The sequence below is a fragment of the Pongo pygmaeus genome, chromosome 3 (genome assembly GCF_028885625.2).
Source record: "Pongo pygmaeus isolate AG05252 chromosome 3, NHGRI_mPonPyg2-v2.0_pri, whole genome shotgun sequence".
NCBI classification, from domain to species: Eukaryota; Metazoa; Chordata; class Mammalia; order Primates; family Hominidae; genus Pongo; species Pongo pygmaeus.
The window spans coordinates 66,835,994-67,981,035 of NC_072376.2; the positions used below are offsets into that span (position 1 = coordinate 66,835,994).

The 1,145,042-nt window shown below is 40.3% G+C and overlaps 7 protein-coding genes, 6 long non-coding RNA genes, 3 other non-coding genes and 1 pseudogene across 68 annotated transcripts; 5 read left to right on the forward strand and 12 right to left on the reverse strand.

Annotated features, from left to right (window-relative positions):
• Window positions 1-4,145: 4,145 nt before the first annotated feature.
• LNX1 (ligand of numb-protein X 1) lies at window positions 4,146-223,621 on the forward strand. 3 transcript variants are annotated; one of them, XM_054486174.2, is made up of 12 exons: window positions 4,146-5,854; window positions 83,456-83,583; window positions 100,792-101,257; window positions 166,782-167,023; window positions 167,545-167,697; window positions 178,624-178,826; window positions 181,080-181,451; window positions 196,162-196,296; window positions 199,269-199,446; window positions 201,018-201,246; window positions 222,493-222,651; window positions 223,039-223,621. In XM_054486174.2, the coding sequence occupies exons 3-12, from the start codon at window positions 100,878-100,880 to the stop codon at window positions 223,172-223,174; spliced, it is 2,187 nt and encodes a 728-aa protein (XP_054342149.1). In that variant the 5' UTR covers window positions 4,146-5,854; window positions 83,456-83,583; window positions 100,792-100,877; the 3' UTR covers window positions 223,175-223,621. The 3 variants fall into 3 exon arrangements, with proteins under 3 accessions (XP_054342149.1, XP_054342150.1, XP_054342151.1); XM_054486175.2 differs by lacking the exon at window positions 83,456-83,583; XM_054486176.2 differs by lacking the exons at window positions 4,146-5,854; window positions 83,456-83,583; window positions 100,792-101,257 and adding an exon at window positions 110,658-111,040.
• On the reverse strand, window positions 21,560-54,034 carry LOC134739293 (uncharacterized). The gene is made up of 3 exons (XR_010125916.1): window positions 53,952-54,034; window positions 27,459-27,590; window positions 21,560-21,698 (listed from the first exon to the last, which is right to left on the reverse strand). It is a non-coding gene; the product is annotated as an uncharacterized LOC134739293 (long non-coding RNA).
• LOC129035629 (uncharacterized) lies at window positions 61,203-82,015 on the reverse strand. The gene is made up of 2 exons (XR_008502249.1): window positions 81,892-82,015; window positions 61,203-63,058 (listed from the first exon to the last, which is right to left on the reverse strand). It is a non-coding gene; the product is annotated as an uncharacterized LOC129035629 (long non-coding RNA).
• Window positions 98,613-99,431, reverse strand: LOC129034552 (COMM domain-containing protein 5-like; annotated as a pseudogene).
• Window positions 151,712-177,399, reverse strand: LOC129035630 (uncharacterized). Its single transcript, XR_008502250.1, has 4 exons — window positions 177,349-177,399; window positions 176,962-177,055; window positions 175,493-175,620; window positions 151,712-151,996 (listed from the first exon to the last, which is right to left on the reverse strand). It is a non-coding gene; the product is annotated as an uncharacterized LOC129035630 (long non-coding RNA).
• An 816-nt stretch (window positions 223,622-224,437) lies between the features above and the next one.
• Window positions 224,438-301,115, reverse strand: FIP1L1 (factor interacting with PAPOLA and CPSF1). Of its 39 annotated transcripts, none has more exons than XM_054486178.2 (19): window positions 300,718-301,087; window positions 299,526-299,570; window positions 299,383-299,422; window positions 295,648-295,705; window positions 294,101-294,204; window positions 287,923-287,987; window positions 287,173-287,280; window positions 286,663-286,793; window positions 286,304-286,372; window positions 277,944-278,053; window positions 269,220-269,327; window positions 258,006-258,099; window positions 255,794-255,950; window positions 243,441-243,467; window positions 241,351-241,405; window positions 239,954-240,009; window positions 230,907-231,120; window positions 225,264-225,401; window positions 224,438-224,757 (listed from the first exon to the last, which is right to left on the reverse strand). In XM_054486178.2, the coding sequence occupies exons 1-19, from the start codon at window positions 300,800-300,802 to the stop codon at window positions 224,610-224,612; spliced, it is 1,812 nt and encodes a 603-aa protein (XP_054342153.1). In that variant the 5' UTR covers window positions 300,803-301,087; the 3' UTR covers window positions 224,438-224,609. The 39 variants fall into 39 exon arrangements, with proteins under 39 accessions (XP_054342153.1, XP_054342152.1, XP_054342155.1 ...); XM_054486177.2 differs by having other exon boundaries at window positions 230,898-231,120; window positions 300,718-301,026; XM_054486180.2 differs by lacking the exon at window positions 243,441-243,467 and having other exon boundaries at window positions 300,718-301,115.
• Window positions 301,116-312,434: 11,319 nt separating this feature from the next.
• Window positions 312,435-826,192, forward strand: SCFD2 (sec1 family domain containing 2). 8 transcript variants are annotated; one of them, XR_010126050.1, is made up of 10 exons: window positions 312,486-313,493; window positions 325,572-325,740; window positions 382,762-382,889; window positions 425,867-426,042; window positions 546,309-546,558; window positions 778,953-779,098; window positions 792,198-792,332; window positions 813,789-814,976; window positions 815,061-815,146; window positions 819,859-820,093. XR_010126050.1 is itself a non-coding variant. In XM_054484286.2 (10 exons), the coding sequence occupies exons 1-10, from the start codon at window positions 312,656-312,658 to the stop codon at window positions 825,839-825,841; spliced, it is 2,115 nt and encodes a 704-aa protein (XP_054340261.2). In that variant the 5' UTR covers window positions 312,486-312,655; the 3' UTR covers window positions 825,842-826,192. The 8 variants fall into 8 exon arrangements, 6 of the variants coding, with proteins under 6 accessions (XP_054340262.2, XP_063519759.1, XP_063519758.1 ...); XR_010126051.1 differs by having other exon boundaries at window positions 819,862-820,093; XM_054484286.2 differs by lacking the exons at window positions 815,061-815,146; window positions 819,859-820,093 and adding exons at window positions 561,448-561,507; window positions 825,749-826,192 and having other exon boundaries at window positions 813,789-813,908.
• Window positions 434,319-434,424, forward strand: LOC129036038 (U6 spliceosomal RNA). The gene has a single exon (XR_008502487.2). It is a non-coding gene; the product is annotated as a U6 spliceosomal RNA (small nuclear RNA).
• A 6,796-nt stretch (window positions 826,193-832,988) lies between the features above and the next one.
• Window positions 832,989-837,511, reverse strand: RASL11B (RAS like family 11 member B). The gene is made up of 4 exons (XM_054484290.2): window positions 837,174-837,511; window positions 836,497-836,553; window positions 835,268-835,344; window positions 832,989-834,487 (listed from the first exon to the last, which is right to left on the reverse strand). Exons 1-4 carry the CDS (start codon window positions 837,313-837,315, stop codon window positions 834,017-834,019), a joined length of 747 nt encoding a protein of 248 aa, XP_054340265.1. The 5' UTR covers window positions 837,316-837,511; the 3' UTR covers window positions 832,989-834,016.
• Window positions 837,512-897,291: 59,780 nt separating this feature from the next.
• On the reverse strand, window positions 897,292-937,898 carry LOC129034716 (uncharacterized). Of its 2 annotated transcripts, none has more exons than XR_010126057.1 (4): window positions 937,838-937,898; window positions 915,647-915,820; window positions 901,274-901,419; window positions 897,292-900,280 (listed from the first exon to the last, which is right to left on the reverse strand). It is a non-coding gene; the product is annotated as an uncharacterized LOC129034716 (long non-coding RNA). The 2 variants fall into 2 exon arrangements; XR_010126056.1 differs by lacking the exon at window positions 937,838-937,898 and adding an exon at window positions 935,422-935,511.
• A 4,260-nt stretch (window positions 937,899-942,158) lies between these two features.
• LOC134739507 (uncharacterized) lies at window positions 942,159-948,973 on the reverse strand. Its single transcript, XM_063664400.1, has 3 exons — window positions 948,911-948,973; window positions 944,870-945,322; window positions 942,159-944,526 (listed from the first exon to the last, which is right to left on the reverse strand). The coding sequence occupies exons 1-3, from the start codon at window positions 948,971-948,973 to the stop codon at window positions 944,311-944,313; spliced, it is 732 nt and encodes a 243-aa protein (XP_063520470.1). The 3' UTR covers window positions 942,159-944,310.
• ERVMER34-1 (endogenous retrovirus group MER34 member 1, envelope) lies at window positions 945,230-953,012 on the forward strand. 3 transcript variants are annotated; one of them, XM_054484291.2, is made up of 2 exons: window positions 945,230-945,363; window positions 950,362-953,012. In XM_054484291.2, exon 2 carries the CDS (start codon window positions 950,791-950,793, stop codon window positions 952,480-952,482), a length of 1,692 nt encoding a protein of 563 aa, XP_054340266.2. In that variant the 5' UTR covers window positions 945,230-945,363; window positions 950,362-950,790; the 3' UTR covers window positions 952,483-953,012. The 3 variants fall into 3 exon arrangements, with proteins under 3 accessions (XP_054340266.2, XP_063519776.1, XP_063519777.1); XM_063663706.1 differs by having other exon boundaries at window positions 945,304-945,583; XM_063663707.1 differs by lacking the exon at window positions 945,230-945,363 and adding an exon at window positions 948,212-948,352.
• Window positions 948,048-948,169, reverse strand: LOC129035974 (small nucleolar RNA SNORA26). Its single transcript, XR_008502449.2, has one exon. It is a non-coding gene; the product is annotated as a small nucleolar RNA SNORA26 (small nucleolar RNA).
• Window positions 953,013-965,899: 12,887 nt separating the features above from the next.
• On the reverse strand, window positions 965,900-970,004 carry LOC134739421 (uncharacterized). Its single transcript, XR_010126058.1, has 2 exons — window positions 969,886-970,004; window positions 965,900-966,231 (listed from the first exon to the last, which is right to left on the reverse strand). It is a non-coding gene; the product is annotated as an uncharacterized LOC134739421 (long non-coding RNA).
• Window positions 970,005-979,675: 9,671 nt separating this feature from the next.
• On the reverse strand, window positions 979,676-984,505 carry LOC129034715 (uncharacterized). The gene is made up of 3 exons (XR_008501985.2): window positions 984,362-984,505; window positions 983,926-984,065; window positions 979,676-983,396 (listed from the first exon to the last, which is right to left on the reverse strand). It is a non-coding gene; the product is annotated as an uncharacterized LOC129034715 (long non-coding RNA).
• LOC129035973 (small nucleolar RNA SNORA26) lies at window positions 983,520-983,641 on the reverse strand. The gene has a single exon (XR_008502448.1). It is a non-coding gene; the product is annotated as a small nucleolar RNA SNORA26 (small nucleolar RNA).
• Window positions 984,506-1,037,583: 53,078 nt separating the features above from the next.
• USP46 (ubiquitin specific peptidase 46) lies at window positions 1,037,584-1,105,230 on the forward strand. 3 transcript variants are annotated; one of them, XM_054484795.2, is made up of 9 exons: window positions 1,037,584-1,037,811; window positions 1,065,615-1,065,695; window positions 1,068,576-1,068,789; window positions 1,070,491-1,070,720; window positions 1,086,113-1,086,189; window positions 1,094,837-1,094,920; window positions 1,097,366-1,097,563; window positions 1,100,705-1,100,783; window positions 1,101,672-1,105,230. In XM_054484795.2, the coding sequence occupies exons 1-9, from the start codon at window positions 1,037,776-1,037,778 to the stop codon at window positions 1,101,771-1,101,773; spliced, it is 1,101 nt and encodes a 366-aa protein (XP_054340770.1). In that variant the 5' UTR covers window positions 1,037,584-1,037,775; the 3' UTR covers window positions 1,101,774-1,105,230. The 3 variants fall into 3 exon arrangements, with proteins under 3 accessions (XP_054340770.1, XP_054340771.1, XP_054340772.1); XM_054484796.2 differs by lacking the exon at window positions 1,037,584-1,037,811 and adding an exon at window positions 1,039,092-1,039,159; XM_054484797.2 differs by lacking the exon at window positions 1,037,584-1,037,811 and adding an exon at window positions 1,040,333-1,040,616.
• The last annotated feature ends 39,812 nt before the right edge of the window (window positions 1,105,231-1,145,042 follow it).

The following is a 1,145,042-nucleotide window of genomic DNA, read 5'->3' on the forward strand; positions in this document are numbered from 1 at the left end:
GCAAACACTTGATCTATACACTTTCTAATACAAGCACTAGATTTATTTTCACAAGCATTTTATACATAGGTATAGCAAAGTTGTTTATGGAAAAAACATTTTAAAATACAATTCAAATGACTGAAAATTGGAGGTTGAGGATGGAGAGTTCCATTCTGGCTGAGGACAGAAATAAAGAACCAATAGGGGATATTGAAGATTGTATCAGCTTTCTGAGGAGCTGGATTAAAAATGACTCAAAGGTATATCCCGTCCTTTCTGAACTATGGTATGCAAGAGTCCGACTACATCAATCAAAAGAGTGACAGGAAAGAAGACGAAAGCAAGAGAGCAGAGACATGTCTCAGCTGGGCTGGCATCCCTGTGCATGCGCAGCCCGTTTAAAACAGGGTGATGGCCTGGAGCAGTGGCTCACGCCTGTAATTCCAACACTTTTGGAGGCCGAGGTGGGTGGATCACCTGAGGTCAGGAGTTTGAGACCAGCCTGGCCAACATGGTGAAACCCCGTCTCTATTAAAAATACAAAAAAATTAGCGAGTGTGGTAGCTAGGCGCCCGTAATCCCAGCTACTCGGGAGGCTGAGGCAGGAGAATCACTTGAACCCCGGAGGCAGAGGTTGCAGTGAGCCGAGATCGCGCCATTGCACTCCAGCCTGGGCAACAAGAGCAAAACTCCATCAAATAAATAAATAAACAAACGAACAAACAGGGTGACTGGAGGTTGAACAGCCACCCTCTCCATGTCCTCCAAGTCTCATCACACAGAATCCAGCAGGCGAGAGAAGGAGGCCCTTGCTTTTTCAATGCAATCCCCCATTGCTCAGGTGAGGGGCCTGGGAAAGGATGTCCTCCATCCTGTCTCACCAATCTGATTGGTCAGGGACTCCTGATCTCACCAATCAGATTAGTCAGGAGCTCCCAATCTCACCAATGGGATTGGTTTTTACTCCTAATAAGAGGATTAACTCTGGAGCTTGAGGGAGGCCAGGAGAATGGTTCAATATTGCACTTTCTTGGTTCATCGGAAGCTATTTCCTAATATGGACAAGAAAATAAGTGTTTCCTGGCTCTGCCTCAATGCAAATTAAAAAATCCCAGTGTGAAAAAATTATCTCGGAGGCATTCCCAATGTTGTCCAATGCATGCTAACCAGAACCCAAATTAAGATGAGAGCCGGGGAGGGTGTGGCTGGTGATGAGTCACAGTATTTTTACAAATTCATCTAAAACACAAAACAAGCAAACTCCCCACTTAGAGTTTTTGTTCCGAGTCATTTTTGGAGGATATGTTGGTTGTTAGAATTTGGAACACATTTCTTCCCATAAACTGATGTTCTAAATCTAAATGATGTTTGGTTTCCCAGAGCTGGCCACCAGAAACTTTTATAACAGTACAATTTCCACTTGGCCCTATCGTTTTCACGGAAAATGAATTACAAAATCTAACGTGGAAAGCCAGAAGCCTTTATTTTCTGGTTCTTCCCCATCTCTTCCCTGCGCTGTGGAACAGCACTCCCAGAGGCAACAGAAAGTGGTTCCTCTGAAAGGAGGACTCTGGTAGATTCTCTAGGCCACAATTATTTGCTAATTCGCTACATCTGCACAGGGAAAACTAGATCTGTATGTGAATAAAAACATGTGAGTACCTCTCAACCACTATTTTAGAAACTCAGGTTCCTTAACTAACCTGAATTGGGAGAAAAAAGATGATCTCATTCAATTACTCATGTCTTCATTCAGCATTTTGTTTTATTTAGAATGTATTGTGTAGCAGGCAGGTCTTGGACATATAGTTGTGGACAAAATAGACCTAGCTCCTGACTTCATGGAAGGAAACCTTGTTTTGGAGGGAGGGGTCTCTGTAAGTGGGTAAATTATAAGTTACATAAATATTAGGAAAAATAGGCAAATAAATAATAGACTTACATGTAGTATCAAGTACTCAAAGGAAATGAGGGCAAGGGGCAAGGTCGTGGGGAGTCCCTAGGAAATGACTTTTGAGCTGTGACCTGAAAGATGAGAAAGAGTGAGTTAGGCAGGAAGAGACAGAGTCTGTGTGTGAGAGAGAAAGGGTAAAGACGAGTCCAGGAACACGAAAGCCTATGAGATGGAGAAAAGCCGGGTGTGTTCAAGACGCTGCCATTAGTGGTGCATTCTGTGGTCCAAGTACACTGAGAAGGGAGCATGCTGAGATAATGCTGGAGAAGTGAGCAGGGAGCACTTTAAGCCAAACCTAGTGGCCACGCCAGGGGTTTTGTATTTCCTCCTGAGTGCCGTGGAGAACCTTGACGCCTCTAGATAGGCTAATGGCATGAGCTGACCTACTTTTTTAAAAGTCTAATTCAGCTGGAATGTGGAGGGCAGATTTGATAGAGGGACAAGGGGCAAGAAGGGAAGCAAGAAGATTCATGAAGAGATTACTGCAGAAATTCAGGTAAGAATGACAGAGGCTCAGACAGTTGTGGGAGTGGAAACAGAGGGCAATGATTGAAATGGATATAAATTTTGAAGGTGCAACTGATGGAATGTACTTCGTGGATTGGATGTGGGACTTGAGGAATGGGCCTTGTAGAGGTGACTCCCAGGCTGCAGCATTTAGATGGATGAGATGGGGAAACATGAGGCGAGGCAGGAAGAGAAGATGATGAGTTGGCTTTGGCTATGTGGAGTTTGTCATGGCTATGAGACACTGAGAATGCAGTTGGAAGCCCAGAAGAGAGTCTGAGCCAGAGACACAAATATGGGGATCGTTGGCAGAAAAACAGTATCTGAAGCCTTGGGGTGGGGCTTTGGGCTCCTCACTGCCTGCCCCACTTGTAGGTACATGTGAGTACACTAAGGTTTACCATTAGAGTAGAGAAAGGAGAGCAACCAGGTCATAATGGTTCAAAGAAACCATTTTCTCCCTCCTATTAACATAAATTCGTTTTCACCCTGAGCATCTCGTAAGAGTGAAAATGGACCTGAGAGAAAGCTAGCTCAGGTTCTGATTTCTTTATCACGGTTAGAAGATGGAAATGTCTCCACTGTCATTTCACATTTCTGAGATTTAATGTCCCTTTAATGCATTCTCAAAATGCACCAATAATGAGGAAGTTTTCTCTGCATGTAACTGGGTATGATACTTGTGACTTTTCTGGGACACTAAAAATGAGCTATTCTCCCCTCTACGATGAAGCTATGTTTGCTTCATAATGACAAGGATTTTAATTACAGCTGGACATTTCTGCTGAGTTGGAGCCTCTCTCCTGAAAATCCCACACCAAATGGAAGTGACACTCTAAATCCATGGCGTTTGAGCAGACTCAGGTCTCCATGCTGTAGGCTGCCAGGGAATGAGTAATCCTGGCTTTGGAAAGGGCACATTTGTAAAGCTAAATTAATACGCCCTGCTTTTCATTCATGACTTCTCTTTGTTTCCAGTTTTAAACTGTCAGCTGCCTTGGTTACATGACCATGCAAAAAAGCAGGTTTGGGAGGTATGTGTGTGTGTTGGCAATCTTGGAATGGACTCAATTCTTGGAACCAAATCAATCAGTGCTAATCCTGTTGCTTGCAGATGAGAAAGGAGAAATAAAATCCACCTACCTTACCTTTCTGAATGGAAAACCCCATGCTTATGACAGTCCCCAAATCTGCCATCATTGTTTCCTGTTGGTGAAAAGCCATGAAGCAGATGAGGAGCTTGAAAGTCTCTATTACATCAGCTCCTTTCCAACATTTTGGGTTTTTATTTCATGTGATAAGGTTGAAAAGGCCCATTTGACTGTTATAAATTACCCTTCCTCATCAAAGAACTCCAAGACCAGAGTCCATAAACATATCTAAAAACTGCACTTAGTTATAAACCTCTGGGAGAAAAAATGAAATGATAACTAAATGCCCAGACTTTTTTCTCTTTGTTACCATAACTCCAGTAAATAAGTCTTCAGTCTCTGTTAAGAACAAAAAGCTGACCAACCTCAAGTGTAAAGGCTCATGCAGCCTTAGGGCAAAATACCCCCAAAGTGTCGCCAAACAAATCCAAGGGTGACAAGAATGTGCAACTGCCCTGATGTCACAACTCGTTTATGAGAACAGACAACTTGGGCCCACTGGAGGGCATCCTTTTGTCTCCTAATTAACTGTTTTACTTTTGTTTGACCAGATGCCAGCTGCCCTGGGTAACCGCCATGACACAAGAGAGCTAACTGCTAGCAATTAAAAATAAAGATTAGGGGTAGAACCAAAAAGAGTCAGAAGTGTGACCTTAGGACTGAAAATACATGTGCTGACTTCATCTCACCAGGCAGAAGTTTCCAGGCTGGTAATTTTGCCTCATTCACTCCGTGGATTATTGATTAAAAGAAACTTGTAGCAGCTGACTCCAAAAGTCAAAAGGACAAAGTGGCAATCAGGCCACAACCAAAATGCACACAGAGGCCGAGGGATTTGCAGTGTACTTCCTTGTTTGTAAATCAGAGTCACAGTGGAGAGCTGAAGGCACCGCAGCCAGTGGCACCACCTGTGATTAGGGAGCCACAAGTACCTGGACTCTATGTGTCTTTCTTGCATGTTGCATATACATAAGATAACATCCAGCACCTGACTCACATCTCTGGAAAGAGACTACTTAATTCACTAATTATTCATGTTTCTACTTAGAATCTGATTCCCAGAGCTAATCGCTTATTTAAGTAAAATCTTTGGCCATCGCTGGAGCTGTCAGCCCACAGAAGTGCTTAAGCAAACCAGTGGGAAAAGCAAAACTCAGAAAAGCACCCTTCCAGAAGTGCAACATTTACATTTTTAACCAGCTGGGTCACTTTGCAGGAACGACTTAATCTCTCTAATCCTCAGTTTCTTTATCTATATAATGGGAGTGATAATTATAGGATTCTGTTGAGAATTAAATAAAATAATACAGGTCAGGTAATTACTACAGAACCCGGTAGACAGTAAGCACTTAATAAATGTTAGCAAAGATGCTGCAGCCGCTGACAATGATGATGATGGTGATGCTGAAGAATGAGCAGAAGAAATCCTTATTTAAACAATAATTCTATATCTTTAGAGTTAAGAGTCTTAAATAGTATCAGCCACAAACTTGCTAATTCTTTTTCTTCGTCTACAAACATTAGCCAATGTTCAGTTATGAGCAATACTGCCAATAGAAAATCTTTGAAAGTTTTGTCAAGGTATTGGAACAAGTCAGAAGTACTTATTTGCCTGATATAGATTTTGGTGGATGCCCCTTTTCATATTCAAAAATAAAAGATGCCCAGGATTCTAGGGCCTGTCCAGTCAGTAGCCCCTGCCTATTTAGGAGCTGGTCCCATCATGATAGTGTTCCAGATCTAATGATGGCCTGAAGGTGTGGTGACCCTGTGTTTATTTCCTTGTTGATTTCCCTTCTCTGGATCCAAGATCATTTTCCCATTGCCTGCAGGAAACAACATCTAGGGGCGAGGTAGGCCTGACTTGGCAACCCTAAAGGTGAACAAAAGGATCTTGGCTTTTGGCAAGAGCAGAAGGAAGTTCAGGGGCGTCTCAGCCCCATCCAAACCAGAACAGATTTGTCACTGATGCTAATGCATGCTGCTCTGCAGGGGACTACTCTCCCTCGAAGCTCCCCATAGCTGCTCTCAGTTTTATGGATCTGCTCTACCCAAAGCCTTGCAGAAGGGGCAGGGGATGCCCTGGTTAACCCCTGCACATAGCAAGGTGGAGAAGTTTTCATGCATAGCTGGGACAAAGAACACTGGAAAGAGAAAGAAAAACTTCCTGAGCTACTGCTAAGCCAGAAAAGCTCAGCTCTCAAATGGACTATCTCCTGAGACCTCACACAGCTGGGAACTGATCTGCAATACAGCAAAGGTAAGATGGCCCGGTTCCTCCACCAGGTAGAATCTCATACTATTTAAAAAAAACTCCACCTCTGCCCACTCAGCCTCCAGCTCTCACCCCTATCTCTTTCTCTCTCTCTCTCTCTCTCTCTCTCTCTCACACACACACACACACACACACACACACACACACACACATCAAATTGAGGAGAGTCTAAAAGATGGAAATATCTAAGTATGTCTTTTTCAAAACACTAGACAGGCCTCAGGACATTTGCTCTCTTTATACCCTATTTTTTTCTGCAGTGGCCTTCATTAAAAGCTTCTTTACTTTCACAAATGAAAACGACTTGCCAGACAGGTCAGTAAAAATATAAGTAATCCCACTAACAGTAACTGGGTTTATGCAACATTATTCTTTATCGGCATTTAAAACACATTCACACACAGACTTTGTTTCATTCCACAGTAGGAGTAAGTGTTGCATTGCAGTTTTACCCATGGATAAAGAGGTTGAGAGGAGCTGTGACCTGCTCACGGGTGTGTAGGGTTGTGGGTGACCAGCAGCACATCCTGTCTTCATTCCCATCTCTTTTCAGTAGAATGGTGACCCTACTCTTTAAACAAAATTCCAGACTACATTCTTGGCCATGTATTCTGACAAATGGTCTGATGAGAGGATGGAATTTTAGAAATTGGAACTCTCCTGGAAAATCCAGAAATAGATAGCCACAGTATCCTGTACGATATACCACCTTGTCATGTATTCCTGTTTACTTCCGTTCCTGGGCATTGAATTAAGTTCAACAAATGTCGATAAACTATGTTCTCTGCTCCAACACTGACTGGGTCATATGTCAGGGCGTGGTGCAAGTCCAGTGCCCAAGGAATGCTGAGGCAGTGCAGAGCAGGATGAGGGTGGGGCTCCCCTAAAGAGGTGAGCTTCAAACGAGCTCAACATAAAGTGTGGACTTGGATTGAGGGAAAGCACTCAGATACACAAGTCCCCCGGGAGAAATTTGTTGAGTGAATGTTTACTTACACCAAGTCCATGGTGGCAGAGCCGAGGGGAGAGGAGCATAGCCTGAGGAATTACACTGTCTGGCCTTGACTCTTGGTTCTACTTCCTACTAGCTCTGCATTTTGGGGTACCTCAGTAAACACCTCTAACCTCACCTTGCCAATATGTAAAATGAGAATGATGGTAATACATCCCTCATAGCGTTGTCTTCAGCTGTAAATGAGATTATGCGTGTGAAGTCTTTCCTGATGCATAACAACTGCACAATAAATATTAATACTAACTATTGTGATGACCATGTGCCTGGCTCCAAGGCAGATGCAGGGAATACAAATAAGAGGAGGCCTACCCTCAATGTAATGAAAACCTCATGAGTTAGTTGTGTGCAACTAATGACATGAGGTGTGATGCATGCTCTGGAACCATGAGGGTGGAATCTTTTAAGTCTGTGTGAGTTAGGGTTGGGATTCTTGGGGGGACACGGAAGGGGACAGAGATTTCACAGCAGAGACCTTATGTGTAGGGCGGTAGTATAGAACGGTGAAAAGAGCTAGACAGATCTAATTTTGAATCCCAGCTTCCTCCTCTATTTACATATCTATTTATTTCTATATTAATCTATATGTATTGAAAACCATAAATTCATACTTCCAATTCCAATCCAACACCACAGAGTTTTCTCCCTTTCTACATTTGTAACTCTCTTCTCTGACATTCATCAGAAGCCGGCTCCCATTATCCTTAATATATTACTTGCTTATTTGCTCAATCCCCCAAATGTCATCAACTGCCATCATGACACTGTCCCCTGCCCATGCAGATGCCCACCGCACCCTGCTTAGGCCCTGATGCTTTGTTCTGGGCTGCCCTGAGCTGGCTCCTGGAATTCTGGAGTTACCGTATGTCCTCCACACCCCGCACAGGTGCCTACTTTGCTCAGCCCTATGTAATGTATTTAAGGACTGTGACACTCGCTATGCATTTGTGTATGTACCTGTGTTGTCACTGTCTTTAACTGGGGACAAAGCTGTCTCCTCCATACAGGTAGGGCTTGTGTCCTCAGCATCAGGCCCAAAGAAGCCAGGCTCATTCCATTCATTCTATTCCACTCAGTCTGCTCATCTATATGGATGTGGGCTGCTCACTGCCTGCTCGGGGTAGTAACAACATTTCCAGGATGAAAACTACTATTTGGGCAGTCCCTGCTCCTTTTTCTTCTCTGTCAAGTCCTTGTCTAGGTTCTCCATTATTCATTTACTCAACAACAGATACGAAGTGCTTACGAGGTACCAGGTGCTTGGCTAGGGTGGGACATAGAGATTTAAAACCTTAGTCACCACCCTCAAGGAACTCCCAGTCCACTGTGGGAAGCAGACAAGGAATAAATTTCAATTCCATGTGGCCAAGTACAATGAGACCCTACACAGCCTGCCATCGGAGGGCACCTAGCCCAGACTGGGTGGGCACAGAGGAGATGCCCAAGGGGAATCCTAAATGGGCAGAGATTAACAAGGTAAAGACAGGCTAGGAGAGGGGTAAAGGGAGTGGTGTGCAGGAAGGATGAAATAGTGTAACTGATAGAGAATATCAGGAGCTACCTCAGGGTGGCTGGTACAGGGCCAGAAGCAAGAGGAGGAGCTGTCCAGACAGGTGCAGGCTGTGGAGATGAGCCAGTGGTGCTGGATTTTCGACTTTAGGACAAGAGCTCTGGAGCCAGACTTCCGGAGTTCAAATCCTGGTTCTGTGACCTAAGATTTGTTGACCTATAGCTGTTGAATCTTCTGCAAGTTACTATTCTCTGCCTTGGTTTCCTTCGCTGTAAACCTAGAGATTGTAATAGTAGTCACCTCATGGGATTGACATGATTAAATTGTTCTTTTACATAGTGTACACAAAAATGCATAGCATATGGAAAATAATAATAACAAAGCTGTTATTTTCCAGTAGGTGGATAAAAAGGGTTTAGGGCACTGGCGAAGCAGAAGCACCCCAAAATATAATGAATTAATTAAAAGACAGAAATTTAAAAGAATAGATTTTGGCATTGTAAAAGAAACTCTGAAGTTGTTATCTTGAGTAAAATCAGAATCTTTTGGATTCATTTTATGCCTTACTGTTGCTTATCTTTCGATATATTTTGGGTTAGAGGCACCATAATTTTTTTATCGTTTCAACCTCCAAAGGTCCCAGCATTGCCCGGCATGCTAAGGAGACCTCCTCTATTCTATTGGTTTTTCATTCACCATGATCTGTTAGGAGTGGCCATTATACACACTCAGTGGGCTTCAGGCCAAAAGTAATTGTCATGATTGTCCTGACAACCCCAAAGCTGGAGGGAAATTCAATTATCACTAAAGCAATTCTGCACCATGAATGTGTTCAGGGGGATGGAAGGGCAGGACTGAGGGAGTTTTTGAAACTGTTCTGAAAGTCTATTTGCCATAGGACTTAGTGGCCTTTCTCCAGTGGCCTTTCAGCCCCTGTTGTTGGAGCTGTGAGGCAGTTCTCCTTCCCCCACAGTCCACCTCCCTTAGAGCCAGAGGAGACAAAAGTGGAAGCCCAGAAATACCAATGATGTATCAAAATAAAAATGTCTGGGCACCAAAGGACACAAACAACAGAGAGAAAAGACAGGCCACAGAATGAGAGAAAACATTGGCAAATCATCTATCTGAGAAGGGGTTAATATCCAGAATATGTAAAGAACTCTACAGTTCAACAACAACAAAAAACAACCCAATTCAAAAATGGGCAAATGACTTGCATAGACATTTCTCCAAAGAAGATATATAAATGGCTAATAAGCACAGGAAAAGATCCTCATCACTAATGGTTAGGAAAATGCAAATCAAAAACCACAATGAGATACCACCTCCCACCCATTAGCATGGCTACTATCAAGTTAAAAAAAATTGCAAAATAACCAATGTTGTGAAGGCCATGGAGAAATTGGAATGCTTGTGCACTGTTGATGGAAATGTAGACTGATACAGCTATTGTGTAACAAGGTATGGTGGTTCACCAAAAAATGAAAAATAGAATTGTCGATGACCCAGCAATTCGATTTCTTGGTATATACCCAAAAGAATTGAAAGTAGGGACTCAAACAGATATTTGTACTCCCATATTTATGGCAGCATTATTCACAATAGCCCAAAGGTACATGCAACCCAAGTGTCCAGTGAATGGATAACAAAAATAGTATGCACATACAGTGGGATAAATTCAGCCGTAAAAAGGAAGGAAATTCCGGCACATGCCACATCATGGTTGAAACTTGAGGATGTTATATTGAATGAGTTAAAGCCAGTTTCAGAAGGACAAATACTGTATAATTCCACTTACATGCGGTACTTAACAGTAGTCAAATTCATAGAGACAGAAAGTTGAATGGCAGTTGCTGGGGGCTAAGGGAAAGAGAGAATGGAGAGTTACTGTTTAATGGGTGACGAGTTTCAGTTTTGCAAGATCTAGAGATGGATGGTGGTGATGGTTATGCAACAATGTGAATGTACTTAACACTACTGAACTATACTCTCAAAAATTGTTAAGCTGGCAAGTTTCATGTTATGTGTATTTTGCCATAAGTAAAAAATGCCAGTGAATCCTGGCTTTTTTTTCTTAGCAAGGTGGACCAATGATTCTTGGGAAAATAGCAGACTTCTTCTCCGAGAAAATAAATATATACAGAAAAATATCTCTTGTTTAGAAATTGGTCATATTCCCCATCATTGGCTGAGACATTGTTAAATCACAAAGAACTGACAACTCTAGCAATTATGGAGAAAGAGAGGGAGAAAAAGAGAGAGATTGCTTCCTAAAACAAATAAGATTAATATTATACTATGCAGAAATAAAAGAGACACTCTGAATTATGCTTAATTATTCATTGTGAGTGTGTTTGTGTGTGCACATTACTAAAACATTTAGGATTGCAGTTATTGACAGGTGGCAGGTGGGCCAAAGGTTGTATGTGAAAGGATTGTCAGAAACATGCACACTGATAGTCTAGTTCTGCACACAAAATTTATAGAAACAGACCCAGTGTGAGGCTGCATGTGAATTCAGGGTCACAGCCTCTGTCAGATGAAGCATCCGCCTAACCTCTGGTGCTGGGACAGGAAAAAGAGAAAAAATGGAGCATGGAGAAACTTTCCATCCTCTTTCCTGAACGCCTGACCAGGAGGCCAGCTCTGGCTGCAGGGACACTTCCTGCCTTTTACATCTTCCTCCACTTCTAAACATGCAGGTTCATTTCAACTCCCGGGCAAAGGGGTGGGAGTGGTTTATTTACTCATGTTAAATTGGAACAATAATGAAATAATAGTGAAAAATTAACAGTGGATGGCAATGCTTTGTAAAACGTGAAACAGATGTGTGTTTTCATTTATTTATATAACACTTTATTCTACAAAGAAATTGTGGTTGCTCCAACTGGAGAATAGAAAGTAGAACAATGGCCCCACATTAGCATGGCTCATTTCTGGCCAGCATAGTGTTTTTAATTTTTTATATTAGCTACTAAACATCTAACAATCAGTAGATTTCATATAAAAATTCAAATTTCAAGTTCTTTTAAAACATAGGAAACTCTGGCCACGTTGGTCCTATATTTGTTCATTCACTCAGCAAAAAATGTAGATTGGGTGACAATTCTGTGCCAGGCACTGTTCTGGATGCTGGGAATATAGCAGAGGTGAGACTGATAATAACCAAGTAGACAGATAAGTAAGATAATTACAGGAAATTGTAAGTGCTATGAATACAGCAGGGTTAGAGGATATGAATAAAGCAGAGTTAGAGGATAGAGACTGGGAATGGGGTGGGGGAGCCGTGTTAGTTTGGCAGAGTGGCCAGGGAAGAGCTCTCTCCATTTGCCACAGTCCCCACCATGCCCTATTACTCCACTCCAGTCATTTACCAATACCTGCCTGGCAATTGGAGGCATCTCAGAGTTGGAGCTCTGCCATAAAATCATGGGAAATATAAACAAGAATTTAAATCAAGAACAAGGGAAATATGAGAATAGGATGATAAGACCAATGGAAATACAAACCATGTATGGATGTCATAAGAGCCGTCATGATTGGTGTAGTTGAGCATCAGATTCAACTGAGCTTCCTGGCAACCAAAGCAAAGGAAATATCCCCAATTACATCATTCTCATTTTTCAGAAAGGAATAAATAAAGCAATTCCTTTATAAGTACCAAGATTTCCTCATCTGACTTGGAGTAGAAATTGAGTATATCAGCTTTATAAGGAAACTGAGTGAAATAGTAATCAGTATGAAATAGTAATCAATATCCTCACCAATGCATTCCCAGGAGTCTGGTATTTCACATGGTTTCAGATATTCATTCAAAACATCTTTACTGAGACACAGGTTCTACAGATGCCAACATGCCTGATATTTTTTTCTAGTGGCATACTTCATCTAAACTAAACTCAGGAAAGGCGGTCATGTGAGAGGCCAAGATACTGCAGTGTAGACCCCTTGTTCCTGCTGATCTCAATCCACAGAGTATTTAGGAGAATGAACGGAATGCCTCTCGTTCAAACTATATTCCTCCCATAAAGCTCTTTCTTAGCTGGTTAGAGAGAAAGTAAAGATTATAATTAACAGTTCTTTGCAACATGCCTCAATGTCTGCCAATCCTATTACTCGGAAGGCAATTTCAGTGGCCCTTACTCTTTGGGCTTGAGTAGGCAAATCCACCTTCCCTTTTCTGGAATAGCCCCCATTGGGTAACCCCAGTGGTAGTGCACACTGACAACTTAATGCGAGAACAGCCCACAGGAGGGAAGGCAATGACCAAATATCTTCATTCACCCTCTGCACAAGACGGCTCTGCCAAACTCCAGGCTGGTGACCAAAGGCCAGGAAATCTAGCCTGTCTTCTAGAATGTTCCTGGGGAGCTCTGTCATGGCTCCAGTCTCCTAAGCCTCCCAAGAGTTCCCTTGCCAAAGGAGCCCTTCCTCTGGATTCTTAATTTGTGTAAGGGCCACCGTGTATCTTGGAGTGTTTTTAGGTACACTCCTGCCCCAGGAGAAAAACACAGGCAAAAATAGAGTTAAGCCAAACTTTCTGTTCTTTTTTGGTGTGGATACTGCCTGGCTGTGCCCTTATCACCTGGATCATCTTTTAGCTCTCTGGAGATTTCCTGGACTCACTCTACTGCTGTTGGCAAGAATCGAGGAGTTAGGTCTCAGGGCTGGGACTAAGGTACTACTTCTCCCTCACTCCGTTGAAAACTGAGAAGTGCATTTTGACTGTGCTACTTGTAATCCTTACCCAGACTTCCTCCTCCCTGTTACCACACCTCTCCCTTACTCTGACTAAATATGCCCTTTGAGCCAACCTCACCGAACTGGTTCTCTGGGTTGGTAATAATGACCTTCCGGATATACTCTGAGCTCCCTCCAGCAGGAACCTCCCAGTCTCTGCCTGGCAATCTGGCAAGGAGGCCCTGCTGGTGCCGGGGTAACCTACCCAACCTGGGACACTATCCAAGTCACTTGACATGGAATCCCGCTCCCTCCTGGAACAGGACAGCCTATGAGTTCCCAGGTATTTGCTATGAGAGTCCCAGCTAGTGGTATGTTTTCTGATAAACTTCATTGTGTAAATTTCTTATCATGGACTGTAAACTAACATATAGGCATATGTCAACACAGGTACGTAAATACTTTAATATATAATACATCAGTCTAGCTTAAGTCACCTTACATTTATTTCTTGTTTTGGGGTTTTGTTTGTTTTGTTTTTGTTTGTTTGTTTGTTTTGTTTTGAGATAGACTCTCAATCTGTTGCCCAGGCTGGAGTGCAGTGGTGTAATCTCAGCTCACTGCAACCCTCCGCCTCGTGGGTTCAAGCAATTTTCGTGCCTCAGCCTCCCAAGTAGCTAGGGCTACAGGAGCATGCCACCATACCCATCTAGTTTTTGTGTTTTTAGTAGAGACAGAGTTTCATCATGCTGGCCAGGCTGGTCTCAAACTCCTGGCCTCAAGTGATTCACTCACCTCCCCATCCCAAAGTGCTGGGATGGATTACAGACATGAGCCACCGTGCCTGGCCTCCATTTACTTTTTTTTTTTTTTTATCACTAGAATGAAGTACAAAACATAGTATGTGCAATCTACCCACTGGGTTTTGCTTTTGAGAAGCAGGGGTTATTATTAATAAGACTTTTAGAGTAAATGATTTTGTAGACTAATAAAAATTTACACCAACTGTGGCTGAGTGGCTAGAGAACACAGCTGGCAAGGTGCTTTGTGTCAGGTCATGCTCCATTCATGGAATAATAATAATCACTGTCACTTACTGAATTCTTCCCATATGCTAGGCCCCAACAAACTTTTTACATGGTTTGACTTCTCTTGTTTAATTTTCATAATTCTGAAAAGTCCTATTGTTATTTCCATTTTTCAGCTGAAGAAACTGAGGTTCAAAGAGCTTTAGCAAGTTGCCCAGGGTTACCAGAAACCAGGTCTGTTACACTCCAAAGCTCTTAACAGGAGGGAGAAGGAAAATGAGGAGAAAGGGAAGAGAGAGGGTGAGAGGTCTTGGGCAGCCAGTTCTTCAGTCTCCTGAATTTTGTTACCCTATCTCTATGTCTATATCACAGCCTTCTTGGATTAATGAACAAAGAACCCCTTTCTCAGACTCTACATCAGCCACCCTCTGTCCACTCTGCTTGACACCTGATTAGATCATAAAGACCAAGGTTTCTTGACCAGGGGTGATGTCTCAACCCTGTAATCCCGGCACTTTGGAAGGCCGAGGTGGGAGGATCACTTGAGCCCAGGAGTTTGAGATCAGCCTGGGCAACAGAGGGAGACCCTGTCTCTACAAAAAACTTAAAAATTAGCTGGCATGGTGGCATGTGTCTGTGGTCCCAGCTGCCCAAGAGGCTGAGGTGGGAAGATTGCTTGAGCCTGAGAATTTGAGGCTGCAGTGAGCCATGATCGTGCCATTGCACTCCAGCTTCGGCAACAGAGCAAGATCCTGTCTTAGAAAAAAAAAAAAAGACCAAGGTTTCTTGACTCAACAATACTAGCATTTGCGACTGAATAATTCTTTATTGTGGGCAGCTGCCTTGTGCATTGTAGAATGTTCAGCAACACCCTAGGCTCAACCTATTAAATGCCCATAGCACTCCCCAAGTTGTAACAACCAAAAATGTCTCCAGTCAATGTTAAGTGGCCTCTGGAGGGCAAAATCACCCCACACAGAGAACCATTACACTAGACACACCCAAAGGCAAAAGGAGACTAAAGTTACACCCAGGCGATGGTAACGGTCATGGCACCATTCTGACCTCAAAGTCAGCAGAGACATCCAAGACTATAGTCAACCCAAAGGAAACCTCAGGCCCCACAGGCTTGCTGGTGTTGGTGAGTAGAGCAAGGGATCTCTCCAAAAGGCCAATGTTTGTGATTGGCCTTCCCAGTTCTGGCAGAAAATCTGTGTACACCCAGAAAATGCTCTTTCTTTCCAGAGCTATCTCTGTAGCATAGATTTGACCCCAAGCATATAAAGAATAACCATGCCAGATATGACTTTAGAGTGTACAGGGTATGTGGGAAGGGCCCCTAGCTGGTGCTGGCCCCTCAGGACCCATCAAAAAGTGGTCAATGGCCAGGGGATCCTTTGTCATAGGCCCCACATTGAGCTTCAAATTCAAAATCCTGATATCATTTCCAATGTTATCTACATGTTGAATTTTTAATATGTTCAAAAGTATATATACATTTTAAATATAGCGTATTTTATAGGTCTATTTTGGGATTCCTTCTTTCATTTTTAATATCCCAAGAACTTCAAAAAGCGGAAGTGACCTGGGCCTGCTTTGACCTTTTTTTTTTTTTGAGATAGGATTTTGCTCTGCATTGCCCGGGCTGGAGTGCAGTAATGTGATCATGGCTCACTGCAGCCTCAACCTTCTGAGCTCAAGCAATCCTCCCATCTTGGCCTCCCAAGTAGCTGGGATCACAGGCATATACCACCAAACCTGGCTGATGTTTTTATTTTTTGTAGAGATGAGGTCTCCCCTATGTTGCCCAGACTGGTCTCTAACTCCTGGCCTCAAGCAATCCTCCTGTCTTGGTTTCATGGCAGGTTTCTTGGTAATAGCCTCAAACTGGAAACAACCCAAATGCCCATCAACAGGTGAATGAATAAACAGACTGTGCTGTGTCCACACAATGAAATACTAAGCAGAAAAAAGGAATGAACTGTTGATACCTACAATATGAATAAATCCCGAAATTATCATACCGAGTGAAGTAAGCCACACACCAAAAAGAATACACAATGTTTGATTTCATTTGTATGGAATTCTGGAATGTGCAATCAGTCTAGTTATAGAAAGCAGATCAATACTTGTCTGGGGACCTGGTGAATGGGGAGTGAGACGGAGAGATTACAAAGAGAAAGAAGATGAATTTGTTCCTTGATTGCACTGATGATTTCATGGGCATATATGTATGCCAAAATTGATCAGATACACAAAATTAAATATGTGCATTAGGTTGAATCCCTGGGTATTGTGGGGTGGGGGGAAACAGAGGCGTGGTCGCTAGGTCCACCTAGGTATTTTGTCCATTTCTCTCGTCTTTGGCTGAGCACAGAGGTTGTAGCCATTACTCTTCAGCACTGCCTGGATAATGTTACTAGAGTGAAGTGTGAGAAACTCGTAAAAAATTCATCAGCTTATTGGTGGGTGAAAGCCCTGCTGTGGCACCCTCTCACTTTCTCTGAAGAGCACCTCTTATCTGGGTAAGTCCCCTCTTGGGGCCAGAAGAGATTAGATCAGAATACACTGGATATATTTGCATGGCTAGAAATTCCTCCTTCTTAGAGAGTAAAGAGGGTGCCCCCCCACCCCGCCCTTCCCCAGTACAGAGAAAGTGGCCAAGCAGCTTGGATCTCCTCCAGCATACCCAGGCCAAAAAACCATGCCACATTCCAGTGTTCATTGAGGAAATAAAATGCACACACACAGGCATACACACATAGAGCAGTAGCCTGTGCCGAGTCGCCTCCAAGGCTGGGGTCTGCAGGTGCAAGCTCCAATTAGCAGCCAGCCTTCCAATACCTTTTCATCCCAAACAACGGCCAGGCCTCAGCCCCGGCCAGGGATTGAGGAAGGGCCCGGAAGGACTGCCGACGAGACTGAGAAAAACAAAGACTGTCCAGATAAAAGTAGCTCATGTGAGTCGAACCTGAAACCCAGCTTCATTTTCAAAACCTCTTGTGAGAATTAGTCAATGCACAATTTTGTGAAAAATCAGTTACTGGCCACAGGAAATAAACTGCCTTCAAAGGCCCTCCAGACCTAAGGCATCAGAGGCAGTTTTCTCTTGCAAACCAGCTAGGCACAGTATTTCTATAACAACACAGTCTTAGTTGTTTCTACGGTTGACAACAATTTCCCTAAACTAACATATTTTGAGGGTTATGGATGTATTGTGGTTCTCCCACAACTGGTGGCTCTTTATTGTTAATATCACATCAAGGTTTAAACAAAAGCACTTTTGATTCTTTATTTTTAGCAATGAAATATATGTGTTTTCATCTGCTTGCCAGTGCTCTATCCTAAGCAGAGAAGCACTAAGGCCATAGACTCACTTTCTTCATTCCTTTTCTCCCCCCATTTTTTTCTGTTTACTTTTTACTGAGAAGGCTACAGAGCTTATACAGAGGTCCATGCTTCCTCTGTAAGCATCTCGGCCTGTTCCACAGCTAAGGATGTGCTCCCGAAGAAAGACTTCTCTATCGTTGTCTCCTTGTGGGCTCCCTGGTCTGCTTTTCCACCACTGCCATGCTCTGTTAGGCAGTGCTTCCTCGCCTTCCTGACAGTTGTTCTTGTTTTTAATATGTAAATCTACAAAGAAATGCCAACAATTAGAAATGCAAACAAAAGAAGGTTAAAAACCTATATTCCCACCACCACTGTCATTCTATTTTTCTGTTTCCTTCCAGATCGTCAGGCATGCTTTGTGTCTACTTAGTATATGTATATAAATAATTCTTTTTTATTTTTGTTTTTTTTTTTGAGACAGAGTCTCACTCTGTTGCCCAGGCTGGAGTGCTGTTCAGTGGTGCAGTCTCAGCTCACTGCAACCTCTGCCTCTGGGTTCAAGCAATTTTTGTGCCTCAGCCTCCCAAGTAGCTGGGATTATAGGCATGTGCCAACACACCTGGCTAATTTTTTTATTTTTAGTAGAGACAGGGTTTCACCATGTTGCTCAGGCAGGTCTCAAATCCCTGACCTCAGGTGATCCACCCGCCTCGGCCTCCCAAAGTGCTGGGATTACAGGCATGAGCCACCACACCCGACCTAAATAACTCTTGATTATGCCTCTGACTTGGCTTCTTCACTGGGTTTGCAGTCATGAGATATGAATGGCTGGTAAGTGGGCGACAGAAGACACAGCCCTTTTGATACTTTAGGACCCCAAAACAGTCCATTCTACTTAGCAAGAATGAAGTTAGGTTCCTGTGAGCCTCTGTTTGCACCATTTTCATCAGCCAATCAATAAATAACCTTGTTTAATGTACGTTTCTGTTTCAAGATGCCTTATTTTTTCTGGGATATTAACATTTTTAATTAAAGAAAATTTATTAGGAAGCAGATTTTAAATAAATATAAGGAAGAATTTTTTTTTAGGTTTGGGATACAAATGATCCTGTCACCCAGGTACTGAGCATAGCACCCAATAGTTTTTCAATCCTTACCCCCACTCACTCCTCCCTGCTGTAGTAGTACCCAGTGTCTATTGTTGCCATCTTTATGTCCATGAGCACCCAATGTTTAGCTCCCACTTACAAGTGAGAACATGCAGTATTTGGTTTTCTGTTCCTGTGATAATTCACTTAGAAGAATGGCCTCCAGCTGCGTGCATATTGCTGCAAAGGACATAATTTTGTTCTTTTTCATGGCTGCATAGTAATTCATGTTGTATATGTACCATATTTTCTTTATCCAATCACCATTGATAGGCACCTAGTTTGGTTCCATGTCTTTGTTATTGTGAATAGTGCTGCAGTGAACATGCAAGTATGTGTCTTTTTGGTAGAACAGTTTGTTTTCTTTTGGATATATTCCTGTAATAGAATTGCTGGGTCAAATGGTAGTTCTGTTTCAAGTTATCTGAGAAATCTCCAAACTGCTTTCCACAGTGGCTGAACTAATTTGCCTTCCCACCAATGGTGTATAAGTGTCCCCTTTTCTCTGCAACTTTGCTAACATCTGTTGTTTTTGGCTTTTTAGTAATAGCCATTCTGACTGGGGCACCTTATTTAATACATCAATTTTGAGCTCATGGCCAATAGCACTATAACTCATGCCTGAATGACGCCTCTCTAACATAGATACTTCCTCTGTAAGGTACATCACAGTTTTCTGGAGCTTAAGAACATTTGGCAGCAGTTCAGCATTGTGCTTCGGGGCCATTTTTACAGCAAAATCACCAATGAAGAGCACAAAAATGAGGAAAAACGGGGCACTAAGTAGTCTGCAAAGAGAACACTTGCTGATAGTATGAAAGCTGATGCAAGAAACCAGAGTGTCACTGTTTGACCTCAGCTGGGAACATGTGCATCCCATGACTTAAAGTTTCGCTGCTTTGAGCATGTCCACAAATAACCACAAAATCACCACGAGCATCGAGTTCGGTGTTACAATTCAATTTTATCAAGGAGGCAAATTCAAAACTATGCAATCTGCAAATAATAAGGTACTATACCTATATTGTACAGTCTTGCTAACTAGAATTGACTATTCTGCATCATTAAAGTATCAAAAGGTCTATTTCTTCTGCTGTCAACTTCCATTCATCTCTCATGACTGCAAATCCAGCAGAGAAGCCAAGTCAGAGAAATAATCAAAAGTTATATATATGTAAACATATTAATTAGACACAAAATATACCCAATGACAAGATCTGTACCTATATTGTATTCATGCAGTATATCATGATGACAGGAGGCAAGCAGTCATTCATATTTCCCTCTGAAACTAGTTTGTCGTTCTTGTTAAAATGCCACCATCGTGGCTGCCATCTATCAGTGATAAATCATTTCTTCTCAAGTGGTAGTTTCAGGAATACACAGTGGGAGCCTTCTCTCTTGCTTCCAAGATCAACTTCAAAATCACTAGGTCTGGTTGGGTGGAGTCCATTGGGTTGAAGTTAGAAGGTGAGACTTTGAGTGGTGGTCTAATCTCCATCAGCAGCCTACTCTTTAACACAGCAGAAATTTCCTCATCTGCAAAAGGGAAAGTCTATATTTCATTAATTCTGAGATAGTCCTTCTTTTACATTTTAATATCTCAGAAACTGGCTATGTTTTGTTTTATGCAATTGATGATGTGTTGTGGATTAATTGGCAGTATTCTGTTTTCTTTCTGGGTGGGCACATAAAATAAGGGTGCACATTCTACCCTTTGGCATCTTAGAAGTGATGAAATTCCGTAGTAATGAAACAAGCCTACCTTACAGTGTTGTGGGGATTGAGCAATGCTACAACTTCACAGGGTTGTGAAAAAGTAAATAACATGTGAAATGACAGGTGTAGTGCAAAGCATTTGGAATTAAGGAATTATTATCATGACTGTATTTTCTTACTCCTAAAATCAGTGAATCTTTTACTTTTGACATTACTAAGAAATATCATAAGAGCTGCACCAGGGACCCCTATGATCCTGATTAGATTTTTTTCAGGCAGTGATTGGTACAAAGAGATTCATTTAGTGGCTCATAAAATCTTGTGTCATTGAAAAGAGATCCCCAAGAGTTTGAGAACTACAGCTGTGAAGAAAGTAAAACACAAGTTTCTTAGGGTCCAAGGCAGTCCTTTCTTGACCATAATGCTGCAATCATGAGGTTGTGTTTTGGTCCGATTATTGGGATCCTCTTATACTTATGAGATTTTTTTGCCAGTGCAAGTTGGGTTTCCTCTCATCAAACTGCTTCTGTCTATGCTGCATGCTCTTAGCAGTAACAGGAGAGTGAAACAATTGAGGCGGTAATTCAGTCCTGAACTATTAATATAACCCAAGATTCTTCCATCTGCGTCATCCAGATCATCATCTCAGTTACCATTTTTGCTTTCTTGGGGAGGGAGGGAGGGAACCTGGGTTCTGTGTACAAAATAAGTTTATAACACCTTCACTCCAAACAGATGTTTTAAACTACAGAACATGACTCTGTATCCTTGTTCATATTTGTTTGCTTTTTGATATAAAGGGAGAATATGAATCCAAGAAATTTCACTGGAGTCTAAATACGGACATAGGATGGAATCAGTTAATTGGGTGTGTAAGATGAAAAGGGAGCTGAGGGTTTGCTCCCTGATAGGAAAATATGGAGGCTGCTTTATCTGCTGTCCTATGGTCAAATTACTATCAAAGTCAGTGAATAAATGGAAGCAGGTAGAAACCCAGGCTGCTTCTATGTGCTGGTCATTTTGTATAACTGTTTTGACACACCTCAATATGGGCATTATCATCTCCATTTTATAGTTCAAGGACCTGATACTTGAAGGTGAAATGATTTGCTTAAGGTCACTCAAGCCCTTCTGCCTCAGAGCCCTCCTTTTTCTACTCTAAGGGAAAAGAATGTCTCACCAGAGTCCCAAAGATGCCTCACAATTCCTCTGCTGGCATTTCTCCTGTGATCTCCTCTGAAAGGCTTTTCAACCCTGGCCACTTTATCCTCATTGTGTTCTTCTTACCACAGTGACGTGTAGAAGGAGGTGCATGCTAATTTTTTTGAGACAATGAAGTTTTGTTTTTGCTCAACCCAGGCAAGCATGCATCCACCCCTCTTTCTCCACCACTCCTTCTCCCCTGAAAAGGAAAAAAAAAAAGGAGTAATAGATGTGCAGTCTCTGAGATCCCTCTTTGATTTCCACTCTGAATAGCAGGCATTGTCCTCAGTAGTTATTATTTTTGGAGTGCCGACCAATAAAGTTCAGCATCTCCTTCATGTAAATGTAGCACTGCAACACAGAGATTTTAACTGACCTGCCCAAGGTCATACAGGAATTAGCAAAGGGGCCAGAAGTGGGGCCTAATGCTTCTAGTTCCCCATCATTGGCCGTATCAGCCCACACTGCCATTTTATGCACACTTGGTAAATATTTACAGCTTGAAATACCTTCCCAGCTGCAGTTAGGACAAGAAGTACTCTCATATATTTGTATGTGTTTGTAAAACAGATGTGAGAAAACATAAACTTGAATTACTGGGCACAGTCTCTCTGATATTAAAAGCACTAGGTTAAAACCTGGGAGAGCCAAGATTACAGGCTAATATTTTGTCCTTTTCAATCTCTTGGTTGTTTCTTCCTGTTTTGTATATAAGATGGCTTGTTTTTCATGAGTTGCATAGAATCATTAAACTGATTTAATTGATCAAATCATACCCCTACTTCCCAATAGACATTTTTTACATTAAAGCATAAAACAGGGCTAATAACAGATTAGTCCTATTTTTCTTTATAATAATATTAAAATAATTGCAATATATTAATACCAAATGGACTCATTCTATTCTAATTATAAATATTCATTAGTATAAAATACTTGAGGAAAAAGAACATCAATCTAAATGAAAATTTATATTTTTAAAATGTGATTCTTTTGAACTTTGTAGTGAGTTATGTGAGACAACCCTAATTCAAATTAATTAAAGAAAGAGGAATTTTGTTGGCTCACAAAACAGGCACATCCGGAAGAGGGGATCTAGTTCAAACAATGTCAGTGCTTTCCTTCTCTCTCCACATCTGGCCTCTGCACTATTCAGCTTTGGAGTCTAATGGTATCATTCTGCCCATCCTCACCCCATGTGACAAGAAAGATAAGAGGTGTGGGAGTGGGGGCTTATCTGAACTGCTTGTTTTCAAAAAGGCAGAGAAGGGCTGGGCACCACGGCTCATGCCTGCTATTTCAGCACTTTGGAAGACTGAGGCAGGAGGATTGCTTAAGCCCAGAAGTTTGAGACCAGCCTGGGCAACATAGTGAGACTTCATCCATACAAAAAATAAAACTAAAAATTAGCTGTCTGTGGTAGTGTGCACCTGTAGTCCCAACAACATGGGAAGCTGAGGCAGGAGGATCAATTAAGCCCATGCAGTGAGCTATGATCCCATGATTGCACTCCAGCCTGGATGACAGAGTGAGACCCTGTCTCTCTTAAAAATAATAATAATAATAATAAATTTAAAAAGAAAAAAAAACAGAGAGGGCTACTTCCTATGACAAACATGCCAGGGAAGAATCCTGATTGACATAGTAAACTGCCACCCCTTGGAGCAGTCCCTGTGATCAGAGAGAAATGGACTATAGTCAACTGTGAGGCTGGGTCATGTGCCCACCCTTCCTGCATGAGCGGTGGTAAGTAGGTTAGCCAATGCCCTACTATGATTGCAGCTCCACCAGTAGAGATGGTACTCCCAGAGGAAAGGGAGTACTCATGCAAGAAGAAGAATAGAAAACTGAGCTGAGGCTGTGGGTGGTGGCTCACACCTGTAATCCCAGCACTTTGGGAGGCTGAGGCGGGCAGATTGCCTGAGCTCAGGAGTTCGAGACCAGCCTGGCCAACATGGTGAAACCCTGTCTCTACTAAAATACAAAAAGTTAGCCAGGCCTGGCAGCGTGCACCTGTAGTCCCAGCTACTCAGGAGACTGAGGCAGGAGAATTGCTTGAACCCGGGAGGTGAAGGGTGCAATGAGCTGAGATCATGCCACTGTACTCCAGCCTGGGTGACAGAGACTCCATCTCAAAAAAAAAAAAAAAAAAAGCCAAGCTGGACAGATAACGACATGTTAATTATCTCAGCCCATTCCACTGGGCTTGTGAAAATCATAATTACAATAAAAATCCAATTGAGCAGGTGGTATTGGGTGCACAAAGCTGATGTGTGACTTTCAGATTTCCTGTCTTCTTCATTGTAGAGCGTTATTATGGAGTACATGATTTATCGCATACTTCCTGCCCTATTGAGCTGATTTGCAATGGTTTCAGAGTGTTATTAACAAGAATATTAGTAACAAAATACATTGTTTTCCATCAGCTTCTGCACTGGGTGGGGGTGCTTTCCAGATCATATTTTAGGAACTCTAGGAGGCCCTTTGTGAAGTAGCTGGCACACATTTCACTGTCGGGCTTTTTTGGTGATGCAGAATCAGGACCCTAAGGAGGTTATGCAATCTCCCCAAAGTCCCACAGCTGGTTTGTGGCTGAGCCTGTAAACTCTCATCTTAGGGCCTGACTGTGGCAATCAGCTCTCTTCTGGGCCACCACTTGGCCCAGAGGAGGAAGATGGATGAGGACGCTCATGTCAAGCACTAGCCTAATCCATTTTAATGGCCTTTATTTTCATCTCATGAGGAAAATAGCATAGCCTTCCCTGGCTAAACACTAGTTCAGGAAAAGCCACAAACCAGCCCCCTGAGTCTTGTTTACAAAAATGAACCCAACCTAACTCTGCCTAGCTGGCAAAAACTGATAAACTCATGGCAGCTTCCCTGGCCATAGCCCACGGAACAAGGACCAGTATTTCTGAGTATTGTCATGCAATTTTCTTAGTTTATCATGGCCAGAAGAAGTGAAAAGCACTGTAAAAAATGAGATGAAGAAATCCTGGGAAGAAGCGATAATATGAGGAAGACATAAAAAGGAGAAGAGAAAGAGAATAGAGACTAAGAAAATTATTGTGCATGGGGGACCAAAGAGGATAGTGCAGAACCATGCGTGGATGGGGGTGGTGGCCAAGTTCCAGCAGGCAAGGGAAGCTGCCATTACTGAATCCCTGTTATGTGCCATAGGTTTTCACATCCATTTTCTCATCAAATTTAATGTGATCATCACAATATCCTTGCAAGGGATGTGTGGCCATCCTACATTATATAGAGAGGGCAATAGAGGATCATAGAGTCCATATAACTTGATGGATTTATGCAGCTAAGAAGTGATGACGTTGGTGCTGAACCCAGACATTTCCGATCCCAAAGTTTATGTTCTTTCCACCCTGAACTCCCCACCACTCACACACTATCTAATGACGTCTTGTCTTAGGACAGGTTGTCTAGAAGTAGAACCTACAAAAGGATTCTTGTACATAGGATATATCTTGAGGAAGTGTTCTCAGGAGGAGGGGAGTAAGAAAGAAACCTACTAAAGAAGACCTGGAGAAACAAATGATTCCTGAAAATCTAGTTCCACTTTACATTTGATAGGAAATGTGACTAAGTTGCTGTTCCTTGTCTATTGTCCATAGAGGCCTCTTTTCCTCTTCCTAGGATACAGATCCCAATATAATTCCAAATCTCCCTAACCTGATATGGTTCCCCATGGCATAGTTTAAAAATCCTCAAGCCAGTGTTTTTCAAGCCAGGGAAGTGTTCTTAGGAGGAGGGCAGCAAGATAGAGCAGGGAAAATTCCAAGCAAAGATACAGCCTCAACTACCTAGCTTTAGCCTGATCCGACAGAGAACATGAATTGCACCCCAGAATTCATCCTGCCATGAGGCAAAGGAGCTGGACTTTTGTACCCTAGTCAGTCGATCATTGTCTGACTGACCCTCTTGGCTGAAGCAAGAGTGTAGGGGGTAACACCTCAAGGGAACAGCTATTTAGCAGAAGGCATGTGTCTGAGAAAGGAGGCAGCCATAAGCCATCAGCAGCCACACTCACAGAAGCTAGGAGATAGGAGTCTGGGCAAGGCAACAGCAGCCACTACACATTCTGCTGTCAGCTTCCCACTGTGAGAGAAAAGGGAGGATGGGAGCCCAGAAGAGAAAGTATCACTGTCCCGGTGGTCCCTGAAAACCCCACTCTCAGTGCTGATGTCAGTTCCAAAGGCCTGGCCACCACAGCGGCCAGCCTCAGGCAGTGGACCTCATGCTGGGGCAGGTCTCCTGATAATGCAGCCCTAGGTCTTGCCCTTAGTACCAGTCTGCTCCCCTCAATGACCCACCTCCCTCCACTCCAGGTCAAGATTCAATGGATTAGAAGAACCAGCGGACCCAGGAGCTTTGGCCTCTCCTTCTCCATATTCATACATTAATCCCCAACTCTCTCCACTCTCCTTTCTTTGCTTTACTTCAGCAGATTTTATTTAAAATTTTCAAACATCTAACAACTACGGAATTACACCGAGTCAAGGATTCTCAAGGACTTAAAAGAAAAATGGCTCAGGCTCCATCTCCAAAGAGACTCCGAATTGATTAGCTTGGGATTTCTTTCATGTCCCTGGGGTGACTCTGTTTGCAGCCAGGTTTGAGAATCACTGCACCAAGCTGTCCTCAGTCACTTTGGGCCTATGTATTAGAATCACCTAGGGCATTAAAAAAATATATCCATGGTTGGGTCTCATACCCTGGAAATTCTGATCGATCGTCTTAAGTTGTGGTCTGACATCAGGGACTTCTTAAGTCTCTCGGATACTTGTAATGTGTAGCCAACATGAAAAACCACTGGCTTGAGGATTTTTTAAACTATGCCATGGGGAGGCATATCAAGTTACGGAGATTTGGAATTATATTGGGATCAGCGTCCCAGGAAGAGGAAAAGAGGCCTCAATGGATAATAGGCAAGGAACAGCCAACTTGGTCACATTTCCTATCAAATGTAAAGTGGAACTAGATTTTCAGGAATCATTTGTTTCTTCAGGTCTTCTTTAGCAGGTTCCTTTCTGCTGAAGGCCCACAGGGAAGCTCCCTTCTTCTGCCGGAAATAGTGGGTGGAAAAGGGTATTTCGTTGTACCTGAAATTAAGCCCAGAATTAATTTACTCAGTCCAAAGAGTCCAGGCTCCTACATTATCCCACCCCACTCCCGATCCTTCACTCTCACCAGGTAGTGGGGAAGACAAACTGTCTCCCCCTGGGTACTAAAACTGTCTCCAAGTAGCTGCATCCCTTAACTCCATGGGCCACTGCCTCCTCCTCTATCCCTCACACCCACTTCTCTGTATTGACCCAGCGGTCCATAGAACTGTACTTCTGGCCCAGGAGCACTTACTGCAAGGTTCTGGCTCATTTTCCCTGTTGGTTTACCTGACTGGCTTGCCCAGGTTGACCTCTGCAACCAGGTAAGCCCTGATCCACCCTGGTGGATGGTTCCCATGTCCTATCCTAGTTCCCCTTCCCAAATTCTAAAAGCTGATGCAATCATTTCTTGATATTTGAGGTAATTCAGTTCTTTAATATCACTGCAAACACTGAATTAGCAAATTCTGAATCATTGCTCCTAGAGGAACTACCATGTTAGCTTCCTATGATCCTCTGGTGACAACATTTTTATCAGCCAATCAATACATAAGCTTGTTTTATATGTGTTCCTATTTAAACACACCGCATCTAATATATGTTGTTGGTTCACCAACATCAAACTCATAGCCAATAACACTGTGATGCGTGCCTGAAGGAAGTTTCTGTAATGCATGTATTTTCTCTGGAAGCTACATCACAGCCTTCTTGCACTTAGGAACACCAGGCGGCACTTCAGCACCATGCTTGGGGCCATTTTAAACAGCAAAATCACCAAGAAAAAGCACAAAAATAAGAAAAAAGTGGCACTAGTAGACCGCAAAAAGGACACTTACATACAGTATGAGGGCTGAAACAAGAAGGTCACCTTGTCTGAACTCTGCTGGGAATGTGTTTGTCCTTTCACTCCAATTTTTGCTGCTCTGAGTATGTCCACCAATGACTGTGAAAACACCATGAATCCTGATCTGGGGGTTACAAAAAAATTTTAGCAAGTAGCTAAATTCATAACCATGAAATCCACAAATAATAGGCTCAACTGTATAAATACCCAATTCTGAGTAACAAAACATTTTAATGACTTGCTGTTAATTTGAAAGTCTCTGTTTTAAGCAGGAGCTCCTGGAATACTCTCTAGCACAGGGTAAAGGGAAAACTTACATGGTTGTTATTCCCACCCCCATGCCCCCACCACCTTTTTTTAACCAAGAAACTATTTTCATGGGAAAATACTCATGTTTTCAACATGATTAAGTGTCTTCTTTTTTGCTGGACCAGTAAAACTTAGTAGAAAATATGAGTATAAGTACAAGGTGGAGATTTTGGCTTTTCAATGGAACAGTATTTTGGAGGAATGAGAAAACTTGATGTATTGTTGTCTTTACTGTGCATACATATAGAGGATAAAGCAGCATCACTTATTTTAAAAATCAAACCAAGGCGTACCTGCAATATTTTTTAAAAATAAAACCAAACAGAAGGGCTCTATCCAAGTCAGAGGTGTTGGCCTCCGCATTTTCCAGGTGACATCAGCTGGGAAGAGCTGCAGTCCATCCACCCTACCACCTCTGATTACCCTAAAAATTGAACAAACACAGAGCAGGAGTGTCTTTTTTCCCATCCTCCAGGTCTGAGCTTGTCCCTTACCTCCCATTCAACTCTGTTGCTTCATCCATGGCCAAATGGCTTTGCTGCTGGTTTCGAGCAGCTTTGGGCAGGGCTGCAGTTTGTGGTGCAGACAAGCCATTTGGAAGGCAGACTGCATCTTTTACAACACACTTTCTCTCCAGGTCTTGGGATGAACCCAAGCTTTGGCAGGGCCTGGGACATTTTGAAAAGAATGGGCCAAAGCAAGGACAGAAAGATCCAGAGTGAGCTCTTAGCACTGCAAGTCTGCCTCTTTGCCAGAGTCAGCCTAAACCTGGTCTGTTTCTTGGTGGTTGGGGCCTTGCAGCCATTATTCTGGTTTCTGCTGGAGACAGTTTCCAGTCCTGCTTCCAGTTCCTGGATGCACCCAGGGATGGCTGGAGATAGGGAGGAGGGACCTTTAGCCACCCCTCTATTTCAGTAGCCCCCTAATCAACCCAGACAAACATTCTAAACCTGTATATTTGCCGTGGATAGTGTCTCAAGAAGAGACTTTTTGTTTGTGGTCTGTTTTTCATATTTATTTCAATAGCTTTGGGGGTACAAGTGGTTTATGGTTACATGGATTAATTATGTAGTGATAAATTCTGAGATTTTAGTGCACCCATCACCCGGGTAGTGTATGTTGTACCTAATGTGTAGTTTTGAATCTCAAATCCACCTCTCAGCCTTTCCCTTCTGAGCCTCCATAGTCCATTATCTCGCTCTGTATGCCCTTGTGTATCCATAGCTTAGCTCCAACTTATAAGTGAGAACATACAGTATCTGGCTTTCCATTCCTTAGTTACTTCACTTAGAACAATGGCCTCCTGCTTCATCCAAGTCATTGTAAAAGACATTATTTCATTTCTTTTTATGGCTGAGTAGTATTTCAGGGTATACATGTACCACGGTTTTTTAATCCACTCATTGGTCAATGGGCACTTAAGTTGGTTCCATATCTCTGCAATTGTGAATTGTGCTGCTGTAAACATACAGGTACATGAGTCTTTTTCACATAATGACTTCTTTTCCTTTGGGTAGGTACCCAATAGTGGGACTGCTGGGTCAAATGGTAGGTCTACTTTTTGTATTTAAGGAATCACCATACTGTTTTCTATAGAGGTTGTGCTTTACATTCCAGCCAACATTCGCCTTTTGTCATATCCACAACGCTTCTACTGTTTTTTTGACCTTTTAATAATGGCCATTCTTGCAGGAGTAATATGGTATCTCATCATGGTTTTAATTTGCATTTCTCTGATGATTAGTGATGTTGAACATTTTTCCATGTTTCTTGGCTATTTGTATAACTTCTTTTGAGAAATGTCTATTCATGTCATTTGCCCACTTTTTGATGGGATTGTTTTTTCTTGCTAATTTGTTTAAGTTCCTTGTAGATTCTGAATACTAATACTTTGTTGGATGCATAGTTTGCAAATATTTTCTCCTATTCTGTGGGTTGTCTGTTTCTCCTGATGATTCTTTTCAAGAAGAGTCTTACCTGCCTCTACCCTTCCAACCAAATGTCTACTGCCAAACCCTGCCCAGTAGAAATTCTCCAGATGATTTGGTGTTCAGTGGATTTAATTTTCACTCCCACTTGAAAATTTGAAGAGGCACTAAAGAAAAATGCCTTCAAGTTGGAGTGCTGTAAACCGATACCCATGATTTCCTCCTTTGGTTCTTTCCTAAATGCACTTTTCCTCAGAGACTTGTGAAGTCAGAATGATGTAAATCCAGGGTCCACTTGACCCAGAGCTTAGCATTCATCCCATTGAAACCCTCATCCTCAAATCTCCCAAAGGGGGATGCAGAAGGAGGACTGGCTAATGAGGAGGGTTTCTGCTCTAACTCAAGCATGCTAGACCTTCTTTGAGGAGCAGTAAAATCAACAGAGGGTTAGCAGGTGCTGATTCAATGCACTGTGTTAGTTAAATCTGAACATCCATCCTCAGAGGTGTGCTGACTCAAGACTGGCCTATGTCTAAGCACATGTAAAGGAGAAAAATTACTCACCTCTGTGCATTTATTTAACAATTATTTTTCTAATTTGAATTTTCTTTTCTTTCATTTGACAGGATTCACTTTATTAGAGTTAGGGGGCATCAATTCAGAGTAGAAAATCTTGTTTTGTTGATCTGTGGTTGAGTTACTTTCAACATAAGAGCTCACCATTAGTAGGAATTCTCATTGAAATAATGTGAGAGTCAATCCAAGTTATTTGGAAGGGAATTAAACTTTCAAGATTGCTCGACCCTGTTAGAATCAGTTTACCAACATTTGACTGCACTTTTCTTACAAATGTTAATGAGTAGTTTACATTGGGAAGGATGATAAACACATACTGAGGACCACCCTGTACCTTCAAAGGCCGTGAAAAGAGATTAAGTGAACAGGGAACCTCCAAGGTCATCAAAAACTCTAAACTCTGTTCCCATTACACAATCTAGGGAAGACTCATTAAGCCAGCTACGCTTTCCTTCTCCCTGAAACCACCATAATCCTGTGAGACAAAGGCTGGCTACAAAGCTTGAAATGTTCTATGAAAACCCAGTAAGTGTACCTGGGGCAAAGGAAGCTGCAGAGGACAAGAGGAACTCCTGCAGAAGCGTGCGGTGCTCCCACATCCCACTCCTGTCCAACCAAACCAAACTGGGATCCCCGGCCAATCTTTCTAATACATTTTGTCAAAGGTGTATGATGAGTAAAGGTTCAGTCTTCCCAGGCTTCCCAGGCTAAACAGCAATGCTTCTAGCTTCAATTTCCATTTCAGACTCTTGGCACAGATGGGTGCATGGTATGGTTTTTATTAGACTTCAAAAGTAAACTTAATACTCAAGAATTTGGTTTTTATGATTATAAAGCTCTTTTCTGAAACCCCTAAGAAACCCTGGAGCTTTCCTTGGATCACAAAAGAGCTGAAGAAGAGCTCATTTCTTTCTTTTTTTTTTGGTTTGCCTATTTATGGAAAAAGAGCAACGTAAAGAAATAACTTTTGAATGAGAAGAGATGTAACTTTCTGTATTGGCTAGCTCCCAATTTTGTCAGCGTTCATAAGGCTTCTGATGCCCTGCTAAGCTGTTCTCTACACCGAAGCCAGGTGATCTTTTCAAAATGCTGTTATGCCTAACACTAGCACAGTCGCTCGCTCGATGCATGCTCAACAAAGACTTGGTAAATGAACAAATGAGGAAATGAACACCAGTTTGCAGAGAGCTAATTTCTACTTTTTAAGAGAGCTTTATTGAGTTATAATTCACATACCATAAAATTTACCCTTTTAAAGTGTACAATTCATTGTTTTGTAGTATATTTATTATACGAGGGTTATGCAACCATCACCACCATTAAGTTTCAGAACATTTTTATGACCCCAAAAAGAAACCCTGGACCAATTTGCGATCTTTTTCTATTCCCACCTCACCTGTGTTCAGTCTTTGAAAACTAATATAATTTCTATCTCCATAGATTTTCCTATTCTGGACTTTTCTTTTAAATGGAATCATGTGATATGTGGCCTTTTGTGTCAGACTTCTTTCACTTAGCATAATAGTCTCAAGGTTCATCCATGTCGCAACATATGTCAATATTCATTCCTTTTTACTGGTAAATATCATTCTGTTAACATGAATATTCAACATTTTATTTATTCATTCATCAGTTGGTGGAAATTTGGGCTGTTTCCATTTATTGCCTATTGTGAAGAATGTTGCTATGAATGTTTGTGTACACATCTTGTGTACACATGTGTAGACATGAATTTTCAGTTTTCTTGGATACACACACACACACACACACACACACACGGGGTGGAATTGCTGGGTCATATGGTAACTAACATTTTGAGACAGGACCTTGCTCTGTTACCTAGGCTGGAGTGCAGTGATGCAGTCATGGCTTACTACAGCCTCGACCTCTCATGCTCAAGCAATCCTCCAGCCTCAGCCTCCCAAGTTTCTGGGATGACAAGTGCATGCCATCATACCCAGCTATTTTTATTTTTTATTTTTTTATTTTGTAGAGACAGGATGTCATTATGTTGCCCAGTTTGGTGTCAAATTCCTGAGCCCAAGCAATCCTTCTGCTTTGGCCTCCCAAAGTGCTGGGATTACAGGCGTGAGCCACCACACCTAGCCTCATTTAGGTTTTAACCTACATTTCCCAAATTACTAATGATGTTGAACATCTTTTCATGTGCTTATTGACCCTTTGTGCACTTTCTTTGGATTAATATCTATTCAAATCCTTTGCTTATTTTTTAACTGGCTTGTCTTCTTATTGTTGAGTTACAAGAGTTCTGTATATATTGTGAACATAAGCCCCTCATCTTATATTGATTTGCAAATATGTTCTCACATTCCATGGGTTGTCTTTTTATTTTACTGATGGTGTCCTTGGAGGCTCAAAAATTTTTAATTATGATGAAAACCAATTTATTTTTTCTTTTGTTTGTGCTTTTCGTGTCATAGCTGAGAAACCATTGCCTAATCCAAGATCACAAAGATTTACTCTTATGTTTTTTCCCAAGAGTTTCACAGCTTTTGCTCTTACATTTAGGTCAATGATCCGTTTCAAGTTAATCTGTAAGTACGATGTGCCTACAAGTTTTAAAAATATCTATCACAAATATATAAATCTTTTTAAAACAATTGAATTTTTTCTTTACTCTGCAAAAGAGGATTATTGTTGCAATGTTGAGCATTTCCTTAACTGAAATCATTTTCTAATGAATTCTTTTAAAATGTATGAGGATGTTTACATGTAAAAAAATTCTGGGATCTTAAATATGATACATTCTATTGAATAATCCAGAAAATGTTTGGATATTTTAGTTAATAAATCATTGAATAAATTTTTGTGTGCCTACTGTGCACATGCAGTGCTCCAGGAGGTAGAGAGTCTGCAGGGCCAAATGCTGCAGAAAGGTCAAGGTGAAAGACCCCCAGGAAAAGGCCTTGGGTTTGGTGGTTGTAGATCCTGAGAACCCTAGGAGAGCATAATTTCAGCATGGTGGGAGGGTAGGCAGTGAGGGCCATGAAGTTGCACCAAAGAGACTGTTTTTTGTGAAAAGGAGATGTATTAGTCCATTTTCATGCTGCTGATAAAGACACACCTGAGACTGGGTAATTTATAAAGAAAAAGAGGTTTAATGGACTCACAGTTGCATGTGGCTGGGGAGGACTCACAATCATGGTGGATGGCAAAAGACATGTCTTACATGGTGTCAGGCAAGAGAGAAGATAAGAACCAAGTGAAAGGCGTTTCCCCTTATAAAACCATCAGATCTCATGAGACTTTTTCACTACCACTAGAACAGTATGGGGGAAATTGCCCCCATGATCCAATTATCTCCCACCAGGTGCCTCCCACTACATGTGGGAATTATGGGAGCTGCAATTCAAGGTGAGATTTGGGTGGGGACCACAGCCAAATCACATAAGAGAGAAATAGGCTAATGATTGGAAAGGTACAAAAGAGTCATGTAAAGAGTTACTCTAAATAAAGAAAGCCTATGCATGTAGGTGATGAGCAGAGGAAGGAAGTAAGGAGGACAGACGGAAAGAGCTCAAGAAAAGGAGTCGTTGAGGGCCCAGCTCTCAGAGGCAAGCAAAAGGATGGAGTTAAGAGCTTGGGTTACATGAAAACCCGGCATCACAAAAACCTATATTCTTTTGAGGAATAACTACCCTTATACAGATCTTTCAATGCAAGTTTGTATTCAAGCTAAAAGAGGTTCAAAACCTAGAACTTGAGCTCAGGTGCAGAGAGACCTGGGTTTAACTTCCAACTTTGCTACTCATTTACTATGCAACCTTGAGCAAGCTATTTAATTGTTCTAGGCTTCAATTTCCTCTTCTATAAAATAGCAGCAATAATAGACCTACCTCATCAGGTTGCCAGTGTGAGGGTTATATGAGGACTACATATAAATCTCTTGATAGTTATAAATTCTCGGTGGTTTTAACAAAAATAAAACATAGCCATATAACTTCAAATTGAGAATTCGATTGGCTAAAATTACATTTTATACCATCATAACCCTCTTTCTACCACTAAGTCACAATACTCTTAACAAAAATCTGTGAAGAACTTATGGTTTGTATAAAAATTGTTCTTGAGTCCAGGCGTGATGGCTCACACCTGTAATCCCAACACTTTGAGAGGCCAAGGCAGGTGGATCGCCTGAGCTCATGTGTTCAAGACCAGCCTGGGCAACATGGTGAAATCCCATCTCTACCAAAAAATACAAAAAAATTAGCCAGGCATGGTAGCATCCACCTGTGGTCCCAGCTACTTGGGAAGCTGAGGTGGGTCCCAGCTACTTGGTAAACTGAGGTGGGAGGATCACTTGAGCCTGGGAGGAGGAGGTTGCAGTGAGCCAAGATCATGCCACTGTACTCCAGCCTGGGTGACAGAGTGAGACTCCATCCTAAAAAAAAAAAAAAAAAAAAAAAGAATTGCTCTCAATTCAAATGCTCTCATCTTCAGGTATAACTAAGAAGATGGTAGCCCACATATAGTCCAGCTGTACAATGTATTCAAGTGATCAGTCTAGGATTATGAATCCTGAGTGATGACATCAGCCCACCATTTTGAAATTTCTTCCAGCCCCAAGCTAGGTTAAGTTATTAAAGCTCTTTATGACTCATTTTCCCTAATCTCTGGCTAATGTAAAAGACAAACTCTTTCCACCTTTCTTGTGCAACTGTATTCACTCATTAAAACTCTCCTCCAGAAGAATAATATTTTACTTCTAAGAGAAATAAAATTGTGAAAGAAAATGCTATTGGCTTCCAGTTACATAGGTCAGATTTCCAAGTCCTGTGGCAGACAATGATGTGCAATCTTTCTGGTAACAAATGGGTCAGCCTCCCTCTCTTATTCTCATCTTTCCAGCAGTGAGTGTTTTCCCAATAAACACAAGCAACTGTACTGTGTTAGGGCTATCCTGTTTTTCTCAGAAGTATTTTTCATTTACACTTTTAAACCTTTTCAATCTCATGAACTTCCTCCTTTGTTATATTTACTGTATCCTGTTGTAATAAGAGGATTTAGCGTTTTTTATACCAATTTGGAAAAACTTCCTTCCTGGCATCCAGATTTTCTCTTCAGATGTCAAAACTGGAGATAATGGTCCATTGCTAGCCCTCGGGTGAGAGAGTGAGGGAGGGAACAAGGGGAGCTGTGGTCTCGCCATGCCAATCAGGTTGACACACTTCATGTGTGCTGAGTGGCCCAGTGTGTGGCAACAGAGGTTTACTGTTCACTCCTGCGACACCGGGGCATTAAAATGCAAGGCTAGTGGTTTGAAAATTGTCAGTATTTCTAATCCACGCACTTTGAAAAGTCAATAGGTTTTCTAAAGAACTTAATCACTCAGAACAAAGTTGGATTTATTGCAAATGCCAAATTTCTTAATCAAAATCCACTCTTCCTGGCATATGACATACCTACATCTTTCCAAAGCAGATTCCATTCAACAGTTTCCTTCTTAGGAAACACTAATATATATGATAAATAATGTTTTTAAAAATATCTAGGGAAATAAGAGAAGTATATAACTTAGTGTAACTTGCCTATTAAAAAGGTCAAGAAAATTGCTTATTAACCTTCAGAGTCCTTTTTAAATAAAACCTTAATTTCCAAAGGGGCCTCTGTACCAACATATATGAGAATTGTTTGTGCTTAAAAAGACCTATTGGCAGGTGGTGGGGTGGGTAGTGGGGTAGAGCTACAGGATTGACTATTACAACTTCTTCACTTATTAATGAGGCAACAAATCCGGTGGGGATGAAATGAAAGGTCCAAAGCAATCTACCACTGGCTGGTACCAGACTTAGAATCCAACTCTCAAATCGGTGCCCATTTCATGTCCCTGCCTCTGTCATTTGAGGCAGGGTCTGAGAAGCCAAAACACAATGAGAGGCCATAATATAAACGTTTCAAAACTAGAAACTAGATTTTGACCCATAGCCACTTCCCAGTCTCCTCATACCTTAACTTTCTGTCTGATTGTATGATTTTGTCTAACTCTAGCAAACCAGACAACTGACTAGGGTTATATGAGTGTGAGAGTGGACTGTAAATCCTTAGGTACAATTCACTGCAGACGCAGTGTCCACATTGGGTATTTGGCACATCTCATTCATCCATCCATCCATTGTTTCATTAAATGAACATTGACCTCTGAAACTATTCTAATCAATAGAAAAAGAGGGAATCCTCCCTAACTCATTTTATGAGGCCAGCATCATCCTGATACCAAAGCCTGGCAGAGACACAACAAAAAAAGAGAATTTTAGACCAATATCCTTGATGAACATTGATGCGAAAATCCTCAATAAAATACTGGCAAACCGAATCCAGCAACACATCAAAAAGCTTATCCACCATGATCAAGTGGGCTTCATCCCTGGGATGCAAGGCTGGTTCAATATACACAAATCAATAAATGTAATCCAGCATATAAACAGAACCAAAGACAAAAACCACATGATTATGTCAATAGATGCAGAAAAGGCCTTTGACAAAATTCAACAACGCTTCATGCTAAAAACTCTCAATAAATTAGGTATTGATGCGACGTATCTCAAAACAATAAGAGCTGTCTATGACAAACCCACAGCCAATATCATACTGAATGGGCAAAAACTGGAAGCATCCCCTTTGAAAACTGGCACAAGACGGGGATGCCCTCTCTCACCACTCCTATTCAACATAGTGTTGGAAATTCTGGCCAGGGCAATTAGGCAGGAGAAGGAAATAAAGGGTATTCAATTAGGAAAAGAGGAAATCAAATTGTCCCTGTTTGCAGATGACATGATTGTATATCTAGAAAACCCCACTGTCTCAGTTCAAAATCTCCTGAAGCTGATAAACAACTTCAGCAAAGTCTCAGGATACAAAATCAATGTACAAAAATCACAAGCATTCTTATACATCAATAACAGACAAACAGAGAGCCAAATCATGAGTGAACTCCCATTCACAATTGCTTCAAAGAGAATAAAAGACTTAGGAATCCAACTTACAAGGGATGTGAAGAACCTCTTCAAGGAGAACTATAAACCACTGCTCAATGAAATAAAAGAGGACACAAACAAATGGAAGAACATTCCATGCTCATGGGTAGGAAGAATCAATATCGTGAAAATGGCCATACTGCCCAAGGTAATTTATAGATTCAATGCCATCCCCATCAAGCTACCAATGACTTTCTTCACAGATTTGGAAAAAACTACTTTAAAGTTCATATGGCACCAAAAAAGAGCCCGCATCACCAAGGCAATCCTAAGCCAAAAGAACAAAGCTGGAGGCATCACGCTACCTGACTTCAAACTATACTACAAGGCTACAGTAACCAAAACAGCATGGTACTAGTACCAAAACAGAGATATAGATCAATGGAACAGAACAGAGCCCTCAGAAATAACGCCGCATATCTACAACTATCTGATCTTTGACAAACCTGAGAAAAACAAGAAATGGGGAAAGGGTCCCATATTTAATAAATGGTGCTGGGAAAACTGGCTAGCCATGTGTAGAAAGCTGAAACTGGATCCCTTCCTTACACCTTATACAAAAATTAATTCAAGATGGATTAAAGACTTAAACGTTAGACCTAAAACCATAAAAACCCTAGAAGAAAACCTAGGTATTACCATTCAGGACATAGGCATGGGCAAGGACTTCATGTCTAAAACACCAAAAGCAATGGCAACAAAAGCCAAAATTGACAAATGGGATCTCATTAAACTCAAGAGCTTCTGCACAGCAAAAGAAACTACCATCAGAGTGAACAGGCAACCTACAAAATGGGAGAAAATTTTCACAACCTACTCATCTGACAAAGGGCTAATATCCAGAATCTACAATGAACTCAAACAAATTTACAAGAAAAAAAACAAACAACCCCATCAAAAAGTGGGCAAAGGATATGAACAGACACTTCTCAAAAGAAGACATTTATGCAGCCAAAAGACACATGAAAAAATGCTCATCATCACTGGCCATCAGAGAAATGCAAATCAAAACCACAATGAGATACCATCTCACACCAGTTAGAATGGCGATCATTAAAAAGTCAGGAAACAACAGGTGCTGGAGAGGATGTGGAGAAACAGGAACACTTTTACACTGTTGGTGGGACTGTAAACTAGTTCAACCATTGTGGAAGTCAGTGTGGCGATTCCTCAGGGATCTAGAACTAGAAACACCGCTTGACCCAGCCATCCCATTACTGGTTATATACCCAAAGGACTATAAATCATGCTGCTATAAAGACACATGCACACGTATGTTTATTGTGGCACTATTCACAATAGCAAAGACTTGGAACCAACCCAAACGTCCAACAATGGTAGACTGGATTAAGAAAATGTGGCACATATACGCCATGGAATACTATGCAGCCATAAAAAAGGATGAGTTCATGTCCTTTGTAGGGACATGGACGAAATTGGAAATCATCATTCTGAGTAAACTATCACAAGGACAAAAAACCAAACGCCACATGTTCTCACTCATAGATGGGAATTGAACAGTGAGAACACATGGACACAGGAAGGGGAACATCACACTCTGGGGACTGTTGTGGGGTGGGGGGAAGGGGGAGGGATAGCATTAGGAGATATACCTAATGCTAAATGGCGAGTTAATGGGTGCAGCACACCAGCATGGCACATGTATACATATGTAACTAACCTGCACATTGTGCACATGTACCCTAAAACTTAAAGTATAATAATAAAAAAAAAAATGAACATTGACCAAGCATCCATTATATGCAAGGCAGCAAGTAGGTTTTGAATCCTGCAAATTACAGAGAAAAATAAAACAGTTTCCCTGTCCTAGAGATGCTCACTTTCTAGTACTGAAGATGCCCAGGCAACTAGAACCCCGCAGTGAGCGTGATGCCGAAAAGGGACATGCAACTTCTCTGGGGTCCCAGAGGGCATCCCAGGCCTAGGGCGCTGCACAGGGAATATAATTTGACTTGGAGAACTGCAATTCCTTCACTGCAGCTAGGGGAGGTCTTCTGAAACTTGAATATGCATACAAGTCACCTGGGGATCTTGGTGAAATGTGGATGCCGTAGGTCAGGAGTGAGCTCTGAAATTCTGCTGCACTAACAAGCTCCCATGTGATGTCACCGTGCCCTGTGCACCACACTCTGAGTAATGCTCCCTGGGAGGTGAAGGTGGGAACCTCAGCAAGAGCCAGTTAACAAAGTGTTTGAACACCATGCTATCAAATTGGGATTCTCTTTGAAAGTAACAGGAGTAACAAATATAATTGAATTTCTTTAAACCGATGTTGGCTTTCTAAGTTTATTGGAAGCTCAAAAGTCATTTTTGCAGGGAAGCTTTCTCATCCTTCCCTGAGTGGCGAACACATGCATACCTTGATTTAGAGCATGCTGCACTGTGAGCTAACACTGATTCACACACTCATCAAATGCACTGGACTTTAAGCACTGGGAGGAAAGTTATGTCTTGTTTTTCCTTCATACATTTAATATAATTTTTCTTTTCTTATGATTTTTATTTTTATATATTCATGGGGTACAAGTGCAATTCCGCTACACTGAGGTATTGCATTATGGTGAAATCTGGGACTTCAGTGCATCCATCAGTGGAGCAATGCACGTTGTACCCATCAAGCAACTGCTTCTGGTCCACAGTCTTCAGTCATGCCTTTTAGTTTTGAATCCTCAACCCGAATGCACCCAACACCTAAGACTGTGTCTGACCCATAGTTTTTTCCATAAACTTTGGTCACATTATATGTTTGCTCTAGATTAGTGGTTCTCAAATGTTAGCCTGAATCAGAATCACCTGCAGGGCTTGCTAAAACACAGATTGGTGGATCCCACTCCCAGAGTTTGTAATTCACTACATCTGGGTTGGGGCTTGAGCATTTACATTTATAATATGTTCACAGGTTATAATGCAAAATTATAACCTGTGAACATATCAGAAATGCAAACTCTGCAGGTGTGGGGACCACATTTTGAAAGTAGATAGATAGATAGATAGGTAGATAGATAGACAGATAGATGACAGATAGATAAAACACCCAGTAACTGCAAATTAATATTAATTATTTGTAGTAAAGGAACTCACCTCACTTGCTGCTGGCACAGACAGGATAAAACAGTTGTTTAACAAAAGCCACAATGTGTTTCATTACAAACAGACCAGACAAATGTGAGTTCAACCCTTAATCTTTTAAATCTATAAGAATATTAAAACTGCTGTTGCATTTTTGTAATCACAGTTTTTATTTGTTCTTAATTGGTGAGAACACCAGCAGACTTGTCACACCCACTGGGATGGTTATAATTAAAAAGAGACATAATAACAAGCACTGGCAAGGATGTGGAGAAAACAGAAACTTCATGCATTGCTGCTGGGTGTGTAAAATGGTGCAACCACTTTGGAAAACAGTTTGACCGTTCATCAAAAAATTAAACATAGAATTACCATGTAACCCAGCACATTCACTCCTAAGTTTATGTACAGTAGAATTGAAAACATTGGTTCTTGTGAAAACTTTCACATGAATATCAGAAGCATTGTTCATAGTAGCCAAAAATTGGAGAGAACCCAAAGGCCCATCAAGTGATGAACAGCTAAACATGTGCTGTATACCCTTACAATGGACTGTCACTCAACCATAAAAAGGAAGGCAGTACTTTTTTCTCTAACATGGATAAGCATGCCCCAACACGCATGAAACTTGAAAATATGATGCTAAGAAAGAAGTCTGACACAAAGGCCACATATTGCATGATTCCATTTATATAAAATGTCCAAAATAGGCAAATTCACAAAACAGAGAGCAGGTTAGTGATTGCCAGGGCTGGGGAAAGAAAGGAATGAGGGAATGGGGTGTGACTGATAAAGGTATGGGATTTCTTTGGGGGATAATGAAAGTGTTCTGAAATGAAATAGTGTTTGTATATATTTTAGTATAGTCTTCTGAATAAACTAAAAACCACTGAAGTGTACATTTTAAAGCATGAATTTTACAGTACATAAATTATATCTCAATGTAAAAAAAATTAAGCCTGTCTAATCTTATTTGGTGGTGCTAACATTTTCATTTTAGAGTTACACTATCTGATAAGGTAGCCACTAGCCACATGTGGCTCTTGAGCTCTTGAAATGTGACTAGTCTAAAGTGAGGTCAAGTGCAGTGGCTCACACCTGTAATCCCAGCACTTTGGGAGCTGAGGCAGGAGGATCACTTGAGCCCAGGAGTTAGAGACCACCCTGCGTAACGTAGCAAGACCCTGTATCTATAAAAATAAAAAATATGTGTACATATAAAAAAAACAAAGGGAGCTGTGCTGTGCAGGTAAAACACACCCTGGAAATCAAAGACCTAATTTTTTTTAAAAGGGGCATAAATATGTGAATACATGTTTAATATTGAAATGACAGTATTTTAGATATATTTAGTTAGCTAAAATACAGTATTAAAATGAACTGATTTGTTGATTTTTACCTTTCAAATGTGGCTATTGGAAAATTTAAACCTCTGTATGTGGCTTGCATTGTCATCCTGTTGGCCAGCACTGCCTTCAAGGCCCTCCCCAATAGGGTGAGTGTCTTTGTAAAGAACATGAAAAGTGTGCACATCTGAGGGTTAGTGAGATGGGTGTTTTCCTTTACATACAGGGCTCTGTACCCAGGGCTTGATTAGCTCTGTTCTATTAGCAAGACTCAGCACATGTAAACAGGCCAATTCAATGGATATTTCCAGTTTTTGTTCTTTGAGTAGAAAGCCACCTGCAAAAACAGAGCTTTGTTATCTCAAAGAGCAAGGTTCTGGGCCATTATTATTTTAGAAAGTACTTTTTGTGTCTCTGCCTAATGAACTACACAGCAAGTCATCTGAAAAAGGAATTTTTAAGGCATAATTTTTGTCCTCTTTAGAATACTTTTTTCCCAAGGCTCAAGTCCTGCATCATAACATTCTTAACCTTGACACGTATTTCTAGATATCAGTGAAAGCTGATCATAAGAACTCTGCTGAAAGAAAAAATTCCTTTAAAATAAACCAAAGATAAGGATTTACTTCGTAGGCAAAGTAGTTAAGGGCAATTTGTTTAAATGGTGTAAGACTGTCTATCAGTAAGAAGATAGGTTGTTCACTTTTAAAAATCACAGTATCTTTTGATTATAAAAACTATAGATGTTATTTTGAAAAATTTCAAAAACACCAATAAGAAAAATAAATAATCAAACACCTAACCACACTACTAGAGAAAATAATTGTTAATATATACATATCTATCTTTCCAGGGAAAAAAGAGGTCTTGATAAGTCAAAAATTTTCTATATGGAGAAAACTGGCTCAATTTCTGCCATTGATTATTGGTCAACAAATAATACAGCATTTACTTATCATCCAATCAGAAATAATTCTATTGGTTCTCTAAATCTTGAGAAGACAAACCCAGTTGTTACAGGTTTAGTCAATAACATCTCTGTATTACAATTTAGTGGCTGGACTGAATGTAATCCTTTTGCCTTAACTTCAACAAAACAAGAGAGACATTTATGTTGCACACACAGATGATGTGGGTGGGCATGTCTCTACACATTTTTCTTTCCTCTTCACCAACAAGGTTGTATAAAAATATTTACTGCTTTCCTATAGATTCATGTATGTGGTGTAGTATCCATGTCATGAAGCAGAAGGATGGATTATTCACTGGAGTTTTTATGGCCGCACATTCAAGTGTTTCCCCAGCTGTGTTTACAGCTTTGGGTTTCTAAGCCTCTTGAGAAGTAATCAGTTTTGATCATCTTAAATCCCAAAGTAAATTTTCTTTTCTGGATATTATCCTAGTTGCTAACACAGGTTAGTCTGGCCTATTGAACCATCTTTTACTGCTGTGACCTTCAAAAATGAAAGCTATGGTTTTGCCCTGAGAAGAAGAAAAGGAGATTTGAAATATGACTCAGATTCTTCCCTGCAAAAGGTGAGGTCTCAAAACTCCTTTGCTCTCTTTTTTTAATTATTATTATTAGACTGGGTCTTATTTTTTGATCATTTTACTGTGTAAGTCTGGTCTCTTCAAAATAGTGTAAGCCCCTTTAGAGCCAAGATTCTTATATGCTGCTTTTGTATTCTAGTTTATATGTTTTATAACTTTCTATAGTAACTGGCACAAGCACAGACTTATATGACACACTCAGTAATACTTGTTTCTTGGCTAATGAGAAGTATAAATGATATTTAAAAGCTTTGACGATTGTAGCTTATGGGTGATTTGTAGTCAGGGAACTTTTATAAATGACTATGCTTAATACTTCTTAGTTTAAACATCAGTAACCACACAGTTAGCTACATTTCGAGCCAGGGTGTTTGCTAAAAGATGAGACTCTGCCATTTACCTATGTTATCTTGGGAGAATCAAGTAACCCATCATTGCCTCCATTTCCTTTATGGAAATTAAAATAACTAATTAACTAAATTAACTAATTAATTAAAGTGAATGACTGGCATATTGACAAGGTTTCAATAAATATTAGCTGCTGCTACTGCTGCTGCTGTTACTACTATTATTACTACAACTACAACTACAACACTCTTGACCAATAAGCTCAGTCCACCAACAACTGGAAAGATATTCTCTTCCTCCAGGCTGGGACCCTTGAAAACTATCTACATGGAAAAGTGAGAGAACAAGGGGACACAAATAGAGCTGGCCAGGTAGGCCAAATGAATCAGACCATTCATTCTGTGACAAATCTAAGTACTAAAAAAATGAGATAAAAGCAGCAGCAGGTGTCACATGAGATAATCTGGTCAACATATGCTGACTTCCCACCAATCGTATGCTGCTGACCCAGGCACAGGACACTGAAGAGTAGAAATTAGATGCAGTGACTGCCTTTGCACTTTTGTCTCCTATGAGCTTTTAACTGTATGGTATATAGGAGTTATTTGTGTCTATGTAGGGAAGGTGTCTTCCTAGGTTTCTAAGAAAAAAAGTAAAAAAGATGTCTCATTATATATAGAAAACTAGAAAAAAGATAGATATTGAATTAAAATATCCAAGCCCACAGAAATGCAAACATCACATGTTCTCACTTATTTGTGGGATCTAAAAATCAAAACAATTGAACTCATGAACACAGAGAGCAGAAGGATGGTTACAAGAGTCTTGGAAGGATGGGAGTGGTGAGGAGCAGGGGAGGTTAATGAATACAAAAAATAGAAAGAATTAGTAAGACCTGTTATTTGATAGCACAACAGGGTGACTGTAGTCAATAATAATTGTACATTTTAAAATAACTAAAAGAGTATGATTGGATTGTTTATAATAAAAAGGATAAATGCTTGAGGGGATGGATACCCCATTCTCCATGATAAGATTATTACGCATTGCATGCCTGTATCAAAACATCTCATGTACCCCATAAATATATGCACCTACTATATGCCCACTAAACATTTTTTAAATCTAAAAATAAATGAATAAATAATTTTATGTTAAGGTAGTAAAAAAAATATCCAAGGCTCTGTATTAACAAGGCATGGTTGTATTACCAACCACTTCAAAACTCAATACCTTAAACAACAACCTTTATTATTGTTCACAATTCTGTGGGTTGGCTAAGCTCTTCCTCTATGGGTTTTCATTTAGCTGCCTTTAGCTAGAATGTACAGAATTGCCTCACTCATGTCTGGGAGTTGGCTCTGGCCATTGGCTAGAGCCTCAGTCTTCTTCCTTAAGCCTCTCATACATGAGGGAGCTAGGCTAAGCTTTTCTATAGCATGGCAGTCTCAAGCTTCCAAGAGGGCAAGGGTGAAAGCTGCAAAGCCTCTTGAATGCCTAGGCTCTGGAACCCCCACAGTGCCCCAAAGCCAGCCCAGGTAGATTCACGGGAGTAAGAAATACTCCCTGCCTCCTGTTGGGAGAAGCAGCCTCACCTTGCTGAAGGAGTTACACACAGCATTCGCCAACTACTGCTGCATAAGAAACCACCCTAAAAGTGAATGGCTTACAATAACGACTTCTTGCTTCTCCATGATTTATCAGAGGCCATTATTATACTAAATCTCCCACAGCCTATTTTCTACTGTTTCAATCATGGCATTTTTCTCCTGTAGGGCATGTGTAATTATCTCTACTGTTTCTTGCAGCAATTAATTCATTTGAAGCATCATAACAAAACTAGGGTCAATGTTTTGAGGGAAAATGAAAAATATATTTTATTCTCATTCTCGGTGTTCAAAGACAGATGAACAAATTTCGGAATAGCTCCAAAAGTCAACTTGGGATAAGATGAAGAGAATACATGTTTTAGTAAAAGAAAAGGGAGCCAGATTCTGAGGTCGGGCCACACCTCTGGGGTCTTCCCTGCACCTGGAGCCTCCTTTGAAGTGAAGGAAATTGCTCCACCACAAGAAGGCTGAAGGAGGCAGACAGATGTGAGCATAGAATGTAAAACTAGCAAGCATTCAGTTAACATCAAGGAGGAGATGAATTCGTGAGCCATAAACAGCATAGGCTGACCAAAGGTATCTCAAATTAGCATCCTTGGCTGCTTATTACTTTTATTAGACCCTAAAGAATTTCACAACTTAGGCAAGTCTAAAATTCTAAGACCTATGACCTTAAGAGCAATTGGTCATTTTCCTGGGTACCTGTGATGGAACTCTTCACCTTCTGGCTTTTCTGGTGTGGGTGCAGAGGAACCTGACACCCCTAGAAAATCTGCCTAACAGGCCAATTTGCTTTGCCTAGAAAGGTTAGTGTGGGGGTCACTTCACAAAAGGAAGTATGGATGCGAAGGGATAAAGGGAGAGATCCCAAAGGGATATCCATTTCCAGAAGAATCTTGGAGCCTTTCAGAGTGCTGTTTGTGAGATGAAATGGTGTGTCATGGGAGGGGAAGTCTTAGAATAAGCCCCAGAGTCAGTAGTTCTGGAAGTAAATCTGGAAGCCCCAGAGTCAGTAATTCTTTCCTGGAGAATATATAGAGACAGGGTTGCAAATGGAACAGCAAACTTTCCTGAAAAAGCATCTACAAGGGACTTTCTCCCTTGTAGAACAAAAAACAACCCCATTAAAAAGTGAGCAAAGGACATGAACAGACACTTCTCAAAAGAAGACATGCATGCAGCCAACAATCGTGTGAAAAGAAGCTCATCATCACTGATCATTAGAGAAATGCAAATCAAAACCACAATAAGATACCATCTCACACCAGTCAGAATGGCTATTATCAAAAAGTCAAAAAATAACAGATGCTGGCAAGGTTGTGGATAAAAAGGAATGCTTTTACACCCCATTGGTGGGAATGTAAATTAGTTCAACCATTGTGGAAGACAGTGTGGCAATTGCTCAAAGACCTAGAGACAGAAATACCATTAAACCCAGCAATCCCATTACTGGGTATATACCCAAAGGAATATAAATCATTCTATTATAAAGACACATACACCCATATATTCAGTGCAGTGCTATTCACAATAGCAAAGACATGGAATCAACCTAGATACCCATCAATCACAGACTGGATAAAGAAAATGTGGTACATATATGCCATAGAATACTATGCAGCCATAAAAAAGAATGAGATCATGTCTTTTGTGGGAATATGGGTGGAGCTGGAGGCCATTATCCTTAGCAAGGTAACACAGGAACAGAAAACCAAATACCGCATTGGAACAATGCACACTGGGGCTTACTGGAGGGTGGGGGGTGGAGGAGGGAGAGGATCAGGAAAAATAACAAATATGGATACTAGGCTTAATACCTGGGTGTTGAAATAATCTGTACAACTAAACCCCATGACACGTGTTTACTATGTAACGAAACTGCACATCCTGCACAGGTACCCCTGAACTTAAAAGTTAAAAAAAAAAAAAATTGCTGGAAAGCAGGAGGTTATCTGTGAAACAGAAACCCTCAAACTGGCAAGGTTATTTCTTCATGTATGGAAACACACATTCATATATTTTCATAAATGCATAGGTGGGATCAATTTAAACATATGTTCATGTGTACAGTTATGTGTAGGGGGTCTTTTTATTCCTTTTCCTTTTTTGGCTTGGTGCTTCCTCTTCTCTTCCACATATATAAATTCTCCACCTACCCATTTATCCAGAAAGCCCATATTAATAATCTAGTATGTGTCTTTCATATTTTTACTCATGGCTATATAATCATAGGTAGATATATGCATGCACATACACACATAGGGGCTTTTGTTTTACAAAAATAAAACCATAGCATATACTTTTCACTGCATTGTGCTTTACTCATTCAACGATATCCTATAAAATTCTTCCTGTCAACTAGCACAACTAATTTCTTCTTTTTTATTTTTTTGAAATGGGGTCTCACTCTGTCAACCAAGCTGGAGTGCAGTGATGCGACCACAGATCACTGCAGCCTCAAACTCCTGGACTCAGGCAATCCTCCCAGCTCAACCTCCTGAGTAGCTGAGAGTACAGGCTAGCACTGCCATACCCAATATAGCAAGACCCCATCTCTACAAAAAATTACAAAAATTAGCTGGCGTACCATACCCAGCTGATTTTTGTACTTTTTTGTAGAGACGGGGGCTTGCTATATTGCCCAGGCCAGTTTCAAACTCCTAGGCTCAAGCAATTCTCCTGCCTCAGCCTCCCAAAGTACTGGGATTACAAGCGTTAATTTATTCTTTTTTTTTTTTTTTAAATTGCACTAATTTATTCCTAAATTCCACAATGTACTCTTTTTTTTATCTTTTTTATTATTATTATTATTATTATTATTATTATACTTTAGGTTTTATGGTACATGTGCGCAATGTGCAGGTAAGTTACATATGTATACATGTGCCATGCTAGTGCGCTGCACCCACCAACTCGTCATCTAGCATTAGGTATATCTCTCAATGCTATCCCTCCCTCCTCCCCCCACCCCACAACAGTCCCCGAAGTGTGATGTTCCCCTTCCTGTGTCCATGTGTTCTCATTGTTCAATTCCCACCTATGAGTGAGAATATGCGGTGTTTGGTTTTTTGTTCTTGCGATAGTTTACTGAGAATCATGATTTCCAATTTCATCCATGTCCCTACAAAGGACATGAACTCATCATTTTTTATGGCTGCATAGTATTCCATGGTGTATATGTGCCACATTTTCTTAATCCAGTCTATCATTGTTGGACATTTGGGTTGGTTCCAAGTCCTTGCTATTGTGAATAATGTGGCAATAAACATACGTGTGCATGTGTCTTTATAGCAGCATGATTTATAGTCCTTTGGGTATATACCCAGTAATGGGATGGCTGGGTCAAACGGAATTTCTAGTTCTAGATCCCTGAGGAATCGCCACACTGACTTCCACAATGGTTGAACTAGTTTACAATCCCACCAACAGTGTAAAAGTGTTCCTATTTCTCCACATCCTCTCCAGCACCTGTTGTTTCCTGACTTTTTAATGATTGCCATTCTAACTGGTGTGAGATGGTATCTCATTGTGGTTTTGATTTGCATTTCTCTGATGGCCAGTGATGGTGAGCACTTTTTCATGTGTTTTTTGGCTGCATAAATGTCTTCTTTTGAGAAGTGTCTGTTCATGTCCTTTGCCCACCTTTTGATGGGGTTGTTTGTTTTTTTCTTGTAAATTTGTTTGAGTTCATTGTAGATTCTGGATATTAGCCCTTTGTCAGATGAGTAGGTTGCGAAAATTTTCTCCCATTTTGTAGGTTGCCTGTTCATTCTGATGGTAGTTTCTTTTGCTGTGCAGAAGCTCTTGAGTTTAATTAGATCCCATTTGTCAATTTTGGCTTTTGTTGCCATTGCTTTTGGTGTTTTAGACATGAAGTCCTTGCCCATGCCTATGTCCTGAATGGTAATGCCTAGGTTTTCTTCTAGGGTTTTTATGGTTTCAGGTCTAACATTTAAGTCTTTAATCCACCTTGAATTGATTTTTGTATAAGGTGTAAGGAAGGGATCCAGTTTCAGCTTTCTACATATGGCTAGCCAGTTTTCCCAGCACCATTTATTAAATAGGGAATCCTTTCCCCATTTCTTGTTTTTGTCAGGTTTGTCAAAGATCAGATACTTGTAGATACGTGGCATTATTTCTGATGGCTCTGTTCTGTTCCATTGATCTATATCTCTGTTTTGGTACCAGTACCATGCTGTTTTGGTTACTGTAGCCTTGTAGTATAGTTTGAAGTCAGGTAGTGTGATGCCTCCAGCTTTGTTCTTTTGGCTTAGGATTGATCTGGCGATGCGGGCTCTTTTTTGGTTCCATATGAACTTTAAAGTAGTTTTTTCCAATTCTGTGAAGAAACTCATTGGTAGCTTGATGGGGATGGCATTGAATCTGTAAATTACCTTGGGAAGGATGGCCATTTTCATGATATTGATTCTTCCTACCCATGAGCATGGAATGTTCTTCCATTTGTTTGTATCCTCTTTTATTTCCTTGAGCAGTGGTTTGTAGTTCTCCTTGAAGAGGTCTTTCACATCCCTTGTAAGTTGGATTCCTAGGTATTTTATTCTCTTTGAAGCAATTGTGAATGGGAGTTCACTCATGATTTGGCTCTCTGTCTGTCTGTTATTGATGTATAAGAATGCTTGTGATTTTTGCACATTGATTTTGTATCCTGAGACTTTGCTGAAGTTGCTTATCAGCTTCAGGAGATTTTGGGCTGAGACAATGGGGTTTTCTAGATATACTATCATGTCATCTGCAAACAGGGACAATTTGACTTCCTCTTTTCCTAATTGAATACCCTTGATTTCCTTCTCCTGCCTAATTGCCCTGGCCAGAACTTCCAACACTATGTTGAATAGAAGTGGTGAGAGAGGGCATCCCTGTCTTGTGCCAGTTTTCAAAGGGAATGCTTCCAGTTTTTGCCCATTCAGTATGATATTGGCTGTGGGTTTGTCATAAATAGCTCTTATTATTTTGAGATACGTCCCATCAATTCCTAATTTATTGAGAGTTTTTAGCATGAAGGGTTGTTGAATTTTCTCAAAGGCCTTTTCTGCATCTATTGAGATAATCATGTGGTTTTTGTCTTTCCTTCTGTTTATATGCTGGATTACATTTATTGATTTGCGTATATTGAACCAGCCTTGCATCCCAGGGATGAAGCCCACTTGATCATGGTGGATAAGCTTTTTGATGTGCTGCTGGATTCTGTTTGCCAGTATTTTATTGAGGATTTTTGCATCAATGTTCAGCAAGGATATTGGTCTAAAATTCTCTTTTTTTGTTGTGTCTCTGCCAGGCTTTGGTATCAGGATGATGCTGGCCTCATAAAATGAGTTAGGGAGGATTCCCTCTTTTTCTGTTGATTGGAATAGTTTCAGAAGGAATGGTACCAGCTCCTCCTTGTACCTCTGGTAGAATTCGGCTGTGAACCCATCTGGTCCTGGACTTTTTTTGGTTGGTAAGCTATTGATTATTGCCACAATTTCAGCTCCTGTTATTGGTCTATTCAGAGATTCAACTTCTTCCTGGTTTAGTCTTCGGAGGGTGTATGTGTTGAGGAATTTATCCATTTCTTCTAGATTTTCTAGTTTATTTGCATAGAGGTGTTTGTAATATTCTCTGATGGTAGTTTGTATTTCTGTGGGATCGGTGGTGATATCCCCTTTATCATTTTTTATTCCATCTATTTGATTCTTCTCTCATTTTTCTTTATTAATCTTGCTAGCGGTCTATCAATTTTGTTGATCCTTTCAAAAAACCAGCTCCTGTATTCATTTATTTTTTGAAGGGTTTTTTGTGTCTCTATTTCCTTCAGTTCTGCTCTGATTTTAGTTATTTCTTGCCTTCTGCTAGCTTTTGAATGTGTTTGCTCTTGCTTTTCTAGTTCTTTTAATTGTGATGTTAGGGTGTCAATTTTGGATCTTTCCTGCTTTCTCTTGTGGGCATTTAGTGCTATAAATTTCCCTCTACACACTGCTTTGAATGCATCCCAGAGATTCTGGTATGTTGTGTCTTGGTTCTCATTGGTTTCAAAGAACATCTTTATTTCTGCCTTCATTTCGTTATGTACCCAGTAGTCATTCAGGAGCAGGTTGTTCAGTTTCCATGTAGTTGAGCGGTTTTGAGTGAGATTCTTAATCCTGAGTTCTAGCTTGATTGCACTGTGATCTGAGAGACAGTTTGTTACAATTTCTGTTCTTTTACATTTATTGAGGAGAGCTTTACTTCCAAGTATATGGTCAATTTTGGAATAGGTGTGGTGTGGTGCTGAAAAAAATGTATATTCTGTTGATTTGGGGTGGAGAGTTCTGTAGATGTCTATTAGGTCTGCTTGGTGGAGAGCTGAGTTCAATTCCTGGGTATCCTTGTTGACTTTCTGTCTCGTTGATCTGTCTAATGTTGACAGTGGGGTGTTAAAGTCTCCCATTATTAATGTGTGGGAGTCTAAGTCTCTTTGTAGGTCACTCAGGACTTGCTTTATGAATCTGGGTGCTCCTGTATTGGGTGCATATATATTTAGGATAGTTAGCTCTTCTTGTTGAATTAATCCCTTTACCATTATGTAATGGCCTTCTTTGTCTCTTTTGATCTTTGTTGGTTTAAAGTCTGTTTTATCAGAGACTAGGATTGCAACACCTCCCTTTTTTTGTTTTCCATTTGCTTGGTAGATCTTCCTCCATCCTTTTATTTTGAGCCTATGTGTGTCTCTGCACGTGAGATGGGTTTCCTGAATACAGCACACTGATGGGTCTTGAGTCTTTATCCAATTTGCCAGTCTGTGTCTTTTAATTGGAGCATTTAGTCCATTTACATTTAAAGTTAATATTGTTATGTGTGAATTTGATCCTGTCATTATGATGTTAGCTGGATATTTTGCTTGTTAGTTGATGCAGTCTCTTCCTAGTCTCAATGGTCTTTACATTTCTGTATGATTTTGCAGTGGCTGGTACCGGTTGTGCCTTTCCATGTTTAGCGCTTCCTTCAGGAGCTCTTTTAGGGCAGGCCTGGTGGTGACAAAATCTCTCAGCATTTGCTTGTCTGTAAAGTATTTTATTTCTCCTTCACTTATGAAGCTTAGTTTGGCAGGATATGAAATTCTGGGTTGAAAATTATTTTCTTTAAGAATGTTGAATGTTGGCCCCCACTCTTTTCTGACTTGTAGGGTTTCTGCCGAGAGATCTGCTGTTAGTCTGATGGGCTTCCCTTTGATGGTAACCCGACCTTTCTCTCTGGCTGCCCTTAACATTTTTTCCTTCATTTCAACTTTGGTGAATCTGACAATGATGTGTCTTGGAGTTGCTCTTCTCGAGGAGTATCTTTGTGGCGTTCTCTGTATTTCCTGAATCTGAATGTTGGCCTGCCTTGCTAGATTGGGGAAGTTCTCCTGGATAATATCCTGCAGAGTGTTTTCCAACTTGTTTCCATTCTCCCCGTCACTTTCAGGTACACCAATCAGACGTAGATTTGGTCTTTTCACATAGTCCCACATTTCTTGGAGGCTTTGCTCGTTTCTTTTCATTCTTTTTTCTCTATACTTCCCTTCTCACTTCATTTCATTCATTTCATCTTCCAGGGCTGATACCCTTTCTTCCATTTGATCGCATCGGCTCCTGAGGCTTCTGCATTCTTCACGTAGTTCTCGAGCCTTGGTTTCCAGCTCCATCAGCTCCTTTAAGCACTTCTCTGTATTGGTTATTCTAGTTACACATTCTTCTAAATTTTTTTCAAAGTTTTCAACTTCTTTGCCTTTGGTTTGAATATCCTCCCGTAGCTCGGAGTAATTTGATCGTCCGAAGCCTTCTTCTCTCAGCTCGTCAAAGTCATTCTCTGTCCAGCTTTGTTCCGTTGCTGGTGAGGAACTGCATTCCTTTGGAGGAGGAGAGGTACTCTGGTTTTTAGAGTTTCCAGTTTTTCTGCTCTGTTTTTTCCCCATCTTTGTGGTTTTATCTACTTTTGGTCTTTGATGATGGTGATGTACAGATGGGTTTTGGGTGTGGATGTCCTTTCTGTTAGTTTTCCTTGTAACAGACAAAACCCTCAGCTGCAGGTCTGTTGGAGTACCTGGCCGGCCGTGTGAGGTGTCAGTCTGCCCCTGCTGGGGGGTGCCTCCCAGTTAGGCTGCTCAGGGGTCAGGGGTCAGGGACCCACTTGAGGAGGCAGTCTGCCCATTCTCAGATCTCCAGCTGCGTGCTGGGAGAACCACTGCTCTCCTCACAGCTGTCAGACAGGGACATTTAAGTCTGCAGAGGTTACAGCTGTCTTTTTGTTTGTCTGTGCCCTGCCCCCAGAGGTGGAGCCTACAGAGGCAGGCAGGCCTCCTTGAGCTGTGGTGGGCTCCACCCAGTTCAAGCTTCCAGGCTGCTTTGTTTACCTAAGCGAGCCTGGGCAATGGCGGGCGCCCCTCCCCCAGCCTCGCTGCCCACTTGCTGTTTGATCTCAGACTGCTGTGCTAGCAATCAGCGAGACTCCGTGGGCGTAGGACCCTCTGAGCCAGGTGCGGGCTATACTCTCCTGGGGCACCGTTTCCTAAGCCCGTTGGAAAAGCACAGTATTCGGGTGGGAGTGGCCCGATTTTCCAGGTGCTGTCTGTCACCCCTGGAAAGGGAACTCCCTGACCCCTTGCGCTTCCCGAGTGAGGCAATGCCTCGCCCCTGCTTCGGCTGGCGCACGGTGCGCTCACCCACTGACCTGCGCCCAGTGTCTGGCACTCCCTAGTGAGATGAACACGGTACCTCAGATGGAAATGCAGAAATCACCCGTCTTCTGTGTCACTCGCGCTGGGAGCTGTAGACCGGAGCTGTTCCTATTCGGCCATCTTGGCTCCTCCCCAATTTATTCTTAATGACTGTATTTTTCCATCATATGGATATGCCATAATTTATTCAGCTATCCCCCATTACAGAAAACACTTAGCTTTTATAATTTGCAAAAACAAAACAAAGTAAAAGAAGCAAGCTAAAACACCTTGTGTATGAATCTTTATATTCTGGTGGCTTTGCTTCTATTAGAGTCTGAGGAAGGAACTGCTGGCCTGAAGACTCTGTATTTTAAATTGTAATAGATAATGCCATGCTGCTCCTGCAAGAGGCGTTTCCATTCTACCTAAGCTGTATGAAAGTTCTCCCTTACCTACAATGCTGCCAGCAATAAGTGTTACAAATCTTTACAATTTTAGACAATCTGGTGGGTATAAAGTCATATCTTATTGTTTTTTCAATTTGTACTCCCCTCACTTTTTGTAAATTTGAGGATATTTCCGAGTTTCTCAACCCTTTGGATGTGCTTTTCTGTATATTACCCATTCATATCTTTTGTCCATTTTCCTATTGGTTTGTTCTTGTTTTTCTTGCCAAATCAAAACAACTCTTTGTATATTATAAAAATGATAACTAGTGTTTACACTATATAGATTTCTTCAAATCTACCACGGTCTACTGCATTTTTATATTATCTTTGCCTGAAAAGTTATACTGTTTTCAGTCAAATACAGCTATCTTTACTCTCAGAGCTTTTGGCTTCTCAGTTTTTATTGGGAGGGTTTGTCCTGCCCCCATTATATAACAGTACATATAATCCACTAGATTTCTTGGTAAGAGCTTTGGTTTACTTTACCTTTTATATTTTTCATTCATGTATTTGTAGTGTATCCTTGAGTGTGCAATAAAATTGAGATCCAATAGGACACTGATTTGAACATTAGGTTGGTGCAAAAGTAGTTGCAGTTTTGCAATTTTAGTGGCAAAAATCACAATTACTTTTGCCCCAACCTAATACAATGGGTTTATAGAAGGTTCTAGTAACTAGCGAGGATGTCCCTTACTCCATCTCTACTTATTTTTTCTAAATTACTTGTATTTTCTTTTATATTTATTTTTCTTTAGAAACTTTAAGATCACTTTATCCAATTACCAAAAACAACAAACAAACCCGAAATACCCACTTTGTTGTGATTTTTAGTAAAACACACCACACACATAATCAATTTGTAGAATTTAATATCTTTATGACATTGAGTTTTCCTATCCAAGAAAATGGCACATCTTTCCATCTCTTCATTTCTCCTTTTGCATATTTTAGTATAACTTTGTTGCGCATTTTCTTTTTTTGTTATCCTAAGTATTTCATAGGGGTTAGTTTTTCACTATTTTAGACTTTTTTTTTTTCATTCCTATTCTTATTCCTAGAGTACAAAAAAGCTAATGGTATTTTTGCCTATTTGTAGATCCACCTATTTTACCAAATTCTATTCTTAATTCTAGAAGACTTTTATTAGATTCCTTTGGGTTTTCTAGGTTTACAATCATATCATTTGCAAAAATAGACAGTTTTACCTCTTTTTTCCCCCAATGTTTATTCCAGTTTTAAAATTTGCTACCATCAAGTTTGTATTCTCTTGTAATACTTTCAGTCACTTTAGTCTTCTTTCTGCTTTCTGATCTTTTATAATTTTGCATTTCCTCCTTTTTAAAAATCAAACTTGTTATAGACATGTATAGAGTTTAGATGTTTTTATATAACAAGTTTAAATTTATTTATATATCCTATTACTTATTTTGCCTTCTATTTCAGTAATTTAAGCTTTTGCCTTTATTTATCTCTCTTTATTCTTATTCTAATTTCTTAGAATGAAGATTTGGTTTATTTCCTTTTTTTTTTTTTTTTTTTCCTCTTTGAGAGGGGAGTCTTGCTCTATCGCCCAGGCTGGAGTACACTGGTGCGATCTCGGCTCACTACAAGCTCCGCCTCCTGGGTTCACGCCATTCTCCTGCCTCAGCCTCCTGAGCAGCTGGGACTACAGGCGCCCATCACCACGCCCAGCTAATTTTTTTGTATTTTTAGTAGAGACAGGGTTTCACCGTGTTAGCCAGGATGGTCTCGATCTCCTGACCTCGTGATCCACCCACCTCGGCCTCCCAAAGTGCTGAGATTACAGGCTTGAGCCACCGCAGCATTTTAACTACAAAATTTTTCATATATGGTTTTCACAGAATCCTAGAGTATGTTATAAAGTTCGACATTTCATGGCTTTTAAGATGGTCAATAATTTCCCTTTCAACTTTTGGAACCAATTATTTTCTAAGTATTTTTAAATTTTCAAGTAGTCAACTTTTTGTTACCTTTTGATAATTTTTTCTTATTTATTGAATTATGATCAGATAATGTTAACTATAAAATCATTACTCTGAATTTCCTCAAGTTTTCTTTGTAGTCAGGTACCTGATCAGTCTCTATAAATGTTCTACAGACATATGAAAAACAACAAAAATACTTTAGATCAGGAATAGGGAGGTTTATTTATTTACTGTGTTGGGAAGCAGCGTGACACAGAGGTTAAAAGTAAAGACTTTAGAGAAAATGTCCATTTTCAAATCTTGACTTTACCATTTCACCTTGAGCACACTTATAAAATGTGAACAATAACAGTGTCTAACTCATACAGTTGTGAGCATTAAATGATTTACTATTCATAAAGTATTTAGAATAAAAATTATATGCTATATATTTATAAATAATGCTATCTAAATTACATGATTTATATAGCATTATGTAGAAATTTTATATTGATGTTATTTATATTTTATATTTAAATAATGTATTATATATAATAATATATAGTAGCATATTATATATAATAATATATAGTAGCATATTATATATAATAATATATAATAGCATATTATATATTGTACTATATATTATAATAGTACTATAACAGTATAATAGTACTATAATAGTATTATAAATAGTATAATTATATATATACTATTTATAACATATAGTATAATATATAATTATATATACCATATATTATTTATATGTAAATTATAAATTTATGAATTTTAAATGCTATAAAATTTCCGTATAAATAAAAATATGTCAATTCCTTTTTTCTTTCTACAGAACTTTCCAATACAGTTCAAAGAGATATATTTAGCTAATATAAGTTTTTTGGTGTTTTTGGCAATGGTTTATGGGTTAAAACATATTGTTCTGGTACTATTTTCTTTTTAATTAAATTTTAAATTTTTAAAGTGATGTATTTTAAAACGTAGTTCTTAAACACTTTTTTCTCTTTAGATTTCCTTTTTTTTTACTTTTAGTTTAGGTTCAGGGGTACATGTGCATATTTGTTACATAGGTAAATTGCATGTCACAGGGGTTTTGTATACAGATTATTTTTCCAGCCAGGTAATAAACATAGGGAGTCCTTTCCCCATTGCTTGTTTTTGTCAACTTTCTTGAGCATCAGATAGTTGTAGGAGTGCAGCATTATTTCTGGCTCTCTATTCTGTTCTGTTGGTCTATGTGTCTGTTTTTGTACCAGTACCATGCTGTTTTGGCTATTGTAGCGTTGTAGTATAGTTTGAAGTTGGGTATTCTGATTCTCACCCTCCTCCCTTTCTCCACCCACACATAGGCCTTGATGTCTGTTGTTCCCTTCTTTGTGTACATGCGTACTCAATATTTAGCTTCCACTTATGAGTGAGAACGTGTGGTATTTGGTTTTCTGTTCTTGTATTAGTCACTTAGGATAATGGCCTCCAGCTCTCTCCATGTTGTTGCAAAGAACATGATCTCATTCTTTTTATGGCTGCATCGTATTCTGTGGTGAATATGCACCACATTTTCTTTATCCATTCTACCGTTGATGGGCATTTAGGTTGTTTCCATGTCTTTGCTACTGTGAACAGTACTGCAATTAACATACATGTGCATGTCTTTGTGGTAGAAAAATTTATATTCCTTCTGGTATGTACCCAAAAATGGGATTGTTGGGTCGAATGGTAATCCTGCTTTGAATTCTGTGAGACATCTCCACACTGCTTTCCACTGTGGCTGAACTAATTTACCTTTCCACCAGCATTGTATAAGCATTTACTTTTCTCCACAACTTCACCAGCTTCTGCTATTTTTGACTTTTTACTAATAGCCATTCTGACTGGTGTGAGATGGTATCACATTGTGGCTTTGATTTGCATTTCTCTGTAATCAGTGATGTTGAACAATTTTTCATGTGATTGTTGACTGCTTGTATGTCTTCTTTTAAAAAGTGCATGTTCATTTCTTTTGCCTACTTTTTAATGTGGTTGTTTTTTACTTGTTTTGTCAAAGTTCCTCATAGATTCTGGATATTAGACATTTGTAGGATGCACAGTTTACAAATATTTTCTCCCATACTGTAGGTTGTCTGTTTACTCTGTTGATCACTTCTTTTGCTGTGTAGGTGCTCATTAGTTTAACCAGGTCCCATGTGTCAATTTTTGTTTTTGTTGCAATTGCTTATGGCATCTTCTTAATGAAATCTTTGCCATGCCCTGTGTCCAGAATAGCATTTCCTAGGTTTTCTTCCAGGGTTTTTAAAGTTTTAGGTTTTATATTTAAGTTCTTAATTCATCTTGAGTTGATTTTTGTATATGGTGTAAGAAATGGGTACTGTTTCAATCTTCTCCATCTGGCTAGCCAGTTATCCCAGCACCATTTTTTGAATAGGGAGTCCTTTCCCCATTGCTTGTTTTTGTTGACTTTGTTGAAGATCAGATGGTTTTAAATGTGCAACATTACTTCTGGGCTCTCTGTTCTGTTGGTCTATGTGTTTGTTTTTGTACCAGTACCATGCTGTTTGGTTATTATGGCCTTGTACTATAGTTTGAAGTTGGGTAATATGATGCCTCCAGCTTTGTTCTTTTTGCTTAGGATTGCCTTGGCTATTTGGGCTCCTTTTTAGTTCCCTATGAATTTTAAAATAAATCACCATTAGCTTTTTCTAATGCTGTGAAGAATGTCATTAGTAGTTTGATAGGAATAACATTGAATCTGTAAACTGTTTTGGGCAGTATGGCCATTTTAACAATATTGATTCTTCCTATCTATGAACATGGAATGCTTTTCCATTTGTTTGTGTCATCTCTGATTTCTTTGAGCAACGTTTTGTAATTCTCATTGTAGAGATTGTTCCCCTCCCTGGTTAGCTATATTCCTAGGTATTTTCCCTTTTCGTGACCGTCGTGAATGAGATTGCATTCTCAATTTGGCTCTCAGCTTGGATATCATTGGTGTATAGAAAATGCCAGTGACTTTTGTACATTGATTTTGTACCCCGAAACTTTGCTAAGTTGTTTATCAGATCAGTGAGCTTTTACGCAAAGACTATGGAATTTTCTAGGTATAGAATCATATCATCTGCAAACAGGGATAGTTTGACTTCCTCTCTTTCTATTTGGATGCCTTTTTTTTCTTTCTCTTGCCTGACTGCTCTAGCCAGGACTTCCAGTACTGTGTTGAATAGGAGTGGTGAGAGAAGGCATCCTTGTCTTGTGCCGGTTTTCAAACGGAATGCTTCCAGTTTATGCCCTTTCAGTATGATGTTGACTGTGGGTTTGTAATAGGTGGCTATTACTATTTTGAAGTATGTTCCTTCAATGCCCAGTTTGTTGAGGGTTTTTAACATGAAGGGATGTTGAATTTTATCAGAAGCCTTTTCTGCACCTATTGAGATAATCATGTGGGTTTTGTCTTTAGTAATGTTTATGTGATGAATTACATTTATTGATTTGTGTATGTTGAAGCAACCTTGCATCCCAGGGATGAAGCCTTCTTGATCATGGTGGATAAGCTTTTTGATCTGCTGCTAGATTCAGTTTGCCAGTATTTTACTGAGGATTTTTGCATTGATGTTCATCAAAGATATTGGCCTGAAGTTTTCTTTTTTTATTGTATCTCTACCAGGTTTTGATATCAGGATGATACCAAATAGAATGAGTTAGGGAGTCCCTCCTTTAATTTTTTGGAATAGTTTCAGTAGGAGTGGTACCAGCTCTTCTTTATACATCCAGTAGAATTTGGCTGTGAATCTGTCTTGTTCCGCTTTTTTTGTTTTGTTTTGTTTTGTTTGTTTGTTTGTTTGTTTTTTCTGGATGGTAGGCTTTTTGTTACTGATTCAATTTCAGAACTCATTACTGGTCTGCTCAGGGATTCAATTTCTTCCTGGTTCAATCTTGAGAAGTTGTTTGTTTCCAGGGATTTAACCATTTCCTCTAGGTTTCCTAGCTCGTGTGCATAGAGGTGTTCATAATAATTTCTGAGGGTTTTTTATATTTCTGTGAGGTCAGTGATAATATCCCCTTTGTCATTTCTGATTGTGTTTATTTGGAACTTCTCCCTTTTTTTCTTTATTAGTCTACCTAGTGGTCTATCTGTCTTTCAAAAAACAAACTTCTGGATATGTTGGGTTTGTGTATGGTTTTTTCCAGTTTCCTTTGGTTCAGCTCTGATTTTGATTATTTCCTATCTTCTGCTAACTGTGGGTTGGTTTGCTCTTGTTTATCTAGTTCCTCCACTTGTGATAAAGACAAGGAATGATAAGAATTGGCAAGAGTATAATGGTTCCTTAAAAAAATAAAAATAGAACTACCACATGACCCAGCAATCCCTCTTCTGGGAAATGGAATCACCAGCTGATATCTGGTGATTGCTGCATTCCCATGTTGTTGATTGTAGCATGATTCATAATAGCCAAGCTATGAAAACAACCAAAGTGTCCATTGATAGATGATGGATAAAGAGATTATAGTTCATATGTACAATGGGATATTATTCAGCTATTAAAAAGGAGATCCTGTCATTTGTGACAACATTGATGAACCTAGAGGACATTATGCTAGGTAAAATAAGTCAGACAAGAAAAATACTGCATGATTTCACTTATATATGAAATTTTAAAAAACATGAATTCAGAGAAACAGAGTATAATGATGGTTACCAGGTGTGGGGGTGAGAGGACAGGGTTATGTAGGCCAAGGATACAAAGTTATAGTTATATAGAGTGGATAAGTCTAGAGATCTAAAGTACAGCATGCAGACTATAGTTACAAATATTGTATTGTATACTGGAAATTTACTGGGAACATATTTAGGTACTTTAACCCCCACCCTCATACACGCATACACAAGGTAGTTACCATGTAAGATGATGCATATGTTAATTTGCTTGACTAGTAATCACTTTGATAAAATATACATCAAAACATCACATTATACACCTTAAATTTGTACTATGTTTAAAGAAGATAATACATTAAAATTTCTTTTTAAGTATTTTAATCATCTGTTGCAGTAGATTGTATTTTCCAAAATGGCTACCATACAACACAATTCCCATTCCACATGCTCTTCAATGTGACCTTGCCAGTCCCCATCCAGAGGTAGAATCTATTTCTCCATCCCTTTTCATCTGGGTGGGCCTTGTAACTCTTTTGACCACTAGAATATGGGAGAAGTGGTGCTATGCCAGTTCTAGGCATAGCCCTTAACTGAGCTGGCAGCTTCCACTTCACTATGCTAATGGGGACTCCAAGTCTTGCTATAGTTTTGTAATCCAGGTGTCCTGTAATTCCCTGGTGACTTTGCAAATCACCCGGGTTGTGAGGAGTGATGTTGTTTCATCACTCGTTTACATTTTACTTGCCCTGGAATTCTATACATACATAGCATCATGTTTCCAGTTTTCTACCCCTGCAGCCTCTTTTCTTGAGAAAGATGGCCTGTGACCTGTCTTCCCCACCCAAGAGGCTCAGCTCCAATCCAAACACAAGCACACATACTTAGTCTTAGAAATATACCTTCTAGTTCATTATATGAGAGACAAATTAGTCTGTCTCTGACTTTGGACTGATACTCATAATTCATTTTTGGTTGCAAGAAACAAATGAAGAAACAAACACATTGAGCATAAGAATATTCCAAATATCAGATATCCCCTTGCACAGCCTTTGGACATCTAGTTAAACCTGGCCTGAATGCCAGTACCACAACCCATGAGAATTTGGAGTCCTCATTACAATTTCTGTAAGTTTCTGGGCTACTTCCTCTTGCTTCTTCCTGTATCCATAATCCCACATTGGCATAGGCTCTGCCAGTTCTGCTTTTTATCCACCTGGCTTTTAAATCTAGAGAATTCATCACTTTTCTCCAAACAATCCCTTTGCCCCAAGCATTTTGTCAGTATAAGGACTTGAATAACAGGTCACTTCTCTTTGGTCTCAGTTCATTTTTAACTCAAACATTCTCTATCCAGCTTAAGGAGAACATATTATGCTTGTGATAAATGAATACACAAGCTTTAGGTGCTAATATATTTCTAGTGGGGCAGCAGGAAAAGAGTAATACAAATTCTCTTCTATGAAGGGTAGAACAAAAATCAGCAGTTTGGCAACTTCAAATTGTCATCAATTTGATTAAATCACCCTCCATCCCACTACCATCTATAGGAATTATTAATAGATATGGTGACCTTATGTTGCGGTGGAATGACTATCAGAAATCAATTGCTTTCCATTTATGAAACCATCACCAAATATTCTAGGCAATATGATAGCCCATGTAACAGTAAGTGGTTTTCAAAATATTTAATAATTGGTATAGCATAAAATATTTAATAATCAGTAGAGGCACCAACCTATCAGAACGGACCCTGACCAGTCAGAACAGATGTTAGGAGTCAATTGCTGGTACAGCCCTGATACAGTCTGGATATTTGTCCCCACCCAAATCTCATGTTAAAATGTAATCTCCAGTGTCGGAGTTGGGGCCTGGTGGGGGGTGATTAGATCATGGGGGCAGATTTCTCATGAATGGTTTAGCACCATCCCCAAGGTACTGTCCTCGCAATAGTGAGTTCTTGCAAGACATGGCTTAAAAGGTGTGGCACCTCTCCCCGCGCCTCTCTTGTTCCTGCTCTTGCTATGTGATACATGGGTTCCCCTTTGTCTTCTGCCATGATTGGAAGCTTCCTGAGGCCTCATCAGAAGCTGAGCAGATGTCGGGCATCATCCTTTACAGCCTACAGAACCATGAAGCAATTAAACCTCTTTTATTAATTAAGCAGTTGCAGATATTTCCTTATACCAATGCAAGAACGGCCTAACACAAGCTCCATGGTGGACACCAGCTGCATATCCACCCTGCCTATAACCCAGCTCTGCTAATTCACATCACTTTTTACCCCAATCCTTTTCTCTTTCTCTTCCCAAATTGATTTTGTCCATTTGTGTGTTTATTTAATGAAGATGTTATTGAGTTTCCCCATGAGCTAGGAACCATGAATATGAAAATGAGTAGGTCCTCGAATGCAGTGAGGAGTCAGCTCCCAAGGAAGCCCTGCAGCCACCGTGGAGCCCTCCATGGCTCCACGGCCAGCACAACCAGGGCTAATTTATTTGCTGCCTTAATACAGTGACACTGTGGTGCTCTGGATCCTGGAAAACTGCTTTCCTTGATTGTTAGAAACTTTGCCAATCTGAGCATTATTTGATTTTAGAATTTTAGACTTGAAAGGGATCTTTTTAGGGATGAAGAAACTGAGGCCCAGAAAGGTCATAAGATGTCCACAAAACTCATTGTCTCTGTACTTTTGTCCTTGCCTTTTCTAGCTTCAAAAGTGGTCTCAGCTTCATATCTACTGTCAGTGCTAAGGCAAACTTGAAAACAGAAGAATTTTTTCAAGGCTTTGAAATTTCTATGCTTTCAGGTATATTTGGCTTGTTTTAAAATAGAGTAGAATAGTATGTCATGGATGTACAGACTTTCTGTTTCCTTCACACTGAGCCCAATCCAGGTGATCAGACTGAAGCCTTGTGAACTATCACCCAACACGTGTTTTTCATTCCTTGAAACAATATCCTGATCGCCTTCCCTTGACTTGGGTCCTGTGGACTCCATTCCCCATCTCCTCAGCTACTTCATTAGTTTAGTTACCACATGGAAAGGCCATTCGAGTGCCCTCACAGATCCCCCATTATAGGAGGTGTCACTGACAAAGGACTCAAGTGGCTACACTCTAAAAGCCACTCCTGCATTTGCAGCAAGCCACCCTTCCAGGTACAGCTCCTGGTCAGTGACGGAGTGACTGAGTGCTGCAGGACAGAGTGACTGAGTGCTGCAGGACCCTAAGACAGGCTTGTTCCTGAAAGTTGGGATTACTCTGACAGCTGATGTTGGCCCAGGTACAGTTCCACCTAACCTTTCCTCCTCTCCTTCACTGGTGTCAGATCGGATGGTGGTCTGACAGCTCTCCCAGCCTTTCTCAGCTCCACCCCCTGTTGCTCACACAGGTATTTTCCCTAATCAAGTCCCTGCATATTTAATTTAGTCTTGGCATCTGTTGCTTGCAGGACCTAGAATAGATGGTGATGTCAAGGTCACAGATTTGGATCCATCCTCTTATCGCTTCAGAGAGTAACTTCATTTTCATTACCTTGGGTTTCTGCACAGACAGATCCTAGTTTCTATTTCTCACTCTGTCCCTATTTCTATCACACCAGTAGAACCATAAGGCTATCTGACGAGAAGCCATTTTTGATGTTTTATGAAATTTCAAGGGATCATTTCCAGGGGTGGACAATTGTGCTGACTGGAGAAGTCAGCCACGTGAGCAGGGGTGAGGAGGGTTGGTGGTATAGATTCTACAGAATGGGGTGGTATGCAGGAGAGGGGATGCAGGGCAGGGAGAAACAGCAGTAACCAGTTTGGAGAGTTTGACTTTGAGATGACTGGCAGCTTCAGACTGACCTGCAGTGACCACTGGCTTGTGGTTCCCTATTCCTTTATCCTGGAGAAGATGCCATCTTGAGATGAGTTGAAAGTAGAGCCGGAGCCTCATGGAACTCCTAGCTTCGAATTCAGATGAGTTGGTGTGTGCAGCTGCCTCTAGGGGGCACAGATGAGGAGGGGACATACCTAGCACAGCTGCTGTCTCCTCTGCCAAACCCCCGCAGCCACATGGCATTGAGGAGTTAGCATCCCAGGGGACAATGGGCTTGCTGCCAGGCTCATACAGTCGTCACAGCTGCTGCGAGTTTATGGGCAGGTGGCCAGAATGCGAACAGTGTTGGTCCAGGTGCAGCCTAATCACTTAAAAGGACTGGCCATCCTGGCAAGACACTTAGTGAGAGTCACCCAATGTGGGGGTGAGAGTATACCCATGGCAGGACTTATCAAAGCTGCATTTCCTGTCCACCTCCTGGGCAGACTCAGCGAAAGTGGGAGACGGGTGGACCATGCCACTTTAGGGGGACAGCCACAACTGGAAGGACCAGTCTGGCCACCCCGGGCTGATGGCTGGCACTGATATGGACAAAGACTCAAATTAAGATATCACAAACAAGGAACTTAGGGATTCCCGGTCTGGTTAATAACACTTCTCCTAACTCCTAAACCTCCATATTCATACAACTAAGTGGAATAGATTTAAATACAAAATGCCAGCCTCTTCTCAGATATTTTCCTTCCCTCCCTCCCTCACTCCCTCTCTCCCTTTCTTTCTTTCTTTCTTTTTTTTTTTTTAAAGGGGGAAAGTTAATAATAAATGCTTTTAAAGCTCTATAGTAAATTTTGGCTAAACGGTGCAAATCGAATATTAGTAAACCTAATTGGAAGCCTCATGGAGGGGGAAGAAACCTCTTTTGTTCTTACTTTTTTTTTTTATTATTATACTTTAAGTTTTAGGGTACATGTGCACAATGTGCAGGTTAGTTACATATGTATACATGTGCCATGCTGTTGCACTGCACCCACTAACTCATCATCTAGTATTAGGTATATCTCCCAATGTTATCCCTCCCCCATCCCCCCACCCCACAACAGTCCCCAGAGTGTGATGTTCCCCTTCCTGTGTCCAGGTGTTCTCATTGTTCAATTCCCACCTATGAGTGAGAATATGCGGTGTTTGGTTTTTTGTTCTTGCGATAGTTTACTGAGAATGATGATTTCCAATTTCATCCATGTCCCTACAAAGGACATGAACTCATCACTTTTTATGGCTGCATAGTATTCCATGGTGTATATGTGCCACATTTTCTTAATCCAGTCTATCACTGTTGGACATTTGGGTTGGTTCCAAGTCTTTGCTATTGTGAATAGTGCCACAATAAACATACATGTGCATGTGTCTTTATAGTAGCATTATTTATAGTCCTTTGGGTATATACCCAGTAATGGGATGGCTGGGTCAAATGGTATTTCTAGTTCTAGATCCCTGAGGAATCGCCACACTGACTTCCACAAGGGTTGAACTAGTTTCCAGTCCCACCAACAGTGTCAAAGTGTTCCTATTTCTTCACATCCTCTCCAGCACCTGTTGTTTCCTGACTTTTTAATGATTACCATTCTAACTGGTGTGAGATGGTATCTCATTGTGGTTTTGATTTGCATTTCTCTGATGGCCAGTGATGGTGAGCACTTTTTCATGTGTGTTTTGGCTGCATAAATGTCTTCTTCTGAGAAGTGTCTGTTCACGTCCTTTGCCCACTTTTTGATGGGGTTGTTTGTTTTTTTCTTGTAAATTTGTTTGAGTTCATTGTAGATTCTGGATATTACCCCTTTGTCAGATGAGTAGGTTGTGAAAATTTTCTCCCATTTTGTAGGTTGCCTGTTCACTCTGATGGTAGTTTCTTTTGCTGTGCAGAAGCTCTTGAGTTTAATGAGATCCCATTTGTCAATTTTGGCTTTTGTTGCCATTGCTTTTGGTGTTTTAGACATGAAGTCCTTGCCCATGCCTATGTCCTGAACAGTAATGCCTAGGTTTTCTTCTAGGGTTTTTATGGTTTTAGGTCTACCGTTTAAGTCTTTAATCCATCTTGAATTGATTTTTCTATAAGGTGTAAGGAAGGGATCCAGTTTCAGCTTTCTACATATGGCTAGCCAGTTTTCCCAGCACCATTTATTAAACAGGGAATCCTTTCCCCATTGCTTGTTTTTGTCAGGTTTGTCAAAGATCAGATAGTTGTAGATATGCAGCGTTATTTCTGAGGGCTCTGTTCTGTTCCATTGATCTATATCTCTGTTTTGGTACCAGTACCATGCTGTTTTGGTTACTGTAGCCTTGTAGTATAGTTTGAAGTCAGGTAGCGTGATGCCTCCAGCTTTGTTCTTTTGGCTTAGGATTGACTTGGCGATGCGGGCTGTTTTTTGGTGCCATATGAACTTTAAAGTAGTTTTTTCCAATTCTGTGAAGAAAGTCATTGGTAGCTTGATGGGGATGGCAGTGAATCTACAAATTACCTTGGGCAGTATGGCCATTTTCATGATATTGATTCTTCCTACCCATGAGCATGGAATGTTCTTCCATTTGTTTGTATCCTCTTTTATTTCCTTGAGCAGTGGTTTGTAGTTCTCCTTGAAGAGGTCCTTCACGTCCCTTGTAAGTTGGATTCCTAGGCATTTTATTCTGTTTGAAGCAATTGTGAGTGGGAGTTCACTCATGATTTGGCTCTCTGTTTGTCTGTTATTGGTGTATAAGAATGCTTGAGATTGTTGTACATTGATTTTGTATCCTGAGACTTTGCTGAAGTTGCTTATCAGCTTCAGGAGATTTTGGGCTGAGACGATGGGGTTTTCTAGATAAACAATCATTTCATCTGCAAACAGGGACAATTTGACTTCCTCTTTTCCTAATTGAATACCCATTATTTCCTTATCCTGCCTGATTGCCCTGGCCAGAACTTCCAACACTATGTTAATAGGAGTGGTAAGAGAGGGCATCCCTGTCTTGTGCCAGTTTTCAAAGGGAATGCTTCCAGTTTTTGCCCATTCAGTATGATATTGTCTGTGGGTTTGTCATAGATAGCTCTTATTATTTTGAGATACGTCCCATCAATACCTAATTTATTGAGAGTTTTTAGCATGAAGGGTTGTTGAATTTTCTCAAAGGCCTTTTCTGCATCTATTGAGATAATCATGTGGTTTTTGTCTTTCCTTCTGTTTATATGCTGGATTACATTTATTGATTTGCGTATATTGAACCAGCCTTGCATCCCAGGGATGAAGCCCACTTGATCATAGTGGATAAGCTTTTTGATATGCTGCTGGATTCTGTTTGCCAGTATTTTATTGAGAATTTTTGGATCAATGTTCATCAAGGATATGGTCTAAAATTCTCTTTTTTGGTTGTGTCTCTGCCCGGCTTTGGTATCAGGATGATGCTGGCCTCATAAAATGAGTTAGGGAGGATTCCCTCTTTTTCTATTGATTGGAATAGTTTCAGAAGGAATGGCACCAGTTCCTCCTTGTACCTCTGGTAGAATTCAGCTGTGAATCCATCTGGTCCTGGACTCTTTTTGGTTGGTAAGCTATTGATTATTGCCACAATTTCAGCTCCTGTTATTGGTCTATTCAGAGATTCAACTTCTTCCTGGTTTAGTCTTGGGAGTGTGTATGTGTCGAGGAATTTATCCATTTCTTCTAGATTTTCTAGTTTATTTGCATAGAGGTGTTTGTAGTATTCTCTGATGGTAGTTTGTATTTCTGTGGGATCGGTGATGATATCCCCTTTATCATTTTTTATTGCATCTATTTGATTCTTCTTTTTTTCTTTATTAGTCTTGCTAGCGGTCTATCAATTTTGTTGATCCTTTCAAAAAACCAGCTCCTGGATTCATTAATTTTTTGGAGGGTCTTTTGTGTCTCTATTTCCTTCAGTTCTGCTCTGATTTTAGTTATTTGTTGCCTTCTGCTAGCTTTTGAATGTGTTTGCTCTTGCTTTTCTAGTTCTTTTAATTGTGATGTTAGGGTGTCAATTTTGGATCTTTCCTGCTTTCTCTTGTGGGCATTTAGTGCTATAAATTTCCCTCTACACACTGCTTTGAATGCATCCCAGAGATTCTGGTATGTTGTGTCTTGGTTCTCGTTGGTTTCAAAGAACATCTTTATTTCTGCTTTCATTTCGTTATGTACCCAGTAGCCATTCAGGAGCAGGTTGTTCAGTTTCCATGTAGCTGAGTGGTTTTGAGTGAGATTCTTAATCCTGAGTTCTAGTTTGATTGCACTGTGGTCTGAGAGACAGTTTGTTATCATTTCTCTTCTTTTACATTTATTGAGGAGAGCTTTACCTCCAACTATGTGGTCAATTTTGGAATTGGTGTGGTGTGGTGCTGAAAAAAATGTATATTCTGTTGATTTGGGGTGGAGAGTTCTGTAGATGTCTATTAGGTCCGCTTGGTGCAGAGCTGAGTTCAATTCCTGGGTATCCTTGTTGACTTTCTGTCTCGTTGATCTGTCTAATGTTGACAGTGGGGTGTTAAAGTCTCCCATTATTAATGTGTGGGAGTCTAAGTCTCTTTGTAGGTCACTCAGGACTTGCTTTATGAATCTGGGTGCTCCTGTATTGGGTGCATATATATTTAGGATAGTTAGCTCTTCTTGTTGAATTGATCGCTTTACCATTATGTAATGGCCTTCTTTGTCTCTTTTGATCTTCGCTGGTTTAAAGTCTGTTTTATCAGAGACTAGGATTGCAACCCCTGCCTTTTTTTGTTTTCCATTTGCTTGGTAGATCTTCCTCCATCCTTTTTTTTTGAGCCTATGTGTGTCTCTGCACGTGAGATGGGTTTCCTGAATACAGCACACTGATGGGTCTTGACTCTTTATCCAATTTGCCAGTCTGTGTCTTTTAATTGGAGCATTTAGTCCATTTACATTTAAAGTTAATATTGTTATGTGTGAATTTGATCCCGTCATTATGATGTTAGCTGGTTATTTTGCTCATTAGTTGATGCAGTCTCTTCCTAGTCTCGATGGTCTTTACATTTTGGCATGATTTTGCAGTGGCTGGTACCAGTTGTTCCTTTCCATGTTTAGCACTTCCTTAAGGAGCTCTTTTAGGGCAGGCCTGGTGGTGACAAAATCTCTCAGCATTGGCTTGTCTGTAAAGTATTTTATTTCTCCTTCACTGATGAAGCTTAGTTTGGCTGGATGTGAAATTCTGGGTTGAAAATTCTTTTCTTTAAGAATGTTGAATATTGGCCCCCACTCTCTTCTGGCTTGTAGAGTTTCTGCCGAGAGACCCGCTGTTAGTATGATGGGCTTCCCTTTGTGAGTAACCCGACCTTTCTCTCTGGCTGCCCTTAACATTTTTTCCTTCATTTCAACTTTGGTGAATCTGACAATGATGTGTCTTGGAGTTGCTCTTCTCGAGGAGTATCTTTGTGGCGTTCTCTGTATTTCCTGAATCTGAATGTTGGCCTCCCTTGCTAGATTGGGGAAGTTCTCCTGGATAATATCCTGCAGAGTGTTTTCCAACTTGGTTCCATTCTCCCCGTCACTTTCAGGTACACCAATCAGATGTAGATTTGGTCTTTTCACATAGTCCCATATTTCTTGGAGGCTTTGCTCATTTCTTTTTATTCTTTTTTCTCTAAACTTCCCTTCTCACTTCATTTCATTCATTTCATCTTCCATCGCTGATACCCTTTCTTCCAGTTGATCACATCGGCTCCTGAGGCTTCTGCATTCTTCACGTAGTTCTCGAGCCTTGGTTTTCAGCTCCATCAGTTCCTTAGAGCACTTCTCTGTATCAGTTATTCTAGTTATACATTCTTCTAAATTTTTTTCAAAGTTTTCAACTTCTTTGCCTTTGGTTTGAATATCCTCCCGTAGCTCGGAGTAATTTGATCGTCTGAAGCCTTCTTCTCTCAGCTCGTCAAAGTCATTCTCCGTCCAGCTTTGTTCCGTTGCTGGTGAGGAACTGCGTTCCTTTGGAGGAGGAGAGGTGCTCTGGTTTTTAGAGTTTCCAGTTTTTCTGCTCTGTTTTTTCCCCATCTTTGTGGTTTTATCTACTTTTGGTCTTTGATGATGGTGATGTACAGATGGGTTTTTGGTGTGGATGTCCTTTCTGTTTGTTAGTTTTCCTTCTAACAGACAGGATCCTCAGCTGCAGGTCTGTTGGAGTACCCAGCCGTGTGAGGTATCAGTCTGCCCCTGCTGGGGGGTGCCTCCCACTTAGGCTGCTCGGGGGTCAGGGGTCAGGGACCCACTTGAGGAGGCAGTCTGCCCTTTCTCAGATCTCCAGCTGCATGCTGGGAGAACCACTGCTCTCCCTTTCTTTCTTTCTTTCTTGCATAATCTTCCTCTGTCCCCCAGACTGGAGTGCAATGGTGCCATCTTGGCTCACTGCAACCTCGGCTTCCCGGGTTCAAGTGATTCTCCTGCTTCAGCCTCCTGAGTAGCTGGGATTACAGGCACCCACCGCCACGCCTGGCTAAATTTTGTATTTTTAGTAGAGATGGGGTTTTGCTATATTGGCCGGCTTTCCTCAAACTCCTGGCCTCAAGTAATCCACCTGCCTCAGCCTCCCAAACTGCTGGGATTACAGGCATGAGCCACTGTGCCAGCCTTCTCAGACATGATTATATCCCTTCTCCCTCAGGTTTACTTTGGTCCTGTGATTGCAGTTGAAGACAACATTTCCAAATCAGGATTAGTTGAGGTATTCAGAGACAGTGGACTCCAGAGATGGTTCATGATCATAACTCCCCACACTCTCATAATACTCAGAGAAGAGTAGCAGGGAAAGTATTCATTACTCTGTGATAATCTAAACTTTAGACAGGAAGTTTGGAGTCCACACTGACCCTGGCAGGAGACAGCTGCTTGTGGAGCCACAGTTACCTGCTGCGGACATGGACAAGCCCTCCCTCTACCTCAGCCGAATCCATATTTGCTGCTCCACCTCGTGATGGCTTGATGGCCACAAGTTTAATCTTGTTTATTCCAGGCAACTCATCAGAGATTAGTGACAAGTGTCCATGAGACAAGTGCCAACTTTTAAGAGCTGAATTCCAGCTCTAAAAAGAGAGGTCGGCCAGACACGGTGGCTCACACCTGTAATTTCAGCACTTTGGGAAGCCAAGGCGGGTGGGTCACGAGGTCAAGAGTTCGAGATCAGCCTGGCCAACATGGTGAAACCCCATCTCTACTAAAAATATAAAAATTAGCCAGGTGTGGTGGCGGGCACCTGTAATCCCAGCTACTCAGGAGGCTGAGGCAGGAAAATCGCTTGAACCCAGGAGCTGGAGGTTGCAGCGAGCCAAGATTGCACCACTGCACTCCAGCCTGGGCAACAGAGTGAGACTCTGTCTCAAAAATTAAAAAAAATAATAAAAATAAAAATAAAAAAACAGAGGCCACCCATCCAGGTTCATGTCCAAGTTAAAAAGGGGTGTCTTCACATGCTCTTGATTTGAGAAAAGTCAAATGAACTTCCCCTATTATTATATTGAGACCCTGTTAGTCGGAATCTGACCGAGAGTCCTTCTCTCTGGTAATAGTGAGTGGTTTTCATGATATTCTCTTTCTTGTATTCTTTAATTTAGGAGCAATAAAAGGGTAAGCTCCTTGGCCATAATCCGTGTTTTTGAGGGCCTGCACTTTCTTGGAAGCAAAAGTTCATGGGAAGGAAAACACTTCCCCACCTAGAAAATTGGCTTCTCCTGCGCTTCTCGTACCCGAGTAGGCCAGCAAAACAATTACCCTCTGGCTTTTGCCTTTCCCACTCCATTCCCTACTAGGACTTCTTTTCGTGTGCATGTGTCCTTGAGTCACTTTATGTTACTAATTATTATGAATTTTCAACCCCTTTGGGAAAAAGTTTGAAGAATTTGGGCTCCTAGAGGACAGAGTACTCTATTGGATAGCATAAAAAACAGCAAATGCGTGGAGGATTAATGTGAGGAAAATAGTAATTTGCTCCTATCCACTGAGCACTGACTATATAAAAATAGAATTAACAGGGATTTAAATAATACAACACTTAAAAAGTGTATGGTATTGGGGAGAGGGGCCTTTTTAAAAAGGTTACTGAGCTTCCAACTCTACCTTAAAGGAATTTTAAATTCATCCAAACAGCCACAGATGTTACTGTCACCTGCTGAGCACAGATCTTTTTCAAGTTCTTCCCAAGGTGTAATGCCAGCCAGCCCTGACTGTGGGCATGAAACTGAGACCATATCTGAAATATACATAGTCTTTCTACCCACTCAGAGCAGCTGCCTCTACATTGTGCAAATTCTAAAGCTATAAGAGGTATAGGTTTTCTCGGGTGACATACATAGAATCTGAAAATGTGCTTCAGTCTCAGTTCCCATGAGCCTCCTCTGCCTGGCCCTTCATGGATAAGAGCCAAGATAAGGCTGTAGGGGACCTGGGAAAATCACGGGCTCTATAGTCAACTGGCACTGTTACAGGAAAGGGGTCCCAATCCAGACCCCAAGAGAGGGTTCTTGGATCTTGTGCAAGAAAGAATTCAGGGTGAGTCCACAGAGTAAAGTGAAAGCAAGTTTATTAAGAAAGTAGAGGAATAAAAGAATGGCTACTCCATAGACAGAGCAGGCCCAAGGGCTGCTCGTTGCCCATTTTTATGGTTATTTCTTGATATATGCTAAATAAGGGGTGGATTATTCAGGCCTCCCCTTTTTTGACCATATAGGGTAACTTCCTGATGTTGCCATGGCATTTATAAACCATCATGGTGCTAATGGGAGTGTAGCAGTGAGGACAACCAGAGGTTACTCACATAGCCACCTTGGTTTTGGTGGGTTTTAGCTGGCTTCTTTACTGCAACCTGTTTTATCAGCAAAGTCTTTCTGACCTGTGTCTTGTGCCAATCTTTTATCTCATCCTGTGACTTAGAATGCCATAACTGTCTGGGAATGCAGCCCAATAGGTCTCAGCCTTATTTTACCCACCCCCTATTCAAGATGAATTGCCCTGGTTCACATGCCACTCAAATGTTAGCTCTACAAACTCAGGAAAGTACTTTATAATAACTTGGAGCCTTAAAATTAGAAGAAACAAGCTGGCCTGCTGTCTCATGTAACTGCATCGGTAACACTCCTCTGTTAAGCAATTTCTACCTTGCACTTTAATTGTTTGTCCTTAGCTCTGCTTCCTTATTGACTCTAAGTTCCTCAAATGCAGAGATTCTTTCCATCTTTGTCATATTGAAGGTGCTTAATAAATTTGGTGTATAAATGAATGAATGAATTAATGTCTTCATTATTGTGAATTATTGTGAAAATTAAATGTGATAAAGTTAGCTCCCTTCCCAAAGTGTACAGGCTTTGACTCTCAAGAAAACGAAGAGATGACTCAAGATGTAATTTAACAACGAGTAATCCCTCCTTTCCTCCATTCCTTCCTTTGACTTACATTCATCTTTATTTCTCTAAACTAATATTTATCAAAGGCCTCCTATGTTTCTTCCAGATACCAGGCTAAGTCCTGAGATTACGTGGAAAGTCACATTCCTTTCCTCGCTGTCTAGAGAGGAAACAGTCTTTAAAAATTACAGTCAGGGCTAGGTGCAGTGGCTCACACCTCTAGTCCTACCATTTTGGGAGGCCAAGGCAGGAGGATCACTTGGGCCCAGGAGTTCGAGACCAGCCTGGGCAACTAGGCAAGACCCCATCTCTACAAAAAATACAAAAAATTTGCTGGGCATGGTGGTGCATGCCTGTAGTCCTAAGTACTTGGGAGGCTGAGGTGGAGAATCCCTTGATCATAAGGAGGTCAAGGCTACAGTAAACAGTGATTGTGCCACTGCACTCCAGCCTGGGCAACACAGCAAGACCCTGTCTCAAAAAAAAAAATCACAGTCAGTAAAATAATTGCTGAAGTACAGTACGTCACGAGTGCAGAATAGGCATCAGTATCTGCTTGGGGAAGTCAGGAAGGTCCTATAAAGGAGATGGTATCTGAGCTGAGCCCTGCAGATGGAGGAATAATACTGCCTGGGACTGAGTCTCAAGTCTGCCCATAACCAACCAGGCATGTTGGACAAGTTACTTTACCTCTCAGAGACTCAGTCTCTTCACCTGTTTGTAGTTAGCTCATGGGATTTTTTTGCCAGGATTCAGAACATAGGCAAAGAGCCTAACACTGATCTAGGCAATGGTTCAACAAATGTTAGGATGGCGCAACAATGGTACAATAAATCTTAGAAATAACCATAAAAATGTCCAGCCTGGTTGTTATGGGAACCACAGAGAGTCAGGTTTGGGGAGTATCCAAGGAGGACCCCTTTTCCTCACCTAGGTTCAGGATAATTTGAGAAAATTTTAAAAGAATAATTTTGGAGGCCAAAATATCACCTTTGAAATGACAATGGCTAAATTGGAGAACAAGGTTAGAACAAGGGAAACAGAGCTAGAAGGCACTCAGACTGGGCAGATGTAGGCATGGCAGCCTCCTAGACAGGAGCCTGCCCTGGAGAGACTTAGAGTGTGGAGCCACAGATGAAAGCTCTGGCTCACTTTCAAGACAGGAAAGAGAGGTGAAAACCCAAGTTTGCCCTGCTGTTCATTTCCATTTTACCAGTCAAGGACTCCCAGGGACAGAGAGAATGAAGGGTGGAATATGGCCAGAATGTGCTTAGAAAACCAGTTCTCTATGGAAATGGGGGTGAGGGGAGTGCACCCCTCTAACACAGTGTTACTATGGCATGGGGGCTGGCAGGTGGTGGCATTCTGTGCTTGCAAAGGATCAGAGATATGGATAAAGTTTGAAGGCAGACAGGGGCCAGATCATAAAAAGCCTCACAGGCCAGGCAAGGCAAAGGAGCTGAGGCTGAATGACTACTGAAAAGATCAGGAATATCAATTGATAGTTTGCCAAGGAGAGTGACAAGTGCAGCTAGCATTGCAAAGCATACATAGGTAGAGGCACTCATCTCCAGGCTTGTAGAAAAAGAAGGCTGGCAACGTGGTTTTGCCAGGTCCTTAGGAAGCTGAAGATGCTGGCAAGGAAGTAGGAGCTGGGCTAGATGGACTTAAAGTGAAACTAGTAAGGAGTAGATATTCTTGGGCAGCCTCCCAGAGTCCAGGAACCAGACAGTACAGTCCATTCAGAAAGAATGTAAAATTTGAGGAAGGGAATGAAAAATCTGAATGAATAAGAAAATACAGTAGAGAGTTGCATTCTCAGATTTCTTTTGAAATGGGAGATTTTGGGGTGATAACAAGATCTAAGGGGTGATCCTGATAATGGGTGACTCAATAGAAGTAGAGGGGAATGTAATTGTCATTATAATAGAGGGAAGTCAGGGATGCTGGAGGGGTCATCTACAAGAATGTGGAAGCCTTCAGGATGAAGTCAAAGTTAACAAGGAGAAGAGACATTTTAAATCTGGTATGTGGAACTGGGTCAATTAAAGTAGCCATGTATGAAGGATCCAAGAAAGAACAAAGACATGGCAACCTTCAAAATAGCAACAGCCACCACCAAAAAATTCCCTGGGAATAATCCACCCTGTTTATGCAAGAATGGAGATCATAGAAACATAAAAATATGTGTAATTGTCATAAGATATAGGTCTTGTGACCATTATAAAGACAATAACAATGAAGTTCTTTTTTTTTTCCTACTAAAGAAGAACATGCTGACCACAAATCAGTGTGGTAAACTTTCACAAAACATGCGCCAACTTCAATAACTGATTTAATGCTAATTTCCCTGAGATACTCTCTCTCTCTCCCCAAAAGCACACAAACCAGAGAAGTGTTTCCTCCTAAACTGTAGGTCCACAGGTTACCCTAGAAACTCATCTGCAAACCAGGCAACACACAGGTTGTGAGTTTGTGAGAGAAATGGAATATCTTCCATATACACAGAACCAGATGGCATTCTATCACATCAGCTGATGTTTGTGATTATTACTCTTATTTCCCATAATTGCCCTTCTGAGATCTGCTCATCTGCGTTATGCTAAGCACATATAATTAGCCAATAAAAGATATGGAGCTGAGCCCATTTAAAAAAGTAATTACGGCCAATATGATGGTATGTAATGTAATAAGCAAGTCCAAATCATAATGTTAAATACCTTCAAAAGATAGCCAAAGAGGCTTTTTGTAGAGACGACTTTTATTAAAGTCAAATGGAATATGTCCATTTTAGTTATGGCATTCAATCATCATAGACAACTCTGAAAATATGTCATGGGAAAAAAAATAGGAAGCAAAACAGGGGCAAAGTAATTCTGCTGAATCACAAGGCATGGTCTTCGCTGTAGGTTCATTGCCAGGAGGAGTCCTTGAGGATGCCAAACTTCATTGTGGGGATCTACAAGAAAAGAGCTTTGAAGACAGACCTCCTTCCCCCCTTAGATTTCCCTGTCAAGATATATAAAGAAATTCAAACTAATCAAAAACCCAAGTGAGCCGGCTGGTTAACTAGGACAGGCCCAACTTTGAGTTCAGAAAGCTTTCTAATGTTTTCCACCTGCCTATCCAAAGAACAAAGTTTCCAGGATATGTTGACTGCAAAGGAGGCTTGCTCCTAAAGAGAAAGATCATGTGGTTGCCGAAATGGCGTATCCTGGAAGTTTAGCTCAATGCTGAAAACCATTGTCATGCGTAAGAAATTACCCCATGCCCAAGATACTGAGTTTCTTTTTCTTAAGCTGTTTAATCATCATGAGAAAAGTAGTCAACAGGCATGTGAGGACATGAAGCAGTTAGCCCTTGAGGTTCCCGAGGCTCTTTACAGTCTCAGCCCATCTAAATTTAGCAATCAGTGGATCCTCTTCGCCCTAACAAGGTGGATATTTCATTGTCTCGTATTCCTCTTCTCCCACACCACACACATGTTCCTCCCCAACAGATATCTGCTATGATCATTCCTGTTCCACCCATGCCACTGCCCTGTCTGGAATGATCTGTGCCCTCTCACCACCTCTCCAAATCCTTCAAGGCCCAATTCATGTTCCTTTCTTCATGAAATATTCCCCAATGGCACCAGCCAACACCAATATTTTTGCTTCCTGATCAGCCCTCTTCTCTGTCTCACTTACTGTCCAACTAGAGATAGAAAAGGGGACCAAGTGGCTCGCACCTGTAATCCCAGCACTTTGGGAGGCCGAGGTGGGAGGATCACTTGAGGTCAGGAGTTTGAGAACAGCCTGGGCAACATAGTGAGACCTCATCTCTAGAAAAAATGTAAAAACTAGCTGGGCATGGTGGCACGTGCCTGTGGTCCCAGCTACTTGGGAGGCTGAGGTGGGAGGATCACTTGAGCCCAGGAGGTTAGGGCTGCAGTGAGCCATGATGGCACCACTGCACTATAGCTTGGATGACAAAGGGAGAGTTGTCTCTAAAAAAAAATTTTAAAAAGAAAGAAAGAAAGAAAAGAAAGTAAGAAAGTAAAAGAAAAGGGTTTGATCTTGGGGGTTAAAACCAACTGCTAGTGTGCCCGGAGTAATATCTTCAAATTCCAAAGTTCCTTCTGAGTTGAAAAGTGTCATGGTCTTTAGCAATGACAGTGAGAATGGTATGGAAGGAGGGAATGGAGCACTATATGTCCAGGATTTGCCAAGCCTAGTCTAAACCACTCTTCCTGGTAGTGGTTTATAATGAAACTTAATTTTTCGTTGTCTCATATTATCCAAATGTACACAGTTCCATGTTCTTATGGCCACTCGGATTAAATTTTCAGATTTTAAAGTGATAGACTGCAGAAGTTACAGAGAAAAATGACCATAAAAGATGTCATAGAGAGTTACAACTGGTCATTCCTGAGGGGTCCCTCAAGCTGGCCTTCCATCTTGGGGTTGGTTTGATAAGCTCTCAAAAGATGATTTCAAGTGTGCACCCAGGGGTGATGGATTTCCTGGTATGATTTCTCATAAATATATGCATGAATTTATGAATATATACGTATTTATATATACATATATATATATATTATACACACACTTTCAATGTATAGACCAGATTACTAATTAATTTCCAAATGGAGACATCCTTTATCAGAAACGACACTCCCCAGGGCTACTTCTACAGGTTTCTACATCTCCTTCTGAATAATGGGTAAGAAGCTGAATATGTCCAGGAAGTGTCCCAATGAGCATGAAATCAGAACCTTCCCTCCTTTCTTTCCAGTGGTTAAAAAGTGGGCCTTGATTAAAAACTGCTCTGCCACTTGCTGATGAGCTTGTCCTTAGGCAGTTTCTCAGATTCACTATGTCTTGGTTCTCCCAGCTGTAGAATGCAAATAGCAATGATACCTGACACAGGGTTCTTTTTTTTTTTTAATTTAATTTTATTATTATTATACTTTAAGTTTTAGGGTACATGTGCACAATGTGCAGGTTAGTTACGTATGTATACATGTGCCATGCTGGTGTGCTGCACCTATTAACTCGTCATTTAGCATTAGGTATATCTCCTAAAGCTATCCCTCCCACCTCGCCCCACCCCACAACAGTCCCCAGAGTGTGATGTTCCCCTTCCTGTGTCCATGTGTTCTCATTGTTCAATTCCCACCTATGAGTGAGAACATGCGGTGTTTGGTTTTTTGTTCTTGAGATAGTTTACTGAGAATGATGATTTCCAATTTCATCCATGTCCCTACAAAGGACATGAACTCATCATTTTTTATGGCTGCATAGTATTCCATGCTGTATATGTGCCACAATTTTCTTAATCCAGTCTACCATCATTGGACATTTGGGTTGGTTCCCAGTCTTTGCTATTGTGAATAGTGTCGCAATAAACATACGTGTGCATGTGTCTTTATAGCAGCATGATTTATAGTCCTTTGAGTATATACCCAGTAATGGGATGGCTGGGTCAAATGGTATTTCTAGTTCTAGATCCCTGAGGAATCGCCACACTGACTTCCACAAGGGTTGAACTAGTTTCCAGTCCCACCAACAGTGTAAAAGTGTTCCTATTTCTCCATATCCTCTCCAGCACCTGTTGTTTCCTGACTTTTTAATGATTGCCATTCTAACTGGTGTGAGATGGTATCTCATTGTGGTTTTGATTTGCATTTCTCTGATGGCCAGTGACGGTGAGCATTTGTTCATATGTTTTTTGGCTGCATAAATGTCTTCTTTTGAGAAGTGTCTGTTCATGTCCTTTGCCCACTTTTTGATGGGGTTGTTTGTTTTTTTCTGTAAATTTGTTTGAGTTCATTGTAGATTCTGGATATTACCCCTTTGTCAGATGAGTAGGTTGCGAAAATTTTCTCCCATTTTGTAGGTTGCCTGTTCACTCTGATGGTAGTTTCTTTTGCTGTGCAGAAGCTCTTGAGTTTAATGAGATCCCATTTGTCAATTTTGGCTTTTGTTGCCATTGCTTTTGGTGTTTTAGACATGAAGTCCTTGCCCATGCCTATGTCCTGAACAGTAATGCCTAGGTTTTCTTCTAGGGTTTTTATGGTTTTAGGTCTAACGTTTAAGTCTTTAATCCATCTTGAATTAATTTTTGTATGAGGTGTAAGGAAGGGATCCAGTTTCAGCTTTCTACATATGGCTAGCCAGTTTTCCCAGCACCATTTATTAAATAGGGAATCCTTTCCCCATTGCTTGTTTTTCTCAGCTTTGTCAAAGATCAGATAGCTGTAGATATGTGGCATTATTTCTGAGGGCTCTGTTCTGTTCCATTGATCTATATCTCTGTTTTGGTACCAGTACCGTGCTGTTTTGGTTACTGTAGCCTTATAGTATAGTTTGAAGTCAGGTAGCGTGATGCCTCCAGCCTTGTTCTTTTGGCTTAGGATTGACTTGGCGATGCGGGCTCTTTTTTGGTTTCATATGAACTTTCAAGTAGTTTTTTCCAATTCTGTGAAGAAAGTCATTGGTAGCTTGACGGGGATGGCATTGAATCTATAAATTACCTTGGGCAGTATGGCCATTTTCATGATATTGATTCTTCCTACCCATGAGCATGGAATGTTCTTCCATTTGTTCGTATCCTCTTTTATTTCATTGAGCAGTGGTTTGTAGTTCTCCTTGAAGAGGTCCTTCACGTCCCTTGTAAGTTGGATTCCTAGGCATTTTATTCTGTTTGAAGCAATTGTGAATGGGAGTTCACTCATGATTTCGCTCTCTGTTTGTCTGTTATTGATGTATAAGAATGCTTGTGATTTTTGTACATTGATTTTGTATCCTGAGACTTTGCTGAAGTTGCTTATCAGCTTCAGGAGATTTTGGGCTGAGACAATGGGGTTTTCTAGATATACAATCATGTCATCTGCAAACAGGGACAATTTGATTTCCTCTTTTCCTAATTGAATACCCTTTATTTCCTTATCCTGCCTGATTGCCCTGGCCAGAACTTCCAACACTATGTTGAATAGGAGTGGTGAGAGAGGGCATCCCGAGACAGGTTTCTTGTATAAAGTGCTCAGAACAATAAGTAGCACCTGTTAAACACAATGTTCATTTTTATGATTACGTTTTTTTCTAGTAGTTTAGAAATATCATTTCCATGATAATGTAACAGCCCTAATGGCCAAAAAAAAGCCCATATTATTTTTTTTTAACTCATGCATATTATTCGAAATCCAGGAGTACCAAGAAAGATCTCAACTGAGAAGGCTAATTGCGTAGTTTTTTCTCTTCCTTTATACACTATACCTGGGAGTTAGCTCCACTCCTGGATTAACTCTTACTTCTCTATTTTCTTTCTGTTTTACAACAATTCATCACACCATATATGTAGATGACTGTGTGTATGTGAATATGGCAAGTGAAACCTCACAATCTCCAGGCTGTTCAGTGAAGCTTTATGCGAATTCATTTCACCTACACCCTTCCCCTGCCCACCCAAGGCCTTGAACCGGAGCCTGTGATCCCCTCCCAAGTTGGATCCTGTCCTTCGCCAAAGGCAAGACCGCTGAAGGCGTGGCCTTCTAGATGATGCATCAGGTTGGCGGGCTCGCCCTCCCCTCCCCCTTGCCCAGGGGACACCCTGTCCGCGTGAAGGGGGGGGCCTTTGTGTGAGTGATGTTTCTCAATTATCAAACTAGTGGCGTGAAACCTTTTCCTGAAACACCTGAGTGTAAAAGGTTTTGTTACCTCCCTTTTTTTCTTTTAAATAATAAAGGAATAGCCACACCTACCTGAGTTTCTATTGGATAAAAACGTGAATAGTTTTGTTCTTGTTGTTGTTGCTGTTGTTTTAAGCCTTCAACTCTCAAAAGGCACAGAGTTCCCAGATGCGAAGAGGTAGGTAGCTTAGATCTGTCTGGGGCGGATCGGGGACAGGAGCCAGCTCCCCTGAGGTCAAGCACCAGAGCCAGCCCCCAGACGCCGCCCTCGACTACAATTTCTCTTCCTTCCCCTCCCCCTCGCTTTGCGAGCTATTGACTGGCAGCAGCCAGCTGAGGCCCAGGCTGTGGGAATCCGGACTTCCTTTTCTTCCCTCTTCCATTTTTCCTTCTTCCTCCACCCTCCCCCAAACCAAACCCCAAAACCTCTAGGTAGTCCAATATTAAAACCGGTGGAACCAAAGCATTCCCAAAATCAGGAGGAGGGAAAGAAGAAGACGAGGGAGACAAAAGTAGGAGGAAAATAGGAATGTCAACATTTATTTTCCTGAAGGGGAAAAAAAATTCTCTCTGGGCAGGCAGGCCATCTTCCGTGAGGGGGAATCCACAGTTTCCTCAGGTAGTAAGTTCCAGGAATGCTGGATGCAGGTGGTAAAAATACACAGCGTTTCAATGGGATGATGGGAGATGTTTACAGCCCTCGTGGGAAGATGCCAGAGGGTTTAACAGTCCTGGGATACCTCCCAGCTGCCTGCTCTGGTGCTGGATGAGTTTACGCTTCCTTTCCTGCTGGAAAAGGTGAAGCAACCAGTGACTTGTCCAGGGTCACACACCACACTTGGGACAGAAATAACTCTGACGCCTCTTTCCTGGCTATATCAGCAGACAACATCGCCTAATGACTGTACTACCATTCCAATCTGAATCATTTAAATTGCTCCTAATTGCAGGCCTGCAGTGCACTGTAACTGCCGTATGACTCTAACTGCCAAGCCAGCCGAGATAGGAATGACTGAAGTTTTGCAAATTCCTGAATATGGAATTAAAAATTCTGGGCAGGGGAGGGGGTAGGGCAAAAGTATTTGAAAACCACTTTGAAACTGCTGACAGGTATCCTATTTAAAATTGTTTAAAAGATGAATTGGAAATGTCACCTTAAATTTGTCATTTTATTGGAATTAGAGAAACACTTGGTGTTCAAATGGATGCCGTTCAAAAAGGCACCTCAGATATTTCTAAGCAGTTGGGCTTCACACTCTTCCTTTTTGTGTCTGCTAAATTACTGTCTCATTTTGGTGTTTAAACTTCCCTTTTAACTCCTTTGTGGGCAGATATGGGGAAAGGGGAGGGCCTGGGAAACAACCAGGCATTTGACTTCAGATCTGAACACGGGGCTGGACACGTGCTGTGCTCAGGAAAGAAAGTAAATTCCACCTGGCAAATTGCTCTAACTGATTCATTTGTCCACAAAGAGACGCCACCTACCTGCTTGCAGGTATTCAGGTAAATGACAGGTGGGCGGGGCCTCCTGACTGTTTCAATCCCTAAGGTCTCAGCAATGCTTTATCTGTCGGGGCTTCCGTGATGTCACCCATTTCCTGGTCTGGAGCGACCAATGCCGTCCTCCTTCCTCCAGGCACCTGTTCACCGAAGTTGAGGCTGGTCACAACTCCGGCGGCCCAAGGAGCTGCTCGGTTCACCCACAGGGGATGAGAGCTGCCTGCCTGCTGCTGCTTGGAGAGCCCCAGACAGTCGCTTGAAGAGGTGAGTTGAAACCCTCCATTTTTCTCTCTTGGCATTTAGATCACTGGCCCCTGAGGGCTCTGAACACGGAATTTGAATGAAAAAATACAAGCTGAATGGCTTGTCGCTAGTGTTTGCCCCAGAGGGAGAAGCTTTTTTGAGAGAGAAGAGTAGAGAGATGCCTTTGACATTCTAGTTGCACAATAAACTTCTCCCAGGCCAGATATTTAATCTTTTTTGTTTCTCTGATCATTAATCCAGCCTGTGGTTGTCCTTGTACTTGATCTGATTAAAACAACAACAACAACTTAAAGAGAAGTAGAGTGAAGGCTTTTGTTTTGAAACTTAGCTCGAAGGTGCAGATCTGTTCAGCCCGTTTAACGGGGGCTAGGAGGCCAGTGCAGACTGGATTCAGAGTTCTTATTTTTCCTTTTTTTCCCCCCTGTATTTTGATCTAAACCTGTGAGGTGTCCCTAGTTTTTTTTTCTTTCCCCCTGAAAACCTGTTCCTCAGGGCAAATTCTGTTGCCCTATTCAGAAGCTGTCCGTTACAGTTTTCCTCTCTTCTCTGAAGAAGTTTACCATTTTCTTTGCTCTTTGTTGAACACTCTTTTAAATACGACTTTGCAGTGTGCATTTAGAATTTGTTTACATTTAGACCTGGACTGGCTGCCTGCTGACCTTTGGTTACAGTAAGGATTAATTCCCTCACTGCCGCAAGAATGTGACTTCAGGTCTGATTTTTAATTTTTTGGACCTCTTTGGCTTTTTCTGTCTCTTTTTCTTTTAATAGCAAATATACCGAGGAAATTGTTCTGCCAGGACCTGGCTTTTAAAGTAATTTTACCTCTAGGATCCATTTTTGTTTTCTTAATCCTGATCACACAGCCTCTACTACTTCTGTTCTTGACAGCCCAATAGTCAAACTCTTTAGCCAATATTGTTGTCAGAGAAAGGAAACCATTTTTAAGCTCAACTGTCTGCTGGGATGAGCTGGAAAAACTGGAAAAAGAAATAAATCTGCAAGACACTTCATTCTAGATTCCATCATGAGCTGTTTTTCTGAGATTTAAGTTAGCAGAAGTTTGCAAGGGAATAATCTGTTAGGAATTATGCTCCTGTTCATCCACCCAGAAATACAAAGTGCATGTAAATTCTCCAAAGGTATGAATTGAAACAAGCTGAGATCATTTTTGCCTTAGACAGACAGTTGTTCGTCACCACTAAGAATCTGCCCAGTTCTTGTTGACAATTTCTGTCTTACTGTTTGGAGGCCCGTATTGTTCTTTCTTAACTGACCTTCGTTTATTATTTTCCCCAAACTTGTGAGTTTAGGGGGTGGGGTTTGGCTACCACTTGTCTCTTAGTAAGGTTCTCACTTGATTCAAAGCTTGGATCTTCTGGATAAAAGTGCATCTAAACCTCTCCTCAAGATTACATTGCCTCTGGTTTACCATGGTTGATTAGTGCTTTTCACAGTAGTTAATTTATGATTAAATAAATCATTTCATCACTGTATGTCAGCATGTCTGAGTATTAAAGGAACAAAGCTGTAGACACTGTACCCCCAGGTAGAAGAAAGGAAAGAAGTGACAAAGACTGCAATTCAGAGTCAGATTGACTAGAATGCAGTTGGTCTGTTGGGTAATTTACACACAAGTCCTGTCCAGAGTTCCTGTGGTAACCCCACCCATTGGTTCAAGTGGACATAGGCCTGATGGAAAAATGTGCAATCTCCTTCATTTACATCCTTGAGCAAGTTACTTCTCTGACTTTCAGTTTCTTCATCGGTAAGATGGGAGATAATAATCCCCATGATCTAATGGGGTTGTGAGAAGTAAATGAGGTAGCTAATGTATGTTAGCATCCAGCGACCAGTGCCTGGTGCTAACTGGTGCTAAACTGAGGCTAGGTTCTTCCTTTGGAAGGAATTTTCCTAGGTTGCTTGGAGGAGAGTCTGACTCTATCAAGATAAAGATCATATGTGGTTGCAATTGTAGGAACCTTGATAGTTCTTGTTATTGTAATTAATTGTAGGTAATTAACTTCAACGTTAACAGTTTGGAAAAAGAAAACAGGCGGGAGAATGCTTAAACAATGTCATTAAACAAGGTGGGCAGATTTGTCTCCGCTAGCCTCCCAGGCAAAGCTTTTAGGAGTTGCTGGCCGGCTGTGATTTCTTCCTTTTCTCACTCTAAGGCTGTCATCCTGCAACAGACCCACAAAATGTGATTCTCCATGGACCTTTCGGGGGAAATGTCCAGTCATCATTGCTGTAATCTGACTTGGCAGAGAGTTCTTTTTGCTGTCAGTCGTGTTATCTCCAGGGCAGACCGGGTGTTTGGTCTCCTCCGGTCTCACAGATAAACACCCTTCTCCCTAACCAGAGTGAGGGTTCATGCCGAGCCTCTGGTGGGGGAAGCCCCTGGTTTGGAGCCTCATTGTACCATAGAAGGAGGTTCATGACCCATTGGATGTGATTGGCCTCGTCATGGAATACCCCGTGCCCTTGGATGAACTTGAGCCATTGCATACGACTAGTTGTGTGCCCAGGGCCCTGGTCACTTCTCTGGGTCTCGCCCTTCAGTGATACCACAAATATTCATCATTCAAGTGTAAGGGATTAGTGGATTGAGGTGAGTGGGTTCTACTGTTTTACTAGCTTGCCTACGGAGCCCTAAGGGAGAAACTCAACCCTCCTGCATGTCAGTTTCCTTAGCTACATTTTTCCCCAAAGGACGCTAAAATGGTGTACTTCACAGGCCCCCTCTGTCCTTACAACTGAAGCAAGGTGGGCTGCATGTCTAGGTGGGTAGGTCAGACTGACTGGGGGGACTGGGTGGTGCCTCACCAGAAAATATAAATCCTATTCATTCCATTCTAGGTGGGGCAATGCTACTGCTTTAGAATAGTGGTCTGGTCTCTGGCATCAGGCTGCCTACCTGGGTTTTCAAAACCCAGATCTACCATGTGCTACCTGTGTGACCTGGGACAGATTCTTTAACCTGCTTTCATCAGCTGTGTAATAGGGTTATCATGAAGATGAAATGGGTTGAAATGTGTAAAGTGCTTGGAATGGCACCTGCCACAGTGTTACTCGTTATTAGTATTATTTTCTTGAAAAGAAGGCATAGTTGATAGTATCAGACAGGTCTGTGTATCAGACCCAGTTCTACCATGTAGTTGCTAGCCTAAATAAGTTCCTTAATATTACTTTGCTTTGGTTTCATCACCTGGGAAATGAAATACTTCCCAGACTCAGTGCTGTTGGGAGGAATAATTGAAATAATTACATGGAAAGTGCTTGGTGTATTTTAAATGTTCAGTGAGTGTTAACTATTGTTATATTATTTTAAAACATTTTTATATTGCTTACAGTTAGACATCTTAGGTCATGCTACTATCTGGATATAATAATGGTGGAAACGGTAGTACGTTGAGGGCCAAAGACTGAGCAAAAAAGATTTCCCAAAAGGCTCCCAAAGGCAGAGGAGGAAAACCTGTTAGCAAAGATTGTGTTGTTTCTCTTGGAGTTCCAGGGTAGAGTGGCTGCCAGTGAAAATGCCTAGTCTTTCATAAACCTGTGGGGAGTGGGCTTCTGTGATGTGAGTAAACAGTGGGTCTTCCTGGAGCAGTGATTTCCTGGCTTCACCTGTCACTGTGTCCTTGTCTCCAAGACCTTGGCTAAGACTTCTTTTCTATATTTGAATTCTTCACTTAAAGTGGAGAAAATAGGGTCTGGTGGGATCTTGACTACTTTTTTTTTCCTTTCACTCTGTTGACCAGGATACGATCTTGACTACTCAAAATGCCATCTGTAAGATGCTGGCAAGGTGAGGACAGATAAGAGATGCTCTAAAGTGTGTCCTCCTCATTGCCTCAGTATTCATGGACTTCCCAGTAGCATATAACTACTCCTGATATTTATGTACTGGCATTACATAGACTCCGTTTTATGTAGTTGGCAAATTTATTGTCCTGACAATGCCTCCAAAGTATGAAAGGCTTTTCAAAACTGTTTGGAAGGAAGACTGTGTCACTGTTCCTGGGTTAATAGGATTTAATCGCTAACTATCCCCAAAGAATAAGGTTGACATGAAAACCATAAAAAAACATAAAATGTGGAAAACTACACTGAGCTGAAATCAGGAACAGAAAATGTTGGTTGTCTCCCGTAAACTTTCTATGTTTACCATTTCCTCCATTTTGTTCTGTGTGACATGAGGACACCACAGTGACCTATTTGGTTAGTTACACAGATACACACTTCAGATCAGTAAGAGGAAGAACTTTCTATGAATTAGAGTTGTCCGAAAATGTAGTAGGTTGCGTTTTGGGATACTGAGTTTCTTGTCACTAAAGGTGATTGTTTTTTTTTTTTGGCATATTTAGTGCATGGTGTATGTTTGCTGGATGAGTGAATGAATTAATAAATGAATGACAAAGAGGATTTGTGTTTTTCAGCTGCACATACACTCATCTGTAAAGTGAAGATTACCTTAATGATCTCATAGGATTATTTTAGATTAAATGAAAAAACATGTTGAATACCCAGCGCAGTATCTTGCATATTGCAAACTGCTCATTAAATAGTAATAATCATTATTTTTTATTTTATATTCTAAAAAGAATTTCTGCCTCAGGTAGAAGGTAGACAAGATGATCCACCAATTTGAGATTTGCAGTTTTTACAATCATCTGTTTACTCTTATTCTCTTTGCCTCTGCCCTTCTTCATCTACCCATCTGAAAGAACTTCTCTCTGCTCTAGAAAGCCAAGTTTCTTGGCATGGTAAGTTGACTAGTACACAAGTTCTATCCCAATTAACCGGGGACATTTTTGGTAACATCACTAATTTGTGACTTGGAATATGTGGACTTAGACTCCACGAGTTTTTTCAAGTGACTCTTATTTGCTTCTTGTGTTTGATGCATTTGTCACAGCCACACAAAAGACTTCACCAGCAGCAGAGTCGAAACTCTCCAAGAATTTTCTTTAATAGCCTCTTGGCACAACAGCACATGCATGATGGGGAGGTCTAAATATGTCATTGCTATCTGCTGAGATGATTTGCATAACGTGTTTATGACTGCTTTTGACAGTCACGTGGCCTTTTCTGAATAGAGCGCGGCATGTTTAAGTTCCTGCATACTAGCATTAATACGTGAGTCATCATGTGTTTTCAGACTCCTCATTAAATGTGATTGTCAGACTTATATTACATCTTCCACAACATACACACACTCAGCCATTCTATCTGTGGCCTTTTTTTTCCCCTTGAGGCCCTTTGCAAATTTAGTCTAACAGTCATCTCTGAAGGCATCTGTATTCTAACTTATTAATGAATTAAAGGGAAATTAATACATTTTCTAATAGGGTAGAGTTGCTATATATGTAGCAATCTAAGTGGCTGCCATCTCCAAATATTTTTGCCTATTTCTAAGCCCTATAGAGAAGTGTTGGAAAGGATCGCTGGGAGTGTTCACCCCATTCCTGCAGGAATACCCTTGGAAATATGTAGCCTCTGTATTTCTAGGGCTGCCATAACAAATACCCATAAACTTGGCGGCTTAAAACAACTCCCATTTATTGTCTCACAGTTCTGGAGGCTGGAAGTTTGAAATAAAGGTAACAGCAGGGCCACACTCCTCTGAAGGCTCCAGGAGAGGGTCTTCTCTGGTCTTTTTCAGTTTCTAGTGGCTCTAGACATTCCTTAGCTTGTGGGTGCATAATTCCAATCTCTGCCTCTCTCCTCACATCACCTTCTCCTCTGCATTTGTGTCTTCTCCTCCTGTCTTATAAGTGTCTAAGGACATCTGTCATTGGATTTAGGACCCACTCAGATAATCCAGGATGATCTCATCTCAAGATCCTAAACCTCATGACATCTTCTTTAGATCGTTTTCCTGTAAGGTCATAGTCACAGGTTCTGGGGTTAAGACATGGATATATCTTTTGCAGGGACCCTCATTCTACCAACTGTATCCCCAGCTGACAACCATATACACAAGCTCTTCCAATTACTTATGGAGAGATTTCTTGTCCGCTTGGAGGCTGAAATACTGAGCAAAGTACAGGCAAGGAGAGTCAGAATTGGCAGCCATCATCATTACCTTCATTTATTTCTATGTCCATGCCACAGTAGTAAGTGTTTTGTACTCTAAAGGCCTACTGAGTTCTTCCAGTCAACAGTGTGATATATCTAATAAGACAAAACAGTATATATTAGATTGCATTAGTAGACACATAGTATCCTGGTTAAGGAAGTGATCACTCCACTGAATCCTGAGTCCTCCAAACCAAAACAGGATAACTTCACTTCCAGGTACATGTTTTCAAAGGGATCTTAACAAACTAGAAGGCATCCTGGGTAGATCTTTTACCACCACCTGGACTACCCGGGAAGACAACTGAAAGAACCAAAGACAAAGAGAAAAACAAGGGAGAAACCACCCAATGCTGTCTTTAATTTGGGGATGTGTGTGTCATGTTTTGAGGAAGCAAATGTGATATATGTTACACTGAAAGGCAGAACAAGGCCAAAGGTCAAAGTAACATGGGAAGCATTTAGCTATTTGAAAAACTGACCAGTTCTCCCTCAGTGGAAGTGTTTCCAGTAGAAGCTGGTAGGTCCTGTAGGGATCTTGAAAAGAGGATTTTTCTACTTGGTGAAAATCTAAGTTCCTTACCCAATCAAAATCCTATGACTTCTAAATAAATCATTTTAAAACCTCACTTACAGGTCGTCATGTGGGTCACATCAAGAGATCACTACTCTTTCTTGATTGACACATTTGCTCAGGTTCTTCTCACCTGGATTACTTCCCACTTGTCCAGATCGCATTTATCATTCATGATCCTTCCCAAGGACCATCTATCCCATTAACTTTCCTTGATTGTTCTGGACCACACACACACTCTATTGTCTCTCCTCCAAAGCTTGTCCATGGCTCCTGTCTTGGGGCATTATACACATTGCCATGTATTGTGTATTCTCTTGCAGTGTTTTTACATTTTTTTCCTATGGATAAACTCTGTTTTCATAATTAGAGTTAAACGTATTGGAGATGAAATGGAATTCCCTACGGGAACTCCCACAGAGTTTAAGGCCAATCCCAGGCATGGATTAGGCAAAGCCATGACCCGTGTAGAATTGAAACACAGCAGGAAAATGTTGAGAATTCAAATCTTTCCTCATCTTGTCCTTCCCTCCGTAAAACTTCGTTATCTATTTAAAAAAACAAACAAACAAACAAACAACCACACACACATAAACACTTTTTGAAATTGTTTTTCAGCTTTGGATGAAAGAATGTCAGTTTGCTTCTTTTCCATACCCCTCTGATATCAGCTCTTCCCGGGATCCTTGGTGACTCCTAGGATGAACAGAGCTCCGAATCAATGCAAAAATACTTTGCCTTCATTTGTTGTTGTTGTTGTTGTTTGCAGGGGATCAGTTCTATTTCATCATGTTTATGGACTAGGAAATGGAAGGACATCTTTTCTGTTACAGAGTTTTTACAAACAAACCCAAGTATGGCACCCCAGGGGAAAGGTGGTAAAATCTTGTCAAGAGAAGGAACACTCTTCTCTAACCTGCTTATGAAAGGCATTCCCTGACTTCTAAAACTTGCGTCTAATTGGCTAGCCACTTGGGACTCTTTTCGCTTAACCACTTCCCTTGTTTTTCCCACATTCTGAACATCTATGTCCTCTTTTATTGACTCCAGATGTATTACATGGTCTCGCTTTAGTTCAATTCTCCTGTAATTTCTTGACATGTTTGTGACCTCTTTAAAGACCATTTAAAAGGGTTTTATTTTTTCTGTATTTTTGGGTGTTTGCAATGCTATACAGGCTAATGTCATTCACAGATTCATTAATGAGTGGCTTAGTCCCTCTTCGAGATCATTGATTTAGAAGTTAAGCAGAAGCAGAGCTAACCACGACCTTGGCAGCAGCCTGTAAGCACCTGCCTCCCCTCTCTTTCCTCTGCAGTGTATTTGCCCCCCATCACGCACACACAGACACATCACCCCCCACTTCCAACCCAGGTTCTTAGTTTGAAGATAATTTTATTCCATGTGTGACCATTTTTATCCAGGTCATTAATGCTCCTAATTCTTCCCTATTACATGAGAGTCTGTAAGCCAAGGAATAGCCCACAGAACACTGTCCATCCTCTGTGTATGTTCATTTACAATTGGCCTTTATAAAATTGCTGTAAGAGTTTGATGGCACATTATCGATACTGTCAAGTCTTACTAAATTTATCTAAAATTTAAAATGTAATTGTACATTTACTTTGTTTAATACAGAAAGATAGACTTTGCCCTAACTTTGGCAATTATTTTCCCCCCAGTAACCTGATTTAGGAGTTACAGCTAGGGCCAGGGCAGTAGTTGGGCAGACATGCCTGCTGGGTGAATTATTTTAGAAAGAGAGATGAGGCCACCATTTGAAGAATTGGCAGGCGCTGGTCCGTTTGGTTCCTCTGTGGGTATATTTCTGCTGTTCGTGGTCCAGGATGGTGTTTCTGACTGAGATTGTGATTTTTGCACTGAGCTGTCACCCCAGTGACCAGTTTGAAACTAAGCAACCATTCTGCCACATGGAGCTTAATCCAAATTTTAAAGCAACATCAACAATTAAAAAAACAAAAACAAAAACAAAAAACTTAAGCTCATTTTCTTGAAGCTAAAAGTAACCTCGGAAATAATCTGATATAGAGTTAGCCTTTGTGTGTTTGAAACATGCTGTAAAACAAGAGGTTGGCTGAAGGGAGTAAAAGATTTTGAACAACTTTTAAATGAGCAAAAATTCAAAGCAAACATGAATACAGTAGGGCAGAGCCTCACACTGTTTGTAAAATGTCACATTCCATGTAGTGTCCTTGCTGGAGAGAACTCTTTATTACTTGACTGGGCTCGCTTATGTACTCATGAAACAAAGCTCTTACAGGATCCAGTCATTTTGTGATCTTTTGTGAGACCTGGCTCTAGGTTACATTCTTTGCTTCTTTGAAGCAAGTCATTCCTCTTGCTTGTGAACCCTTCGGCAAACTGTTCACCTGTGTGTCTCTGTCAAGTGTAACAATCAGCTGAAGCAACAGTCAATTCTGACCTTGGGTGAAGTTTAGTGGCACACCTGGGAAGAGTTTGTAATTCTACTGTTTTGTCATTGTAGCTAGCTGGCCACCAGGTCAGGTAAAAGGAAAATATCAAGACTCAAAAAAGTAGTTGGTAGCAGAGCTGCATCCAAACCACAGTTTTGATATTCTACTCTCCCTACTTAGGTTTCTAAAAATAACAGTGACAAGTTCATAATTAAGGTGAGGCAAGTGAGACACTCACCTTCAGGTGCAAAATTTAAGGTGCAAAAAAAATTCAGTAATCCTAATGTGAATGCAATATTTGAAAAAATGCAAAATGAATGCAAACAATCCGTGATGAACAAAAGATCAAAATGTATTCAAATAAAGACAAGATCAGTAAGCTAAAGTTATTTAGAAATTGTTTAAGATCATCACTTAGTTAAGAGAAATGATCAAACATGGCAATTTCCTCAATCAAAAACAAGATGAGTGATATGGTTTGGCTGCGTCCCCACCCAAATCTCATCTTGTATTGTAGCTCCCATAATCCCCACATGTTGTGGGAGGGACATAATGGGAGGTAATTGAATCATGGGGGTGGGTTTTTCCCATGCTATTCTTGTGATAGTGAATAAGTCTCATGAGATATATTGGTTTTATAAAGGGCAGTTCCCCTGCACATGTTCTCTTGCCTGCCACCATGTAAGACATGATTTTGCTCCTCCTTCGCCTTCCGCCATGATTGTGAGGCCTCCTCAGCCATATGGAACTGTGAGTCCATTAAGCCTCTTTTTCTTTATAGATTACCCAGTCTTGGGTATTTCTTCATAGCAGTATGAAAATGGACTAATACAGTGAGCAAAGAGGAAGGTTTTTGGAAACAATGATGAGTGTGTTTCCTTTAAAGCCAGGAAAACAAAACTATTTCTAAAATTGTTTGGAGAATAAATAAAATATTTAAACTTAAATTGATATTTTCAGTTTTGATATACCTACTCTTCATGTTTTCCACATTTTTCAACTTCCTTAATGATCTGAAAAAAATTAGCCATTAAAAAATAAACAAAAATGTACATATCAGGACATACATTTTTCCTTTGGCCTCAGGCTGCAACTGATAAGGGGACAACTGCCATGGTCCCGGGTGACCAGTATACCTCCTTGGATACTTTCATTTTTCAAGTACTTGTGGATCTTTTGGGGGTGGGGTGGGGACACGGAGCACCTGGAGCTGCAGGCTTCATTTCCTCCCATTGCCTCTCCATCAGTTTTTTGTGGCCTGTCACTGTTTAAACTTTTTCATTTATTGTGAATGTCAGTGGAAGTTCTTCAGTATTTGTACTTCTGGGTGGGAAAAATTATGTCTGATTTATCATTTGTTTAAATGGTTTTTATTTCCCTTTTCTTGTGTTATGTACTATGTCGGTACATTTTGGAATGAGATTTATCAAAGTAAAGGAATGTTTACAAGCAAATAAGAGAGCCCCACATTCCCCAGATAGCAATGGTCCTAAGGATTGGATATACATTATGAGTTCCAGTACCGAACTGTTTAGCCACTGAAGACTGTCTTCTGTTTATATAAATCCACCTAATGCTACTACATATTTTTGCATTTTCTAAGCTGCATTCATAGCCATTGCTTTTGTTTTTAAAAGCTTCTACATTTCTACCTTTTTACTCTTAAGATAAATACCTCCTCCACCACCTCCAAGAATTATTTTCTCCAGGCCTCAGGGCAGTGTCTCCTCCTCTACCCACTCCAGTAATAGTAGTAGTGTGTGCTATTGCTACAAGAAAGTGGATGCAGTTTCAGGCTGTCTGGCAGTCACATCAAGGGAACAGATTCCCTCACTTCACTCTGGCCTGGAGTTTTGGAGTTCATTCTACCCATACATTGTAGGAGAGACACTGATAAATTGGGGAGCTTGCAGAAGAGATTTGGATGTGGAAGAAACACTGACTGAACCCGAGGCTACTCGCCCTGGGGGAGAACATGGGATCTATCTTCAAATAATTAAAGGACTTAAAAAGTTAGACATATTCTAAAGAGCTCCTAGGGTAACAGTGGCACTTGTGGAAAGGGCAGGTGAGGTATAGGAAAGGAAAATTTTGCTCATTATGTGGACTTTTTCCTCTATTAATCAAAGCTATCCAAAGGCAGAATCATCTATTTTATAAGGTAATAAAGGCCTTTCTCATCTGTCAGGCTTTCTTTTGACTCAGAGTCTGTGGCTATAGTGTTTCATCTTTGACAAGGTTAAAGTGCCAATGCAGGACACACCGCCATGTGACTATAAAGAAAGATTCTTTTTCATAATATGGAATCCTAATCCTCCTCCTATTACTAGAAAACTATGACTCAGGCAACAATTTCAGAGATGCTTTAGGGTCAAATCTTGTCCTTTCAATGGGAAGAACAGGTAAAATTATCGGTGCCGCATGCCAAATGTTATATTTATCCAATTGTCTTTCTAGTGGAGTATGTGGTTTATTCTGGCGACTACATCTGATAACCATTTTCTATAAAGCCAGGGTGTATTGAAAGGAGAATTAGCAGGACAATAGCACACCAAGGATCCCATTGTTCTGATGAGTTACCTGATGCAGAAATGTTTCCACTTCCAAACAGGCTGTATTCCAAAGGTTGTTCTTAAATCTGTCTAGTGCGGTGACAGTAGACATACGATCTCGAACGACCCTCTTGGTTGCGGGCAGCGCCGACTGGCTTTTGCTCTGGTATGTGTCTTTGTTGTCATCCAGGAAGTTCAAAATTTGAGAATTAGGCAGAGAAGCTTCTATACAGGTTTTAGGCTAGACAATAAAATGGTAGGAAAGGAAGCAGGGATTAGGAGCAAAGAGAGATGGGGGTTTTTATTTTTCTGGGTGCTTTTCAGCACTAGATTGGGGATTTTGGCTCCATATATCTCTAAAAATCACCTCTGGTTTCTGTCCTATTCCAGACCAGAAAGAAGAAGGAAAGGGTGATTCCTAAGGCACAACAGGGTTATACCAAAAAAGTGTAAGATTTCCACCCTACCCATCATACACGTATATAAGGAGGGAATCAGTCAACTCCACTACTCTTTCTTACTCTAAACTGCCAAAACGCTGTATCACAGCTCTGTCTACTTGCTTCAGTCACGGCCAGAGATGCTGATGGCTGATACATTCAGTAAATTTATATGGACACAAAGCTGACAGGCGCTCTCTCTTACTTTTGGTGGGAGAAACTAGCTTACCTTTTCAGGCTTAATGATTTTTGATAATTTCTTCTCCATTCAGCAGCAAGGCTCTGATATGTCTGAAAACGTGACACATCATACGTGTTTATAAGCTATACACTGCAAATAAGAACCTCCAGGGAGATATTAATCATATTTTTTAAGTCTACCTAGTTCTTTCCCTTAGAGCCAAAACTGCTTGTTCAGTCAATTATCTCATAATCTGTTTCTATTCATGTAGGCTTTATTTAGTCTAAAATAAAGTCAGAAAATACATACAGCAGTGTTTACATTAACATTATATTAAGAATTTGGTTTATCCACATGGGTAAGTGCCAGGGAATTCAAATTGCTCTCAGAAAGAAAAAGAAAGGAAGGGAAAAGATAAAAGAAAATTGGAGTTGGAGCTAAATCTGCCATTTTTGCTTACCCCATTCCATTCATTCTGCCTCAGCACTCAGTGAAATCAAGGAATCTTTTTCTTCAGAGACCTTTGACATATCTACAGTCATGGACCCCATAACGACATTTTGGTCAATGACAGACTCCACATATTATGGTAATCCCATAAGATTAAAATACTCTTTTTACTGTATCTTTTCTATGTTTAAATATATAAATACCATTGTGTTACAGTTGCCTACAGTATTCAGTACACTTACATGCTGTACAGGTTTGCAGCGTAAGAGCCACAGACTACACATCTATATGGTGTATAGTCAGCTATATCATGAAGGTGTGTGTAAGTGCACTCTATGATGTTCACCCAAGGACCGAATTGCCTAACAATGTACCTCTCAGAACATATCCCCATCATTAAGCGACACATGATTCTACTTGCAATTAGAGCCTGAAGAGATTTAAAGCCTTCTAATTTCCTGGGTCTCTTGTATTTAATGAGTTACATTATTGGGATTCTGACTAGCCATAATCAAGAAAGATGCTGGGAGACAAAGTAGGGAAGTAGGAGCAAAAACTTGGAGTCAGACAGCCCGTGCCCGTTTTGTTTCTTTTTTTGGTGTGATTGACAAGTTCTTTACCCTCTGCATTTCAGTTTCCTCATCTGCTAAAAAAAAAAAAAAAAAAAAAAAAAGACTAACTAAAACTATGCCATTTGTGAGGATTGAATAACGTAATATACTATAATATAAGGCCCCTAGCACAGTGCCTGGAGCATGGTAAATGTTCAAAGAACTGTTAGATGAAAAAAGGATTTTTCCCAAACATCTAATCATCAAAAACAAAACAAAACATAAAAACCCCACTTGATTAGCACAGAATCATAGAACTCTGTTTCTGGAAGGGACTGTTGTACACGATCTAGTCTGGTGGTTTGCAAGTTTTTTTAAAAGCTAGGATTCTTTGAACAGAATATTAAGAGGAACCTGATGCATTAAGGAATATGGCAGGCTGGGTGTGGTGGCTCACGTCTGTAACCCTAGAACTTTGGGAGGCTAAGATGGGAGGATTGCTTGAGGCCAGGAGTTCAAGACCAGCCTGGTCAACATAGCAAGACCCCATCTTTAATAAATAATAATAATAATAGTAATGGCAGAGCTGGAGGAGTGGGCAAAGCTCCCCCTTGGTTTCCTCCTATCTCCACTCCCTTGGAAGATCTGGAAGCATCTGATGCCTTCCACAGCACAGTTTGAAAAACGAAAATCTGGTCCAATGCCACCATTTCACCAATAAGGGAATGGCCCAGAAACATGAAGTTGTATTTTCAGTGGTATGGCCTCACTGCAGCCTGAATTTATCTTCCCCTACAGCATCATGAGAAAGAATAACCAAGACTGTAGCATGTGGGACTGTATGGCAGAACACTACAGAGAAGCTTTAAAAGACCTAGAGTTTTAGTTCATCCTGTGTGAACCATTTTTCCCCTATAGATTATAGATGATAATCTTTTGCGTGGCCCATTTCCATTTTCATGTTTGTTTTTCAACTGTTTCTGGTGTCACTTAAAGTATTTCCTGTGAGATTCCAGTACTTTCTAACAGCCTTGAGGACAATTAGCAGCTGCATAGATACAGATTTCCTTGAAACAACTTTGCCCCCTCCTGCACCCTCTATCTTTGCCTTCTGTGATCCTATCTGATGCTAAATAAAATGCTACAATTTCTAAATGTTTTTATATTAAGGGCATTTACCAGCAACCTCTTCACTAGAGTGGCCTCTCAGGCATATTACTGCAGTACAGAAATGTAAACAACAAAGCTGACTCAATGAAAGCCTGAAGTCAATGTATTTTCTTTTTGAGATAAGGCTATGTTTGTACAAACAACCTCCGACTTTATTTGGAAAAGAGATATAATACAGTTTATGACTGCTGGGCTGTTTCCAAACGTGGCTAACTTCCTGTTAGGTTATTCATGTGTCTTTATGTTCTTGTGGAAAGCATAAGGTCTTTTAATTTACTTTTGGAAAAGAGGAAAGTTGAGTTGGGGCTGAGGGAAGAGGCAGGATTCTTTTTTTAAAAATTTATTTTTATTATTTATTTTATAATGTTTCCCCTCCCCTCAGCCCCACTAGAATGTCAGCTCTGTGAGGTCAGGGATTTAAGGCAGAAGAATGAAAATGCCCAACCTAAAATACAAGATCTACAAAAGCACCTGGATGAAGAGCCTGCCTCATGGGAAGGGCAGGGCTGTCCTGGGAAGAGTCAGCTGCACTTTGGCACCATCTGAGGTGCCTGTCCAAGCCTTACCTGAATGGGACTGGTCATGTGAGGGGTCAGTCCTGCAGGCTGCACTCACACCTCTTCTCCAGATCTGCCATCTCCTTTAGGACCAGGGCCACGCTGTACCGCAGCTCCTGGAACTTGGCTGTGGGGACCTCAAAGCGGTATGCTAACCCATCTGAAAGCTTCAGCTGCATCAGGACCCTCAGCTGCAGGGAGCGAGCCAGGGCACTGGTGGAGATTGTCACATCCACCCACCACCGAAAGTCAGCAACAAGGGGCAGCCAGGCCCCCTGCTGCTGAGCTACAGAATGAAGGAGGGGCCACTGGCTCCCAAATACCACGCTGGCCAAGTCCCCGACCAGGTCTTGGGGGATGCAGAGCTCCTGGAGCTGGTCCCTGAAGGTGTTGGGCTTCAGGCTGGTGGGGGGCAGATGGAGGGCCTGCTGGAGCAGCATGTGCATGCCTGCCAGCAGGGCACCCAGCCACTCCTGTGGCAGGTTGGCGCTGACCCCAAGACACTGCACAGCCTCTCGGCAGTCCTCCCCTTTCAGGCTGCTGATCACAAACTTCATCAACTTTCTGACCATGCTCCTGTTTAGGTCCCCTAGTAGCTGGGCCATTGCTTCCACCTCTGGAGGAAGCTGGGCCCCCAAGAAACTCACTCAGCCACTGTGACTACCACCAGGATGATGCAAGACAGAGCTGTGGCCCCCACAGCAGACACTGCTGCTGTTTCCTCCTTGATTAGCCAGCCTAGGGGGTCGGTCCCAGATGCTGGGGTCGGTGCCACCGATCCCCAGCTGATGCAGCGAATGGGGACTCCCTGAGGGCAGAAGCATATCCTTTAAGTCTCTTTCAAAGGTCTGCATATCCAACTCATGACCTAGCTTAGAGTTGGTGCTTGAAAACTATTTATTGACTGTCTACCCAAGAGACTTCCTAGATGCAAAGCAAACATGTTGAAAAACTTGATTATTGTTGACTCCTATCTGTGTTAAAGGAAAATATGTATTGTGATAGTATTCTACTATTTAAAAGAAATATCTAGGCTGGGCGTGGGGGCTCACACCTATAATCCCAGCACTTTGGGAGGCCAAGGTGGGTGGACCTCTTGAGGCCAGGAGTTCAAGACCAGCCTGGCCAACATGGTGAAACCCTGTCTCTACTAAAAATACAAAAATTAGCCAAGCATGGTGGCGCGTGCCTGTAATCCCAGCTACTCAGGAAGCTGAGACAGGAGAATCACTTGAATCTGGGAGGTGGCGGTTGCAGTGAGCAGAGATCACACCACTGCACTCCAGCCTGGGCAACAGGCAAGACTCCGTCTAAAAAAATATATATATATCTAATGGAATAAAAGAGTCCTATTGGAACAAAGCTTAACAGCCCCTTATAGGAGCTCTAGCTTTCAGATTCTGGGCCAACAGAGCTAGACTAGAGACAATGAATTCAGTAACAAATACATGTAAAATTTATTGAGCACTTAGTATGTGGTAGATGCAAATCTAAGAGCTTTATGTATCATATCTCATTTCATCCTCACAAGAGTTCTATGAAGTAGCCTGTGATTATCCCCATTTTACAGATGTGAAAACAGAGTCTGAAATCATTGGCCCATAGTGGTGGGATTTGAACCCAGGCAATGTGTCCAGAGCCCACTTAGCCACTAATGACCAATAGAGTGAAATGCATACAGAAGACAACAGTGCATTTATCATAGTGAAAATATGAAAGGCTCAACGGCACTATTTTCTCTCAGATGACTTAGTTGAAAGCTCTGATCTCCTACTTTTTCTGAGTTTGGGAGAAAGATGGGGAAGAAAGACAAAAGAAAGCCATCACAGTGTTAACTGTTTTTTTTTGTTTTTCTTGTCCTGATCTGACAAAAAATTTACAAATCACTGGTCTATTTAATTTTCTTAACAAATTACATTTTTTAGAGTTACTTTAGGCATTTCCTAGATATTACCCAAATGATTCTTACCACACCAATGTGCAGATGTGAAAGGTGGACATCATTCCCACTGGCATGTGTGGAAAAACAGAGGCATGAGGAGGCCGTGGGGCTTGCCCAAGGTCCTGTCAGTCACTCCAGAGTGGACACTCAACCCTGGCTTTCTGAATCATAGCTCAATTCTCCATGCACTGGCAGCACTGTCTCATGTCTACCATAAGCATAAGACTTTCATGTGCTGGGAAGCAAAGTTGAGCCTTCTTGTTCTCTTTTAGGTGTGTGGATGGCTCCTAGATCTTGACTTGCTCCTGAGGAAATATTATGTGACTGAGTTTCCTGTTACACTGCTCTCCAATCCATCATGAACCAGCCAGAGTCTGCCAACAACCCTGAACCCCTGTGTGCAGTGTGTGGCCAAGCCCACTCCCTGGAGGAAAACCACTTCTACAGCTATCCAGAGGAAGTGGATGATGACCTCATCTGCCACATCTGCCTGCAGGCTTTGCTGGACCCCCTGGACACTCCATGTGGACACACCTACTGCACCCTCTGCCTCACCAACTTCCTGGTGGAGAAGGACTTCTGTCCCATGGACCGCAAGCCTCTGGTTCTGCAGCACTGCAACAAGTCCAGCATCCTGGTCAACAAACTCCTCAACAAGCTGCTGGTGACCTGCCCATTCAGGGAGCACTGCACCCAGGTGTTGCAGCGCTGCGACCTCGAGCATCACTTTCAAACCAGGTAGGTCCCCCATCAGCGAGCCAGGAAGTCCCGCCCCCAAGGGGGACAGCTGGACCCCTCCACCCCCCAGTCCCCCAGTCTCCTGAGGGCTTCCAACCAATGAAATGATCCATTCAAAATAAAAAAACAGCTAGGTGTTTATGATCATGAATTCAGTGTAAGGAAATAGCATTTGGTGGAGTTGTGTTGTATGTATGTGTTTATGGGATTTTTTAAAATTATAATAAAATGTAACATAAAGTTTACCATTTTTAACCACTATGAGTATATTGTTCAGTGGTATTAAGTACTTTCATGTATTGTGCAACTATCACTAGCATCCACCTCTAGAAATTTTTCATCTTCCATAATGGAAACTCCATATCCATTAAACACGAATTCCCCATTCCACCTTCCCCCAGTCCCTGGCAGCCACCATTCCACTTTTTGTCTCCATGGATATGACTGCTCTAAGTGCTTCATATCAACGACATCATATAGTATTTGTCCTTTTGCGACCAGCTCATCTCATGTGTGTATGTTTTGAAATGTGAAATATACCAGAGAGGGTGTATGAGCAGCTTTCTCTGAGGCTCATGGGCCTCAAAAGGATTTCCTGATGGGCACTGCTTGCTTTTTCACCTAAGAAAAAAAAGGTGCCCCAGTTTGACCCTTGATTATTAGAATTTCTTCTATATTGGAATTGACAAGGCATAACTGTCCTTCGAGAAGGTGTGAGGTGTTCTCAATTAAGTTTTAAAAGGAGAAATTTAGGAAACTTTTGTCCTCCAAGCAATTTGTTCTGCTAACTTTGTGGCTAAGTTACTAAGTTGCGCATGCACACACACACCCACACACACACACCCACACTGGTGGCAGAATTCTGGTGTGATTGCCGCTGCTGATGGCTGACATCACCTGTTCCATCTGGCTGCCTCTCATTTTGTCCACTTACATTGTCATGTTCCTGGGCATTGAGAACATTTAAGGTGCTTAATAAAGGGTGAACAATCATACCACAATTATTTTGTAAGAGGAAATTTGGAAGCTGGTGTTTATCCTGGTTCCTGTCATGACAAGGGCAAGAGGCAGGTGCAGGTATTTTTTTTTTAAAGGTCACATACCTTAGGTCATGAATCTGAGTCTTTGTCTTTTGGGACATGCATGGATACTCTAACGTGGAAGTTTGCATCAAAAGCAATGGCCTGGGTGTAATGCTTAGCACATGTTTTCCACGCTCATTATGTCAGTGAATTCATTTTTCTCCCCAAGATGTTGAGCCAGATGCTTCCACCTCAGGTTTTTGGGTTGCAGCTGTTATTGCTGGTGTTTAAACTAGGATGCCCTACCTCCCTCATTCCCCAGAAGTAGATGTGGTTAAAGGAGGAGTGGGTAGGGTAGTCTATTTGTGACCTTTGCTGAAAGTTTTGCCCAGGTATGAGAGACGTTGGTGGAAAAGGAGTAGGTCTGGAGTCAAAGGCGAGGTAGATGCCAACAGGAATTGGCACAGAGCCAGGTTTGAGAGTAGGAGCCATACTGGGCAAGGGGATGAGGGGCATGAGGAGGAGAAAGAGCCCCTCTACCCTCACCACAGTCCCATGTTCCTGATGTGTTGCAATTACACATTTGTGCTGGGGAGCTGTGTTCATTTCTTGTTGTTGCTGTAACAAATCACAAACTTAGTGACTTAAAACAATCCAAATTACTGGGCACAGTGGCTCACATCTGTAATCCCACTTTGAGAGGCTGAGGCAGGAGGATCACTTGAGCCCAGGAGCTTGAGACCAGCCTGGACAACATAGCAAGACCCCATCTCTATAAAAAATTTAAAAATTAGCCAGACCTGGTGATGTGTGCCTGCAGTCTTAGTGATTCAGGGAGCTAAGGTGGGAGGATTGCTTGAGCCTGGGAGTCGAGGGTGAAGTGAGCTGTGATGCACTACTGCACTCCAGCCTGTGACAAAGTGAGACTGTCTCAAAAAAAGAAAAAACAAATTTGTTATCATACAGTTTTGAGGGTCAGAAGTCTAACGTATGTCTCGGTGGACTAACATTGAGGTGTCAGCAGGGTAGCATTCCTGTTGGCTTCAGGGGAGAATCCCTTTCCTTGCCTCTTCCAGCTTCTGATGCTGCCTGTCTTCCTTGGCTCGTGGCCCCCTCTTCCATCTTCAGAGCCAGCCACGTAGTATCTTCCAGGCTCTCTCTGGCCTCTGCTTCCATCCTCACATCTCCTTCTGTGACTCTGAGCCTCCTGCCTCCCTCCTATAAGAACTCATGTGATTACCTTGGGCCCACCTGGATAATCCAAGATGGCTCCTTCATCTCAAGGTTCTTAATTTACGCGGGGCATGGAGGCTCACACCTGTAATTCCAGCACTTTGGGAGGTGGAGGCGGGCAGATCACTTGAGATCAGGAGTTTGAGACCAATTTGGCTAACATAGTGAAACCCTGTCTCTACTAAAAATATAAAAATTAGCTGGGCATGGTGGCCCAAGCCTGTAATCCCAGCTACTTGGGAGGCTGAGGCATGAGAATTACTTGAACCCGGGAGGCAAGAGGCTGCCGTAAGCCAAGATTGCACCACTGCACTCCAGCCTAGGTGACAGAGCGAGACTCCATCTCAAAAAAAAAAAAAAGATTCTTTTTTTTTTTTTTTAGACGGAGTCTGGCTCTGTTGCCCAGGTTGGAGTGCAGTGTCACGATCTCTGCTCACTGCAAGCTCTGCCTCCCAGGTTCATGCCTTTCTCCTGCCTCAGCCTCCAGAGTACTTGGGACTACAGGTGCCCGCCACCACGCCCGGCTAATTTTTGTGCTTTTAGTAGAGACGTGTTTTCACTGTGTTAGCCAGGATGGTCTCGATCTCTTGACCTCGTGATCCACCCGCCTCAGCCTCCCAAAGTGCTGGGATTACAGGCATGAGCAACCACGCCCGGCCAAAAGATTCTTAATTACATCTGCAAAGTCCCTTTTGCCATATGCAGTGACATACTCAGAGGTTCTGAGGATTAGGAGCTGGACATCTTTGGGGAATAATTATTCTGCCCACCCCAGGAGTAAGAGTGGGGAGACAGAAGACAGCACTGGAGTCATCCTCTGGGGAAAAAGTGAAAACCCAGCCAGTTCTCCTCATCCCCTCATCCAGGACTGTTTGGGGTCTGAGAGTGTTTCTAAAAATAGGGAGAAGATGGTGTGTGGATCTGATGGTGAGGCCAGAAGGGATGTGGGGAAGGGGAAGGGCTAGGAGGTGACTGTTGGAAATCTGTGAGGTCTTCAGGAGAAAGATGACACAGGTGCCCCTCAGCTGCCTGAAGCAAACTGGGAATTTCATTCACCCTTAGCCCATGCAGCCCGTGTGACCCACACACACCTCAAGGAAGCCCGAGATAGAGGCTTGATGAACACTCAGCTGATAATGAGATGAACATTTGGAAAACAGCAGTGAGGAGAGAACCCAAAACTGACTGAAAGTGAGTCACCTTTTTAAGCTGCACCCTCTGAGTGAGTCCTTCACAGGCGCCCACAGCAGCTCTCTGGAGAGGACGCCCCCACATCAGGGAGGCGTGGGCCTCAACACATGCTCTCAAGCCTCCACACTTCTGCTTCCTAAGTAGGTTGAAACCAACATTTCCAAAAATATGTTGTATGTATTAGTCACCATATGCCTAATATACATTCCTTCACCTCCCACCCCTTGACATTTTATTGGCAAGGATTAAGAATTTGAAGCTAACCTGGCCGGGTGCGGTGGCCCATGCCTGTAATCCCAGCCCTTTGGGAGGCTGAGGCGGGTGGATCACGAGGTCAGGAGTTCAAGACCAGCCTGAACAAAATGGTGAAACCCCATCTTTACCAAAAATTCAAAAATTAACCAGGCGTGGTGACAGATGCCTGTAATCCCAGCTACTCAGGAGGCTGAGGCAGGAGAATCGCTTGAACCTGGGAGGCAGAGGTTGCAGTGAGCTGAGATCACACCACCGTACTCCAGCCTGGGTGACAGAGCGAGACTCTGTCCCAAAAAAAAAAAAAAAAAAAAGAATTTGTGGATCTCTCTTGGCCTTTGGGTCTGTGATGAGCCAGTAGGCCCCCTCTTACTCCCCTTAGGAGGGATATTAAGAAGAATACTTAAGAAGTAGTTAATACCTCTGGAGACCCTTGAATTTAGAAAACTAAGAGGCAAGTGTTTACTTTTCTCTGTGGGGCCTCCAGGCTGGTGGCTGCTTGTATGGGAGTCTTGTCATAGCTTTTGTTTATAAATTTTGCATTGGTTTGCTTGATCTTTAACATCACTTTACTCAATAAATATGCATCTAAATAAAATTGTTTTAAATTTTATTACTTATTTATTTATTTTGAGTTGGAATCTCACTCTGTCGCCCAGGCTGGCGCGATCTCAGTTCACTGCAAGCTCTGCCTCGCCCAGGCTGGTGCGATCTCAGTTCACTGCAAGCTCTGCCTCCGGGGCTCATGCCATTCTCCTGCCTCAGCATCCCGAGTAGCTGAGAATACAGGTGCCCACCATCACGCCCGGCTAATTGTTTGTATTTTAAGTAGAGACAGGTTTTTACCATGTTAGCCAGGATGGTCTTGATCTCCTGACCTCGTGATCTGTCTCAGCCTCCCAAAGTTCTGGGATTACAGGCTTGAGCCATTGTGCCAGGCCCAAATTTTATTTTTTTAATTGACAAATATATATTGTATATATGTATGGTGTACAATATGATGTTTTAAAATATGTATATATTGTGAAATGGCTAAAGCAAGCCAATCAACATGCATTACCTCATATATGTACCATTTTTGTGATGAAAACACTTAAAATGTACTCAGTAATTTTCTACTGCACAATACATTGTTATTAACTATAATCACCTCATTGTACAATAATCTCCTGAATTTATGCCTCCTGTCTAACTGAAATTTCTGCACCTGTTGCCCAACAGGAGACTTAAGTCAGGGTACAGGCAGACAGCATCACATCTTTAAACAGCTGGTGCCTGTTTTCTCCAGAATGGGTTTCATTTGTAAACAATACTTGTCTACTAAATATAAATACTTGAGTAAAACATTTAGGACTGGCTGTAGATATGCATGACTGGCTAGATCATTGATTACTTGGACAACTGTTTCTGCTTTCAGACTAGAGAGCTCTTTTATGGGAATAAATCTGAGTTTGGAGCTAGCAGTTGGAAACTTCTGGCTAATTCTGTTGATTTCTGCCCTCTTAGATGCTTACAGACTCCCATCACATGGGTCTACTGTAGAGAATTCCCAGGGGGGTGATGGACTTATTGAGTTGAATGGCAGCTTTCCTAACTGGAGGCTATTACCAGTATGTAGTGGGGCCCCTGCAGAGGGCCCATCTGCTCATCTCTCCTGACCCAGAATTTCAATGAGAAGGTGTGTGGAAGCCAAGCTTTCACTTCTTGATCCTGAGCGAGACTTATTTTAGGCTCAAGACCACATTTCCATTTTGTAATCTCATCATCTGCATACACAGTATTTAGCAAGGATTCACAATAGGTCAGGCCCTGAATGAAAGAAAAATAAGTTGTGATTTCTGCCTCTAAGGAAATGACCTTTTAAAGGTAAAAGAGAGAAGTTGAAAACATACGTGAATTGTTTCATAGGACAAGTCACTTTGCCCTTTACTTTCTCTCCTTTTTCCTTTTTTCTTTTTTTTTTTTCACGTTCTGGGATACACGTACGGAACATTCAGGTTTGTTACATAGGTGTATGTGTGTGTCATGATGGTTTGCTGCACCTACTTTCTTATTTTCTAAAAATGGAAGATAATAAAACTGACCCTCCTCAAGTATTTACTAGTATGAATACAGAGTTCATTGTTCAATAATTTGAAATGAGCTGTGAATGAAAACGTGATGTAATTGGCCCAAGACACACGTGGCTGAAGGCTGGCTGGGAATATTTTCCTGATTAACTTTGCATCCAATGTCCTGGGAGTTTCTTCTCCAAAGGTCTACCCTGGATCTTCTTTGACCTTTACTTCCATCCAGGGTAGTGTATTCAGGACAGCACAGCTAACTGTCTACAAAGTGGGGAAGACTTTATTGAAAGAAAAAATACAGGGAGAGCCGGGCACAGTGGCTCAAGCTTGTAATCCCAGCACTTTGGGAGGCTGATATGGGCGGATCACGAGATCAAGAGATCAAGACCATCGTGGCCAACACAGTGAAACCCCATCTCTACTAAAAATACAAAAATTAGCTGGGCGTGGTGGTGCATGCATGTAGTCCCAGCTACTCAGGAGGCTGAGGCAGGAGAATCGTTTGAACCCAGGAGGCAGAGGTTGCAGTGAGCCAAGATCGCCCCATTGCTCTCCAGTCTGGTGACAGAGTGAGACTCCATCTCAAAAAAAAAAAAAAAGAAAAGAAAAGAAATACAGAGGACTATTACCTATGAAAAGTAGGCATGTACTAGTCTTGCTGGTCATTTTAGCTAGACTAAACATCTCATAATAATTGTGATTTGACATACGTCCTTACTGCGACCTTCTAACTCTGAACCCAACATTTTCCTGCCCCCTAAATAAACCTTGTTTAGTGAAGAGAAAAGAAGCAAGAAAATAGGAGTTGATCAGTGATATCTGAGATAAAATTTAAGATAAATAGGACAGCCAGGCAAAGAATAGGGCAAAGATTAGAGTTAGGGCTGTTTACTGGCAAGGAAGCCATGGAGCAATCTCTGTTCATTTGAGGTTGGGTTTTAGCCCCAAGGGATTGTATTAATTAGGATTACATCGGATGGCAGGTAATAGAAAATTATGTTATATTGGTTTAACCAGATAGAAGTTTTGTTTTTCTCATGTAATACAAAGTCTAGGGGTAGGAAGCCCAGGATTACTATGATTTTGCCATGACATGATGCCAGCAGGAATTAGTTTAGCTTTCATCCTCAGGTTTATCACCTCATGGTCTCAAAATGGCTGCATGCTTCAGTGTCATGTACAAGTTCCAGGCAGAAAGAATTAGGCAGGCAGGGAAAAATACAATGTGCCAATGGAGACACCTCCCTTTAAAGAGCCTTCTGAGATGTCTTACCTAGTAATTTCTACTCATACCTCATTAGTCACTATTGTGTTATACAGCTGCCCATCTGTGAGAGGGTCTACATGTAGTAACAGCATAAATAAAACCTGGGTTCTGTTATAAGGAAGAAGGGGAGATTAAATATTTGATAGGCAACCAGCAGTGGTTGCAATAGCGACATAAAAAAAACAACAGAAAACCTTACATTCATGTTTATATTGCAGTCACATTAATTAATTAATTTCATCCCCTTTAAATGCAAGGTGGTGAATGGGCAGTCATCCTTTTTTAATAAAAGATGTACCAAATGTCAGAAGCAATCTGACATGTCCAAGATCGTCCGAAATACAATCCAATACCAGTATGAAGTCCACAACCTTTATAATACATCATGCTACTTAAGAGTTCTGATCTATACAGGAGGTCGTGGACATCCAAGAAGAGCATGTTTCAGGACTTTGTGAAACTCCATATTTAGGATAAGACTATAACATGTCACTTCCCTAATAGTGTAGGAGGAAAGAAGAGATAAGAAAAGAATAACAAAACCTCTTGGAGATAGATGTTAAGCTTCCAAGTAGGTTCATTCGCTATCGCTAATAGTTATTAGTAACAGTAGACCCAGGTGCAGTGGCTTACACCTATAATCCTAGCTACTTGAAGGTTGAGGCAGGAATATTGCTTGAGGCAAAAAGTTCAAGACCAGCCTGGGCAACATAGAGGGACCCTCATCTCTGAAAAAGATTTTAATTTTTTTTTTTTTTTTTTTTTTTTTTTTTTTAGCCAGGCATGGTGGCATGCACCTGTAGTCCCAGCTACTTGGGAGGCTGAGGCAGGAGAATTGCTTGATCCCAGGAGTTCACCACTGCAGTGAGGTATAATTGTGGCACAGCACTACAGCCTGGGTGACAGAGCAAGACCCGCATCTCTGAAAAAAAATAAAATACGATAACATTAAGCTAATACTCGTTAAGCCCTTTGTTGTTTATGGGCATTGCCTCATTTCACCTTCTTACCAGCACTCTGAGTTAAGCACTATTACTATTGTCTTTCTTTTACAGGGGAGGACATGAAAGTTCAGAGAGGTTAACCAAACATGCCCACTGTCTTACAGCTAGTATGCAGCAGAGCTAGAACTCTAACCTCAAGCTTCTCTAACCCCAGCACCTAAATATCAAACCTAACTTCCTTTCTACTGCTTTCCATGAGCTCTGACTCACTCTTGCAGAGCAGCCTTACAGAGAATAGAATTCCAATTTGGACCTCAACAACATTATGAATTATTACATCCCATGTTTTATCAAGGTTGTTCATTGGCACTGTAAACTGTAGAAATTAAATCTGCACATTCTAAGAGTCTTCTGTATTTAAACTCTTTTAGCCCTGCCTCTGATGCCAAATTCCTAATGACTACACAGTTCATTGCAGTTGGTCTCATCCTGTAGACTTTTCTCTGGTCTACTTCCTGTGGAGTGGAGTTTGCTATCATGGCTTGGCTGTCATTAATGTGATGAATGTAATTATCCCTTTGAGCCATTTCTATTAAGATTCTGGTCTTGAGTTGGCAAAATGGAATTTAATCTTCTTGAATATGGGGTAAGGGAGAGTCCTGGGGGCTTCTGTGGCACTCCAGAGCTTAGGCCTGCAAAGAAGTCTTAGTATTGAGGCCAGTGACGCAGTCTGAAATCCCAGATCTTAAAGCTGGAAGAGGGGATGTGGCCCAGTCCCTGACAGACCAGGCAGGTAAGGCATAATTAGCTCCATTTCAAAGGTAAGGTGACTGAGGCTTGAGAGCTTAAATGAAACAAGGGTCATACAGCTGGTTTCAGAGCTCAATTCTATCCCCCCAGGGAGAAGGAAGAATGGAGTGACTCATTTCCTCACCAAACAGGAACCTGTACATTGTTTGGACAGAACTTTACGTCTATCCAGGCTCTGTTATTCTGACAGAGAATGACACAGCCTATTCTTCTCTGGAGCCAATTTTCAAAATTAGCAAGGAAGCTGTCACTGTCACATCTCTTTCATATGTCAGTGCAGTCAAGATGGTGATGGGTGAAATGTTTTAAATCGTACTCTAAATATACACACAGTGCTGGAGGAAGGTGGGGTTGGTTCATATTTCAGCCACTGAATATCTGAATGCTTGCTTTAAGCTCAGCTCTCCAGGCTGCTCCAAAGATGGGAATTTCTCACAGTGTCGCTATAGCAAACTGGAGGGCAGCTTTTCATTATTTAATTATTCACACCGTGGGGTCTTAATGTGTCATGCTCATGCCCTCTTCCAACACATTTTAACTCCCAGCCTGTCTGCTCCCAGCCAGTGATGTAAATGTACCAGCTGCTTCCCAAGAACCAGTCCGCATCCTGCAGGAGGGGCTGGTTCCTTTCCTGGGCATCAGCTTGCCTGCTCTTAGCCTAAGCTCTCTCGCCAACCGTGGTGGCTCCTTGCGTTCCTACATCCTCTCATCTGAGAATCAGAGAGCATAATCTTCTTACGGGCCCGTGATTTATTAACGTGGCTTAATCTAAAGGTTCTCAGTCAAATTCTTTGTGATCTACTGATTGTGGGGGCATGGCAAGGTTTGCTTAAAGGAGCTTGGCTGGTTTGGGCCCTTGTAGCTGACAGAAGGTGACCAGTGAGAAGGCAGCACACTGCTCGGAGAATGAAGGCGCTTCTGTTGCTGGTCTTGCCTTGGCTCAGTCCTGCTAACTACATTGACAATGTGGGCAACCTGCACTTCCTGTATTCAGAACTGTGAGTCCCCTCTCTGTCCGTGCCTGTGTGTTTATGTGCCTAGTATGTTGGGGGTGGGACCCGAGTCCATTCCCTAGCTGATATATCCATTTAGAGGAATAAATTCCACACACACTAGATGCACTTGGACAAAGCCAGCAGTTTAAAGCGGCATGCTTAGCTGTCTGTGACTTGACAAAAAAGCCCCATATTAACAGATGCAGTACTTTCTCAACAAGGCATTTTTTTTTCCTGCTTCAGTGCCAATGCTGCTTTTTTGGGGTACTCTTTTTCCTCAATAGATGTAACTTCTCTTCCTTCCATAAATAGAACTGAAGAGCAGTTAAGAATAGAATTTGTATGCATAGATCTGCTGCCTCTGTTGGGTATTTATAATTGTAAGCAGGCATCGTCCCTTTATTAAGACAGTCTCTATACCTGAAAACGGGTATAGTATCAGTAAAAAAAGAACCCTATGTATAAAATGTATATAGCCATGTTATTTTTATTTTTGATGCTTTTGAAACCTATGGGATACAAAGAAACATGCCTTGAGCACCCATATTTCCATTGCCTTGATTTAATGGGTTAACATTTTGCCACATTTGCTTCATATGTTTCTTGCTGCGATGGTCTGGAGCAAATTGTAGCCATCATGACATATCACTCCTAAATACATCATTGTGCATCTCTGAAAAATAAAGACAATTTCCTACATGACCCATGTCCATTTTATGCAAGGAAATGCCTCATGTCACCAACCTCTAGTTATATTTTTCCAGCTCCTTTTATTAGTAAGCTTTGAATAAGGATTACAGACTGATGTGAACGACTTCTAGCAATCATATGAAAAGTGTTGCTGTGTGTGCCTTGTGTTTGGAACATTTGCAAAAAATGTATTCCTCCTTACGAACCTAACCAGAGGGGAAAAATAGCAAGAGTTGGCTTATGTGTAAATTACAGTCAGTGGGCAAATGAAAACAGAGACTTTAAATAGAGTTCACAAATCCCAGATCAGAAAAGCTTGTCTGGTCACATTAGATAGTGCTACCACCCATGACTATGTGGTGGTAGCCTGTGCCTCCTTTGTAATTAGCTGGACCAGCCAATTTGTCTAACACAGCGGGTGCCCTTTGATAAATAGAGCTAGGTTCTTGGAAGCGATCATTTGTTCTGCATTTCAGGATTATCTGGTCCCATCTTATTGGAATGTAACTCCAGGATCCAAGAGAAAGTATCTAGCTTAAATCTGAATCATGAGCATCTCTGAGGAAATAATGACCTTGCAGAAGCTTTTCTAGACAAACAGGCAATGGCAGAGATTATGAAAAGGCTCATTCCTCTCTCAATGGATGCTGAGGTTGGGATCTTTGAAATCCGGTGCCATGATATTCTTCCCTGCCCACGCATTCCCATCCGCTATCCTTCTTCCTTGCTATGTTGGTTTCCTAGGGCTGCTGTCACGAATTAACCCAAGTTGGGTGTCTTAAAACAACAGAAATTTATTCTCCCACAATTCTGGCATCCAGAAGCTTGAAATCAAGGTGTCAGCAAGGTCATGCTCCCTATGAAGGCTATAGGGGAGAATGCTTTCTTGCATTCTCTAGTTTTGTGGAGGGGGTCTGCAGGTGTTCCTTGGCTTCTGGCTGCATAACTCTACCTCTGCCTCCACCAGTCTGTACATGGCCTTCTCCTCAGTGTCCTCTTCAATTCTCTTTGCCTTCTCCTCTTCTTATAAGGAAACTTATCACTGGATTTAGGGCCTACTTGGATACTCCATGGTAATCTTATCTTGAGATCCTTAATTGCATCTACAAGACCCTTGTTCCAAATATGGTCACATTCACAGGTTCTGGGTAGACATCTTTTGGGGGCCACCACTCCACTGACTACAGATTCCTGCTATTCCTACACAAAGATTCCTGCTATTGAGGAATCTTTCCATTTGTTTACTTTCAGTTTTATAGCCTAATTGAAGGAAGGTCCTTATACCACTTAATAATTTTCTCTTCTACAAGTACATGAATCAAAGGCAACATTTTTGCTGAATAACTGAACGGACACAAGCAATCTATGAAAGTACGATGCTAGGGAATTGCCAGGATGGTGTTTCCACATTTATCTGACTTTCTTAGAAGCTTCCAATTGCTGTGTATGCTTTGTGAGAAAAGTCTGTGCAGCTGTTCCCTGATGCTACTGGAGATAATTAATCAGTGAATTAGTGACACATTTCAGGTACTGTCATGTACTCTAAGGAATCCAGACAATAAGAATTGAGGTATGGTACCTCCTCTCTAGGAGCTGACAGTCTAATTGAGAAGCTGAAATTTATTCACATAAGAGATATAAGCAATGATTCAAGGCAGATGGAAATAAGTCATTTATAAGTAGAGTAGGTAGTAAGTTGAGAGGAGGTAGAGATTGTCCACATTGGTGAAATTGATCAGGGAAAGCTTCCAGAGGAGTTGGGGGTTTAAGCTGGATCTTGAAGTGCTTAGAGGAATGAGGCATAAATGGGTAGAAAGAGAAAGTATTTCAGGGATGGTAAGTGGCACCAGCAAAAAGGTTAGGGGCTGGCTGTGGTTGTCACCAAAGCTTGAAAAACTATCATTTGGAACACTAAATAGGGCTGCTGGGCCAGTTTAGCACCCTCGGGAGCAGGAATGATGGGTGATGGCTGCAAGTCCAAGATGGAGGCCTTCTCTTACCTATTCTGGGCCATAGGATCCCAAAAGCAGGCAGAGCTTGGGGGATCTGCTGGGCTTCCTCCACCCTTTATCTGAACTTTGGATTCCTGGCACTGGGGGAAGCTTGCTCTGTATTCCTTGTGCTTCCAGGTGCACAGACCCTCCTGGATTTTCCTTCCTCTCTAACACCAATGCACTCTTGTGTTCCTGAGTTCATGCCCAGCTCAGACACTGGAACTAATCCAGTACATGGATTCAAATTTAGCATGTGGCCCAGGTTTCTCAAAGTCAAATGCCTACAGGAGAAGGCAGGAATTTTTTTTTTTGAGACAGAGTCTCGCTCTGTTGCCTAGGCTGGAGTGCAGTGGTACAATCTCAGCTAGCTGCAACCTCCACTTCCCGGGTTCAAGTGATTCTCCTGCCTCAGCCTCCCAAGTAGCTGGGATTACAGGCGCCCACCACCACACCCGGCTAATTTTTGTATTTTTAGTAAAGATGGGGTTTCACCATATTGGCCAGGCTGGTCTTGAACTCCTGACCTTGTGATCCACCCGCCTTGGCCTCCCAAAGTGCTGGGATTACAGGCGTGAGCCACCGTGCCCAGCCAGGAATTATTTTAAAATGTGTATCATTCAGGCATAACACAAAGGGAGGTGGTGAGGCCTCTGGCCAACTGCAGAATGAATATATAATGCCTGAAAGCATTCAAATTCAATTTAAAACAAAACAAAAACCCTGCGTCCAATTTAGCAGATCACTTAGGCATGCCTGGTTTGGTCTTGAGGGCCAATAGTTTACAATGACTTGGCCAAACCAACTCGTAATGTTGAGCCAAACACCTATTGACTCCAGTGGGAAAGACACCAGGTTCAAAAGGATGAAGAGCAGACCCAGAACTGGCAAATGAGACACTGGGTTTTACTGGGGACTTACATATAGGGGAGAGAGTCCAGTGGCAGCCGGCTGGGCAGGAGAACCCCCTTGCATATAGTCCAATGGTGAGAGCTGGACAGAACTGCAAACGCTTGCAAAAGGCATGCATTTTATATTCACTTGGGACCCTCTCCCTAACAGTCTCCACCTAGCAACCTTCACCCAAAACAAAGGACGTCATCAGTCTCCTATAAAGCCCACGTTTCCTGGGACAGGCTAGGGGCTAAGCTGTTTCTCATAGATAAGGAATGACCCTCCGGGTTGGCCACTTCCGGATTCCTTAGCTTGGAACTCCGAGCCACATGCAGGTGTGTCTGCTACACAGGGTCAGTCTCAGGGTATGCATAAGTTATTGCTATCAGGTGTGTTTATACCAGGGCCTTTCCTTCTTTAAATATGTTTATTGTCACCTGATGCCTTGACCTAGAGGACAGTGAATATGACAGAATAACCCTAAAACCAGAGTATTTGGTGTGGAGTCCCAATCCATAGATCAGGGCACAGGGAATCTAGGACAGCCCTCAGGTCTACAAAGAGCATGCCCTAAGGATGAATGACAGCGCTTTCTTTCCCCACATGCCCTCACCCGCAGACCTCCATGAACATTCTTTTTGAATTTCCTAGACCCCAAAAGGAATCTGGGAAAATAACTTTCAGCATCATGGGCATGAACATGGAAACAGCCTTCTCGTCTTTCTGGGCCTATATTTACAGCCCTGCATGTGGAGAGACTTGTAGATGAAAACTTTAGAACAGTGTAGGTTCTGAGGACCACCCAATCAGAAGTAGGGGCGTAGTTTGTTTTCAAAACACAGATTTGGAGGGCTCTAAATCAAACCTACTAAAATTAAAATCTTTGGGAGAAGGGGCCCATCCATTTTCATGCTTAAGCCTTCCAGGTGATTCTCATGAGGCCACCCCCTTTTCATTCTTGACAAGCTCCCCAGGGGATCCGTATGGGCACTACAGTTTAAGAACTCTTCACTCCAGCTGGAAAGCCAACTTACCCTGACTTTCCCTGTTGAAAATTATCACTCCTCTCTGTGTCCCCACTCAGTGCTATATGCATCAGGAACTTCTACCCTGTAAGTTCTGAGGAGATCTTGGGATGTAGTAATGTTCATGTGCCCAGCTTCTGCACAGCTCAGGGCAGAATTAAGTTAAACCAAATTAAATGAATTTGCCTCATATCTTGGCCAACTCCTAAATGTTGCAAGCTGTGATAAAGAAGACCCTGGTTGGTTTCTACGGAAGGGAATATTGACCTTGCTCATAATGATACAAGCTAGGCTCATCTCAGATGTTTCAGGATGCAGCACTCTACTTGAATAACTGGGATTGTCATTGTGCTGGTCAGTCATCTCCTGTGGCTTTTGTAACATTCCTTTAAATATTTAAGTCTTTTTTTTTTTTTTTTTTTTGAGATGAAGTCTGGCTCTGTTGCCCAGGCTGGAATACAATACAGTGGCATCATCTTGGCTCACTGCAACCTCCATCTCCCGGGTTCAAGCAATTCTTCTGTCTCAGCCTCCAGAGTAGCTGGGACTACAGGCACCTGCCACTACGTCTGGCTAATTTTTTTATTTTTAGTAGAGATGGGGTTTCACCATATTGGTCAGGCTGGTCTCGAACTCCTGACCTCAGGTGATCCACCCACCTCGGCCTCCCAAAGTGCTGGGATTACAGGCGTGAGCCACTGCACCCAGCCTAAATATTTAAGTTTAACAAAAATCCAAGAAAAAAACTTAGAATTTGGTGGAGTGGTGCTAGTACTGGTGGTGCAATTCGTTCTCCACACACCAAACCCTCATGAGCTAGTTACAGAAAAGTGGAGTTTTTTCATCTCCTTCCCACTTTAAAAACTGTTAGTTCCTATCATCCTTGAAAATTATTCTCATGTTTGTGCCATATTCTGACGGTGTGACCTGCTCTTGCCTGTGGTACAAAGTCTGAGTGAGCTTTGAGTGGATGCACAGTTAGTTTGGGACTCGCTTTTCAAAGTACCTGCCCTTCATTTTAGGAAGACAGTTATCAACAAGACAGCTAGGCGGGGTCACTGGAGGATGACAAGTCCTGGAAACTAGTGCCACTAGCTGTGTGAGTGACTTCCCAGGAAGCCAGAAAATGCTGTGGTCTTTCTAGCTTAGAGTCAAATATTTTTGGCTTGTAAGTGGAATCACTAGGAACAATATTCACAATAGAATCTGGAGAGAAAATTATACTTTATTTTCTTATCTCTATAGAGATAGTAGTACTAAGTGGGGATAGTACAAAATTCCCACTGGAGTTTTGTACTCCAGAGATTAAAATGAGAAATTCCAATTTTGAAACCTAAATCATCTAAGGCTATGGAAGTGTTACTGGTGGCAAATCTGTAGCAACCTCAATTCTTAACACCTCAGAAGAAAGAATTTTTAACCAAGGGGCATAAGGCAGGGTGAGAGGCCAAGGCAAGTTTTTGAGCAGGAGTGAAAAGTGTATTAAAAAGCTTTAGAGCAGGAACAAAAGGAAATTCACTTAGAAGAGGGCCAAGCGGGTGACTTGAGATCAGCTGGGTGGTTTGACCTTTGACTTGGGGTTTCATATGTTGGCATGCTTCCAGGGGGGTTCATCTCTTCTCCCCTGATTCTTCCCTTGGAGTGGGCTGTCTGCATCCACAGTGGCATTCAGGCACTTGCGGGGTGAGCATGCGCAGTGTGTTTACTGAAGTTGTGTGTGTGCTCACTTGAGGGCTTTTTCTCCTTATCAGTCGAGGATTCATATACCAGTTAAACTCTGTCATTTTGCCTCTTAGTGCGCATGCTTAAGTCCACTCACCCAACTCCTGAGATCTTACTAGGAAGCTGATCACCAGTTTCAGGTGTTTTCTATTTATTGGGAAACTGCCTGGCCCTGGCTTCAACCAATGATTATTTTAGAGAGACAATTAACAACTGCCTGACCATCACCTGATGGTTGCCTGACATTCCATTCCTCATTGTGGGGAGGGTGGCCTTGCCTGCTCATGTGTGTCTAACTACCTACTGTAACAAAAGGATGAAGTCTCAGGGAGAAACTGCCAAGAGCGGTAGGAGTTATGGGCAGCTTTATGTATGCCCTTCCTGCAAAATGTGGTAGGCCCCAGGAGTCAGAGCCACAGAACACACCAAGCTCTTAGAACCAAGGATTCCAACCACCAACCACCTCCTAGGTTAACTGACTCTAACCTAACCTGCAACATACACTTCTGACAAACTGTACAGACTTCATGCAACAAGAACATTCATTTTTGGGCTCACAGGCCCAAAGAGAACTTTAAATCAAACCCAGCTGGGCGTTCCAGGCTTTCAAGTGGGGAGGTCGCTTGCCTCCATTTTCTGTATCTATTTCCATCTACCCATTAAGCCCTGGTCTGGCTTTTCAGTATCCCCTTCTCTAGGTCAAGGCTGTGTGGCAAGACCACCCTTAGTAGCTCCTTTTCCTGCCTACTGACTTCAGTCAGACCTGGGCCAGGTATTGGGCCATGAACTCCATGACCTACGGAAGTGCCTTTTTTAAAAAGCTTTTTACTAATGGAGATCCACACAGAAAGGTCCAGATGATTATGGTTGGATTTTTTCTGGGGTGAATGAGTCGGGGGTGAGTGGAATACAGTGGATTGCCTTAGCATCCATTTCCTCCCCACTTCATTTTCACTGTGTTAGCCATTCCCAACACTTTCAAAGTTCAAACCAACAGGGTGAGCTTTGTGGATTTGCCAGCAAATGTTTTCCAAATTGAGTCTCCGAGAATTTGTTTCTTTCTTATCGAAATTGAAAAGGGGAAAAAAAATGTTGCTGATCCCTGGATTTGTCTTGTCCTGTGTTTTGAGCATCTGAAGTAGAATTTGGATGAGGACCTGGAAGGAAGGAAGTAGAGTTTATAGAGGAAATGGGGTATGTTGGAGAAATCATATTCCAACAGGAACAAGATCCAGTCTTGGGGCAAAGCCAGGGCCCATTTGGGCTCAATGACTCTCGAAGCATTTCAGTTCAGCACATGTTTAACAGGGCATTTTTCCTTGAATTTTTAGACTTGTGTATTTTGAAGGAAATTGAAGCCTCATGGCCCTCATTCATTTACATTGAACTCACCAAAATCTTGTTTTGGAATGATTCTTTGATGTCCAAAGAGCATTGTGATCCTGTTTCATGGTCTTATTTTTCCCCCCTTTGAGAATTAGCAAATTCTTTTTTGCCAGCAGTAAAGCCACTCCAGTTCCAAGCTGTTCACTCCCTGGTCCAAAGTGTTCTCCTCCTAGGGAGGTTACCCTAAACAAAACCCAGCAGTTTCAAGATGCCACTCTGATGCTTGGCAAATTGTGCTTGTCTTTCTAGTTCCATGACTATGTCAGGCAGATAAGAGGCAAAGTTGGGATGTCTGTAAGAATCTCACTGACCGCTTCATGCTTGGTTGACTTATTTTCTTCATTTTAACTTATAATGGAAAACTACAAACAATATAAAAGGAGAGAAAAGATTATAATAAAACTCCATGTGCCCTATACCCATCTTCAGCAATTGTGAATTCAAGGCCATCTTATCGATATCTTCTTTAACTGTTTTTGAAGCACATCTCAGATGATAATGTCATTTCATCTGCAAGCATTTCAGCACCTATCTCTAAAGATGGATTCTTAAGAAATGTGACCACAATACTAATATCACACCAAAAACAACCATAATTCTTTAATAACAAATATCTAGTTTGTTTGAATCATGAGCTAAATACAATCTACACATTGCAATTAGTTGCCACATCTCTTACGTTTCTTTCATCCTCCTCCTCTTCTTCTCCGTTCTTCATCCTCTGCTGATACAAAGGAGCTCTTGAAGTAAATTCTGAGGAATATAGCTTTGGCAAATTCCAAATACTGGGCTAGTAACTGAAAAAGAGAAAAATAAAACAATGATTTTAATTTACTGTCCAAGTTGAAAGAAATGTAAGAAAGCAAAGGTCCAAAACATTGAGCATTGAAGTCTATGAATATAACTACAATTTTACCCAAGATGAGTGTCTTTTATGACCTTGTTGCCCAGAAGATTTAAGGGGAGAATATATTTTTTTTTTTTTACTTTTATTTTAGGTTTGGGGGGTACATGTCAAGGTTTGTTACATAGGTAAACACGTCATGGGGGTTTGTACATATTATTTCATCACATAGGTATTAAGCCCAGTACCCAATAGTTATCCTTTCTGTTCCTCCCCCTCCTCCTACCCTCCACCTTCAAGTAGACCCCAGTGTCGGTCATTTCCTTCTTTGTGTTCAGAAGTTCTTACCATTCAGTTCCCACTTAGCTATGCAGCATTTGGTTTTCTGTTCCTGCATTAGTCTGCTAAGGATAGTAGCCTCCAGCTCCATCCATGTTCCTGCAAAAGACATGATCTTGTTCTTTTTTATGGCTGCATAGTATTCTATGGTATATCTATACCACATTTTCATTACCCAGACTGTCATTGATGGGCATTTAGTTTGATTCCATATCTTTGCTATTGTGAATAGTGCTGCAAAGAACATTTGCGTGCATATGTCTTTATAGTAGAATGAATTATATTCCTCTGGGTTTATACCCAGTAATGGGATTGCTGGGTGGGATGGTAGTTCTTCTTTTAGCTCTTTGAGGAATTGCCATACTGCTTTCCAGAATGGTTGATTTAATATACACTCCTGCCAACAGTGTATAAGTGTTCTAACGGGAGAACTTTAAGAGACTGGAGAAATATCTCCACAGGGCAATAATCTTGCAACTTCTTGATCACAGACCTATATCAATCAATAAATTTCTCCATTGCTTGTCTTATGTATAGTTTCTATATAAAATTATACACATATACTACTACATTAATATGTCCATGATAAAACAGGCACAAAAACATTGTTAAAGAATAAAAAAATATACCTAAGAGTTCTATGACAATCTGCCCACTTTCAGGGCTCATTGGTAAAACAACATCTTCAAAGTAAATGGAGGAAAATTGCTTACTGCCAGTCTGTGGGGTTGGTCTTGGAAGGACTGGGGCAGGAAATGGTCTACTTCTGCAGGCCAAATAAAACTTGGCAGGCCAAGGAAGCAGACATCCTTTTCTCATAGTCATATTTCCCCCAACTTTTTTTTTTTTTTTAACCATCACTCCTTCTGTGTGCTCATGTGGCCCCACTCCCTTCCAGGTTTCTCTGAGGCCCACCACCCCCAAGCACACCTGCTTTCATTAACACCAAGATTGGAACTGGAGGATCCAGGTTTATGAAACTTGAAATGTTCAGAATTTGGGTCCTCTTTTTAAAAAGGAAGGTAAAATTGTGAATTCACAACTGGTAGGTCCCCGTCAGGTTCTTGGAAAGGCACATGCATGCCAGGACCCCCGAACCATACTCATCAGCCTTACAGTCATCATCTCTCCCATGGGAGCTCTGAGGTACCAAATTCACCTTCCTTTCTTTCTGACTCCTTCTTCTTATTCTCTCATATTTTCCGGTAGAGCCAGCTCTGGGAATTCTGGTACCCTTCTAAGCCCACTTCTCCCATGTTTAACTCTTGCATACCCAGAGCTGGAGCTGTCTTCCTGGTTGCCCCATGAGCCAAGAACGTACCTGTGAGCCCTTCCCCACTTTCTTCCTTTGTTAGCAGCTCTACCCAGAACAGTAGGGGAGGGAGAGGCCAGGGACCCCAGAAACAAGTCCACTTGTCATCCCAAGGACTGTAATCCAGTAGCTCTCTGCTGAAGGTGAGATGACCTAGTGATTCAAGGCACATGCTCTGGAGTCAGACTGACCCCAGTTCCTATATAGTCTCTGCTAGCTGGGCAAACTTGGGCAGGTTACTTAGCTTCTCTGAGCTTTTCTCACCTATAAATGGGAATAACACTTACCTCACAGGCTGTTGTGAGATTATGTAAAGCATTTAATATAGTGCCTGGTACATAGGAAACCCTTAACTTGTGGATTTTATCATGAATAATGGAGGGAGTTAGAATATATTTCATCAATTCTAAGACATACTTCTTAATGTCTCCTGAAAGCAGATTCCATCTTAGAATTGACAACACCATGCAAAGATAATTGGCAGTGTCTATCTTTCTTGGTTATCTGTAAAAATAATGGTGTGCCTTACAATAGACATAGTCTTCGATTTGATATAATTTGGTAACAACTAACTTTATCCACAGTGAGCACAGGTGACTGAGATCAAGAAACTGGAGTTGCTGCAACCATAGTCTCTTCCTCCCTCTCACTGCAGAGGCAGGGAAATGGCTGACTTGAGCTGAGAAAGGGGTAACTAGCTTAGGGGAAAGTCCATGGAGAGAGGCCTGAGCTACTTGTCAGTGGCTGAGACCTCGCCTCCCACACAGCTCTGCCTCCACAAGTGGCTTGGTCTTTACCACATCTGCCAGTCTCTTAACTCTGCCCCCGACTCCCTCCCCAGCAGTCATTCCTCAGCTATTTAGCTCCTTGCTGCCCTCACACTGCAGCTCCTCTTTCCTATTTTCCTCCTTCCCCCGTTTGAAGAGGAAGACTGAATCCAGCTTGTTGCTTGGCTGGTGGTGTCTGTGGCCCAGAACCATAAATTTTTGAGAGCTGAAGGAGAGCTTGGAGATGATTTAGTCTAATCCCCCTATTTTATAGATGAAGAAACTAAGGCCTAATAATTTACCCAAATGACTCAGCCCTGCCAGTGACAAGCTATGTGACCTTGAACAAGTTATGACTTTTTTTGGAAATAAGAGTAAAGCATTCATCATTTTATGAAATGTGTCCTGAGGAAGCAATAAAATTGGAGCTAGTGGTTAAAATTTTAAACTACCAGCTCTAGGCAAAGCAATGACATAGAGGTGACACAGTGTGGCAAGTGACCCTGCACAGCACCCATCATGAATGGAGCATCCTCTGATGGAGTCTGACCACCTGGGCCTGCTCAGAATGGTAACATGGGATTTCCTAGACCAATTTTGAACACGTGCCCCCTGGGTCCATTTGACAGCAATAAGGCTTTATGTTTGAATATGCTATTCCAGGGATTTTTTATCTAATTCTAAGAGTTTCATATACAAAGGATGGCAGCAGAGAGGCAGGGCAGAGTTCAGTCATGAAACATTAACAAGCTTTAGCTTGTATTGATTAAAAATGTGGCCTCTGGCCCAGTGCGGTAGCTCATGCCTGTAATCTCAGCAATTTGGGAGTCTGAGGTGGGTGGATCACTTGAGGTCAGGAGTTTGAGACCAGCCTGGCCAACATGGTGAAACCCTGTCTCTACTAAAAATACAAAAATTATCTGAGCATGGTGAGGTGCACCGTACTACCAGCTACTCGGGAGGTTGAGGCGGGAGAATTGCTTGAACCTGCGAGGCAGAGGTTGTAGTGAGCCGAGATAGCACCATCATACTCCAGCCTGGGCGACAGAGTAAGACCCTGTCTCAAAAACAAGAAAAAAAATATGGCCTCTGAAGTCATTCAAATCTGAGTACAAATCCTGGCTCATCACTGACTAGCTATGTAACCTCAGCTAAGCTTCAAGCCTCTCATCCTGAAATCAGGTTTTAATGATGGCACCTACCTCATGGGGGTAAGAATTAAATGCAATACACAGGAAGCATTAGATGCCTGGAACATTTTAAGTGCACTATAAACATCAGAGATGAGAAATTAATGGTGATGAGAAATAAATGATCTCCTGGGAACCTTGCAGCAAATTCAGTGGCTCCCCATCTCATTGATGAGAAAACTCTGATTTATTGAGGCTGAGGAAACTTCCCTAGGTAATCCAGCCAGCCTGGAATGCAGGCATCCTGATTCCAGGACTGCATCACTACTGTGTTGTCATGGAGATAGATTTGCTTGGATGTGTTAGGTTGTTTCACACCTTTATAATTCACTAGGGCCAGGTTGGGGGGCTGAGATGGATTCTGAAACAGAAAAGTAATTGATTTATAGATTAAACTTTTCTGGGTAATGATTGGGTAGTTTCTCTGGCCAGTTAAAATTATGCTGAAGATGGCAGTTCCTAGTTTGTACAATTATTTTCCCACTGAAGTAGGCATAAGAGAGCAGACTATAGGAGTTCTCAAAGTCATTCTTTAAAGTGATTAATCAGAAATATTTTTGGCTGCATGAGCTAATTGATGAAAGATTACAAAGGATCAAAGGGTTCTTATTGCAAACTCATCTGGAATAATCCTTCCCTCTTAGATGCTGGTGCAGTTTTTAATAGAAAAAAGCATCTGGGTACCACTCCCTCCACCTTCCTGCAATGCAAACTCTACATAGGGCTGAGGTGTCATCGGGGACGTGCTGGTCAAGTGCATTATGATCACAAGTGGGACTCCAGAGTTAGAGCCTGGCCCTGCCAATTGCTGGCAATGTGTCTTTGGGCAATTGCCTTAACTTCTCTCTGTTATGATGTCATTGCATCAACCTCATGGAGCTACTGTGAGGACTAACAGACTATATCATGCACATGCAGCCCCAGTACAGCGCCTGGCACATGGGCATTATTGATCAGTGTCAGCTACTTACGTGTCCATCTCTGCTACTGTACAAGCCAGCTTCCTTTCTTCGCTCCCTGTACACTTTTCTCTTTAGAAAAGATACTCGCATGGTACTGGGCAGCAGTGCTGGTGTCTTATCACTCCAGGGTCTTCCCTGAAGTACCCACCTTTTGGCTTCCTTGGGTTCTACTCAGATAGCAGCTCAACCTCATTAGGAAACTAATTCCTTTAACATCACAAAAGAAATCGGTACCTCTCGGGCCGGGCATGGTGGCTCACATCTGTAATCCCAGCACTTTGGGAGGCCGAGGGGGTGGATCACCTGAGTTCAGTAGTTTGAGACTAGCCTGACCAACACAGTGAAACCCTGTCTCTACTAAAAATACAGAAAATTAGCCAGGCATGGTGGCATGCACCTGTAGTCCCAGCTACTCAAAAGGCTGAGGCACGAAAATTGCTTGACCCGGAAGGCAGAGGCTGCAGTGAGCCGAGATGGCACCACTGCACTCCAGCCCGGGCAACAGAGTGAGACTGTCTTTAAAAAAAAAAAAAAAAAGAGAGAAAGAGAGAACTCAGCACCTCTCAGGTGCTTACTAATTTCCATGTACTGCTCTCAAACACCTATATAGTCTATTTCAGAGAATTTAAAAGCCCAGTGACAGCTAGGCAGGTGTGGTGTCTAGGGTTCAAAAATAGGACAGCGAAGGTGAAGAAGACTAAGATAAAGTGTTCCATGTAACTCAGGTGTTGTTTCTTCAGTTACAAAAGACCCAGAGATGAGGTCAATGTGTGTTTGGTTTTTTCTGTTTGTTTACTGTGGTGGTGTTTGTATTGTTTTGTTGTTTTGTTTGTTTGTTTTTGTTTTTTAATCCCCTATTCAGTTGCTTAGTGTCATCTAAAGAAAGCATCAGGGAGATTTGTTTTTTCTTTCCCAGTTTCTTTGGACATAAGCTGCTCTGCTCTTTCTTGGCATGGTTGACAGGGTTGAATTAAGGCATATGGATCTCAAAGGAGCCCAGTGATGTGATTCTCCTTCAAATTCTTAACATTTGTTTACTATTTAGCAAAGGCAGGGAATTTCTATTAATAAAAATAGTGGTTTATAGAAACAGATTTGCCTTGTCCAGTGAAAGTAAATTAATGTTCTGAAAAAAAAATTGAGCAAGACATTTCCTACTTCTTGGAAGTTCTCTGTTCAGCGTTTTCTTTAAATAAGTGTGATTTTTTTTCTTCTTTTCCAAGCTAGGTAGCCTCCTGGTAGATGAATTAAGAGTTTACACTTAGGTAGCAAAAAGAAAACATTCATTCCTGGGAAGAGTATAATTTAATAACAAATACTTATCAAATGCCTATGACGTATCAGGCATGTTCTAGGCTGTGGGGATTCTGCAGTAAACTTATATTCCAGTGAGAGGGCAGTAAATAAGCACACATGTAGTACATCAGATGGAAACAAGTGGCATGAAATAAATAAAGCAGGTAAGGAGATGCTGTTCTACATAAGCAGGCCTTGCCAAGAAAGCAGCAGAACCCAGAAAGAAGCGAGGGAGGGAGCCATGTGGGCAACTGACCTTCGGATAACAGCAGCAGACAGGACAGGTGTGGTGGCTCATTTCTGTAATTATAACGCTTCGGGAGGCTGAGGCAGGAGAATTGTTTGAGCTGAGGAGTTTGAGACAAGCCTGGGCAACATAGTGGACCCTCATCTCTATTTAAAAAAAAAAAAGTAGCAGACAGGACAATCTGACTCCAAATCCACACATATGAAGTGCTAATGATTCCTATAGCACAGGATTCCTGAGTAGCAAGTGAGAACCACACAAGAGGAGCTGGCACCTGTGTGGGCTCATGACCATCGGTTCCCTCTACTTCCACTTGCTTTCCCTCTGATTTATTCCTGATGGGAGAGGGGGGTTCTTACCTGGTTAAGCATCACTCTGGGCCACGTGCTCCGAATATAGATTTAAATGCAATTGCAAATGCCAATGGCCTTCTCCACCTTGACCCTTATTCTTACTCAGTGTAAATTCATGTTGAATTTTCTCATTCCGAAATTGTGTTGCCTTCTAAATTACTCCAGCCTGTTCATGTCTTTGTCATGGATTTTCTCTAATTGCAGATGTACCCTTGTCTGACCTATTTTTTCCCTCCTCTTGCCTCTGTCCTCTGTGGCATTCCCCACCTCAGTGTCATCCATAAATTTTGTGATACTTGCTCCTAGGTCATCAGTCGGAGTATTGATTCAGATCAATGTGATGGCGATTGTTAGGACACTCTTTGAAACACCTTCCCATGGCTGGGCTTAATGCCCCTTTAGTTTGTGATTTCTGATCATTTTCAGCTTTCTTTGGACTAACAGTGAATGTAAAATCCCAAGACACTGCGCATTCAGCTCAATCCACCCCCTACCCCATCCCTTTGTATTCTTCATTACAACAACAGTATCACAATCTTTAAGATAATCTCATGAACTTGTCTATGATCATTTAAATGCAAACTTTGTTTACTTACCCCTGATTTTCTGGAAACTCAATTTTACTTTCCTAATAGTTATTCCCGATTTTTCAAGCTGACAATTGCATATCTCATACACTCATTTTTCACTACCCTTTCCTTCTGTTTTCTCTCTACATCACTATCACATGTTGTTGGCCTTGTTCCAGTCTTCTGACATCCCCCTGAGTGCAAGGTAATTTTTCAGAAATAATTATTCATTTTTACTGCACCATTGTTCAGTAAGCATATTAGTCAAATTCTACTCCCCAGGGCCATGTGTCATCTGGAGCAGCTGATTTATGCATGCTCACATTTGCCAAATATTCCTTCACCTATTTTTTGTCCAAGCTTATCTGTGTGGGGTTTATATAATTCTCCAAATTTCACTTATTATAAAGCTATCTGAAAGTAGTTTAGCACTGCAGGGTTTAAACATTTTTATTTTAGTGTTTGCCTCTTTTACTTGTAAATCTGTGTTCCTTCAAGCTTCTTGGCCTACTTTTTTTTATGACTCAGATTGAGCTTACAGATTTTTAAGTGATTGCTAAGTATTAAGTCGTTCTGTTTTGGCTCATGTGTATTTTTTTCTGCTGAGCTTAATTGAAACAGTCCGTTTTCTTGGCCTTATATTGTTCTTGTCTCAAGTCAGAACTATTCAGTGATCCTAAGAATTTGACACACAACTGAATAGATCCCTGCTTTTTCCATTTGATATAAATGGTTAGAATCTACACTAAAAGAATCACGAACTCTAAGACTCTTTTAGAAAAAAAAAATATATATGAAATGTGCTGATTAGATCAGCTTCTTAGAAACTACCAAGTGTGTCATCTTCCAAAAGCATGGAACTTTCCACTATGTGAATAGTTTGGCACTAATTGTTCACACTTTTCCTTAGAGAAATAATTTTTTTCAGCCCAACCTCTTTTTTTTGACATGACCTTGCCAAGTCAGTGTAGTTTTAGAGAGCCATTTGCTGAAGTTGATTCAGTTGCTAATGGTATCCTAACTTGGTTGTTACCTCCACCCACTCACTAGAGAATCCTGAAATCACAGAACGCATTCCTGCCATTTCTTTCTTTCTTTTCTTTCTTTTTTTTTTGAGTTAGAGTCTCACTCTGTCACCCAGGCTGGAGTGCAGTGGTGTGGTCTCGGCTCACTGCAAGCTCCGCCACCCAGGTTCAAGGGATTCTCCTGCCTCAGCCTCCCAGGTAGCTGGGATTACAGGCAAGGACCACCATACCCAACTAATTTTTGTATTTTTAGAAGAGACAGGGTTTCACCATGTTGGCCAGGCTAGTCTTGAGCTCCTGACCTCAAGTGATCCGCCCGTCTCAGCCTCCTGAGGGATTACAGGCGTCAGCCACCATTCCCAGCTCTCCTGCCATTTATTTTTAAAATCAAATTCAGTGCCCTTATTTTACTAAAGACAAATGTTTGACCCGAATAAGTGAGTATACTTAAATCAGCACTGTGTCGATGTCTACAGAGTCTGTAGCTCTGTTTATAATAATAACAGGGGTTTTTTTTGTTTTTCTTGTTTTTTTGAGACAGAGCTTTGCTTGTTGCCCAGGCTGGAGTGCAGTGGCGCAATCTCGGCTCGCTGCAACCTCCCCCTCCTGGGTTCAAGCAATTCTTCTGTCTCAGCCTCCCGAGTAGCTGGGATTACAGGCACCCACCACCATGCCCAGCTAATTTTTTATATTTTCAGTAAAGACGGGGTTTCACCGTGTCAGCCAGGCTAATAACACTTATTTTTAACAAGCTTTTTTACAAGGTGGCATGGCACTTGGCTTTGAGGTTGAGTTGGAGCACACTCAAGTAAAGCCTCACTATCTTTTCTGGGGAGGCGGGGACGGGGTCTCACTCTCACTCGGGCTGGAGTGCAGTGGCGGAGTCACGACTCACTGCAGCCTCAACCACTCGGGCTCAAGCCATCTTCTCTCCTAAGCCTCCGAGTGGCTGGGACTACAGGTGCACGCCCCCATGCCTGGCTAATTTTTGTATTTTTTGTAGAGACAGGGTTTTGCCATGTTGTCTAGGCTGGTCTCAAACTCCTGAGCTCAAGCAATCTGCCAGCCTCAGACTCTCAAAGTGCTGGGATTGCAGATGTGAGCCACCGTGTTGTCATTTGGAGTTGTTAGCAAGAATGGGGTAGTTGCTATGCCATTTTATTTTATTCAGATAGCACTAGATTTGGTATTGATTAGTAGCCCGAGCAAAAACAACTGGAGCAACTGAAAATACTGAAAATACTGAATTTCCAGTTCTAACCACATGGCCAAGTCAACCTTTGCCATGGATGCAAGGACAGTAGAAATCCTAATTGCAGCTGGTTACAGAGAAGGAACAGCCTCGCTGGGGTCGACTCCCTCAGCAGATTACAAGAAACCGTTGTCCCTGTCCTCCAAAAGCTGACTTTGAAAATACGAAGCAAGCAATATCTTTGATAGTATGGGTTTTGGGTAACAGCAGTCCTGGTGTTTAGAGACTTGTGTATACATACATGTTAAGGAGATCACTTTAAGATCAGAGCAGGCATTAAACAAGTTAGAACAAAAACATTTTCTGCAACTGAATATTCATATGAATCATGTGCTCACGTTATACTAGAGAAATTTCAAAGCTCAAATCTTTTCAAAGTCCTATAATTCTTACACAAACAGTCATTTAAAGGAGAAACTAAAAAAATTAGCTGGGCATGGTGGCACATGCCTGTAGTCCCAGCTACTGGGAAGGCTGAGGTGGGAGGATTGCTTGAGCTCCAGGAGGTTGAGGCTGCAGTGAGCAGAGATTGCACCACTGCACTCCAAGCTGGGCGACAGAGTGAGACCCTCTCTCAAAAATTAAACTAATACAAAAAAGAGAAACTAAAGGACACCTGAGCATTTTTATCAGCCCAAACATAACTCAGTAGGTAAATATCTGTATACTTCACTATTTTTTTCATAGTGAGAAGGTCCAGACCCTGGCCTCGAGCATCCCTCAGCTCCACTTGGCAGGGGGCCCTTATGGCCCCCTTGGTGCCGGAGAGAGCCCTTGACTGGTGTGGTTGCCATAAAGCACACTGAGCCCCTTTTATTGTAGCAGGGTGATTACACGGCTGATCTGATTTTGTCCAGGAAGTTTAACCTAAAGGAAAAAACAAAAACCTTTAAAACACATTCAGCCCTTGGAACTGACTTCACTTTCAGTGGGACCAAGTTGATTTAGTCTTCTTTCTGGATCCCCTTCAACCCGTCAGATCTCCTGGACTTGGCCACGGAAGACAGTCTGTGCATGACTGTTAATCGGCCATTTGGCTTGTTCCCTCTGATTACTTCCAGAAGTTACAGAACATGTTGTCCCTATTGAGGGTCTTCAGTTACCTTTTATTTTTTTTCTCCCCGAAAGGGCTCTTGTTCCAGCATGTTCATGTTTAGCCTTTCCTGGCCATGAAAATAATGAGACTGGACACTAATGGCTGCTGCAGTTAGAATTTTTGTGCAGCATCCCCAGTGACCTGAACACCTGTGAGTTTGAAGGCTCTTTCAATCACAGCTTTTCAATAATAGATGAATCAAGTGAGACTCAGGCTACATGGGGAAGAGCTTTTAACCAAATGCATGCCATGATACTAGGTTTAAGCAATCTAACAGAGAAAGTGGATGGACTCTGACTTTTCCTATTGTAGGGCTCATTCAGATTAATTGTACTTGAAGTGCAATGGAGTGGTTTTTCAACGATGAACCCTCATGCATTCAAAAAAGCAGGGCTCCTAGTCTCATGCCACCCCTCATGTTATATGCCTGACTCCTCCACTAATTTTCCCTGGAGTTAGTGGGAGCCCCAAATACAGCAGAACTTCACAGGGAAAGCTGTTCTAGGTAGCAGAAGACCCTGCTGCCAGAAGGTGTTTTTCTATGGCTGCTGATCCTGACTCTTAGCCTGAAGGAAGAGGGTCTTGCCCAACTGTTCTGTAGGCAGTCTAGTGGAAAGGGGTGCAGATAAAACCTGGATGCCATGGTGTCCCATCCACAGGAGCAATCCACATGCCCATCCTTCAAGCCATGTGTGTTCCATGTGCTCCTTTCCTCTGGACTCTGTGCTTGGGAGTGAGTTTGTGATTTTTTTGTTTTGTTTTGTTTTAATGAAACATATCTAGCCAATGGTTGGTTGAAACCAATTGCTATGTAAACTTCATCACATACTTTATGTTCCCTAATCTTTGGTATTCAGAATGAGACAGAATAATTAGAGAAGCAATTATTGACAGTAGCCAAGGCTCTCTCCCCCAGCCTTAGGATATTCTGTCCTCAGAGAGGTACAGATGCAACTCACTCGGGTCACTGACCTCCCCACACTGTTTCCTGAAAGGAAGCAAACTGGCTGGACCAGAGTGTGTTTCATGAGGAAGGAGTGCTGCTCACTGAAAGCTGTTCTTTTGTTGTCAGTGACAAAGACATTCTCTTCCTTGACTGTATTACAGGGTGTGGTTTGGGTAGACTCCTGTGGAACTCAGGGCACAGCCTAATGACAGATGGGGAAATGGTACGAAGAAGGTGCCTGGGGCTGTCCACCTGTGTGGGGCTCCTGGCAGTACTGAGTCTCACAAGCCTGGCAGGAGAGCCCCGTGTTTGATGCAAAGTCACACTAACGTAAATGGAGAGATGGACAGAGTGAGAAAATACTAAAGGAACATAGAAAATGTCCACTTTCTGATCCTTTGAAACTACTCATTGTGTATTGCTATAAAAGGAATAAAACTAATCAATGTTTTCCAAGGAACCTGCATCTGGCCACCTGTTGGTACAAGAAACCCAATAGCCTTCCTCCCTTCTCCACCCATGAACTAGATTAGACAGAGGGAAGACTAGAACTTGACCCTCAGACAAAACATTGTCAATTAAGAAAGGGTAGACCCAAGGCTACATGTAGGACAAGTACACATAGGACTTCAAGGGTGTTGTTTACCATTTGAAAGCATTTACAGGAATGCTTTTACTTCCTTTATAATTTGTTTGGTGTTTGACTCCATGAGAAGTGTCAGATGTTTGTGCAAGTTAGGTGCCTTTTTTATTTATTAATACATGCACTTTTATTATATGTCTTACGGCAAATTAACTTTGACAGGAAAATCAGTACTCACACCACTACCGCTCTAAAATGCAAAGAAAACAAACCTAGAGGTGAGTCTTCTCACCTAATGGCATGCCTAGTGGCTCAGGTTAAAGCAGTAAACAGAAAGGTAGATTTTCCTAAGTAATTAGAAATCATCACTGTTAACACCAAGTCAGAGATATTTGGATTTTGCTAAAAACAGAAAATAAAGATCCTGGGGTTGGAGCAGAAATTCTACATCTATACTAAAATATTTATATCATAGTGTAATAAATGCAATCTACCATGTCTTTTGTGGTATTTAAATAACAACACAAGATGCATCGTTAGGTGTAGAATTGGGAAGAGGAAGAGAACCCAATTAATTATAGAAAAACAAACGAGTGGTTTGTCAAGAACATTTTCTGCTTCTTAGTGTAATCAAAGTCTCTTTAGAGGCATTTAAAGCATTCATTTAAGGAAGCTGTGTCACATCAGCATTTGCAAAAGTCTTTATGAAGAAGCAATATGGAAATGGAAGCACCAAACCAGGGACACAGAGGCCCTGAGATCTGGTCCAGAGCTGGTAAATCAAGACTGCCAAAATCATTTTTTTGTAATGTGCTTTTGTAGAACACACTGTGTTCTAGGACAAAAGTCGGGGAGGAAGAGGAAACTTTTTTAGGTCAGGAGTTGCTGGTGATCTAGGCACCATTCCTAGATACATTTCTAGATATTTTACTGGGACCATTTTTGTAAGAGTTCCTTAGGGAATGACTTTAACTGTGTGTGGCCTTTGTGTAAGAGTCCCCTCTTGAAGAAGATGTGGAGTGAGAATCTGTTCATTCGCACTGCGAGGTAGGTGGCTTTGGGCACTGGAAGAAATTGTTAGGTATTTCCCATGGGATTTCCACTAAGACACTGACCTGAGAATATGGGAAGTGTATTCACAGATGGAGAGCATTGTGTTTATGTAGAAATGGTTTTAGTGTCTACCCAGTTCTTCCTGGTTATGTAAGGAAAACCAGGCAACCTTGTTACATGGAATAATGAACAAAACAATGGCAAAGCAGCTACAGGGTACTGTAAAATGCTTATTAAAAATAGGTAGGAAGACTTGGGGGCAGGGTCAAGTAATTAACCCACAAGGCTTCTATCGATGAGGTCTCTGAATACCTCTCGGAAGTACTGACCTTGACTAAGTCCAATACTTTGGTATTTGAGCTTCACCATCGGTAAAATGGGGGTGATGGTGCTTTTGTCAACAGTTATCAGGGGTCATATCAAATGTAGACATACAGTTAGTCCCAGCCCAACATGCTCATGAACTGTGCCAATAGATGAATGAGAAGTAATTCATCTATTGAATTACTATGAATGAGGAAGTGAAAGAGAGATGGCATAAAGGCAGGGAATTGACTAGGAAGTACGTGGCATATGTAAGGCGCTGGCTATAGAGCAAGAAACTCAACTCATTTCCCTGGCTCTCATCCTTCCACATCTTATTCCCATCTGTATCAGTGAATTGCAATGATTTTTATAATTGATAGTAACATTTACCTCTGAGAACATTAATGCAGAGTTTTAAAGTATTCACTAACAGAATAGAATGATAAAATCTGGCCATAAAAAATAATTTATGTTCAACTTCATTACAACATAATGAGCCAATTTGTTTTGTTAGATTGATTTCTCATGTACCCTTGCAGGTAAGCAGAGTGAAATAAAGTTTGCTATTCTTGATGGAGGGGAGAGATTTCATTTGTGACAACATCAAAATGTATGTTTTGTGTCATGGAAATAATAACATTTCAAGGAGAAAGATAATGACTATGGTAAAATTTGCAAAAAGGACTAAAAGAGTCATGGCTTAAGCATCCAAAACAACAAAGCCTGGTCTCCATGGTTTACGGGGTCTACATAACCTAATTAAACAGACTTAGTTTGTAATGGAAACAGCAATATTGGTGAGTCTTATATGAATTTGATTACATCCTTTGTGTTCCTTAAAAAAGTCTAAACCTTTAAATTATGATGCAGAGGGAAAACATTGGTGCTATTTCTCCTCTCTTTCCTTATAGCAAGGAGGATTCATAATTATTCCCTGCAAAATGACAAACATCTCCCATCAGTTTCATGACTTAATAGAAAAACATTTTCATCTTAACAGATTAACACTACTGGTTTCTTTGTACCCATGAGCAGTCATTTCTTTCGTTGTAATTGTTTTACAGGTCCTCACTCAATGATTTTTACAAGGCTGTTAAGACAGGTCAACCATTACTATGGGCAAGGATGCCAAGGTCCCCCGACATAGCAGCCTGGACAATGTATATGGCTGAATAGAAATGAGAAAGAGCACAAATCATTGACTCTTGATTTGGTACTCTCTTAGTACAGAAGACAGTTGAGATATTTCTTGTGAAAATATTTACATCCTCCCCCAAAGACAAATAGGTTGTTTTACACCAAGTGACCAAAATATAGGGCCTAGAATTATTATGTTTTTTCAGAGACAGGGTATTGCTTTGTTACCCAGACTAGAGTACAGTAGTATGACCACAGCTCTTTGCAACCTCAAACTCCTGGGTTTAAGTGATCCTCACACCTCAGCCTTCTGAATAGCTGGGACTACAAGCATGCCCTCAATGCTTGCCTAATATTTTTTTTTCTTTTTTTTTTTACAGTGCACACACTCAAGCTTTTTTTATTATTATACTTTAAGTTCTGGGGTACATGTGCAGAACATGCAGATTTGTTTTTGTTTTTTTTTTCTTTTATTATTATTATTATTATTATTATTATTATACTTTAGGTTTTATGGTACATGTGCGCAATGTGCAGGTAAGTTACATATGTATACATGTGCCATGCTGGTGCGCTGCACTCACTAACTCGTCATCTAGCATTAGGTATATCTCCCAATGCTATCCCTCCCCCCTCCCCCGACCCCACAACAGTCCCCGAAGTGTGATGTTCCCCTTCCTGTGTCCATGTGTTCTCATTGTTCAATTCCCACCTATGAGTGAGAATATGCGGTGTTTGGTTTTTTGTTCTTGCGATAGTTTACTGAGAATCATGATTTCCAATTTCATCCATCTCCCTACAAAGGACATGAACTCATCATTTTTTATGGCTGCATAGTATTCCATGGTGTATATGTGCCACATTTTCTTAATCCAGTCTATCATTGTTGGACATTTGGGTTGGTTCCAAGTCTTTGCTATTGTGAATAATGCCGCAATAAACATACGTGTGCATGTGTCTTTATAGCAGCATGATTTATAGTCCTTTGGGTATATACCCAGTAATGGGATGGCTGGGTCAAATGGAATTTCTAGTTCTAGATCCCTGAGGAATCGCCACACTGACTTCCACAAGGGTTGAACTAGTTTACAGTCCCACCAACAGTGTAAAAGTGTTCCTATTTCTCCACATCCTCTCCAGCACCTGTTGTTTCCTGACTTTTTAATGATTGCCATTCTAACTGGTGTGAGATGGTATCTCATTGTGGTTTTGATTTGCATTTCTCTGATGGCCAGTGACGGTGAGCATTTTTTCATGTGTTTTTTGGCTGCATAAATGTCTTCTTTTGAGAAGTGTCTGTTCATGTCCTTCGCCCACTTTTTGATGGGGTTATTTGTTTTTTTCTTGTAAATTTGTTTGAGTTCATTGTAGATTCTGGATATTAGCCCTTTGTCAGATGAGTAGGTTGCGAAAATTTTCTCCCATTTTGTAGGTTGCCTGTTCACTCTGATGGTAGTTTCCTTTGCTGTGCAGAAGCTCTTGAGTTTAATGAGATCCCATTTGTCAATTTTGGCTTTTGTTGTCATTGCTTTTGGTGTTTTAGACATGAAGTCCTTGCCCATGCCTATGTCCTGAATGGTAATGCCTAGGTTTTCTTCTAGGGTTTTTATGGTTTTAGGTCTAACATTTAAGTCTTTAATCCATCTTGAATTGATTTTTGTATAAGGTGTAAGGAAGGGATCCAGTTTCAGCTTTCTACATATGGCTAGCCAGTTTTCCCAGCACCATTTATTAAATAGGGAATCCTTTCCCCATTTCTTATTTTTGTCAGGTTTGTCAAAGATCAGATAGTTGTAGATATGTGGCATTATTTCTGACGGCTCTGTTCTGTTCCATTGATCTATATCTCTGTTTTGGTACCAGTACCATGCTGTTTTGGTTACTGTAGCCTTGTAGTATAGTTTGAAGTCAGGTAATGTGATGCCTCCAGCTTTGTTCTTTTGGCTTAGGATTGACTTGGTGATGCGGGCTCTTTTTTGGTTCCATATGAACTTTAAAGTAGTTTTTTCCAATTCTGTGAAGAAAGTCATTGGTAGCTTGATGGGGATGGCATTGAATCTGTAAATTACCTTGGGAAGGATGGCCATTTTCATGATATTGATTCTTCCTACCCATGAGCATGGAATGTTCTTCCATTTGTTTGTATCCTCTTTTAATTCCTTGAGCAGTGGTTTGTAGTTCTCCTTGAAGAGGTCCTTCACATCCCTTGTAAGTTGGATTCCTAGGTATTTTATTCTCTTTGAAGCAATTGTGAATGGGAGTTCACTCATGATTTGGCTCTCTGCTTGTCTGTTATTGATGTATAAGAATGCTTGTGATTTTTGTACATTGATTTTGTATCCTGAGACTTTGCTGAAGTTGCTTATCAGCTTCAGGAGATTTTGGGCTGAGACAATGGGGTTTTCTAGATGTACTATCATGTCATCTGCAAACAGGGACAATTTGACTTCCTCTTTTCCTAATTGAATACCCTTGATTTCCTTCTCCTGCCTAATTGCCCTGGCCAGAACTTCCAACACTATGTTGAATAGAGGTGGTGAGAGAGGGCATCCCTGTCTTGTGCCAGTTTTCAAAGGGAATGCTTCCAGTTTTTGCCCATTCAGTATGATATTGGCTGTGGGTTTGTCATAGATAGCTCTTATTATTTTGAGATACGTCCCATCAATACCTAATTTATTGAGAGTTTTTAGCATGAAGCGTTGTTGAATTTTGTCAAAGGCCTTTTCTGCATCCATTGAGATAATCATGTGGTTTTTGTCTTTGGTTCTGTTTATATGCTGGATTACATTTATTGATTTGCGTATATTGAACCAGCCTTGCATCCCAGGGATGAAGCCCACTTGATCATGGTGGATAAGCTTTTTGATGTGCTGCTGGATTCTGTTTGCCAGTATTTTATTGAGGATTTTTGCATCAATGTTCAGCAAGGATATTGGTCTAAAATTCTCTTTTTTTGTTGTGTCTCTGCCAGGCTTTGGTATCAGGATGATGCTGGCCTCATAAAATGAGTTAGGGAGGATTCCCTCTTTTTCTATTGATTGGAATAGTTTCAGAAGGAATGGTACCAGCTCCTCCTTGTACCTCTGGTAGAATTCGGCTGTGAACCCATCTGGTCCTGGACTTTTTTTGGTTGGTAAGCTATTGATTATTGCCACAATTTCAGCTCCTGTTATTGGTCTATTCAGAGATTCAACTTCTTCCTGGTTTAGTCTTGGGAGGGTGTATGTGTTGAGGAATTTATCCATTTCTTCTAGATTTTCTAGTTTATTTGCGTAGAGGTGTTTGTAATATTCTCTGATGGTAGTTTGTATTTCTGTGGGATCGGTGGTGATATCCCCTTTATCATTTTTTATTGCATCTATTTGATTCTTCTCTCTTTTTTTCTTTATTAATCTTGCTAGCGGTCTATCAATTTTGTTGATCCTTTCAAAAAACCAGCTCCTGGATTCATTTATTTTTTGAAGGGTTTTTTGTGTCTCTATTTCCTTCAGTTCTGCTCTGATGTTATTTATTTCTTGCCTTCTGCTAGCTTTTGAATGTGTTTGCTCTTGCTTTTCTAGTTCTTTTAATTGTGATGTTAGGGTGTCAATTTTGGATCTTTCCTGCTTTCTCTTGTGGGCATTTAGTGCTATAAATTTCCCTCTACACACTGCTTTGAATGCATCCCAGAGATTCTGGTATGTTGTGTCTTGGTTCTCATTGGTTTCAAAGAACATCTTTATTTCTGCCTTCATTTCATTATGTACCCAGTAGTCATTCAGGAGCAGGTTGTTCAGTTTCCACGTAGTTGAGCGGTTTTGAGTGAGATTCTTAACCCTGAGTTCTAGCTTGATTGCACTGTGATCTGAGAGATAGTTTGTTATAATTTCTGTTCTTTTACATTTATTGAGGAGAGCTTTATTTCCAAGTATATGGTCAATTTTGGAATAGGTGTGGTGTGGTGCTGAAAAAAATGTATATTCTGTTGATTTGGGGTGGAGAGTTCTGTAGATGTCTATTAGGTCTGCTTGGTGCAGAGCTGAGTTCAATTCCTGGGTATCCTTGTTGACTTTCTGTCTCGTTGATCTGTCTAATGTTGACAGTGGGGTGTTAAAGTCTCCCATTATTAATGTGTGGGAGTCTAAGTCTCTTTGTAGGTCACTCAGGACTTCCTTTATGAATCTGGGTGCTCCTGTATTGGGTGCATACATATTTAGGTTAGCTCTTCTTGTTGAATTAATCCCTTTACCATTATGTAATGGCCTTCTTTGTCTCTTTTGATCTTTGTTGGTTTAAAGTCTGTTTTATCAGAGACTAGGATTGCAACCCCTGCCTTTTTTTGTTTTCCATTTGCTTGGTAGATCTTCCTCCATCCTTTTATTTTGAGCCTATGAATACAGCATACTGATGGGTCTTGAGTCTTTATCCAATTTGCCAGTCTGTGTCTTTTAATTGGAGCATTTAGTCCATTTACATTTAAAGTTAATATTGTTATGTGTGAATGTGATCCTGTCATTATGATGTTAGCTGGTTATTTTGCTTGTTAGTTGATGCAGTCTCTTCCTAGTCTCGATGGTCTTTACATTTCGGTATGATTTTGCAGTGGCTGGTACCGGTTGTGCCTTTCCATGTTTAGCGCTTCCTTCAGGAGCTCTTTTAGGGCAGGCCTGGTGGTGACAAAATCTCTCAGCATTTGCTTGTCTGTAAAGTATTTTATTTCTCCTTCACTTATGAAGCTTAGTTTGGCAGGATATGAAATTCTGGGTTGAAAATTCTTTTCTTTAAGAATGTTGAATATTGGCCCCCACTCTCTTCTGGCTTGTATGGTTTCTGCCGAGAGATCCGCTGTTAGTCTGATGGGCTTCCCTTTGATGGTAACCCGACCTTTCTCTCTGGCTGCCCTTAACATTTTTTCCTTCATTTCAACTTTGGTGAATCTGACAATGATGTGTCTTGGAGTTGCTCTTCTCGCGGAGTATCTTTGTGGTGTTCTCTGTATTTCCTGAATCTGAATGTTGGCCTCTCTTGCTAGATTGGGGAAGTTCTCCTGGATAATATCCTGCAGAGTGTTTTCCAACTTGGTTCCATTCTCCCCGTCACTTTCAGGTACACCAATCAGATGTAGATTTGGTCTTTTCACATAGTCCCACATTTCTTGGAGGCTTTGCTCGTTTCTTTTTATTCTTTTTTCTCTAAATTTCCCTTCTCGCTTCATTTCATTCATTTCATCTTCCAGGGCTGATACCCTTTCTTCCATTTGATCGCATCAGCTTCTGAGGCTTCTGCATTCTTCACGTAGTTCTCGAGCCTTGGTTTCCAGCTCCATCAGCTCCTTTAAGCACTTCTCTGTATTGGTTATTCTAGTTATACATTCTTCTAAATTTTTTTCAAAGTTTTCAACTTCTTTGCCTTTGGTTTGAATATCCTCCTGTAGCTCGGAGTAATTTGATCGTCTGAAGCCTTCTTCTCTCAGCTCGTCAAAGTCATTCTCCGTCCAGCTTTGTTCCGTTGCTGGTGAGGAACTGCGTTCCTTTGGAGGAGGAGAGGTACTCTGCTTTTTAGAGTTTCCAGTTTTTCTGCTCTGTTTTTTCCCCATCTTTGTGGTTTTATCTACTTTTGGTCTTTGATGATGGTGATGTACAGATGGGTTTTTGGTGTGGATGTCCTTTCTGTTAGTTTTCCTTCTAACAGACAGGACCCTCAGCTGCAGGTCTGTTGGAGTCCCTGGCCGGCCGTGTGAGGTGTCAGTCTGCCCCTGCTGGGGGGTGCCTCCCAGTTAGGCTGCTCGGGGGTCAGGGGTCAGGGACCCACTTGAGGAGGCAGTCAGCCCGTTCTCAGATCTCCAGCTGCGTGCTGGGAGAACCACTGCTCTCCTCAAAGCTGTCAGACAGGGACATTTAAGTCTGCAGAGGTTACTGCTGTCTTTCTGTTTGTCTGTGCCCTGCCCCCAGAGGTGGAGCCTACAGAGGCAGGCAGGCCTCCTTGAGCTGTGGTGGGTTCCACCCAGTTCAAGCTTCCAGGTTGCTTTGTTTACCTAAGCGAGCCTGGGCAATGGCGGGCGCCCCTCCCCCAGCCTCGCTGCCGACTTGCTGTTTGATCTCAGACTGCTGTGCTAGCAATCAGCGAGACTCCATGGGCGTAGGACCCTCTGAGCCAGGTGCGGGCTATAATCTCCTGGGGCACCATTTCCTAAGCCTGTCGGAAAAGCACAGTATTCGGGTGGGAGTGGCCCGATTTTCCAGGTGCCGTCTGTCACCCCTGGAAAGGGAACTCCCTTACCCCTTGTGTTTCCCGCGTGAGGCAATGCCTCGCCCCTGCTTCGGCTGGTGCACGGTGCACTCACCCACTGACCTGCGCCCACTGTCTGGCACTCCCTAGTGAGATGAACATGGTACCTCAGATGGAAATGCAGAAATCACCCGTCTTCTGCGTGGCTCGCGCTGGGAGCTGTAGACCGGAGCTGTTCCTATTCGGCCATCTTGGCTCCTCCCCCGCCTAATTTTTTGTTATTTTTTCTTTTTAGAGACAAGGTCTTGCTATGTTGCCCAGGCTGCTCTAGATCTCCTAAGCTCAAGAGATCCTCCTGCCTCAGCCTCCCAAAGTGTTGGGATTATAGGTGTGAACCACTGCACCCCACCACTAATTCCTGCTCTCCTCATATCAACTTATAACATTCAGGGTTGAAGATGGGCCCCTACCCAGAAACATATGCCCTTGAGAAGAGGATTCACAGAGACCCTTTAAGAGCCAAACCAACAAAGCCGTGAAGGCAATGGTGGAATAATTAGCAGTGAAGTTGATATTTCTGAGGTGCACTTGTTCAGCCTGCCCTGCCCCCTTCTCCATGGGGTAACTGGGCCCTAGGCTTCTCCTGAGAACCATCCTTTTCTGATAGGTCTTATTATGAGAGTCTTCCACAAGTCTTACTTGGATACACTCGTAAAGTAGGCTGTGACTGTCAGTGCTCATGCTTTTGGTGTGTCCACTCCTGTCTACCTCTGCCCACCCTCACTGCCCTGGCACCTTGATGTGTCAGTTGGCTGCCAGGGCGTGGGCAGAGGTTCTCAAACCTTAGCGTGCACTGGAATAGTCTGGAGAGTTTGTCAACAACACAGATGGTTGGCACCCCTCTCTCACATCAAGCAGTCATCCCTAGCACTACTGACATTTTGGACCAGATAATTCTTGGTTGTGGGGGCTGTCCTGGGCATTGTAGGATGTTTAGCAGCATCCCTGTCCTCTACCAACTACATGCCAGGAGCACCCTCCCAAATCATGGCAATCAAAAATGTCTCCAGGCTGGGTACGGTGTTTCATGCCTGTAATCCCAGCACTTTGGGAGGCCGAGGCAGGCAGATCACTCAAGGACAGGAGTTTGAGACCAGTCTGATCAACACAGTGAAACCCCGTCCCTACCAAAAAATACAAAAATTAGCCAGGTGTGATGGCACGTGCCTGTAGTCCCAGCTACTCAGGAGGCTGAGGCAGGAGAATTGCTTGAACCTGGGAGGCAGAGGTTGCAGTGAGCTGAGAACGCACCACTGCACTCCAGCCTGGGCAACAGAGGGAGACTCCATCTCAAATAAAAAAGTCTCCAGATATTGTCAGATGTCTCTTTGGGATAAAATTGCCCTGGATTAAGAATGACTGTCTTAGGGATTCTAATTCGTAGAGGGAGAATGGGGCCCAGGATTCTATTTTTAACAAGCTCCTCGGTCAAATCTGGTTCCTTTGTATGTTCTATTGGACCTCTCTTCATTTTCAAGTCTCCGTGTGCCTCAGCACCTGCTTCCATGGCTGCCTAGAGGATTTACAGCAGTCTTAAAAGGTAAAACTCAGTTAGTCTCAGGCCAGGCCCACTGTGCTGTCCAGAAGGCAATTAACTAACCAAATAAACAAAATTATGCTGTGTGTTGATATGTGGCCCTCTCTCTGCACCTAGGGAGCATATGCGCTTAATAACAGGGTCCTTTTGGAGGTAATGTCTGTGCTGTTGTGTAACCCCAGGAAAACAATACATGGGCTCCCCTGACAGGATCTTTGGACCCAAATGAGGACACAGCGTCAGCCTGGCAGGCTCCCAGAGGAGGAAATATTTGGAACAGATGGTGCTGGCAGCAACTTCCTGGGCAGCCTGCAGTGTTCCTTGAGGGAAGGGTGAACCTGAATTCACCCTCAGGTGAGGCAGCCTTTAGCGGAAACCCATCACCCTGTTGCCCCACAGGAGCTGAGCACTAGCAAAGTATGGTCTGATGTCTTTGTTTCTAGCATAATGATTTGAATGCTCTCAGGAATTCTGTTTAGTCTGTCTCCTGTGGTTGGAACTTCCTCTCCAAATGGTCACATAGGGAATGTTATTTTCCAACTGGCATGAGGAGAATTTCCTATGGGGACTATCAAAATGCAGTGCTGTGGATGAGCTGCTCCATTCAAGAGGGAATGGCCTTTTGCAGGGTCTTTATGGAAAGCAAACATTTTGTAGCTGATGGTTTTGTGTCACCAGATACTTTCTTTTTTTTATTTTATTTATTTATTTATTTATTTATTTATTTGAGATGGAGTCTATCTCGGCTCACTACAACCTCTGCCTCCCAGATTCAAGTGATTCTCCTGCCTCAGCCTCCCGAGTAGCCAGGACTACAGTGCGTGCCAACATGCCTGGCTAATTTTTGTATTTTTAGTAGAGATGGGGTTTCACCATATTGACCAAGCTGGTCTTGAACTCCTGACCTCAGGTGATCTGCCTGCCTCAGCCCCCCCAAGTGCTGGGATTATAGGCATGAGCCACTGTGCCCAGCCACGTGCTGCTTTCTTGAAGGGAACACTCAATATATTGTGATAGTATTTGTGTCCTTGGTCCATCATTTCTTAAGAACTCAAGCCATTGCATAGTTGTATTTAGAAATAACGTCATCCTTGTTTCTCATTGCAAGACTGAATAGATGCTTGGGGTGTCAGTTTTTGTCTTGTATATTTCTTACAGCTGCACCAGAGCCTGTTAACTCGTTTCTAGCCAAAAGAACAACTGAAGTAGCAAGTGGTTTCCAGTCCTCAAAGAGGACTCACTGTGTCCGTTACCAAAACATTCCTCTAGAGAGAGAAATAAGTATATTGCCAGGATGTTGTTGTGATAGAGCAAAGAGCAACAACACCCGAGCCTGGAAGAACTTGTCCTAAGATCTCTCTTAGAACTCTGGACAGCAATTATGATCTGATGTCAAGAAAAATGAAGTGCAGAAATTGTGGCTTACCAACAGCTTGGTTCAAACGTATTACAAATGTGGGGCATTTCACTCTCACATTTAATCCTGTTCACAGTTTACATGATTATGAGTTCATCCACCTCCCTTTACATTCACCCCAGGCTTATATGTTTACATGGTGGAGAAGCATCAGAGCAGGAAGAACCTAATAACTAGTTTCAAGCTAAAATCATTTATACCAAAAACATTTTGAAAACTAAGTATTGTACCAACTACTGTCTATTTCTGTGTATCTCATCCAGGGAGTTGTGGGTACAGAATGAGATGGATAATGGCTGAGCCATCGAATTTCAAGATTATTAAGGGTCTTAGAGATTGTCCAATCCAAGCATTTCACTTTATAGATGAGAGGAATGCGGCCCGGGAAAATAAAGTGGTTTACTTAAGAGAATGCAGTGAGCTGGTGCAGGAAAAGAACAGGTGGCCTCTTCTTTTCTGACCCAGTTTTCTGCTGATCACAGAATTCTGTTGTCCATAAAGTGTTCTTTCCCCACCTCATGTCCACAGCACTTCCTGCTAGACAAAGTAGTGGAGGGGGGAACCTCTCAGCTGAGTTTAACTTACTGGAAGCAAGAAAGTATGAGACTAAAGCAGTGTGTCTGTGTGTGTATTTGGCTCACTGCAACCTCTGCCTCCCCAGGCTCAAGCCATCCTCCCACCTCAGCCTCCTAAGTAGCTGGGATCATAGGCACACACCACCACACCGGCTAATTTTTTGTATTTTTTGTGGAGTCGGGGTTTTACCATGTTGGCCAGGCTGGTCTCAAACCCCTGAGCTCAAGCAATACCTCCTGCCTAAGCCTCCCAGGGTGCTGGGATTACAGGTGTGAGTCACTGTGCCTGGCCTCATTTTACAATTTTAATTCCCTGTCCCCCCTCCTTTTTTCTGGAGCATTTTAAAGCAAATTCTAGACACTATGTAATTTGACCCTGAAATACTTAAACAAAAAATATAGTTTTAACTGGCTGCATAGTCTTGTCTTTGGCATGCCATAGTCAATGAAACTATCCCCTAGACATAGGGACATTTACTTAGATACATACTTAAGTTCTCACTGTCCTAAATAATACTACTTTTTTTACTCTGAATTCTTAGATGTAAAATTACTGATTCAAAGTAGGAGATTTTAAAAATACTTGATACATATGCCAAATTGCTTTCTAAAAAGTTTATACTCCTACTATCAGCTTTTATGAAGTGTTTCACTTAAGATCTTTATATGCAATGGATGTTATCATTGCTGATTTGATACATGAAAATATAATCTCAGTATTCTTTAAGTATAATGTTGCACTTCTTTAATTATAAATGAGGATAAACAATTTTCTTATGTTTAATTTCCCATATACATTCCTTCAATATTAGTCATTTTTGGTGGCTTTTTTGGGTGACTTTTGTATACCTTTTATATGTTAAAGATGATCTTTGATTACATATCTTGCAATTATTTTTTCTATTATCATTAGTCTTTTTTACTTATGATTCTTTCTGTATATTTTAAAACATTACTTAAAAATAATCTTAAGGAATGTTTGGGAAAGTAGAGAGCACAACTCTATAACCAAATTGCTCTAACACAACTATTATTTGCTAGGCTTGTGTGTGAAGGCAAACATTTTTACATAATTGCAATAGCTTTAGAATACTTTTTGATGGAGAAAGTATTTAATTTTTACTTGATTAAACATATCAAACTTCTATTTCTTTAAATGGTAGAAAGTGTGAAAGCTTTTTTTCCATATTGAGGTCTGAAAAGTATTCGCCTACATTTTTTCTAGTCTCTGTAGCATTTTTGTCTGCAGGCCCCATGTTAATGTGTTCTCTGTACCTGTCTTGGAATAGAGAAGCTTCTTCAGGACTGGGTTTGCCCTTGGATGGTGTATGTTCATTTCCTGTGGCTCTGATTGTCATGCATTTAGGAACCAGGCAAATGCTGTCTCTGGCCCACAGATGCTGAGTAAGTTCAGCCCAGCCTTACCTGCACTGTGTAATAAGTTCTTTCCAATGTGGCTCTGTGCTACTATGGTGGTAGCTTGTACACCTCCTCCTGACTCTCTCACACTCTGGGAGCTCACAATGTACATGGAGCTGTCAGATGCCGTGCTTGCTCTGTTCCCAGGGTCTCCCTGCATCTGTCCCTGCTAACAGAGCTTCATGTTTTACTGGGTGGACTATTTCTTCCAGGATGCAATGTGCCACCAATGTCCCTTCTCTTCTAGACTTTTGTTCTCATTTCCTAGGCATTGCAGTCTCTACGTGAATGTAGAAATATGTGAATGTAAAGCAGTAGCTTGGTTGCCTTAAAAATCAGCACCCATGTTACCCAGTTTTTCTATTGCAATGGCCTCTAGGTCTCTGGACTAGGGTAATTTAGAAGTACCTTGTCTCCTCAACTATGCTGCCATCCCCACTGCCTGCTCCCAGGCAGACTCTGTTCTCCTGTCTCTGAAGTTAATGCCTGGGGGAAGGTAGCTATTGTGTTTCTCAGTCCAGCTCCAGCTCCAGTGCCCTTATCTCCTAGATTGTGTCAGTTCAGTGCCTAAGTTTTGGTTTTCTAAGTTTTCTCGTGTTGTTTTCTGTGTGTGCGTATGTGTGTGTGTATGTGTGTGTGTGTGTGTGTTGGTCAGGACTCTTAAGCTGTAATTGCCAATAAGCCAGCAAGACCAGAATGGTTCATAAACTGAAAACTCCAGACATCCCTGTATCTTGGAACTACATCAACATGCATTCTTTCTGTATTGGGCTATTCTGCTTTCCTCTGTGATGGCCTTTTTTTATGGGTAGCCTCTTCCCACCAACCAGACATGTGTCGTCTCAGCTCTGATTGATCTGATGTTTGAGTCACATGTCCATCCCAGAGCCAATACCTTTGGCTATAGATGTCCTGATTGGCTAGGTTTGATCACATGCTTCTCCCAGCTAGTCCCCACCTTCCAGGGAGGTGGTGCCAGGGTAGGTAAACTTAGCCAGTTTGTTTAGACCAGCTTTGGTCAATTATCTGTTCTCACTAGTTGCTGTCTAGGCTATACAGTAGTCCCCCCTTATCCACAGGTAATGTGTTCTAAGACCCTCAGTGGATACCTGAAACCACCACAGTATTGAACCCTGTATACACTGTTTTCTCCTACATGTACATAACTGTGATAAAGCTAAATTAATAAATTAGGCACAGGAAGAGATTAACAATGCTATAAAATAATTATAGCGATATATTGTAATAATTGTGCATACGTGGTCTATCTCAAAATGTCTTATTGTACAGTACCCATCCTTCTACATGTGATAATATGAGGTGATAAAATGCCCACATGAGATGAAATGAGGTGAATGACATAGCTATGACATAGCATTGTGACATAGCATATGGCTACTATTGAACTGTAACTTATGAATTGTTTCTGGAATTTTCTACTTAATAGTTTGAAGCTGCAGTTGACCACAGGTAACTGAAACTGCGGAAAGCAAAACTATGGATAAGGGAGGACTATGTATTTCTTAAATATTTTGGCTGTCATCTCTGGATGACCCCCCAGTGATTGATTGACAGTTCTTCCAACTGGCAAAAGAGCAGTTTTCAAAGGGAAAATACACTGAGTGGACACAAAGGGTTAGGCAACAACCTGCGCATGTTATTACAAAGAATTTTAGGAGACAGACTGGAAAACACTTAAACATGGGCAATCCTGAATTCTGAGTATTAAATAAACTTAGAAAATATTAACCTGGCACATAGTAAGCTCAAAAATATTAGTTTGTGGGTGAATGAAGAAAAAGAAACTTTATTAGACCATAAACATCACCTAATTGCTTGTGGCATTTTGCCTTTGTAATGGAACTAGAATCCCTGTAATTCTTCCCTTATTTGTTGGAGAAGATACTGAATCTGCCAGGGAGGAGGCAACTTTCATAAAGTCATTGTCCTCACGAAGTCCAGTAGCTGACAGCCCTGGTAGCCCCTTTTCCCCTGCTGAGGCTCACTGTTGCACTGTCCACCCTGTAATTTGGATGTGTGAGTATGAGCTTTACCACCAATCCAGTGAGGGTGCAAAGTTCAGGCTTTTGCTGAGCGAAGGTGACAATGCTGAAGAATGTAAAGAGAGACACTGGAAATGTACAGAAGAGTCAAAGCATTTCCTATGCATGAATGCAGTGCTTGAAAGGAGACTGGAGCCTGCCCTCCTCCAGAACCAGTGGAGCCAAGGAGTGCCCTGGGGCTAAGAACCTTTGCAATAACGGAGTCAGCACCAGGCTCGTAGAGACTAATTATGGGTGTGGGGGAATTCATGCAAACTCACTCTCAGAAGGATTTTGAAGCCATCATATAGGGAGCACCACACCACATTATGAAAGCGCTCTACATCTAAGTATATAAATTCCTAAAATAGAAGAAAGTCAGTTACAATGAATAAATAATCCTTGTCTTAGAAAAATAGCTTATACCTTGAATCTGCTAGTTCACTGAACATGTAGAAATAAAACAATATCTGTTCCTTGAAATTCGTATCTGTTTATAAATGTGAATTGAAGAAACTGACCTTGGTGCTGTGAATAGAAAACTGAATATTTTAGTTCCCAATAGTATATTTCAGTTGTAACTAATGTTTATACACACAAGCTTGGGTCAGGTTTTGTTCTTCTCGTTTTTTGTTTTTCTGTTTTTTTTTTAGGGGCGGGGAAGAGTCTAAAACCTTATTTGATCCAGCATACATTTAGCCTCTTATGTATTCCTCACCCTTCATTTAGGTTTCATTTCTATTGCTTTAGCATGATGATTGTGTCTCTTACAAAGAAGAATTAGCTCTATAATTTTATAAACATCGTGAGCCTTCTGTGGAGCCAGCTGCTGGAGATTCAAAGATTTTAAGACAGAGTTTCTACCATTAAGGTCCTCACAATATAACAGAAGAGTTCGAGGGAATTCACAACTGATAAGTTCCAGAGGTTACAAGAGTTCAAGAGAAAAGAGAGTAATTTTACCATGAGCCTGAAGGAAAGGCTTTTAAAAGATGCCTTTAAGCCAGATTGTGAAGGCAGAAAGACAGAACATGGTATTGTTGAGCAGAAAAAAGAGAATTTCAAGCAGATACTAGATTACATGGAAAGGCATTGAGATAGCGGCTATTTGCGTCCAGAGTAGCACAGGGGTCTAGAAGGAAAAGCCTCTCATCACTGTTGTGAAAAGCTGTGCCTTAGTTCTTACTTTGTCTTTACCAGCTGCTTGGCCAAGGGTTTTCATTGGGCTTTAAAATTTCTTCCAAAAAGTAGGCATTCTGATACTAAGTTGCATTTGTTGGTTTCCCCACTTTGTGCCAGGGTTTGGTGGTTTGAACAGTTGGTAATTCAGACATGAGAATTCAAGATTATGAAAATGATTCAGAAGTAGCTATTGTGTCTCACTAATAGAGTAACCAGTACTCATCATTTTACATCAACATTTATAAGCTCCTCAAATTGAATTTCTGATATCAACATGAGGATGGACACAGGAATGTGTTCAGGGAGCAGTGTGCTGTGCCCAGTGATGGGGTTTTGTTTGTTCATATCACTGTTGATTGGAAGAGGTTTCCTGCTGAACGTGGCGTATGTTATCTTTATTTAATATTTTTTTCTTTTCTAGAAGGTGCCAAAACATACTGTGACGCTTTTCCTTTAAGCAAAGTCTTCCACACAATGGCTTGCATTTTAAAAAATTGAATGTCAATAAACAAGTTATTTATTAAATAGTAATTAGATACTAGAAATTTGCAGAGTCCAATTTGCAAATTACCTCTTTGCCCATTTTGTTAAATTACAGGATGGTATTTCCTAAAGATGTGACTGACCTCACAAAGAATTTCATTATCTTAACCAGCCCAGCCTAGCTTGCCAGTGCCTCCCCACACCAACCCCCAACACAGCCCTTTCCTGGCTTTCAGAGTGCCCTCCCTGAAAGGAAGATACTGTTTTGGCCACAGGATAACAGGATTGCCTACCATGGCATTGATCCAAGAAGAACTTCCCCTAACTGAGGCTGCCTGTAAGCACTTTTGAACCCTCAAGTTACTAGGTTGGTGCAAAAGTAATTGTGGTTTTGCAATTAATGTTTTCATCCACTGGCCTGACAGTTCTCTCTTTATGGGGGATGATGGCCAGTGAACTTTGACTGAGGCACAGAAATATTTCTAAGCTCTGCTGAGGTCAAAATAGAGCTGGAATTCCAGGCAGGAAACCAAGAGTCTTTGAGCTGTTTGATTAGCTAGATACACACAGAATGCTGTCACCCACTCTGCAGTGAAGTAGTGTGATCTTGTCACTGTAACCTTCATCTCCCAAGTTCAAGTGATTCTCCTGCCTCAGCCTCCCAGGTAGCTGGGATTACAGGCGTGCACCACCACACTCGGCTAACTTCTGTATTTTCAGTAGAGTCCAGGTTTCACCGTGTTGGCCAGGCTGGTCTCAAACTCCTGACCTCAAATGATCTGTCCTCCTCACCCTCCCAATGTGCTGGGATGTGTGTGAGCCACCGCTCCCAGCCTGGCCAGAGCTTTTAGTTAATTTTATTTAATGTGTAACAAAAGGGGATTATAGCCCACCATGAGTAGTTTGGGGAGTTCTAAATGAGAGTGAAAGAGGAGCATGACACATGTGAGGCCCTGTCGTTGCCAAAGGCTATCCAATGTACACCACTACTGTTGTCCAATACACAGAGCTTTCTGAAAGCTTCCAAATCAACCACAAATCCCCATCTTTACCCTCTAAGACTCCCTCCACAAGGGGAAGTCTTAGATCATGTGTAAATTCACAGAAAGCACCCCCAGATCATGTGAAAATCAGAAGAAAACACCCCTTTGGGCAAGCAGACAGAGCTTTTTTGCAAAGAAAGGGTTCCTTCCTCTTGACAGATGCATCTTCTGCTAGCATGCCTCTTGGAAAGCAGAGCAGTAGCTGGATGCTCAATTCCTCAGTTCCTTCAATTCCTCAGCTGGGCATCTTTGTGCAGGACCCAAATGGCTCAACTATGTTTATTTCCCCTAAACCTTACTTGTAGTCTCTTCAGAAACCCAATTCACTTTCTAGGAATTGAGTCAGCCCTGGAGATAATATTGACTGGTTCTAGAAAGAGTGTAGGCTTAAAGCATTACAGGCCTGTTTTTCATTTCTTGATCTGTCATTTTACTGGTTGTGTTAGAATTGAATAAAGTTTAAGAAAAACCATCTGGGCCTTCTTGCTGTGTGAACTTGGGTGTGTGACTTAGCTTCTCTCAATCTATTTTCTTATCTGTAAAATGGAGAGAGTACCACCTTGGTCCTCAGATTTGGAGGTGAGTATTAAATGTGATAGATGCTATGTGTGAAATAGTAGTACAGGTCTCAACAAACATTTGTTACCTTAAGTGCCACTTTTTCTGCCACCTCCAAGCCTGGGCCTTTGGTTATTTCTAGGACAGGAAACCTCCATTCTTCATCACTAGCTCTTCAAATCCACCACAGTTTTGACAGGATAATGACCATAGTGCCATCAAGGTCTAGTGAAAGCTTTCACTATAATTTTAGAAGAGAAAAAAAAAAAACAATATAATTTAAACCGTAGGACTATTTCTTATCAAACCGTATCTCCTCGAAACATATTAATACTATTAACAGTAAGAGAGCAATGAACCAAATCTCCTGGTTTTCCAGAAGAACAAAGACCCTTATCTAAAATGTAAGTTTTATGTCATCCAATTGATGGTCAATTTAAGACTAGGCTGACCAGCCAGACTATAATTAAGTGAATAGAAAAGAAAGATGTCTTCTGAATGTAAGTTCTCAGTATCCTAATCAACTTATTCCATTACTATAAATAACCAAATCCTCTATCACTGCCAGGGGAAGCAGGAGGATGGTGGGACAGTGTGAATGGAGCCTTCATTGAGTATTTTAGGATAATTAGCAAAGTAAAGAGGGCCACTAATTGTTTCAAGTGTCTAAAACTACCTAAATGCAGAGTGAATTCTACAATGCATCTGGGTCTGTCTTCATTTGGAGATGCAAAAACTGTATTTCCAAATTTACCTAAGAAGCAGAAAAATCCCTAGTCTCCTAGTCTTCTACTAATAGGCCACTATCTGATTTCACATGAGATGTGCATATCATATAAAATCATAGAGCTTGAGGCCGGGTGCTTTGGCTCACGCATGTAATCCTAGCACTTTGGGAAGCCAAGGCAGGGGGATCACTTGAGGTCAGGAGTTCAAGACCACTCTGGCCAACATGGCAAAACCTCATCTCTACTAAAAATACAAAAATTAGCCAGGCGTGGTGGTGCACGCCAGTAGTCCCAACTACTCAGGAGGCTGAGGCAGGAGAATCACCTGAACCTGGGAGGCAGAGGTTGCAGTGAGCTGAGACCATGCCATATTACTTCAGCCTGGGTAACCTTGTCTTCAGAGTGAGACCTTGTCTCAAAACAAACAAACAAAAAAAATTGTACAGCTTTAAATAATTATTTTCACAATTCAAAATAGAACATTCTTTATAACAATCCTTATTCTTTGTCAGGAACATAAACCCATGCCTAGGTTGGTGTCTTCTTGGAAGCTCTCTGGAGGGTCCTGTTCTTCAATCTAGTTGGAGATCTATGCAGTCGTTTGTCTGTATCTGATGTTTAGCAGACCCACTGCCAGAGATTGATTGATCTGAGGTACCTCATAAGCTAGATTTTTAAAAATCTTCCCAAATGGGTCTATTGCTCAGCCAAGGTTAAGAACCACTGGATAGGAGGACAAGCATGTTAATAGATTGATAGCACAATCAATACAAAAACATAAACATACAGAAGTATATGTGTCTATGCATAGAAAAAAGATTGAAAGAATAAATAAAACACATTAGCAGCAGTTTTCTCTGGGAGTGGATTTACAGGGTTTTTGTTTGGTTTGGTTTGGTTTTGGTTTTGTGTTTTTGAGACAGGGCCCTGCTCTGTTGCCCAGGCTGGATAATATTTTCTTTATTTTCCATATTCTAAAAAGTTTCTTCTCTGAACCTCAATTACTTTTGAAATCAGAAAAAGAACAATTCCTATTTGATCCTAATAAAAGTAAAGAAGTATTTCATGAATGTCTGTTGTGTCTTCAACCCTGTATGTACAGTGGAGGATACAAAAGACAGGAGGCATGGCCTTAAGAAGTTTGCAGTCTAGTCAAACAGGCTCAACCAACATCCATGCAACTCTCTGTGTCAATATGTAATAAAACCCTAAGGTCCCGGCACTAAGCAAGTATAGACATATTGGACTTGTTTGCCTGTCTGCTTTATTTCTGTGTTGGATTGCTAACTGGCATAGAGTCATAGGAGCACCAAGCCTGGTGCCTTACATTTGGTAGACTTTAGTAATCACTTCAATATTTGTGGAATAAATTAATGCATTGAGAGGTGAGAGATCACTATGAAGCATCAGTGGAGAAAGTGAGATGAGAGTCAGGACTTAGGAAAAAAGAGTAGGATTCGTTTGAGTGGTGGCCACTCCAAGTGAGAAGCCAGATTGGACAAAGACCTGTGGTAGAGATGGGTTTGATGTGAAGAGGGACAGTTTGTCAATGTGTCTGACTGCAAGAAGCCTTGTCTAGCCCAAGAAGCCTTGTCTGCCAAACAAAAAGAACTGAGCAGAGTTGGGTGTGGTGGCTCTCGCTGGTAGTCCAGCTAGTTGGGAGATGGAGATGGAAGGATTGCTTGTGCCTAGAAATTCAAGACCAGCCTGGGCAACATAGTCTCTACAAAAAAATTAATGAAAAAGTTAGCCAGTTGTGGTGGTATACACCTGTAGCCCTAGCTACTCAGGAGGCTGAGGAGGGAGGATCCCTTGAGCCCAGGAGGTTGAGGCTGTGGTAAGCTATGATGATGCCACTGCTCTCCAGCCTGGGGTCAGAGGAATCCAGCAGAGCAGTAACCAAAGAGTAGGCCTGGCCCAAGGGTGATAGAAGAAGAAGGGCTTTCAGTTATCCAATAAGTGTTTTAATATAATAGCATTTCCTGCAAACAGGAAAAGCATCCACTCTATTCCCCCTTCATTTGCATAACACGATTTTGGGGAATATGTTTTATAGAAGGAGTAAGGTTATTTCTTTTAAATGTATTAGGAGGGAAGAGGAAGCTAATTTAGCAAATACAGAAACTGGCTGGAAAAATAGGATTTTTGTTTCATGTAAAAATATTTGGTATGAGGAACCAGCCATCTTTGCATGACATGTTTCCAAACACCGAGCAAGGAAGAACACAATTTTCCACTGAGTGTCATGCAGCACATCCAGGAGGGCCTGTGACACCCAGCCCAGAAGGGGCTTGGACAAACTCAGACATATCGTGGTTATTCTGAGAATGCGATGGAATGCACTTTGAGGAACAGAGGAAATGTTTTTAAAGGTCTGGGAATGATTTTCACCTTCCCCCACACCTCCATCTCCATATCAAGCTCTGACAACCTCTGCACAGCCCCTGGGGTTGCACAGACTTCACAAAAACACGAGGACTCAAAAAGGGCTCATCACAGGCAGCTGAAAACCTAGGCTGCTTTCAAAACTGATCAGAAAACCTCACTAGGCAGTCAGTTCTGACTTCTAGAAACCCTCACCACCATGAAACCCACCCTTTCCAGTTATTCTAAAAACACTTCCTAGTCAGTCCTGAAATAGAAAGCGCCGTTGATCCATAGCCCAGTTTCCCGAAAACCAAAAGCTAGACTTTGGTTGTCTCCAAGTGTTTTAAAAGTAAATAGAATAATTTGGGGTTTTTTTGTTTTGTTTTTGAGACAGTCTCGAACCATTGCCCAGGCTGGAGTGCAGTGGTATGATCTTGGCTCACTGCAGCCTCTGCCTCCTGGGTTCAAGTGATTCTCCTGCCTCAGCCTCCCAAGTAGCTGGGATTACAAGCACTCACCACCACACCTGACTAATTTTTGTATTTTTAGTAGAGATGGGGTTTCGCCATGTTGGCCAGGCTGGTCTCCAACTCCTGACTTCAAGTGATCCACCCACCTTAGCCTCCCAAAGTGTTGGGATTACAGGCATGAGCCTCTGTGCCCAGCCAAAAGTAAATAGAATAATTTTGAACCAAGAATTGCAGGGACCAAAAGTTAACCAAAAAGAACCTGACCCCCACCCCATCACATCACATACACACTTGAATGCATGGACAGATAACAGAAAACTCAAATCATCTGTCGCATGGGAATTGCCTGCTTCCCCTCCCCAAAGTGTGGAGGAAAAGAACTCGGTGACCCCAAAGATGCCAGAGACTCACAGAATGAATAAACGATTCTGGCGTCTCTGAAGAATTGACCTGGCATGTGGACTGTGCCCAAGCCCTCGACCATCCCTCATTAACTACTGTCAACTCCACATCTGGTTGTGGCTTTGGAATTCTGAGTTGTCACCCCAGGGAGCAGCACTGGTATTCATCAGGCACTCCAGGCTATCAGCTCAGCTCTTCTTAAACTAAACAATGGAATCAGTTCTTTCAGTCCCTGGGAAGCCCTGCAATTGCATAAAGTTTGGACTCTCAGGGGTTGCTGTTAGAGGCTGTGCCTTCAGCAGCAGTTTAGGGGTGACATTCTGGACACCCATCTTAGTACCAGATGAGCGCACAATGGGAGGTACCTGAAACCACAAAGCTCCTCCAAAACTAGCTTCTGTTTCTACTAAACTGGGGACAAAACATCCACAAAGGAAAAAGATGCAGTTTATGTCATGGTTATGAGCATTCACAACTCTTGACTTAAATTCTGTCTCTGTCACTTATAGGGTGACTACCAACACATCTGGTTTGCCTTGGGCTGAGCAGTTTTAAAACCGAAAATCCCACATCTCAAGAATCCAGTCAGTCCTGGGCAATCTGATATTGTTGGTCACCCTAGATGCAAACTGTGCAAACCTGGGCAAGTGAATCTTTGTATTAAGTTCCCGCATTTGCAAACTGGGGATAATAATCTTGCCCATCTCATGAGGTTGTTGTAAAGATTAAATGAATAAAGGGTAGAGTGCTCAGAACAGCCTGACGCCTGTTAAGGAGGGTGTGTGTGTGTGTGTGTGTGTGTGTGTGCATATGCGCGGTGTATGTGTGCGTCAGAGTGTGTCAGATACCTTGACAGACACAGGTCTGAAATCAACAAGATCCCAGACAGCTCTTTTGCTTTAATGTTTTGTCAGCTTGGATAAATTACTTAACCTCTTTGAGCCTCATTTTCCCCATCTATAAGATGGGCCTAATACAACCAGTCGGGGGAAGTTTTAATAAAATAAGTCCTGGTACCATGCCTTGTGATTAAAAAAAAAAAAGCACTGAACAAAACTGAACAAATGATAGCTCAGGTGGTTACTGTTATGACCACTGCTATTAACAGGAGAGAAGGGTACCTCCCCACCCAGTGGGGGATGGGTAAGTCGGCCTCCTGTTTCCCACTTCAAATGCTATGTGTTTAGACCATGAATATGAATATACGAGTGCCTGGACTAAGGTGCTTTCTCTAGAAAAGGATGAAATAAATCACCTGGAGGTGCCTGCACACTTAGACAAGATCCTTTTAGGCCTCTGCCTCTATGATGCTTGCTGCCTGTGCTTGGAGCTAATTATTTTTGGAGAGGAAGAGGAGCAGTGAGACAGCCAGCCTGAGGGCATGTGGGGACCACCACAACCACCTCCCCCATGCACTGACCTATGAGGCATGCAGCACTGACAAATGGCCCTGATGACAAGGCAGGACAGAGGCCTAGCAGTGTGATGCTCACCACTGCTGCCTGTCAACTGCAGGCTGAAGATGCCAACCCCGTTATGACAGACTTGCTTGCCAGCCTGTGCCATTTGTATTCCTCATGGCAGTTACTCAGTAGCTGGCATTTATAGATCTATAAAGAATATAAGGTTATGAAAAACCTGCTCCTAATTTTCCATGCTTTTCCCTACGTCCCATGTTGCAGTTGCCCCCCAAATAATCAGCCACCAGGGTGCGTGGCCTATTACAGTCCTGAGGTGCACACTTCAATTAAAGTTCTCTCTGCCTTCAGTTTAAATCCTAGCCCTTCCACTTACCAGCTGTGTGACTTTTGGAAAGTTCTTAATCTTTCTGTCCCTTAATTTCTAATTAGTAAAGTGGGGGTATAATAGGACCCTCCTCATAGGAATGATATGAGGATTGAATGAGTTAATAGGAAGCACGTAAAACAGTATGTGGTCTCTAGTGAGGGCACTGTAAGTGTTGGCTGTAATTATGTTACTATTTGTGAGTTGAGATTTGAAGGATAAAAAGATGCAGCCACAGATTCTTACAGACACTAACTCTGTAAACCAATAGGAAAAACATCAACATTAAAGGAGAGTCATTAACATCAAGTGGAATAATGTCCACTTCTTCCCTGCCTCCTTCCCACCCTGAAATTGGAACTGTGCAGAGACTAGCCAGTGTGTCTCATGCCTGTTCAGCACCAGGTGATCCATGCCATAGGAACATGTCAGCATCTTTGGTAAACCAAGTCAGTGTGCTTGCTTAGGTTGGGATTGGACCATTTGTCACCTGAGCAGACTCTACCTTGAGGGCACATCACGCCTCTCCTGGCCCCTGACAAGCCAAGACAGATTCCAGGTGCCCATGATGGTGGCCTGCATTTTCACATCACTTTCCAGCTTGTTTTGAATTTTTCCTGTCTGGTGTTCATTAACAAGTGAAACAGGGGTGGTTGGAAGGACTAGGGACATTTTCCCAGCAGTTTGGAGGCAGAAGAAAGGGGCTAATGAGGGGAAGCCGTGTGTGGTTGGTGGTAAATGATGTCAGAAATCCACCTGTCCTCTGGGGCAAGGGCCATTCAGCCTCAAGTTCATACTCGGATCTACACTGACTACCAGATGGTGGACTTGCCCAGCTGATGACCTCTTTTACTTCTCAACTGATACTCAGTTCACCTCTGACTACACAAAAATGCTCGTAACTTTTTTCCATGTGCAGTTTCTGGTAGCTATGTGAGCAGCCATATAATTCGGTGCCCGGCAACATGGGTTTTAACTTAAAGGGGGAGAAAAAGTAATCCAAACAAGGAAGAATGTCTTTACGTAATGTCTTTAGGCCAAAGAGCTATTATTTAAGAAGATGCAGGTATGGTGAGTTGAGGTGACATGTAGGACATAATTACCCAAACTGAACTCTGAAAGTTCCTTACAGGAGGTCTGTGCTGAGGACCAGGATGCCTGAGGACTAGAGGAATTCTATGAATAGAAGTTGTATTATTGTTACTTGAGTGTCCTCCAAGTCGCATGATCAGGACTCAGTTAGCAGCGATAGGACCTATTTGAGGGTGGGCTGAGGGAGTGCAAGTGGAACTGTTTTGGAAGGCGCTGACTGATGCATTTATTTTTATCTCACACAATAAAGACTTCTAGTGCTTTTCATTAAAGGAGTCATGAAATAATTAGTTATCATATATTTAAACTATCTATCTGCTTTCTTTCAAAAAAAAAAAAGATCAAGGTGGCCCATAACTATTAAAACATGTCTAGGCTAACACAATCAAAAGCATAAACAGACTCTAATAAAAGGAGCAAGAAAACAATTAGCTGCTTTTAGAATCTCTCAGGCTCCTTTAGGACACCCAACCACCCCCACCCTGCCAGACCCTGTCTGCCAGTGCTCTTTGCATAGTGCTGAGGATTTAGTGGCGAGTAAGAAAAGCAGGATTTTTACTCCCATGGAAGCTATCTGTATTCTGTTGGGAGAAAACAAACCAGCAATATAATTTCCAAAGAGTGTGACTGGCAGGCAGGGGCAGCAGTTCACTTTGGATTGATGGTCAGGGAGTCTCTGCAAGGAGCTGACTTCGAGCCCTCTGTTGTCAACTTCATTCCTTCTGAAACCTCCTCCCCTCTCCTGTCTTGGCATCAGACTTGGCAATGCCCACTTCTCTCTTACCCCCACGGGCATGGTTTAGGCTTACTGAACCCCAGAAGTAGGTAGATGGACTGGCCATCAGGTATCCTGGGTTTATCCCCAGCACCACCACCAACATGCTGTTCCTCTTGGATCTCACTTTAGGTCTGTTCTTTCCCCACTGGTGTCACATAGGACAAAGCCTGCCCTGAATCTACCATTCCTGGCACCTGCCATGCACCTGCATCCTTGGAGCTTTTGAATATACCATTCATACTTAGTCTGCTAGACCAATGTCACTTATTTTTCTAGACTCAGCTCAGATTTCATCTCTTCTAAGAAGCCTTCTCCAATTACCCCAAGCAGAATTAGTAGCCCCTTCCTCTGAGCTCTCCTGACACTTGGCTCTTACCTCCCTCTCTCTCTGATAATGTGGCATGGAGGTTTTTCTGTTTTCATGAACCAAGTGCATACACTGTCGTTTTCTTTGCATCCACAGTGTCTAACATTATGCCTTGATGTTAGACAATAATTATGCTAGTTACTGGTTACACAGTTACTATACATTCCAGGTACTGTTCAGCATTTTGCGTGATTCTTTTTTTAAAGGAGATAGATAGGGTGTTGCTCTGTTGCCCGGGCTGGAGTGCAGTGGCCCAGTCATGGCCTACTGCAGGCTTGAACTTCTGGGCTCAAGCAGTCCTCCTGCCTCCGCCTCCTGAGTAGCTGACACTACAAGCATGCACCACCATGCCCAGCTAATTTTTTAAATTGTTTTGTGGAATATGGGTCCTGCTATGGGTCTCTAACTCCTGGCTTCAAGTGATCTTTCCACCCCAGCCTATCAAAGCTCTAGGATTATAAGTGTGAGCCACCACACTCGGCCTTTTGTGTGAGTCTTTAAACCTCATGGTAAATAAACATTGTGCCTATTTTATGTATGAGAAACAAGGCTCAGAGGAATTAAGGAACTTGTCCAAAGTTGCAGAGCCAGTAGAGTTGCCTTCTTAGGAGACCCTTCCATAAGGCAGACCTAGGATTCACATCCAGATGCTTAAAAAGTGAAAGCATGTGCTTTTTCCTCCGTGCTGTGCCATCTTTCTTAGAAGACCCTTCCATGAGTGTCTATTGAAAAATGTATTTCAATATTATGATTAAAAACCCACTGTAGCAGCATAACCCATCAAAGGAAGGTTATGGTCATTACCCTTCAGTTTTATTACATGCATAATGCTTCTTAAACTCAAAGCAAATAAAATCATATCAAAATGACCAGGGAAATACATGAAAAAAATATCAGTTTCTTAAGTTGGTCTTTCCTTCTTGTCATTTTTTTTCATGGGGGCGCTTAAATTGAAGTGTGGGGAAATGGAAAGGGAACTCATGAGCTTGCTAGGAGAAAAGAGAGACTAGCATTGGTATCACAATCTACCACAAGTAATTATGCATTATCAGGGTGGTATGGGTGAATCCCACAATTCCCAATGCGGTAATTTCAATCAACAGAACACCAAAAGGGTGACAGTTGCTCAGATCAATTCAAGAAATGTTTCCTGTATAGCTCTGTGGCCACAACTTGCCTGCAGCTAACCAGCTAGCCAAGGCAGAGCTGATGTGTCTTGACTGGCGGCCCATAAGTGATGTGGGACTCCATGAGCCAACACTTCTCAGGCACTAATGTGAGGAAGCCATCTCAGTCCTGGAGACAGATCGCCTACATTTTCAAAGTTTGGTTCTACTGGTGTAATTGTGGAACTAGACTTTTTTCCCCCAACCAGTTAATTCCCATCTCTCTGTGAAATATCCTTGAATCATAGTTTTCTGGTATAGAAAATATTGCTGCATTTGGATTTAGATTCATTAAATATGTTGTTTGGATGGGGTATTTAGGTTTTAAAATATTGTCCCTCAATTAAATAATTTTTAAAATTAAAATGTTTAGCCTAATTGGTCAGTTAAATGTTCTCTTGAGGTCAGTATCCCAAAACTCATTAAACACATAGTTCTATGCCTTGTTCATGGTTCAGGGCCCTTAGCTTGAAAAGCCTGAGTACAGATATGGTATGGTGTTTACACTGAGATTCTATAGTCCAAGGGGGGTACTTTCCCTGAGCAGAAACACAGATGGCCTGAGTCATCTGATTAGTGCAGATAGCCAATTTAGATAATTCACCCCTGATATGGTTTGACTGTGTCCTCACCCAAATCTTGTGTTGAATTGTAGCTCTCCTAATTCCCACATGTTGTGGGAGGGACCCAGGTGGAGATCACTGAATCATGGGGGCAGTTCCCCCATACTGTTCTCATGGTAGTGAATAAGTCTCACAAGATCTGATGGTTTTATACAGGGGAGTTCCCCCACACAAGCCCTCTTGCCTGCCACCATGTGAGATGTCACTTTGCTCCTCCTCACTTTCCGCCATGATTGTGAGGCCTCCCCAGCCAGGTGGGACTGTGAGTCCATGAAACCTCTTTTTCTTTATAAATTACCCAGTCTTGGGTATGTCTTTATTGGCAGTGTAAAAATGGACTAATACAACCCCATGCTCTTTCATTAGCAGAAGTCGTTCTTTCATTTAAAAGTCATATACCGAGCACCTTCTATATGCCAGTCATTGTCTTTGGCACTGGAGATAAAACAATTAACAAAGCATAACCTTAATCCCTGCCCTTTGGAACTTGCATTCCATAGAGAGAAAATAAGCCGGGGAAGGATGTGCCAGAAAAGAAGCCGCTGTTTAAATCAGGTGGTCAGAGAAGAGGGATTTTAATCAGAGGCCTGAAGGAGATGCAGGAACAAACTGAATGGGAATCTGGGGAAGGCATATCTGAGGCAGCAGGGGCAGCAGCAAAGTGCAGAGGCCCTGAAGAAGAAGTAGGAATATGGTGGGCAAGTTTGAGGACTAGCAGGGGGGCTGTATGAGCAAGGGATGGAGAGGAAGTCAGAAGTCACAACAGACAGAAAATACAGGGCCGTGTAGATCATTGTAAGGACCTAATGCTTTAGTAAAGTGGAGAGCCATCAAGAAAAGATCACTGTGGCTGCTCTGCTGGAAATAGATGGGCAGGCAACACAAGTGTGGAAGCAAGACTCCTCTTGGGAGACTGTTGAGATCATCCAGGCACTGATGATGGTGGCTTGGACCAGTATGGTGGCAGTAGCCATGATGAAAAGTAGTTGGATTCCGAATATTTCATGCTGGATTGTATTTGGGTATCCAGAGAAAGAAATCAAGGATGAATCTGAGATTTTTGGCCTGAATGACAGATAAGGACATATTTAGTAACACAGGAACATGTGGGGAGAGCTGGTTTGGCAGGGAGGATGAAAGTGTTAAATTTGAGCTGCCCATTGGACTTGTAAGTGATGACATGGAATGGGCAGTTTGATATGAGTCTAGGGATCAGGGAAGCCATATAAGCGGAGAAAGCATGGAACCCACAGCCTGACTTCAGAGTCTAGCTCCACTCTGAACTCGGACAAGGCATTTCTCCCTTCTAGTGTCCATATCTTCATCTGTGAAGTGAGGTGGTATAACTAATAGGACAAGTGGGAGGCTTAAATGAGACCACATCCGTAAAGCATAATACATTAAAAGAGATCAATAGATATGAGCTGTCTGCTGCCAGACTGCCTTCTGGGCTGCCATAGATTTGTAGGCAAGAGACCATGATCGATAATATGGATCAGAGAAGGCCTGGAAGCAATGGGAACATTTCCCTGGGCAGTTTTTGAGTTAAAAACAAAATTGTTGGTATGGTTAAGATGCAGTGGGGTAGAGGCTGGAGGGCTAGACTAGGGGCAGAGGGATAGGCCGGCACTGGTTGCAAAGCCATGGAGATGTGGTGTCAGGAGGACCAGCTCCAGGGTTTGGCCATGGAGATGGATTTGGGGACTGAGCACACATTACTGAGGCCCATACTCACCCGAGTGCTCAGGGAGAGCCCATTTCAGTCTCCCAGTGACCATCTCCTTTCTGGCAGCACAGTCTCCCAGCCTGGCCACAGGAACCCCACCTCGAGCAAAGTTTCAGAATCACTCATCCCATTCAGTAGAGCAGCTAATGCCTAAAACCCAGCTGCTGGCAAGGAGACTTACTTCCCTACAGAGTCCCCTAATCTTGATTCTCGCTGCCTGAAAGAAAGAATACATAAATTAGGACTGAGTGTCTCCCTTTCTCATTAAATAATAGCTATGGGCCAGCCATTAGTGCTCTCATGAGTGAAAGAAATATAGTTGAAAAATTAGTCTCATTTTTGGACTTGGATCAGAAATGAGGCCAGGGCAAATAATTATAGGAAAGCCCTCTTTAGGGATCATCTCCCCTCCGCATGCACACACACATACACACACACACACACACACACACACACACAAACACTGGGTAGGCAGGAAGACTGGAGAAAGAGGAGAGGGTAGTGTTGCATTCTAGAGGACTGAGAAAAGAAAAATGGGTCCCATCTACTTGTGTCGACAGTTTTTTTTAATTACCAGAGATTAGAATGTGCCATCTCTGGAGCTAGAGCTGGCTTGCAGATGTGTTTTGTTTGGACCACACAGTGTTTTTAAGATTTTCGAATCTTAAAATCTTGCTACCATCTAAAAGATCAAGAGATTTTACATCGAAAACTAGATTTTTGCTTCCACATTTCTCCAACGACACTGGGCCAGCCTTTTTAACAGGGAAGGGTGGAGCAGCCACTGTGTCCTTAAGTCGAGCAGCACTGCTCACCATGGTCCCCAATGGCCTTCCTTCCCTCATTCTCTCACCTGACAAGCATATGAACTTGCAAGCTCTTGTTTGAAGTCAGATCAGACTGGGCAATTAATGAACCCAAAGTGAGAGTTGATGCAATGTTTGCTAATGCAACAGTGAACCGAGAGAAAGAATTTACAGAAAGTTGGAGAGATCAAAGGGAGGTCATATGGCTAGATGATGTTGGTGAGTATTGAGGTTCACTTTGTGAACAACTCTTATTCTATTATAAGTGGATAAGTTCAGCATCAGAAAGGAGCTCTTCATGGGAACCCATATCATGCTGCCCTGTTGGGTGATCTTTGCAGAGGATACCCTATCAGAACCTCTGTGAATCACATCTGAGTTCCCTCCTGTGTCTCGTCTCCAACTCTCATTAGCAGTGAACTCAGAAGTTTTGCAGGAAGGAGATTCATTTTCTTTTCTTATCCCCCTTCCAACCCCAAAAGAGACAAAAATTCTGGCATTGAGTATTAATGTTCTTATATTAAGACAGATTTACCTCTACTCACTTTGATAAAAGAGCTCAGGATCTCCCAAGAAAACTGACTTTTCAGAGTTGCTCATTTGAACAGACAGCACCTCCAAAGCTTGTGGTTTGGTTGAAAAGGGATTTTCTGTGTTCCTTGTAGTCATCCTTCAAGTTCATGGCCATCACCCATCACCACCTGAGAGTACTTAGTGCTTAGAGTAACTGAAAGGAAGCATAAATCCTCCTTGCTTTGAACACAACCCAGGATTCACCGTATGTTCTTGTCCTGGCCAATGCTAATCAGCTCTTCTCCACTTCTTCCATCTTTAATGCTTGTAAATCAAGCTGCCCCAGTATTAGTCACCACAAAAGAGATAATTAGTAAGTACAAGCTGCTACCTTCATAGATCACTCTGTCTCTGGCTCAAACTAAGCCAAGAGACTGGAGAAAGCTAACATTACACAGTATGAGTTGCATTAGCAGAATCTTCATTACACAAAGCACATGAGTCTGAATACTTAAATCAAGAATCTGCACCCTCCCCAGCTGTTGTAAGAACAGCTGTGATATGAGACCAAAGGAAAGGCTACTTACCTACCTTATGAGGTTTTCCTTTCCTGGATTCAAAAACGTATCTTTAGAACCCCAAGAATTTGAAAGTGCAATGGTTTCTTAATGGCATAATCTTGGGATTCAGATATTTTTAAAATACTGTAACCCTGCATTGATGGGGCAGCAGAGAAAGGTGCCACTTTCTTTTACTAGGACATGCTGTGTCCTCCCAACAAAGCCATGGCTTGTGCCTTTGCCAGCCATTTGTCCAGCTGGAAAATAACGTTATTACTCTGGCAGGGCACATGGTCAAGAGCATTGCTGCCTCCTCAGAAAAGACCATTTCCAGACCAGCTAGGAACTTCCTTTCCATGCACTGCTAATCAGATACTGCCAGCTTGCCTGGAAGTGTTTCATTCAAGTATTTGTTACTTTGGAGCTGCTCAAATGCAAGTTGGCTTTTATTTTTTCCATCACACAGTGTTTCAGCAATTTTTGAGTTTCCCAGATCAACCTCTTCACTATTTTTAAACAGAATGATTCCAAGCCAACGCAGCTAGTCAGTACAGTAAAACCTCACAAATTCAAGCCAGGAGTTTGAACTCTTCCAGCTGATGACAAGCACTAGCAGTGTAAGTTGGAGGCCTGTTTTCTCATCTAGAAGATGAGGACATAAGGTTGTATAACCAAACTCCTTTTCTACTACTATTAAAACCACATTTCATCTAATCTAAGATGCCACTGACTGTAAGAGATATCATGTTCATATAACAGCAAAGATGACATTTTAAAATGTGCCATCAGTTAAATAATCCCCAAACACCAAAGATATCCCCATGATGCATAGATTGGTGAACTAGACTCTTGTGGCTTTGAAATCCATTCAGATGAATTTGGCAGCTTCTCCTGCCCTTGGTTGTGTTGCTTGGCATGAAATAGGCAATCCTTTTTGAATGTTCTCTATAACAAAATGTAACACCACTTTTAATTCCCTTGGGTGCATCTTTCTAAGCAGATAAAACATTTGCTTGTCCCTTTGCAAGAAAACACGGAATTGTGATTCTGCTTCTAACAATGAATATGTACTTCATCAATATCCAATTGTTCTGTTTTTGAGGCTTTCTATAACTTTTCATTTTAGTACTGAATCATTACATTCAAATGGCAATTAAACTCAATGGTGTAATACCAAGCATGTAGGCAACTCGATGGAAGTGATAAGGGGTACTCGTGCAACTGGGTTTGCAGTGCTGGGATTGTGGCGTCTGCATCATGACTGCCACCTGGCAACAGAAACTTCACAACCCCATCAATCACACATGCATCCTGATTTTAGACATGTTAAAGCATGAAAAGAACATCTTAGGATGGACAAAATATGGAAATAGCTACAATCTCATGAGAACTGATTGTAGTCATGTAGATACCATGACGACTTTAATGAATTTGCATTCTAGTACTTTTCACAAAAAGTACTAAACCCTTGATAAGACTTAATGTCGATCAAACCTCACAGCAATCCAGAAAGTATATGCAAATTGGGAAGTTTAGCCAGGTAAATAAAATTTCCCTAGATCACCCAGCTATGTAAATTTCAGAGCAAGGATTTAGATCTAGACAATAGGACCTTCCATCTTGCCATTTCTGTGATTCTATGGGCAGTAAAAATCATGTGTGCATATCACTGTAGACTGACCTTTGATTTCATCTACTTTCAAAAACATGAAGCATCCCTGAAGTAGGATCTCAAAGGGCTATTTAAAATAGCTCAATCATATAGGGTTTTGAGTAATGAATTGATAAGAATTTATAATTAACACATCCATTATATGCAAATGGACACTTCTTAAAGAGGCTCATGATATGATTTCTGCCTTCACAGCTATGGAAACTGGAGTGGCTACCTGTAGCTACCCTCCCCACAGTGCAGTGAGATAGTTAAATCACCATTTTCTGACCAAAACCTAGCCTGTGCGCTGCAATGACTTGCCAAGTGGCAGTGTTCATGTTCATGGCAAAATATGGACCTAGATCAGCTCCAACCTTGGTCTTCTGAGCCTCAAGAATGTTCTTTTTCAACTTCTTTCTATTGCACCAAGAACTTGCCTTTCTCACAAAGTTTGGTTTTTGTGGAGTTTTTTGGATTTTTTTTTTTATAGCATGGACAGTGAATGGGTAGAGACAAATATGTTTTTGCTAAAAACCACAAAAGCTGTTTTACTCTCTTAATGCTAGACAACATGGCAATGAATGACACTTCTCAGATCATGGGAGCCCCCAGCACCAGGGATGCCCTCCCAGACCAGCCCAGAGAAAGAGAATGGAAGCCACCAAGCTGCCACTAGAGGATAGCAATGCTGAACTCACTCCTGTGGCTTTGTGGTGAGGGTGATTCTGTTTGCATGGACAGTTAAATACGGAATCTGGGAGGAGCTTTATATTTACGTTCAGTTCTGTGGGAACAAAATCCAAAAGAAGAGTGAGAGTGTGACTAAGGGCTTTCATGGTCAAAATAAACACCAGCAAGCAGGAATTACCAAATAGTTGAACATTGCCAGCCTCAAACCCTAGTCATGTAGACACCATGGCGACCTGAATAAATTTGCATTCCAGCAGCCAATGTAGAGATTGCTTTAAGAGAATGCAGTGGGCGTCTTTAAAAAATCTCAAATTATTAATTCACTTGGTTGGCAAATGTATATTGAGTACCGACGTGTGAAAAGGGAAGAGAGGATATAGCGGCAGGCAAATCAAATTCCAAGTTCAACAAGTCTATTATACATTCTTCAATTGTATTTGAAGAGGTCTGACTGAGGAATGGCAGCAGAGCCAAAGCTCTTCCTCACCTCCCCGCTGGTTCTGTTACAGCTGTAAAGGTGCCTCCCACTACGGCCTGACCAAAGACAGGAAGAGGCGCTCACAAGATGGCTGTCCAGACGGCTGTGCAAGCCTCACAGCCACGGTTCCCTCCCCAGAGGTTTCTGCAGCTGCCACCATCTCCTTAATGACAGACGAGCCTGGCCTAGACAACCCTGCCTACGTGTCCTCAGCGGAGGATGGGCAGCCAGCAATCAGCCCAGTGGACTCTGGCCGGAGCAACCGAACTAGGGGTGAGTCAAATGGGCGGTTGTCCGGGAATGGGCTCTTTGGCTTGGGATTGCCCTCTGTGGAATACTTACTGTGGAAAGTTCTAGAAATGTTTTTTAAGGGGAAATCGTTCTGGTAGTTTTGGCAGGAACCCAATGTCCAATTCGCCAAAGTGAAATGAAACCGCAAGTACCTCCAATCATTAAAACTGTGTGTAATCTGACTTGGTGAAAGGGGCTGAAACTAGACCTCTAATGATTCATCACTCCTGCAGTGTCAGTAATTTTTCAGCCATGCTGCTCAAGAAAAGTGCTATTATTGTATTCAGTTCAGCCCAGAAACAAAAAAGAAAAGCAGGATTTTAAGCACGTCGTACATATTTCACTGTAGAAAACTTAAAAAACACAGGTAAGCAAATTCTACAATCCTACCACCCAGAGGTAGTCACTGTTAATGTCTTATTGTATATATCTTATCAGATATGTACATAAATGATTATTTCTATTAAATCATAACTACTGTTCCTCCTGTCGCTATTCCTCAGCACGGCCCTTTGAGAGATCCACTATTAGAAGCAGATCGTTTAAAAAAATAAATCGAGCTTTGAGTGTTCTTCGAAGGACAAAGAGCGGGAGTGCAGTTGCCAACCATGCTGACCAGGGCAGGGAAAATTCTGAAAACACCACTGCCCCTGAAGGTAAATGAACTCCCCATAAGGCTGGATGGACATGGGCTGGGCTTCCAGGGGGACTTCAGGGATGATGCAATCTGATCACCTTCCACCTTCTGTGACCCCTCTCTTCCCAAGGGTATACAATATTTTTTACTTTGATTAGCCTACTTCTCACGTATGTAGCTAAAGGCAGAAAGTATTATCATCTTTTTACATAGATTGAAGAAAAAAGTGTTGAAACCCTTACCTTCAGGTGCTAGTACCATTATGCATATGAAGAAGAATAATTATAGTTAATGAGTGAAAAACATTTAAAACAATTACTGGCACATATAATAAATGCAATATATATATTTGCTCTCCTTACTCTTTCAACTACATTTGAGGTATGGTGCTGAGTGTTTTACATGCATTTCCTCATTTAAGCCTCACAAGAACCCTGTGAGGTAGCTACTATTATTCCTTTTTTTTAAAGACAGAGTTTTGCTCGTCGCCCAGGCTGGAGTGCAACGGCGGTGTGATCTTGGCTCACTGCAACCTCTGCCTCCTGGGTTCAAGCGATTCTCCTGTCTCAGCCTCCCAAGTAGGTGGGATTACAGGCACCCACCACCACAACCAGCTATTTTTTGTATTTTTTAGTAGATACGGGGTTTCTCCATGTTGGTCATGCTAGTCTCGAACTTCTGAACTCAGGTGATCCACCCACCTCGGCCTCTCAAAGTGTTGAGATTACAGGCATGAGCCACCGCAGCCGGCGCTACTACTATTCCTGTTTTACAGATGAGGAAACTGTGGCACAGAGAGGTTACTTAGGTTGCTCAAATTACCTTGCTAAACTTTGAATCCAGGTAACATGGCTGTAGAATTCATGCAAAGGAAGCTATTGAGTCTTAGATCCCATATGTTTTCCCCAATGTAAGTGGAGCTGAGGAAATACTGTCCTACTCTCTTTGCATTTTATGTTAGAACTTTAGAGTAGTAGTAACAGCTTTTTTAAAAAATTGAGCTCTTTCTGCATGTACATAGTGTTTTAAGTCATTTAGATGTGGCAATAATTTTAAGGGGATAGGACTATCATTCCCATTTTACAGATGAGAAAACGGAGACCCAGAGGGATTAGGGAACTAGCCCAGTCACCCAGCTAGAAAATAGCAGAACCAAGATTTTAAATCAGGTCCTCTGGTTCCAGAGCCTACTCTCTTAGCTCCTGGGTTATACTGCCCTCTACTCTTGGGAGTTGGGAGGCAGAACCCAAACCACTGTATGTATTATGCCCTCAAAATTCATGAGCAGCCTTATCAGACCTTTTCTTGTATACTTATTCATGATTGCCTCTCACCCTGCACGTACATGTTGCATGCTGTAACAGCTCTTAGCTTATTACAGTCCTATAAATGCTGTATATCTTTCTTTCACCTCCCTTCTGTTGTCCAGCCTGCACTCCCACTCTCCTTCCAGCTGGCATTCACATTCCTTCTTCCAGGTGTAGTGTAAGGCTTTGCCTCCTACTGGAAACCTCACTCCCTCAGCCTCCTTTTTAGGTGTTTTTGAAGCACCTGTATCAGCAATGATCATATTTCATGTAACTGTACCTCAAAGTGCAGGGATTATTTTTCTGAATCTTTGTTCTTAAGGCCTAGCACAGTGTCTGGCACATAAGTGTCCACTAAATGTCTGTGCAATGACTAAATGAAAAGATTAGAACTTCCTTTTCACCAGTCTCTTCCTGTTATTAAAGACTCCTCAATTCCACTCCATATAAAGTCCTCTACTACTTGGGCCAGACGTGCTGGCTTACTCCTGTAATCCCAGCACTTTGGGAGGCTGAGGCAGCCATATCACCTGAGGGTGGGAGTTTAAGACCAGCCTGGCCAACACAGTGAAACCCCATCTCTACTATAAACAGAACCAAAGACAAAAACCACACGATTATCTCAATAGATGCAGAAAAGGCCTTTGACAAAATTCAACAATGCTTCATGCTAAAAACTCTCAATAAATTAGGTATTGATGGGACGTATCTCAAAATAATAAGAGCTATCTATGACAAACCCACAGCCAATATCATACTGAATGGACAAAAACTGGAAGCATTCCCTTTGAAAACTGGCAGAAGACAGGGATGCCCTCTCTCACCACTCCTATTCAACATAGTGTTGGAAGTTCTGGCCAGGTCAATCAGGCAGGAGAAGGAAATAAAGGGTATTCAATTAGGAAAAGAGGAAGTCAAATTGTCCCTGTTTGCAGATGACATGATTGTATATCTAGAAAACCCCATCGTCTCAGCCCAAAATCTCCTGAAGCTGATAAGCAACTTCAGCAGTCTCAGGATACAAAATCAACGTACAAAAATCACAAGCATTCTTATACACCAATAACAGACAAACGGAGAGCCAAATCATGAGTGAACTCCCATTCACAATTCCTTCAAAGAGAATAAAATACCTAGGAATCCAGCTTACAAGGGATGTGAAGGACCTCTTCAAGGAGAACTACAAACTCAATGAAATGAGTTTCTATGCTCAATGAAATAAAAGAGGACACAAACAAATGGAAGAACATTCCATGCTCATGGGTAGAAAGAATCAATATCATGAAAATGGCCATACTGCCCAAGGTAATTTATAGATTCAATGCCATCCCCATCAAGCTACCAATGACTTTCTTCACAGAATTGGAAAAAACTACTTTAAAGTTCATATGGCACCAAAAAAGAGCCTGCGTCACCAAGTCAATGCTAAGCCAAAAGAACAAAGATGGAGGCATCATGCTACCTGACTTCAAACTATACTACAAGGCTACAGTAACCAAAACAGCATGGTACTGGTACCAAAACAGAGATATAGATCAGTGGAACAGAACATAGCCCTCAGAAATAATGCCGCATATCTACAACTATCTGATCTTTGACAAACCTGAGAAAAACAAGCAATGGGGAAAGGATTCCCTATTTAATAAATGGTGCTGGGAAAACTGGCTAGCCATATGTAGAAAGCTGAAACTGGATCCCTTCCTTACACCTTATACAAAAACTAATTCAAGATGGATTAAAGATGTAAATGTTAGACCTAAAACCATAAAAACCCTAGAAGAAAACCTAGGCATTACCATTCAGGACATAGGCATGGGCAAGGACTTCATGTCTAAAACACCAAAAGCAATGGCAACAAAAGCCAAAATTGACAAATGGGATCTAATTAAACTAAAGAGCTTCTGCACAGCAAAAGAAACTGCCATCAGAGTGAACAGGCAACCTACAAAATGGGAGAAAATTTTCGCAACCTACTCATCTGACAAAGGGCTAATATCCAGAATCTACAATGAACTCCAACAAATTTACAAGAAAAAAACAAACAACCCCATCAAAAAGTGGGCGAAGGACATGAACAGACACTTCTCAAAACAAGACATTTATGCAGCCAAAAAACATATGAACAAATGCTCACCATCACTGGCCATCAGAGAAATGCAAATCAAAACCACAATGAGATACCATCTCACACCAGTTAGAATGGCAATCATTAAAAAGTCAGGAAACAACAGGTGCTGGAGAGGATGTGGAGAAATAGGAACACTTTTACACTGTTGGTGGGACTGTAAACTAGTTCAACCCTTATGGAAGTCAGTGTGGCGATTCCTCAGGGATCTAGAACTAGAAATACCATTTGACCCAGCCATCCCATTACTGGGTATATACCCAAAGGACTATAAATCATGCTGCTATAAAGACACATGCACATGTATGTTTATTGTGGCACTATTCACAATAGCAAAGACTTGGAACCAACCCAAATGTCCAACAATGATAGACTGGATGAAGAAAATGTGGCATATATACACCATGGAATACTATTCAGCCATAAAAAAGGATGAGTTCATGTCCTTTGTAGGGACATGGATGAAATTGGAAATCATGATTCTCAGTAAACTATCGCAAGAACAAAAAACCAAACACCGCATATTCTCACTCATAGGTGGGAATTGAACAATGAGAACACATGGACACAGGAAGGGGAACATCACACTCTGGGGACTGTTGTGGGGTGGGGCAACGGGGGAGGGATAGCTTTAGGAGATATATCTAATGCTAAATGACGAGTTAATAGGTGCAGCATACCAGCATGGCACATGTATACATATGTAACTAACCTGCACATTGTGCACATGTACCCTAAAACTTAAAGTATAATGATAATAAAATAAAATTTAAAAAAATACAAAAATTAGCCAGGGCATGGTGGCGGGCACCTGTAATCCCAGCTACTTGGGAGGCTGAGGTGGGGGAATTGCTTGAACCTGGGAGGCAGAGTCTGTAGTGAGCTGAGATTGTGTCACTGCACTCCAGCCTGAGTGACTCCACCTCAAAAAACCAAAAAAGTTATCTTGAAAAAGATTTATTTTTATATTTATTACAAAAACATTTATGAAAGAGATTATTATATGTAAGGCACTGGCCTAGGTGCTGTTCTTTATATAAAGAATATATATTTTATATAAAGAATATATATATTTTATATAATATATATAATATATATATTTATATAAAGAATATATATTTCTTTATAAATAATATATATAAATAATATATATATTTTATATAAAGAATATATAAAGAATATATATTTTATATAAAGAATGTAAAATGTAGTTCTTGGCATCAAGGGATTTATTCAAGACTAAAATAAAATAAAATAAAATAAAATAAAAGCATATCTCGTTTTTATTTTTACAAATTGAAAGCTTGTGGTCACCCTGTAGCCAACAAGTCTGTTTGCTCCATTTTTCCAAAAGCATGTGCTCACTTCATGTCTCTGTGTCACATTTTAGTAATTCTTGCAGCATCTCAAAGTTTTTCATTATTATATCTGTTATGGTGACATGTGATCAGTGATCTTTGGCGTTACTATTGTAATTGTTTTAGCGTGCCACGAGCCACACCCTTATAGGTCAGTAAATTTAATAATTGTGTGTTCTGACTGCTTCACTGGCCATTTCCCCATGTCTCTCTTCTTGGGCCTCCCTATTCCCTGATAGATAACAGTATTGAAATTAAGCCAATTAGTAACCCTACAATAGCCTTTGAGTATTCAAGTGAAAGGAAGAGCCACATGTCTCTCACTTTAAATCAAAAACTAGAAATGAACCTTAGTAAGGAAGGCATATTGAAAGCTGAGGTAGGCTGAAAGCTAGGCCTCTTGTGCTGAACAGCCAAGTTATTAATGCAAAGGAAAAGTTCTTGAAGGAAATTAAAAGTGCTGCTTCCAGTGAACACATGACTTACAAAGCGAAACAGCCTTATTGCTGATATGGAGAAAGTTTGAGTAACCTGGATAGAAGAACAAAACAGCTGCAACATTCCCTTAAACCAAAGCCTAACCCAGAGGAAGGTCCTAACTCTCTTTGATTCTGTGAAGGCTGAGAGAGGTGAAGAAGCTAAAGGAGAAAAGTTGGAAGCTAGCAGAGATTGGTTCATGAGGTTTAAGGAAAGAAGCCATCTCCATAACGTAAAAGGGCAAGGCAAAGCAGCAAATGCAGATTGTAATGAAGCAGCAAATGCTGATTGTAGAAGCTGCAGCAGGTTTTCCAGAATATCTTGCTAAAATCATTGAAGGTGGCTCCACTAAGCAGATTTTCTTTCTTTCTTTATTTTTTTTGAGACGGAGTCTCGCTCGCTCTGTAGCCCAGGCTGGAGTGCAGTGGCATGATCTCGGCTCACTGCAACCTCTGCCTCCTGGGTTCAAGTGATTCTCCTGTCTCAGCCTCCCAAGTAGCTGGGATTACAGGCGTGCACCACCATGCCCGGCTAATTTTTTGTATTTTTAGTAGAGACAGGGTTTCGCCCTGTTGGCCAGGCTGATCTTGAACTCCTGACCGCAGGTCATCCGCCTGCCTCGGCCTCCCAAAGTGCTAGGATTACAGGTGTAAGCCACCGCGCTCAGCCAACAGATTTTCAGTGTAGATGATACAGCCTTATATTGGGAGAAGATGCCATCTAGGACTTTCTTAACGAGAGAGAAGTCAATGCCTGGCTTCAAAACTTCAAAGGACAGGCTGGCTCTCTTGTTCGGGGCTAATACTGCTGGTGATTTTAAGGTGGAGTCCAGTGCTCATTTATCATTTCAAAAATCCTAGGACCCTTAAGAATTACGCTAAATCTACTCTGCCTGTGCTCTCTCCACGGAACAACAAAGCCTGGATGGGAGCACGTCTTTTTACAGCATGGTTTACTCAATATTTTAAGCCCACTGTTGAGGCCTATTGCTCAGAAAGAAAGGTTCCTTTCAAAATATTACTACTGGTTGATAATGCATCCTAGTTACCCAAGTACTTCGATGGAGATGCAAGAGTAATGATGTTTTCATGCCTGATAACACAATATCCATTCTGCAGCCCGTGGATCAAAGAGTAATTTCTACTTTTAAATCTCATTATTTAAGAAATAAATTTCGAAAGGCTATAGCTGCCATACATAGTGATTCCTCTGATGGATCTGGGCAAGGAAAATTGAAAACCTTCTGGAAAGGATTTACCCTTCTACATGCCATTAAGAACATTAGTGATTCATGGGAGGAGGTCAAAATATCAACATTAACAGGAGTTTGGAGGAAGTTTATTCTAATTCTCGAGGATGACTTTGAGGGGTTCAAGACTTCAGTGGAGAAAAGTAACTATAGATGTGGTGGAAATAGCAAGAGAACTAGAATTAGAAGTGGAGCTTAAAGATATGACCAAATTCCGGGAGGCTGAGGCAGGAGAATGGCTTGAACTCGGGAGGCGGAGCTTGCAGTGAGCCAAGATTGCACCACTGCACTCCAGCCTGGGTGACAGAGCAAGACTCCATCTCAAAAAAAAAAAAAAAAAAGATATGACCAAATTGTTGCAATCTCATAATAAAACTTGAACGAGTGTACAGTTGCTTCTTACGGATAAGCAAATAAAGTGGTTTCTTGAGATGGAAACTACTTCTGCTGAAGATGCTGTGAACATTGTTGAAACGACAACAAAGGATTGAGAATATTACATAAACATAGTTGATAAAACAGCAAAGTTAGTAGAGGATTGACTCTAATTTTGAAAGAAGTTCTACTGAAGTTTAAATGCTATCAAACAGCATTGCATTCTACAGAGAATCTGCATAAAAATCTTTCACGAGTCAGTTGATGTGGCAAACTTCATTGTTGTCTTGTTTTAAGAAATTGCCAAGCCACTCCCAACCTTCAGCAACCACAACTGTGATCAGTCAGTAGCCATCAATATCAAGGCAAGACTCTCTACCAGCAAAAAGATTACAACTAGCTGAAGGCTCAGATGATCATTAAACAGCATGTTTTAGCAATAAATTATTTTTAAATTGAGGTATGTACATTTTTAAAAACATGGCTATTGTACACTTGATAGACTAGAGTACAGTGTAAACATAACTCTTATAACCACAGAGAAACCAAAAGACTCACTTTCTTATAGCAGTCTGGAACCAAACCCACAATATCTCAGAGGTATGCCTGTACTGTGAAGAATGAAGTATAAATTAATGACCATAGCAGCCGTAGGGGACAGTGTAATCCATGTGACTTGGATGGATGTTGGGATGCTGACTGTGTGTTGGAAAATGCATTCAAGTAGCTTAGCTCAATGCCAGCATATAGTAAACTCTCAGTTAATAATTATTATTATATCCTTTAGTCCTTGAGTGAGGACATAATATTGAACAAATTATTTTCTTTCCAGACCAATATAGAAGATGAGGTGAAGGTCAGATCATAGTGTGTCCTGATTATTATTTAGGAGTCTGTACTTGATTTGGGGGCAGTGAACACACCTGGGAGCTCTTGTGTAGAGTTATTGCAGGATTGGAGCCATGTTTCCAGAAGACAGAGATAGCAGCCATGTTCAATGAGTAGGCGGGCTGGAGTGGGAGAGATTGGATTTCCTCAGACACATTAGGAGCTGTAATTCCAGAATGGAGTGAGATGTTAAGACTCAGCTAGCCTGGAATCAATGTCATCACAGCATTTGTGCAGAAACAATGCTTTCAAAAATGGCCAGAGGGCCTCATTGCTTCAGCAACCTACAGTTAGCCTACTGGCATGGTTTATCCATCCTTTTAATGTCAGTAAAGGGACTGGCGCCACTGTTTATCAACTGTGTGACCCGGCTGGGTTGCTTAATGCTCTAAGCTTCAGCATTTCTTCATCTGAAAAGACAGAGGTGGGTCTGGGCATGGTGGCTCACACCGGTAATCCTAGCACTTGGAGGCCAAGGTGAGAGGATCTCTTGAGCCCAGGAGTTTGAGACCAGCCTGGGAAACATGGTGAGACTTTGACTCTACAAAAAATGAAATTAGTGGGACATGGTGGCACACACCTGTACTCCCAGCTTCTTGGGCTGAGATGGGAGGATTGCCTGAGCCCATGAGGTCAAGGCTGCTTTGAGCCAAGATTGTACCACTATACTCCAGCCTGGGTGACAGAGTGAGATCCTGTCTCCCCCCCAAAAAAAAAGATTATTATCGTCTATTTCATAGGGTTATTGTGAAGACTAAACAAAAAAATGCATTCAAATACCTTAACTCAATGTCAGCATATAACAAACTCTCAGCTAATAAGATTGTATCCTTTAGTCCTTGAGTAAGGACATAATATTGAGCAAATTCTTTACTTTCCAGACCAACACAAGTTTTGCAGTTTAAAAAGTCCTTTATCTCTTTAAGGTCACTAGGATCTCATTGGTGTTGCTCTAACATCATTTACAAGTGTGAATGGTATGTCCTTTCAAGCTATCATATCAAACATATCAAACATTCTCTAGCGGTTTAGGTTTGGTAGTGTGGTTTTTGTAAATCTGTTTGAAAAGATGGTAACAAGGGAAGGGGAATGAGGGAGGGAAAATTGGTTTTTGTGATTATTTCCAAATCTTTCTTTGCTCAGAATGAATTTTTTTTCATTCCCTTGTTATACCAGACATGTTCTAGCAAGTGCCTGTGGTATAGCCTACTTAATATAACCAAAGTAGTTTAAACATTAATTGAACTCAATCACCCGAGTACTGTTAGTACCAGGAGCTGACTGCTGAAGCTGGCTACCCTTGCCTTATGCAGTCACTTCGGTTCAATCAGTATAGAGATTAAGGACCCACATTTACAACATCTTGGGTTTCCTCTGAACACTAAGTTGCTTTGCCCTAACATACTTAGAAATAATTTTAATTCTTTATTGTTCTTAGAGAGTTGAGTACTTATTAATTCATTAGGTAAAATGGACTAAGGTCACGGGTTTTGAAAATGCTCACAAGGAACAGACTATCCAGAAGCAGGCCTGCCATGTGAGATCTTCCCAGATGCCATAATGAAAGGAGACTCTTAAGGTGAGGCAGCTGTCAGCACCTACGGAAAACAGAAGCATCTCAGCCCTTTACATTCAAACTTGAGCCTCTAGCTGCTTGGAGGAGCCACTTTTTCCACCAAGCTAGGTGTGGCTTGTTCCCATCACTTGTTGGTGTCTGTCCCCTCTGAACACTTCTATTCAAACTGAAGTGAAAAAAAAAACAATGCCAGTTGGTGCTGCTGGCTCATAGTTCCATAGAGCAAGTCCCTCATGGACTCTGGCCTGGCTGTGAACCCCTGGCTCCAGGGATACCTGACAGAGAGTACCGGTCACAAGAACTCTGGCTTCTGACCTGGCTCTCAGGGCCACCTAACTTTGGGATGTCCAGTCAGTTACTTCACTCCCCTTCTCTCAGCCTTAAACCTCCTCACTTGTAGGGTTTGACTATCACTGTCAAGCAGCAGGACAATTAGAGCAGCTGTTTTCTGTGTGGTCACGATGGGATGAAAGATGAGAAGAGAGCTAGGAGAGATTTCTTAGGGAAAGCAGATTCATCAATTTAAAAATACAGTTTGAAAACACCAGCCTAGATGATCTTTGAATCTCCTTGCTCTGAACTCAGTGATTTCGGGCAAACCAGGGATGAACTGCTGAAGGCCACCAATTAGGCCTTGGCCTCTTCTTGATCATGAATCAGGCCTCTTCCACTTGTTAACAACAATGTCTGGTAGAAAGAACTGATGTTCTCCCAAGCCTGAAAAGCAGAGTCTTTAAGGAAGAAATTTTCAAAATTATCTGAGAGGGCAAAATGGCAAATTGGTTCTGTTTTTTACCTCTCAATAAGCAAGCGATAAAACTGCAATTCATTCCATTAAAAATGATTCATTCACTTCTATTAACTCAATAACTTCAGCTGAAGGCCCCTGCATGCAGAGATATGTGTAGAGAACCATGGAACAGCCAGAGGTTATGCCCTCAGGTTTTATGGGCATGATATGAGGTATATAAGAAATGAGTATAAGCTGGGCGAGGTGACTCACACCTGTAATCCCAGCACTTTGGGAGGCCGAGGTGGGCAGAGCACCTGGGCTCAGGATTTCAAGACTGGCCTGGACAACATGACAAAACTCCGTCTCTACAAAAAATATAAAAATTTGCCAGGAATGGTGGCATGTGCCTGTAGTCTTAGCTACTTGGGAGGCTGAGGTGGGAAGATCACTTGAGCTCAGGAGGCGGAGGTTGTAGTGAGACACTACATTCCAGCCTGGGCAACAGAGTGAGACCCTGTCTCAAAAAAAAAAAAAAAAGGTAAAAATAACAATAATGGGTTGAGTGCCGTGAGAAATAGCTAGAAAGCTTTACAGGAAGTGGGCTGTTTAGAGCAAGGGAAGGAGGAATCAGGGTAGAGTTTAATTGGAAGGGCCTTGAAGGAAAAATTGGGTTTAAGCTCAGGATGAAAAACATTCCAAGCAGAGAAACTTACATTGACACAGAGGCAGGAAAATGGAAAACATGTATGAGGAAAAATGAATAGTTTAGTTTGGCTGACACCGAAGTTTGGCAAGAAGAGAAGTTGGAAAGGTCCATTGGGTGGGTGTCTTAAATAAACACTCTTTGTCCATTTCAGTCTTTCCAAGGTTGTACCACCTGATTCCAGATGGTGAAATTACCAGCATCAAGATCAATCGAGTAGATCCCAGTGAAAGCCTCTCCATTAGGCTGGTGGGAGGTAGCGAAACCCCACTGGTCCATATCATTATCCAACACATTTATCGTGATGGGGTGATCGCCAGAGACGGCCGGCTACTTCCAGGAGACATCATTCTAAAGGTAGAGACTGTGGCTGTGGGGCTGCAGCAAGAGGCTTGATATAAAAAAATACTTCTGAGCAAACAATTGGATAGATGGATGGATGAATGAGGGAAATGGTAAAATAAATGTGGATAGTGACTTTCTATCATTTTATGACTCTCTGAGATTTGTCATTTAATTGAGATCTTTGTTTCTCTCTGTCTTGCTCTTTCACTCTCTCCCCCCTTTCTCTCTGTACATAAATATTTATCTGTCTCTATATCATTTTGTCTGTCCACTCTTCTGCCTTCTCCCTTCTAGCTTTTTCCATCTTCCTCTTCGTTCCCTTTCTCCACCTCCTCTTTCTTCTTTTATCTCTTTTTTTAAAGAGCATTAATATAAAATAAAACTGGGACATATATTTTCTTAAATTGTTTTTAGAGTAGATTAATAGAACATTTTGTATTTTATTTAATCACAGTCATCTACTCTTTGAAAGTCAATTTCCTGTAGTCTTATGACCCTCCCTGAAAATAAAAGTAATCTCTATGCTAATTCCACCAACCCAGAGACATTCCAGGGGAGACAGGTGTTGGAATAGAATGCTTTGGGTGTTACTGTCCTCAGAAGCTTGGTTAAGGGGAAGGAGGAATTTTCAGAACAAAAAGGATAAAAAGAGCTGTTTACCAGACAGAAGCCCAATGTTTGCCAAAAGTGACAAGAAACCCCTCCCTGCTCGTATATTTTCTATCTGACACTCAGATAACAGTTCTATCCCATCCCTTCTAGGTTGCTGAGGGACCGGCTCCTGTCACATTATGAGCTGTTTCTTTGGCAAACTGATTGCAATACGAGGAGAAATAACCTAAAGCAGTTTTCACAGAAATGCTGAAATTCCTGCTGGCTTCCGAGGTGGAGCATAAGACAGGGCCCTCGGGGCAGGCCGCAGTACAATCAGCTACACTGTGCATGGCTGCCTCCCAGTTCTAGTGGAAACTATGCTGCCTGGGAGGGTTGCATAATAAAACATTTTGATTCTTGTGGCCTTCAACTGGCGCTTACAAACAAAAGGGCTGCCAGGACTATTTAGCAGGCAACCCTGACTCCCCTGACCTTCTCTGGGCCCAGAGGTGATGGGGGAACCCGGCCCTGCCACCTCAGGTGCTCTCCTCACCTGTGCTTGGACAAAGATGGTGAGCTTTGCCTTTGCATGAGGGAGCTTCTGGAGCTGCACCAGAGAACAGGTGATTATATCCTCAAGAAAGGCCTTTGTAAAGCCCATTCCAAGCCTTCTCTAACAAATGGCTGCAAATACAAGAAATCTTATCAAACTACAGAAATTCAAGAAAGTTATTTCTCTTCCATGGGGCCTCTTTCCTCAAACACAGAGTGCAGTGCTTGCTGCAAAATTGTTTTCTTCCAGCATAGGGGGCTACAGCCTGCAGGCTGGGCCTGTGTAGCCAGAGAAATTAAAACCAGAAAGCCTCGTGCAGTATCAGCCCTACACATCATTAGTGAGGCACAAATGGGAGGGCCGAGCTTAAGCTTGTTTAAGTAGCTTTATAAAGAGATCCAGCCTTTCAATAAAAGAGCCTGGAAACTTCCTTTCATATCAGTTTGTTGAAACTGTGCAAGGATTTCTTCCTTTTGCTGAGAACATGGGCAAAAAAACCTTGCAGGGGACCACCCTGAGACCTGACACATTCCCATGCGCACACACACAGTATCACACGCACATACACTCCATCATGCTCACACACTCAGACCCTCACTCACACACTATCACATCTACATACACACACAGTGGTGAGGACTGGAAGTTCTGGTATGAGCTGACCCAGGGAGAAAAATTCAGTTGGAGATTTTTGGGAAGAAAATGTCAACTCAGCTTGAACAGCTGTTTAATGCAATCATTTGACTGAGGCAAATGGGAAAAATGCTTTTCTTTTGCCTTTTCCTACCTTATCTTCCTTCCCTCTCTTCCTGCCAGCTAAAAAGTAATGACAACAGAAATGAAGGCCAGGATTCTGGGAATAAATATGTGGGCTTGGGTAAGAACAAAGTGGAGAAAGACAGTGTCTACTCACAGAGGCCTGGAGAGGTGCTGCAGGCCATGCTTGGAGAGAACAGGGTTAGAAACACTGTTGGAAGGTGCAGTTATTGGACGCAGGATGAGGCGGGAGAGCAGAGCAGTCTTTAAAGACAGGATCCTGGCTTTTCTGTGGGCCTGGATCTTTCAGGAAGGGTTGTGGCAGGTGGAGCTGACCGCACGATTGTTCCACCTGCCCCCAGGTCAACGGGATGGACATCAGCAATGTCCCTCACAACTACGCTGTGCGTCTCCTGCGGCAGCCCTGCCAGGTGCTGTGGCTGACTGTGCTGCGTGAACAGAAGTTCCGCAGCAGGAACAATGGACAGGTCCCGGATGCCTACGGACCCCGGGATGACAGCTTTCATGTGATTCTCAACAAAAGCAGCCCCGAGGAGCAGCTTGGAATAAAACTGGTGCGCAAGGTGGATGGGCCTGGGGTTTTCATCTTCAATGTGCTGGATGGCGGTGTGGCAGATCGACATGGTCAGCTCGAGGAGAACGACCGCGTGTTAGCCATCAACGGACATGACCTTCGATATGGCAGCCCAGAAAGTGCGGCTCATCTGATTCAGGTGAGTCAGAGGTCATTCCAAGATCCCAGTCAGAAACCCCGGACATGAGCAAGAACGCACATCCCCCTGAACCAGGCACCCTGTCACTACCACATGTGTCATGCAGTGCCTCCCTTTCAAGGAGTCAGGATGGAAAGACCAACATTTTCAAAGCTTCTGCCCAGGTAAGAACATTACTCGGCTGGGCGTGGTGGCCCAAGCCTGTAATCCCAGCACTTTGGGAGGCCGAGGCAGGTGTATCACATGAGGTCAGGAGTTCAAGGCCAGCCTGGCCAACAGGGTGAAACCCCATCTCTACTAAAAATACAAAAAATTAGCCAGGCATGGTGGCAGATGCCTGTAATCTCAGCTACTCAGGGGGCTGAGGCAGGAGAATTGCTTGAAACCAGGAGGCAGAGGTTGCGGTGAGCTGAGATCGCACCATTGCACTCCAGCCTGGGCAATAAGAGCGAGACCCGTCTCAAAAAAAAAACAAAAGAACATTACTTAAGCAAATGATGGGTTTCAAGACCGTGGACATTCCCTAGGTGTTGTGTTGTCAGCCATCCAGTCTGACTGCAGATAAACACGTTGGGTTGTATGCTACAATCTCACAGAATTAGGATCACTCAGCAGGATTGTGTCATCCCCGTACCCAGTATGTTCAGTGTAGACCCAGGGGTCATTTACATACATTCTGGGTACATCTAAGACATCTAGTTGTATTAACTCCCGTAAGAAGCTGTGCCATGTTGGATGTGGTAGCTCAGCCTGGTGCGGAGGCTCACACCTGTAATCCTAACATTTTGGGAAGCCAAAGCAGGAAGGTGGCTTGAGCTTAGGAGTTTGAGACCAGCCTGGGCAACATAGTGAGACCTCGTCTTTACAAAATTCAAGAAATTAGTCGGGCGCGATGGTGTGCACTTGTAGTCCCAGCTACTCTCGAGAGGCCAAGGTGGGTGGATCACCTGAGGTCAGGAATTCAAGGTCAGCCTGGCCAACATGGTGAAACCCCATCTCTACTAAAAATACAAAAAATTAGCCAGGTGTGGTGGCAGGTGCCTGAAATCCTAGCTACTTGAGAGGCTGAGGCAGGAGAATCACTTGAAACTGGGAGGCGGAGGTTGCAGTGAGCTGAGATTGTGCCACTGCACTCCAGCCTGAGCAATAGAGCAAGACCCATCTTAAAAAAAAAAAGCTATGCCATGCATTCTCCGGTGATTCTATGGACAGAGTAAGTCTTAGTCTCCATGGCTAAGTCCAGGTGACTTGGAAAGCACATGGAAATCCAAGTATGAACCTGAGAGCAAGCCCCCTAATAAGAGAGGGACACAAATTGTTGATCACTCAGGCAAGTAGAGTTCGTGACTGTTCAAACTAATCCACTTTTCTGACCAGTATAATGTCGTCAAGCATCTGTATGTATTTTGTTGACTTTGTCAGGGTCACTGTTGAAATTTTTTTTCTTTAACTTTTTTATTTTAAGATAATTATCAATTAATGTGCAATTGTAACTCATCTTTGTATTTTGAGATAATTATCAATTAATATGTAATTGTAAGAAATAATACAGAGAGATCCCATGTCTCGTTACTGTTTTTCCTAGTGTTAACATCTTGCAAAACCATAGTATGGCATCACAAGCATGCTATTGACATTAACAGTCATAACGGAATATTTCCATCACCACAAAGATCCCTGTAAAAGTTGCCTTCTATTGCCACATCTGTTTCCCTCCCACCCCACGTCCTCCTTAACCCTTGGAAATCACTAATCTGTTTTCTGTTTCTATAATTTTGAATTTCAAGAATGTTATATAAATGAAATCATATATGGACTTGGGGGACTGGCTTTTTTCACCCGGTATAATGTTCTGATAGTTTTGTGTCTCAGCGCCGTTTCATAAGCTGTGAGCTTTATTCTTGGACGAACAGACTTTGTTCTGGGCTCTTATGTTCTAACCCATTCATTCACTTCATCCAGCAAATATCTGTTAAGTTCTGCTGCTTACGTGCCCCTGGGTTAGATGCAGAAATTGGAGGGAGAAGCACTTAGATTATTCTTCCAAAGGATCCTCCAGTGTGGCAGGAAAACTGGACTTTATCTAAATGACTTCCCATGCAGTCTAACACTGCTGCAATGGAAAAATTAAGTATGATGCTGCTGCAGGTGCAGGTGAGATTTTTGCTTGGCCAGGCCTATGAATTCCTCAGAGGAGGAAGATCTTGAACTTGGGGCTTGAGGAATGAGCTGAAGTTCTCCAGTGTACAAGTCAGCAAGGGTCATCCTAAGGAGACACAAGACAAAAGAACATTTCCTTAATAGCCCATGTGTTAGTCCATTCTCTTGCTGCTGACAAAGACATACCCAAGGCTGGGGAATTTAAAAAGAAGAGGTTTAATGGAACCACAGTTCCACATGGCTCGGGAGGCCTCACAATCATGGCAGAAGGTAAAAGGCCAGTCTTACATGGCAGCAGGCAAGAGAGAATGAGGGTCGAGCAAAAGGGGAAACCTTTATAAAACCATCGGATCTCGTGAGACTTACTACCACAAGAACGGTATGGAGGAACCACCCCTGTGATTCAATTATCTCCCACCGGGTCCCTCCCACAACATATGGGAATGATGGGAGCTACAATTCAAGATGAGATTTGGGTGAGGACACAGCCAAACCGTATCAGCCTATTAGGGAAATGATAAATAGTACCTGGAGCCTGGGGTGTGTATTTTAAAAAGCAGCCATAGACAAGGCAAGAGACAGATCACGTGAAATATTGCGAGCCATGCTAAGGACCTCGGACTTTATCTGCAAAGCCATGGGGGCATTCTTGGAAGGGTTTAGGAAAGGAATTGGCATGATCTTCTAGAATGATCTCTCTAAAGTCAGTGGAGAGCTGAAAGGAGAACGGCAAGATCCAGAGGCCTTAAGAAGCATTCTCAGTTATCCAGCAAGTCTATGTCAACTTCCACTTAGTGACTGAAGTCTTCATACTTTGAGAATAGGCAGTAAGTCAGCAGCAGTAACTGACTGAGCCCTGCACCAAGTTCCACAGAGGGTGATCATCAAAAGACTGTTTGCTCTCAAGGACTTGGTTATCTAAACACAAGTAAATTTGCCTGCACCTGAGATCTGGTTATGTGATTCTTCCAGGTGCTGGCGACTCTCTTCACTGTCCTCTACAGTAGCTTATCCCTCTTCTTGGAAGAAGACCAAGTGTTGGATGGTATTACTGTCATTGTAGACCTGGGCAGCCTGAGGCAGAGGGTACAAGGGGACTTAGCCTTCTCCCTCTGCCCACCAGGGCAGAAAACACACGTGGTACCTTAGCTTCTGAGCTGTGCCACTTGGTGGTGTCCCAGTTCCAAGGTGGTTCTCAGCCCCCATGGATGCTCATCTGCCCTAGAGGGCCCGAGCTCATGCCCAGTAGAGCAGGTGGGGAACAAAACCAGAGTTAGAAGAGGCATTTTCTGGCTGGGTGTGGTGGCTCACGCCTTTAATTCCAGCACTTTGGGAGGCCGAGGCTGGCAGATCACGAGGTTAGTAGTTCGAGACCAGCCTGGCCAACATGGTAAAACCCCATCTCTACTAAAAATACAAAATTAGCCAGGTGTGGTGGCAGGCACCTGTAATTCCAGCTACTTGGGAGGCTGAGGTAGGAGAATTGCTTGAACCCGGGAGGCGGAGGTTTCAGTGAGCCAAGATCGCGCCACTGCACTCCAGCCTGGAGACAGAGCAAGACTCTGTCTCAAAAAATAAACAAACAAAAAAAGAGACATTTTCTTTCTGAGGCGTATGCCATCTATTCCCAAATTCATGTGCTCACCTCACCTTCTCCTCTGACCTCCAGATGCCTGCTTCGGATCTTCCTACGGATATGGCAAAGGCATCTCAAACTTAATGTCCAAAACTGAACCCTTGGCTCCTCCCATTCCACCCCTTGCCCAACGTGCTCTCCCCTAGGCCATTCCCAGTCAATAAAAATGGCACCTCTATTTACCCAGTGACTTGAGCCAAAAAGAACTTTGACTCACCTCAGCGTCTGCCTCCCCCAACCCATTTTGACCTGGTCTGAGTGACGGCCAGAGCCTCTTTGCTGGCCTTCTGCCTTCCACACTTAATCATCTCTCTCCTACTCTATGCACAGCAGAGAGAATGAGCTCTTTACCAAATCACTCCAGTCAGGATGCCGCTCTCTCTCTCTCTCTCTCTCACTCAGCCCTCTGAGGCCTCCTGAGACGCTTAGGTTAAAGTTGCAGATCCTTACTATGGCCTGCAGTGCCGTACGTCTCCTGGCCTTCTGTTCTCTCTCCAACCTCATTTCTTACAGAAGAGGATGTCTAGTATTCTCCCCATGTTTAGCCATGTGCCCCATTGCCTTCTTGGTGCTCTTCAAGCATTTCTGCCTCAGGCCTGGCATTCTTGCTGTTCCTCTGCCTGGAAGAATCTTCTAAATATCCATTTGCCACATTCCCACAGTTCATTCAGGTCTCCCCTCAACTGTCAGAGAGCTCTTCACTGTCAATTCTACTTAGGATTGTGTCCATTTCTGCTCATATACACTTTATCCTACAATACTCTTCAATTACTACCAACTAATATTACCTGCCAGACAGTACAGTAAAATATTGTATCCTCAGCCAAGCACAGTGGCTCATGCCTATAATCCCAGCATTTTGGGAGGCTGAGGCGGGTGGGTCACCTGAGGTCAGGAGTTCGAGACCAGCCTGGTCAACAGGGTGAAATCCTATCTCTACTAAAAATACAAAATTAGCCAGGGATGGTGGCGCACGCCTGTAATCCCAGTTACTTGGCAGAAGAATCACTTGAACCCAGGAGGTGAAGGTTGCAGTGAGCCAAGATTGTGCCATTGTACTCCAGCCTGGGTAAAAAGAGTGAAACTCTGTCTCAAAAAAAAAAAAAAAGTATCATATCCTCAGCACTTAAAGCAATGGCTGGCAATAGTAGGCACTCGATAAATATTTGCCAAATGAGTAAATGGAGTCAAATTATGAACATCTATGTGTATATAAAATATATTTTATACGTTAACTTTATCTCCTAGGGATTGGTTATCAAACCATTTACCAAAGAAGCACCAAATCTGCTTTCATGTGCCATTTGTCCCCAAGATACTGTATCTACTCTTTGTCCCCTTGAATTTGTTCAGTGATTATTGGCTGAGCAACTTCTTTGTGCCAAGAGGTGTGTGGTACCATGCTGAACTAGGTTGGTACAGTTCCTGGCCTGGTAGAGCTTGGAATGTATTCCTGCCTTTTATCTCAAAACAACCAAGTCAGAATTAGGCAGGTGGCATTAGCCGGCCAATGAATGAGAAGAGAAAATATGCTATGTTTATGAAAACCTTCACACATGGAAAAGGGAGAGTCCATTGTATTTCTTTATGAAGAAACTGCATTCTTAGCATGATTTTTTTTTTTTTCTCATTTTGAAAACTAGCCTTTTAGGTGACCACCAGTATTTTTTCATATTACACTTGTTAACTCCCTCTGTAGGTCAATCAGTGCAACTCACATTTTGGAGATAATGTTTGCCAACTATACTTGGCAATAAGCAAAAGAAAAACTCTTACTCATCATGTCATTTGGAAAAATCTTGACTACATATGGCATTTTGCTTTTGTAGATTAATAACAGAAGAGCAAAAGCAGTTTCTTCCCTGAGAAAGTTAATTTATGGAATAAAATCTTGCCTAACACTGGGACTTCCTAAAAGATTCTTTTGCTTACTAAACAAAGCCAACATGCTTTATAAGCAGGAAAAACCTTTTTAAAAAAATGGGAGCAAAGCTAGTTGAAAAAGAAATGGAAAACACGGAATGCTGGAAAAACCTAGCTAAGCAATCGCATGCCGTTTCTGAAGAGTGGATTTTGTTTATGTGATATTTGTAACACACACCAGGCTGAGGGGATTAAACTAAATACCCTTCAAAGGTTGAGACTCAAATTTCTAACCAATCCTTGGCTATGTTGCCTTTGTACGTATACTCCATGAATCACATTTGCCTTACAAAGAAATTCCCAGACAACATGTTTTTTGGTCATGTTCTCTCCCACAGTACCCCACATTCAGCTTTTTTTCTGCATTACTTCAGGGAAGAGTTATTACAGAGAGGCCACAAGCATTTTATATTTGACCAGCTTTACATATGTTGAGCTCTAACCTCAGCTTACTCAGCAGCAGCCTGGGTTTGCCAGGCCCTTTTAAGAAGAAAGTCCTTATAGAGATAGAAGCCTCAAATATGGTGCTGATGACTTATGTAGCTACTAAGTACAATTTTATTTTTCTCCATTGTCAATTTCTTAAGTGTTTGGTCATCGTGACTGGAATAACTGTATGAAAGAGGCAGCTTTCTGGAACTGTCTGATGTCATAGCTAAGATAACAGAACAAAGAAATAATGGACCAAAGATTCAAATTTGAATGTCCCTCTTAAGTCTTTTTTCCCTAGGCAATTCCAGACTTGATGCAGCAACTGAAAATACTCAAAGCTATTTGTAAAGCCGATGATAATAGGGGCTTTCATTAATACTGGCACATGTGTAATTGTTTCTTTCCTTATATGAATCAATATTTAAATGAGAATTCATTTAATCAAAGAAAATTTGACAACAGGCTCTTCAAACGTTTTTTTTTTTTAATGAGATAGACCTTCAGACAGAGCCACAAAGCCAATAATGGGCTACTTGCATTACCTACATGCATTTTAAATACATGATTCCAGCTCATGAATTCTGCTGTACACCTGCAAAAAAGGGTAGAACTTTTGTGGTACTGTAAACATTCAAGTCCCCTGGAGCCAGTAAGAATCGCCAGTGAAATAAAACCTGATAGATCTGTATTTTTTTTAACAGATCAGCACACTTAATCTGCAATTAAATCCCTACTTAAATAAATTGTCTTACCATGGTTTGTGGTAAATTTAATGCACATAGACTTGATTATAGAGTATTTTTTAATCTCCTTGAGCTGAATTCTCAAAGTCCAAGTGATTTTTATATGGGGCTCCAAATTTTATGCATTCTTGATAAAGTGTGTGACTTGGTAAACTGTACAGCTTTTCAACTTAGAATTTCATGAGTGAACATTATGTGCAGCTACACACTGCAAATATTAGGGGATCTTGAAACTTCACTACCTTTCCTCTAACCCACATATCCCCCCAAATATATATTTTTTATAGAACATAATCATGAGAGTAACTTCTAGATATCCTAAAAGAAATGGTGTCTGAGGCAAGGATGCTGAGTCATTTTACTGACTTAGCCACCAGCAGATTCAGGGACACAAGAACTAAATCCTTGTGTCTTGCCCTTGTCACTGACATCTGTATGACCCCATATAGGTCACCATCTGTATTATCATTAATGTCTTTGCATCTAAAGATATATGCTTCTGGGAACATAGGATGAACATGGAGCTATAGTCTACTGGAAAAAATAAACCATATTGCTGCCCTAATTCTCCTTTTCCACCCTGATCAAACCTTAAGATCCTATTTACTATGTTTCTTCAAAGCCTCCTTAATTTTCTCTCTCCTTGGCCAGACTGATTGCTTTTAGCTCATTGAAGAAGCTACCACCTCTTCAGCATGAGATACTCATAAACTTTTTAATAATGTATCAGGCATTTTTCTGGGGGTCCAAAGTTGCAATGGCAAACAAGTTAATACAGACCAGATTTGCTCTGACCAAACTCATTTTATAGGGAATATCAACTTAAAGTACACCATTAATTCATTCTAGAGTTATATTTCTGGAGCCTCCAACTCATTGCTCAGTGGGAGGATTTTTTTTCCCCGGAAGTTCTTTTGTTCACTGGAAGGAAGGGAAGGGGAAGGATTCTGTTTCCAAACTTGGTTGTGAAATATATTGACATATCAACAGGAATGATGGATGACTTTGATTTTTTTCTAGCATATCATTCAGTTCTGATGCTTCCAGTTGTCTGTATTGTCATGTAAGGTCTGTATGGCATCATGTGGCCTCGGGTGGGCTGCTCTGCTATAATTTGTCCTATAGTACAGTCCTGAATACTTCCTTGTCACCTTTCAATTAATCCATAGGTAAAGACAGGAATCGATTGAGTTTTTGGATTCATAGAGCATAGAGACAATCCCCTATGCTTGTATGAATGACAAAATTGAAACGCCATTAATGAGGTCCTCAGTGCAGCTGGTTCATCAACAAAAATACCGTACTCTATACTGGTCAGTCCAGAACTCATCTTCTGGGTTCTATTCTGCATGTGCACACACACAACTTTATTACAGCGAGTCCAGAACTTATTACATTTTTGAGATGACTTGAAAAGATATTTAATATGGAAAAAACTAGGAATAGTTGACCTGGAAAGGGAAAGAGCTAAGAGAGAGCAATGACAGTGATCCTCAAATAGGATTGTCACAGGGAAATTGATGTGGGGTTGCCCTACTGGGCATAACTAGACCAATAGGCAGGCAATAGGATGGCAAATTTAAGTTCAACCTAAGGACAAACATTCAAATTAGTGCTATCTAAAAATGGCCAATGTTGCCTTGGGACACAGTGAGCTCCCTGTCATTGGGGGTACTGAAGCATGAGCTGGGTGACAACATGGCAAGGAATTTGTAGGGAAATTGAATTATAGGCTATAGAGAAAATGTTGGATGAGATGATGTCTGACATTTCTTGTATGTCTGTGACTTTCTAATTTTATGGAACCAGTGCCTTCACAATTTCCCAGGGCTTTGTGAGCACAAGATGGATTTGCTGAGAATGATACTTGAACCGTTGCTGGAAGGGATTCTAAAATGGGGCAACCACAGACAGTGTAGAAAGAGCCATCCCCACAAGTATATGTTGAAAAATCTCACCTGTTTCTGTAACAAGGGGCCTACGCAATCAAGCATGAGTCTCCTGTGGACCAAGGCTATGCTATAAAGGGAGGTATGTACATGGTCTGCCTACTTTGAACAACATGGTCCTGATGCCCAGCAGTGGGTTTGGAGTCTCCTTTCAAGTGTGTGTATAGAATAATACCCTGGGGCATTGTGGGGAGAGGGTGGCAACTCTTAACCTTCTTAACTTGAAACTTTATAAAACTGATACAGGAAACACAATAACAAATGAACCCAGTGCATTTTATATAGTTTATCATACATTTTACTTAAGTATATACCTATAAGTCAAAAAGGCAGCAAATGTTATCATGCATTTGGCTTAACTCCAATCTGTCCCTGCCAATGAGCAGGTGAAGCCTTTGGCTGGGTGAGAACAGGTACTTGACCAGTTCTTACTCCGCCTGTATGTTATCACTGGCCCTCATAGTCACTGTATGGACTCATGCAATGCCAAGGCAGTAGAAAGATGCCCTGTGCTCCAGTGTACAGCTCTGCAAAATGCTGCTCCTTGTGTGGTGGCATGTTTGACTTCCATCTCTCTGCTCTGGGAAGTTGCAAATCTATGTTACGCCCTAACAGTATGAACAGTTTTCATCAGCCATAGTGGATTTTGGAAGGGAAAGAGTCAATTGCAGGCTGAACACAAAGGAAGATGCTTGCTTGGCAAGAGATCACAGTGCAACGCTCCCAGACTCCTTCCAGCTATAAGAGATAGGCTTTGTTATTTAAAGATGGGTACATATAAATGAGGCTTCTGGACTATGTTTTTCTTCTCTTAGTCACTGTATGCATTCATGCAATGCCAAGACAGTAGAAAGATGCCCTGTGCGCCAGTGTATAGCTCTGCAAAATGCTAAATTCCATCATATAAATATGATTGGCAATTTTGAGTCAAATCTCAACAGAGAAAAGCAGTCATTAAACAAAACGACAGAAAGCCAGTCCTTCCAAACAGACACTACTTCGTTTTAACCCTCTTCTTTTTCTCTGAATATTAGATGGTTCCTATTTCGTCAGCCAGAAGTAATTGGTCCCACCTCTGAAGACCCTTAAGTATATTCCCCATTTCTCTTTCATGGCACTCCCATCTGACTGTCCCTGCAGTAGGAAACATTCCAGGAGGGCAGGAACTATGTCCTCAAGGTTCCCAGTGTGGTGTCTGGCCTAGGGCAGGCATAGATCAGCCTTGGGGACAGAGTGCTTGTCAGGAGGCTGCCAATAAGCTGAAGTCCACAGGGGAGGATACGGATGGCATCAGAACCCCTTCCTCTCAGCCTGTAGAAAAGAGAGAGGGATGCTGGGTGAAGTGGCATGCCTGTAGCCCCAGCTACTCTGGATGCTGAGGCGGGAGGGTCATTTGAGCCTAGGAGCTCTGGGCTGTAGTGTGCTCTGCCGATTGGGTGTCTTCACTAAGTTTGGCATTAATATGGTGCCCTCCCAGGAGCGGAGGACCACCAAGTTTCCTAAGGAGGGGTGAACTGGCCCAGGGCGGAAAAGAGAGAGGGAGTCTAATGCTTGAGCTCTTGGGAGGGAAAGAATATGGTACAGCAGTCAAGCTATGCAGGTTGTAACCAGTGTGTCCAGAATTTGCCTGGATCACAATCTAGGATTCTTAAGGGAGAGAGGAGAGGAAACTTTAAGTCATGTCTTCTAATTAAGGTAGCCACCATTGTTAAACCATCCTTTTGCCCAAATTGCAACATCCCAAGAGATGCAAGAGAGAAGCTGTCTTACCTCTTTCTTGCAGTCAGCTATTCCTTGCTTGCTGGAATGACAGATCTGCTGTATCCACTTTCTTGGTACATATCATGTAGGTGTGAAATAAACAAGTTTCTGCCATTTTCTCATTCAGTCTTTCTGTGTCTCCCCTATACTCCCCCTCCTCACACTCACACCACATTGATACTAGTGGAAAGAAAAGATTTTCTGGTGCTAGGGGATGTTTCTCTACACTGAATCCAGCTCTTGATAGGAGTTAAAGCCAGGACAAGCATATTAGCCCGTTTTCTACCTTATATCTTCAAACACCACAAAAGTGCATCAAACAAAGTCTTCCTGTGAGCAATTTACAAGGTGGCTGGTAAGAGCCACAGATCCAGTCTTGCAGAGAATTTCTTTCCAAGTAAATTGATACCAGAATTATTTATTGTAGTGTTATTCCTGCCAACAACTTAATACCAAAGCCAGCATTTGAAAATCCAGTGAGAAATTTGTCCTTGAAAATGTGAATTAAATAGTTCTTGCAGGCTTCTCCTTGGCAATTTGGATTTTGCCTGGCAAGTTGATTCAATGTGTAAGTCTAAAATTTTCTCAGTTCTTATGAGGTGCTTAGATCATGTGGCTGCTCCTCATCCAAAATGAACATGATACAATTTGCAGGCCTACGGACACGCTGCTGGGATCCTTCAAAACATCAGAGTTTCCCCAAAGAGAGTAAATTCGAGCTCAGTAATTGGGGTTTTGACCTAAATGTTCACCACTTCTTATCTTTTAGTAAGTTTTTCTTTAGAGAGTTCCCAAAGATAATCTTATTTAGAAGAAGGCAGGCTTATAGTACAAAGAAAGACACAGCTATTACAAAATACTCTTCCAAGAATTGGATTTAGTTGGCTAATTCCATCGTTCTTCATGTCAGCTTTCTTCACGATTGTTTCCTGGGCGTTTTATTTTTGTTCTGTTCAGACACAAGCTTTATATGTGATGAGAAACACCAGGGAATTCAAGATAGGTAAACAAAGGAAGGGCACATTAGCCTTGGCTGGGGAGATCAGAAGTGATGGCCGGACTTTGTGTGAAGGACATGGGCAAAGGACTCCAACTTCTTTTTTGGGCCCTTTTCAGAAGGATTTTCTAATTTTTGTGAAATGAGTCAACTCACCTGGCCGATCGTCCATTTTGATGTTACAATAGAAACTCTTACTGTATGCTAGCACTTGTCTCTAAAAGTTCATTTAATTTACAGCCACCCAAATCATGACCCCTCAGTTTCAAGAGAGCCCTGAGAAGAAGTGTTATAAGAGTGCAAAGTCATGAAGATTTGGACTGGTTAGTGTCAGACAACCATAGGGATATGGTTTCATTGGTGGGCGGTTTTTACTAAAGATTTTTTTTTCTTTTTTTGAAATGGAGTCTTGCTTTGTCACCCAGGCTCGAGTGCAGTGCCACAGTCTCGGCTCACTGCAACCTCCACCCTCTGGGTTCAAGCAATTCTCCTGCTGCAGCCTCCCAAGTAGCTGGGATTACAGGTGCCTGTCACCACGACTGGCTGATTTTTGTATTTTTAATAGAGAAAGGGTTTCACCATGTTGGCCAGGCTGATCTTGGACTCCTGACCTCAAGTGATCTGCCTGCTTCAGCCCCCAAAGTGTTTACTTGAGATTTTTAAAACAAGGTCCTAGTTCCTGAGAGTGAGTGAGTTGTGTGCTCTGGGAAGGAAGATGCAGAAAAGGCAGTGTCTTAGTCCATTCATGCTGCTATAACAAAATACACTATCCTAGGTGACTTATAAACAACATAAATTTATTTCTCACAGTTCTGGAGGTCAAGAAGTCAAAGATCAAGACACTAGCAGGTTTGGTGTCTGGGGATGGCTACTTCCTCACAGATGGCACCATCTCACTTTGTCCTTACATGGTAGAGGGGCAAACAAGATTCCTCCAGCCCCTTTCATAAGGGCTCTGATCCCCTTAGGAGGGACCTGCCTTCATGACCTAATCACCTCCCAAAGGCCTTACCTCCAAATGCCACCATGTTGTGGGTTAGGATTTTAACATCTGAATTTTGGGGAAACATGTTCAGACCATAGCAGGCAGGAAGGAAATATCTCCACCCCCATTGTCTGAGTCAATGGAAAAGAGCATGGAATTTCAATGCCCTCATTTCATAACCTTTCTGCCCTAGCCCAATAACCATCCCTGTATAGGAAGAAAGCTGGCAGGTCACTGCCCCTTCTCTGCTGTGGTGGTGAGTGGGCAAGGGATGGGATGAAGAGAGGAACCACCAAACCTTACTCCTCTCTCTTCCGTCTCCCTTGTCCCTAAACCAGGTCTGTCTTGGGAATCTTTCTAATCAAATCTTCCATATCTCATTCATTTTCAACTTTTACTAAAGTGATAAATGAGGTCAGCTGGCTACTTCAGCCTAGGCCACCAGAGAGCTCTATTTATGTGAGTTTTTAGGCCTAAGATTTAGTCTGAATGACCTGCAGCTCTGAAATCTCAATGGTCAGCAATTCTGGAATAATGGCCCATACTACCTGACACATGTGAAACTAATCTGTGGCAGAAAGACAGTTTGTAAATGTATCATTTTATTAGTCTGCTCTCATGCTGCTAATAAAGACATACCCGAGAATGGGTAATTTATAAAGGTTTAATGAACTCACAGTTTTACATGGCTGGGGAGGCCTCACAATCATGGTGGAAGATGAAGGAAGAGCAAAGGGATGTCTTACATGGTGGCAGACAAGAGAGCCTGTGCAGGGGAACTCCCATTTATAAAATCATCAGATGTCGTGAGACTTACTATCTCGAGAACAGCATGGGAAAGACCCACCCCCATGAATCAGTTACCTCCTACCAGGTCCCGCCGATGACATGTGGGAATTATGGGAGCTACAATTCAAGGTGAAGTTTGACTGGGGACACAGCCAAACCATATCGATCATGTGGAGTGGACCTTTCCAATAAGTACTGTGTTTGCTATTCTGAATGCCTGTCCAAATATCAATGTATGTAGCAGAGAGAATTAGCAGTCAGAGTAAGTGGTAGTTCTATAAAAAATAAAGAAATCAAGGCAAATTACTCTTTTGCCGTTTTTTAAACATTTTGTATTTCAATAGCTTTAGGGATACATGTGGTTTTTGGTTACATGGATGCATTGTATGGTGGTGAAGTCTGAGATTTTAGTGCACCTGTCACCTGAATAGTGTACACTGTACCAAATAGGCAGTTTTTCATCCCTCACCCCACTCACCCTCCCCTTTTCTGAGTCTCGGAAGTCCATTATATTACTCTGCCTCTGCATCTCCAGAGCTAAGCTCCCACTTACAAGTGAGAACATGCAGTATTTGATTTTCCATTCCTGTGTTACTTCACTTAAAATAATGGCCTCCAGTTCCATCCTAGTTGCTGCAAAAGACATTATTTCATTATTTTTTGTGGCTGAGTAGTATTCCATGGTATATACATACCACGTTTTCTTTATCTACCCATCAGTTGATGGGCACTTAAGTTGATTCCATGTGTTTGTGATTGTAAATTGAAGGTAAAGGATTTTGATTAGGCTGTACATATTAATGTATGAAGTCATCCCCATATTTCTAAAGTGCTAAACCTCTCCTATGCCCAGATATTTGCAAGTGTCAGGCTCAGGATTTCTCTTCCTGCAGTGGCAGGTTACTGCCATTAACTCCATCTCTTTTTCTTTACTGTGTACCATTGATCTTAGACCTTTGCCTTGGGCTGCTACTTTACACAGTGCACCTAATTCTATCTGGGAAGAACTTAGAGCATGGCTTGTGTGTGGTACAACCATTAACTAAAAATGAATTAGCAATATCTGATGATGCCTTTTCAAAGATTGGAAGGAACCAAACCTTCCCTAGTTTTCCCTTGGAGCAACGTTCACTACCTGGTTTAAGGATAAAGGAAAGAGCTCTCATGCTCTTGCCAAATTACAAGATGGATATTAACAAAAAAACCAAACAAACTAGAAATCATGTTTTGCCATAAAAAAAATGGTATAATCAAAGTGACGTTTTTGTAAGCCCCTGGTGCTGAATGCAGTGGATGGAAACTGACAGTGGATAATGCCTGTGTCTTCTTGCCCAGGCCAGTGAAAGACGTGTTCACCTCATCGTGTCCCGCCAGGTTCGGCAGCGGAGCCCTGACATCTTTCAGGAAGCTGGCTGGAACAGCAATGGCAGCTGGTCCCCAGGGCCAGGGGAGAGGAGAAGCACTCCCAAGGTGAGGCCTCTAGGGCAGGTCCCCTGCTCCTGCAAGGGGCTAGTTCTTGGGAAGGCTGCTTGCTTTAACATTTCTAAGTGTCATCTCTGGGCTTTTTTACTTAAAGAAACACTATGACTTGTAAAACTAAAAGCCCAAAGTCTCATATTTAAGACTTGAAGAGATAACAGGTGTCTCCCATCCAAGCAGGAGAGAGGAAGGTGCAGGAAAGTTTTGAAACCTGATCATGCAGACCTCATACAGGGACCTGATTTGTAGCCTAAGCCAAATAAATTGCATGTTTTTACCAAGAGTCTTCTTGTTTGAAGACTGTATTTTATTCACTTTGAAATGAAGCAAGCAGTTTGCCTGGTTTCTGGCTTTTGAATTTTTCAGTCTGCCTAGAAATCAATGATTTCCCCGCTACTTTTAGTTTTTGTTTGTGTTTGCCGAAGGGCCCAGGAAGATAATTTAAACACTTGAAGCTCATGTAACATTAGGGAGTGGTGGGGTTTGGGGCAAACCAGAGAGCACATGTTATATGACTTTCAAATCCAGAAAACTCTAAAACACTGTGGATCTGTGGGTGGAATTCATTCTTCAGGCCACCAGTTTGCAGCCTCATTTTAAATGAAGTGACTCAGCCCAATTTGTACTTCTCTCTGGGCTTCTATTAGAGGTAATGCCTTAACCTCTTCATTTGGATGCGTGTTTAAGCAACACAAACCTTGTTTAGTCCAAATTAAGAGTCCTATAGCTTTGGCTTGGCATCCTGTTGTGATGCTGATGAGCTTCTTTCAGTCATTTCTCCTGAGATCTGGTTTCATGGCATCACTTGTAACTAAAAAAAATTCTTAAAGGTAGCTCATTCTTCTTGCAACAGAGAGTAGGGAATGCCCTTTTCTTTCTATGTCAATCTATATGTTGGTTGGAATAGCTTACAAATTGAGTTTTTGAGTAATATATACAGAAACAATATTCAAATTTTTTATTTTGGAACATCTCTGCTTTATACTGTGTTAATTACAGAGCCTACAAGGTTATACACCCCTCCAGGTTCTCCAGCCAGCCAAGCCTCATAAATCCATAAATTACCTGTTTCTTTACAATAAGGAGTCTAGACAGACCAGATATATCCTGCTAAAACATTTTATGGATAAGGACTCCCTGATGTCTTTTTGCTAGTAAATGCTTAATGTTTAAATTTAACTGATCATCTTTATTAATGAAAAACTAGTTTATTAGCTTAATTAACTAATTGAAGTTTTTATCCAATTAACTAATTTTAGTTGAATTAACTAGAATACATCATATTCTAAGTCATCAAATTATGGAGAAGGTAGCCTCCATCTGCCCTCTGGTTTTATAATTCCTTCCACCTCCTCATCATGAAAGAGCTGGGAGGATCTGATCACATTTCTGCTGCAACCCTCTGTCACCTGTCTTAATTCCTGGAAATGTACAAACTGACTTAGTGGGAATTGTAATTATTTCCGTTTTAACTTATATTCTAGCTGACTTCTGAAACATCCTCACAAAAAAGTAACATATTTAAAATAAAACTGAGACATATATGGCTCTTTGATTATTTCAGTTTTTATATTCTTACTAAAATCTTGTTTTGTTTAGGAAACCAGGTAGCTTTTTAAAAATAAGAGCTTAAACGATTCAAAGAAATACCAAAGAAGACAAAGCAGGATTTCTGGGACAGAAAACTTTTAGCCAATTAAAAAAGTTAAGGAATGATCAAATTTTGCATGGTTTACCTCTGTGGGGAGGAAAGGCCTATGAGCAGAAAGAGTCATAGAGCAACTAAGTGCACATGGAATGTTTATTTCTGATGTAGGGTTTTGAGGTACATGGGTAGGTCATTCTGTTATTCTTTATGCTTTTTTACTTGTCTAAAATGTTTTATTCTAAATATCCAAAGCAAATATTCTAAAATGAAAATACATCTTATAGTTTGAGAAATATTCAGGTACCCACTGTGTTTTTAATTAGCTTAAACTATTTTACCATAAATTATGTTTTTAAACATCAAGGAACATTGTAAGGTGTCCATAGTAGGGTGAGGGGAATGGCGAAAAAAGACAGATAGAAAAGTCATCTCTATCACACGTAACTCTCCTCCTCTCCAGCCAAAGTCAGGTAACCCTGGGTGTGAAGCTTTCACAGATGATTTTCTTTTTCCATTGCTGACATTGGTCTCTTTTCTGGTTGAGAAAGGAAATGGTCATGGACACTGGTTCATGAGACACAGGACACATGCACACGTCGTATTTGTGGTATTTCAGCCATTGCATCCAGCCCCTCAGTGCACAACTAAACATCTCTTGCTCACTGCAGGCAAGGCTGCCTGGTAAGCACTGAGCAGGTGTGAAAGAAGACTCTATAAAATATGGTTACTTTTTTTAACATAGAAAAGTTTCTGATATTTATAAATGACAGAGTGTTTTTGAAATGCTGACTCACTACTATCAGGAATAAATGACTCACTTGAGAAATTTTGGGTGCAGTTCACTCTGTGTGCTTAAGATTCCTCCGTGGCCAGGTGCAGTGGCTCATGCTTGTAATCCCAGCACTTTGGGAGGCCAAGGCACTTGGAGCCAGGAGTTCGAGACCAGCCTGAGCAACAAAGCAATACTTTGTCTCTATGAAAATATTTTAGAAATATATTTTTCTAATGGTCTGTAATCTGTTCCTTCCTCCATTTTTACTCTTTCCTTTTGAAATGTAAACTTTATCTGAGTTAACTTGTAGAATTTGGGACAACGTAACCGTATTATGGTTGGGAGTGGATAAGGTGAGGGTTCTTTCCAGGTGTCTTTCTCTGTGATTTCAAGAACCACCGTTGTATTTATGCACTTTGCATAATTTATGCAGCTTTGGTAATTTTTGCATTTAGAAAATGGAAACCCACTCTTCATTTTCTACATTCAAAAACGACCAGAGTTGTGAATTCATGTGCCATGTTTTTCCATCTGTGCCTTCAGCCCCTCCATCCTACAATTACTTGTCATGAGAAGGTGGTAAATATCCAAAAAGACCCCGGTGAATCTCTCGGCATGACCGTCGCAGGGGGAGCATCACATAGAGAATGGGATTTGCCTATCTATGTCATCAGTGTTGAGCCCGGAGGAGTCATAAGCAGAGATGGAAGAATAAAAACAGGTAAAAAGTAAAGGGATTTTAAAGGCACTGGGGTGGCAGAGTATTAAGAGAAATTAGTAGCTTGTTGTGTTAGGTGACTACTTTCAAAATTAATGAGAGAATGTGGGAGTGATCGGCCAGGACTTTTGTTACCCATTGACCATGATTGGTTTGAGTATAGATACTAGACCAGGTTCCACTTTTCTTAGTTGCAGGCCAACTTGCCTGCAAGTAAAGCTAGAATCTCCAAACTGTTCCAGGAATTAATAGAGAACTGCTACAGTTGTGAGCAAGTTGCCTCTATTAAATGGCATAATGTAGTTCCATTCATTCTAAGTGGTTCTTTGGTGGGTTGATCCGGTGGTGGAATTCATGAAATAATTCATGAATTATTCCATTATATGGGTTAGATAGAAAAAGTCATTTGATAAATTTGATTCAATGAATGCTCATTAAGTGAAAGTGTCATGCTGTATACTTTCCCAGGGTGAAAAGTATTTTACTACTTTAAGCTCATGTGTTCTGGGCTACTTTGAGTAAATAAAGGAAGATGATATCAAATTTGCCTCTACGAATATGTATCCTTAATAATATTGTCAATTCATACAAGAGGGTAGCTCAGATGGATGAGGAATTATGCCATTTAAAAGTCCAGATTCAAGAGATAAACTGTGAAGTTTCCCAAGTACAGCTGCTGAGCCTGAGGAGCCACAGGGGGATGGTATTTTAAGAGATTTAGTCAGCTGTCTGAAAGATGCTTCTTTCGGGTCAGAAAGGACTCAGGGCCTTTCTCTTTTTTCTCCTGCTGTCTTTTTGCTCTTGCTGTGGTTATTCTGTATAAGAAAGATAAGCAAAAGGGGACAGAAAAAAACAGGATGAAGATTAAAAAAATAGAAAATGGAAATGGGGGAGATGTATATTTTAATTTCTCTTTTCCACAAAACATCTGGGTGGAAAATGATGAGGCCAAACAAAGTGGCTTGTTAACAAATGACTTGTTAACAGAACATAAGCTAGAGGATTATATGATCTGTATGGAAATGATCCCGCACACAGTAGGCGCTTAACCAATAGTAGCTGTTTTCACCTTAGCAATGAAAATGTTGTTCTTTCTGCTTCTTTAAGAGTGCAGCTCAAGACTCCTCTGCCAGACACTCTCATGGGTAGTTATCTTTTCATTCAGTCCATGGATGCCTACTACATGCCTGGCTCTGTGCAAATGCTGGAGCTTTTGCCAAATCCTCCTACTTTATGCTAAAAACAAGAAACAAAAGAGTGAAAAAGTAGGTTTTCTTTGATTAAATAGTGAACAAGACTAATTTTCCTCTCTCACTCCCTTCCTTCCTTCCTTCAGCAAGAGCCAAACACCGATAGGTGTGCTTTAGAAAACCCCAAACAAGTCTTAACAGCACCTTGGAATGCACACACTGTTTACCATTTGCTATGTGAGCACCCAGCCTCTCGTCAACAAAGAAAACCTTTGCCCTCTCTGCATCACTGCAATCCCAGTCAGCCCCTACCCCCTTGCACTTTAAGCAGAAGTCCCTGTTTGTGCTCTCACTAAAGATAGCTTCTGCTTCTCTGGCCATCAGGTGACATTTTGTTGAATGTGGATGGGGTCGAATTGACAGAGGTCAGCCGGAGTGAGGCAGTGGCATTATTGAAAAGAACATCATCCTCGATAGTACTCAAAGCTTTGGAAGTCAAAGAGTATGAGCCCCAAGAAGACTGCAGCAGCCCAGCAGCCCTGGACTCCAACCACAACATGGCCCCACCCAGTGACTGGTCCCCATCCTGGGTCATGTGGCTGGAATTACCACGGTAAGTCCCAACACAACATCCCTGTAGGGGCGTGGGAGGAAACGATTACATTTCTTAAACCACTCTTTCACTCTCTAGGGCTGATTCATGGCACTAGCATCTTAATTAGACCCAGTCTTGGTTGTGGGACTGTGAAATAATTCTCTCTTCCCATTTGTAACTGAAAATGCATGCGGACACTCTAGGGCAAAGATGAAAGCCTGGATGTGGAAATACTGTTTGGCATTCAGGCTGAGGAGCTCACAGGACTGCCATGTACAGCTATGTAGGTTGTTCATGCAGCAGAGAGCTCCACAGACAGGCAGAGGGGGCAGAGACCCAGCCTGTGTTTACACCCCTTGGAGCTGAGCTGCACTGCCTAGGAGAAGGTTCACCTTTGCCTAATCTGCGAGTAGCAGCCCTGGGACCCTGGCAGGGAGGCTGACTGCCTTCTGTGGCTTTATTTTATTTTATTATTTTATTTTATTTTTATGTAGAGTCTTGCTCTGTCACCCAGGCTAGAGTGCAGTGGTGCAGTCTCGGCTCACTGCAACCTTGGCCTCCTGGGTTCAGATGATTCTCCTGCCTCAGCCTCCCCAAGTAGCTGGGATTGCAGGCACACACCACCACGCCCAGCTCATTTTTGTATTTCTAGTAGAGACAGGGTTTCACCATGTTGCCCAGGCTGGTCTCAAACTCCTGACTTCAATCAATTTGCCTGCCTCGGCGTGGCAAAGTGCTGGGATTACAGGTATGAGCCACCGTGTCCGGCCAGTTTTATCTTTTGAGTGGCCTTGGCTGCACATAAAACAATGCCCCAGAACACTTTGCCTTTGCGAAGATGTTTAAGCACCTTTTGTTTGGAGACATTTCTTAGATTGTCTCTCCTTAGTGCCTGCTCCTGAGGAGTTCTTGTGTAAAACTTCAGGAAGTAGCTGGGTTGTCATTTTAGTGACATTTTAGAGCCTTACAGTGACGTAATTACTTGTCTCACTTAATTACTTCAGGGAAGAATTTGGGGTCAGCCCTACAAAATGGCTAGTACAGAACTATTCAAAGAACAGACAAGTTGGTGTTTGCTCACCTGCATGAGAGCATAAACTGTCGGCCTTCAGATGATTATCTTGCTATTCTAATGTGTGAATAATGCTAAATATTAGCATCACTGAAGATATACTAGCATAGGACTAAATATGGAAAAATGAAAGTGAGACGTTTAGTTTTAGTACGTTTTCTTGAGGGTGGGGTAAGTCTCTCTCTCTTTTTACATTTCAAATGAGTTTTTTAAGAAAAACAAAACCCTGCCTCAAATACAAAATTAACGAGATTCCTTTTTGAGCCTTCACTAGTTGATAAATTCTTTTCTAAATCAGTACATTTTCAAAAGTCCTTAAACAGTTAAAATCTGAGCATTGAGTCAGTTTAAAACCCTTTAGACATTTTAGAACTGAACCTGGGTGAAAGTAGAGAGTATTAGTTTAAAGTTTTATTTTTAAAAATCTTTCTGAAACTAGGATCTATTAAAATCATTTTGTTTTTTGTGTTTGAAAGCTATTCTGTCATATAATCAAAGTCCCTCATTATTCATTTATATAAGAGAGGACAATGTGAGGTGCTTTTTGCTCCAAATACAACCAAGCGAATGTCTTTCTTCCCCTCTACCTTTTGTCATTTGCCCTTGGGCATGGCACTTCTTTGCTTTTGCTGGAAGTAGAGTCTGGGCTGGGTGTGGTGGCTCATGCCTGTAATCCCAGCAGTTTGGGAGGCTGAGGTGAGTGGATCACTTGAGACCAGGAGTTCGAGACCAGCCTGGCTAACATGGCAAAACCGCATCTCTACTAAAAATACAAAAAATTAGCCAGGCGTGGTGGCACACGCCTATAGTCCCAGCTACTCGGGAGGCTGAGGCACGAGAATTGCTTGAACCCAGGAGACGGAGGTTGCAGTGAGCTGAGATCGTGCCACTGCACTCCAGCCTGGGTGACAGAGAGAGACTCTGTCTCAAAAAAAAAAAGAAGAAGAAGAAGTAGAGTCTGCACTTTGCTCATTTCCTCTAAATAGACAGCGGTAAGGAAGCATGATATCCCGGCATAGACATCACTGATTTTCAGAACCCTGGAGATTCCTAGTTTCTTTCATTCCATCCTCTCCCTGTAGTAACAGAATAAACATGGTAGAAAATTCAGAGTGCACCAAAGAGTGTAAAGAGAACAAAAAGTAAGTCTCCCTCCCTTCAGATCCATTCAATAGAGGTGATCACCATTATCAATTTCTTGTGTATTCTATGTCAGAGGTTGGCAAACTTTTTCTAAAAAGGGCCTGATAGTTTAGGCTTTGAGGGCCACACAGTCTCTGTGGCAATTACTCATTTCTGCTGTTGCGGTGTGAGAGCAGCCACAGGCAATACATGAATGAATGAGGAAGGCTGTGTTCCAATAAAATTTTACTTATAAAACCAGGTGTTGGGTTGGGCTGTAATTTGCTCACCCCTGGCCTGTGTTTATATGTATACACACACATACACACAAACACAATGGTAGCATATACACTCCTATGTACCATGCATTTTATTTAAAAACAAATCTGATGTTCTTGGGTATCATGATAGGCACTGCACCATCGTTGTATCCACTGCCAATTAGGAACTGGTTAAATAAGTTATGGTACATCTAAACAGCCATGCACCAGGTTGCCTGGATATCAAATTATTGTATCGCACTTCATTCCTATAGGACTACATAGGCATTGCATCACTGCTAAGTAGCACTGAATGGTGTGGAGAAGTGGGAGGCTCATGTCATTTCTTTCCCTCCATATGTGGCTTGGTCTTTTTACTTAACATTCAAAATAACTGTTCTATTATTTTGTTGCTGCTTTTCAGGGACTCTAGAAATTTGTTTCTTTGATATATTTTATATTTCATATACTTAATGTTCTCTGATCCTTTTCAACTCTTTTTTCTCCATTTTGTTTTCTTGGCTTTTAACTTTTATTTTAGGATCAGGGGTACATGTGCAGGTTTGTTATATAGGTAAACTTATGTCACAGGGGTTCGTTGTACAGATGAGTTCAGCACCCAGGTCCTAAGCCTAGTACTCATTAGTTATATTTTCTGATCCTCTTCCTCCTTCCATCCTCCACCCTCAAGTAGGCCCTGGTGTCTGTTGTCACCCTCATTGTGTCCATGAGTTCTCATCATTTAGTTCCCACTTATAAGTGAGAACATGAAGTATTTGGTTTTCTGTTCCGGAGTCAGTTTGCTAAGGATAATGGCCTCCAGATCCATCCATAATCCCACAAAAGACATGACCTTGTTCTTCTTTATGACTGCATAGTATTCCATGGTGTATATGTACCACATTTTCTTTATCCAGTCTACCATTGATGGGCATTTAGGTTGATTCTGTATCTTTGCTATTGTAAATAGTGCTGCATGTTTTCCTGGCTTATTTGCATCTTTCCTTCAATGTTCACTGTGTTTTCAATATTATTTCTGTTCCTTTGCAACCACTTTCATTGCTGTGGTGTTTTTATTTTTCTCTTCCGCTTTTGTGTTCTGTTCCATTGGCTCATTTCTTCTGTTGTCTCATCTTCCTTGAAGTCTTATCTCTGCATTGAGCTCTTGTTCATGGAGCAGTTGCTTCAGAAATATTTTACATTCATAGTAATATGGTTGGTTATAATTTTTTTTTTTTTTTTTACCTCGCTAACCAACTTTATTTAGTTTTAAGAAATCACCTTCCTTATTTCATAGTCAAGGCCTGAGAGTCACAAAAAAATTTGAAATCACTCCAGAAGGTGCATTAAAAAGTTCTTTCTACTTGGCCAGCATTTAACTCAGAAACTAGCAAACTCAATTATTCTCTTCTTACTGGTAGGGTTATTTCACCTTAGCCTTTTCCAGCTTTACAACACAGCACAATATAACAACTCTCTGGAACACTCATTTCTCTCATTGCCATTAGCATCTCTTTTATCAGCCTTCCCCCTGCTTGGCCTCTATATCTGCTTTCATACACTTTTGGCGGCTTTCACGTTCATCAATTATATTGCAAAGAGTCCTTTACTTCTCCATTTTGTTGTTGTTGTTGTTGTTGTTGTTGAATAAATCATTGTTCAAATAAGTGCTTTAATACAGCAAATCAAAATTTGTACCTTTTTCAAATAAAAATAAAATAAAAATTTCCAGTATTTTCAGGCATGTTGTAAGATTTCACTTCCCACTTTTTTGTTGTTTTTTTTTTAATGTTAGGCTCCCTCGTGTCTTTCTTCTTATTATTATTTTTAATTATACTTTAAGTTTTAGGGTACATATGCACAACGTGCAGGTTAGTTACATATGTGTACGTGTGCCTTGTTGGTGTGCTGCACCCATTAACTTGTCATTTAACATTAGGTATATCTCCTAATGCTATCCCTCCCCCATGCCCCCACCCCACAACAGTCCCCGGTGTGCGATGTTCCCCTTCCTGTGTCCATGTGTTCTCATTGTTCAATTCCCACCTATAAGTGGGAATACGCAGTGTTTGGTTTTTTTGTCCTTGCGATAGTTTGCTGAGAATGATGGTTTCCAGCTTCATCCATATCCCTACAAAGGACATGAACTCATCCTTTTTTATGGCTGCATAGTATTCCATGGTGTATATGTGCCACATTTTCTTATTCCAGTCTATCATTGTTGGACATTTGGGTTGGTTCCAAGTCTTTGCTATTCACTATTGTGAATAGTGCCGCAATAAACATACGTGTGCATGTGTCTTTATAGTAGCATGATTTATAATCCTTTGGGTATATACCCAGTAATGGGATGGCTGGGTCAAATGGTATTTCTAGTTCTAGATCCCTGAGGAATCGCCACACCGAATTCCACAATGGTTGAACTAGTTTACAGTCCCATCAACAGTGTAAAAGTGTTCCTATTTCTCCACATCCTCTCCAGCACCTGTTGTTTCCTGACTTTTTAATGATTGCCATTCTAACTGGTGTGAGATGGTATCTCATTGTGGTTTTGATTTGCATTTCTCTGATGGCCAGTGATGATGAGCATTTTTTCATGTGTCTGTTGGCTGCATAAATGTCCTCTTTGAGAAGTGTCTGTTCATATACTTTGCCCACTTTTTGATGGGGTTGTTTTTTTCTTGTAAATTTGTTTGAGTTCATTATAGATTCTGGATATTAGCCCTTTGTCAGATTAGTAGATTGCAAAAATGTTGTCTCATTTTGTAGGTTGCCTGTTCACTCTGATGGTAGTTTCTTTTGCTGTGCAGAGGCTCTTTAGTTTAATGAGATCCCATTTGTCAATTTTGGCTTTTGTTGCCATTGCTTTTGATGTTTTAGACATGAAGTCCTTGCCCATGCCTATGTCCTAAATGGTATTGCCTAGGTTTTCTTCTAGGGTTTTTATGGTTTTAGGTCTAACATTTAAGTCTTTAATCCATCTTGAATTAATTTTTGGATAAGGTGTAAGGAAGGGATCCAGTTTCAGCTCTCTACATATGGCTAGCCAGTTTTCCCAACACCATTTATTAAATAGGGAATCCTTTCCTCATTTCTTGTTTGTGTCAGGTTTGTCAAAGATCAGATGGTTGTAGATATGCGGCATTATTTCTGAGGGCTCTGTTCTGTTCCATTGATCTATATCTCTGTTTTGGTAACAGTACCATGCTGTTTTGGTTACTGTAGCCTTATAGTATAGTTTGAAGTCAGGTAGCGTAATGCCTCCAGCTTTGTTCTTTTGGCTTAGGATTGACTTGGTGATGCGGGCTCTTTTTTGGTTACATATGAACTTGGTGGTATCTAGATACCAAGAGTGAGTGAGGAATTAGGAATTATTTTGCAATATTAAGGAAGAATGAAGCTATATTTGTTGTTCTGGACATGTTGAGTTTGAGATACCAGTGGGATGTCCAAGTTTAATAGACATGTCTGGGATAGCAATTCCCAAAGCCTTGCGTCTCAAGATTGTTATACACTTTTTAAAAGATACTGATAACCCCAAAGAGCTTTTGTTTATTTAGGTTATATCTAATAAAAGTACCCTATCATAAATTAATCTGAGAAATTTATTGTCATTTAAAATAAACCTATTTTATATTAACATAAATAATCTTTTATGAGAAAATGTTTAAAAATCTCAGAGGAATGGCATTATTTTACATTTTTTGTGAACCTTCTTAATGTTTGGCTTAAGAGAAGGTAACTAGATGCTCTTACTTGCTTCCGCATTCCATCTGTTGCTATATCACCTATCACATGGCCTCTGGAAAATGCCACTGTATGTTCATAAGAAAACAAGAATAAAAAAGGCCAATCACGTCTTAGTGTTATTACAAAAATGTTTTTTTACCTTCAGACACCCTGAAAGGCACACACTTTGGAAACCACACTTTGGAGAAAAGTGTAAGCTAAAGATCGATTTGGGGCTGGGTGCAGTTGCTCATGCCTGTAATCCCAGCACTTTGGGAGGCTGAAGTGGGAGAATTGTTTGAGCCCAGGAGTTTGAGACCAGTGCCTAGGCAACATAATGAGACCCTATATCAGATAAAACATATTTTATTTTAAAGGTAGATTTGGGAAGGATCAATATGTGGGTAGTACAGTGTAGGGGCTCAGTAAAATATTGGGGCCCATTGAGAAGAGGGCTGAGGAAAGGAGAGCCCTTGAAGGAAACCGAGAAGAAATGACCAATGAAAGAACAGAACAATATTCATTGGATTTGGCCTGAGGGGGTAGTCAGAGGCTTAAGCAGGAGAAGTTTTAAGAAATTATTGAGCAGTAAAGGAGTGGATGCAGATGGAACTTTTCAGAGAACAAGGGTAAGTCCTTAGTGTAGAGGGTGACACAGGAGCCAGGAAGGCAGAGAAGGGCACTGTTTTTAAAAGAGCCAGTATTTCAGTCACCCTCTTCCATGGCCTCCACCCAAACTTGTCGTCTTCTCGAACCACTCCCTCTTTGAAATCATAAAGTCAGATGTTGTGAATACAGACTTCTACCATCTAGTCCATAGATCCTTCGAGTTTATAGACCCCTCTACCTTTTCCCTCAACCTCTTTCTTCTGTCTTCACCTCCATCCCAGCACTGTTGGGATCCACAGGCAATCACGTCAACCATCTTTTTCTTTTTTTTGGAGTCATTATTTTCCACTTTCTTACTCCATTGCCCTTCTGGACTATCTGGCAAAATCACAACCCCCTGGATTGTCCAATTATGTACATCTTCTCCAAGCCTACAACTCAGTCTCAGAACACTGCTGGGGAAAATCAAACAACAGATACCCTTTAAACCTGTGGTCACCACCTTCAGGTGGGCCCACAGTGCTGCGCCCGTATCCTCTGACATTGCTCTTGTCAGCTGTCAGTTCTGTCATTCTCTACAGCAGTGGTGTCCCACGTACTCTGAGCAACTTAAACCTCCAGCAGCTCTACCAACCCCTTTCCCCCCAGCAAATACCTGCACTTCCTACTTCACAAACAAATCTAGCTCCTATGAATGGTGCCTTCATTACCTTTCTGCCTTCATACCTCTTGCTTTGCGTAAATCCACATCCAGCCTTTCCTGTTTGCCTCCTGGGACCGTGAAGGAGGATTCCCTTCTCTTGTCCGCTGCACTGCTCTGAAGTTTCCCCTCCCATGCCTTCTCAAAGATCGTGCCTCCTGCCTTTCTGTGCTCTTCCTTTCTGCTGGCTGTATTTTCTCACCAGTTCAATAGGTTCAAGTTTCTGATCTGTTAAAGAATCGTAAGCTCCTCTGAGTCCTCCAGCTTTTTCTTTCTTCTAACAGGTGAATGTCTTGAAGTGATTGTCACTGTATCCACTTCTCCCTTTATTCACTCAACTCACCACATCTCACTTCTCTCCCCTTCCCACTCTTGCCACAAAATCACACTCATTAATATCACCACAGGCCTGTTTATGGATTCATACAGTGGACATGTTACAGTCCTTCTCTTGCTCTGTTTCTTTGTGGTATTTTCCTGTCCTCCCAGTTCTTATCTGTATCATTACCCACAGTTACTACCCCAAAATCTCCTTTGCAAGACTTTTTATTCCGTCTGGACTAGATGTCCACTTTGGTCTAGGTGGTTGGGAAAGACTCTAAAGAGATGACATTTAGTTTGTGACCTGAATAACAGGAAGTAGCCAGTAGTGGAAGCACAGCAGAGTATTCTGGCAGAGCAGGTAAACAAAAGCCCACAGGTGGAAGCGAATGTGGCATGGTCCAGGAATAGCAAAAAAGACTTGTGTGTCCAGAACTTGTGGTGGGGGGAGAGGACTGAGAGATCAGAGAGGAACTCGGCTGGGTAGAGAGAGAAGCGTCTGGGGGAGGAAGCGGACAGGGGCCTCACAGTATTGCCAGGTGAAGCTGGACATTGCGACCGTGTAGCAGCATTGAACTTGATGGTTGTGTTACTTTGGAGTTCACTTTGGAATGTTTTCCGTGCCCTTGTTATGGTCTCTAGTTCTGTTTTATAAAATAATCAATTCTGGATCTTTCCTCTGATTGACTGACTGAAGAATAGCCAGCATGTCCTTGGGCACTGACTGGCTCAATCTTTTAAAACTATTAAGGCTCAGTTGTCACCTAGAATTAATACAATAGGAAAACTTGCCAAGGAAGTGTCAACTATAATTTCAGTAATACAGAATACACAACTGGAGATGTTTTCCATGCATGTTTCAAACACTGTAGCATAGGAGGGACAGCATAGCCAAGCTTGGGAGTGGATCCCAGGACATCTTGTCCTGGTTTCATCACTCACTGCTTTTCTGTCATGACTTAGGTTCAGTGGGACACCTGGCCCTTTCATCCCCCTGTAGTGCTGCTTCTTGTGATAAGTTCCTTGTAGTTAATATTCTGTTTTCTATTAAATTTCAAAAGTCCAGGCTCTCTCTGCTTGAAATACTCTGCTGTGCTTCACATTTTCTGGCTATCTCTTGTTATTCAGGTCATGGACTAAATGTTACTTCTTTAGAGGTCTTTCCCAGCCATCTAGGAAAAGTAGGCATCCAGTCCAGATGGAGTCAAAAATCTGTTGGAATGGGGCACTGAGTCCATGAGAGGTGAGGATCAGAGTGGAGTGCTTGAAAAGGAGACTTTGGGGGTAGTAACTCATGGTAATGATACAGATAAGGACCATACGGATGAGAAAAATGCTCAAATTTACCTGAGAGAATTTTTAATTTTTCTTTCTTCTTTCTTTTCTTCTCTTTTTTCTTTTTTCTCTTTTCTTTTCTTTTTTCTCCTTTTCCTTTCTTTTCCTTTTTCCTTTTTCCTTTCCTTTCCTTTCCTTGTTTTTCCCTTCCCTTCCGTCCCTTTCTCCTTCCCTTTCCTTCTTTTTTGAGATAGGATCTCACTCTGTCACCCACGCTGAAGTGCAGTGGCACAGTCTTGGTTCACTGCAGCCTCAACCTCCCAGGCTCAAGCCATCCTCCAGTCTCAGTCCCCAATGTAGCTGGGAATACAGGTGCCCACCACCACACCCAGCTAGTTTTTGTGTTTTTGGTAGAGATGGGGTTTCGCCATGTTGGTCAGGCTAGTCTGGAACTCCTAGGCTCAAGTGATCTGCCTGCCTCAGCCTCCCAAAGTGCTGGGATTAAATGTGTGAGCCACCTTGCCCGGACAAGAATTTTTAATTCTATACTCCTGTATAGGCAGCATCTTTTCTTCCTTAGTAACTTTTTAAAAAATAAATCTGTAATATTGCTTTTGTATATTTTACATCTTTAAAAATTATCCAGAACAATGGGCAGTAGACTAGTGCTAATCCACAAACTGTATTATTGGTCTGCAATAATGACAGAAAATGAAATTGTTTAGAAACTTTTATAGCAATTTGACGTTGCTACATCATTCAAATATGATCAGTAAACTCTTGTTGAAAGGGATGTTGTTGAACTTGCAAGGTGAGTTTTATGTTGTACAATATGCATCCCAGTCATGCACAGTAGGACCCCACATTAAAACCTATATTTTAAGGTTCCCTAGCTGCCATCAAAGTATGTATAAAAATCTGAGAGACTGTCAGGTTTTTTTTTTTCTTTTCTTTAATACTTTAAGTTTTAGGGTACATGTGCACAACATGCAGGTTTCTTACATATGTATACGTGTGCCATGTTGGTGTGCTGCACCCATTAACTCGTCATTTAGCATTAGGTATATCTCCTGATGCTATCCCTCCCCCCTCCCCGCACCCCACAACAAGCCCTGGTGTGTGATGTTCCCCTTCCTTTGTCCATGTGTTCTCATTGTTGAATTCCCACCTATGAGTGAGAACATGCGGTGTTTGGTTTTTTGTCCTTGTGATAATTTGCTGAGAATGATGATTTCCAGGTTCATCCATGTCCCTACACAGGACCCATTTTTTATGGCTGCATAGTATTCCATGGTGTATATGTGCCACATTTTCTTAATCCAGTCTATCATTGTTGGACATTTGGGTTGGTTCCAAGTCTTTGCTATTGTGAATAGTGCAGCAATAAACATACATGTGCATGTGTCTTTATAGCAGCATGATTTATAATCCTTTGGGTATATACCCAGTAATGGGATGACTGGGTCAATGGTACTTCTAGTTCTAGATCCCTGAGGAATCACCACACTGACTTCCACAATGGATGAACTAGTTTCCAGTCCCACCAACAGTGTAAAAGTGTTCCTATTTCTCCACATCCTCTCCAGCACCTGTTGTTTCCTGACTTTTTAATGATTGCCATTCTAACTGGGGTGAGATGGTATCTCATTGTGGTTTTGATTTGCATTTCTCTGATGGCCCGTGATGATGAGCATTTTTTCATGTGTTTTTTGGCTGCATAAATGTCTTATTTTGAGATGTGTCTATTCATATCCTTCGCCCACTTTTTGATGGGGTTGTTTGTTTTTTCCTTGTAAATTTGTTTGAGTTCATTGTAGATTCTGGATATTAGCCCTTTGTCAGATGAGTAGGTTGCAAAAATGTTGTCCCATTTTGTAGGTTGCCTGTTCACTCTGATGGTAGTTTCTTTTGCTGTGCAGAAACTCTTTAGTTTAATGAGATCCCATTTGTCAATTTTGGCTTTTGTTGCCATTGCTTTTGGTGTTTTAGATACGAAGTCCTTGACCTTGCCTATGTCCTGAATGGTATTGCCTAGGTTTTCTTCTAGGGTTTTTATGGTTTTAGGTCTAACATTTACATCTTTAATCCATCTTGAATAAATTTTTGTATAAGGTGTAAGGAAGGGATCCAGTTTCAGCTTTCTACATATGGCTAGCCAGTTTTCCCAGCACCATTTATTAAACAGGGAATCCTTTCCCTATTTCTTGTTTGTGTCAGGTTTGTCAAAGATCAGATGGTTGTAGATATGCAGCATTATTTCTGAGGGCTCTGTTCTGTTCCATTGGTCTATATCTTTGTTTTGGTACCAGTACCATGCTGTTTTGGTTACTGTAGCCTTATGGTATAGTTTGAAGTCAGGTAGCATGACGCCTCCAGCTTTGTTCTTTTGTCTTAGGATTGACTTGGCAATGCAGGCTCTTTTTTGGTTCCATATGAACTTTAAAGTAGTTTTTTCCAATTCTGTGAAGAAAATCATTGGTAGCTTGATGGGGATGGCATTGAATCTATAAATTACCTTGGGCAGTATGCCCATTTTCATGATAATTGATTCTTCCTACCCATGAGCATGGAATGTTCTTCCATTTGTTTGTATCCTCTTTTATTTCATTGAGCAGTGGTTTGTAGTTCTCCTTGAAGAGGTCCTTCACATCCCTTGTAAGTTGGATTCCTAGGTATTTTATTCTCTTTGAAGCAATTGTGAATGGGACTTCACTCATGATTTGGCTCTCTGTTTGTCTGTTATTGGTGTATAAGAATGCTTGTGATTTTTGCACATTGATTTTGTATCCTGAGACTTTGCTGAAGTTCCTTATCAGCTTAAGGAGATTTTGGGCTGAGACGATGGGGTTTTCTAGACATTCAATCATGTCATCTGCAAACAGGGACAATTTGACTTCCTCTTTTCCAAATTGAATGCCCTTTATTTCCTTCTCCTGCCTGATTGCCCTGGCCAGAACTTCCAACACTATGTTGAATAGGAGTGGTGAGAGAGGGCATCCCTGTCTTGTGCCAGTTTTCAAAGGGAATGCTTCCAGTTTTTGTCCATTCAGTATGATATTGGCTGTGGGTTTGTCATAGATAGCTCTTATTATTTTGAGATATGTCCCATCAATACGTCATTTATTGAGAGTTTTTAGCATGAAGGTTGTTGAATTTTGTCAAAAGCCTTTTCTGCATCTATTGAGACAATCATGTGATTTTTGTCTTTGGTTCTGTTTATATGCTGGATTACGTTTATTGATTTGCATATGTTGAACCAGCCTTGCATCCCAGGGATGAAGCCCATTTGATCATGGTGGATAAGCTTTTTGATGTGCTGCTGGATTTGGTTTGCCAGTATTTTATTGAGGATTTTTGCATTGATGTTCATCAAGGATATTGGCGTAAAATTCTCTTTTTTGGTTGTGTCTCTGCCAGGCTTTGGTATCAGGATGATGCTGGCCTCATAAAATGAGTTAGGGAGGATTCTCTCTTTTTCTATTGATTGGAATACTTTCAGAAGGAATGGTACCAGCTCCTCCTTGTACCTCTGGTAGAATTTGGCTGTGAATCCATCTGGTCCTGGGCTTTTTTTGGTTGGTAAGCTATTAATTATTGTGTCAATTTCAGAGACTGTTATTGGTCTATTCAGAGATTCAACTTCTTCCTGGTTTAGTCTTGGGAGAGTGTATGTGTTGAGGAATTTATCCATTTCTTCTAGATTTTCTAGTTTATTTGCGTAGAGGTGTTTATAGTATTCTCTGATGGTAGTTTGTATTTCTGTGAGATCGGTGGTGATATCCCCTTTGTCATTTGTTATTGCATCTGTTTGATTCTTCTCTCTTTTCTTCTTTATGAGTCTTGCTAGCGGTCTATCAATTTTGTTGATCTTTTCAAAAAACCAGCTCCTGGATTCATTGATTTTTTGAAGGGTTTTTTATGTCTCTATTTCCTTCAGTTCTGCTCTGATCTTAGTTATTTCTTGCCTTCTGCTAGCTTTTGAATGTGTTTCCTCTTGCTTTTCTAGTTCTTTTAATTGTGATGTTAGGGTGTCAATTTTAGATCTTTCCTGCTTTCTCTTGTGGGCATTTAGTGCTATAAATTTCCCTCTACACACTGCTTTGAATGTGTCCCAGAGATTCTGGTATGTTGTGTCTTTGTTCTCGTTGGTTTCAAAGAACATCTTTATTTCCGCCTTCATTTCATTATGTACCCAGTAGTCATTCAGGAGCAGTTTGTTCAGTTTCCATGTAGTTGAGCGGTTTTGAGTGAGTTTCTTAATCCTGAGTTCTAGTTTGATTGCACTGTGGTCTGAGAGACAGTTTGTTACAATTTCTGTTCTTTTACATTTGCTGAGGAGTGCTTTACTTCCAACTGTGTGGTCAGTTTTGGAATAGGTGTGGTGTGGTGATGAAAAGAATGTATATTCTGTTGATTTGGGGTGGAGAGTTCTGTAGATGTCTATTAGGTCCACTTGGTGCAGAGCTGTGTGCAATTCCTGGATATCCTTGTTAATTTTCTGTCTCTTTGATCTGTCTAATGTTGACAGTGGGGTGTTAAAGTCTCCTATTATTATTGTGTGGGAGTCTAAGTCTCTTTTTAGGTCACTAAGGACTTCCTTTATGAATCTGGGTGCTCCTGTATTGGGTGCATATATATTTAGGATAGTTAGCTCTTCTTGTTGAATTGATCCCTTTACCATTACGTAATGGCCTTGTCTCTTTTGATCTTTGTTGGTTTAAAGTCTGTTTTATCAGAGACTGGGATTGCAACCCCTGCCTTTTTTTGTTTTCCATTTGCTTGGTAGATCTTCCTCCATCCCTTTATTTTGAGCCTATGTGTGTCTCTGCACGTGAGATGGGTTTCCTGAGTACAGCACACTGATGGGTCTTGACTCTTTATCCAGTTTGCCAGTCTGTCTTTTAATTGGAGCATTTAGCCCATTTACATTTAAGGTTACTATTGTTATGTGTGAATTTGATCCTGTCATTATGATTTTAGCTGATTATTTTGCTTGTTAGTTGATGCAGTTTTTTCCTAGCCCCGATGGTCTTTACAATTTGGCATGTTTTTGTGGTGGCTGGTACCAGTTGTTCCTTTTCATGTTTAGTGCTTCCTTCAGGAGCTCTTTTAGGGCAGACCTGGTGGTGACAAAATCTCTCAGCATTTGCTTGTCTGTAAAGGATTTTATTTCTCCTTGACTTATGAAGCTTAGTTTGGCTGGATATGAAATTCTGGGTTGAAAATTCTTTTCTTTAAGGATGTTGAATATTGGCCCCCACTGTCTTCTGGCTTGTAGAGTTTCTGCCAAGAGATCCGCTGTTAGTCTGATGTGCTTCCCTTGGTGAGTAACCCGACCTTTCTCTTTGGCTGCCCTTAACATTTTTTCCTTCATTTCAACTTTGGTGAATCTGACAATTATGTGTCTTGAAGTTGCTCTTCTTGAGGAGTGTCTTTGTGGCGTTCTCTGTATTTCCTGAATTTGAATGTTGGCCTGCCTTGCTAGATTGGGGAACTTCTCCTGGATAATATCCTGCAGAGTGTTTTCCAACTTGGTTCCATTCTCCCCGTCACTTTCAGGTACACCAATCAGATGTAGATTTGGTCTTTTCACATAGTCCCATATTTCTTGGAGGCTTTGTTCATTTCTTTTTATTCTTTTTTCTCTAAACTTCTCTTCTCGCTTCATGTCATTCATTTTGTCTTCCATCGCTGATACCCTTTCTTCCAGTTGATCACATCGGCTACTGAGTCTTGTGCATTCGTCACGTAGTTCTCATGCTGTGGTTTTCAGCTCCATCAGGTCCTTTAAGGACTTCTCTGCATTGGTTACTCTAGTTAGCCATTCGTCTAATTTTTTTTCAAGGTTTTTAACTTCTTTGCCATGGGTTCGAACTTCCTCCTTTCGCTTGGAGTAGTTTGATCTTCTGAAGCCTTCCTCTCTCAACTTGTCAAAGTCATTCTCTGTCCAGCTTTTTTCCATTGCTGGTGAGGAGCTGCGTTCCTTTAGAGGAGGCGAGGTGCTCTGATTTTTAGAGTTTCCGGTTTTTCTGCTCTGTTTTTTCCCCATCTTTGTGGTTTTATCTACCTTTGGTCTTTGATGATGGTGACATACAGATGGGTTTTTGGTGTGGATGCCCTTTCTGTTAGTTTTCCTTCTAACAGTCAGGACCCTCAGCTGCAGGTCTGTTGGAGTTTGCTGTAGATCCACTCCAGACCCTGTTTGCCTGGGTATCAGCAGCAGTGGCTGCAGAACAATGGATATTGGTGAACCGCAAATGCTGCTGCCTGATCATTCCTCTGGAAGTTTAGTCTCAGAGGAGTACCTGGCCATGTGAGGTGTCAGTCTGCCCCTACTGGGGGGTGCTTCCCAGTTAGGCTACTCGGGGTCAGGCACCCACTTGAGGAGGCAGTCTGCCCGTTTTCAGATCTCAAGCTGCGTGCTGGGAGAACCACTACTCTCTTCAAAGCTGTCAGACAGGGACGTTTAAGTCTGCAGAGGTTACTGCTGCCTTTTGTTTGTCTGTGCCCTTCCCCCAGAGATGGAGCCTACAGAGGCAGGCAGGCCTCCGTGAGCTGTGGTGGGCTCCACCCAGTTCGAGCTTCCAGGCCGCTTTGTTTACCTACTCAAGTCTGGGCAATGGCGGGCACCCCTCCCCCTGCCTCGCTGCCACCTTGCAGTTTGATCTCAGACTGCTGTGCTAGCAATGAGCAAGGCTCCATGGCCGTAGGACCCTCCGAGCCAGATGCGGGATATAATCTCCTGGTGTGCCGTTTGTTAAGCCCATTGGAAAAGCACAGTATTATGGTGGGAGTGACCCAATTTTCCAGGTGCCATCATCTGTCACCCCTTTCTTTGATTAGGAAAGGGAATTCCCTGACCCCTCATGCTTCTCGGGTAAGGCGATGCCTTGCCCTGCTTCAGCTCATGCTCAGTGGGCTGCACCCACTGTCCTGCACCCACTGTCTGGCACTCCCCAGTGAGATGAATCCAGTACCGCAGTTGGAAATGCAGAAATCACCCGTCTTTTGCGTCACTCATGCTGGGAGCTGTAGACTGGAGCTGTTCCTATTTGGCCATCTTCAGGTTTCTTTATAAACGTACTTTTACGATCATTTAAATTTTAAGCTGCTTTAAGCATACTTAAAGCAAAGCTGCTTTAAGCATACTTAAAGCAAAGCTGCTTTAAGTATGTAGTTCAACATTATTGGCCAAATTAGAGAAGTAGACTATTTATAGATGGTGAATTAAACTTCACTGGATTTTTGTCAAGACAAGACATACCTTTTCTGAAAACAGTACAATAGAAGTGATTCCAAATAATATGTGATTTTTTTTTTCTTAAAACAAAAAGTTTATGCTGCTTTTACTCCTCTGTGGTGCTCGAGTTTGCAGCTGTCATTGCTGGTGAAGTAGTAAAACCATACTTTAAGCATACTTAAAGCAAAGCTGCTTTAAGTATGTAGTTCAACATTATTGGCCAAATTAGGGAAGTAGCCTATTTATAGATGGTGAATTAAACTTCACTGGATTTTTGTCAAGACAAGACATACCTTTTCTGAAAACAGTACAATAGAAGTGATTCCAAATAATATGTGATTTTTTTTTCTTAAAACAAACAGTTTATGCTGCTTTTACTCCTCTGTGGAGCTTGGGTTTGCAGCTGTCATTGTTGGTGAAGTAGTAAAACCACTTGTGGAGAGGTGTTGGCTAATAAAACAATGGAATCATAAATGCCTCTTACAAACAAAAAGCCAAAATAATTTTTTGAAAGAGTATTTAATTAAAAAGTCACCAGAAGTAGATGCCAATATACCATGCACAAAGTATATATTTTGTGGACTTCCTATAATAAAGTAGCATTTTAAGTTAGTAAGATTAAAAATGTATATACACATTGCCAAGGTATTTGTGAAAACTAAAATTTGCTTAGAAATATTGGGTGAATCTGTGGTAAAAAGGGTACTCTGTTTCATAACTAATGATATGAAAACCAACTTCAAAAAAAGCCAGCAACATATTTTTCATTTTAACTTGAATACACAGGCAAATCTTTTTAGTGTATGTACAATTTAAACATGTATCAGAATTTTTAAAAAGTTCTTTGGCAATAAACACAATTAGCTCTGAACCATACAAAACTAAGGAAGTTTACATTGTTGGTGAATTGGAAGTTTAAGTTTTAGGTAGGGGTATGTTATGCTGGTGCAGTTCATTGATTGTAAAACTTTCTAGAGTACTTGCTCCCCATATTAAAGAAGCTGCTGGAGCAGAATGTAACTTAATACAGTGCCTCCTTCAGAAAATTTTGCTGTGATGTCAGCCAAACTAAAGAATGTGTTTAGTGATATGGTAAAAATTGTGACTACATAAAGACTAATGCATTAGATACTAGTTTACTAGTTTATTCTCTTTATTATGTGATAATAAGGAAGCTAATCATAATGATCTATTCATGCTAACAAGTAAAGAGAAGTTCTGTCAAAAATGTTTGAACCATAGATCAAACCCTTATTTTTTCTGCAAGATAGGAAGCCAGTTTGGTCCCAACTTTTTAAAGATGTAAACTGGGTAGCCAAACTTGTTTATTTGCCAAATTATCTTCAATATTTTTACTGAGCTTAATATTTCCTGCAAGGAAAAAAATGCAAGATGTTTTTCAATGGCCAATAACATCAAAGGGCAAAATGCAAGACGCTTGGAAGAATAGCTTCCATAAATTGTTATGATGTAACTTGGTAACAATTATCAGTCAAGTAGGTGATAAATTTGATATTGCACAGCTGCAAAAAGTTATCATCAAACATCTTACAGATTTTATAGAATGTTCTGATTTTCAGAAAAAACCAACACAGAAGAAATTCATGAATTCAGAATTCATGTCATTGAGAGATAATTTAAATTTGACTCTATAGTATAAATTGTTGTAATTGGCTATCATTGAGGAATAAAGACAAATTCTGAAGTTAAATTATCCCTTGCCTGAGCTTACTAAAATTGCTTTAAAATCTTCTGTTCTCCTGAACATATCTATGTGAGATTGTCTTTTCTGCTAATAGTGTAGTAGAAAATGGTTTAGCTATCCCTTATCCTCTGCAAGTAGCAGTGTCAACTTATTGTAGTAAGCAACCTCACTTATATTAAACATTGCTATACCTGTTTGTTCAAAGTATGCATATAGACATTTAATATAGGGACTCGGCATTTCTCTCATAACTTTAAAAAAAAATTGAACACAGAATTATAACAGTGATTTTCCATATTAATCTCCCATAAACATCTTAAATGAACAATGCATAGTTTTTATAGTTCTTTTTCATGTTGATTATATTAAAACATTTTATATTTGTTAGGTACAATAAAAATTGGAGCTAAAGATTTCATTTTTCTAGAAATTCATTTTTTATTTAATGATAAAGTATTAGTGTACAATAAACCAGGTAAAAAAAAATGAAAGGTGGTCCCTTCACCACAGACTGAGAGGCACCTGATCCAGAAGAGGGAATAAATGCTAGTTTAATCAAAGTAGGAGGCTCTACGTTACTCACTGGAATCTATTAAGTGAATGGTCATAGTTCATATAAATTGGGGCCAAGAGGTTAAACCTTTCTGAATACAGGGCTAGCAAAATAATAAAGCAACATTTAGTGAAAGGACTGTTTCTATAGATTCAATTTCCAATTTTCTGCTCTCACAGAGCTCAAAACATCCTACATCCACTGTCTTTCCAACCTCTGCTATTCTAACACCACTTAGCAATGAAAAACTTAAAATAATTTAAATCAGGAAGAAATAAGATCTCACAACTGGCTTTGGGTGATGCACTTGGTTTATTTTCTAAACAGTGTTTTTCTTAGGAAAGAGGCTCTGCCTTAGTGTTCTTTGTAGTCTGCAGACTTAGTTCAAAGTCAGTGTTCTCAAATATGTATTGACTAAATTAGTAATATAAGGGGATATATAAAAATTTAGAAAAAAGCTTAGCTTCTTGAGCAGCTCAAGACTTCACCATAGTTACTAACTCGTTTCAGTGGAAATCAAATGAGCCACCATACTCATTAACTCATTTCATTAAATTTGTTCTTGAGGTAACCATAATTTTCTCATTGGGAAAAACTACCAAACTCCTTGCTATTCCTTATACTATGCCAAATCTTCAATAGGCCTAAATTTAGAGAATGAGTGCAGAATAGGAAAAAAGCCGACATTTACAATCAAAGTTTAAAGCCACCTAGTATCTGAGGTCACTGATAAAAAACAGCTGCCACATTTCCCAGTGGGGAGTGAAATAACCCAACTTAAGAAAAAAATGCCCACAAAGTCAGACCCAACTAACCAAGGTCTGACTTTGAAACAGGTTAACATATGGAGTTCTCGCTGTGGCAATAAAGTTAAATACTCAACACCACTAAAAGAAGGCTTTTACTTTTTAAAGAAATAAAACTAGTAACACTGATATCAACTTGAATGGATGCTTCAGGAGGGCAGGGGATTTTGTGTTTTGTTTAAACATCTGCAGAAAGATGATCAAAGCAGTTATGTTCTCTCCAGTATCAAGAGGTTAGAAAATGGACACACTATGACTTACTGGGTTCAAAGCTTTGAACTAGAACACGTAATGTTTTTGATGGTTGTTTACAGCTTCTCCATATGAAATAAAATATTCAGTAAAAGTATACTCATTTATATATTTTAAAGAATCAAACTGGACAATTAAAACTGATATTTGATCATGACCTTGGATAACAATCATCTAATTCTTACGTTTCTCCAAAAAACTGGGCACATATCCTCCCAGGTGGGAATGTAATGCTTTGGTATTTACAGAATAGCCAGTTACCTGCTTTGTACATGAGGAGTCAGTGAACCGTTATGTAAAATGTGTATCTGACACACCACAGCTCCCAAAGAATGAATTTACCACCGACATCAAGGTTTACTGTGAAATGCAGCAGATAAATATTTTACAAAATAGGAAATTTAATGAAATTCATAGTTTTAAGCAATCATTTCAGTAAAAGAAATTGTTATAGATGATGTATATGTATGACAATAGATTCAGAACCGGTTAGAGTTGAATTTCAGCATTACATTTTAAAGGTATTTGCCAAACCCTAAAGCTCATTTTATTTCAAGTGAAAACATCATCATGAAAAAAGTCACGTCACATTGACTAACAAGGTTGGTAACAAATGTAGTGATCAACTTTATCACTTGACATTTCACAAGACTTTTTATTGGTTTCTAAAAAGCAGTTAATATTTTAAGGTACGGTATATAAACAAAATAGCCATATCTTGATTTTTGGCAACATGAAAATGCCAATTTCCTTTCAAACCAATTCCCGGACTACAGCTACAAATGTGGTGAACAACGTCATCTTGGAGTAAAATTCAGCTCCTGACACACACTTCTATGGCAATTATAACATAGTTAACACTTGGCCTGTACCTATATGAACACTGACCCATTGGGGGCCACTGAATAAAAATTTCTTCAATCTTATTTGCTATTTTAGTTGAGGATTCTAATTTACAGAACTGGGCCTTTCCTTCTCCCATTCCTTTTATAACTTCCTATCCAGTTTCCTGCAGTTTGTTTTTCCTCCTATTTGAATTGTTCTTATAATCTTTAAACGTATCTGTTTCCATTCACTTTATGTGTGCATGCTTCTCTATGACTTATCAAACGCAGAACCGCGTGTAAAGTGGTATTTTTCCAAGGTCAAAAAAAGTATACGAATTCATTTATTAGGATTAGGTTTAAATTGCTTTCATTGAGATTATTCAAAGGATTTTTGCCTTCATTAAAATTATATCAAGTAAATAAAAATATGACATCCATAAGTATGTTTGTTCACCAATAAGGATTTTAGGTTTATCCAACTTTTTGCTAATACATATTCAAGCATTGTCTTAAGTTAAAAATATGATTATCGTTCCCAGTAGATGTGTAACAGAACACAATAGGCGTGTCAGTTTTTTAAGGATATTCAAAATTATGGAAAACAGGTTCAATTACAAAAAGCCAGCTAACAGCACAAAGGTCACCAAGGTACGATACAATTTTGAGTGGGACCTATGCAGTGCTACTTTGCCATTACAAATGCCAACAAAAGGAATGGGGGATGAGTCACAGTAAGTATTCCCTTAACTGTGAAACTTAAATGTGCATGTACACTGATTACATTCTATTTCAGGTGCTTGTATAACTGTAAAGATATTATATTACGAAGGAACACAGCTGGAAGTCTGGGCTTCTGCATTGTAGGAGGTTATGAAGAATACAATGGAAACAAACCTTTTTTCATCAAATCCATTGTTGAAGGAACACCAGCATACAATGATGGAAGAATTAGGTAATAATAATGACTAACCAAAAACACTTACATTAAATATTGTTTCATAAATGCCAAAGCTTGGCCCCATTTGAGATAAGGCATGTATTTATTATACTTTGTGGGGATTAAAAGTATTTACGTAGCATTCAACTTCTGAGAAATCCAAAATAATTACACGTATTCTTGGTCCCATACTACAACTCCCCATACTTTTAGCATTCCTTCTAACACAAGCTGAATGGATAGAGTTAGGAGAATGTAAATAAGAGGCAAGAAATATCTCAATTAGAAGTTAATATAATTAAAATGGTCAGATGTGGCAAAAACTAGGACCACTAAAATAAACTTGCATTAACTTCAGCAATGAATTAAAGTACTAATCATATCTTGTTTTGTTTTTTTTAGATGTGGTGATATTCTTCTTGCTGTCAATGGTAGAAGTACATCAGGAATGATACATGCTTGCTTGGCAAGACTGCTGAAAGAACTTAAAGGAAGAATTACTCTAACTATTGTTTCTTGGCCTGGCACTTTTTTATAGAATCAATGATGGGTCAGAGAAAAACAGAAAAATTACAAATAGGCTAAGTTGAAACACTATATTTATCTTGTCAGTTTTTATATTTAAAGAATACATTGTAAAAATGTCAGGAAAAGTATGATCTAATGAAAGCCAGTTACACCTCAGAAAATACGATTCCAAAAAAATTAAAACTACTAGTTTTTTTTCAGTGTGGAGGATTTCTCATTACTCTACAACATTGTTTATATTTTTTCTATTCAATAAAAAGCCCTAAAACAGCTAAAATGATTTGTATACCCCACTGAATTCAAGTTGATTTAAATTTAAAATTTGGTATATGCTGAAGCCTGCCAAGGGTATATTATGGCCATTTTTAATTTACAGCTAAAAGATTTTTTTAAAATGCACTGCTAAGAAACGTTGCTTTCATCAAACAAACAAGAAATAAATATTTTTCAGAAGTTATAGTTGTCTTTTAGTATGTGATACTAATTAAGATTACTTGTATTATCACCATTTAAAAGATCCTAGTAATTTATTCTTTCAAATACCATATTATTTGTTACCATCACCGATGAATACCTCCTAGGCTTATCCCTAAAAATGCTCAGAGAATTATAAACTTGTTTTGTTTTAGTAAGAAATGGCTAAAGCTCTTTTTTCCCCACAATCGTTAGTAACTGTATAAAAACTTGTGCTGCTTCACCAGTGGGCCTTGGAAAATGCATCAAGAAGGCCAAACCAGCTTGACCCTGGCTCACAGACATGGTCATGATGCGATTTAAATTTGTGCCACAATGAAGAGTGGTTTGTACACGTGCCTCCTAGAAACTACACTAAGGGTAATTCATTTCATAGAGGCCACCCAAATGACTTATAGGTTTTATTAATTTGGATATGAAAGTGTACCCCATTTGGTTTCACCAGGAACCCAAATTTAGAATATTGAAAAGCTATCAAAAAGTTGTGATATCAAAAATGTATGAATCTCTTAATATATTAAGCAAGAGTGTCACAGCAGTAATGATAAAGATTAGTTTTAATCTCAAGCCTTAGAGGGGCCCTTTGTTGCCTTTTGTGGTGCAGCCTCTTATGAGACTGGTGTTTGATTAACAAAAAAACTGTGGCCCAAGTGGAACCTTGACCTTTTCTCAGATAATCTGTGTATGTACACAGCTAACACAGCTCTTTAGATTCCCTGTTAAGTGACTCATTCACATTCCTTTCTTGGATATAAAGTCATTGCTGTCTTTTTATTTTTGAAATATTACAAGACAAAGATTTTTAACTTAACATGAAAAATTCACTCTTTTATTTTGGAAAAAAAGTTAACTTTTCATACTAACAAACAGAACAAGATTTAAGGTAAATTTCTTAAACATTATCCAGAAAAATAACAAGATTTATAGTATCTACTTCTGGTACTAATATACACAAAAGGCCAAAACCATGCCTATTCTGCAGGTGTAGCTTCGGTGCTCTCCTGTTCAGGGGCAGGCTCACTGCCCGCTTCTTTTCCTTCTTTGCTTCTTTTAGATTTTTTGTGTTTGTGTCTCCTGTGACTATCTCCTTCTTCACTTTCATGGCGACGTCTACTATTACTGGAAAAAAAAAAAAAAAAAGGTGTGTTCTGTTCAAATACACAATCAGTGACAAAAATCCAATCACTCTAAGGAAATTCTCAATATAACACTGGGTTTAAAATAATCTAATGCATTTTCTCATAAATATAATGTGGGGAATAATCAGTTTTATGTGACTTTTATGCAGAGATCGTATTTATTTTATAGGGCCATCTTCACTGATATTATCTCAGATTCCCAGTGCCCATACAGCTTCTGAAATGCATATTATAATATACAGTAACAAATTAGAAACAGGCATTAACTCAAAACCGGAAATACTGTATAGGGTTGATTTTTGGCAAACAACAGGTATTTTGTTTAATGCTTTTTTAAAAGAATTTGAGACAAGGCCCTGAATTTTTCTTTAATGAAACCAAGCAAGACTGGTTCATAGGCCAAAATTTCCCCTCTTCCAATGCGATAATGCAGTAAGTCAAAATCTCTCACATACTATTGGTTCACTATTTTATTAAAGAGCAAACCTTCGAGAAGACTTATGTCTGGTTTCCTCTTTCTCCCTGTGTCGTCTTTCTCTATGTCGTTCTTCTTTCTCTCGACTTGCTCTGTGACGCTCATAACCTCTTTCTGCATATTCCCTGTATCTGTATCGTTCTTCATCGCTGAAATTGAAATAGAAATGTTTTCTTGACAACTGGACCATTAATTCTGAATGGATTCAAACTGTAAGAGAGATGTGATCTGCAGTCCAAATCCAAAATCCTCACATTAGCATCTTTTATAACATTAGTGAGGAATAAATATTCGTTGAATTGAGAGGAAAATAATGCTTGTTCTCAAAATAGCACTAGAGCTAAGAATATAAATATATAATAATTACACATGTTAAATGACCAATTTTGTTCTGTGCTTTCATAGCTGTTAAAAAGATTTAATATAACAATGCTTCGGTTTTTTCATTTCTTGAAAAAGTGAGATCTGCAACTGATTTAAATTGTTATCAGCTTTTAAAATTTTTGCTCCTTTTAGAATTAAAATAATATTTGTATATCTCAGATTTCTAATCAATATTCTTGGAAAGTCCTGGACATACATTTAACATTATAAAAATAGACGACTCACAATTACTACAAAACAGAAAGCAAATAAGTTTTTAAACTTTAGTCTTATTATTAAATATTCATCAAATAGAGAAGTATAAAAATAAAGAACAGAGACATCAAAGCAACTTCTAAAGTATCCATACAAAACGCAGATTGGATATACCTGCATTCTGACATCCTAATTACGTGTGTGTGTGTGTGTGTGTGTGTGTGTGTGTGTGTTTGGGAGGGGGAACTACATGGCTAATAATTTCAACTGCATAAACAGAAGCTGCATCTCCATTTTCTGATTTTGGATTGAATTACACAGACTGGTGAAACTGAGACTAATGGCTAGAGTTAGAGGGTGGTCTTTCTTTACCTCCCTAGACCGCTTTTCCTTTCATGTCCTTTAACTGACATTCTCTTTCCATCTTTCTCTTTATCCTTCAAGTCTCTTATTTCTTCGTTTTTCTTTTTTTTGTTTAGCATAGAAGTCAACACTTTCTACAACTTAACATCAGTAAATTCACTTAGAATAATCTTTTAGAAGAGTATGGTGAAGAGCTTTGATTTCTAGAAATGTTTAATATGAATTATTAAAGTAGTAATTTGTATGAAACATCAAGATGGTAAGGAATCTCAGGGGTTAACATAGGTGACAACTATAAGCCATATTTTAAAAGACATGTCAGCCTGTGTTCTAGCAAAAGTAATGATTCATTAATGCTATGCTTAATGCCCAATTGTACTGCTGACCGTTATTATCTGTGATACATTAAAATTGTAGAATCTTATTTAAAAAACAGAAAATGTATTAATATACACATTTGCACATATTTGTATATGTATTTCCACTATTTTTTTCTACTCATAAATATGTACTTTTGTATTTGGAGTGTGGAGGCATGCCACCTGAAAAATAACATGCCATGCCAGTCAGTAGAGAGGAGCAGAAAGAGTACAAGTGGAGTACACACAGGATCACATCCTGATTTTGCCACTTACTAAATGAGTGACCCAGGCTGTTACTTAACCTCTCTAAACTTCGGTTTTCTCATCTGTAAAATTGCCAACAGTCTTTTTCAAGACTTCTTACAGAACTGACAACGTTTATAAAGTGCTTGGTATGAGAGTAGGCACTCAATAAATGACAGTCTTTGGTGAATTTAATGCTTAATTTTTTCAGAAGCAGAACTTTTTTAGTATCATGTCTTCAAGTAGAATAAACTAGCACCATAGGAAATAAACATAGTTAACTTCTCTCAAAAAATGAGGCTTTTCAATGACTCCAACTAGATTTACATAAAAATAATTAAAGTCAATTATCTCATAATGTGTCATTTGCAACTCTTTTCCCTCTTACCCTACAACCAACTCTTGTTGAACTTGGAGCCTTTAGATTCTGAAAGCAGCCCTGTGATGGGAACCTTCCAACAGATGGTAGAAGATTGGGTCCTACATACAAAATATAAGACCCACCTCCTTCCATCCCCTTTTCTGATAAGTGACTGAACCACAAAGGTTTCTCTGGACCTGGAAATCATTAGAGTTCATTTCAAACATCCTAGAATGACCAGCCTTCTTTCTGGCCCATAATTAAGCTCCCTAAAAAACAGAAGTTGAAACGGGCCTGTAATTTTCAAAACAATGGCCCTGTAATTTGTAAAGCAACATATACTACCTGCCATACTGCTAAAATACCAGCCTTTAGAAACCTTTACTTACACTTCACTTGGATTTTCCAGAGTATAATTTTTTCCTGGGATAATTCAGAACAACTCAAAATTCCTCCACTTTTTGCCTCTGTGGCCTTAAACATTTTAGTCAAATTTAGGTAAACATTGATTCCTAATGCCCTACAGTTCAGCAACCTGAATATCAAATGTGGTTTAAACATTAACACTTTTAAGTTTCAATAAAAACTCAGTAATATCTGTGCATGTATTTGAAGCAGAAGAATTAGAGGATTTAGCCAAATCTTCTATAAACAATGTGCTATTTATGCAAAGAAAATTTATGAGTCCTGCTTGGCAAAGCAATTTATTTTGCTCTTATTTCCTATCAAGTTTTGCATTAAGTTCCTTACTTATAAACATATACATTCTAGAGACAGCAATGCTATCTCAAATATATTCATTCCACATTAGAAACAATTTGACTTTCTGGAAAGTAATGCCCTTGAACTTAGAAGAATCATGCACTTAATTGGCTAAAGTCAACAGCACATTTCCCACCAAGCAAACACAAATCATATACTCATGCGCACACACACACATATCATAGTGTTTACTTATTTGGTCAATAAAATTTTATTAAGTGCCTACAATGTATAAGTCATATTAGCAGGAGCCAAAGGAAGGAAAAAAGATGAGTAAATCCTGATCAGTTCCTTCTTGTGCATTTTTTTTGGTAAAGTTTTAAGCTACCGACCAGTCCTAGACAGCTTGACAATATGAGAGGTCTTCAAAAAGTTCAGGAAAATGCATACTATGAAAAAATTATGCAAGGATATCAACATTTTTTTGCACCAAAATAAACTCAGTAATTTGTTATAATATCTCTGAACGGGATCTAGTTTGAGGCACTAGTGTAACTGTTTAGGGGTACCATAAGCTGCATCCATGTAAGTCAACAAACTTAATAAATGTACATGTTCTTGACCGATCCACTGTTCAGGTCATCTCTTTCCTCTCCTTGGGTCTCCCTATTCCCTGAGAAACAATAATGTTGAAATGAGGCCAATTAATAACCCTACAATGGCCTCTATGCATTCAAGTGAAAGGAAGAATTGCACATCTCTCATTTTAAATCAAAAACTAAAAATGATTAAGCTAAAAATGAGGAAGCTTGGAGAGGAAGGCATGTCAAAAGTAATGACAGGCTAAAGTCTAGCCCTCATGTGCCAAACAGACAAGTTGTCAAGCCAAAGAAAAAGCTGTTGAAGAAAATTAAAAGTGCTACTCCAGTGAACACATGAATGGTTAAGAAAATGAAAACAGCATTATTGCTGAGAGGGAGAAAGTTTTAGTGTCTGGATAGAAGAACAAACCAGCCACACAACATTCCCTTAAACCAAAGCCTAATCCAGAGCAAAGCCCAATTCTTTTCAATTCTATGAAGACAGCGATAAGTGAGGGAGCTGCAGAAGAAATGGAAGCTAGCAGAGGTTAGTTGGTTTGTAAGGATTAAGGAAAGACGCTATCTATATAACATGAAAGTACAAGGTGAAGCAGTAAGTGCTGATGTAGAAGCTACACCAAGTTATCCAGAAAATCTAGCTAAAATCACTGATGAAGGCAGCTCCACTAAGCAACACATTTTTAATGTAGATCAAAAGCCTTGTACTGGAAGAAGATGCCATCAAGACTTTCATAGCTAGAGAGGAGAAGGCAATGCCTGGCTTCAAAGTTTCAAAGAACAGGCTCACTCTCTTGTTTCCTAATGCATTGTTCCTTAATGTAGCTGGTGTTTTTAAGTTGAAGTTGGTGCCCATTTACCACCCTGAAAATCCTAGAGTCTTTAGAATTATGGTAAATCGACTTAGAATTATGGTAAATCGACTCTGCCTGTGCTCTATCAATGGAACACCAAAGCCTGAATGGCAGCACATCTGTTTACAGGATGGTTTACTGAATATTTTAAGCATTCTGAACAAACTCTGTTTTTTCCTAACAATAGTAATACTCACTGGGGATGGAGGAAAGCTCCTCCTTCTCGTTAAAGGATGCAGTTCCATTACATTATTTTCAAAATTTGCAGTATATGTATACAGTCAAGTGTCAGTTAATGACAGGGATATGTTCTGAGAAATGCATTATTAGGTGATTTCATTGTTGTGCAAATGCCACAGAGGGTATTTACACAAACTTTGATGGTACAGCCTATTTATACACTAGCTTATATATTATAGCCTATTGCTCCTGGGCTTCAAATCTGTACGGCATATTACTGCACTGAATTCTGTATAAAATTTTAACACAATGGTATTTGTGTATCTAAACAAAAGATACAGTAAAAACAGTATTGTAATCTTATGAGACCACTGTTGTACATGTGGTTTGCACTGACAGAATATAAAAATAATAACTAAAATCAGGATAAAAATTTTTTAAAATACATATAAGAAAAATTTCCTTAAACATTAAAACTTAACACATAAGTGTGTTGCAGGAAAGACTAATAGGAAAACCCATTTAAAAAGTTTTAAGATTATGAAACTTTTACATAAGAACAAAATTCTTTGAGGGAAGTGGTACAGAAATAAAAATTTCAATACAAAAAGAAATGTAAAATTTCCAATTCTTAAAGAGAGCCTATTTGTGCATTTTCTTTAAAAAATGGATAATTTTGGAAAATCACTATAATGTTTTTAATCCACTGGATATATTTTAAGAGAGTGCGCCTGGGCAACACAGCAAGACCCTGACTCTACAAAAAATTTTAAAAATGAGCCAAGCATGGTGATGCATGACTGTAGTCTTAGCTACTTGAGAAGCTAGGCCAGGAGGATCACTTGAGCCCAGGACTTCCTACGTTAGGGAGCAATGCATTGGGAAACAAGAGAGTCAGCCTGTCCTTTCAAACTCTGAAGCCAGGCATTGAGTTCTCTTCTCTAGCTCTGAAAGTCTTAGATGGCATCTTCTTCCAATGTAAGACTGCAGTGAGCTATGATCATGCCACTGAACTCCAGCCAGCCTGGGTGACAAAGCAAGACCCTGTCTCTAAAAATAGAATAATAATAAAAGTGGTGATAATTTTATTTTTAAATATTAATATTTATAATACACTGGAAATACCTATATGGTCAACTAATTTAAGCTTAAGATGAAAAATTTAGATGGCAAGATAAAAATAAATGAAGGGGTAGAAAATTCTTTTAAGAGATAAGTAAACAAACAAATTTAAGGACTACTGTTCAAGGTAATGGGAAGCCTCTAATCCTTTATCATTTTAAGATGGCTTTCCTAAGTACTCCCTGAGCATCTCTTTTCCAAGAGAACTGAAATTCACTTCCTCATAACAAAAATAAATTTGAAAGTGCTTATAAAATATATAGTATAAACTCCTGCACACCCAACAAACCTGTTGAAAACACTTGGTGTAGGACTGTGATCACGCTCCCTCTCTCTCTCTCTGGTGCGTTCTCTTTCTCTGTCCCGATCACGGTCTCGCTCTCTGTCTCTGTCTCTCTCTCTATCTCGGTCTTTCTCTCTTCTGGCATAATAGTCCCACTGCTTGCTGGTGTCCACAAGACTAGGCCATGAAGGAGCAGAACCAGGAAGATGGGGGAAGGCAACTAAAGAAAAAACACAATTAAAAACAAACATTATGGTACTTCAAAAAAACAAAATGCCCACCAAAAATGTGTCATTAGATTATAATAGAAATACAAATTCATTTTATAAATAGAAAAGAGAAATATCACATGGTGAATGAATACCCACAGTGTCAGGGGAAGATCCAGAAACAAATCTTAAAAACCTAACATATAAAGACCCTTCATTATACAAGGTGAACAGGAATCAGAATTAGGTTGACCACAAACTTCCCAATATAAAAAATGGAAACCAGAATACACTGGGACATCTTCAAAGTGTTGAGAGGGGGCCAGGCGCGATGGCTTACGCCTGTAATCCCAACACTTTGGGAATCCAAGGTGGGAAGATAACTTGAGGCCAGGAGTTTGAGACCAGCCTGGTCAACATGGTGAAACCTCATCTCCACTAAAAATATAAAAATTTGCCAGGCATGGTGGTGCATGCCTGTAATCCCAGCTATTTGGGAGGCTGAGGCAGGAGAATCACTTGAACCCTGGAGGCGGAGGTTACAGTGAGCAGAGATCGTGTCACTGCACTCCAGCCTGGGCAACAGAGTGAGACTCTATCTCAAAAAAAGAAAAAAAAAAGTGTTGAGAAAAAAATATCAACCTAGAAAAGTGTACTCAACAACATTTTATTTCAAGATTCAAACAGCCTTTGTAAACATCAACAAAAAAATAAGCAAAACTTACAACCAACAGACTTCACCAAAAGAATGTCTATCAGGCCAGGTGCAGTGGCTCACGCCTGTAATCCCAACACTTTGGGAGGCCGAGGTGGGTGGATCATGAGGTCAAGAGTTCAAGACCAGCCTGGCCAAGATGGTGAAACCCTGTCTCTACTAAAAATACAAAAATTAGCAGGGTGCGGTGGCAGGTGCCTGTAATCCCAGCTACTCGGGAGGCTGAGGCAGGAGAATGGCATGAACCTGGGAGGCGGAGCTTGCAGTGAGCCGAGATTGCACCACTGCACTCCAGCCTGGGCAACAGAGTGAGGCTCTATCTCAAAAAAAAAAAAAAAAAAAAAAAAAAAGAAGGGAATGTCTATCAGATATACTTAGAGAAAAAGAAAAATTATCCTAGAGGATCTAACATGAAAAGAAGTAATGGTTGAACAAATAAATGGTAATCATATATGCAAATCCAAACAAACAACATATGCTATTCAATAGGAGAGTTTTTTTTAAAAAAGAAGAAAACTAAAATAGTGAACCACAATAGGATATAAGTTAGAAGAGAAAGATTATTCTAAAGTCTCTGTATTGATAGAGAAAGATGTTCAAATTATATGTAACTACACATTGTTAAGTATGAATAATAAATTTCAAGAGTAACCACTAAAAAAAAAAAAAAGAAAATGCATAGTTTCAAAACAATGAAGAAAATAGGATTTTTTGAAAATCAATGAGAAAGAAACAGTCAATTCAAGAAGACTTGACAAAGATGTAGGTGGACAGTTAAGTTCAAATAGCTCAATATTCTCAGTAATAAAAAGGGACTGACTCATCAGTTACAAAACAAAGATTGTTGATTTGTATTTTTTAAAAACCTAACTATTGAATATAAACAACATAAAAACACACAGAAATTGAAAGAAAAAAGATGAGGAAAAAAAAACCCTCATCAAAAATGAGTAGCTTTAGGCTGGGCGCGGTGGTTCACGCCTGTAATCCCAGGACTTTGCGAGGTGGGCGGATTGCCTGAGGTCAGGAGTTCGAGAACAGTCTGGCCAACATGGTGAAACCCTGTCTCTACTAAAAATACAAAAAAAAAAAAATTAGCCAGGCATGGTGGCGCATGCCTGTAATCCCAGCTATTCGGAAGGCTGAGGCAGGGGAATTGCCTGAACCAGGAAGGTGGAGCTTGCAGTGAGCTGAGATGGCACTACTGCACTCCAGCATGACAATAGAGTGAGACTCCGTCTCAAAAAAAAAAAAAAAGAGTAGCTTTATTAATGACACAACAGACTCATACAAAAAGCATTACTTAGGAAAGAAAGGATGATCATATGAAGATGGATGATGTAATTTACCAAGGAAACAACAAATTTAAACTTCCAGGTAGCTAACATCACCTTACGTTTTAGAAAGTAAAAACTAATAGAAATACAGGTAGAAACAGGAAATTCACCATGATCATGGGAGATTAACATACTTCTCTCAATTACTGGTGGATTAAGCAGATGAAAAAATCAGTACAAATACAGAAGTGGTTTCTTTTTGTTTTAAGAGATGAGGTCTTGCTGTCACCCAGGCTACAGAACAGTGCTCACTGCAGCCTTGAACTCTCAGGCTCAAGTGATCTTCCCACCTCAGCCTCCCAAATAGCTAGGATTACAGGCGCAGGCCACCATGCAGATAAAGACTTGAGCTACATGTTCTTAGCATGGTTGATGTAATGGACATCATATAGGATACTGCCCATAACAAAGGATATTATTTTTCTCAAGCACATATGAAACATTTATGAAAATGTACATATACTTTCAAAGGATGAGTGTAACAGATTTGTTCTCTGACCACCATGCAATTTAAGTTAGAAGTCAAATTTATTATGAGAAAATAATCCCTAACCATTTCAAATTAAAAACGCATTTCTGATAATTCATGGGTCAACAATATCATAAATTTAAATCATTAGGAACTAAACATAGACAAAGATAAGATCTATCGAAAGTTTAGGGATACAAGTTGTTCCAGAGGAAAATTTAGTCTTAAAATACTACATTAGAAAAGAATAAAAATTAATGAGCTAAGTCTCCAATATAAGAACACAGAAAAACAGAATCATCCAACAAAAAAGGGATAACAAAGAATGGAAATCAAGTACATAGAAAACTACCATATAATGGAAAAAAACTGAAAGTTGGTTTTTGAAGACAACAAATAAAACATGACAATTTTATGACAAGATTAAGAAAAAAGAGAACACATAAACAGCATCAGAAGCAAAAAGGGATCACAACTACAGACAACACAGATTAAACAATAAAGAGAATATGCTGCACTTTGTATCAACACACTTAAAAACTTAGCTGAAATGGATTAACTCCTAAAAAAAAACCAAAAAAACAAAAAAACAAAAACTTACCAAACAAACTCAAAACAAAAAAGAAATCTTGAAGAGTCTAATAACTATTAAAGACATTAAATCAGTAATTTAAAATCTTCCTACAAGGCCAGATGCCTTTTATAGGTGAGTGAAGGTACAGATCATTCCAATATTACACAAACTCCCAGCAAATAGAAAAAAAAAAAAAAGATTATTCCCTGACTTATCCCACCTGTCTGGTATAATCTTGGTGTCAAAATCAGGTAAGGAAAATATAAATAAAGGGAAATCCTAAGCCAATTTTATTATACATATAAACTTAGATGTCAAAATCCTAAATAATTAGAAACACATTATCAGTGTTTATCTAGAAAAAAAGATAATCAATCATGGGCAAGTTAGGTTTATTTCAGCAAATCAACAGTAGCTTAATATTAGAAGAATGTAGAAATGTAATTTGTCACATTAACAGATTAGAGAAGAAAAACAATTATGATAATCTCAGAAAGCATTTGATACAACCCAGTACCTATTCATAGTTTTATAAGCCCTTGGAACATTAGGAGAGGAACAGAATTTCCTTAATCTGATGGTTCTACCAAAACTTAACAGTAAAAATCTAGAAGCATTTCCTTTATAAAGAAAAAAGGAATCATACAAGAACTCCACTTTGAGTACTTCAACATTATAATGTTGTTATAATTTAATTTGCTGTTATATAATATTATAATGGAGGTTCTTGCCAGAACAAATAAACAAAACAAAAAAAGGGACAAACAAGGATCTGAAAAGACAGGAGCAAAACTGTCATTATCTGCAAGAGTATTTCCTAAATAGACTTTACAAATTATAGTGAGAGTTCAGAAAGGTAAATGGCTATAAAAATAACCAACCAAACAACTATTTCTGAATACAAGCAAATATAAACAGAACACACTGTTCAAATGTATATACCACTTATAACAGCAACAAAAACATTAGGTACCTAAGGACTAAATCTAACCAAAGACATTCAAGAACTGTATGGAGATAACTATAGCAGTTTATTGAAAACAACACCTCTGTAAATGGAGAGAAAGTCCTTGATCACTGATAAACTCAATGCTGTAAAGGTATGAATTCCACACAGACTGATCTGGAGCATCAATGCAATTACAATACGGTATAGTAAATAAAAGCAAGGACTCTGAAGCCAGGCAACATAGGTTCAAATCCTGACTCTGCCACTTACTGTGTGATATGTGGAAATTAATATTTTGATTTCCTCATCTATAAAATGGAGATAGCAACAATATACCTACTTTAAAACTCTGTCAGGATTACATAAATTAACATAAATTGCTTCAAAGAGCATTATGTAGTAAGTACTATACAAATGTTATTAATCAAAATCTCAACAGTTTTTCATGGAACTTGCTAAGTTCAGTCTAAAATACATATGTAAAAGCAACAATTGATTTTGATGCACTAGACATCAGATTTACTATAAAACTCATAATTAAAGATACTATGGAATTTATTAGCACAGGGACAGCTAACCAACTGAATATCTAGAAAGCCCAAAAGCAGATTCATACACATAGATATGTAATAGATGACAGAGACGATAATCGTAGCTCCCTCAGGAAGGACAGACTATTCAATAAATGATTTGGGAACTATTAGATCTTTATACCTAAAAAATTAATTTCAGATGGCCAAATGACTTAAATGTGAAGAGCAAAACTTGAAAACTTTTTCTGGGAGGAAAAAAGTATTAAAGAATATCTTTATGTACTTGAGGTAGAGGAAGGCATGTTCCAAATATGAACCCCACTAAAATGTGTAAGACTTTACACAACTGATGACATACAAGGAAAAACAATGGTACAGGTTGAGATTTCCTAATCTGAAAATCCAAAATACTGCAAAATCCAGAGTTTTCTGAGAGCCAACACAATGCCACCAGTAGAAAATTCCATACCTGAACTCATGTGATGGTTATCAGTCAAAATACAGTCAAAACTTTGTTTCATGCACAAGAATATTTAAAATAGAGTAAAATTAACTTCAGGCTATAGATATAAGCTGTACATGAAACAAATGAATTTGATGTTTAGACTAGGTTTCCATCCCCAAGATATCTCATTATGTATATGCAAATATTCCAAAACAAACATCTAAAATCCAAAACACATCTCCTCCCAAGCATTTCTGATAAGGAATACTCAACTTGTAATTTGAATTATTTGTCATGTAACTTTCTCCCTTGTGGAGCTTAGGTGTACAATTATCTCTGCAGTGCACAATATTTAACATTCATAATAATGTAAATGTTGTTTATTGTTTAGCTTTTAGATTTAAAAATCTGTCAGACCACAAATTATTTTTGTTACAGGACAAAATGTAAACATTGTAACTATAGTTGAGCAAAGCTAGGTGGTGGGGAAAGAAGAAGAGTTCAGTGAAGGCTTAGAAAGACTAATATTCTCATTTTACCACAGTAGAATGGTACATCAAACAGATAAATGAGAAGAGGAGCAAAAATAGTAACATAAATGAGAAGAGGAGCAAAAATAGTAATATAATTTTATTGGTGGGAGAAAACAGAAGGGTATTAATGATAACTGAGCAAAATACACATCTATCATATTGAAAGATAACAGATGGTATGTAAGTTATACACTCAAGAAATAAGATGATAAACATATATAGAAATGCTGTAGAGACCACTGAAAGAACTAAAAACACATCAAAATACAAAGGTAAAAAAGAATCACCAACAAAGAAGCTGTATTTATCAAATGCATTATAAAACCTTGTTTTACTAGGAAACTTGTAACTTTCTTCTATTTAATTCTTACAATATGGTTTATAATTGTTATTACTAAAGAGGCTTTCCATTTAAAAAAAAAAAAACAAAAAAAAACCCTTGTCTCTGAGAGAAGAGTTGGGGACAGGAAAGAGTGGGCAGGAGACCCTCACTTTTTTATAAAAATGTGCATGTATTACCTTGAGAAAAAGTTAAATACCAAGTTAGCATTTTTAAAAAATAAAACCTTCCATAATGAAACTGAATGGGTAATTTCAAGAATTACTCTAATATGGAGTATTCCTCATGTTTATCTGTATTGAAACAAATATACATGGAACTGAATAACAAAATAGAAACTGGAAAGTCTCATTAAAATAGTAAAAAAATCAAACTTTAATAAGTCATGTTCACCAAATGCTTACATATTAAAGCCATCATGCCAAGTATTAATAGTCAAAATTTATTTTACAGATAAAAAAAAGATGTAGGTTATTATTCAAAGCTACTAAGATGAGATGAACCCAGGACCCAAACCTAGGCTGTCTAACTGCAGGGCCTATGCTTTAACAATGATGCTACACTGCCTCAGAGTGCAGAAAAGGGAGGGAACTTGGAGCTTGTTGGAGATTAGGGTGATAATTATAAAAAATAACAGGTAACATTTGATGGTTTACTAAATGGCAGGACTAAGGTGCTTCAATGTATTTCAACGAACTCCACGTTAAAAGGAAGAAATGAGCTGTCCATTTAATGGCTGAATATCTCTAAGTCACATAAATAGTAAGAGGGAGAATCACGATTACAACCCAAGGACTATGACTACTTAAATATCTAGCAAAAAAAAGGGGAGAAGAGGAAGAAACATAGTCACTGAAACAAGTAAGTCAACATAAATACCATCTTTTGTAGTGAATGAATGGCAAGTGCAGTTTGAACAGGTAGAGTTTGAAGGACAGTACAATACCCTGATAGAGATACCTAGAAGTGTATGACTGGTACCTATTTCTGATCTACCACTAAGACTTAGAGATTCTATCAAATAAATCCTTTGGAGTCTATTCAATTTTCTCCCTCTCCATCTTCAATGGTATTGAGTACATGACATCCTAATTTTTCCTCTGGATTACTTCTGTAGGAGACCAGAATATGTCACCCCAGAACATCCCTCTTTGACATAAGGATTATTTTGAGCTGAAGGTAGCTGAGCAGATGCAGATACAGGAAAAGCTTCCTGCCCTCCCTAATTTGCCTAAAAGCACGATGTAAGTTTACAAAGATAAAGGTGTCCCCCGTCCTCTCTCTACCAGAAAGGACAAAAGTTGATCACTGAAGACAAATTTAGACCCTTATCAGCATGGACAAGGCACCAGAGGAAACTGCATGAGAATGTTCACCAACTAGCCTTTATATAGTATATATTGCCTTTCCACAACTGGTTGCTCATGAAGACTCAAGGCCCTTTTCCTTTATCTTGTCACTTCTCTAAAAATTCATTGCTCCTTACTGAAGATGCTATATAATCTGGATTTCTAAGCCATCTATTAGAGAACTACTCATTCCCTGGCTATTTCCCATGGATATAGGAGGTATACATGTTAATAAACTTGTTCTTTTCTCTCTTGTTAATGTGCCTTTTAATACAGGGTCCATCCTAAGAACTAGGAAGAGTAGGGAGAAAATTATTTTTTACTCCCCCACATGTTCCACAACTTCTTATTGTTGTTCCAATCCAAGAAGGCCAACCCCACCTTTCTACTCACCCTATAAATTCAAAACTTCCTCATTGTAACTAGCCAGAATGGAGATTTTTCAAATGTAAATGTAGCAACTTCACAACTCAGCATAAAACTAACTGGTTCCACACAGCCCTCTGAATAAAGTCCAAACTCCACAGCATGGCTATAATGTCCTGCATAAGCACACAGTCTCTACATTCCAGCCACAACACACTTCTTCCAGCTCCTAATACCTACCATGTTCCCTCTCACTCCCTTATCTTTGAATAGCCTGGGAGTCAAATTATCTACCCTTCCACTTCTCTGGCGTAGGAGACCCCTCTGCTATGCTCCCATGACACCCTCTAACTCCCGTCACCCAGCTATCTCCCCATAAGCCTATAACTTTTATGAGGGCAAGCACTCTATACAGGTTACTCTATCCTTAAAACTTAGTATAGGTCAGGTGTGGTGGCTCACACCTGTAATCCCAGCACTTTGGGAGGCTGAGACAGGAGAATTGCTTGAGCCTAGGAGTTCCAAGACCAGCCTAGGCAACATGATGAGACCCTATCTCTACAAAATTAGCCTGGCATGGTGATGCACGCCTGTAGTCCTAGCTGCATGGGATGATCACTTTAGTTCAGGAGGTTGAAGCTACAGTGAGCCATGATCGCACCACTGCACGCCAGCCTAGGCAACAGACAAGACTCTGTCTCCAAAAAAAAAAAAAAAAAAATTACTACAATGCACAGCATTTTTAAAATAAATGACTGATCAAGAGATGCAGAAGAAAATGGGGTCAGAAGGCCTTGGAATGGATAAAGTTGTCAAGAATGAACATGAAAGGGGACCTACACATGATATAGAAAAAAATTAAACCAGCAAGGGAGAAAGATGGAAACAAGGTTAGGTGTGTGCCATGAGTGAAGAAACAGAAACGTTACAAACCATGAAGATTGAGACAAATTGGTGACAAATCCTAAATCCTTTTAGAAAAGGCAAAGTACAAATATCCCTGTTGTGTCACCATGAATTAATTTTAAAAGTATAGTTGATAAATACATTAAATTAATAAATACATTAAATTTTTTGCTAACCTGGCAGATACATAGACCACTCATTCCTGTAGTTAATATTTTTTAATTGCTCTGTAAGATGTTAAACCATGAACACGTTTTTATTGCTTTAAAAATATTCAAGTACTTTACTGATTCAAACTGAATCTAGGCATCTAAATAATACTACTTACCATTGCCATATGGAAATGCACGTGCAGAACGACTATCATAACCAGAGGAATGTCCACTGTTGAAGAAAAAGATATATTTTTATGTCTGGTACAAAGAAGTTCTGAATTTGAATAATGTAGTACAAAAGGAAAAACTTAAGGCAAAATTACAACTTTTATCCAACCACCAATTTAATGATAATTTAGTTCTACAATTTTATTAATAAAACATGGGTTTTTTTAACCTAAAAAATATTAAAATACCTAATTTTACAGAAAAATAGGATGTACTAATACTATTTAACATAAATAATCCAATCAACTTAGCTTGAGTTACAAGTAAAAGAAAATTTCAGGCTATCAGAATATTTCAGATTAAAAATTTAGTCTTAAATAATTGGTTTTTTGGTTATAAATCAGTAATTCAGCCCCACTAACAGGATTAACAAAGAATACTTTTTAACATTTTGACTGAGAAAATAAATGTGTCTAACAGACACTTAATAAAACTAAATCCTTATGTTCTTACAATTCATACTTTCTTGATTTTATAGTTTCCTCTGAAAATCATATGCAGGGTTTGATGCTACTGATGTAAAGTTCTCACATCTTTTGTCTTTTTACATTATTTGAATCATTTTTTTCAGAAACACACTATTTTTAACAGTTTATTTGCCACTTAAGAGGAAATAACAATAACCCTTATTAGTGATTTCTATCTGCCAAGAATTATACTTGCACTTTATATTCAGTAGCTTTTAAAATCTTCACAACTCTATCAACCCTTTTGGTAAAAAGGAAAACTGAGTCTCAAAGGGCTTATGAACCTTGCCTAGCAACACTGTTTGATTTCTATGTTGTTAAACACCATACTGCCACCCATGAAGGAAATATTCTTTGTACAGCGTTCTAGTTAGCATAAGCCTCAAGTACACGGTACAAAAAATAAGGCTACTGCCACACAGAATGGATCTAATCCTTCTTTGTGGAAGCTGAGGTGGAGTATCAAGGAATAAAACAGCTTTTCTTGACTATGGTCCCCTAATAGTTTTCCCTACTTTATCCCAAAACAGACATGTATTATTCATGATTTCCAGTAATTTATGTTTGTATTTCCCATAAAACTGACTTGCTGGGTTTTTAACAGTCTAGGAGCTTCTTTAATCAAGTGTGTCATAAATCAAAGCAAGATATTATTTCAAAATATTATGATTTTAGTTTTCTTTGCCCTGTTTTGATATCAGGCTACAGGTCCAACATCTTATATAAAAGTAACTAACATGGATCTAGATTTATAAATTAAAAGACAGGTGCTGTGTTTATAAAATTAAAAATTTGAAAATATTTCCAAGATAAGTATATGTTTCTTCTGTCAAAAGGCTATCAATGATCAAAAATCAGTATCCATACTGATTTACCTTTCTATTGTTGGTATAAGAGATGGAGGTGGAGCGCCTGGTGGAGGAGGAAAACCTGAAACATTCAATCATAAGATAAAAAATGTTAACAGAATGTACACGTAATGTCAAGAGTGAAACAAAGTTGCTGCATATCACTAAATTTCTCTGGGGATATGAATGTGCTTCTCTATGTTGTAATAATGGACAGAAAAAAATGGAGCTCAAACTTATAAACAGATTTTTAGCACAATAAAACTTTAAGTAAGCAGTCTGGTCTAATACACAGAAAACAAACTGGGAGTCAGGACACCGGTCTTATTTTCAGCACCACACACAGCCCATTTTGTAAGTATGAGAAAGTTAATCTCAATGCCTTACCTTCTCCATACATAAAACAGTAGCCACCAGATATATGTGAAATATTTTAGAAGAAAAGCAGATATACAACAATTACCTCTTTCAAAAAATATTTCGAGTTTTAGAAGTAAAGAAATTTCCTTAAAATGTGTAATTTATAAATAAAATCTTACCAGTAAATGTACAGTGCTCAAAGCTGAGAATATCCACCATAAAATATGTTCAAATAGCACAACCCTAACAAACTGTTTTACAAAGAAAAGCACATAATATAGTTTGTGGATTAGTTTGGAAGGAATATAATTTATACCTCTATATCATGGGGTCTGCATTCTCAATAATTCACAATACCTAAATGGAATACCACAGAATAATATGGCTAAAAAACTGTTAATCTACACTACACTTTCAAATTCAGATAGGCTATAAAGCATCCCAGCAGAAAAAGATTCCAAAACTTATGATGTCAATTCCTTATGACACCAATTCCTTCCAAGTGTTAACAATTAACAACTCTCACTACTAGGAAATGCACTAAATTATCTAACTTAAGTCTCCCACACTACAACTCAGACACTGTCCTAAATGAGAACAAGAGGTATTCCACTGTCATATTGTCTATCACCTTCTAGTTATGTGAAAACACTTCCACTAAGCCTCCGTTTTAGTAATTCTATGTAAAAATAAATCAGTTCTCTGAATCCTTCTCAAAGGTCCACTTAAATCCATTTTTAGCCCCACTTCAAATTGTTTTCATGTTTACCATGTTCTTCACTGTATCCAGTTTTAGGATCTATAACTCCTCTATTAAACATCTTAAAAGTACAAAAATTGGCAATTACCACATTAGTCCTAAAGTCCACAATCCTATTTCATACAGCCTTACAACCACATTGTTTTTTAAACTAAAAAGACACACAAATGATTCCTTTGACTTTTCCTGATGAGTCTTTTTCAGACACATTCACACATAATCAATGTCTCTATTCCACATCTAAATATGTATACTGTCCTATGCTACTTAAACTTCACTCTTTCTGTTTATCGAAGTCATTTTGAATTTAGACCCACCCTTGCAAGCATTATCACCTCTCATTCTCTTTATACACCTTGGCTTTTAACACCGAACTCAGTAAGACACACTTGCTACCAGGTGTGATATCACACTATAAAAAGAAACAACTGACAAAAATGTAAAAATAAACAAATAAATAAAACACTGGGCCACATATAAACTCCTATTGATTATACTATTACGACAATAAACAATCACCACTCTAAGAACAGCCACCTGACCAGCTGTCTAGTTGCTATGTGGGGTTTAGAACACATTTTCTCATGATACTAAGCCAGCAGGATTAAAATTAAAAAATCAGAAATAATGATAAAGTCAAAGTAAATTATCTTTCTCTTCTCTTATAGTCACTGTATTACATAAAAAATTCATTGGTCTGTAAAGACATTTTTAAGAAAAATTTTATTTTATATCCTATACTGTTTTCTTCACAAATTGAATAGGTAAGAATTTTCTCAGAATCTCTATTTCTACAGAAATGGGTAAGACAGGTATAAGAAAACTAAATATCTTAATCAAAACTGGAATGAAGCAAAGGCAGAGCTGAAAATAGGACCTTGAAATCCCCATAGCCTATTCCATATTCTAACCGCATCAACACCGTCTCTCCTGTAACTATAAGCTTGAAATTTCATGTTTATTAACAATGATGGAGAAAACATGAAAAAAGTTTTACCTGGAGGTGGTACAGTTATTGGAATACCTAAAAAACAAGTGATGAAATTTAATATAGTAATTGGATTTCAGAACCTGTTATGTATTTATGCCATCACCAAAACAAACTTTGAAATAAAACCCCTTGCCTCATTATCCTGGCTTATTCACTCAAGAGAACCATTCTGTTTTCTCGTAGAGGACTAACAATTCGAGTATAACATCCAACTTCCTTGATGAAAACCCAGTCTAACAACTTGATAACAAGGTTTCCCCCACTAGTAATCACAAAGTTAGACATCAGTTAAAAAGCACTTATGCACACACAATTATCAAATGCCATGAAGTGAATCCTAACTAAATATGATAATCAATGCCTGAGGTTGTTATTTTAACATTTTAATAGAAAAACTGATCTGTGGGTTCTTTCTCTAATACTGCAGGTAGTACAAGGATAACTCAAGATGATGGATATTACTGACTTTTGTAAAGCTCAATATGTTGTGGTTCATTCAAGTGTTGACTGTTCTAGTATTGTTGGCAGAAGTGAGAAAAGGCTAACATTTCCTTTGATTTGTAAGAGGAGAGAAAGGGGGAATAACCAGTTCATATATATACACCCCCAGGCACGTTAACATAAACGTGAATGATTTACTTCTACAGGTGCTAGCAAATACTAATTTGAGTGACTCTCATTCATTATTTGTATGCATTATAAACTCTGAGGAATAAACTATGTATATTTTCAATTTACAGGGACCAAATGTGCCCTTAAAGCCTAATGTAAAATGTATTTACTAAATACTAAAATTAAATTCAGCATTTTAAATTTAAGAGATACATGAAAGGCAATTTATGTGGCATGCAAATTTTAACTATTTTCAGTGGAGGAAAAATGAGAGATTTCTAAGCAGGAAAATAAAAAAAAATGTAAGACAATTTAAAGTAACTTTTTCATGAAAAGTTTTATACCATAAATAACTAAAACAGTTGGAACGGTTTCCTAAATCCTATCTTAAAAACTGCATCAAAATTAGTCCAAAAAATAATCTAACTTATTAGCTAAATGTATGCCAAAAAAAGAAACAGAATTGTTTTCAAATGTTTTCTTGTCAAAGGAAACATATTCTAACACTAAACATGTTCTGATGTGCATCTTCTATCAGGGTAAGAGATTTAGATTAAAAAGATCTTAAGGTAGCAAATGGCCTTAAAAAAGAGACCAAAGCACCTGATTTTAACCACCCATACAATAAAAACATATTCCAAACTTAAAAACCAACAAGATTAAAGATACATAAAGCAGCCATCAAGTTTCAAAAATCTTTATGAATCCACAAGTCTACTAAACTGACCCATAGCTAATGGCAATTCTCATTCATCCTGAGGTTACCTTCCTGTTTCCCAAATTACTAAACTAAAAGAATCCAACAAATCATACAAGCTAGTAGAGTCCCAGACTCCAAAGTAGATGAGAAAAGTAAGGAAGGCAGAGCATTAAATGTTTTTAATATATACTACAACCTAATTTTCTTTAGAACAATACGGACACAACTTCACTATTTGATCTAGTTTTCATAAGTAAATACATGATTATTTTCATAGATTTATAAGATACAGATTTGTAAGATAAGATTTATAAGATAAAGGAATATACCAAAATCATCCACCCATTCTATATACTATAATCCTAATAACTTTACCTAAATGATTATGTGAGCAGGATGTATTACTTTAGCTAAGGCTTACTACAGCTTATTAATATGTAAATTCATGCTAAAAACTAAAAAATTACTAGTCAGCCCCTTCAAACTTCAGTCCTCAAAAACATTTAAGTTGTTAAACTTCCACAAAATGTAGAGATAAAAGACATATGGCCAAAGAATTAAGTACATTACAAAGGTAGTTAAAATTACTGTCTGCCTTTAATGTTAATCTTACTACAGCAGTATCATAGGACAGAGAAAAATAATCTACTGGAATTAAAGACATAATCAAAGAAAAAACCATGTCATTTATAGGTCTTTCCAATCAATACCTACACATCAGAAAGTTGGCATGGCAACTAGGAAGGGCCCTTCTTGTGAGACCTCCATTTCATCTAAGGTGTTATTTCAATGCAAATCTTTATAAGTAAATGTTCATTAAAACAAGGCTATAAAGTTGATGAAACACTATATAACCAATTCTTTGACAATTACTGAATGTATTTTCAAACTGATACGTGATATCATGTAAGGCCAACATCATTCTCACTTAAAAATCACTATTTAATATTTGACTTTCTTAATAAAACAGAAACAGTGTAAGGGAAGAGAAAATCCATCTCAAACGTCCCTCTTCTTCCCCCTCCCAACACCTCCATCTTCCTGGCAAACACATGCTGCCTAACCTAGACAACAGACTTAAATAAGGAAAGTATTTTGTTTCTTTTCTATATCCTTTATCTGAAAAACAAGTTTAAAAAAATGTTGATTTTCCTGGAAAGCTATATGTAACAGTAGTAAAAGTAGATTTCTAGTGCCGGCCAAATCCTTTTGGAAAAGTAATACTCAAGCTCTAACAGACTGAACAGATTAGTGGTATTAAAACTTGAACATAGGCCGGGCGCGGTGGCTCACACCCGTAATCCCAGTACTTTCGGAGGCCAAGGCGGGTAGATCACAAAGTCAGGAGATGGAGACCATCTTGGCTAACATGGTGAAACACTGTCTCTACTAAAAATACCAAAAATTAGCCAGGCATGGTGGCATGCACCTGTAGTCTCAGCTACTCAGGAGGCTGAGGCTGGAGAATCACTTGAACCCAGGAGGTGGAGGTTGCAGTGAGCCGAGGTCGCACCACTGCACTCCAGCCTGGGTAACAGAGCGAGACTCCATCTCAAAAAATAAAATAAAATTAAAAATAAATAAATAAATAAATAAAAACCACCTTGAACATGCATGAGAATCACCTGGAGAGTCTCTTAAAACACATAGATTGCTGGGCCCTTCCCCTAGAATTTCTGATTCAGTAGTCTGGGGTGGGACCAGAAAACCTACATTCCCCTAAATTTCCCAGATGATGTTGCTGGCCCAGGACTATACTATGACGATCACTGGATCCGATTCTAAGCTTCCCTCCTAATTTCACTGCTGAGCAATTTAGTACAGACTACATAAATCCCATTCCGAATTTTTATGAAACAAAAACACCTACCTATGACACTTAAAAGTACTATGAGAGCCTACACCATCTGGCATTCTCAAAAGAGAAGATGATTTCTTTTTTTTTTTTTTTTTTTTTTTTGGTTGAGACAGGGTCTCACTCTGTTGCCTAGGGTGAGTGGCATGATCACGGCTCACTGCAACCTCTGCCTCCCGGGCTCAAAGCAATTCTCCCACCTCAGCCTCCCAAGTAGCTGGGACTACAGGTGTGTACCACCATGCTCAGCTAATTTTTTGCATTTTTTGTGGAGACAGGGTTTCGTTATGTTGCCCAGGCTGGTCTCAAACTTCTGGGCTCAAGCGATCCATCCGCTTCGGCCTCCCAAAGTGCTGTGATTACAGGTGTGAGCAACCATGCCTGGCCTTAATTTTTGCATTTTTTATAAAGATGGGGTTTCCTCATGTCGCCCAGGCTGGTCTCGAACTCCTGAACTCAAGCAATCTACCCGCCTTGGCCTCTCAAAGTGCTGGGATTACAGGAGTGAGCCACCACACCCAGCTTAATTTTTCCAGCATATAACACATACACTTAAATGTAAAAGTGGGTGGGAGTAAGACCTGAAATCCTATTTAGGAGATTGAAAGAACTGAGGCAAAGAAACAGAAAGGCAGCATTCCTGTTAAACATCATATTAAAAAGAATTTACCCATACTAAAAATTCCCACAAAATTAATAGTGGGCTTTGCACTCACAAAAAAACTAAACAAAGATTGTCTATAAACTCATTCTCAATGTAGTCTGTCATAATTTTATATAACTAAGGCAAAATAGCTTCTGACATGGCTCTCAATGATCCCTGTCTGCTGGTATTTATGTCCTGTGTGGGGGCTGGACATTGTGACTTATTTCTACCACACACACAAAAAATCAAAGGATGTTACTTCCATGACTAGGTTACAAAAGATAGTTATTTCTATTTCACTGGCACCCTGTCTGTTGCCTTCTTGGCTTACATGCTTTGATTAAGCAAGCTAACATATTAGACGCCTACACCAGTGAGGAACTGAAGCCCTGTCAATCTGACAGCCTGGAAAAAAACAAAATCCTTTTAACAAAGAGGCGAGTGAGCTTGAAGACAAATACTTTCTTAGTCAGGCTTTTGGAGAAGACTGTGAGGTCTGAGAGAGACCTTAAAGCAGAGGATCCAGCTAAGCTGTCCCAGATTCCTGACCCATGAAAACTGTTCAATAATAAATGTATGTTGTTTTAAGCCACTACATTCTGGAGTAACTTGTTATACAGCAGTAGAAAACCAATACATGCAATAACCATCTATCTTTTCTCTATTCAAATTCAAATGAAAGAAAAAAAATGGCAGAATATGTAAACTATGCTTCCTATTTCTCACTAGTAAATTCCAAATTCCATCGGCACTATTATTTAAGAAACAGATAAACTTGATCACTTTCCTTAAGTCTCATGACTTGTATTTCAAAGCCATCAAACTCAGAAGTTTTACTCAAAATGAACAGAAAAGATTTACAAAAATCTTTAAATATCACCTTCTACCAGAAATGCTTTTCTATGTATCAGGATTTTAAAAATTCAACACAAACAAAAACATATGCACACAAATGTGTATCATCGCATCTACCATCCACCCTTAAATACAAACCAGAATGTAGAAAGAATACGGCAAAACCATTATTTCATAATTAAAACAATTACAAGGTGCAAAAAAAGATTTAAGTTATTTTTAAGAAAAAAAGAGGGTTAAAAAGTGGTATGGTCACACAACAAAGTAACCAAAAATTTACCAGCATACTTCATGTCTGAAAGGTAAAAAAGATAATTTTACATACATTATAAAATGGACAAACTATGTTACCTGTATTAGGATCTGTTACTCTTCTATTTTATAAAATCTAAAGCCTACAGAAAATAAACTTCTACCTTACACAAAACATTTTTGATAGAAATACCTATGTTTTTTAATAGAGAACTTGTAAAGAAATTATCTCTACCAGCTTCCATATAATCATGAGACGATCAAAAGAGCAGTGTAAGCAGAAGGCACAAATTAAACTGTAATTAGATTCGACAAAATGTGGTGTCAATGATGTATTCAAAATGTAACTATTATAAAGGGTGCATCCTGGAGGAGAAAGCACATTCAAAAATCAACATCCTAAGAAAGCTTTTAATCTCTATTAAATTTACATTTAAATAAATTTTAATTGTGCCAGAAAATTCTATTTATTATAGATAATTAGCATTGCTCTCTGTTTTGAATTTACTGAAAACACTGATAGGCAGGCTTTTTAAATTGAATATAGAAAAATTCAAGAAGAAATACAGTTTTCAAAAACTTTAAGGAGTTCTTTTTTAATGGTAACTCTGGAAAATGCTTACATTTCTGGCAAACAGTGCCAGTTAATTTGAGGTAATCTGTTGAAAAAGACCAAAAATCCATGGTATTAAAAATTAGCTTAATAAACGTTATAGTCATAAAATAGTTTCTCAATTAAAAGGATAAAAGTGTACTTCCTCAAGGGCACTGATAGTATTCATCCAATACAGGCCAAGCTTCTGGCAAAGCAGTGTTCTCAACGTTTTGTCCAGGAATTCCTGGAGGTCCTTGAGACCCTACCGAATCTGCCAGGTCAAAACTACTTTCATAAATTTACTAAGCTGTGGCCAGGTGCAGCGGCTCACGCCTGTAATCCCAGCACTTTGGGAAGCCGAGGTGGGCAGATCACTTGAGGTGGGGAGTTCAAGACTAGCCTGACCAACATGGAGAAACCCCGTCTCTAAAATTACAAAATTGGCCAGGTGTGGCGGTACACGCCTGTAATCCCAGCTGCTCGGGAGGCTGAGGCAGGAGAATCGCTTGAATCTGGGAGGCAGAGGTTGCAGTGAGCTGAGATAGTGCCACTGTACTCCAGCCTGGACAACAAGAACAAAACTCATCTCAAAAAAAAAAAAAAAAATTTACTAAGGTGTTATTTGCCTTTTTCATGCTCATTCTCTTACAGTGGAGTTTCCATGGGCCACATAACTCGTGATATCACAATAGATTTAATGTGAAAACAAACAGGAGAAACCAGCTTTTTCTACTAAGCCACATAGTAAAGAGATTTCCAAAAGCGTAAAATAAGACCACTTCCCATTAAATTTTTAAAATTATTCTAGGAAAGTAAAGTTATTTTTCATAAGAAATTTAAAAATGTTAACATGTAATGAGTGTATTATACATATCTCTAATATTTTAATTTCTCAGTTTTAACTTCTAATATTAAAAAACAGATAAAACATACCTAAGTAGAAGCTCTATGGGATCTGCAGTAATTTTAAAGAGTTTAAAGAAGACATAACCAAAAAGTTCTGAGAACTGCTGTGCTAAAGAACCAGACTGCTAACAGAAAAATAATCTAATGAGAATGCAGGACTTAGAGGAAATGCAGAATGACCCTAGATATGAGCAACTCGCCACCTGCCCCCACCCCCCTGACCCGATTCCTATATATCATCCCTAACCCAAAATTAACATATTTAAGGAATAAATAAGATTTTAAAGTTCATGAAATTAGTAGTACTAGATGATTAGCCAGACACTGATACAAGACAACAGTCTTTTAGGAAGAAATCTACTTCTTTCTAAAATGCAGAATCCTACACATTTGGTATCTAGATAAACAGTTAAACTCCAGAGCTAACTTTAAAAGCAGGGATGCCTGGTTTGTGGTCCAGAGTAGTTGGGCTATATCTCAGTAAAGCAAAGACCCTTCTTCAACTCAGCAGAATTCCACTACTAGGCTACATTTCAATTGTTCCCAAGACCCACAAAACTAGTCATTTGAGGCTTATAAGAGTTCATACAAAAACAAATGAGTTTAACTGAATTTGCCTTCTATTCTTCAGTAAACTCCACTACAAAAAAAAAAAATGAACATCAAATATGATGACACTAAAGTAAATTAACATTTAAAAGCCTAAATTAAAAGCCTACCATAAAGTTAGCTCACAATCATTAATTAAATTCTATTATTTTAGAAACAAAGTAAGTCAGACACAGATAGACAAATGCATGATTCCACTTACATGAGGTACCTAGAATAAGGAAACTCATAGAGACAAAATTAGAATAGAGGTTACAGGGGCTATCCTTAGGAGGGAAGGAGTTTAGTGGGCACAGAGTTTTCACTGGAGATGATGAAAAAGTTTAAGGTACAGCTCATGGTGATGGTTACATAACATTGTGAATGTATTTAATGCCAATGAACTACATATTTATAAATGGCTAAAATGACGAATATATTGTATTTTACCACAACAAACAAACACACAAAATCACCTACCCTATAACATTAATACTTCCAGTTTTACAGTTTTTCTTCCAATAAACAAATGTTTCAAAACTGACTTCAGCTAAACACAGACTTCTTAACACAAGCCAGGCAAACAGTAAAAACCTTATTCAGATTTTCAAAAATTTGATGACTATTCCTTATAATCTCCCTAACTTCCCTACCCACAAATATGTATGCATGTACTTCAACATCAGAGAAATGCTTTAAAAAAAAAAAGTTTCTAGGACTGTGACAAATACACGTAATCCAATAATACAATTTTCTGGATATAGGTACTGATTCATTTCAACATAGTTAATAAAGAAAACAGGCTTTCAAGCAAAACTGCCTGGGTCAGAATTCTGGCTTTACTATTTTCTAGCTATTACTTAAATGACTTAGGTCCCCGCTTCCTCAGTGCAAAATTAGAATATCATCTACTTCAGATATTGTTCAAGAATCAAATGAGTTAATACATGGAATGTACTCAGAATAGTACCCTGAAAAGTGAGCATCCAATAAGTATTAGCTATTATATCTATTATTACTCAGAAAAAGCATGAAACCACTCTAATGTATTTCTGAAAAAACTTAATACAATGGAAACTATTTTCTGATTCACAAGAAAATGAAATAAGAGATTTTCTGGATATTATAGAAGAACTAAATTAGCCAGTATTTGTTTTCTTTTTTTTTGAGATGGAGTTTCGCTCTTGTCGCCCAGGCTGGAGTGCAATGGTGTGATCTCGGCTCACTGCAACCTCTGTCTCCTGGGTTCAAGTGATTCTCCTGCCTCAGCCTCTTAAGTAGCTAGGACTACAGGTGTATGCCACCACACCCAGCTAATTTTTTCGTATTTTTAGTAAAGATGGAGTTTCACCATGTTGGCCAGGCTGATCTTGAACTTCTGATCTCAGGTGATCCTCCTGCCTCAGCCTCCCAAAATGTTGAAATTACAGGTATGAGCCACCATGCCTGGCCCAGTATTTGTTTTCAAGCTACTGTTAGTATGGCTGCAGGGAACCACGATAAATACTTTTGCACTTCCAGACAGCTCTTCCTTCTTTGTTGTATTCTAATACATAAATCTCCTCTACTCTTCATACAAATCTATTATGGCCAGAAATACTTTGTCCTCTCTGTGTTACTAGCAAAGTTTCATATATGTTTGTGGGTGTGTGTTTAAGGGTGAGAGGAGGCAATACATTTCTCCTCTTCTGTGAACTATTTGACATTAAAAGTCCTTCAAATGAGAGTTATCTCTAACACCTTATAATTGTTAAACAGTAACTATCTACTTATGCAATAAGCCCTCTGTAAATTTCCAAGAGTCAATCAGAAATTGTATCATCTAAACCAGGGAATTTCTTTCTAAGAATGAACAATAATAATTATGCTGGGATAGAAGGTATAAAGTAGGACTCTTCCAGGCAAATCTGGATGTATTTATTTAAAAACAAAACAAAAAACTAGTAGCATCCTAAAATATGAGAATAAAATATCATTACTATACTTATATTTTAGACTTTACTTTTAAAAATATTAGAAGTCTAATGTTAAAAAGGCAACATTAAAATACACTTAAATTAATTCTTTAAAAAAAGTTTTTCCATTTTCTTTTGATTGTTTTTGAAGAAAGCAAAAAACAAGACAGTTCATCTAAGAAAAATGGAATATCATTTAAGGCAATACTTTAAAAAGAATCCTGAATCATAGCTTTCTTTCATTAGCTGCTTATGATTCTTAAGGTGATTTAAATTACAACAAACTACGGAACATAGTGTAATCATGTGGTTCTGTGGTAAATGGTAACTGAAAACTACAGCTTTAAGCATGGCAGCTGGCATATATCTATGCAGCCGTACTGTTATTCAGAGCCAGTGCCCATCCTAACTGAATGTACCAGGTATAAATCCGAAAATCATCTTTGGTGTTATGGATACATAAATATGTCGTTAACTCAATTAGCAAACACATTAGGGAATGCCAAGTACATACAAGACCACTGTGACTAAAACTGTAGGGAAACATAGATAGAAATACATAGCCTGTACGCTCCCCAACAGCTCACATTCTACTAAAAGTAAGGAGCAATTCAGAGAGTCTCAACTTCAAATATTTTGTTTTAATGAACTGGTATCCTGCTCAGCATATATACCAGTTAGGTACTGCTTAAACCAGCATTAGAATTCATTTGAATCTGTACTCATTAAATGTTGACAGAAGAGCACAGAAATGTAAACCAAGAATAAACATAAAAGGAAATCTCGATTTTAAAATATGGAAAGCATGTAGCTGAGAATTAAGTAGAAAAATAGATTAAGCAACAGAAAAATAATTAGCTGTACTCTATAGTATAATGTCATTAATAACCTAAACACTGTTCAAAGATTTGTTATACTTATGAACAAAGGTTACATGAAAAAGAAATGGTCAGGGGTAATGGTTCATGCCTGTAATGCCAGTACTTTGGGAGGCCGAGGAGGGCAGATTGCTTGAGGTCAGGAGTTCAAGACCAGCCTGGACATGGCGAAACACCATCTCTACAAAAAATACAAAAATGCCAGGTATGGTGGCACACGCCTGTAGTACCAGCTACTCTGAGGCAGAAGGATCGCTTGAGCCTGGGAGGTGGAGGATGCAGTGAGCCGAGACCGCACCACTGCACTCCAGCCTGGGCGAAAGAGTGAGACCCTGTCTCAAAAAAAAAAAAAAAAAAGTAATTTTATCATTTTGAAAAAAAAGTAAACTTCCAGATAATGCTACTGCCTATGTGTAGCAATTACCTCTGTAGCAATATTCTACGGAGTTTCGAATATTCTTATACCAGCTAAGTGTTTGTTGTCATTAATTCATACCAACTCTGTCCTACTTACTTTAATAATTAGTACTGAACATACAAAATGTTAGCCATCTGGGGATATACTACATTAGTAAATAAGGAAATCCTTTCATTCTGTCATTTGTGACAACATGCATGAACCTGGAGGACACTGTGCTAAGTGAAGTAAGCCAGGCACAGAAAGACAATTACTGCACAATCTCATTTATATGATCCAACTCATAGAAGCAGAGAATAAAATGGTGGTTACCAGAGGCTGGGGGCCATGGGTGAGGTAGGGGAGACGATTTTCAAAGGATACAAAAGTTTCAGTAAAATGAGAAAAACAAGTTTTGGAGCTCTACTGTACAGCATGGTGACTATAATTAATAACTGTATATTTCAAAACTGCTAGGAGATTTCAGAATGTTCTCTCCACAAAAAAATGGTAAGTATGTGAGGTGATGAATATGTTAACTTGATTTTCTACAATGTAGACATAATCAAAACATCACATCGTACCCCATAAACATATACAAGTATTACCGCCAATTAAAAATAAAATTTTAAAAAGTTTTAAGAATTAAAAAAAGAAAATTATTTCAAATCACTACCTAGTAAAGTAATGTTACAAAGGAATCCAACAAATTACCACAAACATTAATAATTTTTTTAGTATCATTAATCAAATATGTTAAAACATTAATTATTTCTACCTTTGATTTATCTAATTCTTTTTCAGAGGACAAAGGATTCATATAGAAATCACAGAAGTCCTCATTTTGAATCACCTAAGTCCTCTTTCATTTGGTTAATAGTCAGCATATTAAAGACACAAGAACCACAAGTCAATCCCAACTAATGAGTGGTTTCTGCTCAATCTCTTTGTTGGAACAAGAAATTCACTGAAATTAGAAATACTAATGTTGTCTGGAATAAGGACCTCTAACCTATATTCCAACCTCCTCCTTCCTCTATTTTTGAGACAACAGACCCTCTAAAGCCACAAGTCATTTTTTCATATTTTTCTCATACTTTTTGAGAGTGGAAGTGACAGTGGAAGGAAATCACAGGCACTGAGGATGAAAGACAGAAGCAATGGCTGACATTTAGAGGCCAAGGATGAATATGTTAGGGAAGGACTATTCAGACCCTGTATTTGGTTCTGTACTCGGATCACAACTGGCACCTTAAAACAAAGACAGCTCTCTTGCAAATAAAAGTGAGTGAGAGTACATGGCTCTCTAGTATAAACTGATTCTATTAATAGGAAGTAAAGCCTAACATATGTCTTTCATGTTGCCCTGATGAGGACAAGCAGCTATTTTTTCATCATTTACTACTAGCTTTCTCCCTGGGAAGAAGTAATTATTATCTCAATCAATCTTGCTAGTTTCATAAAAACTTGGTTAAGGCAGATAAAGATTAAAAATAAAGTAAGAAAGGTAACCCGATGAAAAATTCAAATAAAAATAAAATTTGGGAATTATTTGTGAGTTTCTTCTCTATCACCACTAACCTGGTTTTTAATTAGTAATCAAAAGTAGCTAAAAATATGATCAACATTTACTTTTGTTTAAAAGAAACAAATACCAGGTACCCAGTAGCAGTCTCCTAAAAGGAAACCGGTATACAGAAGAAGACCAGACTGAAATATTAATCAATCTCTTCACAAGATATAATTTTTTGATCTACTCCCATCCTAAAAGTATCTTTAATGTTTTTTTCAAAACAAATTAACACTGGTAAAGTTTGTAACTGAGTATGGATTTATACATAGTCTATTAGCAACTTAAGTTTGGGGATCATTATCATATTTCTGAATCACAAGATTGGTATCTGTATATTCTTCTTAATTTTAGAACATTGTCTCTTTCCTACATTGAAATAGCAATAAACATATATATATCTGTTTCAGTGTCAATCTGTTGAAGATAAGTATTATATCTATTACTTTTAATGTAATGTGATCAAGATATTATTTTAATTGTCAAAAATTTTAAAAAACACTCGCAAGCTATTTTTCTTTCAAAGTCAAATGTCTTATTTACTATTTACCCGGTGGTGGAATCAGAGGTGGAGCAGTGCTGACAGTCGGAGGAGGTGGAAGAAATGGAGGAGGTGGAAGGTGAGTGGGAGGAGCTCCTGGAGGGAAAAACGGAGGTGGTTTGCTAAAATTGTTGTCTACTTCAGTAGCAGATCTTTCAGAAAGGACCTAAAATTAGAGCACAGTTAATTAAACAGATGCATAAATATTATGTAAGATTAATCTTAGTAAATTCATTTAATCTAAGAAACAAAGTAAAAGGTAGTTTAATTCACATATATGTATTTTTGGGGGGAGAGTAATAGTTCTACATGTGTGATATGTGTATACATACGCCTATGTGAGTATACACACACATATACTTTTAAAAATGTGCATATTCAAATCTTAAGAAAAAACAACTGGATCATTACCAAAAATTTCTTAATAAAAAGTAATTAATACAAACACTCCACACAAGAAAAAAAGTACTTCATAAAGATCATTTAACAAGTATTATCTTTGTCACCCAACCAAAGTTAAAGTATTCAACTAAGGCAATGTAATCATTAATCACAGACACTAGCCTTAAGAAATTAACATGGCAGCAGGTCAGACATTCACTGTACAAGGGCCTGTCATCACCAGGTTGCAAAGTAAGACACTGTCAGGCATGTGTCAACCGACTGCAAGCAATAGGCAACAAGATATGTAAGTAACTTTATTATGTGATTCTTGTAACCTTAAGACCAGGGTTTATTCTTGAAAAATAAAGCAATGTTTGCAAAATGCTTATTTGTGTGAACAGGTTAAGGGACAGGCACCATAAGAAGCACCCCAAACCTACTGAAATAAAACAAGCAAAGTGGCACCTGAAAATCTGGATTTTTGAAAAGCTCCCCAAAGATGTGTAAATAAATTTGGGAAAGACAGCCAACATAATGTTGTATATTTAATTTATGCTTCTCAGATCCTTGCTGACTAAAGCAATCTTTTAAACATACAATCCCTCTTTCCACTAACACTTCCTACATTTAAGTGCAGTGTTTTTTGTAGGGCTTATGCTGATAAGCTATTTCTTAAAGTATTTATTTTGAGAAATCGTGGCATTTTAATGGTAAGGGGAAAGGAAAAATGGACTAACATCTTCCACTATAGAAATGATTTGCCTTTAAAGATGCAAAAAGGAACATTTTACATGATCAACTTAATAAAGGTAAGAATAAAGTGCTCTGGACATTTTTAAAAGGACTCAGAAAATAGAAATAAATAATGAAAAAAGTATGGCCAAACTGAATAGCTGGAAGTCTCAGTTACTAAAGTTCTAACATTAATTATCCAACTTACTGATAATTTATCTCCCCTCAATTTTTCACCTAAAAACAAAGGAGCTCTACATCTTCTCCAGAAATGTCACATTAAATAAATCATGGTATATTTATCCAATGAAGCTATCATGAAGATATTTTAATCATATTTTAAGAATATGAAAACATACAAATGATAATTTTAGATGGGGAAAAAAGTATACACAGAAATATAATTATAATAGTATCCCAATTTTGCTTAGTATCAAGAGATGTACCAGATGTGGTTATCTTCAGGTGGTAAAATCACTGGTGGTCTTTTATTTGTCATTCAGTAAACCTATATACAAGTTGAGTATTCCTAATACAAAAATCTGAAACCTGAAATGCTCTAAAATCCAAAACATTTTGAGCATCAACATTTTATCCTAAGTGGAAAGGTCCACACCCAACCTCATATGTGATGGATCACAATCAAAACTCAGGCCCACTACACAGTTTATTCAGGGTTGCCAAAGGAAAAAAGATTATCATAAATTAACAAATCATTATAATAAATTAAATAACTTATTTATGAAACATAAATTTCATGTTTAGACTTGGGTCTCATCCCTAAGATTACATACACAAAAACATTTCAAAATCCGAAAATTTCAAAATCTGATACACGTCTGGTCCCAAGCATTTTAGATAAGAGATACTCAACCTGTACTATGTTTCTATCAAGGAAAAGAAAAAAACCCTATTAAAAAAAGATTCAGAGATTATAAATTCCAACTGGAAATGCCTTTATAATAAATGACTGGTTCCACATTTTAAATCTCTTTGTATCACCTAAAACACAGCATAGCACTATGACTATCTATTGAATAAATTAAATTATAATGCTGATATCATCCCTCAGTTAAAGAAAATTATTTATTTTAAAATACTAAACCTGTATGTTGCTGTTCTCATTTGCCCGTCGCCTTCCTTCTACTCGGCTGATAGTTATAGTCTGACCGATAACATCAATTGCCCCAGGTAATCTCCTGTAACATAAAAATTGAATCAATTCAGTTTCACCTAATTAGATGCTTAAAAAATAATAAAAGCAGTGAGAAATAAAAACTTGTTTGCAATAAATTTTAAAATAAAATCAGATCACAATACACATTGAAAAATATCCCTGAGTTTAAGCTCACTACTTTGCATTGTCATAAAAATTTTTATTAATAAATAAGCTAGAATCAACATACCCAACAATGATCATAATGTTAAGTTTTAAGTCTCTGTAGAGCTCTTCTTCTACACTTACTAGTTTTAGTAGTCTCCAAATAAATTTATCTTTGTGAAATTAAATAAGACAGTAAATGCTAGACAAATGGAAATTTTGGGACCACTACAATTGTAACACATACTACAGCTCTATTACAGAAACTTTAAATATTCCCCAAAAAGGCCTGAAAATGCTTATTTTAACATACACAAGATATTTTCCTTGTGATATATTCCAAGTGTTAAAAAACATAAAAAAGGAACCAGTTTGCCATTTCTGATAACTTGCATTTAGATAGAAAAATTCAAATATTTAAATACTCGCCTCACCTCTACAATCTTTTTAAAGTTTATAAGGATATGGAAAAATAGTCTATCATAAAACAATGCTACAAATTTAAGAGAAAAACTTAGTAAGTTGTATTTTAAATAATTAAAATAATGTTAAAAGCTATTATGCAGATAATGGACTTTATAAAAGTATGCATGCCTAAGATGATACAGAAGTCATTGGAGAAACAGGCAATGAAAAGTGGATGCAAATTAGATGAATTTCTCTTCATCTATATTTCAGTTCTGAACAATACTGCCTTTAAAACTTTATAGAAGCAAAACAATTAAAATACCGTAGATCCTTCCACAGTCACTAGATTAGGCTCCTAAAATGACAAATAACAGCAGCTACCATAGGTTGGATGCCAAACCCATTATATCTAAACCTCACAAAAACTTAAAAATTACTGTATACCTGTTAGAGACAAGCCATGGTCCAAAGTGAAATCACTGACCTAAGCATGAATTAAATAGCAAAAGTAACTTTCAAACCTGAGTGTTTCTGATCCCAAAGACTATAGACCTCCCCTCCCCTTGAGCTAGGTTTCCTTCCAGCAAGATGATTCACCTTTGAGGAATTTAAGACGTTTCTGGAAATCATGAGTTAGTAACAGTTTATCTCAAGTAGACCTTGAAACACTCCACAAATTATTTTGTGCTAACAAAGACAGCCCTACAAAAAGCATATCATGACATCTGAAAGGTTTTCAAGTACATAGTCAGTTCCCACTTACCATCCCTTGCCCACTTAAGACTTCCCTTCTCTATAATTTTAGTACAATTTTAAAATGTTCAAGCCTTTCTAATTTTATGCCTGAGTCACTGACTTCCTAGATTTCCTCATGATCCCAAAGATCACGAATGATTTCATTGGAAGATTAACATATCCTCCAATACAGCTGGGGAAAGATCTTAATATTCACACGTTACAAAAATCCAAATATCTCTACAATAAAACAAATATTGCTTCAATTTCTTCCCTATAATTTAAATTGCAAAGTTATGCCCACCATGACAGCATTATCAAAGCACATACCATCAGCCCTCTGATACACAGACATTTCATATTCCAACATTCTACTAAATACAGGTGTGCATTCTGAGGCCATAATTTCCTCTCCGTTAATTGCTGCCCTCCATTGTCAAAATTTTTACTTTCACTCTATTTCCTTTTCTACTATTTTCTCTTGCCAATCACTGGACTCTCTCCTTTGCATTTTTAAATTTATTCCCATCAAGAACAAATTCTACCAAATTTGTTTGGACTTGCAAGTCAGATAGCAAATTCTCCAAATTGTTAAAAGTGGTAAAAATAAGATCTAGATATAATAATAACTTTCCTGTTGAGGGGAAAATTTTCTATAGCCTGTCTTTTACCATTTATTTCTGAGGATCTCTAGTTTTCAAAAAGTCTGGGACACATGGAAGAATTCACCTCTTAAAATGTACCTTAAATATGGTCAGAAGTCTAATTAGTTTCTTTCAACTTTAAATTGATTGTTTTTAATCACTAAAGATTCAAAATGGCAAATACTATGTTTCTAAAAACATATAACTGAGAAATCAGCCTTAACAAGTATATATCCCTAAAGGGAGTTCAGAAAATTACAATTCTCCACATTTTCAAAACATCTCCTTCTGCCTGTATTTTTTAACCACATAAACTGATTTACTTTAATCATATAAATGAAGCTTACCATTTTGTTCCAAAATGTTTTATGATGAGACACACAGTATGTACCACAGTAACAAAAAGCACATAATATCTAACACTGACAAATAATTTAAAAATCTAATATTATTCTGATGCCACATTATGAAAAAAATATTGAACCATATTATTCCACGAAAGTTCTTAATGGACAGCTTTTTCTTTCATTGCTTAAGAAGATTTAATAGAGTTTCCCTATGAGGAAATCTACTGTAACTTAAGAGTTCCACAAAGCGTAGGTTTGATTAGGCCAACAAACTTGTTCAGTAAGGTAGACAGCTAATGCTATTACCAAAATCCTCTTCTCCATATCGGACTCAATCATCTAGTAAAAAGCTAAGAAACTAACCACTCTGGGTGTCTGAGTTAATGTACAGTTTAAACAGGCAGTAAATGTTCCCAAGAGCCTCTACCTCCCCTTCTGGCACAGTAAATGAATATAAAAAAATCTCTGAAGTTACAATGGAATTAAATTATCATATTTTGATGATTCTGATATCCCAGAAAGAATCTGAAGGCTCCCTGCAGAGATGCAACAGAAAGTTTAAGATGACAAATCAGGGCTAACAGAAGATAGACAAAGGGCCACAAATTGATCTCTGAAGGTCAGGCTCACGCATGTAATCCCAACACTTCGGGAGCCTGAGGTGGGAGGATTACTTGAGCCCAGGAATTCAAGACCAGCCTGGGCAACATGGCGAGACTTTGTGTCTACAAATAATTTAAAATATTAGCCAGGTATAGCAGCACATGCTTGTGGTCCCAGCTATTCAGAGGGCTTAGGTGAGAGGATTGCTTGAGCCCAGGAGATGAAGGATGCAATAAACTGTGATTGTGCCACGGCACCCCAGACTGGGCAACAAAACAAGAGCCTGTCTCCAAAAAAAAAAAAAAAAAAAAAAAATCTCAGCTGCTTTTTCTTAGAAGCCAAAGCAAAGGACATCATTAATAACAAATGTCTTTAATGTACATAAGATTAAAACAAAGCATTTGCTCTAAGATTGTTTTCCCAGTAATGACAGCTAGTATTTATGGAGCACCTACTATGAGCAAGGTAAGCACTGTTCTAAATACTTTATATATATTTAGTCTTCATGATAAACCCATAAGGTAGCAACTCTCATTACTGTCATTTTACAAAGGAGAATAAACAGAAAAAAATTATCCTTTGAGTCTAAGAGAAAATATGAGTACAATAGTTTTTAAACTTTATTGACTACAAAACACAGTAAGTACATTTTACACAGCAATCCAGTACCCACAATACATTAAAAACTAAAAAAGATTCATGAAACAATACTTAAAAAAGGAAAAATGGTGACATTAAGATAAAATGTAATTTTATTAATATTTAAATATAGCATAGGAAAAAAGCAAAATAAACAATACAAAACCAAGAAATACTGGTTGGGACCACCAAATTGTTTCACAACCCACTAATGGATTGCAATCTCATGTTTTCAAAAATACGGAAATAAAGTCTCCAAAATTCCTACCAAAAAAAAAAAAATGAATTTTAAAGAGCTATTTCTCAAAATGCTCTTTAATGCTGAGTGAAGCACAACAATGCCCAATTCAATAAGAGCAATTTAATCAGGGGAAGCAAAACAACATGGTCTGCGTATCTAGCCCTCTTAATGGTCAGGCTTGATCTAATAATTTAACTGTGCTTTTGAGAACAGTTCAAGTTCTTAACTAGCAACATGGTTCTCTAAAGAAGAATCAGGATGTCCCTGATTTCTAAATAAACAGATATGTATAGATGCAATTTTCAGGCAAAAGCCCAGAGTTTATAGCAAATTTTCAAATTATTTTGCTTGAAATATTGCTTGAATTATTGCTTGAAAGTTTATAACCATATTCTAAAAGAATGGGTGAATCACTTATCAATGTAGACATCTACGAATGTTTTCTCACAGAAGGGCTTCTAATAAGAACTGGGCAGCAAACAGTTCAAAGGTCCATTTGCTAAGAAAAAGCCTAGAATGTGGCTATCTCATATTCCCAACTTGAAAAGAGATGCACTTGTTATGACATTTAATTCAGGTCACATATGTAAATAGATGGCTGTAAACAGTTCCGCATGGAAATTGTGTAGCATCTTTTAAGCTACTTTAGGAAAGAGATGAGCCTTAAAAGACATGTAGGATGGGAAGATAGAACATTTCAGATGGAGGGACAACTATGAGCATAGAGAAAAGATGGAGAGGGGCAGATATGTGCACAATTTCTACTTGGCAAATATATTACCTATCCATTTGCTTGCAACAGAAGTATCATGCACCTTTGATAGTGGTTACCAACCAAAAGACATTCAAAGAGGCAGAAAATGTAAATTAAATGAGAGGCACATAAAGAAAAAGACTGTGAGGCTGTAAAATGCTATACAAATATCAGCTCCCATTGTAACTACATCTATCATTTTACACTACATCTATCATTTTACTTCAAAACCGTAGGTGCCCAGCTATCATTTGATTTTAATCTTTATGCCAACCCAGAATCAAGACTCTAAATCAGTGGTTCTCAACCTTGCCTGCATATCAAAATCCTGATGCACAGGGTGTACACCAGACTATTTAAAATAACATTTCTGGGACCCAGCATCAATACTTTTTTGAAGCTTCCTAGGTAATTCCAATATAGTCAAAGTTGAAGACTACAAATCTAAGAGCATGTTCAAGAGACTGCTAGACATTTTGTTCCCTCCAGAAAGAACTTAAAGTAGCTCATAAAAAATTAATATTTATTTATTTCAAGAAAAATTTAAAGTCATATCCATCAACATAAGAATATCATTGATTACATATTTTTCTACTGATCTTTTAGTTTTGTGGTACTTGAGCCCAGGAATTCGAGATCAGCCTGGGCAACATGACTGGTCTGACATGGTACTGTTTCTATACCTGTGTGTGTGTACGTTTTACTTTCACAAGCACAAGAATAATTTTCTCTATAGTATATACACAATTTATAAAGAAAATATATTCTAATGTTCGAGTAACAATTTATTAATGAAAAATCCCATCCAGAAAAAGAACTTAGTCTAAAATAAAAATCACAGAATTCAAAACACTTTTCTGGACATACAATTTATTTTCTATCAGTACTACATTTAAAGAGACTGATAAAGCCCACGATGAAAGAGGAGATCCGACACTCACTGAGTGTCTGATTTATCTTTTTTTTTTTTTGAGATGGAGTTTCACTCTTGTTGCCCAGGTTGGAGTGCAATGGCACGATCTCGGCTCACCACAACCTCTGCCTCCTGGGTTCAAGCGATTCTCCTGCCTCAGCCTCCCGAGCTGGGATTACAGACACATGCTACCATGCCCAGCTATTTTTTTAAATTTTTTTTTAGTAGAGACGGGGTTTCTCCATGTTGGTCAGGCTGGTCCTTTTTTTTTTTTTTTGAGACGGAGTCTTGCTCTGTTGCCCAGGCTGGAGTACAGTGGCACGATCTCAGCTCTCTGCAAACTCCGCCTCCCGGGTTCACGCCATTCTCCTGCCTCAGCCTCCTGAGTAACTGGGACTACAGGCGCTCGCCACCGCACCTGGCTAATTTTTTTTGTATTTTTAGTAGACAGGGTTTCACCGTGGTCTCGATCTCCTGACCTCGTGATCCACCCGCCTCGGCCTCCCAAAGTGCTGGGATTACAGGCGTGAGCCACCGTGCCTGGCCTGGTCAGGCTGGTCTTGAACTCCCGACCTCAGGTGATCCGCCCGCCTCAGCCTCCCAAAGTTCTGGGATTATAGGCATTAGCCGTCACGCCTGGCTGATTTATCTTTCAAGCCCTGAAATAGGTGCTTTCACAGCTCAGAACTTATTTAATCCTTACAAGTACATCACATTTAAGGTATATGGGGCCGGCATAGTGGCTCACACCTGTAATCTCAGGTGTGATTTGGGAGTAGGCCGAGGCAGGAGAATCACTTGAGTTCAGGAGATCAAGATCAGCCTGAACAACATAGTGAGACCTCATCTCTACAAAAAATAAAAAATTAGCCGAGCATGGTGGGCATGCCTGTAGTCCCAGCTACTCGGGAGGCTGAGGTGGGAGGACTGCTTGAGCCTGGTAGTTCGAGTTTGCAGGAAGCCATGATCCCACCACTACACTCAACCTGGGAAACAGAGTGAGACTCTGTCTTGAAAAAAATAAAAAGTAAAGTAAGTACATGTCCAATTAGTTTCATTTTCACACAGGTGGAAAGAGGAGGCTCTTTTGCATTGTAAAGTGGCAGCACTAGGATTCAGGCTTAGCATAACCAACTTCAAACCCCTTCCCTTCTTCTTCAACAGTGTTTATCATACTAATTTTCTGGGGTCTGAATTTTTTAAATATCAATTTTTAAGCTCTATTTAAAACAAAACAAAAAAACCTTGAATGTGTAAAGGTGAAATAAACCCAAATTTCACTCACTGGAGGACATAAGTGTGTTCAAAAGTGCAAGCAAGTTTACTCACTTTTGTACAGAGCTTGGAATAAAGCTCTACCTTCCATATTTATGCTTAATTTCATGCTTTTAAATATATCAATGAAAGGAAAAGACACAGCTCTACAAGAAACTTAAAAAAACAAACAAAAAACCCCAAAGGCCTTCATATGTCCAACAACATAAAATCTTACAAACTACACACTATATAGCAATATGCATTCAGAGCACTTGATCAAATGCCCCAAGGTATAGGCACATCTTTTCAGTACAGTGTCTCATCAAGACATAAAAGGAGATAGTCAGAGGAAGAGGTCATTCTTAGATATAATGTTCATTTAACGTCCAGTTTTATTATAAGTATTGTGTTTAATATAAGAAATACATGCATGTTTAAATGTATTAGTGATTTAACATTGAAAAGCAATTTTTACTATTCATTGAAGAGTATGAATCAGTTAAAAAGCATTCTAATACAGGAACATAAGCTTAAGAAAAATAAACTATCACTTGAAAATTAAGAGGAACAGAACTTGGTAACATAAAATGGAAACAAAATAAAAAAATAAACTGTGCATTAGGATATGTTTACAGCAATCATCCATATTACCAGTTTCAATTTCCTGCACTCACTAAAACTGCTTCATTCTTCTAATTAGTTTCACAAGAGTTAAAATTTGAATTTATAAAGCAAACTTACACCATAAAATGCCATTGTTATACATATAGATTTAGCTTGAAGAATACTGTTAAAGTTTGAAAAACACTTATAGATTTGGCTTGAAGAATACTGTTAAAATTGGGAAAACACTATATTATACAAATTAATAGTAACTAGCATATGATAAGGCCACAACTTCAAATATAATAACTGTTATTTATGTATTTATTTATTTATTTAGAGACCAGGTTGGGCTCCATCACCCAGGCTGGAATGCAGTGGCACGATCACAGCTCACTGCAGCCTCACCTGTCCAGTGATCCACCCACCTCAGCCTCCCAAGTAGCTGGGGCCACAGGTGCACACCACCATGCCCAACTAATTTTTGTATTTTTGGTAGAGTTGGGGTTTTGCTATGTTGCCTATGCTGGTCTCGAACTCCTGAGCTCAAGTGATCCACCTACCTCAGCTTCCCAAAGTGCCAGGATTACAGGCAAGGAGCCACAGCGCCCAGCCCAAATATAATAACTTACGAAAAAGATCTTAATCATTATTTACTTGCTCTTTACAAACATTTAAGCAATGCCTCAAACTCCACACTTGTCAGTTACATTAACTACAAGAGCTGGAATCTAGTTTTTCTTACACTACTAGAGAGTAAGAGTGAGAAAGTGTGTGTTTTAAAAGAGAAAAAGTAGCCTGAGAGAGAGAGAGAGAGAGTGTGTGTGTGTGTGTGTGTGTGTGTGTGTGTTTAAAAAGAGAAAAAGTAGCTTTTATCCAGGGTATCTGTTTTGGAATTTTCTTTTCTTTTTTTTTTTTTTTTTTTTTTTTTTTTGAGATGGAGTTTCGCTGTTGTTGCCCAGGCTGGAGTGCAATGGCACAATCTCGGCTCACTGCAACCTCTGCCTCCCGGGTTCAAGCCATTCTCCTGCCTCAGCCTCCCAAGTAGCTGGGATTACAGGCATGCGCCACCAGGCCCAGCTAATTTTTGTATTTTTAGTAGAGACGGGGTTTCTCCATGTTGGTCAGGCTGGTCTCCAACTCCCGACCTCAGGTGATCCGCCTGCCTCGGCCTCCCAAAGTGCTGGGATTACAGGCATGAGCCACCACACCCAGCCTATTTTTGGAATTTTCTAAAGCACAAAACACATAATGAAAATACAGCTTCAAACTTCCTTCCACATATATTCTTGAGACTAATTACAAAGTTAAAGCGAAGAGTGTTTTTTTGTTTCCAAAGCATCTTCTTTAGAGAGAAGTAGGTGTAGATGGAGTTGCTATAGATAAAGCACTGAGATGTGTCTCTTTCAGGTATGGGAAACAATATTTTTGCTATAAATTAGCCATCTGGTGTCCAAAAATAAAATACTATATCTAAAGTAAAACAATTTTAAATAAAAAATTCTAAGTCAAATAGCTGATATAAAAAGAATTTCAGATGTTAAAACAACAAAGCCAAAGAAACAAATTTTAAAATTACATTGAAAATAACATATTTTAAGTATTTCTTTTTTTTTTTTTGAGACAGGGTCTCGCTCTGTCACCCAGGCTGGCGTGCAGTGGCGTGATCTTGGGTCACGCAACCTCCACCTCCCGGGTTCAAGTGATTCTCCCCCCTCAACCTCCTGAGTATCTGGGATTACAGGTGACTGTGACCATGCCTGGCTAATTTTTGTATTTTTAGTAGAGACAGGGTTTCACCATGTTGGACAGGCTGGTCTTGAACTCCTGACCTCAAGTATCCACCTGCCTAGGTCTCCCAAAGTGCTGGGATTACATGTGTGAGCCACCACGCCTGGCCTATTTTAAGTATTTCTATGCCTTTGTCTATGAAAGTTGACTTGCCTGAACTATTGGTACTACAAGTCAGAAAAGCAGGTATTCTAGTCCTGATTTTGCCTCTTAACTAGCTGTGAATTTGGGCAAATTCTCTAATTTCTCAAATCTCTAAGGACTAGTTTCCATTGTAAACCAGGGACTAGTCAGAAAATAAAAGAGTTTCAGGTTTGAAGAGGCTTTCCGAATTACACAGTCTAGCTCCACTGTTACAACTGTGGTAATGGAGGCATAGGCATGTTAGGAAACCTTCCTTAATTCACACAGGTAGTTACTGACAAAACTAAACCTAAAATCCAAGTCCAATACTTATGCAACAAAACAGTTATAAGTTTAAGTTTCTTTACCAATAGCATGATAAGTTTATAAGTTCTTGTTGTCTGGCCCTTTTAGGTTCAGTAAACAGACTGTCCATACTGCAAGGTTAAATACAAACCCAAGTGTTTCTCTATGCAATAATCGAGTTAGTTGTTACATAGAAGTCGTATTAGTACAATTACGAACTTTTAGGTTCCATGGAAACGTTGTATGTGAAAAGACTCATACACTTCATTCTACACTCGTCAGATCTAACTTTTCTTTATTTAAAATAACTCTTGAAATTTCTACTGGTTTTTCAAATAGAATTTTAGTGTTCAAAAACAAAGATAAATCAATATTATATAATACATAGATTAAAAAAATCAATGAGTACTTTCAAAATAATAAGATGAAAACTTTCCTCAACCTACTAAAGCAACACATGCAACTGACACTATTCTAAGAATGCAGGTAATATATTTTTATCTACATTAGTTACTAGACTTACAGTTTAGACATTCTTACTTTGAGATGTATATCCACTTTAAGAATGACTAAACTTCTTTACTAACAGGAAATACTTACAACTCATGTGGAATATATAATTAAGACTGTATAGAAAATGAAACATAAGAAAATCAAATTTTGATAGTGTTTCCTCCCTTTTCTTTTAGGTGCTATGATCAAAGGTATCTGATCATAATTTACATTTGTATTTTTTAAGTTTTTAAATTAAAATAATTGCAAACATATTTATATAGCATTGAGCTAACCAGGTAAATTGCTTAAAATTCTCTAACAAAAGCAAAAACAAAAAACAAAATTACCCCTTGCATATCATAATTATTTAAAACCTCAAATGATAAATTAGGAAAGTATCTTGGTCTGTATTTTGAAGTCAGGTTATCAAAGCACAATCTCTCAGACTGATCACTGCAGGTAATGTAGTTTCATATTGGAACATAGTTGTTTCTCATTGCATCCCTTAAAGATGAAGTTATTATTTCAATTTTCAGGCTCGGAGAAATTATAATATTCATTCAAGGTTGTATGCTGTGTAAATTTAAGATTCAGAACACAAACCAAAATTCAATGGAGGGTAGATCATTAACAAAAGCATAACAGCAATAAGGGAAATAGCATATTCCAGGGCAGCTACTATGTCCACTTAATGAAATCACAGGTTTTTGCACTGTAGTGGGTATAAGATTGGAAAGATTCAGTAGAGTCAAATTTTACGGGTCCTAAATACTGGCTCAGAATGTTAGGTTTTATTCGATAAGTAGTGAAAAGCACCTGGGAATTTTTTTTAAATGGGATGTGGTATGAGAAAGAATTAACCTGCAGCAAGAGAAGGAAAAAAAAAAATTACTGAGCATCCATTAGCATGGTTCAATGTAATTCATTAAATATTATAAACAGCCAGAAAGATGGGTGGCAAGACAAGTGCTGGGTTTTGATTTATAAGATAACTAAAAAACCTACAACTGTACCCTGAAAAAGCATAAGTTGGAGGGTAAAAATATGGTACAGTCAAAATTTATTATCTTACTAATAAGGCATAACAACATTGATGATCTAAACATCAGGGAGTATCCAATGTTTAAAAATAGCCTTACCTTAGATCAGGTGATTCGGCCCTCCCATATCGATCCTGCCACTTCCCAACGCTTGAATTGGCTTTTCTGGAGGCAGTACTTGTCTGAGACTGAGAAGAGGTGCTGTTTCTGGTGAGATAAATTTTCTATGTTTTTTCTTACATATTGTTGTCTCTGACCCCCCTTGTTCTGTTTTTTTTTCTTGACATGCTTTTTCTAAAGTCTTTTAGTATGTTCCTACAGTATCATTTTCAAGTCATATAAACTACTTGCTGTGGTACTAAGTATTTAAATATAGGTGTGCTATCAACACTTTATTAACTCTAGAATATTTTTAGAAATATTCTTCAACATAGTATGATGTCAATGCAGAAATGAGAAAAGAACTAAGGATTTACATCAGGTTACAATACATTATTTAAAAAATACATTTCTGTGCCTCTATGAATTCTTAATATTAATTTTTGCAGTTTTACAAAATCTTATTCAAAATTTTGGTATTTCTTTCTCTATATTCTTCAACAATGGATATAAGTATTGTTAGTGCAACCAGTTAACAGCAACACTCTGACGTGTTTCATAAAAACCTATACTATTTTATAAAAAATCCCTTTCAAAATAACTCTTTCAAAGTAAAGTTCCCAAAAAAGTTAATTTTATCCCAGTTGACATACTTCATAAAAAGTTCAGATATCTGCAATATTGCCAATACTTTACAGAACTAATAAGATGCTCTTTCAAAGCAACAGGATATATATACATGTTTATGCATCTGCTTGTTTATGTAAAAAGAAACACAGGAAAAACAAACCAGAAACGAAATGAAATCTGTTCTGACAGGAATGAAAGAAACACAGAAAGATGTGACAAGTTTCTATATACCTTTGGATACTCTTGCCTTTGGAACTGTTAGATGTTTTACATATGCAAAAAATAAATCAGTGAACATGGAAGGAAAAATAAATGCTAAAACTGCATACAAACAGATACAATAAACCAAATTACATATTTTAAATTATTAATATAACAACACTGTAGGAAACTTCTGAACCCAATATTTGAACTATATACCCTTAGCCTAAAAAGAGACAAAGAAAAAACTGTAAACAAATCCTAAACTCTACTGAATAGGTTTTCTCATAACAGTAAAAGTTCTGTATCTGTTATATGTGTATTTCAAGATTCTGGGAGCCAGGTTCTCATTGTGAAAAAAAAAGGAGATGCAATATGGAATAGGGAAAGAGAAATAGGAATAAGAATCCTGTGATGTTCAAATGGAAGTAAAAGAAACATGATGATTTCATGACTAAAATGTATTTCAAAAAACACACATGGAAATTTCATCTTGAAAATGCCAATTCTTTCCTAGCTCTGAGTGCTGAAAAGGCCTGGAAATAAGGATGCCCTAGTATAAGGAGCACAGCTAGCACCCTGATCTTGTTTTTTAATTACCATTCCCCACTAAAAGGAATCACAGTGCCTTTGAAAATGGCTGCTTCTAAGGAAGAAACAGGGAAACTACAAGATAAGCCCGGAACATCCTGGTAATGCCAAACTATAAAAACACCCTAAAAAAAAAAACATGATGGAGACATATCAAAGGTCACGGAGCAAGTTTGAAGAGGCACAATTTGATGTTCACATCAAAATGAATTACAGTTTATATAAATCATACATACGGTTTAAACACCATGTATACAAATAAGCTATATTTGTAAGTCACACATACACACTTTCTCGCACATAAAATAAGAATTTATGAGTCTAAGTGATAAGTGGAGGAGTGGGAAAGCTCATTTTTAAAGTAGAATGCCAACAAATAAATGTTAAGAGAAATAAGAGTTACATAATCACTATTTTGCAGCCATTACAGTAATAACTGACTAAAGAAAAAACTTATCACTGGCACTAAAATCCCTGAAAAGTTTGAAGAGGAACAGGATATTTAGTCTTTCCACAAATTACTTATTAAATACAAAGGAAAAAATAGCAACTTTGGAGTGCAGAAACCCAAAGGACACCATCACAACTAAGTCATTAGAATTATCATTACTAATAAAATAACATGACAAACTGACATCCTGTATTTCCAGGCCAATACACTGAGAAGGGTACATCATCACTTACATAGTATTCCTGCCAAAAAAAGCAAAACCTCAATCTAATCATGAGAAAATATCAGGCAAACCCAAGAACAATTAACTCAACAACTAGATTGTACTCTTCTAAAATTCAATGTTAAGAAATACAAAGAAAAGCTAAGAAGCTGATTCAGATTTAAGAAAAACAAAAAGATAAAATAGTTAAATTTAACGCGTGACACTGGATTAAGTCCTAAATCCATGAAGAAAGAAAAGATTGCCATAAAGAATATTGGGATAATTTGCAAATTTACAGCCTGCAATTAGATGAAAGTACTGATTCACTATTAGATTTTCTGACTTTGATAACTCTGCCGTATGATTATCTAACAGAATGTCCTGGTTCTGAGGAAATACATGCTTAAGTACTTAAGGGTAAAGGGGCATGATGCCTCCAATTAATATTCAAATGGCTCAGTAAGAAAAATGTTTTTGAGAAATTATAACGCAAATATGACAAAATGTTATTAACTGGAAAATCTGGATAACAGTATATGGAAGGTATTTGTACTTTTTTTTGCAATTCTTTGTAAGTTTAAATTTTTGTCAAAATAAAACTTTTTTTTTTTAATGACAACAAATGAAGGAGGCATAATGGGGCCTTTTGGGGGTAATGAAAACGTTCTATCAGTCTACATCCTGGTTTACAAAAGTATGTTTAGTTTGTAAAAATTTAACCAAGATGTACATTCCTGATATGCTACTTTTCTGTATGTATGTATTTCACAAAAAGTTAAGATGAAAACTTTTAAAGATTAAGCAAAGCATTCTGATAAATTAAATATAAAATTTTACCTAACAACGCCAATTTGATGGGTAGTACAGAAAGTTGGAAACCCAGCATTTCTATTGATAAAGTACGAAAAAATATTTTTAAAAGTTCTGTGCAAGCATATCAACACTTACCTATACATTAACAAGGCAATCTAAGATTGTAAACAATGGAAATACGGTGCTTAGGTCAGTAGCACAGCTCATTAGTCTTAAACATCTACTGTGCACCCTGTATTACGTCTTAATGAATAACACTTACTGTTTTCTCCCTAAGGTCAATACAATTTTACTTTCAAAGATGTCTGTCCAATCTCCATAAATATAATGAATAAAACAAAAAAACATTTTATGGGAAATATTTCACAATGACTGCAAAGTATCCTTTTTATCAAATGGAATCCAGAAAACAAACTTTCCTAATGAGTCGTGGCTACTGTCCTTTACGTACAAAAGTGACAGTATTGACAACTTAGGTAACTTCTATAGGTAGCAGTGGTAATTATTCATTTTTGGTTTTTTGGTAGTGATAGCCCTGCTAATTTTTCCATCCTTTCTTTACCTCCTTTCAGCTGTCCCTTACCTATATTTGCCCTCCATCTCGTCTTAGCCAATGGCCCATCATTACAATAACTCCCTCAAGTAAATGCTCACGTACCTGTCCCCTTTATCCCTTTTTTTTATAATTGCCTGATACATCAATCTCTGTTAAATCCAACTCTAGCTAACCTTCATAAACACTCATATACCTAACAAGAGTCAGAGAAACACCCAAAAAGCAGCTGACTTGTCTCATTTTAAACCCATGGCCATTAATCTCAAGAAAAGTTGAAAATATACAGCAGCCCCCCTACCTTATTCTTGGGGGATACATTCTAAGACCCTCAGTGGAGGATATATCCTAAGGTCTCCAGTGGATGCCTGAAACTGAGGATGGTACTGAACCCAGTATGTACAATGTTTTTTTCTGTACATACATGCCTATAAAATTTAATTTATAATTAAACACAGTAAGAAATTAACAACAATAATAAAAGAACAATTATATTAGGTAAGTGCAAAAGTAATTGCGGTTTTTGCACTGTTGGGATCTGCAGTTTGATACTGGAATACATTCTTAAACAAGTGGTTATGTTACACATCATTTTAATGGGCATTTCTCGTTTTATTTATTTTTTCTGCTAATGACTTTTTACTTGCTGTTTATGTTTATTTTAGACTATGGAAATGATGTTAGACAAAAAGCAAATTCGAGCAATTTTCTTATTCAAGTTCAAAATGGGTCATAAAGCAGCGGAGACAACTCGCAACATCAACAACACATTTGGCCCAGCAATTGCTAATGAACATACAGTGCAGTGGTAGTTCCAGAAGTTTTACAAAGGAAACAAGAACCTTGGCTGGTCGTTGGAAGTTGACAATGACCAACTGACAGCAATCATCGAAGCTGATCCTCTTACAACTACACAAGAAGCTGTCGAAGAACTCAACGACCATTCTACGGTTGTTAGGCAGTTGAAGCAAATCAGAAAGGTGAAAAAGCTCAGTAAGTGGGTGCCTCATAAGCTGACCGAAAATCAAAAAAATCATCCCCATGAAGTGTTGTCTTCTCTTACTCTATGCAACAATGAACCATTCCTCTATCGGATTGTGATGTGAGATGAAAAGTGGATTTTATACGATGACTGGAGATGACCAGCTCAGTGGCTGGACAGAGAAGCAGCTGCAAAGCACTTCCCAAAGCCAAACTTGCACCAGAAAAAGATCATGGTCACTGTTTGGTGGTCTGCTGCCAGTCTAATCCACTATGGCTTTCTGAATACCAGCACAATCACTTCATCTAAGAAGTATGCTCAGCAAATCGATGAGATGCACGAAAAACTGCAACACCTGCAGCCAGCACTGGTCAACAGAAAGAGCCCAATACTCCTCCACAACAATGCCCAACCGCATGTTGCACAACCAATGCTTCAAAAGTTGAATGAATTGGACAAAAAAGTTTTGCCTCATCCGCCATATTCATCTGATCTCCTGCCAACCAACTACCACTTCTTCAAGCATCTTAATAACTTTTTGCAGGGAAAACACTTCCACAATCAGCAGGATACAGAAAATGCTTTCCAAGAGTTTGTCAAATCCCAAGCATGGATTTTTACACTACAGGAATAAAGAAACTTATTTCTCATTGGCCAAAAATGTGATTGTAATGGTTCCTATTTTGATTAATAAAGATGTGTTTGAGCCTAGTTATGATTTAAATTTCACAGTCCAAAACCGCAATTACTTTTACACCAATCTAAAAACAATCTACTATAATAAAAGTTATATGAATGTCGTCTCTCTCAAAATATCTTATTGCAACATACTACAGGTAATTGAAACCAAGGAAAGCAAAACCTAGATAAGGAAGTAGTACTGTACAGTTTCTCTCCCTGTGTCATCAATTTTTTACTTTAACTCATTCCCATCAGTATATAAAAATACTGTAATTCCTCTCATCTTGAAAAAAAGGCTTCTCTTGACCCCACACTTCACTCCAGCTGCCCAGCTACTCCTTTCACCTAGTTTATTCACAGAGCTCCAAAAAACTATTTCAGACCTCTTTTCTTCTCAAACACTCAATGCTACCTTCCAATGGCCTCTTATTTCCAACAGCCTCACTCTCACCAGATAAGTCTGCATATTATTTTGCTGGGAAAAATGAAAGCAATCAGAAGAGAACTTTCAATTATTCCCATTCCATTATCCACCTACCCATCTGCACTGGTGCCCTGTATCCTGCCTTCGTTACTGTTCCTATGAATGAACGGTCCATGCTTCTACTTAAGGGCAACTCCTCCACTTCATGTTACATCTCATCCCTTTGGCTTTATTAAACGACATTGCTCTACAACTTCCCTTTCTTACATCATCAATTTCTCCTCTAGTAAATCATTCCCATAAATATACAAAATGCTGTAATTATTATTATTTTTTAGACAGTGTCTCACTCTGTCACCAAGGCTGGAGTGCAGTGGTGCGATCTTGGCTCACTGCAACCTCTACCTCCTGGGTTCAAGTGACTCTCCCGCCTCAGCCTCCTGAGTAGCTTGAACTACAGGTTTGCTTCGCAATGCCCAGCTAATTTTTGTATTTTTAGTAGAGATGGGGTTTCGCCATGTTGGCAAGGCTGGTCTCAAACTCCTGACCTCAACAGATCTGCCCATCTCAGCCCCCCAAAGTGCTCAGATTACAGGCATGAGCTACAGTGCCCAGCCAAAATGCTGTTTTTTTCTTTGTTTTGAAAAAAAACTTCTCCTGACCCCACATTTCCCTCCAGATACTGTCACATTTCTCCGGCCCCCACAGAAAGAAAATAGTCTTCCAAAAAGTGCCCATATTTTATCTTTCTGATTCTTTTCCTCCCACTCTTTCTTTAATCCATTCCAAAGTCTTTTATCTTCATTTTATACAAATGAAAATGATCCTGGTCAGGATCACCAATGACCATCAATAAAATCCAATGGTCATTCTTAGTCTTCATTTTCTTGCCCAATCAATTGGATTTAATATTTGATAGCTGACATTTCTCCTTCTTGAAACACATCGTTTTCAAGACATACAGTCGGTTTTTTTCCTACTTCATTCATCATTCCTCCTTATTAATGGTCTCCTCTTACTAGTTAATCCTTATTTTCCTGACATACAAGGGAGTGCCCCAAGGCTGTCTCTTACCACTTCTCTATCAATACTTACCTCTTTTATGGTCTAATTCCATTTCGTAGTTTCATTTAAGTAATATTAAACACTGATTATCCTAAATTCATTATCTCCAGCCCATACTCTTCCCTTCTACTCCAGATCCATATAGCCAACTCCTACTCAAATTTCCCACTTGCATGTCCAATAGGCATCTCATTTTTATTATGTTCTACACTGAACTCTTGGTCTTCCTCCTCCAATAACCACTCCTCCTTATGGTCTTTTCCATCTCTGTAAATGACAAAACCATCATTCTGGTTCAGTTGATCAGAACAAAAACCTTGGATTCATCCTTAACTGCTTTTTCCTCTACAATCTACATCCAATCCATCAAGATAGGCTATTGGCTTACCTTCTGAAATATAACTGGTATCTGACTACTTCACAACATCTCCACACCATTATCTTGGTCAAGTTACCATTATCTCTTGCCTAGACAATTGCTGCAACCTCCTAACTGGCCTCCCTGTTTTCACCCACCCTAAGTAACTCTGTAGTCTGTTTTTAGTAAAGCGACTAAATCAAAACTTTAAAAACCTAAATCAGATTATTTCATTGCTCTGCTCAAAATCTGCCAGTGAGTCCCCATTTATTTAATTTATAGGAAAAGCCAAAGCCTTTATAATGGCACACAGCCCTACATAATCTGGCCCAAATTTTGAAAAGCCAATCAACAATAAAAAAAACAAAAGGCAAAGTACAGAAAAACTATTGATTTAAATAGTTTAAGTATAATAGCAAACATCTAGAGTATTTTCTAGGTACCAGCACTGTTCTAAAACACTTTACATAAACGAATCCACTGAATATACATAACTACATTGTGAGGGAAGTACTATTACTACATTTTACAGATTAAGAAATCAAGGCATAAGAAGATTAGAGAATTTGCCCAATGACAGCACAGCTAGTAAGCTGCAGAGCCAGCATCTGAACTCCAGAAATCTGACTCCAGAGTCCAAGCTGTTACCATCACTCTATATTGCAGAATACCATAAACTCAATGAATGAAAGTTAACCTCTTCAAAAATGTATAAGCCAAAAGAATACTACATATTAAAATATTATATATTACTACATATTAAAAGCTTAGCTATCATAAATTCTTTAAAACTAAACATTTTGAGATTATATTTAGCTTAAATAATCACATTTCGTTATGTCTATGACAATTCACAAAAATCCTGGATCACTTTATGACATTTAATTTTGGCTGAAGGCTTCAAGAATCTTTATCTTACAGCTAGACTAGATGCCACTATAAAGTCTCTTCCTGCATTAGATTATTCTAAAATGTCTCTTATAACAATACAAAACTGCAGAATAACAAAAACAGAAAACTATATAAATTTAAACCAGTAACACAAAAGATAAGTGATCTGGCCGAGAACTAGTAATAGCTGGGTTATTAACTTGTTTCAGGCCCAGACTTTAGTCATCTTATCTAGTCCAAGATTAAACTACTGACCTCAAACTTCGCTAGTCTTAGCCTACTATCCTTTACCAGTTTCCTGGTAATGGCATAACAGGGTAACCATTTGTCACATTTAAGTAAAAAAGACATTTTCTAGCATATTTGCCTCTTACATCTGATACCTTCGGGAACATAAGAGGTATTATCATATAAAATCAAACAACAACAAAAAATCGTTCCAATTTTAAAGATTTTCCAAGCTGAAATTTCAATAGCCTCTTTTACTACAATTAGCAAAAGACCTTCAGGCCAATAGATCTAGACTTAGAAGTCCAATAATTCTTTATGTAAGAATAGGGAGCACAGGAAACAGCAAATACTATTGTTACCACCTCTCTTGAATGTAAGACTGTCTCTTTATTCACCTCTCTTGAATATAAGATTGTCTCTTTATTCATACACAAAACTATATACCACACTTCACTTCTTGCTTACCTAGGCTTTTTAGATGGAAAAACATCAAGAAGTTTCTTGTGAATAATTCATTTTGTACTAAAACAAAGTAAAATGTTCCAGTTTTTTGGTAAAACATTCAGAGCTTTTATACTTAATATAGCACAAATACAATGTAAAGATATCAATGTCGTACAGTAATTGAGTTACAACTATGTAACTAACCTGCTCGGTGGAAGCCCAGTCTTGAACAAAGAAGGAGGAGAAGTAAACTCAGCTTTTGCAGATGGAAGGGCTGTTTCTTTCTCTGAGTTTCCAGTTCTTCCCTGCTGTACCTTTAAAAAAAAAGGTTATTAGCTTGTTGAATTTAACAGAACACTCAAACATAACGGACTTTAGATGTTAAAATAAGTTCACAACATTTAATTTGAAGTTAAACACTAAGAATGTTTCTTTGCTGAATATTTATTAAAATTAGCCTATTTTAGAACAGTATTAGGTGAAAGGCACCAAAGAGAGTATGGGATCAAAATGTTCCAACTATCAAAAAGTTCACATTAATAACACTTAGAAGCCGAATAAACTGTAATTCTTTGGCACTTTCATAAATTCCCGCAGATCACTACAAATAGGTCCCAGATACTTGGTTATGACTTCATGTTTCAAATTCAAGAAAGGCCTTGAAGAATTTTCCCGTTCTGTGTTCACCACCCTTATTCTAAGAAAACAATAGGTGACCATTTTAGTCATTCTGACCATTTTCTATTGAGATTGTGATTTCCTGTAACACAAATGTGAATAATCTGCTACTGTACATCCATACAATTTCTCCCATTTTCCCATCACCATTAAAAGTACCATCATCCTGACAGTTCAGTAGGCTTAAAAGCTTGAAGTCAATCATCTGTCTTAATACCTCTTCTCACTCTGTCACCCAGACTGGAGTACAGTGGTGCAATCACGGCTCACTGAAGCCTCCACCTCCCGGGTTAAAGTGATTCTCTTGCCTCACAGCCCCCCGAGTAGCTGGGATTACAGGTGTGCACCACCATGCCTGGCTAAGTTTTGTATTTTTAGTAAAGACAGGATTTCACCATGTTAGCCAGGCTAGTCTCAAACTCCCATCCTCAAGTGATCCACCCACCTCAGCCTCCCAAAGTGCTGGAATTACAGGTGTGAGCCACCACGCCCAGCCTTCTCTCTCTTAATATTAATTTTAAAACCAGTTATCTACTTACTCCATAATTTCTCCAAGATTTGCCTAACCTTTCTGCTCTTATTAGATCCTTTGACTGTGGCCCAGTCACATTCCTCTAGTCTGTTGAAATGACTTCTTTATGCTCTTCTGCTTTTATACTCACCTTTTTATCTTAAAATTATCATCAAACTATTCAATTTAAACAAACTAAATTCAAGTTTCCTTACACTTAAATAATATCACACCATATTTTATGTTCTACTTAAATTCTATTTAAATTCCCTGCTCCATTTAAATTCAGCATCACTCTCCTTTCCCATGAGGCAAAGGCCAAGAGAATCTCAAGACATTTTGACTGATATATTTGAACCACCAATTCAATTCCAAAATCATCTACCTCCCAACTAATCTTTATGTGAGAAAAAGAAACTCTTTTACACTTAAGCCATTATAGTCAGATAGATCTCTTATTAAGTGTCCAACCCAATCCCTAATTGATACCCTCATATAATGAGGATCTTACATTTAGTTTATTTGAAAATGAGTTCTACCGCTTAAAAAAAAATTTTAAATGCCCTGATTCTACTGAGATGATGAGAATCAGCACTAAGGCAATGGGAACAGAAAGAAATGGACTTGACAGATACCTGACAGGTAAAACTGACAGGATCTGGTGAGAGAATGTAAACATCATTTATTGAATATCTATTATGTACCAGAAGCTGATAGAGAAAAACACAACAGGATCCTGGACCTTAGGAAAAAACAAACACACCAACAATCAGAGCAATATAATAAATATTATGAAAAAAAATCTAAGGGATAAAAGATGTTATAATAACACAAAAAGAAATGCATTGTTCTGCCTGGGGATGTCAAGGAATATTCAGAGTTGACACTATTGTCCCAATTGCTCCCCTGACCACCAGTAATTTCTATGTAACTTCTTTCACGTCTAACAGACATCTCAAAGTTACCATGGCCAAAACAAAACTAATTTCCCCTAATCTGATCCTCTACAAGTCTTCCCCATATAAATAAATGGCACCATCATCTACTGCGCTGCTCAAGGAAAAAAAGAACCATCGAAATTATCTAATACATATGAACACCCAATATGTCAACTTAACAATATATGCCAAATTCCAATCTGTGATCAGTAACCTTCCTGGAAAACACAGCTGGCAGTACTCTGAGGTTTGTCATTTGTAAAGAGAGTCACACAGATATTCCAGACTATTTACAGATTGTTTGGTTTACACTGAGAGCTATCACTTCACTTATGTGTGGCAGAGAAATGAGATTTCAACAATTCCTTTTTGCATTTTTTATTTTTATTATGAGCCTTTTTATCAACAGACAGAGACTACCTAATTTAGCCATGAGAAGAAAACAGCACAGACACCCTGCCTTCAGAGAAGATGCATGCCACTCCATTCATGAGTACCATTCCCCTGAGAGGGGATAAGAATAAAAACGGTGTTTTTAGACTACTTGGATTCAAGCTCTAGCCACACAGCTCACTCTCTGGTGATCACTGATCTCTCTAGCCAATTTAACTGAGTCTACCAGAAGAGGAATGAAGGAAAGTTACTCAACCACCCAAAAGATTCTCATTATGGCAATAGTGTGATTGCTTATAAGTTCCCATACAAAAAGGAATCCTTTGAAAGCATCTGGGATGATGTATTAGTGTCATAGGATTTTCTTCTTCCTGGTTTCTCTTTACAGGGAAAACAACATGAATTCAAAAGGATTCCAGTCTGAAGCACAATCACTTGCTTCCATAACAAAAATATCTCATCTTTTTCTGCACATGAACATTCTTTCATTGGTTAAAAAGAAAAATAACTTTGAATGTCTTAGAATTCTCTAGCAGTAAAAACTGGAGAGTTCAAAATGTTCCTTTCATACTCCATAATTCTCCAAAAGTATTAAGTCTGTGTATGCTTCAATAATTTTGTTTAAAAATGCTCAATCTGAAATCAACTGCAATGACCATCTGGCTTTGCACAACAGGGAGAAAGCAAATGGTTCACTGGTTATTTATATAGAGAGACTAAGAAAGAAGCTATTAATTGCCACTAATTTTATGACAGGCTTTAATGTTTATGAAAGCATGATTTTTTAATTTTATGAGCAATGTCCATTTGAGGTTGTAAAAGAAAGCATAAGATTCTAATTGTAGGCTGGGCGTGGTGGCTCACGCCTGTAATCCCAGCACTTTGGGAGGCCAAGGTGGGTGGATCACGAGGTCAGGAGTTCGAGACCAGCCTGGACAACATGGTGAAACCCCGTCTCTACCAAAACTAAAAAAATTAGCCAGGTGTGGTGGCAGGTGCCTGTAATCCCAGCTACTTGGGAGGCTGAGGCAGGAGAATTGCTTGAACCCGGGAGGTGGAGGTTGCAGTGAGCCAAGATCGCGCCACTGCACTCTATCTAGCCTGGGTGACAGAGCAAGACTCCATCTTGGGGGGAAAAAAAAAGATTCTAATTGTAGTTCATTTTATCTCAACATAGAAACATTTGTTTTTGAATCTTTTTCTCACCATGTAATTGTAATTATAAGAAGCCAATGTTTTATTTCCTTTGAAGTTCTGTTATATCCATGATTACTTTGTATAGATAATTCCTTTAAAAGGCCTACTTAAAGTTAACATCTAAAATACATTTATGGCCAGGTGCAGTGGCTCATGCCTGTAATCCCAACACTTTAGGAGGCTGAGGCGGGTGGATCACCTGAGGTCAGGAGTTGGAGACCAGCCTGGCCAACATGGCAAAACCCTGTCTCCACTAAAAATACAAAAAACATACAGATGTGGTGGTAGACACCTGTAATCCCAGCTACTCGGGAGGCTGAGGCAGGAGAATCACTTGAACCCAGGAGGTGGAGGTTGCAGTGAGCCAAGATCGCACCATTGCACTCCAGCATGGGCAACAAGAGTGAAATTCTGTCTCAAGAAAAAAAAAAATCATAAAATACAGTTATGCCAGTGAAGGCCTACTCAGGGTGATATCTATATCCACAAGATGAGTGCTCATTATTCTAATAGGATTTATTGAGGTGCTTTTCAACCCTGTGATGTTGAGATATATAAATAAGAAATCAAAAAATTAACATAGATATACACATACACACACACACACACACACACACACACAATTCCATCACCTTATTACTATGTCTCATCCTAAAACAGTACCTGGCATGCAGTAAGTACTCAATAAATATTTGTTACTTGACTGACTTTGGGAATCAACTTAAATGTCACTTCTTCAAACTCCAAAGAACATGTAGTTTATAACTATATCATCTTTAGCATGATTATTTAATTAATACCTAAATTTTCCCATTAAGCACAATAAACGTCTAGACTATAGGCTCCATGTCTATTATGGTGACCTCCCCTTCCCCCCAAAGCCTAAGATACTTCCTGGCACAGTCAATGCTCAATTAAAAACCAGGAAGGAGGAACCAGGAAGGATTGGGGAAAGAGACGTGGGAGAGACATTAAAAGAGAAAGAGAGAGGTGAGGTCAGAGAAGATATTAGGAAAATGGCACAGATTTTTAAACACACAAAAATTGCCCGTGTTTCCCAGCTTTTCTTTTTTCCTTAATTTCTTCATAATATCCTCATTCTATTAAACAATTCTGAAAATCCTCACTATTCTACCAACCTTTCTAGTCAACTTGATTATCCATTTGTTTGTCTTCAGATGTTACACTCAAGATTACAGACTCAAAATTTGTCTAACCAGTAACATAATGAGATTATTTCACATGATCTAATATCTTAAGAAATGACCATAAGACATTATGACTAATTTTCTAAAAACAAATTTATGTCAGATCTGACAAATCCAAACAAAACTTAAGTCTACAACCTTGAGAAGCTAAATACCCAAATTATGCTACCACTGTACTAAAAGTTTGAAAAATATTTTTGAAATTTTCTTTGGCTGCCTATCACAGCTTCAAAGTTTAACTTTACAAACAATATCTTAAAAAAAAAACCCTGCTAAGTAAACTAAGGTACATCCAAATAATAAACTATGTATCTATTTTAAATTATATTTATAAAAAAATTTAAGAACTTATGAAAACATTACTACATGTTAAAGTCAAAAAAAGGAAAAACAGACAACCATAAATAATCACAATTTTGTTTCAACCCATAAGAAAAAAATTAAGAAACCAACAAAATTTAGAACTTTGAAATTAGATTAAAAAATAGTAACTGACTGAGCAGACCAAAGAAAACTGAATCCTAAGTCAGCAATGAGAAAGCAAAGACAATGATTATCATGTCAGGACCCTCAAAAATTCAGAAATTAAAAGCTCCAGCTACCAGAACATTTGCATCAGCCAAGTATATACCCTCTAGATAGAATACTGGAATACCTTATCTGAAAAAATCTGATTACCACAAAAAGAAAAACACCTAAAAATACTAACATCAGGGAATGTGAAAAAACAGCCCTCCAGTGAAGCCTGCAGTCAAGCAAGTTCTATTCAGATGCACAGAGCTTCCAATCAATTTTAGCAGCCCACCATTACATGAGTGAATGGCCAACAATCAACAAACATTTCAGAAAAGTCTAAGTCAGAAGATAAAAATAACTAACTTAAATAATCAAGTTGAAAACAGACTATGCAGGAAAAGAAAAATCTAACAGAAACAAAACAGCCTATCATTAATATCCTTTGAGAGAGGAGAGAAAAAGATACTGCATTACTGTAGGCGTGAATAAGATGCTACAACTAAATAATAAAGAAAAATTTTCTTGGAAATTAACAACAGAAATGAAAACTAAGTACAATAACATTATAAGAATAAAAAATTCCCCCAGATAATGGAAAAGATGAAAAAGAGAAAAACAATAAAAAAAATTAGAAGACCATTCGAAGATATCCAATATTTATCTAGAATAGAAAAGAAAGCAGAGAAAAAAGTAAAAGAAGAAAGTGTTCCATAAGTGAAGGATATGTGCTTCCAAATTGAGAAGGTGCAACTGAATGCTTGGTACAATGGATGAAAACAGACCAAGACACATAACTGTAAAATTTCAGAAAACTGGTGACAAAGCTCATACATTCACAGTCGGGGGGGCGGGGGTGGCGGGGGGAAGATCTATGCATATGTGCACAAACGAATAAAAAATATTTTAAGAAAACGTTGTAGTCAATGTTTTCTCATACATACATGTTATCTATTCCCACTAGTCACTTCTCTTTTTCCACTCACTCTAATTAAATAATTACACAATTGTTTTTGTAGCCAATTGAGTGGCTTTATTTTTATACCTATTAAATTTTTTCTTTTATTTTGCTTTTTAAAAAAACGTTATTCATATTAAGTATATAAAAGGCTGTTACCTCAAGAATGTCAAAACACTGTTAAGTGTTGAAGCTGTATGATAAGCACCTAAGGGTTCATGTGTACTATTCTACTTGTTACTGGGTTTGCAAATTGTTTAATGAAAAGTAAATAAAGTTATCTTAAAGAGGCTGATGGGTTGTCTCACACTTAAGGATGAAAAAATTCTATTTGCAGCAGATATGAAAATAAATTTTAATTCTTAAATCCACTCCTTTGCCCATTCATCCTCATAAGTGAGTTCAGGCCCTAGTTCATTTTAGTCCTATAGTATGGCAACAGCTCCCTATCTGTTTCACACCCCTTTCATTCTACAGCCCATCCTGCTGCCAGTTCCTTTTCTAAATACCAGATCTGCACTTAATTCTACTGCTCAGGAACTTTCAAACAGCTTCCTATTGGCTACACAAATGTTTGCAGACTAGTTTAAAATCAACGTCCTGCTCATGATGGCCCTATTTCCACCATTTCCTACGGACCACAATATACATAAAGAAAAAATGTTTGCCACACATATTCTTAATACACACCCTATTCCCAAATCAGTATTTCTACCAAACATATTAGTATTTAAACACACTATCAAGGCAAGAAAACCATGAAGACTGTACCCATCGAATTAAAATCTTTCATTCAGAATCCAATCAGAATGGAACACTCTATGACCTCCTCTCACATAACCAAAAGAAACTTCAAAATAAATTTTTCAGTACACAGTATGTATATAAAATACACATTCATAATGGCTACCTTCAATGAGACTAACCCCTAGGAGTTTCTTTTTATTCTCTTTTTAAGTCTACTACAAAAAATAAAGTATACAGAAGCTAACAGTTTATGATGGCAGTTCTCATTTCTATTAAAAGAAAATAAAATGCACTACTGCTAATGAACTAGTTCATTAAGACAACTTTTCTACTCATTGCAGTCAAGTTTAATATATTCAATGCCTATACAGACAATATAACCCAAAAGAAACTGATGACCCTTTAAAACACAACAGACATCATCACATACTTTCAAAATATTTGCAAAAGAAGAACCAAATACTTACGCAAAGTAGGATGTAAATTAAAATAAAATTATCTATATAGAACTGTGTACAGTAGAGTGGTTGTATCTGCAGACATAGCACACACACTGCATAAGGCAGTATTCTGATGGACAGGGCTGCAAACCCAAAAGGGGAGCAGTGGTCTCTTTCCAGTCCACTAAAGTTCCCTGAGTATACAACCCCATCTAAAAGCCACTCCCAATCTTCATCCCAGTGTCATTCAATACAAGAGTCAACTATTAAGGTAAAGAAAAAAGAGTACACAATCAGTTTTCCATAAAAGAACTATGACAATATAGTATTATTCTTTGGACTGGGTCTATGATCATACCATGGTATGGAGGAGCCAGAAATCAGACTTGTTATGCAAGTTGTAGTATCAACCTCAAAGTCTCTCACATATACCTAATCCTTTTAAGAACCAATTTTTAAAATCAATGGCCTTATCTCATTATGTTGAGTTCTCAAAGCCTCTCAGAGAATGCCTAAGATTTTTGAAGATATCTTGAGCTATCAGGGCATTACACCAATGATATCAGTGTTATCAGTGTCATAGAGATAAACAGTATGCCACCTTCCTTACCATTTTTGTAAAGAAAACAAAAAAGTTTCCAATTCTGTTGATAAAGATTAGAGTATTATCTACAATGAGAGCGTAATCTGTTGCCACTAACTTTTCTATCCTACAAACATGTATTACGACTCAAAATGAAATCACAACATATAGCAAAGAATAGTTTTACTCGGCATTTGTTAGTATAATAGGCTATAAATTCACATGCTTGCAAAAGTGGAGATAAAACAACAATCAGCAAATTTGTAAGTCACCAGAAAGCTGAAGGTTTGGAAAAAAGGTAGCTATTTCCACTTTAATCTTGTCCCTTGAGTAGTGGTATGGGAGCAGACTCAAGAACAAAAAATGAGAGCAACCAAGGATAATTTACTAAAATTCACCTTAAAAAGATTGAATCTGCCATCTTGGATCTCTGCACCTGGTGTAACTTCCATAGTACAGTCTTCGGCCTAAGTTAGATAACATATTCCCCATTAAGATACCACATAATATTTAATTAATAGGCCATATAAAGACAAACTAGCTGTGGCTAGTCTGTGATTTGAAAGCAAGAACATCAGATAATCATTAAATACGAAACTCTAAAAGGGAGGGAAGGGAAAAACAAACATGGTAAACAAAATGGAATTTTTAAACTATCATACAGCATTTAACCACTTTTATAGGGAAGCAATTTATTTGGGGAGTAAAAGTGGGACGGTAGACAAGCCAAGGGTATTCCGGAGTATTTATTAATTACCGTAATTTTATTTGTAGTAGAGGTTACTGGTATAACTTCAAGTCCCATTCGTATCCTCTTTTGTTTTTCACAGTAAGCTTTCCAGGTATCTTCATTAAACCCATAATTAAAATAATCAGAAAGATCAGCACCTAAAGAAAAAACACAACTTTAGTGTACAAATATTTCAGCTCTATTTTTATGCAGCATCAAAAATATACTAAACTATAAAAATATAAATTTAGAGTTCTATCAGTTATCACTCTATCATTTATGGTGGCAAAAATACTATAACATTTTTGATCAAATTATTCCCTTTACAAACGCCATTATAATAAACAATAAGTCTACATTTTAAGTAATACAAGGCCACCAGTAAGATTTAATAATCCAAGTCATTATTACTCATCATTTGCTTAAGACAATTAAAATTATAATGAAAAAATAAAATTCTAAATTGATGTTCAAAAAAATTTTCTGATGACTTCACACTAAAAATATTGAAATTAATATAATCCACAATAATCTTACCAGGTTTACGCCATGGTTTATCTTCAAAAGAATCCAAATCTACCTCTAAGAGTGGAACTCCATTAATGCTTCCAGGTGCATCAAGGTCTACTCCTTTGACTTTTGTTCCTATTTTATAAAATTACAAAATGAAGGAGCTACATTTGCAAGAAGCTGGGAGATACCATAGACAAACAGAAAATATAAACACCTTTTTACTATTCCTGGCACAAATACACAAACAGAAAACAAACATCTTTTTACTATTCCTGGCAAAAAACCTGGCAAGGGTTCCCAACAAAGCAGAGCCTAAAACACGTGCTACTGGACTCTTTCCAGAAAAATTTTTACCAGTCTCTGTGATGTACGGTCAAAAATTACTCTTTAAAAAGAGGTATTATCACCTTGGCTAGGCGCAGTGGCTCACACTTGGAATCCCAACACTCTGGGAGGCCAAGACAGGTAGATCACTTAAGCTCGAAAGTTCAAGACCGCCTGAACAACATGGTGAGACCCGGTCTCTACATAAAAATACAAAAATTGGCCAAGCATGGTAGTGCACGCCCACAGTCCCAGTTACTTGAGAAGGTGAAGTGGGAGGATGGTTTGAGCCCAGGAGGCGGAGGTTGCAGCGAACTAAGATTGCGCCACTGTACTCCAGCCTGGGTGACAGAGCCAGACTCTGTCCCCGACTAAAAAAAAAGCTATTAAGACCTATTTAAGATATGTGCCTTATTTCCCTACTGATGCAACAGAAAATACAAACTTTACCTGTAGTTCCATAAACTCTTCCCCCTGTCTTGATGTTAAGATTTACAGGTGCTGTACCATAACTCCTAAAAACAAACAAACAAAAAAAACCAGAAATTATCCTGAAAAGCTTAAACAAAACAGTAATATATTCCATTTGTAGAAACAAATTATACAATCACATAGTAAATGGATAGTGCGACACACATTTTATTTCTATCTTTATTTTTTAAATTTTGTATAGAGGAGATCTCATACCATGTTGTCCAGGCTGGTCTCGAACTCCAGAGCTCAAGCAATCCTCCCATCTTGGCTTCCCAAAATGCTGAGATTACAAGAGTGAGCCACCGTGCCCAGCTAACACACATTTTAAAAAACATTTTAAACTGATTTTTAAAGTCACTTGCTCAATAAAAGGCAAAAACATTTAAAAAAAAAAAAAAACAAAAAGCCTGACTTGTTTCCATTTCAAAAACCTTTTTGCCAGTAACTCAACATTCTACTGTAACAAACTTCACAAGAAATAAGGCTAAGAAGGGAAAAATAGTTTATACCCCTTGTCTTCATTTCCTTGCCTCCCCGTTATTAAATATACAGCAATCTTAAGCATAAGTAAAATTCCTCCAACTTGTTGTCAAATCTAGTGGCCTTTCAGTTCTTCCTGCATTTGATATTGTTAATAAATCCTTTTTCAACTATTCATGGAGTACTCAGTCCATAATAGAAATTTATTGACAAGAAATTCAAAAATAAGTCTAGCATGAAAGCAGAACAGTGTTTGCCAGTGGTGGGTGGTTAATGACCAAGAGGAAAAATGAGAGAAACTTCTAGGATGCCAATTACGTTTCATATCTTGATCTGGTTGTAGTTACATGAATGTATATATTTGAAAAAAATATTAAGCTGCTCCTTTTTAGATGTAATATAATACACAGTGATAAAGAAAAAAATATCTGAAGTTGGACCAACCCACATGCAAATGTTTTGTCAATTGCTAGTTGTGTAATCTTGGCCAAGACACCTAAGAGTTGTATACAATTATTTGAATAATTCATTGCATTTATACTTGTATAAATGAGCCTTGTATACATTTTCTGTAATATGGGGTTACAGACAGTTCTTTACTTTTTTATATAATGGATTCTTATATATGAGTAGTATTATCAAATATACTAATTAAAATAGACTTTTCTGTTACTAGGGAAGTTAGAAGAAAATGGGAATGGGCAAAGAAGGACCAACTCCCACTGAACAAAAAGATATCAGTAAGACGGCCGGGCACGGCGGCTCACGCCTGTAATCCCAGCACTTTGGGAGGCCGAGGCAGGTGGATCACGAGGTCAGGAGATCAAGACCATCCTGCTAACACCATGAAACCCCGTCTCCACTAAACAACAGAAAAAATTAGCCAGGCGTGGTGGTGGGCACCTGTAATCCCAGCTACTCAGGAGGCTGAGGCATGAGAATGGCATGAACCCAGGAGGCGGAGCTTGTAGTGAGATCGCGCCACTGCACTCCAGCCTGGGCGAAAGAGCGAGACTCTATCTCAAAAAAAAAAAAAAAAAAAGATATCAGTAAGACCTCAAGTCATAGACGTTTTCAATGATATATTTCTCACATTATATCCATGTTATATATTTGGTTCTTTTCTCTCAGAAGTTCAGCCATCTGGACTTCAGATTCACTGCTTTGGGTCTAATAATAATTACTTCCATCTTTTGTCTCTAAAAAAGATATCAGTAAGACCTCAAGTCATAGATGTTTTCAATGATATATTTCTCACATTATATCCATGTTATATATTTGGTTCTTTTCTCTCAGAAGTTCAGCCATCTGGACTTCAGATTCACTGCTTTGGGTCTAATAATAATTACTTCCATCTTTTGTCTCTAATGTACTACATTTAAGACTTAGGTTTAGTTACATTTGCACTGTCATTTTTCTTTTCTACTTAAAAAAGAAAAATGTAAATTCAATAAAATGTTTAAGTAATTGTATCAAATAACTGTAGCTCCACAGCTAGAAATGCAAAAATTACAAAGTGGACCAAATATTACTGTCAAGCAGTACTATCGTCACCAACTTGAAATAATCATTTTATAGACTGATTAATTCATGTAATGCTTACTGAGCACCAAACCATGTCAAGTATGGTTCTAGGCTGAGGAAAAAGTGTGAGGAGCTGGACAAATATGGTTCCTGCCTTCACGATGTTTACATTTTAACAATCCAAATTCAGAAAAAGTGACTTAGCGGTATCTACATATGATGTACATGATTTTTCTACAAATGTAGAAAAATCAAGGATTTTCTCTAAACTGTTCTCTTACAGGACAGTATAGAATAAAATAGTATTTTTATAAAAGGCTTAGCCACAAGTGTTCGATAAATGAGCTTCTTCGCTTTCCATTCAGCTACTTTCTATTCCCTATTCTGCCTTTTAAAACATCATTTTTTCTTTTTTAAGCCACAAGCCTTTGTAGAGAAGCCTGTGTAGAGAAGCTCAGTGGTATGAAAAATTGCAGAGGCAAATTTGATATAATGTCCAATAGATCCCCATGAAGTCTCAGACCACTCTAAATGCTAGATCCTATACTTGGATTTTCTATAGGAACTTCAAAATAAACATGTCAAATGAATCTATTTTGTGGGAGGTGGGAGCAGTAGCACCCACCTGTACCCAATTAACTGCTCTAGAAATCTTTAAGTCACTGAGCCCTTTATCTCCTCCTCCATCCACAACCAACCAGTTACCCATGTTATTTGTTTCTATTTATTCTTTGAGACAGGATCTTACTATATTGCCCAGGCTGGCCTGAAACTCCAAGGCTCAAGCAATCCTCCCCCCTCAGCCTCCCAAGTCCATGGGACTACAGGTGTATACCACATGCCTGACTATATTTCTGTTTCTCTAATATTCAAATGTACTATTTTCCCATTCATCTCTCTACTACTGCTCCCTTAGTCTAGATTATCATCTCACCTGGACAACTACTTCACATCTATTAGTCAATGTCTCTCCATCTAACCCATCTCAACTACTGATGCTAGAGTTATCTTTTCAAATGATATGACCTGTCTAAAAACCTAATTAGGGGTGTCTAAGGGAAAGAATACAGTCATGAGTCCTTAGTTTCTGTTTCTGGTTAGGCCAGTAAAGCCCCTTCATCACCCCTCTTTTCCACTGATCACTGGAGACAGAAACTAAAAACCATGGCTTTGGGCAGCTAAAAGCCTAAAACAAAGCAAAACAGAACAACAACAAAATAAGATACATTGGACAAGCTTGCAAGGTCTACAAAGACATAGCAAAAGCATCCTAACTCCTTCCATAAGTGATTTCAACCATCTCTTTTCGTCTACCTTATCCTCCAGCCATGTACTTCCTCCAAGGCATGCATCTAATACATTTATTGTTAAGCAGTGTCCGCCACCTAAAAACCACTGTCTCCCATCTCAAAAATTATTCAAACAAGTTCAAATGTTACCTCTGGGATCTTCTCTTCAACACCTGTAGGCTTTTAGCAACTCTCCTCTCAAACCTTTTGAAAATCACTTTGTACATGTTTCTATTCTAGCACTTATGTTGCATTGAAAATATTTACTCAACATGTCTGCCATCTTCACTACCTCTGGAAAATGATAACTTCTTGTATTCTCATCAATTAATACATTCACAGATAAAAAATTGCTGCTTTCATGTAACTTTATCTAATTCGTTAACTTCAGGAAACTTCATGGTGATTTTACCAAGAGTTCTTTTGTAGCATGGTAAATGTAAAAAAAATAATAATAATAATGGAATGATCACAGATGGTTTGATAAAGGCACATTATCTTTGCTACTTAACACAGTGCCAGATAAATTATGTCTTTAAAAATTATTTATTGAGTACATAAATGGATCAATCTCACAGAGATAGGTAACAAACTACTTTCCAAGATAAAGTATTCCTACTTTAAGAGTTGCTTTTCTTCATACCTTACTTACATATAAAATGAACTTGTAACAAAGGTATGTTACCTAAAAAAAAAAAAAAAAAATGCTATTTTGTATTTCCTAACAATTTACAATAAATCAGTTCAGTACCACTCCTTGGACACAGTTTGTTCTTTAAATTTGCTTCTGAAAATGCTGTGCATATGTAGATGTTTATCAAATTTCATTTTCTCACTGACTGTTTTCAAGGGATTTATCTTGAAATATAGAGGTTAAACAACTTTACACTCTTCACAAATGCCTGTACTTTACTTTCGAAATGCATAAAATGAATAAAAAATAAATCAACTGATAAATGGGTAAACGCATAGATAGAGGGATATGAGTTCAAGCAAACAGAGCAAAATGTAGATTGTATAATCTAGGTGATGGGTAAATGAGCATTCACATGTCAATTCCTTCAACTTTTGTGAGTACTTGAAAAGTTTCATAATCAAATGTCTAAGGGAAAAAACCTTCAGAGACAACTGTAACTAAATAACATTCAGTTTATTTAGTCAATGACCATTTACTGCACACTTAACTATATTTAAGGCAATGTGAGGAAGAGAAAACTTCATAAATCACAGTTTCTTGTTTTTTTGAAGAGTTTTGAATACAATGGTTTCTACTCTATAGAAATCTAAAGTGTCTAGAGGTAATAAATATGTATAAACATAATTACAATGCATAAAACTGAAAATTGCTGTAAGAAATAAAGTTTAGTAAGGTACTATGGAAGTCCACGTATATTTAATATTTGAGTGCAATTTCTACCAAGAAAAGGTCCCATTCATAATCCAAAAAAATTGTAATTTGCTTCAAATTGTTCTATAACTTGCAAATACAAATAATTTTACATAACATTTAATGAACATGCAATTATTACAATTTTATATGTGTTCCTTTTGCATCATGCAGATAGTAAAGCCCTACTAGTGCTACAGTATAAGCCCGACTTTCTCATTAAGTAATTATTTACTTTCCCAAATGAGAATGAGGAGCACATTTAGAATATCCACCCCTAACATGAAAAATGAGCCTCTTTACTCTGTTCCCTAAAAAGGTGCTAGGATTTTAAAATTACATGGGTAGTCATTATTATAATACAAAACTGACTATGACAATAACTGAATTGGCTTTAAGCTTCCTGAAATGACTTCTGAAAACAAATGACTCTACTAATAAAATATTTAACAATATTTTTGTATACACTGGTTGATTCCAGATGAGGTTGCTTAATGAACTATAGTGAAATTAATGTATTTTATGTTTCCAATGCATAAGCTATAATAACCACATCATACAGCCAATTTGAAAAACTCTTATTCGCCTATCGTAACTAAATCACAATTCGTACTTCAATGTATTTCCCTTCCAATCTTTCTGTAAGATTCTTTATGCGCTCAATGAGTCAATGACAGTCCATTTACTTGGTCCAGTTTATAGAATACAAAATTTGAGACAAACATTGGCCTAAAAGGCCTAAGGGAGAATTAGAAATCTGAAAACACTATTAAGAACAAAAAGAAATACTTTTGATATTGTTTTTATTAGACAAAAAAATTAAAAACCTAAACTCAGGTCTGGATAAGTAATAAAGTGAAATAATAATAAGTACAGATAGAAATTACAATTTAAGGATTTCTAATTCTAATCAAAGAATTTATAGTACTTTTTTTTTTCTTTTTCTTGAGACAGAGTCTCACTCTGTTACCCAGGCTGGAGTACAGTGGCTCGATCTAGGCTCACTGCAACCTCCGCCTCCCAGGTTCAAGTGATTCTCCTGCCTTAGCCTCTGGAGTAGCTGGGATTACAGGTGCCCACCACCATGCCTGGCTAATTTTTGTATTTTTAGTAGAGATAAGGTTTCACCATGCTGGTCAGGCTGGTCTTGAACTCCTGACCTCAAGTGATTCACCCGCCTCGGCCTCCCAAAGTCCTGGGATTACAGGCATGAACCACTATGCCGGGCCTAGCACTCAATTCTTTTATAAAAACACTTTAAATTCAGCATCAAAAACTGCTGCTTCCATGTACCTTTGCCTAATCAATTAACTATTTAAGCAAAGAAGTATCTTCATGAAACTTTAACAAGTTCTTTTATGTTAAAATAGAAAAACATAAAAACAATGGACTCAACCACTGAGAGTTTGATACAGGCACACTCTCCTTACTATATAGCATTTACACAATTGTTACTTACTAAAAAATATCTTACCCATACTGTGGTGCTCCCGTTTTAATGTCTCCTATAGTGACATGAACATCATCTTCATCATCATCACTGTCACTATCACTATCATCTTCGGTCTCAGTTACTTTCTACATGAACATAAACAAATTATAAAATACATTCAATAATCCATTTCAACATCTAATACTAATAACTAAAAAAAGTAACCACCCTGTTTTTTTTTTTCTTTCTTCTTTCTTGAGGCAGAGTCTCACTTTGTCGCCCCGGCTTGAGTGCAATGGCATGATTTCAGCTCACTGCAACCTCCGCCTCCCAGGTTCAAGCAATTCTCCGGCCTCAGCCTCTAGGGTAGCTAGGATTACAGGTGCCCACCACCATGCCCAACTAATTTTTGTATTTTTAGCAGAGACAGGGTTTCACCATGTTGGCCAGGCTGGCCTCGAACTCCTGACAGGTGATCCATCCACCTTGGCCTCCCAAAGTGCTGGAATTACAGGTGTGAGCCACCATGCCCGGCCCCACTCTGTATTTTTTTGAGATACAATTTAAAAGTTACAAGCTTATAATGCTGCCACCTATTTCAACTCATAATTTTGATGTTCTACATGATAAAAAGGATAAGACTAAGAATAAAGAAATGAAATCTTTCTTGGCATCATCTCCTTTTGGTAAACAACACCTCATATTTTTTTTTAACTATCATATCTGCCCTTCTTGCAAAAAGGATCTAAAGCAACTTACTAAGATACCTACAAGATAAAATTATAAAAAATAAGTATTTGAGAAGTCTTGGCAAAAAAGAATCTAAGAGGAGAACAATTTTAAGATTCACAGTGTCACAAATACAAAGTACCAAATCAATTAAAGAATTAAAAAAAAAAAAACCAAAGCATAAGAAGTACCAAATAGTTAAGTAGAAGCTCAGTTATGCTTGGTATTCTTGTATACCTAGAAGAGGCCCTACATGCAAATTCTACATTTGTGAAGATTTTACTTTGGCTCTTAAAGGCTATTTTGTGCTTAATCACATCATAGTAAATAAGTAGATCACATAGGCAAAATACTTTTTTGTATACAACTTCAAACTTCCAGAACAATAACTTCCTTCCTTTTATAGGATTAAAATGTACAAATATTCATAGGACCAATGATATGTTCATCTCACAAAATATCAATGGCATGCAGGGATGCAGTCAAGGACTGTCACATACATTAAAAAGCAACGCTAAAAAATCATAACAGTGAAAGGTTGTGGGACTCAAAACTTGCTCTGAAAACCAGGCTCACTACATTCAGTAGATTCATAACCATTCATTTCCTTGAAAGCAATAAACATCAAGCCTTTGCACATACTATTTTCCTCTGAAGTCTTTCTACTATTTCTTTTCCTCATTTTAATTCCTATATATGTTTTTAATGGCACCAGATGAAGTAGGAAATGTAAGAAAGGGCCAGATAACACCCGATACTGAAGGTAATATAAAATGCCAGCTTGCTTTCTATGTAAACTGTGAAGCTATTGATAAAGATTTGTATCAGGAAAGTAACTGGATTTCAAAGCCTTATGTTACCGGTTTTGGTACACCATTTTCAGCAGTTTCATCTTCAATTCCAGATGGAGGATTAGCACTACAAACAACAAAAGTAAGTATACATGTCAGGCATTATTTTTCGGAAGTACAGATAGATTATGTTAGTATTTCTAAGCTTTAATAAAGCTCCTAAAATTATTGTCTCCACTGGAGACAGTAATGGTAAAATCTGACTGTCTTATTCCATTATTTCTAGTAACTTGCATAAGACAAGTACTCAACATTGTAAGTAGAATGCAAATGCTAGGCTGGGTGTGGAGGCTCACGCCTGTAATCCCAGCACTTTGGGAGGCTGAGGCAGGTGGATCACGAGGTCAGGAATTCAAGACCAGCCTGGCCAAGATGGTAAAACCTCGTCTCTACTAAAAATACAAAAAAAAAAAATTAGCCAGGCATGGCGGCAGGCGCCTGTAATCCCAGCTACTCTGAAGGCTGAAGCAGACAACTGCTTGAACCCAGGAGGTAGAGGTTGCAGTGAGGCTGCAGTGATCATGCCACTGCACTCTAGCCTGGGTGACAGCGTGAGATGCTGTCTCAAAAAAAAAAAAAAAAAAGAATGCAAATGCCTTCACAGGTTATAAATGATTTATAATTTGATGGGCTATAATTCAAGCTTTTTACACATTTTAAAAATGTATGACAAACTTAATCAATTTTAATTATCCTAAATCTTTACTGAACATCCACTATGTACCAGGTACTACTACTATAACTACCCAGATCTACATAATACAGCTTCCTCTTTTCCTTGGTGCTCAAGAACTCAGATTTGTGGTATAATCACATTAACTCTTTCAGTATTCAGTTAACATACATGCTTCTTCTTGGTTCTCTGTGTTATCAATCTTATTGAAAATATGTCCTTTGTTGAATAAAAAATAAAATTTTAAGATTAAAAAATGTATCTTCATTCAAGACTGTTCTCCAATTTGATATTAATAAGGAGCTAATTCTCATGAATGATAAAACTGATTACTTTTTTAAGACCAGTTAATACTTGAACTTGTCCTTTCACAACAAAACTGATATGTAACAATAAAACATTCACATTCCCATGAAACTCAAGCATATGGTCATTTACCAGCAAATAACACTTCCAGTACCATAGTGTAATTGGTTTCTTACATTTTTTAGTAATTAAAATTTCAACAGTGGGAATTAACCATCACCTCATTTTACAGATAAGAAAATTGAAGTATAAAGCAAGTAGCTGATTTGACCCAACTTTCTAAATTATTTAGTAGCATTCTTAACAAAAATGTCCAGATGTTGACACAGTTCAGAGCACTTTTCATTAGATTTCTGCTAATCTCTTCTAAACTTCACTTTCTGTCAGGTAGTTTCTATGTAAATCAATTTGATCTTTACAGTGGCATTTTATAGCACAATCACCAAATAAAGCAAAATGAAAGATAAAAAGTCAAAACATAACTGTTATATTTTCATTGTTCTACTGCTTGCTTCAAGAAAACAAATATGCAGCTGTAATTGTTCAGTACATTTACCTCCTGCTGAAATAAGCTTCTAGGTAGCCAGAAACAAGTCCTATTTGCTTTCTATGTCACAAAACAGTATCCCTTCTTTAGTCAAAACTTGGATAGATAAAACACAATTGGAGACTGCAATGCAATGTTTAAGAAAAACAGAGGCTTCAGCAATGAGCCAGTCAGTAGGAAACGGGCAAATTCTAATAGCAGGAACTTAGGTGGAGCAATGCAATGATGTACCAAGCCAGATAGCAGTAGGTTTGGCAGAGTACCTTTCTTCAATAGGCCTACTCTTTTGGAAGTCTTAATTTTCTATCACCATTAAAATGTTAGAAACATGATAAAATTTTAAGCTTTTTCTAGAAAAATAACACTGTAAAGGAAGTTGTCTTTTCCCCCATAGGATGAAATCAACTCAACGGCTCCCCAAATGAAGTTGCAGAAAGGAATATAAAGCTATGTTGACAGTGACACTCAGGGAAGGTAGAAGATTCCCTCCAATAAATTTTAGCAAGTTGTGTATTGCAGAATTAAAATTAAAGAATGTTTGATTAGAAAGTAAGCTTTTAAAATTGTAACCAATAAAAATAAAAAATAATGGGATAAAGATTATCATATAGAAAAGTATACTTGATTGTAAAACTATACCCTGTAATTAATTTCTTGACCAACTGAAGGAATGGGTACAAAGAAAATTCAATCACTTTCATAACATAAATTAAAACTAATCTCAACTTTGTGGTTGAGATCAGAATTAGGAACTGAGTTGAATACATAAATTTTAAAATGAAATAACATTTCAGATAATATACCAATGAGTGAAAAGACTATAGGGGATTTTTTGGGTAAGGAAGTTGAACTGTAGTTTCAGCTCCTCCTAAGCTATTTCTACTTCCATTTCTCACTTTTTCCCTCTATCCATTTTTTGTTGTAACAGCTTTGAGATACAATTCACATATTACACAATCTACCCATTCAAACAGGACAACTGAGTTTTAATATGTTCACATAGTCCAACCATCACAACTATCTAATTCCAGAATGTATGCATCACTCCCAAAAGGAACTTTGTATACATTAGCAATCATTCACCCAACTCTTAGTAACCACTAATCTGTCTCTACCGACTGGCTTCTTTCGCTTCCACATTTGTAAGGTTCATCCGTGTTGTAACATCTACCAGTATTTCATTTTATTGTCCTTGCCCAATAATATTCCACTGTATGGATATAACACATTTAATCTATCCATTCATCAGTTGATGCAGCTGCAAGTTTTTTTTTTCCCACTTTCTATTAAGAATAATGCTGCTATGAATATTCACGTACAAGTTTTTGTGTGAATATGTTTTCATTCCTCTAAGGTGGAGGACTCATATGGTAACTCCATGTTTCACCATTTGAGAAAATGGCCAGGCTGTTCTTCAAAGCAGCTGCACCATTTTACAATCCCACCAGAAGTGTATGAGGCTTTTATTTCTCCATATCCTCACCAACACCTGTTTTATCTTTTTGATTGCAGCTTACTCGGTATGAAGTGGTATATCTTCCACTTTTTAAACCCAAATGTTCTTTAAAATCTTCTAACTACCTCTCCCTCCATTACAGACACTAATGCATGTGGTCAGGGTAAAGCCGACATCTCCATGTACTTTGCATGGGTTGCTTTTTGAAATCTGGGGTAAAATTCTGACTCCCTGTATATGTTCTATAAATGAATACTTACATTTTTCTTACAATCTAACAAAGAAATCAACCTTATAACAAATCAGCTAATCACATTTTTAATGTAAACAATACATAGCATTGAAATTACAACCAAAGTGCCATTATATCATCAAAAATGTTAATAAACTGGAAAAGCAGTAGTAGTTTGGAGTGTTCCTGATTTACTTAAAAACATTTTCAATTAAGTTAAAATATTTTTATCAGTAGCTTAATGATTATACTGTATACTTCACTACTGAATTCACTTAAGAGTAACAAGTTACTTAACAGTGTAAAATCTTAAGTTCAAAAACTTTGTCCTTTAAACTACCAACAAATACAATTGGCATAAGATTAGGTCCTGAAACTGGAATAATCCTTAAAGGATTCAATGTCCTCCAAAATGTTGTAAGTCAGTGTTGTAATGAAGCCAATGATTGTAAGAAAATAATTTTGACAACTGACAGAACCATTGTATCACACAACCTGTGTAATAGGCATCAACAGAAAATTTCACTAACCTGGCATTTTCTTCCTCTGGCCTTTCAACTTCATTTTCATCTACCAAGTAAAATAAACAAATAAATAAATAAGCAAACAAAATAAACCACTTTTAAAGAAACTAGTATTATGAAAATCTGAAGTGATCATCACAAGCACTAACCTAGGTCCTTTGCCAAATCACTGTGCACATGCACGTCCCATGGGCCTATAAGCACATCCAAAGTTAGATCACCTTATAATTACTTAACAAGATACGTATTTTATGGAAAAAAAATCAGACTTTACTGCTATAAAAATAAGCTTAAAGAGGTATTGAAGATTTCCAGATCTTTGTAAAAGAAATCCTACACATTCACATTTCAAATAGTAACTAATGCTAAATCTTGCCACCAAAGATAACGATTTTTTTTTACAAGTTTATCAAAGTCACATCATCAAGGACCTGCATGGTGCCCAAAGTGCACTTTTACTATTCTATTCTAAAGACAATCAAGAATGTATGTTTTAGGCAAGGAACAAACATTAACTTTCAAATCTGGTGTAACAAGCAAGAAGGGATTGTGACTTAAAGTTAAAAACCAGATGTCAAACAAGTACCCTTCTAGAGAGAAGTACATGATGCATTAAATTTATTTTGAGAAAAAGAAATACATGAGATGACACTGAAAACTATAAGCCGAAGGGTCATGAGATACCTCCATGATGTAGGTTAAACGGCAGTCTCTTAAAAAAGAATAACTTCACCTTAATACAGGAGACATTCAGAGTTTTCTTTATGGGCCATCTTTCTCTCTCTCTCTCTCTCTTAATTAATTATTTTTAAAGCACGACTTTCAGACAAGGAGGTACCCTTGCAGGTGCATTCCATACAAACTGACCATCAAGAAACAAGACGTTAGTTGTACAGCATTAACTTTATTTAGCTATTATTACAGAATGACTGTTTCTGAAAGAAGGGACAGGAAGGGCACCCTAAGGCCACAGGGCAAAAACAGACACGAAAAAACACCACCTCAGAATCGACAGAAAAAAATAAGGGTAAAGAGCGCAGCAGCGAGGCGATCGAGACGCCCCGGGGAAAGCACAGCGAAGCCGGGGGCCAGGACCGGTCACAGCCCCCCAGCCCGGCCCGGCCGCCACAGGGTGGGTGCGCATGGTGGGCGTGGGCCAGGCGAGAGACAGCCGCGGGGGCTGGGGGCACGCGCACGCCGCGCTCGGCCTAAGTCAGGCCGGACAGGACTCCCAACCAGAGGCCCGAAGCGGCGGCGCGAGAGGCCAGGAACGCCGGCCGTTTGAGGGCCAAGAGGGGAGGCCTGAGAGAACCCGAGAGACAGGGACAGGAAGTTTCGTACCGCCATAGAGCCACTCTTCCTCCTCATCCCCTCCGGTCCCGCCGCTCAGCTCCGACACTAGGCGCTCGACCTCGCCGGCCGACATGGCCGCCCCGAGCGCAACTTAAACGCGGCGATCAACAGCCCCCTCCAACCCCTTCCCCAGCCTCGCAGCCCCGAGGCGCGAGAAGGGCGCGAACCCGCCGGCCAGCGAACGAAGAAAGCTCGAGACTCAAATCCCAGGAAGGCGGCTGCAGCGGCGGCAAAGATGAAGCCTCCAGCGCAGGTCCGTCTGCGCATGCGCAGGAGACCCAAGCGGCGCGGCACGTATAGGTGGCTTCGCTTCCGCGGCGGCGGCCACCTGGGCCTGCTTGCGCCTGCGCGCTGAGGTGGGCCCCGCCCCTCTAGGATCCCGCTTTGCTATTTTGCTTGGCTTCCTCCCGTGGCGTCTTGAGTCGGCCAGGGTTCCCCGCCCCCACGCTTCTTTTTAATAACCCGTATTGCCATTGCTGGAGAGTACACCATTGTTGCCTTCTACTCTTCGTGCTCTTTCTTCTCAACTTTTTATTTGTTTTTTAATCTTCCGAAAGGCCTTCTTTTATTCTTTAATCAGCCTTGATACAGAATCATTACCTGTCACTCCCTTTCCTCACTGAATAGAGAAGAAATCACAATCAGTACTATTTCTCGAAAAATTAATTTTCACAGCCAACAAAAGCAAAACTAATAGATGAAGAATGCACCCTCCTTGTTAAAAACCATAAATTACTGTCAAGGTCAAAGACCGCCTCATTCCCCTACCCGTCTCTCCAGAGGTAGCCCTTGTTACAGATGCATATCCTGTTTGGAGTTCATCATTCCGAAATTTCCTATACACTTACTTCGTGTGTTGTGCTGTTTTGGTGGGAGAACCTGAGATTGACAAGTCTTAAATAGTACAGTATAGTATAGTATCATCCTGCGACTTCCTTTTTTTTCTTTTTTTTAGCATCCTTGTCTTGGAGCTCTTTTTCATTTTAGTATGAATCAAACTATATCTATTTTAAGTGCTTCATAAAATTGCATAGTATGGCTATCACAGAGTGAATATGGCTATTTCTCCGTTGATGTACACCCAGATTGCTTTCGACTTTACACTTAACTACAACAGAAAACGACAATGAAGATCCATGCGGCTCCTTGCAGATTTGTCTGTTTCTCGAAGATAGATCATAAAGTATGTACAGTTTTTATTTTAATAGGTAAACTAAATGTTCAGGCCACTTCTGAAAGCACATCTTCCAGTGAAAAGATGACATACAATGGTTCAAACTGGAGCTCTAGGTTTTTTGTTTGTTTGTTTATTTATTTGAGGCAGAGTCTCGCTGTGTTGCCCAGGCTGGAGTACAGTGATGCGATCTCTGCTCACTGCAACCTCCACCTCCTGGGCTCAAGCGATTCTTCTGCCTCAGCCTCCCAAGTAGCTGGGATTACAGGCACGCGCCACCATGCCCAGCCAATTTTTGTATTTATAGTAGAGAGGGGGTTTCACCATTTTGGCCAGGCTGGTTTTGAACTCCTGACCTCAGGTGATCTGCCCACCTTGGTCTCCCAAAGTGCTAGGCTTACAGGCATGAGCCACCACGCCCAGCCTGTTTTTTTGTTTTGTTTTGTTTTGTTTTGTTTAAAAAACAGTCTTACTCTGTAACCCAGGCTGAAATGCAGTGGCAGGGTCACTGTTCACTGCAGCCTCTACCTCCCAGACTCAAACAGCCCTCCCACTTCAGCCTCCTGAGTACCTGGGACTACAGACAAGCAGATGCCACCACACCTGGCTAATTTTTTATTTTTTGTAGAGACAATGTCTCACCATGTTGCCTAGGGTGGTCTGGAACTCGTGGTCTCTAGCAATCCTTCCACCTAGGCCTCCCAAAGTGCTGGGATTACATGTATGAGCCACCAGGCCTGGCCTCAGTTCTTCATTATACCTAGCAGGTTGTATAGTCAGGCAATCAACCTTTCTATGCTTCAGTTTTCTCATCTACAAAATGGAAAGGCCAAGTTAGATGATCTCTGAGGTCTGTTTCATTTATAAAGTTTACAAACAGGGCATTTGCTTGTCAACAGCGAGAAACCCATTTTAATTGAACAAATAAATGATTTTTCTTGCTCCTTGATGAATAAATATTGTTTTATCATTTATTCATTTAGCAATTACAGAATATCTGCTCTGTTTAAGAACTTGGAAAATGAAGACATGAGTGAAACAGTCCCAGCCCTTAAAGAACTCTCAAGTTATTGAGAAAGACAGAGGGGGCAGTAAACAACCCTCCTACAAGAGAAAAGGTGAATGTGTTGTAATAGAAGCACAAAAGAAGGGTTTACGCCCAACCAATATCTCACATTATTTAAACAAACCATGTGGTTTTAATCTTTCTTACCTTTGAACACACTTCTACCTGCTATTCCCAGCTCCCTTATCTTTTTTTATAATCTCTTGTATCCTTCTAAACTCTCTGGGGGTATAATCACCTTTGTGAAATCTTTCCTGAATCCCATTTTATCTCTTCCCATTTGTTTTGCCAGGAACTCTTCCAGCTATGTAGATTCAACAGTGAATAAAACAAAGTTCTTTCTTTTGTGGAGCTTTGATTCTAATAAGAGAGTCAGATAATAAACATATGAACGTAGGATATGTCATGATGGTAAGAACTGTGAAAAGAGTAAGCAATATAAAATGAAGTGATGGGGTGCAATTTTATATGGAGTGGTCAGGGAAAGCTACTCTGATGAAGTGATATAAGAGACTTGAATGGAGACAGGAGGTAAGCCCCATGGTTTTCGGTGTGACAGACTATCAAACAGAGGAATAAGAAGTGCAAAGGCCCTGAGGCAGAAGCATACTTGGCATGTTCAAGAAACTCAAAATGTACCTAAAGTACAGTGAGTGAGAGAGAATGCAGATGAGGTCAGAGGTATTTGGGGGGTGAGTGGGATAGAGCAACTCACTCCTTCTAGACACCATGCTGCTTCTGTGCCATGTGCCTATCACACTGTATAGTAATTATTTGACTATATTTCTGTTTGCCTCAGGCTCTTCACTAGACCTCGTCCACCTCCAAACAGGGCATCCCATAGCCGTCACTTCGATTCCTAGTATAGTGCTTAACGCTGAGTAAATCTTCTTGGTGACTGTTTAAAGTAATAGAATGAAGTCTTACAGACTGTTTGTATCGTAAGGCAATCACTCACAGTCCTGTCTATTGATCGTTCTATTTATTTAATTGGTTTCATGAGAAAACCAATTGCCTTTTGTTAAGGGATCTTTTTCTCTTTTCAGCTGCCTTTCAAGGCATTGCTTAAACATAACCGAAGAAATGATGAATAATACTAGAATAGCTTTTGTGGTGGAGGTAGCATTTGAGCTAAGCTTTGAAAATGAAGATTTCCACAAGCAGAGAAGCACATAAATCACTAATAACTACTCTGAAAAGACCTCTTCCTCCTTGCTTCTAAGCTGAGTTTCTTGCCTGAATATGCTTTCTTAGTTAAAGGTATCTTTCTCTCCCTACTCACCAGGGGAGACATCAAAGGTAGGTAGTTTGAAGATATTATATATTCCTCCTTCCATTTCTTATATTATGACCTTATCAAACTACAATGCTCCATATATTCTATTTGTTTTCCATTTTATTGTTGTTTTGTGGTCTGTTGGTTTCTGGCAAAAAAAAATTAAAAGATAAGTTTTAATGTACTTATCTCTGAGAAGTACTGAGAGTGTTTAGTAGATGATGATGAATTAAATGATGACAAGAATTGGAGATCAAATAAAAATGCCTTGCTCACTATCCAGTGTATATAGCAAGTACATATAAATGTGTTTGGCATGCATATGATGTTTATGCCCAACTGTGCTCTTTGCTGTCACACAAATTTCAATGTTCTTAAATTCTCAATGTTCTTAAGTTTCCTCAGCAGTAAATTGATACATTAAAATAACATTCGTACCAATATTGGGGAAGAATAACAAAGCTAAATTGAGGTTTCAAATGTCAAAGCATCTAGCCGGGCACGGTGGCTCACGCCTGTAATCCCAGCACTTTGGGAGGCCGAGGCAGGTGGATCACCTGAGGTCAGGAGTTCAAGACCAGCCTGCTCAACATAGTGAAACACTGTTTCTACTAAAAACACAAAAATTAGCTGGGCATTATGGCACGCACCTGTGATTCCAACTACTCAGGAGGCTGAGGCAGAAGAATCGCTTGAAACCAGGAGGAGGAGGTTGCAGTGAGCCAAGATCACATCATTGCACTCCAGCCTGGGCGACAGAGCAAGACTGCGTCTCAAAAAAAAAAAAAGTCAAAGCATTTGACAAGTTATTGGCAAGCAGGTAATGTGTTGTTTAGGCCTTTTCTTCTTTGAACAAGCAAAGTAATTGTACATGTGTAGAGCTTTCCTTCCTCTTTATGTACTTCCATGATAAATTAAACCCCAATTAGCCATCTGCCTCTACATCCTGACATCTTTTAACAATAAACTTTACCTAGTCCTAAGTTTAGCTCATCAAAAAAGAAAAAATAAATTTTCTATTGCTAGTTGTTTCTGGAAAATTGTATTATTTCCTATTCATGTCTGTGCTGTCAGTAAACTTCGCATACTCTTTTTAAGGGTGAGAACAAAATCGTTTTATTTCTGTATTTGCCAGGTCCTCTCTTACAACATCAAGTACATGGAAAGTTCTTAAGCTAAGAACTGATCATGCCTATGGATGACCTAGAAATGAGGTGAAGAGAGGTATGTTGGATTTTGGACAGAAGAGAAACAATAGCTGACTATTTTGAGCAGAGAAATACAAATCACATTTTAATAAAATAAACATGATGATCTTAAGCAGGTCATTTTAATAGGAATTCATTTTACTCCACCATAACATCTGAAAGGAAGAAATGACCTTTGCCTGGGCTCTCCTACCTTTTCTGTCCACCCTGTCTCCCAAGTCATTTCCTCCAGCTTCATGACTTTTATGTATGTATGTATGTATGTATTTATTGAGACAGAGACTCACTCTGTCACCCCGGCTGGAGTGCAGTGGCATGATCTTGGCTTACTGCAACCTCCCCCTCTCGGGTTCAAACAATTCTCCTGCCTCAGCCTCCCCAGTAGCTGGGATTACAGGCTCACGTCACCACGCCCAGCCAATTTTTGTATCTTTAGTAGAGATGAGGTTTCACCATGTTGACCAGGCTGGTCTCGAATTCCTGACCTCAAGTGTTCTGCCCACTTCAGCCTCCCAAAATGCTGAGATTACAGGTCTGAGCCCCACGCCTGGCCTCCATGACTTTTAATGTCATGTCATTGAGAGCCACTGACACCCATATTTCTCTGGGCAGTCTTAACTTCTCTTTGAGCTCAAGATACTCAGTCTGACTCAAATGCTTCCCCTGATGCCTCTCTTGGATATTTAATAGGCCTTTCAAACTTATGTTCAAAACACAGCTTGTAAATTTCTCTCCCATATCTGTCTTGTCGCACTCCCATACTCCCAAAGACTTCTTCATATTAGTATCAGTAACCACTATTTAACTAGTTGTTTTAGCCATAAATCAAAGAATTATCCTTGACTTTTCTCTCTTCCCCATCTGCCCTTCTCACAACTACGCAAATCTGTTAGCAAGATCTGTTAGCGCTTCTTATTAAAACGTATCTCAAATCTATCTACTTCTTTCCATCTGCACTGCCACACTGAAATTCTAGGAACACAAAACCCTTCCGTGGCCTTCTCTTAAATGTGAAATAAAATCTAAACTTCCTACCATATGGCCTACAAGCTTCTTCATGGTCTGACAGTCCCTCAAGTTGCATGTGGCTATACGGGCTCTGCATTGCACAACTTTTAGGGGTTGTCTGTATCACCTCATTCTTAGTCATCGTTTGTCAAATCTTTTAGTGTTTTCCCTCATATCACTCACTGCTATAGTTAAATTTTTGTGTTTTTCCAAAGTTCATATGCCAAAACCTTAATCCTCAATGTGATGGTGTTTGGATATGGGGATTTTGTGAGGTAATTAGGTCCTCCCTAATGGAGAGGGGTTTGGACTTTCATAAGAAAAGACAGGAGAGCTTGCTTCCTCTCTGCCTGCTTTTCACCAACTGAGAATACAGCACAAAGGTGGGCAGCCATTGGTGAGCCAGAGAGAGGGCTGCCACTAGAAATGAATTATGTGAGTATCTTGATTTTGTACTTCCCAGTCTCCAGAACAGTGAGAAATAAACTTTCTTTGTTTATGTCACCCAGTCTATGGTATTTTTGTTAAGACAGCCCAAACTAAGACAGTCTCTGTGCTTATTCCCTCCAAGTTCTTCCAGACCTGATTCCCAACTCTGCATTTAGCTCTCAGTCCCTACCTTTGTTCCATTTTATGTGCATGCCCAACAGTTCCAGTATTTTAGCAGAAAGATGTCTCTACTTGTTCACTAAACTAAAATCTAACTTCCCTCCAAGGACAGGACTTCTCCTTATCTTTCTATACTGAATATCTGCCATTATCCTTCACCCTGTTGTACTGTGAATGCTTGAGATAGTGTTGTCATTTCCCCGGTTCTTGTGGGCCACTACCAGGCCATTATGGTTCCCATTTTGCTGTGAAAACCTTCCTCTTTTCCAGCTCATACCATTTGTATTTACCACCTCTTCTCCTTTTTCATTTTCCTTCAACTACAAGTGATATCTGCGGTTGAAGTCCACAGTCTTCCTTTCCTCCATCATGATGTGTGACTTGCATATGTTGCTTGACTCATGTTTTCTGACCTTCTGGAGTCTAATGGTCTTCATTCACTCTACTTCCATAGGGCACATTCAGGGTTATACCCTGGATCTTATTATATCCTAGAATTTTTCCCTCCTTGGCTGGGCGCAGTGGCTCACACCTGTAATCCCAGTGCTTTGGGGAGCCAAGGTTAGAATATGGTTTGAGCCCAGGAGTTCAAGCCAGCTTGGGCAACACAGCAAGACCCTGTCTCTGTAAAACAAAAAATGAAAGAAAAAAATTAGCTGGCTGGGCGCAATGGCTCACGCCTGTAATCCCAGCACTTTAGGGGGCCGAGGTGGGCAGATCACGAGGTCAGGAGATCAAGACCATCCTGGCTAACACAGTGAAGCCCCGTCTCTACTAAAAATACAAAAAATTAGCCAGGCGTGGTGGCAGGCACCTGTAGTCCCAGCTACTCAGGAGGCTGAGGAAGGAAAATGGTGTGAACCCTGGAGGCGGAGCTTGCAGTGAGCAGTGAGATCACGCCACTGCATTCCAGCCTGGGGGACAGAGCAAGACTCCATCTCAAAAAAAAAAAAAAAAATTAGCCACCTGTAGTCCTAGCTACTCAAGAGGCTGCGGCCGGAGGATTGCTTGAAGTCAGGAGTTTGAGTCTGCAGTGAGCTATGATTGTGCCACTGCACTCCAGTCTGTGAGACAGAGTGAGACTCTGTCTCTGGAAAAAAAAAAAAAAAAAAAAAAAAAGTGTTCCCTCCCTGAATTGTAGAGGCCAAGTTACTTTCTTTGACCCTAACTTCATATTCTTCCAACTTTTTTACCTCCTCATTCCCCTACCACCTTCTTTTCTAGGAACTGTGTAGATAATTTCTAGAAGCTGCATTTTCCCCAATCCATTGACTCATTCTGCACTGCACCCCCAGCACTCCCTTGTCATGACTGTACTTTCTTCCTGCACAGGTCAAATCCTGTAGATTCTTCTCATATTCCATCTCTTTTCCCTTTTCTGACACTTGCCACTGTTGGCCACTCTATTCTTAAAACTTGCACCTCTCATTACTCCATTCACTGGCTTGACTTCTTCTGCCCATCAAGAAAAGTTGCTCAGAGTTCTCTCCATCACCATCATTGTCTTCTTTCTTTTTTGTGTTCTCTTAAGGCACTGTGAAGCACACCCATTTACTAATAATCCCAATTGCCATATTTCTCTTCTGTATTCTGGAATCATACATCCAACAGCATGCTAGACGTTTCTGCCTTGATGTCCCACAAGTATTTTGAAAACCACCACATGTCACCACACCTATTAGGATGGCCATTATCAAAAAACCCAGGAAATATCAAGTGTTGGCCAGGATGTGGAGAAATCTGAACCCCTGTGCATTATTAGTAGGAATATAAAATGTTGCAGCCTCTGTAAAAAACAAAACAAAAACAGAGGTCCATTAAGAAGTTAAAAATAGAATTATCATATGATCCAGCAATTCCACTCTGGGTGCATGTACAAAAGAACTGAAAGCAGGATTTGTAGGGAAAGAAAACCATACACCTTTAGGGAATGATTTGAAATTTGTATGTGTCAATTCCAACTATCTTATTCACCCGTGCCTCATCATTTGTCCATAGCTAGCTGTAAGAGGCTTGGAAAAGTAGTCTTTAGCTGTGTGTCTATGAGTTCAGAATAAACCTATTACTACAGAAGAAGAGACAAATAAATATTGAGGCAACCACTAGCAGTTGCTGGCACAATATTCAACCCTGACTTCATGAGTGCCTTGCCCTTTCAGAGAAGATGAAGTATTAATTCACTCAAACTTATCTAATGAATGTATGATTCAGCATGAGATGCAAGGAGTAGAAACAAAAAGTGAGCTTGAGATCAGGATTAATGCAGGTGTTAGTAACTAGGCACTGACCTGGGTTTAAATGGAAGAGCAAGGGCTGTCATCCAACAACTTATTCAACTTAAGCTCCTTAAAATAATTTTCATGCTGACAAGGATACAAACATGTAGGAATATCTTTTTGTTTGCTAGTTCAACATGTGAACTTGGGTCTATCATTGGCCCTTTTACCTACTGGGTTCTACCAGGTTTATGACTCTTCTGCTGCATATTCAAGGTGCCATTATTCACAATAGCTAAAAGGTGGAAGCAGACCAAATTTCCATAGGCAGATGAATGGATAAACAAAATGATGTAACATACAATGGAATGTTATTCAGCCTCAAAAAGAAAGAAAATTCTGATGCATGTTACAATATAGATTAACTTGGAGGACTTTATGCTAAGTGAAATAAGTCAATCACAACAAAACAAATACTGTATTGTTCCACTTATATGAGGTATCTAGAGTAGTCAACTACTACATTGCCAATAACTAGAGTAGTCAACTCATAGAAACAGAAAGTAGAGTGGAAGTCGCCAAGGACTGTGGAGAGGGGGAATGGGGAGTTGTTGTTTAATGGGTACAGGATTTCAGTTTTGTGAGACAAAAAGTTCAGAGATTGGTTATACAACAATGTGAATGTACTTAATGCCACCAAAATGTACATTTTACAATGGTTAAGATGGTGACTTTTATGTTACACTTATCTTGCCATAAGGAAACAAACAAACAAAAATATGTCCCCGCTAAACTCTGTATTTATTCCGCGATCTGCTTCTCTTAATGGTTTTTCATATCTCAATGACTGGCATTTATCAGTCATCCAGACAGAAAGCTGGGTGCTAACCTGAAATTCTCCTTCCGTGTCACCCTCTCTGTCAAACTAATAAGCAAGCCCTTTGGCACTATATTCTTAATGTCTATTCACACTCCCCACTCTGTCCATCTGCTTGTTATGCTTTTCAACTCTCTCACCCAGATTTGCTGCTGATACTATTATTTTCTTAACTGCTCCCTCTGTGCTAAATTGCTCCATTTCAAATTATTTTCCATGTTTTGACTAGAATCATTTTTTTTTCTAAAATCCAGATGTGAACAAATTATTTCCATACCCCAAAATACATTAATACTTCCCCACTGGCTGCTACTATTTAGAATGGAAAATAAGGCTCTTGCTGATCTGGTCCATTTCTTTCTTTTCTAATTCCTTGCTCTTATTTCTTCTTGCGCCTTTTTTCATACAATGCACTCCAGCTATAGGAAACCCTTTGTAGTTCCAGAGAACATGTTGTACTGTTTTATGCCTCTACGACTTTGTTTATGCTGCACTCTGTGCCTGGACTGCTAAGAATCCTCCTCCCCATCCTGTCCACCTGGTGAACACCTGGGTTTCTTTGAAGGCAAGTCAAAACTCATGCCCTATATGAAGCTTTTTCTGACTACTTCCTTTTTCTCTTAGAATTTATTTTTCCTCCTTCTTAACTCCTATACAAAAAATTTTAAAAAATATTTGCTTCTGTAACATTTTATTGCACTTGTTTTACATGTGTGGGTCCCTTTATTTCATCACCATTATTTTGAAATCAGGGCTGTGGTTTAGTTTTCTTTATATCCTTAAAACCCAGACAGTGTTTGGAATACTGTACATATTTATTAAAAATTGGCTGGATATATTATTGTGTGGATTTTTTTTTTTTCGAGACAGAGTCTCGCTCTGTCGCCCAGGCTGGAGTGCAGTGGCGTGATATTGGCTCACTGCAACCTCTGCCTTCCGGGTTCAAGTGGTTCTCCTGCCTCAACCTGCCGAGTAGCTGGGATTACAAGTACCTGCCACCATGCCCAGCTAATTTTTGTACTTTCAGTAGAGACGGAGCTTCACCATGTTGGCCAAGCTGGTCTTGAGCCCCTGACCTCAGGTGATCTGCCCACCTCGGCCTCCCAAAGTGTTGGGATTACAGGCATGAGCCACCGCGCCTGGCCATGGATATTAATTGAACATTCTTCATTCAATGAACATTTATTGAACACCTGTTATAAGTGTTGGGGATACCAAGCATCTAGTGCATAATTTAGCAAAACAGATAGTTTAAAGAAAATAGTGTTAATACTTACCCCATGATATGGCAAGTACTTAGTGAATGTATCAATTGAGTGGTTTGATAGGTGGGGGAAGAGAGAGGTGATAGGGTGATAGTGGTGGTGAGTTAGAAAAAGTCTGTTACAGGCAGTGCTGTTGGAATGATTATTTTCGGTAAGTTTACCGGGTAAATTCTTTGTGGATTAGGTAATGAATTTCATTAACCATTGCATCTTTGAAGCTTAGCACAGAGATTATACTTAGTAATGTAAGTATATTGGTGGAACAAACAAAACTCATAAAACATTTTGGGTTCAGCCTATTGACTTCATTGTATCGGTACAATTTTTCTCCAGGTTGGGGATAGCTGGAGAGAAATTGAGAAATCATGAAGGATGTTGATGCTTTTTAAAGAGTGTGGATGTATCCTATAGGCAACTGGGCTAGGAGAAGCTTTTAAGCAGGAAAGTTGTAGGAACAACTTTGTTTATTAGGAAGAAAATAGAATTGGAGGGGAAAGAGATCAAAAGCCAGAAAATGTTGGGAGATCATTGCCTGGGTGAGCGATGATGTTGGGTTTTTGTGACAGCAAAAATGGAGAGGAAGGGCTGAATTCTGAGAGTTTTTAAGCCTATCAAGATGCAGTGACGATGAGATGAGGGAGGAAAGATGAAGAAAGTGAAAATGAGAACAACAGGGTTTGTTATGAGGCTTGTGGGCAATAACGTATGTGACAGCAATCTATAAACTCAAAATATTGCACACAGTTGGTTGTTTTTATTATCTTTTTCTAGTTGCTCTGAGTTTAGATTGAGAAGGTGGCTGTACTTTTGGAGACGTGTTCATATCTAAGGAAGATATCAAATTTCGGATTAGGTTTTTATTTCGGAGACTTTTCAAGGAACATGAAAAGATTATCTGCGCAGACAGGCCGAGTGACGGAAAGAACTCAGTCCAGCTCTACCCCAGGAAACACCTTCTGATCTCCATGAGCTTTTGAGGAAGCCCGGAGCCGCAGAGCCCCACCCACTTCCTTCCAGACCACGCTATCCTTCCTCACACCCACCTCCTCCGTAGCCAATCACCGCTCAGTTCAACGTCATCATCGAGCGCCATCAGGGAGCGTGTCAGAGTCCGGACCACGTGAACTGTGTAGACTGTCAAAGTCTCCGGGAGCCCAATTTCCGGAAGCGGTGAGTTCTGAAAGAAGTTCCTGCACCGTAGTTCCCCAAGTCTGCGAATCCCCAGCCATGAGCGCCTCGGGCGTAGTGTCCTTTACCCAGCAAGGATGGGAGCAGGTGCTGGCCAAAGTGAAACGGGCTGTGGTTTACCTGGACACCGCCTGCGCCGAAAGCCTGCACTGGGGCTGCGGATCCACCTGTCTCCTGGAGGCGGTGGGGGGTCCTGACTGTCACCTGCGAGAGTTCGAGGCCGACGCAGTTGGTGGGGGAGCCAAGCAGCCCAAGGCGGTGTTTGTGCTGAGCTGCCTGCTGAAAGGCCGGAACGTGGAGATCCTACGGGACATCATCTGCCGCAGTCACTTCCAGTATTGTGTGGTGGTCACAACCGTGAGCCACGCTGTCCACCTCACAGCTAATCATGTCCCAGCAGCGGCAGCGGCCGAGATGGAGGGGCAGCAGCCGGTGTTCGAGCAGCTCGAGGAGAAGCTGTGTGAATGGATGGGCAACATGAACTACACGGCCGAGGTGTTCCATGTCCCATTGTTGCTTGCCCCTGTTGCTCCCCACTTTGCCTTAACTCCAGCCTTTGCATCCCTTTTCCCACTGCTACCCCAGGATGTGCACCTCCTTAATAGCGCCCGACCGGACAAGAGGAAGCTGGGAAGCCTGGGTGATGTGGACGCCACTGCCCTAACCCCAGAGCTGCTGCTGCAGATCAGATGCCTAGTGTCAGGCCTCAGTTCTCTGTGTGAACATTTAGGAGTACGGGAGGAGTGTTTTGCTGTAGGTTCCTTAAGTCGGGTCATCGCTGCGGATCTGGCCAATTATACCCCTGCAAAGAACAGGAAGAAGACTGCTGCAGGCAGGGCATCCGTGGTTTTTGTGGACAGAACCCTGGATCTCACAGGTAAGTGCATTGCTCTGGAGTTCTTCCTTACCATTCCCCACATTGCTGGGACTTTCATTGATTCAGCATATATTTTATTGACCTTTTATTATATATATCAGATTGAGGATACAAAGATGAACTAGATGGACACGGTCTCTAATCTCACAGAGTTTATTGTCTAAAGTGGAATACAGACAGGTGAATTAGCAATTACAATAACATTTGTTAAATGCTGTAATGGGTAGAAATATCATAAATGCCCATTGCCTTGTTAAACAACAACTTTAGCCCAAGATTATGCTGACATGGAGGAAAACTGTGCACCTGGGAAATTTTATTTTTAGAAATTTACGAATGCCAGTATTCACAACAGTCCTTCATAAGAAGACTCTGGTTTGTTGGAGAAGTGTTAATAGATGACCCAGTGGAGGGAAAACTACTGTATAAGAAAACATAAAATTATCACAGACAATTGAGGTTTAGGAAATGAATGTTCAAAAGTGAGGCTGAACTTAAATGTTACTAGTAAATGAGATGAAATAGAATTGTAGAAAATATTTTCAAATGTTTATTGATTTATTTTTAGCTCTCATTGTATTAAAGATTAAGTAAATAATCTCAAATTGTAATAATGTATTATTTACACAAAAGAAACAAATGTAATCCTTAAAGCAGATGAAGAAAAGACACTTTCTGATGTTTGATATGTTATTTTCAAAGGTCAACTTTATTGTTCTCTAATTAGGTTGTTTAATACTGTTAGTAATATAGCCTAGCCACTTCCAAGTCCAGGGAGAATAATCGGAAAACTGACATTGGTAGGCATTCCCTTTAATCGGTCAGAAAAAAAGTTGAATTAAGTTATAAAAAACAAAATAGGTATATTTGAGTTTTTAATCTTAATAAGATTAATTTTCAGACAAAAAAATGGAAAGTAGGCTAAATGGTAATACTGAGATGTAAACTTAATTATGTGACTGGAAAAACCAGATGTCCAGTCTGTGATTTAAATATATAAGTAATAACTGTAGCATCACAGAGTCCATAGGGGATTAAAAGATAAAACCTGATAAGTAGATGCTCGTTGAGTTTTTTTGTGGATGCTATATATTACTGTTACTTCTATTTCTTTATGCCAAAAATGTAACAAAGTTGTTTCATAATCAACTGGGAAGTTCACATAATTTTGTACCCTCCCCTAAGACTTCTGTTAGGCAAAACTTAATGTCCCACTGTCCAGCATCTTAGTAACAGCTCTTTACATCTTCAGTAGCTAATGCTTTTTTTAAACATACAGAATAAATACGGTGAGCATACAGAATAAATAAGGTGAGCATAACTTCTGCCCTCTAAAAGTTTACAATATAATGTAGTCAAGTATCAATATAACATAGTCAAGTATGATTTAGAGCCTGGCACAGTGGCTCATGCCTGTAATCCCAGCACTTTGGGAGGCTGAGGGGGGCAGACTGCTTGAGCTCAGGAGTTTGAGATCAACCTGGGCAACACAGCAAAACTCAATCTCTACAGAAAATTTAAAAATTAAATAAAAAATGAAAAAACTAGCCAGGCATGGTGACCTGTAGTCCCAGCCACTCAGGAGGCTGAGGTGGAGGATAAGTTGAGCCCAGAAGGCAGAGGTTGCAGTGAACCACCATCACATCATTGCACTCCAACCTGGGTGACAGAGTCAGATTCTGTCTCAAAAAAGAAAAAAAAAAGGAAGAAAGAATGATTTACAAAATAAAGACACATAGAAAGACAAAGTTGCCATTTGGCAGCAATCATTATATAGGTTCTCCCTTATCAAGTGTCCAGATCTCCTTCCCCATACTCACCTTTCTCACTTCTGATATCACTGAGAAAATACAAGCCACTAAAAAAATCTGTATTTTCCCATCACCAAATCTACCACCCTTTCTACATCTGTACCCATGTCTTTTCCTTCCTTCATATTGAAAAGAAATATACTGTCCCTGCCACTATCTAATGCTAACTTTTTCACCTATGTAGACTAAATCCTCTCTTTTCACTTCTGTCATAGATTTACTGTTTTTCAAATACCCTCTCCCTTTCTTAGATCATCATTTTTTCCTTTTCCCTGTATTTTCCCCCAGGGAACATCTTCTGTCTTCACCTCTAATGCTCTTCCAACTTCAATTCCATTTTTTTTTTTTGCTTTATTTTATAGCAAACTTGAAAGAGTTGTCTATACTTGTTGTCTCCACAAACATCTGCTCCAATTTTCTCTTGACTCCAATTACAGTTTTATTTTCCAATACTTCCCAGAAACTTCCTTTGTTTTATTACCACATTAATTCTACTGAACTTCAAAGCAGCATTTGACACAGTAAAGCATGCAAATAATTAAAAAACAATTAAAGAAGTATGAAACCTATACAGACAAGCAACCACTTAGGCCAGCTTCTTATATAATACCTCAAAGCATAACTATGACATATCATTTACTTGCTCAGTATTCCAGTGGCCTCTGATCATACCTCCTGTCAAGTTCTTTACTGTTGTTTTCAAGGCCATACATGATCTCCCCTCTTACAACATTGGCTGCCTTGCCATTGTGAGACATGCTAAGCATGTTCCAGCCTCAGGGCCTTTGCGTTTCCTCTGCAGCTCTGCTTGGGATGTTCTTTGAGGTATCCACATGGCTTTCTCCCCCACATCATTCCTGCTCCTCAGAGAGGCCTTCCTCAGTGAACTTCTTTGACACTCTCTTACCCCTTACCTGGCTTTATTTGTCGTAGCCTTTACTATTCCCTGACACTACTAATTGATCACTTATTACCTGTCTCCTCTCACTTGAATGGAAGTTCTTGAAGGGAGGGACTCTGTTTTGTTTACTGTTTATTAACCAGCAAGAGTACCTTCAAAACAGTAGGTATTCAATATACATTTATTGAATGAATGGATAAATGAGTGGATTAAAGGTTGTAGATACCAGACATTAATTGAAGTTAACACACTTATTTTTTCTAATTGAAAATGTTTCTGAGATTCTTGAATCATATCATTAGTGATACACAAATGCAGAAAAAATGATGCACACTTTTCTGAATAGTCTCAGATTTGGCAGCTTGGGCTCACAGCAAAACTTAAGAAAGAAAATAATGATATTAGCTAGTCATATTTATATGAATATTTTATAGATAAAAACCACTTCTTACTGGGTGTGGTGGCTCATGCCTGTAATTCCAGGCTGAGGCTGGTGAATCACTGGAGCCTAGGAGTTCAAGAACAGCCTGGGCAACAGAGTAAGACCCTGTCTCTACAAAAAATACAAAAATTAGCCGGGTATAGTGGCTCATGCCTGTGGTCTCAGTTACTTGTGAGGCTGAGGTGTGCAGATTGCTTGAACCTGGGAGTTTGAAGCTGCAGTAAGCTGTGATCGTGCCATTGCACTCCAGTCTGGGTGACAGAGCGAGACCTTGTCTCGAATAAATAAATAAAAATAAAAATCCCACTTTTACATTACCTTATTTGATCTCAACAAATTGAGTTAAGTGTTCTTTATCATTTTAAGAATTAAGATATTGAGGCTCAAAAGTTGTTCCTTACTAAAAAAAGCATAAGAGTTAGTTAGCCAGATGTGATGGTATTGTGTCACATTTGACATTTAATTCTGTAAATGTCAAAGTTCAGCATCTTTTGTTTTTTGAATTGTCAAAGAGAGAGTTAGTTTTGTATTGTTAATGTAAAGTCCTTACTTTCTTTACATTTGTTAAGAATCCTTCTGCTAGTAGGTGGTCTTCCAGGGTGAAAGGTTAAGTTAGTGAAGGTACTCAGTAGCAGGTTTGTGTGGGAGGGGGCATTTAGGTACATGAGATCAGTGAAACAATATTTAATGTTGAAAGGGGCATTGCTCAAAGGGAACAAATAGAAGATTTCTCTGGGTAGATTCAAGGCAACATGTAAAAAGAGTAAGAAAAATTCAGCCACTCTGTCAAGAGCCTGAGAGGAACCATGAAAATATTAGTCTCAATGGGACGCTATGGGCATTCTAACACAAGATACGATGATAAAGCAATGAGATTGAACCCCTAAAAGTTACTTGAGGTATTTCTCAAATACATTAAAAATTATAAAGACTCTGCTTCCTTCTTACCTTCTTGAATAATTCAATTCAAAAACATTTAGGTAGGGCTCAGTGAGGTAGGTGTCTGGCAGGGAGGAAGACCTTGGCTGGGCCCTGGGTGTTGGATCCCAAGTGGGGTGAGATCTCCTGAGTAGGGTGAGGTCACCTGCTTAGTAGTGGTAGGTGACAGCAGCAATGGCCTGGTAGGGTGATAAAGCAAGAATGGCCAGGGCCCAGTGTATTTGCCTATCTACTGGTTTATGGAACCAAGTTTTGATTTGTGGTCCTCTCTGAAACCAATCAGCTTTGTGCACAGGATACTCAAGAAGTGTCCACGATCTACATCCCATTTAAAAATTATCACCTGCTCACTTTTAGAAGGATTAAAATTACTGCTAGATGGTGGAGGGTAGACTTTGGAAGATAGATTTTAATCAGGACTAGTTTGTTACTGTGATCCTAATAACTGATAAATTGATGTCTTTTTAATAGATACCTTTTGGATAATCATCCAGATTATCTTCCAGATGATCAGCTTAAAATCTCATTTGATTCAAAGATGTTTCCACATAGTGTTACGTCCCATATTAGTAATATACAGGATTGACTTTCAGTGGGTACATAGCTGTATTGTAAAACCTTTTGTTTAAATGTTGAAGTACTTCTGTATTAGTGAGTAAAAATAACCCCTCTACTTATTAAGACCACAAGTCACCAAATATTGTTGTCCAGTGGAGGCAATAGATAGGGCCTAGAAGCATGCTAGTGTGGATGCAGCTGGCCCCCTAGGGGCACTGAGGGAACTGAGGCAGTGGAGGTCATGGTGGCTCCACGGTAATAGTGAATGAGAAAAGGCAGCACTTGCCCACTGCTTCAGAGTGGCCCCACATTGAATGAGGTAGTAGGGTAGATGATGTTAGTGGCATTATTGTTGGCAAGGGTGCTCCTGGCCCTGGCATTCTGGAGAACACATGGTCATGATGCTCACATTTTTAGTGGATTTGCCCTTCTGGACACAGCAAGCTTAGGGAGCTGGGAAGCTCATGACTATCAGCTTAATGGAGTAGTTGTTACAAGAGTTTGGTGAGGTTTCCTACATCAAATTGTGGCTTAGATTGAGGCATTGTTTAGCCAGTGACAGCTGAAGCAAACAAAAGATTATACCAACAACTTCTAAAAATCAGAAGGGTTTCACTTTTTATTTTTTGTAAAGACAGGGATTTCACTTTGTTCCCAGGCTGGTCTCAAATACCTGGCTTCAAGCAATCCTCCTGACTTGGCATCCCAAAGTGCTGGGATTACAGTCCTGAGAGGTGATTTGAAAATTATTAGAATGACTTAAATGATTTGAATTTCAATTTAAGAGACTTGACAGCCATTTTAATGTAGAGACCAAAAGGAAATAACATTTTTCAGTCTTTGATTTAGATGTTAATTTATATATTAATTTATGTTATTAGACGCTAAATATTTTGGATGCTAGCCTTGATAATTTACTGTTAGAAAATTTATATATTTATTTTTTTCTTAGATGTGAAATTGGCAGTATCAAAAATAACCTCAAATAATTCATAAGTACTTGACATTGTTAACATCATGTTTACAATGTAGACAAGTTTCTTTTTCATCTTTTGGTTATCATCTTTGCTGAAAGTAGTATTTCTTTGTCTAAATGTACTTTTTTTTTTAACAAATATTTATTGAGTGCCTATTTTGTGCTAAGCACTGTTCCAGGTAATAGGGAAACAGTGGTAAACAAGATAGGCAAGTTCCTTTCTCTCCTGGTTATCCAGTTGATAAGCACTCAGGGCTTAAATATAAAAAGTTGTAATTGTTTGAGAAGTAAATGGCCACTGATGCCCATCTCTTTCATTCTGACTTACTTTGACCATGTCCAGAGTACCCAGGGTTTGGACACCTAAGGGTCGGGCATGTTTGCATAGACGATTTAAGTCAGCGTTCTGTGGGCTATTCTGGCTTCTGATTTGTTTCCAGGGACAATTAAAAAAAGAGACTTGATTCATGAATTCCTAAAATATTTGAGTTTGGTTTCCTTTCATGTTCTGGCTCTTGAGATTGGCTAGAGTGTTTTGCTAATAGTTTTCAAGTTCAAAATTAAAAGGTAGGAGATGGTGGCAATGCTGGGAATTAAATTTACTCTCTTAGTTCAATTCTGAATTTTAGCTTCATGTAAACTTTTTTTTTTTTTCCTGAGACAGCGTCTCACTGTGTTGCAGGCTGGAGTGCAATGGCACCATCTCGGCTCACTGCAACCTTCGCCTCCCAGGTTCAAATAATTCTTGTGCTTCAGCCTCCCAAGTAGCTGGAATTACAGGCAGGAAAGCCACCACCGCGCCCAGCTAATTTTTGTGTTTTTTTGTTTTGTTTTGTTTTTTAGTAGAGATAGAGTTTCACCATGTTGGCCAGGCTGGTCTTGATCTCCTGACCTCAAGTGATCTGCCCACCTCAGCCTTCCAAAGTTTTGGCATTACAGGCAGCTTCATGCAAACTTTTAAATTAAAATCCTTTTGATTAAATATTAACTCTCATTCCAGTGGATGGTTCTTACTCCTGGGATTATGATACACTGAAGTGTTTATATTTGCTTTAAGGTGTGATTGTATATTACTTGTCAAAGTATTGAAATTTGAGTCCACTAGTAATGGCTAACATTTGAAAATGAACTGTTTATCTCAGCACTCTGCATGTGTAAATTCCTTTAATTTTCACAATAATTTTTGAGATAAGTATTATAATTATCCCCATTTTACGGATGAAACTGAAACACAGAGGAGTTAAATAACTTGCCTCAGATTACACATGTGTTAAGTGGCAGAGCTAGGATTTGAACCTTGGCAGTTTGCTCCAGTGACTACTCTTATGTGTGGGTGTGGGAAAAGTTTGAGAACTGTTGTCCTGCACAGTAGAGATGATCATTATATGGTGTGTCCAGAAGTTAGCAGCTTCAGAGACTAAACATATTTGGACTCCAGTGCTGCTTTAGTGCTCAGAAAAGTGTCTGATTTTTTTTCTCCCCGATCTGCTTTTCCAAAACATGGAAACTAACTAACTTATATCTTTATTTCAGGATTCAGAAGATACTATTTAAAATAAATAGGTATGAGACACAGCTGGGAAGCCAACTAGATTTTTGGTGTTAGATCCATGCCAGGATAACTTCACATCCTGGCTTAGTGACTTTTTTTGTGCTATTTGACCCTCATTGAGCTGTTGAGGTTTTCTCATTTGTAAAGAGGGAAAAATATCCACCTATTTTTGTATTCTAATCTGTGGGAAGAATATGAAATAATTCCTTTTTTTTTTTTTTGAGACAGAGTCTTGCACTGTTGCCCAGGCTGGTGTGCAGTGGCTCAATCTCAGCTCACTGCAACCTCCGCCTCTTGGGTTCAAGCGATTCTTGTGCCTCAGCCTCCTGAGTGGCTGGGATTACAGGCACATACCACTACACCTGGCTAATTTATATATATATATTTTTTAGTAGAGATGGGGCTTTACCATGTTGGCCAGACTGGTCTAGAACTCCTGACCTCAAGTGACCCTCCCACCTCAGCCTCCCAAAGTGCTGAGATTACAGGCATCAGCCACTGAGCCTGGCCTGAAATAATTCCTTCATTCAGAAATACATATTATCTATTACTCAAGGAATAGGGGAAATAGTGCTAAAAATATCCAAATCCTTCCAGTTAGGAAGTTTAAATTTTGGTTGGGAATGAAGACAGTAAACAAATTACTAATATCAGTGTAATAATATGGGCTATTAATATTAATGAAGGTAGGTGTGGTGGTTTAAAAATATATCTACAAACCCATCTCTACTAAAAAATACAAAAAATTAGCCGGGTGTGGTGGCGGGTGCCTGTAGTCCCAGCTACTCCGGACGCTGAGGCAGGAGAATGGCGTGAACCAGGAGGTGGAGCTTGCAGTGAGCCGAGATCGCGCCATTGCACTCCAGGCTGGGTGAGAGCTAGACTCCGTCTCAAAAAAAAAAAAAAAAAAAAAAAAAAAAGTGTCTACAAGCTGGGTGTGGTGGCTCACACCTGTAACCCCCGCACTTTGGGAGGCCAAAGTGGTGGATCACTTGAGCCCAGAAGTTTGAGACCAGCCTTGGCAATATGGTGAAACCCCATCTCTACAAAAAATACAAAAAATTAGCTGGGCATGGTGTTGCATGCTGTAGTGCCAGCTCTTCAGGAGGCTGAGGTGGCAGGATCACCTGAGTCTGGGAAATCTAGGCTGCACTGAGCCATGATTGAGCCACTGCACTCCTGCCTGGGCAACAGAGCAAGACCTTGTCTCTCTCTCTATATATATGTCTACAAATTCTTTGATACCTCTTCCTTCAAGACATACAGTTTAAATTCCCCTCCCCTTGAGTGTGGGCTAGGTTTAGTGACTCACTTATCCGCTTCTCCCTAAAATAGCATATGGCAGAAATGCAGGAGTGTAATTTTCAACACCAGGTCCTAAAAGGCATTGCGTCTTTTTCCTTGCTTTGTTCTTTTGGATCACTGGCTCTGAGGGAAGTTAGCTACCATGTCATGAAGATACTCAAGAAGCCCTATGGGAGGCCCATGTAGTGAGGAAATGGGATTCCTTCCAACAACCAATGAGGAACTGAGGCCTCCTGTCAATAGTTTTGTGAGTGAGCCATCTGAGAAATGGATCCTCCAGCCCAGTCAAGCATTCAGATGACTGCAGCCCCAGCTGACATATTGACTGCAATTTTATGAGAGTCTCTGAGTCAGACCCAGTTAAGCCACTCTGAATTCCTGGATGCATAGAAACAGTTGAGATTAATACATGTGGTTTTAAGACAGTAAGTTTTGAGAGGATGTGACATTTGAGGAGAGGATGTGACATTTGAGCAGAGGCTGAAAGAAGGGAGGAAGCATGCCATGTGGCTACCTAATGATAGGACATATAAGACCCAGGGAATGGCAAGTGCAGTGGGCCTAAGGTGGGAGCATGTGTGTCATGCTTGAGGACCAGTAGGAGGCCAGTTTGGCTAAAGTGTTGTGAGCAAGAGGGAACACTGATAGGAGATCAGTTGGAGGGGTAGGTAGAGGGAATGCTTTGTAGGTTAAAATAAGGATTTAGAATAATAGCCAAAGTATAATGGGAATCAGTTGGAGAGTTTTGAGCTGTGATGTGATATGATCAAATGTATGTTATATAGGATCATTTATGTAAAGAGTATGGGGATTGAGGTAGATCCTCAATATATGGTAGCTACTGTTACTAAAGAGATTACGAGAGCTTATTTATAGTAATCTTAGCTCTGCCCTTTCCTAGTCAAAAGTCCTTGGGCAAGTTGCCTAACTTCTGCCTCTCAGTTTCCTGATCTGCAAAATAAGGACCTCAGAGGGTAATTGAGAGGGTAAAATAAGTTAACATGTCTATCTTCTAGAACAGCTAGAGAAAAAAATGAAGTAGAGTAAGTGAAAGGTTCCCCCTGCATGATCCTGCAAGATCACTACAATTCTGGTTACTCAAGACAGTGTTAAAAATGGTATGAATGATCTCTGTTCATTTCATAAGCATATTAGTCAGGATTCTCCAGAGGGACAGAACTAATGGAATATATGTATTGAACTCTTATGAAGACTTCTCAATGCTTGCTTCTCATTTTATTCCATATAAGACTTAAAGACAAGTGAAGATGTTACATGCCTTATGATAATGACACTAACACACATATAATCCGCAGGATCATACAGAATTGGTATTTTCTGGTCCTGGTAACTTGAAAAGTTTAGCCCTTGAAGCAATTGGCTTAATTTAGGATCTCAAATCCGTGAAGCAATTGGCTTAATTTAGGATCTCAAATCCTGGGAATAGTTTCAACTGTCTGGGAAACTAAGGTGGGAGAGTTGCTTGTGCTCAGAGTTCAAGGCTACAGTGAGCTATGATTGCACTCCAGCTTGGGCAACAGAGTGAGACTCTGCCTCTAAAAAAAAAAAAAGAAAAAAAAATAGAAGAAAAGAAAAGAATATGAAAAAATTCAGCTTTAAAATTTCAGGATAGTATCATCTTATGGCACTATTTACCTGACTGACTAGATGCAGGTTATTTATTTATTCATTCATTCAGCAAATGCTTATTGATGCCTACTATATGTAGGCACTGTGCTAGTGAGAGTTGACAAAGTGTTAGCAGCCCTTGCTCGCTCTCAGTGCCTCCTCGGCCTCGGAGTCTGCTCTGGCCACGCTTGAGGAGCCCTTTAGCCCACAGCTGCAATGTGGGAGCCCCTCTCTGGGCTGGTTGAGGCCAGAGCCAGCCCACTGGGCTTGCCGGGAGGTGTGGAGGGAGAAGCGCGGGCAGGAATCGGGCCTGCACGTGGCGCTGAAAGCCCAGTGCGAGTTCCACGTGGGCGTGGGCTCGGGCCCCCCACACTCGGAGTGGCCGGCCGGTCCAGACAGTGAGGGGCTTAGCACCCGGGCCAGCAGTTGTGGAGGGTGTGCTGGGTCACCCAGCACTCCCAGCCCACCCCCACCGTGATCACTGGGCCTCAGCCGCCTCCCCTCCGCACAGGGCTTGGTACCTGCAGCCTGCCATGCCCGAGCCCCGCCCCTTCCCCCTGTGGGCTCCTATGGGGCCCCAGCCTCCCCAATGGGCACTGTCCCTTGCTCCGCAGCGCCCAGTCCCATAGACAGCCCAAGGGCCGAGGAATGTGGGCGCGCAGTGCAGGACTGGTGGGCAGCTCCGCCCCTGGCCCTGGGGCCTGATCCACTAGGCGAAGCCAGCTGGGCTCTTGAGTGGGGTGGGGACTTGGAGAACTTTTACGTCTAGCTAGAGGATTGTAAATGCACCAATCAGCACTTTATGTCTAGCTCAAAGTTTGTAAATGCACCAATCAGCACCCCGTGTCTAGCTCAAGGTTGGTAAATGCACCAATCAGTGCTCTGTGTCTAGCTAATCTAGTGGGGACTTGAAGAAAGTTGTGTCTAGCTAAAGGATTGTAAATGCACCAATCAGCACCCTGTGTCTAGCTCAAGGTTTGTAAAGGCACCAATCAGTGCTCTGTGTCTAGCTAATCTAGTGGGGACTTGGAAAACTTTAGTGTCTAGCTAAAGGATTGTAAATGCACCAATCAGCACTCTGTGTCTAGCTCAAGGTTTGTAAATGCACCAATCAGCACCCTGTCAAAATGGACCAATCAGCTCTCTGTAAAATGGACCAATCAGCAATCTGTAAAACGGCCCAATCAGCTCTCTGTAAAATGGATCACTCAGCAGGATGTGGGTGGGGTCAGATAAAGGAATAAAAGCAGGCTGCCCCAGCCTGCAGCGGCAACCTGCTTGGGTCTCTTTCCACACTGTTCAGCTTTGTTCATTGGCTCTCTGCAATAAATATTGCTACTACTCACTCTTTGGGTCCGTGCACGCTTTTATGAGCTGTAACACTCATGGTGAAGGTCTGCAGCTTCACTCCTGAGGCCAGTGAGACCACGAACCCACTGGGAGGGATGAACAACCCCGGAGGGGAGGAACGAACAACTCCAGATGCGCTGCCTTAAGAGCTGTAACACTGACCGCGAAGGTCTGCAGCTTCACTCCTGAAGCCAGCGAGACCACGAACCCACCAGAAAGAAGAAACTCTGAACATGTCCGAACATCAGAAGGAACAAACTCCGGACACACCATCTTTAAGAACTGTAACACTCACCGTGAGGGTCTGCGGCTTCACTCTTGAAGTCAGCAAGACCAAGAACTCACCAATTCCGGACACACTAGGTGCTAGGGATACAGTACTAGCAACAGCAGACATGAGTTCTGTCCTCCTGGGGCATTAATTACAACCTGTGAGGTACATGTTGACTAGGTGACGGTGAATGTGATTACCTGTATAAAGGGCAAAATGTGAGTTTTGTCGAACAGAAACTAAAAATGTACGTTATTTTTGATAGAAGGCGTGTGATAAAACACTTTCCAGCTTGCTTTTTCCTCCCATTTTATGAATTTACATCTTCTTGTCTGCTTAAACAGGAGCAGTTGGACATCATGGAGACAACTTAGTAGAGAAGATCATTTCAGCACTTCCCCAGCTCCCAGGCCACACAAACGATGTGATGGTTAACGTGGTAGAGCTCACTGCACTCCATACTGAGGAGGAAAATTATAATGTGGTTGCACCAGGCTGTCTTTCACAATCCAAGTAAGATATGTAGTTTTTGTCGTCTTATCTTTCTCTGTCTTCCCCTTTCTTTTTCTCCTAGATTGAGTATTCCCATAGGAAAAAAGGAATGAAAAGTTGGTCTGGTTGAAAATTTCACAGTGGGTAGCATTTAGCAAAAAGCATTTTTTCTTAATTTTGAAATAACCACATCCACTAAACATAATAATCCAGAAAGTATGGAATTTTATAGAAGTGTCATTCATTTACATGTAATATAAGCTTGTTCCCAGGATTGGTTAAGTGAGTCAGTTTATATATCTCCATTTCACAGATAGTTTCACATGGAATTGAGTCTAGTCTTCCTCAGTTTCTTTTTCCCAGTTGACTTTTTCACATCACTAAAAAGCAACTCAAACAGCAATGAAACCATGCCGTCTCTTTATATTAGATGATATGCCTGTGGATATCAACAGAAGTTTTTATTTCTAAGTATATTTTTTTCACATGCTTAGAGGAATCAGAGAGAGAAGATTATGTACGTTAAGTTATGCAGAGTTTAAAAAATAAGAATTTCTGCAGAAATGACAATAAAAATATATGGTAGTCACTTTCTCAACTTTGTCCTTCATTAACAATTCTCTTGGGAATTACTCTTGTTTGAAAAAATGAAAGTATTAGAAGGGAAAAAAGTAAGTAAGTATATCTGTTTTTTATTTTCATGTTTTATATTTTTAAATAAAACAGGATCTTTAAGTATTATAGTTTTAAATCTTCACTGTAGCAGATGCATTTGGAATTTACTCCCATATTTATTAATATAATTAGTATATGTAGCTCCTGAAGTTTTTAGCCTTTTTGTAGATAGTTAAGAATACTTATTGGATACCCAATGTTTGTGGGTCAATGTGGGAAGAAAATGGGAAGTTCTAGACTTTTGTCTATTTTGTATGTTTACACGTACAATAAAAGCATAGGCCTAAAGGCTTGCAGCTCTACAAACCCAGAAGTAATGTGATTGGAAACACATTTAGCTGCTCAGAGAGCCATTCAGAAGTTAATTATTAAGGACTTAACTGTGAGCCTTACTCTAGATTAACTAACAAGAATGACATAAAATATTATTCTTCGAACACTCTTTTTGTTGGGGAATCATGATTTATACCCAAGCATAGTTTGAAAACAATAGAAATGATATGAAGTTAAGATTGATGTATCTGCTATGGAGTATAATTTCTACAAGTAAAGTATCAGGTTAATGTAGTCTTTGTAGATCAATGTAGACCTTGAGGAAGTGGCACTGCTTTAATTATGTCTTGAATGACTTAGAAAAGAGGAGAGGGTTGAGGTGAACCAAAGTATAGAAACAAAAAATGGTCAGGGCCTGACGTCAGTGAGAGATGACCTCATTGGACCACTTCTATCATCTGCTCTGTTCACATTTTTTGGGAGTTATGATGAGCTAGGTACACTTCCAAGCATTTTACATTTGGGAAATTAAGTTTTACAGTATCCTAATGTGGTAGATGTTGTTATTCCCCTATTTTATAGGTAAGGAAACTGAGGCAAAGAGACATTAAGTAACAATTAGTGGGAGGTAGAGCTAGAAATGAGTCCAGAATGTTTGACTTTAGGCCAGGTACAATGGCTCATGCCTGTAATCCCAGCACTTTGGGAGGCTGAGGCTGGTGGATCACCTGAGGTCAGGAGTTTGAGACCAACATGGCCAACGTGGTGAAACCCTGTCTCTACTAAAAATACAAAAATTAGCTGGACATGGTGGCGGGTGCCGGTAATCCCAGCTACTCAGGAGGCTGAGGTGCGAGAGTATCTTGAACCTGGGAGGAGGAGGTTGCAGTGAGCCGAGATCATGCCATAGCACTCTAGCCTGGGCAACAGAATGAGACTCCATTTCAGGAAAAAAGAAAAAAATGTTTGACTTTCGAGCCACTGTGTTAACTTCTATGCTATCTATGTGAAGGGTCCAGAGAAGAGCTAGGCTCTTGAATAAAGAGATGAGAGACAAAAATAAAGTTACCCTTTGAGTTAATTTGGGGGTCCTATGTTTTCAACATAGTGATTATACAAACAATGGAAATCAATTTTGGCTAATTTAAGCAATAAAGGGTTATTAAAGGGTATTGGGTAGCTAAAAGAATGAAAGGAAGGATTATTAATCAGATTTTTGGAAGGACAAAATAGTTCTAGGAATATAGGAAGCAAAGGCTCAGGAAAAACCTCTTTAAGGCATTGACATTAGAGAGACTGGATTTTAACTGTTTTCTTTGAGTCCTTCTGCTTAAGATTCAGATTCTGGGGGAAATGGTAAAACTGACTTTTCTTGGTCTTTGTACCCACCCTTTGCCCAGTGTGGGTTGGGAGCCATTTATACTGACTAGAATTATGCTGAAATCATATGGCATGGCAGAGGGGTGGTTCTTCAAAGGAAAATGGAAACACTTATCAGAAGACGGGGGAACAGATGCTGGACATGCAAAAATAGTAGATGTCCCTTAATAATAGCACACACTTACAGAGGACCTTTTGTGTAACAGGCATCATTCTGAGCACTTAATACGTATTAACTTATGTACTTCTCACAATATCTCAATGAGGTGGATTCTCTTAGCGTCCCCCTTTATAGAAGAGGAAGGAAGTTAAATAACATGCCTAAGGTAACGCATACAGTTAGACGTGGTAGAGGCCTATATTTGAACCCAGGCAGCCTGGCTCCAAAATTAGTGTTTACCATTACCCTATGCCACTTCCACAGAAACCTAAGGTAATTACCAAATAAATAAGTAAGCTCCCCAGAGGAGTTTGCAAAAGGAAAGAAGAGCCCATCATTGGACAGCAGGTAAAGAAGCAAATTTTTAGAAGTGTAGTAGAACAAACATAGGTATAAAAGTATTTCAGTCCTGTAAGTAATGTTTTGATTATAGTCACTTTATTTAACCTGGACTCCCCAGCACTGATTCTATTACAAGCTTAGACCAAGGCTAAGCCAATCTTGGAATCTCATTTCCCTTGGCAGTGATGCTTTAGAAATGGGCAAGTGACAAGAGAGAAAGTCTTAGGGCTTCTTGGTCAGGTTTCTTTGCTACTGACAAGAGACTCAATAGAAATATTCTTCCAGATGTGACCAATATGTCAGACATATTGAGTCTGATAACTGCTGCAGCTATCTTGCTAACATCTGGAAGTTAATGCTAACACGTGGAAGGTGGCCTTGCCAAGAGAACTGCAGAGAGGAGCAGCTATAAGCTCCTTGATGCACTATGTTTGGACGTCATGTTGTACGGGAGAATATATTTCCTATTGTTTAAGCCAAATTTAGTTGCTGTTTTCTATCACCTGCGGACAAAGTCTTCATGACACATTTTTTACACCTCATTATTTCATCTTATAAAATGAGGGCATTGGCCTAAATGACTCCTAAGGCTTTTCTTGGGTTTAAAATAAAAATCGTTCCTAACTGAGCCCCTGCTGTGACTCAGCTCTGCCTCTCACTTAGGCTATGTTCATGTATACCTATTTTGTCTCCATGGTCTTTGCCTTCATTAGTTGTCCTTTTCTTCTTATTAGACTGTGAGTGAGTGTTATCATAGATTATGAGCTTTGAGTGCCATTCAAAAATCACACCTGTAATCCCAGCACTTTGGGAGGCCCAGGTTGGTGGATCACTTGAGGTTAGGAGTTTGAGACCAGCCTGGCTAACATGGTGAAACCCCATCTCTACTTAAAAAAAAAAAATACAAAAATTAGCCAGGCATGGTGGCGCACGCCTGTAATCCCAGCTACTCAGGAGGCTGAGGCAGAAGAATCACTTGAATCTGGGAGGTGGAGGTTGCAGTGAGTTGAGATTGGGCCACGGCACTCCAGCCTGGGCAACAGAGTGAGACCCTGTCTCAAAAAAAAAAAAGAATATGGTCATAAGTGTCAAAGATGAGTCTAGAGGGATATAAATAAAGAAGAAAGCTTTAGAGATAGCAAGTTTGGTGAAATAGTGAAACCAGAAGTCAGGTTGTAAAAGATAAAGCGATAGGTGGTGAGAAAATTATAAACAAATAGAGGTCTAAAGCAATAACTGGGAGAAAAATGGTAGTTTTTTTCAATTGCTTGGAAGACTGAGGGAATTATGTTGATTAATTTATCTGCAAAAGAAGAATTGAAATAAATCACAGCTTTCCTAGCACAATTTATATGTCTATCAAAACAATAATAACTACTACCTTCGACCAAACCTACCAGAAACTTCTCAATAAAATGAGAATAAGGATAAAAATGTTAGTACTAAAAGGCAAAACAAATGAGTGCTTGGCAACAAATGCGCCTGCAATGGAAAAGTCTTTAAAAAGCAATAAGCTTTGATAGTCAAAATTTATTTGCTAAGATAATTTTTATAAAAGGCTCTTTATAATTATAGCAATTGAAGTTACTGCCAATGCAAATGAGAAATTGAGAACTTAAAATGCATTTTAACATGGCCTTCCAGTCCTTGTCTGTTGTTCTCTGGATTATGTGGAATGTTTCAACAAGAAGTAGGCAGAATCTTTTCTGCTTTTATGTTTTCCTCCTGTTGAAATGGGTTTTTATTCTGTGCCCCACCGGGCTCCACTATCTCTAACCATTTTTAGGTCCTTAAACAACCTTCACCTGATGCCCTACTTGCATTTACTACATCTGCGCTTGGCGCTCCTGGCTCTGTGCTAACCCTGCACCTGCAGTGCTGCTGGTTCTGTTGGGTTCAGTATCTGCCTCTCCCATTGCTCTCTGTATGCCTTCTGGTGAAAGCCAAGACCTCACAATGGCCTACAATATTACGTGCCATCTGGCTTCCTGGTCCCCTCTGACTGCGTCTCTTCTTTTCTTCTTTCCAGCCACATAAGCTTCCTTGCTGTTCTTCCAATTGGACGTGCTGGGTCCTGCCTCAGGGCTTTGGCTCTTAAAGTTCCCCCGACCCAGATCGTTATTCCTGCAGATACACACTTGGCCCCATTTCCCTTTTTCCTTCTTAGTGAGGCCTTTCCTGTCCATCTTAGCACTTCATGTTCCCTTCCCTATTTCATTTTTTTTTCCTCCATAGCACTTACCACTTTCTAATATATTAATATTTATGTTGTATTTTGGTCTCTTCCTCTACTAGAGAGCTATGGAGAGAACTCTCCACTAGGGAGTTCCACGAGAGCAGGGATATTTATCTGATTTATTTACTGCTGCGTCCCCATTGCCAGGCACTCCTGGCATTCAAGAGATATTTGTTGAGTGAACACATGGTGATGGATGCTGCCAGGGCAGGATTGGTGAGTGAAGTGAGGCTACTTGAGTAAGACAGAGAGGGTGAAGCTGGAAGAGAGCATGGGGATCTCTAGACTCTGTGGAATATTTTGAACACTGTCATTGGGTTAGTAAAAACATTTGCAAAAAAGGGGGAAACTATATTCACATTTGCTTATGACATATTAAATATATCTGGAGAATGTTTAAGACACTGATGACATTAGCTACCTCTTACACTGATGGCGTTAGCTGCCTCTGTAGTGGAGTGCTGGGTGACTGGAGACACAATGAGAAGTTAGTCAAATGAATGAGGATGGAGGCAGGAGGGAGATGTCTTACTACAAATATCAGTTTGAGTATTTTGAATTTTCAATCATGTGAAAGTTATCTGTTATTAAAAATAAATAGACATTGGGCTTAAATAAAAACATGACTTCTTAAGCTAGCTTAAGGTAGGGTTCTCACTTCTAGGAAAGAAAGTTGTTGTCTCTTACTTTGGAACCTCTACAAAGCTTCTCTCCCTTATATTGTCCTCCATCCTCACTGAACTACTCTTCACTTTACAACTTCTATTAAAATGCCAGAACACTATACTATAATTGTTTACGTGTCTCCTTCCTCCACTAGACTGTAAATTCCTTGAGAGTAGGAGATGTGCCCTGACACTTTTAAGATGTACTAGTGAACTGAGTGCAGCAATCAATAAATGATTGAATAAGCTGTAACATTAGATTTGAGGCCAAGGCTGGGGGTGGTGGCTCATGCCTGTAATCCCAGCGCTTTGGGAGGCCGAGACAGGTGGATCACTTGAGGTCAGGAGTTTGAGACCAGCCTAACCAACATGGTAAAACCCTGTCTCTACTAAAAATACAAAATTAGCCAGGCGTGGTGGTGCACACCTGTAATCTCAGCTACTTGGGAGGCTGAGGCAGAAGAATCGCTTAAACCCAGGAGGCAGAGGTTGCAGTGAGCAGAGATCGTGCCATTGCAATCCAGCCTGGGCAACAAGAGTGAAACTCCCTCTCAAAAAAAAAAAAAAAAAAAAAAAAAAAAGGGCAAAAAGAGTGAAACTTCCTCTCAAAAAAAAAAAGAAAAGAAAAAAAGAGATTTGAGGCCAAGTATAAAAATGATGACATAAATCCATGAAAAGCCTTAACTACTTCATTTTAGTACTTAAGTCATTGTCTACTATTGTTGATTGGTTTTTATATACTACACATATGAACGTGTATAAATATAAATCTTATTTCTTTTATTTATTTTTTAAACTTTTTTTATTATACTTCGAGTTCTAGGGTACACGTGCACAACGTGCAGGTTTGTTACATAGGCATACATGTGCCATGTTGGTTTGCCGCACCCATCAACTCGTCATTTACATTAGGTATTTCTCCTAATTGTATCCCTCCCTGAGCCCCCAATCCCCTCACAGGCCCTAGTGTGTGATGTTCCCTGCCCTGTGTTCAAGTGTTCTCATTGTTCAATTCTCACATATGAGTGAGAACATGTGGTGTTTGGTTTTCTGCCCTTGTGATAGTTTGCTGAGAATGATGGTTTCCAGCTTCTTCCATGTCCCTGAAAAGGACATGAACTCACCCTTTTTTATGGATGCATAGTATTCCATGGTGTATATGTGCCACATTTTCTTAATCCAGTCAAAAATTGATGGACATTTAGGTCAGTTCCAAGTCTTTGCTATTGTGAATAGTGCCACAATAAACATATGTGTGCATGTGTCTTTATGGCACCATGATTTATAATCCTTCGGGTATATACCCAGTAATGGGATTGCTGGGTCAAATGGTATTTCTAGTTCTAGATCCTTGAGGAATCTCCACACTGTCTTCCACAATGGTTGAACTAATTTACACTCCCACCAACAGTGTAAAAGTTTTCCTATTTCTCCACATCCTCTCCAGCAGCTATTGTTTGATGATTTTTTAATGATCACCATTCTAACTGGTGTGAGATGGTATCTCACTGTGGCTTTGATTTTTATTTCTCTGATGACAAGTGATGATGAGCATTTTTTCATGTGTCTGTTGCCTGCATAAATGTCTTGTTTTGCGAAGTGTCTGGTCATATCCTTTGCCCACTTTTTGATGGGGTTGTTTTTTTTCTTGTAAATTTGTTTAAGTTCTTTGTAGATTCTGGATATTAACCTTTTGTCAGATGGGTAGATTGCAAAAATTTTCTCCCATTCTGTAGGTTGCCTGTTCACTCTGATGGTAGTTTCTTTTGCTGTGCAGAAGCTCTTTAGTTTAAGTAGATTCCATTTGTCTATTTTGGCTTTTGTTGCCATTGCTTTTGGTATTTTAGTCATGAAGTCTTTTCCCATGCCTATGTCCTGAATGGTATTGCATAGGTTTTCTTCTCGGGTTTTTATGGATTCAGGCCTAACATTTAAGTCTTTAATCCATTTTGAAGTAATTTTTGTATAAAGTGTAAGGAAGGGATCCAGTTTCAGCTTTCTACATATGGCTAGTCACTTATCCCAGCACCATTTATTAAATAGGGAATCCTTTCCCCATTTCTTGTTTTTGTCAGGTTTGTCAAAGGTCAGATGATTGTAGATGTGTGGTGTTAGTTCTGAGGCCTCCGTTCTGTTCCATTGGTCTATATATCTGTTTTGGTACCAGTACCATGCTGTTTTGGTTACTCTAGCTTTGTAGTATAGTTTGAAGTCAGGTAGTGTGATGTCTCCAGCTTCGTTCTGTTTGCTTAGGATTGTCTTGGCAATGCAGGCTCTTTTTCTGGTTCCATATGAACTTTAAAGTAGTTTTTTCCAATTCTGTGAAGAAAGTCATTGGTAGCTTGATGGGGATGGCATTGAATCTATAAATTACCTTGGGCAGTATGGCCATTTTCACGATATTGATTCTTGCTCTCCATGAGCATGGAATGTTCTTCCATTTGTTTGTGTCCTCTTTTATTTCGTTGAGCAGCGGTTTGTAGTTCTCCTTGAAGAGGTCCTTCACATCCCTTGTAAGTTGGATTCCTAGGTATTTTATTCTCTTTGTAGCAATTGTGAATGGGAGTTCACTCATGATTTGGCTCTCTGTTTATCTGTTATTGGTGCATAGAAATGCTTGTGATTTTTGCACATTGATTTTGTATCCTGAGACTTTGCTGAAGTTGCTTATCAGCTTAAGGAGATTTTTGTATCCTGAGACTTTGCTGAAGTTGCTTATCAGCTTAAGGAGATTTTGGGCTGAGATGATGGGCTTTTCTAAATATACAATCATGTCATCTGCAAACAGGGACAATTTGACTTCCTCTCTTCCTAACTGAATACACTTTATTTGTTTTTCCTGTCTGATTGCCCTGGCGAGAACTTCCAACGCTGTGTTGAATAGGAGTGGTGAGAGAGGGCATCCTTGTCTTGTGCCGGTTTTCAAAGGGAATGCTTCCAGTTTTTGCCCATTCATTATGATATTGGCTGTGGGTTTGTCATAAATAGCTCTTATTATTTTGAGATACGTTCCGTCAATACCTAGTTTATTGAGAGTTTTTGGCATGAAGGGCAGTTGAATTTTGTTGAAGGCGTTTTCTGCATCTATTGAGATAATCATGTGTTTTTTGTCATCGGTTCTGTTTATGTGATAGATAATGTTCATTGATTTGCATATGTTGAACCAGCCTTGCATCCTAGGGGTAAAGCCCACTTGATCATAGTGGATAAGCTTTTTGATGTGCTGCTGGATTCTGTTTGCCAGTATTTTATTGAGGATTTTTGCATCAATGTTCATCAGGGATATTGGTGTAAAATTCTCTTTTTTTGTTGTGTTTCTGCCAGGCTTTGGTATCAGGATGATGCTGGCCTCATAAAATGAGTTAGGGAGGATTCCCTCTTTTTCTATCAATTGGAATAGTTTCAGAAGGAATGATACCAGCTCCTCTTTGTACCTCTGGTAGAATTCAGATGTGAATCCTTCTGGTCCTGGACTTTTTTTTTGGTTGGTGGGCTATTAATTATTGCCTTAATTTCAGAGCCTGTTATTGGTCTATTCAGAGATTCAACTTCTTCCTGGTTTAGTCTTGGGAGGGTGTATGTTTCCTGGAATTTATCCATTTCTTCTAGATTTTGTAGTTTATTTGCGTAGAGGTGTTTATAGTATTCTCTGATGGTAGTTTGTATTTCTGTCGGATTGGTGATAATATCCCCTTTATCATTTTTTATTGTGTCTATTTGATTCTTCTCTCTTTTCTTCTTTATTAGTCATGCTAGTGGTCCATCAATTTTGTTGATCTTTTCAAAAAACTACCTCTTGGGTTCATTGATTTTTTGAAGGTTTTTTTTGTGTCTCTTTCTCTTTCAGTTTTGCTCTGATCTTAGTTATTTCTTGCCTTCTGCTAGCTTTTGAATGTGTTTGCTCTTGCTTCTCTAGTTCTTTTAATTGTGATGTTAGGGTGTCAATTTTAGATCTTTCCTGCTTTCTCTTGTGGGCATTTAGTGCTATAAATTTCCCTCTACACACTGGTTTAAATGTGTCCCAGAGATTCTGGTACTTTGTGTCTTTGTTCTCGTTGGTTTCAAAGAACATCTTTATTTGTGCCTTCATTTCGTTATGTACCCAGTAGTCATTCAGGAGAAGCTTGTTCAGTTTCCATGTAATTGGGCAGTTTTGAGTGAGTTTCTTAATCCTGAGTTCTAGTTTGATTGCACTGTGGTCTGAGAGACAGTTTGTTGTGATTTCTGTTCTTTTACATTTGCTGAGGAGTGCTTTACTTCCAATTATGTGGTCAATTTTAGAATAAGTGCGATGTGATGCTGAGAAGAATGTATATTCTGTTGATTTCGGTTACAGAGTTCTGTCGATGTCTTAGGTCAGCTTGGTGCAGAGCTGAGTTCAAGTCCTGGATATCCTTGTTAACCTTCTGTGTCGTTTAATATTGGCAGTGTGGTTCTAAAGTCACCCCTTAGTATTGTGTGGGAGTCTAAGTCTCTTTGTAGGTCTCTAAGGACTTGCTTTATGAATCTGGGTGCTCCTGTATTGGGTGCATATACGTTTAGGATAGTTAGCTCTTCTTGTTGAATTGATCCCTTTACCATTATGTAATGGCCTTCTTTGTCTCTTTTGATCTTTGTTGGTTTAAAGTCTGTTTTATTAGAGGCTAGGAATGCAACCCCTGCTTTTTTTGCTTTCCATTTGCTTGGTAGATCTTCCTCCATCCCTTTATTTTGAGCCTATGTGTGTCTTTGCACGTGTGATGTGTCTCCTGAATACAGCACACAGATGGGTCTTGACTCTTTTTTTTTTTTTTTTTGAGACGGAGTTTCACTCTTTCGCCCAGGCTGAAGTGCAGTGGCACGATCTCGGCTCACTGCAAGCTCCGCCTCCCAGGTTCAGGCCGTTCTCCTGCCTCAGCTTCTCCGAGTAGCTGGGACTATAGGCGCCCGCCACCATACCCGGCTAATTTTTTGTATTTTTAGTGGAGACGGGGTTTCACCGTGGTCTCGATCTCCTGACCTCATGATCCGCCCACCTCGGCCTCCCAAAATGCTGGGATTACAAGTGTAAGCTATCGCGCCCGGCTGGGTCTTGACTACTTATCCAATTTGCCAGTCTGTGTCTTTTACTGGGAGCATTTAGCCCATTTACATTTAAGGTTAATGTTGTTATGTGTGAATTTGATCCTGTCATTATGTTGTTAGTTGGTTATTTTGCCCATTAATTGAAGCAGTTTCTTCATAGCATCAATGGTCTTTATCATTTGGCTTGTTTTTGCAGTGGCTGGTACCAGTTGTTCCTTTCCATGTTTAGTGCTTCCTTCAGGAGCTCTTGTAAGGCAGGCCAGGTGGTGACAAAATCTCTCAGCATTTGCTTGTGTGTGAAGGATTTTATTTCTCATTCACTTACGAAGCTTAGTATGGCTGGATATGAAATTCTGGGTTGAAAATTCTTTTCTTTAAAAATGTTGAATATTGGTCCTCACTCTCTTCTCGCTTGTAGGGTTTTTGCTGAGAGATCAGCTTTTAGTCTGATGGGCTTCCCTTTGTGGGTAACTCGACCTTTCTTTCTGGCTGCCCTTAACGTTTTTTCCTTCATTTCAACCTTGGTGAATCTGACAATCATTTGTCTTGGGGTTGCTCTTCTCGAGGAGTATCTTTGTGGTGTCCTGAATTTGAATGTTGGCCTGTCTTGTTAGGTTTGGGAAGTTCTCCTGGATAATATCCTGCAGGGTGTTTTCCAACTTGGTTCCATTCTCCCATCACTTTCAGGTACAGCAATCAAACGTAGTTTTGGTCTTTTCACATAGTCCCATATTTCTTGGAGGCTTTGTTCATTTCTTTTTACTATTTTTTCTCTAATCTCGTCTTCTTGCTTTATTTCATTAATTTGATCTTGAATCACTGATACCCTTTCTTCCAGTTGATCGAATTGGCTACTGAAGCTTGTGCATGTGTCACAAATATCTCGTGCCTTGGTTTTCAGCTTCATCAAGTCATTTAAGGTGTTCTCTACACTGTTTATTCTAGTTAGCCGCTCATCTAACCTTTTTTTAAAGTTTTTAGCTTTCTTGTAATGGGCTAGAAGATGTTCCTTTAGCTTGGAGAAGTTTGTTATTACCCAACTTTTGAAGCTTACTTTTGCCAACTCTTCTCTGTCCAGCTTTGTTCTGTTGCTGGCTAGGAGCTGCAATCCTTTGTAGCACAAGAGGTGCTTGGTTTTTAGAATTTTCTGCTTTTCCGCTCTGGTTTCTCCCCATCTTTGTGGTTTTATCTACCTTTGGTCTTTGATGTTGGTGACCTACAAATTGGGTTTTGATGTGGATGTCCTTTTTGTTGATGTTGATGCTATTCCTTTCTGTTTGTTAGTTTTCCTTCTAACAGTCAGGTCCCTCAGCTGCAGGTCTGTTGGAGTTTGCTGGAGGTCCATTCCAACCCGTTTGCCTGGGTATCACCAGCGGAGCCTGCAGAACAGCAAGCATTGCAGATATTGCTGCCTGATCCTTCCTCTGAAAGCTTCTTCCCAGAGGGGCACCTGCTTGTATGAGGTGTCTGTCGGCCCCTCCTGGGAGGTGTCTCCCAGTTCGGCTACATGGGGGTCAGAGACCCACTTGAGGAGGCAGTCTGTCCATTCTCAGAGCTCAGACGGTGTGCTGGGAGAACCAGTGCCCTCTTCAGAGCTGTCAGACAGGGACATTTAAGTCTGCAGAAGTTTCTGCTGCCTTTTTTTCAGCTATGCCCTGCCCACAGAGGTGGAATCTATAGAGGCACTAGGCCTTGCTGAGTTGAGGTGGGTTTCACCCAGTTCGAGCTTCCCAGCTGCCTCGTTTACCTACTCAAGCCTCAGCAATGGTGGATGCCCCTCCCCCTGTGTCCGGAATTGGTGGGTTCTTGGTCTTGCTGACTTCAAGAATGAAGCCACAGACCCTCGCGGTGCATGTTAAGTTCTTAAAGGTGGTGCGTCCGGAGTTTGTTCCTTCTGGTGTTTGGACGTGTTCGGAGTTTGTTCCTTCTGGCAGGCTCATGGTCTCGCTGGCTTCAGGCGTGAAGCTGCAGACCTTCGCAGTGAGTGTTACAGCTCTTAAGGCGGCACGTCTGGAGTTGTTCGTTCCTCCCGTCTGGAGCTGTTCGTTCCTCCTGGTGGGTTTGTGGTCTCGCTGGCCTCAGGAGTGAAGCTGCAGACCTTCGTGGTGAGTGTTACAGCTCATAAAGGCAGTGCAGCCCCAAAGAGTGAGCAGCAGCAAGATTTATTGCGAAGAGTTAAAGAACAAAACTTCCACAGTGTGGAAGGGGACCCGAGTGGGTTGCCACTGCTGGCTCGGGCAGCCTGCTTTTATTCCCTTATCTGGCCCCACCCACATCCTGCTGATTGGTCCATTTTATAGAGAGCTGATTGGTCCATTTTGACAGGGTGCTGATTGGTGCATTTACAATCTCTGAGCTAGACACAGAGTGCTGATTGGTGTATGTACAGTCCTCTAGCTAGATGTAAAAGTTCTCCAAGTCCCCACCAGATTAGCTAGACACAGAGTGCTGATTGGTGCATCCACAAACTCCGAGCTAGACACAGAGTGCTGATTGGTGCATATACAATCCTCTAGCTAGACATAAACGTTCTCCAAGTCCCCACCTGACTCAGGAGCCCAGCCAGCTTTGCCTAGTGGATCCCGCGCCAGGGCCGTGGGCGGAGCTGCCCGCCAGTCCCGCACCGAGTGCCTGCACTCCTCAGCCCTTGGGCGGTTGATAGGACCATGTGCCGCAGAGCAGGGGGCAGTGCCCGTCGGGGAGGCTCGGGCTGTGTGGGAGCCCACCGTGGGGGGACTTGGGCATGACGGGCTGCAGGTCCTGAGCTCTGCTCTGCGGGGAGGTTGCTGAGGCCCAGCAAGAATTTGAGTGTGATGCGGGTGGGCCGGCAGTGCTGGGGGACCCAGCGCCCCCTCCGCAGCTGCTGGCCTGGTTGCTAAGACTCTCACCGCCCGGGGCTGGTGGTGCTGGTGTCAGCGGGCTGCTCTGAGTGCGGGGCCCACCAAGCCCACGCCCACCCGGAACTCACACTGGCCCGTGAGCACCGCGTGCAGCCCCGGTTCCCGCCCGCGCCTCTCCCTCCTCACCTCCCTGCAAACAGAGGGAGCCAGCTCCAGCCTCGGCCAGCCCAGAGAGGGGCTGCCACAGTGCAGCAGCGGGCTGAAGGGCTCCTCAAGGGCTGCCAGAGTGGGTGCTGAGGCCAAGGAGGCACCGAGAGCGAGCGAGGGCTGCCGGCACGCTGTCATCTCTCACCCCCACCAGGCTGCTGCCTTGCAGGTTGATCTCAGACTGTTGTGCTAGCAGTGAACAAGACTCCATGGGCGTGGGACTGCTGAGCCAGTCATGGGAGAGAATCTCCTGGTCTGCTGGTTGCTAAGACCATGGGAAAAGTGTAGTATTTGGGCGGCAGTGTCCCGTTCTTTCCAGGTACAATGTGTCACAGCTTCCCTTGGCTAGGAAAGGGAAGTTCCCTGACCCCTTTTGCTTTCTGGGTGAGGGGACGCCCTGCCCTGCTTCGGCTCGCTCTCCATAGGTTGCACCCACTGTCCAACCAGTTTCAGTGAGATGAACCAGGTACCTCAGTTGGAAATGCAGAAATCACCCATCTTCTGTGTCGATCATGCTGGGAGCCGCAGACTGGAGCTGTTCCTATTTGGCCGTCTTGGAACGGATTCCTTATTTATTTCTTTGTATGTACTTTTCCCCAAATGCATTTCATTGTCTAGGTCAGTGAGAAAGAAGCAAGTTAATATTAAGTACCTGAATTTTGTCAAGCATTGTGCATGGTATTTTAAAATGCATTATTATATACATAAGTTTAAAAACAACTCTACAAGTTGGATAATATTGTTGTTTTGTTTCTATAGAAGTTTAGAGAAAGAGACTTAAGTAATTTGTCCTAAGTCAAATTTTTTCTATGTAATTGAATCAATTCTTTCATTTTTTGAAAAAACATTAGTTTTTAATTCCAAGGCCACACCAAGTCTTTGACACATGGTTAGTTGAATGTGTTGTCAACTTTAAATAATAAGATTCAGAAAATATGATTAGAGTTTATTTGAGCACAGGCTTTGAAAGTACCACCTGGGAAATATAGACTCCAAAGGAATAAAATTCATGCTCCAAAGGGGAGAAGTTAACGTTTCACTTATATAGGCAGAGACAGGGACATTTAGCAGGGTTATAACATTTTCTGTCCAAGGTGAGTACACATGTTATAGTGGTTTGATTGCTACATGCCAAGGATGATTGCTGTAACATTCCATATAGAGAAGTAATAGTCTTGAGGGGTCTTATCTCTGGTGCCATTTGGTCTTTCCTATTCATTTATAGGAGAAAGCTGCATGCTACATGTCTCAGGCTACATAGCCACATTCCTTTCAAGGCTCAAAATAATTTAAACTTCCACAGCTTTAAATTTAAATTATTTAATTATACAGGAGGTACAATTAAACCAATAAATTCAGATATTGTGGATACTCTAGTTTGTAAAAAATCATATTTTAAGTCCAATTTTCTTTTTTTCTGGATGTTTAGCTTTTGGTAGAGTGTATTACTAGTTTGGGTTATTTTGATTTATTATAATATATTCTCTTTTCAACTTTTATTTTAGATTCAAGGTGTACAAGTGTAGGTTTATTACCTGGGTATATTGCATGATGCTAAGGTTTATGGTATGATTTATCCCATCACCCAGGTACCGAGCATAGTACCCAATAATTAGTTTTTCAACCCTTGCTCCCCTCCCTCTCTTCTCTCTTTGGTAGTCACCAGTGTCTGTTGTTGCCATCTTTATGTCCATGAGTACTCAATGTTTAGCTATCACCTATAAGTGAGAATCTGTGGTATTTGGTTTTCTGTCCCTGTGTTAATTTGCAGAAGCTCTTTAGTTTAATTAGGCCTCACTTTGTCAATTTTTGTTTTTGTTATGATTGCTTTTGAGGACTTAGTCATAAATTCTTTCCCAAATCCAGTGTCCTGAATGCTATTTCCTATGCTTTCTTCCAGGAGTTTTACAGTTTGAGGTCTACATGTCAATCTTTAATCTGTCTTGAGTTAATTTTTGTATATGGTAAAATGTAGGGATCCAGTTTCATTCTTCTGCGTATGGCTAGCCAGCTATCTCACCACCATTTATTGAATAGGGAATGCTTTTCTCATTGCGTATTTTTGTCAACTTTGTCAAAGATCACATGGGTATTGACGTGCGGCTTTATTTCTGGGTTCTTTTCCATTGGTCTATGAGTCTGTTTTTGTACCAGTAACATGCTGTTTTGGTTAGTATAGTTTGAATTTGGGTAATGTGATGCCTTCAGTTTTGTTCTTTTTGCTTAGAATTGCTTTGGCTCTTCGGATTCTTTTTTGTTTCCAAGTGAATTTTCGAATAGTTTTTCATAGTTCTGCGAAAAATGATGTTTGCAGTTTGATAGGAATAGTGTTGAATTCCTATCAGCACTGGAATTGCTTTGGGTAGTATGGTCATTTAAACAATATTCTTCCAATCTGAGAGCGTGGAATGTTTTTCCATTTCTTGTGTCATCTATGATTTCTTTTAGCAGTGTTTTGTAGTTTTTCTCATAGAGATCTTTTACTTTCTTGGTCATATATATTCATAGATACTTTATTTAATTCGTGGATATTGTAGATGGGACTGCATTCTTGATTTTACTGTTGGCTTGAACATTATTGGTATATAGAAATGCTACTGCTTTTTGTACTTGATTTTGTATTCTGAAATTTCACTAAAGACGTTTATCAGTTCCAGGAGCCTTTTGGTGGAGTCTCTAGGGTTTTCTAGGTACAAAATCATATCATCAGTGAAGAGAGATAGTTTGACTTCTTTCTTTCCTATTTGGATGCCTTTTCTTCCTTTCTCTTGCCCAATTGCTCTGGCTAAGAATTCCAGTACTGTGTTTAATAGGAATTATGAGAGTGGGCATCCTTGTCTTGTTCCAGTTCTAAAGAGGAATGCTTTCTGCCCATTCAGTATGATGTTGGCTGTGGGTTTGTCATAGATGGCTCTTATTATTTTGACGTATGTTCCTTTGATGCCTTGCTTTTTCAGGGTTTTTATCATGAAGGGATGTTGGATTTTTTTTTTTTTTTTTCCTGAGATGGAGTCTCACTCTGTCGCCCAGGCTGGAGTGCAGTGGCATGATCTCAGCTCACTGCAACCTCTGCCTCCTGGGTTCACGCAAGCAATTCTCCTGCCTCAGCCTCCTGAGTAGCTGGGACTACAGGTGTGTGCCAGCACGCCCAGCTAATTTTTTGTATTTTTAGTAGAGACAGGATTTCACTGTGTTAGCCAGGATGGTCTTCATGATTTGCCTGCCTTGGCCTCCCAAAGTGCTGAGATTACAGGGGTGAGCCACCGCGCCCGGCCGGGATATTGGATTGAAAGCTTCTTGTGTATCTATTGAGATGATCATATGGTTTTTGTTTCTAATTCTATCTATGTGGTGAATCACATTTATTAGTTTGCATATGTTAAAACAATCTTACTTTCCAAGGATGAAGCCTACTTGGTCATGGTGAATTAACTTTCTGATGTACTGTTGGATTTGTTTTGCTAGCATTTTGTTAACGATTTTTGCGTCTGTGTTCATCAGGGTTATTGGCCTGTAGTTTTTTTTTTTTTAATTGTGCCTTTGCCAGGTTCTGGTATCAACATGATGCTGGCTATGTAGAATGAATTAGGGAGGAGTCTTTCCTTCTTGGTTTTTCAAAATAGTTTCAAGAGAATTGGTACCAGCTCTTCTTTGTATGTCTGACAGAATTTGGCTGTGAGTGCATCTGGTCCAGGGCTTTTTTTTGGTTGGTAGGTTTATTATTTTTTTAAATTACTGATTCCATTTCAGAAGTCAATATTAGTCTGTTCAAAGTTTTAATTTCTTCCTGATTCAATCTTGGGAGGTTGTGTGTTTCCAGGAATTTATTCATTTTCTCCAGATTTTCTAGTTTCTGTGTACATAGAGGTGTTCATAATAGTCCCTGAAAATCTTTTGTATTTCTATGGGATCTGTTGTGATGTCACCTTTGTTGTTTCTGATTTTGTTTATTTGGATCTTCTCTTGTTTTCTTCTTTGTTAATCTAGCCAGTAGTCTGTTGATCTTGCTTATCCTTTCAAAGAACCAAGTTTTGGTTTCATGGGTTCTTTGTATAGATTTTTGGGTCTCACTTTCATTCAGTTCTGCTCTGATTTTATTTATTTATTTTCTTCTGGTAGCTTTGAGTCAGTTCTTGTTTTTCTAGTTCCTTTAAGTTTGATGTTAGATTGTTAAATTGAGATGTTTCTAACTATTCGAGGTAGATGCTTAGCACTATGAACTTTCCTGTTAGTACTGTTCTTGCTGCATCTCAGAGATTTTGGTATGTTATATCTCTGTTTTCTTTTATTTGAAAAAATTCTTTGATTTCTGCCTTAATTTTGTTGTTTACCCAAAAGTCATTCAGGAGCAAGTTGTTTAATTTTCATGTAATTGTCTGGTTTGGAGAGCTCCTTTTGGTGTTGAATTCTGTTTTTATTCCACTATGGTCGAAGAGTATGGTTGGTATGATTTTGATTTTTTAAAAATTTATTGAGACTTGCTTTATGGCCTAGCATGTGGTTGATCTTGTTGTATGTTCCATGTGCAGTTGAGAAGAATGTATATTCTGTGGTTGATAGATGGAGTATTCAGTAGATGTTTATTAGGTCCAATGGTCAAATGTCAAATTTAAGTCCAGAGTTTTTTTGTGCCTTGATGATCTAACTGTGTCAGTGGGTGTTGAAGTATCCCCCTGTAATTGTATGGCTGTCTGTGTCTTTTCATAGGTCTAGAAGTGCTTGTTATATGAATCTGGGTGCTGCAATTTTGGGTGCATACATATTTAGGATAATTAAGTCTTCTTGTTGAATTGAACCTTTATCATTATGTAATGCCCTTCTTTGTCCTTTTTTACTGTTGTTGGTTTAAAGTCTGTTTTAGTTGCTATAATTATAGTGACCTCTGCTCTTTTTTGTTTTCCATTTGTGTGACAGATCTTTCTCCAGCTCTTTACTTTGAGCGTAAGAGTGTTGTTACATGTCAGATGGGTCTCTTGAATGAATAGATGGATGGGTCTTCTTGTTTTTTGTTTTTAATCCAATTTGTCAATCTGTGCTGTTTAAGTGGGGGTGTTTAGACTGTTTACATTCAAGGTTAATTTTTGTTTGTTTGTTTGTTTTGAGACAGGGTCTCACTCTTTCACCTAGGCTAGAGTGCAGTGGTGTGATCACAGCTTACTATAGCTTCAACCTCCCCAGGCTCATGTGATCCTCCTACCTCAGTTTTTGTATTTTTAGTAGAAATGGGGTTTCACCATGTTACCCAGGCTGGTCTCAAACTCCTGGGTTCAAGCAGTCCACCTGCCCCAGCCTCATGGAGTGTCAGAATTAGAGGCGTGAGCCACTGTGCTGGCTTTCAAGGTTAATATTGATATGTGAGGTTTTAATCCTATCGTGAAGCTGCTAGCTAGTTGTTTTGTAGTTTATATGGTATGGTTGCATTATAGGGTGTGGGGGCTATGTCATTAGGTATGTTTTTCTGGTAGCTGATATCGTTTTTACATTTCCATGCTTAGAACTCTCTTAAGGATATCTTGTAAGGCTGGTCTAGTGGTAAAAAATTCCCTTAGTGCTTGCTTGTCTGGAAAAGATTTTATTACTCCTTCACTTAGGAAGCATAATTTGGTGGGAAATGAAATTCTTGATTGGCTTTTCTTTTCTTTTAGAGTGCTGAAAATAGGCCCCCAATTTCCCTTGGTTTATAAGGTTTCTGTGGAAGAGTCAGCTGTTAGCCTGATAGGGTCCCCTTTATACATGAGCTGACCTTTTTCTCTAGCTGCCTTTAAGTTTTTTTACTTTAGCTTTGACCTTGCATAGTCTGGTGACTGTGCTTTGGTGATGTTCATTTTGTATACTATCTCACAGGTGTTCTCTAGATTTCTTATATCTTGATGTCTACCTTTCTAGCAAGATTAGGGAAGTTTTCTTGAATAACTTCCTCAAATATGTTTTCCAGGTTGCTTACTTTTTCTCTTTCTCTCTCAGGAATGTCCGTAATTCATAGGCTTGTTCACTTTACACAATGTCATATTTCTCTTGTTCACTTTTTAGAATTCTTTTTTCTTTATTTTTGTCTGATTTAGTTCAAAAGATTGATGTTCAAGATCTGAAATTCTTTCTTCTGTTTGGTCCAGTCTATTGACAAAGCTTTCAATTGTATTTTGAAATTCCTTAAGTGATCTTTTTGATTCCAGAAGTTCTGATTGATTTCTTTTAAATGTGTTTATCTCTTTCTTTATTTCCTGGGTTGCTTTAGAAGCTCTTTAACGTTGATTTTTAATCTTATTTTGGATCTTATTGAGCTTTCTTGTAATCTATGCTTTTAATTCTTTATCTATCATTTCTGAGTGTCCATTTTGGTTAGAGACCATTGCTAGATAGTTAATCTAATCCTTTGGTGGTGTCACAGTGTTAATTTTTTTAAAATGCCAGAATTCTTGTGCTGGTTCCTCCTCATTTGGAGACACTGGTGCTTCTAATTTTTGTAATTATTTTTTGCAGGTAGGAATTTTTCTTTTTCTGTAATATTATTATTATTATTTTCTTTCCCTTTCCCCTCCTCCCTAGGGGTGTGACTGTAGAGAGTTCTGGGTAGGGTCTTTTGGCCTTGCTTCTATAGCTATATCCACTTCTGTTGGCAGGTTTTATATTGGGCTGTGGAGTTCAACCTGTAAGCTAGTAGGTGGCACTTATAGGTAAGAGCTGGCTGAGGCCAACCCAGCTGGGTAAATACTTGATCCTTGTTTATTGGGAGAAGCTTTCTGTTGCCTCAGGCAACAGGCTGATTCCTGGAAATGTGCAGTGGTCTGAGCTCCCTGCTCAGCCTGTGGGGAAAAGGGAAAGATGAGCAGGACCAGACTGGGCAGGCCTGCCTCTATAGGTCCCCTGATGGAAGGCACAAGCACCTGCACTGAGGGAGAATCCAGTGGGTGCCCACCAATCCTCCAGAGGTGTGCCTAGGCACAGAGCTGGGAAACCTCCTTGGTTGCAAGTTCTCTGCACAAGGTTAGGAACAGTCCAGACTTCTAATTTAGAAGAGTCGGTGCCCCAGATGCCTGGAGATCTGCCTGGGCATGGACTATATAGGGCCTCACTGCACCATAGTCTCCGCACAGGAAGGGTGGGAAACTCAGGCTGCTAATCCAGGTGAATGGGTGCTCCAAATGCCTGAAGATCTGCCTGGTCGCAGAGTGGACAGGGCCCTACTTTACTACAATCTCTGCACAGGAAGGGTGGAGTGACTCAAGCTGCTAATCCAGACAAAAAGGTGCTCTGAATGCCTGGAGATCTGCCTGGGTGTGGAGCAGATAGGCTTCCCCTGTGCCAGGATCTCTGCACAGGAGGGGTGGGGCAACTCACACTGCTAGGCCATATGAGCAAGTGCTCCAAATGCCAGGAGATCTGCCTGCATGAGGAGTAGAGAGTTCTCCATTGTACCTTGATCTATGCACAGGAGGAGTGGAGTGGCTTAGGCTGCTGATCTAGGCAAGGGGGTGCTCCAAATACCTGGATTTATGCCTGGAGATAGAGCAGAGAGGGCCTGCTGCACTGTGATTTCAGGGGAGCAGGCTGGGGCACCTAGCAATGGCACGCACTGACCAATACCAGGTTGCCAAGGTGACCCTGGTCACAAGTCTCATTGGCCAGGAGAAACTGTAGCTAGGGCAGCTCTCCTCTGACCCCTGGCCTGAAATGGGAGAGAGCATAATTCCAGTGCTTACACTTTCCACAATTCTGACTGTGGAGGTCCCTACCCCACTGGAGCAAGATCTCTAGAGTAAGGACTCCAATCTCTGTCCCAAGACTAAAATGCCTGCATGGCCATGCTATTGGGTCACCAAAGAATGGCTGACTTTGTATGCACCTCAATTTAAAATGGTGTCATTGGCTGGGTATGAGGGCTCATACCTATGATTCTGGCACTTTGGGAGGGCAAGGTGGGAGGATTACATGAGCCCAGGAATTTGAGACCATCCTGAGCAATATGATGAGACACTGTCTCTACAAAAAATAAAAAATTAACTGGATGTAGTGGTGCATGCCTGTGGTCCCAGCTACTCAAGAGGCTGAGGTGGGAGGATCATTTGAACCCAGGAGGTTGAGGCTAAAGTGAGCTATGTTAATGCACTGCACTCCAGCCTGGGTGACAGAGCAAGATTGTGTCTCCAATAAAAATAGATAGATAGATAAATACTTAAAGATCACCTCGTGCTCTCAGTCCCAAGTCTGGGAAAATGCCTGCAGCATTTCCTGATGTCTTTCTCTCACAGTGTCTCCACGCCTCTCCTCAAGTTAGCTCCAGGGCTTGGGAGAAATGGAGTACTCTCCCTTGGCATGGGATACATGGATCCCAGTGGAAAAGTGAGTCACAGAGGGAGGGTCTCTGCCACTCTCATGTATGGTGCTTCACTCTGTCAGCTGGATGCTGTCCTGGGGGCTGTTTGCCTGTGTTTTTCATGATTTTGATGGATTCCCATTTTCCTTTTTTTTTCTTTTATTTTTGAGACAGGCTGGAGTGCAGCAACACAATCACAGCTGACACTGCAGTCTTGACCTCCTGTGCTCAAGCAATCATCCTACCTCAGCCTCCCAAGTAGCGGTTACTACAGGCATGCACCACCACATCTGGCTAATTAAAAAAAAAAAAATTTTTGTAGATATGGTGTTATAGGAAGGGGATCCTGATCCCAACCCCAAGAGAGGGTTCTTGGATCTCGTGCAAGAAAGAATTCAGGGTGAGTCCATAAAGTGAAAGCAAATGAGGAAAGTAGAGGAATAAAAAAGTGGCCACTCCATAGACAGAGCAGCCCCAAGGGCTGCTGGTTGCCCATTTTTATGGTTATTTCTTGATGATATGCTAAACAAGGGGTGGATTATTCATGCCTACCCTTCTTATACCATATAAGGTAACTTCTTCATGGTTATAAGCTGTCATGGTGCTGGTGGGAGTCTAGTAGTGAGGACAACCAGAGGTCACTCTCCTCACCATCTTGGTTTTGGTGGGATTTGGCTGGCTTCTTCACTGCAACCTGTTTTATCAGCAAGGTCTTTATGACCTGTGTCTCGTGACAACCTCCTATTTCATCCTGTGACTTAGAATGCCTTAACCATCTGGTACTACAGCCCAGTAGGTCTTAGCCTCATCTTAGCCCCTATTTAAGATGGAATTTCTCTGGTTCAAATGCCTCTGACAGATAGAATTATTGAACTTGGATGCCCGTGTTAAGTAACTATGTATTAAGTGTTGGCTTTAAGTTGGACAACCAGCACACAGAGGGTGTGTCTTCACATAGCAGTGTTATGATGGTGTTGTTGGTACAGGCTGTGGGCATCTCTTCTTCCCCACCTGGCCTCTCTGTAAAAATGGCTTTTCTTGTTTTTGTACTTTTCAAGTGAACATTGCAAATTGGGAAGGAGAAAGGCCTGTTTCTTCTCAGCATGCAGGTTGCTATGATTAACTTTTTCTGCTAAAGACCATCTGGGCTCAGTTACAGGTTTAAACAATAGAATTAACAAATAATTTGTGAATGGTGTGGTGAAATAAAGCAGGGTTCTTTTCTGAAAATGAAAATGAAGAGATAAACACTTTTTTCTTTTTTTTTTTTGAGAGGGAGTCTCGCTCTGTTGCCCAGGCTGGAGTGCAGTGGTGCAATCTCGGCTCACTGCAAGCTCTGCCTTCTGGGTTCACACCATTCTCCTGCCTCAGCCTCCTGAGTAGCTGGGACTACAGGCACCCGCCACCGTGCCCGGCTAATTTTTTGTATTTTTAGTAGAGATGGGGTTTCACTGTGGTCTCGATCTCCTGACTTCTTTTTTTTTTTTTTAAATCTATACAATTTTTATTGAAAAAATACACTTTGTTCATGAACAGTGGTATTTAGACAATATTCACTTCTAATACTTTTATAAGCCACTTCTAAAATGTATTACTTTTTTGATCTTGACAGCAACGCTGTTACACAAGCAGAGCAAATATTCCTATTTCTTTTTTTTTTTGAACTTCCTGAACTTTATTTATTTATTTATTTATTTTTTAATTTTCTTTTTTTTTTCTTTTATTATTATTATTATTATTATTATTATACTTTAGGCTCTATGGTACATGTGCGCAACGTGCAGGTAAGGAGATCTCCTGACTTCTTGATCCGCCTGCCTCGGCCTCCCAAAGTGCTGGGATTACAGGCGTGAGCCACAGCGCCTGGCCAAAATATTTAAATACTTTAATGTACCAGAGACATTTTAAGTTATATTTCTTGATAAATAATTATATTTAATAGATATATCTTCCAGAATTCTCCCTTTTAAAATGCATATTAAGGAAAGGAAGTTTGAAGGTAGAAATTCTTGTTGTATAATTGCTGACATATTGCTACTCTGTCATGGTATTTGTTAGTTAAGGAATGTGCATTCAAACCGCTGAATCTTTTTTATATTGAAAACTTTAAAATGGTTTATGCTATATATGTTGTAAGAAAACTGAACTCAGGTCGCTGTGGCTTGGGGATTCATAATCTAAATGGAAAGTATGACTTCTTTCAACAAAGACAAGAACCCTCTGAAGTTAGTTAAAATGGAAAAGGAGGAATGGAAAGGCTCATTACATTTGAATGACAAGTGTAGTAACTGATTGCAGTTCCTAATTAGGTTGATCTTTACTGCCAAGTAAAAGTCAATAACAAGTCCAAAAAGGTAACTCCTGGTGAGTTAACCAATCACAACCTTTACGGTAATGTTTCTAAATCTTATGTTATATAGACCAGAGTATATTCAACAGGATTGCCCAGATTGTCCCCACAGCTCTGGCTCTCTTCTAACATCAGTTGCTATTCTTGTTGGAGGGCCCATTTCCTATTTTTCTTTTACCTCTGCCTTTTAATAATGGTGTCACACTGGGACAATGGCTGTCAGTGGGGTGGATGGAATCAACAGGGTACAGGTAGGTGCCCTTTTAGCAAAGCTGGAAGGAGAACAGAGTAATTCAAAAGGTTTTAGCAATGAAAGGAGGCATCTTTGGGGTCCAAGGCAGGCAAGGTTAGAAATCCGGGAAGCCTATTTAGATGAAGCATCATGGATGGAAATACAGAAGCAAACCCTCCAAGCATGGAAATGTGTGTTGTAATTTGTTTTTCAAAATAGTTATTAATTGACTACTGTGTGTCAGGCACTTACTTGAGGAAGACAAGTCCTTTGCCCTCATGGAACTTATTCTAATAGGGGAGACAGATAACAAACAGATAAACAAGTGAATATATGATCTAATGTCAGCTGGAGATAAGCAAATGAAACCAGGTAAGGGAATCAAGAGTGACTAGTGATGTGGGGTGTTGAGGTGGAGTGCAGAGAGATAGAAAATGCCTTTCTGAGATGTCTTTCAAGCACAGACCTCAGTAAAGTAAGTTGAAATTCTTCTGGATATCTGGGGCTAGAACACTGCAGCCCAGGGAAAGGATTAGTTATTCAAAGATGACTCATTTTGGTGTTGATTTGCATTTTCCTACTGGCTAATGATGTTGAACATTCTACGTGTGTTCGTTTTCCATCTGCATATACTGTTGATAAAATGTCTCTTCACATCTTTGGCCCATTTTCTAATTGAATTTAGTTTTTACTCTTGAGCTTTGAGAGTTTTTTTTTTTTCTTTTATTATTATTATTATTATTATTATTATACTTTAGGCTCTATGGTACATGTGCGCAACGTGCAGGTAAGTTACATATGTATACATGTGCCATGCTGGTGCGCTGCACCCACCAACTCGTCATCTAGCATTAGGTATATCTCCCAATGCTATCCCTCCCCCCTCCCCCCTCCCCCCACCCCACAACAGTCCCTGAAGTGTGATGTTCCCCTTCTTGTGTCCATGTGTTCTCATTGTTCAATTCCCACCTATGAGTGAGAATATGCAGTGTTTGGTTTTTTGTTCTTGCGATAGTTTACTGAGAATGATGATTTCCAATTTCATCTTTGAGACAGAGTGTTGATCTGTGGCCCAGGCTGGAGTGCAATGGCGAGATCCCAGCTCACTGCAATCTCCGCCTCCTGGGTTCAAGTGATTCTCCTGCCTCAGCTTCCTGAGTAGCTGGGACTACAGATACGCACCACTACGCCTGGCTAATTTTTGTGGTTTTTTGTGGAGACAGGGTTTCGCCATTATTACCCAGGCTGGTCTCCAACTCCTGACCTCAAGTGATCCGCCTGCCTCGGGCTTCCAAAGTGCTAGTATTACAAGTGTGAGCCACCGTGCCCGGCCTGAGAGTTCTTTATATCACCTTTTGTCAGATAAGTAGTTTGGAATATTTGCTCCTAGTCTGTAGCTTATCTTTTTATCCTCTTAACTAAATCTCTTCATAGACCCTAACCCTAGCCCTAACTGTGAATTTTCTGTTAGATAATCATGTCATCTGCAAATAGAGACAGTTTTATTTGTTGTTTTATGACCTGTATGTGTTATATTTCCTTTTCTGCCTTATTGCCCTGATCAGAATTCTGTTGAATAAGAAGAGTAAGCGTGAACATCCTAGCCTTGTTCATTATGTCAAGGGGAAAGCATTCAGTGTTTCCCCATCAAGTATAATGCCAGCTGTGAGAGTTTTTTGAAGGTGCTTTTTGTCAGATGGAGTAAGTGTCCCTCTATTTCTATTTCTTGGAGAGTTTTATCATGAATTTTGTGAAATGCTTTTTAAAACATTGATTTATATGATCATGTGATTGTTTTTCTTTAACCTGCTAATATGGTGGGATACATTGATGGATTTAAAAATATTAACCAGTTTTGCATCAGCAGAATAAAATCCTCTTGGTCGTGGTGTACAATTTCTTTATGTGTGTTGTTGAATTCTATTTGCTAATATTTTTTTAAAGCATTTTTAGATCTATAATTAGGAGGGAAATTGTTTTGTGTTTCTCTCTCTTTTTTTTTTTTACTGTCTTCGCCTGGTTTTTGTATTACAGTAATACTATTTTCATAAAATGAATTTAGAAGTATTTCCCTCTCATCTATTTTCTGGAAGAGGTTATGTGGAAAGGTAATTAATTCTTTTGAAGTACTTGGTAGAATTCTTTAGGGAAACCACCTAGGATTGGAAATGTCTATTTTGGGAGTTTCAAATTATGAATTTAATTTCCTCAATAGTTATAAGACTGTTCTAATGATCTATTTCATATTGGGCAAATTGTGATTCACCCTATATGTATTTTTCAAGGAATTGGTCCATTTCAAGGAATTGGTCCACTTAACCTAACATCATATTTATATATGTAGAGTTGTTCCTAGTATTCCTTTATTACCCCTTTGATGTATGTAGGTTTTGTATTGATCTCTCCTGTTTTATTCTTGATATCAGTAATTTACGGATTCTGTTTTCTTTGTCAGTCTTGCTAGAGTTTGTTAATTTTATTGATTTTTTTTCAAGGAAACAATTCTTTGTTCCAATGATTTTCTATATTGTTTTCTGTTTTCAGTTTCATTGGTTTCTACTTTTATCTTTTTAATTTATTCCCAATGCTTGTTTTGAGTTTATTTTGCTTGTGTTTTTGTAGGTTATTGAGAGAAGGTTAGATAGTTGGTTTGAGATTTTTCCTCTTTTCTTTTTTTTTTTTTTAATTTATTATTATTACACTTCAGGTTTTAGGGTACATGTGCGCAATGTGCAGGTTAGTTACATATGTATACATGTGCCATGCTGGTGCACTGTACCCACTAACTTGTCATCTAGCATTAGGTATATCTCCCAATGCCATCCCTCCCCCCTCCCCCCACCCCACAACAGTCCCCAAGTGTGATGATCCCCTTCCTGTGTCCATGTATTCTCATTGTTCAATTCCCACCTATGAGTGAGAATATGCGGTGTTTGGTTTTTTGTTCTTGCCATAGTTTACTGAGAATGATGATTTCCAATTTCATCCATGTCCCTACAAAGGACATGAACTCATCCTTTTTTATGGCTGCATAGTATTCCATGGTGTATATGTGCCACATTTTCTTAATCCAGTGTATCGTTGTTGGACATTTGGGTTGGTTCCAAGTCTTTGCTATTGTGAATAATGCTGCAATAAACATACGTGTGCATGTGTCTTTATAGCAGCATGATTTATAGTCCTTTGGGTATATACCCAGTAATGGGATGGCTGGGTCAAATGGAATTTCTAGTTCTAGATCCCTGAGGAATTGCCACACTGACTTCCACAAGAGTTGAACTAGTTTACAGTCCCACCAACAGTGTAAAAGTGTTCCTATTTCTCCACATCCTCTCCAGCACCTGTTGTTTCCTGACTTTTTAATGATTGCCATTCTAACTGGTGTGAGATGGTATCTCATTGTGGTTTTGATTTGCATTTCTCTGATGGCCAGTGACGGTGAGCATTTTTTCATGTGTTTTTTGGCTGCATAAATGTCTTCTTTTGAGAAGTGTCTGTTCATGTCCTTCGCCCACTTTTTGATGGGGTTGTTTGTTTTTTTCTTGTAAATTTGTTGGAGTTCATTGTAGATTCTGGATATTAGCCCTTTGTCAGATGAGTAGGTTGCGAAAATTTTCTCCCATTTTGTAGGTTGCCTGTTCACTCTGATGGTAGTTTCCTTTGCTGTGCAGAAGCTCTTTAGTTTAATTAGATCCCATTTGTCAATTTTGGCTTTTGTTGCCATTGCTTTTGGTGTTTTAGACATGAAGTCCTTGCCCATGCCTATGTCCTGAATGGTAATGCCTAGGTTTTCTTCTAGGGTTTTTACGGTTTTAGGTCTAACATTTAAGTCTTTAATCCATCTTGAATTGATTTTTGTATAAGGTGTGAGGAAGGGATCCAGTTTCAGCTTTCTACATATGGCTAGCCAGTTTTCCCAGCACCATTTATTAAATAGGGAATCCTTTCCCCATTGCTTGTTTTTGTCAGGTTTGTCAAAGATCAGATAGTTGTAGATATGCAGCATTATTTCTGAGGGCTCTGTATATTTTTCCTCTTTTCTAAAGTATGCATTTAGTGCTATAAAATTTCCTGTCAGTACTGCTTTAAATGTGTCTCACAAATTTTATATGTTTTAGTTTCATTTTTATTCTGTTCTATCTATTTTATGATATTTCTTGAGACTTTCTCATTGATAGGTTATTTAGAAGTGAGTTATTTGGTTTCCAAGAGTTTGGAGATTTTTTCTTGTTATATTTCTGTTACTGATTTTGAGTTTATTTCCACTATGGTTGAAGAATACATACTATATGATTTCAGGTATTTTAAATTTGTTGAGATTTATTTTATGGATAAGGATATGGTTTAATCTTGATATATGTTCCACAGACATTTGAAAAGTATATGTAATGTTATTGTTGATGGTGTTTTTGAGTTCTTATGTATCATTGTTGATTTTCTGTCTAGTTGTTCTATCAACTATTGAGAGAGGGATAATGAAATCTCTAACTATATTTGTGAACCTATTTTTCCTTTCATTTCTATCAGTTTTTGCTTCTCATATTTTTCAGATCTGTTGTCTGGTGCATACATCAGTTAGGATCACTATGTCTTCTTGGTGTAGTGACCCTTTTATCATTATAAAATGTGTCTTTCTATCTCTGTTAGTTTTCTTTGCTCTGAAGTCTAGTTTATCCAATGTCGATAGCTACTTCTGCTTTCTTTTAATTAATGTTTGATTAATGTATCTTTTTTCTTCCTTTTATTTTCAAATTGCCAATGTCATATTTGATCCAGTTTGTTATAAAACTCATGTGGTTGGGTCATTATATTTTAATCCAGTCTGCCCATTTGTTTTATTTTTATTTTTATTTATTTATTTAATTTTAGAAATGAGGTCTTTCTCTTGGCAAGGCTGGGGCACAGTGGAACAATCATATTAACAATTTACTATAGGCTGGGTGCAGTGGCTCAAGCCTGTAATCCCAGCACCTTGGGAGGCGGGTGGATCGCCTGAGGTCAGAAGTTTGAGACCAGTCTGGCCAAGGTGGTGAAACCCCATCTCTACTAAAAATCAAAAAAAAAAAAAAAAAAAAATAGCTGGGCGTGGTGGCATGTGTCTGCAATCCCAGCCACTCGGGAGGCTGAGGCAGGGGAATTTCTTGAACCAGGGAAGTGGAGGTCGCAGTGAGCCGAGATCGCGCCACTGCACTCCAGCCTGGGCAACAGAACAGACTCAGTCTCAAAAACAAAACAAAACCAACCAAACAAAAAAAAAAAAACAAAAAAGAAAGTTTACTATAGCCTCAACTCTTTTTTTTTTTTATTATTGTGCCTTAAGTTCTAGGGTACATGTGCACAACTTTCAGGTTTGATACATATGTATACATGTGCCATGTTGGTATGCTGCACCCATTAACTTGTCATTTACATTAGGTATATCTCCTAATGCTATCCCTCCCCCTACCCCCCACCCCATGACAGGCCCCAGTGTGTGATGTTCCCCTTCCTGTGTCCATGTATTCTGAATGTTCAATTCCCACCTATGAGTGAGAATATGCGGTGTTTGGTTTTCTGTCCTTGCGATAGTTTGCTGAGAATGATGGTTTCCAGCTTCGTCCATGTCCCTACAAAGGACATGAACTCATCCTTTTTTATGGCTGCATAGTATTCCATGGTGTATATGTGCCACATTTTCTTAATCCAGTCTATCATCGATGGGCATTTGGGTTGGTTCCAAGTCTTTGCTATTGTGAGTAGTGCCGCAGTAAACATGTGTGCATGTATCTTTATGGCAGCATGATTTATAATCCCTTAGGTATATACCCAGTAATGGGATTGCTGGGTCAAATGGTATTTCTGGTTCTAGATCCTTGAGGAATCGCCACACTATCTTCCACAATGGTTGAACTAGTTTACAGTCTCATGAACAGTGTAAAAGTTTTCCTATTTCTCCACATCTTCTCCAGCAGCTATTGTTTGATGGTTTTTTAATAATCGCCATTCTAACTGGTGTGAGATGGTATCTCATTGTGGCTTTGATTTGTATTTCTCTGATGACAAGTGATGATGAGCATTTTTTCATGTGTCTGTTGCCTGCATAAATGTCCTCTTTTGAGAAGTGTCTGTTCATATCCTTTGCCCACTTTTTGATGGGGTTGTTTGTTTTCTTGTAAATTTAAGTTCTTTGTAGATTCTGGATATTAGCCCTTTGTCAGATGGGTAGATTGCAAAAATTTTCTCCCATTTTGTAGGTTGCCTGTTCACTCTGATGGTAGTTTCTTTTGCTATGCAGAAGCTCTTCAGTTTAATTAGATTCCATTTGTCAGTTTTGGCTGTTGTTGCCATTGCTTTTGGTGTTTTAGTCATGAAGTCTTTGCCCATGCCTATGTCCTGAATGGTATTGCGTAGGTTTTCTTTTAGGGATTTTATGGTTTTAGGTCTCACATGTAAGTCTTTAATCCATCTTGAATTAATTTTTGTATAAGGTGTAAGGAAGGGATCCAGTTTCAGCTTTCTACATATGGCTAGCCAGTTATCCCAGCACCATTTATTAAATAGGGAATCCTTTCCCCACTTCTTGTTTTTGTCAAGTTTATCAAAGAACAGATGGTGGTAGATGTGTAGTAGTATTTCTGAGGGCTCTATTCTGTTCCATTGGTCTATGGATCTGTTTTGGTACCAGTAACATGCTGTTTTGGTTACTGTAGCCTTGTAGTATAGTTTGAAGTCAGGTAGCATGATGCCTCCAGCTTTATTCTTTTGGCTTAGGATGTCTTGGCAATGCGGGCCCTTTTTTCGTTCCATATGAACTTTAAAGTAGTTTTTTCCAATTCTGTGAAGAAAGTCATTGGTAGCTTGATGGGGATGGCATTGAATCTATAAATTACCTTGGGCAGTATGGCCATTTTCGCGATATTGATTCTTGCTCTCCATGAGCATGGAATGTTCTTCCGTTTGTGTCCTCTTTTATTTCGTTCAGCAGTGCTTTGTAGTTCTTCTTGAAGAGGTCCTTCACATCCCTTGTAAGTTGGATTCCTAGATATTTTATTCTCTTTGAAGCAATTGTGAATGGGAGTTCACTCATGATTTGGCTATCTGTTTGTCTATTATTGATGTATAGGAATGTTTGTGATTTTTGCACATTGATTTTGTATCCTGAGACTTTGCTGAAGTTGCTTATCAGCTTAAGGAGATTTTGGGCTGAGATGATGGGGTTTTCTAAATATACAATCATGTCATCTGCAAACAGGGACAATTTGACTTCCTCTTTTCCTAATTGAATACCCTTTATTTCTTTCACCTGCCTGATTGCCCTGGCCAGAACTTCCAACACTATGTTGAATAGGAGTGGTGAGAGAGGGCATCCCTGTCTTGTGCCAGTTTTCAAAGGGAATGCTTCCAGTTTTTGCCTATTCATTATGATATTTGCTGTGGGTTTGTCATAGATAGCTCTTATTATTTTGAGATACGTCCCATCAATACCTAATTTATTGAGAATTTTTAGCATGAAGGGCTGTTGAATTTTGTCAAAGGCCTTTTCTGCATCTATTGAGATAATCATGTGGTTTTTGTCTTTGGTTCTGTTTATATGCTGGATTACGTTTATTGATTTGCATATGTTGAACCAGCCTTGCATCCCAGGGATGAAGCCCACTTGATCATGGTGGATAAGCTTTTTGATGTGCTGCTGGATTCAGTTTGCCAGTATTTTATTGAGGATTTTTGCATCGATGTTCATCAGGGACATTGGTGTAAAATTCTCTTTTTTTGTTGTGTCTCTGCCAGGCTTTGGTATCAGGATGATGCTGGCCTCATAAAATGAGCTAGGGAGGATTCCCTCTTTTTCTTTTGATAGGAATAGTTTCAGAAGGAATGGTACCAGCTCCTCCTTGTATCTCGGGTAGATTTCGGCTGTGATTCCATCTGGTCCTGGACTTTTTTTAGTTGGTAGGCTATTAATTATTGCCTCAATTTCAGAGCCTGTTATTGGTCTATTCAGAGATTCAACTTCTTCCTGGTTTAGTCTTGGGAGGGTGTATGTGTCCAGGAACTTATCCATTTCTTCCAGATTTTGTAGTTTATTTGCATAGAGCTGTTTATAGTATTCTCTAATGGTAGTTTGTATTTCTGTGGAATTGGTGGTGATAACCCCTTTATCATTTTTTATGACATCTATTTGATTCTTCTCTCTTTTCTTTTATTAGTCTTGTTAGCGGTCTATCAATTTTGTTGATCTTTTCAAAAAACCAGCTCCTGGATTCATTGATTTTTTGTTGGTTTTTTTGTGTCTCTGTCTCCTTCAGTTCTGCTCTGATCGTATTTATTGCCTTCTGCTAGCTTTTGAATGTGTTTGCTCTTGCTTCTCTAGTTCTTTTAATTGTGATGTTAGGGTGTCAATTTTAGATCTTTCCTGCTTTCTCTTGTGGGCATTTAGTGCTATAAATTTCCCTCTACATACTGGTTTAAATGTGTCCCAGAGATTCTGGTATGTTGTGTCTTTGTTCTCATTGGTTTCAAAGAACATCTTTATTTCTGCCTTCATTTCGTTATGTACCTAGTAGTCATTCAGGAGCAGGTTGTTCGGTTTCCATGTAGTTGATTGGTTTTGAGTGAGTTTCTTAATCCTGAGTTATAGTTTGATTGCACTGTGGTCTGAGAGACAGTTTGTTATAATTTCTGCTCTTTTACATTTGCTGAGGAGTGCTTTACTTCCAAATTTGTGGTCAATTTTGGAATAAGTGTGATGTGGTGCTTGGAAGAATGTATATTCTGTGTATTTCAGTTAGAGAGTTCTGTAGATGTCTATTAGGTCTGCTTGGTGCAAAGCTGAGTTCAATTCCTGGATGTCCTTGTTAACTTTCTGTCTTGTTGATCTGTCTAATGTTGACAATGGGGTGTTAACATCTCCCATTATTACTGTGTGGGAGTCTAAGTCTCTTTGTAGGTCTCTAAGGACTTGCTTTATGAATCTGGGTGCTCCTGTATTGAGTGCATATATATTTAGGATAGTTAGCTCTTCTTGTTGACTTAATCCCTTTACCATTATGTAATGGCCTTCTTTGTCTCTTTTGATCTTTGTTGGTTTAAAGTCTGTTTTATCAGAGACTAGGAATGCAACCCCTGCTTTTTTTGCTTTCCATTTGCTTGGTAGATCTTCCTCCATCCCTTTATTTTGAGCCTATGTGTGTCTCTGCACGTGTGTTGTGTCTCCTGAATACAGCACACTGGTGGGTCTTGACTCTTTATCCAATTTGCCAGTCTGTGTCTTCTAATTGGAGCATTTAGCCCATTTACATTTAAGGTTAATATTGTTATGTGTGAATTTGATCCTGTCATTATGATGTTAGCTGGTTATTTTGTCCATTACTTGATGTGGTTTCTTCATAGTGTCGATGGTCTTTGCAGTTTGGTGTGTTTTTGCAGTGGCTTGTACCGGTTCTTCCTTTCCCTGTTTAGTGCTTCTTTCCGGAGCTCTTATAAGGCAGGCCTGGTGGTGACAAAATCTCTCAGCATTTGCTTATGTGCAATGGATTTTATTTCTCCTTCACTTTTGGAGCTTAGTTTAGCTGGATATGAAATTCTGGGTTGAAAATTCATTTCTTTAAGAATGTTGAATATTGGCCCCCACTCTCTTCTGGCTTGTAGAGTTTCTGCTGAGAGATCTGCTGTTAGTCTGATGGGCTTCCCTTTGTGGGTAACGCGACCTTTCTCTCTGGCTGCCCTTAACATTTCTTCCTTCATTTCAACTTTGGTGAATCTGACAATTATGTGTCTTGGAGTTGCTCTTCTCGAAGAGTGTCTTTGTGGCGTTTTCTGTATTTCCTCAATTTGAATGTTGGCCTGCCTTGCTAGGTTGGGGAAGTCCTCCTGGATAATATCCTACTTAGTGTTTTCCAACTTGGTTCCATTCTCCCTGTCACTTTCAGGTACACCAATCAGACGTCAATTTGGTCTTTTCACATAGTCCCATATTTCTTGGAGGCTTTGTTCATTTCTTCTTACTCTTTTTTCTCTAAACTTCTCTTCTTGCTTCATTTCATTCATTTCACCTTCAATCACTGATACCCTTTCTTCCACTTGATCGAATAGGCTACTGAAGCTTGTGCATGTGTCACGTAGTTCTTGTGCCATGGTTTTCAGCTCCACCAGGTTATTTAAGTACTTCTCTACGCTGGTTATTCTACTTAGCCATTTGTCTAATCTTTTTTCAAGGTTTTTAGCTTCTTTTTTTTTTTTTTTAATACAGTAACTTATTTAATGCTCAAAGAAAAGTATTCTATGTTTATCAGCATTTTGTACAAGAATCCTTGTTAAAGATTTTAAATGATAGAGAATTACAGAAGTGAGGCATCTGAATGGCACATAAGAATTGAAAAAATAAGGAAGTAAACCCTTCCAGAAGACACGGGTCAGGAAAAGGCAGTCCGTAGGATACATATGCAGAAGCTGGGCCTCAGCTATGGGTTTATGGGTTGGAAGTGGAAATGCAGAAACCTGATCTCAGTACTGGAGGAAAAGCCCATGGTTTGGAAAAAAAAAAAGTGACCTCAATATTTCAAAAATCAATATTCTTTCTGTCATTCAAAATCAGAGTGGTCCAATTTCTGCCCTCCCTCTTCTTGCCTTCCTTCTGCACTCAATTTGACTACAAAGTGGATTCCCCCCCATAGTTCTCACGGAGGAGGATGCCTCAGGTTCTGCTCCCAGTGGTTAAATGTCACCACGTTCGGCTATTTGCAATGCACATCTCCAAACTTTGGCATCTGAGATTGATGTCCCTAGTATGAATGTACTTAGTTGGCGGGCTGGAGCTGAGTGGAAACGACACAGGTCTCTTCCCAGCCTCGAGTGGTTGTCAGAGGTAACAAAGCGAGGCTGACGGAGATAGAAGCCGTGCGCCCTTTTGGTACCATCCATTAACCGCATGTGGTATTAATGCATCTAAATTTGGTTGAGGCCACCAAGGCTGGACTGAGGGCAGATGGCATACCCGAGCTGGGGCAGAGGGCAAGGGGACTTTCCACAAACTATTCTGAAGACGAGTGACAAGGTGCAGAGCCTCATGTGTAGTCGGACTCCCTTGTGCGTTCCCAGTGTTTCTGGGCCTTCAGGACTGTAGTATTTGGCCAGGCTCTGTAGGTGCAAGAAATTCACAGGAAAGCCTGGAAATGCCCTGGAAAAAATAATCCATTTGAAAGCCGTCTTTTCCTCTATGTGGTATTTGTTGCAATTAAAGACATTATTTTATTAAATTTATTGCCATCTGTGGAGAGTTTGATTTACTGACAACGAAGTGGGAGGAGACTGTTTTTACTCAGGGCCCTGGAGATCCCAATTATATGACTGTGTCTTGGCTGGTTTTTAAGTGAATCTTTCCTTAGATGTATGTTTCTCAGTGCCCTGAAGATCAGGTTTTTAGCTTCTTTGTGATGGTTTCGAGCATCCTCCTTTAGCTTAGAGAAGTTTGGTCATCTAAAGCCTTCTTCTCTCAACTCATCAGTCATTTTCTGTCCAGCTTTGTTCTGTTGCTGGCGAGGAGCTGTGTTCCTTTGGAGAAGAGGTGCTCTGATTTTTAGAATTTTCAGCTTTTCTGCTCTGTTTTTTTCCCATCTTTGTGGTTTTATCTACCTTTGGTCCTTGATGATGGTGATGTACAATGGGGTTTTGGTGTGGGTGTCCTTTCTGTTTGTTAGTTTTCCTTCTAACAGTCAGGACCCTCATCTGCAGGTCTGTTGGAGTTTGCTGGAGGTCCACTCCAGACCCTGTTTGCCTGGGTATCAGCAGCAGAGGCTGCAGAACAGCGAATATTAGAGATCGGCAAATGTTGCTGCCTGATCGTTCCTCTGGAAGCTTCGTCAGAGGGGCACCCAGCTGTGTGAGGTGTCCGTTGCCCCCTCCTGGGAATTGCTTCACAGTTAGGCTACTCGGGGGTCAGGGACCCACTTGAGGAGGCAGTCTGTCTGTTCTCAGATCTCAAACTCTGTGCTGGGAGAACCACTTCTCTCTTCAAACCTGTCACACAGTGACATTTAAGTCTGCAGAAGTTTTTGCTGCCTTTTTTTCAGCTATGCCCTGTCCCCAGAGGTGGAGTCTACAGAGGCAGGAAGGCCTCCTTGATTTGTGGTGGGCTCCACCCAGTTCGAGCTTCCAGGCCGCTGTGTTTACCTACTCAAGCCTCAGCAATGGCGGGCACCCCTCCCCCAGCCTCACTGCCACCTTGTAGTTCAATCTCAGACTGCTGTGCTAGCAATGAGTGAGGCTCCGTGGGTGTGGGACCCTCCAAGCCAGTCGTGGGATGTTATCTCCTGGTGTGCCGTTTGCTAGGGCCGTTGGAAAAGTGCAGTATTAGGGTGGGAGTGACCCGATTTTCCAGGTGCCATCTGTCACAGCTTCCCTTGGTTAGGAAAGGGAATTCCCTGACCGCTTGCGGTTCCCAGGTGAGGTGATGCCTCGCCCTGCTTCGGCTGTTGCTTGGTGGGCTGCACCCACTGTTCTGCCCCCACTGTTTGACAATCCCCAGTGAGATGAACCTGGTACCTCAGTTGGAAATGCAGAAATCACCTGTCTTCTGTGTCACTCTCACTGGAAACTGTAGACTGGAGCTGTTCCTATTTGGCCATCTTGGAACCGATTCTGCCAATTTGTTTTTGCTTGTTATATTTAGATCATTTAACAAAACTTTTGATATATTTGGACACCAGCCAACTATTTTAGTTTTTGTTTTGTGTTTGTGGCCTCTGTTTTTCATTTATGTGTTTCTTTTATCCGGCCTTTCTGTGAGTTACTTGAACTTCTTTTTAGAATTTCATTCGATTTATGTAATAGCACTTTTTCTTTTTTTCTTTTTTGAGACAGAGTCTCACTCTGTTGCCTAGGTTGGAGTGCAGTGGTGCAGTCCTGGTCCACTGCAACCTCTGCCTCCCAGGTTTGAGCGATTCTCCTGCCTCAGCCTCCCGAGTATCTGGGACTACAGGTGTGCACCACCATGCCTGGCTAATTTTTATGTTTTTTAGTAGAGACAGGTTTCACCATGTTGGCCAGGCTGCTCTTGAACTCCTGGCCTCAGGTGATCTGCCTGCCTCGGCCTCCCAAAGTGCTGGGATTACAGGCCTGAGCCACCACTCCGAGCCCTAACAGTGTTTTTAAATGTATCTTTTTATATTGTTTTCTCAGTAGTTACACTAGATATTACTTATAACAACTTATATATAATATGTTGTATACATATATTATGTAATACATATTACATATATATAATATGTAATATACATTTACATATAATATGTATACATATATATAATAACATGTAATAACATCTCAATCTACTGATGTAATTTTAACTGTTTAAGTATAGAAACATTAGCTCCCATAACTTCCCTTTACCCTTCCATACATGTAATTTAGTCATCTTAATATTTCTGCTACTTACATTTAGAATCACATTAGAGTATAAGTTTTGTTTCCACCGTCAAACAGTCTAGAAACCTGAAGTGAAGAAAAAAAGTTCATTGTATTTACTTATATTTTTCTCACTGTGTTCTTTTTTCCTCATATTTAAAGATTTCTTTTTTTTTCTGTTTAGATAAATTCCTTTAGCTATTCTTTTCGAGTAGATCTGCTGGCAACAAAATGTTTTAGTTTTCATTCATCTGAGAATATTTTGATTTTTCACTGGGTGTAGGAGTCTGGGTTGGCAGTTTTTCTCTTTCAGCACTTGAAAAATATACTACTTTCTTCTGGCCTCCATCTTTTTTATGAGAAACCTGCTGTCACTTAAATTGTTTTTCTGTTATAGTTAAGGTATCATTTCTGTCTTAGTGCTTTCAGAATTTTTCCTTGGCCTTTAGTTTTCAGAAGCTGAACTGTAATGTGTGTTGGTGTGTATTTCCTTGGGTTTATTCTGTTTGGGGTTTATTTAGTGTATTGCATCTGTAGGTTTATGACTTGCAAATGTGAGAAGTTTTCAGCTATTATTTCTTCCAGTACTTTTTTAGTATCCTTCTCTTTCTTGTCTTCTTCTGAGATGCCAGTGATGGGCGTATGGGTTTCTCATTGCTGCTATGCCAAATTACCATAAACTTTTAGTGGCTTAAAACAATAGAAATTTATTATTTTAGTGTTCTGGAGGTCAGAAGTCTGAAATCAGTCATACAGCCCTAAAATCAAAGTATCAGCAAGGCTGGTTCATTCTGGACTCCAGAATATATTATTTGCCTCTTCTAGATTCTTGGGGCTGACTTAGCATTCCTTTGCTTATAGCCACATCATTTCAATTTGAACTTCTGTTTTCACATTGCCTTTTCCTCCAATTCTGTATCCTCTTGTATCCCTCCTATAAGGACTGTTGTAATTACATTGGACCTATCTGGATAATCTGAAAGGCAGATTATTAAATAGTCTGTTTATGCATGTTTTTTTACTGAAGCAAAATTTATAATGTTTAGAAAATTGAGAAATGCACAAATTGAATCATATAGTGTATACTGTTGTGTCAGAATTGTTTCACTAGGCATAAAGGAAATTTTTCCACATTGCTTTTATCTGTAATGCTACGTAGTAGTATTTTGTTGCATGAATCTACCTCAATTTACCTTACCATTTTCCTGTTGATGGAAACCTGGGCTGTGTCCAGTTTTTTACTGGTATGAACATTCTTAAACAAGTGTTTTGGGGGAGCTATATTATGACTTCTCTTTCCTTTCCATTTAATTTATGGGTTGTACTTTCATTTAAGTAGAAATGGGTTGATACATGTCATTTTACTTCCACCAGCAATATATATGAGTTCTGGTTGATCCTCATTCTTGCCAGCATTTGATAATTTCCATTGTTATGGACTGAATGTCCTCCGCCCAAGTTCATATGTTGAAGATTTAATGCCCTGTAGCTCAGAGTGTGACTGTATTTTGAGACAAGCCCATTAAAGAGGTAATTAAAGAGGTAATTAAGAGGTAAAATAAGGCTCTTATGGTAGGCCCTAATCCAATTCTGACTGGTGTCTTTACAAGAAGATGAACTTTGGTCGCACACAGAGACACCAGACACATGCATGCACAGAGGATGACCATGTGAACACACAAGAAGTGGGCCATTTGCAAGCCAAAGAAAGGGGCCTTGGGAGAAACCAGACCTGCTACAACTTTGATCTTGGACTTCTAGTCTCCAGAACTGTGAGAAAATAAATTTCTATTGTTTAAGCCACCCTGTTTGTGGTAATTTTTTATGGCAACTGGAGAAGACTAATACATCCATCATTTAAATTTTAATCCTTTTGAGTGTGAAGTGGTATCTCATTGTGGTTTGAATTTGCATTTCCCTCATGGCTAATGATACTGAGCACATTTTCTCTTTTTTTTTTCCCCCAAATACACAGGCTTCAAGGATACTGAGCACATTTTCATGTGCTTATTGTATGGAGAAACCAAAGCCCTGATTTATTTCTGCTTTTAGAAATGAGAAAACTGGCTGGGTGCAGTGGCTCATGCCTGTAATTCCAGAACTTTGGGAGGCCAAGACAGGAGGATCACTTGAGGCCAGTAGTTTGAGACCAGCCTGGGCAGCATAACAAGACTCCATCTCTAAAAAAGAAAAAAGTTAACTGGATGTAGTGCTGGTAGTCTAGCTACTCAGAAGGTTAAGGTGGGGGGATTGTTTGAGCCCAGGAGTTCGAGGCTACAGTGAGCCATGATTGCACCACTGTATGCCAGTCTGGGCAACAGAGCAAAACTCCAACTCAAATAAATAAATAAATAAATAAATAAATAAATAATAAAATAAAGGAAGAAAGAAAAAAGAAAAAAAGAAATGGGAAAACTGGGGTTTATAGAAGTTAGTTTACCTGTTGAAGGTGATAGAGCTAGCAAAATTGGTTTTGAGCTCAGCTTCTGATTACAGAATTCATCTTTTTTTCTTTTACTCTAAAAGCAGTCTCTATATTTGTATTTTATTTATAGAAAGCCATCATTCGATAAATAGAATAATATCACTTTCTTTTTCTATCAGGATTATCTTTACCTTTTGTTTCTGTTTTTGTTTTCTGTGGGATGACTTTTCCAATATTAGAGCTCAATTTTGGTAATTGTTTTATGAACCATATTAATTGTAAAAGGAGAAAAGTGAGTTTTAGAGTATAGCCAAGACCTGTATTATCCAACACTAGTCCATGACTATATTACTCTATTTCTATGAGGAGTACAATGTAAGAGTCTCTAAGGGCTTTATACAATCTAGAATTTGGCTTTACTCTTATTTAGAATTTTCTTTGTTTCGGGGATTCCTGTGCTTTAAATATATTAGGTTCCCTAAGGAAGAAATCTCAGGTCCTCAGAGCTTATGTTTTATATAAAGAGATTACTCAGAGCATTTATAATTTAAATTGTTTTAACAATGCCCAGCATAATTTTTACCCTAGGAGAAGGGTTGTGAGCATTTAGATGCTTGGTATGGCTGCATTTCCTCTTTACGTTTACTTAGAGTAGTATTTCCAAATTTAGTTGGAGAGCACCTCATTCACATACTCAACTTTTATATTTTAGCTGCTTGGTATTTTTTTTTGAATTGATTGATTCCTTTATACAAAATTTATTAGTAATTCTAAACATACAAAAAAGTTTCAGAAATAGTGTAAGAAACTTTCCCCAGATAACATCACTACCCTCATTAGAGTATAGATATATATTGTCGATTAGACAAGTTCCGCCATTTGTCTCAATAATGTCCTTTGTAAAAGCGAAAGGATGTCAGTCAGAAGCATACGCTGCATTCACTTGTCATTCCCTCTTAGTCTTCAGTCTTCCCATAACATTGATGATCTTGAAAGTTTTGAAGAATACAGACCAGTACTTTTGGAGAATGTTCTTCAGTTTATGTTTGTCTAATGTTTCCTCACAATTAGATTCAGGTTATGTATTTCTGTCACGAATATCACAGAAGTGATGCTGGGGTTGTTGTTTTTTTTGAGACGGCATCTCAATTGTCGCCAGGCTGGTATGCAGTGGCATGATCTTGGCTCACTGCAACCTCTGCCTCCTGGGTTTCAGCAATTCTTGTGCCTCAGCCATTGAGTAACTGGGATTACAGGCACCTGCCACCGTGCCTGACTAATTTTTGTATTTTTAGTAGAGATGGGGTTTTACTATGTTGGCTAGGCTGGTCTTGAACTCCTGGCCTCAAGTGATCCACCTGCCTCGGCCTCCCAAAGTGCTGGGATTGCAGGTGTGAGCCACTGCGCCCTGCCTGTTTATTGCATCCCATCAGGTGGAACATAATTTAAATTTGTCCACTTACGGTGATGTTAGCTTTGATCACTTGAATAAAGAAGGCATTTTGAGATTATGTAAATAGTCTCTTCCTTGTCAAATTTTAATCCACTGCTTTAGCATCTATTAATATTTCTTGACTGAATTATTTCTGTGATGGCTGAGAATAGTGATTTTTCCAATTCTATCATTTTCTTTACATTTCTTAATTGATATTTTATGGTAAGATAAAGCTCTCTGTTCTCCACATGTATGTATGTATGTATGTATGTATGTATGTATTTTTTATGTGTATATTAGCATAAACTAATAGATTCATATTTTATTCAATGGGTTATAACTCATTTTTTATTATTTGCTTTGATGTTAATATTGTCCCATATTTGGTCAATGAGATCCCCTGACTTCTGTGTCATTTTGATATATAACCATCATTCTTTGAGCATTTTAATAGTTTCTGGTATATTTCAAATTCATCTTGTACCTATCCTAGCTAGTCCTGGAATCAGTCATTTCTCTAAGAGCACTGATTCTTTTTGGTGGAGAATTGTATTTAGAAACCAAGATCTGGGCTCTCAGTGTGCTTGCTGCTTTTGGGGTGTCACTGTTCCCAGGGCCTCACAGTGGACACAGCTAAGGAATTTATATACATACACACACACACACACACACGTGCACATGTATTTACATTGATCATTCTTTCTTTTTTTTTTTTTTTTGAGACAGAGTCTTGCTCTGTCACCCAGGCTGGGTTGCAGTGGCACTGTCTCGGCTCACTGCAACCTCTGCCTCCTGGGTTCAAGCAATTCTCCTGCCTCAGCCTCCCAAGTAGCTGGGACTACAGGCACATGCCACTATGCCTGGCTATTTCTTTTTTTTGTATTTGTAGTAGAGACAGGGTTTCACTGTGTTAGCCAGGATGGTCTCGATCTCCTGACCTTGTGATCCACCCGCGTTGGCCTCCCAAAGTGAGGCCACTGCACCCGGCCGATCTTTATTTCTATGCTAATCTCTGTATATTGAGAACTATGAGTTCCCAGCAATACTTCCAATTCTAAGCCAGCATCACAAGGATTGATTTTAAGTTTTTTCCCTTTGCATATTTGTAACTACTTCTTGAACAGTGAGTAACCTGACCCTCTTATCCCTCAGTAGATTTACTTACTTTGCTCAGTCTTCTGTATTTAACCAATATAGTGTCAACATTGCTGCCTTTTCCTCCTTCTCTATGTGGATGCTGCCTCCATCACTCCTGGTCTCCAACATAAATGCATCCTGCCCCATGCTCTGCGTGGAGACTCCATACCATTTAGGCTCTGATATTTTGGTTTGGCCTGCTTCTGCACTGGAGTCCTCTTCACTCTTCTCAGTCTGCTCACCTGCTCTGGACTGCCACTGCCACAGTGTATCATACTCTTGGTGTGGGTATCCTTCTCACTACACTTGGCCTTTGACATCCTGAGCCAGGCTGCAGCTGCCCACCCCTACACAGACACCCTTCTCATTGCATTTTGGCTCTGCCACCCTGGGTCAGACTGCTGCCACCCTCCATCCCATGTGGATGTCCCCTCAATCTGGTTGCAATCTGATGCTCCCACCCACTCTCTTGGGCCCTTTGTGCAGACATCTTCCTCTTCCTGCTCGGATCCCAACAGCCTGTATTCGGCTACCAACCCTCCCCAAGACGATACCCGCTCACCCCTCTCAGGCTCTGACACTCTGTGCGAACATGTTTCCAGCCTGCTCATTAATGAACTCTGCTGCTGTATCAAGACAACTCCCTTCTAGGCACCAACTAATGGCTTTTGGATTAAATTATGAAGTTTTTTTTGTTTTTTTTTTTTCTTATTTGGACTTTATTATAAAGACAGGTTTTGCTTGGTTGTTTTTAAACTTAAGTGATCAGTACCTACTTATAGCCTCATTCTAAAATAATGTCTGTATACTTGAATAGTCATGGGTTTAATTTGTTGGTTAAATTTTCTGTGATTTACATTAAAATAAATACAGATTAATGACAACTAAAGATGTTCATCTGTGGACCTATGAAAATCAACTTGCTAACCACATCTTTAGGACACTGTGGTTTAGATTATTCATTTAATGACAGTCTAGGTTGGTTTGTGTTTTCATTCTTTTGATCTTGGTACTTGACAAAACTGATAGCAAGATTGCATATCTTCTAGGAATGAGAAGATATTTTTTTCTTTTTGTCTTGTATATGGTTTTAAATAGGAGCGGTGATGGTGACTATCCTTGCCTTATTTCTGATTTTAAGAGGAATATCTCTAACGTTCCCCCATTTATAATGATGTTCACAGTAGACTTTTTGTAGATTTTTTTTTTTTTAATCAGGTTAAGGAAGCTCTCATCCTAATTTACTAAGATTTTTAAAAATGTTTTAATCATGGGCTGGGCACAGTGGCTCATGCCTGTGATCCCAACACTTTGGGAGACTGAGGCAGGTGGATCACTTGAGCCGAGGAGTTCGAGACCAGGCTAGGCAACACGGTGAAACACTGTCACTACAAAAAATACAAAAATTAGCTAGGTGTGGGGGCATGCGCCTGTTGTCCCAGGTATTCGGAAGGCTGAGGTGGGAGGATTGCTTGAGCCTAGGAGGTGGAGGCTGCAGTGAATTGTGATCACGCCACTGCACTCTGGCCTGGGTGACAGAGCGAGACCCTGTCTCAAAAAAAAAAATAAAATAAAATAAAGTAAATAAAATTTTAAATAATGAATTGGTGTTGAAATCTGTGAAATGTTTTTCCTGAATCTATTTAAAAGATAGTATGTTTTCTTGTCATCTGTTAATATGGCAAGTTGTAATTATAGATAGTCTAAGACTGAATCATTCTAGCATATTTTGCATAAACTCAGCTGCTTTGTCATGGTTTGCCATTTTTTCATATACTTTTCCATGTCTTGGTGTTTTCTTCTTTAGTTCCTTCAGGTTTGATTTTGGGGGAGAGTTAGTAGTCATGTCCCTTTAGTATCCTAAAAACAACTGGACAAAGTGGCTTAAACAAAAAGCTACCTGTTAAATATTGTTTGAACTGAAGGGTTAATGTTGCTTATGCTTTCTGAAACTTAGCCCCCTTATCTGAAAATTTGGTTATAATAATGCCTACCATATATGCTTGTAAGACTCAAACGAGATAAAAATAAGTCAAAAGTCTTGTATAGTGACTTCCCTTTGGGATTTCAGATTTACCTACTTATTTTCATTTTTAGTTTTTGTAGAAAGCTGCTATCAGTAAATCTCACAAAATACATTCCAACGATGCTTTTTAGTTCATTTACGTATTCAGATCATTTGCAGTCAATAAAATGTGGTATCTAGAACCTTCTTTGTTTATTGCTGGTCTAGATTGTACTTGAAGCTCAGTCCTGTGTCTTTTCTTCTATTTTTTACTCCTTCATCTTTCTTCTTTTTTTTTTTTCCTGGCTAATTCTTTGTGATTTGATTGAATGGTGCAATCATTATTTTTGTTAATCATTTATGTTTTGGTGGGTCATGGCTCTGAAATGCATTTTACCTTCAAGAATGGGAGAGCTTCTAGGAAAGTGTTATTAGAATTATTGTCCTCTGTGTCCCCTAGAAAGGCAGTGAGTCTTCTTTTTTTTTTTTTTTTTACTGTCACAAATATGTAAGTGTGCGCATACACACACACACACACACACACATCTGTAGTAATTTTCTAGCTTATATTATGTTCTTAAGGAGAGTGAATATCAGAAACAAAAGTAAGAGGGAAGTTAAGAGTTTTTATGGTGAGAAAAGGAGTATTGCAAGGTGGGTTAGGGTTGGAGATAGAGGGCCTGATTGTTGGTTGGGGATCATATGTATCTTCTCTTGGTGAGGCAAGCCTCAAGAACCTTTCCCATGTGTCACAGTTTTATTTTATCTACTTTCCTAGGCCTTATTTGACTAAGACATAGTTAATTAGTATCAATATTTGTATTAACAATATTTTCTTGTTTTCTGTTTCTTTGATGCTTTGGCACCTGGAGTCTAGAAATAGCAAAACAACTAGCCAGGGAATGAGCCTCTCATATGCAAACTTATCAATCAGAGCTCACCCCTCTTCCCTCTGCTGGGCTCTTATGCTCCCAGCCAATATTCCCCTGCCCTCATCACCCCAGCACCGGGTACCAGACAACCAGAGCCCACAGAAATGATTTCAACCAGCAAATCCTAAGCCCCCTCAGCCTGCTTACCCTGCCTTGGCCATTCCTTCCCACAGAATCCACAATAAGGGCATGTGCCTATGTTTTTCCCTTGTTCCCTCTGCCTCCTGACCAACCCTGGTGCTTCCCCATGTGGTCCTGCCTGGCATGTCATGCCTCTTGTTTCAAGGGGTCTGTGAGTATAAGAACTTCTTCCTTTTTGACAGTCATTTCTGTCCCTATGTATCCTGGATACGTTTTTTTTTTTGTTTTGTTTTTGTTTTTTGAGAGACAGGGTCTCACTCTGTCACCCAGGCTGAAGTGAACTGGTATGATCATAGCTCATTGTAGCCTCAAATTCCTGGGCTCAAGCGATCCTCTTGTCTCAGCCTTTTAAGTAGCTAGGACTACATGTGTGTGCTACCACGCCCAGCTAATTTTTAAATTTTTTTGTAGAGATGGGGTCTTGCTAGGTTGCCCAAGCTGGTCTTGAACTTCTGGCCTCAAGTGATCCTCCCACCTTGGCCTCCCAAAGTGCTAGGATTATAGGTGTGAGCCATTGTGCCTGGCTCCTGGGTACATTTTTAAATAGTATCGAAGACATTTATTAGGGGATGGTGTGCTTCTAGTCCACAAAGTTGAATGTGAGTGCAAGTTGTTCAATGCCTTCCTAACTTTGCTATTCCTTGTGGGAAATATTCAAGACCTGTGTGCTTGTTATCCCTTTATTTGGGGTTTTTACTAGGAATTCCTGTCTCCTTTATTAATAGGGTAATTGTGGCTGCAAAAATTTAGAAGGAAGCCTGAAGATTTCTCTTTACTCTGTTCCTTAGGCCTGGAGCCTTTCAAAGTGGTTTCCCAGGTTTTTGGAGATCATGGAACACAGAAATTAAGCAACAACATAGAGCTCTCTACTTTTGTCACACAATACACACACATACACACACACACACAGAATTATTTATCTTACTGTATTGAAAATGCTTTAAATAGAATATTTTTTACAGGTTGACTATAATGAAAAAAGAAAGGCCAGGCACATTGGCTCATGCCTGTTATCCCAGTATTTCGGGAGGCTGAGGTAGGAGGATGGCTTGAGCCCAGTTAGAGACCAGCCTGGGCAACATAGTGAAAATTCATCTCCTCAAAAAGTAAAAAAAAAAAAAAATTAGCCGGGCATGGTGGCATGCACCTGTAGTCCTGGCTACTCAGGTGGGAGGATCACTTGAGCCAGGAAGTCTAGGTTGTAGTGAGCTGTGATGGTGCTACTATACTCCAACCTGGGCTACACAGGGAGACCCTGTCTCAAAACAACAACAAAAAAGAACTACTGTGTATTCTTCTCTCCTCAGAGTTGTAACACTTCAACACTGTTCTGTAGTTCTAGAGTATCAAAGGAGATAGTACAAAACATCTTAACAAAATCTATGGGAGTTAAGATAGTTAATAATAGGAGCAATGCAAATTCCTATTTCAGCTGAACCAAAACTCAAGCTGGTTTTTAACCAATTGGTTTTTACCAATAAAGAGAAAATAAGCTATAATAATTTTCAACACATCAAGTTTTTCCAAGGCTTTGAAGCTTCATACAAATGTGCATATAGACGCAATGGTGTCAGCTACCAAAGTGATAGATACTGGAGTCACTGTATAATCATTGCATATAAGATTATGCTGATTGAAATGAACCGTCTTCATGGAGGTGAGTGACAGAAGGGTGAAGCAGGCAGATACCTTTGCTTCTAAGAGCCTCTATAAAACTGTCACTAACTCTTTGTCCTAGAGTTCCTTGACACATGAATTAATCCTTAACTTTCCATGGCTTGAATTTGAGTCAAAACACACAGCTGTAATCAATCCAGCCTAGAGTTCCCCAGTGAAGCAAGTGCTGGTCTGTGTACTGGATCATGTACTAACGTATAGGAACTCAAAGTGTATCCTTTAGAGTCAGAAAAATGTGGCAGAGAAGGGATATGTGTTTGGTTTTTAAGTAATCTAATAGTGTTATTGATTTAAAATCCTGAGTTAATCCATTTATGCATTAGAAATCTATATGAAAAACAGTCTTTCTTATGCTTTACTGTTTTCTAAGAGGAAATTATTAATACGTTTGTGTTGATTATAGTGTTGATCATTAATGGGCTGATAGAGAGTAAGAATAAAAAATGTTTATACTGAGATGAAGCTCAAATACTCTCTATTTTATATGATGGTTAAACGATATGTTGTTATCTAGTCTGTTTTTTAAGGGTGGATTATTTGTGCCTCTCCTTTGTAGACCATATAGGGTAACTTTCTGATGTTGCCATGCCATTTGTAAACTGTCATGGTGCTGGTGGGAGTGTCTTTTAGCATGCTAATGCATTATAATTAGTGTATAATGAGCAGTGAGGACAACCAGAGGTCACTTTCATCACCATCTTGGTTTTGGTGGGTTTTTGTCGGCTTTTTTACTGCAAGCTAAAACAGCTTGCAGTAAGGTCTTCATGATCTGTACCTTGTGCTGACCTCCTATCTCATCCTGTGACTTAGAATGCCAAGCCATTTGGGAATGCAGCCCAGCAGGTCTTAGCCTTATTTTACCCAGTCCTTATTCAAGATGGAGTTGCTCTGGTTCAAACGCCTCTGACAAGCCCAGGTTAGGTGTTGCACTTTCCCAAAGTTCTCAGTCTCTGTTTTTATCACCCTGCTGGAGTGTGCTCAGTTTCACCTTCCCTGCTAGATGGCTAGCTCCATGCGGGCAGGGTGTGGGAGGGTGCTCACAGCCATGTTTCCAGCATCCATGCCCACCTCACAGAAAGTGCTTATATTTTGAAAGAAAGAATGAACAAAGGGCTGCTTTCCAGTACCAAAGGACTCTTTCACATATTTTGCACTTAGCTGCTTTTGCTTCTATTGAGATGAAGATTAATTGGTACATTTGTTAAAGATGAGGTAATTGTTTTAAAAGGTAGTCAAGAGGAAAGATGACTATTGAAGCCTCTGTGAATAATTAGAAAACCTACCTTCAGAGCTCATTGAGCTCACCCCTCATGGAAGCCATTATTCCCTGTTGTGAAAAACTATGACTCAGCTTGCCCTCTGTTTAAAATTAGTTGAAATTGTTTGGGTTTTTTGTTGTCATTGTATTTCTGTTGGAATACTGTGACTATTATTGCATATCCTGTGATTAAGCTTAACTTCCCGTGCATGCCATGAAGAAACTAAGTTTAGTCACAAGATAATGGTGTGCATTCACATTTCACCCTCATCTCTTAATTGCATGCCTTCTACTTGATTGAAGTATCACTGTGATTCAGCATTCAGCCACCTTTTAAAAATTTTGCTGTCTTCTTTCTATTTTATTTGGTGATGAATATTTCCTGTTAGTTTCTAGCAGACTGCATTTGACATTTCGTACATGCCAACCCAAGGCAGCTTCTAAGATTTCATTCAGAGTTGAGTGATTCTGGTGAATAAAGAGCCAGGAATGAACTGAAATGACCCTATTTTCATGTACAGAAGTTTCTTGAAAGACCTTAAAGAGCTATTTGTAGCAGGTTATTATTATGTGTATGTCATTGGTCTTCTTCAAACGTGACAATTTGTAAAAACAGTTTGATTTTTAAGAATTCAGAATAATTTATCAAAAAATGACAATTAGTATGTATGGGCATTTTAAATAGTTACTGACAATATAGAAACTACTTATATTTTGTAGAATAAATATTCTACTTTCATGTTGTATATTTCAAGGAATCTATTTTAACAAATAAAATTGTATTCTAGTAGCTACAATGAATTCAGTTTATGTCTTTTGAAACCATGATATTAAAAACAGAAAAAAGGGAAGAAATTGTCTAATTTATATTCCACAAGCTGTTGGTAATTTTTTTGTTGTTGTTAATTCTTTTTATTGCTGTCACTGGACTTGTGAAAAAGAAAAAGAGGTTTAATAAAAGAAAGAGCAGCATGGGATATTCACTCATCTTTTGCTGATCTTTGGAAAGTTAGTCGAATTTGTGCATGTGAAGTTTGAGGACCATGGCATAATGGAAACCTTATTTTTATTTTTTATTGATTTTTTGAGACAGAGTTTTACTCTTGTCTCCCAGGCTGGAGTGCAGTGGTGCAATCTCAGCTCACTGCAACTTCCACCTTCCAGGTTTAAGTGATTTTCCTACCTCAGCCTCCCGAGTAGCTGGGATTGCAGGCATGCACCACCATGCCCAGCTAATTTTTGTATTTTTAGTAGAGATGGGGTTTCACCATGTTGACCAGGCTGGTCTCCAACTCCTGACTTCAAGTGATCCGTCTGCCTTGGCCCCCCAAAGTGCTGGGATTACAGACGTGAGCCACCACCCTGCCTGGAAACCTTATAAATATAGCTTGTTGGGGACCCAAGGAATCTCAGAAATTGGCATTTTAGTTCAAGCCTTTTATTTTACAGAACAGTGTAGAATTATGGTAAACAGATGGATTTTGGAGTTCACAGGAACCTGAGTTCAAACCCTAATTTACTGGGCATGTAATTTGGGTAAACTATTTTATCTCGTTTAGAATCAGTTTTTTCACTTATAAAATGGGGTCAATGATACTTATCCTGAAAGGTTGTTGTTATTAAATGAGATAATATAGTCATGCTGCCTATGACATAGTTTTCAATAAGTGAAAATGATAACATTAGTAATACCTGTAAGGGGATATAAAGCACTAAAAAGACTAACCAAGTGACAGAAGCAGCCCATTGGGACTTCCAGTGGTGGACCTGAGCTCTAACCCTCCTTTTTAATTTTTGTAATATAATGAGATGTTAGGCAAGTCGTTTCATTTTGTCTCAATTTTATCAGTGTTAAAAATAAGTAGAGATGGGTGGGCCTGGTGGCTCATGCCTGTAATCCCTGCACTTTGGGTGGCCAAGTCGGGTGGATCACCTGAAGTCAGGAGTTCGAGACCAGCCTGGCCAACATGGTAAAACCCCATCTCTACTAAAAATACAAAAATTAACCAGGCGAGATGGCACATGCCTGTAATCCCAGCTATCTGGGAGGCTGAGGCAGGAGAATCACTGGAACCCGGAGGGTGGAGGCTGCAGTGAGCTGAGGTCATGCCACTGCACTCGAGCCTGGGTGACAGAGCGAGACTCCTCCTAAAAAAAAAAAAAAAAAAAAGTAGAGGCTATTTCCCCTTCTTTCTTTCCCAAGGACATGTTGTACATAGAGTTAGAGCTAGATTGGAAATAATACCTGTAAGGCAATTTAGACCAGTTTTTTTGCTTTTTCAGTTATATGAATGATATATATGTAGAATGATTAAAAATTCATCAAAGTCTTCTTGGAAGGAAACATTTAAGGAAAAAGGCTGAATAAAAGTGGAAAATTAGCATTGTGTAGCCAAGTGACTGTCAATGGCTAATGCTGACCCACAAGGGGAATAGTATGATATTGCTTAAAACAAAAGTGTGCAGAGTTCTTAGAGCTTTACCTGCTTCAGGAATTAATGTGGATCTACTTTACTCTTCACTCCATTCCATCCTGTCCTTTGTGGGACCCATGTGTGAACTTAAAGGATATTATGGATTTGAAAAGAAAACCAACATGAAAAGTGAAAAACAATTGATGTTCTGCATAATTGATTCTCTTTGATGATTTGCATAATATAAGCATGGCATGGTATAGTATTAAGATTACTGGATTTAGAAGCCATTTGCCTCAGTTGTGATTTTGCCTTTTACAGATTGAGGCTACTTAAATCAGTCAGTTGCCTCTCTGAGGCTCTTTAAATTGGATTTAAGGAGCTTCAGATAATAGTTTAGCTCAGGAGATTAAGATCAAATGAGATATAAGAAGTTTTGTAAATTCTGAAATGCTTTTGAAATAGAATGGAGTGATGGTATTTGAAATTATATTTAACATTATATTTTATTCACCTTTCAAAAATTTTCCTTAATTTGGCCATCAGGAAAAAAAAAAACAAAACAACTCTTTTAAGGTGGGCCTGATTATCAAAAAGATGTTGACCAGCTGTTCCTGAACTTAAGATAAAAGATTAAGCTAGATGAACGAGATTTATAGTAGAGCACAAAGGGTTTAGGTATAAATAGAGTCTAATCACAGTTTTGATTTGTTTGAAGCTGTAGTTTTTCTCAGGAATATTATAAATTTTTCTTTAGGTGCTTTTAAAAACTAAAAACAGATTTTTCGTGTGTCTGTATTGAGTTAGATAGAGTCCTGCTGAAGATATAAAGATGATTAATATTACCTCTAATGTTTGCTTCTGACCCAAGAGTTGTACAACCATTTAATAAGTCAGTCTGGAAATAGAATATAGAATCTGAACTCCTTGTAAAAGTAATAACTGTAGTTTTAAAAGGTCCTACAGAATTTTACAATAATTAAATTGAAGAGATAAGCTGAAACAAAAGTCATTGCTTAAGTCTTTGTAAGAAAAACACTAACTTTCTATAGCTGTCTGTTTTGAAGTAAGCTATAGTAAAGTTCTTAATTTTATTCCTGAAAAATAAAAATTATTTACATCAACTTGTCATATATAGGGAGATTGCTTGAGTTGGAGTTTTCAGTGTGTATGAATTCTACGTTATCTATTGTTGACCTTTTCATATTAGAAAATGAAGTCACTGATAGTGATTGTACATATATGTACACAAGTAGTGGGGGAAGACTACTGCAGTTCTACAAAAGGCTTCCTTCTATATCTTACAAGAAAATTCTGCCCTTTGATTTTTCTTTTATTACCACTGCTGCTGCTACTACTGCTGTAGCACTTATGTGTCAGGATTTGTTCTAGGTGCTTTGGATGTATTAGCCCATTTGATTCTTATAACAGCTTACTGAATATGTACTATTACCGTCCCCATTTAAGAGAGGAGAAAACATGTACAGAGAGAAGAAGTCCTCCTAGGGACATAGAGCTAGTAAGTGGCAAAATGGCACCTTGTGTTGTTTGGTCCAGAACCTATGCCCCTGCCACTCTGCAGTCTTGCCTAGTAATAATCTACCACACTGGCCGTTGTATATAGTCCTCTCTGTATTGCTTATTTCCCTAGTAGGAAAACAGAAAATTTTGCACAGTTGGAGATGATAAAGATTTACATATAATCCGTTACTGCAATTATAGTATGGATTTCAATTAACTTTTCTTGACATAAAGTTTAATATCAGGAGTTGATTTCATGTGAAAATTCAGTTGTATGAAATACTGCCTATTGGATCAACTTTTATGAGCATATTAGAGAAATGCAGTGACTTAACTACATGCTCAACTCAGATGCTGATATAGGTGTACATGTGTGAATTACCACATTGCAGTAATAGAGTGACTTGGTGAAGAAGTGGGTGCAGGAGACAAAAGAAATACCAGTAAGTATGACTTTGACCTTCTTCAGTGCCAATTATTCAGAGAATCTTAATTAACTTGTAAATGTTCCCTTGATAAACTTAAAATGACCATGTGTAATGTGAAGTTAGTATGATGTGTTTAGAAAACTGTTTCGGACAGGAAGCAGCCATTAGGAACTCTCACACATATCTAGACATTCAGAATTTTTTTTTTTTTTTTGAGACGGAGTCTTGTTCTGTTGCCTAGGCTGGAGTGCAGTGGTATGATCTTGGCTCACTGCAACCTCCACCTCCCGGGTTCAAACGATTCTCCTGCCTCAACCTGAGTAGCTGGTATTATAGGTGCACACCACCACTCCCAGTTAATTACTGAATTTTATTAGGGGCAGGGTTTCTCCATGTTGGTCAGGTTGGTTTCAAACTCCTGACCTTGTGATCTGCCCACCTTGGCCTCCCAAAATGCTGGAATTACAGGTGTGAGCCACTGTGCCCAGCCCAGAATTGTTTATATCAGCAAAACAATTTTTAAGAAAACATGACCTGAGTATGTATCAGTGTTAGAGATCATGGAAACTATGTATTTCTTCTAAAATATTTTAATAGACAAGAGCCAGATAGTACAAGCTTCAAGTGACTTTAGTACATCTGTACTAATCAAGATTGTATGAATAAGCATACTTAGTGTAATTAAGTAAGTGAATTCATCCAATATATCACAAACTCTTGAACATAGTGAATTAAAGACCATGAATATAAGACAATACCACTTATAACAACAGTAATACTAGTAACAACTACAACCACCACCACACAACTTACATTTATTGTGAATCAGGAAAGTGCTTTAAATGACTTATATTATTTAATCCTACAACAACCCTGTGAATTCACTATTATAACTTCCAACTCCACAGATCCCAAAAAGAGAGCGTTAATTATGTGCACAGTTACACAATTAACAAGTATCATTTATTCAGTATTTACTGAGTGTACCCACCAGAGATCTGCCACTGTTCTAGGTAGTGAAGAATTAGCAATGAGTAAAACAAAGTCCCTGCCTTCATAGAAGGACCCCACCTTTTATGAGAGAGACAGACAACAAATAAACATGGAAACATAATAAGTCAGCTGGTAATTAGAATTATGTAAAACAGTAAAGCCCAGTAAGCAGACAACAGAGTGCTAGCATAAGGTGCTGTGATAGGCATTGTCACTTTTTTAAGCAGGGCAGTAAGGGGAGACCTCTCTGATAAGGTGATATTTTAGCAGATACCTGGAGGGAGAGAGATATTTGTAGGAAGAGTGTTCCTGTGCTTGGAATACGGGAGAAGAATGGTCTAGGAGGCCATGTATTCGGAGTGGGTGAGGAGGAGCATGGTTGGAGTTTGAAACCAGATTTATCTGACTGCGGAGTCCATAAACCACTACACCAATCTGATGGGGCAACCACAACGTTGCCTAACTTACTGTGATCTTAGAGATGAATTAGCCAGATACATATTCTCATGGAAAAGAGGAGGGTAGTGACATTCTACTCTGAAAGTTCTGGGTTGCGTTGAGACTTATGTGAGAAATCCCTGTGTTTTGTGGAGAGGTATTTTTGAGACTAGGAAACAATTATGAAGCATAAGTTTGGGAAACTGAGATTGTAACTCCCATGCTCAGAATTCTTCCATGGTTCTTCAATTGCCTGCAGAGCTTTAGAGAAATTAAGTAACTTTCTGAAAGCCTCATAGCAAACAGACCTGCTTTTGAATTATGATAAAGACTGTATTCATAACTGCTGAGCTATGCTGTTCTTCTTAAAGTGTGAAATCAATCACATGCTCCTTGGCTTCCTGTCACCTACATATCAAAGTTGACATGACTTGGCAAGGAATGCAGAACCCCCAGAGTGTGGCTGCACCTTCTTTTATGCTCTCCTTCCACTGCCCCTCCCCGTGCACCTTGGCATGCAACAGAACAGTGCTGCTCAGGGTCATGTTCCTAGGATTTTTTGCATTCTGAAATGTCCTTCTTTCTCTTGTTTTGTAACCAAGATTTTATATCTTTCTTGAAGCCTTTTTTTTTCTTTTTGCCATTTTCCTTCCCAGATTGAGTTTTAACTTCTTCCCAGGCTGCTTTTAGAGCTTATGTATCTTTGTACTTGCTCATCATTTACAGTAGAAATCATTCCTTCAGTCCCTATCCTCCCAGCTAGGATTACGCTTGCATAAAAACCTATGCAAACATCAACCATGGCTTTTATTACCACAGTTTTTTAGTAATTTATTTGCTTTTGTATCTGCCTTGTCTTCTAAACTATGCCATTCAAAGCTATTTAAAAATCTATATCCCAACCAAATATAGGGCTTGGCATGTAGTTTACCTGCTTACTTAAATTAAACTTAGGAATATTAGATGCAGAGTTATAATGATGACAAATTTGATCAGATTAAAACAAGTGGAGTATGTTGAGCAGTAATATTAGTTCATTATGGAAAAATAGATGATAATAAAAACTATTCAATGAAAGATTATAATGTGTCAGGCATTAAACTCAGTGTAAAAATATATCATTCTATTATTCAATATCAAATTCAAATTTGGAAGATATGTCTTATTAGGTATAACTTTAAAACTAAATTAAAATCTTAATAGATGTAACTTTAAATTAAAAAATGTATTTATTTTTGAGCTATTACTAAGTGGATAGTAGGAGAGTGAGTAGGGCTTTAATTGGAGGAAAAAGTCTTTAGAAAGGGACAGAAGTCATCCTTGTTTCTTTGTATTCAGTTTTTAAAATGTTACTACAAATGTGTATACTTGGCTACATGGCAGAGATCTTCCGGAAAGAACACTGCCCTCATTTATAATTTGGACATAGCATGTTGGGTGAGACAGAGGGCTATTGGGGAAGTGAGCCCAGATGAGACCTTGCATATAATGCAGTGCTTCGTGCTGTTATCAACGGTTAATTGTAAAGGTTTTAGTAAGTACCATCCTTCCAACCTAAGGCCCAAAGTGGGATACTTCAGGCCATGGTTACTTAGCATAATTCCTGATTTTCATTTAGTAGGAAGCCTGCTAATTAATTAGGAAGTCTGTTGAGTAATTTTTGAATGAAATTCTCATTGCTGATTGCTTTGTTTCTTGGATAAGTATTTAATCTCGAATTGATATAGTGCTTATAATCCCTGATAAATCATTTTGGGACATGCATTTAATTTTGGCTTATATAACATTTATGTTACTCTAGTGATGTTGCTGCATTCTGAAAGATTTAAGTGCAAAATCCTTAAAAAAATTTATCACATAGTTTTCCCACACTTCTCATCACACAGTACAGCTTTTCTTCCCTTTTTTTCCACTTGATTTTATTGTTTCCTTAATTTCTCAATATTTTCTGCCAATTATGTGAATTAGACATTCTTTATTTAATCCTAATACTTAGAGTCTATCAGTAGGAAAGACTGCATTAATGCTTAAAAATATATTTTAAAAAGTATTTTGCTTTCAACCCTTTCCAGTATCCAGTAGAAATTTATTCTAAAGCTCTTTTCGTGATTTTTCTGCAGTGACACCACAGCCAAAGCCCTGTGGGAAGCTTTACTGAACACTAAGCACAAAGAGGCAGTGATGGAAGTTCGGAGACATCTAGTGGAAGCGGCAAGCAGAGAAAACCTGCCAATCAAGATGAGTATGGGTAAGCCTAAACGTAGGACACAGGCAGCCTCTGAGGATGCTTATTTAAACCTGTTCTGAATTGTGGGCCAACCTAGCCAACATGGAATCTAGGTCAAAGTAGTAATGACTTTTGTATACTGTCGAAAGAATAGGGAAGGAATATGTGCACACTGCCCTTGGGCTCAGCAATGACCACTTTTCTTAGACTCAGCTTTGGGAACTCTCTAGGAGAGTTTTTGCTTACAAAGAATAATTATTTTAGTTTCTTATTGATCTATTTTAGAACTATCAGAATTGGTCTGGACTACCTCTCCTTAATTCTATTCTACCCCTACTCCCTTTTTTCCCCCATTCTTCCCCTATTCCCCCACTTATGGTGGGTAAAAGTTCTCTTATTACTTTTGAATTAGTGACTGAAATGGTACTGAGAAAACAATTGAGCAGTCAGGCAAGGTCTGGCCTAGTCCCTCACCCTTAAGAGTCCTAATTGTCAAGTCACATCAGTGTTATTTCTTCTTCACCAGGAATTACATACCTAATTTTTCTATTTCTTGTTTTTTTTTCACATCCAGCTTTGTCTTTGGTATTAGATGAATATGATTGCAATGGAATTTAAGTTTTAAATGGCTTTTTTCTTTTGATCAAAAAGTCAGAGAACCACAGAACTAATGCGTTGATTTTAGAAAAAAAATTTGGCTTTTAATTTTTTTGTTTTAAAAAATATTAAATAATTTTATTGATACAGAAATATTTAAATATGGATATTGAATCTGGTTAGTAGGTAGAATTTGTTTATGGAAGCTTGCGAAATTTTATTTTTCTCTTTTAAAAATAAGGTTTCTCTCTTATAATCTGTTCTTAGGTATTCAGTAAATATTAGTACATTTTACTGGATGGGAAAATTTTTCTTTGCTGAGATTCATAGCCCAAGTTCTTGATTACACATGGGGGCAAAAATCAAACTAAGTTGAAATAGAACAAAATTTGAAAGTAGCAGAATATGGATGAATCTAGGAAGAAAAATGTTACAGGGTTATAACATGAAAAAAATACGACTTTTAGTGTATTAGGTGACTATATTTGAGGGCTGCAAGGAACATAATGATGATAAGAAAAGTGAAATAACTAACCATTATTGAGAACTTACAGTATGCTAGGTCTTTGGACTCTTTATATGTGTTATCTTATTTCATTCTTAGAGTAATTCTATGAAACAGATACTATTAGTATCCCATTTTTCAGATAAGGAAACTGAAATAGAAAAATAAATTGCCCAACGCCATGTATCTGATAAGTGGTAGGACTGGAATTCAAATCCAAGAATTTTGATGCCACATAATACGCACTTTATTTATAAAATCATCCTAATTTATATAGCCAATGCCAGAAGTGGTTTTGAAGGGTGAGAGCTCTTTTACTAGTTTTGAATTAATAAATGAACTATCATACTAAAAACAATTTAGCAGACAGACATGCCCTAGCCTGGTCCCTCACCCTTAGAGTGGGTCTCAAATTTGCCGCACTGAGACATCCTGGCATTTGACTATTAATTCTCTTTCCTTTCTTCCTCCTTTTTTCCTTCCTTCTGTCCCTCCATCTCCCATCCCCTTCTCTCCTTTCCTTTCCATAGCCCTAGGTACACATTAGTAATAAGTGTATTTACCTCATTGAGTGTCTTATTCTTAAGTATGTTGAAACAAGAACTAATTAATATTGTGAATCGGCCGGACGCAGTGGCTCAGGCCTGTAATCTTAGCACTTTGGGAGGCCAAGGTGGGCGGATCACGAGGTCAAGAGATTGAGACCATCCTGGCCAATATGGTGAAACCCTGTCTCTACTAAAAATACAAAAATTAGCTGGGTGTGGTGGCACGTGCCTGTAGTCCCACCTACTCAGGAGGCTGAGGCAGGAGAATTGCTTGAACCCAGAAGGCAGAGGTTGCAGTGAGCTGAGATTGCGCCACTGCACTTCAGCCTGGCAACAGAGCGAGACACCATTTAAAAAAAAAAAATTGTGAATCAAGGAAAGTAGGAATGCACAAAGGGTCTTGATGTTAAGGTTAATTTATATTGTGTTTCAGTAATACAACATTATGATACTATCACAGAGCATAAATCAATTTTTATTGCTCAATTCAGGACTTTTAAAAGAGCAACAAACTACTATTCTAAAGGGCTGTATCTTTGAAAAATAAGCAGAGCCACAAATTTTTAAAAAGGACAGGTAATCCCATAAGCAATTCACATTTAAATGTTTGAGTTTTCTGTCAATCAAAAAAAATTTTTTTAAAGATAGAATTGTTTGCTTTATCCCACAACTCTTGATAGGGGCTGGGGTGAGAGTGGGAGGAAGAAAGAAGGAAAAAAAACGAGGATTGTTAGCAAACTTCTGTTTTAAGAAGGACCAAAAAGATTGATTCAAAGCATACTCCATCCATGTGCCAACTACTCTTTAGTAACAGATAACACAGTATGGCTGCCCATTTTTGCTTCATATCACTAGCCGGAATTTCTTTTGTCTCATTTTCATATATAAACAGATTCATAACTATGAACAGTAAGGAAGAGAACTGGAACTTGTAAACATAATAAAACATTGATTTTTGAAAACTGTCTGTCATATAGCTTATCATATAGCATTTAAAACTATAAAATATATTTTAAACTATGCACAATTCTCCCATCCTTGCTTAGTTTCTACTGAAGTATAAATTTTTCTGACTGTGATAAAGGCTTCTAGTATTTTTGAGATGTTAAACAGATTTTAATTATAGACTCACGATTCCCTTGTATTTAAATTTGTGGGGAGGGATCCCATGATTGAAACCTCAGATCTTAAATATAAAATTTCTCAGTACAAGGTAAATTCATGTTAAAACTTTATGAGCACCAACAGAAATAAACATCATCTACTTAAAGGAAAAATGTTTAATTGCTAAAAGACAGATAAAAATTCATTTTATCATTGCACATATAAACATGTCATCTTTCTGAGAGCTTGTTATTAAATTGTCAGTTAACTAAATAGATATGTTCCAGAAAAGTGACTTTGAAAACACTGAAATGCTGTTGTATTTTTCCCGCTGGCTTTCATAATGAAAAATGTATTCTGAAAGTAACAAAACAAATAGACCATAAGAAATCCATTTGTTTAAGTCTAAAATGGCCACTCACAGAAGAAATGAGTAGATGATGCCCATCTCAAACTCTGGTACATTTTACAGAGGATCTTTCACTGGAATATGATTGTGGTTGAGGAACTTCACATATCTGTCCTGTAGTTCTCTACAAAGTGGACATATTCCCCAGTGTTTAATGGGTGGCCGAACTATTCTATTAATATAATAACTATTCTATTAATATAATAACTATTCTATTAATATAAGCCGAAGTGAAACAGATAGCTTTATGATACTGTCTTTTCTTTGTAGCCAGAGTTCTTGAACGAGTGTTCTATGCATGATGCCTCTGTTTCTTTATTATTTTCTTACTAATGTAGTGCAGTCTGGCTCATGACACTTTTTTACTGGAAAGCCTCCCAGACCACTAAATATAAGGACATTTTTGCCAGTCACCATCCTTCTCGACCTCTTTGCAGCATTCACTACTAGACTTTGCCACTTTCTTATATGTCTCTCTGTGTTTTCTGTGACTTTAGCCTCTTCTGATTGTGATGGAGTATAAAGTCAATTATATCTGAGGGCGAATCACAGTTCTGCCACTTATTAGCCAACTTCAATTTCTTTGTCCATGAAATGGGGGAAATAGCTATTTTCTGGACTTTTGAAGGAGAATAAAAGCTCTGAGCAGAGTGAAGTTATGACTATCAAGCAAACTGGAATGAGTAAGCTATAGTTACAGTCTCTGCCTATGGGAAAATCTGCATGGGAAACTAAATTATAAGAAGGTTATTTGATGAGAGTGAAAGCAAAGCAAACAGATCAAGTTAGATTATTTCTTCTTTCTTTCTCGGAAATGTACTAATTCATTCTTTCCACTTCACTCATTTTTTCTAGGCTTTATGCTAAATATCTCCCTTCTGATAACCCTGTCTTTTTTTAAGCAGAATTCTAAATAGTTTTTCCATGTTCAGCCTGGTTATAATTCCATTGCATTCCCTCTTTCCTGACTCTGTTCATTCCTCCTGACTCCTCCTGCCTGCACCGCCAACATCCCCTTGACTGTATTTGGGATTCCTAATCCTCTGTGGTCACACTTTTATGGAAAAAAATCTCTGGAGTTACATTTCTAGATGATAATCTGATCCATTACAAGGTGATACTTCTTAATTTGCTCTCCTAGTTCTGGGACATCTTAGTGTCAGCCCTATAAACTCACCACCATTCTCTCTTTTCCAAATTAAATATGATGAGTTCTTTCAACCATTTGGGAAAAGACAAGCCTTTCCCACCTTTTACTTCTAGTTTTAAGTCACTGGCAGAGCTCTAGTTTGTTAACATCCCTCCTAAAATGTGAATTCCAGAACTGAACAAAGATGTTGTCTTGTTTTTCCCCTATTTTGAACACTGTTCTGTAGTGTGCTTCTCTTTTTTTTTTTTTGAGACGAAGTCTTGCTCTGTCGCCCAGGCTGGAGTGCAGTGGCGTGATCTCGGCTCACTGCAACCTCCGCCTCCTGGGTTCAAGAGATTCTCCTACCTCAGACTTCCGAGTTGCTGGGATTACAGGCCCATGCCACCATGCCTGGCTAATTTTTGTGTTTTTATCTAGTAGAGACAGGGTTTCACCATGTTGGCCAGGCTGGTCTCAAACTCATGACCTTGTGATCCACCTGCCTCGGCCTTCCAAAGTGCTGGGATTACAGGCGTGAGCCATCGCGCCCGGCTTGTGCTTCTCTTAATAAAGCCCCAGATAAGATTTGTGATTTTTGTTTTCCGCCAATGCCACACTTTCATTGCTGAATTTCAACATTTAGCAGTATTGGCTTTGAAAAACAGCAATACATCAAAATACTTTAAAATTTTGTTTGATACGTGTTTTTTAAAAACAGCATTGAGAGTGTTCTACTTCCTGTTTTTGATACGTGAGTTCATCCAGTTCTGGCTGAATAATAGCTGTGTTTTTGATCACATTTTTATTTTTGCCTTCACGGGAAAAATTTTCTCTGAGATTAAGAGGAGCATGTGTGCATGCAAATCTCTTTGTTATGTGTGTGTAAGAGAGAAAGAGAGAGAGAGAGGGATGGGAGGAGAAAGAGTGAGATGGGTGGGGAGATGGGGAGATTGCCCAACTTTGCAAAAAGGATAAGTTAAAACCTAGTAAGACTAACATACCGTGTGATATATGGTCATTTATAAAGGATGAGAACATCTGGCTGCCTCATAAGAGACATATACTGATTATTGACTCACACACATCTTTGTTTTCATATATTAGTTGATACCACAATTTGAGGAATGGGGAAGGGAATTAACTTTTATTGAATAGCTACTTTGTTTCAGGTACTATAACAGAGTTTTGCATAGTTTGTTTCATTTAATGCTCCCAATAGTATAAATTTGGTAATTTTTTAAAAGTCCCATTTCACAGGCAAGGAAAACTGAGACCACAAAGGTGAGGTTTCTTTTCCAGGATTACTGTGCCAATTGTTAAGTTCTTGTCTCTCAGATCTAAACTCCCACTTCGTGATGCTGGGGCTGGTACTTTCAGACCACACTTCAGCTTGCTCAGCTGGATCCCTGTCAGGCTATGCTAATAAGGGGAACTAGAGGGAAACCGCAAGGCTAGAGGGGAAGAAGCAGCCTTCTCCTTCCTTTCTGCTTTCTGTGGACTTTCCTTCTGCTTGTGAGTATCTTGCCAACAGTATACTCCTTCGCCACAGCAGTGGCAAGTTTTTCTTGTGGTAGCAGCTGAATCCAGTGTGTAGTTCTCCTAACACCTGGAGAACTAGCTTCAGGGCACCCTCTCCTCAGAGGTACCACCCCAGCCCAGTAGTGCTCCATTGTCAGAGGTTTGCATTTCATTCCCTACGTTGGTAAGTTTTAATAATTTCAATCTCCTGCTTCTGTTTCCTCCACACTGGTGGTGGTAGCTACCTCCCTGGTACCTTGGAGTTCTCTTTTTATCCTTTCAATTACCCACTTAACAATTCTGTATGTTAAGTTTTCTCTGTTCATGTCACTGGTGTGTTTAATGTCTTCTGACTGAGTCCTCACTGATGGGTTACATAGCAAGTAAGCCAGGATACAAAGCTGGATCTGTCTGACTTCTATTATCAGGCCTCTTTTTAGAGAGAGGAGTCAAACAACTAGGGATTGGGGGAGGTAGCATCTACAGAGCTACAAGCTCAGATATGATTATGCCATGCCCCCGCTTAAAACCCTTTGGTGGGTCCCTCAGGGTAGTATCCAAATGTCTAAGCATGCTATTTATAAAGATGGTTCTGCCTTCTAGCCTCATGCTTCACCTACCTATTCTCATTGCTTTCCCTCTCTATTACCTATTTCCCTACATGAACTTTTGCAGATCCAGGTCTTTGTTTTCTGTCTGAAATACTTTCATTTAGTTGTTCCTCCAGATCACTCTCCTCCCCTCTATATCTGTGCCTCTGGAGACTGACCTTCATGGACTGCCTCTTCCAGGCTTTGCCTCTCATTTGAGTTTGGCCTACAAGAGGCATAGGCAGGAGATTTAGTGGGTGAGAGGAAAGTATAATTAGGATATTGTTTGCCTGGCTTCTTCCTGCCAGGATGCAGTTGGCATGCCATCTTTTTCCTGCCAAGACCTTGACTAATATAACCACTCATCTTCCAATACGCTCATTTGCACACAAAAATGCACATCTTTCCTGTCAAAACCCATCTGATTCTTCATGACTAAATACAGATGTCACTTTCTCTGTGGAACCACATCTGATTCCCTGCTTTTCACTCCCTCAACAGGCTGAATTAATTGCTCTGGCTTCTAAGGACACACAGCTCTTTTTATGGGTGCCTTTTTAGCACTTATACTGATGTGATATAGTTAAGTGTGTGTGGATCAAAAACCTTGCTAGATAGTGTACATGTCATGTCCTTCATTGGCCATTGGCTTGGTACACAGTGAGTGGCTTAGTGCTTGTAGTTTGAATGAATGGATTGTCTGATGAGTATGGGTGAGTAACAGAGAGACAATGAGTATTTCTATTTTCAATAGAAAGAGGCAGAAATAGTTTTCATTGAATTAATAATTAATAATTATTATTTCTATTTACAAATTTCCTTTCTGATACTTATTGTTCCTTTTGATGTCTCTCTAGCATCTAATCACATCTTCTTAGTTGGGTTCTTTCCCCTTTGTCTTCATGTCACTCTGCTCTTCTGATCTCTCCCTCTTTCTGATAATTGTTTTATGCCTTCTGTTACTTCTAGTTTCCTAGAAGGTTGTAGGTATCTTTGTATCTCCTGTTGTGCCTTGCACATAGATGCTACTTAATGACTGCCACCAATGTTAGAACCTTATTCTACTTCTACACTCCACTCCAAAATAAATAAAAGACATAAAAGCCCATTTCCTATGGTTCAGTATCCTGGGCTTTCCAGTTCTTTCCCAACACTTTCTCTATCATAGCTCTCATTTCTTTGTTTGTACTATTATTATATTACAGCAATTACCACCAGACTCAGAGTAGTTGGGGCTGAGAACTCTTACCTATGCTTCTTAGTATTCTTTGCACCTAACACAGGAACTTGAACTTACTGTATACCGAAGAAATGTTTATGGAATTAATAAATAAAAATTCTTGAATTAACAGTGTCAGTTGGTATTTGTTACATATTTATTTAATGGATTGCTTTTCTATCACTCTCCTGTGGAATCCAAGAGTGACACTGATTTAGAACATAAGTTCTCAAACTTCTTGGTCTTAGAACCCGTTTACAGTCTTAAAAACCCAAAGAGTTCCTCAATAATTTTTGTTTATGTGGATTACATCTATTGATACATGTGGGATAGGTGAATGGATAGCTGGATAGATACAAAACAACACATTAGAAAAGAAAGCAAGGAGTATTTTAAAATATTTATTAATTCATATTGAGATAATAAACCTATTATATGTTAACAAAAGTGACATTTTTACAAAAAATAACTATTTTCTACAACAAAATAAGGTAGTGAAAAGAGTGGCATTATTTTACATCTTTGCACATGTCTAATGTCTGACTTCATACAAAACAGCTGGTATTTTGTATTTAAAAGATAATTAGTATGTGTGCTTATTATGTATTAGATCCTATACATGAAATATTTGACAAGGGCATCAAGATGACACAATGGGAAAGAATAGTCTCAATAAATGCTGCTGGGAAAATTGGATGTCCACATACAAAGAATGAAATTGGACCCTTATGTTACACTATACACAAAAATAAAATCAAAATGGATAAAAGACCTAAATGTAAGATGTGAAACGATAACACTCTTAGAAGAGAACATAGGGAAAAGGCTCTCTGACATTGGCCTTGGCAATGATTTTTTGAAAAAATAAAAAAATTAAAAAAACACATATATATATATATAATGGGTTAATATATAATGAAATATTATTCAGCCTTTAAAAAGGATATCCATTTGCCACAACACGGATGGACTTTAAGCAGACCTGCAGCAGAGGGTCCTGACTGTTAGAAGGAAAACTAACAAACAGAAACGAATAGTATCAACATCAACAAAAAGGACTCAGAGACCCCAGCTGAAGGTCACCAACTTCAAAGACCAAAGGTAGATAAAATCATGAAGATAGGGAGAAACCAGCGCAAAAAGCCTGAAAATTCCAAAAACGAGAATATCTCTTCTCCTCCATAGGATCACAAATCCTCGCTAGCAAGGGAACAAAACTGGATGGAGAATGAGTTTGACAAATTGACAGAAGTAGGCTTCAGAAGGTGGGTAATAACAAACTCCTCCGAACTAAAGGAGCATGTTCTAACTCAATGCAAGAAAGCTAAGAACCTTGACAAAAGGTTAGACGAATAGCTAATTAGAATAACCAGTTTAGAGGAGAACATAAATGACCTCATGGAGCTAAAAAACACAGCACGAGAACTTCATGAAGCATACACAAGTATCAATAGCTGAATTGATCAAGCAGAAGAAAGGATATCAGAGATTGAAGATCAACTGAATGAAATAAAGCAAGAAGACAAGATTAGAGAAAAGAGAATGAAAAGAAACAAACGAAGCCTCCAAGAAATATGGCACTATACGAAAAGACCAAACCTACATTTGATTGGTGTACCTGAAAGTGATGGGGAGAATGGAACCAAGTTGGAAAACACTCTTCAGGATATTATCCAGGAGAATTTCCCCAACCTAGCAAGACAGGCCAACATTCAAATTCCGGAAATACAGAGAACACCACGAAGATACTCCTTGAGAGGAGCAACCCGAAGACACATAAACGTCAGATTCACCAAGGTTGAAAGGAAGGAAAAAATGTTAAGGGCAGCCAGAGAGAAAGGTTGGGTTACCCACAAAGGGAAACCCATCAGACTAACAGTGGATCTCTTGGCAGAATCCCTACAAGCCACAAGAGAGTAGGGGCCAATATTTAACATACTTAAAGAAAAGAATTTTCTTTTCTGTTTTTTTTTTTAAATATTATTATACTTTAAGTTTTAGGGTACCTGTGCACAATGTGCAGGTTTGTTACATATATATACATGTGCCATGTTGGTGTGCTGCACCCATTAACTCGTCATTTAGCATTAGGTGTATCTCCTAATGCTATCCCTCCCCACTCCCCCCACCCCACAACAGGCCCCAGTGTGTGATGTTCCCCTTCCTGTGTCCATGCGTTCTCATTGTTCAATTCCCACCTATGAGTGAGAACATGCGGTGTTTGGTTTTTTGTCCTTGCGATAGTTTGCTGAGAATGATGGTTTCCAGCTTCATCCATATCCCTACAAAGGACATGAACTCATCCTTTTTTATGGCTGCATGGTATTCCATGGTGTATATGTGCCACATTTTCTTAATCCAGTCTGTCATTGCTGGACATTTGGGTTGGTTCCAAGTCTTTGCTATTGTGAATAGTGCAGCAATAAACATACATGTGCATGTGTCTTTATAGCAGCATGATTTATAATCCTTTGGGTATATACCCAGTAATGGGATGGCTGGGTCAAATGGTATTTCTAGTTCTAGATCTCTGAGGAATCACCACACTGACTTCCACAATGGTTGCACTAGTTTACAGTCCCACCAACAGTGTGTAAAAGTGTTCCTATTTCTCCACATCCTCTCCAGCACCTGTTGTTTCCTGACTTTTTAATGATCGCCATTCTAACTGGTGTGAGATGGTATCTCATTGTGTTGGATTCCTAGGTATTTTATTCTCTTTGAAGCAATTGTGAATGGGAGTTCACTCATGATTTGGCTATCTGTTTGTCTGTTATTGGTGTATAAGAATGCTTGATTTGCATTTCTCTGATGGCCAGTGATGATGAGCATTTTTTCATGTGTTTTTTGGCTACATAAATGTCTTCTTTTGAGGAGTGTCTGTTCATATCCTTTGCCCACTTTTTGATGGGGTTGTTTGCTTTTTTCTTGTAAATTTGTTTAAGTTCATTGTACATTCTGGATATTAGTCCTTTGTCAGATGAGTAGGTTGCAAAAATTTTCTCCCATTCTGCAGGTTGTCTGTTCACTCTGATGGTAGTTTCTTTTGCTGTGCAGAAGCTCTTTCATTTAATTAGATCCCATTTGTCAATTTTGGCTTTTGTTGCCATTGCTTTTGGTGTTTTAGACATGAAGTCCTTGCCCATGCCTATGTCCTGAATGGTATTGCCTAGGTTTTCTTCTAGGGTTTTTATGGTTTTAGGTCTAACATATAAGTCTTTAATCCGTCTTGAATTAATTTTTGGATAAGGTGTAAGGAAGGGATCCAGTTTCAGCTCTCTACATATGGCTAGCCAGTTTTCCCAGCACCATTTATTAAATAGGGAATCTTTTCCCCATTTCTTGTTTTTGTCAGGTTTGTCAAAGATCAGACAGTTGTAGATATGTGGCATTATTTCTGAAGGCTCTGTTCTGTTCCATTGGTCTATATCTCTGTGTTGGTACCAGTACCATGCTGTTTTGGTTACTGTAGCCTTGTGGTATTGTTCAAAGTCAGGTAGCATGATGCCTCCAGCTTTGTTCTTTTGGCTTAGGATTGACTTGGCAATGCGGGCTCTTTTTTGGTTCCATATGAACTTTAAAGTAGTTTTTTCCAGTTCTGTGAACAAAGTCATTGGTAGCTGGATGAGGATGGCATTGAACCTATAAATTACCTTGGGCAGTATGGCCATTTTCACGATATTGATTCTTCCTACCCATGAGCGTGGAATGTTCTTCCATTTGTTTGTGTCCTCTTTTATTTCCTTGAGCAGTGGTTTGTAGTTCTCCTTGAAGAGGTCCCTCACATCCCTTGTAAGTTGGATTCCTAGGTATTTTATTGTCTTTGAAACAATTGTGAATGGGAGTTCACTCATGATTTGGCTGTTAGTCTGTTATTGTTGTATAAGAATGCTTGTGATTGTTGTACATTGATTTTGTATCCCGAGACTTTGCTGAAGTTGCTTATCAGCTTCAGGAGATTTTGGGCTGAGATGATGGGGTTTTCTAGATATACAATCATGTCATCTGCAAAAAGGGACAATTTGACTTCCTGTTTTCCTAATCGAATGCCCTTTATTTCCTTCTCCTGCCTGATTGCCCTGGCCAGAACTTCTAACACTATGTTGAATAGGAGGGGTGAGAGAGGGCATCCCTGTCTTGTGCCAGTTTTCAAAGGGAATGCTTCCAGTTTTTGTCCATTCAGTATGATATTGGCTGTAGGTTTGTCATAGATAGCTCTTATTATTTTGAGATATGTCCCATCAATACCTAGTTTATTGAGAGTTTTTAGCATGAAGCATTGTTGAATTTTGTCAAAGGCCTTTTTTGCATCTACTGAGATAGTCATGTGGTTTTTGTCTTTGTTTCTGTTTATATGCTGGATTACGTTTATTGATTTTCGTATGTTGAGCCAGCCTTGCATCCCAAGGATGAAGCCCACTTGATCACGGTGGATAAGGTTTTTTGATGTGTTGCTGGATTTGGTTTACCAGTATTTTATTGAGGATTTTTGCATCAATGTTCATCAAGGATATTGGTCTAAAATTCTCTTTTTTTGTTGTGTCTCTGCCAGGCTTTGGTATCAGGATGATGCTGGCCTCATAAAATGAGTTAGGGAGGGTTCTCTCTTTTTCTATTAATTGGAATAGTTTCAGAAGGAATGGTACCAGCTCCTCCTTGTATCTCTGGTAGAATTCGGCTGTGAATCCATCTGGTCCTGGCCTTTTTTTGGTTGGTAAGCTAGTAATTATTGCCTCAATTTCAGAGCCTGTTATTGGTCTATTCAGAGATTCAAGTTCTTCCTGGTTTAGTCTTGGGAGAGTGTATGTGTCGAGGAATTTATCCATTTCTTCCAGATTTTGTAGTTTATTTGCATAGAGGTGTTTATAGTATTCTCTGATGGTAGTTTGTATTTCTGTGGGATTGGTGGTGATAATCCCCTTTGTCATTCTTTATTGCATCTATTTGATTCTTCTCTCTTTTCTTCTTTATGAGTCTTGCTAGCGGTCTATCAATTTTGTTGATCTTTTCAAAAAACCAGCTCCTGGATTCATTGATTTTTTTGAAGGGTTTTTTGTGTCTTTATCTCCCTCAGTTCTGCTCTGATCTTAGTTATTTCTTGCCTTCTGCTAGCTTTTGAATGTGTTTGCTCTTGCTTCTCTAGTTCTTTTAATTGTGATGTTAGGGTGTCAGTTTTAGATCTTTCCTGCTTTCTCTTGTGGGCATTTAGTGCTATAAATTTCCCTCTACACACTGCTTTGAATGTGTCCCAGAGATTCTGGTATGTGGTGTCTTTGTTCTCATTGGTTTCAAAGAACATTTTTATTTCTGCCTTCATTTCATTATGTACCCAGTAGTCATTCAGGAGCAGGTTGTTCAGTTTCCATGTAGTTGAGTGGTTTTGAGTGAGTTTCTTAATCCTGAGTATTAGTTTGATTGCACTGTGGTCTGAGAGACAGTTTGTTATAATTTCTGTTCTTTTACATTTGCTGAGGAGTGCTTTACTTCCAACTTTGTGGTCACTTTTGGAATAGGTGTGATGTGGTGCTGAAAAGAATGTATATTCTGTTGTTTTGAGGTGGAGAGTTCTGTAGATGTCTATTAGGTCCGCTTCATGCAGAGCTGAGTTCAATTCCTGGATATCCTTGTTAACTTTCTGTCTCGTTGATCTGTCTAATGTTGACAGTGGAGTGTTAACGTCCCCCATTATTATTGTGTGGGAGTCTAAGCCTCTTTGTAGGTCACTCAGGACTTGCTTTATGAATCTGGGTGCTCCTGTATTGGGTGCATATATATTTAGGATATTTAGCTCTTCTTGTTGAATTGATCCCTTTACCATTATGTAATGGCCTTCTTTGTCTCTTTTGATCTTTCTTTGTTGGTTTAAAGTCTGTTTTATCCAAGACTAGGATTGCAACTCCTGCCTTTTTTTGTTTTCCATTTGCTTGGTAGATCTTCCTCCATCCTTTTATTTTGAGCCTATGTGTGTCTCTGCACATGAGATGGGTTTCCTGAATACAGCACACTGATGGGTCTTGACTCTTTATCCAATTTGCCAGTCTGTGTCTTTTAATTGGAGCATTTAGTCCATTTACATTTAAGGTTAATATTGTTTTGTGTGAATTTGATCCTGTCATTATGATGTTAGCTAGTTATTTTGCTCATTAGTTGATGCAGTTTCTTCCTAGCCTTGATGGTCTTTACAATTTGGCATGATTTTGCAGTGGCTGGTACTGGTTGTTCCTTTCCATGTTCAGTGCTTCCTTCAGGAGCTCTTTTAGGGCAGGCCTGGTGGTGACAAAATCTCTCAGCATTTGCTTGTCTGTAAAGTATTTTATTTCTCCTTCACTTATGAAGCTTAGTTTGGGTGGATATGAAATTCTGGGTTGAAAATTCTTTTCTTTAAGAATGTTGAATATTGGCCCCCACTCTTTTCTGGCTTGTAGAGTTTCTGCCAAGAGATCAGCTGTTAGTCTGATGTGCTTCCCTTTGTGAGTAACCCGACCTTTCTCTCTGGCTGCCCTTAACATTTTTTCCTTCATTTCAACTTTGGTGAATCTGACAATTATGTGTCTTGGAGTTGCTCTTCTTGAGGAGTATCTTTGTGGCGTTCTCTGTATTTCCTGAATCTGAATGTTGGCCTGCCTTGCTAGTTTGGGGACGTTCTCCTGGATAATATCCTGCAGAGTGTTTTCTAGCTTGGTTCCATTCTCCCTGTCACTTTCAGGTACACCAATCAGACATAGATTTGGTCTTTTCACATAGTCCCATATTTGTTGGAGGCTTTGTTCTTTTCTTTTTATTCTTTTTTCTCTAAACTTCCCTTCTTGCTTCATTTCATTCATTTCATCTTCCATCACTGATACCCTTTCTTCCAGTTGATTGCATTGGCTCCTGAGGCTTCTGCATTCTTCATGTAGTTCTCGAGCCTTGGCTTTCAGCTCCATCAGCTCCTTTAAGCACTTCTCTGTATTGGTTATTCTAGTTATACACTCGTCTAAATTTTTTGCAAAGTTTTCAACTTCTTTGCCTTTGGTTTGAATTTCCTCCTGTAGCTCGGAGTAGTTTGATCGTCTGAAGCCTTCTTCTCTCAACTCGTCAAAGTCATTCTCTGTCCAGCTTTGTTCCGTTGCTGGTGAGGAGCTGCGTTCCTTTGGAGGAGGAGAGGCGTTCTGCTTTTTAGAGTTTCCAGTTTTTCTGCTCTGTTTTTTCCCCATCTTTGTGGTTTTATCTACTTTTGGTCTTTGATGACGGTGATGTACAGATGGGTTTTTGGTGTGGATGTCCTTTCTGTTTGTTAGTTTTCCTTCTAACAGACAGGACCCTCAGTTGCAGGTCTGTTGCAGTTTGCTAGAGGTCCACTCCAGACCCTGTTTGCCTGAGTATCAGCAGGGGTGGCTGCAGAACAGTGGATTTTTGTGAACCACGAATGCTGCTGTCTGATCGTTCCTTTGGAAGTTTTGTCTCAGAGGAGTACCCGGCCGTGTGAGGTGTCAGTCTGCCCCTACTAGGGTATGCCTCCCAGTTAGGCTGCTCAGGGGTCAGTGGTCAGGGACCCACTTGAGGAGGCAGTCTGCCTCTTCTCAGATCTCTAGCTGCGTGCTGGGAAAACCACTGCTCTCTTCAAAGCTGTCAGACAGGGACATTTAATTCTGCAGAGGTTACTGCTGTCTTTTTGTTTGTCTGTGCCCTGCCCGGAGAGGTGGAGCCTACAGAGGCAGGCAGGCCTCCTTGAGCTGTGGTGGGCTCCACCCAGTTGGAGTTTCCAGGCTGCTTTGTTTACCTAAGCAAGCCTGGGCAATGGTGGGCGCCCCTCCCCCAGCCTCGCTACCACCTTGCAGTTTGATCTCAGACTGCTGTGTCAGCAATCAGTGAGACTCCGTGGGCGTAGGACCCTCCGAGCCAGGTGCGGGATATAACCTCCTGGTGCGCCGTTTTTTCAGCCCGTCAGAAAAGCGCAGTATTGTGGTAGGAATGACCCAGTTTTCCAGGTACCGTCTGTCACCCCTTTCTTTGACTAGGAAAGAGAACTCCCTGACCCCTTGTGCTTCCCGAGTGAGGCAATGCCTCGCCCTGCTTCGGCTCATGCATCGTGCGCTGCACCCACTGTCCTGCGCCCACTGTCTGGCACTCCCTAATGAGATGAACCTGGTACCTCAAATGGAAATGCAGAAATCACCCGTCTTTCTGCATTGCTCACTCTGGGAGCTGTAGACCGGAGCTGTTCCTATTTGGCCATCTTGGCTCCTCCCCCCAGACCATTTGTTTTAACTTGATAACAGTTTAACTTTGGTCACATAAAAGTAGTCTGGACTTTTACTCGCTACCCCCCACAATTATATTTTTGATGTCAGAATTTGCGTCTTTTAATATTGTGTATTTCTTAACAAGTTGGTGTAACTATTTTTGTTTTTGAATATTTTGACTTTTAACTTTCATAGTAGAAATTTGAAATATTTACACACCACCATTATAGTAATGGTGTATTCTGAATTTGAATTATTTACCTCTACCGGTGAGTTTTATACTTTGATATGTTTTTATGAGAGTAATTATCCTTTCAGTTCCAACTGAAGAACTTTCCTAAGCATTTCTTGTGAGGCTGGTTTAGTAATGATGAATTCCCTCAGCTTTTGCTTATCTGGGGAAAATATTATTTCCCCTTCATTCCTGAAGGAAAGCTTTGCTGGGTGTAGTATTCTTTGCTAACGGTTTTGTTTTGTGTTTTTCATTTTTTTCTTTTCAGCACTTTGAATATATCATCCCATTATCTCCTTGCCTGCAAGGTTTCTGTTTAGAAATTTGCTGGTAATCTCATGGGGATTCCCTTGTATGTCACTTGATTTTTTCTTTTGCTGCTTTTACAATTGTTTTTGTTTTTGTAGTGTGCCTTGTTGAGGTCCTTTTTAGATTGAACCTTTTTGGGGACTTTATAGTTTCATGGATCTAGATGTCCATATCTTTCCTAAGACTTGAGAAGTTTTCAGTAATTATTTCATCAAATAAGCTTCTATGCTTTTCTCCATTCCTTATCCTTCTGGAATTACCATAATGAGAATATTTAGATGGTTAATGCTACTCTATAAGTCCCACAGGCTTTCTAAGCTCTTTTTCAATATTTTTTCTTTTGTTTCCTCTGATGGATTTATTTCAAAAGAACTGTCTTCAAGTTCACAGATTCTTTCTTTTGTTTGATCTGGTCTGCTGTTGAAACTCTCAATTATTTCTTTAAATTTTTTTTTTTTTTTTTTTTCTTTTATTATTATTATTATTATTATCATTATTATACTTTAGGTTTTATGGTACATGTGCGCAATGTGCAGGTAAGTTACATATGTATACATGTGCCATGCTGGCGCGCTGCACCCACCAACTTGTCATCTAGCATTAGGTATATCTCCCAATGCTATCCCTCCCCCCTCCCCCCACCCCACAACAGTCCCCAAAGTGTGATGTTCCCCTTCCTGTGTCCGTGTGTTCTCATTGTTCAATTCCCACCTATGAGTGAGAATATGCGGTGTTTGGTTTTTTGTTCTTGCGATAGTTTACTGAGAATGATGATTTCCAGTTTCATCCATGTCCCTACAAAGGACGTGAACTCATCATTTTTTATGGCTGCATAGTATTCCATGGTGTATATGTGCCACATTTTCTTAATCCAGTCTATCATTGCTGGACATTTGGGTTGGTTCCAAGTCTTTGCTATTGTGAATAATGCGGCAATAAACATACGTGTGCATGTGTCTTTATAGCAGCATGATTTATAGTCCTTTGGGTATATACCCAGTAATGGGATGGCTGGGTCGAATGCAATTTCTAGTTCTAGATCCCTGAGGAATCGCCACACTGACTTCCACAAGGGTTGAACTAGTTTACAGTCCCACCAACAGTGTAAAAGTGTTCCTATTTCTCCACATCCTCTCCAGCACCTGTTGTTTCCTGACTTTTTAATGATTGCCATTCTAACTGGTGTGAGATGGTATCTCATTGTGGTTTTGATTTGCATTTCTCTGATGGCCAGTGATGGTGAGCATTTTTTCATGTGTTTTTTGGCTGCATAAATGTCTTCTTTTGAGAAGTGTCTGTTCATGTCCTTCGCCCACTTTTTGATGGGGTTGTTTGTTTTTTTCTTGTAAATTTGTTGGAGTTCATTGTAGATTCTGGATATTAGCCCTTTGTCAGATGAGTAGGTTGCGAAAATTTTCTCCCATTTTGTAGGTTGCCTGTTCACTCTGATGGTAGTTTCCTTTGCTGTGCAGAAGCTCTTGAGTTTAATTAGATCCCATTTGTCAATTTTGGCTTTTGTTGCCATTGCTTTTGGTGTTTTAGACATGAAGTCCTTGCCCATGCCTATGTCCTGAATGGTAATGCCTAGGTTTTCTTCTAGGGTTTTTATGGTTTTAGGTCTAACATTTAAGTCTTTAATCCATCTTGAATTGATTTTTGTATAAGGTGTAAGGAAGGGATCCAGTTTCAGCTTTCTACATATGGCTAGCCAGTTTTCCCAGCACCATTTATTAAATAGGGAATCCTTTCCCCATTTCTTGTTTTTGTCAGGTTTGTCAAAGATCAGATACTTGTAGATATGTGGCATTATTTCTGACGGCTCTGTTCTGTTCCATTGATCTATATCTCTGTTTTGGTACCAGTACCATGCTGTTTTGGTTACTGTAGCCTTGTAGTATAGTTTGAAGTCAGGTAGTGTGATGCCTCCAGCTTTGTTCTTTTGGCTTAGGATTGACTTGGCGATGCGGGCTCTTTTTTGGTTCCATATGAACTTTAAAGTAGTTTTTTCCAATTCTGTGAAGAAAGTCATTGGTAGCTTGATGGGGATGGCATTGAATCTGTAAATTACCTTGGGAAGGATGGCCATTTTCATGATATTGATTCTTCCTACCCATGAGCATGGAATGCTCTTCCATTTGTTTGTGTCCTCTTTTATTTCCTTGAGCAGTGGTTTGTAGTTCTCCTTGAAGAGGTCTTTCACATCCCTTGTAAGTTGGATTCCTAGGTATTTTATTCTCTTTGAAGCAATTGTGAATGGGAGTTCACTCATGATTTGGCTCTCTGTTTGTCTGTTATTGATGTATAAGAATGCTTGTGATTTTTGCACATTGATTTTGTATCCTGAGACTTTGCTGAAGTTGCTTATCAGCTTAAGGAGATTTTGGGCTGAGACAATGGGGTTGTCTAGATATACTATCATGTCATCTGCAAACAAGGACAATTTGACTTCCTCTTTTCCTAATTGAATACCCTTGATTTCCTTCTCCTGCCTAATTGCCCTGGCCAGAACTTCCAACACTATGTTGAATAGAAGTGGCGAGAGAGGGCATCCCTGTCTTGTGCCAGTTTTCAAAGGGAATGCTTCCAGTTTTTGCCCATTCAGTATGATATTGGCTGTGGGTTTGTCATAAATAGCTCTTATTATTTTGAGATACGTCCCATCAATTCCTAATTTATTGAGAGTTTTTAGCATGAAGGGTTGTTGAATTTTGTCAAAGGCCTTTTCTGCATCTATTGAGATAATCATGTGGTTTTTGTCTTTGGTTCTGTTTATATGCTGGATTACATTTATTGATTTGCGTATATTGAACCAGCCTTGCATCCCAGGGATGAAGCCCACTTGATCATGGTGGATAAGCTTTTTGATGTGCTGCTGGATTCTGTTTGCCAGTATCTTATTGAGGATTTTTGCATCAATGTTCATCAAGGATATTGGTCTAAAATTCTCTTTTTTGGTTGTGTCTCTGCCAGGCTTTGGTATCAGGATGATGCTGGCCTCATAAAATGAGTTAGGGAGGATTCCCTCTTTTTCTATTGATTGGAATAGTTTCAGAAGGAATGGTACCAGCTCCTCCTTGTACCTCTGGTAGAATTCGGCTGTGAACCCATCTGGTCCTGGACTTTTTTTGGTTGGTAAGCTATTGATTATTGCCACAATTTCAGCTCCTGTTATTGGTCTATTCAGAGATTCAACTTCTTCCTGGTTTAGTCTTGGGAAGGTGTATGTGTTGAGGAATTTATCCATTTCTTCTAGATTTTCTAGTTTATTTGCATAGAGGTGTTTGTAATATTCTCTGATGGTAGTTTGTATTTCTGTGGGATCGGTGGTGATATCCCCTTTATCATTTTTTATTGCATCTATTTGATTCTTCTCTCTTTTTTTCTTTATTAATCTTGCTAGCGGTCTATCAATTTTGTTGATCCTTTCAAAAAACCAGCTCCTGGATTCATTTATTTTTTGAAGGGTTTTTTGTGTCTCTATTTCCTTCAGTTCTGCTCTGATTTTAGTTATTTCTTGCCTTCTGCTAGCTTTTGAATGTGTTTGCTCTTGCTTTTCTAGTTCTTTTAATTGTGATGTTAGGGTGTCAATTTTGGATCTTTCCTGCTTTCTCTTGTGGGCATTTAGTGCTATAAATTTCCCTCTACACACTGCTTTGAATGCATCCCAGAGATTCTGGTATGTTGTGTCTTTGTTCTCGTTGGTTTCAAAGAACATCTTTATTTCTGCCTTCATTTCGTTATGTACCCAGTAGTCATTCAGGAGCAGGTTGTTCAGTTTCCACGTAGTTGAGCGGTTTTGAGTGAGATTCTTAATCCTGAGTTCTAGCTTGATTGCACTGTGATCTGAGAGACAGTTTGTTACAATTTCTGTTCTTTTACATTTATTGAGGAGATCTTTACTTCCAAGTATATGGTCAATTTTGGAATAGGTGTGGTGTGGTGCTGAAAAAAATGTATATTCTGTTGATTTGGGGTGGAGAGTTCTGTAGATGTCTATTAGGTCTGCTTGGTGCAGAGCTGAGTTCAATTCCTGGGTATCCTTGTTGACTTTCTGTCTCGTTGATCTGTCTAATGTTGACAGTGGGGTGTTAAAGTCTCCCATTATTAATGTGTGGGAGTCTAAGTCTCTTTGTAGGTCACTCAGGACTTGCTTTATGAATCTGGGTGCTCCTGTATTGGGTGCATATATATTTAGGATAGTTAGCTCTTCTTGTTGAATTAATCCCTTTACCATTATGTAATGGCCTTCTTTGTCTCTTTTGATCTTTGTTGGTTTAAAGTCTGTTTTATCAGAGACTAGGATTGCAACCCCTGCCTTTTTTTGTTTTCCATTTGCTTGGTAGATCTTCCTCCATCCTTTTATTTTGAGCCTATGTGTGTCTCTGCACGTGAGATGGGTTTCCTGAATACAGCACACTGATGGGTCTTGAGTCTTTATCCAATTTGCCAGTCTGTGTCTTTTAATTGGAGCATTTAGTCCATTTACATTTAAAGTTAATATTGTTATGTGTGAATCTGATCCTGTCATTATGATGTTAGCTGGATATTTTTCTCGTTAGTTGATGCAGTCTCTTCCTAGTCTCGATGGTCTTTACATTTCGGTATGATTTTGCAGTGGCTGGTACCGGTTGTGCCTTTCCATGTTTAGCGCTTCCTTCAGGAGCTCTTTTAGGGCAGGCCTGGTGGTGACAAAATCTCTCAGCGTTTGCTTGTCTGTAAAGTATTTTATTTCTCCTTCACTTATGAAGCTTAGTTTGGCAGGATATGAAATTCTGGGTTGAAAATTCTTTTCTTTAAGAATGTTGAATATTGGCCCCCACTCTCTTCTGGCTTGTAGGGTTTCTGCCGAGAGATCCGCTGTTAGTCTGATGGGCTTCCCTTTGATGGTAACCCGACCTTTCTCTCTGGCTGCCCTTAACATTTTTTCCTTCATTTCAACTTTGGTGAATCTGACAATTATGTGTCTTGGAGTTGCTCTTCTCGAGGAGTATCTTTGTGGTGTTCTCTGTATTTCCTGAATCTGAATGTTGGCCTGCCTTGCTAGATTGGGGAAGTTCTCCTGGATAATATCCTGCAGAGTGTTTTCCAACGTGTTTCCATTCTCCCCGTCACTTTCAGGTACACCAATCAGACGTAGATTTGGTCTCTTCACATAGTCCCACATTTCTTGGAGGCTTTGCTCGTTTCTTTTTATTCTTTTTTCTCTAAACTTCCCTTCTCGCTTCATTTCATTCATTTCATCTTCCAGGGCTGATACCCTTTCTTCCATTTGATCGCATCGGCTCCTGAGGCTTCTGCATTCTTCACGTAGTTCTCGAGCCTTGGTTTTCAGCTCCATCAGCTCCTTTAAGCACTTCTCTGTATTGGTTATTCTAGTTATACATTCTTCTAAATTTTTTTCAAAGTTTTCAACTTCTTTGCCTTTGGTTTGAATATCCTCCCGTAGCTCGGAGTAATTTGATCGTCTGAAGCCTTCTTCTCTCAGCTCGTCAAAGTCATTCTCCGTCCAGCTTTGTTCCGTTGCTGGTGAGGAACTGCGTTCCTTTGGAGGAGGAGAGGTACTCTGGTTTTTAGAGTTTCCAGTTTTTCTGCTCTGTTTTTTCCCCATCTTTGTGGTTTTATCTACTTTTGGTCTTTGATGATGGTGATATACAGATGGGTTTTTGGTGTGGATGTCCTTTCTGTTAGTTTTCCTTCTAACAGACAGAACCCTCAGCTGCAGGTCTGTTGGAGTACCTGGCCGGCCGTGTGAGGTGTCAGTCTGCCCCTGCTGGGGGGTGCCTCCCAGTTAGGCTGCTCGGGGGTCAGGGGTCAGGAACCCACTTGAGGAGGCAGTCAGCCGGTTCTCAGATCTCCAGCTGCGTGCTGGGAGAACCACTGCTCTCCTCACAGCTGTCAGACAGGGACATTTAAGTCTGCAGAGGTTACTGCTGTCTTTTTGTTTGTCTGTGCCCTGCCCCCAGAGGTGGAGCCTACAGAGGCAAGCAGGCCTCCTTGAGCTGTGGTGGGCTCCACCCAGTTCAAGCTTCCAGGCTGCTTTGTTTACCTAAGCGAGCCTGGGCAATGGCGGGCGCCCCTCCCCCAGCCTCGCTGCCGACTTGCTGTTTGATCTCAGACTGCTGTGCTAGCAATCAGCGAGACTCCGTGGGCGTAGGACCCTCTGAGCCAGGTGCGGGCTATACTCTCCTGGGGCACCGTTTCCTAAGCCCGTCGGAAAAGCACAGTATTCGGGTGGGAGTGGCCCGATTTTCCAGGTGCCGTCTGTCACCCCTGGAAGGGGAACTCCCTGACCCCTTGCGCTTCCCGAGTGAGGCAATGCCTCGCCCCTGCTTCGGCTGGCGCACGGTGCGCTCACCCACTGACCTGCGCCCACTGTCTGGCACTCCCTAGTGAGATGAACACGGTACCTCAGATGGAAATGCAGAAATCACCCGTCTTCTGCGTCGCTCGCGCTGGGAGCTGTAGACCGGAGCTGTTCCTATTCGGCCATCTTGGCTCCTCCCCCTCTTTAAATTTTTTATAGTTTGTTATTATTATTTTAGAGACAGGGTCTTGCTGTGTTGCCCAGGCTGGCCTTGAACTCCTGGGCTCAAGCAGTCCTCCTGCCTTGGCCTCCCAAAGTGGTGGGATTACAGGCATGACCTACCTTGCCCAGCCCAATTATATTTTTTTAATTCATTGAATTCTGCAGCTCCAAGATTTCTGTTTGGTCCTTTTTGATGATTTTTATCTCTTTGTTGAATTTCTAATTCAGATCATGAATTATTTTCTGGTTTAATTCAATTGTCTATTTGTATTCTCTTTTATCTTTCTAAGTCTCTTTAAGATTATTATTTTGAATTTCTTTTTAGGCAATTCATAAATTTCCATTTTTTTGGAGTCAATTATTGGAGAACAATTGTGTTCCTTTGGTGGTGTCATGTTTACTTGCTTTTTAAATGTTTTTGTGTCACTATGGTGATGTCTGTGTATCTGGTAGAATGGTTGTCTCTTCCCAATTTATAGAGTGGCTTTTGTAGGGAAAGGCTTTCACCTGCAGGTGAGTTTTAGGGTGTTACTTGTGCAGGGTGCATTGACTCTGGTTCTGGGTGGGTACAGACTCTCTGTGTAGCTTCTTCAGCTGTGATCAATGTCAGTGATGATTATAGGTGTCTCAGTGGCCTAGGCTGCAGGAGTTTTTGGCAACAGTGGTGGCACTGTAGGTTAGGGTTCCAAGTGGTAAGGGTAGGGTTTTTCTGTTCTCTTTTTCTCCAAAGTTGGGAGACTTAGCTGAGCGTATCCTTCTTGGTGCCAGGTCTGACATGGTCCACAGGTAGTGATAGTGGTTCTGTGTTCTAGGGCACAGGTGATTGGAGTGGCTGTGGAGCTGGGGTTCAGAACTCAGTGTTTTGCTGAACTACTGTGACACCTGTGATGTGGGCACAGGTTCACTAACTGAAGCACAGGTAGATGAAACTGTCCCACAAAGTTGGGGACTGTGAGTCTGAGGCACTCCCCAGTAGCTTAGACCCGGGGACAGGTTTATGTCTGTGACTCTGGTCCTAGGGGTCAGGGCACAGAGCTGGCATGGCATCAGGGGAGAAGGGGTGTTCTAGAAGGTCAGGTCCTGGGGAGCAGAGCACAGCTGAAATTTGGATTCCAAAGCCAATAGGGCACAGTAACTTACCAGCACTAGGAGAGAGGATGCCACATGGTGGTGACTCTGGACTCTGGGATGCTGGGACATGGTAGTGACATCGGCTCTGTGAGGCCAAGTGCAGTAGCACCAAGGGCCCAGGAATGGGTGTACACAACTGTAGTTGTGTTTCAGGGTGCAGGGAGCAGGGCAACAATGACTCAACTTCCCAGAGAGGCAGGGTACCTCAGCAGCTCAGACTCCAAAGGGCTAGTCCACATCCAGGGAGGCAGGGTGCTGTGACTGGCCCAGAGTGGGGTGCCACAGCTCAGCCAAAGCTCTGTTTCCCTTGGAACAGGGTACCACATTATCTCAGGTGCCTGGAGGCATAGCTGCTCTGCTGGGCCAGGGCCCTGGTTTCCTTTATCAACTAGGGAGCATGGGGTATATAGCTGCTCTGCTGTGCAGGAGCTCCAGGTCCTTGGGGAGTGAGCTCTACTGGGTGCAGCTCTACTGGGACCGGGTTCTAGGTCCCAGAGGCTGGGATGCTGGGGGGCCCTGTGGTTTCTCTGAAGTCTGGATTCAGGTCCTTGAGGGTTAGAACATATACCTACTCTGCTGGGCTAGGGCTTTGTGTCCCTGAGGAGCTGGGTGCTGCATCAGCTTAGGCACCAGGGTGCATGGCCGCTCCACTAGGCTGAAGCTCAGATTTCTGGGGGTCAAGGCACCAGATTGGCTCAGGTGCCAGGAGTGCAGGTATTCCCCTGGGCTAAGCTCTTAGTAGCCTGGGAATGGGGCACCACACAGCAGCAGCTGGGATCCAGGAGATGGAGTGCCCCTTAGGGAGCTTTACCTCAGCAGGGTGCAAGCTTCAGTGGTTTGGCTAGGGAATGGTCTGCTTCTGTGTACGTGAATGTGGTGCAATGATGGCAGAGCCTCAGGGATGATGGGATGCAGTGGCTACTCTTCCCCCAGAGAAGGATACACTCTAGCAGAGGCTCTAGTTTCAAGATGGTACTGTGCAAAGCAGCTTGGGCCACGGGGTTGTGGGGAGGTGGTGGGTGGTGAGTTCCTTTTCTGAAGTAGTACAGCCATGTGAACTCTAGGCAACTCCCTAACTGGGCTGTGAGGACTGCATTGTTCTCTGGTAGCAAAGATTGCAGATACCTGCAGTGGTGATGGGGGCTGCTGGAGGCCTCCAGCTTACCCTTTCCCCTCAAGGAGAAGTCCATTCTGGTTCTGAGCAGATCCTGACTAGGGGAATGGGAAGGTGTTTCTTTATGTGCCATCCTCTGAGTTTTTGTGCCCCACATGGTTTCCACCACTCCCTTGCTGTACTGTACTTCAGCACTCTCCTTTAGTCATTCTGCTTGAAATTTAGTTGTTTTTTATTGTTTTGGTTCTTTTTTGTTGGGGAGATGAACATGAGGTAACTCTAGTCAGCCATCTTTCTTACCAGTCTTCTTAAATTTTCTCAATATAAGGGATCCTCAACATGATAATATGGCTAGCAGTTTTTAAATCCTGAGAGAATGATATGGGGAGAAGGCCCATGACTGTAGGTGGGAATTTATTTAGAGGCGCCCTTAAGAGCAGAAATTCCTTTCCAAGTCAGAGTGGATCCACCAAGAAATGGTTTCCCTGGCAGCCTGGTAATTTGCCCCTGGATAACAGAGGTAATCTACCTATTATCTGCCATGCTATCTGCTGAGTTTATAAATGTTGAGGTAGTGTTTAAGTTAGCCTCAAGAAGGCTGCATTTCCAAAGAAAGCTAAACCATAAATGTTTCTGATGGTTTTATGTTGCACTGTTTTCTATAACTTCGGAGAGAGCTGTTTATTTTCAGTTCGTGACTCCGGATCCTGCAGCAGTTACACTTTATTCCATGGTAGCCTTGAAATAGATCTTTCAGCAGATTTCTGAATTTTAAACCCATTTGAATTGATTCATGTAATTAAATTGCTCTTTTCACATTAGTTTCTTATTCTACCTTTGTAATGCTGTAGAGCTAAAAAAATTGTGTAACAAGAAACCTATACTACTTAAAGGATGTCCCAGAAAACCTTCAGTATTTATGGTGCTATAAAAATGGACATCAATTCCCAGCTGGGCTTTATCCAACTTTCGCTATATGGTTGGCTGTATATATAGTCCTCCAAATCCCCATGGGAGATGTATAATTTCATCCCACTTCCCCCTTTAATAAATTGTTTCAGTATCTAATAGTCTTTATGAGCAGGATAATTTTTTCTTATGGCTGACTTAAATATGCATGTTAACCATATTTCTTTCTCGTTTAAACCCCATTGAGGTAAGAAGTAGGCAGTTATTATTTCTCTTCTATTTATTTATCTGTTGAACGCATTGTACAAATAGTGATAGTAATAAAGTCAAATTTCCCAGAGAAAAATACACATCTGTCCATTCTTCATGAGACATATTATTTTATGTCAGAACCTAGACAATATTTCAAAAGTTATACTAGCACAAGCTTATGGAAAATTCAAATGACAACATATATAAAATAAAAAATGAATGTATACTTCCCTGACCCCTCCATCCTGTTCTTCAAAGTAACCTTTTTTCTTAAATTGTTGTCTTGCCTTTCCAACTTTTTTCTATATAATAAGGTAAGAAAGTAAGTAGATAAATAAACAAACTATAAGAAAAATGAAGGTGCATATTAATAGTATGTGGCAATGTGGTTTCTGTTGTGATTTTTTTTTTACTCATTAGACTTTTGGCTACCCAGCATAAAATACCATGAAAGAAACTTATCAGTCATACATTACATTATGCATGTAATGCTTCATTACATGCTTTTTTTTTTTTTTTTTTTTTTGAGACAGAGTCTTGCTCTGTCGCCCAGGCTGGAGTGCAGTGACACAATCTCGGCTCACTGCAAGCTCCACCTCCCAGGTTCACGCCATTCTCCTGCCTCAGCCTTCCGAGTAGCTGGGACTACAGGCGCCCGCCACCACGCCTGGCTAATTTTTTTGTATTTTTAGTAGAGACGGGGTTTCACTGTGTTAGCCAGGATGGTCTCGATCTCCTGACCTCGTGATCCACCCGCCTCGGCCTCCCAAAGTGCTGGGATTACAGGTATGAGACACCGCACCTGGCCTACATTCATATTTTAAAATTATATTAAGTTATGGTAAAGCAAATGTAACTGGACAACATGGTGAAACCCTGTCTCTACTAAAAGAAAAAAAAAATACAAAAATTAGCCAGGTGTGGTGGTGGGCGCCTGTAATCCCAGCTTCTCAGGAGGCTGAGCCATGAGAATCACTTGAACCTGGGAGGCAGAGGTTGCAGTGAGCTGAGATTGCACCATTGCACTCCAGCCTGGGTTACACACTGAGACTCTGCCTTAAAAACGGAAAACAAAAAACAAATGTAAAATGTGTGAGGGTATTGGTACAACCATGGAAAACTGACAGTATCAAGTAAAACTAGTACTCATCCATCCAATAGTTCCAAACCTGTGTATATATCCAATAGAAACAAATGATTATGTCCACTGAAAGGCGTGTCTTAGAATGTTCATAGCATCAGTATTTATGATGGCCCCAGACGATAAAACCTAAATATGTTTTAACAGTAGAATTGATAAAGAAACTGTTAGGGTCATATAGAGCAGTAAAACACAGAAACAACAAAAAATGAGATTTTGGAACAAAATAAGCCAGACAAGAAAAAATACATATGTAGGATTCCATTTATATTAAGTTTAAAACTAGACAAAAAATGGTCTGTTGTGTTTACCTTTAGGAGGAGACTATCGACTGGGTAAGTATACAAGGGAGTCTTCTAAAGTGCTTGACGTATTTTATACCTTGCTCTGGTTGGTGAGTACATGGATATATACATATGTAAAAATTATTTGAACCATATATTTAAGATTCATGTGCTTTATGTAGGTTATACTCCTCACTATCCACCTCTATTATCCCTGAGGCTTCTGAGGCTGGAGTCGCTCATGGGCAGGTAGCTCCTTCTGTGCTCAGAGACTTTTCACATATTCCAAGCAAACCCTCTTACTGAGGTGGGAGTTGATTTGTATTGTTTGCTTTCCTCCATAAATTAGTACTCATCCATCACTGTTTCACTGTCTAGAAATTTATACTTCATTAAGTTTAAAAAACCACACATGATGATAGTTTTACTATATTAAAAAACAGAGTTCAATTATTGCTGAATATACTTGAATATTATCATTTCTGTTGGTTTTTTTTTTCATTTGCTGGTATAGCTAAGTACAGTTATGTCTTTTAGCTGGAAATTTTGTTCAGCTGAAATTCTATTATGTATAGATACATAAAATCTTTTTTATTTGGGTATGGGGTTTCTTTTTAGGCTAATAAAAATGTGTTGAAATTATACCACACTGATGGTTGTACAACTCTGTGAATATACCAAAAACCACTGAATGTATACTTTAAGGGGGGAATTTTATAGTATGTAAGTTATATCTCAATAAAGCTGTTTTAAAAAGGGCCCTCGGATATTAAAGATATCATTGTGAAAATAAAATATTTAGCCAAAAACTTCAGACAATAGTTTAAAGATAAATTAAGAAAATCTCCTAAAATGTAGGAACAAAGGAGAGAGACGAGAATATAGAAAGAGGTGTGGAAGATCAGAGAAAATACAGACATACAGAAGCAATCTAGAAGGCCCATGAACTATTAGTAGTTTCAAAAGACAGAGAGCAATTAGCATGAAAGAATGTGAAACTTTCCCAAAAGACAGAAGAAAATTGTATTCAAATTAAATAGGCTTACTGAGAAGCAAGTAGAAAGAATTAACCTCATAACAAACCTGCACCTCTACCCCTGAACCTACAATAAAAGTTTGAAAAAGCTCTAAATGAGACACAATCACTGTGAATCTTCAAAGTACAGGAGAATAGAATTGTTATACAGTTTATGATGTTGTAAACACTATTTACTGATTTTGAACTTTTAGAATCAAACTACAGAAAAAGCACAAAATAGTTTAGTAATACCATAATTTACTATGGTTATGGAATAAAATAGAAATGCTATCAATCTTGACCAGGTAAAAATACAAATACTGATGATTTAAAAGACGAAAGAGGGAAAGAAGAAATAAAGAGAAGGGCAAGGGACTTAATATCCTCTACTAAGAACATGGACAGCTATAAGATATTGCTTAGTTGCAGAACAAAAAAGAAAGCTAAAATATATAATGCAAGTTCCAGAGATAACCAACAGGTGAGGGGAAAATGTATTGAAATCTTTTGTCTGCTTATAGACTATTTCGGTGATCTTCTTGAGTGCATTTCTACCCCTTTTTATTACTTTTTATCATTCTGATGCATCTCCTGAGGAGCCAATATAAACATATGTGCTCAGGGTAGCCTCTTGAGTCTTTTGCATATTATTTACGAAACTCATAAGCCATCTGGCATACTGAAGATTCTGTTTCTCTTGTGTCAACTGTTGAATTAACATTTGAGGATTTCTTTCATGGTACTGTTTACTAACCAATAGTTTAATCTTAGTAAAGTTGCCACCCCCGTCTATATATCAGTTATGGGTATTTTTTCTGCTATGATGTATATGCATTTCTGAAAAACCTGGGTTTTGCATCACATACTGGGAATCAGGGCTCATGGTATCAGCAGGAGCCCATTCAAAAATCTATGCAACCTTATAATTGGAGCACTTACAAAAACATTAAAACTCTTGATAAAAATATTAGCACGGCTAAAAAGACATGCTAAATTTCTATAAATCAGTGTTACAGCATATATAGAACTTTATGTGAGCAAAAGAGTTTACAGTAGCTCATTGGAAGGTATAAGACGAGTTGAGGTTGTTTAGTTAGGAAGTCAAAAGCAAAATGCAATGGAGATCAGGTCGAATCAAACAGGAAGCACTTCCAAAACAGGGCGCACGGCCAGCAGAGCCAAGAGGAAAAGCAAGGATGAATGGGTGCTTCATAGGGTACTCAATTCCTCTTGTAGCTTGATGTGTTCAGTTGTGCTCATTTACTTTGTGTTTAGCTGCTGTCTTTGGTAGCACAAAATGTTAAAATAATGGGGAAAAAATCTCAAATGAACAGATGTGACTTTTGAATAATATTGACATAATTCCTGTTTGCCAGTTGTGTATGAACTAATAAACCAGAGTTTTAGCAGAATATATTATATTTAAATATTCTAATATACATTGCCTTTATTATATTAGAAAATGATTGAAAAGGAGAAAAATGAAATGCTGACTTTAGATTTCTAAGAATGCAAGTCTTAAAACATACATGTCTGTTTATTCAAATTCTACACACTGGATTTTCATTCATCTTTGCAGAATTGAATGAATAAAAAACATGCAATGATGATATGACTGTTTCTTATATCAAGGGTTTTACAATTTTTTATTTGCTAAGTATGCTATTCTAGACAAAATTTCTTTCTTTCTTTTTTTTTTTTTTCAGAGTTTCCCTCTGTTGCTCAGGCTGGAGTGCAATGGGGCAATCTCGGCTCACTGCAACCGCTGTCTCCTGGGCTCAGGCAATTCTCGTGCCACAGCCTCCTGAGCAGCTAGGATTACAGGCATATGATACTATGCCTGGCTAATTTTTGTACTTTCAGTAGAGATGAGGTTTCGCCATGTTGGCCAGGCTTGTCTCAAACTCCTGGCCTCAAGTGATCTGCCTGCCTCAGCCTCCCAAAGTGCTGGGATTACAGGCGTGAGCCACTGTGCCTGGCCTCTAGACAAAATTTCTTATGATGGTTGCTCTTTCCCATCATAACAGTTTTGCCATTAAATCAAATCTGACAGAGTGATTATGATAGAATAGTCTTTAAAAGTGCCAATAAAGAATTATACATGTGTAAATATTTTAAGTATATTTTACCAGCCAGAAAACAGATTGAGAAAGCTATAATTTGTCAAGTATATGCAGTAATTGGAAGAATAACTTCTGATGTGGTTAGGCTTTGTGTCCCCACCCAAATCTCATGTTGAATTGTAATCCCCATAATTCCCAGGGAGAGACCAGGTGGAGGTAATTGTATCATGGGGGCAGTTTCCGTGATGCTGTACTGGCGATAGTGAGTTCTCACAAGATATGATGGTTTTATAAGGGGCTGTTGCCTCTTTGCTACTCATTTTTCTCTCTCCTCCCACCTTGTGAAGATGGACATGTTTGCTTCCCCTTCTGCCATGATTGTAAGTTTCCTGAGCCCTCCTCAGTCATGCAGAACTGTGAGGCCATTAAACCTCTTTCCTTTTTAAATTGCCCAGTCTCGGGTATTTCTTTATATAACAGTGTGAGAACGGACTAATACAGCTTCTTAATGCATTGGAATTCAGTTGAATTCAATATCATAAGAATCACAAAAAATATTGGCATAATATTAAATCCTTTTGTTTTCTAAATCTGTACCTTTTACCCGAGAGATAAATTTATATTTTAATAACAGTTTTGAAAATGTATAGATTTGATGTTTGATGAAGTTTTGTGTTTTTCTATTAGCTAAATTGAAACCAGAAGCCTGTTTCTCTTTCTTAAAAGTGAAATAAGGGCCAGGTATGGTGGCCCACACCTGTAATCCCAGTACTTTGGGAGGTGGGAGGATTGCTTGAGGCCAGGAGTTTGATACCAACCTGGGCAACATAACAAGACCTTGTCTCTACAAAGAAAAAAAAATAAGAAGAAAGAAAAATAAAGCCTAACTGAAAATCACATTTTAAAAAGTTGCTATATATTTATGCAGTCTTAATATGAAATAACCTTTGTTTTATGGCTTTTAAAATGTGCTATAAAGCCTGGGGGGTTGACATTTTAAAATAATCATGTAAATCTGTCTGTCAAGGGTTTTGTTTGTTTGCTTGTTTTTGTTAGGTGAAGTATGAATAAATGTTCTGTCCGTTACTTTTTCAACACTTGTCTAGTAGCTTGCTGTTTTAGTTTGTATAAACTAAGAAATTTTACTTCAGTGGTTAGTCTTACTGCAGCAGTTTTGATGGTCAATTAGTTGATTTCCATTTGTTTTCGGTAAGGTTATGGTTAAATTTAAAAATTTTAAAAATGTCACTGGCCTTTTTTTTTTTTAGAGTATCTGTGTGAATTACTTTTTTACTTAAATTCCAGTTAGCCTCTTAGGGATTTTTAGGAAAAAAAAATCTGCTGTCATGATTTATACCTAACGAAGGATTAGTGGCATGAGTGTGTAAGAAACGACATACAAAGGGGAATAGAACAGAGTAGAAAAGGTGAATAACTACTAAATCCACAAGGAACGCAAGGTAGTGTGGTGTTGATATTTTCTGTTAGGAGATATACCCATTTGTTCCTTTAGGTCATATGCCTTATATGAGAAGGTGACGTTACATAAATATGGTAGCTGAGTCTGGGTCTCAGCTAGGAAATGCTGATTGGATAAAAAATTTGACTTTTTTTTTTTTTTTTTTTTTTTGAGATGGAGTCTCACTCTGTCGCCCAGGCTGGAGTGCAGTGGCATGATCTCGGTCACTTCCCAGGTTCAAGTGATTCTCCTGCCTCAGCCGCCTGAGTAGCTGGGACTATAGGTGAGCACTACCATGCCCAGCTAATTTTTCTATTTCTTTCTTTTTTCTTTTTTTTTTAAGATTGAGTCTCGCTCTGCCTCCCAGGCTGGAATGCAGTGGTGCAATCTCGGCTCACTGCAACCTCCACCTCCCAGGTTCAAGTGATTCTCCTGCCTCAGCCTCCTGAGTAGCTGGGACTACAGGCGCCCACCACCACTCCCGGCTAATTTTTGAATTTTTAATAGAGACAGGGTTTCACCATGTTGGTCAGGCTGGTCTCCAACTCTGGACCTCAAGTGATCCACCCACCTCGGCCTCCAAAAGTGCTGGGGTTACAGGCGTGAGCCACTGTGCCTGGCAAGGACTGTTTTTTTTTTTTTTTTTTTTGAGACGGAGTCTCATTCTGTCTCTGGGCTAGAGTGCAGTGGCCGGATCCTGGCTCACTGCAAGCTCCACCTCCTGGGTTCATGCCATTCTCCTGCCTCAGCCTCCCGAGTAGCTGGGACTACAGGCGCCCACCACCAAGCCCAACTAATTTTTTTGTATTTTTAGTAGGGACGGGGTTTCACCATGTTAGCCAGGATGGTCTCGATCTCCTGACCTCATGGTCTGCCCATCTTGGCCTCCCAAAGTGCTGGGATTACAGGCGTGAGTCACTGTGCCGAGCCTGGACTGTGTTTTTTAATCAAAGACACTTTTATCTTTAAAATGAACATACGGTTATTACAATAGAAATCTGAGCAGATCCTCTGATGGCTTCCTCTGGTGATTCCCATTTCCTGGAGTCTCTCTAAAACATAGTTATAGAATACATGAATTGTATATATTTTGAATCTATTTAATTCCTCTTTTTTCAGTTGAGGAGATGGGGTTGGAGAGGTAGGCAGTTTTCATATCATGTAGAGCCTTTCACACCTTCAAGACATTTTGTATTTTTCTTTGGCAGTACTTATCACTATCATGATTAAGTAATTATTTGTATGATCATTAAATGAATGTTTGTCTTGATAGACTAAGTTCTATGTGTTTAGGAGCCACACTGCCATCACCTGCAGTACAGTGTTTATATAAATAAATGGAGCTCATGTCAATCTTAAGTTTTGAAACCATTTTGTGTGAAAATTTGTTCTTACATATTTAATGTAATAGGTGTCAGAGAATATCATTTCTTAAAAATGTCAATCATTTGCACAAAAGGTCCCCATCCCTTTAGAGAGAATGACACGTAAGAGGCTGAATTAATTAGGAGATCATCAAGGAGTTTTCTTTATTTGTTGGCTACAAACATAGGGATTTTTGTCTGGATTTGTTCACAGGTTTATTCCTAGACACAGGAATAGTGCCTGTTACAGAAATATATGTTGAATCAGTGAATCAATAAAAGTGAATGACACTCACAACTCAGTAATAAGAACACAACCTAATTAAAAAACGAGCAAAAGATTTGACCAGATACTTCACCAAAACAGATACAGGATGGCAAAAGACACACATGAAAAGGTGGTTAACATTAGTCATTAGGAAAATGAAATTTCAAACCAAATGAGATACTGCTACACATCTGTTAGAATGGCTAAAATAAAAATAGCTGACAAAACCAAGTGTTGGTGAAGTTGTAAGGCAACTAAAACTCTCATATGTTGCTGGTGGTACAGCCCACCTTGGAAATCAGTTTGCCAATTTCTTATAAAATTAAACATGTGCTTAAACTAAATACTGCATGTTCTCACTTATAAGTGAGAGCTAAATGATGGGGACACATGGACACTAAGAGGGGAACAGCTGATATTGGAGCTTACTTGAGGGTGGAGGGTAGGAGGAAGGAGAGGATCAGAAAAAATAACTATTGGGTACTAGGCATAGTACCTGAGTGACAAAACATTCTGTACCACAAATCCCCATGACATGAGTTTACCTATATAACAAACCAGTACATGTACCTCTGAACCTAAAATAAAAATTAAAAAAAATAACTAAATGGAACTATGAATGTATATGTGGGTCAGTACCAAGAAGTTTTTTTCACAAACCCCTAAGTGTCTGATTTCCACTCAAGTCTTTTAAACTTGTTTTCTGTTGCTGAGTAGCAGAGGTCTTTTATTTTCCACTTTTTAACGTACCTAAAAAGCATGAACCCTGCATTTCAATGGACTGTATTGTACGCTTTTTTGCTATAAAACTTTTTCATCAAACACAATTACATTGTTCAATTTTGTTGTAAACTTAACATAAGATGCACTGTTGATATGCTTTCTGATATATTTGGTAAGAGTGATAAAATAAAGCTTAAAAACTAAAAAAAAATTAAAGGTAAGCATGTACTTAACATCTGACCTAGAAACCTGCTCCTAGAAATTTGCCTAAAGGAAAATGAAACATATGTATACACACACACACATAAAGACCTGTACACGGATGTTTGCGAAGGCTTTATTCACAATTTCTAAAAAATTGAAAGTAACACAAATACTCATTAACTAGTGAATAGATAAATAAATGGCTAAATAAACTATGATACATCCACACAATGAAATATCACTCAGCAAGAAAAAAGAGCAAACTACTAATACAAGCAGCAACGTGAATGAATCTCAAATACATTATGGTTCAGTGAAAGAAGCCAGACTCAAATGGCTACATACGATATAGGAACAGCTCCGGTCTACAGCTCCCAGTGCGAGCGACGCAGAAGACGGGTGATTTCTGCATTTCCATCTGAGGTACCGTGTTCATCTCACTAGGGAGTGCCAGACAGTGGGCGCAGGTCAGTGGGTGAGCGCACCGTGCGCCAGCCGAAGCAGGGGCGAGGCATTGCCTCACTCGGGAAGCACAAGGGGTCAGGGAGTTCCCCTTCCAGGGGTGACAGACGGCACCTGGAAAATCGGGCCACTCCCACCCGAATACTGTGCTTTTCCGACGGGCTTAGGAAACGGTGCCCCAGGAGAGTATAGCCCGCACCTGGCTCAGAGGGTCCTACGCCCACGGAGTCTCGCTGATTGCTAGCACAGCAGTCTGAGATCAAACAGCAAGTCGGCAGCGAGGCTGGGGGAGGGGCGCCCGCCATTGCCCAGGCTCGCTTAGGTAAACAAAGCAGCCTGGAAGCTTGAACTGGGTGGAGCCCACCACAGCTCAAGGAGGCCTGCCTGCCTCTGTAGGCTCCACCTCTGGGGGCAGGACACAGACAAACAAAAAGACAGCAGTAACCTCTGCAGACTTAAATGTCCCTGTCTGACAGCTGTGAGGAGAGCAGTGGTTCTCCCAGCACGCAGCTGGAGATCCGAGAACGGGCTGACTGCCTCCTCAAGTGGGTCCCTGACCCCTGACCCCCGAGCAGCCTAACTGGGAGGCACCCCCCAGCAGGGGCAGACTGACACCTCACACGGCCGGCCAGGTACTCCAACAGACCTGCAGCTGAGGGTTCTGTCTGTTAGAAGGAAAACTAACAGAAAGGACATCCACACCAAAAACCCATCTGTACATCACCATCATCAAAGACCAAAAGTAGATAAAACCACAAAGATGGGGAAAAAACAGAGCAGAAAAACTGGAAACTCTAAAAACCAGAGTACCTCTCCTCTTCCAAAGGAACGCAGTTCCTCACCAGCAACGGAACAAAGCTGGACGGAGAATGACTTTGACGAGCTGAGAGAAGAAGGCTTCAGACGATCAAATTACTCCGAGCTACGGGAGGATATTCAAACCAAAGGCAAAGAAGTTGAAAACTTTGAAAAAAATTTAGAAGAATGTATAACTAGAATAACCAATACAGAGAAGTGCTTAAAGGAGCTGATGGAGCTGAAAACCAAGGCTCGAGAACTACGTGAAGAATGCAGAAGCCTCAGGAGCCGATGCGATCAAATGGAAGAAAGGGTATCAGCCCTGGAAGATGAAATGAATGAAATGAAGCGAGAAGGGAAGTTTAGAGAAAAAAGAATAAAAAGAAACGAGCAAAGCCTCCAAGAAATGTGGGACTATGTGAAAAGACCAAATCTACGTCTGATTGGTGTACCTGAAAGTGACGGGGAGAATGGAACCAAGTTGGAAAACACTCTGCAGGATATTATCCAGGAGAACTTCCCCAATCTAGCAAGGCAGGCCAACATTCAGATTCAGGAAATACAGAGAACGCCACAAAGATACTCCTCGAGAAGAGCAACTCCAAGACACATAATTGTCAGATTCACCAAAGTTGAAATGAAGGAAAAAATGTTAAGGGCAGCCAGAGAGAAAGGTCGGGTTACCATCAAAGGGAAGCCCATCAGACTCACAGCGGATCTCTCGGCAGAAACCCTACAAGCCAGAAGAGAGTGGGGGCCAATATTCAACATTCTTAAAGAAAAGAATTTTCAACCCAGAATTTCATATCCTGCCAAACTAAGCTTCATAAGTGAAGGAGAAATAAAATACTTTACAGACAAGCAAATGCTGAGAGATTTTGTCACCACCAGGCCTGCCCTAAAAGAGCTCCTGAAGGAAGCGCTAAACATGGAAAGGCACAACCGGTACCAGCCACTGCAAAATCATACCGAAATGTAAAGAACATCGAGACTAGGAAGAGACTGCATCAACTAACGAGCAAAATATCCAGCTAACATCATAATGACAGGATCAAATTCACACATAACAATATTAACTTTAAATGTAAATGGACTAAATGCTCCAATTAAAAGACACAGACTGGCAAACTGGATTAAGACTCAAGACCCATCAGTGTGCTGTATTCAGGAAACCCATCTCACGTGCAGAGACACACATAGGCTCAAAATAAAAGGATGGAGGAAGATCTACCAAGCAAATGGAAAACACAAAAAGGCAGGGGTTGCAATCCTAGTCTCTGATAAAACAGACTTTAAACCAACAAAGATCAAAAGAGACAAAGAAAGCCATTACATAATGGTAAAGGGATTAATTCAACAAGAAGAGCTAACTATCCTAAATATATATGCACCCAATACAGGAGCACCCAGATTCATAAAGCAAGTCCTGAGTGACCTACAAAGAGACTTAGACTCCCACACATTAATAATGGGAGACTTTAACACCCCACTATCAACATTAGACAGATCAACGAGACAGAAAGTCAACAAGGATACCCAGGAATTGAACTTAGCTCTGCACCAAGCGGACCTAGTAGACATCTACAGAACTCTCCACCCCAAATCAACAGAATATACATTTTTTTCAGCACCACACCACACCTATTCCAAAATTGACCATATACTTGGAAGTAAAGCTCTCCTCAATAAATGTAAAAGAACAGAAATTGTAACAAACTGTCTCTCAGATCACAGTGCAATCAAGCTAGAACTCAGGATTAAGAATCTCACTCAAAACCGCTCAACTACGTGGAAACTGAACAACCTGCTCCTGAACGACTACTGGGTACATAACGAAATGAAGGCAGAAATAAAGATGTTCTTTGAAACCAACGAGAACCAAGACACAACATACCAGAATCTCTGGGATGCATTCAAAGCAGTGTGTAGAGGGAAATTTATAGCACTAAATGCCCACAAGAGAAAGCAGGAAAGATCCAAAATTGACACCCTAACATCACAATTAAAAGAACTAGAAAAGCAAGAGCAAACACATTCAAAAGCTAGCAGAAGGCAAGAAATAACTAAAATCAGAGCAGAACTGAAGGAAATAGAGACACAAAAAACCCTTCAAAAAATAAATGAATCCAGGAGCTGGTTTTTTGAAAGGATCAACAAAATTGATAGACCGCTAGCAAGATTAATAAAGAAAAAAAGAGAGAAGAATCAAATAGATGCAATAAAAAATGATAAAGGGGAAATCACCACCGATCCCACAGAAATACAAACTACCATCAGAGAATATTACAAACACCTCTATGCAAATAAACTAGAAAATCTAGAAGAAATGGATAAATTCCTCAACACATACACCCTCCCAAGACTAAACCAGGAAGAAGTTGAATCTCTGAATAGACCAATAACAGGAGCTGAAATTGTGGCAATAATCAATAGCTTACCAACCAAAAAAAGTCCAGGTCCAGATGGATTCACAGCCGAATTCTACCAGAGGTACAAGGAGGAGCTGGTACCATTCCTTCTGAAACTATTCCAATCAACAGAAAAAGAGGGAATCCTCCCTAACTCATTTTATGAGGCCAGCATCATCCTGATACCAAAGCCTGGCAGAGACACAACAAAAAAAGAGAATTTTAGATCAATATCCTTGATGAACATTGATGCAAAAATCCTCAATAAAATACTGGCAAACAGAATCCAGCAACACATCAAAAAGCTTATCCACCATGATCAAGTGGGCTTCATCCCTGGGATGCAAGGCTGGTTCAATATACGCAAATCAATAAATGTAATCCAGCATATAAACAGAACGAAAGACAAAAACCACATGATTATCTCAATAGATGCAGAAAAGGCCTTTGACAAAATTCAACAACCCTTCATGCTAAAAACTCTCAATAAATTAGGAATTGATGGGACGTATCTCAAAATAATAAGAGCTATTTATGACAAACCCACAGCCAATATCATACTGAATGGGCAAAAACTGGAAGCATTCCCTTTGAAAACTGGCACAAGACAGGGATGCCCTCTCTCACCACTTCTATTCAACATAGTGTTGGAAGTTCTGGCCAGGGCAATTAGGCAGGAGAAGGAAATCAAGGGTATTCAATTAGGAAAAGAGGAAGTCAAATTGTCCCTGTTTGCAGATGACATGATAGTATATCTAGAAAACCCCATTGTCTCAGCCCAAAATCTCCTTAAGCTGATAAGCAACTTCAGCAAAGTCTCAGGATACAAAATCAATGTGCAAAAATCACAAGCATTCTTATACATCAATAACAGACAAACAGAGAGCCAAATCATGAGTGAACTCCCATTCACAATTGCTTCAAAGAGAATAAAATACCTAGGAATCCAACTTACAAGGGATGTGAAAGACCTCTTCAAGGAGAACTACAAACCACTGCTCAAGGAAATAAAAGAGGATACAAACAAATGGAAGAACATTCCATGCTCATGGGTAGGAAGAATCAACATCGTGAAAATCGCCATCCTTCCCAAGGTAATTTACAGATTCAATGCCATCCCCATCAAGCTACCAATGACTTTCTTCACAGAATTGGAAAAAACTACTTTAAAGTTCATATGGAACCAAAAAAAAGCCCGCATCGCCAAGTCAATCCTCAGCCAAAAGAACAAAGCTGGAGGCATCACACTATCTGACTTCAAACTATACTACGAGGCTACAGTAACCAAAACAGCATGGTACTGGTACCAAAACAGAGATATAGATCAATGGAACAGAACAGAGCCGTCAGAAATAATGCCACATATCTACAAGTATCTGATCTTTGACAAACCTGACAAAAACAAGAAATGGGGAAAGGATTCCCTATTTAATAAATGGTGCTGGGAAAACTGGCTAGCCATATGTAGAAAGCTGAAACTGGATCCCTTCCTTACACCTTATACAAAAATCAATTCAAGATGGATTAAAGACTTAAATGTTAGACCTAAAACCATAAAAACCCTAGAAGAAAACCTAGGCCTTACCATTCAGGACATAGGCATGGGCAAGGACTTCATGTCTAAAACACCAAAAGCAATGGCAACAAAAGCCAAAATTGACAAATGGGATCTAATTAAACTCAGGAGCTTCTGCACAGCAAAAGAAACTACCATCAGAGTGAACAGGCAACCTACAAAATGGGAGAAAATTTTCGCAACCTACTCATCTGACAAAGGGCTAATATCCAGAATCTACAATGAACTCCAACAAATTTACAAGAAAAAAACAAACAACCCCATCAAAAAGTGGGCGAAGGACATGAACAGACACTTCTCAAAAGAAGACATTTATGCAGCCAAAAAACACATGAAAAAATGCTCACCATCACTGGCCATCAGAGAAATGCAAATCAAAACCACAATGAGATACCATCTCACACCAGTTAGAATGGCAATCATTAAAAAGTCAGGAAACAACAAGTGCTGGAGAGGATGTGGAGAAACAGGAACACTTTTACACTGTTGGTGGGACTGTAAACTAGTTCAGCCCTTGTGGAAGTCAGTGTGGCGATTCCTCAGGGATCTAGAACTAGAAATTCCATTCGACCCAGCCATCCCATTACTGGGTGTATACCCAAAGGACTATAAATCATGCTGCTATAAAGACACATGCACACGTATGTTTATTGCGGCATTATTCACAATAGCAAAGACTTGGAACCAACCCAAATGTCCAACAATGATAGACTGGATTAAGAAAATGTGGCACATATACACCATGGAATACTATGCAGCCATAAAAAATGATGAGTTCACGTCCTTTGTAGGGACATGGATGAAATTGGAAATCATCATTCTCAGTAAACTATCGCAAGAACAAAAAACCAAACACCGCATATTCTCACTCATAGGTGGGAATTGAACAATGAGAACACATGGACACAGGAAGGGGAACATCACACTCTGGGGACTGTTGTGGGGTGGGGGGAGGGGGGAGGGATAGCATTGGAAGATATACCTAATGCTAGATGACGAGTTGGTGGGTGCAGCGCACCAGCATGGCACATGTATACATATGTAACTTACCTGCACATTGCGCACATGTACCATAAAACCTAACGTATAATAATAATAATAATAAAAAAAAAAAAAAATCAGAAGAAAAAAAAAAAAACAAAAAAAAACAAATGGCTACATACTATGTGATTCCATTTATATGACGCTCTAGAAAGACAAAGCTGTGAGATGGAAATCAGATAAACACAGATAAGGGTTCGTCAACCAACAGGGCTGAATTGGGGAAAGTGAATGGACTACCAAGAAGGGGAGCTGTTTGGAATGATGGGAATGTTCTGTATTTTGACTGTGACAGTGGTTATTCAACCATATCCATTTGTCAAAATTCATAGAACTCTATACTAGAAAAGGCTGAATTTTACTGTATGTAGAAAATACCTTAATAAACCTGATAAAGAAACAAAGTATTAATGAGGTTTTTTTCTATGAGTACTTGAGCAAGCAAATTGTTAGCTTGCTGCTTTGAGAATCAGGAGCAAACCCATGCTTTACCAAGGGACCAAAGAAACTCATGAGACTCACCCTCCTACTTACTCCTGCTGTTCTTTTTCTTTAAATGCTTACCCTGATAAACTGGTAATGAAGAACTTAAACATTCTTTATCTCTTCAAAAAAATTAATGAAAAGATAGAAAGATATGTTGTAGGCTTTTGAGTTTCATGTGGCAAGGTCTTTACTTTTAGCAAAAACCATTTATTAAGTGATACCTGCCATTTAGCATTGGGTAAGACATTACTTTCTTAGCACGTCAGGCAGGGCTAATAGATGCAGCACAAGCCTCGTTTGCTACCTCAAGGAGTTGCCATGAGAATCAGTAACGGGTGTGTTTGTGTAAGCACTGTGTAAATTGCTAAATAAATGCAGGTGGTTTCATTGCTAAATATTTAAAAACCTAGATATAACAAGCAAATAAACTTGGATTTCAGTATCAAAGAACAACCCACAGACATGACATGGGTGAAACATATAGGAATGAATTACTTGGCTTACATCTGTGTTTGGCCCCATTGCCTTTTTGCCTGGTGGGGAGAATCTGATGTCCAGGAGCTTTGCACATAGCATGGAGGAATGGCAGGAATGAAATTTCACAGACTGGAGAGTGGGAGGAGACTCAGTGGAAAGACAGCTATTGGCAAAACTTGGAGTTAGGGGCTCTGAAGGAGTGAATCCTCGACAGTTTGTGTGTTTGTAGATGTACATGTGTTTGTACAGTCTCTATCCTTTTATGAGGTAGGCTCTCTTGTTCTAAATGTAGGTGACCATTGTAGCAAATGTGCTGTTCCCCACACCAACACTTTCTTCTGATACCTCCTCTTCCAGTGGTTTTGCCACTGTAGTTCTTGATACATTTTTGTTCCATGTAACTGCTTTTATCTCATGAATATTGTCATGAACTCACTGATATCAATGGTAAAGTTGTAGATGAGAAATAACCTATTTCTCGTCTTCTTTTATGTACATACACACACAATTAGAAATCTTACCTTTTTCCCTCTTAGATTGTTATGTCATATGTCATAAAGAGGTACTCCAAGTTGAGCTCAACAAATATTTATTTGTGTGACTTTGTTTGAAAACTTATTTACAGAGTATTACATAATGGTAAAATGAATTCTACTGGCAACATGACCTTGGCCAGATTCCTTAATTAGCATCCTTGTTTCCTTACTTGCAAAATGCAAGTATTAATAATAGTACCAATTTTGCTCTTGTCACTATATAGTTGTAAGAATCACAAGAGCTTAGGAAAGCTTGCAGTCAGCTCTGAAGTTCTGCCCAAATACAAGACAGTGATATTATTAATGGAATCCTTCTCATTATTTGTACTATTCCCAGAAGTGGGTACACTGATAAATTCTTACGTTTTTCCAGGGAGAGTCACACCGGGACAGCTCATGTCCTATATTCAGCTCTTCAAGAACAACCTCAAAGCTCTAATGAATCATTGTGGCCTCCTCCAGCTTGGGCTGGCCACAGCTCAAACGTTGAAACACCCACAGACTGCCAAGTGGGACAACTTTCTGGCTTTTGAAAGGCTCCTTCTTCAGGTATGTTACTATGGGAACCTCGTGGGATCTTAATAATTAACGTTTTGACTTCCAGAGAAAAACCTTGACATTTATTATAGCCTTAGTAATAAATCATATTGTTGACATGTGCCCTGCTTCATATTCTCTAAGTGCCCCCTAGTTAAAATTCAAGTAGAAACTTTTTTCACACCTGTTTAAAAAAAAATTTGACAGTAACATCTTTGACTTCTTATTTAATACCAAGGATGTTTTTTGAGCATTGGACTAACCTCTGGACACCTCTTTCAATTTTATGCCATTTAGACCTTTCTTGCTCTTCATGGCATCTTTATTTGATCCTTGCTACTCTCTCTGTAACATATTACCGCTATTTACATTTCTTCTGACATTATCTAGTTTCTAGTCCTTAAGCAACATATAGCATGTGTCTTAAAATGGTGTTTAGTAAAAAATGAAGGAAGTGATTTCCATTTGTAGTGTTTATACAGGTATTTGTATGTGGGATAGGAACTTTTCATGACTGATGAAATATTTTCATGGGAAACTTTTAAAAAAATATGTAGTATGTATTTTTTAAAATTATGAAGTATTTTTAAAAATTATACAGTACTTTAAAAAAGGATAGAGGATTGTGAAGCATAAATGTACATAAAATGACAAGTATCTGTAAACTTTCTGCATAGATTCAATATGATTTATCATTATTTTCATATTTATCATGGATCCTTTTTCATTAAAGAAATAAAACTAGAGAGAAAGATGAAGCATTTTTGATACTATATAACCATCTCTACTCTGATTTTCCTTTTTCTTTCCCTAGAGATAATTACATGGTCAATTCATTGTTTTTATATTTTTATTAAATGTTTACTTTTTCATAAATAATATAGAGCATTTATGTTATGGATTTTAATTTTACATAAGTGATATTATACTATAAATATCCCTAAATAGCTTCCTTTTTTCTCTCAAGTTTCTATTTTTTTTTTATTATTATACTTTAAGTTTTAGGGTACATGTGCACAACGTGCAGGTTTGTTACATATGTATACATGTGCCACGTTGGTGTGCTGCACCCATTAACTCGCGTCATTTAACATTAGGTATATCTCCTAATGCTATCCCTCTCTCTTTCCCCTCACCCCACAACAGGCCCTGGTATGTGATGTTCCCCTTCCTGTGTCCATGTATTCTCATTGTTCAATTCCCACCTATGAGTGAGAACATGCGGTGTTTGGTTTTTTGTCCTTGCGATAGTTTGCTGAGAATGATGGTTTCCAGCTTCATCTATGTCCTTACAAAGGACATGAGCTCATCCTTTTTTATGGCTGCATAGTATTCCATGGTGTATATGTGCCATATTTTCTTAATCCAGTCTATCATTATTGGACATTTGGGTTGGTTCCAAGTCTTTGCTATTGTGAATAGTGCTGCAGTAAACATACATGTGCATGTGTCTTTATAGCAGCATGATTTATAGTCCTTTGGGTATATACCCAGTAATGGGATGGCTGGGTCAAATGGTATTTCTAGTTCTAGATCCCTGAGGAATCGCCACACTGACTTCCACAATGGTTGAACTAGTTTACAGTCCCACCAACAGTGTAAAAGTGTTCCTTTTTCTCTACATCCTCTCCAGCACTTGTTGTTTCCTGACTTTTTAATGATTGCCATTCTAACTGGTGTGAGATGGTATCTCATTGTGGTTTTGATTTGCATTCTCTGATGGCCAGTGGTGATGAGCATTTTTTCATGTGTCTTTTGGCTGCATAAATGTCTTCTTTTGAGAAGTGTCTGTTCATATCCTTCGCCCACTTTTTGATAGGGTTGTTTGTTTTTTCCTTGTAAATTTGTTGGAGTTCATTGTAGATTCTGGATATTAGCCCTTTGTCAGATGAGTAGATTGGAAAAATGTTCTCCCATTCTGTAGGTTGCCTGTTCACTCTGATGGTAGTTTCTTTTGCTGTGCAGAAGCTCTTTAGTTTAATGAGATCCCATTTGTCAATTTTGGCTTTTGTTGCCATTGCTTTTGATGTTTTAGACATGAAGTCTCAAGGTTCTATTTTTAAGATAATCCAAAGTGATGGGCTGGGTGCGGTGGCTTATGCCTGTAATCCCAGCAGTTTGGGAGGCCGAGGTGGGTGGATCACTTGAGGTTAGGAGTTCGAGACCAGCCTGGCCAACATGGCAAAATCTTGTCTCTACTGAAAATATAAAAATTAGCTGGGTGTGGTGGCGGTCCTCTGTAGTCCCAGCTACTCGGGAGGCTGAGGCAGGAGAATTTCTTGAACCTGGGAGGCAGAGGTTGCAGTGAGCTGAGGCTGTGCCACTGCACTTCAGCCTGGGTGACAGAGGGAGACTCCATCTCAAAAATAAATAAATAAATAAATAAATAAATAAATAAATAAATAAATAAATAAAGTGGTGTATGTAGATCTAGCTCATTCCTTTAAACCACATCATAAATATACAATTTATTTATGCAATCTATACTGATGTTTAGTTAGGCTGTTGCATTTGTGCTGTGTGTGTGTGTGCGTGTGTGTCTGTTGAATGTGTGTATGTGTCTGTTGTATGTGCGTATGTATGTGAGATTAGGAAAAGTTATGCAGTGAATACCCTGGAATATGTCTTCTGTTATATATTGTTGAGTTTACCAGATATTGCCAAAAACATTGAAGCAGGTAAGGCTCAAAGCTGTGTCCTCTTCAGGATGTCAGTGAGCTGCCTTCATTATCCCAGAATGACTAAAGTGTCACAAACATATATCAAGAGGCAGAAAAAGGAGCTTATTTCTTCATTATGTATTTTTTCTAGCAAGGCAAAAAGAAAAAAAAACTTTCTGAATCCTTAATGATGGCTATGAGCCTTACCTCAAAATATCTTGTTTTGTGAGATGATAATTTTTGTTGTTTATGGTGATTGGTTTTCTGTTATTTGGAGCCAAAATACACTCATCTTTTTCCCGTTAATATGTAATATACTAAGATCCCAAATAAAAGTTTTTTTTTCCCCCCAGTTTTTAGTTTGTTCTAGTTGTCAGTTTATCCATCAGTGTTTTTAAATCGATATGTTCAGTTTTATGCTTTTATTCATGGGTATTTTAAGGATTTTAATGCCATTATGAATTCAATTTTTAAAATTCAGTTTTCTAGTTGTTTATTGTTGGCATGTAGGAATATCTTGACTCGTGAATAGTGATCATGGATCCAACACCTTTCTGGTTGTTATTCATTGATTGTCCTGGGTCTTTTGTGTGGGCAAGAATATTATCTGTGAATAAAGTCAGTTTTGTTTCTTCGTTTCCACACTTGATACCAAGTGTCTTTCATAGTGCATTGACCAGGCATACTAGGCCCTTTTTCAGTAAGAGTCATGCTAACAGGCATCTTCATCTTATTCCTGACTTTAAGGAAAATGTTCCCAAATGTTACCATTAAGTATTATGTTCGCTGAGGTTTTGTTTTGTTTTTAATCAGACTAAGGAAGTTTCTTCCTAATCCTAGTTTGCTATTTTTTTTTTTTTTTTTAGTGATGCATTAGTGTTGCATTTTGTTTAATGCAGATTATTATTTTTTAAAATGATTAGTTTTTCTCCCTTAATCTGTTAATATGGTGAATTGGGTTTATAACTTTTTTAATGCTAAATAATCTTCATTGCATTCTTGGGACAAATTCAACTTGTTCCCACACACACATACACTCATACACATGTAAATATATGCACACACACACATACAAATTGCTGGATTTAGTTTACTAATATTTTCCATAGAAATTTGCATTTATGCTCATAGGTGAAATTAGGATTTTTTCTTTCTTTTTTTGAGACAGGTCTTGCTCTGTCACCCAGGCTGGAGTGCAGTGGCGTGATCTCAGTTCACTGCAACCTCCACCTCCTGAATTCAAGTGATTTTCCCATGTCAGCCTCCCGAATAGCTGGAATTACAGGTGTGCGCCACCACGCCCAGCTAATTTTTGTATTTTTTTATAGAGATAGGGTTTCGCCATGTGGGCCATGCCGGTCTCGAACTTCTGACCTCAAGTGATCTGCCCGCCTTGGCCTCCCAGTGTTGGGATTACAGGCATGAGCCACTGCACCTGGCCTGTATTTTTTCTTTATTGTTCTGCCATGGTCTGGTTTTCCAAAAAAAGATTACATTATAATAGTTTAGTAAAGTCAGTTAGGGTGAGTTTTAGTTTTTCTATTCTCTATTTATTTAAAAAAGGAATTATCAGTTGCTTAAAAGTAAAATACTCCAAAAAATAACCTGGATCTATTGCTTTGTTGTTGATATTTATAATTATAATAATATAAGTAATAAGTGATTCAAAACTATAATTTCTTCAATTCTTTATAGCTTTGATTTATCTTCTGTCAGAGGTGATTTTAAATTACTCACAATGATTGTGAATTTACCAATTATACCATTTTAAAACATATTTCTATCTCTATCACTGTCTTTATCTCCGTCTTCATTAAAAACTATGAGCTCATATTACTTTCATAGTTCTTTTTTAAATTTTTTTGAAACGGGGTCTCACTCTATCACCCAGATTGAGTGCAATGGCATGATCACCACTCAGTGTAGGCTTGACATCCTCGGCTCAAATGATCCTCCTACCTCAGCCTCCTGAGTAGCTGGGACTAGGGGAATGCACCAGCACTCCTGGCTCATTTTTATTTTTTATTTTTTGTAGAAATAGGATCTTTCTGTATTGCCCAGGCTGGTCTCAAACTCCTGGACTCAAGTGATCCTCCCGCCTTGGCCTACCAAAATGTTGGGATTACAGGCATGAGCCACTGCACTTGGTCTAATATCATAGCTCTAGTCTAATAGCACAGGGTTCATTCTAGTTTTCCCCTTTTCCATAATTGTACCTCCCTTCTCTGGCAGTGAGGAACTTGTCTCCCATTATCCTCGACATATTTAATTACTTTATCATCCCCACTGTGTGTAACTAATCTTCCATTAGAGTTGCTGCCCTGTGGTGTGGATGCCTCCTCACCTCACCTGGGCTCTCCCTTCCTGCTCCAGGCCATGGCCAAGCCCACACGGATGTTCTCTCTCATTTCATACAGAGGCACCCTTGTGGAAACCTCCCCATAGGGATGCTCTTCTACCTCAATTGAGCTCTGACATCTCACCCTGTGCTGCCCCTGCCTCTGCCTTCTTCATAGAGGCCCTCCTCATGCCTCTCGGGCTCCAGCACCCCACACTAAGCCCACACTGTGGCTCCTATAGCGCTGATACCCTCCTCATTCTGCAGGCTCTGACACTTTATGCCGAGTCACTACCATTGCTACTGCCTTCTTTAGCTGCCCTCACCACCCGGCTCAGCGTCCTACACTGCATCCTGGGATGTTGTTGTCACTTAACCTCCACCTGGATACCTTTTGTCACCTGCTTTGGTTCTGACAACCCATGCAGGGCTGCTGCTGCATTCTCCCCTCTCCTCCAGTCTCCCCATCCCTTCGAGATGTCCTCTTCATTCCACTTGGGTTGTTGTATGGACACCATCCTTACCTTGCTCAGGTTCTGATCCCCTTCCCTGGATCCTCACTTCCACCACCTTCCACGTGGATGCCCTTTCCATCCCCTTGGGTTCCAACAACCCCTGCGAGACTCTCCCACCCCCATGCACAAATGCCCTCCTCACCTGGTTCTGGCTCTGACACCATGCTCTGGGCTGCCATTGTCTCCCCTGTGGACACCCTCTTCATACTCGTGGGCTCTGACAACCTGCCCTAAGCCACTATTGTGCCCTCCTTCATTCCTGCTGCCTCACTGTATGGACAATCTCTTCACCCTGCTCTTCATCACATGTCCTCTAAAGTGAGCCCCACTCCAAAATCTCATAAAATTGCTTCAAAACAAGACTATACAGAGATTTTTCTCCTGAGAATGATAATCTTTCTAGATAAGCTTACTAAAGTTTTCTGAAGAAACTTGACATATTAATTCTAAGCCATTTTTTATTTGTAATTAATTTTTGGAATCTTTTGTTCCATATTAGACTCTTAGACTATTAGATGTGATCATGGTAATTGGTGTGGTTCTTTCAACAATTAAAGAAAGAATTGAAAGACTGAGGAACCCCAGGCATGGTGGTACACATCTGTAGTTCAGGAGGCTGAAGTAGGAGGATTACTCGAAGTCAGGAGTTTGAGGCTGCAGTGGCCTGTGAATAGCCACTGCGCTCCAGCCTGGCAACATAGAGAGACCCCTTTGCCTCCGCCCAATCTCTTAAATAAATAAATAAGATTGGGGAAAAGAAGTAAACATTTAAAATACTAAAATCCTACTTTTATCATAATTGCATATCACCCTGACCAGTACTGTGTTCTCAGTCACTTCTGGGTCCTTACAAGTTAGGGTTTTAGCATAGGCGAATGTATAAACTGATCATTGGAATGCTCTTTGTTTATGGACATGCTTACTTTACATAGTATATACTCATCCATTAGTTTAACAAGTCATAATATATGGGCAGCTGCCCCTTTTACAGGCTTTGGTTTGAAAGTAGGGCATTTGTGTTTATTTTGAGCATGAGGACAACCTTTCATTTTTCCCCAAGGGCTTGAGAGCCACCAAGAAATTTCAGCTAATGTTGAGAATTGTTTATTTCTTGGGAGACTCATTTCTACCACTTTCTACCAGGGCTCCATCACTGAAACCTCAATGTTTACTTTATGGCCTAAGTAATGTTATAGACAACCTTAGCTAAAAAAAAGAAATCGGTCTTAGAAATCTACAATTAAAAATAGGTTACTGCATTTCTTCTACTTACAATGGTTTTGGTGATCTAACAACTAGTCAGCAAGAGACCTGAGGACTATTTGTAAAATTTGTGTTGGACTTACACTCCTAGAAACAATAGATTTATACACTTAATTTCTAAAGATAATATTATATGCTCAAAAGAGAAACCTTTTTGAGTATTCTTGGGGAAAATCTAATATTTGTTAGCAGTGAGTGTAATTTGAAAAGCCAAAGGAGATAAAGCATCTTCATGACTCCTTTTTTCTCTCTCTTATCTCCAAGGTCCAATATCACTGTCAGTGTTTTAGGAATTGAATACATGTGTGCTAGTTATAACATAATTCTGATTTTGCTTCAAATTTAAAGTGTACAAAAGAACAAGTTTAAACTGATCATGGATATGTTTATGATTCAATTAGTGAGTGTTTTCACAAAGTAGCTTTGCCTTTTAACTAAAGTACAAATTCATTTAATTTGGTGAAATGGTGTAAAGTATGAAGAATTCCTTTCTTGTAGTATAGCAAGAGAGTTTGGCTTAGTTTCCTCATCTAAATATAAATAAAAGTATCTACCTCATAGAGTTATTGTCAGGATTGAGTGAAATTACATGTGTATTAATACACATATTTATGTGTTATGTATTAATACACATAATACATAGCTAAGAATAAATTATCTACCTCATAGTGTTGTCAGGATTGAATGAGACTATATGTGTATTAATACATAACTAAGTACAGTAAATCCTCAATAAATAGTCATTATTATTTATTCTTTCAGCTGGGTTGAAAATATTACAAATGCTGTCTTATTTTATGTGAGTAATGCCTTTAATATATTCTCACCTGGATTTTGGTTTCTTAAATTAAAATTTATTAAGGAAGAATGAGTTTGTCACTTAGAAAAATGTTACTTTTTATATTTACTGTTTGATAATGTTTGACAGTATTTTTCTTTAAACCTTGATTTAAAGCCCACTTTTTCTGTAATGGATGGCTGATGTTTTTATGCTAGTCATCACAAGAAAACAGCTTTTTTTCCCCATTAAAAATTTATTGGCCAGGCCTGGTGGCTCACACCTGCAATCCTGAGGCAGGAGGATCACTTGAGGCCAGGAGTTCAAGACCAGTCTGGGCAACATAGTGAGACCTTGTCTGTACTAAAAATGAAAAAAAAAAAATTAGCTGGATGTGGTGGTGCATGCCTGTGGTCCCAGCTACTCAGGAGACTGAGGCAGGAAGATCACTTGAGCCCAGGAGGTCAAAGCTGCAGTAAGCCGTAATTGCGTCACTGCATTCCAGCCTGGGTAACCCTGTCTCAAAATAAATAAATAAATAAATAAATATAAGGCAAAAGAAAACAATTATTTTATAGGCATGTTTATACCACTTATTATAAAACTATAACAATGTAATTGTTATAGTTATAACAATAACAATAACTAGTGCTTGAACTTCAAAGAGAATGAAACAATTGACCTTTTTGTCAAAATTACACAGCAAAGAAATGACCCTTTAAATTGTGCATTAGGTGCTCTCTTTGGCAGCACATATACTAAAATTGGAATGATACAGAAAAGATTAGCATGGCCCCGCACAAAGATGACATGCAAATTCATGAAGCATTTCACATTTTTAAAATCTAGAATAAAAGTAAAAATTAAAGAAAAATTGTGCGTTAGCAAACCCATTATGATTTTTTAAGCCTTATGCTGTTTCTACTTGTCTTAAAAAATGGCATGGTGTATTGGTGTGAGTGGTAATAATAATAATAATAATAAACATAATCCTCATTGGATTCAGAACACTTTGAAACCCCAGAAAAGATTTTGTGGGATAAAATCAAGGTATCATAGAGTGAGAACACTGAAAAGTAATATGTATTCTTGAACGCTGCCCAACATCTGATTTCCCCTCTATAAAATCACTGAAGAGTAATACAAGGAAAAAAACCTTTTATTGACTATAACTTATTGTGATTATAAAATGATAGCAAACTATGTATTAAGGAAGCAGCTGTGTTTAAACTTCCTACTTCCTAAACATATACTTTATAAATATATATGTAATATACCCATCTCCAGTTATTTCTTTAGGTAGAATTTATACTTTAAATTAAAGCAATCCAGCTTGGAAAATGGTTTTTTAATAAAATATAAATGAGTTATAAAGTCACTCAAAAAAATTGAGGTAAAATATAGCTTTAGTTTTAAGTTTTATCTCTTTGCAATAAAAAATAGGCATCTATTTTATTGGCTGCCAAAGTAGTTTTTAATAGGTAGGATTGGTTTTTTAAAATATATTGAATGTTAGATAATATCTTTCTATAGCAAATCAAGTTTACCTAAGCTAAGTAATAGTATGTCTGCTAATTTTCTAATAAATTGGCGGATTTTACTTTCTAAGTCCTCTAGTGCCTCTATTAGCTGTCACGCCATATGGCTTGGCTTGGAAATATGATGGCTCATTTTAGTGCCATTCCTGACTTCACCAACACCCTGGGAGGTTCTGTTTTATAATGCCTTCTTTTTAGCCATTTATAATTAGGATTGAGTTTTTCTGAGAAGTAGTTTCCACCACTCTGCTTCTCTGTGGGCCTTGCTATTCAAGAGTCATTAGGCAGCATGGGGTATTGTCACTTGCAAAAGCATCTTTGGAGATTTGGATTAAGATGGCGGATAGGAGGCAGGACTAGCTTGCAGCTCCCACTCAGACAGAGCAGTGTGTGGAGATTCACATCGTGAACTTCTGCTCCAAGAACTACTGCAGGAACATGCCAGGAAAGCTGAGAGAATGCACAGACTGTTTGGACGAACTGGATCACTACTGCAGGCTCCCTGAGATGCTGAAAAACTGAGTCTGCTTGCTTTCCCAGTGGAGAGGCTGGTGGTCTGGGGAAGTTCTCAGCCCCGGTCACTGGCTGCCTGGAAATAAACTTGGTCCTGTTGCTGGGGCACAGTGGGCATGAGACCAGCCTTTAGGACTGTAGTCTACATGGGAGTGGGGTGAAGCCTGTGACTGCCCACTTTACCCCTTTTCCCTGGTGATCTGTGTGATTCAGCAGAGGCAGCTATAATCCTCCTGGGAACATAACTCCATTGGCTTGGGAACCATACCACCATCTCCCACAGTAGCTGCAGCAAGCCTCGCCCAAGGAGAGTCTGAGCTCAGAAACACCTATTCCTGCTTCCACCTGGTGGTCTTTCTCTACCAGCCCTGGTTGCCAAAGACAAAGGATATAATCTCTTAGGGGCTCTATGACCCTGTCTACTGCCTGAAAAACCTGAAAACTTAACCAGGCAACCATAGAGCAAGTTTGCATCCTCCTATAGTACTGCGGCTGATGCACTCTTGAAAGCGCCACCTCCTGGCTGGAGGCCAACTGACAAAAAAAAAAAGTGCGCTAAACAAAAATACAACCAAGGACCCTCACAGAGTCCACTTCACTCTCCTGCTGCCTCCACTGGAGCGGGTGCTGGTATCCATGGCTGAAAGACCTGAAGATGGATCACATCATAGGACTCTTTGCAGACACTCCCCAGTACTAGCCTGAAACCCTGTAGCTCTGCTGGTTGGCTAGACCCAGAAGAGCAAAAATGATCACTGTAGTGCAGCTCTCAGGAAGCCCCATCCCTAGGGGAAGAGGGAGAACACTTCATCAAGGGAGCACCCCATGAGACAAAATAATCTGAACAGCAGCCCTGAGTCCCAGATCTTCCCTCTGACATAGTTTACCCAAATGAGAAGGAACCAGAAAAACAATTCTGATAATATGACAAAACAAGGTTCTTTAACAGCCCCAAAAGATCACATTAGCTTACGAGCAATCCAAACCAAGATGAAATCTCTGAATTTCTAGAAAAAGAACTCAGAAGGTCGATTATTAAGCTAATCAAGGAGACCCCGGAGAAAGGTGAAGTCCAACTTAAAGAAATAAAAAACATGATACAAGATATGAAAGGAAAAATGTTCAGTGAAATAGACAGCATAAATAAAAAACAATCGCAACTTCTGGAAATCAAAGACACACTTAGAGAAATGAAAAATGCACTGGAAAGTCTCAGCAATAAAATTGAACAAGCAGAAGAAAGAACTTCAGAGCTCAAGGACAAGGCTTTCAAATTAACCCAATCCATCAAAGACAAAGAAAAAATACTTTTAAAAAATGAACAAAGCGTCCAGGAAGCTTGGGACTATGTTAAGCATCCAAACATAAGATAATTGCTTTTCCTAAGGAAGAAGAGAAATCTAAAAGTTTGGAAAACATATTTGAGGGAATAATTGAGGAAAACTTCCCCAGCCTTGCTACAGATCTAGACATCCAAATACCAGAAGCTCAGAGAACACCTGGGAAATTCATCACAAAAAGATAATTGCCTAGGCACATAGTCATCAGGTTATCTAAAGTCAAGACAAAGGAAAGAATCTTGAGAGCTGTGAAGCAAAAGCATCAGGTAACGTATAAAGGAAAACCTATCAGAGTAACAGCAGATTTCTCAGCAGAAATCCTACAAGCTAGAAGGGATTGGGGTCCTATTTTTAGCCTCCATAAACAACACAATTATCAGCCAAATTTTTGTATCCAGCAAAACTAAGCTTCATAAATGAAGGAAGGATACAGTCTTTTCTAGACAAACAAATGCTGAGAAAATTCACCACTTGCAAGCCAGCACTACAAGACTGATGAAAGGAGTTCTAAATTTTGAAACAAATTTTTGTGATACACCAAAATAGAACCTCCTTAAAGCATAAATGTCAAAGGATCTATATAACAATAACATGATGGAAAAAAAAAGACATCTAGGCAACAAATAGCATGATGAATAGAATAGTACCTGACATCTTAATACTAACATTGAATGAAAATTGCCTAAATGCTCCACTTAAAAGATACAGAATGGCAGAATGGATAAGAATTCACCAACCAAGTTTCTGCTGTCTTCAGGAGACTCACCTAACACATAAGGACTCACATAAACTTAAGGTAAAGGGGTGGACAAAGATATTCCATGCAAATGGACACCAAAAGTGAGCAGGAGTAGCTATTCTTATATCAGACAAAACAAACCTTAAAGCAACAGCAGTTAAAAAAAGAGGGACCTTATATAATGATAAAAGGATTAGTAAAAAAGGAAAATATATAATGATAAAAGGACTAGTACAAAAGGAAAATACACAATCCTAAATATATATGCACCTAACACTGGAGCTCCCAAATTTATAAAACAATTACTGCTAGACCTAAGAAATCAGATAGATGGCAACACAGCAATAGTGGGGGACTTTAATACTCCACTGACAGCACTAGACAGGTCATCAAGACAGAAAGTCAACAAAGAATGGACTTAAATTGTTCCTACAACAAATGGACTTAACAGATATTTACAGAACATTCTATCCAACAACTGCAGAATATGCATTCTATTCATCAGCACATGGAATGTTCTCCAAGATAGACTATATGATAGGCCACAAAACAAGTCTCAGTAAATGTAAGAAAATATAAATTATAGTAGATACTCTCTCAGACCACAGTGGAATAAAATTGGAAATCAACTCCAAAAGGAACCCTCAAAACCATGCAAGTACATGGAAATTAAATAACCTGCTCCTGAATAATCTTTGGGTCAACAATGAAATCAAGATGCAAATTAAAAGTCTGAACAATAATAGTGACACAACCTATCAAAACCTCTGGGATACAGCAAAAGGTGCTAATAGGAAAGTTCATAGCATTAAATGCCTACATCAAAAAGTCTGAAAGAGCACGAATAGATAAACTAAGGTCACATCTCAAGAAACTACAGAAACAAGAACACACCAAACCCAAACCCAGCAGAAGAAAAGACATAACAAAGATCAGAGCAGAACTAAATGAAATTGAAACAAACAAGCAAACAAACAAAAATACAAAAGATAAATGAAACAAAAAGCTGGTTCTTTGGAAAGATAAACAAAATTGATAGAATATTAACAACATTAACCAAGAAAAGAAGAAAGACGATCCAAATAAGCTCAATTAGAAATGAAACGGGATATATTACTACTGATACCGCAGAAATACAAATGATAATTCAAGGCTACTATGAACACCTTTACATGCATAAACTAGAAAACATAGAGGAGATGGATAAATTCCTGGAAACATACAACCCTTCTAGACTAAACCAGGAAGATATAGAAACTCTGAACAGACCAAAAACAAGCAGCAAGATTGAAATGGCAATAAGAAAATTGCCAACAAAAAAAGTCCAGGACCTGATGGATTCACAGCTGAATTTTATCAGCCATTCAAAGAATTGGTATCAATCCCATTGACACTATTCCACACAATAGGGAAAGAGGGAATCCCCCTTAAATCATTCTATAAAGCCAGTATTACCCTGATATCAAAACCAGGAAAAGATATAACCAAAAAAGAAAACTACAGACCAATATCCCTGATTAACATAGATGCAAAAATCCTCAGCAAAATACTAGTGGACTGAGTCCACCAGCATGTCAAAAAGATCATCCACCATGATCAGTTGGGTGTCATACCAGGGATGGAGGGATGGTTTAACATTCACAGGTCAATAAATGTGATACACCACATAAACAGAATTAAAAACAAAAATCACATGATCATCTCAGTAGATGCAGAAAAAGCAATGGACAAAATCCAGCATCCCTTAGTGATTAAACCCTCAGCAAAATCAGCATAGAAGGGACATACCTTAAGGTAATAAAGGTCGTCCATGACAAACCCACTACTAACATTATACTGAATGGGGAAAAGTTGGAAGCATCCCCCCTGAGAACTGGAACGAGACAAGGATGCCCACCTCTCATCACTTCTGTTCAACATAGTACTGGGAGTCCTAGCCAGAGCACTCAGCCAAGAAAAGGAAATAAAAGGCATCCAAATCTGTAAAGAGGAAGTTGAACTCTTGTTGTTTGCTGATGATATGATCGTATACCTAAAAAACCCTAAAGATTCATCCAAAAAGCTCCTAAAACTGGTAAATGAATTCAGCAAAGTTTTAGGATATGAAATTAGTGCACACAAATCTATAAACCACTATATACTCTGCTATACACGAGCAACGACCAAGCTGAGAAGCAAATCAAGAACTCAACCCCTTAACAATAGCTGCAAAAAAAAAAAAAAAAAAAAAAAAATACCTGGTTATATACCTAACCAAGGAGGTGAAAGACCTCTGCAAGGTAAACTACAAAACACTACTGAAAGAAATAATGGATGATACAGACAAATGGAAAGACATCCCATGCTCATGGATGAGTAGAATCAATATTGTGAAAATGACCATACTGCCAAAAGCAGTTTACAAATTCAGTGCGATTTCTGTCAAAATACCACTATCGTTCTTCACAGAACTAGGAAAACAATTCTAAAATTCATATGGAACCAAAAAAGAGCCCACATAGCCAAAGCAAGACTGAGCAAAAAGCAAATCTGGAGGCATCACATTACCCGAATTCAAACTATACTATAAGTTCATAGCCACCAAAACAGCATGATTCTGGTATAAAAATAGGCACATAGACAAGTGGAACAGAATAGAGAACCCAGAAATAAAGCCAAATACTTAACAGCCAACTGATCTTTGAAAATGCAAACAAAAACACAAAGTGGGGAAAAGACACCCTATTCAACAAATGGTGCTGGGATAATTGGAAAGCCACAGGTAAAAGAATGAAACTGGATCCTCATTTCTCACCTTATACAAAAATCAACTCAAGATGGATCAAAGACTTACATCTATGACTGAAACCATAAAGATTCTAGAAGATAACATTAGAAAAACCTTCTAGACATTGGCTCAGGCAAAGACTTCATGACCAAGAATCCAAAAGCAAATGCAACAAAAACAAAGATAAATAGATGGGACATAATTAAACTAAAAAGCTTCTGCATAGCAAAAGAAATAATCAGCAGGGTTAATAGACAACCCACAGAGTGGGAGAAAATCTTTACAATCTATACATCTGACCAAGAACTAATATCCAGAATCTACACAGAATTCAAACAAATCAGCAGAAGAAAACAAACAATCCCACCAAAAAGTGGGCTAAGGACGTGAATAGACAATTCTCAAAAGAAGATATAGAAATGGCTGACAAGCATATGGAAAAATGCTCAACATCACTAATTATCAGGGAAATGCCTATCAAAACCACAATGTGATACCATCTTACTCCTGCAAGAATGGCCATAATAAAAAAATTTAAAAAAAATAGATATTGGTGTGGAGGTGGTGAAAAGGGAACACTTTTATACTGTTGTTGAGAATGTAAATTAGTACAACCACTATAAAAAACAGTGTGGAGATTCTTTAAGGAACTAAAAGTAGATCTACCATTTGACCCAGCAATCCCACTACTAGGTATCTACCCAGAGGAAAAGAAGTCATTATAGGAAAAACATACTTGCACACACATGCATGTTTATAGCAGTACAATTTGCAGTTGTGAAAGTATGGAACCAGCCCAAATGCCCATCAATCAATGGATGGATAAAGAAAATGTGTTATGTATATATACACACACACCATGGAATACGACTTAGCCATAAAAAGAAACAAAATAATGGCGTTTGCAGCAACCTTGATGGAATTGGAGATGATGATTCTAAGTGAAGTAACTCAGGAATGGAAAACCAAACATCTTATGTTCTCACTCGAAAGTGGGAACTAGGCTATGAAGACACAAAGACATAAGAATGATACAGCGGACTTTGGGGACTTGGGGGAATGTGTGTGGGGGGGGGGATAAAAGACTACACATTGCTTACAGTTACACTGCTTGGGTGATGGGTACACCAGAATCTCAGAAATTACTGGTAAATAACTTATTAATGTAACCAAATACCATTTGTTTCCCCAAAACCTATTGAAATAAAAAATTCTAAAAGAAGTCATTGACAAGACTTGATGCTATCAAGGTTGGCAGTCAGGAAGATGGGCTGGATATGGAGTGAGAACAAGTGAGGATGACTTGGAAACCACTAGCACCTTTGAGTCTTTCCTTTATGGCCCTTGATCAATGATGAGCATCATCTGCTCAGCCTTCCTTCTACTTCCTAAATCTTATTAAGTTTCTTTTGCAGCCAACCCTATCTCATAACATGTAGGGAGGGACTTTTTTTCTTTATTGATCCTATTTTGTATCTTTTTTGCTATGTTTTTTTAAATATGAGTATTTTTTTAAAAAAGAGAGCATGTATAATGCAGAAAAGATTGTATTGGACTAATGATTTCCAGACATAAAGAGATTTTTAAATTAAAAAAAAATCTATGATATCATTTGAATGAAGAGTAAAGAAAGAGGCAAAAAAATATAATCTCCAAAGGCAGAGTTGGGTGCTCTTTACAGATTAGGAAGAGATTTTGATAAGGTTTTTCCTGGGAAGAAAAATTTTGGAGCATTTTTTTTGCAATATTGTATCCAAAAACCCAACATGGAAAATTTTTTTTATTAGAGTATAACGACATTCTCCCACTCCTGATTTCCATCAAGAAGAGTTTTCCTATGGTCTTGACCTTTCTCTGACCTTCTTTTAGTGAGAGGGATGTTTTATCTGATTGGTTAATTTGGAATGATGGAATAAGAAGAGGCTCAACTTGCCTCTTCTCCGCTTAGGAGGCGCTCTGACTATGCAGAGCACTGTGGGGCTCAGCCTTCCAGGGTTAGGATCTGCCTTTATTGTGTGACAGCTGCTGTTTCTTTCTGCACTCTTCTTCACATTGAACTGACTATAGGGAACAGGCATTCTGTCCTGCCCCTTCATGGGAGGCCTAGCCTGCTCATAGCTTACCTGTGACCGAGAAGAAAAGGCTGCCTTCTGGAGCCCCATATTAGCAAGCTCACTTGGCTAATAGACCTCACATTCTACCACCTGGTTTGGCCTCTCTATCTGTATTAAAGGTGATATTTGGCTTCGTGTGTGTGTGTGTGTGTGTGTGTGTTACACTTTTATTTTAGGTTTAGGGATGCATGTGTAGGTTTGTTACATAGAGAAACTCGTGTCATGGGAGTTTGTTGTACAGATTATATTGTCACTGTATTAGGCCCTTCTCACACTGCTATGAAGAAATACCTGAGACTGGATGATTTATAAAGGAAAAAGGTTTAATTGACTCACAGTTCCACATTGCTGGGGAGGCCTCAGGCAACTTACAATCATGGTGGAAGGCAAAGGAGAAGCAGGCACCTTCTTCACGGGGTGGCAGGATGGAGTGAGTGCAGGCAGGGGAAACGCCACCAGGCACTTACAAAACCATCAGATCTTGTGAGATTCACCCATTATCGTGAGAACAGCATGGGGGAAACCACCCCCATGATCCAATTACCTCCACCTGGTGCTGCTTTTGACACGTGAGGATTATGGGGATTACAATTCAAGGTGAGATTTGGATGAGGACACAGAGCCAAACCATATCATTCATTCAGCCTGGTACCCAATAGTTATTTTTTCTGATCCTTTCCTTTCTCCCACCCTCTACCCTCAGGTAGGCCCAGTGTGTGTTGTTCCCCTCTATTTGTCCATGTGTTCTCATCATTTAGTTCTAACTTATAAGTGAGAACATGTGGTATTTGGTTTTTTGTTTCTATGTTAGTTTGCCAAGGATAATGACCTCCAGCTCCATCCATGTTCCTGCAAAGGACATGATCTTGTTATTTTTTTATGGCTGCATAGTATTCCATGGTGTATATGTATCACATTTTCTTTATCCAGTCTTTCATTGATGGGCATTTAGATTGATTCCATGTCTTTGCTATTGTGAATAATACTGCAATGAACATACATGTGCATGTGTTTTTATGATAGAACAATTTATATTTTTTTGGGTACATACCTAGTAATGGGATTCCTAGGTCGAATGGTAGTTCTGTTTTTAGCTCTTTGAGGAATCTCCATACTGTGTGAACGAATTTACACTCCCACCTACAGTGTACAAGTGTTCCATTTTCTGCACAAACTCACCAGCACCTATTTTTTGACATTTAGTAATAGCCATTTTGGCTGTTGTGAGATTATCTCACTGTGGTTTTGATTTGCATTTCTCTAATGATCACTGATTTTGAGCTGGTTTTTCATATGCTTTTTGGCCACATGTATGTCTTCTTTTGAAAAGTATCTGTTCATGTCCTTTGCTCAACTTTTTTTTTTTAAATTCTCATTCTTAGTATTCAACCTTTGCCCACTTAATTTTTAATGGTGTTGTTTGGAGTTTTTTTTTTTTTGTAAATTTTGTAAGTTCCTTATAGATGTTGGACATTAGACCTTTGTCAGATGCATAGTTTGCAAAAATTTTTTCCATTCTGTAGGCTGTATGTTTACTCTGTTGATAGCTTCTTTTACTGTGCAGAGCTCTTTTGTTTAGTTAGATCCCATTTATAATTTTTTTCTTTTGTTAAACTTGCTTTTGGCAACTTCATCATGAAGTCTTTGCCAGTTCCTATGTCCAGAATGATGTTGCCTAGGTTATCTTCCAGAGTTTTTATAGTTTTAGATTTTACATTCAATTAATTAAGTCCTTAATCCATCTTGAGTTGATTTTTATGTATGGTATAAGGAAAGGGTCCACTTTCAATCTTCTGCTAGCCAGTTATTCCAGCACCATTTATTGAATAGGGAGTTCTTTCCCCATTGCTTGTTTTTGTCAGCTTTGTCAAAGATTAGATGGTCACAGGTGTGCAGCCTTATTTCTGGGCTCTCTATTCTGTTCCATTGGTCTATGTGTCCGTTTTTGCACTAGTACCATGCTGTTTTGGTTACTGTAGCCTTATAGTGTAGTTTAAATTTGGGTAGTGTGATATGTCCAGCTTTGTTCTTTTTGCTTAGGATTCCCTTGGCTATTCGGGTTTTTTGTTGTTGTTCCATATGAATTTTAAAATAGTGTTTTCTAGTTTTGGAAAGAATGTCATTGTTATTTTGATAGAAATAGCATTGAATCTGTACATTGCTTTGGGCAGTATACCCATTTTAACAATGCTGATTCTTCCTATCCATGAGCATGAAATTTTTTTTATTTTGTAGTGCCATCTCTGATTTTTTTGAGCAGTGTTTTGTAATTCTCACTGTAGAGATCTTTCCCCTCCCTGATTAGCTATATTCCTAGGTGTTTTATACTTTTTGTGGCAATTGTAAGTGGGATTACATTTCTGATTTGGCTCTCCACTTGGCTATTGTTGGTGTTAGGAATTATAGTGATTTTTGTACACTGATTTTGAATTCTGCGACTTTGCTGAAGTTATCAGCTTGCGGAGCTTTGGGGGCCAAGACTATAGAGTTTTCTAGATATAGGATTATGTTATCTGCAAAGAGGGATAGTTTGACTTCCTGTCTTCCTATTTGAATGTCTTTTATTTATTTCTCTTGCCTAATTGCTCTGACCAGGACTTCCAATACTATGTTGAATAGGAGTTGTGAGAGAGGGCACCCTTGTCTTGTGGCAATTTTCAAAGGGAATACTTCCAGCTTTTGACCATTCAGTATGATGTTAGCTGTGATTTGGCATAGATGGTCCTTACTATTTTGATGTGTGTTCCTTCAATACCTAGTTTGTGTGAGGTATATTCCTGCAATACCTAGTTTGTGTGAGGTATATTCCTTCAATACCTAGTTTGTTGAGTGTTTTTAACATGAAGGGGTGTTGAATTTTATTGAAAGCCTATTCTACATCTATTGAGATGATCATGTGGTTTTTTCCCTTTGGTTCTGTTTGCATGATGAATCATGTTTATTGATTTATATATGTTAAACCAACCTTGCACTCCATGGATAAAGTTTACTTGATCATTGTGGATTAGCTTTTTGATGTAATTCTGGATTCAGTTTGCTAGTATTTTGTTGAGGATTTTTGCATCAATATTCACCAAGGATATTGGCCTGAAGTTTTCCCTTTATTTTCATGTCTCCACCAGGTTTTTCTATCAGGATAATTTGGGCCTCATGGACTGAGATGGGGAAGAGTCCCTCCTTTTCAATTTTTTGAATCGTTTCAGTAACAATTGTACCACCTCTTCTTGTACATCTGGTATAATTCAGCTGTCATCTGATCCCGGGCTTTTTTTGGTTGGTAGGCTATTTGTTACTGATTGGATTTCAGAGCTTGTAATTGGTCTATTCAGGGATTCAATTTCTTCCTGGTTGATTCTTGGGAGGGTGTATGTGTCCAGGAGTTTTTCCATTTCTTTTAGATTTTCTAGTTTGTGTACATAGAGGTGTTCATAGTATTCTCTGATTGTTATTTGAATTTCTGTGGGGTGAGTGGTAATATCCCCTTTGTTCTTTCTAATTGTGTGTATTTGAATCTTCTCTCTTTTTTTCTTTATTAGTCTAGCTATTGGTCTATCTATCTTTTTTTTTTTTTTTTTTCAAAAAAACCCCAAGGCTTGGGTTGGTTGATCCTTTGAATGGTTTTTCACATCTCAGTCTCCTTCAGTTCAGCTCTGATTTTGCTTATTTTTTGTCTTCTGCTAGCTTTGGAGTTGCTTTTCTCTTGCTTCTCTAGTTCTTTTAGTTGTGATGGTAAGTTGTTAATTTGATGTGGACATCAAACTTTTTGATGTGGACATTTAGTGCTATACATTTCCTCTTAACACTGCCTTAGCTGTGTCCCAGAGATTCTGGTATGTTGTATCTTTATTCTCATTAGTTTCAAAGAACTTCTTGATTTCTGCCTTAATTTCATGAATTACCCCAAAGTCTTTCAGGAGCAAGTTGTTTAATTTCCATGTAATTGTATGGTTTCCAGTGATTTTCTTGGTCTTGAATTCTACTTTTATTATACTGTGGTCTGAGAGACTGGTTGGTATGATTTTAGTTCTTTTGCATTTACTGAGGATTGGATTGTTTTATATTTGATTGTGTGGTCAGTTTTAGAGTTTGTGCCATGTGGTGATGAGTAGAATGTATATCCTGTTGTTTTGGGGTGGAGAGTTCTGTATATGTCAATCAGGTCCATTTGGTCCAGTGTTGAGTTCAGGTCCTGAATATCTTTGTTAATTTCCTGCCTCAATGATCTGTCTAATACTGTCAGTGGAGTGTCAAACTCTCCCACAATTATTATGTGGGAGTCTAAGTCTCTTTGAAGGTCTTTAAGATCTTGTTTTATGAATCTGGGTGCTGCTGTGTTAGGTGCATATACATTTAGGATAGGTAGATTTTCTTGTTGAGTTGAACCCTTTTCTATGATGTATTTTCTATTATGTCCTTCTTTGTCTTTTTTGATCTTTGTTGGTTTAAAGTCTGTTATGTCTCTTCATTGAGTAAAGTTGTAAATAAATTTAAAAATGAAAAAAACAGAAAATACCAAAAACAAACAAACAAATGAAGTCTGTTATGTCTGAAATTAGGATTGAAACCTTTGCTTTTTTCTGCTTTCCATTTGCTTGGTAGATTTTTCTCCATCCCTTTATTTTGTGCCTATGGGTGTCATCACATGTGAGATGGGTCTCTTGAAGACAGCATACCATTGGTTCTTTTTTTTTTTCCTTTTTTTTTTTTCTTTCCAGCTTGCCACTTTGTGCCTTTTAATGGAGACATTTAGTTCATTTACTTGCAAGGTTAAAATTGATATGTATGGATTTAATCCTCTCTTCATGTTGATAAGTGGTCATTATGCCAACTTGTTTGTATAGTTGCTTTACAGCATCACTAGTCTGTGTACTTAAGTGTGTTTTTGTAGTGACTGGTAACAGTCTTTCTTTTTCATATTTAGTGTTTTTTTCAGATGTTCTTGTAAGACAGGTCTGGTAATTATTAATTCTCTTAGCATTTGCATGTCTGAAAAGGATCTTATTTCTTCTTTGCTTATAAAGCTTAGTTTGGCCAGATATGAAACTCTTGGTTGGAATTTCTTTTCTTTAAGAATGTTGAATGTAGGCCTCCAATCTCTTCTAGCTTTTAGGGTTTCTGCTGAGGGGTCTGCTGTTAGTCTGATGGGCTTCCATGTATAGGTGACCTATACTTTCTGTCTAGCTGCCTTAACATTTTGTCTTTCATTTTGACTTGGAGAATCTGATAATTATGTGTCTTGGGGATGATCTTCTTGTAAAGTATTTTCCTGGGGTTCTCTGCAGTTTCTGAATTTGAATGTTGGCCTCTCTAGCAAGGTTGGGGAAGTTCTCATGGAGGATATCCTAAAATATGTTTTTCAAGTTGCTTCCATTATCCCCATCTCTATGACACCAATGAGTCATAGATTTGGTCTCTTTACATAGTTCCATATTTCTCAGAGGTTTTATGTTTTTTCATTCTTTTTTGTTTATTCTTGTCTGACTGGCTTATTTCAGAAAGCCTGTCTTCAAGCTTTGAGATTCTTTCCTCAACTTGTTATAGTCTGTTGTTAGTACTTGTGATATTACATTATGAAATTCTTGTAGTGGGCTTTTCAGCTCTATCAGATTGACTACATTCTTTTTTATACTGGCTATTTTGTCTGTCAGCTCCTGTATCATTTTATTGTGATTCTTAGCTTCCTTAGATGAGTTTCAGCATTCTCCTGAATCTTGCTGATCTTTATTTCTATTCATATTCTGAATTATATTTCTGTTATTTCAACCATCTCACCCTGGTTAAGAACCTTTGCTCTCCAGCTAGTGCAGTCATTTGGAGGAAAGAAGACACTGGCTTTTTGAGTTGTCAGAGTTCTTGCACTGGTTCTTTCTCATCTTTGTGGGCTAATGTTCCTTCAGTCTTTGAAGTTGCTGTCCTTTGGATGTTTTTTTTCCTCTTTTATCCTATTTAGTGACCTTGGGGGTTTATTTTTGGTATAATGTGAGTTCAGTCAACTGGCTTCCTTTCTGGAAGATTTTTAGGGAGCCAGGACTCTGCTCAGGAGTCCAAGCCTGTGTTATCTAACTTTGGGTGACTGGTATTGGCACTGGCTTTGTTCTCTGGCTCCTCAAGGTTAGGAACCTGCTGCACTTAAGGGACTGAGGTGCTCCCATACTGCTGGTCACAACTCTCTGATGGGTGGTATCAGCCAAAGCACTTCATAGTCTGCTGGCAGCAGGGTTCATTTTTGTTTGCACATACTAGCAGCACTAGCAGCAGCAGTGCAGCAGGCTGCATGCTTGTCAGCTGCGGCAGGATGCTAGTGGGTGCTGGGGTACCAGCCTCTGTTTCGGCATTCACAGCTGCAGCAATGGCAGCACAGCTTGTGGGGGCTGGGAGCCCCTGTCCAGCAATTGTGCCCTTTTGCACTAGTGATGGTGTTATCATGGGGGTGGGGTACTGGTGGGCATAGGACTTTGTATGTCCTCTGTACGTGTCCATGCAGGTGGTGGTGCCACTCAGAGTGGAGGCATGTCCACTGTTTTCCATGCCTCTTTTCAAAGCCACCACAGTGTTGGCACAGGGGTGGGGTGCTGGCAGAATTGGGGCTGTTAAGCTCAGTACCCACTAATGCTCAGACAACAATGGTGGTGCAGCAGGAGGAGGGGGAGGGAGTGAACTCTCACTGGCAGCAGTGGCATGACAGGGTGCACACACACATACATGCTGGCATAGGAGGGAAGGCAAGGTTTGCCTATGCACACACGTGCTGGCAAAGTGATGTACTGGGTGTGTGCCAGCAAAGTGGTACATGGGAGTCTGCAGTGGTGGGAGGATACAAGCGGGCTGGTGTATATCCATGGGGCTGCTCTACTGGAGCACTCTGCTGGTCAGGTATGGTCCACCAGCACAGGAGCTATGATGTGGGGCCCCAGGAGGTACCTGGAGACAGGACTGCAAACAGGCACAGCCAGGCTGGGAGAGGCCAGCACACTGAGGGGTGCTTGGGTTGGACTGGCCCTGTCTCATGGGGAAGACTGCCTTGCAGATTTCAGATCTGACAGTTCCCTTGGGGGCTAAAGTCTCCTATGGCAGCAAGTTGAACCTAGGGGATGGGTATCTCTGTCCATGCTCCACTATAGTTGTCACCGCACCAAACCCTCTGGGCTTTGCAGTGGCTGGAATTCTGCCCCTAGTACTTCTCTGAGCATCTCTCTCTGCCAACTCATTTGTCTTTGGTGGTTGAGGGGTCCCCTCCTGACAGGATTCCAGAAGCCTATGGTGAGAGCAGGTTGCTCCTTGCCTATTCAACTCACCTCTTCTGCAGGAGTTGTTGGGGGCTGGAAATAAGTCCTGGTGCCGGTAGCACTGTACAGCGTTCCCAGCTTCCTTCCCCTTCAGTCTAGTATCTGTGTCTTCCATCTGTCTGCTCTCAGTGCCTTCCCTCTGAAGATCTGCTAGAAGTGTGCCAGTCTTCCTGATGTCCTGGTCCCTTGGTGTGGGAGATGTTCCTCCTGGCTGTGTCTAGTTGACCATCTTGGAGAGGTCCATTCAGTGTTCTTTTCTTCATCTCAAACTGTTTCTAAGAAATCGAACTCAAGGCACTGGATAGCAGAAGCCATCGATCACTGCCCTGTGGCATAGGCAGCCAGTTCCGGATGCCTGACTGCATGTCTTTTTCAAGCTTTGCTTTATTTCTTAACTTGTTCAGAACCAGAGCTGGGAAGAGGTGTTTGTTTTGTTTTGTTTTCTATAGCTATTTTGAGATCCAAACAGTAATCAGAAGTTGTTTTGAATGAAATGTTTTAAATATTTTTGGACAAACGTCAAATGGGAAAGTATTAGTTGCCCCTTTGGTCATTTGTATTTAATAGTTGTATGCAAAAAGAGGTTGGAATCAATGAAATGGTGATATAATACAGGCAACCTTCCTTTTTTGAGGATTAAGTTGAAAATAGTGAAGGTCACTTTCCATTCTGTAAACAAAGGGGCAGATTTGGCTAGAAGAATACTACCTACCATTTTTCATTGATTCTGATATGTCCATTTTTTTACATTTCTGAAATTTGGGTACATCCTGAAATTGGTAGCATATTTTAGTTGAAACTATTTTTTTCTAGCTTGGGAGCACATAAAATAATGGTGTGTGTTACAATCAGTCATAGAGTCTTAGATCAATGAAATGGGATTTTTGAAGGTAAGAGGTAGATGAAAATTCCCCCTGACCTGGGCCTGACTTCATATTTTTTTGGTTCTGCTGTGTTGGCAAAACCACTGGAGCAAAAACATGGTGGCAGTTTGCCTTCACTGGCCCTGAGTATGACAAAAAGTTGTTCACTTGTTGTAGTCAACCCATTGTAGCAGCTTTCATAAGTTAAAGAGGGTGATCTTTTATCAGATACCTTTGTGACTACTTGAATATGCTGAGAATATATCATGATTATTTCAACAACACTGAACTTTCTCCCAATCTAGTCTAGGACTGAGGGATGCTTTGGGAATGACCTTTTAGGCTGACATTATGAGATCTTAGGCTAGGAAGATTTTTATGAATGGATTACTGATAGCTCAAGAATGTCTTAATTTAGCTTGGGTCTATATAGTGAAATGTAAATAGCGTAATATTTTAAGTGTTAAACAAAGACCGGGCGTGGTGCCTCATGCCTGTAATCCCAGCACTTTGGGAGGCTGGGATCACCTGAGGTCGGGAGTTCAGGACCAGACTGACGAACCTGGAAAAACCCGTCTCTACTAAAAAATACAAAATTAGCTGGGTGCGGTGGCGCATGCCTGTAATCCCAGCTACTCATGAGGCTAAGGCAGGAGAATCACTTGAACCCAGGAGGCGGAGGTTGCGGTGAGCCGAGATCCAGCCATTGCACTCCAGCCTCGGCAACAAGAGTGAAACTCCATTTTATTAAAACAGTGACTTTAAGTAGTTAGAAATCATGACAGATTATCCTAGTTAAAATAACCCTGTAATTATTATTTTTAAAGCAATATAAATATATAAATATTTAATTACTGTATTTGCTTATTTTTAAACCTGTTTTGCATAGAACTCATTTTGATTAAAAAAAAACATGCCATGGGCAAGGACTTCATGTCTAAAACACCAAAAGCAATGGCAACAAAAGCCAAAATTGACAAATGGGATCTAATTAAACTAAAGAGCTTCTGCACAGCAAAGGAAACTACCATCAGAGTGAACAGGCAACCTACAAAATGGGAGAAAATTTTCGCAACCTACTCATCTGACAAAGGGCTAATATCCAGAATCTACAATGAACTCCAACAAATTTACAAGAAAAAAACAAACAACCCCATCAAAAAGTGGGCGAAGGACATGAACAGACACTTCTCAAAAGAAGACATTTATGCAGCCAAAAGACACATGAAAAAATGCTCACCATCACTGGCCATCAGAGAAATGCAAATCAAAACCACAATGAGATACCATCTCACACCAGTTAGAATGGCGATCATTAAAAAGTCAGGAAACAACAGGTGCTGGAGAGGATGTGGAGAAATAGGAACACTTTTACACTGTTGGTGGGACTGTAAACTAGTTCAACCCTTGTGGAAGTCAGTGTGGCGATTCCTCAGGGATCTAGAACTAGAAATTCCATTTGACCCAGCCATCCCATTACTGGGTATATACCCAAAGGACTATAAATCATGCTGCTATAAAGACACATGCACACGTATGTTTATTGCCGCATTATTCACAATAGCAAAGACTTGGAACCAACCCAAATGTCCAACAGTGATAGACTGGATTAAGAAAATGTGGCACATCTACACCATGGAATACTATGCAGCCATAAGAAATGATGAGTTCATGTCCTTTGTAGGGACATGGATGAAATTGGAAATCATCATTCTCAGTAAACTATCGCAAGAACAAAAAACCAAACACCGCATATTCTCACTCATAGGTGGGAATTGAACAATGAGAACACATGGACACAGGAAGGGGAACATCACACTTCAGGGACTGTTGTGGGTTGGGGGGAGGGGGGAGGGATAACATTGGGAGATATACCTAATGCTAGATGACGAGTTGGTGGGTGCAGGGCACCAGCATGGCACATGTATACATATGTAACTTACCTGCACATTGGGCACATGTACCATAAAACCTAAAGTATAATAATAATAATAATAATAATAATTACAATAAAAGAAAAAAAAAGAAAAAAAAAAACATGCCAGACATTTTTTTCATAACTGCTGATTATTCATTTTGAACTGCAATTTAGTTAGAACAATATACTCAAAGTTAGTTAACTTTATATAACAAGAAGCACCATTTAAAACAACTAAGAAAAATAGCTTTTGAATTATGTATTAGTCAAGGCTCTCTTAGAGGGACAGAACTAATGGGATATATATGTATATATATCCTTATATATGTGTGATATATATATCCTAATAAATATATCATATATATACACACACACTTACATATGCTTAATAAACTCCACTTTAGTATTAACTTACACAATCACAAGGTCTCACAATTGTGGAGACCTTGTAAGTGGAGGAGCAAGGAGAGCCAGTCTGAGTCCCAAAACTGAAGAACTTGGAGTTCGATGTTCGAGGGCAAGAAGCTTCCAGCATGGGAGAAATATGTAGGTTGAGAGGCTAGGCCCGTCTCTCTTTTTAATGTTTTTCTGCCTGCTTTATATTAGCTGGCAGCTGATTAGATTGTGCCCACCAGATTAAGGGTGGATCTGCCTTCCCCAGCCCACTGACTCAAATGTTAATCTCTTTTGCCAATACCCTCACTGACACACCCAGAATCAATACTTTGTATCCTTCAATCCAAGTTGACACTCAGTATTAACCATCACAGAATACAAAGTTTCTACTGTGCCTCTCAACTTCTCTAACCATTTACTTTTTTATCCTCCTCAGTCCATAGATTGCCCCAGGCTTTAGAGTGTTCTACATTATTTTTGGTTATTCAGTATTAACTCCAGTGTTAGTGTTACAGATTTCCCTTTTTGTCCTTATACACACGTATGTATGCACACACACACGTATGCACACACATGCATGCTCATACTTTCATTTCCTCTTCCACACATATCAGGCTTACATAAAGAAAACTAGAGCTGAGGTAACTTTGATCTTGACAAATGGGGAATCTCAGAGCATTTACAATTGCTACTTTCTCTTCACATAGCTGGCTCAGATCAAAACTCATTTGTGGCTCCTCAAGGAGGACTTCCCTGAATAGCTTGGAGCCACTTTTGTTTTATATTTACTTCTCGTTTATTGACATTATTTTGTTTACTTTATCTCTCTCTGCTAGAATATAAGATAAGTGAGAGTAGGGACCTTGGGTACTTTATTCATGAGTATGTCCTCAAATGTAGAATCTTCATTTTCACATTTGCAGTAGCAGGCATAACTTCCCACTCATGGGAATTGGAGTAGTTTGTTATAAACATGGAATTTACTTGCCACAGATTGGTACCTGCCATAAATTGATAAATGTTTACATGGTTTACCAGAGTCCGGAGAGATATCTCGTTGTGGCTGTTAGGACAGAGAGGCTTCTTTATGTTCTTACCACCTGTTCTCACATTTTTACATAGCACATGGCCACCCCAAGTAATGACTGTTCTTCCCAGTTACCCTTCCAACTAGATGAGACCAGTTTCTGGCAAATGAGACCTATGTAGATGTGATGTGGGCCAGGTTCAGGCTGTGCATTTAAAGGGCAGGCACATGTCTTCCCTTATCCCCTTTCTTCCTGCTTGCTGAAATGCAGCCAGAATGACAGGAGCAGGAGTGGCCATCTTGGATCATAGAGGAAGCTGTGTCTTGGGGATGTTTGAGCAAAAGATGGAAAGACCATGGTCGGTTCTCTCATGATGGTGGAAACACCATACCAGCCCAGGACCACCTGTTTTCACTTTGTGTGACTAAGACATACATTCCTATCTTGCTTAAGGCACTGTAATTTTGGGTCTCTGTGATAGTAGCTGAACTACATTCCAATTAATATGGTCACCTTTTGCTGCAATATTCATCACAGGAGTTCGTGCTGTGAGCCTTGTAATTCTGATCATTTTATGACCTGCTAAGGAAGTGATCAAAATAATGAATTATCTTGATGCTTGTGCTCTTAAACATCGCCAGATTCTGGGTGTTTGGAAGTAGTGTATGAAGATTTCACTTATTTTAGTGCAAACCTAAATTTTTAGAATTTTTAAATTTTCCCAAGAAATGTATCAAAAAAGTCCCAGATAAAGAACATTAGGAATTAGAGATCTGAGCTGCCTAACGTGTTGGCTCCTCAGACATTCATATGATTAGACACTTTTATTTAATTGATAAAACCTCTGTCCTCCCGTTCCCATTTTTTAAAATCATTCAGAATACCTGGGGGATACTGTATTATTTATAGAGAGAATTAATAAACTTTACTAGTTCCAAGAAATATAAATCTTCTCTCCATCACCTTCTCTCCTCTCTGGGGAATCTCCTCCCTCAAGTTCTTTGCCAAGAGAGGTGTCACTTCCAAATAGTGGAGGGGAAAAGCTGAAAAGCCTTTTCCAAAGTATTCTGTTTCATTCAGTCTGTGTAATAACAATGTATTGAGCACATGCTGTCTGCTAGACAGTAACGTTGTCAAACTGAAACAAATATTTTTTTTTGGATGTGCATACAATTTCTTTTGTAATGTGGATTTATCAGTAGACTACTACTACTTGTGCCATTTTCAGGGATACAGGACCAAGTAGGATTTTATAGGCTGGTATGAGTATCTGAGTCCTGCTTTTCTAGTATTGCCTCTGTGAGAAAAATAAGTCCTAGATTCTGCATTTAATTGGTAACTTTTTTTATGAGTACTGGGATTACTGAAATGCAGTGTTTCGCATTAATTTGTTTTTCTTTGATATATCTATAAATTTGGCATTCATGTTAGATTTTTGTCTTGAGTTTTACTCCTCAGTAAGCTTTTAATTGGACCCTCATGAGACCTACACATTTCTCCATAAGGATATATCATCTCAATTTCATTTCTTCTTGCAGAATAGTTATTTTAATGTAGTTCTTCTCCCCTATCACATTAACGTATTGTATTTTTGAATAATGAAAGAGAGACAAATAGAAAAAAGAAAATAACACCATGAACTTTTGTTCCTTTTCCCAGGGTAGGCATATGGCCAGATTTGGAGTTAGGTGAATCTGTGCCAAGCAGCTGATCAGAAAATGAGAGTCAAATATATAGGCTATGTAAACCAGTGCTTTTTAACTGGCCTTGCCTTAGAAGCAATGATATCATATGTTATTCCAGCTGGAAACCAGAGTTAGTAATCAGGCAAAGTAAGTTTAAGGCTAACAATTTTGGTTCTTACCATTTCATGGGTTTACTAAAAAAAGTTTCAAATACACACCTTATGCCAGTGACTGAAGGCGCATATGGGTGGGTCTTCATTTTGTGAAAAACAAGGAGGATACAACCATTCTGGTTGTTCTTGCATGACCAAAAGGGGAGTAACAGTGGTTTGTGCTTCCTTACACTAACTGAATCTTCCATCCTGAGCCACTCGCTCTAGCTGTTTGTACCATGACAACCACCCCAGTGGTGCTAGGATTTTTTTTTTCTTTGTTAAACACCTGGGTTCCTAAGAATAAAAGGACGTAACACTGTCTAATTGATTTTTTTTTTCTTTTTAGCGTTAGCCTTGGAGAAACCAAGTCTTGCTTATGTCTATTCACAGGGCGTTTAGGTCTAATGTGCCTAAAGGTGTGCTTTTCTGAAAGAAGCCTATGCCTAGGCTGGCAGAATACCTAGAGTATTTCTGACTTAAGGATTCCGAGAGTGCTAGAGGTTAGCTTAACATTAGTGGGTGCCTGAGACTAGACAGGAGTGTTGGGCTAGTGCATGGATTTCTCCATGATCTCTGGAAGGTCTATGCCTTGCTGTCTCCCTCTGTTCTTCTCATTCTTTACTTTTAAGTTAAAGGACTCACAGCAGAAGTGGATGGGTGGAAGAAGCAGAAGAGTGCTGAGCAGAACCTGATAAGTCTGTCTGTTTTTTTCCTCCAGAATGTGTTGATGCTTGAAGTGATGAATGTCGAATGATGCGAATCTCCTAAAGACGGACATACTTTAGGAGGAATATGTGGCTTTCCTCAGCTCTTTCTTTCTTTACTCAAGGCTGTCCAGTGGGAGCAGTACTAGCTTATGACTTGCAGTGTTGTGTTGCAGTGTAATTTTACAAACATTCTGGAACTGTTTCTTCTAGAGTAATTTATGATATTTCATGTCCTGTGCAGAAAAAGAAATCCACAGCTGGGCAATTACATACTGGTTGTACTGTATGTTTTTAACAGGCGTCTTTCCTAACATAAAATGCAAGAATACTAGTCTTGGTATTTTATCTCCTGATTTTGTAAATAAGCAAAATAAAATTGCCAAAAAGCTTATTCTAGGGGAAAAATATGTGTTAATAATTGATAGATTATCACCCTTCCACGTGGAACTTTCTATTGTTATCCACCCATGTGATTTAAAAAAAATCTTTATTGTAGTTTTACTAGAGAATACAAAAGATTCCTTTGAGTAGTTTGTCCACATAGGGATGGTGTAGCCTTTTTTCTTTTTGTAAGTGAACTGTTTTGTTTTGGTTGCTGTTTTGTTTTATATATTAGTAAGTATTTAAAGTTTGTTTTCCTTGCAACATTCTGGATTCATAATTTTTAAATAGAAAAAAGTAGGGAATTAAACTGGAAAAATTTGCATTTGGCATTTCTTGTTACTAATTTTTATTGAAAAATATAGAATTTCTCTTCTGTCTTATTGAATATATGATACCCACTATTTTTTGTTTTGTGTTCTTTAACTTTGGTTTTGATAGAAAAAACATCATAAAGTACAAAGACATAAAATCTGTACATGTAGAGTACATCAAGGTGTTTTGAGACTAGAAGGAAGATAATTACATGAAACTTTAATATATATATAACATTTTTTGTTTAATTTTTTTAAGTAACTTTTATCTGATGGATTTGTTTTCTTCTTGGTACTACATTTTTTAAGGGATTATAGCCTTAGTGAGAAAAAGAAAAGAAAAAAGTATATTAGCAGTTATCTCATAAATATAACATTTTAGAGGAAAGCTGCCTATTTAAATATGATGAATTTATCAACCAAGGCATACATCATCGCACTCTTCTCTATTGACCAGGATAGTTTTTAATGGCACCCAACTGATTTAAATTCTCCTTAAGAATAATTCACATATTGATTGGGTATAGGAATAATTGAGTGTGTTTCTGATTAGCATGATAAAATAATACAGTAAAAAAAGAGAAAATATAGACTAAAGTTCAGAAGCGAAGACATTTTGCTTTTGTAGGAGAACTTATGAAATGACCTCCAAATGGAGATGATTTCTTATGTAACCAGAACATAAAATCCATTCATTCAATCAGTATTGATCGAGCCACCTATTAGACACCAGACGCCATGCTTTGACAGCCAGGCTGAATCCATGAACAAGAAAAACAAGATTTGTGCTGTTGTGCAGCTTGCATTATCTAGTGAGTAGGGACAAGCAAGTTAAATAATAAGGATTATAGTCAGCACAGATTGTGAGCATGTTAGGTCGGAAACACTTTGTTCAGTGTTAAGAAGGGTTTTTTTTTTAAAACTAGTTTTCAATTTATAAGGGATATATATCCTACTTAACACATGAATAGTTCCTTTCTTGATATGCCATAGTCCCTTATGCATATACCTATAATAATACATATCGGTTGTAGCATGGCTTATTTGCATCCATCTCACTCTGGCACAACTATACCCATACTGTTAGACTGACATTTTATAACTTATTTATTTGTGCTTTCACTTCACTTGGAATATGCCTGACCTATAAGAAGCATACAATACAGTGTACATATTGGTTTGATGTATGTGTAGTTCTTTATAGTTAGTGAGGCATTTTCACCTAATTTTATTTCAAAATTATACCTCAGAGATCTGAGGTATTGAATATCTGATTTCAATACCTGATTCAGATATTGCATATCTTTTTTTAAATTTTATTATTATTATACTTTAAGTTTTAGGGTACATGCGCACAACGTGCAGGTTTGTTACATATGTATATATGTGCCATGTTAGTGTGCTGCACCCATTAACTTGTCATTTAGCATTAGGTATATCTCCTAATGCTATCCCTCCCCCCTCCCCCACCCCACAACAGTCCCCAGTGTGTGATGTTCCCCTTCCTGTGTCCATGCGTTCTCATTGTTCAATTCCCACCTATGAGTGAGAACACCCATTGTTTGGTTTTCTGTCCTTGCTATAGTTTGCTGAGAATGATGGTTTCCAGCTTCATCCATGTCCTTACAAAGGACATGAACTCATCCTTTTTTATGGCTGCATAGTATTCCATGGTGTATATGTGCCACATTTTCTTAATCCAGTCTATCATTGTTGGACATTTGGGTTGGTTCCAAGTCTTTGCTGTTGTGAAAAGTGCTGCAATAAACATACGTGTGCATGTGTCTTTATAGCAGCGTGATTTATAATCCTTTGGGTATATGCCCAGTAATGGGATGGCTGGGTCAAATGGTATTTCTAGTTCTAGATCCCTGAGGAATCGCCACACTGACTTCCACAATGGTTGAACTAGTTTACAGTCCCACCAACAGTGTAAAAGTGTTCCTGTTTCTCCACATCCTCCCCAGCACCTGTTGTTTCCTGACTTTTTAATGATCGCCATTCTAACTGGTGTGAGATGGTATCTCATTGTGGTTTTGATTTGCATTCTCTGATGACCAGTGGTGATGAGCATTTTTTCATGTGTCTTTTGGCTGCATAAATGTCTTCTTTTGAGAAGTGTCTGTTCATATCCTTTGCCCACTTTTTGATGGGGTTGTTTGTTTTTTCCTTGTAAATTTGTTGGAGTTCATTGTAGATTCTGGATATTAGCCCTTTGTCAGATGAGTAGGTTGCAAAAATGTTCTCCCATTCTGTAGGTTGCCTGTTCGCTCTGATGGTAGTTTCTTTTGCTGTGCAGAAGCTCTTTAGTTTAATGAGATCCCATTTGTCAATTTTGGCTTTTGTTGCCGTTGCTTTTGGTGTTTTAGACATGAAGTCCTTGCCCATGCCTATGTCCTGAATGGTATTGTCTAGGGTTTCTTCTAGGGTTTTTATGGTTTTAGGTCTAACATGTAAGTCTTTAATCCATCTTGAATTAATTTTTGTGTAAGGTGTAAGGAAGGGATCCAGTTTCAGCTCTCTACATATGGCTAGCCAGTTTTCCCAACACCATTTATTAAATAGGGAATCCTTTCCCCATTGCTTGTTTTTGTCAGGTTTGTCAAAGATCAGATGGTTGTAGATATGCGGCATTATTTCTGAGGCCTCTGTTCTGTTCCATTGGTCTATATCTCTGTTTTGGTACTAGTACCATGCTGTTTTGGTTACTGTAGCTTTGTAGTATAGTTTGAAGTCAAGTAGCATGATGCCTCCAGCTTTGTTCTTTTGGCTTAGGATTGACTTGGCAATGCGGGCTCTTTTTTGGTTCCATATGAACTTTAAAGTAGTTTTTTCCAATTCTGTGAAGAAAGTCATTGGTAGCTTGATGGGGATGGCATTGAATCTATAAATTACCTTGGGCAGTATGGCCATTTTCACGATATTGATTCTTCCTACCCATGAGTGTGGAATGTTCTTCCATTTGTTTGTATCCTCTTTTATTTCATTGAGCAGTGGTTTGTAGTTCTCCTTGAAGAGGTCCTTCACATCCCTTGTAAGTTGGATTCCTAGGTTATTTTATTCTCTTTGAAGCAATTGTGAATGGGATTTCACTCATGATTTGGCTATCTGTTTGTCTGTTATTGGTGTATAAGAATGCTTGTGATTTTTGCACATTGATTTTGTATCCTGAGACTTTGCTGAAGTTGCCTATCAGCTGAAGGAGATTTTGGGCTGAGATGATGGGGTTTTCTAGATATACAATCATGTCATCTCCAAACAGGGACAATTTGGCTTCCTCTTTTCTTAATCGAATGCCCTTTATTTCCTTCTCCTGCCTGATTGCCCTGGCCAGAACTTGCAACACTGTGTTGAATAGGAGTGGTGAGAGAGGGCATCCCTGTCTTGTGCCAGTTTCCAAAGAGAATGCTTCCAGTTTTTGTCCATTCAGTATGATATTGGCTGTGAATTTGTCATAGATAGCTCTTATTATTTTGAGATACGTCCCATCAATACCTAATTTATTGAGAGTTTTTAGCATGAAGGGTTGTTGAATTTTGTCAATGCATATCTTATTTCAATATCTGAGATATAGAAAATATCTTAACATTTGTATCTGTTTTATCTTCATCAAACTCATAAAAGAGGTAATGTTATTGTTGAAGCAACAGAAGACAGCAAGTTTAAGTGACAACTTGTACATAAGGGTTTTTGCCAAGAGTCGTAGATGAAGGATGACTATAGCTGCTCATGCCTATAACTTGATCTAATCTTGTCAAAAATGTATGAATCTTGCCAGAAACCCTTATCGCTTTTGTTTCACCACACCACTCCCATTTTTACCCTGTTCTTTGTAAAATCATTCTGAAGTCTTTACAAGATGTTTATACTGAAATTATGAGATAGTTGATCCCCACTACCACCCCATCTACCACCATTGAGCTCTTGCCCAGTGACAAGAACTAGGCTTAAATGCTTCACATGCATTGTCTTATTCAAACCTTACAGTTCTAGGAACTATCCTTGTTCCTGTTTTACAGAGGAAGGAACACAAGCTTAGAGAAGTTAAGTATTTGCCTAGGTTACATAGTTAATAAGTGGTGGAGCCTGGATTCTATCCTGGCTCTGCCTGACTCCAAAGTCTGTGCTTTCAATAACTCTACCACACTACATTGAATAGCTTATTTGAAAATATAAATTAAAGAATGTAATTGTCAAACTGCACTTCTAGTATGAGAAGTGCAGCTCTGCCTGTTTATAAGCAAATCATCTGTACATACATTTATCAGAAAATACAAATAAAGCCAGATTCATAATTTTTGATTTTCTGCAGAAATAATTCCTTATTTTTGTTTTATGAATAAATAATATACCCTGGAATTTCTTTTGGAGCACTCCCCTCCAGTACTTCTAGTTCATCTTATTTGCTATTTTCCAGCCATATATTATGACTGATGGATGATTCATATTGGAATAAAGGGTTTAGACTTCCCAGTGCTCAGCCCTAAAGGTGAAGATATTCTGCTGTAGTGAGGCTTGATCCAAACAGCAAATATAGTTTTTAAATTCATGCAAAGACTTTGTATTGTTGTTTGCATTTACTTCAAAATCTTAGCCCTGTTTATACCAAGATTCTCATTTTTGGAAGAACTAGTGTCATCTTTACAAGAATCCCCTCTATGGCACACCCTTCTATAGATGGCTTATATGGGTTTATTTAAGATCTAGATTTCTTTGTAAACATTGGCTACACAGGAGAATTTCACTGTTTGCTGTGACAGGAAAAATAATCAAGGAAGTGGCCATTTTTTTCTCTTTAAAATTTATTTTCACATCTCTTATATACAATGTCCTTTTCTCACATTATACTTAATTTTGTCACCTTTCTATGGCTGAAATTATAATTGGTGTCCTTTTATAGAAAATTGTAGAGTGGTGATAGGAAGGATTTTCATCACTGAAGAAGGTCAGGTGATGCTCAGATAAGAGGCCAGAGGAGATTCTTACAGAGGTCACACATACTGGCCATCTTTCCATCTGTCAGCCACATGCTCCATCTTCTTTCGCAGGGAGACAGCATGACAGGAAAGGATGAGAAGGTCCAGGACATCCTCAATAGCAAGGAGTTTGCTGAAATGTACCTCATTAGGGATACTTTTTTTAGATCGGGGTAAATAACCCACAGAAAAAATGTAATCCCCTGATAACCGTACAAGAGTGTTAAAAATAATTTAGTTAGTGGTAGACAGGTTTTTGGGGGTTAGTTGGTTTCTGGTTAAGGAGGCAGCCACAGTGATCTTCTCTTTTACTGGGTCATTTCTCTACCTATATGTGTTACCTCATCCTTCAAGTCCAAGTAAGCTGCCTTTTTTTGGTGCTGCCCATCCTCCTGCACTGATCACCCTAATTTAAATAATTCAATTAATTTAAATATTGCCTAACTTATCTGTCTCCTTAGCTCTCTGAAGGCAGGGATCCCATGTTTTGTTTATTGTTATTTTTCCACCTGGCAGATAGTACATGTTCATTAAAAATTTCCTTTCAATTTATTTTATGAACTTCATTGCTCATCAGAATGTCAGTGAAAAAATTTTTAAATAATTTGATTAAGTTATTCTTGAAAACAGCCAAAAAAGCCTAAAAGACAATAATGTTGGGGAAAAGACTTGTGTCAGCCCATATGATAATACTTGTCAATATTATATATCAATATATATCAATTATACATCAGTAATGTTTATCAGTATTTTCTAGTAGTCTTTTTGGGTTTTGGTTCTTACATTTTAATTCAGCAATTAGTCCCCTCCCCCCCATAAAAATAATTACCAATAATGTTGTATTGCTGCAAGATAGTTTAGGAACAGATGCAAGAGTATTTTAGTGACTTTTTTATTTGATAAAGGCCGTATCACAAACCAGTGGGAAAAGAAATAATATTTAATATGTGGCCAAGAACAATTGATGAGGAGAGTGATTATTGCTATATTAAAAGGTAAATTAGAAAACCAAAACCAGCCTGGGTGCGGTGGCTCATAGCTGTAATCCCAGCACTTCGGGAGGCCAAGGCAGGATGATCTCTTGAGGCTTGGAGGTTGAGACCAACCTGGGCAATACAGCAAGATCAAATTTCTGTACTGTTAAATTAAAAAAAATTAAAAATACCCCAAATAAAAAGTAAACTACCAGAAAATATTGGTAAACATTGGATTTATTTTGGAATAGGGAAAAACCTAAAAGCCATGACATTAATCACAAAGGGGGAAAGCCACCAGATTTGATAATACTATGGCTTAGTGGTTTAGAGAAAGGACCTTAAGATTAGAGGGTTCTAGAACTAAATTCTGCTGATACTTACTGAGTGATCTTGGTAGAAATTATCTACCTCATTAGGGCACAGTTTCCTCATTTGTAAACTAGAGGGGATAATCATAATAGCAAATTCATTAAGTCTTTAGAATACAAAAATTTATGTCAGGTAGTCGCCCTTTGGCAATAACATAGAAAACACAACAAATTTTAGCCATTATTATTAGCTCTAAAAATTTTATATAGTGTTTTAACAACTCACTGTGATAAAAGCAAACAAAATAGGAAAAGTATTTGCCATAAGACAAAGATTGATGTATATTACATGTGAAGAATTTGTTCATATGGATAAGGAAAACATCATTCAACAGGAAAAATGATTCTTAAAATGTGGCCAGCCATTTTAAAGATGAAGAAATAATAATGGCTAATAAGCATATGAAAAAAATATTCACTTTTCCTAGTAATAAAAAACCCCAAACAATGCTGAAATGTAATTTACCACTTAAAATTATCAAAGATTATCAAATAATAATTAGTGTTGGGTAGAGCTCAGTAACATGTTCATTCAGAAACATTACTATTGGAAGAGTGAATTTTGTCAAAGCACCTTGGCAATAAACCTTGAAAAGGTTTATATTTTTTATGGTAATTTCATTTCAGATTAATTAAGATAATTAAGAATATAATCAAATATGGTGATATGATTTATGTTGTAATATTTTCGTTATGGTTTTTATTTATAATAATGACAAATTAGAAACAACCTAGATGTTTTACAGTGAGATTGATGGAATGCGTGTTATAGTTGTTAAAAATTAAGTTATTGAAGAATATTTTTAATGAGGTGTGGAAATGTTATTCATGTAATGTTAATAGAAGAGAGTTTATTCACATGAAAAACAAAACTACGTATATACCATGAAACTAACTCTGTTAAATAATAAAAAAAAGGTGAAGAAAGTAGAGGGAGATTACATATATAAAGTAGAAGAAATACTGGAAAATACATCACAATTATTATCATAGTTTTCTAAGTAGTAGGTTTTTCAGTTATCTATTGCTGCATAGCAAATTACCCCAAAACTTAGTGGCTTAAAGCCAGCATTTTATTAGAGCTCACAGTTTGTGGGGGCAGGAATTCAGGCAGAGCTGAGCTGAGCAATTCTTTGGCTCTACATGTCATCTACTAAGGTTATTTGGGGCTATTCAGCTTGTAGAGGGAGGATCCAAGATGGCTTCAGTCACATATCTGGGCTTTGTAGGGACTAGGTAGAAGAACGGACTCAGCTGCAGTGCCTACGCATGGCCTCTCCGTCATGGCAGTCTCAGGGTAGTCAGACCTCTTACACGGAGGTTAAGGTACCCAGAGAAATTGTTCTGCGGGAACTGGCAGAAAATGTAAGACTTTTTTTTTTTTTTTTTTTTTTTTTTTGAGATGGAGTCTTGCTCTGTTGCCCAGGCTGGAGTGCAGTGGGGTGATCTCGGCTCACTGCAACCTCTGCCTCCCAGGTTCAAGCGATTCTCCTACCTTAGCCTCCTGAGTAGCTGGGATTACAGGCACATGCCACCACGCCTGGCGAATTTTTGTATTTTTAGTAGAGATGGGGTTTCACCATGTTGGTTAGGCTGGTCTTGAGCTCCTACCCTCATGATCCACCCGCCTTGGCCTCCCAAAGTGTTGGGATTACAGGCGTGAATCACTGCGCCCAGCCAAATGTAAGACTTTTTATCACCTAGCCTTGAAAGTTCCAGAAAGTAATTGACTAGCCAGAATGAAGGAACTTAATTGACTAGCCCAGAATGAAGGGAAAAGAATTAGACTGCACTTCCCAAGGGGAGGAGAAGCAAAGAATTTATGACCATCTTTATCCTCTTTCAAGTGGATTGTGAGATTCTTATTTTCTTTGTGTTTCTGTAGTATCTATAATGCAGAAGTATTATTTTTGTAATTTGTAAGAGCTTTTTATAAAGTTTATAACCTTCCATGAGATTGGCATAAAGTAGTTAACATTGTGTCTGGCATAAATAGAGCTCTCTATAAATGTCAACTGCCATCAGTATTATCTTTAGTTCTTTTACGTTAGAAAAGAAACACATTGGTGGACTTCTTTGCAGTGTCTCATTTTAAAAGGCATTAAAAAGTCATAATTTCGTCTAGGCAAGCCGAACAAGATTTCCATGAGAAAATGTTCCGTGAGACTGTGTTTTGAAGGATGAAAGGGAATTGCCAGTTAGGGAAGGACGGGAAAGACATGCAAGACAATGGGAACTGTATATGCAAAGACACAGAGTTCTGATAGTGCATAGCATGTTGCAGGATCTCACACGGCAGGGTGTGACTGTAAGGCATGTGTTTGTGGAAAAAGGGCTGACACCTGGAGGGGAAGAATTGCATTCCAGAGATAACCAAGAAACAGAATATACAGGTCCTAGTGACTGATGAACTATAACAGTTCCTTCAGAGTTACAGCAAAGAAAATTTAACTTTTCACTAGTTAAAGCAATCTTACTATCTGTTCCTGATTTAGTTTTCTTTCTTTAAACCTCAACATGAATTATATGCAAAAAGGACAGAATTCAGACTAAGTAACAAATTACATATGGGTAAATTTCCTTTCAAACTAAAAAAAGAGAAGAATTGGAGAAAATGACAGGCCAAGCCATATTTTTAGTTTAAAAATAAAGTGATTTATATATTTTTTTCAGAAAGCCAATAGAACTGAACATTTGTCCATCATCTCAGAATGGGTGCTCCTGCCTGTTGAGCTTATTAGCTCCATTCTTACTGTCCCAGGGCTCTCGTGTTTGTGTGCCATGTGGGTTCCACATCTGGTGACCAGTCCGTGCTCTTTTGGGGGAAAGAAAACAAAACTTCCTTGGAGGGACTACAGAAATACGTTTCTGTAGAATCTGCTACTGCCTATGCCTGCAAATATCTGGGTACCAAATTAAATGCATAAAGCTGAAGTTATATTACTTTTCAAAGATAACAATAACCAGATAGGACACAATACAAATTAGGGCTTTAAACTTTGTGGTACCAGTTCTTTCTTCTGGCATATTACTTGCAGTGATATCCCTTTGATGTTTTGACATATCTCTGAAATCATTATTAAATATGGTAACCAGAACTAGAACTGACTTATTCTGGGCAAGTCATTTGGAATCAATATTATAGTGAAAAAAAATGGTATTTGGAGTAGTACTTCCACTTGTAATGAATTTAATTGGTGTTGAAGTCCTGTCTTTTTTTCCCTAAAACTGTCATTAAAATAGTTATCATGATAAACCAATAAAAATTTCAAATAAAAAGTAAGTTCAGGATATTATTAGCAAATATTTATCACTGAATGTTTTCTAAATTTATCATGCACAGATATCCACTGTCTCATGGATAAAAATGACAGTTAAGCTTTTGCAGTCATGTAAAAATAATTACTTCTGTCAAAGCTTCAAGCTTCAGGAAGAATGTCAGAGCACATACATGTACAGTGGTTTTCTCCAGGTTAAATACTATGATGGTGACACACCAGGATTCCGTGTTTCAAAACCAAGATTTTTATTCTCTTCTTAACTCATTGAGTCATTGCTGCTTCTCTCACTGTTTTAGAACATGATTAAAATTTGTACTGTTTTCTTGTGTTAGAAAAACAAAGGTGAGGGTGGGCGGGTGAAAAGGAAAGACATAATCCAGATGAGATGGTAATATAGGAACAGATTTTCAAAGTGTTAGCCGATGTTGTGAAAAGCTGTTTTAGTAATAAGCCTAATGGAAAAACAATGTGGCCAGGAACCTGTCTGGTACTGAAATCTGACTCATTCAAAGTAATGTCAGGTACACTAGGAACCAAGGAACACAGTTAACAGAATCAGTCCTATGTGTTGCTAATGTAGTATTTTGTTGTTGTGGTTCCTCTGTTGCCTCTTCTTGTAGCCTCTCATGGTGCTTGATGGTGTTCAAGGACTGGAAATGTCACCAGCTGTAGTAGAGCTGCTGGATCTTCCTATTTCTCATTTTCTAATCTCCATCTTCCAGCAATATTAATCTTGTTCTGCCTTCTTCCAATTTGCAATTTGTCTCCTGTCAATGACATTTTAATTTTAACCTGATTTTTCTTTTCTACTACAGTAGCCTTAATTTGAAATTTTTGTAGGTAGTCAGTTAAAAAGTAAGCAAGCAATCATATTTTAAAAATTGTATCAAAAATCTGGACAATATCCATTAGATAGGAATTCATGTCACAAATCACTATTGGAGAGGAAGTTACAGATGGGGAGGCATCATTCCAAACTGTTGTAGTATTGTCAAGGATAAATAGTTATTAGCAAGATTTAAATTTATAAATTTGAACTGAGTGGGGTTTTAATTTAATATTACAGTTTTTATTACAAGGCAAGATCTTGGTGAAATTAAAAACACATGGACTAATTTAGCCTCAACAGACAAGGATGCTTGTGAATGGGAGTCAAAGGATTTAATTTTCAGTCTTTAGATCTTTTGCTCCTTGGTTTCCTTATCAGTCAAATGAGAAATTATTATTATTCCTTTCTTTGAGGAGATTCTGTAATGATCAACATTATCTTACTTTCAAATCTCGAAGAAGAGTTGTTTGGCCTTCCTGAACCCTATTTTCCTCATTTATGTGGGTAAGGTGGCTGTTGAGTGGTTCTGGGCATTAGTGATAATATATATACTGCACTAGCACAGTGCCTGGCCAATTGTGGGTACTTAAAATATAGATTTGACCATTGCAGTTGCTCCTGATACTCCTGCTACTCTGCTGCTTATTACCTTCTTATCTGCCAGTATTTTGTTAATACCTATTTTTTTCTATGATTAAAATAAACATCACGATGCAGGTAAGATTAATTTCTCCCACTTCCTGCGTAGCAAATTTTGTTTAGCTTTATTGGAAGGAAAGAGAAGACAGCATTTCAAATATCCCTGCATGTAATTTGAATTAGGGCTTCACATTTTTATTTCAGTAAAGCATATTTATTTTCTTAGAGGAATTCTTCTTCCCCAAACCATTACCAGCAGAATCAGTGATAACTGGATGGAGTCTTAGGGACTCTTGTGATATGTGTGAAGCCTTGCATGTGACTTCTGAATCTTCAAGGATATTGTTACAGATATTAAGATGTTATTATTAACTGCTTTATTGTATCTAATGCTATAAAACTCTTGTGTGCTGTGTGTCTATGTGTATGTGTACATTTATATGGTATTTGAGTAACTGAATACCTGACTGCATTTTATATGAGAATATTCTTTGCATTTCTGATAAATTGTTAAATATATTGACACATAGACACACAGAAATTACTTAGTTACTTATTTCAACAAGTAATTATTGGGTACCTATTATATGACTAATAGTCAATTGTTCCATGTGGTAGGAATAGAACAGTTAATATTACAGAGTCCCTGCCTTGACAAAACTTACATTCTAGTTAAGAAAACAGACAGTAAAGAAACCAACAAATGTATACATTATGTCAGGAGTAATAGGTATATATGATAATGAGCTTATAAGCTGATCAGGTTTTCTATAGCATGTGTTCCTTTGGTTGGTGTCCTTGCTGTATTGGCTCTTCAATAATTTGAATATAGCTTTTGATCAGTGCTATGATGAAAAATGAAGCTGGGTCATGGGCTAAAAAGCAGTAAGAATTGAGAAAGCTATCAGATACAGTATGGTGAGGGTTGCGCATTTCTGAAGAAGTGATATTTGAGTGGAGACTTGAATGAAGAGAGGGAGTGAGCCATGAGGCTGACTGGGGAGAGATTGTTTTAGGTAGAGGTAGCAGGAAGGGCAAAAACACCTCCACTACCCAATGCTTACACCTCAGCAGGTTGGAGGCCACTGCTGGGGTGTGAGTGTTTGGAAGTAGGGGGGATGACTGGGCAGATTCTTAGGCCTTATAGACCTTGGCAGTCGTGGTGGTGGTAGTAGTAACCATTATTATTATTGTCATTTATATTTTTTGATCTTAGTGTGTCTTAAAATAATGTTAAGCATTAAAAGAACCGTATGGCGGGGGCGGTTCCAAGATGGCCGAATAGGAACAGCTCCAGTCTACAGCTCCCAGTGTGAGTGACGCAGAAGACAGGTGATTTCTGCATTTCAAACTGAGGTACCGGGTTCATCTCACTGGGGCTTGTCGGACAGTGGGGGCAGGACAGTGGGTGCAGCCCACCAAGCAACAGCCGAAGCAGGGCAAGGCATCACCTCACCCGGGAAGTGCAAGGGGTCAGGGAATTCCCTTTCCTAGACAAGGAAAGCAGTGACAGACGGTACCTGGAAAATCAGTTCACTGCCACCCTAATACTGCGCTTTTCCAATGGTCTTAGCAAACGGTACACCAGGAGATTATATCCTGCACCTGGCTCAGAGGGTCCCACGCCCATGGAGCCTCACTCATTGCTAGCACAGCAGTCTGAGATCGAACTGCAAGGCGGCAGCGAGGCTGGGGGAGGGGCGCCTGCCATTGCTGATGCTTGTGTAGGTAAACAAAGTGGCCTGGAAGCTCGAACTGGGTGGAGCCCACCGCAGCTCAAGGAGGCCTGCCTGCCTCTGTAGACTCCACCTCTGGGGGCAGGGCATAGCTGAACAAAAGGCAGCAGAAACCTCTGCAGACTTAATGTCCCTGTCTGACAGCTTTGAAGTGAGTAGTGGTTCTCCCAGCATGGAGTTTGAGATCTGAGAACAGACAGACTGCCTCCTCAAGTGGTTCCCTGACTTCCGAGTAGCCTAACTGGGAGGCATCCTCCAGTAGGGGCAGACTGACACCTCACACGGCCGGGTACCCCTCTGAACCAAAGCTTCCAGAGGAACGATCAGGCAACAACATTTGCTGTTCAGCAATATTCGCTGTTCTGCAGCCTCTGCTGCTGATACCCAGGCAAACAGGGTCTGGAGTGGATCTCCAGCAAACTCAGACCTGCAGCTGTGGTTCCTGACTGTTAGAAGCAAAACTAACAAACAGAAAGGACATCCACACCAAAACCCCATCTGTACGTCACCATCATCAAAGACCAAAGGTAGATAAAACCACAAAGATGGGGAATAAACAGAGCAGAAAAGCTGAAAAATCTAAAAATCAGAGCGCCTCTCCCCCTCCAAAGGAATGCAGCTCCTCGCCAGCAACGGAACAAAGCTGGACAGAGAATGTCTTTGACGAGTTGAGAGAAGAAGGCTTCAGACGATCAAACTTCTCTGAGCTAAAGTAGGAAGTGCAAACCCATCGCAAAGAAGCTAAAAACCTTGAAAAAAGATTAGTTGAATGCCTAACTAGAATAACCAATGCACAGAAGTCCTTAAAGGACCTGATGGAGCTGAAAACCATGACTTGAGAAGCACGTGACGAATGCACAAGCTTCAGTAGCTGATTCGATCAACTGGAAGAAAGGGTATCGGTGACAGAAGATCAAATGAATGAAATGAAGCGAGAAGAGAAGTTTAGAGAAAAAAGAGTAAAAAGAAACGAACAAAGCCTCCAAGAAATATGGGATATGTGAAAAGACCAAATCTGCGTCTGATTGGTGTACCTGAAAGTAACAGGGAGAATGGAACCAAGCTGGAAAATACTCTGCAGGATATTATCCAGGAGAACTTCCCCAACCTAGCAAGGCAGGCCAACATTCAAATTCAGGAAATACAGAGAACGCCACAAAGATACTCCTCGAGAAGAGCAACTCCAAGACACATAATTGTCAGATTCACCAAAGTTGAAATGAAGGAAAAAATGTTAAGGGCAGCCAGAGAGAAAGGTTGAGTTACCCACAAAGGGAAGCCCATCAGAGTAACAGCGGATCTCTCGGCAGAAACTCTACGAGCCAGAAGACAGTGGGGTTCGATATTCAATGTTCTTAAAGAAAATGATTTTCAACTCAGAATTTCATATCCAGCTAAACTAAGCTTCATAAGTGAAGGAGAAATAAAATACTTTACAGACAAGCAAATGCTGAGAGATTTTGTCACCACCAGGCCTGCCCTACAAGAGCTCCTGAAGGAAGCACTGAACATGGAAAGGAACAACTGGTACCAGCCACTGCAAAAACATGCCAAATTGTAAAGACCATTGATGCCATGAAGAAACTGCATCAAATAACGAGCAAAATAACCAGCTAACATCATAATGACAGGATCAAATTCACACATAACAATATTAACCTTAAATGTAAATGGGCTAAGTGCTCCAATTAAAAGGCACAGACTGGCAGATTGGATAAAGAGTCAAGATCCATCAGTGTGCTGTATTCACGAGACCCATCTCACGTGCAGAGACACACATAGGGTCAAAATAAAGGGATGGAGAAAGATCTACCAAGCAAATGGAGAACAAAAAAAGGCAGGGGTTGCAATCCTAGTCTCGGATAAAACAGACTTTAAACTAACAAAGATCAAAAGAGACAAAGAAGGCCATTACATAATGGTAAAGGGATCAATTCAACAAGAAGAGCTAACTATCCTAAATATATATGCACCCAATACAGGAGCACCCAGATTCATAGAGCAAGTCCTTAGAGACCCACAAGGAGACTTAGACTCCCACACAATAATAATAGGAGACTTTAACACCCCACTGTCAACATTAGACAGATCAAAGAGACAGAAAGTTAACAACAATATCCAGGAATTGAACTCAGCTGTGCACCAAGCTGACCTAATAGACATCTACAGAACTCTCCACCCCAAATCAACAGAATATACATTCTTCTCAGCACCACATCATACTTATTCCAAAATTGACCACATAGTTGGAAGTAAAGCACTCCTCAGCAAAGGTAAAAGAACAGAAATTGTAACAAACTGTCTTTCAGACCATGGTGCAATCAAATTAGAACTCAGGATTAAGAAACTCACTCAAAACCGCTCAACTACGTGGAAATTGAACAAACTGCTCCTGAATGACTACTGGGTACATAACGAAATGAAGGCAGAAATAAAGATGTTATTTGAAACCAATGAGAACAAAGACACAACATACCAGAATCTCTGGGACACATTCAAAGCAGTGTGTAGAGGGAAATTTATAGCACTAAATGCCCACAAGAGAAAGCAGGAAAGATCTAAAATTGACACCCTAACATCACAATTAAAAGAACTAGAAAAGCAAGAGCAAACACATTCAAAAGCTAGCAGAAGGCAAGAAATAACTAAGATCAGAGCAGAACTGAAGTAGATAGAGACACAAAAAACCCTTCAAAAAATCAATGAATCCAGGAGCTGGTTTTTTGAAAAGATCAACAAAATTGATAGTAATAAAGAAGAAAAGAGAGAAGAATCAAATAGACGCAATAAACAATGATAAAGGGTATATCACCACCAATCCCACAGAAATACACACTACTATCAGAGAATACTATAAACACCTCTATGCAAATAAACTAGAAAATCTGGAAGAAATGGATAAGTTCCTGGACACATACACCCTCCCAAGACTAAACCAGGAAGAAGTTGAATCTCTGAATAGACCAATAACAGGCTCTGAAATTGAGGCAATAATTAATAGCCTACCAACCAAAAAAAGTCCAGGACCAGATGGATTCACAGCCGAATTCTACCAGAGATACAAGGAGGAGCTGGTACCATTCCTTCTGAAACTATTTCAATCAATAGAAAAAGAGGGAATCCTCCCTAACTAATTTTATGAGGCCAGCATCATCCTGACACCAAAGCCTGGCAGAGACACAACAAAAAAGAATTTTAGATCAATATCCCTGATGAACATTGATGCAAAAATCCTCAATAACATACTGGCAAACCGAATCCAGCAGCACATCAAAAAAGCGTATCCACCATGATCAAGTGGGCTTCATCCCTGGGATGCAAGGCTGGTTCAACATAAGCAAATCAGTAAACGTAATCCAGCATATAAACAGAACCAAAGACAAAAACCACATGATTATCTCAATAGATGCAGAAAAGGCCTTTGACAAAATTTAACAGCCCTTCAGGCTAAAAACTCTGGATAAATTAGGTATTGATGGGACGTATCTCATAATAATAAGAGCTATTTATGACAAACCCACAACCAATATCATACTGAATGGGCAAAAACTGGAAGCATTCCCTTTGAAAACTGGCACAAGAGAGGGATGCCCTCTCTCACCACTCCTGTTCAACATAGTGTTGGAAGTTCTGGCCAGGGCAGTCAGGCAGGAGAAGGAAATAAAGGGTATTCAATTAGGAAAAGAGGAAGTCAAATTGCCCCTGTTTGCAGATGACATGATTGTATATCTAGAAAACCCCATCATCTCAGCCCAAAATCTCCTTCAGCTGATAAGCAACTTCAGCAAAGTCTCAGGATACAAAATCAATGTGCAAAAATCACAAGCATTCTTATACACCAGTAACAAACAAAAAGCCAAATCATGAGTGAAGTCCCATTCACAATTGCTTCAAAGAGAATAAAATACCTAGGAATCCAACTTACAAGGGACGTGAAGGACCTCTTCAAGGAGAACTACAAACCACTGCTCAATGAAATAAAAGAGGATACAAACAAATGGAAGAACATTCCACGCTCATGGGTAGGAAGAATCAATATCGTGAAAATGGCCATACTGCCCAAGGTAATTTATAGATTCAATGCCATCCCCATCAAGCTACCAATGACTTTCTTCACAGAATTGGAAAAAACTACTTTAAAGTTCATATGGAACCAAAAAGGAGCCCACATTGCCTAGTCAATCCTAAGCCAAAAGAACAAAGCTGGAGGCATCACGCTACCTGACTTCAAACTATACTACAAGGCTACAGTAACCAAAATAGCATGGTACTGTTACCAAAACAGAGATATAGACCAATGGAACAGAACAGAGCCCTCAGAAATAATGCCACATATCTATAACCATCTGATCTTTGACAAACCTGACAAAAACAAGCAATGGGGAAAAGATTCCCTATTTAATAAATGGTGCTGGGAAAACTGGCTGGCCATACTTAGAGAGCTGAAACTGGATCCCTTCCTTACACCTTATCCAAAAATTAATTCAAGATGGATTAAAGACTTGCATGTTAGTCCTAAAACCATAAAAACCCTAGAAGAAACCCTAGGTAATACCATTCAGGACATAGGCATGGGCAAGGACTTCATGTCTAAAACACCAAAAGCAATGGCAACAACAGCCAAAATTGACAAATGGGATCTAATTAAACTAAAGAGCTTCTGCACAGCAAAAGAAACTACCATCAGAGTGAACAGGCAACCTACAGATTGGGAGAACATTTTTGCAACCTACTCATCTGACAAAGGGCTAATATCCAGAATCTACAATGAACTCAAACAAATTTACAAGAAAAAAACAAACAACCCTATCAAAAAGTGGGCGAAGGATATGAACAGACACTTCTCAAAAGAAGACATTTATGTAGCCAAGAAACACATGAAAAAAATGCTCATCATCACTGGCCATCAGAGAAATGCAAATCAAAACCACAATGAGATACCATCTCACACCAATTAGAATGGCGATCATCAAAAAGTCAGGAAACAACAGGTGCTGGGGAGGATGTGGACAAATAGGAACACTTTTACACAATAGGTGGGATTGTAAACTAGTTCAACCATTGTGGAAGGCAGTGTGGAAATTCCTCAGGGATCTAGAACTGGAAATACCATTTGACCCAGCCATCCGATTACTGGGTATATACCCAAAGGATTATAAATCATGCTGCTATAAAGACACATGCACATGTTATGTTTATTGTGGCACTATTTACAATAGCAAAGACTTGGAATTAACCAAAATGTCCATGAATGATAGACTGGATTAAGAAAATGTGGCACATATGCACCATGGAATACTATGCAGCCATAAGAAAAAGGATGAGTTCATGTCCTTTGTAGGGACATGGATGAAGCTGGAAACCATCATTCTCAGCAAACCATCACAAGGACAAAAAACCAAACACCGCATGTTCTCACTCATAGGTGGGAATTGAACAATGAGAATACATGGACACAGGAAGGGGAACATCACACACCGGGGCCTGTCGTGGGGTGGGGGGAGGAAGGAGGGATAGAATTAGGAGATATACCTAATATAAATGACGAGTTAATGGATGCAGCACGTCAACATGGCACATGTATACATATGTAACAAACCTACACGTTTTGCACATGTACCCTAGAACTTTATAAAAAAATAAATAAATAAAAGAACCATATGGCATTATTTAACGAATGAGAAAATTTGAAGAACTCTTTGAAGCAGAATTCCACTAATACTTTTATATCCTGTATTTGCCTGCACATCTTAATTCCTGAATTTACTTTCAGCTTGAACTAGCATGAAGAGTTTTTACAAAAGAGGCTTTTTACAGAGCATGACTGAAAGCAGGTAGACTTTCGAGATCGTAGTCACCCTTGTTTTAATTTCAGACCCCTTTTTGTATGAAAAGTCAGTTCCATGATGAGAAATGAATCAAGTCAGAGGCATTTTTTTCTACTCTATTACAAAGAAGGTTTTGGAGTTCTTGTTTTGGCACTATGCATCCCCAAGAGGAATTTCTTTTTTTCTATACACCTGCAGCAATAAAACGTAAAGGGATTGTGATTTTGATTTCTATCTTTACTCATCATCTCTTTTTGCTTATACTGGAGACAATCGTATTTAAAGTCTTATCTGCAACTGGACTGTCTTTAGACATTAAATCTTGCAAAAAGGTAGTGCTTTTCACATTATGCCTACTAAATAATTTAATCGTAATTATCATTGCTAGAAAGTGTTTATGTGTACCAGATGCATTTACACACACTTCATTTATCATTATTACAGAAGTGTTTCCGTATTTTGACATCTAGAACAGCCTTATTGGTATATACAGGCTGAATATTTTCCTTGGTCACGTGTCTACCTGCACCTAGTTTACTGGCTTTTCTCTGATGTGTAGAATTTTTAAAAATCAACTATATTTGTTAACAAGATAGAAGAAATAATGTGTGCTGGTTAAAAAAAAAAACTGTGTAATCATTGTGGTGAGTTAAGGTTCACTTGTGAAGCAGAATTTGAATAGTTCATTTGGTTTCCTTTTTAAAACTACTATCACCTCTAGAGAAAAAATGATCCCATATAATAATTATATAAAAACAACTACTCTAAAATTTTATTCATAATATGAACAGTTTTCCTTGTACCTTAATGAATATTAGTCATTTGTTTATAGTTCTTTATCCCTTCCACGTCAACACACACAGACCCCACATGCACACACACACACACACACACGTGCTCACTTTCTTCCTCTCTTTCTTACCATCTCCTTAATACTGTATTGTGTGGGTTCTTTGTTCATGGGCAAATTATTCATTTATTTATTTATTTTTTGCTTTCTTTTAATTTGGATACTGTTTCCAGCCTTTCCTGGACTATGTTATTGGTTTGGGAAGTGACATGGACAAACACCTGCTGACTAGGTAATTGATTTCATTGTGGTTATGTCACTTTGGGTGCTCTGAGGGTTACACTAAGCTAAACGTACTTTCCACGTTTGGTGTTGTTTTGACTTTTGGAAGTCCTGGTCCTTTATAAGCTATAATGTATGGTTAACTTTACCAACTTTGGGGTAGGAAAGGAGCATTTGATTTTGAGGGGTGGAGAATGCTTTCCCAACAGTGAATTCTATTAAGTTCTGATTTATTTTTCCCCAGCAGAAGGAATAGAGGTGCCATGCCTGAGTGATTTAACATTCAGCTGGAGGAAATTTGGGTTGGGGGGTATACTATCCATCCAATATTATAAGATAACTGAGGAAGGGAAGAGGTGAAGGAGAAGTAGTAAAATGCTAGGCAGAAATTAGGCTTGTTAAGCCTAAAATTCAAACTCTTTAGCTGGTAGTTTTGGTTTTCCAGTGTATGGTCTAAGCCAGTGGTTCTCAAACTTTTTGGTCATAGGACTCCTTTACATTCTTGAATGTTATTGTGGGCTCCAAAGAGCTTTTGTTTAAATGGATTATATTTATTGGTATCAACCATCTTAGAAATAAAATGGAAAATTTTAAAACTACTGAGTGTATGGAGGAAAACTCTCAAACCATGATTTTCCTCTACTTTCACACTACAACAATCGTCAACACAGAAGAAGACATTTGTGACCAAATGTGTGGGGATTTTTCCCCACACACAAAGCAGCGGACACCAGCTGAGCATCATCCAATTTGGTGCCAACACTATCTACCCAGTGATATACCATCAGATCCCACAGGTTGAGGGCTCAGTCCCCAAGACTGGCCCCCATCCCAAACACATCAGTCTCAAGTCTTGGCCTGCAGAACTTCTAACTGACCAGCTTCAAGTTGGGGTTCCCATGACTCCCCTTTGAATTTGATTAATTTGCTGAAGCGGCTCACAGAACTCAAGAAAACACTCACGTTTACCAATTTATTATAAAAGATACTACAAAGGATACAGATGAAGAGATGTGTAACGCAAGGTATGGGGGAAGGGGCATGGAGCTTCCATGCCCACCCTGGGTGTGCATCCTCCAGGAACCTCCAAGGGTTCAGCTATCTGGAACCTCTCTGAACACAGTTCTCTTGGGTTTTTTTTTTTAGATGGAGTCTTGCCCTGTCATCAGGCTGGAGGGCAGTGGTGCAATCTCAGCTCATTGCAACCTCCGCCTCCCGGGTTCAAACGATTCCCCTGCCTTAGGCTCTAGAGTAGCTGGGACTACAGGTGCGTGCCACCATGCCTGGCTAATTTTTTGTATTTTAGTAAAGACGGGGTTTCACCATGTTGGTCAGGATGGTCTTGATCTCCTAACCTCATGATTTGCCCGACTCAGCCTCCCAAAATGCTGGGATTACAGGAGTGAGCCACCATGCCTGGCCCCTCTTGGGTTTTTATGGAGGCTTCTTGATGTCAGCATTCCTTCCCTCAGGGTATGGGGTGGACCATCTCTGGGAGGGTCTTAAGACCCACAACAGAAAGGCAGGGGAAGATTAGAGTGCTGCCTCGGGGCAGGTGAAAGGAGGGCAGGAGGTCAGAAGCCTGCCCCTGAGGTCTAACACATTCCACATTATAACAAAAGACTGTAACAAAGGCTGTGGGAGTTACAAGCCAGGAACCATGGACAAAAATCAATATCTGTCATAACACCATGCTTATTAATTTATTAAAAAGAATACTAATGCATGTTATTAATAAAAATAGAAATAAATATATGTGATAACATACATAATACGTTTTTCAGAACAGAGATATTTAGTGAGATGAGTGGTATTGTTTTACATTCTGCAAATCTCTTTAATGTCTGGTTTAATAGAAGACAGCTGGATTTTCGTCTCTGCTTCTGCGTTCAATCTGTTGTCATATCACACATCACATAGCTTCTGGAAAACTTCACTCTATGCTCCTGAGAGAATGAGAGTGAAAAAGGCAAATAATTACTTAGTATTATTATGAAAATAATTTTGACCTCATGGAACCCCTGGAAAGGTCCCTCAGGACTTTCCTGACCACAGTTTGAGAACTATTGGCCTACACAAATCTTTCCAGCCACACTCTTGTGTTAAGCCCCTCTGAGCCTCTTTGTATCAACACTTCAGCCTGCTCCTTTTCCCACCCCTACTCACCTATTCTCCTAGCTGCCCACAGTTCAGAGCCCAGAATCTTAAGCATTAGATCAAGTAGAGTCTATCCAGTACAGATATTTATTATGGGAGCGTTCTTTGACTCAAGGTATCATGAAAATATCAAAAAGATTCGTTGAGAATGAGTGAACTCACTTTCTGAAATTAAAACTATAGTTGAAATCTTCTTATCCATGGCGATAAGGGCCAGAAGATGATTGGTTAATTGAAAAAGCAATTCAAAAGAGAGAATCATAGAAAGATTCATACATACATCAACTTTTTTTTAACTTACAATGTGTAAAATATCTATTTATTCACCAAAATTTTGGTGTAGTGCTAGGCCTTTTCTTTGAGAAAGGGTTTACTGATCGGAGTTCTCCGTCCTCTTTTTTGCCTAAATCACACTAAAAATGCATCATCTACTGTTTCCAATTTTGTATTTTTTTTTTTTTTATGGAGAAAGACCTTAAAGTTACTGGCAAAACAATCTAAGGACTGTTAAGAACACTGGTATGTCACTTCTTTATACTATAGTTTCTTGAGGACAGAGACCATGTCATCATTTTTCTACTCTTAACACAGTGTCTAGCTATAGTTGGTATTCCCTGAGTGGCTTTTTAGTTGAATACACAATGAGGGCATGTATCCATGAAAGAATGAAGCAGAAGCTATACTGTATAATGAAATTATGTTCATTGTAAATAATTTCTGACCCACTATTAGCAGTATAGGAAGGAATACCCAAATGGACATTCCTATATTCAAAGAGGAACTGATCATTAGTGCTGAGCTTCCACTTGGTCTTTGAAGAGAGTCATCACATTTTTCCAACCTCAGCGTCCACTTCCCTAAGGATACATTGAGCACAAATATTAACCAAAAGTCTGTTACTCAAAGGAGAAGCTTTCCTGGCTGCCACCCCCTCATCTAGAGTATCGTTGTATTTAGCTTTATCAAGGACATGGTAGGATGCATTAAGCACTAAGGTTTTGGATTGTTAATATTATGTTAATATCTGTATAGACTTCGACCTTGGAGAGTGAGAGCAGGAAGGCAGCACAGTGTTGACCATATATCCCTTACTATCATGCAGCCTCCATAGGATGACCAACTCATTTCAGTTTGCGTGGAACGTCCCTGGTTTTAGCACTGAATGTCCCAAGTCCTGGTAACTCCTTCAAACTCAGGCAAACTGAGAGGGTTTGTCTTAATCCTCTACCCTAAGTCTGTGCACAGGAGCAGGGAATTCAAATTAGGGTTTGTTAGAAATGCAACTACTGGGTACATTCCTGTGGCCAAGAGTCCCTTAGTTGCCTAAAGGCAGGCAGGCAAACTTTCAAAGGGCCAAGCTTCTTGAGATTAGTCTCTTTCACTGGAATATTTTTATTTTTGCTAAAAATCACAGTAACATTGCTCACTTAGTTTATCAATTTATCATTTAATGTGAGACGTACTTTTAACAAGATATTTAACTTATAAGATTGTTCTAGTTCCTTCTTTGCCTAATTCTGAAAATGTATATGCTTCCATTGCTTTGGAATTATGAGAGGTGTATATGGCTTTGATTGGGAGTTAAGGGCACTGCCTTAGCCTTTGCTGCCATGGTGCAGCATAGAACACACACAACTAGGAGTCAGGAGACTGGGTATGCACACCAGCTTTGCCACAAACCCAGCTATGGGGACCTTGGATAGGACCTAGCTTTGCTGAACTATGAGTTCTTTTTCTACAAAATAGGAGAAACTATAATAACATTGTCACAGATTGTTCTGAGTATTAAGAGATAACATGCAGGAAAGTGTGTGTGACATGTACAGGATTATTTAGTAAATATGTATAGATCATTGTTGATGTACCTGCATTACTCAGTTGTTGCTTCACTCAATAAACTTGCTTATTGTTTTCAATGTCAGTGTATTAGTCTGTTCTTGCACTGCTATGAAGAAGTACCTGGCGAGGTGTGGTGGCTCGTGTCTGGCCCAGGACTTTGGGAGGCCAAAGTGGATTGCATGAGCTCATGAATTTGAGACCAGACTGGGAAATATGGCAAACCCTCTCTCTCTATATATATATAAAAAGAAAAAAAAGAAAAGAGAAAAAATGCTGGGCATGTTGGTGCACACCTGTAGTCCCAGCTACTCAGGAGGCTGAGGTGGGAGGATGGCTTCAGCCTGGGAGGTGAAAGTTGCAGTGAGCTGAAATCTTGCCACTGTACTCTAGCCTAGTGATAGAGCTAGACTTTGTATGGAAAAAAAAAAAAGAAAAGAAAAAGAAAAAAAGAAATACCTGAGACTGAGTAATCTTTAAAGAAAAGAGGTTTAATTGGCTGGTGGTTCCACTGGCTGTACAGGAAGCATGGCTGGGGAGGCCTCAAGAAACTTACAATCATGGTGGAAGGCAGAGGGGAAGCAGACATGTTTTCACATGGCCAGAGAAAGAAGAGAGAAGGGGGAGGTGCTACAAACTTTTAAACAACCAAATCTCATGACAACTCACTCACAGTACCAAAGGGGAAATCCGCCCCCATGATTCAATCACCTCCCACCAGGCCCCACCTCCAACACTGGGGATTACATTTTGACATGAGATTTGGGTGGTGATACAGACCCAAACCATATTAGGCTTTTCATTTAGAATATATATATATAAATAATATATATATATATATAAAAATACGTGTGTGTGTGTATATATATATATAGTGATTTTTTCCTGATATAACTACTTTACAATTTCTAAAATTGACTTTTCAAACTACTCAGCTATGTTTTGTTGGTTTATGATCTTTTCAAGTTTGACCTTTTCCAGACACTAAGGATTGTTGGTTTTGTCAGTATAGCAGTTTGAAAAATGTGAGCACTATTTAAAAAAAAATTCTCCCCTCTTGCCATCATCCTTTTTTTTTTTTTTTTTTTTAGCAAAAATGTGTTACATTCCTAGGTTTTGTCAGTGCTGTGGTTTGAATGTCTCCCCCAAAAGTTCATAGGTTGGAAACTTAATCCTCAATGCATCATTGTTGGGAGGTGGGGCTTAATAAGGGGTAATTGGGTCATAAGGGCAAAACCTTCACGAATGGATTAATGTATTATCATGGGAGCAGTTTAGTTATCTAGAGAGTAGGTTGTTATAAAGTGAGTCTGGCCCTGGTGCCTCTCTTTTGCACAGGCTGTCATGCCCTCTCGCCATGCCATACCTTCCACCATGTTATGATGCAGCAAGGAGGCCCTCACCAGATGCTGGAACCATGCTCTTGGACTTCTCAGGCTCCAGAATTGTGAGCTAAATAAACTTCATGTCTTTATAAATTACTTAGTCTTTGTACTCTCTTATAGCAACAGAAAATGGACTAAGACAACCAGGTACTGTTAATTTAATTTTTAGTAAGCAAATTCATGCATATAGCTTTAAAAATCAAATATAGTCCTCACTTTGCACAGTAGTGTGGTATGGTAAAAATGACTGTTCAGAATTGAGGCCATGCAAGTGATTTATTTATTTATTTATTTATTTATTTTTTACTTAAATTGGGCTTTATTTATTTATCTAGAACCCAAGGCCTGTGGGAACCCTGCAGCTGTCAATAGCCCCCTTAGGTTTTGAGCAGGACTATAGTTAAGCCCTTCCAGAAACCTGAGAATTGAACTAACTTGAAAATTTAAAAAAAAAAAGCTGTGGTAGAATACACATAACATATAATTGACCATTAGTGACATTCAGCACTTTATACTGTGATGCGACCACCATGACTACCTAGTTCCAGAACATTTTCATCATCCGCAAATGAAATGCTGTATCCATTAAACCATACCTCGTCTCTCCCTCCCCAGATCCTGACAACTGCTAATGTATTTTATGGATTTGTCAATTCTGAATTTTTCATATAAATGGAACAATACAATTTTTGTATCTGGCTTTCCACTTAGCATAGTATTTTTAGGTTTTGTCCATATTGCATTAGTGCATCCTTTCTTTTTTTTTTTTTTCTTTTTTATTATTATTATTATTATTATTATTATTATTATTATACTTTAGGCTCTATGGTACATGTGCGCAACGTGCAGGTAAGTTACATATGTATACATGTGCCATGCTGGTGCGCTGCACCCACCAACTCGTCATCTAGCATTAGGTATATCTCCCAATGCTATCCCTCCCCCCTCCCCCCACCCCACAACAGTCCCCGAAGTGTGATGTTCCCCTTCCTGTGTCCATGTGTTCTCATTGTTCAATTCCCACCTATGAGTGAGAATATGCGGTGTTTGGTTTTTTGTTCTTGCGATAGTTTACTGAGAATGATGATTTCCAATTTCATCCATGTCCCTACAAAGGACATGAACTCATTTTTTATGGCTGCATAGTATTCCATGGTGTAGATGTGCCACATTTTCTTAATCCAGTCTATCATTGTTGGACATTTGGGTTGGTTCCAAGTCTTTGCTATTGTGAATAATGCTGCAATAAACATACGTGTGCATGTGTCTTTATAGCAGCATGATTTATAGTCCTTTGGGTATATACCCAGTAATGGGATGACTGGGTCAAATGGAATTTCTAGTTCTAGATCCCTGAGGAATCGCCACACTGACTTCCACAAGGGTTGAACTAGTTTCCAGTCCCACCAACAGTGTAAAAGTGTTCCTATTTCTCCACATCCTCTCCAGCACCTGTTGTTTCCTGACTTTTTAATGATTGCCATTCTAACTGGTGTGAGATGGTATCTCATTGTGGTTTTGATTTGCATTTCTCTGATGGCCAGTGATGGTGAGCATTTTTTCATGTGTTTTTTGGCTGCATAAATGTCTTCTTTTGAGAAGTGTCTGTTCATGTCCTTCGCCCACTTTTTGATGTGGTTGTTTGTTTTTTTCTTGTAAATTTGTTGGAGTTCATTGTAGATTCTGGATATTAGCCCTTTGTCAGATGAGTAGGTTGCGAAAATTTTCTCCCATTTTGTAGGTTGCCTGTTCACTCTGATGGTAGTTTCCTTTGCTGTGCAGAAGCTCTTTAGTTTAATTAGATCCCATTTGTCAATTTTGGCTTTTGTTGCCATTGCTTTTGGTGTTTTAGACATGAAGTCCTTGCCCACGCCTATGTCCTGAATGGTAATGCCTAGGTTTTCTTCTAGGGTTTTTATGGTTTTAGGTCTAACATTTAAGTCTTTAATCCATCTTGAATTGATTTTTGTATAAGGTGTAAGGAAGGGATCCAGTTTCAGCTTTCTACATATGGCTAGCCAGTTTTCCCAGCACCATTTATTAAATAGGGAATCCTTTCCCCATTGCTTGTTTTTCTCAGGTTTGTCAAAGATCAGATAGTTGTAGATATGTGGCATCATTTCTGACGGCTCTGTTCTGTTCCATTGATCTATATCTCTGTTTTGGTAACAGTACCATGCTATTTTGGTTACTGTAGCCTTGTAGTATAGTTTGAAGTCAGGTAGTGTGATGCCTCCAGCTTTGTTCTTTTGGCTTAGGATTGACTTGGCGATGCGGGCTCTTTTTTGGTTCCATATGAACTTTAAAGTAGTTTTTTCCAATTCTGTGAAGAGCAAGTGATTTAATAATCAATGAAAAATAATAATTGTTCCATGACCATTAAATAATTTTAGTCAGAATATTACAAACTCATTTACTGTCAGTGATACATGTGTAGGGTAATTAGTATTTATTTAGTATATTGTAATTTAAAGCAGTGCAACATTGAGAATTACAGTGGAGTTTTTACGATAAAAAAAACTTGAGTAGTTTGAAGATTTCTCACCTTCTTCTATAACTTACAATATGGAGCAAACATGTTTTCTGTGCTTTGGTAAACAGTCATAGTTCTTTCTAAATTTGGGTTAACTTACAGCATTTTAAGCTTTGTACATTCAAAGTCATGCATATCTCTGAGAGTTCCTTTAATGTGAAGATTTTTTGCTTGCATCACTTCCTCTGGAACATCTTCATCTTCTGTTTGCGAATTTCTACTTTTAGTTATTTATTTTTTAAATTAAATGTCATATGAGCTTATTATTGGGAGACAAGGAGGCAACAGCACTACACACTTTGCTGTCTGTGTGTGACCCAAATAAGAGATATGCAGTAACTAGTTGCCTACAGAATTTGAAAGAAGTGACATTATTAGTCATTGATCAAGATGCACATCTATTACTTGTGTAGTGATTTGTGGACTAAAAAGCTAACAGTGAAATTTGTACTATAAAATTACTCACAGCTAATATACCAAGTTAACTTAAAATTTTTGCTGCATTTTGGGGGACTAGTGTAATAATAATTAGTGCTGATAATGCCCAGGCAAAAATTGTTCACAGCTGAGAGTTGTAAAGTTCTATGATTGTATTTACTTTTTCCTTTGAGTTGATAATTGTGTTTTTTTAAATTTATTAAGCTTATTTTGTACTATTACTAACTTTTTGCCCATCTTTTTTTTTTTTTTTTTTTTGTGACAGAGTCTCGCTCAGTCACCCAGGCTGGAGTGCAGTGGCTCGATCTTGGCTCACTGCAAGCTCTGCTTCCTGGGTTCACGCCATTCTCCTGCCTCAGCCTCCCGAGTAGCTGGGACTACAAGCACCCGCCACCATGCACAGCTAATTTTTTTGTATTTTTTTAGTAGAGACGGGGTTTCACCGTGTTAGCCAGGATGCTTGCGATCTCCTGACCTTGTGATCCTCCCACCTCGGCCTCCCAAAGTGTTGCCCATCTTTTAAGAGCCTTTTTCATCTTTGGTTCTTGACTTTTTCATAAGATGAATCATGTTGGTGTAAGGGTTTCAAGCAGTTCTGTGGTTTGTTGTTTTTACTGTTTGTTTGCTTTAACCACTGTTCTATTCTCTTTTTATCTTAGGAATTCCAGTTCTCGTTGTAGACATCATCATTCTTTGCTGTCATTCTTCAAATTTCATTTGCTTTTTTCCTGGGATGGAGTCAGTTTTTCTTGGATCTCTTTATTTTTATCCTTCCTGGTTTACTTCCTTGATTTGATGGAGCACATCCAGGTAAAAAAAGGTGGTACAAAGGTAAATGGGACAGTGGCAATGATAGCTTTCAGTGTGCTTGTCTCCTGAATTGGACACTGGTGCAGTCTGGACTACTTATCTTATATGTGTAGTGCACAGTTGTGATCCAGAGTTCTTTTCACTGTCATTCTGCAGATTCTCTTTTCTTCTACCCTGTGTTGGATCCCCTGTTTTCTTCATGCCATATCTTCCTCGCTTACAACTTTTTTACGTCCTGTTTTTTGGAGGACATTGTCTAGTAATTTCCAGACATAAAGGAGAAAAGGATATATCCTTTGATACATTGAAAAGCTGAAAATGCCTATATGTTATCTTCCTATTAGTAATATGGCTGAATATACTCTTCCAATTTAGAAATAATTTTCTTTTGGAATTTTGAAGGCATTTCTTCACTGTTTTCTTGCTTCCAGCATTGCTTTTGAGATTTCTGAACGTGTTCTGATTCCTAATCCTTTGTAATATATGTAATACATGTTTTTCCTTACTATGGAAGCTTATAGGATCTTACCTTGTTACCAGTATTCTGAAATTTCATAATTGTGAGCCATGCTGTGGGCCTATTTTCATCTAGTATGCTGGATACTCTTTCAGTATGGAATCACACAGCCTCAACTCTGGAAAATTTTCTTGATTTTTTAAAATTCCCTTTTTCCATTTTCTCTGTTTTCCCTTTCTGAAATCCCTGTTCTATTTTTGAGAAGATTCAAAAAGTTTTTTAACCTTTTTCCTCGTTTGTTATTTCTTTTGTCTTCTTTTTTTCTTCTTCCTCTGGGAGATAGTCTCAACTTCTTTATCTTCAAAGCTTTTTATTGAATTTTTATTTTTGCTCATATTTTTAATTTCAATCTTTGTGTGTTTATATGTGTACATGTCTGTATTCTAAATATTATTTTTCTAAATAGTGTTCTTTTTTATGGATACAATATTTTCTCTTCGTTTTTCAAGAATGTAATTTTTCTTGGACATTTCCTTTTCCCTGCATAGATTTTCCAAATTGCTTTTTTAAAAAAAGTTGTTTTATCTTCCATTTTCCATGTTAGAAACTTTTTGAAGATATTGGATAGTCCCAGGTTGTAAGGATTAAGAGTGGAGATCTAAAAAGCCAATGGAACAGGCTAAGTTTATGGGGGGTTTGTGGCTTTGAGGTTTACTATAGAATGAGGTTTGTTGGAGAGCCGTCAGAATCAGTATTAGATCTTTCTTCTTGAAATAGAAATATTCCCACAAAGAGTACCTTTCCAATTTCCTGCATGGAATAGAAAAGGTCTGGACGCATCTTCTGGGAGACACATAGAAGAAAGGGTGCGTAGTGTCAGCAACCAGCTTTTGGTGTACATTCAGTTAATAATTCTCAAGTTTTGCCAGTTAATTCCTAGACCAAAATGCGATTTTACTCTCTCCAGATACTAAACCTCCTGCTGAGTGATCTGGATGGCGTGTTGGTGGGGACATTTAGGGATCCAACTACTTCTTGAAGAACTTTATCCCATGTGTTATTAATTTACCCAATTCCCTCCCAATTTTAGAATAACCTCTTGCTGCCATTTCCTGAGCCTTTCAAGGATTCCATAGTATAAGTAGGTTTGTTTCTCACCTCTTCCACCAGTGGGGATTTGGCTTTTTTGACTTGACTTTCATAAGTCCTTTAACCCTTAATCATTGGCTTTCAAGCTCCTAAAATGCTATTGCTATCTCCTTCAAGTTTTCTTTTTTTTTTTGCATTTGTGGGTTTATTTATATACAAAAAAAGAACAAAACTTTTTTTTGTTTTTCTTTTTAAGTAATTTAGTAGGGTTTTTTGAGGGAGTGTATTTATTCCTCTACGTTCCATTTGATCTTTCTTTCTTTGATCGAAAATCGAAAATCCAACTTACAGATCTTTATGCCTCATGATCTAACTAGAATCAAATACAAGCTAAAAAAAATCCGATTATGCTTTCTCTTTTTAAAATTCATGTTTGTCAGCATATAAACAGAACCAAAGACAAAAACCACATTATCTCAATAGATGCAGAAAAGGCCTTTGACAAAATTCAACAACCCTTCATGCTAAAATCTCTCAATAAATTAGGTATTGATGGGACGTATCTCAAAACAATAAGAGCTATCTATGACAAACCCACAGCCAATATCATACTGGACGGACAAAAACTGGAAGCATTCCCTTTGAAAACTAGCACAAGACAGGGATGCCCTCTCTCACCACTCCTGTTCAACATAGTGTTGGAGGTTCGGGCCAGGGCAATCAGGCAGGAGAAGGAAATAAAGGGTATTCAATTAGGAAAAGAGGAAGTCAAATTGTCCCTGTTTGCAGATGACATGATTGTATATCTAGAAAACCCCATCGTCTCAGCCCAAAATCTCCTTTAGCTGATAAGCAACTTCAGCAAAGTCTCAGGATACAAAATCAATGTGCAAAAATCACAAGCATTCTTATACACCAATAACAGACAAACAGATAGCCAAATCATGAGTGAAGTCCCATTCACAATTGCTTCAAAGAGAATAAAATACCTAGGAATCCAACTTACAAAGGATGTGAAGGACCTCTTCAAGGAGAACTACAAACCACTGCTCAATGAAATAAAAGAGGATACAAACAAATGGAAGAACATTCCATGCTCATGGGTAGGAAGAATCAATATCGTGAAAATGGCCATACTGCCCAAGGTAATTTATAGATTCAATGCCATCCCCATCAAGCTACCAATGACTTTCTTCACAGAATTGGAAAAAACTACTTTAAAGTTCATATGGAACCAAAAAAGAGCCTGCATTGCCAAGTCAATCCTAAGCCAAAAGAACAAAGCTGGAGGCATCACGCTACCTGACTTCAAACTGTGCTATAAGGCTACAGTAACCAAAACAGCATGGTACTGTTACCAAAACAGAGATATAGACCAATGGAACAGAACAGAGGCCTCAGAAATAATGCCACATATCTACAACTATCTGATCTTTGACAAACCTGAGAAAAACAAGCAATGGGGAAAGGATTCCCTATTAAATAAATGGTGCTGGGAAAACTGGCTGGCCATACTTAGAGAGCTGAAACTGGATCCCTTCCTTACATCTTATCCAAACATTAATTCAAGATGGATTAAAGACTTACATGTTAGACCTAAAACCGTAAAAACCCTAGAAGAAACCCTAGGTAATACCATTCAGGACATAGGCATGGGCAAGGACTTCATGTCTAAAACACCAAAAGCAATGGCAACAAAAGCCAAAATTGACAAATGGGATCTCATTAAACTAAAGAGCTTCTGCACAGCAAAAGAAACTACCATCAGAGTGAACAGGCAACCTACAGAATGGAAGAACATTTTTGCAACCTACTCATCTGACAAAGGGCTAATATCCAGAATCTATCATGAACTCCAACAAATTTACAAGAAAAAAACAAACAACCCCATCAAAAAGTGGGCGAAGGATATGAACAGACACTTCTCAAAAGAAGACATTTATGTAGCCAAAAAACACATGAAAAAATGCTCATCATCACTGGCCATCAGAGAAATGCAAATCAAAACCACAATGAGATACCATCTCACACCGCTTAGAATGGCGATCATCAAAAAGTCAGGAAACAACAGGTGCTGGGGAGGATGTGGACAAATAGGAACACTTTTACACTGTTGGTGGGATTGTAAACTAGTTCAACCATTGTGGAAGTCAGTGTGGCGATTCCTCAGGGATCTAGAACTAGAAATACCATTTGACCCAGCCATCCCATTACTGGGTATATACCCAAAGGACTATAAATCATGCTGCTATAAAGACACATGCACATGTATGTTTATTGCAGCACTATTCACAACAGCAAAGACTTGGAACCAACCCAAATGTCCATCAATGATAGACTGGATTAAGAAAATGTGGCACATATACACCATGGAATACTATGCAGCCATAAAAAAGGATGAGTTCATGTCCTTTGTAGGGACATGGATGAAGCTGGAAACCATCATTCTCAGCAAACCATCGCAAGGACAAAAAACCAAACACCGCATGTTCTCACTCATAGGTGGGAATTGAACAGTGAGAACACATGGACACAGGAAGGGGAACATCACACACTGGGGACTGTTGTGGGGTGGGGGGAGTGGGGAGGGATAGAATTAGGAGATATACCGAATGCTAAATGATGAGCTAATGGGTGCAGTACACCAACATGGTACATGTATACATATGTAACAAACCTGCACGTTGTGCACAGGTACCCTAAAACTTAAAGTATAATAATAATAAAATTTAAAAAATTAAATTAAAAAAATAAAAAAATAAAATTCATATTTGTATTATAAATTATATCAACCTTATTTTCCATGAAATACTTGAACTTTGCTGAACTTTTAAACTTTTGATTTTTAGAATTGATTTATACATTTCTGATGAATTAGTGAAAAATTTAATGTGCACAGAGATGAATGAATGAACTGAATCCATTGAATACATGTGTATATGTGTCATGAGGTTGAGTCTTCTAGAAGCTGCACAGGTCACAGTGTAGGTTAAATTCATGCCATTAAGACAGAATGTACTTTAGTCTACATTTATCCTTCAGCAATAGTCAGGATTTAATTTGAACACATTTTTTTCTGAACCAGATACTCTACCTCATAGAGGAAAACTGTTTTCAGTTACTAGACAAGTGCTTGTCCTATCTTCTGACTTTTCAAACACGAAGCCCAGTCTTCTTTCCAGAAACAGATTATTGATTTTACCTTAAGTAGAGGAAAAACTCTGTAATTAGTCATAGAGACAGTGCTTATATTTTCCTTTCAAATCTGATTGTATCAGGATACTATGGTAACTTTTTTCATTTGAAATCTACTTTAATAGTTCAAAGTTTTTGGAGATTCATTTTCATAGTGCTACTTACATTCTACAGTGGGTTTTGTTGGTGGTGGTGGTGGTGAGTTTGGAGGTAGAGGGATGGGAAAAAGAATAGGAGAGGCTGTTGTTTAAGACAAACTTCTATTGCAATGACTCTGTTTCTTATATCCTGGTTTGAAGGATCAGGTGCAGAATAATCACTCACTCCTAGGAAGAAGGATTATTACATGAGTACAAGCTGTATATCTGATTTTGGCCAATGACCTCAGTGCTATGGACTGAACTGTGTTCTGCCAAAACCCATATGCTGAAGTCCTAACCTCCAATGTGATTGATAGTAATTAGAGATGAGGCCTTTGGGACATAATTAGATTTACATGAGGTCATGAGGGTGGGACCTTCTGATAGGATTAATGCCTTTATTAAAAGAGACACAAGAGAACTTGCATTCTTTCTCTCCCCCACCCTTGCTCTCACTCTTACTCTCTCGCTCTTCTTCCCGCCTCCCTCCTTCTCTCTTTCATGTGAATACACATGAAAGAAGCCATCTGCAAGCCAGGAAGAGAGCCCTTACCAGAAGCTGGTCATACTGACACCCTGATGTCAAACTTCCAGCTTCTAAAACTGAGAAAATAGATTTCTCCTGTTTAAGCTACCCAGTGCTACTTATTTTGTATGGGGACAAGTAGCTTCCATGCCCTTTCTGGTCATGCCACCTTTCCAGCATGTTGTTGATGTGTTCGCCAGCTGGGAAGTTCATCAAGTCTTGTTGCTAAGGTGTTTTTGTAGAGCTCAATCTGAAGTCCCACCCACTTCAACCCTCTAATTACTTGATCTTTCTGATGACCAGCCCCATCCTGAGGCTATCTAGGGATCCTACCCTAAGTTACCTTATTAGCATAAACTCAGCTAGTTATGAATCAAAAGGAGCTAGTTATGAATAAACAATGATACTCTTATCACTCAGGAAATTCTAAAGGTTTTTGGCACTCTCTGCCAGGAACCAGAAACAAAAACCAAATGTATTTCTTCTTATACCACACAACCCAAAGTTCATACTCTGTTGTTTGTGATCATCTCCCCACTCATTCGATCAGATAGATAAAGAAGGGAGAGAAGCAAGAAAGTAAGCAAGCATTTTATGTAGTATGTCAGGATGCTTTCTGACTACAGATCATGGAGAAATGAAATAATAAGAAAAAATGTTATTATTAGAAGGAAATACTTCCTTCTTTTCCATCACAAATGCCATCACTCAGAGATGAAACAAGTGCTTGCCTTTAGAGGGACTGAGTGGTTATACTGGCTTTGCTACAGAAGAACCTTGGCCCCTCAAACTAGTTAAGTTTGGCAGTGATGTTTTGGTTGGTGAGAAACTAATTAGAAGATGGGAGCATTTTACATACTCTTCAAATGACCCAGCATTTCAAACAGATGTTTCAGGAAAATGCATACCTGGTGCTCTTCCATTAGTGAATTACTTTGTTGTAACTGTCACAAGCTCTTTCGGACAGTAATTATGAAGAATTATGTCCCATCTGGCAACTCAAATGTATGCTGTTTAGCTCAATTTGAGGGAAATTTGATGGTAATTATAGGCACAGTTTTTCTGTTAAGTCTTGAAAAGGAAGCTATCACAACAATTGAGAAAACCTGGGTGATAAGGCATAGGAGCAGTCCATATTCTCCAAGAAGTATACATATGAGGGTTCTTATAGGATCTTTAAATGAACACATGTATACACACACACACACACACACATTTACTCACACAGCATAAAACCAAAACATTCCCAACTCTAAAACAACTTAAAAATGGACAAGTAGAGAGAGTATAATGTATAATAATAAGACTAGAATAAACTATAACTTGAAGTACTGAAACTGAAAATTTATAGCATTTAAACATGATTACAATAATTGCTGGCTTCTTATGATATTTCATAGATTTTAGTATTCTTAGGATCTTTTTACATTTAAAAATATTAGATTATGTGTCTATAAAATAATACTTTTAATATAATTTTTTGTTGAAATTATTAGATTTAAAAAAATCCTGTTTGAATTTATAACAGCCCATCCCCTTAAAGCTAGCAGGCAGCAAACGAGCAACTCAATTTGAGTTGAAATTGAAGATAAACAACAGTACTTGCCTAAGATGATAGGAGGTTTGATTCTTTTAAAGTCAAATACAGTAATTATTGTTTTGTTTAGTGACCTTAAGGCTTTGAATATTAAATAAAAGTTGCAATCACTCGTATTTACAGAATTAAGAGAAATCAATATGGATCACCATTATGCATGGAAAAAAATTGCCGTTATATGTCTATATGTTTTATCTTGGGACATGGTGAGGACTTTGCATTTTCCTCTCCGCAAACTCCCAGAATTTTGTAAGTCATTGGAAGCCAAGCATTCAGTACAAATAGTTTCAGTTTCCATATTTCCTAGCAGGCCAGCCAAGAGCCATCCTAGACAGATGGAAAGAAAAGGTTTATTCCTGGAAAATATGAAGACATTCTTATACTTGTAAATATTTTTTTACCCCATATTTTTGAAATTAACATCTCATTAGCATAGGTTACATCGACTTGTGTTTATAAACCAGCTCTGCATTTCATTTTAGAGTAAGATGAAATATTCATTTCTTTTTTTTTTTGCCATCTTCTAATGTCATATTTACAATAAAGAACATCTGGATATTTGCAATTGGAGAAGTCTTCACGCTTTTGAAATATGACATTCAATAAATAGTTCTTCCACTGCTAAACAGCAATCAGCATGTATCAGATTGTTGGACAGACTTTTTCAATAAAAAGCATTTGCTTTTTCTATTGTTTAAGACATCTTAATATTATAGGTAGGTGGTAAGAAAGCAGGTTGGGCTTCGGAGAAAAAATCTGAAATTTTGTAATAATTTGGGTAATTACGCCAACATAGTTAAGTCTTTATGAAGAATAATGGCCCTTTTTCCTCTTTTGAGCTGACCTGGAGGCCTTTTAAGTGTGAGCATGATGTTACAATACTGCCGCCTACTGTAAGACTTTGGATAATCCTTTCAAAGGAACTTGAAGAAAAACCAGAAGAAACTAACAGATGACTGGGGACAAGCATATCTTATTACATTTGGCATTTTAAAAGTATGTTTTGATGAACAGTTCAGGCCTCTTAAATGCAGAACTCTAGAATAATAGTATAATACATACTTTTGTTTCTCAGTTTGTTTTCTTTTGAATTAATGTTGTTGCTGCTCTGTTCCTTTGAGTTAAACAGAGGAAATTTTCCTCCCCTGACATGCTTTGGGATGATGGATCTTACTCCAGGTTTTGTGAATGTGTTTCTGTTTTAATTAGTGTTGGTTTCAAGGAATTGTGAATCTTTGAAAAAAGCACACAGGGTGTCTTTGAGGCTGGATAAAGAATGATGCTTTTGTCTATCTTCCGTGTGGCTTTGGTATTTTAATAATAAGAACCAATTTTGTGGTAAAGTATATCGATTCAACCAATCATATCTTGCAGTTCATCCAGTCTTAAATCTAATTATCTCTAAACAGCTTTGTATTATTTTGCATTGAGTAAAACTATAAATTTATGTGAACGAGACATTGGCATGATTTAGACTTTTTTTTTTTTGATGAAAAGTTGCATTCTCCTTTTCCCACCCCTTTTTATGGATATTGCTTTAACAAAATGATTTCAATGACATTTCTTTTGCCAATGCATATTTCCTGACATTAAAAAACAAATCAAAAGCCACTTATCATATGAATCATTGTTAAAGTCAGCAGTAATCCACTGTGTAAAATCTCCCTGCAAAGGCGCAGAGGCTAGGGGCTTAAACCTGGAGCACGTTAAATTAGTTCCAGTCTCTCGCGAATGGTCTTTGCCTGGCTTGCTTAGGCAGGCAAAACGGAAACAGGCAGTTTATAACAAGAAGTCTGCTTTAAAAACCATGGGGTTCATTGGAGAAAGATTTATATCCTCCACTTATATAAACATTACAAATGTGGACTGCAAGTAGGAAGGAAACCTTTATCGAAATCTCTTGAAGAGCTTTTTCATTGAGAGTAAAATGGACAGCATGCACTGTTGTTTGAAGACACGCCAGCATTTCGACAATCATGTTTTTCACTGCTTTGCCTGATTAAAATGTAGCATTGTGAAGACTAACCAGACCACCTACTTTCAATTTATTTTCATGATGAGACTATGTTGGCATCAAAAGTGGAGTCAAAAGACTCTGTGCCAAAGGAGAAAATGGTCATTTAAGGATTTTTAAAAAGACAATGTAATTACATGAAGTCTTAGGGTAATGGAATCTGGACATCAGTTTCTGTCACCTCCTGATCTAAAATGATTTTTATATATGAACACTATCCTAGATATCATGTTGTCTTTAGGACTGTAATAGAACACAGATGAGGCTTGAAATATTTGGTCCAATAAAATGAGAAAGGCTGAAAGGAAAGATTACCATTTGAGATTAGAGTAGCTATTTATTTGATATTTCACATGTGGTGATGTTAAGTCTTGAGCTAGATTTCTGTTTTTCTCTCATTTGGTTTTATCTCATTTTTAATATCTTGGAAATTGCCATAGAAATGTACTTTTCTTTGCCCTAAATGTGTCTAACAGGGCGCTATCACTAAATTAACTTTTTTCTTCAGGCTCGTTAACAGGAGCTATAATTCGATAGGTTTTAGTCACAATCCAGGTAGTACTGAATCGGTTGTTCGTACGATTTCTTCAGTCTGTCTGGAAAGTAGCACATCTGTTTTTAGCATTCTTAGCTGGTTCCAAATGTAAGCTTATTTTAAATGCACCTTAAAAACTGGGGCTGACTATGAGAAGTGGCATGGTGAAAGCATTTGAAGGACACAATGTGAAACCAGGATCTGTAGGAATGTGGGGTTAATATCTCAGTGAGCCCAGACCAGAAGGGTCACCTGGGGGCTATTTGCCTATCAGGACTATTTGCCTTGACTACAGTTAGGGTAAAGGCAGGTTTCTGAAAAGGAAAGTCATTTATTTGACTTCACCAGATGTGCAGAAGTGAAAGATGTGATTAGGTCCAACATAAAAAAATCGGTGAAGTTGCCTCTCTGACCGATAACATACTATTACTACTACTACTCCTAATAATTTTAGTGGATCTCACTTGTTAAGTTCGTATATGCCATGCCAATGCTAAGTTCTTTACATATACCATTATTTTTAATCCCTACAGCACTCGATTTTTAAAATGAGGAAGCTGGATACAGAGGCTTGAGTAACATGCTCAGGTCACACCACTGGCTGTGGCAGAGCTAGTCCTTGTAACCAGCCATTCTGACTGTAAAGCCCATTCTCTTAGCCTGCTTTACCACTGCATAATACATACTGATTTTTCTGTTTTTAAAGCCACTTGGGGTTTTTACATGACATCTGTAACCTATAATCCTGTTAATGTCCAATCTGTCCAGTTCAGATCCATTGACTTTTTATCAGCAGCTATATCTGTACCTACAGCCATGGTGCTCAAATGTGTGGCTCTAAATGAGAAAATAAGATCTTTTTTTTTATTTTTTATTTTTTGAGACAGAGTCTCGCTCGTGTGTACTGGGTTGGAGACAGAAGGGATATAGGGTGATTTGTGCCAGAGGTCATCAGGTAGTGATGAAAAGAAATCTTTGGTTTAGGAGGCTGATACTCTGTAGAGAAGGATTAAGATAAAAGATGGTTTGTGTTCATCTCAGCTAGTCTGTGATTTCCTTCAAATGATTAAGTTATCCTAAATCTGTGTTATTTTCTAATGATGGATTTCTACTGTGGAAAGCCTCTAGTTTCAACAATAAATTGAAACTACTGGTACTTCCTTGGCTGAGTAAAACTTAGTTCTTTAAGAAATTTGATCTATGTTCATCTGTAATATGAAGAAAAGAATATATGTGTTACTAGAGTGGATTTTCATAGTGAATAATAGTCTTCAAAAGTGAGGCACAAATGTACTGCTAGCAATAACTTATATAATTATAGGTTCTAAAAAGGTTTTAATAGATAATAGTGAATTTTTTCTTTACATAATTGGAATAAGCATTGACCAAAAGAAAGAGAATCTCAGAGGTATAAGCTAACGTAGTGGTAGTAGTAGTGACAGGAGGAGTGAAAAGGAAAAGAAAACTGCATTCGTTAGTATGTTTACACACGAGACAGAAAGGATGCTCTATAGTTGATGGAAGAAGAGACAAAAGTGTAACTATAGTATTTTAGATGAAGAAGGTAATCAATAGAGAAACCAAAGTTGTTATATAAATGTACGTTGTCTGTGTATATGTTGGTTGTATGTATAGGGTGGGGATGCAAGCAAGCTAAATTCTAATCTATCATAGTAGGAAGCCAATAGAAAGTGCTAAAAAAGTGATTTTTAAAAGAAGTGGTGTAATTATAGCACTCTATTTTATGACTTGATGCAGATCGCCAGAGTAACCCAAACCAAAAATCAACCCAAAGTGATTTTCTCTGAGAAGTAGGCACAGGCTTGGGAAGGGGTGAGGTAGGAGGCTGCTGCTTTTCACTGTAAATTATTCTGTACTATTTGAATAGAATCTTATGAACCATGCTTATATTTTACTTTGATAAGAATAAAATACTTTAAAAACAATGGTGATAGAAACAAAAGGTACTCAAAGTTCTATATTTAAAAAAAAACAAGAAAAAATATTTCTTCATGTACCCCATTGTACTTTTCTTTTCCCCCTTAAACAGAGGTCTTAATTTGGCATATAAGTAACTGCTCTTGGCTTTGTTTAGTCTCAAAAGTTCCCTTTGTTGGTAAGGTGAAGGTTTCCAGAGAAGACATTTTTCATAATCTGTTTGGTTAATTAGGCCAGGTTTTTTGATGACTGAATAAACCTGACCAATGACCTGTGGACCATTTTGATTAATTTTCAATAGCAAATTACTGAAGTCCATAGATTTAAGTGATGGATGTGGTGACACGATGCCTCAAGGACTTCTTAAATTATTTTTTGTCTTTTGGTGACTGTTACCAGAATATACTTGTATTCTGTAGGCCTGTTTCTTTGAAACAGATAATCACAGCAACCTTGACTGTCTAGAATCTTAAAGCTGGCTAACCACTTAAGAAATCCTGTTATATTCTCCTTGGAGGTAGTGGTAATCTTAGCTCATTACATACATTTTAATATCAACATTTGTCTTAGTTTCCTTTACAGATGAATTTTGTTCACTTCTTAACATTGTCATTCCTAGATAGACTTGTTTTGGTCATATATATTATTCCTGAAAACTTTATTTGGCTGACCTTAAAGTTATCCTTAGTTTTCAGGAAATTTAGTCATTTCTCAGTTTAGCAGTCTGACAAGTTAGATGTAATTTATGCTTACAACTTGTTTACAATAAGGAGGTTGTTTTTCATATGTATATTTTTATATTTCCTGAGTATGTAATCTTAGGCTTCATAATTTCTTTTGTGCCATTAACCATGTATAGATAATCAAACCTTCTTGGTGTAACATCCTTAAAGATTCTTATAAGATGCTGTTGTTTTGTATATTTTTAAATGTGCTATCCTATTAGCACATTTATTATATATTACTAATATCCTGTTAGTATACTTACTATAGTAAGATTAGCATTTACTGTATAGTGACAGCTCTTCCATGACCTTTTACATCTGTTATTCCATTTAATCATCACAGCAAAACTGAGTAAAGCAGAGGAGGAATTACCATCCCCATTTTGTAGATAAGAGAGGATGAGTGACTTGCATGCAGTCATACATTGAGTGGGTGAAGAATGGCAATTCGTGGGGTTTTCTTTTGTATTGTTGTCATTTATTGAATAGTTCATGCTTTCCCCTCTGATTTTTTTAAATAAACGTTTTATGTAGAATACAGTAGTTTGTGTTTACAGAAAAGTTGCACAGATAGTACAGAGAGTTCCTATATACCCCTCACTCAGTTTCCCCTAGAAAATTCGATTCTGACCTTGATTTCATGTTACTCTGCAGTAGGATTTAAATCTACGGCAGAAGGGGCTAAGAGTTAAATGAATCAAACAACAGAACGCAGGGAGTTCAGGGTTCATGCTTACAAATGATAAGGAAAGGTACTGGACTATATACAGCGGGACTTTCAACACTTCCCTGGCCAGGCAGGCAGTAGAAACAAGATGTAAGACAATAGGGAGTCGTGGGGACAGTGTGGTGAACCTGAAAACAGGTGCCTAGTGTCAAGGGGCAACTACTCTTTAGTTCCTCTTTTTATTAAGCAGTTCAACTTCGGTCTTGCTTAAAGTTGCAGATTTTTAAGAGAAGTCAGCAGTTTGAATTTGTAATGGGAAATTTGTTAATTTTCAAGACACTCTTTTTGCTAAACAAAACATTTGACTCCCAGAGTCTAGAGCTGGGGATTCCTGACATTAAATGTTAATATTACTGTTCCCCTGTTAAGGCGCATGGGGGCAGCCAGGGCTAAACTTATCTTTCCATTTACCTAGGGTGATCTCTACTGGAAAGGAAATCAGGAAAAGAGTGCTCCAGGGACAGGGACTGTTACAAGCAGTAGAAGTAGGACTTTTTGCATCCAGGAAGCCCCTTTCTAATTGGTGCTTTCTGTTTTTCCAATAGACAAACCTTTTTGGAGTCACAAAGTGTGTTCCTATTGTTTTCTATGACAGTTCCTTATTTAATTTCTATAAGAGAACATATAACCAGCCAGGCGCAGTGGCTCACGCCTATAATCCCAGCACTTTGGGAGGCTGAGGCAGGTGGATCACGAGGTCAGGAGTTTAAGACCAGCCTGGTCAAGATGGTGAAACCCCCTCTGTACTAAAAATACAAAAAATTAGCTGGGCGCGGTGGCATGTACCTGTAATCCCAGCTACTTGGGAGGCTGAGGCAGGAGAATCGCTGGAACCCGAGTGGCAGAGATTGCAGTGAGCGGAGATCGTGCCACTGCACTCCAGCCTGGGTGATAGAGTGAGACTCTATCTCAAAAAAACAAAAAACAAAACCCATATAACCATAATTTATGAATATTTTCACGCTTGATTTTTTTGCTAATGAATATCACTCAAATATTATGTTTGTTTGTTTATTTATTTATTATTTTTTGAGATAGAGTCTCGCTCTGTTGCCCAGGCTGGAGTACAGTGGCACGATCTCAGCTGCCTCCCAAGTAGCTGGGATTACAGCCACTTGCCACCAGGCCCAGCTAATTTTTTGTATTTTTAGTAGAGATGGGGGTTTCGCCATGTTGGCCAGGCTCGTCTTGAACTCCTGACCTCAAGTGACCTGCCCTCCTCAGCCTCCCAAAGTGCTGGGATTACAGGCGTGAGCCACAACACTCTGCCCTCAAATTTTATATTTAATACTGTTTTAGATCTAAAGCAAAGTAAATGCAACCCTTATACTTTCTGGTTATTGCTGTAGTTTTTTGTGATAACATATTTCATTTCTTAAATAATTGTTATGTCTTAACTTCTGTAATATAAGGGAATATTTTATAGTTTTAAATATATTTATAGGAATTCTCTGGTTTTAACTTCTGAAGGAGTTCACAGACATAACCTTCTATAGTTTATTTGATTGGAAAATCTTCATATTTAATTTGAATCAGAGCACTTAATGATTTAGTTGTAGCTCTCTTGTGTTATATTTCTTTGTTCATTTATTCAGCATCTATTATTTCCTTGGCATTGAGGATTCAACAGAGAACAAAAAACAGACTGAAATCTCTGCCTTCGTGGAGTTTATCTTTTAGTATGGGAAGACAGACAGATGATGAAGAAAATAAATAAGTGAATCGTATATTAGAAGGTATAATGCCGTGGATAAATGCCTTGGAATAGGAAATATTAGAGGTGGAGTAGTTTGCAATTGTAAAAAGGAGGGTCAAAAGGCCTCACTGAGAAGGTGACATTTGGACAAACACCTGAAAAGGGATAGCCACTTGTATCATCCGTTGGCAGAGGTTATAGCAAAAACAAAGGTCGCGAGGTGAGAAGTGCCAGGTGTTTTCAAAGAGCAAGGATGCCCATATGGCTGGAGCAAAGCCGGCAAGGAGAACAGCCGAGGTCAAACAGAGCCTGTAGGGCCTTGTAGACCATGATAAGGACACATACACAAAACACACATGCAAACATCTGTCTGTGCTACAGTTTCAGAGCTGTTTCTCAGCTAGTCAAGTAGAAGATGCCAGTGATTGGGGATTATTTTTCATTATTAAAGTATTTTGTGCCTGTTGAAGATAAGGCTAAGGAGAAGATGAGGAGATAGGTTGACTGTTTCAGGAGGGATTCAGATCAGTTGAATATTGGAATGTGACTCCAGATTATCTGGTTTCCAATATACAGTTAGACCTTTCTGTGTATTTTCATATCATGTTACTGATATCTTTATTATAGCATTCATGTTATTGTTTAGTTTGTATTGAAAATAAGTCCCAAAAGTTTAGTTAATTCACGTATTCATTTTTCAACAAAAATTTATTGGGTGATGTTGTGTTCTAGGCACTGGGTTAGGCTTTGGAGTAAGCAGTGATATACACTTAAGGATGTAGCCAATATTCTGGTGATATATTCTAGTACAATGACAGTCACACAGATCTGCTTGGAGGTAGCCTAGAGTAACCTCCTCCAGTCTATTTTGTGTGTGTCTAAAAGCAATTTAGGTAGTGCTATGCACTGAATGTTTGTGTCTCTTCCAAATTCCTATGTTGAAACCCTAAGCTCCAATGTGATGGTATTTGGAGGTGGGTCCTTTGAGAGGTAATTAAGTTTAGATGAGGTCATGAGGGTGGGGTCCTCATAATGGGATTAGTACCCTTTAAGAAGAAATTAGAGAATTCCTCCCTTACTGCTCTCTCAGGCTTCGCCATGCAAGGATACAGCAAGAAGGAAGCAAAGTTTGCAAGCTAAGAAATGTCTTGTTTAAGCTACCCAGTCCATGATATTTTGTAATAGTAACCCATGCTGACCAAGACAGGTAGATCAACTGGGGAGGGAAGAGACAACCATCTAACTTTCATTTCCCCCATATTTATTGTCTCCTTTTAGTCTCATGTGACAGAATCTAAATCAAATGGTGATGAATAGCTTCAGGCATGTTTGGATCCAGCTTTTAAAAATAGTTTATCAGGAATCTGTTTTTCTTTGTTTTTTAATCCTACTCACTTTTTTACCGTTTCGTTTTTAGATATACTCTTTCCAAGTGATGGCAAAGCTGCGCCCAACAGCAATGGCTTACATTCTTTCAGCATGAAACTCAGGCAAAAGGAACGTACTTCTTTCCCAGGAGCTTAGAGAAAAGTTTTAAGGCTGATAATTCTTGTCACCAGTGGGACTAGCTTGGGCTATGTGCTTGATGAATATTTATTCTGTCTAGGGAATGAATACATTGCATGACCATTCCTGAGTTACCTGTCAGTTCCTGAAGTTAGGAAATAGAGGCGATCATATGAACCAAAATGGGAGATTCCCCTAAATAAAAACTGGGTGCTATTATTCAGAGAAGGGGCAATGGATGCTGGGCAGGAAAAAAACAAGTGAGCACTGCATTTGGGATAGACTGGATAGACAATTTAAATAGTTATGTACTTAGACCTCCCCACCCTTTTTTCTAGCATTTTGTGTTCAAGATTTATCTTACTAGATGGAATTAAGAATTTTCAACTAGGTCTATTCTCTCATTGGTTTTGAAAAGGCATGAGTTAATAGATTGCTTTCAATACTGTAATACCATGGCTTTGACTACTATTTACTTTGGGAATCTTTGGTAACAGTCGTAAGAACGAATGAATGTGCAACCTAGTTACATAGTGATGTGCCTGCTCCTTCCTTGCCATGTGGGGAGGATGGGGCTAAATATATTTGTATTCAGACTGGCTCCCTTGCGAAGTTGGCCCTTTTGTAGATTTATTATGAAGTTGGAAAGCCACTAAACACACACACACACACACACACACACACACACCAGTTTTGAAGTGTGAGGACTTTGTCCCTTAGCTGTAACCAAGCATTTGAACTGTCAGGCAAAAGGTTTCTTTAAATTTGCAGAAAGCAATGAGTTATAGCGTGGGTAAACACAGATTGAAAGTGTTTCTACAACTATAACCATACAGATCACTAAATCTTCCATAATTAATGTTTGCTTTGCTTTTTCTTTTTGCTGCTGAGTAAGCATGAGATTAAGGTTTTAGCTTTATCCAGTACTGCTTAGTTATTTGTCTTTTTTTCTATTGCCATTTAACCATTAAGCATATGATGTTCCCTTGAGTTGTTTTTTGTATTTGATTGAACTTTTCTGCTAAACTGCTTGAGCTGCTTCTGTACCAATAGAACCTGTGGGCTGAAGCTCATTACTGTATGACTTTTCTAAGGAGCACAGTGCAGCCACAATTAAAGATATATTCTACCTGAACAATGGGTAAGAATATCTCTTGATGTTTAATTTTTCCTTTTGGAAAGATAATTTTTATTTTCTTAATTATGAAGATATGTTTATCATAAAGAATTTAGAAAATGTTATGGTTTTCCAAAGTCATCTATAATTTTATTACCTAGAGATAATCAATGTTAGCATTTTGTTATCTTTCCTTTCAGATCTTATGTGTGTATATACACACACCCATACCTACACACATTTTGTTATTGTTGTTGTTTTAATGAAAATGGGACCATATAATAAGCTGTTATATCATTTTTCTTTCATTTATGGCATTAAGTATCTCCCACGAGATCACTGCAGTCACAGTTTTGTAAAGGTGTTTAGTTTACTAACTAGTCTCATTGTTAGATCACTACGTTATGTCTAGTTTTTCACTCTTATAAACAAGGCTGCAGTTTACATCTTTGTGCATATCAATGATTATTTCCTTGGTATAAATGCCTCAATTTCCTAGGTCATAAAATATGTACTTTTTTCTTTTTTTAGATTTTTATGGATGTATAATAATTATGCATTTTTAGGAAGGTATGCACATTTTAAGGCTTTTGATGGTTATTGGCAAAGTGCCCTCGGAAATATGCCAATTTAAGCTTTCCACAAGACTATGCTGTCCATTGCTTCATAGCATTGTCAATATTGCTGATTTAATAAGAAGAAAAATTTAATGAACACTTTCTAATTTCTTAAATAAGGTGTGTTTTTCTCATGTTTATTATCTCATTTGTATATATTAATGTTTTGTGAAATGCTGAGCTCGGCTTTCCTTTCTTTTCTATTGGAGTTTTAATCTTCTTATTAATTTGTACAAGCTTTTCATATATTTATGATAGTAATCTTTTTTTGTTTGTCATTTGATACTGATTGACTTGATTGATACTTTTATAGCATAAATGCTTTTTTCTTTTTACAGTCAACTCTATCTTTTCCTTAATTGGTTTGTTTTGAAATGTTTATGGAAGACATTATGTCATGCATTGTGTTGAGAGCCTGATAGTCATTATCTCCTTCATTCCACTGTACAACCTTGTAAGTCAGATATTGTCATCATCCCCGTTTTATGGTTGAATAAACTGACTCTACAGACAGCAAATTGGGAATCAAAACCATGTAGCCTAACTCAGAGCTGGCTCCCGTGAACATTTATTTAATTCTTCTCTTGCTTGATTTTGCTCTTGGTGTCCTATTTAGGCCTTCTACCTCTAAAGATTTTGTAACCATTCACCTGTATTTTCTTTCAGTATAATTATGGTTTAATGTTTACCTAATATTTAAATGTTTTATCTTATGATCTCTGGGATCTCTTTTGTTCTGTCATCTGCAGAAACAGAATAACTGCTTGTTGCTTTTTATTCATGACTCTTTGTTTTCAGAGCTGCTGCTAAATTCCTTTCTTCTAGTATAAGTAAGTTCAACAAACATTTTCTAGACACGTTCTTCATGCAAGAATCTCTGCTAGGCATTGTAGGAATACAAAAATGAGTAAGACAGAGTCTGCCTCCCCAGAAACTTGTGATGTAATGACAAGAAAGAGAAGCATTCATAAAGAGCTTTAGGGGGAACTATGATAAGTCCTGTAAGAGATACGCATAATATAGTGGGAAAAAGGGGAGGTAGAAAATAATATGAATTGGGAAATAATTAAGGAAGGATTTGTGAGGAAGTGAAATTTAAACCAAATCTTGAAGGGTGGGAAAGACTCAGACTCTAAAACTGGGATAATAATAGCACCATCTTATAGGACTGTCATAAAGATCAAGTGAGTTCATACATGTGAAGCGTGTGAGACACTACCTGGCACGCAGTCAAGAGCTAAGTCAATGTTAAGCACTGTTTTCATGATCACAACTTGAACAAAAGTTAGAAAAGTGCTGACTGTAGAATAAGGCCTACCTTGTAGATTTTTACTTACAAAGCAGAATATCCCTTTGATTTTTTTGTGTTAGTAGTTGCTGAATTTTACATTTCACTGTTTTCACAAAGTTATCCATGTTGCATCTCAAGGAGGGCAGGATATTTCTGAAGGAAAATAAATTTAATTAACTTGGAGCCAGTTTTATTAACTTTTATATATTATGCTTTTATTTTGAAAATTGTTCATTGGTTACTAATTAACCTTAGAGGTTTAAGAGAGTCTGAGAGCCTTAGTTAAAGATTGTAATCACAGTTAAATTTAAATATCTTCAAACAGTGATATATATGTGTATGGGTATGCCTTTTATTACTCTTGGTAACTTAATATATTAGAGTAATTCCAGCTTAATTTAGATAATAAAAAGAGTTTTAAAAAATCATATTTGATACCTTTGCTGTTTTGGGGACTTGCAGGTTTCTTTTGGTTGGGGGTAGGACCCTGCCAGGGAACAACAGTCAACATGAGAGACTAGGAAGCAGGAAGCTTGGAGCCTACAATAGAATTTTAAGAGCAGCATTATTTAGCAGTCTGGAACCTGGGACCAGGACTAGGTCCAATAGATGATGACTGCTAAGCCCTTCTCCATTTAACCTTGAGAACAGAAGCCAGTCCCCAAGGCTTGGGAGAGAGCATGTCCATGCAGATCAATGTTGGTGGACTAAAGGCTAGTTGCAGCTCCTCATGATATTTAGCACTTACTATAAACTGGAGTGGGACACAATGAGTAATGAGACCAACCATCCCCCCATTCTTCTCTTCTTTCTATCCATAGCCATCAGAACCACCACTTCCTCCCTCACTAGAACCAGTTTTCCTTGTATAGTTTAGGAGTTAGAAAACACACAGGACTACTTCTAGTTCATATGGCACCTTTATAGCAATAAGAAAAAACTCCCCTTCCTCAAGATACCCCATGGCTTCTGCTAGAAAATTGTCATAATAAATATACAAATCTATGATATCTATTATTTGAATTCTGCTCCCTTAGATGTAGAATGTACAGTCAATATGGTACTGCCCTGGAAGTAAAGGCTGCTTATTGGGAAAGAGGGGAGGAGAAATTATAAATGCCATTTTGAAGAGGCTTTTACCATTGTAGTGTTTTATCCCATCACATAACTTCAACTACCTTATCCTCCTATAGCGATGCAATTGATATTTTAGACGACTGCACAATTCTTTATTGTGCAGTGCTGTCTTGATAACTGAAGGATATTTACTGTCCTGGTCCTACTTTCCACCTTCCATAGTAAATATCTATAGTGTTCCCAGTTGTAGTGTCAATGAGATGTACCCCACCCCCATTTTCAAATGCCCCCTAGAGGGATAGCATCTAGAGGGACAGTATCACTCAGGTTGAGAACCTCTACCCTGGCCTCCCACTACTGACCCTTCATTCTTGAAGATGCCATGTAAAAAGCCTCATTTTTCAGACCTGTCTTCCGTGTTACCTGCTCTGTAAAGATTTCTGGTCTTCTCTCTAGATAGGATCAATTTCTCCTCTGTGCTCGTACGTAGCACCTGTTAGGGAAAATTTATACTGCATTATGGTTGGGTTTCAGGGCCTGTCCCTCTGTCCTCCCTTCCCCCATTGGACTTTGAACTCTTTGAGGTTGAGGACAAGGATATCTTCCTGGTATCCACAGAGTCTAGCACAATCCCTGGATCTTCCTGGGAAGCTTTTCTCCCCTTTCTCTACAAGGTCAACTGAATTTTTTAAATCTCAAAAATGTATTTTAATTCGTGAAAGTATTTGCATAATGGAGTGCCACTTGAAATGAAATAAATGCATTATAATTATTATTATAATTCAAAGCAGCTAAGAGTTACTTTCTTCTGTAATATACCTAAAATGTTAGGTTCCTATTCAGAGCAGCATTTTCAAGGATGCCATTCTTGGTTTCCTGGTGCCAAGTATTATTTTCGATTAAAATTGCCATGGTTTACTACAACCTAAGGGCGTGAGATAAGGTGTTTTGTGATTATGGTTGCTATACGGTTTACTTATCATAAATTTAATATCACAAAGGATTATCATTTCAAAAGAGTTTTATTACTCTCTATATTTCTCTTTAGATTGCATGTTCCACTGTGTCAGCCCCTGTAGTCTGAATTAAGTGAAGAATATTTTTCTCTCTTATCAGTCTATAATATATGAGAATCAATTAGCTATTGGTAATGTTCACTGGCTTCTATTTAGGGAGAGTATTTTTATATTTTATTTGTTTTTTTCTAAATGCTTTTTCCCTCTAGCAAAGAGATGCATCAAATTCATCACAACAGATCCATCTACAAAGAGAATGCTTGCTCACCAGGAAAGTTAGTCTCTTGTAGCTGGTAGAAAGATTGTTTCATGGGCAGCCAGGATATATTAGAGCAAGTAAGAAGTTCCCAAGCTTCCACAAAGCCTCATGATAACAAACAAGAGTAGTTCTTTTTGCATAGCACTGTTGATATTTGACATGAAGTAAACAGTAAGTGAGGGATTGATGAGTTGAGTTCCCTATTGCCAACAGCTTGCTTAAGAGTGGTTCACCAGCCATCTCGAAAGGCCTGTGGACAAACATGGTAGATATTAGTCAAATTTGCTAGGATATATCTTATGCTTTTCTAATAAATGGACCCTAAAATACAGTAGATATAAGCAAGATAGAAATTTTACTCTTTCTCATGTAAAAATCTCCATCAGTGGTCCAGAGCTGGCAATGCAATTTCTTGGTATGAGGGTTCCAGTTACTGTTGTTCTGCTGTCTATACTATTTCCATTTTGTGGTCCCAAATAGCTGTTTTAGCTATTGCAATTATTTCCTGATTCCAGAGATCAAAGATAGAAACAGAAAGGAACAGATGGATACAGTATGTTCCCTTTAAGGTGATGACCCAGAAATTGTAATTTCACTACATCTCCCACCCTCCCATTGACTAGATTTCACTTCCATGACCACATCTAGTTGCAAGGACTGGTGGGAAATGCAGTCTTTTTCCCTAGATAACCATGTGCCAAGCTAAACGGGTGGTTATATTACTAAATGATGTAAGGACAATTGAATATTTGGGCACAAGAAACAATCTCCAATACAATGGCCTTTACCACTAGTTATAGTACTGAAAGTCAGTGACATAAATTACATTTTTAAATGGGATATTTTTCTAGCAGTAGGTTACATTTTCTAGTTAATTTCGTAGTCTCTGAAAGGCATTTGTTATATTAGGTAATGCTGATGAAACTGGCTGCATCATCATCCTTGCTTGGATTAACTGTTGTATGTGCTTGCTCAGATTAACTGTTCTGTGTGTCATTATTATGCAGATATGAAGCCAAGAACATGCAGCCTGTTATATGTTCAGGCCACTTTTGAATGAAGAAATGGAAGCTAGTACAACTTTGTTCTGAAAGATGTTTCTTTGTGACTGTTAAGTAGTTTCCATCATCCTAGTAGCCAAAATGTAAGAAAGATGGAAAATTTCATAAGGATTCCAAAGTTTAGGCGTGTTCTTATTTTAATCCTGTTAAATGTTAGTTTTCATTTCTTATTGTTTTTTATTTTTACTTTTTTGCTCAATTTACTTTGAATTACAAAACAAACAAACAAATAAACCTTAATACCCTCTCCCTTCTCCTAGCCCACTCCTTGGCCCTCTCTCCTCCAGATTCTGCATGGTCTTTACTTCCTCCAGGAAGCTTTCTTTACCTGATATCTCAATTGTGGATTGGCTGCCCCAAGCATGTATTACTGTAACACCAGGGATGCTATTTACTTTCTTCAACTAACTCTCTGTTTTATCATTGTCTGCTTATATGATTTTATCCCCCACTAGACTCTAAGCTTTATAAGGGGATGACCTATGTTGTTTATTCACCAATGTATCTCTTCTATCTGGCACTCAGTGCCTGAACACACATTTGTTAAACAAATGTAAAAATGAATGGGTGAAGAAAAGGAAGAGGAAGAAGGAAAAGCTAACAAAAAGGGAATAGGAAACAGATAAGGAAGAAGGAAGAAGTACATTTGATTTCATGATGTCTACCTGTTTAAAACCCGTTTCTCTTTCTTTTTTTTTTTGAGATTGATTCTCACTCTGTTGCCCAGGCTGGAGTGCAGTGGCACGATCTCAGCTGACTGCAACCTTTGCCTGCCGGGTTCAAGTGATTCTCCTGCCTCAGCCTCCCGAAGAGCTGAGATTACAGGCAACCACCACCACATCCAGCTGATTTTTATATTTTTAGTAGAGACGGGATTTCACCATGTGGGCCAGGCTAGTCTAGAACTCCTGAACTCAGGTAATTCACCTGCCTTGGCCTCCCAAAGTGCTGGGATTACAGGCGTGAGCCACTGCACCCGTCCAAAACCTGTTTCTGTCTGACCCACCCAGCTGTCAGTTTTCTCACAGTGCAGTCAGAACAGTGGTCTAGAAGGCTTTTTGTCTCAGCTGCCACTTGCTTAGCATGGTAGTTATTCCTTTCTCTCTATTCAGGTCCCTTCTCTAAGCTCATGGTGGAAAGCAGAGGCAATTTAGGGTGTGGTGAGAGTGAGAGTTGTTTCTGTGTTGGCTAAGTTGTCTGGCCAAGGTAACTCTTTCATTTCCTCCCCAAGGTATCTCATCAGTTCACTCCCAAAGAGCTCTAAGAGGCTTAAGGAGGGTTTCAGTTATGTGTTTCAACTATGTATTATATTCTACCAGTTCACAAAAATAAATTTCCTTTGAGTATTGTCTGTATTACTAACTTAAAAATCTATCCAGTGTTTTTAGACTTGGCAAAATATGTTTTACTTATATTTTAATTTGCAGACTTTTGAAAGAAGTTGTTTGTAGGTAGACTATAATGTATCTAGTTTGGCTGTTATTTAATTGAAATCTAAGTATTCAATGACACATTTTTATCATGGTACATTCCTTTATTATCTTCAACATTGAGAACACTTTCTCAATTGAATGAGACTGTTCTGTAAAATAAAGTAAAAAATATCATTTGAACAGATAGAAAATAATAGAAAATGGGCAACTATGTGACAGGTAGAAAGGTGTGAAGAATGGAATGGGAGAAGAACCATCACAATGGTTATAAATTCAGTCTTGGGTTTAGAGACTTAATGAATAATTAAGGAAGTCAGGGACTAGGAAGATATAAAGATTCCTTATGTGTTATGGGATTGTAAAGCTAGAACCAGGGACCTTTGGAATCCTCTTGTTCAGTGTTCCAATTTTATAGATGAGGGAGAGCCTAAGTGGTATATCCAGGGTCACTGAAAGTGGCAGTTGTCTTATCTGCTAGTGTGCTTTTCCATTTTCGAAAGTGTCATGGCTTATAGTCATGAGGTCCAATAAAATATTCATGGAGACAATTTTAAAGATGCCAAAGTGTCCTAAATTAGTCATTGATCTTTGTGCTTTAAATCTTTCCTGAAAAAAGATAAGGCATAAATAAACTAATAACAGATATAGATCTGATTCATGGTAAAATTTCAATTAGGAGTTTCAATTTTCAATTAGGAACTAATTTCAGTCTATAATGAATGCTAAAGAAATGAAAAAATTTCAGACATAGTTATATGAACTCATTGAATTACTTGCAGATTAAAATAATTTTTAGCCTCGTTCCTTGTACAAATAAAATTTTAAATTTAGTAGGATTTTTTGTTATATTTTAATTATTTGGAAAACATTACAGTTTGTCTCAAGTGAATTTGAACATCCAATTTCCTAGTCCCTGAAAACAGGAAATTCAAAAATTTAAACCAAGCTGAAAGATATCACATTACATGGCTTTGTTTTAAGAAATAAAACTTATTTCTGTACTAATATTTGCTTTTTAATTAAGTAGAGAAGTTATTAACTCTAAAAGTGATTTGAAGTTTTTCTATTTGTTAGGGTACCTTATTAGTTCTGTATTTCAATTCAGACTCCTGTGGAATTCTATGGGGATGGTTAAAGTATGCAGCCATTGTTGGGGGAGAAAAAATTTTGTCTGTAGTCAGCAGAATCTGAAACCCCAGAGTAAACTGAAATTAGAGCTGAGTAAGACTTTCTATAGTCAATATGGAGCTGTGGTCTGTCACAACCATGCAAAACAGTCATCTGTGCTGTACTGCATAGGCAGAACGTTTATATGGATGACACAAATCTTTCTTATAAACAAAAACATCCCATGCTAACTATACTGAATAAATGTCATTTATTTTGACTGAATACAAGGGGTGAGGTGTGGGTATGAAGACTTATTGTTTCATATTAGCAGATGTTTCCCACTTTGTCGTGAATTTACTGTTGCACCTTCCCCCACTCCAGGACTCTAACAAATGAGGAAATAAGATAATTTCAGATTTCATTAATGTAAGTCTCATTCCATTCTTCCCTGTGCCCAATTTAATCATTTTATTGAAGTGGTTGATTGATTAGACCAGCATTTTTGGAGCATTTTGGGGTGTACTTGGCACTATAATAGGAGCTAAATGCACAAAGATGACTAACATTTTGGTGATATTATTTATTTTACTATTTTCAGCTTCTATTCTTGCTGTTGATACATCTGCAGCCACTGTAATGTCAGTTTCTTTGTATGTGATCCATTTTTCTTTGACTGCTTTTCAGATGTGTATGTATATATTTTTTTTACAATTTCATTATAATGTTATAATGTCTAATTCTGGATATCTTTACATTTTCCCTGCTTGGTATATATTGTATTTCCTGTGTCTGTGATTTTATGTTTTTCTTCAGTTTTAGAAAATTCTCATATATTATTTCATTTAGTATTATGTCTACTCTTCATTTTTTTTAAATTTAGGAACTCTAATTAATCATGTTTTAGACCTTCGCATTCAATATTATTTTCATATTTTTGTCTTTTATTTCTTTGCCATGGTTTGTTGATATCTTCAGATTTATCTTCATTTTACTATTTTCCTCTTTAGTATTTGAAGTCAGTGTTTGAGTTTTTAATTTCAAATATGTTTTTCACTTCTAAAAACTTCTTTTTAAAACATATCAGGTAGTTTTTGATAATTCCTTATTCATACCTTAATTATTTTGCTTTCATCTTTTATTTCTTTAAACATTTTTTATATAACTTATATTCTTTAGTTGATAATTCTACTATTGAAGACAGTAAGATCTGAATCTGCTGTATGATGTGTGTATGTCTATATGGTATGAGCATGGGCAGTAAAAGTGTGGAGTTGTATGTGATCAAAGTTAAGCAGTTATCAGCTTGAAATAGCTTGTTATATTTTACATAAGCCTCATGGTAACCACAAAGCAAAAATGTATAAAAGAAGTACAAAACTGAAATAGAATTCAAAGCATACCACTAGAGGAAACTATAAACCACAACGGAAGACAGGAACAGAAGAAAGAAATAAAGTATCTACAAAACAACCGGACCACAAATTATAAAGTGGCAGTATTAAGTCCTTACCTATTAATAATTACTTTGAATGTAAATTGGTTAGATTTTCCAATAAAAAGAAACAGAACAGTTGAATGGATTAAGAAACAAGACCCAAATCAGGAGCCAAGATGGCCGAACAGGAACAGCTCCAGTCTATAGCTCCCAGCATGAGCGACGCAGAAGACGGGTGATTTCTGCATTTGCATCTGAGGTACCGGGTTCATCTCACTAGGGAGTGCCAGACAGTGGGTGCAGGACAGTGGATGCAGCGCACCATGCACAAGCCGAAGCAGGGCGAGGCATTGCCTCACTTGGGAAGCGCAAGGGGTGAGGGAGTTCCCTTTCCTAGTCAAAGAAAGGGGTGACAGACGGCACCTGGCAAATCAGGTCACTCCCACCCCAATACTGCGCTTTTCCGACGGGCTTAAAAAATGGCGCACCAGGAGATTATATCCCACACCTGGCTCGGAGGGTCCTACGCCCATGGAGTCTCGCTGATTGCTGGCACAGCAGTCTGAGATCAAACTGCAAGGTGGCAGCAAGGCTGGGGGAGGGGCGCCCGCCATTGCTCAGCCTTGCTTAGGTAAACAAAGCAGCCAGGAAGCTCGAACTGGGTGGAGCCCACCACAGCTCAAGGAGGCCTGCCTGCCTCTGTAGGCTCCAGCTCTGGGGGCAGGGCACAGACAAACAAAAAGACAGCAGTAACCTCTGCAGACTTAAATGTCCCTGTCTGACAGCTTTGAAGAGAGCAGTGGTTCTCCCAGCACACAGCTGGAGATCTGAGAACGGGCAGACTGCCTCCTCAAGTGGGTCCCTGACCACTGAGCCCCGAGCAGCCTAACTGGGAGGCACCCCCCAGTAGGGGCAGACTGACACCTCACACGGCTGGGTACTCCTCTGAGACAAAACTTCCAGAGGAACGATCAGACAGCAGCATTTGCGATTCACAAAAATCTGCTGTACTGCAGCCACCGCTGCTGGTACCCAGGCAAACAGGTTCTGGAGTGGACCTCTAGCAAACTCCAACAGACCTGTAGCTGAGGGTCCTGTCTGTTAGAAGGAAAACTAACAAACAGAAAGGACATCCACACCAAAAACCCATCTGTACATCACCGTCATCAAAGACCAAAAGTAGATAAAACCACAAAGATGGGGAAAAAACAGAGCAGAAAAACTGGAAACTCTAAAAAGCAGAGCACCTCTCCTCCTCCAGAGGAACGCAGCTCCTCACCAGCAACGGAACAAAGCTGGACGGAGAATGACTTTGACAAGTTGAGAGAAGCGGGCTTCAGACAATCAAACTACCCTGAGCTACAGGAGGAAATTCAAACCAAAGGCAAAGAAGTTGAAAACTTTGAAAAAAATTTAGACGAATGTATAACTAGAATAACCAATACAGTGAAGTGCTTAAAGGAGCTGATGGAGCTGAAAGCCAAGGCTCGAGAACTACGTGAAGAATGCAGAAGGCTCCAGAGCCGATGCGATCAACTGGAAGAAAGGATATCAGTGATGGAAGCTGAAATGAATGAAATGAAGCGCGAAGGGAAGTTTAGAGAAAAAAGAATAAGAGACGAACAAAGTCTCCAAGAAATATGGGACTATGTGAAAAGACCAAATCTACGTCTGATTGTACCTGAAAGTGACGGGGAGAATGAAACCAAGTTGGAAAACACTCTGCAGGATATTATCCAGGAGAACTTCCCCAATCTAGTAAGGCAGGCCAACATTCAGATTCAGGAAATACAGAGAACGCCACAAAGATACTCCTCGAGGAGAGCAACTCCAAGACACATAATTGTCTGATTCACCAAAGTTGAAATGAAGGAAAAAATGTTAAGGGCAGCCAGAGAGAAAGGTCGGGTTACCCACAAAGGGAAACCCATCAGACTAACAGCAGATCTCTCGGCACAAACTCTACAAGCCAGAAGAGAGTGAGGACCAATATTCAACATTCTTAAAGAAAAGAATTTTCAACCCAGAATTTCATATCCAGCCAAACTAAGCTTCATAACCAGCTAACATCATAATGACAGGATCAAATTCACACAAAACAATATTAACTTTAAATGTAAATGGACTAAATGCTCCAATTAAAAGACACAGACTGGCAAATTGGATAAAGAGTCAAGACCCATCAGTGTGCTGTATTCAGGAAACCCATCTCACGTGCAGAGACACACATAAGCTCAAAATAAAAGGAAGGAGGAAGATCTACCAAGCAAATGGAAAACAAAAAAAGGCAGGAGTTGCAATCCTAATCTCTGATAAAACAGACTTTAAACCAACAAAGATCAAAAGAGACAAAGAAGGCCATTACATAATGGTAAAGGGATCAATTCAGCAAGAAGAGCTAACTATCCTAAATATATATGCACCCAATACAGGAGCACCCAGATTCATAAAGCAAGTCCTGAGTGACCTAAAAAGAGACTTAGACTCCCACACAATAATAATGGGAGACTTTAACACCCCACTGTCAACATTAGACAGATCAACGAGACGGAAAGTTAACAAGGATACCCAGGAATTGAACTCAGCTCTGCACCAAGTGGACCTAATAGACATCTACAGAACTCTCCACCCCAAATCAACAGAATATACATTTTTTTCAGCACCACACCACACCTATTCCAAAATTGACCACATAGTTGGAAGTAAAGCTCTCCTCAGCAAATGTAAAAGATCAGAAATTATAACAAACTCTCAGACCACAGTGCAATCAAACTAGAACTCAGGATTAAGAAACTCACTCAAAACCACTCAACTACATGGAAACTGAACAACCTGCTCCTGAATGACTACTGGGTACATAATGAAATGAAGGCAGAAATAAAGACGTTCTTTGAAACCAACGACAACAGACACAACATACCAGAATCTCTGGGACACATTCAAAACAGTGTGTAGAGAGAAATTTATAGCACTAAATGCCCACAAAAGAAAGCAGGAAAGATCTAAAATTGACACCCTAACATCACAATTAAAAGAACTAGAAAAGCAAGACCAAACACATTCAAAAGCTAGCAGAAGGCAAGAAATAACTAAGATCAGAGCAGAACTGAAGGAAATAGAGACACAAAAAGCCCTTCAAAAAATTAATGAATCCAGGAGCTGGTTTTTTGAAAGGATCAACAAAATTGATAGACCGCTAGCAAGATTAATAAAGAAGAAAAGAGAGAAGAATCAAATAGACACAATAAAAAATGATAAAGGGGATATTACCACTGATCCCACAGAAATACAAACTACCATCAGAGAATACTACAAACACCTCTATGCAAATAAACTACAAAATCTAGAAGAAATGGATAAATTCCTCGACACATACACCCTCCCAAGACTAAACCAGGAAGAAGTTGACTCTCTGAATAGACCAATAACAGGCTCTGAAATTGTGGCAATAATCAATAGCTTACCAACCAAAAAGAGTCCAGGACCAGATGAATTCACAGCGGAATTCTACCAGAGGTAGAAGGAGGAACTGGTACCATTCCTTCTGAAACTATTCCAATCAATAGAAAAAGGGGGAATCCTCCCTAACTCATTTTATGAAGCCGGCATCAATCTGATACCAAAGCCGGGCAGAGACACAACCAAAAAAGAGAATTTTAGACCAATATCCTTGATGAACATTGATGCAAAAATCCTCAATAAAATACTGGCAAACTGAATCCAGCAGCACGTCAAAAAACTTATCCACCATGATCAAGTGGGCTTCATCTCTGGAATGCAAGGCTGGTTCAATATACGCAAATCAATAAACGTAATCCAGCATATAAACAGAACCAAAGACAAAAGCCACATGATTATCTCAATAGATGCAGAAAAGGCCTTTGACAAAATTCAACAACGCATCATGCTAAAAACTCTCAATAAATTAGTTATTGATGGGACGTATCTCAAAATAATAAGAGCTATCTATGACAAACCCACAGCCAATATCATACTGAATGGGCAAAAACTGGAAGCATTCCCTTTGAAAACTGGCACAAGACAGGGATGCCCTCTCTCACCACTCCTATTCAACATAGTGTTGGAAGTTCTGGCCAGGGCAATTAGGCAGGAGAAGGAAATAAAGGGTATTCAATCAGGAAAAGAAGAAGTCAAATTGTCCCTGTTTGCAGATGACATGATTGTATATCTAGAAAACCCCATTGTCTCAGCCCAAAATCTCCTTTAGCTGATAAGCAACTTCACCAAAGTCTCAGGATACAAAATCAATGTGCAAAAATCACAAGCATTCTTATACACCAATAACAGACAAACTGAGAGCCAAGTCATGAGTGAGCTCCCATTCAGAAAAGCTTCAAAGAGAATAAAATAACTAGGAATCCAACTTACAAGGGACGTGAAGGACCTCTTCAAGGAGAACTACAAACCACTGCTCAATGAAATAAAAGAGGATACAAACAAATGGAAGAACATTCCAGGCTCATGGGTAGGAAGGATCAATATCGTGAAAATGGCCATACTGCCCAAGGTAATTTATAGATTCAATGCCATCCCCATCAAGCTACCAATGACTTTCTTCACAGAATTGGAAAAAACTACCTTAAAGTTCATATGGAACCGAAAAAGAGCCCGCATCGCCAAGTCAATCCTAAGCCAAAAGAACAAAGCTGGAGGCATCACGCTACCTGACTTCAAACTATACTACAAGGCTACAGTAACCAAAACAGTATGGTACTGTTACCAAAACAGAGATATAGACCAATGGAACAGAACAGAGGCCTCAGAAATAACGCCGCATATCTACAACTATCTGATCTTTGACAAACCTGAGAAAAACAAGCAATGGGGAAAGGATTCCCTATTTAATAAATGGTGCTGGGAAAACTGGCTAGCCATATGTAGAAAGCTGAAACTGGATCCCTTCCTTACACCTTATACAAAAGTTAATTCAAGATGGATTAAAGACTTACATGTTAGACCTAAAACCATAAAAATCCTAGAAGAAAACCTAGGCATTACCATTCAGGACATAGGCTTGGGCAAGGACTTCATGTCTAAAACACCAAAAGCAATGGCAACAAAAGCCAAAATTGACAAATGGGATCTAATTAAACGAAAGAACTTCTGCACAGCAAAAGAAACTACTATCAGAGTGTACAGGCAACGTACAAAATGGGAGAAACTTTTCGCAACCTACTCATCTGACAAAGGGCTAATATCCAGAATCTACAATGAACTCAAACAAATTTACAGGAAAAAAGCAAACAACCCCATCAAAAAGTGGGCAAAGGACGTGAGCAGACACTTCTCAAAAGAAGATATTTATGCAGCCAAAAAACACGTGAACAAATGCTCACCATCACTGGCCATCAGAGAAATGCAAATCAAAACCACAATGAGATACCGTCTCACACCAGTTAGAATGGTAATCATTAAAAAGTCAGGGAACAACAGGTGCTGGAGAGGATGTGGAGAAATAGGAACGCTTTACACTGTTGGTGGGACTGTAAACTAGTTCAACCATTGTGGAAGTCAGTGTGGCGATTCCTCAGGGATCTAGAACTAGAAATACCATTTGACCCAGCCATCCAGTTACTGGGTATATACCCAAAGGACTATAAATCATGCTGCTATAAAGACACATGCACACGTATGTTTATTGTGGCACTATTCACAATAGCAAAGACTTGGAACCAACCCAAATGTCCAACAATGATAGATTGGATAAGAAAATGTGGCACATATACACTATGGAATACTATGCAGCCATAAAAAAGGATGAGTTCATGTCCTTTGTAGAGATATGGATGAAACTGGAAACCATCATTCTCAGTAAACTATCGCAAGAACAAAAAACCAAACACCGCATATTCTCACTCATAGGTGGGAATTGAACAATGAGAACACATGGACACAGGAAGGGGAACATCACACTCTGGGGACTGTTGTGGTGTTGGGGGAGTGGGGAGGGATAGCTTTAGGAGATATACCTAATGCTAGATGACGAGTTAATGGGTGCAGCACACCAGCATGGCACATGTATACATATGTACCTAACCTGTACATTGTGCACATGTACCCTAAATCTTAAAGTATAATAATAATAATAATAATTAAAAAAAAAAAACAAGATCCAACTATATGCTGCCTACAAGAGACTTACTTCACTTTTAAGGGCACACATAGACCCATAGTGAAGGGATGGAGAAAGATATTCCACACAAATGGAAACCAAAAAACAGCAGAGGTAGTTATACAAATGGTTCCTGACTTTTGATTGACTTATGATTTTTTGACTTTATCAGGGTGCAAAAGCAATGCATTTTCAGTACATTTCTTGCCTTATGATGGGGCACATCCTGATAAATCCATGGTAAGTTGAAAACATTTTAAGTCAAAAATGCACTTTTGGTTTACATTGTTTATAATATTTTCAACTTATGATGGATTTATCAGGATACAACCCTGTTATAAGTTAAGGGGCATCTGTACTTATATTAGACAAAATAGACTTTAAGTCAAAAACTGTAAAGACACAAAGAAGTACATTATACAGTGATAAAAAGGTAGATTCAACAGGAGAATATAACTGTTATAAATACATTGTACCTAATATTGAAGCACCTAAATATAAAGTAAATATTAAATATTAAAGGATATGAAGGGAGAGATATGATAAATTGCAATTCAGTAATAGTGGGAGACCTCAGTACCTGACTTTCAACAAGGGACAGATTATCCAGAGAGGAAATTAATAAGGAAACATTGGTCTTGAACTACACGTTAGACCAAATAGACCTAACAAACTTATATAGGACATTACCTGCAGCAGCAACAGAATGCACATTCTTTTCAACTGCACATGAAATATTCTTCAGGATAGATCATGTATTGGGCCACAAAACACGTCTGAATAAACTTAGGGGACTGAAATCATATCACGTATCTTTCTGATTATGATGATATAAAACTAGAAATCAGTAACAGGAAAAATCTTGGGAAATTTACAAATATGTGGAAGTTAAACAACATGCTCCTGACCAACCAGTAGGTCAAAGGAGAAATCAAAACAAAAATGAAAAAATATCCTGAGAAAAATGAAAGTGGACAAACCATATACCAAAACTTAATGGATACAGTACAAGTAGCTCTAAGAGGGAAGTTTATAGCAATAAACACTTATATCAAACAAAGAAGAAAGATCTGAAATAAAAAACCTAATGTTTCATCTCAAGGAACTAGAAAGGAAGAAACTAAGCCAAAAGTTAGCAGAAGAAAGGAATTAACGAAGATTACAGCATAAATAAATGGAATAGAGACTAAACAAGCAATAAAATCAATGACAGGGCCAGGTGTGGTGGCTCACGCCTGTAATCCCAGCACTTTGGGAGGCCGAGACAGGCAGATCACAAGGTCAGGAGATTGAGACCATCCTGGCCAACAAGGTGAAACCCTGTCTACTAAAAATACACAAATTAGCTGGGTGTGGTGGTGCGTGCCTGTAGTCCCAGCTACATGGGAGGCTGCAGCAGGAGAATCAGTTGAATCCGGGAGATGGAGGTTGCAGCGAGCCAAAGATCACACCACTGCACTCCAGCCTGGTGACAGAGTGAGACTCTGTCTCAATAAATAAATAAATAAGTAAAATAAAATAAAAATAAATAATAAAATCAATGACATTAAGAGCAGATTTTTTGAAAAGATAGCTGAAATTGACAAACCCCTAGCTAGACTAAGAAAATGAGAGAGAAGATTAAAATAAAATCAGAAATGAACGAGAAGACATTGCAGGTGATACCATAGAAATACAAAGAATCATAAGAGATTACCATGAGCAATTATACAGCAACAAATGGGATAACCTAGAAGAAACAGATACATTTCTAGACACATACAACCTACTATCATGAAGAAATAAAAAATCTGAACAGTTAATAACAAGTAAGAAAATTGAATCAGTAATAAAATGTCTCCCATCAAAGAAAAGCCCAGGACCTGATGGCTTTATTGCTGAATTCTACCAAACATTTAAAAAAGAACTAAAGCCAATCCTTCCCAAACTCTTTGAAAAAACTGTAGAGAAGGGAATACTTCCAAACTCATATCTTGGTACCAAAGCCAGAGAAGGAAATTACCAGGAGAGAGAATAATAGGTTAATACCTCTGTTGAACACAGACACAATCATTCTTAACAAAATGCAGTAGTAGCAAACTGAAATCAACAACATACCAAAAGGATAATTCACAATGAACAAGTTGGATTTATCCCTGGGATGCAAGCTTGGTTCAACATATGCAAATCGAAAAATGTGAAATAGCACATTAACAGAATGAAGGTTAAAAATCATATGATCATCTTATTAGATGCAGAAAAAACATTTGACAAAGCCAACATCCTTTTACAATAAGAACTCTCAACAAATTAGGTCTAGTAGAATGGTACCTCAACACAAGAAAGGCAAGCTCACAGCTGACATTATACTCAATGGTGAAAAGTTGAAAGCTTTTCTTCTAAGGTCAGGAACAAGACAAGGATATACACATTCACTACTTCTATTTAGCATAGTACTGGAAATCCTTAGCAGATCAATTAGAGAAGAGAAAGAAATAGAAGGTATCAAAATAGGAAATAAAGTGAAATTATCACTGATTGTTGCTGACATGATCTCATGTATAGAAAACCCTAAAGATTTCACTAAAAGCTGTTAGAACTAATACATGAATTCAGTAAAGTTGCAGGTTACAAAATCAACATAGAAAAATGAGTAGCATTTCTATACACCAACAACTAACTATCAGAAAAGGAAATCAAGAAGACAGTCCTGTTTACAATAGCTATAAAAAATACCTAAGAATAATTTTATCTAAGAATGTGAAAGATCTATACACTGAAAAAAATAAAACATTGATGAAAATAATTGAAGAAGACTCAAATAAATGGAAAAATATTTCACGCTCATGTATTGGAATAATTAATATTGTTAAAACGTTCATATGACCCAAGGCAATCTACAGATTCAATACAATTTCTATCAAATTTCCAATGGCATTTTTCACAGAAATAGCAAAAACAATTCTAAAATTGATATGAAACAACATAAAAACTCAAATAGCCAAGGCAATCTTGAGTAAAAAAGAACAAAGCTGGAGGCGCTGCACTACTTGCTTTCAAACTATTTTACAAATCTACAGTAATTACAATAGCATGATACTGGCCTAAAAGTAGATACATTGATGGTTGAAATGAAATAGAGAATCTAGAGATGAACCCATGCAGTTTCAGAAAATTGATTTTTGCCAAAGATGCCCAATCCACACAGTGGGAAAAAGGATGGTGTCTTCAATTAAAGGTGTTGGGAAAACTGTGTATCTCATGCAAAAGAATGAAACTGAACACTTGTGTATATCTCACACCATATACAAAAATCGACTGAAAATCAGTTAGACACTAAACGTTAGACCTGAAACCGTAAAACGACTACAAGAAAACATGCAAGAGAAACCACACTACATTTGTTTGGGCAATGAGTTTCTGTATTTGACCCCAAAAACTCCAGCAACAAAAGAGATAAATAGGATTACATCAAATTAAAAAAGCTTCTACATAGTAAAGGAAACAATTAACAGAGTGAAGAAGCAACCTAGAGAGATTGGGAGAAAATATTGCAAGCCATGCACTGGATACATCCATAATATCCAGAATATTTAAGGAACTGAAACATCTCAATGGTAAGAAACAATCCAATTAACGAATGGGAATGGGACCTGAACAGATATTTCTCAAAAGAAGATATACAAATGACCAACAAAGAAAATGAAAAACATGCCCCAAATCACTAAACATTAGGAAAATATAAGTTAAAACCACAATGAGATATGATTGTATTAGAATGGCTATTATTAAAACAACAAAAAAAGATGTGTGAGCGAGGATGTGGAGAAAAGGGAATCCGTACACACTGTTGATGGGAATGTAAATTCATACAGCCGTTATAGAAAACTATACAAAGGCTCCTTAAAATATTTTGAATTACCATATTATCCAGCAATACCACTTTGGGTATATATCCAAAGGAAAGGAAATTGCCATGTTGAAGAGATATCTGCACTCTCATGTTCATTGCAGGGTTATTCACAGTAGCAAAGTTATGGAATCAGCCTGCATGTTCATCAATAGATGGACAGATAAAGAAAACATGGTATATATGTACACAATGAAATACTATTCATGCTTTTTTTATTTTTTGAGTCAGAGTCTCGCTTTGTCACCCAGGCTGGAATACAGTGGTGCCATCTCGGCTCACTGCAAACTCTGCCTCCCAGGTTCAAGAGATTCTCTTGCCTCAGCCTGCTGAGTAGCTGGGATTACAGGTGCCCGGCTAATTTTTGTATTTTTAGTAGAGATGGGGTTTCGCCATGTTGGCCAGGCTGGTCTCGAACCCCTGACCTCAGGTGATCTGCCCACCTCAGCCTCCCAAAGTGCTGGGATTACAGGCGTGAGCCACCATGCCCGGCCTATGCATTCTTAAAAAAAAGAAGGGAATCCTTTATTTGCGACAACATGGATGAACATGGTGTACATTATGTCAAGTGAAATAAGCCAAGCACAGAAACAAATACCACATCATCTCACTTATATGTGGAATCTAAAATAACTGAACTCATAAAAGCAGAGAGTAGAATGGTGGTTATCAGAGACCGAGGCATGGAGAGAATGAAGAGATACTGGTCAAAAGATACAAAGTTTCAGTTAGACAGGAAAAATATGTTTTTTAGATCTATTGCACAGTATGGTGACTATAGTAATACTAACATACTATATATTTCAAAATTGCTGAGAATAAATTTCAAATGTTCTCACCACAAAAAAATTATAAGTATTTGAGATCATGAATATGTTAACTAACTTGATTTAATAATTTCACATTCTATGAATATATCATAACATCACTTTTTACCCAATAAATATGTACAACTATAATATATCAATCTATAATAAAAAATGTTCAGATTACTTTTGATAGTGTCCTACTTCCAACTTAATTCTTTTGCTTTCATCTTTTATTTTGTGGAACATTTTATATATAGTTTATATTCATTAATAATTCCACTATTGAAGTCAGTGGCATTTGAATCTGCTCTATGATATGTCTGTTGACTCATTCATGACTTGCTTTTTTGTGTTTTTAGGTTTGAGTTGTGAGCTCCTATCTGGAAGAATAATCTTTGGTACTTCTGCAGGCCTAAATCAGGGGTGATTTCCTTCAAAGAGCATTTGGCTTGGCTTCTCCTTTGAAGCTAAGGGGTCACTAGGGACACTACCAATCTGCCACTGCTTCAGCTCACTTTGGGGTCCTGAATGAACAGATGAATTGCAGGTTCAGTTCTCCCACCTATAAGGCAACCCAAGTCCAAATTTCTGGATTCCTGCAAGGAAGCCAGTAGTTTCCCCAAGGCAATTCCAGCTTTTTGTTGGCTTGTTATCTAAAGTCTGATTTCAGCTCATTGGTTGGTTTTTGTTTTACTTATTTGGCCTATGTGGATTTTCCTTACAAGTCAACAGTGAATTAAAAAGTACATTTACTGTCATTTATATATTATTGTATTGTGTGTGGTATATATATTATTGTAGCAAGAGGGTCCATCATAATATCCAGCCTCATATTACTCCAAGACACTGAAGTCTACCTTTAATTATTCATTTTGCATATGCGTCCCTAATAATCTGTGTTTTTCAGAAAATATATAGCATAATTAACCTTGAAAATTTTGAATAATGAAGTGCTTTCATGGGCAGAAACATTGCAAGTATAGAGATTAGTCTTATATGAAGAAAGAACTGTTCCTCTTTCCTCTTGGTTTTGGTGAACAGTATAATCACTGTAAAATTTAGCGTTTGTCATTGTCTTTATCCTAGTTTCTCATGTATTTTTAGATCATTTTTTAAACAAAATTAAAACCTAAATCAAGTGTTTTGATTCACTTGTTGGATTATATATATGGACTATCTCATTAAGTAGCATCAGAAAAAGCCTAGGAGCTAGATATCTTAAAATGTAACTATGTTTTAGGGTTGGAATTTTGGATCCATTATTTGTACTTTGGTTATTATCAATGTTCCTGCTCAATATTCAGTATTTTCCATAAGTTAGATTTGTCCCTTGCATCATTCTCCAATTCTGTTGGGTCAGTTACCATGAGATTTTAACCTTCAAATAGTCATGTGCTTTGGACACATTAGCCTAAAGAGAAAATAAATGTCTGGAAATCATTTGGACACATTAGCCTAATGAGAAAATAAATGTCTGGAAATCATTGTAAGGTGGTGGGCTAAGTCCTAGAGTAGAAAAGGCTACAGAGTATTCTGTGTATACGCAGGAGGGAGCATCTGTGTCTGTGATGCTGAGGTTCTGACCAGTCTGGGAAGACTTCACAAAGGAAGGGACATATGAATTGGGTATTAAAGAGTAAGTAGGAATTGTCCAGTAAAGAAAGGGGGAGATGAGGAAGTCTAGGCAAAGGGGCTGTTGTTAGATGGAGCAGGTTAGAAAGGTTTATCTGAAGAAGAGATGATTAATACTATCACATACTCATTGTCTCATAGGCGGTAAAGGCCACTGACTTAGTTTAATGAAATCACAGCTCCTCTGTCCCTCCTATTCACAGCCCTATCCTCTTATTCCCAAATGCTACCAAATGCTTTATCTTGTTATGTGGACCTAGATTATAAAGAATTCAGTATGTGGAGTCCTTTTTTTTTTTTTTTTTTTGGTGGGCATTTTTGATATTACACCATCTTTCAATCCTCAGAATGATCTCTGGTCCTTGTGTTATCTTTAATCCAAGTGTTGATTGCTTGATTGCTGGCTGCCTTCGTTGTGGATGGGTACCACTTTGCTTTCTGTTTTCGTATATTACCACTTGCAGCAGGAATAGGGAAAATACTTTATTTTACTTCAGGTTACCATAATCTTTCTTTCTCATTTTCACTAACTTTAACATTTTTAATCTAGAGAATCGGTTTATGTTTGTCTCACTTTTTTTCTTGTAACTTCAAAATTTATCTCTTTTTTTATGTCTTTCAGCCCTCCAATCTCTCTATGTACCTCCTTATAAGGCAGGTCCATTTCAAACACATGAAGTGAAGGTATACCAGCCATTTCCAATGCAAACTGAATGATTTCTACCTAGCAAGCAGCCGGTTTGTTTCACAGATTTTTTTCTTTTTGCCGCAAAAGCAAAGAAAGATTGTGTATTGACAAAGATTAAATGTCATGACCTCTGAGGTCTCCTCCTGTTTTTTTCTTTATATCAAAAAGATAAACAGATACATCTTTACCTCTTTATAAAGATATCTGATACATCAATGTTTATAGCAGCGTTATTCACAGTATCGGAAAAGTAGAGACAATTTAAATATTCATTGACAAATGAATCAATAAACAAAATGTGGTATATACATACAGTGGAATATTATTCAGCCTTAAATAGGAGTGAAACTCTGACACATGCTACAACATGGATGAATTTTTAAGACATGCTAAATAACATAGGCCAGACACTAAAGGATGAATATTGTATGTTATCACTTATATGTGGTACCTAGAATAGTTAAATTTATACAAACAGAAAGTACACTTAAAATAATAAAGATGGCAAATTCTATGTTATTTATATTTTACTGCAACAATTTAAAAAACTACATCTGAGAAGAAATGGAGAAAATCGTATCTTGTGGGGGTCAGTATTTAGAGACTTCATTAATTCAGTCATCTATTCATTCAATAAATTTTGATTTCCTGCTATGTATCAAGTATGTTTTAGACACTGGGCTACAGCAGTGAGCAAAACACTCAAACATTCAACTATCCTGGTCTCCCTGAGTGTTTTAGTGAAATCAGACGGACAATAAACAAAGTAAATAAGTAAAACCTATAGTAAGTAAGGTGGTGAAAAGGTCTATAGAGAAATATGAACCAGAGAAGGGTAATTGGGTGAATGGAGGCCAGTGTGGCTGGAGCAAACAAGGGAAGAGTCAGGGTGGGAGCAGGAGTGGTATTGGATAAAAGGAGAGGAAGGCAAAGCTGGTCATGTAGGGCCGTGCAAGTCAGTGCAAGGAGTGGAGACTCCATTGCACGCCATGGCTTTCTGAGATTACAGCTCCATGATCTATACAACAATAAGGAGATTCTTTTTAAAAAAATCAGGCTGGTTAATGTTTGTTTTTCATTAATTATATGAAGATAGGCAAGGATTTTCTTTCCCTTTCTTCAAGGATTTTCTATTCCAAAATTTATGCAAGTATACAGTTGAAGAGACAATGCATGCACACATACACAAACCCACTCAAACTCAAACAGTTCAGTGGCATCAGGAAGCTTCTATTTGCCTAATTCACCTTTGTGCCATCCTCTAAGTATCTTCATCCTGTTTTCCTAGGAAACAGAGTTGAGGCAAAATTTTCATGGTAACGCTTAAAAGGAAAGGTAGGTGGAACCCAGGAGCAGCAAGAGTAAGGGAACAAGGAGAGTGAGTTAGGGATGGAAGAAAAGCACATTCCAGGGGCTGCACTGCTAAGCCAGCCAGTGCTCCACAAAACACAGCTTTTTCAGTCATGGGGTCAACTCTGAAGAGACTTGTTATAGCATTGTTGCTACTTAGAATCGTTTGTAAGGGAGAAGCTGGTGAGGAATTTATCTGTTAGTTCTTTCTAGTCTTCTTCTTTCTCATTGGTCTTAAAGTTTCTCCTAAGGAATGACTACACTGCCCTTCTTCTTCTTCTTTTTTTTTTTTTTTGAGACTTCAGAGTCTTGCTTTGTCGCCCAGGCTGCAATGGCAGGATCTCGGCTCACTGCAACCTCCACCTCCAAGTTCAAGTGATTCTCATGCCTTAGCCTCCTAAGTATCTGGAACTACAGGCACGCCACCACATCCGGCTAATTTTTGTATTTTTAGTGGAAACGGGGTTTTACCATGTTGGCCAGTCTGGTCTTGAACTCCTGACCTCCAGTTATCTGCCCGCCTTGGCCTGCCACAGTGCTGGGATTACAGGCATGAGTTACCACATTCTGTCAATACTGCCCTTACTTCTAGATGGTATTCTCTGGGTCTTCTAGGTGGCTACAATGGAAGCCAGAGCCTCTGTGGAACTAGCTGGCTGGACCTAGGCACGTGGAGCTACTGTGGCTCACACCATATGGGTGTGATGTAACCGTGTCAAGGTTGTCCTGAGGGAAGTCTGAAGGAGTTGGCTATATAGGGGTGAGGCAGTGCAGCAGTCGCTCAGGGGCTCCACGGAACAAGTGGCCAAGACTCAGCAGTTGGGGGCAGTGGGCAGGTGAATCTTTAGAGGAACATAAATACACCTCACACACCAGGCCTCTCTCTAAATAAATAGAAGCATCCTTTTGGGGAAGGTAATAAAATAGTAATAAATGTAGTAGTAAAACAAATATACAGTACTTTATAGAGTGTTCATCTCATTTCTCTTCCATGAAAGCCTGGTGAGGTGTGTGGTATTATCTTGCTTTTTACCAAAAACTTGAGACCTAGAGATGCTAAATGCCTTGCTATGGTTAAGAGGTATAGCAGTCTTCAGTTACAGCCTTTCATATTATTCCTTTAAAAATGAGATGTTCCTTCTGAATGTGTACTAGTACATTTTTAAAAGAGGAGGAGAAGATGAAGTATGCTTCAGTTAATTTCTGTAAAATGTTATTTCAAGAGATCCAGAAAGGCTTCCAATGCCAAATTCTGCCAAACTACCATCAAGCCAGAAATTTAACCATTAAAGAGTCATCTCACTTCCTCTTTGGTTCTCTCTTCTCCTCTCCCCCACTCTCTGACCCCCGCCAAGACAGAGTCTTTCTCTGTTACCCAGGCTGGAGTGCAGTAGTGTGATTGTGGCTCCCTTCACCCTCCACCTCCTGGATTCAAGCAATTCTCCTGCCTCATCCTGAGTAGCTGTGATTGCAGGTGTCTGCCATCATGCCCAGCTAATTGTTTTATATTTTTACTACGGATGGGGTTTGCCATGTTGGCTCAATCACTGGTCTCAAACTCTTGACCTCAAGTGATCCGCCCACCTCGGCCTCCTTAAGTGCTGGGATTATAGGTGTGAGCCCCTGCGCCTGGCCTCTTCTCTTCTTTTTAAATACAGTCATCCAGTCATTCATTTCTTAGAGGAGCGGTGGTTCATTTGCTGATGCTCGGAAGAAGCCAGTGAGTTCTGGGTGGGGACGTGGGAGGACCAAAGTGAGAGAAAGGAAAATAGAAACCCCTAAAGGCAATTTGCTACCTTCCTGATTTTGACTTTGGGCCCTGATTCCATCACTCAAGCCTTTTCTGGAGTTTGTCCAGACTTCTCCATTGGAGCAGAGAACATTCCAGAATTGCTTTTAAATGTGCTGGTCTAACTTGCAGAGCTTCTGGCTGGAATTCTTGTAGGGTAGGACTCCAGGGCCTTGTCCCGGCTCCACTGAGCCTGCAGGTTTCCGCAGGGAGGTCATGAATGTGAGGAATGGTGCTTTATTACCCAGTAGAATTTCCCTGTTGCTCCTCACTCTCATAAGGTAGCTGGAGGCCTCAGCCATTGAAATGCTCTTCTCCTTCTCAAACAAGTGATAGGAAATGGATTGAAGTAGCACTTAAGATAACTGCCCTCATTTCTACAGACAGCTTTTAAACTGGCCTTTTTTACTAGCCATTTTCTTCCTCCTCCTTAAACATTCAGTTTAGACTTTTGCTTTGTTCTGTGGATCCTGGAAGTCAGATTCTAGCACAGGCTTGGGAGTGCAGCAGTATCACCTTCTCCATTCAGATAGCTAAAATTTAGATTCTCATCTTCTCATATATCCCCTAATTTGCCAAGATGTAGCTCCTTTGCTGAATACAGAAAAATGACATCGTTTATGTTGCCTGATCAGAGTTGCAAAATTGTTGCTTAGCCGACTAAAAAAAAAAAAAAAGCAAGCAAGGGAAAAAGGAAAAAAAAAAAACCAGGTTTTTAGATAATGTATACATTCTGTGAAATATTTGTAATTAGGGGCAGAATTTACCAAGAGCTGAAGCAAAGGGTGGACATGTTGAGTTGGCACTGGTTGGAGAAGTGTGCATATTTTTATAAAGGCTTTGGAAAGCCCAGTATTGACCTGTTTTTATTATTTTTATTGGCTCCCTTGATGATAGACAAACAGGCCTAACCTGGGGCCAACAGAATCAGCAGGAAATTTAGGTCACGGATAGTTGCATTTTAAAAACCCTGGGTTTTTAGAGGCTGCTCAATCATTGTAATTGATTGACGATAACATGACAACAAGAGTTCTTAAATCATTAAACGTGGCCAGATAAAGATGAATGACTGGTGGTTCTGTTGGATGCATAGTTCTCAATTCCCGGTGGTGTTCTGTTCTGCTCTCTGAAGAAGTCACTTGTCCCTTGTTTCATGCAACTATGGCTCAGCTGGCCTGTTTACAGAAAACAGCCTCTTAAACTTGGCAGTTCTGTTTGAAGCACAGCATAACATCACTTCCCGAGAGATGGGAAAAAAAGTTACAAAAAAGTTTATATCTCCCTTAAAACATATGCGTGTTTTAAACTGAGCATCCATTGAAAGTTGTTCTTTCCATCCTCTGAAATCAAGGCCTTTCCCTATCTTCCTAGCCAAAGGTACTTGTAGCTGAATTAGATTATTTGATGAATCCTGTGAGCTTCTTATGTTTTCCTGCTCTTACTTTGGATAAATGCTAATCTGTAATAGGAACTCTAAGTAGATAGCTCTGTTCTTCCCAGGACACAGGAAATATGGCCGGTTTAATGTCATTTTAAAAACTTTTTATTGAAGTAAATATAATATAGAAAAGTACAGCTCAATGAATTTTTACTAACTGAAGACAGCTGTGTAATCAGCACCCAGCTCAACCTGGAAGATTACCAACAACCCTGGAAGCCCCTCTTTTGCTCTCTCCCGGTTACTCCCTCCCTCTAAGGAGTAGGGACTTCTGAAAATCTAGATACGTTTCCCTTGGCTTTTGTATTTTACATGGATATAATTATATATTTTTTCTGGCTTCTTCCATTATGCATTATGTTTGTGAGTTTCATCTGTATTATCATTTTATGAAATTACAGAGCATTCATTCTCATTGTTATGTAATATTCCATTGTGTGAATATAGCACATTTTTTTTCCTCCAGTGGCATTTTTAATAGAAGAGAAAGTTTGTAGAATGTTTTCACTTCCTCGAGGACTTCACTGTTTCTCACTATCAGAATTGTATGCTCCACAGACACACAATGTCAGCTAGTGAGCCTTATAGGAATACATTTTGGGAAACACGTTGATACTTTGAGATTAACCTTTCTGTGTTTATTTTCATCTGCTTATCCTGTCTATTAAGTTTTCTCGGTGCATTCTTCTGCCTCTCCTGCCTCTCACCCTTGCCATTATTTTGCTCCTCACTCCAGAATCCTTCAGTTAATTCTATTCTCTTTTATTGTCCTGGGCTTAGACATCCTACTTTCTGAAATATTTGTATCTGTCTCATTCTTACATTTTACACCAATTCTGTCCTCTGTGTTTTCTCCTTTGAAACACCCCCTCCTTTTCTGAACCTCCTCTAAAAATCTTGGAATAATTCTAGACTCTTTTGCTTATACTCCACATTTGGTCCATCAACAAACCACTGCCTTTAACTTCAAAATCTTTGCAAATTCCACCAGTTCACATTACATTCAATGCTCCTTCCTTGATCCAGGCCCCATTGTTTCTCACTTGGTTTATTGAAATTTCTTCCTGTCTCCCTGCCTATACCCTTGTCCCTCTAGTTTGTTCTCTTCACCATAGCCCAAATGAGAAACCCTTTAAAACAAGATCATACCAGTTCTCTGCTCAAAACCTCTGTGACTTCCATGTCAGAAGAAATGCAGAAGTTCTAACAATGGGCCGGCTACACCACCCTAAATGATCTGGCCCCTTCTCTGCCTTGTCTTACCACTCTTCTGTTTCCATTGCTAAAGGAACTAAATCTATCTTGACAATTTCCGTAACATTGATCTAGCACCCTCTCCCTTCTTTGCGTCTGAAGCCCATGCCAGAGTTCCAGTCTATCATCTTTAAATAAGCTGCTCATGGAGACCATTTCTACCCTGTTAGTGAACTTTGGAATCTGATTCTTTTTCGTGCATTTCTTGTGCATATCTCTTAAGTGCATCCCATCCTTTTTCATATAGTGGTAGGTATACATACAAAATACTGCATTTGCACAGCATATACTGGGTTCACAGAAATTATGGTCACTGGCCCAGGGGCACTGGCTGTCCTAGGCCCCAGCCAGCTGTCACTAGGGCTTGTGAAGGGGGTGGTCATGGCATGGTGACATCCTGGATGGGAATATCTGCCTTAATATTTGTGGCACATAGTATTTATGTGCCAAGGGGGTGGGGGAAATCTGGTTTCCCTCCGCTGGAGGTTTTAACTTTGACTGAGACTTTGGGCTAGTCATGTACCTTACCAGAGAACTCTAAGGAGCCACAAGTCAGTAGATTACCTCTGATGTGTAAAGTTTCCCTGCTACTGCCTCTACTCTCATGTAATTTATCTATTGTCTTATAAACTGGGTCCCTTAACTATTTGTCCTCGTCAGAATCCTTGTCATTATCATCCTTGTCCCAAGGATTTGGATTCCCCTTCCCTGCAAACTCTAGCTTTCCTCTGATTGGGAGGCACTGGAGACGAAAATGTGTGGTAGACTCAATGTATATTTTGAAGAAGGATGGCGTTGGGTTGGATTCCAGCTCAAACATTCACCAGCTGATATCTTTGACAAGTAATCTTTTTCAAACTCAATTTCCCCCTCTGTAATAATAATAGCCATATTACAGGGTAATTAGGAGGATTAAATGACATAATCTACAATTATATCTTTATAAATGTTTATTTTTTTCTCTTTTTCTAATGTCAGTTATTTCATTGTAGAGACAAGTATGATTTCAATACCAACTGTATTCAAAGGTCGGAGCTAGGTCCTGGAGATGGGATTAGGAATAAGATGTGGTTCTTGCTATTGAGGATTTTTCAGTCTTAGAAGAAAGCTAGATATAAATAGATAATTAAATTCAGGGTGATAAGAGCCATGGCAGACAGAAAGAGAGGCTTCTTTGGGATTGCAAAATGGGCACATTTAACCCATTTGGGGAAGGTCAGAGAAGGTAATGCTTAGGTTGAATCCTGAGACAAAGTGAAGAGGGAAAAGAACAGTCTAGGCAGGGAGATTTGCATGCACAAAAGCCCAGAGGCAAATGCAAGTAGTTCAGTAAAGTTTAATTGTAATCTGTGAGAAAAGAAGTGACTGCTGAGGCTAAGCAGTTAATTGAGACCAAGAAGATAAAAGGAATACGTATGTAATGTTAAGGGCTTTGTCTGGAGGACTTTATTTAACATTAAATAATTTTAAGTGGATCAGTTTTTTGTTTTAGAATGAGATATATTGTAGCTAGAGATGATGGTAATTACAACTTATGTGGTAGGGGAAGGAATGGATAAGAAGGGATGGATATATAAAAATCATCAGGACTTGGCTGATTTGATGTGGCAGGTGCAAGGGAGAATTCTGGTAGAGTCCAAGCTTCTGACTTGATCGACTGGAAGAGTGATGGTACCGCACAATAGTATAGGATGTAGAGGATGAAGAGCAAATTTGGGGGTACAAATAGTGATTTCAGCTTTAGACACATTGAATCAAATTTACAGGTGAGATACACAAGTGGAGAAGTCCAATAGGCAGTTTTGGCTGGGTTTGGAGCAAAGGAGAGAAATTTGGCTGGAGATATGTATTTACGTGTTATATTATTATGCAGATTAAAGTGCTATACCAAAAGAAGTGATATAGGGACTCGAACAGGATAGCTTATTTCACTTTGACACTGCAGTCTAGAAATAATTGGATGGTCCAGTCCACATGCCATTCAAAATGTGGTCTACATTATTTGTGCTGGAACTACATAATCCCTCCACTGGAGGTTTTAACCTGGGCTAAGGTTCTGAGGCCATTCATGTACCTTACCAGGGAACTTGAAGGAGCTACAAGATCAGAAGCATTGACATCAACCTGGAAGTTTTTTAGAAGTGCAGAATCTTTAGGCCCCATCCCAGACCTAACGAATTTAACTGAGCACAGATAATTTACATGCACATTAAGTTTTGAGAAGCTCTGATCCAGGGAACTAACCTTCCTTCTATCTTGTTTCTCAGACTTCTTCTCTAACAACGTAGATGAAGCTGGATTACAACCACTTTATCTGTATTTCAGCTGTGGAGAGAGGAAAAGAGAGTAGAAAATAATGAGCTTTCTTTTGATATCCTTAAATTGGTAACTATTGATATTTACTCTGTTAGAAATTAATACTGAGAAAATTGAAAAGTATCTATTCTTAAAAAAAAAATAAATCCATTGATTCATAGTACAAATAACATATTTTATGAAAAGTAACCATATTTCCAAAACAAAAAAATGAGGATGACATTTGTTTATATTTTTGAAAATATTTTTAATGTTTTGCTGAATAGAAAACAGCTGGATTCTTATGTTTGCTTCCTCATTCAATAGGCTGCTATATATTGTTTTGGTTGAAAAAATATGAAAAAAATCAAGCCCCATGCAGACATATAGTGGGAAAAGGGAGGAATATTGTGATGGCTTTTTTAGATGCTTATGGATATCCTTGTTTGATGCTATATCTAAACTCTACAAGTAGTGATTTCTTGAAGTTAAGTTGTAATGCGGCATTGTAAACCCTATCAATAAGCTTTTTGTACCCTTTTACATTAAAATTCACTGGTATACTTTGTATTTTGAATGGATCTTTAGCCTATGCCTGATTTTCTTACATCATGCATTGGTCATTTGGAAAACATTTTGATTCACCAAATTATACAGATGTTCCAAATGTCAACACATTTTATTATGTAATTCAAAAAATCACATTTAATGTCACCACTGATCTCATCAGAAAAGTTTTTAAGAATAGATCATCTGGCAGTGGCATATATAAGTTTTCCAGAATTCCAATTTTTGCCAGAATTTTGACATTGACAGTAAGTATGTTGGTTGTTTTCCTTGAAGGAACAGGCTCACTTTGTTCATTTGGGGAAAATATGTGCCAAATAGCCAAGTCTTAAAAATTGTAACTTCTATGTCATTCTTTCAAGTAACAATGCTATTGCATGAAAGAAGAGATTGCTTCAGTACACAACTCAAAACAATTAAACAAGTGCTTTTTCTAGGGATAACCATTGTTGTTAGTATATAGCAGAAGTGCTTCATAAATACTCCCATTTTGTCATGCACAATATTAAAGAGACATTTAGGATTGAAAGTCAATAAGATTAATAATTTTGACCACTTTGTCATGAGATTTCTGTTTGTTTTGAGACGGAGTCTCACTCTGTCGCCCAAGCTGGAGTGCAGTGGTGCAATCTCAGCTCACTGCAAGCTCCGCCTCCTAGGTTCATGCCATTCTCCTGCCTCAGGCTCCCGAGTAGCTGGGACTACAGGTGCCTGCCACCACGCCCAGCTAATTTTTTTATATTTTTAGTAGGGACGGTGTTTCACTGTGTTAGCCAGGATGGTCTCGATCTCCTGACCTCATGATCCGCCCGCCTTGGCCTCCCGAAGTGCTGGGATTACAAGCGTGAGCCACCAAGCCAGGCCAGGAGCTCTTTTTTGTTTCTTTCTTTCTTTTCTTTTTTTTTTTTTGAGTTGAGTCTCACTTTGTCACCCAGGCTGGAGTGCAATGGTATGATCTTCGGCTCACTGCAACCTCTGCCTCCCGGGTTCAAGCAATTCTCCTGCCTCAGCCTCCTGAGTAGCTGGGATTACAGGTGCCCACCACCATACCTGGCTAATTTTTGTATTTTTAGTAGGGACGGGGTTTCACCATATTGGCCAGGCTGGTCTCTTGGCCAGGCTGGTCTGGAACTCCTGATCTCGTGATCTACCCACCTGGGCCTCCCAAAGTACAGGTGTGAGCCACTGTACCTGGCCATATCAAGAGCTCTTAAGTGAAACTGGCTTTTACAAAATTCAGCTGTGAGTATATAGCCTAGTGATAAAGAATTCAGTGACTATTAGTTTGGAGCCACTGCCTTTATCTGTGTTGTTACCAGCAAATTTACCCACCGTACTTTTGCACTATTAGAGCAAATGTGAATACAGTGAAAAAGGAAAGAATGTGTTCCTATTGTTACAAAAATAATTTTGATCTCGTGGACCTTTTGACAGAATCTCTGGGATCTCGGGAGCCTGTGGACCAAACTTAGAAAACTGCTGTCCTCCTATATAATTATTCTGGATCTGATAAATATTGGCTTATGAGATTACATGATTTTGAACTGACTAGTTCTTGGTAAAATTACTAAGTAGCAAGCTTTAAATTCAGTGTGTCTTTGTGCCTTTCCTCTCTATCACATCCCTGAAGACATGCACTGGATCACTAGTGGTACAGATGGAATGGATACAGCTGAATTGCCTGTTCATGCGTGTTATTGCTTGTTCATTTAATCATTCAGCAAGTACCTTTTGAGCCCTATGGCTTAGTCTGTTTTGTGCTGCTACAACAATACCTGAGACTGGGTAATTTATAACAACTAGAAATTTATTGGCTTATGGTTCTGGAGGCTGGGAAGTCCAATATCAAGGTGCTGGCGTTTGGTGAGGCCTTTTTGCTGCATTATCCCTTACAGAAAGGTGAAAAGGTTGAGAGAGCAAGAGAGGGCTGAATTTGCTGCTTTATAACTGCACCAATCCCACCCATGAGGGTAGAGCCCTTAATGGCCTAATTATCTCTTAAATGTCCCACTTCTTAATACTGTTACGATAGCAATTAAATTTCAGCTTGAGTTTTGGAGGGAACAAACATTCAGACCACAGCATCCTACCCCCCCATGTACCAGATTCTCTGCCTAAGTTGTGTGCCCTGATGCAGAACCTCTCAGGCCCTACCTCACATCAGCCACTTGTATTAATTTTCTATTGCTGCTGTAGCAAATTACCACAAATTTAGTGGCTTAACACAACATAGATTTGTTCTCTTACTGTTTGGAAGGTCTTACTGGATTAACATCAAAATGTCATCAGGGTTGTCTCTCTTTCTGGAGGCTCTAGGAGAGAATTTGTTTCCTTGCTCTTTCCAGCTTCCACGGACCCCCTGCATTCCATGGCTGATGGCCTCCTTCTTCCATCTTCAAAGCCATAAATGTTGAATCTCTCTGATTCTTCATCATCACATCTCTCTCTCAGCACAGCCAGGAAAAGTCCTCTATTTTTAAGCACTCATATGATTAGATTGGCCCCACCCAGATAATGTAGGCAGTCTTCCCATCTGAAGATCTGCAACCTTCATCACATCTGCAAAGTCCCTTTTGCCATATAGAGTATCACAGTCACAGATTCCAGGGACTAGGATGTGGGCTCCTTTGAGCACTCTGTCAGGCTCCCACTGGCAACATCCTATGAGCCTGCACACACCATGGCTTGGCTGAAGCTTGGAGGATGATAGAGTTTGGATATTTGTCCTCTCCAAATCTCATGTTGAAATGTGATTCTCAGTGTTGGAGGTGGGGCCTGGTGGGAGACGTTTGGATCATGAGGGCAGATCCCTCTTGATTCCTAGGTGCCCTCCTCACAGTAGTGAGTGAGTTCTTGCTCAGAGTTTATGTGAGATCTGGTTGTTTAAAAGAGTATGCTACCTGCTCCCCCAACCTCCATTCTCTTTCACCATGTGATATGCCAGCTCACTCTTTGCCTTCTGCCATGATTGTAAAGCTTCCTGAGATCTTACCAGAAGCTGAGCAGATGCTTGTGCCATGCTTGTACAGCCTGCAGAACTGCGAGAGAAATTAACCTCTTTTCTTTATAAATTGCCCAGCCTCAGGTTTTCCTTTATAGCAATGCAAACAAACTAACACAGAAAATTGGTACAAGGAATGGGGTATTGCTATAAAAATACTTGAGAATGTGGAAGTGGATTTGGAACTTGGGAATGGGCAGAGGCTGGAAGAGTTTGGAGAGCTCAGAAGAAAAAACGAAGATGAGGGAAAGGTTGGAGCTTATTAGAGAGTGGTTCAATAGTTGTGACCAAAATGCTGATAGAAATATGGACAGTGATGGCCCAGGCTGATGAGGTATCAGTTGGAAATGAGAAAGTTATTGAGAATTGGAGTGATGGTTGCTCATATTATGCAAGATGACTTAGAGTTTCTGGCAGAAGAAATTTCTAAGCAGCAGAACATTCATGATGTGGTATGGCTGCTTCTAACAACCTATGACCAGATATAGTAGCAAAAAAATTACTTAAAGTTGGAATTTATATTTAAAAGGGAAGCAAAGCATAAAAATTAGGAAAAGTCACAATCTGGTCATGTAGTAGAGATGGAAAGAGCATTTTCAGGAGAGGAATACAAGCAGACTGTGGAGCAACAACTTACTAGAGAGATTTTACATGACTAAAAGGGATCCAAGTGCTAATATCCAAAACAGTGAGAAAATGGCCTTGAAAGCATCAGAAATCTCCTTTGCAGCCCCTCCTGTTACAGGGCCAGAGGTGTAGGAGGAAAGAATAGTTTCAGGGGCCAGATCTGAGACCCCACTACCCTATGCAGCCTCAGGACACTGCTCCCAGGATCCTGGCCACTCCAGCTCCAGCTATGGCTCAAAGGGCCCCAGATACTACTTTAGTTGCTGCTCTGGAGGGCACAATCCATAAACCTTGGCAGGTTTCACATGGTTTTAAGACTGTAGGCACGCAGAGTGCATGAGTGAAGCAGGCTTGGCAGCTTCCCCCTAGATTTCAGAAGATGTATTGGAAAGCCTGGATGCCCAGGCAGAAACCTGTTGAAGAGGTGGAGCCCCTGCAGAGAGACTCTACTAAGGCAGTGTGGAGGGGAAATGTGAGGTTGGTGTCCCCACACAGATTCCACACTGGGACACTCTCGAGATGAGCTTTGTGGGAAGGAGGCCACCATCCTCCAGACCGCAGAATGGTAGAGCCATTGGCAGCTTGCATCCTGAGCTTGGAAAAGTTGCAGACAATTACCTCTGACCCATGAGAGCAACCTTCATGGTCGCACCCTTCAAAGCCACACGGGCAGGGCTGTCCAAGGCCTTGGGAGCCTACTTCTCATGCCAGTGTGCCCAGGATGTGAGACATAGAGTCAAAGATTTTTTTTGGAGCATTAAGGTTTAATGTCTGCCCTGCTGGGTTTTAGACTTGTGTGGGGTCTGTTGCCCCATTCTTTTGGCTGATTCCTCCTTTTTGGAATGGGAACGTCTACCCAATTTCTATACCACCATTGTATCTTGGAAGTAAATAGCTTGTTTTGATTTTTCAGGCTTGTAAGTGAAAGGAACTTACTTTGAGTCTATGATGAGACTTTGGACTTTTGAGCTGATTCTGGAATGAGTCAAGACCTTGGACTATTGGGAGGGGATGACCGTATTTTTTATTGTGAGAAGGACATGAGATTTGAGGAGGCCATGGATGGAATGATATTTGGATATTTGCCCCCTCCAAATCTCATATTGAAACCCCTATACCTAAGAATGAAGTTTTTTCTTCATCAGAAATTCTTGTGTTCAGCTTTAGCGGATGTCACAAAACAGGTTTTAATAGTGTTTATGTTAATATTCACTCCTTGTAGCAATGTATGAGAGGTTTAGTGGCTCCACATCCTTGCCTACATTTGATATTGGAAGGTTCTTTTTTTAATTTTTTTTTTCACTTAGCCATTCCAGTTAGTATGATATGGATTTATTGTGAATTTAGCTTGCATTTTCCTGTTGATTAACAATGCTAAGTACATGTATATGTGCCTAATGGTATTTGGATATCCTCTTACATGAAGTCTCAAGCTTTGGTATACTTTGTACTGATTCTTTGAGGTGTTTTGTTTATATAGGAGACTGGATTTACCTTTTACTGCCTTATTAATTACATCTGATGAACAGAAATTTTAGTAAAGTCTGGTTTGTCAAAAATAATAATACAAAAAGACTGAAATGTGATCCCCAGTGTTGGAGGTGGGGCCTGGTGGGAGAGTTTGGGTTATGGGGGTAGATCCCTCATTAATAGCTTGGTGCACTCTTCATGGTAACAAGTGAGTTCTTGCTTTGAGTTCATAAAAGATCTGGTTGTTTAAAAGAGTGTGGTACCTCCCCACTTCTCTCTTGCTCTCTCTTATCATGTGATGTACTGAGCACCCCCTTTGCCTTCCTTTGTGATTGAAGATTCCTGGGGCCTTACCAGAAGCCAGGAGATGCTAATACCATGCTTGTACAACCTGCAGAACTGTGAGCCAAATCAATCTCTTTTCCTCGTAAAGTACCAAGCCTCAGGTATTCCTTCATAGCAACACAAATGGACTAACACGATGAGTTGCAGAGATGGGTTCTCCAGCAGAAGCTTAGCATGATTTGGAGTTCTACAGAGTGTTTTCAGGCTGTGCACCGTAGAAGGGCAGGTGTACAGCCAGCCTGGCCTGCTCTGCAGCCACGTGGAATAAAGCCTGTTTGCTCCTCATGCCTGCCAAGGTAGCCAGTACAGAGACAAACTCTGACTTTGCAGTGGCATTTTAATTGAACCAAAAAGGTCAGCTTTTCTAAAGAAAACACGTATTTTACAGAGGGCCTTTTGAGCATAGTGACTGAGGACTCATTGAAGAATAACAGGAGCCCCAGACTTCAGATAAACAAAAGGTTTTGTCACTCTAGACACAGCTTCAGTATTCTACCTCCTGCTAGTAAGCCCATTTATATCAAAACAAACGAGAAACTTAATCTCAGTACTTTGTAAGGAAACCTTTTTTCTTTTGGTCTCGGATTTGGTTTGCTGTGCATGTCCTTTTTTAATGGCAGTGTTTAATAATGTTTATATTGCCTTTGACCTTTCACTGACTGTTGTAGGTAAGTTCCAAGATGTGATTTCAAACCGAGTATTTGTAGGCTGCCCCTCCCTCCTTTGAGACTACTAACTTCCTCTTCTTAGAAGGTCTGATTCTCTTTCCAATCATCTTAATCAGTTCTAAGAAAGGAGCCTGTGGGGTAGTAGGTGGGAGTCGTGGTAGTAATATTTTATATTTACTGGTTGTGTAATTCACTTCTGATGTTACATCTTCAGAACAACCTGATAAAGCAAAAGCTATGATTATATATTCCTAAATCAGGTAAAGTACTTTCCCCAAATTAGCCCTCAGAAAATAGGGCATCACCTTATATTTGAGTCTTTACAAAGACTACCATATTATGGGGATTACGTCATTTGAAACCACAAAGTAGTTTAAGCAGTTGTCCCAATCTTATGCACACGGATGGCTGTGATATAGGATTGTCTAATATTCAGGCATTTATGGTATTGTTTCCATTTTACAGATGAGGAAATTGAGACTTGGAGAAGGTAAATAATTTGCCCAAGGTCATACAGCTAGTAATTGGTACAGTCTGGATTGAAACCCAAGCATATTATCTTATTCCCACATCCTTATTATTAATCCTCTTGAGATTCTATCTTCTGCCTTTAAAACGTTTTCAATCTATGGAGTCACGGATTTTTTTTCTTCCTTATTGTCAAGGTTCCATTCTAAGAATAGAGAAGAGCAGAAAATGTATAAACATTCAGTTTGGAACCATGCTTTTATGGATAGCACTAGGAGGGTCTAGTCTGGTTTACCTTCAAAGCCAAAGTGGCACAGGGTTCTCCTTGCTTCATCTTGGGCAGATGACCACCCTGCCTCTCTTTGCCATTGATGGAGACTTTACTGCTTCCTGGGTCAGTCCCTTATCTTGGCTGATGGCTCTGGTTGTGAGGAGTTCTCCCTGACCACAAAGTCTTTATTTCTCATCCTTGCCCTCCCTTCCCCTTACTTTCTTCTTTTCCCCTTCCTTCTCCCTCCTTTACCTTCCCTAAGCATTTTATTTTAGAATAGCTTTAGATTTACAGAAAAGTTCCCAAGATAGTACAGAGAGTTTCTATATAATCTTTACCTTATTGTTAGAATCTTATATTACTGTGGTGCATTTATCAAATATAATAAACTAACATGGGCACATTAACTATAAACTCCAGACTTCATTCAGATTTCATTAATTTTCCCCTAAAGTCCTTTTACTATTCCAAGAGCCCATCGAGGATACTACAATTACATTTAGTAGTTAGGTTATTTTTTTAGTTTCAACTGGCATGTGATAGATTTTGGGTCTTTCCTGATTGTTCATGATCTTCGTAGTTTGGAGTAATACTGGCCAGGCATTTTGTAGAATGTTGCTCAGTTGGGATTTGTCTGATGTTTTTGTCATGGTTAGACTAGGGTTATGGGTTCTGGGGAAGAATAGTAGAAAGGTGAAGCACCATTCTCATCAAATCACATGAGGGAAGATGGCATCATCTTAGGGACATGATATCAATATGTTTTATCACTGGTTATGCTAAGGTAAAGATACACCTTCATTTTCCCTTCCAAAAATACTCTACTTTTTAGAAGCAAGTCACTACGTGCAGCCCATATTCAAGGGATAGGGAGAATTAAGTGCTACCTCCTGAAGATAAAAGTATCTACATAGGTTACTTGGAATTCCTTAAGGAAGATTTGTCTCTTCCTCTACATTTATATTTATTAATCCAATCACTGATTTATATCAATATGGACTGACGTATATTTATTGTATACTTTGGGTTAAAATCAAATACTACTTTATTTATTTTGGGTTTCACGTTGTTCCAGCTTTGGTCACTGGGAAGTCTTACATTTGGCTTGTGTGTCCTTTTGACTTGTGCTTATCATTTTGGTTTGTTAGCACTTTCTTACTTTTAAAAAAGACCTTGCAGACTCATCTTGAATTTTCCTTTCCCCATCCCTAGAATCACTTCTCTGAGGATTCCTGTTTCCTTTTATTGGAGAATGATATTAGAAACTAAGATCTGGCACTGGCTGTGATCATTGCTACTGAGTCAGCACTACTTCCCAGTGGACAGAGTAGGAAATACATGTATCCATGCCAGCCCATGTTACATGCATGTCTACAATTATTTCTGGATTTGTCCATCTGTATCCACAATAAAGCTTTTCTTCTTTGAGCATTAAAAAAAATTTTTTTTAGAGACAGGGTCTTGCTCTGTTGCACTGGCATGATCATAGCTCACTGCAGCCCCAAACTTCTGGGTTCAAGCGATCCTTCTGCCTCAGCCTCTTGAGTAGCTGGGGCTACAGGCACATGCCACCATGCTCAGCTAGTTTTTTGTTTTATGTAGAGACAGGAGTCTCACTATGTTGCCTAGGCTGTTCTCAAACTCCTGGCCTCAAGTGATCCTCCCCTATTGGCCTCCCAAAGTACTGAAATTATAGGCATGAGCCACCACAGCTGGCCTCTTTTGAGCATTTATGTTTTGCTAAGTAGCCAGCAGTAAGAGTATGAATTGCTGCCCTCACAACAATGGTAAAGTTTTTAAAAAAGGAAAAGGGGAAGAAAGTGAAAATGGAGACCTGGGCATAACATGACTTATTGCCCAGCCATCCTCTGGTCAGATCATGTCATTTTAGAAAGAAGAGATCCTGAGAAGTTAAGGAGTTAGAGGAACCATCAGGGTTGGAATCTAGCTTTTTTGAAATAGAGTCTGTTTATTCCACCATCTCTGATGGCTCTTTAAGACTGGTCAATATTCCTGACTTTGTATTCAGGTCAGTTACAGGCTTATTGGGATGCATTAAACAGATTTAGAATGTAAGTTTAGAAATTGGTATGTACAACAGAATACTGATAGGGTATCACTAGTGAGGGATTTTATTCTCTTGCACATGTCATAGACCAATGACTTGAAAATGAAGCTCTGAAGGCAAGATGTTAGTGAATGAATCTTTACAAATGATCATGATGATTATTCTATTCTGTTTTATAACTATATAAACTTTTTATAACTATATTTTAAAAAATCATTTTGCTCTGGGGGGAGACCCAGAGGGCCCCTGTAGGATAGATGCTTTATGTATACACCTAGTTTCTAGAAATGGGACATAAAGCAATGAAATAATCTGTTTATTGTCATCCAAGGAGTTAGTGGTAGAGTAAACAGCAAAAATGAAAGCTGCAGCCTTCATGACCTTCCTTTAACAGGCCAACCACAGGACTGTTTTCTTTTAAATTACTTTTGGCAGCTTATAAAGCAAAGAAACACTTGAGGGTTCCTCTAGAGCAAGTTTGCCCAACCCACGATCCATGGGATGCATGTGGCCCAGGATGGCTTTGCATGCAGCAGCCCAACAGGAATTTGTAAACTTTCTTAAAACATTATGAGATTGTTTTGCAATTTTTAAAAAACTCATCAGCTGTCATTAGTGGTAGTATATTTTACGTGTGGCTCAAGACAGTTCTTCTTCTAATGTGGCCTAGGGAAGCCAAAAGATTGGACACCCCTGCTCTAGAGAGACTCCTGAAGCTACAGGGCAGCCCTAGGGTGTCTTCAAAACTTTCGGCCCCCTGGTCCTTTGGAAGCATGTGTGTGTTTACACTTGGTAAATTGTGTCTTGTCACCATGTGACAGTAAAATCTCTGTTGCGTTCTTTTCCATTTTTACCTTGTCCATTCCAAGGACTGAACATTATATTTTTCTGTGGTACATTGTGAACATCCAAGATTTTTAGTGGAAATAAATGGTAACAGCTGTTTTTTGTGTATAAAATATAATCATGAACCTTAACCTTGAGATGATCTATCCACATTTTTCCAGGTGTGGAAATGGCTTGACTAGAAAAGCTCGTTTTGGTAATCATTTCAGCACAGAACAACATTGAGGTGTTTGCTGTTAACTTTCTCTTCAAAAAGAGGAAGAGTTTCTATTGGTATTTCTTTATTCTAATATTTCCTTTTAACATGACTTTTCTTATGTAAACTGTATCCACAATAAAGCTTTTCTTCTTTGAGCATTAAAAAAAATTTTTTTAGAGACAGAGTCTTGCTCTGTTGTGCAGGCTAGAGTGCACTGGCACAATTATAACTCACTGCAGCCCCAAACTGTGTGTGCATATTCATACACACAGACACACATCTTAAGATGTTGTTTCCTTTCCTGCTTTATTTTTGTTTATAGCACTTACTACTCTAATATACTACACTAGTCCCTGCTTATCTGCATGGGATATTTTCCAAGACCCAAGACTGCCAGTAGATTCCTGAAACTATCCATAGTCCTGAATCCTGTATATACTGTGTTTTTTTCTATACATACCTATGATGAAGTTTAATTTGTAAATTAGGCACAGTAAGAGATTAACAATAACTAATAAAAATTAGAACAGTTATAATAATATACTATACTAAAAGTTATAGGAATGGGGTCTCTCTCTATCTCTGTCTCAAAATATCTTATTGTATGTAATATTTTTGGACCACAGGTAAGTGAAACCATGGAAAGCAAAACCATGGATAAGGATGGGCTGCTGTTTATGTTTTACTTCTTTTGCTTTTTAATTGTTTTCTCTAATTAGAATGTAAATTGTATGAAAGCAGGGAGTTTGTTTTGTGCACTGCTGTATTCGTAGACTCGTGCCTAGAACATAGTAGGTGCTCAATGAATGCTTCTGAATGAATAATGTAAGTTGCAAGTTGTATTAATTTGGCCCCTGATTTGAATATAATATTCAATTTGTATTGAATATAAATACAAAGTGTAGAGTTTTATCTTATAGGATTATTTTATATTTTAAGAGGAGTTAAATCATATTATTTAAGATGAGGATTTCTGTATCCACCAAAAATCTCAGAATTTATGATAGAAATATGTAGTTTCTGGGAACTTATACAGTTACTCCAGCAATACAGTGCTATTATCACATTCAAAGAATTTTGAAATCCTCTGCTAAATATCACTTAAGAAGTTGTGGAAGATATAAAGGCAATTTTTTTTAATTTAATGCGAGTTATCTACTGACTCACTCAAAGAAATTTTCAACCCTAAGTGACATTACCCTGTGTGATTCTGTATTTTATTCATCAGATTTAGCAGAAAGTGACTTTTTGTTGTTTTAAAAAGTATTCTGGCTAATATTTGCTGATATAGAGACTATTATAAAGAATATGCTGGAAAATCCGAGGTGATTCCTCTGAAGTAGTGTCAGCATTCATTTGGATATATAGATGCTGCCATGTTTGTTTTTTTGTTAAATAATATTATCTTACAAATATACTATTTTTCTTTAAAATTTCAAGTATCTGAAGTACTTACTTTTTTTTCTTTAAAATTAATGGACTCCTATTTGTTTAAGCAATATTAAGATGATATAATGGAACCTACAACTTGACTAGCCATTTTATAAATTAGGACTTTCAAAACCAAAACTGTAATGCCAAACTTCTTGTAGTATTCTCTCCAGGACAAGAAACACACAAATAAAAAGTGATGCAGTCAGTAAATATCATATACAGACTTGTTTGAAAGCTATCATTAGACTAATGTAATCCATAAGTTATGTTTTTGTGCAAGATTGACATATTTTCATATCGTTTTTTATTTTAGAGCATTGGGGAGTCAGCAATGTCCGTTGTGTTAAATCAGCTGCTGCCCATGATTAAGCCTGTAACCCAGAGAACCAATGAGGACTACAGCCCTGAGGAACTGCTGATCCTTCTCATATATATTTATTCTGTCACTGGAGAGCTCACAGTAGATAAAGACCTGTGTGAAGCAGAAGAAAAAGTCAAGAAAGCATTGGCTCAGGTCTTCTGTGAGGAATCTGAATTGTCACCTTTGCTGCAAAAAATTACGGGTGAGTGTCTAACAAAGATATGGGACACAAACATCACTGATACACGAAACAGGTTTCAAAATAAATACTGTTTTGGGAAGAGGAGGTAGCCATCTTCACTGGAGTTGTTTGGAATTTCATGAGGCCTGATGAATGCTAGCCAGCCTATAGCAACAGTCCCCAACATTTTTGGCACCAAGGGCAGCCATCAGGGGACAGGGATGGAGGTGCATGGTTTCATGATGAAACCGTTCCACCTCACATCATCGGGCATTAGTTACAGTCTCAAGGAGCATGCAACCTAGATCCCTCATGTGTGCAGTTCACAGTAGGGTTCACACTCCTATGAGAATCGAATGCTGCCGCTGATCTGACAGAAGGCAGAGCTCAGGCAGTAATGCTTGCTTGCCCACTGCACACCTCCTGCTGTGCCCAGTTCCTAACAGGCCATGGACAGGTACCTGTCTGCAGCCCGGAGTTAGGGACCCCTGGCCTATAGGATTAGAGGTTTCCACTGCAGTATTTTTCTGCGATGGTATGGTAGTGACATGGCCTCTCTTCTAATTGCTTGTCTAATTAATACTCCTTAGAGCCTAGACCTTGTTAAAATAGCAAAATACAGAGCGTATTATCTGTAAGGAAAAATAAAAGGTAGTACATCCTATTCAAAGAGTTTCCTATTGATATATTCTCTGTGAGATTGTCATTTCAAACTTTAAAAACTGTTTCTTTGAGATGTTACACAATATTATAGGACTGGAAATTGCCATTTTCAGTAGTGTTTTTTATATATATATATAAAAAATACATATATTCTAATTTCCAATGTATATATACCTGTGTGTGTATGTATATATATACACACCTGTATATATATGTCCAGTATATATATCTATGTGTATATATAATATATATCATATATAAGTCCATGTATATACATGTATATGTATATATACACATGCACACACACACACACGTGTGTATATATAACATATATACTTATATACACACACATATATACACACATATATTACATATGTGGGTGTGTATTTTTTTTTTAATTAAATAGAGATGGGGTCTCACTATGTTGCCCAGGCTGATCTCAAACTCCTGGGCTCAAGCGATCCTCTCTCCTTGGCCTCTCAAAGTGCAGAGATTACAACTGTCAACCACCATGCCCAGCCTTATATTTTGACTTTTCTTATTTTATTTTGAATTTGAATTAATTGGTATTATCCAGAATAATACCTAAACATCCCAGTAAAGTAGGATCTGCTAATTTTAGGGACATATAATTAAACATCATAAAATCTAACTACCTTCATTTCCAATAATAACTGCAATATAACTCATGAAGGCATTCATGTTATTTTGTATCAAATTCAATATTATTATTTATATTTTTTGTAAAGCTAATTTCCATGAGTATGGATTGAGCCTGTCTATCTGAAAGTAAGAAGTTATTAAAAGTTCTATGTGAAATGCGAGTACTTTAAAAATGTACCACATTTCCATTCATTTGCTGGTGTGTGTGTGTGTGTGTGTGTGTGTGTGTGTGTGTTTAGGTATATGAAGACTTCTTCATTCAGAAAGTTGCAGCTGAGGCAGCTTATATTATCCTCCATCTTTTCCTCTTGTCCTCTGTTGGGCCTCTCTGGGAGGAGTGTCCAGACTTCTCAGGAGCAGGATGTGCAGCTGTAAACCTTAGTCTCTCATGCATGTGAACTTTACTTTGTGCCCACTGTTGACCTTTCTTATGGTTGGTTATAGAAAATGAAACCCTGTCAAGATGGAAATTGAATGAACTTTCCACAGAAATGAAACATTTTCTTGCTTAGTATAAAACCTAAAACCTAAATCCATTTCAGGCCAACTTAAAATCCATTTAAGAAAAACTTAAAGCCATTTCATTAAGTATAACACTATATGTGATAGCGTGTGTTTGGCCATCAATAAATATCAACTTAGAAAGTTTTAATATGATATACAGTGCTTGGAAGAGTGCTGGGATTCAAAGTAGGCTTGAATGCTAGGAGAATTTAATTAAAAGTTATTCCTAAGAAGCATAATTTTGGAAACAGATAACGAGATGACATGTTTTAACCAAGGTTATTTGGATAGCTTTTTTAAACATTTATATGTTGCTATGGTACTTTTGGAACTGAAATCATGCTGTAAGAATATTCATTTGATATTCACTCAAGGTGTTCATTGGCCCAGCACTTCATTTTTTAATTAGTTTCTCTATTTATGGTTGCTTAGGATATTGCATGTTCTTGCTTTTAAAATACTTCTGTGCGTTCATACTAATATTAGGAAAATTTGTATATTCAGAAGTTAAAGATTAAAAATTAAGAATATGTGGAAATTTTGGCATATTTTTAAGTTTTAGAGACATCTTATAATACTAAGTACACATTGCAGCTTAGATTAACTTTGGATATACACTTTAAACAGGGTAAAGAAGATGTCAAATAAATTTGACATATTCAAACTTACCACTGGAACACACACACACACATTTTTTCAGCCTTTGTGAAGACCAATAGGACTTTATTTCTGAAGATAGACTTACTTGGTCAGTATAGACATACATCTTACTAAGTATGTTGAGAAATCAAAAATGTACTAAAAAGAAGCATTTGTGTTTTCAGTTACTGCTGAAATGATTATTGATTTACATCTCAGGATAAAAAGCATAGTATTGGGGCAGTGGTGACTCTGACTCGGTCTTGTAGAATAGGAAAGGATATCCCAGTACATATTGGAAAACTGAATTGCCTTCCAAATGTGCTTTGTGTGTGCTAGAACTAGGTTAGCCTGGCTTTTACAGCAAACTTGACTACAGTTTGCTGTTGGAAAGTTGGCATAAGGTTTGCACTCATGTTATTCTGATGTACAGTTTTGGCTTTCTTCTTACTGAATGGCAAAATTTATTGTATGCCTCATGCACATTTTGTGGTTGATGAAAATTTGGTTAAAAAGAATTATTGAAAATAAGGAATCGATTAACAATTGAATAGCAATTCTACTTTTTATATAGTGCTTTAGTTTTATAGGTTTGGATAATCCTAAAAGACACATTTCTGAACACCAGTTCCAAGTGTTGATATCTGAAAGATCAAAATCCCTAAAGCCTAAGTTCCTAACATCTAAAATCCTGAAAATCACAAACACAGGGTAGTTGAATAATGTTTGGTGGAACCATTTTCTTGTTATTGTCTTTATTTGGAAATTAAGTATGTTTTAAGAAAATGTGCATGGTTGTCAAGTTGACAAGGGGTGGTGGACTTGTGGACTTAATTTTACTTGTCAACTTGACTGTATTAAAGAATACCTAGAAATCTGGTAAGACATTATTTTGGGTGTGTCTGTGAAGGTGTTTCAGAGGAAATGAGTGTGTGAGCCTGAGTGGATTTGGTGGGGAAGATCAACCCTTGGTGTTGGTGGGCAGCATCCAAACAGCTGGGGCCGGGATAGAACTATAATAATACAGAAAGCAAATTGGTCTTTCTCTGAGAGCTGGGACAGACTTTTCTTTTGCTGCCTTAGACATCAGAACTCCAGGCTTGCTGGACTTTAGACTCCAGAACTTACATCACTGATCCCCAGAATCCTGAGGCTTCTTCAGCCTGAGCCATGTTACCAACATCCAGTATAAATTGGAGGTATAAAATGTGTAGAGACTTTCAAAGAGTTCTAACTGATTTAATGTTTTTTTTTTTCAAATTTGACTCCACAAATCTACATTATCACGACACTGACTTTGTGTGTAAGCATTGTACATGTATATAAAAACATTGAAACTTCCTCAATAAATGAAGAGGTGTCCTTTTCATACATCTGCACTTGTGAAAGACAAAATTTCTCAAAATCTTGGCTCTTGTGAGTGGTGACTCGTGTGTTTTGTTTTGTTTTTTTCCTGTCTCAGTCATCTTGGTTTTTGATCAATCTTGTCAAAAGACATAGGTTGTTCATCATAGTAATTCAGATGATTGCAGTTACATAAAGCTGGGTGCACACAATTACCAATTAGAGGGATATATGTATACATTTCGCTTTTTGACCCTATTTCTCTATAAATGTACTTCCTCTCATCTTAACTGTTATACCCCTGTGACTGTCATTAGTATACCTGAGTGTTTATGCTTACAAAAATATAGATTATCATTGGCTGTTTTATTTTGTAAAGTGGCTTATGGAGTGTTCTGTCATGTTGTTTATCAAATAAATCACCTTTAAAAAATGTAAATATCTTTAAAGATTAAAAAAATTTTTTTTTTAATTTTATTTTATTATCATTATACTTTAAGTTTAGGGTACATGTGCACAATGTGCAGGTTAGTTACATATGTATACATGTGCCATGCTGCTGTGCTGTACCCATTAACTCGTCATTTAGCATTAGGTATATCTCCTAAAGCTATCCCTCCCCCCTCCCCCCACCCCACAACAGTCCCCAGAGTGTGATGTTCCCCTTCCTGTGTCCATGTGTTCTCATTGTTCAATTCCCACCTATGAGTGAGAATATGCGGTGTTTGGTTTTTTGTTCTTGCAATAGTTTACTGAGAATCATGATTTCCAGTTTCATCCATGTCCCTACAAAGGACATGAACTCATCATTTTTTATGGCTGCATAGTATTCCATGGTGTATATGTGCCACATTTTCTTAATCCAGTCTATCATTGTTGGACATTTGGATTGGTTCCAAGTCTTTGCTATTGTGAATAGTGCTGCAATAAACATACATGTGCATGTGTCTTTATAGCAGCATGACTTATAGTCCTTTGGGTATATACCCAGTAATGGGATGGCTGGGTCAAATGGTATTTCTAGTTCGAGATCCCTGAGGAATCGCCACACCGACTTCCACAAGGGTTGAACTAGTTTACAGTCCCACCAACAGTGTAAAAGTATTCCTATTTCTCCACATCCTCTCCAGCACTTGTTGTTTCCTGACTTTTTAATGATCGCCATTCTAACTGGTGTGAGATGGTATCTCATTGTGGTTTTGATTTGCATTTCTCTGATGGCCAGTGATGGTGAGCATTTTTTCACGTGTTTTTTGGCTGCATAAATGTCTTCTTTTGAGAAGTGTCTGCTCATGTCCTTCGCCCACTTTTTGATGGGGTTGTTTGTTTTTTTCTTGTAAATTTGTTTGAGTTCATTGTAGATTCTGGATATTAGCCCTTTGTCAGATGAGTAGGTTGCGAAAATTTTCTCCCATTTTGTAGGTTGCCTGTTGACTGTGATGGTAGTTTCTTTTGCTGTGCAGAAGCTCTTTAGTTTAATGAGATCCCATTTGTCAATTTTGGCTTTTGTTGCCATTGCTTTTGGTGTTTTAGACATGAAGTCCTTGCCCATGCCTATGTCCTGAATGGTATTGCCTAGGTTTTCTTCTAGGGTTTTTATGGTTTGAGGACTAACGTTTAAGTCTTTAATCCATCTGGAATTAATTTTTGTATAAGGTGTAAGGAAGGGATCCAGTTTCAGCTTTCTACATATGGCTAGCCAGTTTTCCCAGCACCATTTGTTAAATAGGGAATCCTTTCCCCATTGCTTGTTTTTCTCAGGTTTGTCAAAGATCAGATAGTTGTAGATATGTGGCGTTATTTTTTAGGGCTCTGTTCTGTTCCATTGATCTATATCTCTGTTTTGGTACCAGTACCATGCTGTTTTGGTTACTGTAGCCTTGTAGTATAGTTTGAAGTCAGATAGCATGATGCCTCCAGCTTTGTTCTTTTGGCTTAGGATTGACTTGGCGATGCGGGCTCTTTTTTGGTTCCATATGAACTTTAAAGTAGTTTTTTCCAATTCTCTGAAGAAAGTCATTGGTAGCTTGATGGGGATGGCATTGAATCTATAAATTACCTTGGGCAGTATGGCCATTTTCATGATATTGATTCTTCCTACCCATGAGCATGGAATGTTCTTCCATTTGTTTGTATCCTCTTTTATTTCCTTGAGCAGTGGTTTGTAGTTCTCCTTGAAGAGGTCCTTCATGTCCTTTGTAAGTTGGATTCCTAGGTATTTTATTCTCTTCGAAGCAATTGTGAATGGGAGTTCACTTATGTTTTGGCTCTCTGTCTGTTATTGGTGTATAAGAATGCTTGTGATTTTTGTACATTGATTTTGTATCCTGAGACTTTGCTGAAGTTGCTTATCAGCTTCAGGAGATTTTGGGCTGAGACAGTGGGGTTTTCTAGACATTCAATCATGTCATCTGCAAACAGGGACAATTTGACTTCCTCTTTTCCAAATTGAATGCCCTTTATTTCCTTCTCCTGCCTGATTGCCCTGGCCAGAACTTCCAACACTATGTTGAATAGGAGTGGTGAGAGAGGGCATCCCTGTCTTGTGCCAGTTTTCAAAGGGGATGCTTCCAGTTTTTGCCCATTCAGTATGATATTGGCTGTGGGTTTGTCATAGACAGCTCTTATTATTTTGAGATACGTCCCGTCAATACGTAATTTATTGAGAGTTTTTAGCATGAAGGGTTGTTGAATTTTGTCAAAGGCCTTTTCTGCATCTATTGAGATAATCATGTGGCTTTTGTCTTTGGTTCTGTTTATATGCTGGATTACATTTATTGATTTGCGTATATTGAACCAGCCTTGCATCCCAGGGATGAAGCCCAGTTGATCATGGTGAATAAGCTTTTTGGTGTGCTGCTGGATTCGGTTTGCCAGTATTTTATTGAGGATTTTTGCATCAATGTTCATCAAGGATATTGGTATAAAATTCTCTTTTTTGGTTGTGTCTCTGCCCGGCTTTGGTATCAGGATGATGCTGCCCTCATAAAATGAGTTAAGGAGGATTCCCTCTTTTTCTGTTGATTAGAATAGTTTCAGAAGGAATGGTACCAGTTCCTCCTGGATTATGCTTTTAGGATTGCAATGGTTAGGATTTCAGCTTTAGGGGTTCTGATCTTTTAGTATTTCAACATTAAGGATTAGGGAGTTCAGGACTGCATCTTTTGGGTATATGATTGGCTACCCTGCATTACCATCTTAACTGTTGATAGGATCAAGAAAGTAACCATTTTTGTATACTAAAAATTTAAGTGTGCTAACATCACCCAACTGATAAACAGTAGAGCCTGGAATTGAGCCCAGGTATTCTGGATCTGTAGCCCATGTCTTTAAACATGGTATTCTAAACCTGCCACAACCTCACCTCTGGTAACCATTTCATGTATTATATTCTGTAACTCATGTTTGCTTACATATATCATTTTATGCCGTGCATGCTCAGCCATCCCATTATGTTCTTGTTTTCTGAACAGAGAATTAATATTCTGGTTAATATGTTAGATATTGCCTAGGCTTTTTAATCTGTCTATATTAGCTACTTATAGATCTTGCCATACCTCCCTATTTTTATGAATGTATCCTCTTTAGTTTCTGCATTGTTATAAAGAAATTAAAGTATCACTTCAAGCCATTGAAATCTATTGGTTGCCCAGCTTTCTAAAAGAAGGCTAGGAAACTTAAATTTTGTTTATTTCAATAATATCTCTTGACAGTGATTGCCCTGTGGATTACAATTTATATTTTCTTTTATCTGTTAAATATGTAGTTTACTTTTGACAGTTTCTTTAATTTCTCTATATTCTTCCCTTGTATGGAAAGGCAATACAAATCTCTGACAAAATGAAGCAAAACAAAACAAAAATTTAAGCATACTCAATGGCAGCATACTCTTTTACTTTTATTCTGTTCACTTTTTAATAGATACTTTTGAGGAGATTTCTAGCGTGGTGGGCAAAAATTCACTTTTCTACTCACACAAAATAACAAGGGTTGGCTCTCTGCTTTTCAAGGGTAGGGAGCTGTAAAAAGAAAATTGGTACAGCCAAGTATGTTGATTAGTGTTATGCTTTCTCAGTCATGCTAAGTTCTAAGAGAGTATCAGTTTCAACATACGTTAGTGTTTGCATGGCAGTCAGAAGAGAAAACAAGGAAAACGATTTGAATTTTCTTCAGAGAACGAAATCAAAACACTATTTTTAAAGATCTGTGTAAACTTGGAATGTCATCATATAGAGAGGTATATCAAAAAAAGCATAGTGTTTGGATGTAGAAATTCTTGATTTGAAAGTCTGGGCTCTGCTGTTTTTCAGCAGTGAGTGTTAGTGGGCAAATCATCCATCCTTGAACCTTGATATAAACATAACTGCCCTATTGACCATTCTTGATTTTGCTGAGAATAAAATGATGTTATGTGTGTTAACTAATGTTTGGTCCATCTAGTATTATAGATAGGCTATTTTTCTCCCACCACCATTATGATTTTGATAGCATCTAGCTGTCATATAGGGTAGTGCTTCCTCACCCTTTTCTCATCATGTGCATAGACAATGAGAATGTTTGCATAGTAGATTGAGGTAAGTGGACGAGACTCTTATGATCAAAGGCAACCAGCCCTGGGGGCCCTGGCCAGTCTAGGTCCTACCCAGTTGACCTGTGGACTGAGGTGAAGCAGCAGCTTGGCACACCTCTGACCTATTAGGAGCAAACCAATGCTTTAGGGTATATCGGTCAGAAGGCTCTGAATCAGGAAACAAAGGAAAACAAGACTTTAATATTACTTTTTGACACAAAAAACTACTTTGGAAAAATTTGTTTTGCTAAACATGTTTTGTTATTACTCATTGATTTACTCATATTATTACTCATTGATTTTCCCTGTTATTTCTATAGTATCTTTAAAGTCCAGGTCAACAAGGGCTAGATCTGTTTAGGCTTAGTGTAATGCTAGAGAATGAATAACTCGAAGTATCTAAAAATGCAGTGGTTCATGATAGAGGCATGATAATACCCTAAGAACTGTAATTTACATTTATCAAACTCTTATTTTACTGTTGATAATTTGGGACTATCAGTTACTATATCTTTATATGCATTAGGATACCCAGTTGTATACAATGGAAAATTTACCATATTAGCATAACATCTGGGATTTATTTTTCTAAGCAAGAAGTCCAGACAGAATTCATGCTCTTTCTGACTTCCTCCTTCACTGTCCTAGGTGTGGTTTTTATCATCATGGTCATGTGCTGGATGCTTCCCCTCCAGGGAGAAGTGTCCATGCTTTGGGCAAGAAGTGAGGAAGGATGAAGGTAAAAGGCATATGCTAGCCAAATCTGTCCTTTTTTTATTAGGAAAACAATAGCTTTCTTGAAAGCCCCACTCAGAAGACTTCATCCTTGGCTAGATCTGGGTTTCATGGCAGCCTCTGACTGCAAGAGAATCTGATGAGTGTATATTTTAACTGGGTGTATATTTGTCATAAACAAAGTAAGGCTTCTGTTAGAAGATAGAAGGTGAAAATGTACATCAGGTAGGAAACTTGTATTTGCTACAATTACAGACTTCTCTAACAGAGGAAATTCTAAGGCAAGATACTGTGAGTTGGAGTGATGCCCAGTGTTTTAATATTACAGTTATAATATTAAAATTTTTTACAGTATATACTGAAATAATGATCTATTGTGTGCTGGACTTATAAACATTCTCAGATTGTCAATATTTATTGACCACATTTATGTACCTAGCATTAGTCTAAGCTCTCTAGCATTGAAACCCTGGGACAGTGGTAATAGAATGTAGAGGCTCTGAGCACAGGATTTGGAGTCAAGTGGATCTGGGTTCTGGTTTTGACTCTGACTCTTAGTAGTTGTGTGCTGATTTCCATAAACTTGCATGTCTAATAAATGTAGCCAAAATATCTGAATTCAAGTGAAATGTATCTGTAATACGAACTTCTCTTTGGGAGAATTTGTTTGCAGATACACTACTAGTTTTTCAAACATGGTTTGGGACAGAAAATATGGTATTGTGTCTAAATCTGGAAATGGTAGAGTTAGTTTTCATTGTGTTTTCAGGTTTTCCGTGGCAATTCTTTCCTTTAATCCATCAAAGTATACTTTTTGGGAGTTTTATAGATGTCTGGGTTTTTATGGTAGGTAAAAGGAGTCATAAGGCATAATATTATTGTGTTTTATTGATGGAAATGTTCTCAACAATTATCTAGTCTATTCGCTTTGCTCATGAGGACAACAAGGTTAATTGAGGCCACAAAAGGTTATTTGACTTGCCTCAAATCACCAGTCATAGCCTGTTCAATGAGGGGATAGGACTAGGGTTTGTGTCTCCCAATTCCCAGTCCAGAATTCCTTTTACTAGACCAGTGATTCCCAACCTTTGGCTTACGGATCCCTGGGAAAACATAAGACTTAGTGCAAAGGTTCACTGCTTCATGTGTGCTTTATGTATCATCCATGAACTAAATATTACTCTCGCATATAAATATACAAATATTTGTAGATACAGTTGTGATTTATAGAAGATAAATTTATTTAAAGATAGTGTTGAGGTTACATAATTTTTTCCCATTTTTCAATTAACAGATATCAAAAGCATAATTATATTGTGTCTTCATACTTTAAAAATGGTTGAAACCATGGGTTAGCACAGGAATCTCAAACTCAGGTATTTACAGAGGCTAGCAAGAAATATAAATAAGTAAAGTAGGTTAGGTTTTGGGGAAACAACAGTGAAAATGCAATGATAAATGGCAGGGATGTATAGTCTTACTAAAAGGGGCAATAGGGAGTGGTGGAGACTGTGTCAAACTGGAGATCCTTTTTCTTTTTGAGATGAAGTCTCGCTCTGTTGCCAGGCTGGAGTGCAGTGGTACGATCTTGGCTCACTGCAACCTCTCTCTCCCAGGTTCCAGCGATTCTCCTGCCTCAGCCTCCCGAGTAGCTGAGACTACAGGCACGTACCACCATGCCCAGCTAATTTTTTATATTTTTTGTACAGATGGGGTTTCACCATGTTGGCCAGGATGGTCTCGATCTCTGATCTCTTGACCTTGTGATCCGCCTACCTCGGCCTCCCAAAGTGCTGGGGTTATAGGCGTGAGCCACCACGCCTGGCCTGAGATCCTCTTATTTTTGCCGGGGCAGCATGAGTCTGGTATTGCCATCTCTCAAGAAACCAGGAATCTGGATTTTTAAAAATTTGAAATCACCAAAGTTTAAGAAATTGGTTTATTTTCCAAAACATTACATGAGTCAAAGAAATCTCATTGGTGGACAGAATTCAGCTTGTGGACTTAACAATTTCCAGTCTTTATTCTAGAGCCCCGGCCTTAGGCATTGGTTACAGAGGAATGCTTTTGAATCTCTAACTCTAGAAATTATTAGAAATCTAAAAGATCTCCAGATGGATAAAATGATGCCCTGTACTTTTATCAGAAAGCAAGGGAAAGTACCCAATGATCTCCTTTTTTGATTACTTTTAACTAAAACAAAAAAATTACATTTGTTTACATTTTAATCTGGCTTAAGTTTACTAGTGATGTAGAATAGGTTTTTTTTTTTTTTCAAATAGATTCTATAAAGTTACCATTTAAGTGGAAGTAGGCTTCTCATAGAACTCTGTCTATTGAACAGAAAAGGCTGAGAGGCAGTTTTGGGTTAAATACAAGGCAGACATCTCTGGAAACTACAGCCAGCTAGAACGTCTGATTTACTCCATGAGAAGAGCTTCCCAGCATGAGGAACTGACACTGGGCCTTCTGCATTGGTAGGAATTGCACTAATTGAGTTCTAGGACTTTAAGAAACTAGAATGTGAAAAGTAAGTTTTATGGAAAAGTGTGAGGCTCTCCTCCTGTTCTGTCAAGATGGTATGTTTTCTAGCTACATCTGTATCTGTGCTTCCTTTGCTATTTAATTCCCAAAACTTTGACATAAAATAATGGTATAGAGATTCCTGTTACTCGAATTGGAATAATCAAAAGCTTCACATTTATTTGCATAAAATGTATAAATTACCTTTGTAGTGAACCATGCTTTTTAAAAATTATCATCAACTTTTTAAAAATTTTGATTTTAGTTCTTCTGTAAATTTTTTCTTCTCTATTTTTCTCACCTATTCATTACCTTGTTTAAGTTCAACCATGTATAACAAATGAGGAAAGACAGGTCTGGTTTAAAAAGCACTGTTTTTTTTTAAATTTTATTTTATTGTGATAAGAACAATTAACATGAGATCTACCCTCTTAGCAAGTTTTAAAGTGTACAATACAGTATTGTTAACCATAGGCACCATGTTGCACAGCAGAATAAGTAGAATAAGTTCTACTCTTTCACCTTACGTAACTGAAACTTTATGCCCATTGATTAGCAAGCAACTCCCCAGTTCCCCTCACCCCAGCCCTGGGTAACCATCATTTCACTCTTTGATTCTATGAATTTGCCTATACCTCATATAAATGGACTCACACAGTATGTGCCCGTCTGTGACTGGCTTATTTCACTTACTGTAATGTCCTCAAGATTCATCCATGTTGTCACATATTACAGAATTTTCTTCTTTTTTAAGGTTGAATAAATAGTCCATTGTTTCAAAGAGATATTGGCGTTCTGGTATTCCCTGAAGCACTATTCATAATAGTCAAGCTATGGAAACAACCTAAATGTTCATTGACAGACAAATGGAAAGCAGTGTTCTTAAAGACACTGGGAAGGCAGGCATAGTCTAGTGAGCTTTCAATTGGGGTTCTCTTACATTCCCCACTAGAAATCTAACAGAGCAGAGTCTTATCAACTGTGAATGAGGAAGGAGTTGAGGATTTGTTTTTCCTTGGGTTGTGGAAGGCAGCTCATGGTAATGTCTTCAGCTCTAGTTTCCAAAGGAAACCATGTATGTATTCTTATCCATAGTAAAACAAGGCCACATTCTACAAGCAGTAGTAAAAATCTATTTGCAATGATATGTTTATGTTATCTCTCTTCTTTGGAAAAGTCTGGGTCTAATGTAGACCATATAAAATTATTATTGTTCTTCATGGCTACCACTTAATTATACAAGCTTTCATCTCCATTAGCACAAGGCATGGACGTTTTGTTTATTATCTTTGAGAAGTTATGTCTTTCAAACTAAGCATTTTTCATACTTAGCCAAGTAATTTTCTCCAGCCTTGTAGAAAGTGAGTCTTCTTTATAACATATGAAGTACTTCCAAACAGAGAATTTTTTTTTTTTTTTTTTTTTTTTTTGAGACGGAGTCTCACACTGTCGCCCAGGCTGGAGTGCAGTGGCGCGATCTGGGCTCACTGCAAGCTCTGCCTCCCGGGTTCATGCCATTCTCCTGCCTCAGCCTCCCGAGTAGCTGGGACTACAGGTGCCCACCACCACGCCCGGCTAATTTCTTGTATTTTTAGTAGAGATGGGGTTTCACTGTGTTAGCCAGGATGGTCTCGATCTCCTGACCTTGTGATCCACCTGCCTTGGCCTCCCAATGTGCTGGGATTACAGGCGTGAGCCACCGCACCCGGCCTCAAACAGAGAATTGTAAAAGACAAGGAGCTAATAAGAATTTTTCCTCTTACGCTTCCCTTATTATCACCTCTGCATTCTTCTCTCATCCCACAGTTTTTCCTCAGTAATTCATCAAATTTCAGGATATGTATAGCTGCATATTTCTGCTCCTCAGGACACTATTACAATTGAAAGACAGTTTTCAGGATTTTGAAAATCTTTTCCTTCAAAAATTGTCCCTTAAACCTTGAGCATACCTCCTGGCTTGGTGGTGACAAGGATGTTGCTATGGCAACTGGAAGACTGATTCTACACGTCCATCACCAGCTTTCATGTCACCCACACTTGAATGAAAATTTTAGCTCATTACAGTAAGTGAAAGTGTACAAAACAATGACTGTCAAATCCACCCACTCAGCTAAAGGAAAACTTCAGGGTGTAGGGGGAACACTCATTTCAGAAAGGATTTTGCCTAATCTCTTGTTTCTAATTTAAATATTCTCATTTATTGTGCCATGCCAGTATTAGACTTTTCCATTACAGAATACATCTTCATTTCTAGTGTTTCAGATTTGTTATTTTAGGGCTGCCAAAACAAAACAAAAGAAAACAAAAAGCAGCTTTAAATACTTGTTTTCTATTGTGGTTTGCAACGTTGTTTGGTATAATAAGGTCTATTTTTTCTTTTGATTTCTAAGATTTCTGCTGGAAACTCTGACGAAGAACATATGTCTGCCAAAATCACTCCCAGGAGAAATGTTGGAATCGTTACATTTAGTTTTACTATCCAACATATTAAAATAGTTACCCATAGCACATATTACTAAACACTGTATCAGTGAAGTTTAAGATGTTTAATACATATTTAAAATATATCACAAGCTATGTAGAAAGATACTTAGAGCTTCCTATTGAGGTAGCTAACTAGTTAAGTAATTTTGCTAACATATTAAGGAATCACTACAAATTACTTTCTCCAGTACTTAATTTTTCCATGCCACATCACAAAAATGATTACTCTTATCTGAGACACTGGAATGAATCTTCTTCTACTATTATTTATATGTGTACAAATGCATGACACATACTGTCCATATCACCAATTTTTATGACAATGCTGGCAGTAATAATTGTCTTTGTAATTATACAATGAATTGTTTAAGAGATTAGCTATTACTGATTCTTGTTAACTCTACATTAGATACAATACATATTTCTCAATCATGAAAGAGAAGAGATGGAATGCATGGAACACAAGAGTGGTTTTCTTGAACACAAAGCTATGGATCAAATTGGAGAGATGATGTGATGTGGTTGAAAAGAGCACAGCGGGGAGGAGGCCGAATTTTCACTCCTAAGTATGCCCACAGTTGTGTAACCTGCAAGTCACTTAGCTCGCTGCAGACTCAGTATACTCATCATAAAATGAGAATCTTGTTTTAGACAAATCTAAGATCTCTTCTTTCTCTGCCATTCTATGGTTCCAGCTTCATATGCTTTTTATTTTTATCTGAATCAATATACTCCCTCATCCACTTCCAAATCAGCTCTTCCTCAGTACTATCTGTCTTTTTCAGGGTCACACCATCATCTCAGGAGGGAAGCAATGGAGTCATTGACTCACCTTCACCCCCACGGTAGGCAGCACCTCCCTGCAGCCCATTTCTGTTTCCTTTGATATGCTGTTCAGATCTCTCTAAAGATGCCTCTTTATCTCAGACACCCATTGGCCCATGGCCTTCTGTCTGACATCTCTGACTCGTTGCATACCCACCCATTCGTCCTGCATACTGATCCCAGGCAACATTCTTAAATTTAACTTTATATTTTAATGCCTTTAAGCTTTTTTTATCTATTATTACAGTAATAAATTCTCATTTTAGAAAATTTGGAATCATAAAGAACAAAGTAGAGCCCACATATAAATTTCATTTTGTTGGTACTGCCTTTTTCCTTTTTTTCTGCTGAATCATTCATTTTATGCTTAATGATTTAAAATCAGAGCACTTGGATTATTACGGTTATTAATTCTTAGTCATATATTTTGCTAATATGTTTTTCTGGTTGGTGTTTGCCTTTTATATTTGCGTGTAGATAGAGATATTTGCCAGAGATAGAGCTATATTTAGGAGAGTTGGGGCAGGCGCCCAATAGCATGATCAGTGTTCTCTGCATCTTCTTCCTTTTAGTTATATTCTCTGCATTTTTAGTTAGTATTCTGTGCATTTTCTTCCTTTTAGTTATTGACCTCATCCTTTCCTATCACAATTGCCTCTGTATAACCCCTCATCACCCCCAACCACTTTTGATTTATGTCATTCTAGAATAGCAACCCATGAAAAAAGAGGGTTTTTTCTTCCAGAGGTTGTAGATCAGTCCCAGGAAAGGAAGCTGACTGACCTTCAGTCACTTGCCAGGAGGATGGGATACCCTTTGGCCAAACCAAAGTCATATGGCTATAACCGTGTGTGTGTAGAGGGAGAGGGGAGATGGGGGAAGGGATTTGAAGAAATGGTCAGTGGGGTAGCACTGCAATTGGCAGTCCCACAACTGCCACTTGGATTGACAGTTGGAGTGATTCCACAAAGGAAGGGATACCAATGTACAAAAACTAGATATGTCTACCATAAGAGCATTCATTAAAGAACCAGGTTTATATCTCTGTATTTTAAAAATAGAGGTATCTTGTCTTCTCTCACAGTGAGTTTGATATTTTACTTATAAAGAGATGAAAATGTCACTGACATCTGAACAGTTACTTCAAGATTTTTTGTATGCCTAACAATAATTGTATGGAATTTCCTCTAGTGTCTTAAAAACTTAAAAACAGTGTCTTAAAAACATCTCTCTTTATGTTTATAATTTCCTTTACGATGGATTATTTATAATTGGATTTTTCCTTATTACAGAAGTCATACTTTTTTATTTTAGAATACTTGAAAGATGTTATAGTTATTTTTAAAAATTTTTATAAATTTATGGGACACAAGTCTAATTTTGTTACATGGATATATTGTATAGTGGTGAAGTCAGGATTTTCAGTGTGATCTTTTGCTCTTTAATAAACACAGAATACAATTTAAAATAATTTATTAACCCACTACCCAGAGAAAACCACTGTTAGTATTTTAGTATGTATTTAGTGCAAAGTCTATTGGTAAATAGAAAGCCTGATCCCATATATGCTTTCCAGGTGAAGGTATCAGGTGGGATTTTGTTTTGCATGTGTTTTGCAGTTGGTGTATTAAGGCCACCAGTGCCTAGAATAAAGAAGGCGTGGATATACTGTCAACATAAAAATATTAAAACTGACATTGGAAAGGAAATTGTTGACAATGTTGGTGCTGAATTTATGTCTCACATTCTAGGAGACATTATTGCATAAAAGTAAATTTATCCTTAATCAGAATGTAAAAAGGATCCTCTAATTTCAAAATGAGGTTCATTAGGATCTTGAATGGGAGGAAAAACATTTAGGTACAACCATTTCAGCCTAAAATTGCAGCAGAAAAAATATTGAAAGAGATGCAACAGGCTCTAGGCTTTGACTTACATTATTTTATGATGTGAGAATGGAAGATTAACATTTTTAAAGCCAGAAGGAGAATGTATGTGTGCAACCATGCTGATATTGATTCGTATTTTAAAATTTAGTTTTAAATGTAACCAATAATATAATTCCCATAGAAGCCTGACTTTTTAGGCCTTCATGTGTTGCTTGTTTATTTTGTCCTTAGCACCTGGACTGAATTGGTCCCAAATGGAGTGTTAATTTTCACTGAAGTGTTTACAAAATGAAGCCCCTTTCTCTATTTTTCTCTGTTCGTTTCTTTTTGTTTTGTTTTGTTTTGTTTTGTTTTCTTCCAAGATACACGCCTGAACTTTCCTGTCTGGTTCTTGAGTTGTTGCCAACCTGACAGAAAGCCAGCTGGCAGAGGAAACTGATGTGGTGCCGTGTTCATTAGCAATTTACATTTCCCAACATGCAAAATGCTTTAGAGTTTTAATTTTTGAAGCTTTTTTAAAGCCAAATTATACTGTAAAATGACTAAACTCTTTATTTCCTTATTTGTGTTGTGGTAGTTAAGAAAACAGTTAAATCTGTACTGTTCTTCTCACATAGTGATATACAATTTGGGGGTTCTTTTCCATACAAATCACCACCTTGCAAAGAATTCAATCTTTGGCCAAGAAAGTTTTCTTCATAGTTAAAATGTGATTGGATACATGCTAACTGGGAATGCACAGCCCTTCTGTGAAATCATAGAAACAGTGCACCATAAAAACAATAACACTGTAGTTATAGTTCATGGTATTTTGGTCATCTCTTTCGTGGATAAGAAGTGAAGCACATATTTTCATATATTTTGAAAATGTAGGATGCTTTAAATTTTGTTCCCAGAAACATATTTCAAGGCACCAATTTATTCTGTAAATGTATCTTTATTATTTTTTTAAACTTTAATCTCTTGCTTACCATTCCCTTTCACCCCTCCTCCCCTCCTAACCTTACAGCTCTCCAAGAGAAATCAGAAAACATACACATACTATATCTTATAACTGGTCACCTTGGGAGGCTGCACATTGTATTCTTGATTATTTCAAGTTGTTCTCCTTGGAAACGCAGAAGCCCAGACAAAATGACATCATTTGAGATGAGTACATGCCTTTTATTTTAGAAATGAACATTTAATGGCTTTTGACTTTGAGGTGATTATAGCATTTCAGAGCAGCAGCCCTTCCAGATATTAGAATGGAAGTGTTGAAGCTGTTATACATCAGGTCAGCTATATACAGAATTTAGAACAGAACAAAAGCCATCAGGATATATTTGTTGGAATTTTTTGATGGAGTATGTGCACGTAAAAATCAAAATATCAAATTCTTAGTTACTTAGTATTATCTTTACGTTTTTTCTTGAGCCAATTTATGTCAAAATTTATTTTAATGTCAGATTCAACAACTGAAAACAATTCTGGGAACGTGCATATATTGGATTTTTTATTGGCTTTTTTTTTTTTTTTTAATAGGACATGGCCCTTGTTCAAAAATGCACATGATTGGGCTAAAAACAACAACAAAAAAAAACAAAAAAAAAAACTGGGTTATTACTTTCCAGGGTAGAGAGGAGCTAGAAATGGTTACCAAATAGTGTGCTACACCCACCATGTCCTCTCTGTCTGGACCAAAGTGACACACCCCTTCACACTGGACTTTTCAGAGCAGCAGCAGGTCATTTTTCCGTGGCCAGTTTCTTAGTCTGGAGACCATTTTTTTCTTTCATTCCCTCTGTCCCAGACACAGGCCTTGCAGTTCCTTAAATATATTATACTGCCTGCGATACTAAGTGCTTGCAAGAGCAGTTCTCTCCAACTCATTCCCCAGCCCAGCCCAGCTCAGCTAACCATTTCCGAGCTCAGCTCAGACAACTCCTGAGATCAGCCTTCTCTGACCCTCCAGACCAGCTCAATTCCTCCCAACCCCATTGTGTGTCGTAAAGTGAACAAAGTTTATTACGTATTTGTGTGTTACTTTGATTAGTGTCTGCCTTCCCTCCAGGATCATAAACCCTGTGAATTTTGCTCAACGTTGTATCTCAAGCACCAGTTGTGCTGGGGGTTGGGGGGGGGGGCGCGGCGTACATAGAAGACTCTTAATAAATATTTATTGCATGAATAAAGGAATAAGAAAGAAGCTGATTGCGTTTCAGAGTTTCCTCTGATGCTGTGCAACAGGGCAAATATTTTGCAAGTTTACCAGATGAACTTAGCTTTGGAGAATAGAAAGTTTGGTTGAAGAAGGAAATGAAACATAAAAGGAAACCATGAGTTTTGGATGAGAGTTTTTAAATCCCATTGTTTGAAATATAGTGAAGAAAATATTTCATGAAATGAAAACAAGTCACATCAGCTGTTAGTGGAACTGTTGCTTTGTGTTTTAATATTTTTACATGACCAGATTTTTAAATTCTGAAGTTTTGGGTTAAATTAGCTGCTTCTTTCTCTACCTGTTCAGGTTTTTTTCTTCTTTATTGCTTTTCTCTTCTTTCCTTTTGTCCCCACATCTTGTTTTCCTGGTCAGGTACTGAGCACTCCATTCAGCCAACACATGGAATGCAAAATGTTTTTTTTAAAACCCATCTTTTAATCCTCTGGTTCTCTGAAGGTTTTTTTCCCAACCTGATTATAATAGGAATGAAACAGGCCAAATAACTTTTTGGGAGGAACTCAGGGAGAAAGAGGAGTGCTCTCTGCCGAGACGGTGATTCTCGGGAATCCTGCTTTCCCTGCAGGTGTGGCTCACCCACACAACTTGTACTCTGTAGTTAAGTGGGCAAATTATTTGTCCCACGTGTGAGGGACCTGCAAGGTACCAGTTTTAAGGAGGAAGGTAAATTCCATTTGTACACCATCATTTAAAAACCGGTGTAAGGATGGGCACGGTGGCTCACACTTGTAATCCCAGCACTTTGGAAGGCTGAGGCGGGCAGACCACTTGAAGCCAGGAGTTGGAGGCCAGCCTGGCCAACATGGCAAAACCCTGTCTCTATTAAAAATACAAAAATTAGCTGGGCATGGTGGCGCATGCCTGTAATCCCAGCCACTCAGGAAGCTGAGGCAGAAGAATTACTTGAACCCGGGAGGCGGAGTTTGCAGTGAGCCGAGATCACACCACTGCACTTCCAGCCTGGGCGACAGAGCAAGACTCTATCTCAAAACAAACAAACAAAAAACAATGTAATGTAACTTAACACAATCTGCCATTTTAAAGTGACAAAAGTATCTGTTCTTTCATCTTCTTTCTCTCCTCTCCTTTCAACCGATTATTACAGAAGAACAACTGTGCATCTAAGGTGGTACTGGCAAAGGGTCAATAGTAGAGTAGGCAAGGTGTGTGTTGCCATGGAGCTTACTTTTATGGGGAAAGTGTCTCTCATTAATGCCACAGATATCCCTTAGTTTTAGCGAAACTTCATATTAGTTTTAGCTCAACTTCAACTCTCTGGTTTTCCCTTGAACTCCCTCAGCATGGTCCACTTCCCTTTGTCCTTCATGGGAGAAGTGCCTGTTGGTAGTATCCAGCTGCAGCCTCTTTGCAAATGTTCCTTGACAAATCTGTCCTCAGCCAACTTCTGTAGTCCTTTCTGGATGCTCTCCCATACTCTTCCCAACCTGGATGGAACCATCACTCCTGAAACATTTTCTAAAACAACTTCTATTTACACCATATCTGCCCCCTCCCTTTAGTGATCAGGCCCTAAACCCTGCCAGTCAGACATGAAATTGGCATTTCTAAGTTACAGCATCCTATTGGGTAGTCTTTCATTATAACAGAGAAACTAAGAATATATAATGTTTAATATGAAGTGGCAGGAGTGTGTTTGCTCCTAGCCCCAGGTATCTGTTTCCCTGCATATATATAACCTGGGCCCTGCCATCAGGCATGTGTGCCCATTGCCAGAAACATGAGCTTGTGTCCCATCTTCTGAGGTTAGCTACTCAACAGCAGGAAGCTGACTGGCTTGTCTGAGCACTTGCTGCTTTTTTTCCTACATACAGTAGAATATCTAATAAATTTTTGTTGACTGTGATAAACGGGAAAATTTCAAAATGCTAGTAAAAGAGAATAAGAATGAAAAAGGCTTTAGATCAAGATAAATAAAATGTTACTCTTATAATATTATAACCAAAATGATCTCATCTGACATGTTATAATATGCTGGAAGAAGATCCCTTCTGTATTCTCTCCTCAGGATTAAAATAATTTTAGACCATCTCTATCATAAGTTATTTTCCCCAACTGTACTATATTTTAATACCATTTCCTATGCCTAAAATACATTCCCTGTTCCCCATTCTTACCTATAAAACTCCCACTCATTCTTTAAGGTGGAACTCATATGTCACTGCCTTTCTTATTCCTTCCCTAATCATCCCAGCTCAAAATGACCCCTGTGCCTCAGTATTGATTTGTGAGGATCCTAGGGACTTATATTTGTATTGCCACACAGGGTTGAAATGTATCCACATGTGTTCCTTCTCCCTGGGTGATCTTGGGCAAATCACTTAATCTCTCTTTACCTCCATTACTCCATGTCTAAAATGGGGATATAATAGTACCTATCTCATGGGATTGCAGAATATAGTTACTATTGTTGTTTGTTCTCTCTTCTATTAATTAAGTTCCTTGAGAGCAGTGACTGTGTTCTCCACCTTTGCATTTCTAGCTCCCATCTGAAAATGGTGGTGCTGAATGAAGGAATGAACAAAGAGTTTTGACATTTTTATGATGCTCTTCACTTTTCTCTTCTGATTTGGTTTAAACTCAATGGAGGCTAGATTTATAGCTGATCCTTTGGGGTCTAGACCTGGTTCTAGGATGTTAGCTAATGAGGGACGTATGTGTTAATGACCAATACTTTCTAGAAAAATCTTCTTTCTTCATAAAACTTTGCTTACACTATCATGGACTTTTTTCTCTAATCCTGATAAGCCAAATATCATAACAATACATCATCTTCTCGACAGTGAGTCTAGTTATTCTTCCCCCAAACCACTTTGTTCATCTAGAATTGAGTCTCCTATTTTTCTTTCACACCTACATATTTGGAACTGATTTTCTTTAATAATAACTTCACAAGAGAAGGACACTTAACCTATGCATAGTTAAGATGAACTTACTTTCTTATGCTTCTTTTCTCAGAAGAAAATTTTATAGTTTGACCCTCAGCTTTCTCTGGCCCAACCTTGTGAAGTTTGGTTATCAGACACTATTAATTTGCCCATATAAGAGGAAGATTTGGTGTCTGTTTGTCAAATACTTGGTCCTGTGTTCCTAGCATGCCAAGCAGCACTAATAGGAATTAATATTTATTTTACACCAAAAATGACCAGATACAGCACCAAACCACCCTGTGGGATGACCTAGCTCACTGGTCTCATAGTCTAAAGCAGGAAAGCAATATATCGGACCCTTTAATAGGACAAAGCCCTGCCCCCCAAATATTCTGTTTCTATAGACTCGTCACTAGAGTGCACAAAGCCTTTGGACTCTTGCTTCCCGGTATGGGACTGTTGTTACCACAGAGGTACCTATGAAAATCCATTTTAATTCTCCTCTAGATGGAGTGGTTTCCAAGCACCGTTCTGCAAGCCAGAATCACCTGAGATGGTTGTTAAAAATACAGCTTTACAGGTCCTACCCTAGACCTACTGAATCAGAAAGCTGAGGAGGCCTGTCTGAAGATCTGTGTGGAACTGGAGCAGTGTGTTCTGTCTGGAGCTCCCTTGATCAAGCATGAGGAATGGCTTTCCTTTGAGACATCATCTCACTTGAGCTACCCAGCACCTTGCCCTTTCTTCTGGAGCAATTAAGGTCCTAGATCAATGAATGGGGTGAGAGTTGTGTTCTTGGAGGGGATCAGTGGAGGTTTTGGGTTTTAGTAGCATTTTGGGCATCAACGAGCATCACCTCTTATAGGCACACAACTGGCAACTTGCTAGCAATGTTTGTCAGTGCCTCCCCCCAACCCCCATCTCATGTTAGCAGCAAGGTAACCCTTAGGGCACTGGTTTGGCTGTTCCCTCAGCTGTCTCTGGCACTGGACAGTCCCCACTGTGGATTTCCATGGTCTCACAGTCACCTATTCATGCATTCCCTCTCTCTTCCCATTTCCTTGGCCAAACCGGAAACATTTAAAAACCTAACCTGGGAGTGAGAAAGCTCTATGTGTACACAGCCTAATCTTTTTGCCCTTTGCTTAGATTAATGTTGTTTAAACTTAATGTTCAAGTGTTTGCAAATCTTGCTTTCTGTTTCTGCAGAAAATAATTCATGTCTAGCTATCAGGCTAGGATAGGGTGGAAATGGGGGGACAGAAACATACCTTGCAACAGGAGAAATGAAAATGAAAACTGTAAATATCCGGCATGCTATTCTTCATTGAAAATGTGAATCTGTAATGAAAATTTTGTCTGGAGAGAGTGGGTCAGCAAAGAAGTCCTTCAATAGCCATTTAATAGGAGCAGTAAGGAGTATTGGACAGGAATTTTACATATGCTCCAAATAATCTCACAGTTCAGAAATAAGCCCTAATTTTTTTGTATGAATAAGCCCTAAGTTTATTATGTTAAAAATATAAAATAATATAAAATTAAAAATAAAAAACATGAAAATAATATAAAAATAAGTTTACCATAATAATATTAAACATGAAAACATTTAGAGTAAGTACAGCTGCCATTTACTGAGTGCCTATAAAATGCCTTGTGTACTTTCCCTCATTATACCTCATAGCAATCCTGTGAAGTAGGTGTTACCACCCAGTTTACAAATGAGGAAGACTGGGCTTAGAGAGGTGAACTGACTTATGTGACATCACAAAACTATTAGGTGAAAAAATTACAATTCAAATGTAGGCCCATCTGGAGTCAAAGTCCGAGTTCTTTATGTCTGCCTGTATTGCCTACTAATTCTGGACCGAGAGGCTCCGACATTCCCTCCCCACCTATTTATTCTGCTTATTTCTCTTTGTTTATTGTGACACAGCTGTGCCATTTAGTGGCTGAAGTTCTTGGCAGGACAGGGTTTATGCTGAGGCTCTTCCTTCCCTTTCATGGTGAGTGAGCTGGGGCTTGTCACCATGTCAGGGTTCGGAGGTCAGAGTTCAGGATTTTTTTTTTTTTAGACGGAGTCTCGCTCTGTCACCCAGGCTGAAGTGCAGTGGCACGATCTCAGCTCACTGCAACCTTTGCCTCCTGAGTTCAAGCAATTCTCCTTTCTCAGCCTCCTGAGTAACTGGGATTATATGTGCCCACCACCATGCCCAGCTAATTTTTGTATTTTTAGTGGAGATGGGGTTTCGCCTTGTTGGCCAGGCTGGTCTCAAACTGCTGACCTCGGGTGATCCACCCGCCTCAGCCTCCCGAAGTGCTGGGATTACAGGCATGAGCCACTGCGCCAAGACTAGGGTTCAGAATGTTTTTTGCTTGGCACCAAAGTAAGTGAGTCTTGGGAAGTTTATTCCTTAGGTGATTCCATCAGGTCAGTATTGGGTTCAAATGGATAATGTGATGTGATGATGGCAGCTGAAATTAAAAGCAAGAACTCACTTTGGGGGAAAAAAAAACAAGAAAAATAAGAGTGACCTTGGTAGCTGCTTATATTAGCATTCTTGATTAATGTCTGCTTTTAAAAAATCACACTGGTAATGCAGCTATAATCATTGTACCAGTCACAACCAATTAGTTATGTTTATGTAATATGAAACAATATGCAGGCAGGGCTGCCTGGGATCCCACTTTCTTCCACAAAGGGAGTCAAGATCACATGGATTGCCGCTTCTGTCTGTGCCTTGCCTTTGCAGGACACTATTCTGATTGCGACCAGGTCTGTTACGTAAGCACCGCATTCAGTCTGCTCTGCCAGTAAGTCACAAAGTTACTTCTTTTGTGGACGTGGAAGGGACCTGAAAGAACTGTCCATAACAGCATGTTCCCAATTCAATCAGCCTCTATCCTTCTACGCCTCAGAAAAGAAACTGGATGGCAGACTCATAACCAGCAAGCCCTAGCTGTTCTGGAGCCCTGTTTTGTTTGGCCTACTCAGTGTTTGTGATAACTTTCGTTTGGAGCCCAAACTTGAACAATAGAGACTTCACATGAATAGCTGGATTTTGTTTGTGTGTTTCTTTTTGAAAAATGCAAGGAATGGTAGGAATTGGTTGGAGTTGAATCATGGTTGCCCCTTAGAAGGGGCCTGTGCTCCCAGCCCACCCCAGAATCAATCCCTTTCATTCTCTTGTGTTACATGTGGGCCCTTAGGTGCAGTGGAGTTTATGGCCTCTGCTTTCCCTTCACTGGCATGTTTTCCCTCCACCACCCTGTTGGTGGAATACAAGATTATAATGAGCAACAGTTCTGATCAAATTGGAAATAGTTCACTTATCATTGTGTCAATTTTTTGTAAACAGGAACTCAAGATCCACACAGTTATAAGTGTCCTTAGAGGCCCAGAAATGTATCAAGTACCAGATATGGCACATAGTAGCCGCTTGGCAAGCGTCTATTGAGTGAATCTACGAATAGAACTCCTGAGTGTGTGGGGACTCAGGGTCATTTGTTTGGCTGGAAGAAGAGACCTTACAGGGCAGTTTGGGAATATTAATGACACTCTTTAAGTACACAAAGAGTTTGGATGACAGCTAGCAATTTTTTTTCATTTCCATAAAATACAGGATTTTATTTTTATTTTGTGATGGGATACCTTGGCCGCGTTATACCAACACCCTTCTGGGGGACATTAAACTTTGGTGACCTTATAAAATTTCAATAAATTTTCTTTTTCTCATCCAAGCAAAATGTCCTCTTGGGTTCAGTTGGGTGTGACGCCTGACAGTCTCTCTAACCTGATACTGTCTATTTCTTCCAGTGTGGACTGTGAAACAGGGACCTCTGTGTCTTTGTGCCCCAGAGACATTTGGTGTTAACCATGAACGCTTATACTGTTAATAACATTTAGGTCCTGTCCTACAAGGAAAAATACAAGTTATTAATGCTTCTATCACAGTGATTTAGGACTAGGGCTTCACAGATTGACAGGGTTTGAATCTTCGTTCTACTATTTGTTCATCATGTGGCCCTGAGCAAGTTATATCTCATTGCTGTGCCTTAATTTTCTCATCTGCAAAATGAGTATCCCAGTAGTAAGATCATAGCATAGTTAGAACAACGCCTTAAACATAACCTCCAGTAAATGACAGCTGCCACTCTGGTGGTAATAATGATAGCAGAAGTGATATCTGTCTTAAATTATAAAAATATGCCACTAAGAACTTTTTTTTAATTTGGTTTTTTGTCTCTTTTCCCCCAGCTTTATTGAAGTATAATTGACAAATAAAACTGTGTGTATTTAAGGTATAGTTTTTGTCAAATGCATTTATTACTTTGAAGATTGCACAGCCCTTTTGTCACTAGACTATAAAAATATTGGATACATTTTCACCCATTAGTGTATGATTGAGTTGGATTTGGTAAAACAGGAACCCTTCAGGTATGCATAGAAGGGGCCCCTTGCTTTCCTGGTTCTGACAGGCAGAGGAGGCCTGTTTGAGGGAAGGTAATTATCTTCCTGCAGTAATTACTTTTCTATAAAAATCCAACACTCTCTCACCCCTGATTACTGAAGGAAAACAAAGCTCTGGTTTCTGTATGAGCTCCTTGTAGTGAGAGGCCAGCGTTGGAATGTGGTGTGATGTCACTGCTGATTGGCCCCAGGGTTCTGGGTTTCATCTGTGTTATTGGAATACCTCAATTTATCTGTTTTCTACAGGGGATTACAGCACTCTTCAGGGGTTTGGAAAGTTCTGAAATGAAAGCATACTTCAGGGGTAACACATGCCTATACCAAACACTGGCAGTCCTCACAGGGCTAACAGTATATGCTAACCTTATGGAGACTTTATTTTTTCTTAACCATCAAACCACAGGAGTTTTAAGCTGGCTTTATTACCATCTCTTCCTCTGATCCACTCCCTTACTTACTTTGGGCAGAAACTTTATTTTATTTTTATTTATTTATATTTTGAAACAGTCTCGTTCTGTCGCCCAGGCTGGAGTGCAGTGGTGCAATCTCAGCTCACTGCAGCCACTGCCTCCTGGGTTCAAACGATTCTTGTGCCTCAGCCTCCCGAGTAGCTGGGACCATAGGCACCCACCACTACACCTGGCTATTTTTTTTTTTTTTTTTTTTGAGATGGAGTCTCGCTCTGTTGCCCAAGCTGGAGTGCAATGGTGCAATCTCCGCTCACTGCAACCTCTGCCTCCTGGGTTCAAGTGATTCTCCTGCCTCAGCCTCCTGAGTAGCTGGGATTACAGGTATGCACCATCATGCCTAGCTAATTTTTGTATTTTTAGTAGAGACAGGGTTTCACTATGTTGGCCGGGCTGGTCTTGAACTCCTGACTTGAAGTGATTTACCTACCTCGGCTTCCCAAAGTGCTGGAATTACAGGCATGAGCCACTGTGCCCATCCAGAAACTTGATTTTAGTAGCAAGATTACAAATGTTTATGTTGGGCCTCTTCTTTCCAGTTACTTAAAAATGCATTTCAAGAGTCTACCAAGTAACAGTGAATTCTATCAGACTTGTTTCCCAAAGTGGCTTTTGTTCCCCTATGTGATATGGATACCACTGAAACAAAAGCCTTTTATTTTATTTTTTTTTACGTAGATGCATTGTAGATTATAAGAGGGAATAGATATAGTATGGCAGTTAAAAGGCAGAAGCAGGGAGGGAAGTCTTCTAGAGTCAGAATCGAATGTATCCCTGCTAATTATGCCTGTGACCTTGGCAAGTTCTTACTTTTCAGTTTTGTCCTTTGTAAATCAGGAGTCATTTGTGTCCCGCCCTCTGGGTGGTGGGTAGGATCACTGCTCAGCCCACCCTTAGTAAGCACTCAGCCACTAATATGTTACCTTTATTACTGCTTTACTGTTATTGTACCTTGCTGTAAACTGAATCTGGAAGAAAATTCTACTTACTGCAATTATGAGATGTCATGTTTTCAAAGGATTTTCAAAATACTTTTTTTTCTGATACAAATATTTGATTTATCTCTCTTTGTGATTGAATCTCATTTCAAATTTTATTGACCACCACGACCTCTTTATTTAATCAATAACTACTCAAAGATGGAGAAATGCAGTCACCAATATGACTTATGTCACTTAATTTTAACTACCAGGAGACCACGAACTGCTTGAGCCAGTCATTTCATCAGTTGTCCCTTATTTACTGAGCACCTACTATGTGCCAGGCAGGAATGGGTTCTGGGAAAACAATGGCAAATAAGAAAAAATCCCCTGCCCTCAAAGAGCCTGTGGTTTAATGGCAACATTACTTCTTACTCGTGTTTGTGTCCATCTCACATTGCATAGTACCTGGCATACAATGCTGATGCTCAATCAAAGTGGGATTGTTTTGGGTGAATTGAGTGCAGCTTAACTGAAATGGAAGTCCAGTGCTCTTTCTGGAAATTTTCTTTAAAAAAATAAGATTTTTCCATGAAAAGACCACCTTGTCTTTATGTTTTATTTATTAACAATCTCAATCCATCTGATTGGATGGAAAAATGAATCTAGCTGATTACTGTTTTCTTGCTTTTTAAAGAAGCCCTTGGCTGTGACTCTATTTATATAAAATTGCATGTGGTGTTTTGGTATATCAAGACATGTTTAAAAGAAGGTTTTTCCAAAATATAAACCAAGGTTGGAGACTTGCTCTTGAACTTTACTGTACTTTACAGCATGATGAGTTCCTTCTCTAGTGTGCACAAAACTCCTGGTCTGCCCACAAACCATCAGCCTTCCCTTCTACACCTCCAGATAAAGAAGAAAGACAGTGGGTGGTGGGATGGGAAGGAGGTGGCGAGAGGAAGTCATATTAGGTGCTTGGCTTTGTATGGAACACTGTATGTGTTTTTTGTTGTTTTTTTAAATCACCTCTTACCTTTGAGGTAGATAGTGTTGATCACCTGTACAGATAAGGAACCTAAGGCTCAGAGGTTAAGAAACTTTCTCAAGAATATTCAGTAGAGAGGTAGCAGAGTTAGGATTTGAACCTAGGTTTGCCAACCCCAAGCTGCTGTATATGGGAACAAGAATGCACCTCTTCTCTATCTAATAGATATTCTTGGCTAAGTCTTGCAAGAGTGAAAATTCTCTTACTCCAAGCTGCTCTGGGCCAGGTGAGACAGATCACAGGAAGTGGTAGGTTAAAATGTGGCCCCTCTTGTGCTACTCCTGTGTTCAGCTCTCCTGGGGTGGGGCACAGCAGCTTGATAGGAGTCAGCGTGGTCTGGAATTCCCTCAAGTTTCCATGGTTTCAGTTCCAGTACACAGAGTGCTACTCTCCTCCTGTAGAAAATGAGAAACACTCCTCTTCTGAGTCTGTTTCTCAGAATCTGTTAGATGAGACGCAGAAGTTTTGTCTAGGTCTAGTTAGAAATCTTGCATCTTTGGTTTTCTTTCTTCATCAGCTTCTTCAACTTTGATTGCATACAGAATTCTAGGATATCTGTGACAAGATAATGGTACTTAGAGGCTCTGTGGTTGCTTTAAGACCTGTTGGCATCCAAAGGATATGTTAACGTCCATCTGCTTTCTACCATATCCCTCAAAACCCCAAATTACTGTGCTATCTCTGTTATTTGTTGAGAAGTATGTGACTCAGGGTTCTTTTAATTGTTAGATATGAAAGAAAATCCAACTGAATTAATCATATTTATTGGTTCACAAAACCCAGCTATCCAAGGCCATCCAGCTTCAGGTATAATTTGATTCAGAAGCTGGAACAGTGTTATCAGGACTCCATCTTCCTTTACCTGTGCAAGTGCTCTTCTGTGTAGTATATCCTGTTATGTCTTATGTAATTGTTAGCTGTTCACCAAATATTTCCAGCTTTCTTCCTTTTGGGTAGGATTCTGCTTCTCTGTCCCCTGAAGTTAGGTTTGGCAATGTGATTTACTTTTACCAATAAAGTGTGGACATAAGAGGCATGTGGCACTTCTGGGCAGAAAGCTTTTAACAGCCAGTACGTTATTTATTATGTCCCCCTCTTCCTACCATGGCAAACATTGAAGCATGTATCAAGATGGGGTGGGCCTTCATCCGCTTAGATGCATGAGTCACAGCAACGAGCAGACCTTCCCTGCTTGTCTACTATGGACATTTAATGTGAGAGAGAATTTTTGTTTTGCTAACTCACTGAGGTTTTAACATTTTATTATAACATAATCCTTTCTATCCTGACTAACATACATCCTCCATGTTCATATACAAATGAAAACAAAAGGAATTTCTATTCTGGTTGCTCAAAAAAGTGTCCTAGTATTAACTCTGAATAGCTATGGTTAGTGATGTTCCTAATTTCTGAACGAATCCTGTGTTCTGATTGGCCAGGTCAAGGTCACATCTTTATCCTTGAGTCAGAGGGGAAATCAGCCCACCCAATGCTCATGGGCAAAGTAAAAGAGATGTAGGTACCCAAAAGAAATAGTGATATCAGAAAAATGGAGGATGAGTGCTAGGCAAATTAAAACAGCACAGGTCTTCTATACGATAAGAAAGGAAAAATTTCTGCAGCATTTTATTTTTATTTTGGAGCAGGCGTCGCATTGTTAGACCTTTTAGAAGGTCAGTGTCTTTCTAAAGCTATTGAAGAGAGTTTTATGGTCTTCTTTATTGCCATGCTATAAATAGATATGTCAGGAAAAAATTATAAATTTGAAGCCTAAAGTAGAAATACCATGTCAGCCCATATCCACTTGTCAGTAATAAAGTAAAAGATTAAAATACGAATGTGACTACCTTTCCTTTTCTCAAGTTTCTTCCACAGTATCACCCAAATTTCAGCCTTTATTCAGCTTTAGGGAAGATACCTCCAATGAGATGACAGGTCTGCCCTCTCTGTCTTTGGATTCTTACAGCAATTGATCTGTCTACATCTCACTGACATTCATTAATTCTGCCTTTTAGGACTCAAGATAAAAGCAAATTTTGTACCACTTCCATGTGTGTGGAAGCTTCTAGGATGGACCTGGCACTAAGTAAAGAACAGGTTCTCACTGTATATTTTTAAAAATTTAAAGATACCCTGGCCCAGTCTTTTCTTCTTTGGGTTAATCTTGTCATGTTCTTTCAGTTTTTTCTTGAATTAGTGTTTCTAAATCTCCTAACTGTACTGTTTTCTCCTTCTTGTGCTCCAGTTTGTCTATGTATATGATTTGCTTCCATTTAAAAAAATTCAGTCTATAATCTCTGTCTTTTGTGTGTGTAGACCACTTACATTTATTGTAACTATTGAAATGTTTGGATTTAGGTCTACCATTTTATAATTTGTTTTCTGATTATTCCTTCTAATTTTCATTCTTCTGTTTTCCCTTTCCTGTGTTCTTTGGGGTTATTTAAACATTTTTTTAATACTCCATTTTAAAAACATCATGTTTGCCTATTTCTGTTTGTATAGTGTTGTTAGAGGTTGCTCTAGGGATTAGAATACACATACTTAACATGGTCTGTTTACAATCAATATTTTACTACTTCAAGTGGAACATGGAAACATTACTCATATATCTCTAAATCTCTTTATATTGTAGTTCTCTCATATACTACATTTATATACATTAAAAACTCCATTAGATAATGTGATCATTTTCAATTTCAGTTTTCAAAACTATTTCTGTTTTTCTTCCTTTATTTCTGATGTTCCATTTTTCCTTCTGATTTCCCTTCTATCTGAAGAACTTCCTGTAGCAATTCTCTTAATTTTCTTTCAACTGAAAATAGCTACATCACCTTCAATTCTGAAAAAATGTTTTCATTGAATGTATTTCTTTTCTCTCAGCCTTTAAAAAATGTTCTACTTCCTTCTGGCCTCCAAGAGGTTCTAATGAGAAATCCACAATTATTCAAATCAAATTTCTGGCTTTTGGGCTGGATTGAGTACAGGCTGGGAGGAAAACAAGAAGAATGATATACTCACCACCAGTTTACTGAGACTTCAAAGTATGGTTTTTTGCATTCTGGGGTCATGTGCTCTGCCCAGGTTTTCTACTTGCATTCAGTGGGGGCGAAAAGATGGAGTATTGTAACTTCAACTTACCAGGAACCTCCATGTGCATCTGTTTTCGAGATACATAGTTCAACAGAAGCTGCTAACGCCCCTTTTATGTTAACACTATGTGTGGTATGTGTGCATATTTGTGTGTATTTAACAAAATCTAACATAGTCCTTAGTATGTGCCAACCATAGTTTTAGGTGCAAGTTAACTCATTTAATCCTCATGACAGTCCCATGAGATGTGTATAATTATTGTCCCATACTTTACAAATGAAGAAATTAAAGGAATGAAAGTTTAAGTAATTTGACCAAGGTCACACAGCTAGTAAGTGGTGAAGCCAGGATTCAAATCCTCAGGGAATCTGGTTTCAGAGTCTGGCTCCTAACCATTACACTAAGCTGCCTTTAATTAACTATGATTATGTAATAATTATACTAAAACAGTGAGAAGAAATAATGCCTTCTCACAACAGTGAGAAGAAATAATTTCTTACAACAGTGAGAAGGAATAATGCCTTCTCACAATAGTGAGAAGAAATAATGTCTCATTGTTATTGACCACTTTCTATATCTTTGTTTTATTCCAGCCACTTTATACACATTATCCAATAATAAATGTGTTCATTTGTCCAATTTTTATTGAGAATTATGTCAGGTACTGTGCTGGGTGCTAAGGTTCCAGAAGTGAACAAGACAAACCTGCCCTGGTGGAGGCTACATTCTAGTAGGAGGAAGTCATGAAACAAATGACTCACGTATACCTATGTGATTGCAGCTGTGAAAACTGTCATAGAGGAGACTGTTAGGAGAACATTCTAGTGGGGTTTCTAAATTAGTCTACCAGTCAGGATAAGACAGATTATTTTGAAATAACAACCTTGACATTTCAATGGCTTAAAACAATGAAAACTTATTTCTTGCTTATGCTACATGTCTATGAGAAGTAGGCTGAGAGTTCTGTTCTCCATCAGTATTTTTGTCCCCCTTACTCCAGGACACAGGCAAACAGAGCCGCCACTAACAAGCACATGGCCATTTTCAGGACAGGAAAAGAAGTAACACAGTAGCTTCTGCTCATATTTCAATGGCCAAAGTAAGGGTTATGGTCCCTCCTAACTTATAGGGGCTAGGAAAAGTGCAGTCCTACCGTGCCTGAAAGAAGAAAACCAGAAATATTTGAGGAGTGGCACTAAGATCTGCCAGTCTGGTTTTGAGGTCAGGAAAGGGTTCCTTAGGAGGCAATGTTTGAGTTGAATTCTGAAGCAAAAGGCGAAGGGATTGGGGTGGGGAGTAGATGGAAGCACAAAATGTGACTAATGTGGTAGAGTAACTCAAGGCCTTGTATGCCAATTTAAGGGTTTAATATTCATCCTAAGAGCTATGAGAAGCCAGTAAGAGACTTTAAGAGGGAATCATAAGATTTATATTTTATCTGGGATCCTATGGCTAGTGTGGAGAATAGATGATGGTGGGAATAGGGGTGGGGAATGCATAAGGAAAAACCAGTGAGGAAGCCATTGTCCTAATGTAGGCTGGAGAAGATGGAGGCTTGATTTAGGCATCAACAGTTGAGAGAAGTGGGTATATTGAAGAAACAGGGTTTCCAGATTGATGGGATAATCCTCCAAGATCCCTTGAGGAATCTATTATTATTATCCCCATTTTCTCAGTGAGGAAAGTAGGGTTTGGAGAAATAATAGAGTTCAGCTATTGAGTGGCAAACCAGTGATTCAAACCTGAGCCTGGTGCTAAAACCTGTGCTCTTAACTACCATGTCACACTACTTCAGTCAAATGTTTTGAGAAGCATTATTTTATGTCCTGTAATGGAGAAAGGATGCAAATTTTTAGGGCTTCTACTTGGTGCAAATGCATCTGGCAGATAGACCCTTTGATGGCAGATGTCATGACTTACTGTTCTCTGCTCACCTTAGAGCCATACCAGCTATGCAATAAATCCCAGTTGAGTTTATATTGATGAGGTGTTAAAGTCAAAGTTCAAAATTGTATGTAAATGCTTTCATTTAAATTAATTTATGCATTAAGGCTAGATAGAGTCTTTTGTAATACAAGATGTTTAGATTTAGTTAAAGTGCCTCAGTTTATCCTGATTCCTTCCTCAGAAAACTCCACCTTTCATTCTCTTTTCCCTTCATTTTCCTTCAGGCATTCATTTGGTCAAGATTCATTTGAGTGACATTTATTTCAAGCAATGTAGCAGAGTGATTCAATATGTGGACTACAAAGTCCTTCTGTAAAACTCTCTTCAATTCCATCTATTGACATAAAAATTCCAGGCCTAGCTCTGTGTCCACAGGTCCATGAAACTTCTCACTGTTTGTCTATCATTCCTAAATGATCTTCATTTGTTGTTGTTGTTTTAAGCACATTTATCCTTGACTAATTCCTGCTCCTCTTTATAGTCCTCCTTGAGAATGAAGAACTCATTCTTCATACGTCTTTCACTGTTTCCAAATGCACTTATTTATCATGGTGCCAAGCATGCAGTTACTCCCTAATACACTCAATAATAGAAGAATGAATGAGGTTTTATCTTAATCTTTGTATAGCATTGATATTTCAGCATAAGCTATGAATCACAAGTGCTCTTGAAATATAGTTAGTAATAAAATTTTCAGATAACACAATCAGAAACTCTATATATTCAAATATGAAAAATGTTAAATGGTAAAATTAGCAATGTTGCTGTGGGCTTTGGGAAGAAGAAATGCAAAAATTCAGCTTACACAATTAATTACCCTTTTAGTCCTCAATTATACGTCCAGAGACTGTCTTTGTTTCCAGGAATGTGTGATCCAGAATAGCTTTCCTAATCAAGTAATATTTATGCTATGGTTTGTTTTAATTTTTACCAAAGCTTCACAACATTTTGCTTGAAAGATGACCGACTTGAAGATAAATATAACACAGAATAATTCAAAACAAAGTTATGACATTGAAATAAGTGAAATTATATGTACCAGAAAGTTCTGTAACAGTATATCTTATTACTAGCATTTCACTCTAATTCTTCTTTTTTTATGATTATACTTTAAGTTCTGGGATACATGTGCAGAACATGCAGGTTTGTTACATAGGTATACATGTGCCATGATGGTTTGCGGGACCCATCAACCCGTCACCTACCTTATGTATTTCTCCTATTGCAATCCCTCCCCTAGTCCCCCACCAACCAGTAGGCCCCGGTGTATGATGTTCCCCTCCCTGTGTCCATGTGTTCTCACTGTTCAACTCCCACTTATGACTGAGAACATGTGATATCTGTTTTTCTGTTCCTGTGTTAGTTTTCTGAGAATGATGGTTTCCAGCTTCATCCTTGACCCTGCAAAGGACACGAACTCATCCTTTTTTATGGCTGCATAGTATTCCATGGTGTATATGTGCCACATTTTCTTTATCCAGTCTATCATTGATGAGCATTTGGATTGGTTCCAAGTCTTTGCTATTGTGAATAGTGCTGCAGTAAACATACGGGTGCATGTGTCTTTATCATAGAATGATTTATCATCCTTTGGGTATATACCCAGTAATGGGATTGCTAGGCCAAATGGTATTTCTGGTTCTAGATCCATGAGGAATTGACACACCGTCTTCCACGATGGATCAACTAATTTATACTCCCACCAACAGTGTAAAAGCGTTCCTATTTCTCCACATCCTCTCCAGCATCTGTTGTTTCCTGACTTTTTAATGATTGCCATTCTAACTGGCATGAGGTGGTATCTCATTGTGGTTTTGATTTGCATTTCTCTAAGGACCAGTGATGATGAGCTTGAGATGAACCCACTTTTTGATGGGGTTGTTTGTTTTTTTTCTTGTAAATTTGTTTAAGTTCCTTGTAGATTCTGGATATTAGCCCTTTGTCAGATGGACAGATTGCAAAAATTTTCTCCCATTGTGTAAATTGCCTGTTCACTCTGATGATAGTTTCTTTTGCTGTGCTGTGCTCTTTAGTTTAATTAGATCCCATTTGTCAATTTTGGCTTTTGTTGCCATTGCTTTTGGTGTTTTGGTCATGAAGTCTTTGCCCATGCCTATCTCCTGAATGCTATTGCCTAGGTTTTCCTCTAGGGTTTTTATGGTGTTAGGTCTTACATTTAATTTTTTAATCCATCTTGAGTTAATTTTTGTATAAGGTGTAAGGAAGGGATCCAGTTTCAGTTTTCTGCATATGGCTAGCCAGTTTTCCCAACACTGTTTATTAAATAGGGAATTCTTTCCCCATTGCATGTTTTTGTCAGATTTGTTAAAGATCAGATGGTTGTAGGTGTGTGGTGTTATTTCTGAGGCCTCTGTTCTGTTCTTTTCTGCTCCATTGGTCTATATATCTGTTTTGGTACCAGTACCATGCTGTTTTGGTTACTGTAGCCTTGTAATATAGTTTGAAGTCAGGTAGTGTGATACCTCCAGATTTGTTTTTTTTTTTGGCTTAGGATTGTCTTGGCTATACAGGCTCTTTTTTGGTTCCATGTGAAATTTAAAGTAGTTTTTTCTAATTCTGTGAAGGAAGTCAATGATAGGTTGATTTATAGCATTGAAACTATAAATTACTTTGGACAGTATGGCCGTTTTCATGATATTGATTCTTCCTATTCATAAGCATGGAATGTTTTTCCATTTTTTTGTGTCCTCTCTTATTTCCTTGAGCAGTGATTTGTAGTTCTTGAAGACATCCTTCACATCCTTTGTAAGTTGTATTCCTAGGTATTTTATTCTCTTTGTAGCATTTGTGAATGGGAGTTCACTCATGATTTGGCTCTCTGTTTTTCTATTATTGGTGTATAGGAATGCTTGTGATTTTTGCACATTAATTTTGTATCTTGAGACTTTGCTGAAGTTGCTTATCAGCTGAAGGAGATTTTGGGCTGAGAGACAATGGGGTTTTCTAAATATACAATCATGTCATCTGCAAGCAGAGACAATTTGACTTCCTCTATTCCTAATTGAATACCCTTTATTTCTTTCTCCTGCCTGATTGCCCTGGCCAGAACTTCCAATACTATGTTGAATAGTAGTGGTGAGAGAAGACATCCTTGTCTTGTGCTGGTTTTCAAAGGGAATGCTTCCAGTTTTTGCCCATTCAGTATGATATTGGCTGTGGGTTTGTCATAAATAGCTCTCATTATTTTGAGATACTTTTTTATCAATACCTAGTTTATGGAGAGTTTTTAGCATGAAGGGGTGTTGAATTTTATCGAAGGCCTTTTCTGTATCTATTGAGATAATCATGTGGTTTTTGTTACTGGTTCTGTTTATGTGATGGATTACGTTTATTGATTTGCAAATGTTGAACCAGTCTTGCATCCCAGGTATGAAGCTGACTTGATCATGGTAGATGAGCTTTTCAATGTGCTGCTGGATTTGCTTTACCAGTATTTTATTGAGGATTTAACATCAATGAGATGAACATCTCATCGATGTTCATCAGGGATATTGGCCTGAAATTTTCTTTTTTTGTTGTGTCTCTGCCAGGTTTTGGTATCAGGATGATGCTGGCCTCATCAAATGAGTTAGAGGGGAGTCCCTCTTTTCCATTGTTTGGAATAGTTTCAGAAGGAATGGTGCCAGCTCCTCTTTGTACATCTGGTAGAATTCAGCTGTGAATCCATCTGGTCCTGGACTTTTTTTAGTTGGTAGGCTATTAATTACTGCCTCAATTTCAGAACTTGTTATTGGTCTATTCAGGGATTCAACTTCTTCCTGGTTTAGTCTTGGGAGGGTGTATGTGTCCAGGAGTTTATCCATTTCTTCTAGATTTTCTAGTTTATTTGTGTAGAGGTGTTTATAGTATTCTCTGATGGTAGTTTGTATTTCTGTGAGATCAGTGGTGATATTCCCTTTATCATTTTTATTGTGTCTATTTGATTCTTCTCTCTTGTCTTCTGGCTAGTCACCTATCTATTTTGTTAATCTTTTAAAAAAAGCACCTCCTGGATTTATTGATTTTTTTAAGGGTTTTTCGTTCCTCTCTATCTCCTTCACTTCTGCTGTAGTTATTTCTTGTCTTCCGTTAGCTTTTGAATTTGTTTGCTCTTGCTTCTCTAGTTCTTTTAATGGTGATGTTAGGATGTCAATTTTACGTCTTTCCTACTTTCTCCTGTGGGCATATAGTGCTGTAAATTTCACTCTAAACACTGCTTTAGTTGTGTCCCGTTGATTCTTGTACATTGTGTCTTTGTTCTCATTGGTTTCAAAGAACTTATTTATTTCTGCCTTAATTTCATTATTTACCCAGTAGTCATTCAGGATCAGGTTGTTCAGCTTTCATGTAGTTGTGGGGTTTTGTGTGAGTTTCTTAATCCTGAGTTCTAGTTTGATTGCACTGTGGTCTGAAAGACTGTTTGTTCTGATTTCCGTTCTTTTGCATTTGCTGAGTATTTTACTTCCAATTATGTGGTCAATTTTAGAATAAGTGTGATGTGGTGCTGTGAAGAAGGTATATTCTGTTGATTTGGGGTGGAGAATTCTGTAGATGTCAATTAGGTCCACGTGATCCAGAACTGAGTTCAAGTCCTGAATATTCTTGTTAATTTTCTGTCTCATTCATCTGTCTAATACTGACACTGGGGTGTTAAAGTCTTCCACCATGATTGTGTGGGCATCTAAGTCTCTTTTCAGATCTGTAAGAACTTATTTTATGAATCTGGGTGCTTCTGTATTGGGTGCATATATATTTAGGATAGTTAGCTCTTCTTGTTGCATTGATCCCTTTACCATTATGTAATGCCCTTCTTTTCTTTTTCGATCTTTGTTGGTTTAAAGTCTGTTTAATCGGGGACTAGGATTGCAACCCCTGCTATTTTTGCTTTCCATTTGTTTGTTAAATATTCCTCCATCTCTTTATTTTGAGCCTGTGAGTGTCTTTGCACATGAGATGGATCTCCTGAATACAGCACACCAATGGGTCTTGACTCTTTATCCAATTTGCCAGTCTGTGTCTTTTAATTGGGGCGTTTGGCCCATTTATGTTTAAGGTTAATGTTGTTATGTGTGAATTTAATCCTGTCATTATGATGCTAGCTGGTTATTTTGCCCATTACTAGATGCAGCTTCTTCATAGTGTCAATGGTGTTTACAATTTGGTATGTTTTTGCAGTGGATAGTACCAGTTTTTCCTTTCCATGTTTAGTGCTTCCTTCAGGAGCTCTTGTAAGGCAGGCCTGGTGGTGACAAAATCTCTCAGCATTTGCTTGTTTGTAAAGGATTTTATTTCTCCTGTGCTTATGAAGCTTAGTTTGGCTGGATATGAAATTCTGGGTTGAAAATTATTTTCTTTAAGAATGTTGAATATTGGCCCCCACTCTCTTCTAGCTTTTAGGGTGTCTGCCGAGATAATCTGCTGTTAGTCTGATGGGCTTCCCTTTGTGGGTAACCCAACCTTGCTCTCTGGCTGCCCATAACATTTTTTCCTTCATTTCAATTTTGGTGAATCTGATGATTACATGTCTTGGGATTGCTCTTCTCAAGGGGTATCTTTGTGGTGTTCTGTGTATTTTCTGAATTTGAATGTTGGCCTATCTTGCTAGGTTGGGGAGGTTCTCCTGGATAATATCCTGAAGAGTGTTTTCCAACTTGGTTTCATTCTCTCCATCACTTTCAGGTACACCAATCAAATGTAGGTTTGGTCTTTTCACATAGTCCCGTATTCCTTGGAGGCTTCGTTTGTTTCTTTTCATTCTCTTTTCTCTAATCCTGTTTTCACTGTTTATTTCATTAAGTTGATCTTCAATCTCTGATATCCTTTCTTCCTCTTGATCAATTCGGCTATTGATACTTGTGTATGCTTCACGAAGTTCTCTGTGTTTTTCAGCTCCATCAGGTCATTTATGTTCTTCTCTAAACTGGTTATTTTAGTTATCAGTTCCTCTAACCTTTTTTCAAGCTTCTTAGCTTCCTTGCATTGGGTTAGAACATGCTCCTTTAGCTCAGAGGAGTTTCTTATTACCCACCTTCTGAAGCCTACTTCTGGCAATTCGTCAAACTCATTCTCCGTCCATTTTTGTTCCCTTGCTGGCAAGCAGTTGTGACCCTTTGGAGGAGAAGAGGTGTCCTGGTTTTTGGAATTTTCAGCGTTTTTGTGCTGGTTTTTCCTCATCTTCATGGATTTATCTACCTTTGGTCTTTGATGTTGGTGACCTTCAGATCGGGTTTTTGTGTGGACATCCTTTTTGTTGATGGTGATGCTATTCCTTTCTGTTTGTTTGTTTTCCTTCTAAACAGTCAGACCCCTCTGCTGCAGGTCTGCTGGTGTTTGTAGAGGTCCACTCCAGACCCTGTCTGACTGGGTATCACCAGTGGAGCCTGCAGGACAGCAAAGATTACTGCCTGTTCCTTCCTCTGGAAGCTTCGTCCCAGAGGGGCACCCACCCACCAGATGCCAGCCAGAGCTCTCCTGTATGAGGTGTCTGTCGACCCCTGCTGGGAGGTGTCTCCCAGTCAGGAGGCGGGGGGTCGGGGGGTCAGGGACCCAGTTGAGGAGGCAGTCTGCCCCTTAGCAGAGCACGAGCACTGTGCTGGGACATCTGCTGCTCTCTTCAGAGCCTGCAGGCAGGGACATTTAAGTCTGCTGAAGCTGTGCCCACAGCCGTTCCTTCCCCTAGGCGTACTGTCCCAGGGAGATGGGAGTTTTATCTATAAGCCCCTGACTGGGGCTGCTGCCTTACTTTCAGACATGCCCTGCCCAAAGAGGAGGAATCTAGACAGGCAATCTGACTACTGTGGCTTTGTGGAGCTGCAGTGGGCTCCATCTTGTTTGAACTTCCCGGCGGCTTTGTTTACACTGTTAGGGGAAAACCACCTTTTCAAGTGTCAGAAATGGTGAACACCCCTCCCCCCACCAAGTTCGAGGGTCCCAGGTGGACCTCAGACTGCTGTGCTGTCAGTGAGAATTTCAAGCCAGTGCATCCTAGCTTGCTGGGCTCCATGGGGGTGGGATCCGCTGATTAGACCACTTGGCTCCCTGGATTCAGCCCCCTTTCCAGGGGAGTGAACGGCTCTGTCTCACTGGCATTCCAGGTGCCACTGGGATATGAAAATAAACTCCTGAAGCTAGGTAGGTGTCTGCCCAAACGGCTGCCCAGTTTTGTGCTTGAAACCCAGGGCACTGGTGGTGTAGGCACGGGAGTGAATCTCCTGGTCTGCAGGTTGTGAAGAATCTGGAAAAAGCATAGTATCTGGGCCGGAGTGCACCATTCCTCATGGCACAGTCCCTCATGGCTTCCTTGGCTAGTGGAGGGAGTTCCCCGACCGCTTGCACTTCTGGGGTGAGGCAATGCCCCACCCCGCTTCAACTTGCCCTTTGTGAGCTGCACCCACTGTCTGACCAGTCCCAATGACATGAGGCAGGTACCTCACTTGGAAATGCAGAAATCACCTTCCTTTTGTGTTGATCTCACTGGGACCTGCAGACTGGAGCTGTTCCTGTTCAGCCATCTTGCCAGCCACTCTCTAATTCTTTTTTACTACCAAATCTCTTAATTAGGCTGTGCTGTAAGACCCCATGAGCTGTGGAGAACTGAACTGTGAGGAAACGTCAGGTCATCTATGTTTTGTGATGATATTCTGCAGTAATGATTAGCACAAGCTGTTCAGCTGACATGGATTTTGTTTTTAGTTTAAATAAACTTTGTTTTTTAGAATGGTTTTAGATGTACAGAATAATTTAAAGCTAATACAGAGTTTCCATATAACCTGTATCCAGTTTTTCTTATTATTTACATCTTACGTTAGTATGGTACATTTACAAGTAACAATACAGTATTATTAACTAAAGTGTGGACTTTTTAAAGATTTCCTTAGTTTCTATCTAATATCCTTATTCTGTTCTAGGATTCCATCCAGGGTGCCACATTACATTTACTCATCGCATCACCTTTGGCTTCTCTTGGCTATGGCAGTTTCTTAGACTTTCTTTATTTTTGGTGACCGTGACAGTATTGAGGAACACTAGCATTTTGTATGCTCTTAGCTGGGATGAGTCTGATGTTTTTCTCATTATTAGATTGGTGGTATAAATTTTGGGGAGGAAGACTGCAGAGGTAAAGTGTCATTTTCATTACATCGTATCAAGAGTATATACCATCGACATGATGTTGACCTTTATCACCTGGCTAAAGAAGCATTTTTCAATTTTCTCTACTGTACAATTACTCTTCCCCCACTACTCCCGCTTTCATACTCAACTCTTTAGGAAGTAGCCCACACTTAATAAATAAGGAGTTATGCTCCACCTCCTTGAAGGCAATATACATACATAACATCTATAAAACCTCAGCATAATTATTAGGAATTCTTCTGCACAAGATATTTTTCTCTTCTCCCTTTATTTACTTAATCAATTATTTATTTATATCAGTATGGACTGATACATATTTATTTTGTATTTTGGGTTATAATCCAATACATCTTTTTTTTTTTTAGCTCATATTGTTACAGCTTTGGCCATTGGGAGCTCTTTCAGTGGCATCTGTGTTGTCAACCCTTATGGGATTTTTTTTTTCTTTTCTCCCATCCCCTACCCTGTGCCTTTTTTTTTTTTTTTTTTTTTTTTTTTACTTCCTTACTTTCCGGAACTACAAGACCCAGATCATCTTGTATATTTCCTGCCTTTGTCTTAGAATCAGCTATTTCTTCAGGGAACCCTGCTTCCTTTCACTGGAGGATATTGAAAATCAAGGTCTGGTACTAGATATGCTCATTGCTACTAGAATGTCATTGTCCTTCTACATCCTCTTAGCTGACAGAGCAAGAAAATTATATATGTATTTATATATAATATATATAAAAACCATGAAAATATAGATATCTATAAATATTTTTATGAAACATTCTACATCCAGATTAAGCTAAACATTTGTTTATACTAATGTCTTCAGCTCTAATCCATTACCAGATGGAGCATTCTATGTGAATAGATGGATTATAGCCTTATGTCCTTGTTTATCTGCACGCTTCCACACCAACAGTGAAAAACCTGGCTCCCATAATTCTGCATCCATTTATTTGTTTAGATTCAGTTCATACTCCCAACCCCTACTCACCCACAATACTACATAAGTGAGGTTGTAGCCTTCTTGGGGTGTTATATCCAGAGCCCTTTGCTAATCATCTCCCTTCAGTTATGTTAATTTTGATCACCCAGTCAAGACATTGACTTATAATATATTTATTATGTTCTCCCTTGCAAGAAATAAGCAATGTGTGGTCATTTTCTTTGAGACCATACAAATATCCTGCTCCTCATCAAACTTTTCCCCATTGATTCTTCCCTCAAACAATCTTACAGTGATGGTTGTAAAGGGTGATTTTCAATTCCATTACTCTCTGCACTCATCAGTTGACATTCTACCAGAAGGAAGAGCCTTTCCTTCTCCCCAGCTGTCTGCCTATATATGTATTTATTTATTTATTATCAGTATAGACTCATGGATTCTTAATTCAATGAGTTGTAATGAATTAATTTGGGTACCCTGTTGTTTTACATTTGTCAAGTAAGATCTCCTACAAGCTGGTTCCTATATTTTTGTTAGACGTTGTGAAATTCCCCTACATAAGATTTATACCCTTTTGCCTTCCTGAAAATCATGTATAGAAATGGGCCTGTTTTTCTTCAGCCTCACCAACAAGCTTTTGTTTTTTTGTTAAACTGATGGATGAGAAATTGTTTTCAATATAATTTTAATATGAATTTTCCTTTTATGTAAAATTGAACATATTTTCATATTTTAATGTAATTTTGTATCTTTTTTGTGTATTTTCTATTCATGTCTTTTGCCCATTTTCTAGAGTACTTTTGGTCTCCTTTCATCAACTTTTAAAAGTTCTTTATAAATTATGACTATTAGTTCTTTATATTATTTGCAAATATTTTCTTCTAATTTATTTGTCCTGTCATTTTGCTTATGGTGTTTTTGCCATTCAATTTTTTTAGTCAAATATGTCAATTTTTAAAAATTTGCATCTGGATTTTTAGTCATAGAAGGCCTTTTCTACCCTCAGATTATAGAGGAATTATAGAGGAATTTATCCATCAAAAATTAATTGTATACTTTTACTTATTAAAAATCTGATCTATTTGAAGTTTGTGCTTATGGATAACATGAGGAATGGATCAAGATTTATCTTTTGGAAATGGCTTTCCAATTGTCCCAACAGCATTTATTAAAATGTTCTTTGCTGCCGCAGCATTTTGAATTGCACCTGTATCATATACTAGAATAATTTCCACCTGTGGTCAGGTCTTTTGCTGGACTTGCTGTTCTGCTTCATTGATTTGCATGTGTATTCATGTTCCAGGACCACACCATTTTACTTATACAGATTTTGTGGTAGGTTTTAATATCTGATGTGGCTGTTATCTCCTCACAACTCTTTCTTTTCATTGTTTTTCTTGATATTCTCATTTGGCTATTGTTTCATGTGAAAACTCATGTGTAGTAAAGTTCATTTGTTTATTTCCCAGGGGAGAAAAAGCTTATTGGTTTTTTTTATTGGGATGTCACAGAATTTATAAATTGACTTAGTGAGTACAGACATCTTTTGATGATGTTGAGACATCCTAATCAAGAACCAGGAATGTCTTTCCATTTGTTCAAGTCTACATTTGTGTTTTGCAAGAGTGTTTTATTAAAGTGTTGCTCCTATAGGTTTGAAACATTTGGAGTTTATTTCCAAGTATTATCTCTTTTTTCCGTTGTTGTTGCAAATGAGGTTTTTCTCTACCATTATATCTTTTAACTTCACCCAGTGGTTTTTAAAGTTCTGATTAAAAGCACTACCAACTGCATTCTTTTCCATTTGAAACAACTATCTCATTACAGCCAGACTGTGTGTTATGCATCAGAGATATTTCTTCCATGAGTAATTTCCTCTCTATCAGCAGATACATTTTAAACTTCACACATGTACTGTTAACTAGAATCTACTGGAACCCTTCACTATCTAGAATTTAAAAGATCAACTACTATCACATTAGAATATCATTCTGAAAACTCTGAGTTGCTCTTTGAATCAAAGAGAGTCAAAGAGTCAAAGAGAGGAACAGGACCAGAGAGAAGCCCCAATCTCCTTAGCAGTATGTCAGCATTTGGAAGTGCAGCTCTTTGACTAGGTTCATATACAGCATAGGAGTCCCTGTTGCAGATCCATAAAGCCACTGGTCCTGAGTTTCTACAAGTCAGTCCTCTTTATAATGCATGAAAGCTGAAGTGTGTTAAGTATTTTACCACACAGAAAGTATTGGTAGTTTCTTCCCTGTCCATGGAAGCTGCAGTGCTTCATGTAATCTTTGTGTTTGACATTTTTCTGTCTCTCTCGACGCATTTAAAGTTGTGCCAGAGGTGGATATCTGTCTTTTTTTATACTTAATCTCTCAACTGTGGGTTTGCATGATTCATTCGCAAACATCATTTGGGGGTCGTGGTGATTATTTATGCAAAAGTTCTGAGTATTTGCATAGTGATGAGATTTTAATGAAAACTTGCAGACCATTTTTTACAATTTACTTGTAACGTTGGTTATATCTTATGTTCACTAAAAAAGAGATACTGAAAAGTACTTAAAAAGAAAGCAAATTTTTGGGACCCAGAATAATGCTGAAGTAAAGCCAGAAATTCAGTTTCTATAATCTTGAACACTTACTGGGTTTGGGCTGGTTCCATAGGGAGCCTTATGTGTCTGTTCATTCTTTCCTCATCCAGATTTTATTCTCACAGTACGCTTTGTTGGAATAGTTATAAAAGCAACTTTTTAATAATAAGAACTTGTAATATAGAAGTAATGACCTTTCAACACCTAATTTAATAAAGGTAATGCAATTTTGCTATCTAGCATGGATAGGAAGTGGTTCTTATGGCTAATTAAATAATCACATTATGAAACCATTTCTATTCGTTCATTCACATATGCACACATGCATGTGTACACATTTATTTTTTGTTTGTATAATTTATTTAGTATTTCATAACTATGATGGTACTTCTGATTAATGACCTCGGGACCATCACTGGGTGCCAGACACTATTATAAACAAGGTATTTATTCTTCTTAGAAGCCCTAGTAAGTAGTTGCTATTATTATCCTACATTGAACAGATGAGGGAACTGAGGCAAGTTAGATAACTTGCCCAAGTTCATCCAGGTAGTAAATGTTGGCAATTTAATTCCTGAGCTCTTAACTACCACATGAGTAACAATTAGAAGAAGTGAAGGCTAAGACTACTAACATGACAAGCAACAGATTGCTATTATTATTATTTTCTTCTTCATCAGTTTCCTGATGTCCGTTCTGATTTCCTTTTAGTTTGCTCATACCATTATTTATTGGTATTTATCAGACTTCTAAATTAGTTTTTTCTTCATATTTTCCGTGTCCACTGAACTAGAATGAGGTTCAATTCAGTGTCTTTTCCAGTATTTTATAAACTTTCACATACCTCTTACCCATAAATAATTAAAAAAAAAATTAAGGACAAAAACCCTCTGCTATGGTTTGGATGTTTGACCCCTCCAAACCTCACGTTGAAATTTGATCCCCAGTGTTGGAGGTAGTCCCTAATGGGAGGTGTTTGTTTGAGGCATGGGGACAGATACCTCATGAATAAGACTGATGCCCTCCCTAAGTGGGTAGGGGGAGTAAGTACTTGCTCTAATAGTTCCTTCTAGAGCTGCTTGTTAAAAACAGGCTGACACCTCTCCTCAGACTCTCTTGCTTCCTCTCTCACAATGTGATCTCTGCACACGCTGGCTCCCCTTCACCTTCCACCATGAATGGAAGCAGCATGAGGCCTTCACCAGAAGCCAAGCAGATGCTGGCGCCATGCATCTTGTACAACCTGCAGAGCCATGAGCAAAATAAACCTCTTTTCTTGATAAATTACCCAGCCTTAGATATTCCTTCATAGCAATACAAAGTAGATGAAGATGCCCTCAAAAGATTACTACCCATTAGAGGATATTTAATAAGGAAGTGGGCTAATAATTATGGGTTTGGTGGGCACAAGTTAAAAGGAATGTAATGATAACTTACTCTTTTCTCTTTCAACTCTCCACTTTGTGAAATTTTGTGACCTCATGTGACAAAAGGAGATTGTAGAAGTAGTTTTATAGACATCCTTAGTGATTTGGAAAACTGGTGAAGACTTGTCATTGTTTACTGTTTGTATATTTCTAATATGAATGATGGTGGTAGAAGTGATAGAAGCAGTAGTACTAGCAATTGTATTCATTCACTTAACAAATAGTTTTTGAATACTTACTGAGTGCCAGACACTGTTCTGGGTGTTTGAGATATGCCAGTGAACGAAGCAGACAATGATTCATTTCCCTTACAGAGCTTACAGTTTATCTGGAGGAGACAGCCAATAAACAGTAAACATGATTGATAGATAGGTACATACAAAGCTAGATGAATGATAGAGCATGTTAGAAGAATAGGTCTATGGAAACAAATAATATTACGGTAGTTTAAGGGAGTTGATGAGACTAAGAAAAAGTAATCATATAGTGGCTAAGTGAGTCAGATTGTGTGCGTGCGTGTGTGTGTGTGAGTAATCATATAGTCATTAAGGGAGTCAGAGAGAGTGTGTGTGTGTATGTATGTGCACACACACGTGCATGTAGGAAGTATTAAATAGAGATGTCAGGGAAGAGGCTCATTGATCTTAAAGTACTGAGGAGATAACCAAGTGGCTATCTAGGGGAAGAGCTTTCCAGAGAGAGGGAACAGTTAGAGCAGTCTCTAAAGCAGCAGTGAGTCTGGAATGTTTAAAGAACAAAATGGGATATCACCACCAATCCCACAGAAATACAAACTACTAACAGAGAATACTATAAACATCTCTACGCAAATAAACTACAAAATCTAGAAGAAATGGATAAATTCCTGGACACATACACCCTCCCAAGACTAAACCACAAAGAAGTTGAATCCCTGAATACACCAATAACATGCTCCGAAATTGAAGCAATAATTAATAGACTACTAACAAAAAAAGTCCAGGACCAGACAGATTCACAGCCGAATTCTACCAGAGGTACAAGGAGGAGCTGGTACCATTCTTTCTGAAACTATTCCAATCAATAGAAAAAGAGGGAATCCTCCCTAACTCATTTTATGAGGCCAGCATTATCCTGATACCAAAGCCTGAAAGAGACACAACCAAAAAAGAGAATTTTAGACCAATATCCTTGATGAACATCGATGCAAAAATCCTCAATAAAATACTGGCAAACCAAATCCAGTACTTCAAAAAGCTTATCCACCATGATCAAGTGGGCTTCATCCCTGGGATGCAAGGCTGGTTCAACATAGGCAAATCAGTAAATGTAAACCAGCATATAAACAGAACCAAAGACAAAAGCCACATGATTATCTCAGTAGATGCAGAAAAGGCCTTTGACAAAATTCAACAACTCTTCATGCTAAAAACTCTCAATAAACTAGGTATTGATGGGATGTATCTCAAAATAATAAGAGCTATTTATGACAAACCCACAGCCAATATCATACTGAATGGACAAAAACTGGAAGCATTTCCTATGAAAACTGGCACAAGACAAGGGATACCCTCTCTCACCACTGCTGTTCAACATAGTATTGGAAGTTCTGGCCAGGGCAATCAGGCAGGAGAAAGAAATAAAGGGTATTCAATTAGGAATAGAGGAAGTCAAATTGTCTCTGTTTGCAGATGACATGATTGTGTATTTAGAAAACCCCATCATCTCAGCCCAAAATCTCCTTCAGCTGATAAGCAACTTCAGCAAAGTCTCAGGATACAAAATCAGTGTGCAAAAATCACAAGCATTCTTATACACCAATAACAGTCAAACAGAGAGCCAAATCATGAGTGAACTCCTATTCACAATTGCTTCAAAGTGAATAAAATACCTAGGAATCCAATTTACAAGGGATGTGAAGGACCTCTTCAAGGAGAACTACAAACCACCACTCAACGAAATAAAAGAGGACAAAAACAAATGGAAGAACATTCCAGGATCATGAATAGCAAGAATCAATTTGTGAAAATGGCCATACTGCCCAAGGTAATTTATAGATTCAATGCCATCCCCATCAAGCTACCAATGACTTTCTTCACAGAATTGGAAAAAACTACTTTGAAGTTCATATGGAACCAAAAAAGAGCCCACATTGCCAAGACAATCATAAGCCAAAAGAACAAAGCTGGAGGCATCACGCTACCTGACTTCAAACTATGCTACAAGACTACAGTAACCAAAACAGCATGGTACTGGTACCAAAACAAAGATATAGACCAATGGAACAGAACAGATCCCTCAGAAATAATACCACACATCTACAACCATCTGATCTTTGACAAACCTGACACAAACAAGAAATGGGGAAAGGATTCCCTATTTAATAAATGATGCTGAGAAAACTGGCTAGCCATATGTAGAAAGCTGAAACTGGATCCCTTCCTTACACCTTATACAAAAGTTAATTCAAGATGGATTAAAGACTTAAATGTTAGACCTAAAACCATAAAAACCCTTGAACAAAACCTAGGCAGTACCATTCAGGACATACGCATGGGCAAAGACTTCATGACTAAAACACCAAAAGCAATGGCAACAAAAGCCAAAATTGACAAATGGGATCTAATTAAATGAAAGAGCTTCTGCACAGCAAAAGAAGCTATCATCAGAGTGAACAGGCAACCTACAGAATGGGAGAAAATTTTTGCAATCTACTCATCTGACAAAGGGCTAATATCCAGAATCTACAAAGAACTCAAACAAATTTACAAGAAAAAAACAAACAACCCCATCAAAAAGTGGGCGAAGGATATGAACAGACACTTCTCAAAAGAAGACATTTATGCAGCCAACAGACACATGAAAAAATGCTCATCATCACTGGCCATCAGAGAAATGCAAATCAAAACCACAATGAGATACCATCTCACACCAGTTAGAATGGTGATCTTTAAAAAGTCAGGAAACAGCAGGTGCTGGAGAGGATGTGGAGAAATAGGAACACTTTTACACTGTTGGTGGGACTGTAAACTAGTTCAACCATTGTGGAAGACAGCGTGGCGATTCCTCAAGGATCTAGAACTAGAAATACCATTTGACCCAGCCATCCCATTACTGGGTATATACCCAAAGGATTATAAATCATGCTGCTATAAAGACACATGCACACGTATGTTTTTTGAGGCGCTGTTCACAAATAGTGAATTGGAAGCAACCCAGATGTCCATCTATGATAGACTGGATTAAGAAAATGTGGCACATATACACCATGGAATACTATGCAGCCACAAAAAATGATGAGTTCATGTACTTTGTAGGGACATGGATGAAGCTGGAAACCATCATTCTCAGCAAACTACCTCAAGGACAAAAAACCAAACACCGCATGTTTGCACTCATAGGTGGGAACTGAACAATGAGAACACTTGGGCACAGGAACGGGAACATCACACACCGGGGCCTGTTGTGGGGTGGGGGAGGGGGGAGGGATAGCATTAGGAGATATACCTAATGTAAATGACGAGTTAATGGCACATGTATACATATGTAACAAACCTGCACGTTGTGCACATGTACCCTAGAACTTAAAGTATAATAATAAAAAAAAAAAAAAAGAACAAAATGAGCAAGAGAGAAAAATGTAGTAGTAGGTCATGAAGAGTCTTAGGGTATTTTAAGCAGTTGGGTTTTAACCCTGAATGAAGTGTAGAGCCGTTGGAGTGTGTTCAGCAGAGGAGTGAAATTATCTGTCATACATTTTTAAAGGATCACAGTGTCTATCATGTCAAGAAGATACTGAAGAGGGGAGTAAGACTGGGAGCATGGACTCCTGTTAGGAGGCTTTTAGAGTAATCTAAGTGAGAGGTGATGAAAGCTTGAACCAGGATGGTAGTGGTGAAGGAGGTGAAAAGAGATCAGATTATATATATATAGCAGACTGTGCCTTAGGCATTCTCTGGAGGATTAGATGTGAGATATAAGGAAAAGAACGATGTCAAAGATTACTTGACTTGAGCAGCTAGAGGGATTGGAGTTAAAGTCAGCTGGAATAGGGGAGGCTATGTGTGAGCCAGTTTTTAAGGGAAGAACATAAGTTCACTTTGGGGCATGCTGAATTTAACACATCTATTGAACATCCAAGGCAAAAATGCAAGAGCTATTGGAATGTAGACATTATTCAAAGCCATGAGACAATCACTAAGGGATTGAGTATAATTAGAGAAGGAAACAAAATCAAGAACTAACGTTCAATAGAGGGGAAGAAGAAAGAAACCAGAAATGGAAATTGAGAAGGAGGAACCAATGAATTAGGAGGAAAACTAATAGAATATATGTCTTTAAAGCCAAGTAAAAGTACATCAATAATGCTAACAGGACAAGTTAAGATGAGGACTGAGTTTTGACCACTGTATTTTGTGACATAGAGTTTATTGGTGACCAATGCAATAGCAGCTTCAGTGGAGTGAGGGGGCAAAAGCTTTGTTGGAATGAGTGTAAGAGAATAAAAGAGAAATTTGAGACAGTGAATATGGACAACTCTTTGGAAGACTTATGCTGTAAAGGAGACCCGGAAAATAGGGTGGTTGCTGAAGTCAGAGATTTTTTTTTTAAGATAAAAGAAATAAAAGCACATTTGTACGCTGATGAAAATGGTCCAACAGAGATTAAAGAAATTGATGACACTGGGAAAAAGAGCAGAGTTGCCAATACTTTGTTATGGGCTGAATTGTGATCTTCCTGATGTTATATGTTGAAGTCCTCACCCTCAGTACCTCAAAATGGAACTGTATTTGGAGATAGGGTCATTAAAGAGGTTAATGATGGCTACAGGAGGTCATTAGGTGGGTGATAATCCAATGAGATTAGTATCTCATACCATCCTTATGAAATAAGGGCACAGATATACACAGAGGAAAGATCATGGGGAGACACATGGCCACCTACAAGCCAAGGAGACACAGACTTAGAAAAACAACCCTGTTGATACCTTGATCTTGGACTTCTAGACTCCAGAATTGTAAGGAAATAAATTTGTGTTGTTTACGGCACCTGTCTGTGATATTTGTTATGGCATCCATAGCAAACTAATACAAGCCACATAATTGAGTAGAGGAGAAAGGATGGAATGTGATGCACAGTGGAAAGATGAACTTTGATTAAGAGTTAGGCTACTCTACAACACTTCCTTTTACCAGTTAGGAAACTGAGGCTCAAAAAGTTATGTGACTTTTCTAATGTTATACCCCTACTAATGCTGGAAGTGGTCTTAAACCTGCATCTTTGTAACTTTAAGTCTCATATTTCTTTCCCCCCCTTCCTAACTAAGGTATATAAATAATCTATTTTAAAAATATTAAAGAAAATTTCAATGTTATTCATTTTTTAGTTACATAGTTCAAAATCCAAAAGTTTAAAAGTTACATACAGTGAAATGTTTTCCCTCCATCCTGGCCCCCACCCATCCCTAGCCCCTTCACCCTGCTATTCTTCCTGGAGATGACTGATGCTACCGTTTCTTGACTGCTCCTGCAAAGATATACATATCTACACATACACAAATACATATTTTTTTCCTGTTACCTTTTAAATCATAGCATTGGAATCTGCCTTGGTTTTTCATTTAATATATATCTTGGAGACTGTTTTATATCAGCATGTAAAGAGCTTTCTATTAAATTTTTATGGTTGCATGGTATTCTGTTGTATGGGTATTCTATAGTTTCTCTAACTTATCTCACAGTGGCCATTGAAGTTGTTTAAAATCTATTGCTATTACACAGAAGCCTTCCAGATACATTATTTCACACATGTGTGAGTATATCTGTAGGATGTATTCCTAGAAGAAGAATTCCTGGATCAAAAGTTATATATATTGATATTTTTGACAGATATTGCCAAATTATTGCCAAATTGCTCTTAATGGAAATTGTACTGATTTACTCTCACATCAATACTGTTTCTTCAGACTCTTGCCTTAACACATTTCATTCTTCTTTCAGCAGCCACGGTGATCCTTTTTTAAAAATATAAGTCAAAACGTGCCATCCCTTGAACAACTATTTGCTGAACACCTACCATTTGCAGTCATTGTTTTGGGCACTGGTATAAACCCTGTGCTCCAAACTTTTCAGCAGCTTCCCTAGGTCAGTCAGCAAAAAAGTCAAAATCCATACAGTTGCCTACAAGACCACTTATGATCAACTCTCCTCTTTTTCCCAATGTTTTAACAGTATCTCCTGCTCCTCTGTCCTCCCTCATTCAGCCACACTGAGCCCTCTGAAATGCACTGTGCACACTCCAGCCATGGACACTACTCTTCTGTCCTCTCTGCTTCGAATAGCCACGTGACTCACTCTTGTGCCTCCTTCAGAGCAGTCTTTCTCACCAACCTATGTAAAGTAGCAATAATCTCCTTCCCCATTTGGGCCCTCTGTTTTGTTTTTTTAGTCTGCTTTATTTTTTTGATAACACTTATTACCATCTGACATACTGTATTTTTATCATCCCTACCTACCTCATGGAAATCATTAACTTGTTTTCTGTCTTAATAATTTTGTCGTTTCAATATTGTTATATAAATGGAATCATACATTAAGTGGCCTTTTGAGGTTAGCTTTTTTCCCCTTAAATACCCTTGAGATCTGTCAAGGTTGTTTCATATATCCATAGTTCTTTTTATATCATATATCAATCAGTTCCTTTATATTGTTGAGTAGTATTCGATGGTATATATGTAGCACAGTTTGTTTAACCATTTGTCTATTATTGGACATGTAGGTTGTTTCCAATTTGGGGGCTTTAAAAATAAAGCTACTATGAATATTCATGTACAAGTTTTTGTGGAGTTGTAAATTTTTACTTCTCTGAGTTAAATGCATGAGAGTGTAATTGCTGGTTTGTATGGTAAGTGTATGTTTATTTTTTAAAGAAATTGCCCAACTGTGTTTCAGAGTGGCTGTACCATTTTACATTTCAACTAACAATTTTGAGGTTATTTCCTTAGACCTAAAATTTTTTTCTTACAAGATGTTAAAAAATATGACCTGTTATGTGTCATATGACGTGTTTTTTCAGGCAAATTATATTGTAAATCCATCAAAAGCTCAGACTGTATCATTTTCTCCTGTATATATGCTTCTAGCATAGAATACAATAGGCTTGACCTATTGTATTCTGTAAATATTTATTGAATGAAATGAAACGCAAATATGCACTGTAATTTGTACAATATGTCATATGACAACTTCTAATATAGCTTTGATTTAATGAGATTATTTTGCATCCTGTTGTAATTTTGACGTCTTCTTTTCTGTCACATCTGCCTAAAAACTCACAGTGATAATGATATTGGCTCTGGAAGATTTATATTTCTTTAAGTGTTTAGTAATTGAATCTTTTAAGAGTTTTGATATTCCAGCAGAACATCAATTAATAAAATTATTTTTAAAGGAAAAGCTATAAATTATTGTAAGTGGGAAGTGAGCATGATCTAGAGTGTCTAATAGTGAAGATGTAACGTTGCTAAAATGAATGTAAAAGGACCAGACTCCATAGCCCTATTTTTCAGAGTGCATCTCTCCTCCCAGAAATCTTCATATCTGCCTGTGTTATATCACAGGTCACCTAAGCAGTTTCTATGAAAGTTGTATCTACAGGACTCTGGAGAGACTTTAGGTGTTCTGAATTTGAACAGTTGATAGTTGAGCTAAATTGACATTTTATGGAATAATAAGTCATAATTAACTTATTTAGCAATAAGATTTATGTAGATATCCCTGGAGGGTCATGTTAATATTTTATATGTTATTTTCTAGATTCTGAATTACTGGAAAATCATCAGAGACAATATATACTCAAATGATTTTCTTAGTTTTTTAATATTCTGAATCTCATTAATAATTACTTTAAGACTTACACACCATCCTAGCACAGAGTTGCCAGAGTTCTTTTTTTTCTTTAACCTATTTTCCTCTTTTGCCTGGGTGCTGAGAGTTAATTCTTTATCTCTAGTGGGAGACAGCTCTCTTCCATCTTAGAAAAACTCATAGCATTATTCCTTTCTGCTATGTGCATCTGTTTTAACTTTGTATCTCCTCACTGTCTCCTCTTTCAGCAGTCTTCAGAGACAAAAAATTTCCTTTCTTCAGCCCATAGATTTAAACTTTACCAATATGGAAGATTTTTCTCTCATCTGTGAATGACTATAATAGTATAATATAGTATGAAATGGTATAACACCCATTTGCGTAATTGCCATCCAAAAATAAACAACGTGGCATAGCAGTTATTAATATAGAAGTATGATCGTAGAGTCATATGATGAATCTGTGAGGGGAGTTGTGCAGTGGTGAAGATTAGAGTTTCAGTGGTTAGTGGTTAGTGTGTTTGTTATCAATTCTCAGACGTAAACAAGTCCCTTTATGTAAACTTCAATTGTCTCTTCATACCACTGCCATGCTCAGTGTTCTTTCCTTATCCCAAGTCACATACTGTGGATATTTTCAAGCTCATTTCTTTCCTATCTGGATCTTATGATCCTTTCTTGTACTCTTTCTTCACATATTCATTTAGCCAGCACTGACATTCTAAGAATACAATCACTGCCCTCAATGAACTTTTCTGTCATATGAACAAGTATTAATAGACAAGTTTCTTCCAGAAGAGGTGTCCCCTCCTGGTTACCTTTCCTTTTCCATTCTATGTCTTTTGGCATTTTCAGTGAGTTGAATATGTACATTTCTAAAAATGTGGTCGTGTATGATTTGAATCTAATAGAAAGCCCAACTGTTTGTGAGAGGTTTGTTTTGGGTTTCTTATTTTTTGTTCTGTTGCCAAAATAGTTTTCACTTGTCATCCTCTTTTTGACTAGAGTCCAGTAGAACTGCAGATACAAAGCAACAGGCAACAGATGGTTGGGAAGACAGTTTTGCAATGTCCCTGGGGATTAGTGGAATCCCACTTGCCACCCAGACATCATAGTTCCTGACAAACCTTCAAAATCTTCTCCAGCTTGTTTTCCATTGCAAAACTATACAGTGCTTGGAAGTCAACACATTTTATTATTACCAAAGCAAAGTTCTGTCTTTTGTAGCTCTCTGCAGAAGAAGCAAATATATCATACATTTTGGCACAGATGTCTTTAAAATTAATTTCCTTTTAATGGTTGAGTATGTTTTGAAATGCTGCAGGGGAAATATGTTTGTATAACTTCACATCTTAAGAAATGATGGCAAGCAAACATGTTCTGTGAATTAATAAGACTAGCATTTAGTCCAGATGTAGATTCCAAAACTAATTTAAGAATATAGAAATTCTACAAACGGGACATCTAGAGATGGCCTTAACCTCTATCCGTTGGCAAGAAATTGATTATATTTATTTTGATCCCTTTTCAAGCAATTTTTTCCTAACCTGTATAGAAAAAAATCTTTTGTTATGAATGCCTCATGACAAAATTAATTTGGTATCTTTTGATTATTAAATATTTAATTGCCCACTTTATAGTTATTTGTCTCTTTTACAAATTAAAGAAATTTGACTTTTGTACCAGCAGAGAATTTGTAAGCTGATTCCATATTCAGTTATTTGTCAAATGAATAATTGTAAAAAGCCTTGCATTTTAATTTTAGTTACCTGTATCATAATGAAAATTTTCATAAAGAAATTTTGTGGTTCAAAGCAGTTCAGCACAATTGGACTTCATCAAAATTAGAAACTTTTTTGCTTAAAGGACACTAGCAATAAAGCGAAAAGGCAATTAAAAGAGCTGGAAGAATACGTGTAAACCGTATATCAGGTAACAGTCTAGTATTCAGAATAGATAAAGAACTCTTAAAACTGAACAATAAAAAGATAAACCATTTAAAAAATGAACAAAGAATTTAATAGACATTTGCCTTAGTCTGTTGGAACTGCTATTACAAACTACCATAGGCTAGGTAGTTTGTAGTAACAAATTTATTTCTCACAGTTCTGGAGACTGGGAATTCCTAGATCAAAGTGCCAGCAGATTTGGTGTCTGGTGAGGGCCTTCTTCCAGGTTCACAGACAGTGTCTTGCTAAGTTCTCACATGATAGAAGAAGTAGGGGTGCTATCCAGAGTCTCTTTTATAACAGCACTAATTCCATTCATAAGGACTCTGCCCTCATGGCCTTATCACCTACCAAAGTGCCCACTTCCTAATGCCAGCACATTGGAGATTAGTATCTCAACATATGAATTTTGGGGGATACATATTCAATCCATAGCCTGCCACCCCTTGCCTCCCAAAATTTATGTTTTTCTCACAAGCAAAAGACATTGCATCCCAACAGTCCTCAAAATCTTGATTCATTCCAGCATCTACCTAAAATTTAAAACCCACAGTCTCACCTAAATATCATCTTAATCAGATATGGGTGAGACTCAAGATATGATTCATCTTGAGGCAAATTGCTCCCTAGCTGTGACACTGTGAAACCAAATAAGCCATATGCTTCCAAAATACAGTGGTGGGACAGGGATAGAATAGACATATCCATTCCAAAAGGGAGAAATAGCAAAGAAGAAAAGGATAACAAATCCCATGTAAGTCCAGACTACAAGCCAAACTCCATGAGATCTTTTTTTTTTTTTTTTTTTTAGGTAAACAAAAACAGAGAAGGTTTATTATGAAGGAGAACACTACTTTCTCACTTGCAATATATCATTCATGGTAGGTTCCTCTAAAGGAAGCTAAATTAGTATAATTCTAGGCTTTCCTTTGTCTCTTTTTTTTTTTTCTTTTTATTATTATTATTATTATTATTATTATTATACTTTAGGCTCTATGGTACATGTGCGCAACGTGCAGGTAAGTTACATATGTATACATGTGCCATGCTGGTGCGCTGCACCCACCAACTCGTCATCTAGCATTAGGTATATCTCCCAATGCTATCCCTCCCCCATCCCCCCACCCCACAACAGTCCCCAAAGTGTGATGTTCCCCTTCCTGTGTCCATGTGTTCTCATTGTTCAATTCCCACCTATGAGTGAGAATATGCGGTGTTTGGTTTTTTGTTCTTGCGATAGTTTACTGAGAATGATGATTTCCAATTTCATCCATGTCCCTACAAAGGACGTGAACTCATCATTTTTTATGGCTGCATAGTATTCCATGGTGTATATGTGCCACATTTTCTTAATCCAGTCTATCATTGTTGGACATTTGGGTTGGTTCCAAGTCTTTGCTATTGTGAATAATGCCGCAATAAACATATGTGTGCATGTGTCTTTATAGCAGCATGATTTATAGTCCTTTGAGTATATACCCAGTAATGGGATGGCTGGGTCAAATGGAATTTCTAGTTCTAGATCCCTGAGGAATCGCCACACTGACTTCCACAAGGGTTGAACTAGTTTACAGTCCCACCAACAGTGTCAAAGTGTTCCTATTTCTCCACATCCTCTCCAGCACCTGTTGTTTCCTGACTTTTTAATGATTGCCATTCTAACTGGTGTGAGATGGTATCTCATTGTGGTTTTGATTTGCATTTCTCTGATGGCCAGTGATGGTGAGCATTTTTTCATGTGTTTTTTGGCTGCATAAATGTCTTCTTTTGCGAAGTGTCTGTTCATGTCCTTCGCCCAATTTTTGATGGGGTTGTTTGTTTTTTTCTTGTAAATTTGTTGGAGTTCATTGTAGATTCTGGATATTAGCCCTTTGTCAGATGAGTAGGTTGCAAAAATTTTCTCCCATTTTGTAGGCTGCCTGTTCACTCTGATGGTAGTTCCCTTTGCTGTGCAGAAGCTCTTTAGTTTAATTAGATCCCATTTGTCAATTTTGGCTTTTGTTGCCATTGCTTTTGGTGTTTTAGACATGAAGTCCTTGCCCATGCCTATGTCCTGAATGGTATTGCCTAGGTTTTCTTCTAGGGTTTTTACGGTTTTAGGTCTAACATTTAAGTCTTTAATCCATCTTGAATTGATTTTTGTATAAGGTGTAAGGAAGGGATCCAGTTTCAGCTTTCTACATATGGCTAGCCAGTTTTCCCAGCACCATTTATTAAATAGGGAATCCTTTCCCCATTTCTTGTTTTTGTCAGGTTTGTCAAAGATCAGATAGTTGTAGATATGTGGCATTATTTCTGACGGCTCTGTTCTGTTCCATTGATCTATATCTCTGTTTTGGTACCAGTACCATGCTGTTTTGGTTACTGTAGCCTTGTAGTATAGTTTGAAGTCAGGTAGTGTGATGCCTCCAGCTTTGTTCTTTTGGATTAGGATTGACTTGGTGATGCGGGCTCTTTTTTGGTTCCATATGAACTTTAAAGTAGTTTTTTCCAATTCTGTGAAGAAAGTCATTGGTAACTTGATGGGGATGGCATTGAATCTGTAAATTACCTTGGGAAGGATGGCCATTTTCATGATATTGATTCTTCCTACCCATGAGCATGGAATGTTCTTCCATTTGTTTGTATCCTCTTTTATTTCCTTGAGCAGTGGTTTGTAGTTCTCCTTGAAGAGGTCCTTCACATCCCTTGTAAGTTGGATTCCTAGGTATTTTATTCTCTTTGAAGCAATTGTGAATGGGAGTTCACTCATGATTTGGCTCTCTGTTTGTCTGTTATTGATGTATAAGAATGCTTGTGATTTTTGTACATTGATTTTGTATCCTGAGACTTTGCTGAAGTTGCTTATCAGCTTAAGGAGATTTTGGGCTGAGACAATGGGGTTTTCTAGATATACTATCATGTCGTCTGCAAACAGGGACAATTTGACTTCCTCTTTTCCTAATTGAATACCCTTGATTTCCTTCTCTTGCCTAATTGCCCTGGCCAGAACTTCCAACACTATGTTGAATAGAAGTGGTGAGAGAGGGCATCCCTGTCTTGTGCCAGTTTTCAAAGGGAATGCTTCCAGTTTTTGCCCATTCAGTATGACATTGGCTGTGGGTTTGTCATAAATAGCTCTTATTATTTTGAGATACGTCCCATCAATACCTAATTTATTGAGAGTTTTTAGCATGAAGGGTTGTTGAATTTTGTCAAAGGCCTTTTCTGCATCTATTGAGATAATCATGTGGCTTTTGTCTTTTGTTCTGTTTATATGCTGGATTACATTTATTGATTTGCGTATATTGAACCAGCCTTGCATCCCAGGGATGAAGCCCACTTGATCATGGTGGATAAGCTTTTTGATGTGCTGCTGGATTCTGTTTGCCAGTATTTTATTGAGGATTTTTGCATCAATGTTCATCAAGGATATTGGTCTAAAATTCTCTTTTTTTGTTGTGTCTCTGCCAGGCTTTGGTATCAGGATGATGCTGGCCTCATAAAATGAGTTAGGGAGGATTCCCTCTTTTTCTATTGATTGGAATAGTTTCAGAAGGAATGGTACCAGCTCCTCCTTGTACCTCTGGTAGAATTCGGCTGTGAATCCATCTGGTCCTGGACTTTTTTTGGTTGGTAAGCTATTGATTATTGCCACAATTTCAGCTCCTGTTATTGGTCTATTCAGAGATTCAACTTCTTCCTGGTTTAGTCTTGGGAGGGTGTATGTGTTGAGGAATTTATCCATTTCCTCTAGATTTTCTAGATTATTTGCGTAGAGGTGTTTGTAATATTCTCTGATGGTAGTTTGTATTTCTGTGGGATCGGTGGTGATATCCCCTTTATCATTTTTTATTGCATCTATTTGATTCTTCTCTCTTTTTTTCTTTATTAATCTTGCTAGCGGTCTATCAATTTTGTTGATCCTTTCAAAAAACCAGCTCCTGGATTCATTTATTTTTTGAAGGGTTTTTTGTGTCTCTATTTCCTTCAGTTCTGCTCTGATTTTAGTTATTTCTTGCCTTCTGCTAGTTTTTGAATGTGTTTGCTCTTGCTTTTCTAGCTCTTTTAATTGTGATGTTAGGGTGTCAATTTTGGATCTTTCCTGCTTTCTCTTGTGGGCATTTAGTGCTATCAGTTTCCCTCTACACACTGCTTTGAATGCATCCCAGAGATTCTGGTATGTTGTGTCTTGGTTCTCGTTGGTTTCAAAGAACATCTTTATTTCTGCCTTCATTTCGTTATGTACCCAGTAGTCATTCAGGAGCAGGTTGTTCAGTTTCCACGTAGTTGAGCGGTTTTGAGTGAGATTCTTAATCCTGAGTTCTAGCTTGATTGCACTGTGATCTGAGAGATAGTTTATTATAATTTCTGTTCTTTTACATTTATTAAGGAGAGCTTTACTTCCAAGTATATGGTCAATTTTGGAATAGGTGTGGTGTGGTGCTGAAAAAAATGTATATTCTGTTGATTTGGGGTAGAGAGTTCTGTAGATGTCTATTAAGTCTGCTTGGTGCAGAGCTGAGTTCAATTCCTGGGTATCCTTGTTGATTTTCTGTTTCGTTGATCTGTCTAATGTTGACAGTGGGGTGTTAAAGTCTCCCATTATTAATGTGTGGGAGTCTAAGTCTCTTTGTAGGTCACTCAGGACTTGCTTTACGAATCTGGGTGCTCCTGTATTGGGTGCATATATATTTAGGATAGTTAGCTCTTCTTGTTGAATTCATCCCTTTACCATTATGTAATGGCCTTCTTTGTCTCTTTTGATCTTTGTTGGTTTAAAGTCTGTTTTATCAGAGACTAGGATTGCAACCCCTGCCTTTTTTTGTTTTCCATTTGCTTGGTAGATCTTCCTCCATCCTTTTATTCTGAGCCTATGTGTGTCTCTGCACGTGAGATGGGTTTCCTGAATACAGCACACTGATAGGTCTTGAGTCTTTATCCAATTTGCCAGTATGTGTCTTTTAATTGGAGCATTTAGTCCATTTACATTTAAAGTTAATATTGTTATGTGTGAATCTGATCCTGTCATTATGATGTTAGCTGGTTATTTTGCTCGTTAGTTGATGCAGTCTCTTCCTAGTCTCGATGGTCTTTACATTTCGGTATGATTTTGCAGTGGCTGGTACCGGTTGTGCCTTTCCATGTTTAGCGCTTCCTTCAGGAGCTCTTTTAGGGCAGGCCTGGTGGTGACAAAATCTCTCAGCATTTGCTTGTCTGTAAAGTATTTTATTTCTCCTTCACTTATGAAGCTTAGTTTGGCAGGATATGAAATTCTGGGTTGAAAATTATTTTCTTTAAGAATGTTGAATATTGGTCCCCACTCTCTTCTGACTTGTAGAGTTTCTGCCGAGAGATCCGCTGTTAGCCTGATGGGCTTCCCTTTGATGGTAACCCGACCTTTCTCTCTGGCTGCCCTTAACATTTTTTCCTTCATTTCAACTTTGGTGAATCTGACAATGATGTGTCTTGGAGTTGCTCTTCTCGAGGAGTATCTTTGTGGCGTTCTCTGTATTTCCTGAATCTGAATGTTGGCCTGCCTTGCTAGATTGGGGAAGTTCTCTTGGATAATATCCTGCAGAGTGTTTTCCAACTTGTTTCCATTCTCCCCGTCACTTTCAGGTACACCAATCAGACGTAGATTTGGTCTTTTCACATAGTCCCACATTTCTTGGAGGCTTTGCTCGTTTCTTTTTATTCTTTTTTCTCTAAACTTCCCTTCTCACTTCATTTCATTCATTTCATCTTCCAGGGCTGATACCCTTTCTTCCATTTGATCGCATCGGCTCCTGAGGCTTCTGCATTCTTCACGTAGTTCTCGAGCCTTGGTTTTCAGCTCCATCAGCTCCTTTAAGCACTTCTCTGTATTGGTTATTCTAGTTATACATTCTTCTAAATTTTTCTCAAAGTTTTCAACTTCTTTGCCTTTGGTTTGAATATCCTCCCGTAGCTCGGAGTAATTTGATCGTCTGAAGCCTTCTTCTCTCAGCTCATCAAAGTCATTCTCCGTCCAGCTTTGTTCCGTTGCTGGTGAGGAACTGCATTCCTTTGGAGGAGGAGAGGTACTCTGCTTTTTAGAGTTTCCAGTTTTTCTGCTCTGTTTTTTCCCCATCTTTGTGGTTTTATCTACTTTTGGTCTTTGATGATGGTGATGTACAGATGGGTTTTTGGTGTGGATGTCCTTTCTGTTAGTTTTCCTTCTAACAGACAGGACCCTCAGCTGCAGGTCTGTTGGAGTACCTGGCTGGCCGTGTGAGGTATCAGTCTGCCCCTGTTGGGGGGTGCCTCCCAGTTAGGCTGCACGGGGGTCAGGGGTCAGGGACCCACTTGAGGAGGCAGTCAGCCCGTTCTCAGATCTCCAGTTGCATGCTGGGAGAACCACTGCTCTCCTCAAAGCTGTCAGACAGGGACATTTCAGTCTGCAGAGGTTACTGCTGTCTTTTTGTTTGTCTGTGCCCTGCCCCCAGAGGTGGAGTCTACAGAGGCAGGCAGGCCTCCTTGAGCTGTGGTGGGCTCCACCCAGTTCAAGCTTCCTGGCTGCTTTGTTTACCTAAGCGAGCCTGGGCAATGGCGGGCGCCCCTCCCCCAGCCTCGCTGCCGACTTGCTGTTTGATCTCAGACTGCTGTGCTAGCAATCAGCGAGACTCCGTGGGCATAGGACCCTCTGAGCCAGGTGCGGGCTATACTCTCCTGGGGCACCGTTTCCTAAGCCCGTCGGAAAAGCACAGTATTCGGGTGGGAGTGGCCCGATTTTGCAGGTGCCGTCTGTCACCCCTGGAAAGGGAACTCCCTGACCCCTTGCGCTTCCCGAGTGAGGCAATACCTCGCCCCTGCTTCGGCTGGCGCACGGTGCACTCACCCACTGACCTGCGCCCACTGTCTGGCACTCCCTAGTGAGATGAACACGGTACCTCAGATGGAAATGCAGAAATCACCCGTCTTCTGCGTCGCTCGCGCTGGGAGCTGTAGACCGGAGCTGTTCCTATTCGGCCATCTTGGCTCCTCCCCCCCATGAGATCTTAAGGCTTGAGAAAAATCTTTTTTGGCTTGATGCTCCTTGCAGGCCCACTACAGTGGGACTCCTGCCTTCAAGAACTGCTGGGTTAGAGGTTCTGCTCCCACGGCTCTGTCAGGCAGGGCTTAGTTTCCAAGCCTTTTGGCAGTCCTGCTCTCACTATTTTGGGTGGAGGAGATCTGGCTGATTGTGCAATGATGTTCTTCCCTTTTGAAACCAAGGAAGGCAGCCCTGATGATCTCTGGAATCATCTTTGGGGTCATTCTTCCATTGTCTTAGAGGATCATACCTGGCTTCTGTTGAGATGGCTGATCCATACAAATTTCATTAGCAAATGGTTGCTTGGTCACACCTTTACTGTTATCTTGTTTTGCAATATGGAGAGGCTAAGAATTTTCTAAACCTTTATGTTCTGCTTCCTTTTTTACCTAACAATTTCATATTTAAGTCATTTCTCTCTTCTGTTATTTTACTATAAGCAGTCGGAAGGAACCAAGCCTCACTTTCAACACTTCTCTTAGAAATAGCTTTAGGGCCGGGCATGGTGGCTCATGCCTGTAATCCCAGCACTTTGGGAGACTGAGGTGGGTGGATCATGAGGTCAGGAGTTCAAGACCAGCCTGGCCAAGATGGTGAAACCCCATCTCTACTAAAGATATAAAAATTAGCTGGGCACGGTCATGGGTGCCTGTAATCCCAGCTACTCGGGAGGCTGAGGCAGGAAAATCGCTTGAAACCTGGGAGGCGGAGGTTGCAGTGAGCCGAGATCATGCCATTGTACTCCAGCCTGGGGGACAGAGCAAGACTCCGTCTCAAAAAAAAAAAAGAAAAAAGAAAAAGAAATAGCTTTGGCCAGGCACAGTGGCTCACGCCTGTAATCCCAGCACTTTGGGAAGCCAAGGCAGCCAGATCACCTGAGGTCAGGAGTTCGAGACCAGCCTGACCAACATGGAGAAACCCTGTCTGTACTAAAAATACAAAATTACTTGGGTGTGGTGGCGGATGCCTGTAATCTCAGCTACTTGGGAGGCTGAGGCAGGAGAATCACTTGAACCCAGGAGGTGAGGTTGCAGTGAGCTGAGATTGTGCCACTACACTCCAGCCTAGGTGACAGAGTGAGACTTCATCACAAAAGAAAAAGAAATAGCTTTAGTTAAATATTCTATTTATTTGCTCATAAGTTCTACCTTCTATGTTTTGTAGAAGTTCTATCTTCTATGTTTTAGTGTTTTGCTAAAACATGAACACAGTTCAGCCAGGTTCTTTGCCTCTTTAGAGCAAAGATAGCTTTTACTTCAATTTTAAAAAGAATTTTATTTTTGTGGGTAATAGTAGGTGTATATATTTATGGGGTACATGAGATACTTCTATACATGCAATAAGCAATAATCACATCATGGGAAATGGGATATTCCTCTTCTCAAGCATTTATTCTTTGTGTTACTAACAATCCAGTCATACTTTTCCAGCTATCTAAATTATTGTTGACTATAGTCATCTGGTTGTGGTACCAAGCACCAGGTCTTATTCCTTTTTTCCAACTATCTTTTTTTCGTACATATTAACCATCTCCACTACCCCACAACCCCCCATTGCCCTTCCCAGCCTCTGATAACTATCCATATACTTTCTATCTCCATGAGTTCAATTGTTTTGATTTTTAGCACCCACAAATAAGTGAGAACCTACAAAGTTTGTCTTTCTGTCTGACTTATTTCACTTGACATAATGACCTCCAATTCCATTCATGTTTTTGCAAATGACAGAATCTCATTCTTTTTTATGGCTGAGTAGTTCTCCAATGTATATATGTGCCACATTTGCTTTATCCAATTATCTGTTGATGGACATTTAGGTTGCTTCCAAATCTTGGATACTGTGAACAGTGCTACAACAAACATGTGAGTGCAGATATCCCTTCGACATACTGATTTTCTTTCTTTTGGGTGTACACCCAGCAGTGAGATTGCTGGATCATATGGTAGCTCTGTTTTTAGTCTTTTGAGGAACTTCCAAGCTGTTCTCCATAGTGGTTGTGCTAATTTACATTCCCACCAACAGTGTATAGGGTTTTTTTTCTCCACATTTGTTAGCATTTGTTATTACCTGTCTTTTGGATAAAAGTCATTTTAACTGAGGTGAGGTGATATCTCATTGTGGTTTTGATTTGCATTTCTCTGATTATCAATGATATTGAGCACCTTTTCATGTGCCTGTTTGCCATTTGTATGTCTTCTTTTGAGAAATGTCTATTCAGATGTTTTGCCCACTTTTTAAATCAGATTATTAGATTTTTTTCCTATAGAGTTGTTCGAGCTCCTCATATATTCTGATTATTAATCCCTTGTCAGATGGGTAGTTTACAAAGATTTTCTCCCATTCTGTAGGTTGTCTCTTTGTTGATTGTTTCCTTTGCTGTGCATAGGCTTTTAAACTAATTCTGTTTGTCCATTTTTGCTTTGGTTGCCTGTGCTTGTGGGATATTTTACTCCAGAAATTTTTGCTCAAATCAATTTCCTGGAGAGTTGCCACGGTATTTTCTTGTAGTGGTTTCATAGTTGTAGGTCTTATATTTATGTCTTTAATCCATTTTGATTTGATTTTTGCATATGATGAGAGATGGGAGGGGTCAAGTTTCATTCTTCTGCATATGGATATCCAGTTTTCTCAGCACCATTTATTGAAGTGATTGCCTTTTCTTCAATGTATATTTTTGGCACCTTTGTCGAAAATGAGTTCACTGTAGGTGTATGGATTTGTTTCTGGATTCTCTAATATGTTTCATTGGTCTGTGTGTCTGTTTTATGCCAATGCCATGCTATTTTGGTTACTACAGCTCTGCAATAAATTTGAAGTCAGATGATGTGATTCCTCCAGTTTTGTTATTTTTGAACAGGATGGCTTTGGCTATTCTTGGTCTTTTGTGGTTTCGTATAAGTTTTAGAATTGTTTTTTATATTTCTGTGAAGAATGTGATTGGTATTTTGATAGAGATTGCATTGAATCTGCAGATGGCTTTTGGTAGTATGGACATACTAACAATATTGATCCTTCTAGTCCATGAACAGGAAATATCTTTCCATTTTTATGTTTCTTCCTTAATTTCCTTCATCAATGTTTTATAGTTTTCATTGTAGACATTTTTTACTTCTTTGGTTAACTTAATTCCTAATTATTTAAATTTATTTGTGGCCTTTGTAAATGGGATTACTTTTTTATTTCTTTTTCAGATTGTTCACTGTTGATATATAGAAATACTACTGATATTTGTATATTGGTTTTTTATCCTGAAACTTTACTGAATTTGTTTATCAGTCCTAATGGTTTTTGTGGAGTCTTTGGGTTTTTCCAAATATAAGATTATATCATCTGTAAACAAGGATAATTTGACTTCTTTCTTTCCAGTTTGGATGCCCTTTACTTCTTTCTCTAGTCTGGTTGCTCTAGCAAGGACTTCCAGTACTATGTTGAATAACAGTCGTGAAAGTGGATATCCTTGTTGTGTTCCAGATCTTAGAGGAAAGGCTTTCAGTTTTTCACCATTCAGCATGATACCAGCTGTAGGTCTGTCATATATGGCTTTTGTTATGTCAAGGTATGTTCCTTCTATACAGTTTTTTGAGGTATCTTATCATGAAGGAGTGTTGAACTTTATCAAATGCTTTTTCAGCATTATTTGAAATGATCATATTTTTTTCTTCGTTCTGTTGATATGACACATTACATGGATTGATTTGCATAAGCAGAACCATCCTTGCATCCCTGGGATAAATCCCATTTGATCATGATGTGTTGTGGGAAGTCATGGGCCCTGAACGGAGGGACCAGCTGGAGCCACAGCAGAGGAACATAAATTGTGAAGATTTCATATTAATATGGACATTTATCAGTTCCCAAATAATACTTTTATAATTTCTTATGCCTGTCTTTAATCTCTTAATCCTGTTATCTTCGTAAGCTGAGGATGTACGTCACCTCAGGACCACTGTGATAATTGTGTTAACTGTACAAATTGATTGTAAAACATGTGTGAACAGTATGAAATCAGTGCACCTTGAAAAAGAACAGAATAACAGCGATTTTTATGGAATGAGGGAAGACAACCATAAGATCTGATTGCCTGTGGGGTCGGGCAAAAAGAGCTATATTTTTCTTCTTGCAGAGAGCCTATAAACAGACATGCAAGTAGGAAAGATATCACTAAATTATTTTCCTAGCAAGGAATATTAATATTAATGCCCTGGGAAAGGAATGTGTTCCTGGGGGGAGGTCTATAAACGCCACTCTGGGAATGTTTGTCTTGTGCAGTTGAGATTAGGACTGAGATATGCCCTGGTCTCCGGCAGAACCCTCAGGCTTACTAGGGTGGGGAAAAACTCCACCCTGGTGAATTTGTGGTCAGACCTGTTCTCTGCTCTTGAACCCTGTTTTCTGTTGTTTAAGATGTTTATCAAGACAATACGTGCACCTCTGAACACAGGCCCTTATCAGTGGTTCTGCTTTTGCCGTTTGCCCTGTGATCTTTGTTGGATCCTTATCAGTGGTTCTGCTTTTGCCCTTTGTCCTGTTCCCTGAGAAGCATGTAATCTTTGTTAGACCTTTATTAGTGGTTCTGCTTTTTGCTCTTTGAAGCACGTGATCTTTATACCTACTCTCTGTTCTTACGCCGCCTCCCCTTTTGAAACCCTTAATAAAAACTTGCTAGTCTAAGACTCAGGTGGGCATCACAGTCCTACTGATATGTGATGTCACCCCCTGTGGCCCAGCTGTAAAATTCCTCCCTTTGTACTGTCTCTCTCTATTTCTCAGCTGGCTGACACTTGTGGAAAATAGAAAGAACCTATGTTGAAATATTGAGGGTGGGTTCCCCCAATAATGATGAATGATCTTTTTAATATATTGTTGAATTTGGTTTGCTAGTATCTTGTTGAAGATTGTTGCATCAATATTCATCAGAGATACTGACCTGTAGTTTTCCTTTTTTTGTGTGTGTTTGTCTGGTTTTGGTATCAGGGTAATAGTGGCCTCACAGAATAAGGTTGGAAGTATTCCCTCCTTCTTTTTTTAAAAAAATAGTTTGAGTAGGACTGGTATTAGTTTTCCTTTAAATGTTTGTCCTCCGATGTTTAATAAGATGTTTCTCATTTCCATATGAGACCTCATCAGAATGGCCCTTACCATCCATGTTTCTACCAAAATTCTGTTTATAATTAAGTATTCTCAAGAAGATTGAGGCTTTCTTTACAGTTCTTCTTCTTTCTTTCTGTGACCTCACCAGAGCTGCTTTTGAAATATTGTTCAAAGCAATATACCTTTTTTCTAGCATGCACCTCAAAACTTTTCCAGCCTTCACCCATCACCCAGTTTCAAGGCTGTTCCCACATTTTTAGGTATTTGTTATAGTAGCACCCCACTCCCAGTACCAAAATCTATATTAGTCAGGGTTCTCCAGAGAAATAGAACCAATAGGATATATATTAAGAAAGAGAGAGAGAAAGAGAGATAGATATTTATTATAATGGATTGGCTTATGTGATTATAGAGGCTGAGAAATATCATAATCTGTTGTCTTAAACCGGAAGCCCATGAAAGCTAGTGGTATAATTCTAGTTAAAACCTGAAGGCTCTAGAACCACGAAGGTCAATGGTGTAAGTTCTAGTTTGAGCCTGAAGGCCTAAGAATCAGGAGCACTGATGTCTGTGGGCCAGAGAAGATGGATATCTCAAATTTGCTCTCTGCTCTCTGAGACCTGCAAATTTGGTCCTCTTCTGCCTTTTGTTCTGTTTGGGACCTCAGTGGATTAAATCTTGGTCACCCCTATGTGTGAGGGTAGATCTTCTTTCCTCAGGCTACCAATTCAAATGTGAATCTTTTCTGCGAACACCCTCACAGACAAACATAAAAATAATGTTTTACTAACTCACTGGGCATCCCTTAGCCTAGTGTAGTTGACACATAAAATTAACTAGCCATTTTCCATAGAAGATAACCAGTAGGTGCATGAAAAGATGCTCAGATTCATTAGCCACTAGGGAAATGCAAATCAAATCCACAATGAGATACCACTTTATAGCCATTAGCATGGCTATAATAATCATCATCATCTAAAAAGGACAATAACAAATACTGATGAGGATTTGGGAAAATTGGAACATTCATACATTGCTGATAGGAATATAAAATAGTGGAGCCAGACTGGAAAATGGTTTGGCAGTTCCTCAGAAAGTTGAGCATAAGAGTTGCCATATGACCCAGCAATTCCACTCCTATACCTAAGAGAAATAAGATTCTGTTTTTATACACTAAACCTTGTATATGAATGTTCATAGCAATATTATTCATAGTAACTCAATAGAAACAACCCAGATGTTCAGCAACTGATGAATGGTTTAACAAAATGTGTTATATCCATACAATATTCAGTTATGAAAATAGATGAAGTACTGACACATGCTACAACATGAATGAACCTTAAAAACATTATGCTACATTAAAGAAGCCACACATAAAAGGCCACTTATTGTATGATTCCATTTATATGAAATGTCCAGAATAGTCAAATCTATACAGATTAGAAAGAAGATTAATATTGCCTAGGGCTGACGGTAGAGTGAGGAGGGTTGGAGTGGGCAGTAGAGAAGGGAGGGACATGGGGAATGACAACTAATGGGTCTGGGTTTCTTTAAGGGGTGATTTCAGTGTTCTGGAATTAGATAGTCATGACACTTGTACAATCTTGTCAATATAATATAATCCACTGAGTTGCACACTTTAAAGTAATCAATTTATATGTGAATTATGTGTCAATTTTTAAGAATCAACACAGAGAACCTATAAAAATCAATGAACAAACTAAAAGTCATCATGATAAAGCAATGTTATAATTATCCAGAGTTCTGATTTCCCCCCTAAGTTATTATTAAAAGGTAAAAGTACTTAAGAATATGAGTGGTTCATAGAAACAGAAAACCAAATACCACATGTTCTCACTTATAAGTGGGAGCTAAACATTGACCACACATGGGCATAAATATGGGAATAATGGACATTGTGGACTAGTAGAAAGTGGAGGGAGGTGGGTTGAAAAACTCCCTATTGGGTATTATACTTGCTGTCTGGGTGATGGGATCCATACTCCAAACCTCAGCATCACACAATATTCCCTTGCAACAAACCTGTACACGTACTCCTTGTATCTAAAATAAAAGTTGAAACAAAAAAATTTTGAAAAAGAAGATGAGTTGTTTATGACAGCAAGTGTTTCTCCCAGGATATAAAGGATAGATTATACAACAATTACCTAGATGTTGCAAACACACACACTAAGATAATTGCCTGAAATTCTGCTTCATGTGTGCTCAAGTATAGATTTAATCATGTGTTGCATTTACGGGGCATTAGGAGGTGGATCGTAGTTTGCAACAAGTAATTGAAATAATGTACTGGGTAGTTCTTGAAGTCAGAATTATTATATACTTAATGTATTTCATCTACTTTAAGATGTACAATTTTTTTCCAATTTTAACATCTGAGATATATTTCACAATTAATGATGTCTTAGATTTGATTAAATATGGCAGTTTTGTATCATGTGTGTTTGCTTTAGATGTCTTTCTACAGTAGTTAGCTGTGTAAAATTAATTTTACTATTCCCTAAACAGCTATTTATATTAAAACATCATTTCCAGTGCACCCCCAGTGCTATGTTTATTTTGAGGTTTTGAAACCTGGTTGTTGACATATCTCCTAATTGCATGAAAAATAGTTCTTAGGGGTTAAATGAAGATTTCCCACAACCCCTCCCTGTTTGCTGTATTGTGAGTATAAGAATAATTGCCTTTCTTTACTTCTTTTTGGGCCAGAGAGAGAAAGGCCTATCAAGGTGTTCTCCCTGCTGATCAAACCCTTCTGTCACCCTGGGTCATTTTAAGGAGTAAGTGCAACCTGTAAATAATCAGGCATTTTAAAAATCCTGTTTCTATATATGTTATTTTCACTTCAAACTTTTAGCATAAAGTCTTCAATGTTTATATTACAGGACATAATTTAATAGTTTTTTATTGCTATGACCCATTCTAATTATATCAAAACATCCTATAAAACAACAAAGTTAAAGTTTTGCACAAGTATCTCTTCTAATGCCTTTTAAGCCAGAAAGTCTTAGATTCCTGAGTGGAGATTGGAAAGACATTATTAAACCATAACTTACAAAATGTTCATTTTACCCCTAAACACAGAGTGATCCTGGTAATTACAAATGGTGATATTTTGTAAAAATCTAAACGTGAGATGAGAACTCATCATTCTTAGGCTAAGAAGCAATTGTTAAGGGGAGTAGAGGCAGAGGGTAATGTGTCGTTGTTAGAGCACTTGGTTCTGTATGTTGCTATCCTTTTGCAAAGGCAAAGCTTCACTGGAATTACCTTTAAAGAAATATATGAATCCTTACCATCTGTCTATATGTGTTACACAACAGGAATATGTAACTATTCCCATAGTGAAGAAAGGAATTTCTTCATGTATATATTAAAATGTATATTTATGCACATAAATCTTATATATGTTTTCTATATCACACAGATATGTATCTGTATATGCCATATAGTCACCAAACATCCTCTGCAGTCTTAGCTCAATGATGATTTATAATGGAGAGAGTGACTTTCTCATGCTTTTGGTTGAGGACTTGCAATTGCATAGTATATTCAGGTTATAAAGCACAATGTAAGGGGAATGTAAGCATTTATCAAGAGTCTAATCACTGTGCCAGGAACCATTTAATGGTAATTACTGGGTGCTGTGAGCACTGTTACTTTTTAGTTTGGACAGCCACAAGAAATCAATAAACTCAGTGCTGTATCTTCCTAGTTCCCTCTGCCTACACATTGTAGCCAGTGATAGCACACAGAGTAATTGCAGAATATTCTATGAAAAAAAAAATTTGGATCCAAGAGAATGCTATGTTCTTCTTTGATTTACACCTCATTCTGTTTCATCTTAACTCCATGTGAAGATTAATGTTATGTGTCAACTTGACTGGGCTAAGGGATGCCCAGAGAGCTGGTAAAGCATTTTTTCTGCGTTTGTCTGTGAAGTTGTTTGCAGAAAGAATTAGCATTTGAATTGGTAGACTGTGTAATCACCCTCACCAATGGGAGTGGGCACTGTCTTTCAAGGGCCTGAATAGAACAGAATAGCTGTCTGCTTGAGCTGGGACATCCATCTTCTGCCCCCCAGACATCAGTGCTCCTGATTTTTGGGCTTTCAGACTCAGATTGGTACTTACACCATTTGCCCTCCTCACCATTGTCTCCCCTCCTCTTCCAACCTCAATTCTCAGGCCTTCAGACTCAAACTGAATGACACCACCAGCTTTCCTGGTTCTCCAGTTTGTAGAGGGAAGATCATGGGACCTCTCAACCTCTATAGTTATGTGAGCCACTGCCTATAATAGATCTCCTCTTGGTTCTTGTACAAACCAGAGTTAATCTAAACCTCTTGGTTTAGATTTTTACAAAATATCACCATTTGTAATTACCAGGATCACTCTGTGTTTAGGGGTAAAATGAACATTTTGTATAGACTGTTGGTTTTGTTCCTCTGGGAACCCTGACTAATACGCTGAGTAAGTGCAAGTAAAAGAACAAGACATAACCATTTAATAGATTTTTTTAAATTATATTAGTAAATACAGCATTGTGGATAAGACCATGGATATTGGAATTAGATCACATGGGTTCATTTCTAATTCTGTAGTTTACTAGCTGTGCGACTGGGCAAGTTATTTAACCTCTCTGTACCTTAGGGTTCTTACCTAGAATGTGTGGCTAGCAATAGCACCTGCCTTATTAGCATTATAAGTGAAATTATATATTTGAACCACTTAGAACATTACCAGCACATAGAGTCAATGCCCAAGGAAATGCCTCTTGATTTGTTACAGAAGGTAAGACTTCTAATTCAGCCCCTGTTGTTTAGAAAGGCACACATTGCACACTTTTTAAATTATGGATTGTGTCTTTGTCAAAGTGAAATCTTTAAAATTGAACTTGCCACAAATTGTTTATTAATTAATTATGGCTGTGCTCTTAACATTTTTAGAACTAAAATGGATTTCTTACCTATGAATGCTTTAATAATTTGAATGTTTCCTACAACAAATAGCGATTAAAGTCAATTTGGTAGAGTAGAAAGAATGTGAGCTTGGGAGATATAGACTGGGTTTTTAAATCTTATCCCATTGTCTGCTGCTTTCTGATCCCAGGCGAGTACTTCACTTCCCTGAGCCTCAGTTCCTTGTCTATAAAGTAAGATTAATAAGGCAATTGATCTATTGTAGTATAAGGCAAATGATGGTGCTAAAAAATTGCTCCTGTAATTTAACCAATAACTAGTTCCTATTGACCATGCCAGAGGATTTCGAAAAATCAGCAAAGTCTTATGATGGTTCCAGTGGTCTTGATCTTACAGTGCTCCAAAATATGCTGGAGCTTAACATTAATCATACTACACCAAGCTGTCACGTAGAATTTTGGCCTAAAGAGAAAAACTTGACAGTTTATCACCAAGAAAAGTGCTATGTATTTTAGACATAAAATCCAGTAAAGTAATAGCAACAGCTTATGTGATCTACTGCAAGTTACTGAATTGTTCTGTGACTCATTCTTGATATAGGAGGATTGGACAAGATGACCTAATAAATGTTCATTTATTATTATTAGAAATAAATGTTCATGAGGCCAGGCGCCGTGGCTCACACCTGTAATCCTAGCACTTTGAGGGGCCAAGACAGGTGGATCACGTGAGGTCGGGAGTTCGAGACCAGCCTGGCTGACATGGTGAAACCCCATCTCTACTAAAAATACAAAAATTAGCTGGGTGCAGTGGCACACACCTGTAATCCCAGCTACTTGGGAGGCTGAGACAGGAGAATTGTTTGAACCCAGGAGGCGGAGGTTGCAGTGAGCCAAGATCATGCCACTGCACTCCAGCCTGGGCAACAGAGTGAGACTCTCTCTCAAAAAATAATAAATAAAAAATAAATGTTTGTGAGTCCAGGAAAGATAGAATAAGCTTTTAATACAGTAAAGATGATTGAGCATTTGTCAAACTAGGGTATAAATATTACTGGAATTTCCCGTGATTTTTCCAGAAAACTTGTGTATATGCAAAAATGAGAAGTAAAAATTAGATCTTAAAACTGAAATATGACCCATAAAACACAAGCACTTAAAGGAATTCTATTAATAAAGTTTTGAATGCACTGATCAAATAGAGAACTTGTATTTTTATGTTGTTATTTTTCTTGTCACACTGTGAGATCTTAAAATTAAATGTGATCACACTTAGGCTCATAACCTACATGTGTATCCCCCAAAGCTAGATTTTCTCCAGAGAACAAGGAGTGTTCTTCCTTATAGGAAGAAAATACAATGCAAGTTCTATGATGATACCATTGGGTGCTTAAAGGATATATACAAGATATACATCTTATAACTGAACTGTATTCCTAGACCTTTACTTGGCATACTTTGAGTGAGCAATATGTAAAATGACCTCTGGTACGTTTAAATTAGGGCAGTTACCAAGCATATTTTCTCCAAGTTCTACTCTGCTGTTGAATGAAGAAATGATTTGTTCTCAAAGAAGAGGGAAGGGGAAGCAGCCCGTGTTGGATAAATGCAAGTGTGGCTGGCAGCCTACTCTGAGCCAGTGTAGAGAAAGGCTGCTGGGGAGCTCCTGCTCATCACCATTTAAAGGTTCATTAAATTTGATGGAGAATTATATTTCAATGCTCAGACCTGGCAGGTCCTTTTTTCCTCACAGCTTTTAAAATTACTTCTTTTGCCACTGATTGGTCCGTCCACCTCATTTTCCTCTTAATATTTCACCAACACCTCTGCTCCTGACAGTTACGAGGACACAAGGCCAACTAGATATCAGCACATTTGCTCAGCCCCAGAGTGGCTTGGGAATGAGTCTGACAAGAGCCAGGCAGCAGAGGCTTTTCATAAATAATGGTGTGCTCTTGTCAGGGGTTCTGGGCCTCGCAGGATGGTAACATGTTTCCATAGCAGATGGGTCCACTCTTGCCTGCCATTCTGTCTTTTGAACTTCCTGTTCAAGGGTATGGTTTTCATCAACCTTGATGCTGTAGAGAACACCTACTTTATAAAATTGGATTTTTTTAGCCAAAAGAAAATAACTGAATGTTTTTGTATATAAAAGGTTTCTTTAGAAAAGACCAAAAGGGGATGGAATAACCAGCCCAGATGTCCAAGTGAAAAGTTGTAACTGTGATAGAAATTTTTTCTTGTAATATATGAAAATTAGGACTGAGGAGAACAATCCTTTCTAGGCTCAGATTTCATTAAATGTCATTAAGAAATTATACCTTTTGCTATAAAACTACTTTTTTTTGGGCAAATAATCCCTACACATATACAGGTACACTTTGTTTTATTGAGCTTCACTTTATTGCACTGTGCACATATTGCATTTTTTTGTATGGTTTTGTTTTTACAAATTAACCTGTGTCTGGCAACCCTGTGTCTAGCAAGTCTATCAGCACCATTTTTCCAACGGCATATGTTCACTTCATGTCTGTGTCACATTTTGGTAACTCTCACAATATTTCAAACTAGTCATTATTTTTATATCTGTCATTGTGATCTGTGATCAGTGATCTTTTTTGTTACTATTATAATTGTTTGGGGGCACCATGAACCACCCCCATGTAAGACAGCAAATTTAATCAATAAATATGTGTGTTCTGACTGCTCCACCAATTGGCTGTTCCTGTATCTCTCTCCCTCTCCTTGGACTTTCCTCTTCCGTGGGACACAATAATATTGAAACTAACCTAATTAACAGCCTTACAGTGGCCTCTAAGTGTTCAAGTGAAAAGATGACATGTCCCTTACTTTAAATCAAAAGATGGAAATGATGATTAAGCTTAGTGAAGAACGCATGTCAAAAACTGAGACAGGCTGAAAGCTAGGCCTCTTGCACCAAATAGTTAGCCAAGTTGTGAATGCAAAAGAAAAGTTCTTGAAGGAGATTGAAAGTGCTCCTTCAGTGAACACACAAACAATAAGTAACTGAAACAGACGTATTGCTAATATGGAGAAAGTTTGAGTGGTCTGGATAGAAAATCAAATGAGCCACAACATTCCCTTAGACCAAAGCTTAAGCCAGAGCAAGCCCTAAATATTTTCAATTCTATCAAGGCTGAGAGAGGTGAGGAAGCTGCAGAAGACAGGTTGGAAGTTAGCAGAGATTGTTTCATGAGGTTTAAGGAAAGCAGCTGTCTCTGTAACATAAAAGTGCAAGGCGAAACAGAAAACACTGTTGTAGAAGCTGCAGCAAGTTATCCAGAAGATCTAGCTAAGATCATTGATGAAGGTGGCTACACTAAACAACAGATGTTCAGTGTAGATGATACAGCTTTCTATTGGAAGAAGATGCCATCTAGGACTTTTCATAGGTAGAGAGAAATCAATGCCTGGCCTCAAAGCTTTTAAGGACAGGATGGCTCTCTTTCTAGGGACTAATGCAGCTTGTGACTTTCACTTGAAGCAAATGCTCGTTTACCATTCTGAAAATTTTAGGGCCCTTAAGAATTATGCTAAATCTTTTCTGCCTGTGTTCTCTCAGTGGAACAACAAAGCCTGGATGGCAGCACATCTGTTTACAGCGTGGCTTACTGAATATTTTAAGCCTACTGTTGAGACCCACTGCTCAGAAAAAAAGTTCCTTTTTTCTGCTTATTAAAAATGCACCTAGTAACCCAAGAGCTCTGACAGAGATGTACAAGGAGATGAATGTTGTTCTTATGCCTGCTAACACAGCATCCATTCTGTCGCTCATGGATTGAGGAGTAATTTTGATTTTTAAGTCATATTATTTAAGAAACACATTTATTTAAGGCTATAGCTCCCAGAGGTGGTGATTCCTCTGATGGATCTGGGCAAAGTACATTGCAAACCTTCTGGAAAGGATTCACTATTCTAGATGCCATTAAGAACATTTGTGATTCATGGGAGGAGGTGAAAATATCATTAACAGCCTCATCGATGACTTTGAAGGGTTCAAGACTTCAGCAGACGAAGTAACTGCAGATGTGGTAGAAACAGCAAGAGAACTAGAATTAGAAGCGGAGCCTGAAGATGTGACTGAATTGTTACAATTCCATAAAACTTGAACAAATAAGGAGCTGCTTCTTATGGATAAGCTAAGAAAGTTGTTTCTTGAGATGGAATCTACTTCTGGCAAAGATGCTATGAACATTGTTGAAATGACAACAAAGGATTTAGAATACCACATAAACTTAGGTAATAAAGTACCAGCAGTGTTTAAGAGGATTGGCTCCAATCTTGAAAGAAGTTCTACTGTGGTGCTTACATGCTACAAACAAATCTGTTATGAAAGGAAGTCAGTTAATAAGGCAGACTTTATTGTTGTCTTATTTTAAGAAATTGCCACAACTATCCCAACTTTCAGCACCCACTACCCTGATCAGTCAGCAGCCATCAACATCAAGGCAAGTCTCTCCCAACAAAAAAATTACAACTCACTGAAAGCTCAGATAATCATTAGCATTTTTAGCGATAAATATTTTTAATTAAGGTATGTACATTGTTTTTAGACATAATTCTATTGCATATGTAATACACTAAAACATACTATGAATATAACTTTTATATCAAAAAAATTCATGCAACCTACTTTATTGCAATATTCACTTTATTACAGTGGTCTAGAACCAAACCCACAGTATCTCTGAAGTATGTCTGTATGTCATCATGCCCACTCATGTCTGCAGATCTTTTGGCAGGGAAACTAAGGTCTTCCACCTTTTCTTTTCAGCATCTTGATCTCATTTTCAGAGGATAGTCCAAATGCAATGTTGAGAGGGTCAGCAGGGCTTGGAATGCTTGGTATGCTAGCCACATTCAGGTGGTATTTACTGCTGGGGGCTAAACATGGTTCAGGTAAATTATAGGGACCCGATCAACTGTATTGGGTTTGTAAAATTAGCTTTATCCAAGCAATAGAAAGTGAAAAAGTTTCAAAGCCTTGTGCATTTCCAGAGAGAAAAATAACACATACAATCATCCCTCAGGAATTGGTTCCAGGACCTTCTATGGATACCAAAATTTGTGGATGCTCAAGTTCCTTACATAAAATGGCATAGTATTAGCGTATAACCCATGCACATCCTCCTGTATTCTTTAAATCATCTCTAGATTACTTATAATACCTAATATAATGAAAATGCTATATAAATAGTTATACTATATGATTTGGGGAATAGCAAGGAAAAAAAGTGTGTACATGTTCAGTACAGGCACTATTTTTTGGAATATTTTTGTGCTGCAGTTGTTTGAATCCATAGATGCAGAACCCATCAATGGTGGTTTAATTAGAAGAAGACTGAGTCTAATCAAAGGATATAAAAGTGAGGGTAGCCCTGGACATCTCAGGGACTAATGAAGCGACATCACTGTCTGGGGTAAATACCTGAGATTCATTGTCTCATGGCTACAGAAAACTAGGATGCGGACACACAAGGAGTGAGTTTAGGAGTGGGAGTTTACTAGGTGAAAGAAAGAGAAGAGCTCTCTTGCTACAGAGAAGGGTCCCAGGGAAATCGGTTGCCACTTCCTTGGTGAAATGCAGTGAGTTTTACAGATGAGGTGGAGGAGGCGGTGTCTGATTTACATAGGGTGCCAAAGATTGGTTGGACCAGGTGTGTCATTTGCATTGGGCACAAAAAACTAGTTAGGACTAAGTGTGCTGTTTGCATAGGGTGTGAAAACCTGGCTTTCCCCACCCTAATCTTTTATTATTCTCTGGGTTCTTTGCCTGGTTAGTGCCATGTTGCCTGTTTCTTCACTGTACACGAGGTGACAAAGAAAAGGGAAGATGGAGCCTCCAGGTTGAACATACTCGAACCCCAGGTAGCCCTTTTCTGTTGGCACAGCTGCCAACCTTCACCTGTGCAAGCTTCCAGGTTGCTTATCTATGTCTGCAGCTCGATATTTCAGGCTGTTCTTTGTTAGAAAGGAAATGATTTGGGGCTGCCTTTTGTTAAAAGGGAAATTCTGCTGAGGACTCTTTTATCCTCACTATCTGCCTGAATAATTTATTTCTAGCTCCAGTATCACTAACACCAGAGCCTGGATTGCTAACAGTACCCTTTCTCTCTCCATCTTTGTCTCTCATCTGGGCCTCTTCTTAGGTGTAGGTGATGATCTGTTGCACATGAGATTTTCTTTAAGTATCTGAGATTCTGGACTCATATCATCCATCAGAGAAGCAGTTTTGTCCCACCAGCTCTAGTTGTAAAGTTGTTATGGAAGCACGTGGGGTATACACCACTGAAGGTATGATAGGATCTGTCACCAGAAGAAAGGGTGGTGGTGGTAGTGAAGCACTGCACATTAAACAAGGACTGTTTTTGCCTTCTGTATTTTAAATAATTATGTGCAAATTATATTACTATCTGGTATCAAAAAGTAGAAGCAATTTTATTAAAATAAAGCTTTTATAATAGCTAAACTGTTTCTAGTTATATGGAAATGGAATCCCCCTTTTAGAATATAATTCTTACATTTAAGTTGCATACATTTGCCTTTCTTACATGTTTTTTAAGAATAATTTTTTTTAATTTTTATTTTTTTACAAAACTGGAGGATACCTGTACATGTACTACAGTCATTGGAATAGTGATAAGAGCATGGGATTTAGAATCATTCACATTGGTTATAATTTTTACTGCATTGTTAACTTTTGGCAAGATATATGCCTTTAGCCTCAGGATTTTTTTGTTTGTTTCTTAATAAACAGATAGTATTAAAAATGATATTTATTTCTCTGATGATTGTGAAGATTAAGAAAGATAATGGATGTGAAGAAAAATTTGTTAATTACAAAGTACAAACATTAAATGGTTATCCTTTTATATATATTTCTAAAGTGATATTCTTAATTTGGGGTCCATGGACCACCTCCCTCCAAAAAAATTATATGTAACCTTGTATGTGTTTACACCTGTATCACCTAATATTAGGCTCAGCTCACAGCGGAGCCTACACCTACAGGGAACTGTGGCTTAATAAAATATAAGTTCATTTCCCTCTCAAATATACAGACTCCAGAGAAAATTCATCCAGGATGGGTACAATAATTCCATAATCATCAAGGACTGAAGCTCTTCCTCTCTTGCTGTTTTACTTCACTAAGCCTATGGCTTCCTTCTCATAGTTCAGCATGACAGCTCAAGCTCCAACTTGTCATATCTACATTCGAGCCAACAATAAAGATGAAGTGGAGGAGGGAGTGAAAGAAGGCCATGCTACTGACCTTTAAGGACACTCTGTAGAAGTTGAGTATGACACTTATGCTTATATGTCATTGGCCAAAACTTAGCCACATGGCACATCTAGCTAACAGAGCAACTGGGAAACATAGTTTTTATTCTCAGAGTTTCATTAGTAAGCAAGAAAGAAGAGTGCCTAATGGGAGAGTGTTCTATGTCTATAAAATATGGATATATATTTTTATAGAGAGAAAAGGAATCTATGGCTTTCATCAGAATCTCAAAGAGATGTATTTTAATGTATAAACCTAAGAAAACACCGTTTCAAAGTGGAATCAGGCGTTTTATTCTGTAAACCTATAGACTAAAGCATCTTTCTAGATCATCTTCTACCTGTGCTGTGAACAGAAAAGTAGGACATAATCAGCCAACCAGTAAGTGCAGATTTGGTGCTATTATGTACACAGCATAGACACCAGTTGATAATGTTTATCATTTTAATTTGCTCTCTTAAATCAATCACTTTACACATCATAAGTCAATGACTTATTTCTTATGCATCTACTTATGATCTGTTACTTAAATGATTCCTAAACAATTTAAAATTTATCTACCCTTTTCCTTCATCATTTTGGATACTAATTAAGATTCTTTTTGAGAATTAAAAATTAACTTTTGCTTTTCATAATTAATTTAATTTCAATTTAATAAAGCCTAGTGAACATCTTTTTTAGTTTAATTGAATTTCTGCTTTAATGCTTTTGCTTTGTACAAATCATCTGATCTTTTAATTTTTACCTAGTTTTAAGTAGCACATGTTGAACAACACATAAAATGTCAAAAATCCTAATTTAATTCATTTCAAAAATCAACAACTGATAAAACCAACTCTAAGAAAGCAAGCTGTTTTTAGACATTTTAATGGTCTTATTTTTGTTTTTATTGTGCATAGTTTTCTTTGCTGATGCAGAAATTTGTAGCTATAAATGGTTGGTTTCTTTATTTTAATTAGTGACTACTAAGAAGTTTCTCTCTTTGGAAGAAAGCCAGATGTCAACATTGAAACACATGACCCCTTCCCTCAAAATGGTCTTACTAATTTAATTGTCAATCTAAAAAATATGTCAGGACTTTAAAAAATATTAAAAAGTTAATTATGAAGCTATAAAAATATCGATTGATACAGAAAGATGTATATGTATATTATTAAAGTGGAAGGAAAGTTACAAAGCAAGAATGTCTAATATGGTTTTTAAAATATTTAAGTGTCAGGGAGAAAACAATCTCTAACAATACACACCAGTTATCCAACTGAATAGTAGCAGCTATTTTGGGATGATGGGATTAAAGGCGATTTTTACTGTCTAGAGCTTCTTTTCTATATTGTATAGATTTTTATAGTACCATGTTGCATTACTTTTATTACTGGGGAAAAAACAAACTGGCACATTTTTCCATTTTGGAGACAAGTTATAAGAAAATTGATAAACAAAAGTAGCATTCTTTCTTTTTTCCACTGCAGAGTTCTATCATCTAAAAATCAAAGAGCCACCTCGAAAGTAAAATTGTATACCCCATGACTGACTACTGTGATTTTGAAGCATAGCATTTAGGAAATTTCACGGGAAATTTGAAATTTTGCTGCTTTTGCTGATGAAGTCTGTATGCAGCCCGTGGTGGGCTGAATTGCAATATCTACACTGAATTCCAATCAGATATGAAAATGTAGTTAATTAATGTGAATTAGAATTGCAGTCTCCTGAATATCCCTCCCTTCAGAGTCGTGGACTCACTCATAATGAGGATGTGTGTGTGTTACTTACTCATCCCAAGGTGTGAGATTAGCAGATGACTGCTGGGCAAATCAGTAAAGCTTTTGTGCACTGTGAAGGCAGGAATAAACCAGCTATTTTAACCCAAGCCCAGGCATTCCCTTCTCTGGATTCCCTAGCAGGATCCTTCAGCTGAATCTGAGCCTTAAAAATAAAGCCACTTTCTATGCCTCTCTGTGCATACTGAGAATCCTGCCAAAGCCTTCTATGAGGTATCTGTGAATTTACCCTGGGAGAATACCACAGAGTGTCCCTGGCTTCCTGTTCTAAATGACCCACTCCAATGACACACTGTAATATTACTTAAGGTAGGGAGAATGAGCTGCCAAAACCCATTTATCACTTTGCTGGCCTTGGACTGTGCACATCCGTCTAAAGTTAAACAAGCGTCATAGGAAGAGCTTTTCTTCTCTCCTGCCTTGCCAACAAGTATCTTGTATAAAGATTAAAATAAATTATCTGACGTTTCACTGCAGGGTTTTCCACCCCTACAAAGTACTGTTCTTTAAATATATGTAAAAGAATGAATTGGGGAAGATAGATGCTTGAAATTTTACAAATAAATATTGAATGTCCAAAGCTAGGAGACATTGGTTAAATAAAGTATGGTTATTCATAAAATGGAATATTATGCTGCCTTTAAAAATAAGGCTGAAGAATACTTAATAAAGTACAAATATGACCAGGATATTCTATTATATGGATAATTATCATCTAACCAAAATAATATGCAGAATATTTGGTTACTATGTAGAATATTAAAAATTAAAAATATATACACAGGAAAAAGTATTGAAAGGTATGCACCAACACATTTTTGTAGTTACCTTTGAGTACAAAGACTAGGTCTGAATTTTCCTTTCTATCTTATTCTCTCTCTCTTTCCTTCATCAGTACTAAATTTTCTTTCAAAATAAACTAAACATTAAGTCATTTAAATAAGTTAACTGGTGCTAATGCTTATCTAAAATAGAAAAATTGCCAATTAATTTGAAACAAGAGGAACAGATTTTGGAACGTTTTATTTCTGACAGTTAAATTTATGTATATTTTAAACTGACTCTTTAGAAACTGTGGAGTGGGTCAGGGTGATGGTATAGAGGAACTCTGTGCTTTCTTCTTAATATTTCTGTAAACGTAAATCTCTAAAAATATCTATGAAAATTTTGAAAGACCCTTTACATTTTCACTAGTTGGCCATCTTTTATTGTCTCATGATCATAGGTGATGTCAGTTAACATGTTATGTTAACATTTGAGTTTTAATAAGTCATAAGGGCAGTGCTTATGAGCAAGATGATTCTGTCTGTAGTCTGGAAAGAAGCAAGGACTTGCTAAGAACTCTGAACTCTGTTGTATCTGGTATTATAGATTTCTTTTCTGGCTGGCTCCTCCTGTCCTCTTGAACCCCAAACTCTGTCAGCCTTCATCTCTCTCCTAGTCATAGACCAGGCAGACTATTCACCTGCTAGATTCCTGTATTTTCTAGCTATGACCTCTGTTCTCAGAGCCTTTGTTGTGTTCAACACTGTATTAGTCTGTTCTCATGCTGCTAATAAAGACATACCCAAGAAAGAAAAGAGGTTTAATTGACTCACAGTTCAGCATGGCTGAGGAGGTCTCAGGAAACTTACAATCATGGCGGAAGGGGAAGCAAACATGTCCTTCTTCACATGACAGCAGGTGAGAGAAGAATGAAACCAAGAGAAGGGGGAAGTCCCTTATAAAACCATCAGATATCATGAGAAATTACCCACTATCCACAAGAACAACATGGGGGAAACCATCCCACAATTCAGTTATCTCCACCTAGTCCCACCCTTGACACATGGGGATTATTACACTTCAAGGTGAGATTTGGGTGGGGACACAGAGCCAAACCATATCAAATGCACATGCCCATTCTGAAAGGCTGCCACAGTGACATCACAGCCACTCTTTTGGTATGATCTTGACCCCAGAGAGCCTTGATTGAAATGTATGATTGAGTACTAACCACATTCCCCAAAAGAAAGGTGTGAGGCCCAGGATGAGTAAAGCATGTTTGAAATGAGTACAGGAGCTACAAGGCCATGATACACAGGGTTGAGATCTCCATCCCAATCTTGTACATTTTGCTCCATGGTCCCTATAGCAGGAGGCTACAGGGAGAAAGAAGATAAAAGGTAGAAAGAAACCAAGTAAGATTAGTGGAGAAGGTAGCATTCTACTTTGGCCTGAAGTAGAATGCTAGTTATCATTACCTAACCAACCAGTAGTAACTGGCAAACCAATTAACTATAATTACTTTTCCTCTTCCTTTCATCTCTCCATAAACAAGCATAAGTGCATGCCCAGCTCTGTGCTAGGTTCTAGGGTTTTAATGGCAGGAACGAGCATCATCAGCCCCTTTTCCTCCTGAGGCCTGCATTCGAATGAGAGAGCACGGATTGAATAACTGCTATGTATAAAAATGTAAAGTTGCTGCTGTGACAAGTGCTACGGAGGAGAGGAAATAACATATCTCCACATATTATGGAGAGGGTTTGAATCTAGGGAGTCAGGAAAGACATCCCCAGGGAAATAACACTTCAGCTGACATCTGAAGGATGAGTTGGCATGAAATACGCAGGGAAAGTGAAAGGTTTTCTAGGCAGATGGAACAGAATGTGCTAAAACTCTAATATTGTTGGTTGGGTGGGGGCCCAGATCACTAAAAAAAGCCTTCAGTTTTTAATATTACAACTCCCAAACACCTCATAGGACCCATACAGGTGCAAGTGAATGTTCTGCTGGACCTACGATATTTATTTTTTGTATGTTTTGTTTCACCATAAAATCTGTTTTTACAGCTGTACTTTTGGGTACAGAATTTGAACACATACCATAAAACAATCACAAGGAAAGAGCACATACATTGACTGTTCTGATTTTGATTGCTAAGTGGCTACTGTCACCCAGCAGTTATTTTGTCACCTTGGTAACTATGAAATAAGGACCAAAGGTCAGGCTCTCAAATTTACATTGCCTTAGTAACATGATTCTTGTACAGTTTTTAATTTTGCTTAATGTTACAGGTTTGATTTTATATGCAAGCCAAAGTAGATTGAGCCTTGCCCACAAGTTGTTTTCATGTAACTTTTTGATAAGGTAAAGAGTTTTTTCAAGCACTGTTTTTAATACTTGAATTTAGAGAACTTCAAAGACAATTAGTCCTGGTCAGAACATTCATCTGTGATTATTTTCACGGTGAAATTGTAGTATTAAGTCTCCTGATGTTAAGGGAATCATTTTACTTCAAAGCGTAGTTCCAGAATATTCTTTCTGGTCTTGCCACAAGTTCATATTCCTTTAAGTTTTGTTCTTATAAGAGCTGTTCAGTGAATACCGTAGTGAGAAAATGGATGAAAAACATGTGGTATTTTTATTTAAGGGCTCAGTTGATCATTTTCTTTTTTAAACCTCAGTCAGCAGTCTTACTTATTTCTCCAAAATAAGGGATTGTACTGTGCATGTGTTAAAACTGTTGAAAAATGACAAATACATAGTATGGTAGTGGAATGGCATCAGGAAGCACTATGTGTATTTAATTTTTTAAGTTAAAAAAGCCAAACTCTTATTTTGATAAGACATGGTAACAGAAACCAAATGGGAAAAAAATTATAAATTTTATTTATAAGATAAAACTTTTGGAATAGAATAGTAATGCTTTTGGATAATGTTGACCTAAAAGATACTATGACATACTTTGAAGTGTGATATTATTAATATTAAAACAGAATAACAATTAATGTCTTTAACTATGACTACAGTTTAAGAAAAATAACAAATTCTTTTAGGTGAACCAGAGTGTTATTGACAGTTTGCTATGCTAGTTTCTCAGCAGGATTTCAGAGATTTTCCTTGCTTTCTCCTAATCTGACATCTGACTTATTATTTGTATTGTAAGTGTTCTTACAGTAGAAGTATTCATTTTCTTTCCAGATTTCCTTTCATATTTAGACTAAAGTTTGTCTCTGTTATCCTTTCCCCCAGGCTACTTCCCTGGTCTGTATCCTTGAAGTAATTTATATATGGTATAAATATTCTTAACTCATAAGCCATATTGAATTTATTGTGCTAACTGCTATAAGTGATCTATGACCACTGCTAGTTATATGCCTGTCATTTGTGCAGTTATTATTCTACTGAGATGATCTGCTGAAAGTTTTCCTGCCACTCTCAAGGTATCTGCTGTCATGACTGGAGTTCTTTCCTGTCTACTTTCTATATTTTTCTGATTAAATTTTTTTGCCTTGTATAACTACTGGAAAAACTTTGGCTCTTTTCTAAAAAGCAACATGTTTTCAAAAATAAAGCACACATTCTAGTGAAAAACTATAGATGTCCCAAGAGAAAATATTAAGAACATGATTAATTATAAGTCATAATTGATTGAGTACTTTCTACATGCCAGACACTGAGCTAAGTACTTTACATGTATTATCTCATGGAACCCTATGAAGTCACTGCCTTTTTATGTCTGTTTTTTCAGATGAGGAAGCTGAAGCTCAAGTAAGTTAAGAAACTTGTCCAAAGTGTTATAAATTGGTGGAGCTGGAATTCAGACCTCATAAGGAAATATTTTAAGACTATGATTGTTTAAGACAAATAATGTCACACTTAATTGCCTTAGGGTACCTCTGAAAGTGAGCTTATTCAATAACAGAGCCTTTCCCCTCAACCATTGTGTGTTACTGTTTCTTCTCCTCTTTTAAACACCTTCAGTGATCTAGGACTGTTACTTGGATTGTCCTCAGTTTCCAAGAGATTGGTATTGAAAGTAAGTAATGCTGCCTGTAGCTTTGGAAATGAGGCATAATGGGCTCTATCGTGTCTTCAGGACAGTTACCCAAGTAATAAGTCTCCCCCTTCCATTTCCAATTGCCTAAAGGTCATTTGCATTACAGGATATTGTTAGACATTTCTTTAAATGGCAGACTATTGCATTCAAGTATTTAATCAAAATGGTATGTGTTGGTGGACATACAGATGGGAAGAATAGACGCTGGGGACTACTAGAGGGGGAGGGTGGAAGGAGAGCAAGGGTTAAAAACTACTGGGTGCTATGCTTACTACCTGGGTGAGGGGATCACTTGTACCCCAAACCTCAGCATCATGCAACATACCCATGTAACAAACCTGCACATGTACCCCTTGAATCTAAAATAAAAGTTGAAATAATAGATAAATTAAAAAGAAAACAACATTTTTAGAACATGGATGTGTTGGGAGCCATTACCAAAAAAAAAATGAAGGTAAATTTGAGATAATACTGATATTTTATATAAAAAGGAAGGAAAGAAAGAAGGAAGGGAAGGAGAGAGGGAGGGAAGGTGGAGACTGCAATTTGCCTCAAAATTAGCTACAAATGATAGTAAACCCGGGCTAGACAGTTGATGCCTTGAGCTTAGCTAGAAAAAAATTCTGATAAGCATAGACTCTGCCAGTGGTAACCAAGAACTGGCCATGTTCATCTGAAGTGGTTCTAGAGGGATACTTTAATCAAGTGAATCTACTTTTAGTGATTAAGGTCATTTAGCATGGAGAGAGCTTGAATAAATTCTGGGGACCTTCATCAAATAACAGTGAAGCTTATTCAAGTTATATAGTAGTCTTTTCACTCTTCTCATTTAGTAGAGGTAAGCACTGTTGTCCTAGAGTCAGACAGATTTGGGTTTGAATCCTAACTTCCCTGTTTATCTGACTTGAGACTGGCAAGCAGCAGCAGCATCTGAGCTTCACTTTCCTTATCTCTTAAAGGAGATGATAGCATTTATTTGTTCATTAGGATCATTAAATGAATTTATGAAAGTGAAATCAGGCCTTTCTCCTTCCTCCCCTTTTTATCTCCTTTTAAAATGGGAATTATTATTTTAAATGTATTTATGATATCTTTCCTTTAAAGAACTATGTTTCTTTTATTAGCTTTGGAGAAATGTTACATTGGGGCATAAGTTGTATATAGAATAATTATTATGGGTTTTTAAAATTAAAACTTCTAATATAAAGATTGATTACCCAGTTTTACATGTTGAAAGGTCAAAGTCCTAAGATCACTATTTGTATATAAATTTTGAATAAAGTCTGACAAAGGCATTATTCCAAATACTGTTTCCAATTATGAAGAAGATGAAATTTCTAAATTAATGTTTGCCATGTATTAACAAGCATATGCTAAGCTCCTATTTTTGTATGCAAAACCTTGTCTTAGGTATTTTAAATATAAACCTATATTTATAATTGAAGCTTCTATTTTGTCATCTGAATGTGAAAAGAACTCAAGAAATTACTAGATGAATGGTTTTTATTTTGGTAGGGCCAGGTCATTTCACATTTGTAATAGTGTTTTTGTATCACTGTGCACCTATTAAATTATATGGGTTCCATGTAATAAAGCCAGCTTTGTTACTCAAGAGACTAAATCCCTGGATGGTGCTCAAAAAAACAGTTTTTTAAATGTCTAATCACAGATGTGATTTGCATCTCCTCTCACTTGAAATGAAAACACTCTTTTTGTGTGTCACTATTCAGCCATAATTTTATCCTGGTGTTACATTTATATCACGATGGGATAAAAGTTGTAAGAGCTGAGTAAATTATTAAAAATTTACACAGGTAGGAAGAACACCTGATTTGGGTTTTCCATCAGAGCACTGTTCTCCCCACTCCCAGGCTCCCCAGCTGACAAGAAATAACGTTTCTGCTAGTAGGTATGTAAATCATGATACTTAAACAAAAATGCCTGTCATTCTTTGTTTGGTTCTTTGATAACTAGAATTTGCATTTGAACAGAAATGCAGAGGAAAATTTCTAAATCAACTGTTGTCTACAAGGAAGTATGGGTCTAATGAAAGCAAACAAAACTCTTTAATGAGAGACTATTATTATTATTATTGTACATATTTTTTTCTTTGAGACGGAGTCTCTGTAGCCCAGGCTGGAGTGCAGTGGCACTATCTCAGCTCATTTCAACCTGAGCCTCCTGGTTCAAGTGATTCTCCTGCTTCAGCCTCCCAAGTAGCAGGGATTACAGGCGCCTACTACCTTGGCCTGGCTAATTTTTGTATTTTTAGTAGAGACGGGGTTTTGCCCTGTTGGCCAGCCTGGTCTTGAACTCCTGACCTCAAGTGATCTGCCCACCTCAGGCTCCCAAATTGCTGGGATTACAGGCATGAGCCACCACACCCGGCCTATTATTACTATTACTATGTTACATATTATGTTATATAATTACAACAATAATTATATATATTTTAAGTCACCTAATAGCATCTTGTTACCTCCCTAGACTAAAGGCTGCCATCACATCTGGATGTGATAACATCAGGCCAGCTAGCTCTCTCACCCTCTGTCTAATCGTGGACTTGGGAAAAATCACTTATTGTTTCTGTTGCACCAGTTTGTGTCCTAGTATTACATTTCTTTTTCAGGTGCTGAAGGAGGACTGATTAAGGCAATCAGATTTGCATAATGGAAATAGGGGGACATAGTGCTGTTATGAGAATTTCTTGTGACACAACTCCCCAGGGAAAAAGTCCTTTAAAACTACCATCTGATCTCCCAGCCCTGAAGCGCTTCACACATAGGCTGATGTTTCCCAAATGAATAAATAACACAGAGTAAGCAGAACTCTACCCTAAAGGAACTCGCAACGTAAATGCAACAGAAGGCAGAACCATGGACCTCAATCTACATTAAGGGCCTGCCATACTCTTTTTTTTTATTATTATTATTATACTTTAAGTTTTAGGGTACATGTGCACAATGTTCAGGTTAGTTACATATGTATACATGTGCCATGCTGGTGTGCTGCACCCATTAACTCGCCATTTAGCATTAGGTATATCTCCTAATGCTATCCCTCCCCCCTCCCCCTACCCCACAACAGTCCCCAGAGTGTGATGTTCCCCTTCCTGTGTCCATGTGTTCTCATTGTTCAATTCCCATCTATGAGTGAGGGCCTGCCATACTCTTAAGAGCCCTTCTGATTTGTAGTCCTCCTCTCCTCGTTTGTACTAAAGTGCCTTCTGGCAAGTAAGAGAGGAAGATTCCTAAGACAGGAATGGACTGGATGAATCATGGTGGTCCCTATGATTTAGAGCAGGAGCTCTGGATACAGGCTACCTGGGTCCGAATCCTAGCTTTTTACCAGCAGTCTGACCTTGGACAAGTTATTGAACTTCTCTGGGCTTCGGTACCATCCTTGAGCATTGTTGTGAGGACTCCGTGAGGAGAGCCAGTGGAAAGCACTTAGAAATGCATCTAGCACAGAGTAAGAGCTCCATGAATATGAGCATTAGTATTTGCCATGCCAAAATATAAGTTCAATCTTGCATTTTCTTCACTAATGGATGTTCAGAACTCAAGAAAGACCTGATGTTTTTTAAGCTCTTAGCATATTTTAATTAAAGAGATGTCAAAGCAGGTTTATAAAAATTGTGGCATATTTTAAAGAGTTATATTTCTATTATTTATATGTATATTATATTGCTATTTATAGAAAATTACTTGGTTAATACTTTTAACAAAAATATAATGCACTGCATTTTTGTAATTCACAAGAAAATTACAGGATGAATTCTAAATTTATAATTCACTGTAGATGTTATGACCCAGTAAAGCAGCAGTTCCTAGACTTTATGATCATCTAGACCTCTTTATACTTTTATAAATAGTAATAAGCTCCTCAAAGCTTTTGTTTATATGGATTTTATCTATTGCTGTTTATCTATTAGAAATTAAACCTGAATATAATAAACTCATTACATGTTAACAAAGTCACATATCTTTATATTTTTAAATTATACTTTCAAAAACAACAGAAGTACATATATATATAGAATGAGTGGCATTGTTCTCTATTTTTCCAGATTTCCTTAATGTCTCATTAAATAGAAGATAGGTAGATTCTCTTATCTCCTTTTGCATTCAGTATGTTGAGATATCACACCAAAGGTAGCCATTATGTACTTATGAGAAAATGAGAATGAAAAAGGCAAATAATGTATTAGTATTCTAATGAAAATAGCATTAACCTAGTGGACAGCCAGACCACACTTTGAGAACCTTTGCAGTACAGAGATCTAAGTTTCATGTGTAGAATAAGCATCTTTCAACCTCTTGAGGACATTTCTGTTTCAACTTACATGTAAACCTCACTTGGAGATGATGCCACATATCCACATTTGGAGGTCATTCATGGATCAGAGGCTTGGGCCAAATCTCCACCTCCCAACCTACCCCAGCCCAGTTACCTTCGTGATCAGAGTAACACGAAGAAAGTACTTTTTTCGTAGAGAAAGTAGAATTAATGGGGCCTTTAGTTCCTTAGCACTCTGACCTAATGCTATAACTTTTTTCTTTTCTTTTTAAACCCTGACTGTTCTTTATTCATTCTACACTCCATGAGCAAGACATATTGTCTTGGCCTAAGTATTATGGAAAATTATTTGCTCATTTGAGAGAATCATTTTTCTGGAACCAAGTGTTCCCAGTAGTAAGCACATGAGAAAGTTGGACCAATGAGCCCAAGAATCTTTTCAATGTGAGATTCTGTTCTTCCCACTTAGAGTGAGAGGAGTATCATTAAAAAGGAAGGAAGAACTTGCTTTACGTGTCTAGTTACTGTAGCACTGGAGATTTTTTACTGCATAAAATTTCAGACTACAAAATTGCAAGGAGAAATAATGTAATGTATATTATATTGCTATTTGTAGAAAAGTACTTGGTTAATGTTTTTAAGAAAAATATAGTACACTTATATTTTTGTTCTGAGAATTATTGAAGTCCATCTCAGTCAACCTCCTGACATATCAAGGAGGCTTGAATTGAGGTAAATTGCACTAATTAAGTATTTGAAAGTTGGCTATACGGAAGAAGGGGAATGCAGATTACCTCTTCCTAGCCACAGTCAGGAAAAAAAAAAAAGAGAAAGGAGATTTTACCAAAAGACATTTGCAAAATAAATACTGTATCACTAAACCAGGCTCTGCTTTATGCTTTTACATTCGTGTTTAAGTACTCAGGCTCTGAAGTCAGACACAGCCAAGACCCATGTTCCGGCTGGGCTATTTGGCACATACAGGGCCTTGGATACGTAACATCTCTAAACGATGATTTCTTCATCTCTAACATGGAGCTAAAAGTATCTACTTCTTATGGTTGCTTTGAAGATTGAATGAGGCAAGTTGTTATTATGCCAGGCCCATGGTAGTTGTAAATGCTGGCTTTGCCCTTCATTACAGATCTTCATCTGTAAAATAGGGCTAATGACACCTCTCTTTCACAGTTGTGGGAGGATTTAACCAGCACAGGCCTTTGCTGTTTCTGGTGTCCTTAGTTTCGAGGTCTCTGTTTTATTTTATCCAGGATTAATTTCCTATTTCCTTTGAGGCAAGGGAGAGATCAGTCACCTGGCTGGAGTTCATCAGGGTAAGAAATTTGATATTCTAAACTGCTTCTAGTAGAAACTTAGAATCATTTCTCTCACTTGGCTCTACTCTACACCCTTGCCGTCAGCTCCTGGTACCGCGATTCCGGAGAATTCTGAGATGCTGTGGCACTGAGTGGCATGCTACTTGATGGTTTTCTCAGCTCCAAGTTACTTGCCACTTGTCTGTGTGCTTTCCATCTTCCAAAAGGCTCGTTTTATCTTGCATCAAGTATATCTCCTGTCGTATTTTCTTTGTGGTACCTATTTTTACTGCTTTACTGTCAGTTTTCCTGGGGTTCTGGGGATAAGCAGATATAAACTTGTATATTCAGTCTTCCACACTTATCTGAGAGTTCTCAACCATTGTGTCTTAAGCAATTGATAAAGGACCCAAACCCGGGGATCGAAACCAAAAGATTCAGTTAAGGGACAGATTGTTAGGGGCAATTTTGCTTTCCTTTTTAACAATAAATTTGAACTTTGACTGAAAATTGGAATTTCCTATCAGTCTTTAAAACTATCAGTGCCTGATTCAGAGATTCTGGTGTCAGTGGACAGGGATTGGCCTAGGAAATAGCAATTTTTAAAGCTTTCCAGGTGATACCAATGTGCAGCCAGCCCACTGCTATATGGACTTTGGTCCTAAAATTCTGCATATACTTAAAATGGCTACTTTCCCCGAGACATTATATGTATTTGAAGCTAAATATACAGTTAACTATGTAGTCGTCTGACTGTCTGATATATTAAAAATATATCTTATTTTTGTTTTACTAACTATAATATTAATTCAAATCTTTTTTTATGCCTATATGAATTAGGGATATAACATTAATTCCCCAACTCATAGGCATAAAAAAAGAAAATATTTGAATTAATGTTATATTTAGCAAAACAATAATAATCTCTATAATAGCACATAATAAAATTATCACCTCTGCCTTAAAATTATTTAAGATAGAATGTTAAAATTAATCATATTTGTAATTAGATTTATAATTAGCTAAGTTAGTAATAAATGCAGCTGTCTATTGAATGGTCAGATTTTATCTGATAGCATTATTTACAATGGAAGTTGCCGAGGACGAAGGGGAGATTCCCTTCTGCTTGACTTTCCGAGATGGCTTTTATTGAGAGTGCTCAGTACTTTTCTACCCTCTAAGCAATCTCTTCTTGTAAGCTGGCATCAAGTTCCTGCTGATCTCTGCACTGCCCTTTCCCTGCCACATGCTGGTGTTGGTAACGTTACATTTTGGCTGCTAACACAGCACAAGGTATGCATAGCTTTATTTTTATGCTCTACCACATTTGGAAAAGTAATGACAGGCTCTAATTATTCTCCCTCCCTATCTTGAATGGCACATACCTACTTCTTTCTTTTATAAGCAAGCACCCTGTTCCTGATAATTGTCTTTTATTTTTCCTTTATTTCATCTAAAAAAAAATGGGATACATGTGCAGAATGTACAGGTTTGTTACATAGGTATATGTGTGCCATGGTGGTTTGCTGCACCTATTGACCCGTCCTCTAAGTTCCTTCCCCTCACCCCGCACCCCTCAACAGGCCGTGGTGTGTGTTGTTCCCCTCTCTGTGTCCGTGTGTTCTCAGTGTTCAAGTCCCACTTATGAGTGAGAACATGCAGTGTTTGATTTTCTGTTCCTGTGTTAGTTTGCTGAGGATGATGGCTTCCAGCTTTATCCCTTTCCAGCTTTATCCCTGCAAAGGACATGATCTCATTCCTTTTTATGGCTGCATAGTATTCCATGGTGTGTATGTACCACATTTTTTTAATCCAGTCTATCATTGATGGGCATTTGGGTTGGTTCCATGTCTTTGCTAGTATGGGAGTCCTGCAATAAACATATGTGTGCATGTGCCTTTATAGTAGAATGATTTATATTCCTTTGGGTATATACCCAGGCTGCATGCAGTGGCGCGATCTCAGCTCACTGCAATCTCCACCTCCCAGGTTCAAAGTGATTCTCCTGCCTCAGCCTCCAGAGTAGCTGGGATTACAGACCTGCACTACCACGCCTGGCTAATTTTTGTATTTTTTTAGTAGAGACAGAGTATTTTGTATTTTGTTTTTTTTTTTTTTTGTATTTTGTATTTTGTATATTTTGTATTTTTTAGTAGAGACGGAGTTTCACCATGTTGGCCAGGCTAGTCTCCAACTAGTCTCCAACTCCTGACCTCAAGCCACCACCTCGGCTTCCCAAAGTGCTGGGATTACAGGCATGAGCCACGGTGCCCAGCCTGTGATATTTTTGTCTTTGTCAGACTTTCCTCCTTTTCCCTGTATCTCCTTCCTCATTATTACTCTTCCTTCTTCATCCTTTGGTCTCCCCACTCAGTGCCCCTATCCCTCTTCCTCTTTCAACACTGTGTTCCAATTTATACAAGGATCTAAAACTGAAGAGTGGGGGATGTCGAAACATAAGTTATTGGTGGCTAAAAGTGGTGCTTTACTAGAGAAACTGAACAATTAGAAAGAAATGTACAATATATTCTGGAAAATCTATCTCTAGAATGAAGTCATGACAGTTCACCCTACTCTACTAGTTTTGTCTAAGCTAATTTTCATGTATGATTTTGTAATCTGATTGAACAATACTTAGAAAAAAAAAGTTAGATATATAAATGAATTTGTTGTGGATAAAACATAATTAGCCTCTCCCTATAAAATCTACTCTTTCCTTACTTCCAGGAGTGGTCCTTTATTTGAGAGGCAAAACATATATATCTCACATTACCATTTTTGAGACTTGATGAAGCCCAGTCCTAAACTGTGGCTGAGGCTGAGGCTGAATGGTTGGGATTTACTATGAGAATGGACATTCCCCCGGGTCCTCACCTGAGGTCATTAAATTGATTTAGTCTAGGTCCACTGGCTGTATTTTAATGCAGCTTAGCTGTAAAAATACAAGGCCCCATTGTATAATACAGGCAGTCATTGTTATTTTTCTAGGCCTGTCAATGTAAAAAATGTGTCTGTTTGCCTTCCCCTATGACCTGAAAAAAAAAAAAAAAAAGCTGCGTTACAAAGTCACAGGACACCCTGGAAATGTTGGTTTTGGAAGGTATCTTGAGGAATAACATAGAAAAAATCTGGCAGCATAATTTGGTAAAAGTGCCCAGGATACACATGTTCATTTTGGGGTACTTTATTTTCCTTCCTTTGCAGTTAAGTGCTGGGGCTAGGAGAGAACCACATGAAGCATCTGTAGGAGGCGGGTGGCTCTTCTGATGGTGGTCTGCTCTGGCCAGCGAGCTTATTTTCACTGCAGCCAGTCAGGAGAGAGGCTAAGCAAGTGCGCACACACTCCAATACCCAGACCCTAGGAAGCCACACTAAATATACTGTGCCCAAGATTGCCTAAAATAAACCAGATGGCATTTGGTGTGCCAGGGCGTTTACTCTAATGTTTGTTGTGGGTTGCAGAGGGAGCCATGTGTCCATCATAAGACTCTGGTGAGTCCTGTTTCATTCTTTTTTCTCTCTCCTTTTTATTTTTATTTTTGGCATGTAGACATTGGTAGCTGTTCCCTCAGATCTGTCAACCTGTGGGTTCCTCCAGGGTGGTTCTTTTTTATCCTAGTAGGTGCTGGGATGAATACCTTACAGGAAATCACCACACAGCTTCATATGTGGTTTTGTAATGGGCCTGTTTTTAGGCAACTTTCCAAACCCTCAGGACTCCCAGGCATCATTTCCCAAGGGTAGCTCTCCAGCTGTGAACGTTTAAATGCTATAAGTGAACACAGTGGAGAGAGGCCATGCCACTTTTCTGCCTGTCGTCCACCATTATGTGGGCTTCCAAGGTGCTCTTTGGAGAGTGTCACTGATCACAGTCCCACTGGAATCTCATGGGCCTGGATTAAAATCTGAGCTGAGCCACATCCTGTCTGTGTGACCCTAGCAAGTTACCGTTTTGGAACATCAGTTTCCTGATACATAAAATGGAGAATAATGACAGACCTTCAAAGGGCTGCCATAAAGATTAAATCTAATAATGAATGCAAATTGCCTAGTAGATAGGAAGCACCTAATAAATGTTAGGTACCACAATTAGGTGTTATTACTGATATTATGGTGAATATCCTGGTCTAGCTCATGCCTTACAACCCACAAACACAAACTCCTTCATTATTGTTATGGCTGCTTCTCTCCCCTCAATCTGTTAACTTTTAAAAGTTGGACTTCAGGCCAGGGGCAATGGCTCACACCTGTAATCCCAGCACTTTGGGAGGCCGAAGTGGACAGACTGCTTGAACCCAGGAGTTTGAAACCAGTCCAGGAAACATAGGGAGATCTTGTCTCTACAAAAAATACTAAAATTAGCCAGCCATGGTGATGCATGCCTGAAGTCCCAGCTACTGGGTAGGCTGAGGTAGAAGGATCGCTTAAGCCCAGGAGGTCAAGGCTGCTAAGCAGCTGTGATTGTGCCACTGTACTCCAGCCTGGGTGACAGAATGAGACTCTGTCTCAAAAAAAACAAAAAAAAAAAACAAACCTTTTTTTTTTTTCCAAAGCTAATCATTTTCTTTCTTTACTTCATCTATCTCTGGCTTCTTATATTCTAGAAGGATTTAGTTTCTTTAAATGAATCATTAGTTAAAATGTCCTCTTGTTCTTTACTACCTGTTATATGTCTTACTGCATATTTTTCAATTCAAACTTAGCAAATATTTGTCAGGTACCTTCTGTGTGATAGGCACCATGACAGGACCTAAGGGTATAGAGCTGATTAATACAAAATTCTGCCCTCTAGAAGCCTTAAGTCTAGGGGGAGAAGCGGACATGTAAAAAGTCAACTAAAATGCAGAATGCTAATTCTGGTTGTAAATTATAAGACGTACGAAAAATGCACAGGGGAATATTATTCTGTCATAAAAGAGAATGAAATCCTGTCATTTGCATGGATGGAACTGCAGGTTACTAAGTGAAATAAGCCAAGCGCAGAAAGACAAATAGTACATGTTCTCGCTTATACATGGGAGCTTATGTGGATCTCATGAAGACAGAGAATAGATGGGTGGTTACCAGAGGCCGGAAAAGGTAGTGAGGAGGGGAGGATGAAGAGACATTGATGAATGGATACCAATATACAGCTTGATAGAAGAAATAAGACTTAGTGTTTCAGAGACCAGAGGGTGACTATAGTTTATTATACTCTATTGTATATTTCAAAATAGTGACAAAGAATAATTCTAATTCTTTGAAAGAATTAGACAAATATTTAAGGTGGTAAATATTCCAATTATACTGATTTGATCTTTAAAAATTATCAGAATGCATTAAATTATCACATGTACCCTGAAAATATATACATCTATTATGTATTAATTTAAAAATTTTTAAAAAGAAAATAGACAGGGAAACAAGGGGAAGATGCTCCTGACTCAGCCCCAGAGAAGTAGAGCCATTCCCTGAGGAACAGGAGGGTGTTGGGTGGACAGCAGACTGAGTCCTCTCTAGGCAGAGGGAAAGCGGATGCAGAAGCATGGAGATGAGCAATGGGATGGCATTTCTAGAGGACTTCAGGGAGAGCCATATGATCGGAGCACGGTGTGCAAGTGCTGAGCGTCGGGAGTTGAGATGAGGGCATCTGATTGGGGAGTAGATTACAAAGAGCTTTGTATGCCTTGCTGAGAATTTAGACCTTATTCTATAGGCTGTGATAGAATCATTGCAGGGTGTTGACCAGTGGAATCTCTGTTTTCTTTTTCATTAAGATATCACTTATCTACTAAGGTGGACAAATCATAAGTTTACAGCCTAATGAAATTTTCATATGTCTGGACCCAGTGCATATACAATATTCCCAGCACTGAAGCAGCTCTCTTGTACCTCCTCCCATCAGTCTCCCTGGAGGTAAACAGCATTCTGACCTTTATTACTATATATTTGTTTTGCCAGTTTTTTTTTGTTTTTTGTTTTTTTTTTTTTTGAGACGGTGTCTCACTTGCTCAGGCTGGAGTGCAGTGGCATGATCTTGGCTCACTGCAACCTCCGCCTCCTGAGTTCAAACGATCCTCCCGCCTCAACCTCCCAGGTAGCTGGGATTACAAGCATGTGCTACCATTTGTATTTTTAGTGGAGACAGGGTTTCACCATGTTGCTGAACAGGCTAGTCTCGAACTCCTGACCGCAAGTGATCCACCCACCTCGGCCTCCCAACGTGCTGGGATTACAGGCATGAGCCATGGCGCCTGGCCTGTTTTGCCAGTTCTGAGCTTCATGTAACTGGAATCATACAGTGTGTGCTCTTTTGTGTCTGGCTTCTTTCATTCCACATTTTGTCTGTCAGATCCATCATGTTGTTGCATGTCGCAGTAGCTTTGTTTGTTGTGTAGTATTGCATTGTATGGAGATACCTTTAGGGTCACTTGTAACTAATTTTGTTTCAATTGTTGACCTAAAATCACCTGAAAGTGAACCAAGAACAGACTTCTCCACTTTCATTTTAGCCATCTTTACAAAATGCTCATTGTATAAGTCTCAATTACCATTTGGGCTTTAAGCTGAAGACTGCCCCACTGTCCCACCTAAGGGATCAAGGATCTGTCAGTAGCTGGAAAATTTAAGATCGCAAACATCTCAAGGGAAGATCAAGAGTATTCCAGTTGATAATGCACAGTCTTTATTTTCTTGTTATTCTTTAATCTCCAATGGCCTTTTGACTCATCAATGAATGAATGATTGTTGAGAATGTACTAGATGCCAGTCACTGGGACATGTGACAAGAAGTTTGTAACGAGCAATCAAGATTCTGAGCTAATTTAGAGGACTGGGAAAGATTTTGTTTTTAATTTTTCTTGTTAAGCTGAGAACTGAGAGATGAGCAGGAATTAGGTAGGGAGCACAGCATGTGCAGAGGCCATAAGGTGGAGGAAACCCTCAAAGTTCCAGACACTAAAAGAAAGTTAGTGTATCTGGAGTGAAGAGAGTAAGGGGAGAGAGAGGCAGAGTTGAGTTGTGGGTAGTGACCTAATCATGTGTGGGCCTGCAGCATGAAGGAACTTAGATTTTATTAGTAAAAGCAATGGAAAGCTTCTGAAAGGTTTTAAGAAGGGGAATAATGTCATATTTTTGCATTTTAAAAATAATTAGATTCCCTATTGTGCTTTTCTTACAAGAAAGGAGGTCTGGTGCTGAATGTCTGACCTGTAGGTTTGGGCTCTTTAGAAAAATTAGATCTAATTGAGGGACCAGTCATTATTCTTTAATGGCCTCATCTCATTTTTTAATATGTTCAGATCTTTTCTGTATCTTCTTTCTTTATTACATCTTTGACTTTTAGAAATTCCTTCTCTTTGACTAAAAGATGAGGAGAAATACTCAGTAGAACTAATTTTAAAATCCTTACTTTCTTCTTTAATCAGAGCCTTCTTTGATTGGTGGTAAACTTCCGGACTTTAACTTCAGATGAGTGACAGCATTGCTAGTGCAGTTAGTGCCACTTTATATCCAGGTGGAAAAACAAGTTAGTGAAATAAGCAGTAGTATTAACCAATGTAATTAACTCTAGCCACTGTAATAAAAATTTCAAATTATAAAGTGGCTTTACCTAATAAAATTTTATTTTCTCACTCAAGCCAAGCATAGCGTGGTTCAAGCAGCCCACTTAACCAACAGGTAACTCAGGGGCTTGGGTTGCTTCCCCTAGGTGCTTCCACACCTTGGGATCTTTAACTTCTGACCATACTCCTGGGGAAAAGAGTGGTATAGAAGATTGGAGATGCTCTGTTGCTGGTCCTGGAAGGGGCTCATGTCACTTCTGCATACAGGCCAGGGCACAGTTGCATGCCCCCCAGAACCTGGCTGAAAGGGAGGCTGACCGATGTCTCCCAGAGTACGAAGAAGAAGAAAATTTAAGGGATCAGAGTCTAACCAGTCTGCCATAGTGATAGAAGATGTTCTCAAACCTTTGTTGCTTTTTGTAAAGTATATTTATTCATTATTGTGTTCAATACATCTTCATAAATGCCTACACTGTGCCAGGCACTAGGAATACAGTGAGGAACAAATTAGATGTGGTCTCTGCCCTCATGGAGCTTGCAGTTTAGCCAGGAGATGGACAGAAATAAAACAATCACACAATGTTAATTATGAAATTGTAATAAAGGCTATGAAGGAAAATAACCTGATGTTTTGAGAGAGTGCCTACCAGGAGATCTGACCTAATCAAGATGTGTCCAGGGAAGGTCTCCCTAAGCTTCCACCTGACAGACGACAGGAAATGGGGAGACAGAAGATGTGAGCAGCTTTAGAGGAAGCAAGAAGGGGCACTGGGAGTTGGAGGAATGCAGGCAGCATGGCTGAAGCCCAAAGAGAAGAAAGGCAGGAGCCAGATGACCCAGGGCCTGGAGGGCCATCGAAATAAAACATTTGAGGTAACAAAGCAGTGAGAAGCCATGAAAGGGTTTTCAACCTATGAGTAACTTGATCATATCTGTGTTTTATAAAACACTGACCTCAATGTGGAGAATGGGTTGGAGTGAGGCCAGAGATGGTGTCGGCAATCAGGTGCATTATCTGCCTGGCTTTTTCATGGTTTTTGTTCTTTCTTCATAGCCTCCCACCACTGTGTGCAAAACTCTCCAGCTTCAAGGGGATGGCTGTAATTTTCAGTTCCAGACATAGAGATGTTATCTGTTTTATTGAACTAGAATAATCCAATCCAATTCTGAGCTTTGTCATCTTGAAATATTCCTCATGGCCTCCTCTACAACCTATCTTGATTCGTTTAATCACGACAGCTATGTAGCCAGACTGTTGCTGGTGAGGTTTGCCGCCACTTAATCTGGAGCTGTTAGAAAGCAGTGCTCATGACTGCCTTTTGTGCCATTTTGAAAATGTGTAATCAACGCCTCATTTGTCCACCATTATTGGGAGAATAAGGTATCCTGGTAAGATCTTGCTTCTCTTAAGTACTTAAGGGTGTTTTTAAGACTTCTTTTTATTTGCTGATGTCAAAAGTGGCCATAGAAACAACATTAAACATAGAATTTTAGAGAAAGAAATTCCTTACCTCCTTTATATGACTACCTTTGCATGTGACATTAGAGTGTTTGTGGACTCATGTACACATATCAAAATATTTTCTATTGCGTTTTATTTTTTCCTGTTTAACCCGTATAGCCTGTAACAGGAGTAAATAAACATTTGCTGAATGCTGAATATATGAATGAATACATGCCAATCAAAGAATTTTTTAAAATACTGAAAAGCCAAAAGAAGAAAATTAAAATGACCCCAAATAAAACAAAAACATCAACAAAATGACCTATAACCCCTCCACTGAGAGAGAGCATTTTGTCTGTGCATTTTATCTAATTTTCTGACATAAGGTAGTCATTACCATTATCAGAAATTTTTTAAAGAGATAAACTCAGACTCAGATTAGGCAGCTTGGTGCAGGAGGCTGAACCAGGCAAGATTCATGATTCCAGCTGATGCATGCCTTCCATTCACTATGCCCTGCTGCCTCTCTGCTCACTCTTTAACATTATTCTGTCATTTGGGAACAAAACAAGGAGGAGACGATAGCTAATGGCAGTGAAACATTGTGGTTTAGAGCACTAGAAACCCAGACTGCCTGGGTTTGAATCCTACTTCTGCTGTGTAAGCTTGCACAAGTGATTTAACCTCTGTAGACTGACCCTTAGGTCTCTTGTGAGGATTAAATAAGTTAATATAGGTTATGAAGAGTGCATAGCACAGTGAATAGCACATGGTATGCACTATACCACTGTTTGTTGTTACTGTGATTGTTACTATTAGTACTAATAATCTACAGTCAGGTCACTAAACATTCCTGTTTACCATCCCCTTGCATTAAGGTTATGAGTGTGCCAGACAGAGTTCCATGTCACAAGACTTCTAATGGCAAGGCTGGACAGACATTCTTGGTATCATATCTTGTGTTCTTCCTAGTGAATTCCAGACTCACAAAGATTAAAATTTGTTTCCAGCAAGAAAATGTCCTTCCCACATGGAATTAACCGTGTGAAGTCTCTTGTGTTAAACTGAACTGGGTTGAAAGAAGGTACGCCATTCTGTTGTGCTTATTCTTTGGGACATGTTTTCCAATTCTCACACACTGTTCATCTGATTTACTCCACAAGCTGAGAAAGATTCCTAAGATTAATATTTTGATGCTTTATTTTTATTATTTATTTATTTATTTGAGACTAGGTCTCGCTCTGTCACCCAGGCTGGAGTGTAGTGGTGTGTGGGAGTCCAGAGAAGGCCTCCCTAAGCTTCCACCTGACAGATGACAGGAAATGGGAAGACAGAAGATGTGAGCAGCTTTAGAGGAAGCAAGAAGGGGCACTGGGAGTTGGAGGAATGCAGGCAGCATGGCTGAAGCCCAAAGAGAAGAGAGGCAGGAGCCAGATGACCCAGGGCCTGGAGGGCCATCGAAATAAAACATTTGAGGTACACAGCTCCCTGCAGCCCTGACCTTTCAGGCTCGAGCGACCTGTCCACTTCAACCTATTTAGTAGCTGGGACCACAGATACGCACCAGCACCCATGGCTAATTTTTTATTTTTATTTTCTGTAGAGACAGGATCTCCCTGTGTTTCCTAGGCTGATCTCAAACTCCTGGGCTCAAGGGATCTTCCTGCCTCAGCCTTCCAAAATGCTGGGATTACAGGCATGAGCCACTACATCTACTATCTTCATTTTTTTAGGTCAAGACAATACTGCAAAGGTTAAAGTGACTCACTAAGTTTTAGAGTATGTCTGTGTGTATGTATGTATGTACGTACTTATTTATTCATTTTGAGACAGAGTCTTGCCCTGTCACCCAGGCTGGAGTGCAGTGGCACGATCTCAGTTCACTACATTCTCTGCCTCCAGGTTCAAGTGGTTCTCATGCATCAGCCTCCCAAGTAGCTGGGACTACAGGCGCACACCACCACACCGAGCTAATTTTTTTATTTTTAGTAGAGATAGGATTTCGCCATGTTGCCCAGGCTGGTCTCGAACTCCTGACCTCAGGTGACCCACCCACTTCGGCCTCCTAAAGTGCTGAGATTACAGATATGAGCAACCGCGTGTAGCCTAGAATATTTAACTAAAAGATTTTTCAAGCTACCTTGCTGATGATGCTGCTGAGTCTTGTGCACTGGGTAAATGAATGCCTGGGCCACATTTAGCAGTCACCAGACAGTATACACATTCCCTCACATGTGACCAGTCAGGGCAGAAGGCCTGTCGGGTCAAAGAGCTGTCACATTTTCAGAAGAATTAGACACCCCTGCAAAGTATTATCAGTTGAAGTCCAGAAGGTTACCCACTGGAGATGCCCATTTCTGAGACAGTTTAAACCTCATTTCTCTAAGGAAAACAAACTAGCAAAGCAAAGCACACCTTGGAGTTTGAGGGAAGAAATAAATATGCCATTCATGGCTTTCTTTGGATAGAAACAACCTAAGTGGAACCACAGAGCCAAAAATTGGAAAAGAGTAAAGTCATTCTGAATTTCAAAATCGTAAGATGTAACATGCATGTCAGTCACCTGATAGAAGTGTATGTGTGTATGTGTGTGTGCATTAGTGTGCGTGGTACAGGTGAGAGGAAGATATCATGAGGAACAGATAATTAAGGGGTCAAGAAGACACAGCCTGCAAAGAAAATACTTGGAAGATAATTGTGGGGCTTTTTGTTTGTTTGTTTTTTGTTTTAGAGACAGGGTCTCACTCTGTTGTCCAGGCTGGAGTGCAGTGGTGTGATCATGGCTCACTGCCACCTCAACCTCATGTGCTCAAGTGATCCTCCCACCTCAGCCTCTCAAGTAGCTGGGGACTATGGCACATGCCACTATGCTTGCCTAATTTTTTAATTTTTTGTAGAGTCTGGGTCTCACTATGTTGCCCAAGCTGGTTTTGAACTCCTGGCTTCAAGCAGTCCTCCTGCCTCAGCCTCTCAAAGTGCTGGGATTATAGGTTATCAGCCACTGTGCTCAGTGAGAATTGTGATTTCACACTTTTGAGAATGGCAGGCAGATTTAAAAAAACTTTGTGTTTTTTAAATCTATGATCTTCAAGTTATAGAACAATTTTTGAAATATAGTAGGCATTCAGTAAATATTTGTTACTGAAATATGAAAAGAAGTCAAAACTTGGGAAAATAATTACTACACACATCACAAAAACACATAGCTTTGGTCGGGCACAGTGGCTCACTCCTGTAATCCCAGCACTTTGGGAGACCGATGCAAGTGGATCACCTGAGGTCAGGAGTTCGAGACCAGGTTGGCCAATATGGCAAAACCCCGTCTCTACTAAAAATACAAAAGAAAATTAGATGGGTGTGGTGGCGCGTGCCTGTAATCCCAGCTACTTGGGAGCCTGAGGCAGGAGAATTGCTTGAACCTGGGAGGTGGAAGTTGCAGTGAGCCGAGATCATGCCATTGCACTCCAGCCTGGGCGACAGAGCGAGACTCTATCTCAAAGAAAAAAACAACAACAAAAACACGTAGCTTTGTTGAAGTGGGAGTGTCAGGTACCATTGAACCAGAACTTTCTACTTACTTTTGCAACATTTTCCAGAGCATATCTTATTTTATGATTTTCTGGATATCACCAAAAAAAAAAATCTGTGCTCTTTAAAAAATGGTATAGGTCAGGCACAGTGGCTCACACCTATAATTCCAACACTTTGGGAGGCCAAGGCAGATAGACTGCTTGTGCTTAGGAGTTTGAGACTAGCCTGGGCAACGTAATGAGAACCTGTCTCTACAAAAAAGTACAGAAATTAGCTGAGTGTGGTGGCACACACCTGTAGTCCCAGCTACCTGGGGGCTGAAAGGGGAGGATTGCTTGAAGATCAAGGCTGCAGTGAGCTGTGTTCACACCACTGCACTCTAGCCTGAGTGACAGAATGAGACCACATCTCTAAAAAAATAAAAATAAAATTTAAAATATTCACTTTAATTTATACCACTGCTGACTCCATCCTCATAGGTACTGAATATTTGTTTTGAAAAGATTTTTTAGTATGGATATTTCAACCTCATGGTAGAAGAGAAATGAAAACTAAGCTGAAAATATTAGAGAGCCGCATTCTGGGCCCACTTCTGCACCTCCATAGCTGTGTATAGCCTCTGGATAGTTAAGTGACCTCTGATCTTTAGTTTCCCCGTCTTTAAGATGGGATGGTTAGCAAACTGATCTCTTTCCAGCTCTACAAAGCTATAAATTTTTTTTTCATTTCACAAATAGTTAGTAAACATTTATATTTTAAGAAGTTAGATTACAACTATGAGATAATTAGCATATGAAGAACATTTTATGGCATATTAGAATTTTTCTTAGTTGACAGGATCTTAAGTTGAGATAGCCACAGACTATTTTCTATTTTCCAAAATATGTAAATAATTGGTAGATTAATTCATTCAGTCATCAAATAAGCATTTTTGAACACCCACTCTATCTATCTATGCCAAGAATTATATGCTAAGCACACACACAAAATCCCTTATTTGGCAGAATATAAGATATACTCAGATATGTAAGATGCAATCTAATTTTATAAGGAAATTTTGGGAGAAATTAAAAATTTAAGTATGTCTTATTATACAGAGAATAAGAAAAGCTATTTTTATTTATAAATTTATTTGTATAGTATATGAAATCATAAGTTCTGGATATATAGTAGTATTCAAACCTTTAGAATTATGCTTTTAAAGCTAAATTACATACCCAAAAAGAAATACAATGGCCGTAGAATACTAGAACCCAGCAGGCAATAAAACACAAATTGCATTTACAAATTAAGTGCCCATACCATACTTATGGGGTTAGAAAAGCAAATACAAGTACTATATTTTGTTGAATACTAATAACTAAAAATCCACACTATAAAACAAATAATAAATGAATTCCAGTAGAGTGTATGCAATCAAAAGCAACAATATTAGTAAAACCTCGTACAAAGGAAACAGTAAAATCCTATAAATGTACGTGAATTCTCTTCCAGGTAACCTGAATATTTGTGAAACTCACCTCTTTGCTGTGATGTATTGGGGATCACACTTTGTCATCAGGGCAACATTGCTATTCTCCTATACTATTGTCCATTGAATGCAGATGGCAGATTTGTTAGTTGAATTTTCTATTGCAGTAGCATTGCTTATTTTTAGAATATTTTTAGTAGCTACTAAGTGACTATAAGTTACCACGGCTCACCCCAGACTCAAAGCAAGTTTTTTGTGGGTGGGGTGGGGGGTTGGGGGTGGAGGTGGGAATTGGGGTGGGGAGTTAAGTGGATACAGTTTATGTACCGACAAAAAGGAAAAAAAAAACAGAAATACTTTTGCATCCTAATTGACTCACTATGTAAAGATGGAGACAGATTATGTGTCTGCTTCCTACACTGCCAATAATCTTAGGACAGAGCTATATGATTTTTTTTTAAAGGCTTGGCAAGGAATTACAGGGTTGGAGTGGAGAGAGGAATTCCCCTTTGAAGGAGGAGGAGAAAAAAGGAAAAAAGAAAGGAGGGAGGGAGGAAGGAAGAAGAAAGAGAAGGGGAAGGGGAAGGGGAAAGGGAAAGGGAAAGGAATCCTGTAAAGTATATAGAAGGAGAAAGGGAGAGAGGGAGGGAGGGAGGGAGGAAGGAAGGAAGGAAGTTCCTGTAAAGTATGTGGAACCCCAAAAGGTGTCTGTTGATTTGGTTCTCCAGAAACCAGGTGCTGAGACAGAGTTCGAAGTGCAAGAGCTTTATGGGAGGTGGGAGGAGGCGATAAAGGCTTTGAAAAATAAAAGGGGGAGGGAGCAGGATTGCAATTTAAGCAGGGAAAGCCTTGGGCTGTGATGTAAACCTGACAACTGTGAAAGGACAGTGGGGGAAGCAGGGTTGGGGAGGTAGAGCCTCAGACTCTGATGCAGGTCTGACAAGTGTACCAACCCCAGGGGGAATTGGGGATTAAAGATTGACTATTACAGAAGACTTCATTAGGAGGAAATGGCCAGGTCCTAGTGCCCTCACCATCTTCTGTTATTGGCTGGTACTGACCAGGAGGACTGTGGCCCCGTCTCAAAAGCTAAGGTGGATGCCAATGGGGTGACAGCTGGCAGCTGTCTACTAATTGCACTCCTTGCAGCTCAAAGGCAAGTTCTTTCTTGAAAGAGTTTGAACAGTGAACTCCAGGGTTACCACAGCATCTAACATTAACTGTGACATGTTTTACTATTGAAACACAGGAAGCAAATAATCAGTATATCAATGTCAAAAAATAAAAGAGATTTCATATTTTGAAAACATACTTTGGGAAATATATTATTTTTTAAAGGTTTGTGTTTATTTTAAAAGAATATTTTTTAAAAGTTCATTGTTTAAAAAATTTAAATAATACAGAAGTACCCAAATATTCTCCCTCTGTTTCCAGTTACCACTTGAAAAATCTGGTGTGTATCCTCACAAAGTCTTTTCTTGTGGTACATAAAAAGTGGAACGATATTAAAAGTAATACTGTTTTGCAAGTTGCTTTTTTTATTCAACAAGATAGGATTTTTAGCACACTTTAACGCCTTCCACTGCTCTGACCCTCATGTTTTGTTATAATTATCTAGAAATTTTTTTCCAGATAATTATTATTTTTTCACTTTATATTTCCCCAATTTAACTAATCTTTGTTGACAAATGCATGGATTTCACAGCAACATGGTCACCAATTATTTAAAATTAAGCATGGCTGGTTTCTTTTCTCAACACTGTTTTTTATATGTCAAGTCTCCCTAATTTATTTATATTTGTTAGTTGACAGTTAGCTAAGATCTCCAGCCTAATCAGATGCTTTAATTTTGCTGCCATCTGTTTTCTTCCTCCTTTTGGCTCAAAGCCATCCCTTTTCTTTCACTTGTCACTGATGTGGGCTTCATCAGATTCCCCACAGTGCCTTTCCTGGTTCCATCTGATTTGCTATTGCCTTCAGCATTGTGAAGCTGAGCTTTATTGAGATGTTTTCCTAACCTCCTTCCCTCTCACCCCTGCTTCTCTTAATAGAAAGCCACTCAATTAATACATAATGTAATCGGATTTTATTGGTAGCTGAACCCACTGCCATGGTCAGAAATGGCGAGGTGGTATTTGTTTTTAGAAGTAGTGTCTGTGGCCCTGTTATTTTTCTAACTTATAAAGTTTCATGTGCTTTCTGGTTTCCCTTTTCCAAAAAACAGAATAAGTAGAGTAAGTCCTAATACCTCCGGCTGTGAAGATTCAGCCCAAACTTGCCCCAAGACAAACCAGGGATAGCATTTAGATGACAATCCATGGTCCCAAGGAGAGACTACAGGAGACTGCTCCAAGAAAGGTGGTCAGCTCCAGGGGATTCTGAGGCTCCATTTTGTTACTTCACTTGGAAATCTAACGTGTGTAAATGGAGGACATTAGGAGAAAATGGCTGAATTCGCTGAAAAAAAAAAAACAAAAAAAAATAGGTTGGGGAAGAAAAGGAGGAAATTAATATGTAGAGATTTTGTTTTTGAGAATATTTTATCTTATACCAGATCCTCCATGTACATTTTCCAGATGTGTCACAAGAAAATGTATATTTTATTTCTTTGTGTATTGTAATATTTAGATCCAGCCTTAAAGTTCCAATTTCCAGGAAGTCCAGTACATATTTCCTTTTTCTCTACTGGATTGAGAAAGGCAAAGAACATGGTGTGTTGAACCATGCGAAATTATACCACAGGGAAGGGACACCTTTGCTCAGCCTTGGCTGATTGCATCCATGTGGGAATGAAGGTCCAGTGTTCTTGGATCTTTTGATGATCTATATATATATACACAGACACACACATTTTTTAGAAGAAGCTTTATACTACTTACATAGAAGTAAATGTCTATAATAGCAGATGGTTGAAAACAGTGAAATGATTTTATGCATTTCCAGATTTGGATTGAGGAATAGATAGCAAATCCACCACCATGGTGTGTAGAGAATGAGAGAAAACCCTGTTGCAGTCTCCAACGAGACCAGCTTTGTAAACCACATCAGAGTTGTTGATTACTAAAGGGCCCAGAGTCAGCAGAAGCATTTTCCAGCTCTGCTGAGAGAAGTGTATGTGCCCCTTTGTTAGACCCATGAGACCAGGTCTTGGCTCTTGGGTATATTTGAGATATGTTTTATTCTTTTGACATAGCTTATTTGTCCCTCAGCTTGTCTTAACAAAGTGGAACATTTATGCTCCATGCTATCACTACTGAAAAGAGGATGAATATAAAAATAAGGAAACTCTTGAGGGTAGCAAATGATGGAAGAAGTGGATACACTCTGGGAAACAGAGCTGTGCTATGGAATGCCTGAAAAGAATAAAACTCAAGTATTTTAACACCAACAACAAGTGATTATATTACCACTGAAATAGTGAAGCATGGTTTTTGAAGCAGTAATGTGTGAATTTCCTAAGGGCTACATCAAACCATCCTTAAACCACATGTACAAGGTGAACGCTTCCATTTTCAAAGGCATTTTGAGGAAACAATGTGGCTCATTCTCTCTTTCTCTCATCCTTACCCAGTGCTTTTACAAAACTAACTTTTTACCCTTCCCAAAAGCTGGTAACTGGAGTGCACAGTTAATCACTTAGTTACTCTCATTGGACATCTCATCTCCTGATTTAAATGCTGTTTTACTGTGTGCAAGTATGGTAAACAGGTAAATGTAATGTTGATTTATTTTTAATAGAATGGTAGTTAGAGGAACTTAGCTCCACAGAAAGCCTTTAAATCTACCAAGTTACGTGCAGTGATTGTAAATCTCTGTTAAGTGTAAAACATACCTTATGAATTCACCAGGTTTACCAACACCTCTGTTCCCATCACCATCAGTGAAACTGTCTCAAGCATCCATAACACTGTAGGAGGCACCATAAGATGCTGCAGCACTATAAGTTGTAGAAACAAACCTCTGCCATTGGGGATCCCACAGATGGTTGCATAAACCCTTTTAATTAGCATATTATTGACCCAATAATAGCTTCTTCTGAGAGATGTGTTTTATATTCCAGTCTACCCATATGGCACGGATATGCTGCTTAAGGATCACATAATAAAAGTCTTTATGAAAATATGCATAGCATATGTCTAGTATCAGATTTATAGACTGAATAGTCCCTGTGGTTTTCTTTTTCTTTTTCTTTCACCAAATAAGGGAAATGAATAAGCTTTTAAAACCTAGGCAATTATTTAAGTTCAACAGAGGTTTTATCGCATTCATGAAAGATTTTCTATCAACAAGTTTAAAATCTTTTAACCTTTGTTTTCAAAATTAGTTATCATTTTCACTCTTGGTAAAGGTCTTTCACAAATTTTTTGGTAAGGCATGAACCATCAAAAAAGTACAGTTCTTATCGACAATGCTGGAAGTTCTATAATGAATCCACTGCTAAAAGGCAATGAGTAAGAAGCATGCATTGGAAGAACTTAATGTAGGTGGAGTTTGCAGAAAAGATAGGAAACTCAAAGAACAGAGATATTTATAGTTGCATAATTCAGGGCATTCCTCAGAGATTTTTAGACAAATAGAGCAAAGCAAAGTATCTACATTAAACATGGCTAGGTACTTTCCATTTTACAGACTAGCAAGCTTCCATGATGAAACATATGGAATCTCACATTGTTTCATTTTTATTGCATTGTAGGAAATTAAATTTTGATTTAAATGAACCCCATCATATAAAATTGAGGTGTGGTTAGAGAAAAAAAATCAAATTCCAATGTGGATTTTTTATAAAGAAAGATCCTTCTTCAGATGACTCATGTAAGTTCATTCATTCATAAATACTTTGTTAATTTTAGAAAATTGATGTTTGAGTCAAGCTCACCTCCCTCTTTCATATTGAGTTACATGCTGCGGTAGTTGCATGGGCTCAGATAAAGATATATTGCTTCATTTGATAACATTAACTCAGCAAAGAGCAACAGCGCTCTAAACAAAAACAGGAGGTCTGAGGGAGAATTCAACTCAAAAAGAAGTTTATAAGTAGGATTTCAGAACATACTCACCCACTGCATTTCTGCTATGCCATAGCACTGTGCTCAATGCTGATGGAGGTGATTTGTTAATAGCATGAAGCCACTGCCCTCTAACAGCCGTGTTGGGAAGATAAGCACAAGTGGATCATGTAATTACCAGTTCAAGACAGAAGGAGTGTAAGTGTCAAATAAGTGATTCCAAAGATAAAACTGGACAAGGTTCAGAGCAGAAGAGATGAATGAAGTCAGCATAGAGGCAGGGGCAGAGCAATGGCTCTAGCAACCGTCTTAGGAGAGAATCCTGTTTTCACCACTTCATAACAGCAACATGGTCTTATGTCACAATGTCACTGAGCTCCAACTTCCTTATTTGTAAAATGGAATCAGAATGTCCTCTTTATAAGTTGTTATGATGATAAAAATAGGTAATGTATGAAAAGTGCATGATGTACAGGAGGCACCCATTACCTGGTAGCTATACTAAGGCTATTGTGATCTATCCGGGCAGGAGTGGAGCAGCCAGTCCTCTTGCAAAAGATATGCCTAAACTCAGGCCCAGTGAAAGTTTTGGTTAGGGCCTGGCACTTAAAGGCAGGAATTGGTGAGAAGATTGGCCCAATAGAAATTTGTCTTTAAAGTGTGTTAGAAAATTTTAAAGTATATTGTAGTCAGATTACAAAGGGCCTTGAATACCAGGAAGAGAAGTTCAGGCTACATTCTATGGGCAGTTGGGAGTCACTGGAAGTTTTTGAGCAAGAAAGTCACCTAATGAAATTGGTACTTTAAGGCTTATTCTGATAGACCTGATAATTGGACATGCAAACTGGATTGGAAATGAGAGAGTAGAGAATAAAGAATGAGAAAGAAAAAAATGAACATTTATTGAACACATATGGTATGTATATGTTTTAGACCGTGGCCTAAGAGCCAAACTCTGATCCCAAATGGGGTTCCCATAAAGGAAGACTGAATCTCTTTTTCTCTTTGATGAAATGGAAAGTGAAAGCCCAGAAGAGCTTTTTAGAATTCTGAAGGCACTAGACTAGAGTAGCCAAACTGCTACCTGGAAAGGGAATATATAGTGCTGGTAGAAGGAAAGCTCAGAATTCAAATCCTGTTTAAGGAAATATTTTTGTCAGTATTAAAATACTTTAGGCTACGCATGGTGACTCACGCCTATAATTCTAACACTTCGAGAGACTGAGGCAGGAGGATCACTTGAGCCAAAAGCTCGAGACTAGCCTGGGCAGCAAAGTGAGATCCCCCATCTCTAAAAGAAAAAAAAAACAAATTAGCTGGGCATTGTGGTACACGCATATAGTCCCAGCTACTCGGGAGGCGAAGGTGGGAGGATTGCTTGAGCCCAGGAGATTGAGGCTGCAGTGAGATGTGATCACACCACTGTATTCCACTATGAATGCAGAGCAACACCCTGTCTTAAAAAAAAAAAAAAAAAAAACTTTAAATGTCTCCTTTTTTCTGTTAACAACCTGGCATTTTATTTTCCATGTTGTTTCTCCCTATCATTTTGTACTTAGAGTAAAATTCATAATGGACAAGGCTCAGAGGCTTCAGATATAAGGCATGATTTGTTCATAAAACTCTCCATGAAAGTCTGTTTTAATTAAAACCGAACTGTTTTACAATGAAAACTGTTTAAAACAAACTCTTCTGTGAACATTTGAACATCTGTAAGGAAATATACAGGAGCCCAATTATCAATCTGAAGAGTTGTATCCAAGACAATCCAGTTGTCTTTACAGTTGAGGGTGGGCCAAAGAAAGGTGATTTCATTTTGGCAGACTTCCTGCCTCATGGAACCCTCTTCAGACTCATGAAAGGATTTGCCAACTCCAGGAGGCTGGAGTTCTATGGGATTCCAGTAAATGCCAGTAAAGAGCTCAGTAAATCAGAAAACATGACTTCTTCTAGACTTGTATTCGTTTTTCTTTTCAGAATTATCTTTCTAACATGCTGTTCTTATTAAGGAAAATTCTGGGAGCATGTGATATTTCAAGAGCCAATTTGTGTTACCAATTATTATTCAAAAAGTATTACACTTACAGCCTAACATTGGCCAACCCTCTTAGAAAGATCCAGAGCACCACTATTTTCTTTTCACTGAATGCAGACTTAATAAAAATTTTCACATTCTGGCTTGCAATGAAGTGTCATGTTCCAAGCAGATATCCAAGATCTGTATTCCCCAGGGTTTGGTTGAACTGTGACATTATGTTCATTTTTGGATTGTTGTCATGTTTATCAATAGATTTTTTTCCTTGGCTTTGCTTTGCCAGGATGAGTTCTCAGGTCTCATAAATATAACAGATATATGTGGTTTTAAAGAGATTAGACATTTTTCTGTGAAAAGACAACTTCAGATCTGAGACAACATAGTGTCCAAAAAGAGTTAAGGTTGGGGGGCTATAAAAGCTTCGCTTTTACATGCACCTGTGCTTACAGGATGTGTGTCATATTGGTTGGCTGTTTTCATTGGTTACATAAAATATTCCAACTTGGCAGACAGTTACTGATTGGCAACACAAATGCTTCTATAATGTACTCAGAATCAAGTTTCCATTTCAAATTATTGCTGAAACTCATTTTTAAGAACCTGTCATGAAATCACTTAAATTCTGTGCTTTACTGGGAAAATACATGCATGTCTTCAGCTTGAGACATAAGATTTTATAGCTTTAAAATTTTGTATTATGAAAAAAATCTGTTTAAAAACTCCATACATTATTTTAATATGCAAATCACAGAAAATGAAAGTCTCTTATGCAACTTCTCTTAGTATTTGGAGACTATTTCTCCATAATTTTTCCTATATAATTCCTAACATGCTTGTGCATATAGTCCTTAAAATGGAATCACCATATGCCTAAACTTCTACAACTTGCTTTTCCTGCTATTACATATAAATCTACTTTATTCATTTTTGACAGGAATATTATATTCCTTTGGGAAGTGGCCTATAATTTATTTGAACAGTTCTCAGTTGATAGACATTTACGTAAGGTGTTAATTTTCATTTACTTTTTAAACTTAAATACAGGGATATTCACTTTTTAAAGTGAACTGCTATGAGTTTTGACAAATGAATGCAGTCATGTAACTGCCACAATTCAGATACAGAACTTCCCATCATCCCAAAAGTTTCCCCTTACTGCTCCTTTGTAATCAACCCTTTACCCCACAACCAGCCCTTGGCAATCACTGACCTGTTTTCTGTTCTTATAATCTCACCTTTTCCAGAATATCATAAAAATGGAATCATGTAGATGTAGATTTTTTAATTATTATTATACTTTAAGTTTTGGGATAGATGTGCAGAATGCGCAGTTTTGTTACATTGATATGCATGTGCCATGGTGGTTTGCTGCACCCATCAACCCGTCATCTACATTAGGTATTTCTCCTAATGTTATCCCTTCCCTAGCCCCACACCCCCTGACAGGCCCCGGCGTGTGATGTTCCCCTCCCTATGTCCATATGTTCTCATTGTTCAACTCCCACTTTTGAGTGAGAACATGCGGTGTTTGGTTTTCTGTTCTTGTGATAGTTTGCTGAGAATGATGGTTTCCAGCTTCATCCATGTCCCTGCAAAGGACATGAACTTATCCTTTTTTATGGATGCATAGTATTCCAGGGTGTATATGTGCCACATTTTCTTTATCCAGTCTACTATTGATGGACATTTGGGTTGGTTCCAAGTCTTTGCTATTGTGAACAGTGCCACAATAAACATACATGTACATTCATGTCCTTTGCAGGGACATGGATGAAGCTGGAAACCATCATTCTAAGCAAACTATCACAAGGACAGAAAACCAAACGCCGCATGTTCTCACGCGTAAGTGGGAATTGAATAATGAGAACACATGGACACAGGGCAGGGACCATCACACACTAGGGCTGGTCGGGGGTTTGGGGGCTGGGGGAGGAATAGCATTAGGAGAAATACCTAATGTAAATGACGAGTTGATGGGTGCAGCAAACCAACATGGCACATGTATACCTATGTAACAAACCTGCACATTGTACACATGTACCCTAGAACTTAAAGTATAATAATAATAAAATAAATAAAATAAAATAAAAACAAAAAACATACGTGTGCATGTGCCTTTGTAGTAGAATGATTTATAATCCTTTGGGTATATACCTAGTAATGGGATTGCTGGGTCAATGGTATTTCTAGTTCTAGATCCTTGAGGAATTGCCACACTGTCTTCCACAATGGTTGAACTAATTTACACTCCCACCAACAGTGTAAAAGCATTCCTATTTCTCCACATCCTCTCCAGCATCTGTTGTTTCCTGACTTTTTAATGATCAGCATTCTAGCTGGCGTGAGATGGTATCTCATTGTGGTTTTGATTTGCATTTCTCTGATGATCAGTGATGATAAGCATTTTTTCATATGTCTGTTGGCTGCATAAATGTCTTCTTTTGAGAAGTGTCTGTTCATATCCTTTGCCCACTTTTTGATGGGGTTGTTTGTTTTTTTGTTGTAAATTTGTTGAAGTTCTTTGTAGATTCTGGATATTAGCCCTTTGTCAGATGGATAGATTGCAGAAATTTTCTCCCATTGTGTAGGTTGCCTGTTCACTCTGATGATAGTTTCTTTTGCTGTGCAGAAGCTCTTTAGTTTAATTAGATCCCATTTGTCAATTTTGGCTTTTGTTGCCATTGCTTTTGGTGTTTTAGACATGAGGTCTTTGCCCATGCCTATGTCCTGAGTGGTATTGCCCAGGTTTTCTCCTAGGATTTTTATGGTCCTAGGTCTTATGTTTAGGTCTTTGATCCATCTTGAGTTAATTTTTGTATAAGGTATAAGGAAGGGATCCAGTTTTAGTTTTCTGCATATGGCTAGCCAGTTTTTCCCAACACCATTTATTAAATAGGGAGTCTTTTTGCCATTGCTATTTTGTGTCAGGTTTGTCAAAGATCAGATGGTTATAGATGTGTGGTGTTATTATTTCTGAGGCTCTGTTCTGTTCCATTGGTCTATATCTCTGTTTTGGTACCAGTACCATGCTGTTTTGGTTACTGTAGCCTTGTAGTCTAGTTTGAAGTCAGGTAGCGTGATGCCTCCAGGTTTGTTCTTCTTGCCCAGAATTGTCTTGGCTATGTGGCCTCTTTTTTGGTTCCATATGAAGTTTAAAATAGTTTTTTCCAATTCTGTGAAGAAAGTCAGTGGAGGCTTGATGGGGATAGCATTGAATGTATAAATTACTTTGGGCAGTATGGCCATTTTCACAAATTGAGTCTTCCAATCCATGAGCATGGAATGTTCTTACATTTGTTTGTGTCCTCTTTTATTTCGTTGAGCAGTGGTTTGTAGTTCTTCTTGAAGAGGTCCTTCACATCCCTTGTAAGTTGGATTCCTGGGTATTTTATTCTCTTTGTAGCAATTGGGAATGGGAGTTTACTTAAAATTTGGCTGTCTTTTTGTCTGTTATTGGTGTATAGGAATGCTTGTGATCTTTGCACATTGATTTTGTATCCTGAGACACTGCTGAAGTTGCTTATCAACTTAAGGAGATCTTGGACTGAGATGATGGGGTTTTCTAAATATACAATCATGTCATCTGTAAACAGAGACAATTTGACTTCCTCTCTTCCTATTTGAATACTCTTTATTTCATTCTCTTGCCTGATTGCCCTGGCCAGAATTTCCAACACTTTGTTGAATAGGAGTGGTTAGAGTGGGCATCCTTGTTTTGTGCTGGTTTTCAAAGGGAATACTGCCAGCTTTTGCCCATTCAGTATGATATTGGCTGTGGGTTTGTCATAAATAGCTCTTCTTATTTTGAGATACATTCCATCAATACCTAGTTTATTGAGGGTTTTTGGCATGAAGGGTTGTTGAATTTTGTTGAAGGCCTTTTCTGCATCTATTGAGATAATCATATGGTGATTGTTTGTGTGATTGGTTATGGTTCTGTTTATGTAATGGATTACATTTATTGATTTGCATATGTTGAATCAGTCTTGCATCCCAGGGATGATGCCAGCTTGATCACGGTGGATAAGCTTTTTGATGAGCTGCTGGATTCAATTTGCCAGTATTTTATTGAGGATTTTCGCATCGATGTTCATCAGGGATATTGGCCTGAAATTTTCTTTTTTTGTTGTGCCTTTGACAGGTTTTGGTATCAGGATGATTCTGGCCTCATAAAATGAGTTAGGGAGGATTCCCTCTGTTTCTATTGCTTGGAATAGTTTCAGAAAGAATGGTACCATCTCCTTTTTGTACGTCTGGTAGGATTCGGCTGTGAATCTGTCTGGTCCTGGACTTTTTTTGGTTGGTAGGCTATTATTGCCTCAATTTCAGAACTTGTTATGGTTTATTCAGGGATTCAATTTCTTCCTGGTTTAGACTTGGGAGGGTGTTGTGTCCAGGAATTTATCCATTTCTTCTAGATTTTCTAGTTTATTTGCATAGAAGTGTTTATAGTATTTTCTGATGGTAGTTTGTATTTCTGTGGGATCAGTGGTGATATCCCCTGTATTGTTTTTTATTGCATCTATTTGATTCTTCTGTCTTTTCTTCTTTATTATTCTGGCTAGTGGTCTATCTATTTTGTTGTTCTTTTCAAAAACCTAGCTCCTGATTCATTGATTTTTTGAAGGGTTTTTCGTGTCTCTATCTCCTTCAGTTCTGATCTGATCTTAGTTATTTCTTGTCTTCTGCCAGCTTTTGAATTTGTTTGCTCTTGCTTCTCTAGTTCTTTTAATTTTGATGTTAGGGTGTCAATTTTAGATATTTGCTGCTTTCTCTCGTGGGCATTTGGTGCTGTACATTTCCCTCTACACACTGCTTTAAATGTGTCCCAGAGATTCTGGTATGTTGTGTCTTCTTTCTCAGTGGTTTCAAAGAACATCTTTATTTCTACCTTCATTTCGTTATTTACCCAGTAATCATTCAAATACAGGTTGTTCAGTTTCCATGTAGTTAGGCAGTTTTGAGTGAGTTTCTTAATTCTGATTTCTAGTTTGATTGCACTGTGGTCTGAGAGACTGTTTGTTCTGATTTCCATTCTTTTGTATTTCCTGAAGAGTGTTTCACTTTCAATTGTGTGGTCAATTTTAGAATATGTGCAATGAGGTGCTAAGAAGAGTGTATATTCTGTTGATTTGGAGTGGAGAGTTCTGTAGATGTCTATTAGGTCTGCTTGGTCCAGAGCTGAGTTCAAGTCCTGAATATCCTTGTTAATTTTCTGTCTCATTGATCTGTCTAATATTGACAGGGGGGTGTTAAACTCTCCTACTATTACTGTGTGGGAGTCTAAGTCTCTTTGTAGGTCTAAGAACTTGCTTTATGAATCTGGATGCTTGTGTATTGGGTGCATATATATTAAGGATAGTTCGCTCTTCTTGCTGCATTGATCCCTTTACCGTTATGTAATACCCTTCTTTGTCTCTTTTGATCTTTGTTGGTTTAAAGTCAGTCTGTTTTATCAGAGATTAGGATTGCAACCCCTGTTTTTTGTTTTTGTTTTTTTGTTTGTTTGTTTTTGTTTTTTGCTTTACATTTGGTTGGTAAATATTCCTCCATCCCTTTATTTTCAGCCTATGTGTGTCTTTGCAGGTGAGATGGGTCTCCTGAATACAGCACACTAATGGGTCTTGACTCTTTATCCAATTTGCTAGTCGATGTCTTTTAATTGGGGGCATTTAGCCTATTTACATTTCAGGTTAATATTGTTATGTGTGAATTTGATCCTGTCAGTATGATGCTAGCTGGTTATTTTGTCCATTACTTGATGCAGTTTCTTCATAGTGTCGATGGTCTTTACAATTTGGTATGTTTTTGCAGTGGCTGGTACTGTTTGTTCCTTTCCACGTTTAGTGCTTCCTTCAGGAGCTCTTGTAAGGCATGCCTGGTGGTGACAGAATCTCTCAGCTTTTGCTTATCTGTAAAGGATTTTATTTCTCCTTCACTTATGAAGCTTAATTTGCCTGGATATGAAATTCTGGGTTGAAAATTCTTTTCTTTAAGAATGTTGAATATTGGCCCCCACTCTCTTCTGGTTTGTAGAGTTTCTGCCAAGAGATCCACTGTTACTCTGATGGGCTTCCCTTTGTGGGTGACCCGACCTTTCTCTCTGGCTGCCCTTAACATTTTTTCCTTCATTTCAACCTTGGTGAATCTGACGATTGTGTGTCTTGGAGTTGCTCTTCTCTAGGAGTATCTTTGTGGTGTTCTCTGTATTTCCTGAATTTGAATGTTGGCCTGTCTTGCTAGGTTGGGGAAGTTCTCCTGGATAATATCCTGAAGAGTGTGTTTTCCACCTTGGTTCCATTCTCCTCGTCACTTTCAGGTACACCAATTAAACATAGATTTGGTCTTTTCACCTAGTCCCATAGTTCTTAGAGGCTTTGTTCATTCCTTTTCATTCTTTTTTTCTCTAATCTTGTCTTCACTGTTTATTTCATTAAGTTGATCTTCAATCATTGATATCCTTTCTTCCGTTTGATCAGTTTGGCTATTGAAACTTGTGTACGGTTCACGAAGTTCTCATGCTGTGTTTTTCATCTCCATCAGGTCATTTATGTTCTTCTTTAAACTGGTTATTCTAGTGGGCAGTTCGTCTAACCTTTTGTCTTTGTCACGGTTCTTACCTTCCTTACATTGGGTTAGAACATGCTCCTTTAGCTCAGAGGAGTTTGTTATTACCCACCTTCTGAAGCCTATTTCTGTCAGTTTGTCAAACTTATTCTATGTCAAGTTTTGTTCCCTTGCTGGCAAGGAGTTGTGATCCTTTAGAGGAGAAGAGGCCTTCTGGTTTTTGGAATTTTCATCCTTTTTGCACTGGTTTCTCCCCATCTTTGTGGATTTATCTACCTTTGGTATTTGATGTTGGCAACCTTCAGATGGGGTCTTTGAGTGGATGTGCTCTTCCTTTCTGCTTGTTAGTTTCCTTTCTGACAGTCAGGCCCCTCTACTTCCAGTCTGCTGGAGTTTGCTAGAGGTCCATTCCTGACCCTGTTTGCATGGGTATCACCAGTGGAGGCTGCAGAACAGCAAAGATTGCTGACTTTCCTCTGGAAGCTTCATCCCACAGGGGCACCTGACAGATGCTAACCAGGGCTCTCCTGGATGTCGCCTTTTAAATATAGCTTCTTTCACTTTGCATAATGCATTTGTTATGTGTGTCAAGAGTTTAATTATTTTTATAGAAGAGAAGTCTTCTGCTGTGTGGAAGTACCAATGTATTTATTCATTAGCCAGGTGAATATTTGAATTATTTCCAGTTTTTGAAATTATCAATAAAGCCATTATAAATATGCATGTATTGGCTTTTATATGTCCATCAACTTTAATTTCACTTGGGTGAATGTTCAAGATTGGAATTACAGGGTCATATAGGTAAGTGTGTGTTTATCTTCATAAAAAACTGCTAGATTGGCCGGGGGTGGTGGCTCACACCTGTGATCTCAGCACTTTGGGAGGCTGAGGCAGGTGGATCACCTGAGGTCAGGAGTTCGAGACCAGCCTGGCTAACATGGTGAAACTCCATCTCTACTAAAAATGCAAAATTAGCTGGGCGTGGTGGCATGCGTCTGTAGTCCCAGGTACCTGGGAGGCTGATGCAGGAGAATTGCTGGAACCCAGGAGGCGGAGGTTGCACTGAGCCGAGATCGTGCCACTGCACTCCAGTCTGGGTGACAGAATGAGACTCTGTCTCAAAAAAAGAAGGGCTAGATTTTTTTCCAAAGTGTCTATACCGTTTTGCATTCTGCAATATAAGAATGTTCCAGTTCTGCATATCCTTACCAGCAGTTAGTATTTTCAGGATTTCCTTTTTTGTTTCTGTTTTTTGAACCATTCCAGTAGGTTTGTAGCTACCACTCATAAAGACACTGAGTATCTTTTCATGTGCTTATTTGCCATTCATATATCTTCTTAGGTAAAGTATCAGTTCAAATATTTTCCCATTTTTTCATTGGGTTGTTTCCTATATTGAATTTTGAGAGTTCTTTATGTTTTCTAGATATAATTCCTTTAACAGATATTATTTTGCAAATATTTTCTCCTAGACCGTGTTTTTCATTTTGTTCGCTCAACTGTGTCTTTAATAGATCAGAAGTTTTAAATTTTTATTATATTCAATTTACCAGTTTAAAAGAGATTATGATTTTGGTGCCATGTCTAAGACATCTTTGCCTAACCTAAAACTGCAAGGAGTCTCTTGTATGATTTCTTCTGGAAGTTTTATAATTTTACCTTTAAATTCAGATCTAAAGAGCTTCTGCACAGCAAAAGAAACTACCATCAGAGTGAACAGGCAACCTACAAAATGGGAGAAAATTTTCACAACCTACTCATCTGACAAAGGGCTAATATCCAGAATCTACAATGAACTCAAACAAATTTACAAGAAAAAAACAAACAACCCCATCAAAAAGTGGGTGAAGGATATGAACAGACACTTCTCAAAAGAAGACATTTATGCAGCCAAAAAACACATGAAAAAATACCATCACTGGCCATCAGAGAAATGCAAATCAAAACCACAATGAGATACCATCTCACACTAGTTAGAATGGTAATCATTAAAAAGTCAGGGAACAACAGGTGCTGGAGAGGATGTGGAGAAATAGGAACGCTTTACACTGTTGGTGGGACTGTAAACTAGTTCAACCCTTGTGGAAGTCAGTGTGGCGATTCCTCAGGGATCTAGAACTAGAAATACCATTTGACCCAGCCATCCCATTACTGGGTATATACCCAAAGGATTATAAATCATGCTGCTGTAAAGACACATGCATATGTATGTTTATTGCGGCACTATTCACAATAGCAAAGACTTGGAACCAACCCAAATGTCCAACAATGATAGACTGGATTAAGAAAATGTGGCACATATACGCCATGGAATACTATGCAGCCATAAAAAATGATGAGTTCATGTCCTTTGTAGGGACGTGGATGAAATTGGAAATCATCATTCTCAGTAAACTATCGCAAGAACAACAAACACCGCATGTTCTCACTCATAGGTGGGAATTGAACAATGAGAACACCTGGACACAGGAAGGGAAACATCACACTCTGGGGACTGTTGTGGGCTGGGGGGAGTGGGGAGGGATAGCTTTAGGAGATATACCTAATGCTAAATGACGAATTAATGGGTGCAGCACAGCAGCATGGCACATGTATCCATATGTAACTAACCTGCACATTGTGCACATGTACCCTAAAACTTAAAGTATAATAATAATAAAATTTAAGTAAATAAATAAATAAATAAATTCTGATCTATGATCTATTTAGAATTAATTTTCATATAAGGTACAAAGTGTTAGTTGAGGTTCATTTTTTGGATTACAGATGGTAGTTTCAGTACCATTTATTGAAAAGATTATTTTTCCCCATTGAACTGCCTTTGCACATTTATCAAAATCAGTTGATCATATATGTGTGGATATGTTTCTAAACACTGTATTCTGTTCCAGAGTTAAGAATTTTAAAGATCCACCATAGTGCTTCTAAATTTACCCAAGAAATGAAGTTATCAAATCCCTTTAGACCATGTTCTTGTTTATAGCTTAATGAAGTCAAAATGAACACATCTTATAGTTAAATTCAAGTTATAAAAACTCGAATTGTTTAAGGCACAGGTCTTCAAGGTGGAGTGCATGTACAATATGATCTAAAGAAAGAAAATATTAGAGCTTCTGTCCTGCTTTCTGGGCCTCTGACCACCTGTTTACCAGAAGGCCTTGCCTCATTCCCCTCTTGCCTCTTGGAGCAGTTTAGTAGGAAGTGGAACTCACCAGGGTTGGACGGGGTAGAAGAACAAAGTTAAGGAAAAGCAATTTTTGCACACCTTGTTTTAAATTTTTTTTTTTTGGTAAGATTTTTCCAAAGATGAAGATTGGCATAAACTTTTCCAGATTCTTCCTAAAAGGGGAAGTGTGAAATTACAGAATAATTTCCTCTTCAATACACACACATACCACACATCAGAAGAAAAATTTTACAGCTCGATATTTGTTTAAGCCCAAAAGAATAGAATTATTTTTATTACTAAAAGCTTGCCTTCTTGTATTGGAATGGAGTACTAGAAACTGGCATCTTTTTGGTTCCAACCAGCAAGATTTCAAAGCAAGCTACAAAGTATGTGTAACATGCATTTATCAATGAAATGGTTCAGAAAATAACCTGCTTGCCTACTTGTCTCTCATCTCCAGTGTGCCAGCTTACTATGCAGTGGTCCTACCTAACCTTCAAAAGTCCTGAGAACATTTCATCAAGTAACTGATTCAACTTTGTGGTAGAATTCAGAAAAAAAGTTAGTTTGGCAAGTTTGAAAAGAGCCTGGTAGTCACTCCCCCTTTATACTTAACTCATAGAATACTTGACCAGGGAAAACTTAAAACCCCGGGAAAGAGCTTTCTTCCTCTTCTTTTTTTCTTCTTACTGTCTCCCTCTATCCTTCCCTCTCTCCCTTTTCTTCCATCTCTATTGAATAAGTAGCATTGAGCCATAATATGAGGAAATCACAGAAAAAATAAGACATAGTTCCTCCTTGATTGTGTTGAATAGAGAACATATATCCATGGGACAGAGAAGGAGTACTGTAGTATGATTCACAAAGAATTAGCCTACAGATAATTTTACCTAGTTTTTCCAAGGGATATTTATATTTGTTATCAATAAAATAAAATATTGGCAGTCTTTTGTCTAATTTGACAACAAAAAGAATTTAAAGAATAAAACTTTAAGCATTTCTCTCACATATTTTTCTTCTTCTCTTTTATTTATTTATTTATTTATTTATTTTTTTTTTTTGAGACAGGGTCTCGCTCTGTCACTCAGGCTGGAGTACAGTGGCACAGTCTCTGCTCACTGCAACCTCCGCCTCCCAGGTTCAAGTGATTCTCATGCATCAGCCTCCTAAGTAGCTGGGACTACAGGAGCCCGCCACCATGCCCAGCTAATTTTTGTATTTTTAGTAGAGACAAGGTTTCACCATATTGTCCAGGCTGGTCTCAAACTCCTGACCTCAAGTGATCGGCCCGCCTCAGCCTCCCAAAGTGCTGGGATTACAGGCATGAGCCACCGTGCCCGCCCACATATATTTTTCTTAAAACTTTAATATTGCTACCATAGTCTATCCCATAAAGAAAAATAATAAAATCTTAATTAATACAAAAATGTACTTACTTTACTTTCTTTCTTTATTGTTTTTGTTTATGTATTTATTTAGAGATGTGGTCTCACTTTGTCACCCAGGCTGGAATGCAGTGGTTTGAATGCAGCTCACTGCAGCCTCAGCCTCCTGGGCTCAAGCGATCCTCCCACCTCAGCCTCCCGAGTAGCTGGGACTACAGGTGGGTGCCACCACACCTGGCAAATTTTTGTATTTTTTGTAAAGGCAGGGTTTTGCCATGTTGGCTAGGCTGGTCTCAAACTCCTGGTCCCAAGTGATCCGCCTGCCTTTGCCTCCCAACATGCTGGAATTACAGGCATGAGCCAATGCTACCAGCCTACTTTTTATTAAATATGTGTATATTAATTGTTCATACTCTTCTGTAGATCACTCCCAGACTTCCAGGTGAAGAACTTAAAGAATTGCCAGAGTAACAAATGCAAAGAGTAGGTGGAGTTATAGACTCTTGGGGCTGGGAGAGATTTCTCTAATCACCCTATCCAAGCATGTTGGAAAACCAACACTGGGCAGGTCAGCCCACTTTACCTACATTACTGCGCAGGGCACTTCAGAGCTGGACCAGTTCTTTCCTGAAAGTACCTCAGACTGTGGCAAAAAAAAAAAAAGAAAAAAGAAAAAGAAGTGTGTGGGGCTGGGTAACTGAGCAGACCTCATGAAGGAGGTGGACAAACAAGGCCTGGAAGGATGGGAAGAACAGGGTAAGCTTAGAGGATGTGTTTGCAGAACTCTGGAGTTTAGAACCCTTCAGGGAAACAAGCCCATGATTCTGGATGAGGCTAGCTCAACTAAAGACAGGTCTGCTCACTGATAATGTGGTCAATTAGGAACTTAAGGAGATTGTTACCTTGGTGTATATTAACTCTATCAGGTCACTAGGGTGACAGGCAATTCATTGCTGTTTCAAAACAGTAATTTGTACACATATCATTTGGCCAGAGAAGTTAATTAATAACTTTTACACTTTCACTAGCAGGGAAAAAACTGAAAGAGTTTAGTAACCATTGTCAACTTTGGAATTTGTCATTCTCCATTTCTTGCCTTTTCCTTTTAAGAAAAAATGATGGTTTGAATTTAAAAGTTTGCATTTTATGTTTTTTCTGCTTGCCCTGCACTGTACCCTATTAGAGTGACCTTCAAGTAATGGCAGTACTACTACTCTAGCTGTCTAGAAGTTATGGAGTATTTCAGACACCCAAAAGGGTCTGGCTCCTAGAGTGATTGCCTAAAATGCTGCATGATGATAAGCCAGTATGGATTTGCAGGGTTCTCAATGTAACTTTATCTACATGTCCCTAGCTGGCAAGATTAATTCAGCCCTGAAAATGCTAATCTTCAAACATGGCTCTGATATCCTTGTTTCTCATTTAGTGCATCATTTAAAAACTGGCCCTGTGGCTATGTTGCTGTAGCAGGACTGGACTAGGAAATTGGAGGCAGCATTCTTAGCTCATGTTAAGTCATCTGTTTAGCCAACAAATACCTATAGAATGTCAACCATGTACCAGGCATTGTGCTAGGCATCGGAAGCACAGTGATAACTCCTGCCCTGGTGGAACTTAAGTTATGCCTCTAATTAGCAGTGGGCTCTGGGCAAGTTTTCCTTTCTAAATGCAGGACTTGGACTGGATATTCTTGAAACGTCTTTCACAATGGGAATATTCTACTCCTGAAAGCAGCGAGTTTCCTAGAATCTCTGAGTGGAACTGAGGGGCAACTTAAACAGTGTGGAAGAAACTCTGTAATCACAGTTTAACAAAAAGAATTTTAGTTTTTTTGTGTCTTATTTTGTTGTTGTTGTTGTTGTTTTTCTGGTGGTGATAGCTTACTTTTCTAGAAAAGTGTATGAAATTTTTCCTGAGAAGGAGAAAGAAAAAAAAAAGAAAAACCGTAGTCTTTTACATATCCATGTTCATGAAAGTACATGATAAGAACATAATTCAGTCTAAGTAAAAAGATTTCTTGAAACTTTTAACATGTGAAATTATCCCTGTGGAAATCAAGTATGTTAGTTTTGTACATGTATTTAACAGAGGTTACATTTTGACAAACTTTTATTTAAAAATCCAGTCCATAGATCCATGAGGTGACTCCAGTTAAATAAATGTTGTGTGTGTGCTGTGGTGCACAGCAGCAGGCCACAGGGGCCTCATCCTCCAGGAGCTCACATTGTGGTAGTTTTTCCCACATCAATTGAATAGCTTTTTCAAAATCTCTTTTTTTAACTCAAATTTTTAGAATTTATAATGGAAATATTCTGCCCTTGGATAGTAGGTAGATCACAACAGAACATGCTGAGATGGCATAAGAGTGAAAATTTAGCATAAGAGTCCTACTACGGCAGTGAAAAATTGTGCTTTGATAAACTGATAGAGATTGGGAAATAACTATCTGCCTACTGTGTGATCTCTAAATTGTACTTACTAGGCATTCTCCATCAGCAGCATGGAGAATATATGTTTTCTTTGATGTGTTTTTTGGTTTGGAAGTATGTATGTTGTTTGGCATCAATTAAACTAAAAGATGTTCTCATGGATTAACAAGAATGTTTATTTTAATGTTTATTTTCTAATTTCGTTGTAAGAAGGATATCCCCATCTGTGCTTCATTCATGATAACTTGGAAATAAAGATATTTTTATTTGTATAAGTGTGATTTGAGAGTTTGAAAAACTGAATGTGGTATTATATGACCAAGTATAGATTTCTGTTTCAGACGTGGCCACCCAGAAGGGCTAAGCCACCTTCCCCTCTATTTCTTACCCCCTTCTTCTGTTCATTCCATTCCTTTTTTTCGTAACTATAGTAATGGAAACTTTCAGCAGAGCAACACAGAGGGGCTGTGGAGATCCTCACATGTTGGATTAATCACGTGTGCCCTGTTTATCTGTGAATAGATAAGGTAGAGTATAACCAGTGGGACAAATGCAGTGGATACTCACAGCGCCTAAGCTAATATTCTAGGGGGAGTCAACAGGGGTTTAGAAGCTGTGTCAATGTCTTCAGGTTACCAAGGACTGCTTTCTTCAAAATGCTCGGGCCCTGGGATAATTTGAGCCAATGTGTGTTGATTGAGGTGGTGACAGGACCAGAGTTAAAGGAACTCTGGAACTGCTTCAGAGTAATGTCAACCCATGGATTAGGTGAAAACCTTATTTGGAGTGGCTGAAGGCAAAAAAAAAAAAAAAAAAAAAATGGCCTGAGACATAAACACCTTTCAATAAAAGTACTATCCCTAATGATTGCTGAAAAAAACATGGGAATATTTTATTTCTATTTTTTAGAATTTTGGCAGAAGGTAGTGGTCTCAATTTGGCACTGGATGGCCAGTCTTCAAAACAAGTGAAACCAAATATCTAGAAAGAACCAATAGTGTCTTAGCCTACCATTTATTCATGCAACTATTCATTCATCAGCTATTTATAGCTTGCCTACTTTATGTCACTTCCCCTCAACCTTCTTTTCTTTTCATCTCTACAACCATTTCTTCAATATCTTCCTCCAAGTTGATTATGCCATCTTAAAAACGGCTTTAAATCTTATCTCTCAACCTATTACCTGGGACAAGCTGGATGAAAAGCCTTTGGTCTTCAGTGTTTGTTAGCCAGTTTGAGTTAAATAAGAAAAGATTGAGCCAGCCACCACCTCTTTGGAAGATTTTTCTGGGGCCAAATGTTAGCCTAGAATCCTTCTTATTGGGGAGGTAAGTGAATCTTCAAGGCTTCAGGTTTCCTTGTGATGGCTAGGACTTGGTGTTAGGGTTTTAGAAGTGCAGCCACAAGAATTTAATGAAAGCAGACATCTTGAAACCAGCAGGTTTCCATTGCTTGGTTGTTTCTAGATGCCCAAGAATAAGGCTGCTGCTGACTGGGGAGTTTATGTTCCAAGCCAGCCTCAGATTCATTTGAATTACAGTGTCTCTAGAACTCTGGCTTGTCATCAGTGGGGCTTCCCTCCACCACCACCCCCAATCTCCCACATTCTCAATGTCGAGATGAAGTTTTCCCTCAAATGATTAACTGCACGTGGTAAGAGTATGTCATCCAGTGGTGACAGAGCTCATACTGAGCAGAGCTACTGTCCATCTTCAGGTTTCACTCTAGAAACCTCTGAGACTAGCACTTGCAGTTGCATTTATTAATACTATGCCTCATTCCAAAAGAGATCCAAAGCAGTTTGCAGAGAAACAGACTACAAAAACAGTGATAATACCAGGGCAAAAGAGAATAGAAAACATGAAGCTAAAGGTATGGTAAAGAAAATCATGGACTTTAATTCATGAAATAAAATTCATAGGTCCTATATAGATGAGATTGATCTAGATTTGACACAGCTTCCTAGCAGCCAAAGAAAAGTGAAAACTAAGATTAGTTAGAATTTGGGATTGTGAGGAGATGAAGGGGTCTAATATCACAGCAATCTGCCCACCCAGACTCCACTCTGTGAGTAGGGGCTAAGCCTCCTGAATTCTTGGTACCTCCTACAGCTATACCAATATTTTTAGGGCCAGGTTCACATGGGTTCATAATTCCTTTTTCCAAAATGTACCTTTGGAAACTGATATCCAAATTTTCCAAAGTGCGGTTTTGGAGTAGAGAATTCATTGAATTGGAGTCATAACCCATTGCAGATGTCAACTCCTCATCTTAGCAATGTTCATCTTTGGGGGAGCAAATTCAAATCAGAATGAAGGAATGAGATGTAGCTCCGAAATTAAATATAATATCACAGGAAAGGACTTTTCCTCCCTGGAGTCTAGTTTTACATTTAGACCCATGTACCCATGAGTCTAAGTATTTACTAAACTCTCTATGCACAAAGGTCTCAAGAAGATAACAACCACTCATATCACCATAAATTAAATCAATTGCCTGTGATGCACTAAAGAGGTTTAATGTGGCTCTTTTAGCCTTTTGGATAGTTTTCAAAATGCCTGTAGAAGCACTGCTTTATAGATTTACCTTGGCCCCATTCATTCATTTATACAATAAATAATTCTCATACTCCAACTATGTGCCAGGCACTGTGCCAATCACTAGGGATAAAGCAATGAATAAAAATGTCAATCTCCACACCCCTACAGTTATAATTATTATTTTGTTATTAAGAAAGAAACTTAACTCTTGTTGCATTTTCTTCTAGCCAACCAACCAGCCTCTTAAGTATTATCTCATTTCTATTTTGATCTCTAAATTACTCTGTGAGGTAGTCTGGCAGGAATTAATCCCTCTTTAGAGATCAGGAGAAAGTTTAAAACTTGCCAAGGCCACGCAGAGCAGGGATCCAAAACCAGTTCTCCCAACTCTAAGGCCTAAACTTTCTCTCTTAGACTATTCTCCCAATTAGGCATTTTCCCTTCATTTTCTGACCTCCAATTTGCTAGATGGAAAAGGATAAGCAGCTCTTTATGACACTATAAATACAGATATACAGATTTCTCAGAAAACCAAGCAAGTAAAAAGGAATAATCGGAACACAGGTTATTTTTAGACTGCTGCCTGATTTAATGTGAGCTTTCAATGACCTTAGAGGCCCTAGATGTGGGCTCAGGCATATTTTCAGGGCTGACTTATAGGTGGAGGGGAATAGAAAGATACTGTGTCCTTATTCTTTGTCACTATCAATTTAAAAGTAAATTAAGTCCCCCAGTAAGAGAAAATAACATTTTTCCATGTTTGTTCCTTTCTACATGCATCTCTCAATAGTTAACATTTGACATCCTTTTGCAGTTCAGCCTCCTTTCCTAACTTGCCAGGGATAATATTTTCCCTATTCCCAAAGCCTTGAAGAACAAGAAATTATAGTGGAAGTGTTTCTGACAACAACACAAATCACCTGACAACATCCCCATTGGCATTTACCATCATGCTCTATGATACGTGGACCTGTGACCCCCTCCTCATTTTTCACACCAGGATGCTGGCATCCAGTCATTGGGGTAGAACTGGCTCAGTAATGTTTTCCATCTGCTGGCTTGGCACCGGTAATCATAGAGTGTCACCTGGATTCTGTCTTACAGTTTCCAGGGCCAAGGTTAGGGATGCTACAGAAGAACAACTACATATTCTTCTGTCGGCACTGTGAACAAAACAAGGTTTTGCTGAAGTATCTAAAATAAATTTACTGGAGGAAAAAAAGTCTAGTCAAAAAGTTCAGAAATGCTTTTTTCTACCATCTCTCTTCCTTTCTTCTCTCCCACATCTTCAAATCCTGATAGATCTCGAATGTCACCTTCTCTAAGGAGCTTTTCCCAACACCCTCACCCTTGACTTGCCGCTGCGCCCCTGGAGAACTTAATGCATACCGCATTGCATTGCCATTATTTATTTGTATTTTCCTCTCTCCCACTAGACAGTAAACTCTTCAAAGGAGAGTAGCCACTGTATCTTTTAAAGTTCGTAACATACAGTATGTTTCCGTTGAGGAAATGATTTGCAAGTTTAGAAGAAATTAGTAATCTGTTAGTTTTAAACTAAACCTACAGGAATAAATTATGTTGAAAGTTGCTATTATTAAAAATGAAGTACTTTAAAATGTTTTTCCTTCTATAAAATGTTAGAAATAGGAAGTTTATTGTTTTGGGTTTCAAGTTATCCTTTTAAAGATACATTTTTAAAAACAATTGCCATTTTGTGTTGTTGAAACTCACAGGACATGTAAAATTATTCAGGTCATTTAGATTTGACCTCAGACATTTGGCAACTCTGTCATGAATTAAAAGGCCCAATAAGTTTGTGCTTATCATTCTAAAATGGGTTTCTGCTTTACTTGAAAATTTCACATTATTAGTATATTGTCATCTAAAAGATGTACATGCTTAGTCAAGGTAGAACTCATTTCTAAAAGAATGTAACACTTTTAAAAAAATCTACCGCTTCAGTGATGGCTTGCACAGTTTAGGGTTACGTGATGAGGTGGCCACAGGAGCAATTCTGGAAGGAAGAATGTGGGGCAAAAATTTCACTTGAACAGAAGCCAAAACCACCCACCCTAGCATTAAGACCCTTCACACCAAATTTTCATCAAAGGGCAGGAACAGGTAGTCATGATTTGCTCTCATTTGAACACAACCTAGGCACCCTAGCTCCATCTTGTTTAATCCAAGATAAAGACTATATATGGGAAGTCTTTATCTGCCATGTGTGGCGGTGGTGTATTTCATTTGTACCCTCAGTCAGTCACATGGTTCTTCCTATTTGCAGGGGAGGCTGGGAAATGTGGGCTACTGTGTACCCAGGAAGGAAAGGAGTGTGCTGAACAGCTATCTAGTCTCTGAGATCTGAAAGCATCTCACAGGATACCTTGTTTCAGGCATAGAGTCATGGGAGTCGACGAGGGTATACCAACACCAGAGCTATTTGAATGATTAGGATTTAGTGACTGACTGGATGGGGATGTCGAAAGACAGATGATAGGACTGACAGTTTCTTAACCTTTCCCTATCTCTGTCCTTTTGAGGATGTCTGAAAATTATTTCTAAAAAACAACTGGACCAGGTTCTGGATAGTTGTCTGTTGCAAAGTTGTTCTGAAACAGTAACCGATTAACTCACAAGATATGTATAAACTGGCTTTCCACATCCACTCTAGATCATGTGAATTTTCAGAGGGACCATAGTTTGATTTGAAAGAGCATCATCTAATTAATGTGAATTAACATTAGCAAGTACAGTACTGTTACAGACACATTAAAGGCTTTACAGAGAAGAAAAGTCATGAAATGACATGCTAATTTAGTATGTGGGCACCGGAAGAGCTGTTGCCTATTCAAAGATAGTTGTAAAAGAAAAGAATCAGCCAAGACAAGCTGGTTGCTAATGGTTTTAGTGTGGGAGGAGAAAACTGCATTGCAATTCTTGGCTCTGAGTTAGGGTCAGGAAGATCAGTAGCCCAGCGTTGACCTTTGTGTTTGGAATCTTTCATATTGACTCACCAGACGCTTGTAATTTGGTGAGCCAGATAACAGAAATGTAGACAAGGTCTCTGTGCCTGAACTTTAAACCTCCGAGTAGCTTGTCCTTTATGATAATAATTAGCATTGCTTGGGATCTAAAGCAGAGTAATCACCTAAGACCTACCATATTAATCTAAATTAAATCAGTAAGTTACCACCAGAGAACCCACTGGGAAAATGAAGGTGGGAAGCTGAGAAACTCAGCTGCATAACTTTATATATTGTTTGTTTGTAAGTCTGTTTGGAGGTGATTTTTTTAAGTGATATGTCTCATAGAAGGAAAGAATTTCAACAACATTGATACAATCACACATTTACAAGTGTCAGGGTTGTCCAACCCCTTTGAATCCAAGAGGAACTTTTACTCCTTATTTCTTCTCCTGATGTTGAAGTAGTAAGTGTCCTTTTATAATCAGGCCAATGGTATTATTTTAAATTAAGTAATATCTATTTATGGTAGAAAACTATGAAGATAAACATTTTAAATAGAATTTATTCTCACCATCTAGAGATAATCACTGTAAATATTTTGATAAATTTCTTTCAATTCATAAGCATATATGTATAAGTATCTATCTATCTATCTATCTGTATACATCTGCATAAACAGGGCTTTAAATACAAGTTAACCTTTATATGAAAGGTACTTCCCAAATTATTCATTTTCAAAAATTTGTTTTTAATGTTGTATTATAAGATTTACTGTTTTTTATTTAACCATTTTCCTGTTTTTGTACATTTCAGCTGTTTCCAGCTTTTGAACATCCTTGTGCATAAATCTTTGTCCTTATCTTTGATTACTTCCTTAGGAGAAAGTCTTAGAAATGGAATTACTAGGTCAAAGATTATAATCCTTTTTAAGGCTCCTAATATGTATGGAACACATTGCACCCTGGGAAATTTGCTGCAGTTCATTCCTATCATCTGGGTATGAGAGGACCCATCTGACCAAAATCATTCCAACACTATTATTCTTTACTTATCAAGTAGAAATTGGACACGTTAGGGCCTCTATAGCTTTACGGGCTGCTTTGCTTCCTAACTGGCCATCTTGAGTATACACTGTGAGAGGCTATCACAACAAACCTTATTATGGCTATCCTTAGTCTAAAGGTGAACAAGAGCGTACACACCATCGTTGATGCATCCTGCATGAACACATGCACTGTCTTGTTCTTAATGAGCAAGGTCAGGCTGGCGTAAGTTTTGTTATATTTAGATGTCCTAAGCATCCTTTGGGAGGGTTGTGTTTGGTCTTCAGGGTTGATATGCTGTGTCTCTTTCCCAGAAATGTCTGGTCCAGCAATAAAGGAAACTCCAAGCGTGAAAATTGCACTTCATGGGCCCAGTGGAGTTTTCCTGCTGATGTAGAATTGATTGACTAAATATAAATCACTCTGACTTGAGTGATTCTGTCCACTCAGGATGAACTGGAAAGAAATCACCAGAAGGAAATTGGCCTCTGAAGTGTGAGACATTGGATTATTGCCGTCAGGAGCAATACTTGTCAGGAACATTGCATTTTTGCCCTATTTCAGATATCATGTTATTTGGAGCAATATTGGATTTGCCGTAAGATTTAGATCTATCTTTTTCTGGGTGTACATGTTCTATCAATTCCTTTTCCATTTTAGTAATCTATGAATAATAGATTTATGATAGTTATGGTTTATAATGCTTGGTTTATTCTGTAACAATATCAAATTTTCATCAACTTTTTCTTAACTGCTCAACAATGTCACAGAAATCAATTAAATGATTAAATAAATATGAGTGTCAGGCCCTATCATGGACCCTGGGGTTGAAACAGTAAATAAAACCAACAAAGCTCTCATGTAAGCCATCATGGAGCTTACCTTCTGGTATGGGAGGACAACAGACAAACGTATAGTATGTCAAATGCTGATGATACCTCTGGAGAAAAATAGAGTAAGGAAAGAGAGCAGGATGGATACAGAGTGGTTTAGCGGTGTGCTGTTCTATATAGGATGGTCAAGAGAAGCCCTACTTTAAGGAGCCATTTGTACAGACCTACAGAGAACTGGGCTGTGAGCTGTTTGGATACTTTAGGGAATGACCTACCAGGTAGAGAGAATAGCAAATGCAAAGGCCCTGAAGTGGTGGCTTGCTGGGTTTCTTCAAGGAACAATACCCAGGAGGGTGGAATGAGCAAGTGGGAGGAGAAGGAGAGGTGGCAGAGCTCAGCGCAGGTAGGACCTAGTTTGCCTTCATGGGGATTTTGGCTCTGTGTGAGAAGTGTGTCACAGAGGATTTTGGGCAGACCCAACCCAGTGGTCTTTATACTACAACAAATTGGTCATTATTTTTCCCAAATGTTAATTTTAAAAGAACTTAATCTTACTAATGTGGGATATTTTAAAGTCCATATTCTCATGGAATCTAGATGGAAATTGAAACTTAAAAGATAAAGCATAGTTGGGTCAAATACTTTAAGATGTTTTCCTTAGGTTTATAAAACCCATATTGCACCTACTATTTCATCTGTCATCTTTACTACAGATATAAAACAGCAGCAGCATCAGAACTTTGGGTGAGTTACCTCACTGTTTCACACAGTATGTTTTCATTTAACTTGTTTTTATTCATCTTCTCTCTCCTTGTTTTTCATATGTGATTTGAATGTTTTGCACGTTTATTTCTAGTGAGTGAAGAAATATGTGGTACCATTGCATAACTACCTCCACCCCTGGATAATTGTCCTCCTTATTTTTAGGAAGCAGAAAATAGCCTATTGTGTTATAATTAGCCACCGGTGCCCACCCAAATATGATTACTATGGCAAGAACTTTTGCTTCTTTTTGTGTGTGTGTGAGTGAGACGGAGTCTCGCTCTGTTGCCCAGGCTGGAGTGCAGTGGTGCGGTCTCGTCTCACTGCAACCTCCACCTCCTGGGTTCAAGCTCTTCTTTTCCTTTTTAGGGGAGGGAACGAGGGTACGAGCAGGAAGAAGGATAAATCTTCTTCTTTTTTTTTTTGAGACGGAGTCTCACTCTGTCACCCAGGCTGGAGTGCAGTGTTGCAATCTCAGCTTACTGCAACCTCTGCCTCCTGGGTTCAAGCAATTCTCCTGCCTCAGCCTCCCAAGTAGCTGAGATTATAGGTGCACACCACCACGCCTGGCTAATTTTTTGTATTTTTAGTAGAAACGGGGTTTCACTGTGTTAGCCAGGATGGTCTCGAACTCCTGACCTTGTGATCTGCCTGCCTTGGCCTCCCAAAGTGCTGGGATTACAGATATGAGCCACCGCACCTGGCCAGATCTTGATCATTTTTAAATGTCCTGAAATACTTGGGAAATCTTGAAAGATTCATATTTTTTCAAGATCTCGAAGCAGTTTTTAAAAAAATCCCTACAAGCTCAGCTAAAACTAAATGTTCTAAACAGTGAGAAGTATAAGTTTTCTTTCACCTGTCTTCTAATTAGAGCCTCTTACTCATCTCTAGCACGAGTCATTTATTTTGTCTAGTACAAAGAATATTTTGAATACTCATGACTAAAGAGCTCAGGAGTTCTAGCTAAATAAGAATCTTGAAGCATTGGAGTTTTGAAAATCTGCATAAAGATTTTGAAGATTTTTTAAAGATTCATATTATAACAGTATACCGTTGGTCCAATTTTTCTTAATCTACTAAAAACAAAATAGCACAGGTCAGATGTGATTTTCTTGCTTTCTGCTCCTGTACAATCCAGGAGTGTTAATCAAAAAGCAAAATTTGTGACATCAGTTTTATTTCCATGGCTACTGATTGTAATATTACAAACATGAGATTACTGGCTAGTTCAGCATGAAGGTTAAGGAAGATTCCTCCTTGGATAGGATCTCCAAAACCAACACCAAGGGGAATATTATCAGAGCTGCTTCCAGCGATGTGTCGTTTCAAAAATGTTCTCATTATTCTGAGAGCTTTGTTTTATTTTGTGAGGGTTTTTATCATTTGTTGTTGTTGGTTAATATTTTAATTTGATGTGCTTGTTTGTTTTATTTATTCCTCCACCCCAGGTGACCGTGTAGGAAAATGGTTTAGATGTTAGAAGCCCCTCTGTTAAGCAGTTTCTGCCTTCATTTAATTCTTCTTCCACAAATAAGATTTATTTTGGAACTTCAGTCAAAAACATCTGTACTTTGTACAGGACAAACATCTGCCTTCCTACAAGAGCTGCTGGCCTTCCTGATGTTAGATAAATGCATTTTGTTCTTTGAAAGCCCCTCATAGAGAAGAGACTGTACAATAAGAGAAGCCCACTCATTCTTGAATCCAGAGTGCCTCTTTGTGGCCCAAACATGTTACTACAGAAGACCGTTTATCAATTTGCTATTTCTCTCCTCCCCAAACTTAATCAGTTTTAAAGGTAGAATATATTTTAATAAATATATTATTTGACCATGCCATATGGTCAAAGCTTCCAGGAACACATAGAGATGTGTTACCAACTTGGAAGATAAGCTGGGGTTGGGTACACTCAAGTTATTTTTCTAATAGTGATGGAAGACGTGTGCTGATAAGTTTTCAAAGTCTTATCTGAACCGTCTGATGACTGACAACGTGCGTTTGAGAGATTTTGCTTCTCCTGGGAAGCTTGCCCTGATTCTCCTGCTGCTTCTTCCAAAGGTTCGTTTTGTTTTTTGGGTTTTGTTTTTGTTTTTGTTTTTTTGCTTATTTTCCTGTACTCCTTACTAAAAATTTTTCAGGGCAGAGCTGCTGTCTTACCTTTGTATTCTCAATGCACAGCACAGTGGCTGGCAAATAGCAGGTCCCCAGTAACACTAGATGAATGACAGGTGTTTTAGGACCAACTGTGGTGGATCAGAAGAATAAAATCCATAATCCTGGCCTGTGTCCTGACCATCCAAGTATATGGTTAGTCTTTATTACTGTGTTTTTTTGTATTTACTCTGTTAAAATTACCTTAAATGTAGTGAGCTTTGCTTAATGAGAAACTGATGTAGCAAATAGCAGACCCTGTAATACAGCTGGTCATTTTAACACAGTGCCTTTTCTCCTCCTGACTCACTGACTTTTGGTTTGTTTTGCTAAATCATTACCTTGTAATGTCTAGTTTTTATTCAAAACAACTGCTACTAAGTACTACACCAGTAAAATGTTCTAGTGGATATTATAAATTCAAAAATATTTCTATGTACCGTTATAACAGGGAATGCTGAGTTAATGCGTTTTTCACAAAACAGAGATTCTCTAACCATTTTTTAGTTGTCCCCTTACCATCTGTACCAAAGCAAGCTATGTAGGACACTGTTGTTTTCAAAAGGTGCATTTAAGTATGTTTTAAGAATTGAGGTATATCCCACCAAACTCATGTATTTATTCAAGAAGCATTTATCTCCTGCTATATGCTTGGCATTGTGCTGGAGTTCTGGAGGTGGCTAAGACAGTCCTTCCTGGAGCTCAGGGGGGAGCCCAAGGAGCCCTAATGTCATGTGATCTGTGTTATAACAAGGACTGTAAACACAGAGGGCTGAGGCAGCACATGGAGAGGGTCATGCCTATGAGGTTCTTGATAAATGCTGAATAAGCTGAATTCAGGGCCTTCTCAAGGTGAGTGAATCACCTTTGTGTATTGCAAAGGAAAACTAAGAATAGTGTCTTGGATGACAGGGAAGAATAACTGCACAAATAAATGTTACATACCACACTTAAAAATGTCAACTTGGACAAGGCAAGTAAGAAACACATGGATTTTAGGTGTGGCCAGTGAAAATCAGAGACTCTGACTATAATCCCTTTCTAACCTCCCCTTCAGTGCATAACTGACACTGTTTTTACAAAAACTCTGGAACTTTCTTTTCCAGGCTTTTATACAAGTTGTTTCTTCTGCCTGGAACAATCATTGCCACTCCATCTCCATACCAACTCCTTTCACCCTGGAGGAAGCCTCCTCTGTTTCGTAGCACTCTGCACTTCCACGTCATAGCGCCTACCATACCATAATGTAAACAGGTCCACCCATTTACCTCCCTGAATCCCCTATACATGGCAAAGGGTGTATGTCTGTTTTTCTCCGGGACCCAACACATGCTCAGCACCTCAGGCTTAATAAAGATGAGTTAACTCAAATTAGTTAATATAATTCCAAGTTGCTCTCTCATATAGCATCTCTGTATGGGACTTCAAAATACCAGATATTTTTTAGTTGACCCTTTTTATTTTATACTGAAGCCTTTTCATAAGATGGGAGGACTATAAAATCCCTCCTCTGCACAGAATCCAAGCAGTAATACCTTTCCTTCAGTGGTAAACATGTGAAGCTTCTTGGAATTTAAAAAAGTATTTTTTAATAAGGAGATATACAGTCTGGGATCTGCCCTTGAGCCTGATTTCTCATCTATAAATGAGGAGATGGGCCTAATGATCTCAGAGGACCTTCCAGCAAAAGTTACTCTCAGAAGCCACATAATAAATATTATAAAACTATCTTATTACTGCCAACATTTCACATAATGTTAAGATTTAGAAGAGTACTCATGAGTAGTTTTGACAGAAATTGTAGAGACTATCTCCCCACCAACCTCTAGAACATAACAGCTAAATGATTTTCATTGACTAATTGAATGAATGAGGAAAAAAAGCCACATGGCAAAAACCCAAGTAATAAAAAGGGAAATATTCTCACAGTTGATGGAATTTTCAAGAAGGAAAGGGAGAATTGTCTGCAAGGGTACAAGTTGACATTTACAGTGAAAGGAATTATTTAAGTTCTTACATTATTTATTTACACAGGAAAGGGCCCATGAATTTACAGTGAAAAACTCTTCTAATAAGGGAATTAAGGCTATGAAACTAACATAGCTGTATTTACCAGTACTTGATAAATGTCATCACCTAATGATTTGATGACATATCTTTGTAACATTTAGTCACAAGGAGTCCTGGGAAAGTACTGTAGGTGTAAAGGAAGAATGGCCTATTCTAAGCAGATTTTCTTTGCTTGTCTCTATCAGATGGCTGTTTTTCCGGAGCTTCTAACAGTTTTCAAACACAGAGTGCAAATGTGTTTGTTGTCAGCGAGGCCGCCATTTGGAGTTGGTGCAGGAGCTCTGCAGCTCCTTTTCTATGTAACAGTGGAAGTGTGGTGGAGTTCAGTCTAGCTAGGGCCCCTTCCTGTCATAAATAAGATTACTTTCATTTCACTTGTGGAGTGTGCTATTCCTCAGAGTAATGAATTTCCTCTGTGCCTTTGAGCACATAAACATGGTTTTCATTAGCTTTCTCTCTCTTAAAAAAAAAAAAAAAAAAAAAAACAGAAAGGAGGGGAGAGGGAGGTAAAAGAAAGAATCTGAGCAAAATTAATAAGATGTCAATTAACTCCATAAATGCAGATGCCTTTTTTGCCAACTGGCTAGAATATGCTGATGAGCAGTACCAGAAAAGCACTGGTTCATCTCTCCTGAAATGCTAAGAAAATGAAATGGGGTAGAGAAAGGTAAAAATGTTATCCTACATGAACAAAGGAATGAAAGAAAAATAAAGAGAGAAAGAAAAGAATATTCTTTTTTGAATCTTGCTGTTAGGAGAACTATTTCAAACAGGCCATGAGAGTGCCCTTCAGACCAAATAGCCAGCCCTGGGTTCTTCTGGAATTATGGGCACTTCACAGAGGACCAACCTATTTGACCAGGATCACAGTGCAGCCTCTGCATCCACTTCCCTGCCTTTGGGGTGTGTGTGTGTGTGTGTGTGTGTGTGTGTGTGTGAGAGAGAGAGAGAGAGATAGAAAGAGAGAGAGAGAGAGAGAGAGAGAGATATTTTATGCTAATAAGATATCCCAGCCTTTCCCTATTTCAAATTTACCCCTCTGTAACTTGTAAGCCATGCAATTCATAGGGCTAAATATGCAGTTGTTCGATTTCACAGTTTGGAATCTCTTGTCAAGGGGTGAGTCGTTGTAACACGGCTGGGCTTTTCTCATTGTTGATGGTGCATACTTGAACCTGAAAACTATTTAGGATCCATTGACCCTTTGACTTCTGCAGGATCTTTCTTGCTGTTATTTTTGGAAATTTGTGGGGCAGAGAGTAGGGGGATAGAGTCCTCTCAAATTATCCCATAGAAGGAGTTAAGTTATTTAAAAAAAAAAAAAAAAAAAAGCCTATAACCTGGTTTTTCAAAATTACTTATTCTCAATGAAAAATCCCCGGATTTGTGTTCCCAGAACCTTTTCCTCTCCCCACAATCAATGTCGGTTTCAGCCTCCAATTCATAGTATATTATGTGCTTGTTTATCCTCTAGAGAGGAAGAAATAATAGTGTTATTAAGGCATCAAGGAATTAAATTCCAGGCTACAGGTTGTCACTGACAATTCACTGCAGACCAAACTTGTAACCCAGATAAAGAAGCTTGAAGCGTTTCACAGTGAGGTGTCTTCCAGCTTTGACCTCCTGGATAGGTGTTCTTGTTACAGTTTAGAAGTGCAGCTGGTTTCTATTTGAAATGAGAAGGATGGAGTTATTTAAGGAGCCAGTGCCTCTCATAGGTGAAATCGGCTTTGCTGAAATGTACACAACACACTACAAGGAACCTTAAAAACAAACTTCCATTTCACTTAGCTGCAGCACAGGAAATTGTTTCTGGCTTGTTTTTGTTGTGAACAGAGAGAACACTGCATATTAAAAATTCCCTGTAGTTGTTTAATATTTGCTCAGTAGTGTTCTGGTTCCTAATCAAGTCCTTCTTCTCACTAAATCATGTCAACTCTGTCACTGTTTTGATTGGAAGCATGAATTGTAACACTGAAAAATCTCTCAGGACAGTAAACCTCTGCAGCTGTGGAAGGCTGGAGCTATTTACTGGTATTATTAAAGGAACCTGAATGACTTCTTTGGGAAAAAAAAGCAAAGATGCAGTGAAATTCATAAGGTGCACAGAGATTTAGGATGAAGGTTTTATTATGAGCACAGCCTCATAACAATATCCTCATAGAAAGAATACAGAATAGTAACAATTTTTTCATGAGTTGGCAAACATAATATTCTGATGTCTGCCTTTTTTAGGGGGAAAATAAAGTCCAAATGTAAAATATGAAATTAGACATAGCTAGTGCTTTAGAACAGTGTTTGAACTGGCTGCTTTTTCAAGGTACGCTATAGAAACAAATGTCACCTTTATTTCCTGAAGGCATTTTGAAAAGTTTGCCATTGGTCTTTTAAGGCATGAATTTTCTGGAACAAAAGAGGTACAGAAATTTTAAATTGTCACCATTCTAAGGACATGACTGATTAGACTACCTGCTGCTGTATTTGGGATCTGAGGAACGTCCTGAGAGTGTAAAGACATATGTTGGAGAGGCTGGACCGCGCCCCCCCCCCACCCGGCCCCAAAATGGGAAAAGAAGCAAAAGGAATGAAAACTTTCACTTGAGAGAGGTGACCAATACCATACCTAAGATGTTTCTCTTCCAAAATGTTTCTTTCTTCACTTATTCATCCTTTATTCAATGATTTATTCATTTCAGAAAAGTTTATTGAGTATCTAATGTGAGACCAGAACTGTGCCAGGTACTGGGAGGTCTAGTTTAAAGGCAGCTTGCCCACAAGGACAGGGATTTCTGCCAAGAATGTTCTGTCCTCATTGCTATAGTGTAAGAAGCAGCTGGATTCCCAAGTCAGCCTTGACATTCAGCAGAACTTAGCGTGTCTGCCTCTAAAAGCACAAACCTGTTTGCTAGACTGTTCTTGTCATTGCCAACATATTTACTATTGTGTAAAAGTCATGTTTTGAATATAAATTTTTGTCATATCTTGAAGAAGCAGTACAAAGCCCTAAGAAACAGTTCATAGAAAATAGTTTTAAGTAATTCGAAGAAAGTACCTGTAAATGTAGAGTAATTGCGAAGCTGTCAGGAATAAACAAGATCTTGTAAAGCTATAGAAATGTGTTGAATATGTTTTCTTTGAGGCCGGAGCAAGATAATAACTCGGGAAGAAACTTCTAAAATATTAACTTAGCAAAACAAATGCAAGACTTTGAGGACTCGGTTATCATGTAGGAGGCTGGACGCTGTGGAGGATATGAGGTAGAATAAGATGGTCTCTAATCTAATCTCAGAGAGGAAATGAAACAAGCCCTTGACTTAGAAGGTGATGTGCTCCAAGCTGTCAGTGCAGCCCGAGAAAGTATAGTGAGCACAGAGCTCTGGTAGGCCAACAGGCCAGTGAAATGCAAGGGGTTTTGGGAAAGCTGCAGGAAACCAGACTGAAGGTGTTTACAGGGCCATCCATGTTCCCACCTGGAATGTGTGTGCTGCTTCCAAACTTGTTCCTCCAGAAAGATAGCTTCAAATTGGACAGAGTTCTGAGAAATGCAATTAAAATGATAAAGGGAAGCAGGGGGTGATAGTGGGAGAGCTCAGATGCCATAATAGGAAAAAACAAGAAGGTTAGGATTCTTCAGTCTGTAGAAATGGAGGTTGAGACTATGTGTGTCTATAAATGGAGGTTATATATAAGGTCAGCACTAAGTCTCAGAATTACGAGAACCAAGGGAAAGCCATAATCATTTGTGAAGTCTTGAGTAAGACATGCCACTTTGTTCGACTCCAGTTTCTTCTTTTGTAATCCAGATTCCAGAATATGTTCAGCAGCACATCTGTCCTACAAGGTGCTTGCTAAAAAAAGGTATTCTTTAGCCAAGTAAGTTTGAAAATTTCTTCATACCATGTGTTCTTCCAGTAGATTCTCCCTTTACATTTGATATTAAAAGATCTCAAAAGGTCGTTCTTAAGGAAAACTTATTTAACTTTGTGGATCTCAACCAGTATTTACCAAACTCATTTGACCATGTAATCCTTTGTTCATTTAGTGCCTATGAGGACTTTGGAAAATGCTTCTGGGAAGATAGGACTCTAAGATTATTAAGGTCCCTGGAAGGAAGTTAATCCATGACAGAAGAAGCGCTACCAACACTGTGAAATTTATTACTTCTAGAGCCAATCAATACTGGATGAAAATAATAAAGGGGCTGATAGTGAGTGAGGACTAATAGTTTGCAAGTAGTAGGAATTTACAGTCATTTATGGAAGATGGCAAGTTCATCAAAGGTAGTTGGGAAGTGTGGCTGACCATCCAAAGGAAAGCCATTAGAGTCCCCACAGTGCTTTTAGAGGAGTTGTTAAGACCCAGATCTCCACATCAGGGTTTAGATTGTTCTGTCAGGATCACACATCTCTTCTGCACCATCAAAAGAGAAAAGTACATAGAAGAAACTCATTTAAGTTTTGGCTGAATCAAGCAGATCGTTCTGCATGATAGTGAGATTATAGACAATTGGAAAGTACTTCTATAGAACTTTGAGGCCAGTCACATTCTATTAAGTTTCAGTTCATGCCCATTAAAATAATAGCAGCTGGATTCTATAGCTTTTCTCTGAAAACCTGGCTAAGCATTCAAGTTCAACAGTTTTGTAGACTTGTGCTTTTTTTTCTCTAGAAACCTTTCATTATTTTGAAGAGTGTTTTATACATGCACCTCTCCATTCCCTGACCCTGGCTGACTTTTTACCCTTTCTCTTCCCCACCTCACTGAGCAAGTTTACATAGCTACAGTGTCCTTCCAACATTGTAAAGAGTTTTGTTGTTGTTGTTGTTGTTATTTATTGGACATTAGGGAGGGCAAATGAATATGATAAGTTAAAAACTAAGTCTTACAATAGTTTTCTTTCTCTCAAGCACATTTTAGTTTCTTCTCCTTTTGCTTCATCTTTCCCATTGTGCTCATTATTCTGCCTTCTCCATGCTTCTCCATGATGCTGTGTGCCACGGTGGGGAGGGAGAGGGGAAGGGAGGGTGTCATTCTACATGGACTGCACCAGTAGGCTCTCTTGCCCTGTGGTTTCTGGATGGATTTGGCTAATGCAGAGGCATCAGCTGTAGGTTTTAGGAGGAGAATGAGGCCACCCTCTCCATGGAGCTGTTTTCTCTGTATTCTAGTGCCTCCTGCATGGGCTCCTTGGGCCTACGCATGGCCCGGGACTACTAGCCCTCCACTCATTAGTTTCCTTTAACCTTGCCCACATGTTTGTACATAGTCCTTTTATTCAACTCTCCTCAAATTACCTAGTTTGAGTGAGTTATCTGTTTCCTGCAGAGACTTTGACTGATATACTCACCTTCCTGTAACCCTCTCCTTTTTGCTCACCAGCCAGGAACATCATTCATTAGAGCCCAACTCATGTTCATCTTCTTAAGGAAGTCTCTCTGTTCAGCATGAAGCTCTTCTTGAGATCTCCTAGCTCTTACAGTCTGCCACACTCATAAGCACCTAAAAATGCTCTCTCATATACTGACTTAAATGCACTGAGACCAATGCTCCTCATGCTTATAAATAATGTTTCATGGATATGTAGGAAGGGTGGCTAGTGAGTAGAGGTTGCCAATTGGCAGCCTGACTTTTGGCAGACAATTAGCAGTTACCAAACTTTTATAGAGTACTTCCAGGTGCTGTTAAGCCACACTTAGAGTTGGATACTATTATTACCTCCATTTTACAGGTACAGATGCTGACACATAGAGAAGTGAGGTAGATTGCCCCAGAACATACCTATAAGTGCTTGAGCTAGGATTTGAACCTAGACAGTCTAGCTCCAGAATCCATGCTCTTAACTCTGTGCTAAGCTACCTCTCACAGTGCTTTTAAATTTTCAAATTAACAATTATCATTAAAAATTCCTTCCTTCTCTTTCTTTCCTTCCTTCCTTCTTTCTTTCCTTCCTTTCCTTCCTTTCTTCCTTTCTTTCTTTCTTTCTCCTTCCTTCCTTCCTTTTTCTTTCTTTCTTTCTTTCTTTTTCTTTCTTTCTTTCCTTCTTTCTTTCTTTCTTTTCTTGACAAGGTCTTACTCGGTTGCCAAGGCTGCAGTGCAGTGGCACAATCATGGCTCACTGTAACCTTAAACTCCTGAGCTCAAGCAATCCTCCCCCCTCAGCCTTCTGAGTGGCTGGGACTACAGGCACGTACCACCATGCTCAGCTGATTTTTAATTTTTTTTTTAGAGACAGGGTCTCATTACGTTGCCCAGGTTGGTCTCAAACTCCTGGCCTCAGGCAGTCCTCCCATTTCGGCCTCCCAAAGTGCTAGGATTATAGGCGTGAGCCACTGTGCCCAGCCCATATTTCATTTTAAAACATGCATTTCTGGTGTCTCTTGAAAAAATGGAAGATCTGGCTGTTGGGACCCATAGGCCACAGCAACAGTTGGCCAGAGCAAGCAGGAGCTGCCCTGTTCAGGTGGGGTCCATGCCCTTCACTTGTGAGGGCCTCTGCCCAGCCTGTTCCTGAATCCATGCTCCTTCCTGACTTCCAGAGGCCTTGAGCCTGGGATCTCTGCATGAAAATCATTTTTACATGTGGTCTTTGGAAACCACTTGCATGCCTTTAGTCATTTCCCACATGAACTTCTGTTTCCCCAGCTAGATTAGGTTTAGGGAGGACAGTCTATATTTTAAGCTTGCCTCAACACCTAAAACAGAACAGGTTATACTCAATAAAAAACCTGTGAATTTGAAGAAAACAACCTGCTTCAGTTAACTAAGTAAGCTATTAATAACTTAGGTAACTCAGCAAGGACAAGAGAGGCATCCTTATTCTTGGACTGGAGTTAATCCCTTAAAGCAGTTTGCTTCTAAAGCCAAACAAGTAAAATCTCTGGGTATTCTTGAAGATAGCTGCTGTTGGCAATATTGCCCCTATTTTTAATGAAAGGTGAATATCTACTTCACCTCCAGGCCCAATGGTATGAAGTTTGTAGGAGAGAAAACAACTGCTGCTTCAGAGAGCTATGGGAGAGGGAAGAGCCAATTTTAGGTGGAGCAAGGTGAAGGGAAGTTTCAAAGAAGTTGAGAACATAGAGGCTTTTGCTGGTGATGGACATGAGTCCAGAAGGCACAGTGATTGGGGGCTGGGCAAGGGGAGAAGGAGGGAGAGCAGGAATTTGCAAAGCCCATCTTGGGAACAGGAGTGATGAGGAATGACTGGGTCCCTCTAGTGACAGATGTACAAAGGGATGCAGGACATGCTGGTGATAGTCCTGATGGTTCCCAAAGCAGATTGCAGTCATGAGGCAGTGAGGGTTGAAGGAGAGGCAGGAGTGGGGGAGGGAGAGGTTCTGCCAGGAACACACACAGTGCTGGGTCCCCCTCCTTCCTCTTTTCTCCTGGAGTGTGGAGTGGAGTGCATAACACTCAGTAGGGCTTATTAAAGGGCAAGTTCTCCAGTTAGTACAATGAAGTATGTGGCAGAAAGCCCTGTTGGTGAATGTCGGCTTTACTTTTGTGAATGCACACTCAAGGTAGAAGGTTTCAGTAGAATCTAGATGTTATTCTAAAGTACAACTATGAAGCATGCTTCAGTCAGGGTAAGAGCATATAATCCTTTTTTTAAATGTAATACTCTTTGTGTCTCTCTGATTGAATGTTTTATTGTTCCATCTTGTTATAGCTTGACCCTTCTTTAAGGGGCCAAAGGACTTCAGGAAATAGATGCAAATTTAAGAAAATGAATCATCTTTCCCAAAACAGGAGTCTGTTTTAATGGAATAATCAGCCTTACTTATCGATGAAGGAACATGAAGATCTTATAGTGCTTACAGCTGTCTCTTTAGTTTAATGTATGAGGAGAGGGAAACCTCACAAACTTCTCCTTATGAAAAAGTGGAAGTGGTTGAGGGTGCAGAATTGGCCAAAACTTGGGGCTCTTGTTCTTTGCTGAGCAGGGTCAAATGCCTATCAGCAGAGATCAGCAGTGGTGGGTTACTGCTATTTACTCTCCTTGCAACTTTATGGAAAAGTACAGAATTAGCAGCTCTCTCCAACATCTGTTACCTTGGTCTCATGGACTTGGGGAGTGGAGTCATGACCAAAGTTAAGAGTAGAAATCCTGGCCAGGCACAGTGGCTCACACCTGTAATCCCAACACTTTGAGGGGGCCAAAGACGAGTGGATCACTTGAGGTCAGGAGTTCGAGACCAGCCTGGCCAACATAGTGAAACCCCGTCTCTACTAAAAATACAAAAATTATCCAGGTGTGGTGGCACGTGCCTGTAGTCCCAGCTACTGGGGAGGCTGAGGCAGGAGAATTACTAAACCCAGGAGGCAGAGGTGGAAGTGAGCCAAGATCACGCCACTGGTGGCACTTCAGCCTGAGCGACAGAGCGAGACTCTGTCTTAAAAAAAAGAATAGAAATTCCTGTCTGTCCTGAGAGCAGTGAGGTTTCGTGGGTGCTGGGGGAATGGATACTTTACCCCTAAAAATACCCCCAACCATAAGCAGTTTCCCTGACTGTCTTCCTTACTTCCAGTGGTGCACCATCTGTCTTCGGGGTGTCAGGGTGGGGATTGACCGCAGGAAGTTTCTAGAATGCCTCTGACAGTATATGCAAGTGTTTAACCCTCTCACCACCTAACCTCCTTTGGCCCCTCTGTCCCCAGCCACACTTGGCATATAATCAATGCTTTCAAATTCTAGCTCTACCACTTACTACTTAGCTGTGTGACCTTGGGCAAGCTGATTAACCTCTACGTGCCTTAGTTCCTTCCTCTGTCAAAAGGAATCATAATAATACCTATCTCGTACGGTCATTATAGGAATTAAATGTAGTAAATGCCGGGCATGTGTAAGGGCTATCTGAATGTTAGCTATGGGACTTATTCTGATTACAATGACAGTGGGTGTCTGGCCAGCCACCAGATCACCTTTATGCAAGATAATTGCCTTTCTATTTCTCTGGTAAGCAGACATGGGTAATTGAAGTTAACCTACCATGTCCTCCGTGTGGCCCGCATTTACGTTCCTTTCCATGCTCTCCAATCTTCTGGTTTTCCTGTAGCTGAGATACCCACTGGAATGGGCAGCTCTAGACTACAGCTATTCTGAATCAGGCTGCAGAGGTCTCCATCACTGACCACATATCGTGTGCATGTTCTTATTCGGTTTCCTTTTGTGGCTAAGGAATGGACACCTAAGTACTGCTTCTTTTTATAGAAGACTCTGACTAGCATATTTGCTGATTAAAAGGAAGGCCTCACAGAGCATTCATTTTGAAGAGCATAGTTAATACTTAAGAACCAGGACTATTTCAGACATTTATTGCAAACTGTTTATTTCCTAAAATAAGGAGGGCATGCTTTTTGTTTACATCCTCCTAATGAGAATTCCTCAGGGGTTTGAAAACTGTTATTGTGCCCTTTTCGTCTTCCTCCACGTTTCAGCCTACCCATCCAAGAAGCATCTGACCAGTGCTATCATGAAGTTTGTGATTTAACTTTGAAAGGAATCCTTTTCTACTGTCCTCCTTAGAGTTGTAGCAAGCTGCCTTCATTGACCAAATGTACATCATAACTTTTTATCATAGTTCAAATCCTATCACCTGTTTCTGTCTCCTCTGGGAGATATTCCTTGACCCCATCCCATTAAGTTCTTCTCCCTCTGTGCAATTTCTGTACAGGGACATAACTTTATTGTTGTCCTTACCACTCTACTCTAACATTTAATGACAGTTTAATACTGCTTTCTATGTGCCAGGCACAGTGGTAGATTCTAAAAATCTAACTGAAAATAAAACTTGAAGACAGTGGTATCTAGTAGAACATTCTGTGAGGATGGAAATGTCCTATATCTGCATTACCCAGTATGATAGCTGCTACCCATAGATGGCTATTGAGCACTTGAAATGTGGCTAGTGCAACAGAGGAACCAAATGTGTAATTTTATTACTTTATATGTACATGTAAATAGCTACATGTGGCTACTGACTACTGTATTGAACAGCACAGCTCTAAAACATAAGCCTGATGAGGACAGAGATCCGTGTCTTGTGTTTATCACTCTACTCCCAGGACGAAGAACAGTGCCTGCCATTTGGCATGAATGAAAGAAAGAAAAGAAGGACAAAAGGAAGGGAGAGAGGGAAAAGAGAGAGATGGGTGATCTGGTTTGGATCTGTGTCCCCACCCAAATCTCATGTTGAATTGTAATCCTGTGTTGGTGGTGGGGCCCAATGGGAGGGGACTGGATCATGGGGGCAGAGTTCTCGTGAATGGGTTCACTGTCCCCTCAGTGCTGTTCTCCTGATAGTGAGCGAGTGAATTGTCATGACATCTGTTTATTTAAAAGTGTGTAGTACCTCCCACCTCTCTCTCTTCCTCCTGCTCCCACCATGTAAGATGTCTGCTCCCGTTTTGCCTTCCGCCATGAGTAAAAGCTCCCTGAGGTCTCCCTAGAAGCGGATTCCACCATGCTTCCTGTACAGCCTGTGGAACCATGAGCCAATTAAACCTCTTTTCCTTATAAATTGTCCAGGCTCCGATATTCCTTTATAGCAGTGTGAGAACAGACTGGTACAACAGGTCTCTGACCTTGTAGAGCTTAAATGTAGTAGACACCCATTTGTTTATATATTTGCTTACAGATCTTTAAGTTCCAAAGACAGGGATTGTCTTTTCTTTGCCCATACCCTTATACCCATTGCCTAAAACTATATCAAGGCTCATAGGAGGGGCTCAAGAAATGTTAGTTGAGTTGAAACCAATGCTGAATAAATGCAAGATTGGTAGTGGTGGGGATAGTAATCCTAGTAGTGGTTGTTGTTAATAGGAAGAAAACTTACCCTTCCCCAGTGATATTAAGCAAGGCTGCTGTTGTTAATAGGAGGAAGAAAGATACCCCACCCAGTGCTGTATATCAGACAAGCAATGTTGGTGCCGTTTGGTGGTGGTATCCTCTCCAGGCCTTCCAAGTCTATCAAGCAAATCTGCCTTCTCTGACATATCCTCACCTCTTGCTCCCTGTTTGGCTTGGAAATCCAGCTACTTACCACTAAAATCCTTTATAAAGAGAAAGGGAGGTAGTCATGATTATTTATTATGCCACCTTTAAGCCCTGTCCCCATCATCCCCTTATTCGTGTGTTTTTCACAAGGGGCCTCTCTTGGTGCCTCTCTCTGCTCTGATGCTTACTTTTTTGAACCGTATCATTCTGACCTTCCTCTTCCCTTCTCCTTGACAACCATGACCAAGCTGTCAGATTATTACAGGACATCCAATAATTATTGAATAATTATTTATTATTCAGTAAACCACAAGATCACTTAATAGCAAATAGTGGAAAAAATGTTGGCTTTGTAGGTGGACACCTTGGATTCAAGTCTTAGCTTTACAGCTTACTACTTAGATTAATTTGGGCCAATTATGTAAACTCTCAAACCCTCAGTGTCCTCATCTGTAAAATGGCATAATAATGCATCTCTTATAAATTTACTCTGAGGATTAAGTGAGACGTTGTAGGTAAAGTATCTAGCACAGTGCTTGGTGTGCAAAAAATGTAAGCTTTCTTCTCTCCTTAAATATACCAACATATACATATTCCCAAACATATACATAGGAATTTAACGTCAATTTCGAGTGTTCAAATTTTAATCACACTTCACCGTTTTGTATTGTCCTATACACCTATTTCACTGTTAAAAGATTAAACTACTAAAATAATAATCTTACTATCTACCTTTCATGTGGAAAACTAGTTTGTTTTAGTTTATTAGTAAAGCTAAGCATTGTCGCCATGCAACATAGTTGGAAATTCCTTTTACAAGTAATAAAAAGCCATGTTTTTATATTTTTTAAATTACAAATCAAGCAAACCACCTAATCAAGCCAAATAAACAAAGAGAAACAAAATACTGGAAAAACAATTCAGTAAAAGGCAAATCAGTAACGCTAAAAGGAAAGAACTGTACCTCCAGTGTAAATTCTTCAGTGTAATTAGGGTTAATTCCCATGCTGCTGTGTGCTCTCTTGACTGTCCTGGTAGAAAGGACAACAATTTACAAACGTAAATTCTCACTGTAGAACCTCCCTTTGCGGGAGACATCTTCAGTTCTCTGGAGCCACTGTATGCTCCCTCCCCAAAGACAACATGAGCACTAAACAGCCCTTCAGCAAACTTAGTTCTATGGAGGTAGCTACACTGTGCTACATAACTGCAGTTAGCTTTGATTACTGTATTGCAAAGTTATATTTGAGAAGTATCAAAATTGCTAGTGTTGTTTTACAAAGAAAGCAGCCAGTGTCATAGTGTTTAATCTAATTCATTGTTCTTGATTAATGACTTCAATGCTAGAAGAATGCTAGATCCTTCTACAGCAGGGGTCCCCAAACCCCCCGGGCCATGGACTGGTATAGGTCTGTGGCCTCTTAGGAACCAGGCCATATACCAGGAAGTGAGTGGTAGGCAAAGACCCTTTTTCACCGCCTGAGCTCCGCCTCCTGTCAATCAAGAAGCACATGTTGAGTGGTTGCTATGTTAGTGTAACAGGTCCTCAACAACAAGTGCCCTTCCCATGAGGGACTCTTGCTTCTCTCTGCTGGTACTAATCTACCAAACCTGTTCAAAGGATACCCACAGCGAGGACCAGGGGCAGCAGGCTGGCCTGGAAGATAGGCCAAGACTCTGGGTAACGTGATGCTTGGTGCTATGGCCTGGGAACTTTGGAACTCAGGACTCAGCTTATGGATCCCCTGGCTCCTCTGTACACAATCTGGCTGGATTTCTAACCTTTCCTCCAGTAGAATAGGTGCAAAGTCAGATGCCTCATGGAGCCACACAGATAGTATAAACATGAATGGTGGATGGTTGGAGACTGTGTCCCATCTAAAGGGAGCAGCTCCAGCCACTTGTTGCTGAGTTGGAATGTGGGCCGAATTTTGTAGTATCTAGTTTTTCTAGAGAAGCTGGAAGTCTCTATTTGTATATGAAATCTTTTGATTTTTAGATATAGGGAGCAAAATCTGTTTGGGGCCTCCAGCAGAATTCAGGTGTCTACCATCACCTGGCCACCTAATGGGCGTTCCAGGTACGAGGCTTTTCTGGCCTTTCTCAACCTGTGCTCTCCTCAGACTGGATACCAAAGGGAGCAAAGGCAGTACCCTGTGAAAGCACTTGAGTTTGCAGTCCCTGCCTCCCACAACATCCCATCATCCAGTCCCACCATTTAGTGAGCATCTGCTATGCCCCAGGCACTGTGCTGGGGGCTCGCTGGACAGGAGTGCAAAGATTAGGAAGATACATTCCCTGAGGAGCTCCCTGGCTTGTGTGGAACACACAGGTAAATAAATAGACCACAGGAGAAACGCCGACCAGAGGAGGCTGCCCAGTGTCCCAGCAGCTCAGCGACTGCCATCCTTCCCACTGCACAGAACAGCCCAGGAGGATCAGAGAGGACAACAAGGAACTCATCTCTGACACCTCTTTAGACTCTCACAGTGACCTGACCTTGAACCATGATGATCATAATGCAACAGGTGGTCTTCTCTTTTGGTGATTTCAAAGAAGTCGTGGTTTACCCAAAAACAACATTATAGAAGAAGCAGGCACGAAGCGTAAAGCTAATAGTCAAATGGATGAGAATGTCAAACAGTATTTAATAGGGTTGGCAGGGGAAACATGACCCTTCGCACATTTTACCTTGATGTCCTTGCCCTCCACACATACCAGGTCCTGTCAGACACACAGTCAGCTGAGTTGAATGTGAAATATCGTAGTCCAATTTGTTTTTACAAATTTTTCATCAAGGCAAAAACCAAAACAAAGAAAAATAAATGCCCCTCTCATGTTGATACCTCTCACAGTTCCCTCTGATTTGTGTCACCTCCTTCCTGCCCCCAACCGTTCTAGTAACACACTACCTCTGGGCAAGAGGAAGAGAATTGCAATCTGATGAGAGTTATTAAATGGAATACAAATGAATTCATTACAGTCTACTAATTTTGAGTAGATTCATGGTCATTCACACTGGTATTGGACTGAAGTCTCTTTTGTCCTGTGAAATTAGGGAGTCAAAGCAATTGATTGGTGTAAACAAGGTTTTAGGGTATAGGCAATCAGGGTGCTAATTATATGTAGTCCTTGTCAATCTGTTAAAGCAGGTCCCCAGGGATTTTACTCGCCAACACTCTTGAAGGCTCATCTTATGTTCCTGAAAGTAATAATCATCCAATTCTTTAAAAGTCAACTCCATGTGTTAACCCTTATTGCTAATTCAAAATGCCCTGAAATTAAATTTCAGAGGGAAATAGTAGGAAACATACATTTGGCTGGATTTACAGAAAAGGATAAGGTGGGTTTTGCCCCAGATGAGGGTTTATTTTCATGGAACTTTGTTCTCCAACCCTATAGCTCAGGGACTGTTGGAATGGATCGTAACACCCCAAAATGTGTTTTAGTCTAAACAGTATTTTAATGGCATACCATGTCATTATTGTTAATATTATTATTATTATTGATTATTACTCAAAAGTATTTCCTTTAGTATTTTGAAGCATCACTCTTGTTTTTCATTTTTGCGGAGTCAGGAGTAAATGCACAGTCCATTTGTGACTCTGTCGTTCATGTCAGCTGTGGTTGAGCATCAGTCTTCTTTTTGGGTGATCTTACCAGGAGGGAGTTCCTCCTGACTACAAAGAAGTGTGGCTCCACACCTATAGTTGTTTCTCCAGCTGGGGCTAAAGGGGCTGGCACTAGCAAAGTCGGGATAGTTCTTTTGAAATTAACTTTCCCTTTCATTTTCATGAATGTGGAAATAATACATTCATGTATATGAACAGGAAGGATTTAATCTCTTATCATTGAAGTACTCTGATGGCTGAATATGCAGTTGGCCAAGGTACCTACAAGTTTCTCAGGATGCAAAGCACTCATTCTTCTTTGAAGTAAAACTGGCCTTGCTTCCATTTCTTGTTGTTTGGTACTTACAGTATTTTATATCTCCTGCGAGGTCAGTGGCTATGTCTGTCTGACCTCACACTTCAGCCTTGCAGTGCCTGGCACATAGTAGGACTTTACTGAGTATCTGATGGATGATTGCCAAGATTTTACCCCTTCAGTGTCACATGTTTTTTTCATTATCCCAGGCCTTGCCAATGACTGCAGCTTTCCTTGTGCACTAGTCTCAGTTTCACCACTAACTAGCAGGGTGACCTAGCCTAGAGAAATAATCTTTCTGGATCCTAACTTAACCATCTGTAAAATGAAGGCATTGGGTTTCATCCACTCAAAAGTCCCTTGCATTTATACCAATATTCTACGAGGTATTTGAAAGAATTAGATCATCTAATAAGGAAGAATATAAGGAAAATAATGTTACTACTCTTGATTAGTAGTCAGACCAAGCTATACTATCTTAACTTTTAATTGTGTGTCTCTTGAGAAGATATTTTTACCACCATGCCAAATCCCAGAGTCCAAGGGCTGCCAGGGATATAAGCATAGAAGACCCTCTGGGCAAAGACAGACTCCTCATCAAGTAGCTGGGGTTTGACCCTAATTCCTTATCTGACTACCTAGATTGGTGAGGGGGTTATACCATATAGAAGCCTCTGGGTCTGTTTTTGCCTAAAGTCTATTTTCTCTGAGGTGAAGGAACCTGTTTTCCCCAGGCCTAAACCCTGAGGTTGGCCTTTTTGATGCTTTACCATTCCCCAGGCCAGCAATAAAATGAAAAAGCAATCTTAGAAAGCCTTTCTCTGAACATTAGACCATACCTAATGGCCTTATCCACTCCAGAGCTCCCATCCCCTGGTTCTACTCCAAAGTGGGCCCCCCACAAGTAGGAGGCTTGTCTTTCTGCACGTGCTCCTGGGAAGGATGAGAAGACACACGACAATAGGCTTTTTCGCCTTTTTATTCCTGCCACGGAAAGTTCCAGTTGCCCCTAACACCAGGGCTCTCCTGTGTTTTCCTGAGAGCTCTTTGATCCCTTGATCCAAGTGCAGAGGGCCTTTCTTTCGGGGCTTGAGTGGGAGGAGGGAAACCTCAAGCTCCCTTCCAAAGCTACACATGCAGCCAACAATAACAACTCATCGGACACAGCAGGAGCCTAAGGGAAAAGTTCTGAAGTGGGCGCAGAGGGGTTCAGTCCTAAAGATTTCCAGGGCTGTGGCAATGGAGAGGTACCCTCAGTCTGGGGGAAATAAGGTCAAGGTTACCTGAGCCAAACCTAGTCAATAGCTGGCCTGGAGTCATGCATGCCCCTGAAGCAAGATAAGGGTTAAACATTTGGAATGTGCCTGATGGCACTGCTATTCTGAGTATTCTATTTTGTTTTTTATTCTGAGTATTTTAGATTCACACATGCAACCATTCTGAGTTTTGAAAGAAGACTTGATTTTGCTTCCAGTGAGTGGTGTTTCCAATAGAAGCATTGGAATGCAGCCTTATCTTTCCTTCTCTTGGGTTGATCATTTGTCCTGGCTGCTGACCTTGCTCCTTCCTCACACAAGGAGATTTTCTCAGTTGGGAAAAGTAACAGATGCAGACAGCCTAATTTGTTCTTGGCAAGAGCCACAATCTGCATTGCTGTGAGGGTCAGGAGAATCATAAATCATTCATAGGGTTCTGGTTTTCTGAGATGAGATGGGCCAGATTAGTTAGAATTTCATTTTGTTCTCCTTCTTCTCACCCCAAGCCCCATATACTCCTATAGCTGCTTATCCACAACACCAGCATCTTACTTTTTATTTCGCAGAAGGGGAAGGGAGGGAATGTTCTCTCCAAATGAACATGAAACACATTGAGTTGGTATGTGATGATGCCATGACGCAGTAACTGGGACAACTTGAAAGCTGAAACATAAAACAGCTTTTAAAAAGGGAAAATAACACCAATGTGTTTCCAATGTGCCCTGCACAGGAAACAGGGCTGGAGGCTCCAGTGACGGTCAGGCGACTCCACTCCAGCTGGAGGATTTTTATCATTGCTCTGTTATCGTCTGTACATACAGTTGCCAAGACCTCCTTGCTCAAGCTCTGGGAGGCAGTGGGGTCCTTATGGCTAGAGAGACTTGGAAAGGCATGACCTTGTGCATCCGCCTGTCTCTTTCAGCACATGGGATTTCAAGTAAGTCTGGTCCCTGACTGACTCAGGGGGAGTAAATGTGTGAGGAAAAAACTTCCATAATCGAGGTGACTTTTTGTTTAGGCTTTATTCTCTTTGAACTAGAGATTGAGGAAGAAAGTGACTCAAAAGGCAGTACCAAGATTTCAGTCATTTGTTTCATGTTGAATAGGCAGAGAGTGACACTCTGGATAGATCTAGCATTGACCGAGAGCCCCGTTTTACTGCCATCAGCAGGATCAGTCTTCCTCTTTGCCACCACTGAGGATCCGCAGGCTAATATGGGACTCTTGTTCTTTACTGGATTTTAGACCAGGAGGTAATAGGGCACCCTCAGACCTCATATGTGGGACATAACACAGCAGTGGAATGCACATGGAATACCACGATGATCCACTTATAACCACCCTGCTGTTTAGAATTTTCAACCCCTCCCCATCTCCTTTTCCTTCTGCCACTCTTTCTTTGCCCCTTTCCTTGTGATGGTGTCAAGAAAGGTTTTAGTTCCTCAAAGTAGGCATTACTTCCACAGCAGTCTTCAACAAAGGTTTATTGTGAAAGACATGAAAGGAGATTGAAAGCCTTTGGATTATCCATAATCTTTATTTCTCTTACCCAGACCAGGCATGATGCTACATGCTGGTCAAATGGAAATGACTCAGTTCTTGCTCTTAAGAAACTGAATCTAGAAGAGAAGACACAAGTAAACACAATAGTTGCTCTAGGGCAAGGGTCCCCAATTCCTGGGCCACACAGACTGACACTGGTCCATGGCCTGTTAGCCTGTTAGGAACCAGGCTGCACAGCAGGAGGTGAGCAGTGGGCAAGAGAGCATTACCGCCTGAGCTCCACCTCCTGTCAGATCAGCAGCAGCATTAGATTCTCTTAGGAGTGCGAACCCTATTGTGAACTGCCTATGCAAGGGATCTAGGTTCCGCGCTCCTTGTGAGAATCTAATGCCTGATGATCTTTCACTTTCTCCCATCACTCCCAGATGGGACCATCTAGTTGCAGGAAAAGAAGCTCAGGGCTCCCACTGATTCTACATTATGGTAAGTTATATAGTTATTTCCTTATATATTAAAATGTAATAATAATAGAAATAAAGTACACAGTAAATGTAATGCACTTGAATTATCCTAAAACCATCCCCACCCCACCCCCCTGGTTCATGGAAAAATTGTCTTCCATGAAACTGATCCCTGCTGCCCTGTGGTATCAGTTTGCTTTCTTTCCTACATAGCCATTATTTGTAAGTAAATTAATTTCCTCTCCAGCAACAGATGTTGGTTGGTATCATTAACATAGTAGGTGTTTGCAAGGCTTTTGTTTTATGATGATGATGATGGTAATGATGATAAATATAGTGTATGATATTATGCAGATGTAGATACTCTCATTTTTTCATGTTGTTAATGAGGGAATGTTTTTGCATTGCAAACAGTGAGGACAGAAACTATGTCAGTGTTGGTCTAAATTGCTCCATGGAGTCTCACAACAGACAAGACTTTAATCACCAACAGTGTGGTATATCTGTCGAGTGGAGTAGAGGAAGGGCGAGAGCCCTGGAGTTCAAGCGTAATCCCCACACCACCTGAGAGTCCAGGGGAGCACGAGGCTGTTTGATACCTTGGTTTACTCATCTCTAAAACAAGGTCCCTGTGTCAAATGGGCCAGATGATCTCCAGATCCCTCACTGAACAGTGGGGCTTGCCGCCCACCCTCTATTTGACAGGTGAGGGCACTGATGGCACTGACTTGGGCAATGTTTAATTGACTTGCTCAAGGTCAAGATCAGCAGAGCTAGAAGTAGAATCCAGTTCTCTGGCACCAAGTCCCCTGCTCTTTCCACTTCCCCTCTCATAATTTCAGGGTGGTCCAAGGCAGTATAAGAGGCTAGTGAAATGTTAGAGTTTTGAAGAAAACTGAAGTAGCAAGGCAGTGTTAATTAAGAAAAACAGGGGATCCTCTAGGTTTGGTCAGGGTTCATCCAGGACTTGCCCAGAGTGCTTGAGCTCCCTCAAGAATACCCAGCTGTGATCCACAGCCCTCCAGGTGTCTTTTCATTTCTCCCCCAACCATTCAGAGGAACTGCTGGCCTGAGGATGCCCCAGGAACAGCCCCACTCCTGGCCTGTGGGGAGTTACCCCTCAACAGGAGCAGCTCCAAACCCAGCTGTCTAGAGCGGGACCAGCCTCAGGGCTGGGAGGAGGGCTGGGGTCCAAGCATTGCGGTCTGCGCCTTGTTCCTCTTGCCATGGCACTGCCAAGACCTGCAGTTCACGCCCCCAATCATCGTTTTGACAATCTCAATATCTGCCACACTTCCCTCTGTCTCTAGAGCCTTTTTTTGAGGCTACTTATTACTAAGTACAGAACAGTCTATAAATAATTTTCATGTCAAAAGAAAAGTACCTGTGCTAGAGAGTTACAATGATTCCAATTAATTTTATGACCATTTTTATCATTGGAGTTTGGAAACTTGGGGTGGAAATCCAGCAATATTGCCAACTTTTGCCTGGTATGAGTGGAGTGGCATTTTTATTTCACCCTGTATGCCAGCCCCTTGCCACTGTCTTTGTTTCTTCAGTTTTCTTGAAGCAGTCATTTTGAAGAGATAAACAATATACATAAAAAATTATATGGAACCTGCAAACACACTTGAGACTAAAACGTGGAGCTGCTTCTAGGTATGCATCCTAGTGAGCCACTGAAAGTACTTTGATGATTTAGTTGCCTCACATAAATAAAATATTCAATTAAATTAAAAAACATACTTAAGAAAAATATACACACACATTTTAAGGCTGCTTGGGGAAATGTATCCACTATATAGACATGTACACTTTTTAAATTTATACCCTACTTCATTCCAAAAGGATTCAAGATCGCTTTGGGACAGATACCGGCAGATAAAACAATCTGAACTCACATTGTCCACCTACAGCCAGGTGTGTTCCACGTCCAGGTGGGTCAGTCCAGACTTTCCCACATTCTGCACCACCACCTCAGCCTGGGGTCTGATGGAAGTGAAGATAAAACTGATGCGTAAGAGTTACAACAGTGGACAGTTTCTTTATCATCACTGCATTTCTCTTTTGTTGGAAAGACCAATCCTTTAAATGTTTCATGACTTTTACCCTTATTTTTTTTTCTTTATTCTAAAACTAGTAGCTACCAGGATGAACAAGATAGACACAATACCTGCCTTCAATTTGTGTATGCTTTAGTAAGAGAATACTGTACTGGACAGTATATTATACATTTGTCATTTCAAGTCTCAAAATGCCCAGTTTTAACTTTGTACTTTACATGATTCTTCCACTTGGGCAAGTTGCTTAAACCATCTGCACCTCATTTTCTTCATCTGAAAAATGGGAATAATGCTAGCCTCCACCTATGGCTTTGCAAGCAGCCTCAGCTCTCCCCGTTGGCTGGTCTCCCTAATGTAGTACACAAATGGTACAGCCATAGGAAGATCCCTGAATTAGATAATTCACTTTAAATACTTAAAAAGTAACACTGAAAGCCTGACACATTGTAAATTTCTAGCAATAACATTATTAATTGTAATAGTGGAATGAGACTAATGAGAACACATTGGGAAGACAGATTAATATCATTCAGAGCCTTATGTATTTTGCAGCAGCTTTGTCTCATTAGAAACATGTTTTCAGTCGATCTTAAATGTAAGAAAACAGCTTTCTTCTTATCACCAGCTCATTCTTCAGAAGCCACTGAATCATGTGAGATGTCTCTTTCATTTTTGACCCCTGCTTCAGCACTCCTTCTAAAAAGATAATAAATGAGCATGTTACATTTGCTGCTGCAGTTAACTACTGTCTGTGAGATGCAGCAGGAGATTATCTGAGAGCATGTGCATAAATGATAGATTGCCTCGAGCCTATTTATACATGCAGCAGTAATGAGGAAAAGTTGAAGGAGGCATGAAGGATGGGAGGGAGGGAAGGAGAGAGATGATGCCAGAATGTGCAGAGTGTAGACAGAAGAAGAGAGTCAAAGAAGGAAAAATAAAGGGAGGTGAACAGCAGGACTAGAAACATGTAAGCAGAGATGGTGGGAGGGGGCATCAGTAGGTAAAAGGAAAGAAGGGAACAGAGGGGGAAAACTCATTAGCAACCAACAGAAAAGGCAGAATTTTGAGAAAACAAAATGCATCAGGCAGATTGGGAAGAAAGTAGAATGAAAGAAATGAAAACAGGAATCAAGGTGAATAGAATCCAATGTCAAAGTGGGAAACATATATTATTAGATGATGTCGATTTTATGTAAACAAGGGAGCAAAGGTTTTGTGTGATAGAAATTTCTGAACTCCTTTGAAGTCAGTACCATAAGCATTCCACGGGCATTCTATTCTTTCTTTGCAATATATTTGAAATGGGCACACCAGGGAAAATTACAGTGTCTTTATCATAAGTTGAACTCCTAAGCTATCACATTTCAAATACGGAAACACTATAATATAATATTAAAGGAAATTATGGTATGAATAGAGACAAAACTGAAGTTATTCTGTTAATAAGACTATTTCCATCATCTTTCCTTAGGATGCTTTATCCATAGTGGCACGTTGGTCTTATAACATCCCTTTAGGAGAAATTGATGGGCATAGCATGGTTTTTATTTCACCAAACATGGTTAAAGGACTAATAAAATAATCCACAAATTAGTCACATAACTAGGGACATCATCCAAATTTCTTGTTCCATTCGTACAATGATTGCCCCCTCTGTTCATCCTACAGAAACAAATGAACCAGGGATTAAACACACCCAGCTGGGAGTCTGGACTCCCTGATGTTATAACTTTATAAACTGGAGCAACTCTGATGTTCTTTGTTAGATTTCTCTTTCTATAAAATGGAGATACTGCCACCCCAGGATTATTATAACTATTAGGGATAAAATATATAAAGTATTTGAAACAGGTAGATAGTCAACACATTGTGGCAATTATCATTTTCATGCAACAGCAAATAGTCATACATATTTTTACAGTAAAAAAGAGGTATTAATATTGTATTCATCAAAAAGGTGGGGGAGACAGCAAGATTAAATTAGAGCAGGAAAGGAAAATAATGGAAAAGCTTGCTAGAGTGGTTGTATCCTATAGTAAAATGGAAATGTATTCCTGTATTGCCTCTGGGTCAGTGTACCTCAGTGAAAACAAGTACAGAAATGAAATAAATTCAACTGCAGAAGTACGATTAAAATGGAGGTTTGGCGTCCCTCAGAAGATGTCTTCATCTGTACCTGATGGTTGAGGTAACGAATTAAGGGGGATCCAGACTATAAAAAGAAGAGTCTCGAAGGTTGAAACCTGATTTTTTGACATTCAAAAACCCAAGAATCAGCAGTGGTCATTCTCCCTCAGACTTCATCACTCAAACTTAAAGCCTTTCTGGAGCCCAAGGACACAGAGACCTCTAAGCTGTGTAACCAGGACATTGGACAAATATGGTTCATAAGATCAGGTCCTAAAGCAACATTATTTTGTTTTTCACGTTTCTTTAAATTATTCAATAGGATCCAGTTCTTCCCCTACCCCAGGATGAATATTTGGGTGAGGCCATAACTTTTCTGTTCATCCTTAAGAAATACAAACAGTCTTAATTTGCTAATTTGTAAGTCCAACTCCATGTCATAGTCAAAACTCGGAGTGTGATTTACAGTTAACACATTTTCTCTCTCCCAGCTTCTGCGTGCTGCAGTTGATGATGAGAGGTGTGTCTGGGTCCTTCTCTCTCCCTCACATAAGGTTTCTCCTTCTCCTCCCACAGCTGATGAATTGTAGGTTCTGACCCCTGCAAGGTTAGAGTTTAGGGAAGCACTGGAAAGTCCTTACTTGTCTGACACTGTAATGAGCTGGCCTCACACTCTCTGATCTTGGCAGACGTTTCAACCTGGCACTTTCTCTTCATATGCACTTTGGTAGGATCTTCTGAGATACCCATTGCTTGTGCTGTCTCACTTGCAGTTCCTCCACATGGGGGAAATGACACCCTAGCTATTACAGTTGATCAGTTTGATGAGAGGGAATTGCATTGCGGAGTTTTATGTGTTGTTTTATTTTTGTGGATAGCAGAATAGTTGTGTGTACCATTGCCATCTCAGTTAACAATGTAAAAAGCACAAAAATAAGTAAATGAAAAAAATCGAGATAAATGAATCTGAACAGAAATACTACTGCTTGGAGTTAGTTCAGTGAAGAACTTATCACATATTCTGATTTACAAGAGGCTCTGATGATAATGGCACATTGCCAGTCCTCTACTCTCCCCTTTCTTTGGTGAAATGGCTCACCTTTCCATGAACTCTGTTTAAAGAGACACTCCAGAGGAATGTGTACTCTGGAGACATCAAGGAAAAGGAGACGAAAAGGAGAGCAAGATCTAGAAAAGCATTGTTTTGAGGCGGAAAGTTTGTGAAGAAAGGAATGGCCATTTGAAAATGAAAGTTTACTCATTTGTATTTTAGAAAAACAAATGATATTAAATAACTACAACAAAAGAGGAAAGGGAGTGATACATAGGTCATTTATTTTAAAAGTCCTTTCAGGCCGGGCGTGGTGGCTCAAGCGTGTAATCCCAGCACTTTGGGAGGCCGAGGCGGGCGGATCACAAGGACCGGAGATCGTGACCACGGTGAAACTCCGCCTCTACTAAAAATACAAAAAATTAGCCGCGCGCGGTGGCCAGCGCCTGTAGTCCCAGCTACTCAGGAGGCTGAGGCAGGAGAATGGCGTGAACCTGGAAGGCAGAGCTTGCAATGAGCCGAGATTGCGCCACTGCACTCCAGCCTGGGCGACAGAGTGAGACTCGGTCTCAAAAAAAAAAAAAAAAAAAAAAAAATCCTTTCAAACTACTGTTATTTTGCAACTAAAAATTATAGAACATTATGTATCAAGCTCTAAATTCTCACCAGGGCTGAGCCACATTAAACTCCCATTTTATAGATACAAATGTTCAAATATTGTCACTATCATATGGCTTAGAATCTTAACCTCATTTATCACAACTACTGAATTCTTTCTTGTAGTCTAGAAATTTAAGAACTTAAATTAGGTACTTTAAGAATCCCATGCCGGGCGCAATGGCTCACACCTGTAATCCCAGCAGTTTGCGAGGCCGAGGCGGGTGGATCACGAAGTCAGGAGATCGAGACCATCCTGGCTAACACGGTGAAACCTCATCTCCACTAAAAATACAAAAAATTTAGCTGGGCGTGGTGGTGGGTGCCTGTAGTCTCAGCTACTCGGGAGGCTGAGGTAGGAGAATGGCGTGAACCTGGGAGGCAGAGCTTGCAGTGAGCCAAGATCGCACCACTGCACTCCAGCCTGGGCAAGACAGCGAGACTCCGTCTCAAAAAAAAAAAAAAAAAAAAAGAATTTCATGAAGATCCTAAGCTTGAGATGAAGGTAGTGTCTTTCTTCTCTCTTCATCCCCTGTAACACCCAGCCTACAATAGTTGCTGAGAGAATACTTATTGACTTCTATCACAAGCTCAGAGTAATTTTGAACTTGCACCGTCATTATTAGCCACAAACGTTGCAGAATTAGATTCTTATCATTGAGCTTTCCCTTAATACCCAAAGTGGAGGATACAAGAAGTTTTAAAATCTTACATATACTCAATGACTATTAAAAAAAAACTTTACACTTTTTTCCCCTCTAAATTGCTCAGGGAAAGGACAGAGGGAAGAAAGGTGGGGAGGTAATTCTCACGGTGCAAAGAGGTTCAGCTCTGGAGGGAAGAGGTGGAAGCCAGCCTCCAGCCCCAGGCGCCTACCAAAGCCAGGGAGCCGGTTAACATGAGATCTACTTGACTGCGACATCACAGGGGGACAGGTGCAAAAACAGAATATGTAAAGGAATTGTATGCTAATTCTGTCCTCTCAGTGTCTTCGAAGAAATTATTTCTTGGTGATTTGTTCAGCACTTTAAAAAAAAAAGTCCATATACTCGCACCTCACCAATCTACCCATTCTCTTTGGTGTTTTTCTTATCTGATTGGAAATTTCCTAGTACATGTAGGGCTTTGTTCTAAGAATAGGTGAACACAGCTGGAATTGCAAAGTGTCATCTGTTGCATATTTGGAGAGACTTTCAAAAAAACTTGACCTTAACCTGCTAACTTCGACCCAGAATTCCAGACAGATATTTGGACCTTCTAAAATCGTAAACATTTGATATTTATATTCCTGGACTAATTTTTTAAGCAAAAAATTTGCATCTGGCCTTTTGCAATCTTCCAAAGGAAGTTTTTCAGATACCTCTGGGGGTGTGATTTCTTAATAGAATAAAACTGCCATGGTTTTATAATATGCTGCTATGTGGTGCTAGAAACCTCTCCAAAACACCCTCAAATTTATCAACACCAAAATCCCCAAAGTTACAAAGATGATATTAGCATTTTATTATAAATGCTTTGGGATCCTCAATAACTTGAAAGGCTTCTATTTTAGTATTAGAAGGAAACAGAATGCTAATTAATAAAATAAGGAACGAAGCATGGTGCCAAAATGACTTCACTGCAGCAGATATAACCAATGACTTCACTGCAGCAGAAAGGTCCTAAAACTGTACTCAGAAGAATGCTGGCTGTTTCTGTGTTTTCACTAACACATGCTAAATACCGTGTCCCACTCTTCATACCTGGGAGGGAGCAGGGCAAGGATGACCCTTACTGCGAAGGAGCAGTCACACAGTCAAACAGTATTAAATAAGTATTTTATGATCAATACCCTTAAAACCCCAAGAGAAATTTTAAAACTTAATTTGTCTGAAGCTTAGCTGTACAGCTCCCAATTAAGTGAGTGAACTGTGTTTTTAAATACCCATGTCCTACTCAAAATTCCCCATAGCTTTTCTTTTGAAAGCTATAAAATGTGTTACTGGCGACAGAATTCAGCTTAATAAGTTTCAGTAGGTTTTGATAGTTCATTCACACTTTAGCGTATAAAAAGTGTAGGCAAGTAAGCAAAATCATTTTTCCCATCTCCTGCATTATTGGAAAAGGTGCAGAATCCAGCTGCATTTCATTAAAGTTGTTTTGGAAAGTTGAAGACAGCCCATGGGGAAAAGAGGACTCAAAATTAAATACTTGGAACCTGAGGTTAAACATTGCACATGGCTTTATGTGCCTCTCTCCCCTTATATTTGGATGACAAATGACTTCAGGCCTCTGCTGACCTAAGGATTTGTCATTGATGATTCAACAAGAAGAACTACTTAGACTTGTTTAGGATTCATGGTGAACAGGCAGTTTCCCATTCATTCTATTATATAATGGTCACTCTTAGGTCACATATACACCAAAGAGGCCCTGGCTTCAGAGGAACTTAAACCTTTGTAAGCTCGTTTATGAGTCTAGTCCTATTGGAAAGCATTTGATTCCACTGTCAGTCACCTTGTGACTCTTTTGTTTCCCTGATAAAGAATTAAAAGTGTGTTGGATCCTCATAACAGTGTTGATAGAGCACCCTTGACAATGGTGGCTTTGTGGCACAGTGTTGAGGTCATTATTTTATAGAGCAGCAGAAAAAGTTCCTATTAAAGACAACACTCAAATTCTTCACCTTGTTATGTCAGTGATTTTAATATTGTAAATGTTCTTCAACTTCAACCCTTTTGTTTCACTGTGAATATATCCAATATAGCCTCCAGAGTTTTACAAAAGGTGCCCTTGGAGTAACTCACCCACTGGGGTTATATTTACCACCCTAGTGGCTTCCTGTTTGGGAACCTGGCAGGGGCAATAAGTAGGCTTGAGATGCTTTTTGAACAATCTACCATTCTCTTACATTCTCCTTCATGTACACAGGTACTCCAACTGCTTTACAGAGAAGTGGTAAACTAATAACCCTATTTACTCAGTCAAAAACTATGTGGAGTCCATATTTGGGGTGAGGCTTTCTCTTCGGAAAAGAAATGTTCAGCAAAACAGCCTAAATTCTCCAGGATAGAAGAGATTGATGGAGCATCTATCTTAATAAGGGTGTAGGCAAGGATACTAGGTTAACTCCTAAAACAAATATAGATGTTTCTTTTCCATATTCCAGGTAATGAAACCAACACGAGAAAGGGTTTGTCACTCTAGTTCCTCTTGATTTTTTCCAGCAGAGGGCACCATTTTCATTATCTAGATGAGTTTCAAAGTCAGACATGGGAATTGTTAGGTTCTATAAATTAGAATAGGCAAATTACTGAAGAGGCCCTGGAAACTGAGCTCTCAGCTCCTGAAACTGGGAACAGACCACTTTATTCTGTAGATAAAGAAAAATAGCACTTGTCTAGAAAATGTAGGCTGTTCAAGCAGTTTATTTATTTATTTATTTAAGTATATTGTAAGACCCACTACAACAAGCAGCTTAATTTAGATCTTGATATTTGAGATAAATCCCCACTAAACTAAGGTAAATACATATCCTTTGAACATTTGTGCATACATATATACATACGCAATTACAGCTTTTAAATTATTTTGACTGCTTTAAAATGTGGCTTTCCTTCTCTTGGAAACATTTAACACAAGAGTCATAAATATCACGGCAATTCTCTGCTGTACTGTGATTTTTAGTTGTATCCGTCCTTAAAATCTGATTCTATGGGTGTTGGAAATGACAAATATATACATTGAATGCTGAATTTGGTTTTATCAGATCTGGTACTCTCATGTGGCTAAGCAAAGAGTTATCGTGCCCTTCTGTTCCTTTATTTGTGCACTTTGTAGATTATGTTATCTGGCAAGCATCCAGGTCTATTGTGAAGGCACTGAAACAATACCTTGTATAGGTTGAACCATAACACTGTCAAAAGCCAGCACAACAAACCAAGGGACCAAGTAGTTCACATTGGAACTCAATAAAAATAACCTCTCTGAGAGGTTAGAGAATCATGATTATAAATAATGCCCACTGGAAATCCTTGAGAATGGATTTTCTGAAAATATTTACTGCTCCAGGTGGATTATTATTTTGACTACTTATGGTATGTACATCTCCCAAAATAAATTGGGATAAAGTATAGATAAAGTAAAGGTTTTTATTTCTTCCCCAGTGGATTGCTACATGTGCAAACTTAAAGGTCTGCTGAGTAATTATGGACACTAGAGAGCAGTAGAGGAGTGTCTGAGCACATAGCTGGCCGAAAATTAACATGCTTCAAAACAGTATCAGGCATATTCTCTTAAGGTGATATTCAGTTTCCACTGACAGTGGAAGACAATTTGAACTATCTTATAAATGAATCAATTTTTAGAGATTGGATAAATAACATCCAAACAATAAGCTATCAATAGGAATGCTAGTATTTATACTGATAAGCAGTTTATTATAAGTCAAAACTGCTTACTTTGGAGTAGAAAAATTTGGTAACAAATTCTGCATAAGATTTAGGTCATCGGTAATAGCTGTAATTCAAAGCAGATCTCTGACTACTTATGTAGAAGAGTCATCAAAATCAGTGTCATTTCAATGAATGCCTATTTATACCCAACATTCAAGACATCTGCATCAATTTACCAATAAATGTGTCTACCATTCATTATGCAGTCAAACTATCCCTTGTACAAACTACATCACAATTCTGATCTGTTTCCCCTTGGCCATAGTAACTCTACTTGGGTGATGGAGAGAGTTACAGCGAAAATAACCACCACCATTATGCCTATGCTGTGGCAGACACCATGCAGTGCAGCCTCCATTGTATGGCTTCCACTTCTAGCCTCCCATAACCACATGTCCAAAGTCAGAATCTTGGTTCCTTGTTCTTATATCTTTCCAGCTTATAAACAGTACCATTATCCACCCACACCAGAAACATAAGAGTCATCCTTGATCCATTCCTCTTCCTTACTGTCTGTAAGTCCTCTTGATTCTAATTCTAAAATACATCCCAAATCCATTTCCTTCTTTCCAGTTCCACTGTCAGATTCTCACCTGGGCCCCCATCACCACGTGTCTGCACACTGTAAGAACCTCCAGCTGGTCTTTCTCTTCCCAACAGTAGTAGGGTATTTATATTTGATAACATAGACCAGATCTTAGCATTTCCCTGCGTGACATCCTTCAACTGCTGCCCATTCATCTTGGAATATAATCTAAACCCCTGGTAGTGGCTCTCTAAGCCCTGACCATCTCTCCTGGCTCACCCTGTACCCCTTCCAAATTCTTTTTGACTCAGGGCCTTCCGGTGTGGTGTTGCCCCTGCCTGAAGGCTGTGTGATTTCAGGAAGTCACTTAACCTTCTGGGCCTTGATTTTCTCATCTAAAATAAGGACCTTGGTCCTTTCTAGCAACGACCTTCCTGTTTTCTTAGAAAAAAATAGCAGTTCTCTTGAATTTATCTTCTAATAATCCTCTACTCAGCACTGACCCTGACATAATATGAGAGGTTAGCCACAGGCCCATTGGAAAATAGTTTCCAAGTATAGTATAGACCTATAAAATGCTTTGAAACTGAGACATACATGTTAACCAGCAATGTTTTCAATTAATAGAGGGATGTGTATACCTTGTGAGAATGCTTAAAGCCTAAAATTAAAGCATGGCAGGAGACTTCATCTTTCTTAGAAAGCAAATTTACTGTTCTCTCGCTAGTTTCTATCTGAATGTACCAGCTCCATGTAAGTTTGTATGTTCATTGGCATTCTAACCATCCTTTATTATAAGTGCATTTTCAAGGTTTATACTATTCTCATCAGCAGAACACTGTTGTCAAGTTTTTAATTTCAGATTGTCAGACATCCAAACTAGAATTGTTCCATTGCCTATAGCAGATAATAAATAATCAGATGCTCTTAAATCAGTGGACTACAGAAAATGAAGGTGAATTTTTAAAATTCAGTTTATTTATAAACTGAGCCAACCCCATGCCAGTTCAATCCGGTTCTGTGCATTTTGCTGAGTGTCTTCCAGATGCCAGGCACTACACCAATACAGGCTATGTAATAAGCAAATGCTGGGCCCAGCTCTCTAAGAACTCACAGTCCAGCAGGAAGACCTATATGCAAAAATACCGTGTCAGAAACCTGGTGAAGTAATAGAAGAAGGCGCTGTGTGCTTTGGGGTAAAAAAGCGCTTCTGTCACCATGGAGGGATCAGACAAAGTGTCATGAGTAAATAATATTTACCTGTCAAAGAAGAAAACAGTGTCCCAGGAAGAGGATTCAGGTATGCAGAGAAACCAGAAGTGCATCAGCAGTGTCCTTTGGGGAAACAACTGAAATACAAAAGTGTCTGTGGCCAGAGACAAAGCTGGAAAGAGATGCAGGCACCAAGTCATGAAAGGACTTTGTATGTCTCGTATTCTCTCCAAAAAATTTGAGCTGTATCCTGAAATACTAATACTAACAACATGAGCTAACTTGGGGGCCTCACTAAAACCACTTTACATGATCTAACTCATATAATGCTCAACAGCTGATGAGGTTTCAGCTCAGGTAAGCCACTGTTTGAGTCATGCTCTGAACTACGGTTATTCCACCTCCAAGTGAAAAGGAGCCATAGAAATTGTATGACCCTGGGCAAATTACTCAACACTGAACCTCCTTTCATCATCTGTAAACCATGAATAATGATAGTGCCTGCCTCATAGAACTGCTGTAAGAACTAAACAAATTAACAAATGTAAAATGCTTGGTTAGCATTGTGCATGGCACGTGGCATGTAACTGCCGTTGTTATTATCATCTTCAACATTATAATTTGCATTAATTTTTAAGATTTTAAGAAATGGAACACCATTACCCTGTTTGCATTAAAAGATGACAAAGAGGGCAAATGAAGCAAGGCAGGTGGCAAAGCTATTATATTGCCAACCCCAAGGGGCACCATTCACTTTGTAGTCAGTGTAAATGACACAGTGCCCCCTTGGACCTGCGCTGTGCAATGGCTCTGAGCAGAACAAGACAAGAGGTAATCCAGAGGTGACGAGAACCTAAATGAGGGGAACAGAGAAGAAACAGTGGTGACAGATATTGGGAAACAAGAGATCTCATGGGTAAGAACAATAAAGAGGGACTTGATTAACTACTAGATTTCTGGCCTGGGTAGGTGTGCAGAGGGGAAGTAAGAGGGGTGGGGAATCAACTCAGATTATTTTATGTCTCCGAATATGTGTCTCTAACTGCTTTCCAAAGGGAAAATAAACATGATTTCAGATTAGTGATTTTGTTCTATTAAGTGTGTTTCATCCTTTTATGAGTATAAATAATTGGGATTTACTGAGTTAATCCTGATTAACTCAAACTGTGTTCCTAATAACATAGCCCAATGCAGTTCAGTGCCAGGATAAATGTCAGAATCCTATGTTGATTTTGTGTTATTGCAGTCTTCTGTTTGGCAAGACTGACATTGTTATTTCTGAATTAATGATTTCAATCACCCAAGACACCTTTTCAGTGAAATATGATACATAAAAATGGAGTCTCCTAATAGTTGTGAAAAAGCACTTCATTTGATTAATATATATTTGAAATACTCATCACAGCGCATGTAAGTGTGAACTTTTAATGACACAGAAGAAGAAATATTTGTATATGCATCTTTTTGTACAGACAAGCTCAGAGCACCCTCAAATAGAAGAGACAGAAAAGAGTGTGGGTTATGTCATTGCGTCAGCCCCTAGAAAGCCTACACCACTGGTGTATTATTCACACCCATCTGTAGAGGTCTCTTAGGAGTCTTGGGAGTCCCTTGGGAAAAGCCTCCCAGGAACAGGCAGTTAGAGTATGGCAGGATCATTTTCTTAGCCTGTTTTGGGTCCAATTATGTATTTTCTATTTTATCTTGCTATTAACTACTCCCCCGCCCCCTCAAAAAAAGGCCTGGTGTGTTGGCTCATGCTTGTAATCCTAACACCTTGGGAGGCTGAAGAGAGAGGGTCACTTGAAGCCAGGAGTTCAAGACCCCTGGACAAGATAGCAAGACCCCATCTCTACAAAACAACAATAACAAACCCAGTCCAACAGGTTACACTGGCTAAACACATTTTTCTTAGGGATTTAATTTTTTTCCCTGCTTTACCTTATGTGTGATACTTATAAAATATGCCACATTTTTAGTATTGCTTCACTCTTAGGGCGCCAGAGTTGTCAATGCCTTGATTCTATATTCTGGGGCTTGCACTGTAAAGCATACATTTTACCTAAGATCAATGTCACAAGTAAGTTTATCTGCTGTTCCTTTCTTTTTTTTTTTTTTCATTTTTTTAAAGCAAAACATGCCTCTTTATTTTTCCAAAACAACTAATCACAATCAACATCCAATAATTAGGAAATCAATCTAAAAACAAATCTTAAGGAAATAAACCATCTGTATTATTTTATAATAACAATAATAACTACTATTTGCTGAGTCCTAATCATTGCCAAGTGCCGCATATTTCCCATGTATTACCGAAATGTAATAGTCACAACAACCCTGAAAGATATATTACTTCAATTTTACAGATGAGGAGGTTGGGCTAAGATATACGTAATTCAGGCCTTACTAGCAGATGCTAATTAGAATGCTTGTTGGAAATGCCTAGGGGGTCATCAGAGAGTAGCATCAAACACTGGGGGAGCAGGGCCAGCATCCTGCAGAATTCTGTTTAGGCCTGTGAGCACACTCCCTTGCTCCGGGGGTGACTTTTAGTGTTCACAGCTCCTCTGTTGGGCCTGCTGGCCTTCAAGCTCCAGATTCTGTGTCTTCCTCACTTATGATGACTGTTTGCTTACCCTGCTGCCCTCTCCACAATTCTCCTTTCATTCCATGCTTCACCCTCTCCACAAGTAATTATCAAGCACTTTCCACATGCCAGCGACTGCTCCAAGGACTGGAGAAACAGCAGTGAACAAAACAGTCTATATTGTTTAAATCTCTGTTCTGTGGAGCTGTTGAGCACAGACAGAAAATAAACAATAAAATCACCCTGAATCTTACCCTTTCAATCTCATACTTAACTCCAGGCTTCTAACCAAACACATGTCAAAAATATGGATGGGCTCTTTCTCATCTGCCATAGACAAAGTCTATGGCATAGACGAAGTCTCTTCATCCTTCTTAGGCTGTAAGAATTCATTGAAAGAAGAGCCCTGGCCTCTGTGTTCCTTACTCATATACCTGAATAATGAGCAAGGCTGTAGGAACTACTAGCTCCTCTGTAACAATTTTCCTCTTTATTATATGTTCATATTCCCAATAACTAGAGCACGAGAGAATCTAGCCAGCCATTCAGTCTTTGTTACTGAATACTGTCTGCCTCAGATACTTCCATTTTGAACTGAATAGAATAATCTAGAAGGAAACGTAATACCCTCTTTTTTAGTCATTCCTTGCCAGATGCCTGTATCTTTCTTCTGGCCTATAGTTTGGCCCCTTGAGCTCAGAGGATCCCAAGGGGCTACTGTAGCCAGTCTCTGATAATACCGTTTTGTCACTCGTCCCATGAAGTTCTTGCCTACAGGAAAGGAGTATGACTGCCAGCCCTGACCCCCTCGACCTTAGAGTGGAATGAGGTAGACCCTTAATATTCTTAGAAAGGATGTCCCAAGCTCTTAGCAATTGTTCAGATTTAGAAATGGTGCTGTAACACATAATTTCTCCCATAAAGTGCAGTCAAGTGTAAGTGACCTCTTCAGAACCTTAATGATTCTATATTAAACAAAAACAATTGAATTTCTTATAAAAATCATCAGTTATGTACAACTTCTTAATATTGTTTCCACCTCCAGTGACAGTACAAGGAGTCAACTTTCCTGTGGGAGCAATTGTTCAAAGTAGAATTTGCCACCTCAAGGAAGTTAGAGTGATGTGGTTAACAATAATAACAGGAATATGAGCTGGCCCGACACAGAGCTCACTGTGTGTGAGGCTCCATGCTGACCTCTTTACATGCATGACTCTTTAAATCCTCCAACAACCTTACAAACTAAGTGCTATTATTGTCCTCATTTTTCAGATGAGAAAACTGAAGTAGAGAGAGGTAAAATAACTTGCCTCACATTATCCAGCTAGTAAATGGTGGAACCAGGACTCCTATCAAGGCTGCCTGTCCTCAGAGCCAATGCCAAAATCTCAACTCTGTCATCCTTCTCAATATGAGTGAATAAAAAAGCTGTGATGAGGTGTGCTGGTGAGGGCTCACTCACCTTTGAATGGGGCTGCCACACCTGTTGTCTACAGTGGAGCATTCAAATCAGTGCCTCAGTGAAGTGGCAGATTGTCCCATGTCAAAGGTGTTTGGGTCACTGGGAACATCCGCTCCTTCAGTGTCAGGGTCTGCTGGCATTCTGACTTAACCAAGGCTACCTGTGGCTATAGTTCATCCAGCCTAGTATTTCTAGTTTGGGCTGCCGCTCCCCTTCCTCTCCACCAGAATTTTTACTATTTCAGGAGGAGGTGAATCCCTGTGAGGTAGATTTCTGATTTTGGAGATGATACTTGTGATTAAAGAGAAAGCTTGATAGGAGGAGAGCCACAATTTTCCATGACTTTAAAAGAGGAAATAATTTTCTGCTTCACTCTGGAAGACAAAGGAAATGCCTCCCCTAACAATTCCCTTTATCAAAGTAACATTTCACCTGCCAGGTAGGTATTACTTCATTTGAATACAATAGCAGCCTTCAGCAGCAATAGCTAAAATTTACTCCTATCTCTTTCTTTTTACAAAGCCTTCAAATTTGTACATGAATAGAATCTTAGAAACAACCAATTTTTTTTTTTATACTTTAAGTTTTAGGGTACATGTGCACAACGTGCAGGTTAGTTACATATGTATACATGTGCCATGTTGGTGTGCTGCACCCATTAACTCATCATTTAACATAAGGTATATCTCCTAATGCTATCCCTCCCTCCTCCCCCCACCCCACAACAGGCCCCGGTGTGTGATGTTTCCCTTCCTGTGTCCATGTGTTCTCATTGTTCAATTCCCACCTATGAGTGAGAACATGCGGTGTTTGGTTTTTTGTCCTTGCAATAGTTTGCTGAGAATGATGGTTTCCAGCTTCATCCATGTCCCTACAAAGGACATGAACTCATCCTTTTTTATGGCTGCATAGTATTCCATGGTGTATATGTGCCACATTTTCTTAATCCAGTCTATCATTGTTGGACATTTGGCTTGGTTCCAAGTCTTTCCTATTGTGAATAGTGCCACAATAAATATTCGTGTGCATGTGTCTTTATAGCAGCATGATTTATAATCCTTTGGGTATATACTCAGCAATGGGATTGCTGGGTCAAATGGTATTTCTAGTTCTAGATCCCTGAGGAATCGCCACACCGGCTTCCACAATGGTTGAACTAGTTTACAGTCCCACCAACAGTGTGTAAAAGTGTTCTTATTTCTCCACATCCTCTCCAGCACCTGTTGTTTCCTGACTTTTTAATGATCGCCATTCTAACTAGTGTTAGATGGTATCTCATTGTGATTTTGATTTGCATTTCTCTGATGGCCAGTGATGATGAGCATTTTTTTGTGTGTCTTTTGGCTGCATAAATGTCTTCTTTTGAGAAGTGTCTGTTCATATCCTTCACCCACTTGTTGATGGGGTTGTTTGTTTTTTTCTTGTAAATTTGTTTGAGTTTCTTGTAGATTCTGGATATTAGCCCTTGGTCAGATGAGTAGATTTCAAAAATTTTCTCCCATTCTGTAGGTTGCCTGTTCACTCTGGTGGAAGTTTCTTTTGCTGTGCAGAAGCTCTTTAGTTTGATTAGATCCCATTTGTCAGTTTTGGCTTTTGTTGCCATTGCTTTTGTTGTTTTAGACGTGAAGTCCTTGCCCATGCCTATGTCCTGAATGGTATTGCCTAGGTTTTCTTCTAGGGTTTTTATGGTTTTAGGTCTAACATGTAAGTCTTTAATCCATCTTGAATTAATTTTTGTATAAGGTGTAAGGAAGGGATCCAGTTTCAGCTCTCTACATATGCCTAGCCAGTTTTCCCAGCACCATTTATTAAATAGGGAATCCTTTCCCCATTGCTTGCTTTTGTCAGGTTTGTCAAAGATCAGATGGTTGTAGATATGCGGCATTATTTCTGAGGGCTCTGTTATGTTCCGTTGGTCTATATCTCTGTTTTGGTACCAGTACCATGCTGTTTTGGTTACTGTAGCCTTGTAGTATAGGTTGAAGTCAGGTAGCGTGATGCCTCCAGCTTTGTTCTTTTGGCTTAGGATTGACTTGGCAATGCGGGCTCTTTTTTGGTTCCATCTGAACTTTAAAGTAGTTTTTTCCAATTCTGTGAAGAAAGTCATCGGTAGCTTGATGGGGATGGCATCGAATCTATAAATTACCTTGGGCAGTATGGCAATTTCCACGGTATTGATTCTTCCTACCCATGAGCCTGGAATGTTCTTCCATTTGTTTGTATCCTCTTTTATTTCATTGAGCAGTGGTTTGTAGTTCTCCTTGAAGAGGTCCTTCACATCCCTTGTAAGTTGGATTCCTAGGTATTTTATTCTGTTTGAAGCAATTGTGAATGGGAGTTCACTCATGATTTGGCTCTCTGTCTGTTATTGGTGTATAAGAATGCTTGTGATTTTTGCACATTGATTTTGTATCCTGAGACTTTGCTGAAGTTGCCTATCAGCTTAAGGAGATTTTGGGCTGAGACGATGGGGTTTTCTAGATATACAATCATGTCATCTGCAAACAGGGACAATTTGACTTCCTCTTTTTCTAATTGAATACCCTTTATTTCCTTCTCCTGCCTGATGGCCCTGGCCAGAACTTCCAACACTATGTTGAATAGGAGTGGTGAGAGAGAGCATCCCTGTCTTGTGCCAGTTTTCAAAGGAAATGCTTCCAGTTTTTGCCCATTCAGTATGATATTGGCTGTGGGTTTGTCATAAATAGCTCTTATTATTTTGAGATACGTCCCATCAATACTTAATTTATTGAGAGTTTTTAGCATGAAGGGCTGTTAAATTTTGTCAAAGGCTTTTTCTGCATCTATTGAGATAATCACGTGGTTTTTGTCTTTGGTTCTGTTTATATGCTGGATTACGTTTATTGATTTGCTTATGTTGAACCAGCCTTGCATCCCAGGGATGAAGCCCACTTGATCATGGTGGATAAGCTTTTTTGATGTGTTGCTGGATTTGGTTCGCCAGTATGTTATTGAGGATTTTTGCATCGATGTTCATCAGGGATATTGATCTAAAATTCTCTTTTTTTGTTGTGTCTCTGCCAGGCTTTGGTATCAGGATGATGCTGGCCTCATAAAATGAGTGAGGGAGGATTCCCTCTTTTTCTATTGATTGGAATAGTTTCAGAAGGAATGGTACCAGCTCCTCCTTGTACCTCTTGTAGTATTCGGCTATGAATCCATCTGGTCCTGGCCTTTTTTTGGTTGGTAAGCTATTAATTATTGCCTCAATTTCAGAGCCTGTTATTGGTCTGTTCAGAGATGCACCTTCTTCCTGGTTTAGTCTTGGGAGGGTGTATGTGTTGAGGAATTTATCCATTTCTTCTAGATTTTCTAGTTTATTTGCGTAGAGGTGTTTATAGTATTCTATGATGGTAGTTTGTATTTCTGTGGGATCAGTGATGATATCCCCTTTATCATTTGTTATTGCGTCTATTTGATTCTTCTCTCTTTTCTTCTATATTAGTTTTTCTAGCGGTCTATCAATTTTGTTGATCTTTTCAAAACACCAGCTCCTAGATTCATTGATTTTTTGAAGGGTTTTTTGTGTCTCTATTTCCTTCAGTTCTGCTCTGATCTTAGTTATTTCTTGCCTTCTGCTAGCTTTTGAATGTGTTTGCTCTTGCTTCTCTGGTTCTTTTAATTGTGATGTTAGGGTGTCAATTTTAGATCTTTCCTGCTTTCTCTTGTGGGTATTTAGTGCTATAAATTTCCCTCTGAACACTGCTTTGAATGTGTCCCAGAGATTCTGGTTTGTTGTGTCTTTGTTCTCGTTGGTTTCAAAGAACATCTTTATTTCTGCCTTCATTTCATTATGTACCCAGTAGTCATTCAGGAGCAGGTTGTTCAGTTTCCATGTAGTTGAGCGGTTTTGAGTGAGTTTCTTAATCCTGAGTTCTAGTTTGATTGCACTGTGATCTGAGAGACAGTTTGTTATAATTTCTATTCTTTTACATTTGCTGAGGAGCGCTTTCCTTCCAACTATGTTGTCAATTTTGGAATAAGTGCAGTGTGGTGCTGTGAAGAATGTATATTCTGTTGATTTGGGGTAGAGAGTTCTGTAGATGTCTATTAGGTCCACTTGGTGCAGAGCTGAGTTCAATTCCTGGATATCCTTGTTAACTTTCTGCCTCGTCGATCTGTCTCATGTTGACAGTGGGGTGTTAAAGTCTCCCATTATTATTGTGTCAGAGTCTAAGTCTCTTTGTAGGTCTCTAAGGACTTGCTTTATGAATCTGGGTGCTCCTGTATTGGGTGCATATATATTTATGATAGTTAGTTCTTCTTGTTGAATTGATCCCTTTACCATTATGTAATGGCCTTCTTTGTCTCTTTTGATCTTTGTTGGTTTAAAGTCTGTTTTATCAGAGACTAGGATTCCAACCCCTGCCTTTTTTTGTTTTCCATTTGCTTGGTAGATCTTCCTCCATCCCTTTATTTTGAGCCTATGTGTGTCTCTGCACGTGAGATGGGTTTCCTGAATACAGCACACTGATGGGTCTTGACTCTTTATCCAATTTGCCAGTCTGTGCATTTTAATTGGAGCATTTAGCCCATTTACATTTAAAGTTAATATTGTTATGTGTGAATTTGATCCTGTCATTATGATGTTAGCTGGTTATTTTGCTCGTTAGTTGATGCAGTTTCTTCCTGGCCTTCATGGTCTTTACATTTTGGCATGTTTTTGCAGTGGCTGGTACCGGTTGTTCCTTTCCATGTTTAGTGCTTCCTTCAGAAGCTCATTTAGGGCAGGCCTGGTGGTGACAAAATCTCTCAGCATTTGCTTGTCTGTAAAGTATTTTATTTCTCCTTCACTTATGAAGCTTAGTTTGGCTGGATATGAAATTCTGGGTTGAAAATTCTTTAAGAATATTGAATATTGGCCCCCGCTCTCTTCAGGCTTGTAGAGTTTCTGCCGAGAGATCAGCTATTATTCTGATGGGCTTCCGTTTGTGGGTAACCCGACCTTTCTCTCTGGCTGCCCTGAACATTTTTCCTTCATTTCAACTTTGGTGAATCTGACAATTATGTGTCTTGGAGTTGCTCTTCTCGAGGAGTATCTTTGTGGTGTTCTCTGTATTTCCTGAATTTCATTGTTGGCCTGCCTTGCTAGATTGGGGAAGTTCTCCTGGATAATATCCTGCAGGGTGTTTTACAGCTTGGTTCCGTTCTCCCCGTCAGTTTCAGCTACACCAGTCAGATGTAGATTTGGTCTTTTCACATAGTCCCATATTTCTTGGAGGCTTTGTTCATTTCTTTTTATTCTTTTTTCTCTAATCTTCTCTTCTCCCTTCATTTCATTCATTTGATCTTCCATCACTGATACCTTTCTTCCAGTTTATCGAATCGGCTTCTGAGGCTTGTGCATTCGTCATGTAGTTCTCGTGCTGTGGTTTTCAGCTCTATCAGTTCCTTTAAGGACTTCTCTGCATTGGTTATTCTAGTTTGCCATTCATCTAATTTTTTTTCAAGGTTTTTAACTTCTTTGCCATGGGTTCGAACCTCCTCCTTTCGCTTGGAGTAGTTTGATCTTCTGAAGCCTTCTTCTCTCAACTCATCAAAGTCATTCTCTGTCCAGCTTTGTTCCATTGCTGGTGAGGAGCTGTGTTCCTTTGGAGGAGGAGAGTCTCTCTGATTTTTAGAGTTTCCAGTTTTTCTGCTCTGTTTTTTCCCCTCCTTTGTGGTTTTATCTACCTTTGGTCTTTGATGATGGTTACGTACAGATGGGGTTTTGGTGTGGATGTCCTTTCTGTTTGTTAGTTTTCCTTCTAACAGTCAGGACCCTTAGCTGCAGGTCTGTTGGAGTTTGCTGGAAGTCCACTCCAGACCCTGTTTGCCTTGGTATCGGCAGCGGAGGCTGCAGAACAGCGGATATTGGTGAGCAGCAAATGTTGCTGCCTGATCATTCCTCTGGAAGTTTAGTCTCAGAGGAGTACCCGGCCGTGTGAGGTGTCAGTCTGCCCCTACTGGGGGGTGTCTCCCAGTTAGGCTACTTGGGAGTCAGGGACCCACTTGAGGAGGCAGTCTGTCCATTCTCATATCTCCAGCTGCATGCTGGAAGAACCACTACTCTCTTCAAAGCTGTCAGACAGGGACATTTAAGTCTGCAGAGGATTCTGCTGCCTTTTGTTTGGCTACTCCCTGCCCCCAGCGGTGGAGTCTACACAGGCAGGCAGGCCTCTTTGAGATTCGGTGGGCTCCACCCAGTTCCAGCTTCCAGGCAGCTTTGTTTACCTACTCAAGCCTCAGCAATGGCGGGTGCCCCTCCCCCAGCCTCGCTGCCACCTTGCAGTTTGATCCCAGACTGCTGTGCTAGCAATGAGTGAGGCTCCGTTGGCCTAGGACCCTCCGAGCCAGGCGCGGGATATAATCACCTGGTGTGCTGTTTGCTAAGACCGTTGGAAAAGCGCAGTATTAGGGTGGGAGTGACCCGATTTTCCAGGTGCTGTCTTTTACCCCTTTCTTTGACTAGGAAAGGGAATTCCCTGACCCCTTGCACTTCCCAGGTGAGGCGATGCCTCGCCCTGCTTCGGCTCATGCTGAGTATGCTGCACCCACTGTCCTGCACCTACTTTCTGACACTCCCCAGTGAGTTGAGCCCGGTACCTCAGTTGGAAATGCAGAATCACCCGTCTTCTGCATTGCTCACACTGGGAGCTCTAGACTGGAGCTGTTCCTATTTGGCCATCTTGGCTCCACCCCCACAATTGTTTTCTTTTATACTCCTTGAGATTTTTACCCTCTTTAAACATTTTTATAAGTGGAAAAAATGCAACTATATTGAAGAAAACTGCCCATTTTCAAAAAACTAACAGTGATTTTCGTTTTTCCATGTTGCCTTCCAGTTCAGGCTCACACTATTAATGTTTTCCATAATGGTCCTTGCAGGTCATCTTAGGCAGTAGAGGCTAGGTTTTGCTCCAATTAACATAATCCCCAAATCTCAGGGGCTAAACACAACTCAAATTCATATCTCACTCCCTCTGCATCACCGCCTCAGGTTTGCAGAAGGCTCTGCTTATCATAGTCACTCCTCCTCAGGCCCAACGGGTCAGACCTCATCAGGACACATACTTCCACAATCACTGATGCAGAGGAAGGATAAACAGCAAATTACAAACAGCCTCTTAAGAGTCCTGCCTGGAAGTAACACCCATCACCCCAGCTTCCTTTCCGCCAGCCAACACAAATCACATGGCCAAGCCAACTTCAGGGGGAATGAACTATTCATCTACTGTGTGCCCGGAAGAACAAGAGATGGAATGTTTGAGAAGGGCCCTTATGAGTTCCATAAATATATTCTATTCTGTCATGAACCCTAATTTCCTAAACCATTTTCCTACCAATGGATATTTGGGCCAAGAGCAATGGTTTATATTTATGTATGATTTAAAAACATGTTATTAAAAATTATTCAATGAGACTTATTAAAGCACGGTAAGGAAGACTTTATTCAGAACCATAAAGAGAGCTATAGAGACCACCACAACAGGGCCTTGCAGTCAGGAAAAAGATTGAGCTCAACTCCAAACACATAAGCAAGTGGGAATTTATAGCCAAGGAGGAGTGTGGGAGTCAGTGGATGGAAAATTACTAAGGGGAGACATCAGGGGCAAGGGAGAGTCTGGCTAAAACCACCTAACAGGATTCTTGCCAAAGACAGGCCAGGGTGATTGGACATCACCTGGGGAATGGTGGAGGGTAAGAAACCTAATCAGATATCAAGAATGGTCAGATATTGAGGATAGCGGTTCTTGCTAAACTGGTGTAGCAGAATTCTTTGCCAAAACTGGATTTTACAAGGAAGTGAACATATGGGCCTAGCAGAGGATTCAGAAGCCTAATTAGCGTTTGGCCAAGCAGAGAATCTTTGTCATATATTTGAATGTGTTTTATGGCCCCATCCCCAGATAACATTTGGCTGCCCCCACATGAGATCCCTTGAGCACAACACACACATATACATACATGCACACACACAAGCACCCAGACACACACACAGTTGGCTGCCAATCCCCACACCAACAGCACCCTCCTCATACCTGTCCAATTCTGTCTTGCAGTGATAGAAGTATAAATCAAAGATTTTTGTCACACCCACTTCCCTGTGGCTAGGTTCTTGAAAACCTCTGTGTAATCTTCCCTTCTTGCAGTAAAGAATTCATAATAGTATCTGTCTTCCATGTCAGCCAACTACGGCTACATAAATGCTGAACACACATACGTGCATGCACACACACACCCGTACACCCGATCACCTATTTGCCCCATGGCCACAGATTGGAAGACCAGATACTAACAAAGCCCAGCCATGAAACAGAACCAAGTATGCCTGCATGTTCTGACTTGCTTCCATTTGAACTCAAGGTGGCATTTTAAGTACCTTATCTCCTCCCTGATGCAGCCTCTGACTTTGTGCCTTTTAATAAGAATACCTTTTGTGCCCAGCATTTAAAATGTCAAACAACAATGCTCCCTGTGTAGTTAAGCAACAGCAACCTATATTCTTAGCCCTAGCACAGTGCCTGACACACAGTAGCCCCGGTCTAAATGAGAACAGAGCTAACTTTAGAAATGGAATGAGGAAACATTGATGGCTGTGTTTCCCCTGTCAGGGTGGTGGCATTTCCCAGCTATGAAATGGCCTCTATTAATACAGGCCAAAGGACTATTGTGGCTTTTGAATTGAATTATTATGTATTGCCAGCCTTCCAGATGATAAAATAAAATGTTAGTGGGATGCTAGAGCCATCTTCCCTGTAGTTGTAGATTAAATTTAACAAAAAAATTAATAACTGAGAGGACTCCGGCTGAAGTTATATTGGAACTGGGAAACAAGTTAACACTAATGGGAATGACATAGGGAGGGGAAAAAGAAGGGACAGAATTGTGCAGAGCAGGGCATGAGACACAGGCTCCAGAGCCCAGAGGGTAGACAAAGGGTCTCACAAGCTCAGGCATGGCTCAGGAAACACTGGTACCACCAGACCCTAACCAGCAAACAGGGCAATGGGGAGAGATTCCAAAAGGAATCAGCACCAGCTGTAGTCTCATGAGGAAATGTGTGCATTTGTGGTCTTATCAGGAGTACAGAGAACTGGACCACTTCTCCCATGGAAGGAACACCAGGACTGGCAGGAACTGAGAGACGTTACAGGGCATTTGGGACTGCCTAGATTCCAATTCTCAGACTGCCATTTGTTTACTGTATTCCTTTGGCAAGTTATGTTTGAGTTTCCTCATCTGTAAAGTGGGATTAATAATAGTACCCACTTCATGGGGATGTTGTGAAAATTAAGCAAAATAACATGTATAGAGTTACTTAGGGACAACAAGGACTGCCATGTAGTAAGTGATTTGAAAATGTAAGATCTAGGAGGGGTTCTCAGGTCCCAGAGGCAAAGTGGGATTTAGGGCAAGGTCCCAGAACTAGAGGCAAGCTGGGGTTCCATGTGGAAGATGGCCAACTCCAGGGTGGAGAACCAGAAGTAAGAGTGAGACCATGGTAGAAAGGCCAAGAATGTGCAGCAACATGCCCTTGAGGTTGTTTAAAGATGCAGATGATGGACAATGTGGGTGAACCTAGAAGACATTATGCTAACTGAAGTAAGCCAAAAATAAAAGGACAAATATTATATGATTCTACTTATATGAAGCATCTCCAATAGTCAAATTCATAGAGACAGAAAGTAAAATGGATGGTGTTTGCCAGGGCCTGGAGGGAAGGGAGAGTGTGGTTACAGTTTAACGGGTCAAGAATTCAGTTCGCAAAATAAAAGGAGTTCCAGAGATGGATGGTGGTGTTGGCTGCACAATGTGAATGTTGTTAATGCCACTGAACTGTACACTTAAAATGGCTACAATGGTAAATTTTATGTTATATACATGAGCTTTACACAATTTTTTTTAAAAACAAAGGAAGTCTGTATAAAGTTTATACTTTAGTTATGATAATGTATCAATATTGGTTCACTAGTAGTAAGAAAATGTACCAGACTTATGTAAGATGTCGATAATAAGAGAAACTGGCTTCAGATAGCAATAAATTATGTAAGAAATCTTTGTACTATTGTCACTTTTTTTATAAATCTAAAACTGTCCTACCAAATAAATGAAGTATATTTTTAAAAACTAGATGCAGAAGATGGGAAGAACCAGATAAAGAGCTGCTTGGTTGAGTAAGAGCTCCCTTGGTTGAGTAAGGGATGGTTGAGATTCAGGGAGAGATTGTTATGAGCCCGAAAACAGAGATTAAAAAGGTGATTTGGAAGGTAATATGGGAAGGAGGAAAGGGATTTAAAGAATCTGAGGAATCACAAGATTGACCACAGCAGCAGATGAGCAGATGACCATGGGCACTGCCTGGGAAAGGACTCAGGTCATCAAGTGACCTGCGCTTACATTGATCTGCTTTGTACATGCACAGGAGAATGTCCTAAAAACACACGTATAATCAGCTGAGAGTATTTCAAATTCCAGATATGGAAGATTACTAAACATGCATCCTTGGTATGTTTCCTTAAAGCACAACAAAATCCTGGCAATTATGAACAAAAAGAATGGTGCAGGGCATGAGGCATGGGCCCATCACCAGGTGGCCTGGTGTGTCTCCATAAATGAGGGCACTTCAACATGTCAAGACTGGGCTGTCAAGGGTTGATCCTATAAATCAGATGTCGTTTTCATAGGATCATGCCATTTTTAATTCTTGACCCAAGAAAGTCTTTATCAATCAGATCCAAGTTCAGCACATTTTTAGCACCCATGAAGTCTGTATTTGGCATGTTTACCCATGTTGTTTGAATTACAATAACTGGTAGCATGACTAGCATAGAGTATTATTTGCAGACACTAGAGTCAAGTTTTTTGAGTAATAAATAATAGAAAAAGGACCACAACCATGATCTTCCTATTATGACTATGAAAGAATGAACTGTGAGCTCCTAGGCTCCTTCTATAACAACTGTCAAACCAAATGAAACCAAGTCATGGCAGGTTTTGGTCACATGTATGGTACTGAGCTGTTTTCCTAAAGGCCAGACCCAGCCAGGCTTGCTGGCTACAGCAGGAGGTGCTAGAGGAGGCATGAAACATCAGAAGTGGGCACTGCACAGCCTCCATGGGTGCTCTGCTCCACACCCTCTGGGAGCTGAAATGTCAGCAATATTGGCATCATTTTGAATACTGCACAGTGCTGTGGAAATTGGGCATGCACAGATTCTGACCAATCAACATGAGAAGAGTAAGGAAGTTATGGGACACAACTCTGTGGGTAGAATGAACACTAGCATGGCAGGGACAGAATAAAAGAAGCATGTGCTCAGCTGCTGAGGGAAATGGGCATTGGTTAGGGGTGCCAGAGGAACTGAGGGCTCTGGCCTGAGTCCGGAAACCAGTAAATAGTGTCTGTGGCATGAAGTGAGAAATCAAAGAAATCCAATAATATGCCATGAAAGATGTCACTCTTAGGCCCATCATTTTTTGGGGGGGCTTTTATAGTCTACTTAATTTATTGGGGTGTTTTCAATATGGCTCCTAGAAAAGGAAATATGTGCAACAGAATGCAGAAATGGCATGAAATCTGATATTTTCCAGCCTGGCCTCCACCTATCATGATGGTTATGGCGTGTAGAAGGTGTTCAATAAATGCTGTCTGAGTGAATGATCATTATGAAATAGATGGCAACAGCACTGTGTGTGTGTGTGTGTGTGTGTGTGCGCGCATATCTTTTGTTTTATTCACTTAGTCACCACCATACATTGTGCCTTTCAGATTAGGAATCATGTAATTAATGTCATTTCTGCGAGGCTTTTTCTATTGCAAGATGGGATCTCAACTGATACCACTGTCTAAATTACTGACTAAATTAACATGGTGTTATTTTATCTCAGATGCTTATCTTAGAGCATCCTGTTTTATGCTGGCTCACCCTTAGGAGTACTCAAGCGAGGGCTGGACGGCAAACTACACTTGATGGGTGTTTTAGACCAAAATATTCAAGGATCGCTTTCTGAGTCTGTGTGTATGTGTGTGTGTGGGTGTCCCTCACATTTCGCAACGTCTATATTACTTTGGCAATCTGAGGTGGATTGTAGTAGTTGACTACATTGTCTTGACATTGCAAACCCACTTTGTCTACCTTGAACCATTAATTCAGTGAAATCAAAATTCAAGACACTTAGCCTGCAACTCCTAGAATGTGCCTGGAAACATGGATGGAGATTACTTCAGTGCTGACAGGGCCGTTGGAAAAGACATTGGTTTTTGGGAATATGTGAACCCCCTTTTGGTATAGTAAAATGTCCTTTTCCTATTTTGGAAAAGTTGGACCTGTTGGCTAAAGCAATTAGCAGTTACTACTGATGACTTAACACTGGATTGGATTCAACCTGTGATATATGCATCTTTACCCTTCTGCCAAGCTCCTGTGCCTTTAACCAGTCCAGAACTTAAGCAGCTAACAATAGGCAGAAATATTCCTGACCTAGTTTTTGTATCTTTACATGATGCATAGATAAAAATAATTTCTCTGTACTAATTAGCTTTAAAATCTTGGAACACAACTGCTTGGAGGCTTTCCATTTCTAAAATTGGTGTCCAGAACATTGCTAAGTGGCCTGCTTCAGGGAAAGATGTGTTGGTCTTAATTAATCCATCATTGAGCTTTTCAATGGAAATAATTGAATACAATCTTTATATTATTCTTTTTCCCAATTAATGACTAGAGAAAAATGTAATTTGGCAAGGACAAATGTATGACTAGTCCTTCATTCTCATGTCTAATTTTTCTTAGGCATCTCTTGATTTTCAGGTATTTGATTAACTATTCAGATAATGACACAATATGGAACTTTTAATGTTGCACAGCCATTGCTTCTTGTCCAACTTATGAAACCAAAAGGCAACATTTTATCCTCCCCTCAGCTCTGTTTCTACCAATAGTGTGTCTTTTGGAGTGTGAAACTGAGGCTGAGAGAGAGATGTAGGCTGTTGCTCATCAAATTTACAGAAGAGACTCCTGTCTCAAAGGAGCTATTTTTCCCCATTCCTGAGGAAAAATAAATAATCATGGCTAGAAAAGGGGAATTTGAGTTCATTTGATGGAGAGACTTTTGCAGACAGTTGAGTGTGTAACTGTATCTTATATACTCATATTTGAAGTAGTTCAATTTAAGATAAGGAACAGGGCAGGGTGGTTAGATTAAAAAACAAAACGTCAAGTTAAAAATATTTTCTTTACAGACATGGGTACTCTCAGAAAGATAGGTTGCCTTTTAGAACCCGACTCCAAGAAATGGGAAAGAGAAGACAGTCCAAGGACCTTACAGCAAATTCTTAATGCAAAAGAATGAAGTATATGTGAACATTTTTAAAGCAATAGGGTGAGTGACCCCAGGATTCTCACTTCTCCTCCAACCTTACGTTGCATCAGGAGAAAACAACGGAAATAATGACAACAGAGAGAAAGATTTTATTTGTTTAACCCTAAATGGTCCCTGTAGTAATCTCACTAATAATTGACCAGGGCATTCTGAAAATAAGTTGCAAACTTGAGAAGATACAGTTTTTTTCAATAGAGGATAATTGAAATGCCTTCATAGGAATGGAGTACTTCTGGATACTTCAACTTGGTAAAACTTGTGTTTGTTTAGTAATTCTTGATTTAAACAAAGCCAGGTTTGTGTGTGTTGCACTGGGGGAGGAGAAATAAGGAAATCAATGAGCTTATATACAAGTAAGTCACTTTTGTGTGGATTTGTGAGGCCTTGGCCCTTCTTTCTATTCCCTCTCCTTTTGGGATCTCATCCAAGCTAAAAACTTCAGCTGTGTCATCCACAGAGATAATTAATTTGGAAAAGAGAGATTCACAATGACCATGATAGTAAAATATTGGATAAGCTGTGTTGGGAAAAAGGGATTCAACTTCATTTCAAAGAAAGTCAGATTCCATCATCTGTGAGAGCCAGTCTGGGGGTAAGGCAGGTTTCCTACTGCTGATTAAAGCAGACGGACAGGGAGGCAAGAAGTTACAACTTTTGTCTACTTTCTTAGCCTGTTTCACTCATGCTGCCTGCCCCCGCCAAACTATTTTCATCATAGCATTAACACAATGCTCATTTTAACATATTACTTCAAAAAGAAAAAAATAAGAAGACAATCATATTTTGAGAATGTGGCCAAGGAGAATGACCTCTGCCACCCCACTCCCAGCCCAGCTATGCTTCTTCTTAAATGTGCTACTTTCAGGAGAAAATACTACAACCTACAGACCACATTTATAGGGAAGACTATTTCAACTCAATAAAGGGTATCATTTTTTGTTAAAGCTATCTGGCAGCAAAGTTGACGGCCTCAAGAGTTTGTAAGGTACCAGGAGTAAAATGTGTTCAGGTTGAAGGCCTAACTAACAGACTTTCTGGAAAGGAGATTCCTGCTTTGAGTTGGAGCTTCTGTGAGGTACCCTCTGAAGCTGCTTAGAACAGAGAGCTCCCTTCAGTGCCAAATCTGCATTTGCAACCTTGACCTACTTCCTGGAATCAGAGAGCCGTAGAATTGGCTGGGACCTCAAAGCTTGTCTTGTCCAACCCATACTCAGGGAGACTAAAGGATTACCATGGCCACCTTTAAGCTCCAGCCACATTCCTTCAAAAGTCTTAGGTGAGAATCATCCCCACTCCACCAGTAATTTCCATCAGTGGAACCACTATCCTCTCAATTCAGAGGTGCAGGGACTCAACATCTTCTCTTCTCTTTGCCTGTCACAAGCAGTCACCAATGTCATTCCAAGCCTCCCTTCTGCATTCCTATCATCACCACTGTAGTATTGCCTTCAGCCTGTCTATAACTGCCTTCTGCTTATCCCAGATTCCAGTGTCACCACTTCTAAGCCATGACTGTCACCAGCTATTACCATCTACACAGAATCTGCAGGCTGAAAGTAACCTAAGAGCTCATCTTGCCCTCCCTCCCGTCTTGTGCATGAACTCTTACTAAAACGTTACCTCTGTCATCAGTATTTTCTCACCCATAAGTCGTCAGTGGCATCTCTTGCTAATAAGATTTAAAGTTCTTATTCCATTGCTTTGCATTCATGCCTACCCTCCCATCCTCCACCAAATCTGGCCACACCTCACCGTTTCAGCTGCTCAACATCAACCAGGGAGGCTGGTTTTCCCACTATTCCATGAACACCCTGACATTTCTCCTTCCAACTTACAAATGACAGCTAATCAACTCAAGCTAGCTTTTAAAAAGTGGATTAAAATAAACAGCTCATATGAAATAAAAGGCCAGGGATAGGTCTGGTTTCCTCAATCTTCGTCCTCAGGAGTCTGCCTCTATCTTGGCTCTGCCTCTCTCGGTGTTGGCTTTATTCTTAGTTCATCCCTCTCTGGGTAGTAGCGAAATGGCCACCAGTAGCTCCAGGATTACATCCTCTGAACAAGCAGCCCCCCGAAAAGGAGAACTTCCCTTTCCCATGGTTCCAGCAAAAGTCTCAAGATCATGTCTCAGACTGATCTGGATTATGGGCCATGCTGAGCCCTCACCGTGGCCAGATGGACAGAATGCTTTGGTGAGCAAGGTAAAGTTCCGAATCACGGGAGCTGAGGGTAAAGGGTAAAGAAAATCAATGTGCCAGAATCAAAAGAAGTGGGAGTGGAGACTGCAGTCATTCTCTGTGCCCAGAATGATCTGCCAACTCTCCTCAGACTCTCCTGCAAGGTCCCGCTCAGGTCCCACTTCCCCCAGGAGGCCATTTTGTAGCCAGACTACTCACAATGACCATGAACTCCTACCATACTCACTTCCTGGAGCATTCCTAGTCTCTAAAATTAGGTGCTAAGGTCCTTAAAGGCAGAGACCACATCTTACACATCTTTGCATCTTTGTTTTCCTCATAGCAACTGGAACTGTACTTTGCATAGTTGATGTATAATAAATTTTTGTTGTCGTGAGTGACTTTTGCTACTGTTAGCACATGCGTGGTGTGCGTGTGTGTGTGTTGTGTGTGTGTGTCAGAGAAAGAAATGAGGTGCATAGAAAAGAAGATGTGCTTTGGCCGGGCACAGTGGCTCATGCCTGTAATCCCAACACTTTGGGAGGCTGAGGCAGGCGGATCACCTGAGGTCGGGAGTTTGAGACCAGCCTGACCAACATGAAGAAACCCCATCTGTACTAAAAAATACAAAATTAGCTGGGCATGGTGGTGCATGCCTATAATCCCAGCTACTCGGGAGGCTGAGGCAGGAGAATCACTTGAACCCGGGAGGTGGAGGTTGTGGTGAGCCAAGATCACGCCGTTGCACTCCAGCCTGGGCAACAAGAGTGAAACTCTGTCTTAAAAAAAAGAAAAGAAGAAGAAGAAGATGTGCCTCTCTGCAGAAACATCAGCAGGCAGCCCATGGTCCTGGTGGCCGCATGACTAATGCCAGTAATTGGCCATCTTGGTAGCCAGAGTTGAGGCCTCAGGTGAGGAGGTTTTGCATCCTTACCTGTTGGGCAGTAAAATCATGAAATTATAAGGTACCGGGTGTGGGTTATTTTGTCACTCTAAGCTCACTTTCAGCAGGAAGGGACAAACATAAATAGGCCAAAAGGTAAGTTGGGGGAAAGAATGAAGATAATGGGGTTAGAGGGACATTTTTAGGGGAAAATAGGAATATAAATTCAGAGAAAAAATTAAGACCATGGACAAGGTGACAAAACTTACTTATTCTCAGTAAAAATGAAGCCTGTTTTCTCTCACATTGTTCACTTACAGCCTAATTTTACCTGTTTTCTTCTGTATAGGTGATTCAAGTGTGTGTGTGTTTCAATTTGGAGTCTCTCTCTTCCTCCCTGCCTCCCTCCCTCGTGTACTGTCAGTGTTCTGTGATCCAGTGACCCTTTCCTCAGTAACTAGTTCCATATGTTTATTCACATCTATTTGCAAAACAACTTTAAGAAAATTATTTTAGCTAAGGCCATGTCATCTTGTTTTTGCATTCCTCTTAAATGAGCGGAATTCATTTGGCGTGGTTTAAACATTTTAGAGGAGGAGGAATGTGCCTGTGTCGTATGCGAAGCAAGAGCTTGTGTCATATAAAGTTGATCTAAAGAAGATGTTCTGGATATTTGGAGGTTAACTTCGGGCCCCATTGAAAGAGAGTGGCTTGCATTCTTGAAGAGTCTCTAACAAAAGGAAACCATGGGCCATTTAATAATACAGCCCAGATGAGATTTAGGAATCACGTACACGGGGTTCTCAGACTTTAATATGCTTAAGAATCACCTGGGGTTCTTGTTCAACAGATAGATTGCTGGGCCTTATCCCCAGGGATTCTGATTTTGTACGTCTGCAATGGAGCCCAGATAAGCACCCCAGGTGATTCTGGGTAGAGCAGCCCATACACCCCGCTTTGAGGAGGACTGACCCAGCCCAACCTCCTATTATCAGGCAGAAAGAAACTGCAGCCAATACTTGCAAAGTGACCTGTTGAACATCACACAGCCATTACAGATTGAAACTAGAACCGAAGCCTCTTGACACCCGGTCCAGAGCTTTGCCTGTCTGCCTGTCTTGTAAGAGGCATCATATAGCATAGTGATTAAACATATGGACTCAAGAGTCATACTGTCTGGATTCAAACGCCAACGTGACCACCTCTGAACCATGAGACACTGCAAATTACTTTTCCTCTCTAAGCCTTAGTTTCTTAATCAGTGAGGTAGGTGTAATAATACCAATTGTCAAGAGTTATTGGGAGGATTACACATGATAATACACATAAAGCGCTTTGCATAATGCCTAATACATAATGAGTTCAGGTTAATGTTTAAATGTGATTATCAGTGATTATCAGCTTATTGTTCTCATTTATGGTAATTTATCTCCATTCTTGAACCGTATTTACCTGTAGAGCTTTCCAAAAAGTATAAGAGCCATTTGAGATGGAATGGCAAGGCATCTCTGGGGAACAGGAGAGCTGTACAGAGACACCTGTCCTCTGCTCTAGCCACACGTTTCCTCCCGTATTTCTGGCCATGGGTGGCTGATGTGGGACTCAACTACTCCCAAGTTAGAGAGCTGTTCTCCTCCGAGAGCTGTTCCTTTGTCCTTGTGCTCAGGGTGGCTGTGAGATCTGTAGACATGGGGATGTTGGATCTGACGGTAAGCCGATGAACGTCACTTGTTGAGGGTGGGGGTGAAACTGTAATGAAAGGTCAGTCATGACAACATAAAAAATGTCACCATGTTATGGAATGTTACTGCTGAAAGGAGCTTCAGAAAACATCTTGTCCGGCACTCTCCCCTCCTCCATTAATAAGTGAGGAAAGTACCTGATTTGAGACAGAGCTGGGATAAGAGCCCAGTTAATTCTTTCCTTCCCAGAAATAAACAAACACGTGGAGCCTGCCTTATAGTATTAACAAAAGGGCCTCACAGCTCAGTCAGATTTTAATATGTAAGCACAAGTTCATAACCTTGTAATAAAGACTGAGATCAAATGTTTACGCATGAGTGTATTTTCTAATTGGACTTAAAGTGTCTTTGTTTTTGCTTCTCACCTTGGGGAGTAAGAATAACCCTGCTTAATCTAAAGGAACAATTTTGATACAATAAGAGAAAATGAACCTTTTTTCCTTTGTGTCTGACTTTATTTCTCCTGTACAAAGAACTTGTGTTCCAAGGAGTGCCTGGAGATGGCAGTTGGGATCATAATCACATTTACTGTTCAATTACACAAGGAGCCCGTATGTTAGGGTTAATGGCACTCTCTTAAAAACAGCAACGACCAGCCCATTAATAAAGAGCAGCCCTTACTGAGTCCCGCTTGAGGTGGTTAACTTAGATTTATATTAACAAATGAAAAATGTAAGTATAACCTTGGTCTGATGTAAACACATACCTCTATCAGCATTAGTTTTTCATCTAAACCTGGGGTGCCTGGCCCAGCACTTAGAGCTGCATGTTGAAGTCTTGCCTCTCTGGACAAAATCAAACAAGGGTTTAATCAAAGAAGTCAGGCACAAGGGGAGTACTTTTTCTGACATCTCCACGAGTAACCTCCCTCTCTTTTTCTCTGGCTGTGGGACCTGGTGTGCATCTGCCATTGTGAGGCCACAGAAGAGAAGGAACAAAGCCTTGTAAACGCACTTGGTGAGTGATGGCCATTGGAGCCGGTTGGTATGTTGGCCTCCGCCTTTGTGAGGGGTCACCCGGGATTTGTGAAAGTCCATAAACTGCCACGTCAGGAAGAACCACTGCTATTCTCAGCAACTGATAGCTGGCAGCAGCTGCCAACTTTTTTTTTTAACTCAGGCCACATACCGCTCCTATCCCGCTGATTCTTTAAATGCTCCCCTCAGAGTGGCAGATGGTGACAATTCTCCAGATGTTGCAGCTTTCATGTTCATCTGATGTTTATACAGTGTGCCAGGGTTATTCATTAAATAGAAGCACACACCCGGCACTTGCAGACCCAGGTGCGTGCTTTGTAGACTGTCTGGCAGAACAGCTCTGCAGGGCTCAGGTGGAAATACTGCAACCAGACTGCGTTCATTTTTTTTTTTTCCAACCCTTATGTTTACAACCCCACTCCTTCTGCATGGCAGCAACATTTGCATTTGAAGCCCAGGGTGGTTTCTGGAATTGTGAGGTGTCTCTGATCCCCTTGCCCTCCTCTCTTGTGTGCCTTCAGTCTCCCAAGCCACATGAGTTCCCCAAAGCATTGAAGACCTGAGTTATGAAGGCATGTTTCATTCTGACCACAAATCGAATTTTGCCAGGATTTCAGCAACTCCAGCCCTGCTGTCTCATCCCCATTTTCTCTTCCCCTGCTGCTCACCCGGGGCAGCTCCCACCATACTGCAGAGGCTTGGGGGCCCAGGACTGGAAGATCCTTATCTGGTGGACATCTGTGCTGTTGCCTGCCAGTCACCCAGCCCTCCTTCTGAGAATCCTTCATGGGCAGCTACTCTTCCTCTTCCCCCACTTGATGTTAATGGGGACTGTCTTTTATAGTGCTTCACCTTTTTGCCCACAGGACTGGGCCATTTGGCTTTCTTGTCTAGGACTTTACTAACTGGAATGGAAGGAAGAGCATTCCTTCTTAACCATGAAGCTGGGAAGAGGTGCTCATGAGAGCAGCTGGCAGCCTTGTTTTTATACTGCAAGGAAGCCTCCAATCTGCAGGAGAATTAAACTGAGCCTTAGAGAGAAGAGACAAGAGACAAGAGACAGAAAGGGCCTGGTGGGTTCCAAGTCCTCGTTGCACTGTCCCAGAACCCTGGTGGCCACCTGCCCTTCCCTCAGCCTGGTTACTTGAGCCAATACCTTTTCCTCTTTTCCTTAAGATAATTTAAGCTGGATTTCTGTCACTTGCCATCAAGAGCCCTATCTAACATAGTCCCCTTGACCTCTGTCATGAAGCCACCTTGCTTTCCTCTGGTTCCTCAGCCACAGCTCCCCTTCCAGGCTCCAAGGGGAAGGAAGTTTGCCTTCTAAGTATGATGGGGAGGCAGGTAGGATGTAGGGGAGATGGCTGCTGCTCCAGGGATGACCATTCTGTGAGCTCCAGCCATAGTCTTGAGCTTCTTCCAGATTTAGAGCTCTGGCTGTGGAGAAATTCATTCCAAGGCTCCTCGTGTTGCATCTCAGAGACCTCAAGCTGGGAGGGAGAGTGGGACCCCCATAGCTTTCTCTTCACCAACAAATCTGAAGTCCCACAGTGAAGCCTCCATGGTGTTGCTGACCACAGCAATAGGTATCTCAGCCTACTGTGGGACACCAGGTTAATGTAAAGGATTATCTTCTGTCCTTAGGAAGTATTCCCACAGCCAAGTAGCTGCCTTTCCTTCAATTAGAGCATGCTAACTTGGGCACGCAAGGGATATTTTTCTCAGCCCCAAATCATTATTACTGACCACTGTCTTTGTCCCATTGTCATCGTGGAAAAGCTATTTTCTTTTATTTCTCTGTGTATAAATACATTATTTTTTCTGTTCCACATTGCTGAGGTAGAATCTGCTGCTGGGGTCTTTTTATGAATGTCCTATCAGGTTATGGAAACACAAAGCCAATTTTCAGGGGTATTTAGAGTAAGGCTAAGAGCAGAGGCTCTGGTGTTCAACTGCTTGGTTGGACTTCTATATCTGTTACTTACCAGTGGTGTTCCCCGAAACAAATCACTTAACCCCTCTGTGCCTCAGTTCCCACACATGAAAACTGACGCTAGGCACAGCACCTATTTTATAGGGCCATTGTGAGAAGTTAAATGTTATAGAAGACATGAAGGACTTACCATAGGTTCTACCACATTAGTACTCATTTAATAAATATTAGCAATAATAATCATTGTTTCACATGGAGGCTGTGAGATCTGTTTCTTATATTATAGTCTTTCTCCTTCTTCTGGGAAATGAGTCTCAGCAAAATTAGTAGCAAGAAGACCAAAGGTGTGCTGGAAGAGAAAGATGCTGGGATGACCTCTTGCTCTTAGCACTGAACAGAAAACAGTTCTGAAAACCCACTGCCCTAAGCTCTCCTGTCCAATGCAAGTATAAAGGGAGCATCCTGGAACCCCAGCTGCCCACTGTGGACAGCTGAGCCCCTGTCTGTTCTCTATTTCCTCCTAAACAGGGCTGCCCTTGTGGGAGAGAGGACAAAGGTGAAGCTCGAAGGTGGGAGGAAAGTAGCCGTCAGATGGAGTGAGGAAAGTCTCAAGAATGGGGTACTGTGTGGGAGACGCCTTGACGTCAGGAGCAGGAGGGGTGGGTGGAGGTTCTCTTTTGTGGATCAAAAGGACAGGGAGGAAAAGCAACAGATGAAAGAGGAGTGTGTACTCGTGCAGATAGGAGCCACTTCTTGAGGGCGGACAGAGCCTCTTCCATGTCTCTTTTATGGCCTGGAAGAATCCCTCCTCTTCCCACTTTTTAGTCAGATGTGTACATCTGCAAACCTGCCAGCCCTTGAGCTAATGTTTGTGCTAAAGGACATGATTAGATCCTGGACTTGATTTATGCATTTCTTTGATTCTGATGCAGCTGTGTAATCCATGGTTATTTTATTTACCTTTCTCTGGACTCACCCTTTATGATTTTCGCTAGACTGCTTGTTCCTTTCTCTTGCTGCTTTTCTGAGCTTTTGATCTGTTTGCCCATGTGGATTAGGTGGCAGAATATGAAATTCCTGCTTTTCAGCCATTTTTGACCTACCAAAACAGCAATTTCATATAGCCCAACTGAATATTTTCAAGTTAAGATTACAACTGTGAATTCCCAAGGGAGCTGGATTGTAGCCACCCGCCCAACTTCCTCACCTTCCACAGGCATTCCATCTTTGGAACTGAGTGCCTGTAATCTTCTGTCATCTTCCTCACCTTCCACAGATTTGAGGAAGATGGGAAGATGAGGCTAAAGACGTACTTGATAGAAGGATATAGGCACTCAGACTGGCCTGGTGTGGGGCCTGCTTCCCACCCATCAAGCCTGGTCCTCCACAGGCAGGTGAGAGACCAAAGACTTGGGGACAACCTGCCACTGAAGAGGAGGTTGTGGTGACAGAAAGCAAGTTAACTGTCAAGAATGGGAAATGGATGTGGGAGCAGCTCGTGCTTAGATGGCAGCCCTCTATGCCAGGCACTGCTCCCAGTGCTGCCTGTGAATGTCACAGCAACCCCATGCCATGGGTACTTGGAATGTCCCCGTCTGCCATGAGGGAGCAAAGGCACAGAAAGGTAAGGCAGCTCGCCCACAGTTACATAGCTAGTAGGTGGCAGAACCAGGATTTGAACCCAGGCAGCCTGGCTCAGGAGTCCATGGTCTCAGCCACTTCACTATAAAATGGTGTTTGACCAAACAAGAATCAACAAGTGCCCATCTGTCCTTTATTGTACACTGCTAATCTTATTATTTATCAAATATTCCTGCCCAGCCTTTTAATTTCAATGCTGTCCTGGCATTGCTGTTGGCTTGGATGAGGTAGTTTTTCTGGATAAACTCTAATATAAGTCCATTGGTAATTATCTTCTTGATGATTAATTCTCCTGGGATTTTACCACCATCCTCTTCACACTTGTGCAGCCCTTGACCCTTGACAAAGCAGTTTCCGGTTCATCTTCTCATTCATTCCTCACAATCCCTGTCTCCTGAATAAGGAAACTGAATTCACAGGGTGCTGCTAAAAAAATGCTTTGACTCCCCTTGACACCACCTTCAGGGGCTGCATGACTTTAGAGAGTGATCTAACCTCCCTGAGCTTGTTTCTTTATTCCTAGATCGGGAATATTCATAGCTGGCAGGGTTGGTGTCCAGCGCTGTCTGTGAACTTGTCTATCTTGTAGACATAGTAGAGGTCCCTTCCTTTTTTGGTCTCCTTGAGGCTGGCTATCCCATGTTAGTCCAAGTCACAGTCATTGGCATAAACTGACACCAGATCTATAGGTTGTAAAGCAAACTAACCTAAATACACATTCTTTACTCTATAGTTGGAAACTACTGTAGTTAAATGGCTGCTTTTAGAGTGTTTCATTTGCCATGTGGAGGCAATGATAGTAACTCCCCCAAGGGCTCACTGTGAGGACTGAGGAAGATAATGCACCGAGTACTACCAGGCACTCTGTAAATACTCAGATAATGGAGCCATCTAGGTGTTGTAGTTGTTGTTACTGTTATTCGTTTGTTGTTACTTTTCCAACAAGCCTTTATATTCACCCTACCCAGCAGAAAAAGTTGCTGGGCCTATGGGACATTTTAAAGTTATAAACACTTTTCTGCTATCTGTGGCTACTAAAAAGATACTTTTACTAGATTTCAAGATGTTAGCATTCATTTTATCACTGGTTCCCTTCTGTTTGATGACTTTCCCGGGGAATGGTTCAGTCACAATGAAGATTTCTATTTTTATCTAGGAAAAGGTGGGGGAGAAGGTCAGTGACATTTAGGGAATGAAAGGATCATCATTTTTCTAATGGACCTGTTTCCAACATGTGTCCCCTTATCTCTAACAGATTGTAATGCTGTGAACCTTTTTGTTCCACACTAAATCATGAGTTATGTATCAGGAAAGAAAGGGACCTTCAGCAATCCGTGCAGCAGCTCCATGCCGCTGGGGTCACCTAGATGTTGCCCATATGTGATTACTGCCTATTTCAAAAGAAATTAAAATTTTAAAATTAACTATTGCAGTAATAATGGAAACATTTTAAAGCTTATGTTTACTATTTGTGGGAGAGAAGATAAATTTTTTTCTGGAGTAAAATTAAACTGGCCTTGTTGAACTTAATTGCTTTCTCTCTCAGGAGCTGTCAGCCTTTCTAAGATGCCAAGTCTGAAGCTATTCATTCCCTTGGAGCAGACCGCAGGGGCCTGCAGAGAGGAGGGCAGCTGCCTTTAGATTGTCCCCCAGAAAGACGCCTGACGGTGGTGTGTTACTGTCTGGGCCTCACGTGGGACCATTTGGGGCAGAGGTGTGAGAGGGGATGGGGGTGTGAGAGGGGATGGGGGTGTGAGAGGGGATGGGGGTGTGAGAGGGGATGGGGCTGTGAGAGGGGATGGGGAGGTGAGAGGGGATACGGTAGGGAGTGGCTTTGGGCTACTACTCAGACAGATGAACAGAGAGAAAGTAGAAGTGTGGCTTTCCTACTTTCCACCTGTCTTCTGCCTCTAGTCCAGGCTTCTCTTACCAACCTGGCATCTAAGCTCATCTCTAGGTACTGTCTCCGTGTACAGATATCACTCTGTGGCCTGCCACTCCATCATCTCTTTCAGGAGTTTGTTCTTAAGATACTGATCACCTGGGGGTAGAGCGCCTTCTCCTTCATAGTGTTGAAATGCATTTCTGTAATCCAGCTCCCTTTTTTAATCCTCCGTTGCCATTAAGTTTTGCTGCAGTAACAAACTAACCCAAAAAGTTCAAGGACTTAATTCAATTAAGGCTTTATTTCTTGCTGATTTTACATGTTCAATATGGCTCAGTGAGGTTTGTGTTTCACATAGTTTCTCAAAGATACAGCTTGATGGAGGCTCAGACAGCTCAAAGCTGCACCATCTTGAGGTCTCCACAGAAACTACGGTGGGGAAAGAAGAGCTGAACTGGAGGGTCTCGTGTAAGCTTTTGGAGTATCACTTCTAACAGACTCTTGGCAAGAACTAATCACATGACTCTTCCTAACTGCTAGGGGGCTGGAAAATTAGGTGGATCCTACAGATAGTCAGTATGCAGATGATGCTTCTGCCACAACACATCCCCCCAAATTTTCAATACAATTGAGTCGATTACAGCTTTCCAATCGTAAGTTAGTCTTTCTAAGGGTACTGGTTGGCTAGATTGGAGTTGTCAGTTTTCAAAGATTTCCCAGTCTCAGGTTAACAAGCCTTCTTCTGTGCTCTTAGACAATGTAGTATGCATGTTGGTTATAGACCTTACCATGTTGTATTAGATTTAGTTGTCAGTGTTTCTGTTTCTGCCTCTCTATGATTCTCCGTGTCTTAGCCAAACTTCTAAATCTTGAGGGCAGGAAATAGGTGTTTGGAGGTTTCTTTTTTTTTTTTTTTTTTTTTTACGTTATCCATAGATATTTTATTTTATTATTATTATACTTTAAGTTTTAGGGTACATGTGCACAATGTGCAGGTTAGTTACATATGTATACATGTGCCATGCTGGTGTGCTGCACCCATTAACTCATCATTTAGCATTAGGTATATCTCCTAATGCTATCCCTCACCCCTACCCCCACCCCACAACAGTCCCCAGAGTGTGATATTCCCCTTCCTGTGTCCATGTGTTCTCATTGTTCAATTCCCACCTATGAGTGAGAACATGCGGTATTTGCTTTTTTGTCCTTGCGATAGTTTACTGAGAATGATGATTTCCAATTTCATCCATGTCCCTACAAAGGACATGAACTCATCCTTTTTTATGGCTGCATAGTATTCCATGGTGTATACGTGCCACATTTTCTTAATCCAGTCTATCATTGTTGGACATTAGGGTTGGTTCCAAGTCTTTGCTATTGTGAATAGTGCCGCAATAAACATATGTGTGCATGTGTCTTTATAGCAGCATGATTTATAGTTCTTTGGGTATATACCGAGTAGTGGGATGGCTGGGTCAAATGGTATTTCTAGTTCAAGATCCCTGAGGAATCGCCACACTGACTTCCACAATGGTTGAACTAGTTTACAGTCCCACCAACAGTGTAAAAGTGTTCCTATTTCTCCACATCCTCTCCAGCACCTTCAGCAAAGTCTCAGGATACAAAATCAATGTACAAAAATCACAAGCATTCTTATACACCAATAACAGACAAACAGAGAGCCAAGTCATGAGTGAACTCCCATTCACAATTGCTTCAAACAGAATAAAATACCTAGGAATCCAACTTACAAGGGAAGTGAAGGACCTCTTCAAGGAGAACTACAAACCACTGCTCAAGGAAATAAAAGAGGATACAAACAAATGGAAGAACATTCCATGCTCATGGGTAGGAAGAATCAATACCGTGGAAATGGCCATACTGCCCAAGGTAATTTACAGATTCGATGCCGTCCCCATCAAGCTACCGATGACTTTCTTCACAGAATTGGAAAAAACTACTTTAAAGTTCAGATGGAACCAAAAAAGAGCCTGCATTGCCAAGTCAATCCTAAGCCAAAAGAACAAAGCTGGAGGCATCACGCTACCTGACTTCAAACTAGACTACAAGGCTACAGTAACCAAAACAGCATGGTAATGGTACCAAAACAGAGATATAGATCAATGGAACAGAACATAGCCCTCAGAAATAACGCCGCATATCTACAACTATCTGATCTTTGACAAACCTGAGAAAAACAAGCAATGGGGAAAGGATTCCCTATTTAATAAATGGTGCTGGGAAAACTGGCTAGCCATATGTAGAGAGCTGAAACTGGATCCCTTCCTTACACCTTATACAAAAATTAATTCCAGATGGATTAAAGACTTAAACGTTAGACCTAAAACCATAAAAACCCTAGAAGAAAACCTAGGCATTACCATTCAGGACATAGGCATGGGCAAGGACTTCATGTCTAAAACACCAAAAGCAATGGCAACAAAAGCCAAAATTGACAAATGGGATCTCATTAAACTAAAGAGCTTCTGCACAGCAAAAGAAACTACCATCAGAGTGAACAGGCAACCTACAAAATGGGAGAAAATTTTCACAACCTACTCATCTGACAAAGGGCTAATATCCAGAATCTACAATGAACTCAAACAAATTTACAAGAAAAAAACAAACAACCCCATCAAAAAGTGGGTGAAGGACATGAACAGACACTTCTCAAAAGAAGACATTTATGCAGCCAAAAAACACATGAAAAAATGCTCACCATCACTGGCCATCAGAGAAATGCAAATCAAAACCACAATGAGATACCATCTCACACCAGTTAGAAAGGCAGTCATCAAAAAGTCAGGAAACAACAGATGTTTGGAGTTTTTTAAAGAAAAACATTGCTAATACTCAGCAGAATGGCTGGCTCTTTGGTGAGTCAGGGAGGAAGGAAGGGAGGGAGAGAATTAGTGAATGAATGAATGAATCAATCAAAGCCACCTCGTAGAGTGTGTTAGTCCCAAACTAAACACATCTATTATGGGTTGATTTTACAAGTGTAGTGGGCATCAGTCTCAGGATAAATGTTCGGGTGTATAACAAATGCAACTTTAAATGTTTTTCTCTAATTCCTTTAATTTACATGTTGTGCTCCCATTCCACTAAGTGGGGGAACGGAATTGCTGTCCAGTAATTCCAGGTCCCCCATCACCTTTTTCCAGGGCCATGTCTAATCTGGAGGCCAAGACTGTAAGGAGCTGGTATCTGTTCCCCAATGCTGTCTGTCCTGAAGGTATTTCCATGACACATTTTGTCCCATTGATCCTCCACTGTCAGTCCACAAGGTCCTGATGGGTGCCCCCTAGTTCCTGTTTGAAAGGCTTTTGGGGTCCAGTTCACTATATCCCCAAGTCTCTTTAAACTCCATTAGGTCAAGAGAAGCCTTCTTCAGCCATTGAGGAAGGGAGCCCAGGGCACCTTGAGAGTCCATTCTGGGTTTCACCTACAGTCATGCCACATGAGCCATGGGCAGTGCAGGGCCATGGAAAACTCTATGACCTTGTCTGACATATCACACAGCCATTTCTGCTCTAGGTATTTTGCTTTCCTGTATTTCATTCAATGGGTAAAACATAGATTCCCTTTGTTCTGTAAACCTACAAACATGTCTGAGCATTCTCTCTTTCTCCCCCAGGGCTTTGCTGCAGAGATGGCTAGGGAGTAGGGCCCCTTTTCTCAGGAATGTAGAACATTTGCTTATTCTTTGTTTTCCCATTAGCTCTCCTCTCCTTCCACCCCAACTGCATTCAACACCACCCAACTCTCAACCAAGGGACATATTTCCGGTCTTGGGGACAAGAAGTCTAACTTCGCCTCTTTCAATTTTTTGAGTATCCACAAGCATTAAAAAGTCAATACCTAAATGACTGAACTGTGTTATAAGGTCAGAAAAATGTGATTTTATGCGTGTGTGTAAAACCCATTAATATTTTGAAATATTTTGTTGCCATGCTAGTGCCACTCTCTGGGCAGTCTTCTTTTGTCCTCAGATTTAATTGAGGGCATCTTCATCTTGTCTCATACCCCATCCACAAGTGTCTGCTGCACTGTTGTGTGTACAGATGTGTTTGTTGGTGCCATCAGTCCACCCCTTCTGCCTAGAGTACACCTGCAGGTAGGTTTGTACAGCACATTTGAGAGGTCTGACATAAAGCCAGGCTTCACATGGCTAGCCCAAGACCCTGTCCCCAGAGGCTACGCTTCTTTCTGGATTCTGCACCAAGGTTCAAAAACATCTTGTGCACTCTCACAATTTGGTGTTATAGGCCTGGCTTACTTAAGCCCTAAATGAAAGGATGGAAAATTGTTCTTTCATTGTTTTCCTGGAGCATTAGGTCTGGCCCTTGTGGTTCACCCTTCTGTCCCTGCATGTTCTCAGAAGGGGGAAACATTGAGACTTCAGCGTGGTCACAAGAGACTGCAGTGCTGCGAGTGGAACCAGTGAACCAGGAGGAACTGATTTCTCTGTGCCTCTCAGTAACACTGTAGGGAAAATCTCTCCTGTCCATGGGAACCCTGAGGGAAGACAGCTCATGTAGGAAAGAGTTCAAGAGAGAACACCTGTTGGTTAAGTCAAAAATGAAAATAATGAACCTCAGACATCAAAAGGGAAAGTGGCTGCTTTCAGAAACAGCTGAAGCTACAAATGGCTGTGGGAGATGAATGCAATGCATTCATAAAGAACAGGCCTGTGCAGTCCCTGAGCTCCTAGGCTCTACACCCCAACCACACTTCCATAATGTACACATTGGAAAAGATGCCATTGTTAAAATATGGAATTATAAGTCGAAGTATTCGTGTAAAATATTTATGTGAAATATTTATGTAAAAAATGCTCAGACATGTTTGTAGGTTTATAGAACAAAGGGAGTCTATGTTTTACCCTTTGAATGAAATGTAAAATATGTGTGTGTGCATGTGTATAGTAAACTGGTGTCTTGAGAATATTTGAGTGTCCTATAGAACTTATGGTGAGAACATGGAGCACCAGTGAGGTCACCTGGCTTTGCCTCAAGTCCCTCAGAGTTGGTGGCTCGGCAACATCTATCCAGTCCAGTCTTGGGGCTGCCTGTCCTATGCTTCTCCTGCAGAAGGCTTTTTGCTCAGAATTTTAACTCCCTATGATGATGCAGGAGTCTTCTTAAGCCACCTCTTAAGATGCCTGCTTTTAATTAATTTGTATTAAAAGAGCTGTGTAGGGAGAAGAAAATAGAAGGCGGGATGTGGGAGAAAGAGAATATACATTACAACCCTGGAAATAGACGCAGAAAAATAATCAATCCGCCCATCGTTTTAAATCTAGCCTGTCCACCCCCATGAAGACTACACACTGTCAGGAAAAGGAGAGGATCCAGCATGTTCTTCTGTTGGTTGCTTATGCTGATGGCTGCATCCTCCAGAGTTAACAAGTCATATATATAAGTAGGAGTTGGAAATTAGCACAATATTTCCATATATGAACCACTGGTTGCAATAAAGAGACTTGGCATGTCCCCACTAGGAACAGAATACTAGCACTGACTTACATTTGTTTAGTTCTGTACAGATTAAATTGCATTTTCACTAGCTCATTGGCATCTTCAAGATAACCTTAAGGTCACTGTAGTTATCTCCCTTTACAGAAGTGGAAACTGAGGCTGAGAGTTCACGAATCTGTCCAAAGTTGCCGGCTCGTGAGTCCAGGCCCTTTGACTGAAATCACTTGTTTCTTCTCTGGTGCCGCAGCTGCATCATCATTACTTCCCAGTCTTTGGGGGCTCATGGACGTTTGTCAGAGTGCTGGGAAAGCTGTGGCTCTGCTGATTAAGAGCCATGTGCCAGGGGGACAAAAGAGGGAAGAGAAAGCGCATTAACAGAGCACTTGCTGTGTTCCAGGCATGTAATAGCCTTTATCTCGTTTAATCCCTCTATTTTATTTACAACACTACACTCTCCCACCTCAGGGTTCTAGCCTCTGCTGTATCCCATATGGATTTAGGTGGTATCACACCTTTAAATTTGTGCCATTCTTTCCTCCCTGATCCTGTGTAAAGAATTTTTTGTATGTGATTTTTTGTGATTCACATGATTTCTTCTAGGATTTGCCTGCTTTTTTTTTTTTTCCTATTTTTCTACTTGGTTGTTTGTATTTTTCCAATTGATTTTCTTATTGATTTCTTTGTTTGCTTATGTAATCCTTTGTTGGTTTTATGTTACAAATACCTTATACTAGCTTAAGGCTTAGCTTTTCACTCTGTTCATGGTATCTTTCAATTTTTTTTTTTTTAATTTTAAAGTTTTGGCCTTTTTACATTTAGGTATTCAATACACCTGTATTTTTTTCCATGAAATTTGTAATCTAGGGATGAAATTTTATATTGGTTTTTTGCAAACACCATTTGCTAAGTAGTTCATCCTTGCCCCTACTGAATTTCAGTGCCATCTTGGTAGTATATCAAGTTTCCATATGTGCGTGGAACTGTTTGTGGGCCCTCTGCTTTGTTTCATTCATCTAAATGTGTCTATCCCTGTGCCAATACCACCCTGTCTTAATTACTATATATGTATAATGAAGCTGTTCTTCTTCAAATTTTTCATGGTTATTCTTAACCATATGCTCTCGCATAGGTGTCTTAGAATCAATTTGTAAAATTATACATAAACACTTCACTTTGTGATTTTCATTGAAATTGTACTGAATTGCTAGATTAATTTGTAAAGAATTGGTAGTTTTACAATACTAATGCCTGATGGAACCTGAGTTTCACCTGCCATAAGCCTATGAAGGCCGGAGCTTGCTCTAAATAATGAAATAACTTCTGGCTTCTGTCTGTCAGTTTCCCCGTGAATGGAAAGCTCTTTCCGAATGGCCATCCTTCAATGAATCTTGAGTTCATCATGGCAGATATTTTTCTTGATGGTGAGCTGAAGGGAGAAATGATTATTGTAGTGCAGTTTGCCAAGACTTTTTTCTAGCTGAGTGATCAAATATATGTAATTAGGGAGAAGAAAGCCTGTAAGAACAGTGCAGGAGCCAACTCAGCTCTGACAGCTGAGTCCCTGAGATGGCCTGAATGAAAGCGCTCACATGCACCAGGGCACAGTGAGCAGCCTGCATGGGCTGGAAACTGTCAGCAGGACAGAGATGCAAAAATAGAATAGGACAGTGCCTTCGAGCCTGCTGAGGTTGACATGCCCAACCAATTTCATTCCAAAGATTATTACCCTTTTCTTCTGATGTCTACTTTTCTGATCCTCCCAGCTTTCCAACCATAAGTACCTAAGACTCAAAGAAAAACAATCCCTGAGTCCTGAATAGTAATAATGCTAATCCTTTGTTCTAGGAGGTTCCAATCCTGGTAAATGAGGATTTTTAAAAGATGAGAGCCTATTTCTTTTAACTCTTAAGATTTTCTAGAAATTAAAATAAGTGGCTTTATTATGGTAAACTACAGAAACATAATTAATATTTTTGGTTAAGGAGATAAAAACATAGTGATTGTTTATGACCCTAATCTTAGTTGTTATGATGGTAAGTCATTTTTATTCCTAATTATAGAAAAATTCTTGAGAACTCTGATACTCCTTTCTCTTTGCTTAAGAAGGAACTCTGAATTTTAGGTATTTTCATCAAACTTTTTTTTTTAGAAGTAAAGGGCAAATATTCCTAACCTTTTTAGAGTAAGAATACTTTGGTAATTTTGAAACATGCCATTTCCTATCCTTCTGAAAGTACTCAATGGAATATATTTATTTTTTAAATGGAAAATTTTAGAATCTTTTCCTATGAGATCTTAAGGATCTTTTTGGCATTCTGAGATAAACCTATGATGTTCACGGCTGATAATCACAGCTTTAGAAAATGCATTTTATACCAAGAAGGAAAACATAGCTGGCAAACCATCAGAACTAACTGTGGTATTAAAAATGCAGATCCCTGGTACCATGCCAAGAGATTCATTAGCCACCTGTGATAATTTTCTGTGCTTTTGAAGCAAGATTCTTATTGTCTCAATTTTTTGCAAATAACCTATTTCATTTTTCCATGATAGTAACTTATTCCAAATGCATGTGGTTTTATTTTCTCCTAAAACTAAAAAAGTTAGAAGATTATTTTAAAAGGATGCAGCATTTGCTTTTTAAAATCAGTTAATTTAGGGAAAAGGAAAGAATATAACCCCCCAAAATGTTCAACGTATAAATCCCAAACTCATTATCCTTCATGAAAAAAGAGAAAGGAATGTTAAAATTCTCATGAGTCTTTCTATAACTGAAAAGTTAGAGAAAGAAAAAGAGAATTAAATTTAAAGTCAGTAAAATAATCATCCCATTTGAAACTTACGTTATTTTTCATGGCTTGGAAACTATGTCCAGGAATATCTGATAACTGAAGCCTCTGAGAAGGCAGTGTCCTAGTGGGAGCTGTAACTGTCTGCTGATAAGGAATCCTTTCCCTTTGGTTTTGTTTATTGGTAGTGGTGATGTTTTTTGAATTTGAGTCTTGCCCTTGACATTAGCGGAAGTACAACTCATTTTCCCATGGATGAACACTAAGTATTGATGTAAAAAGAAACATCTGTAAAAAGGTCAGTGTTAACATCCTCATAATCATTGCCATGACAAGGATATGGAATTATTTTACCAGACTAAGTTAAAATATATGTGTTGAGGGGGAGAGGATTTGGGGAGAGAAAATCTTAAGTGTGGGCTGGGGATATAAAAACAAGGCATTCCAACCAGATTTTCTGGGCTGTGCCTCTAGTTCTCTAAAGAAAAATAATTTAAATGTATAATTAAATAAGATTCATAATGCTTATAGCGTACGAATGTGATCTCGAATGAAATTTAAACAATAGAGATAAAAGCACAAGTCCCTCTTGAGATCTCTTTTTCTAATTTCACCCCTTTCTGTATGTAACCCCTTTCATCAGTTTTGATGTAGTCTTCTACATTGTTTTGTAAGTATTCACATAAAAATTTATCTGCAAAGAAATGCTTAGAAGTATATAGAGCTTTTTAAAGCATTATGACATAATATTCTGCATATTGTTCCACAGCTTGCTTCTTCCACTTAATATGTGTTAGTTATTTTCAGATAACTCTATAGACCTTTTTTAGTGACTGCATATTACTCCATATTATTAATTTAGTCATTACTCATTGATACAGGAGTTGGTCAAGAAATATCTGCAGCTAGGTGGACACGGAAGATTCGATTATCTCTGAGTAGCTCAAAGACATTGAATGACTCCAGGGAGGGGACTTCAGAAGGAGGCCACCTTCTCCTTCCACCAGTTAACCTGGAGGTTACTTCACCTACCTATAGCTCTCCTCAGAGGGATGTCTCTGATCAAGCATTAGGCAACAGTGCCCAGGCACTTTAGTGAAATATATTTAAAACTAAATTCGAAAGTTGAAATAGAGTATCTATGATGTTAAACATGTGAAAATAGAGACCAGGGAGTTTTGTCCTTGAGAGCAAAATTTAGATGATAAATTTGTCATTAGAACAACAGACATAGGTAATTCAGTCTTTTAAATAAAAGAGTCATGACATCTATCTCTTTACAGTGTTGCATAGTTCTCTGGCATGGGCTCTAAAGAACTGAATAATATAGTCAGCTATCATCTTTTTCTGTCTTATGGTCTCTTCCTTTAGTGCTTAACCCTACTTGTCATGGTTCTTAAGTCCCAGATATTTGGGCATAAGAAGGAACTTAACATTTCTAAGACATGATTGTTATGAAAGCAATATGATTTCAATGTCTTCTCCCACAACCACAGACCTTTTGGTATAGAACTCAATAACATTGTTGCAGTATGGAAATCTTTTGACAAATGAGATAAGCAGTAATATACATAATTTGTATGAATAAAGAAACAAGAGAATTCTCAGTCTTAGTCCACAATGACATAAAATAAATATTGAGAGGTCATATGATATAATTATATTAATCCAGATACAACTAAAAGAGACAGAATGTGTTTAAAATTACAAGTGTTATCTATCATTCAATAAGGCCCATTAAGAATATTTTTAGTGCTCATTATCCTTGTCAGTTTCTAAGGCTTTATCTGCTAAATAATTGTTTGTACTTTTAACATTTTGACATCCTGGAGCTCTTGTAGTTAGGCTTCCATTTCATGTGATTGTTTGGTAAACAAATGTTTTCAATGGGCTAAAAATAAAGGTATACCATGTGCCTGAATTCAGCCCTCCCACATGGTTCTATTTTAGACACATTGAAGGGTTGGGAGAAGAACAAGGAAGCCAAGATGGATCATACAGAGCCATTGCATGGTGAGCTCAGGGTCTCTCTTCATGTCAGCCTAATATGCTAGGGTTTGGTTTGAATGTGTCCCCTCCAAAATTCAAGTGTTGCCAATAAGATAGTATTAAGGGGTGGGGTCTTTAAGATGTGATTAGACCAACAAAGCTTCTCCCCTATGAATGAGGATTAAGTGCCCTTATAAAGGGGCTCTGTGGAGGGGATTGGTTTTCTCTTGCCCTTCCTGTTAGGGATAAGGGAAATTCACAAAATTAGGATATGGGCACAAGTTACTCACTGCATGGTGAGTGCTTGAAGGCCAGATTAATACTATGTATCAATTAAAGAGAAGCTACACCTGGTTCCGCCCTGTGAAGATGCAGCAAGAAGGCCGTCACCTGGCACTTTGACTTTTCAACATCCATAAATTTACTGTGAGGAAGTAAATTTATGTTCTTAATTAATTACCCAGTCTGAAATATTCTGTTATAGCAGCACAGAGCAAACTAAAACGTATACCTAGCATAAGCTTAATGCCTATCTTTAACAGTGTTTTTGTTTTGTCTTGTTTTGTTTTGTTTTGTTTAAGGCATGAGTTACTGACAGTTTCTTTAATATGGGATGTTTGGAATTCAGCACATTCCGTAAGGCATACTCTTGACACTAGTGCCAGAGAAGCTGGGGGCTGCAGCTGGCCTTCTTGTGTCAGGCATACCATCTTGAATCACTGGGCTACTCCCATACCTTTGTTTTGTTTAAATTATTTTTTACCATTTTAGAAGATGTTATTTAGTAGTATCAAGGTAAAGTCAAATTCAGATAGTACCAAATTCCCTTGTGCTTAATGACTTTTTTTTTTTTTTTTTGCTTTTACTTTCCATGGCAGATTTATATAGGTCATATCCTTAGCTATCTATAAGCTTTCCTGTATAGGCAAATCCCATTTTGATGAGGAATATTCTCATATCAAAATGCTCAGAATATTTCCAAGGCCAAGCCACTACTAGCCCATTTGTTTTGAGTTATATTAAGTAGAGTGAAATACTTTCTCCCTGGACCTTAGTCCCTCTCCCTTCTGTACTTCCCCTCCTGAGATGTCATTCATTGAGAGTGCTACCTAAAGATAACTTTAACAAAGTTGCCTTTCTCTCAGTGTCAGGCACTGTTTCAAGGGCTTTCCATATAGTAACTCATTTATTCCCCCAACAACCCTATGAAGGAGGTACTTTTATCACCCATATTGAATTTATGAAGCCCAGAGAAGTCAGGTAACTTGCTCAGGCCCCCACAACTAATGAATGGCAGAACAGAACTCATAACAGTCTCCCTGGCTCCCTGGCCCTTGGTCCTAACAGCCACATGATTTTACCTCTCCTAAGTTAGCACTTCCAGCTAAGATAGTCACATCTGTCCAGATCAGCTCCCAGTTCCTCTAGCATGACATTGGTGCTGGAATCAGAACTCTCAACTTCTTTCAAACTAGCACACGCTTTCCAACTTCTCCATTATGTCCCACAACCCACTCTCCCCCTTGTCCCTTGGCTAAAAACTAAAAAGCTAATCTTTTGCCAAATATTCTGTAGCTTCTGCCCGCTCTTTTCCTTTTTCTTTGGCAACCAACTTTCTACCATCTAGAGTCAAGATTTTAGTTCTTTTCCTCCACTTTCTGTATACTCCAGTCCTACCACACATAGACACTAGAAAAATCTTTCCTCTCATATACTATTTTCATCAAACTCTTGGCCCTGAGAAAGAATCAGCAGTAGCTTCTCTTTAATTAGTATTCACAGGTTGAACATCCCAAGCCTAAATTGAATATGCTCCAAAATCTGAAACATTTTGAGCTCTGGCATGATACTCAAAGGAAATGCTCATTGGAGCATTTCAGATTTCAGAGTTTCAGATTAAGTATCATGCAAACATTCCAAAACCCAAATCAAAACATCTTGAATCTGAAACACTTCTGGTCCTAAGCATTTTGGATAAAGGATACTCAACCTGTAGTATTCACATGGCCTTTTAGCATGCACTGTGCAGTGGGTAACTTGTGCCCACATCCTAACTTTGTAAATTTCCCTCATCCCTATCAGGGCAGGCCCTCTGTTTAAGCTACGCAGTCTGTTTCAGATGGAGCCATTCACTCAACAAGCATTTGGCATGTGCCTTCTGTGTGCCAGATAAGTGAACCGGAGTGAGTGTCTGGCTTCCCAATACTCCCTGTCCAATGATGAAGACAGGTTTAACACAGTGGGGTGATAATTCAACATTGTATTTCTGGGATCTTCTTAAGGCTACCAAGGGAGCATCTCAGCTTCTGGGCAAGGAGTCCAAGAAGTTGAGTGTTTAGTTTTCCAGCCTCTGTTATATAGAAAGACCCACCAAAAGAAGCAGAAATAAATGTCAGAAAAGCTATTCACCCTCTCTGCCATGCACTGCTTTGTTTATATTTTTAGTACTTATTACGTTCTAACATTTACTTACATATCTATTTGTTCATTATCTGTCTCCTCAGCTAGAATGTAAGAGCCATGAAACAGGTATGTATGTTGTCTTGTTCACCATTACATCCCCTAGAAACTGCATGCTGCATAGTAGGTATTCAATTAATATGTGCTTAATTAATTTTGTCAGCTGAAAAGATCTTTCTGGAACTGTGTTGAAAAGGGGTGTGAGGCTACCTTCTCTTCTGCGGGAAACAAAAAATGTCAGGATTTAGCATAGTTTTTTATGGCTTGGATAGAGGGTCTCAGAACTTAGGCTATAAAACTGCTATCTAGGGCCAGGGGGAATCAAGGGAGGTGTCATGGGAAAGGGGACATCTGAGCTGGTATATCAGAGAGAAGGAGAGTTTACCAGGCACAGAATCAGAAGGGCATTTCTAACAGTGGAAAGAGCGTGCCCAAGGGTCTTAACCAGTCCTCTCCTAAAGAACATGCTCATTCCTACTCCCACAGGGTGGTGTGTACTCTTTCTACCTTAAAATGCTCGTTCCTTCCACCCTTTCTATCAGTTTGTGTCTTCTCCTATAAGTGCTTAGTCCTACAACAAGAAGTCCCTTTGCCCATTACCACAAAACAGATTGTTCCCTGGCTGAGCCCTCAGAAAAATCAGTTTAAAAGGGACACAGGGGTGCCCTTCTGAAATCTGAACTTATGAGCAGTGATTCATGTTTCCTGTCATTTCAGCTACATTCCTCTTTCTAGCTGCAATTGGAATCCTTAGATTACAAGAGTCCTCCCAGGTCATCTTCTAATCTACCTTATGCATTAACCCTTCTATAGTTAGATTGTGAAACTGCCCAGATACGGACTGTGCCTTTAATTTCTAATGTGGGACTTACTTGTCTCTCTAGATCTCATGGTCCTACGTTGTGACCTAGCAGCCCGTACTCTGACATTTCCACTCAGGAGAGCCATTTATTTCTTAATTTCCATGTGGGAGGGATCTCCCTGTGAAACTGAGAATGCAGATCTATTAATACATGCTGAGTGTAGTCGGAACAAGCCCCAGCCATTCTGGGGTCCTTGGCTGGGTTTTAAAGGGGCTCAGGCCTCTTGATGCTTTACAGCACCTGAGGTTCCTTAGGCACCTTTCCACCCCAACAGCTGTTCATTCAATCAGGCAACCAATCAACATTTATTGAGTAGCTCGCAGGTCAGGCATAGTAAGGTTCTGATAAATTTGACCAAGAGACATAGGCCAGCAGGGAAGACTAGCAAGCAAATTGCCCTTCTGTCCTCCTGAGTTGGGGGTGCCAGCTGCCCTAGAGGGAATGCAGGCTCCCTGCTTGGGTTTGAATTCCTAAGCTAGCTGGGCTGGGGACTGCTGTTAACAGCAGAGCAGAGCTTCTCTTGGTTTTCACAGGTGACTTTGATGTCACCAGCCAGTGGCAGCATGCTACCAGAGTTATGTGTGCCAGGGTGAAACATATGGCATATTCTTACCAAATGTGTGCAAATCTGGACAGGAAGAGATCATGACGTTGATGGTGCTTCTTTATTTGGCCATTATTCCTCATTTATTTCCTAGCTTTCCTTTCTCTGCTTTTTTTTTTTTTTTCATTTTTTCTTTCTTCCACTCCTTTGAGTGTACTCTTAAGTCCAAACCCATCCTTACCCTAGTCAAATAGCTCTTATTACACCATAATGAAATTGCCACTTTACTTGTCTGTTGCCCACACTAGATTGTCAGCTCATCAACAGAACTGTCTTGTTCACTCTGAGATTCTTAGCACAATGCCTGACACATAGTAAGCATCTTATCCCTTTTGGAGAATGACTCAGTGACTGAATGCCTTTCCCTCCTAGTGTTCCTATGTTTGGCCCTTAGAGTAATCTAGTTGCATATGCTTTTTATAGACAACATAGCGTAATCACAAGATTCAGACAAGCCTGGATTGGAAACTCATCTCTGTCACTTACTAGCAATTCCGAACATCAGTTTCCATAGAAATAAAATGGAAATAATACCCACTTCTCAGTATTGCCAATACCAAAAAGATTAGGTGTGATAACATGTAAATATCTAAAATATCATAATGGCCAATTAATGTTTGTTTCTATTTTCTTTCTAATTGGCTGCATAGATTCTTTATTCATTTTCTTTTTTACCTAGAATGTGGAGGGTTGGCGTTTGTATCCATTAGGTTGTACTAATAACAAATAACCCCACAATCTCAGTAGTTTAAAACAATGGCTGGTTTCTTCACTGTGCTATGGGTCCACCTCAGATCTATGAGGGTTCTGCCAGACATCCAGAAGTCCCCTGGCTTCCATGATCACTGAGGCAGGTAAAAGGGGGAGGGGTAAATTAGACACTGGCTTTTAAAGGCTTCAGCTCAGAAGTGGCACATGTCCCTGCCACTCATGTTTTACTGCCCAATCCCTGCCTCATTCAGAGAAGAGTAAAATCCTACCACACACAGAAGAGGAGAACTGGGATATTGTTGAACACCAATGACGAGTCCAGCAATATTTAAGATGAGTTGACTTTGAAACACAATGAAACCTTATTCATTTAGGTTACTTTGATCTAGATTGAGAGTGAAGATTGTTGAACAAAAGAGTAAAATCAATAAAATTACAATGGCAACTGCTTGGCCTGCTTAAGAGAATAAAAAATTATTTTAAGGACATTAAGTGTTAGTTATTAGCTATAGGGCTCTTGAGTTGGAATCTAATTTTAAGTGTTCATCACAACAAGCAGTAGAGACCTCTGCTTGTTAGTATATTACAGATTCGCCCTAGTATCAGTATGTATCTACAGGTAATAAAAGTGCAGTTTCTAAGTAACTCACAGGTTTGTCACAATTTAAACTGATCTTTCTCCTAGCCATTTATTTAAATTTGGACTATTTTACTGTGTTTGTACTATACTTTTTATCATAGTCATTTCAGTGTTTATTGATTTCCTGCAATAGTAAAAACATAACATTTAGGAGTCTGGGCTCTGGGCTTAGACTACCTGGGTTCAAATAATGGTTCTGCCATTGACTGGCTGCGTGGCCTTAGGCAAGTTACTCAACCTCTCTGTCTTATTTTTCTATCTATCTGTGAAATGCGGATAATGCTAGTACCTACTTCATAGAACAGCTCTGAGGAGTAAATGAATTAATACATATAAAGTACTTAAAACAGTACTTGGCACATAGTAAGTGCTCAATAAATGTTAACTATTTTCATCATTTTTAGGCACAGTGGAGAAATGCAGAGGAAGTGTGATGTAGGCAGAAGTTTTTATGTTTTGTTTGCTGTTCTAACCTATGTTTAGGACAGTGTCAAATGGCAGGCACTTAGTAAATATTTGTTGAGTCAATGTATGAATCAATGTATGAGCACTACCTTTGTGAAATTTAAACATTGGCTTAATTCTTGATTCCTCTATTGGAATAATAAGAAAATTTCCTTTTCTTAAAGCTACCTTGACCAACCTTGAATTTTCAGGATCCAGAATGAACCAGTAAGTAACCTCACTGGCCAAGGATTTTCATTTTCTCCTTCACTTGTGAGCTCACTTTCAATCAAATCCGGCAGAGGTGCCATGTCGAGCTTCTGAGATTGGCACTCTCCTCCCCACTCTTCACACCCTCAGTTGGTGACTCTGGCATTACAATATTGAGCCTCTCACAACAGAGGCTGGTGACAATGAAGCCATGCTATAGCTTCCTCCTATAGCAATTTGGATGATTATTGTGTTTCATAATGTGGCTTTCTGTCCCACTGAATTTCATCATGTTCTTACAGTCGGGAAGGGATGGAGGAGACATTGAAAATGGCCATGTGAAGTGCAGAGCTTGTATGCTCTCTACAGGAGCCCCTTGTAGATGGTCTGCTTCTCTCCTGGTGCCCCCACATAAGTCCACTTATCAGCCTAAGAAGGAGTTCAGGCTTGTGAATGTGCCTTCCTTTCCAGCCTTCATCCATGTGCATGCTCTTGTCTCTCTTGCTCCTTCATCTGTGATTCTGTACCTGCCCCCAAGTGATCTGGCCCTCCCTGCCTCTCTCACTTGTTCTGCATTCCCTACCCCTCAGCCAGCCACTTGGCCCCCTTTCTCTTCTAGAACTTAAACACATTCCTGCCTCACGGCCTTTGCACTTGCTTCCCTTCTGCCCAGAAAGTTTTTCCCCAGGTATCTGTAGTGTTTGCCTACTCACTTCAAAAAGTGTCTGCTAAAATGCAAACTCCTCCAAGAGGCCCTTTTTGGCCACATGTAAAATATCCCCTACCTCCATTTTTCTTCTAAGCACTTACCTCTCATATCACATGATTTATTTACATGTATATGTCTCTTTCTCACCACTGAAGTGTAGACTCCATGAGCACGGACACTATACCTTCAGTGCCTAGCGGTAGTCAGCACTCAATAAATATTTATTGAAAGAAAGGAAGATCAGCTTACAGCTAATAAATACATGAGTTGATTTAAAGTCAACTTACAGGAGAAGACTGAGTAAATAATGGAGTAGACAGTGCAAAGAAGTCGCAGAAGCGAAGGTGATAAATGAGTGATTGAAGTTTGGGAAACATGGATCTAGCAGATACAACGTCTATGAGCTGAAGGAGGCAGAGGAGTAGAGAGGTGAGTGCTCTGGAGTTGGCTTCTAGAGTCAGGCTTTGAAGGAGAAGAGCAGATAAGTCAGAGCTAGAGGGGCCAGCCTGACATTGGAAGTCTAACTGGTGTTCACCAAGGCTTGAGGAGACAACTGAAAACTGAGTTGACAGACAGACTTGATGGGTGGTCAGGAGAAGTGAAGAGGTATTTTAGAGTCTTATTACTAAGACACTCATTGACTTAGAAAGGCTATAAATCAGTACTGTGGCTGACCTTGTAAATTACAAAAAAAAAAAAATATATGTACCTGACCCCATATTTCAATGGCAGAGACAATATATCAGGTTTTTTCCCCTCTGCTGTTAACCTTGTTCAAACATATGGAAATCCTGATGAAGACTGCATTGACTGATGAAAAATGAAATGGAGGCTATGGTTTTTTCCAGGCATCAAGGACAGGAGGATGAGTTTAAGCAGGTGGAGCTGTGTCACCCAGTAATGTTTATTTAGGGAAAGTTAATCCGGGTACCCAGCAATAAATTACATCACTACCCAGGAGTTGGCCTTCCTCCCCACCAGCCAAAGTGAGCAGTCATTTAGACAGCCATGAAAAAGGAAAGGAAGTCTGGGTGCGGTGGCTCACACCTGTAATCCCAGCACTTTGGGAGGATGAGGCAGGCAGATCATCTGAGGTCAGGAGTTTGAGACCAGCCTGAACAGCATGGAGAAACCCTGTCTCTACTAAAAATACAAAATTAGCTGGGTGTGGTGGTGCATGCCTGTAATCCCAGCTACCCAGGAGGCTGAGGCAGGAGAATCGCTTGAACCCAGGAGGCGGAGGTTGTGGTGAGCCGAGATCATGCCATTGCACTCCAGCCTGGGCAACAAGAGCAAAACTCTGTCTCAAAAAAAAAAAAAAAAGAAAAGAAAAAGAAAAGAATGAGATAGATATGTGTTGCTTCTCAGAAGTGCAATTTATTTTGCATTGGGCAGGTCTATGCAAACCTACCCCAAAGTCTGAGGAAGCTGAGATGCCAAAGAAAGAGGCTGACATATCCAATTTCTTAGAAAGAAACATTTAATAGAGACTTTAAATGTTTAACAGAAGCCATGTCTGTGTATCAGACAGCGGTGAAACACAATGGTGGATCCCCATGCCATTAACTCCCAAACCCAGGGTTTACATACCATAGAGGAGGGCTGGTTCAGAAGATATGTAGAACAATCAATGTATAACAACATCAAGGATGTTTGACCTAAGGGCAGGATTTACAGTGAGTATGTGCTCTTACACAAGGAACAATCGATAAACTGGAAATCTTAGAGGTCTTCCTGGAACAGGAGTTGATCAGCAGCCAACATGGTAGATTAGCTTTCAAGGTGGAATTGCTTCAGCCTCCACACAGAATTTTGTTGTTGTTGTTGTTGTTAATTAAACACTTAAATTATATGCTTATTTAAAAATCAAAACAGAAGCATATAAAGTGGAAAATAGAAATCTCCCATAATTCCTGACACAACAACACTTAACAGGCAGTTGTTTCATTCAGCAACTATTTATTGAGCTCCTTCCATATGCCAAGCACAAGCACTGTTTTGGGAAGTTCCAATTCATTGTAATTAAAGATCTTTGTTCCCACTGGACTTACATTCTACTGCTGTGCAATGCAATACAGTAACCACTAGCCACATGTGGCTATTTAGATTTAGTAAAGTTAAATACAATTTAAAAATGAGATCCCCTGTCACACTGGCCACATTTCAAGTGCTCAATGACCATAAGTAGCTAGCGGCTACTGTATAGGACCACACAGGTATAGACTATTTTCATCACTGCAGAAAGTTCTATGGGACAATAATGTCCATTCATACTCTTCAGCAACCAACTCTTGTCACTTAATCTAGCGTGGTCATCTTCTTTTATCAATAAATCAAACACATTGATTTGTATCCTCCTATTAATGGATATTTAATTCCAGTTTTTCACTATTATAAATAATATTGCCATGAACTTCCTTGGAACTTATATCCTTGTGCATTTCTCCAACCTTTTTTAACATAAATTTTGCAAAGTGCAATCAGATAATACAGGAGATGTGCTCAAAACCCAGTAAGAGCTCAGTACATGCTGACTATGACTATGTGAAGCTTTGCAGGAGCCCCTGGAGGTGCATTTCTAGGAGCTGCAATTCCTAGAGGCTTCCTGCCTGAATTGGGCCCCAAGGCTTTTCACAACAAACAAACCAGACAGCCACAGCCTGCCTCTGGAAATGTAGAGCCCTGAAGCCACAGCCAACAATTTCCATAAAAATTTTTTCCAGAATAATTATGTGTTTTGAATCTAGCCACATGTTACATTTATTGACCACCTCCTGGATGCTTGACCCTACATGAGATGCCAAACCGGTTGCAGGCCTGAGACCTGTCTCATTTTATGAGCTCACAGTGAAGCCATTGTGGCAACTTGGGGGGCAAGACATGGCTGTTCATTAAGGCTGGTCCTGAACAATTTGCACATTTTTTTTCCCACTGGGAGAGAGGCAAGCATTTGATGCAGTAATGTAGGTGGTTGTATGCTAGTGTGGGAAACGAGAACTTAAGTGTTACCAACTTGGCCCATCTAGGTTGATGATTTTTTCTTTCATTTTTTTCGGTCTTAGTCCACTTTGTGTTGCTATAGCAGAATATCACAGACTAGGTAAATTATAAACAATAGAAGTGTATGGTTCTGAAGACTGGAAATTCCATTTATGGTTCTGGAGACTGGAAATTCCAAAGGCATGTCACCAACATCTGGCAAGACCATCCCACGGCAGGAGAAAGCAAGCACACAAGACAGAGGCACTTAGCTTCAGACTTGCTTTATGACAGCCTATTCCCATGATAATTAACCCACTCCGAGGGCTCCTCCCTCATGACCCATGAGGCCCCACCTCCCAATATTGTTGCACTGGAGATTAAGTTTCTAACACATGAACTTTTGGGGGACACATTCAAGTCAGAGCAGGGCCCAAAAGAAATTCTAACTACTTTAGAGTTTTTATTTCTAAACTAATTCTCAAATCCCTTGCTCTTTCTGGGAAATGAGAAGCTAAGACCTCCTCAGCTGTTCAGTGCATATTCTGCCTTCAGATCATGGAGCCAGCTGTAGTTCACCAGTCTTTAACTCTCCCCATCCCCATCCTGCAGAAGGAAAGAGCTGCACTCTGAGCCCAAGCCCCACTCTCTCAAACCCATCCTACATGGACATGGTGGACATAGTAACTATGAAAACAGCTGTGGGCTTGAAATTGTCCCTGCACAGAAACAAGTGAAAGCCTAGAAGCCCTAAATCTTTGTGATAACTCAGTTTTGTTAAGAGTTTAAATCTCCCTGTAGACAATGTGATTCATCTTAGTTATCTCTGCCAGAGGCTGAAGGAAATGAGTGGGCATCTCCATGGGGGCCTAAGTCTGGACTGGGGTCAGGCCGGGTAAGGAGCACCTGGAAGGCTGCAGACAGCAGCCTCTGTACCCAGCAGGAAGTCTAGCCCTGTCCTCTGGGTCAGGGAAACAGAGAGAGCTGCTGCTTTCTGTCCTGCTTCTTCCAGATCCTAACCCTGCTTACAATGCTACTTGAATGTGCTTTGAGCCTAAGTGAGTTTCAAGAGGGAGACATCTTTCTGTAAACTTCCCTGATTTTTCTGCATTTGTTTCTGGAATCCACCTTCAAGGCCCAGCCTTGCCTCAGAAAGGGATGAGAAGAAGGGGAATATTTCTACCCTTCTCCTCCTCACCACGGCCCACTGGCAACCCTCTCTGGACTGTGTCCCAACTCTGAATCAAGCATGCCTAACCTACACACTAATTCATGCTGCCTCCAAAAGAAAATAGAGAAAAGTGATAGATAAGGGGCCTCATTTAGTGGGAGCTTAAATTTCAGGCATAGTGATGCTGGCTCGGTTCAATGGAGATTTACAACAACAGGTGCAGTGGAACCTTAGATTGGGGCAGAGAGTGATTTGTGTGTGTGTTGGGAGAGGGGAGAAAGTGGGGGCCTCATTTGATCTGTCTGCTACTGGAAGAAAAATAAACTCAAATTGCCCTTCTCTTCTTCTAAGAAACAAAGGGATGAAAGGAACTTTAGGCCACTAAGCTTCTTTTATTCTTGCCTCTTTCTCAAATAGATCAGAAAATAATCCCATATTATTAACCACCTTGCCTTCCCCAAAAATATGAAAAAAAAAGACACTACTATTCCCCCGATACTTACAGAATCCTGTAACATGGTCAGTGAGGCTGGACCTCAAAAAACTTAATGGAAAATAAAGATTTTTAAAGAACTCTTCCAAATGACAGTGAAAACAAGAGGTGGGGAAGGCAGACAGTAACTTGAAAGGCTTTTAAGTATGCCATGACTTGGTCTTCTGATTCCATCCTTTTCTACAAATGGACAATTAGCTGTGACAGAAGTTTGTGTAATTAGCAGACAAGTTAAACTCTGAATGAAGTATTCTTTGTAACCCAATAAGAAAAGCGTTTTCCAGGGACACATCACAGCCAGAAGTGTCACCATATGACTCCCACACTCTACTCCAATTTTATTGGCATTTCTAAAATAAAGTATAACATTATCTCTTTAAACAAATCACCATGTGAGGTGGGCCTTTGGTACTATTTTTTAAACCAGCAACCAGACTGGTCTTGGGCGAAGATTCAGAAAAGAGCAGAAATAGTGTACCTGATGTCATCCTTCACAGCTTCCTTCTTGGCCTGCACCTCCAGGAAGCCTTCCAGGTGGTCTTCTTGGGGGAGCCCTGGGGCCTCTGCTGCAGCTGCATCAGGTAGAATCCCCCTCCCACACATACAGCCACACATCTTCGTGATGAAATATAGGGGGAGACAGCGTGGAGGGTAAGAAGGTACGGGACTTGTTGCAGGAAGTGGCACATCAGATATGCTTCCTGGAGGGCAGGAGGGATCAGCCTCCATCAGGTCTCGAAAGGACCATCCACAGAAGATGCATCTGGGCTTCCATGTCACTCTCTCTGAGATGCTGGACTGGCCCATTCATTCTGAAACTATACACTAGGGGAATACTATTTCCGCTAAAATCAAATTACAGCAGTCTTTTCCCAATTCAAAGAAAAATAAAGTAAGCAGATTAAAATTTCCTCACCATAAGTTTTCATCTGTCCTGTGTTTTCTTAACTTTGTTGCTGCTTCATCTTTTGTAGCACCCTGCACTCCCCACCCGGGGGAGGGGGGAGGGAAACAAGAAGTAAGCAAATATTAACAGGAAAACTGCCAGCTGTGCTTAACTCATGGGCATGTTGTGGTAACTCTTTTGTGTACCTTGTTTTCTCCTAGTTCAGAAGACGAAAGCAGTGGTAATAATGTCATAGTGTTCTTCTATCAGGTGCAGCATAGCTCCCTGGGCTCTACCGCCCCACAGCTTTTGAAAACAGCCAGATCCAGGTAGTCTCTCAAGTCAGCTCTGAGAGTCCAGCAAACCATTTTGAGCTATTCAGAACCACCAGAAGTGTCAACACACTTTGAAAGGGGACTTATTATAGTGAAAATGGCAAGTTTGTAATTTAATACAATTAATTCAATGGAATAAAAACAATCCACCTTTTAGGAAGCACTTCTAGTGAGATATGCCTGTTTGAGAACTTGGCTGTGATTCCTAGTAGGAGCCTGTGTGCTGCCTTCCTTGGGAATGGAAAGATTTGTGAACCTGAGCCTGGCGTAAGTGGCTGTATACAGGCATTTCCCCCACTTACAGTAGGTTTAATTGCTGGAAAAAGGGCCCAAAGTCGAAACGCTGTGAGAGATCTGATTTTCCCATGGTGACAGCCGATAATAGAACATTAGGGTAACTGATCAAAAATCTGATGCCTACCTTTTTAAAGAAATAACCTCAAACATTGTATTTCAGTTACTCTGAATGCTGAACTTCAGAATCTCTGTCTATAGTGTATTTAGATTGATTTAATAGACAACCTAATAACCAACATATGAAATTGTATTAATTACTGTGATACAGTATCATGATATTTTTATAGTCCTCCACACTTCCCTTATTTAACACATAAAACCTTAAGATAAACTGTTATTTTATAGTTATGGCAGTCAGAAGGGAGCCATTTTAGAGAGATTTTTCACATAGGCAGCTTAGAGAAAATTTTTAGAAATAGTTGGGGTTATTTCATTGTTTTTGTGATGATCTAGGATTGTCTATTTTTCTACCTCCTTGATGGTTCCCATTTGTCAATTTTTGCTTTTGTTGTAATTGCTTTTGATGTTTTTGTCATGAAATCTTTGCCAATGCCTATGTCCTGAATGGTATTGCCTAGATTTTCTCCTAGTGTTTCTTCTAGTTTTAGGTTTTACATTTAAGTATTTAATCCATCTTGAGTTAATTTTCGTATAAGGCATAAGGAAGGGTTCCAGTTTCAATTTTCTGCATATGGCTAGCCAGTTTTCCCAGCACCATTTATTAAATAGGGAATCCTTTCCCCATTGCTTGTTTTTGACAGGTTTGTCAAATTTGGATCAGATGGTTGTAGATGTGTGGTCTTATTTCTGAGATCTCTATTCTGTTCCATTGGTCTATGTGTCTGTTTTTGTACCAGTACCATGCTGTTTCGGTTACTGTAGTCTTGTAGTATAGTTTGAAGTCAGGTAGTGTGATGCCTCCAGCTTTGTTCTTTTTGCTTAGGATCGTCTTGGCTATACAGGCTCTTTTTTGTTTCCATATGAATTTTAAAGTAGTTTCTTCTAATTATGTGAAGAATGTCAATGGTAGTTTAATGGAAATAGCAGTGAATCTGTAAATTACTTTGGAATATATGGCCATTTTTACAATATTGATTCTATCCACGAACATGGAATGTTTTTCCATTTGTTTGTGTCCTCTCTTATTTCCTTAAGCAGTGGTTTGCAGTTCTCCCTGAAGAGGTCCAGCACATCCCTTTGTAAGTTGGATTCCAAGGTATTTTATTCTTTTTGTAGCAATGCTTCCTGGAGTAGTACAGATGTTCAGGATCAAAGGGCTGCTTGTCCCAGTGCCTGCATCCCTAACAGGATTCCCGCTTTCTGGGCCTCTCTGGCAACTTTGCACCCTGCCAGGCAAACTTGCCTTTAAGACTGTGCAAGTTCTGAAGCGTATTCCTGATGGTTTTCCTTCCTTCAGGCTTCCCACCACGTGATTTCTCACAAAAAGCCTCAGAATTCTAGCTGGGCAGCCACTTGCAACCATGTCACATTCTCTCCCGAATGTACAAGTCTTTCCATGTCCATCACACATCCCAAACCTGCCTAATAATAATAGATTTCAGCTGACATTTTTTCTCTAATCAGCTGTTTTAAAAAGCTGAATTTGCTGGAGGCTTTAGAAAGTAGTGCAACTGGTTTTTGTTTTGTTATATTTTTAAGATAATAGCTGATACATATAAAAATTACATGATCTGTGTGGTATAAAACATACTTATATAATAAACACCCATGAATCCACCACCCTATCCTGGCACTTTGCTTACCTACCTCCAGATGAATCTGCCTTCCTCACCCATCCTTCTCTTTAAAACAGAGAAGGAGAATCATAAACACAAACTTCAGAGTTTTTGTCATATATGTGTGTATACCTAAACCACGTATAGTTTAGTTTTGCTTGTTAAATAGACAAGCAGAATTTATCAGCCAATTGAGGTTGGTCTTCTCAAGTAGCCTTTTTGGAAGTTTATCCACTTACCCATGTGGGCTGCAATTGCTCAAAACCATCTGGGAGCTCTTTGTTTGAAATTTCATGCAGAGACAGTTTATCAGCCGCTCAAGAAAATCAGTGCTGCTGCTTTATGTCATTTTTTTGGTCTGATTTACCTATTTTTTTCTATAACCTCTCTATTTTCCCCATTCACTTATTTAAAAACTATGTAGTGAGTGTCTTCTGTGAGCTAAGCACTGTGCTAGGCATGCAAGGAGAGTCCAGAGTCTCTGCTCCCACTGGAGCATGTCCTCAGGCCTCCTCTCAGCTGTCTTCCTTTGTCATTTGAGCAATAACTATAGGCTACAGACTGCAATAACAATAGGAGCAATAACTATAGGCCAAGAGACTCCAAGACACCAAGCAGGATTCAGTGCACCAAGAGTCATGGGATCAGCATAGGCTGGGAGCCAGAAGGGAGACTTCTGGGAGGACTTCAAGAAGGAGTCCCCCCTTTGTGCATGCCTATTTGTCTTTGGCCTTTTGTGACCTCACCTAGATAGTTATAGCTCTAATTTTGTTAGTTGGCCTTCCTCACTAATCCAGGCATCTTTATATCATTACCTCCACACCTGCTGAGGTGCCCTGCTGTGTGGTACATAGCTCAAGAACTCTAATATGAAAGGGGAAATTGTCCCTATAAAACCTGATGTCTGACAACCTAGATTATAATTTTCTTGAGACAGAATCTTACTCTGTCACCCAGGCTAGAGGACAGTGGTGATCATAGCTCACTGTAGCCTTGAACTCCTGGGCTGAAGTGATCCTCCCACCTCAGCTTCCCAAGCAGCTGAGATTACAGGTATGCATCACCACACTGGCTATTTTTTAAAAATTTTTTGTAGAGACAGAGTCTTGCTATGTTGCCCAGGCTGGTCTCAAACTCCTAGCCTCAAGTGATCCTCCCACCTCGGTCTCCCAAAGTTCTGGGATTACAGGCATGAGCCACTGCACCTAGCTTATAATTTTTGTATGTTAGAACTTAAAGTCACATTAGGTTATTAAACATGAAATTGATGACAGATACAACTGCCTGGGTAGTATAAATATAGAACCTCAGAAATATGTGCTTATATATTGTTTTGATTTATGTAAAATATAGTAATACATCTAATAAATATGTGTATATATAATAGATATAATTTATGTATTCTAAACCAGCCTCCACCTGACCCAGTCACCAGAATCACTCACACTTCACAATCCTTTTATAAAATAGGACTAACGCCAAAACCCTGACCAATCACAGTTCTAAAGCTATTTCCATGTCCTGTGCACGCCTGCTCTTCCCAGCTGAGTTGTGTGTTTCTGAAAGTCAACTGTGTTTGTTCTCAAACCTGTGTGTGCCAGTTGTACTTGTTATTAAGTTGCAAGATTTAATTAAATGTTCTCACATACTAATGAAGTATGAACTCAAAAAGAAAATTGTCTCAGTGAAAACCAAATTAGATGTTTTTGAAAGACTCAGTAAAAATGGGTCATTAATAAAAATGCTTTTGAATTAGGTGTGAACAAGGCAAATGTAAAAGATTGAAGAAAACAATTTAAAATCTAGAAGAATTCTGTCCTCAGATTGTGCTGCAGATGTCTTTAACTTCTGGTTCCACTTTAAATGGAATTGCATATGGCATGTCAGAAATCCTACATGGTAAATAATGATGTTTTTTAAAAAAGAACTCTAATCAGCAGACAATACTAAAAAAAAAAAAAAAAAAAAATTACCTTGGTCTGTCATCAAAGGATTAGTGAATGAAAACACATTTATATTTTAATTTAAAGATTACATATATGAATATGTACTTATACATATGGAGGTGTGGATAGAATAATTTAGAAATGTTTGTAAGAGAGAGATTGATTTTCCATGATCCCCGTCTTTTAACGACTTTTCCAATCACACATCAGTCCAAGCATATTTGGAAAGAGGGCTTCTATTGTTGTTTATTTGCCTCATGCACTTCCTGGGACTGTCCTACTCAAGAGGGGTTTTATACAGTCAGCGTCACTGAAAAATTTCAGATATGATGCTACTTGCTAAGGTTTATTTGATTTTTACTTCATTTAGTTTTGTTTTCATTTGCCAAACATTTCTTGAAAGCCATGAGAAAAGACTCCATTTTAAAAACAATCATTTGAAGAGAGAGAAAAGGCGTTGTCAGACTGCTGAATGGATGGGGGAGGTCGTGACCCCCAGTGCTCTTCCCTGTCTGGCTGTGTCACACCCCCAAGCCAACCCTTTCTCTAACTGCCCCAGGAGCCCATGGAGGTGGCCCCTGCTGCGTTGGGGCTTGCTGAGAGGCAGGCAGGCAGGCAGGAGTGCAAACTAGAAAGTGGGCCTGAGGTTCTCAAACTCAGGCCAGTAGAAAAATGAGACCAGTCTTAGACCAGATGAGAAAATAGCCTCTTGACCAGGGTTAAAGTACATTTTTTGACCCTGGCTTTTCCCAAACAGATGTGAGGGGCCTGAGGGGCCTTTAGAACTGTGCAGATAATGATATCAGTAAATAGGGAGACATTTCAAATCCTACTCTAGCTATGCCCTCCTACTCCCAGCTTATCAAGCCACACGTGTGCATGATTTTTGCTTGACTTGCATAAATGCATATGTGTACAGGCGTGCACGTGTGTGTGTATGTGTGTGTGTGTGTGTTTTTGAAGAACTCAGGTAAGGGCTACTTCAGCTCGAATCCAGACTGAAGTACCCTTCTGATGAAAGATGTTTTATTTTCCTAAATACCTAAGTAATGAAACCAAACTTATGGAAACCAGGTTCTTATGAAAAGGTGCCCCAAGCACCAGCAAGCTTCAAGACTGTTTCCTGAGAGAACCAAACAGAAGAGAACTGGGTAGACTGGAGTAAGAAGTAGAGCTTCATTTCAGCCATCCCAGAAGGATCATTAAGCTGTTCTGTTTTCTCTCCATTTTAATTATGTTGGGGCTGGAAATGGACCCACACTGTGGGTCCCTGCGGTGTGCAGAGCCATGGAAACCATTCCTCTCACTCTGCTGAAGGAAAGGGGCTTCAGTAAGTGGAGAAGGGTGAGGGGGAATAGAGGAAGTGTAGGTGCTGACACAGGAGCCCTATTTTGTTGATCTGAGGGGTAACTAGACCCCTGCCCAGGAGGTCCTCAAGCCCTTTAGAGAAAGAAATTACAGAGGCATGAGTCATCCCCCGGTTATGGAAGAACACAGGGCACCCTAGGGGATTGAGGGCCTCCCCTATCAAGAAGTGGGCAACTGAAGTACACAGACTGTGCTTGGCTAAAGGTTACAATCAGCTTCTGGTTTATTATCTGTTTAACTAAGTGGATTAAATGAGAATTGACTGGAATTGGACACTTGAAGTTTCCTTACAAAAGGCCGTTATCTCATAAGCTGGCTTAATGGAACAGCCTGTCAGGGGCTTATTAGAAGTAACTGAATACAGCACCTTACAGAGCAGAGATTCAAAGGAGGCTGTGCAACCAGGCCCGGGATAGCTCACACCTCGTATGGCAAAAAAAGAAGGATCTAAGGTCTAGCTACAAACCACACTGTTAGCATCTAACCTAGAGACAGGCCCAGGTCTTCCCAAAAAGAAAGGTACTCGCAACTCCCTCCATTTTAGCATCTCTTTGGTTTAAATGTGAATTAAGTGTTTTGTTGATATATATATGGCCTTAGCAGATATGAAATAGCACATATAGCACATATATATATATAAAATAGCACATATAGCACACATATATATATATACACACATACACGTGGCCTTAGCAGATATGAAAGACAGCAGAATGTAATGTTTAACAGGACCTACTTTGGAGTTAGACTGTAAGGGTTTGAATCTTAGCTTTACCATGTACTGATTGAGTGAGTTTGTGTTACTTCTCTGTGGCGCAGTTTCTCCATCTGCAAAATGAGAATGATAATAGTACCTAGCACATTAGGTGTCTGTGGAGATTAAATGAGCTAATATATATAAACTTCTTAGAATAGTTTCTAGCATAGTGTGAGCAACTGGTGCTCACATACTACTATTATCACAGAAAATAATTCATCCCATTTAACAGCTTTTGTACCCATATTCCTTCTTATCTATCAATTCAGCATATATTTGGAATGAGCTGCATTCACAGATGAGATTTGGAATTGAGGGAGGCAGCATACATGGAGAAGTTCAGGTCTGCAATCAGGGATATTTGAACCCTGGCTCTGCTGGGAATAGTGATGTGATCTTGCATAAGTCATTTATCCTGACTGATCCATATTTCTAAAGGGGGTGTGTGTGTGTAACTTTCATTATAGGGTTTGGGAAAATAAATGTAAATCCTTCTTTTGGTGAGGATTGATGTGATTATGAAAAATGCTCAAAGACTGATAAAAATGAGTCACCTTTGGCCCAGTATCCCTAAAACATATATATCATAGAACTTTGAGGATGACAAATTGGAGAGGGTTAATGGTTTGGACAGAAATTGCCCATGTACAGTAGGCTTGAAAAATAGACATAATTGACTATTTTTCAGCAAGATTGACTATATTTGTGAATTTAGAACTTTGCATTTTCCTTCCAGCAGTTTCTTTAACAGTCTTGTTTTTCTGTTGGGTTCATTTGAGTTCAATTTACCAGTAGTAACCTGTAAACACTTATATCAGACAACCTGCTCCACAGTAGACCTAAATCTCTGCAATTACACAGCCTATGATTAATTAATGTCAATGTATAATCCACAATTTTCATGTATAATCTAGGATTTTAAGTAAATACTGTATAATCTAGTAGATGATTCTATTCTACCCAGCCTAATGAATGAATATCATACTTCTCATATTCCAAAAAATTGCAAGAGACCATATGGAAAATGGATGACTCTTTCTGTTCTATAGAAAATGAATTACTTTAAATAAAAAAATTAGTCTATTTAGCTGGATTGACTTTTAGAGAGACTGAAAGACTTTGCATGATATTAGAACTAGTAATGTTTTTTTCTCCTTGTTTTTGTGCCTTTTTAAATTTGAAAAAGTAGTACATAGTACCCAACTCCTAGATATAAGTGATTCAGTTTCTCACATCTTAAATGGCTGAGCCTAGGGGTTGAAGGAAAGAAGCCACATGTTGAGTGAGAAGCCATAACCTCCCAGGGTTTCTTCTGGCTGGTGATTGCCTAAAGCACAAGCTAGTGCATTTCAACTGAAGTGTGATGCCAACAGTAAGCACTCTGTGATATCAATCAATGCTCTGTACCTGTAGCTCTAAACTTGCCTTGGTTATGAACTCTTTTAGAATCAAGAGGGAATTATAGACATGCTCCCCATAAAACTACATATTTTCTTCTTTCCTCAAAGCTTGGCGTAGAATTCCAGGAAGTTCCCACGAACTTCCTGAATCCCTTCATTCTTCCCCTACCCCCCAATCCCCTGCAGTCTATGAATCCCATGTGTGTAGGGTCCACTGACGTGAGGAGGCATTTTCTCACTAAGCTTGACCACACTTTCATTTATTTATATATATATATATATTTATTTATTTATTTATTTATTTATTTATTTAAGATGCAGTCTCGCTGTGTCACCCAGGCTGGAGTGCTGTGGCACGATCTCAGCTCACTGCAACCTCCACCTCCCAGGCTCAAGCAATTCTCATTCTTCAGCCTCCCAAGTAGCTCAGATTATATGCGGCCTGCCACCATGCCCAGCTAATTTTTGTATTTTTTGTAGAGACAGGGTTTCACCATGTTGGCCAGACTGGTCTTGAACTCCTGACCTCAAGTGATCCACCCGCCCCAGCCTTCCAAAGTGCTGGGATTACAGGTGTGAGCCACCATGTCCAGCCTGATTTTTTTTTTAATGGCAATGGGTTGGACATTTCTGGAAACCAGGAGATGAAGACTAATCAGAGGCTTTTGCCCATCCTTTAAGAGTTATTACATACAATGTCACGCAGTGACTGAGAGTACAAGCTCAGCTTCTCACATGCCACCTCACTGTGTCTGACGCAACTGGATTCTTTTGGATGCTTCTGTGTGTGTTAGATTCATTCCGTTTTAGTTTAAGCTTGTTTGAATCTACCTCTACTCCCTAAAAACTATTTCTCTTCAACATGTGTATCCTCACTTTACATCTACTAGGATAGCTATAATTAAGAAGATAACTAATAATAAGCATTGGTTAGGATGTAGAGAAATTGAAACCCTCTTACACTGCTGGTGGGAAGGTAAAATAGTGCAATCAGTTTGGAAAACAGCCTAGTACTTCCTCAAAAGGTTAAACACAAAGTTACCATATGACCAGCTGTTCTACTCCTAGGTATATACCTAAGAGAAATGAAAATGTATGTCCACACAAACACATGTACGTGTAAAACTAGCAGCATTACTCATAACCAAAAGGCAAAAACAACCCAAATGTCCATTAACCGATGAGTCGATATATAAAATGTGCTATTTCCACATTCCATATACGTGAATATTCTATATACAATGAAATATTAGTAGGCAATAAGAAATGAAGTACTAATGCTACAACTTGGATGAACCCTGAAAACATTATGGTAAGTGAAAGAAGCCAGTCACAAAAGACTACATATTCTGTCATTCTGTTTGTATGAAATGTCCAGAATAGGTAAATCCATAGAGACAAAGCACATTAGGGATTGCCAGGGGCTGGAGGGGGCAGAAATCGGGGGTGACTGCTAACAGGTATGGGATTTCTTGTTGGGGTGACACAGTGTTCTAAAATTGTGGTGGTGATGATGGTTGTTAAACTCAGAATATGCTAAAAGCTTTGAATTGTGTACTTTAAATGGGTAACCATATAGGATATGAATTATATCTCAACAAAGCCGTTACTAAAAAAATAAAGCCAGACCTGTCTTCAAATCACTACTGTCTTGAGACAAGGATGTGGGTGCAAATACTGAATTTGGAAAGATATCCCAAAGCACAGTCAGGAGATAGGGAAGTGAGACGGTAGAGGAAGGAAAGCCACTAATGGGGGTATTAATGGGTGAGTTGATGTTGTGGGCAGTGGGGGCTTCATCCTTCTGGGGCCCCTCAGAAAGGCTGTGCAGACCACAACTCAGAATTACTCCTCCACGGGAAAAGAAAATGGGATTATTTCTATGAGTGTTGACTCCCCAGCACTCCCAGCCTGCCCCGTACACAAGCCAAACATGCTTCTACATCAGAGAAAGCCCTTAGACAAGAAGAGGCAGAGGCAGAGAGACACAGACAGACAGACTGACTGCCTGACATGCAGGTACTGAGGTAGGAAGCAGTCAGAATACACAGAAACTTTACCACTCTCGCAGGGGACACCCAGGGTGACCGAGTGGGTATGGGCAGGGCCTTGGCAATCCTTGACACACCTGCTTTCAGGGGTGTTACTTAACCTGCACCTCAGTCCTCTTATTCTTAAAATGGTGAAGACATACGGATGATGTGACGATTAATGAGTTAATGTAGCTGATGTATTTGGGAGAGGTAAGAAGACATATTTTTAATATTTTCCTATTTTTTTAACTTATCCATGATCATGTCTCTTCTGAATGAGCTTCTAACAAAACAGAGAATACGTTCTTCTAAGTTTGAAAAAGAAACAGAAGGTTGCAGAAAACCGTCTTCTTGATAAGTCCCCCTGTGTTTGATCAGCTTTGAATGGCCGCCCTCTGAAATGTGCCACGTGCTTTGTTAGTGCATTAGACAGATGCCCATTGCAGTGAGTTCTGTCCTTGGAGCAACACTGTGATCTTTCTCATTCTTGCTCTCCTGCTTTATGGAAACTATTGGTGGGATTCAAGCAAGCGAGTTTGATCGTAACAGTCTCTCGTATTTTCCTTTGTGTCTCCTCATATTTTCCCAAAGTTGTGTTGCGAGAATTATGGGCCCTAGGGGCTTGCTTTCTGTGAAACGTCTGCAGTCTAGGGATGGAAGCCAGTGGCTGCAATCCCAGGCAGTTTTGAGTTCCACTTCTGTCAAAGGCATTTATACTCAATTTGCTTCATTGTTCATGGACGATTGAAACAGCCTAGTTGATAAACAGCCAGGGGAAAACAGGGTAAAAAATAACAATAATAATAATAATAATAAAGAAAAAAATAAAACCTCCCAACTACATTACATTGAGCTCAAGCTGTCATGATGAAAACTTAAAGATTTACTTACTCAAGAAAATATCTCTGGATTTTTTCAGACTGGGACTCTTCAATTAACCTGACATTTCACAAATCCAAAATTGCTGTGGATGAACTCTTTACTTCACTTCGGGATATTGCTGGAGCTCGGAGTCTCCTGAAACAGTTTAAGTCTGTATATGTTCCTGGAAATCATACCCACCAGGCAAGTATATACGTTTTAAAGTAACCTTCTAATCTGTTGTACTTCTAGGATTCAGAGTCTATACAAGAAAAGGTTCCCTTTTAACCTCTCTAAAATCAAAGGTTTGTTCTAGATGATCTCCAAGTTCTCTTTTAGTTCAGAGTTTTGGGTCCCACGGAATCTGAAAGCCTCTCAATTCATTTATGCCCCAGGCTTGATATGGTGGGATGAGCACTGAGTTGGGAGTCAGCCACGGCTTTCTAATTATGGGTCTGTCGCAGACTGATTCTATAGCCTTCTGCAAGTCCCTTCTCTCCTCTGGGAGCCAATGACTACAGGTACCAAATGAGGGGCTGGCCTTAGAGGATTCCCAAGTTTCTGGATCTAACCAGTCCGTAAACATTTTGAACGAGTAGAATAATGAAAAGCACCTGATAATGTTACAACAAGGGAAAAGTTTGCGATGAAAATATGTGTTATTTAAAATTCCTCCACTGCTTTCAAAGGAGGGCAGGAGGACCTAAGAAGAATGTTTTTTGACCATTGAGTAAGAAGATGGTATCAAGATTGAGGTGTAATTGCTGTGTAAAAACTCAGAGGGGGAAAGTACATAGAAAGATCCAAAGGGAAGCTTAAGGAATAAAGAAAGGTTAGAGCCACTGAGGCTGGGGAGTCTTTGTTGGACAAGGTAGGAGATGGAACTAAGGTTCCTGGTGGCCAAAGATGAGCTCTCAGGGAAGAACAAATGTTTCTGATGGAAAAGATGACTAAGTTTAACTGTGGGGAATCTTATTTATTTCTCCATAAAACCTTTAGTAAAATAAACTCTATTTGTTAAGGCTTTTTGGAGAGCTGAATGTGCTGTTAGTGGGGAGGAGTTCAGCTTCAGGGTGCTGACTCTTTAAGGGAGACTTGAGCTAATGTTACCCACTGCAGCCTAGCACAATCCAGATTCTTCATCCAGTATCCTGTATTTGTTTGGGAGCTGATACCTGAAGAGCACTTCTACATTGGATTTTTCCTTTGATTGCCACAAGTCATGCCAGGGAGGCATTATTATTCCAAGATCCAGGAAGGCCAAGTGACATGCCACAGGCATGCAGATGGCCAGGGGCAGATGCCAGATCTTTGCTGCTAGCCCAAAACCTCCTCCCTGACTATAATATGGTTCTCATAGAGATTCTACAAGTGTTGATTGATGGTGCTGATGATCATCTGAAATCACCTACCAAGATACTGAAGACCTTAGAAACTGTCACTCTTCTTAGAAACATAAAGATTTTCATCCTTTACTCAAAGATCTGAGAATGCCATGGCGACAAAATACAGATAAAATCACTCAGATAATCATACGTGGTTTTGTCATTTTAAAAAATCAGCAATCTTAAATACTATAATGTGGACTAGTTCCAAAAGACATGCTAGAACTAGTGATATATGATGACATTGAGACCAAAAATGTCAAGAAGCAAGTGGCTGGTGTAGTTGGCAAAGAGAAAATAGACCCCTAAATGAATGAGGTCTTTTCCATTTTATGTCATCCGGGTGACTGATTTGGCCAACTTCACGTAAACATGTATTAGCTATATATCTTGCATGTGATAAAGACAATGATAAGTTTCTTAGACCTTACCTCCCTGCTGCCAACACTGTCATTTCTCCAGCCCTCAGAACCCTGTCTTGCAGCCATGGCCTTTGGAAAATGGAGTTTCCCTTTGTGGCATATGTCCCCCCTTACAATAGTCAATAACATCAGCGCACTCCCAACAATACTAAGTGTCAGTGAGTGGGAAGTGGGGTGGAGGTAGGGTGATGTGTGTACGTTGGGGGGATTAAATAAATAATGATACAGACACATGGTGAAATGCTGTGCAACCATTACAATGAATGGAATAGACCTAGATATGCTGAGCAGGGTGTGTGTTTGAATCCTTGACCCAGGGTCCACTTCTTGGGGAGCTCAACTGAAACAGAGGTCCATGATCAATTGGGTGGCAGTGGGGGGACATGTAGGTCATTCTGTAAAGCATTATTCTATTTTTGTAAAAATAGAATAAAATAAATATTTCATAGGTATGTATATTTAATGTTTTTAAAATTTAGGAAAAATTTGTAATGGTTACCTTATGGTGGATGGGTAGGATTGGATGTATAAGGAGAAACACTGATTTCTTGCTTTATTTTTACATATTCTATACACGTGACACTTTTTAATGGGATTATGGGTAATTTTTACCTCTGGATTTTTCAATGTTTTTCAAATTTAAAATATTTTTAAATTACAGATGTAAGCCTTGTGACAACAGGGATTTTTATGGGTTTTGTTCACTGCCATATCCCCACTACCTAGAGTGGCATCTGTCACATAGTGGATGCTTAACAAATATTTGTTAGGTGCATCTTAAGTACAATACATATATCTTTATTACAGATCAGGGGATTTATTGGGACACAAAATATGCATACATAGGAAAGTACAAGTGTCCAGACTAGACTCAGAGTCCAGCTGTGTGTCCAGTTTTGAAAAATAGTTGTTGGCTAAACAATCTTCTGTTCATCTCATCTCCCAATTTGGTCCTCAGCCCTGTGGCTCCAGAAGAAATCTATGCTTTCTACCCAGCTCCATGCTGTCTCCAGACAGAATCTGATTGAGATGTCCTGGGCTCCCCAGCCACGTGGGAGAGCGCTAGCTGGCCCGGCCCTGGGTTCCTGTTCCAGGTCTGACCTATGCTGCATATTAGGATCTAGGCCTTGGGCCCCCACCGGCCCCACCTTCCCTCCCAGTGGCCCTCTGTCCTGCTGTGATGCACATGCACTAAGTCTCAGAGCCACTCCTGTTTCCCTTGTTAGGACTAGAGGCACCTCTTATTTTAATCTTTACCCATTAACCCATTAGGAAAAGGTGTCAATCACAGTTCATATGCAGAAAACAGACACCGTCTAGTCACTTTAAGGAGAAGGTGTCCCAACTGTGTTACATCGAGCATATAAAATCTCTAGAGGGGTCAGAGGAGTGGGATCTGGACTAGACCTCCAGAAATAAATCCCAGAACATCACCACAGGCCTGGCCCTCCAGAGCAGCCAGGACCTTTTCACAGCCTGGAGAGTGGGGGCAATGGGGATCAAGAGGCAACCACAGAAGCTCTTGACTTAAAGAACATGACACCAAGGCTGGAGACAGCACCTGTCTTTGATCACCATGGTATCTGCATGGGCTAACTCAGTGCTTGCCACCTGGTGGGTGGGTAGGTGGATGGCTAGATGGATCCCAGACTGTGCACGTTATCTAGAATGGCATTTCTTACATTTTTAATTCTTAGTAAGAGGGGGCTTAGCACAGAGGATAACAACAGATTTTCAAGCCATAGCATCGGGGTTCATAGCCCAGCTGTCCCCTCTACTAACTGTGTGACCTTGGGCAAGCAACTTCACATCTCTGTGCCTGGTTCCTACTCTGTAAGAAGGAGCTAATAATAGTTGCTCTCTCATAAAAATGCTCTAATGATTTGGTGAATTAATACATATAAAACTCTTAGAACATGCTGAGTGCAGTGGTTCACACCTGTAATCCCAGCTACCGGGGAGGCTGAGGTGAAAGAATAACTTAAGGCTAGGAGTTCAAGACCAGCCTGGGAAATATAGCAAGACTCCATCTCTAAAAAAAATTCTTAAATTTAAAAAAATTAGGTGGGTGTGGTGGTAGGCATCTGTAATTTCAGCTACTAGGGAGGCTAAGACAAAAGGATCACTTAAACCCAGGAGTTCTAGGCTGCAGTGAGCTATTATTTTGCTGCTGTACTCTAGCCTGGGCGAGAGTGATACCCCTTCTCAAAAACAAAAAACAAAAAACTTCTTAGAATAGTATCTGACACCTAGACAGCACTATGTAAGCATTTGCTATCACAGCCATTGTAACAGTAAAGAACAAAAGGGCCTTCCTTTATTTTCTTTTGCAACATTTTATCTTTTCCTTTGTTAGAACATGGGCCACACAGAAAGGGTGTCTTTCAAAAGCTGGGTGTCCTGTTAGCTGCTGTGCGGCAGAAGGCTTGTTGCTGACACCCATTTGTTTTAAAAGGTTGTGTTTGTTGGTCTCTTCTGTTGACTGGAAACCTAAGCCCCCAACTGTGCCTGTGCAGAAAGTGTTTTTTTTGTTTTGTTTTGTTTTGAGACAGAGTCTCACTCTGTCGCGGAAGCTGGAGTGCAGTGGCGCAATCTCGGCTCACTGCAACCTCTGCCTCCCAGGTTCAAGCGATTCTCATGCCTCAGCCTCCCAAGTAGCTGGGACTACAGGTGCATGCCATCATGCCCAGCTACATTGTTTTTGTATTTTTAGTAGAGACAGGGTTTCGCCATGTTGGCCAGGCTGCTCTTGAACTCCTGACCTCAGGTGATCTGCCTGCCTCAGCCTCCCAAAGTGCTGGGATTACAGGCATGAGCTACTGCTCCCGGCCGCAGAAAGTCTTCTTACCCTTCCGTTTCTTACTGCAAATGCTCAGTTTAGTGAGAGGCTTAATCTCCCCACTAAATGCCACAGTGTCTGATGCGATGCCACTCCTCAGCTGCGACACCAGGAGGATATTAGGCAGATGTCTCAGGGCAGGGAGCTTATACGGGGCTTTCAGACAAAATACTGTATGGCTCTCGCATGGCTTGCCTTGGCATGCATCTTGAAGAGCAGGGCTGAGCTGCAGAAAACCTTCCACAGACACATACTGTACTTTGTGCCTCTGGCATGTTGAACAAGAGCATTTCGAACCAGCAGTGCCTGAGGAGGCTTGATTCATCTTGTGCCCAGTGAAATATGGCTCTCTGAACAGGCTTTAGGCCAGGCCTCTTTTGTCAACAGTCCCCAGCCCTGGCCTCTGGTTGTTCTTTTCCAAGTGCTAAGTTCTATTCCTCCTCCTGATTCTTTCTAACAGACCTGCTAGCATCCTTTCTGAAGGAATCAGCATGGGGTAGGACTAAACTGAGGGCCAGGAAACTTGGCTCTGTCCTGAGTCTACTTCTAATTGGCTGTGTGAACTCAAGCAAACATGTTAATGAGTTTGGGCTTCACCTTCCTCATATTGAATTGAAGGGGCTATACTCAAATTTTTAAAAACTAATCTGCTTCTGGATTGAAGCATGGGTGGTTGGATGGATGGATGGATGGATGAACAGACAGACAAATGAACCATTTTAAAATCTACAAATAAATTGTTTCCTTTAAGAAGATGAAAAGAGAAAAAACAGTCATCGTATAGCAAAAAATAAAAATAAATGAGCCATGGATTAGTCAAAGCCATGAGCAATTTTGAACAGATGTTTTTCTGTGCTGTCTTGGGTTGAAACAAAATGAATATCCTCCCAGTAAGCCTGGTTTTTCTGAGAGGCTGGTTGTTCAGAGTCAATTTTGCAGAAAAGGGAGAAGCAGGCATCTTCACTATCAGAACTGAGGAGTCCCCAGCTACGCTAACAGCAACAGCAAAAACAAGGTCAGCAGCCCCAGCTGATGGAGATGTGACTGTGGCCCCAACTGGGTTTTCTTGGAAACTGCTATCCTAAGTCATTTTTAAGGTGCACCAAATTCAAGATGTTGTAGTTACACTGGTTTCTCAAGATTGTATCTGACTTATTATATATTATGTCAGGAACTGCTGCTATACTCACTACTTTTCCTGAAGAGCTAACATTCAAGTCAACAAAAGAATCTTCCAGACCCACCCACAGTATGTTCATCCCAAAAGAGTAACCAGAGACATTGACACAAGTATTTTAGTTATCATATTTTACTTAAATGTGGTATTTTTTTAAAGATTCGTTTTTTGAAACTTCAACTATTCCATGTGTATCAGCCATCAAGGGGTCTCTTTAAGCTCTATCAAGCTATCAGGCCAGCGTCAGGAGGCTCTCATACAGGGCCACGATATGACCTTCATGGGCCCCTTTTTTTGAAAAATAAAAAATAGTAAAAAACATATGATACAATTGCATTGGTGTAAAAATAAATACATCAATATTACATATCAAAACATCACTTTCACCTTAAAGTATTTTTTCTTCTGATTTAAAAAAATGTATTTTCATGGGCCCTCAAAAGGAATGTGGGCCCAAGGCACTGTATGTTTGTATCTAACAAATAAGTCAGCTCTGTGGTCATGGCTCCCACTTGACGCAAGTGTGCCCGAGACAGGAACGTAGCTCCCATCAGGGAAGCATCAGGCATTTTTCTTCCTTGGAGTAGTCCCTATGGCCATCCATGAAGCTTGAAGCAGTCCACGCAGCTACTGAGGAGCTACTTGGACTGGTTTCAAGGTGACAGCTCAGGAGTGAGAGAGCTAGATTCACATGGGATGAATACACAAGTCCCCTGGCTTAAAAACCTCATATCCTATAGGAGCTAATTTCTCTGTAAGAACTCCACAGACATAGCTTCCAGCACTCCTCCAAGGGACAAGTCCAATTATTATTCAAGAATCATTATACTCGGAGAAGCCCAAAGTTCTGGCTTTCTATCAAATTTTTATAGTTCTTCCAGTTTAATGCAGTTTACCAACCAGCGGTCATTTTTGTCATAAGCAATCTTGCCTGGCTGCATAGTTTGACATTCTTCCTTTATCAGGTTTCCAGGGAAACAGAGATAAAAAGTTAACCAAAGGTTAAATTCTTACTCAGAAGGGAAAAGGGTTTAATAATCTTTTACCTACAACCTGCAGCTTGCCAGTTGTTAAGGAAATATTTACATTAATGTTCCAATCAAAACTTAACAATGTGTCTATGGCAGAGACCATCCTGTGTATTCCCAAAACTCCATTGCCTTTTCTTCTGGAGCAAACAGTTAGACTACTTTTTCCAGGTTCCCTTGTAGAATTGTGACTAATTATGGCCAAGGAACCGTGGTGGAAGTGATACATATCACTTTAGGGCTGGATCCATAAAGTCTCTGGAAATCCTTCATACTCTCTCTCTCATTCATCATCTGCTGATGAGAGGTAAAGTCTTCAGTGTAGGATTTTAATGCTCTAGGGAATGGTGTAGCACAGTGGTGCCCAACCTTTTGTCACCAGGGACCTGTTTCATGGAAGGCACCAGGCGGTGCAGGGTGGGTCGGTGTGGTTTCAGGATGATTCAAGCACATTGCATTTATTGTGCACTTTATTTCTATTATTACATTGTGATATATAATGAAATAATTATATAAGTCACCATAATACAGAATCAGTGGGAGAGGTGAGCTTGTTTTCCTGAAACTAGACAGTCCTGTCTATGGGTGATGGGAGACAGAGACAGTGACAGGCCATCAGACATTAGATTTTCATAAGGAGCATGCAGCCTAGAACCCTCACATGTGCAGTTCACAATAGGGTTTGTGATCCTAGGAGAATCTAATGCCATCACTGATATGACACCAGGCGGAACTCAGGCAGTAATGCAAGTGATGGGAAGCAACTGTAAATACCGATGAAGCTTCACTCATTCACCCACTGCTCACCTCCCGCTGTGTGGCCCAGTTCCTAACAGGCCATGAACCAGTAGCGGTCCATGGCCTGGGGTTGGGGACCCCTGGTGTAGCAGGAACCTGGGTCACTGAATGACTGGGCAGGGCACAGATCTCCTATTGCCAACCCACATTGGATGTGACATAAGCAATAAATAAATGACCAGCAAGAAAAGGAAAAAACAAATTTTTCTGAGGTTTTAATTCCTCTCCCAATCTCCCAAAAAGGTGAACTGGCAGAGAGTGTTTGATTAGGAAAACTAAATTACTATGGTTTACCCTCTTAATATGGAGACAAACTATATGGCTAATCTCTCCTCTGGCCCTTCCTAGCATGCGAGAGAATCTTTGAGTAGGGCACCAGAGAAATCACATCTGTCTCCACTATCACCACCTTCTACAGGGTCCTTTGCTGAGAAGTGAGTCATTCCTGGCTGAGTAGAAAATTTCATGAAAGTCAGAGGGTTCCCATCTAAGAAGTCATTGCCAAGCAGTTCATTCTAACCAGATTTCAGTGACATGATTTAGGGCACAAAATGGTCCAAACTAAGAGGCTGAGAGGCAGAAACCAAAGGTTCTCCTCATTAAAAACTTAACTGGGAATTTTTTTTGTTAAGAAGGCACAAGTACTGTTTCGTGCCTGAGAAAGTCTTTACCAAATTGTGCTCTCTGAATACACAATGTAACCCAGTTGTTCTGTACTTAGTTCTTTCAGTAGAAAATTTAGAGGGTTTTTTTTCCCCTTATTCCCATTCAAGTAGGAAAACCTATCAACTTCTCTATGAATTAATATTTACATCATTTACTATGCCTTTGGTTACGATTAAAAATAAAGAAAAAAGTTCTAAAAAGCTTAAACAAGAAAGATAATGTTTTTTCTGCCTTTCTAGCCCCTGATTCTTGCCCCTCTCCTTTTTCCCATTTTATGTCTTTTTTAAAAATCTAAATGCTTTTAGATAAAATATTAAACCAGAGTGTCCCTCTCATCCTCTACTACACTGTTTTAGTGGAATAAATGTATTTTAGAATAAATTTTTATGATGTTCATTATCTCATCTTTTCTGTTAATATCTGTACCTGGTTTTGTCAGTGTTCAAGATTTGTTGTGTTTTGTTTTGTTTGTAGACTTAATCAGCTTCTGCTACTATTATAGCATTATGCATACTGATTGTTTACTAAATAAAATGCCACTTTGAGCTTGAAAAAAAAAAGAAAGGTAATTTATTAAATCCTATAACTTAAAAGTCTAGAGGAGGGGCAGCTTCAAGTGGTGAGAGGCCATCGCCAGGGTGCTGGTGGCAGGAACTGCAAATAAACAGGAGAAGCAAGTTCCTGCCTGTTCTTCCTGCCTTCCGGTCTCCCTCTAGTGCCCCCCATCGGCAGAGTCTAACAGACCTAGCTGGCAAAGCACAAAAGTGGTTTTCAGAGTCTCAGCCCAGCATCACAGAACTGAGTCTAGAAGAGAGGGTTTGGAATTGAGAGACAATAGCTTGATAACTATCACATTTTCATAGAAAATGTTATTTCAAAATTGTTGTTATATGAAAAGATAATCAGAGAGAATGCAACCAAAAAAATGTAAGAAATGAATATCAAAGAGGTAGGTCAGGCAATTAATAAAAGCATTTATGTTCTTTTCCTGGATTATGTGATGTGTTTGCTGTTACTTTTCTGTATTTTAAATCATAGTTTCTTTTCTCCTGCTAAATAAATGTTCACCTACATACCTTAAAAAAATAAAAAACAAAAAAGATTTCCAACATTCCCAGTGTAGCACAGAACAATCAGAAAGTCTCAAGAATGAAGAGGTTAACAAAACAGCACTTCTAAAATCTCTGCTCACTACCCCCAAGGAGAACCCAGCTCAGCGAGCATTTTCTCCTGGATGTTTCATTCCCCAAAATTTAGTCAAAAGTGGAGCAGGGGAAAGAGAGAGAGTGATCCTAGTGTCCCTACTTTCCCCAATCCCTCCATAACTCCTGCTTTCCGCCGTCTCCCAGTCTACACTGGGGTCACAGGACCCCTGAGAACAAATCCTATCACCCCAGGTACACTGTGCCTTGCACAGAGGAGGTACAGAGTATAGTGTTTTCGCTTAATTACAGAGCCACCTTTGTGCTGTGTATGATCTCTTTTTCAGAATCACTACTCTTCCTTTTTGTACAGTACATCTTATGGAGAATGACAATCTATTTTTTTTGCTATGGGTTAAGGCGTTGCATTTGTCCGTTCTCATGCTGCTAATAAAGACATTCCCGAGACTGAGTAATTTATAAAGAAAAGAGGTTTAATTGACTCACGGTTCCACAGGACTGAGGAGGCCTCAGGAAACTTACAATCATGGCAGAAGGGGAAGCAAACATGCTCTTCTTCACAGCAGCATCAAGGATAAGTGCTGAGCAAAAGGGGGAAAAGCTGCTTGTAAAACCATTGGATCTCATAAGAACTCTCCCACTGTCATGAGAACAGCATGAGTGTAACCGCCCCCATGACTAAACTACCTCCCACCAGGTCCCTCCTGCTGCATGTGGGGATTATGGAAGCTATAATTCAAGATGAGATTTGGGTAGGGACACAGCCAAACCATATCAGGGGTATATTTTCTTCTCTCTTAAATATGACAGCCTATGTGTATTTCTCTGTGATTCTGCTAATGAGTTTTAATAGACTAATAAAATAAATAACTGTAAGCTTCTGGAAGGAGGAAACGTCCTTTTATATCTTTGTATTCCCTTCATGCTTTCTATCAGAATTTCATTCAGTTACAAGTAACAGAGATCTGAAAAACAGTGGCTTAAACATACAAGGTTTTATAGTGACATGTAAAGTAGGTACTAATTTAGCCTGTCCATGTTATGGTGATAGTGGCGCTACAAGTCATCACTTACCAAGGTTTCTCCAGCTCTCTGCTTCACCATCTCTAAGGAATGCCCTGTCTTCCAAGATGGCTGCTGGAGCTCCAGGCTTCACTTCTACATTCCAGCCAGCAGAGCAGAGGAAAAGAGAAAAGCATATCCTTCCATTTTAAAAAGGAGACTTCTGAAATTCTCACATTACTCTATTTACTTCTCATTGCCCAGACCTTAATTACATGGCTATACTCAGCTGCAATGAAGGCTGGAGAATGTAGTCTTTTAGCCAGCTGGTAATGTGCATGGCTGAAGATTGAAGTCTATTACCAAGGAAGAGGTCAATTATTATTTGATGATAGTGCTGATAAGGTATCAGATTATTGGACAAAGAACTTTTTGTGGAGGAGCTTTAAAGAAATTGAAGTTTAAGCGAGTCAATGTCCAGAAAGGCTAAGGTGATAGAAGAGCATTCGAAACAGTTTACTCAGGGAAGAGTATTTGCAGGATTCAGAGGCCACTCCATGGCCCTTTTTTTACATTTAAAATAACATTTATTAAGTTATCTTATGATTCTGGAAGTAGCCCTCATAATTTTGGAAAATCTGGAAAAATAAAATAAATGTCTTCTACTTCCTGAACCTAGAGATAACCCTAAATAACATTTTGGTGTGCTTTACCCCAGTCTCTTTCTCATGCATAAATAATTTATTAATTTTTAACAATTGAGATCATTCTTGCTGTTTGTAGTGGTGCTTTAAACTGTGCTGTAAATAAATAAATAAATAAACAATACAATGAAAAGTCTTCCTCTCACCTTTCTCCCTTGCTTTGGTCCGCCACCCCATAATCCTTGCTGCTGATAGTTAGTATGTGTCGCACCAGAGCTTATTTTTGCATATTTCAGCAATTTAAACTTCCATATTCCCCCTGCCACTTTTTACACAAATGCTAACCCATCATACACAGTATCCTCACCTTGCTTTTTTCATTCACACACTATTCTGTACCTTGTTTCTGCCACACAAGCACAGAGCTTTCTTATTCTCTGTCATGGCATTCCTCCCTGTGGATGCACCCCATTTATTAAACAGCTCCCTACTGATGGCACTTGGGTGGTTTCTAATCTTAGTACTACGAACAATAAACAGCCTTTTTGGATCTCATTTGCATACATGAGCATATGCAAAGAATAAATGACTAGGAGTGTGATTGCTATGTCGAATGCATCTGTGATATTGATAGATATTACCGAATTGCTCTCTGCATTGATTGTAACAATTAACCCTCCCACCAGCAATGTATAAGAGGGCCTGTTACCCCATGGCCTCATCAAAAGAGTGTGTTTTCAAACTTTTGGAGTTTCAATAGTCTGATTTAAAAAAAAAATCCATCTTGGCATAGCTTTAATTGCAATTTCTGTATGAGCAAGGTGGATCCATAGTTTTCAAAATATTTCTGTCTGACCGGTGTTTCTGTTCATTGTCTTGCCCTTCATGATCATGTAACCATGAGATCTCTGGACAAACAATGGTCTGTTTGACTAATAAACATAAAAAGGTTGGTATCCCCAAGTGAGAAGATGCTAGTTTTCCCTGGGAAAGATGCCAGCTATATTCCTGCTGAATGGTTATTTATGATTTTAATGGTTTATACCTTGCTTTATTTCTAAGCTATTTTAAATAAGAAAATTGGAAAGGGAAAATTTGAGTAAAAAAAAATGACTGGAAGAAAACCAAGATGAAGCCAGGAATGAGGTCAGTACGCTAAATATCCTTGACAGTTGCTACAGACAAGTCACATATTTGGCCAATCAAAGAGAGAAAGAGTTTAATACAGGATATGCCTCAACTATGCCCTGTTAGAAACTGGCTTTACTGAAGCTATAATAGATCAGAGAGTGCATTGAGAGAAGATATTCCTTCGTCCTTTGCCCTTCATGCCCCAGACTTCGTGCCATATCTGACTGGAGGATTGGGAGGAAGGTGGTCCACCAAGTGGGAAAAGAAAACGGGAAGAACTTGGTAGCAAGAACTAAGGAAAGAGGTGGCGAAAAACAGCTCAGAAAGTTCAGGGTCAATAAGGCAGCTGGCTCCCAATATAACCTAAACATGGATGGGTTATTCAGATTACAGAAAAGGAAGGCATTTAGCAGCATTTATCAAACTGTAGAAGTTGTTGCAAACATCTCCCTAATTCTACTGAAATTCTTGTGATACCATGTAGTCTGCTTTCTGACCTTTGTCAGATTCCTTTATGTCATCTTAGCTTCTTTTCCTGGCCAAGTCATACTTGGGAGTTGAGCTCTGTAGAAGGAAGAGGGATTGCTTTAAGCTTGGTTATTGACAGCACATTGTAAATAACATTGGAGTTCTTAGCAGAGGAGAGCATAATGCTAAGAATGTTCAGGAAAAACTGGAGACCGTCTTCATGTCTTCATGTCTGTATCAAACGACAGTACTTTGTTTCTCAGTATACATAAAATTGTCACTTTAAATAGAAAAATTAGTCATAGTACGATTGTAGCTCTCGTAAGATATATTTGCTTGTAGAAGGGAGCATAAGAAGCAGAAAAGCATGCTAAAGAATTGGGGTGAAAGTTTATTTAAAAGCCCAATGTTGTTATATTGTCTTTTCTCTGACATACACACACACACACACACACACACACATCATAGCCATTGCTCAGTATCAAAATAAACTTGCTTTGCTTTCTTCATTGACGATAAAGCTGTCCTCTCTCCAGACAAACCAAACAATCCCTTTACTCACAGTATTTTGTCTTTCCAGGCATCTTATAAGCCATTGTTGAAGCAAGTTGTGGAGGAAATATTTCATCCCGAGAGGCCAGATTCCGTTGATATTGAACACATGTCTTCAGGCCTCACTGATCTCCTTAAAACTGGATTTAGCATGTTCATGAAGGTAAAGTAACCATGAAGAGGTAATCCTGAGTATAGAAATGTTCTCTTTGCTGGGAATGAAAATTCTGGCACCCTGTTAACCTTAGCCAGCACCATACAGATAACATTTGGTATTTTGGCTCTTCTAAAATCAAGGGCAATCTTTATCTTTTGATTGTAAGCAGCCTGACCTGTTAGCCTCATACAGCTTCTTCTGACCTGAGCACTGTGGTCTTTTCTGGTCAGCACATGTGGTCTAATGTGGAGGACACAAGCTCTCTGGGACAGCACTATTGAAAACTCTCCTCCTTGCAGCCTATGTTTTCACTTAAAATGAATCCACATAGCACACACCGGTCTTAGTGACAGCCCTTTGCTCTTAATTCTAGAACTGATTATGTAGGATGATGAGCGGCTCTGCTCAGTCCTATGGCTAGCATCACCCCAAAACCCACTTGGAAATGACTTTTGGACTGGCAGACTCCTAGGTGACAAGTGCCAGAATTTATCTGGCTGATATCTGGGGTGGGTCAAAATAACCGAACAACCCTTGAAGTGGGGATGCAAGGAGGAAAAAGTATACAAATGTGATCTATTTTTAACCTACTGTAGAGTTTCTAAATCTAAAAAGATTTCAATAAGATTACAGGCTGACCTCTCAGTCCATGCCAGAATTTCACTTGTAATAACTCTTGGAAGTAACAGAATGTTTTGTCAGCATCAAAGCATCTTTGAAATCATGAATTAATCTACCTAAGAGATCTGACCTTTCAGAGTTCAATAAATGCATATTCCAGGAAAACTGTTCCACTCCAAAACCCAGAGGACGGATGCCAGACAATCAGACTCTAAACCAAGCAGTAAACCTGCTGGAGCGGACCTGCAGGTCTCCTTCCTGCTGTTCCCAATTTTCAGCAACTTCTGTTGCAGTGCCTGGTTCGCATTTTCCTTCTATATTTTTTAGTAAAGCAGTGTAGTCAGCTTCTTCAAAGTGTTTAGGGACTTCTGCGTTGGTATAAGTAGGCTCAGAATTGGTTAGTGTCTCCCTAGTAGCCCTTCATGGTGGCTAGTTGGTACAGAAACTTCCAGACTAGACACGGTTTCCAGCCTTTTCCACTTGAGCATTTTTCTCCTTCATTCACAGGCGTGGCTTTACCCTGAAGAGAGACTAAAATAACAAGTGTGGACTTTCAGAGCCTAGTTAGTAAGGTCTGAGGATGGCCCAATTGCCAATGTGCCCTTTCCCAGACAGGCTGCTGTGTCTATGGTGCAGTCAGACCCTGTACAGGGTGTCTGGCCAAGGGTACAAATGAAGGCTCCACCCCACCTGCACTTGGAGAGTTGCAGTGTAGGTGACAGGAGGCCCTAACTCTGCTCTTTGTCCAAAGATGTTCCACAGAAATAGCTGTTTCTTAGCCAAAGGGATCTTTGATTAAATATGTTCCAGAAACACTGGCTTAAACAACAAATTTGATTGTTTCTTTGTAGTCCAAAATCACAGTGCCTTTAATACACTAATGGACTTTACAATCCTTCCTGAGGAGAATATGGAATATATTATAGAACATAGTCGTGTTGTGTAAGGAATATCCACCTGCATTTTCTGTCACTGTTTGATGAAACAAGAGTGTCACTTGTTGTTGTTGTTGATCATGTTTATTTTGGAGTTTATTTTTTAATGACCCTTTCAAACGCTGCAGAGTGTTTTCTACATCTCTTCCTGCTCCACTGTCCTCAAGCAGGCTCCACCTAGGAAGATGTTTAGAACCGTCCTGGGCCGCAATGGGCTGTTGTGTTTCTCTCCATTTGAAACCCCCAGTGTTAGGGCTCATGACAAAATGCTCCGCCAGCTTAAGACTGATCTCAAAGGGAGGTTTCCAAGTAATGGATTTAAGAAAAAGGAATTTATGTTCTCCCAGCAGCTGTCAGGATCCATTCCTCAGACTTTAGCTGTGAGGCCTCAGCTCTCAATTGCCAGGGCATCTCATCTATCTACAGGGGGTGGGGGAGAATTCTGGTGGGCTGGCAACAAAGCCCTCTCCACTCCAGCCCCCAAAGGAGAGTCATTTTGTTTGGTTTCTAAATGGGCCTTCTCTGTGGCTGAACCCTCCTACAATTCCACACAGTACAGCAAAGAGTTACCTCTGGCATATGTGTTGGGGTTTGAACAAAATTGGAATGAACTTAAAGAGGAACACCCAGTAGGGCTTTGAGACACTGACTGTAATTGCCCAAAGAGCTACTTCTTTGAGATAGAGGTGAAGCCATCAAGAGAAGATGTCTACCACTCTGCTTTAAGGCTTTCCAGAAGAGGAGGATGCAAGATGCAGATGGAGTCTAACATGGTTATAACCATTTACCAGCCTCCTTTGTGTTGTTTTCCATCACCTCTTACTATCCAAAGTTATACAGAGAACCTGTGATCAGTGTGTACCATGGTTCAGCCAAGCTCTTACCATTCAGTCTGATATTAATCCTCATGGCAGCCTTAGAATGTAGGTCCTATCATTATCCCTGTTTACCAGTGAGGAAACTGAGGCCCAGAAAGGTTAAGCAGTAGATGTGAACCTCCAGAAACCTGGGATTGGGTCTTACTCTCCTCTGTTCTCAGGCATTTTCCTAAGAGCACACAGGAAATAGTGACACCAGAATTTGTCCCAAGGTCACTCTTATTCCAAAGCCTAGCTCTTAACCACATTTCTTGGCTCCAGGAGGCTGCCAGGCATTTTCTTTGAAGTTAAGTATTCATATACTCATATGTTATTCATTCTGGTTTCCTTCATGGTTACTCATTAGCACAAGTGCTCTCCCTTTCCAGTATCTATCCAGCTCATGAATAAAATCTATGCCTGGGCTGGTCATCAAGACAGCCAGTGTGAGTGAGCTCCCTCGAGGTCATCTGCTGCTACCACATCTGCATCTCTGGGACTTGGCCCTGGGACTCATTGGCAGTGCTCCCCAGGAGAATAAACGTGTGCATTGGAGTTGAGTTGCCTGTACACATTGCATCTTCATTGCGTATTAACTACCAACAGTTATTGCTCATTTCTTTCTTGTCACTTACTGCCCTGCTCTGTTCCTCTGGAATCTGCTCCCTCCTCCCCTTCTCACTGAAGACCCACCAGTGCTGAGCCAGAAAGACACAAAAAGGCAAAGCCTGCTGAATAAAGTTATCAATGCAGAATCCTTCCTGTGCTCAGGGTGCTGCCCTACAAATGGGAAAATTCTAGAACTTGAAAGGCTCTAGCTGAGCCGCTCATCCATCTCTGCCCTGTCTCTGAACTCATAGATGGTTTCGTCATGGTGTTGGCTCAGGGACACCCAGAAGCAGGGTCTATGGACTGTGCGGGGATGAGGGCAGATTGAGAGCCTGGTGAGAGATGCGCTGGGAAACAGAGCCAGCAGTTATTCCCGTGGGGTGTGGAGTGTGTTCCCTCACAGAGGGTGATGGAAAGAACACAGGAGAGTGTTGTCCAGGCCCCATGTGGCTTCTTCAGGGCTCTATACATTTTTTTCATACTTTTGAAGCTGCATTCATACACTCTTTTGTAACTATACATATTAGGTACCTTTCTCCAGACTAATGTTTTCCTTCAGACTAGCATTTTTCTAACTCCACAACTTCATTCACTGCACATTAGTGGATCAACATATCAATTCAATGGTTTTAATCGGCATTTTTTTAAATGAAAAAGAATAGAACAGACTAGATCAGAGTTCACTGCATCTAGCAAGGTAAAATAACACAACCCAGTTGCACATAGATACACACGCATGATTTAAATGTTTTCTTATTTATCAAAAGAATGTGAAAGCTATCACTGTGAGAATCAGAAAGCTGATCTGGGTATTATTCTTTTTTGCATCCTCAGCGGTCGGCACCTATATAGGCCTTACAAACAACAGAGGCTCGCCAAAAGTTGGGAGGGTGGTCAGGGTGGACCTGTTTTAGTCCTTATTCAGAATGCAGCATGGCTTCAAGTCACTGGTTCCTCTTTCCAACTACTGCCCTTAAGCCAAAAGCTTCTATCTCAGTTTCACAGGGGATGAAAGGTAGCAGCCCCATCACTCAACTCCAGTGACCCTCAAAGGAGGCCCCGACTCTCCTTTCCAGCAGCTACTAAGCAAGGCAAAGCTGGTCATTGTTTCAGCTGTAGGTAACCCCAAAGAAGCAGCAGCCCACTCGCTCTTGCCTCGCCCACCATGCATTGATGTGCACAAGGGAAACGAAGCCTGCCTCCACCTCTGTCAAAGAAATCTGATGCTCTCTTCTCCTTTCCATGCTGACAGTGTGCAAATCTGTTTCTTCCAACTTCTTTGTTTCTCTAGAGAACAGAACAGAAATAAAGGGGTGTATTTTGTAGACTGAGAAATTCAAGGAATCGAGAGGAAAAATGTCCTCACAGAGTGGTCACATAGGAGGATGAGTGACACCAAGGGAGATTTGAGGCTCTTTCCTATTTAACATCTTTATTTTTTAAGTTAGATTTTATAAATGATAGACAGCTGTCTCTTTCATGCATTCCTTCCTCATGCTGTCTACTATAAGCTATGCTAATAGCAATCACTTCATTCTACTGTGTTTGTTTACAAGAGCCAACAGAAAGTAGTGATAACACATCTGGAGTCACGCTACCTGGGTTAGAACCCAAGCTCCACCATTAACTAACTATGTGACCTTGGGCACATCTTTGTGCCTAAGTGTCATCATCTATAGATCGGGGATGATAATAGCATCTACTTTGGGGGGCTATTATGAGAATTAGATCAATGAATGCGTATAAAGCACTCAGAACAGTGTCTGGCGCGTAGTAAGTACTACATAAGTATTTGCTATTATTATTTTTATGGGTTTGTATCCCTGCCACACTGTGACGTCTGAAAAGAGCCACCTTGAATACCCTTGTATGCCTGTACATAGCCAGTGCTCAAGCATTTGGGGCACAAAGCCTAATTGTTGGGTGAATAAGTGAATTAAATAGAAGGGAGTAGGTACACTGCACCCCAAAGAAGTCACAAACATTTCATATTTCACTACTGCTTTGCTCTTCTCAGAAAGACATGGAGTGCTGAGTGTTCTTCTTTTGCTGTGCCTATGGGAAGCCATGTTTATAAGGCAGTGACGTGTTTTTCCAGTCTCCCCTTTTTCTTCTCCACTGTGAGTAACTTGTTGAGCTCCTCAGTCTTGGGAGATATAAACTGTCTTTCTTGGGGAAAACTGTAGGGAGCCAGTGAAATTCTGGACACATGCCATGACAAGCTGTTTCATGGGAATGGAGGCCAGCAGGGCTAGACCCTGGCCAACACAGAGGCAGAAGCCCCAAGCTACTCAGGCCCCCAACTCTCCCAGGAGCACTTCAGCAGTACAGTCTCCATGTATGGGGACTGATCAAGAGCTGTGCTCTGCAAAGGTTTGCTCCTGTTCCTTGGGCAGCCTCAGCACTGCAGGGAAATGGAGACCTCCATTCCAGGTACTTGGAAATGGCTCACAGAACTCAATCTTATTTATGTACATTTTTGCAGGCAGCGAAAGTTAAGAAAAATAACTGTGTATCTAAGATTGTCTGCATCAAACAAATTCTCTGTGTCAGGAAAGTCACGGTAGCTGGATTTTGCCTTTACTAGAGTCAGAATTTCATTTGCATCATATTGCAACTGGTTGAACTTACTTTCTTTGCAGCGTTTAGCATGCATTCCTGTTGAAATCAGATTGTCCAGAGAAGTCTTTCATCTCCACCTGTTCTGGTTATCTATTGCTACATACCAAGTCATCCCAAATCATTGATTTAAAATAATATTGATCATTCATTTTACTCATGAATCTGCGCTCTGGTTAGAGCTCAGTAGGGAAGGATTCACCTCCAAGATGGCTCATTCATATAGTCAGAAAGTAGATGCTGAGTGGCAGCTGGCAGCGAGGGGCCTCAGTTTCTCTCCATACGGCCCTTCTCATGTGGCCAAGCTTTCTTGCAATGTGGCAGCTGCGTTCAAAGGGCCGGCATCCTAGGAGACAGCCAGGATTCAGATGTATTGTATTTTATGGCCTAGCCTTAAACGCCACATAACATCACTTCCACAGCACTGTACTCTATTTGTCAAGGTAATCACAAATGCCCACCCAGGTTCAAGGGGAAGAGACATGCACTCTTCCTCTTGAAAATGGACCAAGAGCCGGGGGGGTGAAGCCAAGATGGCCGAATAGGAACAGCTCCAGTCTACAGCTCCCAGCGTGAGCGATGCAGAAGACAGGTGATTTCTGCATTTCCAACTGAGGTACCGGGTTCATCTCACCAGGGAGTGCCGGACAGTGGGTGCAGGACAGTGGGTGCAGTGCACCATGCATGAGCCGAAGCAGGGCGAGGCATCACCTCACACAGGAAGTGCAAGGGGTCAGGGAATTCCTTTTCCTAATCAAAGAAAGGGGTGACAGATGGCACCTGGAAAATCAGGTCACTCCCACCCTAATACTGCGCTCTTCCAACGGGCTTAACAAACGGCACACCAGGAGATTATATCCCACACCTGGCTCGGAGGGTCCTACACCCAGGGAGCCTCCCTCATTGCTAGCACAGTAGTCTGAGATCAAACTGCAAGGTGGCAGCGAGGCCGGGGAAGGGGTGCCCGCCAATGCTCAGGCTTGAGTAGGTAAACAAAGTGGCCTGGAAGCTCGAACTGGGTGGAGCCCACCACAGCTCAAGGAGGCCTGCCTGCCTCTGTAGGCTCCACCTCTGGGGGCAGGGCACAGACAAACAAAAGACAGCAATAACCTCTGCAGTCTTAAATGTCCCCGTCTGACAGCTTTGAAGAGAGTAGTGGTTCTCCCAGCATGCAGCTTGAGATCTGAGAATGGGCAGACTGCCTGCGCAAGTGGGTCCCTGACCCCCAAGTAGCCTAACTGGGAGGCATCCCCCAGTAGGGGCAGACTGACACATCACACGGACGGGTACTCCTCTGAGACTAAACTTCCAGAGGAACGATCAGGCAGCAGCATTTGCGGTTCACCAATATCCGCTGTTCTGCAACCACCGCTGCTGATACCAAGGCAAAGAGTGTCTGGAGTGGACCTCCAGTAAACTCCAACAGACCTGCAGCTGAGGGTCCTGACTGTTAGAAGGAAAACTAGCAAACAGAAAGGACATCCACACCAAAAACCCATCTGTACGTCACCATCATCAAAGACCAAAGGTAGATAAAACCACAAAGATGGGGAAAAAACAGAGCAGAAAAACCAGAAACTCTAAAAATCAGAGCGCCTCTCCTCCTCCAAAGGAACGCAGCTCCTCACCAGCAACAGAACAAAGCTGGACGGAGAATGACTTTGACGAGTTGAGAGAGGAAGTCTTCAGAAGATCAAACTACTCCAAGCTAAAGGAGGAAGTTCGAACCCATGGAAAAGAAGGTTAAAACTTTGAAAAAAAATTAGACAAATGGATAACTAGAATAACTAATGCAGAGAAGTCCTTAAAGGACCTGATGGAGCTGAAAATCACAGCACAAGAACTACGTGATGAATGCACAAGCCTCAGTAACCGATGCAATCAACTGGAAGAAAGGGTATCAGCGATGGAAGACGAAATGAATGAAATGAAGCGTGAAGAAAAGTTTAGAGAAAAAAGAATAAAAAGAAATGAACAAAGCCTCCAAGAAATATGGGAATTTGTGAAAAGACCAAATCTATGTCTAACTAGTGTACCTGAAAGTGACGGGGAGAATGGAACCAAGTTGGAAAACACTCTGCAGGATATTATCCAGGAGAACTTCCCCAATCTAGCAAGGCAGGCCAACAATGAAATTCAGGAAATGCAGAGAATGCCATGAAGATACTCCTCGAGAAGAGCAACTCCAAGACACATACTTGTCAGATTCAAAAGTTGAAATGAAGGAAAAAATGTTCAGGGCAGCCAGAGAGAAAGGTTGGGTTACCCACAAAGGGAAACCCATCAGACTAACAGCGGATCTCTCGGCAGAAACTCTACAAGCCCGAAGAGAGTGGGGGCCAGTATTCAACATTCCTAAAGAAAAGAATTTTCAACCCAGAATTTCATATCCAGCCAAACTAAGCTTCATAAGTGAAGGAGAAATAAAATACTTTACAGACAAGCAAATGCTGAGAGATTTTGTCACCACCAGACCTGCCCTAAAAGAGCTCCTGAAGGGAGTACTAAACATGGAAAGGAACAACCGGTACCAGCCACTGCAAAAACATGCCAAATTGTAAAGACCATGAAGGCTAGGAAGAAACTGCATCAACTAACAAGCAAAATAACCAGCTAACATCATAATGACAGGATCAAATTCACACATAACAATAGTAACCTTAAATGTAAATGGGCTAAATGCTCCAATTAAAATGCACAGACTGGCAAATTGGATAAAGAGTCAAGACCCATCGGTGTGCTGTATTCAGGAAACCCATCTCACATGCAGAGACACACATAGGCTCAAAATAAAGGGATAGAGGAAGATCTACCAAGCAAAGGGAAAACAAAAAAAGTCAGGGGTTGCAATCCTAGTCTCAGATAAAACAGACTTTAAACCAACAAAGATCAAAAGAGACAAAGAAGGCCATTACATAGTGGTAAAGGGATCAATTCAACAAGAAGAACTAACTGTCCTAAATATATATGCACCCAATGCAGGAGCACTCAGATTCATAAAGCAAGTCCTTAGAGACCTACAAAGAGACTTAGACTCCCACACAATAATAATGGGAGACTTTAACACCCCACTGTCAACATGAGACAGATTGACGAGACAGAAAGTTAACAGGGATATCCAGGAATTGAACTCAGCTCTGCACCAAGTGGACCTAATAGACATCTACAGAACTCTCCACCCCAAATCAACAGAATATACATTCTTTTCAGCACCACACCACACCTATTCCAAAATTGACCACATAGTTGGAAGTAAAGCATTCCTCAGCAAATGTAAAAGAACAGAAATTATAACAAACTGTCTCTCAGACCACAGTGCAATCAAACTAGAACTCAGGATTAAGAAACTCACTCAAAACTGCTCAACTACATGGAAACTGAACAACCTGCTCCTGAATGACTACTGGGTACGTAACGAAATGAAGGCAGAAATAAAGATGTTCTTTGAAACCAACGAGAACAAAGACACAACTTACCAGAATCTCTGGGACACGTCCAAAGCAGTGTGTGGAGGGAAATTTATAGCACTAAATGCCCACAAGAGAAAGCAGGAAAGATCTAAAATTGACACCCTAACATCACAATTAAAAGAACTGGAGAAGCAAGAGCAAACACATTCAAAAGCTAGCAGAAGGCAAGAAATAACTAAGATCAGAACAGAACCGAAGGAGATAGAGACACAAAAAACCCTTCAAAAAATCAATGAATCCAGGAGCTGGTTTTTTGAAAAGATCAACAAAATTGATAGACCGCTAGCAAAACTAATAAAGAAGAAAAGAGAGAAGAATCAAATAGACACAATAACAAATGACAAAAGGGATATCACCACCGATCCCACAGAAATACAAACTACCATCAGAGAATACTATAAACACCTCTACGCAAATAAACTAGAAAATCTAGAAGAAATGGATAAATTCCTCGACATGTACACTCTCCCAAGACTAAACCAGGAAGAAGTTGACTCTCTGAATAGACCAATAACAGGCTCTGAAATTGAGGCAATAATTAATAGCTTACCAACCAATAAAAGTCCAGGACCAGATGGATTCACAGCCGAATTCTACCAGAGGTACAAGGAGGAGCTGGTACCATTCCTTCTGAAACTACTCCAATTGACAGAAAAAGAGGAAATCCTCCCACACTCATTTTATGAGGCCAACATCATCCTGATACCAAAGCCTGGCAGAGACACAACAAAAAAAGAGAATTTTAGACCAATATCCTTGATGAACATTGATGCAAAAATCCTCAATAAAATACTAGCAAACCAAATCCAGCAACACATCAAAAAGCTTATCTACCATGATCAAGTGGGCTTCAACCCTGGGATGCAAGGCTGGTTCAACATACGAAAATCAATAAACTTAATCCAGCATATAAACAGAAACAAAGACAAAAACCACATGATTATCTCAATAGATGCAGAAAAAGCCTTTGACAAAATTCAACAACCCTTCATGCTAAAAACTCTCAATAAATTAGGTATTGATGGGATGTATCTCAAAATAATAAGAGCTATCTATGACAAACCCACAACCAATATCATACTGAATGGACAAAAACTGGAAGCATTCCCTTTGAAAACGGGCACAAGACAGGGATGCCCTCTCTCACCACTCCTATTCAACATAGTGCTGGAAGTTCTGGCTAGGGCAATCAGGCAGGAGAAGGAAATAAAGGGCATTCAATTAGGAAAAGAGGAAGTCAAATTGTCCCTGTTTGTAGATGACATGATTTTATATCTAGAAAACCCCATTGTCTCAGCCCAAAATCTCCTTCAGCTGATAGGCAACTTCAGCAAAGTCTCAGGATACAAAATCAATGTGCAAAAATCACAAGCATTCTTATACACCAATAACAGACAAACAGAGAGCCAAATCATGAGTGAACTCCCATTCACAATTGCTTCAAAGAGAATAAAATACCTAGGAATCCAACTTACAAGGGACGTGAAGGACCACTTCATGGAGAACGACAAACCACTGATCAATGAAATAAAGGAGGATACAAACAAATGGAAGAACATTCCATGCTCATGGGTAGGAAGAATCATTATCGTGAAAATGACCATACTGCCCAAGGCAATTTATAGATTCAATGCCATCCCCATCAAGCTACCAATGACTTTCTTCACAGAATTGGAAAAAACTGCTTTAAAGTTCATATGGAACCAAAAAAGAGCCCACATTTCCAAGTCAATCCTAAGCCAAAAGAACAAAGGTGGAGGCATCACACTACCTGACTTCAAACTATACTACAAGGCTACAGTAACCAAAAGAGCATGATACTGGTACCAAAACAGAGATACAGACCAATGGAACAGAACAGAGCCCTCAGAAATAATGCCGCATATCTACAACTATCTGATCTTTGACAAACCTGACAAAAACAAGCAATGGGGAAACGATTCCCTATTTAATAAATGGTGCTGGGAAAACTGGCTAGCCATATGTAGAAAGCTGAAACTTTATCCCTTCCTTACACCTTATACAAAAATTAATTCAAGATGGATTAAAGACTTACATGTTAGACCTAAAACCATAAAAACCCTAGAAGAAAACCTAGGCAATACCATTCAGGACATAGGCACGGGCAAGGACTTCATGTCTAAAACACCAAAAGCAATGGCAACAAAAGCCAAAATTGACAAATGGGATCTAATTAAACTAAAGAACTTCTGCACAGCAAAAGAAACCACCATCAGAGTGAACAGGCAACCTACAGAGTGGGAGAAAATTTTTGCAACCTACTCATCTGACAAAGGGCTAATATCCAGTATCTACAGTGAACTCAAACAAATTTACAAGAAAAAAACAAACAACCACATCAAAAAGTGGGCAAAGGATACGAACAGACACTTCTCAAAAGAAGACATTTATGCAGCCAAAAAACACATGAAAAAACGCTCATCATCACTGGCTATCAGAGAAATGCAAATCAAAACCACAATGAGATACCATCTCACACCAGTTAGAATGGTGATCGTTTAAAAGTCAGGAAACAACAGGTGCTGGAGAGGATGTGGAGAAATAGGAACACTTTGACACTGTTGGTGGGACTGTAAACTAGTTCAACCCTTGTGGAAGTCGGTGTGGCAATTCCTCAGGGATCTAGAACTAGAAATACCATTTGACCCAGCCATCCCATTACTGGGTATATGCCCAAAGGATTATAAATCATGCCGCTGTAAAGACACATGCACACGTATGTTTATTGAGGTACTATTCACAATAGCAAAGACTTGGAACCAACCCAAATGTCCAACAATGATAGACTGGATTAGGAAAATGTGGCACATATACACCATGGAATACTATGCAGCCATAAAAAATGATAAGTTCATGTCCTTTGTAGGGATATGGATGAAGCTGGAAACCATCATTCTCAGCAAACTATCGCAAGGACAAAAAACCAAACACTGCATGTTCTCACTCATAGGTGGGAATTGAACAGTGAGAACACACGGACACAGGAAGGGGAACATCACACACCGGAGACTGTTGTGGGGTTGGGGGAGGGTGGAGGGATAGCATTAGGAGATACACCTAATGCTAAATGATGAGTTAATGGGTGCAGCACACCAACATGGCACATGTATACATATGTAACAAACCTGCACTTTGTGCACATGTATCCTAAAATTTAAAGTATAATAATAATAATAATAATAATAAAAGAAAATGGATCAAGAGCATGAGGAGAAGAAAATATTGTCATGGGCACTTTTGGAAAATATAAATAATCTGTACCCCACCTAAATATGTTTGGCTGTCCAGCTGGGCAAGGCAGTGTTTGACTAATACTGGGAGTTTTCCCTCCAATCTAGAGGATGGAAGATATCACTCATGCTTCTATGCTGGTTTCAAAATAATTGAGCCCAGAAAGCTTTGTTAGTGAAAGGCCTGTTTGCCATTCTTCCATAATGTTTTTTAACAATATAACATTTTTAAAAATACTTCCGGATAAGAAACTGAGCCAGGGAACTTTCCTCTCCCAAGTTTGCTCCATCAAGTCCCATAAAGTAAGCCAGACGAGCTCGGGAGAAGAGCAGGTTTACCCACTAGATCATTTTTGCAGCAGTTTTGAGAAAGTGTTTGAAGTAACTTGATGTACTTCTCAACCAGAGGATAGACTTCCGGTTAGCCACACAAAGCTGTCAGCTTCAAAGGGCAGTGTGTGAAGCCCCCTAGGGAGTGGTTCTAGCAAACTAGGGAGAAACAGCTTTGGCAGAACTTGACATTCTTCAAACAGCCTTTTCTCTAAAATCCTTGTCCATGGAATACCTTGAGCTCCTTAGAGGAAAGCTTGATAATGATCTAATAAATAAATCAAAACATACCTTACCCCTCTCCCTACAACATTAATTTAATTTAAAACTAGTATTAAAACTTAAAGTATAATAAAAAAAAAAAACCTAGCATGTCTAATAGGCAGCACTTTTAAAGTGCATTTCTGGAATTTGTGGTTTGGATCTCAGTCTCCTGAAAATAATTTATTTTCTATCTACTCCATATGTTTGGACCTCAGCTTGTTTTGACTAAAGGACATGATTTGTCAAGATGTTTTCTCTGCTAAAATTGACATGAGAAGGGTGGGTTTTATCTAATGAAACTGCATGAGGCCCTTTTACCTCTTTTTATGTGTGCTTTTTAAGAAGTTCTTTTTTTGTTCTTTCATTTCTTATGTGGCCATGCTTAATTGGAAAAAAATTTTAAAACTATGAAAAAGACTCACAGAAAGCCCAGTGCTTACCTCTGGGTCCCTTATTTGAGTGGATATTAGTCCCCCATTCCTTAAGTGGCAACAAAAAGAGGACCACAAGGAGAACTAGAGCAACCGCTCAGGTAGGCTTTGAAAAGCTGTTGGTGGTGAGGGGGTAAGAGATAAAAGTCTTTCCATTGGAAGTAAGATGCCAACAAATTGCAATAACTTAAAGAAAGGAAAATTTATTATGAGGCCCATGGGATGTCCTGGGGAACCCAAGGGCAGCAGTGAGAGAGGCCTCAGTAAGGATTGAGACTAAGAACTGGAAAGCCATCAGGAAACCAGGCAGTTCTGTGAGACCCATTCTGCCTTGCATGAGAACGGTGCCCTGCATTTTGTAAATGCTCAATAAATAGTATAAATGAATGGTTGAGTAGCCATGCCACAGCTTTGACTGAACCTTATCTATCTTAGGTCAAGCCTGAATTCCCAGGGAAGGGCCTCTAGTTGGCCCACGCTGGGTCGGGGGCCATTCCAGGACCAATCAACTGTGGCTGAAGGACAGGGTCACATTGTAACTGCATGGATGCTAGGAGCCTTTTCTATGACCATGTGGGCAGGGGAGATTGTTGGCTTGTGGATTGGACAGATACCTGCAGAGGAATATACAGCAGGGGTAAAGGATGCTTTGGAATGCAGAGCAAAAATGATGGGCTGTCAGTAAAGACTGATGTCAGGTCCTTGGATGGTAAAAGCTGAACATGTCTTGGAGGTCATCTAGTCCCGTTCCACATCGTTCATAAAAGAAAACCAAGACAGGATGCAGTAGTGCTCCTGTAATTCCAGCTGCTGGGGAGGCTGAGGCAGGAGGATCGCTTGAGCCCAGGAGTTGGAAACTAGCTTGGGCAACATAGCAAGACAAAAAAGAAAGAAAGAGAAAGAGAAAGAAAAAGAAAAAAAGAAAGAAAGAAAGAAAGGAAGGAAGGAAGGAAGGAAGAAAGAAAGGAAAGAGAGAGAGAGAGAAGGAAGGAAGGAAGGAGGAAGGAAGGAAGGAAAGAAAAAAGAAAGAGGAGAGGTGAGAAGAAAAAGCAAGATTCAGAGGGTTGAACTATTGGATTAGGTCCATTGGACTTAAGGGCATTTCTGACAAGAGGAAAATATCTCAGTGTTCATGTTTGTTGATTAAATGAGTACAAGTCCTGGAATTCCTCTTTGCAACACTATTTGAAACCATTGTTTATATTTCTTTTTCTTAATCATACTCCATGCTATGAAATAGGGTTCAATATTTGCATAACATTAGCTAAACATGATCCATAAGTTCAAGTGATATAGATTTTCGTATGAACTGTAAAGCAAAGACACAAACTTGATTTTGGCAGTCTGTATATTGCATCTGACAGTGTGCAATGATTGAGAGGCTCTTTTGTATGCTAGTCATTGTTGCGGTTAAGGAAGATATAGAGACAAACCAGGTTCCCTACCTGCCAAAGCACAGCTATATCATGTGGCTTACAGTTTGTTAAGGAGATGGATAAGAAAATTGAGGATTGCAGAGAGGAGAGATAAGTGATGTGGTGGACGGGATGTGAGGGCACAGAGGAGTAGCTCAGTCAGGGAGTCAAAGAAAGCTTCCCAGGGGAGTTGGATTTTGCCAGACCAGCAGCAATTAGGAACTCCAAAGTAATGAAATGCCATCATACATTGAGGTGAGTACAGGCAGTTCCAAATGGCTGGAGCTAAGGGTAACCTGCAGGGAGTAGAAGAATATGAAGACAGAGATAAGCAGAAACTAGATCTCAGAGGGCTGGAGTTTTGACATTTGACCAGAAACACTGAAGTGCCATTGGATGTTTGCTAGGAATATATGATCAGTTTACATTTTATGAAGTTCACCCTGGCAGCAGTGCACAAGACAGAAACAAGAGCAGACTGGCTTGGGGAGGGAAGGTGAGAAGATGAAAGTCTAAGGTCAAGTAGGGCCAAGGGGATGAGGGGGCAGGGATGAAGCTGTTGGATTCCACAGGACGGGGATTGATGGGATGCAGCCGTAAATGAGTGGAGGCTGTCTAGGGCCATTCGCTTAGTTTGGAGTGACTGGATGGACAGTGTTAACATTGTTTCTACTGGGAAGCAGAACTGGAAAAGAAGAAAACTTGCACTTTAGACTTGTTGAATTTAGGAGCCTGAGAGGCAGCCTTGTAGCTCAGCAGAGCCTGGGCCAGTGGTAGCAATCTGGGGACACTGGCATGTGTGAGGCATTGAACTATGGACAGGGACAGGGCCACCAAGGGAGGATGTTTGGGAGAAGAACAGGGGCCAGAGGCCAGAGCAGTCAGAAACACAGCTTGTCATGGAGCAAGTTGAGCAAGAGGAGCCCTCCAAGAAGGGAGAGAAGCTAAGAGGGCTTAGAAAGTTGAGGGCGGGGGGGGGGGGAGTTTCAGGAAAAAGGAAGTCATCAACTGCAGCAAATGAGGCAGAGAGGTCAAGCTGAACAGCCGACGGTCTCTAGCAGCATGGAAACCTTTTGCAATGGGATTAAGTGTAAGTAAAAGTAAGTCCCACAAGGCTCTGGTGATTGGCTGATGTTTCTAAAGAACTAAAAATACAGAGTTTTAAGAGATGAATGCTAATAAAAATACTTTTTGTCTGAAGAATTTGTTGAGAAAAGGCGGTATGTGGAATGAAAGGTAGAACGGTTACAGCTCTGCAGCGAGATGGACTTTGATTTCAACCTCAACCCTACAGCTTACTAGTTCAGCTGCTTTGGACAAGTTATTCCACCTCGTTAAGCCCCTGTGTCTCTGTGTGAAATGGGGCTTCTGCCTGCTTCATAGATTCTAAGGCTTGCATAAAGTGATGCTTGTCACTTACCCTCCCCCACCTGATTTTCCTCCATAGCACTCACCACCTTCCTTACTTACCCACTGACTTACTGATTTTATTGACTGTCACTCTCCCTCCACCAAAATATAAGCTCTGTGACAGCAGAGGTTCTTTTCTCTTTGGTTCACTGATGAATCCCTGATGCTTAGAATGGTGTCTGTCCCCACAGTAGTTGGTCAATAAATATTTGTTGAATGGATGAATAAATGAATGAAACATGAGACGTGAAGTGTTCAGAGGGAGTGGCAGTGCTGTTACTAATTCTCGGCAGGAGAAAAGCCATTACCAAGGGCCAACTTCAGTGTCAACCTGGGTGCTTCCTAGGCTTAGTACCCCTTAAGGCCAAAGCGCCTATTGAACTGTCTTCCTTCTACAAGGCCCTGCCCATAGTTGGAGAATGACCTGCCCCTTGCTTGTTATAGGGACAAATGAGTCACAAATAAAGAGAAACTGAGTGGAGGAGCACCATGTGGAGGAGGAATCAGGATCCCATACTCTTAGAGGGCGCCTAGAAACTGGAAGCAGCAGCAGAAACCCTTCTTTTGACAACCCCATAGAAGACAATCAACACATGAAAGAGCTCTCTCAGGGGCGCACACCTCAAAAGGGGTCTCAGCAGCCTCTGCTGCAAAGGCTGGGATAGAATGGTGGAAGGAAACTGTCTTCTCTCACCAGAACTGATGTCTTAAAATCACAGCCAGCAAAGATTTAGAAAATGAAAGAAAGAACAGTGACTCAGACTTGCTTTATTAATCTGTGCATTTGCAATTGCAGTAGTTATGCTTCCGTCTTTCATCTTCAAAGTGCCTTATACCATGAACTAACATGCAAACAGGACTCAGTCATGTATGGCTGATTATAAGGAATGTGTTATTCTGATAGAAAAGACTGAAAAGACTCCACTTTCCAACAGTCTGTTGACTTAAACGGCTCCACAAGAAAAGTCTGGTGTCAAAACATGACTCTAAACAGAAACCAAAATAGCAAACACCAACATGCATTAATTGGACCCATTTATTTGTACCAAAACCAACATTCCCCCACTCCTTAGCCACAGGGTATTGTTCTTTGTTGTTGCAGTTTGTTTCTTTTTTTCGCTTTTCATCTGTCAATACATCCTTCCAAGATTCTCCCAATGTACTTTGGATTCCAGACTCTCTTATAGAAAGCATATGTCTTTGGGAACATATTGCACCACGTTCAAGTTCTGGAGCCAATTTATTTCTGTCCCAGGATTAACTGAGAAACAACAATTGTTTGTAGGGCTGGAAGGAAGGTCTGGATTACTTACTCAGCCAGAAGAACTATGCATAAAGCAAAGGGAGAGTTTCTAGGAAAAGAAGGGCCTTTCCTGTTAACCTGTGGATATGATTCATTCCTTCATATAACTATTTCATTCATGCAACATTTACTGAAAGCTTACCAGGTGCTAAGTACTAAGCACAAACAGGCCAAAACCCACTGGTGTAGTCCACACCGTGTCTATAGGTTACAGGCCTTTCTTACTGATATGGAAAATCCCCAAGGTGTACGGTTGAGTAAGTATAAGGTAGAGTGTTAGAGTTCAAGATGATGATTACCTGTGGGGAGGTAGTGACAGGAGTAGGTTATGAGAGGGTCTCTTCAGGGTGCTGGTTTTCTGTTTCTTGGTCTGGGTACTGGTTACACTGGTTTGTTTACTTTAAAATTAATGGAGCAGCACACTGGTGATATGCATACACTCAGTAAATTATCATATGTTTAACAGATGTTCCAAAAAACACATACCAGGTGTTCAGGTATGGCACAAGCCACTGTGAACGGATCCAGCAAATAATGTGTGTGGAGGAGATGAAAATAGAGTCATAAACCAGAGCCACATTGTAAAAGCCTTATATGCTGAACTGCAGAGTTCGAACTTTATCCTAAGAGCTATGAGACTCTATGCAGATAATCTGAGCGTGTGATGGAGCTGAGAGGTGTTTTAAGAGTGTGGCCTCTGGCGTTTTGCTCCTGGATCCATTACTGTGCGTGAACCTCAATCTTTGCATTTGCAAAATACACTAATAATTGTGTTTGCTTTCCAAAGATATTTTGAGAATTAAATAAGATAATACACAAAAATAATACAATGTTTGCTGTATTCAATAATAAATATTTGTGTTTTAGAAAACATACTTGGCAGAAATGAGGAGAATGAATGGGATATGGCCAAACTGCGGATGGGGAGACAAACTAGAAGGCTATAGCAGTGATCTAATGTGGAAGTAATCAAGGAGATGTTGATAACCTTAAGTAGGTAGAATGAATAGAACTTCATCTGGGAGATGAAAGAAACAGCAAAGTCTAAGATGTCTTTCATGTGCCTGGCTCAGGTGACTGTGAAGGTGGTGATGCTGATAGAAATTCAAGAGAAGGAAAAGTTTTGGGGAAAAGATCATGGATCACATTTGAAACCTGTTAAGTTCAGAAATCCCGGGAGGTGTCGTCCGCAGGAGCTGGGTGGTGATGTCCACAGGAGCTCAATAGAGATGACTGAGCAAAAGGCATAGGTTTGAGAGGTACCTAAAAGATATTGAAGGCACATGAGAAGATGAGGTCCTTCAGGGATGTTGCATTGAGTGCAAAGGGCAAGGAGCCAAGGATGGAGCCATAAGTAACAACATTTAAATGGGCAGACCAAGAAAGGGAACCTATTAAGAAATCTGAGAAGAAATAATTAGAAGGGTAGAAGGAACTACCTAGAGAAAGTACTCTCATGGTACCTAAGAGGGGTGTCATCAGCTGTGACAGACGCCATAGAAATGTCAGGTTAGATGATGACAAAGGAGTGTCCATTGACTCCTACAATATGATAGCCATTGGTGACTCCCGTGAGAGCAATTCCAGGGTACAGTAGGACAAAAGCAGCATTGCTATGGTGTCTGGTATGCAGATTGGAAGAAAGCAGTTGACAAATTCATCAGGGGGAAACAGAGGTGCAGAGCAGGATGCGGACTTGAGTCTTTTTCTAAAGATGAGAGTGTTTTGAAACTTTTTCCAGTATTCACCACCACCTATTTTGAGGTCATTAGATAGTCCCCCAGTCCTCTCTCTTCTCTCTGTCCTTCCTTTCCTCCTGCCTGCCTGCCTTTGCATTCTGAATTTCCTCTTCAGAAGCCAAGGAATAACTTATGTAACTTGGAACACTTAATGCATCATCCTTTCAAGTGCTTTTAGAATAAGATATTGAGACGTGGGTATAATCAGGCAAGGGAGCCAGAGAGTTCAGCTGAGAAAGGAGTTGGGGGGTGGTAAGAGAAAGGGCTTCCTCTTGCCCTGCTCCTCCCCCAGGCACTCCTTGGGACTGCCTGTGACCCACAGATGCGTTGTGTTGGGCAAGAACACTTACTACCTTCATTCCCCCTCTCCTTGCTGGAGGTGAAGCCTGTTGCCTACCTTCTGGCTTTGGTGGCCATGCAGGCAGCTGGCAGACTTTTTCCTGCAAGGACTCCATGCATGCTCCATTCTGGCTGGGCCTCCCTGTCCCGCTCCACCCTTCTGGTGACTGATTTTCTCTGGAACTTGACTCACACTATTTCTCCTCCCCACTCCTCATCAAACCAACTGTGGCTTCCAGATTCAGCTCAAAACATACTGTCTTCAGGAATCCCTTCTTGTCCCCTCAGTGTCTCCATCACTGAGTCTAGTTATTGGTCGTTTCGCATTTCCTGAGTGGTTACTTTGAGTTATTCTCATTTTAGTATATAAGAATATTTTTGCCTCATTGATGAAATCATAAGGAATCAGGAGGAATTCTCCACAGCATCTAGTGTAGGTTTCATGCAACATGGACCCTCAGCTCAGGCTAGCTTGAAGAAGTTAAGGGCTGTAAGTCTGTACTGTACTGTAAGCACCTTGAGGGTGGGCCCTGTTCTCTTTCATCTTTGTACACCCTCTGCCTCCACCTACCTAAAGCTTTAACTATTTATTAATTCCACTAACATTTATTGAGCACCTATTATGTACCAGAAATTGTACTAGGTAAGCTGGGAATAGCATAAACCAGGAGGATGAGGCTCTTGCCTCATGGAGTTTATGTTCCAGTAGAGAAGATGGCCAACAAGTAAACAAATAAATAAACAAACAAATAGAGTAACCACAGGCTGTGGTAGATGCTCTGAAGGAAATAAACAGAGCCATGCAACAAAGAAGGGGACACATTTATGCTGAGACCTGAAGATTAACAAGGAAGAAAGAAGTTGTCCCTCAGCCTTCTCTTGTTTTTAGTAGCTCCTGCTCCTTTAACTTTTCTTTCAATGAAATCTTTATTGAAAGAGACATAATAAGGGGCTGTGTTATACATTTTCCTGGTCAGTGAGTTCACAGACCACTGGGACATCTGGTAGCTAAGAAGTCATCATCTCTCTAAGGGATGTTTATCACACCTGCATAATGGATGTAGTGACGCAGGATTTTTCTCACCCACTTTGCCAATCAGGGACCTCCACAGCCAGCAATGCCCCACTCCCAGGCCTTGCTAGGCCCCGGGCCTGCCACAGGAGATGCCCCACCTACTCGGCCCACTGGGCCATACCTGGCTTGTGCACTGGCTTAGCCTGTGGCTAGGCAGGCATGCCCCAGCTCACCCATGTTATAGCTCATACCCACATTCGGTGGTTCCCGAGTTCTTGTCCCATGCCCAAGAAGAAAAAGGTCACACTGACAATTGAAAAGTGAGGAGGGTGGAGAAGAATTTTATTGAGAAACAGAACAGCTCTCAGCAGAGAGGGGATGCAAGGGTGGTCCTCCAACTGAAGTCAGGTGGTTTTTCTCTGTGTGTGGCTGAGTCCGGGGCTTTTATGGGCTCAGAATGGGGAGTGCATGCTGATTGGTTTGCAAGTATGCAAAAAAAGGCTAAAACAAAGTCACCGCTCAAAGATGGAAATGACAGTGTAAAAAAACAATTAGGGAAGGGTAGGTATATGTAAAATAGGTGAAGGGTAGGGATCAATCAGAGGAAAACACACCAAATGGGAAGACAGGTTCTCAATCCAGTCCATGGATTTACCCGGGACTTGTAGCTAGGCTTTAAACTGTCAACAGGTTTCACCAGGGACCCACCCCTGTCTGCCTAGGATTTGTCTGCCTCCTGCCACTATCAATAGTAGTCCTGAGGTTTCTACAGAGGGACAATGAAGATCGTACCCAGCTGCATTGTGCCTGCATCACTGCCATCCATCTGATATTGCTGGTGTTTTGTTTTGCAGGTGAGCCGGCCTCATCCTAGTGACTACCCCCTCCTGATCCTCTTTGTGGTAGGTGGGATCACAGTCTCTGAAGTGAAAATGGTCAAAGATCTTGTGGCATTGTTGAAGCCAGGAACCCAGGTACTGAGTCCTCCATGATTTGAACAAGAGCTCAGAGGTAGGGGTGTGAAGGGTGGGTGAGGGCCCTCCACCTATGGGTCCCAGTGCTCCTCTCCTAGCCTGCCTGCCCATCACCCTCTTGGCTTTGTTCCCTCCCTCCTGCTGCCACCTGTGTCACAATGTCTTCCTGCAGCCAGAACCAGCCCTACATGCCCTGGAGTTCCTTTGTTCCCAGTGGTGGAGGACTGGGTCATTTTGATAAAGTCTATCGTGACAGGTTAAATGCTATGACACCAAGCAAATGAGTCCTAAATGGAAACTCTGTTCTTTGCAAAATAATCTGGGGCAGGGTGGAGTCCGGTGGGGTGAAGGGAGGGAGGAGAGCTCTTCTTTTCTAGCTCTGGACTTCTGGGTCTAAGGTACTGTTATCCCTATTCTTGATTCCTTAGGGGCCTATATTCTCTGGCATCCAATCAGTGTTGAATCACTCAGGAGTTTTCACTGCTTTCTAGGCTCCAGATATGGGGGGATAACTCCAGGAACCACCTCCCAACTGTGGCAATTAGAGGGCGGGCCCAGAGGAGTGTGGGAAGGATCACTGTCCAGACAATGACTAGTGTTGTAGCTTTCTTCTCCATACCTCCTGCCAGGCCCCATCCCTCCTGCCAGGCCCCATCCCATCCCCTAAACAAGAAAACTGGCTCTGTTGCCCAGTGGTGAAGAACATAGACCTTTCTATTTTATGGGCCCAAGTTCCAATCCTGCCTCTGCCTTTGACTAATCAGGTGATCTGGGAGGGAAAAGCCCTCAGTTTCCTCATTTAGGAAATGCGCCGGGGTGGCTGTGAATCTTAAATCAGAAGAGGCTTGAGAATATGCTTCTTAGCACTGTGCCTGGCTCAGAACGCTCGGTCAATGATGGCTGCAGTTATTCCCGGCCGTTCTTCAGCAGTCACCACACTGCTGTGCTGGAGGGTTTGAGGCTCACAGCATGATGCAGCAGGAGCCCAAGGAGAGAGGCTTTTGGAAGAGGAGAACCCCTGCCTCTGGAAGTTCTCATGTGACTGGGGTTGCACAGCCTGTTAAATTGGTAAGATGTAAAACCCTTGCCTTAGTGTGTTCCCCTAAGCAGCCCCTGAGCCAGGGATGAGAGAGCAGGTGGTTTACTTGGCAGATGATCCCAAGAAGCAGAAGTGAAGAACTCAGAAAAAAAAAGACAGTGAAGAAGAAAAGCCACAAAACGACACACTGCCAAGCTGGGTATGCTCTGGGCACGGTCCTCTGGGGGCCCCTGAGGAGCTGGTGTTACATGGCTCAGAATTGTCATGCCAGAGATCAGAGAGCCTGGGATGTCTTCCCTTCCACTCTCATCCTCCCAGGTTGAGACTTGACTCTGGGGGTGTTATCTTCCCAGTGCTCTGGGGTTACAGCTTTGTGCCACCTCCTACCTCCACCCACTACTGTACATATCCACACAGCCAGCTCCAGGAGCTGCATCCTTCCCTTTTGTGACACCCTACCTGTTGCTCCAGGCTCTTTCCACATCTCTACCCGCATCCACCATCTATACTGGGCAATGCAGCTCTGGACTTCTCCCTGACTACTTCATATTTGCTGGCCTAGTCTCCTCAATCAAATACAAATTCCTTGAGGACAAAGGCTGGGGCTTTCCAGGCCTGAGCACATGGCAGTGGCTCAGTAACCCTTGTAGTTTGAGGGGTTTATTGACTCCACGAGAACTGGCCTGGTAGGAGCAGTCTGTGTTGTTGGATTGGCTGAGCTACCAGGTTAAGCCAAGAAGGTCTGGTCCCTGCTGGTCTCCAGACACCCACCTGAGGAATGGGACCTGGGTACCTAGAGAGCTACAGCAGACTCTTGAGCAGGGGAGTGGCCAGTTTTTGACTATGACCATTCTTCTGTTACTATCACCTGTTATGGTCATAGCTGGTGAGATTTCTGATAAATTTGTAAATTCTGTTTCATTTAACACCCTCCCTGCCAGCAGTGATAAGGTTCTGTTTAACGAATGATTGCCTTTTTGAGCAAGACCTCTTTTTTTTTTTTCATCAGAAACCACACTTCTTGCTGCCTCTAACATGGTGAACCAAATTCTTAGCTCTTCAGAACAGTGATGCATTGTAATAGCCTGACAGACATGTTAATCCCTACTCTAAAAGGATAAAATGCAGACGTTTTCAAAGTCCTGTGACCTGAGTGTGACAACAGAGTCCCAGAATCTACAGTGACTTTGCTGCAATCTGACCCTGTGCTCAGTCATCTGCAGAGAGAGCTTCTCAAAGAATTTTGAGCTTAAGGATCAGCCTTGACTGCTACTTGCCCTTTGTGCAAAAAGCTCCCCTGAAGAGTTAGCAGGCCCTAGGAAGATTCCTCAGGCAGCAGGGGAAACAGAAAAGGCATTCTTTATCATGAAGTCCTTCATCTCCACATTTTTGAAAGGAGGTGAATTACCTGGATGTTTGCAGAGTGACACCTGCTGTGGCGGGTCTCCCTTTCTTAGACCTTGACAGACACATAGCTGCCCTGGCCCTACAGCAAACTCTGCCAATCTGAGACAGGACCAGCTTCCTGCTTTTTAGAGTGCAGCAGAAATCATGCCTTGCTGCCCTAGCAATACATGAAGTGGCATGCGTGCTAGTTCCATTGACTGCTCAGACTCAGACTTCTGTTCGAGAACACATGTGACCTAATTGAAGGGGATAGGTTCTATGGAAGCTATACCCAATAGACTGTCTAAGACCTTTGAGCAAGCAAGGGAGTAACCCTCACTTGATCATTGATGTAAACAGCAATAATAGACCTAGCTAGTGCTTCCATTCTGGCTTTACTATCCAGCCTTTACTTGACCATCTCCCAGGATGAGGATTTGTCCCCTCCCACTGCAGCCTATTTGAGGCTTGGAGGGTGGATTAGTCAGGGTTCTCTAGAGGGACAAAACTAACAGGATAAATGTAGATAAAAAGGGGAGTTTGTTAAGGACTATTGACTCACACAGTCACAAGGTGAGGTCTCACAATAGGCAATCTGCAAGCTAAGGAGCAAGGAAGCCAGTCTGAGTTCAAAAGCTGAAGAACTTGCAGTCCTATGTTTGAGGGCAGGAAGCATCCAGCATATGAGAAAGATGTAGGCTGGGAGGCTAAGCCAGTCTGGTCTTTCCACGTTCTTCTGCCTGCATTTATTCTGGCTGTCCTGGCAGCTGATTAGATTATGCCCACCCAGATTGAGGGTGGGTCTGCCTTTCGCAGTCCACTGACTCAAATGTTAATCTCCTTTGGCAACACCTTCACAGACATACCCAGGAACAATACTTTGCATCCTTCAATCTAATCAAGTTGACACTCAATTAACCGTCACGGAGGGCTTCATTCTTGGTTCTAATATCTCCTCTAAATGAAGCCCAAATCTGCCTCTTTGGCACTGTCACTCATCAGTGCTGGTTCTAGCTCTTGAGCCACATAGAATTTAAAAGAAAATGAGATTCATCCCTCTTCTGCACGACAATTCTGCAGACATATGAAGATAGCTCCCAAGTCCTCCCCCAGGTCTTCTCTTCTCCAAACTGAATATCATCAGTTCCTGTAGCCACCCCACTCTTACCCTGTGAAACAGACCTGAATCCCCTGACGATCTCGCAGCTCTCCTCAACCCCAGTTTGTCTCCCTCTCTCACACTTGATTGGAACCAAAAGCCAAACCTTGGTGTGGACTGATCAGCTCAGAGAAAATTAGGGTCACCTCCTCCTCCTCTCTACCATAGCCTACAAAGCCCACATGATCTCACCCCTGCCTACGTCTGGGGCTTCTTTTCCTACCACTCTTCTCCTTGCATATGCCCCTCCAGCCTCAGGACTCTGCATTTTTCAACTGTTGTATTCTCAGCACCACAAACAGAGTCTGCCACTTAGTGGATATTCATGAATGTTAATTGAATGTCCAATACTGAACATTAGAGACTCTACTTGTGCCATTCCAACATAACAGAAAAGCAGCTTTTATAGACAATTAAAACCACTTTGTCTTTTGTATCTATTGCTATTATTCCAAATCTTCCCTATTCTGCTGCTGTGTGGGTGCTCTTTGGATCCACATACAGGAACTTGCAATCATTCCTATTAAGCTGGATTAACTAATGATTCATCAGGCATTTATTGACTATCTAAAAAGCAAAAACATGATCTGCTCTGTGCCAGGCATTGTCTTTTATGCTAAGGACAGAACAGTGACCAAGCTAGACACATTCCTACTTTCATGGAACTTCCATTCTACTGGGTAGTAACTGACAATAAACATGGAAGCAACAGCTCATGACAAAAGGACAACAGACATAGATGGGTGCTAGTGTAGAAAAACCAGGAGGAATAGCTTCCTTTAGATAGCACAGACTCCCATGGAGAAGGCTTTGGATCTGAGATTTAAAAAGCATTCGGGGATCAGCTGTTCAAAGGAAATGAATAGAATCCATTCACAGCACCTCCAGAAATGAACTATCTTTCACAAAAAGTGGCAAGAATAGCATGAAACATAGGAAACCAGAAACCACATACCTACCTGCTAGCCTCTGATGACTGCTCTGCTCTAAAAGGGACATGTTTTCTCCACTCTCCTGCCTGTGGCTGTTGGGAGATGTGCTGATGAGAGAAAATGGGTGCATTGGAGAAGGTCGTCTTTCCTGTCTACAGAAAAGGGATCAAGAGGGCAACCTCCCCCATCCCAAACTGCCACAAACACCAAGTGGGAGATTCCAGGTTTCCCCTGCTCTGATCCGCATGTGCCTGACACCAGCCTCTCTCCTCACTCACTTGATGCCTACTGTGGGACTCCATGGCCAGACAGCTCTGGCTGGCTGAACTTTGTAGCTGGATGGTAGCCAAGAGGCTAGCAGAAGCCTGTGATTGTAAGAAGAAAATAGAAAATAACAGGGAGGGAACCTCTGAGGAAATACAGGGAATGGCCAGCTCAGGAAAAAGGGGAAGTCCAGTGGGAGAGTTGACCCCCATCCACTGCTTTTCATAGCAAGGCACGTGCTTGCCGCACCCACACTTTCCTGTAGTTCTGCATTTATAGAGTTCAATACTTTTTTTTCCTTTTTTTTTTTTTTTTTTTTTTTGAGACAGGATCTCACTCTGTCGCCCAGGCTGGAGTGCAGTGGCATGATCTCAGCTCATAGCAACCTCCACCTCCCACGTTCAAGTGATTCTCCTTCCTTAGCCTCCCGAGTAGCTGGGATTACAGGCGCCCAGCACCACTCCCGGTTAATTTTTTGTATTTTTAGTAGAGACAGGGTTTTACAGTGTTGGCCAGGCTGGTCTTGAACTCCTACCTTACTTAAGTGATCTGCCCACCTTGCCCTTCCAAAGTGCTGGGATTACAGGAGTGAGCCACCATCCCCAACCCAGAGTTGAATATTTAGTGAAGACACAATACTTAAAAAAAAAAAAAAATAGTTTTGCACGCAACTTAAGAGGTTCAAGGATCCCTAATCCTGGCTCCAAAACCTACCCCCAGGTTATTCTAAAATTGATGGGAAGCCCCAGGGAGACAACAGCGGAAAGATCTGAATCACACTTCAGGTCTTCTGAGAGCCTTATAAGCACAACACAGTGGCTCTGAGGCAGTGGTAGCCAGGTCAGATGTTTCCAGGTTTTTCAGTAAGGCTAATCCACTGTGCCACTGGCTTAATGATACAAACCTTCTGGGTTTAACACAGGTGTGTGAGTGTGTATGTGTGTGTGTGCCTATACAGCGTGAATACAATATATGCTCCAAAAGCTGCCTATCAAATGAATATGCATGTTGGTGTCTGTGCATATGTGGGTCACTTTGGGGAAGAATCTCCCAAATGTAAAAGAAAAGGGGAGAAAAAAATGTACCCCTTGCTCCTTTTGATATTGAGTGTTAGAAATCAGGGGGATATGGAATGTAAATCCTGGACTTCCCTGTTTCTTCTGTGTTCAGCAGAAATAGAACAGGAAGATGCTGGCACCTACAAATTACAGCCATGGTTTGGAGCAACGGAAAGCCCAGAGGGCTGGGTCATTCCCAAGGGCTGGGCTGCCCATGTGGATTTCAGGGCAGGCCTGAGAACAAAGACCGAACATCCCCCTTCCAGCTGGAGTAGAGAGCAAGTGTGGGCCGAAGGCTGCTGGAGGGACTTGGTTCCCTGGCTGATGTCCTCCACCCCATCTCACAGTCGGTATATTTTTTTGATGTCAAGTATCTGCTTTGACACAGAGGCTTGTTGTTGATGAATGAGCTGCATCTTCAAACATTCCTTGATAGAACTGCCTGCAGTTGGCAACACGTGCCGACACCTAAGTCATAACTGCCCTGCAGCTTGCAGTGTCGTTCAGGCTCTTTGAAAACAATTTTTTGTTTTCCTTAAAAACCCCATTTCTCATATTTGAGTGTGAAATTTATTTTTAATCAGCAAAGATTCTCTCCCCACTGGCTGTTTTTGTGGAAGGTGTTCTGGTGGGTAGATGGTGCAGGGCAGGTATGGTGGCTGGGCCAAGCTCTGAGCACTGCGGGGTGCTCTTGACTGTCCTGGACGCCTCTGGCTTGAGAAGGAGGCTGACCACTGCCACCAGCCCTCTTGGCTATTAGCAGGTGAAAGTGAGGTGGCTAGGAGTTGATGGTTCGGGGTAAAGTCAGCTGACTCTTCAGCCCTGAATGACACACAGGCCTGTGTTGAGAAGAAAAAACAAAAACAACCCCCAAAAAGGAACAGGAGGAAAGAGAGGGAGGGGAAGGAGAAGAAGGAGAAGAAGAGATGGCAGGGACCCTGAAAAGGGGAGAGGGAGAGGAAGCAGGGAAGACCAGGTTTAGGTTCTATGTACCTCTGATTTCTAATACTGAGAATCAAAAGAAGCATTTTAGAAAATGCAGAGAAAAGTAGCCATATGATGGGCAAGGATTGAGCATCACCCGTGGGAATCTTCTTCAGTGCCCTTGGTTGCCTGAGAAAAGACCAGTTCTCTGAAAGGAATTCTCTAGTGCTTAATTTGTCCACTATCACATGTTTGATGATTATGTTTAAAAATAATTAAATGTCATATCTGATCAGCCAATTTCAAACTCTTCTATTTTCTTTTTCATTTTTGAGCATCTTTGTTCCTGTTTAGGGCCCACTTTTTAGAATTTTAGGGTGATCTTAGCCAAATAATGTAGAAATGTTCTAGTAAAATGTGCTTTAAAAATTCTGAAAATTCAAAAAAGTAGCCAATACCAGAAGATGCCTAAGATGCAAGCATACTTAAAGGCCGCCAACTATTATATTTCATGCTCTATGTGAAATGTCAGCAGTTTGATCCTGCTTGCTCTTCAAAATAGGAATTAGAGACAAGTAGGTTTTTCATCGAATGGAGAGGAAACACATTTACCTGGAGCTGTCTGAGCATCTTCTACTAGAGCTGCCCTGAGTGAAAACTTCCCACTGACCGTGGCTGCACTCCCTGCCTCCTTCACTGCTGTATGGTTTTTGTTCGCTCAATCAGGCACTAACTGACTCAATCAAAGACCTGCTGTGTATCAGGCACTGTGCTAAGAAACAATGAAAAGACTCAGTTAAGTTGACAGGGAATACCATGAGATACTAACAGCCAGGGGGACACAGTCAGGCTTGGGGGAGGGGTAGTCTGGGAAGGCTTTCTGGAGGGAGTGATGCCTGAGCTGATTGTTGAAGGGCAATGGAGGAGGGGTCTTTGGGCAGAGTGGGGAGCTCCTCTCCCAGACAAAGAAGCATCCCCAAAATGCCGGGTGTGAAATTGCTAGGAGTTAGGGAGGCTGGAATGTGGGACTGACTTGGGGGTGTGGAGGCAAGGGCCGGATGTGGAGTGCTGGCAGCATTCAGATTCTGAAGTCCTGTGATGCTCTCCGGGAGGGCTGGGCTTACCAGAGGGCAGTGATGAAGCTGCAGGGATTTTAAGCCTGGGAGTAATGCGATCAGATTCACACTTGGGGTCACTGGCTCTGGCAACTCCACCTTCCCTACATCTGTCCCATAACTGCTGTGAGCTGGGTGGAAGGATGCAGCCGGGGATGCACATAATGAGGACAGTGACGGTGACAAAGGCAGTCATGGCAGCTGCAATTCTAAGCCCCTCTGGAGCCTGTCATTGTGTCAGATATTTTACAAAGATGTTCACATTGATCCTCACATAATCATATGGGGTGAGTATCCTTCCCACTTTACAGATGAAGAAATTGAGGCTCAATGTGGTTAAGCAACCTCTCCAGGGTCATTCATCTGGCAAGTGGCCCAGCCAGGGTCCAACGCAGACTGGACCCTCCTAAACCTGTGCTCTTAACCACTGTGTTATCCCAAAGCCTCCTGGCCTCAGTCCTGCAGTCTCCCCTCCACAAAGGCCCCCTAATCTACAGCTTGAGAAGCCCCTGTTTTCCATCTGTTTCTTTTCACCCCTCCACAGAGCAGGCCCCAGACAGCCTCTGGCTGAGCCCTCATGAAGCTGTAGGCTGATTACTGTTAAATACCTGCTTGTTCAGATGTGAGGACTGGCCTTACTGTTCTAGCTCAGTGGCGGTAGCCAAATCCACGGTCTCTGTCAGCCATGGCTGGGAGCCCAACACATTACCCAAGAGTGACAGATTATTTGGGCTCAGTTATTGCTGGTCTGGAAGTCAACACTTTTAGCCTTTTCACTCCAAGTTCCTCAAACCTGCTGAGAAGACTTAGCACCCATGGGGATGGAGACGTACCCTAGCCCTCAGGCCCACCCTCACCCCAGCCAGAGAGGAATCCACCATCTTTGCTTTAGAATTAAAGACCCCAAGGGCTAGCAGTGTGCTGGAGACCACCAAGTCACAGCAGGAGGAGAAGGCCCTTTGCATGAACGGCTGCTGGCCTCTACCACCTTCGAAGAACCTACTTCCAAAGAGCGCAATGTTTGTCTTTATGTGTACATTTAAAAATTTCTGAAGAAGGGCTTCTTTTTTTTTTTTTTTTTTTTTTGAGACAGAGACAGAGTTTCGCTCTGTTACCCAGGCTGGACAGCAGTGGCACAGTCTTGGCTCACTGCAACTTCCACCTCCAGGGTTCAAGCTATTCTCCTGCCTCAGCCTCCCAAGTAGCTGGGACTGCAGGTGTACACCGCCACACGCAGCTAATTTTTGTATTTTTAGTAGAGATGGGGTTTCACCATGTTGCCCAGGCTCGTCTTGAACTCCTGACCTCAGGTGATCCACCCAAATCAGCTTCCCAAAGTGTTGGGATTACAGGCATGAGCCACCGCACCCAGCTCGAAAAAGGGCTTCTTAATTGTGGTCTGTGAATTCCTAGGAGTTCATGAACCATCCCTAAAACTATAACACAAAATCTTGGATGAATGTCTGTGTATTTTTCTAGAAAGTTCTTAGCTTTCATAAGATTCAAAAGGAGATGTAGGACCAAATCACAAAATCACAATAATACAGCAGCTCACAGTTGCTGAGCACTTCCTGTGCTCCACATACGCGATCTTATGTAATCCTTGCCATACTGCCTCAAGCTTGGCACTGTTATTTTCCTTCTGAGAGAGATGAGATGAGCAAGGCTGTAAGTTGTGACTTTCTGGAGGGCATCTGGCCAGTCTGTGTAGAGCTGGGATCTTCTCAGGGTCTGCTGATGGCACTCGCCTGGAAGCCACCAGGCTCAATTACCTACTAGGTTTGGTGAGGAAGACCTGAAATAAGTAGAGACCTTCTCGGGAGACACACATTCAAACGGTGTCTAAACCATGCATGCCGATGATAGAGAAGGCCAATCTTCACCCACTGTTCTCAAAGGCTCCTTGCATGGTTTTCAAGGAAAATCGTGAAACACAGATTTCAGTGAATTTGTTTCTGCCAAAAATATGACTTGGCTGACATTAACTATACATACATATATATATATTTTAAGATAATCCTCTTTCAAGAAGAAGTAACAGAGATGCTTCCAAAGACTAAGTTTTTTAAACAGAAAACTTTCTTATAAGGTTGTTGAAAAATTCTTTCTTTAACAACAAGAAATGCTTCCTTCTCTCTTCCTCTTCTACTTTTTCTCTTCACTGGAGTATAGACTTTTTGTTTCCCACCAACGAGCTCGTGGACATGGGGTTGGTTAATTCGCTAATTTAATTATACCTGGGACAATTTTGGGAGTGGGCAAGGAGGATAGTAAAGTGTGCAGGCCCACTTGTGCCACTCCAAAGGAGCGCAGCCAGGTAGTCATGCTGCAGGCCTTGGAATCCCCTTCCAAGGGATTGTGGGCTGTGGAATTCAGGCTCCAGGACAGCTTTTCCCATAGTCACCTCTTCTTCTAGGGTGCATACAATACTGCTTGTGCAAAACCTAACCAGGCCCTTACAAAGCACATCATGCCCCCAGCCCAGACCCAGGGAATAGGCTCTCCCACTGTTGCAGAGATACATCTATCCTGGAACAAAATCCAGACTGAGGGAAGCAGAAAGGGTCACCATGAAAGAAGCCAGAGGAGCCCAAAGGTGCATGTGGAGTAAGGGAGTAAAGGGCCCAGAGCCCTTGATGACAGGGAAGGGAGGCACGGGGGCACTGGGGCCAGCCTGTCTGCGCTGGGATCCTGACTCAGCTGTTGACTGTATGTGTGTCCTTGTACAAGTTGCTGAGCCTTTCTGTACTTTATTTTCTTCATCTACAAAGCAGGAAAAATAAACGTACTTATTTCATAAGCTTGATATCAGTATCAAATGAATATTCAATGAGATAATCCTCAGAACCTGGCACATCATAAAAATTAACAAGTATTAGTTATGATTATCATCACCATCATCATTGGTATGAGTTGAAAGGTGTCCCCTTTAAAATGTCTTGCAGTCCTAACCTCCCCACTGGTACCTGTGAATATGACCTTACTTGGAAATAGGATCTTTGCAGATGATCAAGTTAAAATAGGGTCTTTAGTGTGGGCTCTAATCCAGTGTGACTGTGTGTATATAAGAAGGGGAAATTTGGACACAGCAACAGACATGCATAGGGAGAGACAATGTGAAGGCGCAGGGTAGCTAGGAGAAAGGCATGGAACAGATTTCCCTCGCAGCCCTTAGAAGGGCTGCTTGAAGTTGCTTGAGAAGTTAGACATGCTTTAGAATTATGAGTGTGAGGAAAATTTGATGTTCCTTAGGATTATATAACTGAGGAGGGAACATTGCAAATAGAGTCTGAGGCTTTGTTTCTCTCTTGCTCTGAAACATTTCTGAAAAGGCAAGGAAGGGAGGGGTAGTGTCTGGGGCAGTGCTGGTAGCCTGCATGTGTTGTAAATCATCCTGCCAACACCTTGATCTTGGACTTCTAGGCTCCAGAACTATGAGACAGTAAGTTGCCATTGTTTAAGCCACCCAGTTTATGGTACTAGGAAACTAACAATCACCATCATCACTAACAACATCCACCTCCTGGATGTGCCTTCTCATGCTCCCTGGAGGAGCAAAGGCTCCCTGAAATGGAGAGAAACCTTGATATTGACATCAAATTACTGCATTACAAAGCAAGAATATGATCCAGTTCAATTTAGCAGCAGGGTAGTGGCTGGGCTCTGCCTCTGAAATGTACCTAGTGCCAGTCTCAGCCATCCTGAGTGCCCCATTGGCTAAAGGTTCAGTAGACACAGCCCAGCTGTCCCACATGCCATCTCTCCCAGACTGTGCCCCCCTCCTTCCAGGCAGGGCACTAGCACCAGGTGCCATTCAGCTGGCTGCCTTCTACTTTTCCTTCCTAGAACTTCGCTTCATGTCCTCCCCCAAAGACATTTGTTGCATTCTATTTCTCATCATCCAATACCCCGAGATTGGCCCCCCTAATTCCCTGCGGTGTGTTTGCCCTCTCCTGTTGTTAGGTAATCGTGCTGTCCACACGACTCCTGAAGCCACTTAACATTCCTGAACTGTTATTTGCAACTGACCGACTGCATCCAGACCTTGGCTTCTGAGCATCGGCTAAGAAGATAAGACCTACTCAAGCTGGAAATGCCGGTGCAATTTTCTGCCACCACTCCAAATACTCCTCCACAACCAGCATCCCTGTCACTAATTGCGAGTATGATGGAATTCTGCCTGAAGGGTCTTGATACCTACTCAGTGAGGTACTTTGCTTGGATTGCTGTGATTCTTAAAAAAAAAAAAAAAAAAGTTTTTTTATTTTCCTGAAGGTGACAGTCTGTCTTTTGGCGAGTCCAATTTGTGATCGTTTCCATTTATCCTTAACCCTCTGTTTGTGATCTTCCTGATTCCACGTACAAGTTCATTAATTCTCAATAAAAGCCTGTTGGTAAGTGTTGGTAGATTACAACTCTTTTAATTTGAAGTTGCTCGAGAAGTTAGACATGCTTTAGAATTATGAGTGTGGGGAAAATTTGATGTTCCTTAGGATTATATAACTGAGGAGGGAACATTGCAAATAGGGTCTGAGGCTTTGTCTCTCTCTTGCTCTGAAACATTTCTGAAAAGGCAAGGAAGGGAGGGGTAGTGTCTGGGGCAGTGCTGGTAGCCTGCATGTGTTGTAAATCATCCTGCCATAACAAAGGACTGCATTGTTCTAGCTGGCCCACTGGGCAGGTCTGCCAGGCTACTTGGAACTGTAGTGGGAAGGTGGTTGATTGGAGGGTTATCTGCATATAAAAGGTTTTCTCCCCTCCAAAGAAAGACTCCAATACAAGATATCTGGTCCCAGGGAGTCTAAATTGTAACAGCAACCCCTATGGACTTTGTGGGTATGAGTTTTGATTGAAATATAAAGCTTTCTTTTCTGTAAGTTTAAGTTTTCCATCTGACCATAGCAGAAAAATCTAGACCCACCTAGTAAAATTTTCTAAGAACTCCAGGGCAAAATGAACCACTTGCAACCCACATGTTTGTAGGTGTACGGTCGATGGAAGTTTCTGGCATCCATGTTGGTAATAAAGAGATAAAACTGAAAAGGTTTTTATTGTGGATTACACAGGTGGAGGAAATAACATGTAAACCAAAACACTCACATGTCTCTGATTTTAGTTCTGTATAAAACACTGTCATTTTTGAAAGAACCGTGAAGTTGGAGAATATTTTAAGATGTAATCAAAGCAGGATTTTTGTAGACACAGACACTCTTTTTCTTGCCCAGGTATGTTTTCCACATAATATCAATTCTTTCATGAAATAGAGGAGACCTCAGGTGCCTTTTTCATTCTACTAATCTTAAAGTGTTGAATTTGAATAAGGAAGTTAATGGTAGCCATCCATAAGAAATGTTAAAGAGGAGACGACTTCTCTAAAATAAAAAATTGAAAAGTAACCTGTTACGTGACTCAAATCTGTACTCCTTCATTCATTCCTAAAGATTGATGACTGAGCACCTGCCATGTTCCAGGCACTGTGCTAGGTTCTGGGCCACTGTAATGAATGAACAAGATGCGTCCCTGACTCCCTGGCACTCAGAATGAGTAGCTGGCGCTTCTCTGATGGTCTGGCCCGACGTGAGCATCTTCTGAAGGTGAAGTTGTAAACCACATGTCTATATGCAAAGGAAACTTTCTGGAAATACATATATAATGGTTACTTCTGGGAAGGAATATCGAATGGGAGAGCTAAGAGAAGGGAGAGTCTCACCCTCAGTATACTTTTGTATTTTTTTTTTTTTTTACAGCAAACGTGTATTTGTATATTACTTTTGTGACTTCAATCAGCCATAGCAGAAAACTGTATTTTTACAAATTAATTTTTTATTTATTTTAAAAAATATTCAACTTCGGAAGGCTGAGGCAGGTGGATCACCTGAAGTCGGGAGCTCTAGACCAGCCTGACCAATGTGGAGAAACCCCGTCTCTACTAAAAAAATTACAAAATTAGCTGAGTGTGGTGGTGCATGCCCGTAATCCCAGGTAGGGAGGCTGAAGCAAGAGAATCACTTGAACCTGGGAGGCAGAGGTTGCTGTGGGCCGAGATCGCACCACTGCACTCTGGCCTGGGCAACAAGAGTGAAACTCTGTTTTAAAAAAAAAAAAAAAAAAATTCAGAAGCTTTTAATCTGAAATGATAAAAGGAGGAAGGTATTGATTGTAAATGTTATTCAGCAGTTCTTATGTCTTGAAAATGCTCCCCATACTGTAATTAGTATGGTCAGGGGCAGTCTGTGAGTGGTGGGAGAAGTGTCAGAAGTTTGGCTTATGGTCATCTTTTTCTTCTCTGGAGGCTGGCTTGAGGAGCTGAGCCAGGCAGGTGGTCAGGTGGGAGAAGGCTTTGGAGGAAAGGTGAGCTGGAAGAATTTCTTCGTAACCAGAGTTTGGGTGAAGATGAAGCAGGAGGCACAGGACGTTCACTGCTCCTTGACTAAAAAGCAGGAACACAATAGACATTTGGTATAAATCCTGCAAAGGGCCTCCAACAAATAAGGAAAAAGAGGGGGGCTTGGGGGAAGGAGGATTGTGGCCATGGCAGAGCCTCCCGGGAAACTCCCTGCTGCTGCCAGGCTCGTGGGCACACTTCTCAGCGTGGGAGGGGCTGGAGGAGAAGCAAGTCATGCCCTCCACCCCCGGAAGGAGCAGCGGGCAGAAAAGGGCTCTGAAGGCTTCTCTGGGCCTAAGTCCCAGTTCTGCCACTCCAAGCACTGTGGATCTCTCCAAGCCTCAGTGTCTGCATCTGTAAGAAATGATAACTGTGGCACCTGCCTCATGGGGGGTTGCTGTGGAGCCATCTCCCTAACACAGTGGCCAGCATGTGAATCTCAAGGAATATGAGTTTTCACACTGAGGACGCCAAGGAAGTTACCTCTCAAAACGATAAAATGTCAACAGGAAAATAATACTAAATGAAGAGGAAATTTGGAGGCATTCATGGGGTCTGCAAAGAAATGAGAAAATGGAGGAGGAATAACAACTCAGTCCAACATAGGTCCAAGGTAGCACAGCCCAGAGGTCAAGAGCCCAGTCTGATGGCTGGATTCCAATCCCACCTCTTCCACATCATCGTCCACCTCTCCTGGTCTTTGCTGACCATGCAGTCATATAACAATAGGACCTGCCACATTAGGTTGGGGGAGAATTAAAAGAGTTAATATGTGTAATGCATTTGGAACATGGCACATGGTGAGCTCATACAGAGCACATAAGAATTTATTGGTAATAAATGTCTGATGATTGCTCATGCAGGGCCATATGTCTCTGATAGAACTTTCTCCATCACTAATGCTAGCCACGAAGTCAGGCAGAATCTGAGATGGACTTACTGATTTCCCATTTCAACCCCTCCAAATGTATCCATTCTAAAGGGATCCAGAAGCTGTCAGCCACCTGATGGTGACTTAAAAGGCTGACCTGAGTGATAAGACTGGTTTCCCCTGTCTGGGGCCTGGGTCTAAGTGTTTATCACCTAAACAAGCACTTACAAATCCAAACCTTCTGCCAGCTACCTCACTGGCCACACTCCTTATAAACATAATTGATGGAAGTGTAAATACTTTGTAGTGGTTGACTTCTGCCTTTGTAAACCCTATTCTGGAGTCTACCTCAGGGCAGACATAGCGGGCACGGGCACGGCCAAGTGGTTGGAAGCACTCCAGGCTACATCAGCCAAGAGTTGTCCCTAGTGGGCCGGGGCCTATGCAGATGGCTCTGTTTATGCCACCCCTCCATTACAATGGGATCCCAATAACAAAGAATTCCATCAAACTCCCCCCAAGACCACTATTATTTATTTTACCCTGGTTACCAGAAACAGAATCTCAACAACAAAGAATCCAGTATTACAAATGTCTGCTGTGCAGCCCAAGAAACATCAAGAGACTCCATCTCTGTCTTAAAAGGAATTTAAAAAGACAAAACCAGATGATGGAGGGTTTGCAAACTATTTGAGAGGGAAGCTTGGAGGGTGGTGGCTGGGATCTTGCCACAGTCAGTAATAACCCTAATCCCATTCTCATTGCAAATTCAGGAGAGTAATGAGGATAGTAAGAACTTTCTGGAACCATCCCTCTTTAGACTTGAAAGGGAATCTGTGCAACACCAGTTTTCCTGGTTATTATAACCAGACAAGCTCTCTAATTCATCCTGGGCCACTCCCCAAGGGACCTGTCATGAGTTATCCACAGAGACAGCTGGACAGTGCCTATTTCCCCTGGGTGCAGAGGTAGCACCAGAGATTATCAGGGGCTCATTTTTGAGGGATGTGCCTACAAACTTGTTCATTTGCCCAGAAAACACATTGGTTTTCTCCCTCTTGGAGTGTCAGATGAATGTCAAAATCTCATTTTCCACCAAAGCAAGGGGCTCACCATAAATACACCCATGGCTTCTAAACCTGGGGTTAGGAGCTGGCTGGGCAGGCAAACCTGGATCTGCGGCGCCTGGTGAGTACTGCAGCCAGGAGCAGCCAGGAAGACTTTGAGGGTTGAGCCCTCTCTGCACACCATGCAGCGCCAGGCAGGCTGCAGAGTGTTGCAAATGTTTTTGATTTGAGGCAAGGGAGGAAACTCAAAAGCCAGACATCGTGACAGAAGTGGATTCGGTTCTGAGACAGCCGGACTACATGCCCCTCCCCCTCCCAGCCTGGACGTCTTTATGACTGAGCAGGGCTGGAGGCCAGTGAGCAGCTGGCTGATGGCAACAGCAGATGTGGTTGGCAGCCAGGGGGGCCTGGAGCCCCACAGAATCCAGGAGCCCACAGCAGCAAAGGGGAGACGAGAACAGCAGGACAGGAGACCTGGCCAGGGGAGGGAAGAGGAGGGCTCCGAGGTGGGGCTCTGCTGAGCCATCAGCCCAGGGCTTAGGCAGTGGCATCAGACGGACCTGGGATGGAGTCCTGGATCCGCCCCTTAGGGCCTGGGCCAACCAATTCTTCTCAGCCTCCCTTTTGCTTTTCTGAAGAGGAGACTAAAGATGGATTGTAGAGATATCACAGCAAACATCAGTTATTTCAAAAACCCTCCTATGGGGTCTGGCACACAGATTTTCCATAAATAGAAACAATAATTGTTATAACCGATGTGGCCTTAAGCAGGTAAATTTCATCTCTCTGTGCCCAGTTTCTTTATCTTTAAAATAGAAGCGCTATTACTACCCTTCCTTACAGGATTCTTCAAAAGATGAATGGGGATAACGTAGAATCTGGCGTGTTGTAAATGTTCAGTAAATTCTAACTCCTTCCCTTTCTCTGCTCCCCTGTACCCCAGACACATACACATCCCTGCCTTCCCTTTCCAAGGTGGCAAAGGAGGTATTCCCCTACCTAGGTGGAGAGGGTCGTTTCTCAGGGCCAGGTGGTGGTAGATCATAAATTTTAAAACAAAACAGAACAAAAACAGGGATTAAGTGAAGAGTTAACCAACAAGGAAAGAGATGAGCAAAAGTAATAACACATAAAGCTAAATTTATTAGAAGAGAGAAAAATGTGTTCCAGAACTATAAATAGACAAGTCCGCCTGAGAGAGTGGACAGAATGGGGACTTGGGTAGTTTCCAGCTGTGACTCTGTCTCTGTCCCTCTGTGTGTGTCTCTCTCTGTCTCTGTCTCTCTCCCCACCCTCTCTCTCCTAGAGTGGCCTTGCACAAGCCACTTTATCCCTCTGGGTGTGCCACAGCTCTGAGCTCCCTTCCAGCCTGTCTAAGGTGCGGTAGGAGACACTGAGTCCAGTACAGGGTTGAGGAAGTAAGGGGCAATCGCTAGCTGTGGGGCCAGGAAGGGAAAAGCTGGAGCTCACAGCTCAGCAAGGGAGCAGACAAGGGCTGCCAGAGCCCTGCAGCCTGGAAGCTGGTGGGAAGAAAAGGGGGCGGTGGCGCGGCAGTGATCACTGAAATGCAGCACTGCTCAGTGCCTCGGGAGCATAAAGCCACCTGCAGGAAAACTCTTATTTAATTCCAGAACGTGGGGAAGGGATCGTCAGTAAATATGTAAAGATCAACCTCTCACTCACTGGACATTAACACAACCGCACAGGCTGAATAGAAATAAAAGTGAATAGAATCCAGTTGGAGATACTTGTCACTGCCCTTGAACTGAGATGTTTTCAGTCCCATGTTAGCGCCGTTTCCCTGCCCACCCCCAACACACACACCCTTCTCAGAGATGAGGTTAGGCTGAAAGCATAGAAAGTTACCTTGCATATTAGGAAGGTTTGAGGCATCCCTGGAAATGCTGTCAGCTGTCAGGATCTGTACCCTGTGGGAACACTGATTGGAAATCCTGGCAACACCCCACAGTAGCCCCTCAACTGCTGTTCACTTGTGGCCCCATCACCCCACGCGTGCCGGAGTATCTTAGCTATGAAATGCTCTAAAAGACTAAGAACAGTAAATATAGGCAGGTGGCATTGGTTCAGCTCCTTTGTGTGAATCTGAAGACATCACTCAACACTTAGAGCCTGTCTTCCTCATCTGTAAAATGGTATCAATACCCCACAGTATTCTCCTGGGTTCTCCTGGGCCTTAAATGAGATCAGATATGTGAAAACACTACTCAAAGAAATGTCAGCTGTGATTATTTGCCCCGTAGATGGTGGCTCACTTAGCTTGCAGGAAAGATCTTCTAGGCCCAAGTGTTACAGATGAGAGAGCTGGCAGCTTTAGCGAGACACGTGTGGCAAAGGTCCATAGGACTGGGCTCCTGATTTCACAGCCCCAGATCAATGACTGCAAGCTTCTACAGTGAGAATAAAGTGAATCTCCTGAAAGCAGCATACCCAAAGAAGAGGTCTGCCAAACAAAGCATGTGTAAAGAAGCAGTCATCTTAGTGTCCAAGAAAGAATACCCTCGAGGCTGTGCTGACTATGTGGAGCCAGACATCCGTCTCAGGTATACCTGGAAGACCACGAAGTTAGTGAATAGGAGATACGCTACCCTTGAATATAAAGCAGCAAATTACAATTAACAATGCTACAGGCTGTGGCCTTTGACAAGTTACTGATCTTGTTCTATAGGCCTGTTTCCTCATCTGTATTATGGGGATAATACTAGAATGCACCTCCTTGGATTGCTGTGATCCTTGAGAGATAACCCCTAAAAGGCACAATGCCAGATTCAATATGCCCAATAATCACAGGATTCTAGGTCATACTTTGTCTAAATGGCAGAAAGTTAACGTTTCAATAGAGACGAAGTTAGACATCTGCTCTTTTTCAAATGCGGTTTATTGTACATAAAATAAATTAATTACAGTTTAAGCCAAAGCATGAGTGGCTTTTTAAAGTGCATCTGTGGAGGGGATTTGGCAGGTAGCCCCTGTTCACTTGCTGTAAGATAGTGTTTTAGTATTTCAGCCACCCTTAGGCACAACTCGGCCAGGCCTAGGAAGCAACCCAACGTCATTGCCATGAACCATTTACACAAGTCACACCAAAACCAACTGACACCTTTTTTTCCTGATGGAACAGTTAAAAACAAAAACAAAAAACTATACAGTCAAAGTCTGGGGTTGAAGAGTGTGAAGTTCACAGCTCCTCCACACACACCCAACTGAGCATGCTCATCCTGTGAGGGGGAACCAGAGCCTTCCTGCAAACCGTGCGAGCTTACCAATGTCTGGTATACAGAATATTCTGGCCCATAAACTCAACCTGTTTTTGAGGGGTAGGGGATTTTCCATCTTGTACATAAAGAAAGAAATCTGGGTATCCTTCAGGTTAGAAAGGCATTCTGTAGGAATAGTGTTTCAGTTACAAATCATACTGATAAGAGAAAAGCAATTCTTCCTCTTGGGGAAAAAGAGGAAAAGAAAGAAGAAAAGCGAAAAAAGAAAAAAGGGGGAAAAAAGAAAGCCTATTAATGCTTAATCTGTTCTTTCATTCCCACTGTAAGTCACATCAATACATTTGGTGAAACTGCAACGGATCACCATTTACAAGGTAGTTGAATGCAGAAACCAAAATGATTATGACCCCTCCCCACTCTAAAGGAAAAGACACAGAGTACATTTCACATATTCAGAGAGTGGCTCAGTGGGCTCTTTCAAGCCTCATCAATCCTGTCCCCCTGCTCAGAACAACACTTCCTTTTCTGTAACAGTTCCATAGGCCCTCTTGGCCCTTCTGCTCCAGCCCTTCTGGAACCAGGAATCATTGCCAATATTCAACGTTCCTGCACTGGGAGAACCTCAGGCCCTCTTCCTGGGAAGACCAAACCCCCTTGAGTGCTCCTCCTGCTTCAGACGGAGGTGACAGTCCTCACTTTGGCAGAGAGAGCTTGCTTAAACCTCCTCTTCAGGTCCTGCATGTTGGGTGACTTGGGCCTGGGAATGAGGGAGGTTCTTCGCTTCTCGGGTGTGCTGCTAGGCTGCTGTTTGTGACTGACCTCTTTACAGAGGACGTGGAAGGCGCTGTAGACATCATTATAATTTTCACTGACAGACACTTCATAGAATGAGCAGCCTAGCATGCTGGCCAGCTGCAGTCCAAGCTGAGGGTCAACCTGTTTGATGTGCAACAGGTCAGCTTTGTTGGCCACGACCACCACAGGCAGCCGGGTGCCCAGGTGTAGCTGCTGCACGTGCTGGTGGAGCTGGCTGATGAGTTCATAGCTCTTGTAGTCAGTGATGGAGAAAACGATCACCACAGCATCTGCCCAGCGAATGCACCTATTCAGCTGTTCACTGCAGCTCAGGCTGTTCTCATGGACCTGAAAGAAAGGAGTGATGGCAAGGTGAATGCTGGCCAGTTGTACCAAGAGCCTGGGCTTGGGTAGATTTCAAATTCAAAAGAGCCCTTCATAGTAATGCCAGGTTGCGGGCCATAAACAAGTTATATCCCACACACTTCAGCTTTCTTGACGATATGTTGATCCAGCTGCACAGAGTTGGAATAAATAACAGTGCAGCTTACCACACTCAAGTGGAAAATTGACCTGCAGAGAACTCCATGCAGAGAGACTTTGTAGTTGCACAAAATGGGAAATTAACTGGCTAGACAGTAAGTCTGGGGAAGTAAAGATAGGAGCTGGAAGCATTTAAACCTGGATAACTGCCCAGTTCAGGAGGCGGGGGGAAAAAAACCCTAGCATGGCGCTTTTGTCTATAGAGCAACTTTCCAGTACAAAAGAGATTCCAAGTATTTGCAGACTATACCCAGAAGCTTGGTTTTTCATGCCAAAGACACACATATTAAAACTGGACTTTTAAACCATAGCAAGGAAAACACCAATTCCAACTGCATTTGGTTTGGGCTTTCCGGCTGTGTTGAATCCTTCTAAAGGAAGATTTCTGCCCCCTAGCCAAATCTCCCAAACAAAACCATGCTAAGATTGACCAACAGCCAGATACAATTGAATTGTCAGACATGTAAAAGTCTAGATGTGACTCCCCAAATTTCTCTGATCCTGCAGCATGAGGAACTTTGAGAAAAAGTGAATGATTCCACAGCCAAGTAGGTTCCCCTTTCACCCAGTCTCAGAGCTTCTCACCTGAATACCTGGAGTGTCTTGAACCTGAATAGCCAGGGTTTCACCTTCTATCTGAACTTGTCTAGTATAGAGATTACCTATGAAGGCAAATAAAAAAGATTATGTTCTTCCTTCTTGTACAACTTTTAAAACATTGTGAGTTTTAAGCTAGAAAAAAAATGCACAATGCACAAATGCACACAAAACAGCTATAGTTTATTTCCATTTAGTGGGCTTACTTCAGATTTTTTTGAAAAAACAACAGCAATTTTAATCCTATGTTAGATTTATTAAAACCAGGGCAGAGTTTGCAAGTTTTTGAAAACTTATTTATCTAATTTTAAACAAAGTTTCCATTTTTAGAGTACTCCCTTGATGCAAATTATCTTGCTCAGCCTATGTGAGGTTTCTGTTTTCTTGAGTACTTGATTCATTCTTTGACTGTAACTTTGTATTTTGGCTGTTAGATATACTGGCTTGCTAGACAAATACTGTTAGTAAACACACAGCCAATGTTATCAGTTGGAATAAAAATGTGACATAATTATAATCAACTCTACATCAAAGCAGAAGGCTGCCATGTCTTATCTTGGGATAGCTTATACAGCTCATTTCAAATAATCCCCTATAGGTACTCATATGGTCTACAGAGTTAAGCAATTTGCTAACAGAGCATAGGTAGAAAGCTCTTAAGCCTCCCCCGTGGCTATTCTTAATCATAAGGATTGAAAAATGTGTCCTCTCATTTATTCGGGAATTCTCCTCCTAAAATTCTACCATCCAGTTGTTTGTCTTTGTTAAGAAGGAGGAACTTTAGGTTTACAACTGCTCTCCTTTGGCCTTTGCTTTAAAAGGTCACCTCTGAAAGGCAGCCAGCAGAGGAGAGGGGTGGGGGAAGGAGCTGGCCATCTTCTTCTTTTTTTTTTTTACGACTTTTGCAGGAGTGTTTTGAAGGGAGAGGTTCTTGACTACAAAGGGTGCTTCCAACTGGGGTCACTATAGTTAAAACATACCAAGGGGAATACTTTCAGGCACTTGATAAAATGATGAATGGGCTTGGAATGGAATGAGGCCAGATGGTAGTTATGGGAGGGGGGCGCCATGGAGGGCTGGGGACTGGGGAAAGTTTTAAGTGGCAGGATCCTCAGGCTCGGACTGTCACTGAAAGAACCTGCCTGGGAAGCGCTGGAAAATCGGAACCGCAGTCCTCCTGCAGTGGGACAGAATTTTTCTCAAATGCATTGTCTCACCTGCATTTCTTTCATAGTCACCGATGAATCGTTTGGTGAGGAACCGGACCACCAGTGCTGCAGGTCAGAAAAAAGAAAGTCAAAGTGTTAACCCTGGAAGTTAGATTGTTCTCCACCCCACCCCCTGCCTGGAAAACAGCTCTCCCAAAGAAAGCCATAGATAGCCACCAAGTGAAATTCCTACCCTGTAGCTCCTTGACCCTTCTTCCAGACAAGAAGGAGGGGGCTAGAAGGCATCGTGAATTATGGCTCTGTGCAGCTGGAAGGCTCAATGGGCCCACCCCCTCCTCTGAGCCCGGCTGAGCCACACCTAAGCCTTCCAGTAGACCCATGTCTTCCTAACCTTCAAGACCTCCCGGGGGGCTACCTTCACTAACTCCCCTTTCTGTGCCAGGCACTGCCAGAGGCTCAAACACCCCAAAGTTCTGATGGCGGCGGTGCCGGTGGTCCCCAGAAAGCTGCCTGGCCATTCTTGATCCCTGTTTCCCTCGTCTGTGGAAGCAGGCGGGTGGCGTAGACAACGGCTAAGCCCACTCCCAAGGGGCAGCGGCTCCCTGCGGCGGGACGGAGAGCGGTCGCGCTGCAGCTCCCACCGCTCCCCACGCCTTGTTCAGCCTCACTCAACTCCCGTCAGGGGTCGTCCACGACCAGACCCAGGGCTAAGCGCGACGACTCACCGGTCTTGCCCACGCCGCTGGCGCCCACCACGGCGATCTTGACCAGGCGGCGGCCGGCGGCGCCCACGCAGCAGTCGGAGGCGGCGGCGTTGCCCGGCGCGGGGTACTCGGCGATGGTGCACATGTTCTGAATGAGGCGCATCGCCTCAGCTGCGGCGCAGCGCGCGGGAAGGGACTGAGGGACCGGAGAATGCTAGCGCTGCGCGGCAGCGGGCGGGAGGACCCGACTGCGGGGCTCCGCAGTAAGAAATAATAACAACAATAAATAAGTGCAGGTACGGGCGGGGTGGGGCCGGGGGCCGACCCTCCGCAGGGCTCAGGCTCCAGACCGAGACTGCACTGGGGCGGCGCGCAGGCTGTTTTCTCCGCGGCAGGCCCCGCCCCCTCTCCCCACAGCCAATCCCGGGGCGCCCTACACGAGGCCCCGCCCCCGGCGCCGCTCCGCGCGCGCGACGCCCCCGGAGGCGCCTGGAGTCAGTGCCGAGCCCCGTGAGGCGCGGGGAGAAGAGGCAGCGGGCGGAGGGGAGCCGCGGGTGGTCCGAGGTGGCGCAGCCCGGCGCGGGCGCCTGGTAGGTCCTGCCGCGCAAGCATGGGGCAGATGCTGTGGCTGCGGGGCCGGGAAGAGAGCGCAGCCTCCACAGAGCCATCCCGGACCGCTGCCTCCGCCGGCTCCACAGCCCACGCGCGCACTCGCTGCAGCCCCCACCTAGGGCGCCTGCTCTGGGCGGGCCGGGAGCGGCGTTTGCTGCCCGGCTTAGTGCCACACGCCCTAATTTGGAGCGATTGCACTGGCTTGGGTACATCCCAGCTCATAGATTCGGCTACAGTTGCAATCATCCACAAAGACTCCAGCCTAAGACCTTTAGACCCCCGTAAAATGTGACATTTGAAGCAAAAATACCATCCACATTTTATCCTAGACCCACGTTCTCTGGCTCTTGTTGACGGCGCAAGCTAACGCGAACACACATGGTCGGACGCATGCACAGCACGCCTAGAAGCGGATCAAGAAGTAATTACAGAACAAGCTTTCCAGCGCCTCACTCAGTCACACCTCCACCAAGAGCTGTGAAATGGAAGGAAAACAGTTACCCCAGCTGCGACGTCCGAAGGGGCCCCACACTTCGTCCCTGGTCATAAGACACCGCAAGAGTTTAGTTAAGTGGCTTGATGCCAAGGAAGAGGTGGGCCCTGCACTCCTAAAATCCCAAGCTCCGGCCCCTTACAGTCTCATCTGAGAAACACATCTCCAACGGCAGGCCAAATTTCTCCTGCAAGCAACATTCTGTAGCTGCAGCTGATGGCAAGATGTCACCAGAGTCGCGGGTTAACCACCCCACGCCCCATCAAAGGCCCTCTCCCCGCTACCCTTTCAATCTTGTCCCAGAGGCTTTTATGTTGGGGTATGACAACAAACTCTGTGGCTTTGTGTACCCACCCACATTACAGGCTAAAATGTGAAATAAACCAGTGCCCTTATCCGCACATGTCAGGCATCTAATTTGACCCCCTCTTCCAACCTGAACTTAATTGACCAGGTATTTGACAGAATTTTATGATCCTCAGCCAGTTCAGACTCTGAGATGAACCTCTTGTCCACAGAGGTTTAGGTGTTTGCAGGAATGCAAGGAGAAATAGAAAGGTAATCTCAAGGTAGCAAGTTTTCTAGGATGGGCCACATAATTAGAAAGACATACAACCTTACAATAAACATAATAAAAGGCTGACTTCTAGGGAGATCACTAGAACAAAATAAACAGCCATTTGAGTCAGAAAGAAAAAGAGCATTTCCAATATGCACCATGTCTTTCTGCATGGTTTAAATCAGACTTGAATGTCACTTCTATAAAATCAAACTTTGCAAGACTGTAAGTACAGGTAACCATGTACTTTTAAAATCCTTCCCCTCCAAAAAGCCTGCAATTCTATCATGCTTACGTGGTAAAATAATGATGTAGGCTAAAGTATTAGTTTAATACACACACACAGACGTGACAAAAGCTGTCAAAGGGAATTTTGCTTTGAATCATTTAGTTTCTTGGGCTTGATTTTCATTACCATAAGCCCATACAAAACCTGTGATTTTTCTGTCTGCAACGCAAAGGCTTGATTTGGTGTTCTTATTTTAGATATAAATGATCTGGCTATGCTTTAAAGAACACAGAAAAGAAAGAAGCAAGAGAAAGATGTAAAAAAGAAAAGAGAGCTGTTCAAATTCCAAATACCTAGCATATAGCCCATCTCCACTCCACCTACCTCTCCTTCTGAAACATTCATAGAGTTAAAAAGAGGAAGGAGACAAGGCAGGAGAAGTGATGATACATAATGAGCGCTTGTTTCATTCTAGGTTGTACACAGGGGTTTTGCACTTAAAAATCTCATTTTACCTTCATAACAGTCCTGTGAGGTAGGTATTACCATTACTTCTAGTTGCCGTTATTTATTGCTGCTTAGTAAACCACCCCAACCTTTAGTGGCTCGCAGTTCTGTGTGTTGACTAGGCTTAGCTGGGGAGTGCTTAACTAGGGTCTCTCATGTGGTTGCAGTCAGATGGCAGCTGGGGCTGCTATCATCTGAAGGCTCATCCAAGATGGTACCTTCGTTCATATGTCTGTGTGTCAGCTGGAATGGGCAGAACAGCTGGGACTAGCTCAGGCTCTCTCACAGCATGGTGACGGGCTTCCCTTTGAGTGAGCATTCTAAGAAACCAAGTAGAAGCTGCTAGTCTCTTAAGACCTGCACTTGGAAATTGGCACAGCATCACTTCTGCTGTGTTCTATTGCTCAAGTGTCACAGAGCCCACCCAGATTAAAGATCAAGGGGCAGGAACATCAATCCTATCTTTAAATGGGAATGGTGTCAAAGAATGTATGGCCATCTTTAATTCACTACGCTTCCATTTTACAAGTGAGAAAGCAAAGTCTCGGGTTAAAAAACTCCTCCAAAGTTACACATCCAGTAAGGGACAGAGCCTTTTTTTTTTTGGTCAAGCTAAAAGAGATGAGGATGGGGAATTGAAACATGAGGGGGGGTTTGGGAAGAAAAGAAAGAAGTATTTTGCCAAGGTTCAATTTTACCTCAGCATCTGGAGTTTCTAGCACTTCGTTTGATCTTAAGAGGTTAGCCCAGACAATTCAGTCGCTGGAAGCCCTTAGAATGCCAGAATATAAATTCAATAAATATTTATTGGATGTCTGGTCTATGTGTATACCAGGCATTATGCTAGGTATTGAGTCTACAGTGGCAAATAAGAAATGCAACATTTGCCATCCCTGCAGCTACATTTCGCATGAGAGACTGAAGTGAATGAGCAATTTCAATACAGTGTGAGAAAATGCTTTGATAGGGAAAATTCAAGAATTACAGAAGCACAAACTAGGACTAAAAACCTGGGTTGTGGCAGTGAAGGAGGGGTGGTGAAGGAGTTGAGAAGTTTGTGTGTTGTGTACAGTGTGCATGGATGTGTGTGCCTGTACATGGGAGTATGGAGCAGGGAGTTAGGAGGGGGCAAGGTGGGTTAGTTTGCAAAGAGAATAGCACTTGCCAGTAGGTGCTCAGTAAATAGTTGTGGATTATAAATGAAAGCATAAGTGAATATAGCAAAGGCCTCACTTGAGAAAATGAATTAAAGGAACAGAGGATAGTTCCTGATGGGTGAACAGAGAGAAAAGCCCTGGTGATTTCTGTGGAGGAGCCCTCATATTGATAAGAAAAGCTCCAGAAGTTGCTTTGGTGCTCCCTTCTTCCATGGGAACATGCCCCCATTGAAGCAAAATGAGCTGCTCCTCTGCCCACATAACCAGGAGTTGCTCCCAAATCAGCCCTCTCTGAACATCCGGGCCTTGAGCAAGAACCAGACTTTATTTTTTCTTGAGACTTTTGTCAACTCTGCTTGTTTAGATCCAGTAAACAGACACTCTTTAGCAGTTTTAAGCAGAAGACGATTTAATACAGGAAATTACCTGCTTTCAATGTCATTGGAAGGGCTGGAGTAGCGGGCTCTAGGCTGGACCTGCAGAAATGGCTCCCAGAGCAGCACTGCAGAACTGGCCCACGCAGGAAGCTGCTGCCTCTTCCATAATCAGGGGAACACAGCGGCTGCCTCTGTTGTTCTCTCTCAAAACTCACAAAGCTAGAGACCAGACATTGGAAAGTTGCTGCAGAGAAGCCCGATATCTCAATTGTGCATGCCAGCAGAAAGCAATCAAGCAGCAGAAAGAATCTTTCCTCCTTGCTTCTGCCTTTCAAATCTCTGAGCACATCTAATTAATGAAATTCATTTGTATCTATTACTCTAGCTGCAAGGGAGTCTAGGAAATGTCGTGTTTACCTTTCTACTCCTGGCAGTACATGAAGACACACTGGAAACAGATAGACAGGAACTCAGTGTGAATTCACCATTTCTTCCACTCTTCTCTAGCAGCCCAAACAACACAAAGGCCCAGAAAAGGAGAGGTCATGTCCCAGTAGACATTTAACTTTCAATTATAAAAGGGTGTAATGAGGTTCTTTTTGAATTGATTGCTTTGAGACCATATTCAAGACCACTGTTTTCATTGCTTTTATGTAGTGTTAGGCTGTTCTTGCATTACTCTAAAGAAATGCCTGAGACTGGGTAATTTATAAAGAAAAAGGTAAAAAAAAAAGAAAAGAAAACAAAACAAAACAAAAGAAAAAGTTTTACTTGGCTCATGGTTCCACAGGCTTTACAGGAAACAGTGCTGGCATCTGCTTGGCTTCCAGGGAGATCTCAGGAAGCTTACAATCATGGCAGAAGGTGAGTGGGGAGCAGGCACATTACATGGCAAAAGCAGGAGCCACAGAGAGAGAGAGAGTGGGAGGGGAGGTGCCAGACAGTTTTAAACAAACAGATCTCATGTGAACTCAGAGCAAGAGATCACTTATCACCAAGGCAATGGCCCAAAACCATTCATAATGGATCTACCCTATTGATCCAAACACCTCCCACAATACTTCCACCTTCAATACTGGGGAATACAATTCAACATGAGATTTGAGTGAGATATCCAAACCATATCAACACCCATCTCCACTCTTTTGAACTGTTTTCCTGTAGTCTGGCTACAAAGAACGTCTGTTGACCTCCCTTGCTCAGAATCATTTTCCATTCTTTTAATAAGAGCACTCCCAATTTTCCTTTAGAAACCTCCCCTGCCCCACTTTTATATTGCCCAGGTGGTGGTGGTATGATGATCCCAATCCCTAATTCTGCGGAAGAAGGGGCGTCCACCACAGGGACTCCTTCATGGCTGGGCCAATTAAATCCATCCCTGAGAGTTTTGCTAGGAAAGAGCTTCTTCATTTGCGCAGGTGTCAACCGGCTGGTAGAAAGTGAGCCTGGAGCTCCATTTTGGCTACCTCGTGGAGAGTCAGCTGAGGATGAAGCCAACCCAGAAGAAAAGACAATTGAGAGGCAGAGACAGCCAGGACCCTGATAGCACCTTTTCCCACCCTACATTCAGCCATGCCTGAAAATGCAGACTTAGCCCAAGTTACAGGAGTCAATACAGTCCCTGTTTAGATTCAGCTGGTTTGTGCTGCATCTCTGTCACTTGGACTGCACAAGCCCTCCCACATCTGTTTGCACAGAGTCATGGGCTGCACACAAGCCACGCTGAGGTTGACTCCCTAGCATCAGCAATGTTCCTCATTCAGAACTCTGAAACTCAGCCATTCATTCTCAGTAGAAATCACAGATATCAGGCTGTTACATCCTTTTTATTTCATCTCTGTGGATACCGTAGCAGTGCTATCCTGCAATCTCTAGAAACTAACATAAGGATATTAGTACATCCAGACAATGGAATATTATTTAGCACTAAAAAGAAATGAGCTATCAAGCTATGAAAAGACAGGGAGGAACTTTAAGTGTGTATCACTAAGTGAGAAAAGCCAATGTGAAAAGGCTACATATTGTCTAATTCCAAGTATATGACATTCTGGAAAAGGTAAGACTGTGGTAAAAGGATCAGTGGTTGCCAGGAAATCTGGGGGGGGGGGAGGGGTGAACAGGCAGGGCACAGAGGATTTTTAGGACAGTGAAAATACTCTGTATGATACAACAATGGTGAATACTTGTCATACATTTATCCAACCCCATAGAATGTACAGCAAGAGTGAAACCTCACGTAGAGTCATGTAGAGTGGCCTTTGAGTGATCGTGACATGTAAATGTAGATCCATGGACTGTAACAAATGCACCATTCTGGTGTGGGATGTTGATAATGGAGAGATTGGTGGGGAGAGGGCTAATCTTTGCACCTTTTGCTCAGTTTCGCTGTGAACTTTAAACTGCTCTAAAAAATAAAATGCTTATTTTTTAAAAAATGAGATTACTGGACATCTAATCCAACGCCTCCTCTGAGATTGTCCAACCTAGTCTAGGATACTTCCTGTGACAGGAACTTCCTACCATCCACAGCAGCACATTTCTACCAAGCTGATCTCTTCTCTCCTATAACATCCTTCCAGAAAAACAGACTGGCGTGCTCACCAGCTTTGCAAATACCTGGTTCATTGCTCCTTCGCCTTGAAGGGAAGGAAGAAGAGGAAAGGTGGATGCCTGTGACATAGGATTGTAAAGAAATAGCAAACCCGGGAGGAGAGGCTTCTGCATCTGTGTTGAGGATGACAGTTTTTAATATTCAGTTTTAAAAATTAAAGAGAACTGTGGCTCAGAAACATCCTCTGAATTAAAGAGGAGAGGAAATTCATTTTGAGCTGCTTATTTTCTAAGAGATCTCTGAGTATGGAAATAGGAACAGGACAGATATAACTTAGCATAACAGAGAGTTTGCTAAGTTTGTTCTATCTAGTGACTCTATGTGATGTGTTAGATATCTTGCAGTCTGTGCATCCCCACAACAGAAGGCTGTGCTGATACCCAATATGTGCTCAACGATTGTTTTGTTTTTAACTGTCAACTTTCCTTCTGGGTGAGTCTAGACTAAAGACAGCCAGAATCACTAGATTTAAAAGGCAAAGTAGGAAAGAAGGCAAATTGGTACTTTAAATAAAATACACATACACACACACACACACGCACACACACACCTCTTGCCATTAGAAAGATCACCACCTGACTAGAACACTTTAACTCTGAGAAAAGTGAGATATTTAAGTTCCAAGAAGGGGAGGATGGGCCTCAAAGGGGCCTTCCCTCCCCCTCCCACATACGTTGGTTGGTTTCCATGGCAGCAAAACAGCCCACATGTCCCCCTTTCCACACCAGGCAGGAAAGAAGAACTAGTGTTCTAGTATTATATTCCCCTGCTACTCAGTCAGATTTTATCTTCCTTATTCTGGAAGGCTTCTTCCACCCTCTTTCTCTATTTCAATGTAATATATTAAAGAAAGATAAAATAAAAAGTTAAATTAGTTCTTTTTCATTTAAGTTAAAATCTGAGACTTTCTTCTCCTCTCAATGATTTGAATCTTAATAGCCTCAGTCATTTTTCTGGGAACATAGAACACCTATTTGATAAGCAATCTCATGACAATAGGTCAGAATAAATTCAAATATTAAATAGTCCGTGAAACAACTGGTAAATTTCCACTGTTTTAATTGGAAATAGGAAAAGTCTCAGCGCCCATTTTCACAAAGCCTTTGGAACATTGAATGACACTAGAAACGGACATTACTACATTATTAATAAAGCCATTGGTAGAAGTTCCCTCAGTTAAATGTAAGGTCTAATAATATTGCAAATAGACAGTGGCAATATTCTTTGGGATCATTCTCTTCTCCAGCTGGAAGAATCTTACAAGAATATCCCTCTGCCTCTTCTCCTTCTAACTTGTTATTCATTCCGAAGATAAAAGAGCAAAAGAAATGAGCATTGGCCTTGGCCTCACAGGAGCGAGTACTCTTGGGATACTTGACAAGATTTTGTGATCAGAAGATATGCACAAGCAGGAAAAGTTCAGAAAGATTCAGACGAATGGGCCAATTGTTTAACAGACCTCTTTGGGTTCAAATTCTTAAGTAGATTAGACATATCTCATATTTGCCTCTAACTGCCCCTAGAGTGCAGAAAGGGCTACCTAAGGACATTTTAGGCGTCCTTGTTTGTCTTCCCATAGAAGGCAGTATCCTCTCCCCAAAGCATCAGCTCCTTAGCATGATGTACTAAGACCTAAAGGAAATCAAAGCTTTTCAAAAATATCCATCCATGATATGGGGAAAGAACAAGCTTCATGTCCCCCCCATACCTCAAGTCACCTGGAAAGTGAGAATTTAAGTGTTGTCTGGGGCCACACTGGTTCTCATTGCTTTATCGGACTCAAAAATCAGGGTAACCATCAAATACTTTCTAAACTCTAATTAGTGACACCGTCTCCAGCCATTCAATAGTGTCTAAAATATTACAGGTCACAGTATGAACGATCGAAGTTGAGCCCCAAGTTAGCAGAGGTATTTAAGTTACATAGTTGATGAAAATGCAAATGGAGACTGATCATTTCTTAAACAAGTATGAAATTCAGTCACCACCAAGGAACTTTTTTTTTTTGAGATGAAGTCTTGCTGTGTCACCCAGGCTGGAGTGCAATGGTGTGATCTTGGCTCACTGCAACCTCCGCCTCCTGAGTTCAAGCAATTCTCCTGACTCAGCCTCCCGAGTAGCTGGGACTACAGGCACGTGCCATCACGCCCGGCTAATTTTTGAATTTTTTAGTAGAGACAGGGTTTCACCGTGTTGGCCAGGCTGGTCTTGAACTCCTGACCTCAGGTGATCCACCCGCCTCAGCCTCCCAAAGTGCTGGGATTACAGGCGTGAGCTACCGTGCCTGGCCAAGAAACATTTTTACTGTAACAGTAGTCTGTGAACACTTAGGATTTTCACCAAGATATATGCATTGTTAATGCTTTTTCCTTCTAATTAAAAAAGAAAATGGATAACAGATGAGGAAAATTTGATATGATGGTTTTTAAGAAATGCAGAAATGACTCATGCACTCACTTGATTTGACAAGGGTACTGGTTTCTATATAAAGAAACAACTTAGGCCCAAAATAGAAGTTGTGCACAGCAGATTGTAACTGATAGAGGAACTGCACATTCCAAGCATCAGGAGTATGAAGACTGGTATGCTGGGACATCTCCGCTGAGAATGTTGTGTGAAGCCCATAATTAATTATTATTAATTCAGCTGGAATGTAAAGCTATCTGCTCCAAAGTGTTGCAAGATAGAAAAGCTCTAGTGTCATTTGAGATGATTTTAACTAACTCTAAAAGGGAAAAACAACAACAAAATATTGTTTTGCAAAGTATGTGTACCCCCATGCTAACTGGGAAATATATTCAGCTCAATGACAAGTAAATTACAACAAGTTTTGTGCCATACAATATGTTGAACATATTGTCAACATATTCTGTCATATAAAATAGCCTGGTAAATTATAAAAGTTTAATACTTTGATATGTTCATGATGAAAGTGAAACAAAGAGCTCTTTTTCCAGCCTGGATTGTCCTTTAATTAGTGGTTGGGAGGTAGCACATTCATAACCTTGTCAGATCTTCTCCCAAATTCCTCATTACCTGGACTTAGATGAGGAGATAGGTAGAAAGACCACGCTGAAGCCTTTCTTATATTCATTTGCCAAAATACACAGCACAGCCAAGAGCCAAGGCATTCCTCTGCTCTCTATCCCCAGGCAAGAGGTGGAATGATTCCTCTTGGACAGGCTGGCACACTGTTTTATCAACCTCAGACCTACTGTGATTTTAGGGCAGAATACAGCAGGCTCCTTGCAGTTTCAGTGCATGCCAAGCCCCACAGCCTTGTAGAGAACAATACCCAGACTGTAGTCCTGTCCAGCAGCAGGCTCCAGAAGTTTCTCAGCAAACCAGTGAAGCAATACGACCCTTAGCAGCTCTTCCTGCACCACTATGAAATAGTTTGACCCATAAGGAGAGCCCTTTGAAGTAATGACTGACCTCTCTCACTCTTCCTCCATCCTTTCTCTCCAGTTCACATGCAGGCCCAGCACCGCCTGCAGGCTTGGTTCAGGCTTGTATTCTTCGCCATTTGACATGCTGCATTATTTGGTAGGCTGTTTATTGTCCGACTCTCCACACTAGAGTGTAAGCTCTGTAAGGGTAGAGATTTTGTTTTGTTCACTGCCCTATCCCCAGAACCTAGAAGAGTGCTTAACACACAGCACATGCTAGCACTTAATGGGTATTTGTAAATGAATGAATGAATGAATGAATGAATCTGTGCATTTTGTATGCAATGAGAAAGGAGGCAGTGGGAAGAGCCTGAGGAAGCTGGAATTGTGGAAGTGGATGGGGGAGCTGGGGCTGGAGTGGGGAGGGAGTGGTGGGGATGAGATCACAGAAGCAGAGGCTGGCTTTGGAGATGAGGCAAGCTCTCAGGATGCTCCAGACATAGGCTTAATCTTGGCTCACTTTTCCACTGGCACCAGTGGAAAGATGAAAGGGAAGGGCTTGAAGGGTGAGGTGACCGTGAAGAGGACAGGATGAAGAGGGTGAGAGGATGCTGCTGTGGCCAACTCAGGTCTCAAGGAAGTAGAATTTAGGTCATTGGCCCAGAACAGGGTGAGGGGCAAGACTAGGAATGGCAGGCTGGTGGTGGGGAAGTCAGAGGGAGAGCAGGACAGGCAGGCGACACCCACTTAAAATGCTTTGGCAGGAACCAAAGGACCAGCTGAAAAGAGAAAACAGGAGTGTGGAGGGTGTGATTTGGGCAGCAGCATTCTCTATGGGGAAGGAGAGGCAGAGAAGCTGGGTGGGGAGGCATCTCAGAGAGCCAAGAAAGTGAGTTTATCTGGAATTTTGATGAATGGCTGATTCTGGAATCCAAGTGGGAAGTGAATCAGGGATGTTCATCAGGAGCCTATAATGGTAAATAATTCTGGAGCCTTCCTGTGGTCCAGGCACTGTGCTGCACACCAAGTCTCTAGTGGCACAGCATCTCATACCAAGAGTGGCTGTGAATGGACACATGTGTTTGACTGTACAAGGGCAAGGACTGTGCGATTTTTTTCTACTTCTTTATTCTCTGCACCTAGCATGTGGCTGGTATATATTAAGCACTCAGTAAATAGTTGCTGAATAAAATTAATGAGCAAGAGCAGGTTCTATGCAAGAACTGGCAGATACGGTTTTCTTTCTTTCTTTATTTTTTTTTTTTTTTGATGGAGTCTTACCCTATCGCCCAGGCTGGAGTGCAGTGGTGGGATCTCGGTTCACTGCAACCTCTGTCTCCCAGGTTCAAGCAATTCTTCTGCCTCAGCCTCCTGAGTAGCTGGGACTACAGGCGCCTGCCACCACGCCTGGCTAATTTTTTGTATTTTTAGTAGAGACGGGATTTCACTGTGTTAGCCAGGATGGTCTCAATCTCCTGACCTCATGATCTGCCCACCTCAGCCTCCCAAAGTGCTGGGATTACAGGCATGAGCCACCGCTCCCAGCCGCAGATACGGTTTTCTATTGTTTGCTGTCTCATGTGGATCTTCTCCTGGACCTTAGGGACTTACACCCCCTTCCCTACAATGAATTAAGCATGTACCATGTCCCAGGCACTGTTACTTAAGGAACTTACACCCCTTTCCCTAATATGAATTAAGCACATACCATGTCCCAGGCACTGTTCTGAGTGCTCCATATGTATTGGCTCTTTTAATTGTCACGACACACCCATGAGACAAGGCCAGTACTGTTGGCAGCTGTTTACAGACATAGAATTCACACCCAGGAAAGTTAGGCAGTTTGCTCAAGATGACAGCATTAGAAAGTGGGAAAGGCAACATTTGAACCCAGACAGTCTGGCTCCAGAGACCCACTACTCTAAATCTGCTGCCCATTTCTCGGTAGGCTCTACTGTCTAGTTACCCAGGGCAAAGTCCCTTTTATTCTCAGCCTTTATCTCCCCTTTTTATCTTTTCTGTGACTCACAGGTGGAAGAGGTTTGTATTTGGAATGGAATATGTGAAATTCTAAGATGAAGAGAGAGCAGAAGACCAGAGTCCGAAGCATGTGTGTGCGTGTGTGCTTGCATGTGTGTGTATGTGTGTGTGTGTGTCTGTGTATTGTGATAGGGGCTGCAGTTGCTAAAAATGACTTCTCATATATTTCCCCCTAGAGCTGCATGGATCAGAGCTACAGAACAGTGATTTGACCGTGATGTTACCTCTGCCAATGTAGAGTCAGAGCACAGAAACTTTAGGACTGGCTCCCCAGAAAAGCAACACCCTACCAAGACTTTCAGCCTCTTCCCCATGGAAAAGGGGGAAAGAGCATCACTTGTTGAATTTAACTTAAGCATTCGATCAAACACCTCTTCATTTTACCCAGAAGTTCCAAGGCCTGAAAAAGAAGCCCCTCAAAATTGAATCTGTGGAGTAGAATTTAATTTAACTCCAATCATAAGCAAGGGCTCTGCAGCGTGCTTAAGAAAGGAAAAGTGGCATTTGTCTATTTCTTGATGTTTTGCTTTTTCTACCTTCTGTCCTATTACATAATGCTAGCCCCATTCAGAAAAGGAATAATGCTTCAAAACAGGGCCAGCATTCAATGACAAGGAGCACATTTGCTGAACACTAGTGGCTGTTGACAAATGCCACAGCTCCACTTGAGTTTATAATGATCAACAGAACCTTTGATTATTTTGTATGCCCTGACAATGTGACAACTATGTGTACGTAACAGGCTCCAGCAGGGGTCTCAAAGAAAGGATTCTACTTCCGTCTTGGACAGAAAGTTCATTCTACTTCCTCAGCAAACATGCTTAACTTCAATTGTCCTCATTAACATGATGCTGAAAAGTTGAAAAGCCGATCTTGTTTCAATTGTCAAAATAATGAAATTTTCCCAGGAAAGATACCTCAAAAATACTAAATGTTTAACTATGATGCAGGTCAGTCAAGTGTATTTGTTTAAATCATCATGTGCATGTGAGTTCAATGTGAAGGTCACTGAAAGACTTTGGCATGATCCCTGCGTTCAAGGAATATATAGTCTGCTAAGAAAGGCAAGATCCACACAGGAAAGAGAGAATGATATACTATAATCTATAAAAATAATGTCAAATAGTATCTAAGGAGAAAGTGGAAGATGAATAAGTGCTGGAGTGGCTGTAGGAAGCTTCTCAGAGGAGCTGGAAATTGGGCAGAAATTTGAAGGATGGATGAGATTTGGATAAGAGGGTGCATTTGAGGGGGAATGGAAGTGGCCTTGTGGAGGAAGCGGAAGAGGCTGCACTGATCAACGAAATGTGTTAGGATGGAATGGGAACTCAGATTGAATGAGTAAGATGTTACCAGATTGTGGAAGGACTTGGAAGCTGAAAGGCAGGACATTTAGGCTTTAGTCTTGATACTTGCTAGTACCCAAACTGAGTGGGGGACCCCAAGGTTCCCCACTCTCACAGTAGCCAGCTACCCCTGCTAGAGCCTATTGGCGGGAGAGGTGCACTCCAGAACCTGCCAAAACGAAAGCATTTGAAACATTGTGACTATGGCTACTGTCAAAAATAGGCCACAATTTAAGTTAATCATTGAACTATGATCCATTTCTTACCTTTGTTTTTCTGTGAAAATCAAGCTATAACCACTCCCCCTAGTGCCTTCACGTTCCAGGGGCAGACGTCGCATGTGGAATGAAGAGGAGTAAAGGAGAGATGGGGTGAGGGGGTGAAGGCCAACCCTAGGGAGCCACGAACCTGGAGGAGGATGTCAAGAGCCATGAGATAAAAAAATTGGCTGCTTGAGGCCGGACACGGTGACTCATACCTTTAATCCCAGCACTTTGGGAGGCTGAGGGGGGCAGATCGCTTGAGCTCAGGAGTTTGAGACCGACCAGCCTGGGCAACATAGTAAAGCCCTGTCTCTACCAGAAATAAAAAAAATTAGCCAGGCATGGTGGCATGCACCTGTGTTCCCAGCTACTCCAGAGGCTGAGGTAGGGAGATTGCTTGAGCTCAGAAGGCAGAGGTTGCAGTGAGCCGAGAACACAACACAGCACTCCAGGCTGGGTGACAGAGCAAGACCCAGTTTCAAAAAAAAAAGAATAAATAAAAAATAATTGGACCCTTGAGCAGAACTTGTCCAGAAGCTAGAATAACCAGTCAAATCACCTAAGTGGAAAGCAGGTAGACGTAGGAACAGAATTAATTTCGAGGCTGATGTCATCTAGTTAATATTTACAAAGTGCCAACTGTATGTCAGATGCATGTTAGGAAAAGGCAAGCTAGAACTTAGTGAAAAGGAGAACCTTCAACACCCAAGGAAAGAAGTCAAAGCATGTCCAGCCAGGGTCTCATTCATTCATTCATTCATTCATTCAATCTATCTATTTATCAACAAAATATGCTGAGTGCAGTCATTCAGTTACCCAATCACAGGGGGCTCCGCATACACTGTTTTGTATATAAAGGGCATTGCTGGAGTGCCATGTAGAGTAAATACGAACAGTGTTTTTGGAGCTATGCATCAGGATGGCCCAGATTGCATGCCCACTATGTGCCCCAGGCACTGTTGTAGATGCAGATGAATGTAGGTTCAGGGGTGAGTCCAAGAATAGGAAGCAGCCAACCAATCAAAGTTGGAAGTTGAAAGAGTACAGAAAGAAGAGCAAGAGATGTGTGCACAAGGCCCCAAAACAAATCCTGCCCAGACACTAGGGCCTGGGCCAGCTCTTCTTGCCCACTCATTCTAGTCCTCACATTTAGAATGGGTTCAAGGAGAGCTGAAGGCAGCTTTTCCCATAGAAAGAGAGGTGACAATGAAAGTGCATTTATAGACAGATGCTAGATTTATAAAGTATCCTCTACAAAGCCCCTGGGTGAGTTGCCTTCCTTTGGTGATGAAAGGTCAGCCCTTTAGGAGACAGGCTGGACATCTGAAATGGCTGGAAATAGAATGCTCAAGCCTATGCTATGGAATAGATGGATAAATGGCTTTCTTTATTCCCTCTGGGAGGTTAATAGTGGGCAATAATTTCCAATCTACGATGACACCTTTCTCTCTACTTACTTGAGTGAGAAATGTGAAGTCAGTAAAAATTTATGGACTGTCTTGTCCTAATTTCTGCAAAACTTTGACTTTTCCTTCTCATTGGCTGTATGATTTACTGAATATGCATTAATAGTCACAAGCCTGGCACTTGGTGAGTACAAGAATGCTTTGAGGAAGTCAATACTAATGTCTTCTGGTATTGGTGGCTTATCTGGTATTAAGCTGGCCATAATGTTACAGCAGATGTCTAATTGCTTAAAAATATGAAATTTCTGTAGAAAAGCAGAGTCAGCAATGACCCCCTTCTCATAACTGTCTCCCACTCAAACTTAAATCTCTCGATCTTTGGGTTATTGTTGCAGATAGTGTCAGACAAGGTGTCATCCTCTGATGCTAAAGACTAATTCGTGATGCCTTTAGCTAAGAAAGAAGGACCTGTCTCAGCTAAGTAGCAGAAGAGTAACAACGCTGGCTGGAATGGTTTTCATTTTATCGTGTAGATTAATGGATTTATAGGGAGGATGGGAAAAGAATCTTTGCAAATTAGTCAGGATACTCCTTGGAAAAAAAAATAGCAGAAACCCAATTTAAGCTGTCTTAAGGATCAAAATAAAATGTATAGGCTTTTAAAATGGGAAAATCTAAAGGTGGATTCGGTAGGTTTTTAGGCATGGCTGGATTTTATAGTCTCCCACAATCTCCACAGGTCCATAGGTCTCAGGCCTGCTTCTCATCTCTTGCTTGCCTTTATTCTTAAGCAGTCTCTGGCCAGGCAGTTGTCCTTGGAAGCTCCAAGCTTATATCAACCTCACATTTAGCAGCTCCCAGCTGAAAGAAAAGACCTGTTTCCTGGCAAAAGTTCCAGAGTTGAGCCTGAGTTGGCTGGCTTGGGTCACAGGTCCACTCCAGAACCAAGTGTCCTGGCCAAGAGGATAGAAATTGCTGATTGGCCAAGCCTAGACCACATGCCCAGCCCTGGAGCCGAGAAGTTGAGGTCGGCCACACTGAACCACTTGGATTAGGAATGGGAACAGGATGGTTATTAATGAGAAATGAATGCCAGACAGGTAAAAGAGCAGGCCTCCAATTTACGCTCCCCTCCATGTGTAAATAAACAATCTCTTCTGGGATCTTAATTGATTTGTATGAGGCCCTGGCTCACATTTTGAAATAGAAGGGGCCATGCACAGATCAGGCTATGCTGTCCTGGTGCCCTCCGGAAGCTTTCTGCTTCTCTTGCTCACATTTAGTGTGTCTCTCTGGGATACAGAAAAATGGAATTCAGAAGGCATTTCTGAAAAGGGTTTTCGTCGCCAGTGGTTGGCCCATATGCACTGGAGGATCAAAACTTCATGGGGAGGCAGAAGGTGGGGAAGGTGGAAATCCACACCTCCGCATCTAAGTTCCAGCTCTGCCACCAGCTTCCCATGTGATCTTAGGTTAGTTCTAACTTTTCTGAAGTTCGAGCCTCTTGCCAAGATGGGAATTACCATATACTTCCCACCTCGGCGACCGTGGTGAGGATGTGAAAACTTTCAAGAAAGGACTTGATGGATTAGTAGTAGTAATAATAATGGCTACAGTTTACTGAGCCCCTACTATGTGCCAAGCAATACATAGATTATTTATTCATATCACTTACATTTTAGAGTTAAGAAAAATGAGTCCTAGAGAGACTAGAGAGTTTAGCCACAGTTGCCTGGCTGGAAAACAGTAGCACTAGGATTTGAACCCAGGTCTTTTTAGCTCCAAAGCCTGCATTCCCTCCACTACGCTAAACAGCCTCTGTGGCAGACACTGTAGGTGGCCTCCAGGAGCCAGCCCCTTCCCCAACCATCCTTTCTTCCTAACCAATTCTTGTTGGTTTTTTCATTCTGTTTTGTTCTGGTCAGAAATGTGCTCAGCCCTAAAGAATGCATCATGATTGGTCTAAGCCCACCATAGCTATCCCATTTCCCATTGTTAGATATTTCCTTTTCCAGCATCCCTCACCACAGAAGTAGCCAATGAGATATAAGAGGAATTCTTATGAAGGAGCTTTTGAAAATCATCTTCTAGCTAGATAAAAAGAAATAGTTCCACAGTGGTATATGTGACAAATGCAGTGTCCCTGGTGTGTTTGGTGTTTGCCTCTCCCAGCACCTCATACCTGGTAAGCATGCACCATTGTTCAAAATAGCTCATAGGGCTTCCTTTGGTCATCTCCAAGCTCATCCCCAATGAGGAGCCTCTGCAATTGACTGATTTCTACACAACAGCAGCGGATACATGCATCGCCATGACCCTTCCCAAGGGGCATTTATGACATGAAGGAGCTGACCAAGACACAGATGCCAAAGCTTAACTTTTTAATTTTTGAAACAGAGTATTGCTTTGTCACCCAGGCTGGAGTGCAGTGGTGCAATCACGGCTCACTCAACCTCCCAGGCTCAAGCAATCCTCCCACTTCAGCCTCCCAAGTAGCTGGGACTACAGGCACATGCCACCACACCCAGTAATTTTTTTTTAATTTTAGTAGACACAAGGTCTCACTATGTTGCCCAGGCTGGTCTCAAAATCCTGGGCTCAAGGGATCCTCCGCCTCGGCCTCCCAAAGCGCTGGGATTACAGGCCTGAGCCACTGCACCTGACCAAAACTTACTTACTTATTTTATGAACCAAGCCGATGCTTCTTAAAACCATCCTTTCATTTTACAAGACAATCATGCACTATTCATTACAATTCCCAGGAATCTCAGACCTAAGAGTGATGCTTAACTGGATCCATATTCCTCATCTTGAATATTCTGGTATGACTCGTTCACACCTTCATTGCTAAGCCTTTAGCTAAGCCTTTGTTCTTTTATCATTGCTTAGTGTATAGTTTCATTGCCTCTGTTTTTTTAGAAACCAATCTCAATTTCCATCATAAATGAGTAGTTAAGGGAGTGAAAAGAAACTACCTACACATCCTGAAGAAAGGAATATAAACATAAACCACACACTCATGTTTTGGTTGTGAATTGAGTCTGATCAATTTAATAAAGTGTTGATTAAGGTTAAGAGTTAGAGTTAGGAAGTCAAAAGGCTTGGAATAGCTATCTCCTTCTTAGCTTAGCTGAAAAACATTCCCTCACTTAGGACAACAGTGCCTGTGAGGGCGCCACACTTTGGTGAGGGAGGGAACCTTCAGGAGAAAGAATGTACCAAATACAGGAAACCACCTTGCTGCCATGAATGAGTCTTGGTGAATAAGACTATTTGTGGCAGACAGGATTACCTGTCTAATCCAACAGCCAATCCCAACTCCTGAGCCTTTACAGATTCTGTTATAGAAGCAAAGAAAGGTAAATTCTCATTTCCCAATCTCCATCATAGTGAGGAAGATTATAACACAGTCCTGGCCAACGAAATAGAGGAAGTGGAAGCTTGTTGACAGTTTCAGGAAAACCTTTAGCTCTGATGCAGCTGGCACTGCCCCTTTCAGGAGGAAGTCAGAATGTGGATGCTAAAGCAGGAAGGAGGGTGGATGCGAATGGGGAGAGAGTGTGGAAGTTCTCCCCTGACTGTTTCATCCTCTCAGTGAAGCGGAAAGCAAGGCCAGCAGCTGAGATGGAGATGGGGAGGGAGGTGTTGTGGAGTTGAGGAAGGAGGAAAGAGTGTGAAACAGTCACAGGGTGGGGTAGAAGGAGGTAAATAAACTAGGGATACATGGTAGGATTATTGGGCAAACTCAAGACCGACTTAAGATTGGTGGTCAGGAACATAAAATGAGACTAGCCAGCATGGCTGAGTATTTTTCTCAGGTCTTGTCATTTGGCCTGTGTGCAGGCACAGAATAGGATTTGACTAGTTTGTGTTCTGCCAGGATAATAAATGAAGAGAGAGAGGTAAAGAGGCTGAGGGTCTTTGCAAGAAAATGACTCTAGACATGGATAGTGGACACTCAGCTGGAGAAATGAGGAAAGGAGGGAGGTGAGGGCAGTAAACTTAATGGGACCTTCTACCCACTAGGGCCAAAGAATGGTTTCTGTTGAGCAACGGGAGGAAGCCAGCTGGGGGAGTAGAAGATATGAGACATGCGGGATGTTTGAAACTGAGATTAAGGAGGAGATGCAGCTTTAGTCACATCCGGACTATGATAAAGGTGCAGGGTCTGGAGTAGAAAATGAGGGTCAAAGAGATTATGCTCTCCCACTTCCTTGAATTTAGATAACAGACCTAAGGCCTGGAAACGCAAAAGTGTTATCCTCCCATCTCCCACAAAACTGACCGGTTTGAACCATTCATTGGAAGCTTTTCTCCATGTAGCAGACAATAGGACCACCCGGAGTTTCCAAACCTCTCTCCTTCCCTCCTATCCCTATTAGCAAACTCCAAGCTGGAGCCATGTTCAAGAGGAACTCAGCAGCAGACAGAGAAGCAAGACAGGGCCTTGGGGGAGGAGGGATGGAAGGAGGGGGTGTGGTGGAAACGGCAGCTTAGTCTCAAAACAAGAGGAAGACTTAGTAGTTAGTGGTCGCAAGAGCGGGGAAGCCTGGCTCTCCTGCTCTGGGGCTGAGAACGCTTCTCCTTTGTTTAGCCTGGAGAAAGCCCCCAGTTTGAGGCGGAAGTGAAAGCTGTAAAGGTTAGAGGGCAGAGGGCTGAGAGGCAAGCAGGACATTGTGTTTACAGAGTCAGGATTTCCCAGCTGGAAAGGTCTTTACAGCGCATCAGTTAAGGTTAGATGCAGCAGCTTGGAACCAAAGTCTTAGAGGAGCACTCTCAGGCTGCCCCTGGTAGACAGTCACAATAGCTGCACAATGTTGTCAGGGTCCTGGCTTCATTTTCCTGCCCACCACCTTACCTGTGGCCCCCTTTCTAGTGATGTTATTTGGGGCAAGTTGCTTAATCTTTCTGAGACTCAGTTTCCTCATCTGAAGAAGAAGAGTAATTGCAATACCCATTTCACAAGGATAAGGAGCAGATTAATTAAAATAATACCTGAAAAGTTCTTTGCAACAGTGTCAATACAGCAAGCCTTGGCTGTTTTCATTTGTTTTGTTCAGGACTTGTACGATGCCAGGCATATAGTTGGAGCTCAATAAATATTAGTGAATTAGTTATTATTATATTATTATTGTTGCCACAAAGGACCCACAAGCAACATCAAGAGCCCATTCCATTTACATAGCACCTAGGAAGAGCCTAATGTAACCCAATTTTATTTCTGGGCAACCAGTTGCCCAAGCTGGAAGGGACCTGGGGTGCAATTGTCAAAAGGCAGCTGATGGAGGGCCCAGCCCATGTCGGCCCGGTGGAGCCGAGGACTGCCCCAAATGCTGTGCCTCCGCCAGACCAGACGCTGCTAATGGCTTTTGTTCGTCTGCCGATTCTGCCGCCCATCCTCCTCTGGGAAGGAAGAGCAGACTGGACGGAGTCCTTCAGAGGCAGACGCATGCCAGAGGCTGGGAGACTTGGAAGGGGAGTGAGGAGACAGTCAGAGGGGAAGACAGTCACTGGGGAAGACAGTTCTCAGGGATTCCGCAAGGCCCTGGAGGTGTTTCTCTGTCTTTGTACCCTTGGTTGCCTCTGCGCAGGCAGCCTTGCTTCATATCACCTGCACTTCCTTGCTTCTAGAGGGATTGTGGCAAGGAAGCTCGCAGAAGTCAAAACAAGCCTGTTGATATGAAAACCATATGAAAACTTGGCGGGGCCCCATTTCAGACTAATGGGCCTCCCAGACATCACCGAGCCCACAGACAGTGGCCCTTTGTGAGGTCGGGCCTGGCTCCCTCACTCCCATTCTACTAAGACAGAATTAAAAAGGAAACAAGCAAGGCAGCCAGTCTCTTCTCTCATCCACGTGCTTCCAAGGGCTTAGAAACAGAGTAATGTCAGGCACTCTGAGTGATGAACATAGGATGTTGTTACGGGCCAGGCCCATTCACAGTGCTTTTCAGTCCTCACTTGATCTTCGTGGTAGACCTTAGTCCCATTTCAAAAATGAGGTTGCTGAGGTTTCTGGGGGTCCCATAGCCAGGTTCCACATAAAAAATGGTGGAGCAGCCCAGCCAGCTGGGGTTCAGATGCAGAACCATCTGGCCGAAAACCTTGACCTTTGATTGTTACAGAGCTACCTCCCAGATGACCTTTTGATTATTTCAGACAAATTTACCAGCATTCAAAATTTTGCTTCAGGGCTTAGCTTTCAGAAAAAAAAAAAAAAAAAGATGTTTCCTGTTCTAGAAAGAAATCGAGACATAACATTTTTTTTCATGACTTGTTATTGAATCTTTGGACAATACTGTAACATGCCAATTGTTATTTATACCCGAAATTCCTGTATTTCAAAGCCTGTTGGGTGTGGAGGGAGACTATTTTCCAGAGCCATCATTATTGCGGTGCTAAAATTAAATGCTCTTTTAAAGCAACTTAAAAAAAAATCAAAAAGTGAGATAAATGGCTGTGACAGTATAATGACTTGTTCTTTGAGTTCCCAAAGACTGGAAAAACAAGGTTGGTATGCAAATACACCCGCAGATTACAATCTGTATGTAATTTACAATTATATACACATCGATTCTATATCTTCGTGACATGGCTTCTGAAAAATAACCTGAAGATATTTTAAAGACATTCTAAAACTTGATAAACTTTTGTAAGTCTGGCAAGACCCAGGTGCTCTGAATTCCTCTCTTATGGATAGTACGGGCAGTAGGCTGGAAATGGAACCCTCTGCTAGAAGCTGCCTGGTCACTTCTGTAAATAACTTTGGCCCTGATCATTTTAGAAGACACGAGGATCTGTATCAACGTCCTCATGAAAAGACTCATGAAGGCCTCTCCCACTTAGCTGGAATGAAGGAAAGGAAGGGGGAGGGGCCAGAGTGATCAAAGGAAAGGGAGTGAAAAACCCCCTAATTGCCCATCAGCAGGGGCCTGGCTAAATGAATCACTCCACGTGCACATCCAGATGAAGGGGGTGTTGTACAGCTGGTGAGAAGATTGGCTGGATCTGTAGGGACTGATAAGGAACAATCTTTTTATTGTAAATATGTTTTATTTACAGCACATTTTTTTCAATGTAAATTTTTTAAAATGCAGTCCAGGGTATAATATTTACTGTTGTTGTTTTAAATTGGGAGTTATCTGTATCTATCTTTCTTTCTCCATTTGTTTATCTATTTCAGTATCTATATCTATAAATAAATGTACTTTGAATATCTCTAGAGTGATACATAATAAACTGGTGACAGTGGTTGTTTCCAGGGAGGAAAATGAGGGGCCTGTAGATCAGAGGTAAAAAGAACATTTACTTTTCACTGGATACCCATTTATAATGTTTGAATTTTAAAACTTAAAAATTATCTTTATTATAGCTAACACTGGTTTAGCACATATTACATACCCGGTATTGCTTCACATTAATAACTTCACATTTATAGACTCATTTAATCCTCAACACACCTAAGAGGTAGGAACTATTAGGATGACCATTCTATAGATGAGAAAACTGAGGTGCAGAGCTTATACTTCTAGCATCTGAACCGAAGTAGAGAGGTTCCAAAAATCCAATACCATACGCATGTACTGCTTTTAAAGAATGAAGTCACTATTTTTTCTCAATGTGGAAGGGAGTACTTGCAGCCACCCTTGACCTTGAGGGTGGCACCATCCCTGGCTCAGTGATTGCCAATGTGGTCCCCAGTGATGCCAAGTAAGAAGTGGTTTGGGTGGGATTTTGCGGGAAGGTGAGGGTGGTCCATCACTTAATCCAGTGCCCTGTTCCCCAGCTACTTGATGAAGAAGCTGGGAATTTCATTCTCTGACAGCCTTTGATCCTCATTATCTTATTGCTAAGTTTTAAACAATGTACTCTATATAAATTAGCTTTAAGCCTCCATTATGTGATTTTGCAATCCTTGTTAGTTATGGGTAGCATACCAAGGAGGAGAAATCAAATGATAGCTTCTCCAGATCTCTAATGGATGGATAGAAATTGAAACCGGTCACCAGTTTTCTTACCAAATTAAAGAAGCACGTTGTGTTCTCTAAATGAGTTCAAGCTACAGTGAGAATAGCTTTCTCTGCAAAGTCATGGTAACCCTGAATCAAGTTTGGCTCATGGGCCATCTGGCTGCAAACACCACAGTACTCTACTTATATTCAAAGCTGTACTAATTGCCTTGTTAACAGAGCTCCTCTCATGAGAATGAAATTTAAGCAGAGGAATATCAAAGCATGATTTCAAGAGAATTGCATTGGTCCAGGAACTGGTAGCATTTCCAGCAACCAAGTCTCAGAAGGCCCACGGAGCAAATAAAGAACATTTTAACGGTATTGTCAGGAGGATACAACTTGTCGAGGCAGATTTGCAAACAGGAAAGGGGGCAGAGACCATTCTTGTCTAGACATCTGATTAGTGGGAAATTGTAGGATTATGAAGAGTGTGGATTTTTCTGGCTGACATTTCTGAGGAAGTCAGGCTTTCTGCACAAAGAGGTAAATGAGAGAAACATTTGTATCCGGTAGAAAATGCTGACTGGTCCTTATCCTGCCTCGGGCTCCAGAAGCAATTCCAGACCAAGAAAAGATATTACTAGATTGAAACCTGCTGCCACTGCTTGACACAATGGGCAGTTGCCTGGGAGGGTTTGGGCTTGGAGACAGAGGAGAACTGCAGCTGGAGGACACAGCTCCAGAAATGTCTCTCCACTCCTGCCCCTGCTTCACGCCCTTTGATCTCCAGTCCCAATTTGCTTTCTGATCGTGCGGCTAGCTGATCCCCTGGACTTGAGACCTCTGTTCTGCTTAAATAACAGCCCATCTTTTGTCCCCTCACCTCTGCCCCCACCCCTTCTCCCCTGCCCCAGGGCACTTCGGAAACCTCAGTACTTTCAGGGTGGAAGTTACAGGGTGGGCAGACAAATAATTTCTGCTTGGGTGGCCATGAAGCCAGAGGAAACTGGGAGTAGGTGTGGAATGATCCCATGGGCTCAGGCAATGGGTGGGACTCTGGAGGTAATAGGTGGGTTCCATAAGGAAATGGGCTGAGAATCAGGAGACTTGAGGTTTTAGGATAGGTTTCTCATGTCAAAGGTGGAAAAATTAATAAAGCTAGTGCTGCTCCGATCCCACCTGAGTTCTTTCTGCTCAGTGCTATTAGCCATTACTGCCTGCAGCCCTGGGCCACATTCTTTTGCCATGACCTAAGACAGGCACCGTCTGTGAGAAAGCCACAGTCCAGCTCCACGACAGGAACAGACATTGCAGCAAACGCAGTCGTTGGGGTTAAAAAATACAGAGAGCAATTATATCAGTCTAGTCCCACTAGGAAAACAGAAACCACTCTGTATTTAAAACAGGGAATTGATTCCAGGGAATTTGTCACGCTGGTGAGGGAAGAGCCAAGCAGCCAAATGGGATGATGAGACCACCTGAAATAGGCAACAGAAGGAAGCTGCGGCTACCCTACGGCTTAAGGGACAAAGCGAGGAGATGGTGTAATCAGAGCCGAGGCAGGAGTCCCAGAAAGAAACCACAATCAAAGGACAGCCACCTCACCGGCAGCTGGGGCTGCTGGGGAGCAATGGGGAGGACACCATCCAAGGCAAGAAAGGAAAGGGAACAGAAGCATCTTGGCTTTTCTCCCTCTGCCCTGTCCTCCAGTCTCCAGTCAGACTGCCTCCAGTCAGTGCCTCCGCCTGGCTGAACCAAGCAGGAATTGTGCCGTCATGGAGCCTGGGAAACAGCCAGGGCATGGGCAAGTTGGGGCAAGTGAGACAGAGTAAGTGAGTTGGAGATTCTGTAGAATACTCTCCCAGCATCTGCTGCTTTTCCCTCTGCAACAACCAGAACTAAACCACAAAACAAAATATTTGTGCCATTATTAGTTGAATGTCTTTTTCATCTTGCCCTAGCCCTGCAAACTCAGCTCCATGAGGACAGGGATGGAGTCAGCTTTATTCATTGTTGTATCCCCAGCATCTAGCACAGTAAGAGGTCCCTGGTAGCTTCATTTACAATGTTGGTTACAAATAATTGAGTGAATGAATCATTGTGTACTGTCCATCTTGCAAACAATTGATTCTTAGAGTAGGCTTGTGGGATTTTAGATATAGTGGAAGTAGCACTTACACTCACCACAAGCTCTGAAAGGACTAGATCACCCAGCCCCTGGGATGGCACTCCTGAGAGCTCAACTGCATTCAACTTCAGCAAAACATCTTAGAATGTAAATAGATTTAACTCCATTACCAGGAGTTACTGGTACTTAATACTACTTGATAACTATCACATTTTATAAACTATAAAATGATGCTTTAATGTTAGAGATTATAGTAAAAAAAAAGTATTACTCTTTGCATGGGTAAGCCCACCTTCTGTATCTGCTTAAAATGGCAGGGAAGAATTTTAGAGTTTTTCCTTTTTAAGACCTGTTAACACTGGGGCACAGATAGAATTTCCAGGTGAGAATTTAAGCCATTTGATCACAGGAAGAAAGAATGAAGGATAAGATGAGAAATTGTGTAGAGATAAATATTCAAATAGAGAAAAGAAAAGGCAGCATGGAGGAGCTTATACATTTCAGGAAAAGAGGAGCAAAGGTGGTGCAAGGAATGGAATGACCTAGAAACCACAGTTGCAGTGGATGCTGAGAGCTGTGTGATCAGAAATCAGTGAGAAGTGAATAAAGTAAATGCCAGTTAGGGCAAAAGCACCATTGAAACTTGACTGAAAGAGTTTTATTAAACCAGAAGATGACTAACAAGTTGATGACTCTAGCAAACAACCACAACAATAGTAACTAACATCTGTTTATTGCTGACAATGTGCCATGCAGCCAGCTAATCCACCAATTCTCTGGACAACCATGTAAAGTAGATACTATTATTTTCCCATTTCACTTGCAGGAAACTAGAAGATATCTCTGTGTGTGTGTGTATATGTGTGCACGCATGTGCGTGCACGTGTGTGTCTGTGTGTGATTTTGTTTTGGTTTTGTAACATCTGCTCCCAATTCCTAACCATGCTCTGGATTCTTTTTGAGGAAAGTAGTAACTGGTTTCTAAGATGGCCACTGAACTTCACTTTCTGATATTCACGCTTTTGACAGTCCCCACCCACAATGAATGGGGCTGATCTGTGTAATCAAAAAGAGATTGTAGAAAGAGTGGTGTATGTCATAAAAGACAAGGTTGCATCCACCTTGCTCTTTTGGATCACTCACCCTGGGAACTAGCTGCTGTGTTATGGGGAACTCAAGAAGTCCCACAGAGAGGCCCAAGCACTGAGGAGCTGAGGCCTCCTGCCAACAGCCAGCGCCAGCTTGCCAGCCATGTGAGGGAGACATCTATGAAGCAGAACTTCTGCCTCCAGTCCAGCTCTCAGATGGCTGCAGCTGCCCACTGACAGTTTGACTACCACCTCGTGAGAGCCCCAATCCAAAATTCCCCAGCCAAGCCACTCCTGCATTCCCACACACAAACTGTGTGAGATAATAAGTGTTTGTTGTTTTCTTAGGTTGCTGAGTTTTGGAGTAATTTGTTATGTAGCAACAGATTAAAAAAATACAGTGTTATTTTCTTTTCATATATATAATTTTTATTTTTAATTTTTGTGGGTACACAGTAGGTGTATATATTTATGGGGTACATGAGATGTTTTGATACAGGCATGCAATGTGAAATAACCATGGAGAATGGGGTATCCATCCCCTCAAAGATTTATCCTTTGAGTTACAATCCAATTATATTATTTTAGTTATTTTATTTTATTTTATTTCATTTTATTTTATTTTATTGAGATGGAGTCCCACTTTGTCACCCAGGCTGGAGTGCAGTGGTGTGATCTTGGCTCACTCCAGCCTCTGCCTCCTGGGTTCCAGCGATTCTGCTGCCTCAGCCTCCTGGGTAGCTGGGATTACAGGCACATGCCACCACAGCCAGCTAATTTTTATATTTTGAGTAGAGACAGGATTTCACTATGTTGGCCAGGCTGTTCTCGAACTCCTGACCTCAGGTGATCTGCCCACCTTGGCCTCCCAAAGTGCTAGGATTATAGGCTTGAGCCACTATGCCCAGCCTCTCTTAGTTATTTTTAAATGTAAAATTAAATTATCATTGTCTATAGTCACCCTGTTGTGCTATCAAATACTAGGCCTTATTCATTCATTCTAACTATTTTTTGTACCCATTAAAGGAGTTATTTTCTTCATTTGATCCAAAGAGGAGACGCATGACCTGAGCTAGACCAAGCCCACCCTTTCCTGTTAGAATTTCAGCAGAGTAAGAATGGCTGGGGCTTATTCATCCTGATGAGACTCTTTCTGTTAAAGACTTTTCCTTATTGCTCTTGCCTCCTACTTCTCTAGAATACCTTCACACCTGCCTATTTTGGAGCTGGTCCTCCTGGCTTTCACTCACATCCCTGTGAAGAGACCACCAAACAGGCTTTGTGTGAGCAATAAAGCTGTTTATTTCACCTGGTGCAGGTGGGCTGAGTCCAAAAAGAGAGTCAGCGAAGGGAGACAGGGGTGGGGCCGTTTTATAGGATTTGGGTAGGTAAAGGGAAAAGGGGGGTTGTTCTCTGGCAGGCAGGAGTGGGGGTCACAAGGTGCTCAGTTGGGGAGCTTTTGAGCCAGGATGAGCCAGGAGAAGGAATTTCACAAGATAATGCCATCAGTTAAGGCAGTAACAGGCCATTTTCATTTCTTTTGTGGTGGAATGTCATCAGTTAAGGCAGGAACCGGCCATCTGGATGTGTACGTGCAGGTCACAGGGGATATGATGGCTTAGCTTTGGCTCAGAGGCCTGACACTGGCTTTCCATTAATTCTGCAAGCACTCAATATCCTTCAATGCATTTCCTTTTGCTTCAGTTAAGCACAAGCAGTGGAGTGAGAAAACTGGGTCCAAATCCCAGTTCCACCACTGACTGCAGTCTTGGACAAGTTGTTGAGTTCTCTGTACTTCCATTGCCTCCTCTTTGACAAGTGTGTATAATAATAAGACATATGGATATGTGGCTCACAGGGTTATCAGAAGGATCAATAAGTTAGTACTTAGCAAGCACTCAGAACAGGGCCTATCACATAAAGAGCAGCAGGAAGAATTTGCTGTTATTGAAACCAATGAATACTACTCACCAGAAACAGCCCAGGAAAGCACCAAGGTCACTGACTAGTCAAGAGTGCAGAACCTCCAAGATTTGAGCCCCAACTGGATTGCCTGATTTCGTGTCACTAGACCTTTAATCACTCCTAGGTGATAGCAGCACAGCTTGGCTGGAGCACAGTGCTGAGATATCCTCTTGTAATTATGCCAAAATTCACTTTTAACATGAGTCAAGCAGTAGCTCTCAGCTTGCTTTAGCAAGGTTATACCCAATCTATCCCCCCACAAAAAAGGGAGCTTCTCCCCTTGCCTGTGGTCATTCCCATCTCTGTCACACATTCTGATCTCTCACTCCAACTGTGAAGAACAGCCCCTGGCTGTCTTCTACCTCTTACCTTTCCTCATCTACCTAGTTTTCATACCACACCTGGATGCCGATGAATAGATTTTTCTTGCTTACCTTGTTATTTTACTGGGAGTGGATGGGTAGATTGAATGAGGAAAGTAGTCCAAAGAGGAGCTGACAGGTGCTTTTGGACAAACAAGCAAGTGATATAGGTTACTGGGAAGTCACCCAAGATAGAGCAGAGTAGACCACTGGAATCCAAAGCCACCTTAATAGGCCAGAGAAAATGCATGAGAAAGTGGGAAGAGTGTGTGGGCAACAGAATTAAGAGTCCAGGCCCCCCGCCTGATTAACAAGAGCAGGATTTTTGTAAGTTCTAGGATTCACAGGGATATAAGGACTCATTCCTTCTTTCCACATATATTTACTGAGCATCTACTATGTACAGGTACTGTGCTAGGTACTGGGGATGCCTCAGTGAACCAAGCAAAGTGACTGTCCTCACAGAGTGACATTTTAGTGATAGAGATGGATAAAGGTAAATACATAGTTTGTTAGGTGATCACTAAGAAGAAAAGAATAATAGAAATGTCTTAGGTCGAGTACCCTAGAAACAGAGCCTAAGACAGGGATTCAGTGCAGCTGATTTAGTTTTTAGGGTGTTTGTTTGTTTGTTTTGTTCTTGTTTTTGTTTTTGTTTTTTGAGACAGAGTTTCACTCTTGTCGCCCAGGCTGGAGTGCAATGGCACAATCTCAGCTCACTGCAACCCCTGCCTCTGGGTTCAAGTGATTCTCCTGCCTCAGCCTCCCAAGTAGCTGGGACTACAGGCACCTGCCACCATGCCAGGCTAATTTTTTTTGTATTTTTAGTAGAGACGGGGTTTCACCATGTTGGCCAGGCTGGTTTCAAACTCCTGACCTCAGGTGATCTGCCTGTCTCAGCCTCCCAAAGTGCTGGAGTTACAGGCATGAATCACCACACCCAGCCCTGATTTAGTTTTGAGGGAGAGCTCTCAGATGAAAGAGAGTGAAGGAAGGAATCAAGGAGTGAATGGAAAAAAAAGCCAAACAAGATGTGGTCTTAGGTCTGATCCACAGGGACTCTGGAATATTCACATAACACTGCAGAATTCTCCCCCTTCCCCTTAAGGCAAAAGAAGCAGCCTTTTGTGTTCCCATATCTTTCCATCACTGGCTGCAGGCTGCGCTAGTGTGGGTGGAGAAGGGAATGTGATTTCCCATCAAGGCAGTACCTGTTAGTTGAGTGAAATTCTCCAGGGAATCAGGACATCTGGGAGTGTTTGGCAGCTGATCTTCACAGCAGCTCAGGGTGGGTGCACTGGGAGGAAAAGATTCTGGATGGAGCAACTGCCATGTCTACCTCAGGAGGAGGGGTTACAACATACCAGTAGGAGGTAACATTTTACATCGGATGGACAGGGGACCTCACTGAGAAGGTGGCTTCAAGAAATGCCTAAAGGAAGTGAGAGCACCCATTGTGTGGCCAATGGGGAGAGGTTGTGTGTTGAGGGGTGGGGGTTGTTCATAGGTGGGAATGGCAGGTGCAAAGGCTCTGACGTGGCAGTGGTCTTGGCATGCTAAAGAAAAAGCAAGGAGGCTGGAGTGGAGGAATGAGAGACAGGCAAAGAAGATGCAGTGTGCAATGTAATGAAGAAGAAGTCAAGAAAAGCATATGGCACTTGTAGATCAGAGCCTGGACTGTACATTCCTTCTGAGAGTTAAGAAGCCACTGGAAGATTCTGAGCAGAGGGTTGACATGATTGCACTTTTATCTAGCAGGTTTATTCTGGCTCCCATGTTAGCAGTAGACCAAAGAGGCCAAGAGTGGAAGTGGGAAGCCAATTATGAAGTTATTGCAATAATCGAAGTGACAGAAGTTAGCACTTGGACCAAGGTAGTGGTGGTGAAGGGTGGTCAAATTCTGGAAATACTTTGATAGGTGAGTCAAGAAGAGTTTTTTTGAGAGTCTGAATGTTGGGTTTGAGAGAAAGAGAAAAGTCGAGAATGGTTCACCTGACGTCTAAGAAGACAGTTTTCATCTACTGAGATGGGAAAGCTGCAACTGAGCCATCTTCAAGGGATTGATTAGAAGTAGTTTTAGACATGCTGAGTTCGAGATGTCCATTGGACATCCAAGAGAATATGCCAAGTAGATACTTTAATAAAAATGTGGGAGTCATAAGTGAAAAGATGTCACTCAAAAATATGAGATCGTACAGGGAGTGAGTAGAGATTTTTTAAAAAGAGAGAAAAGAGATCCAAAAATATTTGTCCAGTGAAGCATGGCTGGGCTTGAGGCACCCTGCCAGCCATAAGGGTGTCTTCCCAATGACCTACGCAAGGTCCACTTTTGTGTCCCCAGAGCACTCAGCTATCATGGGGTCACAGAGTGTGTCATAATTCCCAGAAGCCCCACCCTTGGAGCATCAGATTATATTTCAGAATCATAAATATAGAGATATTTAAATAATACCTGTTTCAAAACCCTACATTTTCAAGAAAGATCAAGTAGAGGGTGATAGCTGATAATAGGTTTTGTAAATGAGTCACCACAGACGTGCTAACAGACAAGCTCCACATACATCCTTCTTGTGCATTTCAAACAGAATCCTGTTTGTAAAAATAAGACACCAGCTTTTTATCAGTGCACCTGTTGCTTAAAAGTTCTCCTGTCCCCAGGTTTAAATACTCAATGGTCATCTACTCAGACCACCCCCAGGGAATGTCATTTGCTAAGTTGCCCATCAAGGCCCTCCTTGCCTGTGAGGAAGACAAAGACAGAGCAGAGAGGAAGAAAGTGAGCTTTCTCTGCTTCTGGGATCGTGTTCCCCAACCCTAGGTGTGACTCCAGCCTGTCACTGAAGCCTGGTCATGTGCAGATGGAGATGCACTATCCCAAGAAGACACTGAAGAGAAGTGCCCTTGTAAAAATGACTCTGTATAGAATTCCATCATATCTATCTATCTATCTATCTATCTGTCTGTCTATCTATCCCACAATTTCTTTATTCACTCATTGGTTGATGGGCATTTGGGCTGGTTCCACATTTTTGCAATCATGAATTGTGCTGCTATAAACATGCATGTTTATAGCATGTGGCCAAATACCACCTGTTTCCCAAAAACCTATGGAAATAAAATTTTTTTTAAAAAAGAATAAAAGTTAAAATTTTAAAAATTACTCGGATCTGGAAACCTTTCCTAAGCACCTGGGCTATGGTAGCAAAAACACTTGACAGAGGGCCCTCCTCATCTAAGTTCTGCCATGAGTCAGCGGGGTAATTTTGGGTGATGTTTAATTTACTTGTTCTTCATCCCCTCATCTATAAAATGCAGATTTGAATGCCGCATAAGGTTGTTCTGAAGATTAAAGGAGTTGAAATGTGTAAAGTACAGAGAATGATATCTGTCACAAAATAAGTTATTATATTTTATGTTATGGTAATAATATCACTCTTAGTTACTATTATTATTATTAATTATTATTATTGAATGGACTCTGTGCCAACAAGCTTTGTGATCTCAGGCAAGTCAGCTCACCTTTCAAAGCCCTGCCTTTTGAGGCACTCTCGCTTCCTATGGAAGTCAGTGAATAGCCCTCCATTCCAGGCTCCAGGATGGGGTACAACCCCACCAGTGCACATTCAGGAAGTCATATGTATGGGAAATACAATGGTACCATCAGAAGGGGGATGACTGCCATGGGAAAGGTCTGCCATTGCACCTCCTACTCTCTGCCTTTTCCCACTGGAAGAACAATGTCTCTCCCGCTTCCCCACGGTTCTGCCTTGCACCCTGGAACCCTGGAAGAGCTGTACAAAGTGCTCTGAACATCCTAGACTAGTGTTGTCTGTGTCTACGATTTCAAGAATACTACCACATTTCATCGACTTTATCCCAGGAAACAGATTCCATAATCAATGAAAAGGCCCAAACTTCTGAGAAAGAGTTTTCCTTGTTACTACATTTGTAGAGTCTTGCTTATGTTTGAATCCCCCTACTGATCACTATTTCGGCAAGACTGGGTGCATCTTGCCAAGCTGGAAGGGAATTGTTCATGGGTTGCTCATGGGAGACATCAGCTGCCTGGGGCTTTGCCAATGTGGGAGGAGAAAAAGGAGAAAGGGAGAGGGAAGGGAGTCCTTGGCTAGGGGCCAGGATCAGAATGAACTTAACTGAGGCATGTAGGACCCCAGGGCAAGCTAATCATTTGGCCCCTGACTCAATTAGAAATTGGATTTAGTTGCCAGCATCAGAAACCTGAGTGTGGTACCTTCGGGAAGAGGCTTATTCCTCTCCTACATAAAAGAAATCTAGACGGTTTCTGTAGTGGCTCTATAAACTCAAAAGGGACTGAGGTTCCTTTTAGCTTTCTGGTCCACCAACCTAGTTCATTGCTTTCCTTCTTGAAGGTTGCCTTGTGATCCAATATAGCTGCTAGTAGCTCCAGCCATTACCTTCACATTCCAGGGAGCATGAAGGAGGAACCAAGGAAGGGCAAAAAAAGTATTCACATCCTCTACATTTTATAAAGCCTTCCCAGAAGTCTTATACAAACATTCTGGTTACATCTCAGTGGTGAGAGCTCAGACGCACAAGCACACCTAGCTACAGAGGAGACTGTGCTATATGAGGAGACACTGACAGTGATTTGAGGGAAATAGGAAGAATGGGGACTATTCGTAGCAGCTCAGCTTCCATTTTATTGTCCCCAACAACTCTGCTCTGGCCCCCAACTTGCGTACCTGCCTAGCGAAAAGAAGTACTTTGTAAGGCACCATATTTACTACCTCTTATTACTCAAATACTCCCCAGAAAATGTCAGAACATTTTTTCTAGACCTATGATACTATATTCTCCTAGAGCGAAATTCTAGTAAATAGAGTTGGTTCCATGTTGGCACATTTCCAAGGATGCTTTAGCTTCACAGCAATGTTTAAACTCCCTTCAAAGACTGGTGGTTCAGGTACAGAAAGAGAAATGTCACATGTTCTCACTCATATGTGAAAGCTAAAAATGTGGATCTCATGAGCAGAATGATCATTACCAGAGGTTGTGAAGGGTGAAGAGGGGAATGAAGCAAGAATGGTTAATAGGTACAAACATACAGTTAGACAGAAGGAATAAGTTCTAGTGTTGTGTAGCACAGTAGGGTGACTATAGTTAACAATGATTTATTGCATATTTCAAAATAGCTAGGAGATGTGAAATGTTTCCAACACAAAGAAATGATAAAAGTTTGAGATGACAGTGTTCTCACTCATAGGTGGGAATTAAACAATGAGAACACTTGGACACATGGTGGGGAACATCACACTCCGGGGCCTGTCATGGGGTGGGCAGAGGGGGGAGGGATAGCATTAGGAGAAATACCTAATGTAAATGATGAGTTAATGGGTGCAGCACACCAACATGGCACACGTATACATATGTAACTAACCTGCACATTGTGCACATGTACCCTAGAACTTAAAGTATAACAACAACAAAAAAAAGTTTGAGATGACGGATATCCTAATTACCCGACCTGATTGTTACACATTGTATGCATGTATCAAAATATTACATGTATCCAATAAATATGTGCAATTATTATGTATCAATAAAAAAAGAAACCATAGATTTTCAACACTTTCAAGTTTCCAGCCCTTTAATAATAGGACTGCATAAAGTTAGCCCTCATCTGAATTCTTCCATTTTCAGATAAGGAGAAGTTTCACAATTTTAGAATATTAACAGTCTAAGGTATCTTGGAAACCCCACCTAGTCACTCAGTTATCAATAATAACTTATACTGCATACATAAATTATCATTATTATTATTGCTGTTAATAAGGTAAATAAATTTGGAAGAAAGAAAGATTTGTGGCCTGTGAAGTTACCTGACTGATGCACTCATAAGTCTGACACTGACTAGCAGACCTAGAGTCTAGTTCGTTTTTTTTATTTTTTAGTTTTAGTTTTAGTTTTTTTAGATGGAGTCTTGCTCCGTTGCCAGGCTGTAGTGCAGTGGCACGATGTCTGCTCACTGCAATCTCAGCCTCCCGAGTTCAAGCAATTCTCCTGTCTCAGCCTCCCGCGTAGCTGGGATTACAGGCATGCACCATCACACCAAGCTAATTTTTGTATTTTTAGTATAGATGGGGTTTCACCATGTTGGCCAGGATGGTCTTGATCTGCTGACCTCATGATCGCCTGCCTCGGCCCCCCAAAGTGTTGGGATTACAGGCGTGAGCCACTGCACCTGGCAGATTCTAGTTCTTGCAATGGTACTGTCTGTCTGGATCCTTTATGCATTCAACAAATATTTGTCAAACATCTGTATTAGTCAGGTTTCTCCAGGAAGACAGAACCAATAGTATAAATATATAGATATCTGAGATGAGCTTTTAAAATATTTATTTATTTATTTATTATCTGTCTTAGAGATAGGATCTCCCTATGTTGCCCAGGTGGGTCTTGAACTACTGGGTTCAAGCAATCTGCCCACCTTGGCCTCTCAAAATATTGGGCTTACAGGTGTGAGCCACTGCATCCAGTCCATTTTTATGTATTTAGAGACTGGTCTCACTCTGCTGCCCAGGCTGGAGTGCAGTGGCACAATCATAGCTCACTGCAGCCTCGAACTCCTGGGCTCAAGCAATCCTCCCACCTCAGCCTCCCGCGTGGCTATGGCTACAGGCGTGCACCACCACACCCAACTAATTTTTAAATTTTTTCTAGAGATGGAGTTCCCTTTGTTGCCCTGGCTGGTCTCAAACTCCTGGCCTCAAGTGATCCTCCTGCCTTGGCATCCCAAAGTGTTGGGATTATAGGCATGAGTCACTGCGCTCGGCTAAGAGGGAATTTTTTAGGGGAATTGGCTCACATAATTACGGAGGCTGAGAAGCTCCATAACAGGCCATCTGTAAGCTGAAGACCCTGGATACTGGATGCTGGGAAGCTGAGCTTATGGCTCAGCTCAAGTTTGAAGGCCTCAGAACCAGGGAAGTAGATGGTGTAATTCTCAGTTTGAGGCTAAAGGAATGAGAACTCAGGGCTTCACTGATGTAAGTCCTGGAGTCCAAAGGCTGGAGAGACTGGAGTTTTTGTCCAAGGACAGGAGAAGAAGGGTGTATCCCAGCTCCAGCAGATGGACAGACACATTCGCCTTGTCTCTGTTTTTGTTCTTTCTGGGTCCCCAGACAATTGGATGGTGCCCACCTCACTGAGGGCAAATCTTCCCCACTCAGTCCGCTCAGACTGTCATGTTAATCTCCTCTGGAAACATCCCCAAGGACACACCCAAAATTATGCTTTATCAAGTTTGTAGATATTCCTTAATTCAGTCAAGTTGATGTCTACAATAACCATCACAACATCTAACCTACCCAAGGCATTACATGGGACATCGTGACCCCAAGAACCAACACAAGCAACTAAACTGCCCTCATGGTGCTCACAGTCCAGCATGGGTCATAGACAATTCACCTGCATGGTGTAGGGTGCTGAGGGGTGGGATGTGAGGCTCCCCGGTACCTCACTGGTAGGTCTTGACCTCCAAGTTGGGAGCTGAAGGTCAAGTAGAAGTTATTCCGATTGTGAATAACAGTGAAGTCACAAGATTAGAGGACAAAAGATCATCTGGCCACAGTGCAGAGAATGAATTGGGGAGGGGCAGGTATAGAGGCAGGGAGACCAGGGAGGAAGCTGTTATTTTGCTTTACCCAGGGGAACAGAGGAGGGGCCAAGGCAGTGTGGGTGGAGAGAAGGGAGTGTGCCCAAGAGCTGTTGTGGAGGTGGTGTCAAGAGAAGTTAGTAACTGGCTAATCAGGATGATCTGATCAAGATGGCAGGAGGGGTTTAAACATGATGATGATATGTCACAGAACTGGATAATACAGGGGGACAGGCCAGGACCTGGGGCCACACTATCCATGGAGGCCAGTGACCCAAAGCCTACCCGTCTTCCTGCACCATGAGGAGCCCAACAAGTGGCACTCCAGTCTGCACAGCCAAGCTCCGCCAATGCCCCATCCACACTAAGAACTGCCCCTGCAGCAGGTGGCACCCTCCAGAGGACAAACCAGTGCCAGAGGCCTGCATAGGCCCTGGAAGAAGCCTGAAGCTGTTTGGGCAGGGAATTCTGGGGTCCTGGAGAATAAGCATAGTTGAGGGGTTGGTGTGGGCTGTGATGGGATGTTCCTGTGGAAAGGGGCACAGCCAGAAGAGAAGAGAATGGGGGCCTCGATGTACCCCAGGGCAGGGTCCCAGAAGCCCAGGCTAAGGGCAGTACTGCAGGGAGAAAACCAGATAGGGAAAGACACTGAGCTTAGTTCTGGACAGGCTGTGTTTGAAAGACCTGTGGACATGTCCAGAAGGTAGTCAGAGGTTGTCATTCTGGAGCTCAGGAAAGTATGTCTCGTCACATTCCCTGCACTCAGTGTCACCCGTATAAAGCAGGACACTGCTGGGCTGTGTGATGTGGTGTTGAGGTCTTCCTTCCTGCTCCAGCACTCTCTGCACCATAAACCCACTCCCCCCACCTCACTGCCTGGCCACATGGGAACCAAGCATGGGGAAGCCCGTCCCAGAGGCCCAGCCTAGCCCTATCCACCAAATTCTTGTAATCAGTTTAACTACACAACAAAATTCAGATCAGAGTGAGGATTAGCCGAGGCAGTTTGTGAACAGTGCTTTGAACTTCACAGATGAAAGCCTCCTCCCTTCCCCCATTCACACAAAGATAGCCCAAGGTATTAAACGTGACGTAAACACATTGCCACCCCCGGCTTCTCCACCCGATGCTAGGAGACTTTGCAGCTGGCTGGGTGATCAGTCAGCATCCCAAATTGCCTTCCCCTGTGGCATGCCACTCAGGTCTTCCAGAGTGGGGAAATGGATTCTGTCCTCAGCCCGCTGCTCCTGGAATTGCAAGCATTTGGTGAGGCTGGCCCCTACCCCTGGCTTCTCCAGGGCTCCTGCACACAGCGCAGTGCTGCGGGGGACCATGGAATATGGACTTCCCCTGCACTATCCATCTCGGAGTGCACAGCTCAGGGCCAGAGATGAGGGGCAGAGTCAGGAGGGAGGCAGAGCAGCCCTCAGCATGGCCTGGCCTGCTGCTGGCGGTTATTGTTCCCAGATGGAGACTGTCAAACCCTGTCAGCCTCAGATACACACTGAGAGTGCTACATCCGCATTCCTGGAATGTGTGGCGGCCCCAGCTTCACCTTCTACAGCCCTTGATTCAATAACATGTCAAGTCCCTTCAGCCTCACCAGAGCTAAAACCTTCTCACCCACTCACTGCCTCTGCGCACAGGCATTGTGGCTGTCTAAATATTTAAGCTGGGCCAAGGGGAGGTATATTTAGTCTGGATTGATTACGCTAGTTGTTCAAGCCAACTGGATCTCACCTGCTCATGCCAGTTTCATGATGAGCTCTGGAAGCCAAAGGCTATTGGCTGTGCTTTTTGGGCCTTAGAACTGAGTATCATGACTGCTGTCCCAGGGGTTGGCTGCCTACAGGGCCGGGGGAAGGAGCATGGCAATTTGGCTGGTTGCTCTTTAGTGTATGGCCTGGCTGCCGGCACCACAAAAGGCCTTGCCAGAGACTGCGGGGGGTATCCTGGTGCCCTTCATTCTCCACTTGGCACACCCGGGCTATCATGCAGACCCCTCCACGCCAGTCCTGGCATTGCCTGCCAGCATTGTGATGCTGCTCCCGCCTGGTAGACCCTTTCTACAATGAGTCTATTCCCTTTGACTGATCTGAAAGAAATTGAATCTGCGAGTCATGAGGGTAATTGTGGGGACAGATGAGGATACCTGGGCCCAGGGATGAAAAGCAGTTTGCTTAGGATCACACAGCAGTTGGTGATGCAGCTGTATCTATAATTCTGGACTTTCGACTTTCCAGCTATCATGGGTCACATTGTGTCTTCTAAAAAGGCACGTTGAAATCCTAACTCCTGGTACTTGTGAATATGACCTTATTTGGAAATAAGGTATTTGCAGATGCAATCAAGTTGAAATGAGGTCATTAGAGCAGACCCTAACCCAATATGATTGGTTTCCTTATAATAAGAGGGAAATTTGGACACAGACATACACAGTGGGAAGACAGACCATATGAAGAAGGAGGCAGACATTAGGGCTATGCAGCCAGAAGCCAGGGAACACCCGGATGAAGCCTCCATGAACTGGAAGAGGCAAGGAGGGATCCTCCCCTAGAGGCTTTGGAGGGAGTATGGCCCTGCCCACCATCTTGATTTTAGACTTCTAACATCCAGAACTGTGAGAGAAGGAATTTCTGTTGTTTTATGCCACCCAGTTTGTGGCATTTTGTTACAGCAGTCCTAGAAAACTCATACCATCCAATAGTGTCTCTGATACAAGAACTGGGTGAAATTCTAGAAAATGCAATTCCTTGGAAGTGATGAGAGACAGCTCATTGTGGTTTCAGATTCAAGAGTACCTACCAGGTCAAGTTTAATATATGAGTCATCTCTGAGGAGAACTTGATGTTCTGTGTTTCCTGTTACCTGAGAAAAGCCCTCCATCAAGGCCCAGTGATATGGACTTCTTCTCTCCTCCTAAAGTTTAATTTGTGGATTAATGTGAAATCACCCTTCTGAAGATTTCATGTATGTGGTCTTCCCATCTGAGGTATTTCAACAAACTTACCAAATACCGTTACCCCTAGGAGTGGCCTCTGGGGTTAGGAATTCCTGCTTTGCATCTGCCCTGTAACCTCCCCTAGTCCGAATGCCTTCATTAAACTGAGTCATTTAGTTTCGTGAATTCAGAAAAAATGATAAGAGCTGGCATAGAAAACACTAGGGCTCTGGCTTTGGACTGACTGGGCTGTGGGTTGGTCAAATGGGGCTTTGCAATTGACCTCAATGTTTATCCCAATTCTCAAGACACAGAGATTATGAGCTGGCAATTTTCCGAGAATCCATTAGTCAACTCCTTGAGTCTGTGATGATGTTTCTTACAAGGCAATTAGCAGGTTTTTTCATTCAGGGAGAGGTGTGTTCATGCCCTGACACCCAGCAATGCCAGTCCAAGAGAACCCTCATGGCTGTGGCCTTCTGCCAGCCTCACACATCAGCTGAGGTTGGCTCCCCAAACCCTAGGTCTCCTGGTTGCATCACTTTGGGAATAACCATACAAATAAATATGTTCCATTTTTGTGACTCACTGCCCCTCGCTGAAGTTTCTTGTTTACTATGGAAGAGCTAAGAATCTAAATGCATCAAGAGACAGCTCTCTCCACCCCGCAAGACGTGAGTTGCACTAAGTGGAAGCATACTTTCTCTGTCTTCCCAAACCAATGGGTGGAACCAATTTAAAACCTCATAATCATGCAATCCATGTGCAGAAACTCCCCTGCATGCTTTAGTGTTCCTACCAAAAAGGACATAATGTTATTGCCTGTGTTTTAAGATAGGCATTGCACTGCAAGGGCAATAGGTTTAAACAACTGCTCACTGGCTACACCAATTATAGTATAGTCATACACAGCACCCTGTGTAGCCACAGACAGTCATGCTTGGGAAGCAAATTTCGTGACGTGGGAAAATGTTTATGGTCTGTTATTAAGTGAAAAAAAAAAAAGCTGCTTACAAAACAGAATGTATAGCATGGAACTGATTATACAAAAATTATGCCTATATCCATAAACAATCTGGAAGGCTCTACTTCAAAATGTAAACACTGGTGGAATACTCAGGGCCGTGAGTGTACAATGGCCCAGTTTGTGCAGGATGTGAGGGTACCACTTGAGACAATAAACGGTGGCTGGCATCTTGGCATAGGTTGTGCCTGCTGGAAAGGTCCATCTTTTTCTAATCATACAATGGCACCTTATAGGCTGGTGGAGACTGCAGGTGATTTTCATTTTTATTCTATGTGTTTTCTCATGTTTTCCAAAACGTCTTCAATGAGTATGTCCTACTTCTGTATTAACTTTAAAAAATGATACATAGTATAACTTTTTTTTTTTTTTTTGAGACAGGGTCTTACTCTGGTCACCCAGGCTGGAGTGCAGTGGCAAAATCTCAGCTCACTGCAGCTTCGACCTCTTGGGCTCAGGTGCTCCTCCCACCTCAGCCTCCCAAATAGCTTGTGCACACCACTACTCTCCCAGCTAAATGTTTTGTATTTTTAGTAGAGATGGGGGTTCACCATGTTGCACAGGCTGGTCTTGAACTCATGGGCTCAAGTGATCCACCCACCTTGGCTTCCCAAAGTGCTGGGATTACAAGTGTGAGCCACCACGTTCAGTCCCAATTTTTAAGAGATAGATAATTGGTGGAAATTTAAACATGATGGAATATTTGATGATATTAAGGAATTATTTTTAAGTGTGCAAATGGTATTGTGGTTATATTTTTAAAAGTCATTAGTTTCTAGGGATGCATACTGAACGATATATAGGTGAAATGATACAATGTCTGGGGTTGGCCTGGAAATAATATGGGAGGTAGTTAAGTGGGTGGGAGTATAGCATGAGAAAGAAAAGTTGCAAATTAACCATTGTTGAAGCTGAGTGCTAGGTGCATGGGAGTTTTTAATTCTATTTTATCGATTTTTGGATAGATAACAAATTGCCGTAATACAAAGCTAAAATCAAAACAGAAAATTGGTTTAGATCATTGTATTAGTCAGGGTTCCCAAGAGAAACAGATCATATACATATATATATAAATAAGTCACAGGGGGTGATTGATTTTAAGGAAATGGTTCACATGATTATGTAGGCGGGCCCACAAGCTGGAAAGCCAGGAAGAGCCGGTATTGCAGTTCAAGTCTGATGGCTGCCTGCCACAGAATTCCCTCTACTGCAAAGATTGATAAGCAGCAAGTCTTGTCTCCACTGTGACAAAAAAAGAGGGAAAAGGATTAATTTACAGCAGGAAGAATTGAATTTAGCAGCATGGGAAAACTAAGTGCAGTTGACCCCTGAACAACACAGATTTGAACGATGTACGTCCACATATACATAGGTTTTTTTTCAACCAAACATGGACCAAAAATACAGTACTGGCAAGACACGAAAGCTGTGTATATGAAGGGCTGCCTTTTGGCATGCATGGGTTCCACAGCGCTCACTGAAGGACTTGAGTACATGCAGATTTTGGTATATGCAGTGGTCCTAAAACCAATCCCCCATGTATACTGAAGGGATGATTGTACCAGTAAGAGAATGTTCAATACCCAGAGAGATGCTGTCTTAGCTAGGATGCTTTCAGCTGTGAGTAAAAAAAAAAAAAAAAAAAAAATTAACACTGGTTTAAACTATGTGGACATTCGTCAATTAGTTAACAGGTAGTCAACAGACAGGAAGTCTCAGGGTTGGTTCAGCAACCAATGATGATATCAAGAAGCCAAGTGCTTTTCAATCTCTATTTCTTTCCTCCTTTTTATTTTTGAGTAGATTGTTTTCTTTAGTTTTTTAAACTGTAAACCCATTGCCTTATGGCTGCAACATGGTTACAGAGCTCCAAACATCAACAATCTTATGTGTCCACAACCAAAGGCAGGGTGCAGAAGGAGCAAAACAAGAGAGAGCTCTTCTTCCTTCCTTCTTTCCTTCCCAAGAAGGAAAACTCTTGGTCAGAAGCCTCTCAGCAGACTTACCTTCGTATCTATCAGCATCTTCTTGGTATTTGATTGCATGGCTGCCTCTAGCACCAAAGGAGACTGGGAAGATGAGCACCTGGTTCTTTCAGGCTCTTTGGGAAGAAAGACAAAGTCTGGGAGTGGCTGCTGTGCAACCCACAAACAGTGGTTGCCATGCTGCCACGGTTATGAAAAAGAGTTTTGGTATATCTTTCCTCATTATTAAAATAATTTTTGCTAATTCTAGAAAAATTGAAAAATACAGGAAGTTACCTATAACTACATGACCGAAAGAAATCCACTGACATTTTGGTGTCTGAGGACACCAAAATCTTCTTTATTGGGTACATGAAGCCAAGTGGAGACAGAGGAAAGGGGATCTAACCCAGGCGTTGAAGGTCTTGTAGACTTGTGAGTCAAAGTAAAAGGCCCTTCCTTGACTTTAACACTCTTCTTCTCAGGAACATAGAGAGAGGATTGAGATCGAATTTATCTGTTACACATTGTGGCAAGACAAACCACCCTAAAACTTAGTGGCTTAAACAACAACCATTTCTTATTGTTCACGATTGTGTGGGTCAGGAGTTTGTGCCAGGCTCAGCATAAAGACTGTTTTACCTGGTGTTTGCTGGTTCACTCACACAGCTGTGTCCAGCTGGCATTTCACTGGGCTAGAGATCCAAGACAGCCTCACTCATCTATCTCGGGCTGTGGTGCTGGCTTTCAACTAAGACGCCTCGGTTTTTCTTCCCTTGACCTCTCTAGATTCATTTTGTCTCATCCTCCAGGGCCTTCCTTTTCAGATATTTTTCCCTCCAGCAGAAGAGCCTTGAGTTCTTTACATGATGGCTGCTTTTCCTAAGTGAAAACAGAAACTAAAAGCTTCTTGGCTGGGCGTGGTGGCTCATGCTTATAATCCCAGAACTTTGGAAGGCCAAGGTGGGCAGATCACTTGAGGTCAGACCAGCCTGGACAATATGGTGAAACCCCATCTCTACTAAAAATACAAAAATTAGCTGGGCATGATGGCAGGCACCTGTGATCCTGGCTACTCGGGAGACTGAGGCACAAGAATCACTTGAACCTGGGAGGAGGTTGTCGTAGTGAGCCAAGATCGCGCCACTGCACTCCAGCCTGGGCAACAGAGCGAGACTCTGTCTCAAACAAAAAACGAAAAACAAACAAACAAAAAAACTAACTAAAAGCTTCTTGAGGCCAGGCCTTGACGGTCCAAGAACATCATTTCCACCCTGTTTTAATCAGCTGATGCAAGTCACAAAGGGCAGCCCAGATTTAAGGGGAAAGGAATAGGCCCTTCCTCTTGATGGAGGAGAGGCTAAGGGCATGCTGGATGGGAGAGACTGTTGTAAGCATCTCTGAAACAATCTACCACATATGGCAATAGGTCTGCCCAGGATTAGAGAAGTTAAAACACGTGGACACACACACAAACACGTCCTTATAGCAAATCCACTAAAATTCTAAACTGAAAACTGTTTCACCTTTGGCAGCTATCTGAATGCATCAGCAGTGACATTCTGTATTTCAAATGACAGCTTTCAAATTTGTTAAGGAATCTGTCAATCATTCATGAGAGTATAATAGTTAATAGCACTAACCCCAGAGCTAGAATGCCTGGATTTAATTCCAGCTCCATTACATTTAGCCCTTTGACATGGGACAAGTTATTTACCTTTGTCCTGTTTGTAAACTGGGAGTGGTGAGGATTAAATGAGTGGATATATAAGAAATACTCAGAGCAGTGCCAGGCACAGAGCAAACACAATGTATGTGTTTATACTGTCATATCCATTCACAGCAATAGTAGGGTTTCTTTTCTGTGATGTTACCAAATCTGTGTTGTTTTATAGAGTAGGAGGTATATTTTCTCACTTTGGATTTTATTCTATTTTATTTTATTTATTTATTTATTTATTTATTTATTTATTTATTTATTTATTTATTTTGAGACATAGTCTTGCTCTGTTGCCCAGGCTAGAATCCAGTGGCGCAATCTTGGCTCACTGCAACCTCCACCTCCTACACTCAAACAATTCCTCCCACTTCAGCCTCCCGAGTAGCTGGGTCTAGAGGTGTGTGCAACCACACCCAACTAATTTTTGTATTTTTTGTAGTGATGGGGTTTCAACATGTTGCCCAGGCAGGTCTCAAACTCCTGAGCTCAAGCGATCCACTTGCCTCAGCCTCCCAAAGTGCTGGGATTACAGGTGTGAGCCACCATGCCTAGCCTTAACCTGGAGTTTAAACAACAAATAATCGATGTCTCCTCTTGCTAGACCCCTCAGGAGCATCCAACATAGTCTACTGCTCTCTCTTTTTTGTTGACTCCTGCTCTTCTTTTGGCCTTCACAGGCTGCACTCTCCTGGTTTTCCTCCTACAGCTCTGACTCATTCTCCAGTTTCTTGCTGCTCCTCCTCCTATACCCAGTCTCCAGATATTGGAGCTTGCTGGGCCCTCTTCTCTCCTCATTTTAAACTTTCTTCTAGATGCGTGTATCCATTCCCACATATTTCAGTATCATCTAATATGCTAAAATTCCTAAATGTGTGTCTTAGCTAGAACTCTCCGCTGAGCTCCCAAATCCTGTAACAACTGGCTTATGGACATCTCTACTTGGACATCACACAGATATCACAAACCTCACATCTGTCAACTGAGCTTCTTCTACCAACCCCCACACCCCAGCACCTGTCCCTCCCCCAGTCTTCCCCATCTCAATAAACTTCCATACGCTCTGCTGCTAAGGCCAGAAACATGGGGGTCATTCTTATTCCTAACACCTCCCTGCAACTCCTTCACCAGTCCTGCCAAATGTTAGACCAAATCATATGAAATTCCCATCTTTGTAGGAAAAAAAAAAAAAAAAAAAAAAGCCAGCTGGGCATGGTGGCTCATACCTGTAATCCCAGCACTTTGGGAAGCTGAGGTGGGTCAGGAGCTCGAGACCAGCCTGGCCAACATGGCAAAACCCCGTCTCTACTAAAAATACAAAAATTATCTGGGTGTGGTGTCACGCGCCTGTAATTCCAGCTATTAGGGAGGTTGAAGCAGGAGAATCGCTTGAACCCAGGAGGTGGAGGTTGCAGTGAGCCAAGATAGCGCCACTACACTCCAGCCTGGGTGACAGAGAGAGACTCCATCTCAAAAAAAAAAAAAAAAAAAGGCCAAATATGGACAATTTTACAGTGTTCAAACTAACACTTTATTTTTCCTTTTTTTGAGATAGAATCTCACTCTGTTACCCAGGCTGGAGTGCAATGGTATGATCTCAGCTCACTGCAACCTCTGCCTCCCTGGTTCAAGTGATCCTCCTGCCTCAGCCTCCCAAGTAGCTGGGTAGCTGGGATTACAGGTGCCTGCCACCACATCCAGCTAATTTTTTTTTATATGTTTAGTAGAGATGAGGTTTCATCATGTTGGCCAGGCTTGTCTTGAACTCTTGGTCTCACGTGATCTGCCCACCTCAGCCTCCCAAAGTGCTGGTATTACAGGTGTGAGCCACTGCTCCCCATCCTCAAACTAATACTTTCAAAACACCTCTCAAATCTGTTCACTTTTCTCATCTTCACTGACATGTCACCAATAAGGCCACCGTAGACCTCTGTCAAGACTTTCCAACCACTTACCTTACTTTCTCACGAGGCCCCTTTTCATACATTGACAATGCAAATCTTTGACAGCTTGCATTGAATCATGTCACTCCCTTGCATAAAAGCCCTTGGGTGTCTTCTTGTAGCCCCATCTCATGCCACCCCTCCCCATCCACACACTCCTCATCCCATTCGTCTCTCATATTTCCATTTCTCATATTCCCTCAGCACTTTTCCAGCTGAGGTCTGATGTGAAGCCCACCCCTGCCTAAAGCCCTCTCCCCATCAGTCTTGCTCTGGCTTGTTCCTGCTCATCTGCTCTGACCCCTCCTCAGGAACACCTTCCTTGATCCCCATCCCAACTTAAAGCAGGCCTCCCTTTTGGTCTTTCCTAGGATGATAATCTATTATTTCCTCTTTTCTCCTCTTTCCTGTTCTCTTTTTAAAAAGTTTGTATTGTATGTATTTAAGGTATACATGATAATTTTATATACATACACAAAGTGAAATGATGACTACAGTGAAGCAAACTAACACATCCATCACCTCACCCAGTTACTTTTTTACGCTGTTGTTTCTCTCATAGCACTTTTCACAGGTTGTTATTATGTACTTATTAGTATTTGTCTAAAGCCTATTTCCCTTGCTTCAGTGTAATATCCATGGGTATGGAACAAGATGGGTTCTTTTTTGTTTACTGTTGTGTACTTAGCATCTCAGATATAGAAGGGGCTCAGTAAATATTTGGTGAATGAATAAATGAGTTCAAAGGCTGTCAAGACACTGCTATTTCTGGGAATTCGTGTTCCCAAGTAGATCTCCCAGGCCACGTTTCTCCATGTGATTCACCATTTTTTTTTCCCAGTATGTTTCTGTTTCTTTCCTTTTCACTCCTGATTGTTCCTCTAAATTAAAGGGGAGATTGCCTTTTTGCTAAATTTTCTTTTTTTTTTTTTTTTTTTTTTTTGAGATGGAGTCTCGCTCTGTTGCACATGCTGGAGTGCAGTGGCGCGATCTCAGCTCTGCCTCCTGGGTTCAAGCAATTCTCCAGCCTCAGCCTCCCAAGTAGCTGGGATTACAGGTGCATGCCACCACGCCCAGGTAATTTAATTTCTTTTCTTTAAAATGTAATGGACTGAAAGGATCTAACTTTTTAGATCCATTCCACTGAAGGCTAACGTTATAGTTTTAAGTTTTACATTTAGATTTATGATTCTTTTTAATTTTTATGTAAGCTCTGAGGGTTAGGTTAAAGTTATTTTCTTTTTCTTTCTTTTTTCTTTCTCTCTCCTTTCTTTCCTTTCTCTCTCTCTCTTTCTCTCTCTTTCTTTTCTTTCTTTCTTTCTTTTTCTTCATATAGATGTTCACTTGTCCAAACTGCATTTGTTGAAAGGCTATTCTTTCTCCTTCGAATTGCCTTTGTGAAAAATCAGATATATTTGTGTGGGTCTAATTCTAAACTCTCATTTCTTTTCTATTGAGCTATGTGCCTCTCTTTGCTAGTACTCACAATTGCTTCACTGCTTTGATGACTATAGCTTTGGAGTAAGTATTAAAATTGGATAGTATGATTTCTCTAAACTTTTTCTTCTTTGTCAGAATTGTTTTGGTTATCTTACTTTTTTGCCTCCCCATATAAAATTTAGCATCAGCTTGTCTCTATCTTTTTAATAATTCTGTTACAATTTTGATTGAAATGACATTAAATCTGTACATCAATTGGAGACAATTGACATCTTTACTATGTTGAGTCTTCCAATCCATGAGCATATGTCTCTCCATTTATTTAGGTCTTCTTTGATTTATTTTTCATCTGTGTTTTGTAGTGATCATCATACATGTCTCATGATGTTAGATTTATACCTAAGTGTTTTATTTTGGGAGTAACTATTGTCAATGGTATTTTTTTAAAGTTTTGATTTCCAATTGTTCATTGCTAATATAAAGAAATAGAGTTGACTTTTGTGTGTTTATTTTGCATCCTGCAAACTTGCCAAACTCACTTATTAGTTCTTGGATTTTGTTGTTGTTGTTATCAGAATCTTTGAACTTTCTTTTTTTTTTTTTAATATTACTTTAAGTTCTGGGATACATGTGCTTAATGTGCAGGTTTGTTACATAGGCTTATGTGTGCCATGGTGGTTTGCTGCACCTATCAACCCATCATCTAGGTTTTAAGCTCTGCATGCATTAGGTATTTGCCCTAATGCTTGCCCTTCCCTTTACCCCCACCCCCAGATAGGCCCCAGTGTGTGATGTTCCCCTCCCTATGTCCATGTGTTCTCATTGTTCAGCTCCCACTTATGAGTAAGAACATGCAGTGTTTGGTTTTCCATTCCTGTGTTAGTTTGCTGAGGATGATGGTTTCCAGCTTCATCCATGTCCCTTTAAAAGACATGAACTCATCCTTTTTTATGGCTGCATAGTATCATGGTGTATATGTGCCACATTTTCTTTATCCAGTCTATCATTGATAGACATTTGGGTTGGTTACAAGTCTTTGCTGTTGAAAATAGTGCTTCAGTAAACATGTGTGTGCATGTGTCTTTATAGTAGAGTGATTTATAACCCTTTGGGTATATACCTAGTAATGGGATTGCTGGGTCAAATGGTATTTCTGGTTCTATATCCCTGAAGAATCACCACACTGTCTTCCACAATGAATGAACTAATATACACTCCCACCAACAATGTAAAAGTCTTCCTATTTCTCCGCATCCTCACCAGCATCTGTTGTTTCCAGACTTCTTAATGATTGCCATTGCAACTGACCTGAGATGGTATCTCATTGTGGTTTTGATTTGCATTTCTCTAATGACAATTGATAATGACAAGCTTTTTTAAATATGTTTGTTGGCCACACAAATGTCTTCTTTTGAGTAGTGTCTGTTCATATCCTTTGCTCACTTTTTGATGCAGTTGTTTTTTTCTTGTAAATTTGTTTAAGTTCTTTGTAGATTCTAGATATTAGCCCTTTGTCAGATGCGTAGATTGCACAAATTTTCTCCTATTCTGTACATTGCCTGTTCACTCTGATGACAATTGCTTTTGCTGTGCAGAAGCTCTTTAGTTTAATTAGATCCCATTTGTCAATTTTGGCTTTTGTTGCAATTGCTTTTGGTGTTTTAGTCATGAAGTCTTTGCTCATGCCTATGTCCTCAATGGTATTGCCTAGGTTTTCTTTTAGGGTTTTTATAGTTTTAGGTTTTACATTTAAGTCTTTAATTCATCTTGAGTTAATTTTTGTATAAGGTGTAAGGAAGGGGTCCAGTTTCAGTTTTCTGCATATGGCTAGTCAGTTTTCCCAGTACCATTTATTAAATAGGGAATCCTTTCCCCATTGCTTGTTTTTGTCAGGTTTGTCGAAGATCAGATGGTTGTAGATGTGTGGTGTTATTTCTGAGGCCTCTGTTCTGTTCCATTGGTCTATATCTCTGTTTTGGTAATAGTACTATGCTGTTTTGGTTACTGTAGCCTTGTAGTATAGTTAGAAGTCAGGTAGCATGATGCCTCCAGCTTTGTTCTTTTTGATTAGGATTGACTTGGCTATATGGGCTCTTTTTTGGTTCCATATGAAATTTAAAGTAATTTTTTCTTATTCTGTGAAGAAAGTCAATAGTAGCTTGATGGGAATAACATTGAATCAATAAATTACTTTAGGCAGTATGGCCATTTTCATCATATTGATTTTTCCTATCCATGAGCATGGAATGTTTTTCCATTTGTTTGTTTCCTCTCTTATTTCCTTGAGCAGTGGTTTTTAGTTCTCCTTGAAGAGGTCCTTCAAGTCCCTTGTAAGTTGTGTTCTTAGGTATTTTATTTTCTTTGTAGCAATTATGAATGGGAGTTCTCTCATAATTTGGTTCTCTGCTTGTCTGTTATTGGTGTATAGGAATGCTTTTGATTTTTGCACATTGATTTTGTATCCTGATACTTTGCTGAAGTTGTTTATCAGCTTAAAGAGTTTTGGGGCTGAGAGAATGGGTTTTCTAAATATATAATCATGTCATCTGCAAAGAGAGGCAATTTGACTTCCTCTCTTCCTATTTGAATACGCTTTATTTCCTTCTCTTGCCTGATTGCTCAGGCCAGAACTTTCAATACTATGTTGAATAGGAGTGGTGAGAGAGGACATCCTTGTCTTGTGCTGGTTTTCAAAGGGAATGCTTCCAGCTTTTGCCCATTCAGTATGATATTGGCTATGGGTTTGTCATAAACAGCTCTTATTATTTTGACATATGTTCCATCAATACCTAGTTTATTGAGTCTTTTTAGCATGAAGGAATGTTGAATTTTATTGAAGGCCTTTTCTGCATCTATTGAGATAATCATGTGATTTTTGTCATTAGTTTTGTTTATGTGATGGATTATGTTTATTCATTTGTGTATGTTGAACCAGCCTTGCATCCCAGGGATAAAGCTGACTTGATCGTGGTGGATAAGCTTTTTGATGTGCTGCTGGATTCAGTTTACTAGTATTTTATTGAGGATTTTCGCATGGATGTTCATTAGTGATATTGGCCTGAAATTTTCTTTTTTTGTTGTGTCTCTGCCAGGTTTGGAAATCAGGATGATGCTGGCCTCATAAAATGAGTTAGAATCCCTCTTTTTTTATTGTTGGTAATAGTTTCAGAAGGAATGGTCGCAGCTCCTCTGTGTACCTCTAGTAGAATTCAGCTGTGAATCTGTCTGGTCCCGGGCTTTTTTTTTTTTTTGGTTGGTAGGCTATTAATTACTGTCTCAATTTCCAAAGTTGTTATTGGTCTATTCAGGGATTCAACTTTTTCCTGGTTTAGTCTTGGAAGGGTGTATGTGCCCAGGAATTATCCATTTCTTCTAGATTTTCTAGTATATTTGCATAAAGGTGTTTATAGTGTTCTCTGATGGTAGTTTGTATTTCTGTGGGATCAGTGGTGCTATCCTCTTTATCATTTTTTATTGGGTGTATTTGATTCTTCTCTCTTTTCTTCTTTATTAGTCTGGCTAGCTGTCTATCTGTTTTGTTAATCTTTTCAAAAAACCAGCTCCTGGATTTATTGATTTTTTGAAAGGTTTTTCATGTCTCTATCTCTTTCAGTTCTGCTCTGATCTTAGTTATTTCTTGTCTTCTGCTAGGTTTTGAACTTGTTTGCTCTTGCTTCCCTAGTTTTTTTAATTGTGATGTTAAGGTGTCAATTTTAGATCTTTCCCACTTTCTGATGTGGGCATTTAATGCTATAAATTTCCTTCTAAACACTGCTTTAGCTGTGTCCCAGAAATTCTGGTATGTTGTGTCTTTGTTCTCATTGGTTTCAAAGAGCATCTTTATTTCTGCCTTCATTTCTTTATTTACCCATAGTCATTCAGGAGCAGGTTGTTCAGTTTCCATGTAGTTGTGTGGTTTTGAGTGAGTTTCTTAATCGTGAGTTTTAATTTGATTGTACTGTAGTTGGAGAGGCTGTTTGTTATTATTTCCATTCTTTTGCATTTGCTGAGGAGTGTTTTACTTCCAATTATGTAGTCAATTTTTAGAATAAGTGCTATGTGGTGCTGAAAATAATGTATATTCTGTTGATTTGGGGTGGAGTGTTCTGTAGATATGTATTAGGTCCACTTGGTCCAGGGCTGAGTTCAAGTCCTGAATATCCTTGTTAATTTTCTGTCTTGTTAATCTGTCTAATATTGACAGTGGGTGTCAAAGTCTCCCACTATTATTGTGTGGGAGTCTAAGTCTCTTTGTAGGTCTCTGGGAACTTGCTTTATGAATCTGGGTGCTCCTATATTGGTTGCATATATATTTAGGATAGTTAGCTCTTCTTGTTGTATTGATCCATTTACCATTATGTAATGCTCTTCTTTGTCTTTTTTGATCTTTGTTGGTTTAAAGTCTGTTTTATCAGAGACTAGGATTGCAACCTCTGCTTTTTTTCTTTTCTTTCCATTTGCTTGGTAAATATTCCTCCATCCCTTTATTTTGAGCTTATGTGTGTCTTTGCACATGAAATGGGTCTCCTGAACACAGCACACTGATGGGTCTTAACTCTTCATCCAATCTGCCAGTCTGTGTCTTTTAATTGGAACATTTAGCCCATTTACATTTAAGGTTAATATTGCTATGTGTGAATTTGATCCTGTCATCATCATGATGCTAGCTGGTTATTTTGCACATTAGTTGATGTAGTTTCTTCATAGTGTCGTTGGCCTTTATATTTTGGTGTGTTTTTGCAGCGGCTGGTACCAGTTTTTCTTTTCCATATTTACTGTTTCCTTCAGGAACTCTTGTAAGGCAGGCCTGGTGGTGAAAAAATCCCTCAGCATTTGCTTGTCTGTAAAGGGTTTTATTTCTCCTTCACTTATGAAACTTAGTTTGGCTGGATATGAAGTTCTGGTTGAAAATTCTTTTCTTTAAGAATGTTGAATATTGGCCCCTACTCTCTTCTGGCTTGTAGGGTTTCTGCAGAGAGATTCACCATTAGTGTGATGGGCTTCCTTCTATAGGTAACCTGACATTTCTCTCTGGCTGCCCTTAACATTTTTTCCTTCGTTTCAACCTTGGAGAATCTGACAATTATGTGTCTTGGGGTTGCTCTTCTAGAGCAGTAACTTAGTGGTTTTCTCTGTATATCCTGAATTTTAATGTTGGCCTGTCTTGCTAGGTTGGGGAAGTTCTCCTGGATAATATCCTGCAGAGTGTTTTCCAACTTGATTCCATTCTCCCCATTACTTTCAGGGACCCCAGTCCATCATAGTGTGGTCTTTTCACATAGTCTTATATTTCTTGGAGGCTTTGTTCATTCCTTTTCAGTCTGCTTTCTCTAATCTTGTCTTCATGACTCATTTTAGTAAGTTGATCTATGATCTCTGATATCCTTTCTTTCACTTGATCGATTCAGCTGTTGATACTTGTGTATGTTTCACAAAGTTCTTGTGCTGTGTTTTTCATCTCCATCAGGTCATTTATGTTCTTCTTTAAACTGGTTATTCTAGTTAGCAGTTCGTCTAACCTTTTGTCAAGGTTCTTAGCTTCCTTGCATTGGGTTAGAACATGCTCCTTTATCTCAGAGGAGTTTGTTATTACCCACCTTCTGAAGCCTGCTTCTGTCAACTTGTCAAACTCATTCTCTCTCCAGTTTTGTGCCCTTGCTGGAGAGGGGTTGTGATCATTTGGAGAAGAGGCATTCTGGTTTTCGGAATTTTCAGTCTTTTTGTGCTGGTTTTTCCTCATCTTTGTGGATTTATCTACCTTTGATCTTTGAGATTGATGACCTTTGGATGGAGTTTCTCTGTGGGGGTTCCTTTTGTTGATGTTTATATTATTGCTTTCTGTTTCTTTGTTTTTCTTCTAGCAGTCAGGCCCCTCTTCTACAGGTCTGCCACAGTTTGCTGGAGGTCCACTCCGGACTCTTTTTGCTGTGTATCACCACTGGAGGCTGCGGAACAGCAAAGATTGCTGCCTGCTCCTTCCTCTGGAAGCTTCATCCTGCAGGGGCACTGGCCTGATGCCAACTAGAGCTCTCCTGTATGAGATGTCTGTCAACTCCTGTTGGGAGGTCTCTCCCAGTCAGGAGGAACGGAGGTCAAGGACCCACCTGAGGAGGCAGTCTATCCCTTAGCAGAGCTTGAGCATTGTGCTGGGAGAACCCTCCTTGTCAGGATTTACTGCTCTCTTCAGAGCTGGCAGGCAGGTATGTTTAAGTCCACTGAAGTTATGCCCACAGCTTCTCCTTCCCCCAGGTGCTCTGTCCCAGTGACACAGGAGTTTTATCTATAAGTTTTATCTATAAGCCCCCTGACTGGGGCTGCTGCCTTTCTTTCAGAGATGCCCTGCCCAGTGAAGAGGGATCTAGAACAGCAGTCTGGCCACAGCCGCTTTGCCACGCTGTGTTAAATTCTGCCCAGTCTGAACTTCCAGGCCTTTTGAGCATGGTCAAGGGAAAACCACCTACTCAAGCCTCAGTAATGGCAGAGGCCCCTCCCCCGACCAAGCTTGATGGTCCCAGGTTGACTTCAGACTGCTGTGCTGGCACTGAGAATTTCAAGCCTGTGGTTTTTAGCTTGCTGGGCTCTGTGGGAGTGGGACCTGCTGAGTGAGACCACTTGGTTCCCTAGCTTCAGCCCCCTTTCTAGGGGAGTGAACAGTTCTGTTTTGCTGGGGTTCCAGGCACCACTGAGGTTAAAAAAAAAAAAATAAGAAAAAAAAATAACCTCCTTCAGCTAGCTCGATGTGTGACCAAACGGCTGCCCAATTTTGTGGTTGAAACCCAGGGCCGTGGTGGTATAGGCACACAAGGGAATCTCCTCGTCTGTGGATTGCAAAAAATGTGGGAGAAGCATAGTATCTGGGCCGGACAGCACAGTCCCTCATGGCCTCCCTTGGCTGGGAAAGGGAGGCTCCCCCACTCCTTGCAGTTCCCAGGTGAGGTGACACCCCACCCTGCTTCTGCTTGCCCTCTGTGGGATGCACCCACTGCCTAACCAGTCCCATTGAGATGAACAGTGTACCTCAGTTGGAAATGCAGAAATCACTTGCCTTCTGCATTCATCTCACTGGGAGCTGCAGACTAGATCTGTTCCTATTTGGCCATCTTGCCAGCAACCCACAGATTCCTTGAACTTTCTATGTAAACAATCAGGTCATCTGCAAACAGTTTTTTTTTTTCCTCTCCAATCTATATGCCTATTTTTTTTCTTACCTTGTTGCACTGGCTAGAACCTTTCAATATGATGATGAACAAGAACATTGAGAATGGAAAAACTTATCTTGTTCCCAATCCTGAAGGGAAAGCATTCTGTCTTTCACCATTAAGTACATTAAGTATGATGCCAGTTATAGGTTTTTGTAGATATCCTTTATCAGAGTGAGGAAGTTTCCTTCTCTTTCTAGTTTGCTGAGTGTTTATAATTAAAACTAGTAAAATTAGATATCAAAATTTGGATTGGTTTCTATTCCTAGTTTTCTGAATGTTTTTATGAGTGGATGTTGAATTTTGTCAAGTGCTTTTTTTACATCGATTGATATGATCATGTGGTTTTTCTTCTTTAGACGGTACAATGTAACACATGATTTGATTTTTAAACATTAAACCAGTATTCTCAAACAGCTGTTTTATTATTCTTTTTTATAAATTGCTGGATTAAGTTAACCAATATTTTGTTAAAAATGTTCATGTCTATATTCATGAATAGAATTGATCTATAATTTTCTTTTCTCAAACTGTCTGCTATTTCTGGTTTGGAATCAAGGTATTGACAGCCTCATAAGTTATTTGCAGTGTTCCTACCAAGTTTATCTTTAGATGTAATGAATTTTTCCAAATAGTTCTTTATGAGCCCCAAGTGGCACTTGTTCTTTAACACCAGGGTACAATATAGTACATTCTAGTCCACTTCCCATATGGAGTATTCTAGTTCACTCAAGAATAAGTTACTATACGTAATGTACATGAAACATAAATTCATCAATTAGTTAAAAAGTATTTATTCAGCAACTATGATGTAGTTAGGCATTACCCTAGGAGCTGTCAGGGATTCAAGAGAAATAAAACTCTGATTCTATCTACAAAGAATTTGCCATCCTCCAAATAATTAGAATAAAATTAAATATACTAGTCCAGAAAGTATCCAACCCTGAACAGACTCTGCTTCAGAATCCTGCAGGATCTCAGGTTCATGACCACAATATTGATTAGCATTGAACTTTATGGCTCAAGTGCTGCATCTCTTCCCACGTCCTCCCTTGATGCTCTTTCTCAAGCACCAAGAGCTTATTTAATGCTCCCAAGAAGCCTGACAGGTATGTAATTCAGGTCTTTACTATCATTTTCTTTTTGTCTTTATTTTTTCCTGCTTACAAAAATATTAAAGATTTTTTATTTTAATTAACAAAATATAAAAAGTAGAAAATGGAAATGTCCCATAATTTTACCCCCAAAGGTAAGAGATTGACATGTGTATTACTCTGATTTGTTGTGTGGTCCTTAAATAAGATGATTTTTTTTAACTCTTTACTGTAGCGTGAAATCTAAAACCAGGTATAGCAGGTTGATACAGCAACCTCACAAGTGTCATTTAAATTATAGCTATAGACACAGATTTTTTAAAATAAAACTCTATATACATATGATATGGTTTGGATCTGTGTCTCCACCAAATCTCTCATGTCCAAATGTAATCCCCAGTGTTGGAGGTGGAGCCTTGTGGGAGGTGATTGGACTATGGGGTGGTCCTTCAGGAATGGTTTAGCACTATCTCCTGGTGCTGTTCTCATAATAGTGAGTGAGTTCTGTTAAGATCTGGTTATTTAAAAGCGTGCAGCACCTCTGCCCTCTCTCTCTCTTCCTCCTGCTCTGGCCATATAAGACATGCCTGCTTCCCCTTTGCCTTCTGCCATGTTTGTAAGTTCCCTGAGGCCTCCTCAGAAGCCAAGTAGATACCAGCATCATGCTGCCTGTACAGCCTGCAGAATGGTGAGCCAATTAAACCTCTTTTCTTTATAACTTACCCAGTCTCTTTTTATAGCAGTATGAGAACAGATACTTAATACAACATACATATGTAGTTGTAAAGTGTGTATCAATACCCCCATTTTGCAGATGAGATGGTCTCAGAAGATTCATAGACATGCTTAAGCCAAGAAGTGAGGAGCTCAGATTCAAATTCAAGACTGCTTAAAGCCTGAAAAGCAAATATAATAATCCCTCAGTATCTGAAGGGGATTGGTTGCAGGACCCTCAAGGATATCAAAATCTGCAGATGCTCAAGTTCCTTATATAAAATAGCATAGTATTTGCATATAACACATGCACATCTTCCTGTATACTTTAAATCATCTCTAAATTACTTGTAATACTTAATACAATGTAAACACTATGTAAATAGCTGTTACACTATATTTTTTTGTATTATTTGTATTGTTTTATTGTTATTTTCCATTTTTTTCCCCAGAGATTTCGTATCTGCAGTTGATTGAATCTCCAGATGCTGAATTCAAGGACACAGAAGGCAGACTGTACTTATTGAGTAAAGCTCTGGACAGAAGGTGCAGCCTTCTCCTCTCCAGTAGCACAGGATTGCTGCCTCCACCCATAGGGTATGGAGAGAAAGGAAGGCATTTCCTAGGCCACGGTGCCTTCATGCTGCTTCTCTCCACAGTTTTTCCCAGTGTTTTGCTGTCATAGGCACCATGAGTTACTCTGCTGTATTTTCTTCACTCCCATATCCTCTGTGACTACAATAGTGCTGGCACATAGTAGGTGGTCATGTTTATTTTCTATGGCTGTGCTACCAAATTACATAAGCTAAATGGCTTAAAACAACATAAATATATCATCTTACAGTTCTGTAAGGCAGAAGTCCCACATGATCTCACTGGGCTAATATCAGAGTGTCAGCAGGACTGGTTTCCTTTGGAGGCTCTAGGGGAGAATCCGTTTTCTTGCCTCTTAGCTCATGTCCATCCTCCATCTTCAAAGTCAGCAACTGATCAGGGCAGGGGGGTCAAGTCCTTCTCACAATGCATTGCTCTGACCCTTCTTCTACAGTTACAATTCCCTCTGACCACAGTCAGGAAGGTTTCTCACTTTTAAGGACTTGCTTTTAAAGACTGAGCCAGCTGGGATACTCCCAGATATCCATTTCAAGGTTCTTAACATAATCACACCTGCAAAGTCCCTTTTGTCATGTAAAATAGCATATTCACAGGTTCCAGGATTAAAATATGAACACTTTGAGGGGGCAATTATCCTTCCTGCCACAGTGTTCAACAAATAATGCTGAATAAATGAATGAATCAACAGAGTGCGGTAGTTATGAACACAGAGCCAGCCACTTTGACTCAGAGCTTGGATCCACCATTTACTAGTTGCATGACACACGGGTCACTTGACCTCTCAGATTCTTCATCTACAAAATGGGGAACATCCTGATGGGCCCTCATAGGATTGTGGAGAAGATGAGATGAGTTGATATGTATAATGTATAAAGCTCTTGAAAAGTGTTTGCTCTTGTTACGATGATTTGAAGCTGCAGGTGTATTCATGTTATTCTCAGTATTGCCCAGGTCATTGCATTTTTATTGCACTTCTTGCAAGGTTATGTGATGGAGTAGAAAGATGTGGGCTTTGGGGCAGAGAGACTGGCTCTGGGTCCCAACTCAAACACTTACTAGTTATACAACCGTGTTAAATAATACAGTTTCCTGTCCGTGAAGTTAAGGGGAGGAAATCTTTCTTACGTGGCCCTTGTGAGGAATAGCTGAGATGGTGCAGGTGAAGAAGTAACTATGTACAGTATTAGACATGCAATAGGTGCTCAGTAATGGTGCTTTTATGATGAATTCTACATGCACTGTTGCACCCAAGGTGTTTTTTTGTTGTTGTTGTTTTGTTTTTTTGTTTTTTTTTTTTTTTTTGAGACGGAGACTTGCTCTGTCACCCAGGCTGGAGTGCAGTGGTGCGATCTCGGCTCACTGCAAGCTCCACCTCCCGGGTTCACGCCATTCTCCTGCCTCAGCCTCCTGAGTAGCTGGGACCACAGGCGCCTGCTACCATGCCCGGCTAATTTTTTGTATTTTCAGTAGAGATGGGGTTTCACCGTGTTAGCCAGGATGGTCTCGATCTCCTGACCTTGTGATCCGTCCGCCTCGGCCTCCCAAAGTGCTGGGATTACAGGCATGAGCCACCGCGCCTGGCTGCACCCAAGGTTTTACAACACCCTGAGAGGCCCTGCATGCTCTGGCCTCCTCACTTCCCTCATCCCTCTGTCACTGTCTGTATCTCCTCCTGTCTTTCTTATTTTCTGTAGCACTTGCCACCTGCTAATATACTAGATTATTTGCTTATGTATAAGGTTTATTGTTATTCTTCCTTTCCACTAGAAGAGGGTAAAGAGCATCAGGAGGAGTGTGTGTGTGTGTATGTGCATGTGTAAGAATTTAGTAGGCATCTATTGTGTGCCAAGCATTGTTCTAGGTCTAGATTCCTGTGTTATATCAATGCACAAAACAGAAATTCCTACCCTGGTGTGATGTAAGAAAAGAATCTAGATCTAGAACATGCTTGGGACATAATAGATGCTCACTAAATTCTTACTAAATGAATGAATGAATGAATGAATGCCATGTGTTATGTGGAGCCAGTAGCCCAAACAGCTCCTGACATAAAGCGGGAGTCAATAAGTGTCAGCTGAATCAAATGACATTAAATAGTTGTGAATCTATCCTCAGGAGACCCCTGGGAGAACCTAACTGGGGAGGTGGAGTTGTTCCCCTCCCAAACTAATTTTTCTAGTTTTATTTTATTTTTTCCTCATCAGATTTCCAAATTCTGAGCTGCCTGCTTTAGAAGCAATGATTCTTTGCTGGTGATTCAGTATTAAATTGTTCCTGAGCTGGCTGCGCTGAAAACTGCTCCCCACAAATTAGACAAGGTTACACTCCCACAGAACATATACTGGTCTCTTAATAGGGTGTAATTAATCACACACCAATGAGCAGAATCACCAAAAATTGTTGCCAAAGAGCAACTTAATGCTGGATAATTATAAATCAGAGTGTTTGATGAGTCCAAGTTGCTGCTAGATGGGACACTAAGGGACCAAGCTGAGGGAACTAAATATTCCATGGAAAAATAAAGATGAGAGAGTCCTCTGCACCTGGCTTCCAGACAGTTGCCACCCCCTTGCCATACCCTACCAAAGGCTCGCTCTCATTTGCCCTTTATAAGCTACTTTAGGATGGCATATTTCTTTATTTCCTAAAATAATGGCCTTGAAGACTGAAAAAAAATGATTAGCTGGTGAGAATGTAATTTTTCATGATATTTACTTTTTATTTTTATTTTTAATTAACAAATAATTTTATACATTTATGGGATACAATGTGATGTTATGATATATGTACATACACATTGCAGCATGATTAATTCAAGCATATCAACATATCCATCACCTCAAATACTTATCATTTCTTTGTAGTGAGAACATTTAAAATCTATTCTTCTAGCAATTTTGAAATATATAATTCATTATTATTAACTATAGTCATCATGTTGTACAATAGATCACTAGAACTTATTCCTCCGGTTTAACCATCATTTTACTCTCTGCTTCTGTGAGTTTCAGACTTTCTTTAGAGCCCACATGTGAGATCGGGCACTATGTATCTTTCTGTACCTGGCTTATTTCACTTAGCATAATGTCCTCTAGGTTCACCTATATTGTCAAAAATGACAAAATTTCTTCCTTTCTTTTTTCTGTTTCATTTTGTTTCAGAGATGGGGTTTCACTATGTTGCCCGGGCTGGACTTGAACTTATAAACTCGAGGCATTGTCCTGCTTCAGCCTCTGCTAGAATAGCTGGGACTATAGGTGCACACCACCATGCCCAGCTGAATCTGTTTTTCTCTTTCTCTTCTCTCCTCTCCTCTCCTCTCCTCTTCTTTCTTCCTTCCTTACTTCCTTCCTTCCTTTCTTTCTTTCTCTTTCTTTCTTCTTTTCTTTTTTCTTTCATCTTCCTTTCTTCTTTTCTTTCTTCTTTCATCTTTCTTTCTTCTTTTCTTTCTTCTTTTATCTTTCTTTCCTTTCTTTCTCTCTCTTTCTCTCTCTTTCTCTCTTTCTCCCTTCCTTCCTTCTCCTGCTTCAGCTTCTCCTAGAGTAGCTGGACTGTAGGTGCATGCCACCACGTCCAGCTGACTCTTTCTTTCTTTTCTTTCTTTCTTTCTTTCATTCTTTCTTCACTTTCTTTCTTTTCCCTCCCTCCCTTCCTTCCTTCTTCTTCTTTTTCCTTCCTTCCTTCCTCTCCTTCCTTCCTTCCTTCCTTTCTTTCTCTTTCTTTCTTTCTTTCTTTCTTTCTTCTTTTCTTTCTTCTTTCTTTATCTTTCTTTCTTCTTTTCTTTCTTCTTTTTTTTCTTTTTTTCTTTCCTTTCTTTCTCTCTCTTTCTCTCTTTCTCCTTCCTTCCTTCTCCTGCTTCAGCTTCTCCTAGAGTAGCTGGGACTGTAGGTGCATGCCACCACGTCCAGCTGACTCTTTCTTTCTTCTTTCTTTCTTTCTTTCTTTCTTTCATTCTTTCTTCACTTTCTTTCTTTTCCCTCCCTCCCTTCCTTCCTTCCTTCTTCTACTTTTTCCTTCCTTCCTTCCTTCCTCTCCTTCCTTCCTTCCTTCCTTCCTCTCCTTCCTTCCTTCCTTCCTTCCTTCCTTCCTTCCTTCTTTCTTGTCTTGCTCTGAGGCCCAGGCTGGAATGCAGTGGCATGATCATAGCTCACTGTAACCTTGAGCTTCTGGGCTCAAGTGATCTTCCTGCTTCAGCCTCCCAAGTAGCTAGGACTACAGATGCATACCACCGCACCTGGCTAACTTAAAAAAATTTTTTTTTTCAAGAAACAGTGTCTCACTCTGTTGCCCAGGCTGGTCTTGAACTCCTGGCCTCGAGCGATCCTCCCACCTCAGCCTGTCAAAATGCTGGGATTACAGGTGTGAGTCACCATGCCTAGCCTTCTTCTTTTTTAAGACTGAATAGTGTGTGTATATATACATCACATTTTATTTATTCATCCATCCATGGACATCAGGTTGATTTTATATCTTGGCTATTTTGAAGAATGCTGCAGTGAACATGGGAGTATAAAGATCTCTTGGACATACAGATTTCATTTTCTTTGGATATATACCCAGCAGTGAGATTGCCGAATCATATGGCAGTTCTTGCTTTAATCTTTTGGAGGAAGAGAATGTAATTTTGGAGGCTGGGTTTCTATTTGGTTGTTTTGTCTTGTTACAATTTTGGTTTGGTTGTTTTGGCCTTCTGCAAAGTTCACAGCACAAGTGAAACTGTTAAATAAAAGTTTATTGGCCGGGTGCAGTGGCTCACACCTGTAACCCCAGCAGTTTGGGAGGCCAAGTCAGGCCAATCACTTGAGGTCAGGAGTTTGAGACCAGCCTGGGCAACATGGTGAAATCTTGTCTCTACTAAAAATACAAAAATAAGCTGGGTATGGTGGCACACATCTGTAATCCCAGCTACCTGGGAGGCTGAGGCAGGACAATTGCTTGAACCCCAGAGGGGGAAGTTGCAGTGAGCCGAGATCACACCACTGCACTCCAGCCTGGGCAACAGAGCAAGACTCCATCTCAAAAAAAAAAAATTATTTATTATTTTTAGTAAAACAGTAAGACATATTTTGAAGGTTGTTTAGAAAATACAAATTAACAAAAAGAAGGATGTATTTTAAATTGGTTGTAACTCCGCTGCCCAGAGACAGTCGCAGCCACTGCTCACCTCTCTATCTTTTGCATTTCATGGACTTCCTTGCCTTCTGCCTGTCTCACTCAGCTGTGTGTATGATGATTTAAAGATGGCATGTTGGCTGGGGGTGGTGGCTCATGCCTGTAATCCCAGCACTTTGGGAGGCCGAGACAGGCAGATCACCTGAGGTCTGGAGTTCAAGACCAGCCTGACCAACATGGAGAAACCCTGTCTCTACTAAAAATACAAAATTAGCTGGGCGTGGTGGCACATGCCTGTAATCCCAGCTACTAGGGAGGCTGAGGCAGGAGAATCAGCTGAACCCAGAAGTGGAGGTTGCAGTGAGCCAAGATCGCACCATTGCACTCCAGCCTGGGCAACAAGAGCAAAACTATGTCTCAAAAAAAAAAAAAAACCTAAAAGAATAAAGATGGCATGTGCCACAATAAGCAAAGAGGCCAGGGACAACCTGCCAACTTCCCTGGTCTTATCTCCCATGCTGGACCCTCAGTTCCCAGACCTACTCTTGCAGAAGTTGTCTTCTTCTTGCTTTAGTCTTGCAAGGATTAAATCACAGGCCTACGGTAAGGATGTTGTGATACAGGGACAGACTTCCACCCTGAAAGACACTCTGATCGTGGGTCTGACTAAGAATTACTGCGGGCCTTTTAGCTTCCAGCAATCAAAGAATGAAAAGAACCACATCTATTAATTATTCATTTGATAAATATTTACCAACTGCCTATTCTGTGCCAGTGTTCACATTATGTATTGCTGCATAACAAACCACCTCGAAACCAAATGGATTTAAACCAAAATGTATTATTACTGCTCACAAAGTTGTGCTTTGGCTGGGATCATCCAGGAGATTCTCGTCTAGGGTCTCAAGATCACAATCAGATAGCATCCGGGGTTGCAGTCATCCAAAGGCTCATCCAGGCGGGACACTCAAAATGGCTCCCTCATATGGCTGGTGCCTCAGTGCCTTCTGGACTTTCTCTTTTCATGTAGTGCTTTGCCCCCCAGGCCTCCCCGACTTCACCTGGGCTTCATGCAGCATGGTGGCTTCAGTGTACCTGCACTTCTTACTTGACAACTGGCTTCTAAAGGTAGAAACAGAAGCTGCCAGGCCAAAGTGTTATGACAAGTATGGGCCAGTGAAGGGTCACACCAGGAACAGGTGGAGAGTCAGTTCTGCCATATTCTGAGTGCAGCTGTCACAGGACCTACAGAGATTCAAGGAGGTGGAGAAATAGACTGTAATCTTGATGGGAGAGTGGCAAGTCTCTGCAGCCTGTCATGAGGGATCCACTCCCACGGCCCAAACACCTCCCAGCAGGCCCCATCTCCAACACTGGGGATCAAATTTCAACATGAGATTTGGGGAGGACAGGTATCCAAACTGGGTCAACTGGTCTCATTGTCAAGAGTCCTGAGTTCTATAGTGTTCCCTCAACACACACATTGCTGTTTTCTGTGTGATCCTGACAATTCACTTAACTTCTCTGGGACTTTAATATCTGATTTTTAAAAGGGAGGCTATCTGGCCCTTCTCATAGAAGTGTTACGACAATTAATGGGGTTATAATAATAAAAGGACTTGGCAGAGGGTGAGAGTGAGTATTCATTTTTAAGGAGGATATTAATTTTGAGAAATACCCAATCTGTGAGCTATTTAAATATTTGGAAGTACCAAGGAACTAAACATGGCTCCATCTTTCCAGTGTTCATCCTGTAACCCAGTGCTGTGGTTTGAATGTGGCCTTCAAAACCCATTCTAAATTTAGTTGTCATTGTGATGGTGTTAAAAGGTTGGACCTTTAAAAGGTGATTAGGTCGTGAGGGCTCTGTCCTCGTGTACGGATTAATGCCATTATCACCAGAGCCGGTTAGTTGTCATGGGACAGGGCTCCTGATAAAAGGATGCATTTGGTCCAGTTTTCCCTATCTTGTGTACTCACTTGCCTTTTCACCTTCTGCCATGAGCTGATGTAGCACAAAAGCCCTCACCAGATCCCAGCACCTTGATCTTGGACTTCCTAGCCTCTGGAACTATGTGAGAAATAAATTTCTGTTTATTATAAATTACCCAGTCTATTGTATTCTGTTATTGCAACAGAAAATGGACTAAGATATACAGCAACCAAGAGGAAATCATCAAAGAGCCAGAAATGGACTGATGCCATCAGCTTCCTCAGAAATACCAAAGTTAAACTGACCTGCTTTTCGAGATAGTGGTCATGAGCCTTCAGTCGTCGGCTCAGCTTGCTGAGATAAACAACCAGGATGTAGTTTCCAGGAATCTGGAAGGGTTTACATGCCATATAGGGAGAAGCAGGATTTAGGATGAATCACTCTCTGAAACCTGGATTCAAGGCAAAGAAAAGGACAGAACTAGACTCCATTTGCTCTTGCTCAGAAAAGCTCTCAGCCTAATGATATAGTAAGATTAGCTATTGTTAATGAATCACTACAGAACTGCTACTAGGCAGGCCCTGGGCTAAACTTTTAAAATAATTATCTCATTCAGCACTCAACAGTCTAAAGAGGTGGGTACCAATCACAGTTCCATTTTACAGATGACGAAATTGTGGGCCTAAGAGCCCACAGTTATTATGAGCTGATAGCAGGATTCAGCCCTAGGAGGTCTGGGTCCATGGTCCCTGCACATAAACCACTAATTATCCTGTCTCCAACTACCTAAAGGCTTAAGGTGCCTCAAGACACAGGTCTTGAAGCCCTACTGTGTGCCAGGCCCTAGACTGACTGCTGGTATTGGAGAGCCAAGAAGGACACAGTTTTCATCCTCAAGGAGGTCACAGGCTAGTGAGAAGAGAGATGGATGAACAGAGTGAATATCCCAGGTAAATATGCTTCTGGGTATCCGGAGGGATTCCGCATGAGCGAAGTCCCATCTATCCTGGAGGCCTTGCCAGGAGCAGTCAATGAAAGCTTCCTGAGGAGACAACCCCTGAGCCAGGTCTGATGTCTGATCCACAGCCACTTTAATACCACTATGAACAGCATATGTGCTTCATATCCACATAGACATTACTGCTCTGTAAGTATGACCTTTTGGTCCATCAGTGTGACTGATCCTCCTAATTTGTTTATGAACGTAACTCCAGTCACCATTGGTAAGAATGGCTAGGTGGGCTTTCTTGAACCTCAGCCCATTTATTTTATGGCTCAGGCATTCATCTCAAGTTCTGGCAGATTTGGAAGCAAAAGGCAGCCTCATATAAGAGTCCAGAGGAGGACAAAGGGCAAGCCCACACCTCCCCCTGCCCCCCATGGTGTGAGCCAAGAGCCCTTCCTTCCCTTCACACTCCCTCGACACCGGCCTCTGTTACCACCTTCGTTCTCCCTGTTTAACCCCACACTTGTTGCCTCCGTGGAGAAGCATTATGTCACATTTTTGTTCTGTTGGAAAACATGGGGCTTGAATCTGAAAAAATTAAAACATGTGTTCCATTTTCAGTTGCTTTTCTGGGAGTCCTCAGGTGGAGGAATCCATGTGCCTCATCCACCCATCTGAACATTCTTTCTTTTTTTCTCCTCATAGAAGTAAGAAAAATGAAAAGCCTGGAATTCCTGCCCCACTGCAAGTAAGATCCAGAAAAGAGCACAGTGAGGATGGTGGGGGCAGCCGGAGGGGCTGGCCTCCTTGCTTCCTGAGCAGCACAGCTTTTTGGATATGCAGATCCCTTTTAAGGTGTGCACTAGAACATAAGGCCTGGCACGGAATTCCACAAAGGGTGAGATTAAGGCACCAGCCTGGATGTGCGGGTCGGGGAGAGGGTTGGCTTCGAGGACGTATTTGATATATGATGGTGAAAACTGCATTTGTCCATACCAGAGATATGGATGGCTGGATGAAGGCCTAGGAGCTAAAGCTCTCTCTTAAGATTGGGAGAAATAAAAGAAGATTAGTGAGAAAGAAAGAACAAATGGGTGGGGCACAGTGGCTCATGCCTATAATCCCAGCACTTCGGAAGGCAGATTGCTTGAGACATGCAGATTGCTTGAATCTAGGAGTTCGAGACCAGCCTGGGCAGCATGGTGAAACCCAGTGTCTGCAAAAAATAAAGTAACTAGCTGGGTGTGGTGCACCCTTGTGGTCCCAGCTGCTCGGGAGGCTGTGGCAGGAGGATCACCTGAGCCTGGGAGGTCGAGGCTACAGTGAGCTGTGATCATGCCACTGCACTCTAGCCTGGGTGACAGAGTGAGACCCTGTCTCAAAAATAAATAAATAAATAATGAATGAACGGACAGAGCAAGAGAGAGAGGGAGGACACGTAAGAACCAGGGTTTCTAAAATCCACCTCTATCAGAAATTCCTGCCAGCACTTAGTAAAGGTCTAACACCCACATTTCATTAAAAATTAAACATTTGTTATTAGGAGTAGAACTCTGATGTGCTTTTGATGATGTCATAAGTAAAAGAATCTGAGTTTTGGTCTGGGTGCGGTGGCTCACGCCTGTAATCTCAGCACTTTGGGAGGCCAAGGCGAGCAGATCACGAGGTCAAGAGATCAAGACCATCCTGGCCAACATGGTGAAACCTGGTCTCTACTAAAAATACAAAAATTAGCTGGGCATGGTGTCACGCATCTGTAGTCCCAGCTATTTGGGAGGCTGAGGCAGGAGAATGGCTTGAACCCTGGAGGTGGAGGTTGCAGTGAGCCAAGATTGTGCCACTGCACTCCAGCCTGGTGACAGAGTGAGACTCAGTCTAAAAAAAACAAAAACAAAAACAAAAACAAAAAAACAGAATCTGAGTTTTGGAGAACAGTAGAAGAAATTTTAAAACCTAATATTGCTAATTTTGAACTGAATGACCCAGAATAAGTTCAATTTCCTCACGAATAAAAGTGGATATCATAATACCCAAATAGAAAGGTGAAAATGCCAGACACCAGGGGCTCCATGCAGGGGCCTCTGAGAGGGCACTGGTGGCCTTCCCATCCCTATGGCCTCCGAAAACCTGATGCTCTGGCCTGACTGCTCCCTGAAGGTCGTGACCCTAGGAAAGGGATCTCCCAGGAAGACATTTCTTCCCTGCTGAAGGGTTGCAGGAAGGTGGGCCTGAGATGAGAAGGGCAGAGGTCCCAGCAGCACTGAAAGAGGTTAGGGTATGCTGGGAAAACTAGCCATAGGCAGTGGCCCTCGGGGCTTCCAGCCCTGGCCAGGCATTTTGCTGATCATTACTGGTCCACGGGATTTCTGGATTTCATACATGTTAATTATTCTTCTCCTCTTATTCCCTGTGTTTCAGCTCTGGGATTCTCTGAAAACAATGTGCTTCTCCATTCCTTTATATTCTACATTCCAGGTTTGGAATTCAGGTCTCCAGTCATTGTTTCTGGTTTTGATGTTGATGGCTCCTGCATTCTTTCTTCAATAGCTGGCCCCATCTCTTGGGCTATGTTGACCTAGGCTGGACTCATTCTCTTGAGCAGGCATTTGGCTCATATTCAAGTTCTCAAAACTGAGCCCAGTTTGCTGTAGGAGCTGTATGAACAGGTGTGTGTGTGTGTGCGCGTGCTCATGCATGTGTGCACGTGTGTGGCTGTGCACGTGTGTGCACACTGGTGTGTGTGTTCCCCTCCAGTGTGGCACTTTCTGTCAGCTCTTTCATTCTCTTCATAGCCTTTCTGTTAATACATTCATTCCCAATCCTTTAAAACATTTCACCTTTAAACCCACAAGAATGTTAAGATTCTATCTAGGCTTCAGGAATTATATATTTCAAAAGTCACTTCAGTCGCATGACTATTAACCTAGAAACATTAACATTTTTGAATCTTTCAAGTTGTTCTATGAGCGAATTCAAAGGTGTCCTTTTCTTTTCTTTCTTTGTTTAGTAAGTTAACTAATCATTCAGGCATTGATCTTATTTTTGATGTTAAGAAAACCCACAGTACTCACTTGCACCATGTAGGTTTCTGACATCTCTCAGAATGACTTGTAATCAGGAAAAAAAAAGTGATGTTTTCCAAGTAAAGAAGATAATTCTCCAGGAAAGGAGTTAAGAGAGATTACATGTAACTATTGCCTAGGAATGTGTATAATACAGTAACTTCTTAATGTGATGAAACAGTGTAAATACATTTTATTTGCAATGTCCTTGAAACAACTTATCGAGGCACTCTGCTATGGAATGAGATACTTCTCTCCTGGTAAAGAGAACCAAGTGCTCCAAAGAGAACTTAACATCATTTTAAGGAATATACCTCCAAAAGAAAGGGAAAGAGAAGCTAAACCTTACTAAAACATTGAAAACCTAGTGTGCTTAAATGAAATGGTTCAATATGTTTTATCCAGATGAGGATATGCAATACAAAAATTTGATATATAGAAAAATTGATATATGGATATATACTGGAAAAAATTGGATATATGAAATATAGTTGTTGCATTCCAACTTCTTAGGAGCCCTTTGATATTTCATGGATATCTAATCTTTTATTTCAGCTATTCAGGTATGTGTAATTTTGTAATAAGTTTTATTAACATATTTTATAAATGGAAAAGCACATTTTAATGTTGAAGCAGATACTCCTTTTAAAAATAACTTTTTCTCACTCCTGTAATCCCAGCACTTTGCGAGGCCGAGGCAGGCGGATCACGAGGTCAGGAGATCGAGACCATCCTGGCTAACATGGTGAAACTCCGTCTCTACTAAAAATACAAAAAATTAGCCGGGCACGGTGGCGGGCACCTGACCTGTAGTCCCAGCTACTCGGGAGGCTGAGGCAGGAGAATGGTGTGAACCCGGGAGATGCAGCTTGCAGGGAGCGGAGATGGCGCCACTGCACTCCAGCCTGGGTGACAGAGCGAGACTCCATCTCAAAAAAATAAATAAATAAAAAATAACTTTTTCTGGCTGGGCATGGTAGCTCAGGCCTATAATCCCAGCACTTTGGGAGGCCAAGGCAGGAGGATCGCTTGAAGCCAGAAGTTTGAGACTGGCCTGGGCAACAAAGTGAGACCCTATCTCTACAAAAAATTTAAAAATAGCCAGGTGGGGTGGCACACACCTGCAGTCCCAGCTACCCAGGAGGTTGAGGTGGGAGGATTGCTTGAGCCCAGGAGTTTGGAGGCTGCCATGAGCTATGATCATACCACTGCACTCCAGCCTGGGCAACAGAGCCAGACTCCATCTTAAAAATAATAATAATAATAATAACTATTATTCTATATAATATATATATAATTATATAATATATAATATATAATATATACTTATATAATAGATAACAGATAATAGATAATAGATAATTATATAATAGATAATAGATAATAGATAATATATTATCTATTATATATTATTATATATTATATACATTATTATACATTATATATTATATAATAATATAACTATTATATATTATATATAATATAACTATTATATATTATATTATATATATAATTTATATATATAAAATATAATAACTATATATTATATATAACTAATATATATAATAATATAACTATTATTATATATAATATATAACTATTATTATATATTATATATCACTATTATTATATATTATATAATAATATCACTATTATTATATATTGTACAATTATATCACTATTATTATATATTGTACAATTATATCACTATTATTATATATTGTACAATAATATCACTATTATTATATATTGTACAATAATATCACTATTATTATATATTGTACAATAATATCACTATTATTATATATTGTACAATAATATCACTATTATTATATATTGTACAATAATATCACTATTATTATATATTGTACAATAATATCACTATTATTATATATTGTACAATAATATCACTATTATTATATATTGTACAATAATATCACTATTATTATATATTGTACAATAATATCACTATTATTATATATTGTACAATAATATCACTATTATTATATATTGTACAATAATATCACTATTATTATATATTGTACAATAATATCACTATTATTATATATTGTACAATAATATCACTATTATTATATATTATACAATAATATCACTATTATTATATATTATACAATAATATCACTATTATTATATATTATACAATAATATCACTATTATATATTATATAATATCACTATTATTATATATTATACAATAATATCACTATTATTATATATTATATAATATCACTATTATTATATATTATACAATAATATCACTATTATTATATTATATATATCACTATTATTATATTATAAATAATATCACTATTATTATATTATAAATAATAATATCACTATTATTATATTATATATAATAATATCACTATTATTATATTATATATAATAATATCACTATTATTATATTATATATAATAATATCACTATTATTATATTATATATAATATATATATATTATATATAATAATATAACTATTATTCTATATTATATATAGAATATAATATATTCTATATATAATAATATAACTATTATTATTATTATTCTTTTTCTGTAAAAAGCTATACATAAATTTATTCAGGAGAATATAAAAGGCACCCATAATCACAGTATCAGGAGAACCATTATTAACATTTTGGTGTCCTCCTTCCAGTTATTTTTATGCACAAATTTTTAAAATTAGGAGATCATGACATGTACGCAGTTTTGTGTCCTGGTTTCTTGTTATTCTTTTGTTTCTGCTTACCACATAGTGTGGAGGTTTTTCCATGTCATTACATTGTTTTAAAGTGTTGTATCATTGGCTATGTAGTTTTCCATTGTATGAATGTACCTGCTATGAATAATTTGGGTTCTTCCTGATTTTTTATTTGTTTGGTTGTTTGTTTGTTATAACGTTGGTGTGCATAGACTTTTGTGCATATCTGTCAGTAGTTCTCTGCAATAAAATGTATGAATATATCCTTTTTAAAGCTGAGGTCAAATTACCCTCCAGAAAAGCTGCACTAATTAATACTCACTCCAGAAATGCATAAGAATAGTGGAGAAGTTGAGCACACAGCTCTGGGTTTAATCTTGGCTCTGCCTCCTCCAATGATGGTTACCTGGGACAAATTACAAAAATTTTCTCTTTTTTTAATGTTTCTTTAAAGTTTTTAAAGGCTAGTCAAGTGAAGCAGTGGGAATGGAGAAGAAACAAAGAGATATGTAACTGGTTGTGATCTATTCATTGTAAACACCACTGCACTTGGACCAGCCACATTACAGAAATTTTCTGTGCCTCAGACTCCATCTGAAAAATAGGGTAAATAAAGGTATCTATGCTAGGTGGTTGTTTTGAAGATGAAATGAGATACAGTGCATAGCCTGTCAATGGCACATTGTAGGTGCCCAATAAAAGATAGCTATCATCAGCATCATCATGATCATCATCATCATCATTACCAGGAAAATCTTACAATCTGATTTTTCTGCTTATTGATTTAATGCATTTGACAAATATTTATTGAGTGTCATCTGTATGCCAAGCTCTGTTCTCTCCACCTGTGGTACATCAGTGAACAAAACAGACGAAGACCCTGGCCCTCATGGAATTCACATTCCAGTGTGGGGAGAGAGGAGACAATAGAGTATGAGCATCAAAATCAAGTAATTGAGCTGGGCATGGTGGTTCATGCCTGTGATCCTAGTGCTTTGGGAGGCCAAGGTGGGAGGATCACTCGAGATCGAGAGTTCAAGGTTGCAGTGAGCTATGATGGAGCATAGCCTGGGTGACAGAGCAAGAGCTCATCTCAAAACACACACACAGACACACACACACACATGGTTATGGTGACAACAGAAGGGATGGAAGTAGTGAAGGTGGCCAAAAGTAGTTGGACACTGGATATGTTTTGAGGGTAGCACCAACAGGATTTCTACGGAGCCAGAATTGGATGTGGGCTGTGAGAAGAATAGGAGTCCAGGATTCACTCCATGGCTTTTGATGTGACCACCTTGGGGACAGAGTTGCCTTTAACTGAGATGGGAGATCAGGAGTTGAGCTTGTCTATTAGACATCCAAGTGGAGATATTAATAGATGTACTTCTGGAGTGTGGGAGAAAGGCCTGGAATTATGAAATAAATTCAGGAGTTATTGTCATCAGCATGGTGTTTTTAAAGCTATATACCCTACTTCATTCAGGTTGCTGTTACAAAATACCTGATAATATGACTAAACAAGAGAAAATTTATTTCTCACAGTTCTGGAAGCTGGGAAGTCCAAGATCAAGGTGCCAGCAGATTCAGAGTCTGGTGAGAACCCACTTTCTTCGTGGACAGATGTCTTCTCGCTGTGTCCTCACATGGCAGAAGGGGCCAGACAGCATTCCGCGGCCTCTTTTTAAAGGGCACTGATCCCATTAGTGAGAGCTTTAGTCTCATGATGCCCCACATAATACCATTGAATTGATTATTACTATTTTTTTTTTTGAGATGGAATCTCACTCTGTCGCCTAGGCTGGAGTGCAGTGGTGCAATCTCGGCTCACTGTAACCTCCGCCTCCCGGGTTCAAGTGATTCTCCAATCTCAGCCTCCTGAGTAGCTGGGATTACAGGCACACACCACCACGCCCTGCTAATTTTTGTATTTTTAGTAGAGATGGGGTTTCACCATGTTGGTCAGGCTGGTCTCGAACTTCTGACCTTGTGATGCACCCGCCTCAGCCTCCCAAAGTGCTGGGATTACAGGTGTGAGCCACTGCGCCCAGCTGATGATCACATTTTTAACATTCAAATTTGAGGGGGATAGAAACATTCAGAATATACCATAAGACTAAATAAAGTCTCCAATAAAATGTATTTAGATCAAGCGAAGAAAAGTTCTGATGTTTATACTCTCAGATACTTCAGCTAGGTTGTGTGGGCCAGGTGCCACTGCAGCTGGGTTCACACCTGTAATCTCAGTACTTTGGGAGCCTGAAGTAGGAGGATCGCTTGAAGCCAGGAGTTCGAGGCCAGTCTGGGTAACAAAATGAGACTCCCTCTCTACAAAAAAATAAAAAACTTAGCTGGGAGTTGGTGTGCTCCTGTAGTCCCAGTTACTAGGGAGGCTGAGGTGGGAGGATTGCTTGAACCTGGGAGTTCAAAGCTGCAGTGAGCTATGACTGCACTACTGCACTCCAGCCTGGGTGACAAAGTTTGTTTTACAGTTTGTTCTATAAAAACAGATATAAAATAAGGTTGGAGGGGAAGGAAGAAACAGCAAAGGAGACTGAGAAGAATCAAGCACTAATGTAGGCAGAAAACTAGAAGGGTCTGTTGTCCTGGAAACCAAGTGAAACAGAAAGAAGATCAAGAAGGGTTTTTTGTTCTTGCGATAGTTTGCTGAGAATGATGGTTTCCAGCTTCATCCATGTCCCTACAAAGGACATGAATTCATCATTTTTTATGGCTGCATAGTATTCCATGGTGTATATGTGCCACATTTTCTTAATCTAGTCTATCATTGACGGACATTTGGGTTGGTTCCAAGTCTTTGCTATTGTGAATAGTGCTGCAATAAACACACGTGTGCATGTGTCTTTATAGACACATGATTTATAATCCTTTGGGTATACACCCAGTAATGGGATGGCTGGGTCAAATGGTATTTCTAGTTCTAGATCCCTGAGGAATCGCCACACTGACTTCCACAATGGTTGAACTAGTTTGCAGTCCCACCAACAGTGTAAAAGTGTTCCTATTTCTCCACATCCTCTCCAGCACCTGTTGTTTTCTGACTTTTTAATGATCGCCACTCTAACTGGTGTGAGATGGTATCTCGTCTACGGCCATACCACCCTGAACGTGCCCGATCTCGATCTCGTCTGATCTCGGAAGCTAAGCAGGGTCAGGTCTGGTTAGTACTTGGATGGGAGATGGTATCTCATTGTGGTTTTGATTTGCATTTCTCTGATGGCCAGTGATGATGAGCATTTTTTCATGTGTCTTTTGGCTGCATAAATGTCTTCTTTTGAGAAGTGTCTGTTCATATCCTTTGCCCACTTTTTGATGGGGTTGTTTTTTTCTTGTAAATTTGTTTGAGTTCATTGTAGATTCTGGATATTAGCCCTTTGGACAAAAAACCAAACACTGCATGTTCTCACTCATAGGTGGGAATTGAACAATGAGAACACATGGACACAGGAAGGGGAACATCACACACCGGGGCCTGTTGTGGGGTGGGGGGAAGGGGGAGGGATAGCATTAGGAGATATACCTAATGTTAAATGAGGAGTTAATGGGTGCAGCACACCAGCATGGCACATGTATACATACGTAACTAACATGCATGTAGTGCACATGTACCCTAAAACTTAAAGTATAATAAAAAAAAAAAGAAAGGAGTGACCCAAAGTATCAAATGCTACTAAGGGATCAAGTTAAAAGGAGGGTTGAGAACTAATGGGTGGATCCAGCAGCCTCAGCCAAGGAGGGCAGATTTGATGGAATGGGTAGAACTAAAAACTGGATAAGAGCAGGTTTAAGAGAAAGTGAGGGGACAAAGCTTAGAGACAGTAAGTACAGACACATCTGGAAAGTGTTTCGCTCTCAAACAAGTATGACAGTAGCTAGCTGGGGAAGTATTCATCAAAGGAAAGTGCAGTGTGTGCCCATGCCTGCATGCCTGTGCATGTTGAAGAACAGGAGAAACAACAGCATGTGTGTCTGCAGATGGGAATGATCCTGAAGAAGAAGAGAAAACGTTCCAATGTAGGAGAAAGAAGAACTGTTGGGACAATATCTTGGGTAGGCAAGAGAGAAAGGGGTCTAGTGCAAAGTGGAAGGATTGGTTTTAGATAGGAACACAGGAAATTCATCCATATGAAGATGTAGCTTCAGATGCTGATAAGTGGGACAGATGTGGTAAAGGCAGTCTGTGAACATTCTCTTTATTGGCAGATTTTCTCGTGTACTTATTGGGTGCTCAGGACTAGGATGCCCATTAGGTCATCACAACAGGTTCTCCACATCTTTGGCATGCCTTTGCCTCTCTAGGACAGTAATAACTCAGGACTGTTTGCAGGACTTACTAGATTTCATGTGACAGGGAAATGGTGACCCATAGAAGGCTGAAGGGATAAGCGGCTTTTCCCAGACCTCCTTGAATATGTGGGCCTTTCCTGGGGTCAAGAATTTGAAGCAGTTACTCTATCATCCATTACTAAGCATAGGTAGAATCCTGTGCTAAAAATAAGTATGCTAAAAATAGAAAGTCCAGTACTTATCTGAGTTTTGTCAACTAAACTGCCAATGCCTACATCTACATATTTGGAAACATTTGTACAAACACTCAGATATTTAGAAACACCAGAAACCTTGGCATCATTTGCCATTTTTTCAGCTTGATAGCACTTATCTAGATATTTTGGTTTTGTGTGCACATAGCCAGGAAGCAGGAATGATCCATTTGAAATAAAACCTCTGTCCACAAAGATCTATCTCTGTCATCATACAGACACTACAAGCAAACAACGCAGTAATTACTGAACCATGAGAAATAAAAATGATAATTTTACCTGGATCTTGCCCATGAAAATAAATATTCCCCTGTATTTATAGCTAAACTCTCACCAAATATTTATTTTGTGCTTTAATTCTCATTCCAAGCAATTAAACTATTCTGGTTTCTTCTGTTGAAGTAATTACAGGTTTTTCTTTCATCTTCTTTTTCATTTTTGATGAAACCTTAAACCTATTAAAACCCGTCCACAATGTGGCTGTTGTGTACTCTTCAGGGTTCTCATGCAGCCTCACGGTAAAGTCAGCTTCATGTTCAATGCCTTTGGATTATGTTACTGCAATTCATTATGAGTTGTTGGATAAGATGCTGCAGCATAACTCCCTGGAAATTAAACCCAAGGCACTATTCAGCTTTTCTAAAACCCTGTGATTCTTTTTTTTTTTTTGAGACAGAGTCTTGCTCTGTCGCCCAGGCTGGAGTGCAGTGGCGTGATCTCGGCTCACTGCAAGCTCTGCCTCCCCGGCTCATGCCATTCTCCTGCCTCAGCCTCCCAAGTAGCTGAGACTACAGGCGCCTGCCACCACGCCCGGCTAATTTTTTGTATTTTTAGTAGAGATGGGGTTTCACCGTGTTAGCCAGGATGGTCTCGATCTCCTGACCTCGTGATCTGCCTGCCTGGGCCTCCCAAAGTGCTGGGATTACAGGCCTGTGATTCTTTTCTAGCCAATTAGGTATTACATTAAGCTTCATCCATGCAAGGTACCATGACAAAGGACAGGAAAATCTTTTATTCATTCTTCTTTATGCCCTTAAGAGCACTTTGCAATCTGTCACCCCATGTTCATACGTACTTATTATGTGAAGAATGCCATTCAACTAAAGGAAAAGCAAAATTTTGGGTAACAAGTTCCCAAATTTTTGACACTGATTTGTCCCTCTGGTGCAGTAATAACTGAAGGATATTTAGATGGCTTTCTATGCATGGTCAGCTTTCATGTAAAAAGAAATGTTGAGAGGCAGCTAGTCAATCTGCCAGCCTTTTTTATTCCTTCCTTCATAAATCCCTCTAGTTTTCATTAAACGATGCGAGTTTTGAGAGTTAAAAATCAGTAAGGAGACTCCTTGCTGTAACTACAAATTTGAATCCCAAAAATGTTGTTTATCATTATTTTTAAAATCACACATGTATAAAAAGAAGAAAATTAAAAGTGTAATTGTCAGTATGTATTACACATATTAGGTAGGGTAACATTAGCTGCTATAACAAATAACCCCCAAATTTCCATGACATAGCACAACAGTCTATTTCTTGCTCATGTAACAGTTCAGGTAACAGTTTATTTCTTGCTCATGTAACAGTTCAGGTGGGTAACTAAACTGAAAAGTTCAGTTCTGTAATTGAACAGTTGAGTTCAGACAGTGGCTGTTCCTCCACATTGTCATTTAGGAACCTAGGATCTTTTCAAGTTGAGGGTCTAATAGCTTCTGTTTCCTTGGAGTCCTCTGCACCCAGCTAACAGAGGGTGGAGGGGAGCATAAAAAAGCCCCACCCCGGAAGTAATACATCACTTTTGCTCACATTGCATTGGTGAGAATTAGCCATATGTTCTGATCTGAATGCAAAGGAGCCTGGGAAATGTAGTCCCTTATTGGACATCTGTGTCCAAGTGATAACTCTAAACTAAGGAAGAGGGAAACATGAGTTTCAGCCAGCCATCTCTGCCATGCTTGAGTTACATCAGTACATTAAAAATATATATTCTATAATCCCTCCTACTGTTAACATTTTGGAATATAGCTAATAAATGGCATCATACTATACATGTTGTTTTATTAACTGAATTTTATTCATAAACAGTATATTGAATAACATATGTCACATATATTTTTAATGTACATCATTTGTGTGAACAGTGTGGCTGCAAATAGCAGCTGGGGCATTTCTCCGGTGTGTGTCTTTGCTAGACACTATCAAAGACAAGGAACAACATGGGCTGGCAGAGTGTAATGGCGTGAGTCAGGCTTTGGGCTGAAGCAAATCTGGGCTCAAGTCCCAGCCCTTAACATTTGCTAGCTTGTAAAGATGGAGCAGTTCTTTCCTTAACCTATGAAATGAAGATACGAACTTTAGTTCTTTAGTTCTTCTTTTCTGTAAAATGGGGATAGTAGCTTATTTAAATAAAGTTGCTGTGAGGCTAAGTAAAATAATTTATGTAAGGAACTCAAATACTACCAAGATGAATGACATTTTATTTTTTTAAATGTTGTAAGTGACTTTTATTTAAAAAAAAAACTTACAGTGTTGGCATTGTGGCCTAGGTAGACAAAATGTAAAGTGAATTATAGCTTGCATAAAGATAACCTAGAGACATTGTTTTGGTTTTTGGTTTTTTTTAGGGACAAGGTCTCATTATATTACCCAAGCTGGACTTGAACTCCTGGGCTCAGCCTTCACTCAGCCTTCCAAGTAGCTTGGACTATAGGCACATCTCACCGTGCCCCAACCTGGGGATCTTGATGCTGATTCAGTAGGTTTCAGATTGCGCCCAGGAATCTGAATTCTTAGCAATTCTCCAGGGTAATTCTGTTGCATATTATCCTAGGGACCACAACTAGGAAACCCTGTTCTATAGCTTCTATTTAGACAGCCAAATAGAGACCAACAGATTGAGAAAAGCAAGAGAGCAAATTAAGAGAGATTAATAAATGACCCCCCAGATTCATAAGGAAGAAAGAGATAAAAGGAACATCTAATGCAGTGTTTCAAGAGGCATGTCAGGTGTGAGAAATTCTCATCATATGCGATCACTCCAAGCATTGAAGAAATTCTGCATTGCTGTCTCCTGTCCACTAAATGTCAGTAGTGTCTCCACAATTATTGTCAAAATGAAAAACGTCCCATATTTTTCCAAATATCTTATGGGAATAGAACTACCCATGATTGAGAATCACTGATCTAGCCCCAAAGCTTCACCTTTTCTGATAAGGAAGGTAAGGCCCAGAGAGGTGGAGTGACTTGCTTATGGGCACATGCCACTTGGTGGTGGGGCTGGGAGCAGAATCCAAGTATTCAGCTCCAAGTTGAGGGCTTGTTTCCACCATATGGTCATATCAGCTTAGAATATTTTTAACTGCAAATAGTAGAGAATCCAATTCAATATCACTTACCTGGAAATTGATCGATTTACCTCACTGAAAGTCCTGAAGTAGAACCTGCTTCAAAAGTATTAAATCCAGTGCCTATGACTCCATGTGCTTGTGACTTGACTGGCTTTGCTGTCCTCTGTGTCAGCATCATCTTCAAGCATGTGCTGATGGTTACAGCAGTGTCGGGCCTTGGATCTGAACAGCAATAGCCAAGCAAAGGGAGAAAGGGTCGCTTTCAGAAACTTTCCAAGGAAATGAGAAGTAACTTTCCTAGAAGGTCCAGAAAACTGCTTCTTGAGTCTAAGTAGCCCACCTTGGGTCATGTAGCCATTCATGTACCAAATTCTTGCCAGAAATGTGAGATAACACTTAGATCATCCCAAGAGCTGGGATGAGGTGAGTAACATAGTTTGGACATTTGTCCCTGCCCAGATCTCATGTTGAATTGTAATCCCCAATGCTGGAGGTGGGGGGCCTGGTGGGAGGTGTTTGGGTCATGGGGGCAGATCCTTCATGGCTTGGTGCTGTCTTCACAATAGTAAGTCTCACGAGATCTGGTCTTTAAAAGTGTGTGGCGGCCAGGCGCGGTGGCTCACACCTGTAATTCCAGCACTTTGGGAGGCCAAGGTGGGTGGATCACCTGAGGTCAGGAGTTCAAGACCAGCCTGACTAACATGGTGAAACCCCGTGTCTACTAAAAATACAAAAAGTTAGCTGGGTATGGTAGCACGTGCCAGTAATCCTAGCTACTCGGGATGTTGTGGCAGGAGAATCACTTGAACCCAAGAGGCAGAGGTTGCAGTGAGCCAAGATTGCGCCATTGCACTCCAGTTTGGGCAACAAGAGTGAAACTCCGTCTCAAAAAAAACAAAAAAAAATGTGTGGCACCTCTGCCCGCAGTCTCTCTTGACCTGTTCTAGCCATGTGTTGTGCCTGCTCCCACTTCACCCTCTGCCATAAGTAAAAGCATTCTGAAGTCTCCCCCAGAAGCAGATGTCAGTGCTATGCTACCTGTACAGCCTCTGCAGGTTAACCTCTACCTCTTTTCTTATAAATTATCCAGTCTCAGATATTTCTTTATAGCAATGCAAGTACAGACTAACACAGTCAGCTTTCCCTGCTCTGTGTTGACAGGGGTGGGTGAATATCTGAAAAATATCAAGTTTCTATAAGAAGAATGGACCCTCCTGCTGCTGGTTAGGCCACCATCAGTGTTAACAATAATCATCTTGCATACTTTGCCACTTATACTCTTTTTTTTTTTTTTTTTTGAGATGGAGCTTCGCTCTTGTTGCCCAGGCTGGAGTGCAATGGGGCAATCTCGGCTTATCACAACCTCTGCCTCCCAGGTTCAAGCAATTCTCCTGCCTCAGCCTCCTGAGTAGCTGGGATTATAGGCATGCACCACCATGCCTGGCTAATTTTTTGTATTTTTAGTACAGATGGGGTTTCTCCATGTTGGTCAGGCTGCATTTATACTCTTAAATAGTTCTCCAGTTATTCAGTCTGCAACTATGATGCCACATTCTTTGGGGTTTCCAAGGACTAGACAATATACATAACAAACAAACAGAAATGAAGTGTGTTTTTTTGTCATATCAAACAATATATGGTTGCATACCTGATATATATAATTTAGAGCTAGATTTGGCTGCATATAACAGAAGATCCAAGAAACAGTGGTTTAAAAGACAAAAATTTCTTTTCTTATGCATGTAACAAGGCCATAGGAAAACAGGCCCAGCTGATAGGGTGACTCCACAACTATTAAGGATTCAGAATTCTTCTGTTTTGTTATTCCACCATCCTCAAAATTAGGCTCCTTACTCTGTGGTCCAAGTTTGCTGCTCAGCTCCAACCACTATGCCTACATTTCAACCAACAGAAAGATGGGAAGACCTAAAGAAGGGTGGATACCCCTTTGAAAGACATTTCCTGGAAGGACCACATACAACTTCCACATAGATTCCATTGCTGAAACTTACTTAGGTGGCTACACCTAGCTGTAAGGGAAGCTATAAAATGTAATCCTTATTCTGCATCACTGATACAACCTAAACATTGGGAATTTTCTTAGTAAGGAAGAAAGGGGAAAACGATATTGGGGGTGGTTAGGAAACAATGCCACAATGAAATACAGTTCTGAAAATCTCCATGACCACTGTTAAAATATATTTCAAGAATTACTGAACAGCCTGGCATTGTGGCTTGTGCCTGTAATCCTAGCACTTTGGGAGAGCAAGGTGGGAGGATTGCTTGAGCGCAGAAGTTGAGGCTGCAGTGACCTGTGATCTTACCATTGCATTCCAGCCTAGGGAACAAAGCAAGACGCTATTTCAATAACAATAACAACAAGAAGATTTTTTCAGCAATACTCAATGCATAGTATATGGAGTTCTTGAGCCTCATTGTAAAGTCCAGCACAAGTGAAAGATGAAAAGTGCCAACCAAGGAGAAGCCAATCTACGCTCAGCTCCTTGAAAGTGAACCTGGGGCTCATATTGCTGAATTAAACATTAAGCACATTTAAAGAAAAAAGTCAAGAAATCAGGTCATTAAAAGGTAATTATAGCCATTGATTGTATTTTGGAAGAACAGTAAAGAAATCCAATTAATATCCCACAGCAATAATTCCCCATCATCTCAGCAGGGCTGCTATTGCTTGCATTCTAACACTGCCTTAGAAGCTGGTGGTCCTATTCTAAGTCCTGATGCTCCTCCCTTTCTCAGAAGCCTTATTTTCTCTTTTCTCTTTCCTGCCTTCTTTTTTACTCTGTCATTCATACCCATTCTCTCATTCTCTCTTTCTTCTCTCTCTCTCTCCCTTTCTCTCTCTTTCTGTGTTTCTGAGATGGGTCCTACCATGTTGTCCAGGCTGGACTTGAACTCCTGGGCTCAAGGGATCCTCCTGCTTCAGTCTCCTAAGTAGCTAGGTCTTGGCCTGGGCATCATTCTCTCTACTTTGGATCCCAAATTCCCAAAAATCAGCAAGCCAAGATAGGACTTGGAGTTGGGAACGGGGAGAAGGTGGCCAGACAAAGGCAAGACAAGGGCAGGAGAAGGAAACAGGGAATGGGTGGAACAGTTCCATTTTGTGAAATTCTGTCTGTGACAATCTCTCCTGAGTCATATGGTAATTAGGGACATTTGTCCATACAGAAACCCCCAGTCTTCTCCCAGAGGAGATTGCCACAGTCCTATCTGAATTAATGAAGATGCTGCGCAGAGGCACTCTCCTAGGGCATGGGTACTTTCTCTGCACTGAGATGAGGATCTTTGCCCGGAGAGTAATTACGGGACAGCTGGAAGTCACTAGAGATGATGCTAACCACCTATGAATATCTATCTGCTCTTCAGGAATAAGTCAAGAATAAATTTTTATAACAAATTAATTCCAAAAAATGAAAACAAAGGTAGGAACTTAGTGTATTGGCAACACACACACACACACACACACACACACGCATGCACAAACAAGTGACCTCTAGTCAAGATTACAGATTAAAAAAAAAACAGAATCTTGATTCTACTTGAAACAAATAGAAAATTATGAATTACCAAATTACACGAAAAACAAGATCTGAAGAGAACACTTTGTCAGCCAGGGTTCCTTTGCTCAAGCAACAGAAAATGATTTTGGCTTACTTTACAAAATCAGTTACAAAAACTGAAATTTCAGTTACAAAAACTGAAAAAAGCCACAGGGCAAGAAAAGGTTACCAGCCAATCTCACTTATGCATATACATGCAAATAGCCAAAATACAGTTACCCCAATACGTGGGGATTGGTTCCAGGACCTCCTGCATATACTCAAATTCTTGCATACTCAGGTCCAGCAGTGGGCTCTGCTGAACTCACGTATGAGAAAATGTTCTCCATATACACAGGTTACACATCCCACAAATAATGTATTTTCTTTTTTGTTTGTTTTTGTTTTTGAGACCGAGTCTCGCTCTGTGCAGGCTGGAGTGCGGTGGCACAATCTCAGCTCACTGCAACCTCCATCTCCTGGGTTCAAGCAATTCTCCTACCTGAGCCTCCTGAGTAGCTGGGATTACAGACGCCTGCCAACCATGCCCAGCTAATTTTTGCATTTTTAGTAGAGACAGGTTTCACCATGTTGGCCAGGCTGGTCTCAAACTCCTGACCTCAAGTGATCCACCTACCTTGGCCTCCCAAAGTGCTGGGATTACAGGTGTGAGCCACTGTGCCCAGCCAAATAACGTATTTTCAATACAAGTTTGGTTGAAAAAACTACACCCAGGTAGTTCAAACTCATTTTATTCAAGGGTCACCTATAAAAGATTTAGCTCATTGAATGCAGCAATGAATTTTTTAAAACTCTAAAGACAAAATGATGCTATAACTGGAGAGGATACCATGATATCACTAGACATTGCAGTCCCTAGACACTTGATGCTATTTCTTGTACCATTGCCACATATAGAAAAACAAAACAAAACTCTATACTTCCTTGATTCTTTGCTAATTTGCTCTAGGTTTAAAATACTAGGCAAGAGGCCCTCCTTCACTGAACACATAGCATTTTCCCAGATCCTAGATGTTAGTAGGTAGAGGAATGCATATGTTCGATCATTTCAGCTATTATAATGGAAGACAGGCGCTGCCTTTGGCCAAGACTAATACAACAGAAAATTCTTCAAACAGGAAGGTAGTTTAGATGTTAGACAGCAAAAAATAAATAAACAAACAAAAATCCATCAGAACCAATAAATATTAAAGACATTTAAAAAATCTCAGCTGGTGGGTATAGAAGAAACATATTTCAACATAATAAAAGCCATACAAGACAGACTCACAGCTAGTATCATTCTGAATGGGGAAAATCTGAAAGTCTTTCCTCTAAGATCTGGAGCACAACAAGGATGCCCACTTTTACCACTGTTATTCAACATAATACTGAAATTTCTAACTAGAAAAATCAGACAAGAGAAAAAAGCTGACATTAAGGGAGATTCCAAGATGGCCAAATAGGAACACCTCCAGTCTACAGCTCCCAGTGTGAGCGACGCAGGAGATGGGTGATTTCTGCATTTCCAACTGAGGTAGTGGGTTCTTCTCACTGGGGCTTGTCGGACAGTGGGTGCAGCCCACGGAGTGTGAGCTGAAGCAGGGCAGGGCATCACCTCACCCGGGAAGCCCAAGGGGTCGGGGAATTCCCTTTCCTAGCCAAGGGAAGCCGTGACAGATAGTACCTGGAAAATTGGGACACTCCCACCCTAATACTGCACTTTTCCAATGGTCTTAGCAAACAGCACACCAGGAGATTATATCCTGTGCCTGGTGTGGAGGGTCCCATGCCCACGGAGCCTCACTTGCTGCTAGCACAGCAGTCTGAGATCGAACTGCAAGGTGGCAGTGAAGCTGGGGGAGGGGCATCCACCATTGCTGTGGCTTGAGTAGGTAAACAAAGCAGCTGGGAAGCTCAAACTGGGTGGAGCCCACGGCAGCTCAAGGAGGCCTGCCTGCCTCTGTAGACTCCACCTCTGGGGGAAGGGCATAGCCGAACAAAAGGCAGCAGAAACTTCTGCAGACTTAAACGTCCCTGTCTGACAGCTTTGAAGAGAGAAGTGGTTCTCCCAGCACAGAGTCTGAGATCGGAGAACGGACAGACTACCTCCTCAAGTGGGTCCCTGGCCCCCAAGTAGCCTAACTGGGAGACACCTCCCAGTAGGGGCCGACTGACACCTCATACAGCCGGGTGCCCCTCTGAAACGAAGCTTCCAGAGGAAGGATCAGGCAGCAACATTTGCCGTTCTGCAATATTTGCTGTTCTGCAGCCTCTGCTGGTGATACCCAGGCAAACAGTGTCTGGAGTGGACCTCCAGCAAACTCCAACAGACCTGCAGCTGAGGGTCCTGACTGTTAGAAGGAAAACTAACAAAAAGAAAGGACATCCACACCAAAACCCCATCTGTACATCACCATCATCAAAGACCAAATGTAGATAAAACCACAAAGATGGGGAGAAACCAGAGCAGAAAAGCTGCAAATTCTAAAAATCAGAGCACCTCTTCTCCTCCAAAGGAACGGAGCCCCTCGCCAGCAACGGAACAAAGCTGGATGGAGAATGAATTTGAGGAGTTGAGAGAAGAAGGCTTCAGACGATTGGTAATAATAAACTTCTCCAAGCTAAAGGAGGATGTTCGAACCCATTGCAAATAAGCTAAAAACCTTGAAAAAAGATTAGATGAATTGCTAACTAGAATAAACTGCATAGAGAAGAACTTAAATGACCTGAAGGGGCTGAAAACCATGGCACAAGAACTACGTGATTCACGCATGAGCTTCAGTACCTGATTCAATCAAGTGGAAGAAAGGGTATCAGTGATTGAAGGTCAAATGAATGAAATGAAACGAGAAGAGAAGTTTAGAGAAAAAAGAGTAAAAAGAAATGAACAAAGCCTCCAAGAAATGTGGGACTATGTGAAAAGACCAAATCTACGTCTGATTGGTGTACCTGAAAGTGACGGGGAGAATGGAACCAAGTTGGAAAACACTTTTCAGGATATTATCCAGGAGAATTTCCCCAATCTAGCAAGGCAGGCCAACATTCAAATTCAGGAAATACAAAGAACGCCACACAGATACACTTCGAGAAGAGCAACTCCAAGACAAATAATTGTCAGACAAACCAAAGTTGAAATGAAGGAAAAAATGTTCAGGGCAGCCAGAGAGAAAGGTCAGGTTACCCACAAAGGGAAGCCCACCAGACTAACAGTGGATCTCTCGGCAGAAACTCTACAAGCCAGAAGAGAGTGGGGGCCAATATTCAACATTCTTAAAGAAAAGAATTTTCAATCCAGAATTTCATATCCAGCCAAACTAAGCTTCATAAGTGAAGGAGAGATAAAATACTTTACAGACAAGCAAATGCTGAGAGATTTTTTTACCACCAGGCCTGCCTTACAAGAGCTCCTGAGGGAAGCACTAAACATGGAAAGGAAAAACTGGTACCAGCCACTGAAAAAAACATTCCAAATTGCAAAGACCATCAATGCTAGGAAGAAACGGCATCAACTAAGAAGCAAAACAACCAGCTAATGTCATAATGACAGGATCAAATTCACACATAACAATATTAACTTTAAATGTAAATGGGCTAAATTCTCCAATTAAAAGACACAGACTGGCAAATTGGATAAAGAGTCAAGACTCATCAGTGTGCTGTATTCAGGAGACCCATCTCACATGCAGAGACACATAGGCTCAAGATAAGGGGATGGAGGAAGATCTACCAAGCAAATGGAAAACAAGGAAAAAGCAGGCGTTGCAATCCTAGTCTCTGATAAAACAGACTTTAAACCAACAAAGATCAAAAGAGACAAAGAAGGCCATTACATAATAGTAAAGGGATCAATTCAACAAGAAGAGCTAAATATCCTAAATATATATGCACCCAATATAGGAGCACCCAGATTCATAAAGCAAGTCCTTAGAGACTGACAAAGAGACTTAGACTCCAACACAATAATAATGGGAGATTTTAACACCCCACTGTCAACATTAGACAGGTCAACGAGACAGAAAGTTAAGAAGGATACCTAGGAATTGAACTCAGCTCTGCACCAAGAAGACCCAATAGAAATCTACAGAACTCTCTACCCCAAATCAACAGAATATACATTCTTCTCAGCACCACATCACACTTATTCCAAAATTGACAACATAGTTGAAAGCTCTCCTCAGCGAATGTAAAAGAACAGAAATTATAACAAACTGTCTCTCAGACCACAGTGCAATCAAACTAGAACTCAGGATTAAGAAACTCACTCAAAACCGCTCAACTACGTGGAAACTGAACAACCTGCTCCTGAATGACTACTGGGTACATAACAAAATGAAAGCAGAGATAAAGATGTTCTTTGAAACCAATGAGAACAAAGACACAACATACCAGAATCTCTGGGACACATTTAAAACAGTGTGTAGAGGGAAATTTATAGCACTAAATGCCCACAAGAGAAAGCAGGAAAGATCTAAAATTGACAACCTAACATTACAATTAAAAGAACTAGAGAAGCAAGAGCAAACACATTCAAAAGCTAGCAGAAGGCAAGAAATAACTAAGATCAGAGCAGAATTGAAGGAGATAGAGACACAAAAAAAACCCTTCAAAAAAATCAATGAATCCAGGAGCTGGTTTTTTGAAAAGATCAACAAAATTGATAGACTGCTAGCAAGACTAATAAAGAAGAAAAGAGAGAAGAATCAAATAGACACAATAAAAAATGATAAAGGGGATATCACCACCGATTCCACAGAAATACAAACTACCATCAGAGAATACTATAAACACTTCTATGCAAATAAACTAGAAAATCTAGAAAAAATGGAAAAATTCTTGGACACATACACCCTCCCAAGGAAGAAGTTGAATCCCTGAATAGACCAATAACCGGCTCTGAAATTGAGACAATAATTAATAGCCTACCTACCAAAAAAATCCAGGACCAGATGGATTCACAGCCGAATTCTACCAGAGGTACAAAGAAGAGCTGGTACCATTCTTTCTGAAACTATTCCAATCAACAGAAAAAGAGGGAATCCTCCCTAACTCATTTTATGAGGCCAGCCTCATCCTGATACCAAAGCCTGGCAGAGACACAACCAAAAAAAAGAGAATTTTAGACCAATATCCCTGATGAACATCGATGCAAAAATCCTCAATAAAATACTGGCAAACTGAATCCAGCAGCACATCAAAAAGCTTATCCACCACGATCAAGTTGGCTTCATCCCTGGGATGCAAGCCTGGTTCAACATACGTAATCCATCATATAAACAGAACCAAAGACAAAAACCACATGATTATCTCAATAGATGCAGAAAAGGCCTTTGACAAAATTCAACACCGCTTGATGCTAAAAACTCTCAATAAACTAGGCATTGATGGGACATATCTCAAAATAATTTGAGCTATTTATGACAAACCCACAGCCAATATCATACTGAATGGACAAAAACTGGAACCACTTCCTTTGAAAACTGGCACAAGACAGGGATGCCCTCTCTCACCACTCCTATTCAATATAGTGTTGGAAGTTCTGCCCAGGGCAATCAGGCAGGAGAAAGAAATAAAGGGTATTCAATTAGGAAAAGAGGAAGTAAAATTGTCCCTGTTTGTAGATGACATGATTGTATATTTAGAAAACCCCATCGTCTCAGCCCAAAATCTCCTTAAGCTGATAAGCAAATTCAGCAAAGTCTCAGTATACAAAATCAATGTGCAAAAATCACAAGCATTCTTATACACCAATAACAGACAAACAGAGAGCCAAATCATGAGTGAACTCCCATTCACAATTGCTTCAAAGAGAATAAAATGCCTAGGAATCCAACTTACAAGGGATGTGAAGGACCTCTTCAAGGAGAACTACAAACCACTGCTCAATGAAATAAAGGAGGATACAAACAAATGGAAGAACATTCCATGCTCATGAGTAGGAAGAATCAATATTGTGAAAATGGCCATACTGCCCAAGATAATTTATAGATTCAATGCCATCCCCATCAAGCTACCAATGACTTTCTTCACCAAATTGGAAAAAACTACTTTAAAGTTCATATAGAACCAAAAAAGAGCCTGCATTGCCAAGACAATCCTAAGCCAAAAGAACAAAGCTGGAGGCATCATGCTACCTGACTTCAAACTATACTACAAGGCTACAGTAACCAAAACAGCATTGTACTGGTACCAAAACAGAGATATAGACCAGTGGAACAGAACAGAGCCCTCACAAATAATACCACACATCAACGACCATATGAACTTTGACAAATCTGACAAAAACAATAAATGTGGAAAGGATTCCCTATTTAATAAATGGTGCTGGGAAAACTGGTTAGCCATATGTAGAATGCTGAAACTGGATCCCTTTCTTACACCTTATACAAAAATTAATTCAAGATGGATTAAAGACTTAAACGTTAGACATAAAACTATAAAAAACCTAGAAGAAAACCTAGGCAATACCATTCCGGACATAGGCATGGGAGGACTTCATATCTAAAACACCAAAAGCAATGGCAACAAAAGCCAAAATTGACAATTGGGATCTAATTAAACTAAAGAGTTTCTGCACAGCAAAAGAAACTACCATCAGAGTGAACAGGCAACCTACAGAATGGGAAAAAAATTTTACAATCTACCCATCTGACAAAGGGCTAATATCCAGAATCTACAAAGAAGTTAAACAAATTTACAAGAAAAAAATCAAACAACCCCATCAAAAAGTGGGCGAAGGATATGAAGAGACATTTCTCAAAAGAAGACATTTATGCAGCCAACAGACACATGAAAAAATGCTCATCATCACTGGCCAACAGAGAAATGCAAATCAAAACCACAATGAGATACCATCTCACACCAGTTATAATGGCAATCATTAAAAAGTCAGGAAACAACAGGTGCTGGAGAGGATGTGGAGAAATAGGAACACTTTCACACTGTTGGTGGGACTGCAAACTAGTTCAACCCTTGTGGAAGTCAGTGTGGTGATTCCTCAGGGATCTTGAACTAGAAATACCATTTGACCCAGCCATCCCATTACTGGGTGTATACCCAAAGGATTATAAATCATGTGTCTATAAAGACACATGCACACGTATGTTTATTGTGGCACTATTCACAATAGCAAAGACTTGGAACCAACCCAAATGTCCATCAATGCTAGACTGGATTAAGGAAATGTGGCACATATACACCATGGAATACTATGCAGGCATAAAAAATGATGAGTTGATGTCCTTTGTAGGGACATGGATGAAGCTGGAAACCATCATTCTCAGCAAACTATCACAAGGACAAAAAAACCAAACACTGCATGTTCTCACTCATAGGTGGGAATTGAAAAATGAGAACACTTGGACACAGGGTGGGGAACATCATACACTGGGGCCTATTGTGGGGTGGGGGGAGGGGGGAGGGATAGCATTAGGAGATATACCTAATGCTAAATGACAAGTTAATGGGTGCAGCACACCAACATGGCACATGTATACATATGTAACAAACCTTCACGTTGTGCACGTGTACCCTAGAACTTAAAGTATAATTTAAAAAAACTAAAAAAAACAGAAAAAACTTAAAGGCATCCAAAATGGAAAGGAAGAAGTCAAATTATCCTTATTTGCAGCAGATATAATCTTATATTTAGAAAAACCTAAAGACTCCACCAAAAAACTATTAGAACTGATAAACAAATTGAGTAAAGTTGCAGGATACAAAATCAACATACAAAAATCAGTATCATTTCTATATGCCAACAGTGAACAATCTGAAAAAACAAATTAAAAAGTAACCCATTTACAAAAATACCCAGAAATAAAATTCAAACACTTAGGCGTTAACCAAAGAAGTGCAAGATCTCTATAATGAAAGCCATAAAGCACTGATGAAAGAAACTGAAGAGGACACACACAAAAAAAATTAAAAGATATTTCATTTTCATGGATGGAATAATCAGTATTGTTAAAATGTCTATACTACCCAAAGGAATCTGCAGATTTAATGCAATCCCTATCAAAATACCAATGACATTCTTCACAGAAATAGAAATCTTAAAATTTACTTGGAACCACAAAAGGCCAAGAATAGTCAAAGCTACCTTAAGCAAAAAGAACAATTGGAGAAATCACATTACCTGACTTCAAATTGCACTACAGAGATATAGTACCCAAAACAGCAATGGTATGGCCAAAAGCAGACATATAGACCAGTGGAACAGAATAGAGAGCCCAGAAACAAATCTATATACCTACAGTGAACTCATTTTTGACAAAGATGCCAAGAACATACATTTGGGAAAAGACAATCTCTTCGATAATGGTGCTGGGGAAACAGGATATCCACATGTAAAGGAATAAAACTATACCCATATCTCTCATCATATATGAAAACCAAATCAAAATCGATTGAAGACTTAAATATAACACCTCAAACTATCAAGTGTTAAATGAAAACACTGGGGAAACTCTCCAGGACATTGGTCTTGGCAAAAAATGTTTGAGTAATATTCCATAAGCACAGACAACCAAAACAAAAATAGGATCACATCAAGTTAAAAAGCTTCTTCACAGCTAGGGAAAAATCAACAAAGTGAAGAGAGAATCCACAGAATGGGAGAAAATATTTGCAAACTACCCATCTGACAAGGGATTAATAATCAGCATATACAAGGAGCTCAAACAACTCTATAGGAAAAAATCTAATAATCTGATTTAAAAAGGGCAAAAGATCTAAATAGGCACTTCTCAAAAGAAGACATACACATGGCAAACTGGCATATTAAAAGGTGCTCAACATTACAATGAGATATCATCTCACCCCACTTAAAATGGCTTTTATCCAAAAGAGAGGCAATAACAAATGCTAGCGATGATTTGGAGAAAAGTAAACCCTCATACACTGTTTGTGGCAATATAAATTAGTATGGCCATTATACAGAACAGTTTAGAGGTTCTTCAAGAAACTAAAAATATAGCTACTATATGATGCAGCAATCCAACTGCTGGGTATATACCCCAAAGAAAGGAAATCAGGATATTAAAGGGATATCTACATTCCCATGTTTGTTGCAGCACTGTTTACAATAGCCAAGATTTGGAATTAATGCAGGTGTCCACAAACGAATGGATAAAGAAAATATGGTACATATACACAATGGAGTACTATTCAGCCATAAAAAAAAAAAAAAAAAAAAAGAATGAGATCCTGTCATTTGCAAAACATGGATCAAATTGGAGGTCATTATGTTAAGTGAAATAAGTCGGGCACAGAAAGACAAACTTCACATGTTCTCACTTATTTGTGGGAGCTAAAAATTAAAACAATTAAACTCGTGGAGACAGAGAGTTTCCAGAGTCTGGGAAGAGCAGTGGGCAGGATGGGAGAATGGCAGAGGGAGAAATGGGGATGGTTAATGAGTAGAAAAAGTAGTTAGAAAAAATGACTAAGACCTAGTATTTGATAGCGCAACAGGGTAACTATAGTCAATAATAATTTAATTATAAATTTAAAAATTACTAAAAGAGTATAACTATATTGTTTGTAACACAAAGGACAAATGATGGAGGGATGGATACCCCATTTACCGTAATGCAATTATTACATATTGCACACCTGCATCAAACTATCTCATGAACCCCATGAATACATACACCTGCTATGTACCCACAAAAATTAAACAACAAGAACAAAAAAACCTCAGCTAGGTGAGGTGGCTCACACCTGTAATCCCAGCACTTTGGGAGGTTGGAGGGCAGGAGGATCGCTTGAGGCCAGGAGTTCAAGACCTGCACAATCAACATAGCAAGATCACAAAAGATCTCTACAAAAAAGAAAAAAAAATAGCTGAGCATGGTGGTGCATCCCCAAGTAGTCCCAGCTACTCAGGAGGCTGAGGTGGGAGGATTGCTTAAGCCCCAGAGGCCAAGGCTACAGTGAGCCTTATACATATATACATTTTTACATGATCAAGTGGTATTTCAATTCAACAAGAGAAATGATTAAGTTATAAATAATGCTAATTCAATTGTCTATGCACTTGTATTAGTTTGTTACCACTGCCTTAACAAAATACCACAAACTGGGTGGCTTACACAACAGGAATTGATTTTCTCATAGTTTTGGAAGCCAGAAGCCCTGAAATCAGGCATTGCCAGGTTTGGTTTTCCCTGAGGCCATTCTCCATGGCTTGTCGATGGGATACTTTCTCACTGTATCTTCCATGGCCTTTCCTTTTTTTCTTTTTCTTTCTTTCTTTTTTTTTTTTAACAGAGTTTTTTGCTTTTGTCACTCAGGCTGGAGTGCAGTGGCGCAATCTTGGCTCACTGCAAACTCCGCCTCCCAGGTTCAAGCAATTCTTCTGCCTCAGCCTCCCAAGTAGCTGGGATTACAGTCGTATGCCACCACCCTGGCTAATTTTTGTATTTTTAGTAGAGATGGGGTTTCACCATGTTAGTCAGGCTGGTGTCGAACTCCTGACCTCCAGTGATCCACCGGCCTCAGTCTCCCAAAGTGCTGGGATTACAGGCGTGAGCCCCCGAGCCCGGTTTTCCATGGCCTTTTTAATGTGTGCATGCACATCCCTGATTTCTCTTCCTCTTCTTATAAGGACCCCAGTCATATTGGATTAGGACCCCACCTAATGACCTCATTTTACCTTAATTGCCTCTTTAAAGGCCCTACCCCCAAATCTGGTCACATTGGGAATTAGGTGTTCAATGTAGGAATTTTGCAGAGACACAGTTCAGTCCACAACACCAACTAAAGAAGTAATATTCAGCCTTTATCTTACATAATATTAAAACTAAATTCCAGGGTAAATAAAAATGTAAAATAAAAAGTTAAATTATAAAAATGTAAAAGATAATCTGGACTCCATGTATGGTATAATCTAGGGTCACAGATGTTTCTTAACCAAGTCAGGAATCTCATAAACCATGCAGTAAAAATAATAGAAATATTTGACTGTATAAAAATTTTGAACTTTACAGAGTAAAAGATACATTAAACAAAACAAAGTGCATCAGTGAGAATATAGTGCAGGAAACATGAACCACCCTAGATATTTTAAGAAGTAAAGAGTTTAATACAGAAAATTAGGAGTTTACAAAAGTATCGAAGGTCACAGAACAAGAACCAGAAGTCAGGTGTCTGCCACCGTATGACCCATTTCAAGGACACATCAACAAAATTACAAGGAGACGTCAGAAAGCTATTGCTACTATCACCGCTGCTTCTTCAGTTCTCAAAGTCAGGAAGGTGATGATCAGACACTGGAATGCAGAGTCTGCTTACAAATATTCATAATTCTCTAAACTTGCTTTACAGCAGAAATAGCAGAAGAAGATGGCTTCTGCCTCCCTTCCATCTTCCAGGTCTTGCAAGAATGCATCCCTTTGGTGCAACCTAACTCATGCCACATTTCTTGCTGCAGCCTGAGCAAACATAGTGAGACAGGATTTTATTTTATTTATTTTGTTAAGAATATTTTTGAAATTAGCCGGGAGTGATGGCGCAAGCCTGTAGTTTTTGCTACTTAGGAGGCTGAGGAGAGAGGATTGCTTGAGCCAGGAACTCAAGGCTACAGTGAGCTATGATTGCACCATTGCACTACAGCCTGGGTGACCCTGTCTCAAATAATAATAATAATAATAAAAGATTCCTAGCTGCAGGAGAATCTGTGAATGTGGTCTTTATCTTGCCAGCACCTGTGGTCAAAAGAGTACATAGAAGGGGTTCTATATCAAGGGTTTCTCTACATCCACTGGCAAAATCATGTCCAACAAGCAAAGTTCATTCAAAAGCAACATATTTGGCGGCTGTGAGCTGGGAACTTCCACACTGATGATAGACAAAGACATATAATTTAAAATACATTAGGAGCTATTAAAGATGGATAAGAAAAAAGTAAGCAATTGAAAAGAAAAATGGCCAAGGATATCAATAGGCATTTACAGAAAAAGAAACGTGAATGGCAATTTTTAAAGAAAATATGTTTAAACTCACTAGTTATCAGAGAAGACCAAAATTAAACAATACTGAGATATTATTTTATACCCATCAGACTGGCAAAAATTTTGAAGAGCAATGACATATATAAGTGGTGGGAATTGGAAAAGGGTGATTGAATAAGGTCAGGATTCAGGTTTAAAAAAGAGAAATTATTCTGTTTTAATTTGTGTTATGGTCGGGCAGAATGTTTATGTTCTCTCAAAATTTATATGTTGAAATTCTCACCCCTAAGGTGATAGCATTAGAAGATCTGGCCTTTGTGAGGTGATTAAGTCGAAAGGGTGGAGCCCTTGTGAATGGGATTAGCACCCTTGTGAAAGAGGCTCTAGAGATGTCCCTCATCCCTTCTATGTTAAGTTAGAGTGAGAAGGAGGCTGTCATCTGTGAGGAAGCAGCCCTCACGAAACACTGAATCAGCCAGAGTCTTGATCTTGGACTTTCGGCCTCCAGAGCTGTGAGAAATAAATTTCTGTTGTTTGTAAGCCACTCAGTCTATGGTATATTATTATAGCAGCTGGAACAGACTAAGGAATGGAACACCAGGAATTATAATGTAAAAGACATATTAAATGAAGTGTATATATCAGGTTGCAGTGCAAGAAACATGAACCACCCAACCTGAAATACAAAATAATAATTTTTAAGCACCTATTATTGAAAGGGCTGGAGCAGTTGGCTCTAAGCTGCGCCTCCAGCAATGGCCACCAGAAAATCACTGCTGAACTCACCACCAGACACTGCTTTCCTTTCACCTTTTTTTTTTTTCAAACATGGAAAAGTATAATGAAACATTTCTGTAAGATAGTGACATTATGTGTGCATGTGTGTGCATATATATGTGCATAAATTACATGTACAATGGCCAGGTGTGGTGGCTCATGCCTGTAATCCTAGCACTTTGGAAGGCCAAAGCGGGCAGATTACCTGAGGTCAGGAGTTCGAGACCAGCCTGGCCAACATGGCAAAACCCCATCTCTAATAAAAATACAAAAATTAGCTGGGTGTGGTGGTGGGCACCTGTAGTCCCAGCTACTCAGAGGCTGAGGCAGGAGAATTGCTTGAATCCAGGAGGTCGAAGTTGCAGTGAGCCAAGATCATGCCACTGCACTCCAGCCTGGCTGACAGCACGACTCCACCTCAAAAAAAAAAAAAAAAATTACATGTATAGGAGGAAAATTATGGAAGGAGACATACCAGACTGTGAATGTGGATTACCAGCATAAATGGAAGAGCATGGGTGGAGATGGGGAAGTTTGAATTGCTGTGAATAAAAGGGGAAGAGGGAATGAGAAAGGCAAGGAGAAAGAAAGGGAAAAAAGAAAAAGAAAAACACTAAAAAAGGACCATTGTTTTCATCATGGGTCCTCAAAGCCACCCTCTGTGACCTGTAATTTAAAAAGCTTCTGTCCAAATACGCACTTGTAAAAAACAAAACACCATCATTCAGCTAAGTATGTCATCGTGATTGATTTACATGACAGCAAGCACTAAACCAAACCACTGCTTAAATTATCCAGATGTTCTAGAACCAAATATTCCCCATTCTGGAAAGTAATTTGGCAAAAGCAGCAAAACTTTCATATCCAGTGATCCAAAAATTTACACCTCTAGAAATATACCCTAAAGAAAAACTGGAGATTTGGGCACAATTTTTGGTTTAAAGATGTTATTTTACTATTAACTACAGTAGCAAACAATAAGGAGAAAAACAGTCTAAATGGTAAAAATTAATTTTGTAGATCCATGAAATGGAACATCAAGCAACCACTAAAAATCATATTTTAAAAGACATTTAACAGCATGGGAAACTGCTCATGATATAATATTAAGTGAATAATAAAACAAGACAGAAAATATGGATTGCATGTTAGACACACATACACAAACACAAAGACCTTAAGGAGGAGGCCAGGCACAGTGGCTCATGCCTGTAATACCAGCACTTTGGGAGGCCAAGGCAGGCAGATCACGCGGTCAGGAGATCAAGACCATCCTGGTTAACATGGTGAAACCCCATCTCTACTAAAAATACCAAAAAAAAAAAAAAAAAAAAATTAGCTGGGTGTAGTGGCAGGCACCTGTAGTCCCAGCTACTCGGGAGGCTGAGGCAGGAGAATTGCTTGAACCTAGGAGGTCGAGGTTACAGTGAGCCAAGATTGTGCCACTATACTCCAACCTAGGTGACAGAGCGAGACTCCATCTAAAAAAAAAAAAAAAAAAATTAAGGAGGAACTACACCAAAATGCTAATGATGATTAGCTCTAGGAAGTAAGTTAAAGGTGATTATCATTTTGTTCATTTATTTGTGTGTTTTTTTTTACTTTATAATTTTTATTGATATGTAATGTATATATTTTGGGAATACATGTGATAATTTTTTTTAATTTTATTATTATTATACTTTAAGTTTTAGGGTACATGGGCACAATGTGCAGGTTAGTTACATATGTATACATGTGCCATGCTGCTGTGCTGCACCCATTAACTCGTCATTTAGCATTAGGTATATCTCCTAATGCTATCCCTCCCCCGTCCCCCCACCCCACAACAGGCCCCAGAGTGTGATGTTTCCCTTCCTGTGTCCATGTGTTCTCATTGTTCAATTCCCACCTATGAGTGAAAATATGCGGTGTTTGGTTTTTTGTTCTTGTGATAGTTTACTGAGAATGATGATTTCCAATTTCATCCATGTCCCTACAAAGGACATGAACTCATCCTTTTTTATGGCTGCATAGTATTCCATGGTGTATATGTGCCACATTTTCTTAATCCAGTCTATCATTGTTGGACATTTCGGTTGGTTCCAAGTCTTTGCTATTGTGAATAGTGCCACAATAAACATACGTGTGCATGTGTCTTTATAGCAGCATGATTTATAGTCCTTTGGGTATATACCCAGTAATGGGATGGCTGGGTCAAATGGTATTTCTAGTTCAAGATCCCTGAGGAATCGCCACACTGACTTCCACAATGGTTGAACTAGTTTACAGTCCCACCAACAGTGTAAAAGTGTTCCTATTCCTCCACATCCTCTCCAGCACCTGTTGTTTCCTGACTTTTTAATGATTGCCATTCTAACTGACGTGAGATGGTATCTCAACAAGAAGAGCTAACTATCCTAAATATATATGCACCCAATACAGGAGCACCCAGATTCATAAAGCAAGTCCTGAGTGACCTACAAAAAGACTTAGACTCCCACACAATAATAATGGGAGACTTTAACACTCCGCTGTCAACATTAGACAGATCAACGAGACAGAAAGTTAACAAGGATATCCAGGAATTGAACTCAGCTCTGCACCAAGCAGACCTAATAGACATCTACAGAACTCTCCACTCCAAATCAACAGAATATACATTTTTTCAGCACCACACCACACCTATTCCAAAATTGACCACATAGTTGGAAGTAAAGCTCTCCTCAGCAAATGTAAAAGATCAGACATTATAACAAACTGTCTCTCAGACCACAGTGCAATCAAACTAGAACTCAGGATTAAGAAACTCACTCAAAACCGCTCAACTACATGGAAACTGAACAACCTGCTCCTGAATGACTACTGGGTACATAACGAAATGAAGGCAGAAATAAAGATGTTCTTTGAAACCAATGAGAACAAAGACACAACATACCAGAATCTCTGGGATGCATTCAAAGCAGTGTGTAGAGGGAAACTTATAGCACTAAATGCCCACAAGAGAAAGCAGGAAAGATCAAAAACTGACACCCTAACGTCACAATTTTTTTAAAGTTTTCTACAATGAGTGCATATTTGGGATGAAATGCTCTTTTCCTCACCTGATATGAAGGCATTCTGCCTAACAAATCAGTTGGGCCTGTGATCCCCAGCTTGTCAACTCTGTGAGAGCAGATGTCTGCTTCACATTGTGACCCCCACTGCTGAGCACATGCTAGTGGATGAATGGTTGGGTGGATGGATTTGGTTGTGCTGGTGGGCCAGAAAGGGGTTTCTCTCCTCCATCAATTCCCTATTATTTTCTCTTGAAGTTTAGTGGCACAGTAGGATTTTCTCATAGCTTGGAGGACCATTCAGCTGATTAAAGTATAGGCACTACTTTCACCTCTTTCTGTATCTATTAGGTCATAAATTAAGGAGAGGATAGCATTTGTGAGAAACAGCCAGCAACAACCAGAAATCATCTGTGCATCTGTCAATATAGCATATGGAAAACCACAGGTATATATGTCAACACGTGGGACTGATCCAAAGGGTCTCTGCCAGGTCTCACCCATGCACTTCGATGAGTCACATTCTAGCACCTTCAGCTTCTATATCAATCAGGAAAAACAGAAGCCAACATCACACCAGGAGGAGCTGTGCAAGGTAAGACATTTGGGCCATTTAGTATATTTAAAACTCATGCCATATCATTTGACACTTCAGAGTGAAAATTTTGTGAAATGATTTTGTTCAAGATCAACACAGCTACCATTTTGAGCATCTACTCATATTAGGCACCTTAAATACGTACTGGAACTGAATTCTAACAATATTATTATGCTCATTTTCTTTATGAAGAACCCGAGATAATGTAAGTTGCTTTAGGACATACAGCTAATAAATGACAGAGCCAGGATTCAAAGCTGAGCCTGTCCAGCTCCAAATCCTCAGGCTCAGTCCCACACGCTCAGCAGTCGGATGCATCCTGATTCCCTCCCACTCCAACTGTACTAAAGCAAGTTCTTTTGTTGCCACTTTGATGCATTCATTTTCAGCTAAACAAGTTTTTAAATAGACTTCGTTAATGGATGTCAATGCTTCTGTTCTAGAACTATCTTTCCCTTCAAGACACCCAGGAACATTTTAAAGTCACAACTGAGCAATAACAAATTATGTTTTCCTGAACAAATTTCTAATCATAAAATGATGGTGGATGTTAGTGTTTACATCCTGGCTGTGAGCAGTAGTGCAGGAAAACATCAAAGTTTTTTCGGTAACAAAGAATCACCTCTGATCTTCACTTCAAAGACAACCAGGAAAAAAAATTCTTCCCAGCAACATGTTTGAGATTAATGTCAATCAGGCTTTTCCCTCAACTTGTCTATACAAGTACATGCTTTTTAATAATCAGAGCTTGTTAGGAAACCATAAACCTCCTCCAAAATGGCAGTAAAAATACTGAGAGCACACACACACAATTTTTTCCTATGCATTATAAACAAATTTTAGTTAATATATTTTTCCCCACTTAACCCTGTTCCCCAAGACTAATTTTAAAAGAGTGCCAATAAGGCCCCATCACAAAGATGTACAAATGCTGTTTCTAAGCCCAGTAACCTAAACACTTAACATTTTCTCTAATGTGTGTAGAACTTTCCTTCCTCCTCAGAGCCCACGTCTACCTATCCATTTTCTCCCAGAAGCAGAAAAAGCCTTCTGGTCTGGTTCTAGGACTTATTCAGGATTCTCAATTTCACCTTTATAAATAGATGCTCTTTGGGACACGGCAACCGGAGGAAGGCAGCTTTGCTCCTGGAACCCTTCCCAGCCTGGTTTGATGCCTCATCTCTCTCCCCCATAGTGCCCAGTGCTACCTTGACCTTATCACTTATTGTACGATCATCATCTGTGAGCTCTCTGAGATTTAGGACCATGTTTTGATCATCTTTGTATCCCTAGCACATAACCCACTGCCCAGTACACAGTTGGTGCTCCCAAGTACCTGTTATCTGATTAAGAGCATGAATGGATGTGCAGATCACCCTTCACCCATGTGGCTAAAAGCGAGAGTCTTCATGAGTCTGGGAAGAAAGAGGGAGAACAATTGGGAAACAGGTCAACTAGAGCAAGGACGGGCAGTTGGAATATGTGACATAAGAAGGTCCAAGAAGTCAGGTGCATATTTAGTAGAAAGGGGCTTATTAAATATGGGCTAAAGGTGAAGTGAATGACAAGATGACAGCCATTATAGGACACAGGCTAGAGCTTCAGACCCCAGAGAGCAGAAAGCTGATATCATTTTCTTTGCTGCCTGTCCAGGATGGACTCTAACGTTTTTAACTATTTGCACCTGGAAACATTGGTTGAGAACCTGTATCTATGTGTGTACACGAGATCCAGGCTAATGTGGTAGTGCCCTCTTTAATGTGATAAATGCTTAAAAGCTTTCTCAGTACAGCACACCCATGGCCTGCATGATGGATCTGTCCCAAAATTAGCTTGGTAAGACTCCCAGGCTGGATCAGTAAGTAACCCACCATGCTACTAGAATCTGATTAAAGGCATTATAAAATACTTTACAGTGATTTTTAAACACTTTTGGGTGGGTGCAGAGGCTCATGCCTGTAATCCCAACACTTTGGGAGGCCGAGGGTAGATCACCTGAGGTCAGGAGTTCGAGACCAGCCTGGCCAACATGGTGAAACCCCGTCTCTACTAAAAATACAACAATTAGCCAGCCGTGGTGGCATATGCCTCTTGTCCCAGCTACTCAGGAAGCTGAGGCAGCAGAATTGCTTGAACCCAGGAAGCAGAGATTGCAGTGAGCCAAGATCTCACCATTGCCCTCCAGCCTGGGCAACAAGAGTAAACCTCTGTCTCAAAAATAAATAAATAAATAAATAAAACATTTTCAGTTTATCCCTGAATATAACAATTCATTCAGTCAACAAATATTTGCTAAGTTTCAAATATGTGTTACCTACTGTGCTATAATAGTAGGAAAGGTCCAATGTAAAAACATTACACTTCTTCCATTCATTCTGCATGTCCACAGCCACGGCCGTCAAGGGTATAGAAGAATGTGAGCAAAAGAAAAAAAACAGAATATTTAGTAAGTCCAATTTCATCTGAATATCAGTCTATATGAAGAGGGCAATTTCTCCTGTAAGTTACTGAAATGAGGTGATAGTTGATTTGGGGGAATTTTATGAATAGATGTTGTCTTCATTCTTTACGTAAAATCCATCCTGGAGTCCACATAATGAACACTAATAACAGCTTGGCCAGAAGCACCAAGTATGTCGAATGGACTCAGTTGCAGAAAACAGAATTCACACTACCCAGGTGCAGTGGCTCACTCCCATAATCCCAGCACTTTGGGAGGCACAGGTGGGAGGATGGCTTGAGTCCAGGAGTTCGATGCCTGGGGAATATAGCAAGACCCCATCTCTACAAAAAAATTCAAAAAGTAGCCAAGCATGGTGGTGCACACCTGTAGTCTCAGCTACTTGGAAGACTAAGTGGGAAGGATCTCCTGAGCCCAGGAGGTCAAGGCTGCAGTGAGTCACGATTGTGCCACTACACTCTAGCCTGGGTGACAGGGAAAGACTTCATCTTAAGGAAACAAAGAAACAAACAAGAAGACTTCCATAGATACGCATAAAAAATGTACAAAAAATTTTTTTTTTAATTTACACCAGCTCTTGCAGGTCAGCAATGTCAGAGGCCTGGAGGCAGGGAGAGGCTGCCATTCCCTGTTCAGTTACTTCTTGAAACTCACCAATCAGAGAAAATGCTCCTCCTTCCCTGGGGAAGAGTGAGAGAAGGAGCCGAGGCAAGCCAGGCACATTATTCTACTGCAAATTTCTCCACTTGGAATTTCTGAGTGAGAAGTTAAGCGCTTCCCACTAACCAGTTCAATATTTTGAAGTAGTTGATTTCCTTCCCTGTGATTCTGACCTGGACTCTGTCTTTCAAAAACAAGCACAATCACAACGTGTGTCTCATCCAATTGCTGAAATAAGGACTGAGCTCTCCCACAGTAGTATAGGCCAGTAACAGTCACCTAGGATTGACTAGCTGGAAATCTGTGTAAATCACAAAGTTTAAGAATGTTTCTCATTTCATTTACATCATCAATCCCAGACCCTCGGCATCAATGCTAGGTTTTTGTTTTGTTTTGTTTTGTTTTGTTTGGACACAGGGTCTCATTCAGTTGCCCAGGCTGGAGCGCAGTGGTATGATCTCAGCTCACTGCAACTTCTGCCTCCCAGGCTCAAAAAGCAATCCTGCCACCTCAGCCTCCTGAGTAGCTGGGACTCCAGGCGTGCACCACCACACGAGGCTAATTTTTTGTATTTTTTGTAGAGATGGGGTTTCGCCATGTTACCGTCGCTTCCTTGTACAACTTGCACTCCAAGTAACGAGCCAGGGTCCAGGTGTTCTTATAGGTATGTTGTAAACATCTGATTTTGCCATTCCTCAGGTTCGTAGCTCAGAACACTGAACAAACATTCACCAAGGAACATAGGGTAATTCTCAGGGTCTGCTTGAGTTACTGCTATCTGGTCTCAAACTCCTGAGCTCAAGAGATCTACTCACCTTCGTCTCCCAAAGTGCTGGGATTAAAGGCCTGAGCCACCACGCCCAGCCCAGTGTGGGGACTGATAGATCTCAGAGTTATCAAGAGTCATTCTAAAGTGTATTACCCTATACAGTGGCATATGACTGTAGTCCCAGCTAGGCTGAAACAGGAGGATTGCTTGAGCCCCGTCGTTTTGGATCCCCAGGCTGGCAAGCTGGGAGGGTACAGTCGCCGAGAGGCTAATAAAAAAGATCCGGAGACAGCAGGCAAGACATGGAGTTTTATTCCAGGGGCTTATATACCGGGCATCCAGGAATGGCATGCTGGACAGGAAAACCACTGCTATTTGTGAATAACACGTAAGTTATAAAGGTATTTTCGTTTGGCAGCCTCTACTTAGTAGCCTCTACTACGCTCAAAACAAAGGCCTTCACTTCCTTGTATGACTTGTGTTCCAAGGAACGAGTCAGGGTCCTGGTGTTCTTACAGGTATGGTGTAAACATCTGATTTAGCCATTCCTGGGGTCCATACCTCAGAACACTGAACAAACATTCACCAAGAAACATAGGGTAATTCTCAGGGTCTGCTCTAGTTATTGCTATCTAGCAAGACATGCCCACCATCCAAGCACAGGGGTTCAGGGCTGTAGTGTGCTATGATCATGCCTGTGAATAGCCACTGCACTCTAGCCTGGGAAACATAGCAAGGCTCTGTCTCTAAATAAAATAAAATAAAAACTAACAAATTACAAACTTCTCAGCAGGCTTGCCATATTAATTCCCATGGACATACCAATTTACTTTTGAAATTATCTTTTCCAGCAAACCAGCCTCGTTCAACATAAGCTTTAATAACGTATTTCAGATACTCTTACTAATCTTACCGAAAATAAATAGTAGATTTCCAAAAAAAAAAAAAGATCTCCATTTATAAGAACACTTTCACTTCCTTCTTACTGTTTTGATTAGTACTTGAAATATTTATCTTATTCTCCTTTTGTTTAAACTTGGAACTGGAATTTTAAAGTGGAGCTCATAACCTACATATTCCACATTTGAAAGTTTTAGCCTTATTGGAAAAAACCAGCAGATGTTCATTTCTCATGAAAATATGGCAATAAGAATGCATTTGCAGTTACAAAATAGGGAATGCCATTTGTGGTGCTCATTAATCCTGCTACTCCTGTGAAAAAAGCTAAAAACATTGCCTGCATTTTGCAGATTGAAAAAAAGTAACAGGTTCCATCTTGCTCTAGGTATAACAGCAAAGCCTTTGGTAGAGCCAGAAATAGAACCTCAAGAGATTTGTGTTCCCTTTTTGATACAGAACAGAACTCAACTCAGCAGTCTCATTAAAATCATGCTACAGAAGAAGCTGGTCTGTCTCTTCACTCAATTTTCTTTAATAGAGTTCAATCATTTATTTCAGCTCTACTTTCAACTGAGTGCCTTATGCTAATTAGTCTGACCATACTGTATAAATTATTACTTTAATTTATATAGTAATTTCATAGAATACATTGGATGCTAAGCATAATGGATAATATGTAATCATTTTAAGGAACTTTTTTTTAAAGAAAAAGCACTATTTAAAATCCATATCATCAAATTCTACAGGAGAGGAAGCTGTATTATTTGGGTTCAGCAGGTCAACATGCATCTTCCAATATGACTGCCTTAATATAATTTTGTATTTTAAAGCATTCCAAATTAAGCCCCACAAATTTCTAAAGAAAAGCACCTTCAAAGTTACAGAAATTGAGAATTCCATGCTGCCATGGAATTCTGTGTCTACCATCTTGCCATTGCAGCTGTAATTTCAATTTTCTAAATTTGTGTTTGTGCACACATGTGCAACTGTTAGAGTGGCATTTCAGTCATGAGCTACTACACTGATTAGATGTGCTCAGAATTCCTAATATGTTTACTAACCATCTACACTATTGGACTGGGAATAGACTAGCTCTCAAAAAAAAAAAAAAAAAAAAAAAAAGCAATATGTGGATCCTCAAGGGCAAAATGAAGATTTTTAAAAAAATTTTTAGAGGTCAGGCGTGGTGACTCACCCCTGTAATCCCAGCACTTTGGGAGGCTGAGGCGGGTGGATCATGAGGTCAGGAGTTCGAGACCAGCCTGACCAACATGGTGAAACCTTGTCTGTATTAAAAATACAAAAATTAGCCAGGCTTGGTGACACGCACCTGTAATCCCAGCTACTCAGGAGGCTGAGGCTGGAGAATCGCTTAAACCCGGGAGGAGGAGGTTGCAGTGAGCCGAGATCACAGCACTGCTCTCCAGTCTGGGCAACACAGTGAGACTCTGTCTCAAAAAAAAAAAAAAAAAATTTAGAGATGGGATCTTGCTCTGTCACCGAGGCATGCAGTGGTACTATCATAGCTCACTGCCTCTCACCTCAGCATCCCGAGTAGCTGAGACTACAGGCACATGCCACCACAACAGGCTAATTTTTCTCAGGCTGGTCTTGAACTCCTGGCCTCAAGTGATCCTCCTACATCGGTCTCCTAAACACTGAAATTACCGGTGTGAGCCACCACGCTCTGCCTAAAATGAGGAATTTAATCATGCCTATTGGGTACAGTAGCTGGAAAAATTAAATGAGATAATCTATATAGAGCAGTTAAAGGAGTGCAAAGAATGAAATAAGTGTGCAATAATGGTTAGCTATTATTAGCTGTGAACATGCTGGCCTGAACACATGCTGGTCTTGCAAACATCAACTTTTATTGACATGCATTTATACAACACATTATTAATGAGCATCATTTATGGACATTTTAAACATGGTCTACAAAATCCAGCATGGTCTGGCAGTCACCAGCATCTCCAGCCACAGCCCCTCTGTAGCCCAGATTATATCATGCCTTATCCTATATCTCTCTCCACCCCACCTCACCCCTTGGCTTTTTGTGTAGAAAGTCACGGCAGCCCTGCACACACACTGTACATCCTCTTTCCTCTATCTATACCCCAAGCTCCACTCTTTTGCTTTATAAAATGATCTTCAATTTTGTGCTTAATCATCCTTCCCTCAAACTCACAGCTAGGTCCCTGACACCACCACTCCAGCTCTTAAGTGGTAATTTTACATTTTTACATGATTCGTGTATCAATGTCTGTTCTATATACTATACTAAAAGTTCCACAAGGGCAAGGTCCTTGATTTGGGGTTTTATTCACTATTGTCTCTCAGGTCTACTACAGTGCTTGACATATGGTAGGTTCTCATTAGTTTTATAAATGAATAAACATATCCCAACAACCAGGCTATTGCTCCCAAGAATTGAGTATATCTTTCATTTTACTTCACAATCACTATTCTCCTCATCTCTGGCCTTACTCAATCTTACAGAAAAACATAGACACTCTACTAGGTAAAAGTAGCTTGCGGTAAAATAAAATGTGAATTTAATTGGTAGAGAAAGGGAGGAGAAAAAGTCAAGTTACTTAAACATAGAAATGGGGTAGTGACCACAGTGTTATGAATGTAAAAGTGTCTAAAGACATATGCAGAAAGGATTCTTCTAAGAGTATTGCTTGCTTTTGCGTAGTTGAGAATAATGTTATTTCAGTGGATGGATATGTTCATTACACTGTAATGCATGTAAAAACAACGTGCAAAGAAACATCAGTAAAAGACATCTCAAAGAGTGCTACTTGGAAAAGAAAAAAGAAAAAGATATGGGGTAGTGAGTCAACATTAGTAAGGGGTAGTATAAACAGTGGTTAAACCCATGTCTTGAGCCAGGCACAAGAGCAAAAGACAGAGAGAGGACCTCAATGAAGAAAGAGGAGACAAAAAATAATGGCCTGGGGAGAGCTTAGACCCGTGGGGTTGGCAGAGCCCAGACCAGAGGGTTGGGAGCAGCGCTGCTGGTGTTGGGGGTGCTCCAGCCAGCAGAACAGTGGGAAGGGAAAAGCAGTGGGCCCATTTAGAGGTTGAAAGAGGCAGGGACTGAGAAGCTCCAGGGTTTGAGGACCACTCCCCCACCCATACAACAGTTAGTATCCCAACTGCGGACCACGTGTTCCACGCCCCAGAGCGATGGCCCTTGTCGTTTTGTTTGTTTGTTTGTTTGTTTTTGAGACAGAGTTTGGCTCTTGTTGCCCAGGCTGGAGTGCAATAGCGCAGTCTCGGTTCACTGCAACCTCTGCCTCAAGCGATTTTCCTGCCTCAGCCTCCCGAGTAGCTGGCATTACAGGCATGCGCCACTATGACCGGCTAATTTTGTATGTTTAGTATAGACGGGGTTTCTCCATGTTGGTCGGGTTGGTCTCGAACTCCCGATCTCAGATGATCTGCCCACCTCGGCCTCCCAAAGTGCTGGGATTACAGGCGTGAGCCACCGCGCCCGGCCGCCCCTTGTATCTTTAGGTCTCTTCTGCTTTATCAAACATGGACCAAAATAGGGTGCTCCTCAGGCATACAGGCGCCAACCAGCCACTGCTTCTGGTAAAGAGTCTTTCATCGCATTTAGTCATTTCTACAGTAAAACGTATTTTCCAAAGACTGCAGAACACCAGTCATGATGAGTTTTGTTTCTTTGTTTCTTACAATCAGAGGGGTTTCATTCGTTCACAGAGAAAGATGATTTGCTATTTTTGTATTTTCAAGTTGTAACACATGTTTTTTCCCTTAGCTCTTATAACCTTAATATTTTTATATTTCATTATGAGTTTTTGTTCTCCATTAAAAATGTCAGTCCAAGGGAGGCCTTTATTTCGTCCATTTAAGGATTAGAAGATTGCCTGGCACAGAGTACACACCTGATGAAGCCGTGCTGAATACCTAAGTGAATAAAAACGCTGCATAAATAGCAGCTCAGGGCTCTAGGCGGTGGCGTGACTGAGAGCCTAGGCGCCAAGGGGAGGAGAGGGTAATCGCGAAGGCTCCCCAGGGGAGAAACCGAGGGGCTGAGAGAACCAGATCGACGAGGGCCAACGCCCAGCAGGGTGCCTGAAGAAGCCGATTCTCCTGCCCAGGGTACCTGAGGTTCGAAGGATGCTTCGTGCAGGCTCGCCTTGTGTCTCACCCGCCAGACCTAGGAAGCCAGACCTAGGAAGCCAGACCTAGGCAGGCAGAGGACACAGGTGGCCAATGGCCTGGCCCGTCCAGCCCCGGTCCTGCCCTCGTCCCAAAGTTTCCTGGGATTGGCTGCCTGCCCCGCGGCCCTCCTCCCAGCCCCGCCCCCGCCCAGAGTCTTCCCTGCGCCGAAAGCGCGGGTCTGTTCCTAGTCTTGAGCGGGAGAAAATTACCCAGCTCGGAGCACCTGGCCAGTGGGACCGGTGGGTTCCTGGTGCCTGAATCCGGCTGTCCGCCCTGCGGTGCCCCGCCCCGCCCCAACCCAGGACCTTCCCAGCCCCGCTCCGCCCCAACCCAGGATCTTCCCAGCCCTTGTGTGTCCCCGCTCACTTCAGTTCCCGCCGCGCGCCTTCCTCTTGGTCCTCTGGCCTGGCGGCGATCGTCGGCCAGTTTGTCCCTCGGAGTTGCACTGTGAGTGCGTTTCTGCCCTTTGGTTTCCGGCGGGGAGGGCTCCCAGGCAGGGTCTGGGCTCGACCCGTGTCCCCTCGAGCTTTGCCCGCCCCGAGCTCCTCTGTTGCCCGCGGCCAGAACGGAGGGGTAGAGCAGCCCTCGGTGGCCCAGGGGGCGGACGGCCGTGCCAGTCCCAGGGCCGCGCGAGGCACAGGCGCTGCGTCCTGCGGAGCCGCTGGGAGAATCCCGGGGCGGGTCCGGGCGCCGTAACAAGTTTGCGCTTTGCCTCCCTAGGGCGGACACGCCGCTACTTTGTAGCGGGTTTCGGGCGGGCCACGCGTGCGGCAACAGGAACCCAACCCCGGCCGACCTTGGGCTCCAGGAGTTCGTCGTCTACGTTTGCGGAGGTGCGGTAGCCTCAGTTTTAAGCGCAGGTATGTTCCTACCCTTGAGCGGGAGGAAATTACCCAGCCCCGAGCACGTGGCCAGTGGGACCGGAAGGTTCCTGGTGTCTGAATCCCGCTCGCTTAACAGGAAGGCAATAGAGGCCGTGCTCTGAACCTTTCCCTCACGATGGTCTTCTGCCTATTGACCATGCTGGTGCCTTTCCCATGTGGCCCTGTATGGTTGGCATGGTTCCTGTCTTTAGGACTTGTGAGTATAACGCTTTATTTTTTCCTGAGCCTCTCCTATGTCTCCCCTTTGTGAGCACAGTGGCTAAAGAAGTCCATTTGGTCCCATGTCTAATCCATCGCATAACTGCTTGGCCCCCTTTGGTAGCCATGTCTGTTTTAGGTTGTGGGGCATTTGCCCGACAATGAACGTGAGTCAGAGATAAGAGGAGGGTCGCAAGCTGGGTGGAGGAGAGACAGGGGGTCCATTTTTGCCTGCCCATTTAGCAGCTTTCTCAGCCCTACAATTCCATAAAGATACTCTATCAGTTTCCTAAGTGTTGCGCAATGAACAGTAACAATTTATGTAGGAAAATAAATAGCCTGTAATAGGATAACAGTTATATGCCCATGGGTGATGGGAGTATCTGCTGAGGTCGAGAGTCTATGGGGGGGTAGGGCGCAGTGGCTCACGCCCGTGATCCCAACACTTTGGGAGGCCGAGGTGGGTGGATCGCCTGAGGTCGGGAGTTCGAGACCTACCTGGCCAACATGGTGAAACCCCATCTCTACTCAACATTCAAAAATTAGCCAGGCGTGGTGGTGCATGCCTGTAATTCCAGCTACCCGGGAGGCTGAGGCAGGAGAATTGCTTGAACCCGGGAAGCAGAGGTTGCAGTGAGCAGAGATCACACCACTGCACTCCAGCCCAAGCAACAGAGTGAGATTCCATCTCAATTAATAATAATAAGAAGAAGAATTCCATCTCAAATAATCATCATCATCATCTATGGGGCTTCCAAACTGCCAAGGACATGGCAGAGTCCCAGGGTATATACCTAGTCAGTGTAAGTAGTGTACGTTTTCTCTTTCGCCAGTGTACAAGCTCACTATGTCATAGCAGGTTATTATCTTTCTGAGAATTTTGATTATAAGAGTTGTCACAGGACAGAGTAAGTCTGTTTTTGTTTGTTTGCTTAAGACAGAGCCTTGCTCTGTCACCCAGGCTGCCATCTCGGCTCACTGCAACCTCCACCTCCTGGGTTCAAGTGATCCCCCAAGTAGCTGGGAAGACATGCACAAGCCACCACGCTGGCTAATTTTTGTATTTTTTAGTAGAGATGGGGTTTCGCCATGTTGGCCAGGCTGATCTCAAACTCCTGACCTCAGGTGATCTGCCTACCTCGGCCTCCCAAAGTGCTGGGATTACAGGTGTGAGCCACCACACCCGGTCCAGAGTAAGTGTGGATGGCTCAAGGGAGTGTCTTAAGAGGTCTTCTTGTGGTTTAGAAGCCAACTCTGTGACTGTAAGGCAATCATGTGATGGGGAGTGGGGTTCTCCATCAGGGAGAGGTATAGGTTTAGAGCATTACAGAGTTGCAAGATGAGGAGGGGTTGGTCTGTCAAGTAGAAAGGCACTCTTTTATGGAACTGTAAGAGCTGACACAGAATGGGAAACAAAGGTAAATAAGAGAACCTATTGTAAGGTTAATGGCTTTGTCAATTAGGGTGGCAGCTGAGGTCACTACATAGGCGTAGGAGCATGCCTGACGCCACAGGATCCAACTGACATGAAAAATATGCTATGAGGCTGGGCATGGTGGCTCACACCTGTAATACTAGCACTTTGGGATGCCAAGATGAGAGGATTGCTTGAGCTTAGAAGTTTGAAACCACCCTGGGCAACATGGCCAGACCTTGTCTCTATTAAAAATAATTAAAAAAAAAAAAAAAAAAAAAAGAAGCCAGGTATGGTGGTGCATGCCTGTAGTCCCAGCTACAGGGGAGACTGAGGTGGGAGGATCTCTTGAGCCCAGGTGTTCGATGCTGCAGTGAGCCATGCTTGTACCACTGCATTCCAGCTTAGGCAACAGAGTGAGACCCTGTCTCCAAGGAAAAAAAAGAAAAAAAAAATATGCTATGGAACTTACCTGAGAGGAAGAAAGTTGTCCTAGAATACCCACAGCTATCTCATTGTTTTCACAGCAATATACACAGAAAGGCTTGTCAAAACTGAGTAAATAAAAACAGGTGTGTGGGGTGGTTAATGCTAATTTCAATATCTCAGTAAAGGTTTCTGTAGTTGTGCCTGGGAGAGCACGTAGAGGTTAGGCAAAGGCAGCACAACTGGGAATCCACTGGCAGCAACAGCCAGCTGCTAAGTGTGCACACCTGCCTTTGAGATCAGGATGAACGCAAGTGACGCAAGGCCTTTGCGGGTGAGTTTTAGTAATTTGAGACATTCCATGGCCTAAGTAGGTAACAGTTCAAATGTCCGTACCCATTGAAATCTGGTTCCGGGAGGCATTATGACCAGAGTCAGCCAGTCTTCAGATGTTCTCAGGTGAAAGTAGTCTTTATACTATTCTGCTGGGCCATTACTGCCTACAGTGTCAAATACCAACACTTGGTTTTAATGCACTGTCAAAGCTAAGGTTAAGTTTGAAGGCATCATATGTGATATGTAAAAATATCACAATTGTGCTTAAACTGTAAGGAATTTGTTCAGCTGTGACTCCAGACAGGAGTCCAGCTCCTCCAAAGAGGAGCTTTACATTCTCTTCTCTGGATTTTATGGAGACTCACTTAACCCTTCTGCTTAATGCACGTGTCAACCTTAAAAGGGGCACAAGAAAGGGTGATTAAAGATTTTTTTTTTTTTTTTTTACAGGGTTTGCTACTACTCCCTGCACTGCTCCCTGGTCCACAGCTCATGAATCTCAGTTTCTTTTTTGAGATGGAGTTTCCCTCTTGTTGCCCAGGCTGGAGTGTAATGGCACAATCTCGGCTCACTGCAACCTCCACCTCCCAGGTTCATGCGATTCTCCTGCCTCAGCCTCCCGAGTAGCTGGGATTACAGGCATATGCCCCCACGCCTGGCTAATTTTATATTTTTAGTAGAGACGGGGTTTCTCCATGTTGGTCAGGCTGGGCTCGAACTCCTAACCTCAGGTGATCCGCCCGCCTTGACCTCCCAAAGTGTTGGGATTACAGGCGTGAGCCACTGCACCCGGCTGCATCTCAGTTTCTTTAAGTCTGCAATCCCCGTTAGAAGCAGCTGTTTTGCTAAGTGAGCCCATGGGTGTCAATTGCCTTTCTGTTAAGAGAGCCAGATTTGGGCCTTGGTGACAAACGCACCAAGGAACCCTCCAGTCCCACTGGTCATGTGCTTGTGGCCTGGGTCATTTTATTCCACTCAAGGCCAGGGATGTATGGGTTAACCTCCATGGGAAAGAAGAGGCAGGGCAGGGTGAACAGCTTAGGCTTGGCTAGTTTGAATAATTTCAATGGATTTCAAACTGTAGAGGTTGTCCCCTAGTTGCATAGCACTTGGCCCTGGGATGATTAAGGCAGGCAAATAATTGCTTACGTGTGTAAGGGCCAGATAGAGGAGGTATGGCTCTGGATTGATTAGTTTGTATATCAAAGTCATGCTCCTGGTTGGCCCTTTGTTATCTCTGAGAATTGGCTAGCCCCCAAGAAAGGTAGTCTCCTCAGCTGGAAAGGTTTTTTGTTTGTTTGTTTTTGGTTTTGTTTTTTAGAGTCTCACTCTGTCACCCAGGCTGGAGTGCAGTGGCGTTATCTTGGGTCACTGGAATCTCCACCTCCTGGGTTCAAGAGATTCTCCTCCCTCAGTTTCCCGAGTAGCTGGGACCACAGGCGCACACCACTATGCCCAGCTAATTTTTGTATTTTTAGTAGAGGTGGGGTTTCGCCATGTTGGCCAGGCTGTTCTTGAACCCCTGGCCTCAAGTGATCCATCCATCTCAGCCTCCCAAAGTGCTGGGATTACAGGTGTGTCCCACTGTGCCCAGCCCTCAGCTGGAAAGGTTTTCCAAATGTCAGAACATAATTAGTATACAGAAAATGTTAAGGTATTTACATATGTGTGAATAGGATGATCAAAAGAGCCAAAAAGAGCCAAAAGACAGTTGGCCCTTGGCATCCATAGCATTTCTGATCAAATTATTTCCCAGTGCAGTACTTGTAAATCTCACCAAGACTCTAGAGATGGTAAGCATACTGCAAAGAGTCTTCCAAGACCCACACTGCCTTTCATGGTACTCTAAATGGACTTTATAGATTTGTCTCCAGTCTTAGACTGTTCTCACTGCATGTTTAATGGATGGACTGTGCTATCCAACTAGATGTGCTAAGGCCATAACAGTGGAAAAGAAACTAACAACTGAGATTATTTCTTGTTTTGGCATTCCTTTATGAATTGAATCAGATAAAGGAACTCACTTTACAGCAGAATTAAATCAGTTGCTTGCAAAACTCTTGGATATTCATTAAAATTGTATACCCCCTACTATCCTCAATCCTCAAGGCAAGTGAAACATAAAAATCTAAACATAAAATGAACTCTAGGAAAAAATCTGTCAATAAACTGGACTCAGACGGCCAGAAGCATTACCCTTGGTCCTTATAAAGATCTGGAATACTGACCGGTATGGTGGCTCATGGCTGTAATCCCAACACTTTGGGAGGCTGAGACAGGATGATCAGTTGAGGCCAGGGGTTCAAGACCAGCCTGGGCAACAAAGTGAGATCCCCATCTCTACAAAAAATAAGAAACAAACAAAAAAGGTCTGGAATACTCCAAATAGGAGGACTAACTGCTTTTGAAATAGTTTTTGGCTACTCTGTGCCTACTGGCATCTCTAAAACTTTCATAGATTGAATGCGCATTGTGGGGACTTCAGTGAACAATTCAAAACTGTGACTAATTATATACAATAATTAGTATACTTGGAGCATATTTTCAACAGGTAAAAATGTGTGGTTTTCACTAATAGACCCTGCCATCTTTTCAACCAGGTGATCAAGTATATCTCAAAGTTTTTAGAAGAAAAGATGTAACCTCCCTGGAAAAAGAAGAGACTTTGTGAAGTACTGCTAACCACCTACATAGTCATCAAAATAAAATTCCTGAATTTGTACAAGCCACAGCAAGCTAGATTGAGATCATCACATGACAACTGGAAGGCCAAGCCTATGGGTTACCTCAAATTAAGGAATTTCAGCACCTGCTCACAGGCTCCATGAGCAGATGAAGTAGACAGCTTTACTCAGTATCTCCCACCAAGAACTTCCTCTCCATCTCCAACTAGCTGAAACATCTTCCCTCCTCGACCTGGAAAATTCTCTGACTTAGAAATTTAAACAAAACCCTCCCCTTTCATTGAATCTCCGTTGTCTGGAGTTTGCTTGTCTTAACCTAGCCTGTTCTCCCTCTGTTCCTCCACTATGGGCTCCCTTTCAAACTATGCCCTGCTTCAACTAACCTTTACTGCTTTTTTGACAATTCTAGTACAACCTCAACACCTGCTTGCTCCAGTTTTCCGGACACTATCTATCTTGACTAATCAGTCTAATTGCTGGTTATGTGAACATCTAGATAATGCAGAACAACCCGAACTAGTTTTTGTTCCTTCCAGTGCAAGCACCTGGTGGACCTATTCTGGACAATGGATGTATGAAAGGGTGTGGTATCCACAAGCAGAAGTACCGAATCCCTCTACTTCCTCCTATGGTAAAGTGACTCGGCACTGGGAAGCCTCCATGGAAGCTCAAGGTCTATCCTTTGCTCAAGTAAGGTTATTGGAGGGAAATTTTTCTCTTTGCGTAGAAAATAAAAATGGCACTGGACCCTTCCTAGGTAATATACCTAAACAATACTGTAATCAAATACTATGGTTTGATTCTACAGATGGCATCTTCATGCCCTCTATAGATGTTACAAATGAATCCAGGAATGATTATGATGATACAAGTGTTTGCCTAGGCACTAGACAATGTTCCTGGTTTGCAGGTTGCACAAACCGGACCTGGAACAGCTCAGCTGTTCCCTTGATTGGTCTGCCCAATACCCAAGACTACAAATGGGTAGATCGAAATTCTGGATTGACCTGGTCAGGTAATGACACCTGTCTCTATAGCTGCCAAAACCAAACCAAAGGCCTTCTGTACCAGCTGTTTCGCAACCTATTTTGCTCTTATGGCCTGACAGAGGCACATGGGAAATGGAGATGTGCAGATGCCAACATAACTAATGACAAAGGTCATGATGGACACCAGACCCCCACCTGGTGGCTCACAGGTTCCAATCTGACCTTGTCTGTGAACAACTCTGGCCTCTTTTTTTTGTGCGGCAATGGGGTGTACAAAGGGTTTCCACCTAAATGGTCTGGGCGATGTGGACTTGGGTATCTTGTACCTTCTCTCACCAGATACCTCACCTTAAATGCTAGCCAAATTACAAACCTGAGATCCTTCATTCATAAAGTAACACCACATAGATGCACCCAACGAGACACAGACGATCCACCTCTGTATTGCAACCCCAAAGACAATTCAACAATAAGGGCCCTTTTTCCAAGTTTGGGAACTTATGATTTAGAAAAGGCAATTCTAAACATTTCCAAAGCAATGGAACAGGAATTCAGTGCCACTAAGCAGACCTTGGAAGCACACCAATCAAAAGTTAGCAGTTTAGCCTCTGCATCCCAAAAGGATCATGTCTTGGATATACCGACCACCCAACGACAAACGGCTTGTGGAACTGTTGGCAAACAGTGTTGCCTCTATATAAATTATTCGGAAGAAATAAAGTCTAATATACAGCGTCTCCACGAAGCATCCGAGAACCTGAAGAATATACCGTTACTTGATTGGGAAGGCATATTTGCAAAAGTGGGAGACTGGTTCAGATCATGGGGCTATGTGCTTTTGATTGTTCTTTTCTGCTTATTCATCTTTGTTTTAATCTATGTTCGTGTCTTTCGCAAATCTCGCAGATCCCTTAACTCCCAACCTCTGAACCCAGCCTTATCTCCACAGCAATCAGCACAGCTCCTTGTCAGTGAAACTTCATGTCAAGTTTCAAATAGGGCAATGAAAGGACTAACAACCCATCAATATGACACAAGTCTACTTTGAGAATATCTGAACAAACAGCAGCTGCAGATAAAAAGCCTTAGCTAAACTTTGATGAGTAAAGCAGGCCTTACTGAGAATTCAGCTGCCAAAACCCTCCTCTGAGTGTTCCTCTTATAAGAGCACTTAGCACTAGGACCTCCCAAGGTATTGTAAATAAGCCTTATCAGAACTTTTCATAGTTTCACCCTGAAGCCTTAAGACACACACCATTAAGCTGATCTGTAAACCCTTAACCCTTGCTGTTCAGAGAGCTACTCTTTATAGTGTTCTTGCATGCATATATAATAAATGTGTTTTTCTATTGATTTGTTAATTTGCAAGCCCCCAAACACTGGAACTAAGTTGGGGGCAGGATAGTTTCTCCCAACAGCACTTTGTAGGCTTCTGGATAGACCAAAGAGTGTGTTTGAATAGATAAGGGAATTTTGTTCCCTTGATTTTGGTTGAAGGTAGAAGAATCTAATGTACACATACACAAGACTATGTCCTTAAATTTGTCTCAAAGAATAAATATTGGGTAGTCATCAGAATTGACTGAAAACTTACTTTAGGGAGAAAGCCACAAATAATTTAGGCTGGTATGATCTGAGCTTTCCTGACTTCCCATGGGCATTTTAGTGGTCTAATGGAATGTTAGTCTGATATGCATTTTAGCCATCTTATGACATGGGCCGCAGGTGGAAGTACGATGTAGGGAGTGTTGAGGTGGCATCTATTATATCAAATGCTTCACTCTGCCCAGTCCTCTGGTGAGTTCCTTACATGCATCTTTCTAGTTAATCCTCTCAGTGTTCATATTTTACAGATTAATCAACTCAAAGGGTAGATAGCTTGCTAAAGATTATACTATTACTGAAAAATAGCAAGATGCAGAACAGGGTACCTAGTATGTTACTTTTTTTTTTTTTTGAGGCAGAGTCTGGCCCTTTCACCCAGGCTGGAGTGCAGTGGCTCGATCTCGGCTCACTGCAACCTCTGCCCCCTGGGTTCATGCCATTCTCCTGCCTCAGCCTCCCGAGTAGCTGGGCCTACAGGCGCCTGCCACCACGCCTGACCAATTTTTTGTATTTTTAGTAGAGACGGGGTTTCACCGTGTTAGCCAGGATGGTCTCAGTCTCCTGACCTCATGATGCACCCACCTCAGCCTCCCAAACTACTGGGATTATAGGTGTGAGTCACTGCACCCAGCCTAGTATGTTACTTTTTATTTTAAAAAAGGTGAAATGATATGTATATGTGTATGTATTTGCAAATAAAACAGGAAAAGCCATTCACAATTGAAAGTGATTACATGTAAGAGGAATGGACAGTGAGATTCTCACCTCCTTTTTAAGGTTGCACATAAACAAATTTATGAACATAGCAGATTGATAATTTATTAACAGAATAATCATTTCAAGTTACATTAAGAAAACATGGATGGCCAGGTGCGGTGGCTCACGCCTGTAATCCCAGCACTTTGGGAGGCCAAGGTGGGCAGATCACGAGGTCAAGAGATCAAGACCATCCTGGCCAACATGGTGAAACCCCATCTCTACCAAAAATACAAAAATTAGCTGGGCATGGTGGCAGGCACCTGTAGTCCCAGCCACTCAGGAGGCTGAGGCAGGAGGATCGCTTGAACCCAGGAAGCGGAGGTTGCAGTCAGCCGAGATCGCACCACTGTATTCCAGCCTGGCAACAGAGCAAGATTCTGTGGCAAAAACAAACAAACAAACAACAACAAAAAAAAACACGGACTGGGTGTGGTGGCTCATGCCTGTAATTCCAGCACTTTGCAAGGCTGAGGCAGGTGGATTGCTTGAGCCCAGGAGTTGGAAATCAGCCTGGGCAACATGGCGAAACCCTGTCTCTACAAAAAATTAGCCAGGTGTGGTGGCACATACCTATAGTCCCAGCTACCCAGGAGGCTGACGTGGGAGGATCACGTGAGGCTGGGAGGTCGGGGCTGCTGTGAGCCAAGATTGTGCCACTGCACTCCAGCCTGGGTGATGGGGTGAGCTCCTGTCTCAAAAAGATAAAGAAAAGAAAACTCATACTCTGGAACAATAGAACCCTTATAGATGGGTTTATTGTTCATAGTAATGTTGATATCAAAAGAAGGTAGGCTGGGTGCAGTGGCTTATGCCTGTAATCCCAGCACTTTAGGAGGCCAAGGCAGGCAGATCACCTGAGGTCAGGAGTTCGAGACCAGCCTGACCAACGTGGAGAAACCCTGTCTCTACTAAAAAAAAAAAATACAAAATTAGCCAGGCCTGGTGGTGCATGCCTGTAATCCCAGCTACTCAGGAGGCTGAGGCAAGAGATCACTTGAATCCAATAGGCGGAGATTGCGGTGAGCCGAGATCGCGCCATTGCACTCCAGCCTAGGCAACAAGAGCGAAACTATGTCTCAAAAAAAAACCCCCAAAAACACAACACACAGACACACACAAAAGAAGGTAAGAAAAACTTTCAGCAATATAGGATACAAGAGAAAGGCTCCTTGAGCTGAAAGACATAGGACTTCCTGTGTTTGTTATGCAATATACATTGAAACTAGAGAAGCCATTAAAAGATAATGCAACTTTCAGTATTGGGTATTTGTGATACTTGGTTCTTTCTTTCTTTCTTTCCTTTCTTTCTCTCTCTCTCTTTTTCTTTCTTTCTCTCATTCTTTCTTTCTTTCTTTCCTTTTTTTTGACGGAGTTTCACTCATGTTGCCCAGGCTGGAGTGCAGTGGCACAATCTCAGCTCACTGGAACCTCCGCCTGCTGGGTTCAAGTGATCCTCCTGCCTCAGCCTCCTGAGTAGCAGGGATTACAGGCACGCACCACCATGCCCAGCTAATTTTGTGTATTTTTAGTAGAGATGGGGTTTCTCCATGTTGGTCAGGCTGGTCTTGAACTCCCAACCTCAGGTGATCCGCCTGCCTTGGCCTCCCAAAGTGCTAGGATTACAGGTGTGAGCCACTGCACCTGGCCTGGTCCTCATTTCACAATGTCAAGTATGAATACAAAGTGAAGAGGAAATATGAAATAAAGAGGCAGTCATTGGAATGTTAGAAAATGTCTTATTAAAAGGATAAAGTTTCATCAAATAGCATGACTGATTTTGAGGTATGTTAAGCTGCACAATATTGGATTAAAGTAAGGTTTGTAGGGCATGAAAAGTTATAGAAAATAGTTTCAACATTACTAGTGATGGACACAGAGGTATTTCTGATTTTCAAAACTCATAGGGGAAAAAAATCCTCTTTCCATTGTTATGCATCAGAAGGAACACAAAATAGGTTGGTTGGCAAAAACATTTATTAGCCAGCTCAAAGGCTCACCAGATGTTTTACCTTCCTATTTCCTGATATATTTATTAATTAGAAGCTTAAGGAAAATTGTTATCCAATATTTTTTATCAGTGTGGACTCATGGATATATATATTGTTCTTTGGGTTGTAATCCAGTACTATCATACTGTTGCTCAAAGTGTTGCAGCTTTGGCCTTTGAGAGCTCTTGAAAAATTGGTTCCTCTTTCCTTTTGACATGCCTCTCCCTATGTGTTTTTTGTTTGTTTGGCCTTATTTTTTTTTCAGCACTTCCTTACTCTCCAGTGCTCCAATATGCTGCAAGCTCATCTTTTATTTTTCCTGCCCAGCCCTAGAATCAGTGATTTTTTTTCCCAAGAAACCATTGTTCCCTGTACTGAAAAATGGTTTTAGAAACCAAGATCTGGGCACAAGATGTGCTCATTGCTACTGCTACTAGGTTATCACTGTGTAGGCCCCCTCAGTGGACACAGCTAGGAAATGTTTGTATGTATACACAGATACCTGTACATCTATACCTACAGTTTATTGAAATAAACCAGTTTATACTGATATCTGCAACTCTCATTCAGCACCACAGGATTCATTCTAGCCTCACCTTACCCCTTGCTTATTTGTAACTTTTCTGTTGCTGAGAAACCTGTCTCCTATTATCTAAGATTTATTTGCTTATTTGTTAAACTCTACTATATGTGTAAACTAGTTACATAACATAGTTACATAATTGCTAACCTGTCCCTTTATGAGAAACAAAGTAACCAATTAGAATACAGCATTTGCTTTTTTGTCTTTAGCTTTGCAGTATTCAGTCAAGACATTGTTTTTGAAAGTTAAATCATCTTCTCAATTTATATATAGGTATATACACATATGTGTATATATATTCACTTCTTCAAAAGTTAACCCATCATTATTGGCATCTAGAGAATCTACATACAAAGTACAAGCAAACAAGAAAACGCTAAATTCACTTAAATCATGAAAAGTAATTGGGCTAGCCTCCTCATACAATTCTAATGATAGTTACACAGATGGACTACTGAAGAACAAATACTTTTTATTCTTTTGATTGTTATCTATGACTTTATACAGGATATATATTTTTTAATTTCTCCACAGAAAGCTTCAGAAGATGAGTATTTAAATGTAGCCATCTTAACCAGCAATCAGTACTACCACAAGGAATATTTCAGGGGTGGCAACAACCCTGCAATAATCCTGCAGCATGGGTCGCTTTGCTTTCAAAACCTAGAGGTGCACAAAGTCAAAGGTGAAGAAAATGTGCATTCACAGTTAAGAAAATATTATGCTATACAGTAATTACAACTGTGAGGGAATATATGCAATAAAGATAATTGTTTGGGAGGAAATGTGGATGATTTTTTTTTCTGTTTTCCTAACGAATGCCTTAGGACATAATACTTTTTGAGTGAGATCTTTGTGGTGACATAATAATTCTGTATCTGAATTGTGATGGTTCCATGAATTTACACATGACAAAATGACATAGAATGATGTAATATTGGCACACACAGCTCAATGTCAATTTTCTAGTTTTGTTTTTGTGCTATAGTGACTTCCACTTGGGGGAATTTGGGTGAAGGCTACGTGGAATCTCTCTGCACTATTTTTTTTTCGAATATATAATTCAGAGTAAAAAGCTTTAAAAAGTAATAGTATTTTACATCCTCAAATTAAACGATGTATAAATATATACATATATAGTTTATGTATGTTAAAGCTAGTTGCCTTTTTCAATGAGTTTCTTTTTTCTGTATTAAACTATCCTTCAGAAAGGTTGAAGCAAATGTACCATGTATAATAGGATATTTAAAATTTCATTTCCATTGGCTGAGTAATTTCACTGGAAATGTATCTTAAGGAAATACTCTGCCCTTTCATACCTTCTGTCTTCCTAATAATTTCTACAAAGATATTCAAAAAACCATTTTGCCAAATAAATGGTCTATAAATTTCTTAACACATCGTGCAGTGCCAATCTTAATGGTTGGCCACTCCCTCTTTCCAAACACCTTCCCTGAATCACAGTGTGATGCTTAATTTTTGTGTCAGCTTGACTGGGCTACAGAACACCTAGATATTTGATTAAACAGTATTCTGAGTGTTTCTGTAAAAGTGTTTTGGGATGAAATTAACACTTAAATGGGAATAGTGAGTAAAGCAGATTTATCTCCCTAATGTGAGTCGGCCTTATCCAATCAGCTGAAGGCCTAAAGAGAATAAGAGGGCTGACCCTCCCCTGAGGAAGAGAATTCTTCCTGCTTGACTGCCTGTGAATTTGACCTTTCCCCCTTGCCTTCAGCTGTTTCTGGGTCTCAAGCCTACCAGGCCTTAAACAGGAACTACACAATTGGCTCTCTTGAGTCTCTAGCAATGATTCCCAAATCTGTATCTCAAACCTGGATTTCTCTACTCAACTCCAAACTCATGTCTCTTTGTACTTATCTGTCATCTCCCCTTGGATGCTGAAGAGGCATCTCAACCTTAGCATGGACAAACTTCACTTTCAGCTCCCTCCCCTAGACTTATTCTTCAGTTTTCCTTATCTCAATGAATAATGACACTATCCACCTAGTTGCTCATGCCAAAACTCAGGTGGTCTTTCACTATTCCTTTCTTTCCCTTTTGTCCAACACATCCAATCAACCAGCAAGCTCCTTCAACTCAATTTCCACAACACAGTCAGAATAATCTATCAGCATTACCCCACTTTAAACCACCACTTCCTCTAGCCACTTTGGAAACCTACTGTGTTTAATCTTATCCCCCTAAAAATCTATTCTTTGTGCTTTAGGCAAATGGGGACTTTAGAAAACATAACCAGTATCACTTGGCCAGGCACAGTGGCTCATGCCTGTAACCCAGCATTTTGGGAGGCCAAGGTGGGCGGATCACTTGAGGTCAGGAGTTGAAGACCAGCCGGGCCAACATGGAGAAACCCCGACTCTACAAAAAAATACAAAAATGAGGGCCAGGCATGTGGCTCATGCCTGTAATCCCAGCAATTTGGGACACCAAGGGGGGTGGATCAAAAGTTCAGGAGATCAAGACCATCCTGGCTAACACAGTGAAACCTGTCTCTACTAAAAATACAAAAAATTAGCTGGGCGTGGTGGCACACACCTGTAGTCCCAGCTACTCAGGAGGCTGAGGCAGGAGAATCGCTTGAACCAGGGAGGCGGAGGTTGCAGTGAGCCGAGATCATGTCACTGCACTCCAGCCTGGGTGACAGAGCGAGACACCGTCTCAAAAAAAAAAAAAACAAAAAAACAAAAATTAGCCAGGTGTGGCGGTCGCCTGTAATCCCAGCTGCTCAGGAAGCTGAGTCAGGAGAATTGCTTGAACCCGGAGGCAGAGGTTACAGTGAGCCAAGATCACGCCACTGTACTCCAGCCTGGGCGACACAGTGAGACCCAGTCAAAAAAAAAAAAAAGAAAGAAAAAGAAACAAAGAAAAGAAAAGAAGAAAACATAACCAGTATCACATAACTTTCTATAAGAAAAGTCTTCAAGGGCTTATCATTGAAGAATAGAATCCAAACTCTTTACACAGCCCATAAACCCATATATGATCAGATACTTCGATTTCCCATGTTTGTTCTATCTTGAGACTTTTGTTATAGCTGTTCCTCTGCCTGGAATACTTCCCCTGTGTCCATCTTCACATGGCTTGAGTTATTGTCACTAAGGTCTCAGTTTAAATATTACCTTTGGGAGGCTTCCCAATCTGAAGAAATACTGTAGTCCCTTAATGGCATGGTGCATTACCTGGTATTTTATCTTTCCTCTCTAGAATAAATGAGGGATAGCAGGTACTATAGCCATCAGACAGCATAGCATTAAAAGAAAGTAGGAACTTTTGAGTGGGAATAAAATTGGTCCTTTCATAATCTTTATTTTTATCAAGTTGAATGATTTCTTAATTTTCACTTATTCGTCCATTCATTCAAAAAATATTAATTGGCTGGCATGGTGGCTCACACCTGTAATCCCAGCACTTTGGGAGGCCGAGATGGGTGGATCACCTGAGGTCAGGAGTCCAAGACCAGCATGGCCAACATGATGAAACCCCGTCTCTACTAAAAATACAAAAATTAGTTGGGCATGGTGGTGGGCGCCTGTAATCCCAACTACTCGGGAGGCTGAGGTGAGAGAATCGCTTGAACCCGGGAGGAGGTTGCAGTGAGCCGAGATTGCACCATTGCACTCCAGCCTGGGCAACAAGAGTGTAACTCCATCTAAAAAACACACTATATATATATGTGTGTATATATATATGTGTGTGTATATATATATGTATAAATTGAGTATTAAGTATTTCCAATGTGCTAGTCATGGTTCTAGGTGTTGGACATATAGCAGTGAACAAGACAGACATTGTATCAATAGAAACAAACAATTCACAAATTTAAAAATCACACTTTGAAAAGTGCCATAGTGAAAATAAAAACAGTGATATGGTTGAGAGTAGCTGGAAGGCTACCTGTACAGGCAGCAGAGCACAGCAATTAAATAAAAGCACTTATAAGCTACTTTCTTGCTGTATATTGAGATTTTTACCCAACTTTGCTGGGATTCAGTTTTCTTGCTATAAGATGGGAATGATAATAGAATCTCTCTCATTGGGTTCTTGTGAGAATATTTTGAGTTTTGTATGTAAAGGGTTAGAAAGTGCCTGGCATATAGAAATATATTTTGGTTTTGTTTTAGGTTTGTTGTTGTTTTTAGGCAGGGTCTCACTCTGTCACCTAGTCTGGAGTGCAGTGGCAACCATGGCTCACTCTGATGTCTGCCTCCTGGGATCAAGCAATCCTCCCACCTCAGCCTCCCAAGTAGCTGGGACTACAGATGTGCACCACCATGCCCAGCTAATTTTTGTATTTTTGTGGGTAAAGACAGGGTTTCACCATGTTGCCCAGTCTAGTCTTCAACTTGTGGGCTTGAGTGATCCACCTGCCTTGGCCTCCCAAAGTGCTCGGATTACAGGTGTGAGCCACCACACCCAGCCTCTAGTCTTTGTTTTGCTTTGTTTTTATTACTTTAAACTGAGGGCTCAGATAAAGCTTCTCAGAGAAAGAACTATGCAGGCTGGAATCTAAAGCATGTGAAGAATCCTGTCTTGTAAAGATGGGGGATTGTGAAGAGCATTCCAGACAAAAGAAACTGCTGGTAGAGGTTGGTCATGGTGGCTCACGCCTGTAATCCCAGCACTTTGGGAGACCAAGGCAGGTGGTTGACCTGAGGTCAGGAGTTCGAGACCAGCCTGGCCAACATGGCAAAACCCTGTCTCTACTAAAAATACAAAAAAATTAGCCAGGCATGGTGGTGGGCACCTATAATCCCAGCTACTCGGGAGGCTGAGGCAGGAGAATCGCTTCAACCCCTGGGGCGGAGGTTGCAATGAGCTGAGATAGCCATTTCACTCCAGCCTGGGGGAAAGAAAAAAACTCCATCTTGGGGGGAAAAAAAAGTGGCTGGGTGCGGTAGCTCACGCCTGTAATCCTAAGCACTTTGGGAGGCCAAGGTGGGTGGATCACCTGAAGTCAGGAGTTCAAGACCAGCCTGACCAACATGGAGAAACCCGTATCTACTAAAAATACAAAAAATTAGCCAGGCGTGGTGGTGCATGCCTGTAATCCCAGCTACTCAGGAGGCTAAGGCAGGAGAATCGCTTGAACCTGGGAGGCGGGGGTTGCAGTGAGCCAAGATTGTGCCATTGCACTCCAGCCTGGGCAATAAGAGTGAGACCATCTCAAAAGAAAGAGAGAAAGAGAGAGAGAGAGAGAAAAAAAAGAAAAGAAAAGAAAAGAAAACAGCTGGTACAAAGACTCAGGTGGGACCCAGCACAGGACATATCAATGGCTGAAGTAGAGTGGCATAAAGTGAGTGATCATGTGAAACCTTACGAACCATGAGTAGGGATTTGGATTTTATTTTAGTGCACTGGGAAGGCAATGGAGAGTATTAAGTGTGAGAGTTGACCCTGTCTTATTAAGTTCTTTAAAAAGGATTGCTCGGCTTTCCACGTGGAGCGCGGATTTTTAGGAAGGCAAGGGTAAAAGCAGAGAAACCTATTCGAGTAGGAGCTATTTCGGAAGTTAAAGCAAGACACACCATGTCCAGGATGGAAGTGGAGATGGATCAATTTTTTGGTCATACTTGATTTTTAAATCTTCCTATTCTGTTATTGTGCTTTTGTGTTCCATTTTACAGATACTTAAAATTGTAATATATATTCCAGTCTGATATTCCAGTCTGTTTCTACCGAGGTCTTCAAAGCAGAAAGAAATTAATTTTTCTTTCATAGTTTGTTTTAAAAATTGTTTTCTAATGGTTCCCTATTTTTTTTAATGTTTAAGGCCTTTGGAGTATTTTTCAAGCTTCTATCCAATTATTCAACTACATTGGCCAACCATGGTGGCTCATACCTGTAATCCTAGCACTTTGGGAGGCCAAAGTAGGAGGATCACTTAAGGCCAAGAGTTCAAGACCAGCCTGGGCAAGGTAGCAAGACTCTGTCTCTACAAAAAGTAAAAATTTTTAAAAATTTAAAAATTAGTTGGACACAGTCATGTGTGTGTGTGTGTATATATATGTATATATATGTGTGTGTATATATGTATATATGTGTGTATATGTGTATATATGTATATATATGTGTATAAATATACACACACAAATATATATATATAGTATAGTATATAGAAAACTAATTGTGTATGTGTATATACATACATATTGTGTATACATAGGATATATATGTACATCCCCTTGAGTTTTGGAAAACCTTATACAGCCATGTTTCCTCTTGCTTTCTTTAAACTTGGAGTTGTTTCTAGATTCTTAGTTCTTGAAGTAGTATTTACTATGCCACTACTGTTTTGTAAGTGCTGCATAATAGGCTGTAAAAGCTGATAACAGCCCTTCTTGTTCAAATATTCTTTTATATTTAAATCCATTTATTTTGCCCTGTGAATTTTTATAAATTCCCTTTATACTATATTTAGCATTCTCTGTATTTAACTGGAGTTGTATTGATGTAAAAATCTTATACACATTCATGCAATTTCATATTATATAGGGAGGACAAATATATAAAATATTTAGTCTCAAGCTTCAGACTTGTTTCTTTCACACCCAGTCATCCACTGTGTATTTATTTTCTGTCTCCTTTCACACCTAAAAACTCAGTCTATTCAACAATATGCTATAGCCCTCTATGCAGTCAATTCCTTTCTCAAAAGACTCCTCATAATAAACCTAAAAGCTAACACTGAAATGATGCTATTGTAGCAGGGACTGTTCTAAGCACTATAGATTTTAAACTCATCTAATCCTTCTAAAACTTATGCAGTTGGTACTATTGTTTCCCCAGTTTATAGATAGATGAACTCAGGCACAGAGAGGTTAAATAACTCCCCAAGTTCCCACAGCTACTAAGTGCTGGAAGCCAGGATTATCCCCTAAGCAGCCTGTTCTACAAGCCACTTTCTGAAGCATTGTCCGATATGGTTTATGATTAAACAAATAAATGTGTACTGCATCTTTTGTTTTAAGTCTTTTAATTTTTGTGGCTGTTATACATTGGATCTCTTATTTTTCAGCTGGTATAACTGGCTATCCAAGGATCCCATATAAGGATTATCTCTTTTTCTTGCCATTAACTTATTTGTATACCTTCAGAACTTTTTAAAAGCTGATTATTTTGAATTTTCTAAGCATTTCAATTGTGTCACCTGCAAATAATGATGCTTTTCTTTCTTTCCTATAAAATTACATTAGCATGACATTCCCAAGGCAGTATTTAGTAATTGTATTAGTAAGAGTTAATTTTGTGGCCAGGCATGGTGGCTCATGCCTGTAATCCCAGCACTTTGGGAGGCCGAACCGGGTGGGTCACCCGAGGTCAGGAGTTCAAGACCAGCCTGGCCAACATGGCAAAACCCCATCTCTATAAATATACAAAAATTAGCCAGGTGTAGTGGCGGGCACCTGTAATCCCAGCTACTCGGAAGCCTGAGGCAGGGAGAATTGCTTGAACCCTGAAGGCGGAGGTTGCAGTGAGCCGAGATCACGCCACTGCATTCCAGCCTGGGCGACAGAGCGAGACTCCATCTCAAAAAAATACAAAATAAATAAATAAATAAAAAGTTAATTCTCAGTCCTGCAATTAAAACGTGTTTAGAGTTTCATTAGTAGATTAAATTTTTAAAACATATTTGACTATATGCATCCTATTGCTGATAGGAGCAAACATTTCCTTAATAATTTTAGGCAGAGCTGAGATGTTCCCCTTAAGCTTAAATTATATGAGTAACTGCTTTGGTGGAAAGAGCTTGAAAACATGACAATGAATGTAATTCAGCTAAATTGGATTTGTAAATATGGGAAAACTGAGTGTGGTTTAGAGATTGTGGGGAAAGGAAAAGAGCCTTAGATGAAACAATATTTATGAGGCAATTGTTTAGGGCACTAGTTCTCAAACTTGGCTGCACAGTGGAATCATGAGGTAAGATTTACAAAAGACACTGATTCCTGGGTCCCATTCCCAGGTAATGTCACATGATTTTTCAGGGGTGCAACATAGATACTGGGAACTTTGTAAAACCCCCAGTAATTCTAATGTATGACCAAATTGTATAACCACTTATTTAGGGGAGACTTTAAACCTATTTCTCATATTATGCAAACTCTGGTTAATAGGTTTGTGTAGCCCACTAATAAAATACACCAGCATGTACACCCGTGTTCAAAGAAACATTATTCACAATAGCCAAAAGGAGGAAACAACCCAAATGTCCATCAACAGATGAATGGATAAACAAAATGTGGTCAATACATACAATGGAATATAATTCAGCCTTAAAAAGTAAGAAAATTTTGACACGTTACAACATGGATGAACCTTGAAAACATCATGCTGAGTGAAATGAACCAGACATAAAAGGACAAATACTATTATGGTTCCACTTATATAAGTTACCTAGAATAGTCAAATTCATAGAGACAGAAAGTAGAAACAGTGATTCCCAGGGCTGGGGGGAGCAGAAAATGGGGAGTTATTATTTAACAGGCACAGAGTTCCAGTTTGGGATAATGAAAAAGTTCTGGAAATGGAAGTGGTGGTGGTTGGACAACATTGTGAGTCTATATAATGCCATGGAAATGTACACTTGAAAATGGTTAAAAAGATAAATTTTGTGTTATGTATATTTTACGACAAGAAAAAAAAAATTTTAATGGAAGTGGGTAGGCTATGAACGTCCTTTCCCAATTAGTTAACATTAACTAGAGTGCTAAGGATTATAATACAAGGCATTGTAGTAATTGCTTTAATGGAATTTGTTTAGTGGTTATTTTTTCCTCTTACCATCTCCAAGGAAAGCAGGACTTACATTTTGCTAACAATTCTTACCCGTTATAAACTTTCACGTGTGCAGACAGATAGAGGCACAAAGCACTGCTATACTGCTGTGAGGGTTATTGTGTGTGGAGCCTTTTGAAGCAGAGATTAGAGGTGAGTCTCTTTCACCTCCACATCTTAGATATGCTCCTGCCTGGACTGTATATGTACACACCAAGCAAAACTAAGACATCAAAGTCATTTTTTTATTAAATGAGACATATATCAAAGAAATATGATTTGTATCTGACTTGATGATGTTTCTGGTGTTCCAAAGGTGAAGTGAACTGGAACACCTCTCTTTGGTATCAACGTTCATGAGAAAAATGAGGCCATTTATAAATGGTCTTGAGTAGTAAAAAGTAAGGGATCACAGTGTCGAAGAAAGGCCTTGATTTACTATAGTCCTAGTGTTCTGCTTTAGCAGAAGATAGGTGAGCTTTCTAGGCTTGGTTTCCATATGCAAAACAATTATACCATAAATTCATGTACGAATGTAGCAAATTAATATTCAGAATGTCTAAAGTCTGAAAGATGTAGCATCCAAGAGATCTCCCACATACGTGTCTGTGGCAAGCAGAAAACTCTAGAGCTGCACCATCTAGAATGTGTTCTGGAGATGTGGCCAGTTCTGCTGAATGTATTAATTTCTTATGGCTGCTATAGCAAATTACCACAAACCTGGTGGCTTAAAGCAACATACATTTATTGTTTTACAGTTCTGGAGGCCAGAAGTTTAAAATAAGTTTTGCTAGGCCATCATCAAGGTGACAGCAGGGTCATACTCCCTCTGGAGACTCTAGGAGACAATTTTGTTTTTTTGGTTTTTTTTTTTTTACCTTTTCCAGATTCTAGAGTTGCATTTTATGCATTCCTTTTGTTTTCAACCTAGTCTAGCAGAAGCATGCATTCCTTGACTGGAGGCCCCTTACTCCAGCTCTGTCTTCAAAGCCTGCAGCATGGCCTCTTGCTTCCGTTGTCACATTGCCTTCTTTTGGCCTGTAGTAAAATCTCCTCCTGTGTCCTTCATGTAATGACACCTGCAATTACATTTAGGGCCTACCCAAATAACCCAGGATAATTTCCCCATCTCAAGATCCTTAGTTTAATTACATCTGCAATGTCCCTTCTACCATATGAAGTAATAATCACAGGTTCCTAGGATTAGGATGTGGACATATTTGGAGGCTGTTATTCAGCCTTTCATACCAAAGAACTAAATTTTTAATTTAACTTTATTTTATTGTAATTAGCCATAGGGCTAGGAGCTACTATATTGAACAGTACAAATATAGAACATTTCCCTCCTCACAGAAAGTCTATCGACAGCACTGTTCTAGAAGAAATCTAGAAGCCAGTACCAGATGCTTCATTTTATTGCTATCTTTGGTTTGTTTTTGAGCTGCTCATTAAAAATATTTGTAAGATCTTGTTTTTTAGAAATTCAGAGAATATCTTTCCATAGAAGGCCAAGGAAAAACAGTAGTGCTCTTTCAACCATTGAGCAAAGATTTACTGAGTATTTATGATGAAACAGGCACTGAGCTCTAAAAGAAATTTACAATCTACAATGTAATTGGTAAACATTATGATAGCAGGAAGCACTGGTACCATGAGATAAGAGATCTAGCCTGATGAGGTCAGGTAAGGAATTCTGGAGGATATAAAACCTATGTTAAGATGTGACCAAGCTAAGAAGGCTTAACAAAATAAATAAATAATACAGAGGCAGAGGGAAAAAGATAGAAAGATATCACTTATAGGACAGGAAGAAGTATGCACAGAGGAAAGCAGTGGGGAGAGAGCTTTAGGAGTAGTCTTATATGACTGAAGAATATGCAGGGTCAGAAAGGGGAAGGTAGAAAAAAAGGCAAGGGCCAACTCTTGATGGGCCTAGTATGTCATAATTAGGTGTTTGGACTTTATCCTAAGTGTCATTTAGGTTTGAATGCAAATAACAGAGGCCCTAATAGTAGTCATTTAAATAAGAAAATATTCATTTTTGTTCCAACCAGTGCTGATGTGGAGACTGTGCTTCACAGCATCCTCAGGGTCTCAAGTTCCTTCCACTTCATCCCTAGTGTGTGTGTTTCTCAGCCATCCCAAGTGTGAGAGTTTTTCAGCCACCCTAGTGTGTGAGTTTCTCAGCCGTCTCTAGTGTGTTAGTGTTCTTCTTTTTATTTATTTTATTTTTTGAGGCAGAGTTTTGCTCTTGTTGCCCAGGCTGGAGTACAATGGCATGATCTCAGCTCACTGCAACCTCCGCCTCCCAGGTTCAAGCTGTTCCCCTGCCTCAGCCTCCTGAGTAGCTGGGATTACAGACGTGTGCCACCACACCCAGCTAATTTTTTATATTTTTAGTAGAGATGGGGTTTCACCATGTTGGTCAGGCTGGTCTCGAACTCCTGACATCTGGTGATCCACCCGCCTCAGCCTCCCAAAGTGCTGGGATTACAGGTGTGAGCCACCACACCCGGCCCTTAGTGTGTTAGTTTTCTAAGGCTGGCATACAATGTACTATAAACTGGTGTCTTCAACAACAGAAATGTATTTTCTCACAGTCCTAGGGGCTAGAATTCTGAGATCAGCTATTGATAGGGTTGGTTCCTGTTAGGGCTGTGAGCACCAATCTGTTCCCTGACTCCTCTCTAGCTTCCGGGGGTTTGCTATGAACCTTTGGCATTCCTTGGCTTGTGGAAGTACCTCTGTCTTCATTTTCATGTTCATATCACGTTCTTCCTGTGTTTATCTCTCTGTGTCCACATTTCCCATTTTTATAAGGACACCAGTCAAGTTGGTCACACCCTATTTCGGTATGACCTCATCTTAACTATTTACATCTGAAAGGTCACATTCCAAATAAGATCACATTCTGAGGTACTGGGAGTCAGGACTTCAACCTATGAATCTGAGGGAGGTACAATTCAGACCATAAGGTCTAGGATGTGATTCTCATCCCTGTGGCCCAAGGTAGCAGCTAGAGATCCAGCCACCACATTCACATTCAGGGTCTTCTCAAAGGGCCCATTTCTGTAAGGGTGAATTCATAGCTTAAATCTCAGCTCCAGCACTTACTATCTACAGGAGTTTGACTCCCCCCACTCCACAACCTTAGCTTTATCATCTTGAAAATGAAGCAGCAACATTTACCTTTGCAGAGTTGTTATGATCATGAAAAATAACAAATAACAAGAGCTTGGACTATAGTAGATGCTCAGTGGTAACAGTGATCTGTTATTTGTCATCTGTCTCCCCAGGGCCTTGCATAGTGCCTCTCACAGAGTAAGTGCTCCACAAACATTTTGTTGCCCAATGGAGATTTAGATCGTGCCTAAAGCCCTAGGCTACAGAAGGCTGAGGTTGGAGTGAGCTATGATTGCACCACTGCACTCCAGCCTGGGTGGAGCGCAGCGAGATCCAGTCTCTAAAAATAAAAATAAAGCCCTGGGCTAGACTGCAGTCTGGAAATTGATGATAAAATAGCCATCACAGTAGTGTAAAACTAAACCATTGGAAAAGAAACAGTTATCAAATACAAACATTATAGGGAGAAATAAATACACACAATTTCTCAAGTAACATCTCAAGGATAAAATGAGTACAATGCATCATTTTACAGTCACAAGTCTACAGTGTCACGGATAGACTAGGACCATATGGCTTGAGGAATCCCTTACAGGAGCCAGATCTGACTCAGACACCTGATTGCAAGTCTGAAGGCAAGCTCTCTCAAACACAGCTAGTGACAGCCCAGGGCTTTCCTGGAGCAGTAAGAGAATTAAGTGTGACCTTGGATGAGAGCAGGTAACGAACTACAAGTAATGGTAATTCAGCAGGAATTTTTTCCTATGATTTGGGGCTACTATTTTTTGGTGTCTGATCAAAGAAAATGTTTCCCAACTCACTAAGCTCTCCTGCACCTGACATAATATTTGTATTGCAAAACGTGCAAGGTTAAAAGAACTGGTGTCGTAACTACAGAAGGCTGTGTTCTGAGTTTTTGAAAAAAGGTTTTACATATATATTTTTGAAGAGCAGCCCAGCATGCAGCTATGAAATGAAGCATCTGGTATTGGCTTCTAGATGCTTTCTAGAACAGTGTTATCCAACAGAACTTCCTGCCAGGATAGAAATGTTCTATATCTGTGCTGTCCAATACAGTAGCCAATAGCCAGGTGGCTATTTAAATTTAAATTTAATTACATTGAAAATTCGGTTCACTGATACACTATTAAGGCTTACTATAAAGCTAAGTAATGAAGTCAGTTTGGCATTGTTGTAAAGGTAGAAAAACCAACTGATAGAACAAAACAGAGTCAGGAGACAGGACCACACATACGTGGTCACTTGACTTACGACAATTTCAAGTGGGAAAATGGATTTTTTGAATAAACATGCTGGATCAATTAGCTATCCACATAGAAACAGGCATCTGGACCTACCTCTATGTCCCTATTCACAACAATCAATTCCAAATGGACTGCAGATCTAAATGAGCAAACTAAAACATTAAAGCTTTTTGGGGGCCAGGCGTGGTGGTTCATGCCTGTAATCCCAGCACTTTGGGAGGCTGGGGCAGGTGGATCACAAGGTCAGAAGATGGAGACCATCCTGGCCAACATGGTGAAACCATGTTTCTACTAACATACAAAAATTAGCCGGGCATACTGGTGTGCACCTGTAGTTCCAGCTACTCGGGAGGCTGAGGCAGGGGAATTGCTTGAACCCAGGAGACGGAGATTGTAGTGAGCCGAGATCACGCCACTGCATTCCAGCCTGGTGACAGAGAGAGACTCCGTCTTTAAAAAAAAAAAAAAAAAAAAAAAAAACAAGGAGGAAACTTTATAACCTGAAGTAGGCAGAAATTTCTTAAATAAAACCAAAAAACACTAACTGTTAAAACTAATGAACTGGATATTTCAAAATTAAAGTTTTCTTCAAAAGATACCATTAAAAGAATGAAAAGTAACCAAATGGGGGAAAATATTTGCGACATATATACTTGACAAAGGATGAATATTCAGAATTCTAAAAACAAAAACATAATACTGTATACTTAAAAAATTGCTAAGAGGATATATCTTACATTGTGTTATTTTAAATTTATTTTATTTTTTTCATATTTTATTTTAGATTCAGGGGTACATGTCCAGGCTTGTTACCTGGGTATATTGCGTGATGCTGAGGTTTGGGATACAAATGATCCCTTCAGCCAGGTACTGAGCATCGTACCCAACAGTTTTTCCAACTTTTCTCCCTCTCTTTCCCTCCCCCCATGTTAAGGGTTATTATCAATAATAATAATAAAGAGGTCAGGAGAAAACTTTTGGAGGTGATGGATTAGGTTCATGGCATAGATTGTGCTGATGGTTTTAAGGGTGTACACTTATCTCCAAACTTATGAAGTTGTGTACATTGAATATGTATAGCTTTTTAGCATGCTAATCATACTTCAATAAAGTCATTTTTTAAAATCTTCTTACAATGGATAAACAAGGTGATATATTCATCCAATGGAATATTACTCAGAAATAAGGAGGAATAAGTTATTGACACATGCAACAATATGAATAAATCTCAAATACAGCATGCTGAGTGCAAGAAGCCTTATACAGAAGAACATACTGTGTGATTCCAGTTATATGATCTTCTGAAACAGGCAAATCTAATCTACAGTGGGGAAAAAAATTAGAACATTGGTTGTCCCTGGGAAAGTGGAAATGGCAGGGAGCATGAAGGACTTTCCGGGGTGATAGTATGTTCTATACTTGATAGAAGTTTGGGTTATACAAATGAATGCATTTGTCAAAACTCAGCAAATATATACACTAAAGATTTGTGCATTTCATTTCATGTAAATTTTACATCAAAAGAAATCTGAAGTATTAAATTCTAGTTAATGATATACATGCTGAAATATTAATATTTAAATGGCCAAATATGTATTGCTGTTTGCAATTTACTTTGAAATGCAACAACATTAAGATAGATACAGGTAAAGGTAGAAATATCCTAAAGTGAGTGTTATATAATGTTAATGGTAGAATAATCTATGTGGTAGGTTTACAGATGCTATTGTAAAACTCTTTAAACTTTGCTAAATATTTGAAATTTTTCATAATCAAATGTTAGGAAAATACAAATTTAAAAGACACTAAAAATGTGCACAAATTTTAACAGACACTTCATGAAGTTATTTCTTAATAGCCAATAAAGAGATGAAAAGGTACTCAATTTCATTAATCATCAGGGAGCTGCAAATTAAAATCACCTGAAGCAAAATTATCACCCACCAAAATGGTTAAAATGAAAAAAGATGGAAAATACCAAGTGTTGATGAGAATGTGGAACAACTGGAATACTCATATGTTGCTGATAAGTGTAAATTGGCTCAAACACTTTGAAAAACTGTTTTAAAATATTTAATATCTACTAAATTTGAACATGGTATATAACCTATGATCCAATAATTCCATTTGTAGGTATACACCGAACAGAAATGCAATCATCTTTCATCATGTTCATCAAAAGACGTTTATTACAATGTTCATAGCAGCAATATTTTTAATAGTTCCAAAATGTAGCCTACTCCAATGCCTATCAACAATTGGTTGAATACATAAATTGTGGTATATTCACAAAATGGAATGCACTGCAGCATTCCCATGAGCAAACTGTGACTACACTCAAAATATGGATGAACCTCATGACCATAATAGTGAGTTAAAGAAACCAGACACAAAAAATCACATGTATATAATGTACAAACACAAGGATACTACTCTATGCTGTTAGAAGTCAGGCTAGCGGTTACCTTTGGGTGAAAAGGAGTGGTTAGCTACCGGAAGGAAATACTTCTGGTGCACTGTTTCTTTCTTTCTTTCCTTTCTCTTCTTTTCTTTCCTTTCCTTTCTTTCTCTTCTTTTCTTTCCCCTCCCTCCGTTCCTTCCTTCCTTCCCTTTCTTCCTTCCTTCCTTCCCTTTCTTCCTTCCTTCCCTTTCTCTCTCTCTCTTTCTTCCTATTTCTTTTTTTTTTTTTTGATGTAGTCTAGCTCTGTCACCCAGGCTGGAGTGCAGAGGCGTGATCTCGCTCACTGCAACCTCCACCTCCCGGGTTCAAGCAATTCCCCTGCCTCAACCTCCCAAGTAGCTAGGATTACAGACGCGTGCCACCACACCCAGCTAATTTTTGTATTTTTAGTAGAAACAGGGTTTCACCATGTTGGCCAGGCTGGTCTCAAACTCCTGACCTCAAGCGATCTGCCCACCTCGGCCTCCCAAAGTGCTGGGATTACAGGCGTGAACCACCACGCCCCGCCATGTTCTGTTTCTTAAATTAGTTGTTGGCGGCAGGACTGTGATTAATTTGTGAAATTTCAGCCGACTGTGCATTTTTGTGTACTCATCTGTGGGCATGTTATATTTCAATAAAAAGCAGTCTCTGCCAGAATCTACAGGCAATGAGGCGCCACAGAAGGAGTTGACATTTGAGAGGCTTGAGAAGGGTTTAAGAGACACGATCAGATTTGCATTAGGAAGATTAATCTTTGGCTTTGGAGGATGACCGGGAAAGGAGTTGGGAGCTATTTGTAGAACTAATCCAGGCAAGCAATTATGAAGGTCTGAATTAAAGCAAGGGAATAGGAATGAGGACAGGGTGCAGCTGGTATTTAGGAAGTAAACATGACAGGACGTGAGCCGATCACTAAATCCTCCTGCTCATGTTTCCTTGCTTGAAAAATAAGGAATAACAGTACCTACTTCATTGGGACTAGTTTGATGATTTAATGAGGGGGAGTGGTTTTAGATTTATAAAAAATATATATGCTTATTGTATACTATACAGACCTAGACATAAGGTATTAATATTAGAAAGCTCTGAGAAATATCTTGATTTTGGCATTGTCCCTGCGACGCTACCTTCTCGCTGCCTAGGATGGATCAGCGTGGGACACAGGGTAGAAGGCAGAGGTACAGAATACGACAGGACATGTCAGAACCTGGGCGTGAAACGGGCCCAAGGGACCACGTGTGAAGGTCTAGGACTCTTCCGGCAGCCCGAGCGCCAGCAGAAGGAACCAAAACTAAGCCAGGCGTTTCCTCTCCTCCTCCCCAGCCTTTCGGCCGAGAAGCTGGCCGGCGGAACTGGATGGGGATTCAGGCCTAGGGGTGGGCTTGGGACCGGAAAAGTGGCCAATGGAACGAGAGCTTCTCCGTGCTTAGCCAATTGCATGCCCCCCCCCGACCGCCCCCATCCGATGATTGGCAGACACGTCTCCCAGTGTTGTCGCGGCCTGCTAGGGCTCTCAGAACTCCCGCGAGGGTGCGGGTCTTCATCCAGCGCTGGGCTACTTGGTCCCGCCCCTCAAGGTATTTGTGCACCTTGTGTGCCAGGGACCCCGGTAGTCCTCCTCCTGCTCCGCACCTGGAGCCAGGAGGTGGCTGGGAGGTGGGCGCGGTGAGGAGGTCTGAGCAGCCGCAGGCTCTGGGTCGCTTCGTCTCGAATCCGGGACCCGCAGGACCCGCAGTGCCTGGGGCCGAGGTGGGCGCGGCCCGGGCTCTCATGCTTTCCCTCACGCGCACCTGCCTTTTCCGCGGGGCCCGGGGTGGCTCTCCCGCCAGTTGGCGGGATTTACCCGTAGTAGTAAAGCGCGACTGGATTAGGCCCTGTGTATTGAAGGGTTTGCGATCTTGAAAGGGACATTTGCATTAAAAACAGTGGGCAAACTTGTTTGTGGTCCTGTTGGTAACACACTTTTAGGGGGTGCAGTACAGTATGTTACCATACTTGGGGGATTAGCTGCTGTAGTTAAATGGTGGGTTCCTGTTGTTCCCAGCCCGTTTCTAGCTAATTTAAAGAGAGTTTAAATAGGATAAGGTCCCGTTTACATCTTCCAGTGCCTTTCTAATACAAATACTTTAAGCAGCCCTATCAGCCTCCCCAAAAGGTAAAGGAGATTCCCTCAGTAAAGGCACATGACAATATGTATTGATTTTTTTTTTTTTTTTTTTTTGAGGCGGTGTCGCTCTGTCGCCCAGGCTGGAGTGCACTGGCGCGATCTTGGCTCACTGCAACCTCTACCTCCCGAGTTCAAGCGATCCTCCCCCTTAGCCTCCCAAGTAGCTGGGATTACAGGCGCCAGCCACCACGCCCGGCTAATTTTTGTAAATTTTGTAGAGACGGGGTTTCACCATGTTGGCCAGGCTGGTCTTGAACTCCTGACCTCAGGTGATCCGCCGGAATCCGCCTCCCAAAGTGCTGGGATTACAGGTGTGAGATACCATGCCTGGCCTGTATTGAATTGTTGAATTTAGCAAACACCACAAAATTATCTTAAAGTAGCCTGTACTTAATACCATAAGAAAGACCAGTCTGAGTCTGTTTTCCCTGAAAGCAAAGCACTGAAAAAATCGTGCAATTGGGAAGAGAATACAAAACACTGTAGATACCTTAGTCTTCACATACAATTACGACCGTTCATAGAAAAATAACAAGTGTTTGTGAGGATATGGAGAAATTGGAACCCTTTGTGCTTTGCTGGTGGAATGTGAAATGGTGCAGCCTCTCTAGAAAATAGTATGGTACTTCCTCAAAAAATTAAACATAGAATTACCATATGATCCAGCTATTTCACTTGTCAGTGTATACCCAAAAGAACTGAAAGAACAAGGACTCTAGATACTTGTACACCAATGTTCATAACAACAATATTCACAATAGCCAAACAGAGGAAACAACCCAAATGTTGATCAACAGATGATTGGGTAAGCAAAACGTGGTATACACACACACACACACACACACTGAAATATTATTCAACCTTAAACAGGAATGAAATTCTGATACCTGCTATAACGTGGATGAACCTGGAAAACATTAAGTGAAATAAGCTAGACACAAGGATAAATACTGTATGATTCCAATTATATGAGGTACTGAGAATAGTCAAATTCATAGAGACAGAGAGCAGGATAGAAGTTCTCCAGGGCTAGGGGAAGAGAGAATGAGGAGCTGCTATTTAATGGGTATAAAATTTGTTTGGGATGATGGAAAAGTTCTGGAAATAGAAAACCTGTTTTAATTCCAGCATCCACACTGTACAATTGTAATTTGTGAAAACCTTTTCAAAAGTTGATTAGAGAGAGGTATGAAATACGTGTTCAAAGCTTATAAGATGGTATTTTTCAGTGTATGTGTGCTTATTTTAAATTGACTCCACTAGGTAGTATTTGCAGGATGAATTTGGGAAGCAATACTTATGTGTTAGTTAGAATTCCTAGGAACCCAACCACACATACTGTATTATACAGACTGGAGACAACAGCATCTATTCTCTTGTTATATATTTGGAAATAACTATTTTGGTACCTTGCATATGAGCCTCCCTACCAATCAACAGCAATAAAAAAAAAACAAACAAAATCCATAATTCCTAACTAGCTCATTCTGAATATACAGCCAAGTGGCAATATACATGTTATTAGGATGTATTTTTAAATCTTAGGTTCTTTCGGGGTGGGACAGTGCTGACTACATATAATTAAAGTATTTCATATATCATTTTCCTATTAATTGGACAAGAAAATGCTGATTTATTTTCGACCCTTTGTAGGTGGGAAAATAGAAGGCTAAGATGATATAGCACTGAAATCTTTATCAGCTTCTCCAAAGATTATTTCATCTGTTGAAATATTTACCAATTTTTCTTTGTGTAGTTTGTGAAATTGCTGGAATAGGTTATGTTTCAGCTGGCTACAACAGAGCTTTTAAGGTTGCCAACTAACTTTCTTAGATGTGAATAGAATTATTCTTTTGTTGACCTTAAAATTGTTGACTGTTAGAGCAAATAATTCATATTAAAATTTGTGTAAAGTTAAATATGTCAGTGAGACACCTGAAATAGACTATTTTGGTATATTGCATTTGAACCTCCTTATCAATAGCAATAAAAAAACCATAATTCCAATGTGGCTCTTTCTGAATATACAGCCAAGACAAGTGGCAATTAGAACTGTTAAAAGTAGCTTCTGGCTGGGTCCAGTGGCTCACCCCTGTAATCCCAGAACTTTGGGAGGCTGAGGCAGGAGGATCACTTCAGCCTGTGAGTTCAAGACAGGCCTGGGCAACATAGGGAGACCCTCCCATCTCTATAAAAAACAATAAAAAAATTAGCCAGGTCTGGTGGTAGACACCTGTGGTCCCACCTACTCAGGAGGCTGAGGTGGGAGGATTGCTTGAGCCCAGGGTACCAAGGCTGCAGTGAACTATGATTGTTCCACTATACTCCATCCAGCCTGGGTGACAGAGGAAGACCCTGTCGCAAAAGAGAAACAAAAAAAAAAGTAGTTTCCGGTGATGACATATCAAGAGCAAGAATTTTTGACTGGCACAAAAGGTTTAAAGAAGGTAGGGATGATACACATGGTGATGTGCAAAGAGGTCATCCAGTCACCCACAGAATCCAATTAAATGCTGAGAGTCAGAAATTCGTTTTTCTCAAATAGCCAATTAACTGTGAGAAAAATAGCAGAAAAGTTTCATTCTGTAAGAAAACTTGCAGCTGATGAAAGCTTCTAGGAAGATTTTTATCTCCTGCTATTGTGGCTGAAGATCTCATGGAGGCCAAACCAAAATAGGGGTAAGCAGGAGCCCTGCAGCTTGGGTGTGTATTCAGGGCATGATCCTGTTTTGTTCATTGGTCTTGGAGAAATTTCAGACTGAAACAAGCTGAGCATCTGCAAACATTTTTCACAGGCTTTTGTAGGTACATGATTTAAACAGCATGAAACTTGTAGAGCTGGATATGACAAAAAAAAGAGGATGGAACCAGAAGTTTATTAGGAGGAACAAACTGTTATCTCACAGTAAGGAACTAACGTAGGAGATTTTCTAGCTTATTTCTTCAAAGTGAGCTCATCAGGTTACCTGCAGATTAAGCAGTTAAACCTTCAACAGGGAGCTAGCAATTGTTATTCTGTATGGACACATCTCAAAAGTAGTCTGAGACTGGCCATACTTGGGCAGAAATATTTAACTTGTAATAATGAAACTTCTTTTGGGAGTGGGAGATGGAGCTCAGATGTTGGAAACAGGGATTCAATTAAGAAAGAAAAAACAATGAAGAATTGTGGGCAGTTTAAGCATTAAATAAAAATATACTGTTCTCGCAGGGCGTGGTGGCTCACACCTGTAATCCCAGCACTTTGGGAGGCTGAGGCAGGCGGATCACAAAGTCAGGAGATCAAGACCATCCTGGCTAACACGGTGAAACCCTGTCACTACTAAAAATACAAAAAATTAGCCAGGCGTGGTGGCAGGCGCCTGTAGTCCCAGCTACTCGGGAGGCTGAGGCAGGAGAATGGCGTGAACCTGGGAGGTGGAACTTGCAGTGAATCGAGATCATGCCATTGCACTCCAGCCTGGGAGAACAGAGCAAGACTCCATCTCAAAAACAAACAAACAAACAAACAAAAAATATATATATATATACTGTTCTCTTTCACTCTTCCCACCCACCAAAAAGTGAGGACCTGATTATGTTCAGAATCTCACAATACTTTGTTCTTTATATAATCTAAAAATCTAAATTTCACTTTTAAATGGATTTTTATATATAAACTGTTCATCTCTAGGATTTAGAATAAAGGGCAAATAGGGTTCAGTTTGATCCTAACTTTCATCATGAGAATGAGATTCTATAGTTTGAGAAGTTTCAAAGGGTATTAACAAGTAAACAATATATACAATCTTTTCAAGTGACTGAGTTTTGACCTTCATATGCTAATGCTTCAGCTCTACAGCATTCATTAAAGGAAAGCTTGAATTACTTGAATATTTGTGAGCCCACGAATAGCCTCAAGTACATCATGGTCCAGTCAAATGGTGGTTTTGCTCACTTTAATAAAAAAGCATTAGTAATTCATGTCAGTTGATATAGATAAGGTATTCTTACACAGAATAGGTGAAAAATGGTTTCACACAGAAGAAATTTTGATACACCTAGAAAATGTAAAGGATTTCAGATAGTATTTTTGTCAATTAACATGTTAGTTTAGGGAGCTAGGTGAACCATGTGTTATTCCATCACATAATAAATTTGAGTTCAATATGAACTCATTAAAAAACTTAGGTTCTTTACCCCAATTTCCTTCTCATTCTCTAGTATAGTGCTGTTTTAGTGTAGTATCCCGTAAATCAGAATTAGTATTATTGCAACCTAGTGGCAAGGGCTTAAGTCAGAGCCTTGTGGTAGCTGACCCTGGGAAGACTGGTTTCATTAGTCATACTACTTTTCTGGAGTCAGGGTCTTGCTCTGTTGCCCAGGCTGGAGTACAGTGAGTCATGTCTCACTGCAGCCTTGAACTTGTGGGCTCAAGCAGTCCTCCCTCCTCAGCCTCCCAAATAGATTAGATGACTGTGCCCAGCTAAGTTTTTGGCTTTTCGTAGAGATGGGGTCTTGCTTTGTTGCTCAGGCTGGTCTCGAACTCCTGGCCTCAAGCAGTCCCCATGCCTCAGCCTCCCAAAGAGCTGGGATTACAGGCTGTGCCTAGCTGATATATATATATATATATATTTTTTTTTTTTTTTTAAAGGACACTAGTACTATTGTCCTTTTAAGTCCTCTTTTACATCTCATGTTACATACACCAAAAACACCTAATAGGCTGACAGATGCTCCCTTTGTGCCAAATTTTGAGAACCTTCTTTTGCCCAGATTCAAGTTTACATTTCTTAAAACACAAACTGAAACTGAGGTTTATGAAAACATTATCTCACTTTAGCAGTTTGTATTACCTCCAGGACACTGCTGGCTGAAGCTGTACAGCCCACAGGGCAAAAATTATAATTAGAATGCTTTTCCTATTGTCTTAATTTGCTTCAGTTATTGAATTTTTAAAATGTGGTGTCTTGTGCTATATAAATACAAGTGTGCATAAGTTACTTCCCAATAAACCATAAATTGATTCTTTACTTTTCACAATGTTTTATTAGGAGGTATCTGCTGACCACACGTATTTTAGCCACATGCTCATGTATCTCAAGATTAAAGTCTAAATACATTTTAAATTCATGGTCATACCTTTAAAAAATGACTAATGGGCTGGGCGCGGTGGCTCACACCTGTAATCCCAGCACTTTAGGAGGCCGAGGCAGGTGGATCACAAGGTCAGGAGATCGAAACCACCCTGGCTAACACGGTGAAACCCCGTCTCTACTAAAAATACAAAAAATTAGCCGGGCGTGGTGGCGGGCGCCTGTGGTCCCAGCTACTCGGGAGGCTGAGGCAGGAGAATGGCGTGAACCCAGGAGGCGGAGCTTGCAGTGAGCCGAGATCGCGCCACTGCACTCCAGCCTGGGCGACAGAACAAGACTCTCTCAAAAAAATAAAATAAAAAATGACTAATGAATATATATAGGATCTACTCCCAACCACCCACATGGCACTAATAAAAACAATGGAGGCAGGCTGAGGTGGTGGGGTTCTTGCCCCAGCTGTATTTGTGATCTTAGAGGCTGCTGTAACAAATTACAACTTGGTGGCTTAAAACAGCAATTTATTCTCAGTTCTGAAGGCCAGAAGTCAGAAATCAGTTTCACTGAGCCAAATCAAATGATGCTCCTCAGGAGGCTCTGATGGGGAATGTGTTCCTTGGCATCTCCCAGCTCCTGGGGGCTGCCTCACTCCGATCTTCAAGGCCAGCATCTTCCAATCTGCTGTGTGGATCTCCCTCAGGCTCCCTCTCATGAGGGGACTTGTGATCGCATTTAGGGCCCACTAGGATTATCCAAGGTAATCTCCCCATCCTGAGATCCTTAATCTAATTATAATATCTGCAAACAAGGTAACATTTACAGGTTCCAGAGATTAGGCCTGATTATCTCTGGAGGCGGTCATTCAGACTACACTGTCTTTCCAGGTTCTCACAGGTTTTCTCTTCTGAAAAGTTTGTTGATTCATGCAATGTCTACAAGAGTACTGCTAATAAAACCCTGCAGTAATGGAAATGTTTTCTATCTGTGCTGCCCCTAGCCACATGTGGCTGTTGAGCCATGGACGTGTTACAGAGCCTCTGCCCAAGTAACTCAAGGGGCAAAGGACCACCACCAGGACTCCGTGGAGTGCTTTGTGAAACCAGTGGTTATTCTTGACAACTATTTGCTAGAGCCTTCAGACTTTTAACACAGTTTTTACACCTTTCATCTTGACAGTACCTAGAAAACCTTGCCATTCTCTTGGCCCACCTTCACTGGACCATTGTTCTGACAGAACTTGCTAGGGCCTTTTAAGGCTCTGGGGTTGTTTTCTGTATGTTGATGTTCTATGTCTGTGCTGCCCCTAGCCACATGCAGCTATTGAATATCTGAAATGTGGCCAATGAGTTATGTGATCAAAACCAACCATATCCACTGATTTTTGTGTACTTGCTCACTGATTCTCATGATACCTAGAATAGTACTTGGCCCATAGTTAAATGCGCCATTAAAAGAACATTAGAGCTATTCCAGTATTATGTAAATACTAAGTATCAGTTCCAATTTTAGTAGATGTGCTGCTGAAACATGCACAATACTAAGTATCAGTATTGTCATTTTGTTCTAACATTATGACTATACGGTGTTATAAAAATGATTAAATAGTACTACCAACTAATATATCATTTGCTGACTACTTACCAAGTAGTCTGATGTACCACATATAACTCATTTTAATTACTTGTTAATAGAACCTAACACTAAGTAGTTTAAGATCACACATAGAGATTTGAACCTAGGCTCAACATTATGCTGCCCTTAGAAGGGGACTGTAAGCCACTTACCTAGAAAAGGTCAAGCACCTGACTAGACCCTCTGTAATATGGTGGGAACTAAGGTGGACTTTACAGAATGGAAAGAAGCAGAGGCAGTTAGGTAAGTTCACACGCGATGCGCCAACGTAGTTCTGATGCTACAGGGCCATTACAGGGTGCTGAAGAAAATCAAGAGCACATAGAAGGGATGGTGGTCAGAGCACACAGAAGGGATGGTGGTCAGAGAAAAGTTAGGTTAAGAGCAGTAAAGTATAAGGCCATAGAAAGCATTCCAGTTAAATTAAAACATTCAGAGCCCTGAAGGCCAGAGCACGTTGCCATTTTACAATAGTTTGAAAATAACCAACTCTCCACTACTACATACAGACATTAAGTCCTCCCCTCCTTAAGGTCATTTCTCTACAGCTTCACTGCTTCTCCAAACCTTTAAACACAACTATCCTCAGGGCCTTTGCACAAGTTTTCCCTCCGCCTAGAATGCTCTTCCCTCAACTATATATAAGGACATGGCATCTCCCTCAGCTCTTCCATGTTGAGTGAGGCCTCCCTTGCCGGCCATGTTAAGTCATCTCCCTTTCCTTACCCCCTTAGCAATTATAGCCAGCTAACACATTAGTTGAATTTATTTTTTGTACTAGTCTGTTCTCACATTGCTATAAAGAACTGAGACTGGGTAATTTATAAAGAAAAGGTTTGTCTCATGGTTCAGCAGGCTGCACAGGGAGCATGGCTGCTGAGGCTTCAGGAAACTTACAGTCGTGGGGTATGTCTAACAGGAAGCACATGGCCAGAGTAGGAGGAAGGGGAGGTGCCACACTTTTAAACTAAACTCTGCCATTCTTCTGCCTCTGCCTTGAGATAACGTGCACAATTGCATAACCTTTATTTTTATTAATTTTTCTTTTTAGGCTGGAGCACAGTTACAAGATCATGGCTCACTGCAGTCTCAACCTCTTGGGCTCAAGCAATCCTTCTGCCTCATTTTTTGTAGAGACGAGGTCTTACTGTGTTGCCCAAGATAGTCTTAACTCCTGATCTCAAGTGATCCCCCAACCTTGGCCTTCCCAAGTGCTGGGATTACAGGCATGAGCCACTGCCCCAGCCACACTACACATCTAAACAACCAGATTTCATGAGAACTCACTATCACAAGGAACAGCAAGAGGGAAATCCACCCTTTTCATCCAATCACCTCCCACCAGGCCCCTCCTCTAACATCGGGATTACAATTCAACATTATGCACTTATGAGCAATTACCTAAATTTATGCGACTAGACTTTACAATATGGAACATAAAAGTTTAGATAAAAAGGTAAGAACAATGCTATGAATTAAGAATGACTCCAAGATAAATATTAATACTTGCTACATAGACACACAAAAAAACCAGAATATGCTGACAGATACTCCTTTTGTGCCAAATTTTGTGAATCTTCTTAGGCTCAATGCAATGAAATAATACAAAGAGTTTATATTCTTAACAGTTCGACTGTGGTCCCTTCCTAGTTTAAAATAATTCTTAACTGTTACACCAGGATACCAAATCTCAAGAGACAAGTGACTTTCCAGAAGTCACATTGCCGAAAAGTTATACATGTGAAGCCTCTCATTCAGAGATACTCACAGGTGATGAAACCTAAGTTATCCCTAATCTATTTCTTTACCTGTGAAATGGGAGAATAGAATCTGTAAGGTTAGCTGAGAGAAAAGATGAGAGACCCAAGGTCAGGCCAAGTAAGTTTATTAACCTGCCGGGCTTCTCCACCAGTCAGAGGTGGCAGCCCTGAGCTTACAAAATGAGGGGTTTATATGGGGGAGAGAGACCCTGGGGTTGTTAGTCAACTAGCTTTACCACATATAATCTCATGACCGGCTTACAATATATTATCTTGTGAAAATAGTAATTTACAAGGGGGTGTAACTTAGGTTTATCCACGTTTCTCATGACCTCCCCCCTGCCACCCGGAGGGCTTCAGTGTAGCAAGTCTGGTGACCTTGCTATGGCGCCTAGATAACGGTTCAGGAATGCAGCTGCAGAGTATTCAGGGTAAGGGTCAGCTGCATTGAATTGGCGGGGGTGGGGTGGTCCTGGGGCAGCCTGTCCCTAACAGAATCCACCTCCAAGTTGTGACAATTAAATGAAAAGGTTGAAAAGGTGAACATGAAGCACCTGCTACACTGCCCTGTTGCCACCAGCATTGTCACTGCTCTAGCTCCTGTGGCACTGCACGGACACGTGGTTGCTACAAGTTAGTACGCATATTTGGCCTTATTAGAGGCACTTTCCTATTGTAACTGAAGGGATAGTTGGCTTAAGTCAATTGAAATACCAGCAACAGGACATTCCAGCTTCAATGGCTTGTACCTGTAGTTGTCAACCTATAGAAAGAAAAGTTTTAAAATGACGTTTTAACCAAAGAAAACTGAAATGTATTGCTTGTTCTATAAACTGTAAAGAAAATCATAAAGGCGCTCAAGTTGTAACGAAATTTTTTCTGGTTCAGTTGTGACTCCAGACAGGATCCAAAGAGGAGCTTTCCAGTCTCTTCTCTGGGTTTTATGGAGATTTACTTTACCCTTCTGTGTTAGCCTCTTAAAGCACTGGGTCAACCTTAAAAGGGCACAGGAAAGGGTGCTTTGGGATTTTTTTTCTTTGATTTTTACAGGGTTCACTACTATTTCCCGCGTTGCTCTCAATACCTCGTGGATCTCTGCTTCTCTAAGTCTGAAACCACCACTAGAAACAGCTGTTTTGTTTGGTGAGCCCCCTACATGGATGTTTCCTTCCAGTTAAGGGGAGCCGGATTCGGACCTTGGCGACAAACAGACGCCGGGGAACCCTCCGGTCCCACTGGCCACGTGCTCCAGGCTGAGTCATTCCCCCCCCCGCTCAAGGCTAGGAACATACCTGCGCTAAGAACTGAGGCAGCTGCACTTCCGCAGACGTAAGAGACGAACTCCTGGAGCTCAAGGTCGGCTGGGGTTGGGTTCCTGTCGTCGCACACGTGGCCCGCCCGAAACCCGCTACAAAGTAGTGGCGCGTCAGCCCTGGGGAAGCAAAGCGCAAAATTGTTACGGTGCCCAGACCTGCGCCGGGAACCTCTGGCTGTTCCGCTGGGCGCGGCGCCTGTGCCTCGCGCAGCCCCGGGACGGGCACGGCCGCCCGCCCCCCGGGCCGCCGAGGGCTGCTCTACCCCTCCGTTCTGGCCGCCGGGAGCAGAGGAGCTCGAGGCAGGCAAAGCTCGTGGGGACACCGGGCGAGCCTCGCCCCTGATCCGGCCCGCGGGCCGGCCGGGCGCCCTCCCCGCCGGAGACCGAAAGTCGAAGACTGGAGACGCACTCACCTTGCAACTCCAGCTGACAAAGAGGCCTGCGACCTGCGCCGGGCGCACAAACTAGAGAGGCGGGGCGGGGCGGGGCGGGGCGGGGAGGGAAGCAGGAGAGTCGCGGGGCCCGCAGCCAATCCCGGGAAGACTCTGGGCGAGGGCGGGGCGCGCAGCCGATCCCTGGAGAGGTCGGGGAGCTCAGCCAATCCCGGGAAGACCCTGAGCGGGGCGGGGTGGAGGGCCACGGCACGCACAGCCAATCCCGGATGGGGGGGGACGGGCCCGGCCATTGGCTGTCGGTGTCCGGGGCGGGCCTAGGTGTGGCTCTTGCAGTAGCACGGGGATAAGCCATGTCTGCGCGCGGCGCATCCTTCTTGGAATTCGATTTTTCAGGCTCCCTACCAATCCTCGGCGTTGGTGATTTTGGTGCTCTGGGGCCCTAGACCTTTCCTCGGGTTCTCTTGTGGAGAGGCCATCGAGGTTACTCTAGGGCTGGCCTAAGGCCCTGAGATTCCCTTTGCTAAAGCCACACTAATCCGTTGTGTGTTCATCATCTGTGTGCTTAAAGAGAAGCCACGACCATGTCTTGTTCAACAAGCTCACTCACATGGCCTCTCCTAAAGCTAGAAGGACTACCTCCTTTCCTTATGCTCCCTCTTTATTCATTTACAGATTCCAATCAGTAGACCATAATCAGTTGGAGGGTAGGAGTTGGGGAGGTTGAGAAGGCAACCATAGCAATCTCAAGGTAACAGGCTCAAACTTGGCAAACAAACAAGTGGAATAAAATTGGAGAATATGCTAAAAGGAGAACTTATATTACTGTTTCACGTACTTACCGTCTGCTAACAAATCTAATCCTCAAAATATATTTAATCATCTCCAAATTATAGATGGGGAAATAATTATGTTATGTAACTTGCCCAAAGTCACAGAGCAGCTAGCCAGTGGTAGATCCAGGATTTGAATTCAAGCAGCCTGAAGGCAGAGCCCCTCCAACAACATACTACCTAGCCTTTCCCCAGGTGTTGGGGGTGGAGCAGTAAGGGAAACCAAAAAATAGCCTACATTTGGTTAACTGATCAAGACAGGCAGCTCTGGTGGGGTGCGGCTTTATAAGCAGAAAGAACAGCTCGTCCAGAGCCCCAAGGTAAAACAGGAAAGAGCTTTACCTGTTTAAGGACTCCCAGAAATGGAACTTAAAGAGCAGAGTGCCCTGAGATGAGAATGGCTTGGGGCCAGACCATGCAGGAAACCCTGGAAGAGTTTTTTTTCTTTTGTTTTGTTTTTGAGATGGAGTCTCGCTCTGTTGCCCAGACTGGAGTGTGGTGGCACGATCTTGGCTCACTGCAGCCTCTACCTCCCAAGTTCAAACTATTCTCGTCTCGGCCTCCCGGGTAGCTGGGATTACAGGCACGCACCACCATGCCTGGTTAATTTTTGTATTTGTGAAAGAGTTTATACTTTGTGCTAAGAATGATGGAAAGCTGTTCAAGTGTTTTGTTTGTTTTGTGTGTGTGTGTGTGTGTGTGTGTGTTTTAACAGAGGAATGATAGGATCTGATGTAGGGTGTGGTTTCGGGTGTGATTAAGGTGGTTTTGGTGGGAAGAAGAAGTTGAATAAAATTTCCCAATAAACCCTAGCACCTAGTCATCATCTTGCAGATATTCATAGGATCTTGTTGAAATCGGAGAGTGAATACCAGTTTATTGTCCCTTCACCTTTCTCAAGAGTCTTCCAAACATATCTCTAGTTGGAATCTGTTCTTTTTATAGTCCCTTTGGATAGCTGAGAGATATTACCTTTCCTTTAACTATGGCAATGAATGTGGTCAGGCTACATGGGAAAATATAGGAAAAGAGAAGTAAATCTCCTTAGTAAAGAGACTAATGCAGGAATTCAGCAGCAACCTAGCAGGGGCTGGGGGTAGTTGTGCAGAATGTCTTCCCCCCTCCCCCAATCAAGGGATAAAAATGGGAAGGAATTATGAAAGAATTATATTTGTGTTTGATTTAAGAGAAATTCACCTTAATCTGAAGGCTTCACATTTCTGGCCAAATGCCTCAATTCAATGAACGTTACAAACTCAGTTCATTTGAAATAGTAAAACTGTTCACTGGTCTTAGAGGAGAAATATCTATTAAATACAGAGATGATAGAACAAAATAAACTGATTTATAATTGCTTTTGAGTTAGGTTCAAGATAATATATATTTGGTACTAAAAATGCTTATAATACAGTTTAAAGAGAATTGTTTCAGTTGGGTTTATTATTAGGCCTAATTTTTTGAGAGAAATTAGTATGTCTAATCAATCTTTCTTTCTTTCTTTTCTTTCCCTCCCTCCCTCCCTTCCTTCCTTTTCTTTTTTCTCTCTCTCTCTTTCTTGCTCTCTCTCTCTCTCTCGTCTCTCTCCCTCTCCCTTTCTTTTCCCTTTGACAGGGTCTTACTCTATCACTCAGGCTAGAGTGCAGTGGCATGATCATAGCTCATGGGGCAGGCTCCAACTCCTAGGCTTAAGTGATCCTCCCACCTCAGCCTCCCAAAGCATTGGCATTACAGGTGTGAGCACCACGCCTGGCCAGTCTGTCCAATTTGAGGGAGTTCAGTCTCTCCAAATTTAATCTGTCAGAAGTTGAATAAAGGGACCTAGAAGAATACTCACTAGCCCTCCAGATATTCTCAGCTAGATTTCCCAGAGACACCACAAAATCACTCTTTTGGCCCAGAGTTTATTCTCTTCTTCCACCCCTCCACTTCCTTTTTGTGTCCTCTGTCTTGAAGAATAACAATTCCTTAGCCCAGCTGTCCAGGACTTAGCGCAAATGCTTTCCTTTCTCAGCTTCCTCCTCCATTTCTCAGCCTCCTACTTCCTCATCTTCTTCCATGCGGGCAGTTCTTCCTATTGACCATCCGTGAGTCTGCCTCTTCTTTCCAGCCCTTGCTTGTACTTTAGTTCTAGCTCCATCATTTACTTTCAGCATCATCCACTGCAGTAGCCTCCACCTTCATTCAGCTTCCCTGTCTCCAGTGTTCCCTTCCCTATGAATTCTTCCACACTGCTGTCATCTCCATTGGAAATTGTTAAATGGCTCTTTACTGCCACCAGGAACAAAACCAACCCCCACCTATCTACCTCCTCCTCCCACTTCCCACATACCTATTATGATCCAGCCATGCTGAACTAATGGCAGTTCCCTGAATGCTGTCCAGCACTGTCCCATACAACTTTCTGCAGTGATGGAAATGTTCTATATCTCTGCTGTCCAGTATGGTAGCCACATGTGGCTATTGAGTACTTGAAATGTGGCTAGCACAAGACCTGGATCTTAAACTTTATTTACTTTTAACTAATTTAAATTTAAATAGTCATGCTGGGCCTGGTGGTGGTATGCCTATAATCCCAGCTATGTGGGCAGAAGTCTGAGGTGGGAGGATCCCTTGAGGCCAGAAGTTGGAGGTTGCAGTGTGCTCTGACAGTGCCTGTGAATAGCCACTGCACTCCAGCTGCCGCAATATAGGGCATCTCTACAGGGGTCTTGCTAATTAGCCAAGCATGGCAGAACAGGCCTATAGTCCCAGCTACTCAGGCAGCTGAGGCAAGAGGATCACTTGAGCTCAGGATTCAAGGCTGCAGTGACCTATGATGGCACCACGGCACTCCAGCCTGGGTGTCAGAGCAAGACATCTAAGATAAATAAATAGATAAAAATAAAAGTCACATGTGGCTGGTAGATACTACATTGAACTGCACAATAGTTTACATCCTTGCTTCTCAAAGCGTGGTTCATCAGCATGGGCATTCCCTGGAAACTTGTAGGAATGCATAATCTCAGGCCTCATCCCAGATCTGCTGATTCAGAATCTATATTTCAACAAGATCCCCAGGTGATCTGTATGCATGTTAAAGTTTCAAGAGCCACAGCTCTAATAAGCTCTAGCTTCCTTGCCTTTGCATGTGCTGTTCTCTTTGTCTGGGCTGCCTGTCACCTGTTCTTTTTTCCTTAACTCCTACTTATCCCTAGACCCATCTACACTCATAACCTGCTGTTAATATGGTAATCTAGAGGGTAGGGGATGAAGGATATGGGGGAGAGGAGTGAGAGGGAAAGAGAAAATATCTATGATAAAACCACTTGTATCTTATAATCTTAAATAACTGTATGTATGTAGCTATATAATATAAATACACACATATATATACTATGTATATATTTATAGTATAGTATGTATATATGTATAGTATTCTATGTATATACACGTACAAGCATAGTTTGTGTGTGTGTGTGTGTGTGTGAAAATATGGTTACTACAATGTCAGTGGTAGTTCTCTCAAGGTGATGGGATTTCATGTGTCTTACTTTCTAAAAATATTTTTGAGGTATCATTCGAATTCTTTACAAAGAGCATGTATTACTGATATAATAATTTTCATTACAGAAAACAAAATAAAGACTATATTAGCCTTTTGTAAGTAACTTCAAGAACACGATATCAGAATAAAGTATAGTGTTTTACAAAAAAGGAGAGCCCCCACCTTCCACAGTTAGAGACACTCCCTCGTCTACAACACAAGAGCGGGCAGTAGCCATGGCATACGCAACAACCAACCTGAAAGCAGAATGATCTCTTGTGATGCCTCCACTGCTGTCTCCTGTGTCTACCCTCCCACCCCCACAGCAGACATGGTCCTAGCACCACGACAATCACCTCTTCTCCATCCCCTGCCTGACTCCTAGCTAGGGCTGGAGTCTGAAAAGGGGCCTTAGGTGTACAGAGAAGGTCACCTGGAATCACTAGAAGCATCTGCAGAAGTATATGGATATGTTGGGTGACTCAGATGACATCTTGTTTGGCCCTTAGCATCAAGGATTTGTTCTATCAAATATTCTATTAAGAACGAATGTTTTCATTTTTGGCTATTGTATTTCTTTTCTAAATTTTGGCAATTTTTTCTTTACTGAAAAAAAAATGACAGTTACCTGAGAGGTTATTTTAAATTCATGGCAAAATGTGTTTTGCTGAGCTATGGGATGCAATTTCTGCAGATCTTAGTGTGCTCAGCTGTGGAAGTCAGTTATAGGGTATAGAGCTCTGGTGGTAGGGTAAGGCCCAAAAAGCCACCAGAATGAATAGAGGGGACAACATAGCCTGGAGCCAAGACATGGTTTATATTCTGCACAGTAACTAATCTGCAAAAATAACAGGGTGTTGTGAAATTTGATTAAGCAGCAAGGTGAGGGAAGCATTTTGGGGGGTTAGATCAAATTATTATTATTAAGGGTATTGTACAAGTTCTAATTCAATTCTAAAGATAGAAGGAAATTTATATTCTTTATTTTAAAATAGGTTGGCTTATCTAAATAAGTAACAAACTCAGTGTTTTATTTTATTTATTTATTTATTCATTTATTTTGAGACGTGGTCTTGCTCTGTCGCTAGAGCTGGAGTTCAGTGGCACGATCTTGGCTCATGGCAACCTCTGCCTACCAGGTTCCAGCAATTCTCCTGCCTCAGCCTCCTGAGTAGCTGGGATTACAGGTGCCCGCCACCACGCCTGGCTAATTTTTGTATTTTTAGTAGAGATGGGTTTCGCCAAGTTGGCCAAGATGGTCTCAATGTCTTGACTTCGTGATCCACCTGCCTCAGCCTCCCAAAGTGCTGGGATTACAGGCGTGAGCCACTGCGCCCAGCCCGAAATTCAGTGTTTTAAATCATCCTTTTGTACATGTATGATCATATTTCTAATTCTAAATCTATTGATCAATCTACTACTGGCAGCACCCACCTCATGTATTGGCGGCTCCAGAGGTGTCATGTGACTTGGATACCGGGATGGAGCCAGACTTTGTGAGGTGTGAAGCTTATACAATTTGGGTGGTCCTTCTTAAAAGAAACAATGCAAAAACATTATACTTTTATGAATTTTACAAAAATATGCAACCCCATGGACACATTGTTAGAGCTCCTCTTGGGCCCTAGGTGAGGCCCATGCAAATAAAGAAATTGACACCTAAACTTTACTTCAACAGTTTTAGGGTAAATCTACCTTGGCTGCTCAGATGCTCTAGAAAGGGGAATTGTTGGCTATCCTTTAATACCATCCTTAGCACAGCACAGCTAAGGAGGAAACTCCATGCTTACACAAGGGCTTCTTCCTTAATCATCAGCAAAGGTCCAGTTTACTGTACACCTACTATTTGTGCCAGGCACTGTTCTAAGCTTTTTTTTTTTTTTCGTTGTCTCTTTTGATTCCTCATACTAACACTGAGATATATGTACTAGACGATCTTCATTTTACAGATAGGAAACTGAGACCCAGAGATATTGAATAACTTGCCCAAGAAGAGGTACCCACTGAGTGCTGAAAAACAGGCAGAGGTGGGAATGGGTTGCCAGTTGTCGAATTCCTGGGTCCGTGCTATCTAAGAACAGTAGCAGAAAGAGAGGCCCAAGCCACCAAACTGAGATTCAACAACCTGACCTCTGCTGTGGGGTGAGCTTGTTGAAAGCAGGTAGGACAATAAGTGACCTGATAGGTCACTAGGAGAAAGATCCAGTTTCCAGAACTGGACAGAAGGTCTCAGCCAAATATGGGGAGTTGGGGGTAGGGAAGCTTGCCTCTGAGCCCCAGGAACCTCCACTATATAACATAAGATTGGTTTTAGAGATTCAGAGATGATGGGTCAATGGGCAGAAAGGTTTCCTGACGTCCACAAACTCAAAATAAAAATTGCCATTTGTACACTCTGAGCAGCCACGAAGCTCTCTGGACAATAAAGCTGCTGAGAAGTCATCTAGGAACAGTTTAATGCCACCTTTCTCCACCCTTTTTGGGATAGATATACATCACATGCTCTTCCTCTTTTTTAGTCTTGCACACAAACACATTAATCCCAATGTCTTCCTCAGACCTGCATTTAAGTCACTTTTTTCCCCCAATGTTGGAAAGCCCTAATAACAAAACTAAAACCCCCTTAGTTCTACCCTCTCTTCTTTAATTTCATTTGCGTGGTAAAAACCCAGCATATTTATTGTTGATAAATATCAGAAGAGAGCTTCGGATATCCCTGTATAAAGGGAGAGGGAAGTAGTACATGTTAAGAGTGAAATGGAGTTAACCAGGAACTTGAAAACAACTTGTATTTGCAATTTATTTGTGCTTTTTAATTTCTACTGTTTTTGTATTTATTGATGATTATTTGTGATTTATTTTTTATTCATTGTTTCTTGTTTTTGTTTTTGTTTTGAGAAAGAGTCTTGCTCTGTCGCAGAGACTGGAGGGCAGTGGCGCCATCTCGGCTCACTGCAGACTCTGCCTCCTGGGTTTACGTGATCTCCTGCCTCAGCCTCCCAAGTAGCTAGGATTACAGGGAGAAACCCCCACACCTAGCTAATTTTTGTATTTTTAGTAGAGACGGGGTTTCACCATATTGGTAAGGCTTGTCTCGAACTCCTGACCTCAAGTGATCCGTCTGCCTCAGCCTCCCAAAGTGCTGAGATTACAGGTGTGAGCCATTGCACCTGGTCATTTATTCATTATTTATAGCCCAGTTTAGTCCAAAAAGGATTTGAGTGTAATTTACACAAATACATTACAATAAGATTTTCAAAGAATAGTGAGAAAGTTGGAGTGCAGGGAAAATATGATTAAAGTCCAGGGCTAGTACACACAATGAAACCATGGGGAATACTTGCTGGAGGAAGGCCAAAAATTTTGCTCTGAGCTGCCTGGCAGTCAATGTAAAACAGCAGAAAATAGAAAAAAAAAATTGACACTCAAGAGAAACACAAATATTCCTGAAAGAAATTTCTTCCATGGGTCTTTATAAAGAGGGTACTATAACCAACCTCCTCAATACCAATAATCTAAAGAGAGTAGTTTTTTACTTGGAAAATAGGTGTGTTAAAAAAAGAAAAAGAAAAATAATGTTTTTAATCTCTCTAGCTTTTGGGTGTCCAGGTTTTTTGATGCCTAGCCAAGATGATTTACTTGCTTGAACTCAATTAAAACAAAATGTTTTTCAAGTCCCAATTATCATTTGGCAAGAGAGTTATCTGTCATGCAGTGACACTTGGGGAAAAAATTGGACTTTTAACTGATTATGAAGCAGATAGGCTACACTCTGCTGTAATAGTAAAATCAATGGTTAAAAACAGATGGCGTGTTCCCATAACAAAGATGTGGTAATTTGGGTTAGTTCCTTGGCCAAAGATTCAGCATTTAGTCATAGACATACGTGTGTGTGTGTGTGTGTGTGTGTGTGTGTGTGTGTGTGTGTGGTCAACTTTAAATAACAAGATTCAAAAAATATTTTTAAGTATAGAGTTTATTTGAGCTCAAAGTTTGAGGATGGCCACCCAGGAGCAAAGATTCAAGTTGTCCTGAATATACACTCTGATTAGCAGCCGTTACAAGTGGGTTTATTTTTAATTTTTAGCTTTTTTAAAGACAGGGTCTTTTCCAGGCTGGAGTGCAGTGGCATAATCATGGCTCACTGTAACCTTGAACTCCTGGGCTCAAGTGATCCTCTTACCTTAGCCTCCTGAATGGCCAGGATTACAGGCAAGTGCCACCATGCCCAGCTACTTTTCAAAAATTTTTTGTGGAGCTGGGGTCTTCTTATGCTGGCCAGTCTGGTCTCAAACTTCTGGCCTCAAGCAATCCTGCCTCAGCCTCCCAAAGTGCTGGGATTATGGCCACAGTGGGTTTATTATTATTTTTATTTTTTGGTAGTTCAGTGATCCTTGTTCTGAAAGTGAATTTTTAAAGGAAAAAAGAAGAGCAGTTCCTAAATTGTAATGTAAACCAATAATTTACATTAAGGTAACACAAGCTACTAATTGACTATACATTGTTCTTTGTGTCACAGATTCCAGGAACATGAAGATAATGGGGGCTGGGAGTGGTGGCTCATACCTGTAATCTCAGAATTTTGGGAGGCTGAGATGGGCAGATCGCCTAAGGTTAGGAGTTCGAGACCAGCCTGGCCAACATGGTAAAACCCCTTTTCTACTAAAAATACAAAAATTAGGCCAGGTGTGGTGGCTCAAGCCTGTAATTCCAGCACTTTGGGAGGCTGAGGTGGGCGGATCATGAGGTCAGGAAATCGAGACCAGCCTGGCCAACATGGTGAAACCCCATCTTTATTAAAAATACAAAAAAATTAGCCGGGAGTGTTGGCGCTCACCTGTAATCCCAGTTACTTAGGAGGCTGAGGTGGGAGAATCGCTTGAACCTGGGAGGCGGAGATTGCAGTGAGCCGAGATCACGCCAGGGCACTCCAGTCTGGGTGACAGAGTGAGACTCTGTCTCAAACAAACAAACAAACAAACAAAAAGATAATGGGGGAAGGGGCTAGACAGGAACAAAATGCCTTTAAACAATTGTCCCTGGGAATGGATGTGGGGAGCGGGGGTAGGACGTGATGAAGTTCCATACTCATGTCCCTCTGGGCCAAATAGATTTTTGCATACCTCACTTGGCTCAGACTGTTCTGACCTATTTTTTTTTTCTCATTTCCCCCCTTTTCATCAAGACCTTTCAAAGCAAGCATCGTAGGTGACCTCAAACAGTTTTGGCTTCAGTTATGTTCAGGAGTTTAGTCCCATGTCATTAGGAAGACTCATTCTCAGATGGTCCTGTTCCACATTGGGGGGTGGGAGAAACAGGATACATCTCGTGAGGAATTTTAAGAGTCCCCAAAGGCTAATTGGGATGGCATCACAGGGTGGCAAAAATGAGACCTCAGTCAAGTCGTTGATTTATATAGCTGCTGTCACTTGTTGAATCATCTCTAGTATTCAGATTACCAGGAGTTTAGTTTTCTCAGAAGTAAAACAAGGGATACATAGTAGAAATATAATACACATAAAGGTTATAATAAAAAAGAGAATTTGAATGCCAAAATGAAAAAAAGAAAATCCTATTCTATAAAGGAGTCAACTACAAATATTATGAAGAAAATTAAAACCTGGTCCTTCTTTAGAAAATTCTTATAGCCAGGAAATAATTTAGGATTTAGTTCAAATTGTAGAGAAATAATAAAATGTTAAAAACAGTGTTCAGGACTGGTATACAAGAAAAGGTGTGCTATAGTTTTCTTCTGAAACATATTTTTTCCCTTTTTAGCTCCCCATTTTTCCTAAAGGTAAATTTTAATAGGACCAATTTACTTGCAAAATAAGTTTTAGTATTATACTCGGCCTGATTATTTGCATAAAACTCAACAAGAATAGTGAATGGCCATATTTTAAGTTGGCTTTCCTGGAACTTTTTTTTTTTTTTTTTTTTGAGACAGAGTCTTGCTTTGTCGCCCAGGCTGGAGTGCAGTGGGGCGATCTCGGCTCACTGCAAGCTCTGCCTCCTGGGTTCACGCCATCCTCCTGCCTCAGCCCCCCAAGTAGCTGGGACTGCAGGAGCCCGCCGCCACGCCCGGCTAATTTTTTTGTATTTTTAGTAGAGACAGGGTTTCACCGTGTTAGCCAGGATGGTCTCAATCTCCTGACCTTGTGATCCGCACGCCTCAGCCTCCCAAAGTGCTGGGATTACAGGCATGAGCCACCGCGTCTGGCCTGCTGGAACGTTTTAATAAGGAATTTAAGTTTTTTTTTTTTTTTTTTTGAGATGGAGTTTCACTCTTGTTGCCCAGGCTGGAGTGTGAAGGCGCAGTCTCAGCTCTGCTCAACCTCTGCCTTCTGGGTTCAAGCGATTCTCCTGCCTCAGCCTCCCAAGTAGGTGGGATTACAGGCGTGCACCACCACGCCTGGCTAATTTTGTATTTTTAGTAGAGACAGGGTTTCTCCACATTGGTCAGGCTGGTCTCAAACTCCTGACCTCAGGTCATCTGCCCGCCTGGGCCTCTCAAAGTGCTGGGATTACAAGTGTGAGCCACCATGCCCAGCCACTTAAGATTAAACTTTTAAAAGCTTCTTTAAGTTAGGATACCAAGCCAGGGATTTACCATCAGACTGTGCGTGTAGTACCTGTATGAATTGGGTGAATTCCTCTCTTCTCAAGGTCTCAAAAATATCTTGAGGTTCCTGGATCTTCAGAAGGTGATATTATTCATTTACCACAAGGTCAGAAACAGTGTAGACAAGGTACCTGGCCAGTCTTTCCAACAGCTTTTTAGCAGCTATATAAAATCAGTTTCAATTCCTCAAAGCAGTCTGGTCATATGTAAAACATGCCATTCCTGTCAAGCCTTAGTAAAATTACCAGTTCATCTAACATGTCCTGTTACAAAAGAAAACATATTTTTATTGAACCTATTCAAATAATTATATTTCCATAAAATAGGAATAGTCACCAATAGTTTCCAAATTTTGGAAAAATCAGGTAGACAGAAAGGTAACTGTTTCAATTTTGCTTACAAAAGTATACTTTAGTCAATTACTGTGAGCTGTAAATAACTGAAAAGAAAAATGTTTTCTTGACTCTAGAAAATGAAATATAAAAAGAACCAAGAATGTTTCAAACAAAAAATGTCATAAAAGTAATTTTAGTCCCCTATCAATTCAGTCCTGTGTAATAATTCTTATTTTGCTTGATGTTTTGTTAAAAATTTTCATGAACACCTACTTTTAGTCCTCTATCAAGTCAGTACCATGTAATAATTCTTATTCTGCTTGATGTTTTGTTAGCAATTTCATGAACACATAAGCTTTTTATTAGAGTTCTGGAAATTTTGACTTGGTCTAATGTTATGATCTCTAAAGTTATCAGAAGCCTGTTCTCAAGGGTACTTGCCAGGACTCTTTTCACTGAATTTACTTGAAGAAACAAAAAAAGAAGTGAATTCACCTGAAGAAGCAAATATAGACTATAATCTATTATAAACCACTTTTTTAGTAGAATAAAAGTAAAGCAATGATTGTGAATGAAAAAAGACTTAGAGTAGCCATGGTTAAAGATGCAATTGAAAATGCAATTCTATTGTTTCTGTGGCATACAACAATTTAACATAATAATTATAAATATGACTGATAGGCCAAGCACAGTGGCTCACACCTGTAATCCCAGCACATTGGGAAGCCGAGGCAGGCTGATCACCTGAGGTCAAGGGTTCCAGATCAGCCTGGCCAACATGGTGAAACCCAATCTCTACTAAAGATACAAAAAATTAGCCAGGCATAGTGGCGCCCATCTGTAATCCCAGGTACTCAGGAAGCTGAGGCAGGAGAATTGCTTGAACCCAGGAGGTGGAGGTTGCAGTGAGCTGAGATCGTGCCATTGCACTCCAGCCTGGGTGACAGGGCAAGATTCCGTCTCAAAAACATACATACATACATACATACATAAGATATAACATATACCAAGACATATCAGAATTTTAGGAACCTCATATAATTTTGGAACACATATTAATAACACATTTATGCAAATATAACTCGAAAAAGTTAAACACCATTTCTTATTTAACATTGCCTCCTATGAGTTTAACATACCAAATAAGCGTAACATGTCTCTTGAGGATTTCCTGTTTGTTATGTGCAAGTTAGTTCAGGTCAAAAAGACTTCATTTTAGAATTCAAAATTTAACTTTGGGAAGTATGTCAAATATTAAAGGTTTCCGATATTAAAATAAGAAAAGTTTAAACCATATGATCAAAATAGAATCACAGGTCACTGTAAAAAAAATCATTCATTTACCCAAAATGATAATTAACATATTTCAAAACGCAAAAACTTTTACTCTGATAGAGAAGAGATCATTTCCAGTCAAGAAAAGAAAAAAAAAGACAGCATGAGAGGCAAAGTCTTCCTCCACTTTTTTTTGCAGTTTACTCAAAAGGTAAATAAATATGTTATAATGTCTTATTAATACTATGTGAAATTCTTATTGGAAGGAGAAAATCAAATTTTACTTTCATATTAGTATATTAATAAAGCTAATTTTAATAAAGCCTTATAAACAAATTCATCCAATCTAACAGCTTTGGCCACACAAGATGAGATTTCTATAAACATTTTATAACCTCTTAACAATTATCTATTAAAGACCAGATCAATGCTCTAAGAAAACTGTGTTGTTTTACATAGGGTCCTAGACTCTGGTCTTGAATCAGTTTGCTCAATTTTTATTTTATTATTTTTTAATGAAAGCACAATACAAAAATTTATTTCAATAATGGTGATAACCTAAAGCCACAGAACAAAATATAAATTACATTTAGAATACTGTATTTAGGATGCTGAATTTCCATTTTATTTAAAAATATTTTTCTTAATAAATTAACATACACAAATTTTGATGCCAAATTCTTCCATGACACTAAACATTTAAGGTGTTGATGACCATGATCTGTTTGCAAGAATATATTTATACTTGTGGATATATTATTCTGTAGAAGAGGGAAATTATCCTTTTATATATCAGAGGGTCCCATAGGATCGAAGAAGTTATAGAAAGACTAATTTTTTTTTTCAGCTATGTCTACTGGAATGGGAAGCTAACCTTTTTAAATAATTGAAGATACACAACAGTGAAAAAAGATTCCTTGTAGTGGAGCTGAACTTATGCTCTTTGGAAAAGTAAAATCAGTGTTGAGTTTATCATCTTTTTGTGATCTGAAGATAGAGAGCTAGTTTTGTTGAGTGATTAGACACTTATGACCCTTCTGACTTTTATTTATTTTTTGTTAGGGCTCAGCAAAATAAATATTTTTTCCTGTTTTCTTTTTAAAAATTTTTTATTTTAGGTTTGGGGGTACATGTGCAGGTTTGTTATATAGGTAAATTGCATGTCACAGGGGTTTGGTGTACACATTATTTTGCCACCTAGGTAATAAACATAGTACCCTATAGGTGGTTTTTCAATCCTCACCCCCCTCCCACCCTCCACCATCAAGTAGGCCCCAGTGTCTCTTGTTCCCTTCCTTGCATCCATGTGTACTCAATGTTCAGCTCCCACTTACACGTGAGAACATGTGATATTTGGTTTTCTGTTCCAGCATTAGTTTGCTTAGGATAATGGCCTCTAGCTCCATCCATGTTGCTACAGAGGACATGATCTTATTCCTTTTTATGGATGCATAGTATTCCGTGTGTGTGTGTGTGTGTGTGTGTGTGTGTGTGTGTATCACATTTTTTTTATTCAGTGTACCATTGATGGGCATTTAGGTTGATTCCATGTCTTTGCTATGCTGCCGAGTTGAACATGCACATGCATGTGTCTTTACGGTAGAATGATTTATAATTCCTTTGGGTATATACCCAGTAATGGAATTGCTGGGTCAATTGGTAGTTCTGTTTTAAGGTCTTTGAGAAATTGCCAAACTGCTTTCAGCAGTGAATGAACAAGTCTACATTCCCGCCAGCAGTGCATAAGCATTCCTTTTTCTTTACAACCTCACCAGCATCTTTTTTTTTTTTTTGACTTTATTAATAGCCAGTATAACTGGTGTGAGATGGTATCTTATTGTGGTTTTGGTTTGCATTTCTCTAATGATTAATGAAGTTGAGCCATTTTTTTATATGATTGTTGGCAGCATGTCTTTTGAAAAGCGTCTGTTAATGACATTTGGCCACTTTTTAATGGGGTTGTTTTTGCTTGTAAATTTAAGTTCTTTATAGATTCTGGATGTAACATCTATGTTGGATGGATAGTTTGCAAATATTTTCTCCCGTTGTATAGATTGTTTACCCTTTCTTGATAGGTTCTTTTGCTGTGCAGAAGCTCTTTAGTTTCATTAGGTTTCATTTATCAATTTTTGTTTTTGTTGCAATTGCTTTTGATGTCTTCATCATGAAATCTTTGCCAGGTCCTAGGTTCAGAATGGTATTTCCTAGGTTATCTTCCAGGGTTTTTATAGTTATGGGTTCTAGATTAAAGTCTTTAATTCATCCTGAGTTAATTTTTGTATATGGTGTAAGGAAGGGGTCCAGTTTCAGTCTTTTCCATATGGCTAGCCAGTTACCTCAGCACCACTTATTGAATAGAAAGTCCTTTCTTCATTGCTTGCTTTTGTTCATTTTGTCAAAGGTCAAATTATTGTAGGTGTGTGGCATTATTCCTGGGCTCTCTATCCTTGTAGTATAGTTTGAAGTCAGGTAATGTGATGAATACCACTTTTTGTTTTGTTTTGTTTTGTTTGTTTTTGCTTAGTACGGCCTTGGCTATTTGAGCTCTTTTTTGGTTCCATAAGAAATTTAAAATTTTTTTTTTCTAATTCTGTGAACAATGTCATTGGTAGTTTGATAGGAATAGCATCGAGTCTACAAATAGCTCTGAGCAGTATAACCATTTTGACAATATTGATTCTTCCTATCCATGAGCATGAAATGTTTTTCCATTTGTTTATGACATCTAGGATTTCTTTGAGCAGTGTTTCGTAATTCTTGTTGTAGAGGTCTTTCACCTCCTTGGTTAGATGTATTCCTAGGTGTTTTTGTTTGTTTGGTTTGTTTTGTTTGTTTTTTGAGACAGAATCTCACTCTGTCACCCAGGCTGAGTGCAGTGGCACTATCTCAGCTCACTGCAACCTCCGCCTCCCAGGTTCAAGCAATTCTCCTGCCTCAGCCTCCCAAGGAGCTGGGATTACAGGTGTGCACTACCATGCCTGGCTAATTTTTGTGTTTTTAGTAGAGATGGGGTTTCACCAAGTTGCCCAGGCTGGTCTCGAACTCCTGATTTCAGGTGATCTGCCTACCGCGGCCTCCAAATGCTGAGATTACAGGCGTGAGCCACCATGCCCAGCCATTCCTAGATATTTTATTTTTTATGTGGTGATTGTGAATGGGACTGCATTCATTATTTGGCTCCCAGTTTGTGTATGTGAATGCTAATAATTTCTGTACATTGATTTTGTATCCTGAGATTTTGGTAAAGTTGTGTATCAGATCAAGGAGCTTTTGGGCAGAGACTATCGGGTTTTCTAAGTATAGAATCATATTGTCTGCAAACAGAGAAAGTTTCACTTTCTCTCTTCCTATTTGGCTGCCTTTTATTTCTTTCTCTTGCGTGATTGCTCTGGCTAGGACTTCCAGTACCGTGTTGAATAGGAGTAGTGAGAGAGGGCATCCTTGTCTTGTGCCAGTTGTCAAGGGGAATGTTTCCATATTTTGCCAGTATGATGTTGATCGTGGGTTTTTCATAGAGGACTGCTATTATTTTGAAGTATGTTCCTTCAATGCCTAGTTTGTTGAGGTTTTTTTTTCTTTTTTTTTTTTTTTTGAGACAGAGTCTCGCTCTGTCACATAGGCTGGAGTGCAGTGGCGTGATCTCATTTCACTGCAACCTCCGCTCCCAGGTTCAAGCGATTCTCCTGCCTCAACCTCCCAAGTAGCTGGGATTACAGGCACATGCCACCATGCCCAGCTAATTTTTATATTTTTAGTAGAGATGGGGTTTCACTATGTTGGTCAGGCTTGTCTTGAACTCCTGACCTCGTGATCTGCCCGCCTCGGCCTCCCAAAATGCTGGGATTGCCCACGTGAGCCACCCCACCCAGCAATGATTTTTTAACATGAAGGATGTTGAATTTTGTCAAAAGCCTTTTCTGTATCTCTTGAGATGATCATGGATTTTGTTTGTTTTTCTGTTTTTTTGTTTGTTTTGTTTTGTTTTGTTTTTTGAGACAGAGTGTTGAACTGGGCTGGAGTGCAGTGGCACGATCTTGGCTCACTGCAACCTCTGCTAGTTTTTTGTATTTTTATTAGAGACGGGGTTTCACTATGTTGGCCAGGCTGGCCTCAAACTCCTGACCTTGTGATCTGCCTGCCTCGGCCTCCCAAAGTGTTGGGATTACAGGTGTGAGCCACCACGCTTGGCCTGTTTTTCTGTTTTTTTGAGATAGGGTCTCACTCTGTTGCCCAGGCTGGAGCACAGTGATGTGATCACAGCTCACTGCAGCCTCGACCTCCCAGTCAGACAATCCTCCCCCTCAGCCTGCTGAGTAACTGAGGAAATGATTCTGGGGGATGACTGGGGAATGACTTCTGGGGAAATGATAATAGGCTTGTTGGGTTTCTGCTAACAGACGTGCTGTTAGCCTTAAGGGGTTCTCTTGGTAGGTGAGCGCCTTCTCTCCAGCTCCAGATGCATGCCACCATACGCTGCTAACTTTTGTATTTTTTGTAGAGATGGAGTTTCACCATGTTGCCCAGGCTGGTCTCAAACTCCTGGGCTCAAGTGGTCCTCCCACCTCGGCCTCCCAAAGTGCTGGGATTACAGGCATAAGCCCCTGCACCCAGCCATGGTTTTGTTTTTAGTTCTGTGTATGTGGTGAATAACATTTATTGATCTATGTATGTTGAACCAAGCTTGTATCCTATGGATAAAGCCTACTTGATTGTGGTGGATTAGCTTTTTGAAGTGCAGCTGGATTCAGTTTGCTAGTATTTTGTTGAGTATTTTGGCATTAATGTTCATCAAGGATATTGGCCTGAAATTTCCTTTTTATGTTGTGTCTCTGCCAGGTTTTGGTATCAGATGATGCTGACCTTATAGAGTGAGTTAGAAATGAGTCTCTCCTCCTCAGTTTTTTGGAATAGTTTCAGTAGAAATAGTACCAGCTCTTCTTTGTACATCTGGTAGAATTAGGCTGTGAATCCATCTGGTCCTGGCCTTTTTCTGGTTGTTAGCCTTTTAATCCTAAATTCACTTTTGGAACTCATTATTGGTCTGTTCAAGGATTCAATCTCTTTCTAGTTTAACCTTGGGAAATTTTATGTTTCCGGGAATTTATCCATTTCTTCTAGGTTTTCTAGTTTGTGTGCATACAGGTGTTTGTAATAGTCTCTGAGGGTATTTTTGTAATTTCTGTGGGTTCAGTGATAACATCCCCTTTGTCAATTCTGTTTGTATTTATCTGGATCTTCTCTCTTTTATTAACTAGTCTAGCTACCAAGCTATCAGTCTTATTAATTCTTTCAGATAAGCTCCTGGATTCATTGACCTTTTTGTATTTTTTTTTTTTTTTTGCATCTAAATTTCCTTCAGTTCAGCTCTGATTTTGGTTATTCCTTGTTTTCTCCTAGCTTTGGGGTTAGTATGCTCTTGTTTCTCTTGCTTCTATAGACTTTATGTCAGGTTGTTAATTTGAGACCTAACTTTTGGAAGTGGACATTTACTTATACAAACGTTCCTCTTAACACTGTGTTGGATGTGTCTCAGAGATTCTGGTACATTGTATCTTTGTTTTTACTAGTTTCTAAGAATTTCTTGATTTCAGCTCTAGTTTCATTGTTTCCCCAAAAGTCATTCAGGAGCAGGTTGTATAATTTTTGTTTAATTGTATGGTTTTGAATGATTTTCTTAGTATTGATTTCTATTTTTATTGAACTGTTGTCTGAGTGTGTGGTTGGTATGACTTTGGTATTTTTGTAGTTGCTGAAGGTTGTTTCATGCCCAATTTTGTGGTTGATTTTATAGTATGTGCCATGTACAGATTAGAAGAATGTATATTTTGTTGTTTTCAGGTGGAGAGTTCTGTAGATGTCTATTTGGACCATTTTGTCAAGTGTTAAGGTCCTGAATATATTTGTTAGTTTTCTGCCTCAATGATCCATCTAATACTGTCAGGTGGGTATTAATGTCTTCCACTATTATTGTGTGGTTATCTAAATCTTTTCAGTTGTCTCTGAGAACTTGCTTTATGTGTCTGGGCAATCCTGTGCTGAGTGAGTATATATTTAAGATAGTTAGATCTTCTTGTGGAATTGAGCCCTTTACCATTATGTAATGCATTCTTTGTCTCTTTTTTTATGTTTGTTAGTTTAAAGTCTATTTTGTCTGAAATTAGAATAGCAATCTCTCACTTTTTTTCTGTTTTTCATTTGCTTGGTAGAGTTTTTCTCCCTGCCTTTACTTTGAAGGGATGTCATTGGTGTCATTGCACGTGAGATGGGTCTCTTGAAGACAGCATACAATTGGGTTTTGCTTCTCTATCCAGCTTGTCACTCTGTGCCTTTTAATTGGGGTATTTAGCCAGTTTACATTCAAGGTTAGTATTAATGTATGTGGATTTGGTCCTGTTATCATGTTGTTAGCTGGTTATTATGCAGAGTTGTTTGTGTGGTTGCTTTATAGTGTCACTGGTTTATGTATTTAAATGTGTTTTTTAGCAGCTTGTAACAATCTTTCCTTTCCATATTTAGCACCCCCTTCAAAATGTCTTGTAAGGCAAGTCTGATGATAAAAAATTCCCTTAGCATTTGCTTGTCTGAAAAGGATCTTATTTCTCCTTCACTTATAAAGCTTAGTTTGGCCACATATGAGATTCTTGGTTGAAAATTCTTTTCTTTGGGAATGCTGAATATAGACCCCCAATCTCTTCTGGCTTGTAGGGTTTCTGCTAACAGGTGTGCTGTTAGTCTTATCGGGTTCTCTTTCTAGGCGACCTGATCCTTCTCTCCAGCTGCCTTTTTTTCTTTCATTTCAAACTTAGAGAATCTGATGGCTATGTGTCTTGGGGATGGTCTTTTTATGTAGTGTTTTGCAGGGGTTCTCTGTATTTTCTGAATTTGAATATTGGCCTCTAGTGAGGTTGGGGACATTTTCACAGACGATATCCTGAATTTTTTTTTTTTTTTTTTGAGACGGTGTTTCACTCTGTTGCCCAGACTGGAGTGCAGTGGCATGATCTTGGCTCATTGCAACCTCTGCCTCCCGGGTTCAGGTAATTCTCCTGCCTCAGCCTCCCAAGTAGCTGGGATTACAGGCGTGCACCACCATGCCCAGCTAATTTTTGTATTTTTAGTAGAGACAAGGTTTCACCATGTTGGCCAGGCTGGTGTCGAACTCCTGACTTCAAGTGACCCACCCACCTCAAGCCTCCCACAGGTGCTGGAATTACAGGCGTGAGCCACCACACCTGGCCCTGAAATATGTTTTCAAAGTTGCTTGGTTTCCCTCCGTGTTTCTCAGGCACATCAATGAGTTATATATTGAGTCTCTTTACATAATTCTATATTACTCAAAGGTTGTTCCTTCTTGTTTATTGTTTTTCCTCTCTTTTACTCTGATAGAGCTATTTCAGAGGTCTTCAAGCTCTGAGATTCTTTCCTCAGCTTAGTCAGTTCTGCTGTTAATACTTGGGATTGCATTGCGAAATTCTCATAGAATGTTTTATAGCTCTACCAGAAAAATTTGGTTCTTTGTTCTAATGGTCATTTTGTCTATCAGTTCCTGTATCGTTTTATTGTAATCCTTAGATTCCTTTGATTAGATTTCAACTTTCTCCTGCATATCAATAATCTTCATTTCTATCCAGAATCTGAATTCTATTTCTGTAATTTTGGTCATCTCAGCCTGTTTAGGAACTAGTCCAATCCTTTAGAGGTAACAAGACACTATGGCTTTTTGAGTTGCCAGAGTTTTTGCACTGGTTCTTTCTCATCTTTGTGGGCTAATATTCCTTCAATCTTTGTAGTTGCTGACTTTTAGATAAGTTTTTTTTTCTTTTATTCCATTTTATGTTCTGGGAGATTTAATTGTGGTATAAGGTGGGTTCAATTGACTGGGTTTGTTTCTGGAGGATTTTAGGGAGCCAAGGCTCAGCTCAGAACTCCTAGACTGTGTGTTCTAACTCTGGGGTGTTGATTTCAGACCTCTGGCTTTGTTCTGTGGTCCCTGGAAGTTAGGAACCTGCCATGCTGGAAGGGCCAAGTTGTTCCTGAAGCAGTTTTCACAAGAGTCTGATGGGTGGTGCCAGCCACAGAACTTTGTAGGGAAGTGGCAATGGGATCCATCCTTGTTTGCATGTGCCAGCAGCATGGGTAATATGGCAGGGTGCACACTCATTGGCTGCAGTGAGGTGCTGGCAGGTTCAGGGGTGCCAACTTCTGTGTAGGTGTTCACAGTGGTGATGGTGGCAGGATAGTGTGGCCAGCCAGGGGTCCCCCCAGTGTCTGTGCATGTGTTTGCTCCAGGGCTAGTGTTAGCACAAGGGTGGGGTGCTGGTAGGCATGAAACTGTGTGCACCCTCTGTGCAGCCAGCAACTGCTGCTGGGGGTGGGGATGGGTCTACTGGTCTCCTGCACAGTTTTGCACTGGTGGCAATGTTGGCATGGGGACAGGGCACTGGTGGGTATGGGCCTGGCAGTCTCTATGCCCATGAGTGCTCCTATGGCTCAATTTTTAGAAAAATAATTTAAATATAATTCCCTTCTAATTTTAGCCAACTTGATCACAGACAAAATTCCTTTCACAAGATAAGTTTTCCACAGATTTTCTAAAATTTGCTTAAGGTGCCAGTTTTGTCCTGTATTTCCTTTTTATATTGGCATCTTACCTTAGGACAAAAATTTACTTTTTTTTCCTATTGTATTTTGAACACATGAAGTTCCCCCTCATGCAACTCAAAGAAGAGGTTTCCAGGTCATAAGTGAATTCAAAGGTTTTCTGATTGGCAATTGGTTGAAAGATCTTAATGAAAGATCTGAAATCAGTAGAAGAGAGTATCTGGGCTAAGGTAAGGGGTTGTGCAGACCAAGGATCTTATAATGCAGATGAAGTCTCCGGGTAGCAGGCTTCAAAATAAATAGATTGTGTTACTTTAAGGTGCCAAACTCTGTTAATTCACTCCTGGATCAGAAAGACCTGGAAAGGGAAAGGGGTTCTTGACAGAAGGTGTATTTTTTGTACAAGAGATAGCTTTGCAGTGCCATTTCAAAATATGTCAAAGAAATATATTTTGGGAGGTCGTGTATGGTGGCTCATGCCTGTACTCCCATTACTTTGGGAGGTTAAGGCAGGTGGATCTCCTGAGCTCAGGAGTTCAAGACCAGCCTGGGCAACATGGCAAAACCAATCTCTAACAAAAAAAAAAAAAAAAAAAAGATTATCCAGGTGTGGTGGAGCACGTCTTTTGGCCCCAGCTACTAGAGAGGCTGGGGTGGGAAGATTGCTTGCTCCTGGAAGGTGGAGGTTGTAGTAAGCCAAGATTGCGCCACTGCACTCCAACCTGGGTGACAGAGTGAGACCCTGTCTCAAAAAAAAAAAAAAAAGAGAAAAGAAAAGAAAAAAGAAATATGTTTTGGGGTAAAATACTTCAATTTCTTTCAGGGCCTGCTATCTGTCATGCTGATGTCTTGTTGCCACAAAAAGTCTGTTTTGTCAGTCTTAAAGTCTCTGTTTTTATGTTAATACTGGTCAGCTGTGCCTGAATTCCAAATTGCCTTTTCTTTTCTCCTTTCTTTTTTTTCTTTTCTCTCTCTCTCTCTTTCTCCTTAATATTTCTCCCCCTTTTTTTGTTTTTTGTTTGTTTGTTTTTGAGACTGAATCTCGCTCTGTCACCCAGGCTGCAGTGCAGTGGTGTGATCTCGGCTTACTGTAACCTCTGCCTTCTGGGTTCAAGTGATTATAGTGCCTCAGCCTCCCGAGTAGTTGGAATTACAGGTACCCACCACCACGCCCAGCTAATTTTTGTATTTTTAGTAGAGATGGGGTTTCATGTTGGCCAGGCTAGTCTCAAACTCCTGACCCCAGGTGATCTGCCCGCCTCAGCCTCCCAAAGTGCTGGGATTACAGGCGTGACCCACCACACCTGGACCCCTATTTTTCCCCTTAAGTATTCTCCTATTCAATCAGGTTTATTTTAGAATGCCCTTAGCCAAGCAGGAGTCCAGTGGGTTGGCAGGGGCTTAGAATTTTATTTTTGGTGTATAGTTTATGCTTGTATTTGTAAATTTAAACCATTTCATAATTTTTAGAAAGATGTTTCCTCAATTTTCTAATTAACAGATTTAGATATGGCTTTTCTATATCAGATAAATGACTCAGACATTTTATGATTATCTGTTACTTAGTTTAACACAACATGACTTTAAGATCAAGTTTCTGAAAAGATTTTTGGAACTATGGAGTTCATTTATAAACTTGTATCCCATTTACATTCATGTAATTTATTCATTCTTTTTTTTTTTTTGAGACGGAGTCTCACTCTATTGGCCAGGCTGGAGTACAGTGGCACGATCTCAGCTCACCGCAACCTCCACCTGCCGGGTTCAAGTGATTCTCCTGCCTCAGCCTCCCAAGTAGCTGTGATTACAGGCATGTGCCACCATGCCTGGCTAATTTTGTATTTTCAGTAGAGATGGCGTTTCACCATGTTGCCCAGGCTGGTCTCAAACTCCTGACCTCAGGTGATCCACCTGCCTTGGCCTCCCAAAGTGCTGGGATTACAGGCGTGAGCCACCACACCCGGCCTAATTTATTCATCTTTAACAATTATGCTTGAATAGTTCATTAAACAAAGCTAGCTATTATCTCAAGCTATTTATTAGTTAATCATTTTTACAGCTTGTGAATGTTAGGTAGTTGCCACCTAAGCAGGAACCCTAAAGTTAAATACATGCATATTTTGTTGATTAGAAGACACAGCTGTTTTTGTTAAACCAACAATATTAAACTAGTCTTATTTACTAAGCATTTACCCAAGTCATGTAAACTAAAGGCATTTGAGTTTGTTTCTGTTTTTCTGATGAAATATTTAAGTGTTTACTTTTTAAAAGCCAATGATTAGAGCTTTTTTATATATCTTTGTAAGGAAATATCACATACACTACACTTATAAACATATAGACATACACAGAAGTATATTTTACAGCTTCATAATGTCCTTTCTAGGCCAATTATCAAATAGTTTTTCTACCATCTATAGACAATCAAGCTCTAAACAATATTAGCTAGGCAACCCTAAATTTGTACTTTTAAAGACATGACTCTTATGTGAGAATTTTTATTTAAAGACACAGAAGTTAGATGTAAACACCATTATTTGCTGAGACAAAGAAGGGCATAGGTAAAGGCCTATGTTAAGTATCTTAAATAAAGGCAAGATTTGTCAAGTAAACTTTAAACTAATGTTTTCCCAAAAGTTTCGAGTGGTTTAAGTACAGTGAGGGAGATGTCCTTACAAATGGAGGTTTCCTTTATAGATGTAGATTGATTTTACAAAGAGTTTCAGTATAGCCAGCTAAGCACATTGTATTTTGGATACCAATCTGGTTAGATAGGTGTTCCTTTCCACTTAATTTGTCTCTTGATTAGATTACTGACTTCAAGGTGGAGCCCTTTAATGAACAAGGCAAACAAAGAAAGCCTTTGCAGTTACCAGGGCCTAATATTTAAATATATGAAAAGCAGGCACAGCTGGAAGGCAGCACGTCTAGATCTTTAAAAATCAAGGATCTCTGGCCGGGCTTGGTGGCTCACACCTGTAATCCCAACACTTTGGGAGGCCGAGGTAGGCGGATCACCAGGTCAGGAGATCGAGACCTTCCTGGCTAACACGGTGAAGCCCGTCTGTACTAAAGATACAAAAAAAAACCGGGTGTGGTGGTACGCACCTGTAGTCCCAGCTACTCGGGAGGCTGAGGCAGGAGAATCACTTGAACCCAGGAGATGGAGGTTGCAGTGAGCCAAGATCGTGCCACTGCACTCCAGCCTGGGCGACAGAGTGAGACTCTGTCTCAAAAACAAACAAACAAAAAATCAAGGATCCCACTTTTACAATCCCAGGTTTCCTAATAAAAGGAAATCCCCTGGGCCTGGGCCATGCAATGCTTCCACAGTGCCTTTCACCACGAAGACATTCCTTTGTCACTGGCAGGTGAAATGATGCCAATCAGCCCCTTATGTGATCAGCCCTTCCCTGTCAGGAGTCTTATCTCTTGGTGGCAAGTGTCCCCACAACCTCCAAATGTTCAAACCCACCTTTTTACCTAAGTGCATAAAGAAATAAGTAGCACTCTGCATTAACAAGCATTCACTGAGACCACTGTCAGCCACTCCCCAAACTGCAGCTTTTGCAGTGGCTTGTCAGACACTGCATACACTAAAGTCAAGTTCTCTCTCACAGCACAAAGTAATCCTTGGTTCCCCAAAATCAAAGAGATCAGATATTACTTTTTTTTTTTTTTTGAGACAGGGTCTCACTTTGTCACCCAGACTGGAGTGCAGTGGCGTGATCTCAGCTCATTGCAACCTCGACTTCCCGGGTTCAAGTGATTCTCGTGCCTCAATCGTCCAAGTAGCTGGGATTACAGGCATGCATCACCACACCTGGCTAATTTTTGCATTTTTAGTAAAGATGGGGTTTTGCCATGTTGGCCAGGCTGGTCTTGAACTCCTGGCCTCAAGTGATCTGCCTGCCTTGAGCTCCTAAAGTGCTGGGATTATAGGAATGAGCCACCTGGCCATTCCTATACTTTTAACAGCTCTTATAATTTTTAATTATTTACCAATTTAGTTTCCTCTGTGACAATATGAATTGCGATTTATGATTTAAAATGATCAGGTTTTGAACATTTTTTGGAACATAATAATTCTATTTTATATTCTAATTCTAAATACATATACCTCTTCTTGAAAGGAGATGCAAGTATTATACAATCCTTTCTGAAATGTTCAGGCTTTTTTTTAGTAATTGAAAAGTGGTTGATTTGGGTCAGTTTGGGAACTTACTAGGTTGTGTAGGGGTTATAAATTGATTGGACAATTGTTTATTTTTATTTTTATTTTGTAGAAATGGGATTTTGCCATGTCACACAGGCTGATCTTGAACCCCTGGACTCAAGTGATCCACCTACCTTGGCCTCCCAAACTGCTGGGATTACAAGCATGAGCCCCCACACCTGGCCTGGACAATTGTTTTAGTTGTAAACTCATGACTTTTTTACTTTTCCTCTTGATTTAACTTCCCTTTCCTTTTCTTCTTTGGTTATAGTATAGAACATTGGATTGGCAAAATTAACTAGATTAGGAGTTTGAGAGGTAGCCCAACCAGGGCATTGTTTCTTTATTATAGTTGCCATTTCTTCATCTGATTCATTTATAAAGTTTGAGTTAAGGAGAGTATCATTTTGATGGTTAGCATAACTTTCTTCCGATAGGCCTGAATATTGTTTAAACATTCTTTCAAATTTCCCATAGTATGACATTATGTGATCAACAGGACTTTTTCAGCATGTTGTATTTTGTTCCAATCAACCACTTTTTGGAAAACTAAGGGGATAGAGTCAACTAAAGCTTTGACGGTATTGTGAGCACATTTGCAATCGGCTTCAAAAAAATTATGAAAGTCCTTTAAAAGATTTCTCCAGTTTGCCTTTGCTATCCAATATTTGGCTTTATTTTCTGACACTAAAATGTGAACCTGTTGATATAAATCAGAAATTTCTGGATCATAAGCTCAAATGTTTAATTCAAAACCTCTAGCAAATCCAACAGAGTTCTGAAAAGGATCTGGGAATTCTTTAGTTATCCCTTTAAGTTCTATTTTTACCATGGTTGGTAAACCAAGGCACGTTCTTCTGTACTGGACAGAGGGTGTTCCCAAAATAGAACCAGAACAGCAGGAGAAAGAGGAGGAAGAGGAAGGGGAGGTAAAGTCCAGACAAGGATGTTCTGACAAAAGGGAAGGAAGAGTTGAAAAAGGGGGAGAAATTTCAGCAGTCTTTTTCAATTTAGAAATTGTTTTAGACAATCCTTTGTTTTCCACTTGCAAATAAATGCCTTTACTAGAAACTTTTTTAGAAGTTTCTAAAAAAGTTTCTACTTTCCATTGAAAATAGCTCTCCCAGTTATTTTGTTTTATTTTAGAGCTGGGTTTTTCTAATTGAGCATGCAGATAAACTAGTTTAGGTATTTCCAAGGCACCCCATTTTGACCATTGTAACTCAGGGTCATCATCTCAAGTTATGTGAGACCCATATTTTTCTAAATACGTGCATGAAGAGGCAACGTAATTATTAAATATGAATTCAGCTGGTGTTTCTAGTGGTAGATTTCTTCTTAAAGAGAAAGTCTCATGGTATAGTTTGGATGTTTGCCCCTCCAAATCTCATGTTGAAATGTAATCCCCAATGTTGGAGGTGGGGCCTGGTGAGAGGTGTTTGGATTATCGGGTCAGATCCCTCTTGAATGGCTTGATACCATTCCCATGGTAAAGGGTGAGTTCTTGCTCTGGTAGTTCCCATGAATGCTGGTTGTTTAAAAAAATGTGGCACCTTCCCCGCCCACCTTGCCATGTGATGTGCCTACTCCCCCTTACTTTTCGCCATGATTGTAAGGTTCCTGAGACCCTCACCAGAAGCAAATGCTGGTACCACACTTCCTGTACAACCTGCAGAACCGTGCACCAAAATAAACCTCTTTCCTTTATAAATTACCCAGCTTCAGATGTTTCTTTATAGCAACACAAGAACGGACTAACAGAACTTGGTTATCATAGTACTAATGTCTATAATTTAGACTTTCCTTCTGAAAGACCTACTGGGAGAAATTTCGGTCATTCAAGAAAAAAGTTTAGATTTGTCAACTGAACTGAGCTTCAGAATCTGGCCAGTTTTTCAAATTATAATTTTTTTGCTTCAGCCACAGAGATTTCACTTTCCTTTTTCAGAGGGAAACTGTTTTCTCCCTGATCAAAATTTCAAATACAGAAAAGTTGAAGAACTCTAAGGAGTTATTAGAAACAAACACTTAACCTCAGAGAAATACGAAAGTCACAAGTCTGCAATCAGCAGGATCTCTAGAGAATAACAAATGTACCACCTACCTTAAAGTAGAGCTTCAATTCCAACCCCATTGGGTAGAAATGTGTGCAGCTTGAATCAATTCTGAGTCCTTAACCGTCACAGAGGATTTAAACCCACCAAGGGCCTTACCAGAGAACCCTAGTGACTCTGGCAAGGTCAGATGAACAAAGTCATTTGTGCTGATACCAGGGCTGTAGGCAAAACGCTGAGGATCACTGGAGGTCTGCTTCAGGTCCCAGCTGGATCACCAAAATGTCAACCTTACATAATGAGATTCAGAAAATATAATTAAGTAGAGAATTTATTTGAGCTCAGAGCTTGAGGATGGCCTCCTCAAGCTCTGAGCTCAAATAAATTCAAGTTGCCCTGAATATACACTCTGATTAGTGGCAGTTACAAGTGGGTTTTAAAAGGAAAAAAGAAGCAATTTGTAACTTGTTTATCAAGAATTTACATTAAAATAACATAAGCTATTGATTGGCTACAAATAGTTCTTTATGTCACAAATTCTAGGAACATGAGGATAATGGGTAAGGCAGCTAGCTAGTAACAAAATGACTTTAAACAATGATCCCCAAGGCATAGGCACTGAGTCAGGGGATATGACTGAAGTTCCATACTCATGTCTCTCTGGGCTATAAATTTTGCATACTTCACATAGCTCAAACTGTCCTGAACTATTTTTCTTTCTTTTTTAAAAAAATTTTATTTTATTTTATTTTAAGTTCTGGGATACATGTGCAGGATATGTTGGCTTGTCACATAAGTAAACGTGTGCCATGATGGTTTGCTGCACTTTTCAACCCATCACCTAGGTATTAAGCCCTGCATGTATTAGCTATTTATCCTAATGCTCTCCACCACCCCACCCCCACAGAGAAGCCTCAGTGTGTGTTGCTCCCCTCCCTGTGTCCATGTGTTCTCATTGTTCAGCTCCCACTTATAAGTGACAACATGCAGTGTTTGTTTTTCTGTTCCTGTGTTAGTTTGCTGAGGATCCATGTCCCTGCAAAGGACATGATCTTGTTCCTTTTTATGGCTGCATAGTATCCCATGGTGTATATGTAACACATTTTCTTTATCCAGTCTGTCATTGATGGGCATTTGGGTTGATTCCATGTCTTTGCTATTGTGAATAGTACTGCAATGAACATACATGTGCATGTGTCTTTATAATAGAATGATTTATATTCCTTTGGGTATATACTCAGTAATGGGATTACTTGCTCTAAACTATTTTTCTTTTCTCAGTGCATATGTTTACGTGTGCATGTATATAAACAGTTGTATATTTTTAAGGCAGGTAAATATCTTTAACAAGATTATAAGAGTAAAACTAGGTTCTAGAAGCAATATATCACCAAAGGAAGCCCTCCAAAATAAAATGTTGAATCCAACACAAGTTTATTTTGATGCAAAATTAATTTATTACTTAGAATGGGTATCAACAGAATACTTAGTAAACAATAATTTCATGCTCTTAGAATTTCCAGTGGCTTAGAATTTCAATTTAAGTGGTCTTTCTTTAAAAAAAAAAATGACCAAGAAACTTTAAACCCAATGCCTTACTATTCTGTCCATTAATTTCTCCCAGTTAATGGAAGCATTCAAAATTCATTCCTCTGGCCCTTCCCTGCAGAAGAGCTAAAAAGTAAGAACTAGCTTCTAATATTTGCCCTTCAATCTTACTCTAACACCTTTGGTGTTCAGTAGTACAAGTGCAATTTTTTGAATCACAGCAAAATAAGACAATCAAGAAATCCTGAGTTCGTTTAGTCTTAACTTTTTTATTTTTAGACAGAGTATCACTCTCTCATGCAGGCTGGAGTGCAGTGGTGCACTCATAGCTCAAAGCAGCCTTGATCACAAGAGGGCTCAAGTGATTGTTCCACCTTAGCCTCCTGAGTAGCTGGGACTACAGGTACATACCACCATACCTGGCTAATTGTATTAATTTTTGTAGAAACAGGGTTTCACCATGTTGCCCAAGCTGGTCTTGAACTTCTGGGCTATTCTGAACTTTTTATTATGAAGGTTTTCAAACATACACAAAAAAAGTTCAATAAGCCCCTATGTATGTATCTTCCAACAATCATTAACCAAAAACATTTACTTTGCATATTTGTCCCATCTATCACCCCTTTTTGTCAAAGTATTTTTAAGCAAATCCCAGATATTACGTTATTTCACTCCTGAATATTTTAGTATTCATCTCAAAAGAAAAGTGTGACGCTTAATATTGAATTGAAGGATAAAAAGTATTGATCCTGGGTGTGCCTGTGAGGGTGTTGCCAAAGGAGATTAACATTTGAGTCAGCAGACTGGGAGAAGCAGACCCACCCTCAATCTGGGTGGTCACCATCTAATCAGCTGCCTGCACGGCTAGGATAAAAGGAGGCAGAGGAACGTGGAAGGACTAGACTGGCTAAGTCTTCTGGCCTCCATCATTCTCCCATGCGGGATGCTTCCTGTCCTTGAACATCAGACTCCAAGTTCTTCAGCATTTGGACTCTTGGACCTACACCAGTGGTTTGCCAGGGGCTCTTGAGCCTTCGGCCACAGACTGAAGGCTGCACTACTTTTCAGGTTTTGGGACTCGGACTGGATTTGTTGCTCCTCAGCTTGCAAACAGCCTACAGGGGGACTTCACCTTGTGATCGTGTGAGTCAATACTCCTTAATAAACTCCACTTCATATATACATCTATTCTGTTAGTCCTGTCCCTCTAGAGAACCCTAATACAAAAAGACAATCATACCTGACAACAAAGCCAGATGATTGCCAAGTCCACATTCAAATTCCCCCATTGTCTAAAAATGTCACTTTAAAGTTTACTTGAATTAGGATTCAAACAAAGTCTATTCATATTATCTACTTCTTATGCCTCCTTTGTATTTTTTAAGCCTTTTTTTAGTCTAGAAAAAATGACCCTTTTTATGCCTTTAACTTTTTAATAACAGTTTGTGACATATAATTCAGGTGTCATAAAAGTCACCCTTTTAAATGCACAAGTCAGTGGCTTTTAGTATATTCATAGAGTTATGTGATCACTCACCATGATCTAATTCCAGAACATTTTTATGTTTAACTTTTCCCCATCTCTGTTCCCCTCAGCAACCCTAATTTCTATGTATGGATTTGCCCCATTCTGGATATTTCATGTGAATGAAATCCACACAAGATGTAGCCTTTTGTAACTGTCTTTTTTCACTTAGCATAATGTTTTCAAGGTCTATCTATGTTGTAGGAGATATCAGTACTTCATTCTATCTCATGGCTGAATAATAGTGCATTGTATGGGCCCATATTTTGTTTATCTATTCATGAGTTGATGGATATGCCTTGGACTTTTTTAAGAAAGCGGGTCAGTTTTCCTGCAGAGTTTTCCACATGCCAGATTTGGCTGGTTGCTTTATTGATGGTACCGTTAAACTTGTTTCTCTATCCTCTGTTTTTCTTGTAAATGCAAGAGAAACCCCACGAACCCCATGATCTTGGAAACTTGGTTGTCAAACTTTAGCGTGTGAAAGAGTCACCTGACACACTTGCTGAAGGTAAAGAATTCCAGGCCTCATCACAAGTCTGATTTCATAGGCTCAAGAGGGGACCCAAGAATCTACTTTTTTTTTTTTTTTTTTTTTAAAGATAGGGTCTCACTCTGTTGCCCAGGCTGGAATGCAGTGGCACGATCATGGCTCACTGTAGCTGTGACCTTCTGGGCTCAAGCAATCCTCCCTCAGCCTCCCAAGTAGCTGGGACTACAAGTGCATGCCACCATACCCAGCTAATTTTGTTTACTTTGTATAGTAACAGGTTCTCCCTATGTTGTCCAGGCTAGTCTCAAACTCGTGGGCTCAAGCAATCCTCCCACCTTGGCCTACCAAACTGTTGGGATTACAGATGTGAGCCACCACTGCCTGGCCCATTTTTCACACACCTTTTGATTCTGATGTAGGTATTCCCAGAACACAACGTAGGCAACGCTGGCAGGTATCCAAAATTTTTATTTTAATGGGAGTTGGCATTTCACAGGAAAGCCAAAGAAAGAAAAAGGTTATTGACTGAGACTTTTTTTTTTTTTTTTTTTGAGACAGGTCTCACTCTGCTGCCCAGGCTGGAGTGCAGCGCACCATCACAGCTTACTATAGCCTTGACCTCCCAGGCTCAAGTGATTCTCCCATCTCAGCCTCCTGAAGAGCTAGGACTATAGGCATGTCCCACCACGCCCAGCTAATTTTGTTTATATTTTGTAGAGATGAGGTCTTACTATGTTGCCCAGGCTAGTGTCGAACTCCTTGACTCAAGCAATCCGCCTACCTTGGCCTCCCCGAAGTGCTGGGATTACAGGCATGAGACCTGCACCCAGCCTTGATGAAGACTTTTTAAAAAATAAAGTTAGAAATATTACTTACAGAATTACCAAAAAAGGCCTAAGCATACTGGCTGATGTCTTCGGGAGTGGAAACAGACATTGGAAAGAATGTTGGGCAAGAGAATTGTGTTGTGAATGTTAACTACCCGGGAGTGAGTGAACTAGCCAATTTAACATTAAAGGCAATGAAAACCAAATGGACTCTAAGAATTACATTACTACACACATTTTTACAGTAGTGACTTCAGAATTTACAAATGCAATCAGGTTAATTAATTAGAGTAGTTTTCATTCAGGAAATTTAAATTCTGAATCTGAATCCATTTTCTTCAAGGTGAACAAGAACAAAGTAAGTCATAGATGCAGCATTCTAAGGGTAACTATCCTTTTATTCTAGAAATACGTGACAGTGAAGTACAACCGTTCTTGTTTCAACATTTTATCATTATTTAAATAATGCATTTTACAACACCAAAAACTTCTGAGTCTAGACAGCTGTTTTTTCCTTATTTAATGCAAAGAGTTTGCTTTCACTTAATAGCTATGTGATGCTTTTTAGGGTCTTTCAATGGTTCTCGAGCAGCCAACAATATAAATGGAGTTCCAGTTACTCCATGTATCTCATTAAGCTTTTAGAGAAGAGAGTAATGCAGTACAGGGAAAAACCACCAGTGCTTTTTTAGGCTTTGACTCCAGGACTTTCTCTTTTTCTTTTCTTTTTTTTTTTTCTTTTTGAGACAGAGTCTCGCTCTGTCGCCCAGGCTGGAGTGCAATTGCGTGATCTCGGCTCACTGCAACCTCCGCCTCCAAGGCTTAAGCAATTTTCTGCCTAAGCCTCCTGAGTAGCTGAGATTTCAGGTGCACGGCACCACACCTGGCTAATTTTTGTATTTTTAGTAGAGGCGGAGTTTCACCATGTTGGCCTGGCTGGTCTCGAACTCCTGACCTCAAGTGATTGGCCCACCTCAGCCTCCCAAAGTGCTGGAATTACAGGCATGAGCCACCATGCCTGGCTTTTTTGGGCTTTGAGAAAAATAGTAGATTTCAGGATCTGAAAACTGAGTTTTGACTTTCTAGAAGGACATTTATAGGGGAGTTATTACCCGAAAGAAATGTTTAATTCCTGAGTAATAAGAACTTCAACTTCTTGCTAAGTCCTCTTGACTTCCTTAGCCTGACTTGGAAGAGGCAGGTGCCTAGAGCTAAAGCATATTTTAAAAACTTCTTATTGTGGAAAATGTCAAGCATACCCAAAAGTAAACAGTATAATAAACCATATACACAGCATCAAGCTTCAGTAGTTAGCAATATTTTGTCAGTCTCATTTCATCTGACCATCTACCCTTACTTTTGCTCAAGTGTTTGCAAAAATACTTGATTCCTCTGAGCATCTCAGAACTGTCTTTTTACAGTCAGTTTCTTTTAATCAGGATTCAAATAAGACCTACACATAGCATTTAGTTATGTCCATAAGTCTCTTTTAGTTTGTAACAACCCTCTTCCCTCATCTGACCAGTGATTTGTTGTAGAAACTGGATTAATTGTCCAAATTTTACACATGACCCACGTTCTGGATTTGTCTTATTACATCATTTTAGTGTAACTTAACTTATTTCTTTTTCTCCCATATTTCCTATAAAGTGGCTTGGTGAAATTCAGGTTGACTTTTTTGCACAAGAAAACTTCATACTTCTTGGTGCATCATATCACGAGGTACATATTGTCATATTTGCCCCATTTTTCTGGGCTTCATCAGTGGGCTCAGGTGGTGTAAATGTGATCCCTTCAGTATAAAGTTAGCCATCACCCAGGCCAGGCGCTGTGGCTCACGCCTATAATCCCAGCACTTTGGAAGGCTGAGGCGTTTGGATCACCTGAGGTCAGGAGTTTGAGACCAGCCTGCCAAACATGACGAAACCCTGACTTCACTAAGAATACAAAAATTAGCTGGGCATGGTGGCGGGCACCTGTAATCCCAGCTCCTCAGAAGGCTGAGGCAGGAGAATTGCTTGAACCCAGGAGGCAGAGGTTACAGTGAGCCGAAATCACACCATTGCACTCCAGCCTGGCCGATGAGTGAAACTCCATCTGAAAATAAATAAATAAATAAAATAAAGTTAGCCATCACCCTTTCACTAAATGGCCTTGACATCCATTTATGTTCATTCCTTACACAACTTTTTATGTTAGTAATTGTAAAATAGTGATTTAAAATTTTTTAAATCATTCCTTCTGTATTTATTAGCCGGGCTTCTATAAGGATGGACTTTTCCTCAAACACTATTTGGTTACTCTGAAAAACAGTTCATATAGCAAAGGCAGGACACATTATTTTTCTTTTCCTTTATTTATCAAATTTCACAGGAAAACAACCTCCAATAATGATGGAACAGGTTTTGTATTATTATGAATTCTAAACATATATTTGACAATGTATAAAATGCATGTTTTAAAAATTGATGCTGGAGATGGAATTATGAAATTTTGCCATCAGCCTTCTGAGATAGTGTTTCCCAAAGTATGGCCACAGACCATGTAAGTCAGAATCCTCTGGAGGTACTGGTTCATATGTAAATTCCTGGTCTCCACCTGGACCTACTAGGTGAGAGTCTTTTGGAGTAGAGCTCTAAAATCTGCATTTCTGGGCCAGGCACGTGGCTCACGCCTGTAATCCCAGCACTTTGGGAAGCCAAGGCGAGCAGATCACTTGAGGTCAGGAGTTCAAAACCAGCCTGGCCAACATGGTGAAACTCCTTCTCTACTAAAAATACAAAAAATTAGCCAAGCATAGTGGCGTGCACCTGTAGTCCCAACTACTCAGGAGAATTGCTTGAACCCAGGAGGCAGGGTTGCAGTGAGGCCGAGATCACACCACTGCACTCCAGCTTGGGAGACACTCTGTCTCAAAAAAAAAAAAAAAAAGAAAAAAAAAGAAAAAGAAAAATAATCTTCACTTCTAACACACTTTTCTAGAGATTTCTAAAATGGCTGTGGAATGGATAGCCTTATGGGGCAACCTCATTAGAGCCTGGGAATGTCAGCTGCATAAGACAGGTTGAAAAAAAAAACCCACAAAAAAGAGCTTGGGAATAAATGACTGAGTGGATGCACACCTGAGCAGGTGATAATTCAGTGATAATCTGAATTTTTGTGTAAACTCGCTAGATTTCAAGCGTTGGCGCTAATTCAAATTTAAACCAGTGATAGTGAAACCAAATATGTCTGTGAGCCACCATTGTGGGGCCTTTGATTTAGGGGGTATAGTACCTGAATGCCACAGTGAAATAGAAAAGAACGTCTGTTTCCCAGATCAAGGTAAGTGAAAGAGTCTGTAGCTGGTTTGCTGATGCTCTTAGCAGAGACTCCAAAATGATACCACACGACCAACTATTGGTGATTCAAGAGAAAGGAGGGTAGATAAATTAGATCCTTCAACAAGAGCCCAACAGACAGGAGTAGTGCTATGCAGTACTGAACTCCTTGTGGTGCTGCAGTTTTGTTGAGACAATCTGGATTCTGGCTATCTGGTTTTTTTGTGTTTTTTTGAGACAGAATTTTGTGTTTTTTGAGACAGAATCGCCCAGGCTGGAGTGCAGTGGCACGATCTTGGCTCACTGCAACCTCCACCTCCTGGGTGCAAGCGATTCTAATGCCTCAGCCTCCTGAGTAGCTGGGATTATAGGTGCCTGCCACCATGCCCAGCTAATTTTTGTATTTTTAGTAGAGACGGGGTTTCACAATGTTGGCCAGGCTGGTCTTGAACTCCTGACCTCAGGTGATACACCCGCCTCGGCCTCCCAAAGTGCTGGGATTACAGGTGTGAGCCACTGTGCCTGGCCTATCTATTGTTACTGGAACTTAAGAAGCTTTTACCACAGTAAATCCTGTAAAATATAGTTCTATATGTGAACTGATTTCCCCTGTGGATTGCCAGGGACATAGTGTTGCTCACATCCATAGCCTCAGATCCTGCACAGCTGCTGTCCACTGGGCCTTTGAGACCCCCAGTGCACGATTTGTGTCATCTCATCAGGTAACACAGCTCCTCTTCCATTAGGAAATGGAGTACCATTTGTATTTGAAATATCAATTAGCACTGTTGCCATATGCTCTATTTTTGAATTGTTCATCTCCCCTAGGGAATGCACTTTCAATATTTTATTCAAGTCCCCTAATACTTGACATTCTGAGCAAAACATTTGTTTAGTTGATTTTCCATAAAAGTGATTATCCATTTTTATAATTTCATTTGTTTTTATTGAATTTTAAATAGCATTGTTGAATTCACTGATTCACAGGGGAAACATACAGAGGCTTAAAAGGAGAGTCAGACATGCAGATCTCCTTGTCAATTGAATTTCTTGCAGATTACAGAAAACTGAATTACATGTCTCAGCACTTTTCTGCCTGTGGGCAGTACTTGGGAAGAAGGAATGGAAGTTGGGTTCATGGGGCACGACAGAAGTTCCAGATCTCTCTAGCTGGGTTGTTCGCCAGTGGAGCTCTGTGTGATACCAATATCCAATCCATAGAAAGGGAATGAATAAGGGCAGGGTTGGGCAATACACCAGGGCCCTGCAGGTATCACAATCACATGCAGCCTGTTTTGAGACTTTAAAAAATTGCTGACAATATGCAACCATTGTTTTCTCCAGGCAGAAACCTGACCTTGAGGCCATTTGATTAGGGAAGGGGTTATAAACTCAAATGCCTATGGAGGCCAGGGAAGGGAGAATAAAGCAGTGAAGAGGCCTGGACAAGAGACTGTGGTGAACTACCGAGACCTGTCTCCACTCAGGGAGGCCACTCTCTTTCAGCTACACCTGGCCCTTAACAGGAATCTTGACCCTGAAAGGCTAAAGCATTTCATGGTTCAAGAGAAGATGATAATCTGAATTTTTGTGTAAACTCGCTAGATTTCAAGTGTTGGCTCTAATTCAAATTTAAACCAGTGATAGTGAAACCAAATATGTCTGTGGGCTACCATTGTGGGGCCTTTGATTTAGGGGGTATAGTACCTGAATGCCACAGTGAAATAGAAAACAATGTCTATTTCCCAGTTCAAGGTGAGTGAAAGAGTCTAGCTGGTTTGCTGATGCTGTTAGCAGAGACTCGAACCATAAACCTTATAGGGACAAATTAGCTTTATTTTGTTACCTAGCAGTTCTGGATGAATGTATTTGATTGGTGCAGAGCCTTGACTTAAAGTCCATGCTCTACTGACAGTTGGCCAGCGGTGACATGTTCCTATAAGAAAGCTATCGCATTATGGAGCTAGCCCCCTCGAGTTCACAGAGGAAAAGAAAGCTAAGTATATACATGGATTGCTTTATAAAACTCTAAGCCTTGACTTGCTGGCAAAGAAAGTAGTGGGAATTTACACAGACTGCTTTTGTCTTTCTGCAGAGTGATAGCCAGATAACATGTTCTGTTGGGACTGGATTTCAGTGTTGAGTTGTCTCCTAATTAGTCAGGGAGAGAAAGCATGGCTATATAATTACACTATATGAACATACTGATCTTTTTCATGCTTAGCTAAGTGCATTTACAGAATTAATCTGAACTTTGGTCAATTAAATTGAGTTCCAAGAAAAATTTTAGACTTAAGTATGTTGAATAAAATTCTGGGTAGGGTATAAAAAGCCATGGGTGTATGGACTAGACTTCTAGTTCTGGCTCTGTCTATAACTGGTATGGGTCTTAATCATCTAATCTCTTGGCTTTCATTGGGTTGTATTAGATGAGCCAAGTTGAACTATACAATTATTCTATATTTTACATTTAATTTTTTAAAAGGTGGTTCTCTGTTATTGCTTATAGTTTTTGACTATTCGTTTTTCTTTTTTCTTTTTTTTTTTTTTTGTTTGAGACAAGGTCTTGCTCTGTTGCCCAGGCTGCAGTGAGGCCTTGACCTCCTGGGCTTAAGGGTGATCCTCCCACCTCAACCTCCTAAGTGGCAGCTAATTTTAAAAATTTTTTGTAGAGATGAGAGTTTAAGGAATGTTTCATATTCTCCTCATACTTAATATTGTCAGGCTTTTTAACTTTAGCAAACTTTAGCCTGGCTATGTTGCCAGGGCTGGTCTCAAACTCCTGGCCTCAAGCAATCCTCCTGCCTCGGACTCCCAAAGTGCTGGGATTACAGACATGAGCCACTGTACCCGGCTGCTATTCATTTTTCTATCATTCTTTGCCTCAAGGAGATTAAATGAGTCCTTCTGCTTAACAGATGGTTTGGACGGCCCTGCCACATCCTATGTTGTTATTTTTGTATTAGTTGGGACATGGACTGATCAACACCATCCTAAAAGGAAATAGGATGATGTGGACTCGTTGCCAAAAATATTTTTATGAGCATTACCAAGTTATAAATGGTTCCCTCTTTTCTGCTATAAAAGGAAACCCAATTGGTTGTTTATTAAAAGACAGTATTTTAAATTGAAACCACAATGAAATACAGCTGTATACTCACCAAAATGGCTAAAGTTAAAAAGCCAGCCAGGTGTGGTGGCTCATGCCTGTAATCCCAACACTTCGGGAGGCAGAGGTGGGTGGATCACCGGAGGTCAGGAGTTCGAGACCAGCCTGGCCAACATGGCGAAATCCTGTCTCTACTAAAAATACAAAAAAAATTAGCCAGGCATGGTGGTGCGCACCTGTAATCCCAGCTACTTGGGAGTCTGAGGCAGGAGAATCACTTGAACCTGGGAGGCGGAGGTTGCAGTGAGACGAGACCAAGCCATTGCACTCCAGCCTGGGGTACAAAGTGAGACTCTGTCTTAAAAAGAAAAAAAAAAAAAGCCTGACAATACTAAGTATAAGGACAATGTGAAACAATCAGAACTCTGACACTCCGCTAGTGGGAATGTTGATATGATACCTTAAACCTGCTTGGCATTATGAAGTTGAACATATACACATCCTATGACCCAGCAATTTTACCTAGGTATCTACCAATCAGATATGTGTGCATATGTACACCAAAGGATACACAGAAGAATGTTCATAGTAGCATTTTTGGTAATAGCCTCAAACTAGAAACAAGCCCAAATCCATCAATGTTGAATTTGTAAATAAACTGTGGTATCTTCATATAATAGAATACTATACAGCAATGAAAACTAATGACTACAGCTTTTCTGAGCAACATGGCTGAATCTCATAAATATAATATTAAGCAAAAGAATCCAGACACAAGAGTATACACTGCATTATTTTACTATTTATTTATTTATTTATTATTATTATTATTATTTGAGACAGAGTCTCACTCTGTCACCAGGGCTGGAATGCAGTGGTGAGATCTCGGCTCACTGCAACCTCCACCTCCCAGGTTCAAGAGATTCTTCCGCTTCAGCCTTCCAAGTAGCTGGGATTATAGGTGCCCGCCAGTACGCCCAGCTAATTTTTTACTGCGGGAAGTCAGGGACCCCAAACAGAGGGACCAGCTGAAGCCATGGCAGAAGAACATGGATTGTAAAGATTTTATGGACTTTTTTAGTTTCTCAAATTAATACTTTTGTAATTTCCTATGCCTGTCTTTACTGCAATCTCTAAACATAAATTGTAAAGATTTCATGGACACTTATCACTTCCCCAATCAATACCCTTGTGATTTCCTATGCCTGTCTTTACTTTAATCTCTTAATCCTATCAGCTGAGGAGGATATATATCGCCTCAGGACCCTGTAATAATTGCATTAACTGCACAAATTGTACAGCATGTGTGTTTGAGCAATATGAAATGTGGGCACCTTGAAAAAAGAACAGGATAACAGCAATTGTTCAGGGAATAAGAGAGATAACCTTAAACTCTGACCGCCGGTGAGCCGGGCAGAACAGAGCCATATTTCTCTTCTTTCAAAAGCAAATGGGAGAAATATCGCTGAATTCTTTTTCTCAGCATGGAACGTCCCTGAGAAAGAGAATACATGCCTGGAGGTATCGGCTTATAAACAGCCCCCCGGGTGTGGCCTGTCTCTTATGGTTGAGGCTGCAGGGGTGAAATAGACCCCAGTATCCCATAGCACTCCCAGGCTTATTAGGAAGAGGAAATTCCCGCCTAATAAATTTTGGTCACACCAGTTGATCTCAAAACCCTGTCTCCTGATAAGATGTTATCAATGACAATGGTGAGCAAAACTTCATTAGCAATTTTAATTTCACCTCGGTCCTGTGGTCCTGTGATCTCGCCCTGCCTCCATTTGCCTTGTGATATTCTATTACCCTGTTAAGTACTTGATGTCTGTCACCCACACCTATTCACACACTTGCTCCCCCTTTGAAAATCCCTAATAAAAACTTGCTGGTTTTTGTGGCTTGTGGGGCATCACGGATCCTACCAACGTGTGATGTCTCCCCCGGATGCCCAGCTTTAAAATTTCTCTCTTTTGTACTCTGTCCCTTTATTTCTCAAGCCGGCTGACGCTTAGGAAAAACAGAAAAGAATCTATGTGATTATTGGGGCAGGTCCCCCGATAATTTTTTATATTTTTAGTAGAGACGGGGTTTCACCATGTTGGCCAGGGTGGTCTCAAACTCCTGACCTTGTGATTCGCCTGCCTTGGCCTCCGGAAGTGCTGGGGTTACAGGCATGAGCCACTGCGCCCGGCCTCTATTATTATTACTTCTGTGATGGAGTCTTGCCCTGTCGCCCAGGCTGGAGTACAGTGGTGCGATCTCAGCTCACTGTAACTTCCGCCTCCCAGGTTCTCCTGCCTCAGCCTCCTGAGTAGCTGGGATTACAGGTGCCTGCTACCATGCCTGGCTAATTTTTATATTTTTAGTAGAGATGGGGTTTCACCATGTTGGCCAGGCTAGTCTTGAACTCCTGACCTCAGGTGATACACCCGCCTCGGCCTCCCAAAGTGCTGGGATTACAGGCATGAGCCACTGCACCCAGCATATGTATATATGGGATTTCGTTTGCTGCCCAGGCCTGACTCAAACATGGGCTCAAGTGTATCCTCCTCCCCCAGCCTCCCAAGTAGCTGAGATTAAAGGAGCCCACCCTACATGGTTTTAGTTATATAAACATACACAAAGGAAAAACCCAAGCAAAAGTAAGCTATGGTGTTAGAAGTCAGAATAGGGGTCACCCATGGGGAAGAGGGGATAGTGATTGGAAGAATCAGAGAAGGGTGGGGGTTTAGTGATGCTGATAATGTTTTGTTCTTTCACCCTGTCTGGTAATTACACAAGTGTATTTCCTTTGTGACAATTTACTTAAGATTTATGTACTTTTGTGTATGCATGTTATGATTTAATTAAAAATATTAAAAACATACAGAAATTGTGATGCTTTGTGCTTAGACATAAAAACAATAGCTCTTTAAAAAGTTGCAATAACCTATAGGAATCTACCCTATTTATAAATTGAAACTCATTATTTTATCAGTGATTTCTGTCAAATGGTCATAATCACTGTGCTCCTCAAAGATAATTAAGCTATCCTTGTGTTTCCCTTTTTATTTAAAAAGTCCAAATGGCAACGAATACAATGCTGAAAATGGAAACATCTGCAGTGTCACGTTTTTCAAATGTTTCAGTTGAACCAGAATTCCGTTTAAAAAAAAGCACAAGACATTTGTGATCATTTGAATCCATTAGCACCCTTGAGACTTTTGAATCCATTTACCTCGTTCATGTAGATCTTGAAAGGCTTAACAATTGGGTAAAGAATTTTGTGCTGGTCAGTTCCTTACAGCCTACCTCTTTTTGGCCACTGGTGACAGTAAGCAATGTCCGGCATTTTCTTAGTGCTTTACGAATATAGAGTACCACAGCCACCGCTAGGAGGATGCTATGCCTGTGGCCCTGCCAGTGTAAACCCTAATCTGGCTGTCTACCTAATTTTCCGAGAAGAAGTGAAAGAGTGAAACCCTCACTCCTGACTGGGGAAAAACTGTACAGCAAGGGCATTTAGAAAGGTCTTACCTTGTTTTCAATGGGCCACATGGCTTACCGCTTTCTAGGACCAAAGAGAATTATAGGGTGCTGCCCCTCTGAGAGAAGTCTTGTTCAGGGTGCTGCTTCGGAATCCTGGCCCTCCCACCAGGTGGTGGTGGGATTGCTAAAGCTGTGGAAGTGACCCATAGTGATGGGCTGGGAGGACACTGAAGTATAATCTGGTTAGAAGAAACAGCTTTGCCTTTATTGTAAACAGTGTTTGTGGACATGGAAGGAATGTAAATGTTCCCAAACAAATCCTGTTCTAAATAAGACCAGGCTACATGTGGAGGCCAAAGCAACTCTATCTTGGGTGCTAATTCACCATGTTAGCTTCTGATTAACCCCAGTTCTGGGAAGGCCTCTGAGATTTCCAATTTATCTACTGTTCCCTGTGTAAGAGCACATATTGACCCTCAGTCCTGCCCTTAGGTCAAATAACCTTGATGCTATAATACTTCAATTGTTCTACAAATCCCTTCTGAGCCACTCCTTTCCCTGTAGTATTGAAGCCCTGGGTTGTGGGAGTAATGGTGGGGAATCCACCATATTGTCTCATGCCACCTGAGACACATACAAGGCTAGTGTTCATAAGTACCTATTAAATGTTTCTTTCTAAGAAACCGGATTTCTCAGCCTCTTTCTTCGCCCTCTCAGCTGCCTTGGACTTTGGGGTAGGTTTGCATAGACCTGCCCACTGTGGAACTCTATATTACTTACCTTATCCTAGAGTCCATGCTTAGTATTCTTCCAGTGTTATCCTCTTTCAATCATAACTTCATTCAGCAAATATTTATTGAGCCCTACTATGTGCCTGCCATTCTGGGGGACTGAGCAGTAAACAAGGCAGTGGAACTCCTTGGGGGTAATGAATGAGAAGATATTTCTGTCTACGGAGAAGATGGAGGGCATCTCAGATTAATTTCTTCAACCTAATGGAAGGACTTCCCCCTTTCGAAAGCTTCCGGGCTCTTGATCTGCCCCATCCCGACTCCTTCTAATAACTTCTCCCATCAAGCCCCCCTGTTCATGAGCCCCTCACCTTTTGATGACAAACATACTCAAGGTTTCTCACATGAACTATTTCGATAAAAGGAACAAATAAATCAACAAACCTATTTATTCTCTCCTGAAGCTGCTGTCTGAGATCTCTCTTTATGGCTAAACCTCTCTAAGTCTCATTTCTATGGAAACTTCTTGGCTTCAATTTCCCTACCATGCACTTACCTTCTAAATTCCATCCTCCCATACGCTTAAGGGCTCTCAGCTCCATATAATTCAGACCAGAATATGGAGAAAAGAGAGAACCATCAGGAAAGCAGGGTGGTGAGTATGCTGGTTCTGATCACGTGAGCCAAATGTTTCAGGTAAAATCATTCATTACCCGCTGAGTATCTGAGAACCACTTGTGCAGGTGCCTAGCACTGTGCTGGGCAGTTTAGGTTTCTAAAGAATTATAAAAAGTGACTTTTGATGAAAACTTACTGAGGAAGATGAGGCTGAGAAGACTTCCTATGGAAGTGAAGTTTGAACTGAGTTTTGAGGAATGAGTCAACTTGAAACAAAAGGAAGATGATGGGAGGAGTTGTGAGCCTACAGGCCTGGAAGTATGAAGTGAGTGCTGTCTTTGGCTTAAAAGTTGGAAGAGGCAGGAAAGAGCCAGATCAGAAGAGGTCTTTGCAGACCAGGCAAAGAATCACCCACTGAAGGCATTTTTGAGGTCTCCAATTGTCTACCACCTATCTCTCATTTCCTTCACAGCCAAACAGCTTTAGAGTCTGTCTTTTCATGTGCTTTTCACTGATCAACCCATTTCCATAGGTATTATCTCCCAACCATTCCACCCAGACTGCCCTTGACAGAATTCAAATAACTCTTTAGTAATAGGCTCTCCTGAGACAATGCTCACCGGACTCTGGAAAGTTACTTAAGTTCTCAGCTTCAGCTTTCCCTTCCCTGCAGTGGGGATTTTTTAAAAACGTCTTTTTTTAGAAATGGAGTCTCACTCTGGTCATCCAGTCATCCAGGCTGGAGTGCAGTGGTATGTTCATAGCTCACTGCAGCCTCTAACTCGTGGGCTCAAGCAATCCTTCAGCCTTAGTCTCCCGAGTAGCTAGGACTACAGGTGTGTGCCACCATGCCTGGCTAATTTTTTTATTTTTTAAGAGACAGAGTGTTGCTATGTTGCCCAGGCTGGCCTCAAACTCCTGGCCCCAAGTGGTCCTTGCAATAGGGATTTTAATATTACCTCCTTCACAGGGTCATCAAAAGGATTAAATGCATCTTAAAGTCTTGTTCAAGAAGTGACCATTGTTAATATTATTATCTATCTTCCTTGATCACTTGGCTGTATTTGATACATTTGACTACTCCCTCCATCTTGAAATATTCTGGCTTTTGGGATGTTGTGTGTTAATTTGGACTTTCTTTTTTTAAAAAACTGATTCATTTAGTTTTAGAGACAGGGTCTCGCTCTGTCACCCAGGTTGGAGTGCAGTGGTGTGATCATAGCTCACTGCAGCCTGAAACTCCTGAGCTCAAGCAATCTTCTGTCCTCAGCCTCCTGAGTAAATGTCTCCTGGCATGTGCCACCATGCCTGGCTAATTAATTTTTTTTTTTTTTTTTTTTTTGTAGAGATGGGTATCTCACTATGTTGCCCAGGCTGGTATTAAACTCCTGGCCTCAAGCAATTCTTCTGCCTCAGCCTCCCAAGATGCTGGGATTATAGGTATGAACCACTGTGCCAGGCCAATTTGGCTTTTCTTCTGCCACTTTGGAATTTCTCTTTTGATTTTTATTGGTAACTCTTTATCCACCTGCTCTCTGCATGGTGGAGCTCTTCATGACTACACGCTTGTCTGTATCTCACTTGACTATCTCTGGGCATTTTAATCCATAATTGCATGTCCTCCATTATCTTCTATATATTAATCACTCTTAGATTTATTTCTACAGTGCAGACTTTTCTTCTGAGCCCTACATGTGTATAGTGTAGGGCTTACTTGATATAATGATTCAGGTGTTTCACGGTTATCTCAAAGTCGACATTTCTGAACCAAACTCATTACCTCACCTGAACCTTCTCCTTCAGCATTCCCAATTGTTAAACAAAACAAAACAAAAAACCCAAAATGACATATCTCTTCATTCCAGTCAGAAATCTCAGAAATCTGGGACTAGCCCTTGTCCTTCATCCCAGTCAATCACAAATTCAGCTGACTATCTCCAAAAAAGCTCTTCAGTATGTCCACCTCTCTTTTTCCACGGCTACTCCCCTAAATTCAGACTATCAACAACTCTGGGACTCTCTCACCACAGATTTCTAACTGGCCTCATCAAGAAAAATGTTGCTATCTTTTAACCCTCTTTCCCCAGAGTATAGCCAACTAGAGTAATCCATTCTTTCAGTTAATCAAAAGGTATTATCAAATAAAAATCTAATCACGTTCCAACTTAGCTTAAAAATCCTTCAATGGCCTTTTACCTGGCAGTTCAAAATATGCCAATTGTTCAAAGGCTTAAACAACTTTTATTATTATTATTATTGTTTTAATAGAGATCGTGTCTCACTATGTCAGCTAGCCTGACCTCGAACTTCTGGGCTCAAGTGATCCTCTCGTCACAGCCTCCCAAGTACATGGGACTATAGGCGTGTGCCACCCTACCTGGCTAACTTAGGGAATCTTAACCACCCGTAAATACACCCATGGTTTTAGATGTAGTTTCCATTGTAGGAATTCTAATTTGATACTCATGCCAAAGTTATCTTATCCTTATACTAATACCACACAAAAAGTAGCAAAGACATTAATTAACAATGCCAATGTATGCTGCATTAGAAATTGAGTTATGTAAGTGCTGGTTCCACCTTCTCTTATCCCAGGATGGCAAGTGCCTCACACAGTGTCTGGCACAGAATATGTCTTTAATAAATATTTATTGGATACATGGTGATTAAAGAAAAGGGCTGTCAAAAAGTTCTGCACAGAATTGAAATGTAATTCACAGAAATCAATTTGGTAATCAAACTCAAGTCTACAGCCAGAAAAATATTTTTCCATACCAGACAGCCAGTGTTTGCATATCAAGTGAGTGGCAATAGCTCATTTGGCAGTGAGGGGAAAAGAGGAAAGGAATTAATGTGCCAGGCACAGTACTTAAGACTGGATAAGTTTTTTTTTTTTTTTTTTAATGTACAAGACAAGATTCCTTCCCTCTAGAAGCTTCTAGACCACTTAGAGAGAGGCAATTGTCCAAATATTCAGTATTCAATTTATTGGCTACTCCTATGGACCTCTCCTTCCCCTTCCCCTTCTCCTTCCTTCCTTCCTTCTTTCCCTCCCTCTCTCCTTCCCTTCTTTCTTTCTCTTTCTTTCTCTCTTTCTCTCTCCCTTTCTTTTCTCTTTATCTTTCCCTCCCTCCCTCCTTCCTTCCCTTTTTCCTCTTTCTCTTTCTTTCTTCCTTCGTTTCCTTTCTCTTTCTTTCTTTCTTTTCTCTCTCTCTCTCTCTCCCTCCCTCCCTCCCTCCCTTCTAGGCTCAAGCAATCCACCTGCCTCAGCCTCCCAAAGGGCTGGAATTACAAGTGTGAGCCACCACGCCCAGCCTGACCCTTTTCTTTAAGTGTAAAATGGTGATCAAAAGCAGACCTATTTTTTCATGTCTGATGGGGGATGGGATACAGACATCAAATAATCCCATGTACAATAATAATAGATATCACTTATACAGTGCCTATTACATGCCAGGCATGTTCTTAATACTTTACATAAATTAAAAAAATCACACTCTGAGGGGGTACTCTTAGTATCTTCACCTGATAATAAGGAAATTGAGGTATAGAGAGGTTAAGAAACTGCCCAAGGTCATATAGCTAGTGCAGGCAGGCTGACACCAGGGTCTACATTTGAACCACCCACTCGACTGCCTTCATGCAGTACTCTATGTCATGAATATATTTACAAATATAAGTGCCATGAAGGGAAGACAGGTGGTGCTATAAGAACATATAACAAGGGCATCCCACCTGTAGCAGGGGACATCTAGAGGTTGAGTGGGTGTCATCTAAGCAAAAAGAGGGAGGAAGACAGAGGTGGACACAAAACTGGTCACAGCTGAAGGGTAAGTATGGAACCATTAGCCACCTGGATGCAGGAATTCATTGATGGGCTGGGGAGAGCAGTATGTGTGCGAAGCTATCTGGGAAGGTCTCAGGGAAGAGGCAAATCTGGAGAAGGCAAAGTTTGAACCCTCTAAACTGGTTTAGAGAGCAGTGATATAGTTTGGATATTTGTCTCCCATGTGATCTCCAACACTGGAGGTGGGACCTGGTGGGAGGTGTTTGGGTCATGAGGATGAATCTTTTTGGAATGGCTTGGTGTCTTTGCCACGGTAATGAATTAATTTTTGCTTTATTAGTTATCGCGAGATCTGATTGCCAAAAAAAGAGAATTCTCCCTCCCCTCTCTCTTGCTCCCTCTCTCGCCATATGACACACCTGCCCTCCCTCCACCTTCCGCCATGAGTTAAAGCTTCTTGTGGCCTCACCAGAAGCTGAGCAGATGCTGGTGCCATGCTTGTGTAGCCTGCAGAACTGTGAGCCAAATAAATCTCTTTTCTTTATAAATTACCGAGTCTCAGGTATTCCTTTATAGCAATGCAAAATGGATTAAACACAGACAAAGAAGAGAGGAAAAGGAAATATCAAAGATTCAGAATGAGCCTAATGAATTTCAGGGACAGGAAGAGACTGATGTATTAGGATTCTTTCAGTTGTAACTAGTAGACATCCAGTTTGAACTGGCCAAAGAAAATGAAGACTATACTGGCTTGAGTTACCAAAAAGCCCAGGATTTAGATCTGGTAGTTAGGATCTCTTTCATTTGTTAGGATCGCTTTCATTTCTCAGCTCCATTTTCCTATGTTGGCTTCATTCTCAGGTAGTGGAAAGATGGCTGCTGTAGATGAATATCTTATCAGCTCAGCAAACTCACGAAGGGGAGCATTTCTTTCCCAAAAGTACCAGGGCTAAGTCTCATTGGCTCAGCTTATATTACATCCTCTTTGCTGAACCAGTCACTCTGGCTGGGTCATAAGGCATTGTCATTGGCCAGGCCTGGATCATGTGCCTTCCTCTGGCTGCACGGGGCTAGGTTAGCCACATCTGAACCCTAGGTCTGAGTGTGGGAGATGGAAAGTTCCCCAAAGTAGAAGCTAGGAGTTGTTACTGATAGGAGAATGGATGCTGGTGAGGCAAAAACAGAATTCTACCACAAGTCATTGGCTGGAGCAGTGCTCCCCAAACTTTTTGGAGAGTCTGATTTATTAGGTCTGGGATGGGAACTGAAAGTCTGTACTTCTGACAACCTCCTGGTGACACCAATGCTGTTAGTCCATGAACCATACTTTGTGTAGCAAGAGACACATCACCTCCCTCAAATTAGTTTAGGCTATTGTATTAGGCCATTCTTACATTGCTGTAAAGAAATCTGAGACTAAGTAATTTATAAAGAAAAGAGGTTTACTTGGCTCGTGGTTCTACAGGCTATACAGGCAGCATGGCACTGGCATCTGCTCGGCTTCTGAGGAGGCCTCACAAAGCTTTCAATCATGGTGGAAGGCAAACGGGGAACAGGTGTCTCATATAGCAGAGCAGGAGCAAGAGAGATAGAGAGTGGGGGGAAGTGCCATATGCTTTTAAATGACCACATCTCAGGAGAACTCACTCACTATCATGAAAACAGCACCAAGCCATGAGGAATCTGCCTGCATGTTCCAAACACATCATACAAGGAAGGCCCCACCTCCAGCATTGGGGATTACAATTCAACATGAGATTTGGGCCGGGTCAAATATCTGAACTATACCATTCTACCTCTGGCCCCTCCAAATCTCATGTCCTTCTCACATTGCAAACTACAATCATGCCTTTCCAATAGGCCCCCAAAATCTTAACTCATTCTAGCATTAACTCAAAAGTCCAAAGTCCAAAGCCTCATTGGAGACAAGGGAAGTCACTTTCACCTATAAGCCTGTAAAATCAAAAACAAATTATTTACTTCCAAGATACAATGGGGGTATACGCATTGGGTAAATGTTTCCATCCCAAAAAGGGGGAAATTGGCCAAAAGAAAGGGTCTACAGGCTCCACACAGGTCCAAAACCCAGTAGGGAGGTCACTAAATCTTAAAGTTCCAAAATAATCTTCAACATCATGTTCCACATCCAGGCCACACTGGTACAAGGGGTGGGCTCCCAAGGCCTTGAGCAGTCCTGCCCCTATGGCTTTGCAGGGTAAAGAATCCAAGGCTGCCCTCATGGGCTGCAGTTGAGTGCGTGTGGCTTTTCCAGGTGCAGAATACAAGCTGCTGGTAGATCTATCATCCTTAGGTCTGGAGGGCACTGGCCCACTTCCTATAGTTCCATTAGGCAGTGCCCCAGTGGTGACCCTGTTGGAGCCTCCAACCCCACATTTCTCCTCTACACTGCCCTAGTAGAGGTTCTTTGTAAGGGCTCCACCCCTGTAACAGGCTTCTGCCTGGACAAACAGACTTTTCCATATGTCCTCTGAAATCTAGGCAGAGGCTGCCAAGAATCCACGATTCTTGAACTTTGTGTGCCTGCAGGCTTAACACCACATGAAAGCTATCAAGGTTTACTGTTTGCATTCTCCAAAGTGGCAGTCCAAGCTGTATGTAGGCCCCTTTGAGCCATGGCAAGAGTGGGAACAGGAGCAGCTAGGATGTGGTGAGCAGTGTCCCAAGGCTGTGCAAGGTACCAGTGCCCTGGGCCCAGTCCATGAATCTATTCTCTCCTCCTAAGCCTCTGGGCCTGTGATGGGAGAAGCCACTCTGAAGTTCTTTGAAATGCTTTCAAGGCTTTTTCCCTATTGTCTTGGATAGTAGCACTTGGCTCCCCTTTAATCCTGCAAACATCTCTAGCAAGTAATTGTTCCACAGTCTGCTTGAATTCCTCTCCTGAAAAAGCTTTATTCTTTCTCTGCCACATGGCCAGGCTGCAAATTTTCCAAACTTTTTTTGCTCTGCTTCCCTTTTAAATATAAGTTCTACCTTTTGTCTTTGCTCCCACATCTGAATACAGGTTGCTAGAAGCAGCCACACCACTTCTTGATCACTTTGCTGCTTAGACATTTCTTCTGCCAGATACCCTAAATCATCACTCTCAAGTTCAAACTTCCACAGATTCCTAGGGCATGAACAGAATGCAGCCAAGCTCTTTGCTAAGGAATAACATTGTGTGACCTTTGCTCTAGTTCCCAGTAAGTTCCTAATTTCCATCTGAGGCCTCAGCAGCCTGGACTTCACTGTTCACATCACTATCAGCATTTTGGTTTGAAGTCCAGGCTTCTGAGGTCTTGAATGGAAATAAGGAACTTATTGGGAACTAGAGCAAAGGTCATGCATGTTTCGCCTTTGCAAAGTGCTTGGGTGCATTCTGTTCACGGCCTAGCTATCAGCATTTTGGTCACAACCATTTAACCAGTCCCTAAGAAATTCCAAACTTTCTCTCATCTTTCTGTCTTCTTCTGAGCCCTACAAACTCTTCCAACCTCTGCCTGTTACCGAGTTCCAAAGCTGCTTCCACAGTTTCAGGTATCTCTACAGCAATGACTCACTTGTTGGTACCAGTTTTCTGTATTAGGTCATTCTTGCATTGCTATAAAGAAATCCCCAAGACCAGGTAATTTATAAAGCAAAGAGGTTCATGGTATTACAGGCTATACAGGAAGTATGGCACCAACATCTGCTTCTGAGGAGTCCTAATGAAGCTTCTAATCATGGCTGAAGGCAAAGGGGGAACAGACATTCATACGGCAGAGTAGGAGCAAGAGAGGGTTGGTGGGGGCGGGGTGGGTAGGTGCCACACACTTTTAAATGACTAGATCTCGGGAGAAGTCACTCATTATTGTTAAGACAGCACCAAGCCATGAGGGATCCTTCCCCATGTTGCAAACACCTTCCACCAGGCCCTGCCTCCAGAATTGGGGATTCCAATTTAACATGAGATTTGGGTGGGGACAGATATCCAAACTATATCAGCCGTGTAGTGCCACCCTCCAACCCATCCTTCCATTTTCTTGCTTTTCCCAGTCCTAACTATACCTGCATATCAGCTTACTTCAAAGTTCTCTCATTAGCTTGTCAATATTTTTAAGGTTTTACCTCTTATCATCCCTGAATAATGTTTCCTCAATGAGTGAAGCTAAGATTATGATTATCCTTCTTCAACCCAAGAATTTTCCAATTTAGACCTGTGAATACCACACTTGTGGAAATGTAAAATGTATTTAATCTTTCATGAGTCTGACAAGCTCTGCCATGTTCAATTGATTTGTTGTGTATGTAATTCACTGCCTGAGTTTCAATCTGGATGTCTATATTGAACACTTCAGTTTTAGGATATATACCATTAAAAGGTATGCAAAAGATCCTTTTAACTTGCTGATATAGCACTCAGTAATCAGATGCTGTTCAATTTCCATTATGTCGATGGTGTTTTCAATCTTGTGAACTTTGCAATCCATGTGCCAATGTTGGCAGAAATACTGAACTCTTATTACAAAATTTTCATATCATTTAAAGCTTTAGATTAATGCCTTTATAGTGGAACTTCTGTGAAATTGAGTCCTGAGATCTGAGTTTTAGCCTTGAGGTTGCTCCTGACCTTGAGACATTAATACTCAAATCTTCAAGTTTTCTGGGCCTCCGTGCTGGGATTGGTCATAGCTCAGTTGTTTCCTGTCTTCTCTCTTCTCTTCCTCTCCCAGAGTGCTCAGCCCAGGTTACCACACCAACTTAATCTGTAACATTTCGGTAAGGCATCTGGGCAGGATACTTGATCCTCTAAGCCTTATGTGACTGATCTGCAAAAAAGGAGATAATAGCATGTACCAGCTGATAGTTATGGTGGCGATTAAAGGATATCAGGAATGTAAACATTGGGTGCAGTCGTTCACGCCTGTTGTCTCAGCGCTTTGGGAGACCAAGGTGGGACGATCGCTGGAGCCCAGGAATTTGAGATGACTCGGGGCTGCCCAGCCTGAGGCTGGGCAACATAGCGAGACCCTGTCTCTTAAAAAACAAAGAGAGAGAGAGAGAGAAGAAAATCAGTCATGACTTACAATGGAAGAAATTATTATCAGGATGTATTTGGAAATAATATTTAGGTTGAAAGACTTAAGCAGGAATATTATTACTCATGTCCACTGGAAAACACAGTGACATGACTCCCAAAACCTTCAGTCAACAAGTCTGTCTTACTGTTTCCTCCCCAGATTCTAGGGATATTAGCAATCAACGGCTCTCAAATCTTTACTCTTGGTTAGATAAAAGCTATCTTCAACTAATTTTTCTTCTGATTCAATTTGTCATCAAATACATTGATCTAAGAATTTATCATGCATCTCACTTGTACAACTTCTCCTTTGAAAGCATCGAATTGCAACCTTGTATGTGTAACTGTTCCACACATTCAGAAACGGGCCCTTTCAATTCGCGTGGACCTATCTGCTAAGTGGTGCACAGACTCGCGCCCTGAGCCCGCAGCCACGACCTTTAATGCAGGAAATGTGCATGATCCCATACAGCGCCCATCTCAACTAGAGGCTGGGTGCCCCCGAGAGGGGTATGCCTGCCTTGAAGATATGGAAAAGTTTTGTTTTCGTTCTTTCCGCTCCTTGGACAGTCCCTAGTGCTTGCGCGGAACCGGGACGTCTCCTTTGGACCCGCTAATGTCACAAGCCGCCCGAACGCGCCGCTGCTGGCCTCCGCCTAGACCCGAATTCCTTTCCCTTACCGGCGCCCTTTCTCGGGCGCCCGGCCCGCAGCTGGCAAGGGCTCTCTGACCGCTCCAGTGTCCTCGCCCCATTTTACTTCTTGGGTCCCCGCCGGTGCCATCTGGTTGGAACCCTCGGGAGGAACTAAAAGTTGGACGTCGCCACCCCTACCCCTTACCAATAAATAAACACTGGGGGCTGCCGAGGCGCGGCGGGAGGAAGGCGACGAGGAAAAAGCGAGGACGGAAGGCGGCCCAGGGTTCGCCCCGGCCCGGGCCGTCCGCTTCCCCACCCCGCGCACCGTACCGTCCCCGGCTCCCTGGCTCCCCGACGGCGAGGAGGGCCACCGCTTCCGCGTCGGGGTCTGCCGGGGGGACCTGCGAGGTGCGGCTGCCGCAGCGGCGCGCCCCGGAGCCTGGCCCGGCATTCCAGTCCGAACAGAGAGAGGCAGGGAATCAAATGGAAAAGCAGGAGGCCAGGCCCGGGCGGGCGGGCGGGGAGAGAGGCGGCGCGGCGGGGCCCGGGAACCCAGCCCGGAGCGCTCTGAGCGGCCGGCTCGGACTCACGCGGCGAGCCCGGGCCGCCCCTCCTCCCCGCGCCGCCGGCCGCGGCCCAGGCTCCCTCGCTCCGCCACTCCCCGCCCCTCCGCGCTCCCTCCCCGCCCTCCCCGCGCCGTCGCCTCCTCCTCCCGGCCTCCCTCTCCCAGCCAAACTGAAAGCCGGACCCCAGGCCGCTGCGCTGCCGCCCGGCCTCCCCGCCAGCGCGCCACCATGGGCAGTCCCGGTTTCCCCTTGTAAAGATGGCGGTGAGGGATCGCTGCAACCTTTAGACTAATGACTGTCCGAAACATCGCCTCCATCTGTAATATGGTGAGTGGCCGAGCCGCCTCGGGGTCGCGCCCGACTCGCGGCGAGGCAAAGAAAGGGAAGCCCGAGCTGCACACACGCCCGGTGGCTGGGGCGGCGGGGGCAGCGGGGTCCGCGCCGCCAGAAGTTCCCGGCCCCCGAGCTGGGCGCGCGGCCGCAGCCCCCTCAGCGGCCGGGGAGGGTCCCCGAGCCCCCCGCGCCCGTCTCAGCCCCGGGACCTCGGAACCCGCCCGGCGATCCCGGGGCCGCGCTGCTGCGCCCCCCGCCCTCGGGTTGCGGTGGAAGCGGCTTGAGGGAAGGGAAGCGACCGAACCTGAACGTCCCTGGGGAGGGGGTGGGGGATAAGCTGGAGGTGGGGGGCACCCATCCTCTTCTTGCGGTCAAGACAGCCTTATTGGACGCCCAGACTGCCATCATCTCATTTTGAGTTCAGTCCTTCCGAGGTGTTTAAAATTCACTTTGCAACAGCAATTGTGTATCTGGAGAAATCGGAAATGTAATAAAGCTGTAAAAAAGTGCAAAATTGTGGCTGGAGAAGTGAACTTCAACCTGGTTTGAAAAAGCACCGTAATTTGCTCCTCATGCCTCAGTTTCCCCATCTGTGAAAAAGGGACAAGGCTCTGTGGCCGTAATATTTGCAGGCCCTAAGGGTGGAGCCGGCTGTGGGCTTGGAGGAGGTCTCCAGGGTTATCCTGCCCGATCCGCTGTAGACCTAGGGGAGGCTGGCGGGCATGGATACAGCCAGGGACATCACTGGGTTCTGATGCAGTCCGAGCCCATGACGCGGTGGTCACTTTAATTTGGGTTTCCCCCATTGCTTTCCCTTTTTCTGTAGGAAGAACCTCCAGCCCTTGGGTCCCCAGGCTGGACCCTGCTGGCACCTCCACTTGTCAGAGCCTTTGGGGACCTCAGATTGGAGTAAGGCATTGCTGTCCCTTGCAGGGTGAGATGATGTGTGTTTTGCCTACATTCTTTAGACTGCACCCCGCCTCCCCTCCAGCCCCCTCCCAAGCGGGTCCCCGGAGGCAACACGTGCTCTTACGTGCCAGTTTGAGGAAAACCTCCCTTGAAGCTGGTAATACTGGCCCCTAAAGGGAATTCAAGGAAGCTTGAGGAGAAGCTCTGGTTGTAAGGTGATCTGGCTGCCCTTCCCCCATCACATAGCTTTTTAAATCTTCTGTCCCACATTCTGTTGCAAGATCAACACATGGCAAAGGAGCATTAAGGAGCCTTGTGTTAGCTCAGGGGTGGAATTGAGACCCGCTGGCTTCAGCTTTCATCACAGTGGGACGTGCCACTGTCACGGCCAGCAGAGCAAATGCTGGGGCCTCCCAGAGTGATAGCTGCACAGGTACTGGTTGGTGCCGGGCGAGTTCCATACGGGGAGTGGATCCTAGAGCCTTTCTGTTTTCTCTTTTTTCCTTTCTCTGCGAGGAGACAGGTTTCCTCTTATTCCTGTGGAGGGGCTGCTTGTGAAGAGGTGAAGCCTTCTCAGTTTCTCTCTCCTACGACCAGTTCCTGAGGGAACTGTGAATCGGGAGCAGCTTGAATACTCTTTCATGTCTGCTGGTGTGGTCGCAGGCCTAAGGATACTACAGGGTAGTGAGGCTCCGTCCCAGCCCTTGGTGGTGGTCTTGTCCTGCTTGTGTGTGGTTACACCTCTCTGTGTAGAAGCAGGCTGGAAACTTGAGAGCTAGCATGCCCCTAGAGGAAGCCAGCCCCCAACCTCCCCCCACGCGCCCCCCCACCCGCCCTCAGTGCTGCTGGGGCTTTCTGGCACACCTGGGCTGAATGTCACAACGTGTTTCAGTGAAACTCAGTCAGGGAAACAGGGTGTGGGGAGGACCTGAGAGGAGCAGGCCAATACTGCCCTGAGAGTTGACATCTCAGGTGACCTAAACAGGTACCAAATTTAGGACCATCACCCAGATGAAGTGAGGAACCAGTAATTCATTAAGTAAGGAGTCTGATGTTCTATTTAGACGCCGTGTCTAGAGAGAATGACAGAGTTTGGGTTCTAATGTCAGACTTCCTGGGTTCAGGTCCTGGTTCTTTTTTTTTTTTTTTCACAGGGTCTCACACTGTCACCCAGGCTGGAGAGCAGTGGCATGAACATCGTGGCTCACTGCAGCCTCCACTTCCCAGGCTCAAGTGATTCTCCCACCTCTGCCTTCTGAGTAGCTGGGACTACAGGCACGTGCCACCATGCCTGGCTAATTTTTAAATTTTCCATAGAGACTGGGTCTCCCTTTGTTGCCCAGGCTGGTCCCTAATTCCTGGGCTCAAGTGGTCCTCCCACCTCAGCCTCCCGAAGCGCCAAATTACTGCGGTGAGCCACCATGCCCGGCAGGTCCTGGTTCTAACACATGTTGGCTTTGTGTCCTTGAACAAGTTACCCAGTCTTAGACTTTCCTTATCTACCAAAAGAAGATGTTAATATTGTTGTATTACTCGGGCACAGGGCCTGGTACATGGCTAGAACTCAGTGTCATTGTCAACATCATCTTTCTCATTGTTATGTCATCTACCAGGTATTTAAGGGACAGTGGAGATCATGCCATTTCAGACCTGGTGGAAGCAACCACTAATATAAACACCTCCCATGTATGGGAAGGCTGGAGTGGGAATCCTTAACCCCGCCCCCTGCTCAGGTCAATCCCCCACCCACCGCCCCCGCTGCCCCTCCCAGTCTTCCTTCCCAGAGGAGAAGCCTGGGTATGAGGAAACTGCTGTCTCTTCACTGGATCAGACGTAAATATTAACTGGACCTCTCTTTAGATTCTTTGCTCAATAATGAATTGTTTCCAGGTAGGTGTCTTACAGGTCCCTCCTCACTGCTTAGCTCCTCTGTGGGCCTCTTAACTGACCCTTCCCGCTCCTAACTTTGTTTGGTCCCAGCTGGTTTGAGTAGTTGTAGTAAGAGCAAATGGTGATTGCATTTTTTTTTTTTAAGCAGATTGTTTAACATATTTTGAACAGGCTGATATGTGTTCAGAAAGGATATTAGAAGGTACCATTTTTCTGGGTAACAGGAAAAAACGAAGATCTATCATTGAAAGTGGATTTGTTTCCTCCACCAGATGAGAAAGGACCCAGCAGAGCAGAAACCAAATTTGTAGCAGATACTTCGTGTGATTGAGAACTAAACATCCCCTCTTTTCCCCATACTTCTTGTGCCAGTTTTAGATATAGGAAACTTGGAAAATGTCTTCATTCCTCCACTTACCCACCCACTTGCTGAAGTTTTATTGTCCACTGGAGGTTTAGTACTAGTTTCTATTTGTTTTAATTTTTCTTCCGTGTGAATTCCTGCCATGGTAATTCTTGATGAACTTGCTCAGGGCAAGGCAGCTTGGCCACACAGCAGTGTCTGGTTCAGAGATAGTAAAGCTTGCTTGGCTGGTGTGTTGTAATTTTCATAATGCACTAGCTGCTACCAAGCATGAGGAAATGTGTTCTGTTGATAATCCTCTGATTTTTGTCCAGACCAATGGATTTAACTTCCTATGTATTTTTATGGCCCTGTAAATGGAAAGTTTTTGTTTTTGGGTTTTTTAAGTTTCCTGTTTGAAGAGCTTGAGAAATTTTCTAAAAAGGAAGCATTAGTTAGAAGAAACCAAATGTGACATACCAATGCAAATTGGTCCAGATCATCTAATCTTATTTCATTTGTTAATAATGCTGTAAGATGTACCTCTGAGAAAATGCCGTATATCAAATGATTATGAGTTTTGTTCCGATAAATGGCCATCTGTTGAGGACCTGCAATGTTGGTGTTGGCACAGACTATACTCAGGTGCTTAATAAATGAGTGAGGTGAGTCTCTGTCCCCAAGGGGCTCAGCTGTTCCTTATCTTGTGGGTGTACCATTGGTAAAGATGAAACAATTTCAATACAGTGTTATATCGGCACAGATAGAAGTTGAATAAACTCCCAGCAGCTGTACAGTGGAAAGACCGATTAACACAACAGGACATTTCAAAAATATATTCTCATTTGACCAAAGTTGGATACATGTTCTACTTCTGGCTTTTATTTTATATGAGGACATGATTATGGTCAATGTGAGTTAGAATTGAAATCTGCACCATTGGGTGTCTCTCCAGTTAAGCATGAATCTAATGGTGCTTTTGGGCAAATTGTTGTATTTCCAGGGACCTTAGTTTTTCTCATCTTGTAAAACTGATTTTCTGTTTTTGGTCATGAAAAGCTTCGTGGTAGAATTTCTTAGATGAAGCCTTTATGAAAATCTGCACCTCTTAATTGGTTAGCAACCACTTCATTACCTAACTACCTTGTTTAAAACTGTATTGAACTTATGACATATTAGCATTTTAGCATCTGTAGAACAGCCTCAGGATAATTTTTGACATCAGTTTGAGTGCCAGATTTTAGTTAGTTTAAATAAATGAAGTAGGCTGGGCATGGTGGCTCACTGGTAATACCAGTACTTTGGGAGGCCGAGGCAAGAGGATTCTTTGAGCCCAGGAGTTCAAGATCAGCCTAGGCAACATAGTGAGACCCAATCTCTACCAAAAACAAACAAATAAAATCATGTAAATAAAAACATATCGTATAAATAAATGAAGTTATCTGGAAATAAAGGGAAAGTAAACATTAAAAATTTGAAACAAAACTAGAGAATTTTTATAGTTTTATCTTGATAAGTCAACTACTTACCTAAGGCAAGTATTTTGAGAATGATTGGAAACAATTTTTTAATTATTAAAAAAAAGTCGATCTTGTGATTTGGGGGAACAGATATCTTGCCTTTTCCTCTGTTACTGTTATTCATGCTTTCCATTCTCAAAGATAGTTGGCAATTATAAGTTTAGTTAATATATCAGCTAGGTGTAAAGTCGTATGAGAGTCTACTCTGATAGTTGCTGGGGTTAGAAAATACAGTCTGAGATGAGGTGGATTAATGTTTAAAGAAAAGAAATTCTGTTTTTCTGGCCCCACTGGTCTCATATGCAGAGGTTTATGTTAGGTCGGGACCTGACAATTAGTTCTGCGGATTTTTCTGTTTTTCTTGGACTCCTCAGAGAAAACAAAGTTGAATGCCGGTATTTAGTTAGAATGAAAGATTATGAAGATTATGATACCTTTTCTGTATAGCAACTTTATGTGCTTCAGTTCACTCATACCATAAAACCTGTTTATTTATTCTTCACTAAGTGGAATTTTGGTATGTTTGGGTTATAATTGAAAGGCATTTTCAATTTTGATTCTCTTAGCAATTAAGAGAAATTTCTCTAGCTCAGATGTCTTTTTTTTCCCCCTCCTGGTCTTTCTAGTTAGTGTGAATAGATTGGGGTTCCATGATGGCGTTAAATTCTGTAGTATCATCAGAAAGGTATTTGGTAACCACCTATCTCTATCTCTAGCCTACCCATGAAGCCACCCAAAGCTAACTAACTGGAAGAGATGTAAAAGATGGTGTCTTTTAGTCTAGTTAACTTTTCTGGTCTAATTATTTTAATGCAGCTTCTTATAACAAACCTTCAGTTGTGGTGGAACCAAATGCTGATCTAAGGGTTTGAAAGGCCTTGGTGGTCTTTAAGAGAAAAGGCCACCCAAAAATCAGTCAGCAAAATCTTTTTTTTTTTTTTTTTTTTGAAATAGAGTTTTGTTCTTGTTGCCCAGGCTGGAGTGCGATGGCTTCACTGCAACCTCTGCCTCCTGGATGCAAGTGATTCTCCTGCCTCAGCCTCCCAAGCAGCTGGGATTACAGGTGCCTGCTACCATGCCTGGCTAATTTTGCATTTTTAGTAGAGAAAGGGTTTCACCATGTTGGCCAGGCTGGTCTCAAACTCCTGACCTCAGGTGATCCGCCCGCCTCACCCTCTCAAAGTGCTAGGATTATAGGTGTGAGCCACTGTGCCCTGCCACGAAAACATTCTTGAGATGAACTCTGTATTAGCGAACAACCCTAACAGTAAAGGGTTTTTGGAATATTTCTCTTCTGGGACTGTGGCTTGAAGTTTGAGGGATGTTGTAAGTGCTGTACATGGAAGTTTACCCCAATTCTGAGAATGATTCTTTGCAATGGATAGTTTTAAGATCATGTTGATGGGACTCTGTGGTCCCCAAAGCTTCACTTTACCCTCATAGGGCCAACCTTCCTTTTCATCCTCAAGTTCCAATGCCACTTTCAGAACCCTCAGATACTTTTTAAATTAGCTCAGACTTTGGCTTTTTTTCTGAGTGTTGGTGAATTTTAGACATACAGAAATGTGGAATAATAGAGTGAATACTCGTGTACTCCCCACCCAGTGGAGAAATAAAATACTATATATACATTTAAAACCACCTATGAGTCCTTCCTGATCTCATTGCCTCTCCCCACAGAGTGACTACTATTCTGCATTTGATGTTTATTGTATATTTTTATATTTTTACTGGATTTGTATGCATTCATAAACTAGATATAGTGTATTTTTTCATGTTTTAAACATGCTTTATAATACTAAACATTCTTCTCTGTTTGCTTTTATTGTTTAAATTGTGATTTTGCTATTTATCCATTGAGAGACACATAATCCTAGTTTATTTTAACTGCTGTGTAACATTCCATTATATAAATATACTATGACACATTCATTTTAATGTTGTAAGCAGGTTTACAAATTTGTGAGTGTGCTGTTTTAATGCAATGAACAGTTGTGAACTCATCTCCCTGTGTATAGTATACACAGTTGACAGTTGACAGTTTCTCTGTGGTGTAAACCTGGAAGGGAATTGCTGGGTCAAAGGAATTTGATCGTCTTCTTTAGTAAGTTGCCTGATTGCTCTCCAAAGAAGTTATACCAATTTGCATTCCAACCAAGCAGCATTTGGGGGTTCCAGTTGCTTCACATGTTTGCAGATATTTGATATTGCTAGACTTGATGTTTTGCCAATCTGATGGGTGTGAAATTGTGCCTTTGTGGTTTAAAATTTGCACTTTTCCTGTTTGCTAGGGGAGGTTGAACATCTTTTCATGTGTTTGTTATGCTGGTTTGTTTTCAACTCAGGGGCCTGAGAACAGTTTTCCAGGGCTTGAAAGTCAGGATTGTAGTTTCGGTTTTGTCTGAAAACACGGACAATGAAGAAGGGACAATGAAGAGGAAAATCAAGGTGACCAAAGCAAAAGACATGAAACGTAGGGATGGACTGGAAGAGGCAGGTGAAAAAAATGGTGACAAGATAATCACTGTGGAGGGGTGAAAACTAGTAACAAAAAGTTAATAGAGTAACATTGAGAAGATACCTTGAGTTTTGAGAGTAAATTTGGGAGACCTGCCTGTGCTAGCCGGGCCTTGTTCAAGCTACATTTGCTTTGTTTAATTGAAATTGGCTTTAGTGAAAATCGTGTCTGGGGCCTGTTCTGGTGAGAACAGCAGCAAAGCTGGACTTGCGGAGTTTTCCTGTTTACCCAGTTGCTTTTTCAAGTTCTTTTAGAAAGGCATTGTGAAATGATGGTCATCTTCCTAAAATACATTTCTCTGTCCTTCAGGTTAGGTACACACTGCAGGAAAATTTTTGTCTGGATCTGCTTGAATATATACTGGTGGAATTACTGTCTCAAATATTTAGATAAAGTATTCTCTACACTTCATTTTAATTTTCAGAGTATGATGAATATTACCTCATTAAACAAAGAAATGTATGGTTTTAGGTTCTTTGGTGTACCAAAGAGTGGTGCCCACATGTGCATTCTCTTATTAAAAATTTAGACTCTGGGGTTCAACACCCAGAGAGTTTGATTAAGTAGGTCTTAGTTGGGGCTCTGGAATCTGCCTTTTAAATTAGTGTTCCCTCCTCCTTCTACTCCCTCTACATTCTGTTATAGGTGAGCTGAGGACCATGCTTGGAGAAATATTGCTTCCCTTGGGTAATAACCTCAGCCTCTTAAAAAATATTGCTTAAGAAATTACCTGCCATGTGAAAGTTTTTAAAAAATGAATGTAAAATTATTTAAGCTAGTAACTTAACTTTTTCTGTTCTTTTTTCTCTTTCTTTTTTCTTTTTTTTTTTTTTGAGATGGAGTCTCACTCTGTTGCCAGGCTAGAGTGCAGTGGCACGATCTCAGCTCACTGCAAGCTGTGCTTCCAGGTTCAAGCGATTCTCCTGCCTCAGCCTCCTGAGTAGGGTACTACAGGCATGTGCCCCCTTGCCCAGCTAATTTTGTATTTTTAGTAGAGACAGAGTTTCACCATGTTGGCTGGGATGGTCTTGATCTCTTGACCTCGTGATCCGTCCGCCTCGGCCTCCCAAAGTGCTGGGATTACAGGCGTGAGCCACTGTGCCCGGCCAACTTAACTTTTTCTTGATATTAAATAGCCAGGTTTTTTATTAGTTTATATTCTCAGAACAGAGATTTTCAGCACTGGCTTTATATCATATCACCTGTGAAGCTTTTAAAAGAAATTTTAAAAATAATAATTAAATCACAAAACATTAACATACAAAAAAGCATGAAAAAAATAATGTTATATATGTTTACCTACCCTTCAGATTTAACAGATATTAAAATGTAGCCATATTTTGGTTACTTTTATTTTTAGACACATTACCGTAAAAACAGCACTCTTTTTAGACTCTTTTACCTTAAAAACAGACACTAACTCACCCCAATCTCTTTCCTTTCTCTTCCTCCCAGAGCAAACCATTTTCCTGAAGTTGGTATGGTGTTTACCAAACATGTCTTATACTTTACTTTGTATTTATGAATTCATAAGCAATGGATTGCAACGTTTGTGTGTGGATAAAACCGTATAGCTTTTTGCAACTGTCTTTCTTTACTCAACAAGTATATTTGAGATTATGTCAACACATAGAGGTCGAGTTTATTCATTCTGACTGCTCTGTTACAGGATTCTTTGACTTAACCATGGTTTACTTATTCATTCTCTTATTTAGGGGCAGTTTGGTAGTTTCTACAATATTCTCTCTGGAAACAGTGCTGCAGCGAATGTTCTTGCTTCTGTCTTCTTTGCTCAGATGCCTTCATTTCTTTAGGGTATAATCCTGGAAGTCAATGTGCTGCTTTTAGGATGCGCCCATCTGCAGCTTTGCTAGGTGTGTCAAATTGCTCTCCAAAGTGGTTCCACCAATTGGAGCTTTATTGACATGCAGTTTCTAGGGTCCCAGTCTCCAGCGTTTCTGACAGTATGTAGATATAGGTAGTCTGGGGTGAATTTTAGGCACCTGCGTGTGTATGTGTGTGTGTGTATTTTAAGTGCCACAGTTGATTCCGATGTGAGCATCCAAGGTTGAGAAACCGCCATGTTAGACTGACAACTCTATGAGGGCAGGAACTATATTTATTTGTATTATTCAGTGTTGATTTCCCAGCTGTCAGCACAGTGCCTAGCACATATGTGGTTGGTGCTCAATAAATAAATATTGATAAATGAATGAAGGGATGTAATTTGGTAGAATGGAAGAATTGCCTTGGAGTAAAGCAGTATGCCTCCAATTTTATCATGCATAAGCATTAGCTGGAGGTCTAGTTAAAATGTCGATTTGGATTCAGCAGGTCTGGGGTAGGGCGGAGATTTTGCACTTCTAACAAGCTCTCTGGTGATACAGATAATGCTGGTTTTGGGACGATTTTTAGAGCAGCAAGGCTTTGGGAAAAACAAAACAACTTCTATTTTCCATATAGTTGTAAAGTGGAGGAGTTTGGAATTCAGAATCCTGTTTGGTAAATCTCAGATCCTATTTATCTTTTTACAACAAAGGTAGTCAATGAAATACCTTCTTTAAAGCTTTTTGGGGAGCGTCGGAAGAGATCCTGCCCATGGAAGCACTGTGTGAGCTGTGATACCTTCATGCATGTTAGTTTTCGTAATTATTTTCACTCTTTTAGTTCATCATTATTTTCCTTCAGTTTGCTCAAAGTGCAAAGCTGTTGGTATTTCAGGATCCAGTGAAATTCTACTTCCATTTTGACCTGCTATCCACATTTAGTGGGGCACTTTGGGAGGAGTGACATTGGTAAAGGAAGTTGGCAAAAGCAGAGGCCAAATTCACAGCATGGTTTGGTTCTGACTGGGTGCTGTGGTGGTGAGGGGGCCCCGTCTCCCTGTTTCTGTGGTATTGGGAGACACGGGTAGAGAGAGGCCCACAGGACTCTTCTAATCAGCGCTGTAGCGGATGACAGGACAACAGGAAACTGTCTAATTGGGTTCCCAAGTCAGATACTTTTCAAAGCGAAAAGAATGCTCAGAGTAATTATAAAATATTAATTGATCTGTAGGTATAATCTGAGCTATTCAGGGCAAACTAGAGGTAGGTCACTCTAAGGTTAAGCCACCACAGGACACTCCCGTTTAAATGCAGAGTTTCAGGATGCTTTGGGAACTGGGTTTCCCTGCCTCATGAATCAGAGGGGTAATGTAGTAATGGAGAGAAGGCAAATACAAATAAATAAATAAATAAAAAATAACATTCAGAACGAATGCATATTGTATGGTTGGCAGTGTAGGGGTGGATAACCTATTATTTCCAAGCTTTTCTTACTCTAGAGAAAAACTGTGGGATGGATCCAGTTGCTTAGGTCAGTGATACTCAAATGTCAGTTTGTCATCATTGTTCATGGTTTTTGCTACATCTGTGTATCACTTGAACTTATTTACTTAGTTTTCCTTAAATCTGTTCACCCTAATTTGACCTTATTCTGAAACATCTGCAAAATGATGGGTTTGATGAGCTAATTTTATGCTTTTCTAATCCTTTTCAAAAACATTATTGCTACACTTAAAACTGTTCATACTGGTGCCACCTAAGAGTAACTCCCCTCCCTCCAGGATTCATGGCCCATAGTTTGGGTGACATTGGCTCAGATAAGAGGTTTTTTGTAGTGGCTCAAATAATTGGCTCTTGGAGGAGCACCATTTGTTGAACTGCTTTGTAGATGATGGTCTGGTCAGTGAGCTTCCTTGGGAGGCAAGTGAGCACATGGCTGGGATCTGGTTGGACTTTCTACACCACTGTTGATTGGGTATGAGAGCTTGATGTTCTCTACCCTTGTGAAGACATGCTTCTTATCCATAGCCTGTGGGTGATGAGAGAACTTACCTTCCTGGGTCATTGTGGGGCTTAACCGGATAGATTGATATCTAGTGCTTAGCCTGTTGCCTGGGCATTGCATTACCACTTTCTTCCAGTGCCCTTCTTGTTTCTATTAGTGAAAGAGTCCACCAAACACTGTAGTAGACAGAGCCCTGAGCTAGGACTCAGAAATCCCGGGCTCTGATTGCTTTCCAGCTTTAGCGGTGTTGGGCAGGTCACTGAGGCCTCTCTGGGTCTGTAAAATAAGAACCACTCCTGCTGGTGAGCAGTGGCAAAAAGATGAGCATGTGTGTTATAAACCAGCTATGGTTTTCAGTCAAGGAGAACTAGGGAAGGGCTGCAGGACAAAGAGAGGAAGAAGCTATGATTTCGGACAAAAATGCCGTTGGAAGACACATGCTGGTGGTGTGTGGCCAAGCTTTTGTTGTCACTAGTCAAGATACAATGTTTTTCCTTTTCCTGAGAATGAGAGCACGTTCTGTAGTAAAAGCTATGTTGTCTTTGAATGAGCTTATACCACACTCTTTTGTGTCATTTGGCGCACACAGCCTTCCTAACTGAGAAATATATGAAGTAGCTAAGCGCAGTTTCTTTTTTAAATTTTTAAGTAAAGTGTCTGAATAGGTACTGTGAGTTTATGTGGCAGAAATTTCAAAATGTGCACAAGGTTGTATGTTGAAAATAGACCCAGTGTCCAATTCTTGTCTCTGGCATCTATCAATAGTTATAGTTTCTTATGCTTCCATTTAGAGTTATATGCATATACAAGCAACTGTGTTTATATTTCTGTCTTAGTTTTTAAAAGCACAAAGAGTACATAGAGTATACCCTGATCTGTCCCGATCTGCCCCTTGCTGTTTGTGTCTTGTAGGAGGGTCTGTGGGAAGAGCCACCTCATTATTTTTTTATGGCTGCAGAGTATTCAGTTGCTTGATTGTATTGAATTCACTGAACCAGGCCCTCACTGACTAGCAGGACATGTTGTAGGTAGTTTTCTAGTCTTCGGTTTTTACAAACAAGGCTGTAAGGAACAACTTTGTCCATATGTGGGAGTATATCTGTGGACCGACTTCCTAAAAATGGATTTGCATTTGTAACTGGGATGGATTTTGCCAAATTGCCCTCCATCAGCAATATGTGTGACTCTGGCTGCCTGCAGCCTTGCCAAAGCAGTGTGCTACCCAGAAACCTTTTGATCTTTGCCAGTCAGGGGAAAGATGGTGTCTTAGTATATTTGTAGTTTGCATTTCTCTTATTAGAAGTGAGCTTCAGCAGCTATTCACATATTTAGGAAAATAAACTCAATTTTATTTAAATACCTTGCTGTTGGTAATTATTTTCAGAGTCTGTAGGGGAGGACCAGTTTTATTGTTATTTTCAATCTGTCTCAGACCAATATATTTGTAAAATACAATAAAAAAGGAATAACTAGCAAAATGGAATAAAAAATACCCAAAGAGAAATAAAATGCAAGCCTTAATTTTTTGTTACTAAACTTGACAGATACAAAATTACTCTATCCATTCATTTTATCTCCATGTTTTCAGTTTCTGGATGTAGCTCACCACAGAGAGTTTTGAGTAAATAACATTGCTGTAAAGAACAACTTACTCATATTTTCTCTCCCATTGCTACCCTATTTGAGGGTGGGAGGAGAGAGCCCAGAATTTTATATTTTACATTTCATAATCAGCACATTTCAGGATGGTTTTGTTACATTAGTGGAAAATATCTCTGGTGGTGCAATACTGACCCAGGAGGGACTGGTTCCCGAGGGCAGGGTTGCTGCACAAGTGCATTGAGGCATGTTGACTCCTACAGTGCTCCCCATGCTGTGAGGTGGGGATGCAGGTGTTGTGATTTTCACTGATGAAGACCTTGAGCTTGGATGAGAAGATGGGAGGATGAAATCACCCTATTAATAAAATTTGCAGAGCAGGCCTGTATTAGTTCATTCTCACACTGCTATAAAGAACTACCTGAGACTGGGTAATTTATGAAGAAAAGAGGTTTAACAGGAAGCTTAACAGGCTTAACAGGAAGCATGACTGGGAGGCTTCAGGAAACTTAAAATCCTGGCAGAAGGTGTAGGGAAAGCAGGCACATCTTACCATGGTGGAGCAGGAGAGAGCGAGAGAGAGAGAAAGGAAAAGTGCCACACACTTTCAAACAACCTGATCTTGTGAGAACTCACTCACTAGCATGAGAACAGCAAGGGGAAAGACCACCCCAATGATCCAGTCACCTCCCACCAGGCCCCTAGAATTGTGGGAATTATAATTCTAGATGAGATTTGGGTGGGGACACAGAGCCAAACCATATCAAGGCCTCTGACCTAGGATTTTGCAAGGACCCCAGCCTCCTCTGCTGCCTTTCTGGGAACAGATGGGAAGTGTATTTGTGGGTAAAGTAGGAGCTTAGGGGACATGATAATTCAGGCAGCATCTTGGTGGCTTTGTAGAAGGACTGGATTGGAAATGAGGTTCTTGCTTCTAGCTCACTGAGTTCAGTGACATAAGTGGCTATTTCCTTGTCTTCCACCTGCAGCTAGAAAACAGGCATGGTCTCAAGATTCTTTGTTCTGCTTTTGACTTGAAGTTTTAGTTTTGCATGAGGACTTCATTTTGTTATCTCTAAATATATGGAGAATTGTTTTGCCAGCCATAGCTTCTTTCTAGATGTTCTTTAATGCTCCTTGCTAGAATGACTTGGGATGGTCATGTAGTCAAGTATCCCGGGTCAGCTTTCTTCAGTGGCAGATGTTTTGGCTTCTGTGTACAATTATTAAATGAAGTCATGTTGAGGTTTTCTTTTTCTTTTTTTTTGAGATGCAGTCTGTCTTCGCCTCACAGGCTGGAGTGCAGTGGCGCGATCTCGGCTCACTGCAACTTCTGCCTCCCGGGTTCAAGCTATTCTCCTGCCTCAGCCTCCCGAGTACGTGGGATTATAGGTGCATGCCACCATGTCCGGCTAATTTTTGTTGTTGTTTTGAGATGGAGTCCCTCTCTGTCCCACAGGCTGGAGTGCAATGGCACTCGATATCAGCTCACTGCAACCTCCACCTCCTGGGTTCAAGCAATTCTCCTGCATCAGCCTCCTTAGTAGCTTGGCTTACAGGCATGTGCTACCACGCCTGGCTAAGTTTTTGTATTTTTAGTAGAGATGGGGTGTCACCATGTTGGTTAGGCTGGTCTCAAACTCCTGACCTCATGATCCGCCCACCTCGGCCTCCCAAAGTGCTGGGATTACAGGCATGAGCCACTGCACCTGGCCAAGGTTTTTTTCAGAGGTTTTTTTTTTTTTTTTTTTTTTTTTTAATTCAATATCATGTAAGACAGCGGTCCCCAAACTTTTTGGCACCAGGGACAGGTTTTGTGGAAGATAATTTTTCCACAAACCTGGGCAGAGCTGGGGATGGTTTTGGGATGAACATTCCACCTCAGATTATCAGGCATTAGACTCTTAGAAGGAGTATGCAACCTAGATCCCTCTGATGCGCAGTTCACAATAGAGTTCACTCTCCTATGAGAATCTAATGCTATTGCTCATCTGACTGGAGGTAGAGCTCAGGTGGTAATGCCTGCTCGCCTGCTCCTAACAGGTCACAGAACTGTACCTGGGAGTTGGGGACTCCTGACATAAGACATAGAAGTGACATGTTGTCATGCTGTGGGATGAAAATGCCCCTTGACTGCCTTCTTGTTCATGATTGCTTTCCCTGTTGAAGCCTGGAGAGGAATGGGCTGTTGAAACAGGAGCCAGGGTTGTGGAATAATGGTGTTAAGATCATAGGCTCACCACTTACCTCTACCTCATGCTAACACTTGACCTTGGCAAGTTAGTTAACCTCATTTCCTTCAGCTATGACTTGGGGATAATGAGTCTCCATCAGTGATTTATTTGGCAGAGAGAGTCACATTCAGTATTGCTCAGTGGGACAGGGGCTCCGTGGTGACATGTTGCTAACTAAACAGGTCAGGCATTCGTAGCCACTCTGGGTAAGTGCCCGGTGGTTAGGTAATGTGTGACAGCCAGCAGCCAAAGTGGACATACTCAGAGACAGTTCTGGCTGTCTGCCCAAGCCTTACATCTGTAGCTAAAGAATTACTGAAAATGTGAATGAAAATATCTTCTCTCCTGGCTTGTGGTCCAGAGCTCAGACTCAGGAACCGAATTTACGTAGGTTTGAATGCCAGATCTGCTCTTATTGGCTGACTGAGCTTGGGCAGGTTCCCTACATTTTTTTCATGTGTAGAATGGGGATATTAAGAGTAATCTGCCTTGGGTTGGCAGGCAAGATTAAACGAATATGTAGATGTGAAGTTCTCTGAATGAGTGGCACCTACTGCTAACTTTTCCCCAGCTTCCCAAGTTTATTCAGTGAGCAAATTTATCAAGTGCCTTCTATACAACTAGACGTTCTACTAGGTGCTGGCAAATGAATCAGACCTAATTGCTACCCCTATAAAGCTTATGGCCTAGTACAGGGGTTGGTAAGCTTTTCTGTAAATGTCTGGACAGTAAATGCTTTAGGCTTTGTGGGCCGTAGTGTCTCTATCACAGCTACGCAATTCTGCTGTTAATATTGTGAAAGTAGTTGCCATAAGTAAATGAATGATCATGGTTGTGTTGCAGTAAAACTTTATTTATGACAACAATTGGTGGGTCATATTCTGCCCATGGGCTGTAATTTGCAGACCTGTGGTCTAGTGGGAAGACAGTTGTTAAATAATTACAATTATGATGTTACAGATTGTGCTAAGGGCTGTGGAGGAACAGACAGGATTCTATGAATGGGAAGGGTCAGGGAAGGTAGCTTTGAAGAAGTGACATTGAAACCAAATGATAAGGAGAGGCAGCCAGAGGAGGAGATGGAGGGTGCTCCGGGCTGGTCTGTGGGTTCGTATCTTTTAAAGGCATAACAGATATTCTGCAGCTTTCTTTGGATTAAAATAAATAATTTCTTTCCTCTATTTAATTCATTGCCAGTTCTCTCCTCCCCCACCCCTCTTCCTGCAATAATCCAAGAGATAAGCTATGTTACCAAGAGATAAGCTATATTAATATATTAACACATTTTGTTCTGCATATGCACTTTCTCTCTCTCCCTTTTCCATTGTTTTTGTTATATTATTGTCAGTATCTATCCAAGTATTTAGTAAAGATTGCACATTATTTCATTATTAGGTGTAGAATGGTTTACTCTCTAGAACTCAAATTTGCTTTTTGGTACGGTTTTCTCTTTTAGCGTTTTAAAAGTTGACATTATTTGTTTTTATTATTTGGCTAGATAAAAGGTCCACAGTCTTTGAAATGATTTTGAAAAAAAAATCTGCTTTCCTCTTAACTACATCTCATGTCTCCTCTGACTCCCCACCTCAATTGTATGTTTCCTCTAAACGAGTTGCCAGTACTCTGTAGAGATTCCATGGAAAAGGACTTGGGTGTTCTCATTCTAGAAAATTTCAAGGGGTGCTTCAGAAGGAAGGGGGTTCTCCCAACAACTTTGTGACCCCTTCGGTTTCTTCAATTCTTTCAGTTCTGTGGTTCCAAGGAGACTCTGCCTCCCTGAGAGTCAATATTATGTAGTAGTTGGGGGCACACACACTGGAGCCAGATTATTCAAGTTCAAACCCAATTCCAGTACTTAGTAGCTGTGTGAACTTGAATAGTTCCCTGCCCTCTCAGTTTTCTTATCTTTAAAATAAGGCCAGTAGCAGGATCTGCCTCATAGAGTTAGTATGAAGATTAAAATGAATGAAATACAAGTAAAATCCCTAGAACAGTAACTGTACACAGTCTATGCTATTTATGAGTTCTCTATTATTATTAATTACATCAGAGGCATCAGTAGCCATAATTCCTCTGTAATCACCCTTGAATTCTGTCAGGTGTCTTCTGACTCATCCTGAGATCTTGGGCTGAGTCACTTCATTTTTGCTTCACTTTCTTCATAAGACTATAGGAATGATCTTTGTCATCAGAATTCTGGGAACACTAGTCCTTTTGAAAATAGGTCCTTTATGTGCTTTGTACTTTGAAAGTATAGTTGATAGTAGAGTAGCCTTTTGAACCATAGATCTACAAATGTGGTTTTAGCAGCAATGTTCACCTCTTCTGTCATCTACTTTAATTTATGGTCTATAATTAATGACTTATTCTCTATGTACTTAGAAATCCTTACATGTTATCTTTGGCCTTTCTTGTGTCCCTTCCTTGTACAAACTTGAAAGAAAGGCTGCATGTCCTAGGATGCAGATAAATGAGTTGCCTTAGAAAGATCTTGGGCAAGTAAGTTTGCTTCTCTGGGCCTTCATTTTTTAATCTGTGGCATGGTCTGGCTCTTCTTCAAGGACGCTTCCTGGTCCCCGTGTTTTTGTTTTAGGCTCTTCCATATTTTGACAGTGTTCTCATTGGTTTTTCCAGACGTTTTAATGCCGTTGTTTTGATTATTTCCTCCTTCTGGGCAAGGCCGTCTTCATCCTTTACCCCCCGACCAAGGAAGAAATTCTAACTTGTTTTCCTTGTAAATTGCTTCAAAACATTTCTTTCTTTATCCATCTTATGCATTTATGAATCATCCTTCCTGGGATTTTGTTATTGTTGTTTGTGTTTTGGTAGCACCCCTTGGCAGTCATAGAATTGCTTTCAGAGGTGCTTTGAGGAGTTAACATTATAGTCTTGTTGGAACTTGTCCCAGCTCAGATGCTATTTTTAATAAAGTTGGCTGCACTGTTTTTCAAAGGTTACTACGTTTTTTACTGATGGAAATAAGAACCCTATGTTTCTTATGCTTCCAGACCCTGTGATTTACCCCCCTAGATAGGTACTTTGTTCACTATTTGGTCATATAACAATTATTTTTCAGTGCGCCTCATTGCCTTTTGTGTCTTGTGCAGGGTGCTAGCAATAGAAGTGCAGTCTCTTGGGTTTGTAACATACTTTACAATTTATACAGTGCTGATAACATTCCCAGTTTTGCTTCATTCTCTCCGCTGCCCTGAGGAATAGTCAGGCTGGGTATCAGCAGCCCAACCTCTCAGCCAGGAAGCTAAGGCCACAGAGAGGTAAAGTGACTGAAATCAAAGGCATTTCATAATGGTAAAAAAAAAAAAAAAAATGGCCAAATACAGCTCTGAGGTATTTGCCGAGGGCCTTAGGCAACTGGTCTGCAGGACATTCGTTTACTAAACTTTCATTATATTTTTAAAAATTTGTTATTTTTATTTATTTATTTATTTTTGAGATGGAGTTTTGGCTCTTATTGCTCAGGCTGGAGTGCAATGGCACGATCTTGGCTCATTGCAACCTCTGTCTCCCAGGTTCAGGCAATTCTCCTGCCTCAGTCTCCTGAGTAGCTGGGACTACAGGCATGCGCCACCATGCCTGGCTAATTTTGTATTTTTTTTTTTTTAGTAGAGACGGAGTTTCTCCATGTTGGTCAGGCTGGGCTTGAGCTCCCAGCCTCAGGTGATCCGCTCACCTTGGCCTCCCAAACTGCTGGGATTACAGCCATGAACCTGGCCTAAAATTTTAATAAAAAATAATATATGCTCATAGTAAAAATTCGAAGAGTTAAGAAGATAATAAGAAAAGCCCCTTCTTGACCTCCTCTTCTTCTAGGCCTCCTCCCTGATGCTGAAGACCACTGTTATAATCTCTCAAGTCTTCTTTCAGAAATTTCCATTAAATGTAGATGTTGAATACAGTGGCCTGGTCTTGTTCATCTTGTGTCCCTCAGATGTAGAATAGAGCCAGGCACGTCGCAGGGCTCAGTGTCTGTTGATGGAATGAACCACATTTACAGTATTGTCCTATACAACACGTTGTTACTCTGTAACATGTTTTTACTTATCATTGTATCTTAGGCAAATTTTCATAGCAGTACCTGTAGGGTAACTTTACTTTTTAAATTAGCTACATGGTATTCCATCATATGGATTACTATAATTATTTACCCAATTCAAGTTACTTCCGTTTTTTTTTTTTCCTGTTACAAACCTTGCTGCAGGGATATGACTACTGATTGTCCCCTCAGTATCCATTTTTCAGCCAGGCACAATGGCTCACAGCAGTAATCCCAGCACTTTAGGAGGTCACGGGGAAAGGATTGTTTGAGCCCAGGAATTTTGAGACCAGCCTGGACAACATGGCAAGACCCTGACTCTACCAAAAAAAAAAAAAAAAAAAAAAAACCCAGGCATGGTAGCATATGCCTGTAATACCAGCTACTCATGGGGCTGAGGTGGGAGGATCACTTGAGCCTGAAAGGTTGAGGCTGCAGTGAACCCTGTTAGCACCACTGCACTCCAGCCTGGGCGACAGAGTGAGAACCTGTCTAAAAAAAAAATTCACTTTTCATTTCTAGAGACATTTTACCTGGTCATGGCTGCCCAGGTAAAGACCACCTTTGCCAAGCTCCCTTGCACCTAGGTGTGGCCATATGACTAGATTAGATTCTAGCTAGCAGGATTGTGAGCAAAAGTAATGCGTGCAGCTTCCAGGAGCATCCTTGAAAGAGGAGGATCAGTCCTTTCCCATTTTTTTTTCTGCTTTCCCCTGGCAGAGGTCATTTGGTGGTAGGAGCTAGAGTAGCCATATTGGTTCCAAAGATGGAAACTGGCTCTTGAGGATGACAGCGCAACAAGATAAAAGGACCCCGAGTCCTCAACACTGCAGAGCGGCTGTATCAGGCCCACGCTGCATCCTCTTGCATACTTACATGAGAGAAAAATAAATTTTCATCTTGTTATAGCCACACTTATATTATTTGGGTCTTTTTACAGCCTTTATCTCTTTTTCCACTTCTGTGAAAATATAGTAGAATAAAAAAAGTCAAATTGCAGGGTTGAAGGATATGGTCATTTAAAACTTTGATGCTACTGCTTAATTTATCTTTAAGCAATTATCATCATCATCTCATGAAACATTCCCCATCATGTCTGTGTTCTTTTATTATGCAAACATTTACATTTAACATATTTAAGCCCTAAGTCTGTTAAGGATGCACAAAGATTCATGTTACCAATGAAAAATGCTAGCATGTGAAGTAAGAGTTTGGTTCCAAATGTCAATATCAGTGACATTCTGTATCCATGGAAACTAATTCTTAGAGTATGTGTCTATAAAAGGGAAGGGAGAATGGGGAAGTGGTGAAGGGTACTGCTTATGCCTCACTGAACCGTACATAGGGAGAGCACGAACATATGTTTCCAAATTATCATGCACATGGAAGCTACCCAGACAGCCCTACCCATCCCTGTCCATGCATGCATTCATCCAGCCATCAGTCCATGCAGCAGGTATTGTGGGGCTACTATGTGCTAGCCACTGAGAACACAGTATTGGGCAGGTCAGACACATTCTTGGCTACCATGAGTAAAATATATATATATATTTTTTTCACAAAAAAAATATATAAAATTATATATATTATATATGTAATTTAGGGCATTGGACAGATGTTAATAATTATATAAATAATAACTGGAATATATAAGGGAGACATACAGGATGCTATGAGTGGGGAGTGGAGCTTGAGGGGGGGGTATATTACTTTCCTATTGCTGCTGTAAAAATTACCACAAACTTAGTAGCTTAAAAAGACAAAAATATATTATCTTACAGTTCTGGAGGTCACAAGCCTAAAAATCCAGGTGCAGCAGGGCTGTACACCTTCCAGAGGCTCTAGGGGAGAATCTGTTTCCTTGCCTTTTCTAGTTTGTAGAGGCTGCCTGCATCCCTTGGCTCATGGCTCCTTCTTCCCTCTTCAAGGCCAGCAGCATGGCATCTTCAGTCTCTCCATCTGACCTCTACATCTGTTGTCATGTCCCATCACTGATTCTGACCCTCCTGCCTCCCTCTCTTGAAGTCATTTGTAATTACACTGTGTCTCCTGGGATAATCTAAGATAATCTCCCCATCTCAAGGTTCTTAATTATTTAATCATATCTGCAAAGTCCCTTTTGCCACATAAGGTAACGTCGTCATGGGTTCTAGGGATTAGGGCCTGGACACCTTTGGGAGGGGCAGTATTCTCTCTGTCACAGAGGCTGACTTAACCTAGGGGTGCCAGTGTAGAATTCTCCTGGGAGCTGACCTTTTAAGCTGGCCTTGCAGGATGCTGGGACACAGGCATCTGAAGAAGCAGGGAAGGAGGAGCACTCAGATGGTAAGCAGGGGGCATTTGAGGTACCGGAGAACAGCAGGAGGGCCATTGGAACCACTGGAACAGGGGATGAGGGGCAGGAGATGAGGTTGGAAACAGCAGTGAAGGGCACTGGAGGATTTTTTGCAGCGTTGACAGTGGGGGTTAGAGGTAGGTAAGGTGGGCGGTAGAAGCCATTCACGATGTGGTTGTAATTCAGATGAGAGATCTGGTAGTCTGGCCTAGCTGGTGGCAGTAGAGTAAAAGAGAAGCACATGAGATTGAGAGATTTAGTGAGGGTGAGACAATAGGACAGTGATGGATGGGCAGAGAGTGCAGAGGACGATGTCGGCATGACCCGTAGGTTTCTGGCATGAGCCAAGAAGAGGAGGGTATTGTTCTTTTCTGAGCAGGGAAACACCAGATAAGTGAATAATCTAGTTTTAGTTAAATTGATTTTGAGATCCTGTAAGACAAGTAAGTGGATTTGCCAGTATTCATTCAGCCTGGAGCTCAGAAATGAGGTGTCCAGGCTGCCAAGAAAGAGTTGGAAATGGTTGGCATGTAGCAGCTGATTGAAGCCATGTGAGTGGTTCCTGCCTGGGCCTGGGAGAGGGTGGAGGGCCCCAGACAGCCCTTGGAAAAAGCCAGCCACCTAAAAGTGCCATGGAGTTTGCCAGATTTGAGGCTCAACAGTGATGAAGTGAGGGTAGAGCCCAGAAAGGGCTTTTCGAGGAGTGATTTGGAGATAAGGAAGTAGAAACAAGTCTTAAGATTTTATTAGGAGGCTGGGTGTGGTGGCTTATACCTGTTATCCCAGCACTTTGGGAGGCCAAGGTGGGCAGGTTGCTCGAGCCCAGGAGTTTGAGACCAGCCTGAGCAACATGGAAAACCCTGTCCCTACAAAAAATACAAAAATTATCTGGGTGTGGGGGTATGTACCTGTAGTCCCAGCTACTTGGAAGGCTGAGGTGGGAGGATCGCTTGAGCCTGGGAGGTCAAGGCTGCAGTGAGCCAAGATCACACCAGTGCACTGCAGTCTGGGCAATAGAGTGAGACCCTGTCTCATAAAAAAGAAAAAAAAAAATGATTTTATTATGGAACACCTGAGACATTTTGTATTAATTTACTATTATTGCTGTAACAAATTACCATTAACTTAAGTGTCTTTTTTTTTTTTTTTTTTTTTTTTTTTTTGGAGAAGGAGTCTTACTCTGTCATCCAGGCTGGAGTGCAGTGGCACCATCTTGGCTCACTGCAACCTCCGCCTCCCGGATTCAAGCGATTCTCCTGCCTCAGCCTCCCGAGTAGCTGGGGCTACAGGTGCCTGCTATCATGTCTGGCTAATTTTTGTATTTTTACTAGAGATGGGGTTTCACCGTATTGGCGAGGCTGGTCTTGAACTCCTGACCTTGTGATCCACCTGCCTTGGCCTCCCAAAGTGCTAGGATTACAGGCGTGAGCCACCGTGCCTGGCCAACTTAGTGTCTTAAATAATATACGTTTATGATCTTACAGTTCTGGAGGTCAGAAGTCTGAAATGGGTCTTACCGGGCTAAAATCAAGGTGGTACCAGGCTGTGTTCTTCTGGGAGGCTGTAAGGAAACCCATTTCCTTGCCTTTCCTGGTTTCCAAAGGCTGCCTGCCTTGCTTGCCTCTGGCCTCTTCCTCCATCTTCAAAGCCAGTGAGGGTGAGCTGAGACCTCACACATTGCCTCACTCTGATCTCTTCTGCTTCTGTCTCTCACTTGGAAGGACCCTTGTAATTGATTCCATTGGGCCTACCTGGAGAATCCAGGACAATCTCCGTATTGTAAGGTCACTGGGTTAGCAAATTAATTCCATCTACAGCCTGAATTTCCTTTTGCCATGGCAGGTCATGTATTCTCTAGTTATGGAGGTTAGGGGGACTACTATTCTGCCTATATACATCTATGTGAAAAATAAACAGAAAGCACAGTGAGCCCCTACACACCCATCACTCAACTTCAACAACACAGCTTTATCCTCCACCCCCACTTCTCCCCACCTCACCACCAGATTGTTTGAAACCCATCTCAGAAATCATCTGATTCATCCATAAATATTTCAGAATAAACAGTTGTTTAAGAAAGTTTAGCTCTGAGGGGGAAGTGAGGAGGAGCTGGTAACTGGAGGTGATGTTTGGGGCAGTGTGGGTGTGTGTATTTTTGATATGGGAGATGCTGAAGCATGTTTAAATGCTGATGGGAAGGATCTGATAGAGGAGGAGAGATTGCCCTTGGACAAGAGAGACCTCTCTGTCATTAGCAAGAAAGAGGCATGTAGGAAGTTGGGGGAGTCCCTGTCTAATAGTTAATGTTTTTTTTTCTGTTGAGTGGAAGGCCAGTGAGAAGGGTCAAGGGGATGGCGAGGTTTTGAGGAGCTTGGGGACCATTGTAAATGAGCACTGTGGAGTGGAGAGTGAATGCACTGGGGAAACCCTGGAATGTGGGACCTGTTGTGGGCCACTTGAAATGGGGGCGTTCCAGTGAATCTAGTCAGCTTGGTTGTTTGACTTTTTTTCCCTCTAGCATTGCACATTCGTCTGGGTGTGTGTTCAGAGAGGAAAATGTTTGGTTTACACTGGCTTGGCTTTCTTGCCAGATGGTATGGCCAAAGGGCAGGGTGAGGGCTATTTAGAAGAGCAGCTGGATCTGTTATCCCTAGACTCAAAGCTGAATGAGAAAGTAGAGGACTAGAGGTTCTGGAGAGATGTAGGTGTGGCTGTGATGGTGGGCTTAAAAGAAGCCAGTGGTAACATTGGCTGGAGGGTATAAGGAGGCAAAAAAAAAAAAAAAAAGAAGAAGTAGAAGCAGCCAGCTGACACCTGAGTTTGGGTAGACTGTGGGCAGCTGCATTTGAGGATTTCAGGGTGATGGCCAGATCCAGGGTGTCTATGGGAGGGGTAACTGAAGTGGAATGGAATTTTAAAAAGTGGAGTGAAATAAAAGACAATTGCAAAATAGGACATCAAGTTGCTATGAGAGCATGCTTGGGATGGCTCATCCATCCACATGGGTGTTGAAATCACCTGGGATGATACCAAGAGTTGTAGTATAATTGTAGATCTTCCATGAGTCGGGTCAGCCAAGACAAGGGTCAAGGAAGGAGCTTCACAGTGGTGGGAGGCATAGACCTCAGAAAGGGAGATGTTTTGGCTGGGCGTGGTGGCTCACGCCTGTAATCCCAGCACTTTGGGAGGCCGAGGCAGGTGGATCACTTGAGGTCAGGAGTTTGAGAACAGCCTGGCCAACATGGTGAAACCCCATCTCTAGTAAAAATACAAAAATTAGCTGGGCATGGTGGCGAATATCTGTAATCCCAGCTACTCAGGAGGCTGAGGCAGGAGAATTTTTTTTTTTTTTTTGAGACGAAGTCTCGCTCTTGTCGCTCAGGCTGGAGTGCAATGGCGTGATCTCAGCTCACTGCAACCTCCGCCTCCTGGGTTCAAGTGATTCTCCTGCCTCAGCCTCCTGAGTAGCTGGGATTACAGGCGCCTGCCACCACGGCCGGTCAATTTTTGTATCTTTAGTAGAGACGGGGTTTTACCGTGTTGGCCAGGCTGGTCTCAAACTCCTGACCTCAGGCAATCTGCCCACTTCAGCGTCCCAAAGTGCTGGGATTACAGTCGTGAGCCACCGTGCCCGGCCCAGGAGAATTGTTTGAACCCAGGGGGTAGAGCTTGCAGTGAGCCAAGATCAAGCCAGTGCACTTTAGCCTGGGGACATAGCGAGACTGCGTCTCAAAAAAAAAAGAAAAAGACAGGGAAATGTTTTTACAAGAGGGTGAGCGTGTCATGGTCTAGAAGCAGCGTCAAGGATCAGGGCCCAGCCAACTTCTCCTCATGACCCTTGCAGGTCCAAGCAAGCTCAGCCTGAGGGGTGTTGAGGAAGTGTTGGCCTCAGAGTAGAGCCAGATTTCGCTGAAAGCACAGAGAGCTCACTTTGATTTTTCTCTGTGCTGTTTTGTGCTGTTCTGTGCTGTGCTGTGCTGTGCTGTGGTACACTCAGCCTCCTGCCTGAGTGGGCCAGGCCTCTGTCTCCAGCATATTTCTCTTGAACACTGACCCCTGGGTTGCCATCCTTAGTATTAGTCATCACCTCCAGGTTCCCGCCTCCCAAAATGGGAAAATATTAAGATAGGTAGAAAAAGCAAACCGAATTTAAGAATTTCCATAACTTGAATATGTTCCTACATCATAAAGAAAGATTTAATGGTATCTCTCTCCATGTGCTATACTTTTATATCTGACATTCCTCCCGGGCTCTAAGCCATATATCCTAATTTTGCTTGAAAAATGGCTATGGGGGTATATTTAATATGCATTATTTACATTGATTTATGCTTAAGATATAACTTTATTGAAAATTTTTAGTGATTTTTGTCTATACCAAAAAGTCCTACCGTAATTTGATGTGTTATTTCAAAAATTCAGCCTTGTATATAGTGTCACATTATTGTGAAGGCAGTGAGCACTCCCCAGCTCCCCCATACTAATGAAAAGACATGGAAACTATCCTAGATGCAAATGATCCTTGAACTCTAAGTCTCAGATGACAGGTAAAGGGAGTTATTAGTTTGGTGGAACAGTATTAAGGACCTAGGAAACAAGTGGAATCTGAAGGATGTTATGATGAGGGGAGGCTGTGTGCCATTTCTACTGTAGTTCTGTGGTCCGAGGAAGGTCATTTTGCATTTAATGTTTGCTTAGGGACAAGTGGCCATTTCGACTAGTTCTCAGTTACGTTTTGGTCATTTCTTTCTGTGAGAGGAGATGCCAGTTGTGAGTCCACAATAAGTAGTAGCAGCAGATCAATTTTTAAAAATGAAACTTTCTTTCTTTCTCTCTCTCTCTCTTTCTTTCTTTCCCTTCCTTCCTTCCTTCCTTCCTTCCTTCTCTTTCTCTGTCTTTTCTTTTCTTTCTTGAGACAGGGTATCACTCTGTTGCCCAGGCTGGAGTGCAGTGGTGCCATCACAGCTCATTGCACAGCCTCTACCTCCCCAGGCTCCTTCCACCTCAGCCTCTTGAGTAGCTGGCATTACAGGTTTGTGCCACCACTCCTGCTAAGTTTTATATTTTTTGTAGAGACAGGATTTTACCATGTTGCCCAGGCTGGTCTCGAACCACTGAGGCTCAAGGGATCTGCCCACCTCGGCCTCCCAAAGTGCTGGAATTACAGGTGTGAGCCACCATGTCCGGCCAAAACTTTTTTCTTATTCATTTAAAAATACCTGTCTCTCAAGTCTTGAGTTTCTGTGAGCTGTTAGTCTTCCATGATGGCCTGTGAAGGTAGACAGAGCCTTCTCTAGAATGATGATAGAGTCCATGGTACAAATGGAGCCTTATTTTACTTGCCTCCCAAACTACTTACCTTATTGGACTGAACATGGGTCACTTTTCCTAATCCTAGAAGACTCATTCAGGTCTTTGGGAGTGATGATAATCATTTGCCAGTAACTGACCCTTAGTGGGGCTCAACAAAAGGTTTAATAGTAGAATTGCTCTGTACAGCATTTGCTTATGATTGTGGGCTCTCAAGTCTACCTCTTAGGTTCAAATCCCAGCTCTACCACTTACAATGGACCTTGGCTGAATTCTTAAATGCTTCTGAGTCTTAAGTTCCTTGTCCGTGCAATGGGGATAGTAATAGTACTTACCTCACTTACCTCTCTTTCCCCTTCTTCCCCTTCCCCTTCCCCTTCCCTTGCCTTCCCTTTCCAATGGAGTCTCATTCTGTACCCAGGCTGGAGTGCAGTGGCACAATCTTGGCTCACTGCAACCTCTAGCCCCCGGGTTCAAGCAGTTCTCATGTCTCAGCCTCCCAAGTAGCTGGGATTACAGATGTCTGCCACCACTCCTGGCTAATTTTTGTATTTTTAGTAGAGATGGGATTTTACCATTTGGCTAGGCTGGTTTCAAACTCCTGACCTCAAGTGATCCGCTCACCTCGGCCTCCCAAAGTCTTGGGATTATAGGCATGAGACACTGCACCCAGCCCCTGCACTATTATTTTTAAATAAACTCTCCAACACACTTTTCCTTTCAGTCTGTCTTCATCTGCTAAAATGTGAAATCCATGAGAGCAGGCATTGTGTGTTTAGCTCACTGTTCTGTTATCCATGCCCAGACCTAGAGAACAGTGTGTCTGGCTTAGTGGGTGCTCAGTAAATCTGTATTAAAATGAAGACATTGACTTTGATAGTGGTAATATGATTCTGTATGCCATCAAATATTACAAAAGCTGCTGTAGCTGTTTGAAATGCCTGTGTTTTATTCAGAAGTTCTTGGCGATTGTTTGTTCATTTGCCTGTCTCAAACTTTCTTTTCTAAATAGAAAATTGAAGTCAGGTAGAGTAGGTTTTAGGGGATGAATAAGTTGAATGAGGAGAAGAATAAGGCTGACATTATTAACTACTCTTCTGCTTTACTTCTGACACATTTTTCTTCAGCGCAAACATCAACAAATACTGTGTTGACCAGGGGAGATGCTTGTCTCAGTAGTAGACTCTTTTAGGTATGATTTTACTTTTTGTCTATTTTACATGCAACAGAACTTTTGCTATTTTTCTCTTTTAGGGCACCAATGCCTCTGCTCTGGAAAAAGACATTGGTCCAGAGCAGTTTCCAATCAATGAACACTATTTCGGATTGGTCAATGTAAGTATGTAAAATGTATTATTTTCATCAAATGTTTTAGGGTATATGAAGCAACTCCACTTTAAGTGCATTTTTATCACTACCAATTTTTAAATGATTGGTCATGCTCCTTAGTTAGTAGAATGCCAATGTTGGGGAGAAAGCGACTTAACCTATTTTTGAAAGTATGAGTTGTCCCAGCAAAAAACATTTAATTATTGCATTTTGGGTCAAATTTACATTTTCTCCCCTATGCTTTAAGGAATTTCCTTTGCACGCAAACTTTCATAGTAATTTCATTAGTCTTTGTAGCCAAATCTGATTTTTTTTTTTTTTTTTTAGACAGTCTTGCTCTGTCACTCAGGTTAGAGTGCAATGGCGCAATTTTGGCTCACTGCAACCTCCACCTCCCGTGTTCAAGCGATCTCCTACCTCAGCCTCCCGAGTAGCTGGGATTACAGGCATGTGCCACCATGCCCAGCTAATTTTTTAGTAGAGACAGGTTTTTGCCATGTTGGCCAGAGCTCCAGACCTCAGGTGATCCACCCGCTTCGGCCTCCCAAAGTGTGGGGATTACAGGCGTGAGCCACTGCACCAGGCCTCAAATCTGCTTTTATATGTTCTCCCTGTATCATCTGGATGAACTGTTCAGCCAGTCTTTGTTTAAGTATGCATCAGTACAACCAGTGTTTTAAAAACGTTACCAGCACATTGCCAGTGTCTTTCTTTAACAGTGTAACTTGGTGTACCTGAAGCAGGACAGGTTGGGAGGGAAAACTGGGACCATTTTATCTCAGAATTCCTGGCCTCATTTTTTTTTGCACTCAGCAGTAACCTCCTTTGTAGAAGCCTGGACCCAGCAGCTCTGCTTCCTTGGCAGGTTAATGATAACGGAGTAGTAACACGGTAGAGGTGGTGTGCCCTCCATCCTCGTGAGCTTTCTTCTTCACTTGATCCTTTTTCTCTGGGATGTAGGTGTTAAGTGACATCAAATATTAACTCAAAAACAATTGGTTTTCTGAATAATTACGCTGAACGTAGTCCATCAATGCCCAGGTGTGGTAAGTAGTAATTTCCACTGGGAAAGCTGGAAATAATTTTCTGCAAGTAAATGCTGCCCATGATATAATAGGAAGAATATTGGCTTTAATGTAATACAGACCTCGGTTTGAATTCTGCCTGTGCTACTCCCTAGCTTGTGTGATCTTGGGCAAGTTACTTGCGCTCTCTGAGCCTCCATTTCCCCATCTGTAAAGTGGGGGGTCATAATGGCTTCTACCCTTTGGGTGATAATGAAGGGTAAATGAGAGCACCTATTTAAAACCCTGACATGAAGCTGAAACATACTGTGGACACTCGGTAAATGTTAGTTCCTTTCCCTTCCCAGGAGTTGTCCACTGAATTGGGGCCAAGCGTTACTGAAGGGTGTCTGGGGAAAGGTGAGATACTGAGTAGGAGAGAAAAGAATGGAAGGAGGAAAGCTAAGTCCTGGAATATAGGGCATTGTGTTGGTGAAATACTGACTTATGATTTTAAAACAAACTTTTTAGCCATTTTGCACAGGTCTCTGCTTAGCCCTGTGAAGTGAGTTATTCAAGGCATGGGGATTCTGCCCTGGCTAAGAAAAATACAAATGCAGATAGTGGAGAGAGAGAAAAAAAAGAAAGAATTAAGGCCATTTCCTAGTTTGTGTAAGGATTGTGGGATCTGTGTTTATTAATAGCTTCATTTATGTTCCCTTTGAATGGAAATTTATGAAAGTTCCAGCTTCTCTGTACAAAGAGATTTGTCTCCTGTTACATAATTGTGTCAAAGTAGATTAAAATATAAAAATAGGAAGGCTTCTATCTTAGCATACGTAGAAATGTCATGTTAAGTATGGCAGAGCATCTGTCTCGCTCTTGGGTAAACGACACACAAGCCAACAACCAGTTTTGAGAAGGTGTTCATGTTCTATTTTAATCTTACATACCATTTCGTAATCTGTGTTATTAATCTTGTTAGTTATTTCCTTAGAATTTTTTTCTTTAAATTTTACTGTGCACAACAAATTCTAAAGTGATAGTCTCAGCTGTGTTCTTCTACAGAGGTGGTCTTATAGTCAGTAGAAAATCAGTGAGACGTTTTCCCTCTTTAATAATAATCTCAGTATCCATGCTTTGTGAGAGGTATAAAATGTTACTGGGTGGGCCCTAATGTGATTGCAGGCTAGGAACTTGGGTAGTATTGTATTGGCACAATTGCTGCCTTGGCAGAAGCAAGATCAAGGGCCATTTAGAAGTCCAGAGGGTGGGAAGCTGGGAGGGTGACATGAGGCAGCATATCTTTGCCTGCGTTGCTCGGGGTTAAGTGAGGAAATGTGGTCTGAGCCAGTGGGCAGGAGTACTGGAATATTGAAAAATGAAAACCAGCCCCCGTTCAGTTTAGGCTGTTTCAGCCAAGCAAGTGGTTCCTAATTACTGGATTTCTTTTTGGTTCAGATTTTTACTTTCCCTGTCGTGGGAGTTTTGATGTGTTGCAATGTGCATCTTTTATTTAGCCAGCTGCTTTCCTGGGTCTCCGCAGTATGTAGATTTTTTCCCCTTCTCTTTCTCTTTTTTTTTAAGCACCAGCAGGTCTCATTAGACTCTTTATTGAGGCAGAGTGCTTATTATCATTTTAGAGACTTTGATGGGCTAGAGAAGCACCGGAATGATGTGCATTTTTCTTCATTTCTCTGTGGATCAGATGGTCACTGGTGTTTAGAGTAGTTAACTAGTTTTCTAATATGGTGAGCTGGACTCCAATACAGGGACATCCGGGCCAGTTCACGGAGCAGGGACCTTCTCACCCTCACCACTTATTCCAGAGGTGGCTCATCCCTAGGCGATGACTTGAACCATCCCTCTTGTCCCTTGGCAGTTTGGAAACACATGCTACTGTAACTCCGTGCTTCAGGCATTGTACTTCTGCCGTCCGTTCCGGGAGAATGTGTTGGCATACAAGGCCCAGCAAAAGAAGAAGGAAAACTTGCTGACGTGCCTGGCGGACCTTTTCCACAGCATTGCCACGCAGAAGAAGAAGGTTGGCGTCATCCCACCAAAGAAGTTCATTTCAAGGCTGAGAAAAGAGAATGGTGAGTACTATGCAGTATAATGTATTTAAGCCTCTGAAATAAGGAGAATTGATGGTTCTGTATCTCCTCAAAAGGAAGAGCTGGGATTTTTTTGAAAAGGGAAAATAAGCATGGTTAACTACTCGGTGTCATTTTTTAAGAAACAACATTTCTTCTCTGCCCAGTAAACATAAAACAAAACTGGGTTAGAAACATGCTTAAAAATGCACATTTATTATTCCAATTTAGAATGACCATTTTATTTGCTCCATTCTGGGCAGTATCATTGTAAGAGAGACTAGTGTCCAAGGCAGCCTTCGGAGTGGGATACTCATTGGCCTAAATTAGTTGATGCAATAATTGAATAAAATAGTACTGGCTTATACACTTGTCATAGGTGATTAAAATAAGTGCCTATTATCTAATCAGAGCCTCTTCTGTTTTAAATATAATACCTCTGATTTTCATTTGCCTGAGGTAATTGAAAGATATCAAATTGATTGCTTTATATGGTTTTTAAAAGTCCTGATTTTTCTGGTTTTTCTATCTTCTTCTTCTGGGGGATTGGTAGTAGAAACTAGGTGTGTATTCCAGAAGTTTTGTATTGGCAATTTTTATGACAATAAAGATATTTGTTATGGCAATTACTATTTATCTTAGATTCAGCCTGCCTTCATCAGACGTGCATGGTTAATCAGGTATTTGTTTTATAAAGTCTCTTTTAATTTGGTTGCTATATTTTGAAGTTACAGTTTATACATACCAGAATAAAACTAATTTCAGTGGAGAAGGAAGCAGAGCACTCTGTCGAGTTGTGAATGTGATTAATAATGAAGGTTCACAGCTGCATTCATCTCTTGATTGTTTGTCCTTATGGCAGGGAGCAGCACTAGGCTTCTGGAATCATTTGTATTTGGTTTCAGAACACTATCAGATAGATGCGTGCTCACACATATCCCTCATCTCCCTTCTGTGTTTCATCTAAGCTGCTTCCAGGCTGGGCCAGGGTTTAATATGATCTTTGGGAGGACACCCCAGTTGCTCTGAATAAATTACCCAATGAATAATTAATTGATCATTGGTAGTTATATCATATTAAAAATTGATATTTTATCAGGGAACTTATCTGGTAACTTCTGTTCCTTTGTAGAACAAATAGAACTTTTGGTAGTTTTATATAAATGTGATGACTTTAGGGAGATATGGGAAATTTTGTTCTTGGTGCGTGGCAGAAAATGGAAATGAATTAAAAAAACTCTTTGGAAACTTACTCATTGAAGCTGCCTGGTAGAGATGAGTATATTTATATTCCATACCTGTCCATCCTTTCAGTATAAAAGTTGAAGTATGGGCCAGGCGCGGTGGCTCATGCCTGTAATCCCCGCACTTTGGGAGGCCAAGGCGGGCAAATCACAAGGTCAAGAGATTGAGACCATCCTGGCCAACATGGTGAACCTGGTCTCTACTAAAAATACAAAAATTAGCTGGGTGTGGTGGCATGCACCTGTAGTCCCAGCAACTCAGGAGGCTGAGGCAGGAGAATTGCTTGAACCCAGGAGGCAGAGGTTGCAGTGAACCCAGATCATGCCACTACACTCTAGCCTGGCGACACAGCGAGACTCCGTCTCAAAAAAAAAATATTTAAGTATGGCATGTAACACTAATTACGTCCATTTGCTTTTCAAGAACCAGAGACTGAAATAACCACCTTCTCCTTTCCAGATCTCTTTGATAACTACATGCAGCAGGATGCTCATGAATTTTTAAATTATTTGCTAAACACTATTGCGGACATCCTGCAGGAGGAGAAGAAACAGGAAAAACAAAATGGAAAATTAAAAAATGGCAACATGAACGAACCTGCAGAAAATAATAAACCAGAACTCACCTGGGTCCATGAGATTTTTCAGGGAACGCTTACCAATGAAACTCGATGCTTGAACTGTGAAACTGTAAGTACTAGGGGAGCTCTCATGTAACTTGCATGTTCATATTTATGTAGGCTATGTTGCATGTGATTGCAATGTGGTATTACAGCATTTAGCAATTATTTGCAGTGTATGTAAATAATCCTATTTATGCATATGAAACTCAAGTACAAACTTTTGGAAGCACATATCCATCCAGGATGTCTCAGCAGGTCAAAGCTGAATAATAAAGGAAAATTTCCTCAAATGATGAATTGCTTTACACCATGGGCAAATTTTGGGGTCTACAGATTTAATCTATTGAATTGGATGTCAACCAGTTACCTTGCAAAGATTTTGGTCATGGGGAGGTCTTGTGTGATGTAGAACAGGACTATTACCCCAGTTTAGAGGCAATCAGCTGTGGTATGTTGAACTTGAAGTCAGAAGACAGGCTAGACTCCTGTTTTTACAGCAGTTAACTGGGTATTGGGGCAAGTTACTTACAGCACTGTTTTGAGGGTTGGATGAGCTTATGTGTTTGGATGGGTCTGACACATGGTAGGTACATAATGTTAATTGAATTTGAAGACATGTTCTCCAGAGCATGATTCAGGATGTCATATTTTCTTGGCATGTATAACTTCAACTCTGTGGGTGGCCTCATATTTTGCTGCTTAAGAACTGAGCTCTGGAGCCAGGCTGCCCAAGTTTGTATGCTGGCTTTTCTGCTTATTAGCTAGTGGACCCTGTGCAAATTATTAATCTTCTCTGTCCTCACTTTCCTCATCTATAAAATAGGGATGATGAGAATGCCCATCTTGGAGGGTTGGTGGGAGGATTAAATGAGTTGACACCTAGAGCCATGCTTGGCACATGGCAAGTAGGCAATAAATGTCAGGTATTATTTTTTATTATAACTACTACTGACAGAATAGAAAGTCTATGGGTTCATTAGGGATCTCAGAGTTTTCCTGACATTGTATGGAAAATTCTATAAGATTGTGCATTTTTCTGGAAAGAGAGGTAGTAGCTTTTGTCAGATTCTGCAAAGAGCCTGTGTCTTAGTCTGGTCTGCTACAACGCAATCCATCATGGGTTGCTTAACAACAGAAATTCATTTCTCACAGTTCTGGAGGCTGGAAGTCCCAGATGAAGGTGCTAGCAGGGTCAGGTTCTTGGTGAGGACCTTCTTTCTGCCTTGCAGACAGCTGCCTTCTGGCTGTGTCCTCACTTGGTGGAGATAGAGAAAGCAAGCTCTCTCGGGTCTCCTTTTATAAGGGTACAAATCTTATCTTGAGGGCTCCACCCTCATGACCTGTTTGCCTCCCAGAGGCCCATCTCCAAATACCATCCTATTAGAGATGAGGGTTTCAACATATGAATTTTGGGAGGACACAGACATTCAGTCCATTGTGAGCTGTGACCCAGAAATGTTTAAGAAATGTAGATTTACACATCAACATCTATGTAAAGGGAGAAGTTTTTAGGTTTTGGCAGTCTTTCTTCCATCCTTTTAAACAATTTTTGAGTCAAGCATTCTGTTTTACCCATTGTAGAAGCAATGAGAAAACACAGCTAAACAAAAAGAGACTAAAAGTTACCAATAATCTTCCCACCCAGAATTGATGAATTTGTAACGTTCTAAAAATTGTGATCACATTAGCCCAGAGATAACCACTTGAACATTTAAAAATATATCCTGTCAAAACATTTTCTGCACATAAATATGCCAATAAGTATCCAGAGGTCTTCCCTCCCTGCTACCATCTCTGTATTGCTCTCTCTTCTTCTCTCCCTCCCATTTTCCCTCTGTTCCTTTCTACTTTATATTCCAGTAAAATTCAAATGAATACAAAAGTAGAGGCAGTAGTACGGTATTTCCCATGTGTGTATTATTCAGGATCAGTGATTGTTAACACTTTGGCCAATCCTGATCCTCCCCGCCAAACCCCCCCCAACCCACCCTTTTTTCCTTGCAATTTATTTTTTGAAGAAATCAGGGTGTTTGTCCTATAGCATTTCCCACATGCTGGAAACATTCTTGTGGTGTACTTTAACATGTATGATAAAATGGCAGTATGTTTCTACCACCCTACTCTTTGTTTTTATTTTTATTTTATTAAAAAAATTTTTTTTGAAACAGAGTCTCACTCTGCTGGCCAGGCTGGAGTACAGTGGCTTGATCTCAGCTCACTCTAACCGCTGCCTCCCGGGTTCAAGTGATTCTCCTGCCTAAGCAGGAGCTGGGATTACAGGCGCCGGCCACCACGCCTGGCTAACTCTTGTATTTTTAGTAGAGATGGGATTTCACCGTGTTGGCCAGGCTGGTTTCGAACTCCTGACCTCAAGTAATCTGCCTGCTTTGGCCTCCCAAAGTGCTGGGATTACAGGTGTGAGCCACTGCACCTGGCCCCTACTCTTTGTTTTTATTTAATTCATTTATTTTATATTCATTTTTCTCTCTTCTTTTGGATCAATGAAATATTTTTCATTTTTTTGGCATCTAATGTATTACATTTCCAAATTCATTTAGAGGTTACTCTAGAGATTACAACATGCATCCTTGACTTATTTCATTTTTTTTCCACTTTTCCAACAGCTAGAGCCTTTAATATACTTTATCGCCCTCTCTGTCTTTTGTGTTACCATTTTGTGATGAACTCATGAATTTTAACATATTTCATGTGTTTTAATCCATTATAGTTTTTTATTCCTTTTGATATTCAGTTTATTTTCAGAATAACTTTGTATACTTTTAAACATCAAAATTAGGGCTATATTGTAAATATGACAGTTGACAGATTTTCAGTCTTTTTCATTTAATAAGGGTGTACTCCTTCGCACCATCCTTACCTCACCTCTTACATCTATTCTGTTGCCACTCCCTGTCTGCTCTATCTCCCTTAAGATACTTTTCTTCCTCCCTGCCACTCCCATCCTGGCTCAGGCACCCATCAACTCTTGGCTGGCAGTCTCAACTAAGCTACTGTAGTAACTCCTACTGCATTCTCTGCTTTTTCCTCTGGCCTTCCTCCATGTTACTCTCCTACCTAAAGTATAGTAGTGGCCTGCAGTCTCACTGAAAATACCACTGCCTACAAATTCTTATGTAAGCTGGCTCTGTCTGTCTCTGCAGGGTCATCTTTGCCATTCTGTTTCTTACTCTAGCTTTAGTGTAGCTTCTCAAGCCTTTCAAATCCCTTCCTGCTTCAGGTCCTTTGCACATGCCACTCTCTGTCTGGAATGCACACCACCTGCCCCTATTGCTTGACTAAATCCTCTTCAGGTTTCAACTTGTGTTAAAACCCGAGAGAGGCCTTCTCTGAACTTCCAACTTAATGAAGTCACCTTGTATCATCTTACAATAGTCTACTTTTCTGTGATAGCACTTTGTTGTATTTATATATTTATCTATATGTATTTCGTATGCAGCATCTATCTTCCTTACTAAACTGTAAGATTGATGAGGACAGGGATAGTGTCGGTCTTGCTTCTCTCTCTGGTGCCCAAGGAGTATTTGATATATAATAATTAATAAATAGTTGAGTGAATAAATAGATGAAAATGTTTGTCATGTTTCTTGAAGAAGAAAACTATATGCTATGGGAAAAGATTTTGATTTATTTCATGAGGTAGAATTGAGGAATGATTCATAGTAAAGCCTGGTCTAGACTGGTAAGTCTTGAAATTATTTTTTAAATTAGGAAATATATCATTTTTATAAAGAAGCGTATGTGTGTGTATAATGTATGTTTATATATAGGCCACATATACATTTTAAAGAATAGTTTAAAAAATCCATATGCCCAACACCTATAAAAAAATGGAACATTAACAATAACTTTGAAACCCTCTGTGTACTTCTTTGCAATTTAATTTTCCTCTCAATCTCATCCTTTGCCCAGGAGGTAATCACTGTCTTCCATTTTGTGTGTCAATACTATCTTTTCTTTGTAGTTATACATACATATGCATGTGTATTTCTAGACATTTACTTAGTTCTGCATGTTTATGGCTTTTATATAGATGAAATCACATACATGTATTCTTCTAAACTTGCTATTATCATTAAAGGTTATATTAATATTTTTGAGAATTGGCCATTTCTTTGTAGCGTGGTTCATTCATTGTTATCATTTTGTAGTATACCATTGTAGGAATATACTGCAGTTTGTTTTTCTATTCTTCTATGGTGTGTCTAGTTTTTGGCTTGTAGACAGTGCTGCTACAAACTATCTCCTGGCCCACATGGGCAAAATTCTCTCTGGGGTATCCTTTTGGGAGCAGAATTGCTGGCCATAGGGCATGTGCATCTTCAGATTTCCTAGGTAGTGCCAAATTGTTTCTAAAGTGGTGGTAAGTTAGTTACATTAGTAGAGGTTTATTTTTTTACGTGTGTGAGACAGAGTCTTGCTCTGTTACCCAGGCTGGAGTGTAGTGGCACGATCTTGGCTCACTGCAACCTCTGAGACAATTCTCCTGTCTCAGCCTCTGGAGTAGCCAGGATTACAGGTGCGTACCACCACGCCCGGCTAATTTTTGTATTTTTAGTAGAGATGAGGTTTTACCGTGTTGGTCAGGCTGGTCCTGAACACCTGACCTCAGGTGATCTGCCCACCTCAGCCTCACAAAGTGCTGGGATTACATACGTGAGCCACAGCATGCAGTCACATTGATAGAGTTTCTAATGTTGACCCCACTTTGTATTTTTGTTATAAAGTGAATTGGGGCTTTATCTTTTATATACATCGTTGGATTGTGAGATCTAAGATTTTTAGGGTTTTTTGTCACTATGTTTATTGCTGAGATTGGCTTGAACTTTTTCTTTCTCTACTGTACTTGTCTGGTTTTGCTATCAACATTCTTGTAAAATTAGTTCTCTCTTTTCTTTGGAAGAGCTTCTATAAGTTTTTATCTATCTGTTCTTTGAATGTTTGATAGAACTGATGACCTATTTTTGCATATCTGAAATATATAGTTCAGTTTGGCTTGTTTTTGATATTTTGATACATATAAATATGTATCCTTTGTGTTTTGCCTTTTGCTCCTCAGTATCCTTTGTGAGATACATTTGTGTTGTTGCATGATGCTTTAGTTTATTCATTTTTATTGCTGTATGGTATTCTATTGCATGAATATGCCACAGTTTACTAATTCATTTTGCTGTTGATGGATATTTGGCTGTTGCCAGTTTGGGGCAATATGAACAATGCAGCTATAAGCATTTTAATACATTTACTCTAGTGCACCTGAACCCAGTTTCTCTAGGATATGCACATCAAGTAAATTTGTTAGGTCATATGGTATGCTTTTCATTAACATCATTAGAAAGTGTCAAATTCCCAAAATGGTTATACCACTTTACACACTGAGTATATGAGTGAGTGCTTTCATTTCTCTACATCATCTATCCCTGCTATTCTCATGTCTTCACTTTTGCTAATCTAGTGGCTTTGTACAGTATTCTTTTATTCAGTAAATATTTGGGTTTTTTTTCCACATTTGCTTTGTAAAAGCCTGAGGCACTGAGGGTACAGTGAGAGCCCTGCCTTTCTGGAACTTCCAGCATGGAGACAGACTTTAATGACAAAATGAATAATTTAAGTAATTATAATTGCAAGAAGAAGAATTATAATTGCAAGAAGTAATTATAATTGAAGAAGAAGAACAGATTACTTCATGAGTTTATGATATGGAAACCAGAACAAGGGGGCTTCAGTTCCTGCATTTGTAGCCAGAAAACCTGCACCAGACTCTACAGTAACACTGTTGCTAAATCCATCTTTACTCTATGTGGATTTTCAGGAAGACTCAGAAGATGGGCTCAGACACATCTGTAGTTGTTGTTGTTGTTTTTCTATGAAAAGGTCAGCTGACCCTAATAAATGCAAATATTGCATTGTCAAGTATTTATATTGCAAAGCTTTTACCTAGCTTGTTATTTCCTGGAGGGTTATCTTGAGTGGGAAGCCTGTGCCCAAAAATGCCTTTGAAAATTTTGGATGATACTGTAGTATTTGTTATAATGAGATTCCAACTGTTTATACTTGCTTTGTAGAAGTAGATGAGTGTGCAGGTATGTCTTTCTGGAAAATGGGGCAATCTGAAAAACCTGCTTTTCTTCCCCCTGAAATGATGAGATGATTTCAGGCAAGAGTGTTTTTTCTCTGGAATTACTTGGATAATTACCTCCATTTTCTTATATCCTTCAACTGGATGGGATCCTAGCAGTCATTTAATCTTTTTTTTCTACCAGTGCTGAGTCCCTTCTGTGATAGCCTAGCCAGTTTGGTCAACAGCATCTGATGGACCCCGTCCAGAGGCAGGGAATCAATCTCCCAAGGCGTTGCATTCCATTTTTAGAAAGCTCTAATTGTTAGAAAGCCCTGTACTTTCTAAGAAAACACAGAGCCTGCAGGCTTTTTCTGTTACTATAAAGTGTTGAGGACTTAGTGTGCAAGAAGACCAAATGGGAAAGATTTCCTTCACCTGGATGAAAAACAAGGCGCCTCTTTTGAGTAACATCCTTTGCCTAGGGCAGACGGCCTTTAGATGGTGCTTCAGTCAGAATTGCCAAGACCCATGTTTGTGAAGTCTCACTGTAGGATTAAATGGCACTAGATCCTGAGCAGCAAATTAGCCCCTGGGGGCACCTTGCCATTGTCGCTGCCTCAGCTGCTAGTTCCTTCAATCCTGGAAAACCTTTTTGCCAGCCTTCATGCTTTCAGAAAACAATGATTTTCTTTTTCTTTTTTTTTTCCCGGGTCTCACCCTTTGTAAATGTTGCTTATGATTGCAGTGCAAATGTCAACTGAGGAATTTATGGAGACAAACAGTTTCCTTCTCCAATAGACTTGGAGAGACTATTTTAAGGGGTAATTCATTGTTAACTTTTCCAGGTAACCTTGATAAAGGCACTTAAGAATTGGGGCTTGGGGATTTTCCACTGTAGCCTTGCATGCTCCCTTGGTTATTCTTTTGTTTGGTTCGTAAGATTTGTTAGCCCAGTTGGAGCTTAATTTTGCTGCTGTTTATTTTAATTTTCCCTCTTTCCATTTAAGCTGAGCTTTTGCTCTACAAATCTCTGGTTTTTCTGTGCTTCTCAGTGGCTTTAACATGTTTGTATCTGTTACTGGAGCCAAAAGGTTGTTTTAAGAACTGCTTTATTAAGTACCAATTTTACAGCTCCTCATTGCTTTGTTTGCAGAGGTTCAAATTGATTCAGTAGAGCTTTTGAGGCTTTCGCAGATAGGAGTAGGGCTGGGTAATGGAGGGAGGTGTGATACTCGGTGGAGATTCTGAGTCCCAGAGATTCATTCAAATTGGTTGTAGTTGCACTTTTCCAAAGCCCACCATTGGGTACCTTTTAAAGCCAGCGCATTTTCGGCTCATGATTGAACAGTGCAGAACAGCCACCTCATCACCTTTTCTACTAAGCCCAAGAAAGGAATATGGGGATTTAGAAGCTGACTTTATTTATTTATTTATTTAGAGTTAGAGTCTCTCTCTGTTGCCGAGGCTGGAATACAGTGGTGCACACCACCATGACTGGCTATTCAATAAGATTTTTTTTTTGAGATGGAGTCTCACTCTGTCACCCAGGCTGGAGTGTGGTGGCGTGATCTTGGCTTACTGCAACCTCCGCTTCCCGGGTTCAAGCGCTTTTGCTGCCTCAGCCTCCCGAATAGCTGGAATTATAGGCGCCTGCCACATGCCTGGTTAATTTTTGTATTTTTTAGTAGAGACAGGGTTTCACCATGTTGGCCAGGCTGGTCTTAAACTCCCGACCTCAGATGATCTGCCCACCTGAGCCTTCCAAAGTGCTGGGATTACAGGCGTTTTTGTAGAGTCTGGGCCTCACTATGTTGCCCAGCCTGGTCTTGAACTCCTGGCCTTAAGTAATTCTCCCACCTTAGCCCTCCAAAGCACTGGGATTATAGGCGTGAGCCACTACTGTGCCTGGCCTGAATATGATTTTAATTACTTAAGGATTTAGCAAAGCTCATGATTTATATGTATACCCTATATGTAATCTGTTTTACTAACTGATTTGTAGTTAATTACTTTAAAAAGAATATTAAGTGAGGTCTCTTTATGCTTTTAAACTAAGAGTTTTTGAGAGACCTCCATGCTCAAAATTGAGGGAGAAGAAAGGAGAATAAGATATAGCTTGTACTTGCTAAGAGTATTGGAGTCTTTTAGTGATAGATGTTTCCTTGGAGACAAGCTGTATTTTCAGTTAGACCAGAATGAGATCCTTGTGTGTGGGAAGAAAATGGTTTTCTTTTGTGGCAGCTTTCTTAGAAGAGAGAGAAGCAAAAAAAACCCAACAACAACAAAAAAACCCCACAGAACCCCCAAACCAACACCCTTCCTCCACACCCCACCCCAAAAAAACCACATTATTTGATCATTAATTGCTTTTGACTATGTCAGTCTGGGGCAAGGAGAGAGAAAAATCCAAACGGAAAGGTTTTGCACCATGTTTTGATAGCCCCTGCAGGGGTGATTCCTCTGAGCAGTGCTTTCACACACTCTAATTCTAGTAGCAGTTTGCATTTGGAATTGAGAGAGGTACAGTGACTTTTTTCAGTTAATGAATTACATTTGTTCCATTTCTCCTTCTCTCCAAAACGATTAAGTTCAGAAAAAGATTTGCATCCAACAGGACAAAATGTTTTTGTTTTTATTACCTTCTTCGTATAAGAGTTTAAGTAGAATGAGATCCTAGTTATCTAATTTATTTATGGTTTCAGTTGGCTATAATCCTCTTATTTCAGAGAAGGGCCATTTAGGTTAAGAAAAAAGTTCTGCTAATTAAGGAACATACTGTGGATTATTTTTAAAAATTAGAAACAGAAATGAATAAAAAATCATAATTCTGCCACTCAGATGCCACTGTTGTCATTTAGATATCTTTCCATTTGTTCAGTCTTCTGTTCAGTTATTATTTATTTAGTAAATATTTATTTCCTATTAAATGCTGGGAATTATTTTAGGTACTAAGGATATAGCAGTTAAAGTAGAAAAATGGTCCCTTTTGTTTACTAGCATACAGATATAAAGCTATAAATTTCCCTTTAAGCACTGGTTTAGCTGCATGCTACAAATTTTGATGGTATGTTTTCTTTGGCATTAGTTCAAAATATTTTATAATTTCTCCTGTGATCTTTTTTATTTGATCCATACACTAATTAGAAGTATGCTGTTTAATTTCCAAATATTTGAGATTTTCTTATATATCCTAATAGTATTGATTTCTAATTTTGTTGTAGTTAGGGAATATATTCTGTATGATTTCAGTTTTAAATTTATTGAGATATGTCTTATGTCCTTCCACATGGTCTGTCCTGGTAAATGTACCATCTGCCCTTGAAAACAGGATCTCTCAGCCAGGCACGGTGGCTCATGCCTATAATCCTAGCACTTTGGGAGGCTGAGGCGAGCGGATCACCTGAGGTTGGGAGTTTGAGACCAGCCTAGCCAACATGGTGAAACCCTGTCTCTACTAAAAATACAAAAATTAGACAGGTGTGGTGGCGCCTGCCTGTAATTCCAGCTAGTTGGGAGGATGAGGCACAAGAATCACTTGAACTCAGGAGGTGGAGGTTGTAGTGAGCTGAGATTGCACCACTGCACTCCAGCCTGGGTGACAAAGCGAGACTCCCTCAAAGAAGAAGGAAAGAAAGAAAGGAAGGAAGGAAGGAAGGAAAGAAAGAAAGAAATACAAGATCTCTTAGTGTCAGAACTATTGACATTTTGGATCAGATAATTCTTTGTTGTTGGGGACAGCCCTGTGCATTATAGGATGTTAAGCAGCATCTCTGGCTTCTACCTGCTAGATGTCAGTAGCATCTCCCAAGATACAACATTGAAAAATGTTTCCAGACATTGTCAGATGTCTCCTGGAAGCCAAATTTCCCCTGTTGAGAACTTCTGAGTTGAAAAGAATATTTGGCAGTTGTTGGGTGTAGCATTCTATAATTGTTAGTTAGATATGTTGATTGATAAAGTTATTCAGATCCTTTATGTCTTAGTTGACTTTCCCCCTACTAGCTTTTCTACTAGTTGCTGAGAAAGGAGCATTAAAATATTTTTGTGGGATTGTCCTGTTTCTCCTTTTAATTCTGTCAATTTTTGTTTTATGAATTTTTTGACTTTTTAAAAACAACTTTAGTGAGGTATAATTTACGTGCCATAAACCTATCCAGTTAGTGATTTTTTTTTCTTTAATTTGCTGAGTTGTGTAACCAGTACTGTAACCTAGTTTTAGAAAATTTTCATCACACCAGTAAGATCCCTCATAACTGGCAGTTAATTCCTGTTTTATTTGAGGTCACTACTAATCTACTTTTTGTCTTTAGAGATTTGCCTTTTCTGGATGTTTCATGTAAATGGAATCATACAATATGTGGTCTTTTATGTATGACTTCCTTCACTTACATAACGTTTTTGGGATTCATTGGTGGTGTAGCATGTATCAGGAGTTTATTCCCTTTTGTTGGTGAAATAGTGTTCCAGCTTCATATGTTTTTGAGGCTCTATTATGGGGGCTCTCCATATTTGACTGTTGTGTTTTTCTGATAAGTTGACATTCTTATCATTAGGAAATGTCCTCTTTTATTTCTCTTAGTAACTTTATCTTAAAATCTATTTTATCTGACATTAGCCCTCTACAAACTTATGCTAACTCTTTGCATAGTATGTTGTTTTTCCAACCATTTACTTTCAACCTGTGTCTTTATATATAAAGTTTAGCTCTTGCGGATGGTATAGAAATTGGTCTTGCCTTAAAAAAACAAATCCTTCCTTCAATTTTTGTCTCTTACTTGTAATTATTAGTCCATTAATGTTTATGGTAATTATTGATATAGTTGGGTTTGGAGCTGCCATTTCATTTGTTTTCTATTTATTTCCTCTATTTTTTGTTCTTCTGTTCCTCTTCTGTATTTTCTTTTTGAATTATTTTTTGAACATATTTTTATTCTTTTTGAATGTATTTTTATAATTCCATTTTAATTTTCCTCTTGATCATTTCTGAGTACATTTTCGCATGCCTGTGTGTATTTTTAGTGATTTTGCTAGAGATTACAATAGATATTCTTCACTTTTCACAGTATCCTTACACATAATAATGATACTATTTCACATAAAATATAGAAAGCATATAAATATATAGGTGTATATTCCCTCTGCTCCCACTCTACCTTGTTCTTTATGCTGTAGTTGTTAGATATATTACATTTATGTAGAATATAAATCCCGCAGGACAGTGTTATGCCTTTTCCTTTAAAGAGGTGTGAATATTATACAAAAATGAAGAGGAAAAAAGTATTTTGTATTTGCACAAATATTTATCATTATTGATGCATTTTATTCTTAAGGATCTGGATTTCAAACTGGTGTCATTTCTCTGGCTTGAAGAATTTCCTTTCACCTTTCTTGTGATTCAGGTCTCTTATATCAATGAATTCTCTTCATTTTGCCTTCATTCTTGAATGATCTGTTTGTGGCATATAGGAATTCCAGGCTAATTATTTTTTTTCTTTCAGCACATGAAAGATGCTTCACTGTCTTCTGGCCTCCATAGTTTCTGATGAGAGGTCAGCTGCCAATTGGATCATCCCATTGTCTTTTTTTTTGGTAGATGTTTCAGATTTGCTTTTTATTTTTGGTTTTCAACAGTTTGGCTGTGAGGCACCTTGGCTTACCTTCTTTGTATTTATCCTGCTTGGTGTTGGTTGAGTATCTTGAATCTATTAATGGATGTCTTTCACCAAATTTGGGAAATATTCAGCCTTTATTTTCTCAAATAGTTCTACTGCCCTATTCTCCCTTTTCTCCCCTTCTAGGACTCTGATTATATGTACAGTATTAGCTAAAAGATTCCTGAGTATCTGTTAATTTTTACTTCAATCTTTTTTCTTTAGTCCTCATTGGATAATTTCCATTGATCTGTCTTCATATTCACTTGTTTTTTCCTCTGTCACCTCCACTTTGCTGTTAAATTCATTCAATGTATTGTGTTTTTCAGTTCCGGAATTTCTATTTGATTCTTTTTTATTGTTTCTGTTTCTTTACTGGGGTTTCACGTTTTTTGATGCATTGTGAGTATATTTTATTTTACTGATGATAGTTATAATGGCTTCTTTAAAATCCTTGTCTGCTAATTCCAACATCTGGGTCATCCCAGGATTGGTCTCAGTTTATTTTCTTTTAACAGTGTCTTAGGTAAGACATTTGTCACATAGTATAACTGTAGATCTTATTCAGAACATTGAGAATATTAAGTGGCAGAGACTCTGGATTCTGTTAGTTTTCTTTTTTTTTTTTTTTTTTTTGAGATGGAGTCTTGCTCTGTCGCCCAGGCTAGAGTGCAGTGGCGAGATCTCGGCTTACTGCAACCTCCGCCTCCTGGGTTCAAGTGATTCCCCTGCCTCAGCCTCCCAAGTAGCTGGGATTACAGGTGCCCACCACCACACCCAGCTAATTTTTGTATTTTTAGTAGAGATGGGGTTTCACCATCTTGGCCAGGCTGGTCTTGAACTCCTGACCTCAAGTGATCCACCTGCCTCAGTCTCCCAAAGTGCTGGGATTACAGGTGTGAGTCACCACACCTGGTCGGATTCTGTTAGTTTTCTTTAATGCATATTGAGTTTCTTTAGTTTTAACAGGCACTTATCTTGGTTGGACCCAAATTATTCACTATGTTTCTTGGGTGACAGCTTGAATCTTGGGTGGCAGCCATTTTGTTAATAGCCAAGTTGCTTTATGTGTATTCCATGCATGGGTGGATCAGGGGTCAGCCACATGTGGGCAGAGTTGTAGATACCCTCTTTCCTTTCTTTCCAGTGGGCATGGTTTCCCAGATTTAGTCTTCTGGCTTGCAGACCGGAAAGACTGCATTTCCCCCTCAGCACCCCAAGCTAAAGGCCATGAAACCATGAACTCGTTGTGTACAGCTCTCCTCCTCCAAGTGTGGACTCCCCGTGTGCTTGCTTGTGTTCACTCTCCAGTACCTTCAGGTAGCTGCTTTTAGTTTTTGGTTATGTGAGTTTATAGTTTCTAGTTTTCTGGAGGAGTATTGGTGTGCTGGGATCTTAGTTACTATGGAAGCCAGTCTTTTGGACTTTCATTTTAGTGAGGGGGAGACAGACAGTAAACATAAAAATAAAACATATAAAAGGATAAGTGGTTGTATCAGTTACCTATTGCTTTGTCACAAACTACCCCAAAACTCTGAGCCTTAAACTATCATTTGTTATTATAACTCATGCAATAGTGGGTTGGCTTGTGGTCGACTAGCCTAGGCTGGACTCAGCTAAACTTGTGTGTTTGTAGTTCAGCTAGCCCACTCACGTGTCTGCAAGATCACTAGGGGTTTTACTCTAGATTGGGCTTGGCTGGAATGCCTTGGTTAGGACAGCTTTTCTCCATGGATCTCTCCTCTTCCTGGGAACAGCAGGCTAGCCTGGGGTTATCCTTCTTACGGTGATGCAAGAGAGCAGTTTCACAAATGCTTGTTCTGGCCTCTGCTGGTGGTAACCTGCCTTCTAGCATCCCACTGGCCAAGGCAAGTCACATGGTCACACTCAGACTTAAGGGTGGCAAAACATAATCACCTCTTGATGAGAGTATCTGTGAAGCCATATGACAAAGAAGCCAGTAGAGGCAATGGTGAGGATTTGGGGCTACTAATGCATTCTACCATGGTAGAAATAAATGTCATTAAAAAATTAAAACAGGATCGTAGAGAATGCCAAGGGAGGGGATGCATGTGTGTAAGTATAAAGATGCCTTTTTTATACAAAATTGGGATTAACTTATATGTAGTTGTATAACCTACTTTTTCAATAAGGGTGATAACCACAATGTAGAAAGCCATTCCCAACTTTTTGACCATTTTAGGCCACTTAAAATGTTTTATCCCTTCCTAATTTATTGAGTCCTTACTTTTTAAAGCACTTCACATGTATTATCTTATTTCCTCCTTACAACAGCCTTATGAGATAGACACTCTTGTTGTCCCCGCTTTACAGATGAGGAAACAGAGGCTGAGTAGCTGGCCTAAAGCCATCGACTTTATAAACTGCAGAGACAGGATATGGATCTGGGCAGTAACCATTCTTGTGTCTCAGTATCCATTCCTGTGTGTACTTTTTTTTTTGAGACAGGGTCTCACTGTGTCACCCAAGCTGGAGTCAATGGCACAATCTCAGCTCACTGCAAGCTCTGCCTCACAGCTTCAAGCAATTCTCCTGCCTCAGCCTCCGAAGTAGCTGGGATTTTTACAGGCATGTGCTACCATGCCTGGCTAATTTTTTGTAGTTTTAGTAGAGATGGGGTTTCACCATGTTGGCCAGGCTGGTCTTGAACTCCTGACCTCAAGTGATCCACCTGCCTCAGTCTCCCAAAGTGCCATGATTACAGGTGTGAGCCACCACGACTGGCCCCCATGTGTACTTCTAAAAGTATAAAAAAGTGTATTCACATCTCTGAATATTTCTTCAGATAACTTCTGGAATTTTGGGTCATAGGGTAGTTGTCACACTTTAAAAAGAATGTTGTTTTCATTTTGCTGCTAAATGACTGAGCACCTGAAGGTTGTTGCCAACTGTTTCTGCTACTCCGGGAACAAGACAGTAAAACCCCAGGGTTGTCAGTGAATTACTGGGAAGTAAGCACTTATTCAGTGAGCTTTGAGATATATGAGATCTAGAATTAGTGTGGAGTGAGTTGTTGAAGGCTGAGAGACAGCTGCGGTCACTGAACCGGCTCAGCTGAGAGCTGCCCACGGTATGGCGGGCCTGTGTGAGCCCAGGCTACAGGTCAGCCCCAGGTCTGGTCATTGTCATGGACAGCACAGGGCTCTGCATGTGATGACCACTTCCTGGCCACAGGACAGCTTTGTGTGTGGTCAGTGCGATTCTCCAGCCCATTGCCTGTCAGGCACCCTGGCCCACCACACAGTTTGAATGATGGGGCAAGGGAGAAAGGGAGTGATTTCAAGGGACTGGCAAAAAGTGGAAACGACTCAACAAGGGATGGTCATCTGGGTGGTAGATTTTATAAGTCTCTTGTCCTTTTTCCATTTCCATTTTTATTACTCTGCAATCTGGGCTATATGGATATTTAATACTCCCTACTTTGAAACGATGAGAAAAATGAATGGAGAGGAAGAGAAATCTGGTTGAGTTTTAACTATTAAAAGCTGTGAGTCAAAACTGGGATAGGGATGAGGTTAAATTGAGAATTTGGGATTTTCTCTAGATTGGGTTGTTTTTGAGGTAACTGGGTGCCAATGAGTATACATGTCCAGGCAGGACTAACTGCAGTTGTGGTTTTTATTGCAGTCAGTGATTACCTATACATGTTCAAAGTTTTATCTACTACATATTTCATGCCTAATATATTGTTTCCTTTTTTTGTTTCAGGTTAGTAGCAAAGATGAAGATTTTCTTGACCTTTCTGTTGATGTGGAGCAGAATACATCCATTACCCACTGTCTAAGGTAACCTTATGAACTCTGAGGTGGTTTGAGCTTTTGATCAGGCTTCTAACTAAGTGGGAGAGAAAATCCTGTATTTCTTCAGGACATAATCTTCCCTTCTCTTAAACCAATATGATCCTATTATTTTCTATCTCTCCTTTCCCAAGAGAGATTATGTGGTCTGGAGAAGAGTCCCACTGAAAAAAAAGAGCATAAAATGGAAGTCATTAGTCGTTAAATTTAAAAATAAAGTGTTAATCTTTAATGCAGATGTAGGCTTTGGCCTTCATCAATCAGTGTTTCTCTTTCTTACACACACACACACACACACACACACAGTCTCTCTCTCTCATACAATTAAGTTAATAAGGGCTATAGATGCCTACCATTACTCTTTTTCTAAGATAATCTATTTTATTATTTTAAATATTATGCACTTTGGGCTGAGAACTAATGAGGGAGTTGCTTGTTCCTCCATCTTCTAAGCATTCAGTGGAGATCATGCAGGGAAAGAAATTCTTTCTCATGAGGGTGGAGAGAAGATAAGGAGCCCTGAGGATAACAATAATGCTTGCCCAGGATTACTGTAGACATTTTTATTGACTTGTGCATTGAAAATGTGCTCAGAGTTGCTGTAAAGACATAATTCCCTTTGAGCCCTCACTCCCTTCTGCCTTTCTTCCTTTCAACAAGAGGCCATGAGTGCTTATAATTTGCCTGGTTTTGTTGTAGACACTGGGGATAGAGGAGTGAACCTGACGAGGGCTGTGCTTTCACAGCACTTACATTCTAGTGGGAATGCACAGACAACGATCAGTGCTTTGAAGGAAATAAAACAAGTTTAGAGAGTGGCTGGTAGTGGAGGTGCCTGTGTAGACCAAGTGGTCAGCATGGGCCTCCCCAAGGCTTGGGGTGTTCCAGCAGGGTGTCAGAGACATTGTTACAGTATCATAATTTTTATGAGTAAGGGCCAGATGACAGAATTTTATTTCAGGAGCTCAGGTTACTTGGAACCTTTTAGAAGAATAGATTAAAAGGATTTGGCTGTGGTGGTTGCAGTTAGAAGGCCGTCTTTCAGGGCAAAGGCACCAACAACAGCTTGGAAGAGCTTCTTGGTTCATCTGAGTGTAATGTATTGTGTGAGCTGGGGGCTGATTTTGTTCCCATTTCCCAGGGCTCTGAGAGTTCCCCACCCTGGCACTGATAGTTTCCTGAGTGCTTCTTATTGGTTTGGCATTTCTGCTTGTGTCCAGGAGTCTAGGACAAGTTTGCAATTTCTTTGTTTGCAAAGAGTTTTATAGGCCATGATGGCCTTTTTTTCCTTCTGAATGCTTCTGTTTATGGAACGAGTTTCTGTATTAGTCCATTCTCAGACTGCTATAAAGACATACCTGAGACTGGGTAATTTATGGAGAAAAAAGGTTTGATTGACTCACAGTTCTGCAGGCTGTACAGGAGGCATGGTTAGGGAGGTCTCAGGAAACTTACAATCATAGTGGAAGCGAAGGGGGAGTAGCCACAGGAGAGAGAGAGCAAAGGGGGAAGCGCTACACACTTTTAAACCCCCAGATCTCATGAGAACTCACTATCTTGAGAACAGCAAGGGGGAAATCTGCCCTCATGATCCAGTCACTTCCTACCAGATACCTCCCCCAACATTGGAGATTACAATTCAACATGAGATTTGGTTGGGGACACAGAGACAAACCATGTTATTCCTCCTCTGTTCCCTCCCAAATCTCATGTCCTTCTCACATTTCAAAACCAATCATGTCTTCCCAGCAGTCCCCCAAAGTCTTAACTCATTCCAGCATTAACTCAAAAGTCCAAGGCCAAAGTCTCATCGGAGACAAAGCAAGTTCTTTCTCTCTCTGAGCTTGTAAAATAAAAAACAAGTTCGCTACTTCCAAGATACAATGGGAGGTACAGGCATTGAGTAAGTGCTCTCATTCCAAATGGGAGAAATTGACCAAAACAAAGGGGCTACAGGCCCCATGCAGGTCTGAGACCCAGCAGGGCAGTTATTAAATCTTAAAGCTCCAAAATAATCTCCTTTGACTCCATGTCTCACATCCGGGGCACACTGACACAAGTGGTGGGCTCCCAAGGCCTCAAGCAGCTTCACCCTTGTGGCTCTGGAGGGTACAGCCCTTGTAGCTGCTTTCACAGGCTGGCATTGAGTGCCTGTAGCTTTTCCAGGTGGACAGGGTGGGCTGTTGGTGGATCTACCATTCTGGGGTCTGAAGGGCAGTGGCCTTCCTCTCACAGCTCCACTAGGCAGTGCCCCAGTGGGGACTCTGTTTGGGAGTTTCAACCCCATATTTCCCCTCCGCACTGCCCTAGTAGAGGCTCTCCATGAGGGCTCCGCCCCTGCAGCAGACTTCTGTCTGGAAAGCCAGACATTTCCATACATTCTCTGAAATCTAGGTGGAGGCTCCCAAACTTCAGCTTTTGCCTTCTGCACACCCGCAGGCCCAACACCACATGGAAGCTGCCAAGGCTTGGGGCTTGCACCCTCTGAAGCAACAGCCCAAGCTGTACCTTGGTGCCTTTTAGCCATAGCTGGAGCTGGAGTGGCTGGGATGTAGGATGCCATGTCCTGAGGCTGCATGGTGCAGTGGAGGCCCTAGGTCTGGCCCATGAAATCATTTTTCCCTCTGTGAGAGAACATTTTAAATGGTTTGTTTTCAAGGCGTAATAAATCTAAGTACTGTCAGCCAGCCTGTGGATGTGACAAACTGCATGGCTCATGCACCTAGAAAGTCACGATAAGTGAACAGGATGTAGAGGAGGGGTCAGCACATAAAAGGGAAGAAAGTTTTGTTATTGGGAAATTGAAACTTAAGCAGGGAAGGGGACTGGGGTATGACCTTATGAGGGAATAATGAAACTTAGGCAATGTCCGGGAAGATTGTAACCCCATAGTATTCAACCAGTGAGGAACTGGGGGAGGGACTTGCATGCTAGGAGATAAATTACCTACTGAAATTACCTACTGTACCTGCCCCTGGTGTGCCTGCGTAACCAGACATCCAATATTGCCAGACCGCCATTAAAAGTCTTGTTTCCACTGTTCTTTGTAACTCTAAGTCCATTCTTTGGGTTTGTGGAAAACGTTAAGGGTGTACCACCATTAGTTGCTGATGAGGGAATGGGAGAAAGCCATTATATGCCCATTCCTGTCCTTGGTGAGAATTTGGAGTTAGGGAGGTTGGCTGCTTTCCCTCTTTTCCAGGAATTACTTGAACTGTTCAAAAGGGCAGGTGGCAGTGGCTGTAGATTTGAGATCAGCCAGGTAAAGTGTTAAGTGATTGGTGATAATTTCAACCTTTGGGAAACCTTGTTATAACAAATAGAATTGAGGTTTAGGTTTCCATAATTTTTTTTTTTCCTGGAGAAATGTGTATGTTGGTCATCCATACCTGGTGAAGGCAGGCTAGAGGCACTTGGAAATGTTCAGGCTAGGGTGGGTGAGTATGAAGTAGCCTCTGAATGCCTTTTAAACATATTCGACTCTGTCTTATTGCACTGTGCAGGATGATATCTCTGAAGTGCCTCCCCATCCCCTGTTTTACATCACACCTAATCTAGACCTTGACCAACTCGGCTAGACCTGCCCTAACATGCGTGTGAGATGTCACCTCCACAGCAGAAAGAGAAGCCTGCCAGGTGTTGCCACTCACCACTCAGAGTTCTGCGATGGGAGAAGGACATGCGGGAGAAAGATGCAGGGAGCAAATAATGCCAGTGGAGTCGTTAGCTTTCTCTGTCTCTCAGACAAAAGATAAGGGAAGGGTGGGCTCTTGCTTGGCCCCTTTCCTGGTTTAATGTGGATTACATTTTTGACGATTTGTTTTTTAAACTAGAATTATGAATTTTCTTCTCTAATGTTATGTCTGCATATCTCTTCTGATATGTTTCTTTCATTTTGATAACTTTAAAAAATAAAAAATTAAGCTAAAATGGTGGGATTTGAATCTAAGATCTCTGCCACCTTCTTCCAGAAGGTTTTTAGTTGGTGACTGAACTTTTGTTCCAGAGAAATGATATAAATAGTGTTTGAATTCAGCATACAGGTCTGGAGAAGCTGTTAAGTTTGTATGGTAGCTGAGTTATAATTCTAATATTTCAAACCTCAGTGCTGTGTCTTAGGCAGAGTAAGCTATTTGTGTCATAGGCTAATACTGAGAAAGAAAGATGTTTTTTCCTTGTGAAAAGTTCAGGGGTGGCCTCAGGCAAAAACTTAAACTATGTGAAGTTTATCTTAATTATCCTTGCATGGCCTTTTTGGTTATTTTTGTCTTCCACTTGAGCGCCTTAGACCCTCCCCATGAGTCCTTCCCAGAATCTCCCCTTACTCCTCCAAATGCTCAGTGCTCTAAAACCACCACCTTCTCTTTCCTCTGTCTTCCTCTCATTTTAAATTCCCATTCTCCCAGTGCCGACGAGATCCCCAGGTTATTGGGAAGCATTGGAGCAATGGCTCTCTGCCCTGGCAGCACATTGGAATCACCCGGGAAGATTTAAGAACAACAATACCTGGGTTCCACCTGGAGAGATTCTGATATAATTGAGTGGAGGGAGAGTGGCAGGTGGAGGGGTGCGGGATTGGGCATTGGGATTGTTTTTAAAGCTCTCAGATGATTCTAATGAGCAGCCAGGAGGGCAGGAGGAGAACCACTGCACTAGATTCTAGAACAAAGCTTCCCAACTGGTGAGCCAGGGAAAATGGATTAGATGTATTCATCTCCTCGGCTCCTGGGAGGCTGGGAGGGCCTGGCCGTGCCAGAGCCCCATGGCCAGCCATAGGAGCAGCCTCATCAGTATATCCTAGTTTCTTTCTCATGTAGTATTTCTGTGTGGATCATGACATGGAAATTATTGGGAAGCATTGCTGGAGGATTTTTAATATCAAGTTTGAATTATTGTGGTGAGTGAAAAAGATTTTAATTGAAAATGTATCAAAGATAGATATTAACTTGGACACGATAGCTGTGTTTACAAAAAATGATAGCTTTCCCATCCAAAAACAGTCTTTCTCCATTTTTTGAATTTTTAAAATAGTTGCATAAGGCTTTAGTGCCTTTTTTGTAAAAGTGTGCATTTCTTATTAGATTTGTTCCCAAAGTGTGTTTTCTTCTCTTTCTCTCCTTCCTTCCCTCTTTCCTTCCTTCCTTCCTGAGAACGAGGGAAAAAGTAGAACAAGGAGTTTGATCTATAACTGACTGTGAACCATCAATTGAGATAACTCACTACTTTTGGACCAGCCCTGTATTAGTCTATTCCCACATTGCTATAAATAAATACCTGAGATTGGGTAATTTATAAAGAAAAGAGGTTTAATTGGCTCATTGTTCTGCAAGCTGTACAGCAAGCTTGGTGCTGGCATCTGCTTGGCTTCTGGGGAAGCCTCAGGAAACTTACAATTATGGCAGAAGGTGAAGGGGGAGCAGACGCATCACATAACTGGAACAGAAGCCAGGGGTTGGAGGAGGGGCTAAACACTTTTAAACGGCCAGATCTTACAAGAACTCTCCACGATGTATGGCGAGGACAGCACCATGATGGTGCTAAACCATTCATGAGAATTCTGCCCCCATGATCCAGTTACCTTCCACCAGGTCCTACCTCCAACATCGGGGACTACAATTGAATATGAGATTTGAGTGGGGACACAGATCCAAACTATATCAAGCCCCAAAGTGTATTTTTAAGTAATGTTTTATTGCTGCTCTGCCTCTTTTTAAAGCAATACAAAGAATTTTGTGTTTTTCTCCCAACCTCTGCTCCGTGCTTTGGTAGTTTATCCCAAGTGTTGGAAAGAGCAAGTGCCCCTCTTGTCTTTCTCATTGAAGAGTTTCCTATACCATTGTTGCCCACTTTTGTTCCAACAGGTATAGAACATTAACTGACAGCTGCTCTGCCTCAGCAGAGTTCTCGCCTGCTGGGGTCCTCGCCTTCTCCTAACTTACCTTCATTTTCTAATTCTCAACTCATGGGTGCCCTAAGAGCATTACTCTGTCAGCAAGCTTCTTTGTAAAATGGGTCTTTACATTAGGTATTAACTTTTGCTATATTTCCACCTGTCTGGGTCTACAAATCAAATAACTTTTTGGGGAAAATAAGAATGAGTAGGAATGAATGATTCCTTATTGCTGGCCTTTCTTTGGCTATTGTGACCCTTTAGCTTGGTAGTACAGCTTCTCTGCAGTAGACATTGGGAGGATATGAGGCTCCATCACACCCATACTCACTTCCCTGCCTCTGGCTCCCCGTTCCACTGCAGTCAATCCCATGCAGCCAAAACAAGATTCCACAGCACTTACTCAATTGAAGTATTCATTCAGCTAAGTATGAGTTTGTTTTATGCACCATGTACTTGAAATCTGAAAGTTTAGTACATTTGCATTCTAATGGCTTTCTTGCCTTTCATCCGTCTCCAATCCCCCCTCCGCCATGCTGTCAAAAGTGGAATTTCTAAAAAGCACTACCTGATTATGTCTTTTCTTTGTTGAGACTGTTAGTTAGGGTTCATGCTGGCTTCTTGGTAGCATATTCCAGGCTGTGTGACTTGCTCCCTGATATGGTTTGGCTGTGTCTGCATCCAAATCTCATTGAATTGTAATAATTCCCATGTGTTAAAGGTGGGGCCGGGCGGAGATAATTGAATCATGGGAGCAGTTTTTCCCATACTGTTCTCGTGGTAGTGAATGAGTCTCACAAGATCTGATGGTTTTATAAATGGGAGTTTCCCTGAATCTGCTGTCTCTTTTCTCCTGCCATGTAAGACATGACTTTGCTCCTCCTTTGCCTTCTGCCATGATTGTGAGGCCTCCCCAGCTATGTGAAACTGTGAGTTCATTAAACCTCTTTTTCTTTATAAATTACCCAGTCTCAGGTGTGTCTTTATTAGCAGCATGAGAACAGACTAATACGCCACTGCTGCTGTTCCCTACTTCCAGGCCTCTGCACTGCAGTGTTCTCTCTCTGGAGTCATTGACTCTTATTCACTTGTTCACCTGGCACACTTTCCCTCTTTCTCTGTGCTTTCTCCTGGACTTTACACCTGCTTCTGTCTTGGTTGGTTCATTCATTCAACCAACAAATATTAATGCATTCCATTGTGTGTCGTGCTGGGGATATAGGAATGACAAGTGCACTGCCCACATAGAGGGGAGGCAAGTAATCAAATGAACAGAAGAATGGTTTCAGATGCTGGGAAGAAATAAGACAGCAATGTGATAGGGGCTGGAGCTGGATAGGCTTGGACAAAGTGGCCAGAGACGTTTTCTTCAAAGAGGGGATGTTTAGGTTGAGTGCTGAACAACCGGGTTAGCCAGCCATGGAAGCCTCTGGGAGGAAGCTCTCAGTGCTGAGAAAATAGCACCTGCAAACACCCTAAGATGAGAAGAGGATATCCCAGGGCCAGTGTGGCTGGAGCAGAGAGAAGGAGGCAGGGTGGATAAGTGCACTGGAAACTGCTGGAGGGTTTCAGCAGGGGAATCAAGTAATGCTTTCTGTTGAAGCTGCACTGATCATTTCATGTTGTCAGTGGTTCATTTGCATGCGTCTCTGTTAAAGTGTGAGCTGTATGAGGGCAGTTATTCTCTGTGGATCCCCAGAACGTAGCCCAGAGAACTGGCAGGAAACATTTGGGGACTTAATGAATGAAAGAATCCGTGTTTTCTTTTGATGTGTTCTGTGTAAGTGGTAGAATCATTTAACACATTTTAAATAACATTTTCTGTTTAATAAAATCTGGCCATTATGGTACTAGGACACTATGAACAAGGAAATGCCCCAGAATTTTTCAAAACTGTAGGGTATTAGTCCAGATGTTCTTTTCAGCCTTTGAAGCAGTACCACAGAAATGTTAAGTAGAATCTCGATGGCTGGAAAAGAATGAAAAACCATGACATTTAAAAAATAAAAACCGTAAGTAGCAGAGTAGAACCTCATGATAAGGCAGATACACATATGACAAACACTATGGCTTTTGTTCTCCAAAGGGCAGGCAAAAGTTCATATCCTCTGGCGGGGGAGCAGTGGGGAGCAGGGGTTGGTAGGAGGTGGTCATCTGATTAATTCAGGATTTCTTTAGTTCACTAAGAGGGCAGTTTTGTATATGGTTTAAATGTCATTATCTTTACTTTCATGCTCTTTGAAAATATGGACTACCAGAGAAATACTATTTTTCATTAACTACACAATAATGTCACCTTGCATATTATGTGATTTGCTTTCTGGATCTAAGTTTTAGTGTTTATGGTGAACTTTTACTCAACAGTACTTTTCTATTATGATTTTAATTTCTAGCTTATAGGTATTCTCCATTAAATCGTGAGTTTTTTTTTCTAAATCCAGTTGGAAACCCTAATTTATATCTGCCTGTATCCCATTAAATAAAACTATATTTGAATCTCTCATGGTAAATTCATGATTTGATGAAAAGAACATGTCTACCACCATAATGGCACCCAGTCTTCTTATTTTTGTTTTTCATCCTGAAGTTTCTCTACCATCCTAGTCTTAAGTAGGATTTTTTTCTGATTACTTCTTCTTCCATTTTTACTTAAAAATTACCCTACAGGTTAATTGAGGGATTTAAAACATGGTATACCAAGTAGATTTGGACATTTTTTAACGATGGAAATATTTTCCTCTACAGAGACTTCAGCAACACAGAAACACTGTGTAGTGAACAAAAATATTATTGTGAAACATGCTGCAGCAAACAAGAAGCCCAGAAAAGGTAGGTAAAGATTTAGCTCAGGGTTATCTTTGTGTGGTGAGAAGGATCCCAACTGTGGGGCCCAGCAGGGTTGGCTTTGAATCAATCTCAGCTACCTGGGCTTGTAGCCGTGGAGCCTTGGGGAAGTCAGTTACCCTCCTCACCAGTGAAACTGGGATAAGAACACCGACCTTGGAGAGAACAACTTGGAGAGTTGTCTGTCCGATTGTTTACTTATTTGTTTATTCTTTCAGTCATTCAGCAAATATTTGTTGAGCCCTGCCATGTGCCAGATATTATGCTAAACAAGTAATGATTAAATACAATCACTATTCTCTTGAGATTAAAGGTAAATTATATAAAGTACTTAGCAGAGTATATAACACATAGTAGGCACCCAATATTATTTTTGTTTGTATTGCTTAAACATTAGGACCTCTTATTTAGAGACAGAGGTTTAAAAAATATATATCATTTCATAAGGACTCATGAAGAAATTATTAACACATCAGTTATAAGAATAGGTGATTAGAGGCTGGGCACAGTGGCTCACACCTATAATCCCAGCATTTTGGGAGGCCGAGACAGGCCGATCATTTGAGGTCAGGAGTTTGAGACCAGCCTGGCCAACATGGTGAAACCCCGTCTCTACTAAAAATACAAAAATTAGCTGGGCGTGGTGGCAGGTGCCTATAATCCCACCTACTCAGGAGGCTGAGGCAGGAGAATCACTTAAGCCCAGGCTGCAGAGGTTACAGTGAGCTGAGATTGTACTACTGCACTCCAGCCTGGGTGACAGAGTGAGACTCTGTATCAAAAAAAGAAAAAAGAAAAACAGGTGATAAGAAAGTTAGAAAGTTATTGCACCACCTTTTCCGCACACTAGACAGTTACAGTTCTTGGAAAATCTGGAATAACCAGTTGTCCCCCATTAATCTGCTCCTAGAAGCCAGGAAAGTTGCCATTTCAGTCATCCTGCGAAGGCTTCCTGTGAGTTAAATCTATCTTGTCAGTGGTTCTGGAGTATTCAAGGCAGCTGGCAGATGCTCAATACTGCTGTCTAAAACCATCAGGGGTCTAGACCTGAGGTTAAGATCATTTCTCTGCCCAGCCTTCCCAGGCGTTCACTCCAAACATGTACACTTTTCTTTGCTGCAAAACTTACAGATGGTTAGTCACTGTAGCAGGCAGGCCTCAAGGAGGTAGGTAGATATCTTTTGTTAGTAAAGAAGGTCACTCATGTTTGTCCCCCATCCTTATAACCTCAGTCTGCCTAAGGCTGGCCTTGGGTCTTCCTTTGTGGCATTAAGACATTTTTTGTTCAGCCCTGGGGGGTTTATATATTACAGTGTCATGTGTTCCCATAAAACATGGAGTTCCCCATACTTCTTATTTCTCTACTGTTGTTTTACTTGCTTATTTGTATGAACAGGGCTTTTCCTTAATAGATTCCTTAAAACTATTCTTCTAAAATTTGTCCTTTTCACATACTATGCATTAAAAATGTACACAAACTAAATGGCATTTACACTTAATTCAGTACATTCATGGAATGGGGGGCTGGAAGGTAACTGGAAGACTCTCTATTCTAGCAGTGTACTCTGCATAAACTGTTGCCTTTGTGACTTTTTACTGAGGAATGTTAATGGTTACCTAGTAAAAAAACTTTTCTATGTTTATATAAGTTTGGGAAGTCCAACATCAAACGACAGAACAATTCCTTTACTGCAGGATTTCTCAAAATCTTCAGTCTGGTAATGTATACATAGGATCTTCAAAGCAGAAAGTAGCATCATCCAAACTTACCTAGCCACAGAAACACCACATCTGTTAACATCTCCAGGGCTCTCCTGAGCCCAGTTTGTGAAATGTAGCCCTAAGCCAACCCCTGCATTTTATAAATAAGGAAACTGAGAGCTAGAGAAGGGAAGTGACTTGCCCAAGATCACGAGGGTCAGAATGAGAGTGAGCCTGGCACGCTTGATGTCCTGATGCCCAAGAGTGTATGTCAGAAGCATCCATCCTCCTGCCAGTCCTCAGAACCTGTAAGTCCAGCAGTCAGCACCGTCTACCTTGTCCTCTTCCCAGTTTCCTGTTCTCAAAAGCTCTCAACCCTCCTCTCCATCATCTCAGGGAGTAGATTGTCCAAATATCATTTCTCTCTGGAAGGCACAGGGCAGTGATGGAGAACAATTGCACAGCCTATTTTTGTTTGTACAAAAATTCTGGAACGTCTCCTTTCAACAAACAGACACACACTGTTGTACATGTCTCCTGCTGGGAGCCAGGGATGTAGGATAAGTCAGCTCTATATAAGCCAGCATACTTTTATCCTTGCAAACTGTTCGGTTGTTTGCTGGTTTGAAGTTGGATAGAACCTACTGTTCTGTTTGTGCAGATGACAGTGTATTCTCTTCCCTTAATAGGTGTTGGGTACAACTGATTTTCTATTTCATGGTTTCTTAGGATGAGGGTAAAAAAGCTGCCCATGATCTTGGCCCTGCACCTAAAGCGGTTCAAGTACATGGAGCAGCTGCACAGATACACCAAGCTGTCTTACCGTGTGGTCTTCCCTCTGGAACTCCGGCTCTTCAACACCTCCAGTGATGCAGTGAACCTGGACCGCATGTATGACCTGGTTGCCGTGGTCGTTCACTGTGGCAGGTAAGGGCAAGACCGGAAGCAGGTATACAGGGTAAGTGTAAGGGTTGCCACTTTGCTGAAGTATACCCAGCTGCACCTTTCCTGGGCCGTGGCACTCAGTACTTTTGGGATCTTTGCCAAACTCTTACTGATCATCACAAAAAATATATAAACATGCCTGCAGACACATAAAATAAAGAGCATTCCAATAATGATAATCTAAATGTTCTATCATGAGAGAAATAACTTAATAAATCTCCATTGCATGAAAACGATGGTTATGAAGAATTTGAAATAACATGGAGAAATAAATGTCTATGCTATGATTTTAATTTTTAAAAAGCCAAGTTGCATTTATAGTATGATCTCAAAAGTATTTTAAGATGTGTAAATAAAGACTAGAAGCAATGGATCAAATTTAATAATTTTTTGGCACTTTGAGTGATTAAAAATATATTCTTAAAAAAATTCTTTGTTATTTTTGGTCTTTCCCCAACATTCTGTAATAAGTATACAATCAGAAAAAAGATAAGAGCGAGAAGGCCTCTAGATATGGAGAGGCAAAGCATTTTGCCAAAATTCCTTTGAGCAGATATTTTTTATTCCATAATTTGGTATAAGGGAAGAAAAGTATCTTGAAAATTCACCTGTTTGTTATTCTTTGCTCAGTTGGGACGGGTTTATGTTCTGTCTTGGGAGTAGGCACAGCTTTCCCCCTGCCCTCATAGGTTTTAGATTGGGGCATGTCATAGAGCAAGAGTCTTTCTCCTCCATCTGCTAAGATCGGATTATAGTGAATACACCATTACCAGGAGACTACCATTGCCACGCAGAGGAATAGGTTGATGTATTTTTAATTGTGTACTAGGGTAGATGGCATCAGAAACTGTAACTTCACATCTGAAGCACCCCATATTTTATCCTGTGTGTATTAACTTTAAGTCACTGGCTATTTTCTTGTATTCTCAGTAAAATGATATTTATTGGCTAGTTATATGCCAGTTTTGTGGTGTTCTCCCTAAAGAACAGCTGTTATTCTTTTGAAGAACACAAGGTTCCAGTGATCTGGAACCCAGCCTTGAGCACTGGATGAGGCCTCACATTGGTGCAAGGTTGGGGAAGATCTTAGGGCAGGCAGAGCCTGGGACCTGGTGGGCATTGTGGCTAAAGTGGGTGGCAGGGGTGGTGTGGACAGGAGGGCCCCTTGCACAGGGTACAGGACTTTCAGTGTGGGTCTCTGTGGGTGCCCAATTCAGATCCTTGGGAGGACTGGCAGAGACCCAGGTGAGGGAACTGGATGTCCAGCAGGAGGTTGGGTTCTCTAAGGTCAGTTTCTGTAATGTGAGCACAAGGTCAGAAGAGCCCTGGTAGCAGAGCTCAGTTGGTGCCAAGTCATGCATGCCACTAACTAGGATTCTTCAAACTCCTCCCCACAGAAGTAGCATTGTTCTCCTATGTGGAGCAGGGCTGGCCTATGCATGCGGATTGGGTGGCTTCCAGGTAGCACTGGAAAGCTTTGAGGTTAGCGAGCTGGGCCTGCCTTCCCTTCCATGCCAGGACCTCCTGGCCCACAGTTGCAGCAGGTGCATAACCTCATGCACTGATTTCTGCTGCAAGTTTTTTTTTAAGCTCATATATTCTGGATTCCATGCCAGGATCTGAAAATAGAGTAACGAAAAGACACACAGCACAGGGACCCTGCCCTCACAAAGCTTGTAATCTATCTGGAAAGACTGGTAATAAACAAATAAACACACCACCCTGCTACCCCCAAAAACAAACCACTGCAAGATAATTTATGATTTTGATCAGTGCTATCAGGAATAAACAGGGAGATGAGTCAGTGATGGGAGATACATCTTCAGATGAGGTGGTCAGCAGAGATTTATCTGGGGAGGTGACATTTGAGCAGAGGGCTAAATAGAATGCAGTTGGGGGAAGATTATCTCTGGCAGAGTTTACAGCAATCCAAAGGCCCATAATATGAAGGGGGCAGCGTGTGAGAGGAGCCCGATGGGTTGGAGCTCAGAGGGAAAGGGAGACAGTAGCTGGAGGAGGCTGGAGAAAGGGCAGGAACAGATCATTGGCATCATCTTGTATTGAAAGAGGGTAAACAAAGGGGGAAGTTTGGCTTTTTCAACTTTAACGTGCATTAAAAAACAGTTTTAGGTTTAGGATTAAAATCTCCTCACTTGTGCAAATCTAACCTAACTACATAGTAACAGCTGCTTAGTTGTCCTTTCTGCTTTTTTCCATATAGCATAGTATATGGCTTTTTAACACTTGTTACTATGCATATTGGTATATTGATGTCTTTCTAAAGCATAGATCATACAACTCCTTAAAATTCCCTATTTCTTCCTGGCTTGCTCGAAGCAAAGCCTAAAATCTTACCTGTGATTCCTCCTACTACGCCTGCCCCTCAGCCCCCTCTGGTCTTCCCCTCCTCACTCACTCTGCTGCTCTGGCCTCCTTTGGCCTCTCTGCTCTTCCTGAACACACCAAGTGCTACTCGCCCACCCCAGGCCTTTGCACTTGCTATTCCTTATTTCTGAAACTTCCATCCCAGAGTCACATGGCTTCTCCCCATGCCCTGACCCCCACCCCTACCCCTACCCCTGCCATTTCCTTCAGGGAAGTTTCCTTCTACTCACATTATCAAAGTGGCCTCCCTTCACTTTCCATCAAATATTACCTTCTCCCATTATTCATATCCTGTTACCCTGCTTCATCCTTCCCCATGACACTTCTCACCACTTGACATACATTTATAAGTTTAGTTTGTGTATTGCCAATCTAGCCCCTACCCCAAGTCCCAAGTAAGTGAGGTCTTTGTTTTGTTCACTGCTTCTTCCCCTGACAGCTAGAATAGGGCCTGGCACAGAATACGTAGAGAGTAATTTTTTGTTAATATTTGCTGAATTTGAATGTCTGTTTTTGCTGCTGGATTATGAGTCCTTAGGAGACATCTCTTCTGCACACTTTTGTATTCCCCTGTGTCCAGCATGGTGTTGTGAACATAGACATGAGCTATATGCCAAGTTATTTGTGCTGATGATATAGTTTTTTTCCCAGAGAATCACTGCTTATAAAGTGCTAAGTAGAGTTTTATAAAGAGATAAATGTTAACTTGCTAACTGTCTTTTATTTGTTCTTTTCCAGTGGTCCTAATCGTGGGCATTATATCACTATTGTGAAAAGTCATGGCTTCTGGCTTTTGTTTGATGATGACATTGTAGAGGTTGGTTTGCAGATTATTCTCCAGTAGTCATAGAGCATCAGTAGTATTTCGGAGAATGTGTATGTACAGACATTTTCTAAAATAGGCCTGTTTCCCCATAATGTAATTTGAAAACAACTTAAACTTGTGTTCAAAACCAAATTCTGCTAATCCCCATGCTCCATGGAAAGGGAGAAGGGGTGTAATCGTGGACTCACTGACGCTGTGTTCTCCACGGTTCAGCCATAGACATGGGACCTCTCTATCTGTGCCACCGTAAATCATACTTCAGTGTAAGTCTTGTTTCCTATCATGACTAAAGCCCCCTCTGATACAGGGCAAACAATAGACTTCAAAGTTCTATTAAAATTATTATAACATATTTTTCTTGTATTGATTATTGTTTAAAATATTTTATTCAGTCTGTTGGATCTGGAAATCTTTATATTACATCAATACATTCTATGTATTGATTTTGTTATAAAAGAATACTAGCTGGAATGAATTCTACACTCAAAGACATGATCTATTTTAACCCACTAGGGTAGCAGTTTTAGTGGAATAACACCAAAAGAGATGAACTCTGGTGGCTGAAAAGACTTAAGGCTATTTCCAGGACCCATCAGTTTACCATTTGGGAGATGTCTTGGCTTGTTCTTCAAAGAGTGTGCCCACACAGGGTTGCTAATGCATGAAGGAGTTGCCTTCTTTCCCAGAGATGTACAATTTATGTGATGATGTCCTTTAGCCAAGTCTGTGGAATTCTCCATTTGCTATTGAAAGTTCCTAATCATGATTTCATAACAAATTGTGTTCCTTGCATTTTAATATATATTCTATTCGTTTTTATTTCCTGTCCCCAGGAATCATGTTAAGTAATTGTGTTGTTTTCTTTCTCCTTTATTGCAGAAAATAGATGCTCAAGCTATTGAAGAATTCTATGGCCTGACGTCAGATATATCAAAAAATTCAGAATCTGGATATATTTTATTCTATCAGTCAAGAGAGTAACTTAAAGAACTGTGGAACTAATTCAAGTGGGGGAAAATGTTCAAAGCACGATTACCTGGTTTCTCTGCAGTCTTTCTTCTTCCCCAGCGGCCCACTAATGGTGTCACTCCGAGTCTCAGTGGTCTGGCTGTGTTAGACTCTCTCCTTTTGTGTTTTTACATGCAGCACTACTCTTGGTTTTATTTCAGTCTGACATAGAGTTAACTGCAATCAGATTGTAGTCTGATTTAGATGAATAACAGTTGCTAATTTTAGGACTGGGTGAAAGCTATGCCATTCATTATGTCTGGCTGTATTAGAATGACGTTTCCTATGAATGTCTATGGTCTATTTTAGGTGTTTGCTAAACTTCTATGGCTTCCAGGGTCTTCTTACAATGCATTCCTTTAACTTGTCCCTGGAAGCATTGCTACCCATTTTCAGCTTCTCTGCCTCTCTTCTGATACAAGGACAGAAGAATTGGGTAGATATTCACCTTTTAGGGGTGCAAGTATAGCTTTAAGTTTGTGCAAGTGAAAATGTTGAAAAGTGAGTAACCTCGATACTAAAATCATCCTTGTCATGAAACAGGGTGAAGAGAAGCTGTGCACGGTGGCTGGTGTTGGCTGGCGTTGGCACTGGGCTGTGCTGACCTAGCCATTAGAATTCCAGGGGCTAAGAAGGCTCAGGGCAGGCAAAGTCAGGAGGAAGTTTTTGTGGACAATGAAAAGTTATTTTCGTACTTTTCTACCAAAACCAAGTTTCAGGAAAATAACTCTATGTTGTTTATTTTCAGTGACACTTATGTAAGGCCCTGTGAGTTGTATTTATCCTGTATCTGGCACTGCTAAGCTTCTCAAGGTATCTTTCCAATCCTGCTGATGTGTCGCAGTCAATGGCTGCAGGGCTGGCAAACCTCCCCTTAGCCAGTCAGCACAGCATTGTTCCTTATCAGGAATAACAAAGGTACTGCATCTTTTCAGCCATCAGCACATTGTACAACTTAACTTTTTAACGTAGTCCGTCTGTTTACTGAGGCACTGCGAGTCCCAGGGCTGATACAGAACCTTCCCTAGAGGGAATACCAGAGTTAGCTGGGTATGGAGGTGGCTCAAAGGAAGTGTCCGTGGGCGGGGGAGGAATGAACAAAATGGCGCTGTTTCTTTGGCTCAGACTCCTAGAATGCTTGACAAGTCAGAATTTTTTTGGAAGAACCTCATCTCACTATAGTTACTTTTTTCACTTTTGTTATATATGTATTTATTAGAGCATTTGAATATTGGTACCTTTAAAAGGGTCATTTGGTGTTTTGCCGTTGAGCTGGTTTTTGAGTCATAGATCTTGGCTTCCTTTGGAAGTCACTTAACTTCCATACACTATAATAAACTGTGAACATATTTTTGTTACCTAATGCATCCGCTGATGAACATGCAAACTTTGGGCATAATGTGAACTAAAATTGAAATGGAAAATGTTAGTGGCCATTTTGCAACAATGAAGAGGATAGCACTTTATCTAGATGAAAACTGGATTTCTTATCTTTGAAATATCTTGAACTGTTTGTTGCTCAGAACTTAAGTAAGCATGCCAACATTTCGTTTGTTTATGCTTGAAGTGAAATGTTTTACTTTTCACTGGAGAAGACAAAACAGGGTGATCTTCATGTTATTGTTTTACAAGTGATGGAAATGTACCTTGCCTTGTTTAGAGGCAATTTCACATTTGTAAATATTTTTTTTCCTCCATGAAACTTACACAGTAATCACTACCTGGAAGGTGAGTCTTGATCTCTTTTTAAGGAGAGGCACTTTCCAACTGAAGGTGATTGATGTGGGGAAGTGTTTGTACTGTATAGAATCCATAGATTTGACTGCAAGTTACAAAGTTTTAAGAACATGATGATTGGTCTCTAATATATTTGGAACTGATTCATAAGAAAAGTTATTAAATTTATCTTTGAAACACCTCTTGAAGATAATTTATTAGAACAAATATTTCAATTGGAAGCCTGTAGAAGTAATGTTTAAATGCCAAGTCATAAGTTCAGGATATTTCTTTTCTATTTGGTTGTGCAAAATGTTTTTTCCAGTGATTTAATCGAAGTAATTCCTTTTAATAGAAAGAGTCAGTTAAAATTCAGCATTCATGGATAGATTTTTGGAATGAAAAAGGGTAAGTATAAGAAAATATTGCAAAGACATTAAAACACTTGTATGGTGCAGGAAAAGAAGATTGGAAAAAGACCAAAACACACTTCTGCAGCAACACTCCATCAGCTTTTTAAAATTTAGAGCTATCTGCTAATTTTTTCCCTCTTCCTCCTCAATAAATGAAACAAACACTGGGCAGCTGCAGGTTTTTCCCAATCATGTCTCTTTATGTAAAGACAGTAACATGCATCCCTCATTCATGGTGTGAAGCAGGAAATGTTGTGGGAGATATGAGACCATTCTGAGGTCAGCGATAGCCCAAAGCCTCTGCAGTATTCCCTCCAACGGCCAAGGATTTCGTGTGTCATCTGCAGGAGTGAGTAGGCCTGCTGTATTTCTTTTAACTGCTGGGTGTTACAAAATAAGTTACAATGTTTTACACTAAAAAAAAAAACAGAAGGAACATTTGCTTTATTGGTTACTTACTAGTTTAACCTCTAGGTTATGACATAGCATGCTAAAAAATCATGTGTTTAAAAGTAAATGTTGGTAAAATGCTGGCATCTGGTCCTATTGTGTTGATGCATTTTCCCTTCTGTGGTCATAGGAAATGGACTGGTCTAAAGAGAGTGAGGCACAACACAAGCAGGGCATTAGTTTGAATAGGGAGTCAATCATATTTGGTTTTATGGCCTGGTATATTTTGGATTTAAGATAAAATAGGGAAAAAATGTCAGAAATGGTCCCTATGCATTTATTTTCATGGATACCCTTAATTTCATGGGCATGCCTAATAATGATCTATGTTCTAATTGGAGCTTAGGGCTTATTTTAGATATTGGAGTGTAGCTTTATTACAGATGGATTTTATCTTTCAACATTGCATTTTGATCAACTTTGTATATTCATGTGTATTAAAATATTGTGCACTAAATGTTTTGCCCTTGTTTGCTATTATATGGTCAAGGCATTTATCAGCACTATTGTAATGAACTCATGTAAATGGCATGGGTCAGGGAAAATTATTTCCTACTTTTCTGCCTAATTAAATTTCTGTTTTCCAGTATTACATTAATTTATTTTTGGCTTCCATTTCTGTATAACCAAAATAGTTACTGTATTTGTGTGGCGTTCCTATTATTTTGTTGCTAAAAATATTGTAGTTTTTATTTAAAATAATCTGTACCTTAATTTTTTAAAATGTAACCAATTCAAGCACTTTAAGCAATAATGTCAATCTTGTGAAATTTTAATCAGTTTAACACCCTGCCTCTAAAATTGTTTGCAAAAAATAAATAAATGAATAAAATGGGAATTCTCTTTCTAGAGAATTATATCCGGGTAATGCTACACACATGGACTTAAAATCCTTTTTATAAAGTGTGAGTCAGTGGCAGGTCTTATGTCCAAATAATTATTACAAACAATTTTGAAGCAGTGGAAATGTACAGAACATTCTGATCATTATAATATATAAAGGCAGTATTACTTTCAAGGTTGATAAAAATCAATGTTCTGGAGATAACTCATCACTTTTTTTGAGTGAAAAAGATCAACAGAATTTAATTCAGGAAATGGTATCTGGAGAATAGCAAATTGAGAATATCAGTGAAAAGAATTTAGGGATAGTTAACTAGGCATCACAGTGAATTTCTTTTTGGGGACTTTGCATATAAAATCCTTTTAACCAGTTATGAAATGAAAGATCCATTCCCCAAATAAGGAGGCAGCTTCCAGCATCTGGTTTCTAGGAAGGAGCAGGAGTGTGGTTGGTCCCTGATGGTCCTGTTTCTGAGCCATGGGGGACCCCCAGCTTCAGAAATACTCAGGTGGGTTCACACCACTCCCTGCCCCAGAAGGAGGGCAGGCACAGGTCCATGCCATGTGGCCTCAGTGAAGCCTACAGTAACCACGGGTAGGGCTGCTTTTCCCCGTCAATCACCCAGGGCATCTGTGGGTGGACAGAAGATTGTCATCTGAATACATGCTTGGGCCCAATTATGGGAATAAAACCTCATAGACCAAGAGCAGGGAATGTGCCAGTAAGTGTTGAGTCTCCCAGCTGCTGTCCATCTCGGGGCAGTGCAGTTGAACCTGACTGAGCTGGAACAGAGACTGTTGGGAAGGTCACTTCTGTCTGCCACGAAGGCCAAAGGCAGAGAAGACCTTCTTGGGACTGTGTTTTTCTTTCCTAGGCCTCACTTTGTCGTGGGATTTATAGGATAGGCCTGTCACTACCAAGGCGACACAAATTCTAGAGAATGTGTTTTCCCATTTCTTCAAATTTCCTTTCCTCTCTTTTTATTGATACTTAAAATACCTTTACTAAAAAAATGAAGCCTTCCATTTCCATTCCCTTATGTTTACGTGAAGATAAAAATATTTACTAAGTCGTAGTATTTGTCCATTCTGGCAGTGCTATAAAGACATACCTGAGCCATTTCTGAAGAAAAGAGGTTTAATTGGCTCATGGTTCTATGGGCTGTACAGGCTTCTGTTTTGTGGGAGGCCTCAGGAAACTTACAATCACAGCAGAAAGCAAAGGGAAAGCAAGCCCATCTTACATGGCAGGAGCAAGAGGAAGAGAGCAAAGGGGGAGGGGTTACACACTTTTCTTTCTCTTTTTTTTAAGATGGAGTCTCACTGTCACCCAGGCTGGAGTGCAGTGATGCGATCTCAGCTCACTGCAACCTTTGCCTCCCGAGTTCAAGTGATTCTTCTGCCTCAGCCTCCCAAGTAGCTGGGACTACCGGCATGTGCCACTATACCCGGGTAATTTTTGTATTTTCAGTAGATACAAAATTTCCTCACATTGGCCAAGCTGGTCTGGAACTCCTGACTTCAGGTGCCTCAGCCTCCAAAAGTGCTGGGATTACAGGCAAGAGCCACCTTGCTTGGCTGGGGTTACACACTTTTAAACAACCAGATCTCGTGAGAACTCAGTCATGAGGCAGTACTAGGGGGATGGTGCTAAACCACTTATGATCCAGTCATCTCCCGCCAGGCCCCACCTCCAACACTGGGGATTACAATTCAACATGAGATTTGGGTGGAGACACAGAGCCAAACCGTATCAGTCATTTTTCTTTTACTGAAGGAAAATTTTGGTTGTGGGATTAGTACTAAAGATAGCCCATGTAGACTTTTTCTGAAGATACCCCAGGTGGAGAGATTTTTAATTAGGCATTTATTTGGCACCTATTGCATTCTAGGCATTGTGATAGGAGCTGGAGGATAAAAAGGTGACACAGATTGGGTCCCTCTCACGGACTCGTTTTTTGTCTCAGAAGACAAGTCTGGGTGAGAAAGAAATTTAAAATTTAAGTTGTGGAAATAACACGTGTGGGGGAAACTCCTTGCAGTTCAGCACAGTTTGGTATTCAGCCGCAGCCTCACTATGCAGATGGCACTGTTGGATGAAGCCACCCCATCTTTTTTCCTGGGAGCCCCACACTCTTCCCAGCCTGCCTTCTAGCTCAGGGACAACACATTTTGAAAAACAAAGTATAAATCGATTATGCTGCAGCAATGAACTTCACGTTTTGCCTCTTCTCATGTTAAAAGAGCCAGTATCATGAAAGCCTCAACAGTGGGCTTTATGAATCAAATATCTGTTATTTCTAAACAATCTGTTTACATTATGACCAAGTAATTAGAGCCTATCTAGACTTACCAAAATAAGATAGGGCATAAGCGATTTATTGGTGCATCAGCCTTTGTTTGCTTTTTAAGGTTCCTTTATGTTTTAAAGTGATTTGAACAAAAGACATTAGGAGCTTACAAAGGAAAAATAGCTTCATTTTGGTTATGAGATACCAGAGTCAGAAACGACATTAGATTGTATAGAAAAGACTTCTAATTGTGTGCTTACTTCCCACATGATTATAATAAACTATGTATTAACAACCTCGGGGGGAATCGTACTCAGGTTGTCAATTACACGGATGCATCTTTCACTTTTTTCTTTCCCAAGAGTGAGAGAAAGAGTGAGGTTGTGCTTAAGGCAGTGTGGAATTCTACAGAAGCTCTTCTTGGAAAAGAAGTTCAGGCACTTGTGTTGTAGATTGCAGTCTGATTCTGTTCTTACTTCCTCTCAGCATAAGGGAGCTTTGAAAAGAAAACTCAGACTTGTATCCGACTTGACTAGAAGCAAAATAATTTGATCATTGAAGCCACTATTTCTACGTATTTGATCAAGCCCTCCTCTGGAATCCAGTGCAGTCGTATTCATATTTCAGTCTCTCCTAATGGACCTTGCTGGAAAGAACATTCTGTGCTAAGAAAATGGAAAATAAACGTGAGGAAACTAATGAGACTTCACACCTCCTGCAGCAGGTGATAGCTCTGTACTTTAGAGCTTGTCTCCAAGTTGAGAATTACCTGTTTTCCACTCTGAGGGGATTAGAAAGATACTGTTTTAATGGGTTATAAAACTTGTGTGAAGAAGATTGGCCTTCTCCACCTCTCCTGTGAAATAAATTGTTTGAAAACTCTTTGAAGAGAAATGGCTTCAGTATATTGTTCTATCTCTGCTACCCCAAAGCCCACAGAACAAATATTAAGTATAAATTGCTAGGCTAGGTATGTCATATGTGCCAGCTTTGACATGTAAACCAAAGGACTGAGCCAAGTCTCAATCAATGTACAGGTTATTTTGCCAAGGTTGAAGACACACCAGGGAAAAGAGACACAAGCCACAGTATGATCTATGGCCCCTACTTTCTCCAAAGAGGATTTTGAGGGCTTCAGTATTTAAAGGGGAAAAGTAGGCAGGAGGAGAAAGGAGGAAGGAAAAAAAAAAGAGGGAGAGTATGGTCACATTCTTAGGAGGCTTTGATTCACACTTTTGAATCCACATGTTGCACGTGGCAAGGAATGGGTAGAGGAATAGTCGATTATGTATGTCCCCTGCTCAGTAAAACTGCACTTTACAAAAGATAGAATAGGGGAGAAGTCAAATATGCATTTATCTTACGGTGGGCAGTGGGGATGGTTTGTACTCTCCTTTTGTCCCATACTCCGGAAGGCCACCTGGGGAGACATGGCCTCTTGTAGCTATCTGTTTAGGAACGAAAGGAAAGACAGTGTTCTGTGACCCACTTCCAAGCTTAACTTTTCCCTTTGGTAAAGTGAGTTTGGGGTCCCGAGATGTTCTTTTCCTTTCACAGATGTATGAGACTTCAGCAGAAGGGTGAAGGCTGTAGAATGGAGAGAAAACCCTCTTCCTGTATGGCTATTGATTGACTTGGTCTTTTAACTGATTATGTCATCTGAGGAGTCTGTGAAGGTTTATGAAGAATGAATTCACCATACAACCTCCCCTCAGATGGAAATGTGTATATAATGTAGAAGAATAAGGGGCTGTGAGTTTCGGGGGTAAGAGGAGGGAAATAAGGTTAAGACTCCTAATACTGCTTAGCTTCTAGCCTTGGGTCTTGCCGCAACACCTGCCCAACACCTGTGTGTGTGTGCTTTGCAAGGTTAGCTGGGACTTAGGTAAACCCCACTTTGTCCCTCGCTGACAGGAAACCTACACATTCTCTGCTCTTTCTGCTGTTTCCCTGACCTCGCTCTCCCATGGAATTTTAGATTCAATTCAATGGAGTTCAGGTTCCAGTGTGGGTTGGTCACCAGCCTATGCAATCCCCCTAGCATATGGGAAAGCAAAGGATCAGGAGGCATGAGATCCTAGTTCAGTCCTGATCTTTGCTTCCTGGTTTGCCTAAGTCAGATGTTGGACATAGTATTGGGGTAGGGTGCTGATGAGTGGTAGTTGGTGAAGGGGCCATTTTCCACACAAGTCCCCAAGGGAGAGAGACCAATTGGCAAAACAATGGAAAGTATATAATATTAGCTACTTAAATCATAAGTAGTTCTGGGATACTAGGCTCTACTGTTCTATTTATTCCCCACAACATTTCCTAACATTTCCTAGGCATGAAAGATGATGCTGAAGACGTGAGAAAAACAAGCATCCCCTGACAGCCAGAGCCTAGCCTGAGACAGCCGCCCTCTGATGTTGTCAGGAGGCATCCCGGCGCTCATCGCTGGGCTGTGGTGTTTCTTGTTCCACGTAAATCGCACAGAACACCACCCTCAGACAAGGTCATGCCGTGACTGTGATGAAGTGAGACAAAAAACAAGACCACTTCATAATTTCATCCCAGCATAGACAAACACAAGGTCACTATGTAGACCCCGAAATCACAAACTCTTTCTTCATCCGAGTGCCTGCTGCCCTTCACCAGTTCCCATTTTAGCCTTGCTCTCATCTGTGCTACATGAGATTTACTATGATCTCAATCAGATAATCTCCCCCACTTCCTGACAACACCCAATCCAAAGCACACCCCTATCCGTGGAACACTCCCACGAATGACCTAAGCAAGGCCTCCATCCTCAAAGTTCTTTCTGACAGCTGCTTACTGAGATGCCCCACAGTCCCCCAGTGTGTGGTCTCCCAATGCACTGAGCATATGTTCAACCACAGTTGTGTTCCTAATGGTCTGGCTGGAGAGTGCTAGACTGAGAGGTCATTTCCTGAAGTCTGCTGTTCTCATGAGGGCAAGGGGGAAAGGAGCGTCATACACACAAACAGGATGGCTACTGGTGTGCTGGTGCCTCATTGATCAGCAGCAACTCGTCCTGCCCACGGGGTTGGTGGTGTTGGCCCAGACACCAAAGAAGGCTTCTTACAAGTAACTGGAGAAATCTGGACTTCAGTTTTTCTTAACCTGTAAAACGAGGTCAAAGCAGTTTTGTAATGAATAGAAATGCTGGAAAGCATGTAGTGTGATGGTGGGCATCGCCTGGTACGACTGACATGCTTTGCTCATTGTTCATAGTTCTGGCACCTCCACACCTTCCCTTAGAGTCCCTGAGGCTCAGGTGTGTCTGTGTCTCTAGCCCTTGCTTTCCTGAGGGGTCAGAACCCCTATTTGAGGCAGGGCCTTAAACCGAGGAGATGCGGACTGAGCTCCCTCTGTATGGAGGGTTCAATAAATTTCAGGAATTCCAATTTGCTCCAACAGAGAAGGTCCAAGTTCTGTCTGGATCCTGTTATGTGTGCTGAAGAGCTTTCCAGAGTCATAGGGCTGGGGTGGGGAAGGGTCATCCTGGTGTGGACAGGGCAGGTGGCAGTAGAGACGATTGAAGATGCAGGGACAGGGTCCAGTGCCCTCTAGTGGGAAGGGCCCCCCAGACACCTCCTGATTGTCCTCAAAAGAGCTGCTGCACAAGTCTTGCTCTTACTTTGTTTGCATTGCTTGTCTATGTGTTTTTTTTTTTTTAAAAAACACCCCCAAATGTGACAACAGTGATCTTGAATCCAAACCAAGGCTGAAGTTAAACAAGCCCTTACCTTTCTGCAAGATGGGGCAATGGAACAAGAGATCATGAAAAGAGAGAAGAAGACGGGCTCCGTGAAGACAGTGTCCTGTCCCTCTCTGAAGCTGGTGCCTAGAAAGGGTTGTTGAGTTAAAACAAATGCGTGACAAGGGGGTGTGGGGCTAACGTGGAGAAATCTAAGAAGAAGAGAGGAGAGGTGATTCTTATTCCTATTTAGCTTTTTAATGTTATAAAGCGGGAAAGGAAGGGTCAACCTAAAATAATTTAAAAGAGTCAGGATCCAATTAAAATAGTTTAAGTGCAAAGATTGAGGGTAGCTGTCCAGGCACACCCAGATACCAGAGAATGATTATTAGTGCTCTTGGTGTGGGGATAAGTGAAGATTATTTATATAGGCAAAAACAGGTGTAGAACAGAATCACAACATTCTCCATACAAAGGCTAACACAGAGATATAGGATTTGATTGGCTGCTATTGATTACACTCCAAAGGATTGCTTAACATCCAGTTGTAAAGAGGTGAAAATCATGAGGGTCTCCATCTCATTTAGCTTAGGTTTGAATAAAGATTAGGGAGTCTCGTTAATGTATAACATCTCAACACAAAGGTCAAGAAGCAACGGTCATTCACCAGAGAAGAAAAACAACTGTGACTCAGTTTCCAGGGCTTAACTTTTGCCCTTGGCATAATAAATAGGGAAGGTCCTGAAATTTTCTTTTCACAGAAGAACAAAGAAGAAGAAGAAGGGAAAGAAAATACAATATTTGAGAAATCGATGTAAGGGTTTAAATAAAAGATCTGAAAGCCACTTTCTGATTTTCGGAGGTACAGGAAAAGAGCCTCATGGCAAGCCAACTAAAGTGGCAAAGCATAATTTTAATCCTTATAGTCCTCCCCTACCTGAGAACAAATATCCTATTTTGTTTCTGCTATTCAAGTTTTGGTTACAATTTTTTGTAAGTTTTGATTTTTGTAGGCAAAAACTGTGAGACCTCTCAAAAGTGATATGGGATAGGGACTCATTTAAGGTGTTAGAAAAAGTGATATGGGATAGGAACTCATTTACTGTTTTAGAATTTCTGGAAAATAGTTTTGCATTTTGAAGCTTTCCTGCTTTATTTTTGCTAGAGGCATTTATTTGTAATTATGTCTGCTGACCCCAGACTATAAGCTACATAATAGAACTTTAATTACATTAGGTACAGGATTTTTTTCTCTTCTCCATTTACATATATGGAGGAATGAAGTACTGGACAGAAAGTTGGCTGGGCATGGTGGCTCACACCTGTAATCCCAGGGCTTTGGGAGGCCAAGGCAGGCAGATCGCTTAAGCCCAGGAGTTTGAGACCAGCCTGGGCAACCTGGTGAAACCTCCATCTCTACAAAAATTAGAAAAATTAGCCAGGCTTCCTGGCATGCACCTGAAGTTCCAGCTACTTGGAAGGCTGAGGTGGGAGGATCACCTCAGCTTGGGGAGGTAGAGGCTGCAGTGAGCCATGATTGTGCCACTGCACTCCAGCCTGGGTGACAGAACAAGACCCTGTCTCAAAAAAATAAAAAGCCTATAGTGACATTCTGAGAACAAGTGTTGTGAATAAGTGAATGATGGAAGTGTAGGGAGAATATTCAATAAAGAAAAATGGCAAAGCAGAGCTGAAGGGAACAGAGATTTCATGCATTCTTAGGCATGGCTGGTGAGTGAGTGACTTCTGTCACACTAACATTTAAAGAAAGCTGCCTGATAGAATGTATTTTAAAATAGATTTCTGGGAAAGTAGATATAGATTATTTTTAAAACTTTATCATGGGGAATTTTAAACATGTACAAAAGTAGAATAGAACACAACCTCTGTGAACCCACGACTCAGCTTCAACAGTTAATTATAGCCAATCTTGTTTCAGACTGCTGGAATTTTCAGATGGTACTGGAAAGTTACCAAATGAACAAGCCTTCAACTATTCAAGATCTCTAAACCCATAAAGGACAAATGTATTAGCTGTTGATGTGGCTTAGATTGACAACCAACTCTAAGGGATTTTCCATGTGTTTTGTCATTCCTCTAACTTGAAGTAACATAATCATTAGCATAAATGCAAAAACATTTTTGTGATGCAGAGGTTTAATTGTTGAAATGGCCTTAACTTTTACAGTGGCTAAATAATATAAAAAATAATGAGACTGAAGCTGCAGTATAAGGAAGTAACCACATTTATTTGGAAAATTGTAACGAAACAACAGCACTTTATAACTAATATAGATTATAGAATATAGTTCTATGAATATATATATGCAAAAGTGACAACTTCTACCTCTCACAGCTGTTTTACATGCCTTCTAGGTTTTCACTTTTCCATCTACCCCTTACTTTTCTGGAATTATCCCAAAAGGATGGGGCCAGACTCAAAATTTCTGTTTGTCTTGCCCCTTTCCTGTTGATGTTTTCTCTTGTGGCATGTCATTAGAAGATTTTACTGATCAATGTGTTAAATCAAAGAATGCTAGAGCAGAAAGAGAGTTCCTGGAAAATAGTTCAAACTTTCCAAAGTCAAGATGAGGAAACAGAAGCCCTGAGATCTTATCAAGACTTGCTTGCATCACTTTCCAAGTTGGTTTTACCTAAAGCAAGAAAGGAGGGACTGGTGACGGTTGCCCAGAGTAGAAGCAGCGTCACTGTTCTGTGTCGTGGGTGCTTGCAGGAGAAAGGGAATGCAAGTTCACTTGTACCTCTTGAAATCTCCATCTCTCCCTGGTGCCTGCTCAAAGAAGCATGTGGAGGCCTGAGCTGCAGGGTTTAGGGCAAGGAAAGAGAAAGAGCTGGTCTTAGCAATCAGGAGGTAGAGCAGAAACCAGAGGGGCTTATATATAGAATTTCACCCCTTCCAGTCCATCACCCAAATGATCTAGGGCTGTTTTCAAGCTCTCGTTTCAGTAGCACAACCTTTTTGAAAAATAAAATCTAATGTAAAACCTAACTGTGTGTATATGGAATTTTTTTTCCCTCAGCTTTATTGAGGTACGATTGACAAATAAGTATTGTATATATTTAAAGTGTACAACAGGATGGTTGTACACCTTCCTGTGTACATTGTGAGATGACTACAGTTAAGTTAATTAGCCAATACTCTTGTGTATGTGTGATGAGAACATTTAAGATCCCTCTTAGCAAATTTCATGTATGTAATCCATTATTATTAACTATGTCACCATGCTATATATTAGATTATGAGAATTTACTCATCTTAAACTGAAATTTGTAACCTTTGACTAATACCTCCTCATTTTCCCCTTCTCTAGCCCTAGTAACCACCATTCTATTCTGTTTTTATGAGTTCCATTTTTTAGATTCCATATATAAGTGATATCATGCAGTATTTGCCTTTTTATGTCTTGCTTACTTCACTTAGCATAATGTCCTCCAGGTTCATTCATGTTCTTGCAAATGACAGGATTTCCTCCTTTTTGAAGGCTGAATAATATTTAATGGTGTGCATATATATATATATATATATATATATGACATGTATTTATCCATTCATCTGTCAATGGGCACTTAGGATGTTTTGCATCTTGGCTACGGTAAATAATGCTGCAATGAAATGGTAATGCAGATATGTCTTGGAAGTTACCGAATTTATATCCTTTGGATATATACCCAATAGTGGGACTGCTGGATCATATGGTATTTCTGTTTTTAATTTTTTGAGGAACCTCCACACTTTTTTCCGTATAATGGCTGTACCAATGTACATTCCCCCCAACAATATATAAGGGTTCTGTCTTAGTCCATTTTGTGCTGCTTATAACAAAATAGCTGAGACTGGGTAATCTGTAAAGAACAGAGATTCACTTCTTATAGTTCTGAAGTATGGGAGGTCCAAGATCAAGGGGCCCCTCTCTGGGCCTGGACTTTAGTGCTGTGCCATCCCACAGTGGAAGATGGAAGGGGAAGAGAGTGCAAGCAAGAGGGAAGAAGAGGTCAAAATCACGGCCTCAAGCACTTCATCATTTGCATTAATCCGTTCATGAGGGTGGAGCCCTCGTGACCTAAAAACACCTTCCATTAGGCCTCACCTCCCAACACTGATGCATTGGGGGTTAAGTTACTAACACGTGCTTTTTCGGGGACACATTCAAACCATAGCAGGTTCCCTTTTCTCCACATCCTTGCCAACACTTATCTTTCAACTTTTTGGAAGTAACCACCCTGACAGGCATGAAGTGATGTTTCATTGTGATTTTGACTTGCATTGGTCTGATGCTTAGTAATGTTAAGCATCTTTTCATATATCTGTTGACCACTTGTGTATATATGGTGTTTTATGTGGCATTTTATTAGTATACATTCCTTTTATAAATTCTTTTTAGAATGAGAACAATGCAACTATCTGAGGAACATGAAATTTTGAAATCAAGGATTGTCAATGACAATAGTATTCTTGTATTGGTCTTAGCACCCAATTTACATCTGAACTTTTATTTCACTCACATGGAATTATGAAAATTCAAGTTTGCACTGATACATGGTTGCATATTGTGTTTCATTTTGTTTTTTAAACAACTGCCTTGCAATCTCCAAGATCTTTTCAATAAAACCAAAATAGTGGGGAAACTTTTATTTTTATGATTTCTCATTAAAATAAGTTAACCTCTCAGATTACCTCGGTTAGAGTCTCCAAGGAGTTCAAATTTGATTTATAACACAGTTGAGTATATCTGTTGGTTATTAAGCCAAGTTATATTTTAAAAGTGAAACTCTAATGAAAACATTTGTGGAACCCCTGAAGCAGGGGTCCGTAGAACATAGTTTGAAAACCACTAATCTGGTGTTGAAGAAGTAAGGCCTCCTTTATTTCCTCACCCCAAAAGTTTTTCAGCCTTTCCCGCTGCCCTTTCTTGGCTTATTTTCCCCTTTAGAGTGGTGTTGAACTCATTTTAACTAAATTTCATTAAGTTAGCACTGTTGTTGGTAGGAGGATGGAAAAAAGGGTAAAGTGGCTGCTTGTTCTGCCTGGGACCTTGCATTCCCACCTCCCTTCCTTCTTTCGCCTCCATCCCATGGCATAAAGGGGGTGGGTTCGAGTCAGCCCCAAGTAAAATCGTGAAGCAGGTGGACTTCAGCTCCAGGACTGAAGAAGCTGTGAGAAGGAAGTCCACCTACTGTTTTTGGCATCCCCTTCCCTTTAGGAAGATGTGGTAGCAAAAGCTGCTCTGTTTGGACATGCTGTGCTCCCTGTGCCCCCAACACACACTGAGATCCCTGGGGGCCGTGATCCAGATTTTTTTCTTCTGCCTTATCAAAACTTACAGAATGGGAAGTGTCCCATGATTTAGACACTGCTTTCTGCTAGGTGTTTTCTAGCTAATATGTTTAGCATATACGCAGTAGCAAGCTAATCCAGCTGATATGTTTACTGGTACTCGTTTGCCAATGTTAGTTATTTTTTCTCACACATTTGTTAAGCAATTAATCTGCAATGAGTAATAAGCTGAGTACTTTACATGATCATTGGGTTCTCACAGCAACCCTGTGAGATAGGATCTCTCTCTCATTATCATTCCCATCTAGGGATGAGAACACTGAGGCCAGGATTTAAAAGAGCTGAGAGTCCTTTTGGAACCCTTTGTTTTGGTGACCACCCAGGCCACGTGGTGCAAATTTCAGGTACAAATGATGAGGTGGTTTAGAAGCAAGCTTTTGTTCATCTGAAAGAATAGAGCTTTCCCCAATAACACAGCAGTTAAGAGCACAGTCTTTGAAGTAAAAATAACACAAATTTGAATGTTGGCTCAGCCACTTACCAACTGTATGAAACTCAGTCTCCTCATCTGTAAAATGGGAGATAATAACAGTACCTACGTCTAAGTGTTGTTGTGAGGATTAAATGAGATAAAGTGTGTCAAACACATAACCTGATGCCTGTCACTGTGTTCAGTGCATTCAATACATTCAATGCTGGAATGTAAGTGGTCAGAAAGTGTTAGCTGTTATTTTATTATTATTAACTCATTATTAGGCCTGAGCTAGCTGAACATGGAAGAACCGCTCAAATCTTCCACTGAAGCACATGTTTAAAATAGGGATAAGTATAAGTTATCTGGAATAATTTAAGAAACAAAATGAGACTGTGCTAACACCATTTAGCTTAATTCCTTTATTCTTTGAAGGTATGCTCACCCTTTGGATCATATACAGTCTCTGCTGTGGCCTGGTTCTAAAATTAGCTCTAATATCTTCTTTTCTTTTAGGGCAACAAACTCTGCAGATTGGGCTCTTGCACATAGATGGATGCTGCTTTGGTCAGCCAATGAAAGAGAAGGCAGAAAGAGCTGATATTATCAAGTCTTGCTTCTTGTTCTTCGAGCAAACTTTTTCTATACCTAGCTTTGGGACAAATTTTGCCCCTGGGAGCCAATCATGCTGCCAGTGTCCATTGAAGTCAGCATTTTATTCACAAGTGCTGTTTCTGCACCTCTTGAAGCACAGAGGGTCTTGCCCGACACAGCCTTCCTCACATGTATGCCAGGGACCCTCTCAGAGAGCGGCAGTCGGTGCTCACATAGGTCCAGATTCACAGCTGTTAGAACCTCTCCAGAGCTTCAAGTCAGTGGGGCCCACGGTGAAGGCAGCCTTCTCTGCCCCTTTTCATCTGCTGAAGATGGCCTTGGCAACACCAACGGCTCCAAATCATAGCAATTTGGCAACCTCTTACCTGAGCCATTTAGGAAACTTCTTATACAGAAACACTCTTGGGTTTCCCTAGTTCTAGTCAGATCACATGTTTGGTTTTATTAAAACATGTTTGTATTATTTAAAAGATGAAAGTACTAAATGCTTATTGTCCACAGTTAGGAAAACATAATAAAAAAGAATCTTCACAAGGCTTTTTTTCTTATTATTTTTGTAGTTTGACTTCCATATGCATTTTTTAAAATAAAGTTACTTGACTAATTCAACACTGGCATGTGGATAGCTAAGCCTCTGAGCCTACTAGTGTAAGTCCTTCCTGCTCTATGTAGAAAAGTGTTAAGTATAAAAATGCTGTTTACATCTGTGTGAAGATAGTCACTGCAAAGTTGCATATAATGTCAAAAAGATCTAAATGTTCCTTAAATAAATAACAATACATCCATATTATGAAATTGTATGCAGTAATTTTGACACAGAAATCATGATCATATTTAAAAATTCACCAAAAATATCCAGTTAAATAGAGTGAAAACCGAAAGTTCCCCTTTATTCCAATTCCATTTTTTTCCCAAAGATAACTGCTAATGAAAGTTTGTGGTAGGCCCTTACAGACCTGTTTTTGCATTAACGCATGTATATTTGCACATAGATATATATAAATATATATGTTTTTAGTTTTAATTTTTAAAACAAAGATTATTAAGTTTTATTCTGCAACTTGGTCTTTCAACTTAATAGTCTTAGAGATTTTTCTATACTAGAGTGACTTCATTTAAAATAAATTACTGGGCCAGGCGCAGTGGCTCACGCCTGTAATCCCAGCACTTTGGGAGGCCGAGGTGGGCAGATCACTTGAGGTCAGGAGTTCAAGACCAGCCTGGCCAACAAGGTGAAACCCCATCTCTACTAAAAATACAAAAAATCAGATGGGTGTGGTGGTGTGTGCCTGTAATCCCAGCTACTTGGGAGGCTGAGGCGGGAGAATCGCTGGAACCTGGGAGGTAGAGGTTGCAGTGAGCTGGGATCATGCCACTGCAGCCCAGCCTGGGAGACAGAGTGAGACTCCATCTCAAAAAAAATTACTGCATATAATTCCATAATATAGATGTATCATAGCTACTTTTATGTATGCATACAACCTTGCAAAGCCAAGCACGGTAGCTCATATGTATAATTCCAGCACTTTGGGAGGCCAAGGCGGGTAGATCACTTGAGCTCAAGATTTCAAGGCCAGCCTGGGCAACATGGTGAAACCCCATCTCTACAAAAAATATAAAATTAGCCAGGTGTGATGGTGCATGCTCTGCTGCTCAGGAGGCTGGGATAGGAGGATCGCTTGAGCCCAGGGAGGTTGAGGCTGCAGTTAGCCATGATTGTGCCACTGCACTCCAGGCTGGGCAACAGAGTGACAGAGTGAGACCTTGTCTCAAAACAAAAACGAAAACAAAACCCACAAACAACAACAACAACAGCAACAAAAACCTTGGAGTGAATATCTTTGCACATATGTAAACCACATTTTTAAACTTAAAAATTTTCCCTATAGGGCAGGAAGGACTTATACCAGTAGGCTCGGAAGGCTTAGCTGTATCCATGTGCAAGTGTTGAATTCGTCCTGAGAAAGTACTTGGGGAAATTACAGGAATTCATTAAATCTTTTGGACCAAGAGCTAACACTGAACCCTAGAACTACCTGGTTTTATGAATGCCAAAAGAGATTTTTTTAGTTTCACATTTGTTTAATGAACACAGGCCCTGGAACCGTCATCTAAGTATAGTAATTTGAGATATAATTTTAAGATTACTGGAAGACAGTGTAATAGGCTTGATGTCTGTCCTCATCTGGTGTTTGAAATTCTTTCCTCTTGAGTATTCCAGGCCCAAGAGGGGCTTGAAAGTTGATAATGTGTGTTTTTCCACTGTTGCCCTTTCAACAGGGTTTAGAATTTCCAACTGGTCTAATTGTGAAACTTGTCTTCTTGCTGAAATGTTTTTCCTTGATTTGGGGTTTTCTTGAAATTATTGCCAAAGTCATATGACATAAATTGTAAATGCCACAAAATTTATTCTGCTATTCTTGAGATAAAACATGGAAATCTGAAAGTTGAAGGCTAGGACTTGGGAAGAGAACTTAAGAAGATACCATTTCAAAATCCTTAATGAAGGGATTATATCACCTGCTTGCTTTGACTTGAAAGTCTCTTGAATGATCTTGTTCGTCTGTCAGACAATCCCTGCGTCAATATTAATAAACCCGCTCTAGCCTGAGGGTGGGTTTGTGCTGAAACACTGAGGGAGGCAAAGTGCAGCAAGAGTAGAATCTGAATTCCAAACCCAGACTATGCCTAGAGCAGGGGTTCTCCAGCCTGACTGTGTCAGAGCCAGCAGGATGCTTTCACTACCACCAGCAACACCAGCAACACCCCCAGCACCAGCAGCACCAGCAGCACCACCAGCACCAGCAACAATAACATAGTTTCTCATATACCGAATGAAAAACTATGACCTGATCAAATTTTTCACCTAAGATAATGGCAATTTCTTAATCTATCTCTGTTCCATAGCTGAACTCCTGGAACATAGATGATGACCATAACATCTACCAAATCCCAGACTCTGGCATGGGTCCAGCTCACCCATGAGCATTTATAGTAAATTATATTTCAGTGGAATAAGTTATTTGTGTGGAGTCTGTGATAGTCACATGAATGATGATAATTATTACATTTATGCTTATAGTGATTTTAATGATTATTGTCATACCTTGAAAGATATTATATTGATAGACCAATAAAAAAAAACTGACCAGGTAGATTTGTGATGATGGCAAGTATAAATAAAACACCTCCTTTCCTTCATTCCTCCAGGTTCATCCCTTCACCTCCAACATATACATCAATCACAGAGGTATCTCTTCATGTCTATTGCCAACCCCCTAGTCCAAGCCACCATACTGTCTTGCTTCCTCAATCCATTCATGGCACAGCAACCTGAGGGCTTTCTTTTGTCTTTTTATTTTGAAAAATTGTAAACCTACAGAAAAGTTGCAAGAATAGACAACAAACAACTATCTATCCTTCATCTAGATTTTCCAGTTTTAATAATTTGTCATCTTATCTCTCTTTATATAGGCATATTTTGATTATTACAATTACTGTTATTACATTATTGTTGCTGATTCATTTATGAGTATGGTGGAGACATCATAACCCTTTGCTCCTGATTATTTCAGTCTGTAACCTCTAACAAGGACATTTTCTTCCATAACTACAGTTACAATGATCAGGAAATTTGACATTGATTCAATACTACTATCTACTATAGAGTCCAAATTCAAATTTTACCAAGTGTCCGCAAAATGTCCTACCTAAAAAGTTACTTTCTTCCAGAATCCAATCCTGGACAGATACTTGCTTGTCATGTGCCTTCAGCCTTCTTTAATCTCAGGCTTTCTTTGTCTTTTGTGACATTAGGACTTTTGAAGAGTACAGGCCAGTAATTTATACTACACTCCCCCATTTGGGTTTGTCTGAGATTTCCTCGTGAGTAAATCCAGGTGATGCATGTTTGGTAGGGTCCCTCTCAGGTTATCACATCAGGAGCAGAAGGACCTTTGAAATTAGTGGATCAGACTGTGCTCCCACTGGGCACATTCTCCAGTGAATGTATCATCCTCCAGTGGCATCTCGTGGAGTCAGCTGTTCCATACTAAGGTCCTACACACGCCAGCCCCTCCTTCTATCCTGCTATGCTTCTTCCTTGCACTGAGCTCTGGCCGCACTGGGCTTTGTCCAGTTCCTTGAGCAGGTCAAACTCTCTCCTTTAAAACCTCTTCCTCACTCTGTTCTGCTTCCAGTTCATTGGCCTGTACGTTCCAGGAGTTCAGCTATGGAACAGAGATAGAGTAAGAAATTGCCATGACCTTGAAATGGAAGGAACTGCAAGGTGAATTGTGTTAAAATTTTGTCTTTTACCCCACTACAGCTTTTGGATTACCCCAAAGTCAGAATAAGCCATTCTGGTACTTGACATATTCAGAAGTGTGACTCATCCTTCTCCCATGTGACAGGTTTAGTTGGTGGTTGTGTGTGTGTGTGCACGTGTGTGTGTCTAAAATTTTTGCAATAAGACAATCTAAAAGGCAGCTCATAAAAATCACTTAAAAATGTTTTTTATGTTTTTTTTTGAAATATTTTTGGCACCTTAGTTATAAAAAGTAAGTGTATTCATGTTTATAAAGCTAGATGATATGGTTAAATAATTCCATTTAGAATTCTTGGGGAAATCATAAGCAATTATTCCTAATAGGTCTTCTCAAATTCCATTCGAAATCATCACCATAAGTCTGTTTCCCAGATTCCCAGAAGAGCCTTGTGTTACTGTTGCTGTATGAGATGAAGCAGTGTGGGGGTATCATGGGGTGAAGATGTTTACAAAGATGCAATTCTGGAGGTTGAGAAGTCCAAGATCAAGGTGCCAGCAGATTCCATGTCTGGTGAGGGCTGATTCCTCATAGATGGCACTTTTTATGTGTCCTCACGTGGCAGAAGGGCAAACATAGATTTTGAATTTTAGAATAACTTAGATTTACAGAGAAGTTGTAAGGATATTACAGAGAGTTCCTGATTTTCTTCACACAGTTTCCCTAATTTTAATATCTTACATTACCTTGGTAAATTTGTCAAAACTAGGAAACCAACATTGGTACATTATTTTTAACTAACCTTCTGATATGGTTTGGCAGTGTCCCCACCCAAATCTTGTTCTGAATTGTAGCTCCCATAATTCCCATGTGTTGTGAGAGGATCTGGTGGGAGATAATGGAATCATGGGGGCAGTTTCCCCCATACTGTTCTCATGGTAGTGAATAAGTCTCATGAGATCTGATGATTTTATAGGGGGTTTCCCTTTTCGCTTGGCTCTCTCATTGTCTCTCTTCCCTGCCACCATGTAGGATGTGACTTGCTCCTCCTTGCCTTCTGCCATGATGGTGGCAGCCTCCCCAGCCATGTGGAACTGTGAGTCAATTAAACCTCTCTCTTTCATAATTACCCAGTTTCGGATACATCTTTATCAGTAGCATGAGAACAGACTAATACAACTTCAGACTTTATTCAGATTTGACTTGTTTTCCACTTATGTTCTCTTTCTGTCTGAAGATCCAATCCAGGTTACTACCCTGCATTTATTTGTCATGTCTTCTTAGTCTTCCCCGGTCTGGGACAATTTATTTTAAAAGTCATTTTTTTTATCAACATAGTACACACATATAATTTAAAAACCCAACTAGCGCCAAAAGATTTACAATGCAAAATAGGAGCTCATCAGCTATAATCTATGCAATACCCCAGAAATAACCACCTTGCTGGCTTTGGCCACTTCTGGTGTTTACCTCTGTATTTATAAGTAATACAAATTACCTAACTTGTATTAGATTACTTTGAAATTAAGTTACTATTAAAAATGCAAAAATATGTTGGAGGTAAAATAAGACACAGAACACCACACAAAACTAATGAATGATTTAATTGGATATTGCGAGTTGAGCACTTTTGTAACTACCACCCAAGACAAGAAACAGAATACTGGCAAACACCCTAGTAGCCCCTCCCCCTGCCCTGTTCTAATCAGAAGGAAACACTTTCCTGACTTTTATAGCTATAATTGTCTTGTGTTTTGAAAAATAGTTTTATTACCCAGTGTACATTGTTGAGCACTATGGTTTGTTTAGTCTTAACCATTTAAAAATTGTTATTATTATTTTTTGAGACAGGGTCTCACTCTGTTGCCCAGGTTGGAGTGCTGTAGCACAATCACAGCTCACTGCAGCCTCGACCTCCCAGGCTCAGGTGATCCTCCCACCTCAGCCTCCCAAGCAGCCTAGGACTACAGGTGCATGCCATCACGTCTGGCTAATTTTTTAAGTCTCTTTTAATTTACAGGTTTCTTCTCCATCCCTTTCTTTTCCTTAAAATCCCCTCTCCTCCCCTCCCCTTCCCTCCCCTCCCTTCCCCTCCCCTTCCCATCCTTTCCCTTCCCTTTCTTTTACAAAATCCACAGTTTGAATATTCTTACTGTTAATCTTGGAGAGTATCCTTTACGTGACCTTGTCCTAATGCCCGGAGTCTTTTATACATTGGCTAGATATGCAAGTAGAGACTGCCTACCCTGAGAAACATATTTTTTTTTTCTTTTTTTAATAAAAAAAGTTTGTGGGCACATAGTAAGTAGGTGTATATATTTATGGGTTATGAGATATTTTGCTATAGGCATATGATGCATAATAATTACATCAGGGTAAATGAGGCATTCATCACCTCAAGCATTTATCCTTTGTGTTACAAACAATCCAATTATACTTTTTAAATTGTTTTTAAATGTACAATTAAATTATGATTGACTATAGTCACCCTGTTGTGCTATCAAATACTAGATCTTATTCTTTCTATTTTTTAATACCCATTAACCATGCCTCCCTGTTCCCTGCCAACTCTTCCCAGCCTCAGGTAACCATCATTCTACTCTCTTATATTTTCTCCTCTTGTTTTTTGAGAAAGACATATTGTAAGCAATCAAATCATTTTAGGAAGGCAGGAAGATCAAGGCTGAATAGAAGTGTAGGCACTTGGTAGTGACCGGCAGAATTTTACCCATATTTTTGCCTTTAGCAGAAAAAACTCTACTATTTTATATATGTTATATCTAGTTTTTGAACAAAGATGGCTTTAAAAATAGCTTACTGATTAAAAGTAGGTGCTCTGATGGTCTGCCTGAGTTTATATCCTGGCCTGTCCATTTCTTAGTGGCTTTGTGACCTTGGACAAGTTATTTAACCTCTTGGTGCCTCAGTATTCTCTTCTGTAATATGGAGGTGATAATTGGCATAGGGTTGTTGTGAGGACCAAATGAGATAATAAATATAAAGTGCTTTGAAAAGTGGTTGGCAAGCACAGAGTAAATGCTTAATATTTTAAGCTTCCATTACTATTCTTTGCAATGGTGAATAGATTGAAAATGATCAATTTAAGTTTAATGTACATGCCCAGGACTTTCAATTCATTTATTCACTTTTACTCCTGGTACATTTCCAGCTCTTATTCGTGGGATGAGGATAAAATTAATTCATCCACAGCCGTTCTTTAATCTCTGGCTATTTTCTGACTCTTCGGCAAATAAATTATCAGCCTTTAAACTAAACAATTAGTCCCAGCTTGAAAGAATTTGTAAATATCTCCAAGGCCATGCACAATGGAACAAATCTTTTGTTTCCTCTGTTTATACATAAACTTCGGAATGTAACTGCTGAAACCACAGCTCTGCTCTAGGGCATCAAGAAGAAGAAGAAGAAAAAAAAGACTATAGTAATTAACATTCGGCAACAAAGAGGAAACAAATATATTTCTATGCACATCTTTAAAACCCAGAAATCTCTCTCCCTAAGTCTGCAATTATATTTTCTAATATATAGGTGGTTATACCCTTGTAGTGGGTTGAATTGAATCCCCCAAAACAATATATCCACGTCCTAACCCCTGATACGTGGGAAGGTGCACTTATTTAGAAATAGGGTCTTATCAGGTACAACTAAGTTAAAGATTTCAAGATGAGATCATTCTGTATTTAGGCTGAATCCTAAATCCAACAACTGGTTTCTTTCTAAGAGACAGAAAAGGAGAAACAGACACAGAGACACAGAGGGAAAGCCAGTGAAACCAGGAAGAGATTGGAGTGGTATGTCTACAAGCCAGGGAATGACAAGAGGGGCTGGCAACCACCAGAAGCCAGGAGAGTGGCATGGAGCAGCTTCTCCCGCAGAGCCCGCAGAAGGAGCCAACCCTGCCAACACCTTGATTTTGGACTTCTGGCTTCCAGAGCTGGGAGAGAATACATTTCTGTTGTTTCAAGCTGCCAGGTTTGTGCTAATTTGTCATGGCAGCCCTGGGATAAAGGATAAAGGATACTCTGAACATTTAAGAAAAATCAAAACTAAAGAAATTAGAGGCAAATCTAGACATTCTACTTCTACCAGAACAAACACCCACCTCCCCCATACATCTCTTGTTTACCCTAAACTAAATGCATTTGGGAAAAGGGCAAGTTCTAGTTAGCTACCATGTCATACACCAATGTCTATGCTTTTAAGGAATCCAAATATTTAAACTGCATTGCATATAAACTAATCATTCTTAGATGACTCAGAAGGCATTCCACATTCTTCAGAAATCAGGGGGTTACTTGCTGTCCTAGTCTTTTCCTGCTGATGTAACAAAATCCCACAGGCTGGGTAATTTATAAAGTACAGGAATTAATTTTCTCACAGTTCTGGAGGCTGGGAATTCCAAGATCAAGGTGCCAGCAGGTTTGGTGTCTGGTGAAAGCTGCACTCTGCTTTCAAGATGGTACCTTGTTGCTGCATTCTCCAGCGAGGAAGAACACGATTTCCTCACACATTGGAAGGGAGAGCACGCAGATTTATAAGAGTCTTAATCCCATTCATGAGGGAGGAACCCTTGTGGCCTAATCGGCTCTTAAAGTCCCCTCCTCTTAATACTGTCACATTGGCAACACTTAGATTCTGGAGGTGATATATTCAAATCCTAGCACCTGTAATGTCTTCATCATTCTCAACCTGACATCCGATTAATCACCAAGTTTTATAAACATTACCTTCTAAATATCTCTTGAGTTCATCCACTTCCTTCTGTCCTGTCTGTCTCTCTTGGATCCAAGCCACTATTTGTTCTCTCTCTGACAACTGCAGCAGTCTCTGAAATGGTCCCCCCATCCCATTCACTGCACTGCAGTGCAGCACAGTCTTGTGACAATACAAGTCTGATTGTGTTTTCTCTTTCAGTGCGGCCCCTAGGGCTCCTTGGACAAAAACCAAACTCCTTGAGAGATGAGGCCTTGTTTTCTTCTTTCCTCTATATCAGTGCCTAAAACAATGCATGGCACACAGTAGGCGCTCAATAAACACTGTAATGAATGACTTAAACTACAATGCTCTGTGTAATCTACCTCGAGATCTAGTCTAGTCCCAGTGAACTGGCCATGTGACTTAGGAAAATCATTGAAATTCTCAGGCTTCATCCAGAGTCCCACCCCTTCTAGACTATTTACTGTGTGTTAGCCACACTGGGCTTTATGGACTTTGCATCTGTGTGGTTCCTTTTTCTCTCAAGGGTTTTTACCAGGCAGTTCCCTTTTACATCTCACGTCTTCTCCCCGAGCATCTACACACCAAATGCCACTTTCTTAGTGCTATGGTCTGAATGTTTGTGTTCCCTGAAAATTCATATGTTGATTCCAAATTGCCAATGTAATGTTATTAGGAAGTGGGGTCCTTGAGAGGCTATTGAGTCATGAGAGTGGAACCCTCATGAATGGGGTTAGTGCTGGTATAAACAAGGCCTGAGGGAGCTAGCTTGCCTCTTCTGCCATGTAAGGACTTAGTGAGAAAGTGCCATCTGTGAACCGGAAATCAGGCCCTCCCCATACATGAATCTGCTGGTGTCTTGATCTTGGACTTCCCGGTCTCTGGAACTGTAAGAAATAGATTTCTGTTGTTTATAAGCCATTTGGTCTATGGTATTTATTATGGCCCTCAACAGACTACGAGGACACCTAGTGAAACTTCACAGATGAAGTGGCATATCCCTATTACAGGCTCCCATAAGATTTTGTACATTTCCTTCACAATGCATATGACTTTGTAATTATATATTTATTTGGTTATTAGTTATTTATTCTCTCCCACGCCTACTAGACTTCAAGTTCCAGAAGGAGACACACAGGCTCCTTTGTTCACTACTTATTCACCACTATATCCCCAGAGCCAAGCAAAGTGCCTGGTACATAACAGTTGCTTAATAATGGTGGAATGAGTGAATTTGCCCTGTGGTGTCTCAGCATTGCTTTGTGGCTATCAATATGCAGAACGTGTTTTGTGGAAAAAAAAAAAAAAAGGGTGGAGATTTCTGGCTTTAAGGTTCATGATATTTAGGTTTTAGGCATTCACAGTAACATTCACTGAAACCCAAGATGGGCAGAAGAGTCTGTGTTCTCTTCTGGGCACACAGCTGGGGTATGGTGGAGGTTGGGAGAGAAAGAGACAGGTAGAGGTGGTGCATGGCAGGCAGGATGCTAAGGAGAAACATGCAAAAGCAGCAAGAAAAGTAGAGCTTTTGGCTTCCCTTGAACTTTGCACTTGACAGTCCCGGGCAGGTAAACTACCAATAAGAGAAGGAACAGCAGGATGGAGGCTGGGCAAGGACAGAGGGCAGGGATATGTGATGCTTGAGAGGCTGCAGCGGGTAGAGACATGGAGCCCATTTTTTGGGGAAATGCTTTTCTAGCTCTGTACCTCATGGTTTCCATGAGAAATAAAACAATATTTAGTGGTGCTTAAAGTTTCCATTTTCTCCCTGATTCAGCTAGTATAATATTGTATATCAGCAGGCCAAGAAACCAGAAGGCGAGATAAGAATCAACACTTTGTGAGAGGCTTCAGTGGGCTAGGTACTGTGCTAGGCAGTTTCATATTTTCATTAGTTTCTCAGCCTGTCCTCTCTCCCTCCCTCCCTTCCTTCCCCGCTTTTGCTCACCCATTCACTCATTTATATGTCTCAAGCACTGTGTTAAGTGCTGAGAATACATTGATGATTATGATTGAGACCTGCATGGTCCCTGCTGTCATGGGGCTTACACTTCAGTTTTTAAAAAAGTCCTCCTACCAATCCATTACAATCTGTATTATCCCTATTTTACAGGTGGGGAAATAGTCTCCAATAGGTTAAGCTGATTTACCTGAGGAAATGGCCTGGATTCAATATTTGATCTATACACTATTATTAGATATGTAGAATTTAGAATTCCTTCCCACTCAGGACACTTTGCAGCCCTTGGGAAAGTCACAATCTCTACTAAGAGCCTCACTGTAGAGGAAGCAGTAGGAATAGGGTAGAGGTAAAGGAAGGGGCATGGTGGGGGCCTCTGTTCAGACATAGGAAGCTGGCAGAGGCATTGGTGCCCAATCACATCCCTGTCACCCTCACCATTCAGAAACATGTCAGAGTCACCTACTGCAAGTCCTGGGGATTTTTCACACAAAGGGTTGCTCTCAGCCTGGCTACAGGGAGCATGAATGGGCCAGGGAGGGAATACTCCTGGGAAGAGGTCTCAGCCAATGACAGCAGAGATGGGGCTAGAGGATAAATACCCTCAAGGGGCGCGTCTTACACCATCTCCCAGAGTTCTCCTGCAGGATAAGCCTCAGTTGCCCACAGGAGTCACCTGCTCAATAATGCACGCTTCACTGCCTTCCTTCCCTTTCTTCTCTTATTTCTTCACTTCCTGGGATTGCCTCTAAAATTAACTACTTGCTCTCTAGTCCTTGTCTCAGGTATGCTTCTGGGAGACACCATACTAAGAAAGGCAGTAACACTTCATACACTAGAACGTTCTAGTGTGGACCCTACTATTTAATAGCCATATAACCTTGGAAAGATCATTTAATTGAGAACTCAGTTTCTTTAATCTTAGAGATGGGGAATAATATCTTCCATGCCTCCCTCATGGGGTGAATGTGGGGCAAGGATCAAATGAGAAAATGTCTTTGTAAATTATACAGTCCACAGAAATCTGGTGTGGAGTTGGTATACTTGGATATTTTTCATGGTGTTGAAATGAAATAGTTAAAGTGCATGTGAGTCCCCAGTTCAAAGGCCACCTCAGGCTGGGTCCCCACGGATGTGTCTTCTTAACAACATGCCCTAGTTTTGTGGTCAACCAGTGGCAGGGCTGGGATTTCATCCCAGGCAGTCTGCGACCAGAGCCAGTTCCCTTGGCCACCTCACTACACTGCCTCCCTGGAAGAGTAGAGCAGTAAGACTTGGGTTCAAGACTGAGCTCTGCTGTTCATTTACTCCTGCTTCAGTTTGCTGATCTTTAAAGTGGAAATTAATGATTGCTATGTCTCAGAGTTGTTGCGAGGATTAATTGAAATAATGGTCATGCAAAAGCTTTAAGAACTACAAAGTATTATGCAAATATTGTAATTTTGATGAGGATTACAGAGAAGACCCAGAAGAAAGAGAAGCCAGCATGCTGACTTAGAGTGATGGGCATAGCAGAGGTGACAGAGAACAGTGGGAGGCTCACGAAACCCATGTCCTTGCCCTCCTGGGAACAGAGGAAGATTGCATTTCCCAGCCTCCCTTGCAGTTAATACGGATTCCTCACTGACCTCTGGTCAGAGGGGTGTAAGTGATGCTTGCTTCTTTCCAGCCTGCCCCTAAATCCTCCCACATGCTTCTCCTTGCTCTACCTTCTTCCATCTTCTGCAGGCCAGATGCACAAGTTCTATGTAGTAACCCCAAGACTCAGCTAGAAAGCAGCTCCCTGGGCTACCTCCCCAACAGCCAGTTGAGCTTTACATGAGCGAGAAATACAATTGTCTTCTGTGATGCCACTGAGAGTGGGGTTATTTGTGAGCATACCTAATCGAGCAGATGACAATATATACCTGGTTTTGTTTTATTTTATTTTATTTTACTTTTTTGCCCCTAGCAAATAGCAATCACATTCTAGAATTCAAGAGTATATTAGTTGGGTAGAGAATCCTTTTTTAAAATAAGCTGACCAAAGATGAAATTCTTGCTCCATACGGTTTTAACTAAAAAACAAGCCAACAAATAATTTGCTGTCCCTTTAACTTCACTTTCTAACAAAATGAAAAACAGGATTTAAAAAATAATAATTCTTTGAAACTTTGGGGATACATGTTCTGGTATTAATCCTATTCCCAAATCTCATTATCCTATGGAGAATCCCTGATACAATTTACAGGGGCTTGAGCTCTATTTGAAAAACAAAAAGTGCAATCATCTCTTTATGATGGAGGTTTTTCCTGGGGGGGCAGTGTGTGATTTGTGGAATGTGGTTTAAGTTAAGCTTTCGCAGCAGGGGTACTTCATATGAACAGGGATTACTCTCTCGGCTAAACCCTTTAGAAGGTCACTGTGATCAGCAGCAAAGGGCAGCATATCTATTTTAGACACCAGGCTCAAACTTGGAATTGAAGAAAACCGCAAAATGAAACCTGCCCCATGAAAACAAGGGCACCTTGGTTTTGGGAGGCAGGAAAAACTGCGGGTCAGGAATCTCAGCTATCAAAATCACCGCAGCAACCTCTAAACAACCAGAAGGGGTTTGTCATAGTGTGAAATTTAAAGAGCGGAAATATGGCAAGAGCCCACTGAATCTCTGCAGCATTATGGTGGTTTACTTTATATTTCAGATTAAGAAGAGTTTCTGGGTTTAGCATGCAGGAACTGGGTTCTTTTTCTTGCTGCAGAATTTTTTTGGTGAATCCAGATGGTAGAACTTTATGAGAATCACATTCCTTTTTGGGGTCTGAGAGATCTAGGAAATCTACTTTATTAGGCAGTTCATTATTTCCTAATTACAATCACACAAATCACTTGTCCTCCCCAGATTTATAAACACATAGACACTGTATTACCTGAGACAAACAGTGACATCCTCTTCCTAAGCTCTCAGCAGTCCTAAGTTCTGGGAGGAGGACCAAGAAGATCTGTTGTTTGCACATCTCTTTAATCAAGTCTGCTGGTCCTGGGCTTGTTTCCCTTCAAGTCACATCAGTGAGGCATCCCTTCCCTGCTTACTCTGTGAGGATAGCCACACTAGCTTATCAACTAGGCTTCTTCTTTACGACAGTAAACGTAATGCAACCTAGTTTAAGTAAAAATGGGAGATTATTGACTCATCTGGATGAAAACTTGAGCTCTATATCCAGTTTCAAGTACAGTTTGATTCAGGGCTCAAATAATGGCACCAGGATCCAATCTGTCTTCCCTCTTTGCTTTGATATCATTTATGTTTCCTTTTCTCTCTCTCTCTGTCTTTCCTCAATTTTAGCTCAAGTGCCCAGCTGGTTAAAAGATGGCTGTAGTCCTAGGTCTTCCAATGTCTGAGGTTCAAGTTCATCAGGGATCACCTGCTTCTCTTCTGGCATTTCCACAAAAGGTCTCCTTTCATTTCGCTAGCTCTGCTTAGAACCCATGTTGCTACCTCAGACTAATCACTGTGGTGAGGAGTTTGAATGAACCACTTGGCTGAAGTCACACGCTTCTTCATCCCTGTGCTTCATGGGGTGATGTCTTGGGAGCAGCGGGAGGGCTGGTGTGCATCTGAACCACATGACCTAAGAATAGGTGAGCGTGGATTTCCAAAAGAAAATGAAAACAGGACCTGTTATGGATACTGGATGACACCAAACCAACAAATGCCCATTGCCATTCCTGCCTAAACCTGTGCTCTACACTAAGACAACAGAAGTCTTTAATCCCCTAAATATTAAAGGGAGACCTCAATTTTCCCAACAGTTTTACTCAGAGTTGCTTGAGAAATTTTATCTAGAGTGTGAATCCAAGTGCCCTGGGGAAATAAAGTTTCAGATAAGAAAGATGTTTCTGGAAATATGGATATGCTGTCAGCCTTGTCAACTTAAAATAATCAAAATGGTCAGCATCAAATTTAAAGAGAGTTTATTCAAGTGCAAAGTGTGAAGATGGACCACCCAGAAACACCAACTCCAAAGGAATGGAGTAAGTTCACAAATAGGAAGGTTAAGGTTTCATTTATTTATACTGGCAGAGACAGAGGGATTTTTAGCAGGATTACAACATTATTCAGACAAGGTTGGTGCATAGTTATAGCAATTTAATTGCTTATAGGAAGTTTTTCTATTTAGAAAGGGTACATTTAACTATTTCACTTTGTTTTAAACAGAGAATGTAATAGTCATGAGTTTTCTATCATCTGGTCAGTTAATCTATAATCTGAGAACAGATGTTGTAACCATATTTGACTCAGATCACAGTCACATCTTTCTCAAGACTTAAAGCGTTTTGGGGGTTCCAATGGCTGTTACATTACATTTATCTTCACAGCCTTGAACAAGAAAGGGTAGAAAGAAGAGGTGTTGACTCCAGCAGCTATAATATCAGCATTTGTCCCTGGGCACTGTGCTCAGCACATCCATGTGTTTCTATGTCCAACAGAGACAATGCAGACATTAGAAATGAGAATGTGAGATCACCAGCTCCTCCATGGATGGGCCAGGGATGTCTAGTCCAGATCTCACTGAGGGTCAGGGATCCTTGCTGACTCATTGTCCACTCACCAACCTGCCACTCTGCTCCTGGGTGGCCATTGTCTTCACTGTTTTTGAGTTTATAAAGACCTTGTGTTTCCTAAGATTTAGAAGCCTAAATGCACCACTTGTCATTTTTCGCTTACAGTTAGAATGAGTGGGTAAGTTTTTCCTAAAATTGGTCTTGCTGCCTTTAAATTTCATTCCCATGAGAATGTAAGCTCCATGAAAACAAGGAGTTTTCCTATTTTCTTCCCTGTTGTATCCTTGGTATGTAGAAAAGAGAGGGCCTCACGTAAAATAGGCAGCCTCCCCAAATCCTCCACCTTCTCCAATCTTTTTGGGTTTGAACCTGGAGGGCTGTCACTGGGAGGGACTCTGGGAGGACTGTAGAGATGACAGTCACAGAGAAGGAGACAAGGCATCTACCAGCAGGACCCTGGCATGTAATGAAATCTGGAGGAGCCCTTTTGAGCAAGTGAACTCGTACTGTCCTGGCATGTACCCACACCTCTCTAACAGTGGTTTCAAAGATGTGGAGTCCCTACCGAGTGAAGGTGGATTAGAGCCTCAATGGCAGACATAGAGTATGGCCCTTTTCTGGACCTTTCAGTGATGACTTCTTTAAGTGCTCTAGAAAAACACTAGGTTAATATGGTCCAAGAAACTGAAGAACAGCCTTGCTTCCAATACAGAAAGTTCAGTTGAGTGTTTCTCCATGTCATATGGCCACCAGATATTCTCGCTCATGCAATCACTTATAGGCACCCACCCCTCTCTGACATCATTGGGAAGATTTGCAGTTAATTCTGGCAGGTTGAAATCACACACTTACCTCAGTCCACCACCCCACTCCCACCATCAGTGTATAGTAAAGGAACAACCAAAGGCAAAATCACAGGACACCAACTAAATAGTTAATGCCCTCTTTCCTAATTCCTTTCTCCACTAGGTTCTGAAAAAACATGAAAACAGAAAAGAGGCTTTACAGCCATCTCTATCCCAGGCAGAAATTGGAGTATTTCTCTCTTGCAAAACCTATCAGTCCAGGAGAAAAGAATTGGTGGTATCGAGCCCTATCATGCAAAAAATTAGTGATCTCTAGCTCGATATCATGCCAGAGAAGCCCACCAGTCAACAGCCCTATGCTCTCCTTTTCCATTATTCCTCATTTTGTTCCCAAACTAATTTATGAGGGCTTATAAAGACACAATAGCCCGGGTGTGGTGGCTCACACCTGTAATCCCAGCACTTTGGGAGGCCGAGGTGGGCAGATCACCTGAGGTCAGGGGTTCAAGACCAGCCTGGCCAACATGGTGAAACCCCATCTGTACTAAAAATACAAAAAATTAGCTGGGTGTGGTGGTATGTGCCTGTAATCCCAGTTACTCAGGAGGCTGAGGCAGGAGAATGGCTTCAACTTGGGAGGCGGAGATTGCAGTGAGTCGAGATTGCACCGTTGCACTTTTTGCCTGGCCAGAAAGAGCCAAACTCTGTCTCAAAAAAATAAAAAAAAAAAAAGATACAATAGAGACGTAAAATGGTGTCAGCAAACAGGCTGACAAAATGTAAACAAAAGGTAAACTCACACTTGCTAAGGGGGACATACATTTGGCTCGCTCTTTCAATGGACAATTCTAGAAGGGGATGGGGCAGTTATTCTTTGCTCTTACTATGCCCATCTCCCCTAGTGATGGTTGCCATGGAATCTTCATCAGGAGTCCGCTTCTGTAGATTTAGTGTCTGGCCTTGGGGGTGCCTCAACAAAATTCCAGTAAGCTCTGCTTCTATTTTAACTGATGTTGCTCTGATGTGTCTGTTACTATTAGCATACACATTTCCGTTTCCATTACAGCTGATGAAGATACCTCTTGGGTAAATTCTGTCATGGGTTTTGACTTCTAACCCAACAATCCATTAGATCCCTAAAGAAGATTAAAGAGATGATGGAGATTAATTTTAAAAAGAAAAAAATTTCATTGTAAGAGTTGACTTCTAAAGCTTTCCTGCTCCAGGGGGAGTATTGCTTAGATGTCTGTTTTGCCACAGAAGTTCCCATGAAGGAGCAAGGGTGATTTGCACTCTCTAGAGTGCAAAACTCGTGTTTTGGAACTTCAGAGTGCTCTCACTGAAGCAATGATGTGATTCAACTCAACTGAGGGCACACCCTGTGCACTATACATTAACTATGTGGAAGCATAAAGCACATATATTTTCTTCTGAAAGCCCAAGAAGACTCCTGTCTGATGTTTCTCAAATATCTAAACAGTACAATATGTACAAGAGCACATGTTATCTTGCTGCAAAATGGCCCAGCAAAGCAGAACTTTATCTCTTTGTTAAAAATGGATAGGACAAAGAATTGTGTACACAAATAAGGTATTTTTAGTTCAAATACTCTACTATACACACTCAGAACATATATTTAGTACCTATCATGTACCAGGCATTGTGCTAGGTGTTGGTGATACAATAACAAATAAAACCTTTCCCTCCTCAAGGTGTTCCCAGTCTAGTGGGGAAACATACATGTACATAAGCACTTCACAATAACACACATTGGTCAGTTTGTTTTTTCTTTCTTTCTTTCTCTCCCTTTCTCTTTCTTTCTTTCTTTCTTTGTTTCTTTCTTTCTCTTTCTCTCTCTCTCTTTCCTTCCCTTCCCTTCCCTCCTTCCTTCCTTCCTTCTTTCCTCTTTCTCTCTTTCTTTTTTCTTTCTTTCTTTTCTTTCTTTCTGTCTCTGTCTCTCTGTCACCCAGGCTGGAGTGCAGTGGTGCGATGATGGCTCACTACAGCCTCCAAGTCCTGGGCTTCCTAGCTCAGCCTCCCAAGTACCTGGGATTACAGCCACGCATGATCATGGCCAGCTATTTTTTTTTATTTTTTTGTTGCCCAGGCTTCCAGCAATGTTCCCACCTCAGCCTCCCAAAGCACTGGGATTACAGGCGTGAGCCACCATGCCTGGCCAGTACTTTCAAATTGGTTTACAACATGCTGTAGAAGTACATGAAGGATCATTGAATTATTTCCACAGGGCTGGGGGCGGGTCAAGGAAGAGTGATGTTATGGAAGACCTAGTGGAGCCATGCTTATTTTTTCATTTATACAATAAAAGAAAAAGAAGAGTGAAAGGTAGTTTAATCTGAACATCTATTGAGTGCTGGGCAGTGCATATGAAGAGATGTACAGTTCTTGGTCTTGAGAAATGTGTTACCCTTTTTGGGTCTGAAATCTATTTGGTTTCCTATAAACACTATTCATTAGGGAAATACATACTTCTCATGTGTTGATAAGTATCCAGATGTTTAACTTAGGGACTTCAAGAGAAAATAATTTGCCCCGTCTGGGAAGGGAGGATGTGACTCCAAATACTCAAGGAGTAATTCATGGAGTAGGGATCCAGGATCGTTCTGAGTAGCTCAGGAAGGCAGAGATAGAGCTAATGGGGGGAATTCACAAGAAAGCCAATGGGAGCTCATTTTAATGGAGGCATTTTTTGATATCTAGGATTCCCAAACCTATAACTAACTGTCTTGTGCTTTGTTTCCTTCAAGTAAAGCAATGATAAAAGGATATTCAGGTGTTACGAAGGGTTGGACCAGATTCATTCAACAACTCTCTACCATGTGCTCAGCATCTGCTGGGTGCTACACATTTATTAATGAGTAAGTCATAGATCCTGCCCTCAAAGCAACAGGCAGGTACACAGGCAAGCACATACGGTATGACATGTGGCAGGAGAATTAATGGGCTAGGGTGGAGTATGGAAGGCTTCACAGAGGAGGTTACTTCTAAGTTGAGAGCCAAAGGAAAAGAATACAGCCTGGCCAAAGTGGTGGCAGGGGAAAAGTGGGAGTGCCCAGAGACCACGTCTAAGTCTAATAGTCCACGCAAAGGAATGGCAAAACTGCGATTACTTTTGCATCAACCTAATACTAACAAAAATCTATATTTCACTTTTTATTCAGAGCAGAAGACAAATAAGATCACGTTTGTTAGGCATCCTGTAAAAATTGCTATTAGCCTAATCATGTGGCCTAGTAGCTAGAATACCCTTGGAAGATACAGGTGCAGCCACCTCAAGGAAAGAGGTGGCCCACCTGGATGGCACTGCTGGCCCTGACTGCCCTCAGGCATCAGAGGGAGACTTAGAAAATTTTGATGAAGGCAGCTGGGCACGGTGGCTCATGCCTGTAATCCCAGCACTTTGGGAGGCTGAAGTGGGAGGATCACCTGAGGTCAGGAGTTTGAGACCGCTGGCCAACATGGCAAAACCCCGTCTCTACTAAAAGTACAAAAATTAGCCGGGTGTGGTGGCGGGCATCTATAATCCCAGCTACTCGGGAGGCTGAGACAGGAGAATTGCTTGAACCCAGGAGGCAGAGGTTGCAGTGAGCCAAGATCGCGCCACTGCACTCCAGCCTGGGTGACAAGAGCGAGACTCCATCTAAAAAAAAAAAAAAAAGAAAATTTTGATGAAGGCACTCCAAGGTACAGGGCCCTCTATTAGGCACAGGTCTAACGACAGTGCTGCCCACAACAACTTCCTTGGTTTTATCCATATAGGGGTATGCAATTGACACAGCAAGCCATTGGCACTGTCTGAGATCTTGGCAAATCCTCACATACGGGATCCCACTAATAGTCAGAAGGCTGCTTGGAGGTGGGCTGGGCCCACAGTGCAGGGATTCTGGAAGTGAACTCTGAGGCAGAGATTTGCATGCAGGAGATATACTGGGGAGTGGTCTCAATATCGGCAAGTGTGGTGGCTGAGGGTGGTGGTAAGTGAAGCAAGTTTGGGCAGAGAGAGAAGCTGAACCAAGGTGCAGTGTAACAAAGGCCACAGCTGATTCCAAGGGGAGCTCTGGAGCTGGAGGACCTTTCAGATTTATCCCAAATTGAGGCAAAGGGGGTAAACCGTAACTCTACCCCTTTACCACACATCATTCCAGACTTGCGTGGGATTGCCTCAGGGAGGGTGTATGACCTTGACTGAGATCATTCTCTTCAGCCAAGGACAATTTCTGGTGAGAGACTCAGCTGAGAGCTGTCAACAGCCAACACTCCCAGGCACTACGGGAAGGAGTACTTCCTCCTGGGGTGGGGGATGGAGGGGGTGGTTTAATCATCACAGGCAAACTGTGAAATAGGGATTCTTTGTCATGAATGATGAGCCATGACTATTAGGATAGTTCACAGTCAAACTTGTGGATGATACATCTAAGAAACCCCAAGTTTGTCTTGTTGAATTAAATAGTAAGAATTTGATGCCTTGGAGGAGTGTGTGTGGGTGCCTGTGTGTGTGTGTATGTGTGTGTGTGTGCGTGTGTGTGTGTGTATTAGTCAGGGTTCTCCAGGGAAACAGAACCAATGGAATGTGTGTGGGTGCCTGTGTGTGTGTGTAAAGAGAGAGAGGAGAGAGATTAAGGCATTGTCTCAAGCAGTAGTGAAGATTGGCAAGTTGAGAATCTGCAGAGTGGGCGGGCAGGCTGGAGACCTAGGGAAGAGTCACAGTCCAGAGGCCATGTGCTGGCAGAATTCCTGCTTGTTCTTGGGGAGGTCAGACTTTGTTCTGTTAATGCCTCCAATGATTGAGTGAGGCCCACCCACACCCACACTAGGAAGCATAATCTGCTTGATATGGTTTGGCTCTGTGGCCCCACTCAAATCTTATCTCAAATTGTAATCCCCACATGTTGAGGGAGGGAGATGATTGGATCACGGAGACAGTTTCCCCCATGCAGTTCTCATGATAGTGGCTGAGTTCTCATGTGATCTGATAATTTTATAAGGGCTTTTCCCCCTTTGCTCACTCTCTCTCCTGTCACCTTGTAAAGAAGGTGCTTGCTTCCCCTTCGCCTTCTGCCATTATTGTAAGTTTCCTGAGGCCATCCCAGCCATGTGGAACTGTGAGTCAATTAAACCTCTTTCCTTTAATATAATATGAATTCCTGGGTAATTTATATTATCCAGTCTCTGGTAGTATCTTCATATTAGGTTGGTGCAAAAGTAATCGCATTTTTTGCCATTAAAATTAATAATTAAAGGTAATTTTTTATGCTAAACTAATAGCAGTGTGAAAATGGACTGATACACTGCTTTACTCAAAGTCTGTTGATTCAAATGTTAATATCATCTAAAAAGTACCTTCACAGATACATCTAGAATAATGTTTGACCAAATATCTGGGTACCATGGCCTAGCCAAGTTGATACATAAAATTAACCATCAATACTTATATTAGAGAGGGGTGGGGGGAGTTGGGTTGGGGGAGAGTAGGAGGAAGCAGTTTCATTGTCACTCTTCTCTCTCCTATTTTGTGACCAAACATGTCACTCTCACACGTACCATGCCCCTGCTGGGACTGGGCAACTAGTTCCAGGGTCATGGAGTTCTCAGGAAGAGTAGAGTATGGCTCCATCAGGCCTCTGCACAGTGCCAAGCAACTTAGGCAATTGAGTGGACACTTATTTGCCTGTCTTTTTCAGGCCCCATTGTCACTGTACCTGGAGGTCTCCTCAATTTATCCAGGGTTACACCTGGCTGGGGCAACTCAGTGATGAAGAGAAGCCCAAAAAAGTGATTTAAGCATCTCAGATATAATCTTCCACCTCCTTTCCCCTTCCTCAACTAATGACCTATACACAAACCCCTTTCAAAATCCATATGCATAGCATGTTTGTATTTTCCTTTTTTATCCTATGGAAGCTTCAAATCTCCTGGTTGAACACTTATTTGGGACAAAAGCAAGACCTAGTAGTAGATTCATTTTTCAACAAAAAGTAACTTTTCGTAGTAGAATAATCCAGTTTACTTTTATGTTTCACCTATCTTCCAGTTTAATCACACTCTCCATATTCTATGAACACACAGAAGCCTCCAGGTAAACATGTGCATTTCTTATCCACAGAAAAATGCTTAGAGACCTTTTCAGCTAGAGCAATTGTGTATGTGGTTTAATTATTATTTTACAATATCTCAGAGCCATTTCTTGTTTGAATACTTTCTATTTATCAAGTCCAGCCTAGACTGGAGAAGAGAAAATAGTTCAGTGAAAAATTAGTGGGGAAAAAGTGTACTGTTTTTGTGAGAGTCAGGGTTGAGGGATTGTCTGCCACTGTCACTTATCTTTGTGTTATTAAATTCCTTTGTTCCCTCTTAATGCATTGCAAAGCTTTTTTAATCTAAAGAAATTGATTTCTGCCTCTCCTCTTCTATTCTATTTCTCTGATTAAATAAAGCATTTGAATTTAAAGGAATTCCAGGGAGGGTATTTTTAATGTTTCTGTAGATTATATTGTTATAGATTGAATGTGTCTCCCCAAATTTGTACATTGAAATCCTAACTGCCAAGGTGATGGTATGAGGAAGCAAGGTCTTTGGGCATTGATTAGATCACAAGGGCAGAAGAATTCTCTTGGGTGGGATTAGCACCCGCATAAAAGACCCAGACAGAGACCACTCACTCCTTCCACCACGTGAGAACACAGAAACAGGGCCTCACTAAGCACCAAATCTGCTGATGCCTTGATCTTGGACTTCCCAGTCCCCAGAACTGTGAGAAATAAATGTCTGTTGCCTATAAGCCACCCACTTAATGATACTTTGTTACAGCAACCCCAATGGACTAAGACATACATAATAACAAAGTAGGCTCCTCAAACTCTGCTTCCCATTTCTGTTTTGAAACTAAGGTAGATTTTTTTTTGAAAAGTCTGGTCTAGGCTGGGCGTGGTGGTTCATGCCTGTAATCCCAGCACTTAGGGAGGCCAAGGCGGGTGGATAACGAGGTCAAGAGATCGAGACCATCCTGGCCAACATGGTGAAAACCTGTCTTTACTAAAAATACAAAAATTAGCTGGGTGTAGTGGTACATGCCTGTAGTCCCAGCTACTCGGGAGGTTGAGGCAGGAGAATCTCTTGAACCTGGGAGGCGGAGGTTGCAGTGAGCCGAGATCGTGCCTCTGCACTCCAGCCTGGTGACAGAGTGAGACTCTGTCTCAAAGACAAAAAAAAAAAAAGAAACAAAAATCTAGTCTTTCTTCTGCCTCTGACCTGGTCCCATCCAACCTCTCTCCACATGGCAGCAGAGTTTTCTAATACATCCTATTATTCTTATTGAATTAAATGGTAATTGTGTGATGTGTGTGTGTTTGTGTGTGTGTGTGTGTGTGTGTGTAGGGGGTGCCTGTTGCAAAGGTACCACCACCAGGGAATAACTATCGCTCCCTTCTCCCTTCCTTTCCTCTCCTCTGCCTCCCATTATGCTACTGGCCACATCTCAAGTGTGCTGCTTGCAGCCTTTCCATACTTTTCCATGGTTGTGCATTGCATAATTGGATGTTTCCTACCTTGGCATTCTGAAGGCAGGATTATGTCCCAACTGCTTTGCTGAGCCTTGCTGCAGCAGGCCCTGCTGGTTGTCTTCCCCTTAATTTTTCCAATCCCCCTTTCCCTCATCTGTTTTCCACTATAGAAGCTGAAAAGGCCAGATACTCACTTTCCCAGCACCCTCCCTGTTTCATCTACCCTCTGCTAGGATGGCTGTGTGATTTGCTCCTGGTTGATTTGATATAAGGGGAAGTTGGCTGGTGGGAACTTCAGATAAATGTTTTTCTCTCTGATAAAAGTTGAGAGCACACAAGAGGAAACTTTGGTGTTCTTCTTCCTGCCTTTGGATGTGGCATGAGAAGCTTGAGAGGGTGTGATGCGTGGAGCTATTACAGCCATCTTGTGACCATGAGGCATTCAGATAAAAAGCCAACATTCTGAGTTTGGTGAAGGAGAAAGATAGCAAGAGGCTAGCTGGAAACAGCAACATATTCCAGGGACTGCTCCCCTCTGATTTTCTCATTAAATAGACAACTTGTCCTTAGCATTTAAACCACTTTTGTGGGAGTGCAGCTGTTTTCAGTCAAAAGCAATCTTAACTGATGCACAAGCCAGGTGCCTGGCACAATGGGGTTCAATATATATATTTATTGGATAAATGAATAAGAGAATGAATAAATGAAACTCCTACATCTACTACATCTGCCTACACTCCAGCCATCCCTGAGTGTTAACAGGATCTTATCTGGAAGACTTAAAGCCTTGGCTGGAATCATTCGAGAGGACATTCACTCACTTGGCTGATGCTGGGAAGGGCCAAACCTCCGGAGTATGGAACAGCTGGGGCTCCTTAGGCATCTCTCTCTGTATTTCTGTTGTTTTCCCACATGGTCTTTTTAGCATTACAACTTCAAAGTAGCTAGACTTTTTACAGGGTGGCTGAGGGCTACAAAGGTGTGCACTTCACGTGGCAGAGAGAGAGAGAGAGAGAGAGACAGCAAGTCAGGAGGAATGTGTGTCTTTTATATGACCTAGCCTCAGAAGTCACATAGCATCACTTCCATTCTACTGCATAGGTCTGAGCAGTCATGAGGCTCCCTAGGTGGAAAAGGAGAAGAAATGGATTCCCACTCTTGATGGAGAGGAAAGCATCTGGAAAGGCATGTGAAACTGGAAATATTGCCATGGCCATTTTTTTTTTTTTTAAATCCAGTGTGCTACAGTGCCTCATACGTATCTCTCTTCTCATAATGACCATCTTGATGTCATTAGCCTTTTTCATGTCTACCCTACTGGCTGAAGGGTGCAAGTACCTGGAGGTTTTAGTCTGTGTTTTATTCACTTTAGTATCTCTGGCACCTTTATGAAGATATGTTTGATAAATGCCTTATTCTAACCACTCCGAACCTCATTTGCGCGTATGGAGGGGGAAGCCTCAAGGGTGATGAGAATTTTGACTTCAGTTGCACGGTCCTTGCAGACTCTAACATTAGGAGTCTGTAGCTCTTTAGGGAGTAAGAGAACCACAGGTAAAGCTGGAGTCGATACTGACCAAGACTTGCTTTCCTACCTGCCATGCTCCATGGCAGTGCTGTCCTAGAGGACTTTCTGTGATGATGAAACAAATGTTCTGGCCCTGTGCTGTCCAATGTGTCACGTGTGGCTACTGAGCACTTGAAATGTGACTGGTGTGATTGAGAAACTGAATTTTACACTTTATTTCATTTCAAAGGATTATAAATCATGCTGCTATAAAGACACATGTACACGTATGTTTACTGCGGCACTATTCACAATAGCAAAGACTTGGAACCCCAAATGTCCAACAATGATAGACTGGATTAAGAAAATGTGGCACACATACACCATGGAATGCTATGTAGCCATAAAAAAGGATGAGTTCATGTCCTTTGTAGGGACATGGATGAAGCTGGAAACCATCATTCTGAGCAAACTTTCGCAAGGACAGAAAACCAAACACCACATGTTCTCATTCATAGGTGGGATTTGAACAATGAGAACACTTGGACACAGGGTGGGGAACATCACACACGGGGGCCTGTCATGGGGTTGGAGGAGGGGCGGGGATAGCATTAGGAGATATACTTAATGTAAATGACGAGTTAATAGGTGCAGCACACCAACGTGGCACATGTATACATATGTAACAAACCTGCACGTTGTGCACATGTACCCTACAACTTAAAGTATAAAAAAAAAAATTTCCGTTTAATTTTCAATCACATATGCGGCTAGTGGCTACCTTGTTAAACAGCTCAGCCCTTGAGATGCAGGTTTGACAATTCTTTCCCTCCTTCGCAAGACCAACCACTATTGGCCTTTCATCCCTCAACAAAAGAAACAAAGCCACAAAGATTTTTTTGTGTCCCTTCCCGCTCCATGCCTCCCACCAAAACACTCCTTTAAATTCCTGAGACAGCTCTTAATTGCTGGTTTCAGCAACGTTCCCCTTCTATTCACATTCTGTTTTCATTTCACTGTTTTTGTACCCAGTGGGTCTTGACATATAAGGCTTTTTGTTCTCGTTTTGTCTTCTATCTGGAAAAATAGTTCCTGATGTCTATTCTGTATCTCATACACTAATGTCATTATCTGTGTTGAAAGGCAGTAGATATTACTGAAGTCAGTTACCATTTTCATGCACTTTAATGAAACCCTCCCTTAAACATTCCTGTTGTTGATTGTGCTCACTGAGAATCTTTAATCTGTCCTCTCCAGCCCCCTTGCTTAATCCCAGTTGTCATTCTCTGTATGCTTCCTGTTTGGCATGTCCTGTTTTTTATTAAACTGTCAATGGAATGTTTTTGCTTTTATGTGGCTTTTGGAGAGTAATGAGTTTTGTCTTTTTCATAGTTTGGAAAGGAGGGTGGTGGTAATCTTAACTTTATTGACAAAAGTGTGTAATAACTTTGTAACCTCCTTAGACCAATATGAAAGTAAAAATAAATCTGTTTTCTTCCCTAAACTCAGAGGTACTGCTGTGCAGAGAGTTCAAGAAGCCTGACTGGGGCCCTGGAGCATTTACATTTGAAAGGCAAACTTTATTTTCATAAAAACAAATTGGAAATTAGAATATGCAGTGCACTAGGGATCTAGGTTTTGTAGCAAGGGCACTTAGGCTGCTCTGGAAAGAAGCCACAGATTGCCTGGGGCATTTGTAGGAAATGATATTTGCAGGTCAGAACAATGTGACAGCATCATAGCTGGACTTAACCCAGTGAATGGCAACTATATGCATGGAGAGAGAGAGAGAGAGAGAGAGGGAATAAATGAATGAATGAATTTGTAGAAGACAGAGAATTTGATATGTTTTATTCATTCTTATGCTGCCAGCACTCATCAGTTCATTCACCAACCAACCAGAAAAGCTGCTCCCAAATTCTTTTCTTACATAAATCATGAGATAATAAATGTTTACTGTTGAGCTGTACTGTATCTCCTCACAACACTTCTGACCCCAAAGGTATGGAGGTTTTCCACACCAATAACCTATTTTCTGATTCTCTGGACACCAGCTGGGCGTTCAATTCAATTGCTATTATGAGTCAGGCACTGTATCAATGAATAAAATAGACT

What these genes read in the sequence shown, in the direction of transcription:
- LNX1 (XM_054486174.2), top strand. Translation starts at nt 100,878, where the DNA reads ATGAACCAGCCAGAGTCTGCCAACAACCCTGAACCCCTGTGTGCAGTG. An exon ending in AGATGGAAGAATAAAAACAG is followed by an intron (nt 199,447 to 201,017) that starts GTAAAAAGTAAA and finishes TCTGGCCATCAG; the next exon opens with GTGACATTTTGTTGAATGTG. An exon ending in TACAATGATGGAAGAATTAG is followed by an intron (nt 222,652 to 223,038) that starts GTAATAATAATG and finishes TGTTTTTTTTAG; the next exon opens with ATGTGGTGATATTCTTCTTG.
- FIP1L1 (XM_054486177.2), bottom strand. Translation starts at nt 300,802, where the DNA reads ATGTCGGCCGGCGAGGTCGAGCGCCTAGTGTCGGAGCTGAGCGGCGGG. An exon ending in ACCTCTGATTCCACCACCGG is followed by an intron (nt 243,468 to 255,793) that starts GTAAATAGTAAA and finishes CTTGTTTTTTAG; the next exon opens with GTATTCCAATAACTGTACCA. An exon ending in TGCATTTCCATATGGCAATG is followed by an intron (nt 231,121 to 239,953) that starts GTAAGTAGTATT and finishes TTTTTTCTTTAG; the next exon opens with TTGCCTTCCCCCATCTTCCT.
- SCFD2 (XM_054484286.2), top strand. Translation starts at nt 312,656, where the DNA reads ATGAGCGCCTCGGGCGTAGTGTCCTTTACCCAGCAAGGATGGGAGCAG. An exon ending in GCCAATCAAGATGAGTATGG is followed by an intron (nt 382,890 to 425,866) that starts GTAAGCCTAAAC and finishes ACGTTTTTCCAG; the next exon opens with GGAGAGTCACACCGGGACAG. An exon ending in TTTGCTGCAAAAAATTACGG is followed by an intron (nt 546,559 to 561,447) that starts GTGAGTGTCTAA and finishes TGTCTTTTTCAG; the next exon opens with GGTCACACCATCATCTCAGG.
- RASL11B (XM_054484290.2), bottom strand. Translation starts at nt 837,315, where the DNA reads ATGCGCCTCATTCAGAACATGTGCACCATCGCCGAGTACCCCGCGCCG. An exon ending in TGACTATGAAAGAAATGCAG is followed by an intron (nt 835,345 to 836,496) that starts GTGAGACAATGC and finishes TTGCCTTCATAG; the next exon opens with GTAATCTCTATACTAGACAA. An exon ending in AAGACACTCCAGGTATTCAG is followed by an intron (nt 834,488 to 835,267) that starts GTGAGAAGCTCT and finishes CCTTTCTTTCAG; the next exon opens with GTCCATGAGAACAGCCTGAG.
- LOC134739507 (XM_063664400.1), bottom strand. Translation starts at nt 948,973, where the DNA reads ATGACTTTGATATACAAACTAATCAATCCAGAGCCATACCTCCTCTAT. An exon ending in TCTATCTGGCCCTTACACAC is followed by an intron (nt 945,323 to 948,910) that starts GTAAGCAATTAT and finishes CCGCAAACGTAG; the next exon opens with ACGACGAACTCCTGGAGCCC. An exon ending in GGCGCGCGGCGGGAACTGAA is followed by an intron (nt 944,527 to 944,869) that starts GTGAGCGGGGAC and finishes CTGCCTGCCTAG; the next exon opens with GTCTGGCTTCCTAGGTCTGG.
- ERVMER34-1 (XM_054484291.2), top strand. Translation starts at nt 950,791, where the DNA reads ATGGGCTCCCTTTCAAACTATGCCCTGCTTCAACTAACCTTTACTGCT.
- USP46 (XM_054484795.2), top strand. Translation starts at nt 1,037,776, where the DNA reads ATGACTGTCCGAAACATCGCCTCCATCTGTAATATG. An exon ending in GATGCTTGAACTGTGAAACT is followed by an intron (nt 1,070,721 to 1,086,112) that starts GTAAGTACTAGG and finishes TTTTTGTTTCAG; the next exon opens with GTTAGTAGCAAAGATGAAGA. An exon ending in GTGGTCGTTCACTGTGGCAG is followed by an intron (nt 1,097,564 to 1,100,704) that starts GTAAGGGCAAGA and finishes GTTCTTTTCCAG; the next exon opens with TGGTCCTAATCGTGGGCATT.